The sequence below is a fragment of the Nycticebus coucang genome, chromosome 1, assembly GCF_027406575.1.
Source record: "Nycticebus coucang isolate mNycCou1 chromosome 1, mNycCou1.pri, whole genome shotgun sequence".
In the NCBI taxonomy this organism is placed as follows: Eukaryota; Metazoa; Chordata; class Mammalia; order Primates; family Lorisidae; genus Nycticebus; species Nycticebus coucang.
Genome location: NC_069780.1, coordinates 112068793 through 113222225, shown reverse-complemented (window position 1 = coordinate 113222225; position 1153433 = coordinate 112068793). Strand labels below are relative to the sequence as shown.

The 1153433-nt window shown below is 39.1% G+C and overlaps 3 protein-coding genes, 1 non-coding gene and 2 pseudogenes across 21 annotated transcripts in view; 3 read left to right on the top strand and 3 right to left on the bottom strand.

Annotated features, from left to right (window-relative positions):
* Positions 1-297355, bottom strand: part of KIAA0825 (KIAA0825 ortholog) — a 498502-nt gene extending 201147 nt beyond the window's left edge. For 2 of the 8 annotated variants that reach the window (XM_053586527.1, XM_053586542.1), the window contains exons 1-21: positions 297243-297355; positions 277896-278047; positions 266133-266270; positions 220595-220726; positions 197398-197566; positions 193847-194525; positions 153876-154037; positions 145145-145236; positions 141624-141851; positions 140189-140454; positions 138643-138793; positions 134108-134298; positions 131617-131799; positions 120276-120386; positions 116536-116675; positions 96881-97045; positions 73343-73567; positions 66760-67168; positions 62534-62693; positions 50968-51126; positions 49100-49194 (exon numbers count right to left, since the gene is read on the bottom strand). In XM_053586527.1, coding sequence (XP_053442502.1) covers positions 49100-49194; positions 50968-51126; positions 62534-62693; positions 66760-67168; positions 73343-73567; positions 96881-97045; positions 116536-116675; positions 120276-120386; positions 131617-131799; positions 134108-134298; positions 138643-138793; positions 140189-140454; positions 141624-141851; positions 145145-145236; positions 153876-154037; positions 193847-194525; positions 197398-197566; positions 220595-220725 — 3716 coding nt within the window. In that variant the 5' untranslated portion in view covers position 220726; positions 266133-266270; positions 277896-278047; positions 297243-297355. Of the gene's footprint in view, positions 1-49099; positions 49195-50967; positions 51127-62533; positions 62694-66759; positions 67169-73342; positions 73568-96880; positions 97046-116535; positions 116676-120275; positions 120387-131616; positions 131800-134107; positions 134299-138642; positions 138794-140188; positions 140455-141623; positions 141852-145144; positions 145237-153875; positions 154038-190332; positions 190434-193846; positions 194526-197397; positions 197567-209492; positions 209990-220594; positions 220727-233232; positions 233481-239529; positions 240083-266132; positions 266271-277895; positions 278048-297242 lie in introns of those variants that run through there. The other 6 variants (XM_053586532.1, XM_053586534.1, XM_053586536.1 and 3 more) reach the window with 6 other exon arrangements.
* Positions 19342-20012, top strand: LOC128587794 (TBC1 domain family member 14-like; annotated as a pseudogene).
* Positions 297356-297405: 50 nt separating the features above from the next.
* On the top strand, positions 297406-392378 carry SLF1 (SMC5-SMC6 complex localization factor 1). The gene is made up of 21 exons (XM_053586580.1): positions 297406-297516; positions 307181-307294; positions 307472-307547; positions 308647-308887; positions 331319-331481; positions 337015-337158; positions 339595-339741; positions 340576-340725; positions 341863-341985; positions 351698-351751; positions 353277-353435; positions 355009-355172; positions 358143-358274; positions 358792-358957; positions 369076-369223; positions 383901-384046; positions 385397-385560; positions 386338-386471; positions 388378-388470; positions 388889-389071; positions 391563-392378. The coding sequence occupies exons 2-21, from the start codon at positions 307181-307183 to the stop codon at positions 392042-392044; spliced, it is 3183 nt and encodes a 1060-aa protein (XP_053442555.1). The 5' UTR covers positions 297406-297516; the 3' UTR covers positions 392045-392378.
* Positions 392379-403815: 11437 nt separating this feature from the next.
* On the bottom strand, positions 403816-1025599 carry MCTP1 (multiple C2 and transmembrane domain containing 1). 11 transcript variants are annotated; one of them, XM_053586428.1, is made up of 24 exons: positions 1024762-1025599; positions 750391-750505; positions 680381-680523; positions 663006-663085; positions 659108-659219; positions 653716-653763; positions 650673-650711; positions 641682-641741; positions 635745-635822; positions 631220-631390; positions 628274-628404; positions 614284-614470; positions 608456-608549; positions 592155-592257; positions 590321-590423; positions 589872-589973; positions 589437-589511; positions 587343-587462; positions 523786-523905; positions 501197-501250; positions 414510-414619; positions 410538-410647; positions 408290-408387; positions 403816-406388 (listed from the first exon to the last, which is right to left on the bottom strand). In XM_053586428.1, exons 1-24 carry the CDS (start codon positions 1025464-1025466, stop codon positions 406317-406319), a joined length of 3030 nt encoding a protein of 1009 aa, XP_053442403.1. In that variant the 5' UTR covers positions 1025467-1025599; the 3' UTR covers positions 403816-406316. The 11 variants fall into 11 exon arrangements, with proteins under 11 accessions (XP_053442403.1, XP_053442419.1, XP_053442409.1 ...); XM_053586444.1 differs by having other exon boundaries at positions 592155-592230; XM_053586434.1 differs by having other exon boundaries at positions 653716-653760.
* Positions 448478-448615, bottom strand: LOC128593188 (small nucleolar RNA SNORA5). The gene has a single exon (XR_008382279.1). It is a non-coding gene; the product is annotated as a small nucleolar RNA SNORA5 (small nucleolar RNA).
* Positions 767106-776588, top strand: LOC128587790 (28S ribosomal protein S35, mitochondrial-like; annotated as a pseudogene).
* Positions 1025600-1153433: the final 127834 nt, after the last annotated feature.

Here is a 1153433-nt window from a genome sequence, read left to right as displayed (position 1 = left end):
ACAGAAGCTTCAGGCTCACTCTCAAGCTGTTCCTGCAGAAAATATACCCAAAGAAGTAGAGCAAGGTATTCAAAATCTAAACCACTGTATAAACACTGTCCTAGTCTGAGAAAAGTTTTGTAATAGCTCATGTGAGAGACGGAGTCTAAAAATTTAACTGAACTTGTAACCACCACCCACAGAGGGTAATACAGAACTTAAAGCCTGTACCCTAACTGGTTTGATTGCTTGCTAAACAAAATAAAATAAAACAACAGTCTCTGTAGAGAATTATAATAGTACTCAAAGTCTTGTAAAAATTCGAAACCTAGGACACAATCCAAAATTACTCAACATCCTCTCATATACTTTAAATTATCTATAGATTACTTGTAATATCTAATACAACATAAATGCTATATTGTATTTGTATTTTCATCATTACATTCTTATTTTTTATTGTTTTTTCCTGAATATTTTCAATGCATAGTTGGTGAAATCTGTGGACACAAAACCCACAGATACAGAACCCATGAATGTGCTGGGATGACTAGAGTCCTAACAACTGAGCTCTAAAATACCGGGAACAAAATGTGGTCGAACAATAGGAGAAACTGACATAGACTACGGAGGCATAAAATCAGTAAGGTTATAGATGAGCTGAAAAACATCAATGTGACCTAAGTCACATTTATAGAACAATCCACTTAACAAAGGCAGAAAACTCATCCATTTTAAGCACGCAGTGACATTCAACATGAGAGATCGCATTCTGGGCCATAACAAAAATTCAACATATTTTAAAAAATTGAAATGATTCCAAATATGTTCTCTGACCAAAACAGAATTAAAGTATAAATCAGTAACAAGGATATCTAGAAGACTGTCACCAAATATTGAAAAATTAAAAATGTAAATAACCCATGGCTCAAAGAAGAATTTTGAAGGGCAATTGAAAATATTTTTAATAAATGAAAACAAATATACAAAAAAAATTCAAAATTTTTGAGACGTACCTAAAATAATGCTTAAAGAGAAATTTACATCATTGAATGGCTGAACTTGAAAATATCTCTAACAAATCATCTGAGGTTACATAGTAAGAAATTAGAAAAAAGAGTTGGAGCAAGATGGCGGCCGAGTAACAGATTCCTTGCATCTGGGCACCATGAGTCTGGGGAGATAAGACTCCAGGCATCCCTGGCTGCAGGGATCTGCCTATAATCATCCCTTTGAGAATACAGGGAGTCAGCGAGAGACTTCTGGGCCCCAAGAGGAGGACAAACACAGTGGAAAATTGGCAAGTGGTTGCATGTGTTTGATGGGTCTAATCCCGCCCACAGCTGTAAGTAAAGTAGCAGCAAGACTGCAAACCAGAAAGGCCTTACCTGTGAACTGTTTTGGTGTTTTTGGACTTGGCACTCAGTTGAACTACCTTGGGGAGAGCTTGAGCAGGAGTGTGGAGAACTTTGAGCACTGTCCAGGGCCCCAGACTGAGCCACTGAGCTGGACGGAGCTAATAGTGTTTGGCTGTGGGCTGCAGGGAGCCATTCTGAGAGACTGCCCCAGCAACCTCTGCCCTCAGGGTTGCAGAGCAAGGATCGGGCGGGAGCTGGTAACCTAGTGACTGAGCAGCCTAAAGGTGGGGACTGAGCCGCCTTACAGCCTTAACCCTCAGGGGCAGAGTGAGACTGGTTTCGGCACACTGGGTAAGTGGATAGCCTCTTCAGCAGTGATCCCAGTGACAAGCACTTTCCTGGAAAAGCTTCTATTTAGCCAAGTTTAGAAGTTTAAAGTGCTTCTTAAGAGGGCTGAAGAGAGATTTAGGGTGTCCACCATGTGGGGTTTGAGCAATCAGTGGAGGCCTCCAGTCGTATCAGAATTGTGATTAACATCTCATACCACAGAAGACCACCTGTTGCTCAGACAATATTAACGAATAATTATATACTGATTTGTTTTTGGTTGTTGTTGTTGTTGTTTGTTGTTTATTTTGTTGTTGTTGTTGTTTTCTTTTTTAATTTCAACCTTTTCCGTACAGATTTTTTCTTTTTTTTCTTTCTCCATTTTTCTAATTTAAATATAATTTCCCATTGCTGCCTTTTTCAATAATTACAACTTAATTTTTGCTAGTGTTTCTACCCCTATTATTTGGTTTTTTCACCCAATTTTATCCCATAAAGTTTTCGGTATGCTTGTTTTGGTTTGATTTATAGCATTTTTGTCTTTCCTCTCTACTTGGTGGAGGTGGGGTACTGTGTCTGATCAGGATAGCAAAGAGCTGCTGACCTCAAGAAAACCACCGAACTGGGCACCCCCAGAGATTAGGGCTTCTCTAAGATTGCATCAAAGTACGCTACTGTACACCTATATTGCTCTGTCTCCCTGTTTCTGTGCCTCTCTTCTTCTTGTCAATATTCCTTTTACCCACCCCCTCTCCTTTCTCTATTTTCTTTTCACTCTTTCCTTCCTTCTTTCATCCCTTCTTCCTCTTCAACCTTCTTATGCATCCTGTACCAAAAGGACTCATTGTCACTCTGCTCCAGCGGCATGGCAACTTAAAGAGCAAGAGGAAGTGAAAGGAAAATCAGGGCAAGGAAACAGATAAAAGAAATCACCCATGAGGAAGAATCAGCAGAAAACTCCAGGCAACATGAAGAACCAGGCCAGAACAATCCCTCCAAGGGACCATGAGGTAGCTACTGCAGAGGATTCCACCTATAAAGAAATGTTAGGAATGACAGAAAGGGAATTTAGAACACAAATGATGAAAACAATGAAGGAAATGATGGAAACAATGAAGGAAACTGCTAATAAAGTGGAAAATAACCAAAGGAAATCCAAAAACAGAATCAAATAAGAGATGAACGATATGAAGATGATAGAAAGGATATAGCAGAGCTGAAGGAAGTGAAGCAGTCAATTAGGGAACTTAAAGATGCAATGGAAAGTATCAGCAACAGGTTAGACCATGCAGAACAAAGAATTTCAGAGATAGAAGACAAAGTTCTTGAGATAACTCAGATAGTAAAAGAGGCAGAAAAGGAAAGAGAGAAAGCAGGACATTCACTGTCAGAATTACGGGACCTTATGAAGCGTTCCAACATATGAGTTATAGGAATCCCAGAAGGGGAAGAAGAATGCCCTAGAAGAATAGAAGCCATACTAGAGAATATTATAAATTAAAATTTCCAAAATACCACCAAAGATTCTGACACACTGCTTTCAGAGGAATATCGGACCCCAGGTCGCCTCAACTCTAACCGAGCTTCTCCAACACACATTGTGATGAACATGTCCAAAGTCAAGACAAAAGAAAAGATTCTGCAAGCTGCCAGGAGTAAGCGCCAGTTGACCTACAGGGGAAAATCCATCAGAGTGACCACAGACTTCCCTAATGAAACTTTCCAAGCAAGAAGACAATGGTCATCTACCTTTAATCTACTTAAACAGAACAATTTCCAGCCCAGAATTCAAAACCCTGACAAGCTAAGCTTTAAAATTGACAAGGAAATCAAATCATTTACGGATATACAAACATTGAGGAAATTCACCACAACAAGACCAGCTTTACAGGAAATACTTCAACCTGTTCTACCCACTGACCATCACAATGGATCAGCAGCAAAGTAAGAACTTAGAAATTAAAGCACAGAACCTAACCACCACACTGATGCAAAAGATAAAACTAAGCAATGGACTCTCACAAAATAAGACGAATATAATGTTACCACACTTATCAATTGTTTCAATAAATATTAATGGCTTGAATTACCCACTGAAGAGACATAGATTGGCTGACTGGATTAAAAAACACAAGCCATCCATTTGCTGTCTGCAAGAAACACACCTGGCTTCAAAAGACAAATTAAAACTCCAAGTCAAGGGTTGGAAGACAATTTTTCAGGCAAATGGAATTCAGAAGAAAAGAGGAGTTGCAATCTTATTTTCAGATACATGTGGATTTAAAGCAACTAAAGTCAAAAAAGACAAAGATGGTCACTTTATATTGGTCAAGGGAAAAATACAACAAGATGTTTCAATTCTAAATATTTATGAACCCAATTTAAATGCTCCCAGATTCTTGAAACAGACCTTACTCAGACTGAGCAATATGGTATCTGATAATACCATCATAACAGGGGACTTTGACACTCCTCTTACAGAGCTGGACAGATCCTCTAAACAGAAATTAAACAAAGATATAAGAAATTTAAATGAGACCCTAGAACAACTGTGCTTGATAGACGCATATAGAACACTCCATCCCAAAGATAAAGAATATTCATTCTTCTCATCACCCCATGGAACATTCTCCAAAATTGATCATATCCTGGGACACAAAACAAATATCAACAGAATCAAAAGAATTGTAATTTTACCTTGTAACTTCTCAGACCATAAGGCACTAAAGGTGGAACACAACTCTATCAAAAACGTTCGACCCCACAGAAAGGCATGGAAATTAAACAATCTTCTGTTGAATAACAGATGGGTGCATGAAGAAATAAAACAGGAAATCATTAACTTCCTTGAGCACAACAACAATGAAGACACAAACTACCAAGACCTGTGGAATACTGCAATAGCAGTTTTGAGAGGAAAATTTATCGCTTTAGATGCCTATATTTGAAAAACAGAAAGAGAGCACATCAACAAACTTACGAACAATCTTATGGAATTGGAAAAAGAAGAACAATCTAAGCCTAAAATCAGTAGAAGAAAAATATCCAAAATCAAATCAGAGATCAATGAAATAGAAAACAAAAGAATTATTCAGAAAATTAATGAAACAAGGAATTGGTTTTTTAAAAAAATAAATAAAATAGATAATCCATTGGCCAGACTAAGGAGAAATAGAAAAGTAAAATATCTAGTAACCTCAATCAGAAATGATAAAGGGGAAATAACAACTGATCCCACAGAGATACAAGAGATCATCTCTGAATACTACCAGAAACTCTATGCCCAGAAATTTGACACTGTGAAAGAAATGGATCAATATTTGGAATCATACCCTCTCCCTAGACTCAGCCAGGAAGAAATAGAGCTCCTGAACAGACCAATTTCAAGCACTGAGATCAAAGAAACAATAAAAAATCTTCTAACCAAAAAATGCCCTGGTCCAGATGGCTTCACTCCAGAATTCTATCAAACCTACAAGGAAGAGCTTATTCCTGTACTGCAGAAATTATTCCAAAAAATTGAGGAAGAAGGAATCTTCCCCAACACATTCTATGAAGTAAACATCACCGTGATACCAAAACCAGGAGAAGACCCAAACAAAAAGGAGAATTTCAGACCAATCTCACTCATGAATATAGATGCAAAAATTCTCAACAAAATCCTAGCCAATAGATTACAGCTTATCATCAAGAAAGTCATACATCATGATCAAGTAGGCTTCATCCCAGGGATGCAAGGCTGGTTTAATATACACAAGTCCATAAACCTTATCCACCATATTAACAGAGGCAAAAATGAAGATCATACGATCCTCTCAATAGATGCAGAAAAAGCATTTGATAAAATCCAGCATCCTTTTTTAATTAGGACACTGAAGAGTATAGGCACAGGTGGCACATTTCTAAAACTGATTGAAGCTATCTATGACAAACCCACAGCTAATATTTTACTGAATGGAGTAAAACTGAAAGCTTTTCCTCTTAAAACTGGAACCAGACAAGGCTGTCCTCTGTCATCTTTACTATTCAACATAGTGCTGGACGTTCTAGCCAATACAATTAGGCAAGACAAGGAAATAAAGGGAATCCAAATGGGAGCAGAGGAGGTCAAACTCTCCCTCTTTGCTGACGACATGATCTTATACTTAGAGAACCCCAAAGACTCAACCACAAGACTCCTAGAAGTAATCAAAAAATACAGTAATGTTTCAGGATTTAAAATCAATGTCCACAAGTCAGTAGCCTTTGTATATGCCAATAACAGTCAAGATGAGAAGCTAATTAAGGACACAACTCCCTTCACCATAGTTTCAAAGAAAATGAAATTCCTAGGAATATACCTAATGAAGGAGGTGAAGGACCTCTATAAAGAAAAGTATGAAATCCTCAGAAAGGAAATAGCAGAGGATATTAACAAATGGAAGAACACACCATGCTCATGGATGGGAAGAATCAACGTTGTTAAAATGTCTATACTTCCCAAAGCAATCTACCTATTCAATGCCATTCCTATCAAAATTCCAATATGGAACTTTCAAGATTTGGAAAAAATGATTCTGTGTTTTGTATGGAACCAGAAAAAAAACCCCTATAGCTAAGGCAGTTCTTAGTAATAAAAATAAAGCTGGGGGCCTCAGCATACCAGATTTTAGTCTGTACTACAAAGCCATAGTGGTCAAGACAGCATGGTACTGGCACAAAAATAGAGATATAGACACTTGGAATCGAATAGAAAACCAAGAAATGAAACTAACATCTTTCAACCACCTAATCTTCGATAAACCAAACAAGAACATACCTTGGGGGAAAGACTCCCTATTCAATAAATGGTGTTGGGAGAACTGGTATCCACATGTAAAAGACTGAAACTGGACCCACATACTTTCCCCACTCACAAAAATTGATTCATGATGGATAATGGACTTAAATTTAAGGCATGAAACAATAAAAATCCTCCAAGAAAGCATAGGAAAAACACTGGAAGATATTGGCCTGGGGAAAGACTTCATGAAGAAGACTGCCATGGCAATTGCAACAACAACAAAAATAAACAAATGGGACTTCATTAAACTGAAAAGCTTCTGTACAGCTAAGGAGACAACAACCAGAGTAAAGAGACAACCTACACAATAGGAAAGGATATTTGCATATTTTGAATCAGACAAAAGCTTGATAACTAGGATCTATAGAGAACTCAAATTAATCCACATGAAAAAAGCCAACAATCCCATATATCAATGGGCAAGAGGCATGAATAGAACTTTCTCTAAAGATGACAGACGAATGGCTAACAAACATATGAAAAAATGTTCATCATCTCTATATATTAGTGGAATACAAATCAAAACCACCCTGAGATACCATCTAACCCCAGTAAGAATGGCCCACATCACAAAATCTCAAAACTGCAGATGCTGGCATGGATGTGGAGAGAAGGGAACACTTTTACACTGCTGGTGGGACTGCAAACTAGTACAACCTTTCTGGAAGGAAGTATGGAGAAACCTCAAAGCACTCAAGCTAGACCTCCCATTTGATCCTACAATCCCATTACTGGGCATCTACCCAGAAGGAACAAAATCCTTTTATCATAAGGATACTTGTACTAGACTGTTTATTGCAGCTCAATTTACAATCGCCAAAATGTGGAAACAGCCTAAATGCCCACCAACTCAGGAATGGATTAACAAGCTGTGGTATATGTATACCATGAAATACTATTCAGCTATTAAAAAAAATGGAGACTTTAAATCCTTCGTATTAACCTGGATGGAAGTGGAAAACATTATTCTTAGTAAAGCATCACAAGAATGGAGAAGCATGAATCCTATCCTCAATTTTGATATGAGGACAATTAATGACAATTAAGGTCATGGGCGGGAGGAAGGAAAAGCAGAGAGAGGGAAGGAGGGAGAGGGGTGGGGCCTTGTTGTGTGTCACACCTTGTGGGAGCAAACATGATTGCAAGAGAGACTTTACCTAATAAATGCAATCAGTGTAAAAAAAAAAAAAAAGAGAGAGAGGCAGATAAACAGAAACATTAAAAAGAAATTAGAAAAAAAATATCAAAAGGAAAGATATAATACCAAAAAAGAAGAGAAATTAATAAAACTGAAAACAGAAATAAATGGAGATAAATCAATGAAATCAAAAGTTGATTCTTTGGAAAAGTCAACAAGATTGATAAATTTCTACTGACTCTTCCCTCCACACACACCCCCAAGAAAAAGAAAAGAAAAAAAAGAAGAAAGAAAAAGAGTTGAGAGGGGAGAGAGACAAGATGGCGGACTGAAGCCAGCTTTTCACAGAGGCTCCCGTCCAGAAGGAGAGTTAAGGGACAGGAATTTAGTAAGTATCCTGGTGGATTTGAGCCGCACCAAGAGAGAAGGTTGAAGAACGCACATCAACACCGCTGAGGCAATCTGTGATCACAGGGATGCAAACAAAAGCAAAACAGCTCACTTCTGGATATTCTGAAGCCACACCCCCTGTCTCCCTGGGCAACCAGAGGAGGCCACCAGTGAGCAAAGGATTTGCCTGATGCTGCTCTCAAACCCGGGAAGCTTCCAGGGCAGGGCCAACTGAGAGAGGTAATCAGACACAAACCTCCAGCAGCAAAGACGTTTGAACTCAGAACAGTCCGTCTTCTGTAGGCGATTTTAGCAGAAACAGAGACAGAACCCCGCAAAGTTGTCTGTTCTGTTCTGTTAACAACATCAATCAGGGACGGGGCTAAGCCTGAATGAGCACCTCCCCCCACCACCTGAATCAAGCACTCAAAGATGTTAGGCCCCATCTCCTCCTGCTAGATAGCGGCAGACTGCAGGGGCCCGGCAGACTTCCTTGCAATTCAGGCAGGTGAAAACCCCTGGAGTATCTGTTCACTACAGGCAACTGGGTTAGCCATCTGCAGAGATACCAGTGACTGGATCCGATGGAGGGGCAAAGGGGAAGAGACATCAATCTTCCCAGACTGATCTATTTGCTTGGTGGCTCCTCCTGACTCCACGCAGCACTGGAGTAAGCCATATCAGAGGAGTCACCAGACTCCTGTGATCCAGTTCCCAGAGACCTGTTGAACTCTCCCTCCCGAGACAGGTGCCGACTGAGACAATTGATTTGGACCTTTTGAACTGAACTAATAGACTGAGGACTTTTCAGGTGGTGCCCTGGGTATGCGGTTGTAGGAAGGTTTGATTTTCCTTTTCCTTTTCAAATTGGTGCCAGAGGTGGGCGGGTGGGGTGACTTAATTGCTGGTTTTTCCACACAGCTGAGACTTCAAGCCAGAGTAAATGTTACAATGGGATTGAACAGAAACCAGCTGAAAACAAGACAGAACCACTTCAACCCACCACACAAGACAGGGCCCCAGTTTCTCAGGCCACAACACTGTACGGGCCCTCGATAAAGCCCCAGGGGAAAAATCAAAGGGAGTAAAATAACCATGGGGCGGAATCAGTGGAAAAACTCTGGTAACATGAATAACCAGAATAGATCAACCCCCCCAAGAAAAGAATACAGCAGATGTGATTGAAGATCCCATTCATAAACAACTGGCTGAGATGTCAGAAATCGAATTCAGAATTTGGATTGCAGACAAGATTAATAAAATGGAATTAGGAATTCGAGGAGAAATTCAAAAGTTGTCTCAAGAATTTAACAAATTTAAAGACAAAACCACCAAAGACTTAGACACACTGAAGCAAGAATTTACAGCCCTCAAAGATCTGAAAAATACAGTAGAATCCCTCAGCAACAGAATGGAGCAAGCAGAAGAAAGGATTTCTGACATTGAAGATAAAGTCTTCGAATGCTCCCAGTCTCTCAAAGAGGAAGAGAAATGGAGAGCAAAAATGGATCATTCACTCAGAGAACTCTGGGATAATTCAAAGAAAACAATATACAAATAATTGAGATTTCTGACAATGATGAAGTGGCCTTGATGGGCACAGAGGCCCTTCTGCATGAAATTATGAAAGAGAATTTTCCAGACATGCCTAGAGATTCTAAAATTCAGATAGCAGACAGCTTCAGAACCCCAGCACGATTCAACCCCGATAAGTCATCTCCCAGGCATATCATAATTAGCTTCACTAAAGTTAATATGAAAGAGAAGATTCTCAAAGCAGCCCGGCAAAAGAAAACCATTACTTACAAAGGAAAGAATATTAGAATAAATGCAGATCTCTCTGCTGAAACTTTTCAAGCCAGAAGAGGGTGGTCATCGACTTTTAATCTCCTAAAGCAAAATAACTTTCAACCCAGGATCTTGTATCCAGCTAAACTGAGTTTCATTTATGATGGAGAAATTAAATACTTCAATGACATTCATATGTTGAAAAAATTTGCCATAAGTAAACCAGCTCTTCAGGATATTCTCAGACCTATCCTCCACAATGACAAACCCAATCCTATACCACAACAGTAAACTCACTCAGAAACTTCGGATCAAACTCCAACTTCCACACCGGCGAAACAATTAAAAATGTCCACTGGACCTTTGAAAAACTCGATACCCAAAATTCCACCAGACTTATCCATACTCTCCATTAATGTGAATGCCTTAAACTGCCCTCTAAAGAGGCATAGGTTAGCTGACTGGATACAAAAACTCAAGCCAGATATTTGTTGCATACAAGAGTCACATCTTAACTTAAAAGACAAATACAGACTCAGGGTGAAAGGCTGGTCATCCATATTTCAGGCAAATGGTAATCAGAAAAAAGCAAGTGTTGCAATTTTATTTGCAGATACAGTAGGCTTTAAACCAACAAAAGTAAGGAAGGATAAGAATGGTCACTTCATATTTGTTAAGGGTAATACTCAATATGATGAGATATCAATTATTAATATCTATGCACCCAACCAGAATGCACCTCAATTTATAAGAGAAACAATAACAGACATGAGTAACTTGATTTCCTCCAGCTCCATAATCGTCGGAGATTTCAACACTCCTTTGGCAGTGTTGGATTGATCCTCCAGCAAGAAGCTGAGCAAAGAAATCTTAGATTTAAACCTAACCATCCAATATTTAGATTTAGCAGACATCTACAGAACATTTCATCCCAACAAAACTGAATACACATACTTCTCATCAGCCCACAGGACTTACTCCAAAATTGACCACATCTTAGGTCACAAGTCTAACCTCAGTAAATTTAAAGGAATAGAAATTATTCCTTGCATCTTCTCGGACCATCATGGAATAAAACTTGAACTGAGTAACAACAGGAATCTGCATACTCATACAAAAACATGGAAGTTAAATAACCTTATGCTGAATGATAGCTGGGTCGGAGATGAGATTAAGAAAGAAATTGCCAATTTTTTGGAAGAAAACTACAATGAAGACACAAACTATCAGAACCTATGGGACACCGCAAAGGCAGTTCTAAGAGGGAAATTTATAGCACTGCAAGCCTTCCTCAAGAGAATGGAAAGAGAGGAAGTTAACAACTTAATGGGACATCTCAAGCAACTGGAAAAGGAAGAACATTCTAACACCAAACCCAGTTCAGAAAAGAAATAACCAAAATTAGAGCAGAATTAAATGAAATTGAAAACAAAAGAATAATACAACAGATCAATAAATCAAAAAGCTGGTTTTTCGAAAAGGTCAATAAAATAGATAAACCTCTGGCCAACCTAATCAGAAGAAAAAGAGTAAAATCTCTAATCTCATCAATCAGAAACAAAGACGAAATAACAACATTGTCGTCAGAAATCCACAAAATCCTTAATGAATATTACAAGAAACTTTATTCTCAGAAATATGAAAATCTGAAGGAAATTGACTGATACTTGGAAGCACGTCACCTTCCATGTCTCAACCAGAATCAAGTGGAAATACTGAACAGGCCCATATCAAGTTCAGAAATAGCATCAACTATACAAAACCTCTCTAAAAAGAAAAGCCCAGGACCAGACGGTTTCACGTCAGAATTCTACCAAACCTTTAAAGAGGAATTAGTACCTATATTACTCAACCTGTTCCAAAAGGTAGAAAAAGAAGGAAGACTACCCAACACGTTCTATGAAGCAAACATCACCCTGATCCCCAAATCAGGAAAAGACCCAAAAAGAAAAGAAAATTATAGACCAATATCACCAATGAATATAGATGAATATAGATGCAATGAATATAGATGCAAAAATATTCAACAAGATCCTAACAAACAGAATCCAGCAACACATCAAACAAATTATACATCATGACCAAGTTGGTTTTATCCCAGGGTCTCAAGGCTGGTTCAATATACGTAAATCTATAAATGTAATTCAGCACATAAACAAATTAAAAAACAAAGCCATATGATTCTCTCAATCAATGCAGAAAAAGCTTTTGATAATATCCAGCATCCCTTCATGATCAGAACACTCAAGAAAATTGGTCTAGAAGGGACTTTTCTTGAACTGATAGAGGCCATCTACAGCAAACCCACAGCCAATATCATATTGAATGGAGTTAAATTGGAATCATTTCCACTCAGATCAGGAACCAAACAAGGCTGCCCATTGTCTCCATTGCTTTTCAACATTGTAATGGAAGTTTTAGCCACTGCAATTAGGGAAGAAAAGGCGATCAAGGGTATCCATATAGGGTCAGAAGAGAATAAACTTTCGCTCTTCGCAGATGATATGATTGTGTATCTGGAAAACACTAGGGACTCTACTACAAAACTCCTAGAAATGATCAAGGAATACAGCAGCGTCTCAGGTTACAAAATCAACATCCATAAATCGGTAGCCTTTATATACACCAACAACAGTCAAGTTGAAAAAGCAGTTAAGGACTCTATCCCATTCACAGTGGTGCCAAAGAAGATGAAATATTTGGGAATTTACCTAACAAAAGACATGAAAGATCTCTATAAAGAGAACTATGAAACTCTAAGAAAAGAAATAGCTGAAAATGTTAACAAATGGAAAAACATACCATGCTCGTGGCTGGGAAGAATCAACATTATTAAAATGTCCATACTACCCAAAGCAATATATAATTTCAATGCACTCCCTATTAAAGCTCCGCTGTCATACTTTAAAGATCTTGAAAAAACAATAGTTCGTTTTATATGGAATCAGAAAAAACCTCGTATAGCCAAGACATTACTCAGAAATAAAAACAAAATAGGAAGAATCACACTACCAGACCTCAGACTTTACTAAAAATAGATAGTGATCAAAACAGCATGGTATTGGCACAAAAACAAAGAAGTAGTTATCTGGAACAGAATAGAGAACCAAGAGATGAATCCAGCTACTTACCATTATTTGATCTTTGACAAGCCAATTAAAAACATTCAGTGGGGAAAAGAATCCCTATTTAACAAATGGTGCTGGGTGAACTGGCTGGCAACGTGTAGAAGACTGAAATTGGACCCACACCTTTCACCATTAACTAAGATAGACTCTCACTGGATTAAAGATTTAAACCTATGACATGAAACTATAAAAATACTAGAAGAGAGTGTAGGGAAAACCCTTGAAGAAATTGGGTTGGGTGACTTTTTTATGAGAAGGACCCCCCGGGCAATTGAAGCTGCTTCAAAAATACACTATTGGGACTTGATCAAACTAAAAAGCTTCTGCACAGCCAAGAACACAGTAAGTAAAGCAAGCAAACAGCCCTCAGAATGGGAGAAGATATTTGCAGGTTATGTCTCCGACAAAGGTTTAATAACCAGAATCCACAGAGAACTCAAACGCATTAGCAAGAAAAGAACAAGGGATCCCGTCGCAGGCTGGGCAAGGGATTTGAAGAGAAACTTCTCTGAAGAAGACAGGTGCACAGCCTTCAGACATGAAAACATGCTCATCATCTTTAATCATCAGAGAAATGCAAATCAAAACTACTTTGAGATATCATCTAACTCCAGTGAGACTAGCCTATATCACAAAATCCCAAGACCAGAGATGTGGGCGTGGATGTGGAGAAAAGGGAACACTTTTGCACTGCTGGTGGGAATGCAAATTAATACATTCCTTTTGGAAAGAGATATGGAGAACACTTAGAGATCTAAAAATAGATCTGCCATTCAATCCTGTAATCCCCCTACTGGGCATATACCCAGAAGACCAAAAATCACACCATAACAAAGATATTTGTATCAGAATATTTATTGCAGCCCTATTCATAATTGCTAAGTCATGGAAAAAGCCCAAGTGCCCATAGATCCACGAATGGATTAATAAATTGTGGTATATGTACACCATGGAATATTATGCAGCCTCCAAGAAAGATGGAGACTTTACCTCTTTCATGTTTACATGCATGGAGCTGGAACATGTTCTTCTTAGTAAAGTGTCTCAAGAATGGAAGAAAAAGTACCCAATGTACTCACCCTTATTATGAAACTAATGTAGGACCTTCACATGAAAGCTATAACCCAGTTACAACCTAAGAATAGGGAGAAAGGGGAAAGGGAGAGGGGGGGAAGGGGAAGGAGGGAGATTAATGGGATTACACCTGCGGTGCATCTTACAAGGGTATATGTGAATCCTAGTAAATGTGGAATGTAAAGGTCTTAGCAAAATAAGAAAATGCTACAAAAGCTATGTTAACTAATGCAATGAAAATGTGTCAAACGATCTATGAACCAAGTGTATGGTGCCCCACGATCATACTAATGTACACAGCTATGGTTTAATAAAAATAAATAAATATAAAAAAGAAAAAAAAAAAACAAAATACCAAATACTTTGTTATAAAAATTGGTGCATCCTGGTATACCCAAATAACTGCAAAATCTAGGGACACATACAGTTATTGAGCTGAAAAAAAAAAAAACAACAGAATTTTTTCTATTTTTTTGTTCCATTTATTTGTCAATTTTTGAATCAGTTCTATATTTATAACTACTGTAGATATTTTATGTGTTTTAATATCTAATTATTCAATCACCCCTCATTACTCATTGTTTGAAAATAAAAATTAGCTATTGTTATTTACTCTCCCATATGAATTTGGAATCATTTTTCAACTTCCTTACTTGACTGTCCCCCAATATTCTGTAAAGGTTGAATAGAAATCATAATAAAACTGTAAGTTGGGAAAAATAATATCTTTACAATGTTCAGTATTTCTACTTAAGAAATAAACCAGTTACATGTCTCCATTATTCTTTTTAAAATATTTCAGTACAATCTTATATTTTCCCTGATATAGATTCTGGGCTAAGGCAGAAGGATCTGATGAGGCCAATAGCTTGAAAAGACCAGCCTGAGCAACATAGCAAGACCTCATCACTACAAAAAATAGAAAAATTAGCCTGGCACAGTGGTGCACACCTGTAGTCCCAGGTATTTGAGAGGCTAAGGCAGGAGAATTCCTTGGTCTCAAGAGTTTGAGGTTGCTGTGAGCTAAGATGCCACTCTATACCATTAAAGCCTGGGCAACAGAGTGAGACCCTGTAAAAGAAAAAGAGAGAAAGAAGGAAGGAAAGGAAAGGTCCTGTGTATATCTCATGGAGCTTATTCCAAGGTAGAATATTTTTACAGTTTTTATTGACATTATATTATTATTGGCTATTTTTTATAGTTTCAGTTTATTACCATGCAGAAACTATTAATTCTCTACATTTATTTTAAATTTTACTTCACAAGAGACTCCTCATTAATTCTAACAGTGTTTCAGATTAATTTATATGCAAAAATGTCAGAACAAAATAATTGTATTTTCTTTTCTCCCCAAATTATACTACTTCTACATGTTTCTTTTCTTACCACAAGTTAGAACTTAAAGAATAATGCTAAATAATAGATAATAATATCAAGCATGTACCCTGTTCCTATTTCATGAGATTAGCTTGCACATTATTGATTATGAGGATGATTATTGGGTTTGATTATGAGATGAAACTAAAGAAATATCCCCCTCAGTTTTAGTTAATCAAGAATTTTTACCAGGAATTGTGCGATTATTGTTGAATGCCTTATTCACTTACTAAAATCATCATGTGCCTTTTTAATTTAACCTTATACTATTGCCATAGTATTTTAAATAACCATTTTCTTCCTTGGATAAAGCCACCTACATTATACTGCATTATTCCCTAGTGTTCTACAGAATGTGAGCTGCTCATTTTTGCTTAGTATATTCTCATTTACAGTTGTCATTGACAGTTGCCTATAGTTTTCTGGAGGACTCTCTTCACTAGGATTTAGTGTCAAGGTTACATTGGTTTAATAAAATAATTGGGTAGGCTTCTTTCTCCAGTCTCAAAAAAAGATAATATGACATAAAAATTGTTATTGTTCCTTGAAGGCTTAGGACTAACCTATAAAAATTACCTACGTCCAGTTGTATTATGAAGTTAACATTTAATACATTCTATTGCTTAGATAATGTAGATGATTTTTTTTTATGTTTATGGCTATTTTTGTAAATTTGGATTTTTTTTTTTAGAAAGGTATCTGATATATAAAACCATTCAAATTTATTAGAAAATGAATATAATATCCAATATTAAGTTTCCATATTCATTGTCATCTTATTTCTATTATCTTTTATTTTCAGTTAGATTTAATACTAATCTTTATTGTCAGCTTGCTGATATATTTATCAACTTTTTTCCAAAACTTTTTAAGTCACTTGTTAGATTTATCTCTTGCAAATATCATGTAGATGAATTTCCAAGTTTAACCCTAGTTGAGGTATGTTTGCACCTAAGTTTTTCTTCTTTTCTTTCCTTCTTTATTTCTTGGCTTCTGGGATGGCAAAGTAAATGTATCATAGCCCAGAAATGTGCTTGATTTGGCAAGTACTATGCTGTTAAATGTGTGGCTTAAAATGGCTTCATAAATAGCATATGCTCTTTAGATCTCTGTTATCCCTACTATTTCCTATTTTCTTATACAATGAGGAATCACATCCAAATTACCTTCTTAGACTCTAATGACATTTTATTTATCTTCTGTAGTAAGGCACTAAAATTAATCGAAATTAAGCTTTTACTAAAGGTTGTATTTAAATATATCAAATATATACTTAATCTTATGTTTCTTTAACTATTAACATCAAGTACCAAATAATAACTTCTCATCTTCTTGCATAGGAGGGAGTATCTATTGCTCTTTTTTAAACGCAGCTTTTAACCACATAATTCTTTTCTCAAGATTGTTTATCACTTCTACATCACATTTTATTACTACCATTTCTGAGATTATTTGGTTTGTGTCAACTTTAATGCTTGCCACCAGTCTTTAATACTTTGACATTTCAATAATTCTTTATTCATTTTTTTAATTCACTAGTATACATATTTAACAAATTTCTCAGGAAAATTATATATTTGGCATACTCACTGGTCCTTTGAACAATAGAGATGGTTTTTCTATTAAGTATAATACAAATAGGCTTAGAACATAAGAATATAGAATTCTCAGAAAATTATATATCCCTTCAAAACTCTGAAGACATTAATATTGATATCTAAAGACATTGACAGATTATATTATGGTACTTAGCATTTCAAAGAATTCTAAGACTAAATGGTTTTGTTTGTGTGTGCCTATGTGTCTTTTCAGTTCCCATTTTTTCCAAAAACTTTAAAAGAGCAATAAGGACACTCCTTAAATGACCCAATGCAGAGTTGCTACTATATATATATATTTTTTTTTTAAGTGCTATGTTTTCAATTTAAAATTGTAAAATATACAAAGAAAAACATGTGACATGTAGTTAAGAAAAGAGTAGTGTATAGAAATTCTTTTTGAGTGGAACTAGATGTGAGTGAACACAACAAAGACTTCAATTATAAATGTGTTAAAAGAAATACGAGACATCATGTTTAAATAATTAAAGAAAAGTGTGATTATAATGATTAAACAAATAGAGAATTTTAATAAGGTAGAAACTAAAAAAGTTAATAGAAATCTGGAGTTGAAAAATATAATAACAAATGAAAAATGCATAAGAGGCTCTCAAGGGTAGATTTGTAACAGCAGAAGATATGAATTGATAAACTTAAAGATAGTTCAGTAGAAATTTTCCAGTATGAAGAGCAGAGACAGAAAGGCATAAATATGGATAGAATCTCAGAAATAACAGCGAAGATACCAATAGACATGCAATGGAGGAGTCTTAGGAGGAGATAGGAGATGGGGATGAGGGGGAATGCATAAAAAATAAATTAAGAAATAATAGCCAAATACTTTTCAAATGATGAAAAAACATTGTTTAATTGAGAGCTCCACATCACAAAATGTTGAAAGCCAAAAAGAAAATGTTATTGATTTATTTAATTTCAGATTAATACATGGGTACAAACATGTAGGTTACAAAGTTTGTGTGTGTTAGGTAAAGTCTAAGTTGGACCCAAGCCCTTCACCCAAGGAGAAAGGAAATTTTAAGGTGGGGTGTGGTGGCTCACACCTGTAATTCCAGCACTGTGGGAGGCTGAGGCAAGAGAAACACTTGAACCCAAGAGTTTGACAGTGCTGGGAGCTATGATGCCATGGCATTCTACCCAGGGCCACAGAGTGAGACTCTGCCTCAAAAACAAACAAACAAACAGAAAAAAAAAAAAAAAAGAAAAGAAAAATTTTAAAGCAGAAACTTTAAAAAGTGACTTTTCACATACAGGGAAATAATAATATGATTGTGGCTGACTTTACATCAGAAACTACAGAAGCCAGAAGGAAGTGAAGTGATATACTCACTGGAGAAGTAAGTGCTGGAAGAAGAGCACTATCAACCAAGAAGTCTATGTACAGCAAAATGAGGTTTCAAAAAGTAATGAGAAATAAAGCCGTTTACAGATAAACAAAGAGAAATAGTTGTTAGCACATCTGCCTTACACGAAATACTAAAAGAAGTCCTTCAAATTGAAAGAAAATGCTTTTTTTCTTCCTTTCCTTTCTTTCTACCTTTATTTCTCAGCTTCAGAGATACCAAATAGTACTAAAAATTCACTGGAAGAAATAAACAGCACCAGAAAAGGTAAATATTTGGGAAAATATAAAAGATTCAATAAATATATGTTAACTCTTTTATAAATTTATTTAAAATACATAAGATTGCAGAAAGCAATGATTAAAGGTGCATCATTGGGTTTAAAACATGTTTCTTATGTGTAACAATGAGCACAAAAGAAGGAGGGGATGGAGCAAAGCAGAACCAAAGTTTCTATATTTTACTAAAATTAACTTTGTTTTAAGCTGAATTGTGATAAGATATATATCACAGTTATAAATAGTTATGATGAGATAAATATATAAATATATAAATTTTTATTATTTTTTGAGTTATCTTTTAGTGGTTTCTGCACAAAAGAAATTCTATACACAGCAAAATTTACTAAAAACTTAATTGAGGGATTATGTTTAAAAAGTCTAATATAAGAGAAGACAGCAACAGAAGAACAAAGGCATAAAAAGACTTGAAATGTGTAGAAAGTATAAAAATGTCAGATGTAAATATAACCATAAAAATAATTATAATAATTTTTCTTAAATTTTCTAATAAAAATAAATTTATTCAATACCCTAAAGACAGTTTTGATTATAAGTATCCAACAGAATAAAAAGTACATAACAGATCAGTAGATTTCTAATGTATTAATACAATATATACAGTAAATTTAAACAGACTAAACTTTCCAAACAAAAAGATATTCTCAGACTGGCCAAAAAGCAAAAGCAAGAACAAATTTTATGTTATCTACATAACATGTGGGTTATGTTCAGGGTGTGTTCTTTATAGCAGCTGTGTTGATCTTGAACTTAGATACTGCAGCTGCCTTTATTGCTTTTTCTAGTCTTTTGAATAAATCCTGTCAAATGGCATTTTCCCGAGTGGATCATGGCCTTATGTTGACTTATTTTGCTGCCTCTGAGGTATCCTTTGAAGAAAATTTGCTGAAATTATTTGCTCATTTCAAGAAGAACAACTTAACCCCAGATATCTACCTAATTGATTGGATCTTTACCTTATATAGTAAACCTCTGCCCCTCAATCTGGCCTGTTGTATCTAGGATGTGTTCTGCCAAGATGGGGACGAGTTCTTGCTCCTCATGGCCCTGGGCATCCTGAAGCTGTTCCAGGACATTCTGACCAAGATGGACTTCATCCCATGGCCCAGCTGCTGACCAGGCTGCCTGAGGACCTACCTGCTGAAGAGCTGTGTGCTTCTGTTGCCACAGTTCTGATGCAACATCAGAACAAGAAGTGGGCTCAGGTACTGACCGCCCTGCAGAAAGACAGCAGGGCAATGGAGAAAGGGAGGCCATCCCTCAGAGCCAAGGCTGCAGATGGGACTCACACTCAGCCTGGAAGCCCCATGCCAGGGCACCCGTCTTGTTTCAGACCCACACTGGGCAAGCGAGAAGAATGGGCCTCTCCTTGATTCCGAACCCTGGAAACACTGGAGTTGGCCTTAAACAAAACAAACAGAAAAAACTTCTAAAGAATTAAACCAAGGCTTAGCTGTAAGAAGCTTAGTGAACGATGCCGGGGCTGCATGGTTTAAAGGTAGGGCAGTGGCTAACTTCCTCCCCTCCTTTATTTCAGCGGAAGTTAATTAAATTATCATGCTTTTATGTCAATAACTGGAAAGTGCCTCACAATCTTTCTTAGCCAGGACACATGAAAAATGTTATTTGGAAGACCTAAGAGATGTTGTTGGTTCAAATTTACATATTTTAGATAAAATGGAGGTTGAGTTATTGAGGTGATCCTTCCAAAGCTGGAGGTTATTTTCCTAAAACCCACCTAGCAAAGACTGCACTAAAGGAAAGCAGGCTCTCTGAGGAAGGTGCTGAGGGCCCACAGGCTCCATAGGAATCCCGTGTTGAGGGCCCGCGGGCTCCCCGCAACCTGCAGGTTGGCATTTATCACGTTGCCTTGACAAAATTATAGCAGAAAGGCTGAAATGCACAGTGAGTTTCCAGCGGAACCTGGATCACTCCCTGCATCTGCTGAGCAAGGGTGAAAAGTTTGAGCAGGAGGAGCGATTTGCAAAAAAGGCCTGTGGCAATACAGACAGGTTTAGGGTTGATGGAAAACAGAAGGGCAACAGCCCCTCTTTGAGTAAAACGCTGGGGAAAGAGAATGTGGACACTCGCCCCTCTTGCACCCTACCTGTTTTTATAGAGGTTGGAGTGTAGCGGTGCAGCCTGTGGAAACAGCACCCCCGGGGGCCGCTCCTGTGCTCTAAGCATGTCCTCCTCTGCCTCTGTCCCCTGAACAGCTGAATCAGTCCCAAGTGCTAGTGAGTCCCTCCTTGCGCATTTGGCTTTAGAGTGAGGACTTCCTAACCTGTTGTAGGGGTGAAGGGGTGGGCAGCATCTGATAGCCCAGATAGCCCAGTGAGAATGTTTGGCATCTGGACCATCAGCCCTTTCCCATTTGAGCTGATTTTCCCAAGGTCATTGGCACATTTTAGGTTCTAGCTTTTCCTGGGCTAATTTTGAGAATTTTGCATAAGAACTTTGGCTATCCAAATTCACAGAAATGAACAGTTTTTGCACAGAATAGCCTGAACGACAAGCTAGTGTCTGTGGGAGCAGGCTCCTACATGATGTAACCAGCTGGTCTTTGGGAGGGCCGGACAGAGCAGGTTTGGGGGACACAGTGAGCTGTGCAAGAGCGCCTCAATGTGGTCTGCACTCGACAGCCCCGCAGCCATACTGCCCACAGGGAGCACCCCCATTCTCATCTAGTTTCTGACTTTGAGGAGTCTTTGGCTCTTTCAGTATAACATGCAATGGGGGATGGCCTGGGGGCTGGGGAGTAAAGCCTAACTGTGGCATCATTTTTCTAGGTTTTCTATTTCTGCCATGGTGCTAATGACTCTTCTAGGTTCAGTAACTAGTTGCTGACCCACGGGTCATTCTCTTGCCTTCCATCCCAATTCTGAACCATGTCATTTGTCTTGGAATCTCTTCCTTCCCCTTGTATTCTTAACTGACTCTCCAGGGAGATTGCAGAGCTCCATGGACACCTTTCTGCCTCAGCCTTTAAATGCTCAATCGCCTCCCCTCGTGGAGGAGGCGTCCTGTCTTCAGTGGAGGTCCTGGCAGCCTCCAGACCTAGCCATTTTCCGATATCTAGATGCTGAATGTCATCCCGGCTGAGCCCGGCCTGTGGCAGGTGGGCCACCTGAGCCCTGTGCACTGTCGCTCTTTGCAAATGTACTTATTTTTGTTCCATGATGTGGGCGTTCTGTTCTTTTAAGAAGTTTATATTTTCTCACTGTTCATAAAAATGTTCCTTAAGTCAAACAGAAAGAGATGCAACAAGGGGCCTGTGCAGCTCGTTCAGAACGCAGTTGTAAATGTCCTGCGTATTCAAAACTCAACTCTCAGCATTGCTTGCCAAGCAGTTCGACGTAGATGCTTTTGGATACACGAGTGCATTAAATCCTTACACAGAACTCTATGCCAGTCCATAATGTCCACCGTATTTGGAGTTTAGAAGAGATTTTAATCATCTGCTCAGGGATCACATGAGGCCTTGCTAGTTCGGTGCATCCTCTTCAGAGCCCAGAAACTTCTGAGTCCCCATCTAGGGTCACTCAGACCCTTCCCACAGGGGCTGCCGTGGGGCGGGGAGGTGTGCCTCTGTGTGTCACTGTCACGGCCACCTGGGAACAGACGCTGCCATGGGAAGTCTGCACGTTCTGCTTCAAATGCCCTCCGCGTTCAGAGTCTCAGACCTCGTCCCGGGACTGCAGCAGCTTGTGTGCGAGCACTGTGTCTCCCCAGTCGCTGAGCTCTCCTGGAGAAACACTGTTCTTTCACAAGGGACTTTTTAAAACTGCTCAGTTTTTGACTGTTTTAAATAGTTTGCTGAAAACTCTGTATAATACTTACTACATATCACATTTCAAATGGCTTGTTAAGCTTTCATTTTATTTAGTGAAGTGTAACTAAGTAGGACTTTTTTGAATTGTAAATAATGTGGTTTTATTAAATAAAAGCCGTATAAAATTGTTTAAAAAAGAAATATTACTGGAAACAAAGACTGACATTTCATAATGATAAAGGATTTAATTCTTCATGAATATATAATAATATATGTAATAATAATAATAAAATGGAGCCTTTAGAATACACTAAGCAAAATCAGGCAAAAGCAAAAAGACTAATAAAAATAACAATTCTTGTATACTTAAGTCTCAATAATTGATAGAACTAAACAGAAAATCAGCAAGTATAGAGAATTCCTGAAGGACACTACCAACTAGCTTGACCTAATTGACATTTATAGAACCAAGGACCCAATGACAGAAGAATACACATTCTTTTCAAGCACATATAGAACATTCTCCAAGATCAATCATAAACTAGGTCATTAAATAAGTATCAGTGTTTTTAAAAGGACTAAATATTATTCAGTAATGACAAGCAAATTACCTCAAGAACATTACTGCATAGTAAAAGTGTAGAATATTGTGTGACTCCATTTATCTGAAATTCACAGGAAAAGAAAATTTATAGAGATTGCAAAGCAGTGGCTCCTTGGGGCTGAGTATGGGAGCAAAAATTGACTGCAAATTGGTATTAAAGGTCTATTTTGGTAGCGATGAAAACTCAATAAATTTAGGACAAATCATGAGATCATACACTTATATAGCTCAATTTTATGGTTTATAAACTGCGCCTCAATAAAGTTGTTTTGAAAAGTAAATGTGTTGCCATGGATCTTATCCCGTGATTTTTGCTTGGTGTCTGTGTGAATCTTTCGATTAGTCAGCTCAGATCATTTTTCAGCTCTTCATTTTTTTTAAATTTTATTAAATTATAACTGTGTACATTAATGCATTTGCAGGGTACAATGTCCTGATTTTATATACAATTTGGAATGCTTATATCAAACTAGTTCACATAGCCTTCACCTCAATTATTTATTGTGTTAAGACATTTATACTCTACTCTTAATAGGTTTGATAACTAGAATCCACAGAGAACTCAAACTAATAAGAAAAGAACAAGTGATCCCATTTCATAGTGGGCAAGAGACTTGAACAGAAGCTTCTCTGAAGAAGACAGGTGCGCGGCCTACAAACGCATGAAAAAATGCTCATCACCTATAATCATCAGAGAAATGCAAATCAAAACCACTTGGAGATGTCATCTAACCCCAGTAAGATTAGTCCACATCACACAATCCCAAAACTACAGATGTTGGCGTAGATGTGGAGAGAAGGGAATACTTCTGTACTGCTGGTAGGAATGCGAGCCAATTCCATTCCTTTTGGAAAGAAGTTTGGAGAACACTTAGGGAACTCAAAATAGACCTGTTTGATCCTGCAATTCTTCTACTAGGTATATATCCAAAAGACAAAAAATCATTTTACAACAAAGATGTTTGCACCACAATGTTTATTGCAGCCCAATTCATAATTGCCAAGTCATGGAAGAAGTCCAAGTGCCCGTCGACTCATGAATGGAATAACAAATTGTGGTATATGTACACCACGGAATATTATGCAGCCATAAAAAGATGGAGACTTCACATCTTTTATGGAGCTGGAACATATTCTTCTTAGTAAGTATCTCAAGAATGGAAGAAAAAGTATCCAATGTACTCAGTACTATTATGAAACCAATATATAATCACCTACACTTTCATATGAATGATAAAAAACAACTATAGCCCAGGATGAAAGAGGGAAGAGGAGAGTGAGGGGAGGGGAGGGGGAGGCCAGGTGGATGTAAGGTAAGTGGTGGGTCCTCACCTATTGTGTATAATGCAAGGGTACATATCAAAGTTATATTCAAATAAACATTTATCTTTACTTCCCTTGATCTGTTCCTATTATCCTTATTTAATTCTCCATTTATATACTCAACCCTTTCTTTATTGTTTGCATTTATTATTCTTTGACTTGTTGAGAGCTTTTCAAGTTCTATATAGTCCTGTGATCTATGATCATTGTTTAAATTTGAGATGAGTCCATTTTTCTCCTTATTACAAGTATTTTAATTTAACATTAAATTATTATTAAAGTTGATCAGAACTTAAGAGCATTGGTGTATATGAGGAATATTACAGGGACCAGTCACATGCACAGACCCCAAAGTGGGGAAGAGCACGGAACATTTCCAGAACTGAAGGAGGCCCTGAGAGTCTGGGGCAGAACACATGGCCTGAGGGGAGCAAGGAATGAAGCGACACTACAGTTACAGGGGGAAGCTCATGGGCGAGCTGTAGACCAAGTTTCAGCATCGAAACTTTATTCTCAGTGTTTGTAAAGATTTTAAAGCAAGAGGGTAACATAATTGGAATTTTTCTTACAGAAACTATATATGAAGTTGGTAGGTGGATGAAGAGAGGCCAGTTAGGATCTCCAAGAGCTCTTTAGACTAAAGTGGTGAAAATGAAAACAGAAGCGAAATGGTTTGAGAGAGTAAAAATATGTGTGATTATGCAATGGACTGGAGAGGGGGAGCCAGGACCAAAGACAGTCTTGGTGTGACACCTGCTTCACCAAGCTGAAGACCCTTGCAGTGTGTAGGCTACAGTTCATGACTCAGGGCTGTTCATGCCTATATTTCACGTTAATTATGTGAAAAATTGTATTTTAAGTAAATTATAGTTGTTTTCATTTTATTTTGAGTGCTTAGGTTAGAAGACAAAATGTCAGGTTCTAACCTTTCCTCTTCATTTATTTTATGTGTGTATGTATATTATATTCTTTATATATTATATATAACATGTTAAATATGTATATATATACATATGATGGAGAGTGTGTGTCATGCACCATGTAATGACATCTCACTCAACAACAGATGGCATACGAAAGCGGTCCCGTAAGATGAAAATGCTATATTTTTACCGTACCTTTCTATGCTTAGTTGTGCCTAGATACACAAATACTTATTGTGTTACAATTGTCTGTTGCATGCTTACAGGTTTTACAGCATATGACTGTGCTGAATGCTGCTCTTATAATACTGTACTGAATACACTAGTGCTCTTAAGTTCTCATCAACTTTAATAATAATTTAATGTTAAATTAAAATACTTGTAATAAGGAGAAAAATGGACTCATCTCAGCAATGGGCTACACAATATACCCTACGTGTGTAGTAGGGCTATACAGCATCCAGGTGTGCGAACTACACTCTACCATGTTTACACAAGAAAATCATCTAACCACGAATTTCTCAGACCATAACCTTGTCCGTCAGCAATAAGTGACTGCATACGTGTGTGTATATACATATTTAAAAATTGAATGGGTTTATTACATACTGAAATATTGATATGGAAGTCTTTTCCTCTATTATAATAATAAATAAGACTATAATGGCCTATTGGTTTTTGACAGATTACTAAATAAATAAATTCTATTCAAATTGCCATATATTGCTTTATATATAAAGATGTCAAACCATATAATTTAACAGATTTTTTTCATGTATTTATTTTTTTAAAAAAACATTAATAATTTTTTACATATCAAAATTGAACTTTTTATGTTATCCTGGAAAATAAATTGTGTGTAGATGTAGATATGTAGTATTTTGTTCTAACTCGGTGGCTCACCATCATCTGCTGAGGAAAGCTCGAGAATTCTAACTCTATTAACTAGAAAGTAATGACCTTTGTGTAATCACAAAAATGACTGAGCATCTTAATTGTGCCCCTTATAAATAAAAGACCTTAAAGGACCTTAATTCCATACTAAAACTCTCCCCAGGTGAGTGTTAGCATGATGAGCTGCTAAAAACTGGAGGTAGATTTTTACATCTTTGATATTTGTAATTTAATAAGACTAGTGGATGATTTACAGCAGCTTTTTCTCAGTGACTTGGGGGTTGTGATTCTTTTAAAAATCAAAGTGTCAAAACATTTTTTTTCAAGAGCTTGATGGTGAACCATATTGAATATCTTAGGTCTAATATCCTGTAGCATCGGTGTATTTTTATTCTAAATGCTTCTTCTCCTACGTTCATTCAGCACGCACTTGTCCACCTCCAGGCCCGCCGTCTCTCCAGCAGGTGGGAGACTGTGTGAGGAAGGTGCTGTCACAGCTCCAGGGAACGACTCACTTGCGTTTTCACACAGGCTTAAAATTATACAACAGCTCACTAAGCTTGGCCCCAATTTATCTTGTGTCCAAACATAAACCTTTTACGAAATTAAGGCATGTCTTGAATCTCATTTAGCATAGTATTCAGAACAAAACTTCTATTCTTTAAAAAGTAGACCCACTATTTATTTTGAGTTATAAAACCAACTTGATAAATTTTTAAAAGCAACCTTTCCCCCACAAATCCCTGTTTTTATCAGTGAACGCTGAATGTAGCATCTTACTTTCTTCCATCATTTTTTAAAGAACACATTCTTCTTAAAAAGAATGCCATTTTTTAATAAGAATGTCTAGGAGGTTGCCCATGTACACTGAAAAAATTATCATCTAGATTTTCTGTGTTCTAAATCAAATGTCTGGCTGAATTGCCATATGATGTGTCTTTAGCCTATACAGCTGTCCCTCAGCACCCCCGGAGAACTGGCTCCAGGACCCCTCCCCTCAGATGCCAAGATAAGTGGATGCTTGAGTCCTTTATGTAAAATTGTATAGTATTTGACATAAGCTACACACATCTTCCTGTGCACTTTAAATCATCTCCAGATTTTTTAAAGTACCAAGTATAATATAAATGCTACTTAAGGCTGGGCACAGTGCTCACAACTGTAATCCCAGCACTCTGGGAGGCCAAGGTGGGTGGATTGCTTGAGCTCACAAGTTCAAGACCAGCCTGAGCAAAAAGGGAGACCCTGGTCTCTAAAAATAGCTGGGTATTGTGGCAGGCGCCTGTAGTCCCAACTACTCAGGAAGCTGAGGCAAGAGGATCACTTGAGCCCAAGAGATTGAGGTTGCTGTGAGTTATGATGCCATAGCACTCTACCAAAAAAGGGTAATAAAGTGAGTCTCTGCCTCAAAAAAAAAAATAAATAAATAAATACTATTTAAATAGTTTATATATATTGTTTAGGGTATATGGGAAGGGAAAACGTCTCTACACATTAGGTGTAGATGCAACCATCATTTTTTCCCTAAATCATTGATTCAAGATTGAGCGAATACACAGATGCAAAATGCATGATATGGGCTTTTTCCATGACTTAGCAATTATGAATTGGGCTGCTATAAACATTCTGGTACAAATATCTTTGTTATAATGTGATTTTTGGACTTCTGGATATATACCTAGTAGAGGAATTACAGGATTGAATGGCAGATCTATTTTTAGATCTCTAAGTGTTCTCCAAACATCTTTCCAAAAGGAATGTATTAATTTGCATTCCCACCAGCAGTGTAGAAGTGTTCCCTTTTCTCCACATCCACGCCAACATCTCTGGTCTTGGGATTTTGTGATATGGGCTAATCTTACTGGAATTAGATGATAGCTCAAAGTAGTTCCTATGGTGCATCTTACAAGGGTACATGTGAAACTTAGTAAATGTAGAATGTAAATGTCTTAACACAATAACTAAGAAAATGCACTGGTTAACATCACACTATGTTAACCAGTGTGATGAAAATGTGTCAAACGGTCTATAAAACCAGAGTATGATGCCCCATGATTGCATTCATGTACACAGCTATGATTTAATAATAAAATAAAATAAATGCATGATATGGAGGGCTAACTGTACTTAGTTAGCCGAGTTATTTATATAAAATGATTAAGGACAAATTTTGGTCCACATATAAAAATATTCATATGAACATTCATAGGTATTTTATATTTTCCACAATTTAGTGCACCCATCAGGAAATATGCCATGTTTATGGCTTGGAATACTTGACATGAACATATCAATTATCTCCAAATTCATTTATAGATATAATGCAAATTCAGTGACATTTTCAGCAGCCCTCCACTTTTTAAAATATTTTGACAGTTAATTTAAAATAGCTTCATGAGTTTGGGATAGAAAAAGATCTATTTAAAAAAGCAGAAGATCCAGGGAAATAAGTGCTCTAAACATATTGTGCTCTAAGTCCTTCCCTTTACAAAACAAATTTCTTCACATTTTTAAAACGTGTTATCCATTGGAGAGTTAAGAATATTCTTGCATGAAGAGGGACTTTACCTAACAATTGTAATCAGTGTAACTGGCTTATTGTACCCTCAATGAATCCCCAACAATAAAAAAAAAAAAAAAAGAATATTCTTGCATGGAAACCAGCTCCAAAATACAGATCAAGTTAAACTGCCCCAAATTAAGTTATTTGAGAAAAGTTGTAGTTCATTCTCTAATCTTAAAATTGATCAAATTAGAAAATAAGCTGGCTGCATTTATAACTGTTCGTGAGGCTGTAAAGTTGTGTCAAACATTGTACTTTAAAAACGCAAAAATGACAATAAAGTCATGAAACAACAATTAGTCAAATATTTTTTAAAAGCTATTTATTCAAAGAGTGAAAGAGAAAATTTACCTTTTAAGAATTGCTTCTAGTTAACATTTTTTAGAGACTCCTTTTGTATCCAAAAGACAATGAGGCAGTCTCTGGTTTTCTACATGCTATTTGCAGAGGTTTAACTGTGTATCATACAAATGCTTCCAGTTTTATTCAAATCTATTGTTAAATTATCTATGCAATTATCTCAGTAGAAATCATTATACTTTTTTATTGTTAATTTCGTTAACACTTTAGTGGAAAGAGTCTGGATGTATTTAAATGCAGTTCTTGGAGTTTTTATTACGACAATGGGAACATGTCTATATTATTTTGGGCGTGTGGTATATAATCACTAAGGCACAACAAAAAATTATTAACCACTAACACTATAGATAAAAAATAAATGGACATTAGGCTTACTTCAGGGCATACTTTTCAATGATTCTCATAACAACATCTCTTTATACATATTTTCATTAAAATGAAGCTGATAATTTACTTATATATTCTACCTGAAATTAAGACTATGAAGTGATGGCTCTATCTTCTTGTTCTTTGCCATTAAGAGAATAGTTGCTAGAAGTTATGCATTGAAAAAGAGGGGGCATTCTGGAGCATGGTCTCATGTTTTGAGAATAACATAAGCACAGTTACTGCATGAAAACAAAAATTTCAAACACATTTTTTAGAATTTTCATCTTTATCATTTTACTTTCTAATCTATCACATAATATAATTTACTGTTCTCCATCAAACTTATTCAATTAAATTAGGACTACAGATGAAATAGAAATTTTAGTAATTCAGCGAACTCCCCGTATATAATTAATTCTCAGCCTTTGCCCCCTCTTTTTGTTGCATTCCTGCATTGCTGTCGATATTCCAACTGTTTTCAAATCAACACAAGTAGTTACTGAGAGCTTCTTCTGTGCAAATATATCAATTTGATACCTCCCTACCCAGAATTCCCAAGAGAACGTTGGGTGTACATAAGATTATTGAAATATCAGACTGTTCAACATTCTTTCACTACTGTGAAATGGGCCACAAATTAGCTTATTAATTTCTAGCTGTAAAAATATTCCTCTCCCCAAATCCTTTAAAGTAGTGCTTCACTATCAACTCACGGTCAACGTAGAGTAGTAAGCAGAGCATTTTATGAAATTTATTTTACATAATCTAATAGTATTTTGGCAGAACAGAGATTGATAATGAAGGGAATTGAGAGTATGACTACTTCCTTAAGGATATAAATTGTGATTTCTGTTTCTTTTTTGATGTTCCAGAGTCTATTTAGTCTAAATATTTATTAGTGTTTTTTTCCCAAGGGATCAAACACAACACACACACACACACAAAAAAAAAAAAAATTAGAAAGAAAATGACATACTTTATTCACCTTACTTTGTAATCAGAATTGGCTATGAAGAAAACATTTAATTCAGGTCATCAATTTCAAAAGGGACATTGTAAAGTCCTGTTGTTTTTAGAATGTTCCTGTCTTTTTTCTATTTATGAAAAAAATAAAACAAAAAAGGCCCTGCCTTACAGTGGATAAAAATATGACTTTTTATGAATAAGCATGTGCCTTACAATATTTTTACACTGCCTCTTCCTATACCCATGTCACATATCTAGACATAACAAATAGATGCCCTGGTACAGTATCACTGGCCTTTGTATATTTAACATTCATGTAATTATGTGTAAGAAATAACATCTAACCTGAAACGATTTTATTAGGGTATCTTCATTCTATTGTCAAGTTGGTGTTCACTGTATTTGATGTTACTTAAAATATCTGGACAATACAATAGGGTTTGGATATGTGTTTTATATGGGAACTCTCATAATAGTATTTGCTTGGATTGTGGGGACAGCATGTAAATGGCAGGTACAAGCTAATAAATGACCTTAACGCAATGCTTTTCAAATTTTAATATGTACAAGAGTCACTTGAGTATCTTGTCGGAATGCAGATTCTCATTTACCAGGTCTTGGATAGGGCCCAAGATCCTGCATTTCTAGTGGAAGAAGCTTTGAAGGGGAAGGTTCTAGAGAACCCATATCATTTATAATTATTGCACTATGTTTAATTCTATTTCCTCTGCTCGATGAGCACCGATATCCTATTCAATGATTTAAAATTGCCAAAATGAAACTACAGTGAGAAAAAATACATGGATCATTTTATCTTGCTTGCATGAAAAAAGCAAAACTACCAGTTACTTCAAGAGTCCCAGTAGGAGATCTGGGAATTTCAGACTTATTTAAGGCCACCACGTTTATGTTATTGGATTTCACTGAAACCCTCCCTGCAACATAAACTGCAAATTTTTCATTTGAAAACTTACTGTCTCTTTGTTGAGACACTCCAGACAAAGCCACACAAACTTAAGGTTTACCATGACTTCTTTAGTGATGTACCATTAAAAAAAAACAAAAACAAAAGAAAGAAAGAGAAACAGAAAGAGCCACATGGTTAACTTCAAGCGGAGAATTTCTTCCAGTTAAAAAAATTGTACCTTACAAAACAGTCCTTCCATTAAAAGCTTATCTACAGACACTTCCTTATGAATGAAATTTTTCTGAGTGTTACAACTCGAGCTCACACACCTGGCAAAAGTGGTTTTTCCCTGTAAAAGCTTTGACATGAGCAAATTGCATCTTCCCATCTTCTGAGAAGTGCAGGAGAATGTTTTTAAAATAACGGAGAGTAAATAAGCATTAATAAAATAATATAAGAAATGAAGACACCGATTATTTTATGAAAGGAAACAATGCTGAAGCTCATTCTTTTTTTAAGAAATTGAATTTTAGAAAACAAACAATATTTTGTAGAAGCTTTGGAGAAAATTTAAATTGCATCTTAAAGATAAACAAGTTGGGATTTTGCTGTGTTTGAATGTTTATGGATGGGGTTAGTTTGACAATTTGCCCTGTTGGATGTGACTTTCACAGTCTGCTGGCAGTTTGCAGGCAGCCGTCACACCTGTGACTCTGTGGCTGATTAATGAGCCTTTCAGCTCATTGCAACCATCTGAAGAAGGTCTGTGGCCTTTCTGAGCTTCACTGGTTTGCTCTTCTTACACTGCAGTCTTGCCCAGGTATCTTCCACAAGAAAATCACACCAGATTAAAACTAACGGAACCTCAATATGCCATTTTTTAGACAAGTCGAAAGCGCATAAAACTAGAGAAAAGATGTATTCAAGTAACTTGAATATAGTTTTGTCACAACCTTCTACTCTTTGGGAAGAGTGACATAAAAAAATCTTTCCTCTGTGACATATTTCATAATGCCATCTTTTAGAGTGATAATTCTTTATCTCTGTGCTATGAGAGGATTTCTGCAATGCCCACTCTTTTGCTATACACAATACCTATTTTCATCAGACAAATTAGTCACTTAGCTTTAATAAGCTACAAATTATTAATCCAACTGGGGGATTTTTAATTGTCTCAAGCCCCTCACCTTCAGTTGGTTCACTTAAAGTGTGGCTAGTTACATTCTTATAACTTTTCTTGAATGCAAGGCAAATCCACAAATGCTTTTTCCCCAATCCTTCTCTGGAAACTGAAAAATCTTTCAAAACATAAGCATTTAGACCAGGTGTGGTGGCTCATACCTGTAATCCTAGCACTCTGGGAGGCTGAGGAGGGTGGACTACCTGAGCTCAGGAGTTCTGAGACCAGCCTGAAAAAGAGGGAGACCCCATCTCTACTAAAAATAGAAAAACTAGCCAGGAATTGTGGCAGGTGCCTGAAGTCCCAGCTACTTGGGAGGCTGAGGCAAGAGGCTCATTTGAACCTCAGAGTTAGAGGTTGCCGTGAGCTGTGATGCCAGGGTACTCTACCCAGGGTGAGAAAGTGAGACTCTGTCTCAAAAAAAATAAAGGGAGGCATTTTATTCCCTCCATAGCTTCTGAAAATAAAGGTGAACCAGAGAAGGTGATAAGGGAGTGACAGAAGTGAAAAAGAGGAACCTGAAGTCTGCTGCTAAAACACAGCCCAGTATAGGCCGAGAGGCAGGAAGGTAAGGAGACCAGGGGTGGGGTTGGGGTTGGGGGAATCGCTTTCCTTGCAGAGCTTGATACTATCACTGTATCTCTGAAATGTTTCCAAAACATTAAATCATGCTTAAATAAATACTAAAATTCGTTTGAAAGGTAAATACCTGTTATCCTTTCTCTCTGGATTTAGGACAAGACTTCCTCCCACTGGTCATGTATATAGTACAAAGTTTAGCTGTTCTTTAGTGGCTGAGGGAATCAATACTCAGAAATATCAAGAAATAAGCAGCAAAGAACTAAAAATTCGATGCGAGCTATTCTTATTTTCCAATTCATGATGTTAACACAACTTTTGTATCATTGTATACGGTATCAGTGAATAGTCCCCTCCCAACTGAGGGGACTATTGCATGATATCTGGTGTGTTTTTGCAAATCTCTACTACCATCTTTGTATTCATCTGAAATTGAAATTGACTGAATAAAGAGTGAATACTACTTTTATGTATTTAGTACTAAAAGAAATATTTTTCTTTATCATGGCGTAAACTAAAAATAATTCTTTATCATCACAATCATTGCTATGTTTCCAATTTTCTATCTCATGCCTGTACTAAGAATCATGAACTGAAAAAATACTTAGTAATTTTCTAATTTTAATTTGCATTCTGTGCTATTTATTTCCAAGGACTTATTTTGGCTGATAAAAATATCGATTCCTTCAAGATTTAACTGATTTAACAAGATTTAACTGAACAATGTCAGCAATGATTGTTAAGCATTCTCGAAATGTTCAATCATTTTAACAACTTTTCAAATTGTTTTATCAATGATTTCAATCCAAGCTGCACATTTGAATCACATGGGAAGTTTTTTTAAAGTAACAATGATTGTTGCAACATCCAGAGATTTGATTATACTGGTCAGTGGGAGGCCTGGACACTTTTTTTTTTTAACACTCTTCCCAAATTATTTGAATGTTGAACCAAGGTTAAATACCATTGGTTTACATAATAAACCTCATACTTATTTTGGTGTATTTTAAGTATTAAATATATAAGTATATAATAAAATACTTAATCCTACCAGCCAAGGGTGATATCTGAAATTAAACTGGAAAGTGAAATAACCAGTCTTTAAAGTTCTTAGATCTATTACTATGGTCTATAAGAAAGTATGCTGGACCATGAGTCAGAAACCCTGGGTTTGAGTCATTGCTCCACTAATTACTTCTCTGACTTCAGTAAGTAAGTCCCTCATGACGAAGATTTTCTAAGCCATAACAAGAGAAAATTAAGATTTCTTCCAGTACATTTTGAATTGCCCAGAGTGCAGAATACAGTTCTTAAATTTAATCAGAATGTCTATATGATTCTATACTAACGGTGTTATTTAAACCAGCCTGAGCAAATGTATGCCACTTAAACCACTATTCCCATGTCCTGTCTGTGGCAGACATCACTAACTGATCTCAGAACTACAGAAAAATCACTATCCTCCTGGAGTTTGCACTCAAAATAAAACTATTTTCTACATGAGAGTTATATGCTTATTGGCTGTTCTATTTAAAGAGATGATGTAACAGTCATCAGAAAGGGACTAAAAATGTTAACAGAATAGAAAATTGTTAGCACAGTTCAGGAACAAGGACATTGTGACTTCCAACATGAGAATCAGGTCCACATGGCAGATACAGCTCCATAAGAGGATCTTCCCCTACTAACCAAAGTTTTGATCATAACTTGGCTTCTGATTTCAATTCAACTCGAGGGAGAGAATTACCAGAGCTACATGAAGTGGTATCCTTCACTGTAAATTACTAAATTAGAACTCTGGTTTTACAACAGTGTTTTATGAGTTTGGTTAGCATGAGTTAATATTTCCACATAAAGAGAAATTGCCAGACTTTCAAAGCCGAACACCAGGTCATAGAGTAGGGGCAAAATCCCCCCCCAAAATCACGTCCTGCTTGTTTTCTAGCAAGGAGGCATTCAGTGAAGAAAACACTCGCAAATACGTGTATAGTTAAGATAACCCAAATAGTTTATACCTACAATATTTTTATATAAACTGAGAAAAAGTTTATATAAAAGCTGAGAAAAAGCTCTTAAAAGTGCCCATTTTATTTTTACAGACCTTTTTTTATATTTAAAAATAATAAAATGTACATAAATGCAATAATGATACAATTAGGGCAAGAGAATCAGCGCTTTTTGAGGGCAGGGCTCCCATTTCACTCAGGCCTAGATGCCATCTCATGATAAATCCTGTACCAAAAGACAGATTAGTCACACCATCTGCTGCCTCCAGGGAGATAAATTGCACATTTCAAAGGATGGCAAGATTCCATTATAGCATAATGAAGAAAATGAAAAACATATTAGCAAACTGAATACTTTGGGGACATTTTATTTTCAAATTGTATGCTGTTTTGCTTTGAAAGAAGAAAAATTATTAAATAAAATGTGTGAGAGGAAGCAAATATTCTTCCTTGCAGCAAAATTATGAATGCTTTTACTTTGTGAAAAATAACATTATTTCCAATGAATGGCATTAAAATCACACATATAATCCACATTTTCAGAGTTGTTATGACCAAGCATCTATATGTACATACTTTTGCTGAAATCAAATTTAGTCCTAAAATCCCTGTTAGTAGATTATGGACTAAAAGAGAGGGGAAAAAAAGAAAAAGAAAAAAAACAAGAAACAATGCCACTTACTTTTTTTCTTTGGAAACCCCTGGAGGTCCGTACATTTAATTTGAGGCCAACATAGACCACCCCATTTAGAGCAACAAACCCCCTACATTGACTTGGAAGCATCAGTGCCTCTCTCGGGCATTGCTGTTGCTGTCAGGCAACTCTTACTGTCGGAGACAGACTTAAGCACTAAAGAACAGACTGTGAATGAAACTACAGAACAGCTTCAAGAACAGAGATATTAAGAGAAGACAAATCAGGCACATCTCTCCTGCTTGACCAAGGCCAGTACTAAAGCAGCACATCCTGTCTGAAGAGCCATCCGTCATGTACCAAGAGTGCCCTCACAAAGGTACATCCCTTCCAAGCTGTGTAAATACCCACATAAGGCAAACAGAATTTTAATAATAGGCAATGAAGCCATTTATTCTTTGAATTACATAGGCCCTTGCAATGGCTTACATGTGCCTTAAAACCTTCAGGGCCACACGAAGAGAGGGCTGGAAAGAAGGAATCTGACACCCTGAATGTTCTCCAGTGATAAACCTGAATAGGGCAGTGGCCCTCCAGCCACATCACCCTTGCTAAATTCACCAACTGACTTTGTCCTGAGCAGCCTGACATTCATTCACTGTCCCTGTATGTTGTAAGTAGAACTGATTTACAAAGTGATTTCAAAGTGAAAAATTCTGTCAAGAAATCATCCCTTTGGACAAAATAATCTAGAGGCAACGTACTCTCCCTCCCTCTCATGTTGTGCTGAGCCCTTTGTCTCAACTACCTCCCACCTTGGCTACCAGACTGGGCAGCTCGAGCATCACTGCCTCCAGTGAATTTCCTGATTCCCCTGCATTGGTTCTGTGTGAGCTTCCCCTCTCCAGGCCCTGCCACAGTACTTCTGTGGTAATTTGCATGAACCTCTATTCACGCTATACTCAATGACTTTTTAGTCTATCTCTTCCACTAGATTCTGAGTTGCTTGACAGCAGAGGTTGTGTCTGGCTCATTTCTTTATTTGCTATGTCTAGTCAATGTTTGATGGATGGCCAAATGAACAAACAGTCACAGATCTATCTGTTTACTCAAAGTCTTGCTGGACTGAACAATGTGCTAGAAGCATTCTTACAACCATCAACACAGTGTTTCTAATACTTTTGTCTGCTAGTGAATGTCTTCTCTGCACAAGGAAATAAGAACAGTCTGGAGTGTTCTTTATATAAAGTTATCTATTTCCAGGGAGCATCAAAAGGATATATCAAGGTTTAAATGAGAAATAAAGAAGAGGACAGATTCATAGCAGAGGTGGGTGGGATTGTAAGGCATGTGGTGAGATGGGGCAAGAGGCCAGCAGATTTTACCTTACATGATATCTGTACTGCTTAACCTCTAATGGGCATGTGTGTGATTTAAAGTAGTTTTTAATAAATGAATTAACAAGGCCTCTTTCTCTTGGTGATCCTTTCCTTACCTCAGAAAGTTCTACAAGCAAAAGAAAGTCATCCCAAGACAATAAATTTAGACTGGAGGCTGAAAGCACAAACTGGATGGCCCCACGCTTTCACGGTTGTGCCTGACAGGCCACGTTGTGAGCACGCAGAGCTTGGGGACCTTGGCCTCCGGGGCACTTAGTCCATCTAGGTAGAGACAGACCAAAAACCATTTACAAATATCACAAGGCAACATGTGCTGGACGTTAACACATGTGACTTGCTTTATAGACGCCCTGAGAATTTGGAAAATGGGAGATTTTTGAGAGCCATAGGCCTGGATGGGGCTTGGGCTGGAGGGTCTGAGTGGGAGTCAGAGGGTGGAGTTGGAGACGACTGGGGCAGAGGGGCCGGAGCTGGGCAGCAAGCAGGAGGTACCAACCGGAGCTCTCGCTGACCGTGGGCATTCTCCTACCCCAGCTGTGGCAGTCTTTTCCTCTTAGCCTCTGTGTAGTCTCTTATCTGAGGTGCACCTCAGTCCTGGCCAGGAAAATGATGAGGAATCCCTGTCTCCGAGGGTCGATGTCTGTATCTCTCTGAGGTTCATCCTGGATGCTGGTGCCCTCGGCTCAGAGTCCGTGGCTATGTCTTGATTTCTGCGTGCTGTGAATCAGAATCCTCAGCCGGCCCAGGACCTGGTGCAGAGCAGATCACTGAAGAAACGCCAGATATTGGCGCTGCATGGAAAGGCTTCCCTGTCTCTGGCTCACAACAGCCAGACATCAGCTCCCTGAGCTTGCCTTGAGCCCAGACACACATCTCACAGCTGGGAACTGAGTGGGTACCTCCTCCTCATTTCTGCTTTTGCTCTGTGATCTCCCCACCCTCTTCCTTGTTTTCAGTTACTGGATGCATGGGTTGTCCCTGACTATTTTGTCTCTGCCCCAAGTCTACTCTGGTAACTTACTCTGACCTGCTCAATAATAGCCAGAAATAATTATCACTAATGTTTATAGAGGAATTCTTGTGTTCTAGGCCTTTTGCTAAATATCTGCTGAAGGCTGGTTTTTGCTCTTCCCAGCCACTCAATAGAAAAAGCACTGCTTTTACCTTAGAAGCAATGAAAAGGAGGCTTAGAGAAAGAATAGAAGAGAGGTTTGAATCCCAGCGTGTCATACTCCAGAGCAGGCAAAGGGATGGAGGGCCACAGCATACAGGAGGCTTATGGTGAGCAGGGGACCAGATGAAGGAAGCCTTAACTGGGGCCGAGGGCCAGGTGTGGTGGTCACACCCATAATCCCAGCACTTTGGGAGGCTGAAGGAAGATCACTTGAGGCCAGGTGTTTGAGACCCCCCTGAGCAACATAGTAAGTCCTCATCCCTACAAAAAAAAAAAAAAAAAAAAAAGCAAAAGTTAGCTGGGCCTGGTGACGTGCACCCGTGGTCCCAGCTGCCTGAGAGGCTGAGGTGGGGGATCACTTGAGCTCACGAGTTTGAGGCTGCAGCAGTGAGCTATGATTGTGCCATTGCACTATAGCCCAGGTGCAGAAAGGGATGGGGAAGACAGAGAGAGGACAAGAGGCCTGAGGCTAAGATGCCTTTAGCAATATCTGAGAAAGAAAGAACTCCGAACATCTGTCTCAAGAATCCAGAAAGGGAGATAGATATAAACGAGGCCCAGGGCAAGGAGAATAATCAATAACGGGAGAAATCCAGAAATATTGTGACGAAGTCACAATGTTGATGGGGCCTACTCTTCTGCTATGTCAAAAAGAAACCAAAGTCCCACATATCGACCAAAGTCCCTTCAAAATGACCAGGGGAAAAGGTACTAAGAGCATCCAGGGTGAGGGGAAAGAATCAGTCTGGCCTCAGATTTCTCACAGGCATCAAAAAGCACAAGAAGACAGTGCCTTTGTAAATGTGAATGTAAGCGTACTGTACAACCCAGCATCCCCACTCCTAGCTATTTCCAAGGGAAATAAAAATGTATGTTCATGAAAAACCTGTACAGAGATGTCTCTAGAGCTTTATTCACTATCACCAAATGCTGGAGACAACCCAGAGTGGGAGCACACTGCAGCACAACCCAACACTGGATTACTACCCTGCAATACAAAGAACAAATGAACCAGGGAATAATCCTTGCTATGATATTCCTAAAAGGACGAACCCACAGGTTGGGAGGGGGGAGGAACCAACAGTCGGCACAGGGCATTGGGAGGGAGATACAACTTTCTGCATTTTGATTTTGATGATTGTGAAATAACTTCATTCCTTCATCATAACTCAGAACTGTACATCAAGAATACTGAACTTCACTTTATGTAATTCTTCAGAAGACAAAAAAAAAATTAGCAAAAGTGATTTAACATAGAGGTACAGCATATCACCTAAAGATGACCAATAGAAAACTTAAAATTAAAATTTTCATTAGCACAGCTTAAAAAAGGGGGGGAAAGATGTGGTAGTATTGGTTAAATTCCATATTTTTTTCATTGCAAAGAGTCAATAATATAATTTTAAATTGATGAATTTAAAAGTAGTGGTGTAGCATATCACAACCAAAATAAACATAAGCAGAAATGCTTCAAATGGTCACAACCTGAGTGAGACTTGTGGGATTGAAGGGCTGGGGAGGGATCTTTTACATTTTATATATTTTCTTCCCATGCCATTTGAAATAATATACATGTATATATTGCTTATCGTTTACTACAAAATAAATTTTAAAATTATGTTAATACCAATAGCCTGGAAACAAAGACATTTTGAGTTTTAAAATTTTCACTAGATCTCATATTATTAAAAAAAGAGATCATATTTAGAGGCATTCACTCTAGGTACATCAAGTGAGAAGTACTGTAAGGAAGTACTACAGGTATCCTAACTAACTTCATATGCAGCACTTCAGAAAAAAAGTAACTCTTAATAATATGATGAATGTTACTATAGAAAGTGAACATTATTTGTTGTCACTCAGATTTGTTCCTACAATATTTAATGATATTTAGTAGATATAAATCTCTCATAATTATGTCAAAGTAAAACATATCTCCAAGGAGATTATTTCTTCCCTTTTGTTCACAGAACAACATCAACAGCCTGAGATAGCCAACGTGGCCAACGTGCCCTGAAGCCATCAATACTCTTTTCATCTCAGCCACACAGAATGGATGGGCCTATGACAGCTACTCCTGCTGGAACCTCCGTGAAAACTTTTTGTAGAAAAACATCACAGAGGCTTTTAGGTCTGAGCAGTATTTGACAAGCGAAAGACTTAAAGAATAGTCATGGAAAAAAGAATGTATTCTATACAAGCAAGTTTTTAAATAGGTTTTGATCTGCTGCAAGAACCCCAAAGTGCCAGTATGTGAATGCATAATTAGGTAGAAGAAACTTCCATAGACAGTGAATTTTGGCTTAGTTTGACAAGCAAAAAATTCTCCCATGGCTGCTTTTGAGAAAATTATTATACCTTCTTTTCATCAGAATGTTGCCACTTCTGCATTTCTGTCAATAGCATTTTAGCATATTTATTTAGGTTGTCTGTTTTCTACTGCCCTCAAGTAATAGAAACTTTTATTTAAATTGCATCCTGATTAATTTATGTAATACATACCCCAGATAATCTCCCCAGGTATAAGAGAATCTTTCTGTCCCCACTGTGATAGCCACAGAACTGCACCACTCAAATCTCCTCCCATGGTTAGCAGAGTTAACTAATGGCCCAGCTCTCACTCCTCTGCCCCTACCATGGTATTCGTGCAGAGGCCACGCCTCTGCCAAGCTGTTTGCAGGCAGTGGCTGAGCAAGGTAGAGGTACTAGTTTCCGCCCATTCCCACAAGGCACGGGACTCTTCTAGTGGGTGGTGTTTAGCACAAGAGGTCTCCCTTGGCCTTGTCAAACTTTCTCAGAACTATCCACTGAGTTTCTTCCTACCCAATTCTCTTTCCCCCTCTCCTTTTCCAGATATAGATCAGCGACTCAGTTTATGACGATTCTTGCTGCCTCCTCTTTAACCTTCAGGTACCTTCCCTCCCCCAGATCCTCTTCACCTCTCATCCCATCTCGACCTCTGCTTCTTGGAGGATCTGAACTGACACATTCACTTTCTGAAAAGAGTCATAGCACCTCTCAACTTAAGGAACCTTGGCCATACTGTCTCTAAAGATGAAGTGTTATACCTACTTTTGTACAAATTAAGCATATATTTTTCTATGCCCCTAAACTTCCTTGGGAATGTCTATTACATGTGTGAAGTGTAATCCCTGCCTCAGTCTCTAACGAGCCTTCCCTCCTTTCAGTTAACCCATGTCCCACTCCAGGTATTGTTAACATCCTAAAGTAGTTCTCTCTTCAAAGTCACCCCTTTGCTTAAAGGCGTTCAGGATTCCCTCAAGTCTACTGGTGAAAGTCCAAGTATCTTAGTCCTCAGCCCCTTCACAGTCCCACAGTCACTTTACCGCTCCAGTTTTAACTAGAAGAAGGCTCTTTCTCCAAGGCTAGAGACAAAAAGTAAAAGATTAGAGATGATAAAAACAAACTTTAGGTTGAGGAAGGAGAGTTGGGACATTCCCAGAAATGGCTTTCCTCTGCCTGGTGAGGGAGGTGGTGGCAAGTGAGAGGGATACAGGAATCGGAAGAGGGGACAACCAAAGAAAATTCAAGGTGGACTAAAAATGTTTCAAAGTCCCTCAAAGGGTCTTGGAAGGATATAACATTTATTAGGAGACTGCTAATTAATTCTAAATAAAGGACTTTCACATAGTGGATGCTCAGAAAAGTTTGTTGAACAAGCAAAGTAAGCAAAGCTCTGCAGAGACTGCAGAAGCCCTGGGGAGAAGTGAAGAATGAGGCCACAATCTCAGCCCATCACTTAGGGCTCCGCGCTTCTGTGCCCTACTCCCCCTGTCAGGAAGACGATGATTATATGGGATCTACTTTATGAGTCTACTGGGAGAATTTATAGTTAAATATGTGTATGTAAATCACTTAAATTACAGCAGCCATGTGGCAAGTGCTCTCTCTGTGTGCCATCTTCATTACTGGTATTATTGCAGTGACTACACACCCCAAACCTGGCCAGAAGTACAGTGTTAGTTACAGGGGTATCCAACTTTCTTTTTCTCTGCCACGCATTGGAAGAATAAGAATTGTCTTGTGCCACTTGTGCCACACATTAAATACACAAACATTAATGAAAGCTGATTAGCAAAAAAAAAAAAAAAGAAAGAAAGAAAGATAAAAGGTCCACGCATAGTTTCCATAATATCTGACACCACAGATGAACAAAAATGTGTTCACAAAATCAGCATGTGGGCTGTAAGCCCCAGGTTGGACACCCCTCTGGAAACGCCGATAAAATCAGAAGCCTTCATTTTGAGGCTTTTTTTTAGCTGTTGTGCAACATCTGTGACCCTGGGCCTGTCATTTAATGTCCTGCAGCTTCTTTAGCACTTGTCGCTTGTCCCACGGTCGGAGGGGTCACAGGAAGCTGTGGAAGGTGCCCTAGACACCACGCAGGACGCAGACACAGCCAAGCTGCCCATCAGGAAATGATACGCAGTTAGGAGATTGTTCAGTTCATGCGCCAAATCCTTTAGCCTAGACATTCTGAGGGCCAGAGTGTTAAATTTAATAGGTCCTCAATACGTGTTAAGCCAGCAGTCCCACCCTTTTTGGCTCCAAGGACCAGTTTATGGAAGCCAGGTTTTCAGGGACGGTCTCTGCGCAGTCAGACCTCTCAGCTGCTGCCCACCTGGCCTCGCAGCCACCCTGGCACTGGCACCACCTCAGCTCCGGCTCAGATCCCCGGGCTTTAGGTTCTCATAAGGAGGCGTGGCCCGGACCCCGCCCACGCGCGTTTTCGGGGGGTGGGGGTTCACCCTCCCGTGAGAGTCTAACTTGCGCGGTGACGGGCCGAAGCTCTGCTCTGGCCACTGCCCATTCCGGCTCTCAGCCCAGTTGCTCACAGGCCACGGCCCGCAGCCCGGGATGGGGACCGCCGCGTCAGCTGACCCCTGGGCAGAAACCACACAGCTGTTAAGATGTGAGGATGGCAGGAAAGCCTCCTCTTGTTTGGGAAGATACAGGATAATGGGGGGCAGAGTCTACAGTCTGAGGCCTCTGGGCAGAGGAGAGAAGAAAAGGGTTTTTCTGAGGAGCGGGAACATGATGAAAATCCCAAATTGAGATGGCATGGCATATGTAGCGCACATAACGGCTCAGAGGACCACGCTCATAAAATCAGCGTCTCCTTTTTGTTAAATCTACCTTTCCATAACTAGGCAGCCTGCTGCTGCACCAGGAATTTACTGCTGTGAGCAACTATAAACCTTGTGCTAATGGTGGCGCTGCCTGCGAATGGTCATTGGAGAGTGCCGCGCAAGCAGTCTGAGCCCAGAGAGTAATTTTTACTCTCTGCACACCTCCGGACGCATGCTGCAATCTGACATAGGGTGAAGGTACTTCCATAACTATTATTATTAAAAGCAAACAATCAGTTCCACAGATCAACAGCTCTCTTAAAACATGCTTTCTAATCTCTGTTTTCCCTCAGATGTATGGATATTGTCCACCTGGAGAGGCCCCAAAATGACAGCCAGAAATCTGCCACCACCACCCCTTCTGCTGTTCCTGCCATCATGTTTAATTGTGTTTGCTCAACTCGAAGCCAAACTCATATGCAGTATATTTAGATGGTTCAAACAGCGTAGCATTCAACTGTATTCACAGATTATTTTCCATGCCACAATTCTTGGGAATTAGTTTGGAATAAATAAGGTAAAGAGAAAAGAAGCAACCTAATTTTGTTCCAGTGACAAAGGAAACAATATCAAAATGGCAATCTGGAGATTTGCCATGAAGGAAGGAATGGAGTGTTCCTTCTGGTGCACTCGCCTGCAAATGCAATCACCGACCCATTCACTAGTCTGGATTTATTTTAAAGTGGCTGAGAACAAAAGCAAGAAGCTAATAGTAAGAAACTGTGAAAAGTACCTTTATTATTTCAAAAGATCAATGTAAAATCGCTATCTTATTCTTAGACAGCATTAAAGGTAAAGGTGTAGAACTGATAAATATGTTGATTTTCTGAACCACTAGAGAGCCTTTATTTTCCACAGAGGCAAACTTTCACTGTTGAAACACAAATACCATTAATATATTTCAGGATCTCATTCCTGATATCTCAACTACTGTGTGTTTCTTCAAATACCTCAAAAATCACTCAATTAATTTGCAAAGGTTTGATTGGGTACTTTGATCAGTTAACTCTATGTTACAGTTTTTGTCTTGTATTTTTAGTATCATTTAACAAATATAAGCCCTATAGCCCAAATGTCAAAAGATTTATGAGTCATGGAATAAAGAACAAACTTTGTTGCAGAAGAGGTTATGACTTGGATTGAATCAGTTAATTAAAAATAAAGACAAGTTTTCGGTTCTTTTAATCTGAGCCAAACTTCACATGACAATAATGATAATAACAAGCCTTTTAAACATGCAGAGCTTAAATAACCTGATTTTCATCTAAATTTGAAAAATGAAGAGAATGAATAAGCAGGTAGATAATTTTCTGCTTGAGACTTTGCAGAGTGTACTTCTTGTACCTACATGACCATTAGTCAAACATTGTATTTGAGGACACTGACACTGTGCTTACCTGTCAGAAGTCAGCTTTGTTTCCACATTCTTATTCCTCATTTCCTTATTAATTAATTTAACAAATATTACAGACAGCCTACTATGTGCCCAAGAGGGACATAGTGCTAGGTACTAAAGACAGCTGGAAAAGGCAAATAAGGTGCTATTCTCATGGGGGTTTACATTCTACTGTAGAAGGTAACATTAACACACAATAGACAAGCAGAAACTAAGATTTCAGGCAGTGTTAACTCCACTACAGAAACCCAGCAGAGCAGTATGCAGAGTGTCCCGGAGAACCACTCCAGGTGAGTGACAAGAAGGCTCTTCTCTGAGGAGGAAACATTTGCCCCAGATGGACAAGACAGAACCAGCCATGTGAAGACCTGAAGGAACTCCCAGTACTCAGACCCCAAATTGGGACAGAGGTGAGAAAATCCAGAAAACGTGAAGCAGGCAGTAACCTCCTTAGAACTTCATGAACTGAGTAGAGGTGTTTTGAGATGAGGACACACACTGAGATTAGCACGCATCACAGCCAGGGACTTGGGCAGCTACTTCAAGGTTTGTTCTCCCTTTGGAGTTGGCACAGAATCAGCTTGTGAAACAAAAGTCACTATTGCCCCAGATACAGACACTCCTAGCACCGGAGATGTCCTCTTTCACGTGGCTGCACTGTCCCTCAAATCGACAGCTCTTTAGACTTCATCTCCTGAGTGATTCACTTGGCCTTTTGACCCTCCTGTTTGCTCATTTTCCCATTATGTTTCCAGACTGATAGTTGGCTGCCTGGTCTCTGACGTCATGCTTCTTCTGGCCCTCACTATTGGTTTAGGACTGGAGTCTCTGTAACCTTGATGGTCACAGTGCCTAATCTTCTAGGACACCAACTCCTTACTAGGCCTCGATTAATTTTACTGTCCATCCTTACCTGAGCTCTTTTTAATACTTATATTTATCCCTCTGTATGTGTGGTTCTGCATCAGTGGAGTTGCCAGCCATGGCTACAAAATATTTGGACAAAAATAATTCCATAAAGGTCCAAAAAGCAAAACTTGACTTGTCATGCACCAAGTACTATGTTGTATCCATGCACATGAAATTATGTGTGGGAATTGTATTAGGTATTATCCTCTAGAGAGGATTTAAAGTATACAGGAAGATATGCGTAGGTTATATGCAAATACTACGTTATTTTATATAAAGTAGCTAAACATCCACAGATGTTAGTATCTGCAGGGATCCTGGAGCCCCCTTTGAATAGGGATGACTATACTGTGTGTTCAACTTTCAAAAACACTTCTATATGCTTTAGCAGTCTTGACTGTGTCAACAATCTCCATGAAGTAGCTATATAAATTTCATTATTTCATTTTAAAGATAAGGAAATCTACAGTCAAAGGTAAGCTCCTGAGAACTCAGAAATCCTGCATTGCCATCCGATCTTGTTTGGGGGTGAGAGAGGCCTGCAGCATCTTGGAAGAGTAAGTCCACAGATGGTCTGCTGCTTCTACTGAAGATGAGGCACAAAGAAACTTCAGAGACAGAGAGAAAGGATTCCTCTCCCTTCTCCTGAACTTTTTCATACTTGTGTATTTTGATTCACTTTTCTTTGAAACATTATGTCCTCAGACAATTTCTGCAGCCCATAGATACAGCTGACAGAGGGGAGAGACAAACTAATATAGATGTACTACCAACATGGGAGCAAAGAGAGAACGACAGTGACAGAATTGGTGAATTTGGAAAAAAAAAAAAAACTGAGTTGCTCTGAATTCTTTCCTTTGGCTTTACCTAATCCCAAATACCAGTGCTTCTAGTATTGGATAGCATATATAACTCCCATTCTGAAAGCTCAATGTTCTGTGTTCTCATTTTCAAATGTGTATCTTTCAGATAACCATGTTGTCAAAAATGCAATGCACTATTCATTTTAAAAATTGGCAGTTTTAGATGAGTCCAGACAAAAGAGTGTCTTAGAGAAAATAATAATTTTCTTATTGGTTCAAAATTAATCAAAACTCATAAATGACATTCTTAAAATAAATGGGAAAGTGATAAAAAAGATTAAAACCTCTCAGGTGTCTTTGACCCTTCTCAAGTACCTCAGTCAGGTTCAAGGCAGCTTGTGGTATGTGGTAGTTAGCAATAGAAGGCTTTTCATACCATTCTTTAAAAACCTAGCCTTCTTATTAAGATGAGACTCTTGCTTTTTGTTTTCAACATTCATGACCCTTTTCTAAGAGAACCGTTTTGACCTGTTATTTTTGGCTAAATCTGTGGCAGTTCTTTTTCTCCTACCCACTCCTGCTCATATCTCAGGGAAATAAATACACTGAACTAGACAGTGCCCTACTTGAGTATATCAGTGCCCTACCTAAAGCTGTGAAACAAAACTACAATGTGCAATTCTGGTTAAAATACAAATTCATTTAGCACATTCACTTATACAAAGCAAAAGCAATAAGTTTTGAAGGATGTGTTGTCCCTCGAGTACCTATCTAATGGCTTGGAAACAGCAAATTCACAGTTGAAAAAAAATAACAAAATATAATTATTTTAATATAATTAATATATAGTTAATCTATGTAAACTCAAAACTTTCCAAAAAAGAAACAAATGACTTACCTTTCTGAGTTTGGTTCCAGACATACATTTAATATTGTGTAACACTGTATAAAGGTAGGTTCAACACTGTATAAATGTATAAATGTGGACCTGGCCTCTCCTCCACCAACCCTGCACCCTGCCTCTCAGCTTTGGGGCAGGATCAGAGCACCTCTGGAGGCTTGTGCACAAACAGAGTGTATTCTGGAGTGCTGCCTGCCAGCGGGTAAGCTTGCTGGGAGAAGGCTCTGTCCTTGATTGCAAAGCTTCTGGCTGTCCAATTTTGATAGTAAGTGAGCTTTATTCAAGTACAAAAGAGTGGAAATAACATTGTGACCACAGATATAAGCTAAAGCTTTTATTGGCAATAAAGTTGCCTTTTTAAAAAAAGTTCCTTCTCGGAAATACTTCAATCTCTATCCTGAGACATTTTCTCCTCTGTATCCCAATCTCTCAAGAATGATTTAACACTCTCACTACGTCAATGTCATTCATTTTTTTTTTTTCAGGAAAAATATTTAGAAAAATACTCAATATTTTTCTAAAAAGATACAGGAATGCATTCTATATCACGAAGATCACATATAAAATAATTCTCATACTTAGCTATTACTATACAGATGACACGTAAATAAAAGAAGTCTCATACAGATTTATCTTATTAGAAGGTATGATATTTGATAGAAAGATACAATTTTAGAGGTTAACACCTTATAGCACTCACTAAAACTTTAAAGGTATAAATAATGTTAATTGATCCTAAATAGAAAGACAATGTTTATACTTTCGCGCAAAATCAATCACATGTGTAGAGTCCTAGGCTGAGATGGCATTATTGAGTTATACCGGTGTCCATGTAAAATGATATGCAACTGAGACTGTAGAAAGATAATGCCAAAATGACTGGCCGGTGAAAAGTACAGTCCTGACAGTTCTATTTATGTATTTCCCTGATTAGACTGGTTAATTTGCCTTGGCATTTTATATGCATTCATTAAATTGCCGTAAACAAAGATATAGTATGGTGATGGCATTCAAGTCAATAACTGTTAGTGTTTACCATAGTGAACTATTGATATTTATAATAGTGAACTATCAATATTAAATAAACAAAGTCAAAGGTATTTAAAATTCATACTAAAAGCAACTAATTTCACCTCAGAAACAAATTGTATTGCCTTTTGCAAATGTTCATAATAGGGCGGCACCTGTGGCTCAGTGAGCAGGGCGCCGGCCCCATGTACCCAGGGTGGGGGGTTCAAACCCGGCCCTTGCCAAACTGCAACAAAAAATAGCCGGGCGTTGTGGCGGGCGCCTGTAGTCCCAGCTTCTCGGGATGCTGATGTAAGAGAATCGCCTAAGCCCAAGAGCTGGAGGTTGCTGTGAGCTGTGATGACACAGCACTCTACCAAGGGCAATAAAGTGAGACTCTGTCTCAAAAAAAAAAACAAAAACCGTCATAATAGACGGCAGTGTTTAGAAAGTACTCATCAAATTTTAGGTATTTTCTTTTTTAAGATGAGAGACTGAAGAGGAAGAAAATAAAAGATTCCTAGCTGAGGAAATGTTTTACCTTTTGTAAAAGTATACTGGTAAAATGTGTGTGTGTGGAGGGGCATGCCTTCCAAACCCCTACAACCTTTTCTCTGACCAGATCCCCAATTTTATTACCTGTTTTTGAACAGAACACTGAAGGTCATCTTATCTAGTCCCAGATAATTTGGCAGCAAACTTGCCCAATTCCAGCTCCATTTTCCGATGGCTGACTGTTGATAAATGAGAAGGCACTATTGTTAGTTATTAATCAGAGTTAATATGATCAGTAAATTAAAGCTCCAGCTGTGACAGACTAACTAAGAAGGAGGGGGGTCCAGAACAAGAACTTAGACAGATAACATCAATCATGTCCACAGAAGAAGGTTTTTATTCCAATAAGACAGCAATTAATTTATAAATCCGTTTGGGGATGTAGTCATTATTTATAAAAATATAAATCAATTTCTTGAGTCGTTACTCTTCCAAGTGTTAATGGCATTTGCCCAACAAGTTACTCTGAAAGGCCAACTCTTTGAAAAGCAAAGTAAAATGACTGGAAACTTTTTCATATAACAATTTATAGTTTGGGGTTTTTTAGCACCCAAAAGTTTAGTTACAAAAAAAAACTCAACAAACTTAGACTCAAATTATAAGACACAGCTTATAATCATAATGTGATATTAATGCTACTCTTTTGGCTAAGAGAATGCTTTAAAGGGAAGATTATAAAGACCTGTAAGTGTAAATAACATAAATGATGATTTTTTTCTCGTTAATAGATAATTTCACAACAGAGTAAAAAAAATTACTGTGAAAAATAATCTCATAACTCAGAAATTCAATAAAACATGGCATTTGTTTAAATGAAGTAAGGAAAATGTAACAGCTACATGAAGCATTGATGGTTTGGAGCAATCTAACGTACAACACAGGAAAGGGGCCAGTAAACACAAACTTATTCAATATGGTTTCAAAGTATTATAGATGCTTATGTTTCTTAAAACAAAATAGTTTTGATAATAAGAGTCCAGGCTGATGTTTAAAATCTAACAAGAGCTACTCCCTGTCAGCTGCTGATTAATCGAGCACTGCAACCCTGTCATAGAGCGGGAGAATTCTGCCTGGGGTTGTCAGCATCTGAAGGTCTTACTCCACTACAGTATTGATGAATGTAGACTACAGCTGTAACACGCATGGTAAAAATATTATCTGCATGCTGAATAAGGCCATTGTTTTAATTCTTATTTTCATCAGAGCTCTAGGTCAAGCAATCCTTCTCTTTTGCCCTGTTAGTTCAAATCATCTGTCAAGAGGTTTCTGGGAAAAAGATACCAGAAGGATGAACAAAGCAAAAGCAACTTGAGATTTCAAATACTTTGGCAGAAAGATGATCTTTTTGATGTAACTACTAAAAATGCAACTTAAGCAATGGCATAATCTGACATTTAAAAATATGTGGTGTTTAATCACATTGACTTTATTCCAAATAGCCTGGCTTTAAGATCATTAACAAATTCATTTTAAATTTAGGAATGTGTGTAAAGTTATACAAAGCAAATTTATCTCATGCCACTAAAAATAGAAGCTCAATGCTCCATTTGTAATTAATTTTAAACTATTTTCCAATTTGCCTGATACATTTTGGAGTTTTCTGAGTGTGTGTACAGGGGAGGGAGTGTGGCAAGGGAAAGGAAGAATGTTAGAAAATGCCTGGTTCTTTGGCCTTCCGTAGACACAGCTGAACAGATGTTCCCTCTGCCCATGGTAAACTGACCTGGTCAAGTTAAGTTTTACAGACCAAACATATGAATCAGTTTGACAAATAGAAAGAAGGTAAGATAACTTTTAAAAGTCAATTTGCACAGATCACGTAAATAAGAACAAGGGCTTTTGCTTCCTAGAAAAAAAGCTTTTCGGTAAATATTGAAACACAAAGCATTTTTTCTTACATGTGTAAAGAAATGATGCATTTGAATTAAACTCACCATTTAACTTCCACATACCTGAGCTAGCATGTTTCCACTAAACACCTTATACACATGGAAAGGGTTAAAGGCAGAAGGTTGATCTTCCACACTGCTCAAGGTCACCTTCAAAGGTCGGATGGGTAATGGCTTTTCCTTCGAACCATTCATACAGAACAGTTGTTCTTTTAAATAGTCCTTCAAGGAAAGAAAATTACAAGTCATGATGGTAAGAAGCATACATTCCCTTTAAAAATAAACTGGTCAATATCCAAATTCACCCTTTCAGCACATTTGCTAGATTACAGTGAATTACTTGCCTTAGCAATAATACATTTCCAGAAGACAGATACAGACCAGAGACCTGATCAGCGATGCAATAAACCCATCAGAAATAGGTGTACCTACTATTCAGTATAAATTACAAAACCATTGAACAAACTCTCATCTACTGCATGTATGACATCAGGACCTTTTTAACAGGCATTCTCCAGTCACTGGTTCACAGATTAACACATCTGGTCACCAAAACTTAACTCAAGTATGTGGTTGTGCTACGGGACAAGTAGCTCATTTATTAACTGGAATTGCTACCTACTGTGGGCTCAGCAGAGCATTGTGCATCTGATATTTTACTCCAACCAGTCTCATTCTATGCATAATTAACTATAATGCCAGCTCCCAAACTCTATTTTCATCCTGTGGACTGAATAACATCAAGGTTCGACAGAAGCTCAAAATTTGTCATTCTACTCTCCCAACTACCAGTGCAGGCCTGGCTGGAAAAGTCAATCTATTGCTTTACACCTCATTTTCTACCCGTAAATAACTCTGAAGTATTTTATGAGAATTTTTCTAGACGACAACAAATTAAACTAACTAAAAAACTCCCATTGACTAACAAATGCTTGCTATTAATAAATGTCATTAAATGAGTAAAATATAAATGTTGTCCTGAGTTTTACTATGTCACACTTGACTGTTTTTCTCTGTTGTTAGTGTTAGGGCTGAAAAGGAATCCGGGGGTCATCTAGAAAACTCCTGCTACTTAAAGTCTGCTGAGCAGACCAGCAGGGTTAGGCTGGCCTGGGAGCTCGTCAGGAAAGCAGAGCCTCCGGTCTCACAGAGTCAGACTCTGCCTGTCAATAGGAACGCCCAGGAAAATGAAAGGCTCAGGAAGGTTTGAGAACTTTGGCCTGACACCGCCTTTAGTGGTTGGCTCTGAAAGGTCAGAGGACGAGTCTGAGGTGACACGGGGTGGAGAGTAGAGTGGGGGCAAGAATCTGGTCTCAGTTCAGTGAGCTCTTCCCTGAGCCCCTGTAACTTTAGGAACACTCACCGTGTTCACTGGGGAAGGCAACTGGTCCTAAAACCCTAAAAGTCTAAAGAAACTGCATCTAAAAATAATAGTCATTTCTTAAACTTGCCTGCTATAGAGTCTCTCTCGTTAGAAAGATAAATTTTGCGGGCGGTGCCTGTGGTTCAGTCAGTAAGGCGCCGGCCCCATATACCGAGGGTGGCGGGTTCAAGCCCGGCCCCGGCCAAACTGCAACCAAAAAATAGCCGGGCGTTGTGGCGGGCGCCTGTAGTCCCAGCTACTCGGGAGGCTGAGGCAAGAGAATCGCTTAAGCCCAGGAGTTGGAGGTTGCTGTGAGCTGTGTGAGGCCACGGCACTCTACCGAGGGCCATAAAGTGAGACTCTGTCTCTACAAAAAAAAAAAAAATAGAAAGAAAGATAAATTTTGCAGTCTGATAGAGTGATACCACGGACTCTTCCTAAATATTAATAATTTAATAATTATTATTAAATAATGATGAAGCCACCAGAAATGAACTTTATGCCTAGACTCAGATAATTGAATGAAACTTTTCTCCATTGTGATTTACACAAGCAAAATTTGAAAAAGGAATATTCTTTATTAGAAAAAATGCTTTATTTTGTTTTTTTCTTTCTTTATTTTTTTATTTATTTATTTTTATTAAACCATAGCTGTGTACATTAGTATGATCGTGGGGCACCATACACTTGGTTCATAGATCGTTTGACACATTTTCATCACATTAGTTAACATAGCTTTTGTAGCATTTTCTTAGTTATTTTGCTAAGACCTTTAATAACATCTTCAATTAACTGATTTTCCCTACACAACTATATTTTGACTTTTGTTTCCATTATTCAAAAAAAGAAAGTTGTGAACCAAATGGTGTTTTCTCTCTCGTTAATCTCTGCTACATGGACATTTGTCATTACCCCGTAAAAACCTTAGATTCTTTTCCTGTGTCATGGCTTTAATTAGGTTTACCACTCCTCAGGATATTTCTTTAGAAGATTCCCATTGTTTCCTGAACACCTTCCCTGTGCAGTTACATCAAAGCTCACTTCTCCATCCATCATTTCTCTTCCTCTCTTCACTGAACAGCCCCGCTGGTCTGGTGACCTCGAGTCCCTTACCAGTGCAGACCACCATGCCCACAGGTACGGCCTCGCCCATGTGTTCCTGGTCAGGACCTTAACAACAATGGCTTTTTTGCTTGAACGTCTTATTTCTATCTCAAAGACAAAGCATCTTTAAACCCATTTTTCCCTCATAACTTCTCTGTTTTTATCAATGCCACACCTGTTCTTCCCCTCCCCTAGGTCTGCTCCCATAAATGCATCAGTATTTATACTACGTTTTCTTTCTTTTTTTTTTTTTTTTTTTTATTAAATCATAACTGTATACAATGATATGATTATGGGGCATCATACACTCACTTCATAAACCATTTGACACATTTTTATCACAGTGGTTAACATAGCCTTTCCGGCGTTATCTCAGTTACTGTGCCAAAACATTTATATTCTACATTTACCAAGTTTCGCAAATACCCCTGTAATATGCACCACAGGTGTGATCCCACCGATTCCCCTCCCTCTACCCACCCCCCCCTTTCCCACTTCCCCCTGTTGTTAAGTTGTAGCTGGGTTATAGCTTTCATGTGAGAGTCCCAAATTAGTTTCATAGTAGGGCTGTGTACATTGGGTATTTTTTCTTCCATTCTTGGGATACTTTACTAAGAAGAATATGTTCCAGCTCCATCCATGTAAACATGAAAGAGGTAAAGTCTCCATCTTTCTTTAAGGCTGCATAGTATTCCATGGTATACATATACCACAATTTATTAATCCATTCGTGGATCGATGGGCACTTCGGCTTTTTCCATGACTTAGCAATTATGAATTGGGCTGCAATAAACATTCTGGTACAAATATCTTTGTTATGTTGTGATTTTTGGTCTTCTGGGTATATGCCCAGCAGAGGAATTACAGGATTGAATGGCAGATCTATTTTTAGATCTCTGAGTGTTCTCCATATATCTTTCCAAAAGGAATGTATTAATTTGCATTCCCACCAGCAGTGCAGAAGTGTTCCCTTTTCTCCGCATCCACGCCAACATCTCTGGTCTTGAGATTTTGTGATATAGGCTAGTCTCATTGGAGTTAGATGATATCTCAAAGTAGTTTTGATTTGCATTTCTCTGATGATTAAAGATGATGAGCATTTTTTCATATGTCTGAAGGCCGTGCGCCTGTCTTCTTCAGAGAAGTTTCTCTTCAAATCCCTTGCCCAGCCTGCGATGGGATCCCTTGTTTTTTTCTTGCTGATGCGTTTGAGTTCTCTGTGGATTCTGGTTATTAAACCTTTGTCAGAGTTATACCCTGCAAATATCTTCTCCCATTCTGAGGGCTGTCTGCTTGCTCTGCTTACTGTGTTCTTAGCTGTGCAGAAGCTTTTTAGTTTGATCAAGTCCCAGTAGTGTATTTTTGAAGCTGCTTCAATTGCCGGGGGGTTCTCCTCATGAAATACTCACCCAGACCAATTTCTTCAAGGGTTTTCCCTGCATTCTCCTCTAGTATTTTTATAGTTTCATGTCTTAAGTTTAAATCTTTAATCCAATGAGAGTCTATCTTAGTTAATGGTGAAAGGTGTGGGTCCAATTTCAGTCTTCTGCGGGTTGCCAGCCAGTTCACCCAGCACCATTTGTTAAATAGGGAATCTTTTCCCCACTGAATGTTTTTAATTGGCTTGTCAAAAATCAAATAGCGGTAAGTAGCTGGATTCATCTCTTGGTTCTCTATTCTATTCCAGATATCTACTTCTCTGTTTTTGTGCCAATACCATGCTGTTTTGATCACTATCGATTTGTAGTAAAGTCTGAGGTCTGGTAGTGTGATTCCTCCTGTTTTGTTTTTATTTCTGAGTAATGTCTTGGCTATTCGAGGTTTTTTCTGATTCCATATAAAACGAAGTAATGTTTTTTCAAGATCTTTAAAATATGACAGTGGAGCTTTAATAGGGAGTGCGTTGAAATTATATATTGCTTTGGGTAGTATGGACATTTTGATAATGTTGATTCTTCCTAGCCATGAGCATGGTATGTTTTTCCATTTGTTAACATTTTCAGCTATTTCTTTTCTTAGAGTTTCATAGTTCTCTTTATAGAGATCTTTCACGTCTTTTGTTAGGTAAATTCCCAAATATTTCATCTTCTTTGGCACTACTGTGAATGGGATAGAGTCCTTAACTGCTTTTTCAATTTGACTATTGTTGGTGTATATAAAGGCTACTGATTTATGAATGTTGATTTTGTAACCTGAGACGCTGCTGTATTCCTTGATCACTTCTAGGAGTTTTGTAGTAGAGTCCCTAGTGTTTTCCAGATACACAATCATATCATCTGCGAAGAGCGAGAGTTTGATCTCTTCTGACCCTATATGGATACCCTTGATCGCCTTTTCTTCCCTAATTGCGGTGGCTAAAACTTCCATTACAATGTTGAAAAGCAATGGAGACAATGGGCAGCCTTGTCTGGTTCCTGATCTGAGTGGAAATGATTCCAATTTAACTCCATTCAATATGATATTGGCTGTGGGTTTGCTGTAGATAGCTACTGTAGGCTATCTACAGTAGAGGCTACAGTAGATAGCTACTGTAGGCTATCTACAGTAGAGGCTATCTACTGTAGATAGCCTCTATCAGTTTAAGAAAAGTCCCTTCTAGACCAATTTTCTTGAGTGTTCTGATCATGAAGGGATGCTGGATATTATCAAAAGCTTTTTCTGCATCAATTGAGAGAATCATATGGTCTTTGTTTTTTAATTTGTTTATGTGCTGAATTACATTTATAGATTTACGTATATTGAACCAGCCTTGAGACCCTGGGATAAAACCAACTTGGTCATGATGTATAATTTGTTTGATGTGTTGCTGGATTCTGTTTGTTAGGATCTTGTTGAATATTTTTGCGTCTATATTCATTAGTGATATTGGTCTATAATTTTCTTTTCTTGTTGGGTCTTTTCCTGGTTTGGGGATCAGGGTGATATTTGCTTCATAGAACGTGTTGGGTAGTCTTCCTTCTTTTTCTACATTTTGGAACAGGTTGAGTAATATAGGTACTAATTCCTCTTTAAAGGTTTGGTAGAATTCTGACGTGAAACCATCTGGTCCCGGGCTTTTCTTTTTAGGGAGGTTTTGTATAGTTGATGCTATTTCTGAACTTGATATGGGTCTGTTCAACATTTCCACTTGATTCTGGTTAAGTCTTGGAAGGTGGCGTGCTTCCAAGTATCGGTCTATTTCCTTCAGATTTTCATATTTCTGAGAATAAAGTTTCTTGTAATATTCATTAAGGATTTTTTGGATTTCTGATGAGTCTGTGGTTATTTTGTCTTTGTTGTTTCTGATTGATGATATTAGAGATTTTACTCTTTTTTTCCTGATTAGGTTGGCCAGAGGTTTATCTATTTTATTGACCTTTTCAAAAAACCAGCTTTTTGATTTATTGATCTGTTGTATTATTCTTTTGTTTTCAATTTCATTTAATTCTGCTCTAATTTTGGTTATTTCTTTTCTTCTACTGGGTTTGGGGTTGGAATGTTCTTCCTTTTCCAATTGCGTGAGATGTCCCATTAAGTTGTTAACTTCCTCTCTTTCCGTTCTCTTGAGGAAGGCTTGCAGTGCTATAAATTTCCCTCTTAGAACTGCCTTTGCAGTGTCCCAGAGGTTCTGATAGCTTGTGTCTTCATTGTCATTTTGTTCCAAAAAATTGGTGATTTCTTTCTTAATCTCATCTCTGACCCAGCTATCATTCAGCATAAGGTTATTTAACTTCCATGTTTTTGTATGGGTATGCAGATTCCTGTTGTTACTCAATTCAAGTTTTATTCCATGATGGTCCGAGAAGATGCATGGAATAATTTCTATTCCTTTAAATTTACTGAGGTTAGACTTGTGACCTAAAATGTGATCAATTTTGGAGTAAGTTCCGTGGGCTGATGAGAAGTATGTGTATTCAGTTTTGTTGGGATGAAATGTTCTGTAGATGTCTGCTAAATCTAAATATTGGATGGTTAGGTTTAAATCTAAGATTTCTTTGCTCAGCTTCTTTCTGGAGGATCGATCCAACACTGCCAAGGGAGTGTTGAAATCTCCAACGATTATGGAGCTGGAGGAAATCAAGTTACTCATGTCTGTTAGAGTTTCTCTTATAAATTGAGGTGCATTCTGGTTGGGTGCATAGATATTAATAATTGAGATCTCGTCATATTGAGTATTACCCTTAACAAATATGAAGTGACCATTCTTGTCCTTCCTTACTTTTGATGGTTTAAAGCCTACTGTATCTGCAAATAAAATTGCAACACCTGCTTTTTTCTGATTACCATTTGCCTGAAATATGGATGACCATCCTTTCACCCTGAGTCTGTATTTGTCTTTTAAGTTGAGATGTGACTCTTGTATGCAACAAATATCTGGCTTGAGTTTTTGTATCCAGTCAGCTAACCTATGCCTCTTTAGAGGACAGTTTAAGCCATTCACATTGATGGAGAGTAAGGATAAGTCTGGTGGAATTTTGGGTATCGAGTTTTTCAAAGGTCCAGTGGACATTTTTAATCCTTTCACCAGTGTGGAAGTTGGAGTTTGATCCGAAGTTTCTGATTGAGTTTACTTTTGTGGTATAGGATTGGGTTGGTCATTGTGGAGGATAGGTCTGAGAACATCCTGAAGAGCTGGTTTACTTATGGCAAATTTTTTCAACATATGAATGTCATTGAAGTATTTAATTTCTCCATCATAGATGAAACTCAGTTTAGCTGGATACAAGATCCTGGGTTGAAAGTTTTTTTGCTTTAGGAGATTAAAAGTTGATGACCAGCCTCTTCTTGCTTGAAAAGTTTCAGCAGAGAGATCTGCAGTTATTCTAATATTCTTACCTTTGTACGTTATAGTTTTCTTTCGCCGGGCTGCTTTGAGAATCTTCTCTTTCATGTTAACTTTAGTGAAGCTAATTATGATATGTCTGGGAGATGGCTTATTGGGGTTGAATCGTGCTGGGGTTCTGAAGCTGTCTGCTATCTGAATTTCAGATTCTCTAGGCATGTCTGGAAAATTTTCTTTCATAATTTCATGTAGAAGGGCCTCTGTGCCCTTGGCTACCACTTCATCAGTCTCCGAAATTCCTATAACTCTTATGTTATTTTTTTTCGAATTATCTGAGAGCTCTCTGAGTGAGTGATCCGTTTTTGCTCTCCATTTCTCTTCCTCTTTGAGAGATTGGGAGCGTTCGAAGACTTTATCTTCAATGTCAGAAATCCTTTCTTCTGCTTGCTCCATTCTGTTACTGAGGGATTCTACTGTATTTTTCATATCTTTGAGGGCTGTAAGTTCTTGTTTCAGTGTGTCTAAGTCTTTGGTGGTTTTGTCTTTAAATTCGTTAAATTCTTGAGACAGTTTTTGAATTTCTCCTCGAATTCCTAATTCCATTTTATTAATCTTGTCTGCAAACCAAATTCTGAATTCGACTTCTGACATCTCAGCCAGTTGTTTATGAATGGGATCTTCAATCACATCTGCCGTATCTTTTCTTGGGGGGGTTGATCTATTCTGGTTATTCATGTTACCAGAGTTTTTCCGCTGATTCCGCCCCATGGTTTACTCCCTTTGGTTTTTCCCCTGGGGTTTTATCGAGGGCCCGTACAGTGTTGTGGCCTGAGAAACTGGGGCCCTGTGTGGTGTGGTGGAGCAAAGTGGTTCTGTCTTGTTTTCAGCTGGTTTCTGTTCGATCCTATTGCAACTTCTACTCTGGCTTGAAGTCTCAGCTGTGTGGAAAAATCAGCAATTAAGTCACCCCGCCTGCCCACCTCTGGCCCCAGTTGGAAAAGGAGAATCAAACCTTCCTACAATCGCACACCCAGGGCACCACCTGAAAAGTCCTCAGTCTATTAGCCCAGTTCAAAAGGTCCGAATCAACTGTCTCAATCGGCACTTGTCTCGGGTGGAAGGGTTCAAGAGGTCTCTGGGAACTGGATCACAGGGGCCTGGTGACTCCTCTGAGACAGCTCACCCCAGTGCAGCGTGGAGTCAGGAGGAGCCACCCTGCAAACAGAGCAGTCTGGGAAGGTTGACGTCTCCTTCCCCACTTTGCCCCTCCGTCGGACCCAGTACTGGTATCTCTGCAGATGGCTAACCCAGTTGCCTGCAGTGAACAGACACTCCAGGGGTTTGCACCTGCCTGAATCGCGAGGAAGTCTGCCAGGCCCCCGCAGACTGCCGCTATCTAGCAGGAGGAGATGGGGCCTGACCTCTTTGAGTGTTTGATGCAGGTGATGGGAAGGAGGTGTTCACTCAGGCTTAGCCCCGTCCCTGATGCATGCTGCTAACAGAACAGAACAGAACAGACAACTTTGTGAGGTTCTGTCTCTGTTCCTGTCGTCGCCTACAGGAGACGGGCTGTTTTGAGTTCAAACGTCTTTGCTGCTGGAGAATTGCGTCTGAACACCTCTCTGGGTCGGCCCCGCCCTGGAGGCTTCCGGGTTTGTGAGCCGTGTCACCGGTGGCCTCTTCTGGTTGCCCAGGGAGACAGGGGGTGTGGCCTCAGAATATCCAGAAGTGAGCGTTCTGCTTTTGTTTGCGTCCTTGTGATCACAACTTGCCTCAGCGGTGTTGATGTGCGTTCTTCAACCTTCTCTCTTGGTGAGGCTCAAGTCCACCAGGATACTTACTAAATTCCTGTCCCTTAACTCTCCTTCTGGACGGGAGCCTTTGTTGAAAGCTGGCTTCAGTCCGCCATCTTGTCTCGGGTTTTTCTACGTTTTCTTTCTTTCTTTTTTCTTTTCTTTTTTTTTTTTTTGAGACAGAGCCTCAAGCTGTTGCCCTGGGGAGAGTGCCGTGGCATCACAGCAACCTCCAACTCCTGGGCTCAAGTGATTCTCCTGCCTCCGCCTCCCAAGTAGCTGGGACTACAGGCGCCCGCCACAGTGCCCAGCTATTTTTTGGTTGCAGCTGTCATTGTTTGGCCGGCCAGGCTGGATTCGAACCCACCAGCTCAGGTGTATGTGGCTGGCGCCTTAGCCACTTGAGCCACAGGCGCCGAACCTATACTTCATTTTCAAGTCATATTGAGCAGCACATCCAAAGGTGCTGAAGACTCATGGCAAGACTCTTCAAATGAACAAATGTCACAATGCAATTATACCCAGAGCACAGCAGGACCTCACAATGAAAGCAGGCATAAAGACCACATCAGTCACTGAGTCTCCCTCGTGTTGTCTGAGGTTATTGCCTGTCTTTTAAATACATCAGTCACAAGGCAAAGGTCTCTTTATTTCTTTGTCCCTGCTCTCACCTAACATTATGCCCCTTGCTTTGCCGCCTCAGCCCAGCAAACCTCCAACTACTTAGCTCTGCAGATCATCTGGTGCCTGTCGCCATAAGAGTAAATAGATTCGGTTATAACAAAAGAAAAATCAGAACTTCGAGCTTAAGTGATCAAAATGCAGTGATGTCCCAATGTAGCTCTTACAACATACCTGCTTAGAACTAGGGCCTCACAGCTACATGAGTTCTATGAGGGAAGAACAGCCTTTGTTTGGATTTCCAGAACACACCAGATGACTGATAACCAATAGTTATCCCACTTAATTTTTGATGATTTTGCTTATTGGTAATTAATTGACTTTTTTCGTATCGTGGGCCTTTTAAAACTAGCACTATTCCATCAGTGTGGCCATCCATACCGATCGCCACCATCCTCAGAGCTGTTCTGACAGCACAGGACGTGGGGTTAGTATGCCACAACATCTGTTCCTCAGGGGTCAGGACGGTCCCTCCCGCACATCTGGGTGGCCAGGTGGGCACAGCGATGAGGAATGTGACTTCCCAATACAGGCCTTTCAGTTAGCCATGGCAAGGGGTTCCAGAGCTCCCAAATACCAGACACGCCCTAAGCCAGCTATGAGGAATCATTCCCCAGAGTGATGTGTCACTCTGTAACAATCACGCATGGAGCTCTGATGCCTTTAGGATGAGGTCATTTCTCACAACTAAAATCTCTTGCATCCCTCTCAGGTTCCGGTGGGATACACTGTTATGCCACCTGTTTAATGACTGACTGCTTTAGCTCTATGGAACCCAGGAAATAAAATCTACTTGAAATAACTTTTAGATAGACAACGGTGGGCAGAACAGGTATACAAGTGAGATGTAAAACATTGTGGCAGAATCTAATTCACTTCTTGGATATATACGGCTTTTAAGAAATCTATTATTGACATAAAACACCATATTTTCACATCATTCAAATTATACAATTTTTACTATTCTAAAGAATAATCATATGTTTGCAAATATAAACATAATTATAGATGCCACATCCTAATTCAGATACATGCAATCAAATTTAAAGCCTGATTACATTAGAAAATTTGTATTGTTTCAAGTAAATAGCCGAGATAACTACCTATTTACATTTTCGCTAAAACAGCCAAAAAACATGCAGGTGGGAGGCCTAATTAAGCAAAGAGATGGATGGGCGTAACATTGGCTCTAAACCCTGCATCCTCAAACTGCGGCCCGTGGGCCACATGAAGCAGTGTGAATTGTATTTGTTCCTGTTTTGTTTTTTACTTCAAAATAAGATATGTGCGGTTCGCATTGGAATTTGTTCATAGTTTTTTTTTTTTTAAACTACAGTCCGGCCCTCCAACAGTCTGAGGGACAGTGAATTGGCCCCCTGTTTAAAAAGTTTGAGGACACAGTGCCCACGCATTAATGAATTTTCTTGCGTTAATCTGGTTGTTCCCCAATACAGTTCAACATATATATTCAATATATGTTGAACTGTATTGGGGAAAAAAAATGAAGTTTTTTCATCATGTAAGAAATATCCAACTTCACCAACACTTGTGATGTCTTTTAGAAAAAAGTGCTATGTCTTTCTTCAGAAAATTCTTCATTGTACAAATACCAGATTAACAGGCACCAACACACAATTCCCAAACTATACCTCTAGTCTCTACAACTACAATTCAGAAATGAACTGAGTTTATGAGCCGTGTTATTGTTTAAACTGTATAAATAAAATCTACATTGTTTCAAGGAAGCTTTTTCTGTACAAATGTGAAACAGCCAGAGCTGAATAGATTCTGTTTAATAATGCGATATTGAGTTGGGTATTGACTTTAAGAAGTATTATCACCTCCTTGACTAACCCTTAGCTGCCAGCAGATGCTGCCTCAGGCCAGTACACACCTAATTGCTCGGTAACAAGGCTGTTTCCCTACCTCATTGAGCCGCATGATGTGATAAATTTGCCTCAGGTACTCGCTGCCACCTGGTTTGTGGCACAGATCCAGGACCATCCTGTTTATTTTCTGCTCAGTCAGTTCAAGAGCATTATCTCCTTCTTCTAAGGCTGTGCTTTTCTCAATTGCCATAAATGCACTAAACACAAAGAAAGCATATACATATCAGCGGCAAAGGGAAATAATCAGGGAGACTGAGTGTGGAGAGTCAATGTAGATCTCACATTCCCAGCACTCAGGAAGACTCCGCTCAGATGGGTGAGCCTTCCCAGACTGCTGCTGATCACACAGACAGGACCTGAGAAGGAAGCACCTGAAAGCATTTTTAAAAATTGAATCACTTCTTTTAAAACATTACTTTATTACATTTATACTTCTATCTATAAAACATTTTCCCATTACTGTAATCGTTGAAATTGCTATAATCTTGGGATGGAAACAAAACATTTCTTTTTAAGAACATGTAAGAAATAATTTGTATTTTCTCTTTGAGGATAAAAAAGCACCTTTAAAGCCAGAAATAGCATTGGTATTTTGTCTTCTGCTTCCTCTTCACACCTGTCACAGGACACACTAAAGACTAATTGAAGTGTTAGAAGGGGGAGCCTGTTCTGCTAAACGCAGGGTGAGCAGTGCTTTGTGGCAGGTGCACTTACCACTGGGTAGTTTAAATTGGCCTTTGACACTCATCTTTTAAAAATATATACCCCACCCCCCTCCTGTTTCTTTCTGTAACACATACTTAGTAAAAGTCACTACTCTCATTATTCCTCAAGAAAAAAGGGCCCCTAGTGCCACACAGGTGATGTGCAATGGGCATTTGGGAAACACTTTTAGAAAAATCCACATATTGTTGATTTTTGAATCCCATGGTGAGAATTGCTGACATAAAAAACATTTTAAACATCTCAAACTGTACCAATGCAAAACATAATTACGACGTTCAACTTACATCATGTGTATTCCACTTTAATTTTCTTGTTCCAATTGCTGTTAGGATCATGTTAGGTTTTGCCGTGAAAGCATTCTTAAGAAAACTCATGGTTTCCCACCGTTTCCCAGACTAAATGAAATTTACTGTGGTGTAATCAGCTGTACTCTACAGTTCATTACTGAGATTTTTCCATGATTATAAAATTAGTTCTGCTAAGAGTCAGTGTCACTGACCTGAAGACGGAACCAAATGATGCCCAGCTGCTGGACATTAACTTTGCTATTGCTTCCACATGTAGCTTCAAAACATACATCTCAAAAAAGAAAAAAAAAAAAGGAACTTTAAGATCATATAAGCCTTGCTAAAAAAATGAGGAAATCCTACTCTGACTTAGAGATATTTATTAGCTAGAGTAAAAAGAAAATTTAAAGACCTGGTTATAATAAAAGAAGTTTGCCAATATCTTTTGAAGCTGCATACAGGTTGCAAGCAAAATTTCTTGTCAGCTTTTGTAGAGGTTGACATTGAAAAAGTTGAGGCCCTCTGACAAAGGAGTATTGCAGTGTCAGCCCCCGAACGGTATCCTTTCCTGCCCATCACTGTGCAGGTGAAGCAAATGATTGGATTCAGTCAATGCCATGATTAATGAGTTCCTCTCTGGATTTGGGACTGCCTATCAATCATGTCATTAGGGAGAGTATGCCCTGAAAGAGGCAGAGCTCAGCCCAGGAATAACTGCATTAATCTTAATCTGTGTATGCACCCAGCCGGCCAAGTCAGGGTCACCATGATGAAAACAATAATCTTCAACTCAACAAATTACTTTGCAAAGACAGGCATTTCTTTACTTTTTGAGCTGTGTGTTCTCTGGAATCTAAGCTGACTGTTTACAGCTTGAGTGTTACTACAAAGTGAAGGTTATTTTAATGAATAGTAATGCTTTGGGGTGGAACGGAAGACAGGCAACACTTAGAGCTGCCACCTTTCCGCTGGAGTTATTTTCACCTTTTCCATACAAAGTTAAAATATGGGTCCAAGAGAAGAAATCTAGCTAAATGACATCATATAGTTCTCAGATACTCTTCATGAGGAATTAAGGTTTAATTTATCCTAACAGAAGAACTATTTTAGTTTAAATGCTTAAATAAGCCTAAATATGTATGTATATTTTTTAAATACGGTAGAATCAAAGTAACCCTCTACCTAATATAATACAGAAATAATGGTTTGAAATACATTTTTCCTCATAGTGTAGATCTATGAGCTAAGTGATAATTGATCTGTGAGAAGTACTTAGAGGTGAAAGTTCACTTCTATATCAGATAATCCATTTGAAATCAAAGTCTAGAAGAAACATTCCTCTGGTGCCCAAACTCTGTAAGAGATTGTTACCTTAAGTGAGTTGATGCCGAATTTAACTCTTTTTCAAACAAATGCAATATATCAATTTGTGTTTCTATATGTTGTTATCATTTGAAAAATTGAGAAAGGCACAGCATTGTGCTAATTACTAACTATTCGGAATCTTTGAAGGCCATAATGCCTTTTAAATATCAGCAATCCTTCATTTTTGATGGATCTTGTAAGAGATGGCTAAGTAATCTTTTGGCTCATTGCTGATCAGTTAGACAACTCTCACTCTAGGGGATACCAAATGTATTAGTGATGTTTATAAAACCTAAATTACAATCAGCTTTGAAGGAAATAAATAACTGCCCTTATGGATTCCTGTATATAGCCCTAGGTATGTTACTTACCCATGGTTTTTAATAGATCTTACTTGATAGAGGAACTCCTAAATCAGGAGTACTGTAAAGTTAGCTTGGTTACTATAATCAGGTCTATTATTTTTACTCTATTCTTTTCCTCCTCCCTTTAAAATCACTGCCATAGATAACAACATCTGGCCTTAATCCTTTTAGCCATTGTATTAAAGCCTATAAAATGGTATTGAATGTAAATATAAAGATTAAGAAGATCACTGCCAATTGCCCGACTTGCTGAATTGTTATTCCTACCCATGGGATACCCCAGAAGTAAATTTCTAGAAGTCAAAATGACAAGATGGGGAAAATTATGATTATTTACTTTTCCGCATTTGGATTAATATAAAATCTTATAGATCAATGTAGACGAGTAAGGCCTATTAGTTACCATAATACTGACCAGTGAAAGCAACCTATTTCAATAGAGTTTATAAACAACAAATGCTTACGAGTTCCCAGCTTAATGCCAAGAACTTTGTAAATGTTATTTAATTTTTCAAAACAATTGCATCAGCTTGAAATCATCACTGAAACTGAAGCATTGAAAGATGCAATAATTTTCCCAAGAAGACCCAGTTACAAGGGATTGGCACTTGTCTACCTGATTCCAAAGCCCGAGCCGCTCATTGCGACCGTGTAGTAGTAAAAGTCACCATGTGTCAATTGACTTTTGGTCATTTCAGGCAGGAAGTTATGCCAGTATCTGTGAGCAGTGTGAACATAGGTTAAAGTGTGGGGGACAGGGTGTGTGGGTGTTTTTATTAAAAAAGGCTGAGGTGGTGATCTATAGACCATCTGAGCCAGAATTCCTTTATCCATATCATGCAGTTCTATACCCAAAGACCAATTTTAAAACAGGAGGACTCAATGTACATATTAAAATTCATCAGGGACCCTTAAAAAATCTTTGCAATACTACAAATCACTGAGCTCTTGGTGACAAACTTATGAGAAGGCTGGCATTTTCACACAGAAGCAGCTGGGTGTGTTTATAGCTGGAGTGTAATATGCCCCTGTCGCCCTCTGGGAGTCTTACATTACCAGATGAAAAATGTGTACCTTTTTGACAATCAGGTACACAGAAGGCAATAAAAAGTCTTTATATCCATTAATTCCTTCTTAATTTAATCTCCATGCCCAATCAATTTACAAAGCGCTCCAGGCTATCCAGTAGATACCTGTTTGCGCACTGAAAGGGAGTGAAACTCAATTCTCCTGGATTTAACTACCACCCTTTTAATCAGAAACCTTAAGACGGTGAGTAAGCAAGCACAGTAAAATGTTCCAGTGTCTCAATGGGGCTCAAATTTTAAGACAAGGAATGCCTGACAATCCAATTCTTAATGGGATACTTATCTTTTTTCCTATATTCATCCAAGTTCCCGTGATTTTAGCAAAGTACTACTGAGGCCCATCTGACAATCTTTAGTTGTTGCTGTTTATTGGTGATCTTGTTATTGTGAAAGAATTTGATGGAACGCAGAGAAAGTAAAATATCTCTTTACCATTCTGAGCTCAGTTTCCTGGCTTTCAGCAGCTGGTCTTCCATCCAGTTGGGCTTCTGCTGCTCCATGCTCTGTATGACCTCCTGGGTCACCTGACTAGGGCTGCCCGCCCAATCTCCCAGGATGCTTTCCAAACACACACAAATTAAACTGAGTTTTTCTTCACTCCGTCTGTCAAGGGAGGCACCTGTTAGAAGTTCCACGGTGTTTCCGTCCTCAAATATCTGACGTATAATTACAATCAGGTTCCAGACAAGCAGGCCACCTTTCTTCAATTCAACTAAGTTTTTTGACATTTTTCTCTCAGACAGAAAAAAGAAGTATTTAATTGGGGGAGGCAAACATGCAATCACTGTAGGTAACGTGCTGATGACGATAGATACTGCCTGAGCGGCGAACCTCGGGCAGCCTGGGGAAGAAAAGGAGAAAAGGGATGATTAACCCTTGTGCTTGCACCCGTCACTGCGTGGTTTTGTGTTGTGTGGGGATGTCTAATTTGTGTGGAGAAAACTTGTGAAGAGCAAGCACTCAACATACTCCAACAGGACTCTGCAGGGGCTCCCTGGCACTGCTCCCAAATCCCCCAAGTCACAAAGCTGGCTGTTTTTTTTTTTTTTTTTCTCCTTCTATAAATGAAGATTAGAAAATTCAGAATTATAATTTATGTTCTCCTTTTTAAAAAAAAATAGAGTCTCACTTGGTCACCCTGGGTAGAGTGCCATGGCGTCACAGCTCACAGCAACCTCAAACCCTTGGACTCAATCAATCCTCTTGCCTCAGCCTCTCAAGTAGCTGGGACTACAGGTGCCTGCCACAAGGCCCAGTTAGTTTTTCTATTTTTACTGGAGATGAGGTCTCATTCTTGCTCCAGCTGGTTTCAAACTTGTGAGCTCAAGGGATCCTCCCACCTTGGCCTCCCAGAGTGTTAAGATTTACAGGCTGAGCCACTGTGCCTGGCTTATGTTTTTAAGCAGCATGGGGCTTTTGAGGATCCAGATGCCTTCCTAACTAGCAAGTGCACAGGCACCCTGCAGGGCCTCTGATCATTCTGATTCTCCCTTAAGCTTTTCTCCTCCTTCCTTGCAATCCAGGACAGAATCATTGCTGCTCTTCCTAGGACAGTCCTAAGCACTCCTTTCTTATAGTGCTCAGCCTGTCACCTTTTCGTGCTCCCATCTCCGGCTATCCCTCACGCCCTTCCTATGCCAGCCCCAGGTCTGTCTCTATCAGGGGCTCCCCATCACCTAATCACTATCTCCTTTATCTGTGGGTTACCTGCCACCCTCCACTAGAACATGAGCTCCGTGCAGCAGGTCTGTGTGCTCTGCACTTAGCAACCCAAATACAGCAGTTCAGCACTTCCGGGGTGAGGGAGTGAGCAGATGGGTCCAAGTCTGCCCCCATTAATACTCTTTGTTGCTCTGTGTCACATGCTGGTTCCACTTTCTAACATCTCTAAAATGTGGGGATTTTCTAAGAAGTCCTTGGCCTTTTGGCTGATACCACGTGCTCTCCCTTGGTGATATTTCTCTGAAAAAATGATTCTTTTTCTCTAAACCAGCAGTTCTCAACTCACAGGAACTGTATTAAAGGGCGGCAGCATTAGGAAGCCTTTGTGGTGAGAAGCTGTCCCGCGCACAGTCAGGATGTCGGCAGTGCGTCTGGCCTCTACCAGCTTGACGCCAACAGCATCCCCCTTGGTCGTGACAACCAGAAATGTCTTCAGGCATTGCCAGTATCCTGGGAGCCAGGCCACCTGTGCCTGAGAACCACTCAAGTGGTTCAGGAATCTCAGGCCCTGGCCTTTCCCCACACTTGTAGTCCCATGACTCCAGCCCACTGTCTGGCAGCCCACTTCTCTGGCCCAATCACCATTAAATTCATGTAACTAAAATCAAGTTCCCTGTCTTTCATAGTGGTTTGGTCCTCCTTCCTTCTTTGTCCCTCCCTTCCTCCTTTTAAATGTTCCTATTCATCCTTCATACCCACCCAGTGATCAGCATTGATAAATCTAGCCCTGCTCTAGTTCAAGCCCTTCCTCACACAGTACCTGGACTGTCCATATATTCCTCTAACCTACCTCCCTGCTCCAGCTGTGTCTAGCCCCGCCCTAGACTGTAAAACCAAATTGCCCAATGTCTCTGCTACAATAGTTTTACTTACTTTCCACTGATATAGGACCAGTCTCCAGACCCTGCTGTCAAAACACTCCCCAGTCCTGCATCAGTCTGTTTCTATGAACGTTTTCTTTCAGACTTTCAATCTGCTTTATCCTCTCTGCTTTCAGCCATCTGTATATCTCATTACACTCTCTGCAATGCCCTCTCTTGTCATGGCTCACTCATATTCTTCAACTCTTAGCTCAAAGTCCTCTCCCCTCTTGTGAATTTATTTGAATTTATTATCTGTATGGCCCTTGGGTAGTTAGGTGCATGATGGGCAATGTTGTGTCGTGGGCTGCAGTGTCACCTGTCACCATCTGTATTACATCTTCTCAGTCTTCATAGCTAAGCTCAAGAGCATGGGGGGAAAAATCTTAGTTCCTTTACTATCCCACAAAGCCAGACAGTATTTTAATCTATTATGTACATAATTAAATTTGAACATTGCAACTGAATGAAAAGCCAAAAGAGCATAGCTTTGAGTTCTTCAGTAGAATGTTCTTTATTGTTTTTACTGAGCAAAAACAATAACAAAACAATGTGAAAATGTTTTCAAGATATATGTAACATTTAAAGAAGTCACTTCCCACCAAAAATGCAAAGCTGTTAAAAATGTGTGTCTTATCTAGTGATTCTTCTGAAATTCATGACAACGAATCCAACATAATTGGATAGTCTCCTAGGAATGTCCTACAAGACAACCAATGTGAAAACACCTACTTCAGTACCCGGTGGAAAATAGTTCCCTGCTAAATGTTTTCTTTTTATTCAAATTAAGATGTTTATCTGAGGCTTAAAAATAGATAAAGCAAATGAAGAAACTCCTTGTGACCTCTATTGTTTGTATTCTAAATGTCTTGTTGTTCTTTATGATTTTGTGAATCATATTTACTCTTCTGTCAAGTATTTGATTTAAAAATTTATACCTTATGGGGCGGCGCCTGTGGCTCAGTGCGTAAGGCGCCGGCCCCATATACCGAGGGTGGCGGGTTCAAACCAGGCCCCGGCTGAACTGCAACCAAAAAATAGCCGGGCGTTGTGGCAGGCGCCTATAGTCCCAGCTACTCGGGAGGCTGAGGCAAGAGAATCGCTTAAACCCAGGAGTTGGAGGTTGCTGTGAGCTGTATGATTCCATGGCACTCTACCAAGGGTCATAAAGTGAAACTGTCTCTACAAAAAAAAAAAAAAAAATTTATACCTTATGGCCCTTCTCTTCTAAAGAGGGTTGAACCACAGATACTGAGCAAATAGTTGACTACTAGGTAGATAGTAAAGATTTCCAATTTTCTCCTCCACACCTGCACTGTATTGATATTTTATAAACTCTGAGGACCCCAGGTACTCAAATCCCTAACTACTTCATTAAAGCCTAAGGTGAATTCCAATCAGAACCTTTAGGCTGCCGACAAATTAATCAATCTATTCTACTAATCGCAATGGCGCTGAGTCTCTAATGATATCACCACCACACCAAGGAGGAATCACTCAAGGCTGCCACACACTCGTTTCTCTGTCTTTGTTTAAATAAGTTGACTTCTATCGAAACTGTATTTATGTAACATATTGTAAGAGCCATTCCAATTTCAGAGCTCAAGTGTGAAAAAAAGTATACAACATGATGTGTATATTAATATATTTATCATTTCTTCCTTTGCACACATATACTACTGCACTAAAATATTTGTGGTTTATAAAACACACAAAAAGGAAATTTACAACAAATGAGGTAAAAAAATAATGTCTTAAAGTTAATCTTTTAAATGTTGTTAATAGTACAACATATCAATAATAAATTGTTGAGCGAGGACAATGTGATTTAATACACTTTACTATTTCTATCATATGGGCTTAATACTTCCCAGTACAACAGTCAGGTTCTAAGTTCAATTTGTTTTAATTCCAGATTTTAATGGCTGTCACAGGTGAAAGAGCCACTGTACAAACACACACAGGTCCATGTGGGACAAGAACATCATTAACTGGCCTTTCAAAATCACAGCGTTTATTTGTCAGTCTCAACTGCCAAACAGACAAAAACTATTGTGGGAATTTGACTTATAGATATCCATCTTCCACGATGTCAATTAGTTGTTCAGGTAAACAAATTCAAAAGTATTTTATAAGAATAACTGAAATTCTTCATTTGAAACATTTAAAATCATGTTAGAAAATTCTTTCCTAAGTTCTTAAGTATACAGACGTAACATTTTTTTTTATAGGTGATACTGTTTTATTAAAAAATCAGTTATCTTTGGTTTTTATGAGGTTAACTATATTAATGACTTTGGAAAGCACATCAGTTTCTTTCTCAGCAGTCTGCAGGTGAACAATGGCCTTGCTGCAGTTTCCTTACAGAATCCACTGTTTCCATTAAAATGATCACTCCAACAGTTTCCCCATAAAGCATCATTTTTATTAGAAAAGTAATTTACTGTTGAAAAAAACATCTTCTCAGGTATATCTTTAATCATTGTCAAAGAAATAAAACAACTAATTCTTTATTTCCTCTTTGAGATGTAAGGGACCAAATGTCTAAAAGCTGAGTGAGCTGTGTCAGAACCAACTGAACTTTCACACAATAGTAGGATAAATTTTCTGTACTCTATGACTTATTGTAATATTTATTTCTTTAAATCCTCAGAGTTTTCTATGTATTTCTTCACTATGTCAGGAAGGACCAATATCCCTAAGTTGGAATTGTCTCTAAAATAGGTCTTTAAACATTTATCATTGTTTAGTAGAATTTTGAAAAGAACATGATTATATATCACTTGACTTAAGACATTGTAAAAAAAATTACAAGGCTCGTCTTTGTGTTTTGGATATTTCATTTTGGTGTCTTTTGCTAATCAAGATGACTTTAAACTGTTATATTTTTAGCTAATGTCTCCAGGCACAATACTCACTTAGGAAATGGCTGAAAAAAAATTGCGCAAGTGTGAGGTTTTCACCTTGTCCTTGTTTGCTCTTTAGAAGTGATACTAGGGATACGAGGGTTACTAGCATCACTTCTAAACTGCAACTGATTTGTTGATTTGCAGGAATACATTAAAGGACTTTTCAAAAACATATTCCTGTCATCTGACACCCCTTCACAGCTGGCTGCATGTTGTACTTCTCTTAGTAAGAATTCTGTGGAAAATATTATTTAGCAGGGAAAAACTTTACCACTGGTGTCTATACAGGGAGCATTCTTTGGAATCTATGGCTCTTTGGAACCGTATGGAGGAATCCCAAAATGCTTGCAGAAAGCAAAATAATTAATGAATGGAATGACTTGAAAGCCACAAGCAAACTAGTGTTATTTATGGGGTGTGATATGCTAACCACAAACTGTGCCCCCTGAATTTCTCAGAATGTCTGAAATATCCAAAAGCTCAAACAAAGGAGAGATGGCAAGAACTCTTAGACAAGGAAAAACTTAAGCAATGAAAAGGTGACATTTTCCAATTTCAATTAAATGGCTTTACTAGATTCAAAGGGAGTTTAATAGGGCTTGGACAGAAAGGTCACGTATGGATAATTGATTTGAGTCTGTAATGTAAGGTCACGGGGTAAGAACCACATTATTTAGGATCTCCAGGGAGAAGAACGGCAGAAAGGCTGGTCTGTCCACTGACTTTAGTGAGTCCAGCTGGAATATTTTATTGTCCAAAGTTTCCTCAGAGTTGACGAAAAAAAATTCTTCTTTAAGGATGGATACGAAAGGGAAAGTTTTATTTAAAAAGAAATAAGAGAAGGTTTATGAATACGGATATGTAATATACATTTAAAGGAAGCAAGAAAAAAATTTAGGTAGGAAGAAACCATTTAAGAAGAGAGGACTTGGCTAATAAGGATGATGGCTGTGTCTGATGCCTCTTAAACCCACTAAATGATTGCAATGCCCTGAATAGAAACTTCATACTCAGTTCAGAACCCCGGTATGCAGGGGCAAATATGCTGCCAAAAAAACACATGTAGCTACCAAAGTGGGTGCTGTTTTTGACCTAAAAGCTACATAAGTAGGTGTTGTAAGAAAAGAAAGTAATAATTGGTGGTGGCAGGGAAAAACTTGAAGAATAATTAAACTCAGTATCAGAGCGATCTTCTCCAGAGTATTAATTTTAGATAACTTGAAAGGTTTAAAGGAAATTAGTCAAAATCCTGTGACTAGTCTGTGAATACTAAGATGAACACAAAATATCACAGAAAACACTGAGCTGGTAGTTAAATAAAGACCATTTGAGTAATTTTCATTTCTAGTTTTCTTGATCATGTGGCTCATAGTAAAAAGATAATTAAGGGGCCTAAATATACTTGGTGGAAGGAAGATTAATATAGTTAATCAATCTTATAATTTTTACAATTTTACTTGATTGTGTAGCCTAGAAAATTGCTCCTTCTGGGGTGTTTTCTTAAAGGAAAACGAGTGTCCTCACCTTTGCTTGCTTCTGGCCTTTTGCTTTCTTTCGGAATGTAATTCCATTCTTTCGGAATGCTTTCCAGCACATAGTCAGGAACGCTGTGCTTGTTTCTGTCTGTCTCAGGGTGTCTCCCAGAGCTCACCACAGTCACTATCTGCTGTACAACGTCCTTGACAGCCTCGGTCAGCGCCGACCTCAAGCAGTGCAGGAACTCCGGCTGGGACTCCACAAACGGTGAGACTTCAAAGGCAGATAGCACATTATGGTTAGCAGAATCTGGCAAGTAGTTGTGTCTTGTTCAACTGGGAATTGAGTTTCACAATAATCTAGCATAATGCTATAGGAAAGGAGAGCTGTTATTAATGAAGAAATCATATAGTGGATAATCAGCCCACAAAATATTTGGGGAAAAAAAAGGTTTCTTTTTCTTCTTGGTAATATAGGAATGGGAATGAAAATAACAGTAAATAATATTTGCTGTAATTTGGGCCCCTGCTGGTGGGAATGTGAATTGTGTGAACTTCCTAGGTAACAACTTAGCAATAATATCAAAAGCTTTAAAATTTTACTTATCTGTTGACTCATTTCTTTCTGTAGGACTTAATTCTAAAAAATTAATTATGACTATGCAAAAGATATAAAGAAGACTTAGAAACAATCTAAATGTCCAATAATAGCTGATTTAATTAGCTATGGTATATCTATCTATATAATTAAGTCATATATCATTAAAAAATAGAAAAGAGTTTATTAGTTTTATATAAAAATGCATATCCATACACATATAAAATAATTAAATGATGTACTCTATACTGTTAATGGTGATTATCAATGACAGATGAGACTTTAGGTAATTTTTTTCTTTCTTTCCTTTTTTCTTCTTCCTTCCCTCTTTCCTTTTTTCCCTCTTTTTTCTCTTAACTTCATTTCTTCCCTCTGCAGTCCTGCCTTCCTCTTGTTTTTATGAATCTATGTACAATACACACAATGAAGATGTATTGCTTATATGATAAACACAATGCTTTGTGGCTGTTTTTTAATATGACAAGAAAGTCTTGGAACCATCACTTGAATCAACACAGAAAAACACCTGTGTATTTTTTTTCCTTATCAAATTCCCAGGTGATATTTCTAAAATGACTCATTCCTCTATTGTTAAAATGGTCAAGGGAAAGAAGACCTTGTTGATATCAAATGCTGAAAGGTTAATATTTTTCTTGTTTCTTTTTATTTTTATTATTATTTTTTTGACACAGAGTTTCACTCAGTTCCCCTTCGACTGAGTGCTATGGTGTCACAGCTCACAGCAACCTCAAAATCTTAGGCTCAAATGATCCTCTTGTCTCAGTCTCCTGAGTGGCTGGGACTATAGGCATCCACCATGACACCTGGCTAGTTTTTCTATTTTTAGTAGAGCCAGGGTCTTGCTCTTGCTCAGGCTGCTCTGGAACTAATGAGATCAAGCAATCTGCCCACCTCGGCCTCCCAGAGTGCTGGGATTACAGGCATGAGCCACCATGCCCGCCCAGCCTTTGAAAGCTTAATTTTCTAACACAGCACCACTACCAGCTGGGCAAGTGCTCCCTTTCTATGGGATGATAGAGGATATAGTTGTCTGTTGTTTTGATGATGTTTCAAAACTTGAATTTATTGAAGGGCCTTAAAAAGCGTTTTTCTAGTATGAATAATAAATATTCATTTTGGTTGAACTCTTTGGAGCTATGGACAAAATACATCTCAGTTATCTGAATATTCTTAAGAAGCCAGATTTTTTTTAATTCCTTCTGTTAAAAGGGTATGTTTATTCCTTTTAAAATAAAATCAAGACATTGAAATGACAGACGAAATAATAGATCTATATCAAACACTTATTTAAAAATGAAATGAATTAATGTATGTAAAGTACTTGTAACTGGCACATAGTAAGTACTATGTGGGTATGGGCAAACCTACAATAAGAGTTTTTAGAAAAATTACAATGCAATAGTACAGGGCTGGCCAATATTCATTTGATTCAGAGTCCCAAAACATCTTGAGCACTAGATACTAGAGAAGGATTAACATCCCCACAAGCCAATTGTAAGGATAAGATACAGATAGAGAAGGAAGAAAAAGAGAAAGGGGAAGAGGAACAGAGAAAAGAAAGTAAGTGAACATACAAACGGTCAAGCAATGCGGAGTTACAATCCCAACAAGAGTTTCTTTCATCAGCCAAAAGTTACAGTGTCCCTCAGTAGCCAAGACAGATAGTGTAGCTGCTATCAGCCAAAAATATTATTTCTTGCTTCTCTCCCTTGTGCTGATAATCAAGAGGGAACATTATCCAAAATGACAGTAATTTTTATCATTGCTTTTTCTGTCATATACAATATATTTCAGTTTTTCATATTAAATAAAATAAAAAAGAAACATACAATTCATGTCAAATCACATTATATAATTTAAAAAATAATCCATGCATCATTATCAAATTAATTTTCTAATATTACATTTCAAATCAACATTAAAAATAGGGACACCTTATCCTAGGAGCTGTCCTGGTGTTCTTACTCACAAAATGGTGAGGGTATGGACAAGAAGAGCTGGACGAGAAAGGATGCTCCAGTTTCTGTTACTTTTCACCTCCCATGAGTCTATTTAAGACTCCCAGGAAGAAAATAAGAAAATAACAGAGATTTCACAACCAAGTTTATACAGAATCCATAAGAGCTGTAACGCTCTGTGTCAGGATCGCTAGGAAAGAGGCTGAATGATGCTCCTACATCAAGAATGAGCTTTAGGCCTCCAGCAGCAATTCTAAGAATGACATTACATAAACCAGTTTATGGGTGGTCACCTCTTCGTTAAGATACTATTTGCTTTTATCCTTTTTACCAGTAAATATCTTTTAAAGTATGATAATAACAGTTGTGGTTGGACTTAATAAAAATTCATTACTTTTATTGTTAAATTTTTATAATTTAGAAGAATCAGAACAGAGACAATTAAGTAAGAGATTTTACCTTTAAAAGAGCTGTTGTATTCAATAAAGAATAACCAATTTAATTTGGCTTTATAAAAGCAATGGAAATTACATCTGAATGTGTTTCTAAATGAAAAAGATTCAGTTTAAATAACTGTTCTATTAATATATTGACTGATCTGGAGCCAAGGAAATAAAGTTTTCTGATTAAAGTAACTGGGGAGTTGAAAATAAAAAAAATAAAAATCATTGAAAATTCTATGAAAATACATTAGTGTGCTTTTCTGCCTTCAAAAAGTATAGTTTCTTTGATGCTTCAAAACTTTAGATGATAGAAATAAAAAATTTTAACCTGCACAAGACTTGATCTAATACACTCATTTTTTTTTTTCTTAGATGAAGATACTGATGAACCTGATAGTAAGTGACGGATCAGAAAATTTGTATCTCAGGCTTTTATTGGGAAATTAAAGTCATTAAGAACTTTCTTCCCAAAGGCAGTGAGAGCTTATACTTGTAAAACTGATAATACTATTAAATGGGCCATTTTTGAGAATATTTTTCTCATTTTTAAACTTATTTTGCATTGTCTTAAAGACCAGCTGAGGTAATTCATGTTTGGATATTTTCATTTATCCAACTGAAGATTGTTTGATCCATTATACTTTGAAGACAGGCCTGCAATGATCACTACCAAATCTACTTACAGGGTTCATCAGCCTTTGACATGCCCACATTAGTTCCCTAACTTAATTCTTTTTGTGTTTCTGTATTTTGTAGTAATCTTTTTCTACAAGATTCAAAAAAGATTTAGGTCTTGGTGATTTTCATTCAAGTATTTTCATTCTTGTTTTCCAAAAATAAGAATGAATTTCTCAAAACATTTAGCCTAAGAGAAAAAAAAAAGAGAGAGAGAGAGAAATATCATGGCCCATGAGTCAGGAGACCCAGCTTCTTGTTCTGATTCTGCCCAACTTAACTGATGGACAATCTTAGGCAAGTCTCTCACCATCTCTAACCTTGGTTTACTCAGCAATAAGATAAGAGTGCTGACTACTTCCTTTTGGTCTAAAATGATAAGACTGTGATAGTTAGTAGGTAAGCTATACACTGAGATTATTGACAATGATTCAGCAGGAGGAAATTACACCAATGAGGTTCATATATAATGTAGTTGAATTCATCTGGGGTAGGGCGATAACATTTACTGAAGCACAGATCTATCAGCGGTAAAATGTAAATATTGTGGGATTGTGATTACGTGTCTCAGGTAGGTTTCTATTAAACATATATTTTCAAGTTAAATGAAAGTCATTCGTTATGAATTAATACATCGTATTTTCTAATTAGAGCTTTTTAAATAACCATGATTGCTAACAGAAGGATAAAAGCTTCTGTAAAGATATAAATGGGAGAGAGAAGACAAAGGCACAGACCCTCATGACCAATGTAGGTCTCAAATCTAAAAAAGATTTGGTTTAAATAACTGTTCTATTAATATATTGACTGATCTGGAGCCAAGGGAAATAAAGTTTTCTGATTAATTATAAGTAACTGGGGAGTTGAAAATAAAAAAATAAAAATCATTGAAAATTCTGTGAAAATACATTAGTGTGAGAGAATATTTGAGATCCAGATAACACTTGATAATGTTCCTGGAGAAACAACTAGTACAAAGGCCAAGGGCGCTCCGCTCATTTGAAGCCCACATAATGTGTGCTCGATGAATTTGTGTAATACCTGTTTCCAGAGACTTGTCTGGCCTTGTGAGAAGGGTTTGCTCCAAGTGCAGATGAAGAGGAGACAAATCAGGAGCAAACAACAGCTTTACTTTCTCTTGCGAGCAGACACTAACCTTCCAGTACAATTCTGTGCTGTCTCGTTCAAGAACTTAAGCGTTGAAAGATAAATAATGGAGCATAAGGGTCACTGATTCTTCACAATCTTATGAGAGAATACTACTCTTACTTCCCCAGAAACGGCTTCAAATAGCAGAGGGTGGTGGGACTTCCAAGCTTGTTTTTCTGTCAGTTCAATAAAGACGGCATCAGAAGCACTTCTAACTCAGTCTTTTTACCTACAAATCTGTCCCTTCTTTGAGAAAACAAGAAGCAATGAGGGAATGCATGGAAACTAGGAGATAACACTTTGAATGAAGATAATAATTACAGAGGACTTGAAGTGATAGATTTAGACTTTTGAAATCATTACATAAAGTTATTTATTGCCATTTTGCAGGGATAATGACCGAGAGAAGATGAAACATAATGACTTTAAAATAGCTAACATGATTTTTGATAACATATGTGGAGGATAGTCAAAACGTCCAAGAGGAAAGAAACTATGATTATGAGCCAGGTGGATCTTTTATATGGAGCCTAGGAAATATTTTATGAAAATGCTGGTCCCAAAGCACTGTGTAAGAAAGCTTATAGTTGAAAGCTAAATATAAATGATGTAAATGACTAATGGAACAGTAGAATTAGGATAATATTAATTGTCTAAACTCTCATCCTTTGTTTCTCTAAGACATTAAATGTAGAGATTTAAAGGCAGGATGTAAAGGACAAAACAATATGAGAATCTTTACCCTGGCCTGAAGGTGGGGCAATCCATCAAAACCTCCTTTTCAAATATTAACGTATAACCTCACTGTCCTTAATATCCTCTGTAGATGGAGACAGAGAAACAAAACAGATAGGGGAGCATACTGTCCCCCAAAATATCACAGGACATCATGCCATATACAGGCAGGCATTATGGCCATAATAATAAATGCCTTATACACATATGTTGGGAGAAAATTGACCAACAGTTTTGTCCACCAGTTTGTTGAATGAATGCACCCAAGTATAACAAAATACTTTCACATTTTACTGATGTATTTATTATATTCTCACCACCAAAACATAACCTGCACAAAATATTAAATTTTTATGATCGAACACCCCTTGATAATAAAAAAAAATCCCTTCTCCTTAACTTGCCCCTCACTTTGTCCCAAAGTATATTAAATTTGACTGATTAATGACTAATGGTTCCTAACAGAAGGCTTTATAATGAAAGAATGTAAGGCAAACTTTCAAAGGAACAAATTCAGCAAAACTGATATCAATAAAACTTCTAAAATATCTTTTTTTTTTTGCTTAATGATTTTATTTTGAACAGTTAAGTACAGTTTAATGAAGAATTAATCTGGAATGATCTCCATCAATGCAAGTTCATGGATGTTTATGGAAGTCAGCTGATGGAATTAGTGAAAAAGATGACTAAGTAGTTTAACAAAAACTTACTATTTTTGGGTCTCCCACTGCCTTTGAAATTGCAATGTTTGATATTGTTTAGATAAGTCTTTCAGGTAAATGTCTTATTGTGGAGATTAAGAATATACACTTTTAGGATAAATGGCAAAACAACATTTCTAATGTTATGTTAGTGGGTTTTACCCTTCAAAAATGGATATTATGATAGCTTATATATGGTGAATAATTCAAACAAGTCAGATGAAAGTGAATCCAATATAATCTGGAAAAATGAAAACTAAAAATAGTGGCCTTGGGCCTGGTGCGATGGGTCACACCCTTAATCCTAGCATTTTGGGAGGCCGAGGCAGAGAGATTGTTTAAGCTTAGAAGTTTGAGACCAGCCTAAGTTAAGAATGAGACCTTGTCTCCAAGAACAGCTGGGTGCTGGGGCGGGCACCTATATTCCCAGCTAATCAGGAGCATGAGGCAGAAGGATCGCCTGAACCCAAGAGTTCGAGGTTGCTGTGAGCTGTGATGCCACAGCACTCTACCGAGGGTGACAAAGTGAGACTCTGTCTCAAAAAAAAAAAAAAAAAAAAAAAATAGTGGCCCTAAGGGCAACAAATACATTGATTTGAGGTGCTTGTGAAGAATTCAAATACTTGTTTTATGAGCTATGCAAATAAAAAGCAGTATTAAAGTTGATATATTATCTTATATAATACATAGTTTAAAATATGCAAGTGTAAACAAGTAATACATTAAAAAATTTAAAGTAGAATGCTATAACCCTGAGGAGGGTTTATATATTCAAGTTGACCAAAATTCCTTTTTTTTTTGGAGACAGAGTCTCACTTTGTCTCCCTTGGTAGAGTGCTGTGGCGTCACAGCTCACCGCAACCCCAAACTCCCGGGACCAGGCGATTCTCCTGCCTCATCGTCCCAAGTAGCTGGGACTACAGGCGTCCGCCACAACACCTGGCTATCTTTAGAGCAAGGTCTCCCCCCCGGCTCAGGCTGGTCTCGAACCTATGAGGTCAGGCAATCAACCCACCTTGGCCTTCCAGAAAGCCAGGATTACAGGCATGAGCCACAGTGCCTAACCCCTCAAAATTCTTAACTTTGAATTTTGTAATTGAGGAAAATGAGGGCTTATTCTATTTTATGTATTAATGTTTCCTCACATATATGATAATTTTAAGTAATGAAAATGTTGTAAGTGCAAATATGTTCATCGAAGCAATTTTTATAATAGGAAAAATGTAGACGTTTCCTAAACGCTTGTCCATAAGAGAACAGATTGAGTAAACTATAGTATTCCCCTAGATATAACATTAATGTAGCTTATTAAAATACTGATTAGGAAAATTATCCAATAACATAGAAACTGATTATATATTGTTAAAGAGGATACAAATACATGTATGGAGTATGATTACATACACCGAGTATAATTTGGCAGGCCTGATATTCTTTCAACATAGAATTCTATAATGAATTCTAGGGAGGAAAATAGCTCAGGTCATTGAGTTTAGCACCCAGCCAATGTAGATAGTCTTTCCAGTGTAGTCATCCATTGAATCCACCACCCATTGACAAGGATGGTAGTTTCATTGTTGAGTGGCTGCCAACCACAACAAGCTATTCCTGCTATTGAAATGGAATCTCTTTTCAGGTGTCTTTTTTTTTTTTTTTTTTTCTATTGGCCTCAATTCTCCCTTCTGTTGCCTTCTCCAGGCCAGGCTACGGCTCACTCTGGTGTGTGCTCCAGCTGGACTCCTTCCTGCACACTCAGGAGGCTCCAGACTCTTCTGGTATGACTTACACTGAGCCTACAAAAAAGAAAGAACAAACTTTCATCTTTCAGTTTGGGCAGTATTCCTTGAATTTTGAAAAGTCTGTGATGGTTGCTTCAGTCTTTAGCTATTATCTCCATAAAAAGGGAATGCTTCTCCAAACATCCTTCCAAAAGGAATGTATTAATTTGCATTCCCACCAGCAGTGTAGAAGTGTTCCCTTTTCTCCACATCCACGCCAACATCTCTGGTCTTGGGATTTTGTGATATGGGTCAATCTTACTGGAGTTAGATGGTATCTCAAGGTACTTTTGATTTGCATTTCTCTGATGATTAAAGATGATGAGCATTTTTTCATATGTCTGTAGGCCGTGCACCTGTCTTCTTCAGAGAAGTTTCTCTTCAAGTCCCTTGCCCAGCCTGAGATGGGATCACTTGTTCTTTTGGTGCTTATATGTTTGAGTTCTCTGTGGATTCTGGTTATTATTATTTTTTTTATTGTTGGGGATTCATTGAGGGTACAATAAGCCAGGTTACACTGATTGCAATTGTTAGGTAAAGTCCCTCTTGCAATCATGTCTTGCCCCCATAAAGTGTGACACACACCAAGGCCCCACCCTCCTCCCTCCGTCCCTCTTTCTGCTTTTCCTCCCCCCCATAACCTTAATTGTCATTAATTGTCCTCATATCAAAATTGAGTACATAGGATTCATGCTTCTCCGTTCTTGTGATGCTTTACTAAGAATAATGTCTTCCACGTCCATCCAGGTTAATACAAAGGATGTAAAGTCGCCATTTGTTTTAATGGCTGAATAGTATTCCATGGTATACATATACCACAGCTTGTTAATCCATTCTTGGGTTGGTGGGCATTTAGGCTGTTTCCACATTTTGGCGATTGTAAATTGAGCTGCAATAAACAGTCTAGTACAAGTGTCCTTATGATAAAAGGATTTCTTTCCTTCTGGGTAGATGCCCAGTAATGGGATTGCAGGATCAAATGGGAGGTCTAGCTTGAGTGCTTTGAGGTTTCTCCATACTTCCTTCCAGAAAGGTTGTACTAGTTTGCAGTCCCACCAGCAGTGTAAAAGTGTTCCCTTCCCTCCACATCCACACCAGCATCTGCAGTTTTGAGATTTTGTGATGTGGGCCATTCTCACTGGGGTTAGATGATATCTCAGGGTTGTTTTGATTTGCATTTCTCTAATATATAGAGATGATGAACATTTTTTCATGTGTTTGTTAGCCATTCGTCTGTCATCTTTAGAGAAGGTTCGATTCATGTCTCTTGTCCATTGATATATGGGATTGTTGGCTTTTTTCATGTGGATTAATTTGAGTTCTCTATAGATCCTAGTTATCAAGCTTTTGTCTGATTCAAAATATGCAAATATCCTTTCCCATTGTGTAGGTTGTCTCTGTGCTTTGGTTGTTGTCTCCTTAGCTGTATAGAAGCTTTTCAGTTTAATGAAGTCCCATCTGTTTATTTTTGTTGCTGTTGCAATTGCCATGGCAGTCTTCTTCATGAAGTCTTTCCCCAGGCCAATATCTTCCAGTGTTTTTCCTATGCTTTCTTGGAAGATTTTTATTGTTTCATGCCTTAAATTTAAGTCCTTTATCCATCTTGAATCAATTTTTGTGAGTGGGGAAAGGTGTGGGTCCAGTTTCAGTCTTTTACATGTAGACATCCAGTTCTCCCAACACCATTTATTGAATAGGGAGTCTTTCCCCCAAGGTATGCTCTTATTTGGTTTATCGAAGATTAGGTGGTTGTAAGATGTTAGTTTCATTTCTTGGTTTTCTATTCGATTCCAAGTGTCTATGTCTCTATTTTTGTGCCAGTACCGTGTTGTCTTGATCACTATGGCTTTGTAGTACAGACTAAAATCTGGTATGCTGAGGCCCCCAGCTTTATTTTTATTACTAAGAACTGCTTTAGCTTTACGGGGTTTTTTCTGGTTCCATACAAAATGCAGAATCATTTTTTCCAAATCTTGAAAGTACGATGTTGGTATTTTGATAGGAATGGCATTGAATAGGTAGATTGCTTTGGGAAGTATAGACATTTTAACAATGTTGATTCTTCCCATCCATGAGCATGGTGTGTTCTTCCATTTGTTAATGTCCTCTGCTATTTCCTTTCTGAGGATTTCATAATTTTCTTTATAGAGGTCCTTCAACTCCTTCATTAGGTATATTCCTAGGTATTTCATTTTCTTTGAAACTATGGTGAAGGGAGTTGTGTCCTTAATTAGCTTCTCATCTTGACTGTTATTGGCGTATACAAAAGCTACTGACTTGTGGACATTGATTTTATATCCTGAAACATTACTGTATTTTTTTGATGACTTCAAGGAGTCTTGTGGTTGAGTCTTTGGGGTTCTCTAAGTATAAGATCATGTCGTCAGCAAAGTGGGAGAGTTTGTCATCCTCTGCTCCCATTTGGATTCCCTTTATTTCTTTTTTTTTTTTTTTTTGTGGCTTTTGGCCGGGGCTGGGTCTGAACCCACCACCTCCAGCATATGGGACTGGCACCCTACTCCTTGAGCCACAGGCACCGCCAGGATTCCCTTTATTTCCTTGTCTTGCCTAATTGTATTGGCTAGAATTTCCAGCACTACGTTGAATAGTAAAGGTGACAGAGGACAACCTTGTCTGGTTCCTGTTTTAAGAGGAAAAGCTTTCAGTTTTACACCATTCAGTAAAATATTAGCTGTGGGTTTGTCATAGCTAGCTTCAATCAGTTTTAGAAATGTGCCACCTATGCCTATACTCTTCAGTATTCTAATTAGAAAAGGATGCTGGATTTTATCAAATGCTTTTTCTGCATTTATTGAGAGGATCATATGATCTTTATTTTTGCCTCTGTTAATATGGTGGATAACATTTATGGACTTGCATAAGTTAAACCAGCCTTGCATCCCTGGGATGAAGCCTACTTGATCATGATGTATGACTTTTTTGATGATAAGCTGTAATCTATTGGCTAGGATTTTGTTGAGAATTTTTGCATCTATACTCATGAGTGAGATTGGTCTGAAATTCTCCTTTTTGTTTGGGTCTTTTCCTGGTTTTGGTATCACCGTGATGTTTGCTTCATAGAATGTGTTGGGGAAGATTCCTTCTTCCTCAATTTTTTGGAATAATTTCTGCAGTACAGGAATAAGCTCTTCCTTGAAGGTTTGATAGAATTCTGGAGTGAAGCCATCTGGACCAGGGCATTTTTTGTTGGAAGATTTTTTATTGTTTCTTTAATCTCAGTGCTTGAAATTGGTCTGTTCAGGAGGTCTATTTCTTCCTGGCTAAGTCTAGGGAGAGGGTGTGATTCCAAATATTGATCCATTTCCTTCTCATTGTCAAATTTCTGAGCATAGAGTTTCTGGTAGTATTCAGAGATGATCTCTTGTATCTCTGTGGGATCAGTTGTTATTTCCCCTTTATCATTTCTGATTGAGGTTACTAGAGATTTTACTTTTCTATTTCTCATTAGTCTGGCCAATGGTTTATCTATTTTATTTATTTTTTCAAAAAACCAACTCCTTGATTCATTAATTTTCTGAATGATTCTTTTGTTTTCAATTTCATTAATCTCTGATTTGATTTTGGATATTTCTTTTCTTCTACTGAGTTTAGGCTTAGATTGTTCTTCTTTTTCCAATTCCATAAGATGGTTTGTAGGATTGTTGATGTGTTCTCTTTCTGTTTTTCGAATGTAGGCGTCTAAAGCGATGAATTTTCCTCTCAAAACTGCTTTTGCGGTATCCCACAGGTTTTGGTAGCTTGTGTCTTCGTTGTTGTTATGCTCAAGGAAGTTGATGATTTCCTGTTTTATTTCTTCCTGCACCCATCTGTTATTCAACAGAAGATTGTTTAATTTCCATGCCTCTGTGTGGGGTCGAGCGTTTTTGTTAGAGTTGAGTTCCACCTTTAGTGCTTTATGGTCTGAGAAGATACAAGGTAAAATTTCAATTCTTTTGATTCTGTTGGTATTTGTTTTGTGTCCCAGGATATGATCAATTTTGGAGAATGTTCCATGGGGTGATGAGAAGAATGTATATTCTTTATCTTTGGGATGGAGTGTTCTATATGCGTCTATCAAGCACAGTTGTTCTAGGGTCTCATTTAAATCTCTTATATCTTTGTTTAATTTCTGTTTAGAGGATCTGTCCAGCTCTGTAAGAGGAGTGTTAAGGTCCCCTGTTATTATGGTATTATCAGATATCATATTGCTCAGACTGAGTTAGGTCTGTTTCAAGAATCTGGGAGCATTTAAATTGGGTGCATAAATATTTAGAATTGAAACGTCTTCTTGTTGCATTTTTCCCTTGACCAATATAAAGTGACCATCTTTGTCTTTTTTGACTTTAGTTGCTTTAAATCCACATGTATCTGAAAATAAGATTGCAACTCCTCTTTTCTTCTGAATTCCATTTGCCTGAAAAATTGTCTTCCAACCCTTGACTCGGAGTTTTAATTTGTCTTTTGAAGCCAGGTGTGTTTCTTGCAGACAGCAAATGGATGGCTTCTGTTTTTTAATCCAGTCAGCCAATCTATGTCTCTTCAGTGGGGAATTCAAGCCATTAACATTTATTGAGATAATTGATAAGTGTGGTAGTATTCTATTCATCTTATTTTGTGAGAATCCATTGCTTAGTTTTGTCTTTTACATCAGTGTGGAGGTTAGGTTCTGTCCTTTAATATCTAAGTTCTTACTTTGCTGCTGATCCATTGTGATGGTCAGTGTGTAGAACAGGTTGAAGTATTTCCTGTAGAGGTGGTCTTTGTGGAGAGACCTGTAAGACGGCGACGGCCGCTGGCCTAAAATGGTGGAGGGATGGGAAAAACCTAACCTGTAGAGATAGCTGCTCCCCAGAAACAGATGACGTGCTAACTGCTTGTATTACATTAGGCAACCTATAACGGAGCCCCTTCCCTAGCAACTGTTGAGGTTGCCTCCCCTAGGATTCCCATTAGGTGGAGTGGCTGGAAAGTCCCGAGAGCTAGCACCGGATGTGGGGGAGGTGGAAGCCCGGGGGATATAAGTACCAGAGAGTTGGTAATGGGGGAGAATTGATTGATAGGAGAAAGAAGAGGAAGGAAGAAGAGAGCTTGCTGTTTTCCCGAGCTGTATCATCTCTACAATAAAGTGCCCTTGATCCTTCCGTTGGTGTCCTCGTCCCTGCTGGTCAGCGGCCCTGCGACATCGACAACTGGTGCCGAAACCCGGGAATTCTGAAGTCAGCAGCTCTGTGAGTCAATCGCCTGCGACCACAGCAGGGGGAAGCCCACTACATCTGGTGGGGGGAATTCAGGCCCGCGACTAGAGCGGGGGGTCTGCGCAGGGATATTTACCACGATAAGAGTGGTGGTTGTTTGTCTCGTGTTTGGTTTTCTCTGTTTTGTCTGTCCGCGTTTTTGTACATCCCCTTTGAGTCGTTTTGTGTGGATTTGTGGTGTGCTGTCAACAAAGAACATGGGCAATGAAACATTCCGCCTGAGGCTTCAAGCCCCTTTACAGGAGTTGTTAAAACGTAATGGAACTCCTTTGAAAGACAAAACAGCAAAAGTGTTTGTGAAAGCAGTGGGCGAAGCTTCCCCCTGGTTCTTGGAATGGGGCCAGCTCACCCCCCGATCACTGGGAGCGCCTGGGTCAAGACCTAAGGCACCAGGAAACGTTTGAGCCCCTTCCCACTGGGACCATGGCCATTTGGACCCTAGTGAAAGGATGCCTCGCTAATACCAGAAGCGGGTGCCAAGAGGCTTTATTAGAGGGGGAAAAGGTTTTAGAGAGTGTTCAGGAGGAAATGTCGCGCTCTTCCCAGGCCCGTACCCCGGACCTCCCGTACGAAACGGAGGCCGAGGAAAGTTCAGGAAATGAGAGGGAAAAGGAAAAGGCTGCCCTGAGGGTAGCTAGACCGCCAAAAAGGGGGTTTAAGAATAGGAAAGTCCCGCCGGAGAGCCCTTTAAGTTCCTCCTCTGAAGAGAGTGGCCCTGACGAGGAGCTCTTTAATCAGATGCAAAGGCTAGTTATGGGGGAGGGCTGCTGCCCCACTGCCCCCCCTCCTTACAATCCTGCCTTCTTCGCCCCTTACGGGCCTTGGCCACACCCAGATAACTTTGGCCCTTTTCGAGGCCGGAGCCACCACAGTCCCAGGCGGAATCACCCCCCCATGCGGCACCGCCGCTCACCCAGCTCGTCCTCGCGGTCCGATTCTCCCAAGAGAGGACCTAGAAGGGAACAGAAACGGAGTTCCCGCGCCTGGTTCCCAGAGCCTCTTGCCTTCCCTGTGTTTGAGGATGCCCAACAACAGAGATATCATCAACCCCTGGACTTCAAACTAGTTAAGCAATTAAAGGAGGCAGTGTCCACGTATGGGGTTCAAGCAGCTTTCACTGTGGCCATAGTTGAATCTCTCGGGCAGAACCTAACACCCCTTGACTGGACTAACGTGGCTTGAGCCTGCCTCACTGGAGGGCAGTACTTACTATTCAAGTCCGCTTGGCAAGAATACAGCCAGGACGTAGCCCGTGCCAACCACGCTGCGGGAAACCCATGGGGACTGGATATGCTCATGGGGCTTGGCAATTATGAGGGACAGGACAATCAAACCGGATACCCTGCCCCAGTTTACATGCAAATAGCAGCCAGCGCCATAAAGGCCTGGAAGACCCTTCAGGGCGCAGGTGACCTGCAGGGTCAACTTACTAAGGTTATCCAAGGACCCAATGAGCCCTACGCAGACTTTGTAGCCCATCTCATGCAGACAGCCGCTCATGTATTTGGCTCAGCTGATCAAGCCATGCCCCTTTTAAAACCCCTTGCATATGAACAAGCAAATAAATGGTGTAGAGAAGCAATCAGACCTTGGAAATCAAAGGATATCAACACATGGATAAAAGTTTGTAGAGATATAAATGAAAGTACTGTCCAGGGCCAAGTTATTGCCGCCGCCATCATTAGCGGCATGCGCCAAGCCCAAGGGAAAGCCCATTCCTCCGGACAGCAACTATGTTACCATTGCAACCAGACGGGCCATTTTAAGAAGGAATGCCCCCAACGAGAAGGGCAACCACCTGGTAACCCAACCCAACCTGGAGGCCCTAGCCCGCAGCTATGCCCTCGATGCCGCAAAGGCAGGCACTGGGCCTCTGAGTGTAGATCCATACGGGACATAGATGGGAACCCCATTACCCCTCATCAGCCAAAAAACAGGCCACGGGGCCCATTACCCTGGGACCCGCAAATGTACGGGGTAGTCCAACAACTCCCTCGCCTCATCCCCCCCACACAGTCGGAGACACCCCCTCAGCCTCTGTCCCAGCTAGAAGGGCCACCCCCGGCTTGGCCGGACTGGACATCTGTGCCTCCGCCAGACTCGTACTAACCCCTGAGATGGGTGTTCAGCCCCTCGAGTCGGACTTCCAAGGACCCCTCCCTCCTAATACAGTAGGTTTGCTGTTAGGACGCAGTTCCACTGCCCTCTCGGGCCTTGTAGTCCACCCTGGGGTCATAGACTCAGACTACACAGGTGTTGTAAAAATCCTTGTATCTTCCCCTTGGGGAATAGTGGCTATCTCCCCTGGAGACAGGATAGCCCAAATACTTGTTCTCCCGAGCTGCCACAAAGCTTACCCCAGTGCCGGCGCAGCCCGAGGACAGAAAGGATTTGGCTCCTTCGGACAGCCATTTGTAGGAGCTACCTTTGAACTTGCCGACAGGCCTCAGTGGACATTGAAAGTAAATGGCAAGGAGTTCCTAGGCCTGTTAGATACAGGGGCCGACAAGAGCATAATAAGACAATCAGATTGGCCCCCAAAATGGCCCTTGCAGCAAAGTAACCTTACCCTCTGAGGTTTAGGACTTGCCACGGCTCCCTCCATTAGTGCTGTCTCTCTTTTCTGGACTGACATTGAAGGCCACTCGGGAATCTTCCAACCCTATATCCTAAATATCCCTATCAGCCTATGGGGAAGAGATATATTGTGACAGATGTCCTTCAAACTCACATCAGACATCTTCTATAGCAAGACCGCCCAAAAGCTCATGACAAAGGCAGGCTATTCTGGAACAGGCAGGATAGGAAAGAACCAGGAAGGAAAGTCACAGCCCATCCATGTTGAGCATCGTCCTGAAAGGGGCGATAGGAGGGCCAGGACTGGGTTTTTCCTAGGGGCCACTGAGAACACTCAAAGGGGGAAGCAACTGTCCCAAAAAAACCCCCTTCAAATTTCATGGAAAACAGACAAACCTGTGTGGGTAGCTCAGTGGCCCCTCTCTAAAGAAAAGCTTGCTGCCGCCCACATCCTAGTGCAGGAACAAATTGCCGCAGGACATCTTAAAACATCCACCTCACCCTGGAATACCCCTATCTTTGTAATCAAAAAGAAATCAGGGAAATGGAGACTACTCCATGACCTGCGTGCTGTAAATAATCAGATGCAGCTAATGGGCCCAGTCCAGCTTGGACTCCCCATCCTTTCTGCCTTACCAAAGAACTGGCCTTCCCTAGTGATAGACATTAAGGACTGCTTCTTCTCTATCCCATTGCATTACCAAGATACTCAACATTTTGCCTTTACCTTGCCTGCCATCAATCACTCCCAGCCCGACAGCAGGTTTGAGTGGCAGGTATTACCACAAGGTATGGCAAATAGTCCCACCATGTGCCAATTGTACATAGCCCAAGCCATAACATCTGTCCGAGCACTCTTCCCTGAAGCAGAAATTTACCATTATATGGATGACGTCTTGGTCTGTGCTCCTCAACAAAAGCAATTGACAAAAATCTTACCTTGCCTTACCCAACATCTGGCTGCAGCCAACCTAACCATTGCCCCTGAAAAGATCCAACTCTCCAACTGCCAGGAATTCCTGGGCGCCAAACTCAACCTTCCCATCATTACCCCCCTTAAGTTGACCCTCCGCACAGATCACCTTACCACCCTTAACGATTTTCAGAAACTACTGGGTGATGTTAACTGGATCCGCCCTTATCTAAGACTAACCAATCAAGAACTTCAACCACTGTACCAAATACTTACTGGAGACCCGGACCTTACATCCCCCAGAGTCCTCACTCCTGAGGCTCGACAGGTCCTCCAGTTGGTACAAGATCGAATGGCCTCAGCCCTAGTCCATCATATAGACCTTAATGCCCCATTGTACTTGTGCATATTCCCAGACCCCCGATCACCCTCTGCAGCATTCTGGCAGGAGGGCCCAATAATCTGGGTTTACCTATCACAGTCCCCAAACAAAATCTTACCTTGGTATCCCCAGGCTATAGCCCAATTAATCCTCAAAAGCATCAAATTAGGCCTCCAAACTTTCGCAAAACAACCAGATTATATCTGTACCCCCTACCAGCCCACCCAATTAGAACACCTCTCCTCTACTAATGACACTTGGGCTATCATGATCACCACTACCACAGCTCATTTCGATAACCATTACCTCCATCATCCATTGATACGGTTCTGCCTCAACAACCCCCTTATTTTCCCCAGAATCACAAAACCCACCCCTATCCCCCAAGCTATGATTATCTTTACAGATGGCTCCAAAACAGGCAAAGCAGCAATTATTACCCCCGAGCAACAAATTGTACACCAGTTTCCAACCAACTCCACCCAAGAAACAGAATTACTGGCTGTGCTACAAGTTTTCCATATGTTCCCACACACCCCCTTTAACCTACTGTCTGACAGTGCGTACGTTGTCCAGGCAGTCCAAGTAATTGAGAATGTTGGTGTCATTTCTACCCAGTCAACAGTCCAAAAGGCCTTAAGCAACTTGCAACAACTCATCTGGCAAAGACAACAGCCATTCTTCATAGGCCACATCCGAGCTCATTCTGGTCTCCCTGGCCCGCTGGCTCAAGGCAATGCTGCCGCGGATGCCCTTACTAGCCAAGAAATAACCGCCTTTGTGCTGGACTCCCTAAAACAAGCCCAACGTTTCCATAACCTATTTCATGTAAATTCTAACACCCTTCGCCACTGATACCAAATTACCAAAGAGCAAGCCCGAGAAATCATCAAACAATGCTCAACCTGTATTACCCACCTCCCAGCCCCATGTCTGGGAGTTAACCCACGAGGCCTCCTCCCTAACCATATCTGGCAAATGGATGTAACCCATGTCCCCGAGTTTAGAACCCTTAAATTTGTACATGTCTCCATTGACACATATTCTGGAATCATCTTTGCCTCCGCCCATACTGGCGAAAAGGCAAAAGATGTAATCAGCCATTGCCTGCAAGCCTTTGCTGCCTGGGGAACTCCTAAACAAATCAAAACAGATAATGGCCCTGCATACTGCTCCGCTCAGTTTCAACAATTTGCATCCACCTTTTCAATCTCCCTAATTCATGGAATTCCCTACAACCCCCAAGGGCAAGGCATCATAGAACGAGCCCATTTAACTCTGAAAACTCAATTAAATAAACAAAAAGGGGGAGCTGCCTCCTCGCACCACTCCCCAAAAGACAAACTAAATACCATTCTTTTCATTTTAAATTTTTTAACTTTGGACTCCAAGGGCCAGGCAGCCTCAGACCACCACTGCCTCGGCCGTCAGACCGGCTCCCCAGTGCAAGTACGCTGGAAGGATGTTCTCACCAGGCAATGGCGTGGCCCAGACCCGGTTCTCATATGGAACCGAGGCGCGGTTTGTGTCTTCCCACAGGATCAGAACTCCCCGGTGTGGGTCCCGGATCGAATCACTCGTCCAGTGAACCCATCACGCGATGAAGCTGCGATCACGGAGTCACGTGAGCCCCCTTCCCCTCACCCTCTGCCTCTTCCTCCCCCTACCGATGATGTGTGAACCCACCCAATTTTGGGGGATCGCTCGCGCTTGGTCTAAACCTATGCCCCTTAGTAACACATCAGGTCTTCTGCCAGTGTTTTTGTCTACCAACGCCAGCTCAGGCTTTCCAACTATCCATGGGCAGGGCCAGTCTGCCACCATTGCTAACTTAACCCTGTCCCTCCCGGGCACACTTTGTTTCCGGTTTAACACCACTCCGCCTGTCCTATCCTTCAACGGTCATGATGGCTACAAAAAGTAGCCTGTATCATGATGGCTACAAAAAGTCACTAAGCTATGTCAAAATGGCTTATGCACCCATTTCATGGGGTTTCTCCCCCTTCTTCTCAATGTTACAGGCCAGAATAACACCAACCCCCCCCCACAACCTCGGTGGGGAGGCCCTTGTGCCCCCGTGCCCCCCAACACTGTCCCGTGGTCCAGATGCAGTGACCCCACCTCGCCCCTTTGGATAGACCACGGTTTCTCCATAAACCCCTACCCTCTTTCCCTAATGCAAAGCATCGGCAACCGCACAAGCCCTGCCGGCGGGTTCGCCACATGGCCTTTGTGCTCGAGCCTAGGAGTGTGTACAGATATTTTCCCCCTGACCTGGGCTAATGGAGAAGCGCTTTCCTATTCTAATGAGACCCATTTGCGGTGTAACAGCACCAAGTGTGCCAAGAACACCGTCCCCCCAACTCCGGTCTGTGTTACTCCACCATTCCTTCTCCTGGTGGTCAACCTAGCCAACCTAACCACCCAAAATACAGCTGTGAACTGTAGTACTGACAACTGCACTCTGCAGCTCTGCTGTCCCCAGGCAGGAATCAACAACACAACCGTCATTGTGGTCCTTAGACTCCCCACGTATGTGCCTGTGCCAGTGACAGTTGACACTAGCAGTCTACCACTCTTAAGGCCGAAACGTGATTTTGGGATCACCGCTGCTATCGCCGTTGCTGTTGCCGCAGCCCTCACTGCCGCCGCCACCGCTACTGCCGCCCTGGCCACCACAGTCCCTGCCACTACCGCAGTTAATCAACTCTCCGCCTCGGTCACAGAGGCGCTGCACACCCAAAGTGCCGTGGATGGACACCTGCGTGCTGGACTGCTCCTACTCAACCAAAGAGTGGACATTTTGCAGCAACAAGTACTTGACATAGAGAGATACCTCTCCCTTGGTTGTTTAGTTTCCCTGCCCTCTCTGTGTGTTACACCCACTGTCGTTGAACCCAATGGTACCCTCCGCAATGCTTCCAGGCAACTGTCCCAATACCTCCTAGGGACTTGGGATGCGGACTTCGAAAACTTCACCCGCCTAATGCTAGATCACATAGTAAACATAAATAGTACTTGAGTACAAGTGGCTTCCGCACAAGACATTCTGGGAGTAGTGAAAACCATAATCTCTCATGCCCATAACTGGGCCGGCACCGCAGCCTTAGGCATTATGCTTTTGGCTGCCGTGGCCATGGGCATTGAGTTTGTCCATGCCCTCCGCCAAAGACAACAACGAGATTGAGTCATCGTCCAGCAGGCCCTCCTCGCCCTGCAATCGGGAGGCTCCCTCCAGATCTGGATAAACATGCTGGACCAGTAGCCAATGACGGGTAAGATCCCCCCAACATAGATCAACCTAAGACAGAGAACAGGCCACCGTTGCCTGTACCCTCCATGACGGGTAAGACTATGCTCGAGCACGGGGACAACCTAAGACAGGCATGGTCCCAACCTACAAAATTAAATAAACGAAAAGGGGGAGATGTGGAGAGATCTGTAAGACGGCGGCGGCCGCTGGCCTAAAATGGCGGAGGGATGGGAAAAACCTAACCTGTAGAGATAGCTGCTCCCCAGAAACAGATGACGCGCTAACTGCTTGTATTACATTAGGCAACCTATAACGGAGCCCCTTCCCTAGCAACTGTTGACGTTGCCTCCCCTAGGGTTCCCATTAGGTGGAGTGGCTGGAAAGTCCCGAGAGCTAGCACCGGATGCGGGGGAGGCGGAAGCCCGGGGGATATAAGTACCAGAGAGTTGGTAACGGGGGAGGATTGATTGATAGGAGAAAGAAGAGGAAGGAAGAAGAGAGCTTGCTGTTTTCCCGAGCTGTATCATCTCTACAATAAAGTGCCCTTGATCCTTCCGTTGGTGTCCTCGTCCCTGCTGGTCAGCGGCCCTGCGACACCGACAGTCTTGTTGTGGCGAATTTCCTCAATGTTTGTATATCCGTAAATGATTTGATTTCTCCGTCAATTTTAAAACTTGGCTTAGCAGGATACAGAATTCTGGGATAGAAATTGTTCTGTTTAAGTAGATTAAAGGTAGATGACCATTGTCTTCTTGCTTGGAAAGTTTCATTAGAGAAGTCTGCGGTCACTCTGATGGATTTGCCCCTGTAGGTCAACTGGCGCTTACTCCTGGCAGCTTGCAGAATCTTTTCTTTTGTCTTGACTTTGGACAGGGTCATCACAATGTGTCTTGGAGAAGCTCGGTTAGAGTTGAGGCGACCTGGGGTCCGATATCCCTCTGAAAGCAGTGTGTCAGAATCTTTGGGGATATTTGGGAAATTTTCTTTTATAATATTCTCTATAATGGAATAATTTCCATTCCTCTGGGCATTCTTCTTCCTCTTCTGGGATTCCTATAACTCGTATGTTGGAACACTTCATAAAGTCCCATAATTCTGACAGTGAATGTTCTGCTTTCTCTCTCTTCTTTTCTGCCTCTTTTACTATCTGAGTTATTTCAAGAACTTTGTCTTCTACCTCTGAAATTCTTTCTTCTGCATGGTCTAACCTGTTGCTGATACTTTCCATTGCATCTTTAAGTTCCCTAATTATCCGTTTCAGTTCCTTCAGCTCTGCTATATCCTTTCTATATTCTTCATATCATTAATCTCTTATTTGATTCTGTTTTTGGATTTCCTTTTGGTTATTTTCCACTTTACTAGCAGTTTCCTTTATTGTTTCCATCATTTCTTTCATTGTTTTCATCATGTGTATTCTAAATTCTCTTTCTGTCATTTGTAACATTTCTTTATAGGTGGAATCCTCTGCAGTAGCTACCTCATGGTCCCTTGGCGGGGTTGTTCTGGACTGGTTCTTCATGGTGCCTGGAGTTTTCTGCTGATTCTTCCTCATGGGTGATTTCTTTTATCTGTTTCCTTGCCCTAATTTTCCTTTCACTTCCTCTTGCTCTTTAATTTCTCGTGCCTGTGGACTTAGGTTTCGATGAGTCCTTTTAGTACAGGACCAGAATGATGAGAAGGTTGAAGAGCAAGAAAGGGATGGAAGAAAGGAAGAACAAGCGAAAAGAAAAAAAATAGAGAAAGGAGAGGAGGTGGGTAAAAGGAATATTGACAAAAAGAAGAGAGGCACAGAAAGAGGGAGACAAAGCAATATAGGTGTATAGTAGGGTACTTTGACAGAACCTTAAAAAAACCCCACCTTCTGGGGGTGCCCAGTTGAGTGGTTCCCTTGAGGTCAGCAGCTCTTTGCTAACCTGATGAGACACAGTACCCCACCTCCACCAAGTAGAGAGGAAAGACAAAAATGCTGTAAACCAAACCAAAGCAAGCAAACAGAAAACTTTACGGGATAAAATTGGGTGAAAAACCAAATAATAGCAGTAGAAATACTAGCAAAAATGAAATTCTAGTTATTGAAAAATGCAGCAATGGGAAAATATAATTACACTAGGAAAATTGAGAAAGAAAAAAAATCTGTATGGAAAAGGTTGAAATTAAAAAACAAAACAACATCAAAATAAATAGAAAAACAACCAAACCAAAAAAACAGAAAAAAAAAAAAACCACAACCAAAAACAAAGCAGTATGTATATGTTGTTGAATATTGTCTGGGCGACACGTGGTCTTCTGGGCTATGAGCGTTAATCACAGTGCTGATATGACTGGAGGCTGCAGATTTCTCCAACCCCAGCAGGTAGACACCCTAAATCTCTCTTCAGCCCTCTTAAAAGGCACTTTGAACTTGTAAACTCGCTGAGTAGAAGCTTTCCCAGGAACGTGCTTGTCACTGGAATCACTGCTGAAGTGGCTATCCACTTACACAGTGTGCCAAAACCGGTCTCACTCTGCCCCAAGCGTTAGGGCTATAAGGCGGCTCAGACCTGGCCCTTAGGCTACTCAGTCGCTGGGTTACCAGCTCCAGCCCGATTCTTGCTCTGCGACCCTGAGGGAGGAGCTTGCCAGGGCAGATCACTCACAAGGGCTCCCTGTGGCCCACAGCCAAAGACTATTAGCTCCATCTGGCTCAGCGGCTCAGACTGGGGCCCTAAACAATGGCCAAAGTTCTCTACACTCCTGCTCAGGCTCTCCCCAAGGCAGTTCAACTGAGTGCCAAGTCCACCAAAATAGTTCACAGGTAAGGCCTTTCCGGTTTGCAGTCTCGCTGCTACAGTACTTACTTACAGCTGCTGGCGGGTTTAGACCAATTGAACACACGCGACCACTTGCTGGTTTTCCACTGTTTTAGTCCTACTCTTGGGGTCCAGAAGTCTCTCATGACTCCCTGTATCCTCACAAGGATGATTATAGGCAGATCCCACCAGCCAGAGATGCCTGGAGTCCTATCTCCCCAGACTCACGGTGTCCAGATGCAAGGAAGCTGTTACTCGGCCACCATCTTGCTCCACTCTCTCAAAACTTCTAAAATATCTTTAAAGGCATGTGCAGGTATCTATAAAACACTTCTTTCACAAATAGTAAATGTCTCATACCTGGGATGTTATATAAGAAGTTCCATAATTGCTCTTCTTCCATGTAGCTCAGGAAAACACTTCCAAATGTTTGTGGAGAAAAATTGCAATGATACAGTACTTTAAAGATGGCTTCCATCAAGCTGGGTCCTTGGGTCAGATTATTTTCTGTATTATAAACTTGTTCTTGAAAAGAATCAAAGAGATTTAGTAAGGTAATTATCTATGAATGTGACTAAATTCTTATAACTTACTTTTGCATAATATGAAAATGTATTTGGTTAATATTTGCATAATAAAATAAATACCACAGATCAATGATCCAGATTCAGATCAATGATCCATCAAATCCAGTACTGTTTCTGAGATACCCATAGTTACTTTTGGAGAAAAAAAATTGTGAGAAGGACCACAGTGACATCACTTCAAAGGACAAGGCCAGTTTTCCTAAGTGTCAGAATTCTTTCTCTTAAGGAACATTGTTTTGTTTCCTTTTCACATTTAAAAATTAAATAAAGAAATAATGTTAAGATAAACTTATATTAGAATGTAAATTAAAATGAATACAAATTCATTCTAAAAATTATGAAAAAAAGCCAGACAACTAAGAAAACTAAAATTACATCACAGGAAAATTCTGAAATGATAAACCATTCCAAATGAAGAGGTTTATTAACTGGTTCCTCAATAAAATCATACAAGGAATTCCACAAAAATGGAGCCACTTTAATTGCTTTTTTCAAATCTCTTCAGGCTCCATTATGGTTTCCTCAAAGATCAGCCATCAAAAGTGTCTGTACTATTGCATTTATTGGCTGGATGAAAAGGTGAAATATTAACTTGTAAGCATGAGATATCTAGTATCATGATATGCAAACTTATGAACTGAATTAAAGATAATAACAACTCATTTCTTGCCCTTTTATTTTATATATCTCATATAAATGTACTCTAGAATATTTCAGTATGAATACATTCCTTTATTCTTGCTCATTTACAAGCTCATCAATTTTATGTTTCCTCTTGAAAATTTCATTTCTGTGAATTGATTTTCATGGTCTGGAAGAGTTCACTATTATCTGAGAACTAAGAAATAGCACCATAGACTTTATGCAGAAAACATTAATTAGTTTTGTTAATATCCATTTTCTTTTTTTCTTTAAACAAGTTACTTTTCCTTTAGCAAGTGATCTCTGTTCCTGTTTGTATCCCTTAACTCCCTCAACACACACATTTAGTTTATTTGGGTTGAGTGAAGCTGACTCCATTATCTGGGGCAAACACATGGCCAAGGCCTGGCCAATCACAGCATGACATTGCCCATCAACAGGCATTAGTTCAGAAATGGGCAGGGAACCAGTGAGAACCTTCCTCAGGCGTTTTGCTGAAATTATTGGTAAAGCAGTGTTCCCTTTCTGCAGCGTTTGATAAGCTGGCAGGACTAGACTGAGGGCCAGTTAGGGGAGAACTTGAGTAAGAATGAATTCAATAAAGTAAGAAGCAGAACTAAGAGACAGAGAAAAAATTCCTGATTAGATGACACTGTCTGGAACCTGAAACCAGCAATGCATACATTATCTATGTAAGATTACCTGATAAATTTCCTTTTTCTTTTAAATAAGACTAATATAATTTTTTTTCACTTGCTACATAAAAGGTCTTGACTTTTCCATCAAGCATAAATGTTAAATGGCAAATATTTCTAATCCAGGCATTCATGATTTCATTTTTTGAAAATCCAAATAATCTCTGTAGTTTTTTCTTCCCACCCCTCCTTCCAATTGATCTTATATGCAACATTCAGTGATACTTTATGTCATCCCCCATGTTTAAACCTGCCCCTTTTCTTCCATTTTCTTCATGGAGGAGGGAGGGTGGGGAGGGAAAGGAGTGTGGTACACCTTTGGGGGGCAGGACACAACTACAAGAGGGTCCTTATCTAACAAGATTAATCAATGTAACCTGATTCTCTGCACCCTCAATGAATCCCCAACAATTAAAAAAAAAAAAACCTTCCTTAGTCTACTTGATAATCAAGAGTTTCAGCATCTTTTTTTTTTTAATGTCAATATAAGGGGACATTAAATATTTTAGGTTACACAGATCATTTTTATAATGCTTCCCTCCTGGCTGTACGTGTGCTCCTCCTCACCCAAATAGTGTTAATAGTACCCACATCCCTCCTCTCCTTCCCCTACCCCTAGTTGCCTTCCACTGAGTTTTACCTCCCTCATGGCACTTGTTCATCTATCAGTTAGTTCCAATGTAATGGTGAGTACACGGAGTGTTTGTTTTTCCATTCTTGAGATACTTCACTCAGGAGAATGGTCTCCTGTTCCAATATATATATTGCTTTGTTTTTGTTTTCTTTATTTCTTTTTTTTAAAAAAACTTTTTCCCCCTTTCTTTTTCTTTTATTCTTCATTTTTTCATGTAAATATAATTTTTCATTATATTTTTCTTTTATTCTTCATTTTTCTCATGTAAATATAATTTTTCATTATTACCTTCTTTAATAATAATAACTCCATTTTTGCTAGTTAAACTGCCCCTGTTATTTGTCCCCCCCCCCAATTTTATCCTGTAAGGTTTTTTTATTTGTTTCTTTTTGTTTGATTCATACTATTTTTTGTTTTTCTTCTCTTTTTGGTGGAGGTGGGTTACTGTGTCTGTGCAGGCTGGCAAAGAGCTGTAATGTCAAGGGAATCATCAACCCCCAGAGGCGGGGGTTTCTTAGGTGTGGTCAAAGTACCTTACTATACACCTTTATCACTCCTATCTCCCTCTCTCTACCTCTCTTCTTTTAGTCAAGCTTCCCTTTTGCTCATCCCCTTTACTTTCTCTTTTTTTTCTTTCTTTCTTCTTTTTCTTTTAATATTTTATCCCTTCTTGCTCTTCAATATTCTCATCCTTTTAGTCCTGTATCAAAAGGACACATCAGGGCGGCGCCTGTGGCTCAAGGAGTAAGGTGCAGGACCCATATGCTGGAGGTGGCGGGTTCAAACCTAGCCCCGGCCAAAAACCGCAAAAAAAAAAAAAAAAAAAGGACACATCAATACCTTAGGTCAGAGGCACAGTAACTTAAAGAGCAAAAGTGAAAGAAAAAAGTAGGGCAAAGAAACAGACAAAAGGAAAACACTCATGAAGAGGAAACATCAGAAAAATCCTGGCAACATGAAAAACCAGACCAGAGCAAAGCCCCCATCCCTAGGGGACCATGAGGTAGCTACTACAGAGGATTCCACCTATAAGGAAATGTTAGAAATGACAGAAAGGGAACTTAAAATATGGATGATGAAAACAATGAAGTAAATTGTTGAGAAAGTGGAAAATAACCAAAAGGAAATCCAAAAGCAGAATCAAATAAGAGATGAATGATATGTAGAATATAGAAAGGATATAGCAGAACTTAAGGAATTGAAGAGAAATTAGAGAACTCTCTCTCTCAATTAGAGAACTTAAAGATGAAATAGAAAGTATCAATAACAGATTAGACCATGCAGAAGAAAGAGTCTCAGAGATAGAGGACAAAGCTCTTGAGCTAACTCAGACAGTTAAAAAGTCAGAAAAAAAGAAAGAGAATGCAGAACGTTCACTGACAGAATTATGGGACTTCATGAAGTGTTCAAACATATGATTTCTTCCCCAGAAGAGGAAGAAGAATGCCCAGCGGAATGGAAGACATACTGGAGAATATTATAAATGGAAAGTTCCCAAATATCATTAAAGATTCTGAAACACTGCTTTCAGAGGAATAGTGGACCCCAGGTTGTCTCAATTCAAATAGAATTTCTCCAGGACACATTGTGATGAACCTATCCAAATTCAAGACAGAAGAAAAGATTCTGCAAGCTGCAAGGAGTAATAGCCAATTGACCTACCTGGGCAAATCCATCAGGGTGACTGTAAACTTCTCTAATGAAACTTTTCAAGCCAGAAGACAATGGTCATCTACCTTTAATATACTTACACAAAAGAATTTCCAGCCCATAATTCTGTATCCTGCTGAGCGAAGCTTTAAACTTGATGGAGAAATCAAATTATTTACTGATATGCAAACATTGAAGAAGTTTGCCACACAAGACCAGCTCTACAGGAAATACTTAGACCCATTCTACACACCGACCATCACAATGGACCACCAGCAAACTAAACACCCAGAAACTAAAGGAAAAAAACCTAGCTTCCACAATGATGCAAAAGATAAAGCTAATCAATGGACCTTCAGAAAACAAGACAAATAGAACACCATCACACTTACCAATTATCTCAATAAATGTTAATGGCTAGAATTCCCCACTGAAGAGGCATAGACTGGCTGATTGAGTAAAAAAAAAACACAAGCCATCCATTTGCTGTCTGCAGGAAACACTCCCTGTCTTAAAGGACAAATTAAAACTCAGGGTTAAGGGATGGAAAACAATTTTTCAGGCCAATGGAATTCAGAAGAAAAGAGGGATTGCAATCTTATTTTCAGATACAAAGTGGATTTAAAGCAACTAAAGTCAAAAAAAGACAAAGATGGGCACTTCATATTGGTCAAGGGAAAAATACAACAAGAAGATATTTAAATTCTAAATATTTGTGCACCCAACTTAAATGTTCACAGGTTCGCGAGACAGACCTTAATTAGTCTGAGCAATATGACATTCCATAACACCATAATAGCAAGAGACTTTAACATTCCTATTACAGAGCTGGACAGATCCTCTAAACAGAAACTAAACAAAGATATAAGGGACTTAAATGAGACCCTAGAACAACTGTGCTTCACAGACATATATAAAACCCTCCATTTCAAAGATAAAGAATATTAGTTCTCATTTGCCCATTGAACATTTTCCAAAATTGATCATATCCTATGACATAAAACAAACCTCAACAGAATTGAAAGAATTGAATTTTTACCTTGTATCTTCTCAGACCACAAGGCATTAATGGTGGAACTCAACTCCAACAAAAATGTTTAACCCCACACAAAGGCATGGAAACTAAACAACCTTATGATGAATGGCACTTGGGTGCAGGAAGACATAAAAGAGGAAATCATTAACTTCCTTGAGCATAACAACAATGAAGACACAAGCTACCAAAACAACCTATGGGATACTGCAAAAGCAGTTTTGAGAGGAAAATTTATCGCTTTAGAAGCCTACATCCAAAAAACAGATAGAGAGCACATCAACGAACTTACAAGTCATCTTATGGAATTGGAAAAAGAAGAACAATCTAAGCCTAAACCCAGCAGAAGAAAAGAAATAACCAAATTTAAATCAGAGATTAATGAAATTGAAAACAAAAGAATCATTCAGAAGTTTAATAAAACAAAAAGTTGTTTTTTTGAAAAAAAATAAAATAAAACTTTGGCCAGATTAACTATCACAGAAAAGTAAAATCTCCAGTAACCTCAATCAGAAATGATAAAGGGGAAATAACAACAGATGCCACAGAGATACAAGAGATTATGTCTGAATACTACAAGAAACTCTGTGCCCAGAATTTTGACAATTAAATAAATGGATCGATATCTGGAATCACACCCTTTCCCTAGATTTAACCAAGAAGAAATAGATATCCTGAATAGACCTATTTCAAGCACTGAGATCAAAGAAACAATAAAAAGTCTCCCAACAAAAAAATTCCCTGATCCGGATGGCTTCACACCAGAAATCTATCAAACCCTCAAAGAAGAGCTTATTCTTATACTACACAAATTATTCCAAAAAATTGAGGAGGAAGGAATCTTCCCCAACACATTCTATGAAGCAAACCCTGATACCAAAACCAGGAAAAGACCCAACTAAAAAGGAGAACTTCAGGCCAATTTCACTAATGAATATGGATGCAAAAATTCTCAACAAAATTCTAAATAATAGATTATAGCTTATCATCAAAAAAGTCATACATCACGATCACGTAGGTTTCATTCCAGGGACGCAAGGTAGTTTTAACAATTTTCCTGAACTTTTGAATTGCTTACACTTTTAGAATATATTCTTTGTGCTCACTTTCATCCTGATATATCCTTATTTCTTTCAAGAAGACTCAGACTAGGATTAAATGGCTCACACCTGTAATCCTAACACTCTAGGAGCCCAAGGCAGGTGGATTGGTTGAGCTCATGAGTTGGAGACCAGCCTGAGCCAAGAGCAAGACACCCATCTCTTAAAAAAAAAAAAGCTGGGCATTGTGGTGATTGCTGTAGTCCTAGCTACTAGAGAGGCTGAGGCAAGATCGCTTGAAACCAACAGTTTGAGGTTGCTGTGAGCTAGAACATAATGGCACTCAACCCCAGGGCACAGTGTGAGACTCTGTCTCAAAAATAAATAAAATAAAATAAAGAAGACTCAGATATAGTTTAATTATATTAACCTGCTTTTAAAGCTAGTCCCGATGGGGTTCAGGACACACTACTGCGAGCAAGGCATCTTGGCATTTGAGAAAATGGCAGAAGCAGGAAGGTCTTCTCCCCTCTTTTTCCTCAGAAGCAGGCCAGGAAAGATCTGACTTCCCCCTAAAGTCAGTCATAGAACCCTCGTTGCAGAGATGCCCTCCCAGTACCCTCTGAAGACACAGGGACACAGGAGAACCTGAACACACAGGCCTTGCTAGCTTCCCTACGGGTCATTGCCATCGGATCACACCCCTTTGTTCAATCAGGCCTAAGCATCAAAGGACACAGGTTTCCTTGTTTCTTTGGGTCTTTATTTTTGAACAATTTCATGTCATATAAATACGTTATATTAAATACATTTGTGTGGTTTTCTCTTGTTAATCTGTCTTTTGTTATAGGTGCCTCAGCCACGAACCTTATGATAGTGAGGAAAGACTTTCCTTCTTCTCTTCTACAGTCCCTTCCCTTCTCCTCCAAACAAAGGTCTAGCCCTTTTCTTGTCCTTTGCCTCTGCCGTCTCGACCAGATATTTGTTTTCCTAATATAAAATTCTTCAGGTGTGTCTTTATGAGGGCTTTAGTAGTGAAAGAGATAAAAATCAATGAGTTCTAGATGCATCTAAAATAGCCATTATTTAAACAAACGTAATCTACCTTCACTCGATAATTTTACCCAAGAGGTTATTTTTCCGTTAGAGCAGCATCTTGCCCACCCTGGACTCTTCTGTTGGCCTCCATGAGTCATAAGTTGGTCTCTCCCCACTCCTCACTCTCCTTGCACTAGGGAAAAAGGAATGACTCATCTGAATGCTGAGTTTGGGGAGAGAAACTAGACGTGCTTGGGTTTGCCTGAGTACAAGGGTCTGCCTTCTGGCTGCATCTCCCCCTCTACTAAAGTCTATTAGGGCACATTCAGCCACTGTAAGAGACTCCTTTAGTTTTCAGCTCTCTGGTGGTTCGGGGAGTACCACTAGGGGAGTTGAGGGGGTTGGGGGACAGGGAGATCTACTGAGTCATGGAGAAGAGTGTTGGCAAGCTGCCTGTTTAAATCCTCATCCTCTGACCCAGGTTTTACCAGCAAAAATACCAATAGTTAAAGCTGCTAATTTAAATTTCATTTGCCTTCTCCTTCATCAGATGTTTTACAGATCATGTAAACAGATACACGATTTAAAAACAAATTGTCTTTCCAATGACACCTAACCAAAGGGCCCTTTTCAATGAGGACATTATTTCAAACTCCTGTGGAGAATCTGGACTTGTTAGTGCTTCAAAAGAAGGGTGGCATCAGACAAGAAACTCTACCACCAGCCAGGGGGATTCACTGCTACTAGAGGTTTACATGTGCACAGTGCCCTAGCAGTGCTCTCCCAGCCTGCTGAATTCTTACTTTCAACTTTCTATGAAAATGTGTTAAGGTGTTAAGATCCCTGAAGGCTCCTCGTTGCATAAAATATCTATATCTATATACACACATATCTATATACATATATAGATATATATAATTTTTTTTTTTAAAGACTGAATCTCACTCTGTCACCTAGACTAGAATGCCATAGTGTCAGCCTAGCTCACAGCAACCTCAAACTTCTGGGTTCAAGCCATCTTCCCGCCTTAGCCTCTCGAGTAGCTGGTATTACAGGAAACTGCCATAGTGCCTGACTAATTTTTTTCTATTTTTTTGCTTATCTTTTTTTTTTTTTTTTGTAGAGGCAGAGTCTCACTTTACGGCCCTCAGTAGAGTGCCGTGGCCTCACACAGCTCACAGCAACCTCCAACTCCTGGGCTTAAGCGATTCTCTTGCCTCAGCCTCCCAAGTAGCTGGGACTATAGGCGCCCGCCACAACGCCCGGCTATAATTTTTTTTTTTTTTCTATTTTTAATAGAGATGGGGTCTCACTCTTGCTCAGGCTGTATCGAACTCTTGAGCTGAAGTAATCTTGCCACTTTGGCCTCCCAAAATGCTAGGATTACAAGTGTGGCTCACTGTGCCTGGCCACATAAAATTTGTATTAAATACACACATTCTTTTTCTCAGCACATGAAATGTTCTCCAAGATAGACTGTATGTTACATGTGTTGGGACGCAAAACAAGTCTCAAAAATTCTTTAAAATAGAAATCATACCAAGTATCTTCTCAAATCACAATGGCATAAAACTAGAAATCAATAACAAGAGGAATTTTGAAAACTACAAAAAAACATAAAAATTAAACAACATACTCCTGCATGAATATTGGGTCAAGGAAGACATTACAGAGGAAAAAAAAATTTCTTGAAACAAATGATAATTGAAACAGAATATACCAAAATCTGTGGCATTCAGAAAGCAGTATTAAGAGGGAAGTTAAAGCAATAAATACCTGCATCAAAAAAGTAGAAATATTTTGGGGCGGTGCCTGTGGCTCGAAGGAGTAGGGCGCCAGCTCCATATGCCGGAGGTGGTGGGTTCAAACCCAGCCCCGGCCAAAAACTGAAAAAAAAAAAAAAAAAAAAAAAAAAGGTAGAAATGTTTTAAATAAACAATCTAATGATGTTCCTCAAGGAACTAGAAAAGTTAAGAGCAAACTTTAAAATTAGAAGGAATGATAAAAATCAGAGCAGAACTAAATGAATTAGAATCTAAGAAAATAATAGAAAGGATCAACAAAATGAAAAGCTTGTGTTTTGAAAAGATTAAATTGATAAACCACTTCCTGGACTAACTTTATTTTTATTTATTTATTGGAGACAGAGTTTCACTAGGTTGCCCTCAGTGGAGTGCTATGGCATCACAGTTCACAGCAACCTCAAACTCTTGGGCTTAAGCAATTCTCTTGCCACAGCCTCCCAAGTAGCTGGGACTACAGGCACCTGCCACAACGCCTGGCTATTTTTTGTTGCAGTTTTCATTGTTGTTTAGCAGGACCGGGCTGGGTTTGAACCCTCCAGCCTCGGTGTATATGACTGGCACCATAACCACTGTGCTACGGGTGCTGAGCTCCTAGACTAACTTTAAAAAAAAGAGAAAAGACTCACATAAAATTAGAAATGAAAAAGAAGACATTACAACTGACAACGAAGAAATACAAAAGCTCATCAAAGACTATTATGAACCACCCATATAAAAACAAACTGAAAACCTAGAGGCAATGGATAAATTCCTAAAAACATACAACCCACTAAGATTGAATCAAGAAGAAATAAAAAACCTGAACAGACCAATAACAAGTAACAAAATTGAAGCAGTAATAAAAAGTCTCCCAACAAAGAAAAGTGCATCTTAACAAGGGTATATGTGAAACTTAGTAAATGTGGAATGTAAATGTCTTAGCACAATAACTAAGAAAATTGCCAGGAAGGCTATGTTAACCAGTGTGATGAAAATGTGTCAAACAGTCTATGAAGCTAGTGTATGATGCCCCATGATCATATCAATGTACACAGCTATGATTTAATAAAAAAATAATAATAATAATAAAAAAGAAAAGTCCAGAACCAAATGGCTTCCCTGCTGAATTCTACCAAACTTTCAGAGAATTAACACCAGATTATCCTCCATCAACACCAGAAAATTGAAGATGGAATTCTCCCTTACTCTGTCTACAAGGCCAGCATCACCCTGATACCTAAACCAGATAAGGTCACAACAGCAAAAACTACAGACTAATATTCCTGATGAAACAGACATAAAAACCTTTAACAAAGTACTAGGCAACCACACCCAACAGCACATCAAAAAAATAACACATTAAAATCAAGTGGTATTTATTCCAGCGATACGAGAATTGTTCAACATTCACAAATTAATAAACATGACACATCGCATCAATAGAATAAGGACAGCAAGTATACGATTATTTCAATAGATGCAGAAAAAACATCTAATAAGTTTAACATCCCTTTGTGATAAAAACTATCCTCAAACTAGAAACTTCAGGGGCACACCTCAACATAACGAAAGCCGTATTAACCCAGAACACAGCCAACATCATCCTGAATAGGGAAAAGCTGGAAGCCTTTCCTCTAAGAACTGGAAAACTACAAGGATGCTCTCACTGTCACCACTTGTGTTTAAAATGTACTCATAGTCCTGGTCACAGCAATCAGGCAAGAGAAAAATATAAAAAGCAGCCAAACTTGAAAAGAAGTCGAACTGTTTTTCTATGCTAATGATATGATCTTATATCTAATAAAGTCTAAATACCCCACCAAAACACTCTTAGATTTAATAAGTAAAATTTAGCAAAGTTGCAGAATATACAAATCAACATACAAAATCGGCAGCATTTCCATACACCAAAACAAACAAGCTGAGAAAGAAATCAAGAAGGCAATGCCGTTTATGATAGCTACAAAAAACATAAAACACCAGGAATAAATTTGATGAGAGAAGTGAAAGACCTCTGCAAGGGCAACTATAGTGCTGATGGAGGAAGCTGAACTGGCCCTCAGTCCTGCCCTGAAGAATTTCCGTTATTAAAATTACCACAGACCCAAAGCAATCTACAGACCTGATGCAATCCCTATCAAAATATCAACGTTGTTTTTCACAGAATTGAAAAAACAATCATAATGTCCATATGAAACTAAAGAGCTAAAGCAGCCAAAGCAACACAGAGCAAAAGGGAAAAAACTGGAGACGTCGCACTTCCTGACTTTCAAAGATGTTGCAAGGCCGTAGTAACCAAAACAGTTTCTGCAGGCATGCGTTAGTGCATGCAGGTATTTGTGTAAAAACAGACACGCCGACCAATGGAACAGATCAGACGGTGCAGAAATAAATCCATATCATTATGGCTAACTGATTTTTGACAGAGGCATACACTGGGAAAAGAACAGAGTCTTCAATAAATAGTAGTGGGAAAATTGGGCGTCCATAAGGAATGAAACTGGGCCTATATCTCTCATCATATATAAAAATCAATTCAGGATTGATTAAAGACTTAACACTAAGACCCCAAACTATAAAACTACTAGAGGAAAACATTTGAAGACATTGGTCTAATCAAAGATTTTATGGCTAAGACCTCAAAATTACAAACAACTAAAGTAGACAAATGGGACTATATTAAACTAAGAAGTTTCTACACATCAAAGGAAACAGTCATCAAGGGGAAGAGACAACCTGGGGAACGGGAGCAAATATGTGCAAACTACTTATTCAGAAGGAAATGAAATAGGCCCAGAACATATAAGGAACTGAAATATCTCAACAGCCAAAAAAACCCCCCAAACTCAATCTAATTAAAAAGGGGGTAAATGATCTGAACAAACATTTCTCAAAAGAAGACATATAAAAGGCCAACAGGTCTATAAAAAAAAAAAATGCTCACCATCACTAATCACCAGGGAAATGCTGTTATAAATTCTCTTGTTATCTTTTTTTTTTTTTTAATAATAGGGGTGTCAGCCAAGAAACTTGCAGTAGGTAAAGGGGAGATAGTGCTTTCTCTTGCCTCAGTTCAGTAACAGCAATAAGGACTATATGGTCTACAAAGCTTGGTCCTTTATAGAAAAGTTTGTCAGCCCCTGTTCTAGAATACTGGAGGAAAGTATGCATATGTTCCAAATATCTAATTCTACATAAGGACGTCTTCCATCCGCTCCCACATCCTGCATAAGTGAAAGCAGGTGTCAGCGTTTCAGAGCGGCCTCTCCTTATCACCCAATCTGTCAATCTCTACCAGTCACACCGTGTTAGAAAAGCACTGATATTTAAGAGTAGCTGAACTCAATCTAATTTTTATTTTTGTTTACTTTACAAGGTTTGTCATCCCCACCTGCCCCCCAAATCAATTCCCTGGAATATAAGCTTTATAATAGCAGTTTGGTACATCATGTTTGTCACAGTGTTTCCAGCCAGAACAATGCCTGACGCCTAACTGACGCCCACTAAACGTTAGCTGAATGAAGAGCTTTTTTATAAAATCAGGTAAACAAAAGATTCCCGGAACTTAACTCAGAAGAATATTATTTCTTATTTCAAAGATGAATCATCTCCACAAAATCTCATGTTTTCTTTTTTAGAATTCATTTAAAAACCATAGACTTAAAGGAAATAATGGCTGTTATTTCTCTAAGAACCACTTAGAGCATCAAGTGGGCAATTTACTCAGTTTCTCTGTGTTTTCAGAATAGCCTTAATAATCTGAGGGTCATAAATGAACTAATATGTTAAATCATTTGAGTTGCCCAGGAGAAGATGCCACAAAAATTCATAATAATCATATCACTTGTAATAAAATGCCCACTCATTTTACATACTAAAGAGCACACATTTCTACAGTCATATTTTCTAAGTGCCACAAAGAGAATATAAAATATTTTAGCATCTGCCAAGCCTTACTAGATTTGATTCCTTGCAGGTGAAGCATCATAGCAAAATTCATACTCCAATCTTCCTAAGTTATAATGTGAGGCCAGACTAAGTCCATGGGAGCTGAACTGGCCTCCACTCACTCAACTACTCCCTCAGCATGTTCTCTGTGCTCAGTACCAGTCTGGAGCGCCATGAACCAGCCCAGGCTCTGGGGATAAACCGTGAGCTGTCCCTGCCCTCCTGGAACCCACAATGGTGGAGACAGATGTTAAACATACAATGATATCAATTAACATTTCGCTTAAAATTGTGACAAAAGAAGTACGATGGGACATTACCTAGCCAGGAGGATCTGGGACGACTTCCTGGAAAGTCATATTTAGGCTAAAAGATGACTCAGAATTGCCAGGCAAATGGAGAAGAGGAAGGTTGTAACCAGAAAGGCTCTGTAAAAGGACAGAACTTGGCACATGGGACCAGAGAGCTGTCAGTTTCGTCAAGCAACTTCCGCAGGGAGGTTGCTATATGAATACACACATCTAGGCCAGAAAAATGTGTGACCCTGTGTTGGAGCATGTTTAACATTTTAAATGGGGGCAAAAAGAACAAAATGTGCTGGCCAGGTTGGTCCCAGCAAGAGCACATGGGGCACTGCTGGTGCTGCAGGGACTACGGTCTTTGTGCTGTCAGCACTGGGTAGCCACAAAGCGTTTTTAGCAGGAGAGTGAAATAATCAGTTTTGTATTTGAATAAGAGCATGCTTGCTGACTGTGGTGAATCTCCTGATAAAATGGTTTGCAGCTTATGTCTCTCTATAAGCCTGTACTATGTTACAAGGACAAGCCACATACTCCCATTGTTTTGCCTTCTATAGCAGCAGATATACGTTCAATATCCTTGTTACCCAAAGAGTTGTCTGGGGACCACCAGCAGCAGGAGTAGAGTCACCGAGGAGCTTGTTAGAGAAATATGTAATTTCCCAAGACTGACTGAGTCAGAGTCTGCAGCCTTAATGAGATCCCCGGATGATGTGTCTTCACGTCAGAGACAGGAAGACTTGTTTTACATAACTGTGCCCCACCTCCCACCCTCAGCAGAACCTAAATGATAGCTGTTTCCAGCACTCTGTGAATTTTCTGGAGCCCGCTGATACCTCTGAGCTGGTCCATCATCATGGTTGGGTGGGATGCTGAGTTGGAAAGGACAAGGGAAAAAATCACACAAAAGAACAGGGTTCAACTCCTGTCCGGAAACAGGACTGACCAAGTCAGAATCCAGCAGTGTGGATGTCATTCCCGGCAAAAGTAGCCTAGGACATCCGTGTTGACAGCTGAGCACACCAGGAGGAGTATAGTCTTACTTTAGGTCACCGCCTTCAAGACAGTCACTAAACTGCACTTGGGTCGCTCTTACAAAACAAAACACCACACATATACAAACACCAGCCCCCACGCATAACAAAATATTCCTTACGTTACCTAAAAGATGGGGAAAATGGTAACTACGAGGCAAGATGATTTGAATTATGCATTCGTTTTCAGTCAACTGTCACTTGCCAGTGGTAGTAGCCCATTGGCTAGAATTTTCTCTAGATTATCTTAGGCACTTTGCTACAAGGCTTAAACTCGTACCAACTTATCCCTTATGAACTGCGCAGCTGCTATTTGGCAGCTGTTCCATGGCTCTGCATGGCTGCCATGGAGTGTGGTGGCTGGAAGCATGGACGTTGGAAGCCAGCTGCCTGGATCAAATCCTGCTTTGCCCACACCAGGTGTGTGGCTTAGTTCATGTGTGTCTCAGTTTCCTCATCTATAAAATGGAGATGATAACTGTACTTATCAGAGAGAGCTGTTACAAGCCTCCGTGAGTGAACACACATGAGACCCTGGGAAACAATGGCTGGAGTATGTTAAATATCATGCAGGTGCTAGTTTGCTGTTGTCCCTCTACTACAAATGAATATCATCAGAAGCTAACAAGTTTCACTGGGACAATAGGCACAGGAAAGAATATTAGTCACAGTACATACAAACACCACTGGCAGGAAGGGTTATCTGTTAGCACTTGGGAAATTGCCACATATTCGTTTCTCTGATGCCACCTGTGAGAAACCTGTAAGGTTGTGTGGCCTCAGCAAGGTCATTATCAGAACAAATGCTCTGGGTTTTTAAGTTGATAATCCAAAATAATGTCTTACAATTTTAAAATCCATAAACAGCGTAGGTGACAGTTCTTTTCCTTTGGGTTTAAGATGGCCTCATTTAAAATCAACAAACATTACCTTCTCATGCCAACTGAACTGTAGCCAAGAGTGTTAACGACCACCTACCATATGAAATCAATTTCTTTTTTATCAGGTTTAGGCAATGTAATGATTCCCTCAAAATGTTACATATTTTTACAAAGGAAGAATTACTTTATATGGCAAAACTCTGATTCTACTTCCCAGAAGCTTGCAGCCTATGAAACATAGAAATTTTTACCATTCATTTATTTAGTTTTGCTGTTTTCTGATGCCCAGTGCAGTTGCATCTCAGATGACAAGATAGCCATTTCCCTATAGACTCTACAGATTCTTTAAAAACAAATAAAAATTCTGATAAATCATTTTCACTCAGCAAAGCCAAAAGCTACAAGCATCATTCTCACTATGAAATAGACTCCATGTGTTTTGATCTGTTTATTGTATGGTTGTTGACTTATAATGCAATACCACAGACTGCATACTTTATCAAGAACAGAAGTTGATTTGGCTCACAGTTGGAGAGGCTGGAAAATCCAAGAGCACGGCGCCAGCGTCTGGGGAGGCCGTCCCACGGCAGGAGGGTGGAATGCAGAAGGGAGCACACAAGGCAGAGAGGAAGTGGGCCCAACTTGTCTTTTTGATTAGGAACTTACTTAAGTGATAACTAGCCCACTCCTGTGATAATCTGTGAATAAACGCAATAATCACCTCCTATAGGTCCCACTCCTAAACACTGTTACTATGGCAATTAAATTTCAACTTGAGTGTTGAAGAGGATATTTAAGTCATAACAGTTGTTTGTCAAGAAAACCTTTGTACCTAATAGAATTCAATAATTGTTTACTGAACAAAGAGAACCTTGTTTTAAAATATACATAATAATAAACATATGTACTTAATAACTTGCATTTTTATTCGTAAGCCAATTTAACACAGTTAAACTTTATTAATTAGAACAAAAATACACTATTTATAAAGACAAACTCTCTTATAAAAAGCTCACAATTATGTTGCTTGAAATACCTAAATCATGGTATTTAACTCTAAAATTTTGCTTTCCTAAAAATGTGACCAAACTTCTAAATTACGGAGGATTGTTCTGAAATACTGAGACTTTTAATCAAATGAAAAGAAAATCTCTATAAAAAATACTACAAATTTTAATTTTGTGTGCATAATAATTCCCATCTTAGCATAATTACTTTTTTTTTTTTTTTTTGGTAGAGACAGAGTCTCACTTTACCACCCTTGGTAGAGTGCCATGATGTCACAGGACTCACAGCAACCACAGGCGTTCTGCCACAACACCCGGCTATTTTTTGGTTGCAGTTCAGCCAGGGCTGGGTTTGAACCCACCACCCTCAGTATATGGGGCCGGCGCCCTACTCACTGAGCCACAGGCGCCACCCAGCATAATTACTAAGAGTCAATGAGTATATTGTTTCTAACTGGAAATGACAAGAATTCTCCTGGAGCCTAATAAGTCAGTCAGTCAATTGATTAGTAAATTCTGATACTTTTTCCTTACAGTATTCAAAGTCATTAGTAAAATTCAATACAAGCAATGCCGAGCAGCCACACAGCCTGGCAGCCTTTGTAAGAAATGACGGGTATTTAGACAGTTGGGTAAATACACTGTTGAACTCCACTGGAACCAGAACTGAAGGTGATGTCTGTGGTATCTTTGATAACTCAAAGTCTCTTAAAAACAAGTGCATTATATATATCAGAAGGTGAACCTTATTTTTAAGTAAATGTGGTGAGTAAATTTATGAGAAAGCACAGCTCCCAGGGCTCTTCCTGTTCCTAGTGGCTATATCAATATAGTCTAAAGTTTTCATCACAATTGATTTTCCATGCTGTTCTATGTTCTACATGTCCCATAAGAGAAATTATCTCCTATTGATAGGACCATGCCCTTGAGTTTCAATGATTCTATTGGAGTAACTCCCCCAGCTATGTCAGGTATTACCCATGTCATACGACCACCTTGCCCAAAAACTCAGACTATAAAGTTTAAGGGAAGCTCTGCGTTTTTATCTCACAACTGGTAACTGATTGAGCGCTATTTACTGTTTTGTTTAAAAAGTGCTGTGTTAGCGTGAGGAGGAATATAAAATCTACACTACAGCCCTGACTACCTAGCTGGGAAGACACGAGACGCATTTGCATCAGGATGTCCTGGTTGCTCCCACCTGAGAGTGGAGATGACGCTTCTGCCCAATATCACCACTACTCTGCTTCAGGGTTTAATTTGCATGAGTATTTATGTTGGAAAATGAGGGACTGAAAGCTCTGCTTTGGTTCGAATTCAGGTCTGCTCACTATTTATCAGCCACATGCATCTCTGGGTAATATTTATCTTAAACTCTGATGCAGTGTTTTTCAACCTTTTTAATCTCATGGCACACTTGAACCTATAGTTAGACTTCTGTGGCACACTTAAAAGAGTTAAAAAAAAAAAAAGAATATACTTACTGTGCTTTGAACTTTTCTTTTGAAAATAATCTAATTCTAATTAATGGTTTTTAAAATTTTTCATGGCATACCCATTGACAATCACTGCTCTAATGCCTTTATTGTTTACATAAGGATAACAGTACATACTATAAAGGGTTATAGGAAGAATCAAATTAGATAACGAGTGTAAAGTGCTCAGCATAGTGCCTGATATCTGTAAGCAAAGGAGAGATGTTGGTTAATTGGGGAAGTATGATAATTTCCCTCCTACCAGTTTTCTTTTTTGAGGAGTAGAGTCATACCCTGAAGCAACAGCAATGGCTTTCAGGTGAACTTTGTGAGACTTGAGGCCCAAACAATACTGCCCAGGGACTACGGGAATAAAATCACATCAGGGTTTCGGAGGGAGAACCTCTGTCCTCCTTGCTGGGACACAATGAGGCCTGAGGAGCTGGGCCGACCTTTGGCACCATGTACTTTGTTGTTTTGAGAGCCCCAAGGGAGCAGCACTATCTCTTAGGCATCTCCCCTAAGTGGCTTTTGCAAAGCAAATGTCAAGATGAACGGAGGTGAAGAATAAGAGAAAGTGGTCCTGGGCAGATACAAGAAGCCAAAAATTCCCAGAATGGCTAGAGCCGTTTGGACAAGAGAATGCTGTGAACCTCTCACTGTAGGGCCTAGTGACACACACAGATACCGCAACAACAGAAGGCAAAAAATGCTGAGGTGAAATAAAGTAGCCAAGACTCAGGAGAAGAAGAGATCAGTGTGAGCCAAAGTGTTAAAGTATACGGAACCTCGGGCGGCGCCTGTGGCTCAGTGAGTAGGGCGCCAGCCCCATATGCCGAGGGTGGCGGGTTCAAACCCAGCCCCGGCCAAACTGCAACCAAAAAATAGCTGGGTGCTGTGGCGGGCGCCTGTAGTCCCAGCTGCTCGGGAGGCTGAGGCAAGAGAATCTCGTAAGCCCAAGAGTTAAGAGGTTGCTGTGAGCCGTGTGACGCCACGGCACTCTACCCGAGGGCGGTACCGTGAGACTCTGTCTCTACAAAAAAAAAAAAAAAAAAAAAAAAAGTATACGGAACCTCAACTGGCCTTTGCAGATGGGAAGAGGCCCAGTCGCCCATGATGGTCTAAAATAGTGATTTTTAACTCGGTGCCTGCGAAGATCTTAAGTGAGCCACAAAAATTCATAAAAGATCATTAAGTACCTTCTAAAGAAGGTCAAAGCACAGTAAGTATATTCTTTTTTTACTCTTTTTTTGATCAGCATAATTTAAGTGTGTTGTGGAAGTTTAACTATAGGTTCAAGTGTGCCATGAGATAAAAAATGTTGAAAGACACTGGGCTAAAAGAAAAACCAATGAGGCCAGGTGTGGAGGAGACAAGCTGGGGCGTTGGGTCAATGACTAAGACCGTGGTGTGTGCAAGACAACAGGGGCCAAAGGGTGAGAACGCAAGTCGGAGGCTGTATTTGAATGGCTGAAGGGGCTGACTTTGTTTCCACAGGAGATGGGGGACTAGAGAAAAAGGTTTTGGTTTGGGAAATCTATAGCAAAACCAGTAATGAAGAAGATGAATCTGGCTTCACACAGCACAGAATAGGAGAGGTTCGTACAGGGTGGGTGAAAGTGGGTAGAAGCCTCTTCCCAGACAAAGCAGGAGCACAATGGGACATATTGTATTGACATAACATTATTTACCATTTTCTGCCATAGCATTTAGCGGGAACAAAAGAAAGTCTAAGAGAAGTCTGGTCTTCTGTTACTCTTTAACTTCCATTCATAATTTTCTCATAATTACTTCACCATGCCCCAGCGGGTATGGTTGTAAGACACAGCCTGCTTGTCTGTAAGTTGCAGAAGCACCCTTCTCGACATACCAAAGTCCTAGACTTGCTCTAATGCAAACTTCCCTTTCTCTCTATCTCTTTCTCTCTGGTCTAACTCAGACTTATGCTTTAGAAATATAAGTACATTCCTATAATTTTCCTAGGCATTTGAGGCAATGCACAATAATACATTTCCATATAATGTTAGGAATGATAGAACAGTGTTCTATCATGTTCTATCTAACATAAAATTATTGTTTTTCCCTCATTCAGAATCCTGGAAAGCAAATTCTTTCAAAGTGGTTTGGAAAGTGATTCAATGTTTTGCCTCCTGCTAGCCCCACGGACTTCTAATACACCTGACTGCCAATACCAGGAAAAAAATTTTTTATTTAATGAGAGCAATGAGTAGGTTATCTAAGGACATTCTTACAACTGCAAATACTCACTTGAGCTCTTCAACAAGATCCTCAGTAAAAGACCATTGCGATGCAGTAGGGTTTCCAGAAGAAGGTTCCAATTACAACCTGGCTGGGATAAGAGCAGTTTCAACTGACCCTCGGTTTTCATTCCTCCAGCTGATGGAGTCCTTTCAAAATGCAAGATAAAGATGGAGTAATGAAGTTAATTTATCTATGAAACTAATAGCCTTAAAGTACAGATGTAATGCTAACTCCTTTAAATGTCAATTCCTCCCAGATTACTCTGAAAATGCTTTCATGCTTACTTACTTTGGGTTGCCCGGGGAAGGAATTAAATTTAATCTCAACTAGCTAAAAGCAAATTAACATTTGGTAGCCTGCCAAATTTAAAACTGATACAAAATAGCTATGCCTATATTTCATGGAACTATGTCCCTTTTGTTTCATGGAGAAAAGAAAAATTATTCATACATTTATTCTGAATGCATTCATTTGTTCATTTACTGATACAGAATGAGTACCTACTGTGTGCTATTTACTCCTTCCTTTATTAACAGAAAGAAGTTCTGATGGATTCTGGCTACTTTGTAATTTGCTATGTGCTGTGATTGCTGATAAAATGAAAGGAATTCAAAGCTTCTGTCAAGGGTCAACTGTAATCTAATTTTTAGTATGTAAAGCCTTAAATCAACATGCAATTACCAGAACCACTGCTACCTACGTGAGTAATCAGTTCATCAAAGAGAAATAATTCCAAGGCAAATAAGATTCTACTTGCAAAATTACCATCAGTGTTGAACAGAAAATTGAAATCAGGTCCTCTATGTCCCACTTTCATTCACCAATGACTCAGCAGATCAGAAAGCAAAGCAGGAATTGAAAACTGGTAACATTCTCACTTTTTCCTTCTAAAATCTCAGAATTTACATTCACTAAAGGTCATGACATGAGAAAGAAATTTACAAGAACAACAATAATAAAAGGCAGGAAAAGGTCAAACTCAATCTGGTGGTGGCCATAAAGATGTGGCGCACGGGTGGTGTTGGGAAGAGAAAGTGTGACTGGGCAATGGAGTGGTGTGGATGAGGATCAGATGCTTCCAAGGGGATAGCAATGCACAGCAAAGGGCACTAAAGAGAGGGATAGTTTGCAGCCCTGTCATTAGCAGACACAATCTACTGAGTGGAGAGCCATCCAGAGGCCACCACAGGCTAGACCAGTGGTTTTCAAAGCATGGGCCCCAGACCAGCAATTGGTAAAAATGTGAATTCTCAAGTCAACCTCATCTACCCCTTTAATGGCTCCACAGTATTCATCATCTGGCTATCCCATAACTGATTTGTCTAACTATACTGTAGATCATTTATTTCCATTTTTCTTTTAGTTAAGGATTTGATGGATGTTTTTACGTATAAAACTTTGTTGAAATCCCTAATTAATTCCTTATAGTTAATTCACAGAAATGGAATTTCTAGAAAAGGAGCAAAAAATATTTTTAAGTTTTTGATACATATCATTAAACTGTCCTCCAAGTATGCATCGAATTGCATTCTGCGATGGGTAAGTCCTCATCCCCATGTTCTAATCTTTGTGTTAGGACAATAGTGGAGACTGTTTACTAAATAGAAGCAGAAGGAAAGAAATGTGTCATTGCATTTTCACTTGCTTTAGATACAGAAAGAAAAAAAAAGTTAAATACAAGAATTAGCTGTTCAAAAGACAAACCCATTTTCATGCTGACTTCCCATGCTGCGAGCTGAGTGGAACTGAGAAGGCCTGGAGGTGGAGGAAGTATTACACAGCTGTGCCCAAAAGGGAATAATTCCAATGATTGCTGGTGTAAGATTAAAGTAGGCAATAAAAATAGGTCAAAGAACTCAAACAAATCAGCAAGAAAAAAAAATACCCTCCCCTCAAATGGGCAAAAGACATAAATAAAAAGAAGATATATAAATGGTGAATAAACACGAAAAAGTGCTCAACATTACTAATCGTAAGGGAAACATAAACTGAAAAACCACAATGAGATACCTCCTTACCTTTGTCAGAATGGCCATTACTAATAAGTCAAAAAATACAATAGAATTTAGAACAGATGTGGCAAAAGTGAATGCTTATTCACTATTGGTGGGAATGTAAACTAGAACAAACTCTTTGGAAAATAGTACAGTGATTCCTCAAAGAACTAAAAGTAGACCTACCATTTGATCCAGCAATTTCATGATGGGTTATCTACCCAAAGAAAGAAGTCATTATATAAAAAAGACACCTACACCAAAGTGTTTATCACAGCGCAATTCACAATTGCAGAGATATGAAATCAACCTAAGTTATTATCAGCTGATGAGTGGATAAAGAAAATGCCGTATACACACACACACACATGCACACACACTATGGGGGTCTAATCAGCCATAAAGAGGAATGAAATCATGTCTTCTGTAGCAACTTGGATGGAACTGAAGGCCATTATCCTGACCTAAGTGAATGATGTAGCTTGTTTGCTTAACTTATGCTATAAGACAGGCATCCTCAAACTGCAGCCCGTGGGCCACATGAAGCAATGTGAATTGTATTTGTTCCCGTTTTGTTTCTTACTTCAAAATAAGATATGTGCAGTGTGCATAGGAATTTGTTCATAGTTTTTTTTGTTTAAACTATAGTCCGGCCCTCCAACAGTCTGAGAGACAGTAAATTGGCCCCCTGTTTAAAAAGTTTGAGGACGCCTGCTATAAGAGATCAGTTATTTAATTTGTTATTTTTTAAATGATGAGCATTAAAGAGTTGGCTGTTTAATACTTAATGATACAAAATATATTAATATTTATTTTCCAGATGACAAGGTATTGACAAGATTCCATTGCTAGGAATTAATTAGAGATATTGACAAAGTTTTATATCCAAGTTAAGTAATAATACATCGAGGTCCTTGAAAGGGTCTATGAATCATTAATCTTGGATTCTTCAGTGCCCATATGCAAATAGGCACACAGTAGGTGAGCAGTATGTGGTTGTTGTGTCTGTAAAGACATTTGTGTACAAGGTTTTCATACCCTCTGTTTACGGGTGGCACTCTTGTTCCTCAGGAGAGTGTGAAGTGAGTCAACTGAAATGGTGAAAAGCTGACAGTATATTTCCAAGATGAACCAGGAATGCCTGGGGATTAAGTGTATCTCCTTTAGCCATACATATTTTTATTTTCAGATATCAAGCAAAGGCATTTTCCAATGATATATTTAGCAAAGCAGCAAATGCCATTGTACATAATGCCACAAAATGTTGTCAGATTATTCTGAAAATACATTTCATACTTTAAATGGTTTTTCTTATTTTTAAATAGTGTTAATTAAATAATAAAAGTGAAAGACCCTATTGGTAATTTTCAGTGACTTCTCTCTCCACTTGTACCTCAGGCTCTGAGTTCGTTACATGAATTACCCAGTTTTGCTGCCTATGTTTGATAATTAGCCAAAGAACTGTCAAATCCCCATAGATCAAGAAGAGTGAGTTTTTAAAATAGAACTAAATTTCAAAACTTCTCAGTTTTCCATTACGTCATGAAAGTCATAAGCCAGTAGAATGATTATGAAGACTGTACCTTAAATCCTTGCGCTTAAAAAAGAGAAAAAATACTCTTTCCTTATCTGCCTATTGTGAATAAGTTATAAGTTCTTTTCGTCAGATGCATTTGCATTCAGAGATTCACAGAAACTTTAAAACAAGTCATAAAATTAAAAATTGTAGGGCATTTGGAGGCATCCACTCACCTGAGTAAAGTAGGGTAGAAAGGTGATATGCAAGAAATCCAGTGTAATGGTTGCTTAAACCCTGACTTCAAGGAATCTGCAGCAGACTCATCCATACCATGCTGAAAAGTCCTAGGGAAACAAATCATTGTTTCAGAATATGCTAACATGGAAACCACTGAAATAACTATTTTTACTTATATTCAGTTAATGATTTTTACACAAAATGATATTGTGTTAGGGCGTTGCACTCACTTCATCCTTTTGAGATTTATGTTAATAGGTGACTCAGGGGCCCGGTAGGCAAGTCAAAACAGCCATGAAAAACCATGAGCTAAGACTTAGAATCTTCATGAACCTACAGGTAACAATATTTCCACTTGGGTAAAGTGTAACAATACCATTATCATTTATTTTTTTGAAATATCACATAATAAAATTCAGCAATGATAAATGCATAAAGAATAGTATAGTAAATACCATTTATATTCCCATAAGTAGCATTTCAATATCCTATTGTACCTCCTCAACTTGGATCCAATAAATGCTCATATTTTGTTACATTTTCTTCATAAATGTGAAAACGTTTGGTATGAAGGTACCTCTTTTTAATCCTTAAAAATTAAAATTGTTAATACTAAGCAATTAATGAGAAGTCAAAATTAATTTTGCATGCTCCTAGGGAACTAGAGAGGACTCCTAAAGATGAACTGACCGGTCTTTGGTGCCCCTGTGACAGGCGTCGTGTCTTTCTTTGACTCTCATCTGGACTATTGGAATATATGAAAGTTACTGATTTGTGTACATTGATTTTGTAACCTGAGACTTTGCTGAATTTATTCATCTATTCCAAGAGTCTCTTGGTTGAATCTTTGGGGTTTTCTAGATATAAGACCATATCATCAGCAAAGAGTGAGAGTTTGATCCCTTCTTTCCCCATTTGGACCCCCTTGATCTCCTTCTCTTAAATGATTGCTCAGGAGACAACTTCCAGAACTGTGTTGAATAAAAGCAGGAAAGCTTTAAACCTTCCGCATTCAATATGATGTTGCCTGTAAGTTTGTCATACATAATTTTGAGATTTCTCCTATCTATACCTGTTTTGTTGAGTGTTCTTATCATGAAAGGGTGCTGAATTTTGTCAAGTGCTTCTTCTCCATTGAATATAGCCTTTGTTTTTGCATCTATTTATGTGGTGACTGTAAAATATATGATTGTGATTTCAAAATTAGGACAATTTCATTAGAATATCTAAAACTATCTTTGGGAAGTAACTGTCATATATTTCTAGGTTGGATCAAATTCAACACCTTGACATTATAAAGGATTTGTTACACAAAATCTTTAGCAGATAATAAACATTGTATAATGACAGAGAATTATATTTACCTTCATAGAATTAAGAATGATGACTGGGAGTATTTTTGAAATGGAATTTTTTGAAGTAGCACTATCTCCACATATAGTACAGGAAAAATAGTGACTTTTTATACTAATGAGTGGAATTTCATTTTGAACCCCCCCCCCCGCCCCCCCGTCTTTCCACTCTACATCTTGCTTCTTGTATCCTCACAGTTTGCAAATTTGACTCTTTTGTCCCCTGGTTGTCTTGCTGAGTAGAGCATTGCCTAATTAAATATATAATATTTGGAACTGTGTTTGACTTTTAATATATCATTTCTTATTGAGAGCCATGTTTTCCTTACTAAATTCCAGATCAGAATAAAAATTCCTTAAATAGGCTTCAACGTCAGGCTATATTATTTCCACCCCTTGCATTCCACTGTGTGAGCTAGAGAGGCAGGCAGAAACCAGTCCAGATACCTGAATACTTTTTTCTAAGGAGTCTAGACTCTGTAGGTACCAGCAATAAGGAATCACCAAAGAGTTTAGAACATGAGAGGAAAACTAGCAGCTTTGCATCTTAGAAAGATAACTGCAGCAGTTGTGAGGACGGAAGATAGGAAGAAAGGAGCAAATGAGAGGAGGTTGCAGGAGCGCAGTCAGAAGAGGGTAAAAGTCGAGTGGATAACAAGTAGGTGGCAAATATAAAAAATGGTAAATTAATAAAACTAACAATAGTCATTTCCTAAAGACATGTTAGTGACGGCATGAAGGGGAATCTATTTTCACCTGAACTCATATATGTAGTTAAGGAAGAGGGAGGCGCCCAGGATGAATGCAGGTGTTTTCCTTGGTGTTCAACATGTGGAAGGGGCTTGCGGGTATTTGACGAGACTCTGGGCTGACTGATGGGGTACACACAGTGAGGACCTGCTCCAGGATGTCCACGGGGGAGTCCTCAGCACTATGATGAGGCCACAGGATGAAGGAATTCACCCCTCAAGAGTATAAAGGAAAAAATGGTCAAGGATGAAACTCTGGAACACATCAACATTTAAAGAGAAGGGCAAGAAACACCTAAAAGAAACCAACAAGGAAAAGTCAAAGAAGTAGGAAGAGAGAGAGGAAAAGGTGACAGAGGGAATTGCAGAGGAGAGAACACGGCCAGCAGGCCCTCAGCTGCGCGAGGCTGAAAGGAAGAGGGTCGGTCCGTCCAGGGCCACCTGCAGTGCCTGGAACCCTCCAGACCCTCAGGTCTGGGCCCTGGACTGAACCCAAACTTCCTCTAGTAAAAGAATCCATTCTGTAGAATTTTGATTCCCTCAAAAGGACGTGGAAGGCCCCTCGTGGCCCCAAGGCCCCTAGTCCCACCTCTGGGGGAGGTGGGCGTCCAGGGCAGCGAGGGAGAGGGGCGAGTGGAAATCTCTACTGCAAACTGTTTAGAAGAGAAACACGATAGTAAGGGAAGGATACGTCTTAATACAGAGGCTTAGGGTAAGGAGCTGGAAGATACGAAGAGTATGTAAAAGATCATGGAAGAGAAGGGACATGTGATCCCGAGGTCAGGCGAAAATACTGCCTGAGTTGGGAAAAGCATGGGTCGCCTTGATCAGAGACAATGGAAGGATGCGGAGGTTGAGCAGGGGACAGAATGGTTACAAGGACGGAGGTGAGACGGTAACGCGCACTCGCGAGGGTCTGCAGTTCTGCAGGGAAGAGGGAGCTCGAGGCCTTCTGCTAACAGTGGGAGGGGTCAAGGCCGGGGCTTGTCCAGTGTGAAGAAGGACGGAGCAGCAGCTGCCCACTGGATGGAGGTGCGATTGCCGCCAGGGGATGCCCCCCCACCAGCGTCCGGGGTCTGGATGGAGAGGCCCGGAAGGGTTCGGGGGTGGGGGAAGAGATCAAGGGAGCTACAAGAGCAGGGTGCTGGTGTAACGTGACAAAGGAGACGCAGGGAAAGGTTCTGAGAGAAAGGCAGGCTCAGAAGAGAAGCAGCCGGGGGGCGTCGGGCCGCAGGACGGAGCAGCGCGAGCGGCTGGAGGATGCCGGCCAAGACCGCGGTGTCAGCCGGAGCCAACCTCTCCGCGCTTCCCTGAGCATAATCAAAGACTCCGCATTTGTGCGGTCACCCGGGGGCTCCGCATTCTCCAGGAAAGGACGCGGGCCGGGACCGACCTCTCCGGGGGGCGTCCACCTGTCTGCGCACAGCCCTTCACCTGCCCCCTCTCTGCGCTGCTGTGCTGCTTTGTTTTTCCATGGGACTTAACTCTTCCTCCAATCCTCTTACATTTACTTTACTTTTTTTTTTTTTTTAATCTGCTCCATGCCCCAAGGTCAGGTCCCAACTGACCACAGCCGCGGAAGGAGCACAGAGGCCGGCCTGGGTTGTATCCGGAGGTGCTGTCCTTAGATGGGTAATGCTTCGTGACTCAGCCCTAGTTTCTCATTTGTAGAATGAGGATTAAAATATCACTAATCAGCGCCTCACAGGGTCAGCATGGGGATTAGTGAAATGATGGCTGTAAAGGATTTAGCCACGCGCCTCATACACGGACAGAGCACGACACACACGTGGCATCAGCAGTTTGATGAACTACAGTTCAAACAGTTCCTAATAAGGTCTCTGTTTATTTCATAACTGACTAGAAAGAACGTACGGAGCATCGAACACGAATGGAATGGTTACGGGGTGCCAATTTCTTGACCGGAAACCCCTGTTCACCAGCGCGTTCCTGCCGGGGCCTGAACTCTGAGTCCAGGGAGCCCCTCTGGGGATAGGGAGGTTCCTTGGCTGTGAGAGATGTTTATGGTCTCCCAGGGAGTGGTATCTGTGTGAGTGCTTAATTCCACAGCAAGATCCCAAATTAGTTTCATTATTCTGGAGAGTCTAACCGTGGTGAAAATTGGCCCACCGGCCTCAATCGGAGAATGGAATGACGTGCTCGTTGTCAGATACCCTCTGACGATGTTTTGGTATACTGTTACCTGGGGGAGAGTAGAATGCAATCGTATGGGCCACAGAGTAGTACTTTCCACAAGACATGAAAAAGTTTGCTATACCGGGCGGCGCCTGTGGCTCAGTGGGTAGGGCGCCGGCCCCATATACCGAGGGTGGCGGGTTCAAACCCAGCCCCGGCCAAACTGCAACCAAAAAATAGCCGGGCGTTGTGGCAGGCGCCTGTAGTCCCAGCTACTCGGGAGGCTGAGGCAAGAGAATCGCTTAAGCCCAGGAGTTGGAGGTTGCTGTGAGCTGTGTGAGGCCACGGCACTCTACCGAGGGCCATAAAGTGAGACTCTGTCTCTACAAAAAAAAAAAAAAAAAAAAAAGAAAAAGTTTGCTATACCAAGAAAATTTAAATACTCTTTATAAAATAAATAATTGTCTATGTGTTGAAGCAGAATGCATTTCTTCAGGTTCCCAAATTAGCCGACTGTAAAGATGGCTTTGCTTAAGGGGAAAAGATGAATCTGGGAATGTTCCTTGCCTTTGCCCTTCCCAGCCCCGCGTCACGCCGCCCCAGGCTGGACCTGCCAGCCTCTGCCCCAGCTCTTTCTCTCCTGGTTCTCTGATCTATACTCACGTTGCTCTCTTTCCATTTTCTTTAACAAAATTGGTTGGCTATAGCTGGCTCCTTCTGTAGCCAGCTACTGAAATGAAATAGATCCAATGCACATGGATAGTGAAAACAATTGATAAGCTGGAAAGAATTAGTTAGCTGGGTTTCATGCTTCTTTTGCGCCACCCAGCTTTTGGTTGCCCTCCCAGGAGAACTGGGTCTTTTAATGAGATGCTATTGGGCTGACCTCCATGAGCAGGGTATGAAGGGGTCTGATGACTTCTTGTGTCATCTGTACCCACCGTGGTGCCCAGGACGTGCGGAGTACCCAGTAAATAGAAATACCAAGAGATCTTGAAAAGGCAGAACTAGTCTGAAACTCAACTATTGAGACAGCACTGGAAAACTTGGGATAACTGAGGACGTGTTTAGGCTTTCTAAAATCAAAGACAACTAACTATGGAAATAACAAAACTGAAGATGGTAAGCAGAATTCTAAGTCACTGCTTTGCTTTCAAAAACAAGCATTATCCCTGAGGCTATTAGAAGTTGCGTAAATGTCATGGAGAGAGATCAAGGTAAGACTTCGGGAGTAAACTATGGCTCCTCACTATTTGCTTTTTAATCTAATACGGTCCAACCCAACAGACAGTGCAACAGGCAGGGAGATAGCACTGGCCTCACCCTCACGCTCTTCAAGGAAATTCACTTTTCTGAAAGGGTTTTCTCTGCCAGTGGGCCATATGCTATCATCCTCTCCTGCCTGGGACTCTGGTTTTCTGAGAGTCATAGGGACATGCACCCCCTTCCCTCCTGCCCCCGTACTTGGAGTTGGCTGCTGGGAGCATGGCACTTTGATGCTGGCCGGGCACCTCTCAGCCCAGTGGAGCAGAGCTCCTGACATTTTTCTTGCCCTCTGGTTTGGGTTTCTTATGATGAAAGTAACTCTTTGAGGTTACAAAATGATGATTTGAAGTTAGAAAATGACCAGCACAATGCTTGGCCCATAATAGGTACATAGTAAATATATGGTTAAAAAAAAAAAAAAAAAAGAAAGAAAGAAAAGAAGAGAAGGGCAGTGTCTGTGGCTCATTGAGTAGGGCGCCAGCCTCATATACTGAGGGTGGTGGGTTCAAACTGGCCTGGCCAAACTGCAACAAAAAAATAGCTGGGCGTTGTGGCGGGCGCCCGTAGTCCCAGCTACTCGGGAGGCTGAGGCAGGAGAATCACATAAGCCCAAGAGCTGGAGGTTGCTGTAAGCCGTGATGCCACAGCACTCTACCGAGGGTGACAAAGTGAGACTCTGTCTAAAAAAAGAAAGAAAGAAAAAAAGAAGGCAGGAAGGAGGGAGGGAAGGAAAGAGGGAAGGAGGAAAAGAAGGAAGCGGGAAGGACAGAGAGAAGGGGGAAAGGAGGGAAGGAGGAAGGGAGGGAAGGAAAGAGGGAAGGTGGGAGGCAAGAAGGGAAGGAAGGAAGGAAGGGGGGAAGTACAGAGGGAAGGGGGAAAGGAGGGAAGGAGGAAGGGAGGGAAGGAAGGAAGAAGGGCACGATATTGTGAGAAACTGCTTAGCTGACAGGACCATCTGTGAAGGGTGGTCCTGGGTTGGTACACAGCCAGAGGGCAGGATAAGAAAGGTCTCGTGGAGAAAGAGAACAAGTCAAGACTCCAGAGAGCAGCAGGAGCCGGGCAGAGTCGGGCCCAGGCTTCTCCAAAGTCAGTGACTGCGACTGGCTTCTTCCCAGCATTTCACCTTATTAGGACCACACGTAAAGCTGTTTAATTTTGTACTTTTTTAAAAAGAGATTTTCCCTTAAAAATAATGTTCAGAGGAAGGTGGCCAAAGGGAATAATTGAATCTAAACAAAATGGCTGAGACAAGAAATTTCACTTTCTGGATCATTTTGTATTCTGCAAGATAGTGTTGTTTTTGTTTGTTTGTTTTACATTTTAAATATTTTCTTTTTTTTTTTGGCCGGGGCTGGGTTTGAACCCGCCACCTCCGGCATATGGGACCGGCGCCCTACTCCTTGAGCCACAGGCGCCACCCCATTTTAAATATTTTCATTTTACTTTCATTCCATCTTATATACATTTTTAATGTTCTACATAATGCATATACCGCAAAATTTACCCATTGAAAGTGCACAATTAAGTGGTTTCCCCTATATTCTCAGAGCTGTGTGACCTTAGCCATGATCTAATTTTAAAACATCTTATCCTCCAGTGAAACCTATACCCATCGCAGTCCCTCCTGGTCCCTTGCTCCTCAGCATTGGAAACCACCCATCTACTCTGTGTTTCTAGGGATTTGCCTATTTCAGACATTTCTTATGAATGGACTCAAACAATATCTGGTCTCTCATACATGTCTTTTTCACTCAGCGCAATGTTTTGGAGGCTTATCCTTGCCGTAGCATGAGTCACTACGTGCCCCAGCTGCCGAATAACACTCCACTGTACGAATATGATAGCTTCCCCTTTATCCGCTCCCCCAGGGGATAAGCACTTCCTGTGATTGTGGAAATGCTGTTGTGAACATTCCCACACAGATCTTCCCGTAGGCATCTTTCTCCATGCTGGGACATGTGTGACTGTATATTCAGCATTTTATGTAAGTATACTCTATGCTGAACTCTTTGAGGAGCTAACTGTTCCCCAGACTGTGCCATTCTTGAGGTATCGTTATTTTAGTCCAACGTATTCTATTTTGGGAGGGACAAATAGTTTAAAAAGCAAACAACAACAGAAAAGGATAAGTTCATAACCTCAAAAGACCGAACAGCCGGAAACAGCACCGTAGACCCGGCGTTGGAATATCTTGGAACTTTGTGATTCAGAAGCCTCATGAGTGAGCCAAGTGAACCCCGAGATGAACCTCCTGTTCCTGGGCTTAGTAATCAGCATTCTGGCTATTTCTGAAGAGCTCTGCCTTTGCCTGGCATGTTGGCATTTGTACTGAAATCCTATTCTTCCGTCCTGTTACATGTTGGGGACAGTCAACTTTCAAAAAGTTCCGATTTTTAGGACTTTGATATAATACATCAAAACATTTGGCCACATATAAATTTATAAAAATTTTATCAGATTTTCATGAATTTCTTGTGGGCAGATATTATAATATGCTTACTGTTGGATCCCTTGTGCTTTGTCTCAGGGACAGCAAGACAACCATTTTTTTTTTTTTTTTTAGACAGAGTCTCACTATGTTGCCCTCAGTAGAGTGCCGTGGCATCACAGCTCACAGCAACCTCAAACTCCTGGGCTCAAGTGATTCTCTTGCCTCAGCCTCCCAAGAAGCTGGGACTACAGGCACCTGCCACAATGCCAGGCTATTTTTTTGTTGCCGTTGTCATTGCTTTTTAGCAGGCCCAGGCCGGGCTCAAACCCACCAGCCTCGGTCTATGTGGGTGGTGCCCTAATCTTGCTTTTACCTAAGCAATTTAAGATTGCTCAGATTCTAGCAGTTAATTTTTAACTTGCTATATATAAACTAAAACTAATAGTGTTTGCACACAAAGTGCAACATATTAGACCTCTGTGTGGATTTGTGTGTGAAAATGCATGTGGATATGTTTCTAAATGTGCAGTTCAACCACTGCTATGAAAGGGCTACAAGCAGGAAGCATTTTGGAAAGTATTTGGTGAATATTTTATGTTTCAGCGGGTTCCTTTCCCTGGAGAATAAGCCTAAAGTACTCCTTTTACAACATTCTAACAGAAATCTACAAAGGCAAGTTAAAAAGAATAAACATTTCTGCAAACAGATTTCACTCTTCTTGAAAGGACTTTAAAATCATCTATTCCTGCCCTGGGATTTAGTGGTCCTATGCTAAGCTTAGAAAGGAAAATACATTGAGTTTATCTGTCAGAACTGCTTGAAATGAAGGCAGTCACCTTTTAAAAGGGAGTATTGCCTGTAGTTCAAGTGGCTAAGGCACCAGCCACATACACCGGAGCTGGCAGGTTCGAATCCAGCTCAGGCCCGCCAAACAACAATGACAACCATAACCAAAAAAAAAAAAAATAGCCAGGTGTTGTGGCGGGCACCTGTATTACCAGCTACTTGGGAGACTGAGGCAAGAGGATTGCTTAAGCCCAAGAGTTTGAAGTTGCTGTGAGCAGTGACGCCACAGCACTCTACCCAGGGCGACAGCTTGAGATTCTGTCTCAAAAATAAAAGGACATATCACAGAGAGTGACAAATGTCAGGTACGAGTTATAAAATTGTGTAGCAGCAATATCTGATCATTACTTTTCATTAATTCTTCAAAGTATATGGGTTAATTTTTTTAATGTGAGATAGAGAAACGTTTTTTTCTAAAATGCTCATACTATGACAACTTCATATCCTGGCTATAAAAAGAAGCTCTGTAAGTCAACAGGGTTCTTGCAGAGCATATATTCCTCCCCAGTTGGTGAAAACATGCTGCCCCGTGGATTTCCTTTCTCAATAGGAAAAAATATATTTCAAAGACTTGATTTATAGTCTAGGGGGAAAAAAGCATAAAATTTAAATCAACATGAATTGATAAAATGTGTTAATTGATCAAATGTTTGAACTGAGAAATATTAAGAAAGATTTAAAGTATGCCTAGACTTTTGTTTATGCTTCAAAGCAATACAGCTACCTATGTTTCATATTAAGAAAAACCAGAGGCAGTGTTTGGTGTAAAATGTTCTGTAATCCTGGTTAAAATTAGCAATTTAAATTTGCCGAATGAGGTTACAGTGCAATGTCTAATGCACAAATCACAGAGATTTGAGTACTTGCATAGTTGTTAAAATTGTATCAAAAGGCCATAGGTTAACAATAACGAATGTATGCTACATTATTATTATTAAAATATGCAATCTTGGATAATAATTTATTTGCTTTACAAATGCATTGGGGGGTTAAAATTTTTCAATTCATCTGTGACAAAGCATGAAATTCAATATTGCTTACCATGACCAAGCCATGAAATTTGTCAACTTTGTTCCTTTTTTTCACAGGGCCTTCTTCTTAGGTGAAGTGACCCACTGAACTGAAAGCATAGCAATTTTTTCATCTATGGCAAATCAGTTTAGTTTCCTAGGATTTATTACAGGCTTCAGACTTGAGCTTTTTATGATTATGAACCATTATGTATATAATCTCAACCTTATGGCAATTTAGCTCACTGTTTTTTTCCCTTTCTGAAAAAATCCTCCATTGCTAAAAGTAATTTTCAACTTGGGTTGATAGAAGGAACAATCTGTAAACAATGAGTTTATTGAAAGTTAGAGTAGGTGAAAATTATAGGAAAATTGAAATCAAGGCTATTAATGACTATTAGAAAATCTAACACAAAAGTCTTAAATTCATCAAAAATCAAGATTTATATATCCCTTTTAACTGGAAAGTTAAAAAATAGAACACTTTAACCGATTTATCCTTAGAAATAGAAATATTACATGATTCTTTTTTTTACCACCCAAGAAACAAAGCATATACAATTATTTAGTTTTTCAAGACAAAAATGACAATTTTAGATGATTTAAATAAAATAGTATTAATGTTTTATTATAAGATCTATTTCAACTTCTTCTATATCATTACAAATTTGAATCAAGTTATCCCAAAAATGAAAAGTAGTTCAAAATTACTAGATTTCGCTAAACCTTTTTTGTGGAGCTAAGTAATTTCAACTTTTTTGATGTAATTAATTATTTCTATTTCCATTTGACACAACCAGCTAAGGCACTGAAGCCTGATATGAAAAAAATGCAAATCTGTGGCAGATTAACTGAAAGCGTGGAACGGTTAGGTTTCCTCCAGCCTTGGGTATATTGTAGAATGATTTTTTAACATTTATTTTTATTAGAGTGTAAATAACTTTATATAAAATTAGAAACTAAAATGTATCTTTAGAAGGGAAAAAAGAAGCTAGATATATTCATTTTCAGAGAGTACACAAAAGTGACTGAGGTAATCAACCCATTAACAACAGAGGGTGCATAAACTTGTATACATATTAAGACATGTTATCTGTGTTATTTTGTGAAGTTGAACTTGAGGTACCCTTACTGGTAAAGTATACGTAGATATGCCACTCACACCCATTTCACCTAGAATTCATATACTTTTGGGGAATGATCAATTTTACTTCAAACAAAATTGTTAAAAAATATGTATACATTTTTCTTGGCACCTCCAGTATAATTTGTGAAATTAAATGACTCAAATAGTGAAGCTCAAAATGTTCCTGATTGTACTGAAACTTAATCAATTGAACGGTATTGACCAATAGAGATGTAACACATTTTTGGTTAAAGTGCTTTGAGAAACCACTATTGGTTGGTGTTAACTTTATAAAATAGCCCAATTTACAATACTACGTCCTACTTGCTAACTCACATAATTCAATAAGTGTTATAAAAAGAATTTTGTTAAATCACATTATTTTATATATCATGATAGTTAAAATATATTTGATACTTACTTATATAAGTCTGTTAACGGTGAAGTCAAAATGACTAATGTGGTAAATAGGTTATTACAATGGTTATGAATTTTTAAAACTTTATCATCTGTATTCTCATGAGGATTTAAAAGTTTCCATACAGATGTACAAACTGACCATAACATGCTCTCAGTGCATATTAAAATTGCTGTGACATCAAGCCTAATGGAAAGAAAACGGAAAAAAATCATATTAAACAAAATAACCTTTTCGCTTGATATATACACTTTCATCCATATCTCTTGTACTAAGCATATGTAAGAGAAGAAAGATTTGGTTAGACACCAAAGCTTCAGAGATCAAAAAAAGAAAGCATCAAAGACACATCTTGTTTCGTGCTGTTAGATGACTCACAATACCATTATCTTTATGGATGTGAGGTCTATAAGAGTGTTTTGGAGTGGTTTTTTTTTTATAATTTTATTTTGCATTATCAGAATTCTGTTCAAGAAACTCAAGAGACCATCCTTGAAATTACATTGAGCATAAAAGAAGAAAGATGAAAAGAAAAATTTGCTATTATCCACATAAATGTAATAGGTAGAAATTTGATAGCAAAACAGTTCCCTCACCCATGGGTATGCCGTCAAAGTTTACAAAATTTACAAAGTTAACAACATGTTCTCCCAGCAAGAGGAAGCTGAGAAGAAATGATAGCAGAGGCCTATAGTTTCAGAAATGTCTAATATTACATAAAGTTGTGAAAATATGCTGTCACTTATCGTATTCATAGACTTATTTCTGTTTCCATCTTTCTCGAGTTTTAGTAAGGATCCAAAGATCTCTTTTAAGATATTTTGTTATATGACTAAATTGAGCATATTTCAGATAATATCCCCTTTTTTTTACTCTTTTAAATTCAGAATTGAAGAAACAGAAGATGGAAAGTTTAAAGTGATAAGAAAAATAAGTTTAAGCATCTTTGAAAATATTATTTTGGCCTCAAATTTATTATGCATATAACATTATATATATATATATAAATCACATAATATATAACATACATAAATGATCATACAGTCTGGTCACATCCTACTTAAGGGTTCTTGGAATACTCGTGTCAATACTCGCCTTCAGGAAGGTGGAACTGTACTTAGCATGCCACTTTCTCTAATTGCTAAATAGTTACTCGTCCAAGACACATGTACATACCCACATACACGTGTACACATCCCTAATCTGATTTCTAAAATAATGATGGCTTAGGAAAGACCAGTCAAATAAAAATATTTATATATTTTACTTATAAAAACTAAAAATAATAATTCTAGCATTGTATGGCATTGTTATGCAACCACTCAGAAAATAAACCAAAAGTCTCTATAGTACAGTTAATTAATTAAATATACTACCTATTTCATGAGCTAACAATAAATCTGATTTCACAAATACCTCGTAATGACTTGCCATCTCATAGTCAAAAGTGATTAATATTACATAAGGAAAAGAAGGAAGGTATTCTTTGCCCTCAAAAGGAATTTTCCATCTATTCTTCAGTGCTCAATTAAAAAAAAAAAAAAGCTTGCTCAGTAATTCAAAACAGCCTGTGCAAAATACCATGTTTATGAAACACTGTAGCAGGACCTGAGTGCCCTTCAAATTGCAGGGTACTTTACAAGAACATGGTCAGGAAATGATTCCTCCTAACAACAAAAATAAGCCTCTGATGTGTATATGTTCCTCCTAAAATATATCTGAAAAAATATAATTTTTATACCTGAAAGACAGATTTTAAAAACATTAGATAGAATACTTGTTTTTTAAAAACAGGCTTCCCCTTCGTACTGACCATTGTTGTCAGGTAAGCACATTTGTATGATATTCATTGCTTAGATAACGCACAGGTTTACACCATAATTGTAATTCAGTCTTTTATTTAATGCTCAGTGATTTTGCTCCTCATTTCCTGTAATTTCACATTTTGTTGAATTTGTAGTAATACGCAGTGAAAAGAAAATAAAAAAATAAAGAAAAGAATGAATCAGAATATATAGAGGAGAAAAATGATTAGATGAAATAGTTTCCTTAGTGAAGATAAACTTCTATATATAAAGCCTTAAAAAAAAACAACAAAAAAAAACAAGTAAAAGCCCCTGGTTGCATAGACAAACTGTTCCATCATAGCACAGTTGCTTTTTTCTCTATTTTAGGGCCTTAATTTTCTCTCTTTATCTCATTAACCTTTGTGTGTATATGTCTAGGTTACAAGACATCTTGAACCATTTTTTAGAGACAAGTAGTTTCTATATATAATTTTAAGAAGAAAAGAGAGGAAACTTATTTTGATTAAGTTTGCTTCCACGTTTCCACTGAAGCACCTCAGGAGAATTGAATGTGATTTTCTTTCAGATGGTAGAAATATGTGAAATACACAAGGAGTGATGTCATGAGATTCAGAATTACATTCTGCTTTATACCAACTGGAAAAAGGGTATTCTTGAGGAAGAGTATTTTTCAGAACTTCCTTTACCTTATCTGTGGAGTTCTCTTATAACTGGGATGGGCCTGAGCATACCGGGAGGCCAGCAGACCCAAAGACTTCTCCAGCACTTCTGCTAGAATCTCCTGGGCTAACAGACAGGGCAGAATGGTCCAGAGATCGTGACGAAGAGCCCAGCAGAAATAATGCCACATCTGGATCGAGAAGGAGCATCTTTCCCCCTGGCGAAACCAGCAAACATTGAACAACAGAATCACATCTTCCAAAATGTTGATTTGCTTCCTATGAAACTAATTAGTTCAGGCTGAAAGGAAGTAGCTGTAGAGTTTGACACACTAGACGACCAAGAAAGATTTTTGACAAGATAGAAAACATTCTTACTGACGAAGGAACATATGCTTTTTTTCAATTAGGAGAGAAAATGTTGTAGTGTAAATCCAGACCACAATCATTTAACCTAGAATATCCTTTATTTACCTACTCCTAGCCTAGGCTTTAAAATTTACTTGTAAACAATCAGTTTTGTAGTTGCTGAACAAGTCATACTAACTAGTTTAGGGTAGTGGACTGGTTATTCTAAACTAAAAATCTTTAAATTGTAAATTGTTTTACTAGATACACTTTTCTATCTATTATCATTGAGGTACTTTTATAAGTGCTTCATATTTCACATTATAATGAAATGACAGGAGCAAAAATAAATTTGCATACTATATTCTTTTTTTTTTGAGACAGTCCCACTCTGTTGCCCAGGCTAGAGTGCCCTGGTGTCAGCCTACCTCACTGCAACTTTAAACTCTTGGGTTCAAATGATCCTCCTGCCTCAGCCTCCCAAGTAGCTGGGACTGCAGGTGCCTGCTGCAATGCCCAACTAAGTTTTCTATTTTTAATAGAGACGGGGTCTCACTCTTGTTCAGGCTGGTTTCTAACTCCTGAGCTCAAGCAGTCACCCGCTTCAGCCTCCAGAGTGCTAGGAACACAGGAGTGAGCCACCATGCCCAGCTGCATGCTGTATTCTTAAGAACATTCTTAAAACCAAGGGACTCACTACTTACATTTCTCAAACAAATGTCATCTAAAAAAAAATTGCTGTTATTTTGCACTCAATGTTGATAGTTCCTTTTGCAGATACTATTAGAATTCCCTTTACACATTATTTTTCTAATAGTTTCTTTACTAAAATCTTTTGCAGTTGCTGTAACATTAATAATTTATAGTTATTATATTGACTTTCAAGTAGAATTTATAAATGAGTAGAATTGTTGTTCCTTGGGTAGGAAACACAGTCATCAAAACATCAGAATCAAGTTCACACTGGAGAAGACTTTGGCCACTGGGTTCTTACTTCTAATTAGTTGTGTATCTAAACTGCTTTAAAAAAAGAAATAATGGGCAGTGCCTGTGGCTCAGTGAGCAGGCGCCGGCCCCATATACCAAGGGTGGCGGGTTCAAACCAAGCCCCGGCCAAACTGCAACAAAAAAATAGCCAGCCGTTGTGGCGGGCGCCTGTAGTCCCAGCTACTCGGGAGGCTGAGGCAGGAGAATCGCCTAAGCCTAGGAGTTGGAGGTTGCTGTGAGCTGTGTGACGCCACGGCACTCTACCAAGGGCCATAAAGTGAGACTCTGTCTCTACACCAAAAAAAAAAAAAAAATAAAATAAATAAATAAAAAATAAATAACAAAGTTAACGCTGAAGAAGCACAATTATAGTTCCTTATGTTTTCTTTGTTTCATGTTATGATAAATGCTTATTAAACTATGAGAGGAGTTTTAAAGCTTCATTCTCTCATACTTTTTAAGGTGCATGTTAATTAAAGCAAAACTGACCCAAGCTGATACAGCGACTAATATGATGATTTACACTTTCCCCATGGCAATGGATGGGAGTTTATCATTATGTGATTAACATGAATCCTCATAGTTTCCAAAATATGAAAAATTATGAAATAATTAATTTCCTTAATGGCTAATTAAGGCATTAGCCATTCAAAGCCTTTCATCAATAAATGAGAAAATTTATGCACACAGATTTTTTTCTCTTAAAAGCAGAAAACCTCCTTTTTAAGATTTTTTAAAATACAAGTTTCATGTATACTTAAAAATATTCCAAACTGGTCTTTTCAAAATACTTTTTTAAAAAATTCATACAACTTCAATGTATGCAAGGGTTTTCATTAAACTAAAAGTGATTTGTTCATTTTTCTGACCTGTTTCCCTATTGTCATTTCAAAAGTATTCAGCTAGTAAACATCTGTTATTTCTACAAACCCACTATCATGTAAACAGATGTGAGCGTTTATTTAGATTATATATCAGAAAACAAGCAGCTGGGCTTTATTATAGAAGCTGCTCAATATTATCTTTGAACAGACAATTCTTTATTCTTTGACTATTGGAAACTACAAGTTTCTAAAATTGAGCAGATGTCAACTCTACTGAAAGCTTAATTTTGAACATGTAATCTGAACACCCACTGTGCCATCTGACCAGCACCTCATTGGAGAGATACAGAACTCTTTGACTCTCAGCCTGACATCTTAGAAAATGGAAATACTCACTTGCTATCAGAAAACACGAACAAATATTGCTCTATACCTTGTAAATCCTTTTACCATTTCTTCACTATGCTCTGTGCATGGCAAGAGGTCACCCTGAGATCTCTATCCAACCCTGCACCCCTAGTCGGGCAGATGTCGTCTCCTTTCTTCTCAAAGCAGGCCTGCCAAAAACACACTCGTTCTGTTTCACACATCAGTTGGAATAATGGGGAGAGGAGGAAAGGAAGCATGCAGCGAGATAAAACCATGCCAGGAATTTCAGTTGTCAAACAGTTTTAAATATTTGCTATTTTTAGAAGGTTCTTATTTTTGGTAAATAGGAAAGCGGTTTCACTTCATTTTTCTGAGCACAAATAACAACCAGTAACTCTGCAATTAAATTGTTAAGTACTGACCACATAAGTCTATGGAAGCTCCAGGCCCCGGTAATCACAGAGTGAATATCTCGTTATTTCTGGCTTTGAAGCTAAAGCCTTGTCATAAGATCTAAGAGCTGTATATTACATGGTAATTTGGGGTTTCTTTTTAATACTTGGTAACTTCAATAACAGGTTCTCAATGCATCCACTTATTGGGTGTACTATACAACTGTTCTAGCTCCCAATTTGCATAAGAGGAAACATAATGCCCCATGTTGAACATAGACTGAGATCCTACCTGTTCTTCACTGCAAACATCATGTAAAATTGCTCATTAGTGCACTGGCAAGTTGAAACAGTTGGAAACATGAGATAGATTCTTTTTCAACCTCTCTGATTACCTCAAGGCAAATAAGGAAGCCACAATGATGCCTCAGGAGAGAAGACGACTTGCAATTTCATTCTTATCTCAGCCCGCCAGCTGCTCCGGACCACTTTCTCTTTCCCATTCTGCTGGCTGCTCACACTACTGTTTGAAGTATGTCAGGTTTGGAAAACCCTATATGGATGTTCTTGCAAAAAGAAAAACTATCTGGGAAGGCCTTAAAGGCGAGATGAAATGGCCTTAGCAAAACTAGAAAGTCCTTGAAAAAGAGCTTCTTATTAGCTGATGGTCTGTGTTGAGGCCACGTTTATTATAATACCTCAGGCATAAACGGGACCACAGGAACCTCAAGTGCCTGGAGGGTGACAAGAGCGACTGTATTGAACAGAACTCCACTCTGCTTTTCCTGATGCACTACAGTGATTAGGACAATCAAAAAATGAAAGTCACAAAATTCAATCCAGAGGAAAGGGTGGAATCAAAAAACAAATGAAGCTGGGCGTGGGTGTGGAACTTTTTAAAAACCCTGATTACCTTTTATTAAGAGAATATAAATGTTTCACCCTGCCCTGGAACCAACTTCAAGGAATTTCAAATGCTGTGGTCTGTGAATAATCAATGAGATTTAAGGGAAGAGAAACTAATGAAGCCTGATGATGAATAATTTTAATTGATCTAGAGTTCTAATGATTGAACTGGCAATCATTAGACTTTAATTCGCTAGAAATTTGGGATTTCAAAACATGGGCTAAATGAAAATAGGTAAGCTATAAATGATCAGATGTGTCTTAAAGTATATTCATAAGAACACACAATGAGAAAGAAAAAAGTTTAAAGCATAAAGCTGCTCAGAAAGAATTTATCAAACACAGATGGAAATACATAACAAGAAAAAAAATTCAAGGATACCCATAACTTGGTCTTTTTGGGGAAAAAAATGATAAGGTTGTAGCATTTTGGCACTGTTATGTCTTTGAGTTTTCATTGAATCCCATTATATTCCAATTTATTTAGCACTGCAACATTTCAGCTCAAATTAAGTTATTTTTACTTTTAAGCAGAAGGAGAGTTCTGGTGTCTAATTTATTTCAGGTTTTTAAAAACAGTGTTTTTCCTAAGTAAGAATTCAATATTTAAAAAATATTATCCTAACAGCCTTCGTGTGTTAGTAATGCTAAGCTCATGTTTCTAATTAGCCCGAAAGCAGGTAGGCAGTAAAACATATTTGTGTAAAAAGGAGGGATAGTAAACTTAACTTCACACCTCATAAAAAGCTTTGTAGTCGTCCCAGTGGTGGCTCTCAGCATCCTGTAAAATGCTTGTAGCACAAACTCTGACGCAGTAGTCCGTAACCTGAAACTGCATAGTGCTGATGAGTTCCTGATACTGCTGGACAGGCACCAGGAATATGGGTCTGGGCAGAGAGAATGATCAAAGAGTGAGAGATTTAAGACCTGTGCAGTAGGAGGTAACAATCTCCAGCACTACAAATGGTTTTGATTATTATATATCAATCATTCATTTCCTCTTCATGCTGAAGTCTGCATCCACGTTCACTTTCCAAAAAGAAAAAAGAAAAAGCTGATCTTTGTTTCGCAAGGCCTTTGAAAATGCACATCTGTTTACAAATACGCACTTCAACTTCGACAAACTGATTCAAAAATAAAAATATTCTTTGTAAGCCTATCATTAGAGATCAGTGCATTATTTAGGGATTAGGTTATCTTATCAGAGAACAGCATGTACTTGTCAGAACCAACTTTTGTAAAGCTGTTAAATGTCCCACAAACACCGTCTTTTTATTTTTTAAAAATTGTAATTTCGTAGATGTCAATTATCTCATAAACTGTTTTAAAATATTCATTTGTTTAGAAACAAAATGATTTCTGGTGCAGTTTATAAATTCAAGTATGAATCACAACATCTGACTACTTGCGAGAATTAAAGAAGTATCATATTTATAGCCTCCTCAGCCAAATTTATTTTACTATCTTTATCTTTAGCTATTTATATTATACTTCTTTCTTTTATAACTAAGGCATTGCTAAAGCTGAAAAAAGAATACAGAATAGATTCTTGGGGTCACACTGGATTGCTAAGTACATGTGTTCCCTTTGCAAGGAGACGTGTTTTGTGTGGCAGGTACAAAGGCAACGGGAAAGACCATGTGATAATTAATACCTGTGGTGATTTTTATCTCTATACAGAAAACATACTGTCTTTTTAGGCAACAAATACATGAGAATTAAGACTCCTAGATTCACCACGTGAGGTTATATATCAAAAAAAAAAAAAATTCCCAGATGCTTCTTCTCCTAATACTACGGATAGTTTATTACTAAATGGGTGTATATTTACATTTACATTTTCAATGTCAGCTCCTAACAGCCTGTTGGCTTATAAGCAAAAGAGAAAGGTGACTATTTCACAAAGGTGTACGTGAGACAAAACCAAGTTTTTGATTTTCAGTGTGGTCAGTAGAATGTGCCTTCCAGAAGGGAAGGTGCACTGAGTCATGGCACAGCGACAGGCAGAAACTGCGGCTCCAGATCAGGGTCTGCAAAGTGCCAGGGCCTGTGGAGTGTCTTTAGCGCCTCGGTGCCTTTCCTACCACCCACGTATAGGTCTCTTTTAAAATGTCCCACGCTCCACCTTTTTGACATTTCCTAGTCAAGACAAATGAAAATAATTCGCCATGTAAATTAAGATTTTTCCTTTCTCAAATCTTATCAAAATTTAGCTCCTGTGATATCCAAATATTACATGCCTCTTTAAGCATGGCCATCAATGTGATTTAAACAACACTCACTTTTTAGTAGCTTCTTTCATCAAATTATCATATTGTGCGAAATGCTGGGAGACGTACACTGCTGAGGAGAGGAGCACGTGGAGGGTTCCCAGGGGTGCTTTGGAAGGGATCTCCTTGCCTCTGTCTTGCAGTCTCTCCAGGACAGCTGTTGCCACTTTACAACAGGCCTCCACAAAGTTTGCTCTAATTTCCTGAAAGGAATCATCTCTGCATGCCAGAGCCAGTGGAAGCATTGTGTCAAGTTTCTCCATGATGTCAGAACAAAACTAGGGAGAGATAAATGGGGCACTGAGTTATTTGTACTTTGACAGCACCGCGTAATTTATGTACGGCGGAGCCAAATTCCTAAATAATGAATTTGGCATCATGACACGGCTTTATAATAATTGATTTCTCAGTTGTAGGAAGTTAAATATTTTATGTCAAATAAGGAAATACCAAAATGATGCTTCTCTACATATAACCTCAAACCTTACGCTTACCAGACAGGCAGTATGAAAAACCCATGTGCCAGCTTTACAAGGCAATATCTTTATTTGTAGTTCATGGAACTCAGAAAATGTGTATCCTTGATATTCATGTTCACATTGTTTTTGAATTTGTTCTAATTAACTTTTGCTACATTTCCACAACAGGCCTTTCAAATTAAACATCCATGTAAAAGTTAGTTTAATTTAAATGATCAAGGAGCATCAGAAACAATCTCCTGCAGCGTGTCTGTCCTGGTACAGCGGCAGCAACTGGGAGGTAACGCGTTCGGCTTTTCATTATTGATCGCTCACGGACCGACTCTTTCCTAACGGCCGTCAGAGGTAGGGTGGAGGTGGAGGTGGAGGTGGAGGTGAAGGCCGCTCCACGTCACAGCAGCCACAGAGCAGTCCCTGAGGAGCGCTTGGGGTGCAGGGCGACAGCGGCAGGGGAAGAGGAAGAGCTTCAAGGATTCTCTGTTGAAAACCTCCCAGCCATAGGTTGCTGGGCTCGCACGCCAAGTATCCGTATGTCCTGCCTATTTTCTCAGTGGGTTCTGTGACTTCCTAACACACCTAAGGATGTATGACTGATGCTGAGGAAATGGAATGTTCCTTAAGGCATAAATATTTTAAAATTTCTCTAGCCAAAAAAACATACCCCTTTCAACCTCCTAAATTTCTCCTACAGTCATTTAAGGGTAAAATCAAAACACGCAATTTCCCAGTGTTTTTCAGTTGCCCGTGAAGTCACACAGTCCCTGGGTGCCTCAGACTGGGGAGGCCCGCGTCCTTTTCTACAGAACAGCCCCCGGGTACCAGAGAAGACACTGGTTCTGGGTCAAGAACCAAGTGCCTTCTGATGACTGCACCGTTTTACTTAGTGGTTTCTCTTGCAGTGCCTGAGATTTTTTTAAAAATCCCATCATTCCAGTCAGCAGTGTGAAAGGAGTTTATCTGACACTTGCCTTTGCAATTTTCTTTGGTTGTTCCTCCTCAGGAAACGCATGGCTATCTCGCCAAACTTGCTGGACGTTTACAGGGTTCATATCATAGCTCACAGCTGAAGACCTTTCATTTTGTTCCTGTTGGAGAATTTTTATGGAAAAATCTTCAATTGCAATTGTTATACAGTGTGCCATGGGAAGAGACACTGCTTTAAATGCACTTCTCCAGCCAAAATCTAGTAATGTAGCCTGCAATATAAATTTATATAAAGTTATATTAATCTCAACCGAGCAACAGATGTTTCTATTGTTATAGATATAAAATTATTACTTTCATTCAACACATTGAATATAGGTATTCTTTGATATGGTGTAAAAGCCATTCTTACAACCTGAAAAATATTACCCAGTGAATAAAGCAATATACAAAAACATGTGCATTCTTTATGCACCGTAATATGCTGACATTTCATTTTAATTCATCAGTGGATTTAATAAAAAACTTTTTCAAAATTTAATCTCTTAAATAGAGTTCAATAAAGCCATCTTTACGAGAGCAGAAAGCTATACTTACTATTTATCACATAAAGCAACCTTTAAATTCAATATATTTAATAAAGTCTAAATTAGATTTTTATAGTCTTTTTTATAGTTTATTGTTAACAAGTATTGCAACACAAGACAGCATTTAATAGTCAATCTTTTATTTCTTTTTCACTCTCAGAAATCCAGACAAGCCAAAAAACAGCAGTCAGAAATACATTTCTCAGAGAACAGACTGCTGTGCCCTTTCTAGATCCTTACTTGCTCAGGATTTTATTGAGTCTTTCTGCTGCCAAGTGGTGAGGAGAACTACTTTTGTTCCAAGAGTGAGGAAACCGAAAGGTCTGCATCGTTCTGTGTGTAGGCAGAGTAGAAGGGATTGGGGTAAAGGCTGGTGTCTTGTTTTCTTTTTCTTGTGGTCCACGACTCACATGGCCATATTTTTAGGATTATGTATTTCCCCCGACCTCTCGAGCATTCTCTAAAGTACTAAAGACCCCGGGTTGTAGGCTGAACTTAGGCTTAGAATCAGATTGCCTTGTCTTAATGTAATCGTGTTTGCACCTACTCCAACTCCAAAAAACCCTGGACTCTACATCCCTGACTGAATAACTGTTTTTTTTTTAGATCTTGGGACTTTTTGTTAAAAAAAATAGTAGAGCTGAATTGGGTGATTTCTATGGTTCCTTTTGGTCTAAAATGACTGAGATTATGATCACAAACCTAATTTTATTAGATGTACACCCCACTCAGCATTAATTTACTACTTTTTACAGTATGCGTAAAAAGTAATGAAGGTGATTCATTTTCTAGAGCTAAAATTCTATGATTCCAGGACTCTATAAATAGAAAAAATGGCTCTTGCTCTAATTATACTCATAATTAAGCTGTTAACGTGCGTTTCTGAAGTTTATTTGGACTTTTAGCATCATAGTGCCTGAAACACATATCTATTATATTTGCATAAAGATTAATCAGTAATTTAATTTACTAGGCTCATACAATCTTTATTCTTCTAAGTGAAACTTTAGAAGTGGCACACTTACAGCACTGTGCTGTACCAGTGATTCCCCAGGACACATTTATGATAGAAATGTAAAAGGGAAACGATCTCCATGAAAATTAAAATGGAAACAAAATCCTGATTTTCTTCCTGCCCACTCCCTGCCGAGTCATGTCTATTCATTAAAATCGTTCATTCACTCATTCATCAGGGAAATACATTCTGGTAAAAGCTGCCATTAATTGCCATGGCTATTGTGAAAAGAAATTTTTGTGTATGTGTGTAGTAACAGTTACTTTTCTCTGTAATGTGATTATAAAACATTGGCACATCTGAATTCTCTTTTCAAAATATTGAAAACAAGCACATTAGTAGCTGCTCTTAAAAAATAAACTGGGCCAAGTGTAGTGATTCATGCCCATAATCCCAGCACTTTAGGAGACCAAGGCAAGAGAATTGCTTGAGGCTAGAAGTTTGAGACAAGCCTAGGCAACATAGCAAGACCCCAACTCTACAAAAGAATTTTAAAAATTAGCTGAGTGTGGTGGTACACGCATGTAGTCCTACCTACATGAGGCTGAGGCAGGAGGATCCCTTTAGCTCAAGCGTTTGAGGTTGCAGTGATGTTTAGGCCACTGCATCCAACCTGCATGACAGAGCAAGACCCTATCCAAGAACAACAACAAGAAAGAAAAAGAGAGAGAGAAAGAAAAGAAAACTGAAAACTTCACTTGCTCAAACCTCCTGAAAGTCTATTATTCTTATGAATAATATTCTATATTTATTATATTATTCTATATTTTATAAGAATATATGATCTGCCCCCTCCCATCTGATATTTGACATCATACACATTCCAGTTCGAATAGAGAATATTGAGCAGTTGATCCAAGAAAAGAGAGAGGGATGCAAGTAGTTTTCTATTCTGTGCACAAAATAATTACCTAATTTCTCAGTACTGATTTTTATTTGGGAGGGTGTAACTTTGAATTATCCTGATTATTTCCCTTGCTTTCTAGGATAAAACAAAACGCTATTTTATCTTTTAAAATGTTTACCTAGTATATAAAAGTCAGGATCCATTCAGGAGACAGAAGTCATTCAAGGTATTTCAAAAGGAAGGATTCTAATGTAGGGTGTTGGCTACCCTGGTGATGGAAGATTTGAGGAGTCAAATAAGGGATGTCAAGCAAGACAGACAGAGTGGGAAGCCACAAGCAGCCCTGGGACCGGGGTAACAAAGGGACTGAGTGTGGGAGACTCGCTCCTGGGGCCACCAGGTGAAGATGTAGTCAAGCCATAACTCTGGGGGGGACTGGAGTCAGCAAGAGGGCCGGTGGTGGTGCAGAGCTTCATGGGGAGAACTTAAGAGTCACAACCACTACTTGAGATGCTCCCTGAAGCAAGAGAGGGGAAGAGACACCCTGTATGCCTACAGCTCCCACACTCCAGCCTTCTATCAACACCTTTAATTGGCCAAACCTTCCCAGAACCCCAAAAGCAAGGGACCTAAAAGAGGTAACTCCCTATGACACAGAGCAGAGCAGAAGCCTGGCAGAGGATCTCGAGCGCAGACAGGCCAGGGCGGCACACACCAGCAGGAGGCCAGTTCACGCTGCTCTCTCCTTTCCCCTTTTAGTCTCCATGTCTTCACCTTTCAACCATTCTCTAAGCCTACGTTCTCAAAGTGAGGGCCCGAGTCAGGATGAGAACAAAGGTCTCTTGAATTCTACCTCCCTTCTCCTATGGAACAGATTGTACAAGAGAACAGTGTCTTACTAAGTTGAATTTTCATCAAAAATTTATAAGCCAATTTTCACTCAGAATTTTTTTTCTAGTGGCAAAGGACAAAACTCAAGATATTTCGATTGATCATAACAGATTCACAGACACGTGGTGATGATGGTGCTAGACAGGGTGACCATAAAGTGCACATGAACTTCTTGGCCACACTGTATATAAAATTTTTTACAGCCACCCTTTTTTCCTCACTTACCTCTTTTACTGGTAACAATTGCTCTGGATAAATATGGGTTTCATTTGCTCTGGGTTTCTCTATTACTTCTCTATCGGATTTCTCCAAAATTCCTAAGTAAAGAAAAGAAATATACAAACATACATTGAAAAGAAAAACATACTGGATGCGAAGGATTAATAGTTTCAGGTTAAAATTAATTTGTAGAAAAGCTCTATCCACAGTACCCAGGGACACATACACAAATAAAGTCACCAACCTGTAGGGCGATGTCACCATTCCCATAACAACAGAATCAAGATATATACAGGCCTATTCCATATACAGCTTGATGAAACCTATATGCTAGTTATATTCATATGCAATGTACATGAATATATAATCTGTAAAATAAAGACCCAATTGTCATTAATCCACTCTCATGAGTAAGGAATAAATATCAATTTCCTTGTTCATTTAAAAAGCAATTCTAGCCTAATGCGTTTAAAAACTGGTGGTGTTTCTTAGTACATTAACACTTCCTTTCTTGAAACAAAGAAGAACATATAAATAAGCATCACTTTGGGAGGCCAAGGCAAGGGAACTGTTTGAGTCCAGGAGTTTTAGACCAGTCTAAGCAACACAGCAAAACCCCATTTCTACAAAAAAAAAAAATTTTAAAATTTAAAAATTAACCAGGAGTGGTGGGTGTGTGCCTGTAGTTCCAGTTACTTGGGAGGCTGAGGTAGGAGAATCACTTGAGCCTAGGAGTTTGAGGTTGCTGTGAGCTATGATGATGCCACTGCATTCTAGCCCAGGCAACAGAGCAAAACATAAATACAAGAAAGTCTCAAAAACATAAATACAAGAAAGAAAGAAAACGTATACTCTTAAGCATATAATGATTCATTTGAAAAACACAAATACTGGGACAGATATAAAAGCATCCCTAATTCCTAAAATAAAAATATTTCCTTAGTTTTTAGAATTAAGAAACTCTTTTTGTACTCGGTGCCTGTAGCTCAATGGCTAGGGTGCCAGCCACATACCCCGGATCTGGCAGGTTCGAACCCAGCCAGCGCCTGCTAAACAACAATGACAATTACAACCAAAAAATAGCCAGGTGCCTGTAGTCCCAGCTACTTGGGAGGCTGAGGCAGGAGAATTGCTTGAGCCCAAGAGTCTGAGGTTGCTGTGAGCTGTGACACCACAGCACTCCACTAAGGGTGACAAAGTAAAACTCTGTCTCAAAAAAAAAAATAAATAAATAAAACAACAAAAAACACTCTTTGATGGGAAAAAATAGATCTTCAAAAATGCAATGAATAAATACTCCAGAAGGAAATCTTTCCACATTTCCATTAAGGTTATATTATATTAATGATAGTTGGATTTAATATGAATAATTTAGCATTTACCATTTTTTCCCTCAGACTTGGTATATGATGATGAATTTTACATATATATAATCCATTTTTTCTTTTTTCTCCAAATTGCCATTCATTTTAAGAATTACTTATTCCTACGTTCTGGGCAAAGCAAATTTCAAAAGCAACATTTTTGAACAGAAAGTACACTAAAGGCCAGCGTTCCATTTGGTAGGCAACAGCACCACCCTTTTATCAGAGGAAAATTTATCAGGGAAATTTTTATTAGAGTTTAATCTGAGGAAAAGTTTCCATGAATTCTAGTGTTTCTTACTCTTTTTTGGATTTGTGAATACTTCTGGGAACTTGATCAAACTGACGGAACCCTGCATACAAAAGTGCACAATAGGTGTGGCAGCCGTGAGTGCATCTCACCCACACACTAACGCACGCACACACGGGCACACACACACTCATGCATGTGCACATACACATTCAGGTACCACACACAGGCATACACATGAGCACACATACACACAGGGGCACACACACAGGCTCACACACATGGCCACACAGTCACACACACACACAACCATACAGGCACACACACTCATGTGTGCAGGCACACATGCACACGCACACAGGCCCACACATGCACAGGTACACACACACACACACACACACACATAGCACAGTTGGGGATTACCAGGCCCTCTTACAAAGCTCACTCATGAACCCCATGGGCCCACAGACTGCAGTTCATGATTCTGTTCCATTCATAAAGATACATCACAACCACATTATGCCATTTAACATTTAGACTCCACATTATGCCATTTAACCTAAAATGCTTTTCTATGATTTGCATTTTATGACATCTTTTTAAGAAGATGGTGCTCTAAATAAAGATCAATTCTAACTGAAATAAAATCCAGATTAATCATAGATTTTTAAATAAAGAAAAATGAAACTACAAATCTATAAAAAGCTGGGCATGGTGGCTCACACCTGTAATCCTAGCACTTTGGGAGGGTAAAGTAGGAGTATAGCTTGAGGCCAGGAGTTTGAGAACAGCCTGAGCAAGAGCGTGACCCTGTCTCTACAAAAAATAGAAAAATTAGCTGGGTATGGGGGTGTACTCATGAGTTTGAGGGTACTGTGAGCTGTGATGATGTCACTGTACTCTACCTTGGGCCACAAAAAGAATCTGTCTCAAAAAAAAAAAAGTAAAAAAGAAAGAAAAAGCCTATTAAATGAGAATATGGAATTATTTTTCAAAGATCTATATAGAGAAGACTTTTAGGACACAAAATGCAGAAACCATACAATAACTACACACAACAAAAATACCAGTAAGCGTCAAGGACGTACAACAAACTGACTTGGCAAGCTTTTCCAAAATGCCCACTTTTTGAAAATTAATAGACTTGATGTGTCAGCAAAGTTTCATATTTACAGGAAAATTGAGGGGAAAGTACAGAAAGTTCCCACACACTTCCTCCCTGTGTAAGTTTCCCCCATTGTTAACAAAACATCTTGCAATGATGTGGTACATTTGTTACAACTGATAGAAAATACTGTAATATTGTTACTAACTAAAGCCAACAGTTTACATTAGGGGTCACTCTACATTGTGCAAGTCCATGGGCTTTGCCAAATGCATCCCCCACTACTGTGCCGAGAGAAACTTCACCGTCTCAAGACGCCCTCGGCAGGCACCACCACCTGTGCTCTCCCTTTGCCCTCCCCCTTCCTCCTGGCAACTCCTCATCTTTTTTCTGCCTTTACAGTTCTGCCTTTTCCACAGTGTCACACAGTTGTAATCATACAGTGTGCAGACCTCTTATGGTCGGCTTCTCTTATTTACAACATGCATCTAAGGCCCTTCCATGCATTCCCATGGTGTGACTGCTCCTTGCTTTTTCCTGATGTGTAATATTCCATTGCATTGATGTACCACAGCTGTTTGTCTACTCACCTCCTGGAGAACACTTCATTTCTTCCAAGTTTTGACAATTACAAATAAGGCTGCTGCAAACATTCACGTGCAGGTTTTTGTGTGGACGTTAAATTTTCAGCTCATTTGGGTAAAGACCTAGGAAGTGCGATTGCTGGATTATGTGGTAAAGCTATGTTTAGCTTTGTAAAATTCTGCCAAACTGTCTTTCACAGAGCCCATACCATCTGCATTCCTAACAGCAATGAATGAGACTCGCTCCACATTCTCACCAGAGTCTGCTGGTGTCAGTGCGTTGGACTTTAGCCCCTCTACTAGGTGTGAGGTGGCATTTTGTTTTACTTCACATTTCCCTAATGATGTGATGCTGAGATCTTTTCATATGCTTATTTGCCATCTGTATATCCTCTTTGGTGAGGGGTCTGTTTAGATCTTTTTATGCATTTTTAAATTTGGTTGTTTGTTTTCTTGTTGAGTTTTTAGAGTTCTTTGCATATTTTGGTTTTGTAATTATTTTTTTCTTAGTCTGTGGCTTATCTTTTCACCCTTTTAATGTCCATATCCTTTTACTTGGATATTCCACTTCAGAAATTTACTTTCCAGATACAGCTATGCCTGTTACAAACTATATAACTATATAAAAAGTACTTTAGGAAAATTTGCTCTGTCATTGTTTGTGGTAGCAAATGAAGAAGAAATAAAACCCCTAAATTTCCATCAATGAATAGCTGCCTAAATTATGATACATGCACCAATGAAAAACTATTCAGTTATTACAAAGAATGAGGTGGTTCTACCTTTTCTGAATTTTTAATATAAGAGACCATCTCCATACTCTGACAGGATTTTGAGTTATTTTTATACAGAGATATAAATGAAACTGGTTATTCTTTTGTCCTGTTCAAAAGTTTTACTATATGCATGTGGTAAGTGTACCATTCATACACAATTTTTAAAGAAAAGAAATAAGGATCAAGTTGTTAATAACATGAAGTGACAACATTTGAATTCCTAATGTCACTTTACTTTCTTTAGATAGCTCATAAACTGGCTAATTTAAAAGGCATTTACCCTGGAAAAATCACACTAGTTTCAAGTACAAGCTTTAGAGATTTCTTTCTGGAATAACTATCTGCCATTGTGCTGCTATAGTTTAAGACTTATGGGAAAAGTTAATTATCTTGTATTTATCATTTCACTCCCAAGTACATTATGTTTATTCACTCAAAGGAATGTGCTCAGATGTTTATACAAACCATCTGCCTATATTCAAAATGAGTACGAAAAAAATGAATAAAGACTTCTCTTGCTGGAGAGCAATTCTATAGTAAGATAGAAAAATGAACAATCATGATAACCTTTAAAATATAATCCCCCCCAAAAGTTGAAAGGATTATTATTATTATTATTATTTTTATCGTTGGGGATTCATTGAGGGTACAATAAACCAGGTTACACTGATTGCGTTTGTTAGGTAAAGTCCCTCTTGCAATTGTGTCTTGTCTTGCCACACCTTTTGGGGGCAAGACATGAAAAGGTTATTTTTAAAAAACTTAACCCTATACAGAGAAGCAAAAGGTACCTTTTTAGGTAAGATGGAATCCACATAATAAGATAGCTTGTGGTTGTAATGAATGGTGGCATTTTTACCTTTGTTTAGAATGGTCAATTTCAAAATTTGGCAATATAAAATGTCATAATCTCTGTGAACATGTGAAGAATTAGTTCATGTTTAAAAATACGTTGAAAATTCTATACATTTGTTATCATTGTCTAGAGAAAGTAGCCCGTCTTAGGCTCCTTGCTTTAAAATAGGGCTATTTGCATGCAATCCACTCTGGTTCCTTTAAGAGCAGGCCTAGATTAAGAACCTCGGAAGAGCAGAGGGTCACGAGAATACCAGCTGCTCAACAGCTTCCCCTACAGAGTTCTCTGTGGTTTATTTTACACTTCTGGTTAGTTTCCACACTGCCGCTGTCTTTCACAGAGAGTAGAGGTTGGCAGTACTTCCCTGTGACATCCACTTTCACACCCAAATTGGTCTTCATAGGTTCCCATTGTGCGCACTACAAAGCAATGTGCCTTGTTGGCAGCTCTAAATGGGAACTACAAGTCTTTCTTTTCTTCACTGTTCTTTTTCTGGCTCACAAGCAACCTCCCACCAAAAGCTGGATCTGTAGAAGAGACTACATCCAAGAGATAATACCATGAAAAAGTATGAAGAGAAGCCCAGGTGGCCACCTTGCAAATTTCCAATGTGGAAGCCTTCGACCTCTCTGCCCAAGAAACAGCTAAAGTCCTAGTGTAATGAGCTTTACAAACCCTAGGAGCCTCTTTACCTTAACTACATACGCCTCCCTAATACAATCCCCTAACCATCTAGCTAAGGAACTCTTAGAAGCCATTTGACCCCTCTTAAGACCCCCTAAGAGTACAAACATTCTTTTAGAAGATCTGAAATCTTTGATTCTTCTGAGACAAACCCTAAGTGTTCTTCTCACATCCAATTGAAGCAGCCATTGCTCTTTGTCATCGCTGGGGCTAAAGAAAAATGAGGGCCAAGAAACCTCCTGGTTTAGATAAATCTCAGATGCCACCTTTGGAAAAATTGAGGAACTGCCCAAAGAACAACTTTATTCTGAAGGAGCCTTAGAAATGCCCCATAAATCAGAGCTGAGGCCACTTCACAGATGTTGTCACTTGACATAGGAAGGCGTCACAATGGTCGAACAACGTCCTATCATTTTCTGAAGTGACAAAAATAGAATACCATCAAATCATGACTAAAAAAAAGTAAATAAATATAAAGAGGAATATCTTGTTCTTTCTCAGAAAATATTTCTTGTGTCTGTACAACATTTTTTGTCCGCGTTCAAATTACTAAGAGAACTACCAATTTGGCTGAGTCTACAATATAATAGCAAACATCAAAGTAAAAAGTAAAATACTTGGTTAATCATCTTTATACTTTTCCTATGTAATGTTAAGCACTTGGATATTTCAAAAACATCTGCACAATGAAAAAAATAAAACCCTCCCTTTTCATCAGATTGTTTGGATTACATAGATATAGTAGGCTACTCTTTCCAAGATCTTCATTAGCAAAATATGCTTCAATCAAAATAAATACACAAGAAACCAAATGATTTGCTCTTTTTTTTTTTTCCTCATTCTCTCCTGCGCAGGATTCTAAGCAAAACATTAGCATCAGGAATACCCAATAGTTACCTTATGATATATTTAGTTTCCTTAATCATTTGTTTTAAGAAATCTTTTCCTTCCTGATTTAAGAAACCAATGCTTTTGATAAGAATTGATTAACTTGGATACACTGAATAAAACATTTAAAATTTTTCTTGACAATCTCCCTCAAGATTATTCTTCTCAGAGAGCCATTTACATAAAGTTGTGTCAAATTAAATCAATCTTGTCTTTGTAATAAAAAAATGAATCTCAATACAAAGAGTACATAAATCACAAGGGGATGTTCTAGTACTCAGATGTCTATTTCCTATACTTACCCTTCCAAATTCCTTCTACATCTTGTGTTCAGTAACCCAGAAGGTGTTTAGATAGTAAACCATTAAATGTGATGCCAAAGTCGCTTCTGTCTGCCTTCTTGCTTATATGATAACACATGTAGGGTTAGACAGTTTATTGTGGCAGAGTTACATATTTGCTTTGTTGCTGCTCTCAAATATACAGGTGTACAAGTGTCTATGTGGTTTCATCTTAATCTAATGCAGCTGAGGTAGATTTTTTCAAATTTTCATTTTTTTCTTCTTTTTCTTGAAATCAGGATATTAAATCTTTACTTCAATTCTCGGCCATTTCACCTTTATATCTTTATAATACTTCTCTGACACAATTCTAGTGTTGAATTTTATGCTGCCTTTAAGAAGAATAAAATTCTCAGAACTGACCTAAGTTTCCAAGGAGGCCAATACCAGATGGTTCCGAATGGCCAAGGGCCTAGATGTTTTAAAGTTCATTCTGGTTCTTGTTCCATAGCTTAGAAAAGATCTATTAGAGATGTGGATGAGAGATGCTGGATGTCAGCCAGGCGGGAGGGCTGAGGACCAGCACCGAATATCAACTGCGTGACACCCGAGGAGACCAGTCAGTAATTAGGCTGTTGTATTTTTCTATTCAGATCTCTCTTTGGCCACCAAATCAACTCTATCTAAAAGACCTCTGAGGGCCCACATTATCTCTTAATTAAATCTACTTTTTTATTCTGTCTTTTAATTAACACATTTTCTGTCTTACATCTTTATTGTTTTCCCCTTGGTTTTTTTGGTTCAGCTTCAGAAATCTATAATCCACTTCCACTTTTCTTCAAACTACCTCCACGTATGGAAAAGCAATCTACACTATTTCCTTTGTAATTTAGCAGTGCTTCCTAAATTTAACCTAAAATATAGAAGGCCAGTAAACTATGCTTAATATAAAACATACTCCAACTCTATAAGTTTTCTGGCATTATTTATGCAAAGTAAATTAAAAAATGAGAGTAAACATACTGAGTGAAATAAATGTAATTTTTTTACCAAGAAATCCTGTTTGGGGGTTGAAAATTTCAAATGAATTGTTAATCCCTTTCTTTCCTCACTTTGTTTTGCAGATCCAGCCACTGTATATACTTATTCTCCTGAGAATTAATAAGTATGCTATATGTAAAAGAGTACTTAGTGCATTTCACCCTGATAAAGACAAAAATCTTTATAAACATACATATGACAGGAGAGAACATGCCTTAATCATTGTGCCTTTGACCTCTACCTTTAATAATAGAAATATTAATTCAACACACTTGGCATAGCTTTTGCCAATGGGACTGTGTTAAGATTAACCAGATTTAAAACAACATATTATGTCATTTTAATTACTATTTTAACAACTCACATTTATTGGTAGTTTATGATGAGCTAAATGTTCTTTTAAGTACCATATGTACACTAAATCATTTAACCCTCTAGCCCTATAGAACATATTAGAATCTGAAGCTTCTAATTCTGAAAGAAAACAAAGAGAAAATTATTCTAGTCCCACGTTACTATTTTGAGGATGAGAACATTTAGAGCAGGGGAGACTAGATGTTTTGCTGGAGATCAGCTGGCTGCTCATGGCAGAAGAGGACCCCTAGGTCACCCGGTTGCCTCTTCTGCCTGCAGGCCAGCCTGTGTTTATTAAAAAAAAAAAAAAAAAAAGTTCTGATTATAGATAAAGACAATTATCCAGGATGTACATATGATGGTTTGTCTGTCAGAATTAAGGAATTTTCCAAGTACAAAACATAAAAATGTAATCTGTGGTGCACATTATACCAAATGCTTAGATGAAGAATTCTATCCTGTTTTTTTTTTTTTCCAAGTAATGGATTCAAAGAGGCAGGAAACAAAAACAGAGAAATTATAGCTTTACAAATTTAAACAAAAGAGCACATTACCTGAGGTATTCCTGGGCATCTTGAGTAACATAAACATTTCTTCGAACAATTCTTGAACTTCTTTTTCCAGTTTCAACAAGGATTTTATGAGCTGTGATAAGAATTGGAGTTCATCTAAGGTAAAGGAGAAGTTTCCTCCTTCTTCTGGGCTTTCAGGAATTACTGTGAAAAAGAGATCAATACTGTTATACATTTTATTTGTTTTCTCAGTAAATATTGGAACAATCTATGTGATTCCACAAACCACTAAAACTAACAAGATTCTGCATAATTAAACTGAGTTCGTTCATTAAGAAACATATACAATCTCCCAGGAGCATCTTTTCTCCTAGGAAGCTGGAGGGGAACATTCTGTTTGATGCAAATATGGCAATTAAATAACTAAATTGATTCTCAGAGTTATAAACATGAATGTACTTTGTTGTTTTAGAATCATATCTTATACAAGTTTTTTTTTTTTTTTTTTAGGCTGGGAGGACTAATCAGGAGGAAACATCAGATAAACCTAAATTCGAGAATATTCTATAAAATTGCAGGTCTGTACTTTTCAAAAGTGTCATGTCAGAAAACACAAAGACTAGGAATTGTTCTAGTCTAAGGGACTCTAAAAATACATTACATACAGCTGGAATCAATACAAGATCAATATTATGTACAGCTGGAATCAATACAAGATCGATATTTTATTTTGCTATAGGGTAATTTGGTGAAATCTGAGTGAAGTCTACAACCCAGTGCTATTATTGCATGACTGTTAATTTTCTGTTTTAGATAACTGTTCTGTGGTTATGAAAAAGAATGCCCTTGTTTTTAGGAAACGCACATTGCAATATAGGTAGTGTAAGAGGGAATGTCGGCAACTATTCTCAGTTCAGGGGAAAAATTTTTGAGGACAGAGAGAGAAAGAAACGTGGTAAAATAGTTGACAAGAGTCTGAAATTGAAATAAATTTTAAAGGAAAAAATACTATATAAAAATATGCTCTTCAAGACCTAAAAGCATTTTTATTTACTTAATATTTATTTATTTTTGAGACAGAGTCTCACTCTGTCACCCTTAGTAGAGTGCCGTAGCGTCACAGCTCATGGCAACCTCAAACTCTTGGGTTAAAGTGATTCTCTTGCCTCAGCCTCCCTAGTAGCTGGGACTACAAATGCCTGCCACAGTGCCCGGCTGTTTTAGAGACGGGTCTTACTCTGGCTCAGGCTGGCCTTGAACTCATGAGCTCAGGCCATCCACCCTCCTTGGCCTCCCCAGATTGCTAGGATTACAGGCATGAGCCACCATGCCTGGTCATGTTCCTATCATTAAAAAGAAGTGAATTAATTTAGCTGTTGGATCTAGATTACATAATTCATGAAATCATGTTTAAAAATAACTTCTATCTAAACAATTGTGATATATAAATATTTGCAAAGAAACAATACTACCTATATGAAGGTTGATCTTTTTTGCTCTTACAGTTCTGCTACTAGTCAAGTCACACTGCCATTTTAGTGTGCTAAAATTAAAGAAAAAAAAGAGTATGGAGCATAATTCACTTTTACACATTCATAAACAACTTCAATTTGTTGCTTTGATTTTATTTATTATTATTATTATTATTTATTGCATCATAAACACATAGATCATGTATACATTAATGCATTTATGGGGTACAATGTGCTGATTTCATATAGAATTAGGAGCGTTTACATCACACTGGTTAATATATATCTTATTTTGTTAAGACATTTATACACTATACTTAATAGATCTGACATGTACCCTTGCATTATGCACCATAAGTGTGATCCCACCATTCACCCTCCCTCGATATGACCTCCCTTCTCCCCTCCCTTGCCCTCCCTCCTTCATTCTGGGCCATAGTTGTGATCTATTCTTCATATGAAAGTGTGAGTGATTGTAAATTGGTTTCATAATAGTACTAAGTACATTGGATATTTTTTCTTCCATTATTGAGATACTTTATTAAGTAGGATATGTTCCAGCTCTATCCATGTAAAGGTAAAAGAGGTAAAGTCTCCATATTTTTAAAGGCTGCATAATATTCTATGGTATACATATACCACAATTTGTTAATCCATTCATGGGTCAATGGGCACTTGGGCTTCTTCCATGACTTGGCTACTATGAATTGAGCTACAATGAACATCTCATGGTGCAAATATCCTTGTTATAAAGTGATTTTTGGTCTTTTGGAGACCTAGGAGAGGAATTGCAGGATCAAACACCAGGTCTACTTTTAGACCCCTGAGTATTCTCCATACTTCTTTCCAAAAGGGACATATTAGCTTGCACTCCTACCAGCAGTGCAGAAGAGTTCCCTTTTCTCCAATCCATGCCATACTTCAGGGATTTTGTTATATGAGCCATTCTTACTGGAGTTAGATGATATCTCAAAGTGGTTTTGATTTGCATTTCTCTCATGATTAAAGATGATGAGCATTTTTTCATGTGTCTGTAGGCCATGAGCCTATATTCTTCTGAGAAGCTTCTGTTCAAGTCCTTTGCCCACAATGAAATGGGATTACTTGTTCTTTCTTTATTAGTAAGTTTGAGTTCTCTGTGGATTCTGGTTATCAAAGCTTTGTCAGAAGCATAACCTGCAAATATCCTCTCCCATTCTGAGGGCTGTCTGCTTGCTTTACTTACTTGTGTTGGCTGTGCAGAAGCTTTTTAGTTTCATCATATCCCAGTGATGTATTTTTGGTGTTGCTCAATTGCCCAGGGAGGGGTCCTCCTCATAAAATATTCGCCCAGGCTGATTTCTTCAAGTGTTTCTCCTATACTCTTTCCAAGAATCTTTATAGTTTTATAACTTAAGTTTAAATCTTTTATCCAGTGAGAGTCAATTTTTGTTAATGGTGAGAGGTATGGGTCCAGTTTCAGTCTTCTACAGGCTGCCAGCCAATTCTCTCAGCACCATTTGTTAAATAGGGAATATTTTCCCCAATTTATATTTTTGATAGGCTTATCAAAGATCAAATGACAATAAGTGTCTGAGTTCATCTCTTGGTTCTCAATTCTGTTCCAAACATTTACCTCTCTATTTTTGTGAAATACCATGCTGTTTTGATCACTATCGATTTATAGTATAGTTTGAAGTCAGGTAGTGTGATTTCTCCTGATTTGATTTTATTTCTGAGTAATGTCTTGGCTATTTGAGTTTTTTTCTGGTTCCATATAAAACGAAGTACTATTTTTTTCCAGATCTTTTAAATATGATGGTGGTGCTTTGATAGGGAGTGTATTAAATTTGTAAATTGCTTTGGGTATTAAAGACATTTTAACAATGTTTATTCTTCCTAGCCATGAAGAATATGGTATGTTTTTTCATTTGTTAACATCTGCAGCTATTTCTTTTCTCAGAGTTTCAAAATTCTCTTTATAGAGGTCTTTCACATCCTTCCTTAGGTAAATTCCCAAATATTTCATCTTCTGTGGCACGACTGTAAAGAGAATAGAGTCCTTGACTGGTTTTTTGGCTTCACTATTATTGGTAAATATAAAAGCTACTGATTTTGTATCCTGAGACACTACCGTATTCCTTGATCACTTCTAAGAATTTTGTAGTTGAGTCCCTGGAGTTTTCCAGGTATAAAATCATATCATCTGTGAAGAGTGAAAGTTTGATCTCCTCTGACCCTATTTGTATACCCTTATTGCCTTCTCTTGCCTGATTGCAATGGCTAAGACTTCCATTACAATGTTAAAAAGCAGTGGAGACAATGGGCAACCTTGCCTGGTTCTTGATCTGAGTGGAAATGTTTTCAATTTTACTCCATTCAATATGATATTAGCTGTCAGTTTGCTATAGATGGCCTCTATCAGTTTAATAAAAGTCCCTTCTATACCTATTTTCTTAAGTGTTCTGATCATAAAAGGATGCTGGATATTGTCAAAAGCTTTTTCTGCATCTATCTAGAGAATCATATCTAAAGAATCTTTGTTTTTTAGTTTGTTTATGTGATGTATTATATTTATGGTTTTACGTATATTGAACTAACCTTGAGATCCTCATTGGTCATGGTGTATAAAAAATTCATTTCATATGTTGCTGGATTCTGTTTGCTAGGATCTTATTGAATATTTCTGCATCTATGTTCATTAAAGATATTGGTCTATAATTTCCTTTTCTTGTTTGGGTCTTTTCTTGGTTTGGGGATCAGAGTGATATTTGTTTCATAGAATGTGTTGGGAAGTATTCCTTCTTTTTCTATGTTTTGGAAAAGGTTAAGTAATATAGGTACTAGTTTCTCTTTAAAGGTTTGGTAGAATTCTGTTGTGAAGCCATCTGGTCCCAGACTTTTCTTTTTGGGGATATTTTGTATAGTTGGTTCTATTTCAGTACTTGATATAGGTCTGTTCAGCATTTCCAATTCTTTCTGATTAAGTCTAGGAAGTTGGCATGCTTCCAAGTATTGGTCAATTTCTTTCTGATTTTCTTATTTCTGAGAACAAAGTTTTTAATAGTATTCATTAAGGATTCTTTGAATTTCTGAGGTATCTGTTGTTATTTCACCTTTGCCATTTCTGATTGATGATATTAGGGTCTTTAATTTTCTATTTTTGGTTAGGTTGGTCAAAGGTTTATAAATTTTGTTAAATTTTTCAAAAAACCAACTTTTGGATTCATTGATCATTTGAATAATTCTTTTGTTTTTAATTTCATTTCTGTTCACTTCTGTTCTAATTTTAGTTATTTCTTTTCTTCTACTGGTTTTGGGGTTGGAATGTTCTTCCTTTTCTGACTTCCTCTCTTTCTGTTCTCTTGAGGAAGGCTTGCAACACTATAAATTTCCCTGTTTTGGACTGCCTTTGCAGTATCCCACAGGTTCTGATAATTCATGTCTTCATTATTGTTTTGTTCAAAAAAATTGGCAATTTCCTTCTTAATCTCGTCTACAACCCAGCTATCATTCAGCATAAGGTTATTTAGTTTCCATGACTTTTTATGAATATGCAGATACCTGTTATTGGTGAGTTCAAATTTTATTGCATGATAATCCAAGATAATACAAGGAATAATTTCTATACTTTTAAATTTGCTAAGGTTAGACTTGTGACCTAAGATGTGATCAATTTTGGAGGATGTTGCAAGGGTTGATGAGAAGAATGTGTATTCAGTTTTGTTAGGATGAAATGTTCTGTAAATGTCTGTTCAATTCAATTGTTGTATGGTGAAGTTTAAGTCTAAAATTTCTTTCCTTACTTTCTTTTTGGAGGATCTATCCAACACTGCCAAAGAGGTGTTAAAATCTCCAACTATTATGGTGCTAGAAGATATTAAATTGCTCATGTCTATTAGGATTTCCCTTATAAATTGAGGAGCATTCTGTTTGGGCGCATAAATATTAATAATTAACATCTCATCATGTAGAGTATTTCCCTTAACAAATATGAAGTGACCATCCTTAACTTTCCTTACTTTTGTTGGTTTAAAGCCAAATGTACCTGCAAATAAAATTGCCACCCCTGCTTTTTTCTGATTTCCATTTGCCTGATTTACAGATGTCCATCCCTTCACCCTGAGTCTATATTTATCCTTTAAGGTAAGATGAGATTCTTGTATGCAGCAGATATCTGGCCTGAGTTTTTGTATCCAGTCAGCTAACCTGTGCCTCTTAAGAGGACAATTTAGGCCATTCACATTAATTGAGAGTATTCACAAGCCTGGTAATATTTGGGGTGTCAAATTTTTCAAAAATCCAGTGGACATTTTAAATCTTTTTGCCACAGTGGAAATTGGGGTTTTAGTCAAGAATTTCAGAGTGAGTTTACATTGGTGGTAGAGCATTGTGCTGGTCATTATGGAGGATGGGTCTGAGAATATCCCGAAGAGCTGGTTTGGTTATGGCAAATTTCTTCAATGTGTGTATGTCATTAAAGTATTTAACTTCTCTGTCATAAATGAAGCTCAATTTAGCTGGATACAGGATCCTGGGCTGAAAGTTGTTTTGTTTTAGGAGATTGAAGGTTGATGGCCATCCTCTTCTGGCTTGACAAATTTCAGCAGAGAGATCTGCAGTCATTCTAATATTCTTTCCTTTATGGGTTATGATTTTCTTACATCTGGCTGCTTGCAGGATTTTCTCCTTCATATTAACTTTGGCAAATTTAGTTACAATGTGTCTAGAAGATGCTTTATTTAGGTTGAGTCGTGCTGGGGTTCTGAAACTGCTCTCTGAATTTCAGTATCTCTGGCCATGCTTGGGAAGTTCTCCTCAATTATCTCTTGGAGTAGAGTATCTGTGTTCTTCAGACCATCCTCTTCTACGTCAACGATTCCTATAAGGTGAATGTTTGCTCTTTTAGAGTGGTCCCACAGTTCTCTCAGGGAATGATCTGTTTTTGTTCTCCACTTCTCTTCCCCTTTGAGCATTTGAGGAGCATTCAAAAGCTTTCTCTTCGATGTCAGAGATCCTTTCTTCTGCCTGCTTCATTCTGTTACTGAGGGATTCTACTGTATTTCTCAGGTCTTTGGGGGCCGCAAGTTCTTGCCACAATGTGTCAACATCTTTGGTGATCTTTTTCTTTAAATTCATTGAATTCTTTTTCTTTTTTTTTGGCCAGGGCTGGGTTTGAACCCACCACCTCCAATATATGGGGCTGGCCCCTTACTCCTTTGAGCCACAGACACCACCCTGAATTCACTGAATTCTTGAGAGAACTTTTGAATTACTCCTTGTATTTCTAATTCCAACTTTGCCTCCATTCTTTTAATCTTATTTACAATCCAAATTCTGAATTTGATTTCTGACATCTCAGCCATTTGTTTATGAATGGGATCTCCTGTTGTGTCTCCTTTGTCATTCCTTGGGAGAGTTGATCTATTCTGATTATTCATGTTGCCAGAGTTTTTCCCCCTGATTCCGTCCCATGATTATTTTTCAACCCTTGACTAGAGAAGCTGGTAAGGTGAAATTGAATTAAGGGCTCCTGGAGTTGTAATTAACCAGCCCTTTATCAAAGAACTGGGACTGTGGTTACGGCTTTTCCCCTAGAGCTTTACAAAGGCCCCATTCAGTACGACAGCCTGAAACTCTGGGGACCTGCTTGCTGTGGTGGGGCTAGATGGCTCTGACCTGTATTCGGCTAGTCTCTGTCCAGTCCTAGTGAATCAGTGGCTTTGGGCTGAAATCTCAGTTGTGGAGATACATAAGCAAGTAAGACACCCTGCCCCCTACAGGCAACAACTGGAAGGGGAAAATCCCACTCACCCATAGCAACACGACCAGGGTACAACCCTGGTGGGTCCCTAGGTGTTCAGCATCTAGGCAGTGGGGGTCCACTGGCAGCTCATGTGTAACTCACTCTGGTGTTCTGTGGAGTCAGAAAGGCCCACCCAGAAAAATAGTTCAGGGGGGCTGGTACCTCCTTCCCCACCTTTCACCTCCATCACATGCAGGTACTGATAGCCACATGGGGCTGTGGCCCAGTTCCCTCCAATGAGCAAATGTGCCAGGGATTTGGGCCTGCCAGAGTCAGAGAGAAGTCATTGCCTCATTGGCCAAACTACCACATTCTGCCACCAGCTGGCTGGGTGAGTTGACGTCTGATTACCTTGGATGATCAATGGAAACTGGGGAGTTTTCCACCTGAGCTCGTTCTGAACCAGAGGTTAACAAAGCAGCAAATGATTTTTACCCTCAGAGACTGTGCCTTTTTCCCTGCCGCTCTGTTCCTCTGATATCCCTGCAATGCAAGATCTAGCTCCCTCTGGCAGTCCACAGAATTGGGGAGATGTCTCTCTGAAATTTGACTCTGGTGGGACTGCTCTATTAATGCTGCTGCTAGGTGGGAGGTGTTTCCGCTCGGGTTCCCATGCCTCAGCAGTTCCTGAGCCTCCCCCCATCGTATGGAGACCCAAGCCTGCAACCACTACTGAGTTGCTCTTTCTCAGAGCCAAGCCTGACACCTCCCCCTGTGCTTTTCTGCATTGTTACCGAATTCACAGTTACAGTGTAGCTGTGCTACCTCAAACCATGCAACGTCCAGTCTTAACAAAGAACCACGAATGTTCTGGTCTCTGCAGGGGTTGGGCTTCTAGACCACCAGGCCAGGGGGAAGGGTGGACTGGGAGTTCAAAGTGGCAGGGAAAATATTTGTTCAACCTTCATGGCAAACAAGGGAATGCCCAGGCAGGGACTCTCTGGAGAAGGATTCTCAGCTTCCAGCAACTTGCTCCCATGGGGTGAGAGAAGAGGACCTCAATTCACTGCACACTAGTAAAGATCTCAGAACAAGGAAGCAAGCAACTCTCTTGGGGGAGGGGATGGACACACGTCCTCTTTGGGATGGGTTCTATACCTGAAATTCGTTTCCTTGGAGTTGCACTTGCCTCAGCAGAGAAGATGTGCAATTCTCAATCTCTTCTCTCAGCTCAGATCCCACCCTTCAGCTTTGCTGGTTTCTTTCTGGCCATTATCTCTGCCTCTGGATGGGAGCTTGTCTCCCAGCTTAAATGTTCTTGGTGTTTGCCTGATTACCCACTTGGCACCTAGATGTGCTGAACTGATGATTCCACTGATCTCAAAAAATCTTCATAGGCCCAGGTTTCCCAAATTCTCCCCGCAACAGTTCCCATGAAGTGTGGGATGTCCTGGGCCAGTTCTGATGTAGGATGACTGTCTGCAGGTAAGACTCAAATTGCTGTGCCTAGCCCACACAGAAAGGTGCTTGCGGTAACCGCCATCCCCCAAATTTCAAAACAATGGCCTCTTCCTATCTAGGATCTTTGCCGTCTAAGTGTCTCTCCCGCCACCTAACTGAGATGGTGCTGCACCGGACCACACCCTACTCTGGCTGCCTAATTCTGCATGGGAGCCCACACTTCACCAATTTTCCACACAATACCTAGTTCCCTCACAAACTGGGAACTGCAATCCTCCCTGGTGGGGCTGGTAGCCACTGCTGCCGCCTGCAGCCACTGCAGCCACAGGCACAACCTTTTCCTGGTGGTCTCCGCAGCTCTGGATTATACTCCCTGTTGCTTTCATTTTAGATTGATATCACCAACAGCACTTTTGGCCAAGTTTTCAAGGATTTAAAGTAGAAGGGTACAGGTGAAATTTACCAAATGTATAATATAAAAGTCTGAACATAATAACTAAGAAAATGCCATGAAGGCTATGTTAACCAGTTCTATGAAAATATTTCAAACTGCATATAAAACCAGCACATTGTACCTCATGATTGCAGTATTGTACACAGCTATAATTTAATAATAAATAAATAAATAAAAAATCCATCATTTATAAATGCCATTTTGTAAAGCTTATATTTAAGAAGTATCTTAAAGCTTCATTATAAATTAGAAAATCTGTAAATTCCTACAAAGTGAACACTAAATGCCTTTGGAGAGAAAATACTAACAGTGTGATTCAGTATGGATTTACCTGGAAGATTCCAGAAATGTTACAATTTTATGGCTAATTCACTTCACTTCCGTGAAATTTTTAATATGTTAGTATCAAACTTGTAGCCATATGACATAGTTCGTCACTGAGGTCCAAAAATGTTATAGTGTCTTTGTAGTGATATGAGAAAGAGCTGTCCACCAACTTAAAGCCTAGAATTTAGCCCTGTTCTGGAAAAGTAAAAAAGACTTTTAAAAAGTTGTTTTTAAAGTACCTACAAAAATCTCTAAATTTACTTTTGCCTCATATACATTAAAACCTACCTCTAAACAGCCCCTACTGACATCTGCCATTCATGTATAGGCGTACCAGGGGACGCCAGCACGCATTAGCAGGATTTATAACTAACATCTTTCTAGAAAAATCATGCCCAGAAAATGAAGAGAATAAATGTGTTATGTTTTATTTAGCTGTTGGTTGATTTCCATTTGATCTATTTGGTTTCTTTTAAGCTTTGCTCATGGAGCTGAGAGGCTAGTTTAACCTTCTATACCTTTAAGACCCTTTTGGACCAAAAATCTTGATAAACCATATTTTCAGACACTGCAAGAATCCTTTCTAATTACTAGGAAGGTCCCTCAATAGTTTGACTAAAGTTTGAAGTAAAGCATATTTAAGAAGACTTAATTTGACTTTATTCTAATTTGGAAGTATTGTGAATGTTTATAATGCAAACAAAGAAGGACCCCCATGAAAAATGATGATGAAGAAAAACACTATAACTTGAAGAGCATTACTTGTTTAAAATTATGTAGGGTCTGAAGATTCCACACGAAGAGATTTTTATCTTCATGACCTGGATTTAGAAAAATCATGGATTCCAGAAATATAAAAATATTAAAAGGTAAACCCATTTTAATTCAGTGAATCTTTATAACTTAATAACGAACAAGGACATAATAATACGTATGACCTAAATCTAATCATTTTGTCCCAAAGAAGCAATGATCATGGTACAGGCCCATTAATTAGTAGTCCTTATTTCCTGTCACTATCAGCTCAGCGTTCCCCCCAGGGGTAGTGTGAGGGTTCTTAATTTATGGGGAAAATAATACCGTGACAAATTCATTTTGTGAGAGGCCAATTAAAGCAAAATTAAACACAAAAGATGGAACAGCATTTCCCAAACTTACTTATTTCCCCACCGTATCTCATAGGACACGTGTCCTCATCATCACACCTTAGCTCATGATTTCCATTTGCAAAGCAGATCTATTTTTCTGTCCCTGAGACTCTTCACTGTTGAGCAAATTAGAAAAGAGTTTCTCCTATCAAAAATTCCCTTTGTGTTTTCTTTCTCTAAATTAATCTCTTTCCTCCTTTTTTGTTTTTAGTATTTTTTCTATTTGTTCATTTTCTTCAAGTCACTTCTCCAGAAAACTTTACCTGGATACTCCTTTCCCCTGTAAGGCAATCTGATCATTATTGATTGATTGATTGATTGATGATTGTTTAAAATCACTATGGACTGGTTTTGCTTCAAAGAAATCTTGGACATAAATATTTTTATATAGGCTGCCAATTGCTGCTATAAAATACTGGAAATACTGGCAGTTGCTTGGTTGTAGGATGAGTGCTATGATCTCTTGGAAATATAAATTTATCCTAAATCTTAACATTATAAAGAAAAAATTAAATTTCCATTTTAGAGCTAGATATTATTTAATTTATCATCAACTAATAATAAGTCCATGTAAATAATAACTAGATAATGGAGGATTTTTTCCCTATGTATAATTTTAATAAGAATTTTTCTGAAGTGCAATATAAACTCTTAGCTTTCCTATTTTTTTAGGGTATTTAAAATACAATTTAAATTTTTCTGCATGACAAGGTCATGGTGAAAGTCAGGCAGTACCTGTGGCTCAAAGGAATAGGGCGCCGGCCCCATATACCAGAGGTGGTGGGTTCAAACCCAGCCCTGGGCCTAATGTTTGGACCTCTGTTTAAAGGCATTTCTGAAACTGATAATCATTTGAAAAGGGCTCTGAGATCAAATACATTTAGGAAATACTAATATTAGTTGTCCTAAAAGTGATTCACAAGGCAAATCAGCACATTCATGTCTCTATTTGCTTCTCTAATAAAGATTCTTTGAAATGTAATGTTTTCATATTTTTTTGACCTATGAACACCAGTTAACTGGCACATCTATTCATTTCTGAGATTTTCTCAGAAACAACTGACCATTTTGGGTGATGCTGCTCTGGGTCACCGTGTGGCCTGAGCACCTCGGCCGGCTTGGTAGCTTTTCCTCCCCTTGTTAGCCACTCCTGTGGCTTCTTGCTCCTGGTAGTGTGGCTGATTTTACTAGTGCCCTCTTCTACTTGGAAAATGCTGCTTCTAATATTATCATAATCAGTATTTTTGCAGGTCCCTTTGAGAAATTACTGAAAGTCTCTTAAATTCTCCTATATGTTCTCCTTGAACAATTCCATGTAGTCACAAATTGAGGGCTAAACGACAGAGTCACCTGACGTCCATCTATGGGTATCATAGAGCAGGATGGCTCAGGAACTTCTGTTATGCCTAAAAAGGCAAAGCCTCAGTCATTTCTAGAGCTAATGAATCAGCATCTCTGTGGGATGAGGCCCCAAAATATTCATTTTAACCAATTACTCCAAGTGAATTTTCTGTACACTGGGTTTGAGACCCCTGCCTGAAGGGACCATGAACACTAGTTAAAAACTCTTGTCGTTAAAAAAAAAAAAGCATCCGTCTTGCCCCTATAAAGTGTGATTGCAAGAGGGACTTTATCTAACAATTGCAATCAGTGTAACCTGGCTTATTGTACCCTCAATGAATCCCCAACAATAAAAAAAAAAAAAAATTGTTAAGAGAAAAAAATAAAATAAAGTAACCATGTAAAAAAAAAAAAGCATCCGAAAACCTGGATTTTTGGTCTCCAAAAGTCAACCAAAAAGCTGTTGTATAGAATATCAATGACTTTAAAAACAAAAGAAAACTCTACTCTTTCCAAGGTCAAGATTTATAACTTTTTTATTTCTGGAAGAAATGTGGAACACCTGTAGGAAATTCCCAGACCATATCCTATGTACGTGCCTTAGGCAAAAGAAAAGTTCCTGTCAGGAAAAACCCTGAACAATAGTTGGAGTTCTTTAGACACATTCCTCACAAATTTATAATGATTTCCGTGAGGCCAGCGATCATATTCAGCTTATTCGCCACAGTATCTCAGAACCCAGCATAATCTCTTACACAAAGTACACAATCAAAACAACTGATTAAAAAACAAAATGGATAAAACTCTATCAGTCCTAGAAATAGCTAGGTTTGGCCCAGAAAAAAGAAATATTTTATACCCATACCCAAAATATATTCTTCAAAACAATAAGTATTTATAGATGTAAGTTCATAAATAAAAAATGTGTACAGTATTCTATAAACATTTTCAATAGTTGTCTATTTAACAAAATAGATTTGAAGATTGCTTCTAAAATAGAAAATGTGTGCAAAAGGAAATAAAAACAATGATGGGCTGGGAACTTAATGGGACATATTGATACAATTAATTCTAAAATGTGATTTTTTTGTGTCTTTAAATAATAAAGTTATACTTTCTCTCTTCATTTGTTTATTTATTTTCAGAGGCACTGTCTCATTGTGTTGCCCAGGCTAGTCTCAAACTCCTGGCCTTAAGCAATCCTCCTGACTCGGTCTCCTGAAGTGGTGAGATTACAGGCATAAGCCACTGCTCGGCCAAAATTATACTTTAGAAAATAGCTTCACTATAAAAAATGTGCACACATATTTTTGAAACTATCACCCTAAAATTTAAAAAGTCTCTCTTTCTTTCTCTCTCTCTCAGTATATATGAATACACACACACACACACACACACACACACACACACACACACACACCTTTAGACAGACCACGCAAAGAATATAGACTATACACTTAAAGGTGTTAATTATTAGTTGCACCTAGTAACTAAGAGTTAAAATATTAACTTCATTTTGTTCTAGCAAAATTTAGGACATTGAAAATAAATCTGGAGGGACATTAGTGCTTCTCACATTTGATGTGCAACAAAGCAGCAATTGGAATAAATATCAAAGTCCAGCTAAATCAGACAAACCACAAAAATACAGGTACTGGCTGAAAGCACACATATTACTTTCCAAAACCATTAGCAACAGAATTCTTGTTAATAATAGTAGCAAGATACAAGAGAAAATGAGAAGCTATGAAATCAGATAATCTGAAGCCAGTGAATCTGTATAATAGGATAAAAGGTGCACATTTCAGTTTTCCTAAGAAAAATGAACATTAGCCTCCCTATTCTTGACTGTAAATGGATCCATTTTCAGTGCGGAGGCATTCAGAGTGCCACGAGACAAGTGGCATAAAAAGAGGTGACACATATACTCTATCGAGAGTCATATTATTCCAGATGAAATTCATGACATAATCCAAATGGAATATATTTGTTCCAGTAAAAAACAACAACAACAACAACAACAACAAAAGAACAAAAAGCTTTTAAACAATGTTATAATATGAAGTAAGCAGGACCACACAGGAACAAATAACAAGCACTACTTTCCCGGCATCCAAGTCACTTCCCGAGAGCAGGTGGGACTCGGGAGCCCATTCCGTGAATTTCAGCACCCTGAAGCAGCTCCAGCCTCCTGTGTGCCTGGCTCCACAGCGCAGCAGGGGGGAGAAGCGAGGCAAACACCATGCCCCCCAGTTTGTAAAGCGCCTTCTTAGTCACGTAAGCCTGATGAGTAGCTGGAAATCGCAGAGGATCTGCAGGCATTGTGTTTATCACATACACTGAGGTGAAACTCAGGTGTTTTCTACCCTTTTCTCAGCTACTATTTTTGTAACATTTATTTATTTTCCAAATGTACATAACTAGGAAAATACTAGGGGTAAAAGGCAAGGATGTTTCCACTTTAGTTTTCAGAACTGAAATGTGTTACTTCTCATCTCTTTTGAGGTTTCCATAGGTACCACACAAAACAGGGCAAAAATTTAAAATAAATTAAGTAAATGAATGAGGGAATAAGTGATTAAAAGGATAAAGTGAATATCTATGAAGTTCAGTGAAAATATAACCCAAACTGAATATATGGAAATTTAGAGAACTTACATCATGGAAGAATGGGCCAGACTGGTGGCTCCCACCTGTAACCCCAGCACTCTGGGAGCCTGGGGCAGGAGGATCCCTTGAGCTCAGGAGTCCAAGACCAGCCTGAGCAAGAGTAAAACCCTGTCTCTACTAAAAATAGAAAAACTAGCCAGGTGTGGTGGTGCATACTGTAGTCCCAGCTACTCAGGAGGCTGAGGTAGGATCACTTGAACCAGAGAGTTTGAGATTGCCGTGAGCTATGATGCTATAGCACTCTAGTGAGGGTGACAAAGTGGACTCTGCCTCAAAATAAATAAATAAATAATGGTGAAAGGAAGGGGAAGGAAGAGTTATGGAAACTGAGCCTCCTACATGTTAATAAATCTGAATATTAATTCAGGCAACAGTTAACTCTTAGAAACTGTACTCTAGACTTCTCCTCTCCCTGTCTTTCGTTCTGGTTCCCTCCACTCCAAGTCTCATCCTGTGATGCCCTGCTATTTATTGTACTGCTACCTGAAGCACCAGAGATGGGATAATCAAACAGCTAACACATGGAACCATGAGCCGGTGGCGTGGGCTCAGTCCCGGACACTGCTCCTTACTGGCTGTGTGTCTTTGGGGGGCGGGAATGTTAGGTTTCCTGTGAGAAGCCTGTTCGCAGTCTCCAGCCCAGGATAGGCTCCTACTCCCCATGCTCCTTCCTATTTTACTCGCACATACCTCCATTTAGCACCTACTGTGTTACATTATCGCCGTTCATTTGGAGGTTGCCTCTTACAGGCAGAGACCTTTTTTCTCCATTATTGCATTGCCATTGTCCATCATAGTGCCTATCTGAAGGAATGATTCCAAAATGATACCTACTGGTAAGTGTCAGCCACAAGAACCAACTGCTTTTAACTCATTACTATTTGGGCTTTTTCCTATGATAAATATGCTTCTTTTAATAAAATAATTAAATGAGTTTCATATCAATTACTGTATGGCATTTTAATAAAAATTATTTTGGTGGAGAAATAACCATAAACAGCTTATCAGAGACCCGTTTCACTATTAACTACTATAAATACTATTGTTGTTATTTAATGGACTCCATTGCTACGGTTAACATTCATAAAGCTGAATGGCAACTCCACTCCAAGACCTTCCACAACATCTTTTCTGTGCCAATGCTTCAAAATAATGGTGGTGTGTGTGTGTGTGTGTGTGTGACAATCTTACAGTCTAACCAAATGAAGCATGCGTGTTCATGAAAGTGATGCTCTGCATATATTTCTAAGAGGTCCTCAGCCCTTAGGATTCTATTGATCATACCTGGTTAAGGCCCCCGGTCTTAATCATCTGACTATCGGAAGCAGACCTTTCAGATGTCCCTCCCACTAAAAAGACCTGTAGTCCCTAGAAGTTTCTACTTCCTTTTGCAAAAAATTAGGTCCTATCCAGCTTCTACCTCATAACCTCATCATAAAATTAAATGTCTAAAGACACTGACACACACTACCCTCTTACCTTTATAGGCCTTGGGTAAGGTGATAGGATATATTGAGGAATAACTTGTGGCCTTATCCTTTCAAGAATTTAGACAAACACTTAGATTAGTACAAAGTGGTAGCTGCCTTCACAGTGGAATAAAATACCAAAATGCTCTATACTAGAAGAGATTAAATTGCTGGTATATCCTCCACGAGCGCAGTCCATGCCTGCTTTCTCTGGTCATCCTAGGCCGAGAGAGTTGTTACACCAAATTTTGTACCAGTGACGGGATTGGTAATCCTGGTCTAAAGAACTACCATGTTGGAATAGATTCTCGCAGTCCTCCACAGGCCCCATGTGACAGGGAGGTTTGCTCTTTCCTTTGGAGGGGACAACATAGCAAATATTCCCTTCCTTTAGATAGATACCAAGAGAAACCTCAATGGCTAAAAAGGGTGAAGCTATTCTTTGGGGTCAATGAGAAAAACTGAAAAGAAACTCCTTCTATTATTACCCTTCATGATTCCCAGGCCAACCCTGGCTCCACTGGTGTCACCTGAACTGACGGCTCAATGATAACACAATTCTCCCACACTCCATTCTCTCTTCCTGGCAAAGCTGTCAGTATTACATTAGCAAGAAATCTGACTTCGTGCTTGTTTGCCAAAGGGTATAGTACTCTCATCCCTCTTCTATATTCTATCTTCCTTATTTTGTTTCTTTCCCTGAGAACATGAGAGAGAATGTCTGACGTCTGATGTGGCCACTGTCAGGCCACTGTTTGTTGAAGATGCTAATCAAAGAATGGCTTACGTTTGAATTCAGCCAAAAATGACAGCTGTATCCAGGGAAATTTTCTGAATATTTTCTCAGCTGACTTTTCTTTCATTGTCTGATGGTTTAAATCCCGGTTGTAAATACGTAGATATGCTGACCCTGTCAGGGAACATTTTAATAAAAAGACATCTCTAGGGTAATGAAATGGGTTGTAAATTTTAAGTCCTGTATGCTGATGGTATATTATTAGTGGAATATCTTCCTTACATCCCTTTCTTGGTCTCAAACTTTGCTAGAGCTCTATCTCTTATCATATGTGTTACTTTCTCTTATCATGCCAAAAATTAACCTACAGATAAAAACTTAAACTCAGTTAACAATGCATTTTTACCATAGCCTGAGGTTGTGTCTCAAAATTGATATTTCATTTTTTATAGAAATAGGCCATGATAGAGAAGTTACATTATTAGCTCTTAATATAACATGTTAAAATTAATTTAAAAAATTTAGCACTAGAATAAAAAGAATGACATCATCAAAAAGATGGGTTTAAGTTGAGACGCCTGCTGAGTGCACTGCCTAATATATTTTCTAATTGAATAATAACATTTCAAAAAGAGATTGAAATTTTTTTCTTCTTTATGCCAAAACATAAAGAGTAATATTCTATTCACACTTTTTAAAACCAGGCAGGAAAATTACAATGCCTATGAACATATGTTAAAATTCTTAGGAAAAGAGATAGCCACGGTGATAACGGCAATCCCTTGTGCCCTCCTGCAAAGCTGTACCAAAGAGCTAACAGAGTATGTGAGAGGGATGTTTCCAGGGCTGCAATGGCACTTTGAAAATTTTGTAGTTAATCTTACCTTTTTAGTTGCCTTCCTCACCTAGGGAATAGTTATTCAGCCATAAACATAAAGCCTTATTTCCTTCCAACTTCAGATATGACTTTGGAGCACCTTGGTGGCAAATGTCATTGGTTTCTTCAAAAAGCCTACGACCTACAAAAAGTACCTTTGAGTGGGTTTCTATTGCTAATTCAATAAAGATCTGCCTCGTCCTTACCATGCATGCACAAGGTGCTGTGTGACGGGAGAGGGAGAGTGAGTCTGAAAGCAGGGTGGGGAGACTGCACAGGGCCGCGCCCGTGCTCAGTCACATCAGCTCCTGTGGCCATCTCTGTCTTGTAAATTTACTCCTCTTTAACTATTTTAGTTCATGCAAAAAGAAAGATATCACCCTCAAAACATAAAGGAAACTCAGTGTCAAAAGAAGTCTGTGGATAAGAAGCTAATGGAAGAAAATGCCAGGAGGTGACTGCCGTTCTATTCTGATGTAACTGATCAATACTGTGCTCTGCTGTTTGTTATGATTTGTTCCATGGCTTTTTAAAAAAAATTTTACAGGACAGCGCCTATGGCTCAAAGGAGTAGGGTGCCAGCCCCATAACCAAGCCCCGGCAAAAAACTGCAAAAAAAAAAAAAAATTTTTTTTTACAAAGGAAATTAGAAAATACATGCAAAATGAGGCAACTTACTTTTCCTTTTTTTCAGTATATAAACAGACATTAGACTTACTTGATTTTTTTTTTATATTACAATAAATACACAAAGCTTTGCTCAATGAACAAAATGTTTAAAAATTCCCTTAGATTGTGATATGGATCCAGGGTTGTGGATGGCGGGGTTGCCTTGAAGAAGACAGGAAGACAGGAGTGGATGGGAAGGAGAATGAGGGAGTGAGGCGAGGCTCTGGGGAAGAGCAAGTCCCCTCAGGCCGAGGTCAGCACCCTATGGCTCCTGCCATAAATCTGGCCCACCGCCTCTTGCGGTACAGTCTCTTAGTAAATGGATGGGGGAAAAATCAAAAGGAGAATATTTCCTGACATGGAAAAGTCTATGAAATTCAAGTTTCAGCGTCCACAGTGTCCATGGAACCCAGCCTCACTGACTTGCTTTCATATTGTCTATGGCTACTCTGCCCTGCAATGGCAGAGTCAAAGCGCTGACATGGGAACCTGAGAGGCTGCAAAGGCTAAGATAGTGTCTAACTATCTGTTCATAGAAAGCATTTGTCAGCCCCTGTCCTGGAAGAACAGGAAGGATGCAAAGAGAAACAGTCGCAGATCAGTGGACACACAGAGGGAGAAACTACAGTTAAAAAGGGGGGAGGTGAGATGATGAGATGGGGAGAAGGGCAGTGAATAGCTACCATCTATAGACAGCACATGGTGTGGTAAGGACTTTATACATGTTATGTACAATCTTCATTAAAATCATAATGAGGAAATTGGGGCTCAGGAAAAGTAAGTTGCTTATAAGTCAGTCACAAAGTGAATTTGCTCTTTGAGGAAACTGACAATGACACCAGATTTCAATTGAAGAACAGAGTTCAGGGTCAGGAGGTGATTTCTAGAACAGTCTGAATCTTTAAGAACAATGTTAGAATAATGTGGACAACTTTTGGCCATCCACAAGGGCTGATGTACACTTCAGACAGAACCATCTTTTATTTGTATCTTCCTACAAACACTGAACTCTACCAATAATAATGAAGGAAAAATGCTTATGTAATCCTTACTTACTATGTACCAAGTACTGTTGTAAGCATTTTCCATATATTTAAATTAATTTTCTAATTTCCGCAAAGAAAGCACTTAACATTTATCTCTAAGACACACAAAAAGGTTAAACAAATTGCTCAATGTCATGAAGCTCATGAGGAACAGAGTCAGGACTTGAATGAAGGCAGCCTGGCTACAGTGTGTGCTTTCAAGCTGTGCGTGAGACTGGTATCAGGCTAGCATGCGTCGGCGTCATCTGGAGAGCCTGTCCACACATGGGGTTCCGGACCTGCTTCCAGAGTTTCTGAGGTGGAGCCTGAGAATTTGCACGTCTAACTGTCCCGGGTGACGTCGCTGCAGATTTGGAAACCACACTCTGAAAGCCATTGCTCTCTTGCCTCCTGCCACCCCGCCGAGCCGTCCTGTTCTCAGTTCCAATGGTTTTGCCTCAGTATACTGTCATCACAATTCACACTAGAATTTCTAGGGTGAAACGTTCTGCTAGGTGGTTTGCTTGTCTCCTTCTCACATTTGGGTAAGTCTTACACATCACTGGGAAGGTTCTACATCTGGGTTTTTTTTTTTTTTTTGTCTATTTTTTTCTTTTCTTTTTTCTTTGCTTTGTTTTTTCTTCTTGTTGTTAGTATAAAGTTCTGCATCTTAAACATTCTGCTCAAAAGCCTTTAACAAATACCACATATAATTTAAGCATCAAGGACAGGGTTTCAAGATTCTTGGTACCCTGTTCTTAGGCTAGATATCACATCATTCAATCAGTTGTTCAACTATGTGACCCCTTAGCTTATTGTCCGCCCAGCATTCTTGTCAAACAAGCTGATTCTTTGGCTAGTCAAAGGCCTTCACCTGTGACTTTCTGAACTGAGGTACCAGATAGCTGTTAGGACATCAGCAGGAAACTGCCAGGAGCCATATGCCCACTGATTGGAGAAACTGGTCAGAGAACGGAGTCATCGTTTAGGAAGAAACCAAGACAACAGTCGATGAAATACAGCAAGCAAGCTAAGTTCCTGCGCTCTAGTCTCCAGAAACCCACTGGCTCCTGTCCTTCCAGGTTTGTTTAGCTCTTGCTTTTATTGTATCAACCACCACATTCCTCTTTTCACACAACTATTCTCTTCTTTGCTTAAGAAGAGGAAAAGAGGAATTAAGGAAAAAATGTCACTTGCAAGTCATCTTAGCGAATGCCTTCCTCAATTGTTTACAGAATAGTGCCTGTGAGTCATTCACCCTTCTCTTCACGTCTCCAGTCAGCCACAGCCAGCTTTCACTTGACCTTAGCCAAAAGGCTGAGAAGCGGTACACAGCCAGCTTTCCTTCCGCTGCTGTCTGAGCTGCGAGGGAAGCCCTCGCCTTGCCCCTGACTCAGCAAGGAGGGCAAGCTCAAGTCCAAATCTTCATGAAGTCTGTCTAGCTTGCTCTTCATTACACTACGGTCTCCTTTCCCTGAATTTCTAATGTATTTAAAGTCTAAGATAAATCACTTAGTAATTAATTTAATAGGTCTTTCTCCTCCCCACCCCCATATTCCTCTGGGGGCTAGTCTTTTTTACCTCCTGGATTTGAAAGCACTTGAAGGCAGCACATAAAATGAGCCTTTAAATTGATTTCAAACTTCAGAAAAAATTGCTTGGGGGAACACAGCTTTCTCACAAGAATTATTACTAGCTGCTCCAGGGTGCAGCTGGGGGTGGACGGGACAGCGCGAGCCTGAGATGCACTAAGGGTATCCTGTGGAAGTCTCAGGGATGGGGATGAATAGGAGAAGGCAGAAGACCCGAGAGACAGGCCAGGTCTTCCTTGTCTTGTGCCTGCTAAGTAAACTCCGTGTGCGCACCTCTCACTTTCTCGTTTCATCTGGGAGCCAGCGATCTCCCCTGTGAACACCGCTGTCCATCAGTCCCGGCTTTCTGCTTCTCCAGCTCCTGTCTGCCCTGCAGCCAACACGGTTCCATCTTGTCTTTATCACTCTGGACAGAGGTCAGACGAGAGCCCTCCTTCCTGGAATCTCTTTCTTCTCAGAACTGTGCAACTGCTTGTCTGTGTAACTCCAGGAATCTTTCATACATTCATATTTTATTTCTCAATCTAGTTGGGAAGCAAGGGTCTTCTACTTTTTGGAATCTCCACTGCTCTTAGCACAATATTTTTTTAAAGAGTAGGGGCTCAATTAAATAAGTTGATTAGTTTGTTATTACCAATACAGATTATTATACCTCCAGATATTGATTTGAGAAAACAGTTCAGTTAAAAAGATATTCTCCTGCCATGTATTAGGCAGTGGCTTGGGTACTAGAGAAGATAAATAACACTGGCTCCTGAGGTGCTTAGAGTCCATGTGGGAAGACACACCTCTAATAAGGTATTTTAATAGCTTTGAAGAAGGCCTATGGCAATGCCGTGGGAGCACAGATCTTGCTCAAAAAAAGTTTCCTAGAAGGAATGACATGGGCTGCCATAAAGGATGGGTGGGGATTAGGCAAAGAAAGGGAACCCTCCAAGGATGGGGCAAGGCCAGTGCTGGGGCTGGACCTAACAATCATTCACACACGGTGAAGAAAGAGAACTGCAAAGTGGTGAAGTGGTTATGCAAGGCAAGTCTGTCTGGCTCCAAAGCGCCTAACGGCTGTGTGACACAGAACATTAGGCGACCCTCCCTTACTCCTGTCCTTCTGTCCAGGCCTCTTGGCAGCAAGGAGTCATTAGCATCACAGCAATGGCACCAATGATCCAGGTGGAGGCAGGCAATCACAGAGAAGCAGGCACATTTAAAAAAAACCATGATTGTTAGACTGATATTTAAATGAACGCAGGTATCAAACTAGATATTCATGATTCTGAATATTTGTAGTTAAAATCCAGTAGGCATATTTGTTTAGGTGGGCAGCTTAAAAAAAAAAAATATATATATATATATATAAATTTATATTAGCTTATACTCTGTCCCAGGGATATCACTTCAAGGAATAAAACTATAAAAGATATACACTTATACAAAGAAAAAAAATTAGAAAAATCCTCAGATCTATTAATTAGAGTTGGTTAATTAAGTGATTGAATAATATTCACATTATTAATTATTATAATAATATTCATATTATTAATTATAATTATTAATTATTAATATATATCATACATAGCTGGCAACCTGTAAAAAGAATAATGCAGATCCTTCTGTATGTATTGAGACAAAAGGAGTCCATGCTATGGTAATTTAAAAAGAAACGCAGAGGGGTCTGTAGAATGTACATACACAGGACAAGCGCATGTGCGTGGAAAGCAGACACCAGCTGTTAGCAGGGATTACTCTAGGATGGTGGGCTTAAGGGTGGGGAAGGGGAGGAGACCTGAAAGTTTTTACTTTATATACTTTTTTTTTTTATTGTTGGGGATTCATTGAGGGTACAATAAGCCAGGTTATACTGATTGCATTTGTTAGGTAAAGTCCCTCTTGCAATCATGTCTTGCCCCCAGAAGGTGCATGCATACACACATACACACTTAAATGTGCTTGTATTTGTACAACAGTGGGCATACATTGCCTTTGAGAAAAAAAATCTCTAAACCCAGTCAACAATTTAATCCCATCAATTTAGATGTAGCCACATGCAAATACATATCACAGTGCTGCTGATGAGACTGCCAGCCGGACCGCATGGACGTGAGGAGTGATGAAGGGCTACGAGAAAGAAGCACATGACAGAACAACAGGTCTAGTTTTACCTTATTTTTTAAAATCACAAAAACATATATTAATTTGTATATGTGCATAAGAAAAATTGTAAAATATTCAACAAAGTGTGAATGGTGATCCCAGGGCTGGGAACCAGAGGAGAGGGAATGTGAAGGCTTTGACTTTTTCCTTTATGTATATTTGATACTTTAATTTTTATAATAAAAATTTATTACTCTGAAAATTCCCTTAAGTTAATAAAAATATTCCTACCAAAATGTAGTTTTAGCAGTGGATCACTTTATTTCCACTTTTTCTCAGATCTTAAATATCTGATGTCATGAAATCTACAAGATTAGAAGAAATTTCAGATTTGTAAAGTTTATGAAATATATAATTTAGCATAACTTTATAGGTTTAATAGTACACTAAAGACTATACAAAAAGCAAAAATGCTTTAATAAAGAATCTCAGTTTTTCTTTCTTCCCATTTCTGTAATGTAAATCTAGGCCCTTTTCTCATAATCTATTAACAGTTTGCTATAATAGTTCCCTATGACATTTCCCTGAACAATCTAAACAATATGTGATTTTATCATTTCTTTTCTCTTGCTAATACTGAAGAAACAACATTCAAGATTTTCATAAAGCTTTCATTTCTATAAATTTATATTATTTCTGAAGCAAACAAAGAAACTAAAGCTCCAGAAATGTTCCTGATGCACATTTTGTAGGTGGAGAGACCTCTTTGCTGGTTCCATTTCCCTTCTCATGTATGCATTGCTTAATTCTTCTTTGACTGGGCACACCCCAAGGAGACCCCACTGCCCTGCAAATAGGGATATGTGTCCTCACCTGAAGTTATTGTTGTTAACAGGAATATCTCCCTTCTAGCTCTCCCACAGCACTCAGCCTGCTTCTCCCTCACCTGACAGTGACATGCCTGCTTCTACGCTCCTGTCTTAAACATTCTTCCCTTCTTGTTTGCCTTTAGAGAAGACCAATCCCACATAATTTAGTCTATAACTGTACACATTTAATAGCACACTATTCAAGAACCTCTTTGATTTCTCCTAGGATTCAGAAGGAAAGTCCTGCCACTTGGGAAGCAAGAGCTCACTCCCCATTTTCCAGTCTTTGGTGTCTTCCAGGGAACTGGCCATCTGTTCAAAGTGTTCAGAGACAGACTCCCCCACTCCCCCACGTTAGGTCAAAGTGGCAGGGAACTACAAGGGCATATGTGGATCAAGCCTACGACTGTAGCCTGTGCTTCCATAATAATGATCACAGATGTGTACCTAAAACGCAAAAGGACCTAAGAGAGAAAGGGGCTCAGTTACTGTAATTTCAACAAAGCGTGCAAACAAGATATTATCAGAACCCTTAATAAACAAGGCATGTATTGATAGGATTGTACTTCTCCAAGTTTTTTGGTTATAAGGAACAGAAAAGAAGCAAATTTCAGCAAAAAAATAGGAATTTTGCATAAGGCTAAAGGTTTTCCTATGGCCCTTGTCTCAGGTGGGTAGAGGGACAGTAGGTGAGGATCTGGAGTGAAAGCTGTGAAGGCCCTTGGTCATCAGCATCACTGGAGTCTGCTGTCACTCACACCAAGCAGAAGGACCGGAAAGCAGTCCTGGATGGTTGTCTGGTGAGCAAAAATTCCCGGGTTCACAGAAGAGAGACTTACATACTTAGAATCCATCCATAGGCTTATGACAAATTGGGGAAACAGCCTGTGCTCCTTTCTTTGTATCCCAAGTGCCATCAGTGATTCCAAAACAATTAAACAGTCTAATTTTTGTGAATGATTCAAAATGAAGACTAGATTTTATCTTTGCACAAATCCTAACTAATGAAAAAAGTACAAATATATTCTTTCCAGAGAAACCACAAATCTTTGAGAGACTGCCTTATTATAAACCAAAGTTAACATTTAGAATTATGCCCATGCAATATTTTTAAAAATTAATCTCAGTATTCATCCCTTTATTTTATGGAGATACTGACTAAAATATCTTAATGGCCAATTTTCAGCATCAAATTAAAGTTATGGCACAATGATTCCGGCAGGTGTCCTCAAACTTTTTAAACAGTGGGCCAGTTCACTGTCCCTCAGACCGTTGGAGGGCCAGACTATAGTTAAAAAAAAAACAAAACTATGAACAAATTCCTATGCACAGTGCACATATCTTATTTTGAAGTAAAAAAAACAAAACGGGAACAAATACAATCACACTGCCTCATGTGGCCCGTGGGCCGCAGTTTGAGGACCCCTGAAAAAGCATACAATAGATGGGACCCACCACATCCCCACTAAAGAGTAGATGCTTTCAATTGTGAAAACAGACAATTAAGCAACACTCATTTGATGACTATGAAAGCTAAGTACATTCAAATGCTTTTAGAATTAGTACAAGAATGGTCTTTCCCCCAAAGATTTACCGTAAATAAAAAATAAGGAACCAAAACCCCAACTGAATAGAGACGTCAAGTTCTTAAAGGAAAAGGTCTAACTAATGATAAACATGCTATGATAAACATGTGAAGAGTAATGCATGAGATAAATTCCGAAAGGAGAATAATTCATCACAAAAGTCTAATTCTATTACAAGTTAAGATTCTAATAAAGAAACGCTAGTATGACGTTGAGTAGTTCAGCCTCACAATAGTTAATATAATCTATTACCATTTGCAGTTTGAAAAGAACTGTTAGCTATCAGCAGTCAATTCACTGACTCTCCTGTCTCCACGCAACATTTGCTAGCAGTGGGAAAATATTCCTATGCTCTAACTACTATTGCACACTTCATAACCTGCTAAGTAGCACTTAATTTTTGCTTTGCTTAGGGAATAATAATTATAACCTTCACCTAATACAACAGAGGGTTACCTTTAACTATCAATTTTTTTAAATTAGCACATCCCCCATGGGTGCCTTACACAGTCTATCAGGATATAGACTATAGTTTTTCAAACACTGTTAGAGACTGTTAACTTTAATGCTCATACAAATGCAGGAAAGCCACTTGGATTATTTTAAGAACTCTAAAACTTTCAAATATTTGGCATGAAAATTTCCATGATAACAGTTTTAAACTTGCATACAAAATTATTAGTGTGATTTAAAATATTTAACATGAGATGACAAAAAGTGAGATGTTAATTTCTATCAAGCAGATTTTAAAGAGGCAAAGCATAAACTATGGAAGCTAAAGTCTTTCAATTTTATATTATTTAAAATTATAGACAGATATTTAGAAACATGTGATCATTTTTCCCTTACAAAGGAAGTAATTACAAAAGGTAAGAACTGGCTTCTGAATTTTGTCTATAATTTTCAATGGCCAATTCTAACCTGGAAGCAAATTTTCTATTAAAATACACTTTTTTCTACATACTTATAAATCAGAGCATTTAATACTGTTAAATGTTATTTCATTTTACCTAATCATGCAAATGTCATAATGTATTAATAAAGTTCTCCATCTTTGTATAGAATGTACTTGTAAAATACAGATCTTATCTAGTTTCTAAACCTGAAAACATGCTACACTTCAGTTCAAATAGTTTATTGTGAACTATGAATCTGATTCTTACAATGATGAGAGTACCAAATTCTAGACATTCTAGGTAACAACAAGGAGTTTAGTTAGAGTGTACAGAATTCACTGCTGCCTGCATATCCCACATAGTGATTAATACCCTGCACAGCGACAGAAGGCCCAGTCAGTGGATACTGTGTCAAGCAAATGAAGCCAAAGTACTCTCTAGTCTCAACAGGAATAAGAAAGGTAATCACCCAGATTCTCAAATTCTTATTTCTAATTAAATATATTTCATAAGAAATGGCAAACTATCAAAAATATCTTGGACAAAATAATTTAGATAAATGAAATAGAAAAATGATTAAGAAAACTGAAATTTCACATCAAACACTTAGACATAGTTGTACATGGTAAACAAAAGAATGCAAATCTTCACTCAGAGACCTGATCAAATAATTCCCGAATTTTGCCTGTGGGTTTATGGCCAATCCAAGGAAAGGGTCAAAGAAGTCATACATTTGAGAAAAAATAAGGGGAAAGGGTATGATTTTATACTGTCATATGAGTAAAAATAGAAGAAAACAAAATTCTGAAAAGAGTTAGGTTTGGGTTAAGTTACCTAAGCAATAGTTTAATAAAGTAAAAACACGGCAATTGAGCAATTGAGGGGGTGGAAATTTTACAGAGCAAATTTCCACAGTAGAGTATAGAGAGACGTGTACATGAAACCTATTGGCAATGAAGTACTCCTCGGGTCTTGGTGACACTTTTCAGTCATGTCGAGAACTATGGGAACAGCCTGCGCTGACGACAGCATGTGCCTACCTGGTGTCTCCTGAACACAGTGAACTTCAAAACTGGTGTTATTTTTTTCTTTTGTATTTACTAATGATATACTTAGTTTTATAGGCACTAGTCACAGATAGGCCCTTTTTTATGTCTTACTGTGGTATGTAATTTTTTTTTATTACTAACTGTATGTTTAAAATAATTAGTACTGCTGGATATAATCACTAATTTCCTAAAACTGCAAAAGGCAACTTAATATTTCTGCATAGTAGCTGTAATATGCAATATTACACAGAACTAAATTATTACAGTGCCAGCAGTTTTCAATACACAGTACTTAAGATAATTATAAAAAATCATTTTCATTACTGCTTGCTAACATTTTTTTTTTAACAGTTTAATTTGGATAGGTTACAAAATACACTCAAATCACACAGATATAATTACTATAGACCCAAGAAGCTATAAAATGTTTCTATCCAAATCCCTTTGACCCTGTTAATGTCTGTTCCTTGTTAATCTAAGGCAAACATTGTTTGTAGTGTATATTTGTTATAGAATATGAAAAAAAGGGGGGCAGGGGGTAAGGAAATCCCTTAACAGTTGTTACTGATTCCAGCATTTACTGACTGAGAGTTAAGTGCTGTTTACAAAACAGAACAGATGCAGAAGCTGACAAAAAGGTAAACAATTGGTGCATGGCTTCCTGCCAGATTCTGAACCGATCTATTAAACTCCAAGTGAAGCCCCTTTCCCCTATGGATTGCACTTATTGCCACTTCATTTCCTATGTGCTCCGTCTCTCTATTGCCAGGCCTGGCACTAAGCTATTTCCAGTTCCTTGCTGACCCCTGAGGCCTGGTGCTACCACACACAACCATTAGAGAAGGGAATTGCATGTGTCTGACACGGCCTGAAACCAATTATTTGATATTTTCTTCAGAATGATGCCCAACTCTGTTGGGAATGAGCAATCATGAAATAATTTACCTCCTGATTTAATTTTTTCCTGCACAAATTAGTTGTAGACTGAGCTGGCTATACACAGCTGCCTGTGACATGGCTCTGTCTTATCAAGATGATACTTGAAATGAAGCAGAGGGGTCTGAATGCAATAGTTTGGGGACTTCTGCTTTAAAGAGGCATTGATGAGTTTATCAGACGTACTGATCACATGTACTCTCTGTTGAGGGAAAATGATAGAATCTTAAAGAACTATCAGGGCAGCAAAAAACTCCACAAAGGTGCTGACCTGCTCAGGGCATTTGGAGTTTTTAAACACCTATCTGATTTCTGGTTCCCTTTTTATGGCTCAGAAAGCTTGATATACGATCAGAAATTAACAAAAAATTAAAAGCAAACTGACACTGTTTCATGGCTGATTGACCTTTGCTAAATTTTGTATTTAGTAACCTTGATTTTAGATACAGTCATAAGCATAAAGAAAATATGTATTTGTCTATAATTCAAATCCCTACAAATATGTTTCCTAGTAATAGAAAGAACTTGTGCTTCACATTTTGTTGTCCCTAAGTCACAGAAATGAGGCAAAACCTGAGATTTTATCACTTACCAATAAACACAGCAAGTTTGTATAAATTTGCAAGATGATATGAAGGCCAACTGCTCGTGCTCAGCAAGGACAACTCAGTCTCCTCGGAGAGACTACCTGGACAGAAAGGTTCAGGTACATCTGAACCTCTGTGCAGTAGTATCTTATCCAGGAGTTAGTTCAACTGGAGAGCTTTCTCCATTTTATGTACTGATTCCACTGTAGATTTTGGCTATTAAGTCTGAGAAGAGGCTGTGACTGCTGCGCCTTCAGCTGACTCTTCAGGGTCCAGGCTCCACTAACTGGTATATGGACACTACAACTGTGAACTTCATCCCTTTCACCATCATGACTCGGAAAAATTATTTTTTAAATGACCATTAAAAGTACACTCTCTTCAAATAGCTGAAGGATTACAGTTTTATTGCACTACAAAAAGAATATTAACAATGATGATGATAATTGACTTCAGTACAGTTTAGGAGAAAAGGTATAGAAAAGACCTAGAAAATAATTTTACACTATAGTTTTCTCCAACAAGGATCATCATAAATTCTGGAGGCAGTTTCTCTTCTTTTCAGAGTAGATTATCTCACACACCTGAGTGTTGACTTCAGTAATTGCGTGACTGTGCACCTTTTGCTAAGAGAGATGCTACCACTGAATTTTTAACTTGAAAGTAATTTCTACCTTGGAGGACAAACAATATAACGCTATTTATTCCAAATGAGCTCAGTATGACCAGGTTACTGAGTTCTAAATATTAAAATTTCAAATTAGTTAGTCTTTTATATTTCACTGGCATCATCATTTCAAAACCATATTAGAGTCTCATCCCTACCTTTCATTTATGTGCTAACGTAGGTATTTCCTATTGTTCTGTTGTGAAAAAGATTAAACTAGTAATAGGGTAAACTATACTTTTCTAAATAATAGAGTAGGGTTCCTTGTTTTTATCCAGGGTTGAAAAGAAGTTGCAAACGTAAGCACTGATATGTTTTGCTTTTGATTGACAACATACTCTACTTTCTCTTAAACAACTTTCATTTCCTTCCATGTGCAGTTTTAGATCTCCATTTAAACATGTCAAGCATCGAAGTTCTTATGAATGTTTTGGTAAGACTAGAAGCAAAATTAAAAATATATGTATAAATAGAGGAGTAGAAATTCACTTCTAAGAATGACAGAGGCAAAAGAATTTCTGCCTGGAAATCCATAATAACTTTTAGACAGCTTTATGCAAAGCTAGGGATTATTTTCTCATATCCAGCTGTGGGAGTCATTGTTTTAACTCTCAGCACTACGGGCAGTTTGTCCTGTGCGGAGAAATCAGTCCATACTCAAAAAATGCCATTTCAGGCAAAGAATTTTAAGAGTTAAGATATAAAAGACACAGATTTCCCCTGTTGTGGACTGAATGTTTGCATCCCTCCAAAATTTGTATGTTGAAATCCTAACTCCCAAGGTGTCTGGAGGCAGGGCCTTCGGAAGGTGGTGAGGGGATGAGTAGAACCCCCAAGAACGGGGTCAGTGCCCGTATGAAGAAACCACGGAGAGCTCTTGCCCCCCCCTTCCACGTGAGGACACAGACAGTAGGGCCCTCTGTGACCCACAAAATAAGCCTTCCCAGACACCACAACTATTAGCGAGCACCTCGATCTTGAATTCTCCAGCCCCAAACTGTGAGCTGTTTAAATCCCCCACTTATGGTATTTTTGTTATCACTGCTGGAATGGACTAGACATCACCAAGGAAGGTGGAAATAAGTAGGTGAGGATGTTAAATGGCAGCTATTCTGAGACAGAAGATTTGTTTTATACCAAATATTTGATTTTATAAATGTCACACTGATAATAAAAGATTTAAATACTTACATATAAATAATAGCAATGAAAATGTTATGTCATAGTATATTTTCCAAGTGGATTTTTATAATAAAGAATGTCGTGATAAAGAAATAGGCATTAAATTTCTGTTTCCTGTTTAAAAGATTCCATTTTTAATGAATTTATGCTTGTTTGCTTGTAAACATTTCTTCTTGAACATTTATGAAAAAAATTATTGGGTATTGATAACTGATTAATAGTGTAATAACCAGAGTCACATATCACATGTTCTAAGAACCTGAGAAGAATCATATTAAATAATATTCTACATTTATAGAAGCACATTGGAAAAATCACCATGTTAAAGAAGAATTTCAGGATTCATTACCTGAAATATTTTTATATAAAACAATATAAATAAACATTCACATTAATTATGTTCAGAAATTAAGATGTAGAATAGTGTAGGTAACTTTAACAGGCCACAGCATAAACCAGTGAAGTTTGGGGAGGGGCACAGTGACTCAGCGCCCAATACAGCAGCTCACTTTGCACAGGACGTGCCTTTCTGGCTTACAACCACCTCATGCAGACCCGTCCACATCCTTTGCTTACTATACAATAGGTGCAAAATAAATGTGTTTACTTTTAGAATAATTTTATTCTAAACTTCTTTTTAATATTTTTTTTAGTTATTATCACTCTGCTCTTAAAATGTTATATTTTTAAATAGACAATTTCTTTTTCCAAGTCCAAAAATGAGGTTTTTAAAACCTCAGTATTTTAATCTTTTAAAAAGTTTTCTTGTTGGTGAAAATGTTATTAAGGCTCAGCATAGTGACGACACCTACACCTATAATCCTAGCACTTTGGGAAGCTGAGAGGAGTGGGACGAGGGGCGGCCTGGGCAATAGTGGAATCCCATCTCTACAAAAAAAAAAAAAAAAAAAAAAAATTAGCTGGGCATGGGGGCACACACCTGTAGTCCCAACTGCTCAGGAGGCTGAGGCAGGAGGATCACTTGAACCCAGAAGGTGGAGACTGCGGTCAGCTATGATGATGCCACTGCACTTCAGCCTGGGCAACAGAGCAAGACCTTGTCTCAAAAAAAAGAGTTATTAAATGGTTAATGAGCTTAGTAAGTCTCAGACTAACCTATGACTCCTTATGAGAAACCAAAGAGTGAGTCATTTTCAACTTGCAGCCGTAGCGTCTGCATGTTGTAATTAGTGAATGAGTGAGTGCAATATTCTTTCCACCGGTAGGAGGGACACACAAGTGTTCTGTGGATGGAGGAAGCAGATGATTAAGTGCAATTTAGAGTTCGCTAATTGTTGCTATATGGAAGAAAAATATATTAAAATTAAATTACATCCACTTTCTCCCTAACCCATTGTACTTCCCATCTTTGTTGCCCTTCTGTGTTTAGAATAATGATTCAGAGAAATGTTCCCCAATATTTACTGGGGAACAGTCTGGTCAGAAAATAGAGTCCATGCAGCAGAAAATAAAGTTTTAGATGAAGATATGCACACAAACACATGATATCACATGTCTACCCAGCGCTCAGCACACACTCCCCTCACATAGCCATGGTTTCTCATGGTTTTTAATCAAGTAATTCTTAGAAATGACACAACCTTTGGAGTAAGAATCTGAAATAAAAGCACTTCCTTAGGAGGAAAAAATTCTAGTGTTAGACTTTGTTTTCTTAGGAGGCATTGAGATTAGCGGGAAGATGCTTCTCTTCTACTCTTAATCCTGCAGCTAACTTTATTCCCTAGCCAGCCGAAACACTGTTGTTTTTTCACGGACAGAACCAGAACTGGAACTGCTACGTGTCTAACTTCTGGGCTGTGGGACTGCACGGTCAGATAAGTGTAGAAACCTCTTGTTGTCATTAATTAACGGTTAAAAATTTGGCAGTAATCAGCTCTATTATTTTAGTAACTTAGTTACTTTTACCTTAACTCTGGTAAAAAACTTAAATGTAACTAGCTTACTTACATATCTAGGAAAAAATGTAAGATTCTTTATTTAGATACTTTAAAAAATATTTAGCAAAAAATTAACAATATTCTTTTTCCTTTTCATATTTTAATATGCAAAGTCTTGAGTGTTTTCCTTTGACAATATTTTCAAATAGAAAATCCAGTAATGTGGCTTTGCATTCTATTACTATTATAGAGTTAGTTTATTACTATTACAAGTTGGTTTAATTTTGTATAGAGAGGAATAAATGTGTGCTATAATTCCAGAAAATGAGAATTATTCTTCAGATTATAAAAGGATTATCTGTTTTTCCCTATAATAAATTTTCAAATTTATAAGATTTACAAATTAGGGAAAACATTTTGAGACTCTGAGTACAGTGAAAAGGCATTCCATTTATTTTGGAGAGGGAGAGGTCAAAATTAGAAATTTAGAAGCACAGAATGAGGCACTTATACAACAAATTTTTAAAATATCACACATAGTAAGATTTTTTCCTTATAATTTTTACTTACATTCTAAGAGCCTAAGTGAAACTTGCTCTCCCATTTAACTGTGTTGTTTTAGCCACTATACCTAGTCACTCTGTAACTATTCAGTCTTACCTTAAAAAAAAAAAAAAAGCCCCAATTTCAGACAAACAAGAGGGGCCCACCAACGCCAGTGAGAGTTGCACACCTTACTCAGAGATGAGGTGGCATTTTGCACAAGCCAATTTTTCCATTCACTGAGTGTTCAAAGTACCACTCATTTGCCTCTCAGGAAAACAGAGAATTCTACATCCCCAGAGAGGAAAGATCCCCAAATTTCCCAGTGAAAGGTGTAATAAAAATATTAGCAGTAGAACACAAGTGACACAACACAAGTGAAATAGAAAGATTTTTCCTATGAGTCAAACACTGGGATTGGAGTTGGACTGGCTGCTTCAATCCAGATAATTCTCAAATTATCCACTTATCACTCTTTCAGTCTGATTTACTGCAAAATGATGAGGCAGATACATGTTACCAAAAACGTAAACAACATGAACTAAAAACTAAGGTTCTTTCATTTGGCAAAAAGCCCCTGATCCTTTTTGAGGGTGGGAGGATTTTAAACTGACTAGAGAGAAAGATAATGAGGCAGATTTTACCAGGTCAAGGCTATGCTTTCCAACAGTGACTGTAGCGTCTCCTGAGTCAATAAGACTATCTTCTTTTTGGCGTGAGGACTTTTTTTTTTTTTTTTTTTTTTTTTGCAGTTTTGGCTGGGGCTGGTTTGAACCCCACCCCTGGTATATGGGGCTGGCCCCCTACTCCTTGAACCACAGGTGCAGCCTGGTGTGAGGATCTTCTTTACCTTGTTAAAAGCTATTAAATACAAAAACCTTCTGAAAACAATTAGACATTTGGAAAGGAAGCCCCAAATGCTGTCATTTGCCCTAACTCAGAAAGATTAATATGCTGATTTGAGAAAGTAGCTTGCAACCCCCACCCTCAATTTGGAGCTATCATAATACCCCTCCACAATTTGGGGAGCTGGAGGGGACCTCACAGTCCAACACTTCCTATCAGGCTCCCTGAGTGGGTTCCTCCCCAAAGGTGTAGGGGCCAGGGTCAGGAACTGTCATTTCACAAGGAAAGGGACAGTGGCTTCTTCAAGCTTTTGAGACTGCATAAGGGCACATTCAGTCACTGAGTTACAAAACTGACATGATCCCACCAGAATTTGAGAGGAAAAAAATTAACCCACTTAGAAATGTGGGAGAAGATCTGGGAAGGGATCACAGGGAAAAATCAAAGGTGGCCAATTATTAATAATTTAGCCAGGCCCTGCCCACCTCACTGGTCCTGCTTCTGTACTGTCCTCAAAGACCCTTCCTTAATATGGGAAGTGCTGTCTGGAATTTGGATCCATGCCCTCACCAGGAATCAGGGGATGGAGATGAGAAAAAGCAAGGACATTACCAGTTCAGGGAACCAAAGCCAGTCCCCAAAAGTTCCTTTATGACAGTTTCAGAAACCAGAAACCATCGGAGCGAGAGTCCCTGGGAATCTGAGCATTCTCTAAAAGGATTATCTTAAAAATGATTCATTTAACAAGAGGTAATACGTCACAGTAGTTAAGTAATAAGTTCATTAGTTAAGACTTTGTAATAATTTAGAAATGGGCTTGAAGAGCTAAGATCTTCCTAGCAGTAGAACTTTGGGCAAACTAATTAACCTGTCCAAACAGGTTTCTGTATTTTTAAAATAGGGACAACACTAAACTTTTCAAAGATGCTGGCCTCAATGTACCCTTTTCCCTTTTCTTTCAATTGGCTAAATTCCTTGAAGTGTAGGAGAGGACAGGGTGGCTTTTGACTACCGTGCTTTCCAATAGTGCCTGTGCATCTCCTGAGTCAAGAAGTCTATCTTCTTTTTGGTGTGAGAATCTTCTCTACCTTGAATAATCTTTCTTACAAGGGTACATGTGAAACTTATTAAATGTAGAATGTAAATGTCTCAACATAATAACTAAGAAAATGCCAGGAAGGCTACGTTAACCAGTGTGTTGAAAATATGTCAAATGGTCTATAAAATCAGTGTATGGTGCCCATGATTGCATTAATGTACACAGCTATGATTTAATAATAATAATAAAAGAATCTTTCTGTACCCAGAGGGATTCTGCCGGCCTCAACCCCAATCTTCCTTAAACAACAGAGTGGGAACTGGGAAAGGGCAGGGAGGTCACCCAATTCAACTTCTCACCTGCTGCAGATTTTTAAAAATCTCCCAAATATTCAAAGGCTATACTCTATTCTTTTGAGCCTTTCCTTTTCAAGCTAACAATAACCTCAAGAACAATTCAAGATAAGATATACAGGGGGCCATGAAATTTATCCTAGAACTGAAATCTCCTATTTTCATCATTTTATATCAAAATACAGAAGATTTACTTAATTGAAACTTATTACACATAAACAATCCTCTCTTTTGTCAAACACTGAGAAAAGCAGCATTTATTTAAATCCCCTCAAAATATAATTTTAAAAGTAAAATTAATTAGGTCACTTAAACCATTCCAAAGATAGGCACAGAAAAATGTTAAAATGTTAAAATATACATTTTATTACATCCTGAAATGTAGATGACACACATACATGTGTAAATATGGGTCTTACTAGATAATAACCAATTGGGTTATAATCAAAATGCTAATTACAACTCTCTAGCTTTCTGAAAGCTGTTTATTTTAATCTTTAAGCCTTCTAAGCTAAATGAAAAAAACCCAAAATATTGTAGCATATTGAAATAATCAATAATTTTCCTAAAAATGTTATGGAAACTATAAGAATACAGATTAACAAAATCAGAGTGATTAAGAAAGTCTTAGTTCTTAAATCACTCTTGAAAATTTGCAAGAGTATCTGCAAAATAATATTTTCTTGTAGAAAAGATCACCCAATCAAAAAGATACTGAAATATTTATATTATTTCACCATTTTCTTCAAATGACAAAATATATACGTAATATTAATATAGTACATACTTTCAAAGAAACAAAATATTTCAAAATCATATGAATAATAAAGGATAAAAAAGGCCACGATGTGAAATTTGAGTATAAAGATAGGCTTATATATAAATAAAATAAAGTATCTGCCTGGTATCGCAGGAAAGTGATTAGACGGAGTGTTCCCATATTTTAAATATACGTACAAGAAAGCCTGAACTGGCTGTGAACAGAACTCACCTGGGCTGTCCATGTTAGCATTATCACCAGAAGAGCCAGCTGGCAGAATGGAAAGGAATAGCATAGCAAAGAGCAGCATAAAAACTCCCTACAGACAGGGTTTGAGTTAGAAACACAAGTACATTGTAAGTCAGCTATGAATCATTGTCAATTAAAAAAACATCGACTGAGTGAAGAATATAGGAATGGGAAATATTAAAAAAAGTGAGAGCATTTGGTAAATGATTTTTTAATGCTAATTATCTGATTTTTTAATGCTAATTATCAGTGTCTTGCCCAGTTTTTGCTATAGAGTTCAGTGGCATATAAGATAATATACCAAATAATTGCAAACAAAGAAATCCCCTTTCTTTGGTTTATTAGCTGTGCAGCCTTGGGAGACACTTTCCTCTCTGAGTCTGTTTTTTCAAAGATAAAGTATCAATATGGGCAGCGCCTGTGGCTCAAGGAGTAGGGCACCACCCCTGTGCCAGGGGTGGTGGGTTCGAATCCGGACTCAGCCAAAAACTGCAAAAAAAAAAAAAAAAAAAAGAAAACAAAAACAAAGTAAAAATAATGCAAAGGGCTATTCAGAAGATTATATGAACTCAAATATGTAAAGTCTTTTAAAGTCTTATATACAAAATAAGCAGTAATCAACGAATAGTGAAAAATAGAGACTTTACAGACTATTCAGGGATGAACAAATGGTCCTCTATCTAGGTACATGTACAAAATCAGAAGCGATTAAAGATTCAGTAGGTCCAAATTGTCTTAGCTCATCAAGAACATAGTAGGTATAAACAGATATTATCTCACTAAGCATACAGTATAGATACAAAGCCTGCTCAAGACCCCTAAATAGGAATTACATCCCAAAATACTTTTAAATTGGGATTAAATAGTCATTAAAAAGAGTGTAGGATAGGTTTCAGAAGAATGAAATGAACACTGCACTATAGTTGAGGAAGTACACAGAGGGTTCACAGAAGTGTTTACAAATAGGATGTGCTATTTTCAACCTGTTTTTATTAGCACAGTTATAGATTAAAGAATTTGGAGTCAGGTGGACATGAGTCTGAATCCTGGCTTCATTCTATGACCTTGAGCAAAACACTTCACAGCTCTACATTTTGAGTTTTCTCACTGTATAATAAAAGCCAGTAGGGGTACATATCTTGTTGGGTGGTTTGAAGGATGAAATGAAACAAAGTACATCAATGTCTTGACCAACAAACACTAGCTGTTGTTACTATAATTCCAGGCAAAATATAATTCTGTTCTTTCTATAATGCCAGGCAAAATATCAAATATTTAGTGAATAATCAAGACACAGGCATATAATAAGGATAATATAAAACCCATTCAAGCCAATCTAAATTTTATTCAAAGAGGAATATAAGCTATTCTTGTTCATTTAATTCTAGCAAAAAACACGACTGATCTGTAAAGTTAGATAAGCAGTTTTCATACAACTCACTTTTCTTTCACTTACTGTGTCTAACATAGAAACTTGAATGTGGTAGTTGCCAAATGCCTTGCTTATGATAGACAGGTGGGCAATAAAGCTGAACTGAATTTACTTTTAGGCAGTCAACTTGAAGAGTGCTGTTTTGAAATTTCTTTCATAGGTGACAAATTATTTAATTCTCCACTTTAAAATAAGATCGAATAGAGTGGGTCTTGGAGACATTATGATCTGCAAATGAATCCTGATTCTGAAGATGAATACTGACTCTACACAACATGTTCCAGGGCAAGTTAATCATTCTTTCTTCTTTCCTTATTTTTTAAGAGACAAGGTCTCAGTGCAGTGCCCCATTCATAGATCACTGCAGCCTCACACTCCTGGGCCTCAGTCTCCTGAGTAGCTAGGACTATAGGTGTGTGCCACTATACTTAGATAATTTAAATTTTTTTTGAAGAGACAAGGTTTCCTTATGTTGCCCAAGCTGATGCTGAACTCCTGGTCTCAAGTGATCTTCCCACCTTGGTCTACCAGAATGCTGGGATAATAAACATGAGCCACCATGCCTGGCCATTCCTTTTAGGCTTCTTTGTTCATGAGATTGGAGGAATAGGAATGGGTTGCTCTGAGCACAGTGCCTGGCATATGGACAGTGCTCATTTGACATGTGATTTATCCCAAAGTTCAGACAAAAAAACCTAGGAAAGATCAATGCACCTAGACTCTGGAAATGTTTCAAATTCTAGTGTCAAAGAAGACACACACAGTTTTCTCTCATGAAGGGGAACACACTTCAGTATCAGCCTTAAAGACTCCACAGCAGCTTGTACATATTTTCAACCATATGGATCTTTTCTTCTGTTATAAACTATATTTAGGTTATAGAAAACTTTCACATTGAAAACACAGTAAGCAGGAATTTTTTTTTATAGAATATAAAAATTTTAGAAAACAAGTGCATTAATGAAATGCATTTAAAAATTCGTGTATTAACTCAATTGAGTCTATTTGCTTTAAGTAAATTGTAATGTTCCTGAATTAACTGACTTTGATTTTGCCATAACAAAACTTGGCTGATATATCGCTGTTCTGCATGATGTAGCTTGTAGAGGAAAATACAAATTTTAATAGAAAATATCAAACTGTTTAAAAATCCAGATATCATATTTACCTTCTGGCATTTTATTAATTACAATAAGTAAAACTATAATGAGCTATGGCAATTTTTAAAAGATGATCATTAATTCACCAAATAATTTTTCAACACTTAAATATTATAGTTTATTAATCTATTTAGAAATACGACTGTGAGTTTTAAATAAGAGTATGACTAAGGATAATGTCTTAATTACATTTTTACCTTAATTTTTCTCTGCTGGAAGAAAATTAAAACTGTGAGAAAAAAAGTTTGTTACATCACAATAATTTCTTTCCTCTTTCCCTTTATCTTTTGAACAAAATAGGATTTTTCAAAATCATCTTGTATTTGTATACACTGTTATAGAAAAATAATAAAGGAACTTTTAAAATTAGCTATAGTAAAATGCTATACCTTCCTAATCAATTACAATATAGAATTTTATAATATTGCTCTTTACTAGAATTGGCTGACTATAATGTTACAATTTTTAAACTTTCAATTTTAGTTAATGTAAATTTCATCAAATTTGGTATTCTTTTTACCTAATAATGCTTTGGCTTTGGATGCTATAATGAATGGATTAAAAATTATACTTTTCTGTTTTATATACATATAAAAAACTGAATGTGTTGTGCATGTTTTACACAATACTTTACTCTTTGTCACACATAATCAAGAGAGTTAAAACCCTTACTTGAAGTATTTTTGGCTTACAATTTAACAAGAAAGAAAACACTATTACAACTATATTTACAGAAAAATGCATACGAGAAATGTGTACTGCAAAATTTCATTACATTTCTTTTCTAATTTATTTTCAAGTTTGCAATGAGATTTAACCACATAGAAAAATCTTAGAAAATTAAAGATGTCAGAAGGTTTAAAGGCTTAAGTTAAACTGAATGAAAATTGTAAATGTCACTAACCCAAAGCATGCACTGCTCCTCTACGCTTGCTGGAACTCTTGCTTGTTTTAACCACACGGACAGCATTTGCTTTGAACTGCAGCTCACAAAAATTTTCAAGAAATTTTGCCATTTCTTCTGTAATGGTATCCAGGTAAGTTTCTTTAATGAATTTCACTGTTGAAGATGGAGCTAAAATTTCACAGAGTATGTTAAAATCCTCTTTTAGCATTGAGTATAACTTAAGCATTGTACTTTGATATCCATGAGCTATTACGCCTAAATTTGAATCTCTGCTGTAAGAAGGAAAGAGGTTCTGCAGAAGTTTAGCCAACGTTTTATGCTGTATGTTTTTGTATTTGATTATAACTTCCAATTCTGGATAAAGAAACAAGAGTTGTTGCAAGCAATGACTTTTCAATAAATTTTTTTGCTGTGAATTGTTTATTTCATCATGGCTTTGCAGGCTTTGCAACCTCCTCACTAAGAAGCGTCGGAGATGCAGTCTGATATCATCCCAGACAGACTTCAGGTCCACAGAGGGCTGATCCGCAACACAGGGGAGAGGAGTCCGAGAGAGGGAGTGGACAGATGCCCCGCTCAGAGTCCAGGGGGACGGGATGCTGCTTTGGCAGGAGAGATCCCAGAGTAAATCGAGTATCATTTCTTCTTGATTTTGTTCGTTCTTCAACAAATTTTGCTGATAAAAGTAAATAACAGCATTAGAAATGTGTGATAAGTTTAACTGTAACAGGAAAAAATGATTTCTACAGTTGCATCAAATTTCATGATACTTTACTTCAATTTAGAATTAATACTATGAGGCTCCTCAAGATTTCTTTTCTTTCTTTTTTTGATTAGTTTTGCATTTGAAATTTAATTAATTCAACTATCTTAGAATGCTAGCTTTTATGGTCTGTTAAATTTTGTAAAGCCCACTTGATTAACTCTCTTTTCAATTAGAATTTCAGAGATAGAGAAGCTTTCACTGTTACCCACCCCTGATGTAATCCAAACTGTAGGAAAGATGTAGCTTAAAAATTCCAAATATAAAACTCTGGTGAAACATAAATTGAAATGTATTCCTAAGACAAAATGAATTCAAGATTGTGCCCCTAATTAATTCCTGGTAGACTATTTTCATGCCTGAATAAGTGTACTTATTACTATAAAACCCCAAATGATGATACAATGCTTTAAAATTATTCTAGAATAGAGATCTTTAAATACAGTATGTGCCTAGGGGTTACTAATAGCTACTATCCCGAGAAATAGAATTTAACACATTGAAAGATTTTGACTTTCATTTGGATTCCTTTTTGAGAACCATGTTAAAGATTTTACCTTGAAAATTAATCTGAGAATATTAGAGTTCTTGTGAAAGAAATGACTAACTCAAAATGGGGAAAAGATACTCTCACAATCATAGCCTAAAAGATGATATGAAATTATTCCTTTCTACCTAATGTCCTGACAGAAAACAATGGTGGGTATAATTATGGACAGTAAGGGAGAAAAAAGTTACTTTTTCCTTGGTCTTTGAATCACACACACACACATTCTCCTTATATGCTGGCTTTCCTAATTATGTCTGTTTCAGCTAATACTGAAGTTAGTTTATATTCTGTAAGCTGAAACAAGACGACTACAAGAGAAATAGAAGCAATGACACCCAGTGCACACATAGTATGTTACTATATGAAAAGCAGTTTTCCATCCACTGTCTGGTTTATTCATAACGAGAACATTTTGGCATAGATTTTTTAAAAACCCAGTTTAAGATAGGAACCCTAAAGTAAAGCATGCGTCAGTGAATTTCCAGAGGTCACATACAACAAGGCACAGAACTAAGAGCTGGTCCCAGGCTTCCCTCTGCCTCTTTCTCCCCCACCCCAGAGAGCCACGGAGTGCACGGGACCTTGCTACAGCTGCTTTCTCCGCCTTTCCCATATTTAGTGCTTTTGACATTTGTGGAAAAGAAATGTTAGATAAAGTCTGAGACATCTCAGCATTTTGATAAACTGTATAAGGCAAATAAGTCATGTCAGCCTTAGATGTCTTTAAGTCAGTCAATAGCTGTAAATTTTTCATCAAACGAAGAATAATAGATTCCAGAGGTTTAAAATATGTGCTTAGTATGATTAAATTTTGAAAATAACTTCAGTATAATTGCCATAATCAGAACCTGTTTTTTTAATTTGAATAGCTAGATAATTAATAAAAAAAATTCTATGGAAAAAATAGATGTAAGAAAAATGCCATCAAGATTGACATTTTAGCATGTAGAAACTTGAAAATAAGGTCATTTTAATCTGTACTGTTTTAATAATGTGGTTTCTTCCTTAAAACAACATGATCAATTATGTAAAAAAACCTAGGTCTGGAACAAGCCTATCTAATGAATTTGAGCAAAACTAAGGTGGCCTTTGCCCTGCAGTGAATAGAGAATGACTTTAGTGTGACAGATTAAAAGATAATTAAAAGCAAAAGCATTATTACATCAATATTAATGAAATGCAATACACATGGCTCTTAATAAAAATTAAAGGAATAACTATATCCATATATATGGATTGATTCTTCAAGGCTCCCCCTTCAGGATATAATGGGTGAGAGGATTTTCTTAAAAGAATAAGGCTTCAGGGCACACACTCTTCCTTTGTCTTCATTACTTTGTAAACATTAAAGGGACATCTGTAATAATAACAACAGCCAAAAACCATTCTAATCTGATTCTGTCATCTTAAGCCATCTACAACCTCAAGATATTTTCCACATCTGCCTGAGTCAATGTTTGAGGTTTAGACAAAAACAGTGCCTTTTTTCATAAATTAAATTAAAACCATAGCTATAGAGATACTGCTTTCTAACAATTGTGCTCTTTAGGAATCTGTTTTTGCAAAGTAGATACCTTGTAGATACAGCTGTGATAAAGTAATTGTTTTTATTGGAGGTTACAAAAACTTCTCCAACATAGAGGTCAGTATCAAAGAATGATCAATGTAACAATTTTCCATCAATGAACAGTGGTTTTATATAAATTGCCACCTTGTTGAATAAGAACTGAGTATGACTACACATTGGGAATGCAGGGAGCCATGGCCAAGGCCACTTAATAGAATCGATAAGGATCGTATTATGCTTAATAATGAACATAGACAAAGTGAATAGTTGTGAAGGGTAGAAAATATAATGAATATGAACTTCTCTGGGAGACAGTTGTGGTACACATCAATACATTTTATAGTATTGATGGGGGAGCTATCATACCACAAATCATATAGAAATTATGGTATGTAGTCTCTACATAAAACTGTTTTTTATTGATAAAAACCATAGTGAAAAATAAAAACAGTGTAATACAATAAATAATAGTTTTGCATAAATTGCTATGAATAAGCTCAATGGAATCTATTAGAAATACAAGAGAAAAACAAAACAAAAATACAAACCCCTAGATATGGCAGGCTAATATTGTTACTAAAATAAATATTTATATATAGAAATTAAATGAATTGCATTCCATCTTCACCCACCCCATTCCATTATAAAACAAAGATTCTTTTCTTTACCAGTGTTTTGAGGAATTCTGTCATCTCTCCCTGGGAAATGGAAGGTGACGTGGATATATTATAATTATATTTCATTAGCCATTCAAAGCAGTCAGTTGTTGTTTGCAGCTGCACATCTGGGCACTGTTTGTTAGCTTCAGACTGTATTTCTTTAATGCAATGTTCTAAGCTATAAAAAAAGAACAAAGAATATTTTGGTAGAAAGTAGATAATGACTCCATCTCTTAATATGTCAAGCCCTGAGGTTATGTGTGATAGCTGGTCAGGTATAATTTATAAAATTGAAAAACATTCATAAAATATGAAAATAATAAAAAAGACACTATACATTTACATTCATAGTCAAAAACAGAGTTCAAACTTTTTGGCAAGTAAAATATGCAACAGAGGAAATATAAAATAACTACTCAGAGATGGATCAGAAATTCTTTCATGTTGAAACAAAAATCATAGAAGCAATGTAACATTGGCTCTCTTGATAGACAATAGATGGAAGGCAAAGATAAAAACTCCTGAGGAACTGTAAAAATCAGAAACATACATTATTTACTAAGAGGCAAACATAAATTATTGAAAATTTCAATCAATAGAATATTAAGATGCCATGAGGCAGTTACAAAGAACATGTAATATTATTTTATTTTCATTTATTTATTTATGTTGAGACAGAGTTTCACTGTGTCATCCTCAGTAGAGTACAGTGGCATCACAGCTCACAGTGACCTCAAATTCTTGAGCTTAAGCAGTTCTCTTGCCTCACCCTGCCAACTAGCTGGGACTATAGGCGCCCACCACAACGCTCCACTATTTTTTTGCTGTTGTTATCATTGTTATTTAGCAGGCCTGGGCCAGGCTGGAACCCGCCAGCCCCTGTGTATGTGGCCAGCGTTCTAACCACTGATCTATGGGCACTGAGCCAGAACTTGTTTTTAAAAGCTGTAAACAATACAAGCTATACATAAAATATTACTAAAGCTAAATACCTGTTTATGCTGTCCAACTCAACTCCAAAAAACTAACATAAAAACATACTAAAAATTGCAAATAAAAAAAAGACTGGAAGGGAATGAAGCAAAGGGTTAATAGCAATTACTTTTGGGTGATGTAAACAGGTAGGTTTTTAATTTCACTTTCTATTTTTCTAAATGCTTACTAGGTATAGGATGAAATGTCTCACTTAGAAAAAAGATAAACTAAGAATAGATAAAATATATCTAATTGACTCTTAGAATATGTATGTTTTAAAAATTCGATTTAAGGTAACCTTAGCTCTGACAGTGTAGAATAACTGATATACTAGGTTATTTTAATTTCCATATACAATTCTGCACATGCATGATTATAAATCTTTGTGGAAACTGATGACCTTTAACAGAGTGCCACCTGCAAGCCACGTGGATATGACATATTACCACTACCTGATGGCAGCATGTCTAAACTTCAAGAAAGTTTAAAAACAGGCAATTTCCTTTGAAACTGAACCATCACACCCAAAATCGACAGCTATGCATTTGTCTCTTAATAGTATTAAGAAAGGTTTGTTACTAAAGGTAAAGTTATTGTTTGAAAATACAATTGCTATTAATTATAGGTTCCATATGATAGAACGTAGGTTTTAGACTCAAGCTCTGATTATTAACATTGAGGACATAGGAAAGACGCGACTCTCCAAATATTCATCAGGTGTGGGTTGCCTATAACATGTACGCTGTAAATTAAACTTTTCAGATTTCTGAGCATGAGTACATTCAAACTAAATTACCTTGAAACAAATACATTCTGAGAATCAAAGAGCCTTTTCATGAACATAAAGAACTTATAAGAAAAACAATCCCCCCTCTGGCCATGGGCCACTCAATTTCCTGAAGGGACTATCTTGTTCAGGAACACCAGTTCTAAGTCTGACAACAAGTATTTCCTTAACTCACCTAAGCACTTCTATGTACTGAGAAACACAACGCCCCGCCGAAGCGTACACCTTGGCTCTAGGGACCCTTTATCAAAGGTTTTTATTATAGCATCCTCATGTGTCCCATTCAGTGAAACCTAATAGATTACAGCAAAGTGAATTGGAAAGGCTCAGAAGTTAGTCTGCCTAAATCTGATTCAATCAGGAATCAAATTTGAGGCTAATCTGTAACAAATGAATCTGGGTAGAGGCCAATACCTACAATTTATAAATAGGGTAAAGCCTTTAGAGGGCTAGATATTTTAGCAATTTGTATAAACACTGACAAAGAAATTGGATAGTTGCATTTCAGAGGACTTCCCTCATTGATACAAACTAAGATAGTTGAGTTTCCTTTTAAAATCATTGTGTCACAAATTTTAAAATGTCAGAACTCATTATCCACACCTGACTCTTAGTTGGCTAAAATCTTATTGTTCTGCTATTCACCACTTGTCTATACATCTTGATCTAAAAATCAGTGCAGTGCCTGTGGCTCAGTGGGTAGGGTGCTGGGCCCATACACCAAGGGTGGCAGGTTTGAACACAGTCCCGGCCAAACTGCAATAAAAAAAGTCGGGCATTGTGGCAGGCGCCTGTAGTCCCAGCTACTTGGAAGGCTGAAGCAAGAGAATCGCCTAAACCAAAGAGCTGGAGGTTGCTGTGAGCTGTGATGCTACCCCACCTGACTGAGGGCAACAAAGTGGGACTCTGTCTCTAAACTAACTAACTAAATAAATAAAAACGTAATCATTTGAAGTCTAGAGATTTCTTGTCCAATTATTATACAAAGGAAATACTTTCAAAGTTCAAGATGTCAGTTTGGTATGTAATCTGACAATGGAGGTCAAATTTAAATTACAAATTATTTCCAACTTTTAACAGGTAACATTTCTGATAGGGATGATAATCCAGGATTGTAAGAATTCTATACATCATTAGACTTCAGATGATATGAGGTCTTTGTCCAGGTTTTCTGTAATAACATGGTACTTGATATTATTTGGGTTTAAATGTCTTCTGTTTATAAATTGCTTCAAATTTTCTTCAGAGGCAAAGTCAGTCATGAAAAAAATAATCAAAATAATCCAACAAATAGAAGTCTAATTAGTGCATTTATTATTAGTTCCCAAACATTAGAGCAAAAAAAGAGTCTAAAAATAATAGTAAACTTTATTACTAAATAGTTTAAATACCCTAATTTACCATATTAGTTGGCTAAGCAGAAACATCTTGATTTGTAATATTAAAGCCACTGAAAATATCTAAATGTCCAGCAACAGGAGAATATTTAAATGATTGAACAGTTCATTCATTGGAAAAGTGTCATGAAAATAAATGAAGTAGGAATACATTTATTAGCATCAATGAATCTAACAAATATAATGTTGAGGGGGGGAACTATACAAATGAATATACACCACACAATACTATTCACACAATTGTTTAAAAACATGTCAGATAATCCTAGGTAGTAAAAGTGTAAGGAAATTCACCTCAACTATCAACATCACCATTGGGCAGGGTGGGTTGGAAATGAAGCAAGATTGAGGAGAGGTGAAAAAAGCTTTAGCTATACAAGTAATGTTTTCTTTATTTCTTTATTAAACCATAGCTGTGTACATTAATGCAATCATGGGGTACAATGTGCTGGTTTTATAAACAATTTGAAATATTTTCATCAAAGTGGTTAACATAGCCTTCATGCATTTTCTTAGTTATTGTGTTAAGACATTTATTTTCTACACCTAGTAAATTTCACATGTACCCTTGTAAGATGTACCATAGGTGTGGTCCCACCAATTACCCTCCCTCCACTCATCCTACCCGCTACCCTACCCTCCCTCTCCCCTTTCCCCTTCTTCTTGGGCTATAAATGGGTTATAGCTTTCATAAGAAAGCTATAAATTGATTTCATAGTAGGGCTGAGTACATTGGATACTTTTTCTTCCATTCTTGAGATAGTTTGCTAAGAAGAATATGTTCCAGCTTCATCCATGTAAACATGAAAGAGGTAAAGTCTCCATCTTTCTTTAAGGCTGCATAATATTCCATGGTATACACGTACCACAACTTATTAATCTATTCGTGGGTGGATGGGCACTTGGGCTTCTTCAATGACTTAGCAATTACGAACTGAGATGCAATAAACATTCTGGTACAAATATCATTGTTATAATGTGATTTTTGGTCTTCTGGGTATAATTAATAGAGGAACAGTAGGATCAAATGGCAGATCTATTTTTAGATCTCTAAGTGTTCTCCAAACATCTTTCCAAAAGGAATGTATTAGTTTGCATTCCCACCAGCAGTGTAGAAATGTTCCCTTTTCTCCATATCCACACCAACATCTCTGGTTTTGGGATTTTGTGATGTGGGCTAATCTTACTGGAGTTAGATGATATTTCAAAGTAGTTTTGATTTACATTTCTCTGATGATGAAGGATGATGAGCATTTTTTAATATGTCTGTGGGCCGTGTGCCTGTCTTTTTCAGAGAAGTTTCTCTTCAAGTCTCTTGCCCACTTTCACATGGGATCACTTGTTCTTTTCTTCCTAATACGTTTGAGTTCTCTGTGGATTCTGGTTATTAAACCTTTGTTGCAGACATAACCTGCAAACATCTTTTCCCATCTGAGGGCTGTCTGCTTGCTTTACTTAGTGTGTTCTTGGCTGTGCAGAAGCTTTTTAGTTTGATCAGGTCCCACTAGTGTGTTTTTGATGCTGCTCCAACTGCCCAGGGCATCCGCCTCATAAAATATTCACACAGGCCGATTTCTTTAAGAGTTTTCCCTGCACTTTCTTCTAGTATTTTTATAGTTTTATGTCTTAAGTTTAAATCTTTAATCCAGTGAGAGTCTATCTTAGTTAATGGTGAAAGGTGTGGGTCAAGTATCAGTCTTCTACAGGTCGCCAGCCAGTTCACCCAGCACCATTTGTTAAATAGGGAATCTTTTCCCCACTGAATGTTTTTAATTGGCTTCTCAAAGATCAAATAACAGTAAGCAGCTGGGTTCATCTCTTGATTCTCTATTCTGTTCCATACATCTACCTCTCTGTTTTCGTGCCAGTACCATGCTGTTTTGATCACTATCAATTTATAGTATAGTCTGAGGTCTGGTAGCGTGATTCCTTCTGCTGTGTTTTTATTTCTGAGTAATGTCTTGGCTATTTGAGTTTTTTCTGATTCCATATAAAATGAAGTATTATTTTTTTGAGATCTTTCAAGTATGACAGTGGAGCCTTAATGGAGATTGCATTAAAATTGTATATTCCTTTGGGTACTATAGACATTTTAACAATGTTGATACTTCCCAGCCATGAGCATGGTATGTTTTTCCATTTGTTAACATCTTCAGCTTTTTCTTTCCTTAGTTTCATAGTTCTCTTTATAGAGCTCTTTCATATCCTTTGTTAGGTAAACTCCCAAATATTTCATCTTCTTTGGCATTACTGTGAACAGAATAGAGTCCTTGACTGTTTTTTCAGCTTGACTATTGTTGGTATATATAAAGACTACCAATTCATGAGTGTTGATTTTGTAACCAGAGACGCTGCTGTATTCCTTGATCACTTCTAAGAGTTTTGTAGTAGAATCCCTGGTGTTTTCCAGATATACAATCATATCATCTGCGAAGAGTGAATGTTTGATTTCTTCCAACCCAATATGGATACCCTTTATTGCCTTTTCTTCCCTAATTGCGATGGCTAAAACTTCCATTACAATATTAAAGAGCAGTGGAGACAGTGGAAAACCTTGCCTAGTTCCTGATCTAAGTGGAAATGATTTCATTTTAACTCCATTCAATACGATATTGGCTGTGGGTTTGCTGTAGATGGCCTCTAGCAGTTTCAGAAATGACCCTTCTATACCAATTTTCTTAAGTGTTCTGATCATGAAAGGATGCTGGATATTATCAAAAGCTTTTTCTGGATTAATAATCATTAATTGGTTTATGTGATGAATTACATTTATAGATTTACGCATATTGAAACAGCCTTGAGATCCTGGGATAAAACCCACTTGGTCATGGTGTATAATTTGTTTGATGTGTTGCTGAATTCTGTTTGTTAGGATCTTGTTGAATATTTTTAGTAATATTGGTCTATAATTTTCTTTACTTCTTGGGTTATTTCCTGGTTTGGCGATCAAGGTGATGTTTGCTGCATAGAATGTGTTGGGTAGTATTCCTTCTTTTTCTATATTTTGGAAACAGTTGAGTAATATAGGTACTAGTTCTCCTTTAAAGGTTTGGTAGAATTCTGATGTGAAGCCATCTGGTCCCAGGCTTTCTTTTTTAGGGAGATTTTGTATAGTTGATGCTATTTCAGAACTTGATATGGGCCTATTCAACATTTCCACTTCATTCTGTCTGAGGCTTGGAAGGTGGCATGCTTCCAAGTATTGGTTAATTTCCTTCACATTTTCATATTTCATAGAATAAAGTTTCTTGCAATATAGATTATTTTTTTAATTTCTGAGGAGTCTGTTATTTCATCTTTACCATTTCTGATTGATGAAATTAGAGATTTTACTCTTCTTTTCCTGGTTAAGTTAGCCAAAGGTTTATGTATTTTATTGACCTATTCAAAAAAGCAACTTTTTGATTTATTGATCTGTTGTATAATCTTTTTGTTTTCAATTTCAATTAATTCTGCTCTAATTTTGGTTATTTCTTTTTTTCTGCTGGGTTTTGGTTTGGAATGTTCTCCCTTTTCCATTTGGGAGAACAGTTCAAATGTCCCATGAAGTTGTTAACTTCCTCTCTTTCTGTTCTCTTGAGGAAGGCTTACAGTGCTGTAAATTTCCGTCTAAGGACTGCCTTTGTGGTATCCCAGAGGTTCTGATAATTCGTGTCTTCATTGTTGTTTTGTTCCAAAAATTTGGTAATTTCCTTCGTAATCTCATCTATGACCCAGCTATCATTCAGCATAAGATTATTTAGCTTCCATGCTTTTGTATGAGTATGCAGATTCCTGTTGTTACTGAGGTCAACTTTTATTCCAAGCTGGTCTGAGAAGATGCAAGGAATAATTTCTATTCTTTTAAATTTGCTGAGGTTAGACTTGTGACCTAAGATGTGATCAATTTTGGAGTATGTTCCGTGGGCTGATGAGAAGAATGTGTACTCAGTTTTGTTAGGATGAAATGTTCTGTAGATGTCTGTTAAATCCAACTGTTGAATGGTTAAGTTTAAGTCTAAAATTTCCTTGCTTCGCTTCTCATTGGAGGATCTATCCAACACTGCCAAAGGAGTATTAAAATCTCCAACTATTATGGAGCTGGAGGAAATCAAGTTGCTCATGTCTACTAGAGTCTGTCTTACAAATCGAGGCTCATTCTGGTTGGGTGTATAAATGCTCATAATTGAAATCTCATCTTGTTAAGTGTTACCCTTAACAAATATGAAGTGACCATCCTTATCTATCCTTACTTTTGTTGGTTTAAAGGCTATTGTATCTGCTACTAAAACTGCAACACCTGCTTTTTTTCTGATTGCCATTTTCCTGAAATATAGATGACCATCCCTTCACCCTGAGTCCATATTTATCTTTTAAGGTAACAGGAGATTCTTGCGTGCAGCAGGTATCTGCCCTGAGTTTTCATATCCAGTCAGCCAACCTGTGCCTCTTCAGAGGACAGTTTTAGCCATTCACATTAAGGGAGAATATTGATAAGTCTGGTAAAATTTTGGGTATCAAGTTTTTTGAAAGTCCAGTAGACATTTTTAATTCTTTTGCCACTGTGGAAGTTGGAGTTTGATCGAAAGTTTCTGAGTGAGTTTACTTTTGTGATGGAGGATTGCACTGGTCATTATGGAGGATAGGTCTGATAATATCCCGGAGAGCTGGTTTAGTTATGCCAAATTTCTTCAACATGTGAATGTCATTAAAGTATTTAATTTCTCCATCATAAATGTAACTCAGTTTTGCTGGATACAGAATCCTGGGTTGAAATTTTTTTTGTTTTAGAAGATTAAAAGTTGATGACCACCCTCTTGTAGCTTGAAAGGTTTCAGAAGAGAGATCTGCAGTCATTCCTAATATTCTTCCCCTTGTAGGTTATGGTTTTATTACATCTTGCTGCTTTCAGAATTTTCTTCTTCATATTAACTTTGGTGAAGTTAATTATGATGTGTCTGGGGGATATCTTATTTGGGTTGAGTCATGCTGGGATTCTGAAGCTGTCTGCTGTCTGAATTTCAGAATCTCTTGGCATGTTTAAAAAGTTCTCCTTCATAATCTCATGAAGAGCCTCTGTGCCTTGTGAAGGAAATTTGTCACCTTCATGGATTCCTATAAGGCGAATATTAGTTTTCTTCGTATTATCCCAGAGCTCTCTGAGAGAATGATCCATTTTTGCTCTCCATTTCTCTACCTCTTTGTGAGTTTGGGAACATTCAAAAGCTTTGTCTTCAATGTCAGAAATCCTTTCTTCTCCTTGCTCCATTCTGTTAATTGAGGGATTCTACTATATATACTCAGATATTTGAGGGCTGCAAATTCTTTTCTCAATGTGTGAAAAATCTTTGTTGATTTTGTCTTTGAATTCATTGAATTCTTGACACAACTTTTAAAATGCTCCTTGAACTTCTAATTCCAACTTTACCTCCATTCTATTAATCTTATTTGCAATCCAAATTCTGAGTTTGATTTCTGACATCTCAACCATTTGTTTATGAATGGGATCTTCAGTTGTGTCTCCCATATTGTTTCTTGGGGGAGTTGATGTACTCTGGTTATTCATGTTATCAGAGTTTTTCCTCTGATTCCGCCCCATGATTATTTTATACTGTTTTGGTAGATTAGCAGATAAGGTGAAGTTGGGTTGAGGGGCTAGTAGGGTTGTGATTAACCAGCCCTTTGCCCAAGAGCTGTGACTGGTGTCTGTACCTTTTCCCCTAGAGCTTTGCAAAGGACCTGTACAGTGCTACAGCCTGAGACACTGGGGACTTACTTGGTGTGATGGGGCTAAGTGGCTCTGTGTTGTTTTCAGCTGGTCTCTGTCCTTCCCTAGTGAATCAGTTACTGTGGGTTGAAGTCTCAGCTGTGGAGAAATATCAGCAATTCAGTCACCCTGCCCTCCATGGGCAACAACTAGAAAAGGAAAATCAAACCATCCAACAACCACACACTCAGGGTACCACTTTGGATAGTAGTCCTCGGTCCAGTAGTGATTGGTCCAGTCTGAGAGATACAAATCAATTGTCCCAGTCAGCACCTGGTCTCGAGTGGGAGAGTTCAAATGTCTCTGGCAACTAGATAGCAGAAGTCTGCTGGAAGCTCCACTATGACTCACTGTGGTGCTCCATGGAGTCAGAAGGACCCCCCCAGCAAATGAATTAGTCTGGGAAGACTGATGCCTCCTTCCCCACCTTGCTCCTCTGTCACACCCAGTCACTGGTAACCCCACAGGACTGTGACCCAGTTGCCTTCACTGAGCAGATGCTCCTCCAAGGGTCTGCATCTGCCTGAGCCACAGGGAGATCAATGTCTCCTTGGCCAGCCCTCCACACTCTGCCACCATCTGGAAGGGGAGCTGAGGCCTGACAACCTCAGGTGATTAATGGAAGCTAGGATGGTTCACTCAGTTTCAGCCCCGCCACTGATTGATGTTGCTGACACTTATATTTTCGCAGAATTTGTGATTCTGTCCTAGCTATATTCCCCTGTGGAGCAGGCACTGTTTGGGTTCACAGAAACTGCAACTCAGCCCTGCTCTGTGCTGCTGCCCAGAGCTGGTGTGTATGTCTCCGCTGCAGTCTGTGTTGGGGTGGGTGCAGTTAGTGCTCACACTGGGCTCCGAGTTCCAGCCTCTTCCTGCCTGCCTTTGTCTCAGCTATGATCCCCAGAGGGCTGGGTGCTTCTCAGGCTCACTAAAGCAGTCCTAGCTCAGCTCCGTCCTGAGAGTATGCCGTCTCTGTGCATGTGTCTTCTATTCTCCATCCCCGCCGCACCCCGCCCAGGCAGGTACCACCTCAGGCATACCCTTTACTCACAGGGCCTGCGTTACCATCCCAAATCTGTTCCGCCAGTGTCTGCCACCAGAGAAGATGCCCAGCTTTCTCTGGTTACCCAGATAAACAGGGAGTGTTTCTCCAAAATAACTCCAGGGGTGTGAGCCCTATTGTTCCTGCTGCTGCCGCTGCTGCTCTGTACCATGGGGCACTGCCTCTCCTTCTCCCGTACAATTCCTTCAGTCCACCATCTTCTCCTTAAACCCATGCCCCAGAATCAGCATAGATCTGCAACAGCCCACACCTCTCGAGAGAGGTCTACACCTCTCGAGAAAATGTCTACACCTCTCGAGAAAATGCAAAAGAATCTGGACTCCATGGGGGACAGGCTTCCAGACCTCAGGGTGAGAGTGGAGGGGAATACTGGGAGTTCAGAATTGCATGTAGAGAATATGTACAGTTTTATATAGTTTTATGCCTGGCAGGAGAGTGCCAGGGCACCCTAGTAGGGAAAGGAGGTCCAGTTTTTAGAGGGTCTCTCCCATGGGATAAAATGGGAGGATGTTCGAACTCTGCTCACTTGTTTGTAGAAGGTATACTGTGAGCCGTTCTCTTGAGGGCAGGGACTCCCGTCTGCTTGGTGATGGATTTTGTACCTATTGTTTGTATCCTTGGGGTCGCAGCTTGCCTCAGCAGGGTTGATGTGTATTCTTCAACTTTGTCTCTTGGCCAGCTCCAAATCATCAGCTTACTTGCTAAACTTCTGTACTTTAACTCTCCTCCTGAAAGGGACCCTCTGTGGAAAGCTGGCTCCAGTCAGCCATCTTGTCTCCTCCTCCCATGTTTTATTTCTTTTTTTTTTTTTGTAGAGACAGTCTCACTTTATGGCCCTCAGTAGAGTGCCGTGGCCTCACACAGCTCACAGCAACCTCCAACTCCTGGGCTTAGGCGATTCTCCTGCCTCAGCCTCCTGAGTAGCTGGGACTACAGGCGCCCGCCACAACGCCCGGCTATTTTTTTGTTGCAGTTTGGCCGGGGCCGGGTTTGAACCTGCCACCCTTGGTATATGGGGCCGGCGCCTTGCTCACTGAGCCACAGGTGCCGCCCCCATGTTTTATTTCTTAAACTGGACAGTGGGCACAAAGTGTTTATCATAGTCGTCTTTAGGCCTTTTCATATGTCTCAACATTTTTTAATAAATTTGCACTTCAACGTGCTTTAATTGTAATGACTTTGAATTATCCAAGTTAATGATGTGTTCAATTGGGTGTTATTACTGAGAGGCTGTATCTAAATCAATTTATAAACTGTTTTTAATATGCAGTATGGAATATGCTTTGTAAAAAGCTAACTATGGAAATTTTATCATTCAACATTCATTTCTAGATTCCCTGACTGTAAAAATTGCTCGTTGAATAAAGGCAATATATTTGATAAACATTAGCTGAATACTGAGTATGTGGTAGGCAGTGTGATGTATTACCAGGGATTCAAACATGAATAAGACATTGTAACATCCCTAAAGAAATTCTGTCTTGGGAGAGGGAGAGACCTGTAAATAAATAATTACAATACAGTAAGACTCAATCAGAGGTGTGCACAATGTGCTGAGGGCGTGCACAGGAAGGAACTACTTAAAAAGTACCTATGGGAGTTGCTAAAAGGCTCTTTCCTGTAGAAAAGATGATATGCAAGAATATTGTTGGCTTAAGAAAATTTATGGAATCACTTTACTTAAAATTCGTTGACCCCTGACCCCTGGGAATTTAGTGCTCATTATCTAACCTCATTGACCACTTGCTTTAAAACTATATTTATTTGGATAGGAAAAAATATGAATTTATTTTTACAGCCAGAACTACACTCACACATGTTGTACATGTGTAGTGTATATGTACATATACATTCGCTGACTTACAAAAAGATTTAGATGTCCTACAATTAAACAGACCACATTAAGTAACAATAGCAGCCCAAGAGCTGTTTAACAGTGGGGATAGGGAAAAAACTGAGAAAAAGAAAAGAAAATAATTATATACATAAAATCTTGAAACTTAAGTTTACTATAAAAGCTCTTACAAGATTTAAGACCGTCTTTATTATTCAGTCACAAAACAGTTTAAAAAGAAATGAGCCATCACTAAAAATTAAGAGAACTTTTTTAACGTAAAGGTTGTAATAAACACATACCTGTGCTTTCATTAAATGTTAGAATTTTTTTTTTAATTTTATTTTTTAAATGGGGGTAGAGGTGTCATATCAGAGTTTGAAGACTATTTTTTTATTTATTTATTTTTTGTAGATAGTCTTCAGGGTGGTGCCTGTGGCTCAGTGAGTAGGGCGCTGGCCCCCTATACGGAGGGTGGCGGGTTCAAACCCAGCCCCGGCTGAACTGCAACCAAAAAATAGCCGGGTGTTGTGGCGAGCGCCTGTAGTCCCAGCTGCTCGGGAGGCTGAGGCAGGAGAATCGCGGAAGCCCAAAAGCTAGAGGTTGCTGTGAGTCCTGTGACATCATGGCACTCTCCCAAATACATATGAGTTATTTGTGTTACATCTGTATACATAGTATCTTCCTGTCCCGTTTCCAGATTATAAACTTTGGGCAATGTCCTTTTACTGCTCAAAGGAGTAGGGCAACGGCCCCATATGCTGGAGGTGGCTGGTTCAAGCCAAGCCCTGGCCAAAAACTGCAAAAAAAGAAAACGAAGGAAAAGAAAAATTTGTAAGGCAGTGCATCACTTCCAGAAGGTAGTCTAAGACTTTTTTTCTTTTTTTTTGTAGAGGCAGAGTCTCACTTTATGGCCCTCGGTAGAGTGCCATGGCATCACACAGCTCACAGCAACCTCCAACTCCTGGGCTTAAGCTATTCTCTTGCCTCAGCCTCCCAAGTAGCTGGGACTACAGGCACCCGCCACAACACCCAGCCATTTTTTGGTGGCAGTTTACCCGGGGCAGGGTTTGAACATGCCACCCTTGGTATATGGGGCCGGCGCCCTACCAACTGAGCCACAGGTGCTGCCCTCTAAGACTATTTTTTAAACTGAAAATATTGACTATATTGTATTGTCAAGCATGCATATTCCTGGGTGGTGTACCATGGCTGTCTGGGCAGTTTAGCATTACCTTCTCCTTTTTTGAGGCAACAGTTCCAAGTCTGCTTTGGGGAATCACGTCTCCCACACCTGTGTGCCTCAGGGAACGTTGAGTGAGCTGCAGGCCGAGCCAGTCAGTGTATTCCACCCCCACTAACCTCTGTGATCGGCTCAGACATGGACCCAAGCCAGCCTAGTCTGGGCCAATAATACTACTCTATACTCTAAGATTTTCCTTTCCCTTGGTTGTACATAAAGGATGTTGCCCATGAGTTCCAATCTTCTGTCTGGGGGAAGCGTCTAAAAATGAACTACCCAAAGGTGGTTGCAGTTGTCATTCTTCCGTCACTGCTGTTATCTTAGCTAATGAATTTTTGCTTAAGGTGGTCTGTGTTGGACTTTCTGGCTTTAGCACACAAAAGACCCATATGTGATCAGCCTCGTCATAACAACCATTTAGTGCTATCAGCATTGATGTGACAGTCGCTGTCTTGCGAGCTCCGTAAGCACAGGGGCCTGGCCTCTTCTCTAGTGACTCGCCACCTAGCCTAGTGCCGGCAGCACTGTGTACTCAACAGTTATTCTGTGGGGATGAAGGGACAAAGGTAAATTCTGGTGGTTATATGATAATGTCAATGAATCACCTTTGTAATAAAACAGTACGGTAGAGTGCTGCGCACTCTAAGCTCACAGCAACCTCCAGCTCTTGAGCTTAAGCTATTTTCTTGCTTCATCTTCCCAAGTAGTTGGAACTACAGGCACATGCCACAATGCCCGACTATTTTTTTTTTTTTAATATTTTAATTTTTATGGATTTATTTTTTTCTTTTTTTTTCTTCTTTTCTGACTATTTTTGTTGTTGTTGTTGCAGCTTGGTTGGGGCCAGGTTTGAATCTGCCACCCTCAGTACATGGGGCTGGTGTCCTACTCACTGAGCCACAGGTGCCGCCTGATAATATTTTTTAAAAGGTAAAAAAAGTATTCCTGAAAAACTACTGCAATGCCCAAAAAGTATAAGAAATTTAACATTTATGTTGAACTGTTTTCTATTTCACCAGAGGTTTTAGTCATTTCAAAAACGTGTAACTGTACTTTCAGGAAAAAGCACCCTTTACACCAAATCCTGTTAATATTATCTCTTTAAATCTTTCTCATATATAACCTTCCCTTTCCATTCCTTTTATGAAAGATTTGGCTCAGGCCCTTATCATATCTCATCTGGACTACGTATATTAATAGCCTCTCAGATTCCTGTCTATTGTTAAGCAATCAATATTAATACACCAGCCCATTACTAATTGACTCTTCACAGCATGAAAAGAAACTGTTCAGGCCCCTCTGTTGATTTGCTGCTTTATATCACAAATCCCGCCACAAAACCTTTTAGAGAGAGAGGCTCTTGTACAGTTTAGAATTCAGGAGTGTCCAACCTTTTTTCTTCTCTGCCACACATTTGGAAGAATAAGAATTGTCTTGTGCCATACATTAAATACACAAACACTAATGAAAGCTGATTAGTGAAAAAAGGACCCATGCATACTTCTCATGATATCTGACACCACAGATAAGCATCAAACGTCCTAACAGAATCAGCATGTGACCTGCGGGCCAATGGTTGGACACCCTTGATTGCTTCAAGAAAGTTCAGGCCAGGCACGTTGGCTCATACCTGTAATCTTAGTACTCCTGGAGGCTGAGATCAGTGGACTGCTTGATTGGGCTCAAGAGTTTGAGACCAACCTGAGCAAGAGCAAGAATCCTGAGCAAGAGTGAGTCCCCCAACTCTATTAAATGTAGAAAAACTAGCCAGGCATGGCGGTGGGAACCTGTAGTCCCAGATATTCAGGAGGCTGGGGCAGGAGATCACTTCAGCCCAGAAGTTTGAGATTGCTGTGAGCTGTGATGGCCCTGCACTCTCCCCAGGGCAACAGGGGAAGACTGTCTCAGGAAAAAAAAAAAAAAAGGTCAGACCCAGTGTAGGTCTGTGTCAACCCAAAAGTTTAAAGTATTTTATTTTATTTTATTCAGAGTCTCATTATGTCGCCCTCCGTAGAGTGTGGTGGCATCATAGCTCACAGCAACCTCCCAACTCCTGAGCTTAGACGATTCTCCTGCCTAACCTCCCGAGTAGCTGGGACTACAGGTGCCCACCACAATGCCCAGCTATTTTTTGTTGCAGTTTGGTCGGGGCTGGGTTTGAACCCACCACCCTTGGTATATGGGCCCAGCGCCCTACCCACTGAGCCACAGGTGCCGCTCAGTCTAAAGCATTTTCAAAAGAGTCAACTAATTGTGAAATGTTCCCCAGAGTTCTGTCAGCGGCAGAGCAGACCAGCTCCAGCAGGACAAAGTGAGCTGGATGCATAAGGGTAAGCCTGGCATTTCACCCCACACACAGTTAGAGCTCCTCTTCTCTCTCCTAAATTTATATTTGACTTGAATCATTTTTCATAAAGTGTAATAATAAGAGCCAGATAGAAGTGACACAGAACTATGTTAATAATATAAAGAGAATTTTCTAGAAATGTTCTATAGGGATACAAGAACTTTGCAGTTTATAACATGACAAACAAGAATTAGTAAATGTGGGCAGCCTCTGTGGCTCAAAGGAGTAGGGCACCGGCCCCATATGCCAGAGGTGGTGGGTTCAAATCCAGCCCCGGACAAAAACTGCAAAAAAAAAAAAAAAAAGAAAAAAGAAAAGAGAAAAGAATTAGTAAATGTCCTCACTTCTAAAATATTTTATCTATAAACGCTTACTCAGTCATTTTAGCACAATTTACTAAAGTCAGAATGTGGCTGATCTCAATAGAATCATACATACTGAAATCAGGAGGAGAAAAGTGTTGTGGAGGGGTCGTGCACCAGCATTTACTGTGTGTCAATTGCTTTGATTCCCTTCCTATGAAAGAGGCAGGAAAAAAAGAGAGGGAAAGAGCTTCAGTTATAAAAAGAATCAGAGAGCTCTGGGAACACGTCTAGTCTACACCTTGATCACTCATTGTCCTGATAAAATCAGTCCTTAAACCAGATAAGAGATTTGCGTGTGAGTTACACAGTGAGGGTTTTAATAAAACCTCAGGTCGGGGTGTGAGGCTATAGAGCATGTGTTGTTATGTGCTGCTCATGGCAGAGGAGATACCTGCAGCCCTGCTGGAGAACAATTTTACAACAGCTTCTAAGAATGATCACATAGACACAATCTCATGAGGATGGAAGGACACCCTCATGTATGCCTGTACAATAATTGCAGAAAGACTGCAAATAATATAAATGCTCATGAAGAGGGAGCATTTTTCTAACAAATTCTTGTACACTCAAACAAACAAAAATTTTTTAAATGAGTCTGGATTATATGGAGATTTTGAAAGGATATACTAGGTAAAAAAAAAAAAAACCTACTCACAACACATACATATATTTTTTTCACATATTCCCATTTGTGAAAAAAATGTATTTTGGAGTGCATACATGTATGTATAAATACAAGATAATTCCAGAAGTCATACAATTTATCAAGATAGGTCCCCTGAAGAACAAGACAATGAGTAGGGAAAATTTCCTCATCTCTGCTCTTCCCTATTATTTAAAGTTTTAGCATGAGTATGTATTACTTTTATAAAAATGCAAAAATATTTAAAGAAAAAGAAAATGCATATGCAGACAGGTTCTCCTATCATGTTTCACTCACCTAAATTCACATTGGTTTAAGGTAAAGCAAATATAATAGGTGTCTAACAAACATGCCTGACATCTGTTTATTGAATGTCTTCTAGCCCATTACATAGAAGGGCTGTTTAAGGCAGTGAAAAATATAGTGATAGACAGTATCTTTAAAGTAGAAATAAAGAAAACTCTTTTAAGGAAAGAAGAAGTAAAGGAACTAGCTTCCTGCCTCATCCCATCCCAGCTCCCATCCAGGTCCCATGAAGGAAGGATATTACAGTCCCGGCATTCTAGAATTATGACAATGGTTGTGGTGTTAGTGACCTGTTTTAGGTAAGACACACACTTTTCCAGGAGCAATTGATGGGGCTGGGTTAATCTCAAGGCATCCTCAACAGGAAAGCTGCACCAGCCACAGCAGTCACATCTGCTCCCAGGGCTCCAGCCCACAAGTCATGCTCTTGCCCTCAGAGAAGAGCCAGGCCTTCATGGGCAGCCCAGGTTGTCACCTCAGAAGGAGGGACTTACTTCCCGGAATCTTCTATGGTCTGCTCTGGGAAGTAGGAGCTCAACTACTATTGGCTCAACCTCCTTCTCATGTCTAGATTTTCAATGCAATGCTACTTATTCTTCTGTTCTTATAACAGTTTAGAGATAGGCAGCCACTTCCTTCTCTTTCCCTATTTCCCATGGACAGATAATTATAATAACATTCTTTAGAAATACTCTCAAACAATTCTTTATAGCCTTACGTTTATTTGGCCAAGAAGGTCAAGAAGGTCAAGCTAAAACACTTAAAAATAAAAGACTGTACTTTTAAAAAATGTAAAACACTTGAAATGTACATATTATTTGAAGGAATCTCTTAGCCATCATTAGATGGCCCTACTGACTCCACGTTTTAGCTTGTTTGTCCCAGCCTCCCAAAGCAGAGGTGTGTGGGAGGCACCAAGTGAGGCAGGACGATGCAGAAAGGAGCCGGATCATAAACATTTAAATTACTCATGCAGATAATAGTGACAGAAGACAATAGGGAGCGAGTGCTCCAGGGGCCACCATGAGGAGGCGCTTTTCTTCTTCCCACTCTCCACCACCTCTATCTGCAAACATCACCAGGAGAGCTTGGGAGGGAGACTGGAGAAGTTTAAAAAGTAAGAAATATGTCCCAGCACTGTGGGAGGCTGAGGAGGGAGAATCGCTTGAGCTCAGGAGTTCAAGACTCGCCTGAGCGACAGTGAGACCCCGACTCGTGAAAAAAATGGAAAAACCCAGCCGGGCGCCGCGGCGAGCGCCTGTAATCCCAGCGGCTTCCGGAGGCTGAGGCAGCGGGGTGCCCGCAGCCCGAGTCTGAGGTTGTGGTGAGCTACCACGCCCACTGCACTCTGCTCAGGGGCATAGGGTGGGACCCTGTCTCAACAACAACAACAACAACAAAAAAGTAAAGAAATAAAAAATAAGTCAACGAAATAAAATAAAAAAGCCAAAAAAAAAAAATTTTAAAAGTAAGAAATATGAATGAGGCAAGAGGAAATTTAGGCTACTGAACCACTGAGGCTCAGGATGCGGTCTTCCTGGGGTGCATGTGTAATTCCAGGGAGGAAGAGAATGGTGGGAGGAAGGGGCCCAAACGAACGGAATGGGAAAATGGGTATTCAGGTCTTACTCTGGGTTTAAGGATAGATGGAGCCTTTCGGCCGGAGACGCCATCTTCCAGTAATTCACCAAAATGACAAACACAAACGGAAAGAGGAGAGGCACCCAGTACATGTTCTTTAGGCCTCTTAGAAAACATGGAGCTGTTCCTTTGGCCACATAGATGCGAATCTACAAGGAAGGTGATATTGTAGACATCAAGGGATGGGCACTGTTCAAAAAGGCATGCCACACAGATGTCACCATGACAAAGCTGGAAGAGCCTCCAATGTTACCCAGCATGCTGTTGGCATTGTTGTAAACACACAAGTTAAGGGCAAGATTCTTGACAAGAGGATTAATGTTCATACTGAGCATATTAAGCACTCTAAGAGATGAGATAGCTTCCCCAAATGCATGAAGGAAAATGATCAGAAAAAGAAGGAAACCAAAGAGAAAAGTACCTGGTTTCAACTGAAGCACCAGCCTGCTCCATTCAGAGAAGCTCACTCTGTGAGAACCAATGGAAGGCAGCCTGAACTGCTGGAACCCCATTCCCTATGAATTCATGGCATAATAGGCGTACAGTATAGCACCCAGGAGAACCAAGAGAACCAATGGAACCTTGATATTAGGTGCTGGAACCTAATTATTCCCCAGAATTCATGACATAATAGTCATACAAAGCTTTGTCACTTTCATTGGCAAGGTGCCTCCCTAAGCCTCTGGAATCTTTTCCCTTTGAATTCATGGCATAACAGGGATTAAAAATAAAAGGCTACTACTACTGTTAAAAAAAAAAATAATAGATGGATAAAGTGGCCCCTTTTCAGGTTTCTGTCAACGTGGCCTAGTCTTGTTCAGTAAGTTGGGAGAAGAGGTAAAGATTTTGTGACACGAAGTATAGAGAGAAGAAACCCAATATTGAAGTGCAAACACAGGAAGTTACAAAAGGTGTCAAAATAATGCCAGAAATAAGAATACATAATAAAGCCTTTGAATGACTGATTTCCATTTTATATAACTTGCTATGGCTGTGAATATATTCCTGTGTGTCCATAATAGATATGTGACCGCCATGGGAAGTCCAGGGTTGTAGTGACCTTTGAGCCATCATGTTAACAACTCTAAGAAAAATTTCTAAAATTTTCATGAGTAAGCTCAAAGAAGTTATTATATAAAAAATAAGCATAATCTGAGGAATACGTATCCTCTAATAAGCAGGGTTAAATTTATAGAAAACAGTTAGCCAATATTGTCTCAGTATAAAGTTAATGTTGCCCTCCCTCCTCCACCTCCAGTATTAATACAGATGGTATCATTCCTAGTAGCACTTCCTGATCTTTCTTTAGATTAAAAGAAAACGGTCACCCTATATTGGTAACAGCAAAACTTACTTCCTGAAATATACACAGAGGTTGTCTGTAATAGAAAACAGAAAAGTAAAATAAACTCTTAAGATATCAACTGATCACCCTCCCTCCACCCTGGGTCCACACCTAGGGTGCATCTTGGAAGGGTGCAGGTGAAGTTTACTAAGTATAGAGTATAAGGGTTTGAACACAATAATTAAGAAAATGCCATGAAGGCTGTGTTAACCAGTTCGGTGAAAATATTTCAGACTGTATATGGAACCAGCACATTGTACCTCATGATTGCATTATTGTACACAGCTATGATTTAATAAAAAAAAAAAAAAGATATTCAACTGAACATTTAAGAGGAAAAAAATCATTCTATGTCTTATTGTGAGTCTCCAAAAACATTTACACTTCAATATCTGTTTAAATTAATAATAACTTCCAGTAAACTAAAAATAATTTTTGTGTTACGTGCCGTTTCAGTTACTGAAGTAACTGAATCTGTGGTTATAACATTCACAGCATTCCTCTTTGGCAGATAATCTACCCACTTATTACCAATTTTGCTATGTGTTCAAAATAAAGGATATGCCATCACTGATTTCTACTGTCAGACCTATGAGTCACCCAGCTCTGACTTGAATGAAAATTAGGATATAAAAGTGAAAATGGTCTGCGAGAATGACAGCCTCTTCTGAAGGGCAAGTGAAGGTTCAGTGACCTCTGGGCATACTGGTCCATTCTGGTGAATCACTGCTTTGGGGAGGCGACAGGCCCTGTGGCTCATAAAACCTGATGATATTAAGAAGAGGGAAAGAATTCGCAGTAGATGTCAGGGTCACTGCTAGAAATACAACTTTAAAAATTAAACTGTAAGGGAAAATATCATATTTAAAAATGAATTACTAATGTTTCTTTTTCTTTTTAAAGTATTGAGGAAAATTCACACCATACAGATGTTCATTACTTATTCAATGTACACCATTGGGAGATAAATAGAACTGTTAGAATACAAAAATGCCAAGGGTAATTCAACTACTGCAGTGTAAGTGTGGCATAACTGATTCGTCATGACATACAATTTTCTAAAAGCTATTCTGTTAGGAGGCAATAAATGAGTGCATAAATGATTTACGCTCTTCTGAACCACAGTTATTATTCAGTATTTTATTTTTAAAAATATATACACCCTATACTATTATGTTTATTCTCTTGAGTATAATAAAAACATAATTGAATTCGATGAAAAATAGACTTGTTTCTAAATGTAGCATACAGCACATATAGCTACTTCCTTATTTTATCCCTCGTGAAGATCAATGGTCACTTGAGGTGGTTCTGCTCTAGGTTCCTTCTAATATATGGGCAATAAAATATTTTTAATTTAAAAATGGTATCCTTATGTTCCATACTATATTTTCTTTTTAATACTAACATCTGAGTTTTTACCTAATAATAATTTATGAATACAAAATACAATTATAATCGCTGTTTTATTTTAAATACAATTCCGTACTGACCAGGTAGGGCAGGAAATTAAGCATAGATCCTTTGTAAATAAAACGGAAGCAGTCTATAATATAAACATCAGTGACTTGTTTTGTTTTGATGCCATTATGATGAAAAAAGTTTACTTTTTAAGGAATATTTCAATTTTTTAAAATATAAGCATCCCTAGAATTTAGGTAAATGAGTTGTTAAGCTATTTAAGTGAGTACTGTTTTCATTTGTACAAAGTTATTTTGGACTAGAGACGGTGTCATGCAATATATAAACATATAAAAGTTATATAAATACATAATTACACTAAGGTTTAGTACAGTTACTTCATATTTATGTAAGTATCAAATATACATACACTTTAGATAATATGGTTAAGTCATAGATATGCTACCTTTTAAAATAGGTACTATATATGGACATATGTATAAGGGCAAATATAAATTAAAAATAAGAGGTTCACTTATTCCTGTTGAAAATGAGGGAAATGATTTCCCTCCTCTCCTTTTTCCTAGAGCATTTATCCTAGAAAACTTGTAATCATAAGTACTTTTTCATCTTTTTGACATGTATCCCTTGGAAGCCTAGATAGACCTTTTGTCATCAGGCCTTCTGTCACCTTTATGACCCAGGTATGTCCTTCTGGAGAACCTAGGAGCTATCTTTTTGAAATGTAAACATCAAGGGAGGTCATTCCCCAATCTCTCAGTTCCTCTGGGAGAGTAAAAGCCTAACTTCAGGAGCATCTTGTCCAATTTTCAAAATTACCTTCTGTCATAAAGATATAAGAAGTTTATTTCTCCTCAGGATAAAGCCAATTAGCTAACACAGGTGGTCTCCCTAATTACCATGGTGAAATTAAGATGAACTACGTGTGACCAAATGTGCTGTCCAGTCTTCTTACTTGAAGACCAGCGATTGTTTATCTTGACAACATGAAATATAATGGGTTGCTAGCTGCTTGGCTATGTGAGGCTGAGATCCCTTTCTTACTCTCTCTTACGGGATTGCCTGGCATGCATCTCATACTCTGGTTTAATGATTATCCAATAATAAAAGTGTCTTCTTTCTCCACTACCTTCATGGACAGGATATTTGGGATGGGAAAAGATTTTGTCTTTCAGTATAATTCCCAACAACATGGTGTCTTTTTAATTTATTTATACCCATTGTTATAATAAACTACTTCCATGCAAAACAGGATGAAGAGTATTAGAGGAACATTTTATTTGCTTGGTTTGGTTTCTTTGAAAATTCCCTGTAACTATATAGTAAATTTTTAAAAAAGGAAATGTTACATATCCTGCACAATAGAAATTTTTACTGTGGTTCCACAGTGAACACCTACAGGAAGTGAATTACAACCTGAAACAAAAGGATTCCAATAAGTGAACTGCTTGACTATAGGGACCGCCAATATACATGAAGACAATGTCCTTTCTATTGAGGATCATATATCAGAAGAAACTACTTAGCTGTCCCTGATTCCTCCATTTTTGGGAAACATGACCTTTTGGGAAGGTAATTAAAACTGACCTGGTAAAGCAATTCTTTATGGACTCCCTAGCCTCCTACTTAAATGAGAAGGAGTCTTAAAATGACAAACATTATGCAAAAAAAAAAAAATTATTTTTAATGTTCTCTTTTCAGCAACTCAAGAAATCGTGGCCTTTTAATAAACCTTAATTTCATAGTTTTAATTTCTATGCTTATCCTTCAAAGGAGAATGCTGAACTCTAAACATATAATGAAAGTCCAGGACATCAATACTGGCAAGCTCTATGAAATTATGAGCAACAATCAGTTAACTTTAATTAGCCTGCTTAAGATAGTGCTTATAGATTTTAGTCTTAAAAAACTAATCAGATAAAGATAATCATGTTAAATTTTAAGGAGGGGTCTAACCAATATTTTTCAGGAAAGTTAATGATAATTAATACATAAAATTATTTAAGAGCCAGAAACAGTAAAACCAGACTAGGTAAATTTCAAGTAAATGGAACGTGAAAAAAACTTACTTTAAATAATTAGCAATATTTACCTTTTAGCATTTTGTTCAATCTTTTCATCAATGTCACTGAAGATCTGATTGAACTCCAAGTCTCCAGGAAATGAATTTAACAAACAATGTAGGTCAAATGAATTATGGGAATATTCATCATCCCAATCCATTCTAAGGAACAAGAATAAAGAATAATACATGTCAGTTCTCCCAAAATGGGGGAAGGGAGAAACCCACCTCAAGTTGAGATACTAAACCAAAAATCATAATTCTCATTTATAGGCACAAGGAAATATAGCAGTGGTATATTACATAGTTAAGTAGAGTGTTGTGTTATTTAAATTTCATGAGGTGTGACCTAATTTTCACACTTCTCTATGGTTTGAAAGCTGAACAAAACAGCAGCCCTCAGACAGTACTTAAGCATCCCGCCACTCCTCACTGTAACCAAGAACTGCAAAGGAAATCACAAAGCACACAGACGGCTGGAGCAAGAGTGGGTGTGGCAAGAACTCCACACCTTCCTTTTACCCTTGTCAATATTCTGACCTGGAAACTGTGGCCTCAGACTTTTCAAAGCCTCCCCGGTGAAGACACAATCTCCCTTGAACACCTCTAGCACCCATTGACAACTGAATGAAAGCTGCGGGATATGCTACTCTTCCTTGAGGACTATGTGTTTTTCCACTATCGAAGCTTCATTCATTCATCCTTTACATGTTCATTGAATATTTGACAGGTAACAGACACTGCTGTAGGGGCAGGGATACAGTTAAAGTTACTGCCCTCATGGAGTTTTTATTCCAGTAGGGAAGACAAATTTTAAAAATGCAAAATCATGTATTTTATCAAAGACCACATGGTGAGAAGTGTTCTGAAGACAAGTCAAACAGGGCAATGGAGAGTGATGGAGTTGGGGTGGGGTATGAGCTACTGTATTCAGGAACATCAGGGAAGGTCTCTCTGAGGAAATGACAGGCAGTGAAGAAGCTGTTGGAGAAGAAATATGTGGAAAAGATGAATTAGCCTCTTCATCACGTTTGCCAAGAAGTGACTCTTGCCACATTTACTCATCTTTCACTGGTGAAACTACTCACACGACCTCACCTGGATGCAAAGGTGGCTGGCAGTGCTGTCACAGGCTAGGTAGCTGATTCCAGGACACCACGCAATATGGATGGAGATCATTAACCTCTGATATGCAGCTAATAGTTTGGTCATTGCCATTCAGTTGGTTAACCTCAATTTTTCTCTTTCATGCTACTGATTTCCCTAAAATGTCTAAATGATCCTTGGTTGTCTGGTCTTATTTATCAACAAAAGACTAGGTTGATACATTTTGTAGCTTTTCTCTACTGCTACAAGAGTTGTCTTACCCAAAAAGTCTCTCCATCCAGAGCAGGAAGGTTGATTCAGACACTGTGTGAACAGATGGTATATAGCTACGGGTAGGTTTCTCTTCAGGATTTGTGAACAGAAGCAAGCACATAGCTGATGATGTAAACAAGTGACTGAGAATAACTTATAGCTCTAGTGGAATAATTTTTTTTTTTCCCCACGTTGGGTAGATCTATTTGTTTCCCCTCAGGCCTTGGCAGAGGTCCATAAGTACCCTGGACTCCGTTGTGCTCTGTGGTTTAATACCCATTCTATTCTCCCTAACCACCTAGATTTTCAAATTTGTTTAGAAAACCCTTTAAGGAAGCCCATGCAGTAGCATAATAGAGATGGAGCTGACTTGTTTAGCTGCTCTTTATCTCCTCCCCCTGTGATGACTGCCCTGTAGCCCACTTCACTTATCCATTTTTCTCTGAAGTTGACCTTACTCCAGAAGGTGGCTCCTACTATTCACCACAGCAACTTCTTTTATGTGTCATTGAGTGTGCCTTCCAGGTCTCCAGTTTCTTTACTGGTCTATACCTCTCTACTTTCTCTCTTCTGAAAACAGCCCAATAGAACATCATATTTCTTTTAGGGTTGTGAAAATGCAAAAAATTATAGTCTTTAAACATTTAAAATTTTAATGTAGAATCTTTTCAATCAGGTGTGGGCGAATGGGGTAGAGACCAACTACTTATTTGATACACAAATGTTTTCAAATGATAATGCTGGCAAATTAAAATAAAATGAAATAACAGAAAGTCATAAGCCCCACAGAATGCTTATGAACAACATTGGTCCTATAAGAAATTCTTATGAAGTAGTCTAGTGATTATTTACCTACTCTGTTTTACTTTTCTCTTCTACATATAAGCAAACTATATATACTGTAAATATTAAATTTATACTGTACTTAGAGCATTTAAATATTATTATCTATTTATAAAATTAATTTAGAGGGAATTTACTATATTTTGGTAAATAACATAGATTACAGGAATCAAATCTAACTTTAAACATTATTTTCCTAGTATAATACAGAAAATCAAGACTATTTAATAAGATACATTTCTAAAAATTACCCCTCAGGACTTGTGGATTTAGCATTCAGTTTTGACTAAGTAGTAGTACATTTCAGTATCTATGACAGGTAATCACAGATGCTTGAAGTTGGTGAATGGGAACTAGGAAGGTGGCAAGTGAGTGGGTAGAATTAGCAGCCCAGAATCTGCGCCTCAATATTGCTTTGTTCTTTACTTTCTTTGTGTGTTATAACTTTTGTAGTGGTTAAAGGCTTTCTCTGATCTCCAATAGCAGAGACTACAAAAAAGAAAGTTAGTTTTTAGCTAAAAGAAAGATGTTACCAAAAAGGTAATGAGCAAACTGGCTAACAACTAAGGAATTATTAAGAATGTGAAGAGGTCACTTGAAATTTTTAGCTATATCCTATTAAAGACTGTGTGATGGGAAAACATTAGATGCTCAGTGACCGGAAATGGCAGCAGGTCTCAGCTGCGGTTTGATAGTTGTCTGCAGGATTCGACGTTCATTGACGGAGGGATGTGGAGGTGATGCGGGCCGAGGAGGGGTCTTGGGGTCTCTGCAGAGTCCCTGAGCCAGACCCCAGAGTGAGGCTGCAGTATCTTCCTTCTGATCCCAGCAGCTCTAGTGGAGTCCATGGACTCCACCGGACTCTTAGATCCAAGAGTGGAGTTGTCAGCAAGAGTGCCCTAAGGCTGAGGTCCAGCGGGAACATGCCAGCTAATGTGGACTATTCCCAGGCTGGGGGACATGGCAACACCTCTGAGCTTCCTTGCATTTGGGCACCGTGAGCCTGGGGAGATAGGACTCCAGGCATCTCTGGCTGGTGGGATCTGCCTGTCATCACCCCTGTGAGGATACAGGGAGTCAGTGAGAGACTTCTGGACCCCAAGAGGAGGACTAAAACAGTGGAAAAACGGCAAGTGGTCGCATGTGTTCAATCTGTCTAAACCCGCCTGCAACTGTAAGTTCAGTAGCAGCGAGACTGCAAACCACAAAGGCCTTACCTGTGAACTGTTTTGGTGTCTTTGGACTTGGTACTCAGTTGAACTGCCTTGGGGAGAGCCTGAGCAGGAGTGCAGGGAACTTTGGCCATTGTCTAGGGCCCCAGTCTGAGCCGCTGAGCCAGACAGAGCTAATAGTGTTTGGCTGTGGGTCACAGGGAGCCATTGTGAGCGATCTGCCCCAGCAAGCTCCGCCCTCAGGGTCGCAGAGCTAGAATCGGGTGAGAGCTGGTAACTCAGCGACCAAGTAGCCTAAGGGTGGGGTCTGAGCCACCTTGCAGCCCTAACCCTCAGAGGCACAGTGAGACCGGTTTTGGCACACTGGGTAAGTGGATAGCCACTTCAGCAGTGATTCCAGGGATAAACACTTTCCTGGGAAAGCTTCTGCTCAGCAAGTTTACAAGTTCAAAGTGCCTTTTAAGTGGGCTGAAGAGAGATTTAGGGTGTCTACCTGCTGGGGTTTGAGAAATCAGCAGCCTCTAGTCGTATCAGACCTGTGATTAACAACTCATACCCCAGAAGACCACATGTTGCCCAGACAATATTCAATAACATATACATACTGCTTTGTTTTTGGTTGCGTTTTTTTTCTTTTTTTTGGTTTGGTTGTTTTTTTTTTGTTTATTTTGATGTTGTTGATGGTGTTTGTTTTTTAATTTCAACCTTTTCCATACAGATCCTTTTTCTTTCTCAATTTTTCTAGTTTAATTATAATTTACCATTGCTGCCTTTTTCAATAACTAGAACTTCATTTTTGCTAGTGTTTCTAACGCTATTATTTGGTTTTTCACCCAATTTTATCCCGTAAAGTTTTCTGTCTGATTGTTTTGGTTTGATTTATAGCATTTTTGTCTTTCCTCTCTAATTGGTGGAGGTGGGGTACTGTGTCTGATCAGGTTAGCAAAGAGTGGCTGACCTCAAAGGAACCACCCAATTGGGCACCCCCAGAAGATGGGTTTTTTTTTTAAGGTTGTGTCAAAGTACCCTACTGTACACCTATATTGCTCTGTCTCCCTCTTTCAGTGCCTCTCTTCTTTTTGTCAATATTCCTTTTACCAACCCCCTCTCCTTTCTCTATTTTTCTTTTTCTTTTCTTATCACTCGGTCCTCCTTTCTTTCATCCCTTTTTTGCTCTTCAACCTTCTCACCCTTCTGGTCCTGTAACCCTTAGTCCACAGGCACGAGAACTTAAAGAGCAAGAGGAAGTGAAAGGAAAATTAGGGCAAGGAAACAGATAAAAGAAATCACTCATGAGGAAGAATCAGCAGAAAACTCCAGGCAACATGAAGAACCACTCCAGAACAACCCCGCCAAGGGACCATGAGGTAGCTATACTGCAGATGATTCCACCTATAAAGAAATGTTAGGAATGACAGAAAGGGAATTTAGAATACACATGATAAAAATAATGAAAGAAATGATGGAAACAATGAAGGAAACTGCTAATAAAGTGGAAAATAACCAAAAGGAAATCCAAAAACAGAATCAAATAAGAGATGAACGATATGAAGAATATAAAAAGGATATAGCAGACCTGAAGGAACTGAAACAGTCAATTAGGGAACTTAAAGATGCAATGGAAAGTATCAGCAACAGGTTAGACCATGCAGAAGAAAGAATTTCAGAGGTAGAAGACAAAGTTCTTGAGATAACTCAGATAGTAAAAGAGGCAGAAAAGAAGAGAGAGAAAGCAGAACGTTCACTGTCAGAATTATGGGACTTTATGAAGCGTTCCAACATATGAGTTATAGGAATCCCAGAAGGGGAAGAAGAATGCCCCAGAGGAATGGAAGCCATACTAGGGAATATTATAAGAGAAAATTTCCCAAATATCCCCAAAGATTCTGACACACTGCTTTCAGAGGGATATCAGACCCCAGGTCGCCTCAACTCTAACCGAGCTTCTCCAACAACCATTGTGATGAACCTGTCCAAAGTCAAGACAAAAGAAAAGATTCTGCAAGCTGCCAGGAGAGAGCACCAGTTGACCTACAAGGGCAAATCCATCAGAGTGACCACAGACTTCTCTAATGAAACTTTCCAAGCAAGAAGACAATGGTCATCTACCTTTAATCTACTTGAACAGAACAATTTTCAGCCCAGAATTCTGTACCCTGCTAAGCTAAGCTTAAAAATTGACGGAGTAATCAAATCATTTACGGATATACAAACATTGAGAAAATTCACCACAACAAGACCAGATCGACTGGAAATATGTGAACCTGTTCTGCACACTGACCACAATGGATCAGCAGCAAAGTAAGAACTCAGAAATTAAAGGACAGAACCTAACCTCCACGCTGATGCAAAACATAAAACTAAGCAATGGACTATCACAAAATAAGACGAATAGAATACTACCACACTTATCAATTATCTCAATAAATGTTAATGGCTTGAATTCCCCACTGAAGAGACATAGATTGGTTGACTGGATTAAAAAACACAAGCCATCCATTTGCTGTCCGCAAGAAACACACCTGGCTTCAAAAGACAAAATAAAGCTCCGAGTCAAGGGTTGGAAGACAATTTTTCAGGCAAATGGAATTCAGAAGAAAACAGGAGTTGCAATCTAATTTTCAGATACATGTGGATTTAAAGCAACTGAAGTCAAAAAAGACAAAGATGGTCACTTTATATTGGTCAAAAGAAAAATACAACAAGAAGACGTTTCAATTCTAAACATTTATGCACCCAATTTAAATGCTCCCAGATTCTTGAAACAGACCTTACTCAGTCTGAGCAATATGATATCTGATACCATAATAACAGGGGACCTTAAGACTCCTCTTACAGAGCTGGACAGATCCTCTAAACAGAAATTAAACAAAGATATAAGAGATTTAAATGAGACCCTAGAACAACTGTGCTTCATAGACGCATATCGAACACTCCACCCCAAAGATAAAGAATATACATTCTTCTCATCACCCCATGGAACATTCTCCAAAATTGATCATATCCTGGGACACAAAACAATTATCAACAGAATCAAAAGAACTGAAATTTTACCTTGTATCCTCTCAGACCATAAGGCACTAAAGGTGGAACTCAACTCTAACAAAAATGCTCGACCCCACCCAAAGGCATGGAAACTAAACAATCTTCTGTTGAATAACAGATGGGTGCAGGAAGAAATAAAACAGGAAACCATTAACTTCCTTGAGCATAACAACAATGAAGACACAAGCTACCAAAACCTGTGGGATACTGCAAAAGCAGTTTTGAGAGGAAAATTCACCGCTTTAGATGCCTACATTCGAAAAACAAAAAGAGAGCGCATCAACAATCTGACAAGAGATCATATGGAATTGGAAAATGAACAACAATCTAAGCCTAAACTCAGTAGAAGAAAAGAAATATCCAAAATCAAATCAGAGATCAATGAAATTGAAAACAAAAGAATCATTCAGAAAATTAATGAAACAAGGAGTTGGTTTTTTGAAAAAATAAATAAAATAGATAAACCACTGGCCAGACTAACGAGGAATACAAAAGTAAAATCTCTAGTAACCTCAATCGGAAATGATAAAGGGGAAATAACAACTGATCCCACAGAGATTCAAGAGATCATCTCTGAATACTACCAGAAACTCTATGCCCAGAAATTTGACAATGTGAAGGAAATGGATAAATATTTGGAATCACACCATCCGTAGACTCAGCCAGGAAGAAATAGAGCTCCTGAACAGACCAATTTCAAGCACTGAGATCAAAGAAACAATAAAAAATCTTCCAACCAAAAAATGCCCTGGTCCAGATGGCTTCACTCCAGAATTCTATCAAACCTTCAAGGAAGAGCTTATTCCTGTACTGCAGAAATTATTCCAAAAAATTGAGGAAGAAGGAGTCTTCCCCAACACATTCTATGAAGCAAACATCACCCTGATACCAAAACCAGGAAAAGACCCAAACAAAAAGGAGAATTTCAGACCAATATCACTCATGAATATAGATGCAAAAATTCTCAACAAAATCCTAGCCAATAGATTACAGCTTATCATCAAAAAAGTCATTCATCATGATCAAGTAGGCTTCATCCCAGGGATGCAAGGCTGGTTTAACATACGCAAGTCCATAAACGTTATCCACCATATTAACAGAGGCAAAAATAAAGATCACATGATCCTCTCAATAGATGCAGAAAAAGCATTTGACAAAATCCAGCATCCTTTTCTAATTAGAACACTGAAGAGTATAGGCATAGGTGGCACATTTCTAAAAATGATTGAAGCTATCTATGAACAACCCACAGCCAATATTTTACTGAATGGAGTAAAACTGAAAGCTTTTCCTCTTAGAACTGGAACCAGACAAGGTTGTCCTCTGTCACCTTTACTATTCAACATAGTGCTGGAAGTTCTAGCCAATACAATTAGGCAAGACAAGGAAATAAAGGGAATCCAAATGGGAGCAGAGGAGGTCAAACTCTCCCTCTTTGCTGACGACATGATCTTATACTTAGAGAACCCCAAAGACTCAACCACAAGACTCCTAGAAATCATCAAACAATACAGTAATGTTTCAGGATATAAAATGAATGTCCACAAGTCAGTAGCCTTTGTATACACCAATAACAGTCAAGATGAGAAGCTAATTAAGGACACAACTCCCTTCACCATAGTCTCAAAGAAAATGAAATACCTAGGAATATACCTAACGAAGGAGGTGAAGGACCTCGATAAAGAAAACTATGAAATCCTCAGAAAGGAAATAACAGAGGATATTAACAAATGGAAGAACATACCATGCTCATGGACGGGAAGAATCAACATTGTTAAAATGTCTATACTTCCAAAAGCAATCTACCTATTCAATGCCAACATCCTATCAAAATACCAACATCGTACTTTCAAGATTTGGAAAAAATGATTCTGCATTTTGTATGGAACCAGAAAAAAACCCGTATAGCTAAGGCAGTTCTTAATAATAAAAATAAAGCTGGGGGCATTAGCATACCAGATTTTAGTCTGTACTACAAAGCCATAGTGCTCAAGGCAGCATGGTACTGGCACAAAAACAGAGATATAGACACTTGGAATCGAATTGAAAACCAAGAAATGAAACTAACATCTTACAACCACCTAATCTTCGATAAACCAAACAAGAACATACCTTGGGGGAAAGACTCCCTATTCAATAAATGGTGTTGGGAGAACTGGATGTCTACATGTAAATGACTGAAACTGGACCCACACCTTTCCCCACTCACAAAAATTGATTCAAGATGGATAAAGGACTTAAACTTAAGGCATGAAATAATAAAAATCCTCAAAGAAAGCATAGGAAAAACACTGGAAGTTATTGGCCTGGGGAAAGACTTCATGAAGAAGACTGCCATGGCAATTGCAACAACAACAAAAAGAAACAAATGGGATGTCATTAAACTGAAAAGCTTCTGTACAGCCAAGGACACAACAACCAAAGCAAAGAGACAACCTACACAATGGGAAAGGATATTTGCATATTTTCAATCAGACAAAAGCTTGATAACTAGGATCTATAGAGAACTCAAATTAATCCACATGAAAAAAGCCAACAATCCCATATATCAATGGGCAAGAGACATGAATAGAACTTTCTCTAAAGATGACAGACGAATGGCTAACAAACACATGAAAAAATGTTCATCATCTCTATATATTAGAGAAATGCAAACAAATCAAAACAACCCTGAGATATCATCTAACCCCAGTGAGAATGGCCCACATCACAAAATCTCAAAACTGCAGATGCTGGCGTGGATGTGGAGAGAAGGGAACACTTTTACACTGCTGGTGGGACTGCAAACTAGTACAACCTTTCTGGAAGGAAGTATGGAGAAACCTCAAAGCACTCAACCTAGACCTCCCATTTGATCCTGCAATCCCATTACTGGGCATCTACCCAGAAGGAAAAAAATCCTTTTATCATAAGGACACTTGTACTAGACTGTTTATTGCAGCTCATTTACAATCGCCAAAATGTGGAAACAGCCTAAATGCCCACCAACCCAGGAATGGATTAACAAGCTGTGGTATATGTATACCATGGAATACTATTCAGCCATTAAAAAAAATGGAGACTTTACATCCTTCGTATTAACCTGGATGGAAGTGGAAGACATTATTCTTAGTAAAGCATCACAAGAATGGAGAAGCATGAATCCTATGTACTCAATTTTGATATGAGGACAATTAATGACAATTAAGTTTATGGGGGGGAAGCAGAAAGAGGGACGGAGGGAGGTGGGTGAGGCCTTGGTGTGTGTCACACTTTATCGGGGCAAGACATGATTGCAAGAGGGACTTTACCTAACAATTGCAATCAGTGTAACCTGGTTTATTATACCCTCAATGAATCGCCAACAATAAAAAAAAATAATAAAATAAAATACATACTAAAATTTAAGAAAAAAAGAAAATGGCACCACACATCTAATCTCAGTGTGAATAGCCCACATCACAAAGTCCCAAAGATGCATATGCTGATGTGGATGTTGAGAGAAGGGAACATTTTTACACTGTTGATGGGACTGCAAACTAATACAGCCTCTTTGGAAAGAAGTATGGAGAATCCTCAGACAACTCAAATTAGACCTCTCATTTGACGCCACAATCCCATTACTAAGCATCTACCTGAAGATAAAAAATCATTTTATGGGTGGCGCCTGTGGTTCAAGGAGTGAGGCGCCAGCCCCATATATTGGGGGTGGCAGGTTAAGCCTGGCCCCAGCCAGAACTGCCAAAAAAAAAAAAAAAAAATCATTTTATCATAAGGACGTTTGCACTATATTGCTTATTGCAACTCAATTTACAATTGTCAAAATGTAGATACAACCCAGGAATGTATTAATAAACTTTTTATTAACCTACCATGGAATACTATTCAGTCATAAAAACGATGACTTTGTATCTTTTCTATTAACCTATATGGACTTGAAACAAATTCTCCTTAGTAAAGTATCACAAGAATGGAAAAGCAAGGATCCAATGTATTCAGTACTAATAATAAAGGCAGTAGAGGAACAAATACACACCCACACAAAAGAAAAATTCAATTAAATTCAAGTTGGGAGGAGGGCGGGAGAGGGAAGGAAGGAGAAGGGGGGGGAGGAGGATTGTTGCACTCCCACCTACTCGGCACAGTACAAGGGCACCTCTTAGGTGCAGGACACAACCACAACAGGACTTTACCTAACAAATGCAAACATTTTAACCTAATCATTTGTATCCTCATATTAATCTAAAATTTAAAAAATGGTTCTAAATGTTCAAATGGGACTGTACAAGGGAAATTATTTTCTCAGCTTTCCTCCTAAAAAAATTAAAATAAACAGCATCGAACAAAAGAACCCAACAGACATTAATAGAACATTTCACCCAATAGGTATAGAATAAACATCCTTTTCATCAGCATGTAAACATTCTATAAGATTTAGCATATTTTAAAATATAAAACAAGTCTCAAAAAATTTCAAAAACTTAAATCATATCAAGTATATATTTTTAATATATCAAGAATCTTTTTTGACCACAATGGAACAAAACTAGAAATCATTAACAAGAGAAACATTTGAAACAAATACACAGAAATTAAACAACCTGCTTCTGAATGACCAGTTGGTGAAGGAAGACATTAAGAAGGAAATTTAATATCCCATGAAACAAAAATAGAAACAACATACCAAAACCTATGGGTCCCAGCAAAAGTAGTGAGAAGAGGCACAGTTATGGCAATATATCTTTATGTGTGCATATAAAAAAGTAAAAGACTTCAAATAAACAACCTAACAATTTACCTTAATGAACTAGAAAAAGGAGAAAAAAACAAACCCAAAATTATAAGAAGGAAATAATAAAGGTAAAAGCAGAAATAAAGTGAAACCCAGATAACAAGCAGTACAAAGATCAATGAAGCAAAAAGTATGCTTTTTGAGATAAACACAATTGATAAGCCATTAGCTAAACTAAGAAAAACCAAATAAATAAAATCAGAAACAGAAAAAGGAGACATTACAATTGATATCATAGAAACAGATACTATCATGAACAATTTTATACCAATAAGTTTGGAAACTTATTGAAAATGAATAAATTCCTGGATACTTAACAAGGCTGAAGCAAGAATAAATATAAAACCCAACAGACCAATAATAAGGGACAATACTGACTCAGTAACAAAAAGATTGCCAATAAAGAAAAGTTCAGGACCAAAGGGCTTCGGTGCTGAATTCCACAAACATTCAAAGCATACAATTTTTTTTTTCTCCTACATCTGTGATTTTAATAAAGAAAAATATGCTTCTGAAGGAAAACAACTGAGCTCACTGGTCTGCAGTTCTTTAAACAAAGCAATGTGATATTTAGTTGAGGAAAAGTATTGCAACTGTCAACAGCACCGGGTCTTTCTTACACCCCAGGGACTTTTCACTTTTAGACAAAGATGAGCCTTGCTTTTCTTGTTTCCTTTCAAGAGGGATATATCCACTGAGAGAGAAGCCAAACTCCATTTTTCATGAGATTTTGTTTTTCACTTTCAATTTCATTTTCATCTTGTCAGAACCATACACAATGGCATGCCAAGCAAGACTTTGTTTCTTTGCAAATGTTTTCCCACACCCAGTATGTTCACACACAAAGTGGCGCCTTCCCTCAAGAAAGTGACACAGCGGGGTGGTAGCCCGGCTCCAGCGGCACAGGCTGCCTGGGAGCACCTACCTTGCTTTCTGCCTCGCTGCCCCAGGGTATTGGCAAAGTGGGATGCGGGAGTGAGGACCCGAGAAACAAGTATAGCAGAGAGGGGTGAGCCCAGATTAGGCAGTGGGTCCCTATTCAGTTGAGGGAGACCATGGCACAGCCCAAGCTGCTGCCCTGAACCTCAAAACCACCCTTGGACTTAAGATTGAGTTCTCTGGCTGCAATACTCCTGCAAAAGCATTTCACAGGCCTAAGGGTACTACATGGTTGCCCCCATTCAGTGGGACCCACCATTTCCTAGGCCTGGGCAATTTCATGAAAAGAAGGGTCATTCACCTTGCCCCTAGTGCAAGGGACTGTATCCATTCATTAAGGTGCTCATTCATCTTGTCCCAGGGCAAGGGACTGTATCCATTCATTTGTTACCAAGTCCTGGTCAAATGAAACTACAAACCATGCCACTATAGACAAAGGACCCCTGGAGATTTTCTGACTTGGGTCTTTCCCTCTGCTAGGAGCTCTGGTGTTTTTTCTGTATTCTTTTCTGTCTAATAAATCCTAACTTAACACTGACCTGTAGTGGGTGAATCCATTCTTCGGATCCCAGAGACTAAGGACCTACTGAAGAAAGAAATTCCGGTAACAAAAGGGGAGGACACAGCTTTGGAGGTTAAGCACAGTTGTGAGGTTCTTCTGCGGCCTTCTTTCGGACATGCACCTACACCACTTTCTGGGACTGAGTTTTCATATGTTGCTTCAGATAATCTTTGTGTTTAAATGTTTCTGGCATACTTCACGTGATATTTCTTCTTTATGGGTTTCCCTCACTGTTTCAGAAGTTCTATCCATGTTTTCGCCACAAAAGAATATCCTCTCTGACAAATATAACCCTCTTGGTTCTTGGCTTGTGGTTTCAGCTTCCTGGGTGAGGCAAAGCGCTTCCCACACTCTTCCTGGGTACACTTGGTTCATTGGTGTAATAGCACTGATGGGTTTTCAGCTGCTCGTGTTTCTTAAAGGTCTTCTCACAAACTCAAAAATTGCATACGGGGTGGCGCCTGTGGCTCAGTGAGTAGGGCACCGGCCCCAATTACCGAGGGTAGCGAGTTCAAACCTGGCCTTGGCCAAACTGCAACCAAAAAAATAGCCAGGCGTTGTGGCCGGCACCTTTAGTCCCAGCTGCTCGGGAGGCTGAGACAAGAGAATCGCGTAAGACCAAGAGCTGGAGGTTGCTGTGAGCTGTGTGATGCCATGGCACTCTACCGGAGGACGGTACAGTGAGACTCTGTCTCTACAAAAAGAAAAAAAAAAATTGCATACGTATTGTTTTTTTTCAAGTTTGCATTCAAAATGTTTCTTCAAGCTTGATTTTGTGTTTCACTTTTGGTCACAGCCTATGGCTGTGCAAATGAATGGCTTTTCTCCAGTGTGAATCAGGACCAGGCCACTCTGACCATAGTTCCTGAGGAAGGCTTTGCTCACCCTTCACACTCGCAAACAAATGGCCTCTGGCCCGTGTGCTTGCACCGGAGCACGTCAAGCTTCCACGCCTTGTAACTGGCGCTGCAGGCTGGGAAGGAGCAGACGAACCTCCGGAGGAGCACGGGAGGAGGCGAGCGGCCCTCGGGGACCGTGAGGCCCACGTCTGCAAAGGTCAGGGAGACCCCGCCCTGGCTACACGCGGCTGCTCCAGGGCGCTCAGCTGCCACCACTGCAGCCCCAGCAGCGCGGCCACATGCAGAGCCAGGGACAGGAACTAGCCACCTGCCCCACGGCTCCAGGCATTCCCGACCTAAAGCATACAAATTTTCTCAAACTTCCAAAAAATTCAAAGGGAGTTATACAAGTTATACAAAATTTCAAGCCAGTTATACAAGGCCTGCACAGCCCTGATACCCAAACCAGATAAACATACAATTACAAAAAAATTACAGACCAATACTGCTGATGAACATAAATGTAAAAATCCTCAACAAATACTAGGAAACCAAATCCACCAGTAGTACATCAAAAATATCATATACCATGATGAAGTGGAATATATTCCAGGGATGGTTCAACATTTGTAAATCAATAAACATGACACATCACACCAATAGAATGAAGGAGAAAAGCCCCAAGATTATCCCAATAGATGCAGAAAAACCACGTGACAAAATGTAACATCCCTTCATAATAAAAACTCTCCGTAAATTAGGTATAGAAAAAAAGTTACTGAATATAAATGCCATATGTGACAAATCCACAGCTAACATACTGAATGTTCCTGTAAGAATTGGAACAAGAAAAGGATTTCCGCTCTCACCACTCCTAGTCAAAACACTACTGGAATTCCTAAGCGTAATTAGGCAAGAGAAAAATAAAGGACATTCTAATTAGAAAGAAGTCAAATTGTTCTTCTTTGTAGTCAATATGATCTTATATTTAGAAACACCTAAAGACAAAAACTCTTAGAATTGATAAACAAATCCAGTAAAGTTACAGAATACAAAAATCAGTAGCATTTCTATACACACCAATAATGAACTAGCTAAAAAAAAAAAAAAAAAAAACAAGACCAACAATCCCATTTATAACAGCTACAATACAAATGAAAAAACTAAGGATAAAGTTAATGAAAGAGTGAAAGATCTCAACAAGGAAACTATAAAACATTGATGGAAAAATTTGAAGATGACAACAAAATGCAAAGACACCCCATGTTCATGCATCAGAGATTTATTAATAATACTGTTAAAATGACATACTACCCCAAGAAATCTAAAGAGTCACTGCAATCCCCATAAAAATGTCAATGATATTCTTCAGAGCAATAGAAACCAACTATTCTAAGATTTGTATGGAACCACAAAAGACTGAATTACCAAAGCAATACTGAGCAAAAATGACAGACCTGGAGGTAAGATACTATTAGACTTTTCTATGCAGCTTGGTACCTGCATAGAAACACATACAAATCAATGGGACAGAATATAGAACCCCAAATTTATCTATGTATCTAAAGTAAACTGAGTTTTGAAAAAAAAAAAGAAAATACCAAGAACATTCACTGGGGAAACGACAGTCTCATCAATAAATAGTGGTGTGAAACTGGATATCCATATGCAAAAGAAAGAAACAAGAGCCCTATCTCTCACTCTATACAAAAATAATATAAAAATGGATTAAAGACATAAACATAAGACTCCGAAGTATAAAACTATTAGAAGAAAACATAGAAGGACGTTGGAATGGGACAAGATTTAATGACTGAGATAAGCAACAGAAGCAAAAATAAAAGGGATTATTACATTAATCTCTAAATCTTCTGCACAGGAAAAGAATCAATCAAGAGTTAAAAGTCTACTGAATGGGAGAAAATATTTTCAAGCTATTCATCTGATAATTGAGAATATAAAAAGAACTCAAAGATCTCAATAGCAAAAAAAGCAAATAATGAAATTTTAAAAATGGGCCAAAGATTTGAATAGACATTTCTTAAAAGAAGAATATAAATAGCCAAAAAGTATATGAAAAAATGCTCAATATCATTAAGTATCAGAGAAATGCAAATCAAAAACCACAACATGAGATCATCTTACCCTAATCAGAATTGCTATTAACAAAAGGACAAGAAAAAGCAAATAGTGGCAAGGATGTAGAGAAAAGTGACTCCCATGCTGCTGGTGGGAATGTAAACTATCCATTATAGAGAACAGTATGAAGGTCCCTCAAAAAGCTAAGTATTGAACTACCATGTGATCGAGCAATCCCTCTTACTGGGTATTTATCCAAAGGAAAGGATAAATCAGTATATTGAATAGATATCGGTATATTCAAGAGATATCTGCTCCCCATGTTTATCACAGCACAGCCAAGATACGGAATTAACTCAACTGTCCAACAATAGATAAATGTATTAAAAAAAGTGGTCTACTACATGTATACACAATGGAATACATTAAACCACAATAAAGAATAAAATCCTGTCATTTATGGCACCATGGATGAGCCTGGAGAAAATTAGGTCAAATGAAGTAAGCCAGGACATAAAGTTAAACACTGCATGTTATCACATAAGCTATAGCTAAAAAAGTTCATCTCCCAAAGAAAAGAGGTTCCTAGAAACTAGGAGAGGTACAAGGAAACAGAATAGGAAGAGATGTAGTCAGGTTTTGGTGATCTATGCACTACAGAATGCCTACAGTTAATATTAATACATATTTGCAAATAGCTAGAAGAGAGGATATTGAATATACCCAACACAAATTACTGATAAATTTTTGAGGTAATATGCCCTGACACTGTATGTTGTATATATGGAAACATCACTATGTATCCCACAAATGTGTACAATTATTACATGTCAATTAAAAAATGTAAAAATTTTTTAAAAAGAATACGTCAATAGATTAGGTCTAAGCTTTCTTCTAGGTATACATTTGTTGTATTTTATAAGAAATGCTAGGAGAAAGATATGTTTCTAAACACCCCAACTCAGTTCTTCCAATGGACCTATTTATTGTGTTTATCAATATCATCATTTTCCTGTCTCTTGGACTCTGAGAGCAACTTTTTAACTCTTCCCTTTTCTCTTCCCTAGGCAGGCTACACAGAAAGCTGAAGTAGAATCTACAGCTTATCAGGAAATAATATGTGAAAAGATAAAACATGAGGCAGCAAGATATCCTTTTATGGTAGTAGACAGACCTCAAATTAATAACTCCCTGAAATATTCTAGGCAGCAGCTAGCCCGTGTTTGTAGGTTCCTTTAACTTGGCAGACTCCACATTAAACAAAAGATGTCTGAGACCACATCTGTTTGTCGTGCCTCCACAATGGAAAAGGGTGACATCAGGGAATCTGACCTTCACAGGCCAAAATGTATCCTTGAGCTATCTCTGTATTCTTTATATTATTTATATTGTTGCTGCTTTGATAATAAGGTAAAGTGAAAATAAACTTTGACCATATCATCACTCCATCATTCTTAAACCTAGACCAGCTTTTTCTTCTGGCCTGGCTCATTTTTACTTTTCTACACATATTTAGTCAAAAGCAGTCTTTCTATAAACTATATACATTCACTAAGTCCTGCCGACATTATATAATTTAAAAATTAAAATTTAGTTTTCACATCTTGACAATTTTATGTAATTAGTGAACTCATTCATTGAGACATGGATTAAAGAAAGCTTAAATGGCTAAATAATATTAATGGTAATAGGTAGTTGTTATGTAGCATTTACATGGGCCAGGCACATTGTTCTAAGTACTTTATAAATATGAATTCATTTAATTCTTAACATAATCCTATGGAATAGGTACTATTATAATCTCCACATTAAATATAGAGAAACTGAGGCATAGAATATCACTTGTCCAAGGTCACTTAGGAAGTGGCAAAGCTGGGATTCAGACTGCTTCAAAGCCATCTGCAATCACAATGGCATAAACTATCTATCTGTATAGACTTATACTTTTATAAAAATTACTATTTTACCTCTTACATATGCTGATTTGCTTTCTACGATATACATAGATAGCATTCCCTGGAACTATTATAGTCTTTCTTTATGAAAACTACATAATTGCAATAAAACCTCCTAATTATTTAAGGGCTTCTTCTCTCTACTATTTTGGAGTTGCCTGAAATTTCTTGCCTTTTTTTTTTGGTAGCAGTTTTGGCTGGGGCCAGGCTTGAACCTGCCACCCCCTGTATGGTGGGCCAGCACCCTACTCTTTGAGCCACAGGTGCCACCCCTGAAATTTCTTTCTTTTCATTAGTTACTGGGAGTTGAAAATTTAATGTTTTAGTTTCTCCTTAAGACTAAAAAAAAAGACTAAAATGGGTCTGAATTTGTTGATAGTCATTTAAAATACCTTATACATTGAGTTCTTATATTAGGAAACAAAATACTTTTTGTTCCATTCAATTTATTTTCTAAACTCTCATCTATGTATTAGGTTTTTCTCCATAAACGGCTATACTTTCTGCTAAAACTTGTAGAAGTTCTGATTATTATAATTTTTATAAGCTAAAATATCAATGTGTATCTGTTAAGTACTCTTATTAACATGGTAGAGCTATTAAAATTCTCCTTCTTAAAATATAAAATACTTCATTGTAACTCTTCTATTAATGATTTATATATGTGTGTGTATGAAGCAGAAATTGACAGGATCAGTCAGAATACACTATTGCAGCTTGACAAGCAAACAGAATTAATTGTCATATAATTTACTCACCAATTCTGACATTGCTTTCTTTATTTTTCAATGCCCGTCTCTTTCTAGAAAATATTTTCATTTTAATAACTCTTTATAATATTCAATATGCAATCCTAAACATTTCTTGCTTTAATAGAATAGTGAATCCAAGGTAATATAAAAATGAATTTTAATTTTAGCATTCTTTAAAACATGACATTCATACATTTCACATGATTTCAAGGTCATAAAATTTTTATTTATTTTGAGATTAAAACTAACTGTCACATCATGGAATTAGTGATTAATGAATTTTCAAGTAAAATAAATTATTAATATGGAGGAAAGAACTAGTAGAAAGTTTAAGTTATAAGCACTTTAAAAAAGGCAATTCTCTACCATATATCAACTGGGAATAACAACAAACTTAGCTTAGGAGATGTCAATTGCATTTTTAAAGAACTCTCTTTTAATAATTAGGTAACATCATTTGTTCTCAGCATCTCTTTGTACCAAAAGGGGTGCTTCTAAAGGAGTAAGAGTTCTTAAAGAATGTTCTGAAGGCTTAAGAATTTCTCTTAAGATGTTGTTAACAGTATTAACTAGCTAGTCATATTAATGTGGTACTACTCCAAGATATTAGTGTTATTTAGTTTAACATTAATTTGATCAAACAACATACCCACGGCAGTAACCTCCTACGACTTCCAGGGCTTTGCTCAATACATCATCACTAGTCTTACATCAACATCCATTTCAACTGATTATAAACATGTTCAAGCTTTCGGGTCGGTGCCTGTGGCTCAAAGGAGTAGGGCGCCCGCCCCACATGCCGGAGGTAGCAGGTTCAAATCCAGCCCCGGCCAAAAAATGCCAAAAAAAAAAAAGAAAAGAAAAGAAGGCATCAAACCATAAAAATACATGGAGGAAACATAAAACAACAACAACAACATAAATTATAAAAACATGTTCAAGCTTCTTGCTTTTTAGAAACCAACCTGCCCCATTACTCCTTTCCTTTCACATCCCAACTTCTCAAAATACCAGTCTATAGTTTCTAATCCTGTGTTCTCACTCCTCATTTACTTCTCAATCTAGAGCAACCCAATTTCTCTTCTATCCTTACACTAAAACTGACGAATTATTTTTAGTTGTTATCATGCTTAATCCCTTTGCACTCTCTGGGACCTAGAGCTATTCCTTCCTTGAAATTGACTCCTGTCCTAAATATTATGCCTTCCCAGTTTGGAGTTGCCTGACTGGGAAGGCATAAATAAATATTCTATTTATTTGTTCACCAGGCTTCTGGTAGGAGATACCACTTTGGGTAGCTAGCCAGTTCACAACATTTCTTTTTGTTAATTTGCTATTCAATATACTGATATACAATGAGAGTCCATTTCTGTGTTACAGGAGTTAAGTTTCCCAGTCAGAACTGATTCAGGGTTAGGTCATCAGATGCGTAATGAATTTTGAAGCCTGGGATAGAGACAAGAACAAGAAATCACTGGTAGTATACAAATCAAGTTAATGTCAGCATTCCAAGAGAATATCTGGGAATATTCTGGCTGAGGCCCCTGGAACTGCACAATTCCCACCCTTCTCTGACGGCTCACACAGATTTCTTTTGGTTCTGTGAGATACATGCAATACATTCTCTCCCTGCTCCACTGCCCAACAGTTACTTTTTTTTTTTTGGCTTAAATTAACCACAGTAGTTTTGTCTTGTTTTGTTCTGCGACAGAGTCTTACTCTGTTGCCCTTGGTAGAGTGCCCTGGCATCACTGCTCACCGAAACTTCAAACTCTTGGGCTTATGTGATCCTCTGGCCTCAGCCTCCCAAGTAACTGGGACTACAGGCTAGTTTTTCTATCTTTAGTAGAGATGGGATCTTGCTCTTGCTCAGGCTGTTCTGGAAGTCCTGAGCTCAAGCAATCCACCAACCGTGGCTTTCCAGGATGCTAGGATTACAGGTGGAGCCACTGTGCCCAGTCCACAGTAGTTTTTAATTAAAGTAATAAATATGTTGATTGGCCCCTTTCCCATTTCTGCCACTAGTCACTGACATTAACCACAGGGTTCTCTGTAGACCTAGGATAAGGCTCATGACATACTACCCCAAAGTATGGCACCTTGGCAATTGAGAAAACAGCAGAAGCAAGATCTCTCTGAGACTTTCCTTTTTCTCTTCTCCCAGGAAGCAAAACAAAAAAGAATTTTCTGTCTTTCCACTGAAGCAGGTTTCAAACTGTCCTTTCAGGGATGTTCTCCCTATAGCTGGAGGAAAGGAATGTTCTTATCTCTGAAGACAGGAACACAGAGAAGAATTGGAACAAACAGACCTTGCTAAATTCTACCAAGTTTGTTACCATTAGTTATAGCTTTTTGTCCTCTAATCACACTTCTGCACGATTGTCCACAGAAATACACAGCTTTCCTTATTTGGGGGGATCTTCATTTCTGAAGGCTCCCATGACATCTAAAACTTAACATCAAACAAATGTGTGTGCTTTTCCCTTGTTGATCTGTCTTTTATTTATAGGCACTTCAGACATGAATCTAAAATGGTAAGAAAGGATATTACTTTTTCTCTTCCAACACCTGTTTCTCATTTAAAACACTTTGAGCATTCTTCATGAAATTCAACTGTTTCTTTTTATGCAATTTTACCAGAGTAGATTTAAGTGTTTGCACTTTAAAAATTTTTGTTTTTGTTTATTGGGTTTTCTGCTCAGACCTTAAGAAAATCTCTTCCTACTGGCTCTTATTTTGTAGAGTTGCCAAATTTCCTTATTCCCTGTCTCTGGCTTTTCCTTCTCTTCCTATTTATTTCATACTGAAGTTCAAAATCCTCTTACTCTACACACTTTCACTGGGTAATCTAATTTATCATCATCTCCATGCTGATGATTTAAATTCTGTATTTCTTACTCCAGTCGTTCCCCCAAATCTCCAACATATATTTCTAAGCACTTACTAGGAAATTCTACTTTGCTGACTCAACGGATTCTTAAACTCAACATGTCCAAAGTTTAATTCTAAATCCTTACCTCTCTTCCTACATTATAGTATTACCACCTACCTGACCTCCTTGTTCCTTGCCCTAGAATCTTAAATAAGGTATCAGCAAACTACGGCATGGCAGCTCTCCTGTGGCTGCCTGATGGTTTTTACATTTCTAATGAGTTATAAAAATAAAAAACAAACAAAAAAGAATATGCTGCAAAAGCTATGTGGTCCACAAATCCTAAAATATTTACTATCTAGCCTTTATAATTGAAAAAAATTTGCTGACCCCTATCTTAAATGGTCACCAAATTATTTACCCTTTCTCTAATATCTTAAATGGTCACCAAGTGCTTTCTTATTTGACTTTTCTGTCTACTTATAATGTCCCAAGTGTGGACATTATTTGCTACTGAAAAACATAGGAAAACCTCCTATCTGGCTTTCAAGACTCACATCTTGTGGTATAATAAAAATATATATTTGATATTTCCTCCCCAGCCCATTCTAGGCACAGAGTCCCAAAAACCTTTGGAATTTACCCAGTGATAGAAACTTCTTTTGTTTATGCTAATGAAGTTTCTCTGGAGGACCCCTAGATAGCCTCAGGAACCAACTACCTGGTTGGACAGGTGGAGGTTTTAGCTCTACCCCTTTCTTCACCCCAACCTCCATGAGGTACCTACTGCTAATCACCTATGGCCAAGGATTTAATCAATCATGCCTACATAATGAATTTCAATAGAAACTCTTAAACAAAGACGGTCAGGAAACTTCTAGATTGGCAGACACATTTGTTTCTTGAGAGGGAGGCACACCCAGAGTGCACGTCCCTTCACTCTCTTTACTGTGCTCTGTGCATCCCTTCCTGTGGCTGTTCCAGAGTTATGTCCTTTCTAATAACCCTGTAATTGAAAGCACAGTGCTTCCCCGAGTTCTGTGGGTCATTTTAAGGAATCATGAAACCTGAGTGGGGGATTGCATGAATCTCCCAATTTGTAGTTGGTGGGACAGAAGTGTGGGTCACCTGGGGAATCCACTTGCAGCTGGCATCTTAAATGTGGACAGTCTTGTGGGACTGAGCCCTTGACTTGTAAAGGTCGGTGCCAACTCCTATGGTTAGAGTCAGAATGGAACTGAATCAAATTGAATTGTAGGACATCCAGTTGGTGTTTGCCTTGTATACAGGCATCAGGCTTTTTACTGTACAAACTAAATCTGATGATTTCGCTATCCTGCTTAAATACACCAAGGTTTTCCATAATACATAGCAAAATTCCAGGATTTTTACTTTGTTTTATGTGTGTATATATGTTTTATATATGTATATCTTCTATATTTATTTCCATATAAAAAATAATTATATTTTCTGCTCTAAGTCTCCTTGATTGACATCTCAGAGCAGCATCCAAACCATAACTCCCTCTACACAAAAGATATTTTCACTACAGAACTGTATTTATGAAAGGTATTTACTTTATCAGTGTAGACTATATTATTTTAACATACAACTATTATAACATAATTTGTGTATTATTATTAATAAACAGAAAAAAGTTAGCTACAAATGTGGCTTTAAATTGTTTTTGAATGGCTTTTTAACAATTTAAATCATCTTTAAAAACATGTGAAAAGGTAAGCGCATATAGCTGTGGTGAAAAATCAGGATTTAACATATAAATTATCAAATGCAATTTAAATATGATGTCTGAAAACTCTTTCTAGGTTCCATCTACAAAAAAAAATAGGAAATTAGATAAAAGGAATCTTTATGGTCTCTCACGTTTTAAAATTCTATAATTTTAACCATGCAACCCACTTTTTAAATATTTAATCATCTGTCACATAACTTTTGCAGTATACTTACTTTTTAATTCTATAGTTTAGTAGAAGTATCATTTGCTGGTGATTAAAACAAATTCATATAAAATACCCTGAAAAATCTATTTAAAAAACCAATCAATAAAAGTGAATTTTGGACTTTTTCATGTTAAATCTAAAAAGCCATCACTATACTTGCTTTTTCCTTTATTTGTTGCTTTACATATCTCAGCAGTGAATCTATCATATCAACATAGTCATCATGATCCAAGCTGCAAATAATAGAGAGTGTCAGTGTCAATTTTGCTTTCTCACACTTGCTTCCCTTCACTTCATCTGATTTTAATAATCCCTGTCAAACCACAAACAGTCCAAATTACCTTCATGACACAGAAGCTTTCAAGGAGCAGACAGAATCTCAACTTTCATTTAGCAACTACAAAAGAAAGCTGTCCAGCTGGACAAATATTATTTCCACACTTGACAATCTCTACAGTCGAGTATGCATTTTAATTTTAACTAAACCTGCCAGGAGTTTGATATGAGCTTCTTGCTTTGTGTAGATTGACTCACAGGATTACCAGACCAATGACTGTAATTGTAATGAAAGAACCCAGCACTTACCCACTAAGGGATGAACAAATACCAGAGCGATCAAAATGAACATGTGAGAGACAGTGTGCATGTGTAGATTACAGGGGTTACTAAATTAAGTACCTCAATTACTAAATAACATCTAAAGATATAGAATATAATCTTAAGGTAATTTTGAAAAGTATCAGCTAATAAGTCACAATGTAAAAGAGTTAAAATTTTACCCCATAGACACCATTGAGAAACAGCTTCTAAAAATAAAATCTAAAGAGATACAAAAAAATTGTTCTGGATTCACTCAACTTCAGATTTCTAGAAAAGGTGAGTCGATTATAATAAAAATGATGTTCTTGACAACATATCAAGTCTACTCAAAACTAATCAATGCGCTCTCCCACAATGTAACACTTTAAAATAATTCAGAGTAAAAGTGAATAATCATAATCAGTTTGTAGAGGAACATTAGAACAAAAGTTACAGTGTAAAACTATACTAAATTAAAAGTAAATCTAAAACTTACAAACTGTAAAATATTCCTGGGAACATGTCCTTTTAAAACTAGGCCTGGGGTGGCGCCTGTGGCTCAGTTGGTAGGGCGCCGGCCCCATATACCGAGGGTGACGGGTTCAAGCCCGGTCCCGGCCAAACTGCAACCAAAAAATAGCTGGGCGTTGTGGTGGGCGCCTGTAGTCCCAGGTACTTGGGAGGCTGAGGCAAGAGAATCGCTTAAGCCCAGGAGTTGGAGGTTGCTGTGAGCTGTGTGAGGCCATGGCACTCTACTGAGGGCTATAAAGTGAGACTCTGTCTCTACAAAAAAAAAAACTAGGCCTGAATTCCTCCAAAATGAGCAGAACCTTGCAGTTGTCTAATGCCAGTCTTCCTACACCCACTACACTTAGTACTCCTTCTAGACAAAAGCCAATCTTAGAATACTGTTTCTCTCCCAACTCTATCTTGGACACCATTACTCAGTTTCCTTTACCAGTCCCTTTTCTTTCTTTTGCACTTGGTCTACGGACTAGTTGATTTCATCCATATCCATGTCTTCTGCTACAACTGGTGAGTGGGACCTCAGGTTCTGACAGTACAACTCCATACTGGAAAACTCCCTTGGATATCCCATGGGCACCTCAACTTATAACATGCTTCTCAATAATTTTACCTTCTCTCTAAAACTTCTTCCTTCTCATGAGGTGCATATGACAGTTAATAGCTCTAATATCAACCAAAGTACACGTCAGAAGTGTGGGAGTCATCCCCTGTGTTCCAGCATTCCCTCACCAACCCCATAAACATGTCTCTCCTATCCACCTATCTCCTATTAAAATAGAACGTTAGACAAATTAAATTAAGCAGAGTTTAACTGAGCAAAGAAACATTCAAGAATGGGACAGGCCTCAGAAAAAGAAAAGGTTCAGAGTGACTGCGGGGACGCCACATGATTAGATACACTTACGGGAAGAAAAAAAAATGACATACAGAAAATGGAAGTGAAGTAGGGAAACACTGGAATAGTTACAGCTCCCCATTTGCCTTCTTTGAACAAGGTTTCAACAGCTGAGTGCCAAATGCCTGGCTGTAAGTTGGCTGCTGTGATTGGCTGAGATTTGGCAGCTCGTTATAAGAGTAAGTTACAGTCTGATGACACATCCTGTTAGGTTACAGTTCACTATGTATGGGGAAACTTTTAGGAAGAACTTAAACTATATTAGGAAGCAGCTTTAGACTAAACTTAATTTAAAACCCCTGTATAGGTTCAAATGCATCATCAGGATTCATGCAGCAGTTTCCTAGAGTCTTTTTATTTGGAGCATCATCACCTTTTAATTGATTCTCTACAAGACTGAACTTTGTAAAACATAGGGAGGAATCGGTGTTTATAAAAAGGTTTAAGTAACTAGGAATAAAGTTATACTCTTAAGAGAAAAAGTCAGAGGAAGGAGTCAATTTGTTGGGAGAAATCATGTGTTCATTCTATTTTATTTAAAAATTATTTTAATTGATAAACTGTAATCACATATATTCATGGGGTACAAAGTGATGTTATGATATATACATACACACATATATACAGGGCATAATGATTGAATCCAGCTAATTAACTTTATCCATCACCTAAAATACTTACCATTTATTGCTCTTGTCTACCTGAAACTTTGTATCCTTTGACAAACATCTCTACTTCTTCACACTCCTTAGTCTTTGGTAACCCCATTCTATAGTCTGCTCCTGAGTTCAATTTATGAGATTCCACATGTAAGATCAGATGGTATCTATCTTTCTGCACCCAGCTTATTTAACTTAGTGTGATATCCTCAGGCTCCTCCGTGTTGTCCTGATAATAGCCTTTGTAAGGCTGAACAGGATCCTGTTGTGGATATATACCATCTTTCCTTTATCCATTCATCTGTTGATGGATTCTGAGGTGATGTGTTTATTTAGAATAATGAATTTGAAGCATAAGAAATATATCTAGCAAACACTTAGAAAAGGGGAAACAGAATTGGGGAAGGAGAGGATGAACATATAATTTATCATACAGACGGGACCTTTTTTTTTTTGAGACAGAGTTTCACTATGTCATCCTCAGTAGAGTGCTGTGGCTTCACAGCTCACAGAGACCTCAACCTCTTGGGCTTAAGGGATTCTCTCTCCCAAGTAGCTGGGACTACAGGCGCCTGCCACCATACCTGGCTACTTTTTTTTTTTTTTTTATTGCAGTTGTCATTGTTTAGCTGGCCCGGGTGGGGTTCCAATCCATCAGCCTTTGTGTATGTGGCCAGCACTGTAATCACTGTGCCACAGGTGCCGAGCCAACAGGACATTTTTTTGAGATTAAAAAGTATAACTAAAGTATTTTTTGATATATACATTTACTAACAAATTTGGTGATTTTAATACATTTGTAGACTTATACAATAATTACACTCAAAATTGTTTTTAAAAATAACTTTCTTTGGGCGGCGCCTGTGGCTCAGTCGGTAAGGCACCGGCCCCATATACCGAGGGTGGCAGGTTCAAGCCTGGCCCCGGCTGAACTGCAACCAAAAAATAGCCAGGCGTTGTGGCGGGCGCCTGTAGTCCCAGCTACTCGGGAGGCTGAGGCAAGAGAATCGCTTAAGCCCAGGAGTTGGAGGTTGTTGTGAGCTGTCTGATGCCATGGCACTCTACCAAGGGCCATAGGGTGAAACTCTGTCTCTAAAAAAAAACAAAAAAAAAAAAAAAACTTTCTTTAAAAAGTTCTTATCGCTTTGCTCTTTAAAGCAAAAAATTTTATAGTATTTGAACATTAAAAATATATAAACACATGATTCTTGATATATTTCTACATACTTTAATCAATTTCTTGGCTGTATCTGTCATCCACAGATATGGGGTGCATTTTTAAATATTATTTTATTATTTTTATATTTTTTGAACTTGCATTTTATATATAATAAATTGTAAATTATTGAAATTGTCAATTGACTCTTCAATTTAGATTATAATATATTTAATTGAGAAAAGACTCTCAAATGCCTAACTACCTGGTAAACACAATAAGTTCTGATCAAACTTTGCTAGATGGAGCACATTTTCGATTTTAGTAAGGAAATACATAAATACTTTAGTTCAAATATTTTTATAGGTATTAGTTTCTTCTTCCCTTACTTTTTTAGAATGCGGGACTGCAGCAGAGCAATCACAGGCCACTACAGCCTCAAACTCATGGGCTTGCGCAATCCTCCTGCCTCAGCCTCCTGAGTAGCTAGGACTGCAAGCATGTACCACTGTGCCTGGCTAGGTTTTTTTTTTTTTTTGTAGAGATGGGGTCTGGTTATATTGCTCAGGCTGTTTTCAGATTCTTGGCCTCAAGTGATCCTCCCATGTTGGCCTCCCACAGTGTTGGGATTATAGGCATTAGCCACCAAACCCTGCTGAGTATTTTTCTTCAACAAATAATTCAGAAATATAAAATTCATCAAATATTCATGATGATTTTGAATGATTTGCTAGATTAAGGGCTGCAAAATTGTAGGCTCTCTTAGTTTAACATCATTCTAGATAAAACTATAAATTCATCCCATAGAAAATATCAGCGTTATCAAAAGATTTTCCCCATTATGGAATTTTATAATTAAATGTTATATTTCATTTGAGCTCTCATCATTTAATTTGTTTAATTCCGCCTTTGATCTCATGGGGAAACATTTCAATGTCTTTCTGCTGACAAACTTTGTTTTCAATAATTGCAATTCCTTACAAGCTTGATATAAACTGAATTTTTTTTACCCTCCTTTTGTTGAATGTTTTGATTAAAGATTTCCAGTGGATTCTGAAGAAACTTCAGCCAAAATTTACAGCAACATTTTGCAAAGATATTTAAATTTAATACCAGGATAGGAAATTTAAGTTGATCTGCTAAGTAATTCTTCAAAGTCTCAAATATTTCTCAAATCCAAAAAGAAAAAGTACATACTGCCATACTTAGGTTGTTTTGTTTTATTCAACTACAGTTTAATCATAAAAATTGACAGGCTCTTTACTTTGTGTATATATAAACATAGTTGTACTTGACAACTATACCTCCCATTTGGATTGGAAACTATTGCTTAATTTTGGTAATAATTATGAATTACTGTGTATATCACAATATATTCCAAGTATATTTTCCTCCATAGGTTCTAAATTTATTAAAAACATTTATATGACATGTTTCACAAAGGTATCTCTTTAAAACCAACAAAAACAAATAATTTTATCACTTATGTTAGAGTTTACAATTTAATTTATAATAGTGGCCAGGTGTGGTGGTTCACACCTATAATCCCAGTACTTTAGGAGGCTGAGGTGAGACGATTGCTTGAGGCCAGGAATTAGAGACTACCGTAGGCAACAGAGCAATACCCTATCTCTACAAAAAAATAATACAAAAGAATTAACCAGGTGTGGTACCATCTGCCTGTAGTCCCAGCTAACTCAGGAGGCTGAGGCAGAGGGATCGCTGAAGCCTAGGAGTTCAAGCTGCAATGAGCTATGATGATACCACTGTACTCTAGCCTGGACAATAGAGTGAGACCCTTTGATTTAATGAAATAGATATTTGTTATTGAAACTGATTTTTTAATTGTAAGTATCCAATTATACTACTGTACAACTGGCATTGTTTAATTGTTGACCATATTATTTTAATGGAGCTACTATAATAACAGCTATTGTTTCATTTTTCATACATAAGAAAACTTAAGATTGAAAATGAAAGAAATTAACTTAGACCAGCCATTTGACCTAAATAAATACCACATCTTTTACAGAGCAGTGCATGTGTATTAAAATGTAGCATTTTCTGCTTTGTTTTAAAATAAGAATATCCATAGACAATGATTCTTTAGCAGCTTCAGTTACTGTTTTCAAGTGGTCAGTGATATCATTACAGGATCATGGTGAACAGAAAATGTCAACAAATGTTTTGTGTGATTTCCACATTAATTCTTTTCAGCAAAATGAAGGAAATTTGTTACTAATTGTTATGTGTGCACTGACGTTTTGTTTTGTTATCACTGTTGCCAAAAGGGTTATTACAAAATATAAGTACAATACCCAACAATAAAATAAATAAGTAGTTATAGTTTTATACCCATAAGACATGATAAAACACTTCTAGGGGCCAGGCAGAGTGGTATGTGCCTGTCATTCCAGCTACTCGGAGGGGAGAGGCAGGAGGATTGCTTGAGCCTGGGAGTTCAAGGATATAGTGCCCTATGATCCTGCATATAAATAGCCACTGTACTCTAGCCTCAGCAAAACTATGAGCTCTCTTTTCTAAAAACAAACAAGCAAACAAAAACCCTGATAGCAATAGAGTTTGACCTATATTCAGTCTACAGCAAGACTGATTAAAGATTAGAAAATGTTCAGTGCACTAGCCAGGGCATGGGCCCAGCGTAACTAGCTGGTACATCAAGGAGCTGGCAGGGCTGGCAGCATCGAAACTTCTGCTACCACTGTCACCTAAGACCTGAAGAGGTTAGCTGTGCTTAACTGCTCGTGTCTAGGTATATTCAGTTTATCTGTAAATGCCTATATGCTACCTTTGGAAAAGATCTTTTAGTTTCTATTACTTCTGGAAAAAGAGAAATGACCTATTATCAATTTAACCATACTTATATTAAAGTAAGAGTTGTGTTCATGATATTGATGGCTCACATAGGAGACCATGTCAGAATTTAGAAGTCAGAATTTAGAAATACAGGTCTATCTAAACCTATCTTGGTCTATTTATATGTTGCCATTAAATAATAGTTCATTCAAAAATGAAAAATAATGAGTCATCAGAAATGATAATCTAGCTTTCTATGGTGTGGCATGGAAATATTTCCAGAACACTGTATTATTTCATTTTAAAAGGTAGGTTATAAAGGTACATACACAGTACAATACAGTATGATTTTTTGAAAAAACAAACCATCCTCCCAAATAAGGAAGGATACACAGAGAAAAATTAGCGAATAGTGCTAATCTGTAGGTGGTAGAATTAAAAGGGAGTAGAGGAAGGGGAATGTTTACTGTCTACAATCTATTTTTATTTGAACTTATTATAATGAGCATGTCTCACTTTTGACACCTGAGAAATAAAAACAAACAAAAAAAATTACAAGAACTACTATTGCAGGGCATTAGCTGAGGGAGTATCAGTTGAGCAGTATAAGTGACAAATGATCCAGGGGCCCTGCAGCAGGAGTTCCCAATGGGCAGATGGAGACAGGGAAGTCAAGCCCTCACGGAAACAAAACAGATAAAGGCATTCCTAAAGGTGGGAGCCAGTGATCTTCCTCAATCCATAGCTCCACAGGCTCACAGTTGGAGACATTTAACATCCCACTATAAATAGGTTCAAGGCATCTTTAATTTTGGGAATGTTCCAACAACTAGCAAAGGGAGGACAGAAGAAGCCCCAGCCAGACAGGAACTGGAGAAGCAGATAATGAGTTATTCTGCTTATTTCCCTCCTGTTCCACACCCGAACTCTTACTAACTTGCTTACTGCCAATATGTAATCAGGCCTCTATCTTGAGGTTTCTTTCCGTGTACTGGACAGTCCTCCACAGGACTACATCCCGGTCATTGTTCACTGCTCCAGATTCACAGACTGCCACCAATGGGGGGCTCTGGTAATAAAGGGATGAGAACTGCCCTGGAGCATAAATGTAACTGTTTTAAAAACCAGAGCATAAAATTCACGGTTGAAAACAATGAAAGATAGAATTGAAGAGGTATGCTACGACCAGAGAAATTTTAAGGCCTTTTTTCCTCCAGGAGGAAGATATTTGGACTTTATCTTATAAATATCAGGGATTCATGAAGGTGGTACATGACTAATGTTTTACCAATAGCTATTAAACAAGATGAGACAGACTGGTGTAGGGGTGAGAGAGCAGAGAGAGGGCATCAACCAGAAGGGCAATCCAAACAGAGGGGATGATGAACAGGCAGAGGATGTGGCCATGAGAGAACAAAATACAGCTTTTGAAAAGATTTTCCCAAGTATGAATTGATAGCTGGGCCACTGAGGGAGGTAGGTGATTACAGCTGGGAGGAAACCAGGCAGCTGTTACATGTTCTGGTGTCAACATACTTGGGTTTTAGACCCGATACACCAGAGAAACCGAAGAGGACGCACATGGAAATTATAAGGTCATGTTCAAAGGCAGAAGGATTGTGGATTACGTCACTAGAAACCAGCTAGGGCAATCCAGAGAACAGGTCTTCCTGAGCAGTAAAAATCAGGGTGGGAAATGATTGATTATAGCACTGATGAACAAAATAAAGAAGTAGATATCATCCAGGCAGAGCATACTTGTTATTGAACGCTTTTATGGTCTTGCTAAAGGCAGCCATAGATGTCACACACCACATATGCACATACATACATACTAGCCTTCACGAGGCCTGCAGGGGAGTGGGCGACCACCATGGCTGTCCACATGGTGTTTTGTAGGATAGGGCTCAAGGATAGGCCAGGATAGAGAGAGAAATCTATGAGGAAGTTTATGTAGTACGGGCTAAATTATTACATAGACCAAGACCCCATTTTACTAAAAATAGAAAAATTAGCCAGAACTTGTAGCACCTGCAGTCCCAGCTACTTAGGAGGCCGAGGCAAGAGAATCTCTTAAAACCAAGAGTTCGAGGGTGCTGTGAGCTGTGATGCCACAGCACTCTAGCCAGGGTGACAGAGTGAAAAACTGTCTAAAAAAAAAAAAAATTAGGATGAAAACAGTGATAAGAAGGCATGGCAAATCCAGTGTTAGACTTAATGATTTTGAGTGGGCCATACAAATGAGAAATGCCAGAATGGAGCTGGAGAAGCTACACAAGAGATACACACGAGAAAGTATACTGCTCAGAGTGTCACAATGCAGTTCTGCCTTTCTTCCTGCTACTTTCTAGTGACATAATTCATAAGCTTTCTGCCTCTTAACATGACCTTAGAATTTTCATATATCTTGTTTGGTTTCTCCAGTGAATTGAATCAAAAGCCCCGGTAGATGCCTGAACATGTAACAGGTGCCTGGTTTTCTCTTAACTTTCAATTGTCCTCCTCACTCAGGGCCCCCCCGCTATCTACTCATACACTGAAAAGTCATTTCCTTTTCTCATGGCCACATTCCTCTTCCTGCTCTAAGATGAGGACTATTATAATAAAGTATAATTTTTTATCTTGAAAATTAAACCTCACACACATACACAAAATAAACACAGGGTAGATAAGAGAATTAGCATTTGTTGCTGTAATTTGAATATTTGTTCCTTCTAAAACTTGGGTTGAAATTTAATCCCTGACTTGACAACATAGAGAGATGAGGCCTTTACGAAGTGATTTGGTCGTGAGAGCTTTGCCCTCATGAATTAATGGGCTAAGGAGTAAAGGGTTATCGTGGGAGAGGAGAGAGAGAGAGCGGACCAAACAGGCTCAGCAGGCTTGTGGGGCCATGTGGGACCACACCAACTCTGGACTCTCTCAGGCAGAGCCCATGAGAAGGCTCTCACCAGATGGGGCCCCTTGATTTTGGACTTCTCAGCCTCCAGAACAGTAAGAGATGAATTTCTTTTCTTTGTAAATTACCCATTTCAGGTTTTGTTATAAGTCACAGAAAATGAGTGTACTAAAAAAATTAAGCTAACTTATATTGCTGCTTCATTAGTTGATGAGAGAAGGGACCCAGACACTCACCAAACAATGTTTACTTAATAATGGCATCTTACACGTATAAATTATTATATGATGGTTGTCCAATAACATTTCCTTAATCTAAATACATAAATTAAAGGGCTAATAAATGAGATTATTGCCAGAATTTCTATCTACACTGAGTCCTTGGTCTCAGGGTTCAAAGAATGAAACCTCAAACCCTGCCAGTAAGCAACAGGGCAAAGTTTATTTTACAGAGAAGGGCACAGAGAGAAGGATAACAAAGCCTCCAGCAGCAGAAGGGGGTAATTCCCAAACAGGAAGTTCCAGGTGGGTCTGTTGTCTTGGGGTCCCTATACTACTTGCCAGCAGAGAGAGTCCTGGGAAGGCATGTTACACTTGGTCCGGGGCCGGCAGAAATAAAATATCCCCTCTGTCCCTGCGCCTATGTAGATTATGAAATGAATGTATCAGCACATGAATGAGGTCCTCAAAGTTCCTCAAAGTTCGTGTCTTAAGCAAAGCAGTAAAGCAGTGAGTTTGTATGCTTTCCACTCCAGGAGGGGTGGCCTGGATGAAATATTGCTTACATATAGAGAGTGCAGTTTGGGGAAAAAAGTCTGTTTGCTCAGGCCTAGAAAATGGGGTTCCCTGTCTGAAAGGGGTTTGGTGGTGTACCCAGACACAAGACCTGGGGAGGTTTAGGCGAAGTTTAACTGAAAGGAGATACTGACCTGCCTGGCAAAGATGGCATCACCACTGAGGGTGGTTGTAGGTTTGTTTTTATATTGGGTATAGGGGGAGGATGATTCCGTGGCTTACTGGAAGGTTCTGGTGGGCTAGGGTCTTTCTAGCTGTGGAACTCTGGGGGCAGGGACAGGTAGGCCTTTTGTTCTCGGGGTGGGCAGGTTAGGCCCCAACACTATCCAGCCCTGAATGCCTGAATGGGGAACCCTGTATCCAGATGACCAAGACTTTAATTATAATTAAAACAAAAACTATTCTAAAAAAAAGATAACTTTTTTGGACTATGAACCATTGGTTAAAAAAAGCATAGCAATCTAATGTACGTGAGTGTACACATATATCATAAACAAAAGCTTCACAAAACATCACTTATCCTTAATATCTGTTCATGTATTTTCTACTCTATTTTATTCCTTTTCCTTTTCTTCTTTTTAATGCTGTCTACAGCTTCTAAATTGATTTCAGCACCTGTAGTTTGCTTTGGAGATTTTTAGATTAAAAAGATCTTAAGATCATTTTATAAGAACCATCTGTAAAGATATGTCTGATAAATCCAGAAAGATGTTCTTTGAGAAAGGGTAAAAAAAGAGAAAAGCAGAAAATGTAGGATTGGTTTCACCCCCAAGAACAGAAGGTAGAAAAAATAGCCAAAGAGAATTAGGGTCATAGTTTAGACAAGAACAGTATTAAGGATGTTGCAATGAGGAATGGCCAGTCACCAAAGCTTTTTTCAGTATGCACTTCATTTGTACTGTTTCTCAAAGTGTAGTCCAAAACTAATTTAAGCTTAAGTACCAAAAACATTTGTTAAAAATTCAGACACTTGGGCCCATGTGGGTCCTAGACGTGGCCATTTAAAAGCTTCCCAAGGCATTCTTTTCACCAAGAATTTTTATTTCAATGCCTTCTACAAATCAACTTTGAATTGGTCCTTCCCAAGAACCTGCAATCTCACTTCATGCATTAGATATATTTCTAAAAAGTTGTTAGATGAATACTTATACACCAAACCATTAATTCCCTGAAGACTCTCAGGATTATCTCAGAATTATGTTTACTTAGGAGGAAATAAACCAGCTTCTAGAACATTTAGATTTTAAACAAATATTTTGATCTAATTTTTCTGTATTACTTATATAAGAGGCCAAATGAACTCACGTCTTCATTATTTTTAGTCAGTATAAAAATATTTTTATTCAGCATGTATATTTGAAATTACAACATACTGTTAACACATTTCATTTTTATTTTGTACAAACTGGATTGGACTTAACTGGTTAAATAGCATAATCAAGTGGCATTTAGCAGAAGACACAGGCAGAAAGTGAGGAGAGGGTTTTCAGGAAATACAAAAACTGAAGTTTGTGATTTGGACTCTAACATCAAAGATATCCCTTTCTGTGGTGAACTCTGCTAGCAAGAAATATTTGTAAACTTACTACCAATGGATAACCATGAAGTAGGAGGAGTGAATCTATTCTATTCAAAGATGGGAACATAGCTAAAAATAACACTAGCTGACATTTAGTCAATTACCCTTTGGGAGGCCTTGTTCTAAATCAGTGCTTCTCAACCTTCCTAATGCCATGACCCTAATACAGTTCCTCATGTCATGGTGACCCCAACCATAAAATTATTTTCATTGCTACTTCATAACTGTAATTTTGCTACTGTTACAAATCGTAATGTAAATATCCGATATGCAGGATGTATTTTCATTGCTACAAAGTGGTCGCGACCCAGGGGTTGAGAACCGCTGTTCTAAATCCTTTACATGTATCAACTCATTTAATCCTTATAACAATCCTGTAGAGTACGGTTTTAAAACTCATTTCCCAGATTAGGAAGCTGAGGTACAGAGTTGAAATGAGGAAGCTGAGGTACAGAGTTATGTAACTTTCACGAGATCCCACAGCTAGAAACAGGAGGTGAAATTCACACCCAAGCAGCCTGTTTCTAGAGTTATTACTCAAAGATGGTAAGCTACCCTATGATTTTAAGAAAGTCTTAAATGTTGGAACAATTATTATCTCTGTACAGAGAAATACTTGCTGTTATGTTCTGAACTTTTTTCCCTGCTCTTCCTGTAATTGATTTCAAGATAACTTGGATCTACTACCTTGAATCCCTGCCATGTTTAATTATTATGTCTCATTATAATATACTTGAAATATGACAGGAATCCCCAAATTAGCATAAAAATGGAAATTCAGTAACAGGTAGAAAAATGAAAATGTATTTTAAAAGACACGTCTGTGTACAAGGGCAGGATATCATAGTCCTTTAGAGCTATGCTTCTTAAATTGCAATGTATCAATCATCTGGGAATACTATTAAAGAGGCGGATTTTCAGTAGGTTTGAGATTCTGCATTTCTAACAAGTTCCCAGGTGATAGTGATAGTGCTCACTTAGGGATCATGTTTTGAGAAGCAAGGGTTTAGAGTTGCAGCTCTCAAGTTACACTGCTTGTGTTTGAACCCTAGCTCCATTACTTATGAGTTGTATGACCTGCTCATATACCTCTACCCATATCTGCAAAACAGTGAGATCATTAAAGGGCTCTTATCAGGATTACATGGAATGAGACTTAGGATAGTCTCTGACATCTAAAAGAGCTCAATAAATGGGAGGCGGAGCAAGATGGCAGCCGAGTAACAGCTTCCTTGCATCTGGGCACCGTGAGTCTGGGGATATAGGACTCCAGGCATCTCTGGCTGGTGGGATCTGCCTATCATCACCCCTGAGAGGATACAGGGAGTCAGCGAGAGACTTCTGGACCCCAAGAGGAGGATTAAAACAGTGGAAAACCGGCAAGTGGTCGCGTGTGTTCAATCCGTCTAAACCCGCCCGCAACTGTAAGTTCAGTAGCAGCGAGACGGCAAACCAGAAAGGCCTTACCTGTGAACTGTTTTGGTGTCTTTGGACTTGGCACTCAGCTGAACTGCCTTGGGGAGAGCCTGAGCGGGAGTGCGGAGAACTTTGGCCTTTGTCTAGGGCCCCAGAATGAGCTGCTGAGCCAGACGGAGCTAATAGTGTTTGGCTCTGGGTCACAGGCAGACATTGTGAGCGATCTGCCCCGGCAAGCTCCGCGCTCAGGGTCGCAGACCTGGAATTCGGTGGGAGCTGGTAACCCAGCGACCAAGTAGCCTAAGGGCGGGGTCTGAGCCGCCTTGCAGCCCTAACCCTCGGGGGCAGAGGGAGACCAGTTTTGGCACACAGGGTAAGTGGATAGCCACTTCAGCAGTGATTCCAGCGACAAGCACTTCCCTGAGAAAGCTTCTGCTCAGTAAGTGAACAAGTTCAAAGTGCCTTTTAAGTGGGCTGAAGAGAGATTTAGGGTGTCTACCTGCTGGGGTTTGAGAAACTAGCAGCCTCCAGTCGTATCAGAACTGTGATTAACATCTCGTACCCCAGAAGACCACGTGTAGCCCAGACAATATTCCATAACATATACATACTGCTTTGTTTTTGGTTGTTTTTTTTTTTTTTTTTGGTCTGGTTGTTTTTTTTGTTTATTTTGATGTTGTTGATTGTTTATTGTTTTTTAAGTTCAACCTGCTCCATACAGATCCTTTTTCTTTCTCAACTTTTCTAGTTTAATTATAATTTCCCATTGCTCCCTATTTCAATAATTAGAACTTCATTTTTGTTAGTGTTTCTACTGCTATCATGTGGTATTTCCAGCCAATTTTATCCCGAAAATTTTCTGTTTGCTTGTTTTGGTTTGATTTATAGCATTTTTGTCTTTCCTCTCTACTTGGTGGAGGTGGGGTACTGTGTCTGATAAGGCTAGCAAAGAGCTGCTGACCTCAAGGGAACCACCCAACTGGGCACCCCCAGAAGGTGGTTTTTTTTTAAGGTTGTATCAAAGTACCCTACTGTACACCTATATTGCTCTGTCTCCCTCTTTCTGTGCCTCTCTTCTTTTTGTCAATATTCCTTTTACCCACCCCTTATCCTTCCTCTATTTTTCTTTTTTTTTTCTGATCACTCGGCCCTCCTTTCTTTCATCTCTTTTTTGCTCTTAAACCTTCTTACCCTTCTGGTCCTGTAACCCTTAGTCCACAGGCACGAGAACTTAAAGAGCAAGAGGAAGTGAAAGGAAAATTAGGGCAAGGAAACAGATAAAAGAAATCACTCATGAGGAAGAATCAGCAGAAAACTCCAGGCAACATGAAGAACCAGTCCAGAACAACCCCGCCAAGGGACCAGGAGGTAGCTACTGCAGAGGATTCCACCTATACAGAAATGTTAGGAATGACAGAAAGGGAATTTAGAATACACATGTTGAAAACAATGAAAGAAATGATGGAAACCATGAAGGAAACTGCTAATAAAGTGGAAAATAACCAAAAGGAAATCCAAAAACAGAATCAAATAAGAGATGAACGATATGAAGAATATAAAAAGGATATAGCAGAGCCGAAGGAAATGAAACAGTCAATCAGGGAACTTAAAGATGCAATGGAAAGTATCAGCAACAGGTTAGACCATGCAGAAGAAAGAATTTCAGAGGTAGAAGACAAAGTTTTTGAGATAACTCAGATAGTAAAAGAGGCAGAAAAGAAGAGAGAGAAAGCAGAACGTTCACTGTCAGAATTATGGGACCTTATGAAGCGTTCCAACATACGAGTTATAGGAATTCCAGAAGGGGAAGAAGAATGCCCCAGAGGAATGGAAGCCATACTAGAGAATATTATAAAAGAAAATTTCCCAAATATCACCAAAGATTCTGACACACTGCTTTCAGAGGGCTATCGGACCCCAGGTCGCCTCAACTCTAACCGAGCTTCTCCAAGACACATTGTGATGAACCTGTCCAAAGTCAAAACAAAAGAAAAGATTCTGCAAGCTGCCAGGAGTAAGCGCCAGTTGACCTACAGGGGCAAATCCATCAGATTGACCGCAGACTTCTCTAAGGAAACTTTCCAAGGATGAAGACAATCGTCATCTACCTTTAATCTACTTAAGCAGAACAATTTTCAGCCCAGAATTCTGTACCCTGCTAAGCTAAGCTTCAAAATTGACGGAGAAATCAAATCATTTACGGATATACAAACATTGAGGAAATTCGCCACAACAAGACCAGCTCTACAGGCAATACTTCAACCTGTTCTGCACACTGACCACCACAATGTATCAGCAGCAAAGTAAGAACTCAGAAGTTAAAGGACAGAACCTAACCTCCACGCTGATGCAAAACATAAAACTAAGCAATGGACTATCACAAAATAAGACGAATAGAATACTACCACACTTATCAATTATCTCAATAAATGTTAATGGCTTGAATGCCCCACTGAAGAGACATAGATTGGTTGACTGGATTAAAAAACACAAGCCATCCATTTGCTGTCTGCAAGAAACACATCTGGCTTCAAAAGACAAATTAAAGCTCCGGGTCAAGGGTTGGAAGACGATTTTTCAGGCAAATGGAATTCAGAAGAAAACAGGAGTTGCAATCTTATTTTCAGATACATGTGGATTTAAAGCAACTAAAGTCAAAAAAGACAAAGATGGTCACTTTATATTGGTCAAGGGAAAAATACAACAAGAAGACATTTCAATTCTAAATATCTATGCACCCAATTTAAATGCTCCCAGATTCTTCAAACAGACCTTACTCAGTCTGAGCAATATGATATCTGATAATACCATAATAACAGGGGACCTTAACACTCCTCTTACAGAGCTGGACAGATCCTCTAAACAGAAATTAAACAAGGATATAAAAGATTTAAATGAGACCCTAGAACAACTGTGCTTGATAGACACATATAGAACACTCCATCCCAAAGATAAAGAATATACATGCTTCTCATCGCCCCATGGAACATTCTCCAAAATTGATCATATCCTGGGACACAAAACAAATATCAACAGAATCAAAAGAATTGACATTTTACCTTGTATCTTCTCAGACCACAAGGCACTAAAGGTGGAACTCAACTCTAACAAAAATGCTCGACCCCACCCAAAGGCATGGAAACTAAACAATCTTCTGTTGAATAACAGATGGGTGAAGGAAGAAATAAAACAGGAAATCATTAACTTCCTTGAGCATAACAACAATGAAGACACAAGCTACCAAAACCTGTGGGATACTGCAAAAGCAGTTTTGAGAGGAAAATTCATCGCTTTAGATGCCTACATTCGAAAAACAGAAAGAGAGCACATCAACAATCTCACAAGAGATCTTATGGAATTGGAAAAAGAAGAACAATCTAAGCCTAAACTCAGTAGAAGAAAAGAAATATCCAAAATCAAATCAGAGATCAATGAAATTGAAAACAAAAGAATAATTCAGAAAATTAATGAAACAAGGAGTTGGTTTTTTGACAAAATAAATAAAATAGATAAACCATTGGCCAGACTAACGAGGAATACAAAAGTAAAATCTCTAGTAAACTCAATCAGAAATGATAAAGGAGAAATAACAACTGATCCCACAGAGATTCAAGAGATCATCTCTGAATACTACCAGAAACTCTATGCCCAGAAATTTGACACTGTGAAAGAAATGGATCAATATTTGGAATCACACCCTCCCCCTAGACTCAGCCAGGAAGAAATAGAGCTCCTGAACAGACCAATTTCAAGCACTGAGATCAAAGAAACAATAAAAAATCTTCCAACCAAAAAGTGCCCTGGTCCAGATGGCTTCACTCCAGAATTCTATCAAACCTTCAAGGAAGAGCTTATTCCTGTACTGCAGAAATTATTCCAAAAAATTGAGGAAGAAGGAATCTTCCCCAACACATTCTATGAAGCAAACATCACCCTGATACCAAAACCAGGAAAAGACCCAAACAAAAAGGAGAATTTCAGACCAATCTCACTCATGAACATAGACACAAAAATTCTCAACAAAATCCTACCCAATAGATTACAGCTTATCATCAAAAAAGTCATTCATCATGCTCAAGTAGGCTTCATCCCAGGGATGCAAGGCTGGTTTAACATACGCAAGGCTATAAACGTTATCCACCATATTAACAGATGCAAAAATAAAGATCACATGATCCTCTCAATAGATGCAGAAAAAGCATTTGATAAAATCCAGCATCCTTTTCTAATTAGAACACTGAAGAGTATAGGCATACGTGGCACATTTCTAAAACTGATTGAAGCTATCTATGACAAACCCACAGCCAATATTTTACTGAATGGACTAAAACTGAAAGCTTTTCCTCTTAGAACTGGAACCAGACAAGGTTGTCCTCTGTCACCTTTACTATTCAACGTAGTGCTGGAAGTTCTAGCCAATACAATTAGACAAGACAAGGAAATAAAGGGAATCCAAATGGGAGCAGAGGAGGTCAAACTCTCCCTCTTTGCTGACGACATGATCTTATACTTAGAGAACCCCAAAGACTCAACCACAAGACTCCTAGAAGTCATCAAAAAATACAGTGATGTTTCAGGATATAAAATCAATGTCCAACTGGCTTAATGTACCCTCAATGAATCCCCAACAATAAAAAATAAAAAAATAAAAAAATAATCAATGTCCACAAGTCAGTAGCCTTTCTGTACACCAATAACAGTCAAGATGAGAAGCTAATTAAGGACACAACTCCCTTCACCATAATCTCAAAGAAAATGAAATACCTAGGAATATCCCTAACAAAGGAGGTGAAGGACCTCTATAAAGAAAACTATGAAATCCTCAGAAAGGAAATAGCAGAGGATATTAACAAATGGAAGAACATACCATGCTCATGGACGGGAAGAATCAACATTGTTAAAATGTCTATACTTCCAAAAGCAATCTACCTATTCAATGCCATTCCTATCAAAATACCAACATCGTACTTTCAAGATTTGGAAAAAATGATTCTGCGTTTTGTATGGAACCGGAAAATACCCCGTATATCTAAGGCAGTTCTCTGTAACAAAAATAAAGCTGGAGGCATCAGCATACCAGATTTTAGTCTGTACTACAAAGCCATAGTGCTCAAGACAGCATGGTACTGGCACAAAAACAGAGACATAGACACTTGGAATCGAATTGAAAACCAAGAAATGAAACTAACATTTTACAAGCACCTAATCTTTGATAAACCAAACAAGAACATACCTTGGGGGAAAGACTCCCTATTCAATAAATGGTGTTGGGAGAACTGGATGTCTACATGTAAAAGACTGAAACTGGACCCACACCTTTCCCCACTCACAAAAATTGATTCAAGATGGATAAACGACTTAAATTTAAGGCATGAAACAATAAAAATCCTCCAAGAAAGCATAGGAAAAACACTGGAAGATATTGGCCTGGGGAAAGACTTCATGAAGAAGACTGCCATGGCAATTGCAACAACAACAAAAATAAACAAATGGGACTTCATTAAACTGCAAAGCTTCTGTACAGCTAAGGAGACAATAACCAAAGCAAAGAGACAACCTACACAATGGCAAAGGATATTTACATATTTTCAATCACACAAAAGCTTGATAACTAGGATCTATAGAGAACTCAAATTAATCCACATGAAAAAAGCCAACAATCCCATATATCAATGGGCAAGAGACATGAATAGAACTTTCTCTAAAGACGACAGACGAATGGCTAACAAACACATGAAAAAATGTTCATCATCTCTATATATTTGAGAAATGCAAATCAAAACAACCCTGAGATATCATCTAACCCCAGTGAGAATGGCCCACATCACAAAATCTCAAAACTGCAGATGCTCGCGTGGATGTGGAGAGAAGGGAACACTTTTACACTGCTGGTGGGACTGCAAACTAGTACAACCTTTCTGGAAGGAAGTATGGAGAAACACTCAAGCTAGACCTCCCATTTGATCCTGCAATCCCATTACTGGGCATCTACCCAGAAGGAAAGAAATCCTTTTATCATAAGGACACTTGTAGTAGACTGTTTATTGCAGCTCAATTTACAATTGCCAAAATGTGGAAACAGCCTAAATGCCCACCAACCCAGGAATGGATTAACAAGCTGTGGTATATGTATACCATGGAATACTATTCAGCCATTAAAAAAAATGGAGACTTTACATCCTTCGTATTAACCTGGATGGATGTGGAAGACATTATTCTTAGTAAGGCATCACAAGAATGGAGAAGCATGAATCCTATGTACTGAATTTTGATATGAGGACAATGAATGACAATTATGGTTATGGGGGGGAGCAGAAAGAGGGAAGGAGGGAGGTGGGTGGGGCCTTGGTGTGTGTCACACTTTATGGGGGCAAGACATGATTGCAAGAGGGACTTTACCTAACAATTGCAATCAGTGTAACCTGGCTTATTGTACCCTCAATGAATCCCCAACAATAAAAAAAAAAAAAAAAAAAAGAACTCAATAAATGTTATCTCTTAGAATTATTGAAAAACATTAAAAGTATATATTGCATCCCATTAGAAAACCATTCATAGTATTGACTGATATAGCAGGAACACTAAATAAAATGTCATCCTTCTTTTCCAGGCAGTCACTAGGACATCACTGTACAAAGGACATTAAATACATAAGTTAGATCCACTACTCAGTTTTATTAAATACATAAATCTGAAACTGTTCTAAGTGAATTTGCATGAAGTTTGGCTTGGTTTATGATATTTAAAGAGCATAATTCATTTGTATGCCAGAAAACTTTTTTTTATACTACAGGTACACATTGAGTTCCAATTCATTTGAATAGCTTACTGTGAATTTGAAAAAAAGTATTTTTTAAAATAATTCATCCTATAAAATAGATATCAGAACTAGTATAGGTATAAACAATAACAATGATTTTTAAAAAATTGTTTAAGGAATAAGTTTGGAGGATTTAGCCAAATCCTTCAAAGACAATGGCATATCATTTCAAACCACTACACCATGCGGCATAATTACTTCTTGCTGCTGAGAAGTGCAGCTTAGAAAGATGATTATTTATCAGCATTGTGGCGAATTAGGAATAACGCTATATGTGAGGGACCGATGAGCAGGAAAAGTAAAGTTAGGACCAGAAATAAAGATAAAATTTTGCAGCACTATAGAAATGTATCCTATTCAACACTGCTTGAAAAATAAAGGCATGGAAAGAATATAGTATATTGTAAAAAAAGATTAATATTCACCTGGTCATTGATAAAAACTAGAAAGGGTAAAACTTGGTGGTTCATTCAATCAAGGAGAAGATAAGAGCTATAAAAATGTTTTTAATTGGTAGCTTAAATAAGTTGCCTAATACATGTGATAAAAAAACGATTGAGGAACAAATTCTATTAGTTATTTTTCTAAATTAAAACTATACCCAATATAGGCACTAAGTAAGGTTATAACAGACAAGAGTCAAGGAAAATGGAGGGATGGAAGTCAGTAGGTTATCCTCTCCTTCTTCCGCTCTGTCCTACATATCAGGGTTAGGATGTTTCAGCTGCTGCTTCAATATGTGGTGTGCTACTAAATTTTTTTTTTTCAATGCACAGCACATCAGATTTTACTTTACATTTTACTTTCTATGACAAGTAAATATATGATTCTATTTTTTTAAATCCACATAAAAATGCTTTATATAAAGGACTGCCAGATGAACGTTTGTTTATAAGGCAAGGCTTACCTGTACTCAGTTACATCAAATAATGAGTCTTTCTTACAGTGAAAAAACTTTTAGTGAAAAAAAAAAAAAATCAACAGGGGGACTTATGATTCTTAATATCTGTAGAAATGATAACACTGACAAGATCAAATTGTTAGGATTAAAGGTACAGGAAGAATAGAGTGTGAACAGAATTATATCAACATCATATCTTGTTATTTATGGTTATGTCTGAAAAATAAAAATTTACTGAAAATGCCTCAGCTAACTTTTCCTGCCTTGCAAGGTAGATATTAGCTGTCTCTCACCTCCAGAGAAGCAAGGAATTCCACTTCAGTGTGACCTACTTATGCTTCTTAGATTTATCATATTCAGTTTTTAATGACCCTGAACCAAAGGAAATATAGAAACCTATTTGAAAAGTTGACATTAAGGTTATGACACCAACCAAAACAACAAGAGAAGTTAAAGTTAAAACTGACACACAATCCCCAAATCAGTCTGTTATATTCCTAATTTAAGGAACAGTTATTATGTGACATTGTGATGGCATGTCATCCTTTGCTTTGAAACTCCTGGATTTTGTCACTTGGTGTTTGTGTCACAACCTTAATATTATTTAAACATACTTTTTAATATCTATTATTTAAAAAATACCTTTGAATTGAAGATGCTCTAAAGCTTTGAAGAAGCCAACCTCAAAGCATTGCGTTCCTAGCATGCCATTTTTATTAGAAGTAGTGCATAAAACATTTGCTGTTGACAAATCTAATTCATTAAAAGGTGAGATGGATGCATTTTAAAATAACTGGCTGGCATCATTATCTGCAGCTCCTTTTATAAATTATTCCTCTTTCCCTTTTGACTGAACTTGTCACAGTTCCCTTTCAGACTCTGAGTGTTATGCCTTACAGTCAATTCTTTCAACATGTTTAGACAAGTCACAAGTTAAACAAGCAGTGGTATTTTATTTTCTAGAAATGTAAGGGTTACAGAAATACTTAACGAATTATTTCATTCAACTCATTGATTTTTAACTAAAGACAAGTGAAGTCAGTTCATGGTGGTTTCATCTCATACAAAGAATTTAAAAATAAAAGTATACTGTTTGGATAGAATGGGGAATTTCAAAGAAAGAAACACACAGAGAAATGCTGGCAGCCCTGACGCACTGTTGTGTAGAAGACTTGGTTTGAAATGGATCATGCTTCTCCTGACACTGGAGATCACGAGCACCCTAAGGCTGACAGCTGGCTGGCACACTAACTTCCCAAAGCAAGACACAGATTGTATTTTTGTAGAGGCGAAAGGAATAGAATTACAGAAGCCTTCCAGGCAACTGAGTAGGTAGAGTGCATATTATACAAAATATGAACAAAAACATTTCTTACCTAATTTCATTTCAGAAAACTCTAGAAGTGAGCTGGTCCTCTAATCCTGAGGCAGAAAATTCCTTCCTCACAAGTTGTCAGAACTGTCCCTTCTTCAGTATCTTCAGCAAAGTTTTTTCCAAAATATATAAAATGTACCTACAAAATAATTGGGCAAAGCTTTATCACTGCAACAATGGGAAGGAGAGCATATTCACAACATTAGTTGCTTACACTACAGTGACAGTATTGTCACTAAATTATGACATAGGACTCGAGCCAGGAAGAAGAGATGATGGAAGTGTACAAAGACGTGCTGAAGATGGGCACCGCACCGAAGAAAAGCTCATTAACAAGATGGCCCACAGATAATACGGGAACCCAGAGAAATCCATATGAAAACATTCCTTTTATTTGTCACTAAAAAATGACTGTTCCTAAAGAAATGTAGCTCAAAGAGAGTAAAGCAAGGTTTCAACATGTAGAACAAGCAATGATATGCAGTATAATTACTCTCCCCCCTTTTGGGGGCAGTATTTATGGTTTTATTTAAACACAAATAGAATGTGCACATGAGCTGTCTATTCATTTTCTTCGCTGCACAGGCTGGCATTGGGATTGGTGACTCTGATGGCCAGCTGGTCTGCTCTTTCCACAATGGTTTTGCAGTTCTTGGAGGAAGTGTTGTGAGCAATCTCTGCACAATAAGATTTGTTGCACATAGCAGTACTTACAGCTCCTTGACTTTGTGGACAAGGAACTTCTGGAAACCACTGGGCATCATAAGCCTTGTTTTCTTGTTGCTTCCATAACCAATGTTGGGCATTAAGATCTGGCCCTTGAATCTTCTCCGAACCCTGTTGTCAATACCTCTGGGTTTCCGCCAGTTAAGCTTTCCTTTTTAGTTACTAGTTGCCCAGATTTTTTATTAAAACCATCTTTTTCCCATTCTTCCAGGTGATCTTGTTAAAAATAGATCTTGTTACAAACGAATTCTGATTAAGTTTGGGCCTGAGATTCTATATTTTTAATAAGCTCCCAGATAATGCCACTGATGCTGTGGGCCATGGGACAGCATTTCACCAATAAGCTTTCATCAATGTGTCTTCCCTGTGCCAAAGTACACTGTTGTTATTCCTGGCTTTTGCCCTTTCTGTGTAATTTGAGAATCTTTCGTCAAGTGTTCTCCCCTCCCCACAAAAACAAAGTGTCGCGGACCGCCAGTCGATGGGCCTCAGTCTGAGGGTGCTCAGGGCGAACGGTACAGGTTGATTGAAAGGTCGACGCAGGATGAATTGACAGACTGCTACACAAAGCAGCTGCACTTTATTGATTTTTAAGTCTGGTATTTATACATTTTCTTTCAGGGGTTAAAACAATGTAATCATTACTTTGCTTATGCTTGTGAATTATCTTTGTGTCTCCAATTATCTTTGTGTCTCCATATGTGGTTTATCATGCACTATATGTTTTCAAGGTTTTTCTTTTTGGAGGGAGGTGGTTTATTTTTTCAAGGTTTTTGTTCTAGGGAAGTGGTTTCATTAGTAACACCTGGTTGCTTCTCCTTATCTAGGAATGTCAAGATTTGTGACTTCTCTTAGTTCTGTAATTGGTCTTACTTTCTTATGATCTCTTTTAAAAACAGCTGAACATATTCTTTTATGTATAATGCTTGACTACTTCTATATATTTTTACTTTAATTAGTAACTATATTTTGATTCATTGTTTGTTAAACATTAAACTACTTTATTGATTTGTGTTACATATGAAAATTAGTGAAGTAAGATGTTTTTCTAAGTAAAGTTTTACTAATTAGTGAAGTTAGATGTTTTTCTAAGTAAAGTTTTACTGCAGGAGGTGTCATGTTGGAACATCTTGTTTGCCGTGCCTGCATTGTCTCAAGTCACTGACATTTATGGTAGGGACGTGCTGTTGTGTAGGCTCTCTTGGAGCCACTGAGTTCAGCACAGCTATACTTGCTGTGTTTAATTGTGGATCAGTAAGTCACTGTGTTTATTCTTAGTTTCTCAAGACAATCAGGCATTCAACTGAACAGACAGGTTTCAGAGCAAAGGTTTTTTAGGCTTTTATGCCGCACCTCGTGAGTCATTACGTTCAAACAAAGGCATGCTAGGCAACTTATGCGCTGCTGTCGCAAACCAGGGGGGCTGGGGGTTTCGCTCCGGGGAGCACATACCACCTACTCACGCATTTTATAATGCGGACAGCGCCACTTCACCCCGGCTAGATGCCGGGGGTGCAGCAACAAAGTTAAGAATGTGGCTAAGGGCAACGCCCATGGCTCACTGGGTAGGGCGCCGGCCACATGCACCAGGGCTGGTAGGTTCAAACCCACCCTAGGCCTCCTAAAAAACAAAAATAAAAACAAACAAAAAAAAGAATGTGGTTAAGATTGCTGAACAAAATAAGCAACTGCACAGTACTGGCTTTTGCAAGCCATGGTATATCATTTCACTTACTGAAGTCTCATTGTCACAAAATAACACTTTCTTATTTTAACCCGTGAGAGTTTTGCAATTTGGATATTATTATTATTATTTTTTTTTAAACTTTCTTTTTTTTTTATTGTTGGGGATTCATTGAGGGTACAATAAGCCAGTTACACTGATTGCAATTGTTAGGTAAAGTCCCTCTTGCAATCATGTCTTGCCCCCATAAAATGTGACACACACTAAGGCCCCCCCTCCTCCCTCCATCCTTCTTTGTGCTTCCCCCCCCATAACCTTAATTGTCATTAATTGTCCTCATATCAAGATTGAGTACATAGGATTCATGCTTCTCCATTTTTGTGATGCTTTACTAAGAATAATGTCTTCCACTTCCATCCAGGTTAATACGAAGGATGTAAAGTCTCCATTTTTTTTAATGGCTGAATAGTATTCCATGGTATACATATACCACAGCTTGTTAATCCATTCCTGGGTTGGTGGGCATTTAGGCTGTTTCCACATTTTGGCAATGGTAAATTGAGCTGCAATAAACAGTCTAGTACAAGTGTCCTTATGATAAAAGGATTTTTTTCCTTCTGGGTAGATGCCCAGTAATGGGATTGCAGGATCGAATGGGAGGTCTAGGTTGAGTGCTTTGAGGTTTCTCCATACTTCCTTCCAGAAAGGTTGTACTAGTTTGCAGTCCCACCAGCAGTGTAAAAGTGTTCCCTTCTCTCCACATCCACGCCAGCATCTGCAGTTTTGAGATTTTGTGATGTGGGCCATTCTCACTGGGGTTAGATGATATCTCAGGGTTGTTTTGATTTGCATTTCTCTAATATAAAGAGATGATGAACATTTTTTCATGTGTTTGTTAGCCATTCGTCTGTCGTCTTTAGAGAAAGTTCTATTCATGTCTCTTGCCCATTGATATAAGGGATTGTTGGCTTTTTTCATGTGGATTAATTTGAGTTCTCTATAGATCCTGGTTATCAAGCTTTTGTCTGATTGAAAATATGCAAATATCCTTTCCCATTGTATAGGTTGTCTCTTTGCTTTGGTTATTGTCTCCTTAGCTGTACAGAAGCTTTTCAGTTTAATGAAGTCCCATTTGTTTATTTTTGTTGTTGTTGCCATTGTCATGGCAGTCTTCTTCATGAAGTCTTCCCCCAGGCCAATATCTTCCAGTGTTTTTCCTATGCTTTCTTTGAGGATTTTTATTGTTTCATGCCTTAAATTTAAGTCCTTTATCCATCTTGAATCAATTTTTGTGAGTGGGGAAAGGTGTGGGTCCAGTTTCAGTCTTTTACATGTAGACATCCAGTTCTCCCAACACCATTTATTGAATAGGGAGTCTTTCCCCCAAGGTAAGTTCTTGTTTGGTTTATCAAAGATTAGGTGGTTGTAAGATGTTAGTTTCATTTCTTGGTGTTCAATTCGATTCCAAGTGTCTATGTCTCTGTTTTTGTGCCAGTACCATGCTGTCTTGAGCACTATGGCTTTGTAGTACAGACTAAAATCTGGTATGCTGATGCCCCCAGCTTTATTTTTGTTACTAAGAACTGCCTTAGCTATACGGGGTTTTTTCCGGTTCCATACAAAACGCAGAATCATTTTTTCCAAATCTTGAAAGTACAATGTAGGTACTTTGATAGGAATGGCATTGAATAAGTAGATTGCTTTGGGAAGTATAGACATTTTAACAATGTTGATTCTTCCCATCCATGAGCATGGTATGTTCTTCCATTTGTTAATATCCTCTGCTATTTCCTTTCTGAGGATTTCATAGTTTTCTTTATAGAGGTCCTTCACCTCCTTCGTTAGGTATATTCCTAGGTATTTAATTTTCTTTGAAACTATGGTGAAGGGAGTTGTGTCCTTAATTAGCTTCTCATCTTGACTGTTATTGGTGTATACAAAGGCTACTGACTTGTGGACATTGATTTTATATCCTGAAACATTACTGTATTTTCTGATGACTTCTAGGAGTCTTGTGGTTGACTCTTTGGGGTTCTCTAAGTATAAGATCATGTCGTCAGCAAAGAGGGAGAGTTTGACCTCCTCTGCTCCCATTTGGATTCCCTTTATTTTCTTGTCTTGCCTAATTGTATTGGCTAGAACTTCCAGCACTATGTTGAATAGTAAAGGTGACAGAGGACAACCTTGTCTGGTTCCAGTTCTAAGAGGAAAAGCTTTCAGTTTTACTCCATTCAGTAAAATATTGGCTGTGGGTTTGTCATAGATAGCTTCAATCAGTTTTAGAAATGTGCCACCTATGCCTATACTCTTCAGTGTTCTAATTAGAAAAGGATGCTGGATTTTATCAAATGCTTTTTCTGCATCTATTGAGAGGATCATGTGATCTTTATTTTTGCCTCTGTTAATATGGTGGATAACGTTTATAGACTTGCGTATGTTAAACCAGCCTTGCATCCCTGGGATGAAGCCTACTTGAGCATGATGAATGACTTTTTTGATGATAAGCTGTAATCTATTGGCTAGGATTTTGTTGAGAATTTTTACATCTATATTCATGAGTGAGATTGGTCTGAAATTCTCCTTTTTGCTTGGGTCTTTTCCTGGTTTTGGTATCAGGGTGATGTTTGCTTCATAGAATGTGTTGGGGAAGATTCCTTCTTCCTCAATTTTTTGGAATAATTTCTGCAGTACAGGAATAAGCTCTTCCTTGAAGGTTTGATAGAATTCTGGAGTGAAGCCATCTGGACCAGGGCATTTTTTAGTTGGGAGCTTTTTTATTGTTTCTTTGATCTCAGTGCTTGAAATTGGTCTGTTCAGGAGGTCTATTTCTTCCTGGCTAAGTCTAGGGAGAGGGTGTGATTCCAAATATTGATCTATTTCCTTCACATTGTCAAATTTCTGGGCATAGAGTTTCTGGTAGTATTCAGAGATGATCTCTTGTATCTCTGTGGGATCAGTTGTTATTTCCCCTTTATCGTTTCTGATTGAGGTTATTAGAGATTTTACTTTTCTATTTCTAGTTAGTCTGGCCAATGGTTGATCTATTTTATTTATTTTTTCAAAAAACCAACTCCTTGTTTCATTAATTTTCTGAATGATTCTTTTGTTTTCAATTTCATTGATCTCTGATTTGATTTTGGATATTTCTTTTCTTCTACTGGGTTTAGGCTTAGATTGTTCTTCTTTTTCCAATTCCATAAGGTCTCTTGTGAGATTGTTGATGTGCTCTCTTTCTGTTTTTCGAATGTAGGCATCTAAAGCGATGAATTTTCCTCTCAAAACTGCTTTTGCAGTATCCCACAGGTTTTGGTAGCTTGTGTCTTCATTGTTGTTATGCTCAAGGAAGTTAATGATTTCCTGTTTTATTTCTTCCTTCACCCATCTGTTATTCAACAGAAGATTGTTTAATTTCCATGCCTTTGGGTGGGGTTGAGCATTTTTGTTAGAGTTGAGTTCCATCTTTAGTGCCTTATGGTCTGAAAAGATACAAGGTAAAATTTCAATTCTTTTGATTCTGTTGATATTTGTTTTGTGTCCCAGGATGTGATCAATTTTGGAGAATGTTCCATGGGGTGATGAGAAGAATGTATATTCTTTATCTTTGGGGTGGAGTGTTCTATATACGTCTATCAAGCGTAGTTGGTCTAGGGTCTCATTTAAATCTCTTACATCTTTGTTTAATTTCTGTTTAGAGGATCTGTCCAGCTCTGTAAGAGGTGTGTTAAAGTCCCCTGTTATGATGATATTATCAGATATCATATTGCTCAGACTGAGTAAGGTCTGCTTCAAGAATCTGGGAGCATTTAAATTGGGTGCATAAATATTTAGAATTGAAATGTCTTCTTGTTGTAGTTTTCCCTTGACCAATATAAAGTGACCATCTTTGTCTTTTTTGACTTTAGTTGCTTTAAATCCACATGTATCTGAAAATAAGATTGCAACTCCTCTTTTCTTCTGAATTCCATTTGCCTGAAAAATTGTCTTCCAACCCTTGACTCGGAGCTTTAATTTGTCTTTTGAAGCCAGGTGTGTTTCTTGCAGACAGCAAATGGATGGCTTGTGTTTTTTAATCCAGTCAGCCAATCTATGTCTCTTCAGTGGGGAATTCAAGCCATTAACATTTATTGAGATAATGGATAAGTGTGGTAGTATTCTATTCGTCTTATTTGGTGAGAGTCCATTGCTTAGTTTTATCTTTTGCATCAGTGTGGAGGTTAGGTTCTGTCCTTTGATTTCTGAGTTCTTACTTTGCTGCTGATCCATTGTGGTGGTCAGTGTGCAGAACAGGTTGAAGTATTTCCTGTAGAGCTGGTCTTGTTGTGGCGAATTTCCTCAATGTTTGTATATCCGTAAATGATTTGATTTCTCCGTCAATTTTGAAGCTTAGCTTAGCAGGGTACAGAATTCTGGGCTGAAAATTGTTCTGTTTAAGTAGATGAAAGGTAGATGACCATTGTCTTCTTGCTTGGAAAGTTTCATTAGAGAAGTCTGTGGTAACTCTGATGGATTTGCCCCTGTAGGTCAACTGGCGCTTACTCCTGGCAGCTTGCAGAATCTTTTCTTTTGTCTTGACTTTGGACAGGTTCATCACAATGTGTCTTGGAGAAGCTCGGTTAGAGTTGAGGCGACCCGGGGTCCGATATCCCTCTGAAAGCAGTGTGTCAGAATCTTTGGTGATGTTTGGGAAATTTTCTTTTATAATATTCTCTAGTATGGCTTCCATTCCTCTGGGGCATTCTTCTTCCCCTTCTGGAATTCCTATAACTCGTATGTTGGAACGCTTCATAAAGTCCCATAATTCTGACAGTGAACGTTCTGCTTTCTCTCTCTTCTTTTCTGCCTCTTTTACTGTCTGAGTTATCTCAAGAACTTTGTCTTCTACCTCTGAAATTCTTTCTTCTGCATGGTCTAACCTGTTGCTGATACTTTCCATTGCATCTTTAAGTTCCCTAATTGACTGTTTCAGTTCCTTCAGGTCTGCTATATCCTTTTTATATTCTTCATATCGTTCATCTCTTATTTGATTCTGTTTTTGGATTTCCTTTTGGTTATTTTCCACTTTATTAGCAATTTCCTTCATAGTTTCCATCATTTCTTTCATTGTTTTCAACATGTGTATTCTAAATTCCCTTTCTGTCATTCCTAACATTTCTATACTGGTGGAATCATCTGCAGTAGCTACCTCATGGTCCCTTGGTGGGGTTGTTCTAGACTGGTTCTTCATGTTGCCTGGAGTTTTCTGCTGATTCTTCCTCATGAGTGATTTCTTTTATCTGTTTGCTTGCCCTAATTTTCCTTTCACTTCCTCTTGCTCTTTAAGTTCTTGTGCCTGTGGACTAAAGGTTACAGGACCAGAAGGGTGAGAAGGTTGAAGAGCAAAAAAAAAGGGGATGAAAGAAAGGAGGACCGAGTGATAAGAAAAAAAGAAAGATAGAGAAAGGAGAGGGGGTGGGTATAAGGAATATTGACAAAAAGAAGAGAGGCACAGAAAGAGGGAGACAGGGCAATATAGGTGTACAGTAGGGTACTTTGACACAACCTTAAAAAACCCCACCTTCTGGGGGTGCCCAGTTGCGTGGTTCCCTTGAGGTCAGCAGCTCTTTGCTAACCTGATCAGACACAGTACCCCACCTCCACCAAGTAGAGAGGAAAGACAAAAATGCTATAAATCAAACCAAAAGAAGCAAACAGAAAACTTTACAGGGATAAAATTGGGTGAAAAACCAAATTATATCGGTAGAAACACTAGCAAAAATGAAGTTGAAGTTATTAAAAAAAGCAGCAATGGGAAATTATAATTAAACTAGGAAAATTGAGAAAGAAAAAGGGATCTGTGTGGAAAAGATTGAAATTAAAAAAACAAAAGAATATCAGCAACGTCAAAATAAACAAACAAAAAAAACAACCAAGCAAAAAAAGAAAGAAAAAAATACACAACCAAAAACAAAGCAGTTTGTATATGTTATTGAATATTGTCTGAGCAACACGTGGTCTTCTGGGGTATGAGATGTTAGTCACAGTTCAGATACGACTGGAGGCTGCTGATTACTCAAACCCCAGCAGGTAGACACCCTGAATCTCTCTTCAGCCTACTTAAAAGGCACTTCGAAGTTGTAAACTTGTTGAGCAGAAGCTTTCCCAGCTTTCTTGCTGGAATCGCTGCTGAAGTGGCTATGCACTTACTCAGTGTGCCCAAACCGGTCTCACTCTGCCCCTGAGGGTTAGGGCTGCAAGGCGGCTCAGACCCCACCCTTAGGCTACTTGGTTGCTGGGTTACCAGCTCCCACCCGTTTCTAGCTCTGCGACCCTGAGGGCGGAGCTTGCCGGGGCAGATCGCTGACAATGGATCCGTGTGACCCACCGCCAAACACTATTAGCTCCGTCTGGCTCAGCGGCTCAGACTGGGGCCCTAGACAACGCCCAAAGTTCTCGCACTCCCGCTCAGGCCTTCCCCAAGGCAGTTCAACTCAGTGCCAAGTCCAAGGACATCAAAACAGTTCACAGGTAAGGCCTTTCTGGTTTGCAGTCTCGCTGCTACTGAACTTACAGTTGTGGGCGGGTTTAGACGGATTGAACACACGCGACCACTTGCCGGTTTTCCACGGATTTAGTCCTCCTCTTGGGGTCCAGAAGTCTCTCGCTGACTCCCTGTATCCTCATAGGAGTGATGATAGGCAGTTCCCACCAGCCAGAGACGCCTGGAGTCCTATCTCCCCAGACTCACGGTGCCCAGATGCAAGGAAGCTGTTACTCGGCTGCCATCTTGCTCCGCCTCTCGCAATTTGGATATTATTAAAAATAATATTTCACGTGGGCACCAGTGGTTTCTGACTTAAATTCTAGCATAAAATACTTCATGTTTTAGGGGAAGCAGGAGGATCACTTGAGGCCAGGAGTTCAAGACCAGTCCAAGCAACATAGTGAGACCTTTTCTCTACAAAAAATACAAAATTAGCTGAGCATGGTGGTATTATGCACGTATAGTCCCAGCTACTTAGAAGGCTGAGGAAGGAAGATCGCTTGAGCTCAGGAGTTTGAAGTTGTAGTAAGCTATGATCACGACACTGCACTATACCCCAGGAAACAGAATGAGACGTTGTCACACACAAAAAAATAAAAAAATCTCTGCAAAAACTTTTCCATTGTTTGTTTCTGTATGTCTATATACATGCAGCTTTTATATATTGATGTGCTTATCCAGGTTATTTGCCAAACTCTTATTGCTTTTTTACCTATGATGTTTTATCATGCACACATAATGAGTTTTAAATCTTTATTTCCAAAATCTATATCTTTTATTTCATTTTTTTGCCTTAGTAAAAGAAAAGGTCAAACAACAAATGCATTAATTAATAGGAAAAGCTATTTTGTTATCTATTATCAGCCAAAATAATCTCTTGGTTAGGCCTAGGGTGTCTAGGAAACTGATATGAATAAAGTTCAAAATGTTTCTTATAGTATTTATTTCTTCATACTTCCTGTTTTTGTCTGGTAGCTGATATAGAAGTCCTTAAATACAACTAACATGCATTATCCCCAGTGGAACTCCATTTGACATTTCATCAGAAACAAATATACACTTAGCTACTCTGGGAAGTAAATGTGAACAAAAAAATGAAATATATGAATCATAATGAGGAAAACAGTTCTATTCCACCTATGAACTAAGGCAGAGATGCCAGCACTAGAAAGCCATTACTGAGATACAGCACATCACCTATAAATTAACTGAATTACTGTCTTGATGACAATGTCAGCCTGCTCTACAGTGAACTGCCCTTCTTGATAACTGCCAGCTTATTAGTTTGACCAAAGGGAAAAATAGAACTACTGTTCCATACATTGCTAATATTGGGAACATTGGTTACCTCAGGAAAGGTGAATGTTGTGATGCCAGAAAGGAGGAAAGGATAGAGAAAGAAAAGGAGAAAATAACTAAAATAACATCTTTTAAAATTATAAAACAAATTTTCTTTAAAAACATTTGCATAATCCATTACAAGCAACAATTGCAAAGGATAGCAACGTAGAAAATACTTAAAATAAGTATTTAAATACTTATTTAAAATACTTTAAATAAGTATTTCTACGGGAAAACAGGACTCATGGGTGTGTGTGCATATATTTTAAAAATACGTGCACACAAATTTTGGTTAGGAAGATCAAACAGCATGTACTTTCCTTCTATCCCTCTAGATATCTCCTTAAAACATAACACATATGTTAGGTGAAGAGGAGAGAAAAATCCACAAAAATAAAGAGAAAGCCATAACTACAAGTTTATATAAGAAAGGTGAAAGAGCATTCAAAGAAGAAACAGGGTGAGAAAAGATAACCCTAAAATGTGTGCAAAAAAGGCTGCAATTAAAGTAATGTCTGATAACTTTGGCTGACAGGTGGCGTAAGAAGAGAAACTTAAAACATAACTGATTGAAGGTTTGTTCAAGAAACACTAAATATCCCTTCCCAGTTTTTTTTTTTTTTTTTTTTTACAAGCAACTACTTTGTTTTGTCTATAATGACTGTGGGTAAAGAAAGTAAATAAATAAATGGGGGAAGTGGTATGTTTGAAGCCATGAATCAACTGTCTAGAAAATCAAGAAAGGTAGGAAAGTCTGCTTCATTCTGGCTATTAGTTTTAGGTTAATGATTGATTCCCACTCTAAAGTAAACTATACCAGTAAAATTATATGGTAATTTCTACAGCTTTTTTTTTTTTTTTTTTTTTTTGTGAGATAGAATCTCAATTTGTCACCCTAGGTAGAGTGCTGTGCTATCATAGTGCACAGCAACCTCAAACTCTTGGGTTCAAGTGATCCTTCTTGCTTTAGCCTACCAAGTAGCTGAGACTACTGGAGTGTGCCATACTGAGCTTTTTTTTTTTTTTTTTTTTTTAAGATACATGATCTCACTCTTGCTCAGTCTGGTCTCAAACTCCTGAATTCAAGCACCCTACCCACCTTGGCCTCCAAGAGTGCTAGGATTATAGGGGTGAGGCGCCGCGCCAGCCTATTTGCTCCTTTCTAATATGAATGCATAGCCAAGTACCAACTAACATGTGAAGAAAAAAATTTTAACATTGGAGACCAAGATAAACATTTATGCAAATGAAAACAAATAAACCAATTAATAGAACATGTTAACTGTCTATCATTGTAAGAGAGTCAAGAAAAAATTATATACAAAGAACAAGACCAAACAGGACTCCAATTGTAGCTGAGTACAATCAGCAAATACTCTTCCCAAAAGGAAACGATAGAGCTAGGCAAAATAGACAAATGCTATCATTTCAGTCCAGAAACAGACTATGAATATAAAAATAGAGGAAGCTTTTATAGTAGAAAAACAGCTAACCTTTAGGTAAGAATGGTAGGACTCTGTTGCATTCTGGCTCGGGCTCCTCTTATCACCACCAACCACAACTCAGGTAGTGCACAGGTTCTTCCAAGCTGGAGACCATTCGGACAAGAAACTTCTTGGCACTCATCAAAGGGGGCGTACTTGAGCTGGAGTGATGGGAGAAGCCAAGCCCAGCAGTGGTATCAGTGGAAGTAACGATTTTAGAAGTGGGCATGCAGAGAAAGCCAACAGCTTTACTAGTCCAAGGACATGGTCATAATCAAAACAAGCATACTCTTAACTAAAGCTGAGAACAGACCAGAGAAGACCAAAACTGATCACACATTCATGGCTAAACTTCAAGCTGAATGATCACATGCAAAAAGCAGATATGAAGAGGCAAAGCAGAAAGTAAAACACATGCATGCAGCCTGAACTTTGAATGCATTCCTCCATACATACAGAGATCCATGAGAGAGGGCAGAGACTTACTGACTTTAAGTGTTTAAGGACGTCTATTGCCCAACCACAGGTTTGCCATTAAGTCACACAGACACAGGGGCAAATCCTAGGAACCCAAATGTAAAGCTAAAAACAAGAATTTAAAAAAAAATACAAAAAAAATAAGCGGTAGTCACCACAGAGAGATAGAGTTCATCAATTAATTTAGGCAAATTACTAAATAAACAAGAAAATTAAAAAAGCAAAAACGATCTTTAGGAAGAAAAACAAGAATTCAAAACTGCTACCATATAGAATCTAATATATCCACTTTTCAACAAGAAATTAAAGAATATGCAAAGAAATGGGAAAAAAATAGTCAACAGAAACTGTCTGAGCATCTCCAGATGTTGAATTTTAACACAGACTATATAAAGCAGCTATTATACCTGTCTTCAAAAACCAAAGGTAACCACATTTTAAGAATGAAGAAAAGTAAAACAACAATGAATCAAAAATAGAGATTTTGATAAGGGAAATATTATACTTGAAAAGTACAATAAATATTAATAAACAGGAAATTCATTAGAAGAGTTTCATAGCAGATTTTAAATACATATACAAAGAATTAGTCATTTTAAGATAGATGAATATATATTATCCAGTCTAACCAACAAAGATAAAAGAGAATTTTTCAAAAAGAACAAAGACTCAGAGACATCTCAGACAACAATAACCATATCAAAAAACATGCAATGGATATCATAACAAGGGAGAAGAGAGATAAAAGTATAGAAAAAAATATTTGAAAGAATAAGGAACAAAAAATACCAAATTTGATGATAAATGTCAATCTGCACATCAAAAGAAGCTCAACAAAACCCAAGTAGGAAAAACATGAATAGACTCAATACTAGACATAATATAATCAAACTATTAAGAGACAAGCAGCAGGAACAAAACAACTTCTCACATAGAGGTGACCATCAATATTATTAATGGCTGACTTCTTAGAAGAAGCAGTGGAGTCAACAGTTATTGGAATGGAAATCTCAAAAAGCCTACCAAGTATTCTATATCCAGAATGACTATTCTTTAGTTTAGGGCAAAATAAAGCTACTGTTTTTAAAACTGAAGATGAAATAGTAAATACTAATGAGCCAGGTGCAGGGGCACATGCCTGTAATACTAGCTACTTGAGAGGCCAATGAAGGAGGATGACTTCAGCCTGGGAATTTGAGGGTATAGAGTGCTAGGATTGCACTTGTGAATAGCAATTACACTCAAGCCTGGGCAACATACTGAGACACAGTCTCTGAAAAACAAAATTAAAATTAAAAATTAAAAAAAGCAATAAATACTAAATAAAATGACACCAAAGGGTAATTCAAGTAACAATAAAAAATAAAAATCCCCAGAAATGGTAAATATGTGAGTTAATTTAAAAGACTCTACAAAATATTATTTTTCCTTTATTCTCATCCAATTCTTTAAAATATATAGATTATATAAAGCAATAATTAATATATTCTTTGGCTTATAACATGCACATACCTAGTATATATGATAACAATAGCAGAAAGGAAGGAGGGTATGGAACTGTATTGAAGCAAAGTTTCTGTATTTTATGAACATTAAGTTCAACTTAATCTAACGTTGGTTGTGGCAAATTAAGATATACATTACATTCTCTAGAGCAAAACTTAAGAAAATAACTTTTTTTGAAAGGTTAAAATACAAAAAAAAAAAAAAAAAGAAAGGTTAAAATACAAATCAGAATGTGGACACACTAAAAATATTTAACACAATAGGAGGCATTCAAAGAAGAACAAAAGAACAAGAAAGATAGGAGTCATAAATATAAAGCAAAGTGGAAAATGTAAACTTAACCAATTCAATAAGTACATTAAATGTGAATGGCCTAAATTACCCCAATCAGATTAAAAAAAGAAAGATCTAATCATTTATTGTTTATAAGAGAGACAAGTTACAAAGACAAAATGTTATAAGTAAAGAATGGGAAAGAAATGTCATGTAAACAGTACTCATAGTAGATCTGGAGTTGCTGCATTAACATTAGACAAGGTAATATTTATGAAATAGAATTGGAGCAAAAGGTCTACTGCATAATAATAGTGTTATTACATAAGGAAAATACATATCTAATAATTATGAATGTACATGCACCTAAAAACAAAGCACCATAGTCAATGAAGCAAATATGACAACTGAAATAAGAAATAGATCACTTAAAAATTAAAGTTGGTATTACAATACTCTGCTCTTACTAACAGATATAATTAAACAAGAAACTAGTAAGAGTACAAGACTTGAATGTTGTCAACCTACCCAACGTAATCACATACATACTCTACCTAATAATGGCAGAGTACACTTTTCTCTAAGCATCAAAAGCATTGTTCAAAATAGACCATGTACCAGATCATAAAAAAGTCTTAATAAATGTGAAAGGTATGATATTATAAAACATCATCTCTGTGCACAACTGAAGTAAGTTAGAAATCAACAGCAGAAAATCTGGGAAAACTCTAAATAGTTGAAAGTTAAAGAAGCCACTCCTAAATAACTAATATATCAAAAAAGAAATAAGGAATATTAGACAATATTTTTTACTGAATAAAAGCAAAAACAAAATTATACATGGGATGTTATTATTATGAGATGTTTAAAAAACTGTTCAGAAGGAAAACTAATAGCACTTTCAGAAAATAGAGAAAAGAAACCTTCCTAACACATTCTGTGATGACAGTATTACTTTAATATCCAAGGCAAACATATCATAAGAAAATAAAACTGCAGACCAAACACCTGTATTTTAAAAAGTTTTGAGATCAATAACCCTGTCTTCCACTTTAAGAGAAGAGCAAGCCAAAGCAAACAAAAGGAAAAAAACAATAAAGATTAGATTGGAAATGAAAGAGAAAAGGAAAACAATATAGAGGATCAATGAAACCAAAGCTTTGAAAGGAATGACAAAATTAATAAATATTTAGACAATGACAAAGAAAAAAAGAGAGAAAACTCAAATTATTAAAATTAAGAATATAAGAGGGGACAGTGCCCTTGTACCTACAAAAATAAACTGGTTATAAGAGGACAGTATAAGCCTTTACGTAGCATCAAATTATATAATTCAGATGAAACAGTCAAATTCCTAGAAAGACACAAACTACTGAACTAACTCAAGAGGATATATATATGTATATATATAAAATATATGAATAGACCTTGCTATATGCTATAGTTTGAATGTGCCCCCACAGTTCACATGTTAGAAACCTGATGTCCAATGCAGAGGTGTTGAGAGGTGGAACCTCTAGGAGGTGTTAAAGGACACCACCCTCTTGAATAGATAAATGGCATTATTGAGGTAGTGGGTTTATTATCACAAGCATAAATCCCTTATGAAAAACTAAGTACAGCCCTTTTTGTCTCTCTCTCACCATCTCTTTGCCCTTCCACCATGGCATGATGCAGCAAGAAAACCCTAAACAGATGCTGGTGCCTTGCTCTTGGACTTTCTAAGCTCCAGAACAGGCATCCTCAAACTTTTTAAACAGGGGGCCAATCACTGTCCCTTAGACCATTGGAGGGCCGGACTATAGTTTAAAAAAAAAAAACAAAAAAAAACCATGAACAAATTCCTATGCATACTGCACATATCTTACTTTGAAGTAAAAAAAACAAAATGGGAACAAATACGATCACACTGCCTCATGTGGCCCACAGGCCGCAGTTTGAGGACCCCTGCTCCAGAACCATGAGCTGCTAACTTTCTGTTCATTATAAATTACTCAGCCTAAAGTATTCCATTATAGCAGCATTAGATAGACTGAGACAGACATATACAGGAGACTAAATTAAAAATAAAAACTTTTCCCACAAAGATTCACTGATAAATTCCACCAAATATTTAAAGAATGAACACCAATCCTTAACAAATTCTTTTGAGAAACAAAAGAAGAAAGAACACTTCTCAACTTAGTCTCTAAGGTCAGTATTGCTCTGATAACAAAAACCAGACAGACATGACAAGAAAAGAAAATCACAGGCCAATATCCTTTAGGAAGACAGCAACAAAGATACTCAAGAAAATATTAGCAAATTGAATACAGCAGCATATAAACAGAATTATACAGCATGACCAATTGGGATTTATCCCTTGGTTATAGAGTTGATTGGACATAGGGAAATCAGTCAACTTAATATACCTTATCAACAGAATACAAGACAAAAATCATGTGATCTAAATAAATACAGACATCTTTCAAGACTTTGTTTTTTACATCTTAAACCTTTTTACTAAAAACTAAGACACATGCCCACATCACAAAGTCTCAAAGCTGCAGATGCTGGCATGGATGAGGAGAGAAGGGAACACTTTCACACTGCTGGTGGGACTGCAAATTAATTACAACCTTTTTGGAAGGAAATATGGAGAATCCTCAAAGAACTCAAATTAGACTTTCCATTTGATCCTGCAATCTCATTACCAGGGATCTACCCAGAAGAAAAGAAATCATTTTATCATAAGGACATTTGTACTAGACTATTCATCCCAGCTCAATTTACAATCACCATTATGTGGAAACAACCTAAATGCCCACCAACCCAGGAATGGATTAACAGGCTGTGGTATATGTATACCAGGGAATACTATTCAGCCATTAAAAAGATGGAAACTTTACATCTTTTGCATTAACCTGGATAGAAGTGGAACACATTATTCTTAGTAAAGCATCACAGGAATGGAGAAGAATCCAATGTACTCAATTCTAATATGAAGGCAGTAGATGATCTAATACAAGGGATAGGGGAATGAGGGAGTGGGGAGAGGAAGGAGGGGAGGGGTTGTGGGGTCATGGAGTATGGCACACCTCTTGGGGGTAGGACACAATTACAAGAAGGACTTTACTTAACAAATGCAATCAGTGTAACCTAATTCTTTGCACTCTCAATGAATTCCAAACAATTTAAAAACAAAAACAAAAAACCAAAGACACAACACACACATTAGCCTGCACAGGGTCAGGATCATCAATGTTACTGTCTTCTACCTTGACATCTTGTCCCACTGGGGGTGTTCAGGGGCAATCACCCGCACAGAGCTGTCATCGCGTATGGTAATAATGCCTTCTTCTGGAATAACTCCAGAAACAACTGCTTGAGGCTGTTTTATAGTTAATTGTAATTTTTATAAATAGGAGTGCATGCCAAAATAAAGATAAAACATATAATAAATACATAAACCAGTAGCGCATCCATCTATTATCAAGTATTCTGCACTGTACAAATCGTATACGATACATTTTTATATGACTGGCAGAACAGCAGGCTTGTTTGCACCAGCATCATAAACATAGTTAACTGTGTTGCACTATAACGTCTAGGAAAATTTTAGCTATTATAACCTTATGAGACCATAGTTCCACATATGGTCCCACGTTGACCAAAATGTCATGTATTCTAGTGACAATATACCATATCATTCTTATCCATTTATCTGTTGGACATGTAGGTTGATTTTCTTTTCTATCGAAGACTCAGTAATAAAATTACTGGATCATATGGTAGTTCTCTTTTTAGTTTTTTTTTTTTTTTTTTGGCCAGGGCTGGGTTTGAACCTGCCACCTCCGGCATACGGGACCAGCGCCCTACTCTTTTTAGTTTTTTAACAAACCACTGTATTGTTTTCCACAATGGCTATGCTCATTTATATTCTCACCAACAGTGCATAAGAGTTCCCTTTTCTCTGGATCTCTCACAGCATTTTTTATTGTTTTGTCTTTTTAAAAAGAACTGTACTAACTAAATTGAGATGATATTTCATTGATTTAAATTTCCCTGATGATGAGTGATGTTGAGTATGTTTTCATATACTTTTTGGCCGTTTGTTTGTCTTCTATTGAGAAATATCTATTCAGATCCTTTGTCCATTTTTTATTCTGATTATTTGTTTTTTTGCTGTTGGGTTGTTTGAGTTTCTTGTATTTCAACTGATATTTGGTGATGATTCCATGAAAATTCAATGGGGAAAATATTAGTCTTTTTAAGAAATATTGCTAGTTTAGGTGTGGTGGTCTTGTGTATATCCTAGCACACTGGGAGGCTGAGGTGAGTAGACTGCTTGAGCTGAGGAGTCTGAGACCAGCCTGAGCAAGAGCAGGACTCCATCTCTAAAATTAGCCAGGTGTTGGGGCAGGCATCTATAGTCCCAGCTACTCTGGAGGCTGAGATAAGAGGATTGCTTGAGCCCAAGAGTTTGAGGATGCTGTGAGTTATGGTGATGCAGCACTCAACCCCAGGGAAAACAAGTGAGACAAAAAAAAAAGAAAGGAAGGAAGGAAGGAAGGGAGGGAGGGAGGGAGGGAGGGAAGGAAGGGAGGGAGGGAGGAAGAAAAGAAATATTTCTGAGATAACTAAATATCAATATGCAAAAGAATGAAGTTGACTCTTTCCTCATAAGATATACAAAAAACAATTCAAAATTAACCAAAGGCCTATATATGAGCATGAAAATACATGAAATTCTTAGAAGAAATCATAGGTGTAAATCTTCTTGACCTTGGATGAGACAATGGTTTCTTAGACACAATACCAAAAGCAGAATTGGACATATTTGATAAATTCATTTGTTTATTTATTCAGTTATTTTGAGACACAGTCTCACTCTGCTGCCCTGGCTAGAGTATAGTGGTGTCATGATAACTCACCTGCAACCTCAAACTCCTAGGCTCCAGAAATCTTCCTGCCTCAGCCTCCCAAGTAGATGGGACTACAGGCATGCACCACTATGCCTGGCTAATTTTTTGTTTTTTGTAGAGATTGGGTCTTGCTCAGGCTGGTCTCAGTCCAGAGTGCTGGGATGACAGGTATGAACCGCCATACCTGACTGATAAACTGGATTTCATAAGAACTTAAAAACTCTTGCACTTCAAAGGTCACCATAAAAGTGAAAAGACAACCTATAGAATCACTGAAAATATGTGTAAGTCATATATCCTAGAAGATATGTAGAAATGGTACAAAATCTCCATGGAAAGAGAAAGTCCCAGGAGGTTTGTGAGCTCAGGGGAATATAATCAAGTTTCTGATTAGCAAACTTACTCTGAGATTCTAGGCCAGTACTGTAATAACTTTTAAGGAGCAATGTATTGTGAAAAAATAGAGAAGAACTAGTACAATTTAACAATAAAAAGATAATCTAAAAATGGCATAGGATTTGAATATGTATTAATATTTCTACAAAGAAAATATTCAAATGGTCCCAATAAGTACATAGAATGATTGTTAGCATCATAACTTATCAATAATGCAATCTGAGACCACCTGGGGTATCAGCTGGTTTTCTGTCAGGATTGTGTTAAACCTGCACACGAATTTGGGAAGTATTGTCACTTCATAGCTCACTAGAATGGGTAAAATCGAATGACAGGCAATAACAAGTATTGAGATAGATGTAGAGAAATTGAAACTCTCATACATAGTGGGAGGGAATGTAAAGCTTTCTTGCCTGTCTCTGTCAGTTGGGGATATTTCCTTGATAGCACTTTATATATTATTATCATTTTTGTGATATGTCCTGCTAGAATGAAAGCACATGAAGAGTGAGATTAGGTCTCTTTCCCTCTTCCGTATGTACTTAGCACCTAGCACCACAACTTGTCACTGTGATGTCTGCCATCACTGATGTCTTACCTTTCTTAACCAGTGACTAGACTGATCATCTTAAGACAGGACTGTGCCTACTTAACTTTTTTATCACATTTCCCAGGCTAGTGGCTGGCACAGAAGAAGTACAAAGTAAAAGTTAAATACAGATTCCAAAGTATGGTCTACAGACCCCTGATGATTCTTTCAGGTGTGCATCATTTTCATGATGATAAGACATGATGTGCCATTTTTGCTAGGTTTACATTTGCACTAATGGTATAAGATCCATGATGCCTTAGGACAAATCAATTTTGTCCCCATTGTATTAGAAGTTGTATTAGTTCCCCCTTACTGCTTTAATAAATCACCACAAATTTATTGGCTTAAAATCACACAAATTTATTATCTTACATCTGTTGTCTAGGTCATAAGTCTGAAGCAGGTCTCACTAAGCTAACACCTCAGTTGACAGAGCTTCACTCCTTCCACCTGCTGGTCCCTGCATTTCCCACACTTTCCAGCTTTAGATGACACCTTCAATTCCTTGGCTTATGGCCCACTCTGTCCATTTTCTGTTCTAGCTACCTGTGTGGGTTAAGTCCTTTTCACAATGCACCATTTAGAAATCCTCTTCTCCTTCCTCTTTTGCACTATTTTATTATTTTAGAGACAAGGTCTCCCTTTAGTGCCCAGGGGCATCACCATAGCTCTACAGCTCACTGCATCCTCTAACTCCTGGGCTCAAGCAATCTTCCTGGATTGCTGGAACTGCAAGTGTACACCACCACACCCAGCTAATTAAAAACCAAAACTTGTGTAGAGATGGGGCAGTGGGAAAGGAAAGGATTCTAACTGTGTTGCCCAGGATGGTCCCTTAACTCCTGACTTAAAGCAATCCTCCTGCCTGGGCCACCCACTGTGCTAGGACAGGGGTGGGGAACCTTTTTATGCTGGAAGGTCACAATTTAGCTATAATCAAATAAGGCCACATTCAAGAAACTTCAATTAGATATACTTAAAAATGTACATTATTTTGTAAAAGTCTAACTATTTAGATTATTTAATAATTACAAAAAATGAAAACTGCTAATTTTAAAGTTAACTAACCTTTTAATGACTTTATGTTTAATTTTTGTTGCAAACCATTTAAATTTTTGATTGCGGCATGAAGGTCCATAGTTTCAGATGATCTTCTAGATCAGTGAGTGGTTCTCAACCTTCCTAATGCCATGAGCCTTTAATACAGTTTCTGTGGGTTGCGACCCACAGGTTGAGAACCGCTGTTCTAGATGGCTATCAGTCATTTGTGACCTTAAGGATGTCTTGATTTGGGTTAGGTAGGAAAATGTAGATTTGCATAAATAAGTGGTTGAAGAGCAAGAAAGCATTTTTCAAGCATGTTTCTGGAGGTGTGAATATTCTGCATTTTTCCATATTTCAACTGGATCTTTCTTAGCATCAAACAATGACTTTATTTTATTTTTATTTTTTTTGTGATTTTTGGCGGGTTTGAACCCGCCAACTCCGGCATATGGGACCGGCGCCCTACTCCTTGAGCCATAGGCACCGCCCCAAACAATGACTTTAAAATGTCATCTACCGAGAGCTCAATCAATTCCATTCCATCATGTAGTTCTTCTTAGGTGCCTTGATGATACCAACTAGGTTGAAATGCTAATTTGAAAGTGATGTCATGATGTCATGATTCTTAAAGTCAGTAAATCTTGCAATGTATTTTCCAATTACCAGATCTATTATAACACTTGCATATTCTTCATATGATTCACATATACACATATCATCCTGCTCATCAATGACCTTTGCCAACTGCAAGACTTCCTTTTGAATAAGAAGTATTTTGAGAAAAAGATAACTTTTTTGAAATGCTTAGTTAAATTTCTTTAATGTTGATATGGCAGTATCACAAAGCAAGCAAATAATCTTATCTTTGGCAGAAACAACATAATATTAAAATTCCCAATGCTCATTTAAAAAACTTGTTTTCTTCCTTCAGCATTCTCTTGGTCTTCTTTGACTTAATTGGCTAATGTTAGGTGTTGATGGAACCAGGTATCAGGTCACTATGTTCCCAGTACCAAAGAATGGTTATTGGTAGTAAGTCAATGGAATGAACGAGCAGAGCAAGCAGGTATAAGTAGGCAAAATGCCAAAGTTTCATTAAGTATTAAAGCATAGTACAGTCCAGAGAAGAAATGGGTCAGCCCCCATGAAGTTTGACAAGATCTCCTTTTATACTCATTCCCTAATTTTATGTTAAATGGGGTGGGGTGGAATAGTCATGATTTTTCTTAAAAAATGAAAGATAATTCCTGGACTTGGGAACCCTCCTTTTTTCTGCTTTTGCAGGGCAATCTCCAAGGGTTCCCATGGTATTTGTAAATTGTCATGGCGCTGGTGGATGTGACTTTCACTGTTAATGAGGTAGTCCACTTATGGACATTCTCACCTCAACTGTGCACATGCTCCAAAGACCCTCTTCCAGGCCTTGACAATATCTTTGCTTTGTGGTTTCTCTACCTTTTCCTCATTGCAGTACTTGGGAGACCCATATACACTCTTTCTTGGGAGCCCTCTCTAGAGTTCTAATCAGGCTGTTCTCAAAACAATCCAAGTCAGTATGACCACCTTTGTCCATATCAGACAGTCTCAAGGACATTAATCAGTTCCCCTAAAATAACCAGCTCCTCCAAACAACCCGCTTGCAAGGTCTTACATCTATAAGGTGTCAATTAGCTCTGTTCCCATAACAACTCGGGCCAGCCCGACACCAGCCAGTCCAAAATATCCTAATAGCATCCACCATCCAGCCTGCTTATGTTTAACTAACTGCCTAACCTAACATTATTAAGCAGACAGAATTAAAGAATACTGTCGAACCGGGCAACTATTCACAAATTCTACTTCAAATAGTAACACACAGTGCACTGTTGGCAAAGCTGATATCTGACTGGTGTACTCAACCTCCATAAACTCTCACCAACCAGCCTTCTGTGGCAGTGATGTCAGTCAAGCAGGGAAAGTTAGAACTAAATCATAGGCATAGCACCCATCAATTTAGCCCTTATGGCTTACTAATGTTCTAATTGTGCCAGTCTAATCTGGGAGGATTATATTGTTGAAAATTATTTTGAATGTGTTCATTTTAAAAATAAAATAAAAATATAAAAGATGAACAAAAATGTATTAATAAAAATAAGAGGATTTATTCTGTAAAATTTGCATTTTGTAGCATAGTAAAAGGGCGTTAAGGCTGCTGGTTCCTCATCTCTGTGCAGGGCTTATAGGCACGAGCCACCATGCTCTTCCATTTTTGAGAATCCTTGTAATTACACTGGGCCCAATTGGATAGTTCAGGATAATCTCACCATGTTAAGGTAAACTGAATGGCAACCTTAATTCTCTTTGCGACTTAATTCACTTTTGCCATGTGACATAACATTCACAGGTTCTCGGGATTAGGATATGGGCATCTTTGGGGGGGTCATTATCCTGCCTATAAGAGTGCTCATATCTTTTCACTACCACACATGGAATAAATAAATAATACCAGGTTTCCTAAATAATGTCTTTGATGAAGCAGTACAATTTACTAATTTTATTAACTCAATCTTTGTGTACATTATATATTTCCTTAAAATTAATCAAATTGGCCTGTTACTTCAAGGAAAACGTTAGACAGTATTTGTTGTCAATGAGAAAATTTTAGCTCTCAAAGCAAAAATTAGAATTTTGGAAAATTTGTATACTATCAATTTCCCAATATTTTAAAGATTTTCTTGATGAGACTGCTGATGATACTAACAAATGTAAGTTCTTTTATGTTACATAAAGAAATCTATTAAGGCCGGAGGTGGCAGGTTCAAACCTAGCCCCGGCCAAAAACCAAAAAAAAAAAAAAAAGAAATCTATTAAGATCTGGAAAATCATGACCAGACTGTATTGAGCCAGACATCAAAGAGATCTGCAAGATATAAAAGAATGCCTCTCTTCCACAAAAATACTTTGGAAAAGCATATGTATTTTCTAAAAATGCTATTTATGTTAACATGTAATGGTTCAGTATTATTATTATTATTTTTGAGATAGAGTCTCAAGCTGTTGCCCAATAGAGTGCTGTGGAGTCACAGCTCACAGTAACCTCAATCTCTTGGGGTTAAACAATTTTCTTGCCTCAGCCTCCAAGTAGCTGGGACTACATGCGCCTGCCACACACCTGGCTATTTTCTTTTTCTTTTTGTTGTTGTGGTTGTCAATGTTGTTTTAGCTGGCGCAGGTCAGGTTTAAACCCACCAGCTTTGTTGTATGTAGCTGGCACCTTACCCACTGAGCTATGGGCACCACCCATAATGGTTTATTATTTAATTAAATATTTTCAAACACTTAATTTCAATTTATAATATAATAAATGCAAGTTGATATAAGTAAATAAATAAAAACTCTTTAATAACTCAGTAATTTTTTAAAATTGTAATAATTTTTTATAACTCAATAATTTTTAAGAAACCAAAGATTGATAATTGCTGAGTAAGAACAAATGGGAAAACCCCAAAAAGATAATGACCAAGTAAAGTTAATCAAAAATAAGTATAGGTAACCTCGAGAAAATCAGAGTACAGAAGGCAATATAAAAACAGAGCCCAGGAGGACTGCATGTACAAAAAGTCCCATTCCCAGACTCTTTCCCAGTCAAAGCTCTGAATAACAGGAGGCAGACTGGATCACCTGTTAGGAGCCTAAACTGCCCATGGAGATTTCTGGAGGAAAGCATGAATATGTACTAGAGAAGGACAAAATGATATATCCAAAAATTTTTAAAGGAATACAATACATGATTATACACAAAACTTTTAAAAGTGCAAAACACTGGATGAGCTAAAGTTTTAAAAAGCAACAAATGGGTAAAAAAAATGTCATGACACAATGAAGCACAAAATATTCACTAGTATTACTAAAAATTCAGACCATATCGCTATCATATAAGGTATAAAATGCTCCTCAAAACAAGCTCCTTTCTCTCCTCAGTTTCAACTGAGTGAAGTCCAGACTTAAACTGCTGAATTAGCTGTGCTCCCTGGAGGGAAAATGGATCGAAAGTTCAGCTTACATGACATGGCTACGGACTGCTACAAAGGACTGAGGCTGTACAACGCCCTCACCACCACCACCCACCAATACCCAATGGCCAGAGTTAGAGAAGAGCTCTTTTTTGGTAACTCTTAGCCAACAAATAAAGTGTCGTAAAAGTAGTATCACATTAACCAACTATAGTAATCATGCGCCCTTTGTAGGGCAAACATGAAGTCTTTTCTGGCTCCTGAGTTTTCTAGACAAGTTCTATCACTTCTTTAGTCTTCATTTCCTCATGTATGATAAAGAAATTAATCTAAATTAACGGCTTTCAAATTCAACTGTGATTCCTAGTAACAAATACATTTTATTTTCAAATCCTGAAAACACCTATATCTGAAACATAACTGTTAGGTCACTGACCACCTAGCTGCCATCTGAAAAGTACTGAATTGATGAATCCTTACATTTGCTTAATAAAAACAACAAAAATGTGGGAGAAGGGGGCCGGAAACGGTGGTTCACCCCTGTAACCCTAGCACTTGGGAGGCCAAGACTGGTGGATTGCCTGCGCTCATGGTTCGAGACCAACCTGAGCCAGAGCTAGACCTGGTCTCTAAAAATAGGCAGTTGTTATGGCAGGTGCCTATAGTCCCAGCTACTTGGGAGGACAAGCAAGCAAATCACGTGAGCCCAAGAGTTTGAGGTTGCTGTGAGCTGTGATGCCACAGCACTCTACCCAGGGTGACAAGCTTGAGACTCTGTCTCAAAAACTAAATAAATAAATAAATGTGTCGTTATAAAACTCTAATACTGCAATTTTTTTTTATCTTTTTAGCCACAGAGGTATCTTTGGTCGAGAGGCAAATAGACATTCAAGCTTTAGGATAATATTGAAACTATGGATACTAACGTTATTTAGCTATATAACACTGATGTTATATTTATTGGGTATTTGAATTCAGAAATTTAGACTGTAGTTTGTGTTTAACTACTGAGTGTCAAAAATCAGTTGCTTAACTAATATTTGCAATTTTCAACTGCTCTTCTGACTAAGGAAACTACCATAAATTATAGGAAGTTAGTGTAAGAACACATGCCTTAAATGTTGAATGTCCATGTCTAGTATTGACACTGTCAATGTTGAATTCAACACTGTCAAACTTTGAATGTCAGTGTCTAGTATTGATACAAAAGTATCCCTACTTTTGTAGGGACTGTACTTTCCTTGAAGTAAAATTCAAAAGTTGAAATTCAAACACACATGAATTTTAGCATCTGACAACTGCTGACCCTTTTGACTAATAACTAACATCATATTGAGTACTGTGGCAACAGGGGATTCCTCTAATGGATGCCTTTGGCTTTAGGACTCCCCACGGGCCTCTTTGAAACTCTCTTAGAACAGTGTGAAGTTGGGCGGCGCCTGTGGCTCAGTCGGTAGGGCGCAGGCCCCATATACCGAGGGTGGCGGGTTCAAAACCGGCCCGGGCCAAACTGCAACCAAAAAATAGCTGGGCGTTGTGGCGGGCGCCTGTAGTCCCAGCTACTCGGGAGGCTGAGCCAAGAGAATTGCTTAAGCCCAGGAGTTGGAGGTTGCTGTGAGCTGTGTGAGGCTACGGCACTCTACCAAGGGCCATAAAGCGAGACTCTATCTCTACAAAAAAAAAAAAACAAAGAACAGTGTGAAAGTGTGAAGTTAGAGATTCTCGTCACTCTCCTCTCTTTCCTTCCTTCCCTGTAACAGGCTGTCAGCCCTGCCTGGGGCCGGGGGGCACACCTCTCCTCCACAGGCAATTTCCCCAATAAACCTCTTGTACATATCATCCTCTCTTGGCACTGCTTCTTGGGAAATGTGGACAAAGTGCTAACAGCACTGGCCACCATACTAACCTCTATGCATGCATTATTTAATTTAATCATCACAAAAACACTATAAATACATTATTCCCATTTTAGAAATAAGGAAACAGAGTAGAAAAGTAATCTTCCAACATCATACTACAAGTGACAAGTTTGTTTGACTTCACAATTGGAGCCACAGACCCTATTTTAAAACAACTTGATTTTTTACAAAAAGGAAATAGACCCCTAATCTTTCCTGATGCTTCTATGTATACTTCCACACATAATTTTTTAATCCTAGTAAATTCATGTTATTATCACCATTTTACAGATGAAAAATTGTGGCTCAGAAAATTTAAGTAATTTAAGATCATAATTACATAAGTTCATGAGTTAAGGCTCAAACTTCTTATTTCAGCTGTTTACATTATACTACATTCCCCAATTAATCAAAATGGCAATTATCTCTTTTTTAGCTACTATTTTACCCATTAAAACTTTTTATATGAGATATGTCTATAAAGATGCATTAAAGTTTGACTTGGCCTCTGTATGTGAACAAAGTTTGTATGTGAGCTTTAAGTGTTAAGGTTAGAATGCCTGTCAGAGCCCAAAAGCAGTGGAATGCTCACGTAGGACTGACTCATTTGGATGTTCTACCTGACTACCAAGTGGAGCGTACATATGGGCTGCCTGCTGATGTGCTTAAAAGAGCCAGAGAAGGTAGAAACCATACATTGCAGGATGAGCTAGTCCACCTGTACATATTCAGGGAGCTGAAGAGAGAAGAGAAAAACAAGTGTGTGTGTGTGTGTGTGTGTGTGTGTGCAGCAGTAGAGATCTGGCCGCATCTTCCTTGATTGATTCACCCTTTTTTCACTCCAGTGCTCCCTACAGGGACATGACTGTTAGCAATGTTGCCTAAGACCTTAACTTACCTAACACACATACCTATATCCACACAGATGGGGATGGGATGTAAGATGTTTATCTGAAGCCACAGAGAAGATGAAAAGCCAATCTCTTATCTTTTGAAAGATTCTCAAGAAACCAGTTGTACTTGGAGCCTCTGGAGAACAAAACACTGTGGCTGGGCTACCTCATGGGTTGTGTGGATTGTGCTCTTTATAAAAGTACTCAAACAAGGGGGATGAAATCCAGTCCATACTCTGGTGGCCCACAGATGAAAGGATACCTTTCCCAATCATTACAAAAGTAGCATTAGTTATCCAAACAGTGTGTGTCCAACCAAGAGTTAAGGATCCTTAAGAAAGGGATGCCTTTTCCTAGTACTTACAAGGTGCTGTATACACCAGCTTAAAGGGATGAGAGTGAAGCTAATGTCTCATTACATACTCGTTTTACCTTTGAATTTTGCATCAAGTTTAACCTTTTGACTGTGAATAACACAGTCAAATATAAGCATTCAAACAAGCTTCATTTGGTGAGAACCACACCTATGGCGTTCTTCATTTTACAAACAAGAACTTGACGACACACATCACTGTTACATTACCTGACTTGAGTCTGAACATCATACACATTGTTGGCAATAATTTTCACAGTTGTGCCTGAAACATTTTTTGCTCAAATAGTGGATTCTTGTGGGAGTATATATAAATATGGAGTACAATAAATTTGGAGTCATCAAGTTCAGAAGACTCGATCATTGTTGGAGAATATGCACATAGAGGTAGCTTTAAAAATACTTCTCACAAAAAACAAACTAGAGAGTACCTCAGAATCTGATTTGGAAAATGAGAGTATAGAACATATCTCAAATTTAAATTTTAAATGATATGGCAAAGCTTTATTATTTCCTATTAAATTTTTTTGTTTGCACATTATTTTTTTTAAACATAAAAATACTGAAACTGAACCCAACATGGGTCAATTATTTTGATTAGTAAGAAAGCAAAGAGTGGCCAGCAGTGTGCCATGCAACCTGATGGTGGTTGTGATCCCTACATGCCTCAGTTGGTTTGTTTCATTTCTGAATATGCCACAAGCAAAGGGTTAAATAGATGTGGTAAAAAGAAATTAAAAATTTGATTAATGCAGCAATATGAATCACATGTATTATGGGTTTATGACCTATGGGGTCACTAGTTCTCATTCTACAATTTATAAAAAGGAAATATATATATGTCAAAATATTTTACCATAAAAACGTTTCTTTCCCCATTGTTTAACAGAGGGGAGTTGTTTAAAAGTTATATCCATAAAACGGAACAGTGTGCAGACCCTAAAAATTATATAACTATATTGACACAGAAAGATAAATGGTACATGAGATGGGGAAAAAGGTTACAATACAGTCTGTATATATCATTTTTACTTTAAAAACACACATCTGGCCAGGCGTGGTGGCTCACATCTGTAATCCTAGCACTCTGGGAGGCCAAGGTGGGTGGATTGCCTGAGCTCACAGATTCAAGACCAGCCTGAGCTAGAGCGAGACCCCATCTCTACAAATAGCTGGGAGTTGGGGCAGCTGCCTATAGTCCCAGGTACTTGGGAGAATGAGGCGAGAGAACAGCTTGAGCCCAAGAGTTTGAGGTTGCTATGAGTTATGACGCCACAGTACTCTACCCAAGGTGACAAAGTAAGACTCTGTCTAAATAAATAAATACACACATCTGTAATAATACAGAGAAAAATGGTAAGTGGTTATTTCTGAGTGGTGATATTATAAGCAATTTTCGTGGCTTATTTGTATACTATAACATTTCTGTTAATAGGCATTCTTTTTCATAGCAAAGAAAACAAACCCTCCACTTTACCTGGTTATACACACAAATCATTGCTTATTGTGAAAAGTGTAACATTTCTAACTTGTCCACACAGTTATCTACAGCTATTCCTAAACTTGGCTTGGTACTTTAGCTTTATTATTACCGTTCATTCCTTAATGAATTAAACACTTGTCTCTTTTCAGACACCTTTGCATCTTCAATAGAACACTCTTCCCTCTTGTCTGCCTGCCCAAATCCACACCATTCCATAGGTCCCAAATTCAGTATACCTTCATTATGAGATCTTTCCTCATCCACCCTCCTAGAGGAAAAATTTCTTTTTCTCTACATTCCCATCATATTTTTATGTCCAATGACATATGTAAAGTGTCCCTTGTCTAATAACTATTTGCATATGTTAATGATACCTCTCTTGTATAGACTATAAGTGAGAGGGTCCTTCATCTTTGCCTAATTTATAAAGCATTTTTATATCCACTAATATCCTCACAAGATTTAGGGAAGAAAGACAATATTTATTTAATGGCAACTACGTGGCAGGTAATGTGTTTGAGGCTTTATATGTCACCTCAATTAACCCTAACAGCAGTCCTGTTGATCCACTTTACACACAAACCATAAGCTCATAAAGGTCCAGTGACTTATTGGCGTCATTGCTGGTTAAAAAAAAAAAAAAAGAAATAAAGAAAGAAAAGCATGGCTGTAGTCGCTTTACCTACCTGCCCTGGCAATGGAGGCCCATTTGCTGTCTCTAGTGAACTATTATCCCCCTTTTGGAAGCAATATAGTTCACTTTTTGGAAGCAATTTCTCTTTACAACTATTCTGGGTGCCACTTTCCAAAAATTCTCCTGAATCCTTCATTATGGAGGAAACCTGAGGCAGAGCCCGAGTATTCCATTCTGAAATTCTCGCACACCTATTTACCTATTACTTGTTTCCAAAAGGTAAAACTTGCATCTAAAGCCCATGCATGAAATTATAAGCTTGGTCTCATATCACTAATTCATAGCAGCAAGGAAAACAAAGACTCTTGGTCTTTGAGAACGTTCGACTAATTCTCCATCAGGAACAACCCCCTCATCCCACTTCCCAAATGTTTGTAAAAGATGCCTTTCCAGCCGACTGCCTACTTGCCAGGTACTGCACTCCAGAACAACGGAAATAGTACTCAGGGAAAGAATGGTAAAGTAGCTCTCGAGAATCAGGGGTGATCAGACCTTGCCCAAGAGAGATAGTAAGCACAGTCCTTGATCATTGGTAGAAAGACTCGGCACCAAGCCAGTCACGGTACACAGTGTCTTAGGCCTCATCCAGGGACATCTGGATGATCCAAGGTCGTCTGAGTTTCAAGTTGGAGACAGCTGTTGCGAGGGGAGAAGACGGTTGGTAAGCGGTATCCCAAGGGCCTTCTCCAGGCAAACAGGGCCACGCGCTGCGGGGCTGGATGGGACTCCGGGTTCAACCTTCGTCTACTCCTCGACCCAGCCAAGATGCTGCACCGAACCCCAAATGGTCAGAAATACAGCCTCAAGAGATAACCCAGTAGAATCACTCACCAGTCTTACAGCTCTGGCGCTGAACTAGCAGAAGCCTGACCCACCCGCCAGAGTCAAGCCCAGCATACGCTAGACCACCCTGGCGACGGCTCCCGAGCGTCACTGACAACCACCCGGATATAGTACTAATACTTCCGGGGCGGCCTAGCGCGCGGCGGGAAATTATTACCCAGAGCCCGGATTAGTGAGGCAGCGAGCGCTGCAGCGGCAGTCGTCGTCTCTGCTGCCGCCGCCGCCATCCGACGGGAGCAGCCCGGACACTCCGGCCGGGAAGGTAAAGGGGCTCAGCTCGGAAGACACAGTGGCCATTCCCCCTGACTCTGTGGGAATGTTTCTTCCCCCGCCGTGCCCTCGAAGTTTCTGCCGTCCCCGGCTGTGAGGCTGGGAAGGGGCTGGGGTGAGCGGCGACTGTGCCAGGCTCTCGTGCTTTCCGCAGCTGCGGTTGGTCCCCACGGTCTGTCGCCGTTCTCGGCGCCGCCGTCGGCGGGCTGCGGCCAGACTCCGCCCGTGCCGCGCCTCTGCGGAGCCGCTCCCCGGCCTCCGTCTGGCGCTGCTCGGCAGCTCGGTCCCCGCCTAGGAAGTGCTAGGCCACCCGCGTCTCTCGTTTCCATAGAACCGGCTGGGACGCCTCTCCCTATTCAGAGCCTTGGCTGCTCTCCATAACGGAGAGGCAGTGCAGGAGGCTGGGATCCATCAGGCCCACCTTCCTGTGACGAGGAAAATTGTGTCATTCTTTTCTCCCCAGTAGAATTTTGTAACTTATCCAAACCTCGACATCTCCGTGGCTACCAAAGGCCTTCAAACACGCACACGCACACGCGTTTCCCTGAAGGAAGCATCTGTGTTCCTGGGGATTATATCTCAGACACCTTGGAACAAAACTTAAGTGGTTATCCTGAAATTTTTTTCCACTTTCAAAGCCTCTAAATATTGACAAAATTTGATCTGCTTTGGCTACTTCTTATCAGTATCTGACTTAGGAGTTATATGGAGCTTGATTTTGGAGGCGTCAAGCTCTGTTTTGACGAATGACCTATACAAAAAGCAAAAAAAAAAAAATTTCTGTTAGACATTGGTAATGAACATTTCAACTTAATTTACAGACATGTGACAGGCAAATGTGCCTTGTGGACTTTGTGGTTTATATTATTCCTTTACGCTTCAATTCCTAGAAATAAATAGTTGATATGCAAGATGTTCCCATTGTTGGAAAGTTTGATTAACCAGTGTGGCAGGTGTTCAGTACATAAGTAGGTAGTTACAGGTGGATTTATATAAGGGAAGAAATTTGATTATTTTTAAGTTAACTCAAAGAATGTTAAAGGAACTAGGATGTTAAAATACATCAGTGTTTAAATAATATTGTAAAGACAACCTTCAATAATACAAACAAACCCCTATTAGGTCTATTTTCTAAATCCAGATTTTCTTATGCCTTATTAAATGAAGTTCAGGTATATACTCTTAACACTTTCTTGCTCCCTCCAAAGCAGAAAGTATAAATTATGTGAAGGAGTTTGAAATGTGGTTATTTTTCATAATCAAATTTCAGAACTTGTTAAGATTTCATAGTAGACACCCACCGTTTCCACTGATGTGCAAAAACATTGGTTTTTAGGAAACCTATAGTATAGCTTTTTTTTTTTTTTGTAGAGAGAGAGTCTCACTGTACCACCCTCAGGTAGAGTGCCGTGGTGTCACATGGCTGACAGCAACCTCTAACTCTTGGGCTTACCAGATTCTCTTGCCTCAGCCTCCCAAGCAGCTGGGACTACAGGCGCCCGCCACAACGCCCGGCTATTTTTCTGTTGCAGTTTGGCCGGGGCTGGGTTTGAACCCACCACCCTCGGCATATGGGGCCGGCGCCCTACTCACTGAGCCACAGGCACCGCCCTACAGTATAGCTTTATTTAAGTAGACATTTTCCTTATATATGTATCTTGATTATATTACTCTAAAGTTTCACCATTTGAACAAAACTCTTAAAAAATAAAACCAATGATTTTTGTAGACTTTGAATAATAAAACCTAAACAAACTGAAGAATCCTCTTCCTCAGAAATACAACTAAGTTGAAACATTACCTCTTACTCCTGTAATTTGAGTCTCTCATAGAGAATATATGTTGTAAAAATATACTATGTACAAATTCTAACGTTGTAAGGACATGTCACTACTTTTAGTAGAATAACCCTGGAACTTTAAGGTTCCTTAATTTATACTTTCTATAAAAATTACTTTGAAATTAAAAATACACTTCTGTTATTTTTGATGAGGAAGAAAACTTACACGAATTACTTTAATGATTCGTTGATACCAAATTCATTTTGAGAGAAAAATAATAAAAAATAATAAGAAAGATGGCACTCTTTAGAGTGTTCCTAGAAATGCTATGGAATTTTAGATATTCAGATTACTTTTAGAAGATAATTTATAATTATTTTTAAATCTCTTAAGTGATATTGCTGATCTGAATGTCTTCCCACCCTTGTACTGTGTGCTGTCATAGATTGATGCCTTTTCATGTAATGTATCTTTCTCTTGTACTAGCTGAAAATAGATTACTTTGTAAAATTATAATCTGGTTAAAAGCATTAGACTAAATTCTGAAAGTCTGGCTGGTACTGTAGAAAGGCATGTAATTTTTGCAGAAACAGACATATCTTTGAATCTGGTTTCACCACTGTTATGTACAGTTGAGGTAGTTTTTTAATCACTCAGATTTCCCAGTGTCCTCATCTATAAAAGGATAAACAGCCCTTACTTGTGAAGATGGAAATGAGCTAATATATGAAGTATATAGACCACAGGTTTTCAATAAGAATTAAATCCTCCTTGTTCAACCTTAAAGTTACACTGTACAATCCCTAGGATACCAAAGCAGGTTTGAGCATTCATCCCCATGGCTAACCGTATCTATTGTCCATCTGTTCTTTTCCTCCTGAACCTTGTCTTGTCCAGCTTGGTCTGAAGATACCCTTTTATCCCCAGTAACATATCTTGTCCAGACTAAGTATTAGATAGATTGAACATCCCCATGTGCCCCCTTGGCCTCTCATTTCTTTCTTAGCACAGGCACTTTATTGGCTCATTCTCCATTTCTTTCCTCTACTGCGTAGTATACCATGAAAGAGACTGACTAATGACTGCTGCTTTCTCAAGTAATGCCGTGGAAGTAAGAACATCTCTCAAATCTCATCACTGGACACCTCTGTCAAATAATTAATACACATATTTATATATGTAGTATCTTTCAAGGGTAGGACAAGAAATAAACAATGTCTTTTAAAAAAGAAAATTCGAAAGTCCAGCTGAATAAAATTAATAGGGCCTAATTTGGCTCCTAGGCCTAAAGGAACGAGAATTTCTAAACTCTACTTGAAGTTACAGTGTTCATCGCCAAACAGTATTTTGTACACACAGTGTAAGTACAGTGCTATGTGTGTACCTTTTGTAGTATTTGAAACAGAGGTCCAACACTTCGACCCTTTTCAGTTTTAACACTTGTTTACTTTCACAGTTCAATGTTTGAGATAAGAAAAATCATGAATATCTTTCAAATTCTTTAAAGCAACTGTTATTTGCATTCAATGCTTGGTATATGCTTTTCAGAAGAGAGGAGTTTGAAATAATTTTCCTTAGTTTACTGTAGAAGTAGGTTTGTAATAAAAATAGTTGACTAAAATAACGAAAATTGTGAACCCCCTAATTTTCATCATGTGCCCTTACAACCAGGAATACCAAGGGGCATGGAAAAATGATGATGAGGTTATGCAGGGTCAGTCATGCCTGTAATCCTGGCACCACAGAGGCAGGAGGATCAGAGGATGGTTGAAGCCAGGAGTTCAAGAACTGACAGAGCAACAGAACAAGATCCCGACTCTACCAAAAATTTAAAGATTAGTTGGATGCAATGGTGCACGCCTATTGTCCCAGTTCCTTGGGAGGCTGAGGCAAGAGGATCACTTGAGGCCAGGAGTTTGAGGCTTCAGTGAGCTGTGATCAAGGCCCCTCCATTCCAGTCTGGGAGACAGAGCATGATCTTAACTCTCTTTAAAAAAAAAAAAAAAAAGATGAGAATGAAAATTAAGGTACAGAACTATATAATATATAAATTTTGTTATATAAATGTATTCTCACACAAATATAAAACCTTCCAAATGTTAACAGTGATATTATAGGCTGAAGGTATTAAGAGATGAATTTAATCTTTTTATATACTACATACTTTGTAGTATTTTTCAAATTTTGATAATAAGCTTGTATTAATAGACAAATAACCTGTAAAACTTATTTGGGAGGGAAACTTTAGTTTTTAAAGATAAATATATAAGTTAAGCTTTTTGAGTAAGTTTCTTATTTATTGTAGTTAATAATAACGTACATTTTATTTATAAGGTATTCTGTATTCTCAAAGTTCTTTTACGTATGGGGTGGGTTATAAGAGAATTTATGATGCAGAGTGGGAAAGGTTTATCCTTATTTCCTACAAAAGCCTCTTTAAACAACTCTGCCTCTATTTTTTATAGCACTTTCCACTTTCTCCCACAGGTTGTGCCCCATTCTTTCATCTTCCTCCCAAGCCAGATCTTTATGTTCATATCTGTATTCCTGCCTCTGCTTTTCTGAGTTCTGTTTTCAACATAGTCCAGCTGTGCTGTCATATTCTTTAAACATGTTTCAGCTACATGTTATATTGTAAAGAATTCAAAGGACCTAAAAAGCTAGTTTATAATAAAATGTTCTCAATTAAGATAATGAGTGATATAGGGGGTTATTTGCATTTCTGACTGGCACCAACTGCGAAGGAATTTCAGGCATCAGGGATAGGCCCATGTGGGTGATATTTTGGGAAAGTCCATACCACAGAGACAGTTGCTTGCTGTTTGTTTATTCATGAGGGCCAGCTCTTTTCACATTCATTTTCTCTTGAGTTATATGGTTTAAGGTAAGTAACTGATTTTTTTTAATGAGTGCAAAACTTTTTAAAATATGACTAATAAAATATTTCTTGTAACTAAAAATGTAATATTTTTAATTATTTGACAGTAAAAAGAAAACATTTAACTGTCAAAAATAATGCTATTTTGCTTTTTTTCTCTTTTGGGGGGTGTTAGGGTAGAATCTTTATGGGAATGATTCAAGGAACACCCCTCATAAGTTCCAGAAATATCTATAATTTTTCTAGAAATACTACTGGAACAATTACGGTGTATTTGCATTCTTTCTTGTGCTGGAAGACTTCTTGAAGTTAGTTCTTGATCTTTCATACCCCAAAACACACCACCTACATAAAACTTGAGCACACTTTTAGGGATTTTTAATTGTCTGCGTGATTGTTATATATTAAACCAAGTTTTATAGTGCTCTCTTTGGGTTCATTGGCTATTTGGCTATTGTTTATTGTTTTCTTAACCCTGGTTGGGGTGGGGAATCTGTGGCCTTGGGGCAATATGTGTCTTCTGGATCCTTGAGTGCAGCCTTTTGACTAAGTCAAAATTTTATAGAACAAATCCTTTTAATAAAGGGATTTGTTCTATGAAGTTTGGATTTAGTTGAGGGACCACACTTGGCAATCTCAGGGGCCATGTTTGAGGCTGCAGGTAGCTCACCCCATTCTAGGCCATTAGTTTGTTGCTAAATGTAAACTCTGTGGCTTTAAGTAGATAAATTTTATTTTGTAAAGCTATTATTAGATTAATTAATGGAATTTGTTCTCAAAATTTTTGTTAGTTATTTTGTGCTATCGCTGGGATTCATGATTCTGTTAGAGTTTTTCTAATAGCCTAATTTTTTTGATAAACTTGTGAATAAGTGTCCTGTGTTCTGTTTTATTTTCAAACAAATACGTATTTCCATGATGTTTGAATCAGGATGTCCTTTCACCTGTGTTTCTCACTTCCCTTTCCTCTTCATATTTAATTTTAGTTTCATACATAGAGCATTTTCAAAGGAAAGAAATTACCTTAAAAAGACTTTCCTGATTTCTGCTATTGTGCACTTGGGCTCTTGATTTGACAGAAAATGTTGTTAAGTATACAACGGGGATTGTTTCCATGACATTGGTTTCATTATTTTTTTTTTTTTTGGTAGAGACAGAGTCTCACTGTACCGCCCTCGGGTAGAGTGCCATGGCGTCACACAGCTCACAGCAACCTCTAACTCCTGGGCTTACGCGATTCTCTTGCCTCAGCCTCCCCAGCAGCTGGGACTACAGGCGCCCGCCACAACGCCCGGCTATTTTTTTGTTGCAGTTTGGCCGGGGCTGGGTTTGAACCTGCCACCCTCGGCATATGGGGCTGGCGCCCTACTCACTGAGCCACAGGCGCCGCCACAATTAGATAATATGTTTAAAATGAAAACTTTGCTTTACACATTGACTCCAGTAAGTCAAATAATTTAATAGTTTTTATATGAAACCAAAATATGTTAAAATATCACCTTGTTAATAAATATTCATATTGAAAAATAACTATTAGTTCTTAAGAGGAACATATTATGATCATTTTTTCCCTGTATTCCTATATATAATTTAATTTTTAAGAAGCAGAATAATAAAGTTTAAAATACAAGCTTTAAATAAGCATTTTTGGGTTACAGCATTGCAGCAGTTTTGTTTTTTTATTGCTTTCTACATATTCTGATTTTTTAACATTGATTTTTATACATTAGTATTTTAGAATAGCCAGATAGACAAGATTTAAGAGATTTTGAAACCACTCATACTTCCTTTCTTTGGCAACATATTTTGAAATGGCCCACTAAATAGCTTTTGAAACTCTTTAAGTCCATAAAATAAAATGCAAGTAGTAGGAAAAGTTTTTATGTCTAAAACTGTTGTATTCCTCTATGAACAGTGGCTTTTAAGAACTATAAAAATTATGGTTTGAATACCAAGAGATGATACTCAGATATATTGAATTTTATTATTACTTTCTGAAGGAAATTTGCTTAAAGGATTTTTAAAAGTGCTTTCCTACAAAAAATGAAAGCAGCATTTCTCCCTAGTTAAGGTCATGTACTTTATAATCTGCCTATGACTGAATTATATGTGTTTATATGTATTCTTCATCAGACTAAATCATTATTTCTAGTCTACATGAGACTTTATATGTATTCTTAATTAGACTAAATTGTTATTTCTAACAACAGAGCATATTCTTTATAAAGTTTTTGTTTTATATATATTTATATATACAGCCAGTCTGTATTAATGAGTATTAACACACAAGAACTACTTGCGTGTTATTTAACCCACATAAACTTATAGTTTTAAGAAACTATATGGCAGAGAGTTCCTTAATGCAAGAAACTATTTACATTTTATTTACTGATGGTAGTATTTTACATGTATGATTAATTTTTCATAAGAGACCAACCTCTATTATGTGCACTTTATAATTTTATACTGACCAGACCAAATTCTTACAACATTTTTTTCAAAGCATTTGTTTCATTGAATAGCCTTATCTTTAAAGATACTTTCCTCATGCTCTGTATCTGAATTTTAGGGTTTTAGAGGGTTAATATATTATACCCTTTGCCTCTTTTGGAGTCATTTGAAAAATAGGAAAATCAGACAAATAGAGGTCAAAACATCAGCTTTTTTACTGGATAAAAATTGGTTGAAGGAAGTGGCTTTGTGCACCTTCAGAGTGCTTCTTAGTAATCACCTCTGAATGCACTTATTCACACAGGCATTGCATGATTGGTACTGGCAGTCCCTTAGGATGTGTCAGAAAGCATTAATATGAACCTTATTTGCAAATATGCAGATATAATGAATAAAGCATGTCCATTGGGTTCTCTCAAGGAGCTCCTCCTAAAGGGAGGATTGATGGAGGGGTAGAGAAATTAGGAATACCACTACCCTAGCTCAAGTTCCTCTTACAAACTGTAAGTAAGGAGAAATTAAAGTTCACTTCTAATTCTGAATAAAGCTTTAGATTGTTTCTAGTGAGACATTCTTTCAATATTCAAAGTGAATCTCTACCTTTTAATTAATATATATTATATCTTTGTCTTTGAAAACAGAATTTCTTTTTTTTTTTTTTTTTTTTGCAGTTTTTGGCTGGGAGTATATGGGGCTGGCACCCTACTCCTTGAGCCACAGGTGCCACCCTGAAAATAGAATTTCTGTAAAGAACATTTTTCACTTCATCAGTGGTGTGCCCAGACAGTTAATAGTTTTTGAAGTTTACTTTTATGTGTTGAAAGAAACCATTGCTTCTTTGATAGTTGAAAATAGCCGCAGTTGTTGCTCTGCCTGCGGCATTAGTTAAATATTAATCCACAGCTACAGTGACGAAATTGTTAGAGAAATGAAAAATTGCCCTGATTTCTCTAGTCCCTACTTCCCTTATCTGTAAAGGATGAGATTTTTCTCTAAGATGCTATCCCATTCTACGATTCTAACCTCATGTTAAAAAAAGAATTATATTCTAATTAGAAATACCAGCCTAATCAAGGGTGAGACCCTGTCTCTACTAAAAATAGAAAAAAGTAGCTGGTCGTTGTGGTGGGCACCTATAGTCCCAGCTACTCAGGAGGCTGAAGCAAGAGGGTTGCTTCAGCCCAGGAGTTTGAGGTTGCTCTGAGCCATGATGTCAGGTTACAGTGTGAGACTCTGTCACCAAAAAAAAAAAGAAAGAAATTATGTGAGTTATGTACCTCCTAAACCCAAAGTACTTTTTGAACTACATTTTAAGTATGGATTAAAGTCTCTATGAAAGTGAACTCTTAGATAAAAGCTGATTTTCAAGGCCAAGTGCAGTGGCTCACCCCTGTAATCCTAGCACTTGAGAGGCCGAGGCTGGCGGATTGCTTGAGCTCAGGAGTTCAAGACAAGCTTGAGCAAGAGCAAGACCCTGTTTTTAAAAAATAGCCAGTTTTAGTGGCAGGAGCTTGTAGTTCCAGCTACTTGGGAGGCTGAGGCAGGAGAATTGCTTAAGCCCAAGAGTTTGAGTTTGTTGTGAGCTGTGACATCACAGCACTCTACGAAGGACGACAAAGTAAAACTCTATCTCAAAAAACAGAACAAAACGGCTTGGCGCCAGCCACATACACCTGAGCTGGTGGGTTTGAATCCAGCCTGGGCCTGCCAAACAGCAATGATGGCTGCAACCAAAACAAATAGCTGGGGGTTGTGGTGGGCGCCTATTGTCCCAACTGCTTGGGAGGCAGAAGCAGGAGAATCGCTTGAGCCCAGGAGTTGGAGGTTGCTGTGAGCTGTGACGCTACAGCACTCTACCCAGGGCGACAGCTTGAGGCTCTGTCTCAAGAAAAAAAACAAAACAAAACTGATTTTCAGTTTTTCAGTGTACCTTGTAAGTGATGAAATTAATACGTTTATAACACAAAGTGAAGAAAGGTAGATTGGGAGTGGGATCATTATGTTTACCTACCCTATTAAATTATTATATATAAATGCTGTTGATCATCATGAGTTCTGTTAGTTCTTCCAGTGACTTACACCTGTTCTTTAGTATCTTTCCTTAGACCCTTTAAAAATCGATATAAAATCTGATTGTTTCATTGTCCAAGTGTGCTTGTTTGAAAAGCCCTTAGCAACAGTACTTATAAAATAAAAGCCACTGTTACTACATTAATGTTTATATTAGTTTTTATCCTTTTCTAAAGAATTATATTTATTCATCAGTGTTATTTAGTGGCAAGTAATGTACTAATGTAGACTTTCGATGTTCAACACCCCCCCAAAAAAAAACTTACTTTATTTAAGATCTCATGTTGAGGCTATAACTTTTAAAATTAGTTTATATTGTATGTACATATTTTTAATATTGGTGTTTACAATTAAACCTTTCATGTTTTATGGTTTTAGTTGGTATTTTAGCACTTATACTTAAGAAAAATAATAAAGTCAACTCTGTATATAATATCTTTAACATAAGTTGTCTTCTGTATGTGTATTTATGTTAGATGGAACATGGTACCCCAAAGCATATCATCCAAATGACAGGATTTAAGATGGAAGAAAAAGAAGCTCTAGGCAAATTGCTTTTAAAACTAGATTGCACTTTTATTAAGAGTGAGGTGAGTACAGAAACAAAGTTACCAGAATGTTCAAAACATAATTAAAAAATTATCAGATCTTAAAAATATTGGCATAAGAGTGATGAAATCCACCTTCAATATTATATACATAAAAATGATGTGTTATAAAGGAAATCTTACTTTAATAATATTTCTTGTATGGATATTTCTCAACAGAAATACAAAAATTGCACACATCTTATAGCCGAACGCCTGTGTAAGAGTGAAAAATTTCTAGCGGCTTGTGCAGCAGGTAAGTTAACTGCCTTACTCACCCTTGAGTAAAAGCTTCATATTAAAGAAAAATTATCTTAATTGTTGGAAAGATAGCATGTTTATTATGTCAAATATGTTTTTATGATTTTCTTTGAAAATGTTTGATAAGTTTTACTTCATTCCTCTTCTGAGTAAAATTTGGTAGCACATGAAAAATGTGTTAAACAGGTGAAACTATTTACTTCACCAAAGACATTTAATACAAGTGCTTTACTTTAAAAAAATGATTTAGCAGAAAGATTGGCACAAAATATCAAAACCTTCAGCTTTTGTTGAAGCCTCAGCTGTTCTCAGTCAAGTTTCTTTTCTTTGATCACTGGAAATAGAGCTTTTGTTCTTTTTCTGCTGCTTCCCTTTCTATTCATGCTATGAAGCAGTAGTGGTTCTATTTTATTGTATGAAGAGATTAAATTCTGTAAACGTAAATTAGGACTTAGTCTTCGCTCTCACTTTGTCATCATTGATACGCCTTTTATAATTATGATTGATCTGACATATCATTTGTCTGCTGATGGCAAAAAACCCACAAAAGTATATGTGCCTCAAGTTATTTTAGTTATTTAACTTACCAGAAAAACACGTTATTAACTCTGCAATGAAAACATACATTGTTCGTGTTGTTTAAAAAGATCATTGTTGCCTAGACAAAGAAACTGTTAATAAAAGCCCTGAAAAATTTTCTAACTCAATAAATTTGTTTCATGAAGCATAATAGTGCTAAGAACATTATTGGGAAAGTTTGTAGCATAGGAGGGAGAATATTAAGCAAACCTAAAATAGTAAATAATGATAGTAAAATAATTAAAGTAATACCACATTTTATTTTGGACTTTCACATGTTAGATTTATGTTTTATTTAGTAATTTTTGGCATTATATGTCATGGAAAAGGTTACATACAATGTTCAGTGATGTAGGCTTCTCACTATCAAAAAACATAGTTTGAAGATAATTTTGGCAGTGTAGCTTCTGAGTCCCATGTTGAAAAGGTTGGCTTTTATTTGATAATTGATCTTTGTGGCTTATTGTTTATCAGAACCAATGTTCTTTTTTGACTGAAACTCATTTGCTTTCTAGGAAAGTGGGTACTAACTAAGGACTACATAATTCATAGTGCCAAAAGTGGCAGATGGCTTGATGAAACAACTTATGAATGGGGATATAAAATTGAAAAAGATTCCCATTATTCACCTCAAATGCAATCTGCACCCAAAAGATGGCGTGAAGAACTGAAACGCACTGGTGCTCCAGGAGCTTTCCATAGATGGAAAGTTGTCCTCCTTGTTAGAGCTGACAAAAGAAGTGATTCTCTTGTAAGGTATGATGCGATCATCTGAAAGCTAAAGCAATGAATGATAAAACAAGTTTGGTTTGTATGCATACTTTTTTTTATGTTTCATTGTGAGTATTTAGTCCAAATGAGCTGTGGTAATTTACTCCTTGATCTCCTAGGTAAACTGTACTACTAATTTAAGTGTATGTGTCTCTAATAAAATCTATTTTATGATACTGCTTTAGATTATTCTGGATATCTCTATTTTACTTTCCACTTTTGGCCAGCTCAAGCAAAATTTTTATTAAAAAAAATTAATTGGGAGATTTTATTTTTTAGTTTGGAAGTATTTTTAGATTTTTGCTAGTAAGTAATTACATTATCACAAAGGCTTTCTTCTGGATTTATGTAGTCTTCTCTTTGTGGTTCGTACTGTTTCCATCATACTCTCATATTCTCCTTTATATATTTTTAAAAACCTTCTCGTGTGATAAACTGCATTCTAAGACTGTCATTCCTTTTTATTTAGGGGGCAGTTTTTGTCTCCTTTACTTAAATATAATTCATAGATAACCATGTTAAGTGTGTATGTTGGTGAGTCATTATATAATGTTCCCTTGTGTCCTTGAACATTTAATTCTGTACTACCAATACCAGGCAACCCATTGATTGCCCCACTAGTAGGGTAGATGTGTCATTCTTTAGAGTTTCGTATGAGTAGGATCATACTCACATGTGAGTTCATTTGCCTATCATGGTATTTTTGAGATTCATTGCTGTGTGTGTCAGCATTTTTCATTCCGTTTTGTTTCTGAGTGGTATTTCACTCTATGGATGTATCACACACAGTCTTTGTTTATGCGTGTATTTGTGGACATTTGGGCTGGTTTTGGTCTTTGCTGATGTTACTTAAGCTGCAATGAACATTTGAGCACAAATATTTATATAGACATGTTTATATTTCTCTTGGGAAATATCTAGGAATGAAATTGCTTGTTCAGACAGCAGTTGTGTATTTAACATTACATGAAAATGCCAAACTGTTTTTCAAAGTAGTACCATTTTACATTCCAGTAGCAGTGTATGAGAGTTAGCTGCTCTAAAGTTTTTTGGCATTTTTGTTGAAAGTCAATGGACCAGATGGCATTTTTGTTGAAAGTCAATGGACCAGATATGTGTGGTCTATTTATAGACTTCCTGTATGGTCCCAATTATCTATATGTCTTCCTGTATGAACACCACACTGTTTTGATTGCTGTATTTTTATATTGAGTCTTGAAATCAGGTAGTATGAGTTCTTCAACTTAGTCTTTTTCAAAATTAATTAAGTGATTTGGGGTGCTTTGTATTTTTTTTTTTTTTTTGCAGTTTTTTTGGCCGGAGCAGGGTTTGAACCCGCCACCGGCATATGGGGCTGGTGCCCTACCCCTTTGAGCCACAGGTACTGCCCGGTGCTTTGTATTTTATTACATAATATAGTTTAGAATCAGCTTGTCAATTTTTATAAAAATGCAAGGTGGTATTTTGATTGGGATTATATTTTATCTATAGGTCAATTAGGAAGAATTGATACTTTAATTATCTTGAGTCCTATCAATGGACTCTACCTCTCTAATTTTTGTCACTAATGTTTAATTGTTTTTATTATATATATCTTGCACATACTTTGTTGAACTTATTTCTACATACTTGGTGAGTTGGGATACTATCATAAATGGATTATTCTGAAAATTTTAATCTGAATCTGTTGAAATAATTGGCTTTTCTCCTTTATTCAGATGATATGATGAATTATATTGATTGATTCTTAAATGTTAAATTTTTATTCTTGAGATAAACCGAACATCATAGTGTATTATCCATTTTGTATTCTTTACCTGATAAATGGCATCTTTGAAAATATACAAAGCTTAATATCATTGTTAATGGTAAAAGACCTTTTCTCCCACGATTGGGAATAAGACAAGGATGCTATATCCGACCATTTCTATTTAGCATTTTACTAACCAGTGCAAAAAGCCAAAATAAAGGGAAGAAAAGCCATAAAATTAGGAAGAAAGAAATAAAAATAATTATCTTTAATTCTAAAAGACATGGCTGTATGCTAAAAACTTTTCAAAAAATGATACTGGAAATGATTAATGAATTCAACAAGATCCCAAGAAAGAAATAAAAATAATTATCTTTAATTCTAAAAGACATGGCTGTATGCTAAAAAACTTTTCAAAAAATGATATTGGAAATGATTAATGAATTCAACAAGATCCCAAGATTGGAGATCACTGTGTAAAATTTAATTGCATCCTTAAATATTCACAAAGAACAGTTGGAAATTGAAATTTAAATATTCATTTTGCTTTCATTAATTTTCTCTCTTGTTTGTCTACTTGTTATTTCACTGATTTCTGTAGTTGGTTTAATTATTTCCTTTCTTCCAACTTTCTGCCCTGCCTACTTATCTTGGGGTTAATTTCTTTTGTTTTGAGCTCCTTAAGCTTAGATTATTGATTTATTTTAGACTTCTTTTCTATTAATTGCTGCAAATTACTGCTGCAAATTACTGCAAATTACTTACATCCCACAAATGCAGATTGTGTTTTCTTTCTGTTCTGTTCAGAGTAGTTTAAATTTCCCTTTTAATTTTTTCTATGTTCCATTGGTTATTTACAAGTTTAGTCTTTAATACCCAGATTTTTTAGGGCTTTCAAATATCTTTCTGCTGTTGATTTCTAGTTTAATTATGTTGTGATCAGAGAACAAATTTTGTGTGATTTCCATCCTTTTCAATTTGTTAAGGTTGATTTATGACCTTGAATATAGTCTTGAATGGATGTTCCATGTATACTTGAAAATAATGTATATTCTAGTGTTAGATGGAGCATACATGTCAATTAAATTAGGTTGTTTGATGATCTTATTCACTGTTCTGTATTCTTTCTGATTTTCTATATATTTTTCAACCAATTACTGACACACTATTTTTTTTTTTCCTTGCAGTTTTTGGCCAGGGTCTGGTTTGAACCTGCCACCTCCGGTATATGGGGCCTGAACCTTACTCACTGAGCCATAGGCACCGCCCCTGACTTGCTAATTTTTAATTTTCTAACTGTAATTGTCACTTGTAATTATCCCTTGTAGTTGTGTCAATTTTAGCTTTATTTATTTGAAGACCTGTTTTAGTTGCACATGTAGTTTTAATGGCCCTAATTTTATTCATTTATATTTTCATTACCCCAGATACTTATCATTTATTCTTCTGGTACAACTGAAACATTTTGCCCTTTGACCAGCATCTCCGTTCTCCCACACTCTCTGGCCACTAGTGACCACTATTCTGCTCTCTGTTTCTATGGGCTCTTTTTTTTTTTCAGGTTTTCACATATAAGTGAAAACACACAATGATTATCTTTCTGTGCTTGGATTATTTCACTTAAGGACAATGTCATCCAGGTTGTCATAAATGACACAGTTTCTCTCTTTTTAAACACTAAATAGTATCTATTCCATTGAATATGTATGCGACATCTTCTTTATATAGTCACCTGTCAATGGACACGTAGATTAATACCATAACTGGGCTGTTGTGAATAATGCTGTGGTAAAAATAGGAGTGCAGATATCTATTTAACATACTAATTTCAAATCTTCTGGATATATACCCAGAAGTGCCATTGCTGCATCATACAGTAATTTTGTTTTTAATTTTTTGAAGAACCTTTACACTATTTTCCATAACGGCTGTGTAATGTTCCCAACAGCAGTGGACTAGGGTACCCTTTTCTCCACATTCTTTCATTTTTTTTGGTAATAGCCATTTTGACAGATGTGAGATTTAATTTTCAATTTCCTAATCATTAGTGATGTTGAGTTTTTAAATTTATCTGTTGACCATTTATACTTCTTAAGACGTTGTATTCCAGTCCTTCACCCATTTTTTAATCAGGTTATTGTTTTTGTAGTAGAGTTGTTTAAGTTCTTATCATAGATTAATATCTTGGATATTAACCATTTTTCTGACATATGGTTGACAAGTATCTTCCATTTCATAGATTGCCTTTCTACTCTGTTGTTTCTTTTTCTATGAAAGGCTTTTTAGTTTGGTGCAATCTTGCTTTTATATTTTTGTTTTTGTTGTCTGAGCTTTTGGTGTCAAACCAAAAAGTCTTTGTCCAGACTAGTGTTCTGTAGTTTTTCCACTATGTTTTGTTCTAGTAGTTTTACAGTTTTAGTTCTTAAGTCTTTAATCCATCTAGAGCTAATTTTTGTATATGGTATAAAAGTCCCATGTCATTCTTCGTATATAAGTATCTAGTTTCCCCACATCATTTATTGAAGAATCTGTACCTTTCTCATTGTGTATTCTTGGCACTTTTGTTGAAAATTAATTGACCATACATGTGTGGGTTCAATTTAGTAGTGTTAATAATGCCTTCAGTTTTTTTCCTTTTGCTCATGATTGCCTTGGCTATTTTTGTGGTCTTTTATGGCTCTGCATGAAGTTTAGAATTGTTTTTTCTGGCTCAGTGCCCATAGCACAATGGTTACAGCATTGGATTACATACACCGAGAGGCTGGTGGGTTCGAACCCAGCCCAGGCCAGCTAAACAACAATGACAACTACAACAAAAAAATAGCTGGGTGTTATGGTGGGTGCCTGTAGTCCCAGCTACTTGGGAGGCTGAGGAAAGAGTACTGCCTGAGCCCAAGAATTTGAGGTTGCTGTGAACTGTGATGCTACAGCACTCTACTGATGGTGACAAAGTGAGACTATCTCAAAAAAATAATAATAATAATAATTGTTTTTCTATTTCTATGAAAAATGGCATCGTAATTTGATAGAGAAGGCATTGAATGTATGGATTGTGTTAGGTAATATGGATGTTTAAACAGTATTCTTCCAATCCATAAATATAGTATATCTTTTCATTATGATTTTCAATGTATAGGTCTTTCACCTTCTTGGTTAAATTTATGTCTAAATATTTTTGTTGTAGCTATTATAAATAGAATTATTCTCTTGATTGTTTTTTTTTTTTGGAAACTTTATTGTGTAGGAATGCTATTGGTTTTTACATACAGATTTGTATAACTTGTTTATTACATGTAACAGTTTTTTTGTGGAATCTTTAGGGTTTTCAATATATAAGATCATTTTTCAGCAAGCAGTAACAGTTTCTGCTCTTTCTTTCTAATTTAGATTAATTTCTTTCTTTTGTCTAAATTGGGTTGGCAAGGAATTCCAGTATTATATTGAATAGAAGTGGGGAAAGTGAGCATCCTTCTCTTTTGCTTGATCTTAGAGGAAAGGCTTTTAACTTTTTACTGTTGAATATGTTAGCTTCTGGCCTGTCGTATGTGGCTTTTATGGTGTTGAGTTCTGTTCCTTCTAAGCCTAATTTATAGAGAGTTTTTATTGTGAGCAGATGTTGTTTTTGTCAAATGCTTATTCTGTTATCTAATGTTACCTTGTGATTTTTGTCCTTCATTCTGTAAATATGTGTCACCTTTATAGATTTGTCTATTTTGAACAATCCTTGCATTTCTGGTATAAATCCCACTTGATCGTGGTAAATGATTTTTGTCATGTGCTTTTGAATTCTGTTTACTAGTATTTTATTGAGGACTTTTGTATCTATGTTTATCAGGATATTGGCCTGTAATTTTCTTTTTTGTAATGTTCTTATCTGCCTTTACTATCAGGGTAATGCTGGCCTCATGAAAAGAGGAAAAGAATTAAGAAATATTCCCTTCTCTTCAATAATTTGGAAGAGTTTGAAAAGAATTGGTCTAAGTTCTTCTTAGTATGTGAAAAGAATTGGTCTAAGTTCTTCTTAGTATGTGGTAGAACTCAGCAGTGAAGCCATCAGGCCCTGGGCTTTTTCTCCATGGGATATGTTTAATTGCTGATTCAATCTCTTTACTTGTTACTGATGCATAAACTTTTTCTCTTTCTTTATGAATCAGTGTGGTAGGTTATGTGTATTTTAGGAATTGATTCAGTTCTTCTGGATTACCCAGTTTGGTGTATAATTGTTGATGGTAATTTCTTACTGGTCCTTTGTGTTTCTGTGGTATCTGTTGTAATCATTCCTTTTTCATTTCTGACTTTTTGATTCTTCTCTCTTTTTTTCGTAGTCTAGCTAGTGGTTTACTGATTTTGTTTATCTTTTCAAAAAACCAACTTCTTGTTTGATTGATTCTTTTTTCTTTTTCTTCATCTCTGTTTTATTTGTTTGATTATTTATTTGAAACCTTTGTTTTTGTTATATGATCATGTATTGCTGTGAATTTCCTGCCTAGAATAGTTTTGCTGCATCCTGTAAGTTTTCATATGTTAGTTTACCATGAATTTGCTTTTTTTTTTTTTTCTTTAAGACAATGTCTGGCTTTGTAGTCCTGGCACTGTTGTATGTTGTTTTTTCTGTGAATTTGTGGATTTTCCAAGATTTCACCTGTTACTCATTTTTTGTTTCATACCATGAGGGTCATAAATATAGTGGATATAATTTCAGTTCTGTTAAATTTTTTCAGACATGTTTTGTGTCCTAACGTGTATTCTGGAGAATGTTCTGTGCACACTTGAAGAGAATGCATATTCTGTTATTTTTGGATGAAATATTATTTATAAGTCTGTTTTGATCTCAGTTGTAGTTCAAGTTTGTTTCCTTATCTGCTGGGATATAAATTTCCTTCCTCCCTCCCTCCCTTTCTTTCTCTTTCTTTCTCTCTCTCTTGTTTCTCCCTCTCTCTCTCTCCCCCCTCCTCTCCTTCTTCCCCCCTTCTTTGACTTTCTCTTGCTTTCTCCCCCTCTCTTCCTCCCCCTCTTCCCCTTCCTTCTCTCTCTTTCTCTTGTGCTCTCCCTCCCTCTCCTCCTCTCCCTCTCTCTCTTTTCTCTCCCTATCACCCTCCCCCTCTCCCCCCCTTTTTCTTTCTTTCCCTCTCTCCCTCTTTCTCCCTTCCTCTCTCCGCCCCCCCCTCTGTTTTCCATTGTGGTTTGATGGTTTTTCTGTAGTGATTTAAATACTTTCATTTCATTCTACTTATGTTTTGTGCATCTACTGTAGGTTTTCCTATGTGGTTGTCATGAGGCTTATATAAAACATCCTTTTCTTTCCTTCTTTTTTTTTTTTTTTTTTTTAAGACAGTGTCTGCTTTGTAGTCCTGGCTAAAGTGCAGTAATGTTATAACTCACTGCAACCTCAAACTGCTGTGCTTAAGAAATCCTCCTGCTTTATCTCTAATGGCTGGGCCTACAGGCACCCCTATGCCTGGATAATTTTTCTGTTCTTTATAGAGAAAAGGCCTCACTCTTCCTCGGCCTGGTTTTGAACTCCTAGCATAAAGTAATCCTCCTTCCACAGCCTCACAGAATGCTAGGGTCATTAGACAAGATGCCTGGCCAACATCTTATAACAGATAACTTTGATCACATAACAATTCTTCTCCCGCTTTATATTTTCATTGTCAACATTTGCATTATTTTGTAACTTGTATTCCCTGGTAATTAATTTTAAATACAAGTGTTTTAATAATCGCTTTATTAACCACTGCACTAGGAAGAAAATTAATTTGCTTACCACCATTTCGGTCCAGAATATTCTGAATATAACTTTATATTATATTGTTGAGTTTTGCACTTTTATATATTTTATGTTATTAATTAGTAGCCTTTTGATACAACTTAAAGTATTCCTTTTTGTAATTTTTATAAGGCAAGCCTAGTGGTGATGAACTTCCTTAGTTTTTGTTTGGCAAAATTTTTCTTTCTCATTTCTGAAGGACAGTGTAGCCAGGAAGGGTGTTCTCAGTGGTTAGGTTTTCTCATTGTGTACTTTGAGTAAATCATTTCACTTTTTACTGTCCTGCAGGGTTTCTGCTGAGACATCCACTAATAATTGTGTCATACTACCTCATTCGTGATATGCTTCTTATCTCTTGCTATTTTCAGAATTTTTTTTCTTTGTCTTGATAATTTGATTATTGTGTGTCTTGGTGAACTCCACCTTGAATTGAATTTGATTGGAAGCCTCTGTGCTTCTTGTTCCTGGATAATGGCATCTTTCTGCAGATTTAGGAAATTTTTAGCCATAATTTCTTTGAATATTGACTTGTACCTTTTCTTTTTTTTTTTCCTGCTGAAACTAATTTTATATGAAAATTGGGTCTTTTGATGGTGTCCCATAATACCAATATGCTTTCTTCATTCTTTTTTGTTCCTTTGTTCTTTTGCTCCTCTGAGTGTAAAACTTGAAATACTGTCTTTGAACTTACTGATTCTTTCTTCTGTTTGATTAAGGCTGCTGTTAAAGCTTTCTATTGCATTTTCCATTTCAGTAATTGTACTCTTTTTTTTTCTTTTTTTGCATTTTTATTTATTTTTTTTTTCTTTTTTTTTTTTTTATTGTTGGGGATGCATTGAGGGTACAATAAGCCAGGTTACACTGATCGCAATTGTTAGGTAAAGTCCCTCTTGCAATCATGTCTTGCCCCCATAAAGTGTGACACACACCAAAGCCCCACCCCCCTCCCTCCTTCCCTCTTTCTATTTCCCCCCCACAACCATAATTGTCATTAATTGTCCTCATATCAAAATTGAGTACACAGGATTCATGCTTCTCCATTCTTGTGATGCTTTACTAAGAATAATATCTTCCATGTCCATCCAGGTTAATACGAAGGATGTAAAGTCTCCATTTTTTTTAATGGCTGAATAGTATTCCATGGTATACATATACCACAGCTTGTTAATCCATTCCTGGGTTGGTGGGCATTTAGGCTGTTTCCACATTTTGGCGATTGTAAATTGAGCTGCAATAAACAGTCTAGTACAAGTGTCCTTATGAGAAAAGGATTTCTTTCCTTCTAGGTAGATGCCCAGTAATGGGATTGCAGGATCAAATGGGAGGTCTAGGTTGAGTGCTTTGAGGTTTCTCCATACTTCCTTCCAGAAAGGTTGTACTAGTTTGCAGTCCCACCAGCAGTGTAAAAGTGTTCCCTTCTCTCCACATCCACGCCAGCATCTGCAGTTTTGAGATTTTGTGATGTGGGCCATTCTCACTGGGGTTAGATGATATCTCAGGGTTGTTTTGATTTGCATTTCTCTAATATATAGAGATGATGAACATTTTTTCATGTGTTTGTTAGCCATTCGTCTGTCGTCTTTAGAGAAAGTTCTATTCATGTCTCTTGCCCATTGATATATGGGATTGTTGGCTTTTTTCATGTGGATTAATTTGAGTTCTCTATAGATCCTAGTTATCAAGCTTTTGTCTGATTGAAAATATGCAAATATCCTTTCCTATTGTGTAGGTTGTCTCTTTGCTTTGGTTGTTGTGTCCTTGGCTGTACAGAAGCTTTTCAGTTTAATGATGTCCCATTGGTTTATTTTTGTTCTTGTTACAATTGCCATGGCAGTCTTCCTCATGAAGTCTTTCCCCAGGCCAATATCTTCCAGTGTTTTTCCTATGCTTTCTTTGAGGATTTTTATTGTTTCATGCCTTAAATTTAAGTCCTTTATCCATCTTGAATCAATTTTTGTGAGTGGGGAAAGGTGTGGGTCCAGTCTCAGTCTTTTACATGTAGACATCCAGTTCTCCCAACACCATTTATTGAATAGGCAGTCTTTCCCCCAAGGTATGTTCTTGTTTGGTTTATCAAAGATTAGGTGCTTGAAAAATGTTAGTTTCATTTCTTGGTTTTCAATTCGATTCCAAGTGTCTATGTCTCTGTTTTTGTGCCAGTACCATGCTGTCTTGAGCACTATGGCTTTGTAGTACAGACTAAAATCTGGTATGCTGATGCCCCCAGCTTTATTTTTGTTACAGAGAACTGCCTTAGCTATACGGGGTTTTTCTGGTTCCATACAAAACGCAGAATCATTTTTTCCAAATCTTGAAAGTACGATGTTGGTATTTTGATAGGAATGGCATTGAATAGGTAGATTGCTTTGGGAAGTATAGACATTTTAACAATGTTGATTCTTCCCATCCATGAGCATGGTATGTTCTTCCATTTGTTAATATCCTCTGCTATTTCCTTTCTGAGGATTTCATAGTTTTCTTTATAGAGGTCCTTCACCTCCTTCGTTAGGTATACTCCTAGGTATTTCATTTTCTTTGAAACTGTGGTGAAGGGTATTGTGTCCTTAATTACCTTCTCATCTTGACTGTTATTGGTGTACACAAAGGCTACTGACTTGTGGACATTGATTTTATATCCTGAAACATTACTGTATTTTTTGATGACTTCTAGGAGTCTTGTGTTTGAGTCTCTGGGGTTCTCTAAGTATAAGATCATGTCGTCAGCAAAGAGGGAGAGTTTGACCTCCTCTGCTCCCATTTGGATTCCTTTTATTTCCTTGTCTTGCCTAATTGTATTGGCTAGAACTTCCAGCACTACGTTGAATAGTAAAGGTGACAGAGGACAACCTTGTCTGGTTCCAGTTCTAAGAGGAAAAGCTTTCAGTTTTACTCCATTCAGTAAAATATTGGCTGTGGGTTTGTCATAGATAGCTTCAGTCAGTTTTAGAAATGTGCCACCTATGCCTATACTCTTCAAAGTTCTAATTAGAAAAGGATGCTGAATTTTATCAAATGCTTTTTCTGTATCTATTGAGAGGATCATGTGATCTTTATTTTTGCCTCTGTTAATATGGTGGATAACGTTTATAGCCTTGCGTATGTTAAACCAGCCTTGCATCCCTGGGATGAAGCCTACTTGATCATGATGAATGACTTTTTTGATGATAAGCTCTAATCTATTGGCTAGGATTTTGTTGAGAATTTTTCCATCTATATTTAAGAGTGAGATTGGTCTGAAATTCTCCTTTTTGTTTGGGTCTTTTCCTGGTTTTGGTATCAGGGTGATGTTTGCTTCATAGAATGTGTTGGGGAAGATTCCTTCTTCCTCAATTTTTTGGAATAATTTCTGCAGTACAGGAATAAGCTCTTCCTTGAAGGTTTGATAGAATTCTGGAGTGAAGCCATCTGGACCAGGGCACTTTTTGGTTGGAAGATTTTTTATTGTTTCTTTGATCTCAGTGCTTGAAATTGGTCTGTTCAGGAGCTCTATTTCTTCCTGGCTGAGTCTAGGGAGAGGGTGCGATTCCAAATATTGATCCATTTCTTTCACAGTGTCAAATTTCTGGGCATAGAGTTTCTGGTAGTATTCAGAGATGATCTCTTGTATCTCTGTGGGATCAGTTTTATTTCCCCTTTATCATTTCCGATTGAGGTTACTAGAGATTTTACTTTTCTATTCCTCGTTAGTCTGGCCAATGGTTTATCTATTTTATTTATTTTTTCAAAAAACCAACTCCTTGTTTCATTAATTTTCTGAATGATTCTTTTGTTTTCAATTTCATTGATCTCTGATTTGATTTTGGATATTTCTTTTCTTCTACTGAGTTTAGGCTTAGATTGTTCTTCTTTTTCCAATTCCATAAGATCTCTTGTGAGATTGTTGATGTGCTCTCTTTCTGTTTTTCGAATGTAGGCATCTAAAGCGATGAATTTTCCTCTCAAAACTGCTTTTGCAGTATCCCACAGGTTTTGGTAGCTTGTGTCTTCATTGTTGTTATGCTCAAGGAAGTTAATGATTTCCTGTTTTATTTCTTCCTTCACCCATCTGTTATTCAACAGAAGATTGTTTAGTTTCCATGCCTTTGGGTGGGGTCGAGCATTTTTGTTAGAGTTGAGTTCCACCTTTAGTGCCTTATGGTCTGAAAAGATACAAGGTAAAATTTCAATTCTTTTGATTTTGTTGATATTTGTTTTGTGTCCCAGGATATGATCAATTTTGTAGAATGTTCCATGGGGCGATGAGAAGAATGTATATTCTTTATCTTTGGGATGGAGTCTTCTATATGTGTCTATCAAGCACAGTTGTTCTAGGGTCTCATTTAAATCTCTTATATCCTTGTTTAATTTCTGTTTAGAGGATCTGTCCAGCTCTGTAAGAGGAGTGTTAAGGTCCCCTGTTATTATGGTATTATCAGATATCATATTGCTCAGAATCTGGGAGCTTTTAAGTTGGGTGCATAGATATTTAGAATCGAAATGTCTTCTTGTTGTATTTTTCCCTTGACCAATATAAAGTGACCATCTTTGTCTTTTTTGACTTTAGTTGCTTTAAATCCACATGTATCTGAAAATAAGATTGCAACTCCTCTTTTCTTCTGAATTCCATTTGCCTGAAAAATCGTCTTCCAACCCTTGACTCGGAGCTTTAATTTGTCTTTTGAAGCCAGGTGTGTTTCTTGCAGACAGCAAATGGATGGCTTGTGTTTTTTAATCCAGTCAACCAATCTATATCTCTTCAGTGGGGCATTCAAGCCATTAACATGTATTGAGATAATTGATAAGTGTGGTAGTATTCTATTCATCCTATTTTGTGAGAGTCCATTGCTTAGTTTTATCTTTTGCAACAGTGTGGAGGTTAGGTTCTGTCCTTTAATTTCTGAGTTCTTACTTTGCTGCTGATCCATTGTGGTGGTCAGTATGCAGAACAGGTTGAAGTATTTCCTGTAGAGCTGGTCTTGTTGTGGCGAATTTCCTCAATGTTTGTATATCCGTAAATGATTTGATTTCTCCGTCAATTTTGAAGCTTAGCTTAGCACGGTACAGAATTCTGGGCTGGAAATTGTTCTGTTTAAGTAGATTAAAGGTAGATGACCATTGTCTTCATCCTTGGAAAGTTTCATTAAAGAAGTCTGCGGTCACTCTGATGGATTTGCCCCTGTAGGTCAACTGGCGCTTACTCCTGGCAGCTTGCAGAATCTTTTCTTTTGTTTTGACTTTGGACAGGTTCATCACAATGTGTCTTGGAGAAGCTCGGTTAGAGTCGTGGTGACCTGGGGTCTGATAGCCCTCTGAAAGCAGTGTGTCAGAATCTTTGGTGATATTTGGGAAATTTTCTTTCATAATATTCTCTAGTATGGCTTCCATTCCTCTGGGGCATTCTTCTTCCCCTTCTGGAATTCCTATAACTCGTATGTTGGAACGCTTCATGAAGTCCCATAATTCTGACAGTGAACGTTCTGCTTTCTCTCTCTTCTTTTCTGTCTCTTTTGCTATCTGAGTTATCTCAAGAACTTTGTCTTCTACCTCTGAAATTCTTTCTTCTGCATGTTCTAACCTGTTGCTGATACTTTCCATTGCATCTTTAAGTTCCCTAATTGACTGTTTCAGTTCCTTCAGCTCTGCTATATCCTTTTTATATTCTTCATATCGTTCATCTCTTATTTGATTCTGTTTTTGAATTTCCTTTTGGTTAATTTCCACTTTATTAGCAGTTTCCTTCATTGTTTCCATCATTTCTTTCATTGTTTTCAACATGTGTATTCTAAATTCCCTTTCTTTCATTCCTAACATTTCTGTATAGGTGGAATCCTCTGCAGTAGCTACCTCCTGGTCCCTTGGCGGGGTTGTTGTGGACTGGGTCTTCATGTTGCCTGGAGTTTTCTGCTGATTCTTCCTCATGAGTGATTTCTTTTGTCTGTTTCCTTGCCCTAATTTTCCTTTCACTTCCTCTTGCTTTTAAGTTCTCATGCCTGTGGACTAAGGGTTACAGGACCAGAAGGGTGAGAAGGTTGAAGAGCAAAAAAGGGATGAAAGAAAGGAGGACCGAGTGATAAGAAAAAAAAAGGAAAATAGAGAAAGGAGAGGGGGTGGGTAAAAGGAATATTGACAAAAAGAAGAGAGGCACAGAAAGAGGGAGACAGAGCAAGATAGGTGTACAGTAGGGTACTTTGATACAATGTTAAAATAAAAACCACCTTCTGGGGGTGCCCAGTGGGGTGGTTCCCTTAAGGTCAGCAGCTCTTTGCTAACCTGATCAGACACAGTACCCCACCTCCACCAAGTAGAGAGGAAAGACAAAAATGCTATAAATCAAACCAAAACAAGCAAACAGAAAACTTTACGGGATAAAATTGGTTGGAAAAACCAAATAATAGCGGTAGAAACACTAACAAAAATGAAGTTCTAATTATTGAAATAGGCAGCAATGGGAAATTATAATTAAAGTAGAAAAATTAATAAGGAAAAAGGATCTGTATGGAAAAGGTTGAACTTAAAAAACAAAACAACCATCAACAACATCCAAATAAGCAAAAAAAAAAACACAACCAAAAACAAAGCAGTATGTATATGTTATTGAATATTGTCTGGGGAACACGTGGTCTTCTGGGGTATGAGATATTAATTATGGTTCTGATACAACTGGAGGCTGCTAGTTTCTCAGACCCCAGCAGGTAGACACCCTAAATCTCTCTGCAGCCCACTTAAAAGGCACTTTGAACTTGTTCACTTGCTGAGCAGAAGCTTTCCCGGGGGAAGTGCCTGTCGCTGGAATCACTGCTGAAGTGGCTATCCACTTAACCCTGTGTGCCAAAACTGGTCTCCCTCTGCCTCAGAGGGTTAGGGCTGCAAGGCGGCTCAGACCCCGCCCTTAGGTTACTTGGTCGCTGGGTTACCAGCTCCCACCCAATTCTAGCTCTGCAACCCTGAGTGCAGAGCTTGCCGGGGCAGATCGCTCACAATGGCTGCCTGTGACCCAGAGCCAAACACTATTATCTCCGTCTGGCTCAGCGGCTCAGACTGGGGCCCTAGATGATGGCCAGAGTTCTCCGCCCTCCCGCTCAGGCTCTCCCCAAGGCAGTTCAGCTGAGTGCCAAGTCCAAAGACACCAAAACAGTTCACAGGTAAGGCCTTTCTGGTTTGCAGTCTCGCTGCTACTGAACTTAGAGTTGTGAGCGGGTTTAGACGGATTGAACACACGCGACCACTTGCCGGTTTTCCACTGTTTTAGTCCTCTTCTTGGGGTCCAGAAGTCTCTCGCTGACTCCCTGTATCCTCTCAGGGGTGATGATAGGCAGATCCCACCAGCCAGAGATGCCTGGAGTCCTATCTCCCCAGACTCACGGTGCCCAGATGCAAGGAAGCTGTTACTCGGCTGCCATCTTGCTCCGCCTCTAGTAATTGTATTCTTTATCTCTAGGATTTCTGTTTCATTTTTATTTGTTGTTTCTTTTTAAAACTTCTCATTTTGTTCATGTAATATTTTCCAAATTCTGTTTAATTTTTTATCTATAAATTCTTATATTTCATGGAACTTATTCAAAAGGATTATTCTGAATTCTTTATTTTATAGATAACCTTTTCTTTAGGGTGCCATTGTTTGAGCTTTGTTAGTTCCTTTTGGAGATCTCATGATTTCCTGATTCTTTGTAATCCTTGCGTTTTTGCATTGGTGTCTATGCATTTGAGAAAACAGTCACCTCTTTAGTTTTTACAGGTGTTCTTTGGCAGAGATAGACTTGACTCAGGCAGAACTTCTTTCTCCATTATCCTCGTAGCTGGACTGCTGCTTTTACTCTGATTTTGGAAGGGGGTCTACTGGGGTCTACTCTACAGGCAAAACACTAGTTTAGCTCTATAATCATGTAGAGCTGCTGGCTGGACCCTATAATCCACTGGCCAGCTGGTATAACTATTTAAGATCTGCAGTTGCAGAGTTTGCTATCTGGGACCTAATCTTAGATAGAGTCACTGCATGATCTGGACAGAACTAGCTCCTATGCTCAGTACATATGCATAGTTAAGGTTTGCCCCTGTGCCTCATCAGGGCCTTGAGATAGGTTTCAAGGCTGAACTGAGCACTGTTTAAACTTCTGTGTGTAGCAGAAATAGACATGCACATTGCTGAAATATACTATGATAGATATTACCTTTCCTCAGTGGGTCTTGGGAATGGGTTTTGAGGCTTCACTAAACACTGTTGAAACTTGTGAGAATGACAGAACTAGCCCAACTCCTTGCTGAAATGCACTGTGGCTGTCTTCTTCCTTCCAGAGAAGGGTTTTGAGATGGATGTCAAAGCTGCACAAGTGCTGCTTAAACCCCTATGTGTGGCAGAACTAGCCTGATCTTCAGCAAGTTTTACTATGAAAAGTGTCTCACTTCCTGGGTGGAGCCTTGAGGTAGGGTCTGAGGCTAGGCCTGAAGATGGCCATCTGAGAATTCCAGCCAGGTAGAACTTGCTATCATTTCTGGGAACAACCAACTCTGCTTTGCATGTGGGCTGTGCTGTTAGTTGATAACCTTCATCAGGTGCCACCATGGCAGGTGCATTGAGTTACCAGGAAGGTCTGTACCCTGGTTTCAGTGAGCTCTGCCTCTTCACTTTGTTTCTGCCTGATCTCAGGTGGTCTGCTTGTGCTATTAACTTCGTGCTCCCTTTGAGGTGACACTGGAGTGGACTTCCAGGAAAGTGTCCCAGAATTATTTAGAAGCTGAATGTCAGCCTGCAGTTTTCTTTGTCCAATGTAGAAATGTGAGCTCCAGGGAATCTTCTTTGTGGCCCCAAGCCAGTATGGGTGAGGAAGAAGTGTGATGTAGCGAAAGTGAGACTGTACCATCTCTTGTAATTTTTGTAATGTTCTGTTAACTACAAAATGTCCCAATCTTGATACTGAGATTTGCCTTATACTAACATAGCCACTTCAGCTTTCTTTAGAGAAATAATGTATTTTGTATTCTTTTACTTAAAATGGCTTTCTTATAGTCAATGTAGAGTTGAGTCTTACTTTTTAAACATAATTTGACAATTTCTGCCTTTAATTGCATTGTTTAGATCGCTTACATTTAATGTGATTGTTACTAATTGGATTTAAATCTATCACCTTGCTGCTTGTTTTCTTTTTGTCCCATCTTTTCTTTGCTCTGTTTCTCCTTTTTCATTGACTGCTTTTGTATTAATTATTTTTAATGGTTTTCTTTCATATCCACATTAGATTATAACTTACACTGAATATACTTATGTACATAGAAGAATACCTATTGCATTACATTTTTATCTTTTTTAATGGTTGTGCTAGTGTTTATAATAGTATATATCTTTAACTGTTCACAACTGTCAAATAGTATACATTTTTGCATGCAGTATAAAATTTTACAGCTGTACACTGTTTACCCTTGAACAACACAGGAATTGAGCTGCTGACTCTGCCATTTATAACTTTGGACTTCCCCGAAACTTAACTACTAGTAGTCTAATGTTGACTGGAAACATAATGGGTCAATAATATATATTTTGACTGTAAACATAATCAGTCAATTAATATATATTTTGTTTGTCATATGTATCATATACTGTATTCTTAAAATAAAATAAACTAGAGAAAGAAGCCATTGTTGAGAAAATCATGAGGAGGAGAAAATGTATTAATGTTTACTCTTCAGGAAGTGGAATGTTTACTCTTCAGGAAGTGGAAGTGAGTCATCACAAATGTCTTAGTCTTTGTTGTCTTCACACTGCACAAGCTGAGTAGGAGGGGGCGCTGGGGCAGGATCTAAACTGGGTAAGAGGGAGGTGTGGTCTAAGCTGGGTAGGAGGGATGTGTGGTCTAAGCTGGGTAGGAGGGGGCATGGTCTAAACTGGGTAGGAGGGAGGCGTGGTCTAAACTGGGTAGGAGGGATGTGTGGTCTAAGCTGGGTAGGAGAGAGGTGTGGTCTAAGCTGGGTAGGAGGGAGGTGTGGTCTAAGCTGGGTAGGAGGGATGCGTGGTCTAAACTGGGTAGGAGAGAGGTGTGGTCTAAGCTGGGTAGGAGGGATGTGTGGTCTAAACTGGGTAGGAGAGAGGTGTGGTCTAAGCTGGGTAGGAGAGAGGTGTGGTCTAAGCTGGGTAGGAGGGATGTGTGGTCTAAACTGGGTAGGAGAGAGGTGTGGTCTAAGCTGGGTAGGAGGGATGTGTGGTCTAAACTGGGTAGGAGAGAGGTGTGGTCTAAGCTGGGTAGGAGGGATGTGTGGTCTAAACTGGGTAGGAGAGAGGTGTGGTCTAAGCTGGGTAGGAGGGATGTGTGGTCTAAGCTGGGTAGGAGGGATGTGTGGTCTAAGCTGGGTAGGAGGGGGCATGGTCTAAGCTGGGTAGGAGGGGGCATGGTCTAAGCTGGGTAGGAGGGAGGTGTGGTCTAAGCTGGGTAGGAGAGAGGTGTGGTCTAAGCTGGGTAGGAGGGGGCATGGTCTAAGCTGGGTAGGAGGGATGTGTGGTCTAAACTGGGTAGGAGAGAGGTGTGGTCTAAGCTGGGTAGGAGGGGGCATGGTCTAAGCTGGGTAGGAGGGATGTGTGGTCTAAGCTGGGTAGGAGGGATGTGTGGTCTAAGCTGGGTAGGAGGGATGTGTGGTCTAAGCTGGGTAGGAGGGGGCATGGTCTAAGCTGGGTAGGAGGGAGGTGTGGTCTAAGCTGGGTAGGAGGGAGGTGTGGTCTAAGCTGGGTAGGAGGGAGGTGTGGTCTTGCTCTCAGGGGCAGCAGAGGCTGGCAGAATGGTGGAGGAGGTAGAAGGGGAGGCGGGAGGGACAGTCACATTTCATGTAACTTTTATTAAAAAAAATCTGCAGGTGAGTGGAAACCTGTTTAAGGATTACCTATACTTCAATCTGTTCCTTCTACCATTTTTTCTATTTATCTCTCTATATATTATAAATCCCCAAATACCTTGATAATATTTTACTTTTTCCAGTGAATTATTTTTCAGGTGATTAAAAATAATGGAATACTTCTTCTATATTTGATTTCGTTTTTAACATTTTCCAGCACCATTCATTTATTTGTGTAGATCTAGATTTTCCTGTGGTCTCATAGTCATTTGGCCCCCAAAATTCCCTTTAACTGTTCTTACAGTGCAGTATGCTGACAATAATTTATCTCATCTTTTATTTATCTGAGAAGGCCTTACTTTGGAAAACATTTTCATGGATTGATAGTTTTTCTTTACTTTCAGTAATTACAGATGGTGTTTCACTGTCTTCGGGTTTGTATTCTAGTTTTAATGAGAAATCAGCTGTTATTCTTTTCTGTTCTTCTCTGTGTATAATTCCTTTTTCCCTGATTTCCTTCGAGATTTTCACTAACCTTTGGTTTTAGCAGCTTGATTATGATATGTATAGGAATGTGTATATTTGTGAGTATCTATGTGTCTTGTTCTTGATTTATTTATTTTACTTAAGGTTCTCTGAGCTTCTTGTACCTGTGAGGTTTTTTATTAGGGAGGGTGAGGAGGTCTTTTATTAAATATGGAGACTTCCCAGCCATTTTCTTTTAAATATTCTTCTATTGTATTATTGTTCTTCTGAAACTCCATTGCCCGTGTGTTACACCTTTTGTTTTTTCTATTACACAGCTATTGCATGGTGGGTCTTTAAAAATATTTTTTATAGTTTGCATTGTTTCTATTGACTTATCTTCAAGTTCAATGATTCCTTTCTCATTTGCTTTCAGTTTGCTAATAATCTTGTCAAAGAAACTCTTCCTTATAGTGCACTTTATTTATGTCATTTCTATTGGACTTTCTGGTAAATTCTTCATTTCTTAATGCATGTTGCCCACCTTTTCTTTTAGATCCTTTGACATATCAGTTATAGTTATTTTAAAACTGCTTTCTGATAATCTCAGCATAGGGATCATATCTCAGCCTGTACTATTGGTTCCTTTATCTCTTGGCAGGAGTTTGGTTTTTTTTCTTGCTGGTAGTGTGTGGGGTTTGGGGTTTGTTTTTTTGTTTGTATGTATCTTACTCTGTCATCCAGACGAGTGTGGTGACAAGATCATAGCTTATCATAGCTTGGAACTCCTGGGCTCAAGGGATGCTCCTGCCTCCTGCCTCCCCTCCCCAGCTCTCCTGTCCCTTTCTGCTCCAGTGGCAGGAAAACAAGGCCCAATGGAAAGAAGGAATCACCTGAACACCTCCCTATTAAGAGGAAGGGGCTTTATTCTAGCCAGTGAGCTTGGAGCTTTGGCTGACTAGTGTCCAAGATGGCCAAGTTCTCTGATCTGCTCTGTCCCTTTTATAGGACTCACAAGTAGGCAGACAAAGGAACAGTCGTATTGTCTACTCATGGGAGGTCTTAAAGCTTTGGTGGGATTTAGATGTGGAAGCAAACATTAGTTTCAAGATTCCAAGAAGCTAAGTTTTAAAAAATTCTTAAGAGCTGGGTCACTGTGGGGGAGAATTTTGCAAGAGTGTCCTTGAGTTTCTGTGAGAAGCCTTTTGTCCTTTCACATCACAATATACTTTTCCCAGGTATCCTCTCTCACTCTGTTTTTGAGATGGGGTCTTGCTATGCTGCCCAGGCTAGTCTTGAGCTCTTGGCCTCCAGTGATCTTTCCATCTTCCTGCCTTGATATTCTTGGGCTCAAGGGGTCTTTCCTGCCTCAGCCTCTCAAGTAGCTGAGATAACAGTCATGAGCAACTATGCCTGGCTATTTTGTATATTTTATTTCATGGCAGATTTTACAAGCAGAAGAATAGTAGAGATGGATCCGAACAATAAAAATGGGCCTACCATTTTTATAAAGGCAGTTAGTATGGGGGGTTGAGCTAATCTTGGAAATTATTGAGTTTATGCTACAATTTGAATGTCTCCACCCAAATCTCATGTTTAATTGTCATTGTGATAGTATTGGGAGGTAAAGTCTTCAGGGGACAGTTGATAACATTATTGAACTAGTGGCTTTATTATAAAAGCAGGCTTTTCTCTGAATGTGCTCCTTGAGTCTGCTCGTTCAGAAGACATGGATTTTGTTTCTCTCCCTCATCCAGAAGCAGTGAATCCCAGAAGCAGTGAGTCTTTTTCTAGGCTAGGCAGCAAGAGGTTTTCCTAAACCTTCCAGAGAATCAGATAGGTCGTTTTATTTCCATCTGCCCAAGGGAAGCAGTGCAAGTTTTCCTGGGCCTGAGGGCAAAAAATTTTCTTATTCTTACCCAAATGACCAAAGGCTTTTGGTTTATATGAGAAAAGGGTCCAAGGGCCTGGTTTTTTGTCTTTTCTACCCATCTGTCTTACCAAGAGGGGCACCTTTCGCATTTTTTAGATGGTAGCAGTATTCTCTTGAGACTTTCTGAAGCCTAAGCAGGATCAGAACTTCATGAAACATTGAGGATGTATATGTCAGTGTCTTCTGAGTCTAAATGTTAAATGCATTTCTTAATGTAGATAAAGGCTAAAATTTTTAAATTTTTTATTTTTTTATTTCATGTTAATGTGAGGGTACAGACAACTGTGAGAGTCCCTTTTGTAGTTGTGTCCTGTACCCAGCAGGTGTGCCGTTATACCCTTACCTTGTGCCCATTAAGTGGTAGCACACAAGTCCTCCTCACTACTCCCCTCTCCCTCCTTCCTTGCTCCCCTTACTCCCAACTTTAATTGAACTGAGTTTTTCTCTTATGCAGATATATATTAGATCATCTGTTGGCTTTATATTAGTATTGAGTACCTTGTATACTTAACTTTCCATTCTTGAGATACTTTACTAAGAAAAATGTATTTCAGTTTCATCCATGTTAACACAAAAGATGTAAAGTCAACCATCTTTTTTTATGGGTGAATACCATTCCATAGTTATACATATACCACAAGTTTGTCAATCTATTTCTAGGTTGCTAGTACTTAGCTTGTTTCCATATATTGGCAGTTGTAAATTGAGCTGTAATAAATAATATAGTGCAAACGTCCTTATGATAAAGTGATTTTTTTTCTTCTGGGTAGATGCCTAGTAATGGGATTGTGAGATCAAATCGGAGTTCTTTGGGGATTCTCCAAACTTTTTTCCAAAGAGGCTGTATTAGTTTGCAGTCCCACCAACCGTGTAAAAGTGTGCCTTTCTCTCCACATCTGCACTAAGACATGAAATGATAAAAATTCTGGAAGAAAGGGTGGGAAAAACTCTTGATGATATTGGACTGAGGAAAGATTTTATGAAGAAGACTTCAGTGGCAATTGCAACAGCAGTGATAAATGGAACTTAATTAAATGAAAAGCTTCTGCACAGCTAAGGATACAACGATTAAAGGAAAATAGATGACTTTCAGAATGGAAAAATATACTTGTATGTTATGAATCTGACAAAAGGTTGATAACTAGAATCTACAGAGAACTCAATCAACGAAAAAAGAGCAAACAATTCCGTCTGTCACTGGACAAGAGATATGAACAGAATCTTCTCTGAAGAAGACAGACAAATAGCTAACAAACATGAAAAAAATACTCATCATCCCTAATCATTAAGGCAAAAATTTTTAAAAGCTAACTTTTTACTGGAGGGTGGCAGCTGGTTTCATTTTCTGTGGTCCAGAATGATTTTTTTGACGGTGTATTGCCTTCAGGGTGGCTTCCTTCATTGTGGTTTTGGCTTACTGATGTGACTTTTCTTTAGGCAATGCTTTAATATTCTTGGTTTGTAAATGCCTTTCCTTTATCAATAATGGATAGGTAGAAAGGGTAGTATAATCTCTTAAATCTGCTCTGAACAGCTTACAGTTTAAGACACTACTACAGTAATTATTCTCCATGATCTCTAATTGCCAAAAGGCATTGATTCCTTTCAGACAGTTCTGCATCTAGGAAGTTAATGATTTAGATAATTTGACTGAATATGCTTAATTTTTCTAATACTTTTCATACCATTTACATTTTTATTTAGAGTTCTGGAGGCTGGAAAGGCAAATGTTATTTTACCAAAAAGTTCACCAAGTGGAATAACTCATGTGATTGCCAGTAATGCAAGAATCAAGGCTGAAAAAGAAAAAGATGACTTTAAGGCTCCATTTTATCCAATTCAGTATCTAGGGGACTTTCTGTTAGAGGTAAGTAAAGTAAACCTTTTAAAGTGTTAGTTATATAAAATTCTGAATAGTAAAATATATATTAAAATTCTAGATTTTGAAAATAACTGTGATTGGACATAATTTAAATGACACATTTTTCAAGGCAGTTGCTCTCCATTCCTTATTAAAGAATACTTACAGTTTTGAAAGAATTTATTAGGTTTAAAATTTATCTTATTTTAAATCTCTACTTCTTGTTTTCAGCAATTTTAGCACTATATGCTACAAAATTTAAGCATTTTAATATTGGTAAAAATAACAGTGGCTTATATAGTATTATATTGTACCATATGAAAATTTTTCAATAATTTTCCCTTTGGAGGAGAGAGAGCTATTTATAAGGAGAAGGAGGTAGGAGAATATAGAACAGAAAAGTACAAATACCACTCAAGTTCTTTGTATGGGAATCAAACCCTAGAAGAAACCCTAGGAGACAGGTAAAGAATTTATAAGGAAAGTGCTCAAAAGTAAAATAGAAAGGTCAGTATATCCAAAAACAATCTTGAGCTGAGAAAAATCATTTCCTTCAATGTTTTCCATCTTGATAGATAATCATCATGTCAGAGAACTGAGAATCACCCTTGAAATCTTCTTTCCCTTCTTCCTCATATGTTGTCGACAATCAAGTCTTAATGATTTTGTCTCAAATACTGCTTGACTCAAACATCATACTGAGTTTATTGTCTTTCCTCTGTTTTCCTGGAATAGACTTGTAATTACTCTTCTTACTACTATGCCTTTTTAATTTCCTAGTGACTCATAACCTTTTTCTTCTCTAGTATATTATAGTTCATCCAGAAAGAGTATCCAAAATGCTTTCTCTGAAACAATGCTTAGCCTTTTACTCTCCTGCCTGAAACCTTTCAGTGACTTCCCATTGCTCTTAGGATAAAGCCCTAAATTTCTAATACGGCTTACAAGTCCCCACAGGACTCGTGTTACTGCTGCCTTTTCAGCTGTATCCTGCTTCCCTGTCTGTGCTCACTGCTTCAGCAAGATGGCCTTCTCTCAGTTTCTTAAACTAAAGATGCTACTTAATCTGTCTTCTCAAAAGATACTTTCTCTGCCTTAAAAGTTTTCCCTTTTAGTCCTTCACCCCCTGTGCCTTCCTGCTCATCTTTCGGGTCCCTGTTATACTGTTGCTCTTTGAGGAAGCCTCTCTGACTCCCTGATTAGGTTAGGTTCGTGTATAATGTGTGCTCATCGAATTATTTTTACCGCAAAGAGTACTCAGTTAAATAATTGGCTGATTTCAAAAATTAATATCTATTATCCCATCTAAACCAATGTTCCTTATCATCAGAGGTCATGCCTGTCTTTTCCATAGACACATTTCAATCACCTTGCATAGAGCCTGCACAGGGATTCTCATTTAATGTTTGCTAGATTAATAGATTATTTATGAAAGACCTCTGGATCTTCCAAAAATAGATGTAATTATTTAATTACCTTTCTCTAGTGAGTAACAGCATTGTAGATTGACAATTTGACCTTAGTTCACGAATGGATCTGCTTGGAATGCAGATAATCTCACTGTCATTGAGAATGATTAGTATAGGAATGAACATGTGCACCAACATAAAGAGAGGTATGTAAGACTTTTCTGCAAAGTTTCTTCTTCTGAAATGAGAGCCCCTAGTGGGATCACTCTGGCTAGATATGAACACCAAAGAATGTAATGTGAATTACTATGTTACAACTAGCAGCCATTCTTTCACTGTGAGAACTAGCTTCAGAATGAAACCAACCCTGTGGCCTGCAGAGTATCCAGGGGTCCTCAAACTTTTTAAACAGGGGGCCAGTTCACTATCCCTCAGACCGTTGGAGGGCCGGACTATAGTTTAAAAAAAAAAACTATGAACAAATTCTTATGCACTCTGCACATATCTTATTTTGAAGTAAAAAACCAAAATAGGAACAAATACAACCACTCCGCCTCATGTGGCCCGTGGGCCCTAGTTTGAGGACCCCTGAATTTATTCTAGACCCTTTAGTTACCAGATTAACCAACCCTGAACTCTATCCTAGCATAGACCACATTGCTATTCTGTGAGATAATAATTTCCAGTTAGTTTAAGTTGGTTTCCTATTATTTTCGGCTAAAAGCATCCTGATGGACCTCTCTGAATAGTTCAAATGTAATATTAACTGTCAATAAAGTGAAGGTCGTTCTTAACTAGATCAGTAAAGGATTGGGAATAATCTTTTTTCTATGAAAAGAAATGATCAAGGTACAACATACAATATATGGTATCTCCCATCTTATTTTGCAATATGTTAAACTACATTCATATTCGGCTGCTGACGTAGTGAAGAGCAGTTAATAATATATCAACCAAAAATATAATCTCACTAATTTATATTTGGTTTTAGAATACATTGTTGTATAAGTTTTGGACCAAACAACTGGGAGTCCTTAACAAGTCCAAGTGAGGAAGATGTATTGGGATCACTTCTCAGGAGAAATTAGAAAGTTAACTTTATTTAATAATGTCTTGGTCTTCTTCTGCTACTTTTGGCATACATTATATTACATTCCCTCTTAGACGGATTTTAAAGTGTCATCTAAGAAGAGTTTCCATGTAAAATGACTAGGTTAAAAGTAGCAATAAACAGTCATTAAAAAAAATCGTTTAACCACCTTATATTTTTGGAAAAGCTTCTAAGTACCAGAATAAGGCATTTATTTAGCTCAGATTTATAGATATTTATTGAAGATTATTAATCTGGGCAACATGCAGTACACTAGGGATATGGAAATGAATAAGCCCACATATCATACTTTGAGGTGCTTACTATCTAGTGATAGAGAAGGAGCTTGGGAATTCGGTTCAGTGTGAATCGTGTTTTGGTAAAACTATGTTCAAGGTACCAGAATACAGAAGACAAATGGCTAACATTTCAATTGTTTAGCCCACATAAGGCTTCACAAAAAGGAGAGAATACTTAGGAATACTATTTTTGACTACATAAGAAAGAAAATGAACCACCAGAAAGTCTTACAAGGAATTACTGGGAATAACTAAGAAACCATTGACTTTTGGAACCAGCTTAACTGTTTTGTGATCCAGATATATAATTTACTAGTTCAGCAACCTTAGGAAAATCATTTATGCTATGCCTTAGTTTCTTCCTTTGTATGTAGAAACAAATATTTAATGTTAGGTTTTTTGTGAGAATGATTACAATTACTACTCTGGGCTAATATTTTATGAGTAATTCCTGTGTGTCAGCCACTATGCTAAGTATATTACCCACACACTCTTATATAATGTCACGTTCTTGTGTGGTATGTATTATTGCCCTGTTTATTGTTGTAAAATGATGTTTGATAACTTGCTCAGTATCCCACAGCTGTCAGAGCAACAACATAAAGCCTCAAATCTCCCTTCCCTGTTCCTTTTTTCACATTCATCCATCTTCACCTGTTGAAGTAGTGAAGAGCAGTATACAGATAATCTTACTAAGTTGTATTTGGTTTTAGAAAATCTAAATATCAATAGACATTTATCTATCTAAAACCTATGAATATCTAGGTTTCCTTGATATTTACCTAGTTTCCTTCTAGGTAGTTAAACAATATTTAATGTTTTTATCAGTACCATAAACTACTCATAGGATTACGGAATGCTGTTTATCAATTGGGGTATAGGCCAAATTGAGGATCAAAAAGCACTCTTATTTTTCACTGGATTTCTCTGGTTCTCCATCTTATTATCAATCCAGTCTCATGAATTTATTCAAGTTGCATAGCACATGTTTTGACTGAATAGTGGAATGAGACCTGGAGACCAGAGCATATCTGTCATACCTAGTTCAAGACAGGAAACTTAGTCAAATATGTGAATCAGAAGCCAGTTCTCATTGCCACAGCTGTGCTGCCCTACCCTAGATAAAAGAATAAGCTGCTGATGAAGTAGGCGTTCATTCCCCCTGTGGGACATACCACTCTACTATGTAATGTTGTACACATTACACACAACCTTTCTTTTCTAGATTATATAGGAAGAAAGACATAACAATGCTAGCACACTCTTGACACTAAAGAAATATTTGTAAAATAAGGAATAAAAATGGATATTTACAATTAAATAAAATAATTCCTATGTATTTCATAAGAGTAGCCAATTGGAGGAAGTAGTAGTGTCTAGAGAAAGTGATGGCTGATCATTTGTTTAGCTGTATAGAAAACATTTTTAAAAATCTTTCAAGTGTTTATTATCAAGTTATGATTTTTAAATAGTTATAAATGGTACTTGTATCATACATCCTAGTTTATGATCCATTTATAACATCTGAAATGGATGTATAAGTAAATACATTCAGGGTTAGGAAACAGTACATTTCTTGCTTTATTGCTATGTATAATTGTATGTTCCTTTGCATTCTGTGTATTTAAAATCTATATGGAATGAATTCATCCTGTAATGTAGACCTTCCGTGAGGATCTGAGCTAATGAAATTACCCTCACACTGTTAATCATGTGAAATTTAAAGCCAGAAACTCACTTATTTTCCTCCCTGTAGGTTATCCTTAACAGAAATTGTTGTTTGTACATCAATTCTTTCTTTGTTACCAGAATTAGAAAAGAAGAAAAAGAATGTTTTTTAAGTTTTCAATTTTACTTTTCTGAGGTGCTGCAAAGGAAATTCATTATCTATTGTGAAGATATTCTGTGATTGCAGGATTGCAGCCTCCTAAAGGGCCCTCGTACTCACACAGAAAGCCCAGTACATGTGAAAGGAAACCGAAGATCACATCATAGGCTTTACCACATTTTGGTTTTTTTCATAATTGTTGCTGTGATTCTCCAGTCTCCTTGGGTTAAGACAGTGAATCTGAACACTCTTTCATAAGTACATTTTTAGAGCTGTTATGAACTTACCTTTATTCTCAACTCTTTATCTTACTAACCTTCTAGAATTGTGGGTATAAAAATATAAGTGCGAAATTTTAAAAAATTATTGGTAGGTCATTTATGAATTAAATTTGGATTTCTTAGCAAGCAGGAGAAATTTAATTGTTTGAGACAGAGCTAGATGAAGATAATTGTTTATTGCTCTTTAAATAAAATAAGAACTGTGAATCCAACTATTGCATAGCATCCTTTTCCTTTCTGTGTGTGGTACACTTGCAAGCGAGGAATCTTATCAATAAAAAACTGAAAAATAATTAGAAACTATAATCTGATGATTTTTTAATCTAAATTTAACTTGAATAGGGACTAGATAAAATATTTTTGTTCTCGATTATTCATGGAAGGGATGGATTTAGTAGACTAACAAAGCATTAGTTACTTTTATTAGTTAGGACCTTTGTTATAATGTTTTTTTTTTTTCTTATAAGATTTTACCAATTTTTAATAACCTTTAAGTTAGGAGGGTGCATTTTACCTACTGTTTTACTAACAAAATATTACTCAATTATAAATGAAGTTGAAAATCACAAAAGATACATAATGTTGAAGTTATAGTTAGTTGACTGCCTGAATCATTTTTATATATGTAACAGAAAGAAATTCAGAATGATGAAGATTGTCAAACAAATTCTGTTTGGACTAAACATAGCAGTAAAGAAAAAAACAAAGATTTTTGGAAAGATAAGCGTTTTCTTGAAATGAAAGATGCCTTAAGAGAGACCATCTGTAAAACAAAGGTAAAATTTATAGGCTGAAAACTTAAATTTCTGGTATTTCTTACAGAATTGTTTGAGAGGCAAAACATTATAGAAGTAACGTAGATTTTAATATCAGAAAGCTGGTGTTTGAACCATATGTTTATAGTCTTTCTATAATCAGACCATGTTAGGACATTGCCCAATGTCCCTGTTTTGGGACTCTTACTTAAATAATGTGTGTATATATGTAAATATATATACACACACATATTATAGAAAGACACAGTGTTCCTAATACATAGTATACTCTTAACACATAGTATACTCTTAACCTGAATATTAAACAGGTAATCACTGAAATTTTCTCTGTATGTTTAATGTAAGGGGTGTCTTATGAAGCATTTTTCTTACCTGTCAGTGCTGCGTATATTCATAATTCATCTTCTAAACTCAAGTATTTCAACTGCATTTAGAACAAAATTCAAAAAAAATACTCAAGTGAATTCTATTTTGATTAACATGAAAAACAAAAAACAGGAAGGACTTTGAACTTGGAGAAATGAAAAGTATCTGAAGTACATATGCTGCTCCCAAGTACCATTTTTCAAACTGGATCAGCAGCCAAAATAAGGGCATTATTAGTTCTCCTCTAACAGAGCTAATTATGTTCAGTTTTATATTGTGTTTTATGATATGGTTAATTTGTCAATTTATAATTTACTTAGTAATTATTAGTCTAAATTAGTATGTGTAACTGGGAAGATATTTAAAATAAACTATTTCCACTGTATATGTTAAATATTTTTGAAAGATGATTCTAGGAACAATTTGGAATATAAATTGCATGGTTCCTTAAGGAATCATTTATGGCAAGTTTAGCTCAAATTTTCTATGCTTAAAATATTTTTCTTATTTTTTTCTGGCTTCCAAAGTATAATTGAAATTTATGTAACTTAAAAGACTTTGACTAATTACATGAGCAGTTTTTAATAAGCTTTTGAGTTGATCTGCCTGTTGATGTATGTATTGTTAAGCCATAGTATAAAGTATTTATATATACAGAAAGAAATGTAAAATAATGGTAGAGTTAAAATAAATTTGGGCCAGGTGCAATGGCCCATGCCTATAATCCCAGCACTTTGGGAAGTCAAGGTAGGATCAGTTGAGGTGAGGGGTTCACATGAGCAACTCAGTGAGACTTTGTCTCTGCAAAAAATTATTACCATAGTGGTATGTGCTTGTAGCTTTAGCTACTCAGGAGTCTGAGGTGGGAGGATCTCTTGGCCCAAGAGTACAAGGCTATAGTGACTTATAATTAAGCCACTGCATTCTATCCTGGGTGACAGAGCAGGATCTTGTCTCTAAATAAATACATAGATAGATTTGATTTTAAATAAACATGGGAAAAAGAAATAGAATAGACACTTTGTAAAAGACACAGGAATTACTTTTTTAATTTTGATATTTTTATGAGACAGCATCTCAAGCTGTCACCCTGGGTAGAGTGCTATGGTGTGACAGCTCACAGCAACCTCAAACTCTTAGGCTCAGCCTCCCAAGTAGCTGGGACTACAAGCTCCTGCCACAACACCCAGGTATTTTTTTTTGTTGCCATTGTTGTTTAGCTGGCCTGGGCCAGGTTCGAACCTGCCAGCCTCCGTGTTTGTGGCCGGCGTCCTACCCACCGAACTATGGGCACTGCCCAAGACACAGGAATTATTAACATACATCTACAGTCATGTGCAACATAATGATGTTTCAGACAATGATGGACCACCTCTATGCCAGTGGTCTGATAAGATTATAATGCTGTGGTTTTTATTGTACCTATCTTATGTTTAGATGTGTTTAGATGCACAAATACTCAGAATTGTCTTGTAGTTCCCACAGTATTCAGTATAGTAACATGCTATACAAGTTTGTAGCCTAGGAGCAAGAAGCTATAGCTGATGGCCTATGTGTGTAGTGAGCTGTACTATCTAGGCTTGTGTGAGCACACTCCATCATGTTCTCATGATTATAGAATTGCGCATCTCAGAACATATCCCCATTTGCTATATGGTACATAACTGTGTATATCCTTTAGAATTTCTTTTAGAAGGAATTTGGTTTCTTTTAGGATCAGGAACCTATAAGTAAAATTCAGTTAGAAATTTCTTTCTTAAATAAATTTTTTAGTTTAATATGGTTCGTAATACTACTTTGAATTAAGCGTATAGGTAAACTCGGTAAAGTAAATTAAGTGTACATGTAAACATAGTATAAACCTTTGTGAACTAAAACATTTTCTTCTGCTTTATCTTAGTATAACTAAGAGATGAGATAATTCACAGGGATCTTGGCTATATTTGATATCATATCTATATTTTACAAAACCTACATTCCTAGGTGTGTTTTTCTTTTACGACTTACGTTGGTTGTGTTGTGGCTATATTTAATCCATAGTCTTACTAAACTGTTTTTACAAACATGCAGAAAGAAATGCAAAATCGTGATGAAGATGTTAATGTTAGTTCTGTTTTGACTGAACATCACAAAAAAGAAAAATTCGAAGGCTCCAGTAAAGATTTGAAATTTGTTAAAATGAGAAATACGTTAGGAAGGCATGTGTATGGAAATCAGGTAAAACTTTCCAAATTAAAAATAATTTCATTGTATTTTACAGCTCTTTTCTGAATTTTCTAAATATGTCACTTGTAAGATTTTTTCTGAAGTATATGTACAAAAGTGTTATAAAATATTTGTATGTGGTTTTAAAAAGAATATAAAAATGAGTGCTTATGTACTTCCCAGCCAGGTTAAGATATAGACCCTTACCAGTTTCTTAAGATCCTGCTTCATCGTTTCCTAACTGCATCGTTTTCTCCCTCTAATTCAGAATTTACCTTTCTCTTAGAATTTGTATTATCTATTTTCATACTTTTCACTATAGTCAACTATCTTTGTATCTCTGTATATATCATTTAGTTTTGTCTGTTAATGAACACTTTGTAGTTCATGTTATTTATAGACTTTTTGCTGGTACATATGTGTTTCCTTGTTTGACTGTGTCAAAATTATATCTTTTACCATTTTACTATTGATAGGCATTTGGGTTTCTTTTTGTTGGTCTCTGTATTTGATTGATTGGTGTTTGTAATTCTGCTATGAACAGTGTGAGCATTATCTTGTGTATGTGTCTCGTAGTATGCATGTTGAGGAATTTCTGTAGCATAGGATATATTGCTAGAAGCAGAGTTGTTGGGTCATATGCAGCTCAGCATGGTCATCTGTACTAGGTAATGCCCATCTGTTTTTCAAAATGTTTTGCTAATATGGATGAGATTTCCTGTTGTATATAACTATTTTTTAATGTGGTATGCTTATGTGTAAATCATTCTTCTTAAGTTTATTTGGATTTTGTAACATACATCATTCATGTTGAGGTTTGTTTAATTGTGGTCTAAATGCATGTAGAAGGAAACTAAGAAAAAGGATGAAGGCATTCAAAGGAGTTATACTTTGAGGAAAAAACACAAAAAAGAAAAAGAAAGCAGTTGCAAGAAAGACATTGCACATGACAGAATTAAACGTACCTTAAGAAAGCACATATATTATAGAGATCAGGTAAGACTTTGTAATCTACCTATAATTTAATTTGAGGGGGCTTTTCTCTAATCTAGGCATATAAACTCATTCTTATGAGTACTTGCTGTGTTAAATATAACCTTCATGTCTTACCAAAAAACTGTTTGAGTTGATCTGGTGTGATATTCATAGTTAATGGTATAATTAGCTTTGGTTCATGGTGAAAGTGTTCTTACATGAATACACAAAGACATCTGAGTTAATAATCAAGATATTCAAATAAATTTTGTTGTGCCTGAATGTAACAAATAAGAAAAAGAAACAAAGACTTTGAAGCAGGAGCTGTCTTTCTTCGAATGAAAAGGTCTTAAAACTGGGCGGCTCCTGTGGCTCAGTGAGTAGGGCGCCGGCCCCATATGCCGAGGGTGGCGGGTTCAAACCCAGCCCCGGCCAAACCGCAACAAAAAAATAGCCGGGCATTGTTGCGGGCGCCTGTAGTCCCAGCTGCTGGGGAGGCTGAGGCCAGAGAATCGCGTAAGCCCAAGAGTTAGAGGTTGCTGTGAGCCGTGTGACGCCACGGCACTCTACCCGAGGGCGGTACAGTGAGACTCTGTCTCTACAAAAAAAAAGTCTTAAAACTATATATGTGTGTAGTTTGGGTAATAAATACATTCTAATGTAAATTTTATTTTCTGTCTTATTCTTCCTTGGTATTATATGGACCATTTTTAATAAGATAGCTTATCTTTTACATGGGATCCTTCTTAGATAAATATTTCCTACAATGTAACTTTGTTTTACAATTTAAACCACAGTGTGTTAATATACACATTTAGAAGGACCTTCAGAAAAATGATGAAGGAAAATAATGAATTTAGTTTTATGTGAACAACAAAAAAAGGGAAAGGTTCTAGGAAAGATTTGGAACAGGTTAAAATGAAAAGTGCCTTAAGAAAGTACATATATAAATATCAGTTAGAACTTTACAAATTGAAATGTTTGTGTTTTAAGCTTTTCAATTCTTTGTATAATCTTGACATATGATTGTGAAGACAGATCTTTGGGGTGGTTGACTCTGTTTGGATGTGTGGTTCTTGTATTATCCTTTGTGTATTACCTGTGTTGACACTATCTTTAGTACATTTTTCTAAAGTTTCTTTACTTCGCTGTATGCAGAAAGAAATAAAGAATTCTGTTTTTGCTGCTTATGCCAAAGAATCAAAAACCAAGGATGTGGGAACAGATGTGGATATTATTGCAATTAAAAATGCCTTAAGGAAGCACATATATAGAGCTCAGGTAAAATTTGGCACTCTAAAAATTTTATATAATTTCCTATCTTTCTCTAGTATAATTTGATTTTATTTACATATACAAGGTGGCCATTAAGTTCATGTACAACTTCATGGCCACTCTGTGTACACAGACAACACATCATACATATACACATACAATTCATTAGTATGTTTAATATGTCTTAAAATAATTTTCTTAGTTTACTAGGCTATTATGCAGTAATTTTATTTGTATGTTTACTAAATATGCCAAATTCTATGCTATTAGTACCTCAGTAATGTGAGAGATAAAATTATGTGTTACCATCTGCTGTAACTTTTTGCTGGTCATTTACTACCCTGATCTTGAAAGGTGAGGGCTAGAAGATCTCCATTTCTGTTTTCCTAGTTCAGTTTCAGTTGTAAGAAGGCCTGTTCCCTCTTTAGGGCTAAAGGTATTAGCTGGGGGGGGGGGGGGGGGGAGTTTTTGTTTTCTTTTTTCCTATTTTCTTGCCTCTCCAGTTTTTTTCACCTACTCCCTGGCCTTAACAGTGTTTGGACCTTTCCTAGAAAACCATTGTTCACCTCCCAGAGGCCTGCCCTTGAGATAGGCTTTATCACAAGCACCCAGTGAGGTTTGAGGAAATCCTGCCATAGGATACATACTCCACTTTAATTCTCAGGAGTTCTTTACTGTCACACTAGTCTATACCTGACCTTTAGCAAGTAGCTAAAGATTTTAGCTGAAATTTTCTTACCCTTTTTCCTGGTGGCCTCCTTCCCTTTTTCCTGGTGGGCTCCTTTTCTCCTACATTGTGCCTCAGATAAAGGCATGTCCCAGGTCCCTAGAGCCTCCTGTCTTTCTGTATACTTCAGTCTAGTTGATCACACTATGACATTTGCTCTTTTGTGAGTTTAAGAAAAATTGTAATTTGATAGGTAATCTAGCTTTTTCTTATTAAGGTGCGTACACTTTTCTTTCCAACTTTCTACATCCAAAGCGGAAGCCAAAGATTTGTCATTGTTTTAATTTCTATTTCTTCTATTAATAGTGAGTTTGAGTGTATTCTTTTCCTTTACTTGCCATTTGTATATTTCATCCTCTGCTAATTCTCTACTCATATTCTTTTCTTGTTTCCATTGGATTGCTTGTCTTTTATCTTTATTTCTAAAACTCTTTATATAATCAGATATTATCTCTTTGTTTTAACATAAAGAATATTATTATGTCTGGGCACAGTGGTTCATGCCTATAATCCCAGCACTCTGAGAAGCTGAGGTGGAAGATTGCTTAAGGCCAAGAGTTTGAGACACCTAAGCAAGAGTGATACCCTGTCTCTATAAAAAATAAAAATAAAAAATTAGCCAGGCATGGTGGTACACATCTTTGGTCCTAGCTACTTGAGAGGCTATGACAGGAGGATCACTTGAGCCCGGGAGTTTGAGATTGCTATAAGCTGTGATGATGCCACAGCACTGTGGCCTGTGATACAGAGCAAGACCCTGTCTCAAAAAAAAAAAAAAGTTATTAGCGTGCTTTTTTTTTTTTGAATAATAGCACAATTATTGATAATGTGTGATAATAGCCATCTTAACGGGGAAAGATGAAACTTCATTGTGATTTTGATCTGCATTACCCTGATGGTTATTGATATTGAGCACTTTTTCACATTGAAAACACTACGTAGGTTTCAAAAATGGGTTTGCGCATGTGATGGAATACTAGCAGTCAGTTGAGTACACTATTTTAAAATGATGTTTAATAAAATGGTCAAATTTTTATAATGAAGTGGGAGGAAATGGTAAATAAATGTATAGGATTAAAGTGTGGAAAAATACAAAATGTCATCAATAATTGTTCCTAGAAGGTAAGTTTATAGGAGGCTTTTATGTATTTACTGTTCTTTCTAACATCATCTTAATTATCTACTAAGAAGAGGACATATTTGTTGATTTTTTTTAATTAAAACATTTTATTGATACATAAGAATTGTACACATTTCTGGGGAATACATGATATATTGATATAGTCATACAAATGGCCAGATATTTATTTAGGATACTCATCGCTTCAAACAGGTATCATTTTTGCGTATTGGGAACATTTTGGCTACTTTGGAATATACAATAAATTATCATCAAGTCTATTACCCTACTTTGTTACCCTAACACTGGATCTTACCCCTTTTAACTGAATGTTTATACCCATTAGCCATCCTCTCTTTATTACCCCCCACCATCCCTCTCGACCTCTAGTATCTATCATTCTGCTCTCTACCCCATGAGATCAACTTTATTAGCTTCTACATATGAGTGAAAACATACAGTATTTGTCTTTTATGCCTGGCTAATTTCACTTAACATAATGACCTCTAGTTACATCCATGTTGTTGTGAATGACAGGAATTCACTTTTTTAATGGTTGAATAGTATTCCATTTAAGGGACACTTAGGTTGATTCCATATCTTGCCCATTGTGAATAGTGCTGCAATAAACATAGGGGTTCAGATATCCCTATGATATACTGGGTATTTTTTTTCCTTTCAATAAATACCCAATAATGGGATTGATGGTATGGTAGTTCTGTTTTTAGTGTTTTGAGAAACTGCCATACTGTTTTCCATAATGGCCTTACTAGGGTGTAAGCGTTCCCTTTTTTCATCTGCATTAGCTTTTTTTTTTTGTCTTTTTGATAATAGCCATCTTAACGGGGGTGAGATGAAACTTCATTGTGGTTTTGATCTGCATTACCCTGATGGTTATTGATATTGAGCACTTTTTCATATACCTTCTGGCCATTTGTATGTCTACTTTTATGAAATGTCTATTCAGATCTTTTGCCCACTTTTTTAATGGGATAGTTGGTTTGCTTTTGAATTGAGTTCTGTATATACTTGGGTTTTAGTCTCTTATTGGTTGAGCAGAATGTTAATGTTTTCTTTCATTCTGTAGATTAACTCTTCACTCTGTTGTTTGCTGTGCAGAAGCTTTTTTTAGTTTATGGGCTATTTTTGTTTCCTTTGCTTTTGAAGTCTTGGCCATAAAATCTTTGCCTATTCCCTTGATCTGAAGTGTTTCCGCCGTGTTTTCATCTAATTGTTTTATAGTTTCCAGTCTTATGTCTAACAATCACAAATCTACACAAGAGAAAATCTCAAATTCAGGAAGTGTGGGAGGGAAGGGTTCTGTAGCTGCCCCCCCCGCAGGTACGAGGCATGGGTATGGCACCTTCTCTGGGTGCAGGACACAGCTACAGTGACTTTCACCTTTCATGTGTAAATTATAAGACCTGATGGTTTGCACCCCCCATATTAATCTAAAATAAAAATTAAAAGGAAAGCCAGTCCCAGAAAGTGGAAATAATCTTTCACACATCTTTGTACTTTTTGCTTCCTGTTCTTGCTGTTCGATTCTAAATCCTTAAGCTATCCAAACTCGTAGTATAACTACTTATCTGTAGCCAGAAATACCTTCTGTCGTGCTGTCCGTACAGCCAAGGTTATTGGAACCTTAGACTCTAGTCATGCAGTAGGCACATTGAGAACCGGAATAGAGGCAGAATACTTAGCTCTAAGGGAAAAGTCCTAAGAGAGGAAAGGAGTCAGCCATTGCCCACACTGAAAGTGAAATTATACACCTGTCTTCACACATCTTCAAGCTGCATATTCACTGAGTAATTTAGAAAGGAATCCAAAGCTTGTGGGGAGCTAAAATATTTAGTGGTTTGTTGTATTACATATGACTTTGTCCAGAAGTTTCTAAGGCAATTTCCAAGTTACTGGCAAGAAAATTTTGCTGGAACTGCAGTCAAGACTATAGCAGTTCCTTCCCACTTAGTTAAGGAAGGAATTGTTTCAGGCCTGCTTGTTCTGTCTGACTGTTCCGGGAATGATTGCTCCAAGACTGGCTGTTCCAGGTTTGGTCACTGTAGGTCGAATTGCCGTAGGTTTGGTTCTACACTGTAAGGTCTCCAGATGCACCACACCTTGTGGTAGGAAGCGTAGAGGTTTGACTGCTCCGTGGGTGCTGAAGCCTTCTGAGCCTGAGTCATACTGTTGCTGTTCTTTGGCCAGTTGGGTTTTTTGTTTTTTTGTGGGCTTTTTGTTTGTTTGTTTGTTTTTTGCCACCTCTCAGCTTTATTCTCTAGTTCTGGAACCGGGTCTTAACCTATTTGTGGTGAGGTTCAGGATGTTGGAAAGTTCTTGTCTGCTTGAGGCTGAGGTATTTCTGTCTATGAAATCTGTCATTGCATATTCACCATGTTTGTGGAGAATATGGTGCTAGCCTTCTATTTTTTGACCGGGACTTTTACTTCTTCACTGCATTCTCTACACAACTGGCAAGTTTTACTTTGGGAGTGATGGAAGAATCAGGGCTGTCGTGAGTCAGCAGATTATAGAGAACAGAAGAGGAGAGGCCGTCTGTGGGGGGGTGGGGGGGGCATCTCAGTGGAAGACATTTGCAAGGATGGACAGTTTACTTCAGGCCCACAAGGCACAGGCATTAAGAGTCCCTGGAATCAGATGCTTCAAAGCAAGGCAGGCTTAGGGTACACACTAGATCCGTACTCAATGTTATTGAGAACGAGGAAGAAATTTTAAAAAGTTGGACTTTTTTTAAAAAAGGCTCAAACTTAAGTATCTAATTGAATCTCCAGATATAAAAAGATCCAAACGCAAAGAAAAAGAGAACTTCCTTCACAACAGTAAGAGGCAACCAGCAAAATCCCTAACATTTTTTGAAGAGGGTGCCCATTTTCTAATGGATATTGTTGGCACTTCTATTGAAAATCAGTTGACTGTAAATATGTGAATTTGTTTCTGACTTTTCTAATCATTCCATTGATCATTTGGGGTCCTTTGTGGTTCCATATCAATTTTAGGATTGTTTTCTTCTGTTTCTGTGAAGAATGTCATTTGTATTTTGATAGGGATTAAATTCAATATGTGGATTGCTTTGGGTTAATATGGTCATTTTAACAATATTCTTCCAATCTGTGAGCTTGGAATGCCTTTCCATTTGTTGATGTGATCTTTTCTTCCATCAGTGTTTTGTAGTTTTCTTCGTAGGGATCTTTCATTTACTTGGTTACATTTATTCCTTGTTTTTTTTTTAATAGCTATTGTGAATGGGATTGCTTTCTTGATTTATTTACAGCTCGTTGGTGATCAGTGTATAGAAAACCTGCTGATTCTTGTATGCTGATTTTATATTCTACAGCTTTACTGAATTTGTTTATCAGTTCTAAGAGTTTTTTGATTGAGTCTTTAGGTTTTTTTCTGTATATAAGATCATGTCATTTGCAAAAAAGGGACAGTTAACCTTCCTTGCTGTCCAGTTTGGATGGCATTTATTTTCTTCTCTTGCCTGATTGTTCTGTTTGGGATAAATTCTAGTGTTATGTTAAATAAAATTGGTAAAAACAGACATCCTTGTCTTGTTCTAGTTTTTAGAGGAAAGTCTCAGGTTTCACCCATTCCATATGATTTTAGCTCCGGGTTTGTTGTATGTGCCCTTTGTAATGTTGAAATGTATTCCTTTTATTCTTGTTAAGAATTTTTATCATGAAGGGATGTTGAATTTCATTAAATACGTTTTATGAGTTTATTGAAATGATCATATGGTTTTTGACCTTCATTCTGTATGTGATGTATTGCAATTATTGATTTGCATATATTGAACCACCCTTGCGTTTTGGGATACATCCCACTTCATTACAGTGTGTTGTTATCTTTTTGATCTCTGGTTAGATTTGGTTTGCTAGTATTTTGTTGATGATTTTTGCTTCTATGTTCATCAGGAATATTGGCCTGGAGTTTTTGCTGTCAGAGTAGTACTGGTGTCATAAAATTGAGTTAGAAAGAATTCCCTCCTCTTAAGTATTTGGTAATAATTTGACAAAAATTGGTGTTAGTTTTGTTTTTTTTAAAGTTTGTTTGAATTTAGCAGTTATGCCATCCAGTGCTAGGCTTTATGTTTTTGTAGGGAGATTTAATAATATTGATTCAGTCTCATTACTAATACTTGGTCTGTACAGGTTTTCTATTTCTTTCTGAATCAATCTTAGTAGGTTAGCATATAGTTGTTAGTAATAGTCTCTAATGATGCTTTGTATTTCTGTGATATCAGTTGCAATGTCTCCTTTTTAATTTTTATTTCTGGGTCTTTTTTCTTACTTAATCTGGCAGTATATTGATTTTGTTGACTTTTTTCAACAAGTCATATTTTTTTGTTGATTTTTAAGTCTTTACTTTCACTCAGGCTTTTATTATCTTTTTTCTATTCTGCTTATTTTGCATATAGTTTGTTCTTACTGTTTAAATATTTTGAGGTACATCATTGGATTGATTTAAATCTTTCTACTCTCTTGACTTTTGCTGTATCCTACAGGTTATGGTATGTTGTGTTTTGGTTTTCATTTGCTTAGAGTATTTTTTTTATTTTCTTCTTCTTTGTTTATCCAGTGGTCATTCGGGAGCATGTTGTTTCATTTATAGCTATTTGTACAGTTTCCAAAGCTCCTCTTATTATTGATTTCTAGTTTTATTATAGTATTGTTTGAGAAAATAATAGGTAAACATTTGATTGCCTTTAGATTTGGTGAGCCTTGTTTTATGGGCAGAGGTGTTTGATTTGTGGTCGACAGGATGTGTGAGGACCTTTTTTGCTTATCTCTGGTGTCAGATATCATGAAAAGTATAGGAAACATCCCCCCCCCCAACATTCTTTCAGTGTGCAGCAAAAAAGATAAAATGTCAGACACTTCTGTCTGTCCCAGGGAATGTTCATGTGTTGATGGAAAAAAATGTGCATTCTGCAGCTGTTAGGTAAAGCATTGTGTAAATATAAATACTCTTGAGATCACTTGATCTAATACAGAGTTTAAATCCAAAATTTTATTATTGGTTTTCTATCTAAATGATCTGTCTGGTGCTTACAGTGGGGTTAAGTCTGCAACTATTATGAGAGTGTATTCTCCCTTTAGATCTTATAATATATGCTTCTATATCTAGATATGCTGGTGTTGGGTGCATATATATTTAGAAATGTATCTTCTTGGTGAATTGATCCCATATATCATTTAGGCTTTTTCTTTTTTTATTTTTTAATTCTTTATTTTTATCTGAGTTATTTCAAAAGACTATCTTCATGTCTTCGAGTTTAGAAATTCTTCTGCTGTATCTTGTCTATTATTGAATCTTGTGATTGTATTTTTTATTTTATTCATTGAATTCTTCAATTCTAGGATTTCTGTTTGGTTCTTTTTTATGATAATTCTTTGTTGAATTTTTCATCGAGATCATAAATTTTCTTAATTTCCTTGGGTTCTTCATCCTGTACTTTTTTGTATCTCACAGAGTTTCTTTAAAATAATCATTTTGAACTCTTTTTCGGGCATTTCATACATTTCTTTTTCTTTGGAATCTGATGTTTGAGAATTATTGTCTTTGTTTGGAGGTGTAATGTTCCTTGCTCTTTTGTGTTTCCTGTGTTATTAAATTGATATCTGTGTATCTGGTCTAACAGTCACCTCTCCCAATTTGTCCTTAGGAAAACAAACTATTTTTTTTTATAGTTGTGTCTTAAATGTTGGTTAGACATGGCACTTTGGTTTGTATCTGTGTGGGCACCGACGTGTATTCTCCACATGATTTCTTTGGCTTTAGTCATTGTCAGTGTTATGACTGAGTGCATCAGTGGCTTAGGCCATAGTGGTTAATGGAGTCTATGGTAAGACTTTGCTAAGGATGTGGATGACAGGCAGGTACTTCTCAGGTAGTACCGGTACTGATGGCAGGTTGGGTGGCATATGCTGGCACCAGTAGCAGTGGGTTGAGATAGCACTCCTGGCACCTTGCTTACATGGCAGGAATGGGGTGGATGGATCCTTGGGCACTTGGGGCAGTGTGCATAGTGTCAACAATGATAGTAGAAGTGGCAGGCCAATACTCGGGCCACCAGGGAACAAGCTCATACACTAGTAGTACCATCAACAGTCTGGGCCAGCCAGTCCCCAAGCCCCCAAGTGGCACAGGTGGGTGGTTGCCAGCAGCAACAGGCTAGTTGTTCTAGACTAAGGCCCCTCTGCTGGTATGCATAGATGGTATTGGCAAGGCAAGTTAATTTGCAGGTCTCTGGACAGCATACCAGGGAACTGACAACAGTGGCAATGGGCATGGTAGGTCATCCTCAACCCCCGACAGTGTACGTGAGTGCCTGGTTGGCAGACAGGACAGGTTGAAACCTGCCCCCCCTTTCCCTGGAATGCATACTCGGGTGCCCACGGTGCTGGGAAGAACAGGCCTATTGTCAGGTGTCCTGGTGGTGTGTTCATGTGCCATTGGCAGTATGTAGGGGTGGGTCAGTACCCATGTCCTCTGGCAGTGCACTCAGGCACTCGTGGCAATAGTAGTGGTCAGAATGGACAGAGGCAGTTGGCCTGTCCTCAGGCCCCCCAGTGGTGCACGTGGGCTCTGGTGTAGTAGGTAGGGCAGGTCACTCTTCAGGTTCTTTTTGCTTATGGCATGTTGGCATGTGTTGGTGAGTGGAGCAGGGTGTGGTCTCGTAGTGGCTGGGCTCTCTAAATGGTGCCTCTTGGGTCTCAGAGGGTCAGGTGGGACCCAGTGCAAACTCCCTCTCTGGAACAATACTACTGTGTGGACTCCAGGCAGCTCCCTAAGCTACTCTCAAGTCCTTCAAAGGTGAAGGGACCCTCATTTGGCTGAAACTGTAGAAGTCCAAGGTGGGAACTCTCACCTCCTTTCCCTGGGTCATTTCTCCTGGTGTCTAGCCAATTCCAGATTCCAGTTGGACTAGCTGTCCTTTATGTTTCAGGGATATCCTGTCTCCCCTGATGAATTCTGGTGTTCTCTCCTAGATGCTCTGTTCAACCTGTGATTATCCACTTGCTATTTTATTCCTTTTTGGGTACTAGGCACCCTCTTCTTCAGGATACAGCCTCTTTAGTATATTTGTTATAGATATTTTTCCAAGATAATTTTTTAAACTACCCAGTTATTTTAAAATACCCAGGTATTTTAAAACAATAAGAGGAAGACTTCACATAGGATTTTATAGATAACTACTGACATTTTTTATAGTACCCTTATACAAAATGTTCTCCCTATTATATTTCTTTTCTTTTCTCTTTTTTTTTTTTTTTTTTTTTGAGACGGTGTCTCTCTTTGTCGTCCTCAATAGAGTACCATGCCATCACAGCAACCTCAGACTCTTGGTCTCAAGCAATCCCCTGGCCTCAGCCTCCCAAGTAGCTGGGACTGTTACAGGTGCCCGTCACAAGGCCCGGCTATTTTTAGAGACAGGGTCTCGCTCTTCTCAGGCTGGTCTTGGACCTGTGAGCTCAGGCGATCCAGCCTTGGCCTCCCAAAGTGTTAGGATTACAGGTGTGAGCCACTGCTCCCAGCCCCTATTTATATTTTTAATTATTAAACTACTAGGAACAACGAACCTCTTCATATCTTCTGAGTGTGACTTTTATCTCTTAAGTTATCTTAATTTAGTAGAAGAAAATAGAGAAATGTTCATATTCATGAGAGTGCCTTTTTCCTAAGATGATGAAAATCACTATTTTGAACAAATGAGTATCAAATTAATTATAGCCATTAATGTTTTCCTGATTCTGTTTTATTTTCCTAAGGTTTTATGCTTTGTAAGCTAAAATGTATTTTTCAACCTAACAATGTTAAATTTTAATCGTATGGTTGCTTTTTTGTAGGCTGTCAGATACAACTACATTAGAATAGATAAACAACCAGTATACAATGTTGAGGTAAGGGGCTTGGAGTAGGGTGGTAATCAGGGCAAAAAAGAAGCTTTGTGTTCTGTTGTTATTATTTTGATTTAAAGGAATGTATTGTCTGTAAAAGTATACTTCCTATAAAATTTTAAATGTAGTTTCTGTAATAAAAAATGAAAAGGAAAATTGTTGTTCTGTCAGAATTAGTTAATTAATAAAAAGTTTCCCATGCAGTAGAAAACTGATCACAAGTATTAAAAACTTAGTGTGCTTAAATTAATACAGGTGAAATATGAAGTAGGACAATTAAGTTCATCCTACAGACAGTGCTACAAACCTCATGGCTAACTGTCATCATGGTCACTGTAAAGTGCTCCCCTTGGAAAGCGATACATTGATACCAGCACCTCATCCACCCTTCAAAGCAACTGTGTAACTTTTTCTTGAATGGCTGTCATGGCTGTCATGGTATGAGGTCTGACAATTAAGCTCACAAACTCATCCTACCAAAAGTGCACATACCTAATTGCTAAATATCACTGCTATCACTAGATGGCCAGGGGAAGTACTTGGAAGGTGACCATAGTGATATTCAGCAGAAAGATATGTAGCACTTTATCTAGGATGAGTTCATAAATTTAATTGTCTAACCTCATAGGATGATAGGTCTGATGGCCATTCCAGGGAAAAAGTCCCAAAATTACTTTGAAAGGTAGACTAGATGCTGGCGTTGGTGTAGAGCTTCCCCAGGGGAGCACCTTAAAGGTCACTGTAGTGATGTTCACCATGAGATATGTAGCACTTTTGCTAAGTAGGGTGAGTTTGCTAACTAATCCAACCTCATCTGTGTCCTGGTTTTTATGTTTCAAAACTTTCTTAATTACTACTTTTACATTAGACCTTTGGTGTAATATTTACAAAAGTATACTATTATATGATTATTCTAAAATTGATTTTTTCATTCCATGTAATTTTTCAGAGTAGTCTGGATTCTCAGAGTAGTTACTTTTATTGTTAAAAGTATTTTGACTAAGGGAAATGTAACTCTGAAACTTTCCAAGTTATATAAATATGCATTCTCAGAATGTTTGTATGATTTGGTTCTCTGACACTTGCTACTTTTTTCAAATATTGATTGGATTTGGTGATAACAATATATTTAGGAGTTTATAATGGACACTTTGTCTTTCAGTTTAAAAGAAAACCAAAAATTAATTCTGCACCTAAAGAACTTTGTCATTGTAGCTCTCTGACTGAAGTCTCCTCTTTATCAGCTAAACTGCAAATTCCAACTCAAAAGTTTTCTTTGAGAGGTAGAATTTACCCTTTCTATTAAGGGAATAAAAAAATGACAAAAACAATCATTTAAATTTTGGCAGTGACTTAGTTGTTGGAAAACACTTTCATGTACAGCATCCTTTTTGAAATATGTAATAACCTTGTCAAGTAGTGAGGACAGGAGTTATTGTCACTTTGTAGATTAGGAAATTAAAACTAATTCAAAATCTAATTTCAGAATTTCACCTTTCTTTAAGTCATAGAATCTTTACTTTTTTAGGTGAAAAATGCTGAATTTCCCAGAGGTATATTAAATTTAATTGAAAGCCTCATAGAAGGACAGTTTTTTAAAGAAGCAATTGAGGAACTCTCTTCTTTGCAAGCACATTATGTCCCTCCTGTATGCCTTCTTCATGCTCTTCTAGAGAATGTTCTACAGGTAAGAGGATTCTTAAGGGTTTATTAAGAATAAATAATAAATTTAATAATTTTTAATAATTCTTAAAGAATTATTATAAGAATTAAATAAAGAATTATTCTTTAAGAATTATTAAAAATAATTAACATTATTTTTTCAAAGAATGTTAAAATGTAAAGTTCTCTTTTCAGTGTTAAAATGTAAAGTTCTCTTTTCAGAATAAATAATAAATTTAATAATTTTTAATAATTCTTAAGAATTATTCTTTAAGAATTATTAAAAATAATTAACATTTTTTCAAAGAATGTTAAAATGTAAAGTTCTCTTTTCAGTGTTTTATGTTTTTCATTTTACTCCAAAATACAGGATGTTTAAACTATATGCTTGGTACTACTCTTACTATTTTAGCTTATTATTTTTCTCAAGATTGCTGAGATAATTTTTTCTTAGAAAAAAAGTTATCTAATTCTTCTCATGGCAGTAAAGTATCTAATGTCAAATTCAGATTACAATTATCTAGAATGCAATTTGGTAAATTGCTTCTTTAGTACATTGATAATAATCATTGTAATTTATAGCAAGTAGATACTGAACAAATTCTTTAAACTGTGAAAACCAGTAGGAGCAGCTGTTCAGAGATAACTTTCTAATCATGTTCTTCATCGAGGTCCTAATTTGGAAACACAACAGGTATAAAATATGTCAGAATAATTTTGCATGAATAATTCCTTTCACATGACATCTGAGAACTCATTAATCTCACTATACTTGTGAAAAGAAAAATGCACTTTTGGGCGGCGCCTGTGGCTCAGTGAGCAGGGCGCCGGCCCCATATGCCGAGGGTGGTGGGTTCAAACCCAGCCCCGGCCAAACTGCAACAAAAAAAATAGCTGGGCGTTGTGGTGGGCGCCTGTAGTCCCAGCTACTCGGGAGGCTGAGGCAGGAGAATCACCTAAGCCCAGGAGTTGTAGGTTGCTGTGAGCTGTGTGATGCCACGGCACTCTACCGAGGGCCATAAAGTGAGACTCTGTCTCTACAAAAAAAAAAAAAAAAAAAAGAAAAATGCACTTTTTATCTAAGCTAGTCCTAATAGCTAGGATTGCTCAATGTGTAGATACAGTTGTCCCTTTGGATCATGGGATAGGGATTGCAGGACCCCTGGAGATACTGAATGCTGTGTGTACTTAAATCCCACAGATCCTCTTTCATAGCCTTATATCTTTAAGAAAAGAAAAGTCTGCCCTCCTCATCCACAGCTTTGTGTCCCATGAATACTGCATTTTTCAATCTACCTTTGATTGCAGATGCCAAACCTACAGATAAAAAGGGCCTACTGCATTTATTGAAAAAAAATCTACATATAAGTGGACCAGGTAGCTCAAACCTTATTTTTCAAAGGTCAGCTGTACATAGAGCGTGCTTCTCTTTCAGTTGCTGTATTTAATTAGCTAATCTCCAGCTGATCGCCTTTGTCCAAACATAGTTGGCAAGAAAGTTAGGCCAGGGTTATTATTCTAGTTTTAGACTGAATAAGCTGATAAAACTATACTTTTAGCTATAATGTTGTATTTGTTTGTTTATTTTTACATAATAGGATAACATAGATACGTTTCCTGGCCGATACTTTCATATATTGTCAGCCCTTCTTCACCTGCATCCTCCTTGGAAGTCCCCAACCATGTCGCAATATTACTTAGAGTTGTTTCAGTGTCCAACTTGTATGAAAGGAGCGTGGTCTTTAGTAGAAGTGCTTATCAGGTAAGGAATTTCACATGTTCACATATTACCTTTCTTGCAGTAATTGTTATGGTGTGTATTTTTTCAAATACTGATGATAAAAGTATGTGTCCACTTTTAGAAAAAGTGTATATTACATTTATTGGAGAACTTTTATAAAAAAGTACAAATGGTCATGTTTGTCAATTTGTTTATTAAAAAGTGCTAATTGAATGCATGAAATGGATTCACTAGAAAGCCAAATTATTTTAACAAAATATAAGTTTGTACATTGTTTTTAAAATGAAGAAAATTAATTTACTGACTATGCATATCATTAGTTTTGGTAATTAAAAGAATAAATATTTGTGGCTGTATGTAGTATTTATTTTAGGGCTTCAGTTAATATTTTTAGTTAGAAATTTTTTTATTTCTTAATTTTTAGGAACTTAATGTTTCCTGAACATGTTGCCTCTACCATTCCTGTGCCCATTTTGTCATCTGCCTACGCCACTGGTTCCTAATGCTGCGGCCCTTTAATAACAGTTCTTGTGGGTCCCAACCCACAGGTTAAGAACTGCTGGCCTAGACCTTCCTTTGTCTTTTAAATGTTATTGTCTCTAAAAATCCTTCCCGTTTCTTTTTCTTGCTCCCAAGCAGAATTTAGGATTTTCATCTTTCTACTTTGATACCTTTCTATATCTGATCATCCTTATTTGTCTGGTAATATCTTTCTCACTATCCAAGTATATAGTTTTAGGAGGTCCATAGTAATGAAAAAGAAAGGACACTTGAGTAGCCAGGCGAAGGACAGATGTTTGGTTAGCTCTTTAAGATCATAAAATTCATGTACCATCTTGGTTGTGATATGTTTTTTTGTTGTTGTTTTGTTTTGATGTTGTGATATTTTTGAGGTAAGCCTATTTGCTAGCTAGCAAACATTTATTCATTCTTTCAGCAAGTGTTTGGGTACTTACTGGGATCTAGTCACAATGCTGCTCGTAGGGATGAAAAGGAAAATGAAGCAACAGTTCCTGCACTTTGAAGGAGCTGACATGCAACACCAACACAGCAGGACTGACCCAGTGTATATATAGGGTATGAGGAAATACGGTTTATGTGACAGGCATCCTTCCTAATTTCCAAGTCTGTTCCTTTCTTTACTGTCTGTATTTAAAAGTTTTTTTATTGCTTCTTGCATAAACTTAACATTAGCTGCTTTATTGATCTTGATATGACTTTTTTCCCTTTATCTTCCAAAATGCCCCAATATGCTCTTTCCAAAGTGATCTTGTCATTTCCCAGGTTAAAGTCCTTCATTGAGTCACAAATCACCTATAGAAAACAGTCCAAATTTCTTAGTAAAACATGTAAGGCCCTTTATGATTTAACCCCTGTATCTGGCTCTGTTCTCATCTGTATCACCTTCCCCAGTGTGCCCAATGATAGTTTTCCATTTTCTCTATCCCTTTGTTCTTAGGTTCTTTCTCTCTCTCCCTCCCTACCACCCTCATACATGCACACGCACACACACCTCTTGATTCCCTGTACCTCACAAATATGCATATCTGCCCAACTCCTAATTATCCTTTAAAATGTAACTCAGATGCCACTTTCTAATTCTTGCCCTTTCCTTTGAGTTAGATTTGTCAATCACATCAGTCTGTGACTTCCTTAAGGATAAGTACTCAGTCTTAAACACCTTTATCCTGTGTCTAATATAATGCCGGAAAGTAATGACTGTTTACTAAGTGTTTGGATGAATTAATTGATGTGACTGGAAATAGACTTAGGGTGGCCTAAAATTAGATTTTTTTTTAATTAGACTTTTTAATAAATAGAAATGCTCAAGTTTCATTTCAAAATAAAGAAAAAAAGTTTATTGTCTATGTTGGTTTTCAGATAGACTAAATAACTATATGGGGATGGGGAATTTTACGGAACAAATTTGAACATCAAATAAATTGCTAAGTTTAATAGCTGCTATGGAACGTATTATGAGAATGTGGCATTCAAAAAGAAGACAGATTAAGTGGAGACAAAGGTAGAAAGTTATAAGTACATTGTTAATATAATTAATAAGAATGTTAAGAGATTATATAGACTCTGTAACTCTTAGAATTTTGAGTAGTTTTATGTTTTATTTGAAAATATACTGTAGAACTTTGCTGTCTGACCCAGTAGGCACTAGCCACATGTGACTGTTTTTATTTAGTGACCCGGTCATAGCTCACTGCAACCTCAAACTCCTGGGCTCAAATGATCCTCCCACCTCAACTTTACAGATAGCTAGGACTATAGGTACAGCATTCCTATGGCTGGCTAAGATTTTTGATTTCTTTTTAGAGAGGTGGTCTTGCTGTGTGCCTAGACTGGTCTTGAGCTCCCAGCCTCAGTGCTTCCCAAAGTGCTGGGATTACAAGCATGAGCCACTGTTGTTATACTATATATATATTTAAATTTTATTAAAATTAAGTAATTAAAAGTTCGGATCCTCAGGTAAACAAGCCACATTTCAGATGTCCAATAGAATATATTATCCATTATCACAGAAAATTCTATTGGAAGTGACTGCTATAGAAGAAACAAAACAAAATAGTAAATTTTTAAAGCTCTATATATTCCTAAATGACCTTCATTTACTAAATAATGAAAAAGAAAATTATCTTAAGAAAGAGAAAGATTATGGCTTGTTTGAGAGGTTAGCTGGTCATTTTGATCAAAAGTACTTAATGAAATTCATAATTTGTTCTTATCAGTGAAAGAGAGTACTTGTTAATTGTTAAATATTGCAATCATTAAAAAATAGAGAAATTAGATCTATATTATTAACATTGAATAATCAAAGATACTTGACAGTGTTAAATTTTTAAGGGAAGAAAATATATTAATAATAAAATTTTGTTGACCTTGCTTTTATTTTGTTGAAGAAAATTTTTAATTTCAGCAGTATTCTAAAAAATATCTTGTTCAGAGTTTATTCAATGCATTGCTTGTATGTTTGTTTTTCAGGTCTTGCCTTTTCAATGAAAGTTTTTGTCATAAAATTTCAGAAAATATTATTGGCTCTAAGGCACTCCACCTGACACTGCTCAGATTTTTTTTTAATTTAATTGAAAGTGAAGTACAGCACCTGAGTCACAAGTAAGTTTTAATCACATAAGTATTCTTTGATATTTCTATTGTTTTTATGTACCATTTCTATAATCATTTATATACATATTTCTCAAAAGTCAACTTGTTTTTATTTTAAACTAGGTTTATTTTTAAAATGTATTTCCAGACACATTTTTAAGTGCCAGTGCTCTTTTTTTGTTTCCCTTAATTTACCCTACACATTACATTTGTCTTTTTTACCGATTTAGATTTTTTTAATTGTTTAGTAATTGAATGCTTAAGTAAAAAGCTGTACTATGTTTAAAGACTAAATTATAATATACATTTTTTCATGCTCTAAACTTAAGATAGATTACTATGTGTACATTGTTGCTAATTTTGTTGAACTAAGGCCATTTTTCTATTTTGTCCTTTATTATAATTGTTACTATCTTTATATTCTTTCTTTATGCAAAAATTACTGCCTTTTTTGACAAAAGTCATGCCTACTACATGTCATGATCAAAGTGGCACAAAATATACTTTCTGTTCATATTTTTATTAGGTTGTATGACTGGTCAGATTCTCAGAATGTAAAAATAACAGGAAAGGCAATTCTTCTTGAAATCTTTTGGTCAGGGAATGAAACCTCTGGGCTTTTGACCAAACCAGTAAATATGCTTTTGGAATGGACTATATATTCTCACAAAGAAAAATGCAAGTCTAACGATGTAAGTAGGATTAATTTATAAATGGGTAGTGGTCTATGGAAAAAGTACTTTGAATTTTATACCTTTTCTTCTTCTCTTTGTTCTTTGAATTACTTGAAAAAAAAAATTAAAATGAACTCAAATATGTCATTATTTTCTATGTAGTTTTAGGTAGAAGGTCTTTCATCATCTCACATTTGAATGTAGTAGCTAGGGATATTTATATGATTGTTACTGCTATTAAATCTTTAGTTACCATTTTAGATTTTTAAATTTCGTACATTTTGATTTATAAGGAACCTCTGATTAAAAAATTGAATCAATCCAGATAATTGTAGAGGATAATACTAATAAAAAAATTCTGCTTGTTTTGAAAGCTACCTGTACTTTTCTGGGTATTAAGAGTTATCTGAAATACTTTTTTATAAGTAGATTTTGCCTGTCTTTAGAAATTTTAATATATACCTAGCAATTTTAGTGTATCATCTGTCTGAAGGAAAACTGGGAAAATTAAATACAGTAAAAATGTAAAGTGCATAGCAACATAAACACATTTTAGGTGCATAATAAACATTAGTCACTTTTCTCCTTTTCATATGATTTGCCCTAGAGATTAATTGTCTCCTTTTCTTGTGTTCCATCATTAGTTTCTGCTCTTCTCTTTTAAATTCTTTCCTTTTACTTTGTCTTCTGCATTTTCAAATGGTTGGATCCTTTTTCCTGATACATGCACATAGCAAAAATTACCTTTGGGGTGCAGCTTGAGATTCATTCCACAGATTTATTACTTTAGGGTTCTCTTACTGGTATTTTCAGAGTGTTTTCTATTGTCAATTTTGATTGCCCCTTCCATCTAAGAGATTTTAAAAGGGTTTTTTAAATTCCTAAGTGATTGAGGGCTTTTTGGTTAATTTCTAATAGTGAATTATAGTTAAAGAATATACCCTATGTGATTTCTGCTTTCTGAAACTTACTGAACTTCCATGAAATTCAGTAAAAGATTAGGGACCAAAATGTGTTTTCTCTGTGGTTTGTATTGTTCTCTATTACCTGTTGTATCATACTCTATAGTTGTTTTAATTAACTCTTGAGAATCTACTTTGTGGATTTCCCATGTTATAGTTTCTACTTTATATATGCTGAAGTTGGCTTATTCTTCATAACTGACTTCATAACTACATAATATTTTTTTCAGGGACAGTAACAGTAGTTTGAGTAGAGAGCTCTGGTATCAAACTGCCATAAAGTCTGTCCTATCTATCCTAGGAAAGCTTTTTTTGTAATTTCTCTTCAAATATTTCCTCAGATCCATTGTCTCTTCTGTATTTTTTAATTCCCATTAATCTTACGTTACACCTCCTCTTCATATTCTCATCTCTCTATATTTTTCTATACTTTCAACATTCTGTATAGGGTTTTTTTCAGCCAATTTTTAGTTCAGCAGTTCACTTTCACCTATGTCCCATATAACATGACCATTGCATTTTAAATTTTTACACTTTTTGCAGTTCTAAACTTTTTTACTTCCAAACTGCTATGGTAAGTTTTTGTGGTTTCTAGTACCTTACACATTTACAAGGTTGTCTTTTGTCTTTTCATGCAGCACTAACATTTATTTTGTAGTCTGTGTCTGTTATTTATTCCTTAGCCATTTGTGGCTCTGTTTTATTGTTTCTGCTATTTTCCTTCTCTTTTGTTTTATTATTTTTTCTTGCATCTTTTCTTTTCTCTGCATGCTATTTCTCTGTGCTGTAAATTGTATTTGAAAAAAATTTTTTACTAATAATATCTATCAATGGCCAGAATATATTTCACCAGAGAAAATTTGTTTAACTTCTGCCAAGTGCTTGGGTACACCACTAGTCAAGGACTACCCTAATCCAATGTCTGTATTTGAAGATCCCTGGATAGTCCAAATGTAGTGAGGGCTACATATGAGATCTGACAATTAAGTTTGTGAACTTGCCACTGTGCACTTACATTGGCAGCAGTGTACAAACAACTTGGTAAGGTTTTGTGACCTTGGTGTATCAGTGTCTCACAGGCTGTGTTCATGTCATTGTGTGGCAGTGTCTTGCTGAGTGGTGTTCATTATTGCTGTGTGTTTTTGTGTGGCATCACAAGAATGTCAGAGCTTGAATTAGTGCAATGAACAAACATTAAATTTTTTGTTAAAATTGGCAAGAGTGTAAATGAAATCAGGGACATGTTAGTCTAAGTTCATGGAGATAATATCATGAAGAAAACAGCAGTGCACAAATAGATTAAACATTTTTCTGAGGGGAGAGACAGCATCACTGATGACAAGAGGTCAAGGTGGCCAGTGAGCAGAACTGATGAAAACACTGCAGAAATTTGTCAAATGGTACATCAAAATCATCAGCTGACTATGAGAACCGTAGCAGACCAAGTAAGCATCCATAGAGAAACAGGAAAATCTTCACTGAACTTTTCACCAATAACTCACACTTGTTTCACGACAGTGCACCAGCTCTCACAGCACTGTCTATGAGGGAATTTTTATCCAGTAAACAAATAATATCCTCTCTACCCCCAATGACTTTTTTCTTTACCCAAAGATAAAATATTGAAAGGAAGACATTTTGATGATGTTCAGGACATCAAGGGTAATGTGTGCCTATAACAGCTTTGGTGACCATTCCAATGAAAAGAGTTCCAAAATTGATTTGAAAGATGGACTTGGTGCTGACATTGGTGCATAGCTTTCCAAGGGGAGTACTTTAAAGGTGACTGTTGTGATACTTAACAGTGAGGTCCATGGAGTACTTTTTCCTCAGACGAGTTCACGAACTTAATTGTCAGACCTCGTGTAGATGTAGATTTGCTCTTGATTCACTCTTAACTCTGGGGGTGAAGCCCTTTTAGGGTCTCAGCCTATTAGAGAATAGGTACTGCTTTGGTCATGACTGATTTTTTTTAAAACTTTTCTCCAAATCTCCCCAAACTGTCGTTCTTTACCGTAGCTTGTTCCCTAAAATCAGCAACAGTACTAAGGATGAAGTCAGCTAGCTTTGCATGCATCACTTGGCTTTTACCTTTTCCTAGTTCTTTTCTCATTTTCAGAAGATGTTTTCCACGTTTTATCCAAAATTTTAATTGCGCTTCCCTTCTAAAGAGGGTTCATCTGAATTACTTAGGCTTCCATTACCAAAACAGAAGTCCTTGCTGGGTTTTAAAAAATTCTCTTTAGCATATGTCTGGGGCATACTTCAAAAAAGAATTATTTTCAATTTTTTTCTTCTAAATCAGCATTAAAAATAAAAGATTGCTCCTGAGTATTGGCAGACTATTTTGTGATCCAGTAATTTGATTTTATGACAATAACCAATAGACTCGGCACTTTCTCATACATGTATCTGAAATTGAAAGTGTGATTTTACGAATGTGTAGAATTGAAAATAATCAACTGATGTAGAATTAATATCTATATCTCATTATCAATGGAGTATATAGTACTCGTAAGCTAAAGCTGGCACCATCTTTTTAAATCATCATCTACCCTTTTACCACATATTTACTTTTTATATAATATAATCATTAAAGATAGATAATATTTATTTATTATAAAACATCTCTTTTTTCATTTATTTGATTACACAAATGAAATTACTCATTTATAACTGAAACAAATAATAAAACTAAGAGTTCACAGGATTACCAGAGCTTTAGAATTACTTGAGAGATGCTGGTGTAAATACTAACAGATTTATGTGTATTTAACATGAATATTTTTGTTCAGACTTATAAATAAAAGCAACATATTTGTGAAGTAATCTGCAGTAAATTGTAGCATCAGTTATAATATGAGAGCTGGTTTAGCATTTTTAGATTAATATTTAACATTTGAATTGTTTAAATTCATATAAAGCTGCCTTTTTATTGTATTACCTTTCTGTGAGAATTCATTCTCATAGTTAATTAAATCTTTTTGGCAGTTCCCAGTTTCAGGAATTCCATGCATGTTCACAGACATTTTCTGTACTGTAAAGCATTTGTTTCTTGATTTGCTGAGTTGAAGCATTCAATTTAAGTCATTAGTTAAACAGAAGTCCTCAGTTTATGCTAATATTGTTTTGTCACAGTGTCAATCAGCAAGTATTGCAGAGTGACACAATGGCAGTGAATTTCATTGTCATGAATTTGAGAAAGCTTTGGTCTTTCCTTAGCAAAAAGCAGAGGTGGGCTGTGTCGGGGTTATGTAAGAGGTACAAATTTTACTAGTCCCATTTTTCTTTGAGATGTCCTTAAGTACTATTTAAAGATAGTTTTACAATATAGGTAGAAATGGAAGCTAGTTTGTATTTAAGGATAAGAAAATTAAAACTAAGGAATTTACTATGCAGCCTTAAAGAAAGATGGAGACTTTACCTCTTTCATGTTTACATGGATGGAGCTGGAACATATTCTTCTTAGTAAAGTATCCCAAGAATGGAAGAAAAAATACCCAATGTACACAGCCCTACTATGAAACTAATTTGGGACTCTCACATGAAAGTTATAACCCAGCTACAACTTAACAATAGGGAGAAGTGGGAAAGGGGGGGGGTGGGTAGAGGGAGGGGAATCGGTGGGATCACACCTGTGGTGCATATTACAGGGGTATTTGCGAAACTTGGTAAATGTAGAATGTAAATGTTTTGGCACAGTAACTGAGATAACGCCGGAAAGGCTATGTTAACCACTGTGATAAAAATGTGTCAAATGGTTTATGAAGTGAGTGTATGATGCCCCATAATCATATCATTGTATACAGTTATGATTTAATAAAAATAAATAAATAAATAAAAATTAAAAAAAAAAAAAAAAACTAAGGAATTTAAGTCAGGGCATGGTGGCTCATGCCTATAATCCTAGCACATTGGGAGTCTAAGGCAAGAGGATCCCTTGAGCTCAGGACTTTGACACCAGCCTGGGCAAGAGTGACCTGCCTTGCCTCTACCACCCATGTGTTCTGAACAAGTACGTTCTGGTACCACGCTCAGGTGTGGTGGTGGCACCAGGCAATGCTTTTCCATGAGGCCCACTGAGGCGTTGTTCATGTACTGAGAACACTGTGCAATGTGCACTGAGCAGCGCTCACTTATTTATATTTAGATTCTAAACACTGTTGTTGACAAGTTTAAGGGACAAAACTTCAAGCGTTAAACCCCCTCTGCATTTCATTGGACTTTTTCTCCCCCCCATAAACCACAGTTTTTATATTTCTATCAGAAAAGTAAAAATCTTTTTTAAAAGTGTTGTTTTTCTTATTTCTAACTCCTAGGGGTTATTTCTGTGCCACACACATTCCGCCTTCTAGTATTGCAGGACAGAACCGATGTATTAATGAAAACAAACAGCTGTATATATTTTTCTTCAGAGTACCCTGTACAATAAATGCAGTTTATAAAAGTGAAAAAAAGAAAAGTTAGTCATGTGTTGTGATGGGCACCTGTAGTCCCAGCTACCTGGGAGGCTAAACCAGGAGGATCACTTGAACCAAGGAGTTTGAGGTTGCTGTGAGCTAGATTGATGCCACAGCACTCTAGCCTGGACAACAGAGGGAGACTCTTTGTCCCAAAAAAAAAAAAAAGAAACACAAAAAACAAAACTAAAGAGTTTAAAGAACTTATTTTAGGTTTTCCAACTTGTTATGGCAAAGCTTAGATTAGAGGTCAAGTCTCTGCTGCATTACACTTCCCCATTTTTTCAGATGCTAGTGTTTCAAAGAGGAAGAGGCATAGGAAGTGCGTTTTTTCCCCAACAGAATACTTTATCATGTAGTGCAGTGGGATAGTGTGAAAATCTCTAACCTGGGAGTCATAAGGCTAAGATGTTAGTTTGTTCTGCATTACAGAATATTTAGGCCTTAGAAGATGACCAAGTTAATAAACAGGATGTTACCTGTACTGGCAGATAATAGAGAACTGTACTGACAGAATATCTTGTAATAAAGTTTAACATATTAGAAAGAATTCTGAGTTAGATGTGTTATATATGCAAATCATGTCTTTTACTTCTTCATTAGTTCTTGGGTTTCTCATTTTGTTTTTTCCAGCTTTGATAGTTACTTCAGTATTTCATGAAAGCTGTTTTCCTTTGATGGTTGATCTGCCATTTTCCTTGTTTGGTTGGTTGGTTTTTTAAGAGATGGGATCTCATCATATTACCCAGGCTGGAGTGCAGTGGCTATTATTCACCAGCACCATGATACTGTACTGCAACCTTGAATTCCTGGCCTGGAGCAGTCCTTTTACCTGAGTCTCCCAAGTAACTGGGACTGTAAGCAGGCCCCGCCTCACCCTGCTATTTGCCATTTTCTTAATGTATTTATGAAGTGTATATATTCACTCTACTGGAAATAATAGCATTGTTTATATACTGTTGACGTGGCAGTGAGTATAATCCATAGCACAGTGTTGGCCCCATGGTTATAGTGGGCGTGATAGTTAAGAACATAGTATAAAAGTAAAAGAATCCAAGAACCTCATCTGAAAGTGTCTTTTTATATAAAAACTTAACTGTTACGGTTATGTAGTAGTATGCGTGTTTACACACAGATAACTTTGGTAGGATCCTTCTTATTGTGGTAAAGAAGCTGCAGTCATTACTCAGAATTGCTGTAAGACATCCTACCCCTAACTTCTTAACAACAAGGTAAATTTAAGTTTAAACAGTATTAATATTTAAATATTTAATTGTGATTTCAGGTGTATGTTATACTTTTTTTTTTTTTTTTTTTTTTTGAGACAAGGTCTTGCTCTGTCTTACCCAGGCTGGGGTATAGTGGTTTCATCATAGCTCACAGCAACCTCAAACTCCTGGGCTCAAATGATCCTCTTTCCTCAGCCTCCTGAGTAGCTGGGACTACAGGTGCCCACTACCACACCTTTTTCTTATAGATGCAGGATCTCATTCTTGCTCAAACTGGTTTTGAACTCTTGGCCTAAAGTAATCTTAACTGCCTCAGTCTCTCAAAGTGCTGAGATTATAGGCCTGAGCCATTGTATCCACCTGTATACATATATTTGTATAAGGAAAGAGGGAAAATCCTAGCTGGTTAATTTTATGTTCTTTTTAATTGATGGAGTCTTGGATTATGGTTTAATGTGAGGCTTCACTCTATGGGCTAACATCCTTCCCTACCCAGAGTCTTAGAACCTGGTAGGTCTCAAATGATCCTGGTGTTCCCCCTCGAGAATGGGGAATACTTTCGGAAATCAAATTTACCCATTTCTTGCTTCCTTTCTGAGTACTGCCATTGCCAATATTCAGATCTGTGTTTATGTTGGAAGAAACGATTTGTGGCATGCATATAGACATAATCAATTGGCTAGTTTAAATATATATTTTCACTATTCTATTTTATATTCTCTTGATAACTTGAACAGTGAGAAGTAAAGATTAACAGAACTTACTGAGAATGATTGTCTACAATTCAGGGGTATCCAACCTGTGTCCCAAGGACTACATGTTGATTTATGAGGACTTTTTTTTGCTTATCTATTGTGTCATATATCCTGAAAAGTATGCACAGACCTTTTTTTTTTTTTTTTTGACTAATCACCTGTCATTAGTGTTTGTGTATTTATTTTTCCCTCGGTAGAGTGCTGTGGCGTTACAGCTCACAGCAACTTCCATCTCTTGGGCTTAGGGGATTCTTTTGCCTCAGCCTCCCAAGTAGCTGGGACTACAGGCGCCCACCATAATACTCAGCTATTTTTTTGTTGCAGTTTGGCTGAGGCCAGTTTCGAACCTCCCACCCTCGGTATATGAGGCCGGCGCCCTACCCACTGAGCCACAGGTGCCGCCCCATGTGTTTGTGTATTTAATGTGTGGCTCAGGACAACTATTATTCTTCCACTGTGTGGCAGAAGGAAGAAAGGATACCCCTGAATTACACATTGTATTTACAACCAATGTTGATTTTCTGCAAAGTTCTCTGGAGACTGGCACTGAACCCTAGCTCAGAACATACCAAAGGAGGTTGCTGCTGACAAGGCCAGTTCTACTGCTAGTCTTCATGCCACATGACTGTATCTGCTAGCCTTCAATTTGGCCCTGTAATCAAGGTGGGAGAGAGGTGATTGGGGTCCACCCAGGAGTCCTGATATGAAAGAGCTGGCTGTCTATCCTTGTCCCCGATGATACCAGAAGAAGGGCAGTGCTTCTCTAATAATGAAGCTTAAAACTCCCTTCAGGCCCACACTTCAAGTTCTCTCTCACAGATTCTAATGTCTAGCCCTGCCAGAAGGAAGTGTGTTGCCCTTGAGTGTGATAGGACAACAGAAGACTAGTGATTCTGACTCTGGATTTTCCTGTTTGGCAAACCAGATAGATGTTCTGCTTGACCCTCTGTTAGTGCAACAAACCAACATTAGAATTTTCATTTTGTAATCATATTTATCTGATAGCTAGAAAATGCTGTTAGAGAAGTTATGATGTCCTCATGAAATACTGTCTATACCTAGAAGAAATATGTTTGCTGAGGGCAGGTTCAAAGTTCTAGGTATTTCTCTGCCACTTATCCCCTAACTGGGCATAGTATGATAGCAGAACATAGCAGACATAATCTGTTTGGATACTGTAATAATAAATCTCTTCATGTGCCTTCTACCCAACTGTTAATTTAGTGATGGTTTTCATGTACTCAATATGCCTAAATAACAAGTAATAAAAATGTGGGAATTTAAGAGGGTTTTTGTCTTTTTTTGAAAAAGTGTTTATATTTAAAATCAAAGGAGTTTTTAGAATATTATTCTCATACCTCTTTATTTTCATAGCTTATAGTGAACTTGAAGGATTAGAGAAATATTTTTAGGCTGTGTGCAATAGCCCACACCTGTAATCATCCTAAGACCCTTCAGGAAGCCAAGATAGGAGGATCACTTAAGGCCAGGAGTTCAAGACCAGCTTGAGCAACACAGCAAGACCCTGGTCTCTACTGAAAGTAGGAAAATTAGCTGGGTGCAGTAGTAAACAGCTCAGTACTCTGAGGTGGGAAGATCATCTGAGCCCAGGAGTCAGCAGTGTGCTAGGATGACACCACTGCGCTCTAGCCTAGTCATAGTGCATGACTCTTGTCGCAAAAAGAAAAAAAAAAAAGATACACCATTGTTAACAGTGACATAGTCGTTGCAAAAAAAATTTTTTTTAAATCATAAAAAAATAGAAAAATATTTTTAAACACTAGGACAAAGCACACTTACTGTATGCAAGATTTATATATTTCTTATGGGAATTTAATAATTATCATAGATGTAAAATAATATTTAAAACTGCTCTCCATACATCTGTAAATTAGGTAATGTGTTATTTGATATAATTTGATAATTAAAATTTGAATCCATGTATTTTCATGTAACAAATGAACATTCTTCTTTGCTAAAACTATCACTCATTGTGTGTCTCAAGTCTTTCTGGAAATGCCATTTAGAGAAATGTAAAGAGCACTGTATACAAACAGTAGGGGTGGAAAATCTATCTTTTACAGTGATATGTTCTTCTTAAATATCTACAGAAACCAGGTATTTCCTCATTTTAATGGAATTATTGCTTGACTAAAGCACTTGAAAGCATTAGACAAAATTATTTTAAAAAATCGTTATAGGTGGTGCCTGTGGCTCGGTGGGTAGGGCACCGGCCCCATATACCGAGGGTGGCAGGTTGAAACCCGACCCCAGCCAAACTGCAACAAAAAAAATAGCTGGGTGTTGTGGCGAGCGCCTATAGTCACAGCTACTTGGAAGGCTGAGGCACGAGAATCGCCTCAGCCCAAGAGCTAGAGGTTGTTAGGAGCTGTGATGCCATGGCACTCTACTGAGGGTAGCAAAGAAACTCTGTCTCTAAAAAAATAAATAAATAAAATAAAATAAAAAATTCGTTCTAAACTATATATAAGTTCCTTGAAAATTTGTTTTATCAGCTCTTTCACCGTGTATGTGTGTGTGTGTGTGTGTGCGCGCGTGCGTGTGTGCAGAGAATGGAGAGACAGGATGTTAGTTTGCTAAGGTTCTGAAGAATACCTGTTATTATTAGCAAAGCTTGTATTTTGAAATAGCTAAGCTTTCCCTCTCAATAAATACTCAAACACTGATAAAAAATTGTAAGTTTATCATATTGTTCCATCTTACTGTTAGGTCTTCAAACACGAATTGGCTTACTTACTGACTGGAATTCTGGGAGTAGCAATAGATTATTGGATCTTCCTTGGACTTAAGATGGGGAGAAATGTGATGCGACATGTGTCTGATGACCTGGGAAGTTATATTTTTCTTTCGTGTGATGGTAAGTAAGTGTATGTGTGTTTCGTTTTTCTTAGACCAAACCTAGACCGTAGTTTTGTCTTTCTTTTAAGCAATCTGTGATTTTTAAAGTATGTTCATTTGAAGTTTTTCTTAATTATGGTTGCGCACCCAGACAGAAACACAGAGATAATGTAAAGATAATGTAAATGTAATGTATAGGTACCTATCATGTTCCTGCACAAATAAACACTGTGAACTTATTAGTGTCTTTCTGGTAATTCTAAGTATTTTTATGTGTAATTTTATATTCTCATTTTTCTTTAAAATTATAAGAGCCTTCCTCCCACATACATTATTCATTATTCAAATATATTATTTTGCTGATTTCATAAAAATTAAATATTAGATGATAGGACAGAAAATACTATCTATAATTAAATTATTATGTACAGTATAACCTGCATAGCTGACCACCTCCCTACACGGACTTCTTCCTCCAGTTGACCTAATTTTCATGGACTGGACATACACCACATGTATATACATGAGTCATTATGAAGGTTTTGAGATATAAAAATCAAAAAACATAAACTGCATGCGCACAAATAGAAACAAATGAAGCCCACCCAACCTCACTGATAGGCAAGCAAGTTGAAACTTGCACGGATGAATCAGGAAGGACGTTATCGACTGTTTCTTAGAAGTGAAATAATGAACCGTAACACGGTCTGGCTCAGAACTTTCGTAGTGCCCTGTGTATCACTGCAGTAGGCCTAGTTCTTTATGTTGACCACCTCTGTGTGTTGACCATTTTATTACTGTCCCTTGGTCAACTTACAGAGGTTCTGCTGTGTTTATATACAATACTATGTTTTCCTTCCTACAAGTAAAATTTATAATGAGCTCATCTTATACAAGTAAATATGTAAGTAGACAAATTTAAAATCAGTTTATTCACTTTTGATTGAAGAGATAGATTTACTTTTTTATGTATAGTTTTTAAAATCTTACATAAGAGCTATTTTCAGTACCTTTAACACTTCTAATCATTTAAGCTGAATAGAAAGCATTTTCAGTCTCTGGTCTTATCTATCTGTGCCTGTGAACAATTCCCAGAGCTTTTCCTATATTATCACTTAACAGTATTAAAAAATGAAATTCACCGAATCAGAACACTTACATTGTAAAGCCACTTGTATTAATTTGGATTATATCACTGGTTAAAACATTTTCTCTGTGTACCTATTACTCTATACTTTTTCTTTTATAACATAAAAAACTGTTACTTTTTTTTTTATTGTTTTGGGGATTCATTGAGGGTACAATAAACCAGATTACACTGATTGCATTTGTTAGGCAAAGTCCCTCTTGCAATCGTGTCTTGCCCCCAAAACGTGTGGCACACACCAAGGCCCCACCCCCCTCCCTCCTTCCCTCTCTCTGCTCTTCCTTTCTCCACCCCTCCCTCCTTCTTTCTCTCTGCTCTCCCCTTCCCCCACCCCCACCATGACCTTAATTGTCATTAATTGTCCTCATATCAAAATTGAGTACATAGGACTTTTGCTTTTCCATTCTTGTGATGCTTTATTAAGAATAATGTCTTCCACTTCCATCCAGGTTAATACAAAGGAAGTCAAGTCTCCATTTTTTTAATGGCTGAATAGTATTCCATGATGTACATATACCACAGCTTGTTAATCCATTCCTGGGTTGGTGGGCATTTAGGCTGTTTCCACATTTTGGCGATTGTGAATGGAGCTGCAATAAACAGTCTAGTGCAAGTGTCTTTATCATAAAAGGATATTTTTCCTTCTGGGTAGATGCCCAGTAATGGGATTGCAGGACAAATGGGAGGTCTAGCTTGAGTGCTTTGAGGTTTCTCCATACTTCCTTCCAAAAAGGTTGTATTAGTTTGCAGTCCCACCAGCAGTGTACAAGTGTACCCTTCTCTCCACATCCACGCCAGCATCTGCAGTTTTGAGATTTTGTGATGTGGGCCATTCTCGCTGGGGTTAGATGGTATCTCAGGGTGGTTTTGATTTGCATTTCTCTAATATATAGGGATGATGAGCATTTTTCCATGTTTGTTAGCCATTTGTCTGTCTTCTTTAGAAAAGGTTTTATTCATGTCTCTTGCCCATTGATATATGGGATTGTTGGCTTTTTCATGTGGATTATTTGAGTTCTCTATAGATCCTAGTTATCAAGCTTTTGTCTGATCGAAAATATGCAAATATCTGTTCCCATTGTGTAGGTTGTCTATTTCCTTTGGTTGTTGTCGCCTTAGCTGTACAGAAGTTTTTCAGTTTAATGAAGTCCCATTTGTTTATTTTTATTGTTGCAATTGCCAGGCCAGTGTCTTTCAGTGTTTTTCCTATGCTTTCTTTAAGGTTTTTTTATTGTTTCATGCCTTAAATTTAAGTCCTTTATCCATCTTGAATCAATTTTTGTGAGTGGAGAAAGGTGTGGGTCCAGTTTCAGTCTTTTACATGTGGATATCCAGTTCTTCCAGCACCATTTATTGAATAGGGAGTCTTTTCCCCAAGGTATGTTCTTGTTTGTTTTATCAAAGATTAGGTGGTTGTAAAATGTTAGTTTCATTTCCTGGTTTTCTGTTCGATTCCAAGTGTCTATGTCTCTATTTTTGTGCCAGTACCATGCTGTCTTGACCACTCTGGCTTTGTAGTACAGACTAAAATCTGGTATGCTGATGCCCCCAGCTTTCATTTTATTACTAAGAACTGCCTTAGCTATACGGGTTTTTTTCTGGTTCCATACAAAACACAGAATCATTTTTTCCAAATCTTCAAAGTACGATGTTGGTATTTTAATAGGAATGGCATTGAGTAAGTAGATTGCTTTGGGAAGTATAGATATTTTAACAATGTTGATTCTTCCCAGCCATGAGCATGGTATGTCCTTCCATTTGTTAATATCCTCTGCTATTTCCTTTCTGAGGATTTCATAATTTTCTTTATTGAGGTCCTTCACCTCCTTTGTTAGGTATATTTCTAGGTATTTCATTTTCTTTGAAACTATGGTGAAGGGAGTTATGTCCTTAATTAGCTTCTCATCTTGACTGTTATTGGCGTATACAAAGGCTTGTTGATTTTATATCCAGAGACATTACTGTATTTTTTGATGACTTCCAGGAGTCTTGTGGTTGAAAGACTAAGATCATGTCGTCAGCAAAGAGGGAGAGTTTGACCTCCTCTGCTCCCATTTGGATTCCCTTTATTTCCTCGTCTTGCCTGATTGTATTGGCTAGAACTTCCAGCACTATGTTGAATGGTAAAGATGACAGAGGACGAGCTTGTCTGGTTACAGTTCTAAGAGGAAAAGCTTTCAGTTTTACTCCATTCAATAAAATATTAGCTGTGGGTTTGTCATAAATAGCTTCAATCAGTTAAGAAATGTGCCACCTATGCCTATACTCTTCAGGGTCCTAACTAGAAAAGGATGCTGGATTTTATCAAATGCTTTTTCTGCATCTATTGAGAGGATCACATGGTCTTTATTTTTCCTTCTGTTAATATAGTGGATAACGTTTATGGACTTGCGTGTGTTAAACCAGCCTTGCATCCCTGGGATGAAACCTACTTGATCATGATGTATGACTTTTTTGATGATAAGCTGTAATCTATTGGCTAGGATTTTGTTGAGAATTTTTACATCTATATTCATGAGTGAAATTGGTCTGAAATTCTCCTTTTTAGTTGGGTCTTTTCCTGGTTTTGGTATCAGGGTGATGTTTGCTTCGTAGAATGTGATGGGGAAGATTCCTTCCTCCTCAATATTTTGATATAATTTCTGCAGTACGGGAATAAGCTCTTCCTTGAAGGTTTGATAGAATTCTGGTGTGAAGCCATCTAGACCAGGGCATTTTTTTGTTGGAAGCTTTTTTATTGTTTCTTTAATCTCAGTGCTTGAAATTGATCTGTTCAGGAGCTTTATTTCTTCCTGGCTAAATCTAGGAAGAGGGTGCAATTCCAAATATTGATCCATTTCCTTCACATTGTCAAATTTCTGGGCATAGAGTTTCTGGTAGTATTCGGAGATGATCTCTTATATCTCTGTGGGATCACTTGTTATTTCCCCTTTATCATTTCTGAGTGAGTTTACTAGAGATTTTACTTTTCTGTTTCTAGTTAGTCTGGCCAAAGACTGGCCAAATCTTTTTTTTTTTTTTTCCAAAAAATCAACTTCTTTTTCATTAATTTTCTGAATAACTCTTTTATTTTCAATTTCATTGATCTCTGATTTGATTTTGGATATTTCTTTTCTTCTGCTGGGTTTAGGCTTAGAGTGTTCTTCTTTTTCCAATTCAATAAGGTGACTTATGAGTTTGTTGATGCACACTCTTTCTGTTTTTCTAATGTAGGCTTTTAAAGCGATATATTTTCCTCTCAAAACTGCTTTTGCAGTATCCAACAGGTTTTGGTAGCTTGTGTCTTCATTGTCGTTATGCTCAAGGAAGTTAGTCATTTCCTGTTTTATTTCTTCCTGCACCCATCTGTCATTCAACAAAAGGTTGTTTAATTTCCATGCCTTTGTGTGGGGTTGAACGTTTTTCAGTTCTTTTGATTCTGTTGAGGTTTGTTTAGTGGCCTAGGATATCAGTTTTGGAGACTGTTCCATGGGGTGATGAGAAGAATGTATATTCTTTTTTTTTTTTTTTTTTTTTTTTTTTTTTTGTAGAGACAGAGTCTCACTGTACCACCCTCGGGTAGAGTGCCGTGGCGTCACACGGCTCACAGCAACCTCTAACTCTTGGGCTCACGCGATTCTCTTGCCTCAGCCTCCCGAGCAGCTGGGACTACAGGCGCCCGCCACAGCGCACAGCTATTTTTTAGCGGTTTGGCCGGGACTGGTTTTGAACCCGCCACCCTCGGCATATGGGGCCTGTGTCCTATTCACTGAGCCACAGGCGCTGCCTCAATGTATATTCTTTTATCTTTGGGATGGAGTGTTCTATATGTGTCTATCAAGCACAGTTGTTCTGGGGTCTCATTTAAGTCTCTTATATCTTAGTATATTTATGTTTAGAGAATCTGTCCAGCTCTGTAAGAGTAGTGTTAAAGTCCCCTGTTATTATGGTTTTAACGGATATCATATTGCTCAGACTGAGTAAGGTCTGTTTCAAGAATCTGGGAGCATTTAAGTTGGGTGCATAGATTTTTAGAATTGAAATGTCTTCTTGTTGTATTTTTCCCTTGACCAATATAAATTGACCATCTTTGTCTTTTTTGACTTTAGTTGCTTTAAATCCACATGTATCTGAAAATAAGATTGCAACTCCTCTTTTCTTCTGAATGCCATTTGCCTGAAAAATTGTCTTCCAACCCTTGACTCAGAGTTTTAATTTGTCTTTTGAAGCCAGGTGTGTTTCTTACAGACAGCAAATGGATGGCTTGTGTTTTTTAATCCAGTCAGCCAATCTATGCCTCTTCAGTGGGGAATTCAAGCCATTAACATTTATTGAGATAATTGATAAGTGTGGAAGTCTTCTATTCATCTTATTTTGTGAGAGTCCATTACTTACTTTCATTTTTTGCATCAGTGTGGAAGTTAGGTTCTGTCCTTTTCTGAGTTCTTACTTTGCTGCTGATCCATTGTGATGGTCAGTGTATAGAACAGGTTGAAGTATTTCCAGTATAGCTGGTTTTGTTGTGGCGAATTTCCTCAATGTTTCTATATCTGTGAATGATTTGATTTCTCCGCCAATTTTAAAGCTTAGCTTAGCAGGATATAGAATTCTGGGCTGGAAATTGTTCTGTTTAAGTAGATTAAAGGTAGATGACCATTATCTTCTTTCTTGGAAAGTTTCATTAGAGACATCTGCAGTCACCCTGATGGATTTCCCCTGTAGGTCAACTGGCGCTTACTCCTGGCAGCTTGAAGAATCTTTTCTTTTGTCTTGACTTTGGACAGGTTCTTCACAATGTGTCTTGGAGAAGCTCAGTTAGAGTTGAGACGACCTGGAGTCCAATAGCCCTCTGAAAGGAGTGTGTCAGAATCTTTGGTGATATTTGGGAAATTTTCGTTTATAATATTCTCTAGTATGGCTTCCATTACCCTGGGTCATTCTTCTTCCCCTTCTGGGATTTCTACGACTCGTATGTTGGAACGCTTCATAAAGTCCCATAATTCTCTTGGTGAATGTTCTTCTTCCCCTCTCTCTCTTCTTTTCTGCCTCTTTAACTGAGTTATCTCAAGAACTTTATCTTCTACCTCTGAAATTCCTTCTTCTGCATGGTCTAACCTGTTGCTGATACTTTCCATTGCATCTTTAGGTTCCCTAATTGACTGCTTCAGTTCCTTCAGCTCTGCTGTATCCTTTCTATATTCTTCATATCGGTTCATCTCTTATTTGATTCTGTTTTTGGATTTCCTTTTGGTTATTTTCCACTTTATCAGCAGTTTCCTTCGTTGTTTCCATCATTTCCTTCATTGTTTTCATCGTGTGTATTGTAAATTCCCTTTCTGTCATTCGTAGCATTTCTTTATAGGTGGAATCCTCTGCAGGTAGCTACCTCACGGTCCCTTGGAGGGGTTGCTCTGGACATGTACTTCAAGTGGCCAGGAGTTTTCTGCTGATTCTTCCTCATGAGTGATTTCTTTTATCTGTTTCCTTGCCCTAATTTTCCTTTCACTTCCTCTTGCTCTTTAAGTTGCCATGCCTGTGACTAGGGTTTCAGTAAGTCCCAGTGTGCCAAAACCAGTCTCACTCTGCCCCTGAGGTCTAAGGCTGTAAGGCAGCTCAGTCCCCACCTTTAGGCTGCTCAGTCACTAGGTTACTAGCTCCCCGCATCCTTGCTCTGCGACCCTGAGTGTGGAGCTTGCCAGGGCAGTTCTCTCACAAAGGCTCCGCATGGCCCACAGCCGAACACTATTAGCTCTGTCCGGCTCAGCGGCTCAGTCTGGGGCCTAGACAATGCCCAGAGTTCTCCGCACTGCTGCCCAAGCTCTCCCAAGGCAGTTCAACTGAATACCAAGTGTAAAAACACCAAAGCAGCTCACAGGTAAGGCCTTTCCAGTTTGCAGTCTCACTGCTGCTATACTCAACAGCTGCCGGTGGGATTAGACCGAACGAACACACGCAATCACTTGCCAGTTTTCCACTGCTTTTGTCCTCCTCTTGGGGTCCAGAAGTCTCTCACTGACTCCCTGTGTCCTCAAAGGGATGATTATAGGCAGATCCCACCAGCCAGAGATGCCTGGAGTCTCGTCTCCCCAGACTCACTGTGCCCAGTTGCAGGGAAGCTGTTTCTCGGCCGCCATCTTACTCAGATCTTCTGTTACTTTTTTTTTTTCTGCTGACTCTGATGTTCTAACAAGAAATGAGCATGGATGAAGCAATTAAAGGAGGTTATGAATAATTTTCTTACCCTTCCTCCTCCCCCATTATTTACATTAATTTTAAAATTTCCCCTAAAATAAGTGGGATGAAGAGTAAATATTATTTAAGCAATGTGATGACAGAACTCTAATTTTACAGTGTTCACCCTATGAAAAATTCTACCCAACTCTTTTGGGTCTCCAGACTGAAAGAGGCTTTTTTAAGACCTAATGTACAACTCCTAAACTTCATAGCCAACTTGAGAAGAGTCTGTCTGCCTCCCTTCCTGCCTTCCTACCTTTCTTCCTTTACTTATTTCTGTAATCCTAAATTCCTGAAATGAACAGATTTTAAATCAGGTGAGCTTCTTTGTGGTCCTCACCTATGAATGATTATTTTTATATACTTATGTGTCAATATTTTACACTGCCAAATATTAATACTCTGCTTTGGCACACATCTTTCGAAGCATCTGGATTTTATTTAAAGAAAAAGTTCTTGAATATGCTGTCATTCACTTTAATACTTTGAAGAGAGATTCGGGTTATAACTAGATTCAGGATTTATTCAATGATGCCCTCTGCAAAGAGGTCTCTTTTTATATCACAGAAGTTAGAAAATTTTTATCTAAAGCATTTTATCTCCTTTCTTTTTTTCGCTTTTTTATTGAGCAGAGCGGGTGATGACTGGTCCTTCTGTGGACTAGCTGTCCTTTGTCACATGACTTTTTAACATTTCTTAACTCAAATTCAGTCTTCCTTCAGAACCCTTTCTTACCGTTTCTTTCCCACATTCCTACTAGGTAGTTTAGTGTTTTTTTAGCCTTTTCAGAAATGGCACAATTCGAGTGTTATTTGCCAGAATGAAAACTAAACATTTGCCTAACATAATTCCCTGTTTTCCTTCCGTAATGAAACTTCTTTGAGTTTGGCTACCCAGTACAGGATTAGAGTGGCTTTAGAGACATCAGTATAGTTATATATCTTTCTAACACATAGTAATCGCCTTTAGGGAAAATAAATTATTTTATAGGGGTGGCGCCTGTTGCTCAGTGAGCAGGGTGCCGGCCTCATATACCGATGGTGGCAGGTTCAAACCCAGCCCCGGTCAAACCGCAAACAAAAAATAGCCGGGCGTTGTGGCGAGCACCTGTGGTCCCAGCTACTCAGGAGGCTGGGACAAGAGAATTGCCTAAGCCCAGGAGTTGGAGGTTGCTATGAGCTATGATGCCACAGTACTCTACCAAGGGCAACAAAGTGAGACTCTGTCTCTAAAAAAAAAAATTTAAATAAGTCATTTTATAGTTTTAGCCAATTGCGTGAAACAGTGAGTGTTGTGTTCGTAGGGTTCTTCTGCATGTAATATATCAGCTTCAGTGCTTTTTTTACTGAATTTCCCTTCACTTTAAAAAGGCATGGTTATCCAATGTTACTCTCCTTTTTTACATAACAAGTTTAAACCCTGTAAGTTTGAGCTTATGACTGACTTGAGCTAAAACTCAACTTCAGTGTTAGCGTTATAATCCTACTGATAGACAGATTATTTTGCTCCCAAGGATCTGTGTTTGATCACATCTGAAACTTTAGATGAGATTTAAATTAATGTCACTGTTAAAGCATGTTTAAGCCTTTCCTTACCCTTCTCAAAACACATACACACAGATGGTTCCTTAGGCTTCAGATTAGGCTATACATAGGCAATTTAAAAATTTTTAACATACATATCTAAAAATAGTTCAAATGAGTATCTTTCTAATTTTTTTCTGTTGGTATAGCTTGATGTTTAACCTTTGTCAAGAGACAGAAATCAAGTAAGTAGTTTATCTTTAAGAGAGCTACAGCTTTTCTATAACTAATGCAAAATTAAAGTTTTATTATTCTGGAGTTTGCAGAATATCACATGTTGATATGGTGAACTAGGTGCTGTAATCATGTCCTTTTTGTTTATATTTTGATAAAGAAATTTGAAAATCATTGTTTGCCACCTCTTTTTATTAGTTTATTTTTCTATATGGGTCTTTCTCCCTTCTCTGTGTGTGTGTTAGGCATTTCTTTGCATTATTTTTCAACTCATTCACTATCATTTGCTTTTCCTAAGTCATTAGTAAATATGTCATAATTTGGCTGTTATATATCTTCAAGGTGAAAATATTGGTCCATCTTTCTTATTTATGGTTAACTGGATATTTTGGTGTTTCCTAGTTTGAAAACATAGAATTAATTACTACGGGACTAGTCAGATTCAGATCTATCAAGTTAATTTTGGTTTAGTGTAATTTTTTGTCAAGAATTAAGGCAATAGATATCTTAGAAGAAAAATAAAATCTTTTCTTCCCATCAGACTTCATGTCTTTCAGTTCCACATAGATGCCATTTTTTTCCTTTTTCTAAGAGCTTTGGACAGCGGAGTTTTCTTTCTGTATTTTAGAGTCAAACTAACTGAAAATTTTTTTTATGCCTAAATGAATTCCTTATTTATTGGCTTATAGTATACTTCAGCAAACTTTGTTTTATGTTAAGTTCCACCCCGTGTGTATTTTCAGTTTATTTATATATTTATTACACTAGTCTTTTTATATATTTATTATACTTTTTAAACTGGAATGTTAGGTTGTTCTTAAATAACTATTTAGAGATAATCTAATTGGGGACCCTTAGGTAGCATCCTGCAGACCGGTTTGGAAATTAACACTGGTGGGCTGAAATCAGATCTAGAGGCCCTAGAATATGGAGTTTGCCACCCCTTCACCACTGACTGTTCACATGGTCTACAGCTTATACCTGTGGCCCTTCCCACACATAGCCTCCTGACGTTCTCTTTCAGGGCTGCAGTGTGTGAGAGTCCCTGCTGGTGGCCTTCCCTCCTCCAAGATGGGTGGGGTAGGGCTGGGGGCCAAACCTTTAGATGTTGATCCTACGCTGGAGTGGGACATGATCAAGCTAAAAAGCTTCTGCACAGCTAAGGCTGTAGCAACGTAAAGCAAACAGACAACTTTCAGAATAAGACAGGATAGTTGCCTGCTACGAATCTGACACAGGGCTGATAACTAGAGTCTATAGAGAACGTAAACTGACCAGTAAGAAAAGAGCAAACAATCCCATTTACATGTGGGCAAGAGACATGAACGAAACCTGTGAAGAAGACAAGCGAACATCCAACAAACACATGAAAAAATGGTCATGGTCCCTAATCAGCAGAGAAATGCAAATCTCAGCCTGAGATACCACCAAACCCCAGTGAAAATAGCCCATATCACAAAATCCCAAAACTACAGATGCTGTCACAGATGTGGAGAGACTGCTGGGGAGACTGCAAACTAATACAGCCTGTATAGAAGTAAGTATGGAGAATCCTCAAAGAGCTAAAAGTTGACCTTCCATTTGAACCCACAGTTCCATTACTAGGTTATCTATCCAAAAGAACAACAATCATTTTACCATACAGACATTTGCACTAGAAAGTTCATCGCAGCTCATTTCACAATTGCTAAGACGTAGACTCAACCCAAGTGCCCATCAGTGCATGAATGAATTAATAAACTGTAGCACATCTATGCCATTCAGACATAAAAAAAGATGTAGACTTTACATCTTTTGTATTAACCTGGATGGAGTTGAGGAAAATGTCTTTTTAGTAAAGTATCACAAGAATAGAAAAGCAAGGATCCAATTTTTAAATACTAATATGAGACCAATAGATAAACAACTACATGCCCACATGAGGAAAAAAAAATTAAAAATTAAATTCAAGCAGGGGGAGGGGAAAGGGGGAGGTGCAGGATGGGGGTCTTGGTAAGCTATGACCTAGCACAATGGAAGGGTACACAGCACACCCCTGAAGGGCTCAACTATAACTTGGAACTGCTTAAAAAGTGCAAACAATGTAATCTAAACATTTGTACTGTCATATTAGTCTGAAATAAAAATTTAAAAAAATTTTCAGATAGTAAATATTTTGGATGTTTAGGCCCTATAGTCTGTCCCTGCTACTAAACTTTGCAGTTGTGAGAAAGCAGTCGCACAATATATAAACAAATGAGCATGGTTGTGTTCTGATAAAATTCTACTTATAAAGGATGAGTATGGTGGATTATGCCTATTATCCTAACACTTTGGAAGACTGAGCTGGGAGGATTACTTGAGGCCAGGAGCTTGAGACCAGGCTGGGCCATACGGCCAGACCCTGTCTCTGCAAACAATTTATCATCCCATTTACTCTGGAGGATGAAGCAGGAGAATTGTTGGAGCCAGGAGTTTGAGGTCACAGTGAGCTATGATGACACTGCTGCACTTTAGCGGGGGTAACAGAAGAAACTTTCCCTCCCAGAATAATAGGCTGGGTGTGGTGTTTCACACCTGTAATCCCAGCACTCTGGGAGGCCAAGGTGGGTGGATCCTTTGAGCTCATGAGTTCAAGACCAGCCTGAGCCAGAGCGAGACCTTATCTCTAAAAGTAGTCAGGTGTTGTGGCAAGCGCCTGTAGTCCCAGCTACCCAGGAAGCTGAGGCAAGAGAATTGCTTGAGCCCAGGAGTTTAAGGTTGCTGTGAGCTGTGACAACATGGCACTCAACCGCAGGGTGACAAAATGAGAAAAAAATAATTTTTAAAAAATTTATTATTCATTAAAAAGTAATAATAATTGGTATTATTCATAAAAACACCAAGTCATAGTTTCCCAGTCCTGACTTAAACTTATTTATTTTCCTGTTGTTTCCATGGGAATGAAAACATGTCATCAAAATTAACTGAGGTAGTTTTCAAATCTTTAGAGAACTTTATTAAAGCTTTCTTTGCTTTTAGATTACATCTTTGGCTTTTCCTGATAAATACTTTACTTTATTCACTTTTGCCTTCTTATCTCTAATCTATTTCCATGCTTCAGATCTCTTACATAAATGATATAAGTACAAATTTTTATATCATTACTGATTCTCAGTCAAAATGTTTTTTTTTTCATTTATTTAACATTTTTATTGGCATTCTACCATTCATTGAGCTGAATGCTTTTATATTCAGTGGAGAGGGGAATAAAACATAGTCCTCGGTTTGTTTTTTAAATTTTAGGTGGGAGAAGTAGACTGTTACTTTAATGAAAGTACCTCGTTTAAATATGGTAAGTCCTCTGAAACAAGAAGATCTAGGTATTATGATTGGTGAACTTATGTTGAGTGCCCATGGAATGTGGAATCTGAAGTAGAAGTTTGGCAAAGTCAGGACAGAGTATTTTAGTCAAAAGACAACATTTACCAATATCTGGGGTAGAAAAGAACTGAGCCTGGGAACTTTGAGAACTTCTGGTGCCTTCTGATGGGAAGAGTGGCTAGAAGAAGGCCACCAGAGGGGTAGCGAAGTTTGTAAAGGAACTTGTAAACCTGCTGTCTTAACAAGGGTGTGGTATGATCTGACACAATTTGAGAAGATTACCCTGACTTGGCTATCATGAGGTATTGGTATCTGCCAATCATTCATCCATTCATCTGTCAAATACTAAATGTTTATTCTGTGCAAGTTAGTGATCTACATGCTGTGAGGGTACACATATATTCTTGCCCTTAAAGGTCTTACAATGCAGGGGCTAAGTTTCTTATGTTGTCTTGTTCTATCATTCCTAATTGCTAATTTTTACGTATTTTCTATCTCTGTAAACCTGTCAGATGTGCTTCTTTTGAGATGAATAACTGTTTCTAAGTTTCAGTGTAAGATTCTTTCTCTTGAGCTCTCCAGGAAAGGCTATTTCTGCCTTGCTTTTGCCTGTGCTTAGAGTTCATGTGTTAAAAGATCAATTGGTTGCAGTAAACTTTATGGTGGTAGACATCCTTTTTTATGTGTATAATTAGAGTTAAATGTTCAAATGATCTATTGATTACCACCCTTCTGATTACCGCCTGTACATTTTCAGATTATACTAACAGAGCCTTAGTAGTAGCAAGAGAAAGAGCTGTAAAAATTACTTTCTCCTTTCTGTCTCTTAAAAACTGTATCTCTGTTCAGGAGATTTTAGAAGAGATCATCTGAATTTAGCAATCGTATGTCTCTGTGGGACTAGGTGTATTTGGTTAACATCTGACTGGGGCCATAGTTGTAAAGACTCCTTTGCGGCCGTCTGCAACAAGCCCACAGCCTCTGGTCTCTCTGGTCCAGGCAGGGGTTCTCATCCTGAGCATGGTTTATGTGTTGGGCCCAATAATTATCTGTTGTTAGGGCCGTCTGTATATTGTAGAATGGTTAGTAATACTCCTGGCCTTAGCACCAGATGCCAGTAGAATCTCCTTCTCCAATGGATTTACTTTCCAATTAAAAGTAAAATCCCCCGGGCGGCGCCTGTGGCTCAGTCGGTAGGGCGCCGGCCCCATATACCAAGGGTGGTGGGTTCAAACCTAGCCCCAGCCAAACTGCAACCAAAAAATAGCTGGGTGTTGTGGCGGGCGCCTGTAGTCCCAGCTGCTTGGGAGGCTGAGGCAAGAGAATTGCTTAAGCCCAGGAGCTGGAGGTTGCTGTGAGCTGTGTGAGGCCACGGCACTCTACTGAGGGCCGTAAAGTGAGACTCGGTCTCTACAAAAAAAAAAAGTAAAATCCCCTCTTTACTTCTCTCCTCACTCATTGAGTCAGACTGCAAGGACATGAAAGGCATCTGAGCAAGACATTCATGGGTGTCTCCTGTCTCCTCAGCCTAACTGAACTCCACCCTTAAATCTTATGCTTTATGTTGCTATTAAATTTATCATTTTATCTAATTTTTGAAATGTATTTTAACTTAATGCTTATAATTCTAACTCTTTGGCTATTTATTATGTGTATTTTGCTAATTTTTACTTATTATTTACTCTTCTAGTATTTATAGTTAATCTGCCGTATGATATATTGTCACAATTTTTTTTCTTTTTTTTTTTAGACAGAGTCTCACTTTGTCACCCCTGATGGAGTGCCATGGCATTATCATAGCTCACAGCAACCTCAAACTGTTGGGCTCAAGTGATCCTCTTGCCTCATCCTCCCAAGTAGCTGGGCCAACAGGTGCTCTCACCACAACACCTGCATAGTTTTTTGTATTTTTAGTAGAGACAGAATCTTGCTTAGGCAGGTCTGGAATTCCTGAACTCAAGTAATCCACCCAAATCTCGGCCTCCCAAAGTGCTAGGATTATAGGCGTGAGCCACCACATCTAGCCCAAGACTTACATTGGAAATATTTAAAACAAATGATTGTTTTTCAAATGTGAGAATATGTATTATTAAATGTTTTTGAAAGGCAAGTAATAGGAATATTACGTAATTTTTGTGGTTTACAATCATGTGGGTGAATCCTTTGAGGAAACAACCTATAGAAAAAGGTTTCATAGGATATAGCAACAGCTATATTAACTTCTCTTGTTTCTACAGACTTTTCTTCACAGGAATTAGAGATTTTTATTTGCTCCTTTTCCTCCTCCTGGCTTCAAATGTTTGTTGCAGAGGCAGTCTTTAAAAAGTTGTGTCTACAGAGCTCCAGCAACGTTTCTTCTGAACCACTTTCTCTACAGAAGATGGTAAGCCCCACTCTATTCTTGTTTTTTTTTTAATTTTCAAGAAGTAAGTTCATAAATTCAATTTTAAAATATTCTGTTATTTCCAATAAATGGACATAAAATGTTCATTAATCTTTCCAATCTGTATAAGACCCAGTATTATTCTACCTCAAAGATAGATTGATTAAAGTGCAGTACACTGGTATGTGCTGTAGTCCCAGCTACTTAGGAGGCTGGTGCGAGAGGATCACTTGAGCCCAGGAGTTCGAAGCTGCAGTGCACTGTGATCATACCTATGAATAGACACTGCCTGGAAGCTGTAGCAGAACTATCTCTTAAGAAAAAAAGTAACAAAATTAATAAATAGGGATGTTAATTACTTTTGAGAGTAATTAAGGTTTGGGAACAGAAAAATAATACAAGAATCTTGGTTTTCTATTCATTTGCCATAGTATACAAGATTATTTCAGAAAGAGCTTGATCCAAAAAACTTTCTGTGTGGCATTTAATGGTATTTCAAAAGCAAAGTATTGACTGGGCATGGAGGAGCCAAAGCAGAAAGATCACTTGAGTATAGGAGTTCAGGACCAGTCCAAGCAACATCACAGCACTCCTTCTCTACAAAATAATTAAAAAATTAGTGAACATGATGGTATGTGCCTGTAGTCCCGCGTACTGTGGAGGCTGAGCCAGAAGGATCACTTAAGAAGAGAAGTTCAAGTTTGCAGTGATCTATGATTGAGTCACCGCAGCCCAGACAGGATGACAATGAGACCCTGTCTCTAAAAAAAAAAAAATTTAATAAAATAAAAAGCAAAATATCATATAAACATACACTACATTTGATCTCAGGTTTTTCAGTTTATCTGGAGTATCTTTAAATATAAGTAATACCTGATATCTCTAGCACTTTCTTCAACAAATGAGAAATATGTTTGTATTTTGGTCAGATTGAGGAAATTCTGTCTTGCTACAATTCTTCCTTTAAGGACATTATCACTCCTTATGACATTTTTTCCAGACTGTGGAAGAAAGGTATTATTAAATGGAAATAACAAAAATGCCAATTGTATGTAATCATATGCATGAAAATATATTAATGGGCATACAGTAATCAAAAGAGTGTTCCTAAATGAGCGTTAAAATTAGAGAACATAATTATTTTCAAGAAGTACTTTTCTTCTTGTCTTTATGGCATTAACATAGTGACATGGAACTAGCTTTCTTAATATTTAATCATACTCAAACAAGGTAGGGTGGCAGCCATAGCGATAAACCAAGAAAACACCCCAAATGGTGGAGTGAATCAAGTGATTTCTTTTAGCGCCTTCTTTGTAGTTATGAAAGCAAAATAATATTATTTTGCAACAGGTATATTCCTATTTGCCAGCTTTGGGGAAAACTGGTGTGCTTGGGGCTGGAAAGATGCAGATACCTAAGAAAATAGGACAGCGGCCTTGTTTTGAATCTCAGAGAGCCTTACTGATGCTCAACGGTGCTAAACAGAAGCAAGTGGAAGGGCTGCCAGAGTTAACGTAAGCGACGCTGATATCCCAGCCGTGCTTTGTTTTCAAATACAAGACAAAGTTTTTTCCCTGAAATATTTCTTGAACTTCATGGTTATCCATGTTACTGTCTTAATTCTGTTGATTAGAAGAAAACTGAGTTTTATACCTGTAATTACACATGATCAACATTTTCTCTTTATGTAATTCAGGGTACAGGCTATCTTTCTATTAGGTGCTTCCTGAAAGAACTAAAACTGTTCATCAAATTATCATTTTACACAATTTTGCCCTATGATTTAAATTACTAATTTCCCTAATATAGATGGGATTTCAGAATGCATGGGCTTATGAGGGGCTTAACTTGTAATAACTTTCCCAGAATGAGAAACCTCCTCTAAAGTTTGCTGTATAAAACTCATAAAGCCTAAATGTTCTCTAAGAGGAAGAAGAGAAAGGAATCAGAAAATAAAGGTAAGAATAGGGAGCAGAGGCCTGCATTCTGCATTCTGAGCTTAGCTTTGTGCTGTATTTGCTCTGCCAAATGTGGTTCACTTGGTCTTTTTCTCTTCTCTGACATTCTGTGTTCAAAAACATAGTAGCCAGGCTAATAAGATGAAAATGAGTGTGTTAGAATTTGTTTCTAGATAGTTAATATAAATTTTAAAATTAGAAAACAGTAAAGATTGAATAAGTAAGGGGGGTTAAATTAAAAAGAGGCTAAACTTAAAAAAAAAAATATATTGTCTAATGTATGCTGGCACGCCTTGCCGAAAAACAAGCTTTCATTATTTCTTTCTCTTTCAGAGACCTAAACCTTACTAAATGTTCCTCATCATTAAAAAAAATGAAAAAGAAATCAGAAGGAGAATTATCATGTTCCAAGGAGAATTGCCCCTCTTTAGTAACAAAGATAAATTTTCACAAGACTAATCTAAAAGGTATTCTAAGTATCTAAATTAATTTATGCTAAGAACTTTTCATGGTCGTAGTTAGTATTTACAGGTTCCACACACTTGCCCTGATGACTACTTGAACTTAAATATTGGACTAGGTCCAAAAAGTACTTTCTTGAATAACATATTATTTTCCTGAACTGTCATTTATACAGAGAAAGTGGTTGTTTAATACTGAACCTAACAGAGCGCTCCTCTCTTTCTTCCCCGGCCTTTCCAGATGTACAGCCCAGGGAGCGCTCTTGCTGGGCTCCTTCCAGACTTGCCCGCCTTACTTTCCTATTCCACCTCGACGTGTGCTGCTTAGGATCAGTGTCTCTGATTTGAAAGTATAATTCAGTCTTCATCTCTTTCAGTCCTAGACATTTTGTGAACAAAGAATAAGGAGTAGGCTATGTTACATAGCTGTGTTTAAGCATATGGGCTCTTTGCTTCCAGGCATTGAGCCCAGACTATGAAATGTGTTTGGCTTTTGGTTCTAACTGTACTGGAACCTAAGTACCTAAAGGGTGGGATAACAGGAATAGTGTTGTAATAGTTCACTCTGGCATTCTTTTACTTAGACTCCTCTTCACTCACAAATTTAAGCTATCTTCCAAAAGTCTATACCTGGCCAAAATAAATTACTGAGTCTCTTTTATTTGAGATCTGATTTAATGATTATCCTTTTATATCATTTTTTCAACACAGATATTAACATTATACCCGTGGAAATAGTGATAGTAAACCTTTTATAATCTTTCAACATAAGTTCATAATTACATATCACAAATTTAAAATAAGTGCCCAGTTGACTGGAAATATGAAAAATGTGTTAGATGAGAACTCAGATGATAACCTTCACAAATCAGTGTCCTTTTGTTTGTTTTATACTTTCAAAAAGTAAAACGGATATGAATGACTGTAGGCTGAACAGCAGAAGGAACTAGGAGAAATGAAGAGAATTAAAAAATAAAAGAGAAAATCTCCAAAGCTGTTTTATACATGTAAAAGAAATGTTTTGGTAGAAGTTATAGAGATAATCTATAAAACTGAGTGCTACTTAGTATTTTATAGGAAAAGCGAATATGATTCAGTATTCCATTTTGTTTCCTAAGCAATCACATTGTTTTAATTCCCTTTCAATCAAATTATCACTTATTAATCTTGGTCATACAGAGATGGATAAAGACAATTTTAGCCAGTAGGCACTAATTGCATTCCCTCTCCTGGTAAAAACCATGCCATTCTATTTGTTAGTCTTGTTCAGCTTTAAATGGTACTAGGGATTTTTTGCTGTGTGTGTGTGGTGTGTGTGTTTATATTAAGATTCCTCCATTTCTCTCTCTCTGTGCTGCTGTAGCCCAGCCAGACAGCCTATTGAGAAGCAGCAAACCATCTGTTAATGGATTTCAAGTTCTGAATTATACTTGAGTGTGTAGAGGCACTCGTGCTTAGCCAGAAACATTCATTTGAATTAAGCTATAAATGCTGTATAAAAAGAGCCATACATTTAACGTAGATTCATGAATAAATTTAAGAGAGGGCAATTGCACTCTAAACTTTTATTGCTGTAAAACCTAGTATTTTTGGTATTCTCCGATCATTTGGGGGTTTTATAGTGGAATTGAAGCTTTAAACCTTGAACTAGGGGGAGACAATGCCTGTGTTAAACCTTTTGCTGTAGAATTTCATTGCCGAATTGCTGATAGAACAGAATAGAAGCTCTATGGATTGGTGAGGTTTCCTCCCCTCCCCCCTTTTATGCAAGAGATGTTTAAAACAGTCAAAAGGAAAACTCAGCAAATAATTTTATGGCATGGGGCCAGATCTCCTAGTTCATGCCCTCTGATTATTTTCTTTAGTTGATATCTTGTCTTCTCTGAAATAATCTATTAATTTTTTATGGCAGGAGAAACAGCCCTGCATAGAGCTTGCATAAATAACCAAGTGGAGAAATTGATTCTTCTTCTGTCTTTGCCAGGAATAGACATCAATGTTAAAGGTAAGTTTTAAATCTTTATTGTCTAATTCAGTGTCTTAATACTTGTAATATTAGATTGTTTTATATCCCATTAGGAAAAATTATTTAAGAAAATTTACTTAAGATATCTTTAAAATACTGCCTTTACCAAAGCCAATAAATTCATTATATGTTGGTTTATAGCTAATGGTATAGAAACATTTTTTGATGACCATATTTTGATAATATCCCAACATTAATATTTTAAAATTATTATTTGTTTTAGTTTATTTTTCTTAAAAGCAGAAATATGATTACACCTTCGGCATTTTACTCAAAGCATTCCTTTTGAATATGAAGTACTTAGACAATCACACTGATAAGAGAAGCAGAACATCAGTACTTTACTACCAAAGTCCTACTTCTGCTGTTTTAAAACTTGCCTTGATTTCTAATTTAGACAATGCTGGCTGGACGCCTTTGCACGAAGCCTGTAACTATGGCAACACAGTGTGTGTCCAGGAAATTTTGCAGCGTTGTCCAGAGGTGGATCTGCTCACTCAAGTGGACGGGGTGACTCCTTTGCATGATGCACTGTCAAACGGACACGTAGAAATTGGCAAGCTGCTGCTCCAGCATGGGGGTGAGTGTGTTTATGCTAAATGGGTTTCAATAAATTATCCAGTTTTTGATGAATTCCTCAGAGGTAGATAGCATTTTATATTTAAGGAAAGATGCCTTTTATTTCATATCAGTAAAAAAGTAAGGATAAAAAGTCTCCTAACATGTAAGCACCTTTTATTAATAGGGATAAAAAAAGTCTTACAATATATGTAGATATGTATTATTAATCCTATTTAGGTTCACATATAAGGGTACATTTTTTAATTGGGTGTGTTGTTTTTAAATATTAATCCTTTTTGTTCAGGTGTGTAATGTCTTTGTGAACCAGTCATTTCTGAAAGCTTACTGATAAATGGATGTAAATGTTCCATTGTGATAGTTGGAATTTTTTCATTCTTATTTCGTTTCCTGTATATAGCTACTAGCTCAATTAATCTTATCTTTGTGAATCATCTTTTTTACAGACTAAAAAAAGGATATCCTAAAATAATTTTCTTCATTCACATTTTGCAGTCAATTAAGTTAAAGTAGGAAAATTTTCACATGGTGATAACTCTTGTGTAGGGGTTTTGTGAAGGAAATAACTTGTGCTGAAATATTCATCTACTGGTTTTTCTGCTGATTTTTGATCTTTCCTTTCAGCAAGCCCCCTCCTTTTCAGTGACATTCTTCTTGTATCTGAACTGAATAATACAAATTTTACGTCAACACATTCAGAACTGATTTGTGTTTTTAAAAGAAAAACAAAAGAAAACTGATGACTAGCTTTTAATATAGAAACAAAGATTTGTGGAAATCATTTGCAGCTTTTATTTGTATTGATTTTATCTTAGAATTTAACCTGATCTTATCTCGTTATTAAACCATTTGATTCTGCAGAAAAACAAAAAGCATATTTTCTTTAGCTGTCTTTTTACTCTGCATGCATCTGAGAACGGCTGTACAGCCTGGTAGTTTAAGACATTTGGTTATATATAGTCTTCTCCTGCCCCCTAAAGGCCTTAGTGTATCTGTTTTACTGACATCATTTCATAGTCAATATATTCTTCAGTTCTTCTACATTATTTTTTAGTATTATATGCTTACCAAACCGTAAGTTCCACCTCCTGTTTTATTTTCCAACCATATATCTGATATTTAAGCCAATATTTGGTCTTATTTCAAATGGTCTCGATGGAAGAGCCATTGCTGTGTTAAGGTCACCTCTTCAGTAGAGTATGGCATTATACCAACCAATGTGAATTTTACTAGGGCCCTTAGTGGAAAATAGTAAAGGGGTGTGTGTCTCCTTCTAGAGGAAGAAATCTACTTGTATTTCTGGTTATCTAGGTCCTTCAGCATTTGTACAGACTTGCTTTTACCTTAGTTGTAATCTGAGTTTGGCCCTGTCAAATGGTTGGGTACTCTCATTGTAGTAACTGCATTATTCATTCATTGTGAGTCACTCAGTCTTGAGAATAGTAATTTTAAGTTTATGTCTCTCAACTTTTATTTCCTTTTGGTAGCTTTTTTTTTTTTTTTTTTGAGATGTTGACACTGCACAATGGAAAGGAACCTAATTTTGATTTAGAATTCTCTTTTTTTCTATAAATGGCATTAATCATATATCACCAATGGTTGATCTTTTATATTAAATGCATTTTATATCTAGGCTACTATACATGTATGTCTAATCAGAGTCCTTAATAGTTACACTCTGTTCTCTCTCTCTGACTACATGATCTCTGTTATAATGGTAAGACCTTCTGCTAGTACTGAATCCTTTACATCCTCTGTAACAGTTTTGTGGCTAAATGAATAAATAATTATAAGACTCAACTGACAGAGTCGCAGAGGACTTGCACAGCACATGCTGTGACACATGCTGAGTCCTCGCTGCGTTGCTCCTCCCATATCATCCTTTGGTCCTGAGGGAATAAGGTCTGTCTTCAGTACTTTCTAAGTAGAGAACATAGGTTTAGCTAGGATAGGTGGATGACATCTAAGTTTTATCCAATAGAATTAGCATGCAATTTTTGTGAATCTGTTACCTGTACTAAAAATAGAGCACAGCAAGGGTAAAAAGAGAAGTGTCGTCTCTATCTTTGCCAGAATCACCTGTCAGCCATGGAAAAGAGCTTGACTTTTTCTTCTTGGTGATATTATCAGATATCCTTAAGACACTTACACAGAATTTAAGATGAATGTATTTTGTTAATTTCTTCTGGAAACACTGAAATTCTTGAGATGACAGTTGATAGAGTTTATAAAGCTTTTTGTAATTTATAGTTAAATAAGTTATTTAACTAAGGCATGTACTTTTAGGCAAACCTTATTTTTTAATTGACAATTTTTTAAGTGTATATTAGTCAACATGTATAGCCATTTAATTATGTCAAAACAAATTCATAAAGAATATGATGATAAATAGAACTCTCGATGCTTTAGGGAAAAAAGAGAGAGAAAACAGTTCTTAAGCTGCCAAAATAAAAATGTTTTACTCTTAACATTTTGTGTTTTCTTTTTCACAGGCCCAGTGCTTTTACAACAAAGGGACTGTAACGGAGAATTACCCTTGGATTATGTTCTATCACCCCAAATCAAGGAAGAACTCTTTGCTATTACAAAAATAGAAGATACAGTGGAAAACTTTCATACACAAACAGAGAAACATTTTCATCACCAGCAACTTGAATTTGGTTCATTTTTACTTAGTAGGATGTTGCTAAATTTTTGTTCAATTTTCGATTTATCTTCAGAGTTCATCTTAGCTTTCAAAGGCTTAACTCATCTAAATGGGCTGCTTAAGGCTTGTAAAAGTTACAAAGAAACCACCAGTGCTCACACTGACTGGTTATTGGATCTTTATGCTAGAAATATAAAGACATTGCAGAAGCTCCCAAATATTCTTAAAGAACTGCCTGAGAATTTGAAAGTATGTCCTGGAGTACACACTGAGGCCTTATTGGTGACATTGGAAATGATGTGTCGGTCAGTCACAGAGTTTTCATGATGATGCTAAAAAGTACGGGTTGACTCCCTAAACTTGTTCAACTAACATTGTCATTTATTATGGACTTCGTAGCTTACTGACAAATATTTATTTATTGGCAGACCTGGCAGCCTTGCTAAATTTTAAAAGCACTTTTTAAAGAACTTCTGCAAAATAATAGTATCAGCTTCTGACTTTTTCCAGTATGTAGAATTTGGCTCAGAAGTAAAAATAGTATTGTTTAGTGTGTATTAGTTTTATTAATCTTTAATTTTTTTGTTCTGAAAGTGATATTTATCTATTGTATGTATAAAAATTAATTTAAATATTTTTTCAAATCAAAATGTAATGTCCTCCTGTTTTAGGAGTTTTAGTTCTTAGAATCATGGCAAGGTTATTCATTCATACATCTGTGTACCTGTGAACATGTAGCTCCCTGTTTCCTCTATATAGGCTATGGGATTAAAATGTGCATTTCAGTTTTGTGTGTTTATAAAAGTTATATTTAGTATTCTTTTGGTTTTTAAATGCAGTGAATATGCAGAGTCTCACAGTTCAGTCCCTTGATTTGTTTATGTATAAGGTGTATTATTGCTCCATGTAACCAAAATTCTGTAAGTGAGAACATTTTGCTCTGTGGATTTTATTAAATAGTAAGATGATAAGTGGCATCTAAGTAATAGATTTGAGATGATTTAAAATCATAATGCATAATATGAATTTACAGAGTAGTAGTGTTTAAATTTGAAGTTCATTTTTCTCCTAATAGCAATTTATATTAAAACTAAAAGAAAGGGTATGGATAATAACCACTTTTGAAATTGAAGTCGCTTCACTGGTGGGAATAAGATACATTATGATACAGCTGGAAAATAAATATTAAAATTTCCATTTAGCTTTTATATAACTAAAGTAATGACTTTACACCAATTAATCTGCTAAAGAAGCACACTTCACTTTTTGTTTTGGAAGTAGATCTTTTTAACAAGATACAAATGTTCGGTATCTTATTACTGGGTTTATAATCTAAATTGAAAACAGCTACATTAGTATAAAAATATTTTTAAATAAGTAATTTTTTACATACACTGTAAGAAACATTAGTTGTTTCTATTTTGCCTTCAAATTTGACATTATACAAACCCCTTTTTATTATTTACTTAATCTGCCAAAGTATCAGACAGAACATGACATAGCAGAGACTAAGGGATGTTTAAAAAAAAATCAGGAGGGAAATACTTCCCCTGGTGATCAAAAAGGACATTTTTATTCCAAGGAGGACCACTTGACTTCACTTATAGAGGCATCTGTGGTCATGTTGCTTGGTAAACTAATATAAATTTACAAAACAAAGGCTTTAAAAACAGACACAGTTTCAAATTCTTGTCTAGTTTCTTAATAACTTACTTACAAAGCAAATTCTTTTCTGAACTTTGTTTTTCTTACGTGTAAAATGAAAAAAAGTGTCAGGATAGAATTCAGTTAGCCCATCTTGTTATATGATACTTAATAAATATTAATTCCCTTCTAACTTTTACCTCTTCTTTTGATATTAATAAATCATTTAAGAAAAAGTCAAGATATTAATTGCTTAAGTTTGTAGTAATTCTAAAGTAATTACATAATCAACATCATGAGTTAGGATTTTGCACTGTTAAGAAAAAGCTGTTTTCTGAATTAGTTGTTCCTAATATTTGTTTAGTTGCAGTTAACATTAATATTTCATAATTGACTTTTGTCTACCTGCTTCTAGAAGCCGTAATGACCTCAAATGCCATTGAGTTTCTGCCTTCAAGAAAGTATCATTGCAGTTTTCAATAATTCCAGCGTAGCAAACATAGGTAACAGTGTTCTGAGCCTAGTTAACCACACCAGTATGTTAAGTATGAATTTAAACTTACAATGAAAAACTTTATTCCCAGTATTATTCTTTTCATTTTAGAAAACATAATTATTGCCTTAAATGTATCTTAGAGGTGTAGGAAGAAGAAATTCCAAATAAATAAGAATTATAGTCTGAGTCCTAGCTAGTCAATTGGAGACTTTTCAAAATTGTAGTTGAAGATAAGGCTGAGTAATTCTGTTCTTCATTGTACTTTGCCAGATATTACAGTTCCAAGGAATTGTAAAAATAAACAAAAAAGTCTATAGGAGCCTTAATTATAATGTAAATAAAGCCTAATAAATAAAAGAAAACTCTTCAGATTTCTGAACAGTTAAGATTCACCTTCTCCCAAGCAGTGTTTACTGGCAGTTTCTTAAAAAGGAACTCTTTGAGGTTAGTTTTCTGGGTTGTTAATTTTTAATTTCACAGTACACAATAAAGTGATTCAAGTATATATGTTTTCTGTCATTTTATTCCAAGATGGACAGAAAAATATTTGTCATAAAAATAAAATGTGATATTAATTATTGTTTTGAATTCATTATTTCCTGAACACCTAAACCCTGGTAGTATGCTTGACAGGTGCTGATGATACAAAAAAAAAAAGGAGGTTGCAATCTGGGAAGGTAAAGTGGGCTTAAATAATGTGAGTTTTATTGTCTTCAGTATTTATAGGCTGTTGGAAAAATGAATTTCCATTTTGTATGTTTCTGAAATTCACAGTAATAGTGTTCTGTTTTAGTTTTTAAACATGAATATTCAAGAGTCCAGTAAAACAATACTTTGATCAGTATCATTTTAGCTGTTTGATTTTGGAGTGGGTAGTATGAGAGGTATCTTTCGCAGTCTTAGTGAACTATTGTACACATTCTTAGGCAAACCCAAATGCATAATAGTAAGATACTTTATATAAACTCCAGAAAATATTTGCCACTTTTGTTTATGCTGTTATAGAAAGCTAAATTAAATGAATACCTTCAGATGAAAACAGTTATTGGTGGAATGTACAACCTTATGCCTTCATCCACTTTCGCAGTTAAGTAATGGATGTGATGAGAGGCTGTCACTGTTCCTTCCTAATCACCAGGAAGGGGTCATCTTTGAGTGACATGAGGTGCTCTTTCCCTCAGGCATTCGTCACACACCTTCACACCAATCACACCTTATGCTGATGCGAAGCTTGCAAAACTCAGAATGATAATTGTTTTTATAACAAATGTGGATTGAGTTAGAAAGGTCAGTGATTTAAAGGGAATAATAGTTAACTATTCTGTGTCTCCTGTTTTGACATGGCCTTATTGGACATAGGCTGTGCTTCGTGATGTCAGAACAAGAGATGTGGAAGAGTTAACTATTACTTCCTTTAAATCAAATTATGTTATCAAAAACTTCACCTTGTAAATTGAAATGAATTCTGATAAGAGGATTTATGTTGGGGTTATTTTTTTCTCATATAGATTTAGAGATTATTAGTCTATAAGTTATTCGGAAAAGATTTCTGAGCGTACATTTTTAAGGTAATGTAGATCCTACTCAAAGAAGACCTTTTCAAAGGAAACAAATATCTCATAAGATAATTTTTAGCATCATTGACCATTAAATGTTTAAAGAGTTTACTCCTAAAATGTTAATCTTGCAGAACATTGAAAATATGTTTAATTCATGCTTTCCAGCTTATGAAAACACCAAGCAGCATACACACACCTTTGTTTCTTGAGACACGTGAATTTATGTGAATTGTTGGAGGGGGAAAAAGCATTCTATTAACTTGTTCAAAATAGGCTTGTTCCATTTTTTACCAAATCCAAATGATGAGCTTTTTTAGCAGAAGAATCTGCTATTTGGGAGTACTTTGGTGTTAGAAGCCATTTCCAGTACTTTGTATATTTGAAATACCATCCTTAGCACTAAATACAAGTGATTTTTTTTTTTTAGAATGTTGTCTTTTTGCTATAGAGGAGATACATCTATACTTCCCCTTTTTTAAAGCAAAAGTATATTGAGTTCGTTCCTAGGTTTTTAAACTACTTGCCAAAATAACCCAATAGTATTAAGTTATCAAAGTGATTAGTTTTCATGAAAATAATATATAAGTATATGTAATATGTATATATAAATGTTATGTAGTATTAGCCTTAACAAACAAAAGTATTGCAAAAAACCCTTATTCAAGCATCTATAAATAGCTTTCCCTAATTAGAATTAAAACATTTCCTCCAAATTTTTTGTTTTTTTACCTATAGACCCCCAATTTTTTAGAATGTTGAAGCCAGACGTGGTAGACCTAATCCTCTTTCTCCTCAAAATACCTTAGTTGGGACTTGGCACCTGTAGCTCAGTGCTTACAGTGCCAACCACACACAAACCGGGGCTGGCAGCTTGGAACCCAGCCAGGGCCTGCTGAACAACAGTGACAACAAAAATAGCCAGTCATTGTGGAGGGTGCCTATAGTCCCAGCTACTTGCGGAGGCTGAGGCAAGAGGATTGTTTAAGCCCAAGAGTTGGAGGTTGCTGTGAGCTGTGACGCCACTCTACTTAGAGCGACATTGTGAGACTCTGTCTCAAAAGAAAAAAATACCTAAGTTGGATCAAGATATGATAGGTGGTAAACGGTAACAGAGAATGGCTTATTTAGTTCAACGGAAGAACAAGGTTTATAAAAATGATCAGCACTTAACAGAAGGAAAGTTGGACTGAATTAAACATCTAGAATCCAGCATTGAATTTACACCCATAACACGATCATTTAGTAGATGAACTAAAATTACTACTGCTTCTTTATTTTTTTCCCAAAGTGAAATAATCACATTGGAAAAAAAGGCATTGATCCTAAAGTGATGACAGATAAAAACTTAAGTTTGTTGTTAGTGTCGTCTCAAAGGTTAGGTCACCAATGGTTTATGTCATGACTCTTGAAAATTTTTTCTAATGACCAGAAGAGTGATTTACAATAGTTTTTTTGTTTTTGTTTTAAGGAATATGTATCTTCTCATCCTAAAAATGCATTTTTCTACTTTGACAACTAGAAACCAAATTATTGAGCAATAAGTAAGATTTCGTAAAATTAAAATATGTGTTTTAAAGAACTTTACATAAAATCTTAAAAGCAGAATTGTACAGATGAAAACTAGGCAGAGGGATAAGGAGAAAAAATGGCTAGAAATCATTGTGGTTGAAAGGAAGTGTGAGAAAGATTTCTAGATAACAGTGTAACATATCGATGGAAGTCGGTGAAGGTGTAAAATCAAACAGGAGGCAGATAGACAGATCTAGCCTTAGGAATAAACTGCCAGTATTCAATAAACTAAGGAGCCAGATAATTGTTTTATAGGTGGTTCTTTTAGTTGAAATTGAGTCAAAAAGAAGAATAAAATTTTAGGGTTGTTTTGTTTTGAGACAGGGTTTTGCTCTGTTGCCTGAGCTAGAGTGCAGTGGCTTCATCCTAACTCACAACAACCTTAAACTCCTGAGCACAGGGGATGCTCCAGTCCTAGCCTCCCAAGTAGCTGGCACTACAGGTGCCACCATGCCTGGCTAATTTTTTTTTTTTAACTTTTTTTTGTAGAGGCAGCATCTCACTACTGCCCAGCCTGGTCTCACCCACTTTGGCCTCCCAAAGTGCGAGGATTGCAGGCTCAAGCCCCTGTACCTAACGAAAATTTCAGTATAAATGGTATCATCAGAAACAGAGTTTTATTTTTATAATTGGCACATAATTGTACATGTTTATGGAGTAAGTGTGACATTTCAGTACATGTGTAATGATCAAATCTGATTAATTAGGACGTCCACCTCAAACATTTATCATTTCTTTGTGGTGATAGCATCCAAGATCCTCTTTTCTAGCAATATTTAAACATTATTATTAGCTGTAGTCACCCCACTATGTAATAGACCAGAACTTACTCTTCCTAGCTCATGAGCTTTGTGCCCCCTGACTAACCTCTCCCTGTCTGTCTTCCTCCTCCCCTTCCCATTCTCTGGTAACCATCCTTCTCTCAACTGGTATGAGATCACTCTTCTAGATTCCACATACATAGGAAGTCCTGCGGTATTTGTCTTTCAGTGAGAAACAGCCTGTTTTTACAAGTAATAGTCCTTTTCTCAAAGTTAGGCAAATCTTGATCTCATTTCTTATTTTCCTATCATTTGAGTACTTTACTAAAATAATGTTAAGTTTATGCTCAGTCATATTATTGGAGGAAATGGACTAAAGGAGAGGTTGAAAGCCATTTATTAAAGGGGTTGAAACTGTTCCCTATGTACTATTTTTAACTTATTCTAGTTCTTTTCTAAAAATAGAAACTATTTAAATGTTATTAAAAAATATTTTCTTGGCTGGGCACAGTGGTGCATGCCTATAGTCCAAGCTACTCGGGAGGCTGAGGCAGGAGTTTGAGACCTACCTGGGCACCATAGGAACACCACACCCCTAAACATAATATTCATATGTGCTTTAAATATATATATATGTTTTAAATATATAGTTACATATGTTTAAAAGATACATATTATATGTCTTATACATAGTATGTATTTTCTCTAAATTAGATTATCAAGAGGAAAAGACTGTAAATAAATGCACAGTGGTTGTGTTTATGTGACCAAATTTTGAATATTTCCATTTCACTTCTCTAAGTTTCTTGATATGTTTTTATGCCAATACCATGCTGTTTTCACCGCTATAGACTTGTGGCGATCACCTGAAAGCTGGTAACATGATGCCTGGTAACAGATTTTTTCTTATTTTGTAGAATTGGGTTGACAATTGGGTTTTTTTTCCAGTTCCATACAAAACATAGAACTTTTGTTCAAGATCTTCAAGGTATGATGTTGGTATTATAATGGAGATTGCATTGAGTCTATAGATTATTTGGGGTAGTATAGACATTTTAACAATGTTGATTCTTCCCAGCCATGAGCATGGTATGTTCTTCCATCTGTAAACATCCTCTGCAAATTCTTTTCTCAGTTTTTCATGGTTCTCTTCTGTAGAGATCCTTCACATCCTTTGTTAAATTCAAGTCCAAGGTATTTCATTTTCTTTGGTGCTATTGTGAAGGGTATTGTATCTCTGGTTTGATTCTCACCTTGCCTGTTATTGCCGTGTATGAAGGCTACTGGTTTGTGAACATTGATTTTATATCCCAAGACATTGCTGTCACCTTGGTCACTTCCAGGAGTCTCATTATTGAGTCCTTGGGGTTTTCTAAGTATAATATCATATCATCAGCAAAGAGCCATTCTCTTGCCTGATTTCATTGGCTAGCACTTCCAGCACTAGGTTGAATAGTAGTATGAACAGTGGGCATCCTTGTGTGGTTCTAGTTCTAAGTGGAAATGCTTTTAGTTTTTCTCCATTCAGTATGTTATTGACTATGGGTTTGTCATAGATGGAGCCTATCAGTTTAAGGAATGTTCCATCTACACCTATTTTCTTAAGTGTTCTTATCTCAAAAGGATGCTGAATTTTGTCAAATGTATTTCTTTATCTATTCAAAGGATCCTATGGTCTTTGTTTTTGCTTCTGTTTGAGTGGTGGATTATGTTTATGGTTTTGCCTAGGTTGAACCAGCCTTGCATCCCTGAGATGAAGCTCACCTGGTCATAATGTGTGAATTCTATTTATTAGGATTTTATTGAGTGTTTTGCATCAACATTCACAAATAATATTGATCTTGAATTTTCTTTTTTTATTGCTTCCTTTATTGGTTTTGATATCAGGGTTATATTTGCTTCAAAGAAGGAGTTGGGGCGAGTTCCTTCCTTCTCAATGTTTTGGATTAGGGTCTGCAGTATAGATAACCAGCTGTTCTCTGAAGGTTTGGTAGAATTCTGGTATGAAACTAGTCCAGGACTATTTTTTATTGGAAGCTTTTATATTACTGTTGCAGTTTCTGTGTTTGATAATGGTTTATTCAAAAGTTATATTACTTCCTGAGTCTAGGGAGGTAGTGTGATTCCAGAAATTGGTCCACTTTCTCATTGTCAAATTTTTGAGCAGTTTTTTGTACTAGTCAGAAATACTCTCTTATATCTCTGTAGTATCTGCTGTAATTTCCCCTTTTTCATTTCTGATTGTACTTATTAGAGATCTTACTTTTCTGCTTCTAGTTAATATGGCCAAAGCTTTATCAATTTCGTTTATCTTCTCAAAGAACAAACTATTTGTTTCATTTATCTTCTGAATGATTCTTTTGTTCTTCATTTTGTTTAGTTCTGATCTAATTTTGGTTATTTCTTTTCTTCTATTAGGTTTGGGATTTGATTGCTCTTCCTTTACCAGTTCCTTGAGATGATTCTTAGATTACTGCTTTGTATGTACTCTCTTAAACTTCTGGATGTGAGCATTTAATCTGATAAATTTTCCCCTTAGGACTGCTTATTGCACTACCCCACTGGTTTTGATAGCTTGTGGCTTCATTGTCCTTTTGTTCAGGAATTTAGTAAATTCCTTTTTTATCTCCTCCTTGACCTAGCTATTCAGCAAAAGATTAGTTTCTATGACTTGGTGTGGGGATGGTGTTTCTGTTGGAATTGAGATCTTCTTTTATTCACTTGTGGTCTGTGAAGGTACAAGATGTCATTTCTATTCTTTTAAATTTGTGGACCAGGCGTGGTGGCTCACGCCTGTAATCCCAGCACTCTGGGAGGCTGAGGCAGGCAGATCGCCTGAGCTCACAGGTTCGAGACCATCCTGAGCAAGAGCAAGATCCCTCTCTCTAAAAATAGTGAGGCGTTGTGACAGGCGCCTGTAGTCCCAGCTACTTGGGAGGCTGAGGCAAGAGAATCGCTTAAGCCCAAGAGTTTGAGGTTGCTGTGAGCTGTGACACCACGGTACTAACTGAGGGTGACAAAATGAGACTCTGTCTCAAAAAAAAAAAAATGTTTTCTTCTATCATTTATGTGGGAAAAATGCATTTTATAACATACCTTCTTACTTGTAACATTAATTACAGGTACAGTCAGCTATCTGCTGTGAGAGTGTCTTGGCGCTGTTTTACAAAACATAGTATTTTGCACCTCTCCGTGAAGACCCAGAAAATGGCTTCTTGTAAGATATTGTTTTAAGTAGTACAACTCAAAAACACAGTATTTTACAATTGCCTTATGCAAGTACACTGGATACCTATAATACATCAGAGAGAATCAATCGATATATTTTTGAGGAAGATTTCTCACCTGCTTATCAGGACTGTTGTTATAGTCCTGGGAAATCAAGTACATTTGCATTCTTTGTGCACAAGAATGGATGGTGAACACTGTACTCTGCCCTATGAGTCAGCATTTGGCTACTGGTTAAATTACTGAGCATTTGTGATCAAAAAAAATCTTTGGTTTTCCTTACTTCTGAAGATGATTTTTTTCACGTACATCCTAGAAGGAAATTTTAAATGCAGCTTCAAACAAATCAAATGAAATACCACAGTGTTCTCAAAAACTGCTTCTTTAAACATGTATAGTACTTGACTTTTTGGGGTGGCTTCCATGTACTTCAAAGACCCTACTTTGATTTGCCAGGTTTATGTGTTAACGGACACTGAAGTTTGTCAGCATTTCAGTACCAAGATTGTGCCATTGTTTGAGGTTGATCAGAAGTTGGAGTTAACGCCTTCCACTGTTAAAGCACCATGACGACAAAACTGCAGACTTTCTCCTCCCTTCATATCGGGAAATCCTGGCACCTCTGTAAAACGTCTCTAAGAGTTTATTAGATGTTGACACTAATAAATTGTTTTCTATGACTGCAGTATTTATTATAAGTTATGCACAGATTTTGACTTGGTATTGTCATAATCAATACTGTGTAAAAGAAGAATGTTTTGTGGGGAATGCGGTTACAAGATTTTAGTTCTCTAACAGGTTTATTAAAATGTGATCTCTGAATTTGGGAGAAATATTGGCATTTCCTTCTCCCCGACTCTCCTGGGGTCCACCGTCTACAACAACCTGGACTGTTGCCCCAGGTGTCCCCAGCAATGCAAAGGACAGTTAAGAGTGCTTGGGGCCAGGTGTATTCCTTCCGCTGTGAAATTACGTTTCCTTCAAACCCGTCCCATTTGAACTCTGGTAGAATAAAATCCCTGAAATCGACACAAGCCATTTTAAAGCTTGTCTTTGCCTAGAAAATGAAACAGAATTTTCCTCCATAGTGGGGGCAGCAGCTCCACCCAGCCGGGTCTCAGGACCCTGAGGGACACAGTGGTGTTCAGACTCACTCATTGACTTGGGCTGGTCACACCTTTTCTCTTTGGAAGGGACAATGGCAAATCTAACACATGGGAGAATCACATCACAATTTTAGTTTTGCTACATACAGACAACACTTCAACACAGCTATTACTTGATCTGTTTTTCTCTTTCTACAAACAAAGCTTTCTGCATAATACAATAACTTAATTGACTAAATGAGAACAGCTGTGCTATTAGGTTACTTTTTTAAAAATGGAGTCATAATTTTACAGTGACATTACGAGGCAGGAAAACTCATGTAAATTAATACAAGTAAGTGAGGTGGAGGCTATGTTAACCAGTTTGATGTAAGCATTCCAAACTGTAAATAAAATCAGCACATTGTACCCCTAATTGCATTAATGTACACAGTTATGACAATAAAAAAATTGTTAAGAGTAAAAAAAATTATGCAAAATACTGCTTGTGCATGTAATAGAACACTTTTAGGCAATCAGGGCGTAGAATGTGAAGGAAGGAGGATTCCAGTAGAATGAAACTCATTTGAGATTACTCTGTTTGTTTGTTGTGTGCTTTAGGTTCTTAGCACAAATTCCACCACCACCACCCCCATTCTTCAGTACCTTGGAGAAGCACAGATGGAATCAGCAAATGCCGCAAACCCTTCATGGTGCTGTAAGTATTTACGTGTTGTAACCGCTTTGCATGTTTAATAGTTTTTGCTTGCATAGGACTCCCACATAGTGAGAGATTTTCCTTGGTTTTTCTTTAAAGCTCAGATTCTCCTGGGATAAGTGTTATGTGACTGCCACTGAACAAATTGCTGTTGTAAAAATGTAGAAATTGCGGTCTAAAAAAGCAGGATTTTCACCAAAAACAGGGTGGGGCGGTATGTTTTATATTTTATTCTTTCAGTGAGTTGCACCAATCATCCCAGGGAAGAGAATTATAATTGAAAGGACTGACGCTATTGTGAGAATTCATTACATGATTTTTTTGTGTGGTTTTAACTTATACTCAGCTGAACAATTAGAAAAGGCTGCTTCTAGATACTCTAATCAAATCAAGGAATAGAAATCTATGCACAGTAATACTGAAAGGCCCAGGATTTAAACAAGTATTAATTAATATTAATTTCATAATACTTGAGCCTTTTTGAAGATGTATAATGGTGGCTCTCTTTACTTGTTTCTCTGGAGCATCAACTGCTTTCTAATTTATTTGCTTTTCAAGCTACATTAGTGCAAAACTCAAAAACATCATAAACATTTGGGTCAATTTAACAAGTTTATAAACTAAAAACTGCATCCTTTGAGTAAGGCTTCATATAAATTTAGGCTACTTTCCACATTGGAGACCAATAGATATTGAGATCAAAGTGGAAAAAAGCTTCTATGGTCCCAAAATAAAAGAACTTGCCAGTGAATTTTTCTTCACTTTTAAATACAGAATGAAAATCCTATCAAAGATACTTTCAGAAACCTATCAAGTGAATTTGGCTCTCGCTATACTTCAACTTCAAATTGAACTTTAACACACTATCATTGGTTTGACCATTGCCTGTGACAGGGTCATATTAGTAGGTACTCAGTAAATATATTGCAAAGCAAAGTCATTTAAGGATCTCCCAACTCAGACTATCCTAGTGCATAAAATGGATCAGTTTGAATCTGAAACAGTACCCACATGAATAAGAAGTACTATGTTCTTTTTAATAGGTGAAAAAAGTTAAAATAAGCAGAAATATATTTTCTGATAATTCACATATGAATTATCACAATAATGGCATTGTAGTTTGGAATATGAATATAAACAACTTTCAGTGAATTTACTCAGTAAAGTACAGGCAGATACATATTCTGAGGAGTCTATTTAGTAGTTGAGTAGTTGACAATGTTAGAGTGACATTCAGTCTCTTAAGATACCTTGAAATCATATCACAAATCTTATATCACTAGGCAGCACACAAGACAATTTCTCCTGTGTGAGAAGAAGACAGAAAGAAGCAAAGCTTCACTATTCATGGTGTTTTCAGCCTGTGGAGTGCAGTAGCTTCTGAAAGTGTAGTAGTAGATGTTTCCTTCCATGTCACTTTCATGCCTCAAGCATCAGTCCCATTGGACGCTCACCCCTGCAGAGGTACTGAGTTTTATACAGCAGTCAAGGTTTTAGAAGTGGCCTAGTTCAAATCAAATCTGTATTTTTCCAAGTCAAATGTCATTTATAAGAAGAATAAGCACATAATCCCCTAAAAAGGGAAAGGAGGACTGATTATACATGGCAAAGGTTTTCTTTTGTATTTAATGCAGTGAATATGTCGTCAACATTACCACTGAACTAAACATCTGAAATTTGGTACAATGAAACAAACAAAAATTAGTCATCTGTTAATGGTTACTAGCCACTAGATACATCTGCGGTTGTCGAATATCAGCCTTATAGACATCTGAGTAGACGTCAACACAGAACATAAATCTCACATTAAAGTATAATAGGAAGTTATTTCCAACAAATTATCTGATCAAACTTTCTGTAGTAACATCAACTTCATGAAGTATTATGTTTTAGCAACAAACAATGATGGTGGATGTGAGCATGTCATTTTAAACAGGATGTGCTAAATAGAGCATACTGAGGTCAAAGCCTTTCTGTAGAAAGGGAATTTAATTGACATTCTTTCAAGCATAGTGTATAAACAGATCAAAATAGTTCTATTATAAGAAATAGTATTTAACAACATATCTCTAAAATAAAAATACTTTAAAAATCAGCTTCAATGAGATTGAATTTTTAAAGAATCTTCCTTTAGAATGAAATATATATTTCTTGCTTTGAGCTTTTCTACATTTTTCCAGCATAACTCTCACCCCAGTCTATTGTTAATAAAGTAGTGCAAAACATTGTCTACAACAATTTCCACTGAGTTAATTCCCTACCGAGTTAGGGGAGTAAGACGTTCTCACCAACCAAATTGCTTTTCTCCAGAGGTGTACTTCCCTCAATAGACCAGGAAGTTAGATATAAAAACTACCGAAAGAATCTTGGGAATACAAGTTAGAAGTGTCACTTCTAAGGTATATAGTGACATTTTTAAAGGCAATCCCCCCAACTCCCAACAAGCAGTTTATTTTACAAAACAAGTTTTTCATGCATTCATATTATCAATGATTTTTTTTTCATAAATGAATGTAATGAAACTATGGTATACCACTAAGTACACTGCATTCTCCTCGACACTAAAATTCACACAGTAACAAAATCATAGTGTGCAGTAAAGCATTTCAGTAACCTAATGAGAAAGCAGATTTTTTTTCTGTGAGAACACTTGAGTATTAAAATATTTTTAGATGCATACTCTGACACCAAAAGCAGTTATGGCTATAGTTTGCTAGTATTTTGACAACTGAACTGAGTTGCTAATTTGCTAACTTGGTACAAATTAAAGTAGCAGTAGATATAAAAATTCAGATAGGCAATCATTTATAAACCTGGCAGTATTGGTGTTGTCTAGTCCCATAGAGATTTTAAGGTTTTAGATGGAATGATAGAAAGTTTGCAGGTTTTCTTTATAGGGTTTCAGAGTGTTGAAGATACTGTTGAGGTGCGTGAATGTACCTGTGCTCACTAGCTTAAAATCATCCTAGTCATACTGAAGTCATCTGCGCAGGCTCGAATGTCAGGATCTAAGTCAGGATCTATGTGAAACTGAAATGTGTCTATTCCATTATTCAGGCTTTGGGATTTCCCTCCCTTTCGAAATGTATAAAACATAGAAAACTGTAATGGATTACTTTTCAGATAAAAAATAGGCACATTTAACAAAAACTAAAATCAAATTGACATTTACAATTTATGTAGATTTAATCAGCGCACAGTTGAATATTTAATACGCTGGTTCTTCCACTTGTAATTAGAGAAACGTGTACCTTCCACTGTTACTGTTCCTAACGTTCGTTTCTTCAGTGTGTTGTATTATTATCCGCAGCTAACAAGGCTTTCACACAGCAGTAGCTAAACCTTTGTCAAGTTGTGTCTGTACAATAGAAGTATGTTTTCAAAGACATATCCCTTTGTACACTATTTACAAATTCTCTCAATCAGGATAAAAAGGCAAAATAAATAAAAAGCAGAAAGAAAGCAAACGCTGCTGAGGCTGAAGGCTTTTCCTTTTATCTCCCCACACAGATGCCGGTCTCCTCAGCGCTGGGAGCTGGCTAGCCAAGATTGTTTTTCTTTCTTTTATATGGGCTATGAGAGGGATCTGGTTTCAGTTCCTGGTATTGCACCTGTTTAAACAGAGTTCAGAGAAAAATTGGTCAGGTGGCCACTTTCTGGCAAAGAAGGGGAAAGCGAAGGAATGAGAGACTATGCTTGGGGGAAGAGTGGTCACTCTAGAAGCTATGTGGGATCTGCAGCTGGGATGCAGAAACCATGGGATGATAGAGCAGGCGTCAGAAGGGAACCCCTGTGTGAACTTCAGGATTGGGCTGCAGTCTTCACTGTCCATGACACATTACACTAAGAGCAAAACCATTGCCATCTACTTTGAAGGCCTCGAGAGTAGTTCTTTGCAACTTATTGTTTGTTTAATAATTTCCTCTAGTCCACTCTCATGTCAAATCAAAGGAAGAATTCAGCTGAAACAAAAAAAAAAGATATTGCTACAACCAAATTTTACTGCAATCCAAGAAAGGATTTTGATTAAAAAAATCGGTGGACTGAGGGTGCATGGCCAAAAAATATATAAGTAAATAAATATATAATCCCACACCAAAAAAAAAAAAAAAAAAATTTTCCGTCATAAGTTTAAATCATTTGCTAGTGATATAATTGTCACTTATTGTAAATACTGACTTTTCTTAATAAATTTGCTGTAGCCTTTTAAAATACATTTATGTTAATCAGTTGCTATAGCTTTATAATGGAAGGTGTTCCATTCATTATCCATTTACAGGTATGCTTTAGCAATCTGAAATTTTAGTGTTATTTTTTCCCGTGAAGTCTTACTTTATTATAGTTTTCCCACCAAATGTTATGTATTATTATTTTTAAAAATGTAGTATTGATCAGCCTATCATATTTCTGTGATAAAAAATTAATTTTCAGTGACAAAAAAAATAATCTTCCTTGGGGGTGGCGCCTGTGGCTCAGTGGGTAGGGCGCCAGCCCCATACACCGAGGATGTCGAGTTTGAACCCGGCTCTGGCCAAACTGCAACAACAAAAAAAATAGCTGGCCGTTGTGGCGGGCACCTGTGGTCCCAGCTACTCAGGAGGCTGAGGCAAGAGAATCGCCTAAGCCCAAGAGCTAGAGGTTGCTATGAGCTATGACGCCACGGCACTCTACCAAGGGTGACAAAGTAAGACTCTGTCTCTAAAAGAAAAAACAAAGAACCTTTCTTGGCCCGGCTTGGTGGCTCATGCATGTAATCGCACTTTGAGAAGCTGAGTCAGCCTTTGAGCTCTGGTGTCTTAAGACTAGCCTGAGCAACATGGCAAGACACTGTTTCTACAAACAATTTTTTAAATGAGCTGGTATGGTGGTGAGCACCTGTAGTTCCAGCTACTCAGGAGACTGAGGCAGAAGGATCACTTAAACCCAGGAGTTTGAGGTTGCTGTGAGCCATGACACCATGGCACTTTACCCAGGGCAACAGAGTGGGCTGTCTCAAAAAAAAAAAAAAAAAAGCAAACAAATCTTTCTTAATTATACTTGAAAAAAGTTGATGGTTAAGGGGCATTAACCTCAAAGGATTTTTGAGATGTGCTCCAGATTTCAAGAAACAGCCCTCTCTACAAATGATCTCCAAACATGCATCTTTAAAACTTTATTCATGCTAATTCTGGAAAGAAGCGTTTCTCTCTTCAGTGTCCGCTGGTAGGATTTGTTTCATCATTTAACATTCCTGTTTCCTTTGCTCAGGTTGTGGTGATGTCCTTTCATCATCTCTGTCCGAACGTGGAGGCAGACGCCCTGGCAGGCTCTTTATGCAGTCTGCTTCCACTCTCCCATTCTAAGTTCTTGGATATCACCTCAACTGGGCTAAATTTCAGATTGGTAAAATCTGTGATGGGCTAATTATTACTAACTTTACCCAGTTCTTCTAAGACTTTGGAAATTAAAAGGTCAAAACTCAGTGTGACACTATGTTAAAATAACGGCAAGAATAATAATGAAACCTACATACCACTTGTACATCTGAAGGGACTCTGGAAAGGAAGTCAAGTAGTTCATTGTTGTCAATTGCATACGGACTCCGCAGCTTTTTTGTAAATTTATTGATGCCTGAAAAAGTAATAGATCAAACAGTAAATTCTCCTAAGTATGGAGTTACATACAAAGCACACTTCTTGTGGAAATGTTGCCGTGATTTGAAGATCAACCTTTTGTATCCTGCCTCTCAGCCTTGACTTGAACTAATTAATACACCAGTTTTCTCTCTTCCTCCCTCCCTCTTTCCCAGTTCACCTGCTGCTTTGTTTTTCTCTTTGCTCTTCAGTAGCTCCTTCCAAGCAGGAAAACCTTTTCTATTTGGGGAATAAAAAGCAGTATCTAGCAATAATGAGCAAAAACTTGTTTTTTTCCCACCTCAGTGTTACGGTACTGAAAAGCCTTGCTTTAGCGTTTCATTAATAATGAGATTTGGCTTCCTATGTTTTAGATTGTGTTTGTTAAGGCAAAGGTCAATTTGCTGGTTTCCCCTTTTTCAACTGATATGCCTTGGTGGGCAGAGGGGTGTTGCTATCATGTGTGCTAAGTCTTCAGAGGATACATGAGCTTAATTATTTTCAAACCTGAAATGAAAGCTACAAGCTTTGGGGAAAAATAAACAGCTTTACATGAAATGAACACACTGGTAAAAACTGAGCCATCAACTAGAGCATCTCGGCTCCTCTGAGAATTCACACCGAGTAAACAGGATCTTGATTTTGGTCTCTGTCTCCCCACAGAAAACCCAGGCCTTACGTTTCTGACGAATATTTCACCAATCACCTACCACTGAAGGAATAGTGTTCTTACTTTATTTGATGAAACAAGAGGCCCAAACACAGCCTCTAAAATTACTTTTAAGATAGCTAGCCAGTGAGGCCGTTGCAGGTTGTGTAGCCAGATGCCTGCCCTGGGCTCCAGAGAACCAGGGCACAAAACAGCCCAAGACAGGGCTGACCCTAAAGAGGTGAGTGTTACTGACACCTGACTCTCTCTATAGAACATCTGCTTTAAAAATCAGGACAGAATGAAAGATGAGGGCTTCAACATGGAAGAAGAAGCAAGAGCATAGTGGAAATTTCCTTTTTCTCATGTAGTGAAAGTGCTGTCTTCACTGAATTTCTTAGAACTGTAGCAATTAGGAAAGGAAGACATAGTTCCCCTTTCCCCCGCCTCCCACGCAGGGTGAGAGGCCGTGGCAGTGGGAGGCAGGGTGAGAGGGCACGCCCATGGCTGACACAGTGGGCCACAAGGAACAGGTGCTCCGATTTCTTAAAACTGGAGAGTACGGAGACAACCGACCTGTACTCCCTTCACTCCAGTGTATTTCCTTAAAAGTCTTACAACTCTCTTTGATCTTTTCACTTTTCAACGTCAGCACATGTTTTCTGAAGTTAAGACCCTTTTTGGTTCTTGGCATTTGTATAGGGTTAGCAATCTTAGGTATATGGGTATGCAGGTGAGGGGCAAATAAAGAACTCTACTTCTCTCCAGTCTTGTTTAAATATATCATTGATGTCATGGTTCAATACGTTCGTAGATCCCAAGACTGAAAATTGAGTTTTCCAAACCAAGAATTTGTTTAGGCCTCAAAAAATGAAGAAGGCTGTGATTGACTGTCTTGTAGATGCCTCCTAGGTACACAGGAATTGCAACATAATCTCACTAACAATTAGGCTCCCCAAAATCATTTTTAAAGTAGATTTTTTTGTACAAGCATTCTTGTTTAATTCACAAACGGTAGACTTTTTTGCTTCTAACTAAGGAGCTTGTAAATGTCAAGGACCCTCTTCCTGATTCCTAAAGGTGACCTCTTGACAGGCGGCTGTGTCTTTTTCCATACACTTCCACAAGATAAAGCACCACAGCAAAAAAAAAAGCGTATTGTCCTGAGTGCACCATATGGATCAAAATGCCTGTGTTTGTATATAAGTGGTGAAAATAAATCAGAACGGTATCTAGACAAAGCTACACTTTGATATATGAAGAATCTGCACGACTCCATGTTTATCGTATGATGAAGCCTAGGGTGCCAGATAAGAAAAATGCATTTTGCAGGTAGACCTAAATCTCTGTACTGTTGTGATTTTTAACTGACCTGTCTCTTTTCATCATACAGTACCTTTATGACTGTAAATATAGGGAAATGCCAGCAACCAATAACTCATCCCTTAAACATAGTTTGTTCTTAGCAGCTAAGGGTGGCAGGAGGAGGCTTTACTTACCCCAGACAAGGACAATGTATCTCAGCGGAATGAAGTACAGGATAGCTGTGAACACACAGAGGGCTACAATGGCCAGCCAGCTCAAGAAAGGGACAGTCCAGTTGAAAGTACTGAATGAAAAATTAACACATCAGCAATCTGGGTACTTCATACCTTTTCCAAACAAAGATTAAAATAACTCTGTCTCAAAATAAATAAATAAATGAATAAATAAATAAATAAATGTGATTCTGACTAACTTGGGACTTTAGTTGAGTCTGCATTTTTTTTCTGGAATGAAGTCCTACCGTAATGGGCTATCAGGGGACATAGGCTAATAATAATTTGCTCAATTCCATGAACATAGGGCCCATGTCAGGGGTCTTGGTACCAACCCCACCAGAGTGTCCCAGGTGAATTCAAAGTCTAAAGCTGTTGCACTACTTGGGCAACTCACCACATGGAAAAAGATCTTGGTTTTTCTACTGCTAGAGTGAATACCTAGCCTTGTTTTCTCCAAATTTTCATAGAGGAGAACACCCCTGGGTTCCTTCTTTCAACTCTTAGTAGCCCCCACTTGAGAATAAAACGTTGCCAGCAATTATTGGTGGACATGAACCTTATGTGGTTGTGTAAGTCTTCTGACTTTAGAATTCCTTAGAGCAATATTCACTACCTACCTCAGCTATGTTTTGAATGGAACTAGAAATCAGGAAAGGGGATGAGAACAGTCAGCCTCATAAAAATGTACCTGTCATCACTGCCCTTCTTCCCAGAAATACAGAGGTAATTAAGAAATAAAGTTGGGATTGCTTACTATTCTCCGGCAAAGATAATAAGAGGGCTAGGTCAGAGAAGGCTGTAAGACAGCATGATAATAAAGAAAGAAATGGGACCAATGACTAGAAGTAGTTACAAAACAAGGTAGGACTGAAGGGACGGGAAGAAATTTGGTGCAACATGAAGACAAGACCACAAAGACAACATAGAAAAATTTTGTAAAGATGATGTAAAAAAAAAAAAAAAAAATCAGAGAAATGGAACATGGAAAGGCTGTAATCATTTAAGGGCTTTTTGTGTAGAAACTCTGTGGTGATTCTAGATAATTGTTAATAGAGTGACAAAATTATGAAGAAAGTAGAAATGCTGCATGGCCCCTGCAGGGTTGGGTGTATACAGACGTCACCATTGGCAGGGGTACCATTGCATTCTTTGAAATCTGTCCTCAACGTTCAACCACAAAAGAGGAACTAGCATGTCGTGTTGACTGACTCTTTGGCACAGTTTAATGAATAGAGCCAAGATGTCAGCAAATGTGTTTTCAAGCTTCGGTTATGTTACATGGCTGTAGATGGCATCAACCTCTCTAACACTTGGTTTCCCCATTTATAACACGAGATAGCTTTTATTGTTTCAAGGAAGATGGTAACATGTTCATGTGAATTGAGATGATATTAGTAGAGTTTATCAATTCCAGAAGCATAAAATATAGTATGTTTTGTGCAAGATAGGGACAAAGGCACCAAAGACAATTTAGAAAAATATAAATTATACATGTAGTTAAATGTTAGTGTTATTTTTTTCTAGTTTCCTGGTAATGTATTGTTGTCTTTGGGGCGAGGTTTGTGCGTTGTGATTCGATAAAGGATGATTGCTAAATGTAGAGTCTTCACATAATACTTAGGAGTTGTTTCTTAGCATTGTGGCCTGTAACTTGCTTTTTCTGTCTCTCTAGGTCAACTGTTTCCTAAAATTATTTTTCCTGGTAAAAAAGAACCAGTGTTGGATCAGTCAGGTTGTCTTGTTTTCAGTAACTTTTGGGGTCTGGCTTTTCTGTCATTGTTTCTTCCTTCCTAGTCAAGAGTGAGCGCCCGTGATTGTTACCATGGAAAGAATTGTGCCCTTCCTTCTTGATGGACACCTGTGCCTCCCTTGCTGCTTGTGGAGAGAACAGAAGGCTGAAGGCTGTTGAAGACACCAGCCTTCTGCTTGCTTCCCCTTGGCTCCGCTGAGAGCCATCCATCACACCACTGCGTGTGTGAGGCGCTGGCTCCTCACTCACAAGACCTTCCTCTGGGCAGCCCTCTGGAGGACGCCCTGTGTCCTCCTCCTTCCTGTTGAAAGGGCAAATGGCAGAGAATCCTCACCAGTGTAACCAGTGTTGGAAAAATAAAAAGACTGTCTTTTTCTATATCCACACTTGCATCACAGAAACTAAATCTAGAAAATAACCCCTCCCCCCAAAAAAAGATGCAATTCAAGAAAGCTCTGGAATGATTATTTAGTAGCAAATAATTATAAAGCCTTTCATGTGGTGCTGAAAAACTGCTTCTCAATCTGCTTTCTGGACAGATGCTCTTAATCCCATATGACCTCAGAGGAATTTCTCTTTTTTAGCATCCAAAAGATTGTTGTGCAGAGGAGATGACTCCTCTAAGACTCACTGCACCCTATGGCATATTTGTATACTTCTGCATAGACAGTTCTATGAAACCCAGGTTTCCCTCCAGGCTGGCCCACCATCAGGATCTGGTCCCATCCCTCAGCTAGCCATCAGTTTTCCAGCCCAGCACCTGTCCTGAGGCCTCCTACCACTCAGAATTACAAAGGAGTGTCCTCCTCTCAGACATTCACTAGCCTGACCCAGGGTCTTCTGGTGTAAAGGCGATGTTTCCATCAGGTTATCAGCACACCATTAACCCAACATAAGGGAGATCAAGGTCAATAGTTAATAGAGAAAGGCCCCAAATTCAGGGCTTCACGCTGCACTTCAGTGGACAGCGTGTGGAGGACTAGAAAACATTTTTAGACATGGAAATACAGGGAAGAAGAAGGAGAGAGAATAGATGTGGAAATCGGTCTTCAGAAGTCTAAGACTAAATGTTGCTTAGGGCACACGTGGGAGTGAAAGGGAGGCTGTTCTGTCTAATGTAATATAAGAAAGTGGAAACTCAGCACCTAGGCATATGTGGAAATGTATTAAACAAAAAATTATACAAAATAAAATGCATTATCCCTCGCAACATGAAAGGCACCGGATGAATGACTCACACTTTTCGTTTAAATAATTTACTCCTTTCAAATTCTGTGTATGCCTAAGGATCCAAATCTGCAGAACACTTTTGGTTATGAATAATAAACAATGAATAGATATGTGAAACTAGGAAAATAAAAGCTGAGCTGGATAGGCAGCACCCCTTTTTGAATAGACCATTAGCAATCATTATGTAGGCCAATTTTCACATAATTTAGTAGTAGAGGGCCTTAGCATATCTTTGAACTAATAATTGTACATTTTTATAAAGTAAACTTTTTTAAAATTATATTAATAAATTTAAAAATAAAACAATATAAGATTAAGAATTTAAGTTTCTTAAGTTTACATAGATCACAATGAAGCTATATTTCCTTATTTTAAAAAATTAAGAATTTTATTTGTTTAATTAGAAACCTTTTCTGAATAACAAAACATTAGTTTATTTAATTGACAATTACGATCTCAGCTATTTAGTACACAAATGTAAAAGAATTTAAGAATATTTTTGCAGGGTACCATACATAGTATAATTTCTTTTAAATGTAGAGTAATTTGATGAAAATATATTTAGACCAATAATAAAATGCAGGTGTGTCTTGATTACCTGAAGTCTTCATTGAGCTTGATTTATTTTTTTTCTATCACAATCTCAGATTCCATTTAAGAACAAAGTCTTTCACAGTGAAAAATGTGCTAAAATTTAGTACGGTGTTAATTCTTCAAAGCTACAAGCCTGACTTCTTTCCAACCAATATGTTCTAAATTTCAGGAAGGAAATTGACAGAACTTTCATAAAGCCAAAGACTGGCAGAAACAAAGTAAATAAGGATGGAACTGAGCAATAGATCACCCAGAAGGAGAGTCCCCTGCCAAAAAGAATGTGGCATTTCACCCTCTGAGAAACAATTGGACACCTGTCCCACCGAAGGCAGGGCTCCCATGTCAGCACCACTCACTTCTTTATCCTTTCGCCAAAGGAAGCCACTTCATCTAGGATGTTCTGGACACTGACACATACCTCCTGGATGGCATAGATTTTATTTATGAATCCCTTTTTTTCACTGTCCTAAAATACAATAAAAGAAGAAATTCTGTATGAGTAAAGGTTTTCTTTGGTGCTTGAATTCTTTGGGTTTTCCCTTTTTTATAAAACTTTATTAAATAAATTTAATCTTTGTGTGTCTATAAATGGGTAATCAGAGCCCATGAAAATGTAAGGGACATGAGGAAGACAGGGGCCCAGCATCATGGCTCTGTGTTCACTCTAGTTACGTGGGCTGCAAAGCAGGAGATTCGGGTCCTGCTGCTCTTGTCCTGATAGATAGAAACTTGGGGTTGGGAGTGACAAGAGAGATCAGATCTCAAAATTATCAAACCCAGATTCTGACCTGGCCCCATGACTATTAGTGGACCTGGTTTCTTGACCCTCCCCTCCCCCACCCACAGACATGAGTTTGATTATGGCTCCAGATACTTTTGCAGCAGATAATCTGGATGAAAATGAGAAGGTCTGTGAACAATGAAAACTGCAAAAAAAAAAAAAAAAGCAGTAAGGTCAACTGAAATCTACTCTGGATACTTCCTAGATCAGAGTCACACTAAGCTTTACCACTGTCTAAAAATAATAGTTGCATATTTTATACAGTAGCATATGCTGTATTAGGTTCTATGTGCCCTCTTTGTACTTAGTTCTTCATTTTAAGATTTGTGTTGAATTTAAGCAAGGCTGGTGAGCTCCATGTAACGGGTGGGGTAGGGATTGAGCTCACAGCACCCAGAGAGTGGGTTAAGCCTAAAGGAAATGTGCATATTTTGTAATTTTATACCTAGAGGAAGACAAAGTGGTGGCCTTTCACATTTGAAAATTCTGCTTAGTAGCCTGGCATCACAGGCACTTGCCTAGGCTGCTCAGTGGAGACCATCCAACCCCAATTCCAGGACTCAGTCCTCCATGCCAGCTTGAATATCTATAGAAATGTAGATCCAATTTCATTACTTTAACTTCTTTTGAACACTTACACACGATGCCAGAACACTTGAGACCTCATGTGGCAGTCAGTGCTTGCTGAAAGCAGCCAGGAAGCTAGAATAATAATGTCATGCTGCACATTTACATACTGACTTTCATTTCAGAATCTGAAGCACTTTAGACTGTGAGTGCTTGGCCAGGCGGCAGCTCCACCTCAGAGAGGGAGGGCAAGTGAGTGGCGGGTCTGTGTGCATCAGGGAGTACTGGGAGGAAGGGCATGGAAGCCAGTTCCATAACTTGATCTTTAGTATAGACACCACTTACTTAGAGCCTTCGTTTTAAATTTAATTCTCATGGAAGAAGTTGTGTATATGATTAATCTTCCTTATGCCAGATGGATTGTCACTGAGGTAGATGAGATGCACAAAGCTCAGTAGCAGTGCAGGGAACAATCAACTGCCTTGGGGGTTCCCTGCCATCTTTAAAAGCCACCCTTCACTTGTTGTGATAGACACAGGTGTACCAATTTCTTCTCTTAAAACAAAATGTGTTAATTTCATGCATGTAACTGTACACTTTAGATAAAATGAATTCCCAATGGCTTCTTACAGTTCTTTTATAAGCCACCGAGATCATCTGCCCTGATACTCTGCACGGCCCTCAGGCCGTGTATTCTCGTCTCTCAAGTACCAGTTAAGTTCATTTATGACCACAAACAATGTGTTCTTATATTTTTCTGCATATGGAATAAGTCAGGTTGGAGTCAAATTAGGCTGGCTGTACAATGAACGTCCAATGAAAATAATGTCTTCCCAGTTCAGAATTAGATAAAAAAAATCTCAAAAATAAGTGAAATGTATTTCACAATGACAATATACACAATTCTTCGTTATAACCTTAAGAAATGTACAAAACATATATGAAAAAATGATTCCCCCCACCCCCTGCTCCATTAACTGTATAGGATTAATGCCATTTCAAGCAAATACTAATGTTTGGAGTGGAGGAAATGGGAAGAATTTGGTAGTGTTTCTGAAATTTGTTAGGAAGAATAAATAGAAAACTACAGCCAAGAAATTTCTGCAAAAGAATCAGTTGGAAGGCATGTAGTATACTCAATATTTAAGTAATTAAAATCAGATATTGACTTGTAAGAGAGATTGGTATATGGTAAGGTAGTGTATATAAAGGAAATATTATGTTACCAGGCAATTGTGCTAACTATTTAGGAAAAATTTAGTCCTACCTTAAATAGATTCCTAATAAAAGATAGCCTAAATTGCCCCCAAATTCACCTCAAATAGATAGCCCTAATACATTCTTAATTAATTTTAAGAAGCTAAACACTAAAAAATGAATTACAAAAAGATAAGACAATACAGGTGAGTTATTTACTGACCTTGGAATGGGAAAGAACTTTTTAAACATACAAGCAGGAAAATCACAAAGAAAAGTAGTGGTTACATAAAATTAAAAACTTAAAAGTCATAAATTCAAAAGGCTGAGTCGAAAAAATTGCTAACAAATATGACATGATGGGATGGCACTTCTAATATATTCAGTAAACATCTGAAAACTTTTTATTGCTGTTTTTAAAAAAAGAAAAATTATTAACGTGTTGGATGGATTAACTATACTGCATACAATGGATAGACTTATGAAATTAGAAAACATTCAGAGAAAATGCTTATAATCTTCTCTTAAAGAAAGTTGGAAGTAAATAATCCTAACTTATTTACATTTTAAATGGCTATGTTGGCAAAAAAAGATGAAGGGAATGTGCCAAAATTCCGTATTCCATTACTGGAATAGTGATGGAAGTTCATCTTCTTCCTACCTTCCTCTAATACTCAAATTCTTTTCTATTAATATTTTACTTTTGTAATCAGAATATTTCCCTAATTTTTTTCCTAGTATTAAGGGAAGATGTGTAGAAGAAATAAATGAATCAATGCTTATTGAGCATGGTTTTATGGTGGTTTATTTTTTCTGAACTAATTTATAAGCTATCTCATTTTTGGAAAGAAGTGGAGTATACAGGCATCACTCATCACGCACCATAAAGTGCCTTGTCACATAATTCATTCAATCATCACAACCGGGCTACAGTGTTGTTATTTTTCTCTACCCTGCCGAAGAGGAAGCAGGCTCAGGGAAAAGTTACTGAGCCTGGATTGGGTCTATACCTGGCCAACTCCAGAGTCTGTACTTTCCACAAAACACTGTGTGACCTCCCTCTTCTATCCAAGAAGTTTTTAGCTTCTACCCAGAATCTCTGTGAGATAATCAAGAAGGGCAGGCACCCACTTTTATTATAGACACCATGATCTAGCCTTGGGGTTCATCATGCAGCTGTAATCTTCAGCAAGAAAATGAAATTCAGAAAGATGATTCAGAGGTGGAAAATGAAAGCTGTGTTAGCAAGTGCGAGATGCAACATCAGTGATGTGTGCAGAGGTTAGATGTGGGACCTACATTAATAGGATGTGTTATCTGCAAGGTCATTTTTAGTAGATACTTTAAAATCAAAGTGTTAATGTATGACTATTGGCTAAGATTTTTTTTTTTTTTTAAATATGCTCACTCTTAATTTTTTTTGTTTCTCCTGCACTCCCAGCCCACTGCCACATCTTTACCCTGGGCAACCAAAAGACAAAATAAGATGGTTGGTCTATAATTGGCAAAGTTTTGAAAAGTAAATGCTTTGGGATAAAAGTTTTATTTTAAAATCTCTGTTATCAAATTCTATATTCCTCCACTGTGGTCTACAACCAATGAAGTAATTATTCTTTATATACAGTATATGACCCAAAACTGCAGTGGGTAATGGAATTTCACTGTGTTGCATTCCAATATTTCACACGGTCTTCAGTAATGTTCAATACTTTATTAGTAGAGAATAAATTGGTACATTTCTTTTATTGTCATTTTCGTTTTCCTTTATAAAGCAGCCTGGCTGAAAGAAATATCATAGGGTAGTTAATCATCCAGAGGCTTGGTGGTGACACTGTTTTTGTTTTTTTTTAAACATGCATTATTAGAATTTCTTTTGAACATGTAAAAAAAAAACATAAAAAGCATCTATAACTATAAATCTGAGAATGTTAGATCTATATCGCACAACAATTTCTAATGATTCTATACAATTTTTAAAGGCTCTCTTACTAGATCTTAAATAGTCCACAAAACATCAGTAACTAAAAAACTTGAATTACAGTGACTCTTGAACATGTGCCTATTTTACTATCACCTGTCATAGTAGAAAGTTAAGTAGATTCTTCCAAAGAAGTAGCTACTTTCTAGCTTTGAGATGGGAAAATCTAAAGACCTAAAAATAACTAACAGGTGTACCTTACATATTTGGAGAATTCTGCACATTAACTTTCAAAACTAAATGACATTAATTCTGTTTTAAATGGGGACAAGAGGCCAGGGCACAGGTGTCAGGTGCTGTGTCTTCTGAGCCCGGCTCCTCCTCTGGGCTGCGTCCCGACACTTCTGCACTGAGAGGCCATCGTGGTCACCATCAACCCTGCTAAAGTCACAGAGACTCAATGGTGAACACCCGGGCTGTGTTAATCAGTTAGCAAGTACGTAGAATTTTCTGGCTAGAAAGATTACCATAAAATGGATGTTACTTCACTCTTTAGGGTAGGGATCTTGCGAGTGAAAGGGGGGTGTTCTTAATGTTATGCCAGGATGACGAGCACAGGCCTGTGCCAGCAAACGCATGCGGCATGTGGACGCTTCCCTACTGTCTGGAGGAAATACTCAGATTTGAGATACCTTCTACCTTGATGAGTTAATCTCAATCAGAATGTTGCTTCTTTTAGAAAGTCTTGCTTATGTAACCTCTGGCACAGGGTGAGTGATAGGTTGTTGTTTGCTATGAGACGTGATTTCAGTTCACCACTGACTGCAGCTCGTCTGTGGACAAGTGCAGACTCGGCACGAAGTCTGCAATTATACTTGGGGCATGCCTGTGTTTCTTGTGTATTTTCAGTGCTAAAGATGGCTTTGCTGCACTGTGTTATCTGGGTCAGCCAAGAAAATGCCCTGCAAAGCAGACCTCCTCTCAGCTCTGTGCTTCCCGCGCTGGGAACATGTGACAGACAGGAAGTGCAGTGTGGATAAAGGCAAAAGGTGCAACCAGGTCCTTCCTCAGCGCACATGTCTTATCTTTTTCAGGTATAAAAAATAATTCAGCCCAAACTCTAGAATACTGAAATTCTCAGAGAGCAGCTGAGCATCTTACAGGGTCCCCTGGCTACTGAATCTTACCAGAGCGTCTTACTCCTTTCCTATTTCATCCATCCTATCCTGTTTTCCTGATATTAGCCTTGAAAAATAGGAGCCTGCTATTGAGACAGGGAAGGCTTCCGAGAGAGATATTTAAGGTTAAGGCAGTAATATTGTTCTCTTAAAAAAATAAAATAGTTCTCAAAAACATATATACTCCAGAATTATAAGAAATACTATAATAAAATAATATATGTAAAGGTCCCAGTACAGGCCTTGGTACACATAAACTGGCCATTATTAAATAAAATAATGAATGCAATTTTTAATAAAAATAATTGAAATTTTTATCTATGTATTAAGAACAAAATTTTGAAATTTTAAGAGGAATTTTTAACCATATGAAACCTTTTGTGTATGTTTAGTTTTGCCCCAGATAACTTGTTAATTGTCAGATTCCATTTTTTTTTAATGATAGATTCTTCATCATGTTCCACGGAGAAGATCTTTTCTCTGTCTTTGGCTGATGTGGCACAGGTTTGGTTGGGGTTTGCTTTGCAGAATGGACTTGCCCTGGGCCTCTCCTGCAATTTGTGAGAGCAGTTAGGTGCGCTTTGCCCCATTGGCTTAACAATGGGTATTTGTAAATGGTAGCTGGCACTCCCAAAGTTGTGACCAAAGCCAGGGAGGAAAGAAAAAGAAAAGGGGAGAAAGAGAGAAATACGGGAGAAGGGTAAGAGAGAAGCTTACCAGAGGAGGAGAGACAGCCAGTAGACGGAGGAGAGAGGAGAGGAGAGACAGCCAGTAGACGGAAGGGACCCGGAGAGGTTGTGGTGACCATGCAGAAGGGAAGGGAAATGGCTCAGATCAGAAACTCGGACGGCATAAAGCCGAAACAGAAGCAAAACTTACTCTGTTAACTTCTAATTCAACAAAAATTATTAGTATTTGTAAAAGGCTGTACACAATTTTTTTTTTTTTTTGCCATAAAATGTAAATCTTACAGAAAGTACCCGGGGATTCCAATGGGCTGGTTGTCAGAAGAGAGTGTTCCCTGGAACCAGATTTCTTGCTGCCCAGAATCTCGAGAAAACCCCTGACCGTCCTGCAAACACAGTCCGCCCCCCACATGGCGAGTCCCACATCCCCTGATTCCACCAATGGGCACTCACGTCAGGGACTCGAGCATCCCTGGATTTCACTACACATCAGCATCAGAACCTCTGACCTGCACCTTGCCAGCAAGCAGGAGAGAGGGCCCAGGAGAAGTTCTGCTTTTAGATGGACTCCAAAGAAGAGAGCCAAGGCGGCCTAGCTGCTGGCTAACATTCATGGAAGCCACAGCAGAAGAGAGGCTGGGCTCCCAGTAACCAGGAAGGGTGCCTTCACCCAGGACAGTACAAGGGCGGAGGTAAGAACTGCTGTGCCCAACAGGGTTTCTGTAAAGTTAAAATAAACAGGTTGAGGGAAAATGCAAAAGCACAGTCAGTTTACAGGTCACGTGCCTATCCTTAAACCCCTTTTAAGGCGGCAGAAATGATTAAATGAGGTATGTCCTCAAGTCTCTTCTGGTTAGATCTTATTTTACAGATAAGACAACAAGGGCATTTGCCCCTCAGAGGCGTTTGAAGGCTCATTTGACATCCCCGCTGGAGGATGGAATTCCAGGCAGCGCTTATAGGCTGAGTGGAAATACCTAACGGAAACAGCAGGCTTCCTTCTGAACCCAGATAGCAAACGCTGAGCCAGGTTTTCTTTACCCCAACTTCCAATGAAAAAGTTGTATGTGTTTGCTTTTAAAATCTTTTTCAAATTATTTATTATTTTCAAGTGTGTGTTTAAAAACAGTTGGAGTTCAAATGCAGAGCTAAGAAGGCAACTAGAGTTTAGAGAACAAGGTACTTTTTTTTTTTTTAATTACTACCAGGGTACAAATTTTTAGGTTACACTGTTCTCGCTTCCTAAGTAAAGTTCGGGGGCATTCCGTCGTCATGTGCCTTAGCCCAGACGCGCCCACTGCCCGCCCTCCTCCGTCCGAGGGACGCTGTGTGATTCTAGATCTAGACTTTCCCTAGAAGATGGCAGCAATCCTCAACAACTGACTGATGCTGAGTGCGGCTCAAATGCTACATCCATCATCTCCTTGGCAATGTGATTTGAAGCAATTTATTTAACTTTTCATCTGTAAAATGGGGATAAGAATGGGGACTATAAAATTAAGTTAGTTTTAAAAAAATTTTTAGTTTAATCCATTTGAAGCATTTATTACAAATGTCAAATTTGTAATAAATGGGCAAGTGTTCAGTAAATATTGGTCATTAATATTAACAAATTTAGGAGATTGTAAAAGGAAATACTTTAAAACTTTAATTGGTGGGACCACACCTACGGTGCCAGGGCCGCTGGCGGTGCGCGTTCTCACCTGAGACTCAGGCTCGAAAAACGCCGCCTGCGCAGAAAGGGCATCTGCTCACAGGAAGTCGCGCGGCCTCTATAGGTGGTTGCTGGTACTGGCGCGAGACGCGCACCTCCATCCTTATGATTTTATCCCTCAGGGCCCATGCAGGCAAAACTTCCCATTAAAGTAAGTGGTTTGGTCTATAATAAGAGGCTGAATCAGGGCCACAATTAACTTAATAATATGCATTCTGCTTCCAGACTACCTGCTAGTAGTCTGGTTTTTAATCAAATAAAGATTCCTTTTATTGTGATTATTGATGTCTTGTTGTATAAGTTACAAAAAAAACATACACACAGGCACTGGTCCCCCAAAGATTTTTTCTTAAATAGGTTTATCATAAAAATAATCATTTACTTTTTATAGGACATTGTATATTATAACACATTTTTAATATATCTTCCTACTTGAGAGGCAAGGGCAGGAGATTCCCCCATTTTACAGATAAGGGAACTGAGGCTAAGATCTTATTACAAGTTAAAAAGAGTTCCTGAGGTGAGGTGCAATGGGTCATGCCTATAATCCCTGAACTTTGGGAGGCTAAGGTAGGATGACTGCTTGAGCCCAGGAGTTGGAGGCCAGTCTGGGCAATGTAGCAAGACCCCATCTCTACAAAAAGGAAGGCAGGCAGGAAGGGAGAGAAAAAAATACACTGTGAGTGACAGAAAAACAGAGAGGAGGATAAAGAAAAGGGAAGAAAAGAAGAAAAATGGAAACAAAGGAAACAAAAGAAAAAAAGAAGATTCCTAGGACTATAACCAATGTCTCATGAATGAAATTGGGCTTCTTCCAAGTCACTGTCCAAATGTTGTCATGTCACATATGGGATGTTTCCACTATACTTTTCTAGATATTTAAAGTTGGCTCTTTCCTAAAAACTAACCTTGAGTTATAATCAAATTGTGTAAGAATCATATTAGTATTATAAAAACAATGCTCTTTGTGACATCTCCAAAGCCAAATAAAGATTACTTTGTGAAATCCAGAGGCTATTTTGCTTTACAAATATTTTATAAGACGAACTTGTACCTTTCTAAAAAAGCACATCTGTTGTAAATTACAGACTTCCAGAAAGAGCAGGAATCACCATCCCCGTTCCCCAACTGAGCTTAAAAGAGATTTGTTGACATATGCTAAGGCCACCCTAGACAAAACAGCACAGGAAAGAGGAGGCAGTCAGCAGGACCTGGGTTTGGCTTTGCTTAAACTAATTCCACATGCCCCATGACCATTAGCTGTTTTTTATTTCCTGCTCTAAAGATCTGTGGTGAAAATAATCTGGGCTAGGGAAAAGCTGCACTTATTGTTTTATTTTTTTTTTTTTTTGCTCAACAAGATGCTGTGTTAGCAAATAGAACATATGAGCCACCTTCAGCAAACCAAGGTCTTTAAAAATCTATTTTTCAAACACTATTGGTATTTCCTTTCCAAACAAAGATAGACTGTGACTGGAATCAATTTCTTCATTTGTATTGTATTTGTATGTGTATCAATTGCCAAGTTTCTGGAAATAATTGCCATTTAAATATTGGATAATATTTTTTATATGAAGCCAACAGTTTTATTGCTATTTCATTTCCATGCTTTGTTTGCTGTAAGTTTTCAGTAGTGTCTAAGGGCATGATGCTTGGTGGGGGGGAAGTCTTTTTTTTTTTTTTTTTGAGACAGTCTTACTTTGTCATCTTGCGTGGAGTACTGTGGCATCATGGCTCATAGGAACCTCAAATTCTTGGGCACAAGTGATCCTCTTGCCTCAACCTCCCAAGTAGCTGGAACTACAGGCACCTAGCACAGCGCCCAGCTATTTTTAGAGATGGGGTCTCACTCTTGCTCAGGTTGGTCTTGAACTCCTGAGCTCAGGTGATCCACCTGCCTCAGCCTCCCAGAGAGCTAGGATTATAAGTGTGAGCCACCCCACCTAGCCTGGTGGGGAAAACCTTAAGAACAGAGGCAGGGTATTTGGTGAGACCTCACCTAACGTGCACAATTCAAGGGTACTTGTCAAAACTATTAAGAGTAGAGTATAAATGTCTTAACGCAACAAATAAGTAAGTGAGGTGAAGGTTATATTAACCAGTTGGACATAAGCATTCCAAATTGTATATCAAATTAGCACATTGTACCCTTTAAATGCATTAATGCACACAGTTATGATTTAATTTATATGTACATTATATATATAATTTAAAAAAAGAAAGAAGCAATGTCAAAATCATGTTAATGGCTTGACTAAATCCACCAAACAAGAAAAATTAGCATTAGAAAAAAATAATTTGCTCCTTTGCCCTGGGCTTTTCTCCCTCAATTTCCCTATCAAGTACATAATAATATCACCCACGATTTTCAGACCTTGGCATAAAGTGGGAAATCTAGAACAGGACTGCTAATTCAATTGTTCTCCTTCAGATAGTGGGGTTCTTCAGTGAAATTCAACAAAACCTAAGTGATGATGGTACCAATAAAGGGCCTGAAAAATGTGAGGGGAATGAGTCCATGGTTCTCTAATGATGACACAGGTAACACATCCCTGAATAGCAACTTGGTGCTGTCTGGGAAGCTGCTGGTATACGGGGAGGCCTAGTCCCTAAACCCCTTCCTTACTGCAGAGTAAATCACCCAGCAGGCTCATTCTGAGGTTGGCCTGCAGGAGAACTCTAAAGGCCCACTTTTCTTAGCTTATGGAAACACAGTGAATTGAGTGGCTCATGATCTGTCTTTCAATTTATTTTGGTGGGGGGAGTGGAAAGGGCAAAAAGATAGGGATCGATTTGAAAAGGTGTCTTGAATTCTGACACTGGAGATGGCTACAGCATGAAACAAGCGCTTCAGCAATGGGAGTTTGTAGGTCTGCATTTAAAACTTCTGCTTTTACATGAAAGGAGAATGGGCATTGACCCACGCTCTGATCCACTATCCGGGCTTGTCCTAACCAGGCAGAGGAGTGCTGTGGACCTGAATCCTATCACGCATTTTATAAGCCATGTGACCTTTTAAAAGTGACTTAACCTCTCAGATGTTCACTAAGGCAGAGATGGTGTCTACTTATGGTGTCAATGTGGGAACAGAATGAAATTACATGTGCAAAGCAATGGGCACCTTAGCAGATATTATATAAACACAGTTTCCTTTTTTCCAACTCATTGTTTTTCTTCTCAAAAGCTAATATTGTCCTCTTTCCACCTAATTTCTCTCACTTAATTTTCCTGCTCCATCCCAGAGATTACATTTATAATAGAAACTTGCTTATCATTTCCTTCATTCATAACACCTTTTCATTTGAACAATATTTTATTCACCCAAATCTTAGTCCATTTCTTTTATTCATTTATTCAATAAATATTTATGTAACACCAACGACGTATTAGACACTATTCTAGGCTCCAAGGATACTAAGCAAGATAGCACCAAACAGATGTATAGATAGACAAACAAGAAAAACAGCAGAAAGGGCACTGCAATGGAGACTTAAAGTGGGGGGACGTGCTATGGCCCCACGGGCAGTGCGGGCTGCTCTGAGGATGAGCAGAGCAGAAGGTCAGAAGTCTTTTGGTCGGGAAACCAAAAACCACTCTGGGATTGTCAAAGAGAATTTAACACAGGGAAGTAGCCACCTAGATGATGGAAGAATTGAGAATCAAATTGAGTGTGACAGACGTTCACAATACAGGCTCCCACCCCCCTGCCCCGGGGGAGGGGATGTCACTGGCCCACATGCTTGACCACAAGGACTGAGCATGTGGCAGGTGCCATACCATGGAGGAGGAACATGGCAGTTCAGGTCTTGGAGTCAAAGAGGGTCTGTCTCTCCAGAAGCAGAGCTGCAGAGAGGACCCAGCCCTCTAGTTGCAGCTGGAATAAGGCCTCGGGACCAGAGGGGTAGAGGGAGAAAGAGAGAGGAGGAGAATCATCCTGTTTCCCTCCTTTCCTTCTCTCCATCTTCTTCTGGCATCTCACCTTGGCCACACTCCCTAGAAGAACATGGTTTTCAGGATGGAGATTAAGTCATAAGTAAACACACCATACCCAGCACAAGGTCAGAATAAGGGGGAGGAATTAACCAGAAGATGATGGGAGAAGAAGCAGGGTCATGTGAATGCCCCATGGCAAAGGAAACAAAGGACGCCTGGACATCGCAGCAGGCAGCAGGAGACAGGGACCTGCAGAGAGACACAGCAGCGCGGTGGATGGGCCTGTCAGCCAGAACCTACCTGGGATGGGAAGCCGCTGCAGCGTTCCCACCAGAGGAGGAACACCATCTAACGCACAGTCTCAGTAGACCCGGTGCGTAGAATGTATTATACAGGGAAAACAAGAGGTTAGGAGGCTATTGCAGTCATCCATGGAAGGAACCCAGCTTAGACCAGGGTGGGATGTTTTGAAAGTAAAGTTACCACAAACACGACTAGTTGGATCTGGAAGGTGAGACAAAGAGAATCCAAGGATTGCCTATGCTTTTGGCTTAAGCAACTGGATGAATGAGGCTTATTTTCTTGAGCTAGGGGAGAGTGGAGGAGGAGCACACTGGGTAAAGGGGGAATGAAGAGCTGTGTCTGGGCCATGAGCAAGGCTTCTCCGGAGGTGACACCAACAGGCAGATGGCTGTACAACGCAGAGTAGGGGGTACGGGCTTGAAAGTCCTAGGGATTGTGATGACCCTTAACATTGTGGGAATAGAAAGTCACCCAGGGAAGGAATATGCACAGAGGGGGCCTGAACAGAGCCCTAAGGTACCCCCAAACTTTGTTATTGGGCAAATGGGGAGGAGCGGCAAAGGACACTAGAAAAGACTGAGGTAGGAGAAAAACTTGGAAGAGGCAAAAGAAAGAAAGTGTTTCAGGAAAGAGAGAGGGGTGACCTCTCTGAAACTCTACCCAGAGGCCAAGAAAGACAGCAGATAAAATACGCGTGGATTTGGCAAGCGGAGTCTGTTAGGAACTTGACAAGACTAATTTCAGTTCAGTGACGGGGAAAGAAGCCTTGGATAGTCTGAGCAGAGAAACGTGAGTGGAAAGTGGACACTCACTGCAGACCCCTCCCCCCCAACAAGCCTGGCTGCGAAGGGCTACTAAAAAATGAGGAGGGTGCAAGAGAGTGGTGGGGTGGGGGGCCAAGAGAAGGGTTTTTCTAAAAAGATAAATGCCCCACAATTCCAGTTGTAAGCTGCATCTTAACCAGATCTGTAGGTGGTTGGTCTGATGGTTAAAGTTTGCACAGGGCTACCCTTAGCACGTTTACTTGCTCCTGGAATGATCTAGCACAGAAGACAAAGGGCATTGGCAACAAAGGAGGCCTGGACAGCCTGGAGGGGCAGAGCCAGGCGGAGGGAGCAGTGGGGATACCTCCGCTCCTGGGACCAGAGGGAAGGGGGAGGTGGTGCAGATGATGTGGGTCTTAGCTTTGGCAATAGGAAGATGTGAAGATGGGCTGGGTGTGGTGGCCCGGCCCTGCAATCCCACCTCAGGAGGGGAGGCAAAAGTGGAAGGATCGCTTGAAGCCAGGAGTTAGAGACCAGCCTGGGCAACACAGCAAGACCTACCTTATCTCTACAAAAAAGAAAGGAAGAAAGAAAGGGGTGAAGGTGTGCGAGTTCTTAATTGCTTCTGTTTTTCTCAGTGGTGCAGGAGGAAACTCATCAGCTGAGAGAGAGCAGGGGCAGGCTGGAGGAGGCAGTGGAGGCAGCAGCAGGTGTGATGCCATCTGTTTTTCTTTCCCTCCCAGGCCCTACAGGTGGCGTGTACCAGGCCTGCACTGCCCTGCTCGCTGCGGACGGACTTTGTATTTCAGTCTCTCCCTGCCTTATTTGACTCTTCTTACCTGTTCAGTCATTTTATTTAACTCCCTTTTATAAAGTTTAAAGGATGTCACATACCTTACTGTTAAAATGTCTAAACCAGGCAGGGCCTGTAGCTCAGTGTGTAGGGCATTGGCCACATACACTGGGGCTGGAGGGTTCAAACCTGGCCTGGACAACAATGATGACTGCAACAACAAAAAATAGCCGGGTGTTGTGGCCGGCACCTGTAGTCCCAGCTACCTGGGAGGCTGAAGCAAGAGAATCACTTAAGCCCAAGACTCTGAGGTTTCTGTGAGCTGTGACGCCACAGCACTCTACCCAGGATGACAGCTTGAGACTGTGTCTCAAAAATAAAAGACAAAAAAAAGTCTACACCGGTGTTGTGTTCAATAGCCTGTATGGAGAGAAGACCCTTCTTTTGGATAAAGTCTACCTCCCTGGGCCTGCCATCACAATTGAGGCAATGTAGCCTGCCCCAGGACCAAACCCAGCAGTCATCATGTCCGAGCAAGAAAATCTGCCTCTCTTTCTTTTCTTTCTCATGAATTCCTGGTTTTTTATTGTTGTTGTTGTTGTTTTCATTGTTTCAGGTTCATTGAGTGTATAAAGAATTACGTTAGACTCTTTGTGTTTGTTAGGTAAAGTCTCTCTTATACTTGTGTCCCGCCTCCAAGAGGTGTGACATACACTGTGACCTCCATCCCTTTTCCCTTCTCCCACTTCCCTCAGTCCCTGCCCCCACACCTTGAATTGATTTGAGTTATTCTCTTAGATCATCTACTGCTTTCATATTAGAATTGAGCACATTGGATTCTTTTTTTTTTTTAAAGAATTTTCTATTTAATATTTCAGACATGGTTTTTTTTTTTTTTTTTGGGCCGGGGCTGGATTTGAACCCGCCACCTCTGGCATATGGGACCGGCGCCCTACTCCTTGAGCCACAGGTGCCGCCCGAGCACATTGGATTCTTGCTTCTCCATTCTTACGATGCTTTACTAAGAAGAATGTGTGTCAACTCCATCCAGGTTAATAAAGAAGATGTAAAGTCTCCATCTTTTTTAATAGCTGAATAGTATTCCATGGTGTACATATACCACAGCTTGTTAATCCATTCCTGGGTTGCTGGGTATATAGGCTGTTTCCACATTTTGTTGATTGTATGATTGTAAATTGAGCTGCAATAAATAGTCTAGTGCAAATGTCCTTATGATAAAAGGATTTTTTTTCTTCTGGGATGGGATTACAGGATCAAATGGGAGCTCTAACGTGAGTTCTTTGAAGGCTCTCCATACTTTCTTCCAAAAAGGTTGTAGTCGTTTGCAGTCCTACCAGCAGTGTAAAGTGTTCCTTTATCTCCAATTATAAGAAGGACTTTATTTAACAAACTCAATCAGTGTAACCTAATTTTTTCCCAAACAATAAAAAAAGTCCAAATCTTTAAAAAAAAAAATGCTTCTCAAAAATACAAATCCAAACCCCCCCCTCCCCAAGCCACCACCTGCCTCAGTGGGAACGGCCCACTTTAGTCGGGACACAAGGCCCCACGCACGCCTGGATGTTGCTGTTTTTTAAATTTCTAATTTTTTTTTTTTTATTCTAAAGAGATCAAAGACAGCTATTGGCTAAAAACTAGATAATACAGAATTTGACCAGGCCACGGGCAATTTAAATTCGTTTCATTACACTGGCATGATGGTGAAAAATCTGTCTCTAAGGAGAGCAGCGCCCTCAGGTTTACAGGTCTACCGGGAAGGGACCCCCTGCTGCCATGAAGGATCTTTACTGACTGCTGGATTTTAAAGGGGGAGGTCACTGCTGTCCCCCCACAAGCTGCTGTAGGCCTAGTCAAATACATTATCCTCTCCCCGGCTTTTCAAAGAAATGTCCCTCAAGTCTACATTCTGAGTGGACCTTTCATCCCTGGTTTGTGCCGGAGGTTCCTGCATCTAATAAAGAGGAGGAGTTGTTTTCCATGGAAGCTGGAAAGAGCTGGTGACGAAGGCCCTACACACAGGTGCTGACGCGAGGCAGGTTTTATAGCTATGCCTCAGAGGAGGTGGGCTCATGGCATCTCATAAAAGGCCCCACGGCTCCCCGCGACTTGCACGCCTCTCACTCTGTGACACTGTCATTCTTCCCTGTCCACCCTCCCCTCCCAGATGTTTCAGAAGGGAAATCCAAAAAGGTACTGGTCACCCTTTGAGAACCTCTCTAATAAAATCATAAGTACCCTGAGTTCTGGGTCATAGTTAATGCTAGCAAACTCCAGCCAAGGGAACACACACACACACGCGCACACACACACACACACACCCCCACCACACACAAATTGCACGAGAACTTGACCAGCATAAAATCAAGTATAAAGATGTGAGAAGAAAACGCCACTAGCTAGGAGGTGGCAGATGCAATGGCTCCGCCGCAAGAGGGAGTGATCGCACTGCCAACTCTTTCCTTTGAACATACATTCCAGGAAGACAAAAAAAAAAAAAAATACTTTTAGTACAGTTGCTAATAGAGTTTAAGACATCACTACACACTTGGAAGAATGTAAGATTGGTCTGAGTCTAATATGGTAAATTAATCCTGAACTTATAAGGTGGTCAGCCCATTGCGTGGTATATAGTGAGTTCTCAAAAATGTGATTATCATTTTCTTGGGGTTTTTTGTCATTATTATATAATTATCTTTGAGTACTACAAGATAGATTGTAATAAATATTGACTTTCCTACCTGATTTTTAACGTTTCTGTGGTGTCAGATATACACAAGTGCTAAATGCCTCTGTTTATGAATGCGCCCTGGTTGTAAGCTTGAAAGTTACAACAATCTGCTCTTCCTCAAACACACTGTGCAGAGTTGATAGAAATTATTTTGAACCTTCTGGTTTGTGTGACTTTTTGGCACATCTACCAGTATTATGAATTAGATGATTTATCTGAGCCAAACTGCTGCTCTGCAGGAATACAAATAGAAGTATCATTCTCCAGACAGACAGATAACCGGGGGAAACAACAACAACTGTATAAAATAACAATGAAAAATCTATTCATCCAAATGTCAGCATTCCCATTCCAATTTTTACATTCTTGTTTTTCTTTCTATTTCTGAGAGTCACTTTTAGTAAATTTTAACTTTCCAGAGATAATGGGCACATTTTTTTTTCTTGCATTCTTGCATTTTCTTTTTTTTTTTTTTTATTTCTTGTAACATTTTGTTACAATTCATCCAAAGTTTCCATTACTTCTACATTTTGTGCTTGCCTCATTGAGGTTTTTTTTTAATTTTAGATTAATAAGAGGGTACAAATGATCAGGTTAGGTTGTTTGCGTTTGTTAGGTAAAGTTCAAGTTGTAGTTGAGTCCTTCACCAAGGGGGTGTGCCATATACCCTTACATTGTGTCCATTAGGTGAGAGCACAGCAATCCCTGTTTTTACATTTTATTTTTTTTAAGACAGAGCCTCAAGCTGTTGCCTTGGGTAGAGTGCTGTCGCATCACAGCTCACAGCAACCTCAAACTCCTGGGCTCAAGAGATTCTCTTGCCTCAGCCTCCCAAACTTGGGGACATTTTTTAAGAGATGAGGTCTTGCTATGTTGCCCAGACTGTTCTCAAACTCCTGGCTTCCAGGGAGCCTCTTTCCTCAGCCTCCCAAAGTGCTGTGAATGCAGGCATGAATAAGGCTGACCTTCAATGCTGGACATTTTATTTCTCTATTTGATTATTGTAAATAATAATACAAAGAACACCTCTGTAAGTTAGGGGCACATTTTTGATAATGTCCTTGAGCCAAAGTCCTAGAACTTGAAAGACAAGATTAATAGATACAGATGTTTTTAAAAGTGTTTGAAATTAAAAAAATAAGGTTTTTAAAAATAGATAATACATGTTCAAATTGGAATAAAAAAGCCTCCTTTTTACTACCCCATTCCCAGCCAATTAGTTCCCTTCCTTAAATGCAACCAATTTCATCAATTTTTATATATTCTTATAGATTACTCTATCCACTGCCAAGCCATACAGATGTGCATGAGTGTGTGTTATTCTTTTTTCTTTTCTATTGCACAATTAGGAGCATATTATAAACATTGCTATGCCCTTTTTCCTTCTAGCCATGTATCTTGGAAATTGTTCCATATCAACACTAAAAAACTTCCTCATTATTATTGCTGCATAATGAATGTTCCATGATATTGATGTACTATAATTTGTTTTGTTTTTTTATTTCATTTTTCTTCACTATTATTTTTCATTCAGGGTTATAATTTTTCATTTTTTCACTTAATTTTTTTCATGAGGGATGAACCTATGATGCACCATAATATATTTTACCAGTTTTTCCTCAATGATTTTTAGTTTCTTCACCATTTTTTTGCTATTACGAAATAGAAGCACACAGTGCCTTGTGTGTGTGATAATTCAGACATTGTGAGTGTATCTGTGGGATAAACTTCTGCTGGTGGAATTGTTTGGCTGAAGGATTTGTGATTTTTGTAATTTTGTTACCTACTGCCAAATCGCCTTCCCAAAGGGCCTTACGGTTCCTCCTCCCACCAGCAGGACATGGAGTTACCCATTTCCTTGCCAGGCTGTGTTGCAGATGTGTCTTCTCTCTTCCATGTATTTTCAAGAATATTTGGAGACCCAGACTAGTTGCTGTGGGGGTTCCATAGTGCCAATTTTTATACATTTAACCATATCTATCTACATTACGTCTTGAACTAAGTTATATTCATTTTGATTTACAAGACTGTGTATATAATAAAATTTGACACGAGAATAGTCTTGCTCTGGCTATGGACATGACCAAGTCAGTTGAGTATCTTATAGTATAAAGTTGGTCATGAATACTTTCAAAACTACCTATAGACTTGGTAGAATTTTTCTTAAGTGGCAACTTCCATCAAAATTGCTATACTGAAAGTATTTTATTTTGTTTTATTTTTTCAATGGAAATTTATTTTTCTTTTTACTGTGGGTTTTTTTTTTTTTATTGTTGTTTGTTTGTTTGTTTTTTTCAGTTTTTGGCTGGGGCTGGGTTTGAACCCTCCACCTCTGGTATATGGGGCTGGCGCCCTACTCCTTTGAGCCACAGGCACCGCCCAATATTTTATTTTATTTTATATTTTATTTTATTTTGAGACAGAGTCTTATTCGGTTGCCCTGGGTAGAGTGCCATGGTATCATAGCTCACACCAGCCTCACACTCTTGTACTTAAGCAATCCCCCTGCCTAAGCTTCCTAAGTAGTTGGGACTACAGATGCCTGCCACGAATCCTGGATATTTTTTCTATTTTTAGTAGAAACTCTTGCTCAGGATGGTCTCGAACTCCTGAGCTCAAACAATCCACCCAGCTGGGCCTCTCAGAGTGCTGGGATCACAGGCGAGAGCCACCACACCCCGCCTGAAAGTTTTTGCCATTATCAATATTTGTATGTCTAAGAATTCTAACCCCATAAGTATGTGCAAATAAACATTTCTATGTTACTGCATTAGACACGTATCGCAGAAGTCAATATGGCAGTGGAGACAGGCAGGGCAGCACCCAGTGAAGTACAGGCCAGACAGCCCCAGGTTTCAGCCTTGGTTTCAACTTGCTTCACTAACCTCATGTCTTTAATGTACTTTATTTACTCCTTCTGAACTTCAGCTTCTTTATCTATAAAATATGATTAGTAGTACTTGGTTATTGGAAAGAGTAAATTAGACACAGTAAGTACTCAAATGGCCACCACAACTACCACTGGAGCTGCAGGCACGGCTGCACTCAAATGTGGTGGCCATTTGAGTACTTACTGTGTTCAAATATTTGGTCTCAGTGTGACATACATTCCCATGTCTGTATAAACATAAGCATCCTAAACATACATTAATGTCGAAAACCTAGCATAATCAAAATCGTAATCTTGTTGAGTTAATTTAGAAAATGAATATCAAAGTGTCAGGCCTCTTACACACACCACCACACATCTGTGCACCAAGCTTATTTTCAACAAATACTGGAAGAAACAAAGAACACATGAAAATCTGTGTGAACTTCTTCTGAGTCATTCTCAGAGGTAAGGGAAGTAGGTTCTCATTGCCTGACTGGCAAGAATACACTAGGCATCTCAGCTGACTGAGATGACATGGAAAGGGCACTGCATTATTTTTTTTAACTAGCAGAAATATTTCATTAACTCATTGAGGGTTTAATCTGTTCTTGATACCATCTCAGGCACTACAATAAAGGCTAAGCCCAACAGGTATGGACCCTGCCTTCATGACGCTTAGAGTTAGGTAAAATATTTCAAGTGTGAGTAACATCTTCCCTGGGCTTCCTAGTGGTAGCAGAAACACTGACAGATAAGGGTAGTGTTAGACACATTGGGGCAAACAGCTAAGTAGAAGGAGCAGGCTCAAATCCCAAGCTGGCGCTCAGATATTAGAATATATGCAATTTTCAAATCCATGCAACCAAATAGTTTGATGTCACTTACTACCAAAGGTACTTATCACTATTTGAATATCACATAAGGATGTTTCTTGAGTAGAAAAAATTAAAATAAGATGGGGAGTCCTATAGTTGTTTTTCTTAGCTCCAATTTTGTGCAGTTTTTTATATATTTGAAATAGCTAAAAAGGAGTTATATTTCCGTTTTATATATTAAAAACTAGTTACGTAAGTTATAAAGTTATATTTTAGTAATAGAAAACCTATTTTGATTTAGTTAGAACTTTAATTCTTAAAATTAGCTTGACTGTACACTAGGATAGAAAACAGTTAATCTCAAGCCACAAATAATGCATGTTCACCACCTAGTGGCCTTTGTGGCAAACTTCAGGCACATTTAGTATATCCTGCTAATTTAATTTATAGATAACATTCAGAAGCTTTGCAGAAAATTCCCATTTTCTAGATAATTTATGATGTTTTATCCCCTAGAAATTTAACAAATTTTTCAGAATAACCTCTTTTTTTATTTCTTCTCACTTCCCACAGCACTATCTGGTACCAGCCTCCCTACTGGAGTCTCCAACGCCTTTTCAGCATTGCTATTAATATCACTCCTCCGCACGAGAAATAGGAAAGGAACTTGCTTGCAATATATCCGGTGGAAGCTCCTGGGCCCGATGGAAGCTGCCTGATTCTGAACTTGCTCACAAGCTGAATTCTAGCAAGAGAGTCAAGTGTGGCCTGCGAGTTCCAATCACCCTTCTCAGCCTGTCCCCAAGCTGAATGCCCTACAGGAAGCAGAGTCCTTCCCAACTCTTCTCCACCTGCAGAATTCCTGCCTGTTCTTTAAGACTTAACTCAAAGCCCATTGCCTCCAGGAGGCTCCTTGACTCCTGTGATTGCTGTGTCCCTGCTCCAACTTCTGAGAGTGATGATGGTTCTGCCCTGTGATGTGGCTCAGGCTTGTTTCTGACGCATTCTTTTTTTTTTTTTTTTTTTTTTGTAGAGACAGAGTCTCACTGTACCGCCCTCAGGTAGAGTGCCGTGGTGTCACACGGCTCACAGCAACCTCTAACTCTTGGGCTTACGCGATTCTCTTGCCTCAGCTGGGACTACAGGCGCCCGCCACAACGCCCGGCTATTTTTTGGTTGCAGTTTGGCTGGGGCTGGGTTTGAACCCGCCACCCTCGGCATATGGGGCTGGCACCCTACTCACTGAGCCACAGGCGCCGCCCTCTGATGCATTCTTATTAGTGTCCCTTGTGTCTGTGACCAGTAGAAGGTTTTTCTGACCAGGCGGGAAACACCTTGAGGATAGTGATTTGTTCTTGTCTGTTTTCACCTCTCCCTCCACTGCACACTGCTCGGTTAAGAACACAAAGCTGCACACGCACTTCAGGGCTGTGTCCAGCAACGCTGAATAGCAGTTCATTATTCTTATGTTCAGCTGCAGATGTCTTCCAGGTGTGGCTTCTGATCACCTGTCATCTTTTGCTAGTTAAAACACACGTGATCTTTTCAACAGCCACAGTAGCACGTTCATGTATCTGCATATTCATGCAGGGAGGAGGAAAATTGGCATGGTGTCTCACAGTAATTCAGGTCAAGAGAACAGGTCATTGGTTACTTGGATATTTAAGGTAGAAATTAGGGTTGCAATTTACAAGGATTTGTCTCATGTATTCATTTGCTAGTTGTCTATAATCTAGGAATACCTTTCAGAGGTCACTATTCATCTTCCAAATACATCTATCCTAAGAAGGCAACCTTCCACTTTTGAAGAGAGAAACTTTTACCAGTTCACAAACCTATTTGGCAAGAATATGGTTTGACCAACATGGCATGGGGTTCATGACATCAGCACTGGCTCACATGACATCACCTGCAGCAGCAGGTTCTGATTTAAACTACTGGGACAACAACTAGAGGGGCTAGGGAGCACTTTGTTATTAATTTAAATCTATTCTGAAATAACAAAAGGTATTGAACTTCCCCACGTGAGTCCTCATCCTAACAGGAAGATGTGTTGGTCTTAATCTGATGGATAATCCAAGGTTTCACCCTGCAGTTAAAAGCATACAATGAGATCCTAATGTTCTTTACTTTGGAATAAGACTTAAGATAGTTTTAAACATTTTTTTTTTAAGTCTCAAATCTCTTCCTTGTATGAAGTGCTACAGTAATTACTTGCCAGACACAATATTTTCTTGAATCATACACATATTGAAAATATATGTGTATGTACATTTCAAAAATAAAATTCAAGTTGACTTATCATTCTTAAAATAACTTTCTCTACACATATCCATTTATCTCTAGACAAACAGTCATTGAAAATATGATTTGCCAAGGTTTTGAATTTGTGTCTCTACAGGCTGCATATTCTTACAATAAAAAAGTAGAAAAAGCTACTCACATGCCTTCAGTTATCTTTGTTGAATTTGATTTTTTAGATATAAATAACCAAACTCTCTCAACGTAAGCCTGAAACTGATAATGAATATGTTTCAGATGGCAACAGGAAAACATACTACTGGTGCAATTAAATGCAAATTTTTTAGTGCATGCAGTATTAAAGTGGAGTGTAAGCCTCTGAATGAGGAAATTTAGAAGTTAAGTGCCTCAAAAGGAATAATTTAAACCTGCTGAGTCAGGTTTTCCCAGTAAACAAGCTACCCCTTGGGAGTAAATTTGGTATAGTTGTAAGTGGTAGAAAGTTTGTCGGTTGGATTTCATAATTTTAATATGAATGGAGACATTATTCCTGATATCCTAGCAATTTTTATGCAAAGTACATAGTTTCTTTGTGATTAAGGCCCTGCCTCTGTTCACTAAGCCGGTCTGTATTTCTGAGTACCCACTGTGTGCAGAGTGCAGTAGGCCAGATTTTTGAAGAGATACTGGACTTTTGTGCCCTTGAGGGGCTGAACAGACCCTTCAGGAAAATACCTTCAAATATTTGAGAATTCTGAGTCCACTAATTTTGGGAGGACCTTGAACCAAGGTGTAATTAAAGGTGGGATTAATCCTAGGAGGCTTCCTGGAGAAGGCGAGGACACAGGCTGCAGAGACACACATGTTATTGCATGAGGATGAGAAGCCATAGTGCTGACCGAAGACAACAGCACGCACACGTCAAGGAGAAGTGAGAGGAGAGGAGCCAGCGGGGACGCTGTCAGAGCCCTGCTGACCAAGAGCACCGCTCAGCTATCTTGGTGCCATCTCCTTTCTCCCTGATGCATGAAATGTCCACTTTTCATCTTCAGACTGTGTGTAATGTGAGAGAACCCAAGAAGTAAATTAATTAGAGTCTTATTTACAATTCTGGTGTCAAAACTTGTAATTTCACAGATACGTCACTGAAAATACTTGGCTTCTGGAAACACTCACACATAGTGACCCTTGTGGATTAAAATCTCAAGTTAAAAATGAAATGATGTTCATTCACAATAGAAGTATAAAAACGGAACTTAGTTTATGCATTTTGAGCTTTACATCCCCTTTTAGACTAAATATGAGAGAAAACATTATAAGACTATCTTGGTTTCTAATATTCAAACATTTATATCTGCTTGTAGTAAGTAAAATTACTTTTTTCTTGTTAATAATTAATTAATAAGAGTTAATAAGTCTAATCATCATTAATAATTATGATGTTAAATTCATGGTAGAGTCCGGTATAAAAATCAATCCTGGATGACAAAATCATAGTCATGTAAGCTCGATAACTCATACCAGACAGCTATGTTGAGAGGTTCTTGGCTCTGGCCGCCAGGTGCATTACTTTAAAATTTAACTTGTGTTTAGCTTCCTTTCAGATGCTTGCTTTTTTTTTTTTTTTTTGAGACAGTCTTACTTTGTCACCCTTCGTAGAGTGTCCTGGCATCATACCTCACAGCTCACAGGAACCTCAAACTCCTAGGCTTAAGTGATTTTCTTGCCTCAGCCTCCCAAGTAGCTGGGACTCCAGGTGCCCTCCATAATGCCCAGCTATTTTTAGAGACGAGGTCTCACTCTGGCTCAGGCTGGTCTCGAACCTGTAAGCTCAGGCAATCTACCCGCCTCTGCCTCCCTAGTGCTAGGATTACAAGCGTGAGCCACTTTCCCAGCTCCTTTCAGAAGCTTTAATAATTGTTGAATAATTATTTTTTTCCTAGGATTTTTAAATGATATCACATAAGCTGTGAAGTTTAAGGTGAAATCCTGAGTATCATTAAGGCAATAAAATATGAGGGTAAAACTCCTGGAAAGGAGGAAAGTATGGGAAGAAATTATAGGGTAACACAAAAGAAGCACAAAAGAAGAAAACAAAGGAGGCGGTACTGCTTTTTACCAGTTTTAAGTATTTCTATTGGTTTTTCCATCTTGGGTGTGGCAGTAAGAAGTAAGTGGCTTTCCTTTGTCTTGGTCAGGTTGGAGTTGAACCAGGACCTGTGTCTGCTGAGCAGTCTTAGATCAAGCCCAGACCCTCGGGGTCTCCCAGGCTCACTCCCCAGGCAGCAGTAACTCCATACTGCCTATTAAAACTGGTTCAAAAGAAGACAGCATATACAACATCTACAATCTCTTGTTCTTGTCAAAAATTTAACAAAACACCTCTTTGCTATTTAAGACTTTATCATTAAATTTTTAACTTAAAACAAATATAGAACAGCTTCCCTGCAACTGGTCACGGTGAGTCTGGGGAGCTAAGACTCTAGGCATCCCTGGCTGGTGGGATCTGCCTATAATCATCCCTTTGAGGATACAGGGAATCAGCAAGGGACTTCTGGACCCTAAGAGGAGGACAAAAACAGTGGAAAACTGGCAAGTGGTTGCATGTGTTCAATCAACCTAATCCCGCCAGCAGCTAATCCTGTACAAGCAGCAGGGAGACTTCAAACCGGAAAGTCCTTACCTGTGAACTGTTTCGGTGTTTTTGGACTTGGCACTCAGTTGAACTGCCTTGGGGAGAGCTTGAGCAGGAGTGTGGAGAACTATGGGCATTGTCTAGGGCCCCAGACTGAGCCACTGAGCTGGACGGACCTAATAGTGTTCGGCTGTGGGTCACCAGGAGACATTGTGAAAGAACTGCCCCGGCAAGCTCCACCCTCAGGGTTGCAGAGCAAGGATTGGGTGGAGGCTGGTAACCTAGTGACTGAGCAGCCTAAAGGCGGGGACTGAGCTGCCTTAAAGCCTTAACCCACAGGGGCAGAGTGAGACCAATTTTGACACACTGGAGACTTGGGCTGTTGCCCTGGGTAGAGTGCCATGGTGTCACAGCTCATAGCAACCTCAAACTCCTGGGCGTGGTGCCACCCGGACCTCCATAAGAGCTGCGCTGCAACCACCGACCCATGACCCACACCTGCCAGGCCTCAGCATGCCATGAACAGGAACTGCGGGAGCAGTGCAACCCTGCATCCTCCCTCCTGTACCCTCCCTGCCTCCACAATGGCCCACTCCTCTGGCCAGGGACTCTAGTAGTCGTGTGCCACCCGGAGCCCTCCCTGCCTCTGTGCAGAGCCCATCTCCTGGCCAGAGACTGCTGGAGCCTTGGGCTCTCTGTGCCAAAGTCACTGGGTGACAGGCACTCCCAGAACCATGCACACCACCTCCCGCCCTGTTGCTGAATCCAGGTGTGTCACACTCCAGAGCTGCTTCCACAACTAGAACTCCCTGGCTGGGGCAGCCCCAGAGGAACTACACAGGGTCACTCCCTACAAAGATCTGCAACAATAGAGCGACCCCGCTGGGGTCTAATCATGGAGAGACACCACCCAAACTCTGAGGACGGCCAGAGGCAACGGTGGAAAACAATCATGAGGCGAAATCAACAGAAAAACTGTGGCAATATGAATAATCAGAGTAGATCAACTCCCCCAAGGATCAATGGGGCAGGCACAGCACAAGATCCCATGCACAAACAAATAGCTGAGATGTCAGAAATCGAATTCAGAATCTGGATAGCAAATAAGATCGAATTAGAATTCCAAGCAGTAACCCAAAAGATATCTCAAGAATTAAACGAATTCAAAGACCAAATGACCAAAGATTTTGACACATTGAGACAAGAACTTGTAGCCTTCAAAGATCTGAGAAACACAGTAGAATCCCTCAGTAACAGAATGGAGCAAGCAGAAGAAAGGATTTCTGACATGGAGGACAAAGCTTTCAAATGCTCCCAAACTCTCAGAGAGGAAGAGAAATGGAGGGCAAAAACAGATCACTCTCTCAGAGAGCTCTGGGATAATTCGAAGAAAACCAATATTCGTCTTATAAGGATCCCCGAAAGCGATGAAGTGGCTTCACAAGGCACAGAGTCTCTTCTCCATGAGATTATGAAGGAGAACATTCCAGACATGCCAAGAGATTCTAAAATTCAGATAGCAGTTTCAGAACTCCAGCATGACTCAACCCAAATAAGATATCACCCAGACACATCATAATCAATTTCACTAAAGTTAATATGAAGGAGAAAATTCTGAAAGCAGCCAGATGAAAGAAAACCATCACCTACAAGGGCAAGGCAAGAATATTAGAATAACTGCAGATCTCTCTGCTGAAACCTTTCAACCTAGAAGAGGATGGTCATCAACTTTTAATTTCCTAAAACAAAATAACTTTCAACCCAGGATCCTGTACCCAGCTAAACTGAGTTTCATTTATGACAGAGAAATTAAATACTTCAATGACATTCACATGTTGAAGAAATTTGCCATAACTAAACCAGCTCTCCACGATATTCTCAGACCTATCCTCCATAATGACCAGCATAATCCTCCACCACAAAAGTAAACCCACCCAAAAATTTTTGATCAAATTCCAACTTCCACAGTCGCAAAAGGATTAAAAATGTCCACTGGACTCTTGAAAGGCTTATCAATATTTTCAATTAATGTGAATAATTTAAATTGTCCTCTAAAGAGGCACAGGTTGGCTGACTGGATACAAAAACTCAAGCCAAATATCTGCTGCATACAAGAATCACATCTTATATTAAAAGACAATTATAGACTCAAGGTGAAGGATGGTCATCTATACTCCCGACAAATGGAAAACAGAAAAAATCAGGTGTTGAAATCCTATTCGCAGACGGAATAGGCTTCAAACCAACCAAAATAAGGAAGGATACAGATGGACACTTCATATTTGTTAAAAGTAATACACAATATGATGAGATTTCAATTATTAATATTTATGCACCCAACCAGAATGCACCTCAATTTATAAGAGAAACTCTAACAGACATGAGCAACTTGATTTCCTCCAATTCCATAGTAGTTGGAGATTTTAACACCCCTTTAGCAGTGCTGGATAGATCCTCCAAAAAGAAGCTAAACAAAGAAATTTTAGATTTAAACTTAACCATTCAATACCTGGACTTAACATACATCTTCAGAAAATTTAATCCCAACAAAACTGAATACACATTCTTCTCATCAACCCACGAAACATTCTTCAAAATCAACCACATCCTAGGCCACAAATCTAACCTTAGCAAATTTAAAAAAATAGAAATCATTCCTTGCATCTTCTCAGACCATCATGGAATAAAAGTTGAACTCAGTAACAACAGGAACCTGCATACCCATACAAAAACATGGAAGCTAAACAACCTTATGCTGAAGGACAGATGGGTTATAGACAAGATAAAGAAGAAAATCGCCAAATTTTTGGAACAAAACAACAATCAAGACATGAATTACCAGAACCTCTGGGATACTGCAAAGGCAGTCCTACGAGGGAAATTTATAGCACTGCAAGCCTTTCTCAAGAAAATGCAAAGAGAGGAAGTCAATAACTTAACGGGACATCTCAAGCAACGGAGAAGGAAGAACATTCCAACCCCAAACCCAGCAGAAGAAAAGAAATAACGAAAATCAGAGCAAAATTAAATGAAATTGAAAACAAAATAATTATACAACAGATCAATATATTCAAAAGTTGGTTTTTTTAAAAGATCAATAAAATAGAAGATGGCTGACTGAAGCCAGCTTTCCACAGAGGCTCCAGTCCAGAAGGAGAGTTAAAGGACAGAAATTTAGCAAGTAACCTGGTGGATTAGCGCTGCACCAAGAGAGAAGTTTGAAGAATGCACATCAACCATGCTGAGGTGAGCTACGACCCCAAGGATACAAACAAAAGGTACAAAATCCAACACCAAGTAGACAGGAGTCCCCTCCCCCTGAGAATGGCTCGGAGGGCCCCACAAACAAATGAGCAGAGTTCAAAGGTCCTCCTACTAGACTCCACGGGAGAGACCCTCTAAAAACTGGACCTACCTCCCCTACTAGGGTGCCACGGCATTCTCCTGCCAGGCATAAAACTGTATAAAACTGTATATATTCTCTACCTGCAACTCTGAGCTCCCAGCACTCCTCCACTCTCAGTCTAAGGTCTGGAGGCCTGTCCTCTAGGAGTCCAGATTCCTGGGTGATTTATCGAGGTGTGTGGACAGGGCCTAAACTGTAGCTGGTCACTGCTGATTCTGGGGCATGGGATTGAGGAGAGAACGGTTGGCTGAGAGAGAACCACACCAGAGCAGCGGTGCCCCGAGGTGCAGAGCAGCAGCCATCTGTTAGCAACAATAGGGCTCACTCCCGGATATTCTGAAGCCACACTCCCTGTCTCCCTGGGCAACCAGAGGAGGCCAGGCATATACTCAGGTGGCAACCACCATGGAACAGATCTGGGACGGAAATGCAGGCCCTAGGACTACAGGGTTTGCCTGAGGCGGTACCGGCCTAGGTGGACGGTGGGGACTGAAAACGCATGCGCAGAGCCGGAAAGTTCCCAGGGCGGGGCTGACCCAGAGGACCGCTTTACTGATCCTAAGATGCACCCAGCCCTCAGGGGATCATCAGCCTATAGACAAAGGAAGACAGGAAGCTAGAACTGACAGCTAACCAAATACAAAACTGCAGGAGCAAAGACAGGGCCTGAGGTGCAGGCTCTGGGAACTCAAAACAGCTTCTCTTCTGCAGGGGAATTTAGCAGGCACAGAGACAAATTCCTGAAAAGTTGTTCTGTTTGTTCTGTCAGTGACATCAATTGGGGCGGGGCTGTAACTGAGTGAACACCCCCCACCCTCCATCAAGCGCCCGAGGTAGTTAGGCCTCACCTCCCCCTGCTAGATAGAGGCATAGTGCAGTGGCCTGGCTGAGCAGAAATAGATTTCCTTGTGATTCAGGCAGGTTCAAACCCCTGGAGTATCTGTTCACTACAGGCAAATGGGTCAAAGCCCGGTGGGGCTATCAGTGACTGGGTGTGACAGAGGTGCAAGGTGGGGAAGAAGGCATCAACCTTCCAAGAATGATCTATTTGCTGGGTGGGTCCTCCTGACTCCACGGAGCACTGGAGCAAGCCATACCAGATTAGTCACCAGATTCCTGCGATCCAGTTGCCAGAGACCTTTTAAACACCCTCTGAGACAGGTGCTGACTAAGACAATTGATTTGGACCTTTTGAAATGAGCCAATCGCCCAAGGACTATTCAGGTGGTGCCCTGGGTGTGTGGTTGTAGGAAGGTTTGATTTTCCTTTTCCAATTGTTCCCTGTGGGGGGCGGGGTGACTTAATTGCTGGTATTTATCCACAGCTGAGACTTCAACCCAGAGTAACTGTTTTTTTTTTTTTTATTTATTTTTTATTTTTTTGTAGAGACAGAGTCTCACTTTATGGCCCGTGGCCTCACACAGCTCACAGCAACCTCCAACTCCTGGGCTTAAGTGATTCTCTTGCCTCAGCCTCCCGAGTAGCTGGGACTACAGGCGCCCGCCACAATGCCCGGCTATTTTTTGGTTGCAGTTTGGCCGGGGCCGGGTTTGAACCCGCCACCCTTGGTATATGGGGCTGGCGCTTTACCGACTGAGCCACAGGCGCCGCCCCAGAGTAACTGTTTCACTAAGGTCAAACAGAGACCAGCTGAAAAAAAGACAGAACCACTTAACCCCACCACACCAAACAGGTCCCCAGTTTCTCAGGCCATAGCACTGTATGGGTCTTCGACAAAGCTCAAGGGGAAAAATCAAATGGTGTAAAACAATCATAAGGTGGAATCAGCTGAAAAACTCTGGTGACATAAATAACCAGAATAGATCAACAACCCCCCCCACCAAGGAAAGATATGGCTGTAATAACTGAAGATCCCATTCATAAACAGCTGGCTGAGATTTCAGAAATCGAATTCAAGATTTGGATTGCAAACAAGATTAATAAAATGGAGGAAAATTTGGAAGTAGAAATTTGAGCAGCAATTCAAAAGTCAGAATTAGAAATTTGAAGAGAAATTCAAAAATTGTCTCAAGAGAGGGCAGCACCTGTGGCTCAAGGAGTAGGGCGCCGGTCCCATATACTGGAGGTGGCAGGTTCTAAACCAGGCCCCGGCAAAAAAAAAAAAACACAAAAAAAAATTGTCTCAAGAATTTAACGAATTTAAAGACAAAACCACCAATGATTTTGACGCACTGAAGCAAGAATTTGCAACCCTAAATGATCTGAAAAATACAGTAGAATTCCTCAGTAACAGAGTGGACCAAGCACAAGAAAGGATTTCTGACATTGAAGACAAAGCCTTTGAACACTCCCAAACTCTCGAAGGGGAAGAGAAATGGAGAGTAAAAACGGATCATTCTCTCAGAGAGCTCTGGGATAATTCGAAGAAGGCTAATATCCGCCGCATTGGAATCCCTGAAAGTGATGAAGTGGCCTCGCAAAGCACAGAGGCCTTTCTCCATGAAATTATGAAAGAGAATTTTCCAGACATGCCTAGAGATTCTGAAATTCAGATAGCAGACACTTTCAGAACCCCAGCACAACTCAATCCCAATAAGACATCCCCCAGGCATATCATAATTTACTTCAGTAAAGTTAATGTGAGGGAGAAAATTCTGAAAGCAGCCAGATGTAAGAAATCCATTACCTACAAAGGGAAGAATATTGGAATGACTACAGATCTCTCTGCTGAAACTTCAAGCCAGAAGAGGGTGGTCATCAACTTTTAATCTTCTAAAGCAAAATAACTTTCAACCCTGGATCCTGTATCCAGCTAAACTGAGTTTCATTTATGATGGATAAATTAAATACTTTAATGACATTCATATCTTGAAGAAATTTGCCATAACCAAACCCGTTCTTCAGGATATTCTCAGACCTATCCTCCATAATGACCAGCCCAACCCTCAACCACAAAAGTAAACTTACACAGAAACTTTTGATCAAACTCCAACTTCCACAGTGGTGAAAGGATTAAAAATGTCCACTGGACTTTCAAAAAAATCGATACCCTAAATTTTAACAGACTTATCAATATTCTCCATTAATGTGAATGGCTTAAACTGTCCTCTAAAGAGGCACAGGTTAGCTGACTGAATACAAAAACTCAGGCCAGATATTCGCTACATACAAGAGTCACATTTTACCTTAAAAGACAAATATAGACTCAGGGTGAAAGGATGGTCATCCATATTTCAGCCAAATAGTAATCAGAAAAAAGCAGGTGTTGCAATTTTATTTGCAGATACAATAGGCTTTAAACCAACAAAAGTAAGGAAGGACAAGAATGGTCACTTCATATTTGTTAAGGGTAATACTCAATATGATGAGATTTCAATTATTAATATCTATGCACCCAACCAGAATGCACCTCAATTTATAAGAGAAACTCTAACAGACATGAGCAACTTGATTTCCTCCAGATCCATGATAGTCGGAGATTTCAACACTCCTTTGGCAGTGTTGGATCGATCCTCCAACAAGAAGCTGAGCAAAGAAATCTTAGATTTAAACCTAACCATCCTATATTTGGATTTAGCAGACATCTACAGAACATTTCATCCCAACAAAACTGAATACACATTCTTCTCACCAGCCCATGGAACATACTTCAAAATCGATCACATCTTAGGTCACAAGTCTAACCTCAGTAAATTTAAAGGAATAGAAATTATTCCTTGCATCTTCTCAGGCCACCATGGAATAAAAGTTGAACTCAGTAACAACAGGAATCTGCATACTCATACAAAAACATGGAAGTTAAATAACCTTATGCTGAATTATAGATGGATCAGAGATGAGGTTAAGAAGGAAACTGCCAAATTTTTGGAACAAAACGACAATGAAGACATGAATTATCAGAACTTCTGGGATACCGCAAAGACAGTCCTAAGAGGGAAATTTATAGCACTGGAAGCCTTCCCCAAGAGAACAGACAGAGAGGAAGTTAACAACTTAATGGGACAGCTCAAGCAACTGGAAAAGGAAGAACATTCCAACCCCAACCCAGTAGAAGAATAGTAATAACCAAAATTAGAGCAGAATTAAATGAAATTGAAAACAAAAGAATTATACAAAGATCAATAAATCAAAAAGTTGGCTTTTGAACAGGTCAATAAAATAGATAAACATTTGGCTAACCTAACCAGAAAAAAAGAGTAAAATCTCTAATCTCATCCATCAGAAACAACAAAGACGAAGTAACAACAGACTCCTCAGAAATTCAAAAAATCCTTAATGTATATTATAAGAAACTTTATTCTCAGAAATATGAAAATCTGAAGGAAATTGACCAATACTTGGAAGCACGTCACCTTCCAAAACTTAGCCAGAATCAAGTGGAAATGTTGAACAGGCCCATAACAAGTTCTGAAATAGCATCAACCATACAAAACCTCCCTAAAAAGAAAAGCCCTGGACCAGATGGCTTCACGTCAGATTTCTACCAAACCTTTAAAGAGGAATTTAGTACCTATATTACTCAACCTGTTCCAAAATGTAGAAAAAGAAGGAAGACTACCCAACACATTCTATGAAGCAAACATCACCCTGATCCCCAAACCAGGAAAAGACCCAATAAGAAAAGAAAATTATAGACCAATATCACTAATGAATATAGATAAAAATATTCAACAATATTCTAACAAACAGAATCCAGCAACACATAAAACAAATTATACATCATGACCAAATCGGTTTTATCCCAGGGTCTCAAGACTGGTTTAATATATGTAAATCTATAAGTATAATTCAGCACATAAACAAAGTTAAAAACAAAAATCATATGATTCTCTCAATTGATGCAGAAAAAGCTTTTGATAAGATCCAGCATCCCTTCATGATCAGAACACTTAAGAAAATTGGAATAGAAGGGACATTTCTTAAACTGATAGAAGCCATCCACAGCAAACACACAGCCAATATCATATTGAATGGAGTTAAATTGAAATCATTTCCACTCAGATCAGGAACCAGACAAGGCTGCCCATTGTCTCCACTGCTCTTTAACATTGTAATGTAAATTTTATCCACTGCAATTAGGGAAGAAAAGGTGATCAAGAGTATCCATATAGGGTCAGAAGAGATCAAACTTTCACTCTTCGCAGACGATATGATATCTGGAAACACCAGGGATTCTATTACAAAACTCTTAGAAGTGATCAAGGAATACAGCAGTGTCTCAGGTTAAAAAATCAACAATCATAAATCGGTAGCCTTTATATATACCAACAATAGTCAAGCTGAAAAAACAGTTAAGGACTCCATTCCATAAACAGTAGTGCCAAAGAAGATGAAATATTTGGGAGTTTATCTAACAAAGGACGTGAAAGATCTCTATAAAGAGAACTATGAAACTCTAAGAAAAGAAATAGCTGAAGATGTTAACAAATGGAAAAACATACCATCCTTATGGCTGGGAAGAATAAACATTGTTAAAATGTCCATACTACCCGAAGCAATATACAATTTTAATGCAATCCCTATTAAAGCTCCACTGTCATACTTTGTAGATCTTAAAAAAATAATACTTCATTTTATATGGAATCAAAAAACCTCGAATAGCCAAGACACTACTCAGAAATAAAAACAAAGCAGGAGGAATTACGCTACCAGACCTCAGACTATACTATAAATCGATAGTGATCAAAACAGCATAGTACGGGCACAAAAACAGAGAAGTAGATGTCTGGAACAGAATAGAGAACCAAGAGATGAATCCAACTACTTACTGTTCTTAGATCTTTTTTTTTTTTTTTTTTTTTTTTTTTTCCACAATGTCCATAGCCAAACTTATCCCTGGGTCCCAGGGGCAGGGGACTCAGGGCTTTGGAGCTACAGAGTTTACTGTGGCAGTCATCTGGGCCAGTACCCACTATGACAGATATGGGGACTGAATTTGACTTGACTGCAGCCGTTATTTGATCTTTGACAAGCCAATTAAAAACATTCAGTGGGGAGAAGATTCCCTATTTAACAAATGGTGCTGGGTGAACTGGCTGGCAACCTGTAGAAGACTGAAACAGGACCCACACCTTTCACTATTAACTAAGATAGACTCTCATTGGATTAAAGATTTAAACTTAAGACATGAAACTATAAAAATACTAGAAGAGAGTTCAGGGAAAACCCTTGAAGAAATTGGTCTGGGTGAGTATTTTATGAGGAAGACCCCCGGGCAATTGAAGCAACTTCAAAAATACACTACTGGGACCTGATCAAAATAAAAAGCTTCTGCACAGCCAAGAACACAGTAAGTAAAGCAAGCAGACAGCCCTCAGAGTGGGAGAAGATATTTGCAGGTTATGTCTCCAACAAAGGTTTAATAACCAGAATTCACAGAGAACTCAAACGTATAAGCAAGAACAGAACACGTGATCCCATTGCAGGCTGGGCAAGGGACTTGGAAGAGAAAATTCTCTGAAGAAGACAGGTGTACAGCCTACAGACATATCAAAAAATGCTCATTGTCTTTAATAATCAGACAAATGCAAATCAAAACTACTTTGAGATATCATCTAACTCTAGTAAGATTAGCTCATATAACAAAAACCCGAGACCAGAGATGTTGGCGTGGAGAAAAGGGAACACTTTTACACTGCTGTTGGGAATGCAAATTAATACATTCCTTTTGGAAAGATGTTTGGAGAACACTTAGAGATCTAAAAATAGATTCATTCAATCCTATAATTCCTCTACTAGGCATATACCCAGAAGACCAAAAATCACATCATAACAAAGATATTTGTACCAGGATGTTTACTGCAGCCCAATTCATAATTGCTAAGTCATGGAGAAAGCCCAAGTGCCCATCGATCTACGAATGGATTAATAAATTGTGGTATATGTACACCATGGAATATTATGTAGCCTTAAAGAAAGATGGAGACTTTACCTCTTTCATGTTGGTGGAGCTGGATGGATGGAGCTTGAACATATTCTTCTTAGTAAAGTATCTCAAGAATGGAAGAAAAAGTATCCAATGTACTCAGCCCTACTATGAAACTAATTTATGGCTTTCACATGAAAGCTATAACCCAGTTATAACCTAAGAATAGGGGGAAGGGGGAAAGGGAGGTGAGGGAGGGGGGGAGGTGCGTGGAGGGAGGGTGATTGGTGGGATTACACCTGTGGTGCATCTTACAAGGGTATATGTGAAACTTAGTAAGTAAATGTAGAATGTAAACGTCTTAACACAATAAATAAGAAAATGCCAGCAAGGCTATGTAAACCAGTGTGATGAAAATGTGTTAAATGGTCTATAAAATCAGTGTATGTGCCCCATGATCACATTAATGTACACAGCTGTGATTTAATAAAAAAAAAAACAAAGATGAATAAAATAGATAAACCTTTGGCAACCTAGCCAGGAAAAAAAGAGTAAAATCTCTAATTTCATCAATCAGAAATGGTAACAACAAAATAACAACAGACCCCTCAGAAATTCAAAAAATCCTTAACGAATACTACAAGAAACTCTACTCTCAGAAATATGAAAATCTGAAAGAAATCGACCAATACCTGGAAGTACGCCTCCTACCAAGACTTAGCCAGAATGAATTGGAAATGTTGAACAGGCCTATATCAAGTTTTGAAATAGAATCAACTATACAAAGTCTCCCTAAAAAGAAAAGCCCAGGACCAGATGGCTTTATGTCAGAATTCTACCAAACCTTTAAAAAAGAACTAGTACCTATATTACTAAACCTCTTTCAAAATATAGAAAAAGAAGGAATATTACCCAACACATTTTATGAAGCAAACATCACCTTGATCCCCAAACCAGGGAAAGACCCAACAAGAAAAGAAAATTATAGACCAATATCACTAATGACTATTGATGCTAAAATACTCAATAAGATCCTAACAAACAGAATCCAACAACACATCAAAAAAATGATACACCACGACCAAGTGGGATTTATCCCAGGGTCTCAAGTCTGGTTCAATATACGTAAATCTATAAATGTAATTCAGTACATAAACAAACTAAAAAATAAGGACCATGTGATTCTTTCAATTGATGCAGAAAAAGCTTTTGATAATATCCAGCATCCCTTCATGATCAGAACACTTAAGAAAATTGGTATAGAAGGGACATTTCTTAAACTAAAAGAGGCCATCTATAGCAAACCCACAGCCAATATTGTATTAAATGGAGTTAAATTGAAATCATTTCCACTTAGATCAGGAACCAGGCACAGTTGCCCATTGTCTTCATTGCTCTTTAACATTGTAATGGAAGTTTTAGCCATTGCAATTGGGGAACAAAAGGCAATCAAGGGTATCCACATAGGGTCAGAAGAGATCAAACTTTCACTCTTCGCAGATGATATGATCGTATATCTGGAAAACACTAGGGATTCTACTACAAAACTTTTAGAAGTGATCAAGGAATATAGCAATGTCTCAGGCTACAAAATCAACACCCATAAATGTGTAGCCTTTATATATACCAACAATAACCAAGCCAAACAAACAGTCAAGGACTCTATTCCTTTCACAGTAGTGCCAAAGAAGATGAAATATTTGGGAGTATACCTAACAAAGGACGTGAAAGATCTCTACAAAGAGAGATCTTTAAGAAAAGAAATAGCTGAAGATGTTAACAAATGGAAAAACATACCATGCTCATGGCTGGGAAGAATCAACATTATTAAAATGTCTATACTACCCAAAGCAATATATAATTTTAATGCAATTTCTATTAAAGCTCCATTGTCATATTTTAAAGATCTTGAAAAAATAATACTTCGGGGTTTTTTTTTGTTTGTTTGTTTGTTTGTTTTTTTGTAGCAACACAGTCTCACTTTACCGCCTTCGGTAGAGTGCCATGATGTCACAGGACTCACAGCAACCTCTAGTTCTTGGGCTTCTGCGATTCTCCTGCCTCAGCCTCCTGAGCAGCTGGGACTACAGGTGCCCGCCACAACGCCCGGCTATAATAATACTTCGTTTTATATGGAATCAGAAAAAACCTCGAATAGGCAAAACATTACTCAGCAATAAAAACACAGCAGGAGGAATCACGCTACCAGACCTGAAACTGTACTATAAATCGATAGTGATCAAAACAGCATGGTACAGACACAAAAACAGAGAAGTAGATGTCTGAAACAGAATAGAGAACCAAGAGATGAATCCAGCTACTTACTGTTATTTGATCTTTGACAAGCCAATTAAAAACATTCAGTGGGGAAATGATTCCCTGTTTAACAAATGGTGCTGGGTAAACTGGCTGGCAACCTGTAGAAGATTGAAACTGGACCCACACCTTTCACCATTAACTAAGATAGACTCTCACTGGATAAAAGATTTAAACTTAAAACATGAAACTATAAAAATACTTGAAGAAAGTGCAGGGAAAACTCTTGAAGGAATCGGCCTGGGTGAATATTTTATGAGGAGGACTCCCCAGGCAATTGAAGCAGTATCAAAAATACATTACTGGGATCTGATCAAACTAAAAAGCTTCTGCACAGCCAAGAACATAGTAAGTAAAGCAAGCATACAGCCCTCAGAATGGGAGAAAATATTTGCAGGTTATACCTCCGATAAAGGTCTAATAACCAGAATCCACAGAGAACTGAAACGTATTAGCAAGAAAAGAACACGTGACCCCATCTCAGGGTGGTCAAGGGACTTGAAGAGAAACTTCTCTAAAGAAGACAGACGCACAATCTACAAACACATGAAAAAAGCTCATCATCTTTAATCATCAGAAAAATGCAAATCAAAACTACTTTGAGATATCACCTAACCCCAGTAAGAGTAGCCCACATAACAAAATCCCAAAACCAGAGATGTTGGCATGGATGTGGAGAAAAGGGCACACTTCTACACTGCTGGTGGAACACACACTAATATGTTCCTTCTGGAAGGATGTTTGAAGAAATCCTTCCATTTTTGGAGACCTAAAAATAGACCTGCCATTCGATCCTATAATTCCTTTACTAGGTTTATACCCAGAAGACCAAAAATCACAATTTAACAAAGACATTGTACCAGAATGTTTATTGCAGCCCAATTCATAATTGCTAAGTCATGGAAGAAGCCCAAGTGCCCATTGACCCACGAGTGGAATAGCAAATTGTGGTACATGTATACCGTGGAATATTATGCAGCCTTAAAGAACGATGGAGACTTTACCTCTTTCATGCTTACATGGATGGAGCTGGATCCTTCTTAGCAAAGTATCTCAGGAATGGAAGAAAAAGTATCCAATGTACTCAGCCCTACTATGAAGCTAAATTATAGCTTTCACATGAAGGCTATAACCCAACTATTTACAAGACTATGAGAAAAGGGCCAAGGAAGGGGAAGGGAGGGGGGAGGTGAGGGTAGAGGGAGGGTAATGGGTGGGGCCACACCTATGGTGCCTCTTAGAATGGGTACAGGAGAAACTTACTAAAGGCAGAATATAAATGTCTACATACAATAACTAAGAAAATCCCATGAAGGCTACGTTGAACAATTTGATGAGAATATTTCAGATTGTATATGAAACCAGCACATTGTATCCCTTGATTGCACTAATGTACACATCTATGTTTTAACAATAATATATATATAAGGAAAAATACAGGCATTCCCTAGGTTATAGATGATCTGACTTATGGCATTCCACACTCACAAACCAGCTCCTAAGGATCCCTGTAAGGATAATTTATAATTAAGTCATTAAATTAATAATCTAGGGAGTAGTTTCCGCCACACATGCAAACACCCCACAGGGCACAGGGTGTGGGCAGCTCATTGGAGCAGCAGCTTTGCGCTAGAGGTTTATACCCAAGTATAAAGGTTGATCTCCTTGTCTACGTGGTCCCTTCTGCACAGCATCACTTTTAACCTTTTTTTTTTTTTTTTTTTTTGAGACAAGAGTCTCCCTTTGTCTCTTTGTCACCCTGGTTAGAGTGCCATGGCATTATAGCTCACAGCAACCTCAAACTCTTGGCTCAAGCATTCCTCTTGCCTTGGCCTCTTGATTAGCTGTGACTATAGATTCACACCACAGTGCCCGGCTATTTTTTTTTTTAGAGATGGGTTCTCCCTTTTGCTCAGGCTGCTCTTGAACTTGCGAGCTCAGGCAATCCACCTGCCTTGGCCTCCCAGAGTGCTAGGATTACAGGTGTGAGCCGCTGTACTTGGCCCAACCTTTAACTTTTTTATTTGATTTGTGAGTCTGTTTTTACCCTTATGACCATGCCTCCAAAGCAAAAGTTCTCTGCAAGTCCAGGCAAGCCTGCAGTGGAGAGAAAGATGCTTATGATGGAAACCAAAGTAGAAGTGGTTGGAGAAAGGCCAGACACCATCACAACATCACTCACTGGGAAAGCCCAGGGCTTCAGTCACTGTATTATCAGGACAATTACAAAAGATAAAGTGAGAATAATGGAACTCCTGAAAGGCAGTGCTCCAACAAAAACCTCAGTTATTGCTAAGCAGCGTCATGGAGTAGTTATTGAAATGGAAAGGTTGTTATTGATTTGGTTAGACGATCAAAATAAGTGTGACATTCCTACTAGCCTAGCATTGACGCAATGTTAGATGAGTGTTAACTTGTAATGTTCTTTTTCAAGTGTCTCCTATCTAAACCTTTCATATGAGTTTGTTTTTATGATCTGTTTGTTTGAATTAAAAGAGCACAATAATTTCTGTAACTTATTGTTATAGTACAGGGATATTATTTTAATGCAGTACTACACAGTATTATTATTACCCTATGAGCACTTATAGTATTGTTGTTGTGTTATTATTACCATACATGTACTATTCATCAGAGATCTGAGATCTTCTCAGGACGGTGTCTTGTCCCTAAGCCAGGGGCCACCTGTGCTGTATTAAGCTACCAGTCCCACTGACTAACTTGAGGAAGTGGTGTCTACGTTCCTTAAGGTCAGACTAAAGAAACTTCAATAGGGATCGTCTTCCTGTCTATTGTGTATCTATTTCAGACAATAATTCAGTCCCTGAAACTCTATGAACACCTGTTATTGTCCAGGCACCCTTGTGTGAGTGGGAGAGATACAGAGGTGAATAATGCCCAGATTCCTCCATAAGGGGAGCAGGTTAGGGAACAAACCCTGAGAGGCTCTCCAACGAGCTCTAGAATAGAGGCCTGGGGAGGAGGGGCAATGGCTGGTAGAAGCCGGACAGACTTCACAGAGAAAGCAAAAGGATTTTCTCATCTACCACACCAACCAGGAACAAGCATTTAATGAAAACATTAATGTAATGCAACGTTAAAAAAAATCTGGGAAGTCATTCCCTGGTTTGTCACTCCTATTATTTTTCTATAAATGGGATTAAGAAAGAATTGGCGATACCAAAGCTAACCCAATAGCTGTATTTGGAGACGCATTTAAAGTTGAGCTCATTAGTAAATCTGCAAATTTACATTCAATTCAATTAAAAAAACAACAAAGCTGCATTCTCAATATGCCAAGCACTGACTGCATGCTCAGGAGAGGGAGAACACAGTGGAGGAACAGAAGCCTTAGGAAGGTGAGATAAGGGAGAGTGTGAGAAATGCTTTATGACAGGTGCCAACAAGGAGCCATCAGGGACACAAACTGAGATGCCTGCGCAGGCGAGGCTGAGCTGGAGGGTCAGCCCGGGAGAGAGAGTCTCCAGGACTCTGCTCCCTGCAATTGCAGCCACGTGGGAACCCAGGCCCCATGCTGCCAGAACTTCCTATTTTTCAGAGAAGTTCAAAATCCAAATTTTTATGTGAGATCTGATTTTTTAAGATTATTTTAAATTCCTGTCCACTGCTGAATTCAGCTCATTAGCTGCCAGTGTGCAGCCTCTGTGCTCCCAAAATGCACAGAGAACGGGTGAGCAGGGGTGATGGGGCAACAGCATGAGGGTTAAGGACCCCACACAGAAGAGAAATGTTTCCCAGCCATGTCCCCTGCCCATGGTTCTGTTAGTTTGTGTAAGTCAACCGCCCAAGGGACTGTAACAAACTGGTCAACAAACAGAGGTGGTCAACAGGAGGAACTAGGCCTGCTGTGCTGGTAGTACAGGTGGTGCCTGTCCAGTCTATGGAAACTAGGTCCACTTAGGAGGTATGGGAAGTGGTCAGCTGTGGAGGCTCTACTGCACATAGCTTGAGAGGCATGTGGTCAGGAGGGAGTTAGGGTACAGCACATAGCCTGAGAGGCGTGTGGTTGGGAGGGAGTTAGGGTACTGCACATAGCCTGAGAGGCGTGTGGTCGGGAGGCAGTTAGGGTACTGCACATAGCCTGATAGGCATGTGGTGGGGAGGCAGTTAGGATACTGCACATAGCCTGAGAGGCATGTGGTCGGGAGGCAGTTAGGGTACTGCATATAGCCTGAGGGGAGAGAGGCAGGAATGCAGGTCTGAGGACCTGTGCACTGACCACTTCCCTATTGGGAGTAGCACACCCACAAGTGAACTAAATTTTTGCCCAAGTGGGTTTATTAGAATGTTCTCAGTGGGGATTCTAAAGCTATTCCAGAGCTGTAGAATCAGCTTTACTCAATGCATCTTCTAGCGTTTAGTTGCAAGTAATAGAAAACTTCACTAGCCACAGTTGAGGTGAGACAGTTAACTTAGAAGTCAGTGGCTGTTGGTGTTGTTTTAGGTCTTCAAGGACATCATCTGGACCACAAGAACTTCCTGTCTTTCCACTCCATCAACCTTTGTTTATTGCCCCATGATAGTTAACATGGTTGCCCCAGAGGGAAACACAAAGGTAAGTGAGAGGAGGGAGGATGGAACCAGCAATATCTGTTCTCTTTTATCAAGAAAGCAAAAGGCTTTTCCAGAAACTCCCAGAAAATGTCCTCTTCTAGCTCTTTAGACAGAACTATAATATATTAGAGGGCCGACCATAGATGCAATGAAATCTTAGAAAATGAGTATTGAGCCAGAATCCCTGTCATCATGCAGAGAGGCAGTCTCCATAGTGAGGGAAAGGCAGAGATGGATCAGTAGACAATTTACACCATCAGTCACAGTTTGGGAGCACTTCCTGACTCCCACTTCCTCTGAGTATTCAAATTACTCACAGCCTTGTATTAATTCATTCATGTCACTTACATGCCCTCCCAGATTTCAGACATAGCTCATGTTTTACTCATTTTCCCCTGTCTTTCAAGCTGTATACCCCAATAAGCGCTAAAGAATATATATGTATGTATATGCATATATATGAGTATACGTAAAATAATGCTTTGTAAGTAGTTATAGAAAGGAAAATAACATGAATTCATTTTTATATTTGTGTGTTACCTACCATTCTATTTTAAGCATGCTGGGTAAAGTAGACTTAAATAAAATTTCATTCCTTTTCTTTTTCTTCCCCCCCCCCCACTTTGGATCACTTACATCAAATTAGGTGAAATTTCCAAATTAGGTGGACTAAGAATAAATATATATATAAATAGAAAACATTTTTATAATCATAATGACAATGCAGGCAAAACTGAAATTCATCTAAAATGAAGATAATTTCCTGTTTCTTTGTCCTCTACTACATTCTGTACCATAAATACAGGGAAATTATTCTAGAAGTACTAATTCCCTCAAGTTCAGAACACATCAGTGTATCTCAACATACAGAAGAAACTCCCCACTTTCCTTGCTGCAGTGCTCAGAACTCTACAACCTTGTCCCGACCACCATTCTAACTCTGTCACTCACAACTCTTACGTAGAGACATTTTGCTTTGGCGAAATTCTTCTAAACACTGCCTGCTCAGTGCTTCTTGGGCATTCAGTTTCTCCCTGACCTTGAACATCTTCATGTCTTCTCTTAGCCTGTTTGAATCCGAATCTGACTCAGCCTTCAAGGGCTATAGCTCACGTATCAAGTTGACAATTAGCTAACGTGAGTTTCCAGCGTTCTTAAGGCTGGACATACAGTTTACTTTCAGCATACCTTCTGCCTGTTATGAATTTTGTTGCTCTAGTTGTCCAAGAATCACAGGCATGAACCACCATCCTTACCTTACTCAGTGGAGCACTGCAGCAGCTATTCTGTAATGGGAAACTGGTACAGTTCTGAGAGTAATCATACTCACCATTTAATTAACAATTATAGATGTCACCTGACATTTACTAGGGGGAACTGCATTAAAAACTATCATCTGATCCTTATCATCTTATGAACTACTGTTTGTATTTCCATTTTGCAGGTGATGAAGCAGAAGAACTATATCTTAGTTTCTAATCCAGAAATCAGTAAATTTTCTCTGTAAAGGACAAGATAGCACAATTTTATGTATCATAGGCTATTAGGTAGCAACTACTTCATGTGTTGAAAGCTACACAATCTGTGTTGTTACTAATCAACCCTGCTATTGAAAACATGAAAATAGCCATAGATGCTATGAAAATAAACGGGGATAGTCGTGTTCCAATAAAACTTTATAAGAACAGGCAACAGACTGTATGTGGCCTGTGGAATGTTGTCTGCTGACCTTTGTTCTAGTTGAAATAACTTATTTTCTCTTAGGCCAAGAGAGATAAGTCACTTGGTCTAGACTGAAGATCCAGAATCTTGCTCTTCAACTACTAACTGAATGGGGATAATTACTCTGTAATAAGTTAAGGTTCTGAGAATTTATAAGGCAGGTCTGTTACTATTGACAAATTATATCATTTGACCCAGATGATCAGATTCATGTATTCTACCTGCTGTGTCTTCCAAAAGAACTTTTAAACTTCACGTCCTTGTTTATCTTTCAGAGGAAAGCATTTTCCAGACTAGATAACCACAGGCCAGGACTTCACTATCAGCCAGTGGGGTTTGGTGATTATGAGAGGACTGAGACATCATCAGGACGGCAGTTCCTTGACAGGAGTCTGCAGAGCAGTTCTGGACACACACAGCTCCCTGCCAGCACTGCCTTGGCCTCCTATTTTATTAGGAACAAGTTAAATGGGGAGGTATGTCCTTTGTGGCTATAGGATAAAACCCCCGACTGCTTGACCTCCTTAATCCTGTGCTCTAAACTATTTAGTTCTGCATTGTTGACTTAAATTTGACTGTAAATAAAATTTCCGTGGGGCAAGCCATTATTTTCTGACCTTTGTTCCTTCTAATAGTAGCCTTGGAATGTCATGGAAAACATAGTTAACGTTCCCTTGCACACCTACTTGTGAGCACCACTATCGGCACTGTCTGTGCCTCTCGATCGTCTGAGGACTCTGTTATGATACTAATATCTTCCAAGAAGAATTTCTTGAGCCACAAGTTTTTGAGCTACATTTCTTGAGCTACATTTCTAGCTCTCTGTTGGGTCTTCAAACTGAACAGAAAATAAGAGAAACAAATTGAACCTAATACACTTACTCTCCCGGGTAAAGACAAGATGCTGTGACTTTGACCAGACACAGCAGACTAACCACAGCCGACTGGCCAGCCTCTGCAATAGTGCTGAATGCAATCGGAAGGCTGGGAGTTGATTTGACTCTGGAAGGTCAAGAAATGCAGTGATTTCTCATGCTTCTGGTGCACTTGTGGCCCTAGAGAAGGCATCCTCAAACTTTTTAAACAGGGGGCTAATTCACTGTCCCTCAGACCGTTGAAGGGCTGGACTATAGTTTAAAAAAAAACTATGAACAAATTCCCATGCACACTGCACATATCTTATTTTGAAGTAAAAAAACAAAATGGGAACAAATATAATCACACCACCTCATGTGGCCCGTGGGCCGCAGTTTGAGGACCCCTGCCCTAGAGCGTCCTTGTCCTTCACTTATGGAGCGACTTGGCACTGTGTTTTGATTTTGAGCATTTATGTCTATGTGCATTGTATTTAAATACATAGATCAACCTTAAAAGAAGTTCACAATCCTTGCCAACCTCCATAATTTTTGCCAGTCTAATCATCAAGGAGACTACAGAAAAAATACTTTCTTTCTATAGGCAGAAGTATTATTTGCTGTGGGTGACTGGGCAAAACATACCAGGTGCATGTCTTAGCAGTTAAGATACATGCAGTCCTGTGCCCTGAAATCTGCTTTTGAAGAAGGAAACAATATTTAAAATATTTTATCAAAGCTGTGGAAAAAAGAGCTAGTTTCCTCAAATTTCAGGACCTATTGTCAGTATTGGTATTAAAGTGAAAGAGAAAATTGTCAGTGATCTCTTGCTGGGGATAACATAATCCTAGACCTTGGGCCAAGAGTATTAAATATAATTTATCAATGCGACAAGGTAAGTTCTCTATCCATGTTGCAGAGGGAGAAAGTGAGGCTAGCAAGAGGTTAAGCAATTTACCCAAGGAGCTAGTAAATGATGAAGCTGGGATCTAACTAAGAAATCTAACTCCAGAGTCTGAGAAACCATCACTCTGGTGTCTGTACAATGACTTGATAAAATCTATATCCCTTAGATATAGGGAAAAAGACTGGTAAAATCTTATCCCCAACTTAGAAGCTGGTGAATGAGAGACAGAGAAAATAGCATATTGCAGTCCTTTGTTCCCTGGATCAGTACTGAGGGGTCATGGAGGACATCCCCTCATGTGCTACTGCCCATCTCTAGGCAGTCACGGGGGGAGGGAGCCTCTAGCCACAGAACCCAGGATGAGAGCTAATTATTGTTATTCTCTAACAGTTACCAAAGCCGGCACCTTGCTCTTGTAAAGTATTCTTGGAGTAAATGAAACTTGGTTTTTATACTCACTATTTCCCTTGTTATTTTAGAATCATAAATCTCCTTGACTCCTTTAGTAATTATCAAGGCCATATGCAAATAGTTTGGCTCAGTCTTTCTGGGCCTGTGGCAGGACTGCATTTACCCACCGAGGGTGAGCAGGTGTGATCTGTGTTTCCTGCTTCCAGGAGGAAGCTTTTTTCAGAGCCAGCACTTCTCCTTCTGACCTGGTGACCAGTGATATTCCAAACAGAGGAATATTGGGGCCTATGGCTCAAGGTGAGGGTGACAATAAAGGTGTGACGCAAAGTCCCCTGTCCACTCCCGAAAGACGCATAATACCAGCGGGAGAGAAAGCATGTGGTTTGAAGCACCTCACGGTTGGAGTTATCACTACAGCAAATCCAGCCTATCCTGCCTTCTCTACTCTCCCCAGTAGGGCAGCAGAAAGGGTGGCTTCTGCCAGTGCCACCAGCTGGCAGGAAACACCCAGGTGTTCCCAGAGGGCCGGAAGTAAGTATAGCAAGGAAAAGTCCTCAGCATCAGGGTTGAAACCTTGTGAGGATTTCTCTGACATGAAAGTATGGAATTTCCAGTTCCAGCAACCAACCCAAATGGTCAGGGCACCCCAGAAGGCCACACAGACGCATATTATATTCAGTTTTACCAATATGATAAGTCGGTAGAGCAACCAAGGGCTTTTCACTCACTCTCCTTTTAGCAATAATCAAAAAAGATGATACTGTGAGTTAGGGGTTTAAACAGACAGAAAGTGAAACCGTAACAGTGATGACTTAATAATATTGCAAATTATAGTTTTTAGTTCAGTTTAGCATACCAAATCACAGTTTAATTTCTTTCTCGGAAGTCGAGCCATGCAAGCCAGTGTGCGGAGACGGTGGGGGTCAGGGAGGGAGTCAGGAGGAGTGTGAAGAAAAAAACGTTAAGATGTCCAATGCAGGTGCCCTTGAAAGACTTTAATAAAAGTGACCCAGAGAATGTAAGGGACAGTTTATTAATATGTGCAAGGCCCAGAGCCCTGATCTTTGGGAGACACAGAGTCCTCACGCCTTTTGTTCAAATGCCTGCTGCTCCTGGCTGGCGGGATGCGAGAAGAGTGGCCTCGCCGGGACCAGAGTGTCTGGGAGGAGTGAGTGGCCTTGCCAGGATCAGAGCGTCCGGGAGGACTGAGTGGTCTCAGGGGACTGGAATGTCCAGGAGGAATGAGTGGCCTTGGGGGACTGGAATGTCCAGGAGGAGCGAGTGGCATCAGGGGACTGGAGTGTCTAGGAGGAGCAACTCGGAGGGCACCCGCAAAGCACCGCTACTGAAGGGTGTGTGTTCTTGATGCACCCAATGCTGCTGAAGGGACAGAGAAGGGGGGCTGAGCCACTCAGTGCCTTGTCCTTTGTTCTAGGATCAACCTTCTAGAGAAAATAAACCAAACTATTCAATCCTTTCTCATCAATCTCCTTGAGAAAAATATTCAAAGGAGCTTCCTCAGGCAAGTCAATGAACCATTTGGCAGGAGAGTCAGGGAAGAAGTCTTCTGATTGAATTTCACCCAAAATAATTACCTGAGTTCCCATCATGAGACGGTAGTGAGGACGAACCCTCTTGGTAAATAATTAGTCATTCAACCCTGTCCCTATCACCTGCCCAGACCACAGATGATTGGCTTGACCAAATGTTCCCCAGAGTACCCAGGCACAGTGATGCCCCTCTCCTGCACCTGAGTTCAGAGGTTAAAGGTCAAGTGGCTACACTGAGTTTGCAGGTGCTTAAAACTAAAATTCTCTTACTTGAGTGCCTGAGAATCACCTACTTAAAACATTCCTGCTTCAGCCTCCCAAGTAGCTGCAACTATGGGCACACTCCACAATGTCTAGTTAATTTTTCTATTTCCAGAAAAATAGAAATCAGAATCTTTTGAGATGGTTAACCCCAGTGAAAATGGCCCACAATCGCAATCTCAAAGCTGCAGACGCTGGCGTGGATGTGGAGAAAAGGGAACACTTTTGCATTGCTGGTAGGACTGCAAACTAATACAACCCTTTTGGAAGGAAGTATGGAGAATCCTCAAAGAACTCAAATTAGACCTCCCATTTGATACTGCAATCCCATTACTAGACATCTACCCAGAAGAAAAATCCTTTTATCATAAGGACATTTGCAATAGACTGTTTATCGCAGCTCAATTTACAATCAACAAAATGTGAAAACAGCCTAAATACCCAGCAACCCAGGAACGGATTAATAAACTGTGGTATATGTACACCATGGAACACTATTCAGCCACTAAAAAGATGGAGACTTTACATCTTTTGTGTTAACCTGGATGGAGATGGAACACATTCTTCTTAGTAAAGCATCACAAGAATGGAGAAGCAAGAATCCAATGTGCTCAATTCCAATATAAAGGCAGCAGATGAGCTAATACAAGGAGTGGGGTGGGGGGTAAGGGAGTGGGGAGAGGGGAGCAGGGAGGGGGCTGGGGAGTTACAGTGTATGTCACACCTCTTGGGGATGGGACACAATTACAAGAGGTACTTTACTTGACAACTACAATCAGTGTAACCTAATTATTTCTACCTTCAATGAATCCCAAACAATAAAAAAGAAAAAATATAGGGATATATACATGGAAAAATATACTATCACTTGTAACAAAGTCATCAATACTTCTTAAAAAATAAAGAAGAAGGGACATGAGTTAAGAAGAAAAAAATATATATATACATTTTTATCATTGGGGATTCATTGAGGATACAAGCAACCAGGTTACAGGAAAAAAAAATCTTTTGATATGGGCTACAGAATCTATGTTTTAATGTGGTTCCTAGATTATTTTAGGAATTAGGATTTTTTTTTAAATCTACTCCAACTCCTAAGCAGAAAACAAAAAAGTACCACAAAACATCCAAGGAAACAAAACTCAGTCCAAAGACATCATATAAGTAGAGACATCACATCACTTACTATCCAAACTGGAACGCTTCAGAAAGTGAAAGGTTGTACTGTTAATAATTACTGCATGATAACAGGCCAAAACTGGAACTCTGCTTCCTAAATTGGGACTTTATTGGTCACTTGGTCTAAAGCTAATCTAGGCAGGAAAGTTGTTCTGGCATTAGGCCACCAATGGCACAGAAGCCCTCACTCAAGTCTTGAAGCCTAACAATTGCAGCAAATATTGTCATAGGGAGGGACTGGTTCAGAGGCTTCCTGTGGCTTGGGCTGAGCAGGATGAACTCCCAGGTCCTAATTACATTGACTGGAAAGAGACCAATAGAAACTCTGACCTCGCAGTGGAAGACTGGATTCAGCTCTGATGTTTATCCACAGCAACTTCAGAAATCAGCCTCATGAAATGTCCAGGACTGGTCTTCTGAGGCAGAGAGGGATTATTCTATTATCCACACTCATTTTACAGCTTCTAAGAAACTTCTTTCCCCAGGTTTTTAGTTCTATTCTCACGCAGTCTGCATCAACTGCCTAACGATCACTGTCACACGGATTCCCATGGCCTTCTTTTGGGGGGAACATTGCAATATTCTTGTAGAGCAAAGGAAGAGTGGGTTGTGCATTTTTACTATTCACTGCATGCAAAGATTCCAGTTGTGTAAAGGGGGGTTTAGAAGTGAGAAATCATGTTATTTCCAGGACATTTCATTTGTTTCCTTTGTTTTCATAATGACTGTAGCACCATAGTTGCTTTTGCTTTTGTGGATGCCATTGCACATTTACTTTCAGGTCTCATTTCCATTTAAAAAATAATATCAGGTGTAATCATCTTACAAGGGTACATGTGAAACTTAGTAAATGTAGAATATAAATGTCTTAACACAATAACTAAGAAAATGCCAGGAAGGCTATGTTAACAGTGTGATGAAAATGTGTCAAACGGCCTATAAAACCAGTATATGGTGCCCCATGATCACATTAATGTACACAGCTATGATTTAATAATAAAAAAATAAAAATAAATAAAAATATAGACTTTGTTCAATTATGGATCTCTCAGCTTGATGGGTGAACTCCCCATCATGGAACTGCCTTCTTACAATGGGAAGACCAAGGAAAATATACATGGAGAAGTGTCAGGACCTTCGCAAAGTAACTTTTCTTCTAGAAATTATATGTAGAGTATGCCAGGCCTCTTCTGTGTACAGGTGCCAATGCAGGAAGGAAAGGAAAGCATAATTGGTGCGCTGGCCCCCAAGAGAAAAGCAGTCTGAGGAAACATTGAGATAATTACTAAATATGTGTATAAGAGAGGCATGGTGATAGTTACAGGAGAAAGGGAAGAGAAGGAAAGGAAGAGAAATAGCTTTTAGATGATTATAAAATATATCTTATTTACCTGAGAGAGTTAAAGTGTATGGCTACGCTTTTAAAAAACTGGCCTTAATTACCCTTGAGACCAGAATTCCATATGAGATAAATATGTTTTTAGATAGTTTTCTAAAATATGTATAATTTACTCAAGGAAAAAAGGGCTGTGTCCTCTGGAGCCAATCTAGCCTCACAGGTAAATACAAATTTAAGTAGATTCCTAAGAAGCACATTATGTACAGCAGCTGATGGAGTGGGAAGTCTGTGAGGAAGATGGGAAGGTCTGGCCGCTACATACATAATAAAAATGTATTGGAAAAATACATCATTTCCTCAGTGGACCATAATTGGCTATGCATAGTAAAAAGACTTATTTTCAAAAATGTATTCTGTATCCACAGAGTTTTAAATCTCAATAACTGTGTTATTTTTGAAAGTCAGAATGCTAAGCAATATTAGTGAGGGACAGAAGGACTGGGTGATAGATGTCATTGTACAATTTACAACTCTTTGACATCTTTTTTTTCCATCTTCTTTTAAAGCAGCCTTCATCTTAAGCCAGAGGTGAGAAGTTAAAGATGAAGAAACAAAAATTCAGTTTTCCTTACTAAATGGTTTGAATGATGCTTTCAGAAGTGCCAAACTACATTTAACTTTAGAGGCATATCATCTTTTATTATGCAGGCAGAACTTTCTATTATAAACAAACAAGACATAGATTTAAAGGTCGACAGTAACCCAGTCATCCGGTTCTGTCATTTGCACCTGCTTCCCCTAGCCCAGCCCACTGACTTTGAGGTTTCCTTTGCCCAGCACTTCACCATTCTCTCGGCCAATCCACTCCACTGTGGCTTCACTTGTCTCCTGCCCTTGCAATGTATATGGACCTTGAACCCAGCCTGTGTCCTTTCTGTCTTACCCTGTTCCTCCACAGCTCAGTCTGGGATGCTGAGCTGTGAACGGCCCTGTTTTGGCCACTGCCTGCTCCTGGCATGTCACGCAGCTCCAGCTGGGCCTTCACGGCGACCTAATCATCTGTCCATTCATCTCGTGCTGACTCGCCGTCACATTTCCCTCAATCCTCCTCTTTTCTGCAGAGCCTCCCACCCCAACCTTCATATTCACAACAGATGGTCACTGTTCCCCTTTCTAGAAAGAACTGAGGCCCTGAGGATTTCTTGAACACCCGTGCTCTTCACCCAGAACATCTTCATGGAGCACGGTCCCCTGTGCCTACTCCCTCTCGTCTGAGACCTTGATCCTCCAGCTCTGCATTCCTTCTCCTCTACTAGTTCCTTCTAGAATAGTGACCTCTCTATTACCAAAAGGAAAACTTCCCAAGATCTGGCCAACTCAAGTTCCTGTCCTCCTTCCCTGTACCCCTTCAGTGCCAAACCACGTGGCAGCTGCTGTAGCTGTAGCTAAACAACCAGCAAGATTGCAGACAGCAAAGACCTTTCCTGAGTTTTTTTTTTTTCCCTGACTTGGGCACTAAGTTGAGTTACCTTGGGTGAGTGTGCAGTGAGCAAGTGACTTTGAGTGGTGACCAGAGGGTGTGGGCCATGCAGCCATTGTGGGAGAGCTGCTCTGCAGGCTTAGCAATCAAGGTCCTAGAGCAAGGCCTGTGCTGGGAGCCCTTGGGTAAGTGAGCAAGTGACTTTGAACAGCACTCAGAGGCTGGAACTGAGCCCCCGGGGAAGAGTGGAGCTTTCATTGTTCAGCAGTGGGAGAGCTGCCTAGCAGCCTTGGCCCTCAGGGGCGTAGAGTGAGGCCAGTTCTGGTGCACCTGATAAGCAGGCAGCCACTTCAGGAGAGGTTCCAGAGACACATGCTTTCTTGGAAAAGCCTTTGCTTAGCCAAGGGTGATGGTTTGGAAAGGTCAGATGTTTCTATTAAGTGGACTGAGGAGAGATTCAGGCTCCCAACCCTGTGGGGTTTGAGGGCAAAGAAGTCAGCAGAGGCCTCCAGTCTCCATCTTATACAACTGTGCCAGCATTGTGATTAGTATTTCATACCCCAGAAGATCATCTGTTGCCCAGGTAATCAATATTCAGCAAGATACATGTTATATATATATATATATACACACACATATACATACATACATACACACACACACACACACACACACACATATATCTCACAAATGTTTTAGGTTACACAGATCATTTTTGTAATGCTTCCCTCCTGGCTATATGTGTGCTCCTCACCCAAACAGTGTTTATAGTACCCACGTCCTTCCTCTCCTTCCCCTCCCCCAGTTGCTTTCCACTGAGTTTTACCTCCCTCATAGCACTTGTGCATTTATCAGTTAGTTCCAATTTAATGGTGAGTACATGTAGTGTTTGTTTTTCCATTCTTGAGATACTTCACTGAGGAGAATGGTCTCCCGTTCCTATATATATATATTGCCTGCCTTCCTTCCTTCCTTCCTTCCTTCCTTCCTTCCTTCCTTCCTTCCTTCCTTCCTTCCTTCCTTTCTTTTTCTTTTTCCCACTAGATTTTTCTTTTTCTTTTATGCTTCATTTTTCTTGTGTAAATATAATTTTCCATTGTTGCTTTCTTTAATAATAAGAATGGCATTTTTTGCTAGCTTTTCTGCCCCTGTTAAGATTTTTCCCCTAATTTTATCCGATAAGGTTTTTTTTTTGTTTTGGTTTCATTTATAGTATTTTTGTTTTTCTTCTCTATTTGTTGGAAGTGGGGTACTGTGTCTGCTCAGGCTGGCAAAGAGCTGACATAGACCTGGTCAAAGGACCCACCCAACCCAGCACCCCCAAAGGTTGGGATTTGTGGGTGTGGGTCAAAGTACCCTTACTGTACACCTCTATTACTTCTGTCTCTCTCCTTTTTGTCAGTCTTCCCTTTTACTCGCTCCTTTCCTTTCTCTTTTTTTTTTTCTTTCTTTCTTTTTTTTTTTTACGTTTATCCCTTTTGCTCTTCAATCTTCTCATCCTTTTAGTCCTATACCAAAAAGACACATCAACACCTTAGGTCAGAGGCACAGTAACTTAAAGAGCAAGAGAAAGTGAAAGGAAAATTAGGGCAAGGAAACAGACAAAAAGAAAACACTCATGAGGAAGAAATAGCAGAAAAATCCTGGCAACATGAAAAACCAGATGAGAACAACTTTTGAATCTCCCAAGGGACCATAAGGTAGCTACAGTGCAGGATTCCACATACAAAGAATTGTTAGAAATGATAGAAGGGGAATTTAAAATATGGATGATAAGAACAATGAAGGAAATTGCTGACAAAGTGGAAAATAACCAAAAGGAAATAAAAAATACAATCAAATAAGAGATGAATGATATGAATAATATAGAAAGGACATAGCAGAGCTTAAGGAATTGAAGCAGTCAATTAGGGAACTTAAAGATGCAGTAGAATATATCAATAACATATTAGACCATGCAGAAGAAAGAATCTCAGAGATAGGGGACAAAACTCTTGAGCTAACTTATTTAAAGAGTCAGAAAAAAAGAAAGAGAAAGCAGAATGTTCACTGACAGAATTATGGGACTTCATGAAGTGTTCAAACATCTGAGTTACAGGTATCCCAGAAGGGGAAAAAGAATGCCCCAGAGGAATGAAAGCCATACTAGAGAATATTATAAATGAAAATTTCCCAAATATCACTAAAGATTCTGAATATGTTCAGAGGAATAGCAGACCCCAGGTTGGCTCAATTCAAAAAGAGCTTCCCCAAGACACTTGTGATGAACCTATCCAAAGTCAAGACAAAAGAAAAGATTCTGCAAGCTGCAAGGAGTAAGCACCAATTGACCTACTGGGCAAATCCATCAAGGTGACTATCAGGGTGACTCCAGACTTCTCAAATGAAACTTTTCAAGCCAGAAGACAATGGTCATCTACCTTTAATCTACTTACACAGAACAATTTCCAGCCCAGAGTTCTATGTCCTGCTAAGCTAAGCTTTAAACTTGATGAAGAAATAAAATCTTTTACTGCTATGCAAACATTGAGGAATTTGCCACAACAAGAGCAGCTCACCAGGAAATACTTAGACCTATTCTATACACTGACCATCACAATGGACCACCAGCAAAGTAAATACTAAAAAGCTAAAGGACAAAACCTAGCTTCCACAATGATGCAAAAGATAAAACTGAGCAATGGACTTTCACAAAATAAGATGAACAGAACACCACGCTTATCAATTATCTCAATAAATGTCAATGGCTTGAATTCCCCACTGAAGAGGCATAGACTGACTGATTGGATAAAAAAAAAATACACGCCATACATTTGCTGTCTTCAGGAAAAACTCACTGTCTTAAAGGACAAATTAAAACTCAGGGTTAAGGGATGGCAAACAATTTTTCAGGCAAATGTAATTCAGAAGAAAAGAGGGATTGCAATCTTATTTTCAGATACAAGTGGACTTAAAGCAGCTAACGTCAAAAAAAGACAAAAATGGACACTTCATATTCAAGGGAAAAATACAACAAGAAGACATTTCAATTCTAAATATTTATGCACCCAACTTAAATGCTCCGAGGTTCCTGAAATAGATCTTAATTAGTCTGAGCAATATGATATTCCATAACACCATAATAACAGGGAACTTTAACACTCATCTTTTAGAGCTGGACAGATCCTCTAAAAAGAAACTAAACCAAGATATGAGGGACTTAAATGTGATCCCAGAACAACTGTGCTTTATAGACATAAATAGAAGACTATCCCAAAGCTAAAGAATATACATTCTTCTCATCGGCCCATGGAACATTCTCCAAAATTGATCATATCCTAGGACACAAAACAAACCACAATAGAATCAAAAGAATTGAATCTTTACCTTGTATATTCTCAGACCACAAGGCATTAAAGGTGGAACTCAATGCCAACAAAAATGTTCAACCCCACACAAAGGCATGGAAATTAACCTTATGCTGAATGACAGTTGGGTGCAGGAAGAGATAAAAGAGGAAATAATTTACTTCCTTGAGCATAACAACAATGAAGACATAAGCTACCAAAACAACTTATGGGATATGGCAAAAGTAGTTCTGGTAGGACAATTTATGGTTTTAGATACCTACATCCAAAGAAACAGAATGAGAGCAAGTCAACAAACTCACTAACGATCTTAAGGAATTGGAAAAAAAAGAACAATCCGATCCTAAACCCAGAAGAAGAAAAGAAATATCCAAAATTAGAGATTAATGAAATTGAAAACAAAAGAATCATTCAGAAGATTGATGAAACAAAAAGTTGGTTTATTGAAAAAATTAATAAAATAGATAAAACTTTGGCCAGACTAACTAGACACAGAAAAGTAAAACCTCTAGTAACCACAATCAGAAATGATAAAGGGGAAATAACAACAGATGCCACAGAGATACAAGAAATTATCTCTGAATAATACAAGAAAATCTATGCCCAGAAGTTTGACAATGTGAAGGAAATGGATCAATATCTGGAATCACACCTAGACTTAGCCAAGAAGAAATAGATATCTTGAACAGACCTATTTCAAGCACTGAGATCAAAGAAACAATAAAAAATCTCCCAACAAAAAAGTGCCCTGGTCTGGATGGCTTTACACCAGAATTCTATCAAACTTTCAAAGAAAAGCTTATTCTTATACAACACAAATTATTCCAAAAAATTGAGGAGGAAGGAATCTTCTCCAACATGTTCTATGAAGCAAACATCACCCTGATACCCAAACCAGGAAAAGACCCAACTAAAAAGGAGAACTTCAGACCAATTTCACTAATGAATACAGATGCAAAAATTTCTCAACAGAATTCTAGCCAATAGACTACAGCTTCTCATTATAAAAGTCATACATCATGATCAAGTAGATTTCATCCCAGGGATGGAAGCCTGGTTTAATATATGCAAATCTATAAACATAATTCACTATAACAGAAACAAAAGCAAAGACCATATAGTCCTCTCAAAAGGTGCAGAAAAAGCCTTTGATAAAATTCAATATCCTTTTTTAAATTAAAACCCTGAAGATTATAGGCATAGGTGGCACATTTCTTAAACTGATTGAAGCCATGTATGAAAAACCCACAGTTAATATTTTACTGGAGTAAAACTGAAAGCTTTTCCACTTAGAACTGGAACCAGACAAGGGTGTTCTCTATCACTACTACTATTCAACATAGTGCTGGAAGTGCTAGCCAACACAATCAGGCAAGAGAAGGAAATAAAGGGCATCCAAATGGGTTTGGAGAGGGTCAAACTCTCCCTCTTTGCTGACCATATGATCTTATACTTAGGGAACCCCAAGGACTCAACCACAAGATTCCTTGAAGTCATCAAAAAACACAATAATGTCTCGGGATATATATAAAATCAATGTCCACAAGTCAGTAGCCTTTGTATACGCCAATAACAGCCAGCATGAGAAGCTAATTAAGGATACAATCCCCTTCACAGCAGCTTCAAAGAAAATAAAGTATCCAGGAATATACCTCACAAAAGAGGTGAAGGACTTCTATTAAGAAAATTATGGGACGGCGCCTGTGGCTCAAGGAGTAGGGTGCTGGTCCCATATGCCGGAGGTGGTAGGTTCAAACCCAGCACCGGCCCAAAAAAACAAAAAAACAAAAAAAAAAGAAAATTATGAAACCCTAAGAAAAGTAATAGAAGAAAATATTAACAGGCCTCTGCACCACACCCCACCCACTAGGAGACCCCCGAGGCTGGCGCTGCACCCCACCCTCCAGGAGAACACTGAGGCCTTGCGCTGTGCCCGCACCCTGCCCGCCCGGAGACCGCAGAGGCCTTGCGCTGTGCCTGTGCCCTGGTCAGAGACAGCCGAGTGCCTGTGCCATGCCCCGCCCAGCCGGAGACCACTGAAGCTGTGCGCCCCCGCCCAACCAGAATCGCCAGTGGAGTAGTGTTCTTGCTGAAGTCACGGGACACTAGATACTGCCAGAATCTGTGCAGTGTACCCTGCCCTGCTGCCAGATCAGTGTGCAGCATGCTCCTAGAGCTGCTCCTACAGCCAAAATTCTCTGGCTTTGGCAGTGGTAGTGGAACTGTGCAGGAGCACTTTCCACAAAGATCCAGCAACAATAGAGTGATCATGCCGAGGTCTAATCTTGGAGAAACGCCCCCCCACCCAACTCTGTGCACTGCCAGAGGAAACCAGAAGTCACTCTATAGGGATACTGGTGCTGCAGAGCGGCAGGGACAAAGGCACAGTGGCTGAGGGAGATATGCATTTGCAGGCCTGGTACCCCCAGGATTAGACTGAGCCCAAGTGGAACACTTGGCAGTGGAAATTGAACACCCGAGGCAGGCAGGCCTCAGCTCCCACAGCTGGCTGTTAGCCGAGGGCAGTGTCCGGGCCTTGGAGGCATTAACCTTCCTTTGACTCTGACAGGCGCTAAGCCCTGGCACTTCCCATTATTGGAGGATACAGGACTGTAGCCCTGTGGTGTCACCAGTGATTAGGTATTAAAAAGAAACAAAGTGGAGAAAGAGACTCAGCCCTCTGGTCCTACTGTGCTATCGGGTGGGCCTTTCTGACTCCATAGAGCACCAGAGAGAGCCAAATCTGAGCATCCAGTAGACCTCTGCTATCTAGCTGCTGGAGACCGTTCAAACTCTCCCACCTGAGAGTTCGTATGACAGGGTCAATTGGTTCAGAACCCCTAACTTGGGACAATCACCCAAGGACCTTCTGGGGGAATACCTTGGTTGTGTAGTAATAGGAAGGGTCGATTTTCCCATTCTGGTTTTTGTCTGGGGAGGTGGGGTTTCTTAATTGCTTGTATTTCTTCACAGCTAAGACTTTACCAGAGTCACTGATCCACTAGGATTGAACAAGAACCAGTTGAATACAAGATGGAGCCACTTAACCACACCACACCAAGCAGGTTTCCCCAGCCTCAGACTGTAATACCATACAGGTCCTTTGCAAAGCTAAAGGGGAAAAAGCTACAGTCATCAGTCCCAGATCCTTAACAAAGGGCTGGTTAATCACAACCCAGGAAACCCCAATCCAACCTCACCTTACCAGACCACCTAGCCAACAGTGAAAAACTATCATGAGGCAGAATCAGTGGAAAAACTCTGGCAATGTGAATAATCAGAGTAGATCAACTTCCCAAGGAAATGATAAAGTAGATATAGCACAAGATCCTATTCCCAAAGAAATGGCTGAGATGACAGAAATCAAGTACAGAATTTGGTTAGCAAATAGGATCAACAAAATGGAGGAAAAGATGAAATTAGAATTTAAAGCAGAAATTCAAAACATGTCTCAAGAATTTAACGAATTTAAAGACAAAATGACCAAACATTTTGACATATTAAAGCAAGAATTTGCAGCCCTCAAAAATCTATAAATACAGTAGAAACCCTCAGTAACAGAATGGAGCAGGCAGAAGAAAGGATCTCTGATATTGAAGACAAAGCTTTTAAACGCTCCCAAACACTCAAAGAGGAAAAAAAGTGGAGAACAAAAATGGATCATTCTTAATAAATAGTGGTATATATACACCATGGAATATTATGCAGCCTTAAAGAAAGATGGAGACTTTACCTCTTTCATGTTTACATGGATGGAGCTGGAACATATTCTTCTTAGTAAAGTATCTCAAGAATGGAAGAAAAAGTATCCAATGTACTCAGCCCTATTATGAAACTAATTTATGGCTTTCATATGAAAGCTATAACCCAGTTATAACCTAAGAATATGGAGAAGGGGGAGAGGGAGGAGAGGGACGGGAGAGGATGGGCAGAGGGAAGGTGATTGGTGGGATTACCCCTGTGGTGCATCTTATAAGGGTACATGTGAAACTTAGTAAATATAGAATATAAATGTCTTAACACAATAACTAAGAAAATGCCAGGAAGGCTATGTTAACCAGTATGATGAAAATGTGTCAAACGGTCTATAAAACCAGTGTATGGTGCCCCATGATCGCATTCATGTACACAGCTATGATTTAATAATAAAAACAAACAAACAAACAAAAATGTATCATTCTCTCAGAGAGCTCTGGGATAATTCGAAGAGATCTAATATTCACTTTATAGGAATAACTGACAGTGATGAAGTTGCTGCAAAGGATACAGATGCTTTGCTTCATGAAATAATTAAAGAGAATTTTCCAGACATGCCCAGAGATTCTGAAATTCAGATAGCAGACAGTTTCCGAACACTGGCACAACTCAACCCAAATAAAAATTCTCATAGACACATTATAATTAATTTTGCTAAAGTTAATATGAAGGAGAAAATTCTAAAAGCTGTAAGACGTAAGAAAACCACCATTACATACAAGGGGAAGAGCTTTAGAATGACTGCAGATCTCTCCACTGAAACCTTTCAAGCTAGAAGAGCGTGGTCATCAACCTTTAATTCCTTAAAAAAATAACTTTAAACCCAGGATCCTGTATCCAGATAAACTGAGTTTCATCTATGATGGAGAAATTAAATACTTTGTTTTGTGTTTTTTTGCGGTTTTTGGCTGGGGCTGGGTTTGAACCCACCACCTCCGGCACACGGGGCCAGTGCCCTACTCCTTGAGCCACAGGCGCCGCCTGAGAAATTAAATACTTTAATGATATTCACATGTTGAAGAAATTTGCCATCACTAAACCAGCTCTTCAGGAAATTCACATACCTATCCTCCATAATGAACAACATAATCCTCCACCACCAAAGTAAAATCACTCAGAAACTTTTGATCAAATTCCAATTTCCATAGTGGCAAAAGGATGAAAAATAGCCCCTGGCCTTTTGAAAAACTTGATACACAAAACTCTGTTGGGTTTATCATTACTCTCAATTAATGTGAACGGCTTAAATTGCCCTCTGAAGAGACACAGGTTGGCTGACTAGATACAAAAACTCAGGCCAGACATCCGCTGCATTCAAGTATTTCACCTTACCTTAAAAGATAAACATAGACTCAGGGTGCAGGATGGTCATCTATAATTCAAGCAAATGGAAATCAGAAAAAAGCAGGTGTTGCAATTTTATTTGCAGATACAATAAGCTTTAAAACAATCCAAGTAAGAAAAGACAATGATGGTCACTTCTTATTTGTTAAGGGCAACACTCAACATGATGAGATTTCAATTATTAATATTTATGCACCCAACCAGAATGCACCTCAGTTTATAAGAGAAAGTCTAACTGACATGAGCAATTTGATTTCCCCCAGCACCATAATTGTTGGAGACTTTAACACTCCTCTGGCAGTGTTGGATAGATTCTCAAAAAAAGAAGCTAAGCAAAGAAATTTTAGAATTAAACTTAACCATTCAACGTTTGCATCTAATAGACATCTATAGAATATTTCATCCTAACAAAACCAAATACACATTCTTCTCATCAGCCCATGGATCTCTTCCACAATCGATCACATCTTAGGTCACAAGTCTAACCTCAGAAAATTTAAAAGAATAGAAATCATTCCTTGTATTTTCTCGGACCACCACAGAATAAAAGTTGAACTCAGTAACAACAGAAATCTCCACATGCATACAAAAACATGGAAACTAAATAACCTCATGCTGAATGATAGCTGGGTCATAGATGAGATTAAGAAGGAAATTACCAAATTTTTGGAACAAAACAATAATGAAGAAACAAACTATCAGAACCTCTAGGATATAGCAAAGGCAGTCTTTTTTTTTTCTTTTTTTTTTTTTTATTGTTGGGGATTCATTGAGGGTACAATAAGCCAGGTTACACTGATAGCAAAGGCAGTCTTAAGAGGAAAATGTATAGCATTGCAAGCCTTCCTCAAGAGAACGGAAAGAGAGGAAGTCAATAACTTAATGGGTCATCTCAAGCAACTGGAAAAGGAAGAACTTTCCAACCCTAAACCCAGCAGAAGAAAAGAAATACCTAAAATTAGAGCAGAACATAATGAAATTGAAAAAAAAAAGAATCATACAACAGATCAACCAATATAAGAGTCGGTTTTTTGAAAAGGTCAATAAAATAGATAAACTGTTGGCTAACCTAACCAGGAATAGAAGAGTAAAAATCCCTAATTTCATCAATTCAGAAATGATAAAGGCCAAATAACAACAGACTCCTCAGAAACTCAGCAAATCCTTAATGAATACTACATGAAACTCTACTCTCAGAAGTATGAAAATATGAAGGAAATAGATCAGTACTTGGAAACATGTCACCCTCCCAGACTTAGCCAGAAAGAAGTGGAAATGTTGAACAAGCCTATAACAAGCTCTGAAATAGCATCAACTATAAGAAATCTCCCCAAAAAGAAAAGCCCGGGACTAGATGGCTTCACATCAGAATTCTACCAATCCTGTAAAGAGGAACTAGTACCTATATAACTTAATCTTTTCCAAAACATAGAAAAAGAAGGAATACTTCCCAACTCATTCTATGAAGCAAATATCACCCTGATACCCAAACCAGGAAAAGACCCAACAAGGAAAGAAAATTATAGACCAATATCTCTAATGAATATTGATGCAAAAATAGTCAATAAGATCTTGGCAAACAGAATCCAATAACACATCAAACAAATTATACACCCTGACCAGGTGGGTTTCATCCCAGGGTCCCAAGATGGTTCAATATATGTAAATCCATAAATATAATACATCACATAAACAAATTAAAAAAGAAAGACCATATGATTGTCTCAATTGATGCAGAGAAAGCTTTTGATAATATCCAGCATCCTTTCTTGATCAGAACACTTAAGAAAATAGGTATAGAAGAAACATTTCTTAAACTGATAGAGGCAATCTACAACAAACCCACAGCCAATATCAAAGTGAATGGAGTAAAATTGAAATCATTTCCACTCAGATCAGGAACCAGGCAAGGATGCCCATTGTCTCCACTGCTTTTTAATATTGTAATGGAAGTCTTAGCCACCGCAGTCAGGCAAGAGAAGGCAATCAAGGGGGATCCAAATAGGACCAGAGATCAAATTGTCACTCTTCACAGATGATATGATTATATATCTGGAAAACCCCAGGGAATCAATTACAAAACTCCTAGAAGTGATCAAGGAATATGGTAACGTGTCAGGACACAACATTAACACTCATAAATCTGTAGCCTTTATATATACCAACAATAGTCAAGGGGAAAAACAATCAAAGATTCTATTCCCTTTACAATAGCGCCAAAGAAGATGAAATATCTGGGAGTGTATCTAACTAAGGACGTGAAAGATCTCTATAAAGAGAACTATGAAACTCTAAGAAACGAAATAGCTGAAGATGTTAACAAATGGAAAAATATACCATTGCTCATGGCTGGGAAGAATCAACATTGTTAAAATGTCTATATTACCTAAAGCAATTTACAGATTTAACGCGAATCCTATTAAAGTACCTCTCTCATATTTTAAAGACCTGGAAAAATTAGTACTTCATTTTATATGGAAACAGATAAAACCTTGAATAGCCAGGAAATTACTCAAATAAAAACATATCGTGAGGAATCATGCTTCCAGACCTCAGACTATATTATAAATTGATAGTGATCAAAACAGCATGGCACTGGCACAAAAATACAGAGGTAGATATATGGAACAGAATCTAAGACAAAGAGGTGAACCCAGACACTTATTGTCATTTAATTTTCGATAAGCCTATTAAAAATATAAATTGGGAGAAAGATTCCCTATTCAATAAATGGTGCTGGATGAATTGGCTGGCAACTTGTAGAAGACTGAAACTGGACCAACACCTTTCTTCTCTAACAAAAATTGACTTTCACTGGTTAAAGGACTTAAACTTAAGACATGAAACGGTAAATATTCTTAGTGCAGGGGAAACAGTTGAGAAAATTGGCCTGGGAGAATCCTTCATGAGGAAGACACCTTGGGCAATTGAAGCAACATCAAAAATACATTACTGGGACCTGGTCAAATTAAAAAGCTTCTGCATTGCCAAGAACACACTAAGTAAAGCAAATAGACAGCCCTCAGAATGGGAGAGGATTTTTTCAAGTTATACTACTGACAAAGGTCTAATACCCAGAATCCACAGAGAACTCAAACTTATTACTAAGCAAAAAACAAGTGATCCCATTTCATTGTGGGCAAGAGACATGAACAGAAGCTTCTCTGAAGAAGACAGGCGCATGGTCTACAGACACATGAAAAAATGCTCATCATCGGGCGGCGCCTGTGGCTCAGTGAGTAGGGCGCCGGCCCCATGTGCTGAGGGTGGCAGGTTCGAACCCAGCCCCGGCCAAACTGCAACAAAAAATAGCCGGGTGTTGTGGTGGGCGCCTGTGGTCCCAGCTGCTTGGGAGGCTGAGGCAAGAGAATCGCGTAAGCCCGAGAGTCAGAGGTTGCTGTGAGCCGTGTGACGCCACGGCACTCTACCCAAGGGTGGTACAGTGAGACTCTGTCTCTACAAAAAAAAAAAAAAAAGAAAAAATGCTCATCATCTTTAATCATCAGAGAAATACAAACTGAAAATACAAACTACTCTGAGATACCATCTAACTCCAGTAAGAGTAGCCCACATCACAAAATTCCAAAACAACAGATGTTAGCGAGGATGTGGAGAAAAGGTAACACTTTTGCACTGCTGGTGGGAATGCAAGCTAGTACGTTCCTTTTGGAAGGAAGTTTGGAGAATACTCAGGGATCTAATTGTAGACCTGCTGTTTGATCCTGCAATTCCTCTTCTAGGTGTATACCTAAAGGACCAAAAATCATTTGGCAATAGGATATTTGCACCAGATTGTTCATTGCAGCTCAATTCATAATTGCCAAGTCATGGAAGAAGCCCAAGTGCCCATCGACCCATGAATGGATTAATAAATTGTGGTATACATATACCATGGAATATTATGCAGCAGTAAAAAAAAATGGAGACTTTACCTCCTTTATGTTTACATGGATGGAGCTGGAAAATATTCTTCTTAGTAAAGTATCTCAGAAATGGGAAAAAAAGTATCCAATGTACTCAGTACTACTGTGAAACCAATTTATAATAACTCACACTTCCATATGAAAAATGAAACACAACTTTAGTCTATGATAAAGGAGGGAAGGGGGGGGCAATGGATGGGGAGGGGGTGGGAGGGATAATAGGGATAGTAGGGGGACCACAACTGTGGAGCACATTGCAAATACAAGTTGGTTCTATCATGTGTAGAACACAAATGTCCTAATGCTATAATTGGGTAAATGAGATTAAAGCTATGCTGATTAGTATGATGTATGCACTCCAATTTGTACAAATAATCAACTCACTGAAATGGGCATAAATGTATTTATGATCTATGTACAAAAGACTTAATAAAAAATAAAGGACTTTGGAAGCCAAAGAGAAAAGATATTAACAAATGGAAGAACATATCATGCTCATGGCTGGGAAGAATCAACGTTGCTAAAATGTCTATACTTTCCAAAACAATCTATACATTCAATGCCATCCCCATTAAAATACCAACATTATACTTTCAAGACCTGGAAAATACAATTCTTCATTTTTTATGGAATCAGAAAAAAACCCATGTAGCTAAGGCAGTTTGTAGTAATAAAAACAAAGCCAGGGGCATCAGCCTACTAGACTTTAGTCTGTACTGCAAGGCCATAGTGGTCAAAACAGCATGGTAATGGCCCCAAAATCGAGACATAGACATCTGGAACTGAATAGAAAACCATGAGATGAAACTAACATCTTATAGCCACTTAATCTTTGATAAACCAAACAACGTAACCTTCTTTCTTGGGGAAAAGAATCCTTATTCAATAAATGGTGCTGGGAGAACTGGATATCCACATGTAAAAGACTGAAACTGGATCTGCATTTTTCTCCACTCACAAAAATTGATTCAAAATGGATAAAAGATCTAAATCTAAGGCACAAAACAATAAAAATAATTCTCAAAGAAAGTGTGGGGAAAAAACTTGAAGATATCAGTCTGGGGAAAGACTTTATGAAGATGACCTCCCTGCCTATTGAAACACAATAAAAGTAAACAAATGGGACTTAATTAAACTCAATTGCTTCTGTACAGCTACGGAGACAACTACCAAAGCAAATAGACAACCCACACAATGGGAAAGGATGTTTGCATAGTATGAATTGCACAAAAGCTTGATAACAAGGATCTACAGAGAACTCAAATTAATCTACATAAAATGAGCCAATATTCACTTATATCACTGGGCAAAAGAAATGAATAGAACCTTCTCTAAAGAAAATATATGATGGCTAATAAACATATGAAAAAATGCTCATCATCCCTAATTATTAGAGAAATGCAAATCAAAACCACCCTGAGATATCATCTAACCCCAGTGGCACACATCACAAAATCTCAAAACTGCAGATGCTGGCATGGATGTGGAGAGAAGGGAACACTTTCACACTGCTGGTGGGACTGCAAACTAATACAACCTTTTTTGAAGGAAGTATTGAGAACCCTCAAAGAACTCAAAACTGGACATCCCATTTGATCCTGCAATCCCATTACTGGGCATCTACCCAGAAGGAAAAAACTACTTTTATCATAAGAACATTTGTACTAGATGGTTTATAGAAGCCCAATTTACAATCGCCAAAATGTGGAAACAGCCTAAATGCCCACCAACCCAGGAATGGATTAACAAGCTGTGGTATATGTACACCATGGAATACTATTCAGCCATTAAAAAAGATGGAAACCATGCATCTTTTGTATTAACCTGGATGGAGGTGGAACACATTCTTCTCAGTAAAGCATAATAAGAATGAAGAAGCAAGAATTCTATGTACTCAATTCTGATATGAGGACAATTGATGACACAGTGGGGGATGAGGGAAAGGGGATGCAGGAAGGGATGTGGGGGGTTCACATCTTGGGGATGGGTCACAATTATAAGTGGGACTTTAACTTACAAATGCAATCAGTGTAACCTGGTTCTTTGTACCCTCAATGAATCCCCAACAATAAAAACAAACAAACAAAGAAATAAAAAAACAGGACCATTTCCTGGGCACCCATGACAGGCAGTGCTGTTGCTACCACTCGTGATGGTTATAACAATGATGATACTACAAAAACAATGATGATACTATGAAGTTCCTCATAGTATGTGCAAGGCTTTGTTCTAAGATTGATATACACTTATATTTAATCACTTAAGCCTTGCAGCAACCCTTTAAGGCACCAACTATTATTAACCCCACATTACGGAGGAGGAAACTGAGGGATAGAGGTAACATTTCTTGCCCAATATCACGGAGTGGTCTGGTTCTGGAGCCGGAACTCTTAGCTGCTGTGCTGTATGCCTCAGGACATCTCCAGTGATTGTCAGCAGCTACCGTGAAATGCGTCTTAGCTGAGAGTGGCTGGGAGGTGGCTAACTTGAGTCTTGGGGATTTGAAATTGGACAGTGTTTAGGAGAATGGAAAGGAGCATATCTGATAGGAGACACTGGAGCTCTGTGGGGACAGAAAGTGCAGCCAACTCTGGTCATCTGCAGCACCATGGTGCCATCAGTAGTACCAAGCCTGGTGCTACTTAGAGAACAGGAAGTTCCTTTCTCCACCACACTGGCAATGGGAAGTGTAATTCTGGTTTCTTGTGGGTGGTGTGAATATTAGAGGGGAGATCAGAAAGATATCGGCAAAATGAGATCATTTAACAGCCAGTTTTCCTTTGCTAAATAATAGCCAGGATACAACTATCCCTAATTTGAGTGGTTTTGGGACTCTGACCTTTGAACTGCTCTTTTCTATTCATACTTACCCTGTTTTCATTGACTATTCAACCAAATGTTTACTTTTTATATAGGGTTGTGCTTAATATGTAATAAAATACTCAGTTCTGTTCACCAGAATTTATAAAGTTTTGTGGAGACAAGGCAAAGGAAAGCTAAATAAATCATGAATTAATAAATACCATGTAACTATCACAAGGCAGTGTGGCACAGTGGTTTTACGTACGGGCTTTGAAGTCTAGATAGAACTGGATTCTCATTCCATTTCTAATTCCCTTTGTTTCTTTATCCTCACCTGTAAAGTGTGGATGGCAGAACCCACAAAACAATTGTCATGATGAAGAAAAGAGAAAACGCATGTGGAGGGCTCAGCATCGTGCCTGGCAAATAACTGCATGCGCACACACACAAACACACAAGGAAGGGCAGAAAAAGACGTGGCAACTGGTGGGACAAATGTGCTCTGACAGGGCCTCCCCATCGTGTAAAGGGCTCACTGGGTGGTTGGTAGAGGGCAGGTTTCAGCTGGGTCTTAAGGAATGGACAGAAAGACAGAGTATCTCATGCTGACAGCAAGGCAGGATTTAACAGACGCCTAGAGGAAGACACAAAGTGAGGAATATCACAGCAGCAAAATCCATAGGACTTTGATTATGGATGAGAGAGAAAACCATCAGAGATGATTGGAGTTTTCGCATCTTCCTGATTAAAACAATTGCACTACTGGTGGAAATCCACTAGCCATGAAAGAAAAATAACTTTAGAGAAAAAAATACCAGTTCGGGTTGAGATATGCTGAGTGTGAGGTCACAACGGACAGTACTTGATGCTCAGTGCTCAGAGAGTGGAAAGGGACCAAAGACGTGAGATGAAAGGAAGAAACAAAGAGTTTTCGCTCCTCCAGGAGGTAGGTCTCCTTTCTTATTGTATCTATCAGAGTATCTAGAGCAGGTCTTTGAACATTGCAAGTGCACAAAACTTATTGCAGGGTTGAACGAAGAAATGAATGAAAGTAAATATTTTGGAGTTACTGTGTCTGAGGAGATAGTTAAGATGGTGTGCGTGGATTAGTCTCTAAGGGAGTATGGAATTCAGCGGTACTCAAACACTCAAGACAAAAGAAGAAAATTGAAGTGCGGCAGTGGTTCTCAGCCTTCCTAATGCCTCCTAATGCTGCGACCCTTTGATACAGTTCCTCATGTGTGGTGACCCCAACCATAAAACTATTTTTGTTGCTACTTCATAACTGTAATTTTGTTACTATTATGAATCATAATGTAAATATCTGATATGCGGGATGTATTTTCATTGTTACAAAGGGGTTGTGACCCTGAGCCCTCCACAGGTTGAGAACCACTGTTTAGAGTAAAAAAAAAATACCACAAGCACACAGGGAAATAGAAGGGAATATTAAACGGTGGTTAAAGGGGCACTGGAAAGAAAGTAGACCACATAAAGCTGTTGATGTCCACAGGAAAGAAGTTAGGGAAGTGTTACAGATGGAAGTTACAAAATAAAAAACAGATTGAACTAAAGTGGGAAGTAAATGGAGGCAACGGATGTATAGTATGTCTGAGATGGATGATGAATGAGGGAAAGAAAACTTACTCTGCTTTTCTAAAAATGTGTCAGAATATGATGTGCAGAACAGACGTTTGTCATAGGTACTCAGATATTTATTAAATGCACATATGCATGAATATGAGAACAATTGAACAGATTGAATAAATCATTCATATGAAATGTGAAAAAATACTATATCTCAATATCTTATTTTTTACTTAGAAAATGCTACCTTCATTTCTGTGTTATGGATATATAAACAGATGCAAAGGTACTTGTAGGTGACAAAGTCAATCAACTCTTAACAGATACAAACTAATCTCTAGGATGAGTGTGGAGGCTCGCGCCTGTAATCCTGGCACTTTGGGAGGCAGAGGTGGGAGAATTTCTTGAAGCCTGGAGTTCAAGAGCAGCTTGAGAAAGAATGAGACCCTATCTCTACAAAAAATAGAAAAATCTGCTGTGTGTGGCGGTGCCCATCTACAGTCCCAGCTGCTCAGGAGGCTGAGGCAAGAGGATCACTTGAGCCCAGGAGTTTGAGGTTGCTGTGAGCTGTGACGATGGCACTATACTCTGAGCAGGGCAATAGAGTGAACTTGGTCTCAAAAAAACAAACAAAAGCTTAATCTCTAACATATTACTCTTTTACCTGTTGTTATGGAAAAGGACCCACATAGGAAATTACATCCCTATGATTTAGATTGTGGGAAGGTGTTTATAAATATAAGAAATTTTGATTTTTATATCAATTGTTTTAGCACAAGCTCTGTTCCATCTGGACAGTTTCTTTTATTAATACTGACTGTTTTCCTGTGTTTGGAAAATGCAAAATTTAATCATCATGGAGAAAATTCTGCATAAGATCATTACAACAGAAACCAAACATGACTAGTGGAAATAAGGAAAAATAAAATCTGAAATCCAATAAGCATCTGCTTACTTTTACTCAAATAAATTCAAAGCAAATATCACAAGAAAATATTTTAGCTATGGATTTGCCTTTTCTTAATGCTAGAAAATTTCTGCTGAGTGGAGAAAAGTCTTGCTTGATACAGTCAACTTATAGTACATTTTCAAGGTGAATTATTAAATATTCAAAATCTGACCTTCTAATGAAGGCACTGATGCAAGCACAGAGTTGGTGAAGAAAACCACAAAGATATAAAAATGCATTGATATACGATCAACCAGGGACAAATTCTGATGGAATTATCAGCAGATCTCTACAGACAAGGCAAATCTATCAAGCATGCCTACCATAAGCTTTGATTTCATTCATTCCCTGAGAAAAGACACCAGGTAGAGTTCTGGATGTCAGGTGTGTAAACACCAAAAGGGTCTGATATTATGATATCTTTCATGTAGAAACCTGAACGCAGCCCCCCCGACGCAGTAGCTAGTTTCCACTGGGAATGCTACACACCTTTCACTACTGGTGTCATTATTTAAACGTTTAATGCAGGGAACACTAAAGGCCGAAAAAGAACATGCCTGCACTTAATTTTAAGTGACAGATGATACAGTGCATTAAAGGTGTAACACTATACAGATGGTGGTTATATAGAAATAGTAACATTAAAAGGGGCCACAGCATTCCTAAGACATCCCAAGTCTAAAACACTTAAAAAGCACATTTGCAGTACAACTTACCTTAAATTATTTTAATTGGTTTCAAGAAGACTTTAGATTAGTGATGGGCTTTGACTTTTTCTGATTATAAAAGAGAAACACAGAAGAATGCTTTCTAGGCACCCTAATATCACTCCCAAGGTGACAGCCACACAACCTGTTACTTAAATGCCATTAACTATCAATGGAAGTTATTTTCACGTAAGTGCTTTATGTAAATTTTGTTTTCCTAAAGTTGTTAGTTCTCCTAATAAGTATAACTAATGCAAAATGTCTTTTTTTGTTCTTTCTTTGTATTCATTATCCAGGAATTTTTTCAAAGAGGAAAAAAAAAAAGGCAGCATGACAGAGCTTGAATACTTAGCAACCATTTTACTGTTGAGGTTTTTTTTTTTTTTTTGTAGTATGAAAAATAATCCAGTTACATTCTCTAACTCAATCGCTTACAAATAACTTATCTGAAAAAAAATCAAGAAAATCTGTCAGTTGTGGAAGTTTATTTTTCCATGTGTTATCTAGAGATAAGCCAGCTTATACTATTAGATTTCCACTGACATAATTGTGCATGAATTCTGATCTGATTTGGTATTACATGGTGCAAAAGGTGACACATTCTCTTTAATATACCCCACTAGAAAGGAACGAAATTGCCAGAGTATGAAATCTGAGGACCTTGATTCAGAAACTGTGTGACTTTGAGGTTAGCTCAATGGGAAAAAAGAACTTGTTCAACTATCCCAGGCACTGAAGGTTGTGACAAGCAAACCTAATACCCAGGGTAGTTACTCTGCTGGATAATCAATAAAATCTTACATTATCAGTCTGCCACAGCTGTATATTTACTTACCATATTGCCTTGTACGTCTCTAAAATACTCAAGTGGGGAATCATAAAGAGAATACAGATGCTGTCCCATTCCTAAATCATTGCTGATCAGAATACTTGGCTAAGATGCCAGAACCGAGAAATAACATTTATGTGTATAACATGCCGAATATTGATTTTAACATCCACATATGCTACTTCAGTGCAGCAGAGAAACATCACCTCCCGGGATACAGTAAAGAATCTTGACCAAGATACTTACAGTTCATTTTTAGAGATATTAGTGATCTTTTAAATCCTATGAGAAATGTCCTTGAACAAATTAGTCAAATACCAAATGAGAACTGTTTGGCAATCTTAAATTACATTTTCTCAAAAGTAGAAACTATTATGTTTTAAAAAGGAAATGTTTTGTAACCTTTTTTCCTTACTCTATTAATTTTTGATCGCTAGTTTCGGAAAGTAAAGCCTCACATCCAGAACACAGACTGGCATCTGTCCTCCTATATCAAAGGAGGACGATGGATTTTCACTGTAATTTAAATGAGAATTTTTCTTTTTTCTTTTGAAACAGGGTCTTGCTCTGTCACTGGGGCTGGAGTACAATGGCACAATCACAGCTCACTGCAGTCTTGAACACCTGGCTCAGCTCCCCAAATAGCTAGGACTACAGGCAAGGACGCTACCTGGCTGAAGGTTGTTTTTTTTGTTTTTTTTTTTCATTTGTTTGTTTTTTATAGAGACAGGACAGGATCTTGCTATGTTGCCCCAGGCTTAGATCAGAATTCTTAAAGGATTCTTTGCAATTCCTTCCTACTCCCTAGCTAGCTTCAAGGGAGAGCTTAGCTATATAAGGTGAAATTTTAGGATGAAAGCCTTATCGATGAGCAAAGTAAAAGAACAATTAGGAAGTCATTTCATATTTCAGTAGAGAAGTGGAGAATGACAATTCAGTGCTGGAGTCCTTTGTTGCTTCTCATCTTGTAAATAAAAAATAAATACACATAGCATGACAAAACTTGAATCCACCTAGCAATTTGAAGGTGCTATGTTTAAATTTTGAGACAATTTAATCTAGCACTGTGTGCTGATAAACTGTGGATAGAACCGTCTCCAAGTTTGCACTAGGCTCCACATTTTAATGCTACATGACATCTATTAGAAGCTTCTGCTCTTTGGAAATCATGGCCAATTGTATTCGCCAAAGATAGCTACACAATATCTCCCATCCCATGGGTTCTTATGCAATATGACTTTCATACACCCTATCAAAAGATGGAAGTGAATTCCCCTCTCCCTTTACCTGGGTTGGCCTTAATGTCTTGCTTGACTAAATGAATGTAGCAGAAGTGACTTCCCGGGGACTTCTAAGCCTAGGTCATATGAAGCTCTGCAGCTTCCACAGAGGTCTGTTGAAATACTTGCTTTTACATTCCCTCTTTCAGAGCTACACTGCTGTGATATGAGAAGCCCACAAGTGCCTGGCTGAGCTGCCTCAATTGTCCAGCTAGTTGAGGCTTTAGACAGCCGCATTCCTGGACACCAGACCAGAACTGCACTAGAGATTTGGGCAAGAGCTGCCCGGCTGAGCCCAGTCAACACTGTGACTAATGAAAGAAAGCAGCAAATTATTATTTAGTCACTAAGTTTTGGGGGAGTTTGTTATGCCAAAAAAAATGGTGGGCACTGGAAGCAGACAGACTAAAATTTAAAATTCAGTTGTTTCATTTTTTTGTAACTTTCAGTGAGTTAGTTACTTATTCAGTTTTCAGTCTTTTCATCTATAAAATAATGACAGTAGTGGCTGCTTCCCAAATGACCTAAGATCTTCTGCACCAGATTATCCTGATGACTATTAGATCACAGCTGGAATAAGGAATAACCACGGTTCCTCCATACCCTCCCCTCTGAACCAACTTTTGAGTCATTGAATATTTCATCCTCCTTGTCTCCACACTGGATCTATACTCGCCCAGTGAGAGGACGTTGAGTGGTAAAGACACAATGTACGACCCACTGCTCTGACTCTTTCCCAAATGCTATGAAGAGCCAGCACCGAGGGAAGCGATGGCTGGGAGGCATATAGGCACTCTCTCTGCCATTACTGAGCAGAGCAGGATATGGCCATAAAAATTGCATTCCACTGGCTTAAGAGTCATCTCTGGATGGGTCAACAGGATTTGCTACATGTCTGGGAAGGAAAATGAATTAGAGGATTAGTTTCCTAATCTCAGTTCCGTGAAGACAAGTTACCTAACTCCTAGTCTTAGCTTCTTCTGTAGGACAAGTAAACTTGTTTCTAGACTCAACATAATTCCCTATTATATAGTTTCTAATCTTAGCTACTTCCTCCCTCTTTAGTCAGTTAATCATCCTGATCTTCATGATAATGGGAAAGACACTTCCTGCACCAGTGATTTTCAATGGGTATGCTGTGGGCCATGAGAGGATATTAGGTGAGCTGTGAAAAATTTTAAAGATAATTAAATTATTTTCAAAAGAAGTTCAAAGCACAGTAAGTATATTCTTTTTTACTTTTTTTTTTAGAACAACATAATTTAAGTGAACCATGGAAATTTAACGACAGGTTCAAGCGTCTGTGAGATAAAAAAAAGGTTGAAAAACATCTCCTATGCCAATATACAAAATTACTGCAAATATTAAATAAAGTAAGAAGGAAAAGTACTTTGAAATATGGAAAGTACTACATAAATATAAGCATATCTCAGATAGGCATTTTAGTCATCCACAACCCTAATATTTCCCTTACTTCCTTCAACATAAATTTTTCAATAATCTTACTCCACTTACTATTAAATACATTTCTGAAATCTGTTTCTTTCTATTATCACTATAACCATCAGGTTAAAGATGGCTTTACTTCTTGCCAGAGCTATTGCAGGATGTCCCTACTGTACTTTAAGCCTCATTTTCTTATTCCATCTTCTGCCATACTGCCAAAGTTCTCTTCTTAACAATTACCTTTTTTATTTTATTTTCTTACTGTGAAGTTTATTTTTCTTTTTAAAAAAAATTTCAGTAGACTCAGGGGGTACAAGTTGGATTCTGTTATATGCATATATTAATAGTGGTGAAGTCTGACAATTCCCTACTTCAAAACTGCTTTTGATTCCTCATTACTTGGGGACTATAATTCAGACTCCTTAGATGATGGCTAAAGCCATCATAATCTTAAATTTACATTTCCAGTGTCATTTTCCTCTACTTCCTGTCCTGCACTTTATGCTCTACTATTCTACACATGCCTTGAGTTTCTACCATGCTACCTGGTACCTTCTCATTCATTCCACCAGACTGAAACTAACGGCCACTTCCTTTGTGGAACATTCACGGACAATTCTGTAAAAATGGATATTTTCCTGATTTCTTGCCAAACACTTTTGTAACTGTATTATAATATTTTTCTCACTATAGCAGAAGTACTGGCGTATATAACCAAGGGCCCCACAGAATAGTGACTCCTGGGAGGCTCATGGTATTTCATATTTACCTTTGTCCACCCAGTGACTTGTCCCTTAATGTATGTTTATGGAACAAAAAGTATCATTTTTAAGGGGGAAACAATAGCAAAATAGTTCAAAATTTACCTGAGACTGAGATTCAAGGGGTGAGGGGGGATAGGTATGTGAACTTAGAAAGAAAAAAAAAATTATTTTTGTTTTCTTGAGACAGGGTCTTACTATGTTGCCCACTCTAGGCTAAAGTGGTCCTTTTGCTTCAATCTCTCAAATAGCTTGGACTATAGATACACACCACCATGCTCAGCAGAAAAAGAATATTCTAAAATTTCCTTTCTGGATCTATGGTTACTCTTACAAGAAAAAAATCCATGTTGTATGTCAAATTATATTATGATGACATTGATTTCCACAAAGAGGTATAGAATGGGATGCTGTATCTAGCAGCTTGGACTAAGTTAAGATTATAGTCACAAAGACTATAAGTCAAAATCTTATAAGTTTATAATAACAAAAGTTTATTTTTTTGTTCACACTATATATCCATATGAGTTGGCTCCATATCATCTTTATATGGGGACTCAGGCTTCTATGTGGGCAATTCCAGCCTCACAGCAGGAGAGAAAAGATGACAGAGCCAAGGGTGGCTCTTAAACTTTCTGCTTGGAAGCAGTATGTATCAGCCAAGTGAGGTAAATGGGCAAGTCTGACATCCATGGCAGGAAAGTATATGTTGAACATAATGCAACTTGTCCCAAATGCTACTGAAGGTAAAAAGGCTACCATGTTAAAACCTCTAGAAGATTCTGCTATTGATAAGAACCCCAGAAAACCCACCCTGCCAACATGATTATAAGCCATGTATCTTGGTTAACTTTAGTCAAAGAAGAAACGATAGTGAGCCTATAAAATGCTCACTCTACAATAAAAACACATATATATTAGATAAAATAGACTTTAAGTCAAAAAGTATAAAAAGAAACAGAGAAGGTCATTACATAATACTAAAGGGCTCCATTCAACAAGAGAAAACAATCATTCTAAACGTACATAGGCACCCAACACCAGAGGACAGAGATATATAAAGCAAATATTATCATATGTAAAGGGAGAAAAACTACAATGTAATAATAGTTGGGAAATTCACCATGCCACTCATAGCACTGGACAGATCATCTAGACAAAAAAATCAACAAAGAAACGTTGGATTTGAACTGCACTTTAGACCAAACAGATATTTACAGAACATGTTATCTAATAGCTTCAGGCTACACAGTCTTCTCATCAGCATATGGAACATTCTCCAGGAAAGACCATATGTTGGGCCACAAAACTAGTCTCAACAAATTTAAAAGGAAATCAAAATCATATCAAGTATCTTCTCAGACCACAAGGAATAAAACTAGAAGTCAATAACAAAAGGAACTCTGGAAACTACACAAACACATGGAACATTTATGTATTTATGTATTTATTTAGTTGCAGTTGTCATTGTTGTTTAGCTGGCCTGAGCCGTGTTTGAACCTACCAGCCTGGGTGTATGTGGCGGGCACTGTAACCACTGTGCTATGGGCGTCAAGCCACATGGAAATTTTAAAAAAGCAAAACAAAACAAAACAAAAAAACCCCAAACTCCCACATGCTCCTGAATGACCATTGGGCCAATTAAGAAGTTAAGAAGGAAATTAAAAATTCCATAAAATAATGAAAATGGAGGCACAGCATACCCAAACCTGTAGGATATAGTAAAAGCAATGCTAAGAGGGAAATTTGTAGCCATAAGTGAAATGGAAACAACAGAGCCAAACCTACAGGACACTGTAAAAGCAGCACTAAGAGGGAAATGTATAATAGTCAATACCCACACCAGAAAAGTAGAAAGATTTCATATAAACTACTTCAAAGAACCTGAATAGGAAGAATGACCCAAACCTGAAATTAGTAGAAAGAAAGAAATAATAAAGATCAGAGAAGAACTGAACAGACATTAAAAGGGGGCAAGACATGATTGCAAGAGGGACTTTACCTAACAATTGCAATCAGTGTAACCTGGCTTATTGTACCCTCAATGAATCCCCAACAATAATAATAATAATAATAATAATAATAATAATAATAATAATAATACAAAGGGTCAATGAAATGAAAAGTTGATTTCTTTTTTGAAAAGAAACAAAAACTGTTAAACTACTAGCCAGACTAACAAAGAATAAAAGATGGAAGACTCAAATAAATAAAATCAGAAATGAAAGATTATAACTCACAGAAATTCAAAGGATCATTAGAAATTATTGTGAACAACTATATGCTAGAATATTGGGAAACAGGAGAAAATGAATAAATTCCTGAACACACACAACCTATTGAAATTGAACAAGAAAGAAACTCAAAACCTGAAAAGACCAGTAAAAGTAATGAAACTAAGTAATAAAACATCTCCCAACAAAGAAAAACCCAGGACCAGATAGCTTTACCACTGAATTCTACCAAACTTATAAAGAACACCAATACTTTTTAAACTGTTCCAGTAAAATTAAAGAGGAGGGAATTCTTCCTAACTCATTCTATTAGGCCAGCTTTACCCTGATACAAAAACCCAACAAGGACACAACAAAAACACCAAGAACAACAGGCCGATGTCCCTGATGAACACAGATGTACCAACCCTTAACAAAATACTAGTACACAGTGATCACGTGAATTTATCCAGGGATGCAAGGATGGTTTAACATATGCAAATCAATAAATGTGATATATCTCATCATCAGAAGGACGGAAAAAAATATTATCATCTCAGTAAACTCAGAAAAAGCATTTGACAAAATCAAAATCCCTTTATGGTAAAACTCAATAAATTAATCATAGAAGGAATGTATGTCAACACAATAAAGGACGTATATGACAGACCCACAGCTAATATCATACAGAATGGGGACAAACTGAAAGCTTTTCCTCTAAGAAGTGGAACAAGAGGAGGATGCCCAATTTCACCATTCTCATTCAACACAGTATTATCCTAGCCAGGGCAATCAGGCAAGAGAATGAAATAAAGGGCATCCAAATTGTAAAAGAGGAAGTCCAATTGTCTCTTTTTGTAGATGACATGATCTTATGCCTAGAAAAACCTAAAAATTTCACCAAGGAGTCTAAGAATTGATAAATGATTCAGTAAAACCGTAGAATACAAAAACAACATACTAAAAATACAAAAAGAACATATTGAAAAAGAAATCATGAAGCAAACCCACTTTCTATGGCTACAAAATAAAATCTCAGGAATAAATTTAATCAGAATTTCTACAAAGAAAACTACAAACCACTGATGAAAGAAAGTAAAGAGAACAGAAATGGAAAGATGCCATGGTCACGGATTAGAAGAAATATTGTTAACATGACCATACTACCCAAAGCAACTTACAGCCTTAATATAATCCCTATCAAAATACGAATGGCATTCTTCAGAGAAGTACAAAAAAAAAGAAGCCTCAAATTCACAAGGAACCACAGAAGAGCCCAAATAGCCAAAGCAATGCCAAGCAAAAAGAACAAAACTATAGGAATCATACTATCTGGCCAGAAACCAGAACAGATGGCACTGGACATGCAGATCAATGGACCAGAACAGAGAACTTAGACATGAATGCACATATTTATAGCTAATTTATTTTCAACAAAGGTTCCAAAAACATACAGTGGGGAACAGACACCCCTTTTAATAAATGATGCTCGGGAAATAATATTGAGAATATGCAGAAGAATAAAATAGACCCCTAATTCTCATCATGTACAAAAATTAACCAAAAATGGATTAAAAACTTAAATGTAGGATGCAAAATTGTAAAACCATGACAAGAAAACATGAGGAAAACACTTTAGTACACTCCAGGCAAAGTTTTATGACTAAGACTTCAAAAGCACAGGCAACAAAAACAAGAAAGACTAATATGACTATATTAAACTAAAAAGCTTCTGCACAGCAAAGGAACAATCAACAGAGTGAAAAGACAACCTTTATGATTGGAGAAAATACTGGCAAACTATGTATCCTACAGGGGATTAATATCCAGAATGCACAAGAAACTCAAATGACTCAATAGCAAAAAAAGTGTTTTTTTTTTCAATTTTATTGTTACTTTATTTTCGATTTAATTTTTTACATTAAAAATGGGCAGAGGAAGTGAATAGAAATCTCTCAGAAGAAGACACACAAATGGCCAACAAATGTATGAAAAAATGCTCAATATTACTAGTCTTGGGGAAATGCAAATCAAAACCACAGTGAAATATCATCTCACCCCAAGTAAAGGTAGCTAATATCCAAAATAAAATAACAGCTGCTATAAAGGATTTAGAAAAGGGAGAACTCTTGTATATTGTTGATGTGAATGTAAATTAGTGCAACCATTATGGAAAGCAGTATGAAGATTTCTCAAAAAACTAAAAATATAACCAACACATGATCCAGCAAACCACTACTAGATATTTATCCAAAGGAAAGAAAATCAGTACATCAAAAGGATACCTGAACCCCCACGTTTATTCACAATAGCCAACATATGGAATTAACCTGTGTCCAACAACAGCTGAATGGATAATGAAAATGTAATTTGTATATATTATGTACTATTCAGTCATAAAAAATAATATTTTTCATTTGCAGCAGCACAAAGTAAGCCAGGCACAGAGAGACAGCTAGCTTCACTTATTCTCATTTCTATGTGGGAGCTAGAAAAGGAGAAAGATGGTTACCAGAGGCTGAGAAGGCTGGTGGGTGGAGAAAGGTTGGTTAATCAGTACAAACATACAGTTACAGAGAAGGAATAAGTTCTAGTGTTCAGCAGGGCAGTAGTGTGAATATAGTTAACAATTTAATTTATGTTCAAAATAGCAAGAAGATTTGAAATGTTCCCAGTACAAAGAAACAATAAATATTTGAGGTGATGGATATCCTACCCTGTTTCCCCGAAAATAAGACAGTGTCTTATTTTAAGGTGTGCTCCCAAAGATGCGCTAGGTCTTATTTTCAGGGGATGTCTTATCTTTCCTGTAAGTAGGTCTTATTTTCGGAGGATGTCTTATTTTCGGGGAAACGGGGTAACTGTCCTGCTTTGATCATACATCAGGATATCACATATACCCTTTATAGTTGTATAATTATGTGTCTATTTAAAAAATTAACAAAACAATAATACCACAAAGTTTTCATATGTATTGGTCTGTATCAATTGTGGAGTGTGATGGAATACAAATGCTGGACTGTGTGACAAGATTCTGGCCAAACTGGAAGAATGGAACCAATACAATTAAAACTTGTATTGAAACTTTAAAAAAGTTAATTCATCACATCAAGAAAAGATAACTCACATGGCACTGGAAATATTTTGGTGAAGTCACACATTTCATGAAGTTGTGCCTTCATCAGATGATATCAACACTAAAGAATTTTTGACATTTCTTTAATATTTGACCTTGGATGTAACTGAATGAAAGTTACTACTTGCATAGCCAACTCCTGTTTGGCAAGTTCTTACAATCGAGGAAGATTTCCTACTGTGTAAACTCCTTTTAGAATCTGCAGAGTCAATGTCTTTAACATGGTGAAAAATTTCTTTGCCAAAGTTTCAGGCGGAATAAAAAATCTTGGCACTCCGGGTTCAGACGGAGCATCTGTGACGCTTGGCAACACATCTGGTTCTGCTGCTTTGGTGGAGAAACATGCTTCTCATCTCAACATGCAGTGGTGTCAGCCGGTGTCAACGACTCTGCCAGCCTTCCTGAAGAAATCGCATCTATTTCTATGAACGTTGTCAACCTCCTGAGAGCCAGGGCTGACACACTGCTATTTTAAGAGTTTTTGTCAAGAAATGAGTGTAGGAGAGGAAGTTCACTGATGCAATACAGAAGTTAACTAGCTTTCCAGAAGAACCGTCTTGAAACATTTGAGTGACCTTAAAGGAAAGTTCTGGGTTTTTTTTTTTTTTTCTTTTTTCAGGCAAAGGAAATCCAACTATTCAGAATAACCCAACAGAAAAAAAGTCCTCTCATAGTTTGCTTTGCTTGATGGGATTTTTTTTTCCCAAATCATCTGGATAAATCTTTTCATTTAAATTCTTTTAGCCCAACTGCCACTTTGGAAGGGAATGCTGGAGGCAGAAATCTACCTAAAACATTCCAAGACTGGGGAAGGGCTTCTGCAGAGCAGAACAAGGAGAAACAACACTCCTCACTTTGTTCACAGGGAGAAACTCACCAGCAGCTAGAGTTACCAGATGACTCTTGGAAACAAATCCTGCCTCCAATGACCTCAGTGTGGAAACACAAGCACTCAGGCATTTTTAAAAAAAATGTAAAGTATAAATGATACCAACTTTTCAAATGATGAACTGTATGAATGCAAGAAGGATTTTGGAGAATTACAGGAACCCTCACTGTAGCAGACGTCATCTATTAAAGCCTCAGCAGCTCCCATTTTGTTACTTTTTTTGTTTTTTTTCCAAGTCAGTGTTTCAGCACATATTGCCATGAGACTGAAAAGCCATATTCAGACAGATATCACAGATAACAAGTGTGTTGCTATGTCAAAAATCACTCCACACCAGCGAACTCAAGCCAGGCTTCGACCTTCGAGTAGTAGCTTACTTTTGAACCGAACCGAACACTTATTTTTACTTGCAAAATTTGCATTTATCTCAGGTATTTGAGGAAATAGGCATTAATGTCAAAGGAAAAGTGGTGAAGGCAATAAAGATGCCTTTATTAAGATATTGTAGAGTCCCTGTGAAATAATTCGGTTTCCACAGCAAAAAAAAATGGCATAAAAAGTTTGTGTGTGTATATATGTGTGTGTTTTCTTCAAGGGAGAAAGTAAAGCTTTCTTCAGATTCCTGAAGGGTCTCTGACCTAACTAAGGCTAATACCCACTGTCCTTTGAAGGGTGAAACATTTTAAGGAATGAAATGGGTGCTGTGGGGAAGTACAAGTCTTCTGTTAACAAACACAGTGAACCATAGCTTGGTCCTCCAGTCCCCAGTCACAGGCTCCTAACCAGCAAGGTCTAGCACTGCAGAGAGAGGGCCAGTATCCCACTCTCAGCTTTAATTTTTATTTCAGAAAAGCTTGCTCAAAAGAGCTTTTCTGAAATAATCTTTGAAAGGACACATCTTGGCAAGCAGATTTTCCTCATTTGTTTATTACAGAATAGGTGAGTTACAGTCTTGCAGTAAATACATAGGCGAACACAGGGGTGTTCTCCTTTTTACTCCAGAATACAGGTGAGTCTAGATGGTTGTGGCAGGAGAATTCCAAAATGGCTGCCAAGCTCCCCAGCTCCTGTGTAGAGCCATCATGTGTGATCGCCTCCTGCCGGGTGTTGGGGTGGGTTTAGGAATCTGATACAACAGTCATTCCCATGATAAGATTATGTTCCATTGCACAGTTGCCCTTAAGAAAGGGAGATTATCTTTGGTGGTCCTGGCCTAAGCAGGCGAGCCCTTAAAAGGAACTGGTCTCTTCCTGAAGAAAGAGATTTGAAGTAGGGGAGAGATTCAACCCAAAAGACATGCTCCACTGATGGATTTTCAAGACGGAGGAAGTCATAGAAAGTTGTCACTGGGACCAGAAAGCCAGCAAAAAAACAAGGACTTCAGTTCTCCACAAGGAAGTCTTCCAGCAACCTGAAGAAGCTTGGAAATGGGACCTTCTCCAAAGCCTCCTGAGAACCTGGCCTACCTGACTGTGCAAGTGTGAGGCTCTGAGCAGAGAAAGCTGAGCTGCCCTGGACCTCTCATCTACTGAACTCAGAGCTGAAAGGTGAGTGTTGTTTTAAGCCTTCAAGTGTGTGGCGACTTGTTGCATAGTAATATCAAACAAACGAAAACAATGACATTCCAGTTAAATGTGACTTAGATGTTTTTTACAAGGATGTTTTTTTCTCGTCTCCTCTCTTTTTACCCATTTTCAAAGCTTTGATCTGTTTCCCTACCATGCAGTTCTTTCACTGAATATCTGGAAAATGCCATTTTGTCAGATTAAAATCTTTCGTATCACTCATCAGTTTTTTTTTTCTCCTTCTAATCCCACTATTTGTGAGTGATTTGAGGTACAGAGGTGTAGAAGACTGGGGTATATTATATACATGTTTAGGGCTGGAGAATCACACCAGAAAACACAGATTTCAAGAATTAAAGCAAACGGTCTGTGTATTTTAAAGTAACTCAGATACGTTTCATTCATTGCCTCTAGTTATCTTGAAACACAGTAACCTTGACATGATGGTTTCAGAAAAGGAGTCATGTGAGCATAAATGCCTGAACACTTTAATATCCTTTATCAATAAACATTACTAGAATGCCATGCATCTAAATCCATGCTTTTCCTGAGGAAAACCTGTATTCTATCTGCAGCTTCCTGAGAGCACAGCTGGGTCTTATTACCAGAGCAGGGCGCACCATGGGAAGCAGGCCTAGACTTTTTAAACTACAAAAGGAAAGCTGATCTTCATTAATTAGATGTCTAGATTAGGTGGACTGACCACTGTACTATTACACATAACATGGGGAAGAGCACTTGTGTTTATATGGCTTGTTGTTCACTCCACCTAGGTAATTCAGCTAAACCTTATTTGTTGAGATAGTCTAATAACCACAAAGGCAGGATTTGGTGTTAGATCAAAAATGAGATCACGCTGTGACTCTGTGGCTGATGGCTGAGAGAACGCTGTAATACAACAAAGGGAGCTGAGTGGGCAGGGTGGTGTCTTTCTACAATTCAGTTCAGGAAAAATGTCATCTCTAACAGTGCTATTACATAATTCAGGAAAGTAAAAATATTAACAAGTCAATGATTCATAACTAGACTCACCACTAAAACCCGTACTCTCTGCCTTTGTGAAAACCATGGAACTGAATGAAAAGAGCAGCCACATTTAGAATTAGGCAAATGTGGACAATGGGTTTGAAAATAAAGTAGTTTATGGATCACAGATCCTCACCTGAATAATTATTAGCTCTTTTAAGAAAAAAGGAGGAATTCCAGGAAAAAAAATATTCAACAGGCCCTAATCTGGAAGAATTTAGAATCTGGGAATCTGGCAAATCATGATTTAGATTTTACCAATTTTAACCAAAGTCTTCGCAGGTGTGAAGTCAGCACTAATTTAAACTTTGTCTGCTTCAACTTCTTATACCTGCATCTTTGTTGTGTTTGTAATCATGTTGAAGGCAAATACTCCATGCTCAAAGGACCCCAGTTAAGGCCCACACGAAGCTTGTCAAGTAGCCAATGACTTGCCCTTTCTTTGTGAGTGACTAATATCAATGCTGGCTCCTAAAGAAAGACACTTTTCATAATCGCCCAACAATCTGCTAAGTGAAAACATATGGACAGGCTTAGGCAAAGCCTGCCAGGGGTCTTTGCTGAATGGAAAACAGGTGCTCTCATTCTGTGCCATGTAATACCCCATCTACCCCCGAGTCCAAAGGTTAGAGGACTAATAGCTGCCTCGTGGTAATCAGGGGAAGCCAAGACACTAGCCCTGGTGAAACATCTGGGACATATTTTACATACTTGCAACATATGCTTCAGGTTCAATTAAAGTGAGGCTTTGGCACATTTATTAATCTTTTTTACTTTTATCCTATAAGAGGACCCACTGACCTGACCCCACTGTTGTACCATATGAGAAAACAGAGAAATAATGAGAGCTAGAGGTCAGTATTTGCTCGTATAGCAAAAAACACATTTGTTTTCTCATGAAATTCCATTATGCATGACTCTATACACAAACGTTAAATAGAGGAACCAATGACTTTTTTAAAGTAGGAAATTACCCTTCTCCCCTCAGACACACTGGTAGCCAAGACTGAAAACACTTGCTGCCGTGAGAGCCGGTCAAGAGACGGAAGCTGGTAAATGGAAACGCACAGGGTCCTTTCATAATGTCATTTCACTCAGTAAAAACGTTGCATTTCAAGACGTCCCCTCTAGGATTCTTCCTCTATTATGCAAACACTTAAAAGTCTATTGTAGGGTGGCGCCTGTGGCTCAGTCGGTAAGGCGCCGGCCCCATGTACCAAGGGTGGTAGGTTCAAACCCGGCCCTGGCCAAACTGCAACCAAAAAATAGCCGGGCATTGTGGCGGGCGCCTATAGTCCCAGCTACTCTGGAGGCTGAGGCAAGAGAATCGCTTGGGCCCAGGAGTTGGAGGTTGCTGTGAGCTGTGTGAGGCCACAGCACTCTACCAAGGGCCATAAAGTGAGACTCTGTCTGTACAAAAAAAAAAAAAAAAAAGTCTATTGTAAATTATTTGAGATTTTTTTTTTGGTTCAGAAATGGTTTTTATGCTATCAATTGCATTATGAGTAAAAAAGAAAAACCTCTTTAGGTATCACTCCAATAGAGGGCTGGATTTATGAAAACCGGCTAGCAATCCCTTCACGTGGAGAACACACTGCTTGCGGCCTCCTGTACAGAAGAATGCAGATCACTTCACAGTGCAGTTAAGCACTCACTTTCAATCAACTTTGGTAACTAGATCTGAAATGTGTTAGAATCAGCGTGTCAATTGCAGGCAACCAAACATTAGATTACAATAGATGTTACTCTAGAGATTCGGTGTTTCCACCTGGCATGTTCCACTTGACGTCTATGTTTTGGTGAGCTGGTTAACCAGGGGTATCTATTGGTTAACGAGCCTAACAGCCTCTACATGACAAAATGACCATAAGAAGGGGATATCAGAAGTATAGAATATCAACCAACTGGCTAAAAAATATAGGTTGACTTCAAGCAGGCACACTGAAGTACTAGACTTCACTAAGGGTTTCCATTTACTAACATTTCTGGGGAAACTCCTGCTGCCGGGATGGATCTTATGGTGGCTTTAATAATAAAGCAGCCAAGCAGGGGAAAATGGCCCTAAATGGATGGCAGCTCAGTGTTTATCAGCAGAGAAATGATGATTCAGAGCTGGCATGTCGAGTTAAAATACAAGCTCTCTACAGCTCTGCAACTGACCTTAACAATAAATCACATCATTTAGCCAGAAGTGTATGCTCATGTTATTTAACATTAAAAACAAGCACATATGTGTTTTTGCAGGAAGGAGATTTTGGTAGATTTTGGTAGCTTATGTTTGATGATGTTGCTAATGACTAAATGATGTACAGAAGAAAAAATTCACATAAAAGCTCTATCAGTTTAAAAATGGTTGAAATAGCTTCACAAAGGAGAAAGTGAGCATGTGTGTATTTCCATTTTCATTCAAGCATTGAATATTAGTTAAGAAAAAAAGTTCAATGGGGATAGGTTAACTGATCACTGGGAATTTTTACTTCCTGACAACTCTAATGCTTACTTCCAGCACAGAAATTCTTACACTGGGATATAACTACACATTTCTACTGGAATCACAGGTCAAGGGCATAAATTAAGATGTACTGTTTTTAATCCTTCAAAACATTTCATTGCTTTACTATAACACAAGTCAGATAGATTCTGTTGAAGGTCAAAATCTAGTTTTATATGCTGAACAATGTGGAAATAATGAACGATAATCTCTCCCTCACTTCCCAGTCTCACTCTAGGAGGTTTTAGATTTTAGGTCTGGAACTGCCCAGAGAAGATGATGGAACAGCCAGCATCGCCATCCTCCTGGCTATAGAAAGCAGCCCTTCTGACCCCAGCCACTGCTGCCGTGGTACAAAGTGGTACAAAGTCATTCTAGTTCCTACTTCCAGCTGTCCCCTCTGAGCAGTCCCAGAAACTAGCTGTTATCTACCATGGTGACCGTCCCCAAGCCACCAGCACTCAAGACACAATTCTCGGAATGGGGCTTTCCTGACTGAGGAACCACAGGGTCGTCCCAAACCTAGGCAGGGTTAGTGAGAATTGGGGATAGTTAGAAGTCCTCTGGAGAGCTCCACACTTGTGTGTCCTTTTGCAGAGCAATTCTTTGAAAATCACAGAGTACGATACCCGTGTTCAACTCATGCAGCCTATTTTTTCCCACTTCCCTTTCCCCCCCAAACATACCTCTATTTGTAAACCTGAGACAGGACAAATTTTTGCCCTTCAAAAACAGTCATTACTGCTGTTATCTTCATGAGAGCTATCAAATTCCAGACAAGCTGAATTATATTTTTTTGTTCCTGGCAGAAAAATATTTGACTCAGCTCTGAACAAAAGCGAAGAGGATTTATAGCCCTCTCTCCCTCTTTGCAACATGCAGCAGCATTGTTAGGATGATAAACAGCACTGTCCAATTTTCTGGACTCAAACACTTCAACTCCTTTTTTAACTGTCTGTGAAAACAGTGTCATGTCCACATCCCATCCCCAGGTCCCCGAGTGCTGGGAGAGATAATTACCTTGTCATCCTTGTCCTCCTCCTCCTCCTCGTCCTCTAGCATGTCCTCCACGACCTGCAGACACAAACACAAGTCGCTTTGTGCTTGTAATGGAGAGAATTTTGTTCTGTCATTTGGAATCTTTCCGAAGTGAAAACTTTATTAACATTTGAAACAGATGCACTGAGAGAGAATATTTGATCTAGAGATCCCAGTGGGAAAATGCTCTTCCTTTAATTGATTGAAACCAGGAAACTGAGTCTCCATCAGGGAAACCCTGTTTATGAGAAATGTTTTGTGACAACTTAAAGAATTTGAAATATGCAGAAGGTAAACGAACATTCATTTGGAGGATGCCTTACATCAGGAAATCTCCTTTCTACTTATTCTATTGTCTGTATTAATCAGGCACATTACATTTGGAGCCAGATAGCTAAGCATGGAACAGCTCTGCTATTTCTAATTTACTTTTTACCAAAATCTAAGATAAAAAAAACTATGTCTGCTAATTGATTCATGTTGGTGGTTATGGCATAAAACCGACAATGACTTTTATGGCTCAAATTTTATTTTTACTTTTTCTTTCCTGAGCAAATAGTTCAGATCGTATTATGACTCAAATTTCAATTCTTAAGTATCAGTGTCCAGTCTTGTTACCTGTATCACTTTTTTACTTTTGTGGATTACCTGAAACTCTCATTTTACTTCTCTGTGATTTTGCACAAGGCTTACATGATGAAGATGGATATTATTATTATATTATTCAATAGAATCATGGTAGGCAAATATTTTTAGACCTTTCTCCCAAAGCTAGAGACACCTCAGCCTCTTTTTGTGTGTCCATTTGATGTAAACAGGAATAGTCCCTGAGTGAAAACATCAATAACAAAGACTGCATTACAAAGAGAGTTATGTAAACTGAGATAACATGTCAGAACTCTCAGTTATTCCTAATAATTTTTTTGAATATTCCAAAAGCATTAGCTGATTTAAAAGAATAGCCCAACAACAACCTCCAGGTCTCATGAACCAGTATATATCCCAAAGTATCTCACAACTTGTGAGTGTGTTCCTAAGTTAATGTCATACTTTAAACCTTCTATTAAATAGCAGGATTGTGTGGTCTTTCATTTGGACAGTCAGCATTTCAAAAGAATCATAGTAGTACAATATGTGGTTTCTGATATCCGATGGATTCCACTTACTTAAGGATACACAAAGCAATTTAGCCTTCAACAAGAAAGATAGACTTTTGACATTCTCTCTAACTGTATTCAGCCACCCCATAAGCATTTACTAAAAACCCTTTGTCCAGGGCGGCGCTTGTGGCTCAAGGAGTAGGGTGCCAGTCCCATATGCCAGAGGTGGCGGGTTCAAACCCAGCCCGGGCCAAAATCCAAAAAAAAAAACAAAAAAAAAAACCCTTTGTCCAAGGAACACAGTGCTAGGTAAAGTGGGAACATAAGGACCTCACCTCTACTCCTATCATCAGCCCCAAGTGGCTTACAATCCAGCAGAATGAAGTAGAGACTATCAGATAATCTTTAATGTTGACTTTATTTATTTTTCTTTGTTTGAGACAGAATCTCATGCTGCTGCCCAGGGTAGAGTGCCATGGCATCATCATAGCTCATAGCAACCTCCAGCTCATGGGCTCAAGCTGTCCTCTTACCTCAGTTTTTCTATTTTTAGTAGAGATGGTGGTCACGCTTTTACTCAGGCTGATCTTGAACTCATGAGCTCAAGTAATCCACCTGCCTGGGCCTCCCAGAGTGCTAGGATTACAGGTGTGAGCCACCACACCTAACTAATGTCGACTTTTAATTTCTTCAAATTTGAGGTATTGGCTAGGTGCAGTGGCTCTTGCTTGTAATCCCAGCACTCTGGGAGGCCAAAGTGGTTGGATTGCTTGAGCTCAGGAGTTCAAGATCAGCCTGAACAAGTGGGAGACCCCGTCTCTGCTAAAAATAGAAAAACAGCCAAGCATTGTGGTGAGCACCTGTAGTCCCAGCTACTTGGGAGGCTGAGGCAGGAGGATGTCTTGAGCCCAGGAGTTTGAGGTTGCTGTGAGCTAGGACACCATGGTATTCTACCCAGGGTAACACAGTGAGATAGTGTCTGAAACAACAACAATAACAAAAAGAAAATGATAGCAACAACATACCATTGGGGTGACATATGCCAGAGTTCCAAGTTGGGCTGTTTGTGTTAGAGGTTTAAAACAGAAAAGAAGCTACAAGGTTTGGATGCAACATGGCAGCTAAGCTTCATAAAATTTTTAAACATAACTATTTTGTACTTCACCAAAATTACCTCTTAGATTTAAATCAAGTAATTTTTTTTGCTAAAATTATCCATGCAGAGCCATATCAAAAGTGTCGAGAAAAAGAAAAGTAAATACTGCACTTTTCCTCCTCTGAATAAACTCAAGCAGTATTGTAAGCTCCTTACAATTAACAATATATTCTATGGGTCTTCTCTTCAGCACTTATCACACTGCAGGGGCTGTGAAGGCTTAAATATTTAGCAGACTGTAAAGTACACAGGGTGCTCCAGAGCTGCCTGTTGAGTGAATAGACGAGGCATCATCTCCCCTTCTTATCTTGGAGCACCCTTTTGGGTGAAGTGCTTGTCACTTATCTCACAGAACTGTTTAGTTAACCCGGAAAGACTTATGCCTAATCAATGATGCAGATTAATGAAAAGAAATATTCAAAATGCTTTCAAGTATTTGCTTGGAAATAGAACCCAGGAAGATCTCCACTCTCTTCAAATTAATTTTCAAAAACCCACGATATGATTGAACCATACCACAGATCACTAGCTTAATTTACACATTTTACAAACAGCTGTGGATCTTATGTTCGAGGATGGCTCAAAGAGGCCTTCAGAAACAGGCTCTTCCTTTGCAAAACCCAAACTGTTTCTTACCCTGCATCGTGGGTAATTGGCTACGCACAATCGCTCCTCAAATGTGCAGCCAGAACCGCCCAGTGCAACCATTTGCTTTTACATTTGGCAGAAAAGTGTTGTGTTAGCGAGAGGCCTTTTTGCCGTGTTTTAGCGTTCCGGGGAGGGCTTTTCCCCTCTCCTCTGGTTCCTTCTTAATGTGACATCATAAACATCTACAAGTGAGGATTTATAATACAGATGGTTTCCTATGGATGCCTTTGAGCTGCTTGAGAATGTATCCCACTATTACATTTTGCTCAGGTGAAGCTTATGGTGCCTTAGAAAACGGAGGTAACAGCACCCGTCCCACCGTGCTGATTAAGGATCCAATGAGATGATGCATAGACAGTGCCTAGCACAGATCCTGTATCACAGTAAGGACTCCAACACGTTAGCTATTAACAAAAGAAAAATAATGCCAACTTAATATCTTTCACCTTCATTTTTGGAAATTAAGTTACATATTTTTTCCCCACATAAAATATTCTGTATTCTTAATGACATATATAATTCCCTGGCACCAAGACACAAATAAAGGGGTCCAGGTAGGGATGTGGAGAAAGACCCCTAATTAAAATGGTGATGCTTTCACATCTCATCTCAGGCTGTAGTGGACCTGTGAGATGGATTGCCGTCAGGACAAGAGTGTCTCGGAAGCTGGGCCGTGCTCGGAGGCACAGAGAGCTGTAGCCAGATGCAATGAATGTAGAAACTGCCAACTGAGGCTTTAAAAACAAACTGTGTACATCACTGAAGTGCAGTTAATGACTGCACAAAATTGCAACCCTTCCCAGAGAACTCAAATAACACCTGCTATTTAGAATGAGCATGCTGGAGTTTAACACTTAACTAAGGAAAACAAATAAAAAAGTCCTAGTCTCAAATTCCAGCTCTTTCCTCTTAAAATAAAACCAAATAAACACTACATAGTTTTGTTTTCAGGTATACAAAGTCCAATGGCCCAAATATTTGTCAGCAATAATTTAATAACAACATATATGTAGGATCTCCTCGAGGGGGGGAAAAAAGAAGCGGGACAAAAACAAAAAAATGCAGGTGGCAGAAAAGGTACATTTACAAACTTGGATTTTTTTTCTCTTTTTTCTTTTTTCTTAAGGGGGGATATCTCAGATCGGCTCTCGAAATCTCTTTCCAAATTATGCTTTCTGATACCTTGCTTGAAAGCAAGTAGTATTAATCAAACAAAGGAAGGGCGCCAGGGAAATCAGAAAGATGTAATGCAAGCAGTTAAAAGTGACACGACCTTCTGTAATGTCGCTCGGCACAGACGTACATGCCACACACTGGAAGACGGTCTTGAAAGAAACTGATTCTTGGTACTATTCCTTGAATGTAATACTAATAAAGATGACATTTAAAAAAACACACATAGACAGCCCCAATGCAGTGTGCCAGCTACATTGCAGCCAAAGAATAAGCAGATAACATTATTTTAAAAAGCATAATATTTCTTCATCCATACTCAATATTTGCAGAACATTTGCTATGAACATATAATATCTGGCTGTTATATTTTAAAAATACATTTTCAAAGTGAAACAAAAGTATATCTATAGACTACAGATCTCATATGGTTGTAGGGGGCTCTTTTAATATTATCAGACTTTGAATTGTAATCCCATACAAACAAAACATTTTGCGATTTGCAAGGAAGCAGAACATTATTAGACTAAAAATGTTAATAATGACATTGGTATCAGAATAAAAAACAAGACAGCATGTTTGGAATTATTCCACTATCAGGCGTCCTCAAACTTTTTAAACAGGGGGCCAATTCACTGTCCCTCAGACCATTGGCGGGCTGGACTATAGTTTAAAAAAAAACAACTATGAACAAATTCCTATGCACACTGCACATATCTTCTTTTGAAGTAAAAAAACAAAACGGGAACAAATACAATTCACACCGCCTCATGTGGCCTGCGGGCCGCAGTTTGAGGACCCCTGCACTAGATGATATAAAAGGGAGGTGACCAGAAGGACGCAGTGACAGGAAGACCTTGAACAAGGAAAAGCGGCTTCAGGTGGACATCGTCATTACAGTCACCACGGGATGGTGGGTGCTAATACTGCTTTCAACACCAATTAGGGTCCATGTTTTAAGTGGCAACAGGGGTTCAAGAGCCCATGGCTCACTCTTGAAATACTTCGTGTTATAATTTTCCCAGGAAGAAAGTCTTTTCACTTATTTAAATCTCTCTGAACAAAAAGAATCTTGGTTTTGTTACCATTGTAAAATAAATACTGAGAACTGTGAAGCCAGAGCCTCTTGAAAGCCAATGCTGACACAGTCCAGTTTCATCCGTGTATTTACTTCTTTTCTTTGGAAATAATCTTTGAATTAAATGGACGTTTTGCTATGTTCAGAGTGAAGAGTTGCATAGTTCAAATTATTTTACTCAAACGTGGTCTATAAAATACAACTCATGTAAAGAAGAAATCACTGCTGTCCAGATGTGCAACTGCGATGTTAAAATATTAAAGAAATTTGACAGGAAAGAAAGAACTTTCACATTTAGCTTCACATTCATAGAACATCCAAATGTGTACAGATGCTTATATTTGGATACATTACAAACTAAACGCCTATTTCCACCCTAAAGATATAGAAGGATTTGGGCAGAGCGGTATTCTTCCACATGGTCTGAAGTTCATTTTTATATCGCATGCCAATGGACTTGTCACGAGTGCAGGCTTAACATGAATTCATAGAATGCCTGTGGATTGGCAAGATGTGTAGAACCACTCAAATGACTTCAGATCACTTGAAAGAACCTGAGGTTAGGCTGAAGATTTGGGGGTCAATGAGATCTACAGATGAGTGTTTGTGCAGACGTTTTTATAATAGGACAACTGCTTCTTACAAGATTTTAGAGAAAGAACTTTTGCAAAATAAATGACACAATTAAACTGCATCTATATAACACATTCCATGTTTATAAGAATAAGACTCAAACAGGTCCAGGATATGCTTCACCCAGTATATCTTGAAAGCAACCGCATGTGTGATGGCTGCTTAGTTTGATTCACGCTATTAAGGATTTGACCTTGGAGTATTTCAGCTACAGCAGTCATCAAGATACTGAACCACTAGATGTAATAATAATTAGTGTGTGATAGGCTTGCCAGTGAGGCTGAATCTACTGCAATACAAAAGAAGGCAGACGAAAAAGAAAAGCCTGAGTACTTACAGCTAAAAGACTCCCTGATTTTTACAGAGACGCTCAGATACAATTATTTCTTCTTGCAGAATGCATTTCCTTGGCTCATCCTGAAAAGTGCCACATTGTAATTTAGTCTGATTCTTAATAGGGAATGTGGCTTTAATGTGGCTATCAGATGACTTCTGATGCATGCTACTGATTACATAAGCCTGTACTCTGCACAGCAACAACAGCATCCTTATTTGCAGTGTAATACACTTCGCTGTAAGGTGCAAAGACAGTAAATTTGCTTTACTGGACAAGAGTGTGTAACCCTTATTTTCTTAAGTGTCAGCTTAATATGCAGAAAAAGCCTTCCATTAAGAAAGGCTAAACAATAACTAACATAAATTCCACGATCAGTACAAGCATCTTAAATGAATTTCTTTTCATATTTCCTTCTCAGTGTCTTAAATGTTCACTCTTACACTTACACAAAGCACTGTGATCAGAATTCTAGTGTTTATCTGAACTATGTCTCCATCTAAAGGCTTTACAATGTATTGTATTTTTTGCTTGCAGGAAAATTCTAATCTTGGTATCTTTAGGATAGTGCATTAATTTGCAATTCAACTGAGCAGGAAAAAATAGTTCAACTATTAACCCAGAACGTGTTTTTAAAATAATAATGCTTTCTTGAAACTATTTTATTTGTCAGGTTAAAAAAATACACAAAATGCTTCCCACAATTAAATTGTTTAATGTGCTTCACAAGTAAGATTGAAAGATAGCTAGACCACCACTCATTTATTTTATAAAATGTAATGTTTTCAAAGCAAAATATTTTTACATATAATATGTATGTTTTAGAGACAAAGCTAAAATATATATGTGTATACACATATACATATACCTATTTTTTAGAGACGGAGTCATGCTCTGTCACCCAGGCCAGAATGCAGTGGCGTGACCGTAGTTCACTGCAGCCTTGAACTCCTTCCTGGCCTCAAGCAATTTTCCACCTCAACCTCCCAAAGTGTTGGGATTACAGGTGGGAGCCACTGCACCTTGACCTATTTTTATATATCAATAACAAACAAAGGTCAAATACAAATGAAAATTATACACTTAAGTCTCTATATTTTGAGCCAAATTTCTATTCCAGAACCACAACTTTCTAACGAGAGGCACAATTTTAAATGTTTCAATTTTTGTAAAAAAACCTTAGAAATTTTTATTTTTAGGTGTCTAATGAAAGGTCCACATTATCTATTTAAAATATTTTCTATTAAGAAAGAAAAGAGAGCTTGTGTGGCCTTTTGTGCGTACCATGTCCTGTCATCTTTTCCTATCATGAAAGCCACAATAGGTAAGTCCTTTTTCAGGTAAATGCATAGTTCAGCATATGTATCACAGCAAATACTACACTTCTAGAACATTAAAAACCTTTAAAGAATAGAATTTGAAAATAAAAAAAAAGCCCTTCAAAAGGTTTATCTTGGAGATTAATGTTAGAAACTTTTGGACCATACTGATCTATCATTTGGTTTGATCACATTTTATAAAAATTCACAGCAGCTCCCTATTTTAAGCAGTATGTTTGCTGTGGATAATGGAGAGGATGAGTGGAATGGGTGTACATTTGCAGAGAAAAATATTCTGACACTAATTTGGGTTCTCTTTTTCTTTTTCTTTTACCTGGAATATTTTAAGGCCTGAGAACATTATGTCAGAAAATTTAACTTCAAAAATGGAGCATGTTTTGAATGTCAAAAAATCATATAGTCAGAAAACCAGTTCTTTTCTTATATCCCTTTTCTATAAATAATAATTTTTTATCTTTTTATATAATCACCTCACAAAAGAAAGTCCTAGTGGGTTTAGACCTACATTTGGACTGAAAAGAATGTCTGTGGTGAGTGATGAATTGTAGCATAAAAGCCTGAATGAAAAGAATGTTCACGAAACCTCACACAAAACCTCCAAGCCGTTATATCACGAGCTTCCCACAATATAGCACAGGGCTCCCCATTCTAGGAAAGCTGCCTGGTCTACTTCTCATTTCTGCTTTATGTAGTGTATGTGTGATTGCTAAATTAGTGTTATCATGCATTTATAATATTTATAGTGCCAACATTTAGTTAAATAACCTTTATGTAAGATTTATGTTGATTTTTTTTATTTCTCATTCAATGGCAAATTATGAAGAGCATGTTTCATGAAGATAATTCTCCATTTAAATTCATCAGTCCATTAAATATTAAAATTATGTTTCTGATGCAATCGAGAACAAATTTGTCCAGCTTCAGTGATTATTTGCACTCATAAAAATTAGGCTTGATTAATAAAATTTAAATGCTTGATTAAGTTGACATTTTCATGTTCCATTCTGATTTATTAAAATGAGTCCCTGTCTCCAGGCCTGGTGTGCTGGTGTGAGGTTACCTTTCCTCTCCTGTTGCCCAACGTCCTGAACAAGCCTGTTAGAAAGGTGTATTTTCCTTTTAGACACAATGATGGTTTTTGTGAAATGCCCTGTTCTTTGCTGACAGCGCTGCTTGCCTTTGTCTTTATACACTGTGCTTGGTGGATTATAATAATCATGAAAGATTATTCTTTCAACTATCTATGGTTATGGCCTTAAAATGGCATATAATTAGAGCATTACTATAAATTCCAGTCGTCAATAAGCTTTAATCTGTTGAAGATTGCTTTTGCTCAGATTTCTTCATATGCTTTTATGAGATGTCCATAAGCATAGTGAGGGGACTACAGACATAGGAAATCTTACTGTGACAATGCCACCGTCTTTGTCTACAAGCCTAAAACCAAGAAGAATGAATAATAGCCAGGGGAAACCACCCACTTCAATAGGACTTACAAGGGAACTGAAGAGAGGTAGTGACTCAGATAATGTCTAAACCCCCATTGTGCTCACCCTGGCTTGCCCTGTTTTGTAGGTGGTCAGGTGTTCAGCTGTCATTTACTGAGCACTTACTATATGCTCAACACATTATGTTGTCTCTTAAATCCTCAGAAGACCCCAGTGGATAATTACTATCCCCACATTACTGGTGGAAAAATTGAGGCATAGGGAATGAATTAATTTGGATAACAAACATGTAGAAAATTTGAAATTTAATTCCAGGTCTTTGTAATTTCATTTTGGGCTGTTAACCTCTGCCAATTGTGGTAACAATTATTTATAAGATATTTTTATTGTTTTCTATGGGACTATAACTTATTTGGGAGCTTTGTTTAGGTGACCTGACTTTTTCTTGTTTAAAGCAATGCAACCAGAAACTGAGTTATGTTTGAAAAAAATGATAGGGTATAATTCTTCTTCTTTTTTTTTTTTGTATGATGAAGTAAATTCAGTAACAAATGATAGAAAATGTCCTAGGAGGTGTTTGATCACTGAAGCATATTATTCCAGTTCTATTAATATGTACACGATGGTAGAAAGACCTTAAAGTAGTATGATGTTGACAAATGTATCTAAGATAATGCTTAAAAAAGAATATTCTGAACTATTGGCCTCCCCAAAATAGTTGTGAGTTTTAACAGTTTCCACAGACAAATAAAGATGTATCATTTAGTTGCCACTTATAGTTTGTTAACTGATGTCTTGTAATTTCTTGTCAGCTTTCTGAACCAGTAAGTGCTCCACAAACATTGTGTGAAATACTCTTTCAACACCATGTCCCACACAGAGCATAATTATCAAGATAAGCAAAGTAAACCAATTGCAAGGTCACAAGTCAGCCACCAGCCCCATGTCCCACCTCCTTCACCATATAGTTTCTAAGAGTTTGGCTATCTCCCAAGAGGAGAAGGCAAAACTATTTAGAAGGGACAGGAATCACCAGAGACAGGTAGGATGGCAACCCACCTGACACCAGACGGGGGGGAGAACACCAGAGACAGGTAGGATGGCACCCCCACCTGACACCAGACGGGGGGGAGAATCACCAGAGACAGGTAGGACGGAACCCCCACCTGACACCAGACGGGGGGGAGAATCACCAGAGACAGGTAGGACGGAACCCCCACCTGACACCAGACGGGGGGGAGAATCACCAGAGACAGGTAGGACGGAACCCCCACCTGACACCAGACGGGGGGGAGAATCACCAGAGACAGGTAGGACGGCACCCCCACCTGACACCAGACTGGGGGGGGACAGGAATCACCAGAGACAGGTAGGACGGCACCCCCACCTGATACCAGACTGGGATGGAGACAGGAATCACCAGAGACAGGTAGGACGGCACCCCGACCTGACACCAGACTGGGGGGGGGACAGGAATCACCAGAGACAGGTAGGACGGCACCCCCACCTGACACCAGACTGGGGGGGGGGACAGGAATCACCAGAGACAGGTAGGACGGCACCCCCACCTGACACCAGACTGAGGGGGGGGACAGGAATCACCAGAGACAGGTAGGACGGCACCCCCACCTGACACCAGACTGGGGTGGGGACAGGAATCACCAGAGACAGGCAGAATGGCACCCCCACCTGATACCACACTGGGGGGGGGGGACAGGAATCACTAGAGACAGGTAGGACGGCACCCCCACCTGACACCAGACTGGGGGGGGGACAGGAATCACCAGAGACAGGTAGGACGGCACCCCCACCTGACACCAGACTGCGGCAAACTGGAATCACCAGAGACAGGTAGGACGGCACCCCACCTGACACCAGACTGGGGGGGGGACAGGAATCACCAGAGACAGGTAGGACGGCACCCCCACCTGACACCAGACTGGGGGGGGGACAGGAATCACCAGAGACAGGTAGGACGGCACCCCCACCTGACACCAGACTGGGGGGGGGACAGGAATCACCAGAGACAGGTAGGATGGCACCCCCACCTGACACCAGACTGGGGTGGGGACAGGAATCACCACAGACAGGTAGGACGGCACCCCCACCTGACACCAGACTGGGAGGGGGACAAGAATCACCAGAGACAGGTAGGACATACCCCCACCTGATACCAGACTGGGGTGGGGACAGGAATCACCAGAGACAGGCAGAATGGCACCCCCACCTGATACCACACTGGGGGGGGGACAGGAATCACCAGAGACAGGTAGGACGGCACCCCCACCTGACACCAGACTGGGGGGGGGACAGGAATCACCAGAGACAGGTAGGACGGCACCCCCACCTGACACCAGACTGGGGGGGGGACAGGAATCACCAGAGACAGGTAGGACGGCACCCCCACCTGACACCAGACTGGGGTGGGGACAGGAATCACCAGAGACAGGCAGAATGGCACCCCCACCTGATACCACACTGGGGGGGGGGACAGGAATCACCAGAGACAGGTAGGACGGCACCCCCACCTGACACCAGACTGGGGGGGGGACAGGAATCACCAGAGACAGGTAGGACGGCACCCCCACCTGACACCAGACTGGGAGGGGACAGGAATCACCAGAGACAGGTAGGACGGCACCCCCACCTGATACCAGACTGGGGCAAACTGGAATCACCAGAGACAGGTAGGACAGCACCCCCACCTGATACCAGACTGGGGTGTGGACAGGAATCACCAGAGATAGGTAGGACGGCACCCCCACCTGACACCAGACTGGGTGAGGGACAGGAATCACCAGAGACAGGTAGGACGGCACCCCCACCTGACACCAGACTCGGTGGGGGACGGGAATCACCAGAGACAGGTAGGATGGCACCCCCACCTGACACTAGACTGGGGGGGGGACAGGAATCACCAGAGACAGGTAGGACGGCACCCCCACCTGACACCAGACTGGGGGGGGACAGGAACCACCAGAGACAGGTAGGACGGCACCCCCACCTGACACCAGACTGGGAGGGGGACAGGAATCACCAGAGACAGGTAGGACGGCACCCTCACCTGACACCAGACTGGGTGAGGGACAGGAATCACCAGAGACAGGTAGGACGGCACCCCCACCTGACAGCAGACTGGGGGGGGGTACGGGAATCACCAGAGACAGGTAGGACGGCACCCCCACCTGACACCAGACTGGGGGGGGGTACGGGAATCACCAGAGACAGGTAGGATGGCACCCTCACCTGACACCAGACTGGGGGGGGGGACGGGAATCACCAGAGACAGGTAGGACGGCACCCCCACCTGACACTAGACTGGGGGTGGGGACGGGAATCACCAGAGACAGGTAGGACGGCACCCCTACCTGACACCAGACTGGGGGGGACGGGAATCACCAGAGACAGGTAGGACGGCACCCCCACCTGACACCAGACTGGGGGGGGGAACGGGAATCACCAGAGACAGGTAGGACGGCACCCCCACCTGACACCAGACTGGGGGGGGGGGACAGGAATCACCAGAGACAGGTAGGACGGCACCCCCACCTGACACCAGACTGGTGGGGGGACAGGAATCACCAGAGACAGGTAGGACGGCACCCCCACCTGACACCAGACTGGTGGTGTCCTTCACTCTGCTGTCCAAGTCTTTATCCCAATTACAGAATTGACAACTTGGTAGGGGTAGAGATTTGGAAGGAGAGCAGAAATGATAAAACTTCTAGCTTACACAGGGGTAGATACTCAGTTGGGCATTTTGAAGAACCATCAAAAGGTGAATTCTTTGGCTCTGTGGGAGGCTTTGAGGGAGCTCACAGAGTTGGTTTTTCAATGACTCTCTGGGGCTTCAGGGGTCACCTGTGAGCAAATGCAGCTATTTGCTGGTGCAAGACCTTCAGGTTTTCTTCCCTCAAAGTTTACTAAGAAAGGAGCTGGGTTTCAGGAGAGAACACCTTGGTAAGCACTAACAGAACCTCTTTGGCTCATTATATTCTCCTGATTAGAGGTGGAGGATCACAACAGGTGGGGAGAATTCAGGGAGATAGTAGGGGCTAAAATATGGGAGTAACTGTAAACATGCTGGCTACTGCCACTAACTTTCAACTTTGCATCTGAATCCTAACAGATCTCGAGCACGAAGTGTGCCTTCCAGGGAAGCGGAGCTTTAGTAAACGGACTTGAAAGTAGAAGAGTTTTCCTTACGCCTTTCTCTTATGAACTGACATGTCACATACGGGCGATACTCAGCTTCCACTAGTGTACAATTTTATCTTTCCAATTTTAAGCTCAACTGCAGTTTGAGAATTGAGTAAGAGGACAGCCAACAAACTCAAGACGCTTTAAAGGCTCATGTGGAGTTACTAAGTGGAAGGGACAGACTCGGAGTGAAGAACAATTGCTGTAGGGAGCGGTTTGGCCCCTCTTTACATACTCAGCGCGTGTGTGCGCACACTCACACACACACACACACACCTGGGAAGATCTACTTGCCTTCTGTCTGCATGTTCCACACATCATATGCCGGAAACAGATCTCTGTCACTTCACCCATTATATTCATGTATTTCATTCAGTGGTTTGGCTCCCTCACTAGACCACAGACTGTCCTGAGGGAGGCATGTTTATCTACTTTTAAAAGAGATAGGGTTTTGCTTTTGCTCAGGCTGGTCTCAAACTCCTGAGCTTGGGCCATCCACCCACCTCAGCGTCGCAGAGTGCTAGGATTACAGGTGTGAGCCACTGCACCCGGCCTGACTAAAATACCGATTCCTTCATCTAGTTTTTTGGGCAACTGTGACGCTGCTATATGAGACATTTTGCTCTGAGCTGGATTAGATGCACAAATGGAAGATACAATTAGAATAATCACAGGCTGGCTTGAAGAAGACCAAAGTGAGCCAATTCTTATAGTAAGGGTGCTATGACTTATATTAGTATAGTTTATTTCTAATTTGGTCTTGAGGTCCTCTTGAAAGTGACCATAAGCTGAGATAGACATTTACTAGGAGAGCACTGACCAGGGAAAGTCAGGTTCTGGTGTGTTGGTCAGAGGGACACACTGAGAAGGTGAGCCCCAGATGCATAAAACAGAAGACATTTATTACTTCCTGGTCCCGGAGAGGTTAGGGGTCCCTGCAAGAGACCAAGGGGAATCTGGAAGTGGCACAGAGCTGCATGAGCAGGTCGGGCAGGGAAGAGAAAGGGAGGACCCGAGGGTTCAGGCCTTTAGTAACATCCACGGGAATCACTTCTTGGCTAGTTTAAAGAAAACAGTGTGAAAGGTGAACTTACTAACTCCACACTGGTGTTGGCCATCAGGTCTATTATGGTCAGCACCATGAAGTGTGCTGGGCCATGAGGACCAAGTGGGCTACGTCTCCAACAACCACACAGCCAACGGTGATGAGATACTTCTGAGTGGCAGATAATTCATGCCAGGCCTGATATAAGTATACACATGGCTTTCCAGAAGAACTGATAATCAGTGCTTACCCAGGCACGAATGTATAAAATGTTAAAACCTTACGGGGTGTCAAATTAGCATAGCTATCAAAAATCTTCAAAATGTAAACAGTATCACTCAAAAATTCTTCAAGGGCTTTGCCAAAGGACTTTACCAGAAAAGTGCCCAAAGATTTGCTTAGGACTTTCTTTATCTCACTGATAAGGCAAAAATATTTGAAACAAACATTTCTAAAAACAATGTTTAAAAAATACATAGTATTCGTATAGGGAAAAATCTGCATCCATTAAAAACAATGTAATAGAAAATTTTATTGTTAAAATCTCTCTCTAGTTATGTTATAGAAGATAAAAAGTAGGTAGGCTAACAGTAGGTTCAATGTGGTCCAATTTTTTTTGAAAAAGTATCTGTGATTAGCAAGAAATATACATTTATATTTGTGAATGTATTTTTAAGAAACAAGTAGACCTCATAGAGAGAGCATACAGGACATTTGGGAAGCTACAAACATACTCCACTCTAGACGCTCCCGTGTTCCCGGGTCCACCCCACACTTCCTCTCCAGAGGCCATCAACCTACCATCTTTCAAAGCTCCTCTTTTCCTCCAGGCAAAAGGCCCCTCCTTCAACCCCTTTCAGCTATGGGACTTCAACCCCTGTGACAGGGGTGACAACCTGCTCCTGACCCCAGCCAGGTCCCTTGCAGTGGATGGCACAGCTGGAGGAGGGGCCCCAGAGCTTACCCCAGAGTGACGCACTGCAGGACGGTCACCAGGGCTGCTGCTTGCCAACTGAACCAGATTCTCCACCAGCCCTCCATGCCTGCAGACCTACCCTGCATTACACTTGGACCTCAGATCCTTCATGTGTGGCACCTGTGGCAAGGATTTCTAGTGCTCCAGCTGATGGAGCAGGATTGCCTCTCCTAAAGTCGAGAGCCTGCCTGCACTGCTCTTCTCTGGCCACACAGTGTCTGCCTCTGCTGAGGTTACTGTCTGATTGTGGGCCTCAGTTTCCCCATCTCTCCAAAGGGAGAAGCATTCTTCCTTTCTAGCTGTGTCAAGGGGGTGCCTTCACTGGGCCTGTGGAATGGGTGGATCAGAGGAGAGGCAGAGAACACAGGCCCGGGAGCCCATGAGAACTAGGTTCCAGTCCAGCTGTCCTGTGTGAGCTTTTCAAAATGGCATAACCTCTCTGTGTTGTCCAGAAGCACGATGAACAAAAGAGCATGGCTGGTCTGTTTCATTTCTGTTTCTCACCCGTCTGGTCTACTGTTCCCACCTTTTGCTAAGTAAACATTGCTTAGCAAACAAGACTCCAACCCAGACAAAAAAGCAAACCAAAAGGCCCATCAACAGTCTCTCTGGAATACGGGGACATACAGCTGAAGCTAAGGTTTAGATGGGGTCTGCTTATAAGGGGTCTTCTATGCCATACTTGAAGATGTTGAGGAACCCCAAATTAGCACAATAACACAATTGGGAACTTTATTTCAGAAGGGTCACCTTCCCACAGGTCTTAAGATAAGAATACAAGGTGTCACTGGGATAAAGTTGCCAGACAAATATAGGACATCCAGTTAAATCGGAATTTCAGATAAATAATGAATATTATTTAGTATAAATATGTCCTGCTGTTATCTAAATTTCCAATTTAATTGGGCACCTGTGTTTTTATTTGCTAAATCTGGCCACTCTAACCTGGGGGCAGAGGCATCGGGCAGCAGGGCTGAGATTTGAGGAGAACATGCAAAGTAGAAGCCTGACCATCAGCTGAGAGGGAGGAGGCGGTGGCAGTGATGGTGGTAGGTACTGGGATGAGTGGAAATCCTGCTGGTCCATGGCCAGAGCCTGATGATGTGGGGACCCTGACTCTGTGGGGACCCCGACTCTGTATAGGAGGTGATTACCCAGCAGGGGTCCCGGCGGATGAACTTTTCTGTTGACATCTGATTGGCTGCTGATTTCTACTTCTTATGTTGTCATTGTGTTGGAAAGCTAAAAGTCTGTTTCTTTTCATGGTCCTCCTTAGATTTTTGCAGGCTTATGACCTTCTGAGAAAATTGCTGTTGAAATAAGCATGGAGAAGAATAGAGTGATGGTCCATTTTTAGACGTGTTTACAGGCTGTATGACTCAGCCCTGCTTCTGTTGAGAGCACTGAGTATGTGGTCTTTTTTAGTACCGAGATGCAAACACAGGAAACTTGTGGTCTATGCTGCTATCAGTGAACAAGAAAACCCTTATTGAAGGAGAGGGGATCTGACTGTACATTCGAGGTACTTTGTAACAATGTCCTCACCTCACTCAGCTTGACTGTGTCCAGCCTCTTTAGATCCTGTTAGGAACATTCATTCAGTATTCAATGTTTCCAAATGATCCACCAGAGACTTCTTTGGAACTGAGACTAGTTGTGAACATAATAAACGTGTTTGATTTATAGAAACTCAGGCCAAACAATCAGACGTTTCTTTGGTGAACCCTCCCAAATTGTTCAATCAACAGCATTCATGGTGACCAAGGTCATTTTCTCCGTACAAGCTTTATTTCTAGAGATAAATGCTCTGGGCCTAACTGGAACAGACCTAAGGAGAAACAATATTCAGTACTTGTCTAAAAGGGAAAAGACGAGTCACGTGTTTTGTCATTCAGGGGAACTACTAAACATTTCAATATTTACTAAAGTGTTTTGGCAAGGCAAACTTTGTGTCAATTTGTGTCATAGTCACATCCTGAGTCAGAGAATGATTTCATTGATCTGCCCTACTCCTCAGTGTGTTAACGCCACCATTGATTAGGTAACTGAGAGTGTTGTGTGGGAGGAATATCATGACAGTGAAAATGAATGTTCTTTTAAAGTGTAATTAAAAAACACTGCGTGGAAGAGTCTGTGCGTCAAAGAAATTCAAAAACTCTGTTCACTGATATGAAGCATCCTCAGACTATTTACTCATCTGTGCTCACCTGGGAGGGTGGAAGGCCCTGACCTGCACCTGGGTAGAGCAGATTCCCAGCACCGAGTCCAGAGAGGAATTTGGAGACACCTGGGATTTCCTACAAGGCCCTGGACACTTGGACGGTGGTCCCGGGGGAACAGCTTGCCGTGTGTGTTACCCTGGAAGAGCCCAGGGCTTTAGCACAGAGCAGGGCTGGGCTCACGTCACACCTGCTCTGTGGAGTCCACTCCCTAGCCTCTTCTGATCATGCATGTTCCCATTTGAAAATGGGAATAAAATGGATACTGGATTTTTCTCCTCCTGGCCAGGTTTGTGGTCTTGTCATGGACCACAAGCGAGCAGAAGCAATAGAGCTGTAGTTTATTAGAAGACAGGAAATCTTCCGAGAGGGTTGCTGGGGCAGCCTGGCTGGGTTGGCTTTTATGCTTCGCCTGCCACCCAAAGCTGCCAGCAGCCATTGACTGGATCCTTCAAAGCCGGCTGGACTAACGTAATTGGTTTCTTTAAACCTTAACTGACTGGCCTCTGTTGATTTGCCCTTTATTTATGGCGACTGCCTTTTCCGCCCTATCCCCAGGGGACTCCCTGGTATTGCCCAGCCCAGTGATGGCCGTGACTGGGGGCTGCGTGTTCTCCCTCCTCTCCCTGCTGCTCCTGGTCTGGGCTTAGTTAGCCTGCTAAGTCCTACCAAAACCATTTAGAATCATTTACCTTATCGTAAAGAATAAAAGGAGGTGATGCCTAGAAATTGCCTAACAATTATCTGTTCCATTTCTCTGAATGAGAGATCAGGAGCAGCTGGGGGGTGGTGGGGGAAATGAGCACTCTCCATCAGTAAGTCTGCTCCAAGGTGGAGTGATTGCTGCTGGCTTTTCTGTAATGTGGGAGAAATCTGCTATGACATTTCCCAGGAAGAGGTGGGATGTACTGAAACACAACCACCGGAGGAGGTGTGATTGGCTGCTTGTGAGCAGTACCCAGTTGGATGGACTGATCTGTGTTCTAATACTGGCTCTGCACTTTCTAACTGTGTGCCTTTGGGTATGCTGTTTAACCTCTCTGTGAAGTAGAAATAACGATCCTTACAAAGTGGGCAGCAGACTCTGGGTTGCCTGGCCAGACCATTTCCTTCATTCACTAGGACCTGATCCCCCTCCTGGAGGAAGGGGTGTTGCAGTCTGCGTGGCTTGTCACAGATGGAGGGGTTGGGTGGGGGTGGAGGGGAGCAGCTGGCCTAGGAGGCCCCCACACACTGGCTGGGCTGACATGCTCAGCTCCCCTCTCCTGTGGGAGGACTGGAGGGCGTGATGAATGTAAGGGGCTGCACACAATGCCCAGGGGGTAACGAGGGTTCAGCAGATTGTAAACCTAAGACCACACCTTGGAATCTTCTCTTTGACTTAAAAACTCCTGCCCACAATCCCTGTAATTGGCATAGTTATTATAAGCCTCAGAGGCAGCACCCGGGAGAATTTCCCCAGGTTTTGGAGTGACAGCTTCAACTCAGAGAAGGATGATATGCCTATTTCTGATCACTTTCATGCCAAGGACATTTCTGAATGAAGCATCTATCAAACGGTTTTTTTGTTTTGTTTTGTTTTGGTTTGTTTTTTTCCTAGAAAAACCTAACAGTTTTCATGCTAGAAAATTTAGTATCATAGTCCAAGTCTGGATAGATTCAGAGCTAAGATTGCTTATTTTAACAAGTTGGGTTGGGAAACCGTGGAGGTGAAAGGTCGTTTTCACCCAGGCCTCTTTCTCTGCACATCCTCTCAGTGTACAGCTTTAGCCTCGGGAGTGACTGACTACTTCTCCTGTCCTGAACAGACTCAGATCATTAAATGCAGCAAATCTCACTGCTGAGGGTTATATCTCCTCTGTCTCCAACAGGTGCCACAACAGGGAAGAGGCAGATGATTTCAGTTCCTGTGATCTCTAAGAACGGACTCTCCTTAACAAACAATAAACACATGGGCAATGCTTTCCTATTTTGGTATTAATCTCAACTATCAACTGGTATATTGAAGGCAAGATTTTTACTCAGCTGTGCATTCCTTATCTTTCACAGTGTTTCTTTTCTTTTCAACTTCGTGCGTCATGGAAATATTGTTTTCTGTCTTTGCTATACAGACCCAAAGGTTATTTTGATTTTTTAAATAGTTTTCATCCTAACTGAATTTTGTTAGTTGAATGTACAGATGTGTCTTTCCACCCTCCTCCACCTGCCACCCCCATAGCAGAAAATTATCTTTTTTTCTGTCTCTCTCTTCTAAAACACAAAGTTTCCCAGTTTGGAATCAGCCAACGGTGTGATTAATGTATCTCAGAGGCCTTGTAAAGTTTTCACACATGTTGAAGATTTGTCAGTGTTTCGGGGATATCGATAAGGACTTAGGGTAAAATATCATTCCTCTTGTGCTACACACTGCCCTGGAGAGTCACTTGGGCACAGCATGGCATCTCTGCAAACACTCCCCCTTAATTTGCATATATGTATGTGGATGTGTGTGTGTGTGTGTGTGCTCTGTAACAGCAAATTATAATCCAGGTTTCTTTTCAAAAAGACCAACCAGTTCAACTGCACAGCTGGGTATGCCAGAAAACACATAATTAGACAAATTGGATTTAAGAGTTACGTAAGGTCTCAACTGAGCCAGTGAATAAGAAGCTGAATGAGAGGTTGTGATTGCTGCTCTGGTGCCTGGAAAGAACAGACTATGTGGATATGTGTGTTCTGGGCAATGAAAGGCGATTACTGGGAATTATGAAGGGCAGCCGGCCTTCCATGAGAGTAGACTACAGTGTGTCACAGAGGGCTGTTCTGGGAAGACAATGTTGTTTGTGTTGAATGTGAGAGATGTGCCTAAAGGGAAAAGATTGGGTGAATACTATTTTGGAGTTACATTTAGGAAACTGTAAAGGGTGGTAGAAAAATTATATAGTATGCAATTTTTCAATAAGCTATAAAACGACTTAGAGAATTTTAAGTATAAAAGGACACAGCATATATTATAATTTCTTCTCTGACAGTGGACCTTTCCAGCCAAAGCAGGTATATTCTGGAGAAGGTAGCAAGCAAAGTCTCCAGTTTCAGAAATTTTCACTAAGAATATTCAAAGCAATGACTAAATGTTGAAGATAAGTCCTTTCATAGCATTACAAAGCTAAAACCAAAGTACCAGTCCTATTTGCAAATAATCTTATTTGCAAATTCGTACCAAGGCAATTGAATGAAAGTAGATATTCTTCTCTTTATAAAATATCCCTGAAATAAATGGGACAGAAAAGCAATTGTCTGAGACAGTCCTGTTTTCTTAAAGAAAACATCTGGATTTGGGTCTTGTCTCTCAGTGAGAAATTAAAAAGAAATATATATATATGCAAGGATTTTATGTTTATATATATATAATGCAAAAGTGATTAAAGTATAGCTAGCTTCTGGGTTTTTGTCTATAACTCTTTATGTATATAAAATCCTTGCCAATGATACTAATAATGTTTTGTCTAAGGATGCTGCCTAACCATTAAAATGTCTATTAGGAATTTCATGTTTGGTTTGAAATACTTATACTTTTACATTTTATAAAAAACGTTTTGAACATCTCTAATTTGCAAAGCACATGCAAATACAAAGTGGCAATTCCTTTCCCTTGAATTTATAATCTACAGTGTGTCCAAAGGTTGTTACTAAGTTTCCATACATAGGGAAAGTGGGAAATTGTAGATAGACGCAAGTTTACTTATAAAACATCCATTACAAGATTTTATTAAATATTTATAAAACATTCTCCATGTGTTGTCCACCTCTTTATAAAATTCTGTAATGGATATTTCATAAATAAAGGTACACTTAACTACAATTTCGCATTTTCCCTGCGTATGGCGACTTTAGGGGCAACCTTCAGGACGCCTGGTAGTGAGAGACAGCAGTATCACAGGAAGTAAACATGGTGTCTTGCTGGCAACTTTGCCATAGACCTGGTGGTTGTATATCAGGATTTTTCTTTTATTTTGATGGTTACACAGTGTATTTTGAAGAAGTGTATTTTCTTGTGTTACTACTTGCGCTGTACTTCGTGTTAAAAGGAAGTTCTTTTATATCACAGGTATGCCTGTGTAACCATCATGTTTATAATAAAGTATGATATTTAATAATTTCAAACTGATGATTAAATTATTCTGCACCATTATGGGTACTGCAGTTGCCAAAATGTATTGATCATAAATCGAATGGAGACCCTTAACAGAAAATCACAAACTCTACATAATCTGATAAAGACCAAGCAGATTCTGTTTGAGAAACCTTTAAGTTCTTTTCAACAGATGTCTATCGAGTTATCAAATTGCAGATGTCTTGTTTGGAGCAAAGTCCCCCTGCTCCCCATTCCTTTCTGGGGGAATCTTTCTGAAGTTTGTCGCTGTAGGTGCAGTGACTGAGACCATCCAAAGGGAACAGAGCATGGTGGGGCAGCTAAAGTGATTACAGTGTAGCCAGTTTCTGGGTTTTGTCTTAAACTCTATTACAGAGAAAGAGAGAGAGAGAGAGCTGTCTAATATAGGGGTAGGGTGCTGGCCCCATATGCCAGAGGTGGTGGGTTCAAGCCCAGCCCCGGCCAAAAATGGCAAAAAAAGACTTTCAGAAATGTCAAAGAGGGCAGGTGAATTTAGTATAACTTTCCCTAAGTTAAATGAGAGCTCTTCATCCTTGAACTGGTGGCCCAGTACCCCCCTGAAATAGAAGGGTGTTTGCTGTTGTCCAGGGAGTGCCCACTGAGCTAAGGTACTTTATAACCTTTCCCAGGCCAACAGCCATCAACCCCCACCCACTTCTAATGGCAAAGAACGAGAATTAAGTAAATAAAATACATTCATTTGGTTTGATCATTAATAATTTTGTGCCATTATGTCTGAATTCAGGATTCATTAAGATATAAAAACAAACAAGGAGAATAAAAGAAACAGCCGTTTGGAGCAACACCCATTTATGATTAAAAATCATAGCTCATTCTCTGATGCACTTCCTGCTTGAGTCTCCACCAGACCAGTAATATTGGACACAGTGGATACTTTCTATCTGTTAGGACCAAAGAGTCATGAGTTTTGATCTGATAAACCTTTCCTCTAAACTTGAATATTTATAGACAGAATCGCTGGTTTGTAAAACCAAATCCAGTGTCGATCTTGTCTGAGGTAGTAGGAATAAGAACAAAACCACACAGAAGTAAGAAAGTCAGACTTACTGTATCACGTTGCCTGTTATCTTTCCCTGATATTATCAAGAAGTAGTTCCATGTCAATAGCAACAACAAAACCAGCGGTATCATGTAGAGCTCAAAGTTCCAGACAACAAAGAGAAAGAGCTGGAGGAGAAAGAAGAGAGTAGAAAACATGAGTCAACCCTGAATTGTATTAAACAGACTCTTTTTTATATGCCACTGCAAAACCCACAAAGCTAAATGCTTTACAAAGGCAAGATTTATCTTGAAAACAAAGCCCTGGGAACTTCTTAGGCATTTTTTCTAAAAGCACAATTGACCCCTGGAGTGTCACTGTTAAGATTTTTAATATGTTTAATTTCTATAAAGGAAATACTGATATCATTACATTGTCAAAGAGATAATTTTAATTTTTTCCTCCATTGAAATTATTGTTTGGTTGGACAAAATAAAAAAGACAGAAAAATGAGCTTCCCAACATCGTCAGTTCTATTTACCTTGCTAATAACAAAAACGAATCACTACTTAATAAAGGGACTTAAAAAAACTCACATAGACAACAAAATATAACAGGTATAGGAGGTAGATAAAAATAGTAGGTCTATACCAGGGAGCCCCAAAGATTTCACATTGTGGAAAAAACATGGCTACCAACAGTGTAAGAAGAAAGGTCAGCTGGACACTCAGCATTACCATAGAAATTAAACAGCTATTAAAGGGAAATTTTGTGAAAGTACATTTTAAAATGCCTCTTTGTATCTTTTTTCTAACACAATCTACTTCTCTAAGTATATAAACTTTTTCATTATAAGACAAATGTTAGATTAAGAACTCAGGGTGGCAGATGGAGCAATTCTAAGAGCATTCACATTGTAAAACAACACACAACATCAGCTGTAAGGTGTGACTCACTCCCGCCCCCTACCAGACTCTTGCAATGCCGGACAGATCATCTAAATTCTCTGGATCTGTGGCTCCTGCTGTCAAATTAAGGTAATGTTCAGCGAAGGGCGTTTAAGAGCTCAGTTCTACATACTCCTGATTCTAACACTAACTAGGTGTATAACCTTTCAGCAACTCATTTGTCCTCTCTTTAATTTCTTCCTCTACAATGGGGATAATAGCAGTGTCTATCGACAGGTGTGAGAATGGAATCAATAAAGTGTGTTCATTATTGACACATTGCTTGGGCCCCAGTAACTGTGCAAAGCCAAAAACTATTATTGTGTAAATGTCATTGATACTGAACAAAACTCAGAAAGATACCTAATTATTGACTAAGGTTCTTAGGTAACACAAATTCTAATATTGAAAGCTAGAAAGTCCTCTAACTGCTAAGATTTAGCTGACCCATAGCATAACTGGGAATTTCAGGCACATGATTGGGATAACACAAATATCTTGCCTTTGGGAGGTTGGGGGATTTGGTGATATACCCTAAGGATACTCAAGTCAGGCAAAGCAGCATGGTCCATTTGCAGTCTTTTTAATAAGTCTTGGTCTAGCCTATAGCCTATTCATAGACAGAGAAAACTAAGCCACGTGGAGTGCTAGACAAAGTCCCCCGGCCTGAGGGCCAGGTGACCCAGGTTTGGAACTGCAGGAAGTCACCTGCCCAGTGTTTCCACATCTTGAGGGAGGCTCATGAACTTGATCACCTGTAACACCCCTTCTCTAACATGTAGAACAATGTCATGACGTTACTGTACCACCTTTTTTCTAAATGTGACATTCAATTTTCAAAAACACATATTTTATTGAATTCTTTGATATTTATAACCCAAATGGACACCACAAAGCCTAACTAATAGTTAATAAACTAAAAATAAAATTTTGGACAGAATTACATAACAACTATAGATTCAAGTTCCCGAATAAGAAAAACTCCAAATATTGCAAAGCATGAAACATGAGCCTTATCTTTGCTTTTTTCTACTAGAAAAGAAGGAAGATTTCCAGAAAAAGAAAACACTTTCATTTTATTTTCAAAACATATACAATATATATAAAGATGATATAGATTATAATTGGTGGTTATGATTATTAAAATGCATTGTTATAAAGATAGTTGTTTCAGGAAGCGAATGAAGGTAACTTTGACAGCCATCAATCCATGTAAAAGGGACACTGCTTTTGGTTATGATCTGCTTAATTAGTCTATACGCATTAATGCTTTACACGTTACTCTGGAACATTTAGGCAGTCTCTAGAATATAATAAGCTCCTGAAGGGGAGCGATTTTTCTCTTTTTGTTCACTGTTTCACCCCAGAGCCTGGAGTGGTGCTTGGGGATAGCAAATGCGTATTATGGTCTGACCAGTCTGTCCTCTTGACCCCTCTGACGTGTCTGCTTTTTCTGAAGGCGTTCATTTGACCCAATGTGTTCTGGCTTCATGGATGAGATTCAGATTATTCCATTGCTAAATACAACTGATTGTAACCATTTTCAACCTATTGAGCAGATATACTTTCCCTTATAATGTCCACTCATTGGTGTTAGAGTCCTGGTATTATCCAAAATAAAAATTATTTGTAATGTCCATGTATTAGTGTTAGTTATAGGCCAGGCATTACACAGAAAAACTTGTTAGACGCTGATGCTGCAGGTAATCAAGACATCTATTACACTACTTTCCTCTCTAGGTTTGACATCACCAATTGCTTCAAGTACCACTTACAAGGTATGATTTCTGGGCACTTCCCCATTGTAGACATTTTCCTCTAGCCACATCCAAATCAATACATCAATGACGTTCCTAAAACACAGCGCACAGAGCTGCCACAGCACTTCTCATGAACACCTATGGCATTGATGTGTACTGTCAACCTTGGCCCTAAAATACAAGCTGAGGAAAGATGTAAGAGAGAGACTAAGGAGGAAACAAGATTGGTTTAGGGATCCTGGAGATGGAAAGACCATCCCCTCTCCTGTTGTCTGCTCTTTAAGAATCTAATACTGGGGCAATTGAGGTGGGAGCTCCAACTGTTGAAAGCACCTTTTGAAAAAATAAACAAATAAGAGAGCTTTGAATAAAGTCTAAATGTAAAAACATTTCTTTCTTAACACCTAAATGAAAATTTCAACACATTAAAAAAAAGGAACATGAATACAGATTGACAATCAAATGTATTTATTGAACACCTACTATGTGCTAGGAAGCACTGGGTGTTCAAAAGTAGAACTAATGGTCTCTGGGCTCAGATTGCTAAGAATCACTAAGAAAAAAAAGTAATCCTTCACTACAGTATTGGTGATGATTCTAATTCCCGTTAGCTGGCGAGGGTCCTCTAATAAAGAGAGCCCTTGAAGGGAACAGGGGTTTGTTAGCTCATTTGTTCCACACAAAGCCCCGCCCCTCGTCGTCCTGCTAAGATTGATCCTCTGAGGCCTCAGTGTCACCAGGGCAGGAAGGGAGAGCCCAGGAAGGGAGATGCAGGATCTGTCCTTGGGGAAGGGAGATGTGATGAAGGGTTACAATGGAATGCAGAAAGAAGTCAAGGATTAAAAAGAACTCCCTGACACATTCGCAGAGCACAGCTGTCAACCACGAGATGGGCAGCCTTTGTCGTGACTCCTGCTGCTGGGCTGCTCTCGGCCTGCGTGGACCATGACAAGAGGACCTGAGGACTTCAGCATGTTTTGGTGCCGCGTCTGCTGCAGCGTCAGCACCTTCAGCTCCATCGCAGCCGCACCCTGTGCTCAGCTTCTTCTCTCGCTCTAGGTCGCCCAGTCTCTGCCTCGCCCCATACTGTCCCCACCTGCCAGTTTTAATAGGAAAGCCGAGACTACCTGTATTTTGCTTTCGTCAAATCCATGTCCCCATTCCAAACAAAGCATCTAGCTCTGCATTAGTTACCTCTGCTCATTAGAGACTAACATTATTTCAAGAATTATGTGGTTTTCTTTTTTAAAAAAATCACTAGATGACTATTGTGGTTTGCAATTAAAATTACGTACCAAAAGAACTTCATGGGGCGTCAGTTGAATGGTAGTAAGTACGCACAGCTTCCTCTATTAGGAAAAGGACATTGAGTGTTTTACGAGTTATCCTGGATGTGAGAAGCTCTCTGTCAGCGGGCCTTAAATTGTCAACCAGCATGGGACCCTCACAAAGTAGTCCCTCAGCATGGGACCCTCCTTATACCTTCCATGTACAAAGGAAAGAGAAGGTCACTGGCTGTGTGACCGTGGGCAAGTCATTAGATTTCTATTAGTTTTGTCATCTGAAAAGTGGAAATCATACAATTTACTTTGCGTATTTGAAAGGAAATCAGCCCAACGCTCAGCACCTATAAAATGCTCCACAAGCATGAGGTGTTGCATGTAGCGAGCAGGATGGATTGGTTCACACTACATGTGCGTTTCCTGACCTTTGCTGCAGCTCATCACCTTTCCTGTACCACCTCGAATGTATTGCTAAGGACTGTTTCAAGGCTAAGAGCTATTAGAGAAGGCAGACTGACTGGAGTCAGAGAGAGGATGAAATCAGGGCCACTTTCAGTATTTTTTTTTTAGTTTATGGTGATTGGATGCAGTAATGACCCCAATTTTTTGACATCTCCCTGTGTCATACCTGCCCATGTTGACAAAGAGGTTGGGAATATGACTTAGTCTGGTCAAGGGTAGAGTAACAGGTAGGATGGAAATAGCGGCTTAAAAACATGTTGCGTCGCTGCCTTCGTCATGCTGGCTAAAAGTCAGACAGTACCAAGAGCAAAGCTCCCAAACTGACCAGATGCCTGAGCAAGCCCAGCTGAGCAGAGAAATGCCCAGCCTCATACAGCTGCTCACCCACAGAATCATTACTAAATAAATTGAACTTGCATTGAGCTACTAATGGTGAGTCATTTGTGATACAGCAAAAACTGAAGGACACACTATTCTCTCTCCAAGGAGACAATGTGGTGTGGTAAAATACGGCCTGCACAGAAGCCTGAGGCCTCAGCTCTGTTTCTGCTATTTGAACATCATAGGTCAAGTCACTTATCCTCTTTTCTTTTAATTATCACCTATAAAACGGAAATGGGAATATCAGCCTATTTTACAAGTTGGCTGTGGGAAGCAGGTGATGTAATACATGTGAAAATGGTTCATCACAAAGTGCTATATTATCAGTTTAATGCTTTTTTTTTTTTTTAATTGAGACAGAGTCTCACTATGTTGCCCTCAGTAGAATGCTGTGGTTTTACAGCTCACAGCAACCTCCAACTCTTGGGCTTAAGCAATTCTCTTGCCTCAGCCTCCCAAGTAGCTGGGACTACAGGCATCCTCCACAATGCCTGGCTATTTTTTTGTTGCAGTTGTCAATGGTGTTTTTTAGCTGGCCTGGGTTGGGTTCAAACCCACCAGCCTCAGTGTATGTGGCCACAGCCCTACCCACTGAGCTATGGGCACCACCAGTTTAATGCTTTTTAAGTTTAAAATTATTTCTAAAAATATTACACAGACTTTACAAACTCATACTCCAAGGTAAGCAGTTATAGAAGACGGGTGTTGTTCCTTGGAGTGATCAGTGTGTGGCCGAGGACAGAGGAGGCTGTTGCCTTAACAATCATAAATGTTAGGAAGGGGTTTGCTGTTAACATTTTTTACTAATACTCAAAACAAAAAATTATAGAATTTTACAGACACTCATTACTAATAAGTGGCATTAACATACATTGGAGATTAGGTGAACTCGAGTTAGTTAATACAATTTAGTTTAAAAATATTAACAAGTTTTAGCAACCTCATCCCCCTGTTATATATAAAAAAGCTTGTTCTGAACTAGTTTTATGAGTGTCAATTTCTATTCATAATCTTTTTTCATTTTTAAGTCTAAATACCTTTTGTTTAAATTAATATTATCTTGCTATGATATTAGCATCAACATCATAAAATGTAATCCTTTAGTATTTATTTGGGTCAGGCATTAAAAGCATTCTAAATTTTAATCATAAATATTCAGAATGTTGGGGGGTTTTTTGAGACAGAGTGTTACTATGTCGCCCTTAGTAGAGTACTGTGGTGTCACAGCTCACAGCAACCTCAAACTCTTGGGCTTAAGCAATTCTCTCGCCTCAGCCTCCCAAGTAGTTGGGGCTACAGGCACCTGCCACAATGCCCAGCTATTTTTTTGTTGTTTAGCTGGCCCAGGCTGGGTTCAAACCTGCCAGCCTCAGTGTACATGGCTGGCACCCTAACCATTGAGCTTCAGAATGGGTTTTTAAAAAAAGTTTTAATGTACTGAAAAGTAAACAAGTTAATTTGTCCTAAGAAATGTCTTATATTGCATAGACTGAACTTTAAGAAGAACATCCTGGAAGGCCTTCACAAATGAGGAAGTGGAGGCTGGGGACTGGGAGGCTTGTCTAAGGAGTGGCAGAACAAAGGCATCTTATTCCTAATCCAGGGGCTTCTCCCAAAAAGCTCCACTGGCTCTGAGGTGAAGAATTTTAGAATGAATGTTGATGCCTTGAAGGTAGCATGGTTTAGGGATTGCAGCTTTTTCTGTATTTCTTGTCTTTCCCTTTGTTCGGGACAACTACTTTTACGTCAGTACAGAGAAAGGGAAATGTTACTTGTTTGGTGTTGTGGTAAGGTTTGGTATGGGAAAGAGGTCAAAGACTAAGGTGGAAATGAGGGTTGTGGAGCCCATTTCATTCTTTCTTTTCTCACCACCTCGCACAATTCTGAATCATCAAAAGTTGGCTATTCATAAGATATCTACTAAGCGGAGTTTTGTTCTGTCCCAAATGTTTAGAAGCGGTTAGCAAGGTGGCTGTAAAGACGTAGACTGGAAACTAAATGAGCCAATTACTTTTACAGACAAAAAAGCCTTACTATTTCACACGAAGATTAAATAAACAAACAAAAAAATTCTGTCTGCTGAGGTGCTAGTGAAGGTGGGGGCAAGGCTTTTCACTCATATTAAAGGCAAATTCTGTTAAGTAGAGAGAGTGATTCAAAATTTTAAGATTTTTATAGCAATGCCATTTCTTAGGCAGTATAAGAGGTACATGATTTTTGTTTCTTTGAGCCTCGGGTTTTAAGAGTCCCGGGCAGGACTGGGCCATTCACATCAGCCCATCAATTGGTGCCATCACTGAAGTGCACGGAAGATGCCACTTCAATGATCCCTCAGAGCCACACACGACAGCACCCCTAGGGAGCCCACTTCAAAAAATCATTTAAGTTGGAATATTGAATATCCTATTCTTTTGCAAACTACAGTATATTTCAAAAAGAAATCTCATCCAAAATGATTAACACTTCCTACTGTTCAGGAAGAAAGCCTGCCCTTTCAGACTAACAGCTGTGGATCATTAGCTCTCCAGTGATGAGATGTGTTTGATGAGTATTTTTCTTTCTAATTAAGAGATGAGATTCTCTATTTGACTGTCTCTTCAGAAAGAAGGAGAGAAAAAATTTTCTGCCTACATGGAAAGGCCATCTCCTACAAAACAATTAGTTATTTCACAGTTCTTTCAGAAAATCCTTTTCCTTCCTAATTTTAATTTATTTTTTTCTTAAACTTAACACACATTTACACTTAAGCTTTCACAGGATTAACCCATTTTCACCCAACTTTCACCCCCTAATGTTTTCCTGTTTGTTTCATCATTCGACAATATCTATTTCAGGTAGAATAGAATGAATAGATGTGTAGAAAGTAGAAGTATGAATGCTTATAAGAGTTCATCCAGAAAGACTTTTTTTTGATCCTAGCAGAGAACATTTGGTATGAGAATGTTCTGATATAAGAGAGGCCTCAAATTAGAAAGATAATAAACACATAGGATATGTTTTCTGAGAAACTAGGCAACGCTTGAAAAAAAAAAAAACTTCAAGGTGCTTAGGGTAATATATAAAAACTGGTAATGGTGATGAATGCTTAATAAGAAACGACTTCACCTCTATCAATAATGGCCTTAAAGAAGAAAACTATAAAATGTAAAGTGGACCTAAAATATGCTGTTTTTCTTTTGAAAAAGCCATCAGGATTTGCCAAGGAGGTAAAATTCTTGTCTTAAAACCTTGATTGAAGAATATAGTCTGAAGCCAAGGAGGTAAAATTCTTGTCTTAAAACCTTGATTGAAGAGTATAGTCCGAAGCCACTGAAGGGCCTATTTGGGGATCAGTACCAGTGACTGCCACCTTCAATGCTTTATGGCACAAGAAAAGAATTAAGGAAAGGAAGGAAAAAAGGTGAACTTTTAAACATTTAGGTGCTGAGCTTCTGCTTCCCTTCCCCAGGGCACATTCTGAAATACAGGGATGTTTTTAGTTGTCACAATGACTAGGGTGGGAGGAGGGAGACACCAGCCTTTAGTGGTGGGGCTGGGGTGTGAGTCACTCGTCACCGTGTGGCAGCCTCCAGCACACCTCTGTAGAAACATGGCTTGTTTCTCACATACACAATAGAACATGGCACAATAAACTTAGAAATAAAAAACTCTATGTATATATTATTTACGCATATTTTATATGCGCACACCCATATACACAGGAAAAGGCCAGGTCTATTTCCTAGCTGATGGCATGAATCATGACTTATGGATTTGAGTAAGTCAGCAGCAGAGAGAAAAACTGTACTTAGAAGCATTTGCACGATATTCTCTCTACTAAAGTTTAATCTTTCTAAAAAGTGTGCCTAAAGAACTGGGGGTGACCCCCATGCCAATTTCCTCTCACTTGAACTGCCAGGCTCTACCACATCTTCAGAGTCCTCAGAACCTAGGCTTCTGGGTTTGCTTTGATTTAAATAGCCAGATGGTGTAGCCTCCTGTTCTAAGGTCTTTATTTCCAGCAAAGTTGGTTCCAGCAAAGCTTTTTGCACCACCTCTATTAAGCAAGGGAGAGAAGCTAGGCAGAGTGGGCATAATTAATCCCTAGCACAGTGATAGGCTTTCCAATGTGGTTTTAAACACACTTATTTATTGACTTAAAGATACTGAAAAAATTGTTTATTCAGAGTTATGCTAATAAATACACATTGGAAAGTTCTGATTCATTCTTTTGTGAAATTGTACACTGGATTTTTGAAGTTGCTAACTGAAACTTCATGTCAACAATCTTACTTTATCAACACTTTTTTGAAAAACATAGCTTGACTCCATCTTTAAAGCAGGAAGAGTGGCAACTAGATAGGATTTATTTGAAGATGTGCCACATACAGCCCCCAGAAACACCTCCTGAAGAGTCTCCCCAGCAAACTGGGCCCACACAACCTCAGAGGCGGCCCCATCAACTAATCACAGCATTATGCACACGACTTTCCTTGACGGAGATATTATATCACTAGAACCTACCATCCTGATGGCTAGGAAGTTATTTATTTATTTAAGTGGCTTTTTTTCCCCAGCTTACAAGTCATACAAGTCAATTTTATCAAAGTCAGAGATGAAAGGCACTGGCTTTGCTTTGAGAACACTGACAACTCCAAATTGTAAAGCCCAGAGTCTGTCCAGCTTGAGGCATCACATCAACTGTGCAGGAATAACTGATAAGGAATCCCTGCGGTGTTGTGCGTTTAATGTTACTAAAGTTTGGATGTAGAATGAAAGAGGTGGAGGCTTATAGAAGCCTGGAGAATGCTGATTCTTGGAGGTCCCTTTCATCAGGAATTTTGGTCCTTTATCTCATAGTTTGTGATGCTTACCATGGTGTCAAACACAGCGACTGGTTTAATTGTAACAGATTTATCACTTATGGAAGTTTGGCTCATTCAAAATCAGGCTCCATGAAAAGACATTCTTGCAGATAACATATCAACTTGTAATCATTGTTTTATCAAGTGATCAAATATGGGTAATCAAGAGGAACTGGTATTATGTGCCAGAAGAGGTTGCTAGAATCAAGTAACAATCACTGTAAAAAAGACTCGAGGACTGTATTAAAGAAACATTGAAGAGTGAGTTAGGCCAGGAACTCTTTAAAGCTTGCCTTTCTCTAGTGTCCTACTGTTCCATGGTCCAACTCTTTCTGAAAGGACCCGGGGACTATCTTACTTGTGGAGGTAAAGAACAGTCCATGCTTTAGTTATTTTCTAAGTAAGAAAAAATAAGTATTTTAATGGTGATTTCAATTTTGTTTTAGTTGTTCTATTTTTATGCCTCCAGGGCCAATGAAAAAGGCATCTTTTCTACAAAATCCCAGGCATGAAACAGTGTTCTTGTGTCCTTTCCTGTCTGTCAAGTTCGTAAACTATTATTTAGCAAAATTGTTGGATTGAATGTGATCTTTCATTTGAGGATATTTTTATACAAATTTACCATTTCTATATATGTTCTAAGTCTTTAGAAATACTGTCAAGATTTATTAAAGCTTATTAAACAGTTAGTTTTAAAACTTTTAAAGAAACCAACCTGTTATCATTATTATTTTTGAAATAAGTTTTTGATCAGTGCCATTTTAGTGGCTGTAAATGCTGTATCCAGACAAATCTTATAACAATGTTTGCTGATGTACAAAAAAAGTAAAATTTACCCTATGCTTGAAATCTGGCTTTAAAGATATCTCCACCATGAACAGGTACAATATTTAGGGCAACAGCTGGCATTGCAAGTTGCTCATGGGGGGAAACTCCCTCTGTTCCCTGTACTGTGCCAACAAATAGGATACCCAGCTACTAACAAGCCAAACACATGTTAGGGAAGGCTGTGACGCAAGTTACTTTAAAAATTAGCACCTCAGTGTTTATATTTCTGGTTCTAACACACCGAACAGGAATGCCTTTACAACAGCAGATAATCAATTATGGTAATTCTTTTTTATTTTTTTAACTGATGCTGATGTGCAGAATGTTGCCCTCTACCAAGATTTGGGAGCTGAGGCACCATTCTGACTAATTTCCACTCAGATGACTTCACTCAGACTTCTCCAGCTCATCACGGAGATCTTTCCCAGGCTGCAGATTTGTGGCCTTTCTCTTTGATCCTCCCTGACAGAACCTTGTAGTTACTGTTGATTACTCTTTGTCTGGATGTAACGTCTTCATTTCAACCTTACAATCACACAGTGCAAGTCAGAAAGCGTGTTTTTAAATCTTCACCCTCATAAATAGATTTAAGACCTCATAATATCATGTATTTTAGCCATCGTTTACCAGCTTCTGAAACCTCATCTCCCATTCTGTCTTATAATTTTCTAATTTTCTCCTTCACTGGTCTCATTCCCCCAATCCCTCTGTTCTGGAAAAACTTCAAGAGTTATGTTTAGCAGCTCTAGCTATGTCTGAACATTTCTCTTTGCAATTCAAATAATCATCTGAGGCGGATTTTAACAGGCTTCTTCCCTGTGCTCCATCTTCCACCCTTGCTGCGTAATGTTTGCTGATGAGCGTCTCCCTCCCAGTCCTACCAGAGCCGAGTGGTCTAGTCACTGCACAGGAAGCCTGAAGGTTTGAGCACTAAGCATACATATCTCCTGGCTATTTTCCAGACCTCTAAACATCCTCTTAAATGCAACGGGGCTTCTGTTTCAATGGTAACAGAAGTTATCAGAGAACACTGGTTTAGACAGCGAGCAAGCCGAACTCCAACTGTTCAGACAGCCTGACTTTTACAGTAAAGGAAAGGCCCTGGGCCAAGACCACTGAGATGAGCAGGTATTTTTAGTTCACTTGTAGGCCAGCTCTAATGTAATTCTGAAATGTTTTCTTCAAACCAAACCCGACTTTTTCAGGGCTGTCCAAATCTGTTTTCTTTTATAGCAAGTACAAATTCTTGGAGCAGGGGAAGCATGCGTATCATTTGCAAGGCTGCTGCGTGTCTGCGGCGTTGATGCCCAATGGCTCAAATTAGTCCACAAAACAGATGAGCGCATTGTAATTAGCTCTTGTCAAACTGTTAGAAATAAAAAACCAATCCCACTGTAATAAAAATTACAAAAAAGAAAAAAAATTGCTCATATCTTTTCCAGCCAAAATAGTTCCTGAAATGTCTGTAGTTTAGGATTCCAGAGTTCTAAAAGAAGGACGTTTCATTTTCAGAAAAGCTCTCACTTCATTGACACGGAGATGCTGACATGGACCATCTTTCAGTCATGTCTGTGGTTGCATTTATTGCAGATAAAAACCTCATTTCTAAAAATGACCTGTCAGGAGTACTCACAGTGCTGATGTACAATTCTCAACAAACATTTATACTTCTTTGAGTATTTTTAAAATCAGAATTGTCCGGACTTTTAAAAAAATCAGTGCATTACTGTGATCAATTTTCCTGAATCACTAAATATTGCATTCTATTTTAAAAAAGAGAATGTTAAGCAATAGTTAATCATAGGTTCAGATGTAATACCTTTGAAGTCAAACACTCACATGATAATCATTAGTTTCTTCTTAACAATTTACTTGGATATGCTTTGTCTAGGACAGTGGCCCAAAAGACTACTTTGCTTAATTTTTTTATTTACAAGCTTCAGAGGGCTTCTGGAGCTCTTTGGAATTTAATGTACTCGGAAAGAAAAATATGTTCTATTAATAGGTAGCTATTTTAAAAAGTAAATTTAAATATTAGCCAAAAGGTGGGATATAGTTTTCAAATAGGTTAGATATACTAAAAACAAACAAGCAAACAAAAAACAACCAAAAAACCACCCCAATCCTCTCACCCCAAGACCCTACTTCTACATGTCTTCAGATCTTCAGAATTTTCCCAAAGATATATTCAAAGGCACTTGTAGAAATGAGCAGAGTGGTATAAAATGAAACTGTTGACAAGTAATAAATTCCTATATACATGAGTAATACAAAGTCAGGTACCATGGCCTGTATCTGTACTTGGTCCCTGCGACTTGGAAGGGTGAGGCAGGAGAATTGCTTGAGCCTGTCAGTCCGAGGCTACAGTGCACTATATTCATGCCTTTGAATACCCACTGCACTTTAGGCAACACAGCAAACCTCATCTCTTTAAAAAAAAAAAAAAAAGAGCTGGAATAGTGATGTGCACCGGTAATCCCAGGTGAGGGAGGCTGGAGTGGAATGCTCACTTGAGCCCAGGAGTTTGAGGCTGCATAAAGCTATGATCGTGCCACTGTATTCAGCCTGGGTAACTGAGAAAAACCCCATCTCTAAAAAAAGTAGTATGAAATGGACCATAGAGCTAAAACCACAAAATCTCTAGAAGAATACATAGAAGAAAATATTTGTGGCCTTGGGGTAGGCAAAGAATTTATAGATAAAAAAATCAAAAACATGATCCTTCTTTCTTTCTGTGTATTAAATATAATTATAACATTTAATTTGGTTCCATTAAAGTTAAAAATTTTTGTGCTCCAAAAAGATACCATTAAGAAAATGAAAAGATAAGCCACCCATTGAGAGAGGATGATTACAAATCATATATCTGATGAAGGACTTGTATTCAGGCTCCACAGAGGACACATAAAACTGAATATACAAAGACAAAAACCCAATTGTAAAATGGGCAAAAGATTTAAATAGACATTTCACCAAAGAAAGCATATGAATGGCGAATAACCACATGAAAAGATGTTGGCCATTACTCATTAGGGAGATGTAAATTGAACCACAGTGAAATACCACTTCACACCCACAACAATGGCTATCATCGGGACAAAAAGTACTAAATGTTGTGAAGATATGAAGGAAATATAATCCTCAGTGGGTAAAATGCTACAGCCACTTTGGAAAACATTTTGGAAATTTCTCAATACATGAATCAATAATTCCATTCCTAGTTATCTATCAAAGAGAAGTGAAAACATACATCCGCATAAAGATGGGCACCCAAATGTTCATAACAGCATCATTCATGATATCCTAAAAACAGAAACGATTCAGAAGTTTACCAGCTGGTCAATGGGTAATTGGGATGTGCATGTCCATACAGTAAAGTATTATTCAGCAATAATATGCAGACGCTGTTAACACTTCTATGTACTGAAAATGGAGGCGAAATCATTACACCAAGTGAAAGTCAGATGCAAAAGATGTATTGTATAATTCCATTTATATGAAATATTCAGAAAAGGCAAATCATTTGAGATAGGAAACACATTAGTGGCTATCAAGGGCTGGAGGTGGGGCCAGGGAGTGCCATGAACCAGGCAGGAGGGTCACTTCTGCAGGGAGAGTGAGGAGCCAGCCCGGCTGAGCCAATAGGACGCAGCAGCAGCCGGCCCTGCCTGGCCTCCACCTCACATCTCCCATTCTTGTTTTTTAAAGTCAGCTCTCACCTAGAAGTGTATACCTTGAGTAGTTTAGGGCAATTGATTAAAGAGATTAACTTCTAAATTGGAATGTTGTTTTGGGTCATGGGTTCTGCCCATTATTGTTGAAGATAAGAGTTAAAAGTTTTTACTTTGAACTTTAATGTATAAAACTGTAATGTTGGAAGTGGAAGAACAAAACAGTCTTGGAGAGGCTACTCTCACTGTTCTCCAGAGTCCTGGCCTTCTGACCAAGTTGGGCAGACCTGTCCCCGTCTCTGGTCTCTGCATATTGGCTGACAGCAACAGGTGGCCAGACCTGCTTTGTCCAGTAACAGAGTGATCCTATGAGCTAACAGTTGTAAAACTCTGCAAATCAGTAACCTATACTCTTAAAATGGGTGAAATGTATGACATATACTTCAGTAAAGTTGTTTATAATAAAAAAGGGCTAAAGTTTTCTGGAGGTAAATTTCAATACAAATAAATGAGTGAAACTAGGTTGCGGTGATCAAGGTAATATTTCTTGGGTGTATCTTGCCAAAACTCTCAAAGTATTTAAAATGCTAGTTGATGACACCATCTGCACAATGATTCTTTGGCCAGTTGTTCCTCATCTGAGTTCAGTGAAGTTCCACAAAGGCTTTTAAGAAACAGCTAAAGCAAATATCAGCATCAGCCTTTGCTAATTATAATTGGAAAAGCAAGGGTCCTAGGGGTAGGTGATGTAAAGTGCCAATAAAATGCTAGCCTAAGATGAGACTATTATGCAACTAGTTCTAAATTCCCATGAAAAATGTGATAGATTTTGAAAAAAAATCGAATTCTTCACTTTTCAAATGGAAATAGCTGAGATTATTTTTTTTTAAATAATGCTATGGAAAACTTAATGGAAGAAGATATGGAAAGAAAGAAAAAGAAGGAAAGATAGCTTAGATCACCATTCTGAAAGGAAAAAGAAATTAAAACAAACAAAACCAAGTCTTGGCATAAGACAATGAGGAGAGAGCATAGAGAGCCCCCTCTGTCCGGCGGAGGGCAGTGAGAGGAAGGTGGCAGTGCTTTCTGATGATCCTGATGAGAAGCTCTTTTAATTTGGGCCCAGATGGCTTCTCATTTGCATTCCTCAGTGACCTCTGCTATCAAGTCCCCTGTAGTACCACCTAAGAGGAAATAGAACTTCTTACCCCCACATTCATCCACAGCAAACGCAGCAGGGAAAGATGTTTGGAATGTTTGTTTTATATTTTACAGTTCCTAACGGTCAGCAATGCCTTTGGTTGGTTGAATTTGTTTTTCTCAGTATATTACATCAAGGAAATAGAAATGAAATGGCCGAATACAGCAGGACGGTAAATGTAGAATGTAAATGTCTTAACACAATAACTAACTGTGTCTTAACACACTACGTTAACCAGTGTGATGAAAATGTGTCAAATGGTCTATAAAACCAGTGTATGATGCCCCATGATCACATTAATGTACACAGCTATAATTGCCTATGGCTCAGTGAGTAGGGCGCCAGCCCCATATGCCGAGGGTAGTGGGTTCAAACCCAGCCCCTGCTGAACTGCAACAAAAAAATAGCTGGGTGTTGTGGCGTGCGCCTGTAGTCCCAGCTGCTTGGGAGGCTGAGGCAAGAGAATCGCGTAAGTCCAAGAGCTAGAGGTTGCTGTGAGCCGTGTGAAGTCATGGTACTCTACCCGAGGATGGTACAGTGAGACTCTGTCTCTACAAAATAAATAAATAAATAAATCTGAAAACTGCTCCCAACTATCTTTATGCAAACACATCTAGAACTCCAGGATAATCTTGTATCTATCTTTATATGCCACTATACAACATTTTAAAATGTTTTTTCATGCTAAATCTTAATACACGTGTTTGTAAGTTCACTAAATTACAGCGACATGGAAAAGCAGGTAAGCCTGGCAGGGTGCCCACTTGCGACCATCTTAACTGGCTCCTGTTCTGCTGTTGGCGTCTGTGGAACTGTTCTATCTCCCAGGGAGACCATGCGGCTTTGTCCTCCAAGCACATGACACTGGGTGGAATCCAGGTCTCCTCTGAGCAGCTCACTGTTGTCACAATACTAAGTGGCTCTCATCACGTCTTTGCTCACACTTCTGTCCAGAAGGGATCCTCACTGGTCTTGCTCTAATAAAGACTTAGTGGCAACTCTAGATTCAGTGTTTACTGTATAGGGAAAGGTAGCAATGCGTTTCCTCTTTTCTAGCTTTCACTCAGTCTTGAGAAGTCATATGGCTTTTACCTGTTAGAAAAGAACACTGGCTCAAGAAGGGTCTTGGTCTTGTCTCACTACAAATTGGATCACGTGTCAGAGAGGACACTCTGCCACCTAAAGGCAAACCCGTGTCATGCCATCTGTCATGGGGTGCTGGGGGCTATCTATATAACTATGTTTTCCTCTCCTGTATGCTGAGTGTTTGCAAACTAAAAGGTAACTGGCCTAAAATGTATGCCAGGAAAAGGTAAAATAAAAAGGGCTAAATAATACTTTCTGATTTCCCTCTAAAACAAGTAAGCTTGTTTTGTTTTCCTGTTGTGAAATTTCATGGATAATAAAAGCCCTAAATTAGCTGAAACATTTTGTTATTCAAGGCCAAATACGTGTATATAAATATGTTCACCAAGTGGGTTATGGATATATGTATATCATATTTGTGTACATGGAGACAATAGATGTGTGTATATAAGTTTATGTCCTATCTATATGTGTCCTTTGATCTATTCATCCCATGAGAAGTGTGTATCCACAAATATTAAGTAATTATGTGTGGGCCCCTCTCCCTCAACTGTAGGGTAGAAATATCAATTAAATTATGGGAAAGTTCATTAAATACTGTTGATAATGTTTAACTTGCATTAAAAAAATTTTACATGAGATTAGTATATTTAAGAAATTTTATTATTTTGAAACCTAAATGGGAATTGAATATGAAGCCAAATTTAAATAATTTTAATTAAAATTATTACCATGGACAATTTATTATAAGTCAGCATTTCTTTGCCCCAAGGGGCCATGTAACTTTTTCTCCCTTTATTGTGTTTAATAATATTTTTACATGTATTTTATATTTTTATTTATATTGCAGGTAGAAATATTGAGGTTTAGATGATGCAAGCATTTTCTAACACATGCAAAAGTAATAATTTTTAATCTCTACTTCACAATGTTATTTCCAAGAATAAAGTGCTAAAATTGGATGTGATTTTAAATGATTTTCGTAGCCTCTGTTCAAGGTTATATGAAAAGTTCCTAAATATATATACATACATACTATTAAATGTAAAAGAGTATCCTTACATGATTTAAGTACCCCATTTTATTAATTTACTCTAAGAATTTCTCCCTGTCCATTTTTTAAAAAAGATTTTTTCCCCTCTTTTTCCTGTCACCCCCATTTAAGATCTATTTCGTTTTAAAGACTGTTAAAGATAAAAGGTGTCAAAGATAAGAAATGTTCTTGATAACTGGTACTGAACACCTGTAACAGAGAAACCCTGCTGAAAACCTAGCTTCTCACACCTTCCAGATTCACCCAATGCCTGGCCTGGCACAGCTAACTTGGCCTAGACAGGAGTTGAAACTTGCTACATTATAACCTTTGAACTCCACCATCTTTTTGACAATTACAAGAGTCTTAGCCCCCTGATGAGCTGGTTACTGTAAAAAGTACAGCTCTCCCTCTTGAGGGATTTTTATTGTCGCTTTCATTGTTTTTTCTTTTGGTATACTTCAACCTCAATTCTAGGTAAATTCTAGTTGTCTGAGTCTGACATGATCCATAAGGCAAGAAAGTACAGGGAAGGGGGCTGGCGGGCCCCAAACCCTTCCAAACGTCAGTTAATCTGCTTATTATTTATATGCAGTATCTCCTCTCCTCAAATATAATAATTGTTGGTTCAAACACAGGATGATTACTGCCTTTATTAGGAACTGATCTATTATCGACATCTCTTAGTGCTTCAGCCTTCAAATTTCTTTGCTGAAACCCTCCCCCACTTTCAGTTGTTGATTTCAGCTGGTTCCATTTCTGGCGCTCGCCGGCATTTGACCCAGTATCTGCTCCTGGTCAGAGTCATCGATTCAAGGATGGTCCCATCAGAACAGTGAGACTCAACTGTGGATTTTTGGAATTATTAAAAAAAGACAGAGATAGAGAATCTCTCTCTTTTTTCCTGACCATAAGGTAGAAAAGAATGTACATCAGAAAGTTGAATTATTTGAGCCCCCCAAACCAGACATGGCTGAAAAAATAATTTGGTTTTCCACATATACACATTAAAAGAAGGTAAAAATAAATAATTTAAACATTTTGATATAATTCTTATAGTTTAAACAAAATTTTAATTCACCCAAAATTACTGGCCTCATGAGGCTTACTTAATCAGAATCTCTGGCAGTGAGACCTGGGATCTGTATTTTTTTTTTGAGACAAGAGTCTCACTATGTTGCCCTCGGTAGATTTCCATGGTGTCACAGCTCACGGCAACCTCAAACTCCTGGGCTTAAGCGATTATCTTACCTCAGCCTCCTAAGTAGCTGGGACTACAGGCACCTGCCACAGTGCCCCCCTATTTTTTGTTGCAGTTGTCATTGTTGTTTAGCTGGCCCTGGGACAGGCTCAAACCAGGCAGCCTCATTGCATGTGGCCAGTGCTGTAACCACCGTGCTACAGGCGCTGAGCCTGGTATCTGAATTCTTAGCCATTTTCTCAGTGTTTCAGGTGATCAGCACATTTTGGGACCCATTATAAGCTTTCACTTTTCCAACACTATGGACATTCTAGATAAAGTTCACATACTGCCCCGGAGGCTTCCTACAAAACAGGCAATAAAATAGACAAAGCAGCCAGGGGGGCCGCGGCTGATCTAGTAGCTGTGTTGACACCACCCTTTTTATCCTCTAGTCAAGAAAGGAAAGAATCAGCAATTATGTGGGAGAAACTTTAATAAAGAGAGGTCTTCTTTCTCCCTTCTTCCTTATTTTCTTTTTTAATACATAGAACTATTTCAAAAGGATCTTCCTTTCTTCTCAGTAGCCTCCTGGTAAATTAAAACTGTCTCTCATCTCATCTGTGTTCTGGAAAATGTGAGGCTTACTTTCCTGGAACTGGTCAGGTGGGAGAAGGGCTGATCAGGCTCTGACCAGATAAAATTTAATTTGAAAAAGAACACCAAACATCTTACCCATTTTATTTTTCTCATTGTCTTAGAAAATTGAGGTAACACACATGGAAGGAACTGAATTTGTCTGTTAGAGTTTAGAACTTAGGACTAGGGGTTGTTTTGCTGAAATAACTTCCTAAGATGTAAATAGAACAAGGGAGGGTGTGGAACTCCAGATCTCAATTGAATGTGGGTTTCTGTTCTCAGGTACAGAAACCAAGGGACATTTCTTGGAATTCATACTAGTCATACCCTGTAGAGTACAGTTGCTCAGAAAAGACTTCCTGCCTTCAGATCTGCACGAGGACGGCTTCCAACCCGTGCAGATGTGTTCATCCATGTCAGCGCTAAAGGCAGACGGTAAGTCCAATGTAGCCATTGCATTAAAAAGAAACGATTACTTATTCCCTGAAATTATCAACCTTTTTATATCATTAGACGTCTGGGCTGGTTTTCCACAAGATAGTTTGCTAGTCAACCTTCTCAGGCCAAAATTTTACCTAAGGAGAAGGAAGATTTTAGGCACAGTATTTTAGCACTGACTACTGTGCCTTTTAGGAAAATTGGCCACCAATACTATGCTTTCAGATAGTTCATTCCAGGATGTTTCAAAATGCACAGGAATTCACTAACAACAGTCCTCTGGACCTCCAGTGATTAAAGATCCTATAGAAACTGTCCCTTTATGTCCTCTTCAGTTGGGTTTTGTGAGAAAGTTGTCTTGATGGAGAGAAATTTCCGCGGAGATGAAACAGGCTGTCTTCTGCCCTCTTTCACACTGTCCTGAACCTTCTCCTTTTTAACTTGTACCTTAACGACTTGTCACTTTTGACCGAGCTGGATGCAGAGTGGAAAAGAGACAACAGAAAAAGTCTTTGCTAGCATACTGAGGGCAAGGATTTACCGTTGCAAAAGAAGACATGAACTTAAAAAAACAAATTTCATACCATTTAATGAGTTTTCAAAAATAGTTCAAGATTAATCATTCCAAAATCCAAATAACTGTTTTTGGCAGATTCTCTGACACACTCAACTTGCTCACAGCTAACCACTCTGAGCAGGAGCTTGTCACCTCAGGGGAGCAAGTTTTGGTGGAAGACTGGCAGGAAGCTGTAAGATTAGCTGTTCAGTGGGTGCTTACAGGGACTTTCTGTGTGCCTATGGTAGTGGGAGTTTCACAATATCATCTTCAACATTTTTGCAGGCTAAAACAGTCACAGTCATGCTCTTTGGCACGGAATATTGAGGTTTGTGAGAAAAATCTTGTCCCATTCTCAGCCCATGTCCATGTGGAGGCGAGGTGGCATTTTACAGACTTATGTTTTGGTTAAGCTTCTCAACTTTTAAAAGAGTTGTCAACTGTATTCCCATCTCAGCTGAGGCTTAAAGCATGGTCTGTCCCTAATTGGCAACAGAATATTTGCACTCCAAGTACTTGTCAAAAAAGGATAGCGCTGAACACTCGCTGCCCAGGGCCCATCAAAACTCAGTCGTGAGGAATCGTATTTACAGAAGGTTGCCTGAAGGACATCCATTCCTTTTTAGATCTTCTAAATTATATTTTAGGGTTTAGCCAAACCAGTTGAGAGTAACATACTTAAACCCCATCACTATGACACCTCAAAATAAAGCAGGGGTTCTTATAATTTGTGGCCATGAGCCAAGCATGGAGACAGGTGCCTTTCCTACATAGTAATAATCGTTACAATAACCATGCAAAGGAGGGGTTCCTATCTCCATTTTTCAGGGCAGGAAACACTCCCAGCACCCTCAAATAGCTTGCTCAAGGCCACCCAACAAGTAAGTGACATTTTGCACAATTCAAACCAAGTCTGTCTGGCTCGGATTCATACCCTGTATACAGAGCTGAGTTGCTCTCACTGAACCGTGCTTCGGGGTTACAGTAGCAGCCTCTATTAAGGGAAGTTAGGAGGGAGAATCCTATGAAGCACAGGGTTGAATTTAAATATTTAACTCTGAAGATTTTGTTCTCATTATATAATGACAACTTTACGTAGCCTCTTGAATAAGCATTTTTGAGGTCTTAATACTGGAAATAGGTGGTTTTACACTGAGCAACAAGCTTAATATAAAAACGTCAATAGGATTATGAATATGTAAGCCCCAGGGTTTCCCTTCACTGACTTTCTGGGAATGTCAGATCCTAGATTCTGACCTTCTCCGTAGTGCGTCATCTCGGCATTGCACGCGCCACCTTCTCTGCTACAAATCCCCTATTTTCCTGCTCACTCTCTGACCTCAGTGTGATTCCTTCATTTACATACTTAACTCATAACACTGCACATATTTGTAATCTGCTTCCATTATTCTCATATTTTTCCAGTATAAATAAAACTCAAATAAAAAGCCTATACTTATTAAACATTCAATGTGTTTCAGGAACTGTGTGAAATGTTTATTATATGGTACAATCATCCCTCGGCAAACACAAGGATTCAGGACCACCTATGGTTACCAAAATCCAAACACACACAAGTCCTGCAGCCAACTCTATGGAACCTGAATATTCAAAAAGTTGGCCCATCCCACATGTGCGTTTCACATCCCCCAGATACTGTATTTTTGATCTGTGTTCAGTTAAAAAAAAAAACGTGAGTATAATAAGTATAACCATGCAGTTCAAACCCGTGCTCTTTAAGGGGCAACTGTATTTTCTTTTTAGTAACTGTGAATTAGGTTGTATCGTTAGCCCCATTTTACAGATGAGTAAAGTGTGGCTCAGAGAGGTTGAATAAAACGCCCAAGGTCACAGAGTAGAGCCAGACTCTGGCGACTCCACAGCCTACACACCAGGTGTCTGTCTCTTTAGTGGACATCATGGGCAGGTAAGGAGAACAGAGCGACACCACAGGATGGGAATGGAGGGAGACTGGGGAAAGGGAAAAGAAAAGATGAAGAAAGATGCCTTAAAGGGATGAGAAGGAGCAAGTAAAATGAACAACAGAAAAGGAAGGGAGAGAAAAGGAGTGGAGAATAACAGAGAGGAAGGGTATGGGATGGAGATGGGTGTGCCACCGAACCCTCAGGAGGGGTCTGTTCTTGAATGGCCAGCCCTGAGCATATCAGCACATAGATGTCAGATCTCCCTACAAACTCCTCTCTCTCTCTGTCTGATCTGCTCCTTTGCCCGCGTCTGTGCTATGTGGCCGGCTGTCCACCCTGCTCTGTGCCTGCGCTCCTAACCCGGGCCGCTCCCACTGCCCAGTGGAAAACACGGCCACACTCTCCAAAGCAGCTAACCTCGCAGAGGCAGCAGCTGGGATGTTTCCTGTTAATTCCCAGGAAGGAGTCTGGAATTATTTTCACTTTAAATAAATTCTTCCCTGTTACCATTCATACAGGTAAACAAAAAGAAGATTTAAACAAACAAAACTCCTTTGTTTTCTTGACACCCACACCAGGAAAACACCTTTTAGTAATAGTCTCCTTCCACAGCTGGGACAAAGGTAAAATCACTCTTGAGAAGTGTACTGTTTACATGGGCTTGTGTACATCAGAATAAGCCATCCCTGACATTTGAATTTATAATTTTTCTGAAAATGTTAAAAGTTGCCCTCGCTATAATAGAAAACACTTCCCTGCTTTTACTTTCAAACTTAGTATTTATTTTTAAAATAAAGATTTATTTTCCCATTGTAATTTAAAGCTTCATCTATAGAAAAAGGCATGATATGGGTTTTAAGGTATTTGAACCCCGAGGTATCTATCAATTTACCAGCTAGAAATAGCTGTGAGATTTAATCTCCCTCATACTGATGGTCTTTGAGAGAACAGTGCTATGCAGTTGTCAATTTCTTTTGGTCTTATTTGGATGTGAAATCCCGAATATGAGTCTTTCTTTTGAGTTTTTAATGTTTTTAGATGAGATCTTGTTTTTTATGAAGTTGGTCCCCAAGGAGGAAATATATATTGGGGTGAACGTTCCTCATGCTTCCACGTGGGGGCGCCACCCCACAGTCACGCTCCTGTGACTCAGTCTCTCTCCTCCTCTCCATCCCAGAGATTTTTCAACACAGACAAGTTGAGTCATTTCTTAAATTTCACCGACTCTGACAGGAAATACAGAGTGGTGAAATAAGCACCAGCTTTGGTTCCAGGTTCAGCCCCAGTTCCACAACTCTTGAATTGGGGAACTTTGGGTGAACTAAGGCCCAACCCAAACAGGGTTGTTCTGAAGGTAACAGATGTGAACATGCTTTGTAAGTGGCAAAACATCAGCAAATTAAAGACAATTAAGGCCAGATCTAGGCCCATGTCTAGACATAAATAAAGGGAAGGGTTTCCTTTCTGCTGCTGCTAATTAGCTAACATTTATTAAGTGCTGTTAGATTTTCAGAACACACAGTGCTTTAGATATCTTTAAAGTCAAGGCCACTGAAGTTCAGGGTCACATCAAGAACTCAACACCAACATTAGTAGAGTAGCCAGCATTGCCAGTAGACTGCAGACTGAGACGTAAGTTCCTAAGTGAGAATGCCAAGAAAAATTCTAGATACTAAAAAGACCATATGATTACTGGCTAGCGTAGTTCCAAGTTGATGACACCAAGTCAAGGGTTTTCCTGAAAAGGGCAAAATAAACCTGTACATTATGTTCTGGTGTATCCGATTTTCCAATAGTAGGTGTCCAACTGGGATCTCCAAACCGCTGCTGTATGCTTCTAATTTGCAATATATTATAAAACGTTTGTCTTTTGTAACCATACACAAATAAAATTATGTTTAAAAGGATTTTTGTAAGATCCTTATGTAGTTTTTTAATTCCCAAGTGTAAATGCCAGGAATAATCTTTGAGTGTCCTCCAAGGGCAGGTTGAGCATTCTCTTCCTGGAGCTGACAGACACCTGACATTCTAGCCACTGAGCATGGTGTCTCCTCTTGTCCCCAGGACCCATTTTTAAGATCAAAGGTGCTTAAGTAAGAAAACTTTGCGTACTGTAATTCATATAAGTTTTAGTGAGTTTAATATTAAATATTCTTTGCAAATTAAACTCAGGTTAACATGTTTAAAAGTATAAATGTCTACAATAATTACATGGAAACATAGTATTTATGTATTTCTGAGGCAAATGTACTTTTAGGCTAAGTTTTAAAGAGTCACTAAACCTGAATATATGCATTTTCTGTCAGCAAATATTTAGGTATTCCATTATTTTAAATAACAATTTTAAAAATGAGATAAAATATTCAGGCTAGAGAGAAGGGAAAAGGATAAATTTAAAAGAAGAAACACTTCTATGGAAAACTTTACTGATGAAGTGGCAACCTAGCACAAGCTTTTCAATGAACCTCTGATGCTTGATTAGGGTATTAAAAGATTCTTGAAACATGGGGCTGTCCCAGGGCTCTATAGTTTCTGTGGTGTCTTTAATTCATTTCACTTTGAGTTCATTATTCAACAGCTGCTTTAGGAAAATAAAAGGTGTGCATCTCTCTTCACAAATGTTTGAGGGTTATTTTACAATGCAATCCCTCCTTGCACAAGCCATTTGTTCCAAACTAGATTAAGGGAAAATACAATGAGAAGCCACTTCCATTGCCAAGGGCATGAGGAAAGTTATCCAGTCTTATCTTTACTTTCTTCAGTGAAAGGAGAGGAAGCTGGCGAGCAGTGACGTCACCCTCGCAGGAAGACCCTGGCTTTCAAAGCTTCTTTTCTACCTGAGGTTAGTTTTTGCTGGGAAAATATGTTCAGGATTTCTTTGATCAACAACATAAACATTTAAATCTCCCTGTACAAATTGTTTTGAAAAAAGGTATTTAGCTTCTTGGGCCCACAGTCCCCGATGCACCCTTTGACCTCTTCACTTGGTGTTCCAACATGGGCCCTTTTCTCTTGCTTTGGGCTATCTGAAATCACACACACATACACCCTCCCCTCAGAGTGACTTCATAAGTGGTCTGGTTCTGAGCACTACCTTAAATTCCAGCTGCCCTGTTGGCTCCTGTGCTTACAAAGTCTGAATTTATTGTGGGCCCTTGTAGTGCAATTTTTGACACATCCTTAAGCTCCCTTTTCATTGGGAGCCTAGGGGCATATTTAGGCTCACTGGGAGGAGTGCGCCTAAATAACGGTGAAAACACGTGTCACGAGCTGCAAAGGGCCTTGTTTGCCAGCAGGGCCAACAGTTCACTGTCGCTCAAGCAATGCCCTACAGCAGGGTGGGTGGAGATAATGAGGTAACCACACACCACAGTGAGCTGCTCATCTTTGTCTTCAAGCATCTAAGAACACAGTTATCTTAGTAGGATGGTGCACCCCAGAGAGTTATAAATATCTTCCAGAAAGGTGAAGAGAAATAGTCCGAGAAAACACATCCAAAAAGTAAAAACCAAAGAAGACTTGTGAAAAATTCCAGCTATGCCAGAACTTACTGAATCAGGCCAGGAAGTTCTGTGTGCTTTTTGTGCACTGTGTTTTATTTTAATTGTATGTAGATTTATTCTAATGTTATGATGCTAATCAACCTGTATACTATGAGAAAATAAAAGCAATGTCAACACCTCATCAACCACTCACACTGCTGTTTCATCCTGGCTGCAGCATCCTCCCTACACAACACCAAAGCACTATAAAAATTATTTATACAAATAAACTATTATCTAAAGACTGAAAAGGTGTAATAAATTATGCATAATATGGTGCAATTATGTGGTAATTTCTTTGTTTTAATTATTTGTATAGTTTTAATGAAGGGGTTGCTAGAAGGTGGAACCATTTGTATATTTAATATAAAAAACAAATTTGTTTTTAAGAATGAAAACAAAGATAATTAGCTCTTAAATTAGAGGCATACTAATATATGCACATTCCTAAATTATTGCCAGTATTATTACTTTGTTTGTGTTATCAAAAAGTTTTCTTTCTGGAGCTCTGATGTTGGCTATTCAAGTTATTTTTCTCATTTCTGTTAAGTGTATTAATATCTTGCTGCTCATCAAGTGCCAAAATAAAGGTTAAAAAAGTTCTGTAGATTATCTACAGAAGAAAAATTGGGGTGGGTGATGACAACTATGATCTTTCAAGATGCAGTTTACGAATGCATAATAACTTAAGAAAGTGAGAAAAAAATAGATTTATCAAGAAAAGAGAGAACTAGCCTAAATTCAACACGGCAAATCAGCAAATTTCTTCAGGGAAAGACATCAAATTTGAAAGGCATCAATACTTTTCTGCTGTCACCAAACTGTTATTTATGCTCATGTACCAGCTGGATTTGTGTATGTGCGTGCATAATCTTTTTCTCACCACTGATGTCATCATTAAAGCTGTGCAAGAATTTTGATTTTCGCTTTGCACAATCTTCAGGGGAGACTAAGCCATTATGGTGAAAGTTTGTGACAAGTTTGTAAAAGTAAGAAACGCAGGCTTTGAGGCAGTAAAATGTCACCACTGCAAAACAGAGTAAGCTTTCCTAAGGGTGTATCGTTTTGTCTGTCCTGGCTACACTGAAGGAAACACAAGGGCAATTGCAGAGAAATAACCATTTTCTTGGGAGAAAGACAGACATTATTAACGTAACCCATACAACACTTCCATACCTAGCTATCCTTTTTGAATATTCAAAAATATTCTAGAATTTCAAGACATATCTTTTTTTAACTCATAGAAAGATACCAGCCACTGGAAATCTGATTATTGAGGCAGAAACTAGAACTGCTTTTTATCACTGTCTGAGATTGGACAATTAAGTTTGTGAACTCATCCTAGAAGGGCTGCACACGTCACTGCCGACACCACCGTGGTCACCTTGGAAGTGCTGCCTTTGGGAAGCTGGGCACTGACGCCTCGGCTACCCTTCAAAGCAATTTTGGAACTTTTTTTCTAGAATGGCCATCAGAATTGTCATTGTTTGAGGCCTGACAATTAAGTTTGGTAACTCATCCTAGAAAAATTGCTTTGAAGGGTGGACTGGGTGCTGGTGTCCATGCACAGTGTCTCCAGGGGAGCATGTCACGGGTAAAGGTGACAGCAGTGAGGTATGTGGTGCTTTTCCTAGGAGGAGTTTGTGAACTCAATAGTCAGACCTGGTAAACCTTTACATATTAGGTCTATGAAGGCTTCAAGATACTTGGACTTTTAGGATTTTTTGGTTATGAAATCATAAATCAGTGACAAATTAATTTTCAGAGCAAGAGGGAAGAACCAGAAACAGTAGGTGGGGACAGACCTCCATGAAGAAGAGGCGTCACAGGAAACCTGAGAGGCAGGATGTTCCAGAGGCAGAGACTTCAAGCCCCACAGGCTGGGGGCAGTTTGCACCGAGAGTATAGACTCAGGCAGGGGTCCTCAAACTTTTTAAACAGGGGGCCAGTTCACTGTCCCTCAGACCCCTGGAGGGCCAGACTATAATTTAAAAGAAAAAACTATGAACAAATTCCTATGCACACTGCACAGAGCTTATTTTGAAGTAAAAAACAAAATGGGAACAAATACAATCACACTCCCTTATGTGGCTGTGAGCCGTAGTTTGAGGACCCCTGAAAGGGTGGAATCTGAGAAAGGGGTCCCTTCCCCCTTGGTAAAGTGGCTTCACTGGACATTTATTTCTGACTGGCCTGACAGTTTAAGATAGCAAATGTTCTCTTATAATTCTTTCAGTGATTTTTCTGACTTTTCCAGAATCAATCTAACCCCAAATAACCTATTCCAAAACAAAACTTCCCCTAGTGACCAGATCAGGGGACAACGTGCAGATTGTCTTCTCAGTTTAGTTAGCAGTTGTCCAAGGCTTAGATGTAAAGGGCTGAGTGTTGGGGGAGGGGATTTTGTGTGAGAAAGCAATTTTCAGCATTAACTGATCTCTTTCTTTCTTTCTCTCTCTCTCTTTTCTTTCTTTCTTCTTCTTCTTTTTTTTTTTTTGAGATAGAGGATGATTACTTTATTAGGAACTGATCTATTGTCGACATCTCTTAGTGCTTCAGCCTCCAAATTTCTTTGCAGAAACCCTCCCCCACTTTCAGTTGTTGATTTCAGCTGGTTCCATTTCTGGCGCTCGCTGGCATTTGACCCAGTACCTGTTCCTGGTCAGAGTCATCCATTCAAGGATGGTCCCATCAGAACAGTGAGACTCAACTGTGGATTTTTGGAATTATTAAAAAAAGACACAGAGAGAGAATCTCTCTTTTTTCTTGACCGTAAGATAGAAAAGAATGTACATCAGAAAGTTGAATTATTTGAGCTCCCCAAACCAGACATGGCTGAAAAAATAATTTGGTCTTCCACATTTACACATCAAAAGAAGATAAAAATAAATAATTTAAACATTTTGATATAATTCTTACAGTTTAAAAAAAATTTTAATTCACCCAAAATTACTGGCCCCATGAGACTTACTTAATCAGAATCTCTGGCAGTGACACCTGGGATCTATATTCTTTTTTTTTTTTTTGAGACAGTCTCACTATGTTGCCCTGAGTAGAGTGCTGTGGCATCATAGCTCACAGCAACATCAGACTCTTGGTCTTTAGTGATTCTCTTGCCTCAGCCTCCCCATTAGTTGGGACTACAGGCACCCACCACAATACCCATCTATTTTTGGTTGTAGTTGTCATTGTTGTTTGGCAGGCCTGGGCTGGGTTTGAACCTGTCAGCTCCAGTGTATGTGGCTGGTGCCCTAGCTGCTGAACTACAGGCACTGAGCCATTAAGTGATTTTACTATTATTACACTTATTATTATTAACTGACTTTTGTTAAGTTTCTCCTATGACAGTGGCTCTGTGACATACCCTTTTTTCTTACATTTTCTTACCTTTACTCTCACAAAAGCCTACAAAGGAGATATGCGTTTCTCCATTGTGACAAGGGAGGTAACTAAAGGTTAAGGTTAGAAAACTTATCCAAGATAAGAGATGCATGTGCAACGGAAAGGAGTGATCAGCATGGCTGGGGTGTGACTGGCTCTGTCCTGTTAGCTCTGTGACAGGGGGTGAGCCACTTAGCACCACAGGGCTTTGCTGTCGTCATCTGTAGGACTGTGGTCTGACAAGAGCAGAGATGCTGGTTCCCAATAGGTGCTCACTATCAGGGGCAGTGTGCCAGTCCTGTAGTTCCCAGGACTCATAACCACAGCATCATCACCACTTCTCAGTAGAGCCATAATTTGTATCTAGGCCTGGCTCACTGCAAAGCTCTGGCCCTTTCTTTAATGCAGGTCTTTAAACTAGCAAATGCACACAAAATGCTAACTGGTCCTCCAGGGTTACCATCTAGCTAGGGAGAGAAAACACACACACAGGGCCAATCTAGCACGAAAAACATGACACTGTTTTGTTAAGCCGCAGAATGAATGGTGAAGGCAGGAAGCACGTTAGGAGTGGAGGGGTTTTTGTTACTGTATTCTCCAGTCTCCTGTGTTTTCTGGTTACCATGGTGGTTGAAATCAACTCTGATTCTTTTATAAAGACACTCAGACTTGAGATTTAATGTGGAAGTTTTATACTATGAAATTCCCTTTCCCTAGCGATTTTATGATTTCACAGTCTGAGCCTTTGTCTTTGAATAGATTTAAAAGACCCTCCTAATTGCTCATGGTTTTGTCCTAGGCAGCAGCAACCTTAGTTTCTTGTATAAACTGGAGCTGATAAAATTTACAATTTCCCAATTTATAACATCTTTGCTTTTCTTAGACAAAAGGGAAAGAGAAGTAAGGTAATTATTAGATCCTGCTCTGGAGTTGAAAAAATCAAGGCTTAAAAATTGGCCCATTTGTGTCCTAGGAAGCAAAAAGGCTTTAATTGGGGATATATTCTGCTGTATACAGGACCATTAGTAATGCCAATCTTAGAGTGCTTCTCCCTAAAAGCAAATTTTTGAAAATCTGACTTTTAATCCCTTTCCAAGAAAATTCTATGGATTTGGCAGAATAAAAATGAATCTGTCTCTCCCAGGAATGGAAGGGTAGGTAGCTGAGCACAGTGATTAAGAACATAGGGAGCATCTGGGCACCATGGCACACACCTGTAATCCTAGCACTTAGGGCGGTCGAGACAGCAGATTGCTTGAGTTCAGGAGTTTGAGACCAGCCTGAGCAAGAAGGGGACCCTATCTCTAAAACAAATTGCCAGGTGTTGTGGTGGGCACCTATAGTCCCAGATACTCGGGAGGCTGAGGCAAAAGGATCACTTGAGCCCAAGAGTTTGAAGTTGCTGTGAGCTATGTTGCCACAGCATTCTACCCAGGGCACAGAGTGAGACTCCATCTCAAAAACAAAAACACAAAAGAAAAAAGAAAGGAAGGAAGGAGGGAGTGAGGGAGGAAGGGAAGGAAGGAAGGAAAGAAAAAAGAACCCAGGGGACTAGTATGTTTGGTGTGTTTCCCAGACCTGCTACTTCAGAGTGATTGGGTCCCTAGATAAATTTCTTCACTTCTCTGTCCTGGGGTCTGTTCATCTGTAAAGATAACATGACAGTGTTATAAGGGTTAAATGAATTTCTGTTTATTGAATCCTTACAATAAATCCTGGCACATGGTAAACAAAACTCCGGTTAAATTAGTCAGAAGAGTGGCGTTTGCTTGCACACTTTCAGAGCCAGTTTTCTTTAAGCATCTTTCTAGTCAGAGGGATGATAGCGTAAGTATCTAAAATCGAGGACACTTGGGTTTGAGGGTGGGATGAGAGACCGGGACACTGGCTAAAGTGGAATGAGCTGTAACAAGAGCTCTCAGATCAGATGGTTCTTTGCGCTCACATAACAGCAAAGTATTAACTTGTGCATTTTGCACTGTGATTGTGAGGAGGGAGAGAACAGCATCCCAAGGTGAGGCTCCTAGACAGGGACACATTTCAACATTTGTTCATGGACCACTCACTATTTGATTTAAGGCGGGGATTTGTTAACTGGGTCATCTGTAATACATATTCCCTTCCTTTTTTTGGAAATACACCTGTTTCTTGGATTTGATTTGGCTCTTAATTCAAACAGACCTCCAAGTGCCCTGAAACAAAATCAACCTAAAATTATACACTTATCTGGAGTTTCATTTAGGCCATATGGTTTAAGTTGTCCAAATGTCACAGAAGCAGCAGCGGCAGCCATCATCATAGTTTACACTTACCCAGCATCTTTCCTGCCAGAATATTATGTGAGCTATAAAGTTTCATTAAGGCAGAGGTGTTAACACTAATTCCAAAAGGACAGTCACTTAACTGCTGTGTTTTGGTTTAACCTCTGCTTTATAGCGAATTGCTATGTAAGAGTTGCTCAGAGTCCATTAGAGCCTCCAGACAGCATCCTTGTAACCAAACGTGTCTACACCATGAGTTCCTGCCACGTAGAAGATGACAGATTAGGACCCAGACTTTGCTCTTGGATCTCTGAGAAGATTCGGCTAAATCTTTAGACTCATTATACTAGAGTCAGAGAACAGAAACTCCTACACAACCCACTGGAAAAGTCTGGGCAGTGAGGACAACTCAGTGCATTATCTTAGGTCTTGGCCCATTGTAACCTGAAATTCTCTAGCAGGTTACCAGACCTGCTTCTTAGCACCCAGCAATATCCAGCCAGATACAGAGCAGGTGCTCAAGAAATAAATGTGGAGTGTACAGATAAATGCATTGAATACATGATTATCCTGTTGTGAGTATAATAATCAGAGAGATTTATAGTCTATAATTGGAGTAAATGTGCTGGATTGAGGCCTAGTAAAGGCAATAATGTGATGCCGGGCAGGGAAGATGGTAGTAGGGTAGCCACGGCAGGTTGGCAGTATCCTGAGAAGTGTTGGTATTAAAATTCTCTAAGTACAAGTGTCCCAAAGGTCGCCATACATAGGAAAATTAACAAATTCATGTTTTTTCTTATATCATATTTAATATTTTTACTATTGTATACAGGTATTCATATATCACAACAGAAATATTTTGTAAGTATTTTGTTAAATTTTATAATGAATATTTTGCAAATAAAGGTACATTTAATGACCATTTAACAGTTTTCCTGTGTAATTACAGTGATCTTTGGGACCCTATAGTAAAGTATGATTAAAAAACAAATTCTAGGCCAGACTGGGTGGATCACAGCTGTATCCTGGCATTCTGGGAGGCCAAGGCATGTGGATTGCTTGAGCTCAGGAGTTTCAGACAAGCCTGAGCAAGAGTGAGATCCTGTATCTATGAAAAATAGAAAAATAAGCCAGGTTTCATAGTGGGCACCTGGAGTCCCAGCAACTCAGGAGGCTGAAGCAAGAGGATTGCTGTGAGCTATGATGCCACAGCACTCTACCGAGGGCAACAGAGTGACAGAGTGAGACTCTGTCTCAAAATAAAAAGAAAAGACATATATCATAATTTTGCCTTGAAATTCTCTACCTGAAATATTAGGAATATCTATGTGCTCTTGCTCATTATCAAAGCAACCAATGAATGAACTAATCAATGAGGCCTCCTTGAGCTCGGCAAGGTCACAGAGATCAAGACCTCCCTCGGTGCCATGCCCACAGCCAGTGAGGGTCACAGAGATCAAGACCTCCCTCGGTGACGTATCTACAGCCAGTGAGGGTCATGGAGATCAAGATCTCCCTCGGTGACGTGTCTACAGTCAGTGAGGGTCACGGAGATCAAGACCTCCCTTGGTGACGTGTCTACAGTCAGTGAGTGTCACAGAGATCAAGACCTCCCTCGGTGACGTGTCTACAGCCAGTGAGGGTCACGGATATCAAGACCTCCATCGGTGACGTGTCTACAGCCAGTGAGGGTCACTGAGATCAAGACCTCCCTCGGAGCTGTTCCCACAGTTGGTGAGGGTCATGGAGATCAAGACCTCCCTCAGTGACGTGTCTACAGTCTGTGAGGGTCACAGAGATCAAGACCTCCCTTGGTGACGTGTCTACAGTCAGTGAGGGTCACAGAGATCAAGACCTCCCTCGGTACCATTCCGACAGTCAGTGAGGGTCACAGAGACAAGACCTCCCTCCATGATGTGTCTACAGTCAGTGAGGATCATGGAGATCAAGACCTCCCTCCGTGATGTGTCTATAGTCAGTGAGGGTCACAGAGATCAAGACCTCCCTCAGTGACGTGTCTACAGTCAGTGAGGGTCACAGAGATCAAGACCTCCCTCAGTGACGTGTCTATAGTCAGTGAGGGTCACAGAGATCAAGACTTCCCTCGGTGCTGTTCCCACAGCCAGTGAGAGTCACGGAGATCAAGACCTCCCTCGGTGACATGTCTACAGTCAGTGAGGGTCACAGAGATCAAGACCTCCCTCGGTACCATTCTGACAGCCAGTGAGGGTCACAGAGACAAGACCTCCCTCCGTGACATGTCTACAGTCAGTGAGGATCATGGAGATCAAGACCTCCCTCCGTGATGTGTCTATAGTCAGTGAGGGTCACAGAGATCAAGACCTCCCTCAGTGACGTGTCTACAGTCAGTGAGGGTCACAGAGATCAAGACCTCCCTCAGTGACGTGTCTATAGTCAGTGAGGGTCACAGAGATCAAGACTTCCCTCGGTGCTGTTCCCACAGCCAGTGAGAGTCACGGAGATCAAGACCTCCCTCGGTGACATGTCTACAGTCAGTGAGGGTCACAGAGATCAAGACCTCCCTCGGTACCATTCTGACAGCCAGTGAGGGTCACAGAGACAAGACCTCCCTCCGTGACATGTCTACAGTCAATGAGGATCATGGAGATCAAGACCTCCCTCCGTGATGTGTCTATAGTCAGTGAGGGTCACAGAGATCAAGACCTCCCTCAGTGACGTGTCTATAGTCAGTGAGGGTCACAGAGATCAAGACTTCCCTCGGTGCTGTTCCCACAGCCAGTGAGAGTCACGGAGATCAAGACCTCCCTCGGTGACGTGTCTACAGTCAGTGAGGGTCACGGATATAAAGACCTCCCTCGGTGACGTGTCTACAGCCAGTGAGGGTCACAGAGATCAAGACCTCCTTCAGTGCCGCTCCCATAGCCAGTGAGAGTCACGGAGATTAAGACCTCCCTCCGTGATGTGTCTACAGTCAGTGAGGGTCACGAAGATCAAGACCTACCTCGGTGACGTGTCTACAGTCAGTGAGGGTCACAGAGATCAAGACCTCCTTCAGTGCCGTTCCCATAGCCAGTGAGAGTCACGGAGATTAAGACCTCCCTCAGTGACGTGTCTACAGTCAGTGAGGGTCACGGAGATCAAGACCTCCCTCGGTGACGTGTCTACAGTCAGTGAGGGTCACAGAGATCAAGACCTCCTTCAGTGCCGTTCCCATAGCCAGTGAGAGTCACGGAGATTAAGACCTCCCTCCGTGATGTGTCTACAGTCAGTGAGGGTCACGAAGATCAAGACCTACCTCGGTGACGTGTCTACAGTCAGTGAGGGTCACGGAGATCAAGACCTCCCTCGGTGACGAGTCTACAGTCAGTGAATGTCACGGAGATCAATACCTCCCTCAGTGACATGTCTACAGTCAGTGAGGGTCACGGAGATCAAGACCTCCTTCGGTGACGTGTCTACGGTCAGTGAGGGTCATAGAGATCAAGACCTCCCTCGTTGACGTGTCTACAGTCAGTAAATGTCACGGAGATCAATACCTCCCTCGGTGACGTGTCTACAGTCAGTGAGGGTCACGGAGATCAAGACCTCCTTCGGTGACGTGTCTACTGTCAGTGAGGGTCATGGAGATCAAGACCTCCTTCGGTGACGTGTCTACGGTCAGTGAGGGTCATAGAGATCAAGACCTCCCTCGGTGACGTTCCCACAGCCAGTGAGGGTCACGGAGATGAAGACCTCCCTCAGTGCCATTCCCACAGCCAGGGAGGGTCACGGAGATCAAGACCTCCCTCAGTGCCGTGCCCACGGTCAGTGAGAGTTCAGACCGAAATTCAGGAGCTCAAATTTCAACCTTTTGAACAACATCCCACCATTTTTCCATTACTGGTACTTTTCTATCACCACTAAGTTGGAGCCATCACAGGTGCATATTCAGAAAATCCTATAAATCAATAATAACTGTGAGCTTAGGTTAGCAGCATGTTTTTCCCAGATTTTGCTTTACCTGCCAACTCAGAGTAGGAGGACACTGAGCTCAGATGCAAGATTTCCCCTGCAGTCAAGTTTGTACACCAGAATATTAAAAAACTCTGGGATTTACACAGTGGTTTGCTGAGGATATGTAATGATAAGGCTAAATAATACAGAAAACATTATTTTTCTTGGTAGTAACTCTTTCAAGACATAAAATAAGCATGAAACAGTTTTGCAATAGAATGACTAAGTTATATGTATTCAAAAATAATACAAGAGACTTAAGGAATCTTGTGCTCACTAGGTTCCTCTCAGGCTGGCTCATCCATCTCCCAGGGATGGGTCTGCTGTATCCCTTCTGACGGGGGCTCCCAGGAGGCTCCGCGGAGCAAACCACACAGTGGCCTTGAGGCCTGGATCTGGCACACCCCAACTCTATGATCTCAGGCAGATCTCTTTTTCAGAGCTTTGATTTCCTCTTCCATGACATGCTAAAATAACGTCATCTTCTTTAAAAGATGATTATAAAGATCACACGATGACATTTGCACGCTGCCTAGCATATAATATATGCTCAATAAATATTCATTCTCCTTAATTGAAGGAAACTAATTCAGAAACCACATTCTAGGACTTTCTATACCCAGTATTTAATTATGTCCTCTGGTGGTAATTAGAGATCTAGAGTGACGGCCTCAGGTAAAGCACTGGAGACATGGCTACATGTGACTCCACAGGGGACACAGAGCCCCGGCCTGGGAATCAACCTGGATCAGCCCTCACTGAAGCCCATATGCTAAAACTGGGTTGGGTTCAAAGTGACACCACCTTAAACTCAGATCATGTAACTGGGGGGGATCCCCGTTTCCCCAACTGTCACAGGGATTCTTGGAGCCATCTATGTAAGTCTGAAGAAACAAGGAAGGATGGACCTCCTTTAGGAATGCAAAATGATTCGTAGGAGAAACAGGACCAATTGGGAAGGGTAGGCTATGTAGGAAGAGAGAGATGACAGATAGCATCCCCTTCTCTCTTTCCTCATTCCTTGGTTGCAACGATGGGACCCTGAGAAAGGCTTTGTTTAAATCTTACAGGAGAAAAGTTGTATAATATGAGATGAAATTTTGTTTATTCATTTTTTATTGGGGACAGAGTCTTTCTCTGTTGTCCTGGGTAGAGTGCTGTGGTATCATAGCTCACAGCAACCTCAAACTGTTGGGCTCAAGAGATCCTCCTGCCTCAGCCTCCCAAGTACTGCAGGTGCCCACCACAACACCCAGCTAGTTTTTCTATTTTTAGTAGAGATGGGGTTTTATTCTTGCTCAGACTGTTCTTGAACTACTGAGCTCAGGAGACCCACATACCTTGGCTCCCCAGAGTGCTGGGATTACAGGTGTGAGCCACCGTGCTGGGCCTTGAGAAGAAATTTTAACCCTAACTGGGACCACTTGACTGGGACTCTTAGTCTCCTTCACTCTGGTAGATTTCTTATGCTCTCATCCTTTCCATGTAACTTTGTTTTCTTTTTATTCCTTATTTGGGGCTGGGAGAAGGAAAGGGCATCATACTTGGGGATAAACACCTGGATTCAGTGTAAACCCCACTGCACTCAGTTTTCAATCCTAAAATGTAGTTCTATCACAAAACTCAAGGACTCTTGTAAGAACAAAATTGTCCATTTACAGTACAATCCAGACAGCAGTATCTCCTACCTGGAGGGCAGCTGGGCCACCTGCCCAGAAGTTGTGTGTGAATACTCAGCCCATTGTTCTTGCTGACCAGCTACTTTATTTGAGGCAGATTTTTGGGTGGGAGAAAGAATGGAATCTGTTGGTGGAGAAGACCATTCTTAGTAGCCATTTGGCCATATCAGATGAAATAAGTAAGCACGTGGCACGGGGTTGGTGCTCAGCGTGGGAAGCACCTCTGTCACAGGGAGCCACAGGAGACAGAAGGACATTGAGCTGACTGTCTGGCAAGCAACTGAAGCTACAGGCAATATGGGCCCTTCCCTCGTTGTAGGGTTGCTAGCCCTGTTGTCCACGGAATGGAATCAGAGACTCAAAGGCACTGGAAGGTGCCACTGAAAGTCAAGTAACAATGTTGCAAAAATTATTTAATCCTATGCTGACAACCTCAGACACAATGATGGCAAAGGTCGTGTAAGTCACAAAATCTATGGTCAGTCACAAAGATTGGCCTTTTGATTGGAAAATCTCTTACTATCCAAATTTTTTTCCCATTAAAAATAGCTGAAAATGAAGCTGAGTTTCTATGCCGTCACTGCTTACCACTTCAGCGTGGCCCAGCTCCCACCCCGAGTGCTGTAGAGTTACATTCAGGGCAGATTATTTATCAGCACTTCTACCCTGTCCATTTTTCAGCAGCTGATTAGTCTCCCTGGGATGTAGATACATCTCTGATCAAGAGCAGCTTGACTCTCCCCATCTTCACACATGCACCCCAATATGCACATTACTCATAATAAATGTGCTTATACATAGGTATAGAAACACATTTTTATGCATGTAGGTCCCCCACCTTGTATTCAGAGACACACTCTGAATGGATGTACATCTACGCTCACATACGTAGAGGAATCCAGCTGGATTCCCAGAGGGAAATGTGGAATACATCGTTAAAATGTCTGTCATCCAAGTCAGAGAAACAAAAATGAGCTGGGCATTAAATTTGCATACAGCCCCAAGCACAGAGGTTCCCGTCTGCGCACCGTTCTACTGTTCTCGATGATGGGCGTATCTGACAGAAAGATTCTGTCAGGATTAGCTCAGGAGAAACACCCCCAAGGAGATAATTTGAAGACATACTGAGAATTTTCCTCAATACATGAAAATAAACACAAAATCCTCCGCATACTCTGCACATTGAAAAGTTCCCAGTAACACCCTGCCACACACTGGGGGATAATCTACTGCAGCTAATTAACACACAGCCGCACACAACACCCTGAGAGGTGGTTGCCACTTAGGACTGATTTAGTCGCTGCAGTGCTTAAAAGAGACTTGAGAAGGGTTTTGTGTAAATGTGGGAGGAAAGAAGAGGAAATAAAAGTGTAAAAACAGCTGCAAAATTAAAAGGTGCTAAGGTCTTCCCCCCCCCCCCGAAGACATTAGGGAGACTACTGAGAGAGTATTAGTATTCCAGTAAAGAAAGCTTCTTGCTTGATGTTTGTTTCCTTCCACATCAAAATTACACACACACACACACACACACACACGCACACACACACAACCACAGGCTATAGACCATGACTACAGAAAAGGACACTTTACTTCATAAGCAAACAAGCTCTTCATTAAAGGCTAACATACGGATTGTGTCATCTACAAAACAACAGAAATCTTCTCCTTATACTCTCACATTCTGATTTATTTAGATTTTCATCAGAGTTATTCATTAATAATACATTTTTGGGGAAAAATCATCTCAAGGAATAAAGGACCACCAACAATTCCTGTTTAGTATATTATCTTTTCAATATGATAAGGATAGAACAAATCTTACTAGTTTAAAATGTTCTTCCTTAAAGTAAAAGTAAATGTTACGGATACTGGCCTATGAATAAACAATATAACTAATAATGTCAAGGGAATATTGCAATTGAGTAAATAAAGTGGTTTTAAAAATTTGCTTTGTACCAGAAAACATGGAAACAATACAGAAAAGACCATTAGTAAAAACCCTACTTAGTCAGGCTTTGTGAACATTTAGAAAGTTACAATTGATTTTTTTTTTTTTTTTTGCCTCAACATAAGGATTTGTTAAAGAAAATTATAATAACCTATAAGGGATTTCAGAGGAGAGAGCATTTACTTTGGATTTGAGAATGCCTTTTTTATTTTAGCTCTACCATTTATATCCAAAATAGCTAGAAATTTTTAATTCAGGGTAATTCTACTTGGCTATATTTTGCTTTCCATTAGTGAAGATACTGTTTATTATGAATAATAAAATTTATTTGTAAAATATTCCCTAAAATGCATTGTCAGTTTAGACTAGCCAATAAAATAAAATTCTACAAAAACATATGACATTGAGTATCTGCTACACACCGAGCCCTCTATCATGTTCTGAGCAGAATTAATGAATGCAACCTGTTCTCCATCCAAACGTAGGCAGGCAGACAGATGTATTCACAAAGAATTAGGGACTAGCAAACAGGTTTGTCTTGAGAATCAACTCTAAACAATTGATAATGGCTGCTTGGAGGGTTCTCTCGAGGATTACTACAATACATATGCATGTGTGTAAGCACACGTGTTGTGATCTATTTGTAATGTCAGCTATGAGAAAGGGCATCAGAAATGACGAAATTTGGCAACTGGCCTACAAGATGGAATTTACAGGCAGGGCAGGGTAGGACTGCATAGGAGATACAAGGTTAAGAAGGGAGGTTGAGGTTAGACAATGGGCTTTGGGCTTTCCTCCAAGATGGGTTCTAATTAGTAAAGGTTTATTTTAAATATCTTTCAAAAAGCAATGAACATTAGCAACAGTTTGGGGGCAATTAAGTGTGTGTCCTTATGTGCATTTTAGAGTGAATTCTGTAGAAAATAAGAGCACCTACCAAATATTCAATGCTGAGGCTAAAGAGACATAAGTTTAGAAGAATCAGGTTACATGCAAGTATGAGGCTGTGCCCACCTGGACATAACTGCAGAGCAGCGTTTGCGGTTTCTGGGGATTTGCAGTGAGGGACAAGCATGAGTGAATGAAGTAAATATATATATTAGGCAGGCAGAAAGGTCACGTTCTTATAAAAATGGTTGGGTTTTTCTGATTTCTGTTTTGGCTGTCTCTCCAAACATTAACCAAGAAAGATCAGCCGGAAGCAGCTTCCCAGTCTATTTTAAATAGTACAAACACCAGCACCAAAAGGGGCTAGGAAAGACCAGCCTCCCCATCTCTGCTTCATTCCCCCTCCTGGACAGTCCCCCGACAACAGTGCCATCGTCAATGCTGCGAACTGATGACGCTTTCCTTTTCCCTTCTTTACAAAAAAGAGCTGGAGAGATAAGGGAATTTAAAAATGTTTCAGCAAATGTGTGGACAATTCATTTTGCCAGTTTACTTTCACAGCCCACACCCCTCATCCTCTCTAAGAGTACTAAAACCCACGGTGCCAGTTCAGTGCCCTGCTTTTCCTTCTGGGTGTGAGGTGGCAGAGAGGCCCAGGGGACACCCACAGGGCAGATGGATAGAAGCGTGTCAGGGTGCCAGACTCCATGAAGTCCCAGGGGCTCCCTGCAGGCAGCTGGAGGATCATTCTCTGAACCTCCTTCACTCACTAGTTCTGCTTAATATTGATGATTCTTTAAAAATTGCCTTTACTATTTCCTTCCCTCCTCCAACATCAATTTCTGATTTCTTTCGTTCCAATCTTTTGAAACTGTCTCCTTCCCTCTCTTGATTCAGTTATACCCTTTTCCAATTTTTTTTTTTTTTTTTTTTGGAGACAGAGTCTCATTCTGTTCCTCTGGGTAGAGTGCCGTGGCATTATAGCTCCCACCAACCTCAAACTCCTGGGCTCAAGTGACGCTCCTGCCTCAGCCTCCTGAGTATCTGGGACTACAGGCCCTGCCACAACACCCAGCTACTTTTTCTATTATTAGTAGAGATCGGGTCTTGCTCTTGCTCTTGCTCAGGCTGGTCTTGAACTCCTAAGCTCAAGCAATCCACCCACCTCAGGCTCCTAAGTGCTAGTATTACAGGTGTGAGCTGCCACACCCAGTCCATTTTCCCATTTTTTATATGTCCTTTTGTAGAAGGAACCTGGTTGGTCTCTCCAGCCTGACTTCATTAGAATGTCCTGAGGGGAGCTGGATTTTACTTACCTTGCCTCTGCCCACCTAAGACCAAGCAAATCAGAGTCATTGGAAGACTGTGTTTTCTCTGTGCGTGTGTTCTTAAAGCATCCTTGTGACTCTGATGAGCATCCAGCAAATAAATTGAGGAGACCAGTGGTTCTTACAGCAAAGTCCTTGGACAGACAGCAAAAGCGCCACCTCAAGAAGTGAAAATCCTCAAGACCCAGAGAACCCTGCTGCACCAGAGAACCTGGGAACGGGTCTAGATTTCTGTGTTTTTACAAGATTTCCAGGTAATCCTGAAACACGCTAAAATCTTGGAAGCTAGATTCTAGACCACTGCCATCTTTGTTCTCTAAGTCTCCTACCTGTAGCATCAGCACTGCCCAGAAACTCCACCTTTACCCTCCTGGATTACAACCTGGCGTTTAACAAGATCCCCAGGTGATAGGTGTGTACATCAAAGGTGGAGAGAACTGTTGGAAGAACTTAAAGTTCCATGCACGCTGCCAAAAGGCCATTGTGATCTTAATCAATGTGATAATCATTCATTTCTCAAAAGTGGTACCTATCTATTCTTTTGCTGTTAAAAGAGAAACAAAGTTGGTTTTCCTATGTGGTAGCAGGTATAAGTCTTTCTATGTTTCTGTTTCTATTCTAAGGGTGTATTTCTACTTCTAAAAAAAAGAAATGAAGAAATAAAGGTCCAATTCCTGATGTTTTTCTTAGTTCTGGGATGTATTCAACTTACTCCTCTGAAAATGTGATCTCTGAGGCTTGATATAGAACAATGATAGACTCTGCTTTCTGTCCCTGTCCCCCCAACCCCAGGAATGGATTTCTTGGGGGTAAAACTATCTTTATTGACCATATTAAGAGGCAGCAATGTGTGCATTTGTACATATGTGTTGGGGTGGAGTAAATTAGAAAGAGAGAGGGGAATATCACCCTCAGCAAGCAAGTCCATTGCCCCCTCAGGGTCAATCCCTGGTGCGATGCTGCCCCAGATATCTGTATAACAGTGGGAGCTCTGTTACCTCATATGATTATTCTAAAAGATCACAAACCCACCTGCTCAGGCACCTGTTTCTCTACTCTCCTATTTTCATCTGCAACTTCAGCCTCATTTAGCTGAGACTGATCCCTTGAAACTGCAGGCCTTTCACCTGTTTGGAATCCCAGCCTAAGCCTCGGTTTGGGAGGGGCAGGGAGCAGGCGGGGAGAAGGACTATCAGATGATCTTCATTTGTAGCTAATAGAAAGAACCTTGTCAGAGTTGACAAGACCACACTAAAGAAAAAAATGATTTAAAACTATGCCTGCGTCTGATTATCATCAACATGTAAATAAACTACTTTTTAACAAAGGAATATGACACTAGGTTTTATAATCAGAAAGTTGTGGAAAAATAAACTATCTAAAATCAGAAGGGTAACATAAAGAAAAAATAAGCCTCCCTACAGCATGTAAAGTTAGTTTTCCATCCCAATTTCAGCCATCCTTTCAAAATTTCTTTTTTTTCTTTGTCTTGTTTTATTAAATCATAACTGTATACGTTAATGCATTTATGGGGTACAATGTGCTGACTTTATATACAGTTTGGAATGCTTACATCAAACTGGTTAATGTAGCCTTCACCTTACTTACTTAATTATTGTGTTAAGACATTTATACTCTACACTTAATAGATTTGACATGTACCTCAAAATTTCTTAGTCACTCAAGTTACTTCTCTCTGAGCTTTTCCCCCACCTGACAGCCCTGGGAGTCACCCTGTAAGAAAATGACTTCTCTTCTAACCATTTCAGATCTGAATATTTGTTGTGAACCAGCTGCAGCTCTAATAACCACTGATCCATGGAATCAAAGGCTGCTCCTCACAAACAATAAGCTCTTCTTGTCCCTGAAACTGCACTCCATGACCTTCACAGGTATTATAGAAAGTAGGAGTGACGGGAACCAGACATTAACAACAGCTGAATCAAGTTTCTTATCGTGATTGGATTAATTTCAGGCTTCAGAAAAGTAAATAGGTAAAGTTGTATCAACAAACATGATGATTGATGACATACAATTTTTAAGACTATGAGATAATTTTGGCAAAATAAGATGCACTGAATTGTTATTTTACTGGTGAATGCCTAAAACTTAAAATATTGACACTTGGAAATATGTTGATATAGTGTTGACAATAAGATATTAGTTTCTCTTCCAACAAAGTATAATTTTCAATATTAAGAAATACAATCATTCAGAAACAGTTTGCTTAAAGGATCCCTGAGAAAAAAACCAGGCTCCAATCTCTAAAATCCAATGGGTTCCTTGGTAGCAAAGGAATAGACATACCCTGTTTCCCTGAAAATAAGACATCCTCCAAAAATAAGACCTACTTACAGGAAAGATAAGACGTCCCCTGAAAGTAAGACCTAGTGCATCTTTGGGAGCACACCTTAAAATAAAACACTGTCTTATTTTTTGGGAAACAGGGTAGGAATGAGGGTTTATAATTTTTTTGAACTCCACAAAAACATCATATAATTAGATATTCATAGAAGTGTGACATGTTACCTAAAATTAAAACATACTGATGATATTTTAGTGTAATTAAAATCCATTTGCTCCTTCATAACATATGATTGTAATAAAATACACATTTTGTCTACAGGTACTTTATTAATTGGTATTTCAATAGTAATAATTAAACAGAACAAAACAAATATTTTAATATTGGGGTGCTAATTAAAGCTTTTCTAGTAGCACTAATTAATGAATATGTTCTGTTTGTTTCTTCTGCTTGAAATGCTTTCCTGCCCTTCTCTACCATCAAACTCCTATTCATCCTGTAAAACCCAGCTCAAATGTTTCTTCTTTGTAACTTGCTTCCATATCTATTTGTCAGCAATCAGAAAGTGACTAATTTGGAATTCTAATCTGGAGCAGAGTCTGTCAACTTAGTAGGCACCTAGCTGATATGGTGAAGGAAGGAACAAAAATAGACCCAAACTGGACAAATAGCCAGATTAACAAAAGAGAACTATCTTTCTGAAATAAAAAGTTATTCTATAAACAACATGGACTATTTTTAACCAATGAATTAGAAATAAATGTACATTTTGATATGGAACACATGATTTGCAAATGTTTGAATTAATACAATGCTTCCAATAATTAAAAAACAACTGCTGCAAAGAAAGGAAATTTTCTTTGCTATTTATAAAATATAGCTGCAATGGCACTTTGCAGTATTTATTTAAAAATAACTAGTCACATCCTGAATTCCTGTGAAGTGAAAAAAAATAAAATAACCAGTCACAATAATAATGCTGGTCCTTTTGGCTTTTAACTATTCTCAATAGAAGTGGATTAATCATGTCTAAACTGGTGACGGTTCTGAGATGCTAACAGCATCACCTCACTGCCTGAGGGAGGGTGCCTGACCTCAGAAGAAAGCTTGTATAATCTTTGCTACATACATACTAAAATTTTATTCAGTATTTTAGAAGACTTGTGGATTTTTCTCTATGTGAAGGGTTGTATAAGAAACAAAGCATTACATTTCAGACAAGAGGCCTCACGATTTTCAAGATTCCAGGTTATGCACCCAGCATTCTGCGTCTCCCACCTATGTGAGGTTACAATGCAAAGTAAAGTAACCTCTGAGCAAAATCATGAACTTTCAGGCCAAACAACTGCATAAATAATCTGTAGGCCACAAAGATCACAGACCATCATCAAAGTCTGGAATTTATGCAAATAACACTGCTTACATTTAGCAGATCTGTAATGGTGTGAGCTTTTGCAGTCTAAATAAATGAATAACTGGAGCGCTTTTGTGGTGCAAGATTGCTACCTACAGGCCAAACTGCAGAATGACACAGGACAACTGGCGTGGAGGAGGACAAGAAGTAAACGATTTTATATAACAGCATGAAAGTTATTCACTGACGAGTAGATAAGCCCAGGAGCATGTAAAGATTACATAATGCACACTGGGCCATGGAGTGACAGGTTTTTTTTAAAACCACACGCAGTTTTAGAATTTTGAATCATTTCTCCTTTTTTCCTCTTGAAGTTTTCTTTATCTTCTGAAAAATATAAATTGTTTTCCTGGTGGAGAAATTGTACTCTCACAATGTGTTATAACACCTCTAAAATCAATATTAATTCTATATAGAGGTTCTATATATAGATTCTGTATTGATAACATTAATTGATTTTGGTAGCGTGATCAACCACAAAATTTAGAATTCGTTTCTGTGGTTTGAATAAACCTCCTGAGGCAGTGGTGGTGGGGAAGGGGATGGTTTGTGCTACATACTCCCTGACTCTACATATTTTTTAAAATCCATTTGTTCAAAACAATCTCCACTCAATATTTAGACTAATTAGACATTGTATATTTTTAAACTGTATTTCTTCTTTAAGAAAATATTGAATACTTTGGTTAGGAAGCTCAGATGGTAGTTCGTTTTACAATAAAGCAATCTGATTTTCACTGGCAAAAAAATCAAATTAACAATGAACTCTCAGTAATTTATAAAACAGCCCAGTTTTTTTTGAAATATGGATAGTGACTTAAAAATGCAGATATAAGGCAAGTTATTAGAAATGCTTTTCCTTTCAATTATAAAGAAATTCCATCTTTAAGAGATTAGGTTTCAAAACTGAATAATATATTATGGTTAAAACACATCAACAATCTGTCACTCCATATGCACAAATAAACACACCCAGCATCACTGTACATGCCATAAATGAGGCCAGCAAGACATCTGAAAAGGTACAGCAGACTCTTCTGCTTGGTGCCATGGACGCTAAGGAACATTGCCAACATTTTCTAAGATCTGCATACAGGAAAATTACCCATCTTTAATCCTTCTATTTATGTGGTTCAAACATTCTGTCTGCCTCTCTGACAGAGATGTGCCACATCCTCAGTTTTAAACACAATTCACAACATGTTCAGGTTACACAAAGAAAGAATACTATTCTTACACTTGATTTTGCTTTTGAGTAATAAAAGAACTAATCATAATATATTTTTGAAATATTTAGAGGTATTAATCTCAGAGGAAATTACATTTTTTCAAATACAACAAAATAATTGAAGAAAAGTAATTTACTAGAAATAAATATGCTAGTTTAATTCTGATTTATAGACGATTGTATATTGTTCAGCATTGCCCTCACCTAAACTGTAAATTCTAAGCAATTAGGTGATATAATAAATGCGTGTAGTAGAATCTGTTAGTTTAAAAGTAGAACTGGTTTGAGAGTTTGTGATGTGGGCCTCTTCCGGGTGAGACACAATTGTAAGAGGGACTTTATCTAAAAATGCAATCAGTGTAACCTAATTCTTTGTGCCCTCAATAAAACCCAAACAATAAAAATCAGTAAATGAATAAAAGTGGAACTGGAGAAGTCATTAATCTACAGGTGTTCCCCCCCACCACTATCACAGTCTCTTAAAGAGTAGATGTTTTACATATGGTGCTTAATGGTACATAACCATAATATAATTATGTGATGATTAAATGATCTCAATTTTATTTTAATTAAGCAGAAAATCTTTTATTAGAAATGGTTCTCTATAATTAAATAGGAGAAATTTTAATAAATATTGAGGACAGAACCATACAATTTCTAAAAGCAGATTCATATCAAGTTTTCTTTTTTTTTTTTTTTTTTTATTGTTGGGGATTCATTGAGGGTACAATAAGCCAGGTTACATTGATAGCAATTGTTAGGTAAAGTCCCTCTTGCAATCATGTCTTGCCCCCATAAAGTGTGACACACACCAAGGCCCCACCCCCCTCCCTCCGTCCCTCTTTCTGTTCCCCCCCCCATAACCTTAATTGTCATTAATTGTCCTCATATCAAAATTGAGTACATAGGATTCATGCTTCTCCATTCTTGTGATGCTTTACTAAGAATAATGAAGTTTTCTATGAAATTAATAGTTCTTTTAAAAATACTTTTGCTTTTATACACATATAGTTCTCAGTAAGTTAGACTGTTACTTTTACAATCGATTCTTACTTTGTTCACTCTATACAATTGTGAACAGATTTTAGTGGGAATGTTCAGGAAGTGTGAGAGAATTATTCATTCAGGGTAAAAAAAGTGTTTAATATTTCCTTCTTAGGCAAACTAGATTTTAAAGCCCTTATTATATTATTTTCCTGGGACAAATAAATTTATGAGGAGAGTGCTTAATTCTATAATAGTATAATTATAAACCATTTCAAAGGGTAAGGGTTTTCCTACTTCATTTTATACGGCTTTTGGAACAAAATGTAAAACCATTACAAAATGTAAAACCATAAAATAAAAGATGTAATATAGTTGGTGGATACTTATCTTAAGGCTATCTATCAAAATCAACTAAAATTATTGATTGCAAGAAATCAATATTTCTTATGGTATTATTGTAATTATTCTGATGGCGTAATTGTAATGTTCAAAGCAAGGTATTGGAAAATTGCCCATATATGCAATAAAATTATTTTTCTTAGATTGCAGAATAGTATTTAGTATTTTTTTTATTTCTTTATTTGCATTGTTCTCATGCTAAACATGAATGAATCCTACAACTAAATTCACATTATCAGTATGAATTCTGTACCCATTGGGTCTCTTTCAAGGACGTTACTTTTATCTTTGTTATGTTCTCTGGAAAACTCACTGGTAACATACTTTCAGGAAATGCCAGCCAATAAACTACACTAAAATAATTTTCTTTATAAAAGCTTCATGATCTTTGGCATTGTTCACTATTTTCAAAGCCATAAAATAACAGATAACAAATATATGACTCACAAATTATCAATTATGAAAAATAATCTGGTTCAGAAAGCTACACTAATGTAAAAAGATGGATCACTTGTCAAAAACCAATAAAGGCTATTGTTCGTGAATCCAATATTTGATTTTATCATTTATGTTGGGCAACTTAAAATGATTTTTAAACTACATTACTTTTTGGGAAAAAAAAATTGTTATAAAGGTGAACGTAGAGATTGGTGAGGACTGTGGGGAAGAGAAACCAGATGTAATCTGTCATCCTTGAAACAATTTATATTCTTACATTGAATTCAACCTGCAGATCTAAATCACAATGGTCAGCAAGGTGGGATGGGTGAGAGAGGACTCGGCCACATTCCGGAGAATGGGCAGCAGCAATGGCGGCAAGGTGACTGAATTTTTGAGTTTTCTTTTTTTGTCGTTTTTGGCCGGGGTTGGGTTTCAACCCACCACCTCTGTCCAGCATATGGGGCCGGTGCCCTACTCCTTTGAGCTACAGGCACCCTAGTTTTCTTTTATTTTCACCTGCCATTCTGATGGCCAAGAACTTGCAGCTATGATGCTTTGTTATGCAGAGAAAGTTAAACCCTGTGTTTTTAAGCAAAGTATGGCTGGTTGCACTTCTTAGGAGGGTAGCTACCTTTGCTTACTTCATATTATGCAGAGAAAAGCACACCCAGCTCAAACAACCCTATGACACATTCTCTTCCAAGTTGTTTCATATTTATTCTATTTTTATTTATTTATTTATTTATTTTATTTTTTTTTTGTAGAGACAGAGTCTCACTTTATCGCCCTTGGTAGAGTGCCGTGGTGTCACACAGCTCACAGCAACCTCCAACTCCTGGGCTTAGGCGATTCTCTTGCCTCAGCCTCCCGAGTAGCTGGGACTACAGGTGACTACCACAACACCCGGCTATTTTTTTGTTGCAATTTTGGCAGGGGCCGGGTTTGAACCTGCCACCCTCAGTATATGGGACTGGCGCCCTACCCACTGAGCCACAGGCACCACCCGCAAGTTGTTTCATATTTATAATTTGAAAATTAAGGAAGAAGTAAAATTCTTACTAAACAAGAAAGGTACCTCCTTGAGTGGTTGGGAACAGGAATGTCCTATGTGGTCTTATCTGAGGGCTTCTCCAATGGGCTACCTATTCTCTGATGTCTCAATTATAGCTTGCTTGTCTATAAGGACTTGTATGTCTAAGAAAATCAGACATACTTTGTCCACAAGGCCAGTGATGAAATGTACATATGTTATTTAGGGGTGACCCCATTCTTACCCCTAGATAACAGATTTGATCATCAGATTATCTGGTCGCTATCCTGAAAGTTGCAGGAACAAGTCCAAAGGGATTACACAAGGCATGGGTGAGTTTCAGTGGCAAAAAATACGACAGACACAGGCAGTAGGTGTGGTTCAATAGGGTAATGTCAGGGTAATGACATGCCCCGGTGGGTATGTGGTGGGCAGACTGGAGGGTGGTGAAGATGGGATGTGTTTAAAGGTGGAAAGGCAATCACATGTAAAGGCCTTCATCTATGGCACAAGAAATGTTTACCACAGAGGACGTCTCCCTCCTTACTCAGGGAAGAAACACTACAAATCGTGAAATAAACAGAAAAATGGACAGTCTGTAGTTATACTACATACCAAAACATAATAAGGAAAATAAAGGTTAAACCCTGGAGTAACCTCTAACAGCTTATCTGAGGTTGGAGGGTTATGAATTTTGCTTGAGGTTTGGGATCATGAATGTTCTTGGATATATTCCTGGTTGGACTCTGAAAAGAAGTGAAAATAAGATTGCAGGATCGAATGATTGACTAGCTATTCAATTATGGCAACTGCTAGCTAATGGAGACCTATTACAACTAAATTCTAATTGAAAATGTGCTAATTGCTAGGCAGGAGCTTAGAACAAGCACAGGGCTAAGATGGTTGATTACCTAGTCTGGTTCCATGTCAATGATCAACACAACACTGAAAATTGAGGGTTTCTACGACAACTACTGAGCTTGCTGAGTAAAGAGTGGGTGACCGAACAGGAGAGATGAGTTTCCCCAAATAATCTATGATCACTTAGTCCCCGGACTGTGTGACCTGGAGGCTCATTAGCTAAAGTAAGCTTTTTCTCAAAATGCTCATGTCACCTTCAGCCTTAGCAAAGGTCAAACCATACTCTTATGTGGGTAATATTAGATAGGAGTTGTTTCTTAATGGGAAAGAATATACATTCTATGAAGCTATGCATCTGATTTTCTTATAAAAGTGAAACAAATCAATACACTCTGACCAGGTTCAATCTCATGAGGAGCACTCACACGAATTCCTTAGTTTCCGGATAGAACCAACCTCTAAGTCAAAGCCAGCCTAGTAACTTTCAGGAGATGTGTATTTCATCATCCACCATTTTAGATAATAAAAAAAAGTTCTCTTTCAATGTCATTCTAAAGTATAATTCAAAACAGGTGTTTTATACTAAGGATGTAACCAAAATATTCCCTCTTACCCCCTTATAACCTGCAACTCTGATAAGACTTCCCTCGGAAATATAATGGTTACAAAGCACAGTATGGCTTTTAACAAACCCCTATTTTCTCCTTTCTGCTCCGCACAATGTGCAGTCTATTTGCACCCGTTCAGGACTAAATTACAGATAAAGTTACAGCAAATTTGTTTTCTCAAAAAAGCAGTCAGCCCTAATATCCCTTGAGTAATAAAGGCCTTGTCTTTCATTCAGAACTAGAACTGGCATAATTTTCTCCAAGAAACAAACTCTACTTCCTGCGACAATAGACCTGTTCTTAAAACTCTGAATGGGGTGCAGCTCAATTTGCAGGTGTTCAGGTATAAAGGTCGAAGGGCATTTGACCCCCCAGCCGGCAATTGTTGCTGTGGTAGGTACCTTCAATCTGCTGGTTATATCATTCTATTAGATAAGCTGCCAGCGTTTTCAGCTCTGAATTACCAAGGTAGGCTCCAGTGAATCAATAATTTATACCGATATATCTCATTCATTCTGACTGTATAAAGATACATACTAACAGCCTGCCACAGCCACAGAACAAAGCCAGAGACATTACTTAAAAAGAAAGAGGGAAAAAGAAACCCATTCATCTATGTGAACAAAACCATTACATAATAATGACGTAATGGCTTATTAATTTTATTTTTCAACTGTTTCAACAAACACTGTGATGAGAGAGATAATCTGTTTATGAAACTCAATGAGATTGCTCTGGTGAATGTTAAGACAACATTTAAAACTTTCAGATTAATTTTAAAATAGAATGATATTTCATATAACCATATGATATATAAATCACTGAAAAAATTCATATAACTAAGAAGGTTGCATGATCTACCTTAACCAAGTCTCTCAAATATTTTATTACTGAATTTTTGCATAAAATTACCTTCTAAAAGATAAGATTCAAATACATTTAGGAGCTACACACTAAAAATATTGTTAATATAGCCTTATGCTGTTAATCATTACCTGGGGAAAATTATATAGTGTTTTATACACTAATACTATGACATTTTTATTAACTCATAATCCCTATGCTAACAGTGGTGCATTAAACAAGTAATGATTAAGAGGGCGGCAAATATTAAAAATGCCTACTTTAAAATTCTTCAATCATGTTAAAGGGAATCCTCTACACATGAGCTTCTCTAAAGAAACGCAGTACCCAAAACAGTGCAGTTATGATACAATAATCAACACACCTAGATCACTCAAATAATATTTCTATAATTTCTGGTTATTGCCCTTAAGGATTAAGGGAATTCATGATCTGCAAACATTATAAAAATCCCTCCTAGCAACTTTAATTATAAACAGTGACTGTTTATTGACAAATCTAGAAATTTATTTGAGAATGAGAAGCATTAGAAGTTGGTGCCTCGCCCACTGTCCCTCTTTGAGTTCAAGGCTGGGCGTGTGTGTGGTGTGCACACACGAAACAACTGCACTCAGGCTTGGAACGAGAGGCCTGTGTGCAACATGAATTAGGGCAGCAGAGGGGGGCGAGAACCTCAGAGGGAGACCTAGGCACCTTCTGCTCCACTTGGAGAAATCATCTTTCCCCTTCTTTTCCAAGGAAACCCTTTGGGAAAACGGCAGATGATAAAAATCTGGGAGAAAATAAAAGCTCTTGTGAGAGAGAAGAAAAAGAGAGAGCAAGAGAGAGAGACAGTAATGTTGTGGCCTCTACCTGAAGTCCCTAAGCCTTTGAATGCCACGTTCTGGGGCCGCCTCCTGTAACCAGTTAACTTTTCTGACCTTCCAAGAAAATGTAACTAGTCCCTTAAAAGCAGAGGGAGGAAGGAGAAATACTGGAGTGGCCCATTTCTGACAATCAAGAGAAAGAAGGAAGAAATGTCCCCACATGATGAGAATAATGAGTGTGAATCTCATGTATGGAGCTCACAGCAGATAGCAGAGGGCACAAGCGCACCCCTCATCCGCCCTGTCAGGACGCCTGATGCACCACGTTTATTCTCAGCTTCATCTGATACTACTGTTGCAGTTTCTCTTACACTATCACAGTTTTAACTTCAAGTTTTGCCACGGAAGTCGTCTGCGTCAGCCACTCCGCATGGTTTCACTGAGTGTGCATGAAACGGGGTGGGTCAGGGAGACACCATTTCTGACATTTCACGCGGCCGAAACGCATCTCAGGCAGAACAGCATGAACTCATTCCCTGTCGCTGGCTCTGGTAAACTGATTGAAAATACTGACAAATAGTATTTTTCAGTTTATAATCTATTTTACTTTCTAGTTCCTTAAACTTAGGCTAAAAATTCTAGCCAATTAGGAGGCACTATTAAATATGTCTCTGGTATTTCTGGAGGAGCCATGCATTTGTGGCAAACACTGATGGGAAATTTTTCCTTGTGACTTATTTCCCATTTTTAGGCCCAGGATAGAATATTTCCCAACAACAATTTTAAGTTAAATACCTTCCCATGCTGATACAAATTTCGAAACATTACATAGCTCTCAGAAACAAGAACCCGTGGTGTTGTGGTCATGTACGTTATTCCAGTCTAAATTACCCCCAGACCCGCTGCTTAAGGACTTCAAAGCACTTCATACAGATGATTTAATTTAGCTTTCTTCACTCCAGTAACTCCAACTGCAATAAATTAGTGCACTAAGTTTATAGCAAACTATATCTCTCATAATTTATAGAATTAATTGGGCAACATCTAACAAATTCATACCTTATCTCAAAACTTGTCCAAATTATTATTTCAGTAACTGCCACTATTTTGTAAAGGAATATGCTATTTCATTTTGTTATTTAAACTTTATGCTGGAATAATTTGGATCTATAAAATGAAAGCAAATTCAGGAAAATGATGGTACAATAAAGATGGGTCACCTGTTTTTCTAAATAATTCAAATACACACACAGTTTTCATAGCATTTATGTAGTCTAATGGAAATTTACACCAGGGGCTCATCTCAACTACCATCTCATCAATGTGGATCAATAGAGGTAGTTTAAGCTGTTTAAGCAACTCAGTGAAAATATATGTTTGAAACCTGAGAAATATATTCCTAATGAGTTGACATTTACTTTTAGGGAAAAAAAGCCATTTATCCTACTTGGAGACCAAAAGCTATCTCTCATCTAAAATTCACGTTCCTACACACCCATGTCTGCACAGTGTCTTGGGAAGCTACAGCGTGGTGTGATCTCAACTAATAGAAAGGTTCATCAAAACATAATGTGCACACCCATGACTCACGCTGCGAGGTCAACGCTGAGCAGAGCAGGGGCGGATGCACTGCCACAGCTGCCAGTTCTAGACCTCCCACAACACAGTTCCTAACAGGAAACGCCAAGGCCCCAGAGTCCAATCTCACCCTCAGAATTCTACAGGACACTGCAGACACCTGATCCCCTATCGGGAGAATCTGACTTGCAAGTTGCACCTTTCTTACCTTCTCACTGTCTCTGCTGCCTTTGAAGCCTCCATTGCTGGGAATTGGGGAAGAAGGGGAATTACTGTTTTAGCACTTTAACCTCCTGTCTTGTAAAACCATCTCTAAGTCCCCTTTAATAGTGACAGTCCATGACTTCACACAACCTCCACCTTGTAGACCTTTGCTGTTTGAAAGATGCACCACCCTGGGGCTGGGGCTGGGACTGGCTGGATGTGCTCCTCAGCACCAAGCCTCAAGTCCACTGCACCAGCTTTCTCCAAGGGAGGTTTCCATTTTCCAGTAGTGCTTTGGGAAGGGATCGCAGGCTTTGTGAATGATTCTGTGCCATTACCTATGACATTGTTACTACAGAGAAAGTCTTTTACCACACAGACTTTTTACACTATGGGTGGAGGCTAGGAGAATATATGAAAAATATTCTAACTACACATCAGCCAAGATTTAGGACTTAAAAATAAAACTGTGATAGAAGGTTCATACCAAGAATTTAAAACACAATCAGCGCATATTGAGTCAACTAGGGGGACCAAAGTTAAAGGTGTCTCCTCTGATTGCCAGCCAGCCTTTCGGCTGAGACATGCAATAGGAAGAGTTTAGCTGGGAAGGGTAGGGAGGCTGAGAGGCCAACGGTTGTTCAACAGATAGTAAAGTACAGCTAAATAGGATGAATATGTTCAGTGTTCTATAGCACTATAAGGTGACCATAATTAACAATAATTTACTATATGTTTTCAAATAGCTAGAAGAGCAGATTTTGAATGTTCCCAACACAAAGGAATGATAAACATTTGAGGTGATGGGTATGTTAATTGCCTTGATTTGATCATTACATATTGTATATACATCTTTGGAAATACCACAAATACATTGTACTCCATAAATATGTACAATTATTGCCTGTCAATTAAAAATAGTAAAAACAGGGTGGCGCCTGTGGCTCAGTGAGTAGGGCGCCGGCCCCATATGCCGAGGGTGGCGGGTTCGGACCCAGCCCCGGCCAAACTGCAACAGAAAAATAGCCGGGCGTTATGGCATGTGCCTGTAGTCCCAGCTGCTCGGGGGGCTGAGGCAAGAGAATCGCGTAAGCCCAAGAGTTAGAGGTTGCTGTGAGCCGTGTGACGCCACGGCACTCTACCCGAGGGCGGTACAGTGAGACTCTATCTCTACAAAAAAAAAGAAAAAAGTAGTAAAAACAACAGAAAAAGAGAATTTAAACAAAGCAAAATATATACTGATCCTCTTAAATTTTCAATGTTGCTGCTTAAACATTAAAAAAACAAAGTCAGCCATCTGAACTTCTGTAATTATGAATTATTCTTCTCTGAGTATTGGTCATCACTTTACTAATATAAATTCAAAATATAATACCTCTCTTATGCAACCTTAGTATATTAATTTGTGAATAATTAATGGACTACCTTTATCCTTGATGATCTATTATTTTATATTCAATTCAAAAGATTTTTCTAATTGACTAAGGGGAGGTATTGTTTAACTGGCTGACATTTTATGACAAAACTAGATGAAATATTTTTGTTTCAAACATTTAAGCAATGCCTGAGGTCTGCTTGGCAGGAACTGCATAGAATGCTAACTATGGAAAAGGCAGTAGAGATATTTGTATATAGCTATGTGAGCTATAAAAAATTGTATATTTACATATTTTTGATAAATTGCAATAGTGAAAGCTTTTTGACATACGGTGAACTGGGTAACCTGCCCTCCCCAACAGCCAATGTATCTTTACTGTTTTAAATAACTTCCCTATTCTGTAACCTTTTATTTCCTGCCCTTCCAATGAAGATCAATCAGGTGATTGAGCTTAATATCTCAATTTATACCATTATATCACTGATATGTGATACTTATATAAGAATATAAAGATCATTTGTTAGTTATAATTATAGCACAATATGTGGATAAAATCCATCCAGCCTCATCAGTCAGAGAGGTTCTATTACCTCATCCAGAATTCACATAGACTCTGGACTTCTCTGTTTTGGTGAAGCAAAATAGTGCACCCTTGGAATTAGGGTAGAGAAGAAAATCCTCATATGGGTTTGCATAAGGGAAGGGGGAAGATCAAATTCTTCAATATCAGTGTAACTAAACAAAATCTTTCATTTAATTGGACTCTAATGAAGTCAATAATGTTCTGTGGAGATCACAAATCCTCTCTCTCCAGACTGCTTCCCTACGGGAAGAATTTGTATCTAAGGCAAACTACAGAAAATCCAAACTTGACTTTACCCCCAAAAGCATACAAGTAAATGAACTAAGATTTACATATTAATGCTCAGTTAGAATACACATTCCCGGTGGGGTGGTGTAACAACCATGAGGTTGAAAATTGGTTCTTGGCGGAAACAAAGAATTCTTAAATATTACAATGATTTGTGGCTTTTCAAAGTTCAGCACCCCTTGACAAAATCTTATTCCTTAGTATTTATTTTTTCTCATTAAATTAAGTGATATTTTACTCCTGAGGGGAGTGACTATGAAAAAAAATTGAGAAACACTGATTTAAAATCAAATAAAGGCCAAATTTTGCTTCTAAAATCATTCATTTTTTCCCTTAAAATTGCCGTTGACTCGCTGTTAACCAGTGGTCTGTTTACACTTTGATGCGCTTTCCATCTTTCCTGGATTTTTAGCTTCTCTCTCATCCTCTCTCCATCATTTCCCTTTGAGCCGATAGCTGATGACTGGTGGGAACATCTGTGCTCTGCTATTGGTCTCTAAATGCTGCCCTTGCTGAGTGCTGGACCTCTGTCATCATAGCAGGTAGAAGATGCCATGTGTCGTCAGAACCTGCAGACCCACCGTGGCAGAGACTGATTGCAGTGTCTATCCCCAATCTTAATGTAATTTAAAATGTGGTGAAATGATAGCAGGGAAAGGGACAGAAACAACTTCCCTAGCATTTCAGGTTGGCCTCTCACTTGCTAGACTAACTCTAATATGTTCATAATCTGAGACCATACCTTTACAGCTAGTCAAAATAGAAAAATGGGAAACAGAAAGGGTTCTATTCCTATTTCTTAATTTTTACCAGATAAAATATACAACAATATGTAACAGTGTAATTATTATTACATAATAATATGTAAACAGCTTGCCATTTTGCTCAGCATGTGAATTCCTTAGAATTTAAATTGAAGTTGGAAAGTAGAGAATCCTTCAGAGGACAGGAACACTGGGTTAGACATCTGTCGACAGTCAATGAGACACTTCTGACATGGTATTTTATATTTTTTGATCCTTAGTCAAAATATGGACTCAGTTATAAAATATCAACCATGCAACATATTTTTTAAGTGTCTTATAAAAGCTCATATACAAGAAGGCAGAATACAAGAAGGCAGTTTACGGTGAAATTAGACAGTACCTATACAGCCAGGAAAAAAACAAAACACCAAGGCTTCGGTGTCCTGGCCCCGCTAACTTTCATTGAGTGAACCATCGAGGCTCAGGGGTAGGCTAATTCTTGAATTCAATATGATGTCATAGTACGTTCATGATATTTGCAATTTATTTTTGACTATAACATGGCACAGAACCGCTATACCTGAGAAGTGCAATCACTAATTTTTTCCAAATCACCCACAAAAGAAAACTTTTGCAGATTAGAGCACCCTAGTGCTTCCCAGGTTGAGGACAGGAAACATGTGTGTCACCTGCTATAGAGACTAAATTCTTCTTCTAAATAGGAAATAAAATTCTGGAGAAACAAGCCTTTCAGAGAGTAGCAGGCCCTGCGGCTTACATGTTTATCTCCCTCCAAAGATAGAAAGCCCTTTTGCTGGCATCTCTAAAACAAAAAAGGGTGTTGGCATTATTTATAGAGAACTAACTGCTGATTTGAGGAAGTTTTGTGTTGCAGGTTTAGCAGATGTAAAACAAAACAAAAATGACTATATATTTAAATAGGCCTGAAAACTGAACTAGAGTTATCACTCCTCAGGAAGAATTAGAGAAAATGTTTTATTCCATTATTATCTGGTTTACAACATTTCTTAAGATTTAGGGTTTATTTTGGCTAACTGAGATCAATTGCAGAACCCAGCTCATTTCTAAATTAAAGTCTTTGGGGAGCTTGTATGTAATTGCAAGAATTATATGCAATGCTTTGGGAAAGGTATGTTCAAGAAACCTTACAATTTTCTTTATAGTAATTTATAATTTTTAATATTATTTACAATTTTTCATGTAATTCAGGGCACATTTGAAAATAAATTCTTCCCTGGAATTGAGATAAATTTGGGGAAAAAATTGTGTATTTTGAATGTCAACTTGATGTACCTGCATGTCTATATAAGTTGGGCATACAATCTATTTGCTGAAAAGAAAATTGTAGTACTAGAAACTTTTAAGCGTCAATACTTTTTTCACTCTGTAGAAGGAATTTTAGGTAACTTTGGAGGTATATGTCTAAATCAGTGGAACTCTATACAAGTTTTCTTCCTTCCTAACTTGCACGTTTGTGAAGGAAATGTTTAATGTAGCTTTAAAATATGTGTAACTTAAATTGGAAGTATTATTTCATAAACTCAGTAAGTGTTCCTTTCAGTGGAAAACCTAAATGCAGAAAGGTAGGCAAAGGTCTTGGGACCTCATATTTACATAATCATGGGAAAATTCATGAGTGTAAGAATGGGACCATCAATTGTAGCCCATTTTTTATTCAGACTTGATTTTCAGGGGTCCTTCTGCTTTGTTATTTTGGAGAAAGTAACAAAAATTACACCTTGGACATTTCTAATTTTTCTGCTGGCATTAACAAAATAATCATAGCAATAGCAACAACTACAAAAGCTCCTATAAAAATCATTTGAAAACTGCCATCAATTGGAAACACAGTTTTGTTCCTGTGGCATTATTGATGTATCTCTTAAATTTTCAAGAGAGAAGTTTCTGTTATAAACCAAAGGTGGCCTTGAGAAGTTTCTATTATAAATTGAAGGTGGCCTTCAGTACGTCCAGTGGGATTGTTCTGCATTTCTTTGTTCAGTGATACAAATGCTGACGTGAACTACAGGTGATAGAGACGTGTGTCTTTGTTTCTCCATTGATATTTTTCTTAAGCAATGTTTTCTTTTTAGTCCTGGATCATGATGGCCACTTAAAATGTCCTCATGGTTTGTAATAACTCAGAGAAAACCTCCATGTCGGGGGCAGAGGGCTCCCACACAGGGGGTGCCCCAGGAGGCGTCTTTGGGGGCTGTCTTCAGACTGTGCCCTCGCCTCTGTGAATTCAGTTCTGCCTCCTTTGCTTGTAGTCCTTCATTTTTTAAAAATCATTTGGCTACACCGAGCTGCCTCACATCCCTCTTTGCATACATCATCTGTTTTTTTCTCCCTTCCTGCATAATGGCCCAGCTTTCTGGGAGTCGCTGTTGTCCTTTGCGATCGTTACTAAAATGGGGGTTGAATGAAGGTGGGGGACGAATCATCTGGAAGTGAAGGGAAACCAGGCATTTGGAAAGGACACAGAGGAGCAAATAATGACCCGGAGTGGCTTGGATGAATTGCTGTCAAGGGAATTCTTGGTTTTGACACAAAGGAAAACACAGATACCAAGGAAAACCTAGAGAGAGACTCTCAGTAGGAAACCTGCCTTATAGGATGGACAGCACACAGGGTGGAAGCCAGGCGCTTCCAGATAGCCACAGAAACATCGGTCCTTCCAGACCGATTTCTGTGGATAAACAAAGACTAACAGGTAAGCAGTCAAACATGCCATTTTGGCAACACAAAGTATGTTGAGAAGTTGACATCCCTTCATAATTCTTGTTCATTGTTCCTTAAGTAAAATATGTGTCTCCCTTTAGTTGTTCTGTTAGGAATTGTACTTTACAAGCAAGAGGACGTTTCTGGTAATGCATATCTCAAGACTTTTCATTAAAGTACCAAATTTAAATTCTACCTTTTTGTGCACTCTGACATTTTTGTCTGGCATTTTCATTAATTTTGCGACATACATAAACGTAGCTGAAATGTTAACTGATCAATACTTTGTCTCTCTCATGTAGCACTAGTGCTCCATTCCCCAAGGACCACACAGCAGAACAGAAATTAAATGTGTAAAATATCAAATGTTAATGTTAAACACAACGGCACTTACTGTATAACGACAGAAAAGGCTAAAACAATTCCAAATGGACAGATGGTACCACAAATTATCTACAATCACATTTAAAGATTAAAGTTTGTCCTGTAAAATAATTCTTTGACGCACACTGAAGTGTGTCCTTTTACTGATAGCTCAGTTGTCCAATTATTTTTGTGCTCATTACAGTGAGAAATGACAGTACTGAAAAGAAAGAGAGAGCGCACACTCTTTTTTTTTCCATGTTGCACCCACTGACATCCACAAGAACACAAATGTCTGGTCTAGAGCCTGATGAAAATTAGGCCCAATTTATGAGACATTTCCCTGTCTACAATAGATGATTCCCAAAGACAAGCAGAGTGTCTTCTGCATCGCTCACATCTGTGTTCCTTCTTAGGCAGACGATATTCACAGTAAAATTTAAAAACCGAATCCATTGCACGCAAAAATAAGAACATTCCCAGAAATGTGTGTTTGCTTCTATTTTATCTATCACCTTCTAGGCCGATTTCTTCCTCCAATATCATCAGGAGGCTCTGAAACTTCCCCACAGCACACAGGTAGTGCTGGAGAGGCTGGCACTGCTCTGACCCTGCATTTCTTGTGCTCCCCACTCTAAGTGACATTGGGACCAAAAAATTATTGTTTTTCTTCTTTGATTTTATTATTCTACATTTATTTTTGGATGCTAAATTAGAAAAGAAAAATAAAACTGAATAGAATAAAGGCACTTAAACCTTATAAAGTTTACTGTTCTGGGCCTAAAATCGAGCCACACGATGGCACAAATGCATGTGCTCCACGAGACAGCTGCATTTATGAAGCAGTGGGCCAAGTGGAACAAATATTATAATAATAGACCCATGATCCATCCACAGGGAATGATGGGAACAATATGTGTGTAACAATGGGGTGCTGCTCACATTCTCATCCTAATGGAAAGCAGTTCTTTTCAATAAACTGGCCCAAAAAGGCCCTCGTTATGCAATGAGATCTTTGAAATGTTTTGTTTTTTAAAAAACATCATTTAATATCTACAAGATGACTAAATATCCTATAGCAGTCTTTTTTCTGAATTGTTTTTCATATTAGAATTACAAGGTATATATTTTCCTGCTTTATATATATTCCTCTATTAGGAAAGAAAGAATATCTGCTGTGTGGTCTTGGGCAAGGCACTTAACTTTCTGTGCCTCAGTTTCTTCTTCTGTATATTTGGAAAGTAACAATCTCCCCTGCATAAATTTGTTGGAGTGTTATATTCATTGATGTGGGAGAGCACTTTCATGGATTAATTCATAAAAATAGTTCCTTGGTGCATAGTGCCTAACAAATATTATTATTAGTATATAATCATTTTATATCGGAATTAATGTGAGGTTAAAATATATGACTGATAAACGATTATGAAATAATTCAGGATTTAAATGTAAACTTTAGGGAAAATTGCTACAACAGTATTCAGCTAAGTTTACCATGATTTAAATAACTAGTTTCATTAGAGTCAACCCTTTTTTATCTGGCATCATTGAAGGGTGAGTTTTTACACATATGTCTTCAGATTAATCAATTTGCTAATCAGTTAATTACATTAATTGATTAGTCAGCCATTTATATCAGGATATTAGGTACTGTGCAGCTGATGCTGTGGTACCGGCAGGAAAAGGCCAGATTTCCATTTTCTCCTAGAATCCTAGAACTCCCAGTGCAGGCCCAGAACAATAAAGTTTATTTTTGTTATTGGTTGTTTCAATCCCATGCAATAGAATCTAAGTCAGCCCTCTGGCTTCCAGGGAAACACGGTTACTATTGTTTCTTCTGCTGTGTGTTCACATCTCAGTGGCCTCCTTCTTCACCATCAGTGTCAGGAGGCTATTTTCTACCTTTATTGTGTCTGCCTCCATCTCTTACCAGCCTCATGCATTGTAAGGCTGAATCTGTCAGATACCGATCACCAGCTCAGAGAGATACTATTACGTTTCTTTCCCAATGAACTTTAATCTCCTTCCAGTGACAACACTCAAGTAATATGTAAATGTTCCTCAGTTGCTCAGTATATCAGTGACTGATTATTGTTTCACAATCAAAAGGTGATTGTGAGGAAAGGCTGCCATCTTGAATCCGTTTTACATGAATGACCTCCAGAAGCCAGAATTTATAAGACTTTCACAGCACACTGTAAAGCTTAAGTGTTAAAAATGAATGTTCCCAAACAAATGATGTACATTTCTCTGTTTTTACATTTTACAGACAGCTGCTAGGAAAGACTTTGGAAGGAGTGAATAAAAAATGGCAGCACAACTTTCTGAGTAGAATTTTTTTGTGTCTGTTAAATAGCACCATAGAACCCGGAAGTGGCGGGATAATATACACACAAAAACTGAGTATCATTTTTTCTCATTAATGTCAAAGTACCTCTTAGCTATTGAGCAATCCAAATAAACCCTGTTAAACAGTACTCCAATGAATTTATCACGTGAAAGTTAATAAAAGACTATGGAGAAAAGGACATTTTTCTCTAGAACTTGATGATGACAGTGAGTATCTCTGGGAAGCAGGCTGACTAACTTTCTGGTAACTAGCAAGACAAAGGGACATACAGAGTCTTTGTTCCATTGCTCAGACATTAATGAAAGTCCCATACAGGGCCTGAGAGGAGGACAGAGCTCGAAGTGCTGGACACATGGGCACACACTCATCTGAATGGACATACTAACATGTCAATGTGTCACTATAATTAAGGCTCTTCTTGTAAGTCCCTATAATAAAGCCAGATTCTGCCAAACTGGCAATTGTAAGGAGGCATAAGGAACTCATATTCTAACAAACATGAAAATAAAATGAAGAATTTCAAAAGAAGGACTCCACTTCAACTTCAAACTGAAATACTGAATAAGCAAAAATAACATGAGACAAGAAAAATCCCAGCTACAGCTCAGGGGAAAGTATCTTTTGGATTTTCTAGCTCTACTAGTTGGTCTCATAAGCAATTTTTAAATAAAGTAAATCCTACAAGACGAACGTTATTAAAGGACTATTTGGATCTATCAAATTCTCACTCGTGACTTTTTCAAACCTGGAAATCCAGAAATAACAAAATATCTCATAAATGGACCACCCTCACTCCCAATTTAGGCATTATCAACAAGCACTCTACCACTTTGAAAAACAAACAGAATCCAACTGAGGATGGTCAAGATTATTACTGTTATTATTTTTCACACTGAGGACTTTTCTTGGCTCTCCTATTGTGATTTGGAATTATGCAATATGTAAAATTTTACTTTCTAACTGTCATAGAGAAAATTATACACTGGCTGAGATGTCTTGCATTCCGGAACTCTGAGGCGGGGGAATGTATTCTTGGACTCAGACCTTGTACAATCCATCAGGTTCCTGCCCACGGCAAATCTGTCCAGTCAAGTCTTAAAATAGGAGTTTTTAAATGGCCACATCAACATAACTGTTACTATAGCCACAGAAGCAGGCAGCTATGATCACTGAATTTAATGAATAACAATGCAAGTAATACAGTAAGATCATACCATAAAAGCAGCCAGACTCCTTGGGGGTGAATCCCAGTCAAAGCAACTATTGACGTAGTATGCAGCATTTACAAGCACCATGACACAACGTTTCATTCGGATAAAGTTTCTCAGTAGCAACTATAAGGAAAATGAAAATATTATTAGAATTTGCAAGACTAAAAACCATCTGACACACTGAAAAATTCTTCAAGCTTTTTGTAATTTAAAAAGAATTCAGAAAGTTAATAAAGTTACAAGAACATACCAAGCAATTTGGCTCACAAGTTAAAGACAAAGAAGTATTTCTGAAGAAAGTGGGAAGAATCGACTGAGAGCTGATTAGCTATTAGCTGATAATAATGTTATCACACAGGTTGGACTACCTCTCCTCAGAAGAAAAAAATTACAGATAGAAACACATTTTCCTACTTACAGACTGTGCATCTTAATTTTAGTCTTGAATTTTCTTATGGTTTTTAGGTTTATTAAATGCTTTAGTTTATAATATTTCAAAGTGAAATGTATACCTTGGAATGTTTTTATTTAGAGTCTTGGAGAAAAACTTGTCAAATATTGCTTTTTTACAGAAAACAATTTTCCCACCATGTAGCAAGGTTCCTCTCTTTCTTGCTAGATTATCTATCACCTACCATCTCACTATTTGTATTTTTCTCTCTCTCCCACAATAAAATTAACCTATATTTCCCTCATTCCTTTTTCAAAGTTTTGGAAGTTTGGACAATTTATAATAACCAAGTGGTTTATAAATATCTCTCATTAAAAATGTACGTAAGAATTGATATAAATTGAATTTAAAATTTAAAATAACACATACTATAATGATAAAAGGAACAGCTCATGCTGTTTGATGATGATTCAAAAAATTATATACAGCTATAACCAATAATAGAATAAGAATGTGTCTATGGGCTAATATTTTGCTATTATCAAGTATACTTCATTGCTAATATTGTATTTTTAAGAAGTAACTAGTAAAGTTCATAGAGGTTACATGGAAAAAATATATATGTATAAATATAGATACATGCTTGTGCAGGCGAGTTTTAACAAGTTGCTAAAATTGAAATGTCCTGCAGGCAAAGAAGAGTCTTCTTATTTGTTTTCCTTCTTGGTCCCTCTCACCTTTCTTTAAGAGCTATTTTTATTAATTTTATTTGCAGTCATAGAGAAGTGAAATCTGTATTTCTATTTGGACATTGCATTTGTAACTCATACACTGCCTTTAAACAACCAAAGATCCTACTATATTTGCTGAATTTATTACATTAAAAATAAATTTAGGCTTCAAATATCACAAAAATTACCAAATGTTTGAAGCCAGAGATACATTCAGTAAACAACATTGTGGTAGCAAATACATTTTATCTCTCTTAATTTGAAGTAAACGTTTTTCTGAAGTTGGGGGCTTATCACTTTTTCTTAACTCGATATCAAGGCTAATTTAAAATTGTAAGCAATAGATAGCAAACTGAATTTAAAACAATTTTAAAGGAATTTTAAAATTCCTTTAAAAAGCAGATTTCCCGATTTTCTGTTTCCTTACTTAAAAATGCCAATAAAAGTTTACTTCTAAAAGATCATAGTTAAAGTCTAATTAATAGGATGATTTCCCTTAGAAAATGAAGCCCTCTTCTCATCTGGATTAGAGGGAAAAGCGTTACACTGGGTTCTCTTTACACACACCTACATCATACCTGTGGGTGGTCTGGGCACATATTTGGATCTCAGCATTTGGTATTCTCCTTTACACATTTCGTGGCAATCAGATTGTATTTCAGGTTCAAAATGATCATTCTTTGGCTAACACGCGAATACATGTCCACTATATTCAGTACTTACAGTATCCCCTTTCCGTTCTGACCCTCCCCACCCCAATCCAATCTATCAGTTTGGTATTGTCCTTGTTTGATCTTTTAAAGAAAGGGGAAAAAAGAAAGAGAAAGAAAGGAAACAAGCAAGAGTCATTTTCAATAAGCAGATGCTCAAAAATTCTATCATCATCCCCCTCCCAAAGTTTATTTGAATTTACTTAGATGTTTCACAGATACAGTCAGGTCTTCCCAGAGGGATTAGTCTTGCCTTGCTTTTTACCTGTTTAGAGAGTCTGTTTTCCTCTTCAATGTACTTCTGTTCTTTGGGTATTAATGTTCGTAAGCTGGCTTTCACCTATAATACATCAACACATGTGTCTGTTACGGATTAATAGAGTACAAATGTTTACAGGTTTTTCATGCAGTTCAATTTGCAATCATTTCTAAAGTTTCAAAGTCTTGGCTGCTGTGCTCATAAAATATAAATGTATACAGTTGCACACGCACACATGCGTCCCTCTCTGACGGCAGCGGCACAGTCACCAACTCTAACAGAAAGTGTGGCTGTGCCAGGCAGAGGCGCAAGCGTATTCTCCAGGACACATCGAGGTTTAGAGAAAATGAGGAATGACAGAAATTCTCTACAAATCAGGAACAAAAGCTTTCATGAAACTGAACTCTTTAGCAGTACAAAAAAGCCAAAGTTAAGACTTACAGCATTAAAAATCACATCTATTTCAAGATAGATGACCCCCTTTGTTGGCCCTGTCAGCTGCTTGTTTTTCAAGACGTAGGCTTTCTGTTCACCATTTTGAATCTGCGGGAAAAGGACATGACAGCCGTCTGTCTCGCGGTCTCCACTGAATACACTCCCTCAGTGACCTTTGACTCCCAGCTGCTGAAACTGACAGAGAACCCAAAACAACTGTGGCAATTCTGACAAGTACCTGTTCATTACCAGGATCAAGTCTGTCAGGAAAAATTAACTATCATGGGATTCAACATGGCCGTGAATTGAGTATGTTAAAATTTTTAGTGTTCTTATTACAGACCTTGGTTGAGAAATGACAGACATAGAGCTGAGAATTTTCTTTCTTTCTTTTTTTTTTTTTTTTCCATGAGCAAAAGCAACACAGAACAGTATGGCAGGTGAATAAAACTTACAGACAGCAATGGGATAGCAACTTTGCCCAGAAAGTCAGCACTTCGATCCCGATCTTCATCATAAACTGTCACTTCAAGAACTGAATGGATATCTTTAATGTTGCTGCATAATAAATATACATAAGAAAAAAAGATTTAATTAGTAGGGAACAAGAACTAGAATGGTTTTGAAAATTGAGATGGCTCCAGCTGATTCTGTATGCATGTGTGCTTGTGTGTGCTATCTGCATACCTGTATGTACAAGGTAGCTTGATAACTGACAGAATTTCCCATAATGCACCTTAAATCACCTACAGTGAGGATTCTATTATCTGGAACTTTGCACACCATTGTAATTTCAAGTTATAATTTTTTAATGAAATACAATTTCCCATCTGGATAGTCACAGAATAAGTTATCAGGAAAAAAAAAATCAATAAGTGATACTGGTATTTTTAAAATTTTTCTTTCTTCTCATTATTACAATAATACACATCTTCCTATTTACCCTATAAAATACTTGTTATCAGCAAGTGTCACAGTATATTTTAGATAATTTCTTTTTAATAAAAATAAGACATCTCCTTTTTGTTTCTAGCTCTCGCCAAAACATTCGTTTAGTTTCTATTAGGTTTATGGTAAAAATTAACAAACACAGAAAATAGAATGGAGAAAATGTAATATTTAGCTGTGTACCCCCCTGGAATTTAGAAATTTAAGTGGTGCTCCATTACGTTACAAAGACAACATATGTTAATAAACAACTCTGTGAGCTCTCATGTTTTTGTTTCTGGAAAATAAGCACAAATTGTTGACAGCATTTATTCTTTGATCAAACTGTTTATGAAGAAAACATGAATTAGGAGAAAGCAAAAAAGTGAATATATTCATTACTGAAAAATTGCAACCACATGTGAGAAGAGGCCTTATCAGGGCACAATCAATTAATGGCTTTGATAATAATCAAACCTATTCATCCAATTATGCATTCCAGAGAAAAACACTCTTCACAATCTTCTTAGGAGTACAAGTCTCCTGACCAGGCTTTTATCTCTTATAAAAATGTGGAATCCCTTAAAAATAAATTGGTCAGATAATTAAAGCTGATTAGTTACTGGCTCTTAAGGAAGGGACATTGTAAGAAATTAATGAAGAATTTAGCTGTTTTTCATACACACACAAAAAAAATCATGTTCGAAAACTTTTAAGAATTACTTCTATTTGGAGAGTTTTCTTTGTTTCGGACTCCATTTCTAAAGCCCAGTGTTAAAAAGCAGAATTTAGGAGATACTATCGAGAAGCACTGGCAGCTTTTACAGTGCATGAGTGAAAAGATTTACAAACTTTTTTAAAACATAAGGAAAATTAATCCAAAGAGTGTTTTGGTATCTAGGACAATACTGAATATTCTTATTGTGCCAAAATGAAACAAATCAAAACTAAAGCATCTGCCCTATTCGTGACTGGATTGTTTGCTGATTTCAGCAATGGAACAAATAGAGCTTTGTCCTCCTTGGTATCAATGCAATTGGGAAGAATTTCAATAGGAAGTATAAAAGGAAGAAGCGGCATGGCGATTCAGTTAATGGGAGCAAAACTCTTAGTCAAATCATACACAAAGCACAGTTTTTTAAAAAAGTCCATGAAAACAAAGAAAAGTGGCATACCCTTACCCGCCAGGTTTCACTCTCAGGAAGGTAAGAAGTTAGGAAATTCATTATTGTTAGCAAAGGCGGGCCAGATGCACTAAGTTGTGAGTCAGTTAAGAATAAACACACACAGTGAAAGAAAACCTCTAAAATAAATAGAATTTAATGCCTTATCTGAAATGAGCCCAAAGTTATGCCCACTTACAATGTGAAGACTTTGTTCCACTCGGGATTGAGATTTTTGTAGACAGTATGTGTCAGCAATCTGTCGTTGTTCAGTTCTACGACACAAAATGGGTCACTTTTACCTACGAGAGATTTTAGGTAAACATTTTTTGTATAAATAGCTCCCACAGTTCACAGTGTCATGATCACAAAAATATCTCTTTTTCAAAAAGTTTTAAAGTAAACAAAATGTGAAGTACAATTTTAAAAGTTAAAGAAAAAAAAAGCCTATCAAAATAGAGTTAGATGTAACTGGTTGACGTTAGCAATTGTTATGATTCATAGTTATTTAGAGGCTGGAAAAGTAAAAGAAAGAAAATTATATAGCTGGCATTCATTTCAATTTGAAATTTTTTTTTTTTTACAAAAATAATGTACTATAACTGCCAGTTACAATAGAAAATGTGATGCACATCCATCCTTAAATCAGTTTTTATTTAATTCTATAATGACCATCTGAAAAGTTCAGCCCCTTTACTCTCATGCATATACAGAGGGTGCAAAAAACATGTATGTACATTTTTAAGAAAGGAAAAAACTATGTTAAAATTGTAATAATATATACTGATAACATTTGTTATCTTGCATATTTTACCTTGTATCACTTGTAATTGCAGAAGTCAAATATGACTTGAATATTACAATTTTAAGACAGTTTTATTTTTTCCTTTTTAAAATGTGTATACAGGTTTTTGGGTACCTTCTGTATTTTCAACCCATCTGATTTACTAGGAATCAGGAATTTCTGAGTCCTTAGCAGGAAGTTCTAATCAATTTCATTTTTGGAAAACTGCTATATTGCAGAATTATAACATTTTAATTGGACTAAGATTTAGTTACTTTCTTCTGAGATACCTATGACAGCACAAGAAGATAAATTAGATCCTCTGAGGCAGGAGAAATTCTGCCTTTTGAAAACTAACATCAACAACAGATCTGCATCTTAAAAAGCAGTGTTTTTTTGGTCCCCTAAAAGTGAAAGATTTAGAAGTTATCCCCTGTGTAGAGCCATTCTGCCCTGTCACATTCAAATCTCATCCTCTCAGCAGTTATGTTTTGTGAAGTCTTCAATATTTTTGTAGTGTTATTATGTTTTGCAGGATAAGAACCCAGAAAGTCAGAGGCTCTATGGGGGCAGCATTAATGATATTAGTGCAGCATGTAATTTGTTTGATACCTTATACAAATGACAATGAAATCAATATTTAGACAAAGCTGTCCAGAGGTCATATCTTTTAAACTATAATATTGATTTAGACTACATAAGAGGTTAATGTGCATATTATTAACTTTAATGATAAAGAATAATTGTTTTAAATGCATTGTGGATTGTAGTCACAGTAGTTTACACTTCTGTGAAAGCTTAAATATCATTGAAGATTTTCAATTAAATTTTAATGGGAAGGAATTCATTAGCTATCAGTGACAGATAAGCTATGTATTCCCACATAACAGGGTATTTAATTTCCATACTGTAATTCTTAAAATGAGCTGTACAAACTTGGACTCACCTTTAATTTATTAATTTTATATTAAAAAGGAGATTTAATGAGTATGCTCTAGTTCAGTGGCCTCACATACCCCAGGATAACTGCATAACATTATGGGCTTCTCAATTTGGGGCCTTAGGAATAATTTTTAATAAGGACTAGAGAACTGGAAATCTTCAAGGTCTGGTGGAAATTTCACTTCTGGGGGCAGGTCTGTATATCTCCTCCCCCACCCTTTATCCCCTTACCCTGCCTGTTACCACTCTCACTTCCAACTCCCACACCTCATGGAAGACAGTGTTCAAAAAATAATGTTTTATTCATTAAAGCACAATGTAATAGGTTTATATTTGGTATGTCAACAACACAGAATTCAGATATAAGCATAAAGAGGAAGGTGAAAACTATTTTCAAAATATTTTTAAATGTAAACTACTAGGCAAGACCTTTCCCAATAATTGTGCCATATCTCAGTAAACAGTAGGCCATGCACATAGGGAAAGTGGGGTAATACCTGGACGACAGGTCCACTCACTTAACAGACATGTGTTGCTCACCATGTACTGGGCAGTGTCTTACAAGTTGCGGAGACAGCAGTGAACAAACAATTAAAAAAAAATATTCCTGACCCTATGGCATTTACGTTGAGGAAGAAGATAGGAAACATATTTTATAGTATTTTAGAAGGTGATAAGTACTATGGAGAAAATATAGATGGGAAAGGTGCTGGAGAAGCTGGCATGTACACGCAATTTTAAAAAGGGCTCAGAGAAAGCTTGCTGAGAAAGTGACATCGCTGGCAAAGAAATGAGGAGTGACGGAGGGAGCCTGGGTTACTCACAGGGAAAGAATGTCTAAGGGCCAGAAAAGATGTCTCTAGAACATCTGGGGAATCAGTGTGACTGGAGGAAAGGGATGAGGATTTGAGCGGAGTGTGAGGGGAGCAGAGCAGGTGACTCAGAGGTGTGAGGACAGTGGCAGGCCTCCGAGAGGACTTGGCTTCCACTCTGTGTGGGAAGCTCTGGAGCAAGCGTCCTCAAACTTTTTAAACAGGGGGCCAATTCACTGTCCCTCAGACCGTTGGAGGGCTGGACTATAGTTTAAAAAAAAACTATGAACAAATTCCTATGCACACTGCGCATATCTTATTTTGAAGTAAAAAACAAAACGGGAACAAATACAATTCACACTGCTGCATGTGGCCCGAGGGCCATAGTTTAAGGACCCCTGCTCTGGAGGAATGTGAGTTGAGGAGCAATATGACCTTCTGACAGCTATTTGGAAAGTAAGGTGGAGAAAGGGCAATGGGAGAGGGAGAGAGAAGTGTGAGGGGCCTACTGCAATAATCCAGCGGGTAAACATGGTTGGATTTTGGACTTAACTCGAGGGTAGAATCAGCAGGATTTGCAGAAGTCAGTATTGAATAATCTAATATACTCTTATATTATTTTTTGGAGATGGAGGACAGTTAATTGAGCTTAGCCAAGCCAGTATTCCCCCGTCCCCCACAGACAATCAGCATTCAACAAGGCGCTCAGACAGATCTCTCTAGAATCTGACAAAGAGGCAAGTTGAGGTCAGGAAAGAGCAGGCAATTTTACGTTTAATTTATATTCATTTCTTCCTTCTAAAAAGTTATCTTTTTGTAGTTATCAGTAATGGATGCCAACATCAGGTCTTTAGACCACGTTATTTTTGCCTAGTTGAGAGAGCCCCCTCTGTCACCACATGATTCCAGGGCCATTAAAAACTAACAGCAATCGCAGCCAAAATAATACTGTACAATATCAGACTCTATAAACTTACCACTAAGGAGCACAAGCTACCATTTTATTTTAAAGAAATGGCTACACATAGCTACATGTGCTTATCTGGGTTGCTAAATAATGCTTTAAATGGCTGGGTTTTCAGTTCCTAAACTTTACAGCCTTGATTATCTGCCGCTTAAACAAACAAAACCGATCAGAGCAATGCTAGTGATGGACCTACCTATTAATTATCTCCTTAATTATTCCTTCTGTTCATCCTTTTATCCTTCATTTATGACACACAGCTCTGCTTGCTGAGGGTACCTGGTTGTGGTTGACTATGGGATGGGGTGTTGATGTCTGTGATATGCACTGTATTCTTTACAGCTGCAGAGAGTGATGCAAAACAGCCCCTTCAATGTTTGTACTCAAGTACTAGGAATGAAGGCAGCATACAAGTTGAAATGCATTTTGTTTCTGATAATTTTTGAGTATTTAGAGGGTCTACATGTTTGAGAACACAGCTCACATAATCCCTTGTTTCTCTTTAACTCAATTTTTGTCATAAGACTAAAGCCGACTTGTAAGAACCAACTAGCTTTTTCTTAAACCATTATCATTTTGGCTAAAAAAGTACCTATCCCTCTCCATAGCAATGCAAGAAACTGGAGAATTTGGTTTAAATAGAAGTCAGAAATTGCAGCAGTGCCAGAGGGCAGGGGCTGTGGGAGTGAGCGCCCTAACCACCATGACAGCTAGCAGAGACTCAGCCTTCCTTGGGAACATGGCAGCCTCCACACTGACAGTTTTCTAGAGAGAAATGCATTCATTACTTATGGAGGTCTGCTCTGCTCACCCCAGAGTTATAAGTGTGATTAAGACATATTCCAGCTCTCAAGGCATGCAAAATTTAGTGGTCATGACAGACATGTAAACACATAATTATGAGGCAGGGTTGTTAAGAACCATAATAAAGGTAAGTGAAGGGGGTGAGGGGAGCAGTGGGAAGGAAGCTTGTCATCCTACACCTGCAGAAAGGGAAGGCGGAAGGAGGACTTTCCCTGCAGAGGGGACTCTGATCTGTGGTGATCGCATATCTTTATCACCAGTGTTTTTAGAAGTGAAAAACAATATAGAAAGTGGACTTCCACAATTTATGGTCAGGAATACTTAGCTTAAATCTATTTTGGTATCTCTTTAATAAGTTTTCTATAAGACAAAAACTTAGGTGTATCTTAAAAATATTATATTAGGACTGATGCATTTATCCATCATCTAGTTAAAAAGCAAAGGCTATTTTTTTCTATGGATTTTTCTTTTTAAAAAAATCTCCCAAGGGAATTAACTCTCTTGCACCCTAACTCTAAAACAAAATCTATAACATATTTTTAAAGCATATTCTCTATTACCTCAATTCATCTTTTGGTGAAAAGCCATTCATATAACAATAGAAACAAACATACTCTAGAGTCGTCTCCAATTAGAGTCTTTCCTGGCAATCTTCAAATCCTCTTCTTAACCTTAGAGATGCAGTTTTAACCTTAGATTTTTTTCATTGACTGACCTAGCTACATTTCAAACATGCGATGTTTAAAATTAACCACCGCTCTTTACTAGGTCCCCCTGTGTCTGATTCTGGGACTGAGCAATAAAATCAGGGCTTCTCTTTTCTCCCAAGTCTTGAAGTCAGTTTCATTATGGCAGGAAAATTGGCACCCTAGAGTTGTGGCTTTCAAGCTGCTAGATCCAATGCACATATATTTTCTATGTTGAAGATTTTATAATGCCTTCTTTACTATTATGCAATAAAATAAAACTGACCGTACATGATTTCAAGTCTTTTTTTTTTTTTTTTTTTTTTTTGAGAGAGAGAGAGAGAGTCTCACTACATCATCCTCAGTACAGTGCTGTGGCGTCACAGCTCACAGCAACCTCAAAATCCTGGGTTCAAAGGATTCTTTTGCCTCAGCTTCCCATGTAGCTGGGACTACAGATGCATACCACGACGCCCGGCTATTTTTTGCTGCAGTTATTGTTGTGTTAGCTGGCCCGGGCTGGGTTCAAACTCACCAACTTTGGTGTATGTGGCTGGCGCTGTAACCATTGTGCTATGGGTGCCAAGCCATGATTCCAAGTATTAATGTAAGGCCTTAACACTATTATAAAGGAGGACTAGTAGAAAGTTGTTTACAACAAAAGTATGCATTGATTAATTTAATAAACACTTATCAAGTGCTTACTCTGTGTCAGGCCATATGGACAAAAAAGAGAAAGGTCTCTGCTATCTTAGAGAGAGCTCCCACCTGAGGTGGGAGGGGGAGAGAATAAATGTTGAGCATAGTGAATACGCAGTGAGTATGTGGCCATGATGGTGGTATGATAGTGAATATAAGACTGAAATTGATATATTAGAGAGTAATACATATTAATGGGAAATAGAAAAATAGAGTAGAATAACGGATCTGAAGGGGGCAGGGAGGGGCACAGGGCACAGACTCAGGAAGGGTGGTTGGAATAGGCCTGTTGTCGGGTAGGTCCCAGCCAAGACCTGAAGGAAGTGAAGGAGTAGTGGACATCTGGAGAAAAGGGATCCAGGCAGGGGAGGGATGGACTGAAGCCCATTGCACCCAGGGCCTCTGACACTGGGACCCCATAAGCAAGAGGAAGATGAGAAGACGTCAGAGAAATAACGGAGTACCAGATCAAAAAGTCTATGGATGCCTTCTTAAGGTCTTCAGTGTATACTGAGTGGAATGGCAGCCATTTGCAAGGCTGGAATAAATAATATATATTCGATGAGGCAATCTACACTCAGATAATCATGAAAAAGATTTTAAACCTATATCAATGTCTATATTTACTCAGGAAAGACTAAATTTTCTTTCTTTCCTTTCTTTCTTCTTTTTTTTAAGACAGAGTCTCACTCTGTCGCCCTGGGTAGAATGCCATGGTATCACAGCTCACAGCAACCTCAAACTCTTGGGCTCAAGAGATCCTCTTGTCTCAGCCTCCCAAGTAGCTGGGACTATAGATATCCCCTCAATGCCTGGCTAGTTTTTCTATTTTTAGTAAAGTCGGGGTGTCACTCTTGCTCAGTCTAGTCTCTAACTCCTGAGCTCAAGCGATCTACTCGCCTTGGCCTCCCAGAGTGCTGGGATCACACATAGGCTGAGCCACCACAGGCCTGATTTTCACTGTGTAAGATTGTCTGATACCTTGTAAGACATCTAGTGTCTACCTCCTCCAGCTACCAAGCACCAGTGTTGCTCCACAGTCACTATAGCAACTAAAGTTCCCTTGAAAATCTCCAAAGCACCCAGGGGCAGAACCACTCTCCCCCATTGAGAAACCTTGCCCTGCAGCCACAATTCTTAAACATTGTGGTCTGAGGAAGTCTTAAAAATTATCAAGGATCTCAAAGAATTATTGTTTTTGTAGACTCAATGAAAACTTACCATTTTAGAAATTAAAAATGAAAACATTAAAAAAATTCACTAAAAATAGTAAATCTATGACACGTTGACATCAAAGTACTCAAACCTCATGTAGACTTTGGAAAAGTCCATTGTACACTCATGAGAGAATCAGAGTCAAAGACGCAAATAACACCTTGGTATTACCATGAAAACAGTTTTGACTTCGCAGATCCCTGTGTGGGTCTTGGGGCTCCCTGCAAGTTTCTGGAACACACGTTGAAAACCATGACTAGTGAAAATAGGTAAAGCTCCATATGAGTTTATTTATCTTGGGAGCTAGAACTAGATGCAATTAAGAATATGTATAGGATTGTGTATAGGACTGTGTACAGATGCATTCTCAAGTCCTAGAAGTAAACCATCTAGATATTTGCAGCTCAAAATTTATGCCAGAAAAAAATGAGAAGTGAAATGAGACTGATGAGAAACTGGAACAGAAAGAAGAGGGGGCCCCTGGGCTCTGTGGGACAAGGAGGGCCTGTGAGAAGAGGGTGGCCGTGCTTTCCAGAGCTGAGATAAATTACGGGAACAAACATCTGAAGACTTCATTTTCAATTCGTATTTAATATAGAAACTATATGCAAGTGATTTGTTACAAGCTTAGAAACACAAAAGTTGTCTGGTCTAAAATGAGTATAAAAATGTCTTAAAAGCTCTTTTGTTTTTGCAAGGCTTCCTAGACTCTTTAGGATCTACAGTAAATTTATATTCAATTAGACTCCCCTGCAGAAAAGCCTGAGGTTTCAGATAAGCTTCCCTACAAGTAAATTAATTAGCTGAAGAGATCCTTTGCAGTAAAATTAAGTTCTTCAGGCTTAAAAAAATTAAGATGATTAAACTTTTTAAAATATATTTTTTAACTAGTCAAAGGCAATAACTGAAAATTGCCATCTGTTAAGGCACTGCCTTTAGAATGATGTCTTCATCTTTTTTATTATTCTCCTACAAAATATCTCATCCAGGAGTGTGTTCTTAATCTTGGCATCTACCATAATATTTCAGAATTTGAGGGCCTGGAAAGAAGCCTCAAAAGACCAAGTTCAAAGCTGATGTAGCTCTTGCCTCCCCTTTGCGACCAGGGTCCTTAAGGCTCTGATTCAGTGGTTCCGGGGATAGGAAATCATCACCTCCACAGAAATATTCAAATCTATTTTTTGGCAATTATAATTTTTGGAAAATGCTTCTGTACATTGTGTATAAAATTATGTCTCCATAACTTTTATCTATTCTATGGTTTACTATCTGTAGTCATTTAAAAATCTAAATAAAAAGATGGGTGTAAAGAGAGGGTGTGGCACTTGTCACACAGTGAGTGACAACATGCTTTACCTGCCCTCTTGTGCTGGACACTGTGGACAGTTCACTGGGCATCCAGTCTTTCTAGTGTCTCCTTTTGAACCACAGAGGCTGTGAAGCGCAGAGTGACACCTCAAGACTCCCTTTCAGCTACAGATGCAGACATGATTTAGGTTGTACAAGTCAGATGTACTTGATTTTAAAATACCTATTGAGTATTAATGCTCAAATAACTGAGAACATGTGGGGTCTGTTTCATCCCTCAGACTGCGAGCAGGAGTCCTGGAAGTGGTTGTGATGGTGCCTCCCCAGTTTGCTGATGTCAGCAAGTCCTTGCTCCTCCCTTGCCACGTTAGCATTAACCTCTGGAACAGTGATTTTCAACCAGGGCGCTGCGGCACACTGGCGTGCTGTGAGAGGATCTTAGGTGTGCCACAAAAACTTTTAAAGATCATTAATTAAATTATTTTCAAAAGAAGTTCAAAGCACAATAAGTATATCCTTTTTTTTACCTTTTTTGTTTTTGATCAACATAATTTAAGTGTGCCATGGAGGTTTAACTATAGGTTCAAGTGTGCCATAAAATAAAGAAGGCTGGAAAACCCTGCTCTAGAGACTGAGCTTAGGGTTTGCTTCCTTCAGCCCTTTTTGTCCCCAAAGATTCTCTGATCTATTAAATGCTCTATAGTGAATCTCCTGATGAAATTTGCTCTCTGGACCTGCACCTTGGCCATCACCCCCTGGCCAGCTCACATTTACACTCTCTCCACAACAGGCCTTCAGATAACCGACAAAATCATTCCCCTCGCCATCTCCCTCTCTCCAGGTAGCGGTGGCTCCAGTGGAAAGATGTAGATCTGTAGGCCTGCTCTGCCTTGACAAGCTTGAGGGAGGGATGTGAGAAAGGGTGTGTGTGTGTGTGTGTGTGTGTGTGTGTCTGTTGATCACAGACAAGTTACTTAACCTCTCCACACCTCAGTTTTCCATTTTTAAAAATGAGGATAACATTGAAACTCCCCAGGCTGTTGGGAGATTAGTTGTGATAATCCTTGTATCAAGCTCAGGGTAATGTCTGACATGCGATCCAGGCTCAATAAGTGCTAACGGCCATTGTTATTATCATTATTCTAGAACTATTTTCAATTGACTTGATTTTAAAATACCTATTGAGAATATATTCTGATTAATCAACGTCCTTCTTTAAAGAGTGGCTTTCAAAATCAGACTCACCCCCAGTGTATGTGACGAGCATCATTGTGGACATTTCTCTTTTATTCAGTGTAATGACACTGATAAATGTATAATTCACGCTCAGGAGTTTAAACTCAACTCGAATCCTAACGCCTCTGCTGTGTCTTCTACTGTGAAAGTACGGCATCCTTGCTCTCCACTCAGGACAGAGTTTAGAGCTGCCCTTTTTAATGTTCATCTCATTGAATTATACTTGTCTGTTGTATAGCACTGCACACGTATATTGGTCTCACATTGAATAATTAAATCGCCCTCCTAGCATGTTTGATGAGGGAGCAGTCATCTCCTCAGCATCATCAGTAACCACACTGAATGGTGTAGACAAGGACAGAGCCTGCATCTCTCCCGCATCCCCACTGACCTCGGCCCTTTACTAATCACTCTGTAGGCTTGACTGCTTAGTTGTTTATGAGTCTAACTAACTATACTATCACATGACCACAATATCTCTGTAGCAAGAATTTTTTTTTTTTCTAAACTTCTAGTTAAACGTAGATCCTCTCTATTTGCAGCACTCTGATCCATCCTTCTAGAAAATGCATTGCTAGGCTGGGCGTGGTGGCTCACATCTGTAATCCCAACACCATGGGAGGCCGAGATGGGCAGATCGCCTACACTCATTAGTTCGAGCCTGAGCCTGAGCTGGAGCGAGACCTCACCTCTAAAAATAGCTGGGTATTGTGGCAAGTGCCTATAGTCCCAGCTACTCAGGAGGCTGAGGCCAAGAGAATGGCTTGAGCCCAGGAGTCTGAGGTTGTTGTGAGCTAAGACATGATGCCACAGCACTCTACCAAGGGTGACAAAGTGAGACTTTATCTCAAAAAAAGCAAGCAAGCAAGCGCACTGCTTATTCACATATATTTTAATGTAACAAAATACAGAGTTCAATTTTAAACAATGCTTTTTGCATCAGAAAGCATGTCTTCAAGTGCTGAGTAAAGAGCTAACCTTCCAAGCCAAATCAGCAATTTGCTCTTTCTTTACTCAAAGGATTATTTTGTAATCTTAGTTCCACAGAACCTGATTAATTATTTTATATTATTTCTCTTTTCCTCATTTCCCATTGATAGGGGGACCACCACTTTCTCAGTCCATAGTCCTTCACCTCTAGAGCATATCAAACCCAATTACTAATCTCCTTTGTCATCCCACCTATTCTTCCAGCCATGTGACCTGCATATGAATCACACAGGATTTCTGTAATTCCCTTTAAAACGCAGCTCAGGCTCAGGCCTCACCAGCTCTTGTGCCAAATTAACACTGTTGTTTCTCTTTTCAGAAATATTTTGATAACTAGTGTTTGGCTTTAGAAGAACACTTTTGCATTTCTATAATAAGAATATGACTAGTTTTAAAAATGCAATTGCTGAAAGAAAGTAACTTTTATTTCTGTGTAAGATGTGGTGACATAAGAGCAGGAAGAGCACAGAGTTGCTGCTTCCTTCCTCGTGATATTTTTGTTAGTTTCATTCTCAAGAGACGTCTGTAGAGTTGGCACTACCATGCGTGTGTAACATTGTTAAACCAGGTACATTATCATGATAAGGATATCGGGCATTGCACATTTCAATGCATTATAAATTGCATTAAATGTCTTTTCAAAGTCTGCTATCTGCTAGAAATCTTCTGTAAGTGTAATTATTAAAAATCAAATAGGACATTAGCTCATATAACAAAAATAAATCATATTTTGCTGGGAGATTTTCAATACATCCTGTGATAAAACTTAGGGTTTTTATTTCCAATATAACTTTAAGATGTTAAGAGAGTAAAGGTTAAGAAATTAGGAATATCAATACGCAACCCTCGTTTATGTGGTAAATTATTTTAACCTGATAACCCACAGAGATGCAGAATTTTTACGTCTTACTCCGTGCTTAGCATGGAACGAGGAAGGATTTAAAGCACTATGTTTTCTCTTCTTCCAACGTAAGTTTCAAGTAATGATCATAAAATCAAAGGCTGCATTTATCAGATATCATCAATGTTCCTAAATGTGATGAGGGCAAGAAAGGGACAAGCTATCAAAAATTCAAACTGCTACAATTCTGTAAAAGAAGCAACTTTTCTACTTTCTCCAATAAAGCAATTGTAGTCTGTGGGCTACTTGAAGCAATGATCACACATATCTCGTGCAATTTGCTAGTGTAACCCACAAATAGTTAATTTCTCTAAGGACGATATCTGGTCTATGTTATATGTGCTTGGTATTTCTCCAACCATATGTAAAACTCTCAAAGAACAGACTTGCCCTTCCCATACAGTTGCCTTTTTATTTTCCTTCTCTGAATAGACCCACAAGGTTCAGGAAAAATACCAAGAAGAATAAATCCAAATCTGCATAAAATATACCTTCACAACACACTCGAGTTGGAAATCACAGGAGCCAATAAAAATGCAGGCAGCCTACTGATAATGAGGTCAGAAATACAAATAAATTTACTTTTAATGAAGACTGGAGGCACAGTAATCAAAGTGTTAAAATTCATTTCATGCATATCTCATTTGCTTCTTAGCTGATATTTACCACGCAAGTCTGTGAGAAAGTAGAGGCCTAAGATGCTCCAGATAAATGGCTCAATTAATTGTACAGAGGTAGACCTCTTTGAGCCAGCCGAGCTGTGAGCTCTTTATTAAAAGCACTATTCTGTAGCCCATAACCTTGTTCCTTGACTCCTCTCTGGTTTCCAATTTAAACAAGTCCCCATGCGGCCTGCTCTAAAGGGCTTTGTCTCCCTGTCATTGTTAAGAGAGCCGAGGCATCCTGGAAGTGTGAAATCAGACCTCATGAGCTGAACGGTTCCCCAGGGAACGCCAGACCACGCAGAAGGTCAAAGTCATGGGCCGGACCATCTCAGAGCGTCTGATCGCCGGTCTGTGACACAGCAAGTCGGGGTGGGGGCTAGACTGAAGAGTACTGAAATTGAACACATCTTAATTAAAGCCCACAGACAGCAAAACAAAATGTTTTCCAGGCAGCCTGTCAACTGGGGCTTAAATTTAGCTCTGCTAATGAATCTGAGCTGCTAACTGTTATTTCTTAAGATAATAAGAGTCTCACGGAAGCTGATAAAAAAACTGTAGCGTGTCTTTTTCTGCTGTTTTGTTACTTAAATATTTTCCAACAATGAAGACAGTTTTCCGAAAGAAAAACATGGGAGAAGTCTATGCGAATAAAGGGGCAGTGAACATCTCTCTTAATAACTAGTAGGTTTCCAGACTCTGGGTCTGGCATGTCGCTAGTCTTTAGAAAGATACTTTCATTTAATGGGACAATTTCAGTGACACATTCTGTTAATTGTAAAATTCTCTCTCTCTCTTTTTCTGAAAAAGATGGTGCATTAATTTGAGAGATCAATTCACCTGGATGGAGAGTTTTATATCAGTGTGCCTTGTAGTGCAGTGAAAAGGTAGGGCATCTTTTGAAGGGTTTCACAGTTCTCCCATATCACTATTTCTGAAACTGAGTGGCTGATCTCCCCGGGAAGGTTGTGACCTCTTCCTCAGGAGGGGGGAATAAAAAACACTACCCAGGGGAAAATGAAGGGGAGGGGCTGAAGAGAAGAGCTCTTTTCTCTTTCTTCTCTTTGGAACTTGAAAGAACCAATAGGCCAGGTCTAAATTGAAATCTCACTCAATACAGAAGACTTCAAATGTTCTGTTGAAGCAGAAATTAGGCCCCACTCAAGGAAAAGAATAATCAGAAGCTAGAAAAGACACATTATAACAAGAATCCTAATACCAAAAAAAAAAAAAAATCCCCAGCCATTGGCCTTTCCTCGCGATCTGTCCAGTTTGAAGGGAGCACTTGGCAATAGAGAGAACCTTCCCCATGAACACAGGCCAGACAGGCTCTCGGGTTTTCTTTGATGCTGCAGAGAGATAGTAACCTTTTCACTGGTTAGTTGAAAGGTAAAGAAGTTGTACCAAGAGGAATTTTTCAGTTACTCAAACTTTTCCCCTCACAAAGAATCGAGCTGACCAACTTTTCAAACCAGAGTGCCGCTTTCTCAGGCTGTGAAAGGCTGCCCACAATTTGACAGAAATTTCAGCCCACTCTTGTGCCTTGCTCAATGCGTGTGTATGTGTGGGAGTTGTAAATTCAGGCCTTAACCACCAGAGTTAATCTCTATTTAAAATCTGTATTAACCTTAATGATTTGAAGTGCACTGTCCAACACTAGGCTATTGAGAAGGAAGAAAAAACTACCCTCAACTATCAACAGTTTATTAGGGGCTTAACTGAAGTGACCTACTGTAGTAGTGTTCAGCTGAACAAGGCTATAGGCTTTTTTTGTGGAAAGTGAAAGAATTGAGGGTTTCATTAAAAAGTAATTTGTGCTTTATACTCACTCATTCAAAGAGAGTCTCAATTGCTCTTTATTCACACAGAGTTAATACAGTATCACAATGTTTCTCAATGAATGTGTTGTAACAAAAGAAAAATTTTACATTTTGAAAGGGAAAAATTCCTTGTAACTGCAGTAAGATTGATGGCTACTTAAAAGATTATAGAATCTTTCTCTCTTGTGCTCACATTTAATGATGTAATATTATAATTTTAAAAGTTTTGCTTCAACAAATGGAAGTTTAACTCTATGTTTGGGTCATTAAAAATATTTTTAAAAATAGAGCTAAGTTTGTCAAATAAAAATGTGTCTTGTTACACTTTTCTAGAAAAAAGTGTTCTGAAGCTAACCAAGTACCTCATAGTAACAACTTCATTTGTACCACATTAGAAAATATTGCTGCCTTAGCAGAGTTATCAGTGATTTAAAATCTCCTTTCTCTATCCGCAATACTCCTAAATGGAAGCTAACTGAAGGATTTGAATACAGCATCAATTCCCTCTTTATGACTATTGCTAAATATCGTGTAGGGCTTGACTGCTGTTATCTCCCCTGAGATGTACATCACATCTTTAAAGTTCTTCATTGAGTACGTAAGAAAGTAGACAGAGAGCTTACTTGTACCTCAAACTTAATGTCAAAAATCAAGAAGCATCAGGATATATATATGTATTTATCCTTTCCAGGAGGAAAGATTATTTTACAAATTGGTCGCACATGCAAACTTTTCTGACTTAAATATATGGTCCTGAATCTTTGCCACCATCATGAATGTCATAAGGACCACAGATGGTCTAAGAGTGAGGAAGGCCAAAGATTCAATCATCTTCTCGCTCCTGACTAGTTCAACATTTCTCTTGTCCAAATCAGAGCACATTAGATTATAAGGTCAGCATGGAATGAGGAATCATTAGATTTATATCCCTAAAACTGGAGGGAAAAAATGGAGACTCTGTTATTTAGCATTCTCCAAATTAATGTTCATTTTATCAAGTCAAAAGTATGTCTCATTGAATCTCTAGGGAAAAGGCCATTGTTATTCCCATCAATTTACATAAAACCATTAGGAAAGAAACACCTCTATTTTTTCCAGTTTTGGAAGAATGTGTACTTTAACTTCCACAGTGGCATACAGGCCACTAGGTTAATGTAGTTTGCATATTCATGAAGTTTTAAAACCAATGACAGTTTCTCTCCAAGAGAAGACAAACTTTTATAATTGTGTTGAATTACATAACAGGCAGGTATCTAAGCTTTTGAAGTAAATGGTACTTGAATTTTTCTATAAGAAATTGTTGTGCCTAGATTAATGTAATTAAAACTATACCAGAATTACAATTCATAAAAAAGAAAATAAAATTAATACTTATTAATTGTTTAGTATCAGGAGCCAAGTCAGTATATACGCAAAGAGATTACAAACTACCTTCTCTGCTACTATTTTCAGGTATGCCAATTAAAAAAAAATGACAGTTGTTATCATCTTCTCAGTTACAAATGAGTTGATAATTACCTTTGTAAAGAAAATGTAAACTCCCACCATTTTAATTTTTATCACACAATAAGTAATCATTTGATACTATGTAAACATTAAAATTTTTAAATATTGCCGCTTCAGGAGCAAAGTCTGCTACTTTAGTTTGAAGGCATACTATCTTTCAATTTGGTTTTGATCCTGTGGAGTGAATTACTGAAGGACACAGTGACTTGCAGAGCCTCTGACAGGAGTAAAAGCACATTTTTTCTTTTCAGATGGTCTGTTACCTCTTTAGGATCATCCTGCTGAACACTCAGATGTAATGTCCACAAATAGTAAATGGATGTCTTCAGGAACAGTGAAATTTACACAAATTTATTGTGCAATTTAAGATGTGAATTTAAGGTATGGCACAAATATCCCCCAAATCCTTATAAAATGAAATCATAAATAAATGGTCAAATAGTTGTAAATCAAAAAATAATTTAATTCAGGAAATTGATGAAGTAATTACCATGAGCCCATTTGTTAATATGACAAAAAAAACAGGCATACCCAAATCAGGAAGGTTTTTTGGAATTTTAACAGGCCTGTTTCCTAGTTTAAAAAATTCCAATCTAGATGCTTAGCTCAGATCCAGAATTATCTCTGGAATGTGCTGAATAATTTAGAAAACTAAGAAATCAGTTCAGCATACTGACCAAATACCAAGAGGTCAATCTCAGGTTTTTAGTATTTATGCATCTAAACTTTTCAGTGAACTATGCAACAGATTTAATGCATGTTTGGATCATAAGTGTTGCTGCTACAAGAGAAGCTGATGCTGTAACTGACTGAAGACAATACACGATTGCCCCAGAATCTGAAAAAATGGCAACACCTGGGAAATACATTCCCATTACCGTGATTTAACTTTGGAGAAGGCAGCAATTCGAATGTTATTTTGCCTTGCATTAATTACGTTTAATATATTATCCTGCCTTTAAAGGCACAGCCAATACACAAGTCAGGGAGTTGGCAAATCCCTGTAAGATTTATATTTATATAAATATAAATATATAAACCCTGAATCTTTATATTTAAACTCTTTCCTTTGACGATCCAGTCAGGTGACATGCAGAGTTGGCATATTAAATGGTTGTGGACCTTGCATGCTCCTTGATATGTGGGCCAGGAGAACTGTGTCGTCACTCACCTGTTACGTCAGCAGCCATCAGCCCTTCTGCTCTGATGACTTTCACTTGGAGAAATCCCACATCTTTCAGGTTGTGAAATATCCTCAGTGGACCCTGCGAGACCACAACACTGATATTAGGAAAGAACAGTCCTGAGGAGTCTCAAAGAGTGTGTGAGAAAACACCACATTTTATAGTTTAGCTCAGGGTCTGCTTAAAGGGATTCATTTGTATTTCTCCGGCACAAGTTGTCCATCCACCATCAAGAATGTGCACGCGTGCGCGCACACACACACACACACACACAAACACTATGTGAGTAATCATTGTCACGAAAGTAGATCTTCTGAAAGAATAAAAAACATCACATTTACTCCCCATAAATAAGTAATAAGTATCAATAGACGATGAAAAATAAATTGTGGAATAGATACATAAGCTTTCTACCTTTAATATCCCTTCCAAAACACTCTAAGAAATCCTTCATCTGTAGATACAATGGCTTGCAAATTAATAATTCTTTTTAAATTTTTATAATTTTGGCCATTTATTTTTTATTTTTTATTCTTTTGCAGTTTTTGGCCAGGGCTGGGTTTGAACACACCACCTCCAGCAAATGGAGCCGGTGCCCTACTCCTTTGAGCCACAGGCAGCACCACAGCAATTTATTTTTAATACCTATTATGCCATGACTTCATAGGGAAAAGACTCCAGTAGCTCAGGGAGATGGCTTGTCTTTGAATGTGACGAGGCTTTGTATGACTATTATGCCATGAATTCATGAGGAATAGGTTGCAGCACCTAATATCACGGTTCCATTGGTTCTCTTGGTTCTCCTGGGTGCTATATTGTACGCCTATTACGCCATGAATTCATAGGGAATGGGGTTCCAGCAGTTCAGGCTGCCTTCCATTGGTTCTAACAGAGTGAGCTTCTCTGAATGGAGCAGGCTGGTGCTTCAGTTGAAACCAGGTACTTTTCTCTTTGGTTTCCTTCTTTTTCTGATCATTTTCCTTCATGCATTTGGGGAAGCTATCTCAGCTCTTAGAATGCTTAATATGCTCAGTATGAACATTAATCCTCTTGTCAAGAATCTTGCCCTTAACTTGTGTGTTTACAACAATGCCAACAGCATGCTGGGTAACATTGGAGGCTCTTCCGGCTTTGCCATGGTGACATCTGTGTGGCATGCCTTTTTGAACAATACCCATCCCTTGATGTCTACAATATCACCTTCCTTGTAGATTCGCATCTATGTGGTCAAAGGAACAGCTCCATGTTTTCTAAGAGGCCTAGAGAACATGTACTGGGTGCCTCTCCTCTTTCTGTTTGTGTTTGTCATTTTGGTGAATGACTGGAAGATGGCGCCTCCCGATTTTTTTTTTTTTTTTGAGCCGATGTCTTGCTCTGAGGCATAGCTGAGTTGGTCTTGAACTCCTAAACTCAAGAGATCCTGCCACTTCAGCCTCCTGAGTCGCTGACCCTCCAGGTGGATGCCGCTACACCTAGCAAGGATTCTTAATATTGAATCTTCTGTTGTTGATTGTGTAACACTCTTCAGGTTTTAGGGGTAAGAAAATCAACACTAAACTAACATTTTTTGTCTATAATTTTCTTCTTGATGACTGTTGGAAATTACACGTTCTAGATGAGGGTTAAATTATCTAAAGACTATTTCCTAATATTTATTCCAAAAGAATTATGCAGTTCCATAAATCTTTTAAGTAAAAGACATACATAATCTTTTTAAAAATCAAATTGATGACTAAAAATAAATTCACAAGTGGTGAGCAATTTTTCTTAAAATTACTGATGTATTTGCTATTTTCAGTATGTATGGAAGTATGGAAACTTTGATAGAAAAACTAAATCCAGATGATAAAACCTATTTTATTATTAATTTTACAAATTAATAATAGTGATGTTTTTAATAAGTGTAGTACTTGTAGGAATTAAAAGAGAAACCAATACAACAATTTGGAAGTCGAATTAATGGGCTCAAATACTGTGAGAAGGAAATTGACCTATAGAATGCTAATATGCATTTGTTTACTTACACTTCAGCATTTTCTTATGATTTATACTTACAGCATTTTTCTTTTATTTCTATTCAGCAAATCAAAGGTACTTCTTTATAATTATTTTTTAAATATTTCAAGACCAGAGAGCATAACATACTTTTGCATAATAAAATTATCTATTAAAATGTTACTAGAGTAAAACTCATTCTCATCACTTTATTAGTAATGTAAGAATACGAACAAGCAAATGCTGAGTGCGGTATGAATTTTATCAGTCTTGTCTGACTAGTTCCTGTTGACTCGGAAGCTATGACCTTGACATGGAGAAGGAATGGCGTGAGTAATTGTGAGTAATCATACAGCCTAACTTAAGAAATCGTGTTTAGCACAAGAATTAACCCTTAATCTCTTATTATTTTTTAAACAGTTGTTTCTCACCAAAAATCTGTTAAAAATACCCAGATGACAGGACTTAGTAAAAAAATGTGCTCCTCTCTCTATTTAAATGCCTATAAGTTAAGGGTTTAATAGGGGGGCTTTCAATAGTAGTCTTCTAATTCAGAGGTGTGTAGGCATGTTGTATTCCTGCGGTGACATCAAATTTGAGAAGCTTCTTATCTCAGAGCCTACTCAATGTTATAAACCAGGTAAGGCTCCTACTCTAATGATGGTGGACTAGGGTTATTGGAAAGGTCCCTGTGCTTTAATTTTCAGGAGTAATTTAAACCAAGTTTCGCTGTGACTAAAGGAAACACCACAGTCCTCAGGTCTGAGAATCATTTCCCACTGGCAGCCTCCTTCCGAGCACGCTGCCTTCTAGCACCTCAGCTCTGGCGCTTTGCTTCCCATTTGGAGGGGTGATTATTGTTTGAAGGTTGCATTTCCCCAAGTCAGCTGACATTCAGTAATTTATTGCAAATTTTAACTGTTTAGGCTAGTGACATGTAGATTATAATGAGAACACCAAAAAACTCAAATAAATACATCAGTTAAAAAAAAGTAACTTTAAGTAATGCTTAATCAAGAGGTGTTCCTGCCTTGTATTTATGGTTATTTTAGAAGGCCTGAAAACCCAGTGGCTTCTGAAGCCAGAAATTTCCATAGCAGAGGAATCTATGATTTGCTATGAATCCTTTCAGCCCTCAATAGATGGGAAAAGATTGAAATGCTCTGGAGAGGAGTCCTCTTTATTTTTTTAATGAAAGGCTGTATAATATATTTTCTCTATGGCTGCAGCAGCTGTCAGGGAGAGCATCTTGGTTCAGCTCTATTACCGGAGAGGCAATACCCCATCCTATGGCATCGAGATGCTCTGAGGGGCCAGAGCTGATTGACAGCTTGTCACCATGACGTCTTATTCCATCTCTGTTATGGAGAAAATTAATGTCACACCACCAGCCTTATGACTTGCTGTCATCTTAGAACCGCTCACCTTTTATCAATGCTCTAAATAACATTTCAAGCCCATCGTCTCACGGTGGACAATCCGGTCAAGGGACATTAAATCAGATGACTGTGAAATGTCATAATAAAAATGGAATGCTAACAACTTCTTCTCTAAACTAGCTCCTCTGGTTTTTAAACTGTGACAAGGGGGAGCAAGGGTTCCACACACCCGTTCTGAAAAGGTCGTATAATCGCTCTTGGTCTGCCACCCATTACTACCTGCCCCTACTGACCTTCCCTCCTGCCCTCCCTCAAAAGAAGAAAAAAAGAAAAATGGAATTAGCCATCTTCTCAGGATGTGGTGATCAAATAATGGCTCACATAGTAATGCCCGTTTAATTTGTGGAGCTTCAATGCTTAGCAATGAACTGTTCCCAACAGCAGTAGAGAGCTTTTTCAGGGCTGTTTCACAGCAGAGCAGGGCCAATTCATTCACTTTCCTGATCATGACTGGTGCCAAATCAAATTCTTAAGTTTGACCTCAACTCCTAAAAATACACATGTTCTTAGAGGAAAGCATATAAATAATTCTTCAAACTAGTAACGTCTTTCTACATCTCTCCAAATCACATTTCAGACTGACACAGCATTTATTCACTCTTTTCATAATCTGCATAATAAAAAGAAACACACAGAAGCCCTAAAACCTAAGTCTTTATCCTCGTACTGCTGTGAGTTATCATAGCACATGCACTATGTCGCATATAGTAGCTTGTTAGTGAGTTATGTCTCTAGAGGGAGGTACAGGCCCCTGCCTGAAATTCAGGGCTGAAAAAACAGTTCACTTTTAAATATATTGAGCAAAATATAACCTGAGAAATAGCTCAGACATTCACATAGCATTTTACATCTTATTGAAATAACTAACATTTGAAAGAAAGCGTGGAAACAATATTCAAATTCTGACTGAAAATAACTGATTTAAGGAAGTCCATCCAGCAAAAAAAAAGAAAAGAAAAAAATCAATAGTAGGTAGATTACTTCTAATTACTCAGGCAGCAATATCATCTTACTATATGGGATAATATCACAACATTAAACCATCAACTACAGTATTATAATTCCTAGAAGAATTTTTATATTAATATGGATTAATTCCTCTAAGATCATTTTAATTCATGAGGCTTACTTCTGGTAACAGAATATGTTTTGGCAGGTACCAAAATATGAAATAATCTTCATAATTGCAACTATATATTAGAAGATGCCACACAATACCTTAGGATCTTAGGTGGTTTAAAAATATAGACTATTTAGCCTTGCTAAGTCACCTCTATTAAGCTGTTTATGATAACACATTGGTGGATGAGTTGTACAAGCATTAGCGGACAGCTGATTCGGTGGAGATAGCCAGAATAAATTTGCTGAAGCACACGTCCTGCTAATCTGTTTGAAGAATATTGTAGAGCATTAGTACCAGCACTTCATGTTATCTGCACAGCCTGATAAGGTACATCTTTATTAAATTCAGTTATTGAAAGGGATGTCAGTCAGCAAATAGGAAATTTTAAATCAAAAAAAAAAAAAAAAAAAGCAGTTCTTTGTTAGTCAGAGCTTGGTTTCATGGCTGAGTGTCTAGAGGAGCCTTCCAAGCACCTAGCAGCACTGTACAATACAAGCTTTGTAATTTTAAGTGGAAAAGCCTTTTTCCCAGCTTCGTGGGCGCTGAGGCATTGACTTTTTCAAGCCTCTACAGAGGGAAAACGATGGAGTAAGAGCTCCCCCCTGTGCCCAGTCGGGAAACTGCAGGGCGGGAAGACGCCGGGAACCAGGAAGGTGAGGCTGCGGATGGTGGGTTTGGTGGAATTCCAGGAGGGTGGTTATTTCACGGACTCACTATTCCTATCACTCCACGTTAGATCAAAAGGGAAGGGAGCAAAAAAAAAAGGGAAGGGAGCTTCCTTTTAATTTTACTTCACATTGAATGAAAAAAAAAATTAAAGGAATGATGAGAGGCCCTCCCGGGCAGTGGAAAACAAAGATCACTAGTGTGACAACTCGCTGGACACCAAGCGACCAACTGACGCGAGTGCCATTAACTACATGTCCCACTTGGTGCGAGGTGGAGGCCTCCACGGTACAGACTCAGTGAATTCACCGTGATGTAGTGCTGTGTGAACTTCCCTTCCTTGCTGGGCAGTTCCCTGCATGTCAGATCACTGCGCAGTCTCCGAATCCAGGACTTTCTCTGGGAGAGTCAGGAGAACATCGGGGCTCTGGACCGCAGGGTCCTGCACAGGACTTCGGCCAAAGTCAGCGCGGCGTCTGCATCTGTTCCGCTCTCTGCTTCTCTTGACTTTTCTGTCACTCAGCTTCCCAGACATACTTCTGTCACACATCCAGTCACACACGACTCCAGAGGAGTCGTGTTCTATACGTACGTATCTCTTCAGGATCTCCTCCCGCTCGCTCTGGTCGTCCGGGGAGTGGACAGAGAGGTCAGAGACGCTGACCGCGGCCGAGGCCGTCAGGGTGACCAGCAGCACCAGGTGCCCCGCCCCCTCCTCCAGCTGCAGCTCCAGCTTGTGCGTCTGCTCTCTGCTCAGGGCCGACAGGTCCACCTGGCACCTGCAAACAAACGTTCCCAATCAGAAAGTGAATTTTTTTTGGCCACATCAACAGATGTTCAGAGCTATGTAAAAAATAAATCAATAGGAACACTATTTGGACCACCGGAAGTATGGAACTTTCAAGTCAGCTTTCTTCACAACATTTAGACATTCATTACCTTAAAGTCTATAATTCCTTATTTCTTATAAGGCACAAACAACTTGCCTGAGATGGGACTACAGTCCAGGTCACCCTCTGCTCGCAGCGGAGAGGACTTGGGTCCAGGGCTGGTGGCGCGGCGGGAGCTGCGGCCTGACTGCAGGACAGGGGACATTTTCCCGCCTTCGTAAACACTGCTAAGCAATCACACACAGACCATAGCGACGCCACACGGTTTGCAGTTTTAAAACCATGGCAATTTGTTCATAGTACATTGCACGAATCTGAATGAACACTCGCAAATCCCTGGAAGGTGGCAGCGGAGCGCTCCGCCCAGCCCAGTCTGCCCCTCTCGGAGCTAAGTACCCCGAAAGCATTTTTCATAAAAATGCCAATTGATTTTGAAGAGAAAGGTAACGTGATGACCAGGAGGCTAATAGAGGAGAGAAAGGGGGTGGCCAAGAACGGATGGTGTTTACCACAGGAGACCTCCGATTATCAGATGAAGAAGTGGGGGGTCAGTCCCGGCCGGCTGCGGCCTCCCGCCTTTCTGCTCCTCGCTCCGTCTGTCTGGTGTTTGATGCTTTACATTGAACTCCTATGAATGGAGCCTTGAAGCTTGTAGCTGGGTTCAAAATCTCTTTAGCATGAGTGATTTTAGAAGTTGAACCAAAGACCAACATTTATCTTTTATTTTTGCCTCTCGTCTGGGACCAGACACAAAGGAGATGAAGAGGAATATTGACACAAGATATGAAAATGAAAAGACATGGCCCTGCTCAGTGGCAGAAGGTCTGCAGTGCTACTGGAAAAGTGAGGAGTTAGAATCTGTACCAAGTCTAGAAAACACTTTCTAAAGGGAGAATGTACACAGAATAACCCTTGTTTCTGCTAACACAGTATCTTTTATTATGTGATACTCTCATGCTTTCTCCTCAGCATTTAAAGCAGTGATTTTCAATGGGGTGTGCCATGAGAGGATCTTAAGTATGTTGTGAAAAATTTTAAAGATCATTAATTAAATTATTTCCTGAAGAAGTTCAAAGCACAGTGAGTATGCTTTTTTTTGCTCTTTTTTTGTCAACATAGTTGAAGTGTACCCTGGAAGTGTAACTATAGGTTCAAGTGTGCCATGATATAAAAAAAGGCTGAAAACACTGATCTAGAGGATGAAAAAAAGCTATCAAATCCCTATCTAATATTCTCATTTTAATTGGGATTAAGTTCTTGTCAATAACATCTGTAATAAATTGAGGGCAAAAATACAACTGTGAAAACCATGCATTTTGAATATGATGTTTTAGAGAACTTTCGAACACCTGGCACAATGCTGGCCTGTAGTTTGTTTAATGGGAATGGATTGAGAGTATAATACTAGAGAACTGAACAGGGATAATAATTCAGAAAGTATTTTTCGTTGGATACCGTTGGAACCAAGAAGCGTCTTTCACTCACTTTTTCTCCCTCTCTTTTTTTATTCTCTCATGTTGACCATGCATTTCCCAGTCTTCCTTGCTTTATTCTTTTACATGCTGCTTCAGCATTCTTACTACATAAAACACTAAACATATCAAAGCCTTCTGGAGGACTTCCTCCTGTACCTACCACCACTTTGCATGGCTGTATAGATGCCAGCATCTCTGCATTTGAAGCTTTAGAGTTGGGAAGGTACTCTAAAGATTATATGGTTTAGGAATTGCAAACTGGCAACTTTCAGAGGAATCTGATCCACAGATTTGCTGTTTTTCCTTTAAGTGCTCAAAAATAGTTTTGAATCTCAATAATTGTGGGTACAGGGCAAATGTCTCTTAACTGTTCCCATTACTGCCTACTATTTACAGCTAGGCCTTCCACTTAATTACTCTACTAAGTTCCAATATGCATAAAGATTTGTGATCCCTGCAATCTCCTTAATTTAAAAATGGGAAAACTGAGGGCCAGAGAAGTTCCATGACTGAACATAGAGGTTGTTATCAACACAGGCAGGACCTGAATCTGGAACTCTAGAGTCTAAGACCTAGGCCTTTTCTTTACCATCCTGTCATTAAGTAACTGTGCCTCCCGGGAGGAAGTGTGTGCTGGTAGCAGTGGTTCTCAAACTGACTAGTATGTGTACTTGTTTTTAAAAGAAACAAAATTATCTCGGCTTCTATGTATGAAATTATGTTATTTTATGCTTTTTAAAGTATACATAAACTATGGAAGAAAGTTATAAGTTATTGCTCTTATAAGATGACTAAGAGAAATTTACAAATTGAATTTTGAAAACTATGAGGCTAAAAAATTTAAATCAGCAATCTAAATTTAGAGGGAAGATTATGCTTTTCCATCATACCTAAAATTTCAATATTGGATTTATTCAAAGAAATAGATAATCTCAGGTTCTGTTCTATATTAATGTTTCAGAATTTTGACTTTAACAATTCTAATGTGGAGAATGCCTATTTACATAAACATATTGGACAAGAGAGTACTAAATAACTTCATAGTTCTTTGTTGAGGTTATGAGATTGCTGATTCTTGTAAAAGTTCTGCTTAGGAGAAATGTGCCATTTTAAATGAAGTGTCACCAATAACAAAGCAAAAATGTCTTATTAACTTGAAGACAAAGTTCACTGATGAGTATCAAATCAAATTATTACTGGAATTGGGTGAAGAAAAAGACACATGCTACCTCTGTTGCTCTGGAACAGATACACACAGAGATGGAACTGTGTGACACAGTCTATTACAAGATGAACACAGGACTAAGCAGGAGAGGCAGACTTTCCTGTATTTGGCTCACCTATATACTTCTATATCTTGAACAAAGGAAGGATTCACTATACTTTTAATACGGAAGTACTAACTGGTCATCTGAATGGTCCAGAAAAGGCACACATTAGCAGTTTTATATTGTTATCAAAGGAAAAATAAAAAATGAAAAAAAAACTGAAACAAATTTATGAACTCTAAAAATCTGTTCACAGATTCACATTCTCAGACACAGACACAGACACAGAGAAAAGATCTCAGGATTGGGAGTCAGATTCCTTTGATTCTGGGCCTGTATCTTTTACTAATTGGTTATCTGACCTTTTTGAAGATAATTCATCCTTTTGAATTTTTTTGCCTGCAATTATGAGTTAATTGAACTAGATGAACCTTTAATTGTCAGTAATACCAATTTCAACAATTTGTTAAACTCTTGCCCTGTTTACTCTTTCTTTGCAATTCCACAAGCCAGAAAACTATAAGAACAAGTTAATCTTACAGGAATGAAATATCATATTTTAAGAAGGATGGAATGTTAGTTTGAGAGGCATCTAATCTAATCTAGTCTCAAGTCACAGTGCAAGGCTCTCTGGGGTGTGCCTCGAAGGTCCATGGGAGCGAGTGTGAGAGAAGAGGGCATAGACTCTCCTCTTTGGTTCCCTTACATCTTTGGTATATCGGGGGTTCCACGTGTGTAGTTTGAAAACTTACCTGACACACCTTATGTACTCCCTAGGTCAGCGGTTCTCAACCTGTGGGTCAAGACCCTTTTGTAACAATGAAAATACATTGTTGCATTAGGAAAGTTGAAAACCACTGCCCTAGATTCTTCCAGAGCCATGGTCATGTGGGCCCTTAGCCCTGCCCTGCCTCAGCTGCTTTGCTGGGCCTCCCTGGAGGGCTGCTGTCCATCCCCGCACCAGGACCAAGTGACTGCTTGGGTCCTCGCGGGTCTACTGAGGGCTGGTAGGTCTCTCACTCATCCAAAAGAGTGGGCTCTGTCCTTGGTGGCTGGTGTGTGTCCAGCTTAGCTGCCACATGCCTGGAGTTTCTGGCTGCCAAGACCACTTCTGCACATGAGTACAAAGTCACACTGGGATAGGCCTGGCTCCCAGATCAAGAGCCACAGAAGCCAGGTGAAATGATACAGAAGTTGTCTCCTGTGAGGAGGACGCTATCAATGGAATAGGAGATGGGAGGACAACTTCCCAAACGCTCTTTCTCTCCAGACTATTCCAAAATGTGACACTCCACGTAGCCTGTCCACAAGTGGCATGCGAAGCAACCAGCCATGCCCTTGAGACACAGAAAATAGTGAGCAGCCTCCTAACAATGGATCACCTTCATTGATGTCATGGATTGTACCTCTCAGCAAAGCACCAGCATTTAATCCTTGCCTCCAGCTCTGTTGTCAAGAGAACCTGGGCTAAGGCACCAACCACTGATGGAGTTCAGCCTCTGGGTTAATGAGCTGAGGAGTCTAAAGCACAACCTGACCTCATTCCATGCTTATGAGACATCCTGAGCAAGTCAACGGCGACCTGCCATCTAGTCTGTGTGTCACTTGCTGATGCCTATTTTCTGCTTGTCACTCCAGAAGGCTTATTACTCTCCTGACATCACTGCAAGGGCTCGCCTGTGTCTTTATATTTAGAAAAGGTGTCCCCTCTACTTGGAATACATGTATCCTTCTTTGCTTGAACAATTTTCACTTTCAATTCTCATTGAAATAACTTAGTTTTCTCAACATGCTAAAACACCTGGAAAATAGGGACAATGTCTTGTTCTTAGCACCTAGCACCTAGCACAGTTTCTGGAAGATAACCAGTGTGCAAAGATATTAAAGTTCTTATGGACAAAGAAATTCTGGTCGGAGAGGCCAACAAAGTTGGTGACAGTGCCCGAGGGGGCAGGCCTCCTACTGCGCCCCTTCTGCCACTTCTGTGTCTGCTGTCTGCTTAGAAGGTGGTTTGGCTCCTCTCTGACACTCATTTCACTCACTCATTCATTAATTCACCCCCTAACTATTTATAAAGTGTTTATGTGGCAGGTTCTCGGTTAGATTTTGGAGATTCAGCCCCTTCCTCAACATTCTGGTTTCTTAGATTCTTATTTCCAGAATTACCACAGACTCTGTGCTATTTTGAACAAAATTATTTGGCTTCAGAGTCCTCATCCAGGGGTTTAGAAATTTTGATAAAACTCAATTACTCATTGGAATGGTGTTATTAACTAAGTCTCTTAGACTCTTCGCGCCTCCGACTTTCCTCATTTATCAAATGGAAATTTGTTTTTAAAATATGCCTGCTGTTTGGATGGAGTTGTAAGAACACAGCAATAGTAGATGAAAAGCACTTTGGAAAGTTGAAAGTGCTATGTCCATATATCTAGTTACGCTATCACATCTGCCTTTGTTTGATGTTGGAGAATTCAAACTATCTGTACCAAAACCAACTCAATCAATCAATCAATTGAATAATCAAAACAGATTCAAATCTGAAGATTTCAGATCTACTTTCCTTCATTCCACAAATGGAGACATTAAGGCTCAGAGAAATTAAGTAATGGCAAGGACTTGAACTGTCCTAACTTCCATATCAAAGCTTGAAGTCTTTTGCATTAAAAAAATACATGCATGCACACACATGCCCTTGAATTATTTAACCACGTGAAAGGAATATTGGCATCTTTATTTAGTGGCATTCCCTTACAAGTTTAAGGAAAAAAACTCTCAGACTTCTCATTGCCTTTTCTTAGTCTGTGATTAGCACCCTGCGTGTAAATGTACAGGTGTCCTGGGCTACAGGGAGTAAACGTTAGAACTATTTGGAATCATTTTTTAATTTAAAGATAAGGCAGAAGTGAGCCCTCATCAATGTGCGCCATCTGCATTAACACTGGAGGCCCATTCCTCTGCAACATCGCACGTGGCCCCAGGACACGGCAGGAACGTGGCCACCACCAAGCACCAAGTGGGCGCCTTCTCTGCACTGCAGCGCATACATACCTGTTGAGTGGACTTACAGATTATATGATCTAGCTTTAACTAACCTCATCCTCACAAAATGGAAAATTAGCTTTAAAAGATCCCAGGAAAGGGGCTCAGCACCCATAGCTCAGTGGCCAGGATGCTGGCCACATATACCAGGATTGGCGGGTTCAGACCCAGCCCAGGCTTGCTAAAAAACAATGACAACTACAACAAAAAAATAGTCAGGTGTTCTGGTGGACACCTGTAGTCCCAGCTACCTGGGAGGCTGAGGCAAGAGAATCATGTAAGCCCAAGAGTTTGAGGTTGCTGTGAGCTGTGACACCATAGTACTCTACAGGGAATGACAAGTGAAACTCTGTCTCCAAAAAAAAAAAAAAAAAAATCCGAGTAAAGGAAGTGTGGATGGAAGGTAATGCTAATTGAACCAGCACAAGTGAACTGCAATGATAAACAAGAATCCGAAGAGCCTGCTTGGGCTCTGAGGCCACATTATGATTCCCAGCCCAAGGGCTGTAGGCTGGGATCCAGCCGGAATGCTCCAAAATCATCAAGAAGAATATCTGCAACAGAAATTTACATCTGCTTCCTTTAGCAGTGAACTTCTAACAGTGTGGTACATCTTAACATATTAACTCACGATATTTTGAAGTTCTCATGATTAGCATGACACTTAAAAAAGTGCAACATTCAGAATAGGGAGGACCAGCCTCTGTGGGGTGGAGAAATGTTTGGAAACAAAATTTTACATAATTTGTATTAAATGTAGCAATAAATTATTATTTTTTTGTTGTTGTTGCAGTTCAGCCGGGGCCGGGTTTGAACCCGCCACCCTTGGTATATGGGGCTGGTGCCTTACCGAATGAGCCACAGGCACCGCCCATGTAACCATAAATTTTATGAAGATTTTTAAGATTTCTTGGTATGTGAGAGCTATTTTACATTAGTATGATAATACATGATGTTTTAGAACACCTTATGTTATAAATTAATATAATACATAACTCCTTAGAATATCTGCATTTTAAAGAATTCAATATGTAACCGCTAAAGTGTTTTCAAGTTCCATGATTATGCAAGTTTTTACTCTTATCTAAGAGCTAACTGCTGTTCCTGCCTTTCTGTTGCCAGAAGCCGCTGCTCAGCTGTCTCTGGGGAGACTGCTTTATTAGAACACACCTCTGCAGACCTGGGAATTCTCTGTGATTCGTGGACTTGAAGCAAAGTTATTCAATACACATAGGACAGCGTGTGGACACTGTCTTTGGAAAATTTGCCAATTCTTTAAGAAATATTGCAATAAGTATAATCTTCCTGTGAAAAAATCACTGAGAAAAAATCATCAATAACTTATGAAAGAAAAGTAATTAAAATCTTAATGCATTTGGTTTAGTTCGAGTCTATGAAAAACCAAGGCAAAAATCAATGACACATTCATTTAAATAGTGTTTATTTCCCCGATGAAATACTGCACTCAATCTCTAGTAAGAAAAATCATAAAATGTAATGATTTAACTTTTAAAAAACTTCCTTCACTTTGGAATTGTCTGTGTTTCCAAATGAATAATGCAGTAGAATTCTTCCTCTCAAAGAATCATTGAAGTCTTTGTATCACAAACAAGAAATATTTCAAATCAGAATCTATAGAGTATCAAATGCTTGTAAGTACTGGCTTTCAACCTTAAAAATTCATTACTTTGGTTAAAATCAAAACTGAAGCTGCTCCCCTCATTTGCCACACTAACCCTGAACAGACACGGGAGCACCACATTCTCTTCTCCTCGGCACTAAGTACAGAGCATAGATTTGGTATTATGGCTGTAGAATTTGAAAGCTTTTGTTCTTCACCCAGAACTCAATTATTTTAGAGTAAGTTTTTCTTATCATATCTAATTCATAAAATTTTTGTTAAAATTGAGCTGTCTAGCTTACATTTGTAGCATGTTGTTGAGGGTAGGACCCATGGCTGGACCCTTAGAACAATATAGCAAACAAAGTCAGTAGCAATTTACTAACTTGAGATATACGTACCCCAAATCAATGCCACTTTAAAGATAAACAAGCATTTTGCACACTAATAAATAATGCTATAAATCTTGCTATATTGGATTGCAAATAACTCCAACTGAATAAAATTGCCTGACACAGGATTTACTTACTCCTCACGTTCATAAAAACAACTTGTGCTCTGACAGCACTCATTCTTGGCAATTTACTGCAGCTGTCAGCAGCCAATTTGTTCAGATTACTGTTCTGCATAAAAGTATAAAAATCATGAGGATTTATTAGGTGATTATCGTGAAGGTGGCAGTCCGTCTTCACTGCCAAAATGCAGGTGATCAGAAAGTTAAATAATTACATGCAGATTGACATCATTCCACCTTCGCTTGAAATCTGTAGTTCAGCAACAGGTAGACTGTGTTGTTCAAAGTTACAACATGGTGCTGCGTAGCACCTAAGTTGGTTTACCAAATACTTGGCATGTTGTGGAGCACTCAATGGCTTCAAGAAAACACACTAAATAGATTGTGGGAAAATAGCATGGACTTTTGGGTCAGGAGACCTCGGTTTAAGCCTCAGGTCGACCACCTCAATTGCAGACTAGCTATGCGACCTCTGAGCCTCCTTCAGCTCTCCGTTTTCATCCGCGATGTTGGTATAATATGAGGTACCCTTGTCACCACGTAATAGGGCCCTGCAGAGCATCATCATTATTATTTCTTTCCATTCATGGTAAATTAATTTTTGGGTAAAATTTAACAACCTAGATATCATAATGATAAAAAAGTTATGATATAAGCATGTTGGTAAATGTATGGGCTTATTTTTTTCCCAAATACATTTTATCATTTTTTAAGTAAAAGGAATAGACCTTTATGCTGCATTAATTCTTCTCTTTTGCATTATTCTCAAACATCTTTCCACAATGCCACTGAATGAAACTTTGCACTTTCCACTAAGTCGTGTTCTTCTAATTGCCTTTTCACTGATGCATGGTGTCAGATCAGTGTGCATTTTGAGAATAAAGAGCCATATAACTTCCAGTATTAAGTCAAGCATCAGGTTTATGGTCAAACCCCACAAATATTTATTGAGTATTTATTATGTGCCATATACTTGTCTATGTCCTAAGGATGCTTCAGTGAACAAAATATTTAGAAATTCCTGCTTCATGGAACTTATATCTAGTGTATATGAAATGGGGATTATATCAGTGGCAAACTCACAGCAGAATGGGGGAGAGGAGGTTCAAGGTAAAATAGACTCAGTGTGGATGCCTCCCTGATGTCGTGTTTTGCAGACTTAAAGAAGGTGAAGAAACTGCAGGCAGGTGGATTCCTGAAGAGAGGGTGCTGGATGGAGGGAAGCGTCCTGGTCAGCCAGAGGCAGTGTGGTGGGGAGACAGCGGGGGAGATAGAACAGCAGAAGTGCAGGGTAGGGGTAGCAGGGCCATGCCCTGCCAAGCGTTCATGGCCACTGTAAGGACTTTGATTTTGCCCAGATTACAACGCAAAACAATTGAAGGGTTTTGAGCAGTGGCGTTAAATTATTTTATTTATATTTTAAAAATCCGTGCAGATATTACTCCAGCTGCTATGTTGGAAATAGACTGCTGTGGGGGAGAAAGTGTGGAAGGAAGAGCAAGAGGCTGTTGTTCTTGTCACGTGAAAGCTGTCGGTGGCTTCAGCCAGAATTATGATGATAGACATGATGAGAGGTAGTGAATTCCGAAAATGATCTGAAGGAAAAAGCACCAGGTCGCTGATGGAGTTGATGAAAGTGAAAGAAAAAAAAAGGAATCAAAAACAAATCCAAGATTTTTGGTGTTGGTAACAAATAAGGGAGAAGCCTGGACTGCAGGTCAGAAGTTTGAGAAACCTATCGGACATCCAAGTGGTGATGCCCAATAGGCCGTCGGGTCTAGGAATCTGGAGTTCAGAGAAGGCTATAGAGTGGGGCTGTACAGGCCTAGTTGTCCACTTCTAGAACAGTGTTTTTCAATCTTTTTAATCTCATGGCACACTTGAACCTATAGTTAAACTTCTGTGGCATACTCAAATTATGTTGATTAAAAAAAAAGAGTGCAAAAGCTGGAGGTTGCTGTGAGCTGTGTGACGTCATGGCACTCTACCGAGGGCAGTAAAGTGAGACTCTGTCTCTACAAAAAAAAAAAAAGAGAGAGTGAAAAAATAATAAAGAGGTTGTGGGCTCACTCCTCTAATCCCAGCATTCTGGGAGGCTGAGATGGGTAGATTGCCTGAGCTCAGGAGTTCAAGACCAGCCTGACCAAGAGTGAGACCTCATCTCTACTAAAAATGGAAAAATTAGCCGGGCGTTCGGGCAGGCACCCGTAGTCCCATCCCAGCTACCTGGGAGGCTGAGGCAGGAGGATTACTTGAGCCCAGGAGTTGGAGGTTGCTATGAGCTATGACATCATGGCACCCTAGCCTAGGGTGACAGAGACTGTGTCTCAAAACAAAAACAAACAAATATATATGTATGTGCTGTGTGTATCTGTGTGTATATTCTGCGTTTTGAACTTCTTTCAAAAATAATTTAATTAATGATCTTTAAACCTTTTTTGCAGTACACCAGTCGAAAATCACTTCTCCAGAGCGTGTGGAAGGCATAAGAAAGGATGAAGTCACCCTGGGAGTAAGAGGGCCAAAGAATGAGCTCCAAGGCTCTCCAGAGCTACAAGATAAGGCAGGTGAGAAAAAGTTTGTGCAGACCCAGAAGGAGCACACAGTGAGGTCAGGAGACAGCAAAGAGAGTGCAGTGTCCTAGGAGGCAAAGAGAAAGTGTTTCAAGAAGGGAAGTGACGGGGCCGGCCCAGCATGCGGCCGGATCGGGACAGCATGAAGATTGGTCACTGGCCATTGAATTAAACAACTTGGTCACTGGTGACCTTGACAAGAGCAGTTTTGATGGACTGTTCAGGGCAAAAGTCTGACTTTGAGTGGGTTCAAGTAAGAATGGAAGTAGGGAATGTTCAGTGCTAAACTAGTTTTAATTGTTTTGACACTCTGGATTTACAACTGGTTCTCTCATTCATAGCCAGTCTTGCTTTTATAAGGAAACAAAAAAGCAAATCCTTTTATTTAGTTTGTATTCACAAAACGCCTTTTCGAAAATCATTCTACATGACCCCAAATGGAAAATAAAGTGGATAATAACAAAACTATAGCATAAGAAACTCTCCTGTATAGATAATCTCATTTATATAAGTGTTTTCAAATTTGGGACTTAGTACCCTTTCAAAAAGTTATCAGCCATGGAAGGAATAGTATTACCTTCCATGACCAACTTTAAATTTACTTAGCAACCACCAGCCAACTCTCAGAATAGTCTCTAATATCTAAAGTAATAGACATAGAAAGCTACAATGATAGCATTTTGCAGACAAAAGATCACATTGACAGTTTTACTCTTGTTTCTTTGAGAACTCAAATTTAATTGGAAGGTAAGTCAATTTACTTTTAAACTCTTCTCAGAATTTAGTAATTCTATTATAATCTGCCTTATCTCTACTCTTACTGTGCAACCTTCAAATAAACACGACTTACCTACAAGCAGAAAGTTGGACAAGATTTCCAGTGCTATTGGGAAACTTATTCAAGCTAATAACTTTGAAATAATGATTAACCTTAGTCATTTCCTCTCTCTACAACAGGTACCTTTGTTAAATTTAGAAATATACTACACGTTTATGCTGCTTATCTTCCATTATCTCAAAATGCAACACTCATTCCCTTCATTGTGCAAAGTGGTTTAAACAAATAGTTGAGAGCTGTCTTGTCTACCACTGTGCTATAAAATTTGAGCCTAAATAGATAATGGTGTTCGGCATATGACCAAAAAGGGATCTCTTCTATTTTTCCAACTTCATATGAATTTCTTTGCTTTCACAGGTATCTAGAAAAATTCCTATGATTCTTCTGATCTTCTATCCATCTATTTGTCACTCTTCTCTCAAAGTTTGCTAAAATATGGAAATAAGGTGAAGTGGGATGAACAGGTCCCCTCTCTGTAACTGTTTCTGCCATTGAAGAACTACTAATATTATCAAGTGAGGAAAAGGGAAAGGTCAGTACCAAGTGGGCTGAGAAATTTTCATAATTTCTAAATTTGGAAATTCTTCTCAAAGAAAAAAATATATAAAAAGACATCTGTAATTATGAAAATAAATGTAGAAAATGGGATGAAAAAGCCTTTATGTAACCTGTACATAGAAGTACAGGAAGCCAGTCTATTTTCTAGTCCCCTTCATTATTTTACAAGAAGGCTTGAGTACCAAGTAATGAGATTGAGTTAGCAAGCTTCACATGACCACCATTCTTATTATCCTGTGGTCACCAAATATAACTGATGTTGCTATAAACTATCAAAGTAAATTAATTATTTAAGGAATAGTTAGATAGAACCTCCTTGCAAGAGCTTATGGACTATTAAGAGAGATAGAATCATGAATATACAATTACAATGAAATATATTTAAAGTATTAACAGATGCATACCACTATTTAAGCTAGTGGTATATCCCAAAGAGAAGAAGATAAAAATTTTAAGAAAACTCTAAAAATTGGGGTGGCACCTGTGGTTCAGTGGGTAGGGTGCTAGCCCCATGTACCAAGGGTGGTGGGTTCAAACCCGGCCCCAGCCAAACTGCAACAAAACAAATAGCCAGGCGTTGTGGTGGGCGCCTGTAATCCCAGCTACTTGGGAGGCTGAGGTAAGAAAATTGCCTGAGCCCAAGAGCTGGAGGTTGCTGTAAGCTGTGACACCACAGCACTCTACTGACAAAGTGAGACTCTGTCTTTACAAAAAAAAAAGAAACAAAACTCTAAAAATTGTGTTTTAAGGAAGGGAAAAAATATATACACAAGCTTTAAAAAGGATTGAAATGTAACATAGGATTAGATTACAGTAGTGTATTTCCAACATCCTTTTATAAGTAAAATATTAAAATTTAGCTACAACTCATCTTTGAACTCTTACTTTGTAATCCTATGAAGAAAACAATTGCTTAAGACATACATGTTTATAACAGAATCATAAAAAACTGAAGAGATAAATATGTTGGATTTGATTCCTGTTCTTACTTTTCTAGAGTAAAATTCCCTTTACTATTAGCATGTATAAATTTTCTTCAGGCTGTATGTTTAAAGACTTGGAATTCATGTGAACTACAACAAGAAAAGAGTTTTTTTTAATGAACAAATTCTTTGGTACACCATGATTTATCTCATATTGGCAGGTTTCATTGTGCTGCAAAGGTGCATATGTAACTACTGAAAAATGTAAAAATAGGCTTTAAAATAAGAAAATAATTAATATGACTCAAGTAGTCATTCAAGATAACCTAGACTCATGGGAAAACGCCACGTAAGCCTCAGAATCCTCCTTTGTTCACTGCGTGATCAGAGTAACATGGATCTGCCCCATTTACAGGCTGCCTTCACGAGGACAGGGGAACTCTTTCCAGATTCATGGACTCCTAGGAGACTACAAAGATTCGCTACCTCATAGGGAGTTGTTGAAAATAATTCATTTTATAGTCACAATATGATTTGTGAAAATAAATATTCTCTAAGATGACTTTCCAGACTCTGAATATGCTCTTTGTTCCTTCACGTATCTTGTATCAGATGAAATTCCTCTTTCTCAACTCCCATAACTTTTATGCATGATGTTTCTGACATCTGGAGAAAATTCTGGATATCAAATTCAGATAGCCTGTGTCCATCAACTGGTCAAAACTGCTACCTGCTGGTCAGTTTTTGAACCTATTTCTCAGTTTTCTTACCACAGTGTGATTCCTTTCTTTGACAGTAAAGATCAACAAGACTTATGGAAAATATTCTCTCAACAAAATTTCACTCTTTCTGGAGCAAACCAAAATTACCAGCTTGTACAAACCTGCCAATGAAATCATCCCTTTTCCCAGCATCTTTGTCCCAAGCAGTGATATCAATGATTCCTCCTCTTTCTTCATAGAGATGAAAATCAAATTGTTCCCTCCATTGAGGATTCAGAGTTTTGGGCATAATCTGGAAAACAAAAATTTCATTATTACCTTACAGCTAGCAGCTTTAAAAAAGTAACTTGAGACACTTAATCAAGTGTCTTTTGTTCCAATAAAAGCTGTTTGTGGGGGGGGGAACAGTATCTAAAAAAGAATGTAAGTGTAGTATCAGAACAAAACATTCCAGAAGTAATGGAACTGGGACATCTCCAGCATCTTTCCTGCATAATGGCTACATGAACTCTAAAGGATGTGTCCCCCAAGTCAAAAGGCACCCCTTAACTATCTTAAATAATAGACGAGAAATATATAGAAAAGGTAAACAGTCTATAAATTAAACAGCTCGCTGTGAAATACCAGCTTTGTTTTCCATAAACACATTTCATGCCTGGAGACACAACTCGTAGGACAGCAGCTCCTCCCAGCAGGAGGGGGAGAGCCTCAGAGTTCCTGTCTGTTGTTCTTCCAGTGCTCCCCACACCCTGGAACCCCTGAGCTGAGCACAAGAAAAGCAGCCAATGGAGTTCGAAAGGAGCAGAAAAAAATAAGCAGCTCTGGCGTGTCAGGCAAACTTTTACTTAGGTTGCAGCCCTTATGTACTAGTCCCACCTTCTTTTTTTAAGTGACAGGATAGAGTTTATTGACAGAGAGAAAGACTGAAAAGCATGATAAGTGAAGGACGGAGAACAGAACCTCTGGCCACAGGGGTGGGGAATCCAAATAGGAAGCCCCCCTATTCCCATTTTATAGAGAGAGAAAGTGAAACCTAGAGTTTAAGTGACCCACCTAAGGCTAGTGTGTTTTGATATCTAACCTGTAACTCCCAAAGTCTTTAGAGCTTCAGGACTCTTCCCCTAAAACCACATGGCAAACATGTTTGTATATTAATAAATGAATATATGTACATGAATATACACAGATACATTTGGACGTGGACATACATACGTCTGTGTGTGTGTGTGTGTGTGTGTGTGTATAGCAAGAGATACTTAGTTTATACACAGAACACAAAATGCAATTCTGTTTCTTCGAGTATTCAGATAAGACTCCTGGTAGAATCCATGAGCAAATGAAAGAGACTGATGTGTCTTAAAATTCCACTCACCATCGGGTTAAACGACATTTGTATTTGTTTCCCTGTTCTTTCTTTTTAACAGGAAGGTGTGCAGTGGCCTTTTCCCTCTTTAATGTAGGACAGAGCTTCAGATGTAAAGAGTTTGAAAGCAATGAAGTATGTTATGTGCAAAGGTAATGCAAATGAATCACAGTTTTTAAAGTTCATGATCTGAAATTAATCAACTATACATCATGGAAAGAAAGAGCAAAGAGAGACATGTGTCCATAGCTGGATTTTATATTTCATACCTAAAGAGCAGGACTATAATGATAAGTAATGTTTTAAGCCTGCTAGAACATGGAAATGGTGTTAATTGAGAAAGGACAAGATAGAAGTGGCCATAGGTACCTATTTTGGGAATCAATAGCTACATTAAAATGTTATTAAGCCTGACGGCAAGAAAAAAATAGATGGCATTTAATAAATGCTATGACAAGTCAAATGTCTTGTAATTGGCTCAGATGAATTCCTATGGCATTTTGGGGAGTGGTCTGTTTTACTTATCTGGCCATAAACAGTAACTTTTCAGTAGGATTGTCCTCCCTGTGTGATTTCCTTCGGATCAGAAGTTGTATCTTCCCTTTCCGTGTGGGCACTCCACGTGGCCTCCCACGGGCCTGTTGGCCGCACTCACTGCTGACTATCAGATCTGCTCCATGATGTTTCTGACTACCTTAAATACTAATGAAAACCTCCTGGGCTGGAAGGGTCCCGGGCAGGATGGTTATCAAAAACACATAAAAATGATGACACCCGGGCAAGGGAATTCCCACCACAGTGGAATGTGGTCTTTATTACAGAATGGATATGATCAATGGTCCTAAGACATCTATGAAGTCTGCAGTAAAAACTAACCAGTGAAGTCATAGTTGGATATAGCACAGATCAGACCAAAATGTAGCCATGACGACTGTTACTCATTATTACTGCTTCTACCACTAATACGTTAGTATTAGTTAGCACATTGTTACTGCTAGCATGGTAGTAACGTACTTACTACTACTGTTGTTATTCCTCCTTTTCCTTCTGCTACTAACATTTACTGAGTGCTTATAACAGGCAAGATGATGCTCTAGGCATTTACACACATAACTTATATTCACTTAATCTTCTAAACAATGTTGTTAGGTAGTCATTATTTTGTCATTTTTACAAATGGGGAAATTGAGTCAGGGAGAGACAAAGTAACATGCCCTATGGCACACTGCTTGTCATGTTTTCTGAATACATTTCAAAAAATTGCAACTCATATTGGTGAAAATCAAGTTGAATAAAACGACTCAGAGCAAGGCACAAAGAATTCGAAGGCATGTAAAATAATGTCCTTTGCACGACTGACACCAGCACTGCTTATAATAAGAATAACAGCCAGTACTCTCTGAGCATTTTATGTGACAGGCAGCAACTATTTTTTTGTGGATTGTAGATGTTTTTTCAGTCCTCACAGTTATGCCGAGAGATGGTTCCTTTTATTATTACTGTGTTATAGATGAAGACATTGAGACGTGAAGGAGTGAAGTAGTTTACCCGAGGCCACCTGCACGTAAAGGCAGGCCTGCAACACAACAGTCAGTCTGGTTTTCTGACATGATGTATAGTGTTCAGAGAAGGTCTATTAAACATTTTAAAAATTATCTAGTGATTGATTTCCTTTTCCGAAGCACAGTCATTAACCCACCAGTGCCCCTGCATGTTGACAGGAGCATCACGGAAACGTGGCTACCTTGCTCTTGTACTTCTGATGCCCGAGGCGGAACTTCACGTAGGGGTCGCTCAGCCCGTTGGAGTCCATGGCCTTGAGGGCCCGTCCCTCAATCAGGGTGATGCTGACGATCCCTCTCCAGAGCTGGGACTTTCTGTGTTGGTCTGACAGACGCAAACTTTGGGTCTGAAACTTTTGGCAAAGGGAAACTGAGTTAGATTACTGTGTCTTAGATCCAAATACCTCATCCGGCATTACTCTTTCCCCTGTTACAGTTTTTCAAAAGAAAAAGAATAAGCTGTTACAATTTAGTATTACTTATTAATTATGACATTAAGAGATTATAAACTTATTTCATGATAACTTGTTTTATTTCCTTGTAAGAAAGAGATGACTGCTGATGTAGTGTACCTTTTCAACTCTTAAAATTGTAAGATGTAAATACTTTAAGAACATCAGAGAATATTTTTATGTTTCTCAAATAATCCTGTATCAAAATATGTACAAATATTATAAATATCAAAGGCCTAATTCACACTTGGTATTTAACTTTCCACTACTGTATTTACAGCTTTTGAAGATACTATTTTGTGTTACAAATGGATTATACAGGTGGTTTTTAGTTGTAAGATTAGTTGCAAGTAGGATTAAGATAATTAAAAAACTTCTTTCTTGTTACATTACTGGGTTTCAGTGACTGAGTTTCACCTAACTATTAAAGTACCACAGAACAGAAATTAAATCAATGTGCTGACCTAAAATATTTTACTTATGCCTGAAACTTGCATTACAAATACTTAAAATTATTTTTTAAATGATACGTTGTTTATATTGGCAAATATGTTTCTGGATTTATTTCACATTCCAGTATTTGAACATTTTATTCAATGATTTTTATTATGTTCAATCCCAAACCACAATATTTAAGCCAGTGAACAAATTCAAACTTTTAAAAAAATTAACAAGTCTACTAAAAATGGACATATGATCTCTTTGAACTAAACTAGATATGAAACAGACCAGACAGTAGCTGAGTGTTAAAACATTTTCAATGTGGATTCAGCATTAAGCAGTATTGTAAAAGTTATTGTTTCTTTCATATTATAAAGCACATTTTTTCCACTTGTAGTCATTTTATGAAGCAATTCAACATTATGTTGAAGTTCAAAGTACACTTCTGAATTATAGATTAGCTCTACTTTGTGGCTAATCCCTTCTATGATACCCCAATGTTATAAGCCATAGCCTATTTTTGTATAACTCCCACTCCCACTGTGACTTCCTACCTTTTCCACAGCATAGGATGGCCATCACCATTTTTATCTGTCATCATCAAAATTCAGGCATTGCAGGGTGTTTTATTAGGAAAATGAAAACCACATTCTTCAAAAGACAGTATTTCTCATATTTGAACATTTCAGTAATCATTATTCTAAATCACATCACACATTCCCCTGCCTTGCGGAGCAGAGCATTTGAGCATCTCTTGGGGGCTCTGCCTCATTACCATCAACACAGGACTCCACCTACGCACTCCCCTCTATGAGCCTCAAGAACAGTGTGTCCAGGGGTGTTCTGAGGTGCAAGGGAGACTTTGTGGAGCCCCTGCAAGTTCCCCAGAACTCCACGCCCACTTCAGCTGGGACTCCTCTGCCCCCATCTTTATATTGGTTTCCACATTGGATTTTGTTTGAACCAAGGGCTTCTCACATCCAAATCATTGTTTAGAATCCATTGCACAGAATGATGGCCTGGTCTTTTTTAGTTGTATAATTTCATGCTACTTATTATTATATGACACAGCGATAGATTTTGGTGCGTGATTCAACCACTTTGATGTTGTTGAAACTGCCTCTACCAGCAAACTCCAAATCAGATTCTAAACTTTCGATCAGAAAGTTTCGTTAAGTAAAAATGAGTGGCAAAGAAGGAAAGAAAGAAAACAAATAATTTGGCAGTAAGAAGAAATAATTGATTTAGCAAAGGCCAAGGGGTTAATGCTGCCCATTTATATAGAGCTTAGAATTTAAAAGGGTGTCTATGTACATTTTATCATTTGGTTTCAACCAAACTCCATGAGATAGCAAGGCGAGGCCCTTTTCCTGACGATAGACTTGAGTCTCAGAGTGGTTGGGCTTATAAATAGGGGATGTGTAACTAGAACTCCAGTATTTCTGACCCTGATCCTGAGCTTCTCCCAACACACATATTTAGGGCAGAGACTCTCTCATAGGTTTAAATGTAATCATGATTTAAATATAATGTTGTCAAAGTATAGTCTCCAGTTAAGTGGGTTGATTATATTTGAAATGATATTCCAGTATAAATTTTCCTACATGGAAATTACCTATTCCATGAGTACATGTATATTTACAATCTTTCAGCTTATTGAAGAATATATGCACTCCTCAGAAGCCATCAAATAATAGGTGGGTATAATCTAGGCTGCTCAGCATCCGCAGTTAGCAGTGCTAAGCTGGTATCTTTGATAATGCCACACCTAAAACCCTTTCTTGCTTGTCCCTCCTCCTTTTTTTTTTTTTTTCACATAAGAACATGACCTTCACTTGCAGGTGAGGAAGCAGGACGAATGCTTTCCAAGGCATCCTTCATACTTTCACCGAATAAAATGAACTTAATGGATGCTTTGCCTACTGTCATTAGTTGTCATGAAATACTTTTCTACAGTCTGCAAGGACATTTCCAAAACAACCTGAGGATCGAAGAGGGAGGAAGAAACAGAGGATTTCTTCACAAAAACAGGGCTAATGCATGTGAGAATCAAGGTAACCTATGCAAAAGGGTAAAAAGAAGAAGGAAAAGGAACAAAGGCTCTGAGACATTATTCAGACTTTAAAATTATCTTTTTCTTTATTAATAATTATTATTGTAAATGGGGCTTCACTAAAAAGAAACCCCATAATTCAGCTGTAGATTTTATTGAGTAACTGCATAGTCATGGAACAGACAGTCTAAGTGTGGATAGAAACGTAAAGGCAGCCATGAGATGCCCGGCAGACAGGCACAGAAGCTCCTCACGCCTCCTCCCGGCCTCGCACTGCGGAGCTCGGTGGCGCGCCCTCTCGGGGACTCTGTCTCCTTACCTGTGGCTTTCAGGATTATACCTCAGGCCCCAAATGTACTAAGAACACTCTTCCATGTGTATATGGGGCTGCGGAAACAGGTGTTGGGGGCCTGCATAGGAAAAGGTATATTCTGCAAACAAAGAAGATTAGCTCACCTAGGAGAGTCATTTATTACTTTTATGTATTTTTAAAATCAAGGTCTTGGGGAGCTCACTGAAGTATAGGGATGAGAAATCCACAGGTAAAAGAGACTTTGAAAACCAGTGACTCTCCTGCTCTCCCATGTACCTTCAGGGTTGCTTCTCTGTTTAAAAGTTTCCTTCCTCTGTGCAGCCATGTGTGGTCCACAGACCAGCCCCAGTGACACCACCTGGGAACTTGTGAGAAATTCAGACCCTTGGGCCATCCCCACCAACAGCTTCTGGTCTGACCAGCCCCTGGGGCTTCTGACACACACACGTGTGTGAGGGCTCTTTCTTTAAATGTTATATAGAGCTTACACACTCGCCTTCCCCTGTGTTCAGATACCACCTATTATTAATATAATTGTAGCATTATCCACTTTCTGGCAGAGATATTATTTATATTACCTGAAGACCTTCCTTAGTCCTTCCTCTAAATTTACTACCAGGAAAACAGATTAGTCTGGATACTTGGGTCATTTAAAGAGAGAAGTGGGTCATTTAAAGAGAGAACCTTATGTCCTTCCATTATTAATTTATTCTCATAGGATATACTTAGATAATATGTATTTATTGAAGTTGATAATCACTCAACCAGAAATCATTTATTGAGCACCTAAAAGGCAAAGAGTATTAAATAAATCCAAGATCTCCCTTAATAAAGCACCACTGGTTCTCAGTTGCCTGGGGCCATGCTCTAGTCAGGCCCTTGGTGAATCAGAACCCCCTCTGAGGGAAGAAAGGAAAAAAGAGGGAAAAATAAAGAGAAAAACCAATCCAGTTTCAAAGCAAAGAAACAAGCCCACAAAAGGAAGAAATAATTTTTGAACTTTTAAGGCAGTAGTTCTCAAATTTTAGCAGTCAACGTATTGAAATTGCTGGGCCTGATCCTCCTGAACGTGGAGGCCAAGGCTGTATCTCAACACACACCCCACAGGATCCTCACACACCAAGGTTTGAGATGCCCTCGCATAAGCAACCTGCATCCCAGCTCAAAATTAATAAAGAACATCAAGATAGCAGGTAATAATAGAAAATGCAAACTCTGAAACAATTAGTCAATAACGTGTATCATTAGTTAGATTTTAGAAATAATAGGCAGGTACTTTAAAGAGAGTATTAGTTTAGTACTGTTATTCCTTGCGAGAGAATTCAAGATGATGATACCTTTTCCTATGTATAAAATAGGTTAGGACAAGGAATGGGTAAGTCGGCCCTCAGAGTTCACAGTTCATGCAAGCATAGAAAAAAATAAATGAACTGAATGGTTGAACTTACTTGTATGTTTTGGCAACAACGACTCGGAAGCTCTGCTCTGCACAAGCCCAGCACAGGAAGAACAGGCCTGCCACATGTCTGGATGAAAACGAATGATCAGAACCATCTGAAAAAACTTCGTGCTACTCTCCAACCCCCATTTTGATCAGCATTTGGAATTACTCAGTATCTGAAAACAGATATGTACTTGTTCCTCAAGTCACTGCCAGTTAGTGCTTTGCAGTACAGTGAAGATAAACGCCAATGCAACACTACGGTTCCCACTGCCAACTTCCTCAGCAGAGTGATGCAGCGGTCAGGAAAATAAAGCCCACAGGTTCTATGGCCAGGAGACTGCTGAAGTGGTTTTGAGTTTTTGTCAATAGTTATATCAGAGGCGAGAAACCAAGCAAGGGAAATCACGGAAAGAGTAATTTTTCCAAGTCTGCTGCTTCAAATTTTTGGGAGATTTTTATAATGTTAAAAAAGGGGATGAGTCTCCAGAAGAATAAGTGTTACATGGACAGGGAATACCTGTGATCATATTAACCTTGTATCCTACCTGTGAATCTTTCAAATGATTAAAGAGATATCACTAAAATAACAGAGAAATTGGTCCTATGTTACTTTCCCTTTGCTGTGTCTGCTACCAAAATGCAACCTAAAGATGCCTTCACTTTAAGACCAAGAGCAGAAAGAGATGGATTAAGAAGATACAGCAGAACTGGAAATTCCAGAAGGAAAGTATCATGGTGGAGTGGAGAGTCTGTCTTAAAGGTCTTTTAGAGCAGCTGGAGGAAGTGTCTGGCGGGGTTGTGGTAAGAGCTGTCAGCTTTAATATTAATTGCATGAGCAGGGAGGATGGGCCCTGGACAGTCTGAAAGATACACTACATCCCATAAAAAGAAAGAAACATTTCTTAAACAGAAATTACATGCTACATTCTCATATTCCAGTGTTTTTCATGACAGAAGGAGGTAAAGAAACTAAGGCACAGAGAAGATAAATAACCCCACTCAAAAGCAAATGGCTAGAGACTGGCAAACTGAGATTTGAGTCGGGGCTGCTGACATATGATCCTTGATTTTCCCCATGACATTTCATTTATTTTTGGACAGATACTAAGAAGTTCAGGGTACCAAAAAAAAAGGGAATTAATTGGTAAAGGATTTTCAAATTGATTTGTTTGGATGCAGTGTATGCCGCATTTATAGATTGCTGAGAAAGGCTAAGAAGGGGTGTAGAGGAAGCAGGTGGTGGTGACCCCAGCATGTGATGTTCAGTAAAGCATGTGAGAGTTAACTTTACTGCTATAGTAAATTATGGCCTAATATCTAATAAGCTGATGAAGTTATAGAATCTAGCACATAAATGGAGAACAATTCTACTATTTCAACTACAGTTAATAAAATTTACTAATTCCATTCCTTGGAAAACTAGATCACTAATAATAGGATGTATCCATTTAGATCCTGATTTAAAAAACAGATCAAAATCAAAAAACCTATTTAGATTTAACATGTGACTAAGGGAATATAGTTCTACCCATCCTCTCCCTGTTATGTACAAAATAACCCTTGGCTTTTGTTATCCTGGATTTTATCATGAGTACCTAATCCTTCCAAACGTCACTGAAACTGCAGTGAAAGACACTGCTTGTGTGTTTACAATAAGCCATGTGTGGAGGCAGCTCTTTTCTCTATTTTCAGCACATGGGCTTTTATTTAATCAAATGATCTCTGAGACACTACAAAGGAGAGATAATGACAGCCTAGAATGACTGTTTTGTGCTGCAAAGACCAGACTGTGGAGCAATTATTAGCTTAATCCCAGGCATAGGCCTGGTCTATCTTTTCCTTTCCCTGCGGAGTTTATTCCAGTGAATTGCACCTGGATGAGGAAGCCCGACGCGTGTGTCTGCTCCGTGGTCTGTCCACCCTCTCAAGGCAGGATTGCTTTTATAGAAAACCCTCCTGGTGCTTTGCGCAACCCAGTTTGAAGTGTCTCATCTAATACCAAAGCTTTGATCTCTTTTTTTCTTAGAAGATGGTTTACTGACACCATAATCCCTAGAGAAATTCTTCTGGTTTTTATCCTTAAATTTCCTTTTGTATTTCTATTGCTTCTAGATACAACTTATGGTGCCCGGAAGTTATTTATGCTCACATAAGATGTTTTAACTGTCCTCTCTGACTTTAATGGTGGCCAAACAAAAGTTCTTAAGCATTTACTAGGTGCAAAATAAATGGTAATAAAAAAGTCCTCATATATATTTGATTTAATTGATTTACTAAAATAGTCTACAAATTTCTACCACTGATAAGGGAAAGGAATCATAGTCCTGGGTTTGACTCACAGGGACCTTTAGTTTTGAGACTTTCAATTAAAATTTGCACACATTTTTAAGTCTTATTTTCATACCTAAAAGTGTAACTAATTCCTGAGCTCTTTGGGGATATACACATACTGTGCATGGTTGAGTTGCTCAGAATGTAAGCACTTCACGCAGGGTCACATTCTTATTTCACCAAGTCCGTATCTCTTCTCAGTCTTTTCATTCAACCACACTTTTGCTAGACCCAACTATAAGGCGGTCCCCTAATGTGACGTCCAATTGTTCTGCATTTTTCTATGTAGTCTTTTTTGCCTTTTCTCCATTTTTGTATGAAGTATCTTGGCATATTCCAGCCTTTTCTATTTTAAAAAATTAACAGTTCTAGGTGGGACACAGTGGCATATACCTATAATCCAGCACTCTGAGAGGCTGAGGCAGGTAGATTGCTTGAGCTGAGGAGTTCAAGACCAGTCTGAGCAAAAGCAAGACTCTGTTTCTAAATTGAGCCAGGTGTGGTGGCAGGTGCCTGTAGTCCCAGCTACTCTGGAGGCTGACACAAGAGGATCACTTGAGCTCAAGAGTTTGCAGTTGCTGTGAGCTATGATGCAACGGCATTCTACCCTGGGCAATTAAAAAAAATTAACATTTCTCTTTGTTCACCACAGTATTCTTCAAGTTTGTTCAATTAATTCTGTTATCAGAGTCTAGATATCAACTCAATGGAGATAACTAAGAAGAAAGCATGCTAAATATTTGAAAGAACTGCACTAAGTTGGCACCAATTAATGGGAAGCTACAGTCTTTAATAAAATTCTGATTTAATTAGAGTAATCTGATTTGATTTCACACAATTTTTACAGTTTTCATGGGAAACATGGTTATTGCCAGATCAGATGCTTAAGGTTTTATATCCTAAGATTGTTTGGATGAATTATAAATGCTATGCATTTGGAAAATTATAATATCTCTGTATCAGTTAAGTTCTTCATTATTTCATTCTCAAGAGAATTAAGACCTGACAAGTGGCACTGACCTACAGTGACCAGTTCTCACCGGGATGCAGTTCCACCCCAGGTGGGTCAGTTGCTTTCTCCCAGACACATGTATTGATTCTTACAAATTCCAGTAAGAATTTCTCTCAAATCATATCCTATTTAGCCCACAAAACACAAGGACACTCTTCATGCATGATTTTTCCTGAGCTATTTAGCTTATGCGCATATCTAAAAATATTCATGGGTAACCTCCTTCCATATACATCTATAGAATAACAATATTGTTTGGGTACAAAGCAAAGGCATTGGTTATCAGAGTGACCTTTGATAACCTTTGAGTGACTATGCAAGATGATATCCATCCAAAGTAGACTGGTCACTGCTTTTTGATTTTGTAAATGGGACATCAAGCACAGCAACCTCACAGCTCTCAAACACATCTGTCCTTTGGTGGCTTACAGAGCTGCTGAAGAAAAGGGTGACATAATGGAAGAGGAATTTAAAAGGGTCTCAAAACAAAACAAAACAAAACTAAGGAGCAGCTCTATTTATAAATGACATCTCTATTCCCCAACAATCCAAAGAGGACTCTACAGCTTCAAGTTCTTCAAAACATCTACTTCTTCTTCTTCTTCTTTTTTTTTTTTTTTATAGAGACAGAGTTTCACTGTACCATCCTTGGGTAGAGTGCCATGACTTCCCACGGCTCACAGCAACTCTTGGGCCTATGTGATTCTCCTTCCTCAGCCTCCCAAGCAGCCGGGACTACAGGCGCCCACCACAACACTCGGCTATTTTTTGTTGCAGTTTGGCCGGGGCTGGGCTCGAACCCGCCACCCTCAACATATGGGGCTGGAGCCCTACTGAGCCACAGGCACCGCCCAAAACATACTTCTATGGCATTCAGAGAAGGAGAAATTTTGGTCCTGATCATACCATGTGGGTACCTCAGAGCAACGACATCAATTTTCTGGGCCTTCATTTCCCCATTGGTAAAATAAATGACTCCTCAATGTTCTGCCTTTCTGACTCAATTAATTTGTCAATTATTTGTTGTCATACATCAAGAAAAAAAGTTATCCCTGTACCTTAGATTAAAAAATATTTTTTTTGAATTTACCTGTCTGTTATTCTAAAATCAGACAGTTCAAGATTTTGAGAAAGGTTATTAAAGAATATTTAAGGATGAATACAACCCAGTGGGAAGTACTAATAAGTGGGAAACTAATTTGGAAGTTGCAAAGTGGAAAGAAGATGTCAAGGGAGCTCCTGGAAAGGGAAACGTATTAAACGTATTGGCCCTGGTGACAACTCTTCAGTGACAATGACTAGTCTGAACATTGCGGTACATGGAGCAAACTAGACACAGAATACCCCTAAAATGCTGCTATCAAAAAAGTGTGCTGTATGAATTCACCGTGTGTGGGGCTTAAGCACAAAATTTTGGATAAAGCCATTTTCCACTTAAGATCAAGGAACAATGTAAAATCAATCTTCCTGTGTGTTCATGGAAAATACATAACCATACAAGAGGAATTATTGTTATCTAAGCATAGATGCAGAGTGAGTTCAGTGCAGGCAGCCATACGGTAAACCGAAGGCAATGAAAACACTGTAAGAATTAAAATAAGCTTACAACAGTAAAAGCCTACAAAAAAAAAAAAAAAGGAAAAAAGAAAATATGTTGGAGCAGGCAGGTTGAATAGACGGGGCTTCCATTTAATTTGGTAACAGCCAGTCTGCTTAAGAGACACTACAATAAATCTTAACATTCTAAAGAAAAAGGCAGTTTTCAATCATGAGCATGCACTCATGAGAGTTCTTTCAAGTTTGAGAACTAAGAAAGGAAAATGGCCAGGCCCTAAGAAAACCATTTTCATTGCACTATTGATTGCTACCTAATCATATATCAAGTGTGAATTTTCAAAGAAAGGGGGAGACTTTTAAAGGCAAAGTAGCAAGTGCATTAGTAACAAATCATGCTGTGTGTAATGCGGAATGATAGCCAAGAAAAAATGGATGAGAAAGGTCATTATGCTGAAGTCAATGAAGATTGAATTAAATTGCAATGGCATTTAAGACAAATTATCTGTGAAATTTTCATTTTTTTGTTTACTTAAATCAAAAGTAGAGTTGCTGTTTTCTAAATTGTATGATTTCTTTTCAAGAAAAGAGCACCCATCATCTAGTATATACTTAGTATGTATATATATATATATATATATCTAGCATAGATCATTATAATTGAAGTAAATTTTTCCCAAACAGAAATGGAAAAGAAAATAATCCCATTTTACTAGGGTTGTGAGAAGCTTTAATAGACCTTTTATACATCACCATCTCATTCCTGGAAGGTTCTTGGGCCTATTCAGAATTTTGAATAAACTTGATTCCATGAAGAACTGAGTTCAAGGAAATGTTAAACACATGAAGTTCTTCACTTTTCCAAATGAAGAACTAAGAGTTAGTTACCTAGATGATTGGTAATAAAAGTCAACGAGGAGGACAAATGAATACATCTATTTGGGAACCTATTTTAAAAAGTGAATTTCTTTCATTTCTTTCATTTAACTTTCAAAACTACTGTCCAGGACTAAAATTCAAGAATATAAAAGATTGAGACTTTACCCTCCAAAAGAAAGACTTCCCAGAGAAATAAGATCCAACCACTTCGTTTTCTGAGAGTTCCTAAAAGCAAACAAATTATTTAGCTAAATGTTAAGATGTTACTAAGAATAATTAGTATTCTAAATCAAAATAAATAAAATCAAAGCAAATAAAACCCCCCAAATTGTATATCCTAAAAATTTAGAAATTGTAAGTTTTCTTCCCGTGGATAAATTAAAGTTTTTATCTTGTTCATCTCTGACATCAGTGGTAGTAAGTTGTGAGGGGATCATTTCAATATTTTTTTAAAGAGTTTACTTACCTCTTTATTATTAATTGTTCATTAATATATCTCAGAGTCTAATGTTTCACTGTAGAAAGTAGAACTGTTTAAGCAGATTTTAAGATTTTAAAATGAAGCAGATAGTGTATGTTACTTTTAACAAAACAATTGTATTAAACTTGGGCCTTCACAGTATTTTAAAAGAATGATTTATAGAAGTCTTATTACATAAACATTTACCTATTTAAATGTGGTTACATTTTATGGCTTAAAATTCTGTATTCCTTCTAGGAGTAAAGTTCTTAATTTTATGATCTACTAGAGCATAACACAATATAAATGACTTAGTTAGCTTTGAGCTTACCAAAAATAATTTTTTAAATTAACACTAAGAGTGGTTGGGTTGAAAACAAAACAATGAATTCAAGTTGGATATTTTATTATTTAATTCTCTCAGACATTAATGAAATGAAATCAAGTTAACTTTCAGAAATAAAAAAAAAATCATTAACCACTCTAAAACACAACATCTAAATCACACTCTTCCTTTAAACTTGAAAGTTTTGCATCCTGTCTGGGTGTCAGTTATGGAAATCTGATGACAGTTCTGGGCAAGCATTGGTCTTTGTCACTGGGATGAAGAGGAAGCAGTTTGCGACTTCCTTGATTATTCTACGTTTTGTGTTAGGGATTAAGATTGCACCCAATGCGTGATAGGTACTTAACAGATATGTGCTGATGGATGGTAACTCACTCAGAGTGACATTTAGTTAAAGACATATATTCCTTCCAAACATGGTACCAAAAATCATATTAGGAAATAATAGTGAGCCAAAATATTTTCAGGTATTCAACAGTTTAAATAATCTGAGTTTAGATCTAGAATTACATCACAGGTTGTCTATACAAGCTACCCGTGCTTTTCACATGAAATCTGTCTCTTAACTAAACCAATTACATTTTCCCAAGTCACCTGCCTCTGGTTTGGTCAGGTAAGCTGACTGAGGTCAGAGGTCACTGGGAAAAAGTCTTGCATTTAAGACACTGTTCTACCATCACCGCAAGGTTGTGATTCATTTACATTTAAGACATTGTTCTACCATAAGCACAAGGTTGTGATTCATTTACATTTATACCTTTGCTCTGTCACACTTGACACATTCTCACATCAGTTTCTAAACAGAGAAGCAAAAATGCTTAAAAAAATAAGCTGACATTTAGACACTGGGGCACAAATCTTGGGAATGACTGCACTATTTGTTTGATGCTATACTATTTTTTAACTCAATGATCCTATTCTAAACTTTAGAAAAGGTACATGTTTTCCTTTGTGAATTCTCTTCACTTTGATTTTAAACTCTTTTTAAATAAAGCAGCATGTTCAGCAACATGTGGGAAAATTATTTATCATATTAAAAATTAGTGCTTGAATTATCCATATACAAAAAATTTCTCTTGGTATAACTTGAGTCAGTAACAAAAGTTATGTAACTAGAAGAGTTTTATGTCAATGCAGATACGTGGAGGCAACTTTAATGAAGATGGAAGCCTTGGCTCCAGATCTAAGGTAGTTAACAAATAAGATAGCCATTTAATGTTTACATGGATTATTAGTTTATTTTTTAGGTAGTCTGGGGTGACTGATATTGAAGCTGCACCAACTCTATACTTCCCAATCTTCCTCGGATAAATGCAGAGGCTCTTAACCTAATTATGTGCCGAATATGCGAAGAGAAAAAGAGATTTGTGAATTTTAGGAGTGGGGTGGGAATTTTAACGATCAAGATTTAAGACTTAGGTTTCTCTGTTAAAATTTGAGAAACAAAAATATCGGCCACATTTGGATCCCTTGAAATCCCTGAGCTGAGCTTCCATGTCATGTTTAATTACTTCTGTCATTCATCAACCAACATTTATATTCCATTTACAACCCATATTCTTGTATACTTTTAGGCCTTAATTTAAGGTTTGATTTAACGGTTTAATTTTCTTGTGGACCCTTGTGCCATTTATTGGTCTGGGTAAGTATGAAATTTACAACAGGCCAGCCAAGGCCTTGCTTTCACTAAAGTTTCTAAGGACAGCAGTAGTAATAATCACACACCCTCAACAAAAGTGGTGATTTTATTATGGAGGTCAAGAAAAGCAGCCTGAACTACTAATGATTTCCAGAGAACATCTATTTTTGACTATAATCACACATACTTATTACATCTTAGTCTTCCTCAAGACAAAGACTAAGTGAGGAAAAGTGCCATTTTAAAAGTGCTGAGATTATAAAATAATGCAAAAGGAAACAGAATAATAAAACAGAGACAACAAACTGATACAGGAAAATTATTGAAGTTATTCTGAATAATGAATTGCTGACTGACATTTCTGATTTATGAAAGTAATGAATCCATTGAGAATCTTATTTATTTCTATTTTTGCCTCCAAAAATCTAACACATACTAAGAAAATTTTTTCTCCAAGATCAGAACACTAAATATGAATTGAAAAATTAAACAGATTTTAAACTAAAAAATCTAGAAGATAATCTCTTTTCCTCAGGTAAATAAAACTAAACCATAGAGGTTATTTTTTTTAATTCTAACAATTAATATAAAAACTATTTTTCAGCCAGCTATATAAAATAAATCATAGAAATCTTCAAGGACTTTTTCATCAGTGGAACAAGAATAAGCCACTACGCTCTTACTCAAAACGATATTTTTAAATTGCCCTTAATGTGTACAGGGCTTTAATCATGTTATTATAGTTTAGCAATTCTTCAACACTCGAAACATTCAAAATAGATTTGAAATTGTGAAGCCTGAGATGCAAATATAAGAGTGAAGTCAGCCAACATTACTCATTACAGAGGCATGTTTTCATAGGAGCACTATCTCCTTTTATCAGTACCTTTTGACCATTTAAGATATTAAAAATAAGCAGATACACAAATAAATCATTTGCATAAGCTTTCCTTGTCAGACTATAATCACTGTTCATCACAACCATTGTTCACGGATGCTTTCATCCTATCGATAAGGATGACTCAGGATACTGATTAAACCTACGATAGTCACGTCATCCGCGCTTTGGAAGCAGGATCCTTACAAAAGCAATCACAAACTGTTTTCACTATGGACATTCGGGGTTAAAACCAACAAGTCTCCTCCATGTTGCACTGAGTGTAACATCTGTCTGTCCATCCATCCATCCATCCATTTGTCCACTTACTTTCTTATCATCTATCTGTCTGCAAACCAGCCCTTAGTTCTATTATCCTGGCAGCCTGTTACATTAGTTCTCCCCACTTTGATCAGCTCAGGAAGGGACTTGGGAGACTGGTTGGCTCACTTGGTAACACATCCAGCAGCGTGAAGGCTGGTCGGCCACCAACAATAAGCATCACTGACCTGGGACTCAGGGGCTGTGGAGTCCGTCCTTTGATTAAGATGACATTTCATGCTTTTGCTCTGTGCCAGCTGATTCAGATTTGTTCCCACAATATTTAAAAAATTCAACAAGTGAGGTCCAATAAATGCAATGCCATTGCTACAGCAAATCCCTATAGTTATGAATTACAATACGGAAAAATGCAGATATCATATGCCCTTAGGGAAATATCGTCAAAAGAGCAAGAAAAAAATTACTTCATATATAAAATTTAATTGTGATTCCATGTGTTTTGTAGGATAATAAATAATGGCATTATAACATCTCAGTTTTAAATAAACTTATTACATATTTCAGGACTTTTGTTAGCTGGGATCAAAATTTACTCTTTTTAAATAGAAATACTCACTGCAGTTCACCATTTGTTATTGCATTATGGGATGTCAGAAGTCTTAACTACCAGTTTGACTTCATAGCACTTCCAAGTAACACAGATTTGGAAGGACAGATAGGGCAAAATAAAGATTTTTAAAGGAATTTTATGTTTCCTTCAAAAACATTAAGCATATCATTTTTCAAAGACAAATGCATAATAATTAGAAATGTAGCACCAAAAAAAGCCATTTTGGTCACTCACAGTTGCAAGACTATGATCAAAAAAGTTTTCATTTTTTGCAGTTTAAATAAAAATTCATCTGTTTATTATAAAAATATGAAGTCTTTATAGAAAGAAGGAGCCAATAATTGTTAATGACTATTTTTCATTATGTCTAACTGTGTGAGACGTATTAAAGAAGTGTTGATCTGTTTCTCCACTGTTACTGAAATCAAAGCACTTAGAGGTTTGCGCTGATGCATTTTTAAAGTGTCATCCAAGGTGTCAGGTCTAACTACGACACCACACAAACTTACAGAGCTGAAAGTGTTCTCTAGTTTAAATTAGCAAGATCCTTGCCAAAAGTCTTATTAAAAATTGCTTCATTCAACCACTGAATAAAGTGTTTTATAGTTCATTAAAATTATGCTAAGTGATTATAATCAAATCTTTATTAAAAGATGTGTTAAAAAAAGATATGCACCATCAAGTAACAGAGGTTATGATAATGAGACATCACCACAGTCATCTATCTTATATTTTTCAAAGGATGAACTCTTCTTAAAAAAAAAAAAATTCTAAACTGTTATTATTGAGGATATGAATTACATATCTTTATGTTACCACAAAAGTATTTCCCTTATAATTGAAGTAATTTATTAAAAGTACATAAGTTTATTATCGCACCTTTACCCATTGATAAACTCATTCTTTTAGATTAAAACACACCCACACACCAGGGTGTCAAATTATAACTGCTTACTGTCTGATAGAGTGTTATTTCATTATTTTTTTCCATTTTTGGTTAGACTCCATGCAATTTATTCACAAAACACATATAAATCTTCTCTTTTGAGCTCATGAATCTTTCTTGATGAATAATTTAAACTTAGAATAAATTATCAGTTGATAAGCTGCTTCTAAAGAATAAAATATTATAATAACCGAACACATTACCATTTCTCTACCAAAATGCATTTTGTCACATAACTGTATCCCTTTGACCAATAATTTCTCTGTTGCCCAAGTTTAGGGAGACATTGATCCCTTTCTTCTTAAAATAACATTCTTCTACAATAGCTGAGTGTTGGCAGAATTTGAAACGTGCACGATGCAAAGTGTGCCTGAGGAAAAACCAGAGTGTTTGAAAGGATATTACCATCCCTAGAAGAGGAGATATAATAGAATTTGTAACCATTTACTGATTTATACGCCATTCTAATAGAATACATGTTTTATATATTCTTGCTCTTCAGAGATAAGTACATGTGCATTTTTCCCCCTACATGTTACTAGGTGATAACACAATTACCCCACATAATCCATAAGCTGATCCTGAACAGCATCATGACTTCCCTGCCCTCAGCCTGGCTATTCTGTCCTGATTTCAATAGCAAGTATACCTCATGTTAGGTGATTTCCACAGATAGTAAGATTCCCACTGAAAGTAACCTATCATTGGCAGAAGTACGGCAACAAAAATATAGAAAGAAATCTCATCACAGAAAGTGAAAATGACGGAAATGATGAGCAGATATTTAAGTCATGGGGAATTCTGAGAGCTGATTCACCTTGTATTCAGGAAGACATGCGTATTAATAAAAATAACAATGTCAATTTAGGCATTCTTCCTCTGTAGTTACATTACCTCAGAAAGAAACCAAGTAAATAAAGAAAAGCTCCATGTTGGAGAGAACCACCTACAACATTATCTGGCTGTCTTTAAGTCTTTGCTATAAAGTTTATAATTCTCAGACTTTATTCTCTGTTGGTGAAAGACAGGCTACTTGTCAGGAGACTCAGGAGACTTCATTCTGGAAATCAAGATTCCAAAGTAGAAATGATCTGTGTTTATATAACACACGTGCCTTGGGTACAAGTCAAATCTGTTAAGTCTAGAATATAAATGTCTTAACACAATAATCAAGTAAATGAGGTGAAAGCTATGTTGATTGGTTTGATGTAACCACGTCAGATTGTATAAAAAAAAATTATTACACTGTACCACACATATGCATAAATGTATTCATGATCTATGTGTATTTGACTTAATAAAAAAATATAAATATAAAAAACAAAAAACACGTGACTTTGACTTTGACCATAGTTATATAGGAAATAACCGTACTTAAATGTGGTGTGCATATATGAGGCAAATTCCTTACTCAGACAAGAATCTTTATGAAGATATTTCATAATTAGAAAAGGGTTGCAAAACAGTAACGTAGCAAAACTTACGAAAGTACAGTCTAGTCACATGTGCTTTGTTTCCCAGAAAGCACCATTTACTGGAGGAAAGGATTCAGGGAGCAGTTTTGATTTAGAAGTGTGTGTGAAGGATAGTGGAGCAGGTAGCAATTGAAACGTCAGACTTCCCCTGGATTTAACATTTAACACTGTGCTCTTGTAACACTAGTATGGATGAATATGGTAAATGTTTTAGGGCACAGGGAAAATTTGAATGAATTAGCTGGTATTCGTATGCTCCCAGGGGAAAAAAATCAAATGAATGAACTGATTTTACTTCACTAAGCATTCAATATCTCCATTAAATTTTCGAAATTGAAAATCCCTTAGGCTAAAACCCAAAGCTATGTTAACACGTGTACCAAATATAATCTTCCTAGTACTCAGGTGAGTTCTGAATTAGACCCAGGAATTCTGTATCTTCAGTGGAAGCTTGAAAAATGTACCAATGTGAGTGAATTAGTTACATTATTAATAATAAACAAAAACTCCAAGAATTTTAGATAGAAAAATAGTAGAGGGGGTGGCACCTGTGGCTCAAAGGAGTAGGGCACTGGGCCCAGATGCCAGAGGTGGTGGGTTCAAACCCAGCCCTGGCCAGAAACCGCAAAAAAAAAAAAAAGAAAAATAGTAGAAGATAGGTGTTTATTAATCATTTTAATTTTTTTATAAATGGAAGACTTTTAGTTAATTTATCTTTAAAATTAAATTTAAATTAAATTTAAATGTAAATTAAATGTATTTTTAAAGAAGAATCTTTGTTTCTATTCTTTTAGCCTACAATAAAAGGGATTTTTTCACTAACTGCTACTAAATGCCGTGTAATATCCTGGTCTAGCATCGCATGTTAACACATCTGAAGGGGAAAAGACTGCTACATATTAACAGATTGTTATATTTTTTACAAAAATATATCATAATACAGATACAGAATGAGAAAAGCCAAATTACATGAATTTTAAAACATATACTTTAAATATAACATCAGTATAAAGAAAAACATAACACAAATACGAACGGTGCAAATACTTCCTTAAAACTTCTTGAAACTTTATTTTGATTAGTAAAAGGCATAGTGAACTAAGGCAAAAGTATTCAGCAAACCTTCCTTCCTGCTTTTTACTTTATTAAAATGATCAAAATGACTTTTAAGGGGGCCCTGCCTTTTTTTATGAGCCAGAGTATCTTTGGTCCTTAATGCTATGACAGTGGTTCTCAACCTGCGGGTCACGACCCTTTTGGAACCATATTAAAGGGCCGCGGCATGAGGAAGGTTGAGAATCACTGTGCTGTGAGAGCTGGGAAGAGAATATACAGTCAGAGATTCTTGTTAGAAGAGAATAAGTCACAAACATAAAAACATTTTAACATTGATATAAACATTCTCTAATTCACAGTAATAAAAATGAAAAAATGAAAGAAAAATTTAAATAATAGCATGATTTAATCAGAATGGAAAAAAAAAGACTGCCATGTTCCAGGGTCTAAAAAAGTTAGCGACTATTAAAAAGGAATACTGACCTATTATGTAAAAATTTGAGCAAATAAAAATTTTACAAATAAAATTTCTTTTATTTGTTTCAAGGCATATACACATAAAAGTTCAATTTCACCTTGGTCCTCATATTCATCTGTGTCCACCACAGAACACATTTAAAGCTTAGCTTATAGTTTATAAGTTCTAGAAGAGCCAGAGTTTAGTAAGTTCCGGGAACTAGAAACTCCTCTTACTCCCCAGATCGATTAATTTCTTTTTTTTTTTTTTTTGTAGAGACAGAGTCTCACTGTATGGCCCTCGGTAGAGGGCCATGGCCTCACACAGCTCACAGCAACCTCCAACTCCTGGGCTTAAGCAATTCTCTTGCCTCAGCCTCCCGAGTAGCTGGGACTACAGGCGCCCGCCACAACACCTGGCTATTTTTTGGTTGCAGTTTGGCCGGGGCCGGGTCTGAACCCGCCACCCTCGGCATATAGGGCCGGCGCTCTACCGACTAAGCCATAGGCGCTGCCCCAGATCGATTAATTTCTTGAAGTGAGAAGAAGAAATGAAGGAAAACTGTTCTTATCATACACTTCAAAGATGTAGCAATATAGGAGTTTTGAGTTTAGAAAACTTCACACTCTAATTTCCATGACTGAAAAACAATAAATTGTGTGCATCTTTTTTTCCATCTGGAGCTGGTCCTGCCCTTGCCTGGTCACTTCAGTCCTGGAGCAAAGCCGTTTTCTAGACCCTGTTGTACATATGGTGAAGCCCGATGCTGAGAATGATGCTGAGAAGTGACAGAGGTCAGGGAGAGGATGATTTGGATGCTGCTGATCAGTGTGGTTTCCGCTCATTTAAAAAGCATCACATGATTTGCTTAAAGCTTATGGGGGAAAATAACAGCTGAACAGTGTTGAATCTCATGGCAAAGTTTGGAGAGACATGAGAGAGATTGAGGAAAGCAGCTGACAGTTCTTCTCAACAAGAAAAGCTGAAAGACCACATGCTAAGAATTACCTTACTTGATCTTTTCCAACTCTTCCTCATTAGCATTGTCTGTGGACGAAACAAAGCATTTTCATTATCTTTCCACTCAAGTTCAAAACAGGGCAGCCAATTGTTTTCTAGAGAAAATGCAACATCCGCCAGCCCTTTAAACAAGCAGCAACTACACAAGACAATTGCTTTTCAGGCACACAGGACTGGAGAAGCAACTTTCACATTTGAGCAGTCTTTCTGGTGAGAGTTAATTTGCTTTATGCCTTTGTTCAAAGAAATGGGATGACATATTTTAAACAGAATGTACAATCAGAATACCTTGATGATTCACTGAAAAAAAAAATACATTGAGTATCAACTGCTTCTGGTGGTGGGGGTTGAGGACGGATGTGGCTTATCAGGTATGTACTAATTCTTCTCACACATTCAAAGTCTTTTGCTTGGGTGGCATCTTGGGACTGTGTCTGTTTCCAGTTAGTCTTTAACTACATCAGGATCTACAAATATATTCAATTGAAAAAAAATGCCACACGCTGTGGTGGCTATTGGTACATTTTCCTGTGAAATGTTTAGGTGAAAACACATCCCATAAACTAGCTTATTTGTCTCCATAGTAAGAGGTATATTGGGCTAAAAGTTCTAAATAAGAGTCTGGAAATTGGTGGTGAGTACCCAAGATCATTAGTCTCTTGTATAAAGTAAATCATAAAAGCCTAAAGATTTTTTATTTCCTCCATTCGCTTCTAAAAATTTCTTGGTCATCATTGAGGTATGGACCTTTCTGATTAACCTCTTTACTACATCTTAGCTTTACCATTATATGTAAGGCAGATGAAGAATAGGAATATATGGGACAAAGCTTTTAGAAATACTGGCCTGATTTGTGCATCAGGGAAGTGCACCAACGTCCTACAGACCTGTGCCATCTTCAGGAGAATTCACTGCAAAGAAGGGCAATTTCTGAAACTGCCCAGGAGTTACAAAAATACGAAAAAAAAAAAAGTTTTACTATAAAACAAAGGCAACCTTTGGCCTCAACCGAAACAGAGGAATTATGTAGAGGTTCTAGGATATGACATTAAAAAATCATAAAATTGTCAAAGATAATACAGTCCTCTTTTCCATAGGTATTTTTTAGGGTATATTTTCTTTCTATACACTCTCTGTGTTAAATGTTGACCAAAACAAGGAAGAGTAATAGATTTCCTAAGGTTACAATAATTCCCTCCCACTTCTTACGTTTTTCTTTTCAAATGGAGCCAGGAAGCTGTAAAGCATTTTTATCAAATATCAGAGAGACATTTTAGATTTTCAAAGTTCTCATGTCCAATTCATTTTGAAGCAATAAATCCTTCCACTGGGCTGTGGCTATGGACACCTAGTCGACATGTTTGCTGTTGACTGCAGATGAGTCATCATCATCGGTGTCATCAGCACCACCACCACCACCACTTCCTCCGTCCGTGCCAAAAGGCAATTGGAAACTAAGTGCTGTAGGGATGTGCCATATTCACAAAAACTTCCCCATTAAGAATCAAATATTAAATGGTCAACTTTCTCAGAAAGCAGACTTTCAATGGACAAAGAATGGCAATTCCTAGATTCAATATTTTGATTCAAATCAAGTGAAAACAATTAAGATAAATAAATAAATAAAACCTCTTAATCCATGATCATTTATCATCATCATCTAGCTTAAGAATCTCATAAAATCCCATTCATAAGAAAAGTCCTGCTATGAAAAACAGGTTTTGAGCTTTAGATAGAGTGGAATCTCAGGACAACACTAGTCAATATCATGAAATTTTGATACTGCTGGTCAACTTCACATCCCCTGACTCAGAAGCACTGCATACAAATTAACCTTCTGTATGAAAAACAACATACAGGACTAGTATTATTCCTGATTCTCAAAATCAGCTTTATAAACAGGTTGTGTGGTTTTGATTTTCAGACTAGGAAGCTCATGAAAGGAAAAAAGTCAGTGATTTCCTGAAGTATAAAGATGCAAGATCTAGCAGTTGTGAGAGTCAATTCATTATTTTCCTGATTCAATATCTAACACTCTATTAATAGATTCAGTGACTCTCAATATGGGTCTCTATTTTTTAAAAAAATTTCTGCCTCTTGAGCCAAACCTATTAGCTAAGCAATGAGTTAAGCATCCCACTTCCAAGTCCATTTGTCTTTTAGGTAGTTGGTTTGAGGTAGATTTACTAAAACTGAAAATAGTTGAAAAGTGTTTAAAAAATAAATTTAACAGACACACTATTGATACTCTTACCTTTACTGTACATTAGGCATGTTAGAGAAGAAAGATTGGTCGGAGAACTTAAAGATAGGAGATGAAGCAAACTCTAGACAAATAAAATTAAGTTTTTTCTCTGTGATCTAACTTCAGCTGAGAAACATATGAATTCTTTTTTGAAAGTGTTATTATTATTCAATATTATTATAGGACAGTTCAAATTCGTCATTAGCAGCTCAACTTCTTTGAAGCCAATGAAAAGAATAAAGTAGCATAAAAATATGGCCTGTGATAGAGCAGTAGAAGTGATTGTTTCTACAAGATTATGCAATCTCTGGGGCGCCTGTAGCTCAGTGGGTAGGGCGCTGGCCACGTACACTGAGGCTGGCAGGTTCGAATCCAGCCTGGGTCAGCTAAACAACAATGACAACTGCAACAACAACAACAAAAAGATTATATAATCTTAATCCATTTTTTACTGTCTTTTTGTTGTAGTGATTTTTTTTTTTTTGGCAATTATATAGCTGCTATACAAAAATAAAAATCATAGGATGGTTAGATATGATTATAGTTTATATATCTTATAAAACATACATATTCAACTTTTTTAGGTGGATATTTCTTCAAATGTTGGCTGTGTAATAATTCTGAAAAATATCAAAATTAAACCAAGACAAAAAAATATGTTTTAATTCCTTAAAGACCAACAAAGGCCAATTCATATGTTTCTTTGAATTGTCAGTTTTTCAGCCTTTGCCAAGCAATTTTTAGGTCTATGTTATTTAAGAGAGTGGGTAACACAAATTAACTCACTTTTATTTCACAAATTCTCCAATGAAGAAAGCTGTGGATTGAACTCTGCTAGAAAAAGAGCCAGAAAGAACTCAAACACATCATTAAGATGAAAATGCCGTATATAGGACACACGTGTACACACCACAGACTTTTGCAGGTTCAAAACAGTATGTGCAATAAAACCAGAATCAACAGTTGTGCCATGCAACTCATCGGCATGCCCCAGGAAGGTTTTGGTTTCTTGTACACACAATGCTGGAAACTTAAAGAAAAGTATAGATATATAGATTTATGTATCTGTTCATATCTGGGATTTCTTAGAAAGAATCATGAACTCGATGGAGAAGATTTTAATATAGGCAACTGCATTTGTTATCACTTATACTATGCTTTTAAAGTTGCTGGAATTGGATTCTGTGTGCTTTAGACCAGCAGTTCTCAACCTGTCGGTTGCAACCCCGTTCATGGCATTAGGAAGGCTGAGAACAGCTGCTTTAGAATCAGAGGCTTTTGTAGATTCTGTAGCCTGAGAGGGTTTTCAACTCACTCTGCAGTTTTACTGATTTCCAGAACTGACAATCCACACAAGGAGAAATCCTCCCTACCACACTACTCATGGAATGTTTGTTAGTAATACCTGCATAAAAAACTCACAAGATAACTGACTTAGAAATCTTAGCTTTTTGTAAGGCTAAGTCCTCTGTATTTCCAGTTATTCATTTCTTCTCACTTTTTTAGAGAATTTCTCTTCAAATTAATGTTCTATTTCCTACTTGATGGTTAGGATTTATCTGTTAGACGCTCCTAAACTCATCTCTTTCATTCTCCATTTTAATACACATAAAATATTTAGCAAAATCTTATTAACACAGGCGTAGAATAAACAGTTTTTGAACTAAATTCTTCAGTCCTGAAAACTTAAAATAAATTATTTCTGAGGTAGTAACTAAAGACAACAGACCTTTTCTTACAATTTTGCTAGGTGAGGGTGAGTGCAAAATTATCCCCCATTCCTTCCACTGTATCATCCTTAATTTGGGGATAGTGAAGCCTTCAGTAACTGAATTCTGATTTGCTGCATTTTTAGCTTGAATCCCTAAATAACATTGGTTCCTGAATAGCTTGTGAAAGTTCAGCATGCCAGTTTCACTGCACAATGTGTGATAGATTTTAAACATATGAAAACTTAATTTGAAGATACATTGGCTGATTGTTTTTAACCAAGAAACTTCAAATGTAGCCCAAAGAAATACATTTATCTGATACAAGACATGTCAGAAAGTGGAAAAAATACAATAACATCTTTACAATTAGTTGTCATCACTAGAACTCCCTGAGAGGAGCAATGAGGCTTGATTTTAAGCAGATTATAATTAATGCATTAATTTTAAGAACTTATAAAAGAAAAATTAAATCATCACTTAATCACAATTTAATATTTTTTATGGGAACTTCAGATACTTGAACACTGAGATACGAAAAACAGTTTAAAAATGTTCCCCTGGGCCTTTGAGGCGTCCTGTGAATCCCTGCAGAGAGAAGTCTGCAGACAGCTAGACCGGGCTTGAGAGACTTGGTCATAGGACGGGCTTGGGACCCCCGGTGACGGGATGGAGGAGAAGTGAAACGGGCACATTTCAGGCAGACAAACTGCACAGAGGAAAGCGGGCCATGCGAGCCAGTGAGCTGTGGAGGCGTGTGCAGCTGGACGGGGTTTACCGGGGAGGCCCCAGATGCTGCTCAGTGGACAGCCTCAAAGTGCCTCAGGAGGAGTTTCTGCTTAGTTAATGAAATAGTCACAGGTCACTAACACTGAGAAGAGAAAGAGGGAGCCCTGGAACCTGGAAGATCACTTATTGATCAATAAGTGTTTTTCTTTTTTTTTAATTGAGACTTAGGAATGATCCTTGTTCAGAGTTTCAAAACCTAAAAACCAGTGTTGAAAAATCTAATAACTAGTTTTAGAGAACTTAAAAAATAGCTATAGAACTACTACAAAGGACAAACAAACAAAAAAATAAAATAAAAAAGCCAATTTATATGTATCTGTTGGGAATTTTCCATAATGTAAAACATACATTTAGAAACCCAGATTCAAATCTAGGCTGTCAGAATAGTGGGATACTATATCCCAGTAAAATTTCCTATGGGGAATCTTTCAGTCTCCCTCCTCTCTTGGTTGGCTCAGCTTGCACCTCTATAATGGAGCTTTTTCCCGCTCACAACTGCAAGGATGACCCAGGACGGCTTCAGCCACCTTCCTGCTCAGGTGTGACGGAGGTCAGGACGGGAAGGGCAAGGGTGCTGACCAGACAGAGGCTGGCTCCGTGTCAACTGCATGCACTGTGCCTTTCTGAGCACTGGCTAAGCACTTGCTTCTCTGAGGAAGAAGAAAGAAGCCAGGGAAGAGTTAATAATGGATGGCAAAGAAGGCCCCAGTGCCCAGTAAACACAGCAGCACAAGGTCACTGCTCGCTGGGACTCCGGGAGGGAAGACAAGTGAGGCGCTGCATGGAAACCACTTGGTCAGAAAGAATTTCTTCTGAAATATCTGGGGCAGTCAAAGGCATATGAGCCAAGAAAATGGCATGAGGATTTCAGGAGGATCTTTTTGTGTAGAGGATGAATGTGGCTAGAAAGATTTGATGAGAAGAAAGGAAAAGGAGCAGAAGAGGGTGGAGGAGCCAGACTTGCGATGCGTGACTTACTGGTGGTCAGGCCCCAAGCGCTGTAATATTTTTAAATTACTTTTTTCTAAGTAGAAAGACATTGTGCCTAAAAAAATAAATCTGAGCAGCCACTGAAGTTAAAGATTTTTGCAAGAACTTTTGAAGAAAAAGTAACATTGACAACTACTTTGCCTGTGCTGACATATATTTCTATATAATTTAAAACTCAGCAGCTTCATCATAAGGTTTCTTGATATTAACTTGTTCCCTCAACCCCTCAGTTTGATGTTAAAGTATTTAATGAAAGTATCTTTAATGTAAAATTTTAGTAGACAATCCCTCACCAAACCACCCAAATAGCCACAACAGCTGCCATATCATTTCAATCTCCAATAACACTGTAAGTGAAGATGGTTTGAGAATACACAGAACCTGAGCATTTGTGAAAGGCTGCCCTTCATTAAAATAGCAGAGACCCTCAGGTTAAGAACAGTCTATTACCAAGTTTTGCTGATTTTACCTCCTGTGGGTAAACTAGCCGATTTCCCTCTGTCTCTACTCTGACCGTTCTAGTCCAACCCCCACTCATCTTCCTCTGGATTTTTACATGTCTTACTCTCTCTGTACATTCATACTTAGCCTTTTAATCTGTTTTCTACAACACAGCTACAGAGATATTTTCAAAGACAAATACAATTATGCTACTTCCTATTGACAGTCCTATCAGTGGCTCCCACTGCCCTTTGGGAAAAAGATGACAAACTCTACCGTGGCCAACAGCCCAACACAGTCTGAGCCTGTCCCTTCCACTCCAGTGTCTCCAACCACCTGCACTCTTTGCTTCCTCTTTCTCTAAACTCTAGGACTTTCCAGTTCCTGGGATATAGCACACTTTCTCTAGCCACAGGGCCTGTGCGTGTGCTGTTTGTTCTGCTTGAAGTATTTCCTCTCTCCCTGGTTTTAATTCCTGCTCATGCTTTAACCAAGCTCCCATTTGACTTCCTTGGCGGAGAATCCCTGTCTGTCTGACTAGAACACATTTCCTCTTGCTTGTTCTTTCAGTATCACACACCTCTCCTTCATGGCACTGAAGCAGTTGTCACTGTACATTTCTAACAGTGTCTATTTGATTCTGGGTTCCCCACTGTATCTAAGTTCCCTTGTATCTAAATGACCAGCACAGGAATTGCTTATAGTAGTTTTATGATAAATACCTGAATTATTTGAATAAAACACAGAGTAAACATATGTAATGTATTCCTGTGTATGGGTCAGCCAGCTAGGATATGCATCTTGGCTTGGCTGGATGGAATAATACCTTCTGATGTGGTGACATCTAAAATGATGGGCTTCTATTTCTACATAGTATTTGTGAAAAGGTCTCCTCACCCACCCCTTTGCATTTTGTATGTAATTTCACTATGCTAAGTTCTCATACTAAGTGTTATTATTTATTTACATTTTTTTGCAATTTTTGGCCAGGGCCTGGATTGAACCCACCATCTCTTAATTATGGGGCCAGCACCCTACTCCTTGAGCCACATGTGCTGCCCACTAGCTATTATTATTATATTGGTAATATTTGTTGGGAAACAGAAATTTCTTCCTTGGTGAATAAAGTACAGGCACTTAACCCATATTTAGCAAATATTATGTATGAATCTACATATTCATACTTTAATTTTTTAAAGGAATAATAGAAATACTTCTTGTAAAGGTTCAGTGAACCTATACTTCTTGTATAGGTTCACTATATTTACCTATAATCTAGAGAAAAATGTTAATAATAGCCTTACCACAGACAATATATAATCAACTTTAATTATGCATTATTTTAAGGCAGCAGTATATATACATGGCTGAAATAGAGTATGTGAAGTTGCCTAAAAAAATTGTGTCTACTACTAAAATGTGTTAGAATCAGAGCTAGGGGCGGCGCCTGTGGCTCAAAGGGGTAGGGCACTAGTCCCATATGCCGGAGGTGGTGGGTTCAAACCCAGCCCAGGCCAGAAACTGCAAAAAAAAAAAAAAAAAATTAAAAAATAAAAAGAATCAGAGCTAGAATAGTTCCCCGGTACATGAAAACACATCGAGTCTAATAAATAATCTCTGGCCACTTGTGGCACAAAGTGCAGTGGCAGCCTACTGATATGGGCCAGACCTGAGATGCTTCAGCGTCGCTCGGCGGCCTGGGGTAACCGACCTGTCCATCTCTCACAGCAGCATGGTGTGCCAGGAAGCACAGACAGCTAGTGCTGAAAAATGGGTACGACCCATGTGGAGCCATCAAAAAGATGCAAAATCCTCACTTATCATTCAGCAAACAAGTACCAGAAAGCAGAAACTCTGTTATAATTTCACCCAATTTTCTTTGTGATGTTTCACCTGACAAAACAGTCAAAACAGCAGGGTCCAGAGACCTCAATGTGGGATTCTAAAGATTCAGTTCACTAGTAAATGTATTCCCTGAATGAATACTAATATTCGTCTATAATGTAACACATCTGAAATTGAGAAATAAAGTTAAAGTTGCGAATCTGTTTCTTATTCATAACAAGAGGTTCTGATCTGGACCGTGGAATGGGAAACTTGAGTTGAAAAGACACAAGCGCCGACCAGCCACACCCAAGATACTCACGGGAACAAAGTCCAGGCCAGATTCTCAAGTGTCCCAAGAAGGCTCACAACAGCGAACAAGGAAGAGCAAGAAAGAGCTCCTACTCGGTTGTGGAGGAACTTACCACATCCCTGGACGCTCCTTCTTTAGGGGTAAGAACCACGGAGAGCAAAATGATCCCAAGATCATGGTCGGGATAATGGGGATCCTTCAGAGCGAGGGTGACATCTGTGGGCCTGTCACACACAATATTTAGATTTTAAACAGCTATTAGATGAAGAGGTAAAAGTACATTTTTATAAGTAATTTATTATTTTAATAAGAAAAAAAGCAATTGTGCTTTTCTTTACTTCCTTGGTACAATTTTGGTTGTTATTAAAATATCATCCATGTATTAAGTTACCCAATAAACTGTGACTAAGGGTCTATCTGAATTCACTGGATAAAATTCTGCCTGTTGTGGGATTCTAGAAAGTTACTGTGAAGAAACAACAAGCCTACTGAGTGACCCACTAGGCCGCTGTCTTTGATCTCTACATCCACACGGAGGAGTTGCAGCTGTATTTTTACAAATTTGAGTCCAGCCACTGAAGGAGGGTCATTTGCTGACCACTTAGCTTGCTTATAGTTCTTCAGGAATTTTCTTACGCAGCAGTATTTTAAAGTAAACAAGTGAGCGGGAAAAGAAGAAAATATAAATTATAATTTGTCTGAAATCTATTATAGACATACTTTAAAAACAATGTGTGATCATTTAAAAGAACAACCAATATTTAAAGTAATATTTTTATTTTTGGTCTATTTAAATCTATGCCTAAACAATTTTTACATTTTGAAAGACAAAGAAACCAATGGTTATGAGTTAGGTAATACAGGCTTTGGAACTCAACAAGCATCTCCGAGAAAGAGATTATGAATAATCAATATTATTGACAATTATTTTTTGAAAACAACGCAAAATCTGCACTGAATTGACAATGCATGGGTGACATCTTCCTTGGGCACCCCGATTAATGTTGAACAAATAGGGGTTAGTGCCCCCTTTATGGTTTATACCTAGGTGTCTAGGGAACAGCCACCACTAAGCAATGCATCTTGAAATGTTGGCAAATTAGGAATGTTCCTTTGTTTAGTTGTTCATTCATTTCAATTACAAACCATGTGTTAAACATACATTAAATGCCACACACTGTGCCGGCTTCTGGGTAAAAATCGAAGACTGGAACCAAGATCCTTGTCTTCAGGCTTGGTGCCTATAGCTCTGCGGCTAGGGTACCAGCCACATACTCAAGAGCTGGTGGGTTTGAATCCAGCCCGGGCCTGCCAAGCAACAATGACAACTATAACCAAAAAATAGCCAGGCATTGTGACAGGCACCTGTAGTCCCAGCTATTTGGGAGGCTGAGGCAAGAGAATCACTTAAGCCCAAGAGTTTGAGGTTGCTGTGAGCTGTGATGTCACAGCCCTCTTCCAAGGGTGACACAGTGAGACTCTGTCTCCAAAAAAAAAAAAATAAGATCCTTGTCTTCATGGAGCTTACCTTGTAGGATATGACACAGCTGAATTCTAGTTCTAGAGAGAGAGCTTGATGGGGACAAGAACCTTCAATCTTAGCTGCACATCAGAATCAACTGGGGAGCACTTTTTACAACATCATATTCCTGAACTCTTCCCAATAACTGTGGTCCTACAGATCAGGAGTAGGGTCTGGAGTCTCTGGGTTTTGTTTGTTTGTTTTAATAAAGCTCCCCAAACCATGCCCTTATATGACAAGGATTGAAAACCAGAGGTACTTTTCTTTTTCTTTTTTTTTCTTTTTTGAGACAGTCTCACTGTGTTGCCCTCGGTAGAGTGCTGTGATGTCATAGCTCACAGCAACCTCAAACTCCTGGGCTCAAGAGATCCTTTTGCCTCAGCCTCTTGAGTAGGTGGGAGTACAAGTGCCTGGCTATTTTTTGGAGACAGGGTCTTACTCTTGCTCAGGCTGGTCTCAAACTCCTGAGCTCAAAGGATCCACCTACCTTAGCTTCCTAGAGTGCTGGGATTACAGGTATGAGCCACCATGCCCAGCCTCACAGGCACTTTTCAATGCTAAGATTGTACAGTACTTGAAAGTCTTTCACAGGATACTTACTTGACTAAATCAAGGAATAATACCATAAAATGTATGAAAAATGTTTTGGTGTCAGGGGTCTGAACTGAGCCATAAGGAACCTGTCGGACTGTCATTATACATAAATTAAAATGGTTGTGAGACAAATTGCTCCAATGTTAATTTAGTTATAACTAATCATGGTTTGATTGTAACAACTTATTCCTTTTATTTTAATAAATACATATTGAGCATTCTTGCATATATATATAAATTACTAAATACTTCACTGCATTTTTAAATAATTACATGATAAAAAATTAAGAATTTTGCAATTGCTTTACGTTGTATCTTTTATTTTCTTTCAAAAGGATACTTTAATGTATTATATAGTAGCATAAGTATTCATATGACTACTACTATTATTCATTTTCTTCTACCCAAAGACTATTGATTATACAGAGAATGAAAGAGCATACTCAAATAGGTGGGTTTAAAAAGTAGGAATTTGCTATTTATGTGGTTTTGAGGGAAGGGAATATTAATACACAAAATATTTAATGTGGTAAACTACACACTAAATGCTGTGTCTAATCTCATTTAATTTCCAAAATTAGTCCATATTTTTCCTTTAAACTATTTTTCACAAATGATTTATCTTTAATAGAGAACAAGAGACATTTACACTTTGGGGTGAAAGCCAGCAATTTGCATACCCTTAGGCAAAGGTCTACAGAGAAAGTAATTGTGGCCTTTCTGGAAGAATAGCACAGTCCACTTTGTTGAGCTCTGTTTCAAGGTAATGACAACACCACTGAGGCACAGCTGCTTTCCTGGGGCCCTCTGCATAGGACCTGTGCAGGGAAGTGTGAGCTGGTGCTGGACTGCAGGCCAGAGCTGAGGTCGTGCAGGCAGTACAGGGAAATGCTCTTTGGTCTAGCCGGAGGCTGCAGAAAGTGACCATTGAAAGACCAGCCGGGTGCCACTGTGCTCAGACTTCGTGACTAAAACACGGAAGGGGGCTGCTCTTTCTGTTTTTCTACTCATCCACATTCACAGAGATACAAAGGTGCCATCTGCACCGGCACTCTGCTTGCCTGGTTTCCACCATCCCTGCCGCAGGATGTGTTATAGGACAGCATGGTCGTCTAGAACAGACGAACTCCTCCTTAAAACCATTAAAGATTTCACGGCCTCTTTTGCAACCCATTCTCATCCTGCTTAGCCTTTTAAAAAACTGTTATTTATCTTCTGTAGTGCAAATGAATTCATACCTCCTATACAAAAATGCATTTTGAAGAATAAAATCCCTTTATTTGGTATAAGGAATGACTAATTCTGGTGATCATAATGTAACTTTGCAACCCGTCCAGGAGTAATAAATAACATAACTGAGCAAATACAACCAATCCACTTTCATGTTAGGAACGCTTCTGGGTACGCTGGTGCTGGTCAACTGGTGACGGCAAAATCAGAGTCTATTTTGGCTCAAGTGATAAGAGAGATGTTGGTCTTTGAAGCAAAAGCGTATACATTTTATTTCATAGAAAGTAGGCTGATTCTTATATTAATAATTAAGATTAACATGCATGAGTTTCTTTATGGCCCACTATGACCACCTGAGCAATGTGAGAGCAGGGGACATGCCTTTCATCTCTAGACTCCTGGTGCTGCGAGTCAGAGTAGGTATGCAATAATTTTTCTTTTGAATGATTGTTATCGAATGAGGAATGAGGCAGTCACAGAAGATGCTACGTGTCTTATTCCCAGTGAATAGACAAGAAAGATGAACTTGAGAAAGCCTGGCTAGCACAAAGGCTCACAGTTCTCAATGACAGAATGGCAATTGGAGCCCAGAAGGGCTGACATTTCCTTACACAAGTCCAGCTACATAACAGGTGTAGAGATGTTACAACAGTTCAGAAGTTACCTGTTTAACTCCAGTTGTGTAAGATCCAGGAAGGCCGAGCCCATAAAGTCATCCTGTAGTCCAAAATCATAGTCAAATACCTAAGAAACCAAAAGACAGGCATTGTTATAAATAATTCCAGTGTAAGCTTTAATTGACAATGTTTTGATTCGAAAATATTGGTGTTCATGTCACCAAAAACATACTAATATTTGGTTTTTTAAATTTTTTTTTTGTTTTTGGGCTTTAAAGTATTAGTGTCTCACAAAACATTCAAAGGAAATTACATTTTTGAATTTAATATTGTTGATTTATAGCGAACAGAACATCATGGTAACTAACAATATCAAATAAAATACTATAGTAAATCTTCAAAAATGTGGAAAACAAAGGCTTAGAAATTTTTTCTCAGACTATGGAAGCATTACTAGAAGAGAAAGTGAGTCAGTATAGAATCTTTTATGTCTTCCACATTGGGCTATGTGATCAGGGAGCGAGTCCATGGTTTCATATTTGTGGCCACTGAAGACGCCTGAGGGAAACCACACAGAGAAGGGAAGAGCACACTCGAAATGCGGTTTTAAAAAGTAGGAATTTGCTATTTATGTGGTTTTGAGGGAAGGGTATTATTAATACATAAGGTATTTAATATGGTAAAAAAAAAAACACCCCAAATGCTTCTATATAATCTCTTTTAATTTCCAAAATTAGTCCATATCTTTCCTTTAAATTATTTTTCACAATGTGAAATTATAGGACAAGGTCATTTTAAACATACAAATAAGTAAATATTGAGACATGATTAAAGTACTTCATAAAGTTATATTAAGGTTAAATTAAATGGAGGTTTTTCTGTCACAAGCAATTACTAGGCACACTAAGCACTAAGACTCCTGTGCTTAACATCAACAAATCTAAAGTGAAAGAAAAGAAAGGGAGAACACATTTCTTCCTCCTATCGACATCTCAACACTTTCTATCTAGTATCTTTTCTGTTCTCTGTGTCTTGAGTGGTCCTTTTCTTTTTTTTCATGAGACAGTTTCTTGCTCTGTCACCCAGTCTGGGGTACAATGGTATCAACAGAGCTCACAGCATCCTCAAACTCTTGGACTGGAGTAAACCTCCGGCCTCGGCCTCTTGAAAGCTGGAAATATAGGCATGCACCACCACACCTGGCTAATTTTTCTATTTTTTTGTAGAGACGGGGGTCTCACTCTTACTTAGCCTGGTCTTGAACTCCTGGCCTCAAGCAATCCTCCCAGTTTGGCCTCCCAAAGTGCTAGGATTACATGTGTGCAACACTGTGCCAGCCGTGTGTGGTTCTTGTTCACACAACAGTAAGACAGATGATGTCTCTCACCTGGTGGACACTAAACTTAGGGACTGAGACAGTTAAAAGATGTCTAAATAGATGCACACAGTTTGGTGAGGAGTATAACAGAGGAAAGTAAAAGCCTCCGGGGTGTTTTGGGAACTGCTGCTTTAGTTAGGGAGTGTGTTTGTACAGACACCCAAATAAGGGACGCCTTATGCCACACTAGCATGGGGAGGAGTGCTCCAGCCAGAGAAGCACAGAAGAGGATTCATGTGTTCAAGAATCAGCAAGAAGCCATGGTGGTTGAAACAAATTGAAAGAGAAGAACGGAAGGAAAGCGGAGAGATGGCTCAGAGCTGAATCAGGCAGGACTGTTTCCAGAGGACTCTCAATGAACGGGCACTGGCTGCTGACTCCAGCCGTCTATCAGTAAACGGGCGCTGGCTGCTGACTCCAGCTGTCTATTAGTAAACGGGTGCTGGCTGCTGACTCACACCTGTCTATTAGTGAATAGGCACTGGCTGATGACTCCCAGCCATCTATTAGTAAATGGGCACTGGCTACTGACTACAGCCATCTATTAGTAAACGGACGCTGGCTGCTGACTCCAGCCGTCTATTAGTAAATGGGCACTGGCTGCTGACTCCCAGCCATCTATTAGTAAATGGGCACTGGCTGCTGACTCCAGCCATCTATTAGTAAATGGGCACTGGCTGCTGACTACAGCCATCTATTAGTAAACGGACACTGGCTGCTGACTCCAGCCGTCTATTAGTAAATGGGCACTGGCTGCTGACTCCAGCCATCTATTAGTAAATGGGTACTGGCTGATGACTCCCAGCTGTCTATTAGTAAATGGGCACTGGCTGCTGACTCCTAACTATCATTAGTGAACGGGCACTGGCTGCTGACTCCTAACCATCATTAGTGAACGGGCGCTGGCTGCTGACTCCCAGCTGTCTATTAGTAAATGGGTACTGGCTGATGACTCCCAGCTGTCTATTAGTAAATGGGCACTGGCTGCTGACTCCTAACCATCATTAGTGAACGGGCACTGGCTGCTGACTCCCAGCCATCTATTAGTAAATGGGTACTGGCTGATGACTCCCAGCTGTCTATTAGTAAATGGGCACTGGCTGCTGACTCCTAACCATCATTAGTGAAAGGGCACTGGCTGCTGACTCCCAGCTGTCTATTAGTAAACGGGCACTGGCTGCTGACTCCTAACCATCATTAGTGAATGGGCAGTGGCTGCTGACTCCTAACCATCATTAGTGAACGGGCACTGGCTGCTGATTCCCAGCCATCTATTAGTAAAATGGGCGCTGGCTGCTGACTCCCAGCCATCTATTAGTAAATGGGAGCTGGCTGCTGACTCCCAGCCATCTATTAGTAAAATGGGCGCTGGCTGCTGACTCCCAGCCATCTATTAGTAAATGGGAGCTGGCTGCTGACTCCCAGCCATCTATTAGTAAACGGGCACTGGCTGCTGACTCCAGCCGTCTATTAGTAAACGGGCACTGGCTGCTGACTCCCAGCCGTCTATTAGTAAACGGGCACTGGCTGCTGACTCCCAGCTGTCTATTAGTAAATGGGCGCTGGCTAATGACTCCTAACCATCATTAGTGAATGGGCACTGGCTGCTGACTCCAGCCGTCTATTAGTAAATGGGCACTGGCTGATGACTCCCAGCTGTCTATTAGTAAATGGGCACTGGCTGATGACTCCTAACCATCATTAGTGAACGGGCACTGGCTGGTGACTCCAGCTATCAGTGAATGGGCACGCGTGGCAGACATCTAGCCGTCTATTAGTGAACAGGCACTGGCTGCTGACTCCCAGCCGTCTATTAGTAAATGGGCACTGGCTGCTGACTCCCAGCCGTCTATTAGTAAACGGGCACTGGCTGCTGACTCCCAGCCGTCTATTAGTAAACGGGCACTGGCTGCTGACTCCCAGCTGTCTATTAGTAAATGGGCACTGGCTGATGACTCCCAGCTGTCTATTAGTAAACGGGCACTGGCTGCTGACTCCCAGCTGTCTATTAGTAAACGGGCACTGGCTGATGACTCCCAGCTGTCTATTAGTAAACGGGCACTGGCTGCTGACTCCCAGCCGTCTATTAGTAAACGGGCACTGGCTGCTGACTCCAGCCGTCTATTAGTAAACGGGCACTGGCTGCTGACTCCCAGCCGTCTATTAGTAAACGGGCACTGGCTGCTGACTCCCAGCTGTCTATTAGTAAATGGGCACTGGCTAATGACTCCTAACCATCATTAGTGAATGGGCACTGGCTGCTGACTCCCAGCTGTCTATTAGTAAATGGGCACTGGCTGATGACTCCCAGCTGTCTATTAGTAAATGGGCACTGGCTGATGACTCCTAACCATCATTAGTGAACGGGCACTGGCTGGTGACTCCAGCTATCAGTGAATGGGCACGCGTGGCAGACATCTAGCCGTCTATTAGTGAACAGGCACTGGCTGCTGACTCCCAGCCGTCTATTAGTAAATGGGCACTGGCTGCTGACTCCCAGCCGTCTATTAGTGAATGGGCACTGGCTGCTGACTCCCAGCCGTCTATTACTAAATGGGTACTGGCTGCTGACTCCAGCTGTCTATTAGTAAACGGGCACTGGCTGCTGACTCCAGCCATCTATTAGTGCATGGGAACTGGCTGACTTCCATCTGTCTATTAGTTCTCTCAATTATTCATATTCTTGGCCAATATAGATCAAGTAGTTATTATGCACCAGGCAATATGCTAGTCCTTGAGTGAGCAGCAGAGAGCCAAAACGACCATGTCAGCATTCACAGAGCACTGAGATAGTGGATGTTAAACAAGGGCGGGCACAGGTGATATGTAATTGCAAATTTTGCTAAGTGTTTTAAGGAAAAAGGTATAAAGTGACAGAACAACAAAGAAGATCAGGGAAAGCCTTTCAGATTTAAAAAAAAAAATGTTACTACATAAAGTTTAAAATGGTGTTCTGACTTTTTAGATAGGAAATATTTGAGTTGAAGGCTGGGCGCTGTGGCTCTCGCCTGTAATCCTGGCACTCTGGGAGGCCGAGGCCATGGATTGCCTGAGCTCAGGAGTTCGAGACAGCTTGAGCCAGAGCTAGACCCCGTCTCTAAAAAATAGCTGAGTTTTGTGACAGGAGCCTGTAGTCCCAGCTACTCCGGAGGCTGAGGCAAGAGGATCACTTGAGCCCAGGAGTTTGAGACTGCTATGAGGTATGATGCCACAGCACTCTACCTAGGGTGACAAAGTGAGACTTTATCTTAAAAAAAAAAAAAAAAAATCTGCTTTTGAATGGATGACCCAAGCCTCTGGGCTCTCCAGGATGTGAGAGCCCATGAAGCTGAAAGAATAGCCCGGCATCCCTGTGCCCAGTTCTTGGCACAACAGGAAGCTCAAAGCAGTAGAAATAGTAGGTACAGAAGCTTCAGATCAGTTGCTGTTTTCCTCTAGTGCAGGGGTACTTCCATTTAGAGGAACTAAATATGCAAAAAAGGATCCTTAGATTCCGAGAGTCACAAGGGGATTTATTTAAGTTATAATCTCCCTCAATGTCTTTAAACTATTTAATTTTCAGTTGTTTGAGTTGCATATAAGCTTTTGGGAGTACATTTATTGCAGAAAGCTCGTCCTCCTGCAGAAATATTCTCCTGGATCAACTACAGCTCTGAGCATTAGTCATCTGCTCAGCAGCACACCACACACACACCCTGCACACCTCACACGATGGACACCTCAGGATCTGCAAGTGGCTGCAGCAGTGGATTCTACAACATAAAATTTATATCAAAATGTTAGAGAAATTTCTTTTGTGCAATCTCTTCTAATTGTATCACCCATAGACTGAAAATCTTGGGGACAAGCTAGGTGGCATATGATCAGTGAGTACACCTGGGGTGCATGCACACGGAGTGGGGGAGATGTTTACCCAGTGAGTTACTTAGTGCAGGCAGCCAACCAGGTGATTCAACATGCAAAGTCTTTTTACCGCGATAGTGAGAGTCTCTCCTATTTTTTTCTTCGATAAATAGAGATTTTATTTGGGCCATTTGAGAACTGCAACTCAGGAGCATAGATCCAAGCTGCCCTGCATCTATGGTCTGTCTCCCTGTTGCAGTGCTGGGTGTATACTTTAGTTCTCAATTCCTTTTGATCTTCCCACACATAAACTTGGGAAAGAATGGAAATCCAGAATCCATTCATTAATGACACCATTAGCTATGCTGCTTGGTTCTGGGCCTTATAACTATATCACTGTAAGAGGGAGCTCTGCTTCAGGTAGCGCTTCAGAGCATTATGAAGAGATAAAATAGAAAGAGGCACTCCACTCCAACAAAAACAAGCACAGTTAATGTGCTAAAATGCTTATGTAAATTTACTACAAATTAGGCACTGCATTAAAAATATTATATAGATTAAAAATTTTAATTCTTGACAAGGTATTTTTGTTTCTATTGTTTAGATAAAGAATCCAAAGCTAAGACAATTTCTGGTTTTACCCCCAGATACTAGGGCTTGGAAGAGGCAAGATTCAAATCTTGCATTGGGTTTCATAAACAAAGCACATTTTAATTAACAGATATATGTTAGGCACCCACTCTGGGAGAATCACTGGGAATTCAAACATGAATAATTTAGATAAGATCCTGGCCTTCATGGAGCCTCTACTCCATTTGTTGGAAATATTAGGTAGAAGTTGCTGGGGACTTGTTAACACCTTTCTTCATTCTCAAATGAACTTAAAACAAGAAATATTTTATTTTAAAAAATGAATTTATCTTATTTCAATTTCTCTACAAAAACATTGCATTGGGGAATGTATCAGTGAAAATGCTTTTGGACATACATCATAAACAACTCAACTGCTTTAGCCTGCATGGGAATTTCTAGCCCAAAATACTGAAATGTTCATAAGTGATTATGGCTTCAGGGGAGTTTTAATTTCACAGTTTACATGATTCATATATTTATTAATTCATTTATTTAAAATATATTTAGCGAGTACCCACAATGTGCCATATACCATTCTAGGTACTTGAAACAAAGCAGTGAACAAAATTATCTTTGACTTCCTAGAGTTCCCATGTGCCGGAAGCACAGACAGTAAACAAATCCATGCACCCAGCAGGGAGAAGGGCAGGAGTGGGCAGGACTGTCATTCATTCATTCATTCATTCCTTGAGACAGAGTCTCACTCTGTCCCCCTGGGTAGAGTGCTATGGCATCATAGCTCATAGCAACCTCAAACTCTTGGGCTACAGCAATCCTCTTGCCTCAGCTTCTGGAGTAGCTGAGACTAGAGGAACCAGCCACAATGCCCAGCTACTTTTTCTATTTTTAGTAGAGACAGGGTCTCACTCTTGCTCAGGCCGGTCTTAAACTCCTGTGCTCAGAAAAGCCACCTACCTTGCCCTCCCGGAGTGCTGGGATCACACATGTGAGCTACCATGCCTGGCCTGAGAACTTTATATGCAGGAAGGACAAGAGGTCGGTGCATTTAAGTGGAAGGTGGAACCATGATAGGGAAATTGTGCTTCAAAACATGGGAAAGTATGTTCCATAGAAAGAAAAGTAGAAAAGGAACTGAGAAAAGTAGTCATAGGCAGCATGGCTAAAAAGCAGTTAAGGGGAGGGTGCGGGGATATTATTTAGGTTTAGGCCATGGCACCCACTGTCCTACGACCGTGGGTTTCATTCGGAGTTGGTGGAAATCACAGGAAGATTTATGCATACAAGTAGTAAAATCTAACTTATGTCTTATAATGTGAACATTAGTGAATTAGGTTTGTACTAAGAGAAATAATGTAAGCAGGTAGACCAGGAGTTCTGAAAAGACTTGACAGTGTGTTTGAATTGGATGTCAAGGTGGTGAGAAGTAGTCAAGCTTAGGGTACACATTGATGATGGAATTCACAGAAAGAACTGACAAATGTGAAGTATGAGAGAAAGCTAGGAACTAAGCACGTGCAGGAAAGGGGCACATGGCATACTTGACCCTACAGGGTTGGCTCGTGGCTGACATCTAGGAACTTGTCTTTCAAAACATCCCCATTGATAAGCTGTTTCACTGAACACTTGCTTTCCTTCTGGGAGCCTAGACTTCAGGAAGTTGTGTTGGTCATTACCTCTCACTAAAAACCTTGCTCTCTGAGCATCAAGTGGGCTTCGTTGGGCAGGACTACACATGCATTGCCGTACTTTTCCTGTATACAGGGCCACTGTCTTCAATTGAAACATATACAGTGGGTGCCAAAAACATACATACAGACACATTTTACAGAAGGAAAAAACTGTATCAAATTTGTCATACTTGAGTCACATCATATCTGACTTCTACAATCATACGAGGTGCTCAACATGACTTGCATCATCTTTTCTTATTGGTATATATTGAATATTACAATCTTAATATAGTGTTTTACTTTCTTAAAATGTATAATTTTTTGGCACTCTTTGTATATGTTCATATTCTTGCTTTCAAATCAAAATTTGGTCACCATTCTTGTTTGTTTATTTTAGATTTTTGTTTATTGTTTCTGAGCCTAGTAAAACATTCCTTTTGAAATATGCCTTTTGACATTTGGATTTCTATATAAATGGATACTCGAGCACAAGAGAAGAGCAAAAGGACCCATCACTATTTAATATAATTTTGGGAAGTTCATATGTGACATGTTTAAAGGCAGGACATCCACATGGTTCTTTCATGGAAAGAGCATCCCATTAAAGAAAGATCCAAAACAGGTGTAATTAAAAAAATCAATCTCTTTATTTTCATGACTTCACTTAAATGACATTAATGAGATCCAAATGGTCTGTGGCTGTCTGTATTAGCACTTACATTTTTTTTATCCATTTTCTTCCCAAATGTAGGTGGTTCAAGTTACCCCTACTGACCACACACCTCCCTACCAAGAAACAAAACTTCCTTCACAGCTCACTTGTCTTTTCTCTACTCCTTTTTCATGCCATGTCAGATCTTTATTATGAAGGTAATTCCTTTTCTCTCATGTGGATCTTTCTGTCTCTCTAGAGCAGAATAGCTGTGGAGAAATATCTGACCATAAAGCTCTTCCATTTGTGGGGAGTAGAGCTGGCTATGAATTCTGCTCATATTAATAATTATTGTGCCATCACATATTATATATTAAAAACAGCTCAATATTCCTATTTCATTAATATTCGATTTCATTGATTTTTCTTTACCCAATGTCCACTGGAGACAATTTCTTTTTTATTTTTTTATTAAATCATAGCTGTGTACATTGATATGATCATGGGGCATCATTCACTAGCTTCACAGAACGTTTGACACACTTTCATCACACTGGTTAACATAGCCTTCCTGGCATTCTCTCAGTTACTGTGCCAAGACACTTACATTCCACATTTACCAAGTTTCACATATATCCTTGTAAGATGCACCGCTGGTGTAATCCTACCAATCCCCTTCCCTCTACCCCCCTCCCCCTCCCTCCCCTCCCTTTCCCCCTTCCCCCTATTCTTAGGTTATAACTGGGTTATAGCTTTCACGTGAAAACCCTAAATTAGTTTCATAGTAGGGCTGAGTATATTGGGTACTTTTTCTTCCATTCTTGAGATATTTTACTAAGAAGAATATGTTCCAGCTCCATCGATGCAAACATGAAAGAGGTAAAGTCTCCATCTATCTTTAAGGCTGCATAATATTCCATGGTGTACATATACCACAATTTATTAATCCATTCGTGGATTGATGGGCACTTAGGCTTTTTCCATGACTTAGCAATTATGAATAGGGCTGCAATAAACATTCTGGTACAAATATCTTTGTTATGATGTGATTTTTGGTCTTCTGGGAATATGCCCAGTAGAGGGATTGAATGGCAGATCTATTTTTAGATCTCTAAGTGTTCTCCATATCTCTTTCCAAAAGGAATGTATTAATTTGCATTCCCACCAGCAGAGCAAAAGTGTTCCCTTTTCTCCATATCTGCGCCAACATCTCTGGTCTTGGGATTTTGTGACATAGGCTAGTCTCACTGGACTTAGATGATATCTCAAAGTAGTTTTGATTTGCATTTCTCTGATGATTAAAGATGATGAGCATTCAGACTCAGGGTGAAAGGATGGTCATCCACATTTCAGGCAAATGGAGACAATTTCTTATGCAAATATGGGTCTGTTCTCCCCATAATGACTTCTAGAAACTTATTAACTGTGCTTTTAGCAGAGTCTCTTTCCATCACTTTTATGAACTGTCCTGCTATAATCTCAGTAGCATCTTGATCATTCCTTCCTCCTTCCTGTGGGGGAGAGAGAGGATGGGGAAGTAATACGATGAAGATTGGAGGGTACGGAGTATGCCCAGGGATGGCTGGAAGGGTGATCTTATGAGATTTTGGATCACATGTTGGTGGGGAAAACTTGGAGAAAAGGGCAGGGCATGTGTTAAGATAAAATTAGCAAAAGGTTTGGTCATGAAATGGATAGTCACAGCATAGGAGCAAAAATGAATGTAAGTCTCTAGAGATACACATGAAAAGGAAATTTGGCTTGAAAATAAAACAAGGAATAGGGGAGTAACAGGGAATTAGCTTGCAACTTCCTTAAGATCTCTTCTTGTGGCCAGGCACGGAGCTCATGCCTGTAATCCCAGCACTTGGGAGGCCAAGGCCGGAGGATTGCCAGAGCTCATGGGTTAGAGACCAGTCTGAGCAAGAGTGAGACCCTGTCTCTAAAAATAGCCAGGCGTTGTGGCGGCTATAGTCCCAGCTACTTGGGAGGCTGAGGCAGAAGGATTGCTTAAGTCCAAGAGTTTGAGGTTTCTGTAGCTGTGACACTATGGCACTCTACCGGGGGTGACATAGTGAGACTCTGTCTAAAAAAGAAAAAAAAACCCAAAAACCTCTTTGTTTTAACTCCATCAAATGAAAGGTAAGCTTTCCCTCTTGCTAGTTTCTATGAAGACTTGCTCTTATATGCTCCTCAAGTTTGCTAAACCCATTGAGGGGTCTAAGAAGTATCCCTCGTAATCCTTGGCAATGACCATCAGTGGAACTGTCCAGAAGAAAAACAGTCCTGCCAACTACTCCTCCTCCCTCACCATTTAATTGCTATCACATTATCAACAGATCAGAGTTGTGAATGGCAGACTATATCTCCGGTGAAAAATCTCATCAAAGAGACATGACAAAAGAAAAAGAAAAACAGGAAGCCAGCTTTTCACAGAGGCTCCCATCCAGAAGGAGAGTTAAAGGACAGAAATTTAGCAAGTAATCTGGCAGATTAGAGCTGCGCCAAGAGAGAAGGTTGAAGAACGCACATCAACCCTGCTGAGGCGAGCTGCGACCCCAAGGATACAAACGAAAGGTACAAAATCCATCACCAAGCAGGCAGGAGCCCCTCTCCCATGAGAACGGCTTGGAGTTCTCCATAAACAAATGAGCAGAGTTCAAAAGTCCTTCTATTATATCCCATGGGAGAGACCCTCTAAAAACTGGACCTACTTCCCCTACTAGGGTGCCATAGCGCTCTCCTGCCAGGCATAAAACTGTATATATTCTCTACCTACAATTCTGAGCTCCCAGCACTCCCCTTCACTCTCACTCTGAGTTCTGGAAGCCTGTCCCCCAGGAGTCTAGATTCTTGGGTATTTTCTCAAGAGGTGTGGACAGGGCATGGACTGCTGCTGGTCAGTGCTGATTCTGTGGCACAGGAGTGACGAGAGGATGGTCAGCTGAGAGGGAACCACACAGGAGAGGCAGTACCCCAAGGCACAGAGCAGCAGCCATTTTTGACAACAATAGGGCTCACCCCTGGATATCCCGGAGTCACACCCCCTGTCTCTCTGGACCGGGCAGCAGCACAGACAGGGCCTGAGGCACAGGTTCTGTGAACTCAAAACAGCTTCTCTTCTGCAAGGGAATTTAGCCAGGACAGAAACAAATTCCGCAAAGTTGTTCTGTTCTGTCAGTAACATCAATCAGGGGTGGGGCTGGAACTGAGTGAACAGCCCCAGCCTCCATTAAGCACCCAAGGTGTTGTCAGGCCTCACCTCCCCCTGCTGGACAGTGGCAGAGAGCAGCAGCTTGGCTGAAGAGACATAAATATCCTTGTGATTCAGGCAGGTACAAACCCCTGGAGTATCTGCTCATTGGAGACAACTGGGTCACAGCCCTGTGGGGTTATCAGTGACTGGGTATGACAGAGGTGCAAGGTGGGGAAGGAGGCATCCACCTTCCCAGACTAACCTATTTGCTGGGTGGGTCCTCCTGACTTCACGGAGCACCAGAGCAAGTTATATTTGAGTTGTCAGTAGACTCCTGTGATCTAGTTGCCAGAGACCTTTTAAACTCTCCCACTTGAGATAGGTGCTGACTGAGACAATTGATTTGGAACTCTTGAACTGAGCGAATTGCCCAAGGACTATCCAAGTGGTACCCTGGGTGTGTGGTTGTAGGAAGGTTTGATTTTCTTTTTCCAATTGTTGCTTGTCAGGGGCAGGGTGACTTAATTGCTGGTATTTCTCCACAGCTGAGACTTCAACCCAGAGTAACTGAAGATTCATTAGGGTTGGACAGAGACCAGCTGAAAACAAGTCAGAGCCCCTTAACCCCACCACACAAAGCAGGTCCCCAGTTTCTCAGGCCGTGCACTGTATGGGTCCTCGACAAAGCTCCAGGGGAAAAGGTACAGGCACCAGTCCGAGCTTTTGTGCAAAGGGCTGGTTAATCACTACTCCTGAAGCCCTGAACCCAACTTTTCTTTATCCACTCATCTAGTCAAACGGTGTAAAATAATCATGGGACAGAATTGGGTAACATGAACAACCAGAGTAGATCAACACCCCCATCCCCACCCAAGGAACGATATGGCAGATGTAACTGAAGATCCCATTCATAAACAGCTGACCGAGATGTCAGAAATCAAATTCAGAATTTGGATTGCAAACAAGATTAATAGAATGGAGGATAAGTGGGAATTAGAAATTCGAGGAGAAATTCAAAAGTTGTCTCAGAAATTCAATGAATTTAAAAACAAAATCACCAAAGATTTTGACACATTGAAGCAAGAATTTGCAGCCCTCAAAGATCTGAAAAACACAGTAGAATCCCTCAGTAACAGAGTGGAAGAAGCAGAAGAAAGAATTTCTGACATTGAAGACAAAGCTTTTGAATGCTCCCAAACTCTCAAAGAGGAAGAGATATGGAGAGCAAAAACAGATCATTTTCTCAGAGAGCTCTGGGATAATTTGAAGAAGGCTAATATCCATTTCATAGGAATCCCTGAAAGTGATGTAGTGGCTTCGCAAGGCACAGAGGCTCTTCTCCATGAAATTATGAACGAGAATTTTCTAGACATGCCTAGAGATTCTGAAATTCAGACAGCAGACAGTTTCAGAACCCCAGCACAACTCAACCCAAATAAAACATCCCCCAGGCATATCATAATTAACTTCACTAAAGATAATATGAAGGAGAAAATTCTGAAAGCAGCCATATGTAAGAAAATGATAACCTACAAAGGGAAGAATATTAGAATGACTGCAGATCTCTCTGCTGAAACCTATCAAGCCAAAAGAGGGTGATCATCAACTTTTAATCTCCTAAAACAAAATAACCTTCAACCCAGGATCCTGTATCCAGCTAAACTGAGTTTCATTTATGATGGTGAAATTAAATACTTTAAATGACATTCACAAGTTGAAGAAATTTGCCATAACAAAACCAGCTCTTTGGGATATTCTCAGACCTATCCTCCATAATGACCAGCCCAATCTTCTACCACAAAAGTAAACTCACTCAGAAACTTTTGATCAAATTCCAACTTCCACAGTGGTGAAAGAATTAAAAATATCCACTGGACTTTCAAAAAACTCGATACCCAAAATTTTACCAGGCTTATCAATATTGTCCATTAATGTGAATGGTTTAAACTGTCCTCAATAGAGGCACAGGTTGGCCGACTGGGTACAAAAACTCAGGCCAGATATTTGCTGCATACAAGACTCTCATCTTACCTTAAAAGATAAATATAGACTCAGGGTGAAAGGATGGTCGTCCATATTTCAGGCAAATGGAAATCAGAAAAAAGCAAGTGTTCCAATTCTATTTGCAGATACAATAGGCTTTAAACCAACAAAAGTAAGGAAGGATAAGAATGGTCACTACATAATTGTTAAGGGTAACAATGATGAGATTTCAATTATTAATATTTAGGCACCCACCCAAAATGCACCTCAATTTACAAGAGAAACTCTGACATGAGCAATTTGATTTCCTCCAGCTCCATAATAGTCGGAGATTTTAACATTCCTTTGGCAGTGTTGGATAGATCCTCCAATAAGAAGCTGAGCAAAGAAATTTTAGATTTAAACCGAACCATCCAACATTTGGATTTAACAGCCATCTACAAAACATTTCATCCCAACAAAAGTGAGTAGACATACTTCTCATCAGCCCACGGAACTTATTCCAAAATCGATCACATCTTATGTCACAAGTCTAACCTCAGTAACTTTAAAGGAATAGAAATTATTCCTTGCATCTTCTCGGACAACCACGGAATAAAAGTTGAACTCTGTAACAACAGGAATCTGCATACTCATACAAAAACATGGAAGTTATATAACCTTATGCTGAATGATAGCTGGGTCATAGATGAGATTAAGAAGGAAACTGCCAAATTTTTGGAAGAAAATGACAATGAAGACACGAATTATCAGAACCTCTGGGATACCGCAAAGGCAATCCTAAGAGGGAAATATATAGCACTACAAGCCTTCCTCAAGAGAATGGAAAGAAAGGAGGTTAAAAACTTAATGGGACATCTTAAGCAACTGGCAAAGGAAGAAAATTCCAACCCCAAACCCAGTAGAAGAAAAGAAATAACCAAAATTAGAGCAGAATTAAATGAAATTGAAAACAAAAGGATTATACAACAAATCAATAAATCAAAAAGTTGGTTTTTTGAAAAGGTCAATAAAATAGATAAACCTTTGGCTAACCTAACCAGTAAAAAAAGAATAAAATCTCTTATTTCATCAATCAGAAATGACAAAGACGAAATAACAACAGACTCCTCAGAAATTCACAAAATCCTTAGTGAATATTACAAGAAACTTTATTCTCAGAAATCTGAAAATCTGAAAATCTGAAATTCTGAAAGAAATTGACCAGTACTTGGAAGCATGTTACCTTCCAAAACTTAGCCAGAATCAAATGGAAATGTTGAACAGGCCTATATCAAGTTCTGAAATAGCATCAACCATACAAAATCTCCCTAAAAAGAGAAGCCCAGAACCAGATGGCTTCACATCAGAATTCTACCAAACCTTTAAAGAGAAACTAGTACCTATATTACTCAACCTGTTCCAAAATACAGAAAAAGAAGGAATACTACCCAACACGTTCTATGAAGCAAACATCACCCTGATCCCCGAACCAGGAAAAGACCCAATAAAGAAAGAAAATTATAGACCAATATCACTAATGAGTATATGCAAAAATATTCAACAAGATCCTAACAAACAGAATCCAGCAACACATCAAACAAATGATACACCAGGACCAGGTGGGTTTCAAGGCTGGTTCAATATACGTAAATATTTAAATAAAATTCAGTACATAAACATATTAAAAAACAAAGATCATATGATTCTTTCAATTGATGCAGAAAAAGCTTTTGATAAGATCCAGCATCCCTTCATGATCGGAAAAGAAGATTGGTATAGAAAGGACAGTTCTTAAATTGATAGAGGCCATCTACAGCAAACCCACGGCCAATATCATATCGAATGGAGTTAAATTGAAATCATTTCCACACAGATCAGGAGCCAGGCAAGGTTTCCCATTGTCTCCACTGTTCTTTAACATTGTAATGGAAGTTTTAGCCATTGCAATTAGGGAAGAAAAGGTGATCAAGGGTATCCATGTAGGGTCAGAAGAGATTAAACTTTCACTCTTCACAGATGATATGATTGTATATCTGGAAAACACCAGGGATTCTACTACAAAACTCTTAGAAGTGATCAAGGAATATAGTAGCATCTCAGGTTACAAAATCAACATTCATAAATCGGTAGCCTTTATATATACCAACAATAGTCAAGTTGAAAAAACAGTTAAGGACTCTATTCCGTTCACAGTAGTGCCAAATAAGATAAAATATTTGGGAGTGAGTTTATCTAACAAGGGATGTGAAAGATCTCTATAAAGAGAACTATGAAACTCTAAGTAAAGAAATAGCTGAAAATGTTAATCAATGGAAAAACATACCATGCTCATGGCTGGGAAGAATCAACATTATTAAAATGTCCATACTACCCAAAGCAATATACAATTTAATGCAATCCCTATTAAAGCTCTACTGTCATACTTTAAAAATCTTGAAAATATAATACTTTGTTTTATATGGAATCAGAAAAAACCTCAAATAGCCAAGACATTACTCAGAAGTAAAAACAAAGCAGGAGGTATCACGCTCCCAGACCTCAGACTACACTATAAATCGATAGCATGGTACTGGCACAAAAACAGAGAGGTAGATGTATGGAACAGAATTGAGAACCAAGAGATGAACCCAGCTACTTACCGTTATTTGATCTTTGACAAGCCAATTAAAAACATTCAGTGGGGAAAAGAGTCCCTATTTAACAAATGGTGCTGGGTGAACTATCTGGCAACCTGTAGAAGACTGAAACTGGACCCACACTTTTCACCATTAAATAAGATAAACTGTCACTGGATTAAAGATTTAAACTTAAGACGTGAAACTATAAAAATACTAGAAAAGAGTGCAGGGAAAACTCTTAAAGAAATCAGTCTGGGTGAATATTTTATGAGGAAGACCCCCGGGGCAATTGAAGCAGCTTCAAAAATACACTACTGGGACCTGAGCAAACTAAAAGTCTTCTACACACCCAAGAACACAGTAAGTAAAGCAAGCAGACAGACCTCAGAAAGGGAGAAGATATTTGCATGTTATGTCTCCAACAAAGGTTTAATAACCAGAATCCACAGAGAATTCAAATGTATAAGCAAGGAAAGAACAAGTGATCCCATCACAGGCTGGGCAAGGGAGTTGAAGAGAAACTTCTCTGAAGAAGACAGGCGCACAGCCTACAGACATGAAAAAATTCTCATCATCCTTAATCATCAGAGAAATGGAAATCAAAACTACTTTGAGATATCATCTAATTCCAATAAGATTAGCTCATATCACAAAATCCCAAGACCAGAGATGTTGGCGTGGATGTGGAGTAAAGGGAACACTTCTACACTGCTGGTGGGAATGCAAATTAATATGTTCCTTTTGCAAAGATGTTTGGAGAACACTTAGACATCTAAAAATAGACCTAACATTCAATCCTATTAATTCCTCTACTAGGTTTATTCCCAGAAGACCAAAAATCACATTATAACAAAGATATTTGTACCAGAATGTTTATTGCAGACCAATTCATAATTGCTAAGTCATGGAAAAAGCCCAAGTGCCCATCGATCCATGAATGGATTAATAAATTGTGGTATATGTACACCATGGAATATTATGCAGCCTTAAAAAAAGATGGAGACTTTACCTCTTTCATGTTTACATGGATGGAGCTGGAACATATTCTTCTTAGTAAAGTATCTCAAGAATGGAAGAAAAAGTATCCAATGTAATCAGCCCTACTATGAAACTAATTTATGACTTTCACATGAAAGCTATAACCCAGTTATAACCTAAGAATATGGGGAAGAGGGAGGGGAGGGAGAGGGAGGATAGGCAGAGGGAGGGTGATTGGTGGGATTACACCTACAGTGCATCTTACAAGGGTACGTGTGAAACTTACTAAATGTAGAATATAAATGTCTTAACACAATAGCTAAGAAAATGCCAGGAAGGCTATGTTAACCAGTGTGATGAAAATATGTCAAATCAAAACCAGTGTATGGTGCCCTATGATTGCATTACTGTATACAGGTATGATTTAATAGTAAAAATAAAAATAAAAGAAGAAAAAAGAAAAAGAAAAACATTAAACAATGATTGCTCTGTCAGTTCTTGTCAGGGTAAAACAAACAAATGGCTCACCTTTATGTAAAGGGGCTCCCTCAGATGTTCAACAAGAAGGCAAGCTGTTTCTTCCCACACAGGGTTGAGGTTTTTGTGTATTATTTTACTTCTAAAAACTTCTTTTCCTCCAATTTTAAACTTCACATATGGATCACTTGTCCCTGTTAAAGAGATACAGATTGAACCATGTTAATTGTGCCTTTGTATAGAAGCAAAAGAATCACTTGTTGAATTATCAGGAAATATTTTAAGGAAGAAAAAAGTTAAATGAAACTTATCATGTGGGAAAATAAGGGTTAAATGATTTTCCTAAATTTTTTTAATATATTGAAGTGATAGTATATTATTATTGTTGTTGTTGTTATTGTTATTGTTATTATTTTATCTTCTGATCTTAATCCTGTAACCTTGCCCTGGTTCTTTAAAATGCTCTATTGTATGCTAAATATGTACATTTAATTCAAGTTATAAATCACAGAGATTAATCTGATCTTACCATTTCTCTTGGTATGATCCATAACTATAAGAAGGATGTTCAGCGATCTTAGCTGATTTAACTAGCTTTAAAGACATATTTGCTGCTAAAATTTTATACCAGTCCAATGGGGTCAGGGAAAGCTGAGTCTCAAAGTGGGATTCACTTCGTCTTTGGCCCCATGTTCTCTCTCTCAATTTTACAATGTGGAGAAAGGCTGGAGGGTTCAGAGGAAGGCAGCAGGAGGGGGAGGACACATGTTTATGAAATCAACTGGATACATGGTACTATCCCTTGACCCTTCCTAACCTCCCCGGGATGACACAGAAACTCAAAGTTGTGTAAAGTTGCTCATGGATACACAGCTAGCAAGATTTGGAGTTGGGATTCCAGGTGAGGGTAATGACTCTGACACCAGCACTCTCTCTACTGCGCCTGCAAGAGCGAAGCCTCATACACTGACATACACCTTACACCACGAGGCGGAGCAAGGAGCCCAGTCTTGACATAAAGAGTCTCTGGTATAATATAGAATTCCTAGAGAAGGTGGATTAGTGACATTCCCAAGTAATCTCCATCTCAAGGAAATAATTTTTATATGAGGTCTCACTGCCTTATGATAAAGTTTGACTTCATGCTTTCTGTTTTGTCCATTGAAGCTACATTGATAATGAAATAAAACTGTGAGGCGTCTCTGCAAACTGTAAAGAGGCATGCGGATGTTAGACTCAACAACTGCGAAGCCGACAGCCTGCCCCTCCAGCGCGCGGGGTCCGTCCTCCACAACCCATTCACTGCCCTGACTTGGGGCCTCTGGTGAGGGCCAGGATTGCCTCTCGGGATTTCTCTTTCCTCATTTGATCATCAGGAGTGGGAGGACTCTCTTAAAACTCTCAACAATGCTCTCACCCCTGCAAAAAATACAGTACCTTGGTTTATTTTTGATGGCTAGACCTGGGTACAGCAAAATAATAATCCCAATTTCTCATTGCGTAACTTTATTTCGTTTGACAGTTTGATTTTATCAAACTTTATTTATACTTTATATACTTTAATATAGTATATTATTTATACTTTATTTGTACTTTATTTTTAAAGTACAAACTTTAAAAATACTTACAGATGTAAATGCATGGTAACCTGTTATAATGTCCTCCTTAGGGCTAAGTCAAGGTAACCAAAGATTTCATGGTTAAAATGGCTATTTCAACATAGTGGCTCCTCACTGTGGGCTGAGGACCCTGGGGTTAGGGTGATGCCACATGTATTTTGAGAGATAATAAGACCCTTGTACTAATTTGAATTTTCTCAGTCCTTCCCTAGATAAATTATTGTCTTTGGTTTCTAAAATCATTTATGTAACCACTACCACCTGCTAAGACATAATAAGTACCACAAGATCTAAGCCACTTGAATCACTTTTTTTATATCTGCAGCACTTATTTACAGAATATTGCATGTTGGAGGTCCTCAATATACAGCTGATGAACAGGTTAATATATAAACAACTTAGTGGCTTAGTAATGGGGGTCCTGGGTAAGGAGGTAGTCTGTCAAACTTCTTAATGAAGATAAAAGAAAATTTAGAAATCTCTGCTCCAAGTTAAGCTTCCACAGCTAAATATTTCCAGGGTTCCCAGGCATGGCTTCACGGTATCACCTTTCAGAAATGAGCTTTGAAGCTCCCCTCTCCTGAGCAGAGACAATAAACCCTTCCCCCCACAGGTACATCTGATGCTGAGAACAAGGAAAGGCCTCTGGGTCTCTAAAAGAGATGTCTGAGAACATGTACTAAATCTCTTATCCTCTTCTTGCAGAATCACTATTTAGGCAAAATTTTAATAATTTTTAGTACAAAACATATTAGAAGATTAGGTGACCAGGGGAGCCAGTAAGAGGGTATTAACAAACAACAATCTGAGACTAAGGAAGAAGAATTTTAAAATTTGAAGTTAAAGATTTTTTTAAAAAAATTCTTCTTTTTAGAGTACTTTGGAGTCAGATAAATCATTCCAAGAGAAACTTAAGACTTATAGGAGACAAGTGATAGCAAAATTGAAATGGACCTCCAAGGATAAAATCAGCATGGTGTGAGTACAAGAAGGAATAGTTTGAATGGACCAGATTCCTTAGATGCCTCAAAAAATGGCATCTAAAGGGAACATTCAATTTGGTAGAGGTTACAATACACACACACACAGGAGAATAGATGAACTGGTAAAGTAGATGGTTCTAGGAAACTCGACTGATTATATGGACGGAGGTGACGCCAGGTGCTCACCTTAAGCAAAGGGATTCTGACCACTCAAGTAGCAACGTGTGGACCCTGAGTCTGCAAAGCCAATAGAATGCACAGGATTCAAAATGGAGGGAACCATTTCTTCAATGAGCAAAAACTTAACAGCACAAAACATAATACACAGACAGAGAAAGACAGAGAAAGAGAGAGAGATCTGTGTACAGCTAAGAATTTCTATTAAACTGAGGATACTATAGAAAAGTTAGTCAATAGATGCCACACTGAAAATATCTTGAACATATTTTGAACATATATGAACTTCCGAAAATCAGTAAGTAAAAGACAGGAAATCCATCATGGAAATGGTTAGATTTCATGAGAAGTCAATTCACAAGTAATAAACAACAGACAAGTTTATTAAAGAAGTTATCAAAAACACCAGTAATCAGAAAAATGCAAATAATTAAAATGACGAGTTCACTGATCAGAAGCACAAAAATTAGAAAATCAGATGTTGTAAACCTGTACATTATGAAGGAGCTAAGGAAATTTCACCCCAAAATATAATTCCTTGGGATAAAGAATATTCTAAGTTAAAAGACCATTTTTGATCAGAAAGCACTGGCCTCTCCTCTATAAAGCCTGAATAACCTGATTTAGAATCAGAAAAGGCCAAACTTCCTTATTGCATAGGAATAGACCTGGCCTTAAGGTCATTTGAAGCTCCAGATCTGTCTTTCAGATTAATCTACAATTCAATCTGTTTCCACCATCCACACATCCCCTCTAGCAACCACTTGTTCCATGTATATGGTCCACACTCTCCCGCTTCCTGTCTAAAAGCCATCTATAAAGGTCTCTGGGACGTTGGCAATCATTTTTGTGTTTCCCCCCATGCACATGGTTTTTGGAAATAAACCTTTTTCTTATTAATCTACCATAATTGTTAGTTGATCTTTCAGCAAGCCGACCAAAGGGAAAAGGGCAGGTTTCACCCTGATCCCTATAGTTTGAGGGAGCCAGCAGGATTGCAAAGCCAGCTTGCTCTCCTGAAAGCCACAGCAGGAGGCTTGGAACCCCAACACCAGCCAGCACATGGTGAGATATTTTACTTACCAGTTGGGCTCCCAGTCTTCCTCTCTGTAGGGTCTGGTTGAATAGATGGTAAAAGATCTTTTGTTCTTTCCATATTTAAGATTAATAAGAGAATTGTTTTTTGTTGGTGATTAGTCTCGTAAGTGACTCTGGTATTGATATATTTTTAGGTACTTTATGGCGTATGAATATTCATATTGTTTGATTCCATCTCCTCTTGGAAACAGCTTTTATTGTTATTGCTTGTTTTTTTTTGTTTTGTTGCTTGTTTTTCTGTGTCCTTTTGTCTAAGGAGAGTTACCTAGGGCAGAACTCTGGGCTAGCCCCTCCCACCAACCTATAGTTAAAACCAGCCCTGCATGAAGCCTGTGCCTGGCCCTCAGTCTTTCTTGCAGCTGGTTTTCACTTTGCACTCATCAATGCAAGACTTCATGTTCCAGTTACAGCAGCTGTGCAGCAAATGGCCCTGAAACTCAGTGTTGGGAAATAGCTATTTTATTAATATTAAGTCCAGTGGTTCCATGGTACAGGAATGCAGATGGGTGTGGGACAATGGCCTGTCTCTCCTCCAAGAGGTCTGGGGCCTCAGCCGGGAAGGCTCACATGGCTAGGAATTGGAATCCTCAGAATATGCTTGTATGCTGGCTGGAGCTGGCCTCCCAGTGGGGCTGCTGACAAACTACACACACCCTCTCCACATGGTCTTCCTGTGTAGGCTAGTTTGGCTTCCTCACAGCATGGCAGCTGAATTCCAAGCTCAAGAATTGCAAGGTGGCAGGGTCACGTGCACAGCATTTTAATGATCACTACACTTTATTTAGCAAGGAAGTTATGAAGACTTGCTTAGGTGTAGGAGACAGACATAAAAACCCACCACTTAATGTAAAGAATGTGAAAGTCACATTTTAAAAAGAGCATATGGGATGGGAAATACTGTTGCAACCATTCTTTGAGAAACAAAAGTTGCCCCTCAGTTATGGAAGAGATCCATGTGAGGAAGGAACAGTGGAAGAAGATGCTGGACAGAGACAGTGACTTTGAGAAGTGATGCTACAGGGTTCCTCCACTCAGAGCTGGACAGGGACCCCTCCCCACCATGTAGGCCTGAGTGAGCTCAGAGATCAGACTCATCGAAGACTCCATCTCTAGGCACAAATAGTCTCATAAACACCAGCCTACCCAGTATCTCATCTGGGCTGCCTCTCTGGAGCAGGGACCACACCCTGGACCAGAGGCTGCCCCTCCTGGAGCTGAGAAGCTGCCTCAGACAAGACCATGTTCCTGCCGAGGGCCAGTTTTGAAATTAACTTCTGCCCAACAGACCTCTGGCGCCAAATGGTTGTGGCATGACAGCTCCACCCTCTGTCATAGGACACAGCCCTGTTCATGACAGCTCAACCCTCTGTCATAAGGACTCAGGCCTGTTCATGACAGCTCAACTCTCTGTCATAAGGACGCAGGCCTGTTCATGACAGCTCCACCCTCTTTCATAAGGATGCAGGCCTGTTCATGACAGCTCCACCCTCTTTCATAAGGATGCAAGCCTGTTCATGACAGCTCAACTGTCATAAGGATGCAGGCCTGTTCATGACAGCTCCAACCTCTGTCATAAGGATGCAGGCCTGTTCATGACAGCCCCACCCTCTGTCATAAAAATGCAGGCCTATTAATGACAGTTCCACCCTCTGTCATAAGAACACAGGCCTGTTCATGACAGCCCCACCCTCTGTCATAAGGATGCAGGCCTATTAATGACAGCTCCACCTCTTTCATAAGGACGCAGGCCTGTTCGTGACAGCTCCACCATCTGTCATAAGGATGCAGGCCTGTTCATGACTGCTCCACCTTCTGTCATAAGGACGCAGGCCTGTTCATGACAGCTCCACCCTCTTTCATAAGGACACAGACTTGTTCATGACAGCTCCACCCTCTTTCATAAGGACGCAGGCCTGTTCATGACTGCTCCACCTTCTGTCATAAGGACGCAGGCCTGTTCATGACAGCTCCACCCTATGTCATAAGGACCAGGCCTGTTCATGACAGCTCCACCCTCTTTCATAAGGACACAGGCCTGTTCATGACTGCTCCACCCTCTGTCATAAGGATGCAGGCCTGTTCATGACAGCCCCACCCTCTGTCATAAGAACACAGGCCTGTTCATGATAGCTCAACTCCCTCTCATAACGATACAGGCCTGTTCAAGACAGCTCAACCCTCATGACCTAGTCACCTCTCAAAGGCCCCCCCTTGGTACCATCACACTAGGGATTAGGTTTCAACTTATGAATTTTGAGGGGAGACAAACATTCCGATCCAAAGCATACCTACAACAACATACAAAATCTGTGATGTGGTTTCCAGGACTTGCCCTTTCTCTAACTTCATCTTGGGCCCTCACCTGTTCTAGTCTTTGGATAAGCCAGTTACCTTCTGTGCTTAAAAAGCACCCCCTTCTAATTCTCTTCCCCTTTTGCCTGATTGACACTTTCTTATCCTCCAGGTCTCAAATGTAATTTTCTCAGCAATGCCTTCCTCAACCTGCCCACTGACCCAGGTCTCCCTGCTCTTCTATTGACATGTATTCTTCTTCTAGTAACACTAATCGTATAAATTGTTTTATAGTATGTCAGCCTGTTTATTGTATGTTTTTATCCCCCTGGATATAACCCTGTGAAGACCAGGATTTAACATGGCAAAGTGTTAGATCAAAGTAGGCACTCAATAAGTTTATTTTTTGTTTTGCTTTGTTTTGTTTTTTGTTTTTTTTTTGGTTTTTTGGCCGGGGCTGGGTTTGAACCCGCCACCTCCGGCATATGGGACCAGCGCCCTACTCCTTGAGCCACAGGCGCCGCCCGTGTTTTGCTTTGTTTTTAACATTAGCCGATTGCAGTTTTTGGCTGGGGTCGGGTTTGAACCCGCCACCTCTGGTATATGGGGCTGGTGTCCTACCCCTTTGAGCCACAGGCACCACCCTACATTTGATAATTTTTAAACCACTTTATTTAGGTATGATTGACCCGTAAAAAGCTGTACCTGTTTGATGTATAAAACTCAGTGAAGACATATACATTGTGAAACCATCATCACCACCAAGACCAGAGACATATCCATCACCTTCCAAAGTTTCCTCCTTCCTTCTTTTTATTATTATTCTTAGTAGTGGTATTAATATTGTGGTAATAATATTTAATATAGAGCTACCTTTCAGGAAATGCTTAGAATACAATATAGTATCATTTGCTATAGCTGCTGTCTTGCACAGATCTCCAGAACTTCCAGAACTTACTTAGCATAATTGAAAGTTTGTACCCTTTAACCATCATCTCTCCTCGTCCTCCCTCCGCCCAGCCCATGGTACTCACATTCTATTCTCTGCTTTTATGAATCTGACTATTCTGGTTCATCTGCACAGGTAAGTGAGATGACTCAGCACTGGTCTCTCTTGTGTTTAGCTTGTTCCCCTCAACACAATGTCCTCCAGGCCCATCTGTATGTTGCTAATGACCACATTTCTTTCTTTCTTTTTATTATTCATTTTTAATGGAAAAATGAAAATTATGTATATTTTTCTTTTTATGGTGTACAACAGGCTTTGAACTATGTATACATTATGGAAAAGCTACATTAAACCAATTAACACATACTACTTCATATACCTATTTTTGGTGAGAATACTTAAAAATCTACTTTCAGCAATTTTCCTGTATCCAATACATTGTTATTAACTATAGTTACCAGGTTGTACAATAGGTTTCTTGAACTTACTCCCCCTTATAACTGAAACTTTGTATCCTTTGACCAAAATCTTGGTAATATCTTCTACACTGACCCCCACCCCTTAGCCCCTGGTGACTGCCATTCTACTCTTCAGCTTCTTTGAGTTTGACATTTTTAAGTCCATGCAAAAGATCATGCAGTATTTGTCTTTTTGTGCTTGGCTCATTTTATTTGGCATATAGTCTTCCAGGCTCACCCATGTTGTTGCATATTTCAGGATTTCCTTCTTAAAGGCTGAATAATATTGCACCACATGTATATGACACATTTTCTGTATCCATGTGTCCTAGCACATTCTGGGCTACTATATCTTAGGCTGAGAAATCTATAAATGACGTAAGTTCACTTCTTACAGTTCTAGAGGCTGGGAAGCCGAGACCAAGGCAGAGGCACACTTGGCTGGGGAAGGCTCGCTGTGTGTCTCCATGCTGGCATCTGCATCCTGCACGGCAGAAGGCAGAGGGCAAAAGGGCCTTGCTAGTTCCCTCAAGCCCTCTATAAAGATACTAATCCCATAAAGGACAGAATGCTTTGACCAATCACCTACTAAAGCCCTTACCTCATAAAACTAACACATTGGGTCTCAGATTCTAACATGTGAATTTGAGAGGGAAATACACTTTCAAACCACAGCATCATTCTTCCATTGGTAGATATTTAGGTTGTTTCTGTATCTTGGCTATTGTGAATAATGTTGCAATAAACACAGGCGTGCTAATATCTTTTCCAGATCCTGATTTCAATTCCTTTGAATAAATACCCAGCAGTTGGATTGTTGAGTCATATGTTTTATTTTTGAGGAAACTCTTTACTGTTTTCCAGAATGGCTGTACAAATTTATGTTCCTGCCAACAATGTAACTTCTTCTTCAGATCCCAGCCAACACTTGTTATCTTTGTTTTTTACTAATAGCCTGACTAATAGGTGTGAGGAGATACATGTATGTCGGTGTGGTTCTAATTTGCATTTTGCTGATACTCCATGATGTGGAGGACCTTTTCATATGCTTGTTAGATACTTACATGTCTTCTTTGGATAAATGTCTATTCAGGTCTTTTACTCATTTTTAAAAATCAAATTGTGGCCATGTGTGACATTTTTGGAAGCTAAAGCAGGAGGATCACTTGAGGCCAGGAGTTTAAGACCAGCCTGAGCAACATAGTAAGACCCATTCTCTACAAAATAATGGGAAAATTAACTGGGCTTGGTGGCACTTGTAATCCCAGGTACTTGGGAGGCTGAAGCAATAGGACGGTTTGAGCCAGTTATTTGGGGTAGCAGTGCGCTATGATGATGCCACTACACTCTAGCTTGAGCAACAAGTTTTTGAAAACTTGTCTCAAAAAAACAAAAACAATAAAAAGAAACCATTTTTATTTCTTGCTATCGAATTGTAGTAGTTCCTTATATACGATATTTTAGATATTAGTTTCTTACTAGATATATAGTGTGAAATATTTTCTCCAATTTCATAGATTGCCTTTTTTTGGTCCATACACATATGGATATCGAGTTTTCCTATCCAGTCATCTAATTTTTCTTGCTTTGTTTTGACTTCATAGGTAAAATGTGCCACATTTCTCACTTAGAGGCTGATAGTTGCTATTATTAAAATTTAATAATTTTTTAAGAGCCAAATTTCTCTAGGAAATTTGTGACCATTTTCAAGTTCTTAACCTAGAGAACCATTAATGATTGAGAAACCTTAATAGCTTGAGACCTTCACCTGGTTATGATTCTAACATGAGTAACTAGAGACATTGTTCTTTTGATGTAGGTTCAGTAAAAGATTTATATCTAATTCTCAAGTCTTCTATGTTTGAAAGTTTATTGTTGTTTTTATCAAGTTAATTTCAACAAGATATTATCTGGTGATATTAATACCTTTTGTTTTGGTAAAAAAAAATTTACAGTCTGATATATTTGGAAAATACTAGTTTAAAAATGACTTAAGTAGACTTTTCTCTACCTTTAAATAAGTGAATATTCACTATGACTCACCAAGAAAGGGGCCATGTAGCGTTCACCAGGCTTCTGTGACTGTAGGGCCTTTTTCTATTGAGTGCAACTTTTGGGACTAATAATTCTTAGATCTCTCTCTGTGAAGAGATCTATCTTCATTATATTTTATAATAAGGAAGTTTCACGTGTTTTGGAAGTGAATTCAAGTCATTGTATTGTAACAGAATTCCCAGTAAATACAAGCCATTAGTACATGCTGAGCCTTAAATAAATACCAGGGTGTCCCAAAAGTTGCCCCAAAAGTCACCATACATAGGGAAAATGGAAAATTGCAGCTAAATTGCACCTTTCTTTATAAAATACTCATCATGAAATTTTACAAAGATGTGGCCAACATGTAGAGACTATTTTGTAAAATTTCATAATTTAGCTATAATTTCCCATTTCCCCCTATGTATGGCAACTTTAGGGACACATAGTAAAGAAAAAAAAAATAGATTTAGTTTATTGGTTCAAAAAAAAAAAAAAAAACCAACTCACGCTAGTGCTGTTTTGTTGCAATATTGCATATAACCACAAGATGGCACTAATATTTGTCAAATTATTGAGAAGCCTGTAGTCCTATTGAAACCAAAGTTTAGGACAACTTTAAGGCATACTTTGTGGTTTACAGACATTTTCTAGCAACAAATGCTTTGCTGTAGCTAGTCTACACCATTTTCTTCATTAAATTACTTCCTATGGTGATAATGAAATGAAAATGGAAAAAAATTATGAGTGATGAATCTAAAAAATGTTAGCCCTACAATAAAATTCAGATTTTATGTTATTAATGTCAAATTCAAGAGCTATCTTTCACTTACTCATTTTTTCAGAGGGCCTTACCTTCAGAATTAAAACTTCATTTTATGTATAAATGTAAATCCCATGCTTTAAAAGTTCTAAATACTAAGATATATACCTGAAAAAAAAAAAGTTCTAAAGTAGCCTAGACCTAAGGAATATCAATTGTTCATTTCTGAACTCCCAGTTATTTAAAAAAGAGGAATTAGCTGGTATCTATGATGTTTTCTCATTTGGTAAAAGAATATATATCCCCAATGCTATGTTTTATTTGCCCTTTTTTTTTTAAGGAGTCAGGACACTGAGTAACACTTCAGCATTTGTTAGAATTGTTTAGCCTTTGATGTAATTTAAGTTCCACATAGGATGAAACTTGGTCTGAAGAGGTGCACTTTTATGTAGCAATAAACCCAGCAAACACAAGATGGCAGCCTCTCCCCCCTAAAATTGTTTTAAGTCTGTAAAATGGAAATAGACCTACAACAATGATTCTCTTGATTTTCATTCTAAGAATAAATGAGCATCCCACTTATGAGTTTCAATCAATCTATTTCAAAGCTGGTATGCAATGAAACAGAAACAGCTACTGACGTTTTGGGATCCTACAACTCAATAATGCTATGCCCTAATCAGAAATAAGACCGAATTGTAACACAGTCTCTGTATTTCCAGAAGGAAAAGGAAAATAAGGAAGGAGGAAAAAGTCAAAAGAAAGCAAGAAGTGAATATAAACATTACGAGAATAGTTATAATTTAAGCCAGCTCTTCCTGGAGATATTTGATTTTCCTGCTAATATTTAAAGCTAGCTACTTTTGTTGCCCAAATGCAGCAGAGAATTTTTTTTTAAAGGGAGAAGTATAACAGTGTTTATTCACAAATTACATAACTGCATGTATACATAATTTGATAGAACCTACAAAACAAACAAAACAGTTAGAAATTATAAATGAGCTTAGTAAGGTTACAGGATAGTAGATGAATATTTTAAAAATCAATTGTGTTTCTCATTTATAAATTAAATTTAAATATCAATACCTTTTTCTTTTTTCTTCTTCTTCTTAAGTCATTTGTATGTAGATCATGAATATATTTATGTCATTATGGGATTCAATGTGTTAATTATTTATACAAATTGGAGTGCTCACATCCTACTAATCAACATAGCCTTCACCTCATTTACCCAATTACAGTGTTAAGACATTTGTGTTCTACACCTGATAGGTCCAACTTGTACTTGCAATATGCTCCATAGGTGTGGTCCCCCTACTAACCTTCCCTCTATCGACCCACCCTTCTCCTTTCCCCTCTCCCACTTCCCTCCTTTATCCTGTGCTATAGTTGTGATTCATCTTTCATATGAAAGTGTGAGTGATTATAAATTAGTTTGATAGTACTGAGTACATTGGATATTTTTTTTTCCATTCCTGAGATACTTTACTAAGAAAAATATTTTCCAGCTCCATCCATGTAAGCATAAAAGAGGTAAAGTCTTCATTTTTTAAGGCTGTATAGTATTCCATGGTATATACATATACCATAATTTATTACTCCATTCATGGGTAGATGGGCACTTGGGCTTCTTCCATGACTTGGTAATTATGAGTTGAGTGGCAATAATAGGTCTTTCACATTTAAAAGAATATGTAAAAATGGGGAATTTCAAAACATACTCAGAGCAATAGATTTATTTTCAGTAATAATTCAAAAAATTGTTTAAAAAGGTACTTCATATAGATTAGAATTATTTCCTTAAGCTCTCTCTCCTTCTCTCCTATTCCCTCCTCATTGGTTTTTTTTTTTTTTTTTTGAGACTTGTAATGCCCTGCAATGGAACTATTCCTTGGGCAGAATAACTAAAAACAGCACATTAAAATTCAAATAAAATAAAAGTAAAGTCACATTTTGTTCCATTATGGAGTATATAAATATTCCAATGAATTTAAAATTTCTGGTTAATAAAATTACTATAATACAGCACATAGATGAATTTAAAATGATATTATTGCAAAATGCAGTGAAGGATGGCAGCACATAGATTTCTATTTTTGAAAGTTAGTATATGTATATACACTATATATAGAATGCATAAAAGTCAGGAATAGGCGTGATTTTTATGAATAATTTGTGTGCTTATTATTCTCTGCTAAATGTAGAATCTCGGATACACAGGAAAAAATATTATTCATGTTGTATTTGGGATAAATATGGCTTCTTCAAGTTTCTCTTCATAGCTAGCATAAATAGCAAGTGGTAGCTAAATGCAATTTTTTCATAACTTTTGGAAGTTTAAGTAAACCAAAACACAGAAAGGGTAGGATCCAATAAAAAAGAAAACTATAGACCAATATCATTAATGAATATTGATGCAAAAATGTTCAACAAAATATTAGCAAACAGAATATAACAACACATGAAAAAGATTATACACCATGATCAAGTGGGTTTTATCCCAGAGATACAAGGTTGGTTCAACATACACAAATCTATAAATATAATACACCACATAAATAGAATGAAAAACAAAGACCATATGATTCTTTCAATTGATGCAGAAAAGGCTTTTGACAATATTCAGCATCCTTGCATGATAAAAACACTCATGAAAATAGGCTTAAATGGAACATTTCTTAGGTTGATAGAGGCTACCTACGGGCAACCCACAGTCAATATCATATGGAATGGAGTAAAACTCAAAGCATTTCCATTCAAATCTGGAACCAGACAAGGATGCCCACTGTCTTCACTGCTATTTAATATAGTATTGGAAGTCTTAGCCATTGCAATCAGGAAAGAGAAGGAGATCAAAGGAATCCAAATGGTGATAGAAGAGGTCAAACTCTTCTTCTTTGCAGATGACCTGATCTTATACCTGGAAAACCCCAGGGACTCAACTACAAAGCTCTTTGAAGTGATCAAGGAATACTGTAGTGTCTCAGGATACAAAATCAGTACCCAAAAATCAGTAGCCTTCATATATGACAACAATTGTCAAGCTGAGAATAAAATCAAAGACTCTATTCCTTTTACAATAGCACCAAAGAAAATGAAATACCTAGGAATATATCTAACAAAAGACATGAAAGATCTCTATAAAGAGAATTATGAAATGTTGAGAAAGGAAATAGCAGAAGATGTCAACGAATGGAAAAACATACCATGCCAATGTCATACTTTAAAGAACTTGAAAAAATAGTACTTTAATTCATACGGAACCAGAAAAAAACCCAAATAGCAAATACAGGTCTTAGAAAAAAAAAAAAAAATCCGGAGGCATCACATTCTCAGAAATATGAAAATCTGAAAGAAATTGACCAATACTTGGAAGCATGCCAACTTCCCAGACTTAATCAGAAAGAACCGGAAATTCTGTACATATCTATATCAAGTACTGAAATAGAATGAACTATATGAAATCTCCCAAAAAAAGAAGAGTCCGGGACTAGATGGCTTCACATCAGAATTCTACCAAACCTTTAAAGAGGAATTAGCACCTGTATTACTTAACTTTTTCCAAAACATCAAAAAAGAAGGAATATTTCCCAACACATTCTATGAAGCTAATATCATCCTGATCCCCAAACCAGGAAAAGACCCAACAAGAAAAGAAAATTATAGACCAACATCACTAATGAACATAGATAAAAAAATATTCAATAAGATCCTAGCAAACAGAATCCAACAACATATCAAATGAATTATACACCATGACCAAATGGGTTTCATCCCAGGGTTTCAAGGTTAGTTCAACATACATAAATCTATAAATATAATACATCACATAAACAAACCAAAAAACAAAGATGATATGATTCTCTAAATAGATGCAGAAAAAGCTTTTGACAATATCCAGCATCCTTTCATGATCAGAACACTTAAGAAAATAGGTTTAGAAGGGACTTTTATTAAACTGATAGAGGCCATCTACAGCAAACCCACAGCCAATATCATATTGAATGGAGTAAAATAGACAACATTTCCACTCAGATCAGGAACCAGGCAAGGTTGCCCATTGTCTCCACTACTTTTTAACATTGTAATGGAAGTCTTAGCCATCACAATTAGGCAAGAAAAGGTGATCAAGGATATCCAAATAGGGTCAGAGGAGATCAAACTTTCACTCTTCACAGATGATATGATTTTATACCTGGAAAATCCCAGGGACTCAACTAGAAAACTCTTAGAAGTGATCAAGGAATACAGTAGCATCTCAAGATACAAATCAATACTCAAAAATCAGCAGCTTTTATATATACCAATAATAGTCAAGCCCAAAAAAAAAACAGTCAAGGACTCTATTCCCTTACAATTGTGCCAAAGAAGATGAAATATTTGGGAATTTACCTAACAAAGGACATGAAAGATCTCTATAAAGAGAATTACGAAACCCTGAGAAAAGAAATAGCTGAAGATGTTAACAAATGGAAAAACATACCATGCTCATGGCTGGAAAGAATCAACATTGTTAAAATGTCCATATTACCCAAAGCAATTTATAAACTTAATATAATCTCTATCAAAGCACCACCATCATACTTTAAAGATCTAAAAAAAATAGTACTTCATTTTATATGGAACCAGGAAAAACCTCGAATAGCTAAGACATTATTCAGAAATAAAAACAAATCAGGAGGACTCACACTACCAGACTTCAAACTATACTATAAATCTATAGTGATCAAAACAGCATGATATTGGTACAAAAATAGAGAGGTAGATATGTGGAACAGAATTGAGAACAAAGAGCTGAACCCAGACACTTATCATCATTTGATCTTTGATAAGCCCATCAAAAATATAAATTGGGGGAAAGAGTCCCTATTTAACAAATGGTGCTGGGAAAACTGGCTGGTGACTTGTTGAAGACTGAAACTGGACCCAGAACTTTCACCATTAACAAAAATTGGCTCTCATTGGATAAAAGATTTAAACTTAAGACATGGAACTATAAAGATTCATGAAGAGAGTGCAAGAGAAACACTTGAAGAAATCAGCCTGGGAGAATACTTTATGAGGAGGACCCTCTGGGGCAACTGAAGCAATACCAAAAATACATTACTGGGATCTGATAAAACTAAAAAGCTTCTGCACAGCCAAGAACACAGTAAGTAAAACCAACAGACAGCCCTCAGAATGGGAGAGGGTATTTGCAGTTTATATTTCTGACAAAGGTTTGATAAACAGAATCCACAGAGAACACAAACTTATTAATAAGAAAAGAACAAGTAGGGCAGCACCTGTGGCTCAAGGAGTAGGGCATTGGCCCCATATACCAGGGGTGGTGGGTTCAAACCTGGCCCTGGCCATAAACTGCAAAAAAAAAAAAAAAAGAATAGAAAAGAACAAGTAATACCATTTCATTGTGGGCAAGGAACTTGAACAGAAGCTTCTCTGAAGAAGATAGGTGCATGGCCTACAGACACATGAAAACATGCTCATCATCTTTAATCATCAGAGAAATGCAAATCAAAACCACTTTGAGATATCTAACTCCAGTAAGATTAGCCCATATCACAGAATCCCAAAACCAGAGCTGTTGGTGTGGATGTGGAGAAAAGGGAACACTTCTGCACTGCTGGTGGGAATGCAAACTAACACATTCCTTTTGGAAAGATGTTTGGAGAACACTTAGAGATCTAAAAATAGACCTGCCATTTGATCTGACATTTCCTCTACTAGGTATATACCCAGAAGACCAAAAATCACATTATAACAAAGATAATTGTACCAGAATGTTTATTGCAGTCCAATTCATAATTGCTAAGTCATGGAAGAAGCCCAAGTGCCCATCGACCCATGAATGGATCAATAAATTGTGGTATATGTATACCATGGAATATTATGCAGCCTGAAAGAAAGATGGAGACTTTACCTCTTTCATGTTTACATGGATGGAGTGGGAACATATTCTTCTTAGTAAAGTATCTCAAGAATGGAAGAAAAAGTATCCAGTGTACTCAGCCCTACTATGAAACCAATTTATAGCTTTCATAAAGCTATAACCCAACTATAGCCCAAGAAGAAGGAGAAAGAGGAGAGGGAGGGGAAGGGAGGGAGGAGGCTGGGTGGAGGGAGGTTAATTGGTGAGACCACAGACTACACCTATGGTGCATTTTACAAGGGTACATGTGAAATTTACTAAGTGTAGAGTATAAATGTCTGAACACAATAACTAAGAAAATGCGGTGAAGGCTATGAAAATATTTCAAATGGCATCTAAAATAAGCACGTGGTACCCCATGATTGCATTAATATGCACAACTATGATTTAACAAAAAACAAAAAAAGAAAGAATAGATCACAACTATGGCCCAGGATGAAGGAGTGAAGATTGGGGAGGGGAGGGAAAGGGGGAGATTAGATCAAGGGAGGGTGAATGGTTGGATCACACCTAATAAACTAGGAATAAAAGCTTTGTATAGCCATGAGACTAAGGACTGAGTTCTGGTCAATGGAATGTGAGCAGACTGTTATTACCTTAACATAATAAAGGCTGGCTATGAAAAACCCACAGCTAATAGTATACTCAACAATAAAAACTAAAAGATTTTTCTGTAAAATAAGTAATGAGGCAAGGATGCTCACTCTTAACATTTCTGTTAAACACAGTATTAGAACTCCAGCCAGAGCAATTAGACAAGAAAAAGAAATAATAGCTATCCAAATCTGAAAGGGAGAAATAAATTGTTCCTGTTTACAGATGACCTGACTGATATGTAGAAAACTCGCAAGATTCCACAAAATAACTATTAGAATTATTAAGCAAATTAAGTAACATTATAGCATATACATACAAAATCAGTTGCAAAATCAGTTTCATCTATGCAATGAAATATCTGCAAATGAAATTAGGAAAAATATCATATCAACATTAGCTCCTCAAATGGTAAAATACTTAGGAATAAGCTTAAATAAAGAGATAAAAGACTTGTACACTCAAAATTACAAAATGTCGATGAAAGAAGCCAACGAAGACTTAAAGAAATGAAAAAAGTCCTGTGTTCATAAATTAAAAGTTAATATTATTAAAATGTCCATACTACCCAAATAATCTATAGATTCAACATAATTCCTATCAAAATTCCAATAACATATTTTACCAAAATAGAAAAAAAATCATATGTAACCACAAAAGACCTTGAATAGTCAAAATAATGTTCATAAAGAAAGACAGAGGAGGGAGACAAGATGGCGGACTGAAGCCAGCTTTCAACAAAGGCTCCCGTCCAGAAGGAGAGTTAAGGGACAGGAATTTAGTAAGTATCCTGGTGGACTTGAGCCTCACCAAGAGAGAAGGCTGAAGAACGCACATCAACACCGCTGAGGCAAGTTGTGATCACAAGGACGCAAACAAAAGGTACAAAATCCACCACCAAGCGGACGGGAGTCCCCCTCCCCCATGAGACCGGCTCTGGAGCCCCACAATTTAACAAGCGGGCAGAAATTAAAGGCCCTCCCACTACACTCCACGGGAAAGACCTTCTAAAAACTGGACCTACCTCCCCTACTGGGGTGCCGTGGCGTTCTCCTGCCGGACATAGGGCTGAATAAAACTTTGGGAATCCTTTGCCGGCAACCCTGAATCCCCGGCGCTCCCCCTCCCCCCCACTGAGGTCTGGAGGCCTGTCCCCCAGGACTTCGGATCCTTGGGTGATTTCTCAAGGGGAGTGGACAGTCCCCGAGTTGCGACTGGTAGCATTGACTCTGAGGCCCGCGAGTAAGGAGAGGGCACCGGGCTGAGGGGGAGTCACGCCTCGCGGCACTTCCCTGCGGTGCAGTGCACCAACCTTCCCCGGGCATACGGGGCCCAAGACTGAATAAGACTCTGGCCTCCCCGCTGAGAGCTGAGAACCCCTACTCTCACTCGGGGTCTGAGGGCCTATCCCCCAGGAGTTCGGCTCCTTGGGTGATTTCTCGAGGGGAGTGCACAGTGCCTGAGCTGCGTCAGGTCAGCGCTGACTCTGGGATACGTGAGCGAGGAGAGGGCACTCCGCTGAGGGGAAATCAAGCCTTGGCGGCACTTCCCTGCGGTGCAGTGCAGGAGCCCTCCCGGGGCACAAGACTGAATAAGACTCTGGCCTCCCCGCTGAGAGCTGAGAGCCCCTACTCTCACTCGGGGTCTGAGGGCCTATCCCTCCGGAGTTCGGCTCCTTGGGTGATTTCTCGAGGGGAGTGCACAGTGCCTGAGCTGCGTCAGGTCAGCGCTGACTCTGGGACACGTGAGCAAGGAGAGGGCACTCCGCTGAGGGGAAATCAAGCCTTGGCGGCACTTCCCTGCGGTGCAGTGCAGGAGCCCTCCCCGGACCGTAGTATTGCGTGAAACTGAATGAAACTCTAGCTTCCCCCCGCCCCACTCCCAATCCGGGTCTGGGGGCCCATCCCCCAAGAGTTCTGATTCTTGGGGGATCTCTTAAGGGGTGTGGACCCAGCACAAACTGCAGCCGCTCAGTGCTGACTCTGGTGCGCGGGACAGAGGAGAAAAGGGTCGCCTGAGTGCCCACACCAGAGCAGCAGTTCCCTGGAGGTAGATCAACAGCCGTTTTTTCTTTAACGGCAGAACGCTCACTTCTGGATATTCTGAGGCCACACCCCCTGTCTCCCTGGGCAACCAGAGGAGGCCACCGGTGTCACGGCTCACAAACCCAGAAGCCTCCAGGGCGGGGCCGACCCAGAGAGGTGTTCAGACGCAATTCTCCAGCAGCAAAGACGTTTGAACTCAAAACAGCCCGTCTCCTGTAGGCGATGACAGGAACAGAGACAGAACCTCACAAAGTTGTCTGTTCTGTTCTGTTCTGTTAGCAGCATCCATCAGGGACGGGGCTAAGCCTGAGTGAACACCTCCTTCCCAACACCTGCATCAAACACTCAAAGATGTCAGGCCCCATCTCCTCCTGCTAGATAGCGGCAGTCTGCGGGGGCCTGGCAGACTTCCTCGCGATTCAGGCAGGTGCAAACCCCTGGAGTGTCTGTTCACTGCAGGCAACTGGGTTAGCCATCTGCAGAGATACCAGTGACTGGGTCCCACGGAGGGGCAAAGTGGGGAAGGAGACGTCAACCTTCCCAGACTGCTCTGTTTGCGGGGTGGCTCCTCCTGACTCCACGCTGCACTGGGGTGAGCTGTCTCAGAGGAGTCACCAGGCCCCTGTGATCCAGTTCCCAGAGACCTCTTGAACCCTTCCACCCGAGACAAGTGCCGATTGAGACAGTTGATTCGGACCTTTTGAACTGGGCTAATAGACTGAGGACTTTTCAGGTGGTGCCCTGGGTGTGCGATTGTAGGAAGGTTTGATTCTCCTTTTCCAACTGGGGCCAGAGGTGGGCAGGCGGGGTGACTTAATTGCTGATTTTTTCACACAGCTGAGACTTCAAGCCAGAGTAGAAGTTGCAATAGGATCGAACAGAAACCAGCTGAAAACAAGACAGAACCACTTTGCTCCACCACACCAGACAGGGCCCCAGTTTCTCAGGCCACAACACTGTACGGGCCCTCGATAAAACCCCAGGGGAAAAACCAAAGGGAGTAAACCATGGGGCGGAATCAGCGGAAAAACTCTGGTAACATGAATAACCAGAATAGATCAACCCCCCCAAGAAAAGATACGGCAGATGTGATTGAAGATCCCATTCATAAACAACTGGCTGAGATGTCAGAAGTCGAATTCAGAATTTGGTTTGCAGACAAGATTAATAAAATGGAATTAGGAATTCGAGGAGAAATTCAAAAGTTGTCTCAAGAATTTAACGAATTTAAAGACAAAACCACCAAAGACTTAGACACACTGAAACAAGAACTTACAGCCCTCAAAGATATGAAAAATACAGTAGAATCCCTCAGTAACAGAATGGAGCAAGCAGAAGAAAGGATTTCTGACATTGAAGATAAAGTCTTCGAACGCTCCCAATCTCTCAAAGAGGAAGAGAAATGGAGAGCAAAAACGGATCACTCACTCAGAGAGCTCTCAGATAATTCGAAAAAACATAACATAAGGGTTATAGGAATTTCGGAGGCTGATGATGTGGCAGCCAAGGGCACAGAGGCCCTTCTACATGAAATTATGAAAGAAAATTTTCCAGACATGCCTAGAGAATCTGAAATTCAGATAGCAGACAGCTTCAGAACCCCAGCACGATTCAACCCCAAAAAGCCATCTCCCAGACATATCATAATTAGCTTCACTAAAGTTAACATGAAAGAGAAGATTCTCAAAGCAGCCTGGCGAAAGAAAACTATAACGTACAAAGGTAAGAATATTAGAATAACTGCAGATCTCTCTGCTGAAACTTTTCAAGCAAGAAGAGGCTGGTCATCAACTTTTAATCTCCTAAAGCAAAAAAACTTTCAACCCAGGATCTTGTATCCAGCTAAACTGAGTTTCATCTATGATGGAGAAATTAAATACTTCAATGACATTCATATGTTGAAAAAATTTGCCATAAGTAAACCAGCTCTTCAGGATGTTCTCAGACCTATCCTCCACAATGACCAACCCAATCCTATACCACAAAAGTAAACTCACTCAGAAACTTCGGATCAAACTCCAACTTCCACACTGGCGAAAGGATTAAAAATGTCCACTGGACCTTTGAAAAACTCGATACCCAAAATTCCACCAGACTTATCCTTACTCTCCATCAATGTGAATGGCTTAAACTGTCCTCTAAAGAGGCATAGGTTAGCTGACTGGATACAAAAACTTAAGCCAGATATTTGTTGCATACAAGAGTCACATCTCAACTTAAAAGACAAATACAGACTCAGGGTGAAAGGATGGTCATCCATATTTCAGGCAAATGGTAATCAGAAAAAAGCAGGTGTTGCAATTTTATTTGCAGATACAGTAGGCTTTAAACCATCAAAAGTAAGGAAGGACAAGAATGGTCACTTCATATTTGTTAAGGGTAATACTCAATATGACGAGATCTCAATTATTAATATCTATGCACCCAACCAGAATGCACCTCAATTTATAAGAGAAACTCTAACAGACATGAGTAACTTGATTTCCTCCAGCTCCATAATCGTTGGAGATTTCAACACTCCCTTGGCAGTGTTGGATCGATCCTCCAGAAAGAAGCTGAGCAAAGAAATCTTAGATTTAAACCTAACCATCCAGTATTTAGATTTAGCAGACATCTACAGAACATTTCATCCCAACAAAACTGAATACACATACTTCTCATCAGCCCACGGAACTTACTCCAAAATTGATCACATTTTAGGTCACAAGTCTAACCTCAGTAAATTTAAAGGAATAGAAATTATTCCATGCATCTTCTCGGACCATCATGGAATAAAACTTGAATTGAGTAACAACAGGAATCTGCATACCCATACAAAAACATGGAAGTTAAATAACCTTATGCTGAATGATAGCTGGGTCAGAGATGAGATTAAGAAAGAAATCACCAATTTTTTGGAACAAAATGACAATGAAGACACAAGCTATCAGAACCTCTGGGACACTGCAAAGGCAGTTCTAAGAGGGAAATTTATAGCACTGCAAGCCTTCCTCAAGAGAACGGAAAGAGAGGAAGTTAACAACTTAATGGGACATCTCACGCAACTGGAAAAGGAAGAACATTCCAACCCCAAACCCAGTAGAAGAAAAGAAATAACCAAAATTAGAGCAGAATTAAATGAAATTGAAAACAAAAGAATAATACAACAGATCAATAAATCAAAAAGCTGGTTTTTTGAAAAGGTCAATAAAATAGATAAACCTCTGGCCAACCTAATCAGGAAAAAAAGAGTAAAATCTCTAATATCATCAATCAGAAACAACAAAGACAAAATAACCACAGACTCATCAGAAATCCAAAAAATCCTTAATGAATATTACAAGAAACTTTATTCTCAGAAATATGAAAATCTGAAGGAAATAGACCGATACTTGGAAGCACGCCACCTTCCAAGACTTAACCAGAATCAAGTGGAAATGTTGAACAGACCCATAACAAGTTCAGAAATAGCATCAACTATACAAAACCTCCCTAAAAAGAAAAGCCCGGGACCAGATGGTTTCACGTCAGAATTCTACCAAACCTTTAAAGAGGAATTAGTACCTATATTACTCAACCTGTTCCAAAATGTAGAAAAAGAAGGAAGACTACCCAACACGTTCTATGAAGCAAATATCACCCTGATCCCCAAACCAGGAAAAGACCCAACAAGAAAAGAAAATTATAGACCAATATCACTAATGAATATAGATGCAAAAATATTCAACAAGATCCTAACAAACAGAATCCAGCAACACATCAAACAAATTATACATCATGACCAAGTTGGTTTTATCCCAGGGTCTCAAGGCTGGTTCAATATACGTAAATCTATAAATGTAATTCAGCACATAAACAAATTAAAAAACAAAGACCATATGATTCTCTCAATTGATGCAGAAAAAGCTTTTGATAATATCCAGCATCCCTTCATGATCAGAACACTCAAGAAAATTGGTCTAGAAGGGACTTTTCTTAAACTGATAGAGGCTATCTACAGCAAACCCACAGCCAATATCATATTGAATGGAGTTAAATTGGAATCATTTCCACTCAGATCAGGAACCAGACAAGGCTGCCCATTGTCTCCATTGCTTTTCAACATTGTAATGGAAGTTTTAGCCACCGCAATTAGGGAAGAAAAGGCGATCAAGGGTATCCATATAGGGTCAGAAGAGATCAAACTCTCGCTCTTCGCAGATGATATGATTGTGTATCTGGAAAACACTAGGGACTCTACTACAAAACTCCTAGAAGTGATCAAGGAATACAGCAGCGTCTCAGGTTACAAAATCAACATTCATAAATCGGTAGCCTTTATATACACCAACAACAGTCAAATTGAAAAAGCAGTTAAGGACTCTATCCCATTCACAGTAGTGCCAAAGAAGATGAAATATTTGGGAATTTACCTAACAAAAGACGTGAAAGATCTCTATAAAGAGAACTATGAAACTCTAAGAAAAGAAATAGCTGAAAATGTTAACAAATGGAAAAACATACCATGCTCATGGCTAGGAAGAATCAACATTATCAAAATGTCCATACTACCCAAAGCAATATATACTTTCAATGCACTCCCTATTAAAGCTCCACTGTCATATTTTAAAGATCTTGAAAAAACATTACTTCGTTTTATATGGAATCAGAAAAAACCTCGAATAGCCAAGACATTACTCAGAAATAAAAACAAAACAGGAGGAATCACACTACCAGACCTCAGACTTTACTACAAATCGATAGTGATCAAAACAGCATGGTATTGGCACAAAAACAGAGAAGTAGATATCTGGAATAGAATAGAGAACCAAGAGATGAATCCAGCTACTTACCGCTATTTGATTTTTGACAAGCCAATTAAAAACATTCAGTGGGGAAAAGATTCCCTATTTAACAAATGGTGCTGGGTGAACTGGCTGGCAACCTGCAGAAGACTGAAATTGGACCCACACCTTTCACCATTAACTAAGATAGACTCTCATTGGATTAAAGATTTAAACTTAAGACATGAAACTATAAAAATACTAGAGGAGAATGCAGGGAAAACCCTTGAAGAAATTGGTCTGGGTGAGTATTTCATGAGGAGAACCCCCCGGGCAATTGAAGCAGCTTCAAAAATACACTACTGGGACTTGATCAAACTAAAAAGCTTCTGCACAGCTAAGAACACAGTAAGCAGAGCAAGCAGACAGCCCTCAGAATGGGAGAAAATATTTGCAGGGTATAACTCTGACAAAGGTTTAATAACCAGAATCCACAGAGAACTCAAACGCATCAGCAAGAAAAAAACAAGGGATCCCATCGCAGGCTGGGCAAGGGATTTGAAGAGAAACTTCTCTGAAGAAGACAGGCGCACGGCCTTCAGACATATGAAAAAATGCTCATCATCTTTAATCATCAGAGAAATGCAAATCAAAACTACTTTGAGATATCATCTAACTCCAATGAGACTAGCCTATATCACAAAATCTCAAGACCAGAGATGTTGGCGTGGATGCGGAGAAAAGGGAACACTTCTGCACTGCTGGTGGGAATGCAAATTAATACATTCCTTTTGGAGGGATATATGGAGAACACTCAGAGATCTAAAAATAGATCTGCCATTCAATCCTGTAATTCCTCTGCTGGGCATATACCCAGAAGACCAAAAATCACAACATAACAAAGATATTTGTACCAGAATGTTTATTGCAGCCCAATTCATAATTGCTAAGTCATGGAAAAAGCCGAAGTGCCCATCGATCCACGAATGGATTAATAAATTGTGGTATATGTATACCATGGAATACTATGCAGCCTTAAAGAAAGATGGAGACTTTACCTCTTTCATGTTTACATGGATGGAGCTGGAACATATTCTTCTTAGTAAAGTATCCCAAGAATGGAAGAAAAAATATCCAATGTACACAGCCCTACTATGAAACTAATTTGGGACTCTCACATGAAAGCTATAACCCAACTACAACTTAACAATAGGGGGAAGTGGGAAAGGGGGGGGTGGGTAGAGGGAGGGGAATCGGTGGGAACACACCTGTGGTGCATATTACAGGGGTATTTGCGAAACTTGGTAAATGTAGAATATAAATGTTTTGGCACAGTAACTGAGACAACGCCGGAAAGGCTATGTTAACCACTGTGATAAAAATGTGTCAAATGGTTTATGAAAAAATTAAAAAAAAAAAAAAAAAAAGAAAGACAGAGCTAGAAGCATCACACTTCTTGATTTCAAAGTACATATATTATAAAGCTACAGTACTTAAAACAAGTTGTACTGGGATAAAGGCAGACATATAGTCCAGGGAACAGAGTAGAAACCCCAGAAACCAATCCATGCACATGTAGGGAACTGCCCTTCAACAAGATTGCTGGCATACAAATGGAGAGAGCCTTAGACAAATGGTGTTTTGAAAACTGGATATTCAGAAGCAGAAGAAAGAAATTGAACTCTTGTCTTACTCTATATACATTAATCATCTCAAAATGGATTGAAAACTTAATCATAAGGCCTGAAACTGTAAAACTCCTGAAAGTAAACAGGAAAGAAGCTTCGTGACATCGATCTCGGCAATGATTTCATGGATTTGACATCAGAAGCATAGGCAGCAAAAGAAAAAACAGGCAAATGGGGCTACAACAAACTAAAGCATTTCTACATAGCAAAAGAAATAATCAAGAGTGAATGGCTGGGCGCCTATGGCTCAGCGGCTAGGGTGCCCACCACAAGCACCAGAGCTGGCAGGTTCAAATCCAGCCTGAGTCTTCCAAACAACAATGACAACTACAACCCCAAAATGTCCAGGTGTTGTGGTGGGTGCCTGTAGTCCCAGCTGCTTGGGAGGCTGAGGCAAGAGAATTGCTTAAGCCTAAGAGTTTGAGGTTGCTATGAGCTGTGATGCTACGGCACTCTACCCAGGATGATAGCTTGAGACTCTGTTTCAAAAAAAAAAAAATCAAGAGTGAAAAGGCAAGGCTGGATGGCTCTGTGGCTCATGCCTGCAATCCCAGCACTGTGGGAGGCAGAGGCGGGTGGATCGCGTGAGCTAACAGGTTTGAGACCAGCCCAAGCCAGAGCAAGATCTCATCTCTAAAAATAGCCAGGTGTGTGGCAGGTGCCTTTAGTCCCAGCTACTTGGGAGGCCAAGGCAAGAAAATCTCTTGAGCCTAAGAGTGTGAGGTTGCTGTGAGCTGTGACACCACAGGCAACAAAGTGAGACTCTGTCTAAAAAAAAAAAAAAAAGTGAAAAGGCAACTGACAAAAGGAGGAAACATCTACCAATCACGTATTAGATGAGAGATTAGTTTCCAAAATACACAAGGCATTCCTATAACTCAATAGCAAAGATAATCTGATTGAAAAACAGCATTAAGGGCTTGAATAGACATTTCACTAAAGGGGATACATGAGTGGCCAACAGGGAGATGAAAAGATGCTGACCATTACTAATTTTCAAAGAAATACAAATTATAACCACAATGAGAGATCACCTCTTATCAACAAGAGTTGGTGAGGATGTGGAGAAATTAGATGCTTGTACAGTGTACACTGTTGGTGGGAATGCAAAATGGTGTGGTCGCTGTGGAAAACAATGTGGAGAGTTCTCAAAAATTTAAAAATAGGACTACCACATCCATGACTCAGCAATCCCACTTTGGGGGATTCATCCCTTGAGGAGATGTTAGCACTCCCATTTCACTGCAGCCCTCTTCCCAGTAGCCAGATGCAGAAGCCCCCTGGGTGTTCACGGATGGACGTGTGAATAGAGGTGTGGTATACACACCCCATGGGATATGCTCAGACTGAGAGAGAAGGAAGTCCTGAAATGTGTGACAGCACAGATGCAACAGGAGTACACTGTGCTCTACACCAGTCACAAAAGGGTCAGTACTAGACGATTCCACTTGTATGAGAGATAACAACCTGTGGAGCTCATTTGATCTGCGAGTAGAATGATGGTTGCCAGGGCCTGGGGCATTTCTAATCAATAGGCATAAAGTCTCAATTACATAAAATGAGTAAGTTCAGATGTTCTGTATAATATTGCCTCGATAATTAACATTTCTTCAGAGGGCAGGTCTCTTGTTAAATGTTCTTACCACAATAAAATAATTTTTTCTTTATTGCTACTGTGAAAGGTATTGTGTCTTTGATTTGATTCTTGCAAGCAAGAACATTGAATGTGGTTGTTGGGAGCCTACTGGATGTTTGAGAGAAAGAAAGCTGCTGGTTGAGAGGCCTGATCCGGTACCAGGAGGAAGCAGGATATGAAGGACATACAGTCCCCAGGGAGGAGAGCTCCTCACAGCTGCAAGGATAGTAAGTCAGGGGTGACTTCCCAGATGGAGGTACCGGATGCCAGGAGAACGACAGACAGACAGTAGGCTTCTAAGTAAACAATTTCTCTACCCTTCAGGTGAGAGGCCTTCAAAAGGCTGCCCATAGGGATTCCAGAATTCCTGCTGGGAAGAACTGTGTCTCCCATGCTTTCCAACATTACACACTGGACGTGCCTGGGGAAGTAGTAAATTCACAGTTCCTAGGGCTTCAATTGCAGAACTACTTTCTGACCTGACAGAGAATTCTTTCTACTCAGAGGTCTCGGATTTCAAGCTGAATTTAGTGATCAGATTGTTCCCCTTGGAGAAGGGCTAATGGCTTTTGTGTTCAGGACGAGAGGTGAAACAGATACAGGAACTTGGTGACTAGAAGGTGGATTGCAGCCAAGACTGCCACGTGGCAGCATTCAAGTGTTCCTTTTCTTCCTGGGCATGTGTGGATGGAATACAGCTTCCAGCCTCCTTTACACTTAGGAGTGGTCAGGTGGCTGCCTTTTGGGCAATTTAACACAAGCCTCAAAGAAGGCACATGCCAATTGTTAGCCTGGCCCACGTGTGACTCCTATTCTATTTTCCCATTCGCAGGCTGAAGAGAGAGGCTTTTGAGAACCAAAAGAATGGAAGTCGCACTGTGGAAAACAGAACGAGGGTCCCTTGATGTTTGTGTGGAGGACAGCTGGAGTCCACCCTGTGTCACTGACACACAAGGGAGCACCGTAAGAGCAAGAAACAAGCTTTCTATCTGCTTAGTCATATACCTCCATAGATGCAAACATTTAGCCAAACACATTATGATTACGTTGTAGGGTGCAAGACACAAGGAAAATGCAAGATTCAAAGCCCTTAAAGAAAGGACTGCATTAATATTTAGTTTTAATGCATACTTTAAAAACCCAGTGTGCAAAATATCTCTAGTGATCAATAGCATACTCAAATAATAATTCTTTACCAAGAGTTAGTATTAACAACGTAGTTATAAAGACTTAGCATTGCATTAGAATTTAGTAGCATTTTAAAAAGCATTCACAGATATAATAGATCAGTTTTATTCTTTTAATTGTTTTACTCACTTTAATAATAACAATAAAGTAAAAAGCCCATATTATAAATATATTCATTTTCCCATTTAGGAATATCTTTCCTTCAAAACAAAGTGATGACTGAATAATCTAATAGAAAGAAAAAGTCTTAGAATTGAAAAAGATTTCATCCAATCTTTCACTAATGTAAGAATTCTAGCTACAAAATCCAATGACATATGACAGATGGTCACGTAGAAAGAATGTACAGGCAGCTTGAATGCTAGCTCGGCATTTCAAAATCAAATTCAATATTTGCTGAACACATATGTTATGCGATATAGTATATTTTTATTTTGGACAGGTGATAAAATGTGTTTATAGAGCTAATCTGCCTCCTCTGAATCTTTAGTGCTTTAAGAAAATAGCTCGTCTCAGACTGACAGACACCCCTTCCAAGCATGTGCAGCTTTAAAGTCATTGTCAGGGCACAGTCACACATTCACAGAAAGACACCATAAGCTGATCTTCCTGGCCATGTTCTTCAGTGAAAGAATTTTTAAAGAATATGCTTTTGCAAATCAGCAATTACAACTTTTTTTTTAATTTTTAAAATACATGTTTAAAAGAAATGAATGCAGTTACCTCCATTTTACAGATTATTAATTAAAGGTTTTTCTTCAATTATCATATTATTTGATATAGTCAATGGTTATATAAGTTTTATAAGCAAGCAATAAAAGATAAGCAAACCAAATGTTAACACCTACAATGTAACTGAAATACTTGAGGAACAATGAAAGAAAAAACCCTTCACCCCTATGCTAAAAGCAGTTAATAAGAGTTTAATGTGACAAGTGACTTCAAAACTCGCAATTATCCTGCTAGGTGTCGTCATTGCTGGAGGCGCAGAGGGCAGATATAGTATAACAGTAGGTGGTGTGAGTCCTTGTTCTTGTTCCCATCACCTCCCTGGCAGGCAGGGTGCGGAGAAAGTCCGAATCGGCATTGGTAAGTTTAACAAAAGATGCAGAACCAACCTAAATTATACATTTCCCAATGAACCCACTCTTTCTTGCCTTTTACCTTCTTGCCACCCGAGCCACATTTCTAATGACACTGACATATCCTATTGGGTTGTTAAGGAAGCTGGGGCCCCTGCTGTGCTGGTTTGCAGAGTGAGTTCTCTAGCTAGCACAGTTTTCCTTTCCTGACATACATTCATGCCTGCAGCTATATTGACTGGCTACCCCTGTGTGTTAGGGCCAGGGGTGTCCAACCTATAGGCCACCTGCATATTATTTGAGGACTTTATTTTGCTTATCTGTGCTGTCAGATACAACAAAAAAGTATGACCCTTTGTTTGGCCAATCAACTTCCCTTAGTGTTTGTGTATTTAATGTGTGGCCCAAGGCAAAGCTGCTACTTTGAATGTGTGGCAGAGTAAAAGAAGAAGGCTAGGTACCGGGTTAGGCACTGAGGGTTCTGCAGTGCAGAAGACCAAGGCCCTCCTTTGAGGGAGCTTCCGTTCCAGTGGGGGGAGAAAGGCAAAGAGCCTATGAATTAGCAGGGTGTGTCCTGTAGTGACAAGTGGAGGTGGGGGAGCTGCTATTTTAAATAGGTGCAGGGGGAAAGCCTCATTTATGAGGAGATAGTTGAAAAGGGACCTGAAGCAAGGAAGGAACATTCTAGGCAGGGAGAGCAGCAGTGCAGAGGCTCTGAAACATTCTAATGCTGATGGAGCTGGTGGCCCAAGAGGTGAGTGGTAGATGAATTTGATGGAAGGACACACCACATGGGGCTCTGCAGGCCCTTAGGAAGGGCCTGAGATTTTTCTTTAAATGAGTTCAAATAAAAGAACAAATGAAAAATTAGAGAAAAATGTTTTCAGATTGCCTTTTTTGATGTTAAATTATCACTCTTCTATTAGGAAGTATGCCAATAACTGAAAAACAGAATGTACTCAAAGGGCCAATTTTAAAAGGGCAAATACATTACCTTTTGTTACTTAATTAGTTAAGTTTTAAGACTAGCTGCCCTGAACCATTTTGGCAAGGTTACAATGCATATAAAATGAGTCTGAATTTTTACACTTCTTATCTTTATATCTATACAATATCCTTTAAAATTAAAATGTATAGATTATAGATAATATAATATGTATAAAACATATTTTCAGAATCTATCATGTTGATATCAATATTATTTTGCTTATCCTGATATTAAAATAGTAACATCATATGAGATTTTGCAACAAACATTCATCACTAAAATATATTTAAGGCAAGACCTGGCGTGGTAGCTCACACCTGTAATCATAGCGCTTCGGGAGGCTGAGGCAGGTGGTTGCTTGAGCTCAGGAGTTCAAGACCAGCTTGAGCCAGAGCAAGACCTCATCTCTAAAAAGAGCCAGTTGTATGGCGGGCGCCTGTAGTCCCAGCTACTCTGGGGACTGAGGCCAGAGATCACTTGAGCCCAAGGGTTTGAGGTTGCTGTGAGCTATGTATGATGCCATGGTACTCTACTAAGGGTGACAAAGTAATGAATGTTTATTAAACATGCATACATTACCAAGCATATAAAGAGACAGACATCATTGGGAACTGGTGGTGAATATCTTTTCTACTGTGGTAGGCAGAATTCTGAAATGCATCCCCAATATTTCTTGTCCTAGTCCTTGACTATAAATATGATAAAATATCATGTCTGTGATTATGCTACTTGTACGGCCAAACGGATTTTTCACGTGGAATTAAGGTTACTAGTCAGCTAACTTTGAGTGCCTCAGAGCAAAGTTGCTCAGGGTAGGCCTAATCTTATCTAATTTCCTTTAAAAGCAGAGAGTTTTCTTTACCTGGTAGCCTAAAGGAGAGTGTATTTGAAGAATGAGAAGGATTTAATATGCTATTGCTGGCTTAAGGAAAAGGGGACCATATGGCCGGGACCCAAGATGGGTCTCTAGGATCTGAAAGCAACCTGTGGTTGGCAGACAGCAAGAAAACAGGAGCTTCAGATTTGTACCCACAAGGAATAGAATTCTGCCAACACCAGCTTGGAAGAGGGCCATGAGCTCCAGGTCAGAGCTGAGCCTAGCTGTCACCTTGATCTTGGCCTTGTGTGGCCAAAACAGAGAACCCAGCTGTGTTATCTCAAGATTCCTGACTAACATTTACTTGTAGAAATTACTTACAAAACCATAGAAAATCATATAAATTATCCTGAAGAATGTATTTACATTGTAGTTGGAGAAATAAAAAAGAAGCTGGATGGAAAATTAGTTGAGCCCAATGGAAGACTTTCTTGTAAAGAGTATTGGCTAAAAGTATGTCTAAGATGCCATAACGAAGAGATACAAAAAACATAGTAGCTTAAACTAGAAATAAATTCATTCCTTTCTTATAAAACTGTACTGAGCAGGGTAGCTTTTCTCCAGCAGAACAACCCACCGTTCTTGGTTTGTGCTTCTGACCTGGACCCCTTGGTGCAAGCCATTATTCTTGTTCTCTTGAACCTGCTAGCAGGAAGGTGGAAGGGGCCCAAGGAAACATGCGCATGTCTCTTAAGGGAAGGCCTGGAAGCAATATATACCACTTCTGCTCACATTCCATGGGCCAGAATTTAGAACCTAGCTGCAAGGAAAGCTGACAAATGCCAGTTCTCACTGAACACCCTCTGGTTATATAAAACCTGAGTGTTACAGGGGAAGGGGACAGATGGCATCTACTCAGAAGGAGAAATCATTTTACCCTAAGGACATCTGCACTCAAATGTTTATCGCTGCTTAATGCACAGTCACCAAGATGTTAGATCAATCCATCAGCACATGAATGGATTAATGAACTGTACTATATGTACACCAGAGAATACAATTCAGCCATAAGAAGATGCAGACTTTACATCTTCTGTAATTACCTGGATGGATGTGGAGAACAGCCTCCCAAGTATCACAAGAATGAAAAGCAAGCACCAATATACCAATATACTCGATACTAATGTGAAACCAGTATATGAACAACTACATGCTCACACGAAAGGAAAAACACAACCAGATTCGAGATTGGTGTGCTGTCACCTACTGGGTACGGTGTAGGGGTACATGACACACCTCCCAAGTGAAGGACTCAACTACAACTTGGACTTTACAAACAGTATAACCTAATCCTCGGTACCCTTACATCAATCTGACAAAAAGGGGTGGGGAGGGGGGCGGCAAATGGATAATGGATATTGTTGAAAAACTAGCAGTGTCTGCCATGATCCAACAGCACTAAGGATATATTCTACGGAATTATGAATACTGAATTGTTCAAATTGTTAAGAATTTACTCCATATAAGTGAGTCAGATACCTAGTTTACCTAAACTCTCCCAAATTTGTCCTAACTCTATTTTTAGACTCTAGACCTACAGCAAAAATTAGTAATTCCTCTTCTATGTAATAGTCTTTCAAATATTCAAATCAGGTTGTCAAAGTATCCCCCACATGTATTTTTGATCTGCAGTAGGTTGAATTCTGGATACGGAACCGCAGACAGGAAAAGTCACCTGCACTGCATGTTTACTATCCATACGCGAGGTGTTATTATCAGGCCTTATCTCTCTGAATTTTCATAGTAATTTTATGCTATATATGGTTTTATTGTATTATACTATGTTATTCTCCAATAGCTGAGAGTTATAACTGTTATTAACATCATTGTTGCCTAGGTCATTACCAGCAGGGGACTTTGCAGGGCTGGTGTATCGCAGGGCTCCAGTCCTGAAGGGGTTTCCTGGAATCAGCACTGTGCTGGGTGGTGCTCAGTAACTGCTCATGGAGACTGAATTTTCTAACATTTTCACTTTTCATCTTTTTCTGTGTTTCTTCTTCTATCCCTGATGTTCTGAGTTCTTATGACCTATGCTGGATATCAACTCTAGAAAAGGTAATAATTACAGAGTTTTAAAAGGGAATACAATTGAAAGTATATTTGTGATTGTGACAAGTTGCTAATGCAAGGAAAAATATTTCAGGGCAGAATGGCACAAAAGAGGACTATTAATAACAGAATAACTTAGGCTTCGTCTTGAGACTTCCTCATGATAGATGCCAGCACCATTGGCATGACTTGAACACATAACTTGAGGTACACACAGGAAACAAGAGCCACATTGTGTCACTTCTTCTTAGTGCATTATTTTTAATAAGTAAAATTTATGATTTGATGAAAGCTCAAAAGCTAATCCTCTGGAGTCACGTATAAGATCAGTTGGAGAGCTTTTTAGCGTGGAGTGTGGTTTTATACAGAAGTTTTATGGGCTTCCTCTGTTTGCTTTGGCCTTTCATGTGCAATTATATTCTCATCATGAAAGCATATAAAAATCAGCCTGGCAAGGTGGCTCGCACCTGTAATCCTAGCACTTTGGGAGGCTGAGCTGGGAGAATCCCTTGAGTCCAGGAGTTCAAGACCAATTTGAGCAACAGAGTGAGACCCTGCTCCATCTCTACAAAAAAATTAGCCAGGTGTGTTGACGTGCAAGTGTAGTCTCAGCTACTTGGAAAAGGCTAAGGCAGGAGGATCCCTTGAGCCTAGAAATTTAGAGTCACAGTGAGCTATGGTGATGCCACTAACTCTGTCCCAGGCAACGGAGTGAGATCTTGTCTCAAAAAAGAAAGAAAGAAAGAAAGAAAGAAAGAAAAGAAAAGAAAACAGAAAACAACTTCTTTGCTAACATAAGAATTAGCAAAGTCACCCCATGCATTGTGAAGAAGGATCACACTAAAATTTCAGCAATGATGTCCTCCGAGACTAGTTACATGAGTTTATTTTTAAATTTTATATTTCAACTTACTTACTTTAACACTGTTTCACTATAAATTTATTAAAGCAGTTTTCCAAGCTAAAGCAAATTTACTTTTCCTGTATAGTATAGTAAAAGCACTGAAGGGTTATATTTATATTTACTCTTGAGAGAGAGAAATACATCTTTAAAAGAATATCTTCATGTTAACAATATTTAGTCCTCTTTGGGGGCTGATTTACAAAGCTTCACAGAGCAGCAATATATTTTTTTCTGAGTCATTTCAATTTTCCTGAATATCTCCATTTCCATTTAGAAATAAGACAATTTCTATTGTATTCAAATATTGCCACCTGAAGAATGAGTGAATTTATTTTCCAAATGCTAGTGTTTTAGGGGAATGAAAGGGCTCCTTAGTGATTCTGTTCACTGAATGTTATAAAGATGATTTTTGGAAGTAGGTTTTTGAAAACAACTTGGCATCTAATAATCCTCTATGTTATTTTATTTGGTTATACACCTTCTAGCCTTATTAAGGAAAATTATATAAGATTTGGTTAAATCCAATGGCTCAAAGAGTGGATTTTAAGCATATTTTGGAGGAGGATTAAAACAGTTGGACAACCAAGAAGGAAGGAGGCACAAGGTTCCTTTTGTCTCTCTCCTTAACTTAAACCCCATTATCAGTTTTCTATTGGAGTGTAACACATTACCACAAACACAGTGCCTCAAGCAACACACATTCCTTGCCTCACAGTTTCTATAACTCAGGCGTGGCTTACTACTCAGGGTCCATAACAGGAGACAAGAGACGAACGTATATCTGGTCTCTGCCTCTAATTCCCGGCACAGAGCTTCTAAACCCCTTGTAACTTCCTGAGTGACAGGGTGACAGGAGCATATTTTGCTATAGTGTTTGGTCTTAGATCTCACGTTTTGACACAGAGAATCTAAGACCCTGGGAATCTCTGGAGTGCCAAGTATATCTGTTTGTATTCTGGTCCCTAGATAGCTTCAGGATGTGCCAGAGGAATCAACCATTTGATTAGAACAGTGGTTCTCAATCTTCCTAATGCCGCAGTATATTTTCACTGTTACAAAGGGGTTGTGACCCACAGGTTGAGAACCACTGGATTAGAAGGTTAGAATTCAGCCCTAGCCCTGGACCTCTGGGGAAGGGAGAGGGCATCGCATCTGAGTCCAATCACCTATGGCCTGTGATTAGATCAATCATGGCTACCCAATGGACCCTCCATAAAACAATGGGGTTTGGAAACACTCTGGGTTGGCGAGCACACAGCTGTGCTGGAAGAACATCACATCCAGAGGGGCCTTGGAGGCCCCACGCTCTTCCTCTCAGACCTTGTTTTATGCTCTGTTCCCAAGTTGCATCCCTTATAATAAACCAGTAATAGTAAACCACTGTTTTGAGTTTTGTGAGCTATTGTAGCAAATTATTGAACCCAACATGGGGAATCATGAGAATCTTTGATTTAAAGTTGATTGTCCAGAAGCACAGGTAGCCTAGACTCATGATTGGCATCTGAATATGGGGGCAATCTCGAGGGACTTAGTCTTCAACTGTGGCCTGTGTGCTAACACCAAGTAATTAGTCTCAGAATTGAATGTATTCACTGGACATGGGACACCAGTGGAGAACTGGAGAATGGCTTGGCATGGAAAACCCACATCTTTGGTGTCAGAAATGTTGTGAATATAGGAAAATGGTTTTCTATTTAGTTGCAATCAAGGCATCAGCTTTGTGATTTAAAGAGATAGGAGCTTTGTGATTTAAAGAGATAGGTTTTAAATTATGCAAAATATCCTAAATATCAGAAAAATGATGGCCTATTTCAATTCTCAGCAGAATCTTACCTTCTTTCCCCTGTGAGGGGAATGGGCTGTCATGGTGGAAAAAGCAGTAAAAAGGCATACTACACATAGTTATCAACATCAGTCACTTACCAGCACAAAACTGTGGTTTGTCACTGTATCACACAATTGAATAAATTCTTTTTTTTTTTTTTTTTTTTTTTTTTTGAGACAGAGTCTCATTCTGTGCCCTGGGTAGAGTGCCATGGTATTGTAGCTCACAGAAACCTCAAACTCTTGGGTTCTAGAGATCTTCTTGCCTCAGTCTCCTGAGTAGCTGGGAATATAGACACCCACAATGCCTGGCTAGTTTTTTCTATTTTTTTTTTTTTTTTTAGTTTTTTCTATTTTTAATAGAGACAAGGTCTTGCTCTTGTTCAGATTGGTCTCAAATTCCTGAGCTGAAGCAATCCACCTACCTCTGCCTCCCAGAGTGCTAGGATCAGGCATGAGGTGCCACACCCAGCCAACAAAAGAAATTTTTAAAAGGTAAAAACTCAAATACTGAATGCCAGAGCCCATTAATGAGACTTCCTAGAAATAATACAGAAGAATATATGTCCTTAATGTTCTCATATAGAAATAGTCACTAATTTATCAATATTTTAATTTCATGAACCATAATAATGATGATGATGATAAAAATAAATAACCATAAGGCTTACTTTGTCCCTTTTCTAAAACTTTATGTGTAGAACCCCATTTTGTCTTTAGAACAGGTCTAGGAGGCAGATGCTTTTGTCACTCACACTTTGCAGATGAGGCTTAGTTATTCACTGACTTCGTTCTGGTCTTCCTGACACCAGAAACCGGTGCTGTCCCAGGTGCTGTGGGCAGCCAGCCACCACACAGCCTGTGGCCTGCATGCTCAACTTCCCTGCACACCACAGCCTTTCCACCTCTATTCCTCTCTCACAGGAATGTGCTGGGTCCACACTTGGGCTAGGCCACAGGTAGCACATCCTGGCAGATCGGCCTTAACAAGTGGCAAATGGGAGTTGTTAAATAAATAGCCATGTTCCTGGTTGCTCACTGGGACTTGCTGGGGCAATTCTATACTGTGTCCCAGAGGTCACAGAGGTCCCCTGCTTCTTAATTCACCCTGTGCTGGCCCCCTCCCTATACTATGTCACCCACACCCTCCTGGCCCTTACACTGTGCTATGGTTTGGATATATTTTGTTTGGCCCCACTGTAAGGATGGTTGGTCTTTATGGTGAAATAAGAGAAAAATTATTAACTCGCAGTTCTTCAATAAATCCTAAAATTTCAGCTCAGCACCCGTAGCACAGTGGTTACAGTGCCAGCCACATACACCAAGACTGGTGGGTTTAAACCTGGCCTGGACCTGTTAAACAACAATGACAACTGCAGCAAAATATAGCCCAGCGTTGTGGCAGGTGCCTGTAGTCCCAGTTACTTGGAAGGCTGAGGCAAGAGACTCATTTAAGCCTAAGCGTTGGAGGTTGCTGTGAGCTGTGACGTCACAGCACTCTACTGAGGGTGACATAGTGAGACTCTGTCTCAAAAAAAAAAAAAAAAATTCTAAAATCTCTCTGCCTGCTTTCTTTCTCTTGCCAGCCTCCCCATCCCTCCACCCCCCAGGTGGATTTCTGTTTTCATAAATGATTGAGGAACCCCACGGACCAATGTAAATTCTCTTTGCATTTCCCCAGCTACTCTGTCTTTTAGAATTTGTTCCTTTAAGCTTCAAGTAATTCCTGATTGTCTCTGATGGATGAACGAACAATCAGGCCTCAGGATTGGGAACAACTGAAAAACGTCTGTCTTCAACCTTGCCTGAGGAAAAATGGACACAGCATATTTCAACTCACAACAATTTGTGAATCTGGCTGCAATTAGTCTTTATATTTTTTTGCCCCCTTAAACTCAGCTACCCCCTGTACCTCAGGGCTGGCAATCTTTCTTTTCTTTTCCCCGCCTTCCTTCCATCATTTCCTTCCTTCTGTGGGATACCATGACTTTCTCTCCCTCCTTTCCTCTCCCCCCACCATCTTCCCCCTCATTCCTGCACTCTGGTCTCCTCTCCCTTCCTTTCTCATCTCTCCTCCCTACTCTCTTCCCTCTCCCTAATATAAAATAAACTTCAATTCTATATCCTAATCTTGGTCTAGAAAAATTCTTTCCTCATCCCATGAGCAGCACCAGCCAACTTAGCCACTGAGCTATTCCAAACCTATTGCCCTCCAAATCTCACGTTAAAGTTTGCTCCCCGTTACTGAAGGTAGGGCCTAGTGGGAGGTGTGGGGGTCATGGGGGAGTTCCCTGATGAGTGGCTTAGAACCGTGTTTGAGTTGTCATTCTGTTGGTCACAGTGACACCAGCCCCTTCTCCTTCCCTCTAGCTTCTTTCTTCCTGCCGTGTGATTTTTGTCCCCTTCGCCTGCCCAGAATGGAAGCCTCCTGAAGCATCATGACATGCAGAGCTGCTGCCCCACTTCTCATGCAGTCTGCAGAACCGAGAGCCAAATACACTTTTCTTCACAAATTACCCAGCCTCAGGGATTTCCTTCATAGCAGCACAAATGGACTAAGGCACACGAATTTCTGGGACTATCTCTCAAAGAAACTCAAAGGCAAGTCCCTTGCCTCAGGACTGCTTCTGAAGAACCCAACTTAAAAACATGGTCTATTCCTCTATGACAGCCTGTTAATAAAATATCATTTAAAATAAATTAACTGATGTTTGCGAATTTGTAAACTTAAATGTACTTTTGGAGAAAGCAATTTATTTTAGTTATTCTTAGAATTTACACTCATAGACTTTCCTTAATATAGAACTGTTAGGTAGAACAGGCTCTCCTAGGAACAAAGGCTGGCACCCCTCGTGGGTGCCGCCTTAAGCATTGGCCACAGGTGGGGGACGGAGGAACGCCCTGCCAATCTGCAGAAAGGTGCCGGGAACTCCCCTGCTCTAGTCAGCACAGACACAGTGGGGTCTGGGAAGTGACTGAGAGTGACCTAAGGCTGATTGCCACTTCATTAGCTGTCTGTTAAAGTGGTTCATGGTGACCTATGAACACAAAGAGGTCCCAGCGGAGACAACATAAAACAGGACCCAAGGCTGTTACCAGATGAAGAGTTCCGGCTGCCTGTCACTGGTAGCCAATCTGCAGAGACAGGGATTAGGGCAACAAGTTTTGTTATCAGAAGGCCAGCAATTCTGAAGAACTGTGTGAGAAGCCTCTCCAAGACTGGTCTGCCCTTCTACTTCCAAAACCATAGCTTTATACATAAAAGTTCAAAGCAAAAAGCATGTTAACCCTCATCTTAAACAACAATCATTGGCATAACCCATAATAAACAATAATGGACATAACTCATGACCCAAAACAACATTTCCAATTCAAAAGTTAATCTCCTAAATCAACTGTCCTAAACTACTACACTTTTAGGTTAAACTTTAATTAATGAAACAACATGAGGTGAAGGTCACATAGGACCTAAATGGGCCAGACCAGCTGTGTGGTCTCGGCTGTAGCCTACTGACTCCATCTTCACTGCACGTGTTCTCCAGACGGTCAGCAGAGCCTCTTTTCACGACAGGGAGCCACTGTCCTCTGTGGGGAGTGCACCTTGCTTGCCTTGCTTTTGGTGTGTCTGGTCATTCTTCAGTCAAGAGCACACCAAGAACTGAGGACAGATTGCCACCTGGTAAAACAAAGCTGTGTTCTTTCTTTCCTTGATTTAACTAGGAATTATTCTCTAACTTTTTCAATAGGTAGTAAGTTCTCAAAACACTAGAAAATTTTAAAAAATTATGCCATTTTTGTGGTCATTGCCTCTGAGTACATTTTTGTATAAAACTATCACCCTTTAACATTCTAAACAATTCAGCAACCTTTTAAAGATGGTTGTGAATGACAAATCAGTTACTCTTCAACTCTGAAGAAATTTGTACTTCAGATTATAATTGTAGAGCCTCTACACATACACACAATGGACAATATTTATGCTCTATGGAAATCTGAGGAATTCATAGTCTGTGTTTTGTATTTTAAGAATTCCATGTAGCTGTCTACTGTGTTACTGAAGAGTGATCAAAACTCTTAGAAAAGCCTACGGATGAGCAAATTATCTTTCCCTGAGGTTTTGTGGTTGGACTTATGATTTTTTTACATATGAGTTGTGTCCACGGTTTTAGATTATAGACAGTAATTGGTGGAGAGGTTTTCTGATTGTCGACTTGTGGCTGCAAGCGATTATTTATATGATGTGTACGTATTTGTCAGGGGAGGGCAGTGAGATTGATCTTTTGTATCAGTGGTTCTCGAACTTAAGCATGCAGAATCACACATGCTTCTTAAAATACAAGAGTAGTGATCCCATTCTCAGACTTTATAATTCAGTAGATCTGGGGTAAGGCTCAAGAATTGGCAGTTTCCAGAGTGATTCTGATGCTGCTAGAGTGGGCACCGAACTTGGAGAATCACGGCTTGATTATCTATAACTGCTCGCTAAAGGTGATGATGGCAAGAATATCTCCTTACGCAAGTCCATTTTAAAGATGAAAGAAAGGAATGAATCTGCCAATTTCACTAGAAATTGAAGAGAAAGAGATACCTCCCAGTGGAGTGAATTGAGACAGCTCTAATTTTAAAAAGACATAACAAACAATCGAGCAAAATAACTCTCTTTGTTGGGGCAAAAATGCTATCCCTAAACAGTGTCAAGATGATATCCTCTGCCTTTAGAGGGAAATCAGTAAGACAGTATATTCTCTCAAATTGAATAGAGCTCCTATTTTGATTGGTTTTTAGATAACAGGTACATATATATTTAGAATAAGTTGTTTCAAAGCCTTCCCTTCTCCATATAAATGAAAGAAAAGAAAAACTCAAAAGGGACTGATAGAGATTTAGTTAACAGGTGTCTTGATTACTAAGATGAGGTGAAGAACACAAGATATGCTAACAGTGCCAACAGTTTGCCCTGAAGAAACCTTTGTATTAAGAGTTTAAATCAGTATTTAAAGATGTAACTAATTAATTCAAAATAAAAAATTTAAAAAACTAAAACTATATAACTATCATATGCCCATAATAATTAAAAATTAAAGAAAAGAGAATCGAAGATGTTACTGATGCTTGGTAAATAAATAGTGAATAATCATAACATATTCTTTTGGTTCACTTTATTAAGCACCCTTAATATTCTTGATCACAGAAAATACTTTAATAACTTGAATTGTTTTGTTAAATTGGCTAAATGTTTTCTCTGGCTACATACTGAGTGGGATATAATGCAAACATTTACTTCATGTAAATCAGACTTATTTTCTGATAAAAGGTCTAATTAACTGGAAAATTTTTGCACTTGTCTTATAGAACATGTAAGTACTTACACTGAAAATTATACTAATTATGCCAAAAATTAAGGAATATGTAGGTGTAAACATGAGCAGAACTAAATTGAATTCAAGTAAGCAGTGAGAAAAAAGAGACTTATTTGAGAAAAGTAAGTCCTTTTAAATCATCAGGCCCAGAGAGACATCAAAATGAGACAGCAGTGAGGTCCTACTCCCCACTTGGAGGTGTGCATTTGTCTCTTGGAACCACTTCTACTGCCATAAGCAGCCATAAATTAACCTAATAATGCCACACCCACACCTACAGCTTAAAAAACAAATGTCCAAGCACTAAACAGTGTTATTTCTGTAGACCACTGAGAATTTCTGACAAACAGCTTTGTACCAGCCCACTCCCTATTCCCCTTGTTTTCCTGTAAAACTTGTGTGTAACAAAGGCCTGGTGAAGTCCATGTCCAAGGTTGCATCAGTTTCAGTCTTTCAGAGCTGCTGTCCTCACTTTGGCTCAAGGAAACTCTTCAAATTATTTTGTGCCTCAGCCTCCTCCTTTTAGGTCAAAAGTGCTATGTTTACTTTTAAAAATGTTTTTCTTTTTAAACTTGAGGCATTGCTGCCTGCTATTCCACTTGGCTTCCTTGGGTAGAACTTCAGGGTTCTGCAGCTGTCCCATGGAGTCCTGGGGGACTGGTACCAGGACACCTCTTGGACACCAAAATATGTGGATGCTCAAGTCACTGGTATAAAATGGTAGAGTATTTGCACATAACCTGTGCCCATCCTCCAATATATTTTAAATCATCTCTAGATCATTTATAATACCTAATATAATTGCTATGTAAATAGTTATATTGTTTATGGCATAAGGGGCAAGAACACATACAGAACAACCAACCATTTTTTTAATTTCCAAATATCTCTGAACCATAGTGGTTGAATCCATATTTGTGAAATCCATGGACAGAGGACTGACTGTACATTTCTCTTACAAGTTTTAAAATCAACCATGGTTGTATTGCTTTGTAAGGTCAATATAAATAGCAATTTCCATAAGTACCTTTAAGACTTGAAGTAATTAGTATGTGATGTTTGTCTGAAACTTAAACTGAAGTGGCAATAAGCAAATGTATTTGGTCACCATGGAGTAGTTTATTTTTTACAGCAGTTTTAGGTTTGCTGAGAAACCAAGCAGGAAACAGTCACACGGACCTCCTGCCCCTACACACACAGCCTCCCACCACCGACACCCCAAAAGTGGTGCTTTGACATGCTGAGGGCCTCAGAATCAAGATGCTAAAACTGCCCCTAGAGACTGATGGGGGTGAAAGGTGGGAACTAGGGAAGGGCCCCAAACTCTGTGAAGGAGCAGTGTAGCTGGAACGACGACGATCAGCCCCTGTCCCCTCTCTGCTGCTTGTGATTGGTGCTGTAGAGGCCACAGCTGGTAGCTGTAGAGATCCTTAATCTTCTCCATAAATGACATTACCTGTTCAGAACCTAGGGTTAGTTTCTGAGATGACTTCCAGGCCCTGAATTCCAGGGGATGGACTGACCCACCCAGGCCACGGAACTGACTGAACTGGTCTTGGAGGTCCTACATTCCAGTGCCTGACCCACCCAGATAGCAGCCCACACCAAAGGGCCAATGGTTCTGTCCTGATGTCCATCAATGAGCAGACCCTGGTTGCCTAACCCTGTGCCCAACAAACTGTGTTTAAAATCCCCATCTCCCCAGTTTTGGGGGAGGCGGATTTGAGAAATCCCTCCTGTCTCCCCACTTCATGCTGTGGAATAAATTCTCTCTGCAAAGCGCTGTCTCTGGATATTGGCTTTCTCTTGAGCCAGGCAGACCAAACTGTACCTCGAGCTTTGCCTTGTTCTCCCACCATACCCCTGAAGGTAGGAAGGGGCTCGCTCTACAATTGTTTTATCTGATGGGAGAAAACTTCTTCCAAAAGAAATTTGATTTTTTCAGACCCACTTCCTAGGACTCTCTTCAAATAACCAGGAAGATTAACCACAGACAAGTTAGGAGACAGGGAATCATCACTACACGCACACAGGCTTCTCATCTGTTCGGCTGAGGGCAGCTCTGAGACTTTGTCTGCACAGGACAACCATTGTTCCTATCCTCCTCGGGCAGCTTCCAAAGAATCGTTGACCCGTTTCTCTCTCCCATGAGAAGAGGGCATTTACACCTCGCTTCCTGGCCCCACTGCGAGTTCGTATTTTGTATAACTGCTGTGCACAAGTCTGCACACAGTGAATTTGTTTCGCTTTTCCTTTGTTAACCTATTTTTGTTTTGCGGGTGTTGGCTGTGACCCTTTATAATGGGAAGGGAAGGAATCACTTCCTTTTTGTCCCCATACCACCTACCAACATCCCTCACTAGAATGGTATGTTTGTCACAATCAATAAACTTTCACTGATACATCATTATCACCCAAGTCCATAGTTTACATAAGAGTATTTTCGTTCATAATGTATTTTTTCAATATGTAAATGTGTTTATAGTATAAATGGCACTCAAATCGCAAGACTAAAATCAGCAGCAAAAAGTGCTTTTTCTTCTTAAAATTAGTTATATCTAATTTAAAATTTATCCTCTACTATAATTTTAAATACATGTATGTGCATTTATAATATATACATATTGAGATAATTTAAAATTATTTTGAAAAAGCTTACATGATAGAGGACTGACAGTTCACCAGAAAAAAAAATGATCATTAAATATACAGTGTTGTCTAAGTAGCAGGCAGGTGCTTTCTGCCTAAGTGAAAGAAAATTTTACCTCACTCAAATAGACTCTCAAACGGGTCTGCTTTTATCCTGATTTTGAGTATCTTAAGATGATTTTTGGTATTTTATGACCAAAAAATAAGCAACAGAAAGAATAATCAGCGTTAGTCATGTCTAGACAACCTAAAGTCACGGAACTCTTTGTTCCTATACTGCTATTATGGCTGCTATAAAGTACTGTAACCCTGGTCAGTAACGCAGCCAAATTTGCAGCTCTTTCTTGTCCTGAACATTTGTGTACTTGTCTGAAAACTCTCTTTGATTTTGCTGTTATCCAAGGACAGGCTATAAAGTTGGGCTAATAAAACCGACAGGGTGTTTTAGATCCAAACCAGTTTTGGTGCTTTCTCAGCAGCTGTCAGGTAGCGCTGCAGGCTTGCTCACTGGTCTGGAGAACATCCTTCTCCTGGGGCGCTGCACGGCAGGATGACGACGATGCAGTGAGGCATCTCTGGGGTCTCTAGATTTCTCACTCTTTTCAACACTTGCCCCAGGTGTTGAATTTCCCTTTTCTTAATGAGAATAGGACCTTTGGTTAAGTCTATTTCTGTGGTAACCTGACTGGACAGAGTATCAACTCTGTTGCTAAGCAACTGAAGGAAATTAGAAATATTTTACCCCCAAATATATTTCTTTCTTTTTTTTTTTTTTAATTCAAGTTGTTTCTGTGACTTCTTATTGTCTTTTTTTTTTTTTTTTTATTGTTGGGGATTCATTGAGGGTACAATAAGCCAGGTTACACTGATTGCAATTGTTAGGTAAAGTCCCTCTTGCAAACATGTCTTGCCCCCATAAGTGTGACACACACCAAGGCCCCAACCACCTCCCTCCTTCCCTCTTTCTGTTTCCCCCCCCACAACCATAATTGTCATTAATTGTCCTCATATCAAAATTGAGTACATAGGATTCATGCTTCTCCATTCTTGTGATGCTTTACTAAGAATAATGTCTTCCACGTCCATCCAGGTTAATACGAAGGATGTAAAGTCTCCATTTTTTTTAATGGCTGAATAGTATTCCATGGTATACATATACCACAGCTTGTTAATCCATTCCTGGGTTGGTGGGCATTTAGGCTGTTTCCACATTTTGGCGATTGTAAATTGAGCTGCAATAAACAGTCTAGTACAAGTGTCCTTATGATAAAAGGATTTTTTTCCTTCTGGGTAGATGCCCAGAAATGGGATTGCAGGATCAAATGGGAGGTCTAGCTTGAGTGCTTTGAGGTTTCTCCATACTTCCTTCCAGAAAGGTTGTACTAGTTTGCAGTCCCACCAGCAGTGTAAAAGTGTTCCCTTCTCTCCACATCCACACCAGCATCTGCAGTTTTGAGATTTTGTGTTGTGGGCCATTCTCACTGGGGTTAGATGATATCTCAGGGTTGTTTTGATTTGCATTTCTCTAATATATAGAGATGATGAACATTTTTTCATGTGTTTGTTAGCCATTCGTCTGTCGTCTTTAGAGAAAGTTCTATTCATGTCTTTTGCCCATTGATATAAGGGGTTGTTGGCTTTTTTCATGTGGATTAATTTGAGTTCTCTATAGATCCCAGTTATCAAGCTTTTGTCTGATTGAAAATATGCAAATATCCTTTCCCATTGTGTAGGTTGTCTCTTTGCTTTGGTTATTGTCTCCTTAGCTGTACAGAAGCTTTTCAGTTTAATGAAGTCCCATTTGTTTATTTTTGTTGTTGTTGCAATTGCCATGGCAGTCTTCTTCATGAAGTCTTTCCCCAGGCCAATATCTTCCAGTGTTTTTCCTATGCTTTCTTGGATGATTTTGATTGTTTCATGCCTTAAATTTAAGTCCTTTATCCATCTTGAATCAATTTTTGTGAGTGGGGAACGGTGTGGGTCCAGTTTCAGTCTTTTACATGTAGACATCCAGTTCTCCCAACACCATTTATGGAATAGGGAGTCTTTCCCCCAAGGTAAGTTCTTGTTTGTTTTATCAAAGATTAGGTGGTTGTAAAATGTTAGTTTCATTTCTTGGTTTTCAATTCGATTCCAAGTGTCTATGTCTCTGTTTTTGTGCCAGTACCATGCTGTCTTGAGCACTATGGCTTTGTAGTACAGACTAAAATCTGGTATGCTGATGCCCCCAGCTTTATTTTTGTTAAGAGAACTGCCTTAGATATACAGGGTTTTTTCCGGTTCCATACAAAATGCAGAATCATTTTTTCCAAATCTTTTTTTCCAAATTTTCCAATCTAAAGTACGATGTTGGTATTTTGATAGGAATGGCATTGAATAGGTAGATTGCTTTGGGAAGTATAGACATTTTAACAATGTTGATTCTTCCCATCCATGAGCATGGTATGTTCTTCCATTTGTTAATATCCTCTGCTATTTCCTTTCTGAGGATTTCATAGTTTTCTTTATAGAGGTCCTTCACCTCCTTCGTTAGGTATATTCCTATGTATTTCATTTTCTTTGAGACTATGGTGAAGGGAGTTGTGTCCTTAATTAGCTTCTCATCTTGACTGTTATTGGTGTACACAAAGGCTACTGACTTGTGGACATTGATTTTATATCCTGAAACATTACTGTATTTTTTGATGACTTCTAGGAGTCTTGTGGTTGAGTCTTTGGGGTTCTCTAAGTATAAGATCATGTCGTCAGCAAAGAGGGAGAGTTTGACCTCCTCTGCTCCCATTTGGATTCCCTTTATTTCCTTGTCTTGCCTAATTGTATTGGCTAGAACTTCCAGCACCATGTTGAATAGTAAAGGTGACAGAGGACAACCTTGTCTGGTTCCAGTTCTAAGAGGAAAAGCTTTCAGTTTTACTCCATTCAGTAAAATATTGGCTGTGGGTTTGTCATAGATAGCTTCAATCAGTTTTAGAAATGTGCCACCTATGCCTATACTCTTCAGTGTTCTCTTTAGAAAAGGATGCTGGGGGCGGCACCTGTGGCTCAGTGAGTAGGGCGCTGGCCCCGTATGCTGAGGGTGGCGGGTTCAAACCTGGCCCCGGCCAAACTGCAACCAAAAAATAGCCAGGCGTTGTGGCGGGCGCCTGTAGTCCCAGCTGCTTGGGAGGCTGAGGCAAGAGAATCGCGTAAGCCCAAGGGTTAGAGGTTGCTGTGAGCCGTGTGACGCCACGGCACTCTACTGAGGGCGGTACAGTGAGACTCTGTCTCTACAAAAAAAAAAAAAAAAAAGAAAAGGATGCTGGATTTTATCAAATGCTTTTTCTGCATCTATTGAGAGGATCATGTGATCTTTACTTTTGCCTCTGTTAATATGGTGGATAATTCTGGAGTGAAGCCATCTGGACCAGGGCATTTTTTGGTTGGAAGCTTTTTTATTGTTTCTTTGATCTCAGTGCTTGAAATTGGTCTGTTCAGGAGCTCTATTTCTTCCTGGCTGAGTCTAGGGAGAGGGTGTGATTCCAAATATTGATCCATTTCTTTCACATTGTCAAATTTCTGGGCATAGAGTTTCTGGTAGTATTCAGAGATGATCTCTTGAATCTCTGTGGGATCAGGTGTTATTTCCCCTTTATCATTTCTGATTGAGGTTACTAGAGATTTTACTTTTCTATTCCTCGTTAGTCTGGCCAATGGTTTATCTATTTTATTTATTTTTTCAAAAAACCAACTCCTTGTTTCATTAATTTTCTGAATGATTCTTTTGTTTTCAATTTCATTGATCTCTGATTTGATTTTGGAGATTTCTTTTCTTCTACTGAGTTTAGGCTTAGATTGTTCTTCTTTTTCCAATTCCATAAGATCTCTTGTGAGATTGTTGATGTGCTCTCTTTCTGTTTTTCGAATGTAGGCATCTAAAGCGATGAATTTTCCTCTCAAAACTGCTTTTGCAGTATCCCACAGGTTTGGGTAGCTTGTGTCTTCATTGTTGTTATGCTCAAGGAAGTTAATGATTTCCTGTTTTATTTCTTCCTTCACCCATCTGTTATTCAACAGAAGATTGTTTAATTTCCATGCCTTTGGGTGGGGTCGAGCATTTTTGTTAGAGTTGAGTTCCACCTTTAGTGCCTTATGGTCTGAGAAGATACAAGGTAAAATTTCAATTCTTTTGATTCTGTTGATATTTGTTTTGTGTCTCAGGATATGATCAATTTTGGAGAATGTTCCATGGGGTGATGAGAAGAATGTATATTCTTTATCTTTGGGATGGAGTGTTCTATATGCGTCTATCAAGCACAGTTGTTCTAGGGTCTCATTCAAGTCTCTTATATCCTTGTTTAATTTCTGTTTAGAGGATCTGTCCAGCTCTGTAAGAGGAGTGTTAAGGTCCCCTGTTATTATGGTATTATCAGATATCATATTGCTCAGACTGAGTAAGGTCTGTTTCAAGAATCTGGGAGCATTTAAATTGGGTGCATAGATATTTAGAATTGAAATGTCTTCTTGTTGTATTTTTCCCTTGACCAATATAAAGTGACCATCTTTGTCTTTTTTGACTTTAGTTGCTTTAAATCCACATGTATCTGAAAATAAGATTGCAACTCCTCTTTTCTTCTGAATTCCATTTGCCTGAAAAATTGTCTTCCAACCCTTGACTCGGAGCTTTAATTTGTCTTTTGAAGCCAGGTGTGTTTCTTGCAGACAGCAAATGGATGGCTTGTGTTTTTTAATCCAGTCAACCAATCTATGTCTCTTCAGTGGGGCATTCCAGCCATTAACATTTATTGAGATAATTGATAAGTGTGGTAGTATTCTATTCGTCTTATTTTGTGAGAGTCCATTGCTTAGTTTTATCTTTTGCCTCAGTGTGGAGGTTTGTCCTTTAATTTCTGAGTTCTTACTTTGCTGCTGATCCATTGTGGTGGTCAGTGTGCAGAACAGGTTGAAGTATTTCCTGTAGAGCTGGTCTTGTTGTGGCGAATTTCCTCAATGTTTGTATATCCGTAAATGATTTGATTTCTCCGTCAATTTTGAAGCTTAGCTTAGCAGGGTACAGAATTCTGGGCTGGAAATTGTTCTATTTAAGTAGATTAAAGGTAGATGACCATTGTCTTCTTGCTTGGAAAGTTTCATTAGAGAAGTCTGCGGTCACTCTGATGGATTTGCCCCTGTAGGTCAACTGGCGCTTACTCCTGGCAGCTTGCAGAATCTTTTCTTTTGTCTTGACTTTGGACAGGTTCATCACAATGTGTCTTGGAGAAGCTCGGTTAGAGTTGAGGCGACCTGGGGTCCGATAGCCCTCTGAAAGCAGTGTGTCAGAATCTTTGGTGATATTTGGGAAATTTTCTTTTATAATATTCTCTAGTATGGCTTCCATTCCTCTGGGGCATTCTTCTTCCCCTTCTGGAATTCCTATAACTCGTATTTTGGAATGCTTCATAACTCGTATTTTGGAATGCTTCATAAAGTCCCATAATTCTGACTGTGAACATTCGGCTTTCTCTCTCTTCTTTTCTGCCTCTTTTACTATCTGAGTTATCTCAAAAACTTTGTCTTCTACCTCTGAAATTCTTTCCTCTGCATGGTCTAACCTGTTGCTGATACTTTCCATTGCATCTTTAAGTTCCCTGATTGACTGTTTCATTTCCTTCAGCTCTGCTATATCCTTTTTATATTCTTCATATCGTTCATCTCTTATTTGATTCTGTTTTTGGATTTCCTTTTGGTTATTTTCCACTTTATTACCAGTTTCCTTCATTGTTTCCATCATTTCTTTCATTGTTTTCAACATGTGTATTCTAAATTCCCTTTCTGTCATTCGTAACATTTCTGTAGAGGTGGAATCCTCTGCAGTAGCTACCTCATGGTCCCTTGGTGGGGTTGTTCTGGACTGGTTCTTCATGTTGCCTGGAGTTTTCTGCTGATTCTTCCTCATGGGTGGTTTCTTTTATCTGTTTCCTTGCCCTAATTTTCCTTTCACTTCCTCTTGCTCTTTAAGTTCTCGTGCCTGTGGACTAAGGGTTACAGGACCAGAAGGGTGAGAAGGTTTAAGAGCAAAAAAGGGATGAAAGAAAGGAGGACCGAGTGATAAGAAAAAAAAAAAAGGAAAATAGAGAAAGGAGAGGGGGTGGGTAAAAGGAATATTGACAAAAAGAAGAGAGGCACAGAAAGAGGGAGACAGAGCAATATAGGTGTACAGTAGGGTACTTTGATACAACCTTAAAAAAAAAAAAACACCTTCTGGGGGTGCCCAGTGGGGTGGTTCCCTTGAGGTCAGCAGCTCTTTGCTAACCTGATCAGACACAGTACCCCACCTCCACCAAGTAGAGAGGAAAGACAAAAATGCTATAAATCAAACCAAAACAAGCAAACAGAAAACTTTATGGGATAAAATTGGCTGGAAAAACCAAATAATAGCGGTAGAAACACTAACAAAAATGAAGTTCTAATTATTGAAATAGGCAGCAATGGGAAATTATAATTAAACTAGAAAAATTGAGAAAGAAAAAGGACCTGTATGGAAAAGGTTGAACTTAAAAAACAAAACAACAATCCACAACATCAAAATAAACAAAAAAAACCAACCAAACCAAAAAAAAAAAAAAAAACACAACCAAAAACAAAGCAGTATGTATATGTTATATTGTCTGGGCCACACGTGGTCTTCTGGGGTATGAGATGTTAATCACAGTTCTGATACGACTGGAGGCTGCTAGTTTCTCAAACCCCAGCAGGTAGACACCCTAAATCTCTCTTCAGCCCACTTAAAAGGCACTTTGAACTTGTTCACTTACTGAGCAGAAGCTTTCTCAGGGAAGTGCTTGTCGCTGGAATCACTGCTGAAGTGGCTATCCACTTACCCTGTGTGTCAAAACTGGTCTCCCTCTGCCCCCAGGGTTAGGGCTGCAAGGCGGCTCAGACCCCGCCCTTAGGCTACTTGGTCGCTGGGTTACCAGCTCCCACCCAATTCCAGCTCTGCGACCCTGAGGGCGGAGCTTGCCCGGGCAGATGGCTCACAATGTCTGCCTGTGACCCAGAGCCAAACACTATTAGCTCCGTCTGGCTCAACGGCTCAGACTGGGGCCCTAGACAAAGGCCAAAGTTCTCCGCACTCCCGCTCAGGCTCTCCCCAAGGCAGTTCAGCTGAGTGCCAAGTCCAAAGACACCAAAACAGTTCACAGGTAAGGCCTTTCTGGTTTGCAGTCTTGCTGCTACTGAACTTACAGTTGCAGGCGGGTTTAGACAGATTGAACACACGCGACCACTTGCCGGTTTTCCACTGTTTTAGTCCTCCTCTTGGGGTCCAGAAGTCTCTCGCTGACTCCCTGTATCCTCTCAGGGGTGATGATAGGCAGATCCCACCAGCCAGAGATGCCTGGAGTCCTATATCCCCAGACTCACGGTGCCCAGATGCAAGGAAGCTGTTACTCGGCTGCCATCTTGCTCCGCCTCCCTCCCAAATATATTTCTTGACATAGTTTGATACAACTGCCTTGAGTCTCACAGATAGAAGTAACACTGCAAAACTGTCTCTGGGGAGGGAATTTACATCTACAGAGAATCTGCATTAATACAGCTAGGCCGATGCTTAGCTGACTTAGGAAAGCCCGATGCCATTAAAGATCTGAAAAGAAACATTTGTAATCTATTCTCTCTGGGGGCTGCTACCTATAAGGTTTCATTTACATCACAAGACCATCTTTGCCAACTAGTCAGCCTCTTTCTCCCTTCTTCCCCAAATCTGTTTTTCTGCTTTCAAGGTTCTATTTTTTAAAAGCCTTTGTACTTCATCCTGAGGATTCCCATGTATACATGCTCAATAAATCTGTATCTCTTTTATCCTAGTAATCAATCTGTATAATCTTAGTGATTTTTCATCAATCCTTTATAGGAATAGGGGCCTTTGCTTCCTACAGTTTGGTAAACCTCTGGAGGACCAGGGCCCTTTGTTCCTTACATAATGTATGGTAAAATGACCCCTGTAAAAGAAGTAAATTTCTTCTGTGCTGGCAAGTAGGAACACCTGACAGGAAACCAAATCTTCAGACTTCCCTGAGGGTAATGATTGTTTTAACTGGGTGTGTGTCTGGAAACCATATCTGTGAATAGTGACAGGGTTGCTGGCTCTGGAAAGAAACAAGGCCTTTATACCCGAGTGTCTCCCACACAAGCTTAATGTGAACCTCATCTTTTCTATCGCGCCAGGGAAGTTAGTGTCCAGGTGGCCATCGGAGTCACTGCAGGGATTGCAGTGGGCATGTCTGATGCTGTCCTGCTAATGGGCCTTGGTTCCTGCCCTACATCTTCTGAACAGACTAGAGTCTAGTGAGACTTGCTAATCTGATGTTAGTTGAACCCAAGAGCCATAAGGGGCATGGAATACTGCTTTGTGGATAGGGGGGAAAGTTACGAAACTAAATGAAATGCTCGACTTGCCCAAGGTCAGTTTTTTTAGGTAAAGTGTTATGACCTTGATATGTTGTCCTATGCTCTATTGGAGTGAGGGGAAGTCTGCTCATACACACATGCAGGGATGACACACAGTGCTATGAAATTACTTCTAGGAAGATTTTTTAGTTTTAAACTCTTCTCTCAAGTGGAGGTAATTCTGGCGCACCTGTGCAGTAATGTGAGGTTTTGGAGATTTGCCAGAGCCTTCCCTGGCCACAGCACCTTCATCCCCCCAGGATAGCCATCCCCTGATTCAGCACATGCATTTGCTCAGGAGACCCGATTCTCCTCCACTCTGATGTCACTGGTTTCTGTAACAAATTAGCCAGAAAAGTCTTTCATCAGTAGGTAGCCTCTGTTCTCCCCTCCTGCTGGCCTAAAGCCTCCTATAATTAGCTGCCAGCTCGATTGTGTCCTCTGGGAAAATTACAAAGAAAGTTAGTCTCAGACCTTGGTGAAAAAGCCTAATAAGGTGACAAAGGATAAACTCATAGGTGCAGGTTTTGAGATGCGAGCTGAGATGTCTTCATGAGTGAGGTGAGCATCTGACTGTGCCAGGGGATTTAAAATCAGGATTTCCAGGAAAATTTTATCCAAAAGGCTGATGACTTTGCAAAAGTAGATTGCTAAACTAAGATCAGCAGAAAAATAAATAGGACCTCACGAAAGTGAACAGCCATGTTTAGTTATAGTCATTTGTTTCAGAATATTGTTGGTGTTATTATAATGGTTTATTTTATGATAATCCCATGATAAAGTTCCTTTATTTCTTTTTGCTTTTTCTAACCTCAAATTTAGAAGATTAAAGCAGTACCAATTAGAATTAATACCCTGTCTTAAAGTAATCTTCATCTATGGGACTATAATCTTATACAGGTTTGGCAATATAAAATAGTTATACCAAAATGTGCACCCTTTTTTAATTGATGCACTGTGCCAATTGGCCTTGTGAAATTTATGAAAAGAATAATTTTGTATACTTTATATTATCCAAGTTCAGGCAACAGGAAACTAAATTCCTGAGAATATTTCTTTATAGAGGTAAAATTTATCAAAATCCAGGCACATATAAAATACCTCTTAGGCTTACTTCCTGACAAAACATGTCCTTGAAGAAGTCTTAATAAGGAAAACCACAAATACAAACTAATTAACCTCAGGTGAATTTAAGGACAGTGTCTCTAATAAACAAAATCAGAGATGCACTTTTAAAATGAGTTAAGCATAAAATCATCATTTGTTTACAGATGCTGAATTAAATTAAATTTATTCTAAATCAAATTAATCTGTACATAATCAAATCTTACTAAAAAAAAATAAAGTGCCATAGTAAAGTCTATGCCCACGATGAAGAAGGCCTGAGGTACCCTGGGCAGATTAAGGCCCAGCTCAGGACCTTCCTGGGTCCTTTTGTTTTTTCATGGTAATGCACTTATCTGTAAAAGTTCAATAAAAATTGATCCTCCCTTCTATATCAATATAATTAAATAAATTAAATAAAGCATTTTTTAAACCATAATAATGAAAGAAATAACATCTATAAAAGTAATATTACTTAAGTACGAAATAACTACATGTTATCGTGGAAACCCTGTTCTCAGTCTCTTTAGGAAATTTGTGCAGTACCTGCACTGTGGCTTAACCAGGTCTGCATGTGGCTAAGGCTATCACCTCCTGGTAGCCTTCATAACCCTGAAGAAAGGAAACCCCTCACATACGTAGCGCAGCAGATGAAGCCTGGGGAGGAGCCACTGGGTCCTTTGCTCTGGCTCAGGCTTAGGGAAACATTAAGACCAGTGTAAATACTTTCTGGGACAGTGGCACAATGTTGGGGTTTCTGACCAAATCCACAGCAGAAGTTCATTCTCAGGATTTTGTACAGTTAGGTGCCACATAGCACATTTCAGTTAGCAGCAGCCTGCACGTAAGACAGTGTTCCTATAAGGTCAGAGCAGAGCTGAAGAATCCTACTGCCTAGTGATATTAGAGCCATCTCACGTCACAGCACAAGGCATTTCTCGTGTGTTGTGGTGATGCTGGTGTAAACCAGCCTACTGTGCACCAGTCATATAAAAGCAAAGCACAGGCAGTTATGTATGCAAATAGGACACGATACTTGGTAATGATGATAAGTAACTGTTACTGACAAAATTTACTATACTCTACTTTCTACCATTATTTTACAATGTACTCCTTTTATATATAAAACAAAACAGTCACTATGAAACAGCCTCAGGCAGGTCTTTCCATAAGTATTCCAGAAATAAGGCACTGTCATCACAGGAGGTGACAGCTCTCTATGTGTCATGCCCCTGAGAGCCTCCCCATGGGACAAGATGTGGAGGTGGTAGACAGTGATATCAATGACCCTGACCCTGAGTGTGTGTGGTGATGCAAGCTCATGTGTGTGTGTCTTCGCCTACTTTTTAACAACAGTAAAAAGGTTGAAAAGCTAAAAAAAGGAAAAAGCTTATTAAAAAAGGAAAGAAAGAAAGCATTTTTATACAGCTGTACTATGTGTTTGTATTTTAAGCATTATTACAAAACAGTCAAAAGTTTAAAAAATGTAAAAGTTTATAAAGTAAACAAATCATAGTGAGAAAAGGTTGACTTACTTTTAAGAAATTTTTGTTATGAATGTAGTATAGCCTAAGTGTCCAGTGTTTATAATGTCTATGGTAGTGTACAGTAATGTCCTAGGCCTTCACTTCACTCACCAGTGATTAACCCAGAGCAAAACTTGTAGGCCCACAATCTCCATTCAGGTAAGTACCCCAGACAAGGGTACCATTTTTGATTATACTGTATATCTACTGTACATTTAAATATGTTTTTCTATGTTTAGATATCTTTAAATGTATGGATCACTTACCACTGTGTTACAACTGCCTATAGTATTCAGCACAGTAATACCCTGTACAAGTGTGTAGTCCCAGAAAAACAGACCACATCACCAGTAGGGTCTGACATCTAGGTTTGTGTGAGCAGCACTCTCAGAAAGCACCCCTGTTACGGAGCAATTCATGACTGTACTAGTATAGTTCTAGTTTTACTAAAATACAGCAAGGAAGTCTGTATGTGTCAGTGAATGACAGCTTTTTGCATCTATGAAAATAAAACAGTCAAAAAAAGATTAGAATACATTGGGTCCTCACTTAAATTTGTTGATAGGCTCTTGGAAACTGTAACTTTGTGACTTTAAGCAAAATGACATATAATGAAACCAATTTTACCATAAGCTAATTGATACAAATAAGAATTAAGTTCCTGTCAGGCATGGTGGAAGAATTAAGTTCCTGTGACATGGTTCTGGTCACAAAAACACACCAAACTTCTAAATAAAGGCTCAAATGAATCTAATATTAAACACTGAAATATATCCTTGGCCAGATTAACTGAAAAGTAAGATCTCTAATAACTTCAATCAGAAACGAAAAGGGAGAAATAACAACAGATACCACAGAGATACAAAAGATCATAAATGGTTATACAAAAACCTGTATACCCAGAAATTTGAAAATATGGAGAAAATGGACCAAAACATGGAATCAAACTGCCTCCTTAAACTCAACCAGAAAGAACTAGAAATTTTGAACAGACCAGTATCAAATACCGAAATTGCAACAACAGTAATAAATCTCCCCCAAAAAAGAAAAGCCCTGGACCAGACAGTTTTAAAACTGAATTCTACAAACCTTCAAAGAGGGCCGCATATCTCTATTGCAGAAACTATTCCAAAACATAGGGAAAGAAGTAATCTTCCCCAGAACGTTCTACAAAGCAAATGTCACCCTGGTACCAAAACTAGGAAAGGACTTAGCAGAAAAGGAAAACTACAGATCAATATCATTAATGAATATTGACACAAAATATTCCATAAAATACCAGCAAACAGAATACAGTTACACATTAAAAAAATTCAGCTTCGCTTCCTGACAAGGACACTTAAGAAATAGGAATAGATGGGACATTTCTTAAACTGATTGAAGCCTACAACAAACATACTGAATACTTTCAATATCATACTGAAAGGAGTAAAACTGAAAGCATTTCCACTTAGAACTGAAACCAAATGTGGTTGTCCTCTATTACCACTGCTATTCAACATAGTGCTGGAAGTTCTAGCCAATGCGATCAGGCAAGAGAAGGCAATCAAGGACATTCAAATTGAGGCAGAGGAGGTCAAACCCTCACTCTTTGTTGAAGATACGATCTTATACTTATACTTAAAAAACTCTAGGAACTCAACCACAAGGCTTCTGGAATGATAGAGGAATGTAGTAAAGTTTCAGGATATAAAATCAATGTCCACAAATCAGTAGTATCCTCAGCCAACCTGAGAATAAAATCAATGACACAGTACCCTTCACAACAGCTTCAAAGAAAATGAAATACCTGGGAATATACCCAACAAAGCACATAAAGGATCTCTACAAGAGAACTATGCAACCCTGAGAAAAGAAATAGCAGAGGACATTAACAAATGGAAGAACATACACCATAATCATGGCTGAGAAGAATCTACATCGTTAAAATGTCCATACTACCCAAAGTGATCTATAGATTGAATGCAATCCCCATCAAAATACCAAAGTCATACTTTAAGGAACTTGAAAAAATAAAACTACACTCTTGACAAAATTGCCCTGAGAAAAGATTTTATGAAGAAGACCCCATTGGCAACTGCAGAACCACCAAAAACAAATAAAGGGGATATAATCAAGCTAAAAAGCTTCTGCCTAGCTAAGGGTACACAACTAAAGCAAATAGCCTTCAGAATAGGAGAAGATTTTTGCATACTAAGAATCTGACAAAGAACTGATAACTAGAATCTACAGAGAACTCAAACTAATCAACAAGAAAAGAACAAACAATCCCACTCATAAATGGCCGAGACTTGAACAGAACCTTCTCCCAAGAACACAGACAAATGGTCAAAAAACATTTGAAAAAATTCTCATCATCCCTAATTATCAGAGAAATGCAAATCAAAACCACCCTGCAATATCACCTAACCCCAGTGAGAATGGCTCACAACAAAGTCCCAAAGCTGCAGATGCTGGTGTGGATGTGGAGAGAAGAGATCACTTTTACACTGCTGGTGGGACTGAAAACTAATACAGCCTCTGTGGAAAAAAATATGGAGAATGCTCAAAGAGCTAAAAGTAGATCTTCCATTTGATTATATAATCCCATTACTAGGTATCTACCTAGAAGAAAAAAAATCATTTTAGTATAAGGAGATTTACACTAGAATGTTTATCATAGCTCAATTCACAATTGCCAAGATGTGAAAACAATCCAAGTGCCCATCAACCCATGAATGGATTAACAAACTTACATATATGTATACCATGCAATACTATTCAGTCATAAAAAGGAGACTTTACATTTTTTGTATATACCTTGATGGAGTTGAAGTACATTCTTCTTAGTAAAGTATCACAAGAAAGGAAAAGCAAATATCCAATGTACTTAATACTCATATGAAACTAATAAACAAGCACATACTCACGAGAGGAAAACACAATTAACTTCAACTCGGGAGAAGGCAAAAGGGAGATGAGATAAGAGAGGGTGACAGGCATGTTCTCGCCTAAGGTGCACAATGTGAGGGTATACAGCACACCCCTGGGGTGAAGGGCTCAACTACAACCTGAACTTTATCTTAGAAACACAATGTAAGCTATTCCTTTGTACCCTCATATCAATCTGAAGTTTAAAAAAAGGAAAAAAACTGGAAGAAATGTGAGATGTACATACCTTTGAGAAAGATTAATAAAAACAAGCAAGAAAATTAATTACCCAATTATTCTGATTCAGTGTGCAGGGCAGGAATCAGCCCTGGATAGGACGCCACTCATCGTAGGGCTCCCTCACACACACCCGCGTCATACTTGGACCAGATGGTCACATCAATTCACCCAACGGGCACAGCTTTGAGATGTGGGAGGAAAGTGGAGCAACTGAAAAAATCCCATGCAGACAGGTGGGGAACACACAAACTCCATACAAACATTGGCCCTCAATGAGTGAGGCTTCACTGCACTGTGAGAAAGGGGAAGCTTACCTGGGGGCAAAGTTCAACTTTTTGGCTTCTCTGCCCTAAACTGGAAGAAGAAGAGTTGCCTTGGGCCACACATTAAATACACAAACACTAATGAAAATTAATGAGCAAAAAAAAAAAAACAAAAAAACCCCCAATGATCTGTGCATGCTTTTCAAGATATCCAACACCACAGATATGTAAAAATGTCCTCACATAATCTGTACATGGTCTTTGGGCAGTAGGTTGAATGCCTCTGAATTTATTCTCATTTACCAGGCTTCAATAATTCTTATTTTACGTGAAAAACATCTTTCTCAGAAGACTTGGAAACTTTCCTTCAGCATTGACACACCAACCACAGAATAGACGCAAAGAGTTTCAAGGTGGAACAATTGAGATAGCTTACTCTCCACATGCAGGGATTTCCAACACTGCTGTAAATAGAATCACAATAAACACATTCATACAGAGCACTTTTTCCAGTATATGATGAGAAGGAATTGTCCTTTGTAGTGGGTTAACTTGGGTTCCCTCAGAAGATACATCCAAGTCTAATCCCCTGATTGCTGTGAATGTGACCTTATTTGGAAATAGGGTCTTTGCAGATGTAAACAAGTTAAGGATCTTGAGACGAAATCACCCTGGATCCAGAGCTTGTTGCCCTTCTAGGGGAAAGGAATGGGAAATAGAAGGTAAAGAGACACCAAGAGGAAGGACACATGTAGATGGAGACAGCAGTTAGAGCGATGCATCCAGAGATTTTTTTTTTTTTTTGTAGAGACAGAGTCTCACTTTATCACCCGCGGTAGAGTGCCATGGTAGAGTGCCATGACGTCACATGGCTCACAGCAACCTCCAGCTCTTGGGCTTAGGCGATTCTCTTGCCTCAGCCTCCCGATAAGCTGGTACTACAGGCGCCTGCCACAACGCCCGGCTATTTTTTTTGTTGCAGTTTGACTGGGACCGGGTTTGAACCCGCTACCCTCGGTATATGGGGCCAGCACCCTACTCACTGAGCCATAGGCACCACCCTAGAGCAATGCATCTAAAGGCCAAGGAATGTTTGGAGCTACCAGAGCTCCAAGTGGCAAGAAGAACTCCTCCCAAGAACAATTGGAGAGAATGTTGCCCAGTCACACTTCAATTTTTGGACTCTTGGCTTCCGCAACCTCAAGAGAATAAATTTCTGTTGTTTTAAGCTTCTATTTGGCAATTTGTTAAGGCAATTCTAAGAAACTACCAAATCTTGCATGATCCAAATTGTAGGGAATTGCTGTTACCTATTTATCCCTACAAATAGCAAAAGCAACAGCTACAAATAGCAAAAGAAATAAAATTGTTGGCTCAGTGAGTAGGGCGCCGGCCCCATATGCCGAGGGTGACGGGTTCAAACCCAGCCCCGGCCAAACTGCAACAAAAAAATAGCCAGGCGTTGTGGCGGGCGCCTGTAGTCCCAGCTGCTCGGGAGGCTGAGGCAAGAGAATCGCGTAAGCCCAAGACTTAGAGGTTGCTGTGAGCCGTGTGACGCCACGGCACTCTACCCGAGGGCGGTACAGTGAGACTCTGTCTCTACAAAAAAAAAAAAAAAAATTGTTGGGTAATACAATACATCTGGTAATAGCAATTCCCAGAAAGGCACAGATTGCCTTTCTTTAACTGTACAAAAAATCATGTCAAAAGTTTATATTCAGGGCGGTGCCTGTGGCTCAGTGGGTAGGGTGCCGGTCCCATATACTGAGGGTGGTGGGTTCAAACCCAGCCCTGGCCAAACTGCAACAAAAACATAGCCAGGCACTACTTCCAGGTGCCTGTAGTCTCAGCTATTCAGGAGGCTGAGGCAAGAAAATCGCCTAAGCCCAGGAGTTGGAGGTTGCTGTGAGCTGTGTGTCACAGCACTCTACCAAGGATGATAAAGTGAGACTCTGTCTCTACTCCACAAAAAAAAATCTTTATATTCAAAATATAACAGATGATAATACAGAAGTTCTCTGCCAAAAGATGTAGCTCCTGAAAAGCACAACCTAATTAACACACAAATGGCATTTCTGTAATAACCGTGCATCATAATTGCATAGGGGTATTAGATAAAATGATACCAAGTTAAATTTTAGATAAATAAAAAATTCTAGTATACTGGCTTGGCACCTGTAGTTCAGTGGCTAGGATGCCAGCCACATACACGGGAGCTGGCGAGTTTGAATCCAGCCTGGGCCTGCCAAACAGCAATAACAACTATAACCAAAAATAGCCGGGTGTTGTGGTGGGCACCTGTAGTCCCAGCTAATTGGGAGGCTGAGGCAAGAGAATCACTTAAGCCCAAGAGTTTGAGGTTGCTGTGAGCTCTGACGCCACCACACTCTGAGGGCAACAAAGTGAGACTCTGTCTCAAAAAAAAAAATTCTAGTATAAATATGCTCCAAATACATGAGACATATTCATACATATATATAAGATATAATGCTTTTTTTTTTCACCTGAAATTCAAATTTAACTAGGCACCATGAACTTTTATTTGCTAGATCTGGAACCCTATAACTGCAGCAGAGAAAATACTTATGTCATTCAAAGTCACACAGCTAACAAAGTATGAAACTTGTCTTATGTGTGTCAGACTCCCTAGAACCATGTGCTACATACCCTACACGTCAGGGTGCCTAAAACTCAGGAAAACGTGATAGCATTTCAAGAAGCATCTAGGGGTTGTTGTGAAAGGCAGGTAGAAAAATAGAAGAATGATGGCCTGCTCTGACTACCAAGCCCACTTAGTGCCTGTTATGCATCAAGGCGGACTCTGGACAAGCAAAGTCCCAATGAATTCTAGTGATGGTGGTGGTGCTGTAATGAATTTTTTCCTCTCACTGCTCTGTACAAGGGTGATAGGAGACACAGGGGCTTAGACATTTTGCTTTGCTGGGCAGGAAATAAGGACATCAATGTCATACATGATAAGATTGCAACAAATTCTAACAGTTATACAAGTATGTTTTGTACATTTATCTTTTTCCAACCTCCCTCCAGATGGCTCCTAGGCACCACCAGCCTTAAAACCTCAATGGTTTTCTTTTTCAGTCCCCTCATCTAATTGATCCCCAGTCCTGCTGGACATTTCCCTGAACCATCCCTCACATACTCCTGTCCTTCTCCACTTCCACACCTATCATTCACGCCCAAGCCCTCGACACTCCATTCCCACACAACTGCAGTACTTCCTGGCTCGCCTTTTCACTTCAAACTACCCGTCTCCATCTTTCTCCTACCATTATGTGTATGTGTGTAAATTCACAAATCTAAAATGGCCCAATATTCTATATAATCAAAGGTTTAACACACCTGTTATTCATAGAGGGGTCAAAGATAAGTAGGTAATCAAGTCACACTTAACTCTGATTGTTTCTTCCATTTAAATATTTCTTCTTATCTAGTAAAGCTGGACTGGAGCTAGCAATGCAAACACTTGGGAATGTTCTTCAGTCCAAGGAAGTCAGCTTTTCTCTCATATTTTTCACAGTGAATGGCCCTGTCAGTCTACTAAATATTGCTTTTGTATTTTTGGCAGAGATATCTCTAGAGAATAATTTGGTACTAAGAGAAAGAAGTGGTACCTACACAGTGAGAACCAGACTCACAATTAAAGAGGCACAGGGAACGCTGGAACAAGACTGTACAACACCCCAACCAAAAGGTAGGAGGCACTCAGCCAACTGGTGTCACACGTGGCCAGAGTTTGCCCGATGTTTTCTTATGATTACACCAGAGCTATGCATTCTGACAAGAATGCTGCAGAAATGGTGCAGGTCTCCCCATCGCCACCATCAGGAGGCACAGAATGTCTCCCTATCTTATTACTTCTGATGTTAACTTTAACAATTTGTTCAAGGTAGAGTTCTTGAGGTCTCCTCTGTGAAGTTACTATTTTCCTCTTTGTAATTCATACATATCTTGTGGAAAAATACATTGAAATGCTATAATAATTCGCCACATATAATTTTAGCATTCATGGATAATTTTTGCCTAAAACAATTGTTACTGAAGTGTTTGTTAAGAGGTGATTTTCTATTCTGATCTTCCTTCTACATATGTTCATTGGAATTCTACCATAAGGAAAAAGACTTCCTTCCCCAGTTACTTATTTATTAGCATGAACGCATAGGTATTTTATTCTATGGGTCATAATCCATTATCACCACAGTTACTTATTTATTTGCATGAACTCATAGATATTTTATTCTATGGGTCATAATCCATTATCACCAGCATTTGTTTGTTGCTGAGATTGTCCAGCCTTGGTTATTAGATGTTCCTTTAAGTTGGCTCCTATGCTGTTTTCACATTCTGTCATCGGTTTTTGATTAGTTTCTTACTTACCAGTACTACAAATGTTCTGGGTTATCTTATACTTTCTCTGCCTTAGGTTTTAAATAAACCATTTCTCCAGGAGCTCTCATTACTTGCACTGGGGATACTGTTTTTAGAGACTACTATCCAGGTTCTAGATGTCTACATTGCTACTCTGTCTTTATACCTTTGTCATTGCTTCTGGGCTCTTGTAGCAGGCAGATCTAGGAAATATACACACATTCTCTATTCATTTTATTTCTATCTGTATATACGGTATAAACCATTAGTTCACGTTGACATCTGTCTAATGCCATATAGTCCAAGGCTATTAATTCTGGCCTTATCCCTTTCTATATTTGTAACTTCCTTCTCCAACAGCGAGAAACATGACTGTCACTCATTATCAATTATATTTTTACTTTTATCCTAGTTCCCAGTATACACAGAGAGCTGTGCTCAGCTCTTTTTGTCTTCAGTTCTAGCACAGGCATACCTTGTTTTATTGCATCCTGCCTTATTGCACTTCCAGGATATTTTGTTTCTTACGTATTGAAGATTTGCAGCAACCTTGTCTCGAGCAAGTGTATCAGCACCGTTTTCCCCAGAATGTACTCACTTCATGTCTCTGTGTTACATTTTGGAAATTCTCACTATGTTTTATTATTATTATTATTATTATTTCTATAAAATAATCTGTGATCAGTGATCTTTGATGTTCCTATTGTAATTGTTTTAGGGTGCCACAGACTGCCATCTGACAAACTTAATGAGTGCTGTATGCATTTGAACTGCTCTCCTGACAGGCCCTTGCCCTGTCTCTCTCCCTCTCCTGGGATTCCCTATTATCTGAGATATAACAATATTGAAATTAGGCCAATTATCAAGAAACATATGAAAAAACGTAGCATCTCTAATCATCAGGGAAATGCAAATCAAATCACAATGAGGTATCACCTAATTCCAGTGAGAAGGGCTCATATCAAAATGTCCCAAAGCATGGTGGCGCCTGTGGCTCAGTCGGTAAGGCGCCGGCCCCATATACTGAGGGTGGCGGGTTCAAACCCGGCCCCAGCCAAACTGCAACCAAAAAAAAAAATAGCCGGGCGTTGTGGCGGGCGCCTGTAGTCCCAGCTACTCGGGAGGCTGAGGCAAGAGAATCGCTTAAGCCCAGGAGTTGGAGGTTGCTGTGAGCTGTGTAAGGCCACGGCACTCTACCGAGGGCCATAAAGTGAGACTCTGTCTCTACAAAAAAAAAAAAAAAAAAAAAAAAATGTCCCAAAGCAACAGATGCTGGTGTGGATGTGGAGTGAAAGGAACACTCTCTCGCTGTTGGTGGGAATGAGTACAACCTCTCTGTAAGGTAGTATGGAGATATCTCAAATAACTAAAAGTAGACCTACTTTCTGATCCAGAAATCCCACTAGTGGGTATTTACCCAAAGGAAAAAAAAACATCTTATCAAAAAGGCACTTGCACTAGAATGTTTATAGCAGCACATTACACAAATGCAAAGATGTGGAAACAACTCAAATGCCCATTAATACACCAGTAGATAAATAAAATGTGGTGTATGCAGACAATAGAGTACTACTCAGTCATAAAAGAATTGGTGATTTAGTGTCTCTCCCCCCTCCCCATTCTTGTCATACTTTACTAAAAAGAATGTGTTTCAACTCCATCCAGGTAAACATAAAAGATGCAAAGTCTCCATCTTTTCTTATGGCTGAATAGTCCTCCATGGCAAACACATATCTAAGTTTGCTAAGCCATTCATAGATTAATGGGCATTTGTGTTGTTTCCATGACTTGGCAATTGTGAACTCAGCTGCAATAAACATCATGGTGTAAATGTCCTTGTGGTAAAATGATTTTTGTTCCTCTGGGTAGACACCTAGTAATGGGATTGCAGGATCAAGTGGAAAGTTGACTTTTGTTCTTTAAGAATTCTCTATACTTCCGTACTAATACATAAACTTTATATCAGTTTGTAATCCCACCAGCAGTGTAGAAGTGTTCCCTTCTCTCCACAACCACACCAGCACCTACAGCTTTGAGACTTTGTGATGTGGGCTAATCTCACTGGAGTTAAATGATAACTCAGAGTGGTTTTGATTTGCATTTCTCTGATGATTAAAGATGCTGAGCATTTTTTCATGTGTTTGTTGGCCATTCATTTATTATCTTCAAAGAAGTTTCTGTTCAAATCTCTTGCCCACTTATAGAGGGGGTTGTTTGCTCTTTTCTTGTTGATTAATTTGAGTTCTCTATAGATTCTAGTTATCAGATCTTTATCAGATTCTTAACATGCAAAAATTTTCTGCCATTCTGAAGCCCATCTGTTTGCTTTGTTTGTGGTACCCTTAGCTGTGCAGAAGCTTTTAATTTATTTTTGGTGTTGCTGCAATTTCCAGAGGGGTCTTCTTCATAAACTCTTTTCCAAGGCCAATATTGTCAAGCATTTTCCCACACTCTCTTCTAGAATTATTATTGTTTTGTGTCTTAAATTTAAACCTTTTATCCAATGAGAATCAATGTTTGTCAATGGTGAGAGGTCTGGGTCCAGTTTCAGTCTTCTACATGTGGCTAGCCAGTTCACCCAGCACCATTTATTAATGCAAGCTTTTGTTTGGTTTATCAAAGATCAAATGGTGATACGCGGCTGGGCTCATCTCTAGATTCTCTATTCTATTCTATATGTCTATGTCTCTACTTTTGTACCAGTACCATGCTGTTTTGATCACTATAGACTTGTGATATAACCTGAAGTCTGATAATGTGGTGCCTCCTGATTTATGTATTTTGTAACAACATGGATGGAGCCTGAGACCATTCTTCTAAGTGAAGTACTACCAAGAATGAAAAAACAAACACCACATGTACTCAATACTAAATTGAAACTAGTCGATTAATGCTTATGCACACATATGGAAGACTTGATGGAAATTCAGTAGTGGGAAGAAGAAGAGGCAGGGTAAACTCATATCTACCAAGTGCAAGCACATATCCTGGGTGAAGGACACACTTGTAACATAGACTTCAAATGTACAAACACAAATTATGTAACCAAAATGTGTGTATCCCTGTAATAGTCTGAAATAAAAAATAAATTTAAAAAATTAGGCAATTAGAACCCTATGATGACCTTTAAGTGTTTAAGTGAAAGGAAGAGTCACAAGTCTCTCACTTTAAATCAAAAACTAGGAATCATTGAGCTTAGGGAGGAAGGCACATCAAAAGAAGAGATAGGCCAAAATCTAGGTGTCTCGCACCAATTAGATAAATTGTGAATGCAAAGGAAGAGACTTGGAATGAAATTAAAGCTCTACTCCAGTGAACACATAAATGAGAAAGTAAAACAGCCTTAGTGCTGATAGAAAGTTGGAGTGGTCTGATAGAAGATCAAATCAGCCACAACTTTCCCTTAAGCCAAAATCCAATGCACAACAAGATTCTAACTCTCTTTAATTCTATGCAGGCTGAGGGTGGTGTGGAAGCTGCAGAAGAAAAGTTGGAAGCTAGCAGACATTGGTTCATGAGGTCTGAGAAAATAAGTAGACCCTGTAACATCAAAGTGCAAGGCAGAGGCTGCAAGTACTGCTGTAGACGCTGAAGCAAGAGACCCCAAACTACCTAAGAGAACTGAATGAAGAAGGCAGCACTCAACAAAAGACTTGCTGTGTAGACAAAACAGCCTTCTACTGGAAGAAGATGTCATCTAGGACTTTCATAGCTAGTAAGAAGTCAATGCCTGGCTTCAAAGCTTCGTAAGAGAGGCCAACTCTCTTGTTAAGAGCTAAGGCAGCTGGTGACTTCAGTTGATGCCAGTGCTCATCTACCATTCCAGAAATCCCAGGGCTCTTAAAAATCATGCTAAATCTACTCTGCCTGTGCTTTATAAATAGAGCAACAAAGCTTTGATGACAGCACACCTGTTTACACCAGGGTTTACAGCTAAAATCTGGTGCTCACAAAAAGATTCCTTTCATTTCAGGGTCCTCCCACATCCAGGCCATTCATTCATTCATTCATTTAAAAATATTGACATAGTTAAAGAGTGAGAACTACATAAGGAAGTTTACTCAGAGGAATATTTTCTTTTCTCCCCTTTTGCCCCATTCTCAACCCTCATCCTTGCCACCTGTTTTACACATTTACCAAAAGCCACCAGTTTCTGGCTTTTGCTTCCTGTGTTTCCATTTGTACAAATGAGCAGATGGTGCATAACTTCTTATGTCAACTTCTTTCTTGCACAAAGTGTTGCACACTGTTAATACTCTCTTGTACTTTGCTTTAAGTGAATTTAAACACATTTCTATTATCCATTCTTAGAGATTTTCCTTGTTCGTTTTTTACATTGTATAGCATAAGGATGTGGACATATCACAGTTTATTCAATCGTTCCCCTATTTATGAGTATTTAGGTGGTTTCTAATATTTTATAATCATAAAAACTATAATAAATATGTTTATGTATTTCAAATTGTAAAATATAGGGGCAAATATAGGTCAAAAAATTGATTTTCTGTTACCTGGTACATTTCTGTGTCAGACAAATGTCACATGATTGAGAGCACTTTGAAAACTAAGAAATATTATATACACTGTAAATATAGCAAAAGAATATGGGTGGTACCTGTGTCTCAAAGGAGTAGGGCACTGGCCCCGTGTTCTGGAGGTGGTGGGTTCAAACCCAGCCCTGCCCAAAAATTGCAAAAAAAATAAAAAAAGAAAAAAAAAAGAAAGAAAGAAAAGAATACTATGTTATTCACATTATTTTTCTCTAACCTAATTGTCTCTTCTTTTGAGATAGATAGTTCTATTCAATAAACATTGTCCTGAACTACTAAACTAGATGATTATTTTCAAAAGTTCTCCTATTTAAATTCTAACACTTTCAATCACACCTTCATTTATTAAGAATGTTTTGATGTTTAATAGTTTTTACCTAAAAACTGAATCTATTGTTTGTATAGTTTCTAGTCATAATACCCCCAATATTATGTCAAATTATTTTCTCTAATTTTTTAGTTAGATAGGAGACAAAAAAATCATAAACTATAGCCCTAAACTAGTTCCTTTTGCTCCCTGAGTATGGTTGTCAAATAGGGTGGGAGGAGAAAAATGGGATGACATAATGCCAGGAGCAGGGTGATGTAGAAACACTCAAGGTCTCCTGAGAACAGGTGAATATGGGCTTCTCTCCACCCTCTGGTGGGGGCAAGTTACACCCAAACTTGGATTCCTTTAGGATTTGGGGCTCTTGAAGTCTCTACTTCCTGAGATGCTGTTATTTCAAAATGTATAAAGGATGCTACATGGTCTACCTGGGGTCTGCACATGGTCCTGTTTCTAACCAGGATACAGGGAATCCTGTGTTTGGCCTCATTCTGTTCACTGGGACACTGCCTGGGGATTTGGAATTCAGGAGCTAAGAGTGCTTGCCTTGTGTAGTCCTTCATCGTGACCTGGCAAGGCCTGCTTGATCAACCCAGAGACCACTGCCAGGTCCATTCAAACTTCAGAGAGTCACTTGCTAGGAATTTCCAAAGTTTTAAGTGAGATATTAGTCCTGAATCCTGCGATTTCAGCAGATTCAACTGAGCAAATCTATGAAGCAAAAAGAATTCCATGTCTGCCAAAAGGTAATGATATGGCTGATATGGCTTCAAATATAGTTCTCCCCTCTATAGCCAATAATTGTGGGTCATGTAGAGTCTAATTAGTTAGCAGTCTGGTGGAGACTTGCTGTCTAGGTTGGGAAGAGGTCAGAGTTTTGAAATTTGCTTCAAAACCGCTTCTTCCGTGGTTGGAAGGGTCAAGTAATGTGTCAGACTGTCTTTGAATCTAAACTTCTAAAATGTATAAAGATTCTGGTACAAATATCTTTGTTATGGTGTGGTTTTTGGTCTTCTGGGTATATGCCCAGCAGAGGAATTACAGGATTGAATGGGAGATCTATTTTTAGATCTCTAAGTGTTCTCCATATATCTTTCCAAAAGGAATGTATTAATTTGCATTCCCACCAGCAGTGCAGAAGTGTTCCCTTTTCTCCACATCCACGCCAACATCTCTGGTCTTGAGATTTTGTGATATAGGCTAGTCTTATTGGAGTTAGATGGTATCTCAAAGTAGTTTTGATTTGCATTTCTCTGATGATTAAAGATGATGAGCATTTTTTCATATGTCTGAAGGCCGCTCGCCTGTCTTCTTCAGAGAAGTTTCTTTTCAATTCTCTTGCCCAGCCTGCGATGGGATCCCTTGTTCTTTTCTTGCTAATGCGTTTGAGTTCTCTGTGGATTCTGGTTATTAAACCTTTGTCAGAGACATAACCAGCAAATATCTTCTCCCATTCTGATGGCTGTTTGCTTGCTTTACTTAACTGTGTTCTTGGCTGTGCAGAAACTTTTTAGTTTGATCAAGTCCCAAAAGTGTATTTTTGAAGCTGCTTCAAACACCCGGGGGGTCCTTCTCATAAAAAAATCACCCAACCCAATTTCTTCGAGGGTTTTCCCTGCACTCTCTTCTAGTATTTTTATAGTTTCATGTCTTAAGTTTAGGTCTTTAATCCAGTAAGAGTCTATCTTGGTTAGTGGTGAAAGGTGTGAATCCAGTTTCAGTCTTCTACAGGTTGCCAGCCAGTTCACCCAGCACCATTTGTTAAATAGGGAAAGTGCCCAACAATCCAGGAATGGATTAACAAATTGTGGTATATGTACACCATGTAATACTATGCAGCCTTGAAGAAAGATGGAGACCTCAACTCCTTCATGTTTACATGGATGGAGCTGGAACATATTCTTCTCAGTAAAGTGTCTCAAAAATGGAAGAAAAAATATCCAATGTATTCACCCCTACTATGAAACTAACTTAGGACCTTCACATGAAGCTATAACCAAGTTACAACCTAAGAACAGGGGGAAGGGGGAGAGCGTGGGGAAGGAGGGGGGAGGTGGGTGGAGGGAGGGGGATTGAAAGGATCACACATGTGGTGCATCTTACAAGGGTACATGTGAGCCTTGGCAAATGTGGAATGTAAATGTCTTGACAAAGTAACTAGGATAGTGCCAGGAGGGCTATGTCAACTAATGAGTTGAAAATGTGTCAAATATTCTATGAAACAAGTGTATGGTGCCCCATGATCATATTGATGTACACAGCTATGATTTAATAAAAAAAATAAAAAAATAAAATGTATAATATTATAGTTAATTTTTTAAACTCGAGCAATCATAAGGAGACAAAGTCGGTCAGAAACATCCCAAAACAAGCTTCTAGATGATGCTTTCTGATGTTCTCACCTCCTCGATCCCGGGCAGCTAAACTTTGGCCCCTTCTTAATGTAACATCCAACTGGTACATTCCGGGGTCTGCCAACGGGGCGTCTGCATCACTGGCCCCAGCGGTGTTTATTTTCTGGAAAACAAGAAATATATAAAATAATAAGTTTATTATTTCTTTTCTATTTTCTTCTACAGGGGAACCACATGTAGCATAATTCATACTATAAGGATTAGTCTGTAAAATAAAGCATCAGTGACTACATACAATGTCACAATCACCCAATTAGCTGAAGATTCTGAAATTTATAAAATTCATAAAAACATGGCAGTTATAAATATGTCCTGTTTAAATGAGGCCAGGGATGACAAATGTAATATAAAAAACATTTCCTATGAAAGGCTCTACACAACTCAACTATGAAGGATGTGAGGTGAAAATCTAATCACTGTGAATGAAGAACCAAGGTGTGGGGAAAAGTTGATTTCCACATAACTGAAAATCAAAATTAAAATGAATTATTCAGGTGACTTTGTTGACTCATCTATGTACACAATTTCATACTGATGAAATTATTTCAGCTCCAACATAAAATATGATATAATTATACAGAAATAAATTCACTCAGTATTTTGACTGTATATGCCAGAAATAAATTCTCCATGGGGCTAAATTTCTAATGCTTCTTCCTATGGAATAAAGCACAAGCTAGATCTACAAATCTTTGCAAGGTTGCCTCTAAAGAATATTTTTTAGCAAAAATATAGTCTTAATAACTTATGAGGCATTGAGTTATCAGTGCACTTACAAAAGGAATAATTGTATTAAAACAACATAAAAGAAACATACGGTAAAATTGTACATGTCATATTTTATAGTCTCTGTCACTTTGTATATGATAGGAAAGCTTACCTTTTTTGCATGTTTAAGATTTTAAAAGATTCTTATTTTTTAACTCAAAATGTTTTTTGAGTATGTATAGATAAGGTAAAATAATAGGTTTGCCTTTTTTTAGTTCTATAATCCACATAAAATGCAATTATACAGCAGCATTTAAAAAATCTTCATTGAAATATAATTCACATTACATGAACTCATTATTTAATCAAAGCAGCATTTTTTTTTACTTTTTTTCTTATTAATATTAAATTAATGCGATTATGGGGCACCATACATTGGTTTTATAAACAGTTTGACACATTGTCATTAGACTGGTTAACATAGCCTTCTTGGCATTTTCTTAGTTATTGTATTAAGACAATTATATTCTACATTTACTAAGTTTCACATGTACCCTTATAAGATGCACCACAGGTGTAATCCCACCTATCACCCTCCCTCCTCCCATCTTCTTCCCTCCCTCCCCTCTCTCTCCCCATTCCCCATATTCTTACGTTATACCTGGGTTATAGCTTTCATGTGAAAGCCATAAATTAGTTTCATAGTAGGGCTGAGTACATTGGATACTTTTTCTTCCATTCTTGAGATACTTTACTAAGAAGAATATGTTCCAGCTCCATCCATGTAAACATGAAAGAGGTAAAGTCTCCAACTTTCTTTAAGGCTGCATAATATTCCATGGTGTACATATACCACAATTTATTAATCCATTCGTGGATCAATGGGCACTTAGGCTTTTTCCATGACTTAGCAATTATTAATTGGGATGCAATAAACATTCTGGTACAAATATCTTTGTTATAATTTGATTTTTGGTTTTCTGGGTATATACCTAGTAGAGGAATTATAGGATTGAATGGTAGGTCTATTTTTAGATCTCTAAGTGTTCTCTCTTTTAATACATTCAAAAGGAATGTATTAATTTGCATTCCCACCAGCAGTGCAAAAGTGTTCCCTTTTCTCCACATCCATGCCAACATCTCTGGTCTTGGGATTTTGTGATATAGGCTAATTTTACTGGCGTTAGATGGTATCTCAAGGTAGTTTTGATTTGCATTTCTCTGATGATTAAAGATGATGAGCATTTTTTCATATGTCTGTAGGCCGTGTGCCTGTCTTCTTCAGAGAAGTTTCTCTTCAACTCCCTTGCCCAGTCTGCAATGGGATCACTTGTTCTTTTCTTGCTTATATGTTTGAGTTCTCTGTGGATTCTGGTTATTAAACCTTTGTTGGAGACATAACCTGCAAATATCTTCTCCCATTCTGAGGGCTGTCTGCTTGCTTTATTTACTGTGTTCTTGGCTGTGCAGAAGCTTTTTAGTTTGATCAGGTCCCAGTAGTGTATTTTTGAAGCTGCTTCAATTGCCCGGGGGGTCCTCCCCATAAAATCTCACCCAGACCAATTTCTTCGAGAGTTTTCCCTGCACTCTCTTCTACTATTTTTATAGTTTCATGTCTTAAGTTTAAATCTTTAATCCAGTGAGAGTCTATCTTAGTTAATGGTGAAAGGTGGGGTCTAGTTTCAGTCTTCTACAGGTTGCCAGCCAGTTCACCCAGCACCATTTGTTAAATAGGGAATCTTTTCCCCACTGAATGTTTTTAATTGGCTTGTCAAAGATCAGATAATGGTAAGTAGCTGGATTCATATCTTAGTTCTCTATTCTGTTCCAGACATCTACTTCTCTGTTTTTGTGCCAGTACACTATGCTGTTTTGATCACTATCGATTTATAGTATAGTCTGAGGTCTGGTAGCGTAATTCCTCCTGCTTTGTTTTCATTTCTGAGTAATGTCTTGGCTATTCGAGGTTTTTTTGATTCCATATAAAACTAAGTATTATTTTTTCAAGATCTTTAAAGTATGACAGTGGGGCTTTAATAGGGATTGCATTAAAATTGTATATTGCTTTGGGTAGTATGGACATTTTAACAATGTTGATTCTTCCCAGCCATGAGCATGGTATGTTTTTCCATTTGTTAACTTTTTCAGCTGTTTCTTTTCTTAGAGTTTCATAGTTCTCTTTATAGAGATCTTTCACATCTTTTGTTAGATAAACTCCCAAATATTTCATCTTCTTTGGCACTACGGTGAACGGAATAGAGTCCTCAACTGTTTTTTCAGCTTGACTATTGTTGGCATATATAAAGGCTACTGATTTATGAGTGTTGATTTTGTAACCTGAGACACTGCTGTATTCCTTGATCACTTCTAAGAGTTTTGTAGTAGAATCCCTGGTGTTTTGATTGTATACAATCATATCGTCTGCAAAGAGCGAAAGTTTGATCTCTTCTGACCCTATACGGATACCCTTGATTGCCTTTTCTTCCCTCATTGCTATGGCTAAAACTTCCATCACAATATTAAAGAGCAGTGGAGACAATGGGCAGCCTTGTCTAGTTCCTGATCTGAGTGGAAATGATTTCAGTTTACCGCCATTCGATACGATATTGGCTGTGGGTTTGCTGCAGATGGCCTCTATCAGTTTAAGAAATGTCCCTTCTATACCAATTTTCTAAAGTGTTCTGATCATGAAGGGATGCTGGATCTTATCAAAAGCTTTTTCTGCATCAATTGAGAGAATCATATGGTCTTTGTTTTTTAATTTGTTTATGTGCTGAATTATACTTATGGATTTATGTATATTAAACCAGCCTTGAAACCCTGGGATAAAACCGACTTGATCATGATGTATAATTTGTTTGATATGTTGTTGGATTCTGTTTGTTAGGAACAGAAGAATATTGTTGAATATTTTTTCATCTATATTCATTAGTGATATTGGTCTATAATTTTCTTTTCTTGTTGGGTCTTTTCCTGGTTTGGGGATCAGGGTGATGTTTGCTTCATAGAACGTGTTGGGTAGTCTTCCTTCTTTTTCTACGTTTTGGAACAGGTTGAGTAATATAGGTACTAGTTCCTCTTTAAAGATTTGGTAGAATTCTAACGTGAAGCCATCTGGTCCTGGGCTTTTCTTTTTAGGGAGATCTTGTATGGTTGATGCTATTTCAGAACTTGATATTGGCATGTTCAACATTTCCACTTGATTCTGGCTAAGTTTTGGAAGGTGACATGCTTCCGAGTATTGGTCAATTTCTTTCAGATTTTCATATTTCTGAGAATAAAGTTTCTTGTAATATTCATTAAGGATTTTTTTAATTTCTGAGGAGTCTATTGTTATTTCGTCTTTGTCATTTCTGATTGATGAAATTAGAGATTTTACTATTTTTTTCCTGGTTAGGTTAGCCAAAGTTTTATCTATTTTATTGACTTTTTAAAAAAAAACAACTTTTTGATTTATTGATCTGTTGTATAATTCTTTTGTTTTCAATTTCATTTAATTCTGCTCTAATTTTGGTTATTTATTTTCTTCTACTGGGTTTGGGGTTCGAATGAGCATTTTTTTTTTTTTTTGAGATTTTAAAACCACGATAAGAAGATTTTCTGTTGGAACGATTATGATTTAAAACAAGCAGCAGCACAGCTCTGATTGACTACCTGAACTCGTCACCTCTCCTCTGGTAACAATGAAAAAGAACTGCCTTCCCCTCCTCCTTAGATCCTCGGTTCCCTGAGAGATCACAGTTCTCACTCTTGCTGGAAAGCGCTAAACCACTTTTGGCTTCTTCATTTCACTCCCACCCACATCCAAACAGTTGCCAACTCCCATCCACTCCATTTCTGTATTACACCTCCCATAGTCGTTGTCACTAATTTAAATCTGGCCTTCAAACAACAGAGGAGTAGAAGGTAAAAGGATTATCTTGCTTTTCCCTCTTTTGTCCAATCACTCTTCCCTGTGGCTGCCAATTGAAATAGCTTGGGATGTATATCTTTCCACACTTTGGGGAGTTTTACACAAACACAAACATACAGGTTTCTTTTTCTGTGGTTGGGTTTTCAGTTTTCACTAGTTTTCAACAAAGATAGTATTATATTTTGTCTGTTATTAACAATATATAGAAAAACATCATAGATACTTATAAAATTAATACATATAGCTCTCTCACTCCAAAATTTCCCAGCTTTATTGTGGTATAAAGGACAAAACTGTATGATTTTATGAGGTACAACATGATGATTTGACATATGTATGTTCTATGAAAGGATTACCATAATCAAATTGGTTAACACATCTCCCTCTCACCTCACCTAGTCACCTATTTTTGTTTTATTTTGTGGTGAGGATATTTAAGCAAATTTTAAGAACAGGGTCTCCACAGAGTTCATGTGCAATTCTAAATCACATCCTATTTTCAATCACACAGGGACCTTACAGACACCCTACACATGGTTCAGTGTTGTTACCCACAGTCACCATGCTGGATGTTGGAATCTCTGAATTTACTGATCCTACAATTCAAAGTTTGGGCCCTTTGACCAACATTTCTCTTTCTCCCTCACTGCCCTGGTACCTGGTAACCACATTTTATTGAAGGCACATTATTTTCATCAGTGTGGGAATAGCATAATTTCGTTATTACTTTACTACTGATGAACATTTGTATTGGTGTTAGTGATTGCATCACAAAGTCTGGTGCTTCTATTTCTCTTACAGAATGAACTTTCCCAATAGATTTTCCAAAAGTGTTAAATAGCTGACACTACTATCGAAGCATACGAGAGGGTCTACTTTAGTCAGTGTGGGATGTTACTAATTGTCCTAATTTTTTCAAATTTGGTGGTTAAAATGCATCATCTTCCTAAAATACATGAGTCCAGAACAATGGTAAAGTATCTTAAAACCAGTTTAAAGAATGAGGGAGTGAGAGCTTTCAATGGTCATACAGAAAACACTCATTTGGAAAGAAAGGAAGCCAATCAAACTCTTCTAAACAGCTTTTAAGAAAAAGTTGTATGTGGGTCTAATTAATAAGCAAGATTTAAATTCAGGCCCAATAAACATTTTTGAGCTACATGTGTGTTCCAAGCCTCTTATTAAGTTCTTTTTTATCTATTGTTTCCAAGCAAACAAATCTATTAATAACTATTAAGCTGAGAAGAGTTTAATGCTTTCTTAAAAATGGAATAAAATCTGCAAGGAGAAATTTCCACCCACCTTGCACCTTCCTCTAGGGTTTTGATATCTTTAAAAATCTGAATGCTCAGACACCTGCATTTTTTATAGTCTTCACCACTCTATTCAGGTCTTAAAGTTTAGAATGCATAATTCACAGAGCACTTGGTTTTATAGTTTAAAATGTGTGTGATATTTTATGTGCAGGTTAATGAATTTCCAAAGACTATTTTAACTACACTAGACTTCTGAGTTCTGCTGCTTCAGAATCAACATCTAGTTAAGGCGTAACTTCATGGGGTTTACATTCATTGCCTATGTTCATTTCTCTATCTACAAATTTCTCATTTCTATCTTTTGCTCACTTTTCTCCGATGTTGTCCTTTTATAAACAGCATGAAGAAGTTTCTCTGTCAAACACACGGCCACCAGTGTGGTTATGTAGAAACCACTTAGCTGTGCTTTCTTCCCCTTTTATGACTTCTGCATTTCTTATCAAACGCATCATGAGAATAAATAATCTCCTATATTAAAAATGTTTTTATAATATAATTTTAATTTTTATGTATCTCTAAATCATCTGAACTAAATTTTAAGTGTTTATTGTGAGACATGAACCTAAATTTTTCCTTACTTGTTATGTAGATAGACAGCCAATAGCTGTGCCTATTAAATAAACCATTTCTCTCTATAGTACATTAAATTCCCATATATACTTGGTTCTGTTTCTGAAGACCCAATCATCTACTTATTTCTGTGTTAATATAATTCTACTTGATTACAATGACTTTAAAGTAAATTCCAACATTTGTCAGCGTATGTAGATCCCATCTTCCTTATTTTTCAAAAGCTTGTTGATTACTTTTTGATTTTTATTATTCCCTGAGAAGGCAAAATAGCTTGCCTGGGTTAGCTGAGCCAGACCACCTAGGTTTGAATCCTGACTCTGCCACTTAACTAGTTGTGTGATCTTGGGCAATCATTCAAGCTATCTTTGCTTTAGTTTTTATATCTCTGATGTGGAACTACATTAATAACACTACCTCTGCATGTGGTTGTATTAACACACATAAGATATTAAAATACTGCCTAGCATATGGTGAGCACTCAATAAATGTTAGCTTACACTATTCTCTAAAAATTAAACAAACAAAAAAAACTAAGGTTCTGATTTGAACTACTCTGAATATCTATACTAATATGGGAAGAATTTATAATGTCACGCTAGCAGTGTCCTTCTTTAAGAAAAGTATTACTTCCCACTTTTTCAGTTCTTGTTTTCTGCCCTTTAATAAACTTTTATTATTTTCTTCTTGTAGGTCCTATCCCTACCTAGCTAAATTTGTTCTTGGGTATTTCATGGGTTTCATTTCCATTGCATATGGAGTATTATTTTCTATTTCCACTTTGATCAGGTTATTTTTAGTACAATGGACAAATATTATTTTGTATAATGGCTTCGCCTGTCACTTTGCAAGTCCTATTTTGGGTTACTGCATATAAAAATTATATTATCTGTCTCGGCTCGGCACCTGTAGCCCAGTGGTCATGGCACCAGCCACATACACCAAGGCTGGCAGGTTGAAACCCTGGCCAGGTCAGCTAAACAACGACAACTGCAATAAAAAAAATAGCCAGGCGTTGTGGCAGGCGCTTGTAGTCCCAGCTACTTGGGAAGCTGAGGCAAGAGAATCGCTTAAGCCCAAGAGTTTGAGGTTGCTGTGAGCTGTGACGCCATAGCACTCTACCAAGGGCGACGTAGTGAGATTGTCTTAAAAAAAAAAATTATATCATCTGCCTGTGGTGCCTCTTTGACTCTCATTTTCTAAGACTTGTTTATTTTATCTTATCATATTATCTTCCAAAGACTATTTAAAATAGTGGGCATTTCTGAGTTGCATGTGATTAATGCCTTTTAGGATTTCACCATTTAACACAGTATTTATCAAGTTTAGGCTTTTTATTCACTCTTAATTTACTGGGGCTTTTTTTTAAAAAGGACTGCTGAATTTTATCAATAGCTTGTGAGTATCCATTGATAAGATCATAGGGAATTTTCGGTTGATAGATTTTGCCAATATTAAATCATCTTCATTTTTCTGGAGCAGATGCTACTTAACATTGTGAGTTTGTTCAGTCTGATGTAAAACCCTGATTATGTTCAAAACCATGTATTTTACTTTAGCGAATTTGAGCATCACTGTACTTCTCAGTGAGGCAGTCACAGCTCCTATTACATAATGGCGGCCTATCCTTCTATACTGACCTTTGACTTCTCTTTCACAAGTCCTGGACCACTGGTCCTTCCTAGATAGGACTTACACTTCACCAACTCCCATCTTCCCCCTTCCTCTCTAGAAGAACTGGCCTTCCCTCCTGTTTTCCAGGTCTCCCACTCAGTCTTCAAGGACCCTTTCATTAGCACTTCATATCTTTCTTTTGCATTACCACATCCTATCTCAAATGTAATACTTATCACTTTAGATTATAAACTTTTAAAATCAAGGAAAAGAGTGTTTAAAGGTCAAATTGAAAATGAATTATGTTAGGGGCCATGAGGATAGAAAGAAGTCTTTGAGAGCAGAGGATCTAGCTGTAGGAAGATGCAGGTGGCTCTCTGACGATGCTGATGGGTCATGGTAGTTTACTGTCCCTTCTCTGCTCAGGCTTTGGCACTTTGTTCCCAGTGTGCCCTTAGACTCCTTCTTGATACAGTGCTCCAGGCAGCAACACAGACTGATCAAAACTGGCAAATAAAACCAAACCCTATCCACTCAGGAGCTACAATAAAAGACAGACACAGCTGGGCACAGTGGCTCACATCTATAATCTCAACACTCCAGGAGGCCACGGCAGGTGGATCACTTGAGCTCAGGAGTTTGAGACCAGCCTGAGCAAGAGCAAGACCTGTGTCTACTAAAATTAGAAAAACTGGTGGGATTACACCAGCGGTGCATCTTACAAGGGTATATGTGAAACTTGGTAAACGGTCTGTGAAGCTAGTGAATGATGCCCCATGATCATATCAATGTACACAGCTATGATTTAATAATAAAATAAAATAAAATTAGAAAAACTGGCCAGGCATTATGGCAGGTGCCTGTAGGTGTAACTCTGGAGGCAGGAGGATCACTTGAGCCCAAGAATTTGAGGTTGCTGTGAGCTATGATGCTGCTGCAGCACTCTACCCAGGGCAATAGAGTGAGACTGTCTCAAAATAAATAAATAAATAAATAACCACACACACACACACACACACACATATATATACACATACATACATATATATAAAAGACAGACTTTTAACATAAACATGGAGCTATCAGGTCTTGGGGAGATCATGTGATGGGGGAGCAGGAAAGCTGACCAATTATTATACGAGAATCTGAGGGGGCCACATAGAGATGACAATGAGCAGGATCCGAAAATGTGGGAAGGATTTAACAACTGAAGAGTCCGAAGAAGAGAGGATTAGAAAAAGCAACAGGCGCCAGGGGTGGGTGGTTACCTGACAGTGCGACGGTGGTAGGCAATCATCTGGAAGTACGTCAGTGGTGGGCGGTCACCTGGAAGTACGTCAGTGGTGGGCGGTCACCTGACAGTGCATCATGGTGGCCAGTCACCTGACAGTGTGTTACTAGAGGGCGGTACCTGACAGTGTGCCCAGTGGTGGGCCGTCACCTGACAGTGTGTCACTGGAGGGTGGTACTTGACAGTGTGCCCAGCGGTGGGAGGTCACCTGACAGTACGTCAGGTGGGTGGGTGGTCTCCTGACAGTGTATCAGTGGTGGACGGTCACCTGAAAGTACATCACTGGGACGACAGGCACGGTGACGTGGGGCTGAGGGGAGCTTCAGCTGCGGACAGCAGGGAGTCATTGCAGGATTCTGAAGAGAGAGACAACACGACTAGGCCTCGTTTAACAAGCTCTCATTGCCTTCCAGTTCTGCGCTCTGGGCTACCGCTGAGATGTCAGAGACGAACGCAACCTGACCTTTTCTCTCTTTTGTAAGACAGATGAAAATAGAGAAATCCTGAGAACACAGAAATTATTTCAAAAGTTTTCTAACAGTTCAGTTTAAGTCACAAGAACCTGATATGGTTACTGATCATTCAAGACGTGGGAGACGGGGAAATGGGTCAGGGGGCCACAGAGAAGTCCCCGCTCAGTTCCCTGGAGGATGGTAATGACGGCAGTGGGGAGCAGAAGCGAGAGGAGGAGCAGGTTCCAGGCCCCCACTGTGTCAAGCTCCAAGAATGCCCCAACCTCTTAAAAAAAAGAACATTAAGAACATAAGTGGATGTAGAGACTTATCCCCTCATGCTCATAGTAAGGGTTCTAAGAAGAAAATTGGCAGGCTGATAATGGAGGGTTACAAGAAGTAAATACACATTTTTTATTGTAAAGTATCTTTTGAAAAATGTTTATAAGGTTTGCAGATACATATGTAAACTAGGAAAGATGTATCTGAAGTGCTAGGCATACATATAAATTAACTTTGTTATTTGTTCATTTCGTAAATTTTAATATAATGTCTTGAATGCCATGTCCAACTATTGTTTTCTCTAGTGGTCTTCTGCTTTTGCAACCAAGGTTAACAGCCATTCCACAGCATGTATAACAATTGTAAGGGGTTGATGACCTGTGCAGTTGTTTCTACCACCCATCTTCCTGCTAAACTGGGAAGGCAGAGGCCACACCTGTTTTCCTCACAGGTGTCACCTTGATATATCTGTGGCACTTAGCTGCCCATATTCTGGGCAAAGAATATGTGGATCCTCAGTACATATTTTTAAATGAATGAACTAAGAAATTAATAATTGAAAAGAGCTTAATTTTTTAACTCTTTCCAGGAGCTTTTGCATTTTCAGAGACCAATTAAAGAAGGAAAGGAAAGTCTGTCTTAGTGGAGGAATCCTAGGCAATGAATACTTGAGGGAGAAGGACAACTGGGTAAAGTCTATACACAGAATGGGGAAAATCCATGTCATCTAATGGGCACACCTTCCTATGTATGCCAGTCATCATGCCTGATTAATCTATAGCCCCAACTGGAAGAAAAACCTATGCTTGGTTCCAAGTGAGTCTCCAGAGTCTCACCCTGTCACCTTGAGTGGAAGGCTGTGGCATCATCGTAGCTCACAGTAACCTCAAATTCCTGGGCTTAAGTGATCCTCTTGCCTCAGCTTCCCATGTAGCTGGAACTACAGGTGCCCACCACAACACCTGACTAATTTTTCTATTTTTAGTAGAGATGGGGTCTCACTCTCTTGCTCAGGCTGGTCTTGAACTCCTGAGCTGAAACAATCTGCCAGCCTTGGCCTTCTAAAGTGTTAGGATTATAAGTGTGAGCCACCATGCCCGGCTTCCTTTTATATTTTGGATATATTCCTATTTAATGTATGATTTACAAATACTTTCTCCCAATCTGTGGGTGTCTATTCATTCCATTAATTGTTTCCTTGCTGTGCTGATATAATCTGATTTATCTTACTTTTACTTTTACTTTTGTTGCCTGTGCTTTTGGGGTTTTATTTATTGCTAATACCAATGTCATAGAGGTTTTGCCTGATGTTTTCTTCAAGTTATAGGTCTTACATTTAAATCTTTAATCCATTTTGAGTTGATTCTTATATCAAAGATAAGAGTCTAAAGGGCTAGTTTGCCATACACAAATCAATAAATATGATTCGCCATATTAACAGAATGAAGGCCAAAACCCATACAATGATCACCTCAATAGATGCATAAAAATCATTTCACGAAATTCAATGTTCTTTCATGATAAAATCTCTCAACAAATTAGGTATATAAAGAATGTTCCTCAGCACAATAAAGACCAGATATAACAAGTCCACACCCAATATCAGACTCAATGGTGAAAAGTTGAAGGCTTTTCCACTACGATCAGGACAAGAATGCCCACTCTCACTTCGGGTCAGCATACTCCTGGAAGTCTTAGGCAGAATAATTTGGCAAGAAAAAGAAAGAAAGGTAATCCAAATAGGAAAAGAATATGCGAAATTGTCTCTGCTGACAACATGAATGTGTGTGTGTGTATTCCTAAGTACTCCACCAAAATCTATTAGAATTAAAGGAATTCATAAAGTAGGATACAAAATTAGCTTACAAAAAAATCATTTGTGATTCTGAATATATATATTCAGAAGGACTCCATACCAAAATCTATTAGAATTAAAGGAATTCATAAAGTAGAATACAAAATTAGCTTATAAAAAATCAGTTGTGATTCTATATGCTAACAACAAACTATCTGAAAAAGGAAATTAAGAAAACGATGCGCCTGCAGTGCATCTTACAAGGGTACAGGTAAAACTCAGTAAATGTAGAATATAACTGTCTTAACACAATAACTAAGAAAATGCCAGGAAGGCTATATTAACCAGTGTGATGAAAATGTGTCAAACTGTTTACAAAACCAATGTATGCTGCCCCATGATCGCATTAATATACACAGCTATGATTTAATATTAATAAATAAATAAATAAAAGGAAAGAAAAGAAAATGATGCCATTTCCAATAGCATCAAAAGAAAATACTTAGGAGTAAATTTAAGTAAGGGAGTGAAAGATCTGTATACTGAAAACTACAAAACGTTGAAGACAGAAATTGGAGATGACATACAAAAAGGAAAGATACACTGTGTTCAAGGACTGGAATTATCAATATTGTTAAAATGGCCATACTACCCAAGTGATCTACAGATTCAATGAAATCCCTATCAAAATTTTAATGCCATTTGTTATAGAAATAGAAAAAAATAATCCTAAAATTCATACAGAAGCACAAACAACCCTGAATGGCCAAAGCCATCTTAAGCAAAAAGAACAAAGCTGGAAGCATCACACTGTCAGATTTCTAAATATGTTACAAAACTACAGTAATGGCAGTATGGTACTGCCATAAAAACAAACATAGGAACAAATGAGTAGAACAGAAATCCTAGAAACAAACCTATGTATTTATGGTCAATTTGTTTTTGACAGAGGTGCTCAGAACATTCAATGTGGGGAGGACAGTCTCTTCAATAAAGGGTGTTGGAAAAACTGAATAGTCACATGCAGAAGAATGAAAAAAGTTCAGAATTTTAAATTCAGAGTTCAGTTTGAAGATTAGGGAGTTTCCCACTCAATTAAAATGTGGGGACTTTTCTTGTGAATTAATTGAAGTTCTGTATAGATCCTGGTTCTTAAGTGTTTGTGTGATTCAAAATGTGCAAATATCCTTTCCCATTGGGTAGGTTGTCTATTTGCTTTGGTTGTTGTCTCCTTGGCTGTACAAAAACTTTTCAATTTAATTAAATCCCATTTGTTTATTATTGCAGTTGTTGCTATTGCCATGGCAGTCTTCCTCATAAAATCTTTCCACAGGCTGATATCTTCCAGTGTTTTTCCTATTCTTTCTTTGAGGATTTTTATTGTTTCATGCCTTAAATTTAAGTCCTTTATCCATCTTGAATCAATTTTTGTGAGTGGAGAAAGGTGTGGGTCCAGTTTCAGGCTTTTACATGTGGATATCCAGTTCTCCCAGCACCATTTATTGAATAGGGAATCTTTCCCCCACTGGACAGGTTTGTTTGGTTTATCGAAGATTAGGTGGTTGTAAGATGTTCGTTTCATTTCCTGGTTTTCTATTTGATTCCAAATGTCTATGTCTCTCTTTTTGTGCCAGTACCATGCTGTCTTGACCACTATGGCCTTGTAATACAGCCTAAAATCTGATATGGTGATACCCCCAGCTTTGTTTTTATTGCTAAGAACTTCCTTAGCAATACGGGGTTTTTTCTGGTTCCATACAAAACACAGAATCATTTTTTGCAAGTCTTGAAAATAGGATGTTGGTATTTTAATAGGGATGGCGTTGAATCGGTAAATTGCTCTGAGAAGTATAGACATTTTAACAATGTTGATTCTTCCCAGCCATGAGCATGGTATGTTCTTCCATCTGTTAAGGTCCTCTGCTATTTCCTTTCTTAATGTTACATAATTTTCCTTATAGAGGTCCTTCACCTCTTTTGTTAGGTATATTCCTAAGTATTTCATTTTCTTTGGGGCTATGGTAAATGGAGTTGTATCTTTAATTAACATCTCATCTTGGCTGTTGTTGGCATACACAAAAGCAACTGACTTGTGAACATTGATTTTATATCCTGAAACGTTACTATATTTTTTAATGACTTCCAAAACTGAACACTGCCTCCAAGGACAGAGAAAATGGCTGTTGACCTGGCCTAGCATTTACCCTGTTGCAGTGCCATTTATTTATTTATTTATATTAAGTCATAAATACATAAATCATGTATACATTAATGCATTTATAGGGTACAATGTGCTGATTTTATATACAATTTGGAAAGCTTACATCAAACTGGTTAACATAGCCTTCACCTTGTTTACTTGATTATTGTGTTAAGACATTTATACTCTACACTTAATAGATTTGACATGTACACTTGCAATATGCACCATAGGTATGGCCCCACCATTTATCCTCCCTCCATTCAACCTGCTCCCTCTCCTTCCCTCCTCTTCCTCTTCCCTCCTTCATCCTGGGCTATAGTTGTGTTTTATCTTTCATATGAAAGTGTGGGTGACTTTAAATTAGTTTCATAGTAGGGCTGAGTACATTGGATACTTTTTCTTCCATTCTTGAGATACTTTACTAAGAAGAATATGTTCCAGCTCCATCCATGTAAACATAAAAGAGGTAAAGTCTCTATCTTTTTTCAAGGCTGCATAATATTCCATGGTACACATAAAGCACAATTTATTAATCCACTCACGGGTGAATGGACACTTGGACTTCTTCCATGATTTGGCAATTATGAATTGAGCTGCAATGAACAATCTGGTGCAAATATCTTTGTTGTAAAGTGATTTTTTGGTCTTTTGGATACACCCCTAGTAGAGGAATTACAAGATCGAACAGCAGGTCTACTTTTAGATCCCTAAATGTTCTCCAAACTTCTTTCCAAAAGGAATGTATTAGCTTGCATTCCCAATGGCAGTGCAGAAGTGTTCCCTTTTCTCCACATCCATGCCAGTGGATATTTTGGGATTTTTGTTATATGGACTACTCTTGCTAGAGTTAGAGCATCTGTCTAGGTTAGAGTGGTTTTGATTTGCATTTCTCTGATGATTAAAGATGATGAGCATTTTTTCATGTGTCTGTAGGCCATGCGCCTGTCTTCTTCAGAGAAGATTCTGTTCAAGTCTCTTGCCCACAATGAAATGGGATCACTTGTTCTTTTCTTATTAATAAGTTTGAATTCTCTGTGGATTCTGGTTATCAAACCTTTGTCACAAACATAACCTACAAATATCTTCTCCCACTCTAAGGGCTGTCTGCTTGCCTTATTGTGTTCTTGGCTGTGTAGAAGCTTTTTAGTTTGATCAGATCCCAGTAATGTGTATTTGGTGTTGCTTCAATTGCCCGGTGGCAGGAGGGGTTAGGGTGTCCTCCTCATAAAGTATTCTCCCAGGCCAATTTCTTCAAGTGTTTCCCCTGAGCTCTCTCCAAGAATCTTTATATTATCATGTCTTAAGTTTAAATCTTTTGGGTTTTTTTTTTTTTTTTGCAGTTTTTGGCTGGAGCTGGGCTTGAACCTGCCACCTCCGGCATATGGGGCCGGCACCCTACTGCTTTGAGCTTCAAGCGCCACCCCCAAGTTCCAATAAGAGTCACTTTGTTAATGGCAAAAGGTGTAGGTCCAGTTTCAGTCTTCTCTAAGTCATCAGCCAATTTTCCCAGCCCATTTGTTAAATAGGAAATCTTTCCCCAGGTTTATGTTTTTAATAGGCTTATCAAAGATCAAATGAGGATAAGTGTCTGGGTTCATCTCTTGGTTCTCTATTCTGTTCCATATATCTGCCTCTCCATTTTTGTGCCAGTACCATGCTGTTTTGATCACTATCAATTTATAGTATAGTTTGAAGTCTGGTAGTGTGACTCCCCCTGATTTTTTTTTTATTTCTAAGTAATGTCTTGGCTATTCCAGGTTTTTCCTGGTTCCATATAAAATAAAGCACTATTTTTTCCAGTTCTTTAAAGTATGACAGTGGTGCTTTAACAGGGATTGCATTAAATGTGTATATTGCTTTGGGTAGTAATTAACAATGTTGATTCTTCCCAGCCGTGAGCATGGTATGTTTTTCCATTTGTTAACATCTTCAGCTATTTCTTTTCTCAAAGTTTCATAGTTCTCTTTATAGAGATCTTTCGTGTCCTTTGTTAGGTAAATTCCCAAATATTTCATCTTCTTTGGCACTACAGTAAAAGGTATTAGAGTCCTTGACTATTTTTTCAGCTTGACTATTGTTGGTATATATAAAAACAACTGATTTGTGAGTATTGATTTTGTATCCTGAAATGCTGCTGTATTCCTTGATCACTTCTAAGAATTTTGTAGTTGAGTCCCTGGGGTTTTCCAGGTATAAAATCACATCATCTGCAAAGAGTAAAAGTTTGATCTCCTCTGACCCTATTTAAATACCCTCCATCGCCTTCTCTTGCCTGATTGTGATGGCTAAGACTTCCATTACTATGTTAAAAAGCAGCGGAGACAATGGGCAACCTTGCCTGTTTCCTGATCTGAGTGGAAATGATTTCAATTTAACTCCATTCAATACGATATTGGCAGTGGGTTTCCTGTAGATGGCCTCTATCAGTTTAAGAAATGTTCCTTCTATACCTATTTTCTTAAGTGTTCTGATCATGAAAGGATGCTGGATATTAACAAAAGCTTTTTCTGCATCAATTGAGAGAACTGTATGGTCTTTATTTTTTATGCAGTGCCATTTAAACCCTCTATAGTACCTCTTTCTATCCAAATGGGGCATCCATAAAATAGGGCATGCTCATGGCAAAGGAGGGAAATCTAGAACTTTTAAAGATCCCCCGTTTTCTGCATTTGACTCCTGTAGTGATTAAAAAGCATTGTGAGCTCTTAAAGATTTTTGCACTGAATGGGCAGCTGCACTGGACAGTGGTGAGAAATGTGAAAAGCATTTTCCAATTGAAATTCATATTGCTAATTATGTTTCATCAGGACCATATGTTTGAAACCCCAAAGCACAAGTAGCAACCTTAAGGGTTAAACTTTCCCGTTTAAATTTAGATGACCATGCAAGGAAGAAACTTATTAAACTTGTCAGAGAGTGATACTGCAAGACCACAGATGTGCTTACCATCAAAACAGACAGGTGCCCTGTAAAGAGACAGATTTATGTAGTGATTAAAGAGACTGATTATGCACTGTATCTACTAACAGTTTCATATCATGAGTCTTGGAAAACTGATGAATTGGAAAAAAACAACACTGAAGCAGACATGGAAAAGTATATGTGGGAAAACAGCTCCTTAGAAAAAAATATCCTAGGAACACTTCTCCAGATTAAAGCTGCTGATAAGAATACAGAAGTAAATAAAGAAGAGCTCCTCGGTACTAAAGAAGTTGAAGATTATGAAAACTTTCTTGTTAGTCTTAAGAACGAGGGGGAAAACAAAAATTCCCTTTCTCAATCAGTAAAGAGACTATTAAATTTGACGAATTATGAAGTAAAAAAAAAAAAACACCTCATGATAGACTTTAAATTTTCTACTTTTTAAAATTTAACAGTGTTGTCAAGGATATCAGGAGATCTCATTGAGCATTTCTATTTAGCCATTATCGGTTTCTACTTTCTGTGACACTGGAAACACACAGTGAAATCTCCATTAAGTGAAATCAAAACTTTTTAAAACCTAATTCTGAAAAACAAAACTCAAAAGACACTGAAATATTCAAAGTTCAATGAAGCTCAAGGATCTACTTGTCATGTAAATGCTATTAGTTGGAAGAGAACTGCCCAAATGACTTCAAAGATTGAGCCTCACACAGAATGGGGAAAATTCATGTTGTCTAGTGGGGACACCCTACTCTGTATGCCAGTCATCCTGCCTGATTAACCTATAGCCTCAAGTGGAAGAAAAGCCTATGCTTATATCCGAGTCAATGGAATTTCCCTGCCCCCTGTTCATAACTGAGTAGACTAGAGCTGGTATCTGAACTGAGGGCAGACAATGAACAGACTGGTTGATTACAGGTTGATACTTAGCAAAGGGTGTTGTTAGGCAAAGGTGATTCGGCCTAAGCTCAGAGAGAAGAAAAGTTAACAGTGGCTGCTAAGCTAAAGGGTCATAATGAAGAAGCTGAAGATGTCGTTTTAATAAAATGACTTCTTTTCCTTTGGTAGAAGTCTCACCCAGCAGTGAGACTTCTGATATAATGGTAAGTCTATATTTCTTTCTTTAAGGAATCTCCACACTGTTTTCCATAGAGGTTGTACTAATTTGCAGTTCCACCAACAGCTGTATGACAGAATACTACTTGACTACAAAAAGGAATGAATTAATGCCTTTTCAGTAATTTAGATGGAACTGGAGACCATTATCCTAAGTAAAATGTCTCAAGAATGGAAAAACAAACACTACATATACTCTTTAGTAATTGGGAACTAATCCACCTGCACGCACAGGCACAGAGAAAAGAAAAAGGCTTTGGAAATCAAGAAGGGGGTGGGGGGCAGGTGTAAAACCCTGCCTACCACATACAATGAGCACTATTTGGGTGATGAACACACCAATAGCCCTGACTTAGCATTATAAAAGCCACCAATATATAGAGGGACTTTACCTAACAAATGCAATCAGCGTAACCTGGCTTATTGTACCCTCAATGAATCCCCAACTATAAATAAATGAATAAATAAATAAAAAGTTACTAGATTTAAAAAATTAAAAGTAAAAAAAAAAGCCACCAATATAAAAAGAACATTAGTACAGCCTTAATATTTTAAAATTTTTTAAAAAGAAAAAAAAATCACACACACACAAAATAAATAAAAAGAAGAAGAAGCTGGAAAGGCCATGAGGGCCCATGTAACCCCAAATCAGGAAACAGATGGCTGTAATTAAGCAGAAGGGTGGGCTGAAAAAATAAGTGTAGTAGAGGGTGGAGTGTGCCCTTGTCACAGGATATATAGACACACCGTATCCCAGGTAAAGAGTTGTGACCACAGCCGGGTAGGAGACGGAAGATGTGGGGCTCCCAAGGTGCCAGGCCTGGAGCAGCCCTAGGCCACGGCCGCTGCTCCGGACCCCCTGCTTGGGATGTCGGCAGGGCCCTGCTTACCTCCTTACTCACCTGGCCTTGCTTCAGGCACCTTCTGTGTGTATGAAGAGGGTGAGCAACAAGAATGAACAAAGGAAGCCTAAGATGGAGCCAGCTGCTGGGTAGCATAGGACCCCCCAGCGGCTGAGCTCAGTGACCAGCAAGTGAGCGCAGAGCGAGGCTGCAGACGCCGCTCGCCCCATGCTCTCCACACACTGCAGGGCACAGCTCACCCCAAAGGCCGAGCAAGGCCACTGCTCCAAGAGCTACTGACTGAGAAAAACTCCATGTTTTTATAAATATTTCCAACAAGAATTGGGAAAAAGACTTATGGTTAGGACGATCATATAATTCATCATTCTAGCTGACTAATTCGGAGAGTGAAAGGGAATGCTATTAAAAATTATATGGCATAAGCAGGTAGAAACAAACTGTCCCGGGTCAACTACCTAGGATGCGTGGTTGTAATGCTTACTAAAGTAGCCTTCGACTAACCAGAAAGCTGAAAAGTCCCATCTTCTGGTCATATCAAAGGTTTCCTATCTTTTTTTTTTTTTAATTGAAATATATACGACCCTGGGTTTAATTCTGGGATTTTGATTTCCCAACACCCAGCCACCCCACCCCCAATGGAAAAAAAAGAAGGGCTTGTAAATACTTAGAAGAAAGAAATGGCAACATTTACTATTATCGCAAGAAGTATGGAATTCAGCGCTACCAGAATGGCTTTGTGGGACCCTCACAGCACTGATTACTCTCCTTGTGGCTTCTCCGCTAAATTGACTGTTCTATGTAGCATGGCTTCATCAGCGCTAATAATCTTTCTACCTACACATACAGTGTAGAAAATAACCACAGCCAAAGCAAATAAAATTCTCTTTGCTCAACCCTATGTAGAAGGACTACTCCCTTTTTTTTTTTTTAGAACATGTAACCAGCCTTCCAGTTACAAGGCGTTCATCCTGATGGCCAAAGTGCAACCTCAACTTCAGCTAAAAATACTATCCTCTCTGCACCTTTGTTTTCTAATCTTTAGTGTGGTATAATAGATACCTCACAAAGGACTGTTTTGATTATACAACAAAGTATGTAACAGTGTTTTGTATATGTAAGAAATTATTTAAATATAAATAGCTATTTAGGGGCAGGTGATAAGAAGACCTTATCAAATAGAGGCAAACTGGCTTGGCGCCTGTAGCTCAGTCTTTATAGTGCCGGCTATATACATGGAGGCTGGTAGGTTCCAGCCGGGCCTGGGCCTGCTAAACATCATTGACAACTGCAACCAAAAAGAAAACAACAACAACAACAAACAGCTTGGCATTGTGGCAGGCGCCTATAGCCCCAGCTACTAGGGAGGCTGAGGCAAGAGAATCACTTAAGTTCAGGAGTTTGAGGTTGCCGTGAGCTATGACCCACAGTACACTACTTCAAGGCGACATAGTGAGACTCTGTCTCAAAAAATAATAATAAAAATATGGCTCAGCACCTGTGGCTCAGCAGCTAGAATGCCAGCCACATACTTTGGAGCTGGCAGGTTGGAATCCAGCCCAGACCTGCCAAACAACAATGACAACTACAACCAAAAAATAGTTGGGCATTGTGGTGGGTGCCTGTGGTCCCAACTTCTTGGGAGGCTGAGGCAAGAGAATTGCTTAAGCCCGGGAGTTTGAGGTTGCTGTGAGCTGTGACGCCACAGCATGCTACCAAGGGCAACATAGTGAGACTTGAATAAATAAATAAATAAAATAGAGAAAAGGCAATATTACAGAAGTCAGAGCACAAAGACCTGGACACAAGGCCTAGATATAAGACTAAATAGATGTAAGGCAAAGGAAAAATTTTATTAGTTCTAGGGGCCTCCTTTTCCTCTCCTTTAGACTTGTGAAAATTTAAAGAAATAATGTAATTGAAAGTGCTTTGGAAAGAGACAAGTGATTTACAAAGTAGGTAGGTTCTTTTTTTCCAAACTACAGTCTATATTATGTACATACTACTGCCAATGTTCACTGACCATTATTCAGAGATTAGGAAGAAGAAAGTAGATAATGCTTAGGTTAACTCTTAGGTTTTTAGTGTTCTTATATCACTTAATCACTGTTTTCCTTCCTATTTCACCAGAATTTGTCAGATCTGAGAGCAAGATAGATACTATTCTTATTAACCCACTTGACCTTTTGTCTTTTGGTGGGTTTCTGAACACTCTTTCTTCCCCAAAGAAATTCAAATGTCATTAAAAAGCACAGTGCTACCAGGAAAACAAAATAAATCTAAGCAGAACAGATTTATTAAAAATAGCCATTCTAGACTAAATAGCTGCAAGGCAGAGGAAGCTGTTAACTGATGTTACTCTCTGAGCCAAAAGATGTTTCAATAGACTACGACCAGTTCCATTATTTCCAAAATCTGGGCAGTACACATAGAAAAAATTTTGTTTTAGAATACTTGAATTTGAGACTGTAACAATCTCTGAGAGAGAGGCTTGTACATAGCAGATGTTTTCATGATGCTAAACATTTGGGATTTTGCTGAGGAATCCATCTCGTGCTTCTGTGTGTTCATATCTACAGAACTGGCAACATGCAGATAGCATAACCTTTTAGGGAGCCCAAACAAAGAGACCTAGTTATTAGTTATTAGACTTAAGTGAATATATCTATATTATTCCCTTTTATCCTGTGAATTATAAAGGGCTTTTTGAGCTTTGAGACTTTTGTGGTGTGGGCTATCAATAGGGTTAGGTGATATCTCAGGATAGTTATGATTTGCATTTCTGATGATTAGGGACATTTTTCAAATGTTTGTTAGCCATTTGTCTCATAACTCAGCTGTGCAAATAGTAACTATTCCTCACAGGTATAACCAAAGCACAAATAGGGAACTGCCTAGATCCTGGTACAAAGATATCCTCATTGAAATTGTGTTTTTATTTTATTATTTACTATCTTTGAAGTTACTAAAAACTTTCAAGCAATAAAATAAATAACATAGTGTTGGATTATAACCCAAAGCATAAAATATATATCCATGATTCTGTACTGATACAAATAGATAGATAAACCAGGAGAACAGACAAATCTAAAGTACAGAAGAATTCAAAATAACTTATGTAGATATGCCTCCTTAAGGAGAGAGAGGAAAACTCCCTACCCTCGTATGTGGGCTATCTGAGGAGCCCAGTAGGAACTCAGAGGAAAAGGAACTGGAGAAACCCGACTCACAACTCATGGAGGCTAACATCAACAGTGATAGGTGTGTAGACTGTCTGTACCCTCCATAGGATGTAAGGAGAACACCTACCAGTCTTCCTCCCCAAAACACATAATCCTGCCTTAACCATGAGAAAAACATGAGATGAACTCAAATAGAAGGACATCCTATAAAACACTTGATTGGTATTCCTCAAAACTGTCAAGGTCATCAAAAACAAGGAGAATCTGAAAAAGCGTCACAGCCATGAATATCCAAAAGGGACAGGAAAGCTAAATAAAGCATGATATTTTGGATGAAACCCTGGCACAAAGAAAAAACTATAAATAAAAACTAAGAAAATCCACATGAAGTGTGGATTTAAGTTAACATTAGTGTATCAATAACTAGGTCATTAGTTGTGACAAAGCGACCTTACTAATGGACGATATTAACAACACGACAGACTGGATGTGGGTATGTCAACATTGTCTATTCTATCTTCATAACTTTTTATAAATCTGAAAGTATTTTAAAATAAAATTTATTTAAAAACTTTTTCCTGTGAGTTTACCCTACTCCTTTCAATAGACCTAAAATGTACAAAATCAAATTATATATCCAAACTGTGTATACCTCTGTGATACTTTGAAATTAAAAAAATTTCCATCCCATTGTCCTTTGTAAATAAACTTTCTATTTTACTTTTATAAACATATTAATGTGAATAAAACACTAATACTGAAAAGTAAAAAAAAAAGTTTCTGTACAACTAATTCTATTGTGTAAATAAAGGCAGTGTTTGGTAGGTGACAATAGTAATACATAATAACAAAGTATTTTAGAAGGCACATTTGTGATATCTTAGTCTAACCCTCATCACTATCTTCTTTTCCTTCACCCACTTCATAGATGAAAACATTGAACATGAAGTATTTAAGGGAAACATTTAGCCAAACTAATTATGTTTGGCTACAACAATTCTCTAGTACTGCTGATAAAACCTTTTTAACTCCAGGAAATTCTGAGAAGGATGATATCAGGGACCACACATTAACTATAAAGGCTTGAGTTTTACTTCCAACTCCTTTATTACCTCTGACAAATAACTCCCCTCTTTGACCCTCACTTCCCTATCTGGAGAAATAGAAGATTGATCTATAATACTTCCAAATTTTCTTCTTGCTTTGCAAAGAAAAGACAGTAAATATTAGTAGATTTTATTCTGTTCAGATACATCCCTCAATAGCCCAGTTTCTCACTCTTAAAAATAGGATCTCCCAAAGAGAAATTTGTGATGATCAAATAAGATATGTGAAAACTTAGTACATGATGGTAAAAATGAAATATTGAGACCTTGCTTTTCTGCTCTTAAAATGACAGTGTAATTATAGACAAGAACCTAAACTTGATGGTGTGAAAGACAGATTAGTATCTACTGAGACTTTAAGACACATCTACAAAGGAAGTGCTTTAAAAGAGAAAAGTCGTGGTAGTCATGGAATATTGTTTTTTCAGAGATATATACTGAGATTTCTCTGTTTCCACAGCTCTTTGGAAGTCTGCAACCAGTAACTGAAACATTCTCACGTGATGTGGTTTTGTGAGAAGAGCGTGTCATTTTCAATTATTCATACTTCCAGTGGGTGAAAAGGATTGTAGATAAGGCATGAATAATGCCTATAATTTAAAAAAAGACAACAAATCAAAAATACATTTATATGTCTTTTTGAAGTATGCCTTTGTGCTTGTTTACATGATTTAAAATTCTGAAATGTCACTGCCCCAGGAGGAGCATTAATTTTATATACCCAGTAAACAAGTCTGTGATAGAGAAAGATCTGAGGGTTTTCCAGACATAAGTAAAATCTACTGGGTTAATATATATGAAAGCAGGATCTGCTATAGATAAAATGTAAATCCTCAAACTTAAGAGTTGACTGTCAGAGCTAAGCAAATTCAATGCAAATACATGTTTACCTTAAATTATTCCATTGACTGATATTCTCTAAGTGTTTCAAAGTGTTTCATTGCTAGAGCAAAGCGAATGGCTTATGAACCATCACAATATTGCTTGCAAAAAAAAAATCTAAAAAAGATCAAAACTGTCAAAACTTCAGTATTATCACATGAGTAGATAACATTAGTTATCACTTCTAATTTTTTAAAACTTCCTCATAAGATAACATCACGCCAATACTCCAGGGGGGGTCAAATGTTTTTTAGTAATAGGTATTTAGTGCAGGGAGCTTTGTCTAACTTACTACAGAAATACAGACTACCCATCTTGACACAGGAGTTTCCCCCTCTGCACCCCCAATAGCTTTGCTTGTACTAGCAATTTTAAAGAGGGTTTTGGAGCTAAGTGCTCCCTGAGCCCACCCATGGTGGACACGCATTAACTTGTTGCCTGGGAAGTAGACAGCCCTCCTGATGGTTCCTGGATAAGATGATCAAGGTGGTCACATGTGTTGTCACAAACACTGGTCACTATCCGGCATGTATTTCTACCTTCCTCTTTCTATTAGTCCTCAATTTCCTTTATGTCAGTCTATGTAGCATAGAAACAATATATTAAGTTTCTCCATCTCAGAAATTATAGGAAAAATATTCCCTAAGGAAGTAGAATATATAATTAGAAATATGTTTTTATTCCCAAAATTCACACACTTTCATTTTACAGCAAAATGTTGGTCATTTCTTTTTTAAAGATCTTTTCTCTTTCTACATTCTTTAGCTGAATCTGTCTCGTATTTTCTAACTGTGAGTTGAAAAAGAGCTCTCACCTGGGAGCTCAGCATTTTACTTTCTACAGAAGTAATTGTGTAACTCTGAAGACCTGGGATTTGATCTTGTTTTCTCAGCCTCACCGAGATGCTAGACTGGTTGCTTTCGTCGGTTCGGCATGGTAGTGAGAAGCTCCTAGTTATGGATAATCGGCATACTTGCGTGCATTTTCACAGCTAGTGGTCTGCTTTTCCAATGCCGGCAAGGAAAAGTTTGTTTATTCAACCATTCGGCCTATTTACTGGGCCTATACATGCATCAACTTACAGTTGAGCGACGGTCATAGAGAAAGGGTACAAACATTTGACAATTCAAACCACTCCGTATGAAAGCATCAGAACTGAGCAATAAGTATCAATGACATCATAATGCTGCCAGAAAACAGTGGAAGATGCAGAAATTGACTGTCTTTCTGGCGTTGTGGCTTATGGATAGTGATGGACAAGCAAAACAATGGAGTGCCAAACAACAGAGTTGGAAAATCAGAGCAGGACACACCATCGTCTTGTGGCACCCAAAGCAGACTGGCACACACAGTTGGGAATGCCTGGCCAGAGCTCCCAGCAGCGTCTGTGCCAGGGTGTCATTCCTGCAGAACACACACCCCCTGCAGATCCCACACAACATACAAAGGTAAAAGTGGAAAATGAAATTTTCCACCTGTACTCAAACTCCAATGTTTCATCCCAAAGGTAACCACCACCTTCCTGAATATCTCCCCAGGAAAAAAACAGACACTTGCCTTTTTTAAAATGTGAAGTTATAAGAATGAACATATTGTGCTCAGCTCCCTCTATCCTTCGGCCCATGCGAGGCACTCCCCACCCCGTTAGTGTCTGGGCCTCACCCTCCCTCTCCCCAGCCTCCTGAGTCAGGCCAGCACACTTCACTCCGCCCCCTTTCCACTGCCTGGTACCCCTACCCTGGAGGTGGGTGGTGGACTCCTCCTTCTGTGAGGCTGCCTTATAACTCAGGCTCCCAGAAGCAGCGGAAGTGCTCATCAAACATCAGAAAGACCAGGACACTCTCCTGCCTAAAACTTCCCAGTGGGTTCTACGCCCTGAAAACTCCTGGTGACTGGCGAAGCCCTGTGCAGCGTGCACCCCTGACTCCCCACTCAGGCTGTCAGCTGCTCTGCCCTCTCCCTACCCACTAGCCACACCGCCTGAGGGGATGTTCCCAAACGTGCTAAGCTCCAGTCTGCTGGGAACTTCACACCAAACATGCTAAGCTCCAGTTTGCTGGGAACTTCACACAGGGGGTTGCTTTTATTTGGAAGCTTCTTCTCCAGGCTATTGGCATGACTAGCTTGTGTCACCTCCTTCAAGAAGCCTTCCCTGACCACCCGTCTGAAAATTTCTCCACCAGTCATTCAGAACCACAGCAATCTGCCGTTTCCTTTCTGTAACTCATTATTATTTGGAAAGATCATATTCATGCGCTCACCTGGCTTTAGCGGGTTTTATGTCTGTGTGGCACCCTCTTGTAACTCCTGATTTTTAGAGTACAGCCTGGCACAAAGGTAGCCCATAAACATTTGCTGAACAGCTGGCTGAATGAAGAATGATTCCTGGAGTCAGTGAGAGTGAGAGGGTTGGGGCTTAGGAAGAGGAGAATCCCGTGTAAGAAAGGAACAAAAACCTGAGCTATTGTGAGGTAAGGCTGGCACAACGCATCCACCAATATCATCAGTGAAGGGGACGTGGCTGCGTGTGAGCCAGATGGGCTTCAACGGCCATGATGACCACATCGCTGAATATGGAATTGGTGCTGAGTATGCAAACACGTACTAAACATTGATACAGGGTTTCTAATATTTAACGTCCTCCAAATAATCTCAGGATAGTGCTCGTTCTCTACTTCAGAAATAGTGTGCTGTGGCTGTGAGAGTGCAGCTCTGCAGCCGGACCGCATCAACGGGACTCCTCACTCTGACGGCTTCTAGCTGTGGGTCCCTGTGAAAGTGGCCTAACCTCTTAATACCTTTGCTCTCCCCTCTGTGAAATGCAGATAATGAGGAGTCAGGTTTCACCGGGCTGTGAGAATTTAATTAGCTAATAATCATAAAGTGCTTAAAACAGTGGCAAGGACTTAATAAACACTATTAGCTGTTAGTGTTACACTCCCAGGAGCACGGTGAAGTTTGTACTGGGAGAGGATGAACTCTGAGAAGACACCTCCCAGCAGTACAGGATTCCATGGAGCCAACCACACGAGGGACAGAGATGCTACTGGGGCATTGCTATTATTATCTGGAAAGAATTCATTTAAAAAGCTAATTAGTGGCACATGTAAGTCTCTAGAAACTGTACAGAAACCTTGAACAAAGCTATGGTCAACTAAATGAATGTGAAATCTGTATTAGCTCTAGAAGCTAATTTATACTTTGCCTGTCCCTCAGTACCACTAGAGACGGAGTTCCTGGACGTGAATGTCTCTGTTATATGAACTTTCATCGTGGATGTTACATTATTGTGCTAATAGTTTCCCTATTGGTCAGCTCTATTCTTAATTTTTGTCGAGCCTCAGGGAGAGATGGTAAAATATTCAAGGATTCAAGAATAAATGAATATGAATACCAGCATAAATACAAACTCTATCTCACCACTTTCACCTTCAAACACCAAATTATGAGTGTTTTAAAGGATAATTAGAAGGTGGCCACTGTTAAGCCTAATGGGCTTGAGCATGAATCGAAGGAACTATAAGGAAGCGGATGTTGCCCTTTAAGACCATTTGTTTTCCCGTGTACATGAGTCTCTACTTCACCTTTATACCATCTGCTAACATGAATGCAGTCCCACTCTGAAATATGCCTGTTTAGGTTATGAGAATTCAGATTTACCAAGTGCTGCAGTCCCACTGCAGCTTAATGCGCCCAGTGCTTGGTTTTTTTACAGTCCCAAAGACTGGGCTGGATTTCCAAGGCCTCAGGAACACCTAAGGAGGAACGTGGATCAGTGCCCCCGTGATGACTGTCTCTGCAGTTGCACAGGTGCAGGCTGCGTCCTCTCTCTGAATAGTTCTCAGGAGTTGCTTACTACTCCCGCATCATGTCTGTTTTAATGGGAACCTTGTTAACATTATAATTTTTATATTAATTATGTAAAGAGGACACTAAATGTCAACATCAATATGTACCAGACAGAGAGCTGTTTTCATTCTACAGAAAAGATGCTTAATATGGCTGCAAAATGACCTTTGAGCCTGACCACTGTAGCCTCTATGACACCTGCTCTCCCTATGGCTAAATGGACTGCTTGGACACCATGGCATGGATTTACACCGTCCTCTGGTTCAATGTTTCAAACTTGGCAAAGCCAATTTATTCTTTGAAAGTCAAGTTCTGCAGAGAAACTTTTGCTCCATAACTCCTAATTGGTACCATATGGTAAGTCACAACTGACCACTAGTGAAATATGCTTGTACGTTAATAAAAATGAAGAGCTTTAGTAATGTTTTTTTAATAAAAATTAGCAATTCTTTTTGACTCAAAAATAATTTAAAAACAATTTTAAAGAATAAAGGAAATAAAAACTACTACTTTTGTGCTCCTCTCTCTTCCTACGGATAGAATTCATAGGTAAATCCTACAAGGTTTAGAATGGTGACATGCTAGTAGTCTGACACCTAGTCAAAGAATACAACATTATATCTAAGGACAATGAATTCTGAGTACCGAACAGCCCACCCACTGGTCCCTTCTTCTCCTTCCTCTCATCTTCCAGCTCCCTCTTCATTCTTTGCTTGCTCCATCCATCCATCCCTCCACCACTGACCATGAAAGTGTCTGCAGTGGTCCCTACTCTGGGGTGGGGAACGGACACTCATACATGGATTAGGACCTGAGTCCCACCCATTAGGGGACTCATAGATTTGGTGTTGCAGGTAATGTAATAAGACATTAAGCAGAAAAATTATTAAATCAGTTAACATATTCAAAAAGATCTTTCTGAAAATGACTGTATTTTATTTATTTATTATTATTATTATTTTTTTGCAGTTTTTGGCCGGGGCTGGGTTTGAACCCGCCACCTCCAGCATATGGGGTTGGCACCCTACTCCCTGAGCCACAGGTGCCGCCCAGACTGCATTTTAACCATGCTCAGTACAGGTGCTTATCATACCTGTGCTTGAATAACACACACTGAGGATCATAACGACGGCATGACTGCTTACGCTCGCTTTCTAACACATCATACAAGGGCATAGAACTCACTGCTTTTTAAAAAACTAGACCTTTTAAGAGTCAGAATGTGAATAATTTACTGGTATACTTTTAATTTTTACCAGCCACCAGCTGAAGTTGCTGCCAAGAACTAAAGATGGCAAAGACAAAGCATGGCATAGCAGGTCGTATACAATCTCAGAAGGAAAGTGTTATTTTGGCTGACTTCATATTTACCAGGATTTGTGCCCCATGGAAGGGCAGACACAGAGCATTATAATGCCAACTCCTCTGTCACTGGCATTAGTTTCATAAAGAATTTATGCCCACTGTGATCATGCTGAGAATAGCAAATAACAAAAACAAATGTTTTTATTATAAAATCTAGTGAAAATGTCACTTATCTCCTCTGAGGAAAGAGGAGAACCGACTAAAATGGATAAATCTTGTCCAAAGTGACAGTTTACCATTGCCCAAAGCACACTGTAAGTTCCGATTTACTGAGTAAAGCCCAGGTGACGCTGAAGAAGCATGCAGGACTAAAGGCCTACACACGGGACTAAGGCACAGCATGGCCTGGGGCTGTTTGTTGAATGACTGCAGGACACAATGCCAGGTTTCCTTAGCTGAGGAGAATGTTTATTATAACAAGTTACAGTTACTTTTAGAGTTCTAGAATTTGATCCACCATCAGCCAGGGGCAGGTCCTTTGGAGAAAGGAAGGGAGTGACAAAAGATAAATGCTATCATCTTCCTCCTTGCAAATAAGAAAGGGGAAGTCAAATTTTAAAAGAGTTCTTGGGGCTTGAGTCTACTTCCAAAGAACTCCACTGCAGTCATTGGAGAAGAATCAGAAAGCTGCACTAATGGAAAATTTTTGTTTGTATTTGGGTTTATTGAGTTCTGAAAGGCATCGGTGGCAGAGCCAAGTTTCGGCATTAGCTATTTTGCTTTCGTGCCTCTACTTTATTTAATGGGATTATCTTTAATTAAAGAATTATGTGTTTGACTCCCCAGACTCTTACTTTCTTCACCAAACACAAGTGTGATGAGCTCACAGTGCTGATTCTAAACCTCAGCTCATTTGCGAAACAAAAAATGCCAGCAAGGCACTTCAGGGAGTAGCACTTCCCATTAAGTTTTATAACATTTGTCTCAGAAGGAGCAGCTTTCATTCAAGGAAAACAACCTCCCAGTTTGGTGCCAGAAGTCTTCTGAGGAGGCTTGAACTACCACCCACTAACGAGCAAAGTTTGTTGCAACAGAGGCCTCAGATGAACAAATCAAATGTTGAAACATCGTAAGGTCTAAACAATTACTCTAAAATAGTTTAAATAAGTGGAATGCTATCACATGGAAAAACAAAAGGATGATAAAATTGCATCCAGAGGCATAAAATCTAAAAAGTCTAAAATGGAAAAGAACAGTTACAGAAGTTACAGTTACTTGATGCCCTGGAAGGCGATAACCCATTCTATGCTTCCAGAGCTTCCCCTAGTAAAAAGAAATTGTTACTTACCTCTTCATTTGGTTTTCAACAACTTATTAATAATTATCTAATGATTTTGTCCTTTATCAGGATATACAGAGAATATTTTCAAATTCATCAAAGTAACACAGCAGTGTTGGGACCAGGAAGAACAAAAGAACCAAACAGAATAAACTTCCCTCAAACCACCTGAAAATGGGCAAAGTAGCTTAGCCATCGCTGCTAGGTTGAAAAAGCACCTCTATCTCCCCATCCTCTCTCTTCAGTCACACAGATCAAAGTCCAATTGAAAATGATATAAAATGGTGGGCGCCTGTAGTCCCAGCTGCTCGGGAGGCTGAGGCAAGAGAATCGCTTGAGCCCAGGAGTTGGAGGTTGCTGTGAGCCGTGTGACGCCAAGGCACTCTACCGAGGGCCATAAAAAGTGAGACTCTGTCTCTACAAAAAAAAAAGAAAATGATATAAAAATATTCAAGGTCAAAATGAACATTTGACTAACACTTTCATTGTCACCTCTTCAGGTGCTACCAACTTAGAAGACAAAATACAAACTCTGTAGTTACATTTGAATTTCAGATAGATTGTTTTTTAGTACAACCATTTCCTGTTAATATTTGGGAAATATTTATGCTAATAAATGACATTGGTTGTTGGGCAGTGCCTGTGGCTCAAGGAGTAGGGCGCCGGCTCCATATATGGGGGGTGGGTGTTGGGGGCAGGTTCCAACCCGGCACTGGCAAAAAAATACAAAAAAAAAATTATTTTTTGCTCATTTGAAGTTGTGATTTAACTGGGATTCCTATATTTTATCTGGTAACTGTATTTCCCAGCTATACAGCTATGGAAAGACAATGAACTTCCCTTTCCTCTCTACCTGCCTGGATGTGGCTTGAGGAAGAGAGAAGGAATGAAGCCTCCAGACGCTGCCGGTCATGTTCACACATGGAACATTCTAAGTTCACCTCTTCCTGCATGCCTGGTAGCAACAGCTGGGTACACAATGCAATTTTAAGGTATCATAGCTCCTCACTACTCTGGCCCAAGCCATGCTTCCTTTTGACAGAAGAAAGGGGGTGACACCAGGATCTTCACACAAAATTGCCAAACTCATGCCTGGTAAAATTTGACTTTTGGGTCTACCAGGGCAGAGATGCTTTGCTATGGGTTACATCATGTCCCACCCCAAATCAAACGTTGCAGTTCTAATTCCTGGTTCCTCAGAATATGATCTTGTTTGGGAATAGGACTGTTGTGAATGTAACTAGTTAAAAGGAGGTCATACTGAAGTCAGGTGGCCTCACTCCAATAATGACTAGAATCCTCATAACAAAGGAAATTGGGGCACAGAGACACACATGCTGGGAGACTATCACATGAGGACTGGAGTTACCCTGACATGAGCCAAGAACTACCAGAAGCCAGGAGAGGAGTGTGGCCTGAACCAGATCCTTCCTCTGTAGCTTCAGAAGGAGCATGGCTGGCTGATGCTAATACCTTGATCTCAGACTTCTGGTCTCCAGAGAGTGAAACAATGACTTTCTGTTGTTTAAGCGACGCAGTTTATATGATAGCGTGTTTCGAGGGCAGCCCTGGGAAACCAAGACCCATACCAGCTCAGCTTACTATTGTGTTTATTTATTTATTTTTAAAAGTTATTTAATAAATTTTTACTCTGATTGTAGGAACTGGTCTCTGTTTGGTCAAAATTATCTTGACCAGGCCAGGCATGGTGGCTCATGCTTGAAATCCTAGCCCTCCCATATGTGGATCTCCTCAGCTCAGGAGTTTGAGACCAGCCTAAGCAAGAGTAAGACCCTATCTCTCCTCAAAATAGAAAAACTAGCCAGCGCCTATAGTCTCAGCTACATGGGAGGCTGAGGCAAGAGAATCACTTGAACGCAAGAGTTTGAGATTACTGTGAACTGTGATATCATGACTATACCCCGTCTCAAAAAAAAAAAAGTTATTTTGACTAAAGCCTTCCTTGTACCCCAGTCTTATCCAATTCCATCCTAGGTCTGAGGCTCTGTCCTTACTCAGTATTCCATATTCCCAAATACCGAAGTCCTACAGAACCCTCAGTCATTAAGAAACAACAGCCTAGCTCAAAATTCCAGTATCCAAGTGGATCCCCAGTGGATGCCCAATCCTGTGACTGATTCTATCTACCTGCTGAGATGAAGTTCAGCAGAACTACCACCTACCTGGGGACTTGCCTGCTAGCCTGTCTTTACCACTGAGACTTCCTCCTTAGGTTGCAGGAAGCACATGACCTCTCTAGTTCACTGGCCTATGATCTTGGTCACAGCCATCCCCTATCCTTCACCAAGTGGCTTATTACACTTGAAATAGAAATATAAATAAAATATATGTTTGAGAAATATTCTCTTTAGATTATTTAAAAAGTACAAATGGAAAGAATAAAGAAACAATTTGCAAAGGGTATCCTAAGAACAAGGCCTTTTCATGTAATTGAAGTAAGTTGTGTCTGAAATTTTGAGAAAGCAGGTGGGTTATATTCTAAGTCAGTCCTACAAAGTTTTGAAATAAGATTCACCAATTTTGAGGTAAGTCTTTATATAGAATTAGATTAATTCCAAACAGTTTAAACAGGTATTTCTCAAAATGTGGCCCACTAACTCACCTTCACCAGCCTGTTACTGTGGCTGTGTCCTGGGTTCCATGGTAGAGATACTAAATCATTCCAACTCTCTGGGCTAAGGTCCAGGGATTTGCTCAGAAAGGGTTTTATGCATATTAAACTTTGAGATTTGATATGATTTAAAGTGTTTTGGTGGTTATGTACCTGGAATTCCTGTATTTTATCAGGCAACTATATTTCCTAGGTATAGAAGGCTAAAATTCCAAATATTCCCCTGCCACTCCTTTTGTACATTTTTACAAACTGGGTTTGTATTTTCTAGTCCCCAAACTCTCCCATATTGACATGTAAAGCTGCCATCTTACAGCCCTCTGTAGGGTGCCTGTGGTTGCGGTAGAGATGTGAAAACTGGGGCCTTGGGGGGTGGTGGTGGCGAGTGCTATTCAGGGACAAAATTAGCAAGAGACAAAGGAAGCTCTCCTATGTTTGCATAAGGGGCCAAGTTAAATTCATCATACTGGGCTACAGTTTTAATGTGTGGTTTCTAAACGTATAAAGTTTCGCTAAGCTTCTTTTGTAAAAGATGACTGGAGTAGTTTGTCCACTTAAACCTGAATTTTCATACTGGGAGAAAAATCCTGGAGTTTTTGCCGAAGTCTGGCTATTCAACATTTAGATAAAAGGAGACTAATATCTCAATAGAGAAAAGCATTTCATAGCTCTTTCTTCACCTTAAAAAATTACTACAGCAAAGTAAAATGTGGCAAAGAAATATTTGCAATACTAAAATAAGTCTATTTCTTATTCAAAAAACAATGGGTCTATTTTCATGCACAAACGATGCATTTGGTAATGTTCCATATTTTTACATGCAAATCAGGGAAATAGAACAATACATTGAAGGAATACAGAGCAAAGCTTGAAGTAACATAATTACTTCAGATATTACCAAGAGCACAGGAAGCGTGAGCTTTTTCTGTGGGTTAAATAAAGTACAAGCTCTGTGGGTTAAATAAAGTACAAGCTCACCTCCTTTAAATCAGGATGATAAACTGCTCACCCCCTGTAAAATCACACCTTCAAAATGGACATTAATTCAAGGTATCGTGAATGTGCTGCTCACATATTAATGTAAAACCATGATTAAACATAGGTTATAACCTTCCAGGTTCTCCCTGGGTCGTAGGGAGCAGTGTGAGCATAGCTACCCACAGTATCCCGTCCCTTGTCCCTTCTCCTCCAAGGTCAGTGTGCACAGGGATCACCTGGAGACCTACTTGAAACAGACTGGGGTTCTGTGGTTTAGAGAGAGCTCCAGGCACCTCACAGATCACTCTTCCATACTTGTGTCAGAAAGAAAAGGAGGAAAGGAGAAATGAAACAGAAGGAAGGAAAGCAATGTTGACTGAGTACCTAGGAGGTCAGGAGGTACCGAGAGGGACTTTGACCCACAGATTGCAATACAATCCTTTTAAACTGGTGTTGTGGCCTCCACATTCAGAGACAGAAGGAGATAGTCAAGAATTAACAAAATGTTTGAAGGCAAAAAGTAGAAACTTGAAGGAAAGATAAGGGGAATGTATTACACAATGAGATTAATTTAAGACTAAAAAGGCTATTAGGCAGAGGATAGAAATCTCTTGTCTCCTATGGGAGTATGTATGTTGAAAGGTCCCCAACTTGCCCTAATATAAGAATTTTGCAAAAAGAAAAAAATAAAGCACCCAGGCTCTATAATGAGATGCTTGATCAGCCCAGGTGATTTGCATGATTCTTCTAATCCATGACTTCAAGAAATAGTAAGTTTTTATTTTGTTTGCTTTTAGAAATTTTGGCTATTTAAAACTTAAAAGAGATTTTATTCTGCTCCAATATGCTCACGGAATACAACACAATAGAACAGAATAGATGAGAACAGTAGTGGCCCCCTGGGTCAAGAAACCTGCCGCAGATCACCTGTTTCCATTTCTCCACAGGCCACATTAATGCGTCATAGCTATAAAACTGAAGTCATTTTGAAACAGAGAACAGGATTCAGGAAGATTATCTTCTTAAGAATTTTTAAAAGAATGAACTGTGATTGAATATGGCAGTTATTACCTATTCTGTGCAAGACATTGCATTAGGGCCTGCAGAAGATAAAAGGAAAAAAAATTAACAAAATAAAAATCGCTCCAGTTCTGACTTAACTCTCTGAGGACTGGATGTCACCCATTTGACAATCAAGATTAAGGTACCAGGGCAGTGCCTGTGGCTCAAAGGAGTAGGGCGCCAGCCCCATATGCCGGAGGTGGTGGGTTCAAACCCAGCCCTGGTCAAAAACTGCAAAAAAAAAAAAAAAGGAAAAGATTCAGGTACCAGAGTGGGCTCCTGTGTTTTCCCTCGCCTGAGAAGATCCAGAATGATTCCTGGAACAGACTAATTTTGGATATTCTATGCTTTGCAGAATTCGATGTCCCCCCTGTCACTTGTCACTAACTATAGATCACATCCCCACTGGGTAGAGACAATGTACTGGGTGTTAACAGGAACAAACAAAGGGAAGACACAGTCATTGTACTTGGGCTTCACAGATACCATGGGAAAAACATAAATCTACAGTATATTTTTATTGCCATCTATTTGAAACACATGCTAGAGTTTTAATACTTCGTTTAGTAAATCTTAATGAGTAGTTCACTAACTATAAAGTACAGGTACTTGGGGGAATTCTTTTCTGTTGATTTGGATAATTAAGTTTTCCATTAGAGTGTTTTCTATTTCAACTTTATTTTAAACTTCATTTATTATATCCTCCCTTTTTGTAGTTAATTCCTCTCGAGCTGATAACCTATCAATCCTTATTTTCTATAGCATATATCAGGTATTTATTTATTCCTAACAAGGTTTTGACAACTCCAAGATTATTGACAATTAGGAGAAATATTTAATGGTACTACTAAAAATTAACTTTTTTTAAATACCTACTATGTGCCAGGCACTTTTCTAAGCTTGTTAAAAAATACTATTTTCCAGCCTAAGCAAGAGTAAGACCGCTTCTCTACTAAAAGTAGAAAAATTAGGCAGGTGTTGTAGTGGGTGGTTGTAATCCCAGCTTCTTGGGAGGCTGAGCCAGGAGGATCTCTTGAGCCCAAGAGTTTGAAGTTGCTGTGAGCTATGACACCACAGCATCTCTACCCAGGGTGACAGAGTGAGACTCTATTGCAAAAAAAGAAAATGAATTGTTTTAATTCTTTACTAAACTACTTTATAAAGAAACTGAGACAAGGAGAGATTAAGTAGCATGCCTGAGTTCACGCACCCATTAAGCTGGTGCTTGAGCTCAGACCATCTATCACCTGTGGGTTGCGACCCCTTTGTAACAATGCAAATACATCACGGCATTAGGAAGGTTGAGAACCACAGAGAAAGTGTCTACTTAGCTTTTGCGTGTTCCCAGGAAATAACGCGGGGTGACAGAAATGGCACTAGCTTCTGAATATGACAAATAATGATTTAACTTAAGACCAGTAGGTTATACCTCAATTTTTAATGCAATATAAGTTATATGAGATAAAAATGATAGTAGACTTCTTTGTGAATATTTGTCTACATGTGCATACTATATAATTCATAGTGTATACTTGACGTGGATCAAAATATTAAAGTCAGTATTACCCAACAAAAGAGTAGAAGTAAATTATACGTGACTTGGAATATCATATAAAATTGTAAATGTGATCATTTCTTTGTTGGCTTGATTTTTCACATATTTAATATTCTAGCTAGAGGGAATTAGTAGCTCTTAATACTTCCATTTGAAGAATGCTTATATTTAAAATCTCATTAATGCATTTTTCAAAATTCTCCCATTGTAAGCATATCTTGCTAATAGGAAACTTCATAGACAGTGTGAGTAGAAACATATTTAAGAAAAAGGTGCTGGGGAAATCAGATGATAGTAGTTAAGCTAACAGTGATTTTGAAATTATATTTCACAGGTTTCTTTTCTACTCTTTTTTATTGAGACAGAGTCTCACTTTGTCATCCTCAGTAGAGTGCCATGGCATCACAGCCCACAGCAACCTCAAACTCTTAAGCTCAAATGGTTCTCTTGCCTCAGCCTCCCAAGTAGCTGGGAGTAGTAGTGCCCACCACAACGCCCAACTATTTTTTTTTGTTCTTGTTGCAGTTGTCATTATTGTTTAGCAGGCCTGGGCCAGGTTCGAAACCACCTCAGTGTATGTGGCCAGCGCCCTAATCACTGAGCAATGGGCGCCAAGCCTATTTCACAGGTTTTTTACCTATCTAAGTCATAAGTATATAATATAGGTAAAATGTGTGCTACCAGAATATTTTAAAATATCAAAAATGGATGCAATGACAGTCCAACTTAAATGAATTAGTAAGGACTAATTCATACTGTAGATGTAATTTTTCTGTTAGCATTTAGGCTACTAATTCCTTTGAGCCACAGGCGCCGCCCTATAGGCTACTAATTCCTTAATAGTTGGGTGAGCAGGAGTTGGTCTCTCTAGTAAGTGTATTTCTCATTGCTGCTGACATGGTAGACTTGCCTGCCACTGTGGGTCCAGCCTCGGGTCCATACTCATCTTACTTTTCATCTTACGCTTGCCAGTTGTCTGGGAAGTATTACTTTCTAAATTCCCAAGTGTTGTGGTTTCCATTAAAAGGAATGAACTCTCTCCTTCCCATGGACTGATCTCAAAGAAATAACAGTGAGCGTGAAAAGCAAGTTACAGAGAAATATGTAGCATGATTTCATGTATAAAAATAAAAACACTGGATTTTGCTTATGGATACATACATATTTATATAAGAAGATTAAAGGGGGCCTGAAAAAATACCAGATTCACAGCCATAAAGTCTCTAATTTTATCTATAGTATTTTATTTTGGAGAGAAAAATGGGACTGGAGAAAACATTTCAAAATATTAATTTATTATTTATTAATTATGGAGAATGGAAACAGAGGTGTTTGTTATTCTCTGTACGTTCTGTGTCTTTATAAATGTCTTAAAAATAAGGATAATATAAACCATAACACAAGTTATCAAAATCATGTCAAATGAACAACTGAATTTGAAAACATTTAACTGGGCAGTAAGAAACATTTTGAGAAAAAGTTCTTTTATTTTGGAAACTCTTATTTGTCCCCAAATGTAATGCAATGGGAATATGTATCTTTCAGTAACACAAAGATCAACGAGCATAATTTAGTTTTTATGAATTTGAACTTGTAATTCTATATTTGATAGTTTACTAAAAAATTTAACATCAGATTAATATTATAATCCACACAAGGCACTTAGGAAATAAGAAAGTCTTTTAGCAGAAATTTATATAACCATTAAAATAAGTTATGCACAATAAAAATGCACATTTAAGTAGAGATTGAGATTGTCTCTCAGAGGACAATAACTCTGTTTTGGTCAGCAAATAGCTTCCAAACTTTTTGATAATTTGGGACAGGAAGAGTCTCAATTTACTTCCGAACTTCATCCTGGTATGTGCCATTAGGTGGCAGTTAGCATCCCGCATTTTTCTCAACAGCTGTCAACACAGTGACAAATGCAGCTCTCTAAATGTTATTTTAGAGTCTCTTCCCTTTTCAGCCTTAGGTGGAATGCCAGTGAGCAGCAAAATGTCAGACCAGAAGGTGGGAAGCAGGCAGAGGTAACCAGACCCAGATGGGCATCCCTGCACAACTCTGAGCTATGACATTTTTTCTCCATTTCATGGGACTGATTCCAACAACTGAAGGCTTGTTTATAATGAAAGAGCAACTTTATTTCTATTAATTGGGTCTGATTTAATTAAATTATAACAAAACAAAAATAATAGACCCAACCAGGCTTCTCAAGACAAATCAGTGTTCTGGAATCATTTTCAGCCCAGCAATTTTTATAGACTTAAGGTTGCCATTCATATGTAAATGACATAAATTAGATGAGGCTTCCACTCTTTTCTCTTAGTCTATATTTATGGTTGAGTCTTACAAAGAATAGAATTTAATGTGATATCACAAGTTTAAAAAAGAAATACTTTAAGAAAAAGGTTTTCTATATTTTTGAAACATAAAACTTTTAAACTTATTCACATTATTGTAGTTTTGCTAATCCCATGAGTCAAGGCTAGATTTATGAGGAGGAATTCTAATATAAAGGAAAAAATGAAGGACTCATTGAATTCCAGCCCCGGAAATGCACCATACACTCTCTGTGTGACCTTTGGCAACTCAATTTCTGGACCCTTTTTCTTCATCAATAAAATAAGGCTCCTAAGATCTCCTTGGCCAGCCTTATACAACTGTTATGAGGTTCAAATGATACACTGTATGAGGAAGCATTTTGAAAATTATTAAGGCTTCTACAAACTTAAAATATGCTACTCTAACATAGATTTAAATGAAAAATAAATGGAAGCAGTGAGGATAAAGTTTTCCAGGTAGGGATGATCATGGGACTTTCCCCTTCTTTCCCTGTGCCTCTAACCACTGTAGCTCTCCCTGTTGCCCAGGAGGAAGTTTTCTTCCTTGTGCTTTACCCCAGGGATAACTCCAGAGTCTTTAGGGGATGAGACGAGTTATGTGCACAAGGGTTTTTTTTTTTTTGATGCTGTCTTTTTTTAAATCCACAGTTCCTTGACCCACCCACATGCTGGTCTATTCAATATCTCCCTCTCCCATCTTCCAAATCAGATCTTTGTGTTCAGGGCCACCCTTTCACTGGGACCCAAGCTCCCCCATTCTGGTGACAAGTGCACGCATGTAAGAGTTAAGACCGTCCTCCAAAATGAGTTCAGAAATCTCAGTTGAGTCCATTTCATACCCTACGTTATATCACATGAACCTTATCACCTCCAGATCGAAGTGAAGAGAGAAGAGAGGCGGAAGGGTGGGAAGCAGGCTGGTGATGATAGTCAGGGGATGGGCAGACAGAAAGATAAGCATAATTAGGACACTATTTCAAGGCAGCTTTCTTTTATCACTTGGAGTAAAATCTTTCACGCTTTCTCAAAAAGAACCATACTTTCTAAGGCTAGAGAGATGGGAACTTGACACATTGTTCTACTCTGTGAACCCAAAATGGAGAGAAACCCAGGTAATAAGCAACAAATTAGGGCACTAGAAAAGGAAAGAAGGCAGCTTAATGGTCTTTGGCGGGACAGAAAAGAGACATTCAAGGAGTCAGTTTAGAAATAAGTGTTTTTATCAGCTCTGAGATTCTAAGCCCCTGGCTGGTCTTTGCTCACACTTAGCCTGCTCTCTGGTTCCCCAGTCTCCTTAGCGTCCAGGTCTCTGGAGCTATCAGCACTTTCCTCTCACCTCGAGGTGAGAGTTCTGTCTCTTTGGGACAGCTACTCCAAGGACCTGGAGCTGGGTCCGCACCCAACCACCCTTCCTCTCCTCTGTCAGTAGGGTACTGCTGGCATTCTGGGTGACCAGTTTCCACAGAGCTGTCAGAATGTCACCAGCACACTCTGGTAATTGGTGGATAAAACAACCTTGTGGGCTTCTTTGGAAGGCTGGCTGTTATTCATTAAATTCTTTTCTTTTGAAAAGGGTACCCCAACTTCCAGCAAACAACTTCACAGAGCATAATTCATTCCTAAACTTGAGAAGTCTGAAAAAGTTTTTTTTTTTTTGAGAAAGGTCACTTTTGTAGGTATACCAAAAAAAGGACTAATATGAGTCTTTTTCCTTTTTTGTGCTAATTAGAAAAAACTATCACTCTCTGTTGGTCGTTTATGGATCTATCCAAACTAACTTGGTTCCACCCAGAATTTCAGATAATATGTTAAAACAGAATTTAAAGAAGAATCTGTCCTTAACCCTACACTTTTTCTTTATTCATAATTCCCAGCTTGAAGTCATCAGGACTTTGTTAGTCCTTCTCATCAACTGGCAACTCTAGATTTGGCTATGATGGGAACCTGCTAGTTATGGACAATGGGTTGATGTGAACTTAGCCACCCTGATTTGCTGACATATTTCTTGTTCCTTTTTTCCTTTCTTTTTTTTTTTTTTTGATTGTTGGGGATTCGTTGAGGTTACACTGATTGCATTTGTTAGGTAAAGTCCCTCTTACAATTGTATCTTGCCCTCAAAAGGTGCAACACACATCAAGATCCACCACCCCATACTTCCCTCTCTCTGCTCTTCCTTTTCGCCACCCCTCCCTCCTTTTTTCTCTCTCTGCTCTCCCCTTTCCCCACCCTTACCATGTCATTAATTGTCCTCATATCAAAATTGAGTACATAGGATTCATGCTTCTCCATTCTTGAGATGCTTTATTAAGAATAATGTCTTCCACTTCCATCCAGGTTAATACAAAAGCTGTAAAGTCTCCATCTTTTTAATGCTGAATAGTATTCCATGGTATACATATACCACAGCTTGTTAATCCATTCCTTGGTTGGTGGGCATTTAGGCTGTTTCCATATTTTGGGAATTATAAATTGAGCTGCAATAAACAGTCTAGTGCAAGTGTCCTTATAATAAAAGGATTTTTTTCTTTCTGGGTAGATGCCCAGTAATGGGATTGCAGGATCAAATGGGAGGTCTAGCTTGAGTTCTTCGAGGGTTCTCCATACTTCCTTCAAAAAAGATTGTATTAGTTTGCAGTCCCACCAGCAGTGTAAAAGTGTTCCCTTCTCTCCACATCCACACCAGCATCTGCAGTTTTGAGATTTTGTGATATGGGCCATTCTTGCTAGAGTTAGATGGTATCTCAGGGTGGTTTTGATTAGCATTTCTCTAATAATTAGGGATGATGAGCATTTTTTCATATGTTTGTTCCCATTCATCTATCTGTCTTCTTTAGAGAAGTTTGTATTCATGTGTCTTGTCCATTGATATATGGGATTGTTGGCTTTTTTCATGTGAATTAATTTGAGTTCTCTATAGATCCTAGTTATCAAGCTTTTGTCTGATTCAAAATATGTAAAAATCGTTTCCCACTGTGTAGGTTGTCTGTTTGCTTTGGTGTCTCCTTAGCTGTACAGAAGCTTTTCAGTTTAATGAAGTCCCATTTGTTTATTTTTGTTGTTGCAATTGCCATGGCACTCTTCTTCATGTAGTCTTTCCCCAGGCCAATATCTTCCAGTGTTTTTCCTATGCTTTGAGGATTTGATCATTTCATGCCTTAAATTTAAATCCTTTATCCATCTTGAATCAATTTTTGTGAGTAAAGAAAGATGTGGGTGCAGTTTCAGTCTTTAACATGTGGATAGCCAGTTCTCTCAGCACCATTTATTGAATAGGGAGTCTATTCTCCCCAGTGTATGTTCTTGTTTGGTTTATCAAAGATTAGGTGGTTGTAAGATGTTCGTTTCATTTCCTGGTTTTCTATTTGATTCCAAATGTCTATGTCTCTCTTTTTGTGCCAGTACCATCCTGTCTTGAACACTATGGCCTTGTAATATAGCCTAAAATCTGGTATGGTGATACCCCCAGCTTTGTTTTTATTGCTAAGAACTGCCATAGCAATACGGGTTTTTTTCTGGTTCCATACAAAACACAGAATCATTTTTTGCAAGTCTTGAAAATAGGATGTTGGTATTTTAATAGGGATGGCATTGAATCGGTAAATTGCTCTGGGAAGTATAGACATTTTAACAATGTTGATTCTTCCCAGCCATGAGCATGGTATGTTCTTCCATTTGTTAATATCCTCTGCTATTTCCTTTCTTAGAGTTTCATAATTTTCTTTATAGAGGTCCTTCACTTCTTTTGTTAGTTATATTCCTAGGTATTTCATTTACTTTGAAGCTATGATGAAAGGAGTTGTGTCCTTAATTAGCTTCTCCTCTTGGCTGTTATTGACATATACAAAGGCTACAGACTTATGGACATTGATTTTATACCCTGAGACATTACTGTATTTTTTTATGACTTCTAGGAGTCTTGTGGTTGAGTGTTTGGGGTTCTCTAAGTATAAGATCATATCTTCAGCAAAGAGGGAGAGTTTGACCTTTCTGCTCCCATTTGGATGCCCCTTATTTCCTTGTCTTGCCTAATTGTATTGGCTAGAACTTCCAGCACTATGTTGAATAGTAATGGTGACAGAGGACAACCTTGTCTGGTTCCAGTTCTAAGAGGAAAAGCTTTCAGTTTTACTCTGTTCAGTAAAATATTGGCTGTGGGTTTGTCATAGATAGCTTCCATCAGTTTAAGAAATGTGCCACCTATGCCTATACCCTTCAGTGTGATAATTAGAAAAGGATGCTGGATTTTATTGAATGCTTTTTCTGCATCTATTGAGAGGATCATATGCTCTTTATTTTTGCCTATTACTACGGTGGATAACGTTTATGGACTTGCATATGTTAAACCAGCCTTGCATCCCTGGGATGAAGCCTACTTGATCATGATGAATGACTTTTTTGATAATAAGCTGTAATCTATTGGCTAGGATTTTGTTGAGAATTTTTGCATCCATATTCATTAGTGAAATTAGTCTGAAATTCTCCTTTTTAGTTGGGTCTTTTCTTGGTTTTGGTGTCAGGGTGATGTTTGATTCATAGAAGTGTTGGGGAAGATTCCTGCCTCCTCAATTATTTTATAATAATTTCTGCAGTATGGGAATATGCTCTTCTTTGAAGGTTTAATAGAATTCTGGTGTGAAGCCAAAGGGACCAGGGCATTTTTTTGTTGGAATATTTTTTTATTGTTTCTTTGATCTCAGTACTTGAAATTGGTCTGTTCATGAGCTCTATTTCTTCCTGGCTAAGTCTAGGGAGAGGATGTAATTCCAATTATTGATCCTTTTCCTTCACATTGTCAAATTTCTGGGCATAGAGTTTCTGGTAGTATTCAGAGATGATCTCTTGTATCTCTGTTGCATCAGTTGTTATTTCCCCTTTATCATTTCTGATTGAGGTTACTAGAGATTTTACTTTTTTATTTCTAGGTTAGTCTGGCCAAAGTTTTATCTATTTTATTTATTTTTTAAAAAAACCAACTCCTTGTTTCATTAATTTTCTGAATGATTCTTTTGTTTTCAATTTCATTGATCTCTGATTTAATTTTGGATATTTCTTTTCTTCTGCTGGGTTTAGGCTTATGCTGTTCTTCTTTTTCCAATTCCATAAGATGGCTTGTGAGTTTGTTGATGCACTCTTTCTGTTTTTTGAATGTAGGCATCTAAAGCGATAAATTTTCCTCTCAGAACTGCTTTTGCAGTATCCAAAGGTTTTGGTAGCTGTGTCTTCATTGTTTTTATGCTCAAGGAAGTTAATAATTTCCTCTTTTATTTCTTCTTGCACCAACTGTCATTCAACAGAAGGTTGTTTAATTTCCATGCCTTTGTGTGGGGTTGAACGTTTTTGTTGGAGTTGAGTTCCACCTTTAGTGCCTTGTGGTCTGAAAATATACAAGGTAACATTTCAATTATTTTGATTCTGTTCAGGTTTGTTTTGTGTCCTAGAATATGATCAATTTTGGAGACTGTTCCATGGGGCAATGAGAAGAATGTATATTCTTTATCTTTGGGATGGAGTGTTCCATATGTGTCTATCAAGCACAGCTATTCTAGGTTTTTAATTAAGTCCCTTAAATCTTTGTTTAATTTCCCTTTAGAGGATCTATCCAGCTCTGTAAGTCATCTGTTATTATGGTGTTATAGGATATCATATTGCTCAGACTGAGTAAGGTCTGTTTCAAGAATCTGAGAGCATTTAAGTTGGGTGCATAAATATTTAGAATTGAAATATCTTCTTGTTGTATTTTTCCCTTGACTAATATATTTTTCTCTTGACCAATTTAAATCCCATGTATTTGAAAATAATATTGCAACCCCTCTCTTCTTCTGAATTCCATTTGTCAAAAAAATTGTCTTCCAACCCTTAACTCTGAGTTTTAATTTATCTTTTGAAGCAAGGTGTGTTTCCTTCAGACAGCAAATGGATGGCTTGTGTTTTTGAATCCAGTCAGCCAATCTATGCCTCATCAGCAGGGAATTCAAGCCATTAACATTTATTGAGATCATTGATAAGTATGGTAGTGTTCTATTCATCTTACTTTGTGAGAGTGCATTGTTTAGCTTTATCTTTTGCATCAGTGTGGAAGTTAGGTTCTGTCCTTTAATTTCTGAGTTCTTACTTTGCTGTTGATCCATTGTGATGGTCAGTGTAATAGAACAGGTTGAAGTATTTCCTGTAGAGCTGGTCTTGTTGTAGCAAATTTCCTCAATGTTTGCATATCAGTAAATGATTTGATTTTTCTGTCAATTTTAAAGCTGAGGTCAGCAGGAAATAGAATTCTGGGCTGGATATTATTCTGTTTAAGTAGATTAAAGGTAGATGACCATTGTCTTCTTGCTTGAAAAGTTTCATTAAAGAAGTCTGGAGTCACCCCTATAGATTTGCCCTTGTAGGTCAACTGGCGCTTACTCCTGACAGCTTGCAGAATCTTTTCTTTTGTCTTGACTATGGACAGGTTCATCACAATGTGTCTTGGAGAAGCTCAGTTAGAGTTGAGGCGACTGGGGGTCTGATAACCCTCTGAAATGTGTGTCAGAATTTTTGGTGATGTTTGGGAAATTTTCATTTATAATATTCTCTAGTATGGTTTCCATTCCTCTGGGGCATTCTTTTTCTCCTTCTTGGATACCCATAACTCGTATGTTTGAATGCTTCATAGTGTCGCATAATTCTGTCAGTGAACGTTCTGCTTTCTCTTCTTCTTTTCTGCCTCTAACTATCTGAGTTATCTCAAGAGCTTTGTCCTCTACCTCTGAGATTCTTTCTTCTGTATGGGATAATCTGTTGTTAATACTTTCTATTGCATCTTTAAGTTCTCTAATTGACCTCTTCAGTTCCTTCAGCTCTGCTACATCCTTTCTATATTCTTCATATCATTCATCTCTTACTTGATTCTGTTTTTGGATTTCCTTTTGGTTATTTTCCACTTTATCAGTGGTTTCCTTCATTGTTTCCATCATTTTCTTCATTGTTTTCATTGTCTGTATTCTAAATTCCATTTCTGTCATTTCTAACATTTCTATATTGGTGGACTCCTCTGCAGTAGCCATCTCACAGTCCCTTGGGAGGGTTGCTCTGGACTGTTTTTTTTTTTCATGTTGCTAGGATTTTTCTGATGATTCTTCCTTATGAGTGTTTTCTTTTATGTATTTCCTTGCCCTAATTTTTCTTTCACTTCCTCTTGCTCTTTAAGTTGCTGTGCCTCTGATCTAGGGTTTCAATAAGTCCAGTTATCCACTGCTTTTGTCCTCCTCATGGGGTCCAGAAATCTCTTGCTGACTCCCTGTGTCCCCAAAGGGATGTTTCTGGGCAGATCCCACCAAAGATGCCTTGAGTCTTCTGTTTTTCAGTCTTACTGTGCTCAGTTGCAAGGAAGCTGTTACTCAGCTGCCATCTTCTCTTGTTCCTTTTTATGCCAAATCCAAAGAAAAAACTCAAAAAGGTATGGGCTGACTGACTACATAGAGGGAATAACTATTATAAAAAGAGATTAATTAGAAAAAACAATAATTAAAATCAGAATTATTAAAAATGTATGTAAGTTTTCATTGTCATGTCAGTAAAAACATTCTCTACCTCTATACCCAGCATGTCAAATGTGCTTACGCTTTAATTTTCACAAACTCTCTTTGAGGTTGTTTTAATAACAAAGATTTATTGAATGGAGACATAGAGTTAAATCCTTGGCACCTGTTTCTCATTTAAAACTCATGACAGCACAGAAGGCAGTTTTGTGACAATTGCCACTAGACATGAGGATACTGAGTCACAGAGAGGCAGGAACATGCCTCAGGTTAAACACCCACAAGCAGGAGCGGGGGACTGGGCTCAGGTCCCAGTGCACAGCCATGTGCTGCCTCACCGTGCTGACCCTGCTTTCTGAGGAAGAACTCAAGCTTCAGAGATAAGTACACAGCCTACCTAGCAGTTATGCAACCAACCAAGTGCGCAGTCAGCACCTTCACACTTAAAAGGGGGAAGCAAAGCAGTAGACACGATATTGAATCCAAGAATTATCATTTCTACCAAATTGTTAAATGAATGGGATTTGGCTAACGTATTGACTCAATACTATTTTTTTTTTTTTTTTTTTTTTGCAGTTTCTGGCTAGGGCTGGGTTTGAACTTGCCACCTCCGACCTATGGGGCCAGGGCCCTACCCCTTTGAGCCACAGGCACTGCCCTATACTATTTAATTCTTTACAATAACTAATTTTTCTCAGCCTCTTATATGTTTCTAGAATTAAAACTTAATTCAAGATTTCAGAAAATATATTTGTATCCTTTATTTTTTTTATAGAAGAGTATATATTTGGGGGATGGGGGAAGGAAACTCAAAAAAAAAAAAAAAAGATGCTGGGAAAATCCATCACAGTTAACGCCTTGATGTAGAATAGTGTATTTGGATCCAAATTTTATTCTTACTCTGAGCTCTTGGTTTGTTGTATCTGTTTTTCAGCTCACAGTAGTGTGTTTGTAGACCAGGTGAACCAACAAGGTAAAGAGCTTCATAATTCCCTCCCCACATGAAGATTCAGCTTCCTTACAGATGTGAAAATCAGATAGGCAGTAGGAATGCGATTAAGTGAACTGCTCAGCATGAGATGGGTTGAAGGAACCCAATAGTCCAAGTTGAGATCCTTCTGGCATCTCCATTATTTAATTCAATGACTATAAATCTTCAAGCCAGAAAAATCTACCCACAATCAAACAAGCACACAGAAATACTTTCTACCACACACTGCAAATGATGGTGATTGCCCAGACAATGTTATCTTATGATTGCTGGGTCCAGGAATTGATCTTTTAAAAAAGAGAACAATAATTTTTTTAACAAATTCCCCCACTATCCATCTAGAAATGAACTCTCCTATGGATGACAAAAGAGGACATGTTCATATGGGGGTCCTGTGGATTATGACCACCAGAGAAAGCCCAAACTTCTGACCTCAAAGACAAGAACTCATATCTCTTTTAAATTTAATTTCCATTTCCACTTCCCCTTCTTTGCACTGTATTTCTCTCCTGTGCAATGTTTCTATTACAGTAAGTAAATCAGTGGTGGTAATGTGGCTGTTCATTTTCTTAAAGAACATTTGAGCTGCATGATTCCTACCTTCTCTGCCTAAACCAAAAGATTATACATTAGCACAGAAGCTAATTCCAGAACAAGTCTCACTGTTAAAAAGATAGCTCAAAAGGCAAGATTCATTTAATCTGTATTTTAAAGAGAAGAGAGAAAAGAGTGCAGCATGTTCACCTCTGCACACACATTTTTATTGTAGGATATTTACTCTTGGAGTCTTCGAAAGTAAAATCTGCAGACATTGTCAACTTAACCCAATTATAACAAAACAAATAAATCCACAGCCAAATTACCTCTCTCTTCCTCTTCTCCAGTGAGAGAAAGGGAGATGAAAGTGTAAGGGAAGACTGTGCTGACAATGAAATGCTGTGTATTCAAAATGTGTAAACACCTGCTGTGGCAGTACCTGCACAAATAGTTCATATTCAAACCACAGTATGTGTCTTAAGGCCTAGTTATAGAAAAATTATACATTCCCAAGAATTATTTATACATGTACGTACTACAGGGTTAACCAGATAATCCAGGAGAAATGGAACAGATAATCACAGAGACCTGATGGCAGTTTATGTAAGAATAGCTGCAGCTGACAACCACAGTCAACTACAATTGTCACTAATGAGAAGCCATAACAAACCCCCCCAGGCCAGAACATCTCCACATCTGTGCTCATGCACACCTCAGGGCTGCGCAGTGCGACCAGGTGTGCTGTAACAACTGGTCTTCTTGGGAGTCTACTTATTTTGTATCCTCAGAATCTGGTGACATGTTAATTTGAATCACAAATACCAATTTTAGTAACCCTTAATAATCACTTAATGGATTACTAATAAATACCTCATTTGTGTCTACACAGTTACAAGGCCCTAATAATAACAATCTGGTACTTTGGATGCATTTTCAGTCCATTAGGAGAATGTTTGAGGTCCACCAGGAATGCAGACAGCTTGACACAGAGGCACTCCAGCGCACAGTCACTTACCCGCACGTGGTGTACAGCCTAGAGAATAGACTATGGCACATGAGAATGAGATACAGATCAAACACGGAAGTTCCCATTAACTAAACAAACAGGACACATGAAAGATGAAATTTTACAGGGTTATTGGAGCTAAGAGAGTCAGTAGCTTTCTGAATGGATTTAGATGCTGATGAAGGTGAGTATAACCACTTCAGGAATGATTTTGACAGCTAGCATTTGAATAGCTGACCAATGAAGAGTCACAGTTTCTTCAACCCTAATCCAACTCATGTCGCATGACATCCCTGAACATTGCACCATTTTTCTGCTTAAAAAAAAAAAAATTCAGTGTTTTTAAATTTTCCTACAAAAAATAGACAAAATTTTCTAAATATAGAATGGAAATATACCTGAAAATATTATCTTATTAAAACTATTTTATGAAGAATTAAAATAATACTCGAACATTACAAATATTATTTAAGAAATGTTACCAGTATTTAAAGTCTTCTTTATCTAAGAAATAATTTCAATATTACACAAATTATTCCAGAGTATAAAAAAATTATCAATATCTTTGAGGTCAATATCTGAATACCAAAATTTGACATGGGGATTATAAAAAAAGAAAAAATACTGCCCAATCTCACTCACAATACAGATGCAAAAATTCCAAGCAAAATATTAGCAAACCAAATCCAGCAATAATAAAAACTCTATGACCAATATGGATTTATTCTATGAAGGTGAAGGTGAGATGCTATTTAAAAAATCAATTAATGTAGTTTACTAATTAGTAAATTAAAGGCAAAATTCATATAATTCTCTCAAAAGATATTAGGAAACCATTTGATAAAATTCCATATTAATTTAAAAATACCCTAGCAGGCCACGGATAGACGATAACTTTATTAATCTGATAAAAGCAATTAATAATTACTATATTTGCATTTTATGGTAAAACATCAAAAGCATTTCTTATAAGATTAAGAAAAAAAAAAAGAATACCTCACTCTCATCACTTCAGAATTTTTTAGAGGTCCCTAGAGCAAAGATAAATATAAAATACAAAATATATGATCCAACAAATGGTGCTGGGAAAACTGGATATCCACATTCAGAAGCATGAAACTAGACCCCTATCTATCCATGTACAAAAATCAACCCAAAACATAGGGAAATGCTTCTTGACATTAATCTAGGTAAGGATTTGTTGGATAAGACCTCAGAAGCATAGGCAACAAAAGCAAAAATAAACAAATGGGATCATATCAAACTAAAAAGTTCTTCATAACAAAGAAAACATCAACAAGAGTAAAGGTAGAGAGAGGGGAATCGGTGGGATCACACCTGTGATGCATATTACAGGGGTATTTGCGAAACTTGGTAAATGTAGAATGTAAATGTTTTGGCACAGTAACTGAGATAACGCCGGAAAGGCTATGTTAACCACCATGATAAAAATGTGTCAAATGGTTTATGAAGTGAGTGTATGATGCCCCATAATCATATCATTGTATACAGTTATGATTTAATAAAAAAATTAAAAAAAAAAAAGAGTAAAGGGACAAACTACAGAATGGGAGAAAATATTTGAAAACCATATGCCTGACTGAGGATTAATATCCAGGATATATAAGGAACTCAACTCAATAACAAAAATGATAATAATCCAATTTTAAAATGGGCAAAAGACATGAATAGACATCTCTCAAAAGAAGATATGCAGATGTTCAACAGGCATATGTTAAAAAGTCAACAGCGCTAATCATCATGAAAATGCAAATCAAAACCACAAGGGAAAATCCCCTCACTTCATTTAGAAAGGCAGAAGGCGGGTGTTGGTGGGAACCTTACAGTTCCTTGAAGGGAATGTAAATTATGGGAAATTTCCTCAAAAAAAAAAATAGAACTACCAGACGATCCAGCAATCACACAGCTGAATATATATATATATCCAGAGGAAATAAAATTTCCCCGTGTATTGCAGCACTATTCACAATAGCCAAGATGTGGAATCGACCTACAGTCCAACAATGGACGGAGACGACGCAGCAGACATGTGCCTAGGCGCTTGTGCCACAGAACAGTGGTCGCCAGAAGCCGGAGAGGGTAGGAGTTGGGGGAGATGGGGAGAGGGTGGTCAGTAACAGTGACGGTGCAGTTAGGGGAAGTAAGTATTGTGTTCTATTGAACAGTGGGGTGAGCGTAGTTAACAATGCATTGTATATTTTCATATATGTTAATTTACAATTAAAAACATAACGATTTAGAAAGAAAAAAATGGCATTACTCATAGAATGTCACTACAGAAAATACAATGGGAGTTATCAATAATATATGAAAAAACACTTGCTGAAAAATAAAATTGCTATTCAGAAATAAACCATGGTACATATACTACTAACCTATATTTACGTACATTTTAAAATATTTTAAATATATATTGTTAGAATAAATTTCAATCTATTTTTTACTATTTTTCATTGACAATAATAACTTCATATCTCGTATTTATGTGGTACAATCTGATTCTTTGATCTATGTATACGTTGTAGAAAGACTCAATCAAGCTAATTAACATATCTATCATCTCACCAGCATAATGTTGAAATGAATTATTATTAGCTGTGGTCACCATATAGTGCAATAGATGAGTACAACTGGGTCCTGTCTTTCTGAAGCTTTGTACCCTTTCATCAACATCTCCCCTTTACTCCTCGTCCCTCCCACACCCTCACCTCAGCCTCTGGTTACCATATTTCTACTCTCTGTCAAATGATCTATTTCTTAAACTAAATTTAAAAAATCATAAGTTAATTCAATCTTTCAATAAAGTCTTTTCTTTTTGACAGGGTAAAAGAGGCAATTGTTTTATTTATTATTACCCTGTTTAAATCAAGTTGAGATAAATTAAACAATGCAATAGAAGCAAGAATGGAAAATAAACCAAGGCACATTTTCACCAAACGTGTCTCCAGGCCAGAGGAAATGTCTTGGTAGAAAATATCCAATAAAATATCCAGTATCCTCTAAGAAATATCCAACAAAAGAAAATGGATTTGGTTCATGGGGGGCGGGGGGGACCAGAGGGGAGAAAGAAAGAGAATGTTAATATAAGGGGAAAATAAACACTAAATTTTAAGAGACAGTAAATATAGGAATTTGACCACAATTTTTTTTTAAAGGAAATGAAAATAAAACAAAAATTCAAGAAGAGGCAGTCTAGTATGTGAACATCCTCGGTGGCAGATGCGAAGATCCCTTAATCCCTCTGGGTCCAGTTTCCGTGTGTCCACTACCCCAGGACACGTGTGGATGCCTTCAGCTGCCTCGCTGGCCAGGACCTGCTTTCCACTCAGTTCCTTTCCACCTCCTTTGCTGTTCCCAGCAGCTTTGTAGATGTCAGTTTGCATCACTATGGGTTTTCACAACTGGGTCAAAAACTAAAGCTTCTAAGCCTAATTAAACACTGAGCTAACACCCTGTGGTCAGTCCTTTTATTTGTGACATTTGTGTGTACTCAGTCTGTCCCCGTCGATTGTACCATATAGGGTGTGCAGAAGAAATTGTAAAAATTTTACATAATAATTACTCTTACAGACATTATTTAATATCAACAGTAGAGTCTTACAGTTGAAAGCAAATTAGACTTAGCTCCAGGGGGCAGATCAGGAGAGATTAACAGGTATCTATTCTTTTCTTCCCCCTCCCCCCACCCCTCAGAGAGGGTGTGAAACAACAGAACAGTCTGTGCCACATGCGTAATTAAAACAGATGTTCTCAATCTTAATTTTCATAGCTAATTTTGACAGCCAAAGAAATGTGCTTGTCTTTTGTATAGTCATGTATTCTTTCTCCAGTGAGCCCTATTTTTCTCCAATGTGACTGCACAGAAAGGTCTGGGGTGATGGTGTGTATCGATGCCATGCCAAGATCTCTGTCAAATTGGGGCAAGTCACTGAATAAAAACAGTGATCAGAGAAATTGACGACCACATACTACTACAGTCTGTATCATGTAAACATTTTTATGCAGCCTGAACTTTGCAGATGACAATTTTCCCTGGGCTTTGTTGGGTCTTCATGAAGAAGCCACAGTGGCCGTGTTAAACCCAAGAAACTGCTTACCAGCCCTTTCCTTATTCAGCTCAGCCCCCCTTGATTAAATAACAGAATAACATATAGTGTAAAAAAATGACCAGGCCACCTGGCTTATCTGCAAGGGCAGAATCTGACCTGTGTGTCCGCATGTGTCTGAAAACAGAAGGTGCGTGGGTGTGGATGGGCGTCCCTTCTCAGAGCAGTAGCTCCGCACTGCTCCCTGTCTGTGGGGTCCTCACTGTTGGCGGAGACTCAGACAGAGAAATACATGAGCCTCCCTTCCTGGGAGTGCTTCCAGCAGCTTGGAAACCACAGACCTTAGGAACCAGAAAGAAGGGAAGAACTGTCTCTCTGCCTCTGTGGTGGAGCGTGCCCTTTCTGGGGGTGCCCACGTCTGCCCAACACCAGGCCTGTGAGAGGTCCACTTGGCCACAGTCCCAGGCCAGGCCTGCTGTCACGCTGACCTGAACCCAGCTTGGCCCTGGTCCTCTGAGGAAGGGACACAGGCGCTGGAATGTCACTGTGGGCTCCAGCTTTATGCTGCCTGAGCTCCACTGGCCCTATGGGGACTCGATGCAACACATGCTCTGGCCTCCCCTTGTTCTCTTCTCCTCATCAAGGGGGCTCCAATTCTGCAGCACAGATTGCGGGGTGCCTCCAGGAGGCTCCAGCTCTCTCAGCATCCTCGGTCTTTAGGTCCCTTCCTGATTTCTCACAGTCGCAAACCTGGCCGTTCTGAGCCCATACTGGCTGATGGCCTCACTGCTTTCAGCAAGGTCAGATCCCAATCCAAGCTTCACTACTGTCTCCTTTGCCTTGGGAAGTTGCCTTTACTGCCTGGCCCAGGGAGCAATGCTCTGGAACTCACCAATGACCCACGAGGCCTTGGCCATGTGCCAGGTGGGGGCCTTAAGGACAGACTGTCTGGCGGAGGGAGGACTGAGCAGGCCCGCCTGGGCGGTGGCTTGGAGAATCCACCCCTCACTACTTCCAGAACTTAGAGCGGTGCAGAAGTAGGAATCACCAAGCTTAAGGTGCAGATAAAGCTCATTCTGATGCTAGCTGAGGACGGCCAGGGAGGGTCCTCACATGGATAAGGCGGTTTAGGGTGAGGGTAGAGGAGGTTGCGTTCTCTCATTGGGGAGATGGAAATGTCTTGGTTCAAGGGAAGTTCTGTGGGGGTTGGGGTACCAGGATGTGAATGTATTCCCAGGAAGAGGGAGCAGGGAACCAGAGCCAAGCCGAGTAGACTGGAGCACAGGGGAAAGGACAGGCAGGGTGCTCATCTCTGCAGAGAAATGCTGAACAAAGCAGACCCGAGCAGAAATCCAGGGACAAGCATGCTCGGTGCTGGCTCAGGAGGGCTGCAGGCCAGGTGGGCCCTCTACCAGGCATGCCCACGACTCTTCACCTATGCAGCCCACCAGCTGGTCTCTGAAGTGCCACCTGGCGTGGTAGTCACCCGTTAGGTGTTGGGTGGATCTGAATCTCCTGGATACCTTTTGTGCCAGACACTGCATTTTCCATCCATTTTCTCTGATCCTCGCAAGCTTTCCAGCAATGGGCAGGCCACACTTGGCTCTGTGTGTCTCTGAACTTAGCAGAACAGCCACTTTCTCAGGGGGGATGACTCTGAGCCTGTTCTCTAACCTGTCTTCTCCATAATACGCCACAGCACTTTGTACTTTACCTCCTGTCACTCAGACACTCAGCACAGCTTTGAACTTCATATATTGGAAGTTCAGGATCGAGACCAAGATTCTCAGCACACATTGTGTCTGTTTTGTCTTCCAGCTGTATCCTTCCGGGATACAAGTGCTCAAAAAATACTTTTAACCCTTAAATGTGTGGCAGGGAATGCCCTGGAACAACCGGTGCCATCTATTTTGTTAAATTATTTAGATAGTTATGCATATTGTTTACTAACACAATGATTTTCACTTAGGAAGTTTTCCGTTAGCTCGAGAATGCGCTCTAGTTTTTAGAATCTGGAGAGCTGGAGCAGGTGGAGAAGTCTTAGATGTGCTCAAGACACATGTGGACCTCCCTCTGTGATCACAGACGGATCCCCAGTGCCAAGTGAATAAAACAAAGACAAACTTTCTAGCATAAGGAAAACACCTCCATAGAATCTGTGGTTAAAGTAACACCCATCCCCAAAAAATTGGCCCAAGAAAATTTCACAACAAAAAAGGAGATTAGGTCAGGCTTAAATTGATCTATGCTATGCACAATTAACATTTTAATAAGAAGCAAAAATTCAAAGCAGCATTTGAATAAAAAAATCCAGATAATGATGTTCTTGTTGACTGACATAGTAATAAGACTGAAGAAGTTCCTGGCAGGAACCCCATCCCAGCTTAGCTCTGTCGGGAGCTGGCTGTATAACCTTGGAAAAGTCATTTAATTTGCCTGTGGCAGAATATTTTTTATGTACAAAATGAGTTAAGCTAGTTGATCTCTAAAGCTTCTGGTGCTTTCAAAATTTCATGGCTGTGAACTACACACTAGTCAAGTAAAGGAAAGGGCCACAAAGTGCTGCCACTGGTACAGTACTTCAGATTTTTTAAATAAAACTGTTTTTCAGTTAACTTTCTCCTTCATTTTTATTTCTAAAACTTCAATTAAAATAGCAAAGTGTTCAGTGGCAATTGCAACAACAACAAAAATAAACAAATGGGACTTAATTAAGCTGAAAAGCTTCTGCACAGCTAAGGATACAAGTAAAGCAAAAAGACAACCTTCAGAATGGGAAAAGATATTTGCAGGGTATCAATCTGACAAAGGGTTGATAGCTGGAATCTACAGAGAGCTCAAATTACTCAACAACAACAAAAAGAGCAAACAATCCCATCTACCACTGGGCAAAAGACATGGACAGAACCTTCTCTGAGAAAGACAGACAGATGAACAGTCAAGAAACAGTTGAAAAAATGCTCATCATCCCTGATCATCAGAGAAATGCAAATCAAAACCACTCTGAAAGATCACCTGACCCCAGTGAGAAAGGCCCACATCACAAAGTCTCAAAGCTGCAGAGGCTGGCGTGGATGTGGAGAGAAGGGAACACTGCTGGTGGGACTGCAAACTAATATAATGTTTTTGGAAAGAAGTATGGAGACCTCTCAAAGAACTCATATTAGACCTCCCATTTGATCCCATAATCCCATTACTGGGCATCTACTCAGAGGAAAAAAATCCTTTTATCATAAGGACATTTGCCCTAGACTGTTTATCACAGCTCAAATTGCAATCCCAAAAATGTGGAAACAGCCTAAATGCCCACCAAACCAGGAATGGACTAACAAGCTGTGGTTATATATACCATGGAATACTATTCAGCCACAAAAAGATGGAGACTTTATACCTTTTGTATTAACCTTTACACCTTTTGTATTAACATTCTTCTTAATAAAGTATCACAAAAGTTGAGGAGTAAGAATCCAATGTATCAAATTCTAATATGAAGCCAGCAGATGATCAAATACACGCCCACAGAAGAGAAAAACTCAAATCAATTCAAGGTGGGGGTGGGGAAACGAGGGCGTGGGGAAATGGGAGGAGGGAAGGGGATGGGGGTGCTCCCACTTAATAGGCACAGTGTTAGGGTGTATCTTAGAAAACACCTTTTTTTTTGGGGGGGGGAACACAACTATAAGAGGGATTCTACCTAACAAATGCAAATATTATAACCCAATTCTTTGTACCCTCAAGTTAACCTGAAACAATAAAAATAAATGAATAAATAAAATAGCAAAATGTCATAATTATAATCTTTCATGAAAACTGGCAAAAATAATAGTTATGAGGAACAGGTCAGGATATAATGAAAAATGTATTTTAATGCAGCAAATATAGTTTTCAACTTAGTTTATTTCTGAAAAACTTATATTAATACGTGATGTATAAGAAATACCTACTTGGGACTCTGCCCTTTATTGTAAAGCACCTACCATGTAGAATCCAGAATCAAATCTATTGTCCTAATAGATTTGTTTCCATTGTCTAAACCTTGGATATATTTTGATCCTATTTAGTTGTAGATGATCATGTATTTTTTTGTAGGAGATTTTCTCTGTCTTTCCTTTCCTTGAAAAACTTGAAACAATAGTTATCTTAATACTTTCTCTCAAAAGTGACTGCTGTCATTATCAGCACCTTCCTGGTGGTAATCTGGATACCTTTGGAATTGCAACATGCCTTTTAAAAACTCTTAAACATTTATATACTGTGTAATTGATCAATAATTTAAAACAAGTAATGAGGTTACAAAGTATTCTTATGTCTGGTGCATTAATGATTCTTTGTAGCTATTTACACATTTAAACCACAGTAGTCCCCTCTTACCCATGGAGGGGGACAATATTTGCCTGAAGTTATGGACAGTACTGAATCCCATATATACTAAAGCATAAACATTTCCCAATTCCAGACATGAATTTAGCAAAAATTTTCCAGATGAATGAACCCGGAAGCAATTGTTTCAGAATGGATTTCAAGATTCATAAGAATCACTATTGAGAAAAGGGAAAAAAAAAAAAAAAAACTTTAGTAATCTTTTAGTAATCCTGTACTAAAAGAATTCATAGAATTTTGGAAAATGTCAGTGGGGTTGGAAGATGAAACTTCCATTGAGGGACGTTAATACTGAGTCTCAGACTGTAGTTATGTGGAATTCAGGTTGCCTGTGGGCCAGGTTAATGTTTACCACTGATTGTTGACCTGGAACATGCTATTTCTAAGCTAGGAAAATCACTCTTAGAAAACAGTGAGCCCCTGGAATCAAATATATTGCAAATAACACAGGTGTCTGTACATAAAGGAATAGAATGTCCTTAAATAGTGCCCATGTGCTATTTTGTTTAGGATCAGGGAAAAGAAAACATATCCAATGATTCTATCCTGACTGTGATGCTTTTTCATTTTTTGTTTTCCTTGCTTTTTGTTTTTCATTTTTAATGACTGCTTTGGGTCGAGGCCAAGTGAATAATTTTCCCACTGGAGTTGTTTCCATTGTCTAAAACTTGGATGTATTTTGACCCTATTTAATTGCCCCTGATCAAGTATTTTTACCGGAAAATATTCTCTGTGTTGGTGTACCCCCCCTTGGAAAACTTGAAACAATAACCATCTTACTTCCCTCCCCAAAGCCTGCAGAATTTCCTAACTGAAGCCCTTAGTCACCAACCTTATTTTGGAAACCATCACTCTCAATTGAGTGATTGTACCAAATAAACTTTGATTCCCAGACTTCTTGAGCTTTCTGTTGAATCTTTATGGGGAATAAGATTCCATTCTGTAAACAAGCACCATAAAAAGTTTTTAAAAATACTTTTCTTTTTCCCAGTGTTCTGCCTCAGTTGTTTCTCCTGCATTTTGGTTATGTTTTCCCAATAAATTCTCAAATAGTCAAACTTTGACAATTTCCACTAACTTAAGTGTTTGAATTTATTTTGACATTTTAATTTTATTATCCAATCTCTACCTTTGTCTCTTTCTCTCTGCATATATTTAATACATAAATACAGGGTGTCCATAAAGGTCATGCGCAATTTAAAATAGTAAACTACATATTATAGTATATATTTTCATATATTAAGCTTTTGAACCAAAGAGGTGAAGCAATTACAGTTCATAATGTGTATTTCAAAAACTATCATGAAGAAATGGGAAAGGCTTGTGGCAATAAATGACTCACAGCTCTGTCTAATCCACATTGAAGATTAAGATGAGGAAGTGTGAAATGAACCTCAGGAGACCCCTTCACACCTCACGTTTCATTCCCTTGTACCCAGGAGCTGCCTGAAGGAGCTGTCCCCACCCAGGGTCACATGTGTGAGTCATGACGCAAAGCAGAGAAGGGGGTACCCCAGTGCACCTCTGGCTTCCATCCACCCCGCTGCCTACCTACCCAGCCAGCAGTCAGCTCACCAGGAAGCATTAGTGAGGGTCTCCGGGGAACCAGACACTGTCCTAACATGAAGGTTACACACGCTGTGAACGAGTTCTCATTTGCAAGACCTAAGGAAACACAAAAGTTTGAAAACTACCCGAGAATTTCAAGCATAATTTGTGGTGTCTCTAGGGAAAACAGATCAAAATGGACCCAGCTGCCGAATGGACTTAACCTTCTCCATCCTACCATTCCTCCAGTGTGCACCTTCTCCCACATGACGACTCCCATCAGGAAATATTTAGACCCTCATCTCCCTGTAAGCTTTCCTGGGACTGCATCAGGTAACTGCACACACATTGAAAACTGTTTCTGCCACACCCACTTCAAAAATAGCAGAAGAAAAAGGGAAATGACTTCTTATCACCAAAGATCATCAGCTCCGAGGAGAACATGCAGCTAAGTTTCTCATTCCAGACACATTTTGCAGACTCTAGCCCTCATCTTATATGAATTACCAAACAACTTCAGTACATTACTCTTCAGAAAGGCCTGGGTTTCCCTAGGAATGAGAATGCTGTAGTCACCAAAGTGACTAAATGTGGCAATGTTAAAAAGATCTCTTTTCCTCTGTATAGCACTTTATAGTGGTCACTTCAGATAAGTGACATCAGGGGATTCTATGTGCAGGCAGCACAGAATGTAGGTGAGTATCTGGGCTCCGCAGCCAGACTACCAGGACCAGTGCTGGTCATTCACTGTCGTTTGCGTGGTATCAGGGGTATGTCACTTACTCTCTTTATATTTCCATTTCTTCACATGTGCAAAGGGAATAATAAAAATAATATTACCCAAATCTCATAAGGTTAAGAAAAATAAACATAAATAGTTCTTAAAAAGTTATTATGCAGGGTAGCACCTGTAGCTCAGTGAGTAGGGAGAGTTATTTCCTTACTGCAACAACAACCAAACAACAACAACAAAAAAATAGCCGGGTGTTCTGGTGGGCACCTGTAGTCCCAGCTACTCAGGAGGCTGAGGCAGGAGAGGAGGGAGTTAGAGGTTGCTGTGAGCTGTGAAAGCACAGCACTCTACCAGAGGGCGACAAAGTGATACGCTGTCTCTTAAAAAAAGTTATTATGCAGCTGGATGTAAATGCCAGATGTTATTATTGTTTGTATCTAGGAGAGGAACACTTGAGTGAGGGATGTGGAGTTTGATTTGTTATATTTGGGTATGCCTTAAATTGCCATGAATAAATATCACTAATCTCACCCCACCAGGGAAATGACTCAAGCAAATGGAGACCAAGTAACTAATTTGAGTATTTCTACTAAATTAAGATGGAATTAAAACCCAACAAACCATCTTCAAAGCTTCCTTTTTAATTAAATTCTTTCTTTTTAATTTCAGAATATTAGGGGATACATGTGTTTTGTTTACATACTTTGGTTTGTAGAAGTAAATCTCAAAGTTTTCTTACTTGGGCTTATCTCAAGAAGACATTCATTACAAACACCAGCATTTATAACAATGACACAGCTACGGGCCCTTCTAGTGAGTTCAAAATGCTTCATGCGAATCCTGATGTTCACAGCATCACTAATTAACATCTACAAGCACTGACTGCATCTGTGGGACTGTTCCCTGGCCTTAAGTGTTTCCCCAACTTTGTAGTCAGAAAAACAAAATTAAAAGAAAACAAGGGCTTTGGCTGCCCCTTCCAAAACCAGAGGAGAGGGTTGAGGTTATAAAGAGGTGTTGACTCTTCCCCCTGCATTCCTCCAGCCCAGGGCTGGTCCAGAACACACGCTGTCCCACTGCATTTATATTTAGTGATTTTTTTTTTAAAGATCCATACCCATTTATCTCATTTATTGTCTTTTATCTCTCCTGTGGGCTACACAGCAGATTCATATAGTTCTCAGAATCAAAGCAAACATGAACTTTATTACAAAGCAGGGCTAGAATTTATTCATGAAATAGCCTGATGATAAATTCCACTTAGCTTTTGAAACTGTACATCACAGCACAGGATGTGAAGATAGCATGCATTTTGTAAGAGTTATATTTTTTGTTAAAAGAAATGGTGATCATTCCTTCATATGATCATTGAATTCGTAGAAGGAATACCCTTTATTAATGCCACCAACTCAAGGAAAATTTAATCATCTTGTAAATCTTAGTGTTGAGAGGTTTTAAAGTAAGATTTTCTTTTTAAACCTATTGTGTTCATTGTATAATAGGATCTACATCACTAACTTCTATAACTGTGAGAAGTCATCTTTTTCCCTTCTAATTGCCCTTAGGTCTTTTTATGCCAGTTTCTCATGTGAAACATAATTTATGTGATGTTAAGTGTCCTTGAGAACACAAAGCAAAACAAAAACACTTGATATGACAGGTCTAAGGTTAAAGAGACGGTTCTGGGGGTGGCGCCTGTGGCTCAGCAGGTAGGATGCTGGCCCCATATACTGAGGGTGGCGGGTTTGAACCTGTCCCTGGCCAAACTGAAACTAAAAATATAGCCGGGCCTTGTGGCAGGCGCCTATGGTCCCAGCTACTCGGGAGGCTGAGGCAAGAGAATTGCCTACACCCAAGAGTTGGAGGTTGCTGTGAGCTTTGACGCTATAGCACTCTACCGAGGGCCACAGAGTGAAACTCTGTCTCAAAAAAAAAAAAAGGTTCTGGAAAATTTAAGTCCTGAACTTCTGGTAAGGGGAGCTCTTTTGTGGTTAAGGGAACTTAACACCTGAAACTATAGTAGCTAATTTACCAAATAAGAATATAGACTTCCAATGAATTTGAATTTTAGATAAACAACACTTTATTCTATTGGTTAGGATAATTATATCCCAGTGTTTCAGTATATGTATTTCCAAGTTTTGGTACAAATGAAATTGTTGTTTAATGAAATTCAAATGGAAATGGGTATCCTACATTTTACTTAGTAATTCTCCTTAAAATATAGGGGGCTCGTGCAGTGGTGGTGGGGGGGTAGGATATTCCTACCTGGGATCACGGACTCAGCAACATTCTCAGCAACTGATTTTAAGTTCTCTCTGTTGGAATAGTCTTGTTGAATTTTGTGACCTTTCCTCTGCTTTAATTGTGAGAAATTAAGTGCCTATATCACAATTTGGAGGAAGGAGTAGAGAGAGCCCAGGAATGCTGGACTCTGGAACAAAAGTGCTGACATAGAGAAGTCTGCTGGAGCCAAACAGCTGACAAGGGGACCAGAGGAGGTGTGGTGCATGGAGCCCTCCCTGGAACCACCATGGACGCCTGCAGGGCGTGAGCGACTGGACTCTCTGATACAAAGAGAAAATGAGGCTGAATTATTAGTCTTTGAAGGTTAAAGGAATACAGGATGTTATGAATGATGACTTATGTAAAGCTTCTTTACACATAAAATTGTCCACAATACAAAGTAAGCATAAAAAGAAAAAAATTTACACACTTAAAAAAATAAAAACAGCCAGATTAGTTCTGACAGAAATGGTTGGAAGTCCACTGGTTGCTTATATTTTCCTCATCTCTTTTCAAAAGGAAATCTTCTGGAGAATCTCTTTTTGTTAAACACCTTTAGTAAATATAGCACATCAGACCATTCTGTGATATCACCTCCAGAATCCGCCCTTTCCAGTGCACCCATTGCATTCATGGCTCATGACCCTGGGGTGAGGACGCGGACACAATAGCGAAGATAGTGCAAAAGTCATTTCACAAATTCATGCTCCATCAAACTAGACCAAACAGAGAATCCTCAGCCCACTAAACTGTCTGCTGGGAAACATTCAACAGAGAATATAGCTTTCCAGAGAGTATTCATCAACATTTGGAAAACATTATTTATTGTTCAGAAAAAATCCCACCTCAACAGTAGTACACAAGAAACAGCTGGTCTTCTACCAACTTGGAGCTAGCTGAGCAGGCAGAGGTCTTTGCTTAGATACTTGCTAAATGTGAACAGGCATCTTTCTTAACACTTTTGGGCCTTAATTCCCTGCTCTGTGAAATGAGATTTAAGATGACATCTAAGTTCTCTTCCAAATACATAACTGTGTGTATCTTGCTTTATGACGATGATATTTATATTCCAAGGCACTATGGCATTCATAACGGTCTCGCTTGAGCTTCCTAACTGATTTTCAGAGTTAGGTGGGCAATTACTTCTACTTATTTTTCCCTTACAAGTGTACTGCTTTGGGTATCTAGTAGAATTCACTACAGATATTATGATCTAGAAAATCAATCCAGAAAGATTTAGTTTTCAGGATTCTGAATAAGCATTCCATAAAAAACGTGTTCCTACTCTGTGGTTTCTCACCATGAACTCTTCAAAGCAATAAAAGAAAAAAAATTAAAAATAAAGAAAACTGTCATGCTATGTGTGTCTGAAGAGTTAACCCCCAATTGAGACAAATCATATGTTGATTTTAGCTTAAAATTAACACTTAATTTCCCACACAAAAAAAGTATGTTTTGAGTGAGAAGGAGAATCCCAGAGCTACTTACCATTTCTAAAAGCATAGGGCTTGGAAAATTAGATTTTTATTTTTGGAGTTCATCTTTGCAAAATATCTTGATATACATTGGAAATCAATAAAAATCGTTTACAAAGAGGAAGAAAAAAATGAGACCCTTATTACTAAAAAGAAATATACTAAATTCTGAATGGAATTCCCAAAGATGATTCCTCAAAAATATGTCTGTCTACACTTTAAAATGAATAAAATACAGCAACAGATGTGATTTTATTTCATTTTTGCAACGATCCTCTGAGGTAGACCAGGTCTGGAAAGTCTGTCCTAATGATGTTCCCAATTACTGCACATCTCTGAGGTCAAGGTATTTCCTGGTAAGTGAAATTCACACTTGACCTAAAAGACTCAGTTTAGCCCTTATAGCTTACCTCTTCCTGACCAATTTCCTCACTTAGACCCTCATGAGAAGTGAGAAACAGACTTACTACACTATCTGAGATTTCCTCCCTCTCCTCCTCTGCCCTCCTTCCTTTTCCCTCTCTTTCCATTGTCCATGGCCCTTCAAAGAAGCAGGAAAACAGCCAAAGGTGGGGCTGACTCGAGGGAAGAGGGAAGGAGCTGCCTCGAGAATCTACTCAGGCAGTAGCCAGTCGGCTACATGACGCCATAAATCATTAATGACGCCATAAATCATTAAGTCCATATTTGAAACAAAACATATCCTAAAAACTATTGATAACATTTTATCAGTCTGAGTTGTCAGTCATAATAATAGTGTTCTTGGCCACTTTAATCCATAATTAAGTGAAACTATGCACAGTAAACAAACTACGCTTTTGTCTTGATGTAGGTATACGTATACTAATCTTTTCACTGAAGTTTAATAGTTCACACAGCCTAAGAAAAAGTTCTTAAGCAGGATACTTGACTAGCTAGAATAGCCCCTTTCCTGCCCAGGCAAAACAAACAAACAAACAAAAAAAAAAAAAAAAAAAAAAAAAAAGCAGCTTAATGTATCATCCAGTACAAGGATTTTCTATTTATTTTATCTTATTTTATGGTCTTTTAAGATGTGTGCCTTTCCACTATTCCAAGTCCCAAAAGTTCTCATAGTGCTAAGTCATGTTCTTTAAAGCTTTCCTTTTCTAATTTGCAATACTGCCTTCAAATATGTTTGAAAGTTCAAATAATTTTAATTTCCCCTCCGAAAATGAGAACAATCGCATGCCTTCTATCAATGCATTAACCCTTTGACTTTTGCAAAACCAAATTATTGAATATATATCTAATGAAAAGTAATTTCCATATTTTAGTTAGAATCTAGCAATTCTGTTGTGGGTATACTTTTGAATAGAAATGAAATAATCACTAAGCATGATAGTAAGTCAATTAAGAGGAAGTATTAATAATTGCTAACTGTTAGTAGACACATTTGTGAGAATCTCAATTTATAATATATTGCAAATTCACAGCGATAGCTGTCAAAATCACATTAAACTTTTCTACCTAAAAGGATCTTAAGGGTCTTAAATTCAGTGCCCAAAGTTATGTGATACCAGATACCACCTTAAAATCTGATTTGATGTTATTTCTTTAATCACTATAACAGCAAGACAACACTCCTGTTTCCCACCCCAACCTTCGAGTAAGCTCCAAGCAAACTTAAAGAATTACAAAATCGAACTTCTCATCCACTCTGTTCACAGATTCCTCTAGCCACACAATTTGCATCTCCAGCAGCAACCGTGATAAACAAGTTCATACACATTTTAAAACAAACAGGTCAATCAGAAGTTCATAAATACGCTGGCTTTTTACTTAAACAGAAGGCCAAATATGAAAGAGACATTCATTATTTTTCCACCTTAAATTTTCTAATAGTTACTAAGGCTACTTTTTATTCAATAGAGAAATAATGTATTGGGCTCTAATGATTCAGAATAAAATTCATATGAATCTTACATAAGTATCACTTTTAACTGAAATCATAGAGTAGCAAAAAGAAAAAAAATTAAGACCCTAGTACTACATAATCCTTAAAGAAAAAAACCTAAAGAGATATAAAGCTACTACAGGTTTCTTAGGCATCACATTTCTCATTAAAAACTGCCATCAGTCTATTGCACTAAGTCTCTCACAGGTGGATTGCCCTGTAAATCTAAAATCATTTGCATTCGAATCTCCAATGCTGCCCTCAACATCCTGCGAGCAGGTATTTTCTGAGGTGCACTCTGTGCTAAAGCTGCCACATCCAATGAGTGAACCAAGATATGGCACTTACCTTATTACAGACAAGTGGCAATGCGCAGGCCGTGTTCAGCTTGCAGCTATCTAGCATAGTGGATTAGAAATGAACAAAACATCTTTCACTCCAGTGAGAGAAGCTCACATCCAGACTTGCCTTTCTTCACGGAGCACCAGGAGGAGGGACTGTTCTCCTCCCAGTGACAGTAACAGCCTGGCACCAGGCACTTGCTGCTCTCAACTGCAGCGACTTAGGCGGAAAGTATGAGGAACCCGTGCTGTTTAAATACCGCTGCTTCGGATCCACAGGATGTGACTCAACTCTCAAGCCAGTCGGGCTAGAGTTTCCCCTCACAGAACTGTTAGTGCACATTACGTAACAAACAGCCTATCTGGGCTCTAAACTGCTTTCGTTAAATACTAAGACATTTCACCTGCTAAGTCAGACCTGCATTTTTGACACTCACCCTCTTTCCCATGGCATTAGCCACAATTGAAAATGAGAATAATAACGCTGCACAAAGAAAACTCCTCTGCCTGCTCTCTGCAGTGAAGTAATTTCATGTTATTAGCGGTGTGTGAACTTGCCAACATCTCCCTGACGGGCGCGAAAGTCACCAACATTCCCAACAGTACAAAAACAACGTGTCAAATAGAAATCTACTTTGACATGCTAGAAACGGCATTCTGCACCTCACAAGTGAGAATGGAAAGAGATCCTTGTGGTTTGCCGTTGCTGTTTCCCACAGAAATCCTGCCTCACGCTGTCATTACCTTGTGCTGCCAGCTCTGCCTGCCTCTTCAACTCCAAGTCCTCCGTTATCTGTTCTGTGAACATCTCTAAAGGAACATGACTAATGACACAAATGCTCTAGCAAACACGGCAATTTTCTGTGCTGTCTCCACCGCCCATTACCCCTTAACTCTGAGCTGTATTAAGGTTGATCACACATTGAATTATTGTATTTGGACATCTCATCAATAAATATTATGGACTTAGATCTTTGGAGAAAAGTCTACTACATAAATCCAACTGCCATCACATCATCAAGGAAAAAAAGCTGGAATAAAAAAAAAACATGTTCAGAGCAAATAAGCTGAAACTATCTAAAACAGGACTAAGTAGAAATATAAGGTGAATCATGTATGGAATTTTTAAAAAATTTAGTGGTCACATTGAAAAGTAAAAATGAAGAAATGTGCATTTAATTTTAATACTGTTTATCCCAATGTATCTAAAATATAATTTTAACATATTATCAATATAAAATTATTAAGTAATTTATAATGTTTTGCTAGTCTTACAGATCAGACAGGGGTTTGGCACTTGTATTAAGCTTCCCCTTGAACTAGCTACTTTCCGGGGCTCAGCAGTCCACACGGCCAGTGGCTGCCCCACTAGGTAGCCCAGGTCTAGGGGTCAGGTTCACTCTCAGTCCTGATGCTGGGGGGTCAAATGTTCTCTTTTCAGAACTTTCAGAAAGCTCTTCTCTCACTGCCTTTCCTGAATGACCTTCTGCAATTACTCTCCATCTGGTGATCTTTTTTATTTCCTTCTTAGTATGTCGCAGCCTGGGATTTTCTTCTTCATTGATTTTTTTAATCTATTTATAGTCTGTGGCCCCTAATAAGAATGTAGGAAAACTGAGGTCCGGGGGTCTTGTTATACTGAACATGCAACTGGCACAGTCACCAATCCACAGAATAAGCAAACTGTTTACTAAACAAATAAAATATGGAATTTATGTTCTGATTTGATGAATAACAGAATATTTTAAAATGTGTTTCTCATACTGCTAAATTTTTAGCAAGCATTTTGGGTCACACTTCTGGAATTGAGAAATTGCCCCCTCTTCAGAATATTAATGACCCTCCATCTACACTTACAATGTGCTTCATTCCCATATACAACATCTTATATACAACATCCTTGTCTTATTACTCTAGCAGATACATTAGAACGCTTTGGACTCAATGACATAAACCTGCATACCATTATGATGTCTGTGTATCTCCTATTCACAAAAACACAGAATCAGGAAATACTGCCCACCGAGCTATGGTGCCAGGGTCAAGGACGGTTATATGACCCAACCTGGCCTGGGAGAGCCAAACTCTCCACTTTTGCTGATGTGGGGAAAGAGGTTAAGTTTGCAGAATATGAGAGTAGAACTGGTTGTTATCTCTGCTATCCTGTGAAATGAGGTTGTCTGACAACAAGGCTAATAAAGAGAAAAACAAAGCCAACCATGTGAAAGGCAGATTCCTGACAACACTCCTGTAATTCCCAGATACCATCATGCACAAAGACAGGTGTGCCCTGTGCTGCAACGACAGATGGACAATGTTCACTGCAGAATCCTAACAGTGAAAAACTAGAAACTTTACAAACAGCCGCAAACACTGGCAGAGTTAAATAAACAATGGGTCAACCGTAGTAAGGAATATTACATAGCTATTTTTTTAAAGAATCAGGTTAACTAGTTATACTGATGTAGAAAGCTCCCTAAAGGATGTTAAACAGAAATAAAATATTGGAGAAAAATGCATTATCCCAATTATAAGTACATGAATTTGTATATGTATGTTCACAGAAAAGGGCCACCAGGTGTGGACAGGTGGTTATATTGGGAAAGAAGGGGTTGAAGGGAGACAAAGTGATCTAATCATTGTGCTCAGTCTATTACTTACTGCTTAAGTTTTATAAAAATAAAAACAAATTCATGTATTTCTTAGGTAATTTTAAAAGAACACATGAGATTTAAAAAATATTTTGGCATTTTCTACCAAAATAGTGTGCTACATTATACTCATTCAACTTGGACTACTCTACTGTATTATTTTTTTTAAAGAAATGCAATGGAAATGAAAGTGTTCTTCTCTGCTCCACTCTCCACTTTTCAGCAGCCCCAACTATATTCTCAATTTTTTTAGTCTACTTGAAGGATATTCCAAAGACAAAGAAAGATGAAAAGAAAAAGTACACAGAGAGACAGAGACAGCAAAGTGTGTTAGAATCTCCAGGGCACCTTCAACACCCGCCAACGTCTTTGGGTTTTTTAATTTTTTCTCTTGGCCTCCTGCAAGCTCTTTTATCGGGTTCACAAGATACAGCTTGAATATACTCAGCTGTAAACACATCAAAGTCCGATATTTATAAAAATTTGCCTTATATTAATTTGGTTAGTCTTAAATAAACTTGTTTATTAACAGCTCATGAAAAAAATTTCTGGTTTCTGAATTGGGCACAATACTTACTTAACTTAAAATTGAAAACTTTTATTGCTTTTTTTGGCTTGTTCTAGTCCTCAAAAACTTCACAGCACCTTAGGTATCCTGATACCATCTCATGCTTTTGGATTCCACAGTACTCTCTTCTTAAAAATGACACAGCTAAAGACACGTAGGGTCTGAGGCAGGATGGGGTCCCTTTGACTTCTGGTGCGGCTAACTAGGGTTCAAATTCAGAGCCCCTGCGTCCTATCCCCAAGGTTCACTCACCTACATAGCTCAAACCTCCCACACGCCTGGTCATAGCTTCCTTTTATCCTCCTTGCCTCCACCTAAAATCTTAACATTACGCTGAATTTGCTTCAGATTCAGGGAGAAATAAAACTATTATAGATAAATTTGAAGCCCTATATGTCTTTACCTGTCCCATTCTCTTTCCTTTTCTCTCTAAAGGTAAATACTCTCCTGAGTGAACTTCCAGCATTCTCATACTTTAATACTTTTATTGGATATGTGTGCATTGATAAATAAGATATTAATTTGCATGTTTTAAGGTTTCTAAAAGTGGTATCATAGTATAGATCCTTTCAATCTTCTTTTTCTTTTCTTTTTTTTTTATTTTTTTGCTTGGCATTATCTTCTTGAGACTCACGTGGAGTTATATATATATGTGTGTATATATATAGCTTATTCTTTTCATCTGCTATATAGCTTTCCAATATATTTATCCTTTTTCCTATTACTGGGCATTTAGATTATTTTTAATTTATTGCTAATATCAAGCTATTCTAATTCTCATACATGTGGAAGGATTTCTCTAAAGATGAATATGTAGGAATGGAATTATGAGGTCTTAGATACGCACAGCTTCAGCCTTACTAGATTGTCAAACTGCACCTCAACACAATCAGACTCGTTTATAATGCAATCAGCAGGGTGTGAGCATTGTCATCACACCAACCCTCCTCAGCAATCTCAATATTACTAATATTTCAGATGCTGAAGTATCTCCAGACTCCCCATTTTTATTCTTTGTGATTGCCATAGAATTTCAATGTTTTAATTTGGATTTTCTTGATTATTACTTACTAGTGTTGAGCATTTTATCTCATTATCAATGGCCATCTTCCTAATCAGTTGTTTGATTTTCCTTTACATGTTTTTAGGAGGGCTTTATATCTTATAGTTCTACTCCCCTGTCATTTACACAGGCTAAAGATACTATCTTTCAGCATGTGGGTGTATTATCATTGTTTATAACAGTGGTTCTCAATCTTCCTAATGCCGTGACCCTTTAATACAGTTCCTCATGTTGTGGTGACCCCCAACCATAAAATTATTTTGAAAATAAATAAACCATAATAATTTTATGGTTGGAGGTCATCACAACATGAGGAACGTTTTAAAGGGTCACGGCATTAGGAAGGTTCAGAACACTGGTTTATAACATCCTTTGCTGTTTTTCTTTATTTTGAAATTTGTGGGCACAGATTTCAATTAAATTCATGGTTTTATTTTGATCAGTTATTTACCTATATTTCTTGAGTGAAAACACGGAAATCAAGTGTCCTTCAGTCATTATTCTTGCAACATCATGAACAATGTCAGATTGCAGATCCAAAGGGGGACTCAGAAGAATCCCTGTTAACCGCTTGCTGCTGACCTGCTGTGCTCCCGTACTGTTGGAGGGCACAGACACGCAGCAATGCATACAATCAATAAATCTGAGTTTGAATTAAGATTTGTAAACATACTGATGATGACGACGATGAAGAAGAAATGGAGAGGTAACCAGTGCCGGGGTTTGTGCCAATGCATTAATTCAACAGTAGTATGCACTAAGTATTATTGTAAGAGTCAGGATGCAAAATGGTGTGGACATACAGAGAATATGTCATAACCTTGCATCCCAAATATCATTCAAGGTACAAGGTGGTCAACTTTAAGGTAGTAGGACAAGTGAGGTAGATTTAATAGTAAGACCTTGAACTCACATTTCCATTTTCTCAAGTCCATTTGTTTTCCCAGATTACTCAGAAATTAATCCTAGATTGTTTAGAAGATTAATAAAAATGAAAGGGGAAACAAGTTATTCATCTGAAGAAAAAATGCCTCCTTGGGAGATAAGTTCACTTTTACAGTGATCAAATCACATAATGACATTTTCTCCATTTATTAGTGACAAAAGAAGAATTTTTAAAGCCTATATTTCTTAGGAATCCTAACAAATTGTGCATGCACCTTCCTATTATTAATAATTTAAAGCATCAGGATAAAAAATAAGCTCTGGTTCCTTAAAGACATCAATTTGTAAACAATGCATCCAAATTCATCTCTTCTGTAAACGCCTACATTGACATTCCGTCTCCCTCGGTGCAGGTTGTGCCTGTAGCCTTTACAGAGCACAGAGCATAAGCGTGCTTAGTACACCCCACCCAGGAGAGAAGAAAGGGTCCTCAGCTAGGAACAGAGGAGGGGGGCAGCAGCAGCAGCATTTCCTGAGGAAGAGTCAAGGGTATCCCACTTCCTCACACCTCAGCCTTCATATCACTGTGACCCTCTAGGACTTACAAACTAAAATGTGTTTTCTCTACTGTGGGGTGACAGTAAAGTAAATCTGCAAATGAGAAAAGAAGACTGTCATCTGAGAATTAAACTTTGAAATGAAAACATAGCAGACAGATAAATGAATTCTGCTTCAATTATCAGAATGCCACAAACCCAAATGCCTTGAAGGCATGCATGTTACCAGCTGCTAACACAGATCACTGTCCTAGAACCTGGCAGGGACCCGGGTAAGCTGATTGAAGGCCAGGACTCAAGCTTCCTTTAAAGGGGGTAATGTGTACTCTGCTCCAGACCACTAGCCAGATGTGGGACGGGGCCTGTAGAAAGGTTCCAGGTTTGGCTTGTTACATGAATACTCCTGCTTTATAAATCTTAGTCTTTACACAGGATGAGACAAACAAATTTTTGAGGCCAGATCTTCCCCATAGACAGTCCCAGATTCATAGGCAAGGCAATAATGTGATCGGACATTCTGGCTCTATCCATAGAAAGCATGCCCGACAGGGAAGATGGAGTGCTGGCCAGGAGGCAGGCCATGACCAGTCTCAGGAGCGAGCACAGGCAGCAGCAGCCCAAACGCTGGGGCTTGAGCTCAGCTGGGGGCTTGAGCTCAGCTGGGGCTTGAGCTCCTCCTGGGGACCTGCCTCTGTAATCCCATTTCACCCATGAATCTAAGAACGATCTGCCCCTCTGATGCCACGCTCACCAAGCTGCTTTCCTATTAGAATTTGAGATCTGTCTGGCACGCCTTTAGGGGAGAACTTGCTTGGAACTTGAGGGAGTTGAAGGGCAGCCATGGCTCTCCTTATAATTAGTAAATCGACAGCTAGCTTAGAAAGCATGTGGCCTACAGGCACAAAATGGGCTGGGTGGGAACAGGAGGGAGAGCTGTCCCCAGCAGTTTTACTTCTTGTTGTAAATGGAAACACTGACATTCTGATCTTGTACATTACTTCTAAGAGCTTTGTTAATGAGTCCAGCCCTGGAGGACAGATGTGCTCTGAATCTGCTGACACATGGTTTCTAGGCCCACAAGGCTTGGGGCCAGCATGAATAGTGGCAAATTCCCTAACACAAGGCCACCCTACAAAGCCTGCTGGTAGGTAATTTATCTCACATCCTCACCTACCTGCATACTGTCCCCCTGGCCATTCATTTCCAGGGATTCTTACCTGGGCTTCCAAAAGCCCAGAAATTACCTTGAAATATGAAGATAAAAATTAGAGAGAAATGCTAATCAACAGGGACAGAGAACACACAGAAATTATTTATATACATGTACCTGCAACCGCTGGTACCAAGGAGCAGGCACTGTGCTGTGCTTGCCATAGACCGCCTCATTTAGTCCTCACAGAAACTCTGGAAAGCACCACTACATTGGGGAATTATTCTATTTTACAAGCGAGAGAACAGAGGCTTAAAGAGGTTGAATGATGTGAACACAGGTACACAGCGGACAAAAGGGGAGGTGAGATTAGAACCTGCACCTCAAACACGACAGCATGTTGTCTGTACCACACTTTCTTTCACTTTTCTAAAATACAAACATGCATTTTCACATTTACGTTTGGCCAGCTAATGTTCTAACTACTTTACCAATATTAACTGATTTATCACCCATAATAACTCTTTGAAATGGACACTAAAATACCCTCATTCTGGTAAGGACGCTGTGGCAAAGAGCAGCTCAGTAATTTGCCAGGATTAAACAACTAGCCGGGGAAGGACAGGATGCGAAGCCAGGCATTCTGGCTCTAGAACACACTCTCCAGTGCCTGTGCTACTCCACACAATGTTCCCCAGGGAGAACTGGTACAGATTCCAATTTTAAATATTAATTTCAATACTGTTGTGACTATGATTTTTCTGGAAGGTAGATGGGAACACAAAGGAAAGAAATCTCGCGTGTCGTATCAGTTCTATGATATACTCATTAGAAAAAGTGCAATTCTTCTTTTGGATTCAAGAACTACAGAGCAAGTAACCCTCATGAAATACTACAGGCCCAGATGTAATCATTCCCGGGATACAGATCCAAGGAGGGTGACAAATTCACTTCTGCACCCCCTACCCTCCGCCACTGCAAGGGGAATCAAAGAAATATTTTTCATTTCTGCATTTCTAAGTCCTGAGAGGTAAAGATTGGAATCCTTTTGAGACATGTAACATGAAAAAAATATTCCAGAGTTTAATTTAAAAGTCATTTTCTCCTAGAAACCGAGCAGGTTTAATTTCAGAATCAAAATGCATTGAACATAAAGAAGTTGATGTGGATACCCGCTACTTTGAACCGAACTTTCTGTTAAACTTAACATGGAACTTTCAGATCAATAAATTTCAGACTTTTGGGTGGTGCCTGTGGCTCAAAGTGTTAGGGCGCTGGCCCCATATGCCAGAGGTGGTGGGTTCAAACCCAGCCCCAGCCAAAAACTGCAAAAAAAAAAAAAATTTTTTTTCAGACTTTCATTAAAAATAATACTTTGAAGTTGATTTGGTAAAAATAATACCTTCTGACTCACATTGTAAATGTGAAGGGAACTTTTCTGTTGGAACGGTGAGCAGAGGCCTCCACGGCTCCCATGCTGCTGAGACCTTGGGGAGCAGGCTCTCAGCCAGGATGGAAAGAGTCGGCTCAGACCCGAGGCCAGGCGGTCCTTGAGTTTTGTCTCCCTCTTGTTTGGCTGCTTCATTGACTCCTCCCCAGGAGCTCTTAGTCTGGCCAATGAGCACCGAGAAACAGCCCCAGGGCGCGGGCTCCTTGCAGCCCTCTCTGCGCACACAGTGCAGCCCTTCTGGCTCCATGCATTCTCAAACAGTTTAAACAGGGAGCCAGTTCACTGTCGCTCAGACTGTTGGAGGACCCCACTATAGTTAAAAAAAAAAAAAAAACCCAACTATGAACAAATTCCTATGCACACTGCACATATCTTATTTTGAAGTAAAAAAACAAAACGAGAAGGAATACAATCACACCGCCTCATGTGGCCCGCGGGCCGCAGTTTGAGGACTCCTGCCACGGTCTGCTTATCAGCCGGCAGCTCGCACCCACCGGCAACAACTCTCCCAGGCGTGACCTTGCCATGGTCAGTATTATTCCGTGTTAGATTCTGAATCTCTTAACTTTGAGGTAAGACATACAACATACTTTAAAAAAATGGTAGATATAAATTAGCTAGCTTGCTTTTTGGCCAATGTCTCCATTAAAAAAAAAAAAAAGTAGATACTGATTCTGTCAGTGAATCCATTAGCAATTATATTTTATACACACTCCTGACTGATTCTCCAGCTTTTCCTACTCAATTTTCTTTGTTACCTTCTCCTGCCCCTTAAATGCTGCTGCTCCAGAGGAATCGGTCCTCAGCATTCACCTCTCCTTGCCCTAGAGCAGGCCCCGAACTTCACCAGGCAGACGGAGAGTTCAGCGCACAGCACCGCACGCGGGCCTCGCACACCCTGTGAGCGTGTATACGCCGCTCTGCCCAGCACTGCTAATAGGAATGGTAGGCCTAGAATGGTCAGAGTTGCTAATTTTTAAAAACTATGTAGAATATTTAGTTTGAAAAAATATCGCCAACCTTAGGGAGGTAATTAAATAAATAAAATAAAAAATAACTCCATAATGCGTCACTCTGTAGATTTGGCCCAAACAGCCGGGTGTAGGGTGACGTCCGCTCTGCAGTCTCACAGACTGATCATGCTCACTGCTGCCCCTGTGCAGAGGCTGCCACATCTCTGTCTTTGCTCCAGACCTGCGTGGTGCTCTCTCGACGTTAATGAAGTCACCAAGCCTCCTGCACCAGGCACTGGGGAATCCATCACGCTGATGACACAATCAAAGCTCCTGCCCAGAAAGGGTTTACAGCCTGTCACTCAAATTACTCCCTAGATACTTCCCCATCTGGAGACGTTCCTGGCACCTCAAACTGGGTTCGTTAGAAATTATATTTATCACTATCACCCCACTCCACACTTCCCCTCTCCCCATAGCCCCACAAACCTGCTCCCCTTGGTGGCTCTTTCCTATCTTCACGGAAGGCTATTGCCCAAACCAGAGCCCTGGAATTCATCCAGGATCCTTCTCTTACCACTAAAGGGCAAGCAGCCCCTAGGGGCAGCCAAGCCTTACAAAATACTACCCTACTCCTAATTTCATGTATGAAATTACCTTTTGTGGCAATTTCAACATGTATGAAGTTTTTGAGATACTCCTCTTGTGTGATAGTTGGGTTATAGCCTTCATATGAAAGCTATAAATTAGCTTCATACTATGGCTGAGTACATTGGATACTTTTTCTTCCATTCCTGAGATACTTTACTAAGAAGAATATGTTCCAGCTCCATCCATGTGAGCATGAAAGAGGTAAAGTCTCCATCTTTCTTTAAGGCTGCATAATATTCCATGGTATACATGTACCACAATTTGCTAGTCCATTCGTGGGTTGATGGGCACTTGGGCTTCTTCCAAGAGTAGCAATTATGAATTGGGCTGCAATTAACATTCTGGTACAGATGTCTTTATTATATTGTGATTTTTGGTCTTCTGGGTATATACCTAGTAAAGGAATTATAGGATCAAATGGCAGGTCTATTTTTAGATCTCTAAGTATTCTCCAAACATCCTTCCAAAAGGAATGTATTAGTGTGCATTCCCACCAGCAGTGTAGAAGTGTGCCTTTTTCTCCACATCCACGCCAACATCTCTGGTTTTGGGATTTTGTTATGTGGGCTACTCGTACTGGGGTTAGGTGATATCTCAAAGTAGTTTTGATTTGCATTTCTCTGATGATTAAGGATGATGAGCTTTTTTTCATGTGTTTGTAGATTGTGCATCTGTCTTCTTTAGAGAAGTTTCTCTTCAAGTCCTTTGCCCATCCTGAGATGGGATCACTTGTTCTTTTCTTGCTAATACGTTTGAGTTCTCTGTGGATTCTGGTTATTAAACCTTTATTGGAGGTATAAACTGCAAATATTTTCTCCCATTCTGAGGGCGGTCAGCTTGCTTTACTTACTATGTTCTTGGCTGTGCAGAAGCTTTTTAGTTTGATCAGGTCCCAGTAATATATTTTTGATACAACTTCAATTGCCTAGGGGGGGTCCTCTTCATAAAATATTCACCCAGGCCAATTCCTTCAAGAGTTTTCCCTACTTTCATCAAGTATTTTTATAGTTTCATGTCTTAAGTTTAAATCTTTGATCCAGTGAGAGTCTATCTTAGTTAATGGTGAAAGGTGTGGGTCCAGTTTCAGTCTTTTACAGATCAACAGCCAGTTCACCCAGCAACATTTGTTAAATAGGGAGTCTTTTCCCCACTGAATGTTTTAATTGGCTTGTCAAAGATAAAATATCTTTCATCTCTTGATTTCATCTCTTGGTTCTCTATTCTGTTTCAGACATCTACTTCTCTGTTTTTGTGCCAGTACCATGCTGTTTTGATCACTATCGATTTATAGTACAGTCTCAGGTCTGGTAGCATGATTCCTCCTGCTTTGTTTTTATTTCTGAGCAATGTTTTGGCTATTCGAGCTTTTTTCTGATTCCATATAAAACAAAGTATTATTCTTTCAAAATCTTTAAATATGACAATGGAGCTTTGATAGGAATTGCATTAAAATTATATATTGCTTTGGGCAGTATAGACTTTTTAACGATGTTGATTCTTCCCAGCCATGAGCATGCTATGTTTTTCCATTTGTTAACTTCTTCAGCTATTTCTTTTCTTAGAGTTTCATAGTTCTCTTTATAGAGATCTTTCACGTCCTTTGTTAGATAAACTCTCAAATATTTCATCTTCTTTGGCACTACTGTGAAAGGAATAGAGTCCTTGACTGTTTTTTCGGCTTGGCTATTGTTGGTATATATAAAGGCTACAAATTTATGGGTGTTGATTTTGTAGCCTGAGAGATTGCTGTATTCCTTGATCACTTCTAAAAGTTTTATAGTAGAATCCCTAGTGTTTTCCAGATATATGATCATGTCATCTGTGAAGAGTGAAAGTTTGATCTCTTCTGACCCTATGTGGATACCCTTGATCACCTTTTCTTCCCTAATTGCAACTGCTAAAACTTCCATTACAATGTTAAAGAGCAATGGAGACAATGGGCAACCTTGCCTGCTTCCTGATCTAAGTGGAAATGATTTCAATTTAACTCCATTTAATACGATATTGGCTGTGGGTTTGCTGTAGATGGCCTCTATCAGTTTAAGAAATGTCCCTTCTATACCAATTTTCTTAAGTGTTCTGATCATGAAGGAATGCTGGATATTTTCAAAAGCTTTTTCTACATCAATTGAGAGAATTATGTGGTCTTTATTTTTTAGTTTATTTATGTGCCGAATTACATTTATAGATTTCCGTATATTGAACCAGCCTTGAGAGCCTGGGATAAATCCCACTTGGTCATGGTGTATAATTTTTTTGATGTGTTGTTGGATTCTGTTTGTTAGGATCTTATTGCGTATTTTTGCATCAATATTCATTAGTGATATTGGTCTATAATTTTCTTTTCTTGTTGGGTCTTTCCCTGGTTTAGGGATCAAGGTGATGTTTGCTTCGTAGAATGTGTTGGGTAGTATTCCTTCTTTTTCTATACTTTGGAAGAGGTTTAGTAATATAGGTACTAGTTCTTCTTTAAAGGTTTGGTAGAATTCTGATGTAAAGCCATCTGCTCCTGGGCTTTTCTTTTTAGGGAGATTTTGTATAGTTGATGCTATTTCAGAACTTGGTATAGGCCTGTTCAACATTTCCACCTCGTTCTGGCTAAGTCTTGGTAGGTGGTGTACTTCCAAGTCTTGGTCGATTTCTTTCAGATTTTCATATTCCTGAGAGTAAAGTTTCTTGTAGTATTTGTTAAGGATTTTTTGAATTTCTGAGGGGTTTGTTGTTATTTCATCTTTACCATTTCTGATTGATGAAATTAGGGATTTTACTCATTTTTTCCTGGTTAGGTTGGCCAAAGGTTTATCTATTTTATTGACCTTTTCAAAAAACCAACTTTTGGATTTATTGATCTGTTGTATAATTCTTGTGTTTTCAATTTCATTTAATTCTGCTCTGATTTTGGTTATTTCTTTTCTTCTGCTGGGTTTGAGGTTGGAATGTTCTTCTTTCTCCAGTTGCTTGAGAAGTCCCATTAAGTTATTAACTTCCTCTCTTTCTGTTTTCTTGAGTAAGGCTTGCAGTGCTATAAATTTCCCTCTTAGGACTGCCTTTGCAGTATCCCAGAGGTACTGATAATTCAAGTCTTCATTGTCATTTTGTTCCAAAAAATTGGTGATTTCCTTCTTAATCTCATCTATAACCCATCTACCCTTCAGCATAAGGTTATTTAGCTTCCATGTTCTTGTATGGATATGTAGATTCCTCTTGTTATTGAGTTCAACTTTTATTCCATGATGGTCTGAGAAGATGCAAGGAATAATTTCTATTTTTTTAAATTTGCTGAGGTTAGATTTGTGGCCCAGGATGTGGTCAATTTTGGAGTATGTTCCATGGGCCGACGAGAAGAATGTGTATTCAGTTTTGTTGGGATGAAATGTTCTGTAGATGTCTGTTAAGTCCAGATGTTGAATGGTTAAGTTTAAATCTAAGATTTCTTTGCTTAGCTTCTTTTTGGAGGATCTATCCAGCACTGCTAAAGGGGTGTTAAAATCTCCAACTACCATGGAACTGGAGGAAATCAAGTTGCTCACGTCTGTTAGAGTTTCTCTTATAAATTGAGGTGCGTTGTGGTTGGGTGCATAAATATTAATAATTGAAATCTCATCATATTGAGTATTAACTTTAACAAATATGAAGTGTCCATCCTTATCCTTCCTTATTTTGGTTGGTTTAAAGCCTATTGCGTCTGCAAATAGGATTGTAATGCCTGCTTTTTTCTGCTTTTCATTTGCCTGGAGTATAGATGACCATCCCTTCACCTTGAGTCTATATTTGTCTTTTAATGTAAGATGAGATTCTTGTATGCAGCAGATATCTGGCTTGAGTTTTTGTATCCAGTCAGCCAATCTGTGCCTCTTTAGAGGACAATTTAAACCATTCACATTATTTGAGAATATTGATAAGCCTTTCGAGAGTCCGGTGGACATTTTTAATCCTTTTGCGACTGTGGAAGTTGGAATTAGATCAAAATTTTCTGGGTGGGTTTACTTTTGTGGTGGAGGATTATGCTGGTCTTTATGGAGGATAGGTCTGAGAATATCCTGGAGAGCTAGTTTAGCTGTGGCAAATTTCTTCAACATGTGAATGTCGTTAAAGTATTTAATTTCTCCATCATAAATGAAACTTAGTTTAGCTGGGTACAGGATCCTGAGTTGAAAGTTATTTTGTTTTAGGAGATTAAAAGTCGATGACCATCCTCTTCTAGCTTGAAAGTTTTCAGCAGTGAGATCTGCAGTTATTCTAATATTCTTCCCCTTGTAGGTGATGGTTTTCTTTCATCTGGCTGCTTTCAGAATGTTCTCCTTCATATTAACTTTAGTGAAATTGATTATCATGTGTCTGGGAGTTGTCTTATTCGGGTTGAGTCGTGCTGGAGTTCTGAAACTGTCTGCTATCTGAGTTTCAGAATCTCTTGGCATGTCTGGAAAGTTCTCATTCATAATCTCATGGAGAAGAGACTCTGTGCCTTGTGAAGCCACTTCATTGCTTTCGGGGATCCCTATAAGACGAATATTGGTTTTCTTCGAATTATCCCAGAGCTCTCTGAGAGAGTGATCTGTTTTTGCCCTCCATTTCTCTTCCTCTCTGAGAGTTTGGGAGCATTTGAAAGCTTTGTCTTCCATGTCAGAAATCCTTTCTTCTGCTTGCTCCATTCTGTTACTGAGGCATTCTACTGTGTTTCTCAGATCTTTGAAGGCTACAAGTTCTTGTCTCAATGTGTCAAAATCTTTTGTCATTTGGTCTTTGAATTCGTTGAAATCTTGAGACATCTTTTGGGTTACTACTTGGAATTCTAATTCGATCTTAGTTGCTATCCAGATTCGATTTCTGACATCTCAGCTCTCTGTTTGTGCATGGGATCTTGTGCTGTGTCTGCCCCATTGATCCTTGGGGGAGTTGATCTACTCTGATTATTCATATTGCCAGAGTATTTCCTTTGATTTTGTCTCATGATTGTTTTTCACCATTGCCTCTGGCCATCCTCAGAGTTTGGGTGGTGTCTCTCCAAGATTAGACCCGGGGGATCACTCTGCTGTTGCTGGATCTTTGTAGGGAGTGACCCTGTGTAGCTCTTCTGGGGCTGCCCCAGCCAGGGAGTTCTGGTTGTGGGAGCAGCTCCAGAGTGTGACACCCCCAGATCCAGCAACAGGGTGGAGGGTGGTGCACATGGTTCTGGCAGTGCCTGGCACCCAGTGACTTTGGCACAGAGGGCCCAAGGCTCCAGCTGTCTCCAGCCAGGAGAGGGGTTCTGTACAGAGGCAGGGAGGGTTCTGGAGGGCACGCAGCTACCAGAGTCCCTGGCCAGACCAGCAGGCGGTGTGGAGGTAGGGAGGGTACAGGTGGGAGGACGTGGGGTTGCGCGGCTCCTAGAGTTCCTGGTCAGGGCGTGAGGAGGCCCGACGGGCGGGGTAGGGGTCCCTGCACAGCTCTTACCAGGGTCCGGGACCATGCTGATCACTGGTCCCGGCGCAGCCTTTCCTAATTTTTTTTTTATTCCTTCTCTAGTACACACACTCCCAAACTTATCCTGTAACAAATTCTTGGTATTTACACATATTTTTCTTTTGCTTTCTAATGATTACTTCTGCCCAAGGAAAACTATTTTCTTTTATTATTTATGTTAGATTTTTATAACACTTACATCCTCCAAGGAATTTAAGGTGCTTGGCATAAACAGGTTTCTGTGGTTCATTTGCTTCAGTGAACTTCAATGCATTGCAGTAGCAGAGAAATTAGAAGGATAAGATCACAGCATAGGGCAAGGAACTCAGCAGCAGGGGCAGAGGGGAGCAATGGTTAGTTTATTTGTAGAGCAGTGAGAACTCAGGGAATTGTGAAAATAACTACATCCAGACCATGTCCAACTTCACAGTGCTACTGTTAAAAATGGAAGGTGTCCCGATCTTTCATTTTTAAGCTGATTTCAGTGCATCTGATTTCAGGCTACTCCACTTCTTCCCAGTCTTAGGTTGTGTCAAAGTAACTGATTAGAAGTTGAGTAGCAGCCCCTGCTCTCTGTGTATTTACTGTGTTGGATGTGGGCAAGCCTAAAGGCAGAAGCAGCCTAAAGTAAACGACTCTGTTAGACCTTAGTTGTACCCAGACCCACTGAAGAAACTGATTGCTCTATCCATCAGGCAAAGGAGGAAGAGGTAGTGACCACGGATTTGAAATGAAGGGGGCACAGCGGGCAGACAGGAGGTGCGGGAGGGTGGGAAGACCTCCAGGGGGCAAGGCTGGTGTGTGAGGGAGGTGGGGTTTGACATTCCAGATAGGGACTCAGAGTTAAGACCAAGTAGATTTATTGACAATTAAAAATATGATACTTATACACCTGGTTTTGTAAGCAGAAACACTTCAAAAAGTGCCACAACTTTACCAAAACAAAATTTGAAAGGTACATGCCAGTGTTTCCTCCTTGCCACACAAGAGTATTTGAAATACTTCCATTGTGGAGACTGACCTCTTGAGAGGAAATTTTGATAGAAGTGGACAAAAAGCAGAGCATTTCAACACATGCTGAAATTATTAATTATTATAACCCCATTATATTTGAACTCTAAAAACTTTTTCATTCTCAAGCAGACAAAATAGAAATTACTAATTGCTTGTCCAGTTTGATACATTTATGCGACCACAGAAGGAATAAACCTCCTATAACCAAGGTAGCTTAGTTTGTCCTGACAGAGAGACTCCCAAGAAGGGAGATTACAGGCTCTCCAGCTTCTGCTTTAATGAGAGTCTCATGAAGGAAAGGAGACGGAGAACGCCTGAGAGGCAAGAGAGAAAGGAAAGCAAACAGTGGCTTCAAAAGCCACTTGAGAAAACGGGTGTGCTTAAAAAGCTGTGCCATAAATGGAAGAAGCTCTAATTCGTACAGTATGCTAAAGCACAAAAGCTTTTAGCACATAACAGAGCCACCTGAAATAAATGGGAACTGAACTTGAGGAACAAAAGCTAAATTGCATAAAAGGCCTAAAATACCTTTTATTAAAAAGTGCAAGATTTTAATTATAAAGTATTCATGTGAATATTGAATAGGGCAGAGAAAGAATAAGTTACATTTTCAGAATAGCTCCCCGACCCATCAATGAATATTTTATCATTTTGAAATAAATACATACCATATTGTTCTAAATAGCTTAAGAGGGAGCCCTACTATACCATTTTGTATGACCCCATTATGTTTGCCTTTTCAGGATGTTTAAATGCATTATCCACTATAATTGTTCAAACATACAGATGTGGTGTCCCACCATGACAGGGAATCATTATTTTAATAGATGTTCCCTTGATTATTTGTAATCAATGTTTATTTGCACATATTAGGGAAATTCTAAAAAATATAGATACAAAAACACATATTGACTATAATATCATCTCTTACAAATAGCCAGTATTAAGTATGCTAGGCCCTTATTTTGGCCCTTGTTTTGGAAGAAAGACCTAGCAGAAAGAAAAAATAAGTTTATCAACAAATAATATTAAACACTAAAAACTACTATGCAAAAATTAAACAGGTGAATGTGATAGCAAGTGAGTGATAGGTGGAGACAGAGCTGGAGCTAGTGTAGAAAGATGTCTCCCTTTGACAAGGTACACCGTGAGCAGAGCGCCTGCCCATGATCAGGAAGCAGGCGTGATGAGATGGGGGACATGGTAGATGGTCTCAGGAACACAGAACAGCACTTCAAAGGTCTTGATCATCTGGTGTGGAATAGACAGAAGGAAGGCCAGCTGTGGCCAGCCCCTGGACAAAGAGGAGCAGAGAAAAGGGAGACATGGCTGGTGAGGTGGGCAGAGGCCTGAGCATGGGGTCTGGAAACAGTGGAAAAGAATATGGATTACATTTTGGTGACTTCCGTGGAAAGTTATATCATCTCTTCAGAAAGAACTACTGTGTGCAGCTTAAGTCATGGGAGACAAAAGAGTGAAAGCGGGTGCACCTGTCAGGTTGCTGCAGCATGCAGGTGGCTCGTATGAAGGTGTTCTCACACCCAGGATATCTTTTGGGTAGAGGTGAGGTAAATTACCAACAGGCTACATCAAAGTATAAGGAAAAGAAAGGGACCAAAGTTGAGTCTTAGGTTTTTGGCCTAAACAATTGGGGTCATAGTGGTTCTATTTATTGAGTATGGAAAAGTTGTAACTAACATTCATTTTTTTTCACACAGAAAAAAGTAATATATTATCAAAAGTTTTTCCTTTTTTTTTTAGGTCAGGGCTGGGTTTGAACCCGCCACCTCCGGTATATGGGGCTGATGCCCTACTCCTTTGAGCCACAGGCACCTTCCCAAAGTTTTTTCCATTTTTAGTTAGCTACTGAGGATCACAGAGACATGATTACAGTATGTCTGAGCCTTAAACTATAGTAACTATTATCTGAGATTTCTGACATATTAATCCAACTAAAATGATTCCTGATCTTTCAACATTTTTAAATTTAAAGTCCTGTTTTACAGATCAATGGTAAGTTTACTTTTTAAATAATATAAAGTCATGTGTTATAAGTAACAGTAAATAAGATCCCAACCAAGTGGCCCCAGACCCTGAGATTGAATCATATTTATATATATGGGTTACCTTATTTCTTCTTTTGTTATGGCTGACTTGGATACTTTGCCTAACTTTTAATGGTGTGTGTGGATGAGGTTGTTTTCTCTATTATTTAAACAAATCTCTTTTTATATAAAGAACATTGGCTTGGCACCTGTGGCTCAAGCAGCTAAGGCGCCAGCCACATACACCTGAGCTGGCAGGTTGGAATCCAGCCTGGGCCTGCCAAACAACAATGACAGCTGCAACCAAAAATTAGCCCAGCATTGTGGCGGGCACCTGTAGTCCCAACTCCTTGGGAGGCTGAGGCAAGAGAATCACTTAAGCCCCAAAGCTGGAGGTTGCTGTGAGCTGTGATGCCACGTGCTCTACCCAGGGTGACAGCTTAAGGCTCTGTCTCAAAAAAAAAAAGAACATTAACATTAATATTCAGCTATATTTACTTTTAACATTTACCCATTTAACCCATTTGAAAATAAACCATCAGTGAAATGAAGTTTCATGGGGTTAGGAACTTGCCTTGGTCCCAAGAATGACTGCATTATTTTTTCAAATCTCAAAACTCAACAAGAAAAGAGGAAAACTGTTAAGAGAATAAAACGACAAGCCACAAAAGAAAATATTTGTAGATCATACATCTGGTGCAGAATTGGTATGAAGAACTGTGTATATTTTTTAAAAACTCAAGAATAACTGCATTATTCCTGATACATCTACTTCTGAGCACTCTGCCCCAGGATGGCGCTGCTGATATCCTGGAGAGAGGAAAGCACGTAACACCCCACAAGTAGTGATGCTGCCATTTCATCACCACATATCCCGAGATGAAAATATCAAATCAATTCCAAACATCAAATCAACTTGCTTGGTGGGGTGAAAGCAAAACAAATCCAACCAAGAAATGAAAAAGAGAAAGGACTGAAATTGAATGTAAACAGAAACTAAACTAACAGCTTATCCAAGAGACCACACAGCCACACAGTAAAAAGAATTTGTTCCAAATATTTTCACCAAAACCTATCAGGAGTTTCTGGACCAATGTCTGACTCCAGGTCTGATGCAGGAGAGCGCGTTCAGACACAGGCCACGAGCAGCACGGGACGTAAACAGTCAGGCCACAAGAATACTGGATCCTTCCTCAACAGGGTTTTTTTTTTTTTTTTTATATTTCTGATTAATCTGAGGGTACAAATAATTAGTTTACAATGTTTGCGTCTGTTAGGTGAAGTTTCTCTTGTAGTCGTGCCCCTCCCCCAGGAGGTGTACCCCATACCCTGACCTGGTGCCCATGAAGCGGGAACTCAGCCATCTGCTTCCTTCCTCCCCCACCAACTTGAACTGAGTTTTCTCTTGGGTGGGCGTGTACTGGATCATCTAGTATTGCAAGCAGCTTCGTATTAGTATTGAGTACATTGGATACTGCTTTTATTGGAAAGAAATTTTTAAAACCATGAGTCCGCAGTGCTATTTGAGTGACAGAGAGAGAGAAGGGAGGTAGAGGAAAGCTCTTCTTTGCAAAAGCATTCCAGAAGGAATGACAGAAGTGAAAATGTATTTTAAAAGTTAAAATGTAAACAAAATGTTAAAAATGAAAACAAATCCAGAAAGTTGTACATCCCGGAACAAAACCACCTTTTTTCACAATAGGTAGAATTTCCTGTTGAGACATAGAATAAATACATCCTAGGAGAAAACATGGTGTTTCCTGTTGATCCAGTCGGGGGAGAGGCCGTACAGAAGCTCAGAGCCTCCACTCTGAGCCGAAGCAGCAATCTTCAAACCCAGTAGGGACGTGAGCCAGCACTAGAGGCCAGGTGACCCAGGATGGCCCTGCTGTGGACGACAGGTAGGCAAAGCCCACCGGGCAGAGAGAACCAGCAGGAGACCGGGAAGGCAGTTCATGAGCTGTCCTGTCCCCTGCAGCTGCCAGGGTCCCCGCAGGGAAACTCTGTGCTGGCCAGAGACGCGGGAAGCCTGTCAGCGAGCAGTCCCTTCCCCTGCAGCTTCCAGGGTCCCTGCACAGAAACCCTCTGCTGGCCAGAGATGCCAAGTAGCCCGTCCGCGAGCCATCCGGTCCCCTGCAGCCAGGGTCCCCACAGGGAAACTCTCTGCTGGCCACAGGTGCAGGGAGAAGATGGGACAGAACCTGAATTGCCACAGATAAGCTAAAGAGTTAAACTCAGAAAGCTTCTTTCAAAGACTACAGAATAGCTTCAACAGTTTCTAATTTCATGTGATTGATGGAAAAATACTTGTTCTTTGTGACCTTACAGACACTGCTGTTCATTAGATCCTGTGTGTGTTCCCTTAGACCAGTGGTTCTCAACCCTCCTAATGCCCTGACCCTTTAATACAGTTCCTCATGTTATGGTAACCCCCAACCATAAAATTATTTTCATTGCTACTTCATAACTGCAAATTTGCTACTGTTATGAATCGTAATGTACATATCTGATATGCAGGATGTATTTTCATTGTTACAAAGGGGTTGTGACCCACAGGTTGAGAACCGGTTGTGACCCACAGGTTGAGAACCGCTGTCTTAGAGCAAGGACTGTGCTTTTTTTTTTTTTTTTTTTTACTACTTATGGTAAAATGTGAACATGGTCACAGTCTTTCATATTATTTTTTTGTATTCATATATAAGGCAATGTGTCTTTGCAGCCCCTTCTGTTAAGGGGTGGCATTTATTTTCCATCTCCTTGAGTAGAGGGCTTGTGGCTTTGAATGACAGGACGCATCGGAAGTGATGCTGTTCTAGTTCCAAGCAGAGACCTCACAAGACCTTTCATGCTCTTGAAAACGTGTCCATGTAAACAGCCCAGGCCAGTGAGGTAGAAGATAAGAGACCACTTGGATCAGAGCAAGCCACTGAGGCCATTCTAGTCCAGACAACTGAGGGGCATGAGTGAGCCAAGCCAACACCAGAAGAGAATCCCAGCTCAGCCCAGCCAAAAAGCCAACCTGCAGGATTGTGAGCTACATAAATGGTTGCTGTTTTAACCCACAAAGTTTAGGGGTGGTTTGCTATGCAGCAAAAGCTAACAGAGGCACCATTACCCCTAGCAACTAACACAGAATCAGGCATTTTGAAGGTGCATATCAAAGGTTGAATAGATAGATTATGGAATAAATTAATCCATCTAATACAATTCTCACTGTGTGCCTCTTCTGTGCTAAATACCAGGATACAGACACAATTAGACATGGTCCTTCTCATCAAGGAGCTCTGAAGGCAGCAGAAGAGTTGAACAATGAGATGGTATTTCTATAAGTACTGTAATAAATCCCTGCTAGTGGTATGTTCAAAATAGTGTGGGAGATGTGAAGAACCCGATTAGGTGTATGGGGCAGAGGAAGCTCCTTGAGGAGGTGATACATTAGCTAAGACTTGGTTTAAAGTGGGCGTGTGTAGTTATGAGTAATGGACAGATACAGAGACAGACACAGAAGGCTAAAAACTAAACTGCTGGGGAAACGGAAGCCGGAGCAGAGGAGGGAAGGTGATTAACTTTCAGTGTTGGCTTCGTTTACCAGCTCTGTGAACCTCAGCTAATTACTTCTCTGAGTTTCCTCATCAGTAAAAGAGGCTAGAAATAGTTCTTAGCTCAGAGCTGCTCTGAGGAGTAATATAATTTGTATAAAGTGCTACCACAGTGCTGTCATTTAAGGTATACTTTTTCTTTTAATTGAGAGTCTCACTTTGTCACCTTCAGGAGAGTGCTGTGGCATCACAGCTCACAGCAACCTCAAACTCTTGAACTCAAGCGATTCTCTTGCCTCAGCCTCCCAAGTAGCAGGGACTGCAGGTGCCAGTCACAGTGACCGGCTATTTTTTTTGTTTAGGAGGGCCAGGCCAGGTTCGAAACCACCAGCCCTGGAGCATGTGGCCGTCACCCTAACCACTCGAGCTACAGGCATCGAGCCATTTAATGTCTACTTAATAAACACTATCTGTTAATATTTTGAGTGTCTTGCTACCATAAGCACTTATGTCTTTGGATTTGAAAGCACTGCAACAAAGTAGAAAATAAATCCCAATCACAGATCATTGAACATTGCAATTATATATGTAAACCTTGGAAAGAAGCAAATTTTTTATCAGAATTTTTAGATTCTGTGTTTCTGTAATAAATCAAATTAATTTTTTTAAAAAGTAGAAAAAAGGTTTTCCAGGCAGAAGAAACAGCAAATATAAAGACAGGGTGCTGTGAAGCTGCGTGGAACATATGTGGGGCTGCAAATGCCAAACGTGACCAGAATACAGCGTGCAAGGGACAGATTGGGAGAGAGGAGGCAGAGAAAACAGTGCCAGCCAGGTCAGGAAGGAGCTCACCTACAGCTCAAGAGTCTGGGGTTCATCCAGGAGGTAGGAAGGAGTCATTGCTACTTCTCATTTGGAATTAGTGTAGGTAGCAGTTTTCTTAGAAAACAGTCAAAATATGAAGTTGCTTTTTGACAAAGGGGTGAGATGATAGCACCTCATTTATCCAACTTTATTCAACAACAATTTATGAGTGCCATCTAGAGATCAGCCCTTCCTCAGCATGGGGGATTCCAAGTAATAAGATCCAGGCTCTACTTTGAGGTTTTCCAGCTGGTGGGTTAAACAGTCCTGGAAGCAAATTGCAACGACTCAACGTGCTGTGCGGTAACCGGGAAAAGGATCAAGTTTTATGAGCATAACTAGTTGGAAGTTCAAACTGTAGGAGATGGAAACGCAGACGAGGTTAAGGACAAAGTCTAAAAGACTTTGAGATTTGAGTAGTCCACTGAATGAAACAAGACTCCAGCGCCTCCGTCCTTGTGACTTGTCATTTCTCTGCACCTCACTCCTCCCAGACCCTCTGCCTCATATCAGGGTGCCATTCCCAGCCCTGCATCTGCTGCCCATGATTGCCAACACGAGCGCCATAGGCACCCACTGTAAATGGGATAATACAATTATTCCTAATATTCTATAACCTGGGCCCAACAGAATTATAAATACTACCTATTTAGGTTTACCCCATTCCCAAGAAACAAAACTGACTTTTAACTATGCCCTATTGCTAATGGGATTCAATCTTAAAATAGGTTTCCAAACTCACTTCTTTAAACCAACTGTGCAGCTCAGCAGAAATCCATGTTGATTATTTTGAACAATTTGTCATTCTCCATTTCATACTTTTGAGGTTTTAGTCAATATCACATCATGCATTAGCAGGCAATTTTTAGAAAAATGAAAATCTATAGCCGGGCGTTGTGGCGGGCGCCTGTAGTTCCAGCTGCTCGCGAGGCTGAGGCAAGAGAATCATGTAAGCCCAAGAGTTAGAGGTTGCTGTGAGCTGTGTGACATCACAGCACTCTACCCGAGGGCGGTACAGTGAGATTCTGTCTCTACAAAAAAAAAAAAAAAGAAAATCTATAGTGAAAATTTTTAAGCAAAAACAAGCATGGAAAAGGCCTAACTAATGCATGGGCTATTACATGGATCACCATGCTCAGTTTAGCAAGAGCAATCCCTGGCCAGGTCCAATCCTCAGGCATAAGCAGCCACAGCAGGTGGTGTTGCCCAGGACTCTCACCTGCGGGCGCACATTGGCAAGGTTTATATCTGTGATTGGTTTATGTCTGTCTACACCACAGTGTGCACTTCTGTTATGATTCTGACTTTTAGTTAAGCTGCTATACCAAAATCTACTGCAAGAGCATGAATCTACTAAAGCATCGCCTTTATGAATTTCTCATAGCAAGAGACAATTCTCAGCAGTTACCCCATCTGACTAGGTTGAGAAAATGAAAGCCCCATCTTCAACATCATGTGACCTCTCCTTGCCTTACAAAGCCTTCCTCCTTAATTTACACGGGCAGGACTGTAGGTGAGATTAATATAAAATGACATTTATTGGCATGAATGAAATTTCCTAAGTTCTTCCTTTATCATTATATAGTGTGAAAAAAATTACTTATTTCTACATGTTCACGTGCCCACCCCGTTTAATGCTACCCAGTTGTTGCTAATAAATTTTCTTAACAATAGACCAGTACCAGTCCACTGCATATTGTATATACTTTGTAAAATTCTCCTACTCAGGATACTCTGAGTGAACGAGAGCTCTTGCCCAGCTGGTAAACTGTAGAGGTGGGATTTAAACCCAGCTATTGTAGCTCGTGCTCTTAACTAGCACGTCCTAAGCCTCACTACCACGTAAGCTGAGGTCATTACCATGATATCCTGTTCCACGTAAGAAGTGCTTAGCATGAGTTAGCTATTACCCTGTTTATTGTTTGAATATATGTATTTATATACATGTATATATATATATAAATTTGTGTAAATGTATATTATGTGAAATATTTATATATGTTATATATCTATGATAATTTAAAAATGAATTATAAAAAGTAAAAGGAAAAAGAGATAATTAAAATACTGTAAACACATTAAGAAATTAAAAGGAAGAAAAGATATGGGCTATATTTCTGCCATGGGTTTTCTTTGGTCTACTACGGCTATTTTGCTTTTGTGAACAAGTTTGACACATAATGAATAAAAAAATAGCACACAAGTAATAACACTGAATTGGATCTTCCACAAAGAGATAAAGAATATCACACTGAATAGTAAGACAAAGTTTTGTGAAAGCGCAAGTAAACTTTGAGGAAATCTTCTAGGAAACTAAATAATAGTAATAGTAATAATAATAATGCTTACTATGGAATGACGATAATCTTTTATTCCTCATAGAATGCATACCTAGCACCGCACAGTGAGCCTCGATGGGGCACCACACATGAATTTAAATGAGACTCACCATTTGGTGAATGTTGTAGGAAAGTTTCCATGTAAAATAGAAGGCTCTTGTCTGGGTTCTGATTTAATCCGGCAAAAGCAACTTTTTCTACTGCGTTACTATTTTAATGTAGATGTAAATGTGTGAATGTTTTTAAAAAATCACACTTTAATTTAGATAACTTTGTTATAACTGTATTTCACCATAGTTAGTGAAAGATTTATATTCAAGTAATAAGTGATAAGATATACTAAATTCTTTAAAGGCCAATTAATCTTCTCCAACAAATACAAATATTCATAACATGTAATAATGATTGAATATTGATATTTATGTTTAATATCTCAAAAATAAAAACAAATTTATTTGAATCTTCACTAAAATTTTAGTATATTCTGCTTTAGCAGAACCTTATTTTATAATTTTATTGATTAGTATGATTTCTCCAGACATTCTCAGACACACAATATAAGTCAATGTCAGGAAATAATATCTCAGGAGCAAAATGGTCCCAGGACAAGCTACAAATACATTGTATACTCCCAAACTAGGTGAAAGAGGAAGGCAGGTGACTCCAACTTCCAGAGAGGATGATGTGACCCTACATAGCAAGTCTCGGCTTAAATCATCACCAGCGACTAATCTGAATGTCTCATGGGGAACTCAGACTGGTCATAGGAATCAATTTGCATGTGAACGCTTAGAACCCAAAGCAGTGCATTTTAAAAGACTCCTGGGAACTTTTGCCAAGTCCTCTGGGACTTGAGCTTGGATGCAGACAAGCACATCTCTGTGACATCCCTAGATTCCAGGAGACTCCTCCTGAGGAGAACGGAACGGGCAGGCAGGGAGCATCTGCCACCAGGACAGAGCCCTGGGAGCGCCCTGGAGAGAAGCCCAGCGCCTGTCCCTCAGGAAGCTGCAGGAAAAAGTGTCAGGCCACACAAAACCTGCGCTGAGGCTCATCTTTAAGAGAAAATTAATCCAGTCCCCAAGGGCACATTGTCCAGGACTCATATGACAATGAAGCATTTTAATATCAGAGAATACATTTTTCTTAACACATTTTATTTGTTTAGGGGCCCTGAAACTCCAAGTAGAGGCTTGATCAATTACTGAGTCCCTAAAACGCCAAGTCCACCCAAGGAGCCCAAGGAAGAAAGTTTAATCTCATTGCAGCTCCATGGCATATTTTATGCTTGGGATCTGATGCCCAATGCTGCTATTCCATCCTGTAACCCACCCGGAGGGAGAGATTATCTGGTGGCATCTTTCACCATTTAGTCTTAGAGTGTGTGATTTGGGTGGAGCTGCTAACAGGTGGGTCTGGCCAGAATATGACTTTCCCCTGCACTAAGTGATAGGTTCAGGAACAGCAAGGCACCTGAGCCAAGCCACTGAGAGTCACAGGGTCAGACCAGGACTTGTCCTGAAGTTGCCTGCAGAGACCCTTCTCCTTGGGAACGGGCCAGCTCTCAGGGCCGAAGCAGCCTCGAGCTGCTGGGGGTCCTCTGCCTCCACCTGCAGGGGCCTTTTCTGTCACTCAGAAAAGAGCAGAGGAAATCACTCTGCGAGGGGAAAGTCGTATTCTGGCCAGATCTGGGTCAGGGGTGGCCTACCTGCTCCACCCTAATCATACACTCGAAGAGTAAGTAGTGGCGTTTCCTGAGAAAGATGCCAGGAGAAGTAGAACACTGTGCGGATACTGGGGAGACCTGGGGACTCTGGTGTGTCTGAAGCCATGTGTATTCCTGTAATATCTCAGGCCCTTCGCCAATAAATTCCTGTTTTGTTCCGCCTGGTTTGTGCTAGCTTTTCTATCACTTGAAAACCAAGAATTTTGACTAACTTTCCCATATTTCCATTCACTTCATCAAACATGCATTGAAGACCCACTGAGGGCCAGGCGCTGCCCTAGGTCCTGGGGCTGCAAATATGAATGAAACAAAGTCGCTGGCCTCCTGGGAGCCCTGTGCTTGGCAGTGGGCCCACGATTCAAGGAATCCCAATGCACAACTGTCTGTACCAATTGCCTTTCACTGAACCAGAACAGTGATTTTGAAGGACAAGGATGGGGAACATGCTTAGAAAACATCGCACTGGCAGTTCATTTCTACAAACTGATAAGCAAGGAGTAAAATTATCTTTGAGGAGCCATTCAATAAGAAGCAGAATATTTCTCATCTAAAACTGGTATTCTAGAATGCAATAGTAAATACTTCATTCAAAGCATACTGTACTGAAAATAACAATGGAGAAAAACAAACTCATACTAAATTTAGTTGAGTGTTAACTATGATAGAGATAAACAAATTAATCCAGAGAGAGCATTAAAGTCGGGAACACAGTCATTGAGAGTTCATTCAGATAGTCCTGTATTTTAAATAGTTTACTTTGATATCCTTCAACAGTACTCATTTTCAATCAGAAAATACTTGCAGAAACAGATTACTTTTCCAAATGAGCATGCATTCCTTAGTTCACACTATGACTCAGGTGCCCTCAGGGACACAGTACTGAAATGCTTCAGGCCATTGGCTTTTAATAAATGAAAAGTTGCACAGCAACTCCCTTGATAAAACAAGTCAAAAAAAGGGACATTGCCCAACAATTCCATGGTAGTATCATTCACCATTTATAAATAAGGTAACCTTTTATTTGAAAAGTTTCTAAAGTAGATAATAGTAAAAAGATAAGAATTAGCAAATGACTTTTATAGAAATAAAGCAAGTCAGAATACAAAGGTTGTCCAGTACAGCAAATGCTAAATAAGGCTCAGGAGGGAATAAAGCTCAGCCTCAGCCCCTCCTCGCCCAACTTGGTTTTCTCATGCCATTCTTAGGTGCCCTGTGCCCCCAACTCCCTTTAATCTGGAAAGTTCTCCAAATTCCACAAGCATCACTCTCCTTTTGTCCAAGTACTGACCGTTCACAATTCTTAAGCAGAGAGGAATGATACGCTGGTGTACAGCTTGAAAAGTGATTTTCTTCAGGTGGGATAAAGGTAAGAAAACTTCAATTTTCAATCTGCTAAGTCTTCAGAGGTTGTATCAAAAGGGAGTTTTTGGATTCAGTTTCCAGTAAGTTGGAGAAGTCAAGGTGAAGGAAGCCAAGCAGCTCGAGTGAGGGGAGGTTAAGCCTCGTGCCCCACACCCCCTCTTCTCTTCCATACACCAAGGTTTATCTTCTTTTTTCTACTTTCTCCCAGTAACAGTATCTTTAACAGCCCAAGCCTCATCTCAGCTGCCCAGAAGGAAAGGGACTTTGTCACTCTCCCTTCAGGTGCTCTTGCCCTGCACACGTGTCTGAGAGCAGTTGGACCACCAGGAGGATGAGACAGAAACCAGAAGCCTTTGCTGAGTCACAGCAGCCCCTTCCCACTGGGTCCCGGCCCTGCCTGACCTGCTGACTGTCACAGAGGAAGCAGTCTCATAAAGTAACTGGCAGACAGACGGTAATGATTAATAATAACCAGGGCAATGTGCTAGAACATTGGGGGCCCAAGCGGCCACACAGGAACCCTCTCCCCTCCTCCTCTCCTCGCCTCCTAAGACAAATACACCAAGATCCTCCAGTCAGCCACACCCCAGAAGTCATCGCCAAAGGACCCTAACTTTGTGGGCAAGCTGTGGACTCTGCCCACCCCTATGGCCCCATATCAAAGGGGTCTCTAATTGCCCCCAGCACAGACACCACTTTTGCACTGTCCCAGCAGATCACCCTCCCCTTCAATAGCCCAGCCTGATCTCCCATCTGCACTGTCTCTGAGCGCTGCCACTACACCTTTATATACTGGGGGCCTTTTAGAATTTGTGCCTGCCTGTCAGCATTCATATTAACTAGATTATACTGTTCTTATCTTCACACTGATACTCTGCCTTGTTTTTGCTTAACTGACGCGTCCTCCTATAATGCGAAATATGAGGGTTTTAAAAAAGGCAGAGAGAATGGAATATTACAATGGAAAAGGAAAGGCCTAGGCTGCTCATAGTCTTTAGATCAACAAGGCGACCAGCACCCTTCAAATCAATCAACTTCACCACTTATTCCCTCCCCATAAAGGAAAACTGCCCCTGCTAGTGACTGGTAAACCTCCCTCAGCAGACTCCTTTCTGATAACGTTCCCTCTGACACCGTAACGTATGTGCCATGATATGCACCACTGTATGTAGCAAGGTTTCTCACACTTAGTGGGTGCTAATAAATATTTGAAATTTGAAATTTTGAATATTGAATTTGAAATTCTAATAAATAAAGAAATCCATAAGAATCCACACAGTCTTGAAATGGTGAAGATACAGGAAAAATATGAATTGGTAGTGACAATAAGTAGCTACCTATTGGTTAGTATTTGCCATATACCAGACACTGCATTTTTAATTTTAATAATACTTAATATATCATTCAAGGAAATAACAAAAGAAAAGTGAAGTTAAATTGTTTTCATTAAAAGAATGGTTGGTGCCTATGAAAGAGCTAAGAAAATGTCACCCTGGAACATAACTATTTGGTATGAAGAACACTTTGAATTAAAGGCCATTCCTGATCAGAAAGCACAGGGAGGGGCTTTTCCTCTAACTGAATAAAACCAGACTGACCTGGTCCAAAGATGAAGGGGGTCAACTGACTTCCTTCCTTCCTTCCCCTGAATGCTGGAAGACCAAGCCCAAATCATTTAACACACGATACCTGTCTCTCAGGTTAATGTATAAGTCAATCTGTTTCCCCATCTGTTCATCCTCCTTACCAACCACTTGCTGTGTCCATACTCCACCTTCTCCCCTCTCCCCTCTAAAAGGCATCTATAAAGGGGTCTGACCATCACTGCGACATTGGGTAATCAACCTCTCTCTTATTAATCTGCCTTCACTGTGAGTTAATCTTTCTGCAAACTTTCCAAGGAAAAGGAGCTACCTTCGCCATGACCCCTACACCCAGGGAAGGGTACCTGCTAGGGGCGTATTCACTGCATTTACAAGTTTACCAGGAGTCTGGACTAACCAGCACACAATTAGGCTGAAGTCAAAAATATTTTTCTTTCCAGAGGCTCAGCTTGTTTCACAGACTTCCCTGAGTTCAGAGATTTCACACTGAATAGTATTGACCGTTGAGATTCTCCCCTACACCAAAACCCTTCATATCTCCCATTACTGGAGGACTCACCCTTTAAACAAAGGTAAGGCAGAGCATCAAGTGAAGATAAGAACAGTGTAAACTACTTAATTTGAATGCTGAAAGGCAGGTACAATAAAATTCTAAAAGGACCCCAAGCTGGCAGATAATTACAAACTCATTCTCACATTTAGATTGTAGATATCTGTCTCTGAATATAAATACTCAGATGGAAACCTGTTGCTTCCCCAACAACCCTACAGGCTACTGCTTAAAGAATGAACTCTTAAGAACAAGACTCCTGTTCTTTTAAATTCTAGAGTCTTCTAAGTATAATTTGAAAACAATTTTTATTACCAGAAAGAGCCAGAGCTGGTTCATCAAGTTCAAGGCTAATTTTACAGTAGAGGATGGTGAAGATTTTCCTGGGTTACACAGAAGCAGAACTGTGGAAATATTTCTTCCACAGGAGGAACTGTTTCTTCACACCTACCTCATATCTCTTAGCACAACAGTTCTGGAGTCCTTACATTCTGCCGTAGGTTAATACTTTTGTCAGAAAACAATTTCCTTATACCAATACCCCATCATCTCAAATGTTTGCAGACAAGCAAAACAAGTCAAAAGCACTTTTGCATAAGTTGCCATTTCCTTTTAGAAGGGCTATGCAAAATTTAAAAAGAGTGGGTAGGTTTTCTGGATTCACAGTTCACAGGAGCACTGGACCCAGTAGACCAGGCGTCCTCAAACTTTTTAAACAGGGGGCCAGTTCACTGTCCCTCAGACAGTTGGAGGGCAGGACTATAGTTTAAAAAAAAAAAAAACTATGAACAAATTCCTATGCACACTGCACATATCTTATTTTGAAGTAAAAAACAAAACGGGAACAAATACAATTCACACCGCTTCATGTGGCCCACGGCCTGCAGTTTCAGGACCCCTGCACTACACTGTACCTGTAATACATGAATAACTAATTAGCCTGTGGTAGACTGGTGAGTGTTTATTACCAATACCTCCTAGCTATGTTTGTCAAGAAATTTACAAATACTCAGCTGGTGGGCATAAAATATTTTCCCTGAAGCAACACAGCTTTGCAAAACAAATTACAATTGACATTCCTCAGTGTCTTAACTCTGCAGAGACGGCTTTCTCTCTAACAAAGTTGATGGATTCTCTGCCATGATACAGATCCTGTGAATCCAACAAATTGTACCCACCCTTTTCTCATTTTTTGCTGTGACACTTCTTACCAACTCTTGCATCTAGATGGGGCCAGGTGACTGGTTCTCACTGGTGGGAGGTAGCGTGAGAGATATGGGCCCTCCCTAGCAAAGGTGGTTCAGAGGAGGCTGTGTCTTCTCTGTCCTCTTTCTCTTTCTGCCTGAGCACTGAAGACTCCATGACCCCTAGAAAACAGCACAGTTCCAACATGGAAGGTACCTGGTGACAGGTGTAAACGGTTGTGCAGAGATGAGGCTATAGAGGAAATGTGCAGGCCAGGTTTATTGAAAGGGCAGGTGACCCACCTGGGCAGTGCAGTGATGGTGTGTGTGCCTGGAGAAGGGAGGGGCAGTCAGAGATGACTTTCATGTGGGCCACGGGAGGTGGGCACATCTGTAGGTTGCCTGTCAGGGTATAGGGTCTTTCAGGGAGAACTTACTGGGGGAGTGGGGGGGGTGTGTGTGAGCCAGATCCTTTGTGTCTTTGTCTGGGGTGGGGGAGAAGGTTTGTGTGAGGCTGTGTTAGACAACGCCCCAACATGCTGGTTCCAAGAAAGCTCAAATGCACCCAGATTGTTTGTTATGTGACATAGAAATAAGCTTCCGTTGTGTTAAGCCACTGAAATTTTGTGATTTATTTTTCATAGCCACTGGCAAAACCTTAATTAACAGAGTGATCTTACTAGATAGATCTATAAGCAAAGTGGTCTGGGCATCCAGATGGTAGTAGCTGCCAGAAAAATGTGGCACAGAATATGTCAATTTTACTATTAAATTTCTCCTATATCGCGCTACCAAGCTCAGAGTCACTGGCTTGGCTAAACTAAGTGTAACTGAAATTCAGAAGTTCTTATGGTCAACCTGAGCATTTAAAAGAACCTTTTACTCTAACAATATTGTAAAAGTTAACAATTTACTCTAACTTTACTCTAAGGCTTACTGCAATTGTGCCTGACTTCAGTTGTCTACAGTAAATTATATTCTTGGCAGTCTCCAAAATTCAAGGATATTTCCTTGGGACTCTTTATCTTCAGTTTTCAGAAAAACAGCCCTTCTTTCCCAGCCGTAGGCTCCATGTGAGAGGACTTACTGTTTTGTAAAGGGAGGAAGAACACATCAATTCCCGGCACCAATGTGAATGATTCTTCTGGAGACACTGTGCAATCGCTAATAAAAAATGTCTACAACATGTTCAGATGTCAAGGTTCTGACTAAAAGTAAAGTTATGCCTCCTTTTTAATTAAAAAAGTATAAATCACCTACAACTAATAAATCTTTGTTTAAATGATGAATTGAATGCTAATGCAAAGGCTCACGGTCTATTTTACATCTGTTGGTATAGTAACTAGTGATAAGGTGCCCTCTCCAAAGAAAACAATTAGAAAGTAGGTGTTGATTCACAGCTAAATTGTTGCAATGAAGAGGTGTTCTCTTCAGGTAAATGTTGAACACAAAGGCTCGAAACAGATGACAAGTACAAAGACCCTCAAGTTTTTTTTCTTTTTTTTAAATCACAGTTTGTAGCAAATGGAATGATCGTCTAAAGAGCTTCTACTTCACACTGACCCCAATCTATGCAATTTGCAGCTCAGCCTCTGATTGGTCAATCACAGATGCTGCTCAAGGAGGTAAGCAATTTCACCCATTTCAAACTTGTGTTATGGTTGGGCATGATGGCTCACACCTGTAACACCTTGGGAGTTCGAGACCAGCCTGAGCAAGAACAAGACCCCATTTCTCAAAATAGCCATCCACTGTGGCAGGCGCTTCTAGTCCCAGCTACTTGGGAGGCTGAGGCAAGAGAATCACTTGAGCCCAAGAATTTGAGGTTGCTGTGAGCTATGACATCACAGCACTCTATCAAGGGTGACAAAGTTAGACTGTGTCTCAAAAAAATATATATATATATATAAAATAAAATAAAATAGAATAGGGCGGTGCCTGTGGCTCAACGGAGTAGAGTGCCGGCCCCATCTGCCAGAGGTGGCGGATTCAAACACAGCCCCAGCCAAAAACTGCAAAAAATAAAAGAAAATAAAACAAAATTTGTGTTACACTCATCCACTAAGAAGGTCAAATTACCCAGGAAGCCTTTTGATGTAGACAGAACTTTTCATTTAAAACCATACATACCAAAATATAAAAGTTTTATCTTGGGAAAGGGTTTGTTTCAACTGAATTGAATGTGCAAAATCAGCCAAATGGGGCATTTCCAATAGTGGAGACCAATTAACTGGTTTCCTCTGTTAACTTTCAGTCAGTTCTGTGGGAACATTCTCTCCCTGCAGCATTCTATGTCCCCTGGTACACGTAAGGCCTCTCTCCACCCTTGCACCTTCTGTGGTACTGCTGACCGTCCACCTCCTTCTTCTGTTTACACTCTGAATATCTATGCTGAGAGACCCACGCTCATCTCGGTCTATCACACAGAAGTTCACATCCAAATGTCAGTACAGTGAGGATTTCTGTACCCTGTACAACAAGGTAGCTGGAGAGGAGGTGCCCTGGCTGATGACGCCGGAGCCCAGGTCTCAAGTCAGCTTCAGGAGAACTGCACTTGGAACAAATAACGAAACACCGGCATTTTTAAAACACAGGATCATCTTATTGAAAATGGTGCTTAACCTTTTGCACAGTATTTTATCAACATCATGGAGTGATATTTGAAAAGTAGAATATTGTATTTTAAAATGTTAGCTGTTTCCATCACATTGTAGCCTAAAGTCTAAAAGCAATACATGACTGGGAAAAAACTTTCATATGTTCTTAACTCATTTGAAGGCCTAAGTCAAGATCTAGCTATGTCCTCCTCATTAATTTAATTCACCACAATCCAACTTATCATTTACTTTAAGAACTACCCTGAGGATAAAATACTACATTTTATTTAATCTAAGATTCACAATTATTTCATGTCATACTGTTATTTACTGGACCATTAGGAAACAAAAATATTGCTAATTAATTGTAAATGCCAACAATTTTGAGAAATTTTCATTTCTGAAATGTTAAAATGTGAAAAAAAAGTTCAAGAATCAATGAAGTGTGGCTGGGAGCTGTATGTAACTCAGTGGTTAGGGCACCAGCCCTGCCCACCAGTGTTAGTGAGTTTGAACCTGGCCTGGGGCTGCTTAACAAAAAAAAAAAAATTAAAACAAAAATCAGTGAAGTGAGATACCTGACAGAGAACATGAATGATGCAATAGGTAAGTATTTTATAGAAATGTAATACAAAAAGAATGAGAGAGATACAATAGCAGAAAAATTTTTTGATACCCAATTATTGTCCACAATTAATACCAGTTACTTATATCACGTAAAATTATAATATATAATTTTAAAGGCATAAAGGATATTCAGACTTATAGTGGTTTACATTACTCTGTGACATTAATGATGAAAAAAGTGCAGGATTGTATATACCTTTGGTAGCTGGTGACCATGGTTTCCCTCAGAGTAGAACAGAATAGTCTAGGAAATAGAATTTTCACTGAGTCACTTCACACCTTTGGAACTGAGCACCATGCAGGTTAGTTATGCAAATTTAACAAAATTATTAAAGCAGCCTCTCTTTAAAAAACTGAGGGCATAGAATGAATGTTTGATGTTTCTTGTCTACTGGATTAGGAACAAACCTGTAAGCAAGATTTAAGAGCCTCAGCTAATCACAGGCTCCCCCTAAGTCGAGATGTCACTGAGGCTCTCCACTGAATGCTTCCTGAGAGAAAATATTTGTCCTCTAAGAGATGACATCCACCCTGGGTTTTGCAAAAGAAACATCCTGCTCTTTGCATGTGAAATGTCCATTGCTGCCTTTAACTGAGGAAGTTCCTCGGCTTCTTCAGGAGAGGCTGAACTTATCCCTCAGAATAAGCTACATACTTGGGGTTTCCAAGGAAGCATTTGGATTATAACAAAACCTGATCTTTTTGGGTAAATTCATGTGGCAAGGTACAAAAAGAGTTTTTTCTGGGACATTCCTGGATGTTTAAATGCCTAAAGAAGCGGTGCTCCAGGGTAACACTCACACACTGAAGAGCAATCCTGAGCACCCTGCCTGGGAGGGTAGCAGTGCCCCGAAGGCCCTGCCAGACTCAGACCCTCTCCACCCAGCAGCCACCCCCATGGCACTGCTTGCAGTCCCACAGAAACGACGGTTTAGTGGATGTTTGCTTCTAAGTTTTCACCCAACTGCCTCTAGCTGACTGGCATTCTCTACTTTGGGAAGGTTTCAGATTTGGACCATACGTGGGTGTGGAGGATGCAGATGAATGAGCTGACAGGCCTGGGGGGGGAAGCGCGTGCGATCTGTCAGACTGCCTTCATAAAACAGGAAGCAGCACTTTGTAAAATGGAGAAATCTGGCTCAAAACTGTGTGGATTAAATATATGAATCTCCTATTGGTTTTGTGTCTCTGGAGAGCCCTAATACAGATGTCTGTTAGATGTGTGGTTCTGAAATGCCGTACTGGCTTATTTGAATATGAGAAAGATGGATCCTGCAATTCCTCTAGTAGTATACATCTAGATGACCAAAAAAAATTTTACAACAAAGATATTTGCACCAGAATGTTTATTGCAGCCCAATTCATAACACGTCATGGGAAGCAGCCCAAGTGCCCATCGACTCATGAATGAATTAACAAATTGTGGTATGTGTCTACCATGGAATATTATGCAGCCATAAAAAAGAAAGAGACTTTACTTCTTTTATGTTTACATGGATGAATATGACAAAGATTGTAGAACTGCATTCTGATAGTGCAGTGGCTCACACCTGTCATCTCAGCACTCTGGGAGGCTGAGCCAAGTAGATTGTTTGAGTTTAGGAGTTCGAGACCAGCCTGAGCAAGAGTGAGATCATATCTCTACTAAAAATAGAAAAACTACCTGGACATTGTGGTGGGCACCTGTAGTTCCAGCTACTCAGGAGGCTGAGGCAAGAGGATCACTTGAGCCCAAGAATTTGAGGTTGCTGTGAGCTATGATGCCGCAGCACTCTACCCAGGGTAACAGAGTTCTCAAAAAATAATAATAAAAAAAGACCCTAAAGTTCTTGTATTCTTGGCTTTTATCAAGCACATACTGAGAGTAAAGTGCTATCCTAGTCTTTATAGGAGGGCAAAGGCATAACTTCTGTGTTTGTAGAACTTACACTCTGTCATTTTCCACAAATATATAATCCTACTATGCTGGGTTTTGTGATGACTAAACCACTTAGTCCAATTATTCAATGAAATATAAAAAGTAGTTGGAGACCTCAGAGATGTTTATCTCAATCTTTTCTTTCTCTTTGTTTATTACCTCAAGACTCTCCCCTTTGTGCATTTTTATTTTGTTTCATTAGAAATGGCAAGTACTTTCATCTGGACATCAAAGGCCCCACCTCCCCTGGAACAGGTCACAGTCAAATCAGAACATCTTTTGTTGAACATCCTCCAGTGGGGGTCAGCAATTGAGAGCCAGAGTGCACTGGGTTTCCACATAAATAGACAAAGATTGTAAGGGTTAAGAGTTTCTCAATGCTGAAATACACTCAGTAAAAATTAGGATGTGTTTTATACAGAAGGAAGGGGAATAATGTCCATCAGTTACTAGAAAATCCGTCCGTCCACTATGCAACTGTTGACTGTTATATCTCCCAATCTAATTCCTTGCTTAATTGATGTTATCCTTATGGGGTGCTTAAATGATTCAAATATACATTTGTTAACTTCCAGGTGAACCAATTTTAAATGTATGAGCTATTATTGAGGACAAGGCCACAATCTGATCACAATCTATTACTATTATCTAATTAACCTCAGCTGCCACCTCAGTCTCTACTGGGAGTGTCCAGCCTTTTTTTTTTTTTTTTTGGCCACACCTGGAAGATGAAGAGCTGTGTTAGGCCATGCGTTAAATACACGAACATTAACAGAAAAATGAGAAAAAAAAAAAAAGATCCAGCTATAATTTCTGCCATATCTGACACTATAGCTAAGCAAAATAACCCTCAAATAATCCCCATGCCACCCTCAGGCTGCAGCTTGGATTCCCCTACAAGCTTCTGCCTGTGATGACCACTGTGCCCGGAATTTGTTGGCCCCAGTTTTCACCAAGCAATTTCCTTGTCTTTTAGACATAAGCTCAAATGTTGCCAATTCAGCAAGGCTTTCTCGGGTTGATTTAAGCATTCTCCACTCCTATGCAAGAACACTATATGAAATCGGGCCTGGCCCAATGGCTCATGCCCATAATTCTAGCACTCTGGGAGGCTGAGGCAGGTGGATTGCTTGACCTCAAGAGTTCGAGACCAGCCTGAGCAAGATCAAGATCCCACCTCTTTAAAAAAAAACAGGAAAAAAATAGCTGGGCGTTGTGGAGGGTGCCTATAGTCCCAGCTACTCAGGAGGCTAAGGCAAGAGAATCGCTTGAGCCCAAGAGTTTGAGGTTGCTGTGAGGTATGATGCCACAGCACTCTGAGGATGACATAGTGAGACTCTGTCTCAAAAAAAAAAAAAAAAAAGAATATTACATGAAATCAGACTTACTGTGTAATCCTATGAGTACAGAGATTAGACCTTATTGACTGACCGATCCTCAGGGTTTAAAGCAGCACTTGGCACATAGTACATGCTCAGTCAATGCTCAGTGGATGAATAAAGGAAAGAAACCATGCACATAAACCATACCTATCTTGAAACCAGGGTTTACACCTGATCAGGTCTGAATAATCCCATTCAATTCATCCCCTTTGCATTAATCTAATTTGTACATATTAAATGTGTAATTATCCAACAAAATCTTCAACTTCTCTCCAGATTATTCCAAAACTGCAGGCATCATATGTGGGGTTCTTCTACAAACAAATATCTATAAAAATTTAACATACAACTATAAGAAAGGATAACATCATATTAAATTTTCTTTTGTGACTCTTTTTAAAAAAATTGAATAAAGAACAAAACTGATTTATGCAATAAGTTGAGTCTTTTTGTTGTTTTGTTTTAAATTTCCTTTAGCTAGTCCCTCCATGTACACACATATACATCTCTTTATTCCAAGACAGACTTGACACTCCAAATCTTTGGAATTCTAATATTTTTATGTCATTATTTCACTGCACTTTGACAAGCCAAAGCAAGTAAATTCTGGGATAGGCTCTACCATATCTGCAAGGCATTTTCAGATAATAGAGGTGACTTCAAAATTGTAGATAATGTACAGTGTGTGAAACATGTAAGAAGGCTGTTTTTCCATTGATAGCAAATTCTTTCTAATAAAAAGGCTCTTTTTCCATTGATGGCAAATTCTAATAAAAATTCCATATACTCATCTGGTTCTTGAAAATATCCTTAATGAGAAAAAAGTAGATAAACTGAAAGGAGGTCTACTTTTCCCTTCTTTAGAGATCAGTGGAAACCATTAATTTTAAAATAATCATGCCTTATTATTTCTGATATTTTGAATGATTCCCATGAGCTCCCCATTCTTCTGAAGGGAATCATAGCAGTAGCTGGAGCTGCCTTTTTAGGAGTGATCCTTCATAAGAGGAGAGCAAAAAAGAACTTTACGCTTTTTGGTGATTTCATAAACACAGCAGGTGAATTCCTCAATTAGCCTTCCATCAATATTAATGCCATTTAGAGGACAGTTAAATTCCCTGAAGGGTCAATGATCAGAGAAACTGGCCTTAGATCTAGAGAGGAGTTTTCCCCTTTGTTATCTGACCTTCAAATGAAAAGAAAAATTATTGCTGCTCTTTGTTCATGCCACCAACTTTTTTTGTTTTTGTTTTTGTTTTTGTTTTTGTGACAGAGTCTCAAGCTGTCACCCCTGCCCTGGGTAGAGTGTTTTGGCGTCATAGCTCACAGCAACCTCCAACTTGGGTTCAAGCAATCCTCTTGCCTCAGTTTTTCTATTTTTGGTAGAAATGGGGTCTCACTTTGGCTCAGGCTGGTCTCGAACTCGCGAGCTCAAGCAATCCACCCGCCTCGGCCTCCCAGAGCGCCAGGGTCACAGGCCTAAGCCCCTGCGCCCCGGTCACCCCAGTGTTTTTTGTGTGTTTTGTTGCTCTTCCGCGGGAGCAACGTTTTAAATCCTCAGCAACCAATCACAGGTGCTGACCCGGGGCAGACCTGCCGCAGCCGGGGACGGTTCTGGGGGCTCCCGGAGCGCTCAGGGAATCGGGCAGCCTGGGCAGGGTGGGCGCGGTGGCGCTGACCTGGGGCAGCTGGGAATGGCGCCCGTTCACAGTGCGTGAGGAAGTGTTCAGCATTTCAGCCATGAGCAGTGTCCCTAAGGAGCGTGGAGGAGGGGAATGGAAGGTGAACGAACCCCGTGAGGAAGCTCTTGAAACACCCGAGGAGAGTGAACGGTCAGCTCACAACTACGTCCGCTGCTATAAATAACCTCTAGCTCTTTACCTTGAAGTCACGCAGAATATGAAAACCCCTGGATGAGAACGAGCGCGTCCGGGCGAGAAGCAGCAGGGGTGCGAGATGTCGGGCCGCCAGGGCAGCTGGGATGATGCACTGGGGGCCAGAGGGGAAAGGGGAGCGAGGGTGGGCAGGGGCAGGCGGCAGGCAGCAGGGCTCCGGCTCCAGCAGGCCGCGATCTCAAGCACCGGAGGCTTAAGGGAGATGACACAGGGAGGTGTACATCTCAGACAGTCACTCCTGCCCCTGTGCAGGGGTCGGACTCAGAAGGAGGGTGAAGATAGGAAGGTCAAGTGGGAGGACGCCTGGCCAGCTCCGACTCCCCAGCCCTGATCTTTTTTTTTTCTTTTTATTTTTTTATTGTTAAATCACAGCTGTCTACATTAGTGCAATCAAGGGGTACAATGTGCTGGTTTCCTATACAATCTGAGATATTCTCATCAAACTATTCGATGTAGCCTTCATGGCATTTTCTTAGTTACTGTATGCAGGCATTTGTATTCTGCCTTCAGTAAGTTTTGCCTGTACCCATTCTAAGATGCACCGGAGGTGTGGCCCCACTCATTACCCTCCGTCCACCCTAACCTCCCCCCTCCCTTCCCCTTCCTTGGCCCTTTCCCCATAGTCTTGTGCTATAGTTGGGTTATAGTCTTCATGTGAAAGCTATAATTTAGCTTCATAGTAGGGCTGAGTACATTGGATACCTTTTCTTCCAGCCTTGATCTTAAGCTCCACTGCTCATGACCATCATCAAAGCTAGGTAGGGTGGCGCAAACCACAAGAGAGAGTGAGGGCTTTGGAAAATAATCTGGAAGTTCTTCAAACTATTCCTCGGATGGCTAAATGAGGAATTACTGTGTGACAGCAATTTTCCTCCTAGGCATATGCCCAAGAAAAATTTTAAGAAATATATATACAAAACCTATATATGAATATTGATGGCAGCATCATGTGTAGGATATGTTTATTTCTAAATCTTATCCTAGCCATCTCATCTCGTGTAGTCTGTTTCTTGACTTAATAATTACAGGAGCGAGTTTACACCCATGGCAAAGCTGCTGTTCGTTTGCATCCCTGGTCTTGCAACATTATGCATACTGTCCCCAAACTGGGGACAACCCACATGTCCATCCATTGATGAACGGGTAAACAAAATGCAGCAGTCCACAACATGAACTAGGAAGAACCTCAGAAACAGTACACTGAGGAGAGAAGCAAGTCACAGAGGACCACACTGCCCATTCAGTGCCTGTTTGCCTCACAACAGGCAAACCTACAGAGACAGAAAGCAGATTAGTGCTGGTCTGGGACTAGGGGAGGGGAGTGAGGACCAAGGGGCACAGGATTCCTTTCTGGGTTAATGAAAATGTACATGTGATAGATGTACAACTCTGTGAATATACAAAAGCCATCGAGTTGTACACTGTGAGTGAAACTGTACAGTGTGTGAGCTATATTTCAACAAAACCATTAATAACAACGAGTAGATAAGAGCCCTTGTGACAATACCAACAACACCCTGCAAAGTGGCCCTACAGTGGCAACCTGGGAACATTTGCATCTAAGTACTAGTGGGATAAAAACTTCCAATAAGAGACTCAGAAAAAAATCCAACCAGCACCAGAAGGGAAATCATTTTGAAGCTGGTTCTCATGGCCACAGTGACGCAAGGTGAACCATTTCTACAATGTATGTTACATGTGGTGAGAAATGGATTCTTCTTAATTGCAAGTGACCAGCACCATTGCTGGATAAAGATGAAGGGCCAAAACACATTCCAAACCAAAATATTCACCAACACAGGATAATGGTGCCTGTTGGGTGGTCCAGCGCTGGTATTATCCACTACCGTCTCATGAAACCTGGTCAGTCGGTCACAGCAGACGTCTGCTGCCACCAGTTGAGGATACTTGTGTGTAAGCAGCTGAGACGGCCAACAGAAACAGACCACTCCTCTTGTGAGAGGATGCTTGACCACCTGTCATGCAAACACTGATCTAACCATAGAGGCCGGACTTGGAAACTCTGTCATCCATATTCACCAGACCTTGCACCAACTAACTACCACTTCTTCCAGGCTTTGGATCACTTCTTATGGAAAACATCTTTTGGGATTTCACCTCCACTTGCTCTCCAGGCCTTTGCTGCTGGCGTAAACAAGCTGCTGTTAAAGTGGAGCGGGGTGTCAACAGTTCAGGAGCGTACTTTGATTCATCCTGCCGCTTCTCGTCTGAGATATAATAAACTCAACTTTTGATTTAAAAATGGGCATATCCTATATAATGACCTAATAAAAACATGTCAGTACGTTCGAGACAGTAAGGATACCGCGTGTCTAGTTTCTTTAAAAGATTTAAAAAAAGAAGACTCTTCACTGAACTAAATGTAAGGTTAAAGTAAACGCTAGTGCAGGAATATTTTAGAGTACAGGATAGTGCAGAAAAAACAAATCAAGTTATCAGCCTTGTGTTTTTCAGTTCATAACCTTCAGCACTTCTTTATCTAAGTTTGTCATTTTTGTCAGTATCTCAAAAAACTGACTGATGTGTGTCCCCTGGATGGCTCACCTTTGCGGGCAGCAGCTTTCTAATTTATCAAGTAAGGGGCAGACAGCAGACCAGGGCTCCACAGTGCATCTGTGAGTACAATGGTTAATCTCTACCAACTTGACGGGGCTAAGGGATATCCCAGTAGCTGGTCAACATTACTTATGGGTATGTTTTTGAGTGTTTTTCAAGAGATTAGCATTTGAATCAGTAGACTGAGTCAAGGTCAATGTGGGAAGAGTTCACGCCATCATGTGAGGGCCCAGAAAAACAGAAAGGAGGAAAAGTGAATTCTCTCTCCTTGAACTGGAGCATCTGTTTTGTGCCCTGGCACATCAGTGTTCCTGCTTCTCAGACTTACACCAGGGCCCTCCCCTCCCTCCTCAGGTTCTCAGGCCCTCACACGAGGACTGGGGACTGAATCACACCATCGGCTCTCCGGATTCTCCGGCCTGTAGGCCTGTAGTCAGCAGATCACAGGAGTTCTCAGCTTCTCCGATAGAGCAACCAAATTCCCATAATACATCTTGTCTGACACAGGAAGGACACAGATGCGTATGCGATTTAAACTCGTTTAGCACAGTGACTTGCACGTGGACTTCACGTCCACCCTGTGCATCTCTAGGCCTCCTGCTTGTTCTGTTTCCCTGGGAAACTCTGACTAATGCAGCAGAGCCTCTTTGAGGTGGATGAGGGGGAGTGAGCTGCCGACAGAGAGGCAGGAGCAGAGCAGCGCTGCCTTTCCACGGGGAGGACACGTGAAACAGGCCGGTGAAGGGGGCAGGTGGCAGCAACCACCAGCCTGTGTGTATCTGTGGTGAAGCTGCAGATGCTCTTGGTAGCTAATGAGCAACAGCAGAGGGACCCGAGACCCACATGCTATTTCTCTATATTAGTTTGCTAGGACTACTGCAAAAATGCCTGGTGGCCTAAACAACTAAAATTGATTTTTTCCCATTCCTAGAAGCAAGACGTCAAGATGAAGGTGCTGGCAGGCCTGGCTTCCCCCAAGGCCTCTCCCTGCTGGTAGAGGCTGCCCCTCCCTGTCCCTAGTCTCCCCTCTCTGGCATTTGTGTCTGAACTTCCTCTCCCAGTCTTACTACATTAGGACTCACCCTAATGACTTCATTTTCACTTATCACCCTTTTAAAGACCCTATATCCAAATATCATCACCTTCTGAGGTATAGGTCAGGCCTTCATCATATGAATTTTTTGCAGGGTGGAGATGGAGGACACAATTGGCTAAGTACAAGAAATTAGAATTTAAGGGTAAGAATTATTTCGTCAAGAAATTATTTTTTGTGATGGATGTGTTACTTAGTTCAACATAAACACTTCACATTGTATATTGAAGCAGTACCCTGAACCCCATAAATGCATCAAGGTACAAAGTTATGATTTAATAAAAAATAATTAATAAAGAAAAGAAATTACTTTATTTTCTTAAAATATGTTTGAGGAAAATTCCAGGATGTGTTTTGGTTTTGTTTTAACTAGAAGTATTTTGCTAATGCTCAAAAACTAGGTGGTTCACTACAGTCAACGCATTCTGGGATACTGCTGGCCACTAATGTTGCTGTCAAGTACTTCCCTTTGCCCCACTGAGATACTCTCAGGCTCTTTGGTGGTGACAGAGGAACAGACAAGTTTCTTTTCCAGATCTCAGTGCTTTCGGAGTTGCCTTTGAGAACGAGGAAGGAAACCCTGCCTTTCTCCCAGGACTTGTGCATTAAGAGGGATTCATGGAGGCAGATGTGTGCGGCAGGATTAATTATGAAGGTGTAAGAAAACTGGATTTAATTTTGACACACCTGCTTCTGTTCTTGTGGCTGGAATATGATGCTCAGGACTCTTCCCTTACTCAATGGATCATAAAAGTATGGGAGCTGTGGGCGGCGCCTGTGGCTCAAAGGAGTAGGGCGCCAGCCCCATATGCCGGAGGTGGCGGGTTCAAACCCAGCCCTGGCCAAAAACTGCAAAAAACAAACAAAAAAAAGTTCAGGAGCTGTTGATATAACCCGAGAATTAGATGAATCAGGGGCCAAGCTTGTGATCATAAAATAGAACTTAGGATGAGGACCTCAAACAGGGTCAGCCTTTCTAATGACACAAATAAATTTTAAAAGTAAACCTTATTGCCATATTTAGGGCTCAATTGTTAATTTTATAACTTTAGGTGCATAGGTCTGGCACATTCTCTTACTCTGCTCTGCTTTTCCTTTTTTGTCATAGTAGTTATCACTTCTAAGGTAGAATGTGACTTACTTACTTACTGTATTTACTCTTTATCTGTCTACACTACACTAAAATATAACTTCCTCTAGGACAGGGATATCGGCCTGATTCATTCAAGCACTTAGGAAAGAGCTAGTGCTCTTTTAATTTAATAAAGATTGGTGAGTGAGTAAATGGATGTCTCGTTAAGTTTTATAAACTGACTGTAAACACGTATTCCAGAATTCATAATTACCTAAGGGTACTGTCTCTTGGGACTCTATGTATTCCAGTTTTGCCATTACTTAAAAACTGTTTAGAATTTGGTAAGCCCAGGTTATGAGCCACATAAGAAATCAGTCTTATGGGTGGCGCCTGTGGCTCAAGGAGTAGGGGGCCAACCACATATGCTGGAGGTTGTGGGTTCAAACACAGCCCCAGCCAAAACCTGCAAAAAAAAAAAAAAAAAGAAAGAAAAGAAATCATTCTTATGATGTTGTGGTTATATTTTGGTTTTCACTATGACTAGTATTTTTCAATGTGATCATCTATTTTCTTTATTGAACTTTGTGCTTCAGTTCTCACCTCAGGTCAAAAATCCATCCTGAAAGGGCAAAGATTTGTGATGATTCCTCAGAGAATTAACAACAAAAATATCTCATTGCACAATCACCAGGAATGAAGAAGGAGTCCCCCAGTGGCATTTTATAACGTCACTGGTATCAGGACAGGCCGTGTGTAACTTTGGGGAGGACGCCTAACTCTGCTTCTTCAGAGGCGCGTCACCTCCAACAATGTGCTCTTTAACCACCTGCTTGTTTTGCCATCTCTTGATGATTTAATTAAATTTTTAATTATATGCTGGTAAAGCAAGCAAAGCCATGAAAAATTAGCCAAGTGACACTTCTTCATAAGATATTTCTATGGGCTTTTGCAAACAAGTTTCTTCAGTATGTTATGTGTTAAAACTTGAAAAACACATAAAAGAATAGAAAAGTGTGTTGAAGGAATTCTCCTGTGTTCCAGAAATGATGTGTGGAAGGCCTGGTGGCTTCAGCTTCATGTCGGGCAGTCTCCCCTGGCTTGAGTCTCGCCCTCGGCTCGCAAGGCCCATTTGCAGTCCCTGACCGCTCTGCTCTGCGGTCCTGCTGCCTCAGTGCCTTTGCAAACAGCTCTTTTCTCAGCCAGGAGTGCTGTCCCCACTGTCCCTCCCTCACCAAAGAGATCCAGCTCTAACATCCCCTATTCAGGGGAGCCTTTTCTCACTTCCGGGTATGTTAAGTCCCTTGAGCTTTGGCTTTCCAGTGTTTATGAAAGAGGGCGCTTATATACTGGGTGACCACTTGATTCACACTGGTCCCCACACGGATCTAAGTGACACAAGAGCAGGAACCAGGTATCTTCACTCCCCACAGTTCCTCAGTTCTGGGCACTGAACCCAGCACAGTAAAGCCATTCACTCATTTCCCCCCACCTCTGCAGTGCTGAGCACTCACTAGAAGCAGGGCTGGGGGTGTGGGAGCGGGGAAACTAGATGTGAGGATTTCCGGGTTCCAACCACGCTCTTTCCTATACCTGAGAGGCTCACATAAAAATCATCACACCTAGTTACCTGGTCCCTGAGAGGAAGTCCTAACTTGATAAGATTTGATCCTGTGAATGTTATAGGAGAAAGTATGAAATGTCCATTAGAATAATATATTTGTAACTTTTGCAAAACAGTACAGTAGTACTTCCTTACCTGCAAGGATACATTCCCAGACCACCAGTGGATGGAGAGGACCAAACTCTATAAACACTATGTATTTTCCTATACACACGTCTACAGTGAATTTTAATTTATAAATTAGGTACAGTAAAAGGTTAACAACAATTGATAATAAAATAGAACCCTTATAATAATACTCTGCAATGAAAGTTATATGAATGTGGCGGTGTCTTTCTCTCTCTCTTTCTCGCTCTCAAAATAACTTACTGTACTATGCTCATTGGGCACAGAAACCTTGGAAAGCAAAGCTGTAGATGGGGTGAGGGTGGCCACTGTAGCCAAAAATCTACTGTCTGCAATGCAGGTTCATCTAGGAAGTTTTTCCTACAGAAAGAAAAAGGTTTGTTCTTCAGATGAATTTGCCCACTTCTTACTTAAATGAGAACTATATAAACCCTCAAATTTTCACTTTTTCTTGCCTACTGAGAAGGTTGCACCAAAGCTGAATTCCTTATACTAATAATTAGTGCACTCTCGGCACTTACTTTCATCTGAATAGATTTATCTTCTACACTTTAATCATCTTAGGGCCCCATGTTTCATCACCATAATATGCTTCAAATCTATTCTGTGAATAGGGTAAGACTGGAAATAATTAGAACATTTTCCCAATGTTAAGTGTTTTAATCTTTTTACCAAGTTTATGCCTTTTGAAACTATTTTTCACAACATCTTGAATTATTAAATATTTTCTATTGAAAGCATTGAAATATTTTATCAAGCCTCGATTATGAAATATGTACATACTCTCACACATTACATGTAAGGTTACATATAAAGTAAGGCACATGATGTATCAGTATTGCCGTGTGGTAAACCACGCCAACTAAGTGGCTTATACCAGCAACCTCTTTACTAGCTCCCCGTGTGGTAAACCACTCCAACTGAGTGGCTTATACCAGCAACCTCTTTACTAGCTCCCTGTGTGGTAAACCACGCCAACTGAGTGGCTTATACCAGCAACCTCTTTACTAGCTCACCGTGTGGTAAACCACTCCAACTAAGTGGCTTATACCTGCAACCTCTTTACTAGCTCCCCATGTGGTAAACCACTCCAACTGAGTGGCTTATACCAGCAACCCCTTTACTAGTTCCCCGTGTGGTAAACCACTCCAACTGAGTGGCTTATACCAGCAACCCCTTTACTAGCTCCCCGTGTGGTAAACCATGCCAACTGAGTGGCTTATACCAGCAACCTCTTTACTAGCTCAAATTCAGCAGGTGCAGCCAGTCAGCTTCCCTGGACTCACTCATGCAGCCGCACTGCTCTTGCTTTTCAGGCGGGGCTGGTGGCCTGAGACGGCCTCACTCACACAGGCTGGTGCTGGCTATTTGCTGGACCACATGTATCCAGCAGGCTAGCTAAGGCTTCTTTGCACAAAACCTGGTTCCAAAAACAGCAAGAAAAACACAACCCCACTGCTAAAGTGTCCTTCAAGGCTCCACTTCCCACATACTGCTAATATCCTATTTTTCAAAGTGAAATCACATGGCCAAGCTCAGTCAGAAAAGGACATTGATACAGGCAGGCCTGATTAATAGGAAGGTAATACAGTAAAAATTTAATGCAGAGTGTCATACATTAATTAGAACAACCTTTCTTCTCAGTTTTCAAAATACTATTATAAATACTGCCTTTGACCGAATAGTAGGCAATCCCTGGGCAGCCCCTGAGGTTCATTACACTCCCCAGGTTACATTGCTCTTTGAGGACCTTGGTTCACTGTTGTCTGAAGACAAAACACCATTTCCTTCTTTTTCAAAATAAGAAAAAAAACATGGTCAGACTCAGAGACTGGCGTATGTAAAAGTCAATATTTCATGAGCTCTGGCAGAGTTCTAATACCAGTGCAGAGAAATAAAACTGAAGAAAAAATTGTTTGCAGAGAAATATGAAGACAGCATCTATAACTTTGAAAAATTATACTGAACAGTAATAATACGTACTCTCAACTCTTCAGTCAGGAACCAGAAATACAAAAATATCGTGAAGAAAGAAAAACATATTATGCTGGTATATTGAGGATATTAATGATAACCATGACTTACTGTTCATAATCAGAATTCTCAAAGCCCTGCAAAATAAACAAGTCCTCAAGGTGAATGAAATGTCATTGGCCTTAGCAAACACCACGAGATTCTGATTCAATAAACTGAGAAAAACTAATTATCACTATGACTTGTTGTTTATAATCTGAATTTTAAAAAGTCCTGTAAAGTAAACAAGTTCTTATGTCAAATGAAATATATTATGGGTTTAGAGAACATAATATTCTGTCTCAATCAACTGAGAAAAACTATTAAAACTGGGTTTTTGTTCTAAACCAGTTCATTAAGCATTATGTGTTCCAGAGAATAACAAACATCTAGAGTCAAGCTCTGACATCCACTTGGAAATCTGCAATTAGAGTGGATTGCAAGGTAATTGGAGTATGTTTGAAAATCTGGTCCTGAACTACTTTATAACCCTCACCTCCTGCGTAGCACAAAGGACCAGCCTTCCAAGTTCACTGAAACACATCTTGGCAATCCTTGTTTCTAGGCCTCAAGATGCCTTCCCTCTTTTTTTCAGCCTGATCCATTTTGTGTGTGTGTGTAAGACAGAGCCTCAAGCTGTTGCCCTGGGTAGAGTGCCATGGCATCTCAGCTCACAGCAACCTCCAACTCCTGGGTTCAAGCGACTCTCTTGCCTCAACCTCCCAAGTAGGTGGGACCACAGGCACCCGCCACAATGCCCCACCATTTTTGGTTGTAGTTGTCATCGTTGTTTGCAGGCCCAGGCTGGATTCGAACCCGTCAGCTCTGGTGTATGTGGCTGGCACCTCAGCCTCTTGAGCTATAGGCACCAAGCCAACCTGATCCAGTTTTTTCATTCTGAAGACCTAGTGAAATATAACTCCTCTGTTACTCCTTCCCTAATATCCCGAAGCAGAAATCACTGACTCCACTGTATTCTCACAACATGCGGTTCCTCTGTCTCCCCCTGGCAATTCTGTTACCCTCTGCTAGTGTCCTGGGCAGATGGCTCTGCGCATTCAGGAAGGGCCCAGGTCAGGTAACTCTGACTCAGGACCAGATCTCAGGTCAAGATAATCTGCTCAATTAGAGAAAGGAGATCAACTCGGATGAGGATGTAAAGGAGGGAAGGATGGAAAATGGAAGTTGGAGAGAGGAATGAAGAGGGGGGAAGTTGGGAAGAAGGAAAATCAAAGAGAAGGGAAGTGGAGGAAGGAATGAAGTCCGGGGAAGTGGGGAGTGAGGGAGGCAGTGCCAGCTTGCATGGAGCGTAGAGTAGAGGCAGGGAGCATTGTCTGGAGAAGTATGACCTTGGAGGGAAGAGGGTGGACTCTGCCTCCAATGTTACTGTGTGGCATGGAAGGGTTACTAGAGTCTCTAACCTTGGTTTTGTCATGGGTGATATAAGGTCCCAGCTTACAGAGTTGTGAAAATCACTTAAGAGATTACTCACAATGCACTCAGTATCCTGCCCAGCACACAGAAAGGGCTTGATCCATGTCCTGGTCACACGGTGTCTGCCAAGACAGAAGCTCCCCTCGGTGCCTTTTGGATCTCCATCCTAGGCACGCCTGGCCTCTCTTAGAGTTGGCAGTGTTTTCTTTGTTTGGAAACTGAGCATCTCTTTTAGCCTTGGTCACTGCTAAGATCAGAGATGACATTTCACCTGCACGTCAGCAGCTTTTGGGGCTGAGTTTCTGGGGAGCTCCAGTCTAACACGGCTTCCGTTCCTTCTGCGCCCACCCTTATCCTGTCTGCTGGGTTAGACTAAACATTACTGAAGGCACTTCAAGTACTTATGGGATGAAGCAGAAGTAATGAATGAATGAATGAATAACTTTGCTTGTCCATATGTCTTCTCAGCTACTAGGAAAGACTATTCCCTCAAAGTGGGGAATATGTTGGTTCCCCTCAAAGTTGAGGTGATAACTGCAGGACGCATGTTCTTAGAAAACATTTACTGAATGAATACTGAATTATAAGAAATGTGATACATACTGAAAATCCTAGAGGAAATATTTAAATTCCAGTTCTAGGTAACAATCATGCAGTTTAAATGTTTTCCAATTTATTTTTCAATGGGAAGTGTTTTTCCTCCTCCAGCATCTTTCATAACAAATTCAAGTAATATCCCTTTCTTGTTCCCCCAGAAAAGTGTGCTGTGTCTGCTCGTTGAACTCACCGTGACCATATATCAAGACACATTCAGAGACTTTCCTGTTAGACCCATTTGAATAATAAACTTAGAAAGCTGGACTGGAATCAGGGAACATGGAGCCCAGCTGTGCTACTTTTTATTTCACTCATTCATTGACAGTCTCACTCTGTCACCCTGGGTGACACCACAGCTCACAGCAACCTCAGACTCTTTGGCTCAGGTGATCCTCCCGCCTCAGCCTTCTGAGTAGCTGGGTCTCTAAGTGCTCACTACAATGCTCAGCTATTTTTTTTAGAGATGGGGTCTCTCTCTTGCTCAGGCTGGTCTCAAACTCCTAAACTCAAGCCATCTGCCTGCCTCAGCCTCCCAGAGTGTTAGGATTACAGGCGTGAGCCACTGCACCCAGCCTCTGTGACACTTAGTAGATGAGAAATTTATATGAGTATTTATATGCTATGAAGATGGCAGTGGCAGAGCTGAACCAGATGTAGCCTCCTCAATATCTAGCTTTCTTGTACTGTATTTCCCATAAATTTTTAGCAGAGCAACTGTCATAATGACAGAACACTCAAAATTAGTCACATACACAGAGAAAGAATCAATTGTTCTTCCAGTTCAAGCTTCCTTTCAAAAATGCCTCCTTATACAAACCACAAACTACTTAAGTGGAAATTCTGTGAAATTGGTGCTATTGGTCTGGCAGGGCCTCTGATGAGTTTGGGAATGGTCTGTTAACCAAAAGGAGAGTCACCTTCTCACCTCTCAGCCTCCAAAACCCACGCCTCCTCAGAGACCACCTCTTATGGCAACGGAGCAGCCCTGTCCCTTCCCCTGGGCCGCCAGCTGCTCCCTCTATAACCTGGTTTGGATTGCTTATCACAACATATTATCATCTTACTCATCTTTTGTTTGTATTTGGGGGACCCAGCACCATCACTACCTCTAGAATGTATGAAGTAGACTGTGCCCGTTAGCTGGATAGGCAATTTTTAACTAGTTGTTTCTGAAAAGTCCCATTATCAATTATTTTCAAATAGATCTTTTTTTCTGCTGTGTTGAATTTGTCAGAGTTTTCAGTTATATCCGTTTCTCTCTATACATATAGATAATACATATGAATTATTTACAAGGTTGTCAGGGTGACCTTAAAATTAGAGTTTACATTTTTAAAATATTTAAAACTGGAAATGTTGAACAGGCCCATATCAAGTTCAGAAATACCATCAACCATACAAAATCTCCCCAAAAAGAAAAGCCCGGGACCAGATGGTTTCACGTCAGAATTCTACCAAAACTTTAAAGAGGAACTAGTACCTATACTACTCAACCTGTTCCAAAAGGTAGAAAAAGAAGGAAGACTACCCAACACATTCTATGAAGCAAACATCACCCTGATCCCCAAACCAGGAAAAGACCCAACAAGAAAAGAAAATTATAGACCAATATCACTAATGAATATAGATGCAAAAATATTCAACAAGATTCTAACAAACAGAATCCAACAACATATCAAACAAATCATACATCATGACCAAGTTGGTTTTATCCCAGGGTCTCAAGGCTGGTTCAATATACGTAAATCTATAAATGTAATCCAGCACATAAACAAATTAAAAAACAAAGACCATATGATTCTCTCAATCGATGCAGAAAAAGCTTTTGATTACATCCAACATCCATTCATGATTAGAACACTTAAGAAAATTGGTATAGAAGGGACATTTCTTAAACTGATAGAGGCCATCTACAGCAAACCCACAGCCAATATCATATTGAATGGAGTTAAATTGGAATCATTTCCACTTAGATCTGGAACCAGACAAGGCTGCCCATTGTCTCCATTGCTCTTTAACATTGTAATGGAAGTTTTAGCCATTGCCATTAGGGAAGAAAAGGCGATCAAGGGTATCCACATAGGGTCAGAAGAGATCAAACTTTCACTCTTCGCAGATGATATGATTGTATATCTGGAAAATACTAGGGACTCTACTACAAAACTCTTAGAAGTGATTAAGGAATACAGCAGTGTCTCAGGTTACAAAATCAACATTCATAAATCGGTAGCCTTCATATATACCAACAATAGTCAAGTTGAAAAAACAATTAAGGACTCTATCCCATTCACAGTAGTGCCAAAGAAGATGAAATACTTGGGAGTTTATCTAACAAAGGACGTGAAAGATCTATATAAAGAGAACTATGAAACTCTAAGAAAGGAGATAGCTGAGAATGTTAGCAAATGGAAAAATATACCATGCTCATGGTTGGGAAGAATCAACATTGTTAAAATGTCCATACTACCCAAAGCAATATATAATTTCAACGCAATCCCCATTAAAGCTCCACTGTCATACTTTAAAGATCTTGAAAAAATAATTCTTCGTTTTATATGGAATCAGAAAAAACCTCGAATAGCCAAGACATTACTCAAAAATAAAAACAAAGCAGGAGGAATCACGCTACCAGACCTCAGACTATACTACAAATTGATAGTGATCAAAACAGTATGGTACTGGCACAAAAACAGAGAAGTAGATGTCTGGAACAGAATAGAGAACCAAGAGATGAATCCAGCTACTTACCGTTATTTAATCTTTGACAAGCCAATTAAAAACATTCAGTGGGGAAAAGATTCCCTATTTAACAAATGGTGCTGGGTGAACTGGCTGGCAACCTGTAGAAGACTGAAACTGGACCCACACCTCTCACCATTAACCAAGATAGACTCTCACTGGATTAAAGATTTAAACCTAAGACATGAAACTATAAAAATACTAGAAGAGAGTGTAGGGAAAACCCTTGAAGAAATTGGGTTGGGCGAGTTTTTTATGAGAAAGACCCCCTGGGCAATTGAAGCTGCTTCAAAAATACACTATTGGGACTTGATCAAACTAAAAAGCTTCTGCACAGCCAAGAACACAGTAAGTAAAGCAAGCAAACAGCCTTCAGAATGGGAGAAGATATTTGCAGGTGATATCTCCGACAAAGGTTTAATAACCAGAATCCACAGAGAACTCAAACGCATTAGCAAGAAAAGAACAAGGGATCCCATTGCAGGCTGGGCAAGGGACTTGAAGAGAAACTTCTCTGAAGAAGACAGGCGCATGGCCTTCAGACATATGAAAAAATGCTCATCATCTTTAATCATCAGAGAAATGCAAATCAAAACTACTTTGAGATATCATCTGACTCCAGTGAGACTAGCCTATATCACAAAATCCCAAGACCAGAGATGTTGGCGTGGATGTGGAGAAAAGGGAACACTTTTGCACTGCTGGTGGGAATGCAAATTAATACATTCCTTTTGGAAAGAGATATGGAGAACACTTAAAGATCTAAAAATAGATCTGCCATTCAATCCTGTAATCCCCCTACTGGGCATATACCCAGAAGACCAAAAATCACACCATAACAAAGATATCTGTATCAGAATATTTATTGCAGCCCTATTCATAATTGCTAAGTCATGGAAAAAGCCCAAGTGCCCATCGATCCACGAATGGATCAACAAATTGTGGTATATGTACACCATGGAATATTATGCAGCCTTAAAGAAAGATGGAGACTTTACCTCTTTCATGTTTACATGGATGGAGCTGGAACACATTCTTCTTAGTAAAGTGTCTCAAGAATGGAAGAAAAAGTACCCAATGTACTCACCCTTATTATGAAACTAATGTAGGACCTTCACATGAAAGCTATATCCCAGTTATAACCTAAGAATAGGGAGAAAGGGGAAAGGGAGGGGAAGGAGGGGGGAGGGAGGGGGAAGAAGGGGGATTAATGGGATTACACCTGCGGTGCATCTTACAAGGGTATATGTGAATCCTAGTAAATGTGGAATGTAAAGGTCTTAGCAAAATAACTAAGAAAATGCTACAAAAGCTATGTTAACTAATGTGATGAAAATGTGTCAAACGATATATGAACCAAGTGTATGGTGCCCTGTGATCATACTAATGTACACAGCTATGGTTTAATAAAAAAAATAAAAAAAAAAATAAAAATAAATAAATAAATAAAATATTTAAAACTTTTACAAAATGTTTAGTTTTTTTTGTTCAAATAGACATATTAGTTTAACATCAATTAAGAACTATAACTATGATAAAAATACATCTATCAAAAGAAATTTTCATGTCAAAGCTCAAAAGATAAATTTCAAGCACAGAAAAATTAATGGATGTGTGCTAATTGCCAGAAACATTTGCAGCTGAAAACAAAGCAAACAAAACTAAATAACATCGCTCTGACTATCTTTGTGATGTAGGAGGCTTTGTGAGAAGATACTCAACATGAGGAAACGGAGCTGGAGACTTAGAGTTATTTGCATGGTTTTCTTTCTGGTAAATGCAAATTTTATAAGGATATAAAAAGATCTAAAAATTGCAGCATGTCAAATGAAAACAAGAGCAGGTGAGAGTGAGATTTGCCTGTTGCAAGATCTGCTGTACCTCTCACCCCAGGAGCAAGACAGCTTCTTTCTGCATTTCTCTTTTTTCCAAAACTAGTTTAGCCAAAGGAATTTTTAAAAGGAGTCTGAAAATCAACCTTATTTTAAAAATTTAATTTAAAAAGATAGTTTGAGCCTGATACTAGATAAGAAGTATTCTTGCTACTCATAAAAGGTTAGTTTCTAGACAAAAGTTTTCTGACTTTAGTTACTTAGCCAGGAACACAAGTGTAAATCCAAAAGACTACAGGTCCACGAGAGCCCCTACCCTCTGGACATTAAGCAGCATTAGCCCCACTCACCACTGAACTGGGAACTCTTAAAACTGAAAATGGTCCTTAATTTTTGCCTTTTTTCTTTCAGATTAATATGAGGATACAAATGTTTAGGTTACATTGTGTTTCTACAGTAAAGTTCAAGTTGTAGTTGAGCCCTTCTTAGGTGAGAACTTGCCAATTACCCTCCCTCCTCCCCTTTCCTCTTTCCCTTCTTCCCCACCTTTGAATTCACTTGGAATTTTCTTTCATGTGGGCATGTAATTGTTTTCCTATTAGTACTGAGTACATTAGATACTTTCTTTTCCATTCTTGTGATACTTTACTAAGAAGAATGTGCTTCCACTTCAGGTAAATACAAAAGATATAAAGTGTCTATCTTTTTTATGGCTAAATTATATTCCATGATATACATGTACCACAGTTTATTAATCCATTCATAGGTTGACAGGCACTTGGGTTGATTCCACATCTTGGCAACTGTCTCCTTATTTACCATACAGCCTGACACATAGGGCTTAATAAGTAGCTGAATAATAAATGAGTAAGAGATGGTAATCAACTTTAATACCTGTGAGTTTTGCTTTAAAATAAAGATGACCCAGAGAAGAAACAGAAAAAAGATTAAAATCATTAAATTAAAAACTTCTGTGTTTAAGGACACCTTGGTGGTCTGACCTTGGCAGTCATCAGCCCCTCTCTTCCTCAATGCTGGAATCCTCTCATCAAAGAGCTAAATCCACTTCCACTCTAGCCTGGCCGCTGCCCGCCTCTACCCACATGCTTCCAGATGCAGCCATGATTTGGAGTTGCAGAAAAAGTAACTCATAAAGAGATGGATAAGCTTGTGCCTTGAGGACAGTAATCACTCACTCTCTCATTAAACAATTACACAGTATTTGTAAAAATGTGGTGGTTTCTGCCATCTGTTTCGCTGACCTGTCTTCCAGAGTCCCAGCTATCACTCGGGTCCTTGTCTGTAGCCTGGAACTCTGTTACATGATAGTGAAATTCTTCTAGGCCAATTAATAACGGAAAAAAGAACCACAATTGGTACTTTTATTTCTCTATAGTCCAGAAGAAATCTTGGTAGGACAAAAGGCATTTTTCAACAAACAGAAAATTATTCTATGTAGAAATTTTTTTAAAATCTAGTATTCTGAAGATTTGAAATTGCAAAGAATGAAAGAGTAAAACCAGTATTTTTTTTTTCAGTCTCTGAAAAAACAGTTGTTGCAACAGTTGTTGCAATAAACCTTTAGGCTGTTAATTTGCATTAAGAAAAATTTAATGAGAATGTTCTGGAGAACATGATGCATTCTTTCCACAACCAGCAGTTTTCGAATGGAGGAGTTTTCCAATAGAGGAGGCACCAGGCAAGTCCCAAGGCCGGTGCAGCTGTCCTCACAGGGAACAGCGCCTTTCCCCTTCTCTGCGGGGTCTAGTTTACCAAGGCCACTCCTCCTTCCTGAAAACCTCAAAGAGGGGAGTGTACTGATCAGAAATGTTTTTCACTTCAGCTTAGAACTAAGTTAAATAGATAAATTTTGATATTTTAGTAAAATCTCATTAGTTTGGTTCCCACAAATTTGGAATTTATTATTGGAAGGGTAACTTTTGCTTTCATTGTGAGCATTTAAAAGTATCTGATCAAACAAATACAAAGTGTAAAATGAACTCAAAGGAATAGTTTGGCCAGGCGCAGTGGTTCACACCTGTAATCCCAGCTCTCTGAGAGGCCAAGGTGGGCAGATTGCTTGAGCTCAGAAGTTCAAGACTACCCTGAGCAAGAGCAAGACCTGTCTCTAAACAATAGCCAGGGGTTGTGGTGGGTGGCTGTTGTCCCAGCTACTTGGGAGTCTGAGACAAGACAATCACTTGAGCCCTAGAGTTTGAGGTTATTGTGAGCTATGATGCCATGGCACTCAACCCCAGGGCCTCTGTCTCCAAAAAACAAAAAAAAAGGAATAGTTTCTTTTTAAAATACTTTAGAAACCCACTAACCACCTACAACCATTATGTAAATTAAATTACCAATACCTATCCCCCAGAGGGTAACCCCATGCGCACAGAGGGGGATTCTCTGACCCAGGCTCAGTTAGACACTGCGGTAAGTGTGCAACGCTGAGAGTTTAGCTGAGTCTTCCTTCTTTCTGCCGTCCCACACCAGACTGTCAGAACCACCTCCTGTCCCAGCACCCGACGATTACCGTTCTGCTGTTCACTGTCCGTCTTCTTAGGTCTCTGCTTTTCCCCTTTTCTCTTTCCTCCTCCTCTTTTTCTCTCGCTCTTTCCCTTCCCCTCACCTCCCTCTCTTTCTTCCTCCCTTCCTCCCTTTCTTTCATCTTTCTTTCCTTTTTTGGCTTTCATATAGAAATAGATAAAATATGTTTAGACCAGACTTTAAATAACAGTAGTTCAGACAACTGTGTTAGGCAAACACGGAAACAGTAAGTTAGAAAACTTACTGGTAAAGACTTGGAAAAAAACTACCTGAATAAATACCATGAACCTTTATTTCCTGCTAGTGCCCATTTTCAACAATGACAACTATGGTCATCTAGTACATGCTTAAAAATGATTTCTGTAGAAGAGCTCCTGTGAATTAAAGGAAGTAAAACTCTTTCAAAGTGGACTAAAAATTATTTCTTCATCATTGACTCAGATTAACTTGCTCTTAGAATTTTTCCTGTAATCAATTTTCTAAAATCTCCAATGCAGGTCTCCTGAGGACTGTATAATAATGTTCACATCGGTTATTAGGCAGCTTAGTAACACAGATTTTAGCTTGGTCATTATCTCCAGAAAGCGGCCTTGTGATTCTCCTAACTGCCAAGTCTTCAGATAACAAGAATCCTGGTGTATCATGAATCCTATTGTTATGACTAATGTGAGCTGCCTGCCAAGAAACAGAGCTAACTGGAAACATAACAACTTTTTACAATAGAGCTTAAGCTTCTAATTAAGACTCAAACATGAGATTTCCCAAGGAAAGAAATTTCTCAAAAGAAGATTTCTCAAGAAATCTCAAGGAAAACCTTTCCAGTATGCCTGGAAGTTTCTTCCAAGTTTAGGCCTATGTCACATTTCCCTGTAGACATATGTGACCAAAGCCTTCCGTTCCCATAAAACCAAAAACTATAATTATCTTTTCTGTTATTATAGTCATTGTGGACCAAACAAAGAAAATAAATATAAGCAGACACTGTGAATAAAAGACAGTCATGAATCATTAACCTTTAAATTAAACCTTTGTTTAATAAAAAAAAAAAAATCTGTTTCCAAGTCAAAACTCAGGGTCTATTGCATGTAGAATCATTGGGAATGAAAAGAGCACATTGGCCTCTAACCAGATTATCTTGGCCCTAGCATGGATAGCATGAAACCTTGATTATTTATTAATGTAAAATAACATTTTAAAAGGAGGAATAAAGAAAATGTAGTTTACATATGGAATATTACTCAGCCATAAAAAGGAATGAAATAATGTCATTTGCAGCATTTTGGATGGAACTGGAGACCATTATCCTAAGTGAAGTATCTCAGGCATGGAAAAACAGCCCCATATGTTCTCACTGAAAAGTAGGAGCTAATAGTTTGGTACATCCAGGCACAAAGTGATATAAAGAACTTAAGATACCAAGAAAGGGGGAAGTGTGGGAGGGTGAGCATGGGATAGAAACTTACCCATTTGGTACAATAAACATATTCTGGTAATGGGCACATCAAAAGCTCTGACTGACACATTATAGAAGTTATCCACGTAACAAAAACACTGCACCCACTTAATTAATATTTTGAAATTAAAAGAAAAAGGAAGAAGAGCAAAGGCATGGTAGGAGAGACCATGTAGCTAAAATCAAGGAGTGACTCAAGCCAGTGGAAAAAAGGCTTTAACTATGAAGACAGACATGCAAGAGAAATATAAACTATAAACTTCACTGTGCAAATAAAAGATAGTATTTTTCCTAGTGACAAGAAAATTAAAACTATGAAAAGAAAGATAGAAGGGCCAATGGCCAAATAGCAACAAAAATATGGGTTACCAAGCATCCTCTTACCCTGCCAGGGATGATCACCATGCACATAGCATCCTCAGGGTACCCACCCGTGGCGACACCCTGTCTCATCCCTGGCAGGACACAAGGGGATGGCAGCTTGGTTCCTCTTTATTGAATTCTTCATGGGAGACAGGGTCCACCCTCACCAATAAGCTCACAGGCCTTAACAAAAACGTTTCCTATTCTACAGCCCCAAATTAACCCAATCGTCTATAAATAACACATTTTGCTATAAAGTCGTAGAATATTTATTTACTTATATACATAATATTTAGATAAATAAATTAAATTTATAGGAAATAAAATTTCTAGGAAATACAAATCAACTCCTCAAATAATGTAAGGAATATTTTTCTATTTGTAAGTGATTTTTGATGACAATGTTCTAAAATGTAACATGCCTTCTTCACATGTTAAGTTATAACCTAATGATGATAATTCAAACTCTTGTTGGTGGCTGGAATGTTACAAGCAACTTCATTTTATTAGTTAAAGCTACAATTAAGTCTTTGCTTTCTAACTTCTGTTTCTTTTTACCCAGCATTACACTATAACGTCTACAGTTATAGGGTCTCCTCTAGCAGAACAACCCTCTTTATGAACTAGTGGTGCTGATAATTTTGAAAAGAGGTAATTAAATTTTAGACTATAGTATGCTAAACAAGAAACAATGAGCTGTATGTGAAGCCTAGAAGTAACAACTTTGGCTTTAGTTGAGAACTTTTCTCATTACTGGTCTTAACTAGGTAACTAGATAAGACCAGTAATGAGAAAAGTTCTTTTGGATTAAAACAAAGAATTAAAACTAATAACAACCAAATCCAATTTATTAATTAATTTAGTCTCTTTCTACTAGGAAATGTGGCTGTCATATAAATTTCTACTACCACAAAGGTAACAGAAGTAGCATTATTTACCATTTCTTCTAAGGAAGTGAAAAAATCACTCGAGTGTCAGAAACTTTTACTTTTTATGTGTAAAGCAGTGGTTCTCGACCTGCTCATCCCTGGCAGGACGCAGAGGATGGCAGAGACCCCTTTGGGGTCTCCTGCTTATCAGATATTTACATTACGATTCATAACAGTAGCAAAATTACAGTTATGAAGTAGCAACAAAAATAATTTTATGATTAGGGGTCACCACAACATGAGGAACTGTATTAAAGGGTCGTGGCATTAGGAAGGTTGAGAACCACTGGTCTAAAACCTGTAACATCTAGAAAATGTTACTATAAAAAGAATATGAAGTTGACAAACAATGCTGGGGTTGAGGATGCTGGTCTCTGTCACATAGTCAAAATTTGTGTATTCCTCTTTTCTTCTCATTGAGATGAGGTCTCACTCTGTTGCCTAGGGTAGAAGGCCATGGCATCAGCCTAGCTCACTCAACCTCAAACTCCTAGGCTCAAGCAGCAATCCTCCTGCCTCAGCCTCCCGAGTAGCTGGGCCTACAGGTATCCCCCACAATCTGGCTAATTTTTCCTATTTTCAATAGAGACAGTCTCACTTTTGCTCATGCTGGTCTCATACTCCTGAGCTCAAGCCATCTTCTCTCCTCGGCCTCCCAGAGTGCTGGGATTACAGGTGTGAGCCACTGTGCCCAGCCTATGTATACCTTTTGACTCGCCCCAAACTTAACTATTAACAGCCTATTTCTACCTAGAAACATTATTAATAAGATAGTTGATTAACACATTTTGTATGTTATATGTATTATTTATTATATTCTTATAATAAGCAAGCTAGAGCAAAAAAAGTTACTAAGAAAATCATAAGGAAGAGAAAATGTGTTTGTTATTCATTAAGTGCTAGTGGATCATCCCAAGGCTTTCATCCTCATCATCTTCACAGTAAGGGGGCCAATGAGGAACAGGAAAAGGAGGGGTGACCTTCCCGTCTTGGGGTGTCAGAAGTGGAAGGAGGTCCACACGCGAGTGGGTCTGTACAGGGCAAACTTGTGTTGGTCATGGGTGAGTGCACATTTTCTGATGGAGTATTATTGTATTACACTTATTGTCAAGTGATAGCTTCTGAAAGGGCCATATTTCACAGCTCTAGAAAAGAGAAGCACTTCATACAACTGACCAGAGCCCACTACAGACACCGCCCTGGACTCTGCAGAGCTGTATCTCTATTTCCCCCCATTTGCCCATGTCACCTGACTTCTTAGGAGACCCTCCTATTGCAACTTGTATCAACTTTTTTGTGTGTGTGTGGTTTTTGGCTGGGGCTGGGTTTGAACCCACCACCTCCAGCATATGGGACCGGCGCCCTACTCCTTGAGCCACAGGCGCCACCCAAGCAAAATCCTTCTTTCCAAAGACCATCAGTGGGCTCTTCCCTCTACTTTTCCTCTCTGCACCATCCACCATCCTTTGACTCAGTGTCTCTAACCAGAGAGGCCAACAGTGCCATAGCAGCCCCTGGGCACTTTCACACACACACACACACACACACACACACACACACACACACACACACACACACACACTGCCTTCCTAGCAGTGTCCTGATGGGCCCCTTCCTGGACAGCCAGCAGTTGTAAATGCCAACACCACTGAAGGCTCTACTGATGAACATTCTAGGTTATAGCCAAAGACAACACTTTGCCATTTACCTTTTCTTTTAATTAGATAAACAGCATGAAGAAAAAAAAAAACAACTTTGGATTATGAATGCAATTAAAACCAGATTTTAAAATCTAAACTAATTTAAGGTAGTCAAAATAGTAACTATAATGGAAAAAATTGAACAAAAGCCTAAAAGTAATGTCATTTGCTTTCCACTACCCTCGTTTCAATGAAAATTCAGAAATGAGAGATAAAATGATTTGGATTTATTCCTAATCTGATGACAACATGAGGCTCATTCCAGATTCTCTTTCACTGTTTTTGCATATTCAAACTAGGCATACCATGGAAATGAGTTTGGGCAGGACGTCTCAGGCACATCATACTGGAAATCAATAGCCAGAGAAACACATTCTATGTGTAGGAGACAGGGTCTCTTATACCGTGAGTCCCAAGTCTCAGCTCTCCTTTGTGCAGGTTCATCACAAGATATATGGATAATATCTAGGGCAATTCTACCATTAAGATATTAGAAAAAAATGAACTCTAGAAATTGGAGAAGTTGGACCCTGAAAGTAAGTCTCAATCTGTTTGGTGTCAGTGAGGCCTGCAGTTAAATTCTGTTCTTCTGTCCTTTTGGCAAATATTCCTGCATGGCAGGTGAGTGGGGGGAAAGAACTTTTGGGTTCATTCTTTATTTATAGTCCAGTGTTTATGTGGAGTTTGCCAAAGGGAAATAAATCCATGTAACTAATCAGATACAGGAACGAACGTCAGCATATCCTTAGTGTCTGTGCGGCTCCGAGGCCCAGGGCACCTGCTAAGGCTGCCAGAGGCTAGAATACGGGCCCAAGCAGACTTTCCCCTCCAGACGGAATACACATTTCCTTCCTGACAAGTCAGGTCACAGGGGAGATGGGCACAGTGTAGGGACACGAGCCTGTGGTCTTATAAACCCACCATTTCCATCAAGGGAGAAAATACCCACTTTCCTTAACCAACGACACACCATTGCAGTGCAGGGATCATCACGCACGCGCATGGAGCTCCACAGACCTAGACTGAGTCCGGGCCAGCTCGCGCCATTGCAGAGCAGTGATCGTCAGGCACGCGGGAGGAGCTCAGTGAACCCAGACAGACCCGGCCAGCTGGCGCCATTGCAGCGCAGTGATCATCACGCATGCGCCCCAGGAGCTCTGCTAACCCAGACTGAGTCCCAGTCAGCTCGCGCCTTTGCAGCGCAGTCATCATCAGGCACGCATGCGAGGAGCTCTGCGAACCCGGACTGAGTCCTCGCCAGCTCAAGTGGCAGGCCCGGCAGGCCAAACACACAGCAAACTGTGCCCAGGAATGCACATCTGACTCTGGGCACCACATTTTTCCTTCTGACCCTCAGATCCACGTGTGTTGACAATGGTGCAGACTGAAAAGAGAGAAAATGTTCACAAATATTAAAATTTGCCCAGGAGTTTGAAAACCTCAGAGTAACAACAAGAGACATACAGAGTTTCCAAGCAGTGACAAATACGTGTTTAATCTGCTTTGTGGAGCCCCCTCCAAGGGGCTACCGGGAAGCCTGAGCCAGAGAGCATTTATGTAAAGAGGAAATGGAGCTCCTCTTTACCGGGAATGTCTGCAGGATTCTGGGGCCTCATTACGAGTGGTCTTTGTTTTTAAGGTTTTTTTCTCTTTTACAAAGAGAATGAGTAATTAGAGGCCTTTGAATTATCTGTGCTCATCTTTCTAAAATCAAAGGTTTTTATTGTACTTGTAAAACAAATTAAGTAACTATATTTTTATCTCTCTTCTCTGAAAGTCATGCCCAAAAGAAAAGCTCAATAATTTTTAAGGATTAAAGAAATATTCCTTTTTGACAAAATACATATACCATCTTATCTAACTATAGAATCTAATATTATAACAAAGATACAAGAAACCTTGAGTTGTCCGTGGTTGTGACGCTATTGTTTTGCTGTGTTGGAGATGTGTTTGCATTCAAATTGTCACATTGTCACTCAGCCAGGAACAGGTACTTGACAGGCTGTTTCCTCCCTCACTATTGGACAAAGAACATGCCTAGGGCTTAGCTCAGTGGTTCTCAACCTTCCTAATGCCAGGATGCATTTTCATTGTTAGAAAGGGGTGGCAACCCACAGGTTAAGAACCTCTTGTTTAGCTGTTTCTTACTCATAGAAGGCCCCCAGGGTTTAGGGCAATACAATCAAAAGTGTAGTAGTTCTTGTGTAGCAATACAAATTGTTTTTGTTTTTATATTTCAGACGTGGGATCTTGCTACATTGCTCAGGCTCATCTCAAACTCCTGTTCTCAAGCTACCATCCTGCCTCTGAGCACATCTGGACTCTGGTCACCACATTAATGGTGACCGTTCCTGGTCATTAAGATGTTCATAGGCCTCCAGAAGCCTGAGGCCCAGGAATCGTCTCAACCTTTGGGTATTATTTTCCTCATTTGTGAAATAGGATGAGATGAACTATATTTTCAGCTGTAAGATTCTAACCATCAACATAATAAACAGGAGACCTACCACTTTTAAGTACTGATCAGAATTTTTCAGCTTAAATAAGTTATCTTCCTTAAAAAGAAATTATACAGGACCTTAAGTAAAACCCCGAAACCTGGGGCTCTGTGTAATTATGGCAAATAATTTATTCAATCCTATAACTGAAATTTTTTGAAGAATGCTTAAAATTCCTACACAGACTGACTTTTAAAATAAATGAAACAATAAAGAAAATCAACTATAATATCAGAAAAATAATTTTATTTTATACCTTCTATAATAATAAATATCAAAATAGTTATTTAAACAAAAATTGTGACAATAGCAGACAGATCTTGTGATAATTTATCACAAAGAAAGGGAAGCTTTCTTTTTCACTATATAAAGAAAAGGTAACCACCTTTTTAAGAGTGAATATGATGAATGGTACAGCTCATGGTGAAGATCACAATTTAGGCATCGTGGTATAAGCCTGTATAATTTTATAATAAATATGAGCACTAACAAAATAGATAACATTAAGAATATAAATATACCAATAATCAGTGATGAAATCAAAATATTCCTTTAAGGCTCTACTTTACAGAAAAATCATATTAGCTATTTAGGGTTCTTTTCAAATCATGTGGTGTATATAGACAAATGACTAGAAAAATAAATATTGCGTGAATTAGAATAAGAAGACACAGGTGAGGAAGTGTTGAATGGAGATCAAAGCATATAGTAGAGGTACATGTTATAAGGAGGGAACGACAGGAAATAATGAGAATCTATCATGAGAATCAGGCTGGGCACACACAAGCCTATATGCTAAGAAAAGATTTTGGCAAGATTTTTGGACTTTTGTTTACCTAAACTCTTTGAGTATACACAGGTCATCAGTATATAACATAGGTCATCAAGAAACATAAAATCTGTGTGGACAGAAACAGATGAGGCCCTCCCAGCAACACCAGTAAGCCGGGCAAGTTGAAACTTGCATGGGTGAATCAGAAAGGACGCTTTGGGAGGCGGAGCAAGATGGCAGCCGAGTAACAGCTTCCTTGCATCTGGGCACTGTGAGTCTGGGGAGATAGGACTCCAGGCATCTCTGGCTGGTGGGAACTGCCTATCATCACTCCTATGAGGATACAGGGAGTCAGTGAGAGATTTTTGGACCCCAAGAGGAGGACTAAAACCGTGGAAAACCGGCAAGTGGTCGTGTGTGTTCTATCCGTCTAAACCCGCCCACAACTGTAAGTTCAGTAGCAGCGAGACTGCAAACCAGAAAGGCCTTACCTGTGAACTGTTTTGATGTCCTTGGACTTGGCACTGAGTTGAACTGCCTTGGGGAAGGCCTGAGCGGGAGTGCGGAGAACTTTGGCTGTTGTCTAGGACCCCAGTCTGAGCCGCTGAGCCAGACAGAGCTAATAGTGTTTGGCGGTGGGTCACACGGATCCATTGTCAGTGATCTGCCCTGGCAAGCTCCGCCCTCAGGGTCGCAGAGCTAGAAACGGGTGGGAGCTGGTAACCCAGCAACCAAGTAGCCTAAGGGTGGGGTCTGAGCCGCCTTGCAGCCCTAACCCTCAGGGGCAGAGTGAGACCAGTTTTGGCAAACTGGGTAAGTGGATAGCCACTTCAGCAGCGATTCCAGCGAGAAAGCTGGGAAAGCTTCTGCTCAGCAAGTTTACAAGTTCAAAGTGCCTTTTAAGTAGGCTGAAGAGAGATTTAGGGTGTCTACCTGCTGGGGTTTGAGAAATCAGCAGCCTCCAGTCGTATCAGAACTGTGACTAACATCTCATACCCCAGAAGACCACGTATTGCCCAGACAATATTCAATAACATATACAAACTGCTTTGTTTGTGGTTGCGTATTTTTTTCTTTTTGTTTGGTTGTTTTTTTTGTTTGTTTATTTTGACGTTGCTGATGTTCTTTTGTTTTTTTAATTTCAATCTTTTCCACACAGATCCCTTTTTCTTTCTCAATTTTCCTAGTTTAATTATAATTTCTCATTGCTGCCTTTTTTAATAACTTCAACTTCATTTTTGCTAGTGTTTCTACCGATATAATTTGGTTTTTCACCCAATTTTATCCCTGTAAAGTTTTCTGTTTGCTTGTTTTGGTTTGATTTATAGCATTTTTGTCTTTCCTCTCTACTTGGTGGAGGTGGGGTACTGTGTCTGACCAGGTTAGCAAAGAGCTGCTGACCTCAAGGGAACCACGCAACTGGGCACCCCCAGAAGGTGGGGTTTTTTAAGGTTGTGTCAAAGTATCCTACTGTACACCTATATTGCCCTGTCTCCCTCTTTCTGTGCCTCTCTTCTTTTTGTCAATATTCCTTATACCCACCCCCTCTCCTTTCTCTATCTTTCTTTTTTTCTTATCGCTCGGTCCTCCTTTCTTTCATCCCCTTTTTTTTGCTCTTCAACCTTCTCACCCTTCTGGTCCTGTAACCCTTAGTCCACAGGCACAAGAACTTAAAGAGCAAGAGGAAGTGAAAGGAAAATTAGGGCAAGGAAACAGATAAAAGAAATCACTCATGAGGAAGAATCAGCAGAAAACTCCAGGCAACATGAAGAACCAGTCTAGAACAACCCCACCAAGGGACCATGAGGTAGCTACTGCAGATGATTCCACCAGTATAGAAATGTTAGGAATGACAGAAAGGGAATTTAGAATACACATGTTGAAAACAATGAAAGAAATGATGGAAACAATGAAGGAAATTGCTAATAAAGTGGAAAATAACCAAAAGGAAATCCAAAAACAGAATCAAATAAGAGATGAAAGATATGAAGAATATAAAAAGGATATAGCAGACCTGAAGGAACTGAAACAGTCAATTAGGGAACTTAAAGATGCAATGGAAAGTATCAGCAACAGGTTAGACCATGCAGAAGAAAGAATTTCAGAGGTAGAAGACAAAGTTCTTGAGATAACTCAGACAGTAAAAGAGGCAGAAAAGAAGAGAGAGAAAGCAGAACGTTCACTGTCAGAATTATGGGACTTTATGAAGCGTTCCAACATACGAGTTATAGGAATTCCAGAAGGGGAAGAAGAATGCCCCAGAGGAATGGAAGCCATACTAGAGAATATTATAAAAGAAAATTTCCCAAACATCACCAAAGATTCTGACACACTGCTTTCAGAGGGATATCGGACCCCGGGTCGCCTCAACTCTAACCAAGCTTCTCCAAGACACATTGTGATGAACCTGTCCAAAGTCAAGACAAAAGAAAAGATTCTGCAAGCTGCCAGGAGTAAGCGCCAGTTGACCTACAGGGGCAAATCCATCAGAGTGACCGCAGACTTCTCTAATGAAACTTTCCAAGCAAGAAGACAATGGTCATCTACCTTTAATCTACTTAAACAGAACAATTTTCAGCCCAGAATTCTGTACCCTGCTAAGCTAAGCTTCAAAATTGACGGAGAAATCAAATCATTTACGGATATACAAACATTGAGGAAATTTGCCACAACAAGACCAGCTCTACAGGAAATACTTCAACCTGTTCTGCACACTGACCACCACAATGGATCAGCAGCAAAGTAAGAACTCAGAAATCAAAGGACAGAACCTAACCTCCACACTGATGCAAAAGATAAAACTAAGCAATGGACTCTCACCAAATAAGACGAATAGAATACTACCACACTTATCAATTATCTCAATAAATGTTAATGGCTTGAATTCCCCACTGAAGAGACATAGATTGGCTGACTGGATTAAAAAACACAAGCCATCCATTTGCTGTCTGCAAGAAACACACCTGGCTTCAAAAGACAAATTTAAGCTCCGAGTCAAGGGTTGGAAGACAATTTTTCAGGCAAATGGAATTCAGAAGAAAAGAGGAGTTGCAATCTTATTTTCAGATACATGTGGATTTAAAGCAACTAAAGTCAAAAAAGACAAAGATGGTCACTTTATATTGGTCAAGGGAAAAATACAACAAGAAGACATTTCAATTCTAAATATTTATGCACCCAATTTAAATGCTCCCAGATTCTTGAAGCAGACCTTACTCAGTCTGAGCAATATGATATCTGATAATACCATCATAACAGGGGACTTTAACACACCTCTTACAGAGCTGGACAGATCCTCTAAACAGAAATTAAACAAAGATGTAAGAGATTTAAATGAGACCCTAGAACAATTATGCTTGATAGACGTATATAGAACACTCCACCCCAAAGATAAAGAATATACATTCTTCTCATCACCCCATGGAACATTCTCCAAAATTGATCATATCCTGGGACACAAAACAAATATCAACAGAATCAAAAGAATTGAAATTTTACCTTGTATCTTCTCAGACCATAAGGCACTAAAGGTGGAACTCAAATCTAACAAAAATGCTTGACCCCACCCAAAGGCATGGAAATTAAACAATCTTCTGTTGAATAACAGATGGGTGAAGGAAGAAATAAAACAGGAAATCATTAACTTCCTTGAGCATAACAACAATGAAGACACAAGCTACCAAAACCTGTGGGATACTGCAAAAGCAGTTTTGAGAGGAAAATTCATCGCTTTAGATGCCTACATTCAAAAAACAGAAAGAGAGCACATCAACAATCTCACAAGAGATCTTATGGAATTGGAAAAAGAAGAACAATCTAAGCCTAAACTCAGTAGAAGAAAAGAAATCTCCAAAATCAAATCAGAGATCAATGAAATTGAAAACAAAAGAATCATTCAGAAAATTAATGAAACAAGGAGTTGGTTTTTTGAAAAAATAAATAAAATAAATAAAATAAACCATTGGCCAGACTAACTAGAAATAGAAAAGTAAAATCTCTAATAACCTCAATCAGAAACGATAAAGGGGAAATAACAACTGATCCTACAGAGATACAAGAGATCATCTCTGAATACTACCAGAAACTCTATGCCCAGAAATTTGACAATGTGAAGGAAATGGATCAATATTTGGAATCACACCCTCTCCCTAGACTTAGCCAGGAAGAAATAGACCTCCTGAACAGACCAATTTCAAGCACTGAGATCAAAGAAACAATAAAAAAGCTTCCAACTAAAAAATGCCCTGGTCCAGATGGCTTCACTCCAGAATTCTATCAAACCTTCAAGGAAGAGCTTATTCCTGTACTGCAGAAATTATTCCAAAAAACTGAGGAAGAAGGAATCTTCCCCAACACATTCTATGAAGCAAACATCACCCTGATACCAAAACCAGGAAAAGACCCAAGCAAAAAGGAGAATTTCAGACCAATCTCACTCATGAATATAGATGGAAAAATTCTCAACAAAATCCTAGCCAATAGATTACAGCTTATCATCAAAAAAGTCATTCATCATGATCAAGTAGGCTTCATCCCAGGGATGCAAGGCTGGTTTAACATACGCAAGTCCATAAACGTTATCCACCATATTAACAGAGGCAAAAATAAAGATCATATGATCCTCTCAATAGATGCAGAAAAAGCATTTGATAAAATCCAGCATCCTTTTCTAATTAGAACACTGAAGAGTATAGGCATAGGTGGCACATTTCTAAAACTGATTGAAGCTATCTATGACAAACCCACAGCCAATATTTTACTGAATGGAGTAAAACTCAAAGCTTTTCCTCTTAGAACTGGAACCAGACAAGGTTGTCCTCTGTCACCTTTACTATTCAACATAGTGCTGGAAGTTCTAGCCAATACAATTAGGCAAGACAAGGAAATAAAGGGAATCCAAATGGGAGCAGAGGAGGTCAAACTCTCCCTCTTTGCTGACGACATGATCTTATACTTAGAGAACCCCAGAGACTCAACACAAGACTCCTAGAAGTCATCAAAAAATACAGTAATGTTTCAGGATATAAAATCAATGTCCACAAGTCAGTAGCCTTTGTATACACCAATAACAGTCAAGATGAGAAGCTAATTAAGGACACAACTCCCTTCACCATAGTTTCAAAGAAAATGAAATACCTAGGAATATACCTAACGAAGGAGGTGAAGGACCTCTATAAAGAAAACTATGAAATCCTCAGAAAGGAAATAGCAGAGGATATTAACAAATGGAAGAACATACCATGCTCATGGATGGGAAGAATTAACATTGTTAAAATGTCTATACTTCCCAAAGCAATCTACCTATTCAATGCCATTCCTATCAAAGTACCTACATCGTACTTTCAAGATTTGGAAAAAATGATTCTGCGTTTTGTATGGAACCGGAAAAAAACCCGTATAGCTAAGGCAGTTCTTAGTAACAAAAATAAAGCTGGGGGCATCAGCATACCAGATTTTAGTCTGTACTACAAAGCCATAGCGGTCAAGACAGCATGGTACTGGCACAAAAACAGAGACATAGACACTTGGAATCGAATTGAACACCAAGAAATGAAACTAACATCTTACAACCACCTAATCTTTGATAAACCAAACAAGAACTTACCTTGGGGGAAAGACTCCCTATTCAATAAATGGTGTTGGGAGAACTGGATGTCTACATGTAAAAGACTAAAACTGGACCCACACCTTTCCCCACTCACAAAAATTGATTCAAGATGGATAAAGGACTTAAACTTAAGGCATGAAACAATAAAAATCCTCCAAGAAAGCATAGGAAAAACACTGGAAGATATTGGCCTGGGGGAAGACTTCATGAAGAAGACTGCCATGGCAATTGCAACAACAACAAAAATAAACAAATGGGACTTCATTAAACTGAAAAGCTTCTGTACAGCTAAGGACACAATAACCAAAGCAAAGAGACAACCTACACAATGGGAAAGGATATTTGCATATTTTCATTCAGACAAAAGCTTGATAACCAGGATCTATAGAGAACTCAAATTAATCCACATGAAAAATGCCAACAATCCCTTATATCAATGGGCAAGAGACATGAATAGAACTTTCTCTAAAGACGACAGACGAATGACTAACAAACACATGAAAAAAATGTTCCTCATCTCTATATATTAGAGAAATGCAAATCAAAACAACCCTGAGATATCATCTAACCCCAGTGAGAATGGCCCACATCACAAAATCTCAAAACTGCAGATGCTGGCGTGGATGTGGAGAGAAGGGAACACTTTTACACTGCTGGTGGGACTGCAAACTAGTACAACCTTTCTGGAAGGAAGTATGGAGAAACCTCAAAGCACTCAACCTAGACCTCCCATTCGATCCTGCAATCCCATTACTGGGCATCTACCCAGAAGGAAAGAAATCCTTTTATCATAAGGACACTTGTACTAGACTGTTTATTGCAGCTCAATTTACCATTGCCAAAATGTGGAAACAGCCTAAATGCCCACCAACCCAGGAATGGATTAACAAGCTGTGGTATATGTATACCATGGAATACTATTCAGCCATTAAAAAAAATGGAGACTTTACATCTTTCGTATTAACCTGGATGGACGTGGAAGACATTATTCTTAGTAAAGCATCACAAAAATGGAGAAGCATGAATCCTATGTACTCAATCTTGATATGAGGACAATTAATGACAATTAAGGTTATGGGGGGGAAGCAGAAAGAGGGATGGAGGGAGGAGGGTGGGGCCTTAGTGTGTGTCACACTTTATGGGGGCAAGACATGATTGCAAGAGGGACTTTACCTAACAATTGCCATCAGTGTAACTGGCTTATTGTACACTCAATGAATCCCCAACAATAAAAAAAAAAAAAAAAGGACGCTTTGATTGTGTTTCTTAGAAGTGAAACAATGGACTGGACTGTGACACAGTCTGTCTCAACACTTTCATAGTGACCTACATAAAAAATTCCTTCAAATGCACATTAAATATGTGGAAACAATTAGCACGTGATTGTTTTGCTTTCTAATGGCAATAAAAGAGGAAAGCTTAAGGTGTATCCTGACACCTCAACAAAATGTTTAACTTTGAGCCTCCCAAACAGAGCCTGTGACAAAGGCAAAGACTGGCAAACAAGTTTAGGATTTGAATAATATTCTGAAATCACAACCTACAAACAAGATGGTCTTAACCCATTAAACTGCACAGATCTCAGAGCTACAGAAGGGGACCTATGCTGCACAATGACCCACGGTGGTAGGCAGACTTTTTAGGTGGCCCCAGACTCCTGCTTCCAGGCACTGACACTCTGTGTAATCCCATCCCTTAAGCAGGGGACAGACCTGTGACTATGACAGTACAGTCATTCCCTTGCTTAGGTTTCGCTGGTTGATAGAGGTAATGGGATAGTCACTCCCTTGATAACATAATATTCAATGCACACTGGTGAGAGTTTTCTTTTGCTGGCTTTGAAGACACAGGCTGTCATATTGTGAGCTGGCCACATGGCTAGGGCCTGGGGTGACTCTAGGGGGTAAGAGCAACTTCTGGCCAACAGCCAGCAAAAAAATAAGAACCTCAATTCTATAACCACAAGGAACTGAATTCTTCAATGACCTGAACAAGCATGAAAATGGACCACAAGCTCCAGGTGAGAATCACAGTGTGGTGGCCACTTTGATTCCATCCTGGTGAGATTTTGAGCAAAGGACTTAGGGAAGAGGAGGCCTGACTTTAGATCTGTGGAAACTGTGAGGTAAGAAATGTGCATTGCCTGAATTTGCTAAGTTGGCAATAACTTGTTACACAGCAAGGCAAGACTAATGACCAACGTTTAGTTGTTGCTGTGCATGATACATTTCAAGGCCACAAACATACCCAGTAGGTGAGTGGTCTGAACTACAAAGTGAGTGAGACATATTCTGAAACTAATGCCCAAACCTCTTGGGAAAACTCTCTGGGGTTTGAATTGTACTACACAGGCCTTGCAGACTTGTACGGATATGTTGAGCTCGTTTTGGCGATAATGTTCCCCGTCTACCTTCATTTAAGCCAATCTTGTTTACAGATGCTAATTCCCGTAACAAGTTATGTTCCATGTATTTTTAAAAATTTCTCATCTGCTTTCTTCACAGCTGCCCTGATAATTGTTCTCAAGATAGAAAACAAAAAAGAAGTAAATGACTCACTGAAGGACATATTCCTATTTGGCTGCCAACTTGAGAAATCTGGGATTATGCCAAAATCTGTACATTTACTATAACTATTTTTGCCTCCTCCTATAATTAATTGTAAATGTTCTTACAAAACATAGGTTTTTATAACCATGTCTGATTAACTGAAGCTACAAACAAATTTTAAAACTAAATATGTATCTCAGCACTCTAACTTGGCAGTAAAATATATTTTCCCCAATGTCTGATACATTGGTGAAGCTTTATTGATTTATTTCTTTTTGAATTCATGGCTAGTCTTGTGAGTAGACAGAGCAAGCAAGATTACTGGGAAGTGTGATTGGAGGAGTAACTACAAGCTTAAAACCAAAGCTTACAAACGCCATAAGGTACCCAGTGTTTCTATCATAATTTACTCCGTACTTCTAATACTTTTTCAAAGTAAATATGTAAAACTTACAAATCGGTAAAAACAACTACACATATAAATACATGAAAAATAACTCATTTGGATTATAATTATCTTAAGAAAGACTTTGGAAATCCACATATATTATAAAGTAGGTGCTAAGTATTAAGGATTTATTAACCAATTGGCCAGCAGGTGGGTTCTTAGGGAAGGAAACCCAAAATAGTTCAGCTTTAATAGCAGAGGAAGCTGAGAGAAGAGACCCTGAAAAGCTAAGAAACAGAATCTGGGACTGACCGCACAGCACCATAAAGTAAATGGAAAGCTTTATGCATTTACTCACCTCGACCCTAGATAGAGATAAGACATTGTAAACTAATTTTTCTAGTTTATATTATTCTAACAAAAAAATTCAACTGCCCCAAAGTCCAATATAGAAAACTAGAGAATAAAAAACTTTACCAACCTGCCTATGATCAGTGATACAAAAGAGGCTAGAGGGAGTGGTAATACATTTACATGTAATCTATTTTTCAAATCAAGGGAACAACAATTAAATATACCCAAACACTGGGGGAAAAGTTTAAGATTTCTAAATAGAGATGAGTAGACAACTTATAACCCAAACCACATACAATCATGGCCTAGATCAGCTTCTCAATTTTGAAATCAAAATATGACTCTATAGAGCAGGGATTAGCAAAATTTGGCTCATGGGCTAATTTAGCTAAGCATCTGTTTTCATAAATAAAGTTTTATTGAAACACAGCCTTTATGGCTGTTTTCCTACCACAAAGGCAATAGCCATGGGAAAAACTTCAGGGCCCGCCAAACCTAAAAAAATATTTACTGGCTCTTTATAGAAAACATTTGCCAACCCCTGTTCTAGTTCATCCAAAATTGATAGTCTAAGCTTACATCTACTATACCTATAGCTTCTACAAAAAATTATATATCACCCCAATTTAAAGAAAGCCCTTGGTTGTATAAACAAGTAGAATTGATACTAAGTGGACATAACCAAAATGTCATATCTTAAGTCAGGGAGTTGACTATACAAACACAACCCAACATAATGTGAATTATGACATGTTACTCTTTTTGTAAATGTTTTTATAATAAAGTGTTAAACATGTTCCATTAGTATTTTTCACCCTTACATGTCATTTATTTATTGCACATCCTATCTCGAGATTATAGTCATAAAATATTTTTTAATAGATTTCACTTTCCTACAGGCCTCTGTGTATTACAGCTTTGTAAAACCTAAACAATGCACTGGGTACAAATTAACTCTAGAGCCTGGATGAGATGGAAAATATGATAAAGATGGAAATTTTAAAAGCTGTGACAGTTTTTAAAACTGTAGTATATATTTTCCAATAAATAGAAAATATAGTGTTTTTAAAAGGACACCATTGTTAAGAAGCCAGGAAAAAAAAAATACCTAGAAAAATCATGCTAGTCCCAGCATCTTCTAAAAACAAATTCAGTTAAATGGCATATGTATTTTTAGACAAAAGCAAAGTTAGTCAAAATACCTTACTCCTATACGATGTAGGATTTTTGAGTTTCTGATGAGTATTTATCCATGTCCTTGAAAAGATTAGCTTTTGTTAATGTTGTCTTTAGGCAACTGTTCTGCTCTATAACAATGTAGAAATAAAATGACATTGTGTCTACAGAAGAATTAAAAATGCCTGATTTTTATAAAAGGTTATCAACTGTGTAAAAGACCGTGTCTACTCATGTAGTGTAAAAAATACGAATCACAATATCATGTCTCCAAATATGCGTTCAGATAAATCTACCATTTTCTTCAAATTGCAATTACCCAAAGCTCAGATAAAACATATGGCATTGGTAATATTTGAGAGATTCAAACGGCTGTTAAGAGTTTTTCCAGATTCCCTTAGCTCTTTTCATTCATTCATACATACATCAAAACATAACAGCCCTCCTGATGGCCTGCTCATGCCTGGTGCGTTCTCTGCTCCAGCAGTATATGTGTAGGTGACCAGCAAGAGAATGCCACGTTCTGTTTCCAACAAGCATTTTTGAAGTGCCCATATTGAATACTTTATGATGTACTGTGCTAGGTTCTGAGGATAAGGAGATAAATAAGACAACAATGGTTGTAAAATGTGGGTGTGAAATCTTGAGATTTCATAAACATACAGAGCCTTAGGCTATATCCAGACCCACTGGATCAGAATTTCTAAGAAATAATTTTGACTTTTTGCAAGTTGCACTTGTGATTCTGAAGCACATTGAAGTTCAACAAAACATACTATACAGTATAATATACAGTATAGAGAAAAAGAAAGTTCCACAACAAAACAGGAATACAAGGGAGGGAACATCATGTTCTACCTGGAGAAATCGTAGACCTTCTATGAAGCGGTAGCCTTGAAGCTGAGTTTTAACAAATAAGAAATTCACCAAGCAGATAACCAGAGAGAATAAGAACCAATCTACGTGGAAATACGTGAGGGCATGAGGATGGCCTGGTATGTTCAGGGACTTGTAAGTAGCTGATTATGGGTAATGCAGAAAGCTCAGGAGAAGAGGCTGGAAAGGTAGGCAGACGCAGCCAGATGGGGAAGAACACTGTATATGCTGGAAGAAATTTTGATTCTGTCTTATCGGCCTTAAGGAGTTACTAAAATGTTTCCTAGTCTTTTTATTTATTTCATTTCATTTTTTCAGTGCTCCCAGAGTGCTAGGACTATAAGCATGAGCTATCATGCCTGGCCAAGTTACATACATTTTATAATCAAGGAGGTGACATAATTAAACAAATCACAAATAGTGAATAAGAATCAGATGTCAGCAGGGAGATATGCTATCCTGGGTGGGAAACGATGAGAACCTGAACCAAAATCTGGTGTTAAGGGAGGAAAGGCAGGCCAGATAGAACAGATCTTTAGGCAGTAGAACTAACTTGACCTGGGAGAAACAGACGGTGGAGAGAGAAAGAGGAACATTACTAGTTTCTAGTTTGAAGACTTGACAAGATTATACATTTACTGGAAATAATAGTAATAGTTAATATTTACAGTACATGTGCCGTGTTCTAGGCACTATTCTAAAAGCTTTGTCTATTCAATCCTCATTGTATATGAAGAAACAGGTGCTATGCCCACATATGTTAGCATGTGTTGAACATGATATGTAAGGATGAAAAACCGAAAGCTTTTCCTCCAAGATCAGGAACAGTACAAAGGCGCTCACCCCCACCACTTCTACTTAACATGTCACAGGAAGTCCCAGGCAGAAAAATCAGACAAGAAATAAAAAAGCATCCAAATAGGAAAAGAAGAGAAATTGTCTCTGTTTGCTGATGACATAATTTTATACAGAGAAAACCCTAGAAACTCCACACACAAAAGAAAATTGTTGGAACTGATAAACAAATTCAGTAAAGTTACAGGGTACAAAGTCAATACATAAAAACCTTGAGGTAGTATTTGTTTTTGCTAACAACAAACTATCTGAAAAAGAAATTAATAAACCAATGTCATTCACAATAGCATAAAAATAAATAAAATACTTAGGCGTAAATTAACCAAGGAAGTAAAAAATCTGTATACTAAAAGCTATAAAACTGTGATGAAAGAAATTGTAGATGACACAAATAAATGGAAAGATACTAAATGTTAATGAATTGAAAGCATTAAATTGTTAAAATGTCCATACTCACCAAAGTGACCTACACATTTAATACAATCCCTATCAAAATTCCATTGCCATTTTTTTATGAAAATAGAAAAAAAAACTTATAATCCTAAAAGATCTCAAATAGCAAAAGCAATTTTGAGCCAAAAGAACAAAGATTGAGGTATCATACCACCTGACTCCAAAATCTAGTACAAGAAAAGCATGGTACTGGCATAAAAATAGACTCATTGACCAGTGGAACAGAATGGCGAGCCCACACATAAATGTCAACTGATTTTCAACAAAGCCCCAAGAACACAAAATGGAGAAAGGTCAGTCCCTTCAATAAATGGTGCTGGGAAAATTGGATAGCCACAAGCTATCCAAAATGAAATCCAAAAATGAAATTAAACCCTCATCTCATATCATATACAAAAATCAACTCAAAATGGATTAAAGACTTAAATGTAAATCTGAAACTATAATAACACTAGAAGAAAATAAAGAGAAACTGCTCTACAACAATGGTCTAGGCAACAACTTCTTGCATATGACCCCAAACACACAGAATCAAAACCAAAAATAAACAAATGATATTGCATCAAACTGAAAGGTTTCTGTACTACACAGGAACCACAGAGTGAAGGGCAACCGAGTGGGAGAGAATATCTGCAAATCATACATCTGATAAAGGGCTAAGCAGATACATGTGATTATATGTAAGGAATTCAACTGAATAACAGAAAAACAATCAATCAAAAAATGGGCAAAGGGCCTCAACATACACTTCTCAAACGAAAACATACAAATGGCCAATAGATACAAGATAAAATGCTCATCACTAATCATTGGGAAGATGCAAATTAAAACCACAGTGAGCTATCCTTTCACACTCCTTACTACGGCTATTATCAGAAAGACAAAAGATAACAAGTGTTGGTAAGGGCTTAGAGGAAAGGGAACTCCCGAGCACTGTTGGTGGAAATGTACGTTAATACAGCCATTATGGAAAATATCACGTAGGTGCCTCAGAAAACTAACAACAGAAACTCCGTTTGACCCAGCAATCCCACTTGAAGGAACTGAAATCACTATGCTGAAGAGAGATCTGTCTCGAAACACCGTTCATAACAGCTGAGATATAGAAGCAACCTAGGTGTGTATCGTAAGATGAATGGGAACAGCGGAACACTATTTGGCAGAAAAAGGAGGAAATACTGTCATTCGTAACAACATGGATAAATCTGGAGGACATTCCACCAAGTGAAGGAGCCGGGCACAAAGGAGCAGGCACCACGTGCTCTCACTGCTGTGTGGAATCCAGAAAGGGGAGTTCAGAGGAGTAAAAGGTACAATGATGGCTCCCAGGGGTGGCGGTGGGGGTAAGGGGAGATGTTGGTCAAAGAGTACAAAGTTTCAGTTAGGAGGAACAGGCTTTAGTGATCTGCTGCCCAAAATAATGACTATAATAAATAACGATTCATTCATACTTCAAAACTGCTGAAAGAGATTTTAAATGCTTTCACCACACATACACAAAATAAGTATGTGAGGTGAGATGGATTTGTTAGTCTGAATTAATCATTCCACATCGTAGACATAGATCAAAACATTACACTCTACCCCCTAAATATACACAATTATTCCTGACAATTAAAAATAAGATTTAAAGAAAAGATCAGGACACTGGAGCACAGAAAGGTTGAACAACTTGTCCAAGTTCACAGACTAGAAAGTAACATAGTCAGGCCTGGAGTCGGCAGTCGGGCTTCACAGCTTGCGCCTGGCATAGAGAAATGGGGACGCACAGCCAGCAGAGTGTAAGAATTAATAATTGGTTCTGTAGCAGAATCACTGGCATCCATTTGTGAGATGTTAATCTTGAGACCCTTTCTGGGGTGCCTAGTGGGCAGTGGAGAAGGTAGATCCGGAGGTCAGGAGGCTGGTCAGCTCCAGGCACGTAGAGCTGGAATTTGTTAGTACATGGGCAGTTGGCCCCTACTGGTAGAGAGGAGGGGGAAGAATGTGTGCAGGGAGAAGTGAAACAGCCTAAGATAATGTTAATAATTAATAATTTACAGGGAGATAACCCCCTGACATTTATAATAGGTTTGAATCGTGTTGACTCATATCCATGTGTCTATATCTACCTCAGTTAACTAGAAACAGAATTTCATCTCTTAGGAGAGAGGCCTGCCTCTTCATTTATCAGAATAATAAAAATTATATTTTTGAAAAAGAAATGAAACGACCTGACAGAATTTTTCAATACTCTTTGTTGGCCTTCACTTGTAGGTGAGGAATCCCCAGTGGGGAAAGAGACCATTTCCACAGGGAGACAAAGCTGCATGACCGCCTCTTTCAGACTAGGTTTGGGTTACGAGGCTGACAGTCAGGTACCACACAGGTGGCTCTGTCTGTGATATATCATGTTAGCAAGATTGCATCAAACTGTTTTTGAAGAGGATTATACCCAAAAGATGCATTATATTGCTATGAGACACGTCAGCCAAAAATTTAGTGGAATGCCACGATCTAATGTGAAACTGCGGAAACTACACACACATCATTTTAGTGGCAAAAAAAACTTTTGGATTACTTTTATTTCTCCCTGCTTCAATGATAGCCTACTTTATTTGGTAACGATGAAATTCTACGTCACCAACACCATTAATCTGTCAAGTACGAACATTACTGAAATTTGTTCTTTACCCTGAGGATTTACATCTAAACCTCTCAGCGTCATTTGGCACCATTTTCTGGCCCTGCTGAGCAAAGGTACGACATTGGCAAGAACTAGAATTAAATAGTACAACGCACCTAGAAGATGGCCTAAATTGGAAAGCAATATTAGAAATATCATCCCTATTCTCTGAACAAGTCCATGTGACCTAGACCTTCAAAAGTTTAATTTTATTGACTGTTAACAAATAATATTACACATCAAACTTACTTTCTTTGCATATGAAGTCACCTAAAGTACATGCTTTCTATTACTAACTTACCCTGAATATCTTAAGTTTGTATTTATTTCTGAGGAATTAAAGACAGGGTATAACGAAGTGTAAATGTCAGGGTCTGCCACTGTGCCTGCCACCCAGTAAGTGTTGAATGGACAAGTCCCTAGTTATGAAAGTGACAGGTATACGCGTGACCTTTAGGGTTAAGTAGATGTTTGTTAAATGTGCTGTACCCTCAATGTGAGAATTGCCACATATTGATGCTTCTCATTTGGCACTGGCTTAACATTAAAAACTCACCCTTTATCAGGAAAACATTTCAAATGTTCTTTTGGTTCATTCTTTTTTTTTGAGACCGAGTCTCACTTTATCACCCTTGGTAGAGTGTCGTGGTGTCACAGCTCACAGCAACCTCTAACTCCTGGGCTTAAGCGATTCTCTTGCCTCAGCCTCCCGAGTAGCTGGGACCACAGGCACCCACTACAACACCCAGCTATTTTTTGTTGAAGTTTGGCCGGGGCCGGGTTTGAAGCCACCCCCCCGGTATATGGGGCCAGCACCCTACCCATTGAGCCACAGGCACCGCTGGATTCATTCTTGTTGAGAAAAATCCCCTCACTGTTTCAAATAAAAGAAAAAAAAAAAAAAACAGATTAGCCTGTGAAACATTACCCTTACATAGAGCACAGTAGGATTGCCTAACAGGTGCTGGGCAATAGTGCATATTTGGTAGTGGATAAAACACTTAAGTGTCAAAATAAAATTAAAATTAAAAAACACACAAACACTTAAATGTCTTGAAATTTTTATGATTTGCAACTTTTATCAAACAGATATGTCATATCACTGGGAAGTTCTACTTTTATCTCCAAGGCAATGAAATGTAGGTATTGTTCTCTTCACAGTGAAATAGAAGGCTGCCTTCTTTCCCATTTCTATTAAAGGAATTTCTTTGCAGCACTGATTAGCTGTGTGGTGGGACATATTCATAAATTTTCTGGGACTCAGTTCTCTTTGTGTTAAGAAAGGGGAATTAAATGATAGTAGAAAATCACTGATTTTCTCTTAATTCAACTCTGCAACATTATCTCATGCTTTTCTTTTTTTTTGTAGAGACAGAGTCTCACTTTATTGCCCTCGGTAGAGTGCTGTGGCGTCACAGCTCACAGCAACCTCCAACTCCTGGGCTTAAGCGATTCTCCTGCCTCAGCCTCCTGAGTAGCTGGGACCACAGGCGCCCAACACAACACCCAGCTATTTTTTGCTGCAGTTTGGCCGGGGCCGGGTTTGAACCCCCCACCCTTGGTGTATGGGGCCGGTGCCTTACCAACTGAGCCACAGGCGCTGCCCTCATGCTTTTCTTTTAGAAAGGCATTTCTCTTAAGCTCTAGTTTATGCTAAGAGGTTTAATTAAAATACTGTAATGTCAATCAACTTTTATTCTTTGAAATTCTTTGCATCTATCATTTTATTATTTCTGTACCTGAGTTGATGCATTCCATTTCCCCTGACTTCATAACTATGCATCTGTGCAGAAAAGGAACCAGCCCTGGTATGGTGTTTTAACTCTTTGAAATTTCTTTTTTTCTTTTTTTTTTTTGTAGAGACAGAGTCTCACTGTATCACCCTCGGGTAGAGTGCCATGACGTCACACGGCTCACAGCAACCTGTAACTCTTGGGCTCACGCAATTCTCTTGCCTCAGCCTCCCGAGCAGCTGGGACTACAGGCGCCCGCCACAACGCCCGGCTATTTTTTTGTTGCAGTTTGGCGGGGGCTGGGTTTGAACCTGCCATCCTCGGCATATGGAGCCGGCGCCCTACTCACTGAGCCACAGGTGCCGCCCCCTCTTTGAAATTTCTTTGAAAATATATTAAGTGAGCTCATTTTTCTTTCATATCCATTGAAAGGATATGAAATTGGAGTGGTAGAATTATTTGTCTTAATTAAGAAAATGATCCATTAATATAAAATGTTTAACTCATTTTTAATTCCTTGTTTAAAAATCACTCTCCTTCTTTATTCACTTTTATAAGTGGTTTACAAGCAGTTCCTTAGCAAATTCTCCCTTTAGAGCTGTTCTCAACCCGTGGGTCGTGACCCACAGGAACTGTATTAAAGGGTCGCGGCATTAGGAAGGTTGAGAACCACTGCTTTGGAATATCAGCAACAATAAATGTCGTGGGGTTTTAAATTCTGAAATTCACCATAGAGGTCAAGATTAAAGAAAACATTTGGCCAGAAACAAATCTCTCCCAAAATAAAATGCTTCACACAGTACATTAATCATCTAAATGCAATTATGTCACTAATTATTTAATTTGCTTATTCATAATTCTAGCATTCAGATAAAACACAGAATGCTCAGTTAAATGTGTATTTCAGATAAACAAGGAATAGGTTATAATAATGCATGTAATATTTGGAACAGACTTATACTAAAATTTATTCTTTTTTGAGACAGAGTCTTATTTTGTCAACCTCAATAGAGTGCCTTGGCATCACAAATCACAGCAACCTCAAACTCCTGGGCTGAAGCAATTCTCTTGCCTCAGCCTCCTGAGTAGCTGGGACTATAGGTGCCTGCCACAACACCCAGCTATTTTTAGAGATGAGGTGTCTCTCTGGCTTAGACTGGTGTTGAGCTCAGGCAATCCACCCAGAGTGCTAGGATTACAGGTGTGAGCCACCACTAAAAGTTATTCTTATACTAAATGGTTAATGAATTACATGCTGTATGCTACTCATTTAAAATTCGAATTTAACTAGGCATACAGTATTTTTATTTGCCAAATTTGGCAAGCCTTAATTTTTATTTGTGGAAGGAATTAGAGTGTCGCTAGCTGCTATAACATAAATCCCAAGTGACCTAACACCAAAGAAGCCTCTTTCTTTTTTTTTTAATTAATTTATTTTTATTGTTAAATCATAGCTGTGTACATTAGTGCAATCAAGGGGTACAATGTGCGGGTTTCATATACAATCTGAAATATTCTCATTCTCATCCTCTAATTGAGTGCCCTCAGTGGGCAGGTGGCATTTCTCCATGGTCATTCAAGGACCCAGGCTCCTCCCATGCCGTGGGCTTTGGAGGGAGTCCTCTGCATCAGCTGACAGAGAAGGGAGAAGGAGAAATAAGGCACACCCACTTCTTAACTGTGTCTGCTGAGAAATGACATTGTTTTGCTCACAAGTCATTGGAGAGAAATAGTCATATGTCCCCATCCAGATTCAGCTAGGTTCAACAGGGGCTGAGAATTTTAATCCCTTGTTGGGTATTGACTTCCCAGGGACAACTCCACATGGTGAGAAAGAGAGATAACATTCTAATGAAAGGTGAGCTGCATGTGCTTTAGCGTGGAACCAGAGGAAAGGTGCACCGTCATCACTCTATACTACTTCACTCTGTACTGTGGAAAGATAAACCACGGAACGTACTTGGACCCTCCATCTTTGTACTAATGGTGCATGATCGGTGATATTTAGAAAGTGGTAGAAATGAAGGTGATGGTTTTTTGTAGCATTGTTTTCCCTGAAACTGAAAAATTGCGATTATGTGTCTATACCAATCTACATCAAAGCTCTATCATTAGAAAACAAGTAAACAGATGGAAATTGTTTGGGGGAATTCAAATGCCGTGCATAGATAAAATTAGAATGCATGTTTTAACTGGGGCCTCCTCAGAGGATCTAGATGTCCGCTACCTGGACCACCAGCAGCCAAATTCTCCCTCACTCTGGGATGTAGCATTAGCCCCGAAGGCTGCTTGAAACTCAACTAGACAGGGGCCAGGATCCTGCAGCCTTATGGCCACATGTGGACTTATAGGTCCTTAAGTTCAGCCTTTACCGAATCCGAATTTTACAAAACAAATTCTTTTATTAAAGGGGGTGCTGCAGAGAATAATGAAGCTTTTCTTGCCTCCTTTGGTACTTAAAGAAAAACAATCTTGAAATCAGAAGGCCACAGGTTCCCCACCTGCTCCTGAGAGACTCTGCCAGTCATGCCTGGTCTGAACTGGAACAAAGAGTCTGAATTTTGTATATTCTGATTCTGTCTGGCTGCTTCCTAGATCCTTGTCCATCTTGGACATCTGGCCTTCCTGGTCAGCCCTGCTATTAGACCTGCTGGCCCCTCAGGACTGTGCCGACCATAGTGGCATTCCCTCCTATGTGAGCAGCTTCTGTTCAAGGCTTCCCAGCCACTGTTACCACTGTGCTTGGTCCCCCTGACACTCGGTCTTAAACCTGTGCCCTAGGGCTAAACGGAGAAATCATCACTGTGATAAGCTGCATGGCCTAACATGTCTTTATGAGAGCTTTCTGCTGACCTCTTTGAAGTGACAGAAGATTGCCTCTTGCTCACTGTACCTCGTAACAGTGAGTTCCTGTCCTATGTGGAGGTGAAAAATATGAGACCTAGTTTTTCATACTTTTTCCCCCCCAGAAGAACATGAACTTAGTATGTTTACTTTTTTCTCTGCACTCAAAAAACTTTTGCATTCATTTTTCTTCTTTCCTAAGAATTGTAAAGGCTCCTAATGGATTAGTTCACTTTGTAAGCATTTAGTTCTTCACATCAAAACATTCATCTCCAGTAGCACTGTAATCAAAATGCAGGGAAGTGTGTTGTCCATGAAAACAGTTACGAGCTAGATTCTCTACTGTTACTCAACTAGACTCTTTATTTTCTTGTCAAAACCAGATCATAATTCGTTCACGTTTAAGACTCCCTTCCTGGTTCTGGCAGCTTCCCACACTAGCAGCTAACAGAGCTGGAAAGCCCCCTGGACTTTTTCATAGGCACAGATAAATTATAACATCCTTCATTTCCCAGGAAGATGATGTGAATTTTGCCTTTTATCAGTGGTACATGTGACCCATAAGTGAGTAGGAAGAAGCAGGGGCATCTCTGGTGCTGTCCTGTGCCATGTCCTCGCCTTGCAGCCCATGATGCGTTGCCTAGGGGTAAGGGTGACATTACCATAGGGCGCAGCTCTAAAAGCGCCTGGGTAGCAAGGGCTCAGTGTGACTGCAGTAGACACCCTCAGAGCCCAGCAGTAAGGATAGGCATTAACTGAACAGTAACACATACCCTCTTCACTCATGCACAGTAATTTGCACAAATTATTGTGTATTTAATTTTTTTAAATGGCATTCTTTTTTTAGGAAAGGAAATTGTGTTTTAAAGTATTTTGTATAATCTATTGAAATGAAGACTGTCACCTATTTACTTGGAATTACTTAAAAAAAATAAAAGTTTTTACATCCTATGGAAAACAAGACTCACTAAAGAGTTAGTAAAATATCTATCCTGGGCTTGTGGGGCACAGCTCAGTGAGTAGGGCGCTGGCCACATACACCAAGACTGGTAGGTTCAAACCCAGCCTGGGCCAGCTAAACAACAATGACAACTGCAACAAAAAATAGCCAGGCATTGTGGCAGTTACCTTAGTCCAAGCTATTTGGGAGGCTGAGGCAAGAGAATCGTTTATGCCCAAGAGTTTGAGGTTACTGTGAGCTGTGATGCCAAGGCACTCTGCTGAGGGTGACCTAATGAGACTCTGTCTCAAAAAAAAAAGAAATATGTCCTGAAAATATATCTTGTTAACTGACTCATGTTGGAGCCAGTGAAGCCACAGGTGAGATGTCAATCAAATGGAACACAGTGGTCCCCTGGGCAGCAAGGGAGTAACTGGCTGGAGTTATTATCTGATGCCTCTATTCAGAATACAGGAACTAAATTAGATCAGCAATAGACATGGCAAGTGGAAACAATAGGTGTTCAGTCACTAAAAGCAAAATATCATAGCCAGGAAAAAGAATTTCATTAGAGAAAAAACAAAGAAAATGTGTGCCCTAGGACTAAAGAGAGAGATTGCAAAAGACTTGCCTCAGGTGAGCCATCATCTGGATTCTTAGGGTCTACAGAGTGAAAGTTAAAGGGCTGGCCTTGCTACACAGGTGTGTAACACTCTGATCCTAACAATCATATCTGGTCTCAATTCCACTTTCTCCTCCCCTTTGCCTCCTGGCACATAACTGAACTTTAGAGCAACTTACTAGATTATAAACTCACACATGAAAGCAGAGTATCGAATCAGTATTTAGTGCCTACCTCTTACATATGAAGAGAGAGACTTGGATCATCAGATATTTAGGAAAAGCCACCAACATGAAAGAGATCCAAATAAACCACACAAGGAATTCTGAGTCAACAGAGACCACACAGAACACAGAAAATAGTTTAAGAAAATGACAATGACAGCTAGTTTCCTCAGAGAGAGATAAGAAACAGAAACAGTAGACTGTGAGAAGGAAATAAAGAACAAGAAAGAGTAATTAGAAATTAAAAATTAAAGCACTGAAATTAAAAATAAATCAATGTTAGGGTGTGTGGCACACCTCTTAGGGGGCAGGACTCTAGCTAACAAAAGCAAACATTGTAGCCTATTTCTTTGTATCCTCAAATTAACCTGAAATAAATGCAGATTAAGAATCAGAAATAAATAAACGAATAAATAAATTACAGAATGGAAGATAAAACCGGGGGAATCTTTCAGAAAGATAATTGAAAGGATAGATTACAGAAGAAATAAATTAAGAAAATTGGGGCTTAATCAAGAAGGCCCAATATCTGATTAATTGGCTCCATGAGCTCCATTAATTGGCCCATGTTTTGTTGATAGCTGTCCCTTCTAGCACAGAATCAGTGTCTTGCACAGAGTAATGGCCTAATAACTATGTGTTGACTGAACAATGAGTGCTCCTCCTAACATACATGCCCTGGCTCCTGTAGCATAGAAAAATCTACTTTGAAATCAAATTCTAAAGCATTCTAAAGGATGGCTTTGGACAGCTTACTTGTAATTAGCTTCTGGGTAGGTCCAGATTTTCAGCACAATTGCATTTAGAGTGAAGAGGAACTACGTTTCCTCCAGGTAAACAAGGCGCCTTCAGGGGGCTCAGCCCACTCCTGCCTGCCAGGAGTTGCTATCTCTCACCACACCGCACTGGCAGGAAATTTATTACTTCAGTTCCAAACAAAGAAAAATGAGAAAAGGCTCACCTCAAAACAAAACAAAAACAGGAAAAGCTGACATTTATTCTACTCTACCAGAACATCAGCATATAATAGACAAAACACACACTTAGAGTCAAGAAATCTAGTGCTAACAAGAAAAGCTGACTCAACATTTCTAGGTCTGCATTTCTTTTTCACAAAATAGTAGTGTTTCCTGTTTATAGACCATATTGCATCCTTCAGAAGATCAAATGAACTGAGTGATGTAAAAGGACTTAGAAACTACCTTTGTTGTTTCAATTGATAAAGTTCATTATTTATTTATTTTGAGACAGAGACTCAAGCTGTCATCCTGGGTAGAGTGCTGTGAGGTCACAGCTCACAGCAACTTCCAACTCTTGGGCTTAAGCGATTCTCTTGCCTCAACCTCACAAGTAGCTGGGACTACAGGTACCCACCACAACGGCCAGCTACTTTTTGGTTGTAGTTGCCATTGTTGTTTGGCAGGCCCGGGCTGGATTTGAACCTGCAAGCTCTGCTATATGTGGCTGGTGCCCTAGCTGCTGAGCTACAAGCGCCAATCTGATAAAGTTTAATATTTGTGGGTTATTTTCAGCAATATTTTAGGTCTGAGGCACATCCCAGTGACAGTATAAAGACCTTTTCTCCGTAAGTTTTCGTTTAAAAAAAACATGCATTAATATCTAGAGAGAGAAATACAACATATATGCCTAACACATATCTATGTGCTAGCCGGGTTCTCCCAAGAAACAGACTCCATAGGATGTGTGCACACGTGCACAACAGGCATGTGTCCATAGAGGGGGTGGTTTATTTTAAGGCCTAGCTCACGTGATTGTGGATAGCTCACAAGGCTGAAACCTGAGGAGGAGGGCCCGGCAGCATCCACCCTGGACTCCTTCCTGCCCAGAGAAGGTCAGTCTTTGTTCTATTAAGGCCTTTAAGTGACTGGCTGAGGCCCACCCACGCTCAAAATCCACTAACCTAAATGTCAATCTCATCCAGAAAGCATATTCACAGAAACCTGCAGAATAATGTTTGACCAAATATCTGGGCCTCAGGCCAGGTGCTGTGGTAACACTCGTAATCCTGCACTCTGGGAGGCTGAGGTGGGTAGATTGCTTGAGTTCAGGAGTTCAAGACCAGCCTGAGCAAGAGGAAGAACTGTCTCTACCAAAAACACCTGTAGTCCCAGCTACTTGGGAGGCTGAGGCAAGAGGATGGCTCAAGCCCGAGAGCTGCAGTTGCTGTGAGCTACAATGATACCATACCACTCTACCCAGGGTGACAGGGTGAGACTCTTTTTCAAAGAAAAGAAAAAAAAAACACAACCAAAAAACCCCCAAATATCTGGGTCCCATGGCTCAGTCAAATTGATTCATGGAACTGACCACCACATCATAGTATAAACATGCAGATCTTGTGGGGCATGGTGAGCTGGGACTGTAAGGCGGACAGCAGAAGCTGCAATCCACCACACAGCAATCTAAATAATAGAAATAATTATCATTTTTCCATGACTTTTACAATTTTTATTAAAACACTAAAAATTCAGTTATAAATATATAAGGAAATAAAAAAAACAGTAAAATTAATATATTTCACATACTATACTTTAAACCATTAGAAACATTGAAAATTAAAATGTTATGGGTAGCACCTGAGACTCAGTGGGTAGGGCACCGGCCCCATACACTGAGGGTGGCGGGTTCAAACCTGGCCCTGGCCAAACTGCAACAAAAAAACAGCCCGGCATTCTGGTGAGCGCCAGAACATCCTAGCTACTCAGAGGCTGCAGCAAGAGAATCGTCTAAGCCCAGGAGTTGAAGGTTGCTATGAGCTGTGACACCACAGCACTCTATCGAGAGTAATAAAATGAGACTCTGTCTCTAAAAGAAAAATAAATAAATAAACATAAAAAAAGAAAATTAAAATGTTATTTCTTTGTAAAAACGTATCAAGAGTACCGAACTACACTTCAAATTTACCTCCTTGTACAACTTACAACACAGAGCAAGCATATTTTCTGTGGCTTCGTGAATTATCATTCTTGTTTCTAAGTTTGGATCAACCTCCAACATGTTATATATTGCATTTCAAAGTCGTGAAATGCCTCCAAGAATTCCTTCCCTGTGAAGTTTTTGTCCACAGTCATTTTTCTCATTCCTGTAAATAACTTGGCCTTTTCTAGGTTCCTCTGGCTGTGTACCTAGAGTCTCCAAATGGCATCAGTGTCAACATTTCCAGGCCAGTTCTTCCTTCTAAAACTGCACTTATATTCAATTCCAACCCTGCACAGTGAGCAAAGGTCCTGCCCTACTGCAAACATGGTACAATTTCTTCTCCCATCATATATGCATGTTTTCAGTGGTACACTTTTTGTCTTACTTTTTCCAAAACTCATTCAAAGAAATTGCATGATGGCTCGGTGCCCGTACTCAGTGGTTAGGGCACCAGCCATATGCACCAGGGCCAGCAGGTTTGAACCTGGCCCAGGCCTGCTAAACAACAATGACAACTACAACAACAAAAATAGCTGGGTGTTGGGGTGGGCACCTGCAGTGCCAGCTACTTGGGAGGCTGAGGCAAGAGAATCGTTTAAGCCCAAGAGTTCAAGGTTGCTGTGAGATGTGACACCACGGCACTCTACTGAGAGTGACATAGTGAACCTCTGTCTCAGAAAAAAAAAGAAAAAGAAAGAAAAAAATTGCAATACTCTATCTAAAAATACATTTAAGGGTGGCACCTGTGGCTCAGTGGATAGGGCACCAGCCTCATATACCGAGGGTGGCGGGTTCAAACCCGGCCCTGGCCAAACTGCAACAAAAAATAGCCGGGCATTGTGGTGAGCGGCCGATAGTCCCAGCCACTTGGGAGGCTGAGGCAAAAGAATCACCTAAGCCTAAGAGCTGGAGGTTGCTGTGAGCTGTGATGCCACAGCACTCTACTGAGGGTGACAAAGTGAGACTCTGTGCTCTACAAAAAATAAAAAAATAAAAATACATTTAAAATTTAGAAATTGAAATAATTCTATGGTCCACTGACTAGGTTAAGGAAATTGCATTTGATGATAAAAAAAAAATGCTAGCATTTTCATTTAAGTTCCCCCCAAAATCAACCACAATGGTCTGGACCATTAAAACAATGGAATAGAGCTTAAAGAGCCCAATGATGTGGTTCCCTTTCTGAGGGATGAGCAACACACATATGCTTTGTGTGTGCCTGTGCTAGTAGCAGACGTGCAAGGAAAAGAGCGATGTTGCTCTCTTCTGATGTCATGATAACTTGCACACGCGTTGTTTGCACAGCTGTGTGTGGGCTCAAGAGGCAGCAAGCAGCAGCCTGTGCTGAACGGCAGCTACTCACGGTTAACGCTCGGTGGCAATCTGCACCATGTCGTAGAGAGCCTGGTGTTATTTAACTAACCGGTGGAAACTGAATTCCTGCATAAAAATACATTCTAAAAAGAAAACACACACATAAATATGTGTAACCTCTCTTTTGTGCTAACATCTTGCTCCAAGTAGTATCCCATTTTCTTTCCTCCCTTTCATAACAAATCTCATGAAAGGGGCAGTCAGTATCTGCCATCTCCATTTCCCCGGACTGGTCTGTTCTCAGACATTCCAACTGGGCTTCAGGCCTTTAACCGCCAAAACACCCCATCTAGATCCCAGCCAATCTTAACACTACCAAATTCAACAGCTAATTCATCCACATAACTTGACCCCACTAATTCAGCACTTTGATCAAAGCAGGTAACTACTTCTTTCTTTTTTTAAAAAAAAAAATGTATTTATTTATTTATTTACTTTTAGGTAACTACTTCTTTCTTGAAACATGACTGAAATTTGGTTTCTAGGCACGATGCTTTCTTGGTTTCCCCACCACCAAAGTGGCTGCTTTTTATAGGCTTTTTGGCTGGATTTTCCCTCTGTACAGCTGTACAGTCTGGGGTGCCACCTGGTACAGTCCTCAGCCTCTTCCTATTCTTTATCTAGTAACTCCAAACATGATCTCAAATTTTGGGCTTTAAGTAGCATCTGTACATTGATGACTCCCAAATCTGTATCTCTGGCCCCCTCACTGCCCTGAGCCCTAAAATAGGTAATACTAGGCATGTCGACTAAGCAGGCCTGGAAGAGAACTTCAGTCCTCCGTTCTTGGGTGCTGTCCCCATCCTCTCCATCCTGGTATATGCTACCACCATACCCTTGGTTGTTCTAGCCAAAGACTTAGGGATGATTTTTAACTCCCCTCTTTGCCTCATGGGCCATACCCAGGTCTGCCAGGGTTCATCTTCTGGATATATCCTGGAGCTGACTTCTTCCAATTCCACTGCTGAAAACCTTCATTGTGTTTTACCTGAGCTGCTATAATAGTGTCCTAACTGGTCTTGTCTTTTCCATGACAGCTGCTCCATAGTCAATTGTTAGCTCAGCTTACAGAATGATCATCTACAAGGGCAAACCTAACTATATCACTCCTCTGATCAAAACCTTCTGGTGGCTTCCCTTCATGCAAAGTATAAAATCCCAGCTCCTCACCATGACCTACAAGGCCTCTCCCTGCTTCTCCAAGCTCATCTTCCAATTCTCTCCCTTTCACTCGCTCTCCTGTAGCCAATTACAGGACACATTCTGCTCTTCAAACACCCAAAGCTCATGACTGCCTTTGACATCTTGCATTTGTTCTTCCTTCCAGATAAAATCCCCCCACCCCAAGATTAGCAATGCTTTATTTTTCAATATGCTTAAAGATTAGTTCCACAGGAGGCCTTCCACAGTTACTTTATATATAAAATAGCACTTTTCATTCACATTCAGTATTCCCATTGTCTCTTCATTTTACTTCATAGCAACTCTCACATTTCTTGGTGTTCCATTAGAAACACACTGGCATTCACACACATAGAAGCAGACTCACTTTGCACACTTCCATCACTCAAGGAGTTCAGCTACCACAGTTTAGATAAAAACACCCATCCCTCAACAACAGGGTTCAAATTTCAGTTCCCATGGTAGATGAACCATAAGTAATTGCATAAAGTACAAACTTTGCTTCCAGCCCTTCAGTCCGCAAATCACTATGTAAAAGGACCAGTGACAAAGTACATCTCTCCTCCCAAAGTCCGACAGTGACTGTCACTGTGTATCTGTTGTTCAGTGCACACACAGCAGAGTATCTACTCCCAATTCCTCCTTGTCTCCCACTGATAACACTGGGAGTGAGATCTGAATCCAATGTAAATGGGGTCATAGAAGAAACATCTAACTATGGGAGTATCAACACTGCTGTCATTTGGGAAACTCTAGACACGTAGTTAGAAGAACCTAGTGAAGTGTGAAGCACAGTCACCAACAGACATGAGAAAAGTGGTTGTAATGAAAGGATGAAGATGTCTCACCAAAAATATCCCCTTTACGGAGCCCTCATAGATACGGCATTGAAGGCACATTGGAAACGGATCCATCCTCAGAGCACAACGCTGTCCAGACACGGAGAAGACGAGACACAGTGAGAAGGCCGGTGCTGTTCAAAATGATACTTTTTTTTCCAGAATATGACACTTTAATTCTAAATATTTCTAATGTTTAGATTATAGTATGCTAAATAAATATAAATTGTACTATTTTCCCATTTCCCTATGTATTCATAACAGTTTTTAAGTGTCATAGAATAATGATAATATTTGTCAATGACATTTACAAATACTTTGTATGGTTTCAGCTTGAGTGGACATTTTTACATTTTTTAATTTAAGAAAAGCCCAGAATAGTCAAATAGTCTTGAAAATAAATTTAAAAATTAAAGGACTGCTAACTGATTTCAATATTATTATAAAGCCACAATAACCAAATCAGAGTGGCCTTAGCATAAGAATAGATAGAACATCTGCAGGAGAGAGTCAAGTCTAGCAATCAGCCATACTATATGATCAACTGACATTTAACAGAAATGCTACAGTAATTCAAAGAAAAATGGAGAGTGTTCTCAAAAAATAAATGATGCTCGTTTTCTTCAAAGAATGGCTCCGAAAAAAAAATGATGCTGAATCAACTAGACATCTTTATGGAAAATAATGACTCTCAATCTCACACCATACCAAAATCTACTCAGAAGTAATCATAAGCCCAAACATAAATATAAATATAGACCTTAAAATTTCTAGAAAAAATATAGGAGAAAAATTTTGCTACCATGGAGGAAGCTTATTAGATATATTGATTTATACTAAAGGTAATGTATCTTTATTAGAATTAAATATTTCCTAATGAGAACAAGAAAGCACAAACATATAAGGAAAAAATAATAAATTAAAAGTCATCAAATTTAAAAACTTTTACTTTTAAAATTATGCCATTGAGAAAATGCAACAGGAAGTCAGAAATTGAAGGATATATTAGAAATACACGTATCTGGCAAATACATCATCCTTAGAACTCAAGAAAAAGGTAAACTACTGATTAAAAACGCAAGCAAGCATAACTGAGCGAAAATTAAAAAGATGTTCAGAGAAAAAATTATGAGAATGTCCATTAAGTATGTACAAAAATGTCCACCTCTACTAATGATCAGAGAAATAAAAATTAAAATCACTATTAGATACCACTTTGCACCCACTAGAATGACTAATGTTAAAGTGACAATACCAAAGACTAGTGATAAACACACATTGTTTTGGGGAGTGTAATCGGCTACAAACACTTGGAAAAATTATTTTTTAAAATGGCAGGTAATATCTATTGACTGTAGGACACAGAATTTCTGACTTCTAGGTATTTACCCAAAAGAAAATATATGTCCACAAAAAGAATTACACACTCAGTAACAATAAAGAAATTGAATTCATGGGTGGCACCTGTGGCTCAAAGGAGTAGGGTGCCGGCCCCATATGCCAGAGGTGGCAGGTTCAAACCCAGCCCTGGCCAAAAACTGCAAAAAAAAAAAAAGAAAGAAAAGAAATTGAATTCACAAAAAAGTTCCCCAAAGGGAAATATTTAGATCCAGATAGTTTGATTGGAGAATTCTACCCAACACTGAAAGAAGAATTAACACTAATTTTATAATCATCATCAGAAAACAGAAGTGGAGGGAACTTTTTAGAATAAAAGAATGCTATATCTCCCATGAACTTAGATAAAGAAGTGCTCAACAAAAATATTATCAAATTCAAATCTATTAATGTATAAAGAGAATATATACCATAACCAAGTTGTATTTGTTCCATACATGTAATGCTAGTTCAACATTTAAAAATTAATCAGTGATCTGTGATCCCAGCACTGTGAGAGGCTGAGGCAGAAAGATTGCTTGAACTCAGGAGTTTGAGGCTTGTCTGAGCAAGAATGAGACTCTGACTCATGAAAGAAATTGAAAAACCCAGCTGGGCACTGTGGAGAGCACCTGTAATCCCAGCATCTTTGGAGGCTGAGGAGCAGGATGCCCACAGCCTGAGTCTGAGGTTGCAGTAAGCTACGATGCCATTGCACTCTACTCAGGGCATAGCGTAGAACTCTGTCTTGACCAAAATAATAATAATAATAATAATAAATAAATAACCAATGCAGGCCAGGCACTGTGGCTCACTCTGGGAGGCTGAGGCAGGAGGATCACCTGAACTGATGAGTTCAAGACCAGCCTGAGCTAGAGCAAGACCCTGTCTCTAAAAATAGCTGGGCCTTGTGGCAGATGCCTGTAGTCCCAGCTACTAAGAAGGCTGAGGCAAGAGGATTGTTTGAGCCCAGGAGTTTGAGGCTGCTGTGAGCTATGATGCCCCAGCACTCTACCAAGTGAGACTCTGTCTCAAAGAAAAAAAAATTAATCAATGAAATCCACCATATCAACAGACTAGTGATAGGAAAATGGTATCAATTGACAGAGCAAAAGCAGCTAACAAAATTCAAGACCATTTATAATTTAAAAAAAGAACCTCTCAGTTCTAGCCACTGATAAGAAGGGATGAGAAATAAATAAAAGATTCAGATTGGGAAAGGAGAAGTAAACCCATCTCTCCTTACAGATAATAAGATTGTCTACATAGAAAATCTCAAGGAATATACAAGAAAAAATCTCCTAGAGTAAGTAGATTTTGCAAGGTTGTGGGATAGAAGATTGCTCACAAAATTATCCATCACATTTCTATATATTAGCAATGAACATGCAGAAACCAAAATTTAAAACACAATACAATTTAGAATCACTTCAAGAAAATTGAAATACTTAACCAAAAATGTATAGGATTTTTTGCCAAAATGCTAATGAAATAAAACAAAGATATAAATAAATAGAGAAATATACTGCTCATAGGGTAGAAAACTGAACAAAGTAATAGGTTTAAGGCAATTCCTAGCAAAATTCTAGCTTTGTAGATATAGATAAATTCACTCTGAAATTTACATGGTAAGTTATAGGTCCTAGGATATTAAAACAATCTTGATAACAAATGAAGAAGAAGACTGTTCTACCTGGTAACAAGACTCCCATTATCAGAGGCAGTGGTCAAGACAGTGCCAGGCTCTCAGAGGGTCAACAGGGGAGAACCCAGAGCCCAGGAACAGAACCACAAAACATACCCAGAAGAAGAAGAAAAGAATCTTGTCCTGTCCCAAAGCTCACAGATCCTTTACAAAATTAACTCAAAATGAGCCTCACACTTAAATGTAAAACACAAAAAAATAAAACTTTTAGGACAAAATGCATTTTAGAAACAAATATAGGAGAAAATCTTTGAGATCTAGGGCTAAGCAAATAGTTCTCACCCTTGACCAAGAATAGATGTCATGAAAATTAAAAGCTTTTTCTCTGTAAAAGACCCTTACAATAGGATGAAAAGATAAGTTGCAGACTGAAGAATATATTTTCAAACCTCATGTCCAACAAAAGACTGGTTTCTGTAACATAGAAAGCCTCCTCATAAACCAACAGTAAAGAAACAGTTATCCAACCAGAAAATGGGCAAAAACCACAAAGAGTTATTTCACCAAAACAGTTACACAACTCATAGCACATATGCACGTGGAAAGCTGTTCAACATCATTAACCATTAATGACACAAATTAAAACCGCAATGAGATAGCATACCCCTAAGAGTAGCTAAATAATAAACATTGACAACATCAAATGCTGATGAAGATAAAGAGAAGTTGGATCACTTGTGCACTGATACTGGGAATGCAAAATGGTATCGTTACTCCAGAAAACAGTCTGCAATTTCATAGAAACTAAAAGTAGCATTAATATATGACCCAGCAATCATGTCTCTAGGCTTCTATACCAGAGAAATTAACACATGTTCACACAGAAACCTGTACACTAATGTTCATGACAGCTTAGTAATAGCTAAAAACTAGAAACACCCTTTAATGGGAAGAAAAAAACCATGAATACACACACAACTAGATTTAAATCCCAAGGGAATGAGCATAGTGAAAAATGCCAATCGTACAAGTTGCCTGCTCTATACTTCCATTTATTTAACATTCTTGAAATGATAAGATTATGGAGATGGAGAATATATTAGTGGCTTGCAGGGCTCCAGGATGGAGGAGATGTGTGTGGTTATGAATGGGCAACAAAAGGGATCCTCTGACAGTGGCGGCAGCGGCAGATACACAAAACTATTCATGGGATAAAACTGCCTACAACTAGGAATGCCCAATCTTCAAAGAGTAAAATCTGATCCGCTCTATTCAGCAAAAATGGGAGATACACATATCTAATTTTGAGCATGTAAAACAGCTTTGGAGGAAAACAAGAGACTCGGGAAAATGGAGATCAGTCTGCAGCCGGCAACAATACTTTCACATGCACCATCTGTGGAGTGGGTGGAGGGAGAAGCCCAACCAAAGAGGAAGACGATTCTTTGTGAAGATAAAAAGAAATGAGAAAAAGGCAATAATAAAGGAGATAATTATGATAAGAGAGTAGAATGTTAGATTGTTTGAAATACAACTGAAGCTGGTGGGCAGGATTTTGTCAGGGTCAACTTTGTCCTTTAATGTATGACATTGTGCTTTCAAGTGTGAGTGTGTAGTAATGTGAGACTTATGTCTGTATTTTTAATTTTTATGTTGATGTGTGCATATATCAAATTATATTAAATGTTAATTCCTCAATATTGCTTTTAATCACTCCTCAGATGATTTGACAGTTTTTTAAATAAGTTATTTCTGGGCGGTGCCTATGGCTCAGTGAGTAGAGCGCCAGCCCCATATACTGAGGGTGATGGGTTCAAACTCAGCCCCAGCCAAACTGCAACAAAATAAAAATGTGTTAAAACTATAAAAAATAAATAAAATAAGTTATTTCTTATAAATTTATGATATTAAAAACAGATGTCAACATAAAAAAAACTGCCTACAACTAAATACACACACACACACGCATACGCGAGTACAGGTAAAACTGGGAAACCTGAAAGATCAGTGCATGATTTATCATTGTCAGTTTCCTTATGGTGATAGTGTGCTATAATTTTGTAAGATGTTACCATTGGAGAAAAGTGAGTAAAGGATACGTGGAATCTCTCCATAATATGTCTTATGACAGCATGTGAGCCTGCAAATGTCTCAAAATAAAAAGCTTCATTAAAACAGAAAGATGGTCTCATGGTAGCATTGTTAGGGTGAAAGAAAAGCAGGCCTAACCCCATTTTGTTCTAACTGTTATTACTGAGAATCAGGGGGGAGGCAAAGCAGGCCTGACTCCATTCTGTTGTTTTGTTACATTTTTTTGTTTAAAAAAAAAAAAAAAAAAGAGGGCGGTGCCTGTGGCTCAAAGGAGTAGGGCGCCAGCCCCATATGCCGGAGGTGGTGGGTTCAAACCCAGTCCCGGCCAAAAACTGCAAAAAAAAAAAAAAAAAAAAGAAAGAAAAAGAAAAATAGTTCTGCTTGCCTCCCCACCCATTGCCTGTTTTTTTTTTTTTTTTTGGAGACATAGTCTCACCTTATCACCCTCCGTAGAGTGCTGTGGTGTCACAGCTCACAGCAACCTCCACCTCTTGGACTTAGGCCATTCTCTTGCCTCAGCCTCCCAAGTAGCTGGGACTACAGGCGCCTGCCACAACACTCAGCTATTTTTTTGTTGCAATTTGGCTGAGGCCGGGTTTGAACCTGCCACCCTCGGCATATGGGGCCAGTGCCCTATTCCTGAGCCACAGGAGGCACCTGTTGCCTGGTATTTTAAGTGTACCTGGTTAGAACTGTTAGAATTATTAGTATTGTGTAGAAAGTCACTGACTACCCTCATGACAACAACCCTCTTGTTAAGGTGAAAGAGAAGCCAGCCTAACTCCATTTTGATATAATTCTCTTTCCAGAGAATCAGTGGGAAGGCAAAATAGACCTAATTCCGTTTGTTGTTTTGCTACATATTATTGCTTTAAAAAAAAAAAAAAAAACTGGTTCCACTTGCCTCCCTGCCCATAGCATAGCATTTTAAGTGTACCTGGTTAGAACTGTTAAAATTATTAATATTGTGTAGAAAGTAACTAACTACCCTTGTGACAACCTTCATGATTATGTTAAAGTAATCTTCATACCATCTGTATATAATATTGAAATGTTAACAGAACAAGCTTAACTCCATTTTACTATTTACTCCTTTTTACCTTCAAAATTAGTTCCTCTTGTTTTCCCTCCCAGTGTCATTGTAAAAATGTAGCAGCCCAGATAGCTATGGCTAGGATGAGTGAGAGTTATAAGTAACACCTGTAGCTCAAGCAGGGAAGGCCTTGGTGAAAAGGGCATGGGGAGGGATTTAGTGCTCCTAACCAGCATGAGAGAGCTAGTGAGATGAGAGCACTGGTGAACTGGCAGTCTCTGCACCTGTGGTGTTGAGCCGCAGTAGACTGGAGGAGAGGGCAGTCAGGAGCGCTCACTCTCACTCTGTCGCTTCTCCTGCCTGCAGAACACCAGCAGGCATTTCTCTGCTGAAGATCACTGAGCTCTGCTAAAGACGAAGATCTATTCTAAGACCACTTCACCCTCAAAGACTATCTGTCTCTCTCTCCCTTCTGCTAATGTAGGTAGCCCTCAGGCACCTAAGAGCAAATGTTCCTGAGCAAGGTAGCATAGCTGTTGGCATCTGGAACCTAGATAAGCCAGGGGGGGAGACCAACCAGTCCCACAGTCCCAGGCCCTGATAAGTCTGGTGGAGTGGTCTTGGGGGAGACTCCTAGGCATAACATTGTGATTATGTTAAGGTGGTCTTCATACCATCCGTATATGATATTGAAATGTTAAAAGAACAAGCTTGACTCCATTTTACTATGTACTCCCTTTTACCTTCAAAACTAGTTCCTCTTGTTTGCCCTCCCATTGTGTAACTGTAAATGCATTTGCTTGTGATTATGGCCCTAGCAATTATAGCTTTTTATGATCATGCCCTTTACGGCCCTTACCTGTAAGTTCCCCTCCCTGTATTTCCCCCCCAAAAATTGTGGTTTGTACCTATTTTGTAAGAAAAAAAAATCACTAATTGCTCTCATGATCATAACATTGTGAAAAATAACTAACCACCCTACCCCTTTAACCTCTATTTTCACTTCTGTAATAATGCTTGCTTGTCCCCCGGAAAAGTTTTGTCCTATAAAAACTAGAGCCACAGACAACTCAGGGCTTCTCTCAGAAACCCCATGTTGGTACACTGAAGCAGTCGCTGGCTGGCTCTTCAATACAAGTACTCCTCTTTAAATTTGATTTGTCTGGTAGTGTGGTCTTTGAGAGACTCCTTGGCATAACAGCATTGCTCATAACCATCCCTACTGGGAATGATCCAAATGTCCATTGACGGGGAATGGAGAAACACTTGTGGTAAGCTACTCAGAAATAAAAATGAACCCACTATTTGTACATGCAACACCACAATCTCCCAGATGTTATTCTGAATGAAAAGTATTTTGTATATGTAAGGTTTCCAAAACAAACAAAACTAATCATTGGTGAGAAAATATTAGAGCAGTGGAAGCCTGGTTGAAAGGAAGGAGTAGATGGACTGCAAAGTTTATGACCCTCACCTGGGAGTCCCCCTCCCAAAGGGACCTGTGGGGCTTTCTAGGATGATGGAAATGTTAAGGCATCATGGGTAGGGTGGTGGTTACATGGGACCCACTAACCACTGCTCTGGTTAGTGTCAAAGGGTATCCTTTCAATCTGTGCTGTTTATTGCTTTTTTTGTGTCTATGCAAATTATAACCCAATAAGTTTTTATTTTTTAAACATATCTCCATGGTGATAGGATACCAAGGATGGAGGCAGGGAAGTGTTTGGGGAGGTTCTGATTGCAGACATCTTTGATCCTAGTCAGGTGGCCTTAAAGCAGTGGTTCTCAACCTTCCTAATGCTGCAGTCCTTTAATACAGTTCCCGTGGGTCTCGACCCACAGGTTGAAAACTGCTGCCTTAAAGGAAAGGACACTCTAGTCACAGAAATAGGGAATGCCAAAAATCAGGGAGAGGTAAGGCCTCTTTTCCCTGTTACAACACCTCTTTACACTGCACAGTGTGTGGGGAATGAGAATCCTCAGGTCTACACATCAGTGAGACGCTGTTAATGACTTATTATTTGCACAGGATAATTTGCATTTTATGCAAAGTTTAATTAGTGTTATCTTTGATGTTAAGTAAACAAAAGAAGCTTATTGGTTCAGGGACACACCTAACTTATCATACCCTCCTTGACTGTGTACCTGTGATTACTAAGCATTTCCAGAGAATCAACAAAAAGATGAGGAGATTAAGTGATATAGAAAATATTGATCAGTGGTCTTAAGATCCACAATAGGCAGGAGAGATGTGTGCAAAGAGACTGAAGTATGTTCCACAGAAAAGTGAGCTTAGAAGATGAAGCTATCTGCCTCCTTACTAATGGCCTTCAAACTGCCTCAGCCTCACTGTTTTTAAAGCAGAATAATGTGTTTCTAATACAAACACTCCAGAAGGACACTACAGCCTGTAAAGGAAATCCACTAAGGATACAAACAGCTCTGTCTTTTCTGCCTTCAGGAATTGCCATTGAATTCTGATGCTCAGATACTGAGAATATCCAGCTAGTTTTCAGAGAGGCCAATTCTAGGAAACTGCATCCTCATCTTAAGTTTGAAAAGAATAAATTAAGATGTGAGTCTAATTTGCTGGATATAAAGACAGCATGTAATTTCTCTGAATTGGTTATCTAAGTTAAAGGATAAAATTTTCACTATCAGAAGCAATGCACCTATCGTTGTAAAAGAAAATTGTAAAGAAAAGGAAAGTCTTATACAACTAAACCAGTTCATGAATTTTCACAACTTTATTACAAGTTAATTGATACTGTAGATCAAAGCACATAACATACAAAAACAAACTGTTTACTACATATTCTCTATTTTTTCCATTTTACTTTAATAATGAAAACATAAAATCTACCATAATTATGTATTAATTTTTTTTCTGCTAAAACTCTTCTCAGACTTTTGTATTGTAAAGCTTTTTAGTTGCCTTTTTTGTTTTGTTTTTTGAAAGGTGAATTCTTTTATTGGGGCACAATCTCAACCTTTTTTTTCTTTTTAGAGACAGGGTCTCTGTTGCTCAAGTGTAGTAGCTTCACTGTAGCTCACTGCAGCCTTGAACACCTGGACTCAAGTGAGCCTCCAGCCTCAGCCACACAAGTAGCTGGGACTTACAGACCATACCACTATGCCTAGCTATTTCTTATTTTTCCTTTTATTTTTGTAAGCTGCAGTCTCAGTAATTTGCTCAGGCTGGTTTCAAATTCCTGGCCTCAAGAGATCCTGATACAGGGTTCCCCCACTCAGGGCTAGACAAGGGCCCCATTTTCCAGGCCTAAGCAAACAGACTTTTTCTCTTCCAACCACAGTCTCTGAATATAAGCAAGACAGAAGAGAAGCAGTTTTTCCAGTATTTCAGGTAAACTAAGCATCTTGTTTTTTGAAAGGTGAATTCTTTTATTGGGGCACAATCTCAACCTTTTTTTTCTTTTTAGAGACAGGGTCTCTGTTGCTCAAGTGTAGTAGCTTCACTGTAGCTCACTGCAGCCTTGAACACCTGGACTCAAGTGAGCCTCCAGCCTCAGCCACACAAGTAGCTGGGACTTACAGACCATACCACTATGCCTAGCTATTTCTTATTTTTCCTTTTATTTTTGTAAGCTGCAGTCTCAGTAATTTGCTCAGGCTGGTTTCAAATTCCTGGCCTCAAGAGATCCTGATACAGGGTTCCCCCACTCAGGGCTAGACAAGGGCCCCATTTTCCAGGCCTAAGCAAACAGACTTTTTCTCTTCCAACCACAGTCTCTGAATATAAGCAAGACAGAAGAGAAGCAGTTTTTCCAGTATTTCAGGTAAACTAAGCATCTTATGGAGTGGACTTCCTGCCTCATTTTGCCCAGAGCTAGAAGGACTACATTCATTTGTTAATACACTCATTCATTAGCTAATCAATATTGAAGTCTGCCAGGTCCTGGCCAAATGTAATTGTCAAATCTGTTCACTTGCAAAAGACTCATGGGAATGAGGGTCTTCCCATTTGGGAATTTATCCCCCTGCTGCTGGAGGCTTTGTTGCCCTTCTCTGTAGAATTGTCTTGTTGCTTATTCACATGGTCTGGGATTTCATTCTTGAATCTCCAAGACCAAAGTGCCCATAGCAAGTCCCACTTGAGCCTCTCAAAGTGCTGGGACTAAAATGTAAGCCACAGTGCCAGGCCCCAGCTATTGATGTTAGTCCTCTAAACATTAACTTCCAATATGGAACCTGTGAAAGAGCTGATGTATTGAAACTAAAATTACATGTTATGTTCCTACTTGCCTGCTTGTGTTTCCTTACTGAGAAAACAAGAATAAAAATACTTCCTTGCCTATATTTCTGATAAGGCTGTTCAGAAGATTGAATGTACCTAAAACACAAAGCATATTTTATGCATTAGTGCTATTTAATATATATTTAAGAATAGACTTGACAAAGTTTGAGAATTAACTTTTGTTTTATCATGAGCAACCCCAAGTAAATATCACTATTCTGGGGTGGCACCTGTGGCTCAGTTGGTAAGGCGCCGGCCCCATATACCGAGGGTGGCAGGTTCAAACCCGTCCCCGGCTGAACTGCAACCAAAAAATAGCTGGGCGTTGTGGCGGGCGCCTGTAGTCCCAGCTACTTGGGAGGCTGAGGCAAGAGAATTGCGAAAGCCCAGGAGTTGGAGGTTGCTGTGAGCTATGTGATGCCATGGCACTCTACCCAGAGCCATAAAGTGAGACTCTGTCTCTACCAAAAAAAAAAAAAAAAAAAATCACTATTCTATGGAACTAAAATCTGAAATCTGCAAAGTTCCAATAGATTTGAAAATTAACCTATATATTTGGTTTTCTGAAGTATGATAATGATGTGAAGCCAGTCAGCCAAACACAAAAGTCTTATACAATTAAACAACTTAATTAGTTCACAAATTCTCATAACTTTATTACAAGTTGATTAATGTTGTAGATCAAAACACACAATATCAAAACCAAATACAAACAGCTAACTCCGTTTTCTCTATTTTTTCCATTTTACTTTAATAACAAAAACACAAAATCTACCCATCCTTATATATTAAAATAGGCCAGGGAACTTCTTAGGTTGGCCAAGCTAACCCCATCTTGAACTGAAAGGCTATCCTGTAAGACTCCGTTACAAGTGGTCATAACTCAGACTCCCTACGTCCCTGCACGGGCCCAAGTACACACGTGTGAGAAAGCCTCTGACCCTCTGATAAGAAGAGCCACTGGAGAGTCCAAATGAGCTGCATGTCCTTGGTGCCCTAGTAAGAAAGACTCCTCTGTAAACCAGCTGCTCTTCAGCCTTCCAAGAAAGGATCTGCCTCCCTCTCTGATGCTGCTGACACCCTTTAGATCAGCGGTTCTCAACCTTCCTAATGCCACAACACTTTAATACAGTTCCTCATGTTGTGGTGACTCCCAACCATAAAATTATTTTCATTGCTACTTTATAACTATAATTTTGCTACTGTTATGAATTGTAATGTAAATATCTGATATGCAAAATATATTTTCATTGTTACAAAGGGGTCTCGACCCACAGGTTGAGAACTGCTGTTTTAGATCTTAGCCCACTTGCACCTAAGTGTCAAAATAAACATAACCACCTTTGTTACACTTTGGTCTTGAGTGTTCTGACCTGCTCCTTTCAGTTTTTACCCATCGGAACTCCATTCAAATATGTGTACATTAAACATATCTGTGTTTAGACTACAACTTAATTTAGAGAGAATAAAACTTTTATATTTTATTATTATTTATTTATTTATTTTTTGCAATTTTTGTCCAGGGCGGGTTTGAACCCGCCACCTCCAGTATATGGGGCCACCGCCCTACTCCTTTGAGCCACAGGCGCCACCCCTTAGAGAGAATAAAACTTTTGAAAATAGAAACTTCTTCAAAATGCCCCCAGGTTTCAAAGCAAGAGGTTTAATAATGCTAAAAATATATAAAAGTATTATAATCTATATTTACACTGACTTCCATCACATGTGAAACTGAAAAGTTAGCTACTGATTTGGAAACCACCTGCCAGAGTCTGGTGACTTCACCCCAAGAAGCCATTTGTTTTTATTTTCTACCACTATACCTTTTTATATGGCTCTCAGTCATGAGTCCCAAGAGCCACTTTCTTTTGTTTCATTTTCTAAGCATTTCTAGGAAAGGCTATTAATCTGTTTGAAAATATTTTCTCTACTATTCATTCTAAAATGGTCAATAGTATATTATAAGAAGAATGCATATTTCCTGAACTGACTCTCATTCTGATTATAAAGTCCACTATTATAGCTGAGTAACACATTTGTCTTCCTCTCCTATTACATAAAAATATTGTCCTAGGCTAACATTTTAAAGGGACTTGAAATTTGGCAATCAGACTCAAGTAGATGTACTGAAAATAAAGGTCTTTATTCTCTAGACACATTCTACGCTTTGAAACCCATTTATTTTTGTTCAATCTTACTTCCCAATTGTTAAGATAGTCATTAATCAACTTGTCAAAATCCTAACTATCCAGCCAATATTTTAAAAATCATATATACCCACAATTTTTACCTTTTTCCTATAGGGCAAAATTTTTATTTATCATTCATACCCTGCTGATACCCAAAATTGTGTGCACAGAAAATGTATGCCCAGGGGATTTAAAAAAAACCCTTTTCAGATTAACCTCAGCAAAATAATTAAAAATATAAATTTAGTAAAACAATGTGCTTTAGCTTAGCAAATCTTTTCCAATGTGTGGAAAATCACATATGTATCGACATTCATAATCCAGTATATTAAGAATTGGACATGATTTTTCCACATGATACTGAGTAAAGGCGGAAAGCCTATAAATAAGCTTTTAACTGGTTCCATTTTGTGAAGGCAAGTTTGAAATCTTTTGTAAGTTAGAAAGGAAAAAACTCTGGATAGAACTCCATAAGTGGCTAAAGGCCTGGTCACGTAGAAGTGATTAAAGGCCTGGCTTCGTCAGGGCAGGCCTGCAGGCAGGTACCTGTGTATCTCAGGAATTTCCAGACTACTCCCTAAAGATGAATGACTGCCTCCAGATAGTCTGTTAAAGTAAAGCATTCAAACATCTTATTCCCCCAGAACCTTGTTTTGTGGTTTTGTTTTTGATTACTTAGCATAAGAGTAACTTTAGATAATGCTAGTGAAGTGGTTATCAGTTAATCCATAGACCCATAGGCGCCAGGCAGTGAGAGGCCTGGGGCTAAGGTTTAAGTCATGTGTTTATTGATTAATTGTGTGTACGTGTAGTATTGCCTATATAAGCTTTGGTGGAAGAAATAAAGTTGTTGCATGCCATGAGAGAGCTACAGCCTTCCTTATTCACCATGCAATTTCATTGCAGGTCTTAATCTCTGCGTCACCACACCACACAACTTTTGCACAACACTGAGGATATATAATTTAGCCTATTTTCATTTTTACCCTGGATGCCAAGAAGCTTGAAAGTGAAGTAATCAGCTTCTCATAACATAACCGTATTAGTTTTCTTTTGAACAAATTTGTTTCCTTTTTAAGCCCTACATCTAGATTATTGTGTAGTAATAATTCATCCGTTTTGTTGTGCATATGTTACACAGCATAATCTTTTTAAAATCTCTTTTAGGGAATAGGTAGAATATAATAAAATTGCACACAATCTTAAGATCAAGAGGGAAAATTTTTGTTTTAGTAAAAAATTGACACAAATTGACAAATACTTTTATGTCTTGAAAAGGTATTTAAAGTCACATTTCATCAAATAAAATAGATTTTATCTTAGCATATTGGTGACTTTCAAGCCCTCCCTGCTCCAGTAGCTTTACAGACTATCAGAGGATTGAAGATCACAATGGCTCTTTGTGTCAACATTAAAGCCAAGATTTATAAAGGCCTACTATGATTCTGGTGACATATCCTTTCTGTTTTCCCATATTAACAGGAACATTGTCTAAGAGAATGGATTGCTATCTGCTGATGAAATTTTCTGACAGCAAGGACAGGCTAAGCTGGATGCCAGCTGAGAAACTAGAAAATGAATCTTACCAAGTGTAACACTGTGACATTTCACCTGCCACATACATGGGTTTACTTTGAATGGTCACCACTTTTCCTCAAAACTATATAAAGTTGTATCCTGATAAGCATTTATCATTTATTATGCTTTATTTAACAGAGTATATTATTAAAAATCATTTTGAAGCATGATTGAAATTTAATAAAAATCTAAAGATACTTAAAATCAAATAAGTAGTCCTAGTTATTAATTAACAAATTAGAAACAAACATCCCATGCGCTGCACATCTTCTAGGCTTTTTCTATTGTGTGAATCAAACCACAGCTGCCTGATTTTCACCTAAAGAATGTGCTATTTTGTGAGGCCATAAGCCTATTTATTAACATATTTTATATTTATATAGCATTTTTCTGTTTAAAAAGAACTTTCATTTAGAGATTGTCTCACTTTAGCCTCATTATTCCGGGAAAAGTGATTATATTCATATTAAAAGCATGGAACAAAGTTAACAAATGGAACAAATATACAAATGGAGTTAAAGAAGATGATTAAGAACATACAATTTAAATATTTTAAAGGTTTCAAAAACCAAAGATAATGCCCTTTATTACTGAGCTCACTGGAAAACTTTTATTAGTTAAAATTTGTACGGAATATTATTCTCTTCAAGAAACTATAAACATGGAAAAACATAAGAGGAACACACAAGTAGAGAATAAAGGAATGATTAATGTATATAACAGCAAGAAAAAAAAATCTTTTCTAAAAGCCCAGATGCGTAAGCATAAGTGTAGGTGGACAGAATTTATCATTTCTCCTTTTTATTTCAGGATAATAATAAGATAGATTTTAACTTACATAATTCCTGCAAGAACTCCCTCCCTGTGAGGTAGGTACTATTTTTATGCCCATTTTATGCATGAGGAAACTAAGGAACAAAGGTGAAGAAATGTCACTCCAGGTCACACATCTAATCAGTGGCCTAGTTGGGCTCTCCACAGCTGGCCCCCAGCCCCACTCAGCTGCCTGGAGAAATCACCAGCTGTGATGAATGGGAACTGGAAACTGCATGAAAAAAGGGGGAGAGCACACAGTTACCTTACAGTCAGGTGGTACCTGATTTGAGGGAAAAACAAGTAAAATAACTGAAAATATTCACCCCACTCACTTTCCAACTTAAGGAATTTTCTTTTTAGGATCTGTTTTCCAAAAACCCCTGCCCTGATGCAGGTATTCAGGGATATGTACAGTCACTATCCAAAACTCAGTTCTCAACTAATACCACAGGTGTAAGGACGGCATTGTGACAGCCAAATGACAGGAAATAAAACTCATGTTCAGGGCGGTGCCTAGATCTGGAGCTCGCCTGAGAGGAAAAGGCACAAAATAGCCTGCTTCAAACTTGGGCCAGCGTGGGAAGGGGACCGCACAGAATCTACCTCCTAACAACAGAAGGGCAGAGTCACAGGCCTGGCCACCAGGGCGGCCAAGGGTCGAAGGGGGCTGGAGGGAGAGGGGAAAAGGCTCATCATCCTGATTTGCAGATTGGGGACAGAGACACTGCAGGGAGCAGATGTTGGCAAGCCCTCAGAGAAGGTTCAAAATAGCAAGGCAGATGGAATAATTTGGCACCAGCAGGAGGAAAAGTACAGTGTGAAGCCCAGCCAGGCCTCAGAGGCCTTGAATCTTGAAACAGGAGATGGTGGCAACCAACCTGTGGAATGCAGTACCAGGAGAGCTCTTATTCCCAGTACATCCTAGAATGTGCTCTGGGCTTCAGAGTGACCCAAGAGAACAAGCTCTTGTTCATGATGTTTCCAGGAAATATTTGGGACACAGTAGCCTCAGAGCTTCTTGAGTGTTGCCCCAGAGGCAATGTGACTGGAGGTGACAATTCTGATACACAATATTTGCTTTCCATTTTACTGCCATCCTCAGAAGCTCAGCGGGAAAGTTAAAATACAAACTGGCCCCTCAAAAAGCGTAAGATAGCGCTTCCCGCCTTCTAAGAGAAGAAAGAGAGGGAAGCAGGCTCCTGTGACACAAGGTTTGTTCGGCAATGGTGGGGAGCATGGAAGAGCTCCCCAGGCAGCGGGCTCAGGGAAAGGGCTTCTGTTAGTGACTGTATTTTTCCAGAAGTAAACAGGGCATTAAAGGATACATAAAATCAGAGAAGGAAAGGAGGCAGCAGATGGGGTTTCAGGAGCAGACAGGACATTGAGAGCGGATGGGACAGCCAGACACTATAAAAGCTATGGGTTTGGACCCCAATGCCCCATCGATAGAGCTCTGAGGCAGCTTAGAATCTTCATGATAAACACGAGAAAGAGCGGACACAGAATGACCAAGCTGAGAGCTAAGTGATAATTTTTAGACCTAGATTTCAACGGTAGCAGTATAGCTCTTACTGGGAGGAATAAATATTTTAGATAGATAGAAGTAAAAACTGATATATCCATTAATTCCCAAGGGGAGAATAAAGATCTTTCTCTAATACATTACAAGTGTTCAAATGTTCTCCCAAGACTTTATTTTCATTAAACACACATTCCTGGAAAGATGATGGCCATAAGATTGCATTCTGAAAATGCTCAATTATTTCCTTTAAACGTGGCCCCCCGGCCTTTCTGAAATCTCTACACTGGGCCAGATAGGAGACCACAGAGTTCATCATCCCAGCTGATTCTTCACTGCTAAGAGCAAATGCTGTGCCCACTGCCAAATTTTTAAGTGTATGAGAAAACAAGTATCTTGGAAACAACTCTATTCTATGCTGAGCTCCTCAGTCTGTGGGAAATGCACAGAGATACAGCTTATACTAGATAAATGCAAAATAAACTTCTAGACACTCCCTATATTGGAAAATAAAAAAGACTGGGACATGTGGGTTGTATTTTTATAACACATTATCCCTCTTTTACTTAGCACTAAGTATATTCAAATACTTTTCACAATAGTAATATTAGGAATAGCAGATACTATTTTTCACTATGATAAATATACAAATACTAAAAGTAATCTTCCCCAAACAATCCTTTAAGGTAAGTAGCCACAATTTAGAGAAAAAAAATTGAGACCAAACAATTTCCCCCAAGAATACACAGAGCTGGAAAGTGGCAGAAATGAGGTCTGAACCCTGATCTGTCAGAAGCCCACATCCTTAACCTCTGGCTCCTAAGCACAGTGCTGCCAGCTGGAATGTAACAGTCAATAAGTCCTCCAGGAGCCCACATGGGTAGTGAAGAGAGGAGACCCATAACAGTGTGAAGAAATTCTGTACAAAGTGTACACAAAATTGGCAACTAACAGCCTGAGGGTGAGTAAGTGAGGGTCAGTGTTTGAGGAGCATTTGGCAGGTGCACCGGCTGTGGAAAACGCTCAGCCAGGAGGACGGAGCCTCTTACCAGTTGGCTGAATCCATCTAATGATTATAGGATTGGTCACTGAATGGAATCACCAATGAGGAAGACCCAGTTTTAATGGTCACTTTTCAAAACAAGCCCAAAGCTTCCATCATTCATAACCTATCTTCAAGGTTTAATTAAGTCTACTTTTTAATCCATTCAATGGGTTGATTTAAAAAATCAAGATTATTAAACCACAAGAGCCTTAATACTCTCAGAATGATGTTATTAATTTTTTTTATTAAATCATAGCTGTGTACATTAATGCAGTCATGGGGTACGATGTGCTGGTTTTATAAAAAATTTGAAATATTGGGCGGCGCCTGTGGCTCAGTTGGTAAGGCGCCGGCCCCATATACCGAGGGTGGCGGGTTCAAACCCGGCCCCGGCCAAACTGCAACCAAAAAATAGCCGGGCGTTGTGGCGAGCGCCTGTAGTCCCAGCTACTCGGGAGGCTGAGGCAAGAGAATCGCTTAAGCCCAGGAGTTGGAGGTTGCTGTGAGCTGTGTGAGGCCACGGCACTCTACCGAGGGCCATAAAGTGGGACTCTGTCTCTACAAAAAAAAAAAAAAAAAAAAAAATTTGAAATATTTTCATCAAACTGATTAACATAACCTTCATGGCATTTTCTTAGTTATTGTGTTAAGACATTTATATTCTACATTTAGTAAGTTTCACATGTACCCTTATAAGACGCACCGTAGGTGTGGTCCCACCAATTACCCTCCCTGTACCCATCCTCCCTCCTCCCTCCCTTTCCTCTTTCCCCATATTCTTGGGCTATAATTGGGTTATAACTTTCATATGAAAGCTATAAATTAATCTCATAGTAGGGCTGAGTTGTTAGGTTAAGTTATATAGGTTAAGTTATTAATTATTGGCTTTTGTTTTGGGCACTATAGCCAGTTGAATACCCAATCATTGTGTAATATATTTCAGAGCAGTTCTCCTTAGTTTAATAGTGAGCAACCTATATGAATCATGTACAAGGCTGCGCTTCAGACAGACTGCTTTCCTTCCCACCCCCTTATCCCCAAGGCCACAGTTTGTCACTAAGGAAATGAAACTAAGCAGGAACAAGTTGTTTTTCCCAAAGCCCATTTGTTAAGATTTAATACTTTGCAGTATTGATAAGATTATATCTCCCAAACAAATTAAGTTAGCAATTTAGATGTGTCTAACCAAACAAAAGTTTTACAGTCCATAACAGAGCAATCTGACTGCTCAGTGCTTACTACATAGAAATTCCCACACAGGCAGCCATGGTGATGCATGTATGAAGATTTTCAATATAGCAGTGTAAGAGCAAACGCTGGAAGCAACAGAAGTGATTATCAACTGATAATGGTTAAATAGGGATCCTGTTTAACAGTTAAAAACAGTGAGGTAACAATGTGGATGGTAAGATCTCCAAGACATGTCAATGAAAAAAGTCGAGTTGCTGGAAATGTATAGTAATACACCAATTGTGTGGAAACATCACACACTCAAATCCAATCACACATACACATAGACATTTGTACATACACGTATGTATTTCTATAAGAATCTCTTTATCCATCCATATATGTATGCATGTAAAATCATCTCTGAGTTTCCATGGTGGATTTGTTTGAGATCTCCCTCCTATGCCAAAATCCAAGAATGCTCTGACATAAATAGCACGGTATTTGCATATAATTTACATATTTCACTTGTATCCTATTGTATTTGCATCTTCCCACATGCTTGAAGCCATCTCTAGATTACTAGATTACTTATAACCCTAATACAATGTAAATGCTATATAAATAGTTATTATGCCATTTGTTTAGGGAATAATGACAAGAAGAAAAAGCTGTATATATTCAAAACAGACAAAATTATTTTTCAAATATTTTTGATTCATGGTTAAATCCACAGATGCAGAACCCACAAATAAGAAGGGCTGACCTGACTGTACAGACATATATATATATATATATATATACACACACACACACACATACACATATACACACATATACACACACATATACACACATATATACACACACACACACATATCTAAATGCACAGAGATTGGAATTGAGGGTAAAAGTCCAGGGAAACTTTGTCCCTATTTATTTACTTCATTGCTATAAAAATAATGAATTTCTACATTACTTATACAGATGATCCCTGACTTACAATGGTCTGACCTACAGTTTTTCAACTTTACAATGGTATAAAAGTGACATGCATTTAATAGAAACTGTATATCAAGTGCCCTTACAACTATTCTGCTGTTCAATTTTAGTATAGTATTACATAAAGTACATGAGATATTCAACACTCTATTATAAAATAGGCTCTGTGTTCCATTATTTTGCCCAACTCTAGGGTAATATAAGTGTTCTGAGCACTTTTCAGACAGACTATGTGAAGTTTTAATATTCAGTAGCTTAGGTAAATTAAATGCATTTTCAATTTACAATGGATTTACATTAATAGTTAAAAACAAACATTTTAAACATTAAAAAACCCTTTAACTTAGAAATTACTGCATTCCATTTTTAACCAATACAGTTTACTAGCCTATAACTTTAATAGGTTTCCCCCCCTTTTAAAAGAAAAACCAACCATTTATATAAGCATGCAAATTGAACTTTATGGGTCTTTAAGCCAGGCTACAAACTCAGTGGGACTAGGACACATGTTCTTTGTTTACTGAACACCACAAAATGAGTGTCTAATAAATATTACAAAAAAGGAAATGAACCAACAAATGAATAAATGACAGCCTCAGTAGATACTGTACTTAGGTTTCCCAGCATCACTCAAGAGCTAAAACCTGGCAATTGTCAGGAAGCCATTAGAGTAAAACTAAAATCTCTTTTATTCTGGGCAAAGTTTCTGCATTGATTTGATAATAGTGCTAAAGATTGAATTCCCAAAAGCAAATTAAGGTTTACTTTCTTTCTTCTCTAAGCTGTTGATTTTTCTGTTACAGTTTTTGAACATAAGTAATAATTAACATGATGTGATATTTTAGGGACAGTTGTTTAAATCTTCATTAGCTGCTAAACATAAATAAATTTTTGAAAATTAAGCCACTATTTTACTAATGTTTTTTTTGAGACAGAGTCTCACTCTGTCACCATGGGTAGAGTGCTCATCATCATAGCTCACAGCAACCTCAAACTCTTGGGCTCAGACCATCCTCTTGTCTTGGCCTCCCAAGTTGCTGGGTCTACAGATGCCCACAACAATGCCAACTAATTTTTCTATTTTTAACAGAAATGGTGTTCTCTACTCTTGCTCAGGCAGGTCTCAAACTCTTGAGCTCAAGCAATCTACCCACTTTGCCCTCCCAGAGTGCTAAGATTACAGCTTTCACTAATGTTTTTAATTATTAAAACTTCTATTTTAGTATTTGACTAAGAGTCACAAATTACATTCCATTATGGTATCTACCTAACTTTAATATAATCTAAAACTCTACAATATTTCTCAACAAAAGTCAATTAATTAGCCAGGTAGTACAGATTAAACATTTCCAGAATATATAAGGAACTCAAACTCAATATTAAAAAAACAAATAACCCAATGGGCGAAGGATCTGAACAGACATTTTTTTTTTCTTCATTTATTTCAAATACATTCAGCATCTACTATGTTCCATGAAAGGTACAAAGTTTCAAAGAGATAGTGATGTCTAAGATAATGTGGTCTATATCCTCAAGTGGCTTAATTACAACAGGGAAATGCAAAATAAAAGTTTTTCTTCTTCCAATCTGTAAAATAGGACAATAAAACTTATTTCACAGGATTTTTTCTGAATATTAAATGATATAATGAGTGTGAAACCTTTTTGTAAGAAGTTACTCTTTACAAAAGTAAAATATTATTGAGTCTTGATGATAGTCTGAATAGACTTTTTTCAAAAGAAGATATAAAAATGGTCAAAAATACATTGCTCAGTATCACTAATCATCAGAGACATGCAAATTAAAACCAGAATGAGATATCATCTCATACCTCTAAGAATTGTTATTACCAAGAAGATAAAAAATAATATAAATGTTGGCAAGGATATGAAGAAAAGGGAATGGCTGTACACTGTTGATGAGGATATAAGTTAGTATAGGGATTATGGAAAACAGTATAGAAATTGGTCAAAAATTAAAAATTGATAATTTTACTTCTTTCTGATCTGAATGTCTTTTATTTTCTTGATAATCTTCCCAGCAAGAATCTGTAGTGCAATATTAATTTAAAAGAAGTGAAGAGAGCAGACATCCTTTCTAGTGGGGAGGGAAGTATTCAGTATTTCCCCACTAAGTATGATGCTAGCCCTGGGTTTTTTTATGGATGTCCTTTATCATGGTAAGGTGTTCCTTTTTAATTCTAATTTGTTGAGTGTTTCTTTGCTTTGCTGGAAGAAATTGACTTGGAATCACTTTTTAAAGGACTTTGCAATTTGGAAACGTTTGATCACGAATTCAAGACACTGAGATTACACAGCCCCCACAGATCCTTCCATTTGACCTGTCCTGGTATTGATTTTTAAGTACAAACCTCAGTGCATTTATGTGAATAGAATTAAATTTGCCAAGTACTAATTGATAACTATTACATCTCTTTGCACAGTTAGTAATCTGTTCATTTCTAAAAATATAATAAAAATGTGTCCTGAATATTATCAGATCTAAAATGATAAATATTGGATATCTTGGCAATGAAGAAGAGAATGTGTGTTATCTGATCCAGTGAAGTGAATTTGCATTAAGATGGCATGCTAACTGAGATCTGAAGATTAATGATTTTTACTTATATGTATTTAGTTTAAATTCACTTCTGCCACTTTTCTTTTTAAATAGTGAAAGCATTGGGTTTCCTTTCACCTGGGCGGCTTAGCTTTTAGCTTTGATTTACTGACTTTTTTTTTTTCATTCACTTACTTACTACCTCACTAATTTTTTTATTTGATTAACTTTTAAAATATGAATTTATGCTAATTTCTGTAAGAGATATAAATGGAAACAGAAATCTCTATTTCTCAGGAATTTATAATGTAGTAGAGAAATTAAATAAAAATAAAATAAAATAATATAAGGTAATAGATAATGGACTTCTAATTCAAGATGGCAGCTGATAGAATCAGGTGTACCTGCCCAAATAGACCCACACTGGCCAGGCAGGATCAGGTTAATGACCCATCCAGGAAGAGTCAGAGTCATGTCCCTCCCAGGAAATAGGAATGCTGCCAATTGCTGCATTCTTCTTTTTCTGAAGATCTAGTTTCACAGTTGCACCCAACACCCAACGCCTGACCTGAGCCTAGCTACAAAAGCCTGATGACCCCCAGAAAGTCAGGACGCCCCCTGGATGCAGTCCTGGAAAGCTAAACTCTGGGCATTTTTCCTAATGGAAGGTAAGCCAATTCCTTTTCTGCTAAGCACAGGAGCAACTTCTTCCACACTGTCACCTTATAAAAGGTCTCTAAAAACAGGCAGAGATCTCAGTAATGGGTATTGCAACATTCCCCTACTAGGTGAAAATGCCCTTTCAGGATTACTAGTGGCCCTGACAACTCCTGGTTATTGTATGTGATAGAGCCACTAATTATGTTATTTTTTTCTCATTCTCAGTTTTAGACCAGTAACCCTTCACCTCATCTTTCCAGACAGTCATGGAAAACAACTCATATCCTCACCCTACTAGATACCAACTACCTCAGACTGAAAAAGCCAGAGAGCTCCTGTAAACGCCACTCTCCTGCCTATTACCCTCTCCCTCTCACCACCCTCCTTCCAATTACCCTCTCCCTCTCATTCCTTTTACAGACAGCCCACACAGCCCCTCCTCCAGAAAGAAGCAGTCAAAGAGATGTCATGCCCACAGCCCTGCCTCCTTATAATAAACTACAGAGGCTGGAATGATAGAATCAGGTGTACCTGCCCAAAAGGCCCACCCTGGCCAGGCAGGATCAGGTTAATGACCCATCCAGGAAGAGTCAGAGTCACGTCCCTCCCAGGAAATAGGAATGCTGCCCTCTCTGACCCTTCAAATCCCCATCCACCATAACCCACATATGGAATTCCTGTCTTGATTTCACCCCACCTGCATCCAGGTGGAAATAAAGACCACATTATTTCTCCAGAACAGGGATTCCATTTTCCTTTGTTTCACACCTTGGAATAATATTTCTTCCTTGGGTCCAGAACCTTTCAGCAGCCTGAGCACATGTGTGAGCTTCCCTCTGCCCAACACATACACATTCACACAGTTGTGCACGTTTTGACCCTCAAATGCAACCAGTGTTATAACCTAAAAGTCTGACTTCTTCGACTCCTTTTCCATACATGACCTGCCACTTTGGACTTTTATGCTAAGGGCTGGTTTTTAGACCTGCCATAGAGTCTGTCAGTAGGAATTCAAGTCTCCTGGTTTTGCCACTTTGCCACTATAAAAAGCATGTTTTAAAAATAAAATGAGCTCAGAAAAAGAAAATAGTTCACTAAACTAGCTTCTCCCTTTGCCAAAGAGAACACAAGAAAGTATCTTAGCAGTAAAAAAAAAAAAAAAAGAAAGTATCTTAGCAGTGCAGAAAAATGCAAGAGCACAAAGTAGTAGGAAGGAGCATCCTTTCCTGTGATGCTTAACTTTCAAATATAGTAAATTGAGCTTTGCTAGTTTGAAGAGGGAGAAAGACTAACTATAAGCATTCATTGCCTTTAGTTTGAGGCCATTCGGAAAATCAAAACCCTCTGCTATGTCAAATGATGTTGTCAAGTATTATTACATAAAAAGCGAAAAACTCTCTTCAAGTGTGAAGAAATATACATTTAACAATGTTAAGACATCACAGGCATAAATTCCATAAATTTGCTTTGAATCAATGACCATTTGAATTATCTCTACTAATAACTCATAAGTGGAAGGAGGGGAAAACTTACTCTCCAATGAAGCAATTCATGTTAGATTATCTATAATAAACTTAACAGAAGAATCACTTTGAATTACATTGAGTTCATAGATTTATGGTTACCTCTATTTTTAGTGTTTTTGATACAGAAGTAATATGTCATTCCAATATTTATCCACTTTCCAAATAACATCTGATTCATAAAATAACAAACCATATTTTTATATAATTTTCTTTATGTATAATAAATTTTAGAGCTTTATGTAAAAAACTCTTATTTTCTTATTAAAAAGAATCCAAAAATACCTAAACTTACCATCATAAACTTCATTTCAATGCTAAGTAAATAATTATAATACCTGTTCTCTACCATAAAAATAGATTTTCTTGGGTGCTTAATTCTTTCAACAAAGCACATTAGTATTTTCCAGGATTATTTTAGAACACTAAATGAAATCAAAGAAAATAAAAACCATGAATAGTGAACTAACATTAGTAATATTTCATTTTATATGTTACTTCTAAGGAAAATAATCATCATACAAGAATTTATACCTAGTATATTATAATAAATTTTAATTTTAATCAAAACTCTAAAACTCTCCAATAAAATTCTTTTGAAGGAGCTAAGGAAATTTCACCCCAAAATATGATTCCTTGGTATAAAGAAAAAAATTTTAAGTGAAAAGGCCATTTTTGATCAGAAAGCACTGGCCTCTTCTCTATAAAACCTGAATAACATGATTTAGAATCAGAACAGGGGCTGCTGGACTCCTTATCACATAGACAGGGCCCTAAGGTCATTTGAAGCAGGAGATCTGTTTCTCAGGTTAATCTGCAAATCAATCAGTTTCCACCCATCAATACACATTCCCCCAACAACAAAATGCTTCAGGTATACTTTCCCCTACTCTCTCCCCTCCCTTCTAAAAGGCAGCTTGAAAAGCTACTGATCATTACTAAGATTTTGGGAAATCATTCTTGTGGTTCCCCCCATGTGAATAGTATTTGGAAATAAACCTTTCTCTTATTAATCTACCATAATTGTGAGTTATCTTTTCAGCAAACCAACCTAAAGGAAAAGAACAAGTTTCGCCATTAACTCCTTCACTTTCAAGTTCTAAAAGCACATCATAATATAAATTGAGTACTTTAATATACCAGATAACTCTAAGAGAAACAATTTGTAACACTAAAGACTAGTAGCAAAAGCTGATCCCTTCCAAGATAATGGTTCCCCCTTCTTAAAGCAAAGCAATTAGTTAGACTGAACTGCTAACTCCTATAATCAAGTAGTCTGTTTGTACTATATGCAAAGGAAGGGCCCATATTATTTTCTGATGCAAAGTTAGCATAAAACCAGTTAACCAGCACTCTAGCAAGCAGAAAGCAGATTACATTCAGGTAGATCATGCTTGAACGACAGCCTAAGAACAATTTGTAACATATTATTGAAGATTCATATAAAGCCTCCAGATACGATGTTTGCTAGTATTTGTTAGTGAAATACTTCTTAATGTAACCAGGTGTTCAGAAACTCATTTTATCTCTGCCTCTCTTCTGGAATAATACTTAGAAAAGAAATAACACATTCAATATAAATTAACAAAAATAAATGTGCACTTCTAATGGATCTTTCTTTTCAGATTCCACAGTCACTGCAGTTAGTTTTCCCTGTGCGCACCATTCACAAATCAGACCACCACAAACCAATCTGGCCGGAGGGTTCATCCAGCCCTCTCTGGCCTGAGGGTGCACGGGTCAGGGGTTAGGCCCAGGAGTGTCTGGAGCAGAGCTGCTCAAATACACACACGATGATTCTTCCTCGTTCTTTGGTAAAACCAGCAGAAGACAGAGGGATTGGGGGGGGGGGGAGAAGAGGGGAGAATGAAAGGCTTGCATGAGAAAGGAGAATTCTTCTTGTCCCTTGAATTTTCCTCTCCTCAGTATGTCTCATGGCCTGTGCATTCCCCGCCTGTGACCTCCAGATGCTCTCTGCCTAACCCATGGTACTGCCAGCTCCTTTGGTCAACCTGCCTCAATCTCTTTTCTCCAGGAAAATAAAGCCCTAGTAATGTGTTAAGGGGTAGAGCCCTGGAGATTTGCATTAACTCACCAGACACCTTGTCCACCTCCCCTTTGCAAGGGTCTCTGACTGTCACTTGGGCCAGCACAGAGAATGTTCCAATCCACTGGTAGAGGACATCCTCAATTCACCAGAATTCAGAGCAAAGCCTTTCCTTCTGATCATCTTTATTCCTATTACAGAGAGGACTTTCATAAGACAAAATCAAGCAGTGCAAATTTCATGGCACTGATAATGGCATTTCTCTGATACCCACTGAATCTCCCTACCTCCTTTCTCAGCCCTGCGGCTGTGGAACAGTATCTACTCCTGGCTCTGCTGCAGCTGGTTCCACTCTGAGGAACCATCAAAAGTCCAGTGTGCCTCATTAAAAAGATTAAGGAAGTGAATGTAGTGTCTGTGGGAAGACCAACACTCACAAGAATGGGGGCAGTGCCACATAGCTATGGCTTGGTGGCCTTTTTACTAAACGTGCTACTGATTGGCCCCTCCAGAATCTTCTGATTTTCCTGATAAAAATATAGAAAATGCACCTCTATCCTTCCTATCTTATGTTATTAGCACTCTCATGATTGGGTAAACTGTGATCATTAATGATAAATGTAAATCATAGTAGCTTAAGATAATCTGTACTAACTTCAGATTAAATACAGACTTTTAATTTTTAAAAAGACTTAGCTATCAGTCCTATAACTTTTCCATTTTCAAGCATGTAATGATGCAAGAATAAAACAGTGGAACATGATTGTACTGATTTTATATTGCCACTTAAAGAGATGTAAAATGTCAACTTGCCTCCCTTATACAATGCAATCTCATTCCTCCCATAGGAAATTATAGGAATATTATCCAAATGTAATTTGGCGGGGGCAAGGGGGGTTAGGTATAACTGATAGCAAGAAACAAAAACCCATACAAATCAGTTTATTAAACAACTGACTGAAACAACACTGCAGGTTTTCATGGAAGGAAATGTGAAGTTGAGCCAAACCTCAGCAAACTAGAATCATTAAAGCCTTTGGGGTGAAGCTGCCCATTTGCTCCTCCCTGCACTTTGTCTCCAATGCAATCCAGCTTCTTCTGGTTGTTCCTGGACCATGGCCTCCCCACCCCCTCACACTGGATTGCTTATAGCTTTAGCTGTCAATGATCCCATTTTTACATGGCCTGCTGTTTTGTTCCTGAAAACTAAATTATTAACAATCTCAAAAAACGGCTGGGTGTGGTGGCTCATGCCTGTAATCCTGGCACTCTGGGAGGCTGAGGCAGGTGGAATGCCATGAGCTCAGAGGTTTGAGACCAGCCTGAGCCAGAGTGAAATCCCATCTCTACAAAAAAAAAAAAAAGCTAGCCATTGTGGTGGGCACCTGTAGTCCTAGCTACTTGGGAGGCTGAGGCAAGAGAATCATTTAAGTCCAAGCATTGAAGGTACATAGCTGTGAGCTATGATGCTACAGCGCTCTACCAAGGGCCATAAAGTGAGGCCTTGTGAAAGAAAGGAAAAGAAAAGAAAAGAGAAGGAAGGGAAACAAGAAAGGAAAGAAAGAAAAAATTTCAAACTAAGACAATTGAAAGCAAAATTAAAAAAAAAAAAAAGAATCTCAAAAACCCTTAGTTTAAATTTGCAAGAAAAGATATATTTGGCACAGATCATCTGCTATGAATGTGCTTCTTCTAACTCAGTCGGTGTGGGGAAAAAAGACACTTCTGGAGAAACCAACCTGGCAGCTTTGGCCTGACCTCTTGGCAGGAGCTATGGGGTGGAGCCATTCCTAACAACATTGCAGAGTACTGGAAATACAGTTTGATTTGATTCTGCAAATATATGATGACTTGCCATAGGCAGTGAAATGTAAATCACCTAAAAACTTAGAAAATTCTAGGATAGCCTCAAACAAGATGGGCTGCAGAAAGAGAGTATGTATTAAACAGGCACTGATGGGCGCTACCTTGAGGGATGAGTTTCTTTTTCCATTCTTTTTAGACCTTCAGTTTGGAGCTTTCCTTTTACTTAATTTGGATTGCTCCCTGGTTCTCCACGGTGCTATCCACGAACGAACCAGACTGAGTATCTGGCATGGTGATCTCCATCCATTTCATTGAAAATCGTCTTCAACATCTCAGCTCAAGCAAGTCTTATCTCCTAATTGTCTCTTTTCCCATAACCCTAATCATACTCATACGTACTTGATCATTTCCATCTTGGGACTTTCATCCCTTCTGTCCTTTTGCTTGGAATTCTTACCCTATTTTTTTCTCTAAGCTATAGTGAAACCTCAAAACTCATGTTTGAGTTGTGCCTCCTCCCAGAAATCCTCCTTAGTCAATTAAGGAGGATTTATTTCTTATTTCTTATTTGTTAAATATAATGTATTTATTCTTATTTCTCATTTGTTAAATATAATGTAAATGAAAATATAGAAATAAAAATAGGCTTGAGATTTATGTAAGAGGTGACATTAAAGATAGATTTTTATGATAAACTGATTTCATACCGTTTCTGTCTTCCTTCCTCAGATAACATCATTTTTGGGAACAGGTGATCATATGATCTCATCTTGAAAGCAATGCTCAGCCCACCTGGCAGACAGGAGAGGCTGTAACACACCTCTGGCCAATGACATCTAAGTGGACTAAGTAGTTACTCAGAGAGAGCAAACCCAGCTGGCATGAGACTTTCTGCCCTTTCCCTTCCTTTTTTACTGAAATATGAATGTGACATTGGAGATGAAACAGCTATTGTATAACCATGAGAAGGAAAGGGGAAAGGGAATTTTGAAGACCTAAACTCTAAAATCCTTGAGCTAGCAACTACCTACCTCTAAACATCTAGTTAAGCAAAAAAAAAAAAAAAAAAAAAAAATTAAGCTTATAAAATATTTAAGTCACTAGGGTTCTTTTTTTGGAGAGGGGGAGGTTCTACTACTACTTTAACTAACTTTAGCCTGCACACTTCAATGCCTAAGAAATTAAAAGACAAAAAGCTACATAAACAAAAAGTCTTTACATCTGAAGAAATGACATTTTGATTTGCTTAATGTCTATAAACACAAAATTAATATATATCTTGATTTGATAAACCAATAGTTTTTCTTTTTTGATTTTGATGTTTGTGAAATACATCATAAATGAATAAACTCTTTTATCTTTGATATCTATCATATTTTATGGTACTCTGAAAGTTTGAAAAGTAGGTTTTCCTTTTCCAATGAAGACAAATACATACTAAATATTACCTGATAATAGTCCTGACTTTGTGAATGTTCTTGTCTCATGACCTTCCTATTTATAGACAATTCTGCACACGGGGGCTGGCAGAGCTGCAGATACTGCTATGTTGCCAGGAATTCCTGCTATGATGCATCCACAGGAAGTCTGGCCTTTGATCCAAGGAACTAGAACTGGAAAAGTCAGTCCCTGCCTTTCCAGAGAATTACGACGACACTGTTTCATCCAGTAGGCTGTCCTTCGTCCACAGCTACCCACAGCAAGAATATTCTCTCATTATTCCTCTGCCACTGTGCTATGCTGGCATTTCTTCTAGCTCTGAGGAGAAGGAGGCTCCCAACCCTGGCAGCTACCTGCTGGAATGGCCTCCAGAAATGCCTATATGAATTTCTGTTAAGAAGAGGTGTTGAGAGGAAATCCCACCAGATGTCAAAGGTGCCCAATATCACAGCACTGTCAGGCACAGCCACGTACAAAAGACATAAGATCCCATACAGTGAGAAGTGAGGTGGCCAAATTATAAGTTCTTAGAAGCACACTGTCATACCAAAGTGAGAAACTGCAGTTGCATTAAGCTGACGGATAACATGGCAGCAAGCAAACAGATACTGTCTTTTCGATCTAAACTATGCGAATGTCTCCTCCTGACTTATATTGCACGCTTTTCAAAGACTCTACGTCCAAATCATTATCATTAGTAAAGTACAAAAGTGCAACCAGTATCCTTTCTCCTGAAGCTCTGTGGAAGAAAAAGACTAAATAAAAAGAGAGAATTTCATCTCTTCTTGGTCAGCATTTTTATTGGCTATCCAAGGGTGCAGACTCACACAAATGCATATGTTTACATACAGTGCTGGTAGAATCCACAATTGAAGACATGCAAGGAGCAGACTTCAGAAAGCGACAGGACAGATTCCCCCCAAGGAAAGGCCACAGATGTGTGATTCACTTCTGGGCGAGGCCACCCATGCTATTTGTAAACTTTAAAAAACACTTACCAAACATGCCGTCTAGTACATTCCTGTTTCCTAATATTGTTTCCAAACATTCCTACTGTGAATAGCTTTTCTTTCTTGGAATTTAACACCGATATTATCTTTTAAATTCATCCATGGGTTTGCTTTCATCAGAGTTTTGAAGAATTTTCTTCCCTTAGAGCAGTGGTTCTCAACCTTCCTAATGCAGTGATGTATTTTCATTGTTACAAAGGGGTCGTGACCCACAGGTTGATAACCGGAGCTCTAGAGGATGTCAAAATATACCATTTCCGAATTTAGAAGATTAATGGAAGAAGTATGCCTCCTTATCAAAGCACTTTACGTAATTTAACTAAAGTTAAGTCAGAAATACAATTTTGGGAGGTCCACATTAATAGGTACAAATAACTCTGTCCTAATAAAGATGAGGTGGAGGAAGCCTTTCCATAAAGCTAGTCTTGGCCACAACAGTCTTCTGACTAATGGAAGGCGAGGCCGTAATCTCTGTCATTAAACACCCATGAAATCAGATCATGTTCACTGTGATTAATTTCTATGGATAATGAAGCACTAAGTGGGGCGTTCACATGTGTTCCCTCTGCAGAAGTTCTGAGGCGTGGTGATAACACTGGAGGTAAGACTGTCCATGGAAACCTAAGAAAACAGTTACTATAACAGTATACCCCAATAGCATTAATAAAATAAATATCTTTGTATTAACCATCCTCAGGGATGTGGCTCCACCAGGCAACTGATAAACTAACACAGTCTGCTGTGTACTCAAGGCCCCAGACCACACTTGGAAATGAAAAGCAAACTCGCTTCTAAATAATAGCACAAAGTAAAAAACCACCAACTTCATGGGCTGGGTGTGGTGGCTCACAGTGGGTCAAAATTGTACTTGTTGTTCTGACTTAACTTTAGTTAAATTATGTAAAGTGCTTTGATAAGAAGGCCATCCCAGCCCTCGGGGAGGCCCAGGCGGGTGGACCTGGTGAAGTGAGCCCCCCCACATTGAGAGAACGTAGCCCACTGCACAGCTGGCCATCTGAGGCAGCCTCGTGCTCCTGGGCTACAACCCCGTGTTGCCTGCTGGCACACTGAACACGGCAGGCAACTGTGACAGTGTGGCAGACTCCTGGTAAGTTTGTCTAGACACAGAAGAGGTGCAGTGAAAACGCAGCTCGTGACCTTCAGGCAGCACCACTGCGTGTGCCCTCTGCACTGATCGAAATGTCCTCATGCAGAATCTGATTGGACCTGGTTTGGCTTTCATACTTTTTATAGTCATCACCTGTTGTAGGAAAAGACACCGATTTTTCTACTTTGTGGTGGTAGTATAAAAGTTTTCTTTTAAAGCAATTTATTTAAATAATAAAATTGAGTTGGTTTAAAAGAAAAACATTAGGCAAGCAATAAAGTCGGGTGTATGGGCGGCTCCTGTGGCTCAGCGGGTAGGGCGCCGGTCCCATATGCCGGAGGTGGCGGGTTCAAACCCAGCCCCGGCCAAAAAATAAAAAATAAAAAAAAAAAAAAAATAAAGTCGGGTGTAAACTAAAAATCAGATGATGGCCTTCAAATGCTGCAGTCTCCAGCCCCACGCTGTGGAGCAGTGCTGGTCCGAGGGGGGCAGCACAGCTCCATCCACACTTAACAGGCCACTCCCCATCACTGCTGTCACTGCCTGAGCTCTGTCTCCTGTCAGATCTGTTCCCCCAAGCCCTGGTGCCAGAAAGGTTGGGACCGCTGTTCAAATGAATTAAATTTGGGAAGCTGTATTCTAATTGCCTTGGGCTTGGTGTGGTCTTTCCGTCTCACTGGTGTTCCAACAACAGACCTAAGGCAGCTGTCTGCTCCTCCCAGATCCCTCCCCCAGTAGACACAACAACCTGAGGCAATGAGCAAACAAACCCAAACACAGGTCTTTGTTTCCTGGTGAGCAGTTTAAATGCAAATGCAAATATTCCCCTTTCCCTCTTGGCCTCAACATCAAAGTCTTAATTATTGTTATGTGGCCAAGAGATGCATGTCACTGTCCCTTTATATTTGTCCATTTGACTCGCCACTATTAAACTAATTTAGAAATAAATACTAAGGTACTAATGAATTAATGGGTCTAAGGAGTATGAGAAATGACAAATTTAGAGTGAGAAATCAGGTAGAAATCCTGTTAATCCCTACAAATTCTTTTGGATGATCATAATTCTAACTCCATAAGAAGCAATAGTGTGATAGATCTCACACTAAATCCAGCAACAGCCTGCATTATCTAAATTTGGAAGCCAAAGTTCTCCAGCTAACTTGCACAGGTAGTATGAGTTGCTAACAGATGACACTGAGTTTCTGACTTTCAAAACCAGTGATTAATAAAAAGGGACCAAGGATGGACTTCCTCAAGCAGCAGCCGATGCCCATGTCCCTGAATAGTGAGTGAAGATACTGATTAAATGCAGAAGAGATATGTTCTCTGTGTTCAACCACGCACAACTTGATTGCTGTAGTACAGTACTATTTAAAAATAAAAAGATAAAATAAAATCGACACATTCAATAACCAAAATAGTCTCCTATTCCCCATTTTTGCAAAGGATTCCCTAGTCCCCATTCAGGCTGCTAGAAGCATCCTCAGACATTAACTGACCCTCACAACATGAAAGGAAGAAGACTCTACAGGGAATCTTGCATCTTCCTTAAATAATTCACTTCACCTGATTCTTTTGTTTCCCCTTCTTCCTCTAATGTTATTGGCATTTGGCCACATCATAATAATTAAGACTTTGATGTTGAGGCCAAGAGGGAACTGGGAAAAAAATAAAACTCATTCATCAATCTAATTCAATTACTCTCACCTCTCTTATCACGAGGGGCCCACCAGAAGGTAGGCAACAACTTCCTGAATGGCTCAGAGCAACACGCTACCTAATAAGGAACATGCTTACGCTCCAGAATCACCAAGTAGTTTTCCCGTGGAAAATAACTCATACTAATGTTGACATGCTCACTAAATGTAAAATTCTTTACCTCACTTGGGTACCATTGTTTAATACAATAACTCCTACAAATATCTTTCGAGCTTCCTGGAGAAGTGACATGTAAATAGAACATTATTGCCATAACATCTCCCTTAATGATCTAGAGAAGGCAGTAAACAGCAAGCTGATGGAATCACAGATGGCACTAAATTGAGAAGTGTTGCAAACATTAGTAAAAGCAGGAAAAAGTTATGCAAAAAAGATCTAACATGTTTAAAACAAGACATTTTTATCTTTATAGGGAGAAGAAAATGACGCGTTTTAAGAGTGCCCAAAATACACCGTCCAGCAAAATGCTACAACCAGTATGAAAACCATGCCAACCAGAATTGCTTTTAGTTTTTTAAAATCAACTAATATGTCAACATGTTTTGAGGGAAGCTGATCATCACATAAGTATAAAATTTGTAACGAACAGGAAAACACCTTGATTTCCTTAGAAAGTGCCAATGAGCAGTCCAGGTTTGTCTGTCTATAGCTTTGCAAGAACACAGATTCCACTTAGGAAGCTCATTCCAGCTAAGCCTACTCCATCACAAGCATCCTTATAAGCCTGAATTTGCCTCCCACTTGGGCAAGAGCCATCTGTCTAGACAGATTTGCTTATGGACCAAAACAGAAAGAATGCATATTATGGGGCCTGTCTCAGCGGCCCCGAGTCTGTCTTTCACTTCCCATGGTGACCAACAGGGTGCGTGTCAGACACGTGGTTAGAAATACAGTCTGAAACGAAGAACAAAGTAGTTTTGGCATCACCACCACCACCATGCTTCTTTTATGTGCCCTCTGGAAAATTCAGACACTTGTTTTTAATATCAGAACATTTTACTGTCAAAATATATTTATTCTCCCTTGACTCCCAAAACACCTGTTTGCTAGTTGTTTCATATACCCAGGTGACAGGTAATAGTGGCCCAATACAAGGTCTTGAAGGACCCAGCTCAGGTGCTTTTTTGTAAGAACTAGGTTCACTCACCTGTTCTCACCCAACCACATTCTCCAATCTCTGAAGTCAGACACACGAGCTCTTACCGAAGACAGGCTGTCCACACTGTCAGATCTGAGAACACACCACTCAACCTGATTATCCTGAGGAATTTATTCCCATACAAAATGGTTGTACAAGTGATTAAAAAACACATTCATGTATCTGTCAGGATTAACTCTAGACCCTAAAAATGAGTCTAAATTCAGTAACTTAAAATAAGTGGATTAAACAAATTATGGTTTATTTCTCTCTTTTGAAAAAAGAAAAAAGACTGGAGGTTACCAGGCCCAGGCCGGGATGGCCGTCCCTGAATCAGGCACCTGCTTTCTGTCGGCTTGTTGCTTTGTCCCCTCAGGGGAAGCTTCTAGCTCCCAGTCCAAGATCCCACCTCAAAGCTCTTGTGCCCACCTTGCCGCCCACTAGCCAGAACTCACTGAGCCACACAGCCAAGCCTCACTGCCAGCACACAGGAAAAGGAAGTCTTCATTCCAGCCATCCACATGCCCAGGAGAAGGTCAGGGGCTCTATTATGTCTATTACTAAATAACAAAAGAGAGAACAGATTTTTGCTAGCTGAGAATAAGGTTTTGATGAACCCAACATAGGTTCTCTCTTTTCTTTAGGACCCAAGCTCCTGAAATTAGCAGTCTCTGCTTCAATTAAGAATCACTGGGTCCTGGGCAGTGCCTGTGGCTCAGTGAGTAGGGTGCTGGCCCCATATACCGTAGGTGGCAGGTTCAAACCTGGCCCTGGCCAAAAACTGCAAATAAAATAAAGTAAAAAAAAAAAAAAAAAGTATCACTGGGTTCTTTAAATATTCAAAGCTTTCTAATTTTAAATATTTTTTTAACATTAGTCCTTGGTTAACAAGCATTGATTCTCAGTTCTTTAGTTTCTCAGTTTCTTTGAATTTGATATCTAAATAAAATTTCCTAAGTTTTCCTTCAACTTGTAAAGAATTCAGTTTCATGGTTTACAAATTGTTTTTAACTATAGGGATTATTTATACTATCACAAAATGCAAATTGCTTATGAAATTATAAAAAGTAAACTTTAAGCTTTTCCTTTTTCTAAGGACTTTATTTTATTTTTACATATACATGTGTTTATTAGGTTTCCACTTTTTGCATTACTATTATTATTATTGCTTAATACTTGTTGCAGCAATTGCCTAATTTCTTTTCTGAATGTATTTATCTTTGTTCGTTCTTTACAAGGTTTTTGTTTCTAGTCCTTATCTTAAACATTGTTATTGTTGTTAAATTTTAAGCCTTTTTAATTTTGTGAAGGCAAAAAGTGGAAACCTAAGGACTTTACATTTTTAAAGATAGAATTTTAGAGCCAGTTAAGATAATCACATTCGTAAGGAATATTTAAACATTTTAGTCACATTAGACAGTTTCATGTATATCTCTTCATATTTTGAATGTGACTGATACTTTATACGTTATACTTTTATACAGCCTATCACTTTACAGGAGTGACCCCTTGGATTAGTCAGAGTTCACTGGAGAAAAAGAACGAACAGAATGTATAGAGATTTTTTTTTTTTTTAATTAAGAAACTACCAGAGGCAGAATAGAAAGAGATTTAAGGAACTAACTCAAATGATTATGAAGTCTGACAAGTCCAAAATCTGCAGTGTGGGCCAGCAGCCTGCAGACCCAGAGAGCTGCAGGTGAAGTTCAAAGAGAATACTGGAGCCTAATGTGAGGCCCACCCACAGAAGGGAGGACAATCCACTTACTCATAGCTCACCAACTTAAACATTAATCTTATTTAAAAACACCTTCCAAGGTGACACATAAATTAATCATCGCACTCCTCTGCAAGCCGAAGTGGACCAGGTACATTTTGCTTAACAAGTGGCTCATTGTTATGACTGTCAACCAAGGACATTAATATTACATAATTGTGTTGATCATCATGATTTAGTCACTAACAATAATTCCACAGATCTTTTTTTGCATATTTCTAGAAACTAGAAAAATTATTACAATAATAGAAAGTCTAAATACTGAAAAAATTAACTAATTAATTGGGGGACTTAAAGAGAAGGAATATCAAACACTGTAACATTCAGAAGGGACTTTCCTTGGGTGTAACACAGAGGATTATAGTTCCTTCTTCAAAGTTAACATGAATCTTAGCCTAAAGGTACTGGGGCCAGAGGGGAGGGGCAAATTCACACCTAATGGGTACAACACACACTCCCCAGGTGATGGGCACACTTACGACTTGGACTCAAACTGCACAAAAGAAATTCATGTAACCCAAACATTCATACCCCCAAAATATTCTGAATTTAAAAATACACAAAAAAATTAAGACTCTAAGCCATGACTTACATTGTGCCTGAAACTATTTATCTATGGGTTTTTCAAGGTCACACCAAACAAGTATGATCAGCTCAATAGAAACATTTTTCTGCTTTTCTAAGTTCTTTTCATAGTATGAGGCTACCTGAAAAACATTTATAAGAAATGTAACTAAATATGATAACAGGAAGCCCCTGCCAGCTTTGGGAAACACTGCACAAACGGGAAACGCTGGTCCTTAGCAACGCGGGAAGTGCAGCAGCTCCAGGGGGCGCCAGCCCGGGGTGGAATTCCACTCCACAATCACGGGGCCACAGAATAACTGAGTAATCTGCAGGCCTGGAGTGGGGTGAGCAATTGCTGCCTGGAATAAGGTTTCTACGTCAAACTGGGGAATTCTAGATGGCTTCCTCTGTCAGACTGATAAAACCAAGAGAACTTCCAAGATGCACTTTTGTCTTGCCAATATCTATAGGGACGTTTAGATTAAACTATAAGCAAATCATGCAAAGCACTCAAAGGTATTATAGAACATCAGGCCATAGTCAGTCTCTCTGTATTTTAACAACTGTCACAAAACCAGCTGAGGCTGGTTGGTTCCATGACAGTTGTTTCAACGCAGGTGTCTGTAACGCAGGCTGTCCAACACAGGATGTCCATAACACAGGCTGTCCAACACAGGCTGTCCATAACACAGGCTGGCTGTAACACGGGCTGTCTGTAACACAGACTGTCCAATGCAGGCCGTCCGTAATGCAAGCTGTCTGTAATACAGGCTGTCTGTAACACAGGCTGGCTGTAACGCAGGCTGGCTGTAACATGGGCTGCCCAAACAGGCTGTCCATAATGCAGGCTAGCTGTAATGCAGGCTGTCCATAACACAGGCTATCTGTAACACAGGCTGTCCAACATAGGCTGTCTGTAACACAGACTGTCCAATGCAGGCTGGCTGTAACACAGGCTGTCCATAACACATGCCATCTGTAACACAGCTGTCTGTAACACAGGCTGTCTGTAATGCAGGCTGTGTGTAACACAGGTAACACAGGTTGTCTGTAACACAGGCTGGTTATAACACAGGCTGGCTATAACACAGGCTGTCTGTAATGCAGGCTGTCTGTAACACAGGTTGTCTATAACACAGGCTGTCTGTAATGCAGGTTGCCTGTAACACAGGCTGTCTGTAACGCAGGCTGTCTGTAATGCAGGCTGTCCATAACATAGGCTGTCTGTAATGCAGGCTGCCTCTATAACACAGGCTGTCTGTGACACAGGCTCTCTCTATAATACAGGCTGCTTAGAACACAGGCTGTCTTTGTGACAGAAGCTGTCTATGACATAGGCTGTCTGTAACACAAGCTGTCTATGACATAGACTGGCTGTAACAAGCTGTCTCTGTAACACTGGCTGGCTGTAACACAGGCTGTCTCTGTAATACAGGCTACTTAGAACACAGACTATCTCTGTGACATAGGCTGTCTGTGACACAGGCTGTCTGCGACACAGGCTGTCTCTGTAACACAGCTGTCTGCAACCCAGGCTGCCTCTGTAAGACAGGTTGTCTATGATACAGGCTGTCTCTGTAACACAGGCTGTCTCTGTAACACAGGCTATCTCTGTAACATAGGCTGTCTCTGTGACACAGGCTGTCTCTGTAACATAGGCTGTCTCTGTGACACAGGCTGTCTGTGACACAGGCTGCCTCTGTGACACAGGCTGTCTGTAACACAGGCTGTCTCTGTGACACAGGCTGTCTCTGTGACATAGGCTGTCTCTGTGACACAGGCTGTCTGTGACACAGGCTGCCTCTGTGACACAGGCTATCTGTAACACAGGCTGTCTCTGTGACACAGGCTGTCTCTGTAACATAGGCTGTCTGTGACACAGGCTATCTCTACAACACAGGCTGTCTCTGTAACACAGGCTGTCTGTGACACAGGCTGTCTCTGTAACACAGGCTGTCTGTGACACGAGCTATCTCTGTAACATAGGCTGTCTCTGTGACACAGGCTGTCTCTGTAACATAGGCTGTCTGTGACATGAGCTATCTCTGTAACATAGGCTGTCTCTGTGACACAGGCTGTCTCTGTAACATAGGCTGTCTGTGACACGAGCTATCTCTGTAACATAGGCTGTCTCTGTGACACAGGCTGTCTCTGTAACATAGGCTGTCTGTGACACGGGCTATCTCTGTAACACAGGCTGTCTGTGACACAGGCTGTCTCTGTAACACAGGCTGTCTGTGACACAGGCTGTCTCTGTAACACAGGCTGTCTCTGTAACACAGGCTGTCTGTGACACAGGCAGTCTCTGTAACATAGGCTGTCTGTGACACAAGCTGTCTCTGTCACACAGGCTGTCTCTGTAACATAGGCTGTCTCTGTAACACAGGCTGTCTGTGACACAGGCTGTCTCTGTAACACAGGCTGTCTGTGACACAGGCTATCTCTGTAACACAGGCTGTCTGTGACACAGGCTGTCTCTGTAACACAGGCTGTCTCTGTAACACAGGCTGTCTGTGACACAGGCTGTCTCTGTAACACAGGCTGTCTGTGACACAGGCTGTCTCTGTAACACAGGCTGTCTGTGACACAGGCTGTCTGTGACACAGGCTGTCTCCGTAACACAGGCTGTCTGTGACACAGGCTGTCTCTGTAACACAGGCTGTCTCTGTGACACAGGCTGTCTCTGTGACACAGGCTGTCTCTGTAACACAGGCTGTCTGTGACACAGGCTGTCTCTGTAACACAGGCTGTCTGTGACACAGGCTGTCTCTGTAACACAGGCTGTCTGTAACACAGGCTGTCTGTGACACAGGCTGTCTGTGACAAAGGCTGTCTGTAACACAGACTGGCTGTGACACAGGCTGGTTCTGCAACCAGAAGTCATGTGTCCGCTTCCAGAACACCTCCTCATTCTCACGTTTAAAGAGAAAAGTGAAGATGTCTAACTTAGGAATTGAGAAACCTGTTATTTCTTTCAGCTTCTTTGTTATGTATACATGACAGCATGTGCCAGAACATGTTCCTGAATGGTAGTGAAGAACATAATAAAAGGCTTTTTCTAAAGATAGAATATAAACTAAAACCTAAAAATTAAATCCATCAACTACAGAGGGTTTTTATTTTTTTAGCTTATAAATAGAAGTTTCTCTTCATTTCTCAGATAAGTGTGCAAAAATAGTTCTGAGGTATCTCATACCAGTAGAATAATGAGCTCTCACATGAGAATGTTTCCTCTGGATTCTCTATGGACTCAGACTACTATTAATAACACCTGACAGCCTATTTCTTGGCTACCATTTTAAAAGATTATTCTAAAACACAGCAGTTAAAAGATCATTTATTCATTCCCTGATAGCATGTCAGCAGTGTAGGTATTAAAGATTTCCCTCTTAACAGAAATCTTCATGACAGGTTGGACATGTCCCAGCTCCAGACAAGGCACTGATGGCTTTGGAGCCAGGATATTAGAATATACAAGGTACCAACTCCAACAGAGATCAGCTGCTAACAAACATGATATCCAGCAACCAGGAGCAAATGAATGAATACTAGAGCTTGAAAACGAGAACTATATACAGCATATCACATTGGTATAACTGGTAAATTGAAGCTCAGAAGATTTGACCTGGCCAGTGTTTTGTGTGGAAATCCTATCTTACTGTCGCACCACCAGGATTTCTTTTCTCTTACCCGCTTCTCTTTCCACCTTACTCCCAAACTCCAACAGGTAAAGCAGAGAAGAGACAGTAACTTTTTAGCCATAACAAATCTCGAAGTTATTCCCTCAAAGATGGTGGTTAAATATTAGCAAAAGAAAAGCTTGCTATGTGTGTGGATGGCCTACTCTGGTATAAAGGGAAGGCTGCAAGTATTTTCCCCAGCCTGACAGCATCAATCATCACCCCTTTCAAGATGGAACCCAAGACAAAGCTCAGAACCTAACAGCCTCCAGAATTCAGGAAAGACAACAGGGAGGAGACAAGAGTGGTCACGGAAAAGTCAGATCCCATCTGAGACAGATTCAGTTTCAGCTAAAAGGCAACTTGATGAGAATCATAAAAAAATAGTTTCTACTGTCTTTTAGAATCAGTGTGCACATGCAGTTGCTGGAGAGTGAAATTATTTCCTTTCTGGTGATGGGCTGTGTCTGAACACCTTTCCAAGGGTGGAGGCATAATGGAAAGATAGTGTATAATAAACATCATAATACTTGTCATCACTAGGTCATTTTCTTATATTAACACTATCAATCAAAACTCCTTAATTTAAAACAGAGGATGCAAAGCATTTATTAAACTATAAAAAAATAGAAAGAAGTATGAAACATGTCTCTCTACAATCAAGCAGCTTACGATCTAATTAAGTAGAAAGCTCAGGGTGTTGACCAAGATAGTTCAGACCATGCAGGCTTGAAGGGTTCAAAAGGAGAGACCATCACATTACTCGTCAAAATGCTTACAATGTGCTGTACGTGAGACACTATGCTGAGCGCTTTTGCAGCTGCCCCTGCTGTCTAACGAAACCGATAAGACACATACACATCTAACACTGAGAATAAATGGATTTTAAAAATGGCTATTACAGTAGTTCAAACAAAAAGCTAAAAAAAATAGAGTTATCTCCTAAAAGTCAATTATAGATAACTCCTGGGATAAGGTGGTATTTGATTCAGATTTTGAAGAACAGGAAAATTTAAAAATAATCCAAAGCTAAGATGTTTTTAACATCTTATGGTCCATCCAAAAGAACAAGAGCAGAAATGACAATGAATTCAGGAATTCAGCGGTTCAGCTTGTCCAGCATGGAGAAGGCATTTGTGATTAGCTAAATTATATACATTCTGAAATGAGGTTCTGGTTCTATATGCCAGATGGGTATAGAGATTTAATCTGAGAATCAATCTCATAGAGGAAGAAATGGAAGAACCTAAGAGACATTCAAGAGGGAGGATAAGGTTTGGGCCAAAAATTTGGAAAAGCCTCCATGAAGCCAAAGGAAGGATTGAAGCCCGAGCCAGTTCCAAGGGGCCACCGGGAAGGCTGGCCAGAAGGTATAAAACTTAAGCTGAGTCTCAAATTGTGGGCAGAACCCACCTTAGTGGAAAGTAAACAGTGGGCACTGTCATCCCCAGGTCTGGTGTGCATTAATAAAGGAAGCCATAAAGCAGAAGCATGGAAGGACACCAAGAGCTGGCCAATGTCAGAACAAGCCATTTCATCTGACTTGAGCAAGACGTAGGTTTACAAGGGTACACTAAGGCGGAATGTGGAGACCTATGAATCTCACTAGAGGAAAGTAGACCCATGAAAATTTTTTGAGCAGTGAGGTAGGTGACTCGGCAGAATTTCGGGGCTAATTGTTGATCTAAATACTAATATTGAGCTGATATGATGATATCAAATAATTTTCTCCTAAAATCTCAGATAGTGTATCTACAATTCCTCCTCCAAGATGCCGCACAACATTTGCAAGCCTGCCACCATGTCTTCCCTGTCCTATGCTGCCTTGTGGATGAGAGAAGAAATGGAGAGGGCTATACGGAGGCAAAGAGCTGGTTGGTGATGCTTTAAGGATGTGTCACAGGGTGTCTGAGAGCCTGCGTACGCAGCAGCTGATTGGAACGTATCTCCCCCGTATCTCCTTCCTTTCTTATACCTTTACCCATTTCTGTCTATTCCCTTGCTAGTCACTCTGCCCCCAGGTAAGGGAGAAGGAAAGGAGGTTCCAGAGCTAAGCCACATGCTCCAATGCCTCTTCTACCAGGGAAGATCCCCTAGGCTCGCATGACAATAATGAAGTAAAAAGTTCTACTCAAGCCTTTTCAACGTGACAGGTGTTGAGAAATACACACAAGTATACAAATATATTTATATATAAAATTTAACCCTTACAATGACCTGGTGAAATACATCTTCTCATTAACCCCACTTCACAGATGAGGAAACTGAGACAGTGGAAGGTTAAGTGACTTGCCCAAGGTCTGCAAGTTTCAGGGTTGAGAAGGCACCAGATGTCCCACCCTCTAGTCCCTGGTTTCAATCACTGCTCAATTACTGCACCTTCATTCCCACTCTGCTTTGGTTCCCTGAAGCATGACTTTTGGTGAACCCTGAGGGGTGGGAGATTGAAAGGACACAAAATGGGGACTCCCAGGTTCTCTGGCCATAATACTATCCAAATCTCACTCCTAACCAGTATATGCATAAGAAATACATTTTTGTAAAACTCAAACTCAATGAAGAAGTGAATTTGATGTGAAGTGACACTGACATCTGTAAGAACATCCCCACACACCTTTTTTTAAAAACTAAAATTCTATACTTAGTTCTCTCATAATTTCTCATTAGCACATGCTGAAAAAAAAAACTTACCTTCTTTTAGAATTCATCTCATGTGGAAACTTTGCTCTTATTAAAAGCAAAATTTCAAAGCATGGAGAACAGTTACTGGGGTAGAGGACTCAAAGGCCAATGCCACTGCCTCTAGAGAAGTGTACCCAGAGCAGGTGGTAGTCCTTCTTCAGAAATCTCCTCACTGCTCTCGCATACAGGAGGCACTCAAACATGCTATGGAAATCATGAAAACATTGGAGAAAGCTTAAATAACAATAATTCAAAACTAGAGTAGCTTAAGGCCATTTTAGCACATTTTAGCACAACATCATCACTGGTTTATTATAAGAAAAAAGATTTTCCTGTCATGAAAACTGTGTATTATACATAAGTAAATAACAGCAATTTGAAGCCAAATCTATTGATAAGAAAACTGATAAAGATATACTTATATGGACTTCTGTTTCTGGAAAAGTTGGGATAACAGGAATCAGATTTACCTTCCCATTTGAAGAAGCAATAGCCACATAAACAAAATTAGAATATATGATATAAAACAACAGTTTTTAAGACAAACACAGCAAGCAACAAAAGGTAGTAATCCCTGAAAGCCAAGAAATATACAAAGTCATCCTAGAACTGAGCCAACTTACTGCCTGGGAAAGGTGTCTGTGGCAGCCTGGTGGTAGTATCAGATGGAGGTACAGACCTACATAAAGGGATGAAGAACTCTAGAAATAACAACATCAGTAAATAGATGCACTCGTTGTTATTATTATTTTACTAAATTTCAAAGACAGTTGTCTATTTAAACATAGTAACAATATATTGTAGGGTTTACAACACAGATATAAATTAAAAGTATGATAATAGTATAAAGATCAGGAGGGCAAAATTTGAAGCATACTACTATAAGGCTTTTATATTACACCGAAGGGTTATATCATTTGAAAGTAGACTGTGATGGGATAAAGCCATAGAGTACACCTAATCAGTGTTTTTCAACCTAAGCACTTTTCACATTTGGGGCCAGACAATTCCTCATCACAAGGAGTTACTGTGGGCCCTGCAGGATGTTCAGCGACATCCCCAGACTCCACCCACTAGAAGCCTGCAGCATCCCCCAATGTGTCACAATTAAAAATGTCTTCAGACATTGACAAAAAACCCTGCAGGTTAAAAGCTCCTGGAATGAAGAACATAATTACTAAAATAACAAAAAAGAGAGTCATAGTTAGTTAATAAACAAGACAATAAAACTATACCATAAGAAATACTAGATCAACACAAAAGGCAGGAAATACAGAGAAAAAGAGGAAAAAGATGACATAGCACAAAAATTAATAGCATGATAACAATGACAGACTTTAACTGAACCATTATCAATAATCATATTAAATGTAAATGCCCCAAATACTCCTAATTAAAAGGTACACATAGTCAGATCGGATAAAAGGTCCCAATTACATGCTGCCTACAAAAAATGAAATTTAAATTTAAAGATACAATAGGTTAAAATATAATTTAGAAAAAAATTATGTCATGCTGATACTAATCCAGAGGAAGCTGAAGTGACTATATTAATATCGACAAAGTGAAGTTCACAGTACTGAAGAGTATGAGGGGAAAATGTTTACTTTTAAAACAATAAAGTGATCTATTTCATCAAGAGGACATAATAAATCCTAAATGTTTATGAGTCTAATTGCAAAGCTTCAAATATATGAATTGTTAAGAAGAAACAGACAAATCACAATTAGAGAGTTCAACAACTTTTTCCAAATAAACAGAAAGAAAAGTGAAAGTGAAAGTAAAGAAGACTTGACCAATAGACTTAATCTAATTGACATTTGGTGCCTTCAACAACTGCAGAATACACGTTCTTTTCAAATGGATACAGAAAACTTAACCAAGATGAATAGTCTGAGCCATAAAACTAGCTTCTCTCTTTCTCTACATATATATATGTACTTTTATATTTCTGTGATTCTTAGTTTATTTTAATTTTGCTTTATATTATGCCTTCTAATTATGAGAGGAATTAACTCTCATATTATCATTTATTGATCTTTATGAATAAGTAGGATAATTTTTTAATTTTCTTTGTTAAAAAGTTATTACCAGTATATAATAAAGCCATTGTCTTTCAATACACTTCACATATGTTGACACATATACATATGTATGTAATAAACTACTTCCTAGAATTCTTTTTTTAAATTTCAGGTTAATGTGAGAGTAAAAACGACTAAGTTACAATTGCATTTGTCAGGCAGAGTTCCTCTTATAATTATGTTTTGCACCCAAGAGGTGGGCCACACACCCTGACATCGTGCCCATTAAGTAGGAGCACACCCCTCCAATCTCCCTCCCTCTTGCTCTCTCTCCCCTCCCTTATGCCCCCTTTCCTCAACTTGAATTGGATCAAGTTTTTCCTCTTATGTGGGCATGTATTAGATCATCTACTAGCCTCGATATATTTTAAAGGATCTAAGTCATTCAAAGGGTATTATCTAATTACAACATAACTTAGAAATTAAGAACCAAAAGGTCTCTGTAAAGTCATAAATATTTGGAAACTAAATAGCACACTTAGTGGAAAGAATGGCAAGAATCCAAACTCTGTTAAATGATGTAAAGAGGTTTATTCAGAGCCAAATCCACGTGACCATGGCCTGAAGAGCCACGCCCAAGAAGCCTTGAGCAGGTGGTCTCACCATTTCAGGGAGAACGGAATTACAAATAAAGTCATAAATCAATAAATGGAAGATGGACATTGGTTTGGCCCCAAAAGGCCACTTTTGTAATACCATAAGTGAGGTATTACAAGTTATAGGTGAGTTTGAAGACTCCTTGATTTGTGATTGGTTAAAGAAATGAGGCTTTGTCTGAAGGCTTATATCTGTCCAAGCTAATGAATATATACACTGCAGATATCCCAAGACTCAAGTGATCTGTTCAGTAAATGGATGACCTGAAGGCATAGTTTAAGCTTTATCTTACAGAACCTTAGGCCTGTTAATGAGTTACAAAAGATATCTCCAACATGGGAGGGAGGCACAAGGACATGCCTCTGACCTCCCTTCTCATGGCCAGCATCTCAGATTTGGCCAACAGGGGATCCATTCAGATAGCTGGTAGACTTAAGATTTTATTTTAGTTCCTAAATATTTATAAATAAACCATGGGCCAAAGAATAAAGCAAACAGGAAGTTAGGAAGAATTTTAAACTGAATAAAAATGAAAATGTAACATGAAAATTTGTCAATTTCTTAATTTATTTAATGCTATACAATTTATACCATTAAAATATATAATAGAAAAGAAAAATGGTATCAAATAAATCAGCCAGCTACTGTATTTGTAAAGTACAAAATACTCCCTCAAACCCAAGTAAACAGAATAAAAAAAATAATAAAAAGCAGATAGGAAATTAATAAAACAAAAACAATTGAAAATTCCATTAAAAAAAAGCTAGGGCTTGTTTGTTTGTTTTGGTGGGGGTACATATCACTTAAACCTATTTTTTAGAAGATAGTTTAAAATACAGCAGGGGAAAAAAGCACAATTTTTAAGGCATTGGCTCCAAATTTTTAATGGAAGTAGAAGTAAACAAAAAAGTAAACAAAGCCAAACACAGAACTCCCAGCCCATTTTTTAGCCACTACCTTTGCTGAATGCTCGGCAACGTAAGAGAATGATGAGAAGAATGCCACAGCTGAGAAAGCTGGGTCCCCCAAACATCAGAGCTGAGGACAGCTGAGCTCAGGGCTGCGAGGCTGACTCCTTGATTGAGGCCTAAGGTGGAATCCACAGACAGGCGGCATCACCACCTGGAAGCCCATCTTGTTTCTACCCAGACCTGTTAAATCAGAGTCTGCAGGTTTATCAAAGTCCCCAGGGATCAGTACGTGCATTACAAAAGATAGATTTTTGAGACTACAAAATTGATAAGTCTCCAGCTAGACCAGACTCATCAGGGGAAAAAAGAAAAGACAGAAATTTCTAACATCACATTAAGATGATTTCAGGACAGTGAATTTTTTTTTTTTTTTTGAGACAAAGTCTCACTATGTTGCCCTCTGTAGAGTGCAGTAACATCACAGCTCACAGCAACCTCAAACTCTTGGGCTTAAGCGATTCTCTTGCCTCAGCCTCCCAAGTAGCTGGGACTACAGGTGCCCGCCACAACGCCTGGCTATTTTTTTGTTGCATTTGTCATTGTTGTTTAGCAGGCTCAGGCCAGGTTCGAACGTGCCAGCCCCAGTGCATGTGGCCAGCACCATAACCACTGTGCTATGGGCACTGAGCCAAATATATTTAATTTTTTGCACAGTTAAGGCTTTCTGAGCAAATATACTTGAAACTTAGCTCAACATATTTTGAAAGTTAAAAGGTGAGAGATCCTCAAGAAAGATCTACTTCTTCAAAGGTACAGGTTTAAGTTTCAAAGAGGGAGGAGACTCAGCAGGCGCTGGGAACCAGAGAGACATTTCAGAGGTTGTAAACTCAGAGATACCTTCCTCCTGGAGATATTTATTTGCACTCTCAAGAGTCAATCCAGGAATCTTCCCCTCTCCTTCCAAAGAGAATTTGTTTACATTGAGAAGTTTCTCTCTTCCCTCTTTCAGGAGGAGGGTTAATATTTACATAAATTCTCAGATTCAGATTTTTACAGTTCTTCACCTTCTAGCTCAGACACCAGCACATGATGGGCGATTTCAAGAAAGGGGAAAGGTTTAAGAGAGTGGAATCAATGCAGTTATTGCTATAACTAATAAGAGTCTATCACTGCTCCAGAAACCTCCTGTCTGGTTTTGGGATAACACGAATAAACATAGATACTTAAAATTTAGCAGTGACATTATTACACATTCTGAAATTATTAAAAGGATAATGAGGGAATATCAATGACAATCTCAATCAAAATTAACAACTTAGAAAAAATAGACAAACTCTAGGCGGTGCCTGTGGCTCAAAGGAGTAGGGCGCTGGCCCCATATACTGGAGGTGGCGGGTTCAAACCCAGCCTCCGCCAAAAATTGCAAAAAAAAACAAGGGCAAATTCTTTAAAATATGCAAACTACCAAAGCTAACTCAAGATATAAATACATGTAACCTAAATAGCCCTATAACTAGTAAATAAATTGAAAGTGTCAAAACACATCTCACAAAATAGTTAAAAGCCCAGATAGCCTCATAAGTGCACTTTATCAAATAATAAAGATATAATAATGTGAATTCTATACAAACTCTTCCAAAAAAATTGAGGAAGAAATACTTCCCAACTAATTCTATGCACGCAGCATTTCTCTGCTAATAAACCAGGACATTACAAGAAAACTACCAATCAATATCTCTCATGAGCACACACTCAAAAAATGTTTTTAAATTAGCATATAAAAATCAAATAATATACAAAAATTAAATATCAAGTAGGGTTTTCCTCAGAATGCAATTGATTTAACAATTTATTTTTTTGGCCGGGGCTGGGCTTGAACCCACCCCAGCATATGGGGCTGGTGCCCTACCCCTTTGAGCCACAGGCGCCGCCCTTGATTTAACAATTTTAAAAATCACTGTATTTCATTATATTAACAGACTCAGAAAATGCATATAATGTCAAGGGATACAGAAAACGCATTTGACAAAAATTCAACATTGATTCCAGATAAAAACACTCCCTAAAATTAAAAAGCAACTCCCTCAAGGTAACAAAGGGTAACATAGAAACACAGCCAAGTCACAATGGTGAAAGACTAAATGCTGTTGAAATTGCCCTTACAAATAGATGAAGGGATGCAAGGTGAGAACTAGAATAAGGGCCCCAAACTCTGTGAAGGAGCAGGCTTAGGTAAAAGTCACGGTGCTAATCAGCCACTGCCCCTCCCTTGCTTCATGACAGTTACTTGCTGGCTCCTGTTTGCTTCCAGCTGGTGGTCATAAAAATTCCTATCTTTTCCCACATAGCTGGTAGTTGTAAAGATTCTTAACTTTTCTCTGTAGATAACATCATCATTTGGAACTCTAAAGGTAGTTTCTCAGGTATCTTCCAGGCCTGGCATATGGGTTAACTACCCAGACCAGCAGCCCATGACCCTGACAGCTGAAGCAAAACAAGATGATTTCCAGACCCCTACCACAATTTCCACATCCCTATAATTTTGCCCCAAACTTCGCCAATTAACAAACCTAATGACCTAATCAAGGATACCCCGTCAAGCTATCCTTAAAAGTCCTGTCTCTCCAGTCCTCCCAGCTCCCACCTTAGTGCTGTGCAGAATAAATCCCTTCTCTGTTGTGAAGGCTGCTGTCTCTGAGTACTAGCTTCCTCCTGGCAGTGGGCAGATGAGCCTGGCTGGGTGGCAACCAGGAAAGAGATCAGGAAAAAATACAGATGTTCATTCTTACCCCTTGTATTCAGGATTTTTCTTTCAGTTTAAGCCAGTGAAATAAGGAAAGAAAAAGAATCAGGGAAATCTAGATTGAAAGGAAGAAGTAAAACTGTCTTATTCAGAGATGACATAATCATCTTTGTAGAAAATCCAATGACTCTACAAAAAGGAACTAAGCCTAACAAATGAGTTCAGTGAGGTTCTAGGACAACTCAACATATAAAGATAAGCTGCGTCCTTCACATGCTAGCAACCAGCAATGAGAGACCGAAATTCTGATTTTTTTGCCTCCAGTTCCTATTTGAACAGGTCCAATTTCATCCACCTGGATGGCTGTGGCCAGGTCTCCATGGGGTCTCTGTTGCCCCATTTGTGCATGGCACCACAATCTCATGGGAGTCTGTTAAACATGCAGAGGCCAGCTCCAGACATACTGTGGTGGGCATAATTTTAAGATGATCCCATGCAATTTCTACTTGCTGCTGTTACACCCACGATTACGTTTTAGTACCTGGTAAAAGGACTTTCACACGTGATTGAGGTTACTAGTCATTTGACTTTGAGATAGATTATCCAGATGAGTCTAACCTAAGCAGAAGCCCTTTAAAAGCAAAGAGTTTCTCTATACATTTACAGAAAAGGAAGGCAGAGGGGTTTGAACACAAGAGGGATTTGATATGAGGGAGATTCTGTTGCTGTCCTGGGAGGACCCTGTGGAAAGGACCTGAAAGCAGCTTTTGGTACTGAAAATGGTCATTAGTCAACACCTGGCAAGGCCAGAGGGCTGCAGCCCTACAACCACAGGGAAGTAAACCTGTGACAGTTAGCTTAGAAGCAGACTATTACCTACACCCTCCAGATCAAAGGTAACACCTGATTTCAACCTTGTGAGGTCCTCCGCAGAGAACCTAGTCAAGACCACCTGAACACTTCCGACTACAGAACTGTGAAATAATAAGTTGGTATTGTTTTTGCTACTCAGTTGGATCATTCGTTATGCAGCAACAGGAAGCTAATACACCTACCAAATCAACATTTACAGAAAGTGGTGCCCAAGAATCTGTATGTTTAACAAGCTCTCAATTAATGTTTATATACAATAAATTTTAAGACTGAGCTAGAAGAGCATGATTGTAAAAATGGAACAGCTGGTACTTCCGAACATGTCTTTCCAGGCCTGGGAGGCCCTGCCCCTTTACAACAGTCTCAATACAGTTCCTATCTAATGCTTGCTTATGACATTTCCCTTTATCACCATGATGAAGTAAACACTTAGGATCACTTACTGCATCTTTCAGCCTCCAAGCAAAGCTGAATTATGTTCTAGTCAAAATCCATTCATCCTTTTTCAGAAGATAGTGAATATATATGCGTAATCTTCATAATATGATCCGGTGTACAATACCATTTTTGTATCTGTACTTTTTTCCTAAAAGCCATTCTAAATTCTCTTTAATTGAAACTTGTTTTATTTTTTCAGATCTTGGAAAATAGAGTTAACAGCTAAGCATCCTCCTTTAAGTTTCATCCCTCATTTCCTGTTGGGTAGCAATGTGCCTATCCCAGGGGGTCAATTAGTATTGGTCCTGAGATAGAGGTAATTTGTAGTCTTCCTTGATTATTGGAGAACAGGTAGGCATACAATTCAGCTCTGACCAAAAAAAGGAAGATTAAGAGAAAGCCTGCTGGGTGATCATGGGAAGGATGTTCCTCCTTTGTAAAAAAAAAAAAAAAAAAAAAAAAAAAAACAGAGAGAGAGATGCTCAAAGAGATATAGAGATATCTATCCATAATTTGTCTCCCTCTTTTTAAAAAATGGTGTTTATTGCAAATTGATGTGTCATTCATGTCATAATTTCTTTGCTCAATCCATGCTCCAGCACCAGCCTCAAAGAGGCTGGACCACAGACTCATAACACATTCACAAACACAGGAGACTCAGAACTGCGGGAGTCACCCTGTGACTACAGGAGGAACCTTTGCTGGCATCTTGATGATAGCAGAAGAGAACATGGAGAGTGCCCAGCTCCTTGAAGACTCCATTGGCCAAAATGACCCTTGGACTGCCTATTTCAAAATTCCTCTTTAAGTGAGATTTCAAGTGGCCTTCTCATTTAAGCCATTTTTAGTCGGGTATTCTGATATTTCCTCATAATCCCTGTAGTCTAAGTCACATTCATATCAGCTAACATTCCCAGAAAGTTGCTAGGAATGCTTGGGTATGTGGTATTTACCTCCGGTCTATCTTTTCAGCCTGTTTTTGATTGAGCCAGAAGCCCAAAAGACCCTCTAAAGATTGGCAAGGTGGACCTCTGCCAGGCCAGTCATGGGGATTCCAGAGATGTCCACATCATGGGCAGCTGGAGGAAGCAGTGTCTGCCCCTCTCTACCCCTTAACTTTTCTCCAGAACCAGCAAGTACCATGGCTGAGCCCAAAGTTCATCAGAATCACCTGCTGATTCTGTAAAGCAGGCCATGAGGAACATGGGGTAAGCTACATCATGCTGGGAATCCCCCTACAAGAGATAGTTCTGTGGGATGGACCCCAGACCTGTGACTAAAGAATCACTTCATTCCTCTGGGTACCACCAAAGCAGTGAGCCCCACTTCTAAGCCCCTTACTTGCTGTTTTCTGCCCCTCTGGGGAGTCTTAACTAGAAGTGTAACCACTGTTTCATAGCAATAAAACCAGGCTTCAAAGGGAGAAAAACGTTCCATTTTATTTTCTTGGCACATTGCAGTGGAGCACAAGAGAGGAAAAATGTAGTGTTAAGCACATAGTAAATGCTCATTAACTCCTTCTTTGATTGATTAATAAAACATGATGAGAAAATGTATAACACTTACTACTTGCCTTTGAAATTTATAATTTTCCTAGTCCTGTTGGGGGGTTCAGGGTCCTGGTTCACCTGAACCCAGTTGATCTGGTTCTATAACTCTGCTGAGACAGAAAGTTCAACCAAGACACAGTGGTCATTGAAAGTAAAAATACGTGGAAAATGAGAATAAAACTAGAGTGGCACAGGCAGCATGAACAGACAGCAAAGTAGCCTGAACAAGTTTCAGTGCAACGAACAGAGATTTTCTTTAGGAACAAAGAGAAAGCTTAGAGAATTTCCAAAGAGAGTTGGAAGTGGGTCCCTTGCATGAAGGAGCAGAGGTGAGGGGGGAGAGGCAGAGGCCTGTAGGGGCATAAATACCCTCTCCACTTTAAAATGGCTGCAAGACTTTCATTGGCCTCTCTGAGTGTCCAGGCAGTATTGCCCTTTTCTATTGGCATTAATTATTGTCTCTTTCTATTGGTCACTGGTTACCTAGATTACTTCATGCCCACATTCTTATGGGCCCTCCAGACTTGTTGGTTCAGGAAGCTAGGTTTCCCCCCTACCCACCTTAAGCCCCTTTCTCTATGTTCCTTCTCAGGTCCCAGTCTCAGTTTTTCCTTCACTCTGAAATATGTAGTGGGATTTGTACAGAATGAAAGGAAGGGGAGTGGCATTACCAGAACAGGTTCCCTGGCAGGATATAAGCAGCCTCACAAGGGGGAGCACCCAAATCAGAGAATTCACCATGGGCAGAATCTTTTTTTGTTATTGTTGCAGTTTTTGGCCAGGGGTGGGTTTGAATCTGTCACTTCTGGGATATAGGGCCAGTACCCTACTCCTTGAGCCAAAGGTGCCGCCCTTGACCAGAGTTTGTTCTCAACTTTGTTAGGACAGTGCTTGCTCTCTGCAGCACAACACATGGCAAATGCAAAGTCAATCTGAAAACATAGCTGACATGCAGCTCTGAATATAATACTGCTAGTCTAGTACGTCCTCTTCAATAGCAAATCCTTACAAGGCCAAGTCATAAACCAGATGTATAGAACAAGCATGACACTGTAATAAGGGAGATGTATTTGTGATTCACACTTACAGAGGCAACAAGCATCCATCACCATGTGAGGAAGTCACAGGAATTGAAATTTCTGTTCCCTTCCTCTTAAGAAGTTTGTAGCCACACTCCTCCAACGTTACTTTCTCAAACTGTTCCCTACCTCCAAGTAGGTTACAAGCTAAGCAGTCATCTCCTTTCTAATTAGCATAATATTCATCATTAAAAATGTATACCCTGGGGTGGGGTAGAACAAGATGACAGACCAGAGCTCTCCTAGAACGACTGAGGAAAAAGAAACAACCCAGTCACACCTGGTGTGACGGACCTTACCCAGAGTCATAGTTCAGGGAGCACAGTGAAGAAGTTGTCGGCTGGATGCAGCATATAATCTGGAATGGTGGAAATCTGACAAATTAGGCAAGTGATTGTGATCAGCTCAGGGATTGGCTGGCCCCCCACAGAGGTCCAGGATGGGAGGAAGCCTTTCTGGAGTTTTCAATTGTTGGGGGAAGCTGTGCATTGGAAAAGTGTGCGGCCTCAAACAGTTGAATGCTGGTTGGAGTGGACTTGCCATAGGTTTGGTGGCTGGTGAAGCAGCCATACTGAGAAGGTCTCAGCAGCCAGGGAGCTGCCATTGTGAGAAGGTGGTGAGAAGGTCTTAGCCGGGGCCTAAGGCATAGCCATCTTAATCCCACCTGCTGGGATCAGAACTCCACTCTTGAGGCAGGATGAGGGGCTCCCACACCCCATGGGAACTGGAGTCAGGGGGGTACTGTGAGACCTGCCCCTGAAGGATTCTTGTGAGCTTTAAGATCCCAACCAGGCAGGGCCTAAATGCTGAGGAAATAATCAGTCAATCACCAAAGGCAACTAAGTTAGGAATACAGACCATAGAGGTTGCTGGGGGTACTCTTTGTCTCCTAAAAAAACACACCACCACCTGGTGTCCCAGCAACACATTGTAACATACTGTCATCAAGAGCAAGGAGTTCTTTTGAAACAAAGGAGGCAGTGAGAAGGAAAAAGGAGGACCGGGAGGCACCTGTGACTCAGTGAGTAGAGTGCCAGTCCCATATACTGAGGGTGGTGGATTTGAACCCAGCCCCAGCCAAACTACAACAGAAAAAAAAAAAAAAAGAAAGAAAGAAAGAAAAAAGAAAAAGGATGACAAGGAGGTGAAGACCACTTGAGAAGGAACCAACAGAAAAATTCAGGTAACATGAAAAACCAAAACAGAGCAACTCCCCCAAGGGAGTATGAGGCAGCCACCACAGAAGACTCCACCTATAAAGAATTAATGGACATGACAGAAAGGGAATTTAAAATATGGATGATAAAGACAATAAAATAGAATGGATGAGCAAATGGAAAGACAGAACCAAAAGTAGGATGAAAGATATATAGAATATAAAAAGGATATGGCAGAGCTTCAAGAAATGAAGGAGACAATCAAGAAATGTAAAGATGCTGTAGAAAGTATCAAAAATAGGTTAGACTATGGAGAAGAAAGAAACTCAGAGCTAAAGGATAGAGTTTTCAAGTTAGTCCAGGTAGTTAAAGAGGCAAAAAAGAAGAGAGAGAAAGCAGAACAGACGTTTAAAGCACTAAACGACTCCATGAAGCATTTGAACATATGAATAATAGTGATGCCTAAAGGGGAAGAAGATTGTCCTAAAGGAATGGAAGCCCCACTGGAGACTATCATAAAGGAAAACTTCCCAAGTTTTACTAAGACCCCGACTCATTCCTTTCAGATGGATATTAAATGTTGGGTCCTGTCAATACAAAAGAGCTTCTCCAAGACACATTGTAATGAACCTGTCTAAAGCCAGGGTGAAAGAAAAAAAATTGCAACCAGCCAGGAGTAAGTGCCAACTGACATACAGTCTCACAGCCATTAGGATGACAGCAGACTTTTCAATTGAAACTTTCCAAGCCAGAAGTATATGGTCATCAAGCTTCAACTTTTTTTTTTTTTTTGGCCGGGGCTAGGTTTGAACCCGCCACCTCCGGCATATGGGACCGGCGCCCTACTCCTTGAGCCACAGGCGCCACCCAAGCTTCAACATTTTTAAACAAAACAATTTTCAGCAGAGAACTATGTATCCTGCTAAACTAAGCTTCAAAATTCATGGAGAAATCAACTCTTTTGCAGATATACAAACACTGAGGAAATTTGCCACAACAAGACAAGCTCTACAAGAAATACTTACCATCACAATGGACCACCAGTAAAGTAAACACCCAGAAGCTAAAGGTCAAAACTTAGCTTCCACACTGGTGCAAAGGATAAACTACACAATGGACTTTCACAAAATAAGATGAATAGAACTCCACCACATTTACAATTCTCTCAGTACATGTCAATGGATTGAATTCACCACCGAAGAGGAGCAGCCTAGCTGATTGGATAAAAAAAGCACAAGCCACCCATATACTGTCTCCAGGAGACATACATAGCCTTGAAGAACAAATCAACACTCAGGGGTAAGGGATGGAAAACAGTATTTCAAGCAAATGGAAGTCAGAAGAAAGTAGGGGTTGCAATCTCATTTTCAGATACAAGTGGAGTTAAAGCAACTAAAGTAAAGAAAGACATAGATGGACACTTTATACTGATCAAAAGAACAATACAATAAGAAGACATTTCAATTTTAAATATTTATGCACCCAACCTAAATGCTCCTAGATTTAAAAAACAGACCTTGATGGGTCTGAGCAATATCATATCCCATAACACCATAATAGCTGGGGATTTTAAAACCTCTCTGACAAAAGTGGACACATCCTCTAAACAGAAACTAAACAAAGATACAAAGGACTTAAATGTGACCCTAGAACAAATGGAATTAATAGTCATACACAGAACACACCATCCCAAAGGTAAGGAATATACATTTCTCTCATCAGCCCATGATATGTACTCCAAAATTGACCACATCCCAGGATACAAATACAAATCTCAGCAAAATTGAAAGAATAGAAATTATACCTTGGATCTTCTCAGACAACAAGGCAATAAAGGTAGAACTCAACTCCAAAAAAATGTTCATCCCCATACAAAGGCTTGGAAATTAAACAACCTTATGCTGAATGAGAGTTGGGTTCAAGAAGAGATAAAAGAGGAAATGATTAAATTTCTCAAATATAACAGCAATGAAGACACCAGTTACCAAAACCTGTGGGATACAGCAAAAGCAGTCTTAAGACGGAAGTTTATCGTAGTAGATGCCTACACTTGAAAAATAGAAAAAGAGTGCATCAGCGAACTCATGAACCATCTTAAGGATTTGGAAAAAGAATAACAATCTAATCCCAAACCCAGCAGAAGAAAAGAAATAACTAAAATTAAATCAAAGATCAATGAAACTGAAATAAAAGAATCATTCAGAAAGTTAATGAAACAAAATAAATAAAACTGATAAACCTTTGGCCACATTAGGTAGAAACAGAAAAGTAAAATCTCTAATAACCTCAATTAGAAAAGATAAAGGAGAAATAACACCAGGTGCCACAGAAAAACCAGAGATCATCTCTGAGTACTATAAGAAACTCTATGCCCAGAAATTTGACAATGTGGAGGAAATGGATCAATACCTGGAATCACACCCTTTCCCTAGACTTAATCAAGAAAAAATAGATCTCTTAAAAAGACCAATTTCAAGAACTGAGACTGAAGAAACAAGAAAACAATCTCAAAACAAACAAAAAAAAAGCCCTGCTCCAGATGGCTTCACACCAGAATTCTACCCGTACTGCAGAAATTATTCCAAAAAAATGAGGAGGAAGGAATCTTCCCCCCTTCACATTCTACAAAGCAAACATCACCCTGATACCAAAACCAGAAAAAGACACAACTAAAAAGGAGAATTTCAGACCAATTTCACCAATGAACGTACATGCAAACATTATCAATAAAATCCTAGCCAATAGATTACAGCTACACATTTAAAAAATCATTCATCATTGTCAAGTAGGTTTCATCCCAGGAACACAAGGCTGATTTAACATATGCAAGTCCATAAACATAATTCACCATATCAACAGAAGCAAAACCATAGACCATATGATCCTCTCAATACATGTAGAAAAACCATTCAATCAAATTTAGCAATGTTTTCTAAATAGAACACTTAAGAATTTAGGCATATGTGGCACATTTCTGAATCTGATTGAAGCCATCTATAACAAACCCACAGCTAATATTATACTGAATGGAGTAAAACTGAAAGCTTTTAGTTTTTAAAAAGCTTTTAGCTTTTTCTACTTAGAACTAGAACCAGACAAGGTTGTCCTCTATCACCACTACTATTCAACGTAGTGCTGGAAGTTCTAGCCAATACAATCAGGCAAGAAAAGGAAATAGAGAGCATCTAAATGCATGGAGAGGAGGTCAAACTCTCGCTCTTTGCCGACAATATGATCTTATACTTAGAGAACCCCAAACACTCAACCACAAGACTTCTGGAAGTGATCAAAAAATACAGCAATATCTCAGGATATAAAATAAATGTCCAGAAATCAGTAGCCTGTGTATATGCCAATAAAAGCCAAGGTGAGAAGCTAATCAAGGACACAATTCCCTACATAGGAGCTTCAAAAAAAATGAAATACCTAGGAATATACGTAACCAAAGAGGTGAAGGACATCTACAAATAAAATTATGAAACCCTAAGAAAAGAAATAGCAGAAGATATTAACAAATGGAAGAATATACCATGCTCATGGCTGGGAAGAATCAACATTGTGAAAATGTCTATATTACCCAAAGCAATCTACAGATTCAATGCCATCCCCAGTAAAATGCCATCATCATACCTTCAAGATTTGGAAAAAATAATTCATTTTGTATGGAACCAGAAGAAACTCCATATAGCCAAGGTAATTCTTAGTAATAAAAACAAAGCTAGGGGTATCACCCTACCAGATTTTTGGCTATACTACAAGATCATAGTGATCAAAACAGCATGTTATTGGCACAAAAATAGAGACATTGACATTTGGAACCAAATAGAAAACCATGAGATAAATAACATCTTATAGCCACCTGATCTTTGATAAATCAAACAAGAACATACACTAGGCAAAAGAATCTCTATTCAATAAATGGTGTTAGGAGAACTGGATAACCACATGTGAAAGACTGAAACTGGACTTGCACCTCTCACCACTTAACAAAAATTGATTCCAGATGGATAAAAGATTTAAAGCTAAGGCATGAAACAATAAAAATCCTCAAAGAAAGTTTGGGTAAAACATTTGGCCTGTGGAGGAAGATATTGGCCTGTGGAAAGATTTTATAAAGAAGTCTTCCATGGCAAATTGTGACAACAAAAATAAACAAATGGGACTTAATCAAACTGAAAAGCTTTTGTACCACTAAGAAAACAACCAAAGCAAACAGACAACCTTCAGAATGGGAAAGTGTATTTACATATTATGAATCAGACACAAACTTGATAATTAGTATCCACAGAGAATTAAAAAAAAATCAACCAACAATTCCATATATCACTGGGCAAGAGACATGAATAGAACCTTCTCTAAAGAAGACAGACAGATGGCTAACAAACATATGAAAAAATGCTCATCATCCCTAATCATCAGAGAAATGCAAATCAAAACCACCCTGAGATATCACCTAACCCCAGTGATAATGACCCACATCACAAAGTCTCAAAGCTGCAGATGCTGGTGTGGATGTGGAGAGAAGGGAGCACTTTTACACTGGCCATGGGACTACAAACTAATACAACCCTTTTGGGAGGAAGTATGGAGAATCCTCAAAGAATTCAAAGTAGACCTCCCATTTGATCCTGCAATCCTATTATTGGGCATCTACAAAGAAGAAAAATCCTTTTATCATAAGGACATTTGCACTAGACTGTTTATCGCAGCTCAATTTACAATCACCAAAATGTGGAACAGCTTAAATGCCCACCAACCCAGGAATGGATTAACAAGCTGTGGTATATGTACACCATGGAACACTATTCAGCCCTTAAAAAGATGCAGACTTTACATCTTAGACTTTACACCTTACATTCTTCTTAATAAAGCATGACAAGAATGGAGAAGGAAGAATCCAATGTTCTCAATTCTTATATGAAGGCAGTAGATGAGCTAATACAAGGTGGGGGGGGTAGAGGAATGCGCAAGTGGGGAGAGGGGAGGAGGAAAGGGAGTAGGGGTGACAGTGTATGTTAAACCTCTTGGGGGGTGAGACACAATTATAAGAAAGACTTTATGTAACAAATGCAATCAGTGTAACCTAATTCTCTATACCCTACTAAATGAATCCCAAACATCCTTCGTATTAACCTGGATGGAAGTGGAAGTCATTATTCTTAGTAAAGCATCACAAGAATGGAGAAGCATGAATCCTATGTACTCAATTTTGATATGAGGACAATTAATGACAATTAAGGTTATGGGGGGGGAAGCAGAAAGAGGGACGGAGGGAGGGAGTGGGGCCTTGGTGTGTGTCACACTTTATTGGGGCAAGACATGATTGCAAGAGGGACTTTACCTAACAATTGCAATCAGTGTAACCTGGCTTATTGTACCCTCAATGAATCCCCAACAATAAAAAAAAAAAGGGTTATAAAAATAAATAAACAAACATGTTTATCCTTCAACTATTTATGGTTGAGTCTTACTAAATCACAAACCAAATGTAGCAGAACTGTGTTTCTGCTATGTTCAGGGAGAGTCATTCTGTTATTTCCATCTTTGTTTTCTGTTGATTTTAAACTTACACAGTTTCCAATTTTTTGCATAACACCTGTTACCTCCAGTGCCTCCTAAACATTACAAAACATTATGCAGATGCAAGATTGATGTGTCACTCCCCTCAGAGTTCCGTTGCTCAATTCATGCTCCATCACCAGCCTCAGAGAGGTTAGACCACGTGTAACATATCCAGGGAAAGAACTTCTACCACAATCTTTACAACAGAACACACAACAAGAATTTCTAGAACCTTCCATGATCACTAGCCCCCTGACACTCCACCCCATATTCTTTCGATTTTCCTTAAATATATTCCCATTCCCATGCCAACCACATTAATCATACAATTCCTCTAAGCCCCCACTATGCTACTGTTCCCCACCCTGCCACAATGGTACACAAGGGCAAGCACACCACATGCGCACCCGCACATCTACCTGACAAAAAGCCTTGCTCAGCATAGTTTCAGTTCCCTTGTATTCCCTGGAAGGGGATAAGTGCATCCTATTTGATTTCACTTTACATGCAGCTATGACGAGAGTTTCCATCTTTGAGGGTATTTACAAAAATACCACTCAAAACAGGTTTTCTTTAAAAAAGGAGAAAACAAATTGTCTCAAAGTCTTACTGTCATACAGATATAAGATTTGGTCCCCTAAAAGAAACATTTAAAAGGCCATTGAGCCCTCCAGTGGCAAAATTATGAAAATGTTATAATGCACATCCATGCACCCTGAAGGATACTTGAAGACAAGTGGGAACAGAATAGACAAAATTAAATCGATTTAGGCTTTTGGGGTATTCAACTTCCTGGACTTTTTGTGACCACAAATAGCCTAGATTATGATGATGACTACTGTCCAAACATTCCATTTTCTGGAAAAGTATCTTCCAGGTAATGCCTATGATAAAAGTCTTCTCAAATTTATTTCCTGTGCTTTACGGTTTATTTATTTTCACAGCTATAGAACTTAATAAAGAATTTAGTTAAAGGTGTTACCTTAAGACACGTCTGGTAAGTCTAGTTCTGGGGACAAGTTACGACTTGTGAAAATCAAACATAAAATGCAAATAGTAGCCATTCTTAGAAGTTTGTAATCAAAGACTGAAACTCTTAATTGAGAGACTATCTGGCTTGGGTTAAAGTTGTTCAGTGAATTTGCTAAGACAATTTCCGGTCTGGAGTTACACAGACACTGAGCGTGTGTCTCACTAACTCTCCTCTCTGCTTTCCTAATTTGTAAAGGACTGAGGGGATGAAGAGAGGTGAGGGGCACTTGTTTTTGATGTCTGGATCAGCTCTGAAGCTCCTGACTATTACAGCCCCTGCTCTCCCCCCATTGCAGTTACCAAGTCAGGAGCCCATTCATTGACTACTCCAGGCGCCCGCGGGGAGCGCCCTTCCTGCCTCACTCTTTCATCCATTCCGTCAAGTTTACTGCAAGAGTGAACCCATCCAGCACATAAGTTATAAGTTTCTGTCCTCAAAAAACAGGGCGGTGCCTGTGGCTCAGTGGGTAGGCCGCCAGCCCCACATACTGAGAATGGCAGGTTCAAACCCGGCCCCAGCCAAACTGCAACATAAAACAGCCCAGCTTTGCGGCGGGCGCCTGTGGTCCCAGCTCCTCGGGAGGCTAAGGGAAGAGAATCGCCTAAGCCCAGGAGCTGGAGGTCGCTGTGAGCTGTGATGCCACAGCACTCTACCAAGGGGATAAAGTGAGATTCTGTCTCTACAAAAACAAACAAACAAACAAACAAACAAACCAGAGTGGCATGTGGACTCATTTACTCAGAGATTTACAAGCAAGCTGCAGGAAGGAAAAATACTAGGAGCCTGTGACCACATCGCAGCGGGGACCTCACGTAGACTGAGAAATAGTCAGGAAGACCTCCATTCTGAGAAGGATCTGAAAGAGATGCAGGAGTCCACCAGGCAGGACGCGCGGCCCGCGGGAGGGCGAGCACTGGGATGGACACTGCACAGGCCCAGGGACCGGCCGCAGACGCAGCTGGACGCCCTCGGACTGCTGCAGAGCCTGCTCCGCGGGCCATCCACCCAGCCACCGTGGCGATTCCGTCAACGTCTAAGTCAGACTGAGTCATCACTTTGCTCAAAACTCTCCAACATTCTACATTCCATACAGAGGAAAAGCGCAAAATCCTGCAAAGGCCAGTGAAGTTCTACGGTCTGGCCCCATGTTATCTCTGCGGTCTATCTCGGATCTCTTCCCCTCACTCACCCTCCAAGCCACTGCGGCTCCCGCCAGTCCAGCACCTCCCACAGGTCCCGGTCAGTGTCTCGTCCTGGCTGTTTCCTCTGCTTGCAGCACGCTTTCCCCAGACATGTGCTGTGAGGGGGAGAGGAGGTGGACCACAGAGGGGGGTTAGCCTCACAGGGGGCTGTCAAGGTGGACCCCTAGGCCTTCTGTCTTAACGCCAATGCTTCAAGCCTGTTGCTTCTCAATCAAGCCTACATGTCCATCCAATTAAAAAAGTAAAACCCTTTCCTTAACCCCCAGTATTCTTCATCTCTTTCACCATGTTCTATTTTTCTTTTATCCATGGCTCTTATCTCCTTTTTTTTTTCATTGTTAAAGTATTTTTATTTTTACTTAACCTAAATGCATGATAGTTTCAGGTAGCCTTTTTTTTTTTTCAGATTACTATGAGGATACAAATAATTAGGTTACATTGTTTGTATTTCTAAGGCAAAGTTTAAGTTGTAGTTGAATCCTTCATCCAGGAGGTGTGCTGTATATTATCACCTTCTAACACACTCTGATAGGGTCGACTCTCCTAATATGATCTACCTACATCTCCCTCTGGGCCTGGTATGATCATGTACCCCGACCCCCACCCCACCCCCAGTCTAACCACTTTGACACTCATTGACACCAAAACTCAATATCCACCTTCCTTTACCATAAACTTTACTTCCTCCTATGTTCAGGTCTCTAACTACACAACTTAGTCGGTCACTCCACTCTAAAGCTTATAACCGTCTCTCTCTCAAATCCAGTCATCATCAGTCTAGTGACTTGACTCTGAAACACTTCTCAGCCCAGCAAGGTCTCAGTCTGTTTCTCCCCATCCTTCCCCTTCACTCTATCACACAAATCTTGTCCACATTGTTGCCACTCAAATCACCAATGAAGGAAGCAAATTTGAGCAAGCCAGTCTTCTTTTTAAAACCCTTCAAAAGAAAAAGCCTACACTATTAGCCTGGCAGAGAAATCCTCGTGGCCCAGCCCCTCTCCAGCCTCACCATCCACAGGGCTGCCCTGAGACTCTGTATGTCCCAGGATCACTGAGCCACCTGAGCTCCACCCGCTCCCCTGGATTCACCCAGGCCTTCTTTATCTCATGAATTCCCACTCATCTATCGAAACAACTCAGAAAACCTTCCCTGACCCCAAACTGAGTTAAAGACCCTTCTTTTATCTGCTCCCAACTCCCTGAGCATACCTCTACATAGCAGAAGCTAAGATTTAAAATTAATTATTCTTATAATCTATGAAATATAACAAGATAAATATAACAATTTATCTTGAAATATAACAATTTATCTTGTTATATTTCATAGATTATAAGAATAATGTTACTTAACATTAGAATTATAATTTCATGTAAAAATTATATAACATTTTTTCTCACCTTGTTAGTCACTTGTTTCTCCTGTAAGGTCCTTGCTACCTGTCACTTTTACTAAACACATCCTCACTTTTGACCATGATTGCTGATATTTGGGGATGCATTGAGTTTTTCTTACACTTTCTTCTTTACACTTTGTATGCTTCTTACTATGTCTGATGGAAGATTCCAATGGATGTCATAACTCATTATTGGGCAAGTTTTCCTTCTCATAAAAATTTCAGGCATAAAGTTGTCTATAAAGATACGAATTCTACAAAGATTAACTGATCTAAACTCTATTCTTCTGTGTATTGATGCTTAAAACATTTAGTTCTATGTAAATTTAATAATTTACAGCCAGATGCCATGTAATGCCAGCACTTTGGAAGGCTGAGGAAGGAGGATCACCTGAGCCCAGGAGACCAGCCTGGGCAACATAGCAAAACTATTATCTCCATAAAAAAATAATTTTCATAAACATTTATTAAAAACGTATGATGCGGATTACACCTGCGGTGCATCTTACAAGGGTATATGTGAAACTTAGTAAATGTAGAATGTAAATGTCTTAACACAGTAACTAAGAAAATGCCAGGAAGGCTATGTTAACCAGTGTGATGAAAATGTGTCAAACAGTCTATAAAACCAGTGTATGGTGCCCCATGATCGCATTAATGTACACAGCTATGATTTAATAAAACAAAACAAACAAAAAAAAGTATGATGTGCTTCAAAAAGCTATATAGCAAAAGCAGTATCCCTTAATAGATATAACTATTTCTTCATCTAATCCTCTGTTTATTTAATTTTTTGGAATTCAATATAAAAAGAATATAAGGAGATTTTGGTGTTAGGTTATATCTACAATGCTTATCTACATTTACAAGTTAATATTCAAATATTAATCTCAAGTTTGGATGTCATACCTTGATACATAAGAGATGTAGCTGTATAGATGAGATGTGATGCCAAGCTGTGTTCACAGAGTTCTGGGGTGGCAGAAACAATATTGAGAGGGACTTTCACTCTTGAGAGCTCAAGCCTCAGACCTGATAGAAGGTTTGGCTAAAGAGTGAGGCCCATGCTGAACTTCAAGGCACCCCTAAGCCCAGCACTGTAATTTCTGGTCTACTCCTCTGCCTCCCCCTCCTTACTATGGACCTTTTGAGGGTAGAGTCTCTATAATAATTTTCTAGGGTAATGTCTGACAAATAGTGAATAGTCAGTCAACTTAAAACAAATTCAGTAGACTTACCCACCAAGTAAGTGCGGGCTTATTTTTGCGAGATCTTTGCAGCAGTACATTCCTAGGCAGATTCGAACTTGGCGTCACAGCATGCCATTTTGTGTTTAATTAAAACAATCCTCTACCTTTAGAATCTTACACCTTCCTTTTATCATCCACCTTTCTTTTCATATTTATCGCTTATATTCTGACCAATTAAATCCTGTATTTCCTCCTTTGTTGGCTGCTAATACAGACACATCTCTTCCTTCATTATAATTGAGAGAAACCACATACTAGAAGAGTGAGGTCGATTCCTAGTAGTATATTTCATGCTATGAATATTATTTTTCATACTTTAATTATAAACCAATGAGACATTCCAATTTTTTTTGGCAGTTTGCTCTCCAATATGGATTCTTGATGGGATTTCAGAAATCTAAGGAGGTTCTAAATATATATTGCATATTAAAACAATGATCAAAATAAGAAAGCAAAACTTTAAAAAATCAAAGTGGTTACATTTTTCTATGAATGACAAAACATAAATATCTTTACAATCATACCTGAAGAAAGTATTTTTAAACTTAACACCACCACCCTGTAGTTTTTAATTCATCAAATTTTTATGAAAAGAAAAAAATTTTTTAAAAACAGAGCCCAAATGTTAGTTTTGTTTGTTTACATTAATGCAATCATGGGGCACAATGTGCTGGTTTTATATACCATTTGAAATATTTTCATCGCACTGGTTAACATAGCCTTCCTGGCATTTTCTTAGTTATTGTGTTAAGACATTTATACTTTACACTTAGTAAATTTAACACGTACCCTTGTAAAATGCACCGAAGGCGTGTTCCCACCAATTACTCTCCCTCCACCCATCCCCTCCCCTCCCCTCCCTCTCTGAAAAGAAATTTTTAATTCACCACATATCTTGTCCCTCATATGTAAATAAACCCCTCCCCGTGGGAAACACGCTGGCAGACGCAGGCGCCAACCTCTCAGCTTAAGGCCGTCCTCGCATTTCTCGTGGGGCAGCTGCTTTGCAGGACGGTGCAGTAATTGCAACTCAGCTTCTGGTGGTGGCCAAAATGACTGTAAGGCCATTATTTTTAGAACATTATAAAGTGTGCAGAGGAAGGTAACTGTAAGATTGTATAATTCACTTCCTCATTTCTTTATACCACAGCAGTCCGCAGAACACACAGACTTGGAGATTCCTGTGAATCCCTAACAGCCGGAAGTCCTGACCACTGGTCATCGTGAGCCCGCACATCAGGCCGCACCGCGCCCGGGGTATCATCCCCATCAGGCTTCACAGTCCCAAGCCAATACTTCATTAGGAAAAAGCATCTCAAAGAACACATCATTCCTGCATTAGGCTGTCAGCTATTTCATAACATTTATAGATCTTTTATTTGCTCAAAGTTCTCCCTTGGAACAGAGCCCTTACCAACTTAAGAATTAATTTTCTCCCAGTTTAAATCCCTAAGAAAATTGAAATCCTTCAAATTTGAGTAGCTGTAAAACTCCATTTACACTGGCATTATAGTCTATTTCTACCTGGCAGCAACACTCATCAAACACCTACATGCCACTGTATAGAAATGAGTCACCTCCCTTCTGTTCTGGGAGAGTTAAAGCGCAACTCTATAAAGCAAAATAATCTGAAAAGCTAGAGAGTTTCATACTTACCAAAAAAGGAAACGCTGAACCATAGTCTCTCATTGAGTGAAAATAGGCAGAGAAAATAAAAATATAAACTGAGTATAAGGTTTAACGAACGTCAGCACCTTTTTGAATCAAAACACTTACGCAAAAGCTTAGTGAGGAAAGAAAGTCCTCAGAGAAATGCTTATTATCATTTCACAAAGGAGGTAGCCCTTATTCATTTAAAACCTACAACCCTGTAGCTATTTTTGACTTAGAAATGAATAGGTTTTTAATATTGTCTAAGCAAACAAACAAACAAAAAAAAAGATTTTTCTAATTTGTGACTTTATTCTTTACTTTTATTCTTTTTTGTTTCCCTTTTTCTCCACTTATTTCTGTTCAGGCATTACTGAAAAGAGAGAAAGAAAAAACAGAAAGGAAAAGTACTATGCAAAATCAGTCATTTGAAGATTTAACTTGGATTCTGAAAATTTGCTAGTGGTTAGCGTCTTTTGAAAGCCAGTTTTTGAACAAATCCCTAAATTACTAAATTGTAAGATGACAAAAAGAGAATATTTTAATGGAAGCAGTAATGAATTTTACATTTCTGGCCTTATTTGTAATAGCATAAAAGGTAAAACAACCCAAATGTTCCTTAGCAGATAAGTGGAAGAACAGATTGAAGTATTTCCATACAATAGAATACTACTCAGCAATAAAAAGGAATGATCTATTGATACCATGAATAAGTCTCAAAATCATTATGCTGGGTGAAAAAAAAATCCAGACCCCATTACTAAAAAGAATACTTCATGATCTCATTTATATAAAATTCTAGAAAATGAAAATTAAATCTAGATAGCATGAATCAAATCAGTGGCAGCTTAGAAAGGAGGGAACCAAAAAAGAGCACAAGAAACTTTCTGGAGTCATTGACATGTCTGTTATATTGATGTGATTATGATTTTACAGAGATGTACACCTTCCAAAACTTAAACTGTACTTTTTTTCGGGGTGGAGTCTCACTCTGTCACAGGGTCTAGAGTACAGTAAATTATCATAGCTCACTGCAACTTCAAAATCCTGGCCTCAAGCAATCCTCTTGCCTTAGCCTTTTCAGTTGCTGGAACTACAGGCACCCATCACAATGCCCAGATAATATTTTTCATGTTTACTCAATGAATCCCCAACAATAAAAAAGAAAGAAAGAAAAAAATAAGTAAATAAATAAAAAATTTTAATAGTAAAAAAAATATATTTTTCATGTTTAGTAGAGACAAGTGATTTCTCTTGCTTAGGCTGGTCTCAAACTCTTGAGCTCAAGTAATTCCCCCATCTCAACCTCTCAGAGTGCTGAGCCACTGTGCCTGGCCAAACTGTACACTTTTAACATATAAAATTCATTGTGTGATAATAATGCTGCATCAATCCTATTCAAAAAACTTTCTGTTCATAAGATACCACACCCACAAAGGACCCATTAAAGTTCATATCAAAATTAGAACTCCCACTATTCCATAAAAGTGAATCAATAATCAAGGGGAACCTCAGCAGAAGGAGGGATGCATAGATACGTGACATGAAGGCCTTAACCTCCCTTCTTATGATTGTTGATTACACAAGGGAAGTCTGGCTTTTTAAGGCATTCATCTCTTGATTATGTGGTCATGACATATTGCAAAAATAATGGATAAATGAAAAATATAAAAACCCATTGTTTTCAGACTCAAAACAGTAAATGACAGACATCTAAGATTTTAGAAAACAGGGAAATATGGGAGTGGGGCTTTATAGGGCAGTGCAGCGTAACAGAAACCAAGTAGAGCAGAGATCTCAGTGAGCTGAGGAGGCAGAGAAAATAGATTCCCAAGCTTCTAATGTGGAGAAGAAAAGGGTCAGAAGTCATTAGGAGAATTTATGATGGGTCCTTTGTCAAGAACTGGGGTGAAGACCTACCAGAGATCACCTGAGGCAAGGCTGAGGGTGAACAGAGATAGCAAAAGCTGTTAAGAGGTGGAATATGGAGAGTAAAGAGATCTTGGTGACAACCCTGGGCATTTAGTTTAGACCTTATGCCTTACAACTAAAAACCATGCTCTGTAGAAGGAAAGGACATAATCCAGACAGGATACAACATTATCATCTACAATATATATTATTCAATAAAAAATTACTAGACATGAGAAGAAACAGTAAAATGTACCCAGTTTCCCCAAAAATAAGACAGTGTCTTATTTTAAGGTGTGCTCCCAAAGAGGCACTAGGTCTTATTTTCAGGGGACGTCTTATCTTTCCTGTAAGTAGATCTTATTTTCGGGGAAATGGGGTAGTAGAAACAGAAGGTGGTCAATAGAAACCCATCATGAAATGACCCAGGTGTTGGAGTTAGCAGACAAGGATTGCTGCTATTATATATTCAAGGATTTAAAGGAAAAGATGGTCATTAGTGAACAGATGATGATTTACTCTATTTCCCTACACTTCTATTTTTTTCATCTGAAAAAACATACCTATCTCAGAGTGGGTAACTACATGTAAATGTTTAGAATAATGTCTAGCTCAACACAAGTACTCAGTAAAAATTTTCTTTTATCATGTGACTTAGGGCATATTATCTGCATATCTCAGCCTCAAATTCCTCATTAGCAAGAGGAGGAAATTAATGACTTCATTTTATTAGAACTGTCATGAAGATGAATGAATTATAAAGGTATAGAGAAACCCTAGCATAATGCCTATAGGCAGTATGTATTTAATAAATTCCAGTTCCCCTGACCCTCCAGCTTCATACTTTTAAACTTAAGAATACACAATGGGGTAAAATTATGATAGCCATTATTTTTCGAAAAGAAAATAATAGGAATAGGTGAGAATAAAAGCTTTATAATACATTTTACATTTCTTTCATTCAAATATACATAGCTATCTAAATTTAAATGACATATTACAACAATTAAGTTACCTTTGTTTTATCCCATCTAGAAGCCTTCAGGCACTGAGTCTTAAATTATTCTATTATTTATTCATTCAGCTGCTCTTTCACCAAACGGCTATTAAGTTTATCTTGGGGTCAGGCTCTGTGTGGTTCTGGGAATAAATAGAGTGAACAATAAAGTCTCTGCCATCAAGAAGCTTAAAAATGAACATTAAAGTAAACACACCAAGTACCAAGAAAGGGATAGAAAGTATAGAGAAGTGTGGGGCTTGTGTTGAAAGAGGTATTTAAGGTAAGATGTAAGAGACAGAAAGAAGCAGACCTGTGAGAAAAGGAGAAAGTGCATGCCAGGCAGAGGAGGATGCTCAGCACTAAGCAACTAGCAGGGGCAGAGCCTGGGGAACTGCCGTGTGAGTGGCTGTGGAGTCTGACAAAGGCAATGTTGACAAATGAAGCAGCAGGCAGGAGCCACTCCAGGAAGGGCCTAATGTGCCACATTAAGGGCATTCAAATTTATCCTGAGACAGTGAGGAATTAATGACACACAAAAGAAGGAAAAGAAATAAAATCGTTTCTATCTGAGGAACAGATTAGGCAAAACAGTTTAGTAATCCATTGAAGAGATGACAGGAACTTAGAACCAAGGTTGCAGGTGGATAAAGAAGTGAATTAAGCTGGGCATGGTGGCTCACACCTGAAATTCCAGCACTTGGGAGGCAAAGGCAAATGGATTGTCTGAGCTAACAGGTTCAAGACCAGCCTGAGCCAGAGTGAGACATCATCTGTAAAAATAGCCAGGCGTTGTAGTGGCACCTATAATCCCAGCTACTTGGGAGGCTGAGACAAGAGAATTGCTTAAGTCCAAGAGTTTGAAGTTGCTGTGAGCTATGACATCAAGGCACTCTACCAAGGGTGACAAAGTGAAAATCTGTCTCAAAAATAAATAAATAAATAAATAAAAAGAAAGAAAGAAATGAATGCGTTCACTTGGTGATTTATTAGAAGTGATATGGAGAGAAATTGAGACTAGCTTAAATAAAAGAATGAATGCGTAAAGAATGAGAACTAAATGAAATAGTCAGCTTTCTGTCTTAGACAACCAAGACAACCATGATACCATTTACCTCCATTTTATAGGAGGAGACACAGCTGGAGGGTGTTAGGCGACAATTCTCTTTCCTTTCTACATGTTAGCACTGTCTGGATGTCTTTGTTCCAGACCATAATAATCGCAAAGATTTTTGTGTATTGATAACCTCAGAACACAGAGAATGTCTCACTCCAGAGCAGAGGGAATATATTTTTAATGTCCACTCTCCTAAGGATACCACCTCCTTTTACTACAAACATATTGAAGATAAGCAAAGAGGGTGTTTGCAGCCTATTAAGAAAGATTTGAGTTCTCTAAGCTCAAATTTCCTGTATGCCACAAATCCACTGAGTGTGCAACATCTACCTGGGCCTGTCTGCACTGACCCATGGGACTTGGGGGCTGAGGGAACTGATGTGGATTTAAAGCTCACGATATTGCTGTGTTGTATGCCATAGAGTCCTTTGTCTCTGATCCAGAGGTCTTGTGTTGTCTGCCAGAATTTGTTTAACTATGGCAGCTAACCTGTTGCCTTGCAAGTACAGTAAAACCTCAGACCCTTCGCAGTTTTTGACAGAGAAGAGAAAAGGGTTTTCATTTTTAGTGTAATGGGAAAAATAAATTAAAATTTGAAGTCAGGCTGATATACAAGGTCTAACAATTAAGTTTGCAAACTTGCCACTGTGCGCTTATGCTGGCAGTCCTACACAAACATTTCAGTAAGGTCTCACGACCTTGGTATACCAGTACATCACAGCTGTGTTCATGCTGACACAGGGCGGTGTACTGCTGAGTGGCATTCATTAATGTTGTATGTTGTGGTACACCATCGTGAGAATGTCAGAGCTTGAATTACAGCAATAAACAATCATTAAATTTCTTGTTAAACTTGGCAAAAAGTAGAAGTGAAATCAGGGACACATCAGTCCAAATTTATGGGGATAATGTCATGAAGAGAAGGACAGTGTAAAAAATGGATTAAATGTTTTTTTGCGGGGAAAGAAAGCATCATTAATAAAGAGAGGTCAGGGTGGCCAATAACAGGCAGAACTGAAGAAAAAATTGCAAAAATTCATTGAATTGTGTGCCAAAATCATTGGCTAACTGTGAGAGCATAGAAAACCAAGTAAACATTCACAGAGTGAAATGAAAATCTTAACTGAAAATCTAGGCATAAGAGGTGTGCAAAAATGGTCCAGAAGGAGCTCACAGATGAACAAAAGCAAAGAACTCACACACCACTGTCTTACTTGTTTTTAGCCAGAAAACAATAGCTGTATTAGAACACGCTCCCTAAGCACCTGATCTGGCCCACAGTGACTTTTTTTTCTTTACCCAAAGATAAAGGAAATATTGACAGGAAGATATTTTGATGACATTCAGGACAGTGAGGGTAATATGATGACATCTCTGATTATCATTCCAGAAAAAGAGTTCCAAAATTGCTTTAAAGGGCAGACTAGGTGCTGGCATCAGTGCATAGCTTCAAAGGAGAGTACTTCAAAGGTGACCACAGTGATAATTGGCAATGAAATATGTACCATTTTTTCTAGAATGAGGTCAAGAACTTAATCATCAGACCTCATGAGTGAATTTTGGCCCACCCACATCCTGGTTGAGCAACTGTATGCCAATTAGGTAACTTCTTTTCCTCCTTCATAAAAGTGAATATGATAATATATAAAAGGTAATTTAAATGCAATACCATATCTGAAATGCCTAGCTTAATGCTTAGCAAAAAATGCTTTTTTTTCTTTTTTACTTTTTCCTTATATTTCTATAGTTCTATAATATTTGTAAAGTCCTTTTATATATACATTTTTTAACCACACTAATAGTGAGGCCCATCTGGACAATTCTGAATCCTCTCAGAAGGATTGAGTGCTATATACTCAACAGATATCTATTAAATCAGAGAAGGATAGTCTATTTTATTCATTTATTAATTCATGCCACACTCACCAAGATGCTACTATGCTTCAAACTTTATGCAGAAGGGATTTGGTAAAGAAGGCCCATCCTCACATGAAGTTAACTTTTGGTAAACACAGATATTACAAATGCAGACAAAAATTTCAGATAGTAACAAGTGTTATAAAATACAGCAGGAAAGCAAGAGAGCACAGCTCACTGGTGAAGTGTAAGAGAAAAGCTTCTGTGAGGAAGGGTTTCTTTACCTGCCAGCTGAATTATGGGAAAGAGTCCATAATGCAAAAATCTGTGGGAGCGCTTTCCAAGCAGATGGGAAAGCAAGTGCCAAGGCCCTGGGGTGAGAACAAGCTTGGCTGTCAGAGGGAACTAAAGCATATCAGCAGAACCACCCTTTAGTGAGCAAGGAGGAGAATGGTAGGAAGTTCAGATTGAAGAAGGAGGCAGAGGCCAGATCCTACAGGCCTCGTATGCTACGGTACAGATTTGGATTTCATGAGACATTATTAAAAAATGAGAGAATCTTTGAAAGAAATTAAGACAGACATTACTCACTAAAAGATAATTTTCCCCCACATTTCTCAAATATAGGGAAAACATTTAATTACATAAATTTCATGTAGATAGTTACATTTGAGCTAAGATTTTGAATCTTTGGTAGTTATAATAATAGGTAATATTAAGTATCTACCAGTTTCCGTTTCTGTTCTAAGCATTTTATATACATAGGATGCCAAAAAAAAAATGTACAGACTTTTTAAGAGTCGGTGTTTATGTATTACTTTTTAAAGTTGAATTGAAGGCACCATTACTGGTCAGTGTACCTAGACATGCTGTGCACATTCATTTTACCTGGAATTCAGACACTTTGGGGGAATGGTCAATTTTACTTCCAACAAGATCTCTTAAATATGTATACTTTGGGGGGGCACACCTGCTATATTTAGTCATATTAGATATGTGTTGGGGGGCAACTTTCTGAATCTCTTTGCAATTCAGTTTTTCAACTGTTAACTGTGGATACTAGTACCTATTACTACCATCGTTTCTAGAATTACTGTGAGGATTAAATAATAAATAGATGAGGCATAACAAGCTAAAATCATAAATATAGGACCCCATACTGTCACAGGGACTGATGTATTTACCAAGGATTCAGCACAATAGCAAAGGTAGCTCAGTTCTACGATGATTTGCTCATCCTCCCATCTGATGATGAACAACCCAGGCAGAACTGACAAACAAGGTCATTTTGTGTACATTCCAGATGATTTTTAAAAATAGTTTGCTGCCAATTCTGTCTAACATAAATAATTCAAGGAAGTAATACTTGGTATGTTTGGACAATGAAAATCAGCACCAGTATAACGGGTACAGCAGATTCGAAGGTAACCAGCAGAAGACGCAAGAAGCTAAGAAGGGCACGAGAGCACGTGGGACGGGTTTTCATAATTCCATGCACATGAAAATACTCCTTTTCTTGGAAATGAAACTTTATTTCTAAAATATTTCTTTTTTGCCTTGGAATATATGGAACCAGGGAAATGAAAGACCTCTACAAGGAAAACTACAAAACACTGGTGAAAGAAATCATAGACAACACAAGCAAATGGAAACTATTCCATGCTCATGCATTGGAAGAATCAATATTGTTAAAATGCCAATACTATCCAAAGTAATCTACAGATTCATTGCTATTCCTATCAAAATACCATCATTTTCACAGAATTAACAAAAACAACCCTAAAATTCATATGGAATCAAAAAGGAGCACAATAGTCAAAGCGGTCCTAAGCAAAAACAACAAATCTAGAGTCCACATGTCACCTGACTTCAAACTATATTACAAGGCCATGGTAACCAAACATGACGGTCATGGTACAAAAGTAGACACACAGACCAAGGAATAGAACAGAGAACCCAGAAATAAAGCCAAATGTCTTAAAAAAAAAAACAGACAAAAGCACACACTGAGAAAAGGATACTCTATTTAATAAATGGTGCTGGGGGTGGTGCCTGTGGCTCAGGGAGTAGGGCACCAGTCCCACATACCAAGGGTGGCAGGTTCGAACCCAACCCTGGCCAAAACTGAAACAAACAAACAAAAAAATTAATTAATTAAAAAAAAAAGAAAAAATAAATAAATAAATGGTGCTGGGAAAATTGGACAGGCTGTTGCAGAAGGATGAAACTTGACCCCTGTCTCTCACCAAATACAAAAAAAAAAACTTAATACGTATTAAAGACTTAAATGTAAGACCTGAAACCATAAACATATTAACCAAGGAAAAACCATCCTCAACATTGGCCTAGGTAAAGAATTTATGACTAAGAACCCAAAAGTAAATACAACAAAAATAAATAAATGGGACTTCATTAAACCAAAAAGTTTCTGCACAGCAAAAGATACAATCAAGAGACTAAATAGCCAGCTATGTAATGGGAGAAAATATTCTCACTGTGTACATCTGACAAGACCTAATATCCACGATCTACATGGAACTCACACAGATCAGCAAGAAAAGACAACCCCATTAAAAAGTGGGTGACATTAAAAAGACATTTTACAAAAAAAGAGAAACCAGTAGCCAACAAACATGAAAAAAATGCTCAATATCACTAATCATTAGGGAGATGCAAATTGAAATCACAATGAGATACCACTTTACCCATGTCAGAATGGCCATTACCAAAAAGTCAAAAAAAAACAGACTCTGGTGTAGACACAGTGAAAACAGAACATTTATAATACACTGCTGGTGGGGATGTAAACTGGTACAACCTCTGTGGGAAACAGTATGGAGATGCTCAAAGAACGTAAGGTAGATCTACCATCCAACCCAGCCATCTCACTACTAGAGACCCAAAGAAAAAGAAGTCATTAAAAAAGACACCTGCACCCACATGTTTACTGAAACACAATTCACAAACATACATGCAAAGATATGGAACAAACAAGCCCTCCAACAGATGAGTGTATTAAAAAAATGTGATACACACACAATGGAGTAGAACTCAGCCATCAGAAGAATGCAATGTCTTTCTTTAAGGCTACATAATATTCCATGGTGTACATATACCACAATTTATTAATCCATTCATGAGTCGATGGGCACTTGGGCTTTTTCCATGACTTAGCAATTATGAATTGGGCTATAATAAACATTCTGATACAAATATCTTTGTTACAATGTGATTTTTGGCCTAGTAGAGGAATTATAGAGACTTTACCTCTTTCATGTTTATATTGATGGAGCTTGAACATATTCTTCTTAGCAAAGTATCTCAAGAATGGAAGAAAAATTGGCTTGTCAAAGATTAAATAACAGTAAGTAGCTGGGTTCATCTCTTGGTTCTCTATTCTGTTTCAGATATCTACTTCTCTGTTTTGATCACTATCAATTTGTAGTATAGTCTGAGGTCTGGTAGCGTAATTCCTCCTGCTTTGTTTTTATTTCTGAGTAATGTCTTGGCTATTCGAGGTTTTTTCTGATTCCATATAAAATGAAGTATTGTTTTTTCAAGATCTTTAAAGTATGACAGTGGAGCTTTAATAGGGATTGCATTAAAATTATATATTGCTTTGGGTAGTATGGACATTTTAACAATGTTGATTCTTCCCAGCCATGAACATGGTATGTTTTGCCATTTGTTAATATTTTCAGCTATTTCTTTTCTTAGAGTTTCATAGTTCTCTTTATAGAGATCTTTCATGTCCTTTGTTAGATAAATTCCCAAATATTTCATCTTCTTTGGTACTACTGTGAATGGAATAGAGTCCTTAACTGTTTTTTCAACTTGACTATTGTTGGTATATGTAAAGGCTACTGATTTATGAATGTTGATTTTGTAATCTGAGACACTGCTGTATTCCTTGATCACTTCTAAGAGTTTTGTAGTAGAGTCCCTAGTGTTTTCCAGATATACAATCATATCATCTGCGAAGAGCAAAAGTTTGATCTCTTCTGACCCTATATGGATACCCTTGATCGCCTTTTCTTCCCTAATTGCGGTGGCTAAAACTTCCATTACAATGTTAAAAAGCAATGGAGACAATGGGCAGCCTTGTCTGGTTCCTGATCTCAGTGGAAATGATTCCAATTTAACTCCATTCAATATGATATTGGCTGTGGGTTTGCTGTAAATGGTCTCTATCAGTTTAAGAAATGTCCCTCCTATACCAATTTTCTTAAGTGTTCTGATCATGAAAGGATGCTGGATATTATCAAAAGCTTTTTCTGCATCGATTGAGAGAATCATATGGTCTTTGTTTTTTAATTTGTTTATGTGCTGGATTACATTTATAGATTTACGTATATTGAACCAGCCTTGAGACCCTGGGATAAAACCGACTTGGTCATGATGTATAATTTGTTTGATGAGTTGCTGGATTCTGTTTATTAGGATCTTGTTGAACATTTTTGCATCTATATTCATTAGTGATATTGGTCTATAATTTTCTAGTGGGGAAAAGATTCCCTATTTAACAAATGGTGCTGGTGAACTGGCTGGCAACCTGTAGAAGACTGAAACTGGACCCACACCTTTCACCATTAACTAAGATAGACTCTCACTGGATCAAAGATTTAAACTTAAGACATGAAACTATAAAGATACTAGAGGAGAGTTCAGGGAAAACCCTTGAAGAAATCGGTCTGGGCGAGTATTTTATGAGGAGGACCCCCCAGGCAATTGAAGCAGCTTCAAAAATACACTACTGGGACTTGATCAAACTAAAAAGCTTCTGCACAGCCAAGAACACAGTAAGTAAAGCAAGCAGACAGCCCTCAGAATGGGAGAAGATATTTGCAGGTTATGTCTCCGACAAAGGTTTAATAACCAGAATCCACAGAGAACTCAAACGTATAAGCAAGAAAAGAACAAGTGATCCCATTGCAGACTGGGCAAGGGAGTTGAAGAGAAACTTCTCTGAAGAAGACAGGCGCACAGCCTTCAGACATATGAAAAAATGCTCATCATCTTTAATCATCAGAGAAATGCAAATCAAAACTACTTTGAGATACCATCTAACTCCAGTGAGACTAGCCTATATCACAAAATCCCAAGACCAGAGATGTTGGCGCGGATGTGGAGAAAAGGGAACACTTTTGCACTGCTGGTGGGAATGCAAATTAATACATTCCTTATTAATTTGAACACTTAGAGATCTAAAAATAGATCTGCCATTCAATCCTGTAATCCCTCTACTGGGCATATACCCAGAAGACCAAAAATAACATCATAACAAACATATTTGTACCAGAATGTTTATTGCAGCCCAATTCATAATTGTTAAGTCATGGAAGAAGCCCAAGTGCCCATCGATCCACGAATGGATTAATAAATTGTCTAGCCGGGCGTTGTGGTGGGCACCTGTAGTCCCAGCTGCTCGGGAGGCTGAGGCAAGAGAATCGCATAAGCCCAAGAGTTAGAGGTTGCTGTGAGCCTTGTGACACCACGGCACTCTACCCAAGGGTGGTACAGTGAGACTCTGTCTCTAAAATAAATAAATAAATAAATAAATAAATACATAAATAAATAAATTGTGGTATATGTACACCATGGAATATTATGCAGCCTTAAAGAAAGATGGAAACTTTACCTCTTTCATATTTACATGGATGGAACATATTCTGCTTAGTAAAGTATCTCAAGAATGGAAGAAAAAGTACCCAATGTACTCAGCCCTACTATGAAACTAATTTAGGGTTTTCACATGAAAGCTATAACCCAGTTACAACCTAAGAATAGGGAGAAGGGGGAAAGGGAGGAAAGGGAGGGGGAGGTGGGTAGAGGGAAGGGGATTGGTGGGATTACACCAGCGGCGCATCTTACAAGGGTATATGTGAAACTTGGTAAACGGTCTGTGAAGCTAGTGAATGATGCCCCATGAATATATCAGTGTACACAGCTATGATTTAATAATAAAAAAAAGAATAACTTGAAAACCAAAAACCTAAATATTAACAGCAGGAACTACAAAACTCTTAGAAGAGAATATAAGAATAAATCTTTATAGCATGAAAAATGTCAGATAAAACATTAGCAAATTGAATTTTTTAAAAACCAAAAAAAAAAAAAAAGAATGGAAGAAAAAGTATCCAATGTACTCAGCCCTACTATGAAACCAATTTATAGCTTTCATATGAAAGGGAGAGTAATTGGTGGGACCACACCTACAGTGCATCTTACAAGGGTACATGTGAAACTTACTAAATGTAGAATATAAATGTCTTAACACAATAACTAAGAAAATGGATCCTCACATCCTCATAAGCCACATGGATCACACAGAGTAAGTTAATGGACATTGGATACTGAGAAGGGAAAGGTGGGAGGAGGTTATGGGATGAAAAAATTACCTGCAGAGTACAATGTACATTATTCAGGTGACAGGCATATTAAAAGCCTAAATTTCTCTACTATGCAATTTAATGATATAATGAAAAGTCACTTATACCCCCTAAATCTATTTAAGTACAAAAAAAAACCCAGGTCTCAAGCAGGCCGAATAAATGTTACAAAATCCAAAGTAAATAAACAAATAAAAATACCCTGTTTCCCCGGAAATAAGAGATCCTCTGAAAATAAGACCTACTTACAGGAAAGATAAGACGTCCCCTGAAAATAAGACCTAGTGCATCTTTGGGAGCACACCTTAAAATAAGACACGGTCTTATTTTCGGGAAAACAGGGTATTTTCTAACTGTTCAAGAAATTTTGTTTAAAAATCCCTTTTTATCCATATAACATACAAGAATTTTTGTACACATACTCTATAAAAGCATGGCCAGGAGAGGGGATAACCACTTACCTGATATAATTCAAGGAGTTCCCTCCGATAACAATAACTTTAATAATTGCATTCAAAACAAGAAAAAGGATAATGTATGACATGTACCTGTTCAAATGTAAGAGAAAGTGAACCAAGATGCAATTAAGCAATGCAGTGAGTCTTTGTCTTTGCCCTTTCCAGTGACAAGGCATGAGAAGCGTTAGTAAAGACAGTACCAAATTGGCAGACAGCACTTTATAAACTACAGGGCATACCATTAGAATAAAATAGAGGGGCAAGTAAATAATAAGAAAGTAATAAATAGTTGGCAAATCCAAAACTAACATAAAAAGACAAAACTATTAAAGTTCTGGTAAAACGACATTTCATTTCACTGCATATGATGTCTTGTAGGGGGGATGGATGTGGGCTGAGGAGGGAAGAGGAAATTGCAAGTTGCTAATCCTAAAAGCATAGCCTAATATCCTACGCTCAGGCAGTCTATTGTTTAGTTTGCGATTTTCATGATTGCTAAATATTCTTGTAGTCTGGCCCACAAAACAATTATTATCATATTAACTTTTTATTGAACCAGCAATAAATTCCTAGATATTTTAAACTCAAGTAAAGCAATTTTACTGCTCCTGTTAAAAATTTAGTCAATAAAAATATCAATAACTTTTGTCCTCAAAACCACAAACTACCAAAGCATTTCATTCATAATAAACTAACAAAGCTTCAAATAATTCCCTTCCCTGTCATATTTCTATCCATCTTATATTCAAGATCTTAAAATTTTCACTGGTATTTCTTTAAGAGCTACCTGTAAAGTCAACCAGAACGGATGATATTGATGCTGATGATTATAGCAGCCAGTACTTGTTGGGGGCTCACGATGTACCAAGCATTCTTTACATGTATTTAGTTCTCAAAGCAGCCCTCTGAGATTATTAGTATAATTATCTCCATTTCCAGATGAGACTATTTGGAACAGGGTGGTTAGGTACCGTATGTAAAGCCACAAAGAAAGTACATGGCGGTGCCACAGTTCTAGACCCATGCAGTCTGGCTCCAGAATCTATACCCTACCCACAAGTTTAACAGTTCATAAAGCATTTTGTCCTTTCTGTTCACCTACAAATGATGCTGTTCAGTACTTAATCACAAATGAAATTAATATTGACTCTTTTCTAGATAAATCATTATGCAAAGCCCTGGGTGGCTCCAAAGAAATGTAGGTATAAATACTATACCTAGATGCTCAAAATATGAGAAAAGACAAAGTAATGGTCAAAAAATTAACAAAAGGTCAAAACGGAAAAAATGTATTTCAAAAACCACCGCACGTATTGATTGGCAAGGGAATTATCTTGATGTACCGTATAGAAATCTGGAGGCAGGAGAGAGAAGGTCTGGATATGAGCTACTATTCGGAAGCTTCTGCTTCTCAGCTCTGTGATTTAGCCAAGCCCATCAACTTCTGGGAGCACTGTTGTACTAATTTATACAATTACAAGTTCCAGTGATACCAGTTCTTTTCACATTGTGGATCACAACTCATGAGTGAGTCATAAAATCAGTAAATTGGGTCAAAACCAGCAATTATATTAAAAAATGGAATAGAAAACATCGAAGGTTACTTCATGGTTCTTGAAGGGGGGAAACCAGAGAATTGGGCACCAGCCTCACTGGGCTCCAAGGACAACACATTCTCGGTCTCTCTACCCCCAGGGTAATCATGACTTCACTGTTGCCAAATCCTGGCTGCCTTGAAGTCCCCTTGTGGTTTCTTAGCCCTCCCACGCCCATGTGATCAGTTTCCCCCACTGTCTTCCCTCCTTGACATGTTCAGAGTTGTTTATGCTTTCCTGACTACTAGACCCTGACTAATATAACTTCCCAGAAACGTGGCTAAAACAAGAGAAAGAGAGGGAAAAGAAAGCAAGATACGGTGGCAAAGCAGGATCCCAAACCAAGCCATTTGTTTCAAGCCGTGTTTACATGTTGACACTGCATTAGGACAGCCTTCGTTTATCTTTTAACTCTAATAACATTGTTTTCTTCCACTATATTTTATGTTCATATCATATTCCTGACATGGGATTTTCACTTAGGATTGTAAAAGAATTTTTTCTGAAATACACAGTTAAATTTTTGAAAGTCAAATTAGAGAAACTACTACATAAATCTCGTAAGGTGGGGAGTATATGTGGCCCAAACTATGAATGACTGAAGTATAGGAAACCTTAGCATAAGAACCATTTCAACACTGGTAAGGACATTTAACAATATTGGGGTTTGCCAGGAAATTCCCATCATTTCATTATTGTCCTCAAGCCTTCCTCAGAACAGATGTTGATAAATTTCTGGCTCACCTCCTGTGTACATGATGAGAGCTTGGGAGACACAGGAGCTTAACGATCACTAAAAATACAGTCTGAGGAGATGAGTAAATTTATCAATTACTTCTGAAAAAATAATTTTAATATTTTAAAAAACCCACTTGCTAGTGTTTCTTTATTCTAATTAGAAGTTATGTAATTCATGATCCAGAACTTGGTAAATAACAAAAAAGTATACTAAAAAAATCTCACAAGAGGAGAGTATGGTGAGCTCCCACCAGTTGGGTGCAATGTAGGGGTACATGGCGCCCCTCCTGGGTAAGGGCTCAGGTGCAACTTGGACTTTACCTAATGACTGCATGTGCCTTTATAGTGATCTGAATTCAAAAATAAGATAATATAAAAATAAAAAAATAAAAATCTCACAACCCTTTGATAAAGGAACTATTAGCCTTTGGTATTTTTTCTGTATTTTTCTATGAACTTTAATCTATAAATTATATATACACACAATTCATATCACAGCTTATCCAATTTTGTGTTTAAATTTCAGATTATACAAGTAATAAACATTGCCCTATGCTATTAAAAATTATCCCCAATAACAATGATCACACACAGTGCCAAGACCTTGGTTTCTAATACCATTTTCAAATAAAAGGGACCAGGGGTCCTTGCAGAAATGGTTATTCCCAGAGCAAAGGATACGTAGAAAGAGCCTGGAGCACCTCAAAGGGAGAAAGCAGAGAAGTTCTCAAGAAAACACACACACACACACAATGATGGGAGTGCGTCAAAGAGACAGATGAACAAAATGAAAGAGTTCCCAAGGGCCAAAGCTGGAACCATCTCAGCAAAGAAATAAATGCAGTAGTACTGGGTTATAACCCGAAGTATAAAATAAATACCCATGAGTCCACACTAATACAAATATATGATTGAGGAAATGAATAATGGGGGAAAATAGACAAATCTGTGTTGAATTCCAAATAGTTTATGTAAAAATTCCAGCCGCGGGCGGTGCCTGTGGCTCAAAGGAGTAGGGTACCAGCTCCTTATGCCAGAGGTAGCAGGTTCAAACCCAGCCCCAGCCAAAAACTGTAAAAAAAGAAAAAAAAAAAAATTCCAGCCTCAAAGAGGTGCAACAAAGCTCCCGACCTTTTAAGCATAAGCTTGGCCTAGTGATTTCTTTCCAAAGATTACCACAAGGGAAAGAGGGTGAGATGAGGAGAGACATTCACGGGGGAGAAACCGCACCAACACCCCCAGCCATGCCATCGGCACATCAGCAGGGATGAGTCATGCTGTGAAAGTGGCACGTTACTTCCTAAGTGGACCTCCCTCCTAAAACCGCCAACTCCAGTCTAACCATGGGAAAAACATCAGACAAATTTCAACTGAGACACGTTCTTCAATATATCTGACCAGTACTCCTCAAACCTATCGAGATCAACAAAAACAGCAAAAGTCTGAGAACTGCTACAGCCATCAGGAGCTTCAGGAGCCGGGACTAAACGGAATGCTGTGTCCAGGATAGGACCCAGAACAGAAAAAGCCCAGCTGGTAAAAATTAAGCAGATATGAATAAAGCTTGGGCTTTAAGTTTATGAATCTATGTTGGTTCATTAATTGTAACAAATGTATAATGTAACAAATGTATAATGTAAGATACTGATAATACCAGAAACCAGATGCTAGTATGTGGGACCTCTCTATCTTTGCAGTTTTCTTAAAATATAAAACTGTTCTAAAAATAAAGTTTACTTTAAAATACATAACAAAATATTTCAAAAATATCTAAAACTATCATGTAGTAACTCAGAGTTCATTTATTGTAATCATTTAAGCATTTCCCCATTATTGGAAGTTTGAGCCATTTCCAATTTTTTCATTAAAAGTAAAAGAATGATAAAAAATTTTATACATATTTTGGTTCACACCTTTGATTATGTCCTTACAATAGATTCTTAGAAGTTCATTCTACTTTTTTAAAAAGTTAAAATAACACATTTACCAACAATAGCTGACCCAGAACAGCTGAAGCCCATTATACTGTTGAATTTTCTGAGGTGAATTCTATTGCAGTATCTAGAATTTGCTGTCATCCTGATTCCTTTTCACTGACTCTTCCTGTCGTAGGAACTGCTGTGCACCAGACAAGTGTATCCTGAGGAAAGTTGCTAAACCACATTAAGACCTTGTACTCTGATCCATAATAAAGGAATACCAGCCATCCCCCTAACTCCAGAATTCTCACATTTCACAGCTAAAGACCATTTCCTGATCCTGGCATTGAGGAAGCTCAGGTAAACAACAAGAAAATCAGAAAACGTTTCTCCAGCACCTCAATCTCCAGGCTGCAATTAGATTCTGTAACTGGAAAACAAACAAACAAAAAAAAAAACGCCTCTCACGTTAGCATTTAATGATTTAAAAAAAATTAAATTCTTTTTCTGTAATAATTCTTCCGTAGTGCTGGCAATCTCCATTTAATTTCACTGTGCTCTGGTGCCACCTAATGCTCATCTTCTCTGGCATGTCTCTGTGCCTTCATTCTCCTATAGATGTTATTTTAAGCCTGGGTATAATCCCCACCAAACAAACTTCCCTTGTCTTCAAAATGTCCATCTGGTGCAGTGGCTCATGCCTGTAATCCCAGCACTCTGGGAGGCCGAGGTCAGTGGATTACTTCAGGTCACAGGTTCGAGACCAGCCTAAGCAAGAGCAAAACTCATCTCTAAAAATAGCCAGGCATTGTGTCAGGCGCCTATAGTCCCAACTACTTGGGAGGCTGAGGCAAGAGGATCACTTGAGCCCAAGAGTTTTGAGGTTGCTGTGAGCTATGATGCCACAGCATTCTACTGAGGGTGACAAAGTAAGACTCTGTCTCAAAAAAAAAAAAAAAAAATCCATCTGTCACCAACCCCTCCATAACTGTTGCCACTGTTTCCACGACATTTGATTGTTTCTTCTAAAAACTTACAGATCACATCAAGAAATTCAACAAGGTTGTCCATCAGGCTGAGTTCCTCGTAAATGTTCTCTGCAATGAAGAGGCCCATGCGGCTTTTATTGAGGTGGGTGGGGTACCCCAGAAATACACCTATCAGGGAGTAAAACAGCACAGGGAGAAGGTGGGCAGCAGTGTGGTTTCAATGGAGGCCTCCCTCAGTCCTACAGGCAGCTCTGGAACTAGGACCATAGGATCATCCCAAATAGAGGAGAGAGAGATGGGCCTTCATATCCTGTATCAACCAGTCATTAGCTGGTTTTGAGGGACATAGCTTGGGGGAAGTTGTTTCCTGAGACTGACGGCAAGACCCCGTAGGGCAGGCTATGAGGGCCTGTGCTCCACCAGGCCTGGGGGAAGCATCCTGTATCCACCAAGGGCCTGTCCTCACCGAGTCTTGATGTGCTCATTTGCCTACACAAGTAGATCTTAAATTAAAGGGGATCTATCTCTTAAAAATAAACTCTACAATCCATACGCTCCACCAGGCCTGGGGGAAGCATCCTGTATCCACCAAGGGCCTGTCCTCACCGAGTCTTGATGTGCTCATTTGCCTACACAAGTAGATCTTAAATTAAAGGGGATCTATCTCTTAAAAATAAACTCTACAATCCATACACACTTTTTTTTTTTTTTTTATCACAGATGACTTCTGAGAACAGGTACTTCCTCTCAGGTGTGAAATGGTTACGGAAAGTTGGCACCTCCCATGTGGAAGTTCCAAGCACAGGGCCTCTGAAAGGTCCCTAAACACTACTTAAACCACTTTAAAAGATGTCAAAAACATCATTATTCTTAACCATCACATCCATTGTTAGTAAGTGAAAAGAAATGAGACAGAGGAACAAAAAAACATACAAGAACAATGACATAAGGATGCCTAACTCAGTTCTCAGAACCAAAACCTGAGGGAGGACTGTGGGGACAGCTGTGAGGTTAGAAGATCAGGAATCAAGCAGAAATATAGAAGATGGCGGCAGAGTAACAGCTTCTTTGCATCTGGGCATCATGAGTCCGGGGAGATAGGACTCCGGGCATCTCTGGCTGGTGGGATCTGCCTATCATCACCCCTGTGAGGATACAGAGAGTCGGCAAGAGACTTCTGGACCCCAAGAGGAGGACTAAAACAGTGGAAAACCGGCAAGTGGTCGCATGTGTTCAATTGGTCCAAACCCGCCCACAACTGTAAGTTCAGTAGCAGCGAGACTGTAAACCAGAAAGGCCTTACCTCTGAACTGTTTTGGTGTCTTTGGACTTGGCACTCAGTTGAACTGCCTTGGGGAGAGCATTAGAGGGAATGCAGAGAACTTTGGCCATTGTCTAGGGCCCTAGTCTGAGCTGCTGAGCCAGACGGAGCTAATAGTGTTTGGCTGTGGGCCACAGGGAGCCATTCTGAGTGATCTGCCCCGGCAAGCTCCGCCTTCAGGGGTGCAGAGCTAGAATCGGGTGGGAGCTGATAACCCAGCCACCGAGTAGCCTAAGGGTGGGGTCTGAGCCGCCTTACAACCCTAACCCTCAGGGGCAGAGACCAGCTTTGGCACACTGGGTAAGTGGATAGCCACTCCAGCAGTGATTCCAGCGACAAGGACTTTACTGGGAAAGCTTCTGCTCAGCAAGTTTACAAGTTCAAAGTGCCTTTTAAGTAGGCTGAAGAGAGATTTCGGGTGTCTACCTGCTGGGGTTTGAGAAATCAGCAGCCTCCAGGCATATCAGAACTGTGATTAACATCTCATACGCCAGAAGACCATGTGTTGCCCAGACAATATTCGACAACATATACATACTGTTTTGTTGTTGGTTGTGTTTTGTTTTTTCTGGTTATTTTTTTTTTTTTTTGGTTTGGTTGTTTTTTTGTTTATTCTGATGTTGTTCATGTTGTTTTGTTTTTTAATTTCAACCTTTTCCATACAGATCTTTTTTCTTTCTCAATTTTTCTAGTTTAATTATAATTTCCCATTGCTGCCCTTTTTAATAACTAGAACTTCATTTTTGCAAGTGTTTCTACCGATATTATTTGGTTTTTCACCCAATTTTATCCCGTAAAGTTTTCTGTTTGCTTGTTTTGGTTTGATTTATAGCATTTTTGTCTTTCCTCTCTACTTGGTGGCGGTGGGGTACTGTGTCTGATCAGGTTAGCAAAGAGCTGCTGACCTCAAGGGAACCACCCAACTGGGCACCCGCAGAAGGTGGTTTTTTTTTAAGGTTATGTCAAAGTACCCAATTGTACACCTATATTGCTCTGTCTACCGCTTTCTCTTCTGTTTATCAATATTCCTTTTACCCAGCCCCTCTCCTTTCTCTATTTTTTTCCTTTTCACTTAGTCCTCCTTTCTTTCATCCCTTTCTTGCTCTTCAACTTCTCACCCTTCTGGTCCTGTACCAAAAGGACACATCTAACCCTTAGTCCACAGGCACGAGAACTTAAAGACCAAGAGGAAGTGAAAGGAAAATTAGGGCAAGGAAACATATAAAAGAAATCACTCATGATGAAGAATCAGCAGAAAACTCCAGGCAACATGAAGAACCAGTCCAGAACAACCCCGCCAAGGGACCATGAGGTAGCCACTGCAGAGAAGTTCCACCTATAAAGAAATGTTAGGAATGACAGAAAGAGAATTTAGAATACACATGATGAAAACAATGAAAGAAATGATGGAAACAATGAAGGAAATTGCTAATAAAGTGGAAAATAACCAAAAGGAAATCCAAAAACAGAATCAAATAAGAGATGAACGATATGAAGAATATAAAAAGGATATAGCAGAGCTGAAGGAAATGAAACAGTCAATCAGGGAACTTAAAGATGCAATGGAAAGTATCAGCAACAGGTTAGACCATGCAGAAGAAAGAATTTCAGAGGTAGAAGACAAAGTTCTTGAGATAACTCAGATAGTAAAAGAGGCAGAAAAGAAGAGAGAGAAAGCAGAACGTTCACTGTCAGAATTATGGGACTTTATGAAGCGTTCCAACATACGAGTTATAGGAATTCCAGAAGGGGAAGAAGAATGCCCCAGAGGAATGGAAGGCATACTAGAGAATATTATAAAAGAAAATTTCCCAAATATCACCAAAGATTCTGACACACTGCTTTCAGAGGGATATCGGACCCCAGGTCGCCTCAACACTAACCGAGCCTCTCAAGACACATTGTGATGAACCTATCCAAAGTCAAGACAAAAGAAAAGATTCTGCAAGCTGCCAGGAGTAAGCGCCAGTTGACCTACAGGGGCAAATCCATCAGAGTGACCGCAGACTTCTCTAATGAAACTTTCCAAGCAAGAAGACAATGGTCATCTACCTTTAATCTACTTAAACAGAACAATTTCCAGCCCAGAATTCTGTACCCTGCTAAGCTAAGCTTCAAAATTGACGGAGAAATCAAATCATTTACAGATATACAAATATTGAGGAAATTCGCCACAACAAGACCAGCTCTACAGGAAATGTTTCAACCTGTTCTGCACACTGACCACCACAAAGGATCAGGAGCAAAGTAAGAACTCAGAAATTAAAGGACAGAGCCTAACCTCCACACTGATACAAAAGATAAAACTAAGCAATGGGCTCTCACAAAATAAGATGAATAGAATACTACCACACTTATCAATTATCTCAATAAATGTTAATGGCTTGAATTCCCCACTGAAGAGACATAGATTGGCTGACTGGATTAAAAAACACAAGTCATCCATTTGCTGTCTGCAAGAAACACACCTGGCTTCAAAAAACAAATTAAAGCTCCGAGTCAAGGGTTGGAAGACAATTTTTCAGGCAAACGGAATTCAGAAGAAAAGAGGAGTTGCAATCTTATTTTCAGATTCATGTGGATTTAAAGCAAGTAAAGTCAAAAAAGACAAAGATGGTCACTTTATATTGGTCAAGGGAAAAATACAACAAGAAGACGTTTCAATTCTAAATATTTATGCCCCCAATTTAAATGCTCCCAGATTCTTTAAACAGACCTTACTCAGTCTGAGCAACATGATATCTGATAATACCATCATAACAGGGGACTTTAACACTCCTCTTACAGAGCTGGACAGATCCTCTAAACAGAAATTAAACAAAGATATAAGAGATTTAAATGAGACCCTGGAACAACTGTGCTTGATAGATGCATATAGAACACTCCATCCCAAAGATAAAGAATATACATTCTTCTCATCACCCCATGGAACATTCTACAAAATTGATCATATCCTGGGACACAAAACAAATATCAACAGAATCAAAAGAATTGAAATTTTACCTTGTATCTTCTCAGACCATAAGGCACTAAAGGTGGAACTCAACTCTAACAAAAACGCTCGACCCCACACAAAGGCATGGAAATTAAACAATCTTCTGTTGAATAACAGATGGGTGCAGGAAGAAATAAAACAGGAAATCATTAACTTCCTTGAGCATAACAACAATGAAGACACAAGCTACCAAAACCTGTGGGATACTGCAAAAGCAGTTTTGAGAGGAAAATTCATCGCTTTAGATGCCTACATTCAAAAAACAGAAAGAGAGCACATCAACAATCTCACAAGCCATCTTATGGAGTTGGAAAAAGAAGAACAATCTAAGACTAATATCACTAGAAGAAAAGAAATCTCCAAAATCAAATCAGAGATCAATGAAATTGAAAACAAAAGAATCATTCAGAAAATTAATGAAATAAGGAGTTTGTTTTTTGAATAAATAAATAAAATAGATAAACCATTGGCCAGACTAATGAGGAATAGAAAAGTAAAATCTCTAGTAACCACAATCAGAAATGATAAAGGGGAAATAACAACTGATCCCACAGAGATACAAGAGATCATCTCTGAATACTACCAGAAACTCTATGCCCAGAAATTTGACAATGCGAAGGAAATGGATCAATATTTGGAATCACACCCTCTCCCTAGCCTTACCCAGGAAGAAATAGAGCTCCTGAATAGACCAATTTCAAGCACTGAGATCAAAGAAACAATAAAAAAATCTTCCAACCAAAAAATGCCCTGGTCCAGATGGCTTCACTCCAGAATTCTATCAAACCTTCAAGGAAGAGCTTATTCCTGTACTGCAGAAATTATTCCAAAAAATTGAGGAAGAAGGAATCCTCCCCAACACATTCTATGAAGCAAATATCACCCTGATACCAAAACCAGGAAAAGACCCAAACAAAAAGGAGAATTTCAGACCAATATCACTCATGAATATAGATGCAAAAATTCTCAACAAAATCCTAGCTAATAGATTACAGCTTATCATCAAAAACGTCATTCATCATGATGAAGTAGGCTTCATCCCAGGGATGCAAGGCTGGTTTAACATACGCAAGTCTATAAATGTTATCCACCATATTAACAGAGGCAAAAATAAAGATCACATGATCCTCTCAATAGATGCAGAAAAAGCATTTGATAAAATCCAGCATCCTTTTCTAATTAGAACACTGAAGAGTAAGGCATAGGTGGCACATTTCTAAAACTGATTGAAGCTATCTATGACAAACCCACAGCCAATATTTTACTGAATGGAGTAAAACTGAAAGCTTTTCCTCTTAGAACTGGAACCAGACAAGGTTGTCCTCTGTCACCTTTACTATTCAACATAGTGCTGGAAGTTCTAGCCAATACAATTAGGCAAGACAAGGAAATAAAGGGAATCCAAATGGGATCAGAGGAGGTCAAACTCTCCCTCTTTACTGACGACATGATCTTATACTTAGAGAACCCCAAAGACTCAACCACAAGACTCCTAGAAGTCATCAAAAAATACAGTAATGTTTCAGGATATAAAATCAATGTCCACAAGTCAGTAGCCTTTGTGTACACCAATAACAGTCAAGATGAGAAGCTAATTAAGGACACAACTCCCTTCACCATAGTTTCAAAGAAAATGAAATATCTAGAATATACCTAACGAAGGAGGTGAAGGACCTTTATAAGGAAAATTATGAAATCCTCAGAAAGGAAGTAGCAGAGGATATTAACAAATGGAAGAACATACCATGCTCATGGATGGGAAGAATCAACATTGTCAAAATGTCTATACTTCCCAAAGCAATCTACATATTCAATGCCATTCCTATCAAAATACCAACATCGTACTTTCAAGATTTGGAGAAAATGATTCTGCATTTTGTATGGAACCAGAAAAAAACCTGTATAGCTAAGGCAGTTCTTAGTAATAAAAATTAAGCTGGGGGCATCAGCATACCAGATTTTAGTCTATACTACAAAGCCATAGTGCTCAAGACAGCATGGTACTGGCACAAAAACAGAGACATAGACACTTGGAATCGAATTGAAAACCAAGAAATGAAACTAACATCTTACAACCACCTAATCTTCGATAAACCAAACAAGAACATACCTTGGGGGAAAGATTCCCTATTCAATAAATGGTGTTGGGAGAACTGGATATCTACATGTAAAAGACTGAAACTGGACCCGCACCGTTCCCCACTCACAAAAATTGATTCAAGATGGATAAAGAACTTAAATTTAAGGCATGAAACAATAAAAATCCTCAAAGAAAGCATAGAAAAAACACTGGAAGATATTGGCCTGGGGAAAGACTTCATGAAGAAGACTGCCATGGCAATTGCAACAACAACAAAAATAAACAAATGGGACTTCATTAAACTGAAAAGCTTCTGTGCAGCTAAGGAGACAATAACCAAAGTAAAGAGACAACCTACACAACGGGAAAGGATATTTGCATATTTTGAATCAGACAAAAGCTTGATAACTAGGATCTATAGAGAACTCAAATTAATCCACATGAAAAAAGCCAACAATCCCATATATCAATGGGCAAGAGACATGAATAGAACCTTCTCTAAAGATGACAGACGAATGGCTAACAAACACATGAAAAAATGTTCATCATCTCTGTATATTAGAGAAATGCAAATGAAAACAACCCTGAGATATCCTCTAACCCCAGTGAGAATGGCCCACATCACAAAATCTTAAAACTGCAGATGCTGGCGTGGATGTGGAGAGAAGGGAACACTTTTATACGGCTGGTGGGACTGCAAACTAGTACAACCTTTCTGGAAGGAAGTATGGAGAAGCCTCAAAGCAGTCAAGCTAGACCTCCCATTTGACCCTGCAATCCCATTACTGGGCATCTACCCAGAAGGAAAAAAACCCTTTTATCATAAGGACACTTGTACTAGACTGTTTATTGCAGCTCAATTTACAATCACCAAAATGTGGAAACAGCCTAAATGCCCACCAACCCAGGAATGGATTAACAAGCTGTGGTATATGTGTACCATGGAATATACTATTCAGCTAAAAAAAAATGGAGACTTTACACTCCTTCATATTAACCTGGATGGAAGTGGAAGACATTATTCTTAGTAAAGCATCACAAGAATGGAGAAGCATGAATCCTATGTACTCAATTTTGATATGAGGACAATTAATGACAATTAAGGTTATGGGGGGGAATAGCAGAAAGAGGGACGGAGGGAGGGGCGTGGGGCCTTGGTGTGTGTCACACTTTATGGGGGCAAGACATGATTGCAAGAGGGACTTTACCTAACAATTGCAATCAGTGTAACCTGGCTTATTGTACACTCAAAGAATCCCCAACAATAAAAAAAAAAGAAAAGTGGAAAAGAAAAAAGAAAAAAGAAGATCAGGAATCGAGTGAGAACATCTGGATTTGAGAAAGGGATTGACTCTGACTATTTTACCTTGAAGAATAAAAATCCCTATTAATCATAGTTGTAGCAATGTGCGGAATTCTCAGGAGCTTAATTCAAAAACTTATGATCTCAAAAGAGTATGGCTATTCAGATTTTTGACACATTCTTTTTTTAATATTATTTTTTATGTTTTATTTTTTGTGAAATAAATGTTTGAAAATGAAACATCAAAACTATTTAATATTAAAGAAATTAAAGGCAAAATTCATTTATGTGAAACTATATAATCTCTCCTTAACCATGATGCCTGATTTAAGAATGAAGTTTTTCTTCAATCACAGAAACAAGATCTATTAGTTATTCAATTTCCATTTCATGTTTACGGGGCGTTTACCATGTGCTGTGCATGCACAGACCCAAGGAAGTAACTACAGCTGACTCTTCTTAGGCCTCCACTTTAAGATATGACAGAGAGAAATTCTGCAAGCATAGAAAGGCTAAGCATTACAAAAATATTATCTATAAAGTGCAGGCCACCTCTGACTTCCTGTACCAGTGAGAAGCCTATTTACTGGCTTCATTTGCCCAGAGAAGCAAGCTCACTAATGGGGGCCAGTGTCCAGATAAGGCCTCCTAATGTGGGACTAGTAGCTCTAGCTTGCGTTCTCGGAGTTTCTCATTCCCCAGCCAGACCCAGAACCATTCCTCAGCAAGGCTCTGGATCAAAGCAAGTCTCTAGTTAGCACCTCCCACCTCTACTCACCCGCAACTTCATTCAAAGCTCCACTATATGCCAGCCTCTTATCACCTCATACTCAGTCCCATGGCACCTGTCCAGCTTAGGTCTCCACCACAAATTCTACAGATTACATTCATTCACTCCTACCCAACCTCCTAACTCAAAATTTACAGTTGTCTATCCAGCAATTAGGAAGGAGGAACCTAGCTGAATTAATCCATGATAAAGTGTAAATAGCTATTCTGTAAGGCTCCAAGAGACACCCATGTAACTTTGGAAGATATTTGTTAACCCAAATGTAGAGATGAACAGGCTACCAGCATTGATAGAGTCGAGGAGGATATGCCAGAATCTTATGTGGCTTCACTAGGCCCTCTTCCTACCACCAAGTAGCTAAGTTATTCCCCTAGTTTTATTTTTTTATTTTTATTTTTTTTTAACTTTTTTCTAGAATTTTATTGATAGTTCAGAATTTATAAATCTAATACAGATTTTTAAATAAAATGTGTATTCTGCATTTTTGCAAAGTAAAAATGTCTGCAACCCCATAAAACTATATCATCTCTTTTGTAGCCACCTAATGACATTTTTTTTTTTTATTAAATCATAACTGTATACATTGATATGATCATGGGGCATCATACACTCGCTTCATAGACCATTTGACACATTTTTATCACAGTGGTTAACATAGCCTTTCCGGCGTTATCTCACTGTGCCAAAACCTTTACATTCTACATCTACCAAGTTTCGCAAATACCCCTGTAAGATGCACCACAGGTGTGATCCCACTGATCCCCCTCCCTCTACCCACCCCCCCTTTCCCACTTCCCCCTATTGTTAAATTGTAACTGGGTTATAGCTTTCATGTGAGAGCCCCAAATTAGTTTCATAGTAGGGCTGAGTACATTGGGTACTTTTTCTTCCATTCTTGAGATACTTTACTAAGAAGAATATGTTCCAGCTCCATCCATGTAAACATGAAAGAGGTAAAGTCTCCATCTTTCTTTAAGGCTGCATAGTATTCCATGGTATACATATACCACAATTTATTAATCCATTCGTGGATCGATGGGCACTTGGGCTTTTTCCATGACTTAGCAATTATGAATTGGGCTGCAATAAACATTCTGGTACAAATATCTTTGCCTTCAGACATATGAAAAAATGCTCATCATCTTTAATCATCAGGGAAATGCAAATCAAAACTACTTTGAGATATCGTCTAACTCCAATAAGACTAGCCTATATCACAAAATCTCAAGACCAGAGATGTTGGCGTGGATGTGGAGAAAAGGGAACACTTCTGCACTGCTGGTGGGAATGCAAATTAATACATTCCTTTTGGAAAGATATATGGAGAACACTCAGAGATCTAAAAATAGATCTGCCATTCAATCCTGTAATTCCTCTGCTGGGCATATACCCAGAAGACCAAAAATCACAACATAACAAAGATATTCCCCTAGTTTTATAGCAGAGAAATGTGAAGTTCAGAGAGGGTAAGCAACTTACTCATGCTCTGGGAAACAGTCTGCCTGGTCCTCTCTCCACTCTGGCTAAGGCGACCAGTCTGCTCCCCGCCCCAGGGGCAGGCAGCTCTTCTGGACCGTTCTCTTGAGCTGCCACCTCTTCCTTTGCATTGAAACAACAAATCCTCTAAAAACACCAGTGCTTTCCAGAGTGTGATGGCAGGGACAGAGGAGAAACTGAGGCAGACATGGGTCAATACCACTAAAGCATATTTGTATAGATGAAGCTGTTTGTAAGTGAGGGAAAGATCAGGCACTGCTTACATGCTAGGCTCTGAGAGAGGAAGCACTGGATGACATCTTAACTCCTTCCACGTCCTTAGCCCCTGACCATTAGCATCGCCTCTATAAAGTACGACCTGTAATTTTTTCCAACATCCTGAGACCGAGTCAATGGTACAGGCTGTAGGTTGGCTCAGGTGCTATCATTTGTACCAGCTAACTTTAAAACTAGACATCTCATTACTACAGCTTTACAAATACCAAAACCCATTCAGGAAGAAAGGCATAAAAATTAACGTAGTTTATATACTTCTTAGAAATATTGTAGTCTATGCTCATTTTACATTATATTTGAAAACAGAAAAAACAGTCTCCCTCTCCTGGACGGGGGCAAGCCCGTGCTCCAGGTCAGCAGCTGGGTCCAGCAGCTCCCAGATGGATTCTCATCTTCCCAACCGCTGGTTATTGACCAAACCCCACATGGGCACTGAAAATTTTTGCTTGCTCATACCAATGTGATTTTCCATAAAGATCCACCTCTCTGCCACTCTCAACTCACAGCGTAGGCTGTATGCCTTTCCAATGCCAGCTCCAGAGACGCACAGGTGTCCTGGCCAGAGCACCTGGACACAGTAGGCAGAGGACACATCCACTCTGCGGATGAGACTCACTCCCCAGCACCATCTGCCCACTTCGGGGGCACAGCTGTAAGGAGGATGGATGCTAAGAGCTGCCGGGGGCTGCCACGTGGACGGCGCCTGCCTGAAAGGGAACACACGCCCAAAGCCAAGTGTTTCTGGAAGAAGGAAGAACAGAAAGGTAGAACTGCAAGAGACAGAGTCCTGATGACACAGTCTGAGGCCCTGGGTCCAGCTTGCCTGGGGCATTTCAGGCCTAATCCAGAAAGAGTTGAACTCCTGTAGACTGCAGTGAAAGCCTCTGAAACCAGACCCCGGGGATGCCAGGACGGGGCTCTGACATCTCATTAGCCGCCTCCACTCCTGCCCACTTCTCCTCAGACATGCCCATCACCATGCTGAGAGCTGCCGGGTGCCTCTTTAGCTCCCAAGCACGGCCGGCCAGCAGGACCTGTGGAGATCAGTCTCCTGCCTTCTGGTGCACCCAGAGTCAGCTGTCAGGGCTCCTCTCCACCCCAGCTCCCGGCACCTCCCTTCTCAGGCTGCTGCCCCAAGTGGAGAATCAGGTGCAGGCAAGGAGTTCTGGCCGAGGCCTGTGATTGGTTTGTTTATTTCACAGGAAGCAATTACCTGTGCTTCCACCTGCAAAGGCCACGCACACAAGCAGATTCATGTCTCTGAGTTACCCACCTCTCAAGCTTGAGACCCACCCTCAAAGCAAAGCTCTTTCTTCAAAAAGATTTCATGGGCTTCTGCAGTTTCTAATATATTTATAAGATGGCCATGAAATGATTGAAAGGAAATGAACAAAGAGCTGACCAGACCCAGGCCTGCTCACAGTGCTGCTGGTGTAGACCAGAGTGACCTCTGTGCAGCTGCTATGTGAGCTAATTAAGCCTCCGTATTCATCTCCTGAGAGAAAGGAATCCCCATGGTTTTATTTACTTAATAGCAGGGTGGGAAATATCACCTGGTACAGACATTTATCTTCCATGCACATGTACTATCTCCCCAACTAAAAGAAAAGATTTCTGGAGGGCAAGGACCCCAGCTCTCCAGCATCTAGAACAGATGTCAGATTCCCTGGGTGTACATCTGATATTGACCAGGGAGGATGATCAGAGACAGGTTCCATTAGATATTATGTCCTCTGGCACAAGAATCTTGCTTCTCAAGGTTTCAGACTGAAAAACAGAGTCTCAATATAAGAATGTATTAAATGGGAACAGAAATCAACTTCCAGGAAAGAGAGCCTCATATTAATAAGAAACTCCGATGGCGAGGAAATTCAGTTTCCACTCACACCCTAGTGTGAATTTGCAGGGCACAGCTGCTTTTTATTCTGGGCACATCTGCACGCCTTGCTAGGATGCCAGTCTACATTACACATCCTTCCTTCTGAAAACCGACCCAAGTACCCGTGAGATGCTGGTATAAATCAATACACAAGATCATGGTTGAAAATTCAGAGACTCAAGCTTAACTTTTGTAATGCTAATGGTGCCATCTTATTTTCAGGAAAATTATCAGAGTCTTCCTCTTATCCCAAAGGTTCTGGAACCTATGGTTTAGAAATTCTCCTTACTTGAAGGAGCACACACAATGTTGGCTTTGTGTGCACTTGTGTTTCTTTATGAGGACAACGCCACAACTTTTGTTAGTTTCTGAAAAGGGTTTATTATAACCAGACAGAATTAGAATTACTATAAAATCCCTTTACAACTTGAATAGGACAGTATTTACTTGGTTAGGACTGCAATAAAGTGCTACCTAAAGAACAAACAAAAATAACGACAACTGTATCACATTTTTCCATTACAGCACATAAAGAAGATGTAACCACCTTTTTGACTTGGATGCGACTTCTGTCATTGAGAATTTTTACTAGATGCTGGTTCCTACCCTGGATGGCGCATTTCTCATCATAGTAGTTGACTGGGGAGGGCTGTCTTGGGCAAGGCTTGCTACAACTTCTGAGCACTCACACTCGCCAAACATGCTAGAATCCCTACTGGGACTTCCACAGAGTAGCAGGTGGTTTATGTTGCCACTTCAGGTTTGATTGGTACAGGGGTCCTCAAACTACGGCCCGCAGGCCACATGAGGCAGTGTGGATTATATTTGTTCCCGTTTTGTTTTTTTACTTCAAAATAAGATATGTGCAGTGTGCATAGGAATTTGTTCATAGTTTGTTTGTTTTTTTTTTTAAATATAGTCCCGTCCTCCAACTGTCTGAGGGACAGTGAACTGGCCCCCTGTTTAAAAAGTTTGAGGACCCCTGGTTCCTTGAGAAACTTTCCCTTTTTCCCCTGCTAGCATTATACAACAAACGTAATGGTGAGTGTTATGAACTCCTTCTCACTTAGGAGCATGGCTGAAAATCTATTTCATATATATTAATATTGGCCATACATGAAAATATAAAACTTAGCTTTTTATATCTGGGGAAATATAAAACTTAAGTCTCCTTCACTATGCTTTAGATCTGTTCAAAAGGTAGTCTTCCCAAGTACCCCACAATTTTGTTAACAAACAGTACATATTTTTTTAATGTATACCTTGTTACAGAATCCCTTTCCAAAGTTCTTCATTTTTTTCTGCCCTAACTTCAGGAAAGAAGTTGAAAGCTCACAGAAAATATGTTTTTCATATTTCAAAATATTTCATATTTCAAAAGCTATAACATCCGGACCACTGGGCTTTATCTAATTTTCGTCTCTAGGTAGGCTCTGAAATGTGCTGTCTAGGAAATCTCTCCCCGGAGCCCGCACTTCTTGCCTTCATTCACCTTCTAGTATGCAATAAAAAAACAATAGGAAGAATTAAATGGCATGTTTTTCCAGGGGAAAATATATTTTCAACCTTTAGGTATTTCTATTTCTTACAGGCATTTTAAAAATATTATATTCTAGAAAAAAAAGAAAAAGTTGCCCCAACCTATCTCTCTATCTTCTTACAAAACAGCTTTGTGAGTATAACGTGACTCCACAAAGAGCAACAAAGAAAACATACTCCCAGACCAAAGGCAGAAGTTTCCTGAAGATGGTTCTCCTCTCTGCGGCTGAGCATCTGGGCTCTCAAGATGGCCGTAGCACTTGCTAAAGTCCCAAATCCCCCCAGGACCCACAAGGTCACACAATCCTAGTCCCATCTCCCTCACACCAAATCCCAGCTGCCCAGGCAATCCTTCTCCAGTGCCTTCTGCTGTGGTTTCTTCTGCCCAGAACTAGGTGCCACATCCCTTCCTCCCCTGGCTCCACCAACTCCATCAACTCCTATTCATTCTCCACATTCCATCCTACATGTCACTGTACAGGGAAACTTTTTCTGATTTTCCATTTTTCTCAAGATTAGGTTGGGACTTCTTATAATTCACCCTGTAGTTCTATGTACTCCTCCGATTCAGTTATCACAAGAGTAATTGGTAATGATTTTTACACTTTTAAAAATATAATGGAAGTGTCTTCTAATAGATCATAAGCTCTATTTGAGTAGGACTTGGTCTGTCTTCTTTATCAAGGTATTAACAAGATATCACATCTACCACAGCATAGATATTTAATAAATATTTGAGGAAGGGAGAGAGGTGAATCACTGAAATCACGGGTATTGGATTAGGAAATCTTCCAGCCTCACATATATATCTGAAGCTGGTTCATTATGTAGAACATTTTAACTGAATCTTTTCCCCAGCCCAAGATGTCTGGAAAACAACCACCTGGCAATGCCTGTGAGCAGAGCTTGCAGCTCTGCAGCGGTCAGGAAAGTCGTGGAGCACAGCAATTAGACTCATAAGTTTTGAAGCCAGGCACCCAGCTGCAAAATCCCATCTCTGCCACTTACCAGCTGTGTGAACTTGGGAAATGTCCTTGCCTTTTCTGAGTTTCCACTGATTCATCTATAAAATGAGGCTAAGAATTTCTGCCCCTTTAGAGTGTCACAAAGATTAAATGAAATAATGTGTGCAAAAGCAATTAAGACAGTGACTGGCCCAAGACTAATATCTGAGCACTGCTGTTATTATTACCAAGAAACATTAGGAGTTGTGCCTTAATTCAGAAGACATTATCTCATATTTTGCCTTCTCCTTCTTAAAAGAATATGCCCCAGGGTGGCACCTGTGGCTCAAGGTATAGGGCGCCAGTCCCATATAGTGGGGGTGGTGGGTTCAAGCCCGGCCCCGGCCAAAACTGCAAAAAAAATAGAATATGCCCCAGATATCTTTAAAGAACAACTAGATGCTCAGAAAGCAACTCGGTGTCCTGTTCTAAGATCCTAATTCCTAGACTAAACACAGAATGCACACCATTGTTTTTCAGAGGAGTTTGACAATGTGATTTGAAGATATGAGACATGTACAGAACTCACAAAACACATACAGGAAATACAATAAGTCACTATGAGTTCTCAGAACAAAGCCTACAAGCAAGCAAACAAACCAGCTCCCATCATGCACTGGATACTTTTCTCCAAGTAATAATGTCACCTTCCTCTAGCCATCTATCCAAAATCATGGTGAGATTGAGACCCCTCAGCAAGGCTGGTGTAAGGGAGAGCCAGACTTAGCCACGAAACACAGGTTTGGGCACCAGTCATGTACTAGCACTGGCATGGAGACTTGGCCTTGGCAGAAATCACATGTCCATTAATTTCCAGCTTTGCCACTTACTAACTATGAACAGAACCAGGACTACAGTGGAGTCACTAAGCCTCTCTAAAAATTCCCATACTTACAATGCAACTAACAACACTTATCTGTCAGAACCATTGTGAGGTTTAAGTGATGCAATGTGTATAATCTACAAAGATTATTTGAGATACTCGTATACAATGCTTAGCAGATAGATTCATGCCGCGCCCATGGCATTACCGCCGAAGTGAGGCGGCGCTGACCGCGTTTTAGAGCGTCGGTAAGGAGGCCTGTGCTCCACGGAGCTTCGCCCCCAGCGACCCCTGCACAAACAGCATCAGAAACGGTGCTCTACGTGCCAAGTCACCCGCAGGAGCTCGAACGACCGTGGCAGTCTTTAAAATTTATTACTTTGTCTTTCTTTAGCATAGGTCTGTGTATTCTGATACTATTCACAATGTGCTTTCTCAGGGCTGGACCCATTGCACTGCAGGATGAGATAAGGCACGAGTTTGCCTATAAGTCAGGCACTAAGACATTTAAGTAATAAATACCTTCACAGTAAATACCAATGATTTTAGACAATGTATAGATGATTTGTTACAAGAAGAATCATTTATAACTAGAATGGACAATGATCCTATACAACTTATAATAAAACAATAACGCACAGGCAGGGAAAACAGGACAGACAAAGACATTTCTAAGCACGTAGGAATGCCTATGACACGCCTTTCCTAGTAACCACACACAATACCTTATTAGACACACTTTCCCCTCTCAAATCAAGAAAATATCTAAATCGCCACAATTACCTAAAAATCCTTATGAAGGAATATATGATGAAATTGGAACACGCTGGGTTGTGTATGAAGGGGAAGTGAGAAATTATACCAGTCTTCTTCTTTTTTCTTTTTGAGCGATTAGCTAGAGAACGCAAACCTTGTTATCTCTAGAAAGAGGAAGGAGTAGACAATTTCACAACCATGCTGAGACCAGCTCTTTTGTAGTGAGTTAAACTTTGTACTGTTTATTTTAGGTATGCTTTTGACTGTTATCAACTAGAAACAGAGACAGAGCAATTGAATTGTTGTTAAAAATATCTAGAACAATCAGAGCTTACCTAAGCACGAAAACTGCAACCGTAAAGGAAAAATCTGTAACTTTCCCACTAACTCAAAATAACTCTTGTGTAACCTATGACGCCCCCTGCCTGTAAGAAAAAGTGTATAAGTACTTGCATGCCTGCACAGTAAAGTTACAGCTGCATACTCCAACCCGTGGTGTGTCAGACTGTCATTCCTGCGCCGACCTCTCAACCTTCCTCGTTCCTTCTCCCTGCTCTTCCTCGGACTGAAGCCCACCGACTGGGTGGTCCGCGGCAGATTCATTTCATTTCTTCCTCTAATACCATGATTTTCATGGAAAAAGAAAGTGTTAATGACAGAAACAAGATGCAAAATCATAAGAGCCTTATGATTTATAACATGGTTCTAATAAAATCAGTATAGAAATAATGATGATGATCTGGTGGGGTATATGGTCAGGAAGAATTTATTTATTTATTTATTTATTTATTTATTTGCAGTTTTGGGCTGGGGCTGGGTTTGAACCCGCCACCTCCGGCATATGGGGCCAGCGCCCTACTCCGTTGAGCCACAGGTGCTGCCCAGGAAGAATTTTTTAAAAGTAGATTTGTCATATAATAGTTGCCAGCTCCGTATCTGCATCTTTTTCTAACTATCCAAGAGAACAGGGCTGGCTCAGTAGTGGAGCAAGGATTGTGTCTGACTCCAAACCTTCTCACCATTATGCTGGATGTATTTTTATCATATTTACTTTTTATAAGATAATCTTCAGAAATAGGAAAGATGGAAGGGAATAACAATGGCAAGAAGGGCTGTGATGTCGCCATTGACATGGCGAGGAAGGTGGGTCTTTAAAATATTATTCCAAACTTGCGGTTGGGATTATGTTGTCCTGAGCTGGGTTAAAACCTGCTTCAGACATGCTCATCTGAGATGCTCAAAGGCACAGACTCTGGGGACAGAGACCTGGATCCAGATTACACCCCTGAGTAACTGTAGGCAAGTCCGTTAGTCTCCCGAGACTCAGTTTCCTCCTCTGGAAAATGTAGAAGATAATCAACCTAAGTGTTGTAGTAGAGGAGTAGGTCTATGTGCGTGAAGCACTTACACACCTCCCAATACTAAGTACACGCTATGGATATGCAGCTGTTCTTAGTATCGGTTACAAGGGGTCATTTCACAAGGGCACTGAGTCGGAAGGCCCACAGGTCAGTTGGCCTCAGGCTAGAGGGGACACGGCACAATTAAGCCAAGAAAGCCCAGCTTCGGTGGCTGGGGAAGAGCCCAGTCAGGGGCATCAACTCCTAACAGTGCTGTAGATTAGGTGGAATGGGTATTGTGACTTAACAAAAGTTAATTCAAAGGTGGGTAGTAAAGACCAAACCCTACCACCGTAAATACCACTGTGAAGAAGTTCATACACACTCTGCAAAACCAGTTCTCACAAGAAACTCCTAGCACCAAACACAAGTGAAATTTACGTAGTTGTTTAAAAGTCGCATTAAAGTTATGATGCTCGGGAGAAAAAGACAGCTTTTGAAATAAAAAGTATGCATTTGTAAATAAGTCGTTCCAAATATAGTCCAGATGTAATTAAGCAGATGAATAAAGTAATAAAATCATGTAAAAATGTTCTTCAGACGGAGCCACTGAGAGGCATGAGCATGGCAAAATTAACAGAAAATGAAACATTTTTTAAGCAGTCACCACAAGTGAAGGCTCTGCTGTCCCAAATCCATTTGTTTCTAATTCAGTTACTTACAAACTCTTGTTCAGAGGTAATTTTTTAAAAAATAAGCTTCTTGCAATTATGAGAATATGTTTTTATTTTCCTAAAAGTATTACATTTCCTCAAATTAGAAAACATTAACTACATCAAAAAAAGAAGTTCAACAAAATGCTTCTCCAATTTTATCTCTAAGAATCATTTTGCAAGAGTTAAGCCAGGCCAGACATGAAAATACTAATACAGATTTATGTTATGTGACATCTGGGTGAGAAAGAATTAGGGAATAATTCAGTGAGCTCTCTTCCATGGTGGCTGTAAATATGATGTGTATTACAGGAGGATGAATATTCTACTGAAGAGAAGTCATTCCGTCCACATCAGTTTGTATTCACAGTAAGATTACTCATTTCCTTTGTAGAACATACCCCATAGTAAACCACAAAAGCTGCCTTCCAATTGTTTCTGTCTTTTTCTTTTTGGCTGGGCTACTTTTTGTATGTCTACCCAGACTAGATAAACCACAATAAAACTATTTATAAAGCTTATATCATTATTGAAACTTAATACTATCAAAGTGAAAGACAGAGAAGTAAAGAATTTTGAAGTTCTTTTAGTTATCTTAGACTAACATAGAAAATATGATGTATTATATGGTGATCTAAATATGATTTGGGCTAGGTGGAATGGGTTTTGTGGCATAACAAAAGTTAATTGAAAGACGCAGTAGTAAAGACTATCTAATTTTCTAATTTGAGGGAAGGTAATGCTTTTTGGAAAATAAAGACATATTCTCATAATTGCTGCAAGCTCGTTTTTTGAAATCACCTCAAAACAAAAGTTTGTAAGTAACTGACATGTGTGAAAGAGCAACAATGTGCACAAACCACAGCAGGGAGAGGCCCACTCTGTGTGTGTGCACAAGAACAGGTACATAGGGAGGGAGAGGCAGAGCAACACAAAATGCCATAAGCATCATAGGAGCCAATAGCTTAAATCAGGAAAGAAAAATGATGAAAGCTGCTTAAAAAAAAAAAAAAAATGCCTGACTATCCTTTTTATTTTCACTTCCCATTTTCCAAACAAGAAAGCAAAGTGAAACAGCTGAAAGGCAGGTGGTGGAAGGCCAGGGAACCAAGAGCCTCTACCGAGTGACATCCCACCCGGGCAGTCCCACAACAGAGTGCAGTGGCCTAACCGTGCTTGGTGGTCTGAGCCATACAGAGACCCCAGGGCAAGTTCAATCTAGCGAGTCCTCATTTCTGGCAAATGCACAGGAGGAATCCAGTAGGAGTCAAAGACAGGGAAAATGCCAGACCGAGAGCAAGAGGCACAAGAGCACTTCACAGAGCTCTGTGTTCCCGGACAAGGCAGAGTAAGGCCTGGGAAGCTCTGCAGACAGCAGGCCCCACCTCTGGCTGCTCCCCAGCATCTGACTCCGCTGATTCCCATAGACAAGCAAGGAGATCCCAAGGCCAGCTCACCGGGAGGGCCAGAGGGAGCAGAGAGGGTCTGAGGGCAAAGACCCAAATGGGGTAGTTTGTTGGGAGTCACACTGGCATGTACGCAAGGCCAGTCAGAGCAGGCAAGGCCAGTCACGGTTAAACCCCGTGGCTGTCCCTCACTTCAAAAGATAACAGAGACGGTGCAGCCCACCGCTGTTCTCAGCCAGAGAGGCGTGGCCCTGCTGACACGGGGCTCGGTTCCTCTGGGCTCTGCAGTGACACCCAACTTGTCTCTGAAATCTATTCCAGTCCCAAAAGATATTTTGGAAAACATCCGGGCTTCTAATTTAGTATTGTGAAAATACTATTCAAAGTATTCAGAGGCAACTATAAAAATGCTGAATTCTTTTACCAAAAGCAATGTTAGGTTTTTAATAAAAGAGCAAAAGTCAACTAAGCTTAAAGGACTAGATAGAATATCATTTCTATTCTGAGAGAATATCTACTGTAATCTGCAGAAAATGACCATTTGCAGAGCATCCATAGACTGACCTTGCATCTGAGAGAGAAAGCATACCGTCTGCAGCATATTGCCTTAATTAGAAATGAAAACTTCCAACAGAGCTCTTGGCTCCCAAACCCTTTCATTATAACTATTTCTCAAATATTTAGCCACTCTGACCATCAGGCACCATAAGAACCCAGGTAACACAGCTATGTAGGAGGTTTTCTTATTTTTCTCGATTTTTTTTTTTTTTTTTTGTAGAGACAGAGTCTCACTTTACCACCCTCGGTAGAGTGCCATGATGTCACAGGACTCACAGCAACCTCCAGCTCTTGGGCTTCAGCGATTCTCCTGCCTCAGCCTCCTGAGCAGCTGGGACTACAGGCGCCTGCCACAACGCCCGGCTATTTTTTGGTTGCAGTTCAGCCGGGGCTGGGTTTGAACCCGCCACCCTCAGTATATGGGGCCGGCGCCCTACTCACTGAGCCACAGATTTTTTAAACTAACAAATGTGCTTTACCCTTTCTTTTGCTCTGTTAACTCTGCTTTCAGTGCCTGATAGTACAGAGAAAAAAAAAAAGAGCTATTTTACTCTGAAGAACCCAAAGTAACTTAAAAAATAGGAACAGTTACAGTGAATAGGTGGCTATGTGAACTCAGGAGCCTGGCACCCTCAACCACTCTCGAGATGCAAGCTCAAGACTCAGTACTTCCTGTCCCCCCACCCAGCCGCCCCCGCAAAAGACTTTTCAGTACAAGAACTTTTGAACAGAACCAGGAAAACTCAAAGACATGAAGAGTGAAGTGGTGAGCCCTTTCCACGCTTCCTTTTCCTGGAGGTTCAGCCAACACCCTGGTCTCTCAGATCTTCCTGTCTTCCCATCACCAAGGTCAGGGCACCTCCCAACTCTAGGCTCTCGTTAAGACCATGGAGGTCTCCACTGCCAGCTTAACCCTGTGACTCCCCTGTGCAAGGTTCCTGCAGTGCCCGGCAGGACACCCCACACCTCCACACCTGGCTGCACCTTCCTTTTCACCTTTATTCTCTGCATACTCTTACCCACATCCCAGGTTTTAGTCTCACTACCAACTCACCTCTGAGCCTATGGCAATATTCATTCACCTGTGTCCAGATCCCAACCACACTCGAGAACAAGGTGGAGGTCATCGGAGAAACACCCTTATGTGTTGCCACCAAACCTGCAGCCTTCCCTGCGCCCACTTCCCTTCCATCTCAGCCCACCTGCAATGGAAGAGGGAGCTTCTCCAGCCTTAAGGCTAAGAGGAGGACCACCCTTATCCGTGGGACACAGCCCAACCTATGTCCCCCGGCTTCTTTATCTCAACCACCCCCTCTCCACAGGCTCTGTCTGGCCCACTGACCCACTCAGGTGGTCTCCATTTGACAACAAGCCTTCCTGACCCCTTCCCAGCACTGTTCTCATTCTTCCACCACCACTTCCTTTTATCCCCTGTTTAGAGCTAGGTTGCCAGGCCACTCTCCCTGCCCCCCACCTCCCCAGTCTGCATTCTGACTTCCACCCAGCCACGCATTCCTCTTGGCTGGTGAACACTCTATTTTATAAAATACATTGACACCTACTGTGTCCCAGATAACATTCGCCTAGCACTTAGCCGGGGAGAGGAGTGGAGGGGAGAAACCAGACGTGAGCTCCGAGTTAGAAGTTCAACTGATAGCTAAATTCAGTCCAGAGATATATTTGATTGGCCTATGATGGTTTTAAAAATACATAGTTTGGGGCAGTGCTGTGGCTCAGTCAGCTCAGTTTGTGAGGCACCGACTCCATATACCGAGGGTGGCAGGTTCAAACCCAGCCCCGGCCGAACTGCAACAAATAAAAATAGCCGGGAGTTGTGGTGGGTGCCTGTAGTCCCAGATATTTGGGAAGCTGAGGCAAGAGAATTGTTTAATCCCAGGAGTTGGAGGTTGCTGTGAGCTGTGTGATGCCATGGCACTCTCTATTAAAAAAAAAAAAAAAAAAAAAATTACATAGTTTGCAAAAATGCAAGAATCTAGATAATTCATGCAAAAATTTTAGTTTGGGGCTTCTATTAAAAAATCAAAAAGCTCTGACAACATGTATTTTTTCCTCAGAGGCAATAATCAGCTGGGGCTGAGAAGCAGCTGCTCCTCCCAGGGGACATGAGCCCCGTGGGTCACCACGGCTCCCTCGAGTCTTTCTGCCTCACTGTCTTTCCTTTGGTGGTCCCTGTGGTTGCTGGAGTTTGGAGTTTGAAATCCCTGCCTTAGATTAGTGCTGTCCAACAGGAACACAAACGTGAGCCACATATGGAATTTTACTTGTAAAATTAACAGGTGAATTTAATTTTACCATAACCAAACATATCCAAATATTAACACAACATGCGATCAATATAGGATATTCATTTCAATATCCAAATGCGGCTGGAGGCAGCCCTATGGGACGCCCACCTCTGGATGCTGAATTGTTACAAAAATCAAGTCCTGCAAGCGGAAAGAGAGTGCGGGTAGGAGACAGGATTAAGGAGAAAGAAGAAAACAGGCAGGATGAAGAGAGATGGTGTGGATGTTAAAAAGTGGACACGTGCGATGTTTTAAAAAAGGAGGGAGAGGAGGAAGCATATGGGGACAATGAATGGTGTTCAGGGAGAAATCAGGCCCCACGGGTCCTCCAGGGAAAGGAGCATCCTTCATAAGTAAACACAGTTGTCGGGTAATGAAGATTTCCTGGAGGGAGGCTCTGGCTTTCTAACTAGGCTCAGCACGAGGCAAGCGGTCACTATGAGTGCCACCTAGCCAGGAGTCTACACTCCACTCCACACACGTGGCATTTAAGAGGCAGCAGAATGGACAAGGACAGAATGAGGACATAATTCTTGGTCAAGATTGGGATTTGAGTCTGAGAGAAGAGGGACGATAAGAAACATTTCTCAAATGATGGGTACGGAATACAGACAGCATTAATTAAGAAGAGGCAGCAATGAAGCAGGCAGGAGAGTGTCTTGAGCCAACATCCAAGCAGAATTCAAGATGCAGGCTCTGAGAGAGGATATGTCAGCAGGGATCTGGAAGCCTGAAGAGCTGATGCAAAGTCAGAGGCCAGACAGGAAGACTTGGGTACAAAACAGATACCCAGAGTCGCAGCTGGCACCAAGAAATAGGTCCCCAGCCAGAGATGCAAACACAGGACTCTCTCCTCTATCCTGCACATGAGCAGTTTGCAACCATTCAGTAGACGTCGTGACCAAAGACGAGACCCAGAAGTCCAGGCTGGGAAAAGCCTAGACCAGCACAGGGAAGACAATGTCGACTGGACTTGGAATCAGAGCAAGAATATCATCACACAAACACAAAGTGATTCTGAAGCTTTCCCAGAGACTTTATCTCTGAACAGCCCATCCATTCATCCCTTCATTCATTCAGCAACCATTTACTGAGTAGCCTCTCCCTGAGAGTTTTGCCGATTTAATAACTTGATTGTACTAAGGCTTCCCAATTCCCCTCTAGCACAGTTGGTGAGGCAAAGGAAAGGCAGCTCAGGCTGAAGCAAAATAGGTTCAAATTGCCAATACTGAAAGGCCCCCTCTAAATAAAACCAGTGAGATCAGGAGGATGCAATGACCCGAAAATGTACAGAGGTCCCATTGTCTATCATCCGTTGTAATTTTCCAGATTGGCCATGACCCAAGAGAAACAAGGCTGGTAAAAAAAATGTCTTCAAAAGGACTTAACAGAAAAATGGTCTTCTCAGGAAGATCATATACAGGGCATTTAAACCCCTTATATTAAAAATATAGTTTTTCATGTACTCAGACTACAGTTAAATAAAAATATTTGGAGACTTTAGGGAAATTGCAGCCCAATATTCTGCTGGAAAAAAACTTTCTAATGATAAGAAACTCATACACATTGGAGGGGAAAATGTACTTGGATAAAATCTTGAATTACTGAGGGATAGTAATCACTTCCCACTTCTGATTTATAAAAAGCAATGTGAGTTACAAAAAAAGACTGATGGTGACAAGGATATCAAAATGGTACATAAATTTAATGATGCAGAAAAAATAGATGGCATTTCCAGTGGTACTGACAAATCAAGATCCACAAAACCAGTAAAGATTATTTGGTAAGTGAACAAATGGCTTGAGAAGGGGTTCCTTGTTAATTCAACAGTTAACTTTACAGAAAGGTATACATCTCATAAATAGGTACGGCTATAACATGATTTCAGGATACTATCTACTTCATTCACATTAATGAGCAAAAAAGCCCCAGTGTTCAAATAATAACCCTCAGTCATCAATAAATGGTTTTATTTAAGATGCTTAGTTTATTGAGGCAGAAAAATATGTAATTTTTAGTAAGTTTTCCAGCAGCAAAAAAAAAAAAAGTTAAAACAAACAGTGTGTGATTTCAAAAATCAATTTTTCTTATCTGCTGTGATATTATAAATAGATAAGAAGAAAAACCCAACAGCGTCTGTAGCTCAGCAGCTAGGGCACCGGTCACATACACCGATGCTGGCAGGTTTGAACCTGGCCTGGGCCAGCTAAACAACAATAATGACAACTGCAACAACAAGAAAAAAAATAGCTGGGCATTGTGGCAGGCGCCTGTAGTCCCAACTACTTGGGAGGCTTGAGGCAGGAGAATCGCTTAAGCCCAAGAGTTTGAGGTTGTTATGAGCTGTGACGCCACAACACTCTACCGAGGGCAACACAGTGAGACTCTGTCTCAAAAAAAAAAAAGAAGAAGAAGAAGAAAAATCCCTATGACTTAACTTCTGAATCTGCAGATTTGGTCAATGATTAAGAAGTTATCTAAACATTCTATTTATATTTCATTAATCTAGGGTTAGAAAATGATTTAATAATCACTATGACAAATAAACCACATTCCATGTTTCCTTCGGGCACCAAGATATATTATTAAGCCTTACTTTGTGAAATCATTATTTTCAAACAATAAGGCAAAAAAAAAAAGAGGGGGGGAAGGGGGGATCTTTGTTCCATTTTATTACGAATCTACCAATCCTTTCTTTTACTCAAAATACTTATTCATTCTTCCATGATAATGCACAAATACTTGCTAAAAACAAGATTTACTTGCTATGAGGTTGTTGTTTTTTTTCATTACTATGTAAAGTATGTAATATCACTAGTAGTATCTTGGTTAATCTTGGGCTACTATTTCCACCTCTACAAGCAAAATAATTCATATCTTAAATGAAAAGGACTGGCAAAGCTCCCTGTGAATTCTTTTCAACCACCAATTTACTTGTAATGGAGACACTTGGAAGACGTCAACATGCTGCACAGTAATAACAGCAGCAAGTGCTAACGTTTATTAAGTGCATGCTATGTTTTAAGCCATTCTCTACTAACATTAGTGATAACTCTACTCAAATCTGCCAGGTAGCTACCACCACAATTAAAGGTTAAAGGGAAATATTCCTCAGTGAAGATAAACCAATCGCACTGTTTACCTCCTTTCTTTGGAATAAAATGATAATCCCAACATTTTTCAAAAAAGCTAACACATCATGCTGCACTTTACACCCTGCTGAAAAATATGTTAAGATCTCATCTGCTCTCTTTCACTTTGAATATGGAAGGGGTCATTTCTCAGGCTAGCCCAGTATGAGCTACTAATATTGCATTTAGGGGGTTAGTTTTGAGATTTTTAGATTTCTTTAGTGGTTTTAGTTATTTACATTAGGAATTATATTTTTAAACCTTTGGCTTCCCCAAGATTAAGGTGTGTTCTTTGAAATTGTATTAAAAACACCTGGACAATGATAGCAAATATTAACCCAAATCTAATTTTTGCACGATTTTTAAACATATAGACTTTCATTAAAAGGTCAGATAATAAAGCAAGATGTACAGACAATTGTAGAAAATACTTTTCCACTTTTTTTTTTTTGAGACAGAGTCTCATTATGTTACCTTCAGTAGAGTACCGTAGCGTCACAGCTCACAGCTCACAGCAACCTCAAACTCTTGGACTCAAGTAATTCTCTTGCCTCAGCCTTCCAAGTAGCTGGGACTACAAGGCACCCAACACAATGCCCGGCTATTTCTTTTATTGTTGTTATTTCTTTTATTGTTGTTATTGTTGCAGTGGTCATTGTTGGTTTGCTGGTCCAGGCCAGGTTCCTGCCACCTTCAAGATATGTGGCTGGCGCCGTACCCGCTGTGCTACGGGAGCCGAGCCACTTTTCCACTTTTTATTGGGGCTTAAAGATATGCTTTAGAAATTTTATTTCAACAATAGTCCTCTTGCTCTGTTTCAATATGTTTCTATTATATACTAAATAATTTATCCATGTCTTTTCAAAAATATTTCTCCTGTGTGAAAGCAATTTTTTAAAATGTATTTAAAGGAAAAAAAATAAAAGTTTAACATTCATAAATACTACAGGCTTTTGTTAACATATGAGACATACTCATTTCTCTTTATCTTAAAACACTGACTTTCTGATTCTAGTGCAACATAATTTTAGTAACTCATCAAGACAAAATACAAAAAATTGGCATATTTTTGACGTGCACACAAATTGAGAAAGCATCCTTCCCAACTGTGTTGCAAAAAATGAAATGCATCTGGTACGACAATATGGCCCAACACGTGAACTAGACTCAGTAGGAAGAAAGGGGTTTCTTTTCTTTTTCTTCTTCTTCTCCTCAAAGCAGAACATTTTAAATAATGCACATGCCGACAAGCAAGGCATTACTAACCGTGCTAGAGAGGGTTTCAGAAGTGTATTTGGCTAAAGAAAAAAGTATGGCAAGGGGACTCAGGGGCATGGGAGGTATCCCAGTTAGTTCTTTTTAATTATTGTACATCAGTGACTCCCAAACCTCTTTCCTCAGCAGTCCAAACAGATTTTTTACTTTTGCTTAATGTCTCTACTCAGTGTTGGAATATGTGCACATATGTTGTTGGGGCCTCATGCCGGGCTAGCGGGTGGAGAGGTGGGAAATGTGTTGGAGAACATGGCTGATGCCAGGATCAAGCAGAGAACAAGAGAGAAATTAAACAATTTGCCTGTTTTTGCAATAATTAAAAAGGAAGTTCTTGTTTACCTATGACGTCTGAAGATGTATGAGATGCTTTTATTGCCTTTTCTTTCCTGTGTATCACTTGTGCTTGTGAACTGTGAATAAAACTGAAACCTGCACGTGCCCAGAGCTCCCTCCCACGCCCAGTTATCTCTGGAGATGAGGGACTGAGAGAGCAAGGAGAGAGGTCTGAGACGCCAGGAACTGAGGCTCCTCCTGGACAGCTCAGCGAGTGCTTGCCCAGTCCCAGCATCCAATTCCACATCTCCTTCTTACCCACTCAGAGGTGAGCAGGGATCCTTGGAGTTGGGCAGAGATGTATTTAGAGGACCCAGGAATCCTTCTTCTATAAGGATGAAAGAGTGCCAATGATGAAAGGTGCATTTGTGACTCATAAAAGAGAAAATGTTCCACTTCAGAGGGAGCAAGTCCCCAGGAGCTGCAGATGCCAGGTACCAATCTTCCTAGGATACTCTGGCATTGGGCAAGCCACACAGGGCTTATCATTCTTTTTGCCTATATCCCATCTGTTACTTATTTTTTGAAAGATATTTTAGCCTTTTTATTCCTCTGATGTCTACGTTGAACTGCTGGTTCTTCATAATGAAATCCTGCTTTAGAATTATAGACTGTGATTGATAATGTCATTTGTAAATGAGATAAAAATAGATATGCAACATGCATCACAGAACAAATTACAAAGTAATTTAGCTAATCCATCACAAAACCAATTATACATAGGGATGAGGTAAAAATCTGTAGAATGCATATAAATTTGCAAGTCTCAAGTATTAATAAGACCAAAGAAATCTCAAAAAGTGATCAAGTTCTAAAAGTTGTAAAAGGCAACCGTAATAGTGGAAAAAAGATTCTGGAGACCAACTTGAGCACATAGCCTCTCTCTGTCATTTACTAACTGCATCACCCAGACGGCTATTTACCTTCTTTGAGCATTGGTTCCCTAACCAATAACATGACAAGAAGAACGTCTATCCTACAGGACTGCTGTGAGAATTAAACTGTGCATGGCCGTATGTGAAGTGCCCAGCGTTTGTTGAAGGCACACTGAATGCCACACAATAATGTCGGTTTAGCATCTTTTCCAGATTAAATTTAGATCTTTTGTATATAAGAGTCATACTTACATAGCAGTGTTTTAAAAATAAAGATTGATAGTTTCTGAAAATCTTTTGGCAAAAAGAAAAATAAAAATTTCAGAATTCACTACTTTTGCTTTGAAAATTATCTTGGTTTAGTGAAGTGACTGTGATTCAGAAAGTTACCATTCATGATAATATGATACATGTCTTTCAAAATAATTCAATTATTATTTGTTGTTCAATTCTAGATAATGAAAGTTAAGGAAAAAAAGTAAATAGTTCTCCAAATCTAAAATTCTTATACATTAGGATTATGTACACACTCAAAAATAAATATTTTTTAGTATAATGTATTCATCTGTACCAAATGAAAAAATTTTTTAAAACTATTTTTCACATTACTTTTCAAAACAACAACAAAGGTTCTAGCCAGTTCAATTTCACAATAACAGGAAAGGTGAAATGTATTTAGTCTTTTTGTCAATGTTACCTCTGTCTACTCTTTTGGTGTTTGCTTATTACAAGCAATTGTGTTCATTAAGCAATAAGGCATCTGGAATTACAATAATAGTCGATGAACTATAAAAACTTTCAACTGGGCTTGGTGCCTGTAGCACAGTGGTTATGTTGCTAGCCACACACACAGAGGGTGGTGGGCTTGAATCCGGCTGGGCCTGCTAAACAACAAATGACAACAGCAACAATAAATAGCCAGGCGTTGTGGCCGGCACCTGTAGTCCCAGATACTTGGGAGGCTGAGAGAATCGCTTACGCCCAAGAGCTTGAGGTTGCTGTGAGCTGTGACGCCATGGCACTCTACCCAGGGTGACAAAGTGAGACTCTGTCTAAAAAAAAAAAAAAAAAAAATTTTTTTTCAACTGAAAGACCCACAATTGCCATATCTTACCCTTCAAAATATGACCTAATGTTTCTTTGTAACTCAGCTTTTAATCAAATTAAAAGTTTTAATGTATAGCTTTTGTCTAACATAATTAATAGGAGTGAAAATAATGAGAAAGTTGAAATAAACTTACATATTGGGAGAAAAGAGTTCTTTAGGTCTCTGGCAGAATGGAACTTCCAAAATATTCTCTAGAGTCAACAAGCTTTGATAAACATTTGCAAAAACAGAACCGCCTTTCAAACTGTTAAAAACAGCTACTCAGTGGGATGCCTTAGGGGTCGTACAAGAAGGATTTCTTACAAAAGCACATAAAAACTAGACTCCAATCTGAGTCAACACGACGAATGTATAAAGCAGCATGCCTTAAAAGTAGCTGCTTCAGCTGCCTGTTGATCCTTAGCGTGGGCCATTAGGAACCTCTGTGTTCGCCTGAGGCCGGGCAGGCGTTCTAGCATCCACCCGCTGGGCAGCAAGCCACGGGCAGCTGGAACTCCATAGACCGAAGCCCGGGAAAACAAGCGGATTGCCCTGCAGAGGCTTACCCCAGCACCATTTGCCATTAATTCACGTCTCCGCATTTCTATTGCTTCCTAACTGCCATTTGCTTCAAATTGTGCCCCCTCCCCCCACCATTGTGGTTGTAATTTATTTTTTAAGATGTTGGAATTTTTTAGTTTTTCCTTTTGCCAAGATGAGACTTAGCTGGATATCTCCTTCCGGAAGCTCTCCCCTAAAGTGCCCACATTATGTCTAACTTTTCACGGGCCACTCATAAAGCTTCTGGTGACAAACCGCTTCCGGCAACAGGTTGTTACTTCTACCAATGGTCAAACCAGGGTGTAAGTCAGATCTCCAACCTTGCAATACAGGAGCGAGGTGCGTTCCTTCCATTGTTTCATCTACTTAATAACGCACCACGCCCCTCAAACCTGAGTGGAGACCGCGGGAAGCTAGAGGCGTGGCCCCGCGCACCCGGCTCCGGCCACGCCCACTCGGCCCTCACCTGCTCCGGCCACGCCCACTCGGCACTCACCTGGCTGCAGCCGCCTTCTTCGCCCTTCGGCGAGGTCCGCAGCCCCACCGGGCTCCGCTCCGGCTCCGCGGGAGGCGGTGGCGGCTCCAGCAGCTGTTCCAGGCAGGCAGTTCCCGGCAGAGAGGAGCTCTTCTGGTGGCACAAGTGCGCCCCGGGGCCCCTTTGCCGTGCGCGTTCATCTCGGGCCCGGTCTCCCCTCGGGGGCGGCTGGGGCGAGGAGGACAGGGAGGAAGAGGCGGAGGACGAGGAAGGAGCCGAGTCCGGCGAGCGCCCGCCAGGAGGCGTCACTCCGGCTGCTCCCGCGGCCGTCGCCAGCCCCTTCCCGGCGGGGAGCAAGTGCTCGCGGATCCGGCGGCGCAGCGTGGACCTCTGCTCGGTTCTTCCGGCGCCGCCGGGCTCCAGGGGCTCCGGCGAGGAGCAGCACAGGTTGGGCTGAGAGGAGGAGAACACTCGGTCCAGCACCTGTTTCCGCTTCTTGAAGCCGCTCCACCTGCTGCCCGCGCCACCCACGCTGGCCAGGGTGTCCCCCGGGGGCGGCGGGGAGGCCGACGGGGTGTCCGCAGTGCGGCGCTCCGGACCCCCAGCGCGCCCGCCGCCCTTGCTCCTGCCCACCCCCAGCTGCAGGTTTCTCCAGAGCCGGGCCTGGAAGGAGGACGCCGCCGCCGCAGGCTCGGGCTCGCCCGCCGCGGCGGCCCGGGGCTCCATCCTCCGCCCCCTGCGCCTCTCCCCTCCTCCCCCTGCTTCTCCTCCTCCCTCTCCGGCTGCGCCTCCTCCCGGAGCCCCGCGGTGGTGGCGGCGGCGGCGGGCGCAGCAGCAGAACCCGGGAGTGCCCAGCGGCTTCAGGACAGCTCGCGGGAAAGATGCCGCCGCGGCCGCCGAGGCTTTCGGGCCTCGGAACTCCGGCGCTGCCGCCTCCTCCTGCACCTGCTGCGCAGAGCTGGCGTTGTCACTGAATACGCGCCGCTGCGCCTGCAAAGTTTCTAGCCCCAAGCTCCGCGGCTCCAGTCCCCTGGAGTCGCCCAGGCCGCGCCCTGGCTCCCTGTCCTCGCTGGTTCCGCGCTCAGGAAGCCGCACGCGCCCGGGCGTGCGCGTCCAGCTGCACCGGGGACCGCGCCCGGACCTCTCCGGGCAGCACCTGTCAGCGGCGGGGGCGGCTGCCTCCCGGCTGGACCCTCACGCCGCTCGCACAACCTGGCGCGTTCGGCGGGAGACTCTGGGGACCAGCAGCCCTGTCGGAGCGACCCGGGACCATCCTGCAGCTCCTAGGTGGGAGGGCCGGCAGCAGCCGGGTGGAGCTGGGCAGGGCCCGGAGCCAGCTCACTCCCCGCGATCGGCCGCAGTTGCCCACGCCGCTCGCCCCGGGCCGGCCGCTGCACTGGCCGCTTCTTGGGTCGTCTGGGTCCGACGAATCGATCTGGAGTGGAGACTCTGAGCCCTCGGTGGGTCCCTGGGGCGCCGAGCGTCCACGCTGGGTGGCGAACCCGAGCGCGTTCCAAGGATGAACACAGCTGCCTCCGCCCCGCTGTGCTTCCTGGGTCCAGGAGTTTGGTTTCTTCTGTCTTGACTTCACCCCCATCAACTCCTCCCCGCTCTTTATTTGCGTGGACCTTGGTGACTCCTCTTATTTTCAGGATCTTGTCGTTTCCAGAGTCTGACAATAAATCCAGCCCTTAAATCGCACGGAGTTTACTGTGTTAGAGAATGGGCGGAGCAGGCACTGCCTGGGACTCCAGTCCGTGCACCCATACGCTGTCTCTTCATTCAAACGTAGTTTTCTTCGGTTATTCCATTTGCTTCATGGCAAAAGGAAAAGGCTTTTTAGCTCATTCAGACTCTTCGCCAATAATTTACTTATCCAGGTTCTTCTGATTCTAGTATACTAGGAGAGCCTTCAGAAAGGCCAGAGACCAAGTGTCCCTTCCCTCCGCGCTGCACCCTTCAACATGGAGAACGCGGGAGCCTTCTCCAAGCTCTGGCACCACGCTGTTTGGTTACAGTCCTGGCTGGGTAGCAGACTGCCTTGAAGATATTACCAACCTAAGTTGGTTTCTTTTAACCTTCATCACAAACATTAAGCACCTACTACCCCGTTTCCCGAAAATAAGACATCCTCCGAAAATAAGACCTACTTACAGGAAAGATGAGACGTCCCCTTAAAATTAGACCTAGTGCATCTTTGGGAGCACACCTTAAAATAAGACACTGTCTTATTTTCGGGGAAACAGGGTATGTGCCAGGCACTTGGTAGGCTCTGGGGATGCAGCTGTGAATAAGCGCCCACCCATGCGTAGCTTATCTTGGAGGCAATATGGGGAGTTCCACAGCAAACAATTTCTAATATTGAAAAGTCTTGTGGAAAAAATAAAAAAGGGTGGCTATGGAGGAAGGGCTGCCAAATAAAATGCAGGACACCCAATTAAATCTGAATTTCAGATAAACAATTATTCTTAGTTTATGTCCCAAATATTGCGTGGGACATTCTTATACTAAAATACTATTTGTTGTTTATCAAAACTTCAGAATGAGGTGTCTTGTTATCATTTGCTAAATCTGGAGGAGTTTGGGGTGGTTGTTTTTTGTTTTTTGTTTTTTACATTATATGTACAAGGACAGTCTCTGAAAAGATAAAATTTGAGTTGAGACTTAATGAAAAAGAACTAGCTATGAAGGATTTGACTGCAGCATTCCAGGCATCAGGAACAGTACGTACAAATGGCCTGAGGTAGAAAGCAACTTGATTAGTTTTGTTCAAATTACGTGGAAACCACTCCAAATAGAGTAGAGCAAGGTGGGTGGGGTTGATAAGACTGTGTGGAACAACCGGGCAGGGTCCCAGAGGGGTAGGTCCTATAGCCACAGGAAGAGTTGGAGGCTCTTATAAGGGAAACAGGGAGCCATTTCGGTTTCTGAAGCATGGGAATGATGTGATTTGCGGACACAGGTGTGAGTAAATAGGCTCACAGTACTGGAGGATTAAGTGAAAAAGGTGTTACTGTCCACCAGCCCAATCAACGACACAGATATCACTGCAGATGGAATGATTTATTAAGGGAAGACTGAGGCTCGCTCAGGCCTACAGCAATTGTACATCTTCATTCACTGTATTATATATCCAAACTCATCAGATAAGAATAAGTAAGAATAAAGAACAAAAGCATTGATTGAGACTGCCATAAAAAAGTTCTCCTCAGCATAAATGTTGCAAAGCACGTACACATCATTTCTAAGTCTGGAGCATTTAATTTAAAGATAAACTACAAGGACACCAGGCTGTCTGTTTCTGTTCACCCACCTCCCTAACAGGTTAAATGAAACTTTTGTGTAATTTGAAGTTAGGGAATGAAGAGCAACAGTTCAGCTCCAGACAGCTGCTAAATCTCCAGCTATGACTTGGCAGGGACCTCAGGGAATCATTTCTCAAGGCCTTTTCAGCTAGCAGGGAAGAATTAACCCCTGCATCTCTGCTGTTTTAGCAAGCAGGGAGGAATTAACCCCTGAGTCTAGCTTATAGCCGAGAATGGAATTTTCCCATCTTAGGTTCTCGTACTTCAAGGAGCACATATGAGACAAAGCCACCTATCCCGGATGCTGAAAACCGTGCACCTTCAAAAGGGGATTTAGCTCAATAACCTGCATTTGTTTTATATTATTATTAGTTAATATGCACAGTATTTCCTAAGTTTGTAAACACTATGCTTTGGAAAAAGCATCAAGTGAATGGTTAAAGATTATAGGCTTATTTACTTATTTAAGACAGAGTCTCACTCTGTTGCCCTGACTAGGAGTGCCGTGGTGTCAGCCTAGCTCACAGCAACCTCAAACTCCTGGGCTCAAGTGATCCTCTTGCCTCTTCCTCCCGAGTAGCTGGGACTACAGACATTAGCCACAATAGCTGGACAATTTTTTTCTTTTTTTTTTTTTTTTCTTTTTGTAGAGACAGACAGGGTCTTGCTCTTGCTCAGGCTGGTCTTGAACTGCTGAGTTCACGAGATCCTCCCACCTACAACTCCCACAATGCTAGGATTACAGGTGTGAGCCACCGCACCATGCCTCTAGGCTGCAATTAGGTAACATTCTTAAAATGATAAAATGATGGATATGGGAAACAGTTGCTAGGACTTAGTGGTGAGGCAAATACAAAGAAATAGATTAAAGAAATTTCCTTTTGTGATGGTGGGATAGCTTTGTGTCTTATTTATTTATGTTTGGAGACAGAATCTCAAGCTGTCACCCTGGATGGAGTGCCATGGCATCACAGTTCACAGCAACCTCAAACTTTTGGGCTTAAGCAATTCTCTTGCCTCAGCCTCCCAAGTATCTGGGACTACAGGCACCTGCCACAATGCCCGGCTGTTTTTTGTTGTTATTTTTGCAGTTGTCATTGTTTTAGCTGGCCCAGGCTGGGTCAGCCTCTGTGTATGTGGCCGGTGCCCTACCCACTAAGCTACAGGCGCCGCCCAGCTTTGTATCTTGATTGTGGAGGTAGTTACATGAATCCACCCTGCACATGAGATAAAGCTGCATAGAACTACACACACATACCTGCACATTAAAACGGATAAAATCTGAATGTCCAAGAGTTATACCAATGGCAAGTTCATGGTTTTGATATTGAACTATAGTTATTTATGATGATACCACTGGGGGAAATTGAGTGAAGTTCACATGAGACCTCTATATAGTATATTTGCAATTTCCTCTGAGTCTATAATTATTTCAAAATAAAAAGCATAAATAAAAAAACAAATATTAATAAAATATGTTTTTAAAAAAGTTCAAGCTGCTGAAGGTTTCCTTTGACGCCTTAATTATTAAGAGAATGAAACAGGGTCAGAACCACAGTGAACTATCCTTTTTCTCTGGCTTTGTTCTCACCAATCCCACCAAATCCCTGAGGAAGCTTCTGAGCAGCAAATGTGGGGAAAGTCCAAGGTTTTGAGGTAGAGTCCGTGTTAGGACAGGCAAAGGCAGGCTCGAAGGGTGAAGCTCTCCCGGCTATGTAGGCACTTCCCACGGGGAAAGCAGACGAAGTGGCATTTTTCGTTGTCATCTTCTTAGTCTTTATTTCCTTGAATCTTTTTCTCTTTAAAAGTTTCAATTAAATGTTCTAAAGTGTCAGTTATAAATATTGTGGTTAAGTTAGCCTATGCAACAGAAAGTGGCTTTCGTGTTCTCTGTCTGGAGTATGTATTAGCTAATGAAGGCTTAAAACTGAAAATCTCCATCAAGGTAAATAGAAATCTTCATTAAAGACTTGGCTATTCAGGGCATTGTTAGTCATACAAATTGAGCTACATGCAACCAGGTTTTTCCTCTAAATCTGCCTCAACCCCTTATTTAATCAAGATGAAGGTTTTTATTTCAAGCCTCAAGGCAAGCCATCTTTTCCACATCACACAAGCTGAAAGTACCAAGACCACAAAAAATCACCTTAATATGCAGCTACTCTGATAGCCCATAAAGCAATCTCAATACCCATAAGTCCCATTCTAAAACAGGAAAAATACTGGTCTTTCTATGACATGGTAAAGCAGGAGCATAGAAAAAGACAAGTAAAAAAATACAGGATTTGGCTCGGAGCCTGTAGCACAGTGGTTATGGCACCAACCACATACACTGAGGCTGGCGGGTTTGAACCCACCCTGGCCAGCTAAACAACAATGACAACTGCAACAAAAAATAGCCAGGCATTGTGGTGGGTACCTGTAGTCCCAGCTGCTTGGGAGGCTGAGGCAAGAGAATCACTTAAGCCCAGGAGTTTGAGGTTGCTGTGAGCTGTGATGCCACAGCACTCTAGGGCGGCATAGTGAGACTGTCTCAAAAAAAAAAAAAAAATTACAGGATTACCATAAAGAATTAAGAAAAAATGACCACTTCTTACCAGAACTGTTTGTAAATACATCAAGTTGCCACAGCTATAGCCTGGAGGTACATTTACACATCAGTCTTCATATATAGTCTTTCCATGAGGCATTCAATTCACTTCCATAGCTTAATATTTTCATTTCTTCTACCTAATTTTGTCTTAAAATAATCTGAGATTTTGAGTTTTGAAATCTATGATTCCAAGCCAGGTGAGATAGCTCACACCTGTAATCCCAGCACTGTCAGAGGCCAAGGCGGGTGGATGGCCTGAGCTCATGAGTTCAAGACCAGCCTGAGCAAGAGTGAGACCCATCTCTAAAACATAGCCGGGTACTGTGACAGGCACCTGTAGTCCCAGCTACTGGGAAGGCTGAGGCAAGAGAATCGCTTGAACCCAAGTGTTTGAGGTTGCTGTGAGCTTAGATGCCATGGCACTCTATCAAGGGTGACCAAGCGAGGCTGTTTCAAAAAAAAAAAAATGAAATGTATGATTCCAATTAATACCAATCCATCAATGTGAATTCAATTACACAACTTGAAAAAGCATATGTAATCTTTCCTAAATACCTGAAATGGATTACAAGAGACTGTTCTACAGATTATGTTTCTTATAAAGATATGCTGGATATAGTGTATATATATATATATATATATAGTATTGATAGATAGATATAGTATGTGTAGAGATATAGTGTCTAGATATACAAACATATCTCTGCTGACATGAGTCTTATTACATTTGAGAAGATACTTACAAATACTCTACAACACAAGTGGAAAGAGAATGGTATGAGCTGATCCCTCAGGGAATACAGAAGAGTGAAGAACCACTTCTGGCTTCACTGATGGAGGAGGCATCATCTGAGCTAAGATCTAGTGTAGGTGACAAGGTGTAAGGGGAGAGATATATTGCCACCAGCAAAGGAAGCAAAAGTCACACCCCATTACGAGACTTCAATAAATGCGATAGCTATCATTTTTATTTCTATAATTTACTACCTTAGAGCATTTGTTGCTAGGGTTATTTTAAATTAATATATGCATCAAATATTAACATAGAGGAGGCTTGAAAGGTGATATATAAGGTAAAATTTGAGCAGAAACCCAATGGAAGTGAGGGAGGGAGTTAAGTAGTGAATCCGAGGGAACATATTTCCAGGAACAGGCAACACTTAGAGCAGGGGTCCTCAAATTACAGCCCATGGGCCATATGCGGCCCGCCCTGTTTTTGCCACTGCTGCCTGTCCTGCTTAGCAGCAGACTGTTCCCAGCCGCAGTGCGCATGTGTGGAATGTGTGCGGCACTCTCCGACTCCCCTCCTCTCTGTCTCTCAACTCCTCTCAGTCTCGGGAGGAACTGATGCACACTTGCATCACTTGTTAGGACTAGCAGTGACAAATATGGAACCAGACATTGACCATCTCATTAGCCAAAAGCAGGCCCATAGTTCCCATTGAAATACTGATAAGTTTGTTGATTTAACTTTACTTGTTCTTCATTTTAAATATTGTATTTGTTCTCATTTTGTTTTTTTACTTAAAAATAAGATACGTGCAGTGTGCATAGGAATTTGTTCATAGTCTTTTTTTTTTAAACTATAGTCCAGCCCTCCAACGGTCTGAGGGACAGTGAACTGGCCCCCTGTTTAAAAAGTTTGAGGACCCCTGACTTAGAGCAAAGAGACAAAGGCAGAGACAAGCTCAACAAGCAAAGGCAAGGAGGGGAAGGCAGCTGCAGTGAGGAGAGCAGAGGGAGTGGGGAGAGGAGACATTACAGAGCTGGCTCTGGACCAGCTCCTGGGGAGTTCTGTAGACAGTAGCAAGGGCTTCGCACTTGGGTAAGAAGGGAAGCCATTAGAGGGTGTGGGTGCCCTCTCTTATAATCTAATTGCATTCTAAAAGACTCACTCTGCTGTGGCATTGAAAACAGAGTGGAAGAGGGACGTGGGTGGGAACAGATTAGACAGCAGTCATCATCGCAATACAGGAGAGACAGTGGTGGCTTCCTCGGAGGTAAAAAGTGGTGACCAGTAAATAAACAACATTTTGAAGATAAAACTGACAGAATTTGCCAGACTCATGCATTCTGCTAAACTGTTTGTATCACTTATCATATGTAATTCTTACAGCAACATGATTTTACAAACCAGGAAACCAAGTCTGAGGCATGTTAAGGGATTTGTGAGGTCACTCATTGAATGATTAGCAGATCCAGCGATAGAAGCCAGGTCTCAGGATCCCAAAGCCACATGGCTTCTTTAATTTTAAAATGTGTGCAGAGATAAATAGGAAAAACAATGGAAAGAAGCCTCACAAGGTGAAATCATCCATGCCCTTGCCTCGGGCAACCAAAAAGGCATCTTGGATAGAAACACAACTTCCACTTAGTGAGATGAAGGACAGAAGTACACTCACAGAACATTTCTGGGACTAATTGTGTTAAAGGCCAACTAAAAGGTACTTATGGAGCCCCATTGCCAGTGGAGCTCTGGCTGCTGTCCCAGCTCTCCACACTGAGCCAGATGCCTGCAGGCCCCCATTTTCTCTCTAAGTCTCTGAAACAGAATAATAATATCTATCCACCTGACCCATCTGACAAGGACTCAATTCAAAGACAAATGCAAGCAGCAAATTAGACTAATTTCTTTTGGACAAATTTGATAAGTAAATCCTATCCAAAAGAAAAACATTATCATCACTTTGTAACCTAAAATAAGAAAAGCTACAAGACTGATTCATTCTGTCTTACATGGAAAAACCCTGCCTGTATGGAATAAGGTATTTTGAACCTTTTGAAACCAAGAACCGGTCATCACAATTTGACATATGAAGATGGCTGCTAACTCCCCAATCAACTCAACACAACAAAGTCCTATTCTGGTGGAAAAACTAATTTTGCCTTTTCTTCCTTGAAAGTTAGCCAGGTTCTCAAATTTAGTTTAAGTAACTTCAGAGGAGCTATTTCTGTTTATTCTGTTTAAACTAAGCCACTTCACATTTTCTTATCAACCAAGGTGGTAAAAATTTCTAGAGTCCTAGACCAAGGCAGACTCTGGACTTCTGGGGTTTTTTATTTTGTTTATTTTGTTTTGTTTCTTTTTGAGACAGAGTCTCACTGTCGCCCTCTGTAGAGTGCTGTTGCATCACAGCTCACAGCAACCTCAAACTCCTGGACTGAAGTAATTCTCTTGCCTCAACCTCCCAGGTAGCTGGGACTACAGCTGTCCACCACAACGCCCACCTATTTTTTGGTTGCAGTTGTTTAGCTGGCCCAGGCTGGGTTCGAACTTGCCAGCCTCGTATGTGCCTGGTGTCATAACCACTATACTAAATAGTGAAAAACATTTCCTAAATGTTTTTCATTTAGGCTCTGGACTTCCTATATAGGAAAGGAACAGGAATTTCCATATGGCCAGAGAGAGAAAAAAGGAAATATGAAGCTGTGTTTGCATTAAAGACTTTTTTAAAAATCAATTGCCCATATCATACAAGAGAAGAGGTTAATTATCTAGAGATTGGGAAGGAACAAAAGCCTCCCCATCCCCACCCTTGATTACAGCTCTGTGCTACACATGTCAGAAGACGTGGATTTAGTTTTGGCCTGTGGATATGGATCTGGCCTTAGTTTTGCCCTCAAGTGCTCTTGGGGGCCTCAGTTTTTCATGAGTAAAATGAAGAAAAAGAGCTAGTTACCCTCTAAGGTCCCTTTTAGCTTAAAAAAAATGTGTAAGCCTCTGAAACAGTTCTCTAATATAAGAGACAATCCATCTATGCATCCTGCATATTTCTTCTTCTTTTTTTCTTTTTTTGAGACAGAGTCTCACTCTGTCACCCTGGGTAAAGTGCCGTGGCATCCATCATAGCTCACAGAAACCTCAAACTCTTGGGCTCAAGTAATCCTCTTGCCTCAGCCTCCAAGTGGCTGGGAGTACAGGCACCTACCACGACACCCAGTTAGTTTTTCTATTTTTAGTAAATAGAATTGGGCCTTGATCTTGTTCAGGCTGGTCTCCAACTCCTGAGCTCAAGGGATCCATCTGCCTCAGCTTCCCAGAGTGCTAAGATTATAGGTGTGAGCTACTGTGCAGGGCCCCAGATTTTCTACTTTCAGTGTATACAGAAAGGCAGGTAGCACTGGAGGGTCACATAAATAATTCCCTCTGAATGTATGTCAATTTACAGAAGGTGGCAGGGCCCCTGCTTCTATCCTATGGCCTCAGCACATCAGTATGAGTACCTGCGTCTCTCTGAGAGCTGTCCTCCCAACTGCACTCCCCTCCCCCCCCCACTCATGTGCCTGGAACAGCCTTCAACCAATAAGAGCTAGCATTTGACGTTAGTTGAGTTTATCTTTAGTTCTCTCCTGCCCAATGACATCGACTGAGATAAACTAGAGGCAGGGATTCTGAATCTCTGCAGTCATTGGCTTGATAACACACCTTTTATCAGCTTCTTTACCTATGCCACCTCCCCTGTTCCCCTAAACCTGGTCCCTGCACTTAAGCCACTTGTGCTTGGGTCCTCATCACTAAGTCAGCTTCTAGGGAAACCCAAACTAAGAATGAGCTTCCCAACTGGATCGTTCCATTAGAATAAAAGTAATGTTCTTCAGAAAGAGTCCTTCAGATCATGCAGTTCTTTTAGAGAGGACTGTAGAAACAGTGTTAACAGACGGACGCCACTGACCTCTTAGAATGGACAGTCGGGTAAAGTTCTCATCATCTCTGTACCCTGGGAAGATAGTCTCAGGTGGTCGCAGTCATTCCATCCCTCTTCTCAGACCTGTGACCAATCCCAGACACTCTAAGGGCTTATCAGTTGAGACTGGATTTCACTGTCACACATAAGCCTTAAACATGTTGAAGAAGTGGGAGGTCGTCACCTGGACCTAGTACAATACTGTCTTGTTGCTCTACAACACATGCCCACCATTCCCAAAATCTCACATGCTCCAAGGTCATCAGTAGAGCTCTGGCCAAGACATTCACCTTCCAGCTAACCAGCAAAAAGGAAGAAAAGGTGAAGAAGAGTATACCTTTTTCTTTAAAGTATTTTAAAAATTACTCCCCAACTCATAACTCAGAGTAGAACTCAGGCACAAGGTGATTCCTAGCCACGATTTCAAAATCAGTTGAAACAAAATCTTTATTCTGAGCAGTCATGTGCTCAAATCTGGGGGGGTTGTTTTGTTTTGCTTTTGAGGAAGAAGGGAAAGGTGGATACTGGAGGACAGGAATCAACTCAGACACAGAGCAGTCGTCATTTCAGGGGGTTCTTTACTCATAAGAGAGAGGTCATATCATCTCTTTATTTGCAGGTTTGGTGGCAGGCCTGGCACTGCTGCAGCCTATTGTTAGGAGCTCACACCTTGACTGGTGGAGCAGAGAGATGAAATCAATCTCAGCTCTGGATGACATCATTGTGCTAAAGAATCAATCAGCCCTGAGGCTCTGATCCTACTGTCATGCAGTTGTTTATTTACATAATTACTAATTAGAAAGCTCATTCATCTAGATTGTTTTGCTGAGTTTTATATTAGTTTTTTATTGCCACTGTAACAGATGACCACAAACTCAGCTGCTCAAACAATGCAGGGCAGTGTAACTGGTTGGCTACTATGATGCATTTGTCCAAACCCTGGACTGTGCACACCAACTGTGAACCTCATGTGAACTGTAGAGTGGGGGTGACGATGATGTATCAATGTAGGTTTATCAGTTGTGACAAATGTACTACTGTGGTTGAGGATATTGATGATAGGGCTATGCATGTGTAGGGTAGGGAGCATATTCTGTACCTTCTGCTCAGTTTTGCTGTGAACCTAAAATGGTTCTAAAAAATAAAGTCTAACTTAAAAAAGAAAGCATTTATTATCCCACAGTGCCTGTGGGTCAGGAGGAGGCTGGGCACAGCATGGCTCAGCTGGTGCTTTGGCTCCCAGTCTCACAAGACCAAAGTAAAAGTTTTGGCAGGGATGTGCTTCTTTCTGAAGGCTCTGGAGAAAAATCTACTTCAAAACTCATTCAGATCGTTAGCTACCCTGTTTCCCCGAAAATAAGACTGTGTCTTATTTTAAGGTGTGCTCCCAAAGATGCACTAGGTCTCATTTTCAGGGGACGTCTTATCTTTCCTGTAAGTAGGTCTTATTTTCGGAGGATGTCTTATTTTCGGGGAAACAGGGTAGATTAAGTTCATGCTCTTATAGGACTGAGATCTCTATTTCCTTGCTCTACATGTAGCTTCTAAAGACCGCCCACATTTCTGGGCTCATGACTCCCTCATCATCTTCAAAGCCAAAAATTATAGATAGGGTCCTTATCACACTTCATATCTTTTGGACCCCCACCCCACCCCATGCTTCATCTCTCTTACTGGATCTTCTGCTTTGTTCTAGTTTTAAGAGTTCATGAAATTATATTCAGCCTACCTGGATAAGCCAGGATAATTCCATATGTTAAGGTCGGTCTACTAGAACACTTAATTATGCCCACAAAGTTCCTTCATACCTGTACAATACTAGCATTTGATCAACTAGAGGATATGAATCTTGGGGCGGACATCCTTAGAATTATGTTTACCGCAAATTTCTTAGAGCCCAAAGCATCCTGATTGATAATCTAGGTTAAGAACAAGAGAAAGGACACATGTCCCTAGGTTGCCTCATTCACAGTAGGGAATTGAACCCAGAGGAACTGGCTCAGTATCACAAGGTGAATACAGACCAATATTTATTAATGATATCTGTCTTCTAGCAGGCCCCTTTTCAAAAATACCTGCCTAGAAAATACATATGCAAAAACTTTTTTAAATGAACTCTCATAAACCTTTATTCTGAGATAATCTTCTCCCTAAGTCCCATGGGAGAGGTAGGAAAATGGAAGAGAAGATGGAGTAACAAAAATGTGTATAGACATTCTTAGAAAAATAAAATCAAGTACAAATGTCTTTTCTGTAGAAAATTCCTTTGATACAACTACATTGCCTAGAACAGGTTTCTCAGACCCTGATCTGCCCGTCCATCATCACAAGTCTGTTCTCAATCTTGACTTCTGCCTTCAATTACCATCATTTACTGCTAACCCTACAAATTAAGGCCATGTAGGTATGTATATAGTGCAGGTATCATTTTCCACCTTTGATTGATAGAGCCACAAGGAAACCAAGGCATGAGGGGATGTGGCCCAGGGCTTCTAGGAAATTAATGGTAGAACCAGGGAAGTACTTACCGGTAGTGACATCTTTTAGGGGACCTTAAGTTTAGTCATCTTTACTCCACATCACTCCCGTTCTCATTCAATTCTATAATTCAGCTGATTGACTCCAACAACAATTTAATCACTCCAAGATCAGGTATTATTTGTCTCTGTGAAGCTGTATCAGGTGACAGTGTGAACCTCCAAGACAGGCCTGGGATTGCACATCCTCAGCTGAGGCAGGCAGCAGCTCAGAGCACTCTGCAGCTTTCCCTGCAGCATTGAGTTAAGAAATGGATTTTAAAGGCTGGGCGCGGTGGCTTACACCTGTAATCCCAGCACACTGGGAGGCTGGAGGCAGTGGATTGCTTGAGTTTAGGAGTTCAAGATCAGACTGAGCAAGAGCAAGACCCTCATCTCTACTAAAAATGGAAAAACTGAGGCAAGAGAATTGCTTAAACCCAAGAGATTGAGGTTACTGTGAGCTATGATGATGCCAAGGCACTCTACTGAGGGCAAAAGAGTGAAAAAAAAAAGTAAGGAAGGAAGAGAGGGAGAGAGGGAGGGGAGTAGAGGAGATGAGAGGAATAGATTTTAGGCAGTAAAATTACCACATGAATAAGACCACTGAGCATGAATGAGACGGAATATATGGCAAGAGGGCCAGGGACCTGTGGGGACAGTTTCACATTACAAGTAACAGTGTACTGGAGTCAAAATCAGTCCTGCTAATTTTAGTGCAGATGCACAAACTAGATATCAGTCCTTTATGTCTTTGGTAATAAGTCTGGTTTTCCTTTAGAGTAACTCACCCAACCAGAGGTTAGTGGAGAAAAATTAACAAAATAGCCAACCCAATGTTAACAATTATTAGATTTAATCACTTAGTCCATTTAGGAAATGCCTAATATCTTCCTGGGACAATGTTTACCTAACGAGTGCAATCAGTGTAACCTGGTTTCTTGTAACCTCAATGAATCCTCAACAAAAAGAAGAAGAAGAGGAGGAGTAAGAGGAGGAGGAGGAGGAGGAGGAGAAGAGGATGAGAAGGAGGAAGAAGAGGAAGAAGAGGAAGAAGGGGGAAGGGAGAAGAAGGGAGAAGGGAGAAGAAGGGAGGAAGAGGAGGAGGAGAAGGAAGAGGAGGAGGAGGAGGAGGAGAAGAAGAAGGAAGAAGGAAGAAGAAGAAGAAGAAGAAGAAGAAGAAGAAGAAGAAGAAGAAGAAGAAGAAGAAGAAGAAGAAGAAGAAGAAGAAGAAGGAAGAAGAAGAAGAAGAAGAAGAAGAAGAAGAAGAAGAAGAAGAAGAAGAAGAAGAAGAAGAAGAAGAAGAAGAAGAAGAAGAAGAAGAAGGAAGAAGAAGAAGAAGAAGGAAGAAGAAGAAGAAGAAGAAGAAGAAGAAGAAGAAGAAGAAGAAGAAGAAGAAGAAGAAGAAGAAGAAGAAGAAGAAGAAGAAGAAGAAGAAGAAGAAGAAGAAGAAGAAGAAGAAGAAGAAGAAGAAGAAGAAGAAAGAAGAAGAAGAAGAAGAAGAAGAAGAAGAAGAAGAAGAAGAAAGAAGAAGAAGAAGAAGAAGAAGAAGAAGAAGAAGAAGAAGAAGAAGAAGAAGAAGAAGAAGAAGAAGAAAGAAGAAGAAGAAGAAGAAGAAGAAGAAGAAGAAGAAGAAGAAGAAGAAGAAGAAGAAGAAGAAGAAGAAGAAGAAGAAGAAGAAGAAGAAAGAAGAAGAAAGAAGAAGGAAGAAGAAGAAGAAGAAGAAGAAGAAGAAGAAGAAGAAGAAAGAAGAAGAAGGAAGAAGAAGAAGAAGAAGGAAGAAGAAGAAGAAGAAGAAGAAGAAGGAAGAAGGAAGAAGAAAGAAGGAGACTGAGAACAGTGCCACTGGCTGGTGCTGGTTGAGGCGGATGTGCGGTACCCACCACGTCCCTCACTAACATCCATAAAGGAGTCTGTACTCACCAGGGGGCCACGCACACCGTTAGAGCCGGACGCTTCTGCCCTGTGGCTCCCCCTGGCGTCCACCTATGTTGGGGCTGCTTCCTGCCGGCCATGGAGCGCCACCTAGCGTGCTGACGGGGCTGCATCCTAAATGGGTTTGCAACAGCCCAGTCCTTGGAGAACAGACAATTGCAACCCCTGCCCTTCTCAATTTCTCAATCTAACTCCGTCTCCCCCCACTTCACTCCATCCCCTAGAACTGTTCTTTAGTATCCAGACATGACCAATTTATCAGTTGGGGGTCACAGCAGGAAATACATGACACATTCAAGTAAGGTTTTATATAAGTTTATTTGTTTTCAAAGGTGTGACAAAGTTTAGAGCAGTGACTCTCAGAATGTGATCTGTAGACTAGAGATCTTTTCTGGGATCTGCAAGGTCAAAGCTATTTTCATAATAATACTAAGATGTTACTGGCCCTTTCCATTTTCATGTTCTCTTAAGAACATACGGGAGTTTTCCAGAGGCCATACGGGAGTTTTCCAGAGGCCACATATGTAATACTATGTATCACAACAGATTGAATGTAGAAGCAATACTTTAATCTGTCTTTTATTAATCCAGAAATTAAAGTAAAATTATAAAATAACACCACTCTTTTCACTAATTTTTGTTTTGAAAAATAGTATTTAAAAACATAGTATTGATGTTAACATATGATAGTTTTATTACTAATATTATAAATGAATTAATACATAAATAACCACATTTTAACTTTTCTTTATACTGCCTAGGGATCCAGGGAGGATTAGAAATAGTCCCAGAAGAAATAGAAAGAAAAAGAGCAACTTAGTTTTTAGCTACTGACATGCAAAATAGGGTTATATAGCAGAAAAATAGTTTGCTAGCCTGGTCATCTAATTTAAGAAGACTTTTACAAAGATTTTCATCTCTTCCTTCAACATGTCAACAACTGAGCCTAAAGGGCTTTAGTTCATAGAGTTTTCAAAAATGGTGGAGAAATAAATCCTTATTTTCTTCATAACGAGAGTGAAAGAAGGAAGAAGGCTGTAACTAGGGGGAAAATGACTTTCTAGGTGTCTTCCATCTGTCCCTGGAAGATTCACTCCTGTCCCTTTGAAACACCTCTTGGCAGGGTTTGGGGACCTGCACGGCCCCATCAACAGCTCACTTACCCTCCAGTCTCAGGTTGGCGGTGTCACAGGGGAGCACCCCAGCCTCAGGTCTTTCTGTCCTGGAAGAATGTCCACTCCACAAAAGGACCCTTTATACTCATTAAGATCCCAAAGAGCTTTGGTTTCTGTCCGTTGACTCTGTTGATACTTACTGTATTAGAAATCAATCTAAGAAAAGATGCCAAATAGAGTGAAATAGATTTACTACCTTGAGAGTAGAGAAGACCTTTAATATCATATAGGAAAAAAAGCTATAAAAATGCAAGTTTAACTACACAAAATTTTAAAGAATATACTACAAATAACATTATAAACAATGTTAAAAGGTGAAAAACAAAATGGAGAAAAATATTGCAGAATATATAGCAGGTAACTAACTAAAATACAGAAATTGTAAAGAACTCAAATTGATTAGAAAAAAACAATATTCACCCAGCGCCCATAGCACAGTGCTTACGGCGCCAGCCACATGCACTGAGGGTGGTGGATTAAAACCTGGCCCGGGCCAGCTAAACATCAATGACAACTGCAACAAAAAAATAGCCAGGCATTGTGGCAGATGCCTGTAGTCCCAGCTACTTGGGAGGCTAAAGCAAGAGAATCGCTTAAGCCCAATAGTTTGAGGTCACTGTGAGCTGTGATGCCATGGCACTTTATGGAGGGCAACATAGTGAGACTCTGCCACAAAAAAATAAAAAAGAAAAGAAAAGAAAAGACAATAGAAAAATAGGCAAAGGATAAGAACAGGAAATTCACAAAAGTAAAATCTCACTAGCAAAAAGGATACATGAGTTAAACCTCATAAATACAGTTTTTAAAGTTCTTTTTTTTTCTTCCCAGAGAATAATAAAATATAAAGTAGTTTGTGTCGGCTGGGGTATGAGTGTGAGGAATGAATTTCACCTCATTACTAATGGCAGTATGAATTTTTACAGCCACTTAATAGATCAATTTGGCAACATCTACTTAAAAGCACATAATTTATGACTGCAATTTCACTTCTAGACATCTTCTCCATGAAATACTGAACATACACCAGAAGAGAAGTCTGTACATGCAAGAATTTTATTGCAGTGTCGTTAGGAACAGCAGCACCGGTTAATAACTGCCTTCCCCCCCTCAAAAGGAGGGGAATATAAATATTCTTCAGCAAAGGAATTATTTAAAAAATTGTGATTTATTTGTGAAATTCTATGCAGAAGTCAAAAAAGCCTAGATTAGAAATTTGTATAAAAATGATAACCAAAATATTGCTGAATCAAAAAAGCAAGCTGTAAATTGATATTTATACCATATCAGCATATTGACATTAATAAATTCACAAATAGAAATCAGCAGTATATTTTAAAAAGTACCACAACACATTTAGATTCACCTCCAATTATGGTGTCATAATAGTTTGACATTAGGGAATTTATTAAAATAATATGCCTTATTAATTGATCAAATGATATGAAATAATATTCAGAAGACATGAAGCAAAATTCAATATTTTTTCCTAAATTAAAATTTTAAAATCTTAGCAAAATAGAAAAGACAGGTGATTCCTTAATGTGATATAATATGTGTATAAGCCCCAAAGCCAGGAATATTATTCATAGCAAAGTAATATTTGAAGCAATTCTGTGCATGTCAACAACAGGGCAAGGATGCTAAGGGCTTAATTACTTAAAAGTGTCTGCAAGAGCAAGCCAATGCATTTAAATAAGAAAATGAAATGACATGTATAAATATTGGAAAGAAGAGGAAAAGTTTTCATTATTTGTAGATATTCTTATTATGTTAACATTATATGTATTGCATACTTGAAAAAATGGAAAACCATAGAAATAATTAGAAAATCCAACAAAATAACCAAAACATAAAACTTATTGATAATAAGATAAATTGGACAGCTATGTGAGGAAGGGTTTAAACCCTGTTGTAGGTCATGAAAGACTATGGGAATAGATGAAAGATACATGGATGGGGAGATTCGTATCGAATAGATGTCATTTATAATTAAATGACTCTTTTAAGTCAATTCAATTCCAATCAAAATACTAGGAATTTTAAAAACTTGACATCTCATTGGTTCTATTTCTTTGGAGAAACCTGAATATTACATGTAGGTAAATACCAAAGACCTGACAATTAAGTTTGCAAACTCATGCTAGATAAAGTGCTACATACCTCATTGCTGAATGTCACTACAGTCCCCTTCAAGTACTCTCCTTGGGAAGCTATGCAGTGATACCACTGCCTAGTCCACCCTTCAAAGCAATTTCAGAATCCTTTTCCTGGAATGGCCATCAGAGCTCTTGTCATATTACCCTTGATGTCCTAAATGTCATCAAAATGTCCTCCTTCCAACATTTTCTGTATCTTTCTATAAAGAAAAAAGTCATTGGGGCCAGATCAGGTGAGTAGGGAGGGTGTTCCAATGTAGGTATTTGTTTACTGGCTCGAAGCTCTTACAGACAGAGGTGCATTGTCATGATGCAGGGGGCCATGAGCTGTTAGCCAAGATGTTCAGTTAAGCTTTTCCTGTTTCTCTATCAATGTTTTCTTGGTTTGCTATGCTTCTCACAGTCAGCCAATGATTCTGACATGCAATTTGACCAATTTTTGCAATGTTTTCATCAGCTATGCTTGTTACTGGCTGCCCTGACCTCTCTTCATCTGTGACGCTTTCAGAAAAACATTTAATATATTTGTACACTGTTGTTTTATCCACGGCATTATCCCCATAAACTTGGACAAATGTGTCCCCTATTTCACTTCCACTCTTGCCAAGTTTAAGAAGAAATTTAATGTCCGTTAGTTGTTTTAATTCAAGATTTGACATTCTCGCAACTGCACACAAAAACATGCAACAACATTACTCAGTGCCACTCAGTGAGACACCTCCACACATCGACACAAATGCAGCTGTGAGACGCTGATGCACCAAGGTTAGGAGGTCTCCCTGAGCTGTTCATAGTATACTGCCATCACAACCACATGGTGGCAAGTTCACCAACTTAATTGTGAGCCCTCATACAGACACACATATATACCATGTATATATGTATTTAGGGTATATGGAAGGAAACTCATCTACTTATTAGTGACTTCTTCAGATATGGGGCACAGGGTATTTTTTACATCACATTCTTTGAGCTGTAAGATGTTTACAACAATGATTTGTTAGCTTTTTAGAATTGTAAGATGGCATAGAAAAGCATTAACATTGCTAACATAAAGGATAGATTTAATATATAGCATAATATATTGGAATAAAAACAGACTTGATATTAGAAGACTGTTTTAATTCATCTGTTACCCTCACTTACTCATATTCATTCATCAAACCCATAATATTAAGATATTAGTACTTCTGTTTTATCTTCTGGAATCCTAGCAGTGAACATGACAAAATGCATACTCCCCTTAGGGAACCAACAATCCCATTTGCTGACCTGTGTAGAGTGTAGTTTCCCCATCTGAGAAAGGGAAATAACAAGGACCACCTTCCAGATTTTTATGAAAAGCCAGTGAGTTAACATATGAGAATGCATCAAGATAGTACCTGAAATATTATGAGCACTCAGTAAATATTTGCTGAACGTGAAGTCACAATTTATTTCACTAGCCCAGATTTTTGGTTAAAAACAGAAAGACAACAGAACTACTTTTGCTTTGAAAATAAATGATGTATAGATACCAATACTCATATACCAATTGCATGTAAGGATATCATTCCCATTTAAAAATCATCTGAGACAGAAAACTTGTTTGAGTGAATCTGTTAGTGATCGTGAACAAAAAGATAGCTTTGGTATGTCAAACCAGCACATGCCCTTACAAGGAAAGTTCTAGGGATGTGTTGGGTTTACTTGTTACTGCCAGGCTCACACCCCGGAATGCCCAGCTTGAATCTGTGAGCACGAGATGACAGAAGTGGCATTGTGTAATTTTGTTCAAATATTGACTAACCTGACTTTGCCTTAAAATATTTATTTTCAAAGTAAGTCAGCAATCTTTATTTATGAGTGTAGGATAATATTTAGAAATAAACATATTCTACATCAAGCACACAAAGTGAACTCAGTGTGAGTTTAAAATGACTTTCTGTTCTTCCAGAGGCTTAAGGGACCTGGGCTCCCCTAGGACACATGCACAGTTAGCTTGCCCAGAGTTAAAAATTCCACAAGCCAATTCTCTGAAGCTGTGTGCCCGTGAAGCCTCAGATCAAAGCGCATGCCACCTTTCCTCAGAGATATGGGCCAGAGGGTTGACGTATGTTAAAAACATATTGTCAGATGTCTATAGGTGCTCTGCCCTGAGGAAAGACACAGTTGTTACTTCATACTGAGTAAACTGAGTGAACCCTTAAAGATACTCTTCTATTAACTCTGTTCCCCTGTGGCTACTTTCTTCTTTGTGATCTTTATTTAGATAACTGCTCAGAGACTAGTCAGTGTCTAAAAGAAGATGTTTACTACAAAAGTGATTGTGTTGATATGGTAACAGGATATTTCCTTCCAAGTTAATTTCATAGGTAAAATGAAATAATGGTGAAACTAACAGATGATAGATTAAGTGTGTACATGACTAGAAAGGTATAAAATCAAAACCCTGAATAAAGAAATTTGCTACACGCCATCCCATACCGTGTAGTCTGTTTCTTGACTTAATAACTACAGGAGTGAGTTTATACCCACAGCAAAGCTGCTGTTCGTTCGTGTCTCCAGTCACACAACAATGAGACTGTTGCAAATAATTTTGAAGACACTATTTTTTATTGATTTGCTCAACTAAACTGACAGTGAAAAGAGATGAAACCAATTGGGTGATAAAGGGGCAGAGAGAATAGCTAATACATTGAGAACAGCAAAGAGAACTGCTTTTCTATCAATATAACTTTTTATTGACACATAATAATTGTACATATTTATGAGGCGTGGTGAGATGTTTCAATGCATGTGTATTATGTAATTACCAAACCAGGTCATTTCATTAGCATTTCCACCATCTCAAACATTCATTGTTTCTTTGAATATTTGACATCCTCTCTTCCAGTTATTTTGAAATATACTGTATAATATTCTTTCTTTCTTTTTTTTAATCCAGGCATAAGTATTAGACAAGTTTTACAGGTGAAGAAATTAAGCCTGAGAAGTTGCCTAACTTCCTGGGGCCATTTAGTTTAACTTATCTTCCTTTAAAGACAACTTTAATTTTGGATAAACTAAGCTGGTATGTGTCGAAAGTTATTACAACGAGTACTCAGAGTGGAAAAAGTAAGCCAAGCAGATACTTTTAGAAGATGGGAGTGTGAAAATGTAAAATTAAAGCACTTAGTGTTGTGTGAGGAATCTAGGTAGGCTGAGAGAGCCTGGGTGTATGGTCTCACAAACTCAGTAAGAAGAGGATCAGTTCTGGGGTAGGAGGCGAAATGAATGCTGACAGGAAAGAGAGTATGTAGGTTGTAAAGAAATGATGACATTTAAACATGCTAAACCAATAATGATTAGCCATCATGTGTGGAACCTGAGTCAGGTCCTTCTTAGCATTTTCCTCAGGAGGTCCAAATTACATTTTTCTGAGGCAGAGCCCATCAAAGCTGTTAAATCAGCTGATATATCCTAAACTGCCACTAGGTGGGTAGCTGCTGCCATAAGTACCCCCAGATGCCTGTCCACTACCCTGGCGGTGGCCTTGGTCCTTAAGACCTCCAACCTCTTTGATTCACCATCAGTGGGCAACAGCTCTTGGGCCAGAATTCTCTTTAATTATTTAGTGCCTGTCTTAGCCTATTCCTGCTGCTATAACAAAGTACCTTAGACCGGGTAATTTATAAAGAAATTTATTGTTCATAGGTCTGGGGGTTGGTAAGTCCAAAATCAAGGAGCCAGCAAATAAATTTAAAAAAAAAAGGAGCCAGCAGATTCTGTGTGTGTTGAGGGCTTGCTCTCTGCTTCCAAGATGGTGCCTTCTTGAGGCTTCCTCACATGGCCAAAGGGAGCCATACTGTATAATATTCTTAACTGTCATCATCCTTCTGCACAATTGCATACCAGAACATTCTCCACCTGCATAATTTCTCCCCAGGCCCTCCTCTTACTCTCTCCCAGCCTCTGATAACCACTATTATACTCCCTACTTTTATGAGAACAGCATTTTTAGACTTTACATGTGAGTGATAGCATGGAGTATTTGTCTTTCTGTCCTGGCTCACTTCAATTAACACAACATCCACCAGATTCAACAGTGTTGCCTCAAATGACAGGATTTCCATCCATTTTATGGCTGAATAGTATTCCATTATCTACATACTACATTTTCTTTACCCATTCATCTGCTGATTGACACTTGGGTTGATTTCATTGGGATGTGGGAACAACTGATTGAATAAATCAGTTGGGATTTATTGGGAACAGTGTTTCAATAAACATACAAGTGTGGATACCTCTTTAACATTCTGACTCCATTTCTTTGGGGTACACGCCCAGTAGTGGGATGGCTGGAGCATTCGATAGTTTGGCTTTTAATTTTTTTTTTTTTTTTTTTGGCTGGGGCTGGGTTTGAACCTGCCACCTCTGGCATATGGGACCGGTGCCCTACCCCTTTGAGCCACAGGCACTGCCCGTTAGTTTGGCTTTTAATTTTTTGAGGAAATTTCATACAGCTTTCCATGATTGTGTCACTAATTTGCATTCCCACCAACAGTGTATAGGAGTTCCACCTTTTCTACATCCTCATCAGCATTTATTATCTTTTGTCCTTTTGATAATAGCCATTCTACATTCTATTTTTTTTTTATTAAATCATAACTGTATACATTGATATGATCATGGGGCATCATACACTCGCTTCATAGACCATTTGACACATTTTTATCACAGTGGTTAACATAGCCTTTCCTGCGTTATCTCAGTTACTATGCCAAAACCTTTACATTCTACATTTACCAAGTTTCGCAAATACCCCTGTAAGATGCACCACAGGTGTGATCCCACCGATCCCCCTCCCTCTACCCACCCACCCTTTCCCACTTCCCCCTATTGTTAAGTTATAACTGGGTTATAGCTTTCATGTGAGAGCCCCAAATTAGTTTCATAGTAGGGCTGAGTACATTGGGTACTTTTTCTTCCATTCTTGAGATACTTTACTAAGAAGAATATGTTCCAGCTCCATCCATGTAAACATGAAAGAGGTAAAGTCTGCATCTTTCTTTAAGGCTGCATAGTATTCCATGGTATACATATACCACTATTTATTAATCCATTCGTGGATCGATGGGCACTTGGGCTTTTTCCATGACTTAGCTATTATGAATTGGGCTGCAATAAACATTCTGGTACAAATATCTTTTTTATGTTGTGATTTTTGGTCTTCTGGGTATATGCCCAGCAGAGGAATTACAGGATTGAATGGCAGATCTATTTTTAGATCTCTGAGTGTTCTCCATATATCTTTCCAAAAGGAATGTATTAATTTGCATTCCCACCAGCAGTGCAGAAGTGTTCCCTTTTCTCCGCATCCACGCCAGCATCTCTGGTCTTGAGATTTTGTGATATAGGCTAGTCTCATTGGAGTTAGATGATATCTCAAAGTAGTTTTGATTTGCATTTCTCTGATGATTAAAGATGATGAGCATTTTTTCATATGTCTGAAGGCCTTGCGCCTGTCTTCTTCAGAGAAGTTTCTCTTCAAATCCCTTGCCCAGCCTGCGATGGGATCCCTTGTTTTTTTCTTGCTGATGCGTTTGAGTTCTCTGTGGATTCTGGTTATTAAACCTTTGTCAGAGTTATACCCTGCAAATATCTTCTCCCATTCTGAGGGCTGTCTGCTTGCTCTGCTTACTGTGTTCTTAGCTGTGCAGAAGCTTTTTAGTTTGATCAAGTCCCAGAAGTGTATTTTTGAAGCTGCTTCAATTGCCCGGGGGGTTCTCCTCATGAAATACTCACCCAGACCAATTTCTTCAAGGGTTTTCCCTGCATTCTCCTCTAGTATTTTTATAGTTTCATGTCTTAAGTTTAAATCTTTAATCCAATGAGAGTCTATCTTAGTTAATGGTGAAAGGTGTGGGTCCAATTTCAGTCTTCTGCAGGTTGCCAGCCAGTTCACCCAGCACCATTTGTTAAATAGGGAATCTTTTCCCCACTGAATGTTTTTAATTGGCTTGTCAAAAATCAAATAGCGGTAAGTAGCTGGATTCATCTCTTGGTTCTCTATTCTGTTCCAGATATCTACTTCTCTGTTTTTGTGCCAATACCATGCTGTTTTGATCACTATCGATTTGTAGTAAAGTCTGAGGTCTGGTAGTGTGATTCCTCCTGTTTTGTTTTTATTTCTGAGTAATGTCTTGGCTATTCGAGGTTTTTTCTGATTCCATATAAAACGAAGTAATGTTTTTTCAAGATCTTTAAAATATGACAGTGGAGCTTTAATAGGGAGTGCGTTGAAATTATATATTGCTTTGGGTAGTACGGACATTTTGATAATGTTGATTCTTCCTAGCCATGAGCATGGTATGTTTTTCCATTTGTTGACATTTTCAGCTATTTCTTTTCTTAGAGTTTCATAGTTCTCTTTATAGAGATCTTTCACGTCTTTTGTTAGGTAAATTCCCAAATATTTCATCTTCTTTGGCACTACTGTGAATGGGATAGAGTCCTTAACTGCTTTTTCAATTTGACTGTTGTTGGTGTATATAAAGGCTACCGATTTATGAATGTTGATTTTGTAACCTGAGACGCTGCTGTATTACTTGATCACTTCTAGGAGTTTTGTAGTAGAGTCCCTAGTGTTTTCCAGATACACAATCATATCATCTGCGAAGAGCTAAAGTTTGATCTCTTCTGACCCTATATGGATACCCTTGATCACCTTTTCTTCCCTAATTGCGGTGGCTAAAACTTCCATTACAATGTTGAAAAGCAATGGAGACAATGGGCAGCCTTGTCTGGTTCCTGATCTGAGTGGAAATGATTCCAATTTAACTCCATTCAATATGATATTGGCTGTGGGTTTGCTGTAGATAGCCTCTATCAGTTTAAGAAAAGTTCCTTCTAGACCAATTTTCTTGAGTGTTCTGCTCATGAAGGGATGCTGGATATTATCAAAAGCTTTTTCTGCATCAATTGAGAGAATCATATGGTCTTTGATTTTTAATTTGTTTATGTGCTGAATTACATTTATAGATTTACGTATATTGAACCAGCCTTGAGACCCTGGGATAAAACCAACTTGGTCATGATGTATAATTTGTTTGATGTGTTGTTGGATTCTGTTTGTTAGGATCTTGTTGAATATTTTTGCATCTATATTCATTAGTGATATTGGTCTATAATTTTCTTTTCTTGTTGGGTCTTTTCCTGGTTTGGGGATCAGGGTGATGTTTGCTTCATAGAACGTGTTGGGTAGTCTTCCTTCTTTTTCTACATTTTGGAACAGGTTGAGTAATATAGGTACTAATTCCTCTTTAAAGGTTTGGTAGAATTCTGACGTGAAACCATCTGGTCCCGGGCTTTTCTTTTTAGGGAGGTTTTGTATAGTTGATGCTATTTCTGAACTTGATATGGGTCTGTTCAACATTTCCACTTGATTCTGGTTAAGTCTTGGAAGGTGGCGTGCTTCCAAGTATTGGTCTATTTCCTTCAGATTTTCATATTTCTGAGAATAAAGTTTCTTGTAATATTCATTAAGGATTTTTTGGATTTCTGATGAGTCTGTGGTTATTTCGTCTTTGTTGTTTCTGATTGATGATATTAGAGATTTTACTCTTTTTTTCCTGATTAGGTTGGCCAGAGGTTTATCTATTTTATTGACCTTTTCAAAAAACCAGCTTTTTGATTTATTGATCTGTTGTGTTATTCTTTTGTTTTCAATTTCATTTAATTCTGCTCTAATTTTGGTTATTTCTTTTCTTCTACTGGGTTTGGGGTTGGAATGTTCTTCCTTTTCCAGTTGCGTGAGATGTCCCATTAAGTTGTTAACTTCCTCTCTTTCCGTTCTCTTGAGGAAGGCTTGCAGTGCTATAAATTTCCCTCTTAGAACTGCCTTTGCAGTGTCCCAGAGGTTCTGATAGTTTGTGTCTTCATTGTCATTTTGTTCCAAAAAATTGGTGATTTCTTTCTTAATCTCATCTGTGACCCAGCTATCATTCAGCATAAGGTTATTTAACTTCCATGTTTTTGTATGGGGATGCAGATTCCTGTTGTTACTCAATTCAAGTTTTATTCCATGATGGTCCGAGAAGATGCATGGAATAATTTCTATTCCTTTAAATTTACTGAGGTTAGACTTGTGACCTAAAATGTGATCAATTTTGGAGTAAGTTCCGTGGGCTGATGAGAAGAATGTGTATTCAGTTTTGTTGGGATGAAATGTTCTGTAGATGTCTGCTAAATCTAAATATTGGATGGTTAGTTTTAAATCTAAGATTTCTTTGCTCAGCTTCTTTCTGGAGGATCGATCCAACACTGCCAAGGGAGTGTTGAAATCTCCAACGATTATGGAGCTGGAGGAAATCAAGTTACTCATGTCTGTTAGAGTTTCTCTTATAAATTGAGGTGCATTCTGGTTGGGTGCATAGATATTAATAATTGAGATCTCGTCATATTGAGTATTACCCTTAACAAATATGAAGTGACCATTCTTGTCCTTCCTTACTTTTGATGGTTTAAAGCCTACTGTATCTGCAAATAAAATTGCAACACCTGCTTTTTTCTGATTACCATTTGCCTGAAATATGGATGACCATCCTTTCACCCTGAGTCTGTATTTGTCTTTTAAGTTGAGATGTGACTCTTGTATGCAACAAACATCTGGCTTGAGTTTTTGTATCCAGTCAGCTAACCTATGCCTCTTTAGAGGACAGTTTAAGCCATTCACATTGATGGAGAGTATTGATAAGTCTGGTGGAATTTTGGGTATCGAGTTTTTCAAAGGTCCAGTGGACATTTTTAATCCTTTCGCCAGTGTGGAAGTTGGAGTTTGATCCGAAGATTCTGAGTGAGTTTACTTTTGTGGTATAGGATTGGGTTGGTCATTGTGGAGGATAGGTCTGAGAACATCCTGAAGAGCTGGTTTACTTATGGCAAATTTTTTCAACATATGAATGTCATTGAAGTATTTAATTTCTCCATCATAGATGAAACTCAGTTTAGCTGGATACAAGATCCTGGGTTGAAAGTTTTTTTGCTTTAGGAGATTAAAAGTTGATGACCAGCCTCTTCTTGCTTGAAAAGTTTCAGCAGAGAGATCTGCAGTTATTCTAATATTCTTACCTTTGTACGTTATAGTTTTCTTACGCCGGGCTGCTTTGAGAATCTTCTCTTTCATGTTAACTTTAGTGAAGCTAATTATGATATGTCTGGGAGATGGCTTATTGGGGTTGAATCGTGCTGGGGTTCTGAAGCTGTCTGCTATCTGAATTTCAGATTCTCTAGGCATGTCTGGAAAATTTTCTTTCATAATTTCATGTAGAAGGGCCTCTGTGTCCTTGGCAGCTACTTCATCAGTCTCCGAAATTCCTATAACCCTTATGTTGTTTTTTTTTTCGAATTATCTGAGAGCTCTCTGAGTGAGTGATCCGTTTTTGCTCTCCATTTCTCTTCCTCTTTGAGAGATTGGGAGCGTTCGAAGACTTTATCTTCAATGTCAGAAATCCTTTCTTCTGCTTGCTCCATTCTGTTACTGAGGGATTCTACTGTATTTTTCATATCTTTGAGGGCTGTAAGTTCTTGTTTCAGTGTGTCTAAGTCTTTGGTGGTTTTGTCTTTAAATTCGTTAAATTCTTGAGACAATTTTTGAATTTCTCCTCGAATTCCTAATTCCATTTTATTAATCTTGTCTGCAAACCAAATTCTGAATTCGACTTCTGACATCTCAGCCAGTTGTTTATGAATGGGATCTTCAATCACATCTGCCGTATCTTTTCTTGGGGGGGTTGATCTATTCTGGTTATTCATGTTACCAGAGTTTTTCCGCTGATTCCGCCCCATGGTTTACTCCCTTTGGTTTTTCCCCTGGGGTTTTATCGAGGGCCCGTACAGTGTTGTGGCCTGAGAAACTGGGGCCCTGTCTGGTGTGGTGGAGCAAAGTGGTTCTGTCTTGTTTTCAGCTGGTTTCTGTTCGATCCTATTGCAACTTCTACTCTGGCTTGAAGTCTCAGCTGTGTGGAAAAATCAGCAATTAAGTCACCCCGCCTGCCCACCTCTGGCCCCAGTTAGAAAAGGAGAATCAAACCTTCCTACAATCGCACACCCAGGGCACCGCCTGAAGAGTCCTCAGTCTATTAGCCCAGTTCAAAAGGTCCGAATCAACTGTCTCAATCGGCACTTGTCTCGGGTGGAAGGGTTCAAGAGGTCTCTGGGAACTGGATCACAGGGGCCTGGTGACTCCTCTGACACGGCTCACCCCAGTGCAGCGTGGAGTCAGGAGGAGCCACCCAGCAAACAGAGCAGTCTGGGAAGGTTGACGTCTCCTTCCCCACTTTGCCCCTCCGTCGGACCCAGTCACTGGTATCTCTGCAGATGGCTAACCCAGTTGCCTGCAGTGAACAGACACTCCAGGGGTTTGCACCTGCCTGAATCGCAAGGAAGTCTGCCAGGCCCCCGCAGACTGCCGCTATCTAGCAGGAGGAGATGGGGCCTGACATCTTTGAGTGTTTGATGCAGGTGATGGGAAGGAGGTGTTCACTCAGGCTTAGCCCCGTCCCTGATGCATGCTGCTAACAGAACAGAACAGAACAGACAACTTTGTGAGGTTCTGTCTCTGTTCTTGTCGTCGCCTACAGGAGACGGGCTGTTTTGAGTTCAAACGTCTTTGCTGCTGGAGAATTGGGTCTGAACACCTCTCTGGGTCGGCCCCGCCCTGGAGGCTTCCGGGTTTGTGAGCCGTGTCACCGGTGGCCTCCTCTGGTTGCCCAGGTAGACAGGGGGTGTGGCCTCAGAATATCCAGAAGTGAGCGTTCTGCCATTAAAGAAAAAACGGCTGTTGATCTACCTCCAGGGAACTGCTGCTCTGGTGTGGGCACTCAGGCGACCCTTTTCTCCTCTGTCCCACGCCCCAGAGTCAGCACTGAGCGGCCGCAGTTTGTGCTGGGTCCACACCCCTTAAGAGATCCCCCAAGAATCAGAACTCTTGGGGGATGGGCCCCCAGACCCCGATTGGGAGTGGGGCGGGGGGAAGCTAGAGTTTCATTCAGTTTCACGCAATACTACGGTCCAGGGAGGGCTCCTGCACTGCACCGCAGGGAAGTGCCGCCAAGGCTTGATTTCCCCTCAGCAGAGTGCCCTCTCCTCGCTCACGTATCCCAGAGTCAGCGCTGACCTGACGCAGCTCAGGCACTGTGCACTCCCCTCGAGAAATCACCCAAGGAGCCGAACTCCTGGGGGATAGGCCCTCAGACCCCGAGTGAGAGTAGGGGTTCTCAGCTCTCAGCGGGGAGGCCAGAGTCTGATTCAGTCTTGGGCCCCGTATGCCTGGGGAGGGTTGCTGCACTGCACCGCAGGGAAGTGCCGCGAGTCGTGACTCAGCCCGGTGCCCTCTCCTCACTCGCGCGCCTCAGAGTCAATGCTGACCAGTCGCAACTCGGGGACTGTCCACTCCCCTTGAGAAATCACCCAAGGATCCGAACTCCTGGGGGATAGGCCCTCAGACCCCGAGTGAGAGTAGGGGCTCTCAGCTCTCAGCGGGGAGGCCAGAGTCTGATTCAGTCTTGGGCCCCGTATGCCCGGGGAGGGTTGCTGCACTGCACCGCAGGGAAGTGCCGCGAGGCGTGACTCCCCCTCAGCCCGGTGCCCTCTCCTCACTCGGCGCGCCCCAGAGTCAATGCTGACCAGTCGCACTCAAGGGGACTGTCCACTCCCCTTGAGAAATCACCCAAGGATCCGAAGTCCTGGGGGACAGGCCTCCAGACCTCAGTGGGCGGGAGGGGAGCGCCGGAGATTCAGGGTTGCCGGCAGAGGATTCCCAAAGTTTTATTCAGCCCTATGTCCGGCAGGAGAACGCCACGGCACCCCAGTAGGGGAGGTAGGTCCAGTTTTTAGAAGGTCTCTCCTGTGGAGAGACCGTGGAAATTAAAGGGCTCTAATTTCTGCCCGCTTGTTCAATTTCTGCCCGCTTGTTCAATTATGGGGCTCTAGAGCCGGTCTCATGGGGGAGGGGGACTCCCGTCCGCTTGGTGGTGGATTTTGTACCTTTTGTTTGCGTCCTTGTGATCACAACTTGCCTCAGCGGTGTTGATGTGCATTCTTCAGCCTTCTCTCTTGGTGAGGCTCAAGTCCACCAGGATACTTACTAAATTCCTGTCCCTTAACTCTCCTTCTGGACCGGAGCCTTTGTTGAAAGCTGGCTTCAGTCCGCCATCTTGTCTCCCCCTTCTCTTTCTGCATTTAATGCCTGCTTCCTAACTCTTTATGTCCATCTCTGTAGGGCGTTTCCTAATCAGGTCAGTGAATCATCCCTGAGAAGTAAGTGACCCTTGGTAGATATGGATGTCTGAGATGGCGTTAACCGGCTGAGGCTGTACTACACAGAGGGCTTAGAACGTCCCTCTCCTCTCACCTCAACTCCGCGGCTGCCCCCCGGTAGTGTATTTTTGAAGCTGCTTCAATTGCCCGGGGGGTTCTCCTCATGAAATACTCACCCAGACCAATTTCTTCAAGGGTTTTCCCTGCATTCTCCTCTAGTATTTTTATAGTTTCATGTCTTAAGTTTAAATCTTTAATCCAATGAGAGTCTATCTTAGTTAATGGTGAAAGGTGTGGGTCCAATTTCAGTCTTCTGCAGGTTGCCAGCCAGTTCACCCAGCACCATTTGTTAAATAGGGAATCTTTTCCCCACTGAATGTTTTTAATTGGCTTGTCAAAAATCAAATAGCGGTAAGTAGCTGGATTCATCTCTTGGTTCTCTATTCTGTTCCAGATATCTACTTCTCTGTTTTTGTGCCAATACCATGCTGTTTTGATCACTATCGATTTGTAGTAAAGTCTGAGGTCTGGTAGTGTGATTCCTCCTGTTTTGTTTTTATTTCTGAGTAATGTCTTGGCTATTCGAGGTTTTTTCTGATTCCATATAAAACGAAGTAATGTTTTTTCAAGATCTTTAAAATATGACAGTGGAGCTTTAATAGGGAGTGCGTTGAAATTATATATTGCTTTGGGTAGTACGGACATTTTGATAATGTTGATTCTTCCTAGCCATGAGCATGGTATGTTTTTCCATTTGTTGACATTTTCAGCTATTTCTTTTCTTAGAGTTTCATAGTTCTCTTTATAGAGATCTTTCACGTCTTTTGTTAGGTAAATTCCCAAATATTTCATCTTCTTTGGCACTACTGTGAATGGAATAGGATAGAGTCCTTAACTGCTTTTTCATCTTGACTGTTGTTGGTGTATATAAAGGCTACCGATTTATGGATGTTGATTTTGTAACCTGAGACGCTGCTGTATTACTTGATCACTTCTAGGAGTTTTGTAGTAGAGTCCCTAGTGTTTTCCAGGTACACAATCATATCATCTGCGAAGAGCTAAAGTTTGATCTCTTCTGACCCTATATGGATACCCTTGATCGCCTTTTCTTCCCTAATTGCGGTGGCTAAAACTTCCATTACAATGTTGAAAAGCAATGGAGACAATGGGCAGCCTTGTCTGGTTCCTGATCTGAGTGGAAATGATTCCAATTTAACTCCATTCAATATGATATTGCCTGTGGGTTTGCTGTAGATGGCCTCTATCAGTTTAAGGAAAGACCCTTCTAGACCAATTTTCTTGAGTGTTCTGATCATGAAGGGATGCTGGATATTATCAAAAGCTTTTTCTGCATCAATTGAGAGAATCATATGGTCTTTGTTTTTTAATTTGTTTATGTGCTGAATTACATTTATAGATTTACGTATATTGAACCAGCCTTGAGACCCTGGGATAAAACCAACTTGGTCATGATGTATAATTTGTTTGATGTGTTGCTGGATTCTGTTTGTTACGATCTTGTTGAATATTTTTGCATCTATATTCATTAGTGATATTGGTCTATAATTTTCTTTTCTTGTTGGGTCTTTTCCCGGTTTGGGGATCAGGGTGATGTTTGCTTCATAGAACGTGTTGGGTAGTCTTCCTTCTTTTTCTACATTTTGGAACAGGTTGAGTAATATAGGTACTAATTCCTCTTTAAAGGTTTAGTAGAATTCTGACGTGAAACCATCTGGTCCCAGGCTTTTCTTTTTAGGGAGGTTTTGTATACTTGATGCTATTTCTGAACTTGATATGGGTCTGTTCAACATTTCCACTTGATTCTGGTTAAGTCTTGGAAGGTGGCGTGCTTCCAAGTATCGGTCTATTTCCTTCAGATTTTCATATTTCTGAGAATAAAGTTTCTTGTAATATTCATTAAGGATTTTTTGGATTTCTGATGAGTCTGTGGTTATTTCGTCTTTGTTGTTTCTGATTGATGAGATTAGAGATTTTACTCTTTTTTTCCTGATTAGGTTGGCCAGAGGTTTATCTATTTTATTGACCTTTCCAAAAAACCAACTTTTTGATTTATTGATCTGCTGTATTATTCTTTTGTTTTCAATTTCATTTAATTCTGCTCTAATTTTGGTTATTTCTTTTCTTCTACTGGGTTTGGGGTTGGAATGTTCTTCCATTTCCAGTCTCTTGAGATGTCCCATTAACTTGTTAACTTCCTCTCTTTCCGTTCTCTTGAGGAAGGCTTGCAGTGCTATAAATTTCCCTCTTAGAACTGCCTTTGCGGTGTCCCAGAGGTTCTGATAGTTTGTGTCTTCATTGTCGTTTTGTTCCAAAAAATTGGCGATTTCTTTCTTAATCTCATCTCTGACCCAGCTATCATTCAGCATAAGGTTATTTAACTTCCATGTTTTTGTATGAGTATGCAGATTCCTGTTGTTACTCAATTCAAGTTTTATTCCGTGATGGTCCGAGAAGATGCATGGAATAATTTCTATTCCTTTAAATTTACTGAGGTTAGACTTGTGACCTAAAATGTGATCAATTTTGGAGTAAGTTCCGTGGGCTGATGAGAAGTATGTGTATTCAGTTTTGTTGGGATGAAATGTTCTGTAGATGTCTGCTAAATCTAAATATTGGATGGTTAGGTTTAAATCTAAGATTTCTTTGTTCAGCTTCTTGCTGGAGGATCGATCCAACACTGCCAAAGGAGTGTTGAAATCTCCGACGATTATGGAGCTGGAGGAAATCAAGTTACTCATGTCTGTTAGTTTCTCTTATAAATTGAGGTGCATTCTGGTTGGGTGCATAGATATTAATAATTGAGATCTCATCATATTGAGTATTACCCTTAACAAATATGAAGTGACCATTCTTGTCCTTCCTTACTTTTGATGGTTTAAAGCCTATTGTATCTGCAAATAAAATTGCAACACCTGCTTTTTTCTGATTACCATTTGCCTGAAATATGGATGACCATCCTTTCACCCTGAGTCTGTATTTGTCTTTTAAGTTGAGATGTGACTCTTGTATGCAACAAACATCTGGCTTGAGTTTTTGTATCCAGTCAGCTAACCTATGCCTCTTTAGAGGACAGTTTAAGCCATTCTCATTGATGGAGAGTATTGATAAGTCTGGTGGAATTTTGGGTATCGAGTTTTTCAAAGGTCCAGTGGACATTTTTAATCCTTTTGCCAGTGTGGAAGTTGGACTTTGATCCGAAGTTTCTGAGTAAGTTTACTTTTGTGGTATAGGATTGGGTTGGTCATTGCGGAGGATAGGTCTGAGAATACCCTGAAGAGCTGGTTTACTTATGGCAAATTTCTTCAACATATGAATGTCATTGAAGTATTTAATTTCTCCATCATAGATGAAACTCATTTTGGCTGGATAGAACATCCTGGGTTGAAAGTTATTTTGCTTTAGGAGATTGAAAGTTGATGACCACCCTCTTCTGGCTTGAAAAGTTTCAGCAGAGAGATCTGCAGTTATTCTAATATTCTTACCTTTGTACGTAATAGTTTTCTTTCACCGGGCTGCTTTGAGAATCTTCTCTTTCATGTTAACTTTAGTGAAGCTAATTATGATATGTCTGGGGGATGACTTCTTGGGGTTGAATCGTGCTGGGGTTCTGAAGCTGTCTGCTATCTGAATTTCAGATTCTCTAGGCATGTCTGGAAAATTTTCTTTCATAATTTCATGCAGAAGGGCCTCTGTACCCTTGGAGGCCACTTCATCGTTCTCAGAAATCCCTATAATTCTTATATTGCTTTTTTTTTCGAATTATCTGAGAGCTCTCTGAGTGAGTGATCCATCTTTGCTCTCCATTTCTCTTCCTCTTTGAGAGATTGGGAGCGTTCGAAGACTTTATCTTCAATGTCAGAAGTCCTTTCTTCTGCTTTCTCCATTCTGTTGCTGAGGGATTCTACTGTATTTTTCAGATCTTTGAGGGCTGTAAATTCTTGCTTCAGTGTGTCTAAGTCTTTGGTGGTTTTGTCTTTAAATTCGTTAAATTCTTGAGACAACTTTTGAATTTCTCCTCGAATTCCTAATTCCATTTTATTAATCTTGTCTGCAATCCAAATTCTGAATTCGATTTCTGACATTTCAGCCAATTGTTTATGAATGGGATCTTCAATCACATCTGCCGTATCTTTTCTTGCGGGGGTTGATCTATTCTGGTTATTCATGTTAGCAGAGTTTTTCCGCTGATTCCGCCCCATGGTTATTTTACTCCCTTTGGTTTTTCCCCTGGGGCTTTATCAAGGGGCCGTACAGTGTTGTGGCCTGAGAAACTGGGGCCCTGTCTGGTGTGGTGGAGCAAAGTGGTTCTGTCTTGTTTTCAGCTGGTTTCTGTTCGATCCTATTGCAACTTCTACTCTGGCTTGAAGTCTCAGCTGTGTGGAAAAATCAGCAATTAAGTCACCCCACCCGCCCACCTCTGGGCCCAGTTGGAAAAGGAGAATCAAACCTTCCTACAACCGCACACCCAGGGCACTGCCTGAAAAGTCCTCAGTCTATTAGCCCAGTTCAAAAGGTCCAAATCATCTGTCTCAATTGGCACCTGTCTCTGGTGGGAGAGTTCAAGAGGTTTCTGGGAACTGGATCACAAGAGCCTGGTGACTCCTCTGACACGGCTCACCCCAGTGCAGCGTGGAGTCAGGAGGAGCCACCCAGCAAACAGAGCAGTCTGGGAAGGTTGACTTCTCCTTCCCCACTTTGCCCCTCCGTCGGACCCAGTCACTGGTATCTCTGCAGATGGCTAACCCAGTTGCCTGCAGTGAACAGACACTCCAGGGGTTTGCACCTGCCTGAATCGCAAGGAAGTCTGCCAGGCCCCCGCAGACTGCCGCTATCTAGCAGGAGGAGATGGGGCCTGACATCTTTGAGTGCTTGATGCAGGTGATGGGAAGGAGGTGTTCACTCAGGCTTAGCCCTGTCCCTGATGGATGCTGCCAACAGAACAGAACAGACAACTTTGCGGGGTTCTGTCTCTGTTCCTGCCGAAATCGCCTACAGAAGACGGGCTGTTCTGAGTTCAAACGTCTTTGCTGCTGGAGGTTTGTGTCCTCTTTGCTACTAGAGGTTTGCCGATCACCTCTCTGGGTTGGCCCCGCCCTGGAAGCTTCCCAGGTTTGTGTGCAGTGTCAGGAAATCCCCCGCTTACTGGTGGCCTCCTCTGGTTGCCCAGGGAGATAGGGGGTGTGGCTTCAGAATATCCAGAAGTGAGCGTTCTTCCGTTAAAGAAAAAATGGCTGTTGATCTACCTCCAGGGAACTGCTGCTCTGGTGTGGGCACTCAGCCAACCCTTTTCTCCTCTGTTTTGCGCCCCAGAGTCAGCACTGAGCAGCCGCAGTTTATGCTGGGTCCACACCCCTCAAGAGATCCCCCAAGAATCCGAACTCTTGGGGGATAGGCCCCCAGACCCTGATTGGGAGTGGGGGGGAAGCTAGAGTTTCATTCAGTTTTACGCCCACCCAGGGAGGGCTGTTGCACCGCACCACAGGGAAGTGCCGCCAAGGCTTGATTTCCCCTCAGCAGAGTGCCCTCTCCTTGCTCACGTGTCTCAGAGTCAGTGCTGACCTGACGCAGCTCGGGCACTGTGCACTCCCCTCGAGAAATCACCCAAGGATTCGAACTCCTGGGGGATAGGCCTCCAGACCCCGAGTGAGAGGAGGGGCTCTCAGCTCTCAGCGGGGGAGCTAGAGTTTTATTCAGTTTTGTGCCCGGTCCCTTAATGTTGCCCGGGGAGGGCTGCTGCACCTAATCCGCAGGGAAGTGCCGCCGAGGCATGACTCCCCCTCAGTAGAGTGCTTTCTCCTCGCCCGCGTGTCTCAGAGTCAGCGCTGACCAGTTGTGGCTCGGGCACTGTGCGCTCCCCTCGAGAAATCACCCAAGGATCCGAACTCCTGGGGGACAGGTCCCCAGACCCCGAGTGAGAGTGGGGGGGGAAGCTAGAGTTTCATTCAGTTTTATGTCTGGCTGTATTGATGCACAGGGAGGGCTGTTGCACTGCACCACAGGGAAATGCCGCCGAGGCGTGACTCCCCCTCAGTCCGGTGCCCTCTCCTCACTCGCGTGCCGCAGAGTCAATGTTGACCAGTCGCAACTCGGGGTTGTCCACTCCCCTTGAGAAATCACTCAAGGATCCGAACTCCTGGGGGACTGGCCTCCAGACCTCAGTGGGCGGGAGGGGAGTGTTGGGGATTCAGGGTTGCCGGCAAAGGATTTTTAAAGTTTTATTCAGTTTTATGCCCGGCAGGAGAACGCCACGGCACCCCAGTAGGGGAGGTAGGTCCAGTTTTTAGAAGGTCTCTCCCGTGGAGTGTAGCGGGAAGGCCTTTAATTTCTGCCCGCTTGTTTAACTGTGGGGCTCTTGAGCCGGTCCCATGGGGGAGGGGGACTCTCGTCCGCTTGGTGGTGGATTTTGTACCTTTCGTTTGCGTCCTTGTGATCACAGCTTGCGTCAGCGGTGTTGATGTGCGTTCTTCAACCTTCTCTCTTGGTGAGGCTCAAGTCCACCACCATTCTACATTCTAATAGGGGTGAGATGCTATCTCCATTGTAAATTGGGGTTTTGGTTTGCATATCTGTCATGATTTGTGATGTTGAGTAATTTTTAATATACCTGATGGCTATTTGTATGTCTTCCTTTGAGAGCTGTCTGTTCAGGTCTTCTCAATTTTCATTTGGACTGTTTGGGTTTTTCTGCTTTTGTTTTGCTTTTTGCTATCAAGCTGAGCTCCTTCCATACTCTGAGTTAGTTGTGTAGTTTGCAGATTATTTTCTTTCATTCTGTAGCTCTCTTTCCACTTCATTGATTGTTTTCCTGTGGAGAAGCTTTATAGTTGATCTGATCAAGTCCATTTGTCTATTTTTGCTTTGTTGTCTCCACTATTGGGTTCTTGTCCAAAACCTCTTACCAATAAAACTATTATAGATAGTGATTGAAAAGACATTTTAGTTTGGATGTCACTTGGTCAACTTGAATTGGGTAAGAGACATGGCATTTATTTCAGCCAAGACTTATTTTTAAAGTGTTTTTGGTTGATTCTTATTATTTATTTTCTCTGGTAGTAAATGAACAAATAAAAAGATAAAGTAGAAAGAGTAATTTTTAAGTCAATAACTTCCATTTTAGAGCCAAACATGCAATACAAGAAACCAATAATTCAATTCAGTATATATGTTCAGAGCTCTTCCAACATGCAGAGAACTGTCCTAGATGCTGAGTGTGTGCAAAGATGGATGACGCCTGATCGTCACTTGTAAAGAGCATGTATTCTAGAAAGGGAGCTATGACACATGTGTAAATAAATATTAAATAATAAAAGATGATGTATGTTTTTTAAGAAAAATAAGATAGGCTATAAGGCTAGAGGAGACAAAAATAGTTGCTTCAAATTTAACACATCCAGATCTTATCTTGTGATCTTCCCCATCAAACCTGTTCCACCTGCAGCTTTTCTAATCTCAGCTGGCACAAGCCCATCCTTCTAGTTTCTCAGAGTAACTACATCTAATACATTGGAAACCTGAGTGGTTCTACCTTCAAAATATACCTAGAACCTGCCCACCTCTCTTCAACTCTACTTCAACCACTCTGGTCCAAGTCACTACCACATCTAGCCCAGATTACTACCGAGCTTTATAATTGCTCTCTCTAGTTCTCTTCTTAACACCATATATCCTAATCAAAGAACAGTAGACAGAGGAACCTTTCGACATGTAAAATACATCATGTCATTCCAATGTTCAAATCCCTACAAAAGCTTCCCCATTTTACAAGGGCTGACAAGACCCTCCACAATCTGACCTCTCATTTCCTCTCTGACTTGGCCCTACATAACTCAAATGTCACAAGCACACTTGTGCCTTAAGGTCTTTGGAATGGCCTAAAATGCATTTCCCTAGCATATCCACAAGGCTAACGCCTCCATATTCTTGCAGACTTTCCAAATATTTTCTTCTCAGCAAGGTCAACTGTGAGCATCTGATAGAACAGAGCTCCACTCTCATAACCACATCTGCTAAGCACATCCTTAACCCCTCATATCCTTCTCTATTCCTCTTCTTTTCCACAGTGTTGTTCTCATAAAATATAATTTTTACATTTTTTATGTTTATTGTTTCCTGTCTGTCTTCTGCCATTAAAAAGTTCAGAAATCCCACTTGTGGGTATACATATAAAGGAAATGAAATCTCATAATGCTGAAGAAATGCCTGCACTCCTGTGTTATTTTCAGCATTATTCATAATAGCCACAATGTAAAGTCAACCCAACTGTTCATCAGCAGATGAATGAATAAAGAAAACATGGCATATATATGCAATAGATCACAATAAATTACTTAGCCTTAAAAAAGAAGGAAATTCTGTCATTTGCAACATGAATGAACCTTGAGGACGTTATGTTAAGTGACATGTGCCAGGCATAGAAAGTTCAACACTGCATGATTTCACATATATGTAAAATTTTTAAAAGTTGAACTCAGACACGCAGAGGGCAGAATGGTGTTTATAAGGGATTGGTGGGAAAAGTGGGAGTGGGGAGGAGATGGTGGTCAAAGGATACAAAATTTCAGTTAGGGCTCAGCTCCTATAGCTCAGCGGCTAAGGGCAACAGCCACATATACCGGAACTGGCGGGTTCAAATCCAGCCTGGGCCTGCCGAACAACAATGACAACTACAACCAAAAAATATCCAGGCATTGTAGTGGGCACCTGTAGTCCCAGATACTTGGGAGGCTGAGGCAAGAGAATCACTTAAGCCCAAGAGTTTGAAGTTGCTGTGAGCTGTGACACTACAGCACTCCAGTCAGGGCAACAGCTTTAGACTCTGTCTCAAAAAAAAAAAATTCAGTTAGACAGGAGGAGTAAGTTCAAGAGATCTACTGTACATTGTGGTGATTATATTTAGTAACAATATATTCTTAAAAATGCAAAGAGATTGTGTTTACACCAAAAACATAAAAGTATGCAAGGTAACATGTTTAATTAGCTCAATTTAGCCATTTGACACTGTACACGTATTTCAAAACCATGATGTACATGATAAATGTATGCCATTTTTGTTAATTAAAAGTAAGTAAATTGTTAGGTTCATATGGGTAGTAACTTTGTTGGGTAACTGATGTATCCCAAGCTCCTAGAACATGGCCTGACACATTGCAAGCACACAATAAATGTTATTGAAGAAATCAGATATCAGTAAACAGATAGAAATTTAAGAAATATTTAGAGCCAAAAAATGTGGGAAGCATGGGGAAGGAGGCACACTCAAGGGGAATTCTGGGAAAATGGCTGACTAGTAGCAACCCTTGGCAAAGGCTCCTGACTAGAGGGAGAAAAACTGGACAGAATCCAAATATACGAAGCCAAACATGGGGAGTTGAGTCAATAAAGAAGTTTGGCAAGCTGTAACTTCATGGAAGAGTATTCAAGAAAACAAATTACAGGTGCAAAGCCTATTGTCTACAGGACGGGAGACCCCTCCCTCAATTGGGAAGCCCGCAGTGGGCCCTCTGCAAGCAAGAAGGGAACAAAAGACCTCTCCTTTTATTGCACTGGATAGAGCCAGTAAACACCAGGTCTCCTTCTCCAGGGAGATCCCACTTGTGAACCTAGATACCACCCTGCTGGGCATCAAATTGAGCAAATATTTTCCCCCACAATTCTGAACTCCCAGTCCATCCTTCTCACCTCACATGGCAGTCTGAAGTTCTGCCTCCTGCAGAGTGCAGAGTGTTTGATCTTTTCCTGAGAGATTTGAGCATAGTGTGGACCCCTGAACATCAAGACAGAATCTGTGACTAGTGGGGAAGAAAGAGGGCATGGAAGGAAAGGGACACTCCGTGGGAGGAGGAGCAGATCTCTGGTTATGACTTTGCTTAGCCAGTGGTGGTGATGACCCTCGGGCTGTGTCTGGCAGGAAGGGGTGCAGAATGCCAGCTCTGATGGTGCCAGCAAGCGGGAGAGTGGTTACCCAGTGTGGACTGAGTTCAGTGGGCAGGGCTGGTCCCTAGCTCCAACTGTGACCAGAGGCTTGCTGGGTGTAGACTGAGATAGCAGGCAGAGGCATGGTCCCCTGACTCCAACGGGGCCAGTAACCAAAGAAGCAGACATCAGTGTGGACTGAGTCTGGTGGGAAGGGAATGGACCCCTGGCTCTAACTGAGCAGGGGGGGAAGAGATATGGATGCCCTGTGCAACTGAGTCACGTTGGAGACCCCTGGATCCCTCTCTATGGAGCAAGGTTTGTACTGCCCGAGACAATTTGATTGGAACTCACATCTAGGGCTGTCCACCCAGGGACACTCTGAGGTTAACCTTCAAAGTTCTGTAGCAGAAAAGAACTGAAGGGTGGAGGCAGGGCACCGCAGTTATCTGTATCCTTCCACAGCCAAGATTTAAACCTGATATCATGGCTTCATAGGCTAGGATAGAGGTTGGCTGATTTCAACACTGAGCCAGCTTGCACTGTCTCACCAAGTAGGTCCTCATAGTCTCCAGCCAAAATTCTGAAAGGGGCCTTTCTTTTTTTTTTTTTTTTTTTGTAGAGACAGAGTCTCACCTTATCGCCCTCGGTAGAGTGCCGTGGCATCACACAGCTCACAGCAACCTCCAAATCCTTGGGCTTAGGCGATTCTCTTGCCTCAGCCTCCCGAGTAGCTGGGACTACAGGTGCCCGCCACAACGCCCGGCTATTTTTTTGTTGCAGTTTGGCCGGGGCTGGGTTTGAACCCGCCACCCTCAGCATATGGGGCCAATGCCCTACCCGCTGAGCCACAGGCGCCGCCCTGAAAGGGGCCTTTCTAACGTTGTAGGTGATAAGCCACAATTACAAAGCCTAGCACTTTGGTAAGAGGCTGATTAACTCTACCGCCTGGGAACCCCAATTCAGTCTCACCCTACCAGTTCTAATACCCAAACAGGGAAAAATAAACATGGGGTGGAACCAATGCAAGAACTCTGGCAATATGAATAACCAGTGTAGATCAAATGAATGAATGAATATGATGACAGTGTAGTGTCATTCCTCTGAAGAAATGACAAAGAAGACACAACTGAAGACGCCATCATAGACAAATGGCTGAAATGTCAGAGATTGAATTCAGAATATCTATGGCAAATAAGATAAATAGAAAGGAAGAAAAGTTAGAAATTGAAATCCAGGAGCAAGATGGCAACCAAGTAACAACTTCTTTGCAACCAGATGCAGTGAGATTGGGGAAAGAAGACTAGGCATCTCTGGCTTGTGGGCTCTGCCCAGAAACATCCCTCTGGGGGCGCAGGGAGACTTCTGAACCTCATGAGGAGGACAAAAGCAGTGGAGAACTAGAAAGTGGTTGTGTTCATTTTGTTTGAGGCCATTGCTGCTCCAGCTGTAACTACAATAGCAGTGAGATTGCAAACAGGGAAGACTTTCCCTCTGGGCTGTTTGGTTTTCTTGGATTTGGGCACTCGGTTGAACTACCTTGGGATTACTTGGGAGAGAGTGTAATGACATTAAGTATTGTCTAGGGACCTGGACTGAGCCGCTGAGCCAGAATGGAGCTAATATTATTCGGCTGTGGGCCGAGCATGCAGCCATTGTGGGAGAACTGCCCCTGCAGGCTCCACCTTCAGGGTCACAGAGCAAGGCTCAGGCTGGGAGACCTTGGGTGAGTGATCTAGTGACTGAGCAGTGCCAAAGGCCAGAACTGAGACAGTGGGGAAGATTGGAGATTTCAGTGTTTGGCAGTAGCAGGGCTGCCTTGCTACTTGGCCCTCCAGGGCATAGAGTGAGACTAGTTTTGGTGCACTGGATAAGCGGGCAGCCACTTCATGAGTGATCCCAGACACAAGTGCTTTCCTGGTAAACTTCTGTTTAGCCAAGGTTAACAGTTTAAAGTGTCTTTTAAGCTAGCTGAGAAGAGATTTAGGTTCTCAAGCCTTCAGGGTTTAAGAAATCAGCAGAAGCCCCCAGTCTTCATCTCATACAGCTGTATCAGCATTGTGATTAACATCTCATACCCCAGAAAATCACCTATTTCCCAGACAATATTCAAGAAGATATATATACTGCTTTGGTTTTTTAATTTTTTTCCCCAACATTTTTCCCTCTAGATTTCTCTCTCTCTCTCTCTCTCTCTCTCTCTCTCTCTCTCTCTCTCTCTCTCTCTCCTTGTCTTTTCTTTCTTCATTTTTCTACTTTTAATATAATTTTCCATTCTTGCCTTCTTTGATAATAAAAACTTCATTTTTGCTAGTGTTTCTGCCCCTATTATTTGGTTTTTACCTCAATTTTATCCCATAAGGTTTTCTGTTTGTTTTGATTTGATTTATGGTTTATTTATCTTTCCTCTCTATTTGGTGAGGTGGAGTATTATGTCTAAACAGGCTGGCAAAGAGCTGTTGACCTCAAGAGAACCACCCAACCCAGCACCCCCAGAGGTAGAGGGCTTTTAAGGTTGGGTCAAAGTATCCTACTGTACATATTTATTACTCCTGTCTCCCTCTTTCTTTGCCTCTCTTCTTTTTGTCAATATTCCCTTTTACTCACCCCCCACCTACCCCCCCAAAAAGAAAAACTCTCTTGCTCTTCAATCTTCTCATCCATTTGGTCCTATACCAAAAGGACTCATCAAAACCTTAGGACTCATTAAAATCCTGGCAACATGAAAAACCAATCCAGAGCAACCCCCTCAAGGGACCATGAGGTAGCTACTTCAGAGGATTCCACCTATAAAGAAATGTTAGAAATGGCAAAAGGGGAATTTAAAATACAGACGATGATAATAAGGAAGGAAATTGCTGAGAAAGTGGAAAATAACCAAAAGAAAATCCAAAAGCAGAATCAAATAAGAGATGAATGATATGATGAATATAGAAAAGATATAGCACAGCTGAAGGAATTAAAGCAATTAGAGAACTTGAAGATGCAATAGAAAGTATCAACAATAGATTAGACCATGCAGAAGAAAGAATTTCAGAGGTAGAGGTTAAAGCTCTTGCAATAACTCAGATAGTTAAAGAAGCAGAAAAGAAGAGAGAAAGCAGAATATTCACTGACAGAATTATGGGACTTTATGAAGCAATGAAACATACAAGTTATAGGTATCCCAGAAGGGGAAGAAGAATGCCCCAGAGGAATGAAAGCCATTCTAGAGAATATTACAAATGAAAATTTCCCAAATATCACCAAAGATCCTGACACACTCCTTTCAGAGGGATATAGGACCAAAGGTCACCTCAACTCAAATAGAGCTTCTCCAAGGCACATTGTGATGAACCTGTACAAAGTTAAGACTAAAGAAAAGATTTTGCAAGATGCCAGGAGTAAGCGCCAATTGATCTACAGGGGCAAATCCATCAGGGTGACTGCAGACTTCTCTAATGAAACTTTCCAAGCAAGAAGACAATGGTCATTTACCTTTAATCTACTTAAACAGAACAATTTTCAGCCCTGCTAAGCTAAGCTTTAAAATTGATGGAGAAATCAAATCTTTTACTGATAGGCAAACATTGAGGAAATTTGCCACAACAAGACCAACTCTACAGGAAATACTTCAACACACTGACCATCACAATGGACCACCAGCAAAGTAAGCACCCAGAAATTAAAGGACAGAACCTAGCATCCACAATGATGCAAAAGATAAAACTAATCAACGGACTTCCACAAAATAAGATGAATAGAACACCACCACACTTATCAATTATCTCAATAAATTTTTTTATTGTTGGGGATTCATTGAGGGTACAAGAAACCAGGTTACACTAATTGCATTTGTTAGGCAAAGTCCCTCTTGGAATTGTGTCTTGCCCCCAAATGGTGTGGCACAAACCAAGGCCCCACCCCCTCCCTCTTTCCCTCTCTCTGCTCTTCCTTTCCCCACCTCTACCTCCTTCTTTCTCTCTCTGCTCTCCACTTCCCCCACCCCCACCATGTCCTTAATTGTCATTAATTATCCTCATATCAAAATTAAGTACATACGATTCATGCTTCTCCATTCTTATGATGCTTTACTAAGATACCTCAATGAATGTTAATGGCTTGAATTCCCCACTGAAGAGTCACAGATTGTCTGATTAGATTAAAACACAGGCCATCCATTTTCTGTCTGCGGGAAACACATCTAGCCTCAAAAGACAAATTAAAACTCAGAGTTAAGGGTTGGAAGACAATTTTTCAGGCAAATGGAATTCAGAAGAAAAGAGGGGTTGAAATCTTATTTTCAGATACATGTAGATTTAAAGCAACTAAAGTCAAAAAAGACAAAGATGGTCACTTCATATTGGTCAAGGGAAAAATACAACAAGAAGACATTTCAATTCTAAGTATTTATGCACCCAACGTAAATGCTCCAGATTCTTGATACAGACCTTAGTTAGTCTGAGCAATATGATATCCTATAACACCATAATAATAGGCAACTTTAACACTCTCTTACAGAGCTGGACAAATCCTCTAAACAGATTAAACAAGGATATAAAGGATTTAAATGAGACCCTAGAACAACTGTGCTTGATAAATGCATATAGCACACTCCATCCCAAAGATGAAGAATATACATTCTTCTCATCAGCCCATGGGACATTCTCTAAAATGGATCATGTCCTAGAACACAAAACAAACCTCAATAGAATCAAAAGAATTGAAATTTTACCTTGTATCTTCTCAGACCACAAGTCACTAAAAGTGGAACTCAATTCAAAAGTGTTCAATGTCACACAAAGGCATGGAAATTAAACAACCTTATGCTGAATGACATTTGGGTGAAGGAAGAAATAAAAGAGGAAAACATTAATTTCCTTGAGCATAATAACAATGAAGATACAAGTTACCAAAACCTGTGGGATACAGCAAAAGCAGTTCTGAGAGGAAAATTTATTGCTTTAGATGGCTACACCTGAAAACCAGAAGGAGAGTGCATCAATAAACTCACAAGCCATCTTATGGAATTGGAAAAAGAAAAAAAATCTAAGCCTAAACCCAGCAGAAGAAAAGAAATAGCCAAAATTAAATCAGGGATGAATGAAATTGAAAACAAAAGAATCATTCAGAAAATTAATGAAACAAGGAGTTGGTTTTTTGAAAGAAAAAAAAAATGAAATAGATAAACCTTTGGCCAGACTAACTAGAAATAGAAAAGAAAAATCTCTAGTTGTAATAACTGACTCAGCAAAAAGACCCCTAAACGCCTCTAACTGTCTCAGCCTGAGACCCCGTACATCTCAACCCCCCCCCCACCCCCGGCAAAATCGGGGAACAGGTTTCAGAATAGAATAAGGAAGTTCCCTGAGTTCCCAAAGACTCCTAGCCACAGGTAAAACAATGGTGAAAGCTTACTCAAGCAGAGTTTCCCAAGCTACTGAGTCTCCCAAGAGGTGTCCCAGTGCCAACCACCTGCTATAGCCCCTGTCTGTAATCTCACCCTGAGTTAGCTGCCACATTCTGCTTCTGAAATTGCCAGCTTGCCACACAGCACAAAAATAGTATAAAAATCAGCCTTCTCCTCATTTCAAGGCTGTTTGCCCTTTGGGCAGGAGCCCCCCGAGCAGATACAATAAATCACCATCTGATTTATACCTAAAGTGGGGTCCGAGTCTTTCTTACAGGTGGCATGAGTACAACATAGTATCCTCAATCAGAAATGATAAAGGGGAAATAACAACTGATGCCACAAATATACAAGAGATTATCTCTGAATATTACAAGAAATTCTATGCCCAGAATTTGACAAGATGAAGGAAATGGATCAATATTTGGAATCACACCCTCTTCCTAGACTTAGCCAGGAAGAAATAGAGCTCCTGAAGAGACCAATTTCAAGCACTGAGATCAAAGAAACAATAGAAAATGTCCCAACAAAAAAAAATGGCCTGGTCTAGATGGCTTCACAACAGAATTCTATCAAACCTTCAGAGAAGAGCTTATTTCCATACTGCAGATATTATTCCAAAAATTGAGGAGGAAGAAATCTTCCCCAACACATTCTATGAAGCAAACATCACCCTGATACCAAAACCAGAAAAAGACCCAACTAAAAAGGAAAATTTCATACAAATTTCATTAATAAATATAGATGCAAAAATTATCAACAAAATTCTAGCCTACAGAGTACAGCTTAGCGTCAAAAAAGTCATACATCATGATCAAGTAGGTTGCATCCCAGGGAGGCAAGGCTGGTTTAACATATGCAACTCCACAGATGTTATTCATCATATCAACAGAAGCAAAAACAAAGACCATATGATCCTCTCAATAGATGCAGAAAAAGCATTGAATAAAATCCAGCATCCTTTTCTAATTATCACACTGAAGGGTATAGGCATAGGTGGCACATTTCTTAAACTGATGGAAGCTGTCTATGACAAACCCACAGCTAATATTTTACTGAATGGAGTAAAACTGAAAGCTTTTCCTCTTAGAACTGTAACCAGACAAGGTTGTCCTCTGTCACCATTACCATTCAACATAGTGCTAGATGTTCTAGCCAATACAATTAGGCAAGACAAGGAAATAAAGGGCATCCAAATGGGAGCAGAGGAGGTCAAACTCTCTCTCTTTGCTGATGATATGATCTTGGAGAACCTCAAAGACTCAACCACAAGATTCTTGGAAGTCAGCAAAAAATACAGTAATGTTTCAGGATATAAAATCAATGTCCACAAGTCAGTAGCCTTTGTATAAACCAATAACAGCCAAGATGAGAGGCTAATTAAGGACACACTCCCTTCATCATAGCTTCAAAGAAAATGAAATACCTAGGAATATAACTAACAAAAGAGGTGAAGGACCTTTATAAAGAAAATTATGAAACCCTAAGAAAGGAAATAGCAGAGGATATTAACAAATGGAAGAACATACCATGCTCATGGCTGGGAAGAATCAACATTGTTAAAATGTCTATACTTCCCAAAGCAATCTAACTTTTCAATGCCATTCCTATTAAATTACCAACATTGTACTTTCAAGACTTGGAAAAAATGATTCTTCATTTTGTATGGAATCAGAAAAAACCCTGTATATCTAAGGCAGTTCTTAGTAATAAAAACAAAGCTGGGGGCATCAGAATACCAGATTTTAGTCTGTACTACAAGGCCATAGTGGTCAAGACAGCATGATACTGGCACAAAAATAGAAACATAGACATTTGGAATTGAATAGAAAACCAGGAAATGAAACTAACATCTTACAATCACCTAATCTTTGGTAAACCAAACAAAAACATAAGACTCCCTATTCAATAAATGGTGCTGGGAGAACTAGATATCCACATGTAAAAGACTGAAACTGGACCCACACCTCTCTCCACTCACAAAAATTGATTCAAGATGGATAAAGGATTTAAATTTAACACACAAAACAATAAAAATCCTCAAAGAAAGCATAGAAAAACACTGGAAGATATTGGCCTTGGGAAAGATTTTATAAGAAGACTGCCATGCCAATTGCAACAACAAAAATAAACAAATGGGACTTAATTAAACTGAAAAGCTTCTGTATAGCTAAGGAGACAACAACCAAAGCAAATAGACAAACTACCCAATTGGGAAAGGATATTTGCCTATTATGAAACAGAGAAAAGTTTGATAACTAGGATTTATATAGAATTCAAATTAACCCACATGAAAAAAGGCAACAATCCCATATATCAATGGGCAACAGAGATAAATAGAACCTTCTCTAAAGAAGCCAGATGAATAGCTAACAAACATATGAAGAAATGCTCTTCATCCCTAATTATTAGAGAAATGAAAATCAGAATCACCCTGAGATATCATCTAACCCCAGCGAGAATGGTCCACATCACCAAATTTCAAAACTGCAGATGCTGGCATGGATATGGAGAGAAAGGAGTACTTTTACACTGCTGGTGGAACTGAAAACTAATACAACCTTTTTGGAAGTAAGTATGGAGAAACCTCCAAGAACTCAAGCTAGACCTCCCATCTGATCCTGTAATCCTATTACTGGGCATCTACTCAGAAGGAAAAAAAATCCCTTTTCCCCAAGGACACTTGCACTGAACTGTTTATCACACTCAATTGACAATCTCCAAAATGTGGAAACAGCATAAAGGCCCACCAACCCAGGAATGGATTAACAAGCTGTGGTATATGTATACCATGGAATACTATTCAGCCATGTAAAAAGATGGAGACTTTACAGCCTTTGTATTAACCTGGATGGAAATAGAACACATTATTTTTAGTACAGCATCACAAGAATGGAGAAGCATGAATCCTATGCACTCAATTTTGATATGAGGTCAATTAATGACCTAGTACAAGGTGGGGGTGAGTGGGGGAAGGGGACAGCAGAGAGAAAGAGAAGGAGTGAGGGGAATGGGGGAAGGGAAAAGCAGAGAGAGGGAAGGAGGTAGGGGTGGGAGAAATGAAGAGCAGAGAGAGGGAAGGAGGGAGTGAGTGAGGTCTCAGTGTGTGACACACCTTTTTGGGCAAGAGACAATTGTAAGAGGTCTTTACCTGACAAGTGCCATCAGTGTAACCTGTTTTCTTGTGCCCTCAATGAATTCCCAACAATAAAAAAAGAAAGAATTTGAAATCCAAAGAGTAGTTCTAAAGTTGTCTCAGTAAATGGGTGAATCCAAAGACAAAGTCAGCAAAGATATGGACACAATGAGAAAGGAGACAGCAGAGCTCAAGAAAATGAAAAACTTATTTAAGGAGCTCCAAAATGTGGTATAATCATTAACAGAGTTGACCAGGCAGATGAACGGATCTCTGAAATTGAAGACAAAGCTTTTGAACATTCCCAAACACTCAAAGAGGCAGACAAATAGAGTGCAAGAACTAATCATTTCCTGAGAGAGTTGTGGAGCCACTCCAAAAGATCAAGCATTCGTCTTATAGGAATTCCAGAAGGAGAAAAGGATGGTCCTAAAGGTACAGATGCTCTATTTCAAGAGATTATGGAGTAGAATTTCCCAAGCAATGCCAGAGATACAGAAATTCAGATAGTAGAAGTTTCAGAACCTCAGCAAGACTCAATCCAAATAAAGCATCTCCTAGACACATTGTGATTAACTTTGAAAAATTTAAGATGAAGAAGAAAATTCTGCAAGCAGCCAGACATAAGAAAAGCATCACCTACAGAGGGAGAAATATGAGAATGACTGCAGGTCTCTCAGCCAAAACCTTTCAAGCAAGAAGGGGTTGATCATCAGCCTTCAATCTCCTAAAACAAAACAACTTTCTGCCCAGGATCCTGTATCCAGCTAAACTGAGTTTCATTTGTGATGGAGAAATCAAATACTTTAATGACATAGACATGTTAAAGAAATTTGCCATCACTAAACCATCTCTCCAGGATATTCTCAGACCCATCCTCCGCAACAACCAGTGCAATGCTCTACCTCCAAAGTAAACTCACCTAGAAATTTTTGAACAAAGCCCAACTTCCACAGTGGTGAAAGGATTCAAAATGTCCACTGGACATTTGAAAAACATGACACTCAAAACACTACCATGCTTATCAATTCTCTCAATTAATGTGAATGGTTTAAATTGTCCTCTAAAGAGGCACAGGTTGGCTGACTGGATACATAAACTCAAACCAGATATAGGATGCACACAAGAATCTTATCTTCCCTTAAAGGATAAAAATAGACTCAGGGTGAAGGGATGGCTATCTATAATACAGACAAATGGAAATCAGAAAAAAATCAGGGGTTGCAATTTTCTTTGCAGATACAATCAGCTTTAAACCAACAAAGATAAAGAAAGACAAGGAAGGTCACTACATATTTGTCAAGGGAAATGCCCAACATGAAGATATTTTAATAATTAATATTTATGCACCCTACCAGAATGCTCCTTAATTTATAAAGCAAACCCTCCTGGATGTGAACAACTTGATATCTTCCTGCACTGTAATAGTTGGAGATTTTAACACCTCTATGAAAGATTTGGATAGGTCCTCCAAGAAGAAACTAAACAAAGAAATATTAGAAATAACCTGACACTAGAACAAATGGACTTTACAGACATCTACAGAACCTTTCATCCTAGTAAAACTGAATATACATTTTTCTCATCAGCCCACAGATCATCCTCCAAAATCGATCATATCTTAGGACACAAGTCTAACCTCATAAAATTTAAAAGAATAGAAATTATTCCTTGTATCTTCTCAGACCACCATAGAATAAAAGTTGAACACAACAGCAACAGGAATCTTCATACTCTAACAAAGTCATAGAAACTAAATAATCTTAGGCTGAATAATAGCTGGGTTACTGATGAGATTAAGAAGGAAATCACCAAATTTTTGGAACAAAATGATAATGAAGACACAAATTATCAAACCCTGTGGGATACTGCAAAGGCAGTACTAAGGGGGAAATTAATAGCATTGGAAACCTTCATCAAGAAAACAGAAAGAGAGGAAGCCAACAACTTAATAGGTCATCTCAAGCAACTGGAAAAGGAAAAATTTTCCAAGCCCAAACCCAGCAGAAGAAAAGAAATAACCAAAATTAGGGCAGAATTAAATGAAATTGAAAACAAAAGAATCATTCAGAAGATCAATGAAACAAAAACTTGGTTTTTTGAAAAGACTAATAAAATTGATAAAACTTTGGCCAACCTAAACAGAAACAGAAAAGTAAAATCTCTATTGTCATCTATCAGAAATGGTAAAGGAGAAATAACTACAGACACCTCAGAAATTCAAAGAATCCTCAATGATTACGACAAAAAAACTCTATTCTCAGAAATATGAAAATCTGAAGAAAATGGACCAATATCTGGAAGCATGCCACCTTCCTAGACTCAACAAGAATTAGAAATTTGGAATAGTCTCATATCAGTGACCGAAATAGCATCAGCATTATAAAATGTCCCAAAAAAGAAAAGTCCAGGACCAGATGGCTTCACATCTGAAGTCTATCAGACCTTTAAAAAGGAACTAGTACCTATATTATACAACCTTTTCTAAAGCATAGAAAAAGAAGGAATACTTCCCTACATTTTCTATGAAGCAAATATTACCCTGATCCTCAAACCAGGAAAGGATCTAACAAAGAAAGAAAATTATAGACCAATATCATTAATGAATATTGATGCAAAAATATTCAGTAAGATCTTAGCAAACAGAATTCAACAACACATCAAAAAAATTATACACCCTGATCCAGTTGGTTTTATTCCAGGGTTACAGGGCTGGTTCAACATATACAAATCTGTAAATATTATACATCACATAAACAAAATAAAAAACAAAGACCATATGATTCTCTCAATTGATGCAGAAAAAGCTTTTGATAATATCCAGCATCCTTTCATGATCAGAACACTTAAGAAAATAGGCATAGAAGGGACATTTCTTAAACTGATAGAGGCCATCTACAGCAAACCCACAGCAAATATCATATTGAATGGAGTAAAACTGAAAACATTTTCACTCATATCAGGAACTAGGCAAGGATGCCCACTGTCTCCACTGCTATTCAACATAGTAATGGAAGTCTTAGCCATCCTAATCAGGCAAGAGAAGGTGATCAAAGGTATCCAAATAGATTCAGAGGAGATCAAATTCTCACTCTTTGCAGACGATATGATCGTATACCTGGAAAATCCCAGGTACTCAACTATAAAACACTTAGAAGCAATCAAGGAATACAGCAGCATCTCAGGATACAACATCAATACTTACAAATCAATACCTTTTATATATGCCAACAATAGTCAAGCTGAAAATATAGTCAAGGATTCTATTCCTTTTACCGTAGTGCCAAAGAAGATGAAATATCTGGGAATTTACCTAACAAAGGGCATGAAAAAATCTCTGTAAAGAGAATTAGGAAACTCTGAGAAAATAAATAACTGAAGATGTTAACAAATGGAAAAACATACCATGCTAATGCCTGGTATTAGAATCAATATTGTTAAAATGTCCATACTACCCAAAGCAATCTACAGATTTAATGCAATTCCTATTAAAGCACCACTGTCATAATTTAAAGAGCTTGAAAAAATAGTGCTTCACTTTATATGCAATCAGAAAAAACCTCGAATAGCCAATATATTACTCAGAAACAAAAACAAATCAAGCAGTATCAGGTTACCAGACTTCAGGTTATACTATAAATCTATAGTGATCATAACAGCACGGTACTGTCACAAAAATAGAGGTAGATTTTTGAATAGAATAGAGGACCAAGAGATGAACCCAACTACTTATTGGCATTTGATCTCTGATAAGCCTATCAAAAATATTCCAGGGGCGGGGAAGACTCCCTATTTAATAAATGGTGCTGGGTGAATTGGCTGGTAACCTGTCAAAGATTAAAACTGGACTCACGACTTTCACCATTAACAAAAATTGATTCTCACTAGATAAAAGATTTAAACTTAAGACATGAAACTATGAAAATACTAGAAGAGAATGCAGGGAAAACACTTGAAGAAATCAGCCTGGGAGAATATTTTATGAGGAGGACACCCCAGGCAATTGAAGTAACACCAAAAATACATTACTGGGATCTGATCAAACTAAAAAGCTTCTGCACAGCCATGAGCACAGTAGGTAAAGCAACAGACAACCTTCAGAATGGGAGAATAATTTTTCAGATTATGCTTTCAACAAAGGTCTGATAACTAGAATCCAGAGAGAACTCAAATTAATCAATATGAAAAGAACAAATAACCCCATTTCTATGTGGGCAAAAGACTTGAACAGAAACTTCTCTGAAGAAGACAGGTGCATGAACTATAAACATATGGAAAAATGCTCAGCATCTTTAATCATCAGATAAATGCAAATCAAAACCACTTTGAGATGTCATCTAACTCCAGTAAGATTAGCCTACATCACAAAATCCCAAAACTACAGATGTTGGCGATGTGGAGAGAAGGGAACACTTCTATACTGCTGGTGGGAATGCAAGCTAATACGACCTTTTTGGAAATAAGTTTGGAGAATACTCAAGGAACTAAAAGTAGACTTACCATTTGATCCTGTTATTCCTCCACTATGTATATATCCAGATGATCAAAAATCACTTTACAACAAAGACATTTGCACCAGAATGTTTATTATAGCCCAATTCATAATTTCCAAGACTTAAAAAAGCCCAAGTGCCCATCAACCCAGGAATGGATTAACAAATTGTGGTATATGTACACCATAGAATACTATGTAGCCATAAACAGATGGAGGCTTTTATGTTTACCTGGATGAAGCTGGAACATATTCTTCTTAGTAAAGTATCTCAAGAATAGAAAAAAAGCATCCAATGTACTAAATACTACTATGAAATCAATATATAATCACCTACACACTCATACAAATGGTAAAACATAACTATGGTCCAGAAAGTAGAAGGCAAGAGGAGAGAGAGGGAAGGAGAGAGGGAAGGCTAGAGGAGGTAGGGTATTTTGGGAGACCTCACCTAATGTGCATGATGCAATGGTACATTTCAAAACTATTAAGTTTTGAAAAGAGAATAAATGTCTTACCACAACAAATAAGTAAGCGAGGTGATAGATGTCTTAATCAGTTTAATGTAAGCATTTCACATTGTATATCAAATTGGTACACTCTACCCATGAATGCATCAATGTACACAATTGTGTTTTTAAAAAAACAAACAAATTATAGTGAATTAAAGAAAGAAATAATGTTAATTAGTAGTAGGTAAGCATTCCAGTGTGTACAAATAATCAACACATTGAATCCCATAATGGCATAAATGTATTTTTTTTATTAAGTCTTTTGTACATAGATCATAAATGCATTTATTCCCATTTCAGTGTATTGATTATTTTTACAAATTGAAGTGCTTACATCATACTAATCAGCATAACTTTCATCTCATTTATCCAATTATAGCATTAGGATATTTGTGTTCTACACATGATAGAACCAACTTGTACTTGCAATGTGCTTCATAGTTGTGGTCCCCCTACTATCCCCTACTATTCCTCCCACATCCTCCCCATCCCTCCCTCTCCCCCCTTCATCATAGACTAAAGTTGTGTTTCATCTTTCATATGCAAGTGTGAGTTATTATAAGTTGGTTTCACAGTAGTACTGAGTACATTGGATACTTTTTTTTCCCATTCCTGAGATACTTTACTAAGAAGAATCTTTTCCAGCTCCATCCATGTAAACATAAAGGAGGTAAAGTCTCCATTTTTTTTTACTGCTGCATAATATTCCATGGTATACATATACCACATTTTATTAATCCATTCATGGGTCGATGGGTTCTTGGGCTTCTTCCATGACTTGGCAATTATGAATTGAGCTGCAATGAACAATCTGGTGCAAATATCTTTATTGCCAAATGATTTTTGGTCCTTAGGCTATACACCTAGAAAAGGAATTGCAGGATCAAATGGCAGGTATACATTTAGATCCCTGAGTGTTCTCCAAACTTCCTTCCAAAAGGAACATACTAGCTTGCATTCCCACCAGCAGTGCAGAAGTGTTCCCTTTTCTCCACATGCATGCCAACATTTGTTGTTTTGGTATTTTGTGACGTGGGCTACTCTTACTGGAGTTAGATGGTATCTCAGAGTAGTTTTGGTTTGCATTTATCTGATGATTAAAGATGATAAGCATTTTTTCATGTGTCTGTAGGCCATGCGCCTGTCTTCTTCAGAGAAGCTTCTGTTCATGTCTCTTGCCCACAATGAAATGGGATCACTTGCGTTTTGCTTAGTAATAAGTTTGAGTTCTCTGTGGATTCTGGTTATTAAACCTTTGTTGGTAGTATAACTTTCAAAAATCCTCTCCCATTCTGAGGGCTGTCTATTTGCTTTACTTAGTGTTTTCTTGGCAGTGCAGAAGATTTTTAATTTGATCAGATCCCAGTATGTATTTTTGATGTTGCTTCAATTGCCCAGGGTGTCTTCCTCATGAAGTATTCTCCCAGGCCAATTTTCTCAAGTGTTTCCCCTGTACTCTCTCTAAGAATATTTATAGTTTCATGTCTTAAGTTTAAGTCATTTAACCAGTGAGAGTCAATTTTTGTTAGAGGAGAAAGGTGTGGGTCCAGTTTCAGTCTTCTACAAGTTGCCAGCCAATTCATCCAGCACTATTTATTGAATAGGAAATCTCTCTCCCAATTTATATTTTTAATAGGCTTATCAAAAATCAAATGATGATAAGTGTCTGGGTTCACCTCTTGGTCTTCAATTCTGTTCCATACATCTACCTCTCTATTTTTGTGCCAGTACCATGCTGTTTTGATCACTATCGATTTATAATATAGTCTGAAGTCTGGAAGTGTGATTCCTCCTGATTTGTTTTTCTTTCTGAGTAATGTCTTGGCTATTTGAGTTTTTTTCTGTTTTCATATAAAATGAAGTACTAACTTTTCTAGGTCTTTAAAATATGAGAGAGGTGCTTTAATGGGGATTGCATTAAATCTGTAAATTGCTTTAGGTAGTATAGACATTTTAACAATGTTGATTCTTCCCAGCCATGAGCATGGTATATTTTTCCATTTGTTAACATCTTCAGCTATTTCTTTTCTCAGAGTTTCATAGGGCCTTTGTGACTCCGTAGAGCACCGGAGAGAGCCATATCTGAGCAGCCAGTAGACCTCTGCTATCTAGCTGCTGGAGACCTTTCAAACTCTCCCACCTGAGAGTTCATACTGACAGGGTCAATTGGTTTGGAACCCCTAACTTGGAACAATCACCCAAGGACCCTGTAGGATGATATCCTGGTTGGGTAGTAATAGAAAGGATCGATTTTCCCATTCCAGTGTTGTCTGGGGAGGTGGGGTTTCTTAATTGCTTGTATTTCTTCACAGCTAAGACTTCACCAGAGTCACTGATCCACAAAGATTGGACAAGAACCAGTTGAATACAAGACTGAGCCACCTAACCCCACCAAACCAAGCAGGTTTCCCCAGCCTCAGACCGTAATACTGTACAGGTCCTTTGCAAAGCTAAAGGGGAAAAAGCTGCAGTCATCAGTCCCAGATCCTTAACAAAGGGCTGGTTAACCACAACCCCAGGAAACCCCAATCCAATCTCACCTTACCAGACCACCTAGCCAACAGTGAAAAACAATCATGAGGAGGAATCAGCAGAAAAACTCTGGCAACATGAACAATCAGAGTATTTCAACTTCCCCAAGAAATGATAAAGCAGATACAGCACAAGATCCTATTCACAAACAAACGGCTGAGATGTCAGAAATCGAGTTCAGAATTTGGATAGCAAATAGGATCAACAAAACGGAGGAAATGATGAAAGTAGAATTTAAAGCAGAAATTCAAAAGATGTCTCAAGAATTTAATGAATTTAAAGACAAAATGACCATGTGAAACTTAGTAAATGTGGAATGTAAATGTCCTAGCACAATAACTAAGAAAATGACAGGAAGGCTATGTTAACCAGTGTGATGAAAATGTGTCAAACTGTCTATGAAACCAGGGTATGGTGCCCCATGATCACATTAATGTACACAGCTATGATTTAATAAAAAATAAATAAAGACAAAATGACTAAAGATTTTGACACATTAAAGCAAGAATTTGCAGCCCTCAAAGATCTAAAAAATACAGTAGAATCCCTCAGTAACAGAATGGAGCAGGCAGAAGAAAGGCTCTCTGATATTGAAGACAAAGCTTTTGAACACTCCGAAACAATCAAAGGAAAAAAGGTGGAGAACAAAAATGGATCATTCTCTCAGAGAGCTCTGGGATAATTCAAAGAGGGCTAATATTCACCTTATAGGAATACCTGAAAGTGATGAGGTTGCTGCGAAGGATACAGATGCTTTGCCTCATGAAATATTAAAGAGAATTTTCCAGACGTGCCCAGAGATTCTGAAATTCAGATAGCAGACAGTTTCAGAACACCGGCACCACTCAACCCGAATAAAAATTCTCATAGACACATTATAATTAATTTTGCTAAAGTTAATATGAAGGAGAAAATTCTGAAAGCTGTAAGACATAAGAAAACCATTACATACAAGGGGAAGAACATTGGAATGACTGCAGATCTCTCCACTAAAACCTTTCAAGCTAGAAGAGGGTGGTCATCGACCTTTAATCTCCTTAAACAAAATAACTTCCAACCCAGGATCCTGTATCCAGCTAAACTGAGTTTAATCTATGATGGAGAAATTAAATACTTTAATGACATTCACATGTTGAAGAAATTTGCCATAACTAAACCAGCTTTTCAGGAAATTCTCAGACCTGTTCTCCATAATGAACAACATAATCCTCCACCACCAAAGTAAACTCACTCAGAAACTTTTGATCAAATTCTAACTTCCATAGTGGCAAATGGATTAAAAATGTCCACTGGACTTTTGAAAAACTTGATACCCAAAACTCTGTCGGGCTTATCATTACTCTCAATTAATTAATGTGAACAGCATAAATGTATTTATGATCTATATACAAATGACTTAATCAAAAAATAGAAAAGAAATATTTGATGAATATGTATTATATTACATTCAAGATTCTATGTCAATGTAGAGCTCAGGAAAAAAGCAAAAGATAAAATAATCTGATAGCTAAAATTGTGGATCTGTATGTGTGTTAGTCCATTTTTTTGCTGCTATCAATGAAACTACCTATATTATTAATAAAATAATGTATGCCAGAAGTCAAAAACGGTGATGAAAGTATGATTTCTATAACAGAATAGATAACCAGCCAAAAGTAATGGTGATAAAAGTCTGATTTCTATAACAGTATAGATAACCACCTAAAAGTTAACCTGCCAGTATTCACCACCTTTCCTGCAATTCACTGTTAAAATAACATTTGTCCTCCTTGGCAAGGGTAGGGTTTCTGATTTCCCTAACTGTCTCCATAGATAAACCTAAGACTAATCTTGAAGATCACTTCCAGGTTCTGTATTTCAGGGTCCCACTGATGTCAAGCAGATGTAGATACGTGTGAGAACCAACCTAACAATGTCTCATCCAAGAAGACAATTTCTGCTTCTCAACCCTATGAGTTCATCTCCAGCCAATGAGCAGATACCATCATTTACCTTTGTTCACCAGACACCTTTAAAAATCTTAGTCCCCCCAATTCTTGGGGAGATAGAGTTGAACAAATGCTCTCACCTTCTTACAAGTCACTTCAATATTAAACTCTGTCTCTGCTGTTCAGGCTGAAGTGGCTAGCCAAGGACTGCAGAGTCACCTGCAGAGAGTGAAGAGACTGAATGGAGACTTCAGCCTTTGATGAAGGAGAGAAAGGAGCCAAGTCTGATTAATATCATACACCACGTCTTATCAGTGGTATCTGTCTCTCCTCTTGTATAATCTGTCTCTCCTCTTGTATAATCTTGTATATACATAAATATATATATTTATGTATATATATATATTTATTTATATATATATATATATATTTTTTTTTTTTTAGAGGGAGAGAGAGTCTCACTCTGTTGCCCAGGGTGGAATGTCATGATGTCAGCCTAGCTCACAGCAATCTCAAAATCCCATTCAAAATTCAAAGGCTCCTCCTGCCTCAGCATTCCAAGTAGCCACAACAATGCCAAGCTATATTTTTTTCTATTTTTAGTAGAGATGGGGGTCTCACTCTTGGCCAGGTTGGTCTTGAACTTCTGATTTCAAGTGGTCGTCCTGCCTTGGCCTCTCCTGTGGCAGGATTACAAGCATAAACCATGATGCCTGCCCCTAGAGGGACGTTTCTATCAACTATTTTGTAAATACAAGTTTTCTATAGATCTAGAAACATTTCCAGGAAGAATGGAATCTCATCTCATCCCATTCCTTAAGTGTAAATGATTCTTTTAAAGAGGTAAAATCATTTAGTAGTTGTTTATTTTTTGGTGCAACCTTCTAGTTGTGGGATATTGAATTACAGGAGGCTTTGACAGCCTTGGATGTCAGTTCAACATTCCATAGATGGGGGGACGTTTTTGTGTCTTATACTACAAAGCACATTAAATGGCAATAAGGAGACACAGACCTGGATTTAATGCCTTGAACATTTTTAGTTACTTCTATTCTCACGTTGCTTTTTAGTGGAATTATTTCCTAAAGAAAACTACTTGTTGATCATGGTTCTCCCTATCTGAATTGTGTGCACATCAGGCAAGCAAAGCAAACTTGGACAAATAGGATCACATCAAGCTAAAAAGTTTCTGCACTGCAAGGGAAACAGTCAATAATAGGAAGGGACAACCCACTGAATGGGAGAAAACATTTGAAAACTATGCATCTGGCATGGGATTAAAAACTAGAATATATAAGAAGCTCCAACAACTTGATAGGAAAAAATGAAATAATCTAATTTTAAAATGGGCAAAGAAACTTTGTATAGAGTATAAGGAAACTTTCTATACTGTCTTTGTAACTTTTCTGTAAATCTCAAACCATTTAAGATAAACATTTTATTTAAAAATAATGGGAAAAGAATCTGAATGGACATTTCTCAAAAGAAGACATACAAATAGCCAAAAAGTATGTGAAACAATGTTCAATATCATTAGTCATCAGAGAAATACAAATTAAAACTACAATGAGATGTCACCTCAACTAAGTTAAAACAGCTTTTATCAAAAAGACAGGCAATAATGAATGCTGGTGAGGACACGGAGAAAGAGGACACCTAATACACTGCTGGTGGGAATGTAAATTAGTATAATGACTATGAAGAACAGGATGGAGGCTCTTCAGAAAACTAAAAGTAGAACTAGCATACCACCCAGCAATCCCACTGCTAGGTACATATCCAAGGGAAGGGAAATCGGTGTACTGAAAAGGTATATGCATCCCCACGTTTATGGCAGCACTATGCATAAAAGCCAAACATGGAGTCAGCCTAAGTGCCCATCAGTGGATGGACAGATAAAGACATTGTGGGGGGCATACACAGTGGAATATTATGCAGCCACAAAAATTTAAAATCCTGCCATTTGAAGCAGCATGGGTGGAACTGGAAAACATTATGTTAAGTGAATTAAAGCTAAACACAGAAAGACAAATTTATGTCACTTATATGTGGGAGCTAAATGTTAAAAACAATTTATCCCATGGAAACAGAGTAGAACGATGGTAACCATAAGCTGGGAAGGATAGTGGAGAGGGGAGACTAAATGGCGGTGGTTAATGGGAGCAAAAATATAGTTAGATTGCTAGATAGAATGTTAATAGCACAACAAGGTGACTATAATCAACAATAAGTTACGGTGTACTTTAAAATAACTAAAACAGTGAAATTGGAATTTTCGTAACACAAAGAAATAATAAGTGCTTGAGAGACTGAATATGCCAATTACCCTGATTTGATTAATTCACATCGTGTGCCTGTATCAAAACAACAGATGTATCCTATAAAGACATACAACCAGTATGTACCCATAGTAGTTTTTTCAAAAGAATTGTGTGTGCACTATAACATCTTTGGCTGTGGTGGTCCTGTTTCCTAATAACTTTGTTAATGTACTGTGAAAGACTGAAAATTTGAATCTGTAGTGTATATGATAATAAATTGGTGGGACTTATGTAACTCCTTGTCAACATTTGGAGATACTGGTACTTAGCATACTCTTGGAGAAATTTTGCTTTTAAATTTTAAGCTGGAAAGTCACTGGAATAACCATTTAAAAAAGCATTATGATGCATGGCTTTTTAGATTTTTGGGTGAGAATTGTGTACAAATTGAAATGTTTACTGATCCTCAACACAACTGATAAAATTTCAATTACAAAAAAAAAATCCTCTGCTTTCTTTAAAAAAAATGGCCCTTTAAGAAGAAAATATGGCACATAACAATATAAATCCTGGGAAATTTTTTAATATAAAAAGAAATAATGTATAGTTATATAAAAATAATCTAAGATTGGGGCAGCACCTGTGGCTCAGTGAGAAGGGCACCAGCCCCATATACCAAGGGTGGTAGGTTCAAACCCGGCTCCAGCCAAACTGCAATAAAAACATAGCCAGGCGTTGTGGCGGGCATCTATAGTCCCAGCTACTTGGGAGGCTAAGGCAATAGAATCGCCTAAGCCCAGGAGTTGGAGGTTGCTGTGATCTGTGACACCACAGCACTCTACTGAGGGCAATAAAGTGAGACTCTGTCTCAAAAAAAAAAAAAAATCTAAGATGGCAAAGGTAAGAAGTTAATTTAGGGAAATGTAAAGTTTTATGTTCAATTAGTTGTTTTTTTATATAAATTCAAATGCATAATTAGATATCCTTCAGCCATAGTTGATAAAAATCACTGGCTAAAAATAGCTTCACGAAGGAAGTGTCTCTCTCAGACTGAAGGTGTGCTCTGGGCTCACAAGATTTGTGTTTCTAGGATATATTATTTGGACATTGGAAGACCAAGGGCGTTGGTGTAAGCATAATTCTCTGCATTGTGGTCTCTTTTGGAATGTGAATTTCATCAAGCTAAATCACCAAACATGAAAATAAAAATGCACTTGATAATTACTGGTGTCGCTTCACACTTTGGGGATAATTATTACCCCTTTGTTATTCCTGATTCTAACAAGGCACAGCACATTTAGAAGTAAATTACAATTGCCTGAGCAGATAGCATTAAGGGCTAAATTTATCTGGATAATCTACAACCAACAGAAAATAAATGTTTCTAGCTCTTAAGAGCTAAGATTCTCAATACCTCAGTAAAATACTTTAATCCAATGAAAGGGTTCCAGAGAAGTGAGGCTAAATTACATATCACTACAATCTTGGCATCTATTCCACACTAATTGCATTTTAGTCAAATTAAGTATGAGAAGAAAATGACTCGCAGCTTCTAATATATATAACTGTCCACAAGACAGCTAACTCCCTCGGCTTTGTTTCTTACCTTTAATAAATGAGTATCATTTTCCTTGTCAGAAGCCAGTGGTGTAGGGAGGCCTGAGGCAAGGAGAAAGGTCTGGGGAAAAGTTCAGAAAGTGCTTCTGATACTAGAAAAGAAACAGAAAGGAGAGCACCAGCAGCTGGGGGGAGACAGGGCCTTCAGAGAGGGCGGCTGCCGCAAAGAGAGAGGGGCAGGAGCAGTGTCCAGCCTCGTTCTTGGCTCAGCGCCTGTTATTCTCACACTGACCCCGCTGCTTTTGGCTTTTTTATCTTCTTTGTTGGAAACAAACTCAAGTTCATATGGTTTAGGTACATATAGTTCAATTCTCTTTTTATTTATCCTTATGAAACCGAATAATACAAAACATTGACATAAACTGTACTTCCTTGGTTATGGCATTGCTATTTTTTAGTGGTTTCATAATATGTGATGTGTCAGCAAGATAACCTTCATATGCCTGATGTTGATTCACGAGTTCTTATCTTTCTTTGTTTTGAGTAATTTTCTATTTCTTTGGGACTATTTTAAACATTACCTCTGTTAATAATTGCCTTTTTCCTCTTGAGCAAAACTGAATTCACACGTTAGAGTATTTTTAATACCATAGCCATGAATATTTCATTTGGGAAGTTTTGTTTCTTTTTCTTTCTTTTTGTGTGTGTGTTTTTGTCCTTTGTGTGCGGGATTTTTTATCTTTTAAGGAGTAGGTGGGTTCTGAAGTCATGGAGAGACAGTTTCTTTCCTTTGGCATCTTCCTTCAGTTTTGGTCTGGGTTAATTTCCTTCACACCAGCCTGGACCCTTTTTTACTATTTCCTAGGTTGTTTTGTTGTTGTTGTTTGTTTGTTTGTTGAGTTTTTTTAATGTTTTCTGAGTTACTTCAACATTTGTAGCTATAAGAACTAATCTTCACTATTTTCCCTTACATCCAGTAAGATTAAAGAATTATCATAAAAGGAATAAAAGATGTGTTTGTACTGTTCAAAATAAACTAGACCCTGAGGAATTCTTGGTTCTCTTACCTTTTCTTTTGTACTCCTCTCCCATTTTTATATTCTTCTCTATACTATATTTTAAATACAGAAATTAAATACACCACTTATGGTTAAATTTAAATAATTTTTAATATTTGGAAATACAAATGATAGGAACCAAAGGCATACTAGCAATGAAAACTGGGAAACAAATCTGTTTATGTCTTGTTTGAGGTATATCTCCATCCTCTCTTGTAAACCTCTTTGGATCTTTGTGTTTATTTTGTTTATTTTTTTTTTTTCTGAAGAAGATATTGAATAAAAGAGCCTGAAGTTTTTTTGCAGATGCAAAATTTATCTTCAACTGAGCCTATACTGAAAACATAACCACTTATAGTGTTGTAGTACTTATAAGAGGGTATAAAAAATAGCAAAGACACAACAGAATATAATTTAACAGTGATCTTTCTGATTTTAAAAAAATCAGTTGAAAAATGTACTTTCTTAAAGAAACATTCATCTCTTTTAATGTTAGACAATTAATTTAAATATATTAATTTTAATATGTTGGGTGGCCGGTGTTTTAAAACTTAAGTATTAGCACTTATCCACAAATAAGGGTATAAATTTTATAATATGTTAAATCTCAACCCAATACCTATATTTCCTCATAGAACAAAACAGGAACTTTCACCATACAGAGCTCTGTTCCTTGGACATGTTTGTGTCCTCACCCTCACCTGGTTCCTTGTTTCCTGCCAGTGCAGATGACACCCTTGCCCCATGTGCCACCACCTCTAGAACAGTCAAGCCCAGAGCGATGGCTCTGTCAAAGAACTGTTGCTCTCCCTCCTAGACCCAGGAACCAGCAGAGGGACCGACAAGTACAGGTCAGTAAGTTCCAAACCATCCTGCTCCTTCAGTTCCTCCTTGACAGCACTGACTGTGAAAAGGGAAGCCTCCCCTTTTACCCAGAGTGAGAAGTTGCTTATTCATGTGAAAAAACAAAAACAAAAACATTTTGCTAAAATGAGATTCCTGTTATTATAAAGGGAGATGTAAAAACACATGCATAAAGAAACTTAGACTATTGTTTTACTTGAACATGGATGTCTGCTGCTCTGCAGAATATATCCTGTTAAGCCAGTAGATTTTTTTTTTAACTAAAAATAGGCTTTCATGGAGACTTTACATCCTTCGTATTAACCTGGATGGAAGTGGAAGACATTATTCTTAGTAAAGCATCACAAGAATGGAGAAGCATGAATCCTATGTACTCAATTTTGATATGAGGACAATTAATGACAAGGTTATGGGGGGGAAGCAGAAAGAGGGACGGAGGGAGGGGGGTGGGGCCTTGGTGTGTGTCACACTTTATGGGGGCAAGACATGATTGCAAGAGGGACTTTACCTAACAATTGCAATCAGTGTAACCTGGCTTATTGTACCCTCAATGAATCCCCAACAATAAAGAAAAAAAAAATAGGCTTATATTGGTGTTTCCATTTTTAACATTCAAAAAAAGCCTTCAGAAAAGTATTCCTATATTTCACCCAGAAAAGCTATCCTACAGTCTCCAGTTTCAACATTTTACTTCCATTTCAGGTTATAAACCAGAATTGATGTAACCATTAAATTGCCCCCCACCACCCTGCCTCTGGCATCCGAGTAAGAGCAATAAGAGAAGAAATCCTATCAGCTGACCCCGGCTCTCATCTGAGTTCTTGAAATAACTGTCTGTGTGGCCACAGGCAGGTCACGCCTCTCTGTGCCTCAGTTTTCACCTCCACAAATGAAAGAATTGAACTTGATCCTTCAGAACTGCCACTCCTCTAGCTGCTAAAATCCATTATGCCAAAATAAATAATTTTCAACAACCAATTCAGTGAAACAACCCTATTTACAAATTCAGTGGAATTTGATATTTTGATATTAGGAATAATTTATTTGATTAGGTTTGGAGAGTAAAGGGAGATTGAAGACTACACTTTCTCATAAGCAGCCTCTGCTGGGGCCTGGAGCTCAGGAAGGCAGGCCAGATGCACTGACTGGCAAGGGTTTGAATGCTGGGACTCTGTACAAACACAATGGTGGTCTCTCTAGGTCCTGCTCAGAAAGGATAAGAATAACCTAAAACTTGGTTTGGAGAGTGATGAAAATTCACCCTTCACAAAAGAAAGTTGGTTATAAATCTGGGTAAGGAAAAATGTGGAGATGCTAAAACCTCACTAATCAGTCATTATCAAGGCTTGAGTAATGGGCATTTACTAATTAAATTCTAATACATCTCAGATTTTAACAATTTTGACTGTAGTCCTTCTAAAGCCTACTAATAGAGTAACTGTATAATTTATCAACCAAATGTGAGGACACTTTCAAGAGTAAAAAGGGAATGTTATTTATAACTGCTTGGACCATGTGTCTAAAGTAGGACTGTCCCAGGAAAACAAGACATAGGGTCACCTGACCTTAATTTTCCCACGTTCTTGGACAGAGCATCCCATAGAAAGTATGAGCCACCGTGATCCAAGTCACATATACTTATTTAACTCAATTGAAATGCAGCAACACCCTGGATCTAGAATGTTCTATACGTCCACACCAGTGGACCTCACACCGTAGCAACCATCAGTCACCCAGAGGGCTTGTTAAAACAAATTGTTGACTCTCACAGTTTCTGATTCACTAGGTCTGAGATTGGGCCTGAGAATTTGTATTTCTAAAATCCCAAGTGACCCTGCTGCTGGTGGAGCAGGAGCACATGCTGAGAAGCCCTCCACTACACTCAGCGGTGACTCAGATGGCCGTGCCGTCTTCACACTCCAGCCTGCACTGTGTGGTTCTTCAGCATCAGGTTCTCAGCTATCACCCCTCGTGCCCCGTTGTTATCAGTTTAATTGTTCCTAAAAATCTTATTCTACTAATTTCTTTTAAGCTATTTCTCCTAATTTCCTGTTGAATGGGAAAATCATGATTTGATCTTATTAGAACTCTGTTAAAAATGAATTCATAAATAGGCTCATTCATTCATTTACCTCTTTGTTCATTCAACTATCGTGTACTTGAGTTCTCCTCTGGGCTGTCACTTAGAGTAAAGGCCTGAGTTGTACCTATTTTGGCTGTTCACTTGCTCTTACTTTATCTCTGTCGCTGCTGCAAAACAGTATTATTTCCACGTAAGTGTGGAGTACATAAGACATACCCATAAAAGTCACTTGGAATACACAGGACATACCACGATGGTCACTTAGTGATTTGTAAATACAGTTGTTTCATTGAATTGGCTATTGAAAATTGTATCTGCAAATATCTAAAATATATCTGCAACAGTAAAGAAAGGGATAGAATGGCATTGCCACAGAGATGTTGCTAGCCAAGAGACCTTTCTTTATTAGAAGGATGAAGATGTGATATGAATTCATAGTGTTTCAACCCATATCTGTCATCAACCCTACTCTTAGGAAATAATTTGTTATCCACACACAATTCTCTCATCAGCCAACTCATCCTCATCTACTTGGTCCATCCTTCATACTGTGCAGTGTTCATTCATAGTTAACTGAGATAAGGGGATTCTGCTAGAAATGTAATGCAACAAACTCAGATTTGATGTAGCCCTTTCTCACAGGCAATAAATCTGCCTTTAACTAATGAAACTACTTTCAGTTAATTTGAAAACTTTGTCACTATTAAGTTCTGACTATTCAGGTTTTTTTTTTTTTTAAATCTCACAGCACACTCAAACCTATAAGCTAAACTTCCATGGTATACTTAAATTATATTGATTAAAAAAAAATAAAGGAAGGAAGGAAGAAAGAAGGAAAGAAAGAAAGAAAAAGAAAGAGTAAAAAGGCAGGAAATGGTGGCTTACACCTGTAATCCTAGCACTCTGGAAGGCTGAGGCAGGTAGATTGCTTGAGCTCAGGAGTTCAAGAACAGCCTGAATAAGAGCAAGACCCTGTCTCTACTAAAAATAAAAAAAAATAGCTGGGCATAGTGGCAGGCACCTGTAGTCCTAGCTACTTGGGAGGCTGAGGCAAGAGGATCACTTGAGCCCAGGAGTTTGAAGTTGCTATGAGCTATGACACCATGGCACTCTACCCAGGGTGACAGAGTGAGACTCTGTCTCAAACAAAAAAAAAAAAAAAGTAAAAAAAAGAATATACTTACTGTGCTTTGAACTTATTTCAAAAATAATTTAATTAATGATCTTTACAAATATTTGCAGTACACCAGTTAAAAATCATTGCTCTATCCCTTCAGTTTTTCCTTACTTTCCAGTAAAAATTACTCTGACACCATGAAATTGTTCTAAAGAAAACTGACACTGGATTGGAATATTGAAGAACATAAATTCTTACATACTGAGAAGGAAGAGTCAGTGTCCAGCACCGGGTGCGCTCTGCCTGCGACATCGATGTGGAACGGCTGGGGCCAGTACAGGAGAACTGCCCTGTTTCCTCTTGTGCTGCTCCTGTCACCAAGAGCAGGGCGGGGAGCAACCAGAAAGGACCTGGGCTTTGAGGTCAGGTGCACCTGGGCTCAGAATTCCTCACTGTCACTCAGCAATACCAAGCAACCACAAGACTCTCACTTCTGGGATTATCCTCTCTTTCATTATTTAAATGAGATGACTCACACTCTGAGAGAAGGCCAGCACCACCCCAGTATCTCAGAAGGAGGGACATCTGAGTTCCCATTCCTCCCTGCTCTAAAATCCTCACTCTCAGATCGATTCTCAGCTCCCACTCACATCTTCCCTGCTGTAACTGTGATTCTTCTTCTTCACTCTACCCCAAACTTGGGCTACAACAGCAATGCCATCTACATAGGCTGTCAACTGCAGTGAGACTTTGCTAAGTTTTGCCTGTGACTGAGGGCAATCCAACACAGTGCACAAACAGCTTTGAATTGAGTGCAGCTCTAACTGTCCTGAAAAATACATGGACGATTTCCAGTCAGGGAGGGTTCTTTCCTTCCTCAGGCTTGGAATTGCCACCAGGTGGCCAGCTCTGATCAGACCCCAAAGGACTCTCTCCATTCCACTCCTTCCTCTGTCTGTCAGAAATCCTGTTTTCCTTGAGTCACTAGCAGACAACCTAAAGAAACTGCTACTTTGTTATGCAGAGCAACTTAGTTTCTCAAACTCCTTCCTTGACTAGCTATTGGTCCTTCACATCTGTGGTCCCCAACCCAGGGCCATGAACCGGCCTGTTAGGAACTGGGTGAGTTGAAGTTTATTCTGTATTTACAGCCACTCACGGTCATTCCCTTCATCGCCTGAGCTCCGGCTCCTGTAACATCAGTAGCAACATTAGATTCTCATAGGAGAGTGAGCCCCACTGTAAACAGTGCATGGGAGGGGACCAGGTTCCACCTCCTTATGAGAATCTAATGCCTGGTGATCTGAAAGGGAGCTGAGGTGGTGCTATAGCTAGGAAGAGGCTGAAAATACAGATTATCATCAGCAGAGAGGTTTGACTGCACAGAGACCACGATAAATCAATTGCTTGCAGATTCACATCAAAATCACCTCCCCACCCCCATCTGTGGAAATACTGTCTTCTATAAAACTGGCCCCTGGTGCCAAAAACGTTGGGGAATGCTGCAGTACTTTACCAAAAATAGCCTCTTCTCTTATGAAACTGATTATATTGCTGCCTTAGAATGTTACTGCAGAGACTGTAGTCATCCTTTTTAATAGCACTTAATCCTTTTCATGATAATAGGCACACAAACCTGTATAAGCCAATTAGTTTATCTGAGCCTTGGTTTCCTCACCAAGGAAGATTGTTCTGAAAATTAAACTCTTGCCACATTGTAGCTGAGACTGTTAGTAACCACAAGGAATTTCCACTGGCAGGGGATTAATAAGGGCACCACTGAGTCACAGTAGCTGACACGCCTGGCTGGAGCTGAGGGAAGCCCACGCTGCCACCAGGAGCCATGCTTCCCGATCCCCCTGGATGAAGCATTTGCTGGCAAAGACATATTTAGAAATATTAGGCACATCTTCACATTCCAGAGCTGAAAATATCCTCCCCTCCTGGCAGTAAGGGATGGTGCTCTATCCCACTTCTGTTGTTTGCTTCTTTCTCCCAGCAAGGAGAGCCGAGTTGGACAGAAGCCCAGATATGTGCTACATGCTCCTGCAATCTAGTGCCTCCCATCAGATATCTGCTCTGAGAATAAACTTCAGCTGCGGTTTTACAGGATTTTGATTTCTCACTGAAATGAAGGTTGGTTACAGATAATCTGAAGATTATTTCAGGTGAAGATGAATTAATGCCAGTGAAATATCTTCTCCCAAGACCCGATGTTAAGGCAGATCTTCTCCCAAGACCCAATGTTAAGGCGGATTCCAGGGGGTGAACTTGAGTCAGGTCCCATCAACCTACTCCTTGTTCCCAGATTATCTTCACACCAAAGCAACCCAAGGTTTCTCTAGGTAAAAATCTCATTCTCCTCCTCCCTCACCTCCCTTCTCTCCTCTTTTCTCTCCTGTCCTTTCTTCTTTCCTTCTCTCCCTCTCTTTATCTTCTTCCCTCTCCTTTTCTCCCACTTTTTCTCTTTTGAGTCCCTTTTTAAACATTCTAAGATTCCAATTCTTTTTTTTTTTTTTTTTTTTTTGTAGAGACAGAGTCTCACTGTACCGCCCTCGGGTAGAGTGCCATGACGTCACACGGCTCACAGCAACCTCTAACTCTTGGGCTTACGCGATTCTCTTGTCTCAGCCTCCCGAGCAGCTGGGACTACAGGCGCCAGCCACAACGCCCGGCTATTTTCTTTTTCTTAAAGATCTTCCCCGAGCTGTAACTCAAATGCTCACATGAAAACAAGGTGGCCTAAGTGGTTTTGGCTTTGAGGCACACATCCTCTGCTGGGCCTTTGCTAAGTGCTCTATTCTCCCAACTACACAATGAGACAGACGTTCCAGAAGTGAAGGGACAGTATTCAAATCCAGGTCTGTCCTACCTCACGTTTCTCACCACAAAACATGTTCTTTCTGTGTGAGGCCATTGGCTTGAGGAAGATTTCCACTGAGACTCAAAGAACTCTGGAGTTGGAAGGAGCCTGAGGTCACTCTACTCAGCCACGTCTTCAGTGCAAAACTGCTCCCAGTCTGAAATATCTCAAATTACAGACAATTCCACCGTGCTGGCAATACCGAGACACTTCTGTTAAATGCAGTAATAGTCTGCTATTTTGACTAATTTTATAAGGTGTGGTAATACATGGGCAATTAATATCTATGTTCCTGAGAAGCTTCATGACATTGGCTCTGGATCCCAGTCCCACTCCAATTTTGCATTTCAGACATTCATTGATAGTTACCAATTATCTATTAATCTGTTAATCAGTAGTAAAGAATGAAAGCCCTTTGTGATCTGTGCAAGCCCAAAGAAAGCACATCTTTGATAAATTTTCACCTTTCAGGAACTGGTTACTAACCAGAAAACTAATTTGGCATAGCAAATCCAATACAGCAGTTCACCACTATGAAAATAGATTTTCTTTCCAGATAACTCAAATGGACAATTACTGTATAATGGAAAGAGAAAATATGCATTCCTCCTACCATTAGGGATGATGTCCTGCATAAAAACTGCAGTGATTTCAGTTTCAGACATTTATTAGGAAATATGGCATTATTCTTGGAGCCAATATAGACAATGAGTTGGAGCAGAGATGCCAGGAAAAGCCCTGCACAGCTCACCGCCTGGCACTTCCCATGGTCAACACTAACTACAGAACCTTTCAAATGTATTCGTTTAAATATTATTATCTTAAGGCCTGGTGCCAGGCGAGGTAGAACACACACTGCATGAAAGAAATGGCAAGGGCTTTTGAGCCAGAAGATTCCAATTAAATGCCTTCCTCTGACCCCTTCCTGATGGGGAATGAATCACCTCACCTTTGTTCCTCATGTTCCCTTCCTAAAATGGATATCACAAAATATATGTCCTATATACTTTGTGAGGTTGCTCTGAAGATTAAAATGTGATGGTGACTATGAAAGTAAATGGTAAGGGGTGATGCTGACCATGATGGTGTCGATGAAGAAGAGGCCACATGGTGGCCCAGCCCTCGCAGAAATGACTCTCATCAAGTCACATTCCACCACAGTACCCAGCGTACTCAATACTACTATGAAATCAATATATAACCACCTACACACTCATAGGAATGGCAAAACATAACTGTAGTCCAGAAAGTAGAAGGGAAGAGGAGAGAGAGGGGAGGGGAGGGGGGATATGAGAGGAGGGAGGGTATTTGGGGGGACCTCACCTAATGTGCATGATGCAATGGTACATTTCAAAACTAATAAGAAATGAGTATAATTGTGATGGATGTGTTACTTAGTTCAATGTAAGCATTTCACATTGTATATTGAAGCAGTACCCTGAACCCCATAAATGCATCAATGTACAAAGTTATGATTTAATAAACAATAATTAAAAAATAGAAAATAAAAAAAGGTAACTTTCTAAAGGAAAAGTGGGACAAAGTTTCCTATCTGGATAACAAATAGTAAAAATATTAAAATACAAAAGCTAAAATTTTTGTTCATTTATATTTTAACTAATTGCTTCTACTAAAATATTATATATCTTCATTTTTCAGTTAATAATAATCATTTGAAATTTCCTTTTTATTATTCAGGATAATTTTTAAATAGACCACCCACATAAAAATATTTACAAAAGCTGATTCTAGTTCAAAAATTAAGAACAGATTGATTGTATATGTTGTTTAATGTTACTCCATTCTCTGCAGGTTTGAAAATTCTGCCACTAGAAACCAATGTATGCTGTGGTCTTCTTCGAGGTCTGTAGGCTTTTTCACACTGCAGTTCTTTGATAGAAATTGGCTCTAAAAACTGAGAAGGTTACAAAAATTTAGCTGTAAACATGTTCAATACATGCTATTTTTAGCATCAGAAAATTACAAATAACTTGATGTTCAGAATTGAGTGGTCAGATGATTATGGCATTTCTAGGATTTGGAGGGATTGTTTTCTTTCCCTTCGTGCACCTCTGTATTACCTCCAACAATCATCTCTTGATGTAACACTTGATATAAATTTTACTTTGTTAAAATAAATTAATGGTCATTCTGATTAAAACAATGAATTTCACAATTGCATTGATCTCATTCCCTCATGAAACCTACACAAAATGACAGGAAAGGGAGTGTTTTAATGCGTAAACCCATAAGAATAAAGGAATGAATGTACGTGATGAAAGCCACAGACTTTCGGAACAGACTTAACAGACTTAGGAAAGCTAAATCCTAAATGGATGGTGGGGGAAAACCAAAAAACAAGCATATTTATATCAAAGTCCCTCAAAGTCTTATGAATAACTGTCCCAGGCACCTCTGGAATAGACAAAGGGGCCCTAATAACAGGAGAACTGCCCTAAAGTCTGTTTAAGAAGCTGGGGCTCCTAGCCTCTCCTTCCTCCTTCTGCACTGTTGAGGGTGGAAAGATGGGTACTTCAGGGAAGAGTCATATCTAGATGTGCTTACATTGCTAGAAATAATGGTTTAATAAGCTTAAAGCCAATATTCAATTGTTTATTGCAAGTACGTTAGAAATTGAATTCAAAAAATGATTGCAGATGATGGGCATAGGGAACAGAGACAGGAGAGAAGTAGATCATCAGAAAAAAGCAGGTACAAATTCAGACCACAGGATCTATGCTGAGAAATTCAAAGTCTATTGCAAGAGCAACAGCTCGAAATCTGGCTCTTTAAGATAGGTGGACTGTCTTGCTGGAACTTCAACCCTCCCCCAGCATGAGACTGGGCCCTAAGTTCTTTGGGCACCTGGAGGCCAGGCTCCCACAGGAGGGTCTGGGGGCTGAGAAGATTTTAAAAGAAGGCAAAAGGCACTCAAATCAGTGCAAATGCTTTGATCTAATAAGAGAGAAAATGTCTCTCAGGGAGGTGAGGGGAAAGTTCCCTTCTACACCTGACTGTCCATGAGGCTTCCCCAGAGGCTTAATTGCCCATCTTAGGATTTTTGAGCTGGGTCTAATTGGGGTCAGCCTTGAGGTCCTGCACCTAGACCATGTTCCTGTTCCAGATTTTGTTTGTGTTAGGATCAAAAGTAACTTAGCATGATAAAAGTAAGAAGTAAATCAATGCAATTAAGGTAGTTAGTTAAAGAAATAGTTAGAAAATGTAAGCCCAACAAGAGCCATGATATAAGGGCTCAGTGCCCCCCCCCCCCCAGTTAATGTATGTAATAAAAATGGAGCTAGCTCGGAGCCAGGGGCTGATCCATGGTCCTAACGTTTGAAGGTTGACAGTCACCCAAAACACTCTTTAAAAAACTTTCTCTTCATGTCTTGCCTATTCATATTCCCCTCATCCTCTCATCTCTGTCAGCCACTGGAAGGAAACTCACGGTACAGTTTGGAGCTGGTCTCCAACACACTGTCCAGCTTCTCATCCTCTCTGAGGCTACCAGAAGGCTGGAAGTGGAGGGTCCAGGAAGGGTAAACCTGAGTCTCTGAATTGTACAACACTAGGCACAGAAAAAAGGAGGGCTTTGCTTAAATGAGCAGAGAATGGACCAAGTGAAAGTGGGAGAGGGAGAGCTTTGCACAGGGAGAGCTCCTCAGCCCACTTCCTGCCCTGGGCTTACAGAACAATGGCATCCAAGTGACTGCGTCCAACTAGCCCAAAAGAAAGACCAACTGATGCTGGTTTTCCTGATGAAACAGACCAGCAAGGAGACCATATCATAGACCATACTATGTGGCCCTCAACCAAAAGCCACATTGTCATGGCTCCTGATTAGATTTGTGACAAGCAGAGGAGCAGAAAGCCAAGGAAACAGGCAATCAGGGAGCTTCTACCAGCAAAGGTAAAACCAGAAGGAACAAGGAGAAAGGAGCAGGCTAGAGGAAACCACAGCACCAATAAGGATTAAAAAATAACTATTGTGAATTAAACTGTCATTACTGAAATATTATTAATATTTTCTGAGAGATGATAGAGAATTTTGCATCTATTAAACAAAATGATGTTTAAAATCACACATAGAAGCCTGTTGAGTTGGCAGTCACCCCTATAATCCCAGCACTCTGGGAGGCCAAGGCAGGTGGATTACTTGAGCTCAGTAGTTCAAGACCAGCCTGAGCAAGAGCAAGACCCTGCCTCTACTAAAAACAGAAAAAATAGCTGGGCATTGTAGTGGGCACCTGTAGTCCCAGATACCATGAGGCTGAGGCAGGAGCCCAAGAGTTTGAGGGTGCTTTGAGCTATGATGATGCCACAGCACTCTACCCAAGGCAGCGGTTCTCAACCTGTGGGTTGTAACCCCTTTGTAACAATGAAAATACATCTTGCATATCAGATATTTATATTATGATTTATAACACTAGCCAAATTACAGTTCTGAAGTAGCAACAAAAATAATTTTATGGTTGGAGGTCACCACAACATGAGGAACTGGATTAAAGGGTCACAGCATTAAGAGGCATAGGGAAGGTTTAGAACCACGGAGTGAGAATCTGTCTCAAAAAAAAAAAAGAAAGAAAACAAAACAGAAGGTCAGAGACAAGATGGCTGACTGAAGCCAGCATTCCACAGAGGCTCAAGTCCAGAAGGAGAGTTAAAGGACAGAAATTTAGCAAGTAACCTGGTGGATTAGAGCTGCACCAAGACAGAAGGTTGAAGAACGCACATCAACCCTGCTAAGGTGAGCTGCGACCACAAGGATACAAACAAAAGGTACAGAATCCATCACTAAGTGGACGGAAGTCCCCTCCCCCATGAGAACGGCTCAGAGTGCCCCACAAAAAAACGAGCAGAGTTCAAAGGTCCTCCCACTACACTCCACGGGAGAGACCCTCTAAAAACTGGACCTACCTCCCCTTCTAGGGTGCCGTGGTGTTCTCCTGCCAGGCATAAAACTATATAAAACTGTATATATTATCTACCTGCAATTCTGAGCTCCCAGCACTCCCCTCCACTCTCACTCAGAGGTCTGGAGGCCTGTCCCCCAGGAGTCCAGATTCTTGGGTGATTTCTTGAGGGGTGTGGTCAGGGCCTAGACTGCAGCTGGTCAGAGCTGATTCTGCAGCACAGGAGTGAGGAGAGGATGGTCAGCAGAGAGGAAACCACACCAGAGTGGTGGTGCCCGGAGGCGCAGAGCAGCAGCCATTTTTGGCAACAATAGGGCTCACCCCTGGATATTCCAAAGCCACACACACTGCCTCCATGGGCAACCAGAGGAGGCCAGGCATCTTCTCAGGTGGCAACCACTGCGGAACAGATCTGGGACTGAAACGCAGGCCACATGAGTAAAGGGTTTGCCTGAGGCGGTACTGGCCTGGATGGAGCGCAGGGACTAGAAAATGCAAGCACAGAGCCGGGAAATTCCCAGGGCGGGGCTGACACAGAGGACCGCTTTGCTGAGCCTAAGACTCACCCGGCCCTCAGGGGATTGTCAGCCTTTACACAAAGGAAGGCAGGAGGCTAGAACTGACAGCTAACCGTGCTGCAAATACAAACCTGCAGGAACAAAGACAGGGCCTGAGACGCAGGTTCTGGGAACTCAAAACAGCTTCTTTTCTGCAGGGAAAGAAACAAACGCCCGCAAACTTGTTCTGTTCTATCAGTAACATCAATCGGAGAGGAGCTGGAACTGAGTGAACACCCCCCAGCCTCCATCAAGTGCCTGAGGTTGTCAGGCCTCACCTTCCCCTGATGGATAGAGGCAGAAAGCAGTGGCCTGGCTGAGCAGATATAGATTTCCTTGTGATTCAGGCAGGTACAAACCCCTGGAGTATCTGCTCACTGGAGGCAACTGGGTCACAGCCCTGCAGGGCTATCAGTGACTGGGTGTGACAGAGGTACAAGGTCGGAAGGAGGCATCAACCTTCCCAGACTAATCTATTTGCTGGGTGGGTCCTCCTGACTTCAAAGAGCACCGGAGCAAGACATATTTCAGTTGTCATCAGACCCCTGCGATCCAGTTGCCAGAGACCTTTTAAACTTTCCCACCTGAGACAGGTGCTGACTGAGACAATTGATTTGGACCTTTTGAACTGAGCCAATCACCCGAGGACTATTCAAGTGGTGCCCTGGTGTGTGGTTGTAGGAAGGTTTGATTTTCCTTTTCCAATTGTTGCCTGTGGGGGGCAGGGTGACTTAACTGCTGGTATTTCTCCACAGCTGAGACTTCAACCCAGAGTAACTGTTTCACTAGGGTCAGACAGAGACCAGCTGAAAACAAGACAGAACCAGTTAGCCCCACCACACCAAATAGGTCCCTGGTTTCTCAGTCCGTAGCACTGTACATGTCCTTGACAAAGCTCCAGGGGAAATGTCAAATGGTGTAAAATAATCATGGGGCAGAATCAGTGGGAAAACTCTGGTAACATGAATAACCAGAATAGATCAAACCCCCCCCCAAGGAAAGATATGGCAGATGTAACTGAAGATCCCATTCATAAACAGCTGGCTGAGATGTCAGAAATCAAATTCAGAATTTGGAATGCAAACAAAATTAATAGAATGGAGGAAAATTTGGAATTAGAAACTCGAGGAGCAATTCAAAAATCGGAATTAGAAATTTGAGCAGAAATTCAAAAGTTGTCTCAAGAATTTAAAGACAAAACCACCAAAGATTTTGACACGCTGAAGCAAGAATTTGCAGCCCTTAAAGATCTGAAAAATGCAGTAGAATTCTACAGTAACAGAGTGGAGCAAGCAGAAGAAAGGATTTCTGACATTGAAGACAAAGCTTTTGAACACTCCCAACTCTCAAAGAGGAAGAGAAATGGAGAGCAAAAATGGACCATTCTATCAGAGAGCTCTGGGATAATTCGAAGAAGGCTAATATCTGCCTCATTGGAATCCCTGAAAGTGATTAAGTGGCCTCGCAAGGCACAGAGGCCCTTCTCCATGAAATTATGAAAGAGAATTTTCCAGACATGCCAAGAGATTCTGAAATTCAGATAGCAGACAGTTTCAAACCCCAGGATGACTCAATCAGAATAAGACATCCCCCAGGCATATCATAATTAACTTCACTAAAGTTAGTATGAAGGAGAAAATTCTGAAAGCAGCCAGACGTAAGAAATCCATTACGTACAAAGGGAAGAATATTAGAATGACTGCAGATCTCTCTGCTGAAACGTTTCAAGCCAGAAGAGGGTGATCATCGACTTTTAATCTCCTAAAACAAAATAACTTTCAACCCCAGATCCTGTATCCAGCTAAACTGAGTTTCATTTATGATGAAGAAATTAAATACTTTAATGACATTCATATGTTGAAGAAATTTGCCATAACTAAACCAGCTCTACAGGACATTCTCAGACCTATCCTCCATAATGACCAGTGGTATCCTCCACCACTAAAGTAAACTCACTCAGAAATTTTTAATCAAATTCCAACTTCCACAGTGGCAAAAGGATTAAAAATGCCCACTGGACTTTCGAAAAACTCGATACCCAAAATTCTACCAGGCTTATCAATATTCTCAATTAATGTGAGTGGTTTAAATTGTCCTCTAAAGAGGCACAAGTTGGCTGACTGGATACAAAAACTCGGTTCACATATCTGCTACATACAAGAATCTCATCTTACCTTAAAAGATAAATATAGACTCAGGGTGAAGGGATAGTCATCTATATTTCAGGCAAATGGAAATCAGAAAAAAGCAGGTGTTGCAATTTTATTCACAGATACAATAGGCTTTAAACCAACAAAAGTAAGGAAAGATAAGAATGGTCACTTCATATTTGCTCAGGGTAACACTAAACATGATGAGATTTCAATTATTAACATTTATGCACCCAACCAGAATTTGCCTCAATTTATAAGAGACACTCTAACAGACATGAGCAACTTGATTGCCTACAGCACCATAATAGTGGGAGATTTTAACACTCTTTTGGCAGTATTGGATAGATCTTCCAATAAGAAACTATGCAAAGAAATTTTGGACTTAAACTTTGCCATACAACAATTGACTTTAACAGACATCTAGAGAATGTTTCATCCTAACAAAACTGAATACACATTCTTCTCATCAGCCCATGGAACATCCTCCAAAATTGATCACATCTTAGGTCACAAGTCTAATCTCAGCAAATTTAAAAGAATAGAAATTATTCCTTGCATCTTCTTGGACCATCATGGAATAAAAGTTGAACTCAGTAACAACAGGAATCTGCATACTCATACAAAAACATAGAAACTAAAAACCTTATGCTGAATGATAGCTGGGTCATAGATGAGATTAAGAAGGAAATTACCCAAATTTTTGGAACAAGATGATAATGAAGACATGAATACCAGAACCTCTGGGATACCGCAAAGGCAGTCCTAAGAGGGAAATTTCTAGCACTGCAAAGCTTCCTCAAGAGAACAGAAAGAGAGGAAGTTAACAACTTAATGGGACATCTCAAGCAACTGGAAAAGGAAGAACATTCCAATTCCAAACCTAGCAGAAGAAAAGAAATAACTAAAATTAGAGCATAATTAAATTATATTGAAAACAAAAGGATTCTACAACAGATCCAAATCCAAAAGTTGGTTTTCTGAAAAGGTCAACAAAATAGATAAACCTTTGGGTAACCTAACCAGGAAAAACGGAGTAAAATTTCTAATTTCAACCAGAAATGGCAAAGATGAAATAACAGCAGACTCCTCAGAAATTAAAAAAATCCTTAATGAATATTACAAGAAACTCTATTCTCAGAAATACAAAAATTTGAAGGAAATAGACCAATACATGGAAGCATACCACCTTCCTAGACTTAGTCAGAGTCAAGTGGAAATGTTGAACAAGCCTATATCAAGTCCTGAAACAGCATCAACTATAAAAAATCTCTCTAAAAAGAAAAGCCTGAGACCAGATGGCTCCACATCAGAATTCTACCAAACCTTTAAAGAGGAACTAGTACCTATATTACTTAACCTTTTCCAAAATATAGAAAAAGAAGGAATACAACACATTCTATGAAGCAAACATCACCTTGATCACCAAACCAGAAAAAGACCCAACAAGAAAAGAAAGTTACAGACCAATATCACTAATGAATATCAATGCAAAAATATTCAACAAGATCCTAGCAAACAGAATCCAGCAACACATCAAACAAATTATATACCATGACCAAGTGGGTTTTATCCCAGGGCCTCAAGGCTGGTTCAATATACATAAATTTATAACTATAATTCATCACATAAACAAAATAAAAAACAAAGACCATATGATTCTCTCAATTGATGCAAAAAAAGGTTTTGATAATACCCAACATCCTTTCATGATCAGAACACTTAAGAAAATTGATATAGAAGGATATTTCTTAAACTGATAGAGGCCATCTACAGCAAACCCACAGTCAATGTTGTATTGAATGGAGTTAAATTGAAATCATTTCCACTCAGATCAGGAGCCAGGCAAGGTTGCCCATTGTCTCCACTGCTTTTCAACATTGTAATGGAAATCTTAGCTATCGCAATTAGGCAAGAAAAGGTGATCAATTGTATCCATATAGGGTCAGAGGAGATCAAACTTTCACTCTTCACAGATGATATGATTGTATACCTGGAAAACACCAGGGATTCTACTACAAAACACTTAGAAGTGATCAAGGAATATAGCAGCATCTCAGGATACAAAATCAACACTCATAAATCTGTAGCCTTTATATATACCAACAATAGTCAAGCTGAAAAAACAGTCAAGAACTCTATTCCTTTAACAGTAGTGCCAAAGAAGATGAAATATTTGGGAGTTTACCTAACAAAGGACATGAAAGATCTCTATAAAGAGAACTATGAAACTCTAAGAAAAGAAATAGCTAAAGATGTTAACAAATGGAAAAACATACCATGCTCATGGCTGGGAAGATTCAACATTGTTAAAATGTCCATATTATCCAAAGCAATATATAATTTTTTAAATTTTTAAGCAGTATACAATTTTAATGCAATTCCTATTAAAACTCCACTGTCATACTTTAAAGACCTCAAAAAAATAATACTTAATAATACAGTGTTTTATACGGAATCAGAAAAAAACTCAAAAGGCAAGACATTGCTCAAAAATAAAAACAAAGCAGGAGGAATCACGCTCCCAGACTTCATATTATGCTATAAATTGATAGTGATCAAAACTGCATGATACTGGCACAAAAACAGAGAGGTAAATATATGGAACATAATAGAGAACCAGGAAATAAACCCAGCTACTTGCAATTATTTGATCTTCTATAAGCCAATTAAAAACATTTAGTGGGGAAAAGATTCCTTATTTAACAAATGGTGGGGGCGAACTGGCTAGAGACCTGTAGAAGACTGAAACTAGACCCACACCTTTCACCATTAACTAAGATAGACTTTCACTGGATTAAAGATTCAAACTTAAGACATGAAACCATAAAAATACTAAAAGAAAGTGCAGGAAAAACACTTGAAGATATCGGCCTGGGTGAATATTTTATGAGGAAGACTCTCCAGGCAATTGAAGCAACACCAAAATTACATTACTGGGATCTGATCAAACTAAAAAGCTTCTGCACAGCCAAAAATACAGTAAGTAAAGCAAGCAGACAGGCCTCAGAATGGGAGAAGATATTTGCAGGTTATGTCTCTGACAGAGGTTTAATAACCAGAATCCACAGAGAACTCAAATGTATTAGCAAGAAAGGAACAAGTGATCCCATCTCAGGGTGGGCAAGGGACCTGAAGAGAAATTTCTCTGAAGAAGACAAGTACATGGCCTACAGACATATGAAAAAATGTTCATTATCCTTAACCATCAGAGAAATGCAGATCAAAGCCACTTCAAGATATCATCTAACTCCAGTGAGATTAGCCCATATCACAAAATCCCAAAACCAGAGATATTGTCGTGGATTTGGAGAAAAGAGAATACTTCTGCACTGTTGGTGGGAATGCAAACTAATATGTTCTTTTTGGAAAGATGTTTGGAGATCATTTAGGAATCTCAAAATAGACCTGCCATACGATCCTTCAATTCCTCTACTAGGTATATATCCGGAAGACCAAAAATCACTTTATAACAAAAATATTTGCTCCAGAATGTTCATTGTAGCCCAATTCATAATTGCTAAGTAATGAAGAAGTCCGAGTGCCCATCAACCCATGAATAGATTAATAAATTATGGTATATGTACACCATGGAATATTATGCAGCCTTAAAGAAAGATGGAGACTTTACCTCTTTTATGTTTATATGGAGCTTGAACATATTCTTCTGAGCAAAGTATCTCAAGAATGGAAGAAAAAGTATCCATTGTACTCAGCCCTACTATGAAACCAATTCATAGCTTTCATTTGAAAGCTATAACCCAACAATAGCTCACGAAGAGGGGGAGGGAGGAGAGGAAGGGCAGGGGAGGGGTAGGATCGGTGAAGGGAGGGTAATTGGTGGGAACACACCTACGGCGCATGTTAAATTTTTTATTTTTTTGCAGTTTTGGCCAAGGCTGGGTTTGAACCTGCCACCTCCAGCATATGGAGCTGGTGCCCTTCCCCCTTGAGCCACAGGCGCCACCCAGGGTACATATTAAATTTACTAAGTGTAGAGTATAAATGTCTTAAGACAATAACTAAGAAAATGCAGTGAAGGCTGTGTTAACCAGTTTGATGAAAATATTTCAAATGGTAAATAATACAGCACATTGTACCCCATGATTGCATTAATGTATGCAGCTATGATTTAATTTTAAAAAATTGCTTCCTTTCCTTTGGGCGAATACCAGTAGTGGGACTGCTGTATCAAATGGTAGGTCTACTTTTAGGTGTCTGAGGAATCTCCATGCTGTTTTCCACAGAAGTTGTGCCAGTTTGCAGTCCCACTAGCCGTGTATGAAGGTTCCTTTCTCACCACATCCAAGCCAGCATCTGTTGCTTTGGTACTTTTTGATAAAAGCCATTCTCTCTGGGGTTGGATAATCTCTCATTGTCGTTTTGATTTGCATTTCTCTTATGATTAGTGATGTTAAGCATTTTTTTCTTCGTGTGTTTTTTGGCCATTAGTATATCTACTCATGTCTTTTGTCCCCTTTATAATGGGGTTGATTTTTTTTCTTGCTTATTTGCTTGAATTCTTTGGATATTCTTGTTATTAGCCCATTATCCGATGTATAGAATGCAAATATTTCCTTCCATTTTAGGTTGGCTATTTGCTCTGGTGATTATTTCTTTAGCTGTGCAAAAGCTTTTTACTTTAATCCACTCTGATTTATTTTTTGTTGTTACTGTTGCAATTGCCATTGGGATCTTCTTCATGAATTCTTTGCATAGGCATATATCTAGGATAGTTTTTCCAATTTTTTTTTCTAGAATTCTTATGGTTTCATGCTTAGGTTTAAGTCTGTTATCCACCTTGAATTAATTTTTGTGAGAGATAAGAATCCTATTTCAATTTTCTACATGTGGCTACCCAGTTTTCCCAGGACCATTTCTTGGATAGGGATTCTTTCCCCCAGTGTATATTGTTGCTTTGTCAAAGATCAGGTGGCAATATGTGGATGGCATAATATCTGTGTTCTTTCTCTGTTCTGTTCTATTGATCAATGTCTTTTTGTGTCAGTACCACACTGTTTTGGTTACTGTAGCTTGTTATATAGCTTGAAGTCTGGTAAGTGATGCCTCCAGATTTGCTGTTTTGCTTAAGGATGCTTTGGCTATTCAGGTTCTTCACTGTTTCCAAACAAAGAACAGAATTATTTTTTTAGATCTGAAAAACGTTGGTATTTTGATGGGGGTTGCATTGAATCTGTGTATCACTTTGGGTAGTAGACACATTTTAACAATGTTGATCCCACCCATCCACAAACATGACATGTTTTTCCATGTGTTTACATCCTCTGCAATTTCCTTCCTCAGCGATGCAAATCAATCTTTCATGATTCATAAAACATCCCAGTGTTCTAGATTTACTTGTTTTCCTCCTAAGAGGAATAAAAAACACTTAATTCAGGAAAAATGAGCAAAGAGAGTTAACCTCATAGTCAACAAAAGAACTTATGTCCCCCAGTGTAATCCCCATCAGCTCTCTCAGCACACAGTGAAACCTGTTCTGAGTATATAATCCCTCATCGTACAGCATCTCTCACAGAAACTACCCATGAGTTTGGAGACTGTTGCTCTTACCCATATGCAACCATTTATGGTTGTTACTGCACTCCCCAGCCTCCAAATCTGTAGGAAACAGATGTTGGTGCTTTGTTATAGCAGCATCAACAAAGGGGAAAAGATTGTGTAATGGGATCAAATAAAGCCCTGTCACTGAAATGGTTAAGAAACTCCCTGAAGGGGGGAGGCTAATGAATATCAAAGCCATATCAGAGAAGAAATAGAATTAAGGAGTCCAGGCACAAACCGACAGGGAAGACACACAGCAGGTGGGCACAGTGTGGGCCAGCACAGAAGAGCGGTGAGGATTCTCCCGAGATTCACCCAGAATTTCCATATTAGCATTTTCCCAGGAAACACAAGTTCCTCAAGCTCCCCACTCCCCTAATGTGGAGTACAGAGTACACATGAGTGTACGAAGGCTTGGAGAGACCATGTGACAAAGACCAATTTCAATTTGTTAAACTCAGTTCTCAAACAGACTGGATTACAGAACCCTTCTTATTCCTTATAAAACATTTATTATATCTCACCAAACTAGTGTTTGAGATACTTTCTGCTCCAGTCTCTTATTGTTTGCATCCACCAACCTCTACAGTCAGTGAGGCCTTGGCTCCTGCCTGCTGCTCCCAGGAAGCTTTGCCTCCTCCAATAATTATGTGCTTGCTCACTACCAATAAATTGTTTGAAGTTTTGGGGGGATTGTCAAATTAGTAATGCCATTATTCTTAGACCCATTGACACCTTTCATTGGGTTTCTTATTGAAATATTGATCTTCTGGGATCAATTTAACAGGTCAAACAGTTTGCAAACATTACCGGAACAGCCTACCCAAAAGGTGTCCATTAGCTTACATTTTAGAGAAAGATCTTTCTGTCTAAAAGTGTTGTCTTTAGTTGTGTTGAACTTTCCTAAAAGCAGAGTAGAATATCATTATTAGTTCTGAAGGAAGAAAAGGAGAAAGGACGGGAGAAGGGAAAAAAACAAAGAATAAAAAGAGAGAGAAAGATGAAGAGTAAAGATGGCAGCCGAGTAACAGCTTCCTTGCATCTGGGCACCGTGAGTCTGGGGAGATAGGACTCCAGGCATCTCTGGCTGGTGGGAACTGCCTATCATCACTCCTATGAAGATACAGGGAGTCAGCGAGAGACTTCTGGACCCCAAGAGGAGGACTAAAACAGTGGAAAACCGGCAAGGGGTCGCGTGTGTTCAATCCGTCTAAACCCTCCCACAACTGTAAGTTCAGTAGCAGCGAGACTGCAAACCAGAAAGGCCTTACCTGTGAACTGTTTTGATGTCCTTGGACTTGGCACTGAGTTGAACTGCCTTGGGGAAGGCCCGAGCGGGAGTGCAGAGAACTTTGGCCGTTGTCTAGGGCCCCAGTCTGAGCCACTGAGCCAGACGGAGCTAATAGTGTTTGGCGGTGGGTCACACGGATCCATTGTCAGTGATCTGCCCCGGCAAGCTCCGCCCTCAGGGTCGCAGAGCTAGAAACGGGTGGGAGCTGGTAACCCAGCAACCAAGTAGCCTAAGGGTGGGGTTTGAGCCGCCTTGCAGCCCTAACCCTCAGGGGCAGAGTGAGACCGGTTTTGGCACACTGAGTAAGTGGATAGCCACTTCAGCAGCGATTCCAGCGAGAAAGCTGGGAAAGCTTCTGCTCAGCAAGTTTACAAGTTCAAAGTGCCTTTTAAGTAGGCTGAAGAGAGATTTAGGGTGTCTACATGCTGGGGTTTGAGAAATCAGCAGCCTCCAGTCGTATCAGAACTGTGACTAACATCTCATACCCCAGAAGACCACGTGTTGCCCAGACAATATTCAATAACATATACAAACTGCTTTGTTTTTGGTTGTGTATTTTTTTCTTCTTTTTTTTTTGGTTTGGTTGTCTTTTTTGTTTGTTTATTTTGACGTTGCTGATGTTCTTTTGTTTTTTTAATTTCAATCTTTTCCACACAGATCCCTTTTTCTTTCTCAATTTTCCTAGTTTAATTATAATTTCCCATTGCTGCCTTTTTTAATAACTTCAACTTCATTTTTGCTAGTGTTTCTACCGATATAATTTGGTTTTTCACCCAATTTTATCCCCGTAAAGTTTTCTGTTTGCTTGTTTTGGTTTGATTTATAGCATTTTTGTCTTTCCTCTCTACTTGGTGGAGGTGGGGTACTGTGTCTGATCAGGTTAGCAAAGAGCTGCTGACCTCAAGGGAACCACGCAACTGGGCACTCCCAGAAGGTGGGGTTTTTTAAGGTTGTGTCAAAGTACCCTACTGTACACCTATATTGCCCTGTCTCCCTCTTTCTGTGCCTCTCTTCTTTTTGTCAATATTCCTTATACCCACCCCCTCTCCTTTCTCTATCTTTCTTTTTTTCTTATCACTCGGTCCTCCTTTCTTTCATCCCCTTTTTTTGCTCTTCAACCTTCTCACCCTTCTGGTCCTGTAACCCTTAGTCCACAGGCACGAGAACTTAAAGAGCAAGAGGAAGTGAAAGGAAAATTAGGGCAAGGAAACAGATAAAAGAAATCACTCATGAGGAAGAATCAGCAGAAAACTCCAGGCAACATGAAGAACCAGTCTAGAACAACCCCACCAAGGGACCATGAAGTAGCTACTGCAGATGATTCCACCAGTATAGAAATGTTAGGAATGACAGAAAGGGAATTTAGAATACACATGTTGAAAACAATGAAAGAAATGATGGAAACAATGAAGGAAATTGCTAATAAAGTGGAAAATAACCAAAAGGAAATCCAAAAACAGAATCAAATAAGAGATGAACGATATGAAGAATATAAAAAGGATATAGCAGACCTGAAGGAACTGAAACAGTCAATTAGGGAACTTAAAGATACAATGGAAAGTATCAGCAACAGGTTAGACCATGCAGAAGAAAGAATTTCAGAGGTAGAAGACAAAGTTCTTGAGATAACTCAGACAGTAAAAGAGGCAGAAAAGAAGAGAGAGAAAGCAGAACGTTCACTGTCAGAATTATGGGACTTTATGAAGCGTTCCAACATACGAGTTATAGGAATTCCAGAAGGGGAAGAAGAATGCCCCAGAGGAATGGAAGGCATACTAGAGAATATTATAAAAGAAAATTTCCCAAACATCACCAAAGAGTCTGACACACTGCTTTCAGAGGGATATCGGACCCCAGGTCGCCTCAACTCTAACCGAGCTTCTCCAAGACACATTGTGATGAACCTGTCCAAAATCAAGACAAAAGAAAAGATTCTGCAAGCTGCCAGGAGTAAGCGCCAGTTGACCTACAGGGGCAAATCCATCAGAGTGACCGCAGACTTCTCTAATGAAACTTTCCAAGCAAGAAGACAATGGTCATCTACCTTTAATCTACTTAAACAGAACAATTTTCAGCCCAGAATTCTGTACCCTGCTAAGCTAAGCTTCAAAATTGACGGAGAAATCAAATCATTTACGGATATACAAACATTGAGGAAATTCGCCACAACAAGACCAGCTCTACAGGAAATACTTCAACCTGTTCTGCACACTGACCACCACAATGGATCAGCAGCAAAGTAAGAACTCAGAAATCAAAGGACAAAACCTAACCTCCACACTGATGAAAAAGATAAAACTAAGCAATGGACTCTCACCAAATAAGATGAATGGAATACTACCACACTTATCAATTATCTCAATAAATGTTAATGGCTGGAATGCCCCACTGAAGAGACATAGATTGGCTGACTGGATTAAAAAACACAAGCCATCCATTTGCTGTCTGCAAGAAACACACCTGGCCTCAAAAGACGAATTAAAGCTCCGAGTCAAGGGTTGGAAGACAATTTTTCAGGCAAACGGAATTCAGAAGAAAAGAGGAGTTGCAATCTTATTTTCAGATACATGTGGATTTAAAGCAACTAAAGTCAAAAAAGACAAAGATGGTCACTTTATATTGGTCAAGGGAAAACTACAACAAGAAGACATTTCAATTCTAAATATTTATGCACCCAATTTAAATGCTCCCAGATTCTTGAAGCAGACCTTACTCAGTCTGAGCAATATGATATCTGATAATACCATCATAACAGGGGACTTTAACACACCTCTTACAGAGCTGGACAGATCCTCTAAACAGAAATTAAACAAAGATGTAAGAGATTTAAATGAGACCCTAGAACAACTATGCTTGATAGATGCATATAGAACACTCCACCCCAAAGATAAAGAATATACATTCTTCTCATCACCCCATGGAACATTCTCCAAAATTGATCATATCCTGGGACACAAAACAAATATCAACAGAATCAAAAGAATTGAAATTTTACCTTGTATCTTTTCAGACCATAAGGCACTAAAGGTGGAACTCAACTCTAACAAAAATGCTCAAGCCCACCCAAAGGCATGGAAATTAAACAATCTTCTGTTGAATAACAGATGGGTGAAGGAAGAAATAAAACAGGAAATCATTAACTTCCTTGAGCATAACAACAATGAAGACACAAGCTACCAAAACCTGTGGGATACTGCAAAAGCAGTTTTGAGAGGAAAATTCATCGCTTTAGATGCCTACATTCGAAAAACAGAAAGAGAGCACATCAACAATCTCACAAGAGATCTTACGGAATTGGAAAAAGAAGAACAATCTAAGCCTAAAGTCAGTAGAAGAAAAGAAATATCCAAAATCAAATCAGAGATCAATGAAATTGAAAACAAAAGAATCATTCAGAAAATTAATGAAACAAGGAGTTGGTTTTTTGAAAAAATAAATAAAATAGATAAACCATTGGCCAGACTAACTAGAAATAGAAAAGTAAAATCTCTAATAACCTCAATCAGAAACGATAAAGGGGAAATAACAACTGATCCCACAGAGATACAAGAGATCATCTCTGAATACTACCAGAAACTCTATGCCCAGAAATTTGACAATGTGAAGGAAATGGATCAATATTTGGAATCACACCCTCTCCCTAGACTTAGCCAGGATGAAATAGACCTCCTGAACAGACCAATTTCAAGCACTGAGATCAAAGAAACAATAAAAAAGCTTCCAACTAAAAAATGCCCTGGTCCAGATGGCTTCACTCCAGAATTCTATCAAACCTTCAAGGAAGAGCTTATTCCTGTACTGCAGAAATTATTCCAAAAAACTGAGGAAGAAGGAATCTTCCCCAACACATTCTATGAAGCAAACATCACCCTGATACCAAAACCAGGAAAAGACCCAAACAAAAAGGAGAATTTCAGACCAATCTCACTCATGAACATAGACGCAAAAATTCTCAACAAAATCCTAGCCAATAGATTACAGCTTATCATCAAAAAAGTCATTCATCATGATCAAGTAGGCTTCATCCCAGGGATGCAAGGCTGGTTTAACATACGCAAGTCTATAAACGTTATCCACCATATTAACAGAGGCAAAAATAAAGATCACATGATCCTCTCAATAGATGCAGAAAAAGCATTTGATAAAATCCAGCATCCTTTTCTAATTAGAACTCTGAAGAGTACAGGCATAGGTGGCACATTTCTAAAACTGATTGAAGCTATCTATTACAAACCCACAGCCAATATTTTACTGAATGGAGTAAAACTGAAAGCTTTTCCTCTTAGAACTGGAACCAGACAAGGTTGTCCTCTGTCACCTTTACTATTCAACGTAGTGCTGGAAGTTCTAGCCAATACAATTAGGCAAGACAAGGAAATAAAGGGAATCCAAATGGGAGCAGAGGAGGTCAAACTCTCCCTCTTTGCTGACGACATGATCTTATACTTAGAGAACCCCAAAGACTCAACCACAAGACTCCTAGAAGTCATCAAAAAATACAGTAATGTTTCAGGATATAAAATCAATGTCCACAAGTCAGTAGCCTTTGTATACACCAATAACAGTCAAGATGAGAAGCTAATTAAGGACACAACTCCCTTCACCATTGTTTCAAAGAAAATGAAATACCTAGGAATATACCTAACGAAGGAGGTGAAGGACCTCTATAAAGAAAACTATGAACTCCTCAGAAAGGAAATAGCAGAGGATATTAACAAATGGAAGAACATACCATGCTCATGGATGGGAAGAATCAACATTGTTAAAATGTCTATACTTCCCAAAGCTATCTACCTATTCAATGCCATTCCTATCAAAGTACCTACATCGTACTTTCAAGATTTGGAAAAAATGATTCTGCGTTTTGTATGGAACCGGAAAAAAACCCGTATAGCTAAGGCAGTTCTTAGTAACAAAAGTAAAGCTGGGGGCATCAGCATACCAGATTTTAGTCTGTACTACACAGCCATAGTGCTCAAGACAGCATGGTACTGGCACAAAAACAGAGACATAGACACTTGGAATCGAATTGAACACCAAGAAATGAAACTAACATCTTACAACCACCTAATCTTTGATAAACCAAACAAGAACTTACCTTGGGGGAAAGACTCCCTATTCAATAAATGGTGTTGGGAGAACTGGATGTCTACATGTAAAAGACTGAAACTGGACCCACACCTTTCCCCACTCACAAAAATTGATTCAAGATGGATAAAGGACTTAAATTTAAGGCATGAAACAATAAAAATCCTCAAAGAAAGCATAGGAAAAACACTGGAAGATATTGGCCTGGGGGAAGACTTCATGAAGAAGACTGCCATGGCAATTGCAACAACAACAAAAATAAACAAATGGGACTTCAATAAACTGAAAAGCTTCTGTACAGCTAAGGACACAATAACCAAAGCAAAGAGACAACCTACACAATGGGAAAGGATATTTGCATATTTTCAATCAGACAAAAGCTTGATAACCAGGATCTATAGAGAACTCAAATTAATCCACATGAAAAAAGCCAACAATCCCTTATATCAATGGGCAAGAGACATGAATAGAACTTTCTCTAAAGATGACAGACGAATGGCTAACAAACATATGAAAAAATGTTCATCATCTCTATATATTAGAGAAATGCAAATCAAAACAACCCTGAGATGTCATCTAACCCCAGTGAGAATGGCCCACATCACAAAATCTCAAAACTGCAGATGCTGGCGTGGATGTGGAGAGAAGGGAACACTTTTACACTGCTGGTGGGACTGCAAACTAGTACAACCTTTCTGGAAGGAAGTATGGAGAAACCTCAAAGCACTCAACCTAGACCTCCCATTCGATCCTGCAATCCCATTACTGGGCATCTACCCAGAAGGAAAAAAATCCTTTTATCATAAGGACACTTGTACTAGACTGTTTATGGCAGCTCAATTTACCATTGCCAAAATGTGGAAACAGCCTAAATGCCCACCAACCCAGGAATGGATTAACAAGCTGTGGTATATGTATACCATGGAATACTATTCAGCTATTAAAAAAAATGGAGACTTTACATCCTTCGTATTAACCTGGATGGAAGTGGAAGTCATTATTCTTAGTAAAGCATCACAAAAATGGAGAAGCATGAATCCTATGTACTCAATCTTGATATGAGGACAATTAATGACAATTAAGTTTATGGGGGGGGAAGCAGAAAGAGGGATGGAGGGAGGAGGGTGGGGCCTTAGTGTGTGTCACACTTTATGGGGGCAAGACATGATTGCAAGAGGGACTTTACCTAACAATTGCAATCAGTGTAACTGGCTTATTGTACCCTCAATGAATCCCCAACAATAAAAAAAAAAAAAAAAAGAGAGAGAAAAAGAGAGTCACATCATTTTGCCTTTCTACATTTCCTTTGCCTTATTCAAAAAATCATCCTGGAGGTCACCAAGATCCACAACCCCTCATTCTTCTCCCAGCTGTCAGATTCCCCTGGGTTTCCTTCTCTCCTTACCAGGCCTCTGGATCAATCAACTCAATGACCTCTACCAGCTTCCTCAATCTACTTACCTCCTTAACCCTGCCATATTAATCCCTAAACTCAGATCAATGGAATAATTTACTTTCTACCGTTTCTGCTGGGAAGTTGAGTATCCTTGGAGAAACTCTCAGAACGTTATATATTGATAGTATCACAAATATAAAGTTTCTGTAGACACAATAATGTCTTCCCAGCACAAGATGCCCACATCTCAATACTCCAGATCTGCGAATATGTGAATTTACCTCAGTGTTCTTTAACCTGTTGTATCTCATGGCACACTTAAATTATGTTGATCAGAAAAAGAGTAAAAATATAAAGTATATACTTACTGTACTTTGAATTTCTTTTGAAAATAATTTAATGATCTTTAAAAATATATGTGGCATACCTAAAATCCTCTATGGTACATGGGTTGAAAATCACTGCCTTACATGGAAAAGGGGATTTTGCAGATGTGATTAAGGATTTTAAGATGAGGAGATTATCCTGGATAATCCAGTGTCATCAAAAGGGTTACAATCAGAAGAAAACATGTCATAGCAGCAACAGAGGGTGGAATAATGTGCGTTGAAGATGAAGGAAGGGGCCATTAGCCAAGAAACACCACTGTCCTCTAGAAACCAGGAATAGCAAGGACATTTTTTTCTCTGTATTTTCACGAAAGAACCCAGCATTGCTGACACTGTAAAACTCATCTCAGACTTCTGCCCTCCACCTTGTGAGATAAGAAATGTGCATTGCTGCAAGCCACTAAGAGGGTTGGTTACAGGGCAACAGGAACTGTGAGTTTCTAGTCTCAGACGTGCCTTCCGATTGCGGTCGTTGGACTCCAGGGACAACAGCCAGCAGAGCCTCCCCACAGCCGGCTGCGTGCGCGCTGTACCTCCCCACTACTCCCCGCGTGCGCGCGCTGCGCCGCCCCCTACTCCCCGCCTGCGCGCTGCGCCTCCCCCGACTCCCCGCCTGCGCGCGCTGTGCCGCCCCCTACTCCCCGCCTGCGCGCGCTGTGCCGCCCCCCACTCCCCGCGTGCACGCGCTGTGCCGCCCCCTACTCCCCGCCTGCGCGCGCTGTGCCGCCCCCCACTCCCCGCGTGCGCGCGCTGTGCCGCCCCCTACTCCCCGCCTGCGCGCTGCGCCTCCCCCGACTCCCCGCCTGCGCGCGCTGTGCCGCCCCCTACTCCCCGCCTGCGCGCGCTGTGCCGCCCCCCACTCCCCGCGTGCGCGCGCTGTGCCGCCCCCCACTCCCCGCCTGCGCGCGCTGTGCCGCCCCCTACTCCCCGCCTGCGCGCTGCGCCTCCCCCGACTCCCCGCCTGCGCGCGCTGTGCCGCCCCCTACTCCCCGCCTGCGCGCGCTGTGCCGCCCCCCACTCCCCGCGTGCGCGCGCTGTGCCGCCCCCTACTCCCCGCCTGCGCGCTGCGCCTCCCCCGACTCCCCGCCTGCGCGCGCTGTGCCGCCCCCTACTCCCCGCCTGCGCGCGCTGTGCCGCCCCCCACTCCCCGCGTGCGCGCGCTGTGCCGCCCCCTACTCCCCGCCTGCGCGCTGCGCCTCCCCCGACTCCCCGCCTGCGCGCGCTGTGCCGCCCCCTACTCCCCGCCTGCGCGCGCTGTGCCGCCCCCCACTCCCCGCGTGCGCGCGCTGTGCCGCCCCCTACTCCCCGCCTGCGCGCTGCGCCTCCCCCGACTCCCCGCCTGCGCGCGCTGTGCCGCCCCCTACTCCCCGCCTGCGCGCGCTGTGCCGCCCCCCACTCCCAGCGTGCGCGCGCTGTGCCTCGCTGCTGCTGCTGTTGCAGCTGCTGGAATCTGTGTTCCTTCCCCTTGATTCTGGGCGGGTCTCATTATTTGCTCTGACCAGTACATTGAGATGGAAGTGTAGATGGAAGCCGCGCTGTGCCGGCTCTGGGCCCGGCCTCTGTGCGGCTCCTGCGTCCTCCCTGCTGGAAAGTAGTAGCCACTATGTAGAAAGTCTGATTGTCCTAAGACCACCGTGGGGCGAGGGAGCGGCTCCAGCTGAGGCACCACCCACCTGCACAGATGAGCCCTAGCCCAGACTGCAGAATCACACATAATAAATGGCTGGGATTGTTTTATAACACTAATTTGCGAGTGGTTTGTTACTAAGCAATAGATAACTGAAACAAAAATACTTTCTACTTGCCACGATTCAACTTCTTCCACCTTTTTACTTATCTCTCTTTGCAGGTGATCTTACCTCCTACTTTAGACAAAATCTGATCCCTCCTGCATTTTTTTCATTAGCTTCAACATCAACTTCCCCAGTGAGATGGAGAGCCACCTCGGCCCTCTTGTCTTTCTTAGAATCATTCTTCTTACTCAAAGCCCTTCCTGCTTCCGTCAAGATTCTGGTCTTTCTGTCTCTTCAGTTCTGTCTCTTCAGTTACTCTCCACTGGCCCCTTTCTTCAGCCTGTAAAACTCATACTTCTTGAAAATCAGCCACATTGAAGGCTCAGCAGGGTAGTGGACTAAACCAGCTGAAGAACCTAATAGCCACGGCCAAGGCAATAATGCTCGTGGGAATGGGTCAGGGGGTACTGGGAAGGGAGGTCCGTACTTAAATAGGAGCTAGTTGCCAAGACCAGTGAGGGAAGATGAGTAATTGCCAAGAAGTTACTGAAGTCAGCAAAGGGACAAATCCATAGGAATAAATCTACCACAAAGGCAGGAGCAAAGTTAGGGGTGTTGGTAGAAGGGAGAGGGTGGGTTAAATTCAGCCAAGCTAGAAGAAGGTACAGAGCTGGATCCTCTCTGTCTCAGCTGCGAATGACTGCTCTTGCTCACGTGGACCAAGAGGACTCTCTCCACGGAAGAACCTGGCTATCCCAGACTTTCTATCCAGGGGCAAGGGCTCCATCTCTGTCCTCAAGGGGCAACATTCAGAAAATACTTAATGTTTGGACGGTTACAACAAATTAACATTTCTGGACAAAATAACATCGAGGTTTCATTACCGAGTTAATTATGTCAAATGATTTTTCTCTTTAGATTCACTTTGAATCATGTATAACCCAAAATCTGCAAACCAGATTTCCCAAAATAATGTTAAAATTTCTGCATTCCACTAGTAGAGTGAAATTGTCAAGAGCATGAGTTTTGGAATAAGACTGTGAGGTACGCAGAAGAGTGATCCCGCACCCCCCCACCAAAAAAAGATTTTCCAATATTTGGATAGAGAAATCTTTTGGGGGAATTAAACTTGCAGATGAAATTAAGATTTCTAATCCTCTGACCTTCAAGTAGGGAGATCTTCCTAGATTGTAGATGTAGGCAATGTAATTACAAAGGGTAAACAAGGAAGGCAGAAGTGGAGGCCGAGTGCTGCACTGAGAGAATTCACCTGTCCCTTGTTGACTGAAGGTGGAGGAGGAGGCCCAGGAATGAAAGAATGCAGGCAGCCAAGAACCAGACGAGTCATACTCCTAAGGATTACATAGAATACTCAGAATAATGGCTGACACCTAGGAAGTGCTCAATAATGTTAAATGTCATTATTGTTATTTTATTATTGTGTGTTACCTTCCTCTTTCGTTTTTAGCATGAGATTTTGCCCGAGAACCATATTTCAAATATGTTTTTCCTATTTCCATTTAAAAAGACAAGAGAAGTGCTGACTAAATGTTTAAGAGCCCCAGTGTTGATGCCTGAATATCTGGAGTATCTTCTTAGAAGTTTTGTTTTTAACCTTGAACAGTTAACATATCTTGCTTTTTTCTAACTTTCTGGAACTAGCCGTGCTAACGCCATTTTTAAAAGAACTTTCCCACTTCTTGACAACATAATTATAGTGCTGCTGCTTGATGACTTTGCATTTGAAACCAAGACCTTGAAATAAACACAGTCATTCCAGTTCTTGATACAACTGAGTGAAAATGCATTCTCTGATTAGCTTGTCAGCTTAAGAGTACACCACAGCAATGGGGTAAAATTAGCCACACTTGCCTATGACCTGCTAGTCATTAGAGGTTTTGGCAGTTCCTAAACCTAATTATTTTTGAAGTATAATGTATTTGATGTATTTTGTACATCTAGCTATTTTATTTGGGAAATGTAATGATGTGCACTATTTGATGAATTTAAATAATTTAGTTTTTCCAAAATATACCAAAAGAGAAAAGTTTTCTTATATACTTAAAACAAAATCTCTTTCTTTATCCCAGATCCCAGGTTCTGGGATCCCCCCAGAGATCACGAGTCCAAATAACTTTCATCTTCATGCCTACAAAGTGTGAAAAAGAGATGGTCTTGCGTTAGTCTGAGCAGTCCAACCTTCCTACTTTTAATGGTTAGTAATAGGAAGACTCACTCTTATTACAATTGACAGCAATATACATAATAAAATACCAGAGAGCATTGTTTGGAAAAAAGGTTTTACTAATACACCACATCTGTGCTTTTCTCAGTGGTGGATGAAAGACTAGATTGTTCGTCATTCATTCATTTACCATTTTAAGAAATGTTTTTCTAATGTCCCAGGAATTATAAAATCCTTTCAAAAGCGAAATCATGCTTTGTTAGGAATATAGACATATGTAGTTGAGTTGATTTAAAAACCTACAAAATTCAGAATAGTCCCCTTCTGGGGGAGGTGGGAAGAGGAGATTGGAGAGGAGGACAGGCAGCCCCAGAACCAGGTGGTGCGAGAGCTCTGGGCTGCGTGGCAGCCCCTGGTGTTTGTTCTGTTACTGTGCTTTACAGCATACATACACTTGACATATATTCTTTCAGTGTATGAAAATTCACTTTAAAATGGAACAACCTCCATTTTTAGGTACCTGCCACCTCTTTTTAGGAGAAAAAAATCAAATTATATACCCTTAAAGAAAAAAAAAATCCTTGATGAAAAAGCATTGCACACTCACGTATGATTGCCGATCCTGAGTTCAAAGGACTGAGGGTCCTCGGTGTGCAATGAGAGAAGTGGTGCCCCGTTTGTCCTCCCATCTGTGTCCTGCTACCCACGCCGGAGGCCACATCTAACCTAGTGCTAAAGGGGCGAAAGGCAAGTTTCTAGACCCTGCTCTACCACTCACCCATTGTGTGACCTCATGTAAGTAACTAAATATTCTGGGCCTTTTAAAATTTACCAGTGTCCAAATTCTAACATATATAATCTTTTTTCTTGGGCCTATGGTGACTGTGCAATATAATTACAAACATGAAGCACTTTAAAAACTGAAGGGCTGTCTTAACATTGCATACTGCCAAGCATTCTTGTTATAAGCATGTGAATTTGATAACGAACATCTGTAAAAAAAATATATATATATACCTGCAATTCAGTACAAATAATAATGGCCAAGAGCATGGTGTGACTGAAAAAAGGCAGATTTGTGTACAGATAAGCTTGGTTTCAACCTCAAATCTGCTGTTCTTAGCTGTGCCATCACTGTCAATGTGCTTATTCCTTTGAACCTCAGTTTCTTCACCTGTAATATGGGCTAATACTACTAGCCTTACAGGGTTGTTAGAAAGATGAATTAGGCTTGGTGCCCACAGGTCAGTGCTTAGGGTGCTGGCCACATACACCAGGGCTGGCGGGTTCGAACCCGGCCTGAGCCTACTAAGCAACAATGACAACTACAACAAAAAAATAGCCAGGCACTGTGACCAGCACCTGTAGTCCCAGCTACTTGGGAGGCTGAGGTGAAAGAATCACTTAAGCCCAAGAGTTGGAGGTTGCTGTGAGCTGTGATGCCACAACACCCTACTGAGGGCTACATAGTGAGACTGTCTCAAAAAAAGAAAAAGAAAAAGAAAGAAAGATGAATTAAACTACTCGATTATAGTCCTCATAGCTCTCTGTTACGAGGAAGGAAAACGGGTCTGGTGTCTATTAAGGAATATGCAGCAACTACTATCACATAAAACAGGTAAGCACTTCAAAGAAGCAATTCCACCTCAGGAAATGTATCACATAGTCTCCACACAATTAAAAAGTGACATTATGTGCATGGTTGTTCATCATAGGATTGTAATTGCAGAGGCTTAGAAATAACCATAAATCAACAAAAATAGAGAACTGCTTCAAAAAATCCACATCCACACAACAAAAAATTATAGGGCTGTAAAAAATGAGGACATTCTTTGTAGACAGATATGGAATGATCGTCAAAATAAACTGTTCATGAGAAAGAGAGGTACAGAAAGGGGAGTATATGATGCGCAGCATGTGTGTGTTTAAGGAAAAAATATTAATTTCAGGAAATGGTTGTTTATATATATATTTGTTCTATACATTATTTAAATTAATATGTGGGCAATAGCTCTTTAAAGACAGACAGGGATCTTATCAGTTTGTTGAGCACTGTGGGGCACCGGGTAGCTGAAGGACAGAGCTTAGAGAGAACCCCGCTGTGTAACCAACCGCTCTGCACCATTCACACTGTAAACCATCAAATGTATTGCCTATTTGAAAAATAAAGAATGCATGAATGCATGTCTGACACCATTTAGCATAGAGTAAGTGCTCAAAAATGCTGAGCTCTCACTCTTCCCCCACTTAAATTTCTTAAAGCTGAATGCATAGATTTTTTTAACTCCCTACTAATTTTCCCAATTATTTAAAATATTCAGTTCCCTAGTTGAAATAAGATGAACAGAAAATTAGCTATTTTTTACATCCATATATTCCAATGGCATCAATCGAAATGAAATAAAATACTGCATTTTTTTCAGCAGATGCTACTTCCTAAAAAATTGTCCTATCTCAAAACCAAAGTGAACTAAAGGACATTGGTAATGAGAAAACAAGCCTGACACCCCTCCCGGGAAGGAGCAAGGTGCAATCTCCTGTAGAACCCATGCCATGTCATTATCTGGCTTCAGCTTCCTGCCCCCATCTGACATTACGGACGACCTTTGAGAAGCAAAGAGACATCCCCTGACTGAACTGCCCAGGAGCAAGCAACTGTCCCAGAAACGGGAAGAGGCCAACAAGGCTACAACCTGAATACTCTACTCAGTTGGGAAAATAGACTACGAAATTTTACTTTATTGTATCTTCAATTTTGTTCCAGTTTTTCTACATGACTAAGGCAATCTCTCTTTACCTCCCTGCCTTCTTTCACCTTTCTGTTTCCTCAACCATTTTAGAATTTGTCCTGAATCCTAAGATACAAGAATAGGTTGACCCATTAGATATATCCTAATTCAGTTCTCACATTACCAGCCTCCATAGCACCTTACACCTTTATGAAAGTTGTGAAGAGCCCAGTGCCAAATCCTAACCTGTTGGGGGGGGCGGGGAGGGAAATGTGGTGTACAGAATGCAATGCAAGCGGCTGCAGTTTAAAGAGGACCATTTTTTTTTCTCTAGTTCTAAATGAGTAATTGACCTTGGGTCTTCTGCCAAATGCCAGCACCTTATCTCAAGACTGTTTGTAACATAGCAACAACAGGTTTTGGTGTTTTTGTTTTTGTTTTTGTTTTTGTTTTTGTTTTTGTTTTTGCAGCCAGAAATATAGTTTTAACAAACTTTGTAGTAACTCTTTTATTGCTGGAAAGAGACGGTTTTGACTGCAACACTACAATGTTAACTAACTCCCACCCAGAGATGTTAAGGGCAATGGGAGACACAGGAGATATAAGAGAGAGAGAAGATAAAAAGGCTAGTTAGCAGGGTGAGGAGGGTGGGGCAGAGTCGGTCTTTCATCAGGGGCTGATTCTCAGCAGCTGCCCCTGGTGAGAGTTAGCCCTGGTGCCCCAGCCACAACCAGGGAGCCCACCCTCACGAGTCTCACAGCCTCCGGGCCAAGTCAGTTCCAGATAGAGCCAGTCAATCCAACATGCACTCCTTTGTTCTCACAGCCTCCAGGTAGGGCCAGTCCCGGATAGAGCCAGCCAATCCTAAACCTCCAAGTTACCTCAGTCCTTGCGCCGACCAACCCCCCAACTTGGTCCCAGTTTCCCCCAGGAAATTTCCCCCGCAAAATGCATCACGCCAAAGAGTATAAAACCTGCCATCATTTCTGCCTCAGGGTCGTCCTTCTCTAAGCAGAGTTCTGCCGCAGGTACGGCCCAAGCATGCTTGAATAAAGTCACTCCTTTGTTTTTTGTATGTGTGTCTGGTGATCTCTCAATGGCAGAATTTGGTCTTAACAGTTGATTATTTTTAAAAAGATTAGATTGAGATGCCACACATCACTATTTTCTTTTCTTTACTTCATTTATCACATCTACCATGCCCTTGCTCAATAAATGTGTCATCATGAGAACATGCATAAGGACATAGAGACGTGTATGACATGGGTCAGTGGAAAAGTAAACAATAACCTCAGACCAGCCGCAAAAGGCAAGCAGTGCAGTCTGGGAGTTAGGGTCAATGCAAGAAGGGAAAAACAGGTGCCGTGGAGCAAGATGGACAAATACTCTGCTGTGGGGACCTGGAAAAGTTTCATGAAGAAAGAGATATTGTTGGGCATTAAAGGGTTTAGATAACAGAAAGAAGTGAGGCCACTGCAGGCAGGAAAGGCAGGGTGAACACAGGCATGGAGAAGGTGCCCCCAACCCAGAAATGGGTTTATAAACTGTAGTATGTGTACGCCATGGAATACTATTCAGCCATAAAAAAGATGGAGATTTTACATCTTTTGCATTAACCTGGAAGGAGTTGGAGAACTTCAGTAAAGTATCCAATGTACTCAATTCTAATATGAAGCCAGTAGACAATCTAACACATGCCCACACAAGAGAAAGATTCAACTCAATTTAATTGGGGTGGGGAGGAGGGGTGAGCTCCCACCTAATGGGCACAACGTAAGTGCATATGGCACACCGCCCGGGTGAGGGGCGCAAACAAAACAGGAACTTTATCTAACAAATGCAAACAATGTAACCTAATTGTTTGTACCCTCATATTAAACCAAAATTAAGAAAATAAAAAAACAAAGGCCTGGAGAGCAGAAAATCTAACCCACATTCAGCCAGGAGCTGTCAACTTGGGGCAATGTTCCCAAAATGAGGACCATGTAACATTGGAGGTACTAAATGATTTTAGTTGATACGAAGAAAATTATTGTAGGTTTTAACATTTGAAAACTATACATTTACATAGAGGCCAGACTTACTTCCAACATGAGAGAGTAAGAGATCCAGTACCAGCCCTTGTCTCCCACAGTCAGCGCTGTGCCTGGCACCTCAGGACCACCAGGAGGCCCTGACACCCGGCACCCCCTACTGCCCAGTCCCCTGTACCTATGTGAGTTCAGAGTCAAGGAAATTTTGATACAGCGCAGCAATCAAACCATTGCCGGACTAGATCAGCCATTGTACTGCTGCTCCCCTTCGTTGGAGGGACCTCACATCCTCCTACCTCAGTCTGCCCAGAAGGGAGGCCAATAGGGTGTCTCAACCCAAACAGAAGACACCCAAACAGGGGACATGCAGGTGCAGACAGGCCCAGTTATATGCCAAGAGACTCACGAGTCATCTTAGGAAGAGCGTAAGTAATAATTTAGCATTGCAAGAGGTTCACAAATATGGCAAAAATCATGAAGGTTGTATAGGTTGCCTACGGCTGACACAAGCTGGTGCCTCAAACAACAGACATATGTGACATCACAGTTCTGGAGGCTTGGAAGGCTAAGATCAGGGCATCAGCAGTGTTGCTTCCTTCTCGGGCTGCGAGGAGAATCTGTTGCACGTCACCTCTCACTTCCGGCAGCCTTGGGCTTTCCTCGGCCTGAGACTCACCCTGTGTGTGTCTTCTTCCCATCGTCTTCCAGCCACATGTGTCTGTGTGTGCCCAAATTCCCTCTTTTTATAAGAATATCAGTCATATTGGATTAGGGCCCAACCTGATGATGTCGTTTGAACTTGATTACCCTTGAGAATACCCTATTTCCCAAAGAGGTTCTATTCTAAGATACTGGAGACCTTAGCACACTTTTTTTTGGAGGCACAATTCAACTGATAACATAGGAATGACTTGAGCGATTGACATTTGGTACCACCAGCTAAATAGAAGCTGTCTGTCTGGGCTTTGGTTCATTTATGTCACTACAGATGTGCAATTTTACGGCTGTGCTATCTTGGGCAGTCCTTTTGCCTTCTCTAATTAAGACTTTTCATTTGCAAAATGAAAGGACTAAAGTAGACCAGTAGTTACCAGATTTTTTGGATTTTGTGGACTACTGAATTTTCAAAGAATAAAAGGAGATATAACAGAAGGTTTGGAACTTAATTTTGCCAAATGTGGGAGGGATTGGCTAATTGTCACTAAACCCAGGACTGTTTGCTTTTGGACTTGGCCACATGGTGAGTTCTAGCAATGGAATAAGAACAGAAGTAATTGTACTTCACTTCCAGGCCTGTCCAATAAAATCCTCTCTCCGGCAATCTTCCTTCTCTTCCTACACTTGCCAGCTGGATGAAAAAGACTTTGGGGAAGCTGGGCATGGCCAGAGCCACCATATGGTGCCAGGCTAGGTCCCTGAGCAAACTTGAGAATTCTCCCTATATTCAGTATTTACTTAAGACATAAATTTATTGAATTAATTCCCTGATATCTGGGATTACAGAAGCTGGCATTATTTACCACAACTTACGTTCTAAATATAGACATTAAAAATACCATCTATTATCACAAAGAGCAATTTAACATCAAAAATGTAGCAAGCCTACAATCTTAGAAACAAGAGCAAGTCTTCATGTTGAAAAGCTACTCTTTTTTTGAAAACCCTTTGCCTTAACCTGACTTTTGTCATTTCACTGACAGTCGTTGGTTCATGAACTGACATCGGGGACAGATAACTGTTTGTCCAGAGGTCGTGTGATGGGTTGGATTTAGCTGCTCGGTTACAATCATCAGGAAGTGGCCTGTCTGTGTCCATGCTGTGCCATCCCTTGTGGTGCTTTATTCCCTCATAGTGGGCTTCTTCCCACCAGGGTGACATACTCCAAGTCCAAGCTCCGTGCTCCTTGCTTCTGAAAAAGTCCAAAGACCAGTTCTGATAAGAGTAGTGTGGGTCATGTGCCTACCCCCAACTAGACACTGCAACAGGATGTGGCCAGTTCTGGGTCAGGTTCCCCCCAAAAAACGTGGTGTATTACCTAAAGGAAGGAGAATGTGCCCCATGAAGCCAAACAGCAGAGGACGTCGCAGTAGTCTGGGGTAACGCTGTCTGTCATTTGCCGTAATGCTACAGAAGGCCTAAATAGGGATTCTGCCCAGCTTTTCAGTGGGATTTAAAATGAAGTGTGGGAGAATTGGCTTGCAATGAAAGCTCTTCAATTATCAAAAGAAAAATGAATAATATTCAAGCAGGCAACATATTTCAAATAAGACGCTTTCTCATCCATACCAAGATAGATGCAGATGCCGTATTTTGGGGCTAGGCAAGCTTATTGATTCAAAATGTAAGCTTCATTTTTTATTAGGAACATAAGAACAAAGGAAAGAAATTGGGATAATTAAAAGCTTGGTTTCTACATCTCTCATAATATTTTTATATACTATTAGTGTCATTCCATCTGTGAGAAAAACCCTAAAATAAAGACATTCAGCACTTCGTATTCTCAAGGCCACTCATTTTTCCGTTCCTGAAACCCAGGGCCCTTCCTCCTTCTTAGTTAAATATGCTTTTAACCCCGATACTTAGTGTAAAGTTTTAGGCTTTTAATTTACATCCTATAGAATTTACTCTTTCTCCAAATCCTTTGAAAGACCTGTACCATCATCTTGGTCCCTTTTAGCCTAATTATACCGGAATGCTGAATTTATTTTTGCTTCCAACAATCTAGCCAAAGTCTTATAAAATGTAACCCAGCTTGTATCTTCTGGGAATAATTACACAATGAAGACTTTACAAACTTTAATTTCAATAAAAATCACAATATTACTCTCTTTATTCCTGGGCTTTGTCCGGCTGGTTCCCCCCGCCCTCCTGCACAACTGACGCAGTCCAACACAAGCTCTCAACATAGTAATAGATAGTTTCTGTTCTTTCTGCCCATACTTTTTTCTCTCAGGCAAATGTGAAGACCACTCAACATCTTTATTGCTTCAGGACCATCTCTGCCTTAAATTTCCATGCAACAGTGTACACAGTATTATCATTTTTTTCTTTGAAAAAGGGAAAAAAAGGCCACAGTCCCCCAATCTACTTGCTGTTAATCTTATGTGTTATAACATGTCGGTCTACTTTTGTTTTGGAAATTAAAGATTCATAATTATTAAGACGAAGATCAATTATAAAGACAAAATTTGGATTTTTTTAATTTAAGAGATTTGGTACTTTAAATGATTATCAAATACCAAGAGACAGCTCATCACTAATTCTCTTAACAATTGTTTATTGATTCCTTGAAAGTGCCAGGCAGCTGGGATACAGCACTGAACCAAACATGCTAGATCCTACCCTCACAGGATTACATTCTAGAAGAAGCAGGAAATAAACATATAAATGACTCAAAAAAAAAAAAAAAAAACCCAAGTGAGAAATGCTGCAGAGAGAATAAACTGGTAAAGTGGTTCAAAGTGAGTGACAGAGAACAGTTATTCAGGAAACACCCTCTGAAGATGATTACATCTGAGCTGAGACCCAGACAAGTGTACTCTGGAGTGGGCTGAGCACAACTTCCAGGCACAGGAAACACATTTGCAAAAGTCTAGAGGATGGAAAGGGCTCCCCAAAGTCAGGGGAAAGGAGGCCAGGGTGGCTAGATCATTATTTTCAGTCACCTCAGTGGCCACAGTTAAAAACAATTTAGAGACATTCTTTGTCGTATCTAAGGTGTTATTTTAGTTTCCTGGCTAGTAAATTACTTCTTAACTTTAATAAAATCTTATCTTTTCATATGCATTTAGGTAATTTTCATTTTTTTTTTTTTTATTGTTGGGGATTCTTTGAGGGTACAATAAGCCAGGTTACACTGATTGCAATTGTTAGGTAAAGTCCCTCTTGCAATCATGTCTTGCCCCCCTAAAGTGTGACACACACCAAGGCCCCACCCACTTCCCTCCGTCCCTCTTTCTGCTTTTCCTCCCCCCCATAACCTTCATTGTCATTAATTGTCCTCATATCAAAATTGAGTACATAGGATTCATGCTTCTCCATTCTTGTGATGCTTTACTAAGAATAATGTTTTCCACTTCCATCCAGGTTAATACAAAGGATGTAAAGTCTCCATTTTTTTTTAATAGCTGAATAGTATTCCATGGTATACATATACCACAGCTTGTTAATCCATTCCTGGGTTGGTGGGCATTTAGGCTGTTTCCACATTTTGGCGATTGTAAATTGAGCTGCAATAAACAGTCTAGTATAAGTGTCCTTATGATAAAAGGATTTTTTTTCCTTCTGGGTAGATGCCCAGTAATGGGATTGCAGGATCAAATGGGAGGTCTAGCTTGAGTGCTTTGAGGTTTCTCCATACTTCCTTCCAGAAAGGTTGTACTAGTTTGCAGTCCCACCAGCCGTGTAAAAGTGTTCCCTTCTCTCCACATCCACGCCAGCATCTGCAGTTTTGAGATTTTGTGATGTGGGCCATTCTCACTGGGGTTAGATGATATCTCAGGGTTGTTTTGATTTGCATTTCTCTAATATATAGAGATGATGAACATTTTTTCATGTGTTTGTTAGCCATTCGTCTGTCATCTTTAGAGAAGGTTCTATTCATGTCTCTTGCCCATTTATATAAGGGATTGTTGGCTTTTTTCATGTGGATTAATTTGAGTTCTCTATAGATCATAGGTATCAAGCATTTGTCTGATTGAAAATATGCAAATATCCTTTCCCACTGTGTAGGTTGTCTCTTTGCTTTGGTTATTGTCTCCTTAGCTGTACAGAAGCTTTTCAGTTTAATGAAGTCCCATTTGTTTATTTTTTGTTGTTGTTGCAATTGCCATGGCAGTCTTCTTCATGAAGTCTTTCCCCAGGCCAATATCGTCCAGTGTTTTTCCTATGCTTTCTTTGAGGATTTTTATTGTTTCATGCCTTAAATTTAAGTCCTTTATCCATCTTGAATCAATTTTTGTGAGTGGGGAAAGATGTGGGTCCAGTTTCAGTCTTTTACTTGCAGACATCCAGTTCTCCCAACACCATTTATTGAATAGGGAGTTGACCCGGCCCGCGGGTCAATGGACAGGGTTACCTGGAGGAGGGGGTGAGAATGAAAAAGGGGCAAGGGGCGCGAAGAATGGAGACAAGACAGGAGTCTGATCAAGTCTCATTTATTTCAAAGTTCTTCCAGGGTATATAAGGGTAGGTGAAGGAGGAGGTTTACATCACCAGGTATCCAAGCAACCTGGCCTTGGTGGAGATAAGTTCCAAATGGCAAGCTTCCAAGTTTCGCTCACATGATTTAAGAAAAGAGACCTGGCGTTTGCAGGGAAATAGAAACTTAGGCCTAGCATTTGCAGGGAAATAGAAACTTAAGTCTGTTAGTTCCAGAAATAGCACTTGGCCTACAAAATAGATGCTGTGGTGTCAGCCTTCCACAGGTCCCCCTTTTTTATAATATTTTTAAATGTACATTTTACCTTTAAAGTTTTGCCAGCTCTCAACCGAGAGGGAGGGATGACTGTGTCTGTCTTAGGTGATCCTCCTTACCCGTCATGGGATACACGGTAGCTATCTGACCAGGCTCCTGTCTTAGGTTGGTAGGATAAGCAAAGTCTGAGATGAGGGTCCTCATTATCGGTCCTTGACTAGCCAGTCCCCTAAGTAGTTATGGTTATGCATTCATCTTCCATAGCAAGTCTGTGATAATGAACCTGGAGGGGCTGCATTTTAATAGCATCAATTTGTTGTTTTATAAAGGCCATGACTTTGTTAAAAAGAAAAGGTCCTAGCGACAGTAATATTAGTAAGCCAAGGAGGGGCCCTAATAATGGAAGGAGATAAGGCAGAAAGCCGTTTAGTCCGCTCCAAAACAGGTTGTCCATAATTTTTCTTCTTTCCTCTAGATTATCTTGTAATTTTTTTATTTTGTCTCGAACAATTCCTGATTTATTTGCATAAAAGCAGCATTTTTTCTGTAATGCTAAGCAGATGCCTCCTTGGTTGGCTGTTAGAAGATCTAAACCTCTTCTATTCTGTAGTACTACTTCAGCTAAGGAATCTAATTAATCTTGAAGATCTCTAACTGTGCCTGATAGGGCTTGTAGATCTTCTGCCATAAGTTGAGATAATTCAGTATATTTATGTACAGCAATGCCCATACCGGCGGTACCAGTGACCATGCCAGCAGTGATTCCCAGAGTGGCCAAGAGAGGGAGAAATTGGACAGCCCTTCTAGAACAGCTAGATATATAATCAAAGGATGGTATAGGTAAAGATTCATTTCCATTGACTATATCTATATCGGGTAGTAAAAGGGTGATAGTACATAATCCTGTCCAATTAGTGGGCAGAATGGTATATGCCAAGTTATTGCCACAAACAAATACCATATCATTGGGAGTACACGGGGAATAAGTAATATTGATGATGTCAGTGCAATTGGTCAAAGAGAGTATGCCAATATCAATAGCATAACTGTCGTCTCTATAAGGGGAGACAATACAGGGTGCTTCAGAAAAAACAGGTTGTACTGGTAAAGGCATGATGGGCATGCAGTTATGAGATGATAATTCAATGGAATTAACATTGATAGCAATAGGCATAGATAGTCCTAAATGAAGGCATAACCAGCAATTTTGAGCCAAAGAAGGGTTGGATTGATTAAGTAATCTATGTGTGATGTCTAGCATTTTCAGGGTTTGGGGGTCTAGATTCATATTCCTATTTTGGGGTAAAGCTATTGGATGGTAATTAAATTTAGGAGACATGTGGTTTACAATGTTTTCCAGTTGCTTTTGGACTATATTCTGTCTTACCTGATCTTGGGGTCCACCTCCATCAGAGACTTGCACAGGTGGAGTCTTATTCCAGCAAACTGTTTTTCCTACTGTATCGGGACAGCCAGATTGGGCATATTTATTTGAGGTCCCCTGGACCTGAGGGACTGTGTCCCACTCGCCTCCAAATATCCCCAAAAAATGTCTGGTCAAGATTGCTGTAAAATAGGTATTATTATTGTACCAGTGCATAGTTGAACCTGCTCATAACAGGTATTATGTACAGATGGATGGAATTCTATACAAGGGCATGGTCCAGGCTTGTTATTAAAGGTGGGGATAATTTTAGCCTTTTTGCTACAGACCCATGCCTGTGCTCTACGAACACCTTGTCTCATTACTAAGTATGCTGTTTTATCACCACAATCTACACTTAGGAGAGGGGTTGTTTCACCGTTCCAGGTGCCACCATGGCACTCACAAGGAGTACCAGTTAATTTTTGTAAGAGTGCCCGAGCCTCATGGGGATTACCGAAATCACCTTCTTTTTTCGTATCAGGAGAGAGATTCCCAGCAGTAGCCACATCCAGGTGCTCATAGTTACCTGCAAAGAAAAGGAAAGAAAGCCTTCTCAGGGGACCTCTTGCTCCCTGGATTTAGAGGTGATGATGTTATCTACTTGTTTGACCAGTCGTTCAGGTAACCATCGTGCTGCTTCCATCTTCTGTGAATATATGCATACGGCACCTCTACCCCAAATTAAAACTGGATCAGGGCCATGCCATTTATTATCTAATGGATCTTTCCATAGGGCAGTGGCAAAATCCCATTTAGTATCTGGGTTCCAGAAGCGGTCTGCTGCAGACCGGCCGTCTTGGTCCAGTGTGAAAAAATTTAAAATAAGTAATGAATGGGATAAGAGATTTCTTGGGGACCCCTTAACAGGGTACCATTCCCCCTTCTTTATTTTTTCTAGAGTGTTTTTAAGAGATAAGTGGGCACGTTCTACTATGCCCTGCCCTTGTGGGTTAAATGGTATACCAGTGATGTGTTTGATACCGAGGTGTTTACAGAAGGTGTTAAATGCATGTCCTGTGTATCCTGGACCATTATCAGTTTTAATTTGTTTAGGGGTGCCTAGTACAGCCATGGTGGCTAGTATATGGGCAATGACATGTTTGCCGGCCTCCCCTGACTGGCCAGTGGCATAAATAAATCCATGGAAGATATCTATGGTTACATGAACATACTTGAGTTTTCCAAATTCAGGTAGGTGAGTAACATCCATTTGCCAGATGGCATTGGGTATGAGACCTTGAGGATTTACTCCTAGATGGGGAGTAGGGAGTAGAATTACACAAGAAGGGCATTGCTTTACAATGTGGTGGGCTTGTTCCTGGGTAATTTGAAACATGAGTCTAAGGGTCTGAGCGTTTAGATGATGTAATTGGTGAGCAGCGGAGGCTAATGCGATCCGATCAGGCTCTGTGGTGGTTTGGGCAGTACAGACTAAGTGAGTGGCTTCGTCCACTCTGCAGTTACCATCAGTTAGGGGGCCAGGTAAATTGGAATGAGCCCTAAGGTGTCCAATGAAAAAGGGGAGGGTCCTTTGGTGTATAAGATTTTGGAGTTGCAAGAAAAAGGTAGCAGTTTCTGATACATGTTTGATTTGCGCTGCTGTCTCTAATAAGGGAACTGAATGAGCTAAATAAGCACTATCAGTATAAATATTCAAAGCTCGATTGGGAAATGTGGAGAAAACTGCGATAACTGCTTGAAGTTCTACAATTTGTGCAGAATTTGATTTTACCTGAAACTACAATCTCTGTATTAAAGGTGTAAGCTGCATGACCAGAAGAGGAGCCATCTGTGAAAACTAATAAGGCATTGGGCAATGGGGAATTGGAGGTTCTTGTGGGAAATACAAAGTCATGTGTACTAATAAATTGTAATAATTTATTGGATGGATAATGATTGTCAAGTTTACTTGAATAAGAAGCACAAGCAATAGGCCAATGTTCTGTAGTTTGAAATAACCAATTAATTTGTGCCTGAGAATAAGGCTGTATAATGATATCTGGTTCTTTACCAAAGTATTTTTTACTATTTTCCCTTCCCATAATGATGATATCTGTGACAGCCTGATAATAGGGATAAATAACTTTCGTGGGAGAAGCAGGTAAGTGGATCCACATTATGGGGGCAGTTTGCCAAAATACTGCTGTGGGTGTAAGAGAAGTTTTACAAATGATATAACTCAGGGGCTGAGTGTAATCTATGGTTGTAACAAATTGTGAATGAATAGCTTGTTGTACTAATGCTAAAGCCTGATGGCCTTCTTCTGTTAATGTTCTAGGAGAATTGGGGTTGCTATTGCCTTGTAAGATAGCAAATAAAGGTTTTAAATCCCCTGTGGTTAGTTTTAAGTAAGGTCTAAGCCAGTTTATATCCCCTAAGAGCTTTTGAAAATCATTTAGTGTTTTTAATTTGTCCAATCTGAGGGCAGCTTGCGTATTAGTAATTCTGGGTCCAGTTAGGTGGAAACCAAGATAAAGGCAGGGATCTTTTAGCTGAACTTTTTCCGAGGCTATTTGAAGTCCCTGGTTTGTGAGGGAGGATGATAAATCACTGTAACATAGTAAAACCTGCTGAGCATTCTGTCCAGCAATAAGAATATCATCCATATAATGAATGATGTACATGGAGCTCCAGCGAACCCTAGTTTCCTGAATAGCTGCAGCAACAAATTTTTGGCATAAGGTGGGGCTGTTGGCCATGCCCTGTGGTAAAACTTTCCATTGGAATCTTTTCCTAGGTTCCTTGAAGTTAATAGAGGGAAGACTGAATGCAAATCTTTTTTGATCTAATGGATGGAGTGGTATAGTGAAAAAACAGTCTTTAAGATCAATGATAATTTTATAGTAACCAAGAGGGATGGGTCCTGGTTGCAACACCCTCATGAGGACCATACTAGAGTTTACAGCTCTTAAATCTTGTAATAGTCTCCATCACCCTGGTTTCTTTTTTATGACAAAGATTGGAGTGTTCCATGGGGAGTTGCTTTCCTCTATATGCCCAGCTTTTAATTGTTCCTGCACTAACTGCTGAGCGGCTTCTAATTTTTCTTTTGAGAGGGGCCATTGATCAACCCATACAGGCTCGTCACTTTTCCAAGTGATCTTATCTGCATGGTGTGCAGGAATGTCAATAGCCCTTAAGATAAATTTCCTAGCCTTTTTTGTCTGTTTTTCTGGTAATTTAGAGAGGGCTGGGAATGCCTGATTCCTCTTTGTTTGATTCCTCATCACTCTCTAGTGAGATAAGATCTTCTTGCTGATTAAGCTGACAGCTAGGAGGAGTGCCTCCAGCAGCCCTAAAATCCTGGGACGGATCTTGGAATTTAACATCCTTTTCTTTGTGGTGATGTAACAGTTCTTCTCCCTTTTTTATGACATCCGCAACTGCGGGACAAACACTACGATAGCTAATAATATCATTAACGAGATTCCAGTATGAGAAAGCAGTGACTGGTATTTTTTCAGGTCCAAATACCTGATAAAAATCATTTAAAGCATCACCTACTCTTTTCCATCTTTTCTCATCTATGGTTCCTTCTTGAGGGAACCAAGGACAGACTTCTTTTAAGAAGTCAAAAAATTGAAATAGCTGTTTAAATTTGACCTTTACTCCTCATGTCCTGAGTGCATCTCTTAACTGTTCCACAAATAACTCATGCTGACTGACTTTTTGCCCCATGATCGCTACTACTCACCGAGATCCTCGTTCCAGTGCAGCAGGCTACTGCGTAGCCAGGTCCCGATGTTTCTCTGAGCCAGCCGCTGCCTCCAGTAGCTTCTTCACCTTTTTCCCTTGTATTCAGGTCCCTGGTCGGGCGACACGTGACCCGGCCTGCGGGTCAGTCGACAGGGATACCTGGAGGAGGGGGTGAGAATGAAAAAGGGGCAAGGGGCGCGAAGAATGGAGACAAGACAGGAGTCTGATCAAGTCTCATTTATTGCAAAGTTCTTCCAGGGAACATAAGGGTAGGTGAAGGAGGAGGTTTACATCACCAGGTATCCAAGCAAACTGGCCTTGGTGGAGATAAGTTCCAAATGGCAATCTTCCAAGTTTCGCTCACGTGATTTACAAGAAGAGGCCTGGCATTTGCAGGGAAATAGAAAAGTAAGTCTGTTAGTACCAGAAATAGCACTTGGCCTACAAAATAGATGCTGTGGTGTCAGCCTTCTACAGGGAGTCTTTCCCCCAAGGTATGTTCTTGTTTGGTTTATCGAAGATGAGGTGGTTGTAAGATGTTAGTTTCATTTCTTGGTTTTCAATTCGATTCCAAGTCTCTGTTTTTGTGCCAGTACCATTCTGTCTTGACCACTATGGCTTTGTAGTACAGATTAAAATCTGGTATGCTGATGCCCCCAGCTTTATTTTTATTACTAAGAACTGCCTGAGCTATACGGGGTATTTTCCAGTTCCATACAAAACGCAGAATCATTTTCTCCAAATCTTGAAAGTACGATGTTGGTATTTTGATAGGAATGGCATTGAATAGGTAGATTGCTTTGGGAAGTATAGACATTTTAACAATGTTGATTCTTCCCATCCATGAGCATGGTATGTTCTTCCATTTGTTAATATCCTCTGCTATTTCCTTTCTGAGGAGTTCATAGTTTTCTTTATAGAGGTCCTTCACCTCCTTCGTTAGGTATATTCCTAGGTATTTCATTTTCTTTGAAACTATGGTGAAGGGAGTTGTGTCCTTAATTAGCTTCTCATCTTCACTGTTATTGGTGTATACAAAGGCTACTGACTTGTGGACATTGATTTTATATCCTGAAACATTACTGTATTTTTTGATGACTTCTAGGAGTCTTGTGGTTGAGTCTTTGGGGTTCTCTAAGTATAAGATCATGTCGTCAGAAAAGAGGGAGAGTTTGACCTCCTCTGCTCCCATTTGGATTCCCTTTATTTCCTTGTCTTGCCTAACTGTATTGGCTAGAACTTCCAGCATTACGTTGAATAGTAAAGGTGACAGAGGACAACCTTGTCTGGTTCCAGTTCTAAGAGGAAAAGCTTTGAGTTTTACTCCATTCAGTAAAATATTGGCTGTGGGTTTGTCATAGATAGCTTCAATCAGTTTTAGAAATGTGCCACCTATGCCTATACTCTTCAGTGTTCTCATTAGAAAAGGATGCTGATTTTATCAAATGCTTTTTCTGCATCTATTGAGAGGATCATGTGATCTTTATTTTTGCCTCTGTTAATATGGTGGATAACGTTTATGGACTTGCGTATGTTAAACCAGCCTTGCATCCCTGGGATGAAGCCTACTTGATCATGATGAATGACTTTTTTGATGATAAGTTGTAATCTATTGGCTGGGATTTTGTTGACAATTTTTGCATCTATATTCATGAGTGAGATTGGTCTGAAATTCTCCTTTTTGTTTGGATCTTTTCCTGGTTTTGGTATCAGGGTGATGTTTGCTTCATAGAATGTGTTGGGGAAGATTCCTTCTTCCTCAATTTTTTGGAACAATTTCTGTAGTACAGGAATAAGCTGTTCCTTGAAGGTTTGATAGAATTCTGGAGTGAAGCCATCTGGACCAGGGCATTTTTTGGTTGGAAGATTTTTTATTGTTTCTTTGATCTCGGTGCTTGAAATTGGTCTGTTCAGGAGCTCTATTTCTTCCTGGCTAAGTCTAGGGAGAGGGTGTGATTCCAAATATTTATCCATTTCCTTCACATTGGCAAATTTCTGGGCATAGAGTTTCTGGTAGTATTCACAGACGATCTCTTGTATCTCTGTAGGATCAGTTGTTATTTCCCCTTTATCATTTCTGATTGAGGTTACTAGAGATTTTACTTTTCTAGTCCTCATTAGTCTGGCCAATGGTTTATCTATTTTATTTATTTTTTCAAAAAACCAACTCCTTGTTTCATTAATTTTCTGAATGATTCTTTTGTTTTCCATTTCATTGATCTCTGATTTGATTTTGGAGATTTCTTTTCTTCTACTGAGTTTAGGCTTAGATTGTTCTTCTTTTTCCAATTCCATAAGATCTCTTGTGAGATTGTTGATGTGCTCTCTTTCTGTTTTTCTAATGTAGGCATCTAAAGCGATGAATTTTCCTCTCAAAACTGCTTTTGCAGTATCCCACAGGTTTTGGTAGCTTGTGTCTTCATTGTTGTTTTTCTCAAGGAAGTTAATGATTTCCTGTTTTATTTCTTCCTTCACCCATCTGTTATTCAACAGAAGATTGTTTAATTTTCATGCCTTTGCGTGGGGTTGAGCATTTTTCTTAGAGTTGAGTTCCACCTTTAGTGCCTTATGGTCTGGGAAGATACAAGGTAAAATTTCAATTCTTTTGATTCTGTTGATATTTGTTTTGTGTCCCAGGATATGATCAATTTTGGAGAATGTTCCATGGGGTGATGAGAAGAATGATATTCTTTATCTTTGGGATGGAGTGTTCTATATGCGTCTATCAAGCACAGTTGTTCTAGGGTCTCATTTAAATCTCTTACATCTTTGTTTAATTTCTGTTTAGAGGATCTGTCCAGCTCTGTAAGAGGAGTGTTAAAGTCCCCTGTTATGATGGTATTATCAGATATCATATTGCTCAGACTGAGTAAGGTCTGTTTCAAGAATCTGGGAGCATTTAAATTGGGTGCGTAAATATTTAGAATTGAAATGTCTTCTTGTTGTATTTTTCCCTTGACCAATATAAAGTGACCATCTTTGTCTTTTTTGACTTTAGTTGCTTTAAATCCACATGTATCTGAAAATAAGATCACAACTCCTCTTTTCTTCTGAATTCCATTTGCCTGAAAAATTGTCTTCCAACCCTTGACTCGGAGCTTTAATTTGTCTTTTGAAGCCAGGTGTGTTTCTTGCAGACAGCAAATGGATGGCTTGTGTTTTTTAATCCAGTCAACCAATCTATGTCTCTTCAGTGGGGAATTCAAGCCATTAACATTTTTTGAGATAATTGATAAGTGTAGTAGTATTCTATTCGTCTTATTTTGTGAGAGTCCATTGCTTAGTTTTATCTTTTGCATCAGTGTGGAGGTTAGGTTCTGTCCTTTAATTTCTGAGTTCTTACTTTGCTGCTGATCCATTGTGGTGGTCAGTGTGCAGAACAGGTTGAAGTATTTCCTGTAGAGCTGGTCTTGTTGTGGCGAATTTCCTCAATGTTTGTATATCCGTAAATGATTTGATTTCTCCGTCAATTTTGAAGCTTAGCTTAGCAGGGTACAGAATTCTGGGCTGGAAATTGTTCTATTTAAGTCGATTAAAGGTAGATGACCATTGTCTTCTTGCTTGGAAAGTTTCATTAGAGAAGTCTGCGGTCACTCTGATGGATTTGCCCCTGTAGGTCAACTGGCGCTTACTCCTGGCAGCTTGCAGAATCTTTTCCTTTGTCTTGACTTTGGACATGTTCATCACAATGTGTCTTGGAGAAGCTCGGTTAGAGTTGAGGCGACCTGGGGTCCGATATCCCTCTGAAAGCAGTGTGTGAGAATCTTTGGTGATATTTGGGAAATTTTCTTTTATAATATTCTCTAGTATGCCTTCCATTCCTCTGGGGCATTCTTCTTCCCCTTCTGGGATTCCTATAACTCGTATGTTGGAACGCTTCATAAAGTCCCATAATTCTGACAGTGAACGTTCTGCTTTCTCTCTCTTCTTTTTTGCCTCTTTTACTGAGTTATCTCAAGAACTTTGTCTTCTACCTCTGAAATTCTCTCTTCTGCATGGTCTAACCTGTTGCTGATACTTTCCATTGCATCATTAAGTTCCCTAATTGACTGTTTCAGTTCCTTCAGCTCTGCTATATCCTTTTTATATTCTTCATATCATTCATCTCTCATTTGATTCTGTTTTTGGATTTCTTTTTGGTTATTTTCCACTTTATTAGCAGTTTCCTTCATTGTTTCCATCATTTCTTTCATTGTTTTCATCATGTGTATTCTAAATTCCCTTTCTGTCATTCCTAACATTTCTTTATAGGTGGAATCCTCTGCAGTAGCTACCTCATGGTCCCTTGGCGGAGTTTTTCTGGACTGGTTCTTCATGTTGCCTGGAGTTTTCTGCTGATTCTTTCTCATGAGTGATTTCTTTTATCTGTTTCCTTGCCCTAATTTTCCTTTCACTTCCTCTTGCTCTTTAATTTCTTGTGCCTGTGGACTAAGGATTAGATGAGTCCTTTTGGTACAGGACCAGAAGGGTAAGAAAGGGATGAGAGAAAGGAGGACCGAGTGAAAAGAAAAAAAAAAATAGAGAAAGGAGAGGGGCTGGGTAAAAGGAATATTGACAAAAAGAAGAGAGGCACAGAAAGAGGGAGACAGAGCAATATAGGTGTATAGTAGGGTACTTTCACACAACCTTAAAAAAAAACATCTTCTGGGGCTGCCCAGTTGGGTGGTTCCCTTGAGGTCAGCAGCTCTTTGCTAACCTGATCAGACACAGTACCCCACCTCCACCAAGTAGAGAGGAAAGGCAAAAATGCTATAAATAAAACCAATACAAGCAAACAGAAAACTTTACGGGATAATATTGGGTGAAAAACCAAATAATAGCGGTAGAAACACTAGCAAAAATGAAGTTCTAGTTATTAAAAAAGGCAGCAATGGGAAATTATAATTAAACTAGAAAAATTGAGAATGAAAAAAGATCTGTACGGAAAAGGTTGAAATTAAAAAACAAAACAACATCAACAACATCAAAATAAACAAAAAAACAACCAAACAAAAAAACAAACAAAAAAAAAAAAACACAACCAAAAACAAAGCAGTATGTATATGTTGTTGAATATTGTCTGGGCAACACGTGGTCTTCTGGGGTATGAGATGTTAATCACAGTTCTGATACGACTGGAGGCTGCTGATTTCTCAAACCCCAGCAGGTAGACACCCTAAATCTCTTTTCAGCCCACTTAAAAGGCACTTTGAACTTGTAAACTTGCTTAGCAGAAGCTTTCCCAGGAAAGTGCTTGTCACTGGAATCACTGCTGAAGTGGCTGTCCACTTACCCAGTGTGCCAAAACCGGTCTCACTGTGCCCCTGAGGGTTAGGGCTGCAAGGTGGCTCAGACTCCACCCTTAGGCTACTCGGTCACTGGGTTACCAGCTCCCACCCATTTCTAGCTCTGCAACCCTGAGGGCAGAGCTTGCCGGGGCAGATCGCTCACAATGGCTCCCTGTGGCTTACAGCCAAACACTATTAGCTCTGTCTGGCTCAGCGGCTCAGTCTGGGGCCCTAGGCAACAGCCAAAGTTCTCCACATTCCCGCCCAGGCTCTCCCCAAGGCAGTTCAACTGAGTGCCAAGTCCAAAGACACCAAAACAGTTCACAGGCAAGGCCCCTCTAGTTTGCAGTCTCGCTGCTACTGAACTTACAGTTGTGGGTGGGTTTAGACCGACTGAACACATGCGACCACTTGCCGGTTTTCCACTGTTTTAGTCCTCCTCTTGGGGTCCAGAAGTCTCTTGCTGACTCTCTGTATCCTCACAGGGGTGATGATAGGCAGATCCCACCAGCCAGAGATGCCCGGAGTCCTATCGCCCTGGAGTCACAGTGCCCAGATGCAAGGAAGCTGTTACTCGGCCACCATCTTGCTCTCCCCTCATAATTTTCATTTCTAAAATGAGTCTTTAAGACTTTGAGTACCCTAGTCAACATATTGAAAGTCAGAAAGAGTTAACACACCTCCCTAAGTGCCCAGTTTATTGCCAAAGAAAGTCTTAGATCCTGGGGAATCTGGCTGGATATCTGCAGCCATCTGGTATTTAAAGCAAAACTCATTGTGCTGAACTGGACGGCATTTTTTAAACATAATAACAACCGATCTCAGTTTTTTTATTAAGTCTTTTGTGCATAGATCATAAATACATTTATGCCAATTTCAGTGTGTTGATTATCTGTACAAATTGGAGTGCTTACATCATTTATACTAATCAACATAGTATTCACCTCATTTACCCAATTATAGCATTAGAACATTTGTGTTCTACACATGATAGATCCAACTTGTACTTGCAATGTGCTCCATAGGTATGGTCCCCCTACTATCCCTCCCACCCCCTCTTCTCCCTTCTTCCTCCCCTTCCCTCCTTCATCCTAGGCTAAAGTTGTGTTTCATTTTTCATATGCAAGTGTGAGCAATTATAAATTGGTTTCACAGTAGTACTAAGTACATCAACCAATCTCAGCCTCTTTTCATTGCCCCTGGCTGTGGTAATCTTTGCTTTTTAGTGCTCTGGTTTTAATAACATGTCCGACCTTCTCACAGAATGTCATGTGGAGAAGTCTGATGGAGCAGGGCTTCGGTGTCTCTTTTGAGCCCTGCAGGACACTCGTGTTTGCTCCATCTGTTTCCTGGGAACACTGGGCCAATCAGGAACAAGCCAGTTGGAAGAAGACAAAATGCTGACTGCCACCGGGTCCACTCCAGCTCTGTGGCACGTGGGAGAAGAGGCTTCCTTCGTGAGGGTGAGGATAATTATTGGAAGGATGGTTTTGGACTTCAGGAAGACTAAATGCAAATTCCAGGGTCCCACTCACTCACTGGCAGGAAGACCTCAGTCCTTAGGTAACTTACATAACTTTTTAAAGCTTCTCTGTAGAACAACAGCTATTTACTTGCTGTGTTACTAGAATTAAGTGAGAGAGTGCATGTAAAAAGTGTGTGTCATGTCACAGGTATTGGAGAATAGTCGGTATCACTTCCATTATTTTTTTTAATTAATAAGGTCTGTTCTTTGCATGAGTAGAGCAGTGATTTCCACCCGGGGTGCCCTGGCACATTGGCCTGCCATGAGAGGATCTTAGATGTGCCACGAAAATTTTTAAAGATCATTAATTAAATTATTTTTTAAAGAAGTTCCAAGCATAGTAAGTATATTCTTTTAACTTTTTTTTTTTTTTTGGATGAACATAATTTAAGTATGCTGCAGAAGCTTAACTGTAAATTCAAGTGTGCCATGAGATTTAAAAGGTTGAAAAACACTGGAGTAGAGGGATGCCTGCCTGCTAAGCACTTCCCGTCCCCAGACAGATACAGCAGGTGTGGAGCAGATATGACCAGCAATCTACCAAGGCCATTTCGTAACAGTTCAATCTCTACATCTGACCTGTCCCCCTTATCTAGGAGTAGAACTTTGTCAGGAGGACCACTGGTCTAAGGGCCCCATTAGTGAGGAACCTCAGATTTAGACACATAAAATAAACACCTAGCAGGTGGTTCCAACATGACTGCTCTGAGCCTTCACTCCAACAGTACCCTGGATTCCCAAGGGAGAAAGACAATTGGGTGGTGGCAAATTGCTGTCCTCCATCAATTCTATGATAACTGTGTGCAACCCATCTTCTGGGTATATGGCGATCTTAAGATTTGAGAGAAAGGAAAATTAGCCACTTCTCACACAATTAAAAGATAGATCGCCCTGCCCCAGAGAGTGGAAAACACTTCCAACTTGCAAATGATTTCAGATACTCGCCACTTGATGGCGTTATTTGCTATTCATAACTTAGTACCAGCCAACCAGCTTTATAAATCGACTTTGTTTCTTCAAACCAAAATAGATTCTGTTAAAATGCCAGATTTTCTTTGAAGAAAGACTACTGAATTTGAGATATTCCTTTAAAGAAAGGAGGTAGAGATTAATAATTCATAGGCATTTGAAGATCCCTCCCTTGGTGCCTGCACCTGCCTGGAGCCCTGAGGGTGGGCCTCTGAAGGCTGTTCTTCCCAGCAAAGGCCCCAGGGGGCTCTGCCTCCAGATGAGAGGATCAGCAGGAGGCTCCACTCAGAGGTTGTCCTCTAGCCACTTGCTACATCTTGTTAGCCTCTGTCCAGAGGCTTCATCCCCAGTGTTAGGGATGGGTTGTCCCAAACCCTCTCCAGGAGAATCTCTAAAGGGAATGGTCTTGAGTTTACAGCCACAGCAGAGAGGCCATTCCCGCAGCTTCCAAACCTACCTCCCTATGGCCCCACTTCCTGCCACCCTGCTCCTCACTCCTCGCCCTCAGCCTCCTTTACCATCTTTCAGTTCTTCCCGTACAATGGCCCTTCCCTGCACCTACTGTTCTTTCTAACTGGAATGCTTTTCCCCAGGACTGGCTGGGCTGCGTGCAAAATTAAAACACAGTGTTCTTGGCCAATGTATTAAGAATTTCAATTGGAAAGAAGTATGGAGAATTTTCAAAGAACTCAAATTGGATTTCCCATTTGACCCCTCAATTCCACTACTAGACATCTACCCAGAAGAAAAAAAGATCATTTTATGATAAGGACATTTGCACTAGACTGTTTATTGCAGCTCAATTTATAATCACCAAGATGTAGAAACAACCTAAATGCCCATCAACCCAGGAATGGATTAATAAGCTGTGGTATATGTACACCATGGAATACTATTCAGCCATTACAAAGATGGAGATTTGGCTCAGTGCCTGTGGCTCGGTGGCTAGAACGCCAGCCACATACCCCAGAGTTGGTGGGTTCGAATCCAGCCTGGGCCTGCCAAACAACAAGGACAATTGCAACCAAAACTAACTGGGCATTGGGTGGGTGCCTGTAGTCACAGCTACTTGGGAGGCTGAGGCAAGACAATCGCTTAAGCCCAAGAGTTGGAGGTTGCTGTGAGCTGTGATGCCATGGCACTCTACCCAGGGCCACATAGTGAGAGTCTGTTGCAAAAAAAAAAAAAAAGAAAAAGAAAGAAAATGGAGATTTTACATCTTTTGTGTTAACCTGGATGGAGTTGAAACACATTCTTCTTAGTAAAGTATCACAAGAATGGAAAGGCAATTATGCAATGTACTCAATTTTGTTATGAAGCCAGTAGATGATTTAACACATGCTCACATAAGAGAAAAACTCAATTCAAGTTGGGAGAAGGGGGACTAAGTGGGGTAGAGGACAGAAGGTTTGTGTGGTCTCAGTTAAAGGGCACAAGGCAGAGGTGTTTGGCACATCTTTTGGGTGTTGTACACAACTGTAAGAGGGACTCTACCTTACAAATTCAAATATTGTTAACTGGTCGTTTGTGCCTTCACAATAACCTGAAATTAAAATTAAAAAAAGAAAAGAATTTCAGGATGGTGACAGCAGAGCTCTACACCCAGCCCAGGGCCCTGCCGAGCACAGGGCCGTGCAGCGCTGGGTCTGGCTCCGGAAAGCGGCCCTTTCTGTAGGTGCCCTTCACAGGGCGGCTCACCCTGAGATAATCACTTCCAGTTGTTCTCTTCCACAGGCCTTTAAGTTTTCTTTATAGCACCTACCACAATTTTGAATACTAACTTCCTCGCTTACCTTTGGGGTCTGCGTCCTTCCCCCAGCCCCTCTCCCAGACTGCCAGCACCCGAGCAAGAGGCTGCGCCCACTGCGGCTGTAGCCGCTGTGTCTGGCACCTGTTGACGCTCTGTTAAGGCCGTTGTGTTGACGGATCATACCACGATCCTCTGCTTTCAGCGCTAAGTCGCCTTCACTGGTGAAGCCTTTAGTGCATTTAAAGAAATCGCTTTAGACTTGTCAGAAAGCAAGCAGGAATCCCCGAGGGTGGCCAGGGCCGAGCCAGCGTCCTCGCCTTCTCTCCTCTGAGAAGCGGCCTTATTATCCCAGATACGGTTTGCTTTCTGGAATCCTTTCGTTGATTTTATGATTTTCAACCTACCCCCCAATTTTTTTCCTTTTTTTCTTTTTTGAGACAGAGTCTCACTCTGTCACCCCGTGTACAGTGCTGTGGTGTCTAGCTCACAGCAACCTCAAACTCTTGGGTTCAAGCGATCCTTTTGCTTCAGCCTCCTGAGTAGCTGGGACTACAGGTGGCTGCCAGGATGCCCAGATAGTTTTTCTATTTTCAGTAGGGACGGGTCTTTTGCTCAGGCTGGTCTTGAACTTCTGAGCTCAAGCGACCCACCCTCCTTGGTCTCCCAGAGTGCTGGGATGACAGGCGTCAGCCACAGGACCCACACTTTTTTTTTCCTCCTTTGGTATAAAGGAAACATTCTGGTCACTCACATTTAGCAAAGAGGACAAGTTTCACAACTCCTAGTGGATGTTGCTGAGTGAGTGAAGAATTACTCCAACTGCAGACGGTGTGCTGTGCGCTGCAGCGCAATTCTGACACTCACCCCACAGATTAAAGGGCGCGGTCAACAAGACTGCCTCTGCTTCAGACTCCAACTGCGAGTGGGGTCCCGGGCCACCCTTATTTCTGACCCATAGGCCACATAGTTGAGTTCTCCAGCACAGAGGGGCGGGCCTCTACAGCGCGTTAGAAACGGCACAATGGAGTATGGGGAGGGGCCAGCGGGTTTAAAGGAGGACCCCACTCTTTCTTAACATCTTGTCCACGTGTAGTGTCCACAGGAAAGAGGGAAGAGAGAGCCTTAAAGGCTGTCAGCAGTCAAACATCAAGAAAACAGACTCAAGTAGGCAGAATGTACCATGTGTCCCCATGTACCTCATAGCTTCAAAAACCACCGTGTAATTTTTCTTCTGAACTTTCCATTTCCCAACCGAAATCAGATTATTTGAAGGTAAAGCATACAGCATTTCATTTGTAAATATTTCAGTATATATCTCCAAAATAGGGACTTTCCTTTTAAAAGCTGAATAACAATTCTTTGATATTATCAAATATCCATTCTGTACTCATATTTTCACAATTGGCTTGTAAATACTTTTTTAGGTTCTTTGGTTAGAGATGGGATCCAAAAGAGAGGCATGATTACAATCAGTTAATATGATGCCCATGTCTTTCAAAAACTACAGGTTGGCTGGGTATGGTGGCTTATTCCTGTAACCCCAGCACTCTAGAAGGTGGAGGCAGGTGGATTGCCTGACCTCAGGAGTTTGAGACCAGCCTGACAGAGAGCAAGATCCTGTCTCTACTAGAAATACAAAAACTAAGGCAAGAGGGTCACTTGAGGCCACAAGTTTGAGGCCACTGTGAGTTATGATGATGCTATGGCACTCACCTAGAGCAACAGAGTTAGACTCTGTCTAAAAAAAAAAAAAAAAAAACCTACAGGTTTCTTCTATTATATATCTAAATTTTTTCACCTTGAAATTGTGTTAGTGAAGAAAACAGGTTGTTAGTCTTGTGGAGTTTCTCATGGTCTGACTTCTGCTGTTTGAATCCTCAAGTGTCTTTGAACATGTTCTCCTGGCCCTTTTATTTTCTATAAATTGATGGTAGTATCTAGAGGCTTGATCACCTTCAGGATGGATGGATGGATGGATGGAAAGACAGAAAGATAGATAGAGATACTTTGGGGGGCAACACTGGTTGGTCAGGGTGTCACACCCATCCATTAGGAGGCACGTGGTACTGGACTGCCTTCTTTTCAAGTGCTGTTCTTTTCAAGAACATTTCCTTGTTCTTTATACTTTTAAAAAACTTATAAAGTTTGCCTTCTATGAAGTTGATTTGAATTTCTTTTGTTTTGTTTCAAACAATTTCTAATGTAGGTTGAAGCTTAAAAATTTAATGCCTTCTAAATCCATCTTTATCTTGGCCTATTCCACTTCTTTTTTCATATCTTATTGTTTTAGCCTGATCCTGCCTTTCAGTCACATCACCCCACTGTACCCAGATGGCTCTCTACATTTCTTTATGGAGATGTCTACTTACAATTTATAGAAGATGTCAAATGTTAACAATGATTTTGCTTCTGGTTTCAGTGATAATGTTGTTTCAAACATCATTCCACCTTCTGGATCATCACGATGGTATTTCCTTCTACTTGTTATGCATTATTTTTCCATAGATTCCTGTTGATTTCTCTTTATGTGTGAATCACAAAGTGTGAAGCAATTTATTCAATTTATCTTAACATAATAATGTTCTTGACTTCTCAGGTTTGTAGCTGGGCAGCCAGCTGGAGGGACTAGATTTAGGAACATTGGGTTTAGCAATTTTTCTTGAGTAAACCCAGTTGTCCCTAGATGAGATATTTGTTTACCTTCACCTCACTGCACTGTCCCGTATCTGGCTTCCTTGGAATGCAGAAGCCATGATTTCACTAATTGCATTTCTTTTTTATACATCTGCTGCCCCTATTTTGTAATCTTTAAGATTTTGCCCACAAATGCTTTAACTTTTTGAAATTCAATGACGCTTCAAGTATTTCTCTCTCTCTCTCTCTCTTTTTTTTTTTTTTTTGGTCAAAAAAAATAAGAGCATTTATTGACTGACATAGTAGTCCAGACATGAAATGAGTTTTAGAAATGGTGGATCTGGCAACTCAACCCTGCTTATTTTTTAATTTTTTTATTTTTTGAGACAGAATTTTACTTTTCTGCCCTTAGTAGAGTACCATGGTATAGGTGACAGCAACCTCAAATTACCGGGCTCCAAGCAATTCTCACACAACCTCAAATTATTGGGCTCCAAGTGATTCTTTTGTCTCAACTTCCTTGGTAGCTGGGACTACAGGTGCCTGCCACAATGCCTGGCTATTTTGAAGAGACAGGATCTCCCTCTTGGTCTTGAAATCCTCTGCTCACTGCCCTGCTGTAGACAGGGGACCACGCCCCAGCCCTCGGGTCTTGCGTCACACCCAGCAAGCTTCTGCTGGAGGGTTCTGTTGGTGTCAGGGAACATGCTCTTGCCCTCAGGACTCAGTCCATTCCTGGCAAGACTCTGCTCACAGGCCCAGCCCTGCCTACAGAACTCAGTCCACACAGGACAACCACTGTCTCACTGTGGGTTCTGCACCCCATCCCACCAGGCACAGCCTGAACTCAGGGTCAATACCACCACTGGCTGTGCATAGTCATAACCAGGGCACTGTTCCTCCTCCCATTGAGTATCCCTTTATTCTCATAACCTCTTTTTCCCCTGGTACACACAGATTTCATCCTGATGTTTGGTGGTCAACACTATGCCCCAATCACTCAGGAAAAGACCAAACACTGTGCCCTCTACAGGGGGCAGAACTTCAGACCGCCATGCTAGGTGGCAAGGGTAGACTGGGAGTTTGGACTTGTGGGGGGAAATGTCTGTTCAATTTTATGTGTGGTGGTGTTGTGTCTAGGTTCATAAGTGGGACCTATCTGGAGAAAGAAATCTGGTTTTTAGTGGCTCTCTCCAGCGAGGTAAAATGAGAGGACTTTTGTTCCCCGCTTGCTCGCAGGCTGTGGTGGGCCTCCTACATAGAGGAGGGCTCTCCTGTCCTCCAGTCAGTAGGCTTTGTATCTGTAATTTGTTTTGTTTTTTTTTTTAATGTTCTTCCTTGGACTTACAGCTTGCTGAACTTCTTTCTTGGCTCAGCTCTCCACCGTTGGCTTCATAGTATCCGATTCTGTCCACTTGTCCTTCCTCTGGTCAGGAGCCTCTGCCGAGGTTTGCAGTGAGGCATCTTCCTGAGCAGTAACCTTTTTCTTACACCTTCGTTGACTCCAGTGGCCAATTAAGGGTACAACTCCTAGATTTTCCTGGAGTATAAAAATTAGTGTCTCTGTAGAAGGAATGACTCCCTGAATCCTCTGCCACATTCCGCCCTACTGATACAGGATAATAAAAGTCTCTTCAAACTGTGTGAGCCCTGGGCTCACTCCACTCTACCCTTTCTCTCTCCTGTCTCTGCTAATAAAGTATTCCCAATCCATGAACTGGCCTCCTCTTCCTTTTATACACCCTTGCCCCAAAACTCTATCCCTGGTACCTTCGGTTTGTTTTTCAGGTGGTATTTCAGAAAAAGGCGCTGTTATTGTAGGACATGTCTGCGTGTATGTTGTTTTCCCTGAAGACCTTCCAGTGGGACAACATGTGGTGCTGAAAAGGAGGTAGCAATGATCCTGACCCTGTGTAGGACTAGGCTAATGTGTGTGCCTGCATCTGAGTATTTAACAAAAGAAAATTGTTGTTATTGTTTTGAGCCCGAGTCTCACTCATTCGCCTTGGGGTTGAGTGCTATGGAGTCACAGCGCACAGCAACCTCAAACTTCAAACTCTCAGGCTCTAGGGATCTTTTCTTGCCTCAGTTTCCCAAGTAGCTGGGACTACAGGCACCTGCTACAATGCCTGGCTAGGATTTATTTTTAGTAGCGATGGAGTCTCACTCTTGCTTAGGCTGCTCTTGAACTCCTGAGCTCAAGCGATCCACCAGCTTCAGTCTCCCAGAGTGTTAGAATTACAAGCATGAGCCACTGCATCCAGTCACAAAAAAGCTTTAACAGTCAGAAGAAAATCCTTTCTTAAGTTTTAAATGCTGCCTTTATTAGCCAGGTTCTGTTGGACCTTTGGCAAATCACTTGGCATTGATTACCTTCTTCAATTTTTTTTAATCGAAATGACTTTCATTTTTAATTCTATGAAATCATGACTGTGTATAGTAATGCATTTATAGGGTACATTGTACTAAATTGATATACAGGTTGCAAAGCTCACTTCAAACTTGTTAACATAACCAGCACCCGGCTTGCTCATTTTTCATGGTAAGACATTTATGCTCCACACTGAAGAGTTTTAACATGTACCATTGCATTATGTACAATAGATGAAGAAAATCGTAAAAATAGAAAAAGCTTATATAATAAGGATATAAAGAAAGAAAATACTTTTGTACAGTTGGGCTATGTAAACTTTTATTACAAAAAAGTAAGTATGTTCACAAAATTCAAAGATGTACAAATAAAACAATACAGGAAGGTAAGGTTAATTTATTACTGAAGAGAGAATAATTTTTAATATAAATTTAGTGTAGCTAGGTGTACAGTATTTATAAAGTCTACAACAGTATATGATAATCCCCTAACCCTTCACATTACTCACTCCTTACTCGCTGATTTACCCAGAGACTTACTTCTAATTTTGTAAGCTTCCTTCATGCTGAGTGTCCTGTGCAGGGATACCATTGAAAACAATCTCTTATACTGTATTTTTAGTCCAACTTTTCAAAGTTTAGACCTGTTCAGACACACAAATACTTACTGTCACGATTGCCTACTATCTTTAGAACATGCTGTACTGATTTGTAGTCCAAAATCAGGCCATGTCCCACAGCCTAGGCGTGCAGCATGCGGTACCATCCAGATTTGAAAGGTGGGGAAACCAGCCTCAGGCCAATATGGCCCTTCAGAACCCCAGGTATGGTCCCTTGATCAAATCCAAATTTCACAAAATAAAATCGAATTTTATTTTTTTGCAGTTTTTGGCCGCGACCGGGTTTGAACCACCATCTCTGATACATGGGGCCAGTGCCCTACTCCTTTGAGCCACAGGCACTGCCAGAGAATAATTGGCTCTGTAAAATTTGGATTCATTTAAAAAGTTGCATACAAGGATCAAGAAGGCCACAGGTTTCCCACCACATGAACATACATGTGTGTGTATAGAACCCTTAATTGTGCTAAATCACATTTATTTTATTAGTTCTGGTAAGAATACTGTTCAAGAAAGGCTCATGTGCCCAACTCCAGACTCCTGATTCCTGCTCTTTTCTGCTTTACCATTAGTGAGCGGGTCATGCTGCAAAGTTCCCACGTGCTTTCAGCTTTCTCGCAGCATCTTTCTTTAGCTGAGATTGAGAAAAGTGATTTAAATGTTTAGATATTTATGCTGGGCGTGGTGGCTCACACCTGTAATCCCAGCACTCTGGGAGGCCGAGGTGGGTGGATTGCTTGATCTCATGAGTTGGAGAACAGCCTGAGAAGGATCAAGACTCCATCTCTACTAGAAATAGAAAAATTAGCCAGGTGTCCTGGCAGGCGCCTGTAATATCAGCTACTAGGGAGGCTGAGGTAGGAGGATAGCTTAAGTCCCAGTTTAAGGTTGCTGTGACCTATGACACTATAGCCCTCTACCCAAGGTGATAGAGTGTGATCCTGTCTAAGAAATGAATGAATGAATAAATAAATAAATAAATATTGACATGTTTTAAACATATGAAACCAAATAATAACAATTTGCTGGCTGAACAAGATATAGTTCCCTGATGTAAATTTTTAGGAGTTTTTATGTTTAATACATTTGTATTGCTTTTTTTTTTTTTGTAGAATAATTTATTTTGTGGCTTGGCGCCTGTAGCTCAGCAGCTATGCCACGGCTACGTACAGCAGAGCTGGCAGGTTTGAACCCAGCCCAGGCCTGCAAAATAGCAATGACAACTCCAACCAAAAAATTGCTGGGCACTGTGGCAGGCTCCTGAAGTCCCAGCTACTTGGGAGGCTGAGACAAGAGAATCGCTTAAGCCCAGGAGTTGGAGACTGCTGTGAGCTGTGATGTCACGGCACTCTACTGGGCAACATAGTGAGACTCTGTCACAAAAAAAGAAACCATTTATTTTGTAAGATCATTACATATTTTAAAAATTAACTTTAATAAAAATCATAACAGAAAACTTGAAATGGTATACAGCAACTTTCACAATTTGCTCATGTATTTTCTGGTCCGTTTGGGACAGTTTTTACTTCATGATCTTGTCAAAAGAAAAAAATAAAACAAGAAGGAATTAAGAGAGAAATCTAAAACTTATCAGAGCAGATGATCTGCTGTCAGTGGTATCATGGAAGGTGTATTCTTGTTTTCTTTGAGGGATTTTCTTCATCATCATAATTTCAACCAATCATTACACCAAGGCTACATCAAAACACCTTCCTTGTTTATCCTACACATGACCATTTTTGAATTGGAGACATTCTCATTAAATATGGAAATTTTTCTTATGGAACTTTTTCCTAAGTTGTGCAGTAAAATATCCTATAAGGATATCTTGCTTCATAGTTTAATAGAGTGAATACATAGAATGTCTATCAGAATTGATTAAATCTTCTACACTGTTCATTGGTCCACTTGAGATACATGTTTATTTTCCAATGGGACAATTTCTGCATTTACACTATAATACATGTGCATATTGCTGGGCTCCAGATTTGTATAATCTCCCTTTACAATCTGCTTCTCGGTTTCTCTCTAGAATGCTATGCAGTTAGAGAGATGGTTAGAAGACGTTCTTGTTCTCTCCGTGTCCCTGGGTTATCTGTAAAGTGATTGACTTACACTTCGACTATCCCTGCTTTGAAGTGACGGGGAATCACAATTATATGAAACCCAGACAATGACAGTCTAGGGAAGGTGGAGACTCACACCTGTGCAGTTGCATTCCCCTGCCTCAGAGTGCTCTCAGGGATTAGAGCAGATGTGTTTAATTTTTCCACCAAGGAATTCATATTACTTTAATACCAGAACATGGTAAACTTGTAGCTGTTTCAAACATCTGGTGGGCTTTTTGAATAACCTCATCAACTGGTACCATTCAGTGTTCTGTCTCCACCCCTTCTTGTGATTCTTCCACCTACAAGTCTGTGTGTTATCCAGAGGTGACAAGACACTGTGAGCTTTCTACGTTGTTTTCAAGTACACTTGATGAATTCCCTAGGATATAGAGGATAGCATGATCCCCACTGTGCATGTATTCAACTGGCAGACAGAATGGAAAAACACACAGGACTTGTCTAGGGTGACCTTCAAGGTCAGGAAGGGAGATTGAGAGCCAGCCCTGTCTCCACA

Coding starts and splice junctions, on each gene's coding strand:
- MCTP1 (XM_053586428.1), bottom strand. CDS start 1,025,466: ATGGAGCCCCGGGCCGCCGCGGCGGGCGAGCCCGAGCCTGCGGCGGCG. Junction 628,405..631,219: donor ATCAGAAGTACAAGAGCAAG/GTAGCCACGTTT, acceptor TTTGTTTTCCAG/ATTATGCCCAAAACTCTGAA. Junction 589,512..589,871: donor TAGATGTGATTTTTAATGCT/GTAAGTCTTAAC, acceptor GATGTATTATAG/GTGAAAGCCAGCTTACGAAC.
- SLF1 (XM_053586580.1), top strand. CDS start 307,181: ATGGAACATGGTACCCCAAAGCATATCATCCAAATGACAGGATTTAAG. Junction 341,986..351,697: donor AGCACATATATAGAGCTCAG/GTAAAATTTGGC, acceptor GCTTTTTTGTAG/GCTGTCAGATACAACTACAT. Junction 385,561..386,337: donor GAAGGGCTGCCAGAGTTAAC/GTAAGCGACGCT, acceptor TTTCTCTTTCAG/AGACCTAAACCTTACTAAAT.